General features: G+C 33.1%; 13 protein-coding genes and 1 non-coding gene across 28 annotated transcripts; 6 read left to right on the forward strand and 8 right to left on the reverse strand.

Moving 5' to 3' along the window:
- Positions 1-14,732: 14,732 nt before the first annotated feature.
- LOC128991330 (serine protease 48-like) lies at positions 14,733-15,924 on the reverse strand. Its single transcript, XM_054414134.1, has 2 exons — positions 15,776-15,924; positions 14,733-15,079 (listed from the first exon to the last, which is right to left on the reverse strand). The coding sequence occupies exons 1-2, from the start codon at positions 15,920-15,922 to the stop codon at positions 14,816-14,818; spliced, it is 411 nt and encodes a 136-aa protein (XP_054270109.1). The 5' UTR covers positions 15,923-15,924; the 3' UTR covers positions 14,733-14,815.
- A 220,911-nt stretch (positions 15,925-236,835) lies between these two features.
- Positions 236,836-266,232, reverse strand: LOC128991328 (alpha-tocopherol transfer protein-like). Its single transcript, XM_054414133.1, has 8 exons — positions 266,126-266,232; positions 250,169-250,315; positions 248,067-248,226; positions 247,184-247,289; positions 244,821-244,964; positions 241,651-241,761; positions 239,464-239,572; positions 236,836-237,374 (listed from the first exon to the last, which is right to left on the reverse strand). Exons 2-8 carry the CDS (start codon positions 250,311-250,313, stop codon positions 237,220-237,222), a joined length of 930 nt encoding a protein of 309 aa, XP_054270108.1. The 5' UTR covers positions 250,314-250,315; positions 266,126-266,232; the 3' UTR covers positions 236,836-237,219.
- Positions 266,233-318,581: 52,349 nt separating this feature from the next.
- On the reverse strand, positions 318,582-341,771 carry LOC128991327 (exosome component 10). The gene is made up of 16 exons (XM_054414131.1): positions 341,471-341,771; positions 333,745-333,878; positions 333,309-333,420; positions 332,499-332,618; positions 331,849-332,054; positions 331,045-331,237; positions 329,410-329,553; positions 327,700-327,890; positions 326,903-327,059; positions 326,018-326,166; positions 325,365-325,530; positions 323,149-323,361; positions 321,869-322,036; positions 320,311-320,382; positions 319,304-319,816; positions 318,582-318,741 (listed from the first exon to the last, which is right to left on the reverse strand). The coding sequence occupies exons 1-16, from the start codon at positions 341,561-341,563 to the stop codon at positions 318,667-318,669; spliced, it is 2,706 nt and encodes a 901-aa protein (XP_054270106.1). The 5' UTR covers positions 341,564-341,771; the 3' UTR covers positions 318,582-318,666.
- An 11,532-nt stretch (positions 341,772-353,303) lies between these two features.
- LOC128991819 (carbohydrate sulfotransferase 7-like) lies at positions 353,304-376,172 on the forward strand. The gene is made up of 9 exons (XM_054415020.1): positions 353,304-353,410; positions 354,287-354,357; positions 356,546-356,684; positions 358,544-358,680; positions 360,698-360,933; positions 363,163-363,364; positions 368,041-368,220; positions 369,714-369,912; positions 370,040-376,172. Exons 2-9 carry the CDS (start codon positions 354,308-354,310, stop codon positions 370,160-370,162), a joined length of 1,266 nt encoding a protein of 421 aa, XP_054270995.1. The 5' UTR covers positions 353,304-353,410; positions 354,287-354,307; the 3' UTR covers positions 370,163-376,172.
- A 2,042-nt stretch (positions 376,173-378,214) lies between these two features.
- Positions 378,215-384,225, forward strand: LOC128992626 (carbohydrate sulfotransferase 1-like). Its single transcript, XM_054416295.1, has 7 exons — positions 378,215-378,260; positions 378,791-378,911; positions 379,201-379,358; positions 380,132-380,367; positions 381,796-381,994; positions 382,617-382,796; positions 383,424-384,225. Exons 1-7 carry the CDS (start codon positions 378,241-378,243, stop codon positions 383,743-383,745), a joined length of 1,236 nt encoding a protein of 411 aa, XP_054272270.1. The 5' UTR covers positions 378,215-378,240; the 3' UTR covers positions 383,746-384,225.
- Positions 384,226-390,861: 6,636 nt separating this feature from the next.
- LOC128991802 (arrestin homolog) lies at positions 390,862-804,760 on the forward strand. Of its 3 annotated transcripts, none has more exons than XM_054414992.1 (9): positions 390,862-391,043; positions 659,811-659,878; positions 741,562-741,591; positions 788,536-788,565; positions 797,972-798,107; positions 800,006-800,155; positions 800,881-801,028; positions 801,768-802,021; positions 803,082-804,760. In XM_054414992.1, the coding sequence occupies exons 1-9, from the start codon at positions 390,873-390,875 to the stop codon at positions 803,556-803,558; spliced, it is 1,464 nt and encodes a 487-aa protein (XP_054270967.1). In that variant the 5' UTR covers positions 390,862-390,872; the 3' UTR covers positions 803,559-804,760. The 3 variants fall into 3 exon arrangements, with proteins under 3 accessions (XP_054270967.1, XP_054270968.1, XP_054270969.1); XM_054414993.1 differs by lacking the exon at positions 390,862-391,043 and adding an exon at positions 418,128-418,242; XM_054414994.1 differs by lacking the exons at positions 390,862-391,043; positions 659,811-659,878; positions 741,562-741,591; positions 788,536-788,565 and adding an exon at positions 797,483-797,567.
- Positions 793,747-817,211, reverse strand: LOC128991803 (14 kDa phosphohistidine phosphatase-like). Its single transcript, XM_054414995.1, has 4 exons — positions 817,093-817,211; positions 807,230-807,421; positions 796,141-796,265; positions 793,747-793,950 (listed from the first exon to the last, which is right to left on the reverse strand). Exons 1-4 carry the CDS (start codon positions 817,124-817,126, stop codon positions 793,858-793,860), a joined length of 444 nt encoding a protein of 147 aa, XP_054270970.1. The 5' UTR covers positions 817,127-817,211; the 3' UTR covers positions 793,747-793,857.
- A 10,461-nt stretch (positions 817,212-827,672) lies between these two features.
- On the forward strand, positions 827,673-835,468 carry LOC128992092 (mediator of RNA polymerase II transcription subunit 18). Its single transcript, XM_054415499.1, has 5 exons — positions 827,673-827,917; positions 830,668-830,875; positions 832,281-832,394; positions 832,638-832,807; positions 835,186-835,468. Exons 1-5 carry the CDS (start codon positions 827,906-827,908, stop codon positions 835,375-835,377), a joined length of 696 nt encoding a protein of 231 aa, XP_054271474.1. The 5' UTR covers positions 827,673-827,905; the 3' UTR covers positions 835,378-835,468.
- A 3,731-nt stretch (positions 835,469-839,199) lies between these two features.
- On the forward strand, positions 839,200-957,384 carry LOC128991744 (EEIG family member 2). Of its 10 annotated transcripts, none has more exons than XM_054414901.1 (11): positions 839,200-839,424; positions 839,832-840,069; positions 933,556-933,676; positions 938,587-938,777; positions 939,903-940,057; positions 944,521-944,743; positions 946,954-947,247; positions 950,884-951,077; positions 951,902-952,004; positions 953,589-953,656; positions 956,654-957,384. In XM_054414901.1, exons 2-10 carry the CDS (start codon positions 839,924-839,926, stop codon positions 953,653-953,655), a joined length of 1,494 nt encoding a protein of 497 aa, XP_054270876.1. In that variant the 5' UTR covers positions 839,200-839,424; positions 839,832-839,923; the 3' UTR covers position 953,656; positions 956,654-957,384. The 10 variants fall into 10 exon arrangements, with proteins under 10 accessions (XP_054270876.1, XP_054270884.1, XP_054270879.1 ...); XM_054414909.1 differs by lacking the exon at positions 946,954-947,247 and adding an exon at positions 948,549-948,674; XM_054414904.1 differs by having other exon boundaries at positions 839,200-839,359; positions 839,776-840,069.
- A 3,460-nt stretch (positions 957,385-960,844) lies between these two features.
- Trnal-uaa (transfer RNA leucine (anticodon UAA)) lies at positions 960,845-960,927 on the reverse strand. The gene has a single exon. It is a non-coding gene; the product is annotated as a tRNA-Leu (tRNA).
- A 6,424-nt stretch (positions 960,928-967,351) lies between these two features.
- LOC128993555 (dnaJ homolog subfamily B member 6-like) lies at positions 967,352-971,569 on the reverse strand. The gene is made up of 3 exons (XM_054417527.1): positions 971,508-971,569; positions 968,704-968,905; positions 967,352-968,132 (listed from the first exon to the last, which is right to left on the reverse strand). The coding sequence occupies exons 1-3, from the start codon at positions 971,525-971,527 to the stop codon at positions 968,100-968,102; spliced, it is 255 nt and encodes an 84-aa protein (XP_054273502.1). The 5' UTR covers positions 971,528-971,569; the 3' UTR covers positions 967,352-968,099.
- An 11,487-nt stretch (positions 971,570-983,056) lies between these two features.
- LOC128991492 (protein crumbs) lies at positions 983,057-1,057,975 on the reverse strand. 2 transcript variants are annotated; one of them, XM_054414415.1, is made up of 39 exons: positions 1,057,760-1,057,975; positions 1,024,124-1,024,308; positions 1,023,586-1,023,744; positions 1,022,533-1,022,725; positions 1,019,802-1,019,927; positions 1,017,489-1,017,584; positions 1,016,485-1,016,601; positions 1,015,814-1,015,931; positions 1,015,125-1,015,263; positions 1,013,938-1,014,136; positions 1,013,273-1,013,395; positions 1,009,878-1,010,108; positions 1,008,335-1,008,580; positions 1,007,655-1,007,735; positions 1,006,444-1,006,593; positions 1,005,697-1,005,845; positions 1,005,356-1,005,437; positions 1,003,965-1,004,078; positions 1,003,359-1,003,521; positions 1,002,553-1,002,738; positions 1,001,827-1,002,043; positions 1,001,322-1,001,564; positions 1,000,598-1,000,825; positions 1,000,243-1,000,423; positions 999,480-999,613; positions 997,995-998,165; positions 997,632-997,856; positions 996,572-996,771; positions 995,519-995,819; positions 994,561-994,777; positions 993,829-993,935; positions 993,318-993,484; positions 992,578-992,751; positions 990,821-991,008; positions 990,346-990,467; positions 989,826-989,967; positions 984,707-984,858; positions 983,764-983,871; positions 983,057-983,454 (listed from the first exon to the last, which is right to left on the reverse strand). In XM_054414415.1, the coding sequence occupies exons 1-39, from the start codon at positions 1,057,788-1,057,790 to the stop codon at positions 983,227-983,229; spliced, it is 6,393 nt and encodes a 2,130-aa protein (XP_054270390.1). In that variant the 5' UTR covers positions 1,057,791-1,057,975; the 3' UTR covers positions 983,057-983,226. The 2 variants fall into 2 exon arrangements, with proteins under 2 accessions (XP_054270390.1, XP_054270391.1); XM_054414416.1 differs by lacking the exon at positions 1,019,802-1,019,927.
- A 3,795-nt stretch (positions 1,057,976-1,061,770) lies between these two features.
- Positions 1,061,771-1,073,201, forward strand: LOC128992137 (copper chaperone for superoxide dismutase). The gene is made up of 6 exons (XM_054415567.1): positions 1,061,771-1,062,266; positions 1,064,431-1,064,638; positions 1,064,923-1,065,121; positions 1,066,380-1,066,446; positions 1,068,094-1,068,275; positions 1,069,817-1,073,201. Exons 1-6 carry the CDS (start codon positions 1,062,255-1,062,257, stop codon positions 1,069,971-1,069,973), a joined length of 825 nt encoding a protein of 274 aa, XP_054271542.1. The 5' UTR covers positions 1,061,771-1,062,254; the 3' UTR covers positions 1,069,974-1,073,201.
- A 450-nt stretch (positions 1,073,202-1,073,651) lies between these two features.
- Positions 1,073,652-1,096,964, reverse strand: LOC128992139 (regulator of G-protein signaling 7). 3 transcript variants are annotated; one of them, XM_054415572.1, is made up of 14 exons: positions 1,096,855-1,096,954; positions 1,090,451-1,090,632; positions 1,090,081-1,090,177; positions 1,088,994-1,089,044; positions 1,087,794-1,087,900; positions 1,087,195-1,087,246; positions 1,086,300-1,086,523; positions 1,085,156-1,085,349; positions 1,084,780-1,084,893; positions 1,083,187-1,083,312; positions 1,081,930-1,082,116; positions 1,081,120-1,081,212; positions 1,080,259-1,080,295; positions 1,073,652-1,078,238 (listed from the first exon to the last, which is right to left on the reverse strand). In XM_054415572.1, the coding sequence occupies exons 2-13, from the start codon at positions 1,090,571-1,090,573 to the stop codon at positions 1,080,275-1,080,277; spliced, it is 1,389 nt and encodes a 462-aa protein (XP_054271547.1). In that variant the 5' UTR covers positions 1,090,574-1,090,632; positions 1,096,855-1,096,954; the 3' UTR covers positions 1,073,652-1,078,238; positions 1,080,259-1,080,274. The 3 variants fall into 3 exon arrangements, with proteins under 3 accessions (XP_054271547.1, XP_054271546.1, XP_054271545.1); XM_054415571.1 differs by lacking the exon at positions 1,080,259-1,080,295 and having other exon boundaries at positions 1,096,859-1,096,964; XM_054415570.1 differs by lacking the exon at positions 1,080,259-1,080,295.
- Between the last annotated feature and the right edge of the window lie 7,006 nt (positions 1,096,965-1,103,970).

Raw genomic sequence — 1,103,970 nt, forward strand, 5'->3', positions numbered from 1 at the left:
TAGAATTATAATAACCATTACAGAAGCATTTAAATCAGAATTGTAAAAAAAAAAATATTTCTCCGTTTTTTTCTTCAATGGGTTTTATGGAAAAATAACATAAAGTACAATAACTTTTGAAGTGAAATTTTTACAGGAATGGGGGGGTTGCACTATGTTGTTAATAATTAAAAGCAATATCACATACTAATTTCAATCAATACCGGTTTTTTATATCAGATTTTCTTTTATTTAAAGGTTTTTTTTATAAACTACTTTGCAAAATAACATACTTTGCAAATTCTTTTGAACCGTAATTTTTACAGAAATGGAAGTTATACTAGTTGGATCAGAATTTAAAGGGCTACAACACGCTAAATTTTGGATTAGTACCTACATACCAAATTTCATCAAAATTGGACTACAGGTGTAGTCTGTAGCTCTGTACACATCCACACATACAGACACAAAAACATACAGACATCACTTTAAAAATAGTTTTTTTTGATCCAGGGGGACCCAAAACGGATGAATCCACTCAAAACGAAAATTGGAAAATTTTGACGAAAACAATAATTTCTCCATATACTACGGTAAGGGGGGAGAAAGTAATAATTTCCCATCATGATTTTAACACGTTTTTTTTATTAAATTATGTATTCATTTACGTTTTTCTTTATTTTATTTGAGAGCTGTAGCACACGTTCAAAACTACGAATACCATAAGGTTTAATATTTTATAAAATATATACTTGGTCTTTTAAATGTTTTAATTAAAATGTTATTTGTTAGAGGGTTGTTTCAACACTTTTTGTTCGTTAAAAATATTACATACTGTGGTATAGTCTCATAATGCTATTTTCATTGTTATTAAATTAATTAGACAACGTGAAAAAATTTGTTTACAGAAAATTATTGGAATAAACGCTTACAAACACTATTGTGTTGTTGGATATAAGCTTACAAAACTAAAAATGACTTTGGTTCTTGCAACTGAAACTCTTACAAAATATGCAACACGCAAACATTCACTTGGAGACTAGATTGCGTGTAAAACTTTGGTTTGTTTTCATACCTTGCGTTATCTTGGAGTAATAAAATATTGTTTACTAAGGTTATCAGGGTCTAAGGTTGTCTGGGTCCTTTTAAATCTTTATCTTAAAACGATAAGCACAAACGAAATTATAATCAAACCAATCTCGATAGCCGTGTTTTTATTGTTGGTAAGACTGGGACGGTGGTGTCGTCTTTTAATCCAGCTACTAGGAGGTCACGAATTGTGGATATTTATAGGCATAAACCGTGGTTGCGATACTCCCTGTTGTGGATTAATGTCCGCACTAGTGAGTACTACGAATATCCACAGTACTATAGTGATATTTAGACAAATTCGTTAACTACAAGGCAAAGATGTGGTTCGGATTCCACTGTAAACTACTGTAGTTCCCTTAGTAGCCATTAATTAGTATGGGATATTAATTAACAGCTGTGTCTCAGGAATGTCGGCCTTAGTCACTAACGAGGCTACAAGATCGTGTCACTCATCCAACACTCATCTCCATTTCAACTTTGCCTAAAATACCCACATTATTATGTTCTTTATTTCATAACAAAGTATTAGGATATTAAATAAAGTTTTTAATGAACTAAAATGACTTTAATAATTGTCCTTGTTTTTCTATGTAATTTTTTATTAAAACATGTAATATGACTTTAACAATTTTAATAAATGTATGCTATTATCACTTACAAACATTTAGTATACGCAAAATATACATTAGTATATGGTTGTCATTTTAAGTTTAAGAAAGGACATTGAAGAGCTAACATTCACTGGATAAATTTAATTTTTTTGAATATTTTCCATTTATCTTTAATTTAAATACTATTGAACTTTAACCATTATAACACTTGTTATGCATTTCATTATATGTTTCTAATCCATTCCAATAGTATCAATATTTGAAATCATTTCTATCACAAGTACAATAGTTTAAACTAATTCTAGTTTCAATGGGAAAAGTCAAAACATAATTTAGTTTATTTTTGAATATTCAACCCGTATTAATTTTTTGTGGACACGTTTTGACTTTTTATTTTAACTTTAGTTGCTAATTATTTTCATTCTTAAGAACACAGCATAGTTTGTAAGATAATACTAAACACAGTGTCACATTCTCTCAAGCTGGTCCTGAGGAACGAAACAATGTCCTTGATTAAAACGATAAACTCGACTGTAAAGAGGCTCTTGAGCCCTTGAGGTTGACGACACAGGTTATATACTATTTTGTCCTCTTTGTTTCCTTAACATTGTATGTTAAGGGGTGTTTTTATTATATTAATAAAACAAGGGATTTTGTTTTATATTCGGAAGAAATCCTGTTCTGATAAAGACTGTTTATTTTAAAGGCAGCAATACATTTTAAACGAAACAACACTAAATAGCCACGTAAAAACTGCATTTGGCAAAATAGTTAAAAAATATTATTGTTACAGGTTATTGTAAATAGTTAGATGGTTTAGGATTTAACAGTAGTATTAACTTACAATGGCATTTCATACCACATGACATTCATAAGGGATGCATTATGAACCAAATGTTCTAATTAAAATGCCAACAAAACAATTAAGATCTGGTTTAGACTGCTTATAAATAAATTGAAGACTGAAACGATTAAATTATACCTCTAGAGAGTCCGGGTTTATCAGAAAAAAGGAGTGAAATGTGAAAACCAATAATACGATTGCCATTTTCTATCCATAATTTGAAAACAAATACTCTAAAAAAGGCCCTTTAGTTTGTTAACCAAATCCTTAGTAGTTTACAAACACTTAATAAATTTCTGGTGAGAAGTATTTTTGATCACCGTTCGCAAAATGATTACTCTTTATAACACCTTTAGTCACATATGAACTCCTTAAACTTGATTTAAAAAAATAAAGAATATAAATAACACTCTCCATAATATACTCTACTTGTATATGTAGCCATAAATAAAGTCAGTTCATGGACTTACGTGAAATCTCTCTTGCCAATAAATACAAGAGAAAGATAAATAGCCTATCGCCTTTCAGGGAATAAGAATTCTTTCTTTGAGAGGTTTAAAATTTACACCACGTCTGTGAGACTTGCTCTTGACAACATAGATTATACAAAAAAGAAGCTTTTACTAACTCAGTATTTTTTTTTTTCATTTAAATGTAAAACTGTTTCATTTTAACTTCTTCATTATCTATAAATGAAAATTATCTTAATAAGATTTATTATTGACGATAAAAGTATTTGTCATAGAATTAGAAAGCCTATCTTACGGAAATATGATATTCATGAAAAAAAGCATTTAGTTCAGTTAAAAGAATAATTGTGGCTATTGGGTGTTTTTACTGCCGTAGTTATACATCCTTACAATCCAAAGACTCAAGAAACACATTTTACAAAACACTATGTCCAGAAAAAGTGCTGGAGGTGTGTAATTCCAAACATAGAGCCGTATTTTAAACAGCCAAGATGAAAATTTTTTTATTTATTTTTTTTAATGTTGCTGATATGTTAATCAAATAAGTGTCATTATACAGGGTGGAACCATAGATAAAAGGAGTGAAACGAAGTTAGAGTTACAAATTGTTATGTGTTAAACTACTAAGTATTGGTGACAAAATGGCACCAATTTAAGTTTCCATACCCTCACAGGTAGGGAAAACAGACAATTTAAGATATTTTCAAAATATTTGTATTTGCTTACATAAAATGGCCATAAGTGCACTAAGCATTGTTTTTATTCCAAATTTAATTGTCATATTCAGAATCCTCTTTAAGTTTCCAATAGTAATAGTACAAAATTCATTGAGATTAAACATCTGCATAACCCCTTATTTGGCAATGAAAGTTTGAATTTGTGATTTTTTTTAAGTAATAACTTTTTCCAAAGTTTTTCTATACTACACTGGCCTGTAGAGGGTGTCAAATATTACTGAATTTGTACTATTACTATCGGAACGATTCTGAAAATGACGATGAATTTGGAATAAAAACAATGTTTAGTGCACTTATGGCCATTTTATGAAAGCAAATACAAATATTTTGAAAAAATCTTAAATTGTCTGTTATTCCCTACCTGTGAGGGTATGGAAACTTAAATTATTAAAACTTAAATCAACATTTTGTCACCAATACTTAGTAGTTTAACACATAACAGTTTTTAACACTAACTTCGTTCCACCCGAATAAAAAAACCTCGTTTAGACTTTTTCACACAGTATGATTGGATAAGGCCCAGCCACTAAGTACTATTTCACTTGCATTGATTTACTTTATCGGTTAAAGGTCTTAAAGATATTGCAGTGGAGACAAACTGAAATCTTAATTACAAAATTGAAATTGAAATTTCCACACTGACATACTTGCATAATAATTATATCCACATTGTTACCGGTTCTGAGTCAGTTCCAATGGCAATATCCACAAGCTCATTATCCAGAGAGTTCAGAGCTTATCCTGGTGCTAATGACAGTAGTGTTAATGTTATAGTTATACTGAGCAGCTTAATGGATTAGACCTCTTAATTCAACTCCTGACACGTGTATGTAGAGATGGAATATCAAACTTGAAAGCGTGAGACTCAGTAAAATACTGATTAAATTTACATTAGCGAAATACAATAAAATTACAAGAAAATGCTTAATCTAATACTATCTTTGCTTTTGTAAAACAAGTTTTTATGGCGTGTAATAAAAATTGTTTTTTTAAAGGGTTAGATTTGTCAATATTATTTATGCATTCAAAACTTTTAAGGAGTTACTTTTACTATTTTAAATATTTGAAGATGCATGAAGTATATTACAGTTATAATACAGCCAAGTTATATTGTAATAATATGATATATATATTTGTAATACTGACCTTATGCTATATTGGCTAAAGTAGTAGATTAGTGTTGTAATGATATACAAAATGTCTAAATGTGGTCGATCAATCTTGAAGTCTGGCTAAGATTTATCACTTCAAGTCGTTATCTCTTACACTTCGTTGCCTTATATGAGACTCTATACTTTTAACTAAGTAAAGTTTTGCGAGTTGGTAGGGATGGTTCTTAGAAGTAAATCTGTAATCAATATAAGCTATATACACTATATTTGCTACATTACAAAATAATTCTGGGGAAACGTAATTTAATGTTTTGTAACAACTAAATGCCTTTTTTTAATACTGTTAGGCCTGGGCCGGGGATAGCAGCTACTTTCCCCGGCCCTGCTGTTAGGCTACAATACATTTAGACAAATTATCTCTTACTATTACTTCTAAACGTCTCTCTAAGACATAAATGGCAAATTATATAATGAGATGGACAAGGATGAGGTATTAAATTGTAATTAAGACAACAAAGTTACTATTTGTTTTTCTTATCTCGGTAAATCTTTATGCTTAATCTACTTATTATTCCTTGACATCAATAAAGTGTCCTTAATAAGTCTGACTTTTAGATTTCAAAAAAGTTCAATAATGGGTTTCTCCGATGTATTATTGGTAGCCTGTATCTGGCTTTTTGCTCTCAAATGAAAGTTGATTAGATATATTTAGATCCTTTTGGTGTTAATTTTTTTTCTTTTATTAAAATATTACCTAATGGGGATTTATACATAACAGTAAACGAATTCAACCCATTTACTTTAAAAATATATATATTGAGCAATAATAAATAACAATAACTAATAGTGTGTTTATAATAGGCTCATTGCGTCGGAACTTATGTTACGCCTGTTTCGGCATTACAGTATTTGACAAAGCAGCGTCGTCACAGTCGAAACACTTAACACGAACTACATTTGACGCTAACAAACATCCGAAAATTACGCCGAACAGGCCTGTCTTAAACACAATATGCTCACCATTTATTTTTAAATGGATATCTTTCATGTGTTGGAATTATTAAGAATTTATTTTATAATATTTTAATTATCTATCTATCTATACTATTATAAAGAAGAGGTGGTGTCTGTGTGTGTGTTTGTATGAGCTAATCTCAAAAACTACTGGTCGGATCGGGCTGAAATTTGGCATGATGATAGCTCACATTCCCGATTAACATATAGGCATATTTTTATCCCAAAAAATCCTTCGGGGCTCCGCCCCAGTGGCTCTGGAGTTTCCCATGTTAACCTTATGAGAAATGGAATTAATGAATCTTAACAGCTGTTTCAATTAAACAAGTTGGTTATGTTCTATGATGTTCAATAGCATTAAAAGTTACAAGGATTACCAACAGGGTGCAGCACTAGCACTATTATTTCTTTTACATTTATGACAACAGCAAAAGGTGAGTGAGCGTAGCGAACGAACTTCAACCTGGAGGCGAGTGAGCGTAGCGAACGAGCTAACCTGAAGGCAAGTGAGCGTAGCGAACGAGCTAACCTGAAGGAAAGTGAGCGCAGCGAACGAGCTCCAACCTAAAGGTGAGTGAGCGTAGCGAACGAACTTCAAAAAGAACCGAAATTTCTTAAACCATCTCCTCACTCATAACTGCTATAAGCATTTGATACTTATATGCCAACCCCGTACGAAGGACGGGTACTCTGCTAGTTTTAAATATTTTAATTATAAATTTTAAATAGCATAAATAGTTACTTTATAAAACAAAACTGTTGTCAAGGCTGAAACTGATTGCAATAGAAAAATAAAATTGAAAAGAAGGAAGTCTAAAAAGCGTCAATTTCAACAGGTCCGTGAAGTTAGCCCCCCCCATAAAAGCACTAACAATTAAACTAGTATTAATGGTTAGTGCTTCGTTAGTGCTGGTTAGTGCTTCAACTCCCATCGTTAGTGCTCTTACGGTTCAGGAGCTATAACCGAAAAACTGTGGGGGGGGCCAACTTCACGGAAGTTAGCCCCCCCCCAGTAGTAATATGTGAGCACTAACTTTTAAAACTGTACCAACGGTTAGTGCTTCGTTAGTGCTGGTTAGTGCTTCAACTCCCGTCGTTAGTGCTCTTACGGTTCAGGAGCTATAACCGAAAAACTGGTGGGGGGGGCCAACTTCACGGAAGTTGGCCCCCCCCATAAAAGCACTAACAATTAAACTAGTATTAATGGTTAGTGCTTCGTTAGTGCTGGTTAGTGCTTCAACTCCCATCGTTAGTGCTCTTACGGTTCAGGAGCTATAACCGAAAAACTGTGGGGGGGCCAACTTCACGGAAGTTAGCCCCCCCCCAGTAGTAATATGTGAGCACTAACTTTTAAAACTGTACCAACGGTTAGTGCTTCGTTAGTGCTGGTTAGTGCTTCAACTCCCGTCGTTAGTGCCCTTACGGTTCAGGAGCTATAACCGAAAAACTGTGGGGGGGCCAACTTCACGGAAGTTGGCCCCCCCCATAAAAGCACTAACAATTAAACTAGTATTAATGGTTAGTGCTTCGTTAGTGCTGGTTAGTGCTTCAACTCCCATCGTTAGTGCTCTTAAGGATCAGGAGCTATAACCGAAAAACTGTGGGTGGGGCCAACTTCACGGAAGTTAGCCAACCCCATTAAAAATATATACAGTTCTAACTTTCAAAATGGTATCAATGTCTAGTGCTGGTTACTGAATGTCCAGGAGATGTAATGAAAATCTATAGTTCCGAGGCCATATTCAATGACAGTTCCACCAAATTGTATCAACTAGGCTCCCCACATTTTCTAATGCTTGAAATGAAAGGTAAATTCCTTAAAGAAGTTATCCTAGCACATGTAACATATAAAAACCCTTTTTATAATTGAGCATAGTGCAATTGTAGTTTTAACATTTTTATCTTCATATTTCATTGACTTGTTATCAATCTATTTATAAAAATATAATATAGTCCATATTTATTTAAAAATAGGTTGTTCAAAGCTAACAAAAATATTTTGTAAACATTAATAAAACTGGAGATTGTATTAGTGTATTTAATTAAACATTTGTCATATGTTTTATCTATCTTATATTCAATGTACTGTAACTTAACGAACCAGTTAAGCACTTATTCAACAAATTATTTCTTTGCTTCAAGAGAGAAGTGAAAACTGGTGACCATGAATGTGCTGCGATCTGAGCGGAGTCAAGGGAAATCCCTCAAAATTTGCCAAGATTCTCCACTGCAGCACTAGTGTTGTAGGTTGATGGCAACTGTTGCTATTGCAAACAACTATAAGCTGGCTCTCCTCCCCATCAGTAAAATTTAAGCCACCTTTATGAGAGTTACCGTTGAAACTACAGTATCTTAAAATATAATACCTTTAGTTGTTATTCAAAGTATTAAGTAGGTTATATCCTTAGTGGATAAAAATAAACTTAACTTCTTGAATATTTTAAAAGGTATCAAGTAGAAGTGCTTTGTTAATTTATATCTATTTTAACATTTTAAGTAAACAAATAAAATAACAGGGTTATAATTATAAATGCACTGATTGTTTGAAAGATTTGTATTTAACTTAATATAAACATTACATAAGCTATACACACTTAGGCCTACTTAGTATTTTTTTAGATAGTAAACATGATATTTTCAAACAACTCATTTTCAAAGTGAATACTATTACAAAGCCAAAAGAAAGAAAATACAAAAGTAGGCCTATTACCAAATATTAAAATTTACACTATACAATCTCATATGTTGAAATAAGAGGTTCAGATGTTACTGTTTGTGAATGGTTAACCTTGTTATGGACAAGGGTCAAATAAACTTCATATAATAATCTGTATAAAACCAATGAATACAATATATTCATTTTATAAAACTCAATAAATATAATCTAGTACGGGTATAAACTGAACTTAAACAATTCTTGATATATTTACATATACCGTACAGAACGTAATATATGATGTTACAGTTGACTTCTGCAAACCAATAAATTATTTTTGTAAGTAATGTGAAATACCCCCTAAAGGGTTATTAAAAACACTTTTCTCAAGATTTCAATAAATTATAATAAATATTTAAATGTTGAATTTTAGTATTCTTATATACTTCAACAAGATTATTAAATGTCTTAACATGTTAAGTTTGCCGCATAAACGGATTGCGGCATTGAGTTCAGCATAAAAAAGTAGTTCAAAATAATGGGTCACAACACCACCTTCATATTTAAATTAATTTATTACATCTCAAAATGACAGATCCAAGATGGCGGCCGAAAAAATAATCCGTCATAACCAAGTGATAATAGGTCGACAATGAATGGTGGTGTATACTTATCTTTATCTAACACTATTTTGAGATTATGGTCTTAGTTTGTAAATGCACAATGTTAAAATGGGCTAAAAATAAAGTTATAAAAAGTCCTCATAACTTTAGAACGGATCAAGATTTTTTTAAACTAATTGCGGCATTGTAATCAGCGTAAAATTCTAGTTTAAAACAATGGGTCACAACCCTACCTTTACATTTGAAAAACAAAATGTATCCAATATGACGGATCCAAGATGGCGGCCAAAAATGTTTATCCATTCAAAATGAAGTACTTACTACACTACAATGATCTAACGTGGTCCGAAGTTCATATCTTAAGAAATGTAGAAAAAATTAGGGGGGAACTCATTTAAAATTCACCCCTGGCTGGAGGTTAGTTGCAGCGCATCGGTCATGTCACTAAAGGTTCAGTATATCAGTTAATAATCGTTCAATGTTACAAAAAAAGGTGTAAATCGATTTTTAGCAAAATTTCCTTTAAAAAGTTATTGTAATTTTTTCATTCAATGTTTTTTTTAGTTATTTAAGAAACACAATTTTAATTGGCCGCCATTTTGTTTTATGAAATTTAAAAATTGTAATTATCTTTTGGTTGCTTTGTCTTGTGGTCATAAATGTTTGTGCAAGGTTTCAATTTCGTATGTTTAACCATTCTTAAAAAATATGAATAAACGAACAAAAAAATGGTGGCTTTGTGAGTAGCTGAGGACATCCTGACGATTTAAATGTGATATTGATATGTTTATTACTCATTAAAAATGCCCTAAAATGTTGGTAGAGAGTTCCCGGACAACCAGTATATAATTAATTTAGAATTAGTCCTAACCTGATTCATCTCACGTGTAGGCAGTGGTGCACCAATGGGAGGGGGGTGGGAGAAAAAAATCCCCTCCGACATATTTTATATTTAATTATCTAACATAAATACTATTAGCTAGAATATATTGTAGAGCTAAAATACTATAAAGTACGTCTTTAAACTTTCAATTTTACATTTTCAGCCCTTGACCACCCTTTTTTTCTAGAGGACATTTTCATCCACACCCCCCCCCCTCCCCGGTGATAATATCCCAACAAAATGAAACCATGGGACCACCACTGTGTGTAGGCAATAAGTGAGTGTGTGTCGCCGGCGACAGTACTGATTCCAAACCAAACGGCGCCCGGCGCCACTGACTGACTGTCTGCCAAGACGCAAGAGTTTTTCCACTTCAAATGCCGTGGCGTGGAGTTAAATATATGACCGTATTGTGAATTCGGCTACATGACAAATCGAAAAGAAGATACCGACATAGTTCAGACGTAACAATTACTGTGGTTCAAATGATAACAATTGAGACAGTCAAGGTACAATTTATGCATAGGCCTAACGAAAAAAATATTAAACGCTCTAAATCTATAGACATACAACTATGTTAGGCTAGGACCTTGATTTAACTACATAGTGATTAACATACTTGACTTACCTAGATCATCAAAACTTCAATGTAAAACACACGAAAAAATACAATCGTGAAAATGACTGGTTATAGAAGCTTCAGACGTAATGTCGCCTACAGTATATAGAACACTACTGCTGCAGTGGAGATTCTAGGAACATTTTGAGTTAGTTCCCTTGACTCCACACAGATCGCAGCACTTGCTTGGTCGTAAGATCTTTCACTTCTCTCTTGGAGGAAAGACAAAGTGGTGGCTACAAGTGCGTAGGTAACTGTTTTAAGTTACCTAAAATGTAACTTAAGTAAGTACATTTTAGTAAGTAAGTAGTAAGTAAGTAAGTTACCTAAAACATATTACTACTGGGGAGGGGGGCTAACTTCCGTGAAGTTGGCCCCCCCACAGTTTTTTGGTTATAGCTCCTGAACCGTAAGAGCACTAACGATGGGAGTTGAAGCACTAACCAGCACTAACGAAGCACTAACCGTTGGTACAGTTTTAAAAGTTAGTGCTCTCATATTACTACTGGGGGGGGGCTAACTTCCGTGAAGTTGCCCCCCCCCACAGTTTTTCGGTTATAGCTCCTGAACCGTAAGAGCACCAACGATGGGAGTTGAAGCACTAACCAGCACTAACGAAGCACTAACCATTAATACTAGTTTAATTGTTAGTGCTTTTATGGGGGGGGCCAACTTCCGTGAAGTTGGCCCCCCCCACAGTTTTTCGGTTATAGCTCCTGAACCGTAAGAGCACTAACGACGGGAGTTGAAGCACTAACCAGCACTAACGAAGCACTAACCGTTGGTACAGTTTTAAAAGTTAGTGCTCACATATTACTACTGGGGGGGGGCTAACTTCCGTGAAGTTGGCCCCCCCCACAGTTTTTCGGTTATAGCTCCTGAACCGTAAGAGCACTAACGATGGGAGTTGAAGCACTAACCAGCACTAACGAAGCACTAACCATTAATACTAGTTTAATTGTTAGTGCTTTTATGGGGGGGGCTAACTTCACGGACCTAATTTCAACTTACTTCTTTGAACCCTCTTTATAAACTACCAGCTATAATACAAGTATATTATTAAACATTTTAAAGAAACCATAACTCTCTTAGCTACAATTTATGTGTTACAGGCAGATTTCTGTAATTTTACAATCCTTAGTTGCTAAATTATATTTAGCGTGATTTTCAACTCCTTACCTGTTATCACTGCAATGTGGTGTAATAGTAAAGACTGTGAGGGTCCCACTGTAGTCAAAGCTTTGGCCACATGCCAAACTGACACTTCAGATCTTGAATGGGTATAAAAGCACATTATATTTGATTGTATTATCAGAGCAATTTTTAGCAGTTTATAGATCTTTTTTAGATCTCGCAACTAGAAGTGATGATTGAACCCGATATAATACGTGTGTATAGCTATTAAAACGTATTGTAAAATATTAAGGTTTGCAATGAGAGTAGACTTTGTGATTTAAAACTCATGTTATATATTTCTTTTAAAAGTCCATGAATGTCTAAACAGTGTTATTATTTTAATTCTAAAAGGTTTCATATGAAATGATAAAGTCTGCCTTTTGGGACGACAGGCGTATCGTTTAGAGTGCAAACTTCTATCCTTAAAGTTTGATTTTGATATTTCAGCAATAATCTATGGCAATGTAGTGCGTAAACATAATTTTCACATGCAGTTAATTTATATGTGAAGAGAAAATTTGGGTATATTAGGTGGGGATACCTCTCTCTGTAATCCTATCCCCCTCTACGAAAATGGCGATAATTTAGAAAAGTAAATTTGTAAAAGCGTGAAGTATAACAAGTATTATTATCCAGAGTGTAGTGTATAGTAATTAGGCAACTTATATGCAAATCGTTATGACTAAATTTAAACAAGCTAAAGTTAGTTAATGTCAAAAAATACAGTTTTCAAATAGTACTTAGTTAGTAGATTTACGATTAGGCTATTTTATTGTTGTGGATTATGAGCCGGTTGCTATCATATTTAGTGTGAAGTGTGCTTGTCCAGTTTGATTGAAAACACAATATAACAGCAACACCGAGGAACTTCATAAAAACTCTACCAATTCCCGTTCGACAGGTGAAATGTCGGGCTTCAAACGTTTCCCGTGGTTTTACTCTACATCAGTGTTTAACGAAATAGAAATGCCAAAGAACAAAGGCAATAAATGTCGATACAGTTTACCGGTCAGCAATCAGACATAGTCCAGGGTTTATTTAAATGTTATAAGTTTTACTTTATCTAAGAGAGAAAAACAAGAACCTTTTAATACATATTACTATCAAAATTATTTATAGGTACTTCTTAACGTTGACAAAACTAACAGAATATTATGAATTAGTATTTTAAGAATAAATGTAAATGACTTCTTGATTAGCATAGTATGTGTTAATAAATTTACAGAAAGTAAAAAAAAAACAGACAAATGTGTGTTTGACTACTAGGCCTAGGTCTGATGATGTTTGAAGTGTCTAATCCAAACCGATTGTCATTTACCATATTATTATGTATTTAACGTCTTATGAGTAACAGTATATTGGTGAACATATATTTTATGTGTTATTAGACGTATTTTTTTAGCTTTCTGTTATAGTAAAGATAAAATTCGTTAATTAACGATGTAACTTAAACACTTTTCTAACCAATTACGTGAGTATGTAAATAATATAACCAAATAATGCTAACTTAAGAAAGCGTGAAAAATAAATAATTGCACTATTAAAAAAAATATATTCACAAAGGTATGACACACCTCAGCAAGATTACAGATTCCTGCGCTGTTACAAAATTGAACTTTAAAATTGCCTTTAGGTTTAATTTACAGGAAATTTGCATTAGCAAAAAATTTGTAATAGGATTTGCTTAACCATGTCAATACCATGGAAGCAGTGGTGTCTGTTTACATATGGAGAGGATATCGTGAAAGATCCAAACCAAGTAATGTATGCAAGAGCACGGCCTCCCACTGTACAACATTCAGGGATCTGTAATTTATAATAACATGAAAGTTCTTTTATCAGCTCTTTAAACAAACGGCTTTTAGGCACGAACTACCTACCAGACAATTGTTTGGAGATGAATTATATATATATAATTTAGGTATTCCTTCAATGAGATTTCATTTATCTCCCCCATCCAAAGGGGGAAAATTATTTGATTTATCTATCGCTTCCTACGATCAGTCAACTATCAAATGGAGTTTCCAACATTATCTAAAGTCAAAAAGAAAACGTTCTTATGTCATTAAAACAAATAATTGTGTTTTCATAGTTTATTGTTATTGTAGTAAGTGTACATAAAATATTAGCTTAAGTTGATGAAAAGGGAATAATTCATAGTTAATGACCGTAGAATAAAAAGGAAAAAAATATAGGTCAAACCGACAGTAACAGACGTTGAGAGGGTTATAACAGTCCACGGTGGTGGGTAGCTCTTGATATACGACACCGTTGTCTATTTGCTTAATGCCGATTTACTTTGGCCTTTTGACTAAATGTATACAACGTAGGGTTCAATTATAAGACCGCATATTTTTTTTTCTTTCACCAACAATTTTTTTTTCAATTAAGTTGATAAGTAAATATATTTCAACAGATATATTTAAAATAAAAATACGTGTCATAAGACACTATAAATTTTGTTATGTCCCACCTTCACACCCTAGGACGCTAGTTCTAGCCCGGTTCTGTTTTAAACATTACTTCAGGCTAGTCCTAGTGGGTTGAGGCATTATCACATGGATAAAATCCTTCGGTGATTGGGGGATTTGAACCCAGGACATTGGGCACCGAAGCTGCGCTCTACTACCAGGCCAACTCTACAGTAGGTTTTTTACTTGAATTCTATACATAAGTAAACGTTTTCTTTAGAAATTGTATTACTTGCTAATGACAGTCTTTGGCAAGATAAGTATCAGAAAACCACCTTACAAATAGTATGCGTATTTAAATAGTATTATACATAACAAAATTATTCATAATTGATCATCAATATAAAAATTAAAAATCATGATTGCATATAATTAGTGCACACATTGCCTAGGTAAACCAAACCACCAACATGTGTATTTTTTTCCTGAACTTAACCGATTTGTTTGCCAAAATATGCATGGATTAAAATTAAACGCAAATTATAACTGCGTATGAAAAATTTGGAAGAATGTCCTGTTTATCAACCCTCACCCCTCACAGCGGCCCTCGTGCCCTCGAGGCACACCCAGTGGGTCCGTGCATTGGTCAGAGCAACATGACGCCTCTATCATCATGTTGAAGTCGTACCATATCACCTCCTCTATCCAGTCCAAGTAGTAAGGCACGCGCGTGAAAATGGGAGGTTTACTTCCCTTGCAGAAGAAAGACTGAGACCACGCCATCACTCCGTAAACCTGCCACATACAGTAGGGAGTGTCCTCCTGTACCTGCAGTGGGCCGCCGTAGTCGTACTGGAACAGAGTTGAAGGCATTGTGTCTATGACTGCTCGATTTTATATCATCTTTGTAAAATCTGTCCTTGGTTTGTTTATTATCTTTTAGTCGTTCTAGATAATCCCTAGGCTCAAGCAATAGTGGTTTGTATTCATTGGCTCAAGTTAAAGTCGAAAAAGGTCCAGCACCATCTTTTCTCGTAATCAAGCAACTTAAAAAATTATAGTAAATGCTAAAATGGATCTAAAATTAATTAACTAACCCAACTAACACACTGATAACGGGTTTGAGTCAGAATCATACTTATTAAAGATAATATACTATAGTGTAACTATGTAAAGTCTTGTGATAGGTATATTATCTGATTTACGAGTGCATACAATGTGTGTTCATCTTGGTGTTATGCTACATTAAATCCGAAATTCTCTTTGTGATTCACTTCGTTAATTGTTAACGATTAGTTAACAAAAAAATATCTGTAAAATATATACTAAGATATTAATTCTGTCTTGATACGATTTTGCAAACTGTCTTATTAGGCTATAGTATATTATTAAACTGTGTAAAATATCAATTTGTATTCAACTTCAACAAACATTATTTCAGAGAAAGATTGAAGAACAGCTACCATCATTCCTCAAATAATTATCATCAATGATCAGACCCCGCATATTCCTACCCATAAACGTTTGAAACTCTAGTAAAAGACTTACGGTACAAGGTACTCTTCCTTTCTGAGGCAGTCCGGCACAGAACATTATCTCACGGTCAATCTGTTCCTGGCCGAAGGGCTCTACCAGACGCTGGTCAAATGTGTACCACTTGGTGCAAATCTCGGTACTAAACACCTGAATCTCCATCTCGTGTGTCGTCTGCCTCTTTTTTTTCTCTGTCAAAATAAATTGTATCTGTAATTTTTGAGTTGAAGAGGTACCTAATAAAATTTAAACCCATAATGCAATAACAATCGCAACAATCATACATTTACAAGAAATATGTTGAATACTACATAAGTGTCAATAGTTATACAAATACTATTTACCACCCTCGTCCTCGTACATGGCGAACATGCCATCATATCGGTATGAGCCTATCTCACTGAAGATACAAGCAGGTCTGACTTGACTGTTGAACTTGATGTCCTTAACGAGTTTGAACAGCATGATGTCATGGTAGTACCAAGCCAGCAGGTTGGCTGGGTGGTGTATATGCTTGTCTATTTGGATCCGTTGGGATAAACTTGACGGCTTGCAATATACTCCGACCTTACAGAGGGATGGTTCCCCTACTCTCACGTAGTTGGCAAACATACTGAAATTGTACGAAAACGGTATTATACGAACATATACTGTCGATCTTAAAGAAAATACTAGGTACGTAATTAGTTTTTATAGTTGTTAGTAAAGGTGTGTATTCTGACTTTGAGTCATCTGTGTATATTTTTCTTAATTGAAACCAAATCCTAACATCTTGTATCTACAAATATGAAGTAGTATTCGCTTCTAAAGAGACTCCCCTGGACATCTTACTTTTCAAAACACTTATTTAAATTCTTAAAGTATACTGGTGTGGTAATAATGTATTACGTTTTACTATGCATTACATATTGTTTATAGTTAAGTGCTCTCGTAATTGAAGTATTTAATTAAAGCAGAAAACACATTTTAACAACTAATTGAGCACAAAACAACTGCCTACTTAAATTAATTCTGCAGAACACAAAGCAGATGCCAGTTTGTTGCACTTTCCATTGAAATCAAATAAAATCATCCTTTATTCTTTTTGCAAAATATAAACATAGTGTCAATGGTATTCATAATATCAACATGAAAATATTATAAACCGTACAAAAGTCAGCAGAAAAGGTCATTGACCTTATAGCAACATTGTTTACATAAAAACTTAAATACCGGGACATTTCTTTTAATGAACCGATGGAAATTGCAGACTTTATGGATTCAGGCAGGTTATTATACAATTTTATACCACAGTAGTGGGGCAAAAATTCAAAAAAAGAAAATTTGTGTTTGGGAAATGTAAGGCTGTCATTGTGCTTGGTGAAATATGTGTGGTGGTCTGAACTATCATAAGATTTAGAGATATTTTGTTTCATAAATATTGGTAAATTATAGATGTAAAGCTAGGAAAATAAAGAATGTGTTATTAATTTTAAGTATATCTTCATACGAATCTCTAGCTTTAAAATTATTCTAATGATTTTTTTTTTGAAATTTAATACCTTTTCCATTTGTCAGAATTGTCCCAAAAATTATTCCATAGCTAAGAATAAGGTAAACATACCTATAGTACACCATCATAAGAATGGAGACACCTACTGATCTAGATAGAATAAGAATTGAAAAATATGGTTCGTTCAACTTTTTTATAACTTCTGCAATGTGAGTTTTCCAGGTTAATATACTGTCTAAAGCTATTCATAAAAATTTGGTACATTCAGAAAAAATGCATGGTAATGTGGTATTGTCTTAGGAAAACTTTTTATTAAGTTAATTCTTTTGTAAGTTGATTAAAAGTGACTTAGACTGAATCAATAATATCCCATTAGCTAGAAACCAACTTTCAAGCTTATAGAATTCTTGTATCATCAGTTGTGAAAACCTTGATTTGTCAGGATAGGCATATATAACAGAAGTGTCGTCAGAAAATATTACTAATTTGGAATCTAAGGCCATAGACAAGTCATTTACATACATCAATAAGAGCAAGGACCCAATAATAAGACCCTTAAGTAACACCCTCTCTGATGAATATGTAATCAGACTTAAGCCCCAGTGACTGCAGCCTTATACACTGTTTTATATTAGATATATATGAAACCAACAATTTAGTTCGGAACAACAGAATGTGTGGAATTCAATTGATGTTTGTTAAACACGAAAATAAGTGTGTATACCGTTTTTATTTATATATTTGTATGCCTCGCTTCACATTTTATGAAGCTATGCCATTATTATCGTTATGAGATGGGAAAGTCGTCTAAATGTGTTTTTTCACCTAAATATGATTGAAGGATGAGTGTAGAATGTTGTGGGAGGATCTGTGTAGATTTGATTCTGACTAAGATCTTCTATTTCATCGGCCAGGATCTGGGACCAGTTTCGAACCATCAAAAAGCTACTGATTTCTCTCAGGATCAAACCGGCGACCTTTTGATTGTTAGGTGAGCATTTAACCCACTCAGCTGCCCAGCCATTCGGTAAGTATGCATATCTGATATATACTGGTGTATAAAGTAACTGAAACGTAGAACCTGCTGCTAATTTAAATTCTAGCATAACTAGCAAAGAGATGATAACATTTCAATACAACTTGTAAATAACTGGCTTACTGATCTTTTCCCTCGCGACACGTCGCAGCTGACAATATAAACCTTTCACTGACAATTGAACCTAGACAGAACCAGTCCTGCTTCTTGGATTTTTCATTGTACCAACCAACAACGGCCTGTAAACACATTTTGTTGGTGAAATAAGTGATAATATAGTTACTTTAAAATTTAATTATTCATAGGTTTAGGTAATTTGTTTAGGTCTATTGGTAAAAATGTTTCTTTTGATATTTTGTCATATAAAAGTTTTTTTATTTCAACCTTTTTTAAATTATATATCATTGAAAGAATGTTTATCGTGAATCATAAATTTAAAAACAACTCTCCATGTATCTGAACCAACTATTTAGTGATAATAGATAATATTTAATAATACACACCAAATGAGGATATTTCCCTATAGGGGTCTCCCAGCCTCCTTTCTGCTCCCTTCTGTTAGCGTCCGAAGGACAAAACTTTGCGTTTAAACAAACTAATTGTGCGTAATAATTACACTCTGGAAAAGAATTTGACGTTAGTTTTCTAATTTTATTCTTAAAAAAACAATCTAAGTGCTTTGTTTCTGCAATAGGCACTGGTTTTATTACAATGCATTATAACAAAACAAATTTATAACAAATAAAACCAATTCATAATATTATTAAAGTGATACTGTCAAATTTGTGTCATTTTTAAGGTATTTTACCAAATACAAATATATGCATACAGCACATCAAAATGAAGCCCCGTAAATAAATCGTTCAACTAAATATACAAACACCTGTCAATTGCATCGACCAGCTGTTCCATTTTATTAATTAAATCATTTGTACTTCGTATGCGTGTAAAGAGTAGCCCTTTTGATCTCAGCCTATGGGGCCCTTAGAAAATTCCTTCAAACCGACACTTTTCAGAAAAATTACACACACTAATCATTGTGGAAACTTGTGTGGTATTAGTAAAAGATTAATTATGTTTGGTTAAAGAAAGATAGTGAAAGCTTTGTAGAATATTTCTCTCAGTTTTCATTAAAATCGTGAAGTATAGTAAGCTAAAAGGAAAGATGATCGACAAAAAAATTATCAATTAAGGTAAAACATCATTTTCATTAATCATCAATATTAATTCATTGGTGTTATGTAGCAATAAGGTACATGGTTAAATTCTTTTGTATCTATTGCCACCAAATATATAAGTTTTTATAACTTTATAAAAGTGAGTAGACCTCAACTTTTAAATAATTGTGTCTTTTCAAATTAAATCATAAAGTTGAATCACACAGAAACACCACTTATACATTGCAATGGTTGCCTAGGAAATTTTAACTCCTTATATAAATAACAAGAAAACAACCTTAATAAGTGGAAAAACTATTTTTTTTTCTAAAATGACTAAAATATGTATAACTATTTTATACAGCAGATCTAGAGAACAAAAACTCATTCGCTACCCATTGTGAAGCACAAGTATAGCTCCATATTTCAGTAAAGAGCATTCGTTTCCTCGTTTGCAGGAAAGTAGAGTAGCCTATAAAATGTGTTTAGGAATTTAAATTTATCGCAAGGTATAAAATTTCACCATGCTACTGTATGCTCTGTCACGCTCCAAATGAATCGATTCACTACTGAAATTTAATACGAATAATAAAGCAGTGGATAGTTACGCATTAGTTAAGGCAGATGTATACACACTACAAAGTTTCACATACAATGTGTTAAAAAAGTCCCGGAACGGCTTAATATTTATTTTACTAACATAGATACTATGGTTAAGTTTTGTATCTATATAGTTGTCATAACAATCTACCTTTTTAAGAATTGTCAGTTTTCCTCTCCTACTGGCCCACAAAGAGTAAGAAGCAAGTCGTCAACGTAAGCATACGATGATACGCATCAAATTAAAGGTCTTTACTAGTAAAATACAATGCCGTAAATTTGAATTCAAACGGGCAACCGAGTGAAAAATGACAGCCGTTCAAAGATACCTTGAATCTGATATTTTGAATCTATGAAAGGCTGCCATTTTACTCAGTTTTTATTTTAAACTCAAATTTATGGCATTGTATTCTACTAATCAATACCATTAATATGATTTTCTTCCGACTTCTACCAGACGCCTCTCTTAGCCTCTCTGCTATTCTACCTTATAATAGCAATGAAATTCAAAGGATCTTTGAATAGCTGTAATTTTTGACTTGGTTGTCCGTTTTAATTCAAATTTGTGGCATTGTATTTTACTAGTAAATACCTTTAATATGATGTGCATATCAATCTATGCTTACTTAAGAATTTTCTTCTTACTCCTTGTGGTCCGTCCCCCTGGAGGAGAGGAAAATTGATAATTGATTAAAAAGGTATGTTATGATAAATATATAGATACAAAACTGTACCACCGTATCTATTTTGGTTCAAAAATATTAAGCGGTTCCGGGACTTTTTAAACACACTGTATATTCTAGGTTCCATTAACAACATTCTTTAGCAAATAACTGACCTTAAACCCTGCTACCATGTTTCTTATCACGCATAGCACATTACTTGTTTTTTATTAGGAATTATAAAGGAAAGGTTTTTGATAATAATATATGATGGCTGTTGCCCAGGGCCTTGTTAAAGTGATTTTTCTACACTTACTGAAGGCACTTCTGAAGCCAGGCATGTACCTAAGGCGAAGTTGGCTGAGGGTGGCGTGGGAGTTTGTTTTTGTAGCTTCCCCATCTTCTGGATGACAACATTTGTATTTCCCGCCCTCCGTGGGGGGATGGAATGTGAAGGGACAGTTGTCAAAGTGCAGTTCTGGACGCCTCATGGACCTCCTGTCTGGCTCCTTACACTTGGACTCGTGTACACACGTATACAACACGAACTGGATGTGGTTCAGATAGTAGGCTTCGTAGTTACAAATGTATCCTGTAAGAACGGATTGCCAATAACGTTATCTATATTAGTATGTATATAACAACCTTAACCTTCATAGGGGTGTTTATTTTTTGTTATTTATATTTGTTTATAAATTGATTGAATTTTAAGAAAATTTCACAATGTTTCAAATATTTCTGAAAAAGAAACAAGTTTTAAGACAGCAAATATCAGTGGTTCAAAATTTATTCATTACGTTCACCAAATGTGGCCATATTTTAAAGCAGAAAAAACGCTTCTTTGTATTTATAATGAGCTCATGCAGTTATATACGTACATAATCAACTCACTATTAGAACAATATTAGTATATATTTTGCAGTAAAATACTTACCTGGAAAATAATCTTTTCGGTTATCAATTTTGTACTCGTGTCTCTTCTTTTTTCCCAAAACAATTGGAAACAATATCAACAAAATCACTGTATACATTTCGTTGTGATAATCTACTATACAAACAAAATGTTACATGTATTTGTAAAATGTTACAACAGATTGAAACTTGCAATACGTGTTTAAACTACAACTAAAAGGATATTGTAATATTTAGCTCATTAAGCAGCAATAATGAACATATTCACGTTTGTAATGGCTATGATGATCCATAAAGAGGCAATGTGGCGTAACCCTTTTGTGACAAACAATAAATACATTTAATGTTGTATAACGAACAGTAATAATATTGAGTAGCGGGTTATAGAAATATAACAAGCAATTACACAGAACCTGAAATTATAAATTAATACAAATCTCTTTATAATTTAATAATTTAGTTCAAAGCTTATTTTTAACTAGGCTGCTTCTTTTAAATCAATTATCGCCAGCGAACAGTCTTTGGTTTATTAATTTCCAATGCATTGTTTTATGTGTAGGCCTATCCGATTTTTTTTATTGGAAATTCATGAGATCAATATTAAGTGTTTTTAAAAATAAATTTAAAAAAGCATAGTGAAATTATGTGAATGTAAGATATTTATTTTGTTTAGTTCAAGGTTATTGAAAAACTAATAGAAAACTTAAATATTTTCATAAAAGCTCGAGAAATCTTTGCTGGATTGGAAGAACTAAAAAAACCTTTTAGCTCGCAATGAAAGATAAACGTCAGCCTGGACAGTAATCAACAACATGTAAGCGCCCTTATCATCATAAAGGATTTAACACCCTCATACCGTTCTTGACGTCACACAAAGACAGAATGTAACTGACATACGCACGGTATCTCTTTGCTAACATTTGCCTTTGTTAACTGTATATCATCAAGAGGTATTTTCATTGTCCATGTCAAACATTTTGATCGTATTATCGCATTCATTATAAGAAAACTCAAATGCAATCACATGGTTGAGTATAATGTACTACTTATAAAAAAGTTGAAGATAAGTAAGTCGGTGTCTTATTTATCTCATTTAGGTCATTATTTTTTCTTAAACTTCAGATTTCAAGTTCAGATTTTTTGAATATCACTTTTTCAAAAATCAAGCTTTTGTCCATATAATATGGCCATTAAATCAAAATGTTGTCCCCAACAAGTTAAAGGTATGTTAGATAGGAGTGTTATATAACAGTATATACGGGCCTCGTAAATTAAAGCCAGGGAAAGATGCGAAAGCATGGTCCTAGTTTTTATAGAGCGGTCATAAAAAGAAGCACTTGAGGCTGGCTAGTGTGGGGCTGTTTGTTTATAATTTATAATGCATAGCGAGCCTTACTTCTTTATGGACCAACCAGCATGGAATAAACAGCTAAACAGTATCCATAGCTTTATTGGTTGGTTAAGTTTAAAGAATTCTATAATTCATTAGGTGCGAATTTACACTTTGATAAGGGTAGTAAATTATGAAGAATAAAACTTTTGAGTCCCTATTAGTGATTATTTAAATTAAAATGAAATAAAAATCATTACCATAAAACAAAATCCACTTATTTTATATTATCATTTAAAATATACAATAGATTGGTTACATGTTAGATTATTCATTAACACATTATATAAAACTGCAAATAATTCGTAGTAAAGCTTTAAGTATGCAACATGCTTAGTATTGTTTTATGCGCTAATTAAATTGATTCCAACATTGGAATACACAAAGTGTACATTATATGGTCTATCTACTTCAAAAGCACACCAACAGTCATTGATAATGGTTGTAATTTGATAACTACTGCTGTTTTTTTTCTTTATGAGAGATTCATGAACAAAAGCCGTGTTTCACCATGGAATCCATACTATGACAGATTTACCAATACAGATTAGATTATAAAGAAAATAAATATCAAATAACCAAAGTGATATGATTTGCACTGACACAGTAATGGACGTAATTGTTTGCTCCATGCCACAGAGTTTAGGTTACGTCGGGTAATAAACTTTGCACGCAATATACATATTACTCTTATTTGCGTGATCATGAAACCAATGTTTTTCAACTGTAACAAAAGGTGGTATATTTTTAATGAGCGTACGATTATTCTTTCAGGAAACGTTGTTTCATAAAACTAACAAAAGATGTGTGTAGTTCTAAGAGCTACAAAGCTAAAACTTCCGGAGGCCGGTTTCAAATCTACTAATTCTTAATAGCTTTTGTTGTGAGGTGTTGAGATGAACCAAGGCACCCACCTTCAGCTGTTGGCAAACCTATTTAGACACACCAATAAAATATAGGAATCTCCATCATGGATTATTTCATCCGTAATGAAAAACGTTCTCCTCCCAAAGCCATAAAATAGCCACTTATTTATACAAAATTTAACTTTAATTGTACAGTATAATAAAAATTACCGAGTTAATCTTTTGATGTTCATTATACTGTACTTGTTTAAAATACGATAACACTATTAGTTTTGATTCTGTCAGATAGGCAATAAGTAAGTTTTAAGTGTTCCTGTATAGTATGTATGGTAACAGTGCGTTGCTTTTTTTGCATTTGATAATGAAACTTGCATTATTTTCTAAGTATTATTGCACTGTTAAAAATCAAGTGCAGATCAGTAAGTATACTTAAATACACCAAATGTAGCATTGTTTTCCTTGTTGCCACATATTTTTCCGTAATTGCATAAATTAATCAACCAACGAAATAATTAGTTGTTATAACCTACACTAAGCAAATGCAGACTGATAGGGTGGACCTGAATGTTTAGTAAAGGATTAGCAAGGCGTATAATGGACGTCAGCTTACCATGCTGATATTATTAGATAACAACATCAGGAACGCGTCACCGGTTTTGTTGGTGAGGATATCTGTGGAAGATTGGATTTATTATTATTATATGAAAGCTAAACTGCTGTAAATATAATAAACCACACATGTAAATAATTCAACGTTTTCCATACAAGCAATACGTTGATAAACACATAGATTGCTAAAGACATACAATGAAAAATATACTTTTCTTTGTTTTACCCATTGAAATTAACAAAGATTTGTATTGGATAATTTACAGTTTTAGAGGGTAAGATTAAAATATGCGAATAGTGGGCTAATATTACACTATTTTTACTAGTAGTTTGTTGCATTATAACTTTATTTCTGTACCACTGGACAATTGATAATTAAAATTGCTCAGAAAGCATAATTAACACGGAAACTATTAATTTAAATATAAAACGCTTTTGCAATAGAGTGTTTAAGAAATGTTGCATGATAATAGAAGTTTATGCAACGATTGCATAAAGATAGTGTTAACGACATGAGTAGAAAATTTAAGATGCGAACCTTGGCGAGTGCCTTAAAAACTTCTAGGAGTGTTGTTAAGACTATTTACGCGAGTTGCGTACACTACTTTTATGTGGAACTTCAAAAAAAAAGTTATGTGAGGAATCCGTTAAAATATTGTAAAAAATTAAATATTAAGTAAAACAAATGATTAATAATTTTTATAATTACTGATTTGTTTTTGGGTTTTATTTTTCCATTAATTTCTGTACACACATAATCGATAAAATGTATGCATTTCAAAACAGAATGTATTTTATGTAAGGGATGTCAATTGGAGACTTTAAAAGAGACTAAACGATCTTAAGTAAAGAATATAAGATTTCGTGTTTGTGTAACCATAGAAACTAAAATGTTACTTATGAAATCTAATTTGTTCGCCATGTTCAAAACCAAAATGAAATTGATCGCACTGTTATATTTCGTCTTTCAGTATTCCATTGGAATCGGACAAGTAGCGTGCAGACCAATCAACTATTTTGGCAATATGGTAAGTTGATATTGATATTGATAAAGACCCAGTAACAATGAACCTTTAACAATCTCATTTCTGCTTAAAATGAGAATCTTTACCTACATCTTTACAGTAGGAACGAAATTTTTGAATGTCATAATAGCCCAACAAAAACTAATCTTGCATTAGAAAATGAGTTAACCAAACGTCCGTGAGTCAATCGCTAGAATTGTCAGGCACTTGGAATGCCAGATTTTACGTTAAGATTGTTGAAAACTTAATATCAGTAAATTGTTTGATACTATGGACGCAGCTAAGAAACAGTTTCCACCAAATGCTTGTATGGTATTACCTAGTTATACTTGTTTTAATATATTCAAAATGAATTTACTCACTTGTGTCAAACCTTTTTTTAGGAAAACGGAAGTGGAGACAGTGGCGAAAGACACTGGGGAACAAAGATGATTGACAAAAACACCAAAATAAACGTGATCCAGGGTGAATCCAGAAAATGGGCCGATCTGCAACACTCTCAACCGATGAAACGGTCAGACGATGCTGTAGGAATGCCTAATCTTCCATTACCCAATAATTTGGGAGGTCTGAATATAAGCAACCCTAATTCAAATTATTTCAATGAAGGCAATGGTCCCGTAAATTTACTGTACAACAATAACGTTACATTGAATAACTACTTCATGTTGGTTCCTGGAAACGAATCATGCAACGACACTATCAGAAAGTTTGAAGCTGTTAGTAATGAGCCTTTGGAGATGAAAGCTGTGCTATCCCAGAGGGTAGGTATTGAAGGCTAACCAGGCGACTCGGACAATTGAACTGGGAACTATTGGAGTAGACACTTCGAGTGAAACCAGTTCAGAATCACTGAAAACTTCGCCAAACGTCACAGAAGTGACAACGGTTAGTAGTCCAGAGATGAACACAACTGTTTCGGAAGTAACTACAGGTACTGCTGAACCCAACGTTACTACTCCGAATGAAGAAACCAACACAACCAAGGACATGATGGTGAAATACTGTGAAACATTTGACCTCAGTGTTGCAAACAGTTCCACCATCAACCCAGTTACAATAGGTGTAAGCTCTCTTTTGACAGAAAAAGGCAAATCGAACTTGGTAGCGATGAAAAAGCCGAAACGTTCGCCACAGGGAGGAAACCGTGTTTTCAATATGAATAGTAAACTCAATTATACTATTCAACCTGTTGTCATTCCTCAAGGAAACGTTCTACTTACTACCACAGCCAAAAGGAATGTTAAGAAGAAAAGACGTCATGAGAAACGCTTTTAATCGCCTAGTTTGGTTGTGTTTTGGGAAAAAATTGATAAGTTTATCTAATATTAAATCTACAGAAAACTTTATAATATATCTTTTATATTTTCTGTGAATTAATTATAATAAAAAAGCTTTAAAAACTTATAAATATACTTCGATTAATTATGCTAACCGTAATTTTTACAAATAGTAAAGCAATTCAAGTAAGATTTTAAATATTGAATTGTTTCTACCAACCTGACTTTAAATGTGACGTGACCCGATCTAAACTCAAATCTTTCAATTATTTTTATATTGTTTTCACTTGCTAATTTAATCGTATTATATTCAGTGTGCTCTTTTTAAATTCACAAAACTAACATTGGCTACAGTACTTGTAAAAAATTAAAATAAACTCTCATCGGCTGCGATTTTTTTCAGAGGAGAGATTAGATGTTCATGCCTGTAGTTTTGACTTAATTTTTGGTCTATATTCATACGAGATATTAGAGAGCCAAAGTAGCATATTACAATTTATGTTTTGTTAACTATTTTACAAACTGCAAATTAGCACTGTTATAACGAAGAAGCAAAATCATAAATATTGGATTATAGAATTTCAGTAACTTTTATTGTTCAAACACACATTACATAAAAATAAATTATTTTCATATGCTGACCAACAGTCTAAAAACGTTATTTTGTGAAAGATATCTGAATTATATTTTGATATTTCATCTGCTAGAATCTACCTGAAGCCTTGTTTAAGTATATTTCACATGAACAAAATAAAGAAAAATCGAAATAATAGTATGATTAAATATTTGTATTTCCATTTATAATAAGCCCATTTTATATTGCAAAACACATATGAAATTCAAAGGCCTACGTAATATTTTTTATGGAACATTTATTCGTTTGTAAATATACTTTAAGTGTGTCGCTAAGCAATAATTAATCAATAATAGATATTAAGAAATTGTGTAAAGGACACCAGTAAACCAAAAATGTATTAAGTAAAACCTTTGACTATCAATACAACCTTTAGTATCCAATAGTAAATGGTAAAACATAGACCAGCATAGGAACTTAAATGTGTAAAATAGAATAATAAGCTACATACAATGTTTGTAAAACAAAACCACTAAATTTATAGACGTGTTTGTCTTTTCCCACAGCCCGTTGTTGTAGCGGCATAAGGATACAATGTTTACTCCTCTTAAGCTATTGGACGTCGTAGGAAGCTTTTGTGTAACATTAGAAATAGCAAACAATTTAGAGCTTGGTGCCGACTCTTCACACAACTCTTTTACAGGTGTTAAATTATACCAATAAACCATTTATTGAACACCTCTTTTGGTTCTTTTCGACGATTCCATTACCGATCGGACGATTCACACAACTAAAAGGACGAATTCCTTCCCATTCCTCACAAACTGGTCCAATTTGTTCACATCTGAACGTTGCACTATTGTCCGTGTCACTATTCTTAAAATGGACCTCGCTCTGAAAACAATTCAAGTAAGGTTTTTACTACATGTTCCTTAATCTCTCTTTGGGATCTGTCACCAAATGCAAACTCGACTCGGACCACAATCTACGATTGTAAGAAATGTATACGACCCATAGCCACATCAACCAAATAAGAAATGTCACATCAACCGCAAGCCTCTGCCGATTCTTGTCACAATCCAAGTGTCCCTGTTTCCATTTAATGGCGGAATGATCTACAGATGAATTCTTTAAAAGATATTACAACGCAGTCAACATCTTGTTTGCTAAACTCTGCATCTGGATAACAACGCATGACTGTGAAAATAGCCCGATTAACACCAAAGTGATGCAGACCATGGATTCCTTAGGCCATCTTCGGTTTGTCCCCATCATCTTCTTCACCCAACATTGCAATACTGGTATTTTCCTCGTGTCTCCACGTCAACCACTTTTTAGGAACAGGTGATCTAATTTACTGAAGTACTATTTTACGAGATCTACTCTCACCCTAAGGCCGCGTTCTGATATGAGCGTTTTTAATAACCAATACTCATGTGTATACGTCGGTCACCTGTTAATATGGATATTATTCAAGCATAAACGGTGGCCGAATTTGTGACTAATTTCGATTCTTTAAAACTCCATTTTAAAGACAAGTTCATTCCTTTCAACAAAGCCTCTAACTCAGCTGAGTTTATTTGTGCCGTGTCGCCTTCTTTTTTTAGCCAAGACTCTTCATCATCAATATCATCTCAATTTCAATGCAAATACCAATCCTCAAGCTACTATCATCACACCACACAATTCATTCATCCATCACTAGATGAGATTGCCAAATTTCAAAACCCAGGATCATTTTCTTTTACACTTACAATGATATCTTCTAATATTGTATTGATTACATTGCCCACTACATCGTTATACTTCATATCAGTAAAAAGCCTCTTACGAAAGCTGCATGCTGGTCAAAGCCAACCATCAATTAATACACATACCTCTTGGTTTCAGTTTCATCAAAAGGTTTAATCTTGTTGTTTCTGGTCCACGTCAACTTGCTAATTCTTTTTGAAATTTTAAGTCCCAACACTATACTTCCATCAAGTGTCTCCACTGGTTTTGGTGACAACCCATATCCTTACAACAACTTATTTTCTACATCACCAATTATTGACAATTTTGCTCATTATTTTTGGTGTAACATTTATGCCAAACCCGAGTCGGGTCAGACAATAATTCCTATACTTAAATCGTACTTCTGGGTTATTTAGTCTTAGTATGATTTAGTCTTACACTAAAATCTTAACCAAATATTAAGAGTGCGATTATATAATTGTACTTGTTTTGAAATAACCAATTAAAAATTTCGTTTATTATAACCATGTTAAGCTGAAATAATCCAACTGTTTAACTTATCGGCGTTTAACTGTTCATCCGAACGTTTGTCAGCATTAATTTCCATTACAACTACGTGTTTACGTTACCAGTCCTGAAAATAGGTTAACACATTTTGGACGAGTGGCATATGATATTTTACGCCATACTGCTAAATCCGTACACATCCTTATATATTACCACCGACTAAAGGACTAACAATCACTACTTTTTGTTTATAAACTAACCACTCTCACTCATTGCCAAATACAATTACCAAATATAATCTTAGGGTTGGTGTCCGGTAAAACAACAGTACAGTAGTACGTAACGAAACCCCATTTGATTGAGCTGACGGCAAACAGCTGTTTTCTGGACTAAATCAGGTTTCGTGGTTTCGTGGGAAGCTCCTCAAAACAGTTTAGTGGGACGTAACAGTATATTTCGTACCTAGGGCCGAAAATGAGGTTTTGCCGGCTCGAGAGAGTTTTTAAGTTCGAGACGAAGTTGAGCTGATTTTGCGGCCCTAGGGACGTAAAAACCTGCTCGGTCCCCAAATGACGATGACAGCTCGCATGGCCAGCAAAACGTAACTTTCAGCCACCAATTAACGTATGTAAAATAGCTAATAACATCATAGTGTGGTGAAAAAATATTAACTCGCGAACTGATATTACAGATCGATAACATTTTGCAAAGGCTAAATAAACCATGAATCATGACTGTGTGCTGACCGGTAAATTTTATCGGCTTCTATTTTCTTTGTTGTTTGGCATTTCCATTTCGTTAAACACTGATGTAGAGTAAAACCACAGGGAACGTTTGAAGTCCGACGTTTCACCTGTCGGACGGGAATAGTTTGTTTGATTGTGTGATTCTACCGCGTCCCTGGTATATAACTTGGTCAATCAAAATGGACATTCACTATTCATTACACAATTGAAAACTACAACCGGCATTTGATTTTCAATATTAAAGAACTTTTTGGAAAATATATCAGTTATATTTATTTTAATTTTGTTACAATTTCATTACGTCACTGTAGTACTGTAAGGTCTTAAAATTTTTATGAAACATTATCTGACACAGAAACAAAGACATAAAATCACTTTTAACTTTTAAACACAAGCACTTCAGGAATTGTTCTTCTTTATATGTTATTATTGACTATGCACACACAATGTTAAAAAGTATGGTAAGAAGAGAACTAAAGTAATAATGAAGATTATTTACAAAATATTGGACCATGCTAAAGTTTGCATAGAATGGATTTTGAAGAGTGTGGTCTAAGTAAAAATTTAATATATCTGGACATTTCAGAAATCTGTTGAGCCAGCAAGCTCTGGTATTAAAACTAAACCACTCCTAAAGGGCCTAATTTCAACCCGCTATCTACACTTAATCTCAATGGATCATTCCAAGCTGCTATAACTGTTCTGCTACAACTGATTGTCAGTAGAGTACACAATATCAAATTCTGAAATTCGTGAATCTTTTGCACATTTTCTTGCCTATTTCATTATTTTTTTGTTTATGAAAGTTCAAACCACACATTTTGGTTTATTAATCAGGATCACAAATAAATAAAATAATATATTGGGTAGAAAGAATTGTCTCCAAATAATCAACTACTAACTTTGAATCTGTACGAAGAGTTTCACTTTTATATAATTACTTACTTACTTACTTTCCGTGTCCGGATAAAAACACCAGCTCAATTAGATATTATTTTTCCAATAATCTGCCACATATATGGCTTCGTCATTTGCCTCCTTAAGATCGAGCCAGGTGCATGTTCTGTCCATATCTGGACAAACTAGTAGATGTTCATGGTCCTGAGGGGCCCCACATGTGCAGTTTGGTTCTCCTTCATAGTACCCCCACCTCATGAGGTTTACTTTGCACCTCGAAACCCCACTTCGCAATCTATTTAGGGTCCTCCATGTGGGGTAAGGCAGGTGACAGCCTGCAGGGAGTTCCTCTCTGAGTTCTACTGGTGGCTGTTGAGCCTCCTGCCTCCATAGCTGAAGCCTTAATACTTCCGGTGTTACTGAATGTATCTCAGTGGTTTTGAGGAAACTCTTTCTTGACCGGAGTCTAGAGGGCTGCTGTTGATGCCCATATAGTGGATGACGGTGGTCGGTCACTTGCTTCTGTAGTTCTACTGCGGCTGCCACGTTTCTCCTTATATATGGTGGAGCTACCCCAATGATTTAATTTAATACTTACTAATACAAAATGTTATTTTCGTCGTTTTATGTGTAAATATTTTTCCTTTTTACTTACATATGGCTTACGGTATGTACCAGTAATAATTCTTCTTGATACATTTAATTGCTCTATAATGATATTTTATGTAAACCTACATCACCGTTGTTACAATTGGTTTTTACTCAGGGTCAGTGGTCCTTTTAGATTAGGGAGATAGAGAATACTGCAACACATCTGCTCTTTTATGACATTTCTTATTGATTTATTGGAGCAAATGCTTAAAGGCTTCGCACCAACAGTTTCAGGAACTGTTATTCGATTAGGTTATTCGATTAGGTTATATGTGCGTTTGGAGATAAGCACGATGATATATTGATTACACTTCTAAATCAAACAAAACAGTTTTTTTTTTGTTTTAAACATATATTTTACTGAGCTCTTTATAAAATTCATATTATTTCGTCCAGGCCAATATTATTGTTTATAATAGTTCGGACAACCACTATGTGCTTAGAAATTTAAAATTACAATAAATAACTACACACAAAGTAATTTATTATAAAACTCTAAACAACGTAAACTTATATTGATGTTTTTACCTACTATTATTGAGTATATCAGCGTAGGCAATTCAAATATTTGTTTACAAACCAGTTGAAGTTTTCCTGAATGGGAGGGTCTTATAACAACATACTGGTTTCGTAATTTAGAACCAGGAAGAGATGCGGAAGTATGGCCCCAGTTTTATAGAGCTTTCATAAAAAGAACATCATCACTTGAGGCTGCTGGAGTGGCGCTGTTTGTTCGTACATAATTCATACCGAGTAGTACTCTTTGATGGACCTACTTGCAATGAATATAAATCATACGTATTCATTACGTCTATCAGTTGGTAAAATAAGATAAAACAATAAATATATATTCGCGTAATTGAATTGGTGCGAATGGATACTCCGGTAGATGGTTACTAATTATATGTTTCTTTTAAGCTTTAATTAACCTTGTTGTGTAGACTAATAATATTTAATGTTATAAAGAGCTATATTTAAGGTTTATATTTCGATTTTGCATTATTCTTTTACTAGTAGTTTAGTAACATTTTATTATTAGCCACTAATCACATGATATAAACCGTGCTATATTTTCGAGTCACATGATATCTCACTTAACATCTTAAGGTTACAAGAATTTTTTTTTTCTATTCATAATATCTTTCCCAATATATGCGCAGTAGAACTACTGAGCTACGTAGGTTCTAGCAATGTTTAATAGCAAGACTCGTTCAATAATAAAGCCACTTAAAGTTTTGTTTGGAGAACGTTTGTATCAGATGCATATTTATAAACGTTGAGCGCTGTGTGTAATTGGTACTAGATATTCATTGGATATTGCAGTGCTTCACAGTTGCATGCAAGCTTCAATTTTAGTCTTAAACTGGTGGCTTTTTATCTTTACAATAATTTAACAAATTTTAACGTAACACTATTTTAATAGTCTAGGTAGTGATAACTTTATTGATTTTAAATTTTATAGACATTCCAGTATGATAAAATGGCATTCTTTAAAATAAACTGCTTCGAAGCTTATCCTTATGTAAAAAGAAACCTGAATTAAACAGATAAAAACTACACTATCCACCGTGTTATGTATTAATAATAAATAAATATAACAGTACTATGAGCTTGTGTTTGCCTGAAGGTTGTGTTGCATGACCGATTAATAGTAAGATTGAAAGGTGCAATTGGCTACTTTTATTATTTAATTATTTGCCTGTGATTACATAAATTCTCAGGTTCTTAAGGTATTCAAAAAAGGGCAAATCAGTTCCTGACCAACATTGTACGTGTTATTACATTTTCTAAAAGTAAATAAAGAAACGTCTCATAACACTTAAAAAATATATTTACGCTTATACTGTTACTCACAGGACGGTAAATATAATATACATAGACACGTCATTTGCCTATTGGGTCTGTTAATGATTGGATTGTCCAATCGAAATAGGTCGCCACTTACCATCTTTTATTATGCCGACTTGTGAGTAACAGTATAAGCGTAAATATATGTTTTAATGTTATAAGAAATTTCTTTTATTTACTTTCCGTATAAATATTTGTCAATAATTTCATATTTTTTTGTAATTATAAATTTTTGCTGTATAGGTAAAATTACAATAAAATAATGTGTTGGTTTTTAAGATGGTGTATTAAGCTGGAATCAAATTAAATATTCCTTTAAAAACACATTTATACAGATACTGGGTATTATCATGTTGCTGTATATTGGAACTTGCCAGTGCCAGAAAGGTTCTATGCTGATGTTCTAAAGCGGATATCAGTTCATCCCTGGCGTAATCCTTGCTCCATTATACACCTGGAGCTGAATAATTCACGTTCATCACCGAACGCCATCAACCTTCACACAACAACATTTATTTTAACAAAACTACATTTTTGAAGTGAATAAAGGAGGTTACTTTAAAAGGACAATTGTGTTTATAAACAAAAACTAATGTCAAATCCTTTATCCTCTAATAATGATATGTCAAAAGGATTATCATGTTTTATATAGAGTAGGCTATTTTTTATGTTCTGAATATTTTAACTTAATTATTCTACGATACAATATTAACATTAAGTAAGATTAAGGTGTTCCTTTGGTTTTCACAATAAATACCATACTCATTTTACATTTCAGACAGTTCCGTAAGTAAATAGCCAAACACAGGGAATTGGCTCTAAAAGTCAAAATAAAGAGACGATCAGGAGTAATTTTGTTTTCCAAAATCACTTTTTTTTGCAGATATTCACCATAATGAATTTTTATATTGAATATTGTTACGTTCGGATCTTTCAAACCTATCCGTGTGAAACTTGTATGTATGTTAAGATAAAAGAGTCCCATGATATAATAAAACGGTCTATTCATCCAATTCAAAATTGAAAATGGCGGCCAATTAAATTAAGATTAGGCTACATAAAAATACCAGATTTTATGAAAAAATGACAAAAAACACTTATATTTAGTATTTAAAATTTCGTGTCAAATACCTACATGTTTTTAAAGATCAGGCAAAAATTGCCGAATAAAACAGATTTATAGCTGTAAAATGAGGCAACCCTGACTGACTTAGCCTTGTTCTATGACATTTTACAGTTAAAATCGTAATACCTATTTCAGTTATCTTTTGAGGTTTTGGTTTTGTTAAAGGCTAAATAGAATTGCTAAATAAAAACTATCCTGTCATTTTCAATTAAATTAGCCAATTTTTTAAATATATATTTAAGAAATTAAATTGGCAGTCATTTTTCAATCTTTTGTCAGACAAAAAATATATAACATAGGTCTCTCCTATCTTAACATACATACAAAGCTTCATAAAGATTAGTATTATCAATCCAAAGACAAAAATGTTTGTGTGTAAAATACAAAATAATTATATGCACAATTTTGAATCAATGATTTGTGTTTGGTTAGTTTTACACTTGCTGAAGATTTATTATTATTTTTTAAATATAAATTTAAATACAGTAACTGGTTATTGTTAGATAAAAAAAAACAAATAAAATATTATTATAATATTAAATATTAACACAAACTCTAAAAAAAATGTATAGGCCTACCCTCAAAATAATAAACATCTGTGATATATTTTCGGCAAAGTATTATTATTTTGTTTATTCAATTTACGTTAGTTAATAGTTATCGTTGTAATTAATTATAAGACATTTAATTAGCATTACATTTTAATGCCTTATTTAGAATCTTATGTTTTCTCCAAACAAAATTTGAACAAGGTTTGTGTCTTGTGTCATATTTTAGGGAGACGGAAGACTTAAATCCTAAAAGTCGAGCTACTCATCTTATCTTTACTTCCACCTTAGTCGCTTGAGGTGACCTTATTACAAAGATTGCACATTAGAAGAGCTAGTTTGGGTGCGAACCAATGGTTTTAAACACTTTATTTTGTCAAAAAAGTTTGTGTTGCTAACAATTTAGGATATAAGGCTGATTTAACATGTTTATTGTAAAATTAAAATTGTAATTTTATAAAATAAGTGTAATAGGGTGGTTTTCATCGTGCATAGACTTAAAATAATTAGAACTTGATAAAACAGTCGAGTTTTAATTATTGTATTGCTACGCTAACCTAACACTGAAATCAAAATTACCGTTATATTAACAATAATTTACCATCGAAGTGAATAATACTAATTAACCTGTAAATATGTCAATACAAATCTGTAAAACTTCCAATATTCTGAATGTAAGAGTTTCTATAAAATGGTTTAAAGCTTAAATATTGTTAAATGATTTTAATCTGCAAAACGCCCTTACCGAATAAGAAACCGTTTTGACTTTTGAGTTATCCCTCCAAAAATATATGTTTAAATATGGATTTATTTTAAACTAGCTGTTGTACCCGTGCTTTGCAACGGGAAGAGAACACGAAATAGAAACATTTTAAACTTTACATCTGTTGATAAAATAGTTACACCTTAACAACCTTAGTTGCCTTTTAAAACAAAATTTAGCCTTTATGGCCTTTATAGGATGTAATAGATGTTGTCATAAATGTAAAAAATAATAGTACTGCACCCTGTTGGTAAGCCTTATAAATTTTTAATGCTATTCAATATTATTAGAACCAACTTGGATAGTTGAAACAGCTGACAAAATCATTTTATTCCTTTTAAATATGATTACTCATAAGGTTAACATGGGAAACTCCAGAGCCACTGGGGCGGAGCCCTAAAGGACTTTTGAGATAAGAATGCGTCTATATGTTAATCGGGAATGTTATCTATCATCATAGCAAATTTCAGCACAATCCGACCAGTATTTTTCGTGTTTACTTGTCACAAACATACATCCATACATCCATACATTCAAACTTTCTCATTTATAATATTAGTAGGATTTCCCTTAGGTCTAAATATAGATTTACGTTTATAGTAAGAAGTTAGTTAAGGACAACAAAGCTCTTTAAGATAAAGAAACTTTTAGATGAACAAAGAGAAGGGTTTAAAATAAAATTAGCTTCCCAAAGTGGTCGGAATGGCCCTAAAGCTTACTCTGCTGTTTCTGAACCATCTTGGTTTATTTTAGCTCAGTAATAATGTACGCAAATTGTTTTAAAGGCTAAGGAGATAATATTTCATCATTAAATTCCTTGGTTAATTTGCGTGGTAAGAACTTGATAGGTTTCCCTTTTCATAATTTTTGTATTTCAGGAAAATTATTTAAAAAGTTAGTTATAAGTTAGGATTCTTAGTTTTTAAGAGTCTGTTTTATTGTTGTTATAAATAATATTATATAATAATCCAATCAATATCCCAATATTAAACAATTCAGTTTGTTATCAAAGCTATTAATCTTAATAGATCCTACCATTAATTCACTGGAGCAGAACGTGAAGACGAATATATTTTCCGTGGAGATGAATATTATACAATTAATAACTGTATAAATTCTCTGCTAAATTCTCACTTCCATATAAATGAATGAATTAATTATAAAATATATTAATGAGGTGACATGGACTGTCGTAATTTATTTCACCGTTACATTCGTCTTCACGTTCTAATTTTTTAATTAGAACGTCCATCCTCAACAAATCACAAATAGTTGTGTTGGCTATTTTCAAGCTGTGGTCCTCTTACAAGCAGACGGTGTTATGTCTTTTTTATAGATAGGAATTTTTTTTTCAATAGACAGTCAAAGTCAAAGGTGAATTTATTCTAGTGTTTAGGATTGTTGAATTTGATCAAGTCAATCGCAAGAATTGCCAGGCACTTGGAATGCCAGATTTTACGTTAAGATAAAGTTGTTAAAAACTTAATATCAGTAAATTGTTTAATACTATGGTCTCAACTAAGAATTAGTTTCTATTAAATGCATTTACGGTATGACATAGTTATACTTGTTTTAATACATTCAAAATCAATTTACTCACTTATGTCAAACCCTTTTAAGGAAAACAAACGAGTTGCATTTCAAGACGGAAGTGGAATATACATAGACATGGACAGTGACGAAAGACCAGATAATAAAGAGACAAAGACGATAGATGAAAAACCCAAAATAAACGACGAAAGTGGAATATACATAGACATGGTCAGTGACGAAAGACCAGATGGGAGGTGGGTATGTTATATTTGCATTCTTATTATGAACCCCTACCCCTATAAACTACTACTCATGTACTCCATGCTAAACGAAAACCAAGAAGCTTGGTTGAGGAACGACAGTGAGCTCACAGCCCTAGAAAAAGTCGGAATACACCAAGAGAAAGAGGACAAAGAGAATAAAGAGTTTCTTATAGACATAGCAGCGTACTTTGACATGCACAGTGTCATAAGATATCAACATTTCATAATCAAATTCCTTGTTTTCGCATGGTGAGAATATCAAGGGTTCCAAGTTCCCCTCTTCTTAATTGTTGTATTTTAGTAAAATTAGTTCGAAGAAGTTAGTTGTAATTTAGAGTGCTTAGTTCGAGTCTTTTTATAGTTATAAATAATATTCCTTTAACATTTCAATCAATATTCGAATTTTAAACTATTCAGTAAGTTATCACAGCTATTAATCTTAATATATATAACTATTAATTCCCTGAAGCAGAACGTGAAAACTAACATATTTCCCGTTGAAGTGAAGATTATACGATTAATAACTGTAACTGTAGCTAACTAAAGTAATCCGCAACAATGCTTAAAATAAAATAACCCACATTGTCGTTGATTTTGCAGTTTAAAATCGTCAATAACGTAATAAAATATTTGTTTATGCTTAAAAACTATGCTTTCTATTACTATCAGTATAATTAGTCTTCAATTTAATACCTCGTTATTCTCCTAAATTTTACAGTTTTTTACTCTATGTGAAATGCATAAAAAAAATGTAATACTATTTATTTTTGATATAGTTTAAACTGAAGATGGATGCTTTGCTTACTTAATGTTATGTTTTTCTTTAGGTTTGTAGCCAAAAGTAAAGAAGATTTTTTTAATATGTCCATTTAAATGTATTTGTAGTCAATGTTAGTAATTAACATGTATCACTGTTAGTGTACTGTTCGTTTGATATGTTTAATAGCTACATTGTTAGGTAATAAAAGTGAGTATATAAACTATTAGTAGATTTTTTCCATATTTATCAAAATACTGTTATTAGTAAGAGTTGTTGAAAGTTTACAATCATCAGAAACACCTAGTAAGCATACACATTCATAAATATACATGGAAAATATATGTGGGACTAAGCTCCCTTATATCTACGAGTATCAATCATCTATAAACCTCCATTAAGAGCTAGTTTATTTAAACACATTTGGGTACAAATGGATGCAGTTTGAAACGCGTATAAGCAATTAAATATACGATACTATTGTCCGAGGATTTCTGAATGGAATTGTGACCAAAAGTGGGTTAGTTCTCCCGGGACACAGACGGAAGATTTCAATTTCGTTCTTACTCCTTCACTTAATGTACATTCTTAATGTTACATTTGTTTTTGTGATTGTTATTACTTTTTCATTTAGTGGAGTGTTTTGATATGTCAAACCAAAACAATTAATTGTTGTTTTTTAGAGATTATTGTTTTTTCTTGTAAACATTAATTTAAATTTGATTGTTTAAAACTATAATTTCTTTAGAATATGGTTTCAGTGTGCTAAGCTTGATGAATTTTATGATGCCAAAACCTTTGATATCCAAACTGATAAGTTAGTTTGTTCTTTTTAAATTGTACTTGTATGTACTTATTAGTTCAACTGTTAACAATATACTAGTACATCACTGGACATTGCTTTATCAACATTCGTGTTTTACATTGGTATGCTCTGTTTATACTGAAACTCGTGCCCTAATTGAAATTTTAAATATTTACACATCGAGGGAAAATACAACCAATTAGAAAGTGTAAATATTTCAAAAGGCTATTCAAACACTTGAATGCTCTGGTGAATTGTTAAACAAATTATAGCACATATCACGTGAAAACTACAACTTAAAATATTCATGTCCATTGTTCATTGCATTATTTTTGAAATTTGATTGCTATATTTTCTATTCGTTGCTGATTGTATTTACTAAACCTTTCTGTTGAATTAAAATAGCATATATATTAACGAAAATCTCAATTTCCTCTATCACTATGTTAACATACAATTTTTTTTTTCTCTAAAATTTCCTCAATCATACATTCTCTTAAAGCATAAGAGTTGAAGATGTTAAGAAATTAATTTCTCATCATACTTTTTTTTCAATACCTTAAAGTTTGTAATTCAAACGTGAAAAGTACAACGTAATATAAAAGCATAATATATTTTACACTACCAATAAGGACAAACCATGTATCGTCATAGATAAAACATTCTCCCTTGTGTTGGTTAGTCTATGGTATTGTTTTGTACCTTAACATCAGAGCTGTTTCGACCCAAAGTGATATTGCAGCGAGAATTCAACTTTAGAGAGATTGGTTGTTTGGGCCCGCAGGTTTACTTTTAATTCAAGAACTCCATAAGAGTAGACGTTATAAAACTATTAGGAACTCAAGTGTACAAACGTTTTATTGTAATAAATGTTGTGAACAGTTACAAAATAAGCAGTCACAATATATCTTAAGAATAAATCATAAGAAGAAACAAAATATTGTAACTATTTTAACAATCATCAACTATATGAGTGTGTTTGCTAATGATTTATAACTTCCTAATTACAGAAATCAATACTGATTGTGTTAATTTTATTTCGCAAATATAAAAAACTTTGAAAAAACTTATTACACTCATTGTTAATATCGTACTACATGATAACAAGCATAATTTGTACAGTTAGACATTAAAATACATACGAAATGCATACCCATTGTTTTATAAATTAATTAATGTTTTTCAACTTTCACTTTTTATTGTACCATCAGTGTAAAAATTTGACAACAAAAATATTATAAATAAAGCATTAGTTTAAACTTTTAAAATTAGTATTGAAATACGTTTGTAAAATATTATGTCACTTTGAGACTTAAAATGCTTATAATGAAAGAAAACCTTCATAGAAATTTAAAAATCAAAACTCCCAAATGTACGATGGCGTCTTTTGTCTCGTCTCTTTCCACAGTCCTTTGTTCCGGGGCCGTTAGGAGACGATGCAGGGTTTTTCAAAAGCTATTGTATGGACAAAAGCAACGTTTCCAAAGCTTTTGCATACCATTAGAAATGTAATTCAGGCATATTAATTTCTTGAGAGAGTTTTTCACATGTTAGATTATAATGCGATTTTTATGAAGATTAAGTTATTTAATACTATGACAAATCTATGAGGTTTTCTCGGTTGAAAATATATTTTTTGTAACAAAAAGTAGTTTTTGATTCATATTTAATCGTGCTTATTCATTGATCTATTAATTTAAAAACGTAGTATCCTGTGATTTGAGTTGTTTGCTATAGGTTTTCCCAAATATTTAAGTGTTGTTTTTGCTAGCATTAGAAAGTTATTTTTTTTTAGTGCAGGCTGTACTGCTAAATAAAATTTGCTGGCACAAAAATACTCGTATCATTTGTGCTTTTATTTATATTCATGGGAAGTGCTATGGTGAAATGCTTACTCGTGCGTGAATTTATTTAGTAAAGAAAATTATTGATTTCACACATTGACCTTATCATTACAGTATAAAGTAAAAGTAATGGTAGATACCTTAAATGCATTTGCTATATAAAACATAGGTACTGTATGTTTAATTTTAGTTTTTACATCCTTCGTAAGGACTGACTTACTGGTAAAAACCTAGTCCACCATTTAATAAAATCTTGGATAAGAAAATCATACTATGGTATAATATAATTAGTTTATTCATAAATTAATTATTGTATTTCTCAAAACCTAGAACTGCTACATAACTAGGTTTAAGTGAATTGATATTAGGCCTAATTGAATTTTCCTATACTTTCTTGTTTTTTTTTAACCAATAAACGTTCAACTGTACAAAATATTATTCCTATTGATTTTATTATTACTTAAGTATAATTTAAAAAAAAATAAATGAATACAAATTTATGAAGTATGAAGGGGTTTGATTCTTAAAAACTTCTCGCTTTATTGTGTATTTTACAATTACATTTTCACTTCGTTATGTAACAAATTCAAGATTCAACTTCAGGTAATATTTTTTTCAAACTTGATATCAATATTTTAAAATCTCTAAGAAGAGGATATTAACAAACCACTGCTAGGAGTTTCTCTTCTGGATGATTTTTCATAATTATCAAGAATCACACAGCATCAGGGGTATAATGCACAGTGGGTTACTATGATGAGGATGATCTAATATCAGCATTATACCATTAGTATGACGCCATTAGCTGTGATTAGAGAAATGTGCATTATCAAACAAAACAGATTTATCCCTAGCATTTAATAGGTCTTCAAAAATATTATTTTTAAGTCGCATGACATAGTTGTAAGGTCATTTATTTATGCACATACTGAACAATATATTAACCACCAATGTACGAATTAAATTAAAAATGGTAGATTGGGAGAAGAAATATTTAGCATCTCTATTTTTTATCTAATAACACATACATGTTTCTATTACTGTACATACATGTCCCTTAAAACGTATCTAAAACTATAAATGCAACTAAGACGTTACTATGCTTGTACAAATACAAATATACAGACCTACAAATATTGTATCGACGTTAATCGATAATATTCAACGTTATTCAGCTATATTCTACAATATTTAGGAATACTACAGGACCCACGATCCTCCGCAGCGTTGAAATAAATTTCTTATCCGAGAAATAATCAAATTGATGGTTGTAAGTAATATAGTATCTTGAGCTTAGCTGATTTAAATGAGCAATAGCTCGAAATTTAAACCTAATATTTACTGATTATTTTGAGTCTTAAACATATAAAACATATAAGCAATACTGGAGCTATGGATGTTTTATCATAGAATATCCTTATGGAAAATATTTTTTATGTTGGTTGTTCATCTTGCGTTTGCTTGAAACTCATCGGACTTGAATAACTACTAGCTTAAATAAAAGTCAGTATTTCACCGAATGTTCTTAGACAAAAATATATAGGGTAATATAACTATAACGGGCTAAATATATCTTAAATTGAAGTAAAATTTCGAAAATGAATTAAATTTTATGTAATTTGTCAAGTAATATATTAGATAAATATATTACGATGTATTACTATATATTATGTACGATAAATTCATGTGAAATCTGTGCATGTATACCTTCAGTTTGTGACCTCGGTCATGAAAACCGGTCGTGTAGAAGAGCCTAACTAACTCGGAAAAGAAAAACAAAATTTAACTTCCATAAGAAATACATGAGGAGCAAATTTCGTTCACGCATAAGCCAAGTGGGACCGTAGATAAATATATGTCGATGATTTATGTGAAATTTGTTCGTGCATACCAATCATGAAAAACGGTCGGGTAGAAGAGCGAAACGAAATCAGTAAAGAAACCCCTAATTTTATAATTTATAAAATGATTTTGTTATAAAGTATTTGGAAGATAAATACTGAGATTATATTAATGATACTTCTTTTACCAGGGTACTTGGTTATTTAAAATTGGGTTATTCATTTTGTGTACTTATACTCTATAAATTAACGCAAGTTTGAGATTCAGGCGGGAAATATTTGCCCTGATAACGTATGTTCTAGATATATTCAGTTAACTACTGTGAATGTAATCCAAGAGAGGTCTTGTGTATGTCAGTAACATTCTGTCTCTGTTAAGACGTCAAGAGTAATAAGAGGTTTACAATACTGTGTAAGCTGTTGTTACACATTCTAATTCTGGTTTATCTTCAAAACTAAGAAATGTTAATTAAAGATCGTAATTTATTTCTCATTACATACACAACCATTATCCGTCTCAATAGTCAATACGATTGGAAAGTGCCTTCCAGTTATATAATATATTATATGAATACGAGTTTGATTCTACACACAATGGTGAAAGCAAATAATGTTATTATTTTAAATTTTTATTTGAATCATTACTTTTTTGAAGTATAATTGAACGTTTAAATGTGTATTTGGATGCTTAAAAATACATTTAAAATAATAATATGAATTGACAAGAGCGAATCCGGATTGGGTCATTTGTAAAACCTTAACCCATACACCTTTACAACAGTTTTAGAGCAATGTTACTCATAAAAATTACTTTGTTTTTACTACTAAAACCTATTCTATAAAATAGAAAATAGCTATACATAAAAGTGTATAAATATAAAGTTACCATATAAAAACGATGCAATAATTATATGTTGTGGAAGTCTAATGATAAGATTCAATTAATTGAGTCTATACATTCAGCTTACCTAACCATGCTAAACTCGAACGTTTATCTACAAGTGTGAATAGTTTATAATACTATTAGGCCTAGTTGATCCCTCATAAATTTATTATAGAGTGTTTTCCCGTATTCATACCTGAGTTTCTAGTGCAGCAGGTTTATTGTCCAAAACGAAAATGTTTGTATATTTGATACCGAAGTTTGAATATCAACAATTTCTTAGTGACCTTAACTATTTAATAATACCCAGTGGTTTGGGGGGCCACCATAAGCAGCAATATCACTAATCCATTAAAATATTAGTATGTAAACCTACTTAGATTGTAGCTAAACTATGAGAAACCCCAGAAGTATAAGCTATCTTTTTTACCCTAAAAATACACAGATTTTACTGAACATTTTGCAATATTATCTGAGGTAAATTAATAATAGTTATGGAAATATGTATGGCATCTAAAATGCACGGAACTGTAAAAACACAGATCGATAAAATAACGCTTGCATATTATTGAGACTGTAAAAAATAAGTTTGTATATTTTCTATTAAGGAATTTCTGACGATGTATGGTATTTATTGTTAAAAAATGTATCAATTTAATGGTACTGTAGAGTATTTTAATATAATATATTTTGACCTCAAAATAAACCAGTCTAGCCAATTTAAATAATATTGACAAACGTAAACAATCTTGCTAATTTATTGGGTGGAAGAAAGTGTTGTCCTGAAAGATTATTATAATGTGTTTTCTTTGTTTTTTCATGATACATATCCTGAAAAAAAAACACTATCGAGCATGCCAATTGTATAGGTAAAATGTTTAAAAGATAATCCATGAGTAAGCAGCTTGACAATAACATAATACAATCATATCCTGTAACTGTCCTCCCACTATGCATATTCTCTCAGTTTGACCTTTTCTATCTTTCCATTGCTATGCGCACTAACCTGAAATTTTTACTTTTAACCAATTCATGGTTCCAGCAAAGTTATTTCCCGTTGCTCACTAAATACATTCCAGTTGTAAAAAAATCTTTGAAAAATTAATAATATGAAAAAAACTTATCTTGTACTAAAACTTTTGAATAAGCGAATTTATATTTGTAAATATTCAAAAAAAGGTTAATATTGCAGAAAGTTTTACCGTGCTAAAATTTTATTTTAGTCCAATAAAAATAAATGTATAGATAGTACAGAAATAGCTGTAATCTAAACACAAAGAATTTGTTCATACATGTTATTAAAATTTCAGGAATCATCAAGTATTAAGAAAATTTTCTGATAAATTTATAAATTGCTGATTGTATAAATATTTCACCATCTGCAGCAGCAATTAATTATTACATCGCAAATGGAAGGAAATGGGAGTAAATGTTCTGCTTTGAGCATGCTAATATCTTGGTGACCAATATCATTGTGTATACTCCAAAAAGTATGAAATTTCTGTAACAGTTTTTAAATTGATAATTTATATTTTGAGACAATTTTACACGGAATTGTTTCAACGACTACCACCTTTACAGAAAAAAATAAAAAAAGATTTTTATTGCACAAAAAAATGCAATGCAGGTTTGTCAACATAAATATATATCAGAAACATGTCGTAGCCTACAAACAATTATTATCTAGTTTATGAACAAATAAACCTGTAGCCTACATTTGTAAAATTTAAACAAATATTGATTTGGCTACAGAGGACTCTCATAACCTTTTATTTTAATACAACGGTCCCAGGCCAATAATACAGCTATAGAATACAGCTGGGTCTATGTAAGAATACGATGAAAACAAAATGTTTAAATTAAAGGAGACTTTAGTAGATATAATAGGACAATATGACCCCACTTTCGGCGTTTTAGAGGCACTTTTAGGGCACTTTTTATAGGGGAAAAATGAGAAAAAAATGGAAGAGCTTTTTTTGGCCACTTTTTTTAAAGATCCAGCTCTCGACCTATACACCCCTATATAAATTTTCTACTTTTGTTAATACTAAAAATCACGTCTGGAATATGGCTCATTTTTTGGCCACTTTTTTTAAAGACCTAGATCTCGTCCAATACAAGCCTATATAAATGTTCAAACTCTATTAAAATTTCAAATCCACATCCATTCCCATGTATATTTTCAAAATCATGTGAGGTTTGTGCGTGAACTCGGGCATGCTCCCGGCTTATGACGTGCTCCCTTGGACATCCTTAGTGGAAATCCATGAGTTCTGGCTACTTGGGAACCCAAGCCATTTGACATACAACGAATCACCTTTTTTCCTAATTATCTTCTCTACCAAATACATGTCCTTATACTTGGTCTTTAACAACTCCTCTGTATAGAAGCCTCCCCTGATTATATTGCCATTTTCATCTTTCAAGATATAAGTCACAGGCTTTGTATTCTTAACTTCTGCTATTGTAAATAGTTCCTCTGTCCAATTTGGAGTATAACCTTTACTAAAAACATGTTTATACTTGGAAATCCTTACGCTATCACCTACCTTATATCTTGGCTTTTTAACTTGCTCTACTTTAGAAGTCAACCTCTCATGTACATATTTACTATTCTTAACATTTACTTGGTTAGGCTTCATTCCTATAGATCTATGCACTTTATTATTATATTTTCGAATTAACTTTGGAAGTAAATCCAACCATTTATAACTCCCCTGAGCACTAAATTCCCTATATAACCAATTCTTTAAAGTTCTCTGAAACCTCTCCACAATTGCAGCCTTAGTTGTAGAAAATTTGTGATAGTGATTAATATTTAATTTTTTCATTAGTTTGCTAAAATATTGATTAAAAAATTCTTTTCCATTGTCAGATTGAATGTTTTTAACCCCCTTTGGTAGAATGGTTTTAATGGCTTCTGTAACCACTAACCCTGTCTTATTCTTTAGTGGAGCAGCATAAGCTTTTTTAGAAAATGTATCTATTAAAGTTAAAATATATTTATTGCCAGAATTTTCTCTAGCATAGTTTTGCATATCAATTAAATCTATTTGTACGGTTTCATTTATACCTAATACTTTGAAAGACCTTCTAATGAAATTCTTTCTTGCAGGTTTATGAAGTTCGTATGCAATTTTATTCATTTTTTATAACATCATCCTTTCCTGTAACTCTAAATACATCACCATTAGCCCCAATCAATAGATTATCTTCCATTCTTTTAAATACATAGTTTTCTGGTATATATGGTCTATTATCTATATACTTAAATCCACTCAAAGATGTGGGGTCAGCAACTAATAAATCAGGATTATATTCCATCAAATTAAATTTTTTTCTCCATATACAAATTTTGATCCATCATAATGCATAGATTGTGACATTAGACAAATATCATCCAAATGTTCCCCCTCTGGTAGATTTCTTATGAATTGTTTTTTGGCATCCCAACATTTTTCTTTTTTATCAAAAGTTATAGTCTGTTCTTTTATAACACAGTCAGTGTCATCAATGGCAGGTTTAACACGTACTAACCTTTTACTATTAAAACTCCAATAGCCTGCTTCCATTTTTGGAACTTGTGAAACATTCACAGCATCTTTACTATCTGTACCTTCCATCAAATTACTAATTTTCTGTTTCTTCGCATTCCAAACACCATTCTCTGATTCTAAAAATTCATAATTATTATTGTCTTGTACAAATTTACCATCTTCTTTTCGTATTAAAGTCTGTTGTAAAGTGGGCACATCATCTAAACTTTCACCCTTTTCCACATTAGTAATTTTCCGTTTCTTAGCATTCCAAATACCATTCTCTGATTCTAAAAATTCATAATTATTATTGTCTTGTACAAATGTACCACCAGCTGTTCGTATTAAAGTCTGTTGTAAAGTGGGCACATCATCTAAACTTTCACCCTTTTCCACATTAGTAATTTTCCGTTTTTTAGCATTCCAATTTTTATTCTTGGATTCTAAAAACTCATATTTAGTTTTACCTTGTAAGAAGACATCACCTTTTCTAGTTAATGTCTGTCCCAAAGTTGATACATCATCTACAAACTCCCCATCTTTAACATTACCAAGTTTACGGTTTAAACCATTCCAACTATCGTCTTGTAAATTTAAAGTAGGTTCACTACTAGCCCTGGGTTCTGCAGGCTTATTATATGGATTATATAAACGATAAAATTTATCTATAAACATATTTTTATTTAATAAATAATTCCACTTTCTCTCAATTCCTCAATAATGGAATCTATTTCATTATCCACTCCTGAGTTACCGGCTTGGCGACTTAGCCAAAGAAGTCTTAACCTATCTACAAGCTCATTAGGATCATCCCAATAAATATAGTCTATTTTCTTACCAGTCACTTGTCTCAAACCTTCACCAACAGATTTAAAAAGAGGTTTAATTATATTAAGATATTTAGTATGTCTATTACTTGAAATTGGTGCACCATCTTTGTAACTCTTTAAATGTCCATTTGTAGCTTCCAAAATTTCTTTATAATTTTGCAAATCAGCCGGAGTATAATCCTCAGGTTCTTTTAAAGTTAACAATTGCCACAAACCTTTTGTCCCCTTGTAGGTTTTATTTGCAATTGTAACATCATCATTGGCAATATCAACTTCCTTATTTCCAATAAAAAATTTATTTGCTTCTCGTCTAATACCATATGTAGTGTCTGTCATACTACTTTTACTGAGGTAATTTCCTAAATAGTCTGATGCTAAAAGACCAAAATCTAATTTCTGTGGAGTAGATTGTTGTAATGGTTGTAATCTTGGTATTATTGGTATTCTAGATGGAGTCATTGGGAGAATCTCCATTCGAGGCCTCTCTGTTTTGGCGATTTTTTTTAATTCTTGTAATGGCTCTATTAAAGGTTGGAATGTTTGGAACCTCTCTTCAGCCTCTAGAAACTTGCCACGTTTTAAAGCTCTATATTTCTCTCGTATTTGATTTGCAGAGTCAACCAATTCTTGTTGAATGTTTTTCATCTTTTATTTACATTTTATTTATCTCATTTGACAAAGGATTGTACTCAAACACTTTATCATGTATTATCAAACAATATGCAGATGTATTTGCTGGCACATTTTCTGCAGTTTCAATCTCTAATTTAATATCAACAATTCCTTCCTTCACTGTTTCGTTCTGTCTAGAACAGTCTATTACAATTAGTGGATATTTCTTCATAAACTCAGCCCTACTAATCATAGGATCTGGGATAGTATTATAGTAAGTCTCTCTAAACCTCATAAACATCTCATAAGCTTTAGAGACATCTCCATTTTCAAAGTCGAGATTTAAATCACTATAAGGATAATATTCAGAGTTTAGAAATACTTTGAGATTTTTTAACTTACAGTGATCAAATTCATCAGTTCTTTTTCGTGCACTATTATCCCTAGCTGTTTGGAAACCAAATATAATATACCTAGGCTTCTCCAAACTTGAAGATGTCTTTACTGACCATGTATGTCTTGTAGTATTGGGATATGATGGAAGTTCATGCAACTCTAAGCTTCTAAATGCAATTTGCAAATTTTTATTTTGCAGTAACATCTTTTGTAATTGTAACTTCTCCCCATCTGATGGTATTACATGTGGCATCACCCATTGAATTGAGTTAAGTGTAATTTTAGGAATCATATCAGCAGTACCACTGGCTGGAGCACTAGTGGTTGTTAATATACAATTCAAATCATTTTTGGATCTTTTTAACACCAATTCTTGTTTGACATTTACTAATACCTTATTAAAATCCTCAAATACACCCATTAACAGTTCTAATGGCAAACAAGTACTAAACTTGCCACTTTTATGGAACTCTTTTAAATTCGTGTCAGAATCAAATGCCACATTTGACAATTTAGTAGTTTTATTGTAAGAGCTCAATATTTTCATAAGACTAGAAATTCCTGGGTTTCTTACAATGTCTATTTCTTTACCTGCGACTTCATATCTAATTTCATCAAATAAGAATGCAAATGCATTATTTATAAAATGACCTTTATCATGATTTTCAATTTCTCCCTTAATATACAGATAACTCCTACACGGGAGAGTTAGCAAATCTTGATTATTAATACATATTCGAATTTCATCGGAATTATTTATTGCTAAAGTGTTGTGGGGAACATAGGAGTGATTTGTAATTTTAACCACACTATCGTCGAATTGGGATTTCCCTGTAACGTCTAGAAAATCTTCCATTTTTATTAATAGAAAATTTTAACTTTAGTCCTATTGATCGTAGGAACCTAGCATTTTGTACACTTATAGATAAATTCTTATAAATTCTCATATCTTTTTTATATGACAAGTAATTGTAGTTTCTTCTCCATTAAAGTCAATTGCCTTGTCATGCTGATCGGCAAATGTAATACTGACAACATCTAAACTTCTCTTATTTACAGGAAAATATATAATATTTCTTGGAACTTCAATAATTTTGTAGCCAGGAGGAGCTTCTGGATAAAAGCTATGTATGGTGTGTGATTTGTTTCCGTTTAAATAGGACCCGTTTGCAATATTACATTTTACTCTAATCACATTTACATTATTAATGTTTATTTTATTTGTAGATTCAAACTGAACACCAGGAGTAGAAACACCTTTAAATCCCAATAAAACAGACCCTAAACATGGTTTTGTAAAATCAAACACGTGGCTAGAAAGTAATGTCGCTTTCATAGTTTTATTATTAGCTGTAAGGAAAAAGTCTGGGATTTGCTTTTGAATTTCCTTTGCAAGCTCAACCACCTCATATGTTCCTTCAGAAATTTCTATTGTAACTGGAGCTTTGTGGTCATAATAGAAAACATCATCACCTTCTTCAATGGTTAATTTGTTGCCTTTAAGTTGATTTAATTTTGGAATAAGCCCTTTGAATAAAAGTTTGACTTTAGTATTAATTAATGCTTCTCCATTCTTATGTATTATAACTTTAAGTTTACCATCTAATAACTGGTTTAAATCATCAACTAAGATCTCTCCCTTTGGTAATGTTTTTTTCTCTACTTTGTAATATGTTAAAGTATTAAGTGGTTTTTTTACATTAAATATAGAATTATAACTTTGAAAATCTACTAATCCAATTACATAATCATCATTTAATTCTATGGGAGGAAAGAACACTGACTTTAGCTCTGGCTCTGTACCCGAAAATGTTATAGTAAATGAATCCTATACAGCTGGTAGTTGTCCATCTTTTTTATTAAATTTTAATCCCATTCCCATTTTTGCTTTTGCCTTCATCAAATTTGTCACCGCATAAGCTGCAGCTCTTTCAGCAAGATTTGCGTCATTTGCCGTTACTCTAGTCCAAGCTAAGTCTGCTAATCTCATGTCTGCTTTGTTCCGAGCAGCGGTATCGGGATTATTCATGTAGAATATGTCATGCTCTTTACAATAAGAGTCTAGCTTATTTTTTGGAGGTACATTTTTGGCTAAATTTTGACGTATATTCGTTCCAGGTCCACAGTACCGATATGATGGTATGTGAAGTGGAAATGGAAGATTATTTATAAGAGTATTCAATAACCCTCGACCCCTGTAAGGCTTTAAGAATAAACCTTTGCCCTTTTTACATGTTTTCTTATTATTTTTCACCATTTTTATTATATAAAAAATGTCTTTTATTCAACAAAAACATAAATTTAAAATAGTACATACTAAGGAAAATATACCAAAGAAGTTGGGTCTATTTCCTACCAATATTCGATGTGTTATTTGTGGTCCAAGTGGAAGTGGGAAGACGGTTGTAATTTACAATTTAATTGTGAAAAAGGAAGGATTAAAATTTACAAACTTATATTTAATATCTAAATCTTTAGAACAAGAAAAATATAAAAAAATAATTGAAATATTTAGTTTGTGTGACGAAGTGAAATTACACACGTTTACTGACTGTGAAATCACACCAAATGATGTAAAATCACAGTCAGTTGTTGTATTTGATGACATAAATAGTCAAAATATTACACAATTTTTTTCAATGGGTCGACATAAAAATATTAACTGTTTTTACTTGTGTCAATCTTACAGCAAAGTACATAAACATTTACGTGATAATGTAAATTTCCTAATATTATTCAAACAAGATGATTTAAATTTAAAACATGTATATAACAATCATGTTGGTAATGACTTTTCATTTAACCAATTTAGAAATCTCTGTCATCAATGTTGGGATAAAACTAAATATGGCTTTTTTGTAATAGACAAAGAAAGGTCAAAGAATAATGGCAAATATAGATTTATGTTTGATCAATTTTATAATGACCAAGCGCAAGAGTATTGATGCCATCTTCCAGAATAAACCTCTTGTCATCGTCAAACGATAGTACTTTCTTATTCATAGTTAAGGTTTGAAGATGATGATTTGTAGATTTAATTCTTGTCACATTCTCATAATAATCTTGCCCAGTTGCAAGACAGTTTAAATAATGTTGATGTCTGAGGAGATGTTTAACTGTAGCACCATCAGCTCCTTTAGCTTTTTTGACCTCTAAAGCTTGCTTGTCTTCTTCATATAACCATTTTAGAGGAATATAAGAATATAACTTTGGTCTTAAACCACAATATTCATACATAATATGACCATCTAATTCGTCTTTAAACTTGCCAGTGACTTTTTTATTTTTATCAGAGTATAAGAAATGGTCTTTACTATATCCAGAGGTATCAAAAAAGTGCAAGTCACATTCTATTTCCTTGTAAAAGTCCTCTGTAACTATAGAATACATTAAAGAATCTGTATCTGTCATAAGAAATCTTTTGTTCTTAAATTTTGACATATAATTATAGTGGAAATCATACATTATTACTTTACTGATATCTAAAATGGTCATTCCTAAATATATCGGCTTATTAAACTTTACAACTAATTTATTTAAATGTATAGCATGTAAATTGTTATCGAACTTTTTGCTACAGTCGAACCTTGGATTAGTGACATATTTAGTTAATAGTGACTCATCCTTGAGATATATATCACGAAACTTGCGTTGGTTCATAATTGTTCGACCAAAGAGACTATTATTTAACAATTTGTAAAAGTCTTTTTCAAAATCATTTTTAGCACATTTGCGTTTTTCAATATTAAAATTAATATAGGGCGCAAGCCATTTAGACTGTCTAAATTTTAAAATTCTATGGTATTTTGTAACAATCAAACCCAATTCTTCATATTTTTGTAATGCTTTATAATGTAAAATATATTTAGTTTTGTCATTTAAATTAGGTATTAATTTGCCATTCATTTTCTCAGGTGCTAATGGATAGTCATTATGTAAATCATGTAAGCTTTTATCATATTTTAAATCAACTTCTAAAATGTATCCAAACTCATCATTTTGATTGTTTTTGTATATTTTGTAGTCTATCTCATTCGTCCAACGAAATCCATCCACGGGTAGTGTCTCACACATAGCTGTGGAGTATAGCGAGTTACAATCTAAATATACTAAATACACACTCTCTTGTTTGGGGTCATAATGTTCACCCATATATCTATTATTGGCTTTAGCGTAACGTGTGGAAATCATACTGACTCCTCCTCTGATTGCACTTTCTATGAACAAATGCATGTCAATATCTTGAAATAATTGTAATTTTATGCCAGTCATTCTAAGACAGGCTTCCCATGTTAGTCCTGGAAGTGAATACATGTGTACGGGGTCAAGTTTGTAATCCTTTAAACACAGGTCTCTAAATGTCTCAAACACATCAGCCAGTAGCAATACATCTGTTTTAAGATATAAATCATGATATTCTTGTAAATTATGTATATTAAAATGGGTCCAGATATGTTTTGCATGTTCATATTCGATGGGAGAGATATGTTCTTTAGTTAAAGTACTGTAAAATTTTTCAATTGGAGGTAGAGACTCTGCAAACTTATCTGGTCCTGTCATATATTCATAGGGAAATACGCCTTTGCGTTGTAGTAGTGGATTGTCTATAAATCTAAATGTATTTAAATTGGAAGCTAATTTGTATAATGGAAGGGACAGAAAGTTATAGGAATCTAAAAATACTAAATCATCAACAGAGAATGAAATGTACTTTTCCATATCTTTGGCTATGCAATTTAATTTACGATTATATTTTCCCAAGTGTTGCATTATTAAATGTCCATCGTAATTTTTCAAGTTATGGAAGAATACTGGTATTTTCTTTGTTACTTTATAGTTTAAATTACAATCATTGTGGGCAGCTCCACGGTATTGGCCATTTGAATGACAATGTTCTCGTACCCTATCAAAATATAGAGGCTTTTCACAAATATGACAATGTGTTGAGTTTTGGAAAGATGCCTCTTGCTCAGGAGTCATTACAAGGGGAATATATATCGCCATTTGACTTTTAATAAAATCATAAGTCTCAAATAATCTTTCAAAAAACACATCCATAACATTTGCACCACTATATAACTCTTCAGAAATAATCTTAGAATCTTTTACTACGACAAATGCAAATCCCGATGGAATATGTATATTGGAGTTTATAAAGCACTCAAAATCAGCATAAATCACAAATGGGGCTTTAAGTTGATATTTATAATTTTTAAATTGTAATGTATCTTGTTTAGACATTTCCACTCTTTGTGCATCAAAGTTCTTACAATATGTTATATGACATTCTAATTTATCTTTGGTGTAAAAATGTTGTAAACAAAACTTGCAAAAATACTTCTTGTGGTCTTGTTTCGTAGACCGTAGCATTAACCTATCAAAATCACGAATTAAACAGTAATGTGATTTACGACCTTGTAGTAATAATAATAGATCTATGTGAGCATTACTATTCAGTTTGGTTCTTCTTAATGGATATATAAATTTTTGGTCTTCAACTCCAAATACATTAACACTTATATTATTTTGTCTTTCAAATTTATCTATATCAGATATTTTAACAGGATACTTTATGTTTGTCATATTTAACTGATTTTCATAGGGTGCATATTTCGATACCCTTTCAGCATGTTTAGCATTCCTTGGATGTAAAGCTGCTAAAATTGACCAAAGGAAGCATTTATTATCAACATTCTTTATATTTAAAACTGCTTTTGTCAATTTAATACTTTTTGGTGTGGGGATATATGACTTTGGAGTTAGGGGCTTATACTTGTAAACGTGCAACTGCCAATATTTAGTATGGTCATAAATCCATCCACTGCCTTCGGCTTGATATTTGTGTATGGAAGCATCAATCTTTAAAAGAGCATTTTCAATTTGAGGCTTTAAATCTCTCTTCTCAATGGTTAAGGTAGTAAGGCTTCTAAAATCTGCAATACATTCTTTCTCATTAACTAATTTTCCATTTTGATCTATTGTATATTTTATAAATTTGATTCTCCTTACTAAAGTCCATTTTATCGGTAGAGGACAAGACTGAAGAGTACTTTTAAGTTCAGTTTTAATCGATTCACCAACAAATTTAATCATTGTATATGGACATTTGTTACAAGAATTGATGTGTCTTTTAAAATGACCAACAACATTTCTTTTACAGAAATTACAAGTCTTATGAGTTTGTAATATATGAGATTTTAGAGCCATGTTATTATCACAGATTATATCACAAACTTTGCACAGTTTCACCTTCATTTTATGTATTACCTTGTAGTGGCGAATCAGGTTGCTTTTTTTGGAGAGCGATGCAAAACAATGTTGACATGTAGTCTTCATTTTTATATATGTAATTAAAAAATAGGTTGGCATCTTCTATATAGTAGAAATTACATTTTGACAATTTCAATTAATGAGAAATAATAATTTGAATTAGAATTTTATATTTTAATATTCAAAACAATTTCATACAATAAGATTTGGCAATTGTAATTTTCTAAATCAAAACTAAATCCAAAATCTTAAATAAAAAATACTTTTTAGCAATTCAGATTGCTGAGTCTACATATATACAGAGTGAGTGTTACCTATTTTAAAGGGGACTTGACAAAATTATATAGTATAATTCAGCTAAGTTTTTAAATAATAACTTGTGCACACTTTTGACTCAAAGTCCCCCCGTGAGTGAGTTTGGCTAAGTTTTTAAATAATAACTTGTGCACACTTTTGACTCAAAGTTCCCCCCGTGAGTAAATTTGGCTAAGTTTTAAAAAATAACTTGTATATATTTTTGACTCACTTAAAAATAGTAATAACAAAATAAGTTACTTTTTTGGATAGAGAAGCAGCACACAGTTGACATGTAACTAAAAAAACTAAGTTAGCATGTTCTATATGGTGGAAATTACATTTTAGACAATTTCAATTAATGGGAAATAATAATTTAAATCAAAATTTTAAATTTTAATATTCAAAACAATTTAATACAATAAGATTTGGCAATTGTAATTTTCTAAATCAAAACTAAATCCAAAATCTTAAATAAAAATACTTTTTAGCAATTCAGAATACTGAGTCTACATATATACAGAGTGAGTGTTAGTTATAGAGAAGACTATGTTACCTATGTTAAAAGGGACTTGACAAAATTATATAGTGAGTATAATTCGGCTAAGTTTTTTAATAATAACTTGTACACATTTTGACTCAAAGTTCCCCAGTGCGTGAAGTTTGGCTAAGTTTTTAAATAATAACTTGTGCAAACTTTTGACTCAAAGTCCCCCTCATGAGTGAATTTGGCTAAGTTTTTTAAAATAGACTTATATACATTTTAAGTTCCTTAGTGACTGTTCAAAATACTCTAAGTGTTTAAAAATAGATTTATATACATTTTTATAAGTTCCTTAGTGACTCAATTCGGCTAAGTTTTTAAAAATGGACTCGGGAAATTAGCTACACTCCTAAGTTAAAAGAAATACAGAGTATGAGTAGCCTACAAGCATCAATTACATCACCAATTGATCCCATGACCCGACACGCGACAACATATTACATTAGTCTAGCTTAGATGTCAAAGACTTACCATAACAAGAAGATCCAGGTGGAAGAGTTAGTGATGATTCCGTAGAATGCCCCCCTTATATACCACAAAATTGTCTAAATTAATTTAGAACTTAACAATGGAAATTGAACAAACTGAAATTGAACAATTGAATAATTGAGGTCAATCAATCAAACATATTTGGCAATTGTCTAAACCTGCCCCAGACAGACTGGCACCAGACAGGCAGAGAATGTTGACAATTGGTTTTGATTGGGGTCATTAGGTTACACTCACAGTCATTCATTTGAGTCAGGCATAGTTTACGCATAGCCATAAGCATGCCCGAGTTCACGCACAAACCTCACATGATTTTGAAAATATACATGGGAATGGATGTGGATTTGAAATTTTAATAGAGTTTGAACATTTATATAGGCTTGTATTGGACGAGATCCAGGTCTTTAAAAAAAGTGGCCAAAAAATGAGCCATATTCCAGACGTGATTTTTAGTATTAACAAAAGTAGAAAATTTATATAGGGGTGTATAGGTCGAGAGCTGGATCTTTAAAAAAAGTGGCCAAAAAAAGCTCTTCCATTTTTTTCTCATTTTTCCCCTATAAAAAGTGCCCTAAAAGTGCCTCTAAAACGCCGAAAGTGGGGTCATATTGTCCTATTATATCTACTGACTTTCTAGTCTAATCGATCTACAAATACCTAACCAGGGAATGAAGTAGATAATAAACATCTGAAATGTCAATAACTGAAGCTAGGGATAACCGAATCTGTGCATTAGTGAATGTTGTGCAAAGGTAACAAGATTAAAACGTTCTACAGGATACAAAGCTGGGAATCTCGTTTCGATGTCACTGAAACTCCACTTTGTTAGTCAAATCGCAAAAGATAAAAGGACCAAGACAGTGACATGCATGTTAACAAGCAGCGTTCTGTTGTTAGATTAAAGTGTTTTCAAACAACTGATATTCGTTTGCCTTTTCTCATAAAATGTTTTTCAGATAAGGGAAAATTTATTTATATTTTGAGGGTAAGAAGAAAGAGTCAAATATGACTGCGGGAGTGAGATAACACATATGTTTTATTTAATATTTCATTATACTGCGTATAAAGTACTGTAAAGTACTGTGTAAAGTAGTAAGTGTACTGTGGATATGTTTCTAACAAAATGAATGAAAAACTAAGTAATAAAATAATTCAATAGCTATTAATTAAGTATTTTTGACAAGGAATACTAAATGATAAAACAAATTTAATATCGAAAAATAAATAAAATGATTTAAACATTTAAACACGTTAACACAAAGTTTGCTTGTAATTTTTGCATTAATAAGAAACCCGAATAATGTGAATACAACCAAATTGTATATAACAAGACGTATTTTGGTCTGGTAGACATCTTATGAAACAGTTTGTTTTAAATATCAACTGCATTAAAAAGTATAACAAAATAAACTACAGATCCTAGTATGATGTATACGGAGAGGCCGTGCTCATGCATACACTTCTCGGTGTGAAAATCTCGCACTATCCTCTAATCTCAGCAAACACCTCTGCTGTAGATGTGCTGGTTAATTGATATTCTCAAATCTGTTTTGGAAATATATCATAAGTAACTGTTTATCATAATTAATTTCAACCGAAATACTCAAAGTACATTCAGTGTTAGTTGCAGTAGTTAGGTTACTGTGTCTTAGATAAAATAAATCTATATTTTACAAGGTATACAACAGAAAATATTATAAATACAATGAAACTAATAGCATTATCCATGTGAATCGTATGAAAAAGGTTAGAATGCTGTAGCCTACTTTGATCTGCCATGTGATCCTATTTCATGTTAACGGTTCATCCAATCTCTCCTGAATCGTAATATTTCGATCCTAATCTTCGGATCGTACTCTACAGTCAGTTCCTATTTCAATCGGCATTTCAAGTACAACAACAATCGTTACCTAGCCAAATTTCAATTTGTTCTTGAGTGTTTTAAGTGTCCTAGCTTCAACATATAAGTATTGGGTTTCGCATTACCTGTCATCAGATCCAAATTGTAATTTTCAAATGTAATATATTTCAGCGAGCTCCCATGTTCAAGCATTTCAGTATAATGAATACATTAAATCTACTTAAAATTCACTGAACGCTACATAGAACACACACATTCAAAGCATGACGTATAAATAGGTGCTTGCATTAAAATGATAGGTTTATAAAACAACAAATCGCTTTAATGTTCTTAGCAATGATTAGGAGCAATTTTGAAGTGATGGAATGTACAGCAAACTCCTTTAGTCAAAATTGCATTTCCGGGACTATGGCAAAGAATTTTAATAAAGTTTCGTTTAGTTACCAAATGCTTTCTGTAAAATTTATGTATCATTGTATCAAATGCTCATTGTTAGTTAGGATACACTACTTTAATGTTGGCATTTGTACAACGATTATACCTGTCGATCGATTACAATAATTTTATAAACTATGGCCGGTTAATGTGAAATTTAACAAAGTGAAAAGAAACTCTCAAACATGTCTGACTGTTGACCGGTAAACTGTATCGACATCTATTTTCTCTGCTCTTTGGCATTTCCATTTCGTTAAACACTGATGTATAGTAAAACCGCGGGGAACGTTTGAAGTCCGACATTACACCTGTCGAACGGGAATTGTTTGTTCGATTGTGCGATTCTACCGCGTTCCTGGTAACCTGTTCAATCAAATTGGACATTCAGATATGTTCCGAACCTAATATGAATAAAAAACCTATCCTTGATGGTCAATAATAGGATATCCCAAACTGAATACAGTAGTTGCAAATATTGATTATTTTTTATGTTTGTTAGCTACATTAGTCAAACAATAAATCTTGTAGCAAATGGTCAATGAATTTATTTAAGTGATAATAAAGGCACCTTTGTAGAGTATGTTATGGATTTTATATAGATAAGTCAAGCAAACAAATAAAACACAAAACACGCGACTTTAAATTGAGAAACGTTTAGAAAACATTTATAGTAATCAAAATAAATTTACCTAAAATTTACATCGTTTCTAGTGTGGTTCAATAAACACCAGCTGCTAAGGTGAACTATTTTTAGGATTCATAAAATTCCATCTTTTTAGAAATCACTGTTTAAGTAGATGCTTAAAATTGATACAAAACCTACATAGGTTAATGATGAGCAAACTATAAATGATTTTTTTAAGTTTGTTTACTCAAAGAGAGCTCTCTTAAATAAAACATTAGGTATTGTTATGACAGTTCATATAAGTACATACGCTCTACACATAATTATACACTACACCACGGAAATCGTAAAATGATTTGTAATATTCTTACCAGTGCTCAATTAACCGATAGCATTTAATTGTTTTCCGAAATAAGAAACTTTCTTGTTTTACTTTGTGGATAGAAATCGTGTAGAAAATTGTTTAGTTTCGTAGTATAACACCTGTGCGATTTATCATGCAAATTCAGTTAAATTACTTTAAGCACTGAAGTAGACGTCGTAACAGTGTAGGTCAGCTATGCTTTACCTTAATTATGAGTGTGCTACTGCTATATTCATATTTCTTTTTTTTTTATTTCATGTCGTGACAGTCAGAAGTGACATAAAGAACTATAGATTTTAGTTGTCTTTCCCTTTTGAGTTAGGCATTAAATAGAACCTTTTTCTGTGAACCAATTGGTATTTCACCGCAGTACACTATGTTATTGTCTTAATTGATATATATTTATTCAAATTCTGATCTTATATGGAAATGGAACGCTTACGTTTCAGTATTGTAGTTTATGTTCAAAGTAAAGCTTGAAAGAAATACATCTCCATTGGTTTTTAAATCCTAGTAGCTAAATTTGGAGCGCTTAATGTTAACCTAATACTACTACGTAAATTAGACACAATATGTATACAGGGTAAGTTTGAATTGTCCCCCCCCCCAACTTTTTTCTACATTTTTTTAAATATCAATCCCAGACCACTTCCAAACATTGTTGGGTAGTAAGTACTTCATTTTGACAAGGTGGTCATTTCCGGCCGCCATCTTGGATCCACCATATTGGATGCAAAATATTTCTTTTCGAAACGTAAAGGTGGGGTTGTGACCCATTATTTTGAACTTGATTTTTACCCTGATTACAATGCCAAAAACCGTTAAAAAAAATCTTGATTCATTACCAAGTTATGAGGGCTTTTTAAAACTTTATTTTCAGCCCATTTTAACATTGTGCATTTACAAACTAAGACCATAATCTCAAAAAAGAGCTAGATGAAGATAAGTATACACCACCAGTCATTGTCAACATATTTTCTCTTTGTTATGACTGATGTATTTTTTCGGCCACCATCTTGGATCCGCAATTTTGAAATGTAATATATATTTTTAAATATGAAAGGTGTGTTGTGACCCATCATTTTGAACTGCATTTTTAAACTAAACTCAATGCTGCAATTAATTTTTTGTTATAAAGTTTTATTTATGAGATATTGAATTTTTTTTATGTGAATATTTCAAAATTGAAATATGAAAATGAAAAACGGATCATGGAATTAAGTTCAGCTTAAAAAAGTAATCCAAAATGATTACAACACAACACCCCCTTCATATTTAAAATAATTTATCATGTTTCAAAATGGCGGATCGAAGATGGTGGCCGAAAAAAAATACATCAGTCATAACCAAGTGAAAATAAGTCGACAATGACTGGTAGTGTATACTTATCTTTATCTAGCACTATTTTGAGATTATGGTCCTTAGTTTGTAAATGCACAATGTTAAAATGGGCTAAAAATAAAGTTTTAAAAATCCCTCATAATTTTGGAATGAATCAAGATTTTTTGAAACAGTTTGTGGGATTGTAATTAGGGTAAAAATTTAGTTCAAAATAATGGGTCACAACCCCACCTTTACATTTGAAAAAAATATTTCGCATCCAATATGGCGGATCCAAGATGGCGGCCAGAAATTACCACCTTGTGAAAATGAAGTACTTACTACCCTACAATGTTTGGAAGTGGTCTGGGATTGATATTTGAAAAAATGTAGAAAAAAGTTGGGGGGGGGCAATTAATACTCACCCTGTATGTGATTATTACTAGGCCTAATCTATATTTTCTTTCATGTTCTAATAATTTGATATATAATAACGAGATAAACAGATTTCACCAAGTCAGTCATACAAACCATTGCTGAAGTACGCTCTTAAGTTTGTATTTTAAGTTCTAAAGTATAGAGGAAAGTAATCAGCTTAAAGCTGTTTCGTAGAACATACGTTATGAAGTTTGTGAAACAAGTTGGACGAAACTTAAGATTCCTGAACAAGTGCATCCGTTTAAGTAATGGAAAAGTTTCAGTTTGCTCGAAAGAAACCGGTAAAATAATTAATTCTTCAAAACTACTAAGAAGTTGAGCCTGTAACGTGGTACGTAGTATAATATACTCATTCGGTTTCGTATTGTATTATATACTGTACTTTGTGTAATTAATTGCAATTAAAATTAATTAATTGTAATTAAAATGCATGCGTCGTGGGTCTAAAGTAGGAATAAAAATCAAAACACAAAAACTGAAAATTGTGTCTAATAAGAACGGGTAGCCTATAATTTCTTTTGGGAATTAACTCCTTAAAATGCTGTACGTTATTTCTTGTAAGATTGGCTCCAAAAGAATAGTTCCTGTACTTTTCTCCTTAATCTATTAACGGATTGACAAAAACTTCTAATTTATTTCACCTAAACGAAGGTTTAATATTTTATATCACAATAGCCCGTTTTGTAGGGGTTACAAAATATCACGTTTTTAATTTTCAGAGGTAAACCTCCATGCTTAGGTCCAATATTTCTTACTTAATACATTTAAAGTTACACGTAAAATGTGGGCTCCGAACCACTGTTCAAGAAAAATATCATTTTTTGGGTTTAGGCCATTGATTATAAAGAATCAAAAAAGGACTTATAAATATAACTCTAGTACTCTAACTACAACACACGTTTGGATGTCATTTTTATCTGGATTTGCTAAGTGTCAACTTTTGTCACCGACAGACAATTTACTTTTAACACATAAAAGTGCTTAAGCAAGTGTCAGTTTGGCTTGCTGCCAGCGTTTCGATTCTACTGAGACTCTCACAGTTTTCAACGTGTGACGACATAAAAGTGACGTCATCACAAATGTAGCCCAACTGTTGAACAAGAGGTGAAGACTAAGCTGGAATCTGGTCCATATTTGTTGGTTTGTTAGTTAGTTGTAAAACAGTACTATGAATCTATTTATAACATCAATGTAGTAACACATATTTACTGATTATGTGAAAAATACTATTCTTGGTCTAATTATTATAAATAAAACTGTTTTTACCTTTTGAGGTTTCTACCAACTTTAGCCTTAAGAACTGTTATTTCGTAAAAAATACATATTTTTACAAATACATACCACTGCATTACTAGGCCAAATCAAAAACTGATTATATTTAATCACTATAACATGTATTTTACCATCATATAATATGTATAGTAAATAATCAATTAATAATAGTATTTGCAACTTCTTTACAACTTTGAATGCACTAATATTGTTTGTGTCATACAAACAAATCCTGTCATTAAAATAAAAAATTATAATCTACATTTAACAACGGCCAAAACTAGTATAATTGTTTTAGTATTATTGAAATAGTGATTTACTTTAGATATTTTTAAAATCCTTTAAATATATAATAATAATATGTTCTACTGTCATAAAAAATGGTATTTTACTGAGTCTCTCGCTTTCAAGTTTGATATTCCATCCCTACATACACGTGTCAGAAGTTGAATTAAGAGGTCTAATCCATAAAGCTGCTCAGTATATCATTAACACTAATGTCATTAGCACCAGGATAAGCTCTGAACTCTCTGGATAATGAGCTTGAGGATATTGCCATTGAATCTGACTCAGAACCGATGGATACCATGAATCGTTTAGGCTTACTTCCAAACTTTTTATATAAAATATCGCTTACCCATAATAAATGTAGAACATGATATTTTACGTTTGAGTTCAATTCTTGCAAATATATCAGTAGGTTTAAACTCAAAACATTCTGCAATTTAATTTAAAATCCTTATACGAAAATACATGTTTTTATTTAGATAAGTGGAAATAAAGAGGACGAAATAGTATATAACCTGTGTCGTCAACCTCAAGGGCTCAAGAGCCTCTTTACAGTTGGGTTTATCGTTTTAATCAAGGACATTGTTTCGTTCCTCAGGACCAGCTTGAGAGAATGTGACGCTACGTTTAGTCTAATCTTAGGAAACAATGTTTGCCGTTGTTTTAGAATCGAAAGTATTCAAAAGTAAGATAATCATTAGGTTGCAGAATATTACCATCACAGAATTAGATCTAGTTTCAATTTTTGTTAGCCCTTTTTAATAGTTAAAAAGCATGGTGGTTAAAACCTAAACTTTGTAAACTTGGGTTACCGGTAACAAATGTTAATAAACTTGTACTGCTTACATAATACATCTAAAATTAATTATTTCATAAAATTAGAAGCTTGCAGAGAAGGTGCTGATAAAACTTAATATTATGGTTAAACAATTATCAAAATCATAACTAGTTTTACGCAGGGGAAAAATGTATATTTGCATTTCTTTCGTACCATTTCACAAACCAATTTACTTCGTGAAAACTAATAAATAAATATGTGCCTAAATAACATCGCTTTGGCCAGCATAACGGCAAGCCTTCTAAATAAAATGCTTGAAAGTTTCCTTCTGATAGGGAAAATATGGGAGACGAATTAAATCTTTGAATATAATAGTAGAGAAAGTATTATTAACTATTGCAGAAAAGGGTTTATAAAAACATATATGTATGCCAAAATAACATAGTGAAATCTTATTTAAGTATATATTGAAAAATCCCTTTCGTGACTTCTGGGCTCCAATAGTATTATGAAACAATAATGTATATGTATATGTATATTGTATATGAAACAAAAATGTCCTTAATCACTTTTAGGCTAAGAGTCTGGTTTAACTTCTTTTTTTTCTTGTCTTTCAAATGTTAGATATAAAGAAGAGTTTAGTGTCCGAAGATACAAAGAATGTCCAACCATATTCTACAAACACTACTTATTAAATACGAACTGCTGTGTCTCTTTTGTGTCCAAAATATTTAGAACGAAGAGACCAAAAGGCTTGGACGGCCACAGACCTAGATAATAGCGGTAGTGATAAACAATATTTATAACTCTCAGATAACGGAAGGTATAAACACAAACAAACGTTTACACGCAATCTGCTCCCTAAGAGGAGGTTTGCACGCTGAATATTTTGTGAGAATTTTAGTTGGAGAGATATAAGTCATTTTTTGTTTTAAGTGATAACATGATTTGACAGATTATTACGATTATAAGTAGAGGACAGCAAATTAATGTCATTAATTCGGTGATCAACTGAACTCGTGAAATTAAAACTGCAGATGGTGAGTTTTTGAGTTTGAGGTTAAAAATTAGAGCCTAATTCATTTATAATATAAATACCCCCGCGTAAGTAAAAGTGCTGACTAAACAAATAAATTTTTTTCTGATTGCATTTTACTAAAACAATACCTTGGACTTTTCACGAGTATTGTCTATTTCAATAATATCATATTGAACGAGGTTTGGTGTTACAGCGAAGGAAAATGTGTGTTTTTGATAAAGTTTTAATAGTGTAGTATGAAATAAATCAATTTTTAACATTAGATTAAAATCAACAAACAAACTACACCAATTTATTTGAATTTAATTTAAATCTGTAAGGGTAAAAGGATATTTTACTTCAACATATTAGGTTGGTACAGAAAGAATATGCTCGAGGGAACTTATTACAAAGTTTGCAGTTACCTTATAAACATTCTGTACAAAGTTCAAAGATGTGTTATTAAATATGGATTGCTGAAGTAACGTTTGTGGGAAGTTCAATATTAAATTATTTGTTTTTTCTTTGTTGGATGGAATTATGTTTAAGGTTAAAGTGGCATTGGGAAAGGTTTTCTAAAGTAAATATGCTATCCAATTTTCTTACAGGCAATAATACTAAAATGTTTATGACAAGTACTCTCTAAATTTGGGTAAGTAGATAATAAATCTACTTGTTGTATGACATCATTCGAGGGAACACGTACAAGAAACGTTTCTTTCAAAATGTCCATCTAAAACATTCTCCAGATCAAACTAGAGAATTTAACTCGAACCAATCGTGTTTTATTAATTACATTATATTATTATTTTCTTGTTATGAATTTAAAAAAATCTATTCCATGTATACTGTATATCAAACATAGTGAATTGCAATTGATTAAATTTGTATAATATTATCTATTGTTCAAGAATATAACATACAAATGGAAATTGGTTTTTAAAATGTGCATTTTTCAACCTACCTTTTACATAAAAGACCTAAATTAAACTACCTGCAATGGGTTTGAATGAGAGGATAAAAGCAGTGTTTGTTTGAAATAATGTTCTTAATTAAAACAATAAACTGACTGGTGAAGAGTTTCTTGTTCGTTTAAAGTTGACAAATCGAAGCAATTACGCAACTTCTTATATTTATTCATTCTAAAAAGTATAAATATTTAATTCTTATAATATCTTATTAAACAGTATCACGATGTCTCTAACACATATATAGATTGCGAAAATATATTATATCACGTATAGGATACCAGTTTGCAATGCCGTGATCTAGGCTATTTACTATTTTTTAATATTTGGCAAATTGTGTTTGACATAAAACATTATTTTTTAGTGGATTCGTGGAAACTTATACTGAAATAATACATCTAAACGCATGATGTTCATTATATTTTTTTGTAAAATATTCAACTAAGTTCAAATATCTGTATACTCTAACACTAAATAGCAATTGAATTATACTAAATCGGTCTATACATTTAGAATGCCGTTGGGAATGTTTCGGCATATTAAGTTACAGAACTTCTAGCATCTTGTAAACAATGAGGCTCTCGACAAAGTTTGATTGGAAGACTTCGGTTACGAGAAACACATTTACATATTAATATACATAATCAAGCTATCTTGAGGTGATGACTTATGAGTATATCTTCTCTTATGACTGTTGACATGATGGGTTCATAGAATTGGATAACAAGAGTTATGTTACCTATGTTCAGAGAGAAATCAATCAACAGAGGTAGAATTTCTCCTATGTTTTATCGGAAGTTGAAACTTCCTTCCAGTTTGATCCACAATACGTTTTTGTTAACAGATTGTGAAACAAACAAAATTGATAAAATTAAACCGTTAATTGATAAAATTAAACAAATAAATTGATAAAATTAAACCGGTACTTCTTTCAAAGGAAACAAATGGTAAGAGTTGATCAACCAGACTTAAACTAAAAAGATAGTAAAGAAACACGAAAAAGTAAAAACTGAAATGTTTAAATTTGTTTATAAGATAATGTATTATTTTAATTTTTTTAGAAGTCCTATAAAAACCGTTGAATACTTAGGTTGAAAAACCAGATTAGGAGTTTCAAGATTAATTTTAGTAAGCATGAGTTATAACAACAATAGCAAGCTTGGCGTTTTCAAGGTAATACATTAGACCTAAAACTTATCTTCTAACGATATTTAATATTCACAAATGTAAAATTTTATTCATTAAATGTTATTCACAAATAAATTTGCTTTTCATATAAAACACAATGTTAAATCTAGTATTCATCTCAATTGTATTTTCTTTTTAAAATTAACTTGTACAAGATTGTCTGACACATGCAAATACATGAGCCAACATATTATTGTACATTTATTGAAAAAATATGTACAAATTCAAAAGCTCGTCTTTCAAAATGGTTCATTCTTATTCTTCATTTTAGCCTTTATAAAACAAAACCTTTTATAAACCTTATGATCTTAGTAGGCCTTAAGCAAATTGTAGGGTACATGTAAATGATTTCAGCTGATAAAGTTACGTTATTTAGTAAATTAATATATTTCTCTACAAACACATTTAATATTAAAGACATTAAAGTCTAAACTCTAGTTACTGAATATCATAACAAATTAGAAAGTCACACGTGGTACAATAAAGATTGACAGTGCGATGAACAAACAGTACACAATTATAAATGGACGCCATTTTATCATTTTATAATAGGTAATCATTTTGTGAAACCGTAGAAGAGAAAATTAAAGCCACAGGTACCGTTAGGAACATCAGTTGATCGATTGTTTTTTTTTCGGTTTGTCCAGTTCAACGTGTTTACTATTACATCAGACAATCGGTCACACATGAATAAACAATCTATCGATTTTAATTCCAAGGAAACCTTTCAAATGTTGATTTGGAAACTAGGAATTTCAGTTCACTAAAACGTTCTTCTTCATTCATGTTATCAGAGGGGGAAATTAATTGTCAAATCTAATTTTGTTTGTTTATGTGTTCTCAATAGTATTGTTTTATTCATTACCAGCGAAAGACACGAGGACTGACAAATATGAACGTGGTAGGAGAGGAAACAATTGCCCTAATTGAAATAACGTAATCAACTGTAAGAAATCTTTAACCAATATTTCTTGTTGAATTCTTAAAGTAGTCAACAGCATAATGTAGCTAAACAACATTTAGAATTAGATAAATAATTAGCTATATGAAAAAAAAATATAAAATTTTGTTTGTCTAAATAAATAAAAAATAAACGGTATCAGCATTCTGACACATACTTTCTCCCATAAGTTTGTCAACAACCTTTATCATGTGTAAGCGGTGAGAGTAAATATATGGAAATGGGATTTGTAAGATTTTCTTCAGAATTTAAAGGACTATAACTTACTAAATTTTTATCAAAATCGTTCGAGCCAATTTTGGGAAAATGTGATTTTCCGTTATTTTATGGAGTTTTTATGGGAAAATAACATAATTTACAGTAACTTTTGAACCGTAATTTTTACAGAGATGGGATTTGTACCATTTTGTTCAGAATATAAAGGACTATAACATACTAAATTTTTATCAAAATCGTTCGGGCCATTTTTGGGAAAATCTTATTTTTCTGTTATTTTATGGGAAAATACCCATTAAAAAAAATTTCTAAAAAATGAAAAAAATATCATAATTGTGGGGACCATAACATACTATGTCAAATAAAAACCGGATTTTTGTCTAAAATCCTATTTTTCGTTATTTTATGGGGTTTTTATGGGAAAATAACATAATTTACCATAATTTTTGAACCAAAATTTTTACAGAAATAGGATTTGTACCATTTTGTTCAGAATTTAAAGGGCTACAACATACTAAATTTTTATCAAAATCGTTGGGGCCATTTTTGAGTAAATCCGATTTTTCCGGTTTTTTTATGGGTTTGTATGAGAAAATCCCCATTAAAAATCAAAATTTCAAAAAAATGAAAAAAAACCTGGAGATACCATTGATTAGAACCTACATACCAAATTTCATCGAAATCGGACCACAGGTGTAGTCTCTAGCTCTGTACACATCCACACATACACATCCAGACACACAGACACACACACACACACAGACATCATTTCGAAAACCACTTTTTTGGGTCCAGGGGGACCCAAAACGAATATATCCACTCAAAACTCAAACTCGAAAATTTTGACGAAAACAATACTTTCTCCATATACTATGGTACTAAGTAAAACACTATTAAGAAGAAGTAAAATATAATATGTCTGTACTTACAATTTGAATATTTACTGAACATTTAAAACTGTTTACATTAGTTTATAACAAGACCAATTGGATTTATTGCTAATATATTAATAATAAATGTGTAAGCTGTTTCATTCCATCCTCAAATATCAAAAACCATCTATGCTATCTAGGTGCTTGATAATCTGCAGCACCTTTGAAACTAGTCCAACAACTATGTTCTACCATTGTACTAATCTAACCCTAACTACTTCAATATTGTCAAGTTAGCTAAAGTTTCAGTGTCTCAATTGTTATAAGGTCTTGCGTCAAGTGATCATGTAGTTTGTGCTACTACTAAATTGTTTAACTCGTATTTTAATACACTAAAATATAATACTTTAATAAATGTAATGTGGATTGTCAATTTATTTATAACCTATGTTTGCCTCAAATTATTTCAGTTTATTTTTATAAAATTAAACATGCTAAGAACAGTGGAATTAGTTCAAATATGAAAACCAAAGCTCATCTCTAAAATTTACACAACATCGAATAGTAACGACTCGTGACTACCAATTGATTTCTCCCAGAGGCAAAATGCTCTTTCTTTAATAGTGAATAATGAAAACAATGTTCGTTCGAAACAACAAATCGATTAAAAAAACAATTAACTTGCTGTTGAAGATGTGCTTGTGTTTTAAAGATTGACAACGCACTGCGATAATAAGTCTTATCTTTCTTCCTACGTTTACTTTAATATTCATTAAGTGCGTGCATACTAGAAATTTAACTTAAACATTTGTTTTGCGATGGTCCCCTTATGTTACAGAATGATACTCCAGACGTTTTATAAGTTTCTCTTTGAATTATCACTTGCGAGCTAATATCCAGAATAACCAGTTCATCCTCAACTATGAAAATTGTAATATGTTTAAAATTCCAATTTAACCTACTTTGTTGACTACAGCGCTGATTACAAAAGTTTCTATAGTTTGTATACAGTTTAAAGTTCCTATAACAGATTAAATTGATGATCGATCGAAAATTTCAACCCCTGTTTTCATTCGTTTGGTAAAATATTTAATTTAATAAAAAGTCACCAAACTTTGGACTATATAAAGATTAGCTTTTGCTGTAGTGAATCCAATATTTGGATTGCCGTTACTAAAGTTTGTAACATATTAAGTTAAGAAACTTCCAGCATCTTGTAAACAAAAAGGCTCTTGGTAAAGTTTGATTGGAAGACTTCGGTTAAGGGAAACACATTTACATGTGAATATACACCGAGCTACCTTTGATGTAATACAATACGATCAACTCTGAGAATGTTAGTAAGGGAGTTAATATGATTATACTATAAAGTTATACTATGTACAAGGACAATTTTTTCACCGATGTTTTATAAAACATTTCAGAGGAAATTGAATTTTCACTGCATTTTTATCCTCAACTCGGGATCATGAACATATTGCAAAACAGACCAATCCAACGAACCTTTTATTTCAATCACATGCTTTACTAGGAAACAAAATATAATAGAGAAACAACCTCATACACTGGAAGAGGCGGTTATAACCAAAAAGTCAAATATTTTATATTTTACTTTATATATTTAAAGATATATGTATTAGTTTAGTTTGCGTTGTCTTTTTAAGAACTACTATATCAAAATTGATTAAAAGCTCAAAAAAAGCAGCTTATAATAGATTTCATTTTGTAGACATACAACAACGAAAGCAAGATTGGCATTTCTAGGTTAATATGCTAGACGTGAACCGTATCTTCTCACGATGTTTACATTGGGCTTGTTTTGATCTTTGGCTTAGAATAAACACAGGTTCAAGGATATATCGTTTATATTTCAATTTGAGGATGATTTGCTTGCACATACAGAATATGTTTAAGATTTTAAATAAATTAGCCCATACATAATAATGGTTCCCGTTCGTCTTTTTATTTAACTGTCAAACTTAGAGCACTTTAAAAATCGATGTTGGGGATCATAATAAAGCAATAAAATATGGTTTATACAGGTGTAGCTGTTTTTACAATAAAATTTTATGACAAATACATTTTTAAAATGTATATGTAAAATTTACAAAAATAAAATTTACAATACGAAAAAGGAACGTTCAATAACTATAAATAGGAACAATTTTAAAATGTATTATGATCAATTTGTTAAACTTTAAAAGATAAAACTAAGGCCACGGGTAGTGGTAAGACTATCAATGGATCAGATTATTGTTTTTATGGGTCCAACAGTTCGCTCATGCTTGAATAATCATTACATTAATATTAATTCCAAGAAATCCACTCCAGTGTAGATTTTGAAATTAAGGATATCCAGACATTTCCTTCTTCATTGTCATACTTTGTTCTGAAACACGGTATGGACATATAAAATTGTATTTATGTTTTTGTCCTAGGACGCTAGGCACGAGCCCGGAGTTGTTTTTCACATTACTTCAGGCTAGACCTAGGGGTTGTGGCATTATCACCGAAGTCCGCGCTCTAACCACGAAGCCAGCTCGCTCCCCAGGTATGGACATAAAATATATTAAAATTAAATTAGAAACAAAATTAGAAACAATGTGTCTTACAAAATCAGAGTCAACAATGCTACATTGTTGGAGCCAATCGAAGATTTTGTTAAGCTGATTTTCCATAATGATATATTTAAATGAAAAGGTAAAAGTATAATGTGGCCTTGGTTTATAAAGCATAAATTACAATTATCTTGGGAATTTCCACCTTCCACCTTATCCCTTTAAGGACTGATATGTTTTCGAATTTTACTTTTAGTGATAGAACTTGTGAGAAATTTCTTTTTCTTGTTGGTAGTAGCATATTGTAGCTTGAAACATCTCAAGATTTAAAGCAAAGCAAATTATTATCTAATTTAAAATGAAATTTACCAAAACAGCAACTTTTGTAATCTAGTATACAATTTTGTTTTACGGAAATCATCACAGCCAAGTGCTAAAACGTTAAAATTTATATAACTATTATGTTAAACGAAATAACATTAACCTAATATAACGTCGAAGACAATTTTTGGAGGTTATAAGTATTCAGGAAGAAAAGAATTAAATGCAAACATCAAAACACCAAATATTAATACACGTTATTTTTTTATAGAGAGTAATTGCGTAAAAAGTGCCTACAACATGATAAAGCATTGAGGTTGTATTGAAATAACAAAACACTAATATATTTGCAATTGTAGTTACTATAGTCGCATAATAGCAGTTGAATGTTTATATTATATATTGTCTAAATTGTCTTCTTTATATCCCACCCTTTGAGTAAAATAACTGAAACATTATGAACAACTAAGACGTTCACTGAAAGATGAAACTTGTCAACAAAGGGTGGCCTTATCCCAACCCAATACAATTGCTTTGTTCATTTATTTGATTTGATTTGTTCCTTTGGAAATAGTTTCAACTGAAGATAAACATGTTTAACTTAATTTTGTATTTTCCTCCCTGACGTACTATGTACCTAAAATTAGCATTTCAGTAGGCGATAATGTAATTTGACACAATGGGAAAACAATAATTTGACAATATTCACAGAATATTTATATTAAAAATTGTAATATTCATTTAAAATACGAATTTAAAAAGTCGTATCATATATTTTAAAACTATGGTTGAGTGTTAATAAAAGGATTATTCTTATGAAGGATATAATCACGCAACTCCTAGATAGTGATATCATTTGGTATCAATATATTATATTTATTAATATACCTATTGATAAATAAATTTAATATTTTAAATTCAAAACTTAACGTCTTTATTAAAAATATGAAATATCTCCCTCATTTAACAGTTATCAAACTCGATTACTTACATTGAAATAATACTTTGTTCTTATACCATACTGCATAAACTCGTCCTTGGCCATACAATTAAAGTAATCATTGTCTATTGGATGGGTATAAATAAAATATATAACAATTTGAGATTTCGGGGTTTACATTTAATCCAGGAAGAGGTTCTATCAAACAACACACAATTATCGAACCAATAAAGCCATTGTAACCTAATAAACTACTTAAAAATAAGGTTTGTGTTTAAAGTTCCAGGTAACCTAAACACTTTCGCTTCCAAAAGATATTTTTGGTTGATCTTCAAATAATTTATCATAATTTATTTTAGATATTCAACAAAACGAATAGTTCGAGAAAATTTAAATATTTAAAAAGCCGATGGTTAATAAATGAGCATACATAAACTAATCATAATATGACATAAATAGTGTATTTTAATTTATCAAAAATTCAAACTAACCATTTATAATGTCACAAAGAAGTACAGTAATGTATTGTCCTCTACAACAACAGTAGAGTAAGAAGCTCAGTCTAGTTTTGTCTCATCAAGTTACAAAGGCAAAAGACAGTGTGGTTGTAATGTGTCTCTAGAGACATGAGATACAAACTTGTTAGTCTTTGCTCGTCTTAATACGGACAGTTAAGAAATTTATCGTCACCAAACATACGATAAAAAAATCTATATGATGAAACTCAAAGAGAGTTAAATTTAGAGTTTTAGCGTAACAAGTTGTTGAAATGTGTCTACCATAATTCAATTTATTCTAATTAAGGGAGGGAACTAGTAATTATGTTGGGGAAAATACATACAAAAAACATCGATTGCACTCTATCAGGGGATAAAATAATTTATGCTTTTAAGAAGTTGTGTTTGCTTGACAAAGGTTTCTGTGCCATGTGACCAACACACACACATTTAGTAAATATGGTTTGTATTATTTACCCATCGGGCTCGTCAATCAGTTGTAAGGGGTACAGTTTATGTATTGGATGGCATGTCAGAAATCCTACACATATTAATAACTGGTCTATCATTAAAAACTACACTATTCGTTTAGAATGAGTAAGTTTTATTATGTGAGTAAGTTATTTAACAGTTATATATGTATTTTAAAATATCTAACTATGAGTATAAAGTTCAATACTGTTAATTTATCATTACCTCACGTTAAAGAGAACTACTGTTGAACCTTATGTCAAACAATAGTATAGTTAGTAAATAGTTGGTTTTATTTATTTCACATCCTTAACAAAGTACAACTAGCAATAAACCTCCATATTAAATTCCATTGAAGTTGAAGGGTCACAAAAAATAAATTATAGTCCCAATATCCACCCCATACGTCATAAGGAAGATAACTATTGGAAGGCCCAGCAGCTACTAATGATGTACAACTTACGGTTGCTTACCTGTTAAAACCTTTAGCCATACTGGCCTGTAATCATAATAGTTATACCCTTTTTTACGTCATATTTCCAGTAAAGTATGTGTTTAAGATTCGAAGTAAAAAACTTTTACTTCGTAAACCAACACAAAAGATATAAGCATTGTTGCTTTTAATTTTAACCCTAAATGGTAATTACCTGATGTAGTTTTATACAGTAACATTTTATATAATATGTATATTTTGAGGCAAGATATTTTTTTTATACACACAACAAAGAATAGGACGATTTAAAGGGGAAACTGCTGCGGTTAAGTATAAATGATATTGCATCAAAGACAGTCTGAGTATCTTCTTTGACAGCTTAATTTGGATTCAATTATCTTTCAAGGCAGGGTTTTAAGTCTTATCCTCTTATCTTACTACAACTTGATTTTTTTACTTATTAGATATTTAACGTAAACTTTAAAGAGATATATCCTCTCGGATTAATTGGTTCATAATAAAAGCTAATATTCAAGCTAAATGTATTTAAGTGTTATTTTAGTTTTCGGGAGGACTGATGTGTTCAAATGTTTTTTTTTGTGAGTTTTTTGTAATAGTTTATGCAAACTATAACCAATATTTTAAATAGATTCTAAACAACTATTCCAAAGAATTAACTTAAGCAGCTTACACTTTATATTTTGCTTTACATTACAAAACCAACACTTTTAATTATCAACACTTTTATCCCTATTTATGTAAATAGGACTTTCAAAAGTACCAAAAATAAGTTTTTCTAACTTTGAAATGTTTTATAAAATTTAAAATGTATTAGAACATTTTGTAGATTATTTTCTTAATACCTTGATTTTACGTAAAATCAAAAGGGATCTATCTACACGTTACGTGTATGTTTCTAAGGTAAAATTTTTGGGTTATAACAGATCTTTTGTTTATAAATTAGATAATATTTTTAAATTTTAAGATAAGTTTGGATCTAAAGTAAAACGAAACAAAAATGCAGGAAAACATACCCTCAAAAGCCTTACAATAGCAATTCTAAAGGTAGACTCACTCGAAATTATTTGCTGCATCTCTTCCTTATCTTTTCACAACGAAATGTACATTTTTGACCTAAATGCCCTATACCTTTAAATACTTGCGATATCTAGAGTTTAAAATTAATGTAATTTACCACAAGAAATTATTATTAAGGATGTCTCTGTCATTTGAAAAACAGAAACCTCATTTATTTTTTTAAAATTTGTTGTGGCATTGTTGCTCGATATTAAGTTAACTAAACTCCTTTAATACCATAAACTAGTTTTTAATCTACATCTTTCTTGAAAGCTATTAATTTTTATAAAGAAGAACAAGTTTTTTTAGACCTAATCGAATGTAAAAATAATAAATAATAGCGTGGCTCCGTTAAATTGAGGATTAAGAGCCCTTGATCCTATCATTCCTATCACCACAACACAAAACAACTCATATAAGCTCATTCCTGTGGTATTGGAATTTTGTCATATGTAGGATGATTATTTCGGTGCTAGCGGCCAATTTAGAGGATTTAAACAGCTGATGAAGGGTTTTTATCAAAAGTATGTTTTCAAATACCAAAATTATTGTAATTTAAATATCTAGTGCACTGTGAGATTAGTAATTTTCATCCTACTATTGTAATTGCTTATGAGTTATAAAGTCTAGGCACCAAGTATTCTTAAGTGAAAATAATTCAGTAATCACATTTGCTTTTGCTATTTTTAGACTTTTATTTTCTACCTACTGAGCCGTCACCTAAAAATCTTCTCTAAACTTCTTTAGTTATATATTCTTTTCATTCGCGTTCTACTGCAGATTTGTAATTAGGTCTACGTTTACAATAAATTATGAGTCGCATTAGAATATTTCTGTTTTAAATTTACTTACTATATTCTAATTGTTTGTATATGCTATACAAAATAGCAAGGGTTTTATTATGCTACATGTATAAATATTTCGGTTCGACAAAAACACTTATGTCATTTAAATGGCGAGGAGGGGTTTAAACAGTAATTATAAGTCAGTAACTCTTAGAAATAGGTTTATGAATCGGTATAAAACTTTATCCATGTATAGAATCGTGTTTTATATAAATTTCAATGTATATTACAAAAGTTTGTTTTTTTCACAGATAAGTTAGTAACAAAATGTTTCTTTTTACAGAGATGATGTTAAACCTGTTTTCTCATCCATCGGATTTGTTTGATTCCAAATGAATGGATAAAATCGGACAGAGGACAAAGAAACTCCTTTGTACTGGGTCGGGGCACGGCATTTCTTTATTTAAAAAGTTTCTTCCTTCAATTGAGTTTTTTCATCAAATTATTTATTACGAAACTTAGAAATGGTTTAATGTTTTTAATTTATGATGTCAAACTTCAAAGATATTACATACTATCGAAATAGTTTTTTTTAATCAACAAAAACACAGATATTTGATGGTTCTACATTACTTCCCACAAAAAATACCTAAAAAGTTTCTAAAACAGTAGCTCTTTAAGTTGACTATTATAATTTTGTTATCTAAATGATCAACGTTTAATTACAAAATAAGGCTTAAGCGTATCAATGAAATGACAAACTGTTTTCCGTTGATAAATTAGTTGCAGAGTATGTAATCTTCCGTAAATGCTGGTATTATTTTTTGACATTTAATTCTTACGATGATAAATCAGTACTCAATATTACTCTCAATATTCACATAATAAACATATTGATATAAACAATCTTCTTTTTCTTCAAAAAGCTGATTTTAAAAAAGTGGAAATTAAGCACAACACGAGAGATGGGAAGGAAATTCCCAAGAAACTTGTAAATTACACTCGCTATAACAAAGCCACACTTACTTTTAAATTGAAAGTTTCTTTTCAAATGTTAATGATAAAGTTACAGTGGGACTTATGGACCACTATCCAAGAATTACTTTAGCAATATTGTCGACCTCAATAATGTCTTTACACAAAGCTATAAGTTTTAATTGTACTCTGGTTGCATGCAGACGACTACCTAACAACAAGTAAGACTGAACAAAAACTGAAGAAATACCCAGTAGTGAGGTACTGCTTAGTCCCTTTATTAAAAGCTTTCATATTTTTAAATGAAAAAAAAATTATGGAAATTATTTTAGCCGCTTAAAGGTGAATGTAAATTTACTTGTATTTAATTCTTCATCTGATTAAAAAATAATTTCAAAATGTATAACCTAAAGATAAAAGATGTTTTTGAAATATATTTGATGGAGCATAAACATTTTGACAAGCTTTTAAGTTTGCATTTTAGGTTTTTCACTTGATTGTCTGTGTCCATAAATAAAGCAAAATAGAGTAACAATAAAAGAATTTATAATTTGCAAAAAGTAACTGGTACTATACAGTAGCCCATTGAATTGACCGCATGATAGAAACCTTTTTTGCTCCAAAAGTATTGTCCATTTGAAGTATTTCCCAGTGACAAGAACTAGAATATTTGATTATTGAACGTTTGTTACCTTATTGCCTTTGTTCTTGTAGTTTTAACATCTTTCTACAAGAACAAAGGCAATAAGGTAACAAACGTTCAATAATCAAATATTGTCCATTGTCAGCAATGGGTGTTGTTTTGCCATCACCTTCCAAAGAGCAATAAACTATCAAATATCGAGGCAGACATTGCTCCTACAAATCCTTTTATTGAAAAAGCAAGTTCAAAACCCACGCAACGAGTTTTATTTCAAACGTTGACGTGTTTGTCAAAACTAAAATTTTAAGGTTTAAAGAAGTAAATCCAAAGCAAGAATCAGGGCACTGAAAATCTACAAAATGAGAGCCCATTATGGAACCACTCATTACCTTAAGAGCTCTACTGAAATATGTAAATCCACTGCTGATGAAAATCTACCTGTCCAAGGAATGGCCTGGATTTGTGTAGTTTTCAAAACAGGATAGTTAATATATGACAAATTCTTCCCCTTGTAATACTTCTTATATATTTTTTTTATAATCAAATGTGCCATATTTCAGTTAACATTACGTCCGTTCTTAACACTTTTTACGAATACTTCAAGAAAACTGTGTTGAATTTTTGTTGTTGTGAAATTGTGATGCTATTAGTGATTCAACAAGTTTAAATTATAACATCTAATTTCTGCCAGTACTATTTGATATTTTAATGTGTATTTTAAAAGAGGGAAAATGCTTTAGAACCGCAAAAATATGAGGCAATCAAACCGTCAGTATCTTTCCCAGGAGATAAAGTTCCATTTTTGTAAAGTTATTTGGTCGTGCTGTTCATAGATGTCAGTCAAATTGAGTTATTGAATTTGTCTTCTTACATTGACATATACCATGTAGAAATTTTGCTAGCTATAATATCATACAATTAATGTATCATATGTTTACTAATTACTAAGCATGGGGGAAATGCCACGATAATTATAACATGGTGCTACGAAGCTAAAATAATTCTTGGAAGACCAAGAATGTTAGGTTATGAAATTCCATGTCAACAGTCAACGCAATAAATTATTTGTGTGTTTTGCAAGGAGTTGCTAAACAAATATAAGGGCGTTTGTCGGTCTCATGCACACAAACTTGCAGAAAACATGTTAGTAACTGGGATGAAGATTACGATTCTCAAACCGGTTCATCTATTATTGTGATAATGAATGATTGATTGGAATTCCATACCATTATTAAAAATTTAATATACGAAATTGTTTGTTTTTTGGTTATACACGATGACTGTAATAAAAGTTGGACATTTCCAAGTTTTAAGATTGAACATGTGAAAACCCCAGTTTGAAATTAAATTAACATGAAAGCATATTTGAAATAAAAAAGTAAGGATTGAAAAATAAGAGATTAAACACACGTAACATTAATTTTAGAATGTAAAGTAATGTATCCGGTGATTATTTTGATTTTAAAATCAAAATAATTTTTTTCTTGATTTCTTGATATTTTCTGACAGTGGTATATTTTATCTCAGAAATAAACAAGCCGAGCCTTTAAAAATACAATTGCAAAGCTTTAAAATGATAAACAGGGCCTATAAATTGTATTTAAAGAATAAGCTATTTCAAACTCATGCTATATTTTCGAAATAAGCCTTCAACCTGAGACTGCTTTAGTCATGAAGGTGTGAAAGATTTACTGACGCAATAATATTATCTTTTACACTCCGTCTAATTCTTTGAGAACCACGCTATAAATATCTTATCAAAGAGTTTTAACCATTTTAATTACATTATAGGAGAACTTCATACTACAAACTAAATAACAACATTATAGCTGATTCTATAATGGGACAACGTAGTTTTCCAGTTGCTATAGAGTTTGACCTCAATAAATCAGTTGAATGGTAGTGTTGTGAATTGAAGTAAATGGAGCTTTGAACTACACAATTGATTTAACATAGCCAATAATTGGCACTGCACAATGGCCGTTTTAGTGAATTGTTTTTGCGACCAAATTAGTTGGGTTCCGATGGAAAGCAATCATACAAATAACACAGTACATTGAATAATTATGTAAAAAGATTAAACCACTTGTGATTTAAGTTTATCTACAATAACTTTTAAGTAACGATAGGTACAGTAATCCAATAGAAATAGGTCACATCTGTAATATAGAGGATTTGTTTGTTATTTAATCAATTAATAATCAAGCTATATAAACAAATTTGATCAATGGTCTTACCTTAACTTGTTTCCTTGTTTTTCTAAGTGCTAGTATTAATGTTTTATAGCTCTTGATTAGTTTGACCTTATATACTTGTGTGTAGTAAGTGGATTATTTATATTGAACTGTAAATTATGGCTTCTGCTTAAATATCAAATATCCTTTATCCTTCATCCCTATTCTTCACATTAATCTATTACTAAATATGTCCATGCTCAATACGTTTCACACACACCTTCGGCGAAAAATAAGAAGGAATTAAGAATTAAATTAGTATCAAGGAATGACAACATCTGTAGTAACTAGAATTGGTAAGATCAAATTTTAAAGACTGTTCTTATAATTTAAATTAAACCAAACTGAACAACATTACTTACAGTGCTTTGGGATGAGCGTACGATTAAATTGGCATTTTTATACATAGTTAATTAATTTCAATGTTACTCAATTTAATTGTCTATGTATACGGAATGCATAAATGAATTATAAATCATTCCACTATCTTTGAAAGATATCTCCTCTATTTATACGTTATACTGCAAAAAAGTCCTGGTACAACTTACAGAAATTTTCAAGATGGAGACACAAAGCATAGATTGTAGCACATTATTCAGTGGTACGCTACCTCCTCAGATTTAGAAGAAAATCTGCAATGTAAACAAAGGTTGGTATGCACAAAACATTAAGGGCCTTTTCTAGTAAAATAAGATGCTAAAATTCTAAACTCAAACAAATAAGTGAGTAAAAAATGGCTGGCGTTAAAAGGATTCTTGAATTTGATATTTTCAATCATTCAACGACTCCCATTTTTGACTCAGTTGTATTTTTGAGTTTGGATTGTGGTATTCAATTCCACTAATAAATAAACCTTTATTTTGATGTGCATATCAACCTATGATTACATTAATTGTTTTCTTCTGACTCCTAGCGGGCCGTCCCGTGAGGAGATAATTGCGTATCACTGACAATGCAAAAAATTATTTTTATACCTGTGTGGCTGGTAAACTGAACATGCCTACTTTCCCAAATTCACCTATAAAATATTGAATAAAGATCATGTAAAATAAGGGATAAAAATATATACAGGACACATTGGTTTGGATTTAATATTCCAATCTCTAATAATTAAAAATACAATATTTGAGTTAGTTACTTTTATTAGTATTGTTTATCTTTTTTATAACACACCCTTAGCAATTAAGACTAAAATAAAGCTACAGACTATGGGTTTGAATTGAGGAACAAAAGCAGTGTTTGATTAAAACAATAAACTGACTGGTGAAGAGGTTCTTGTTCGTATTATGTTGACGACACTCAACGGATATACATTAGCCTCCTTCTTAGGCTTAATCTCGCTTTCTAATACTTGACTTTTAACTTTAAGAAACAAGGTCTTAGGCTCTCCACAATACATTATTATGACCTAACACAATTAAATGGTTGGTTTTGAATAGCTCAAGTCATGCGGTGTATCATTTCAATATGATACATTTTGGTTAACTGGTTGTTATTTTTGAGGTATTACTAAAATATTTGGAAATATTATGGTATACATAGCATAGTATTCAACACCAAATTACCAACCCTTAGGATTAGGTAATATTAATTTTATACTAACACACTAATATAACTAATACAGTTCGAAAACACTAATACAAATAATATTTTTATAAAATAATAGGCTCTTCTTAGAATATGAAATTCAGTGATTGTTGTCAACATAATAATATAACAGTTAGAAACATGCTATTAAGTATTTCTAGGGTTGGAGTGTGGTATAACGTAGGAAAAAATATTATTAAATGATTTGTAAACTGAAAATTTAACAACAAAATAAATAGAAATACACAAATGAAATATACGACAAAGTTGATCCTTAAACAACTTGTGAGTCATGGAATATTTATATCATTATTTAAAAAAAAAATAATATTGATTACAATTTATTATTATAAACATGTTTATGATAGATTATTTTATCACACTTTTTATTCGACCATGGAATATTTTCATAAAGTTTTAATTAAAACTGTATATGTTCATTACCCCACCATTTTACTTCGATTTTATTATGCTAATTGGCAATGGTACTTTTAAATACTGTGTACGGACAATTTTATTTTTATTTGCGAAAAGTATTTTAGTACCAATAACGAAGGTTTAACGTACAGTTTTTTTTTATTCATTACCAGCCCCGACTATATACTAAAAAGCAATAAAGTTTTGCTAAACTAAATTAAATATTTGAAATTCTCTTAGAAAAGGTTTGTGAGATATTAAGTTACAGAACTTCCGGCATCTTGTAAACAAAGAGGCTCTCCCCAAACTTTGATTGGAAGACTTAGGTTAGGAGAAACACATTTACAAGTGAATATATACAGCATCGAGCTACCTTTATAAATTTGCTAAAATCTAACTAACTTGTATAGGCCATCTAAAACCGTTGACGTTAGATTTTAATAGAATTAATATACTAGAAATAACTATAGTAATGAGATTGAATCGTCACAAGCGGGCAGATTTAATTCAAAAGTTGTATCGTATTTGTCTTGTATTTTTTACCTCAAAACAAGACTGTGAGACAAACACAATCGATAAAACTTCGCTTTCAATCACGCGGTTCATCACGAAACCTACATTTCAGTAAGCCCAGTACATCGAAGCAACGAAATGTATGTTACACAAACAGTATTTACCCAAAAAGGTGAAAGATTTTAAGATTTTAAAGGTTACATCAGTTTAACTATTTTGTTTATCCTATAAAAGATATAATAGAATATTTTAATGCAGCTATGTTATTTCGAGATTTAATTTAGTAAACATAGTACGACAACAAAAGCAAGCTTGACATTTCTAGGTTAATACTGTGGACGTGAAATTTATCTTCTCAAGATTCTTATAAATGATAGACGTGTTTAAGTCCTTTGTTTTGGTAAATCAAACAAATGTTCAAAGCTACTTCGTCTCTTTTCGAGGAAGAGTATCATGTAGATTAATCTACTTGGTTTTTTTATAAATTCGAGAATAAAAATGAGGTACCAGATCAATTCTGAGAACTGGTTAATTAAGTAATAGCATATGTTTCTAAAGAGTTGATTGTTAATTTTAATTTATATATATCAAACTATATTTTGAAACTACACACTTTTCTTCATCCTTCTAATAGATGCTCCAATCAATATATATATTTTTTACCAATAAAGCAGTGTTTTTAAGTACTTGTTTGAAAACAAACACATTTATTTTGACATTAACTTGAAAACCCCTTAGAAATATTAATTTAAAATTAAAATTGTAATTACATTTCAAGACACAGGGTGATAAAAAGTTGGCAATATGATAAGCAAACAATGAAATACTATAAAAACACCATTATTTTCTTTGTGTTCAACTAAAGAAGATAATTTTTTTTACGGAAAACATTTAGGCCATCAGTTTATCGGATGATTGTATTTTTGTTTGTTGAGTTCAGCCGTGTTACTGTTACATTCAGTTACGCTTGAACAAACAATCCATCAGTTTGGAAACCAATTGTGTGTTGTTTTAGGAGTCAAAATATAAAATACATTTCTTTTTATTATGACATTTCAATAGTTTTAACATCAAATTAGTATGACTCAGGCGATTTAAACTTTGTTTTCTTTGCCAACTCATATATACAAAGGTTAATTAAGTATATTTTACTCGTATTGCAGCTGTTTAGATGATTTAGTCCGTCGTTTTTTTGTCGATCCGTGGATTTAGTGATAAAATTGTATAGGTTTACAGGGGTGATGGAGGTATTGTGTTCGTAATTCAAATAAATTGTGTATAGAAAATATACGGTTTTAGTTTTTAATTTATATAGAAGTTTGTAGGAGATTTTCGCACCTTAAAATTAATGCTTTGTTCCAGCAAACATCTCTAAAACTAGGAAGAAAAACTTTTAGTGAGGTTCAAATAATTTTACCTGGTATTAATGAATCATATCCAGTTCAATTATAAGACTCTTGCTTGTGTACTTAAACTATGTTTATTCAGGTTTTAATTGCCCTGATAAATCAACTATAATTAACTATAATTATGTATACAAACAATAAATCTAATCTGCTAAGGTAAGTCAACACTAAATTTGAACCTAAACCTGAGGTTTTGAATTAATAGCTTATTAAACTTAATTGTATTTATTTACTGTTCAAAAATGAAATTTTCAAGAGTTTTTAATCTTAAATAGGTTTTATAAAAGTAGTTACAAATAACAGGGTTTAGCTAATTTCCCTATAGGGAGGTAGCTGTTATTGTGGGTGGCACGGTAAGACATAGACCTGGGACCAATTTACTTTCTTAGTTTGATGACATTAGAGGTCAAAAGCAATAGTTGATTAACTGATTAACTTACTTATATATATATTCGACCATAAACGCGATGATTCGAGTAAATTTTGTCCGATTTTAATAAACCTTGGCCTAAAGGTGTAGAGGAAAGCAATTTTTCATCGCATTTCGTAAAACATACAACGAAATCACTTTTATCAGAAATTAATAAAAATCTGAAGATAGTGTGGATGGCAACGGTTGGTAAGCACCTTAATTCAATCATTAATCTGTCTGTATTCATAATACTTTTGTGCCAAATGAAAAGTGTAGAAATAAAGGTACACTCGAATGTTGTAAATAGTTATGAAAGATTTTAACACATGAGTTTAAATGCACATCACATTAAATAAAACAGTATAACTACATTACTCTAAATCCACATTCAAATCTTGTTAAGCTATGAAACTACTCCAAGACCAAGATGGGACTGTAGCTCTTCTCTTAAGTGGTCAAACTCGTGGTGGAATACCTTTTATGTATTTTAAAAGTTTCTTCATTTTCATCAATTATGTTGTAAAAGAATACGCACTGAATTCGCCGATATTTTATTTTACACCACCCAAATGATGTCACAATGGCATGTGTCTTAATAATTAATTTCGTATTTAACATTTATTTGCATTTCTTAAGTGGAATGAATACAAAATTTTTCTTTTCGTAGTTATCATCTGGCTTATTATCAGCACTTGAAATAAATATTTACCTGTTACATAATAATACATAAAGTAATCTTATTAAATAAATTGGATTAAAGTAATGAAAAACCAACACTCAGATTGAAAGACAAAGAGAAGCACTTCTTAAAGCTACGATCTACAGTCATTTTTTAAAAACAACTTAATTAACTGAAGCTCTTAAGGAGCTTTTTAGCGAATTTCCCTATAGGGAAGTAGCTATTACCGTAGGAGGCACGGTAAGACCTAGACCCGGGACCGATTTACTTTTTCATTTCGATGTCCCCAGTGGCCAAAAACACCAATCGTTCAAATGTTTATATATGTATATATATATATATATATATAGATTTATATATATATATATAAGTCCGTGAACGCGTTTGTTAAAGCTTGAGTAATTTTTGTCCGATTTTGATGAAATTTGGTTTAAAGGTGTAAAGCGGGATAGACTTGAATGAGTTCGCGAACCAGCATGATCGGACCATGGGAACGGGGCTTAACGGGGGGTTTTATGGGGTAAAAATTGGTTTTTCTCACTTTTGACCCTTAAAACACAAAATTTCCCAATTTCTCTTCAACATTTTTTAAAGAGCTTAAAAAAACAAATAATTTCGTATATACAAGTATTTTTGTTCGGTTATTAGTAACGGAGAAAATTTAAAAAATTGTTAATTTAAAATTCCCATGTTATTCTTATGGAGAATATTGTCAAATGTTGTAGTTTGCTTGTTTAAGCTGCGCGCGCACTACGGCGGCACGGCACGGACGGGCGGGCGGCACGGCAATTTTTAAAAGTTAATAACTTAGAATGACATAAGAGTGCGCCCACTACGGCGGTACGGCCGGCAACGGACGTTCGGCAGCTTCCGCCGTTTGTTAAAAAGTCCGGGAGACAGAACTCCAGGACATTTCCGAGCTGCCGTGACGCCCGTACCGCCCGTACCGACCGGGAGCACTGCACACCGACCGGGCGGGCGGCACGGGACATCCGCCATTCTCAACTGATCTCTGTCAAAGTAGGAGTGTTTTCGTATGTTGTAAACATAGATGTTAGTAAGTTGATTTTTCTCGTTGAGAAATACCCGAAACTGTACAACATGCGACATCCGGAATATTTTAATAACGTCTGGCGTGACAATATATGGGCAGAAATATGATCTATTATGAAACAATCAGGTAAATTTTACACATAATCCTTCTACACTACAAGATCAGCAAACAAGGTGTGGAACTCTCCAAAACGTAGTCTTTTCCTGCTTATGTGGTGTATCTAAAATCTTTGCTTGCACCTTCTTGTATCCTCTTCCTCTGCTAAAATTAAACCTACTATCACCACTTTATCTACATCCATCTTTACTCACAATTTTTAGCTCGCAGACTGTCAACTGTCCTAAATTGCGGATGTGCGGATGTCCCGTCCCGTCCGTCCGTGCCGTGCCGCCCTAGTGCGTGCCCCCTCTTAAAAATGCCGTCCGTGCCGTACCGCCCGTCCGTGCCGTACCGCCCGTCCGTGCCGTGCCGTACCGCCGTAGCTTTATGGATATATTTTGATCAAACTTGGCAAATTTATTTATTTTGTACTAGGCTATAAATATTTTACTAAAAACACACTTTATTAGTTTCCTTGTAGCAGCAAACCTAGGTACTCGTTAAACCTAATGTTATTAAAATACATTTAATTGAAAATCAATTAAGACAAATGGAAATTCGCTTAGTCGGCAGGTTTGCTGCGGCGGGGGTATTTTTATGAAGTAATGGAAATCATCAGATAAAAAAGTAATGGATGTAAAATCAAATTATAAATTATTGTTAATATGTAGTTTACAGTGGCATTAAAAATGATCGTTATGTCTCAGTAGTGGCGAACTAGCAAAGAGACATCACTTTAGGCACGTTTTCCCCATAAGAATAACATGGGGATCATTTTTTGGCCACCAAAACCAAAAATCCTGATCTTTGCCTAAATATCCCTATATAATTGTCAAACCTTATTCCTTACTTATTCCCCATAAATATATTTGATATTAAGCTAAAAAGCTATTTCTTATATTTATTGACCCTTACAAGTCTAAATTTAGAGTAGAGGCAATAGAAGAATATGACGTCACTTGGGGCGTTTTTCCCCATAAGAATAACATGGTGGGCATTTTTTAGCCACTTTTTTTAAAAATCCAGCCCACGGTCTATACAAGCCTATATAAATGTGCAATACCATTGTATAACTTCATTACTATTTCAAATCCACATGCATTCACATGTATATTCTCAAAATCATCAACTTGACAGTGCGAGGTTTGTACGCGAACTCGGGCGCGCTCCCGGCTCATGGCGTGCTCCCGACCCATGGTCATGCTTCTCGCTCTCGACTCATGGTTGGTCTTCTCGTCTCTAGTGGCAGCTCTTGATTAAGTCCTGGGTGGGTGACCTGTTGAAGTAATTTCTAGTTAAATTGTTTAACAATTTTTAATTTCTAGCAAAAATATTTTTGAAAATTTAAAATTTTTTGAAATTTTCGAAAAGTCTATAAATAGAAGTGACATTCGGGTGATATTTCATTCTGGACCATGAGGCCCACCTGTCAACACTGCTCCGTGTCGCTCTCCACCAAAAGTAACCTGATTCGCCACTAACATTTGATACATCAAGGTAAAACTGTGTAAAGTTTGTAATTTAATCTGTGATAGTAACATAGCTCTAAAATCTCATATATTACAAAATCACAAGACTTGTAATTTCTGTAAAACGAATGTTGTTGGACATTTTAAAAGACACGCCAATTCTTGCATAAAATGTCCATACACAATGATTAAATTTGTTGGTGAATCGATTAGAACTGAACTTAAAAATACTCTTCAGTCTTGTCCTCTGCCAATAAAATGGACTTTAGTAAGGAGAATCAAATTTATAAAATATTCAATGGATCAAAATGGACAATTAGTTAATGAAAAAGAATGTATTGCAAATTTTAGAAGCCTTACTACCTTAACTATTGAGAAGAGAGATTTAAAGCCTCAAATTGAAAATGCATTTTTAAAGATTGATGCATCCATACACAAATATCAAGCCCAAGGCAGTGGATGGATTTATGACCATACTAAATATTGGCAGTTACATGTTTACAAGTATAAGCCCCTAACTCCAAAGTCATACATTCCCACACCAAAAACTATTCAATCGAAACATGCAGTGTTAAATATCAAAAATGCTGATAATAAATGCTTCCTTTGGTCGATATTAGCAGCTTTATATCCAAGGAACTCTAATGAAAATGCTAATAGAGTCTCCAGCTATGTACCCTACATAGGTCAGCTGAATATGACAAACATAAAGTATCCTGTGAAAATATCTGATATAGATAAATTTGAAACACAAAATAATATAAGTGTAAATGTATTTGGAGTTGAAGACCAGAAATGTGTATATCCATTAAGAACAACCAAACTGAATAGTAATACTCACATCGATTTATTATTATTACAAGAAGGTCGTAAATCACATTATTGTTTAATTCGTGATTTTGGTAAGTTAATGCTGCGGTCTACAAAATATGACCATAAGAAGCATTTTTGCAAGTTGTGTTTGCAACATTTTTACACTAATGATATATTAGAACGTCACACAACGTATTGTAAAAACTTTGATGCCCAACGAGTGGAAATGTCTAAACAAGATACATTACAATTTAAAAATTATAAATATCAACTTAAAGCCCCATTTGTTATTTATGCAGATTTTGAGTGCTTTATAAACTCTAATATACATACTCCATCGGGATTTGCATTTGTCGTAGTAAAAGATTCAACAATTATTTCTGAAGAGTTGTACAGTGGTACAAATGTTATGGATGTGTTTTTTGAAAGATTATTTCAGACTTATGATTATATTAAAAATCAAATGGCAATATATAATCCTCTTCAAATGACTCCAGAGCAAGAGGCGTCTTTCCAAAACTCAACACATTGTCATATTTGTGAAAAGCCCCTATATTTTGATAGGGTGAGAGATCATTGCCATTCCTCTGGGCAATACCGTGGAGCTGCCCACAATGATTGTAATTTAAACTATAAAGTAACAAAGAAAATCCTAATATTCTTCCATAACTTGAAAAATTACGATGGACATTTAATAATGCAACACTTGGGAAAGTTTAATAAACGTAAATTAAATTGTATAGCTAAAGATATGGAAAAATATATATCATTCTCTGTTGATGATTTGATATTTTTAGATTCCTATAACTTTCTGTCCCTTCCATTATACAAATTAGCTTCCAATTTAAATACATTTAGATTCATAGACAATCCACTACTACAACGTAAAGGCGTATTTCCCTATGAATATATGACGGGACCAGATAAGTTTGCAGAGTATCTCCCTCCTATAGAAGCATTTTACAGTACTCTAACTAAAGAACATATCTCTCCCATTGAATATGAACATGCTAAAAATGTCTGGACCCATTTTAATATAAATAATTTACAAGAATATCATGATTTATATCTTAAAACAGATGTATTGCTACTGGCTGATGTGTTTGAGACATTTAGAGACCTGTGTTTAAAAGATTACAAACTTGACCCCGTACATATGTATTCACTTCCTGGATTAACATGGGAGGCCTGTCTTAGAATGACTGGTATAAAATTACAATTATTTCAAGATATTGACATGCATTTGTTCATAGAAAGTGCGATTAGAGGAGGAGTCAGTATGATTTCTACACGTTACGCTAAAGCCAATAATAGATATATGGGCGAACACTATGATCCCAATCAAGAGAGTGTGTATTTAATATATTTAGATTGTAACTCGCTATACTCCACAGCAATGTGTGAGCCACTACCTGTGGATGGATTTCGTTGGACTAATGAGATAGACTACAAAATATACAAAAATAATCAAAATGATGAGTTTGGATACATTTTAGAAGTTGATTTAAAATATGATAAAAGCTTACATGATTTACATAATGACTATCCATTAGCACCAGAGAAAATGAATGGCAAATTAATACCTAATTTACATGACAAAACTAAATATATTTTACATTACAAAGCATTACAAAAATATGAGGAATTGGGTTTGATCGTTACAAAATACCACAGAATTTTAAAATTTAGACAATCAAAATGGCTTGCACCCTATATTAATTTTAATATTGAAAAAAGAAAATGGGCTAAAAATGATTTCGAAAAAGACTTTTACAAATTGTTAAATAATAGTCTCTTTGGTCGGACAATTATGAATCAACGAAAGTTTCGTGATATATATCTCAAGGATGAGTCACTATTAACAAAATATGTCACTAATCCAAGGTTTGATTGTAGCAAAAAGTTTGATAACAATTTACATGCTATACATTTAAATAAATTAGTTGTAAAGTTTAATAAACCAATATATTTGGGAATGACCATTTTGGATATTAGTAAAGTAATAATGTATGATTTCCACTATAACTATATGTCAAAATTTAAGAATAAAAGATTTCTAATGACAGATACAGATTCTTTAATGTATGCTATAGTTACAGAGGACTTTTACAAGGAAATAGAATGTGACTTGCACTATTTTGATACCTCTGGATATAGTAAAGACCATTTCTTATACTCTGATAAAAATAAAAAAGTCACTGGAAAGTTTAAAGACGAATTGGATGGTCATATTATGTATGAATATTGTGGTTTAAGACCAAAGTTATACTCTTACATTCCTCTAAAATGGTTATATGAAGAAGACAAGCAAGCTTTAGAGGTCAAAAAAGCTAAAGGAGCTGATGGTGCTACAGTTAAACATCTCCTTAGACATCAACATTATTTGAACTGTCTTGCAACTGGTCAAGACTACTATGAGAATGTGACAAGAATTAAATCTACAAATCATCACCTTCAAACCTTGACCATGAATAAGAAAGTACTATCGTTTGACGATGACAAGAGGTTTATTCTAGAAGATGGCATCAACACCCTTGCTCTTGGTCATTATAAAATTGATCAAACATAAATCTATATTTGCCAATATTCTTCGACCTTTCTTTGTCTATTACGAAAAAGCCATATTTAGTTTTATCCCAACATTGGTGGCAGAGATTTCTAAATTGGTTAAATGAAAAGTCATTACCAACATGATTGTTATATACATGTTTTAAATTTAAATCATCTTGTTTAAATAATATTAGGAAATTTACATTATCACGTAAATGTTTGTGTACTTTGCTGTAAGATTGACACAAGTAAAAACAGTTAATATTTTTATGTCGACCCATTGAGAAAAATTGTGTAATATTTTGACTATTTATGTCATCAAATACAACAACTGACTGTGATTTTACATCATTTGGTGTGATTTCACAGTCAGTAAACGTGTGTAATTTCACTTCGTCACACAAACTAAATATTTCAATTATTTTTTTATATTTTTCTTGTTCTAAAGATTTAGATATTAAATATAAGTTTGTAAATTTTAATCCTTCCTTTCTTACAATTAAATTGTAAATTACAACCGTCTTCCCACTTCCACTTGGACCACAAATAACACATCGAATATTGGTAGGAAATAGACCAAACTTCTTTGGTATATTTTCCTTGGGGACGCGCCAAGGTCCGCGGCCAACAAGGTCTACGACCACTAACCTGACCTACGATTGGTGGTGCGAAATGTCCGAGCTGAACCAGTTCAGTGACGGGTGAAGGGGATGTAGTCGTGTTTGCTGCCGGTAGACCTTGTTGCCAGTGGCCAACGCATCTGTTAGGCTGGTGCGGTCAGGACAAAGTCTCCTTTACATAACTAATATGCATTTGTTTATTGATACTATCATTATTATAGTATTTAAATGGGATAAGAGTAAGACTAATACAAAAGTAACCCGTGCTATATATTTGTATAGCATTTTTGCTACTAAGATAAATAAATCTGGGTTCTGCTTATTTTCTTAGAATAAAAAAATCCTTTTGTATTTTTTGAAGTTAATTACCCTTTTCGAAACCCTCCTATAGTAGGTGAATAATTTACTTTAAACTTTGTAATGTTAAATAAATATTTTAAAATCAGAACGATAATTAAACTTTTGGCCAGAAGATATCATAATAAGTTTTATTTTAAAAAAGGCAACTTAAATTTTTGGGGAATGCTATTATTGTATTAATTGTAATAATAGATGAGTGAACGAAGTGAACGAATCTTCTTACTACACTTATATTAACAATTGAGTTATTTGATTTTACAAGGAAATCAATGTAAAAATAAAGCTTGTTATACATAGCCGGCACTTATTGTATATGTATGGCTGAGCGAAACAACGCCTGCAAAAACTAGTATACCTTTTGCAAACTCCGCCGTATTGTGGGATGATAGGAACGCCTTTTCCATTCATTTAATCAATGGATTGTTAATCTTTGTTGCTTTTAATAATATTTTATTTATGCGCTGCTATGTTGTAGTTTTGTAAAATTTTTCAAAATGACATCATATTTTCAATTACTGTATTGTATAGTACTAGAGAACCCGTGAGGCTCAATGACCAGCATAGTATGAAACATAACGCCAAGAAAAACATTAAGCTTAAATTCGAATAGTTTTAGTTACATCTTAGAGTTGTTTGAAAACTTATTAGAAACTAATTTTAAATATCTCTATTTGCGTCGTCAAGGCTCACTTACATTACCGGTATTTCTGCTCTCAGTTTTAACTGATGACTTCTAATGAATGCTAAACGATCTGCTTCAATTCGAGGTAACATGCTGCAACAAAGTGTTTCCAGAATCGAGAACTTAAGAAAACCTTATTTGCCTTACTGATAAGCTGTGTTAAGAATTTAAGTCGAGTCATTTTATTTCTTTGATTTGAGACATACACCAACCTACTCAAACGAATTTTCTCCGTAGAGAATCCTGAAAAATGGGGTGATATCAACCATTTCATGTGCTACATGTTTTAACACAGAATACAGTACCTAATACAAACAAATCACACTTATTTTAATAAGGAAATAAATTGAAAGAATAACAAACAAATAAGTACAGCTAAGGTATTTTTAACATTAGGTATATGGAAAGTTCGCTTTAGAAATGAATTACGACCTTAAAGGGCAATTTACGAAATAATGGATAGTTTGGATAGTAATGGAAGTTTGACAGTTTAACAGTTTGCTACAAACACTTGGTTGAAATGAAACATTTACTACAAGTGTACGTGTTGCTCGAAATCGAGCAATTGCGAAGAAGTTAAGTACGGTAGTTGTTTAAAAACAAATATCTTATTTAAAACCTAATAAAAGTCATAATTTCCGATGAGTTTAAAAGACTCAACTCATAGATCACGTACCTAACAGTTCCATATAATCAACATTTCTTGTAAATATTTTATCATTTTTCAAAAGCTGATCTAGTTTTTTAGTGTATTCTACAAATATTTCCCACTTATAGCCGCTTAGGTTGTCCATGTTGATCTTCGTCAATGATAATGTAGTCTGCATGGTACTACCCATTGTTGCCAGTACGTTTACAAATTTCTGTAATTTTTTTACAACGATAACATTTTGTTTACATTACTTAAGAACTGCCTGATTTTCTGCATAACCTCTCTATCACAATTGTATTAGCTTCAATTGGCAATAATTTGGCTAGTTACTGTTATAACGTATGCTATATAATTGAGTACACGTATATTCAATTATATACGTGTATACTCAATGGATAAATTTACCTGAAAAAATGCAGAATTGAAAGGCCTAATATAGTTCAAATGTTTTTTTTTGTTTCACTTAAATGTGAATAATGCAAATCCTTCAATGAAAGTTTTATTAAAGTTTTTTGGATGTAGTCATATTATTTTAAAATCTCTTGACTTTTAATAAAACATATATTTAATGTCCTTGCCGTAACAGTTTAATTCAGCCTTAGAGTGTTTTCCTTTGCCAATAATCATAAAGTTAAGTCCGTGTTTCCTACAAAAAAGTAACACTTTCGACTAACATCCTTGTTCATTTTTTGTAAATTTCATTTTTCATTTTCATTTTTTGTTGGAATATTCATATTGTAGGTGTTCTTCATTATATAGGAGGTAAAATATATCAAATTGCCAAGGATTTCTCGATTATTTAAATTGTAAATTAAAGTAGTACATTTATTTCATTTCTATTCAACCAAAATCAGTAAATGAACCCAATGCGTTTCGTGCAATTGAAAGATAAATAACAGCAATTAAATTATACAGCTGATCAAAATGTAAACAATTATGTTCTTCATAAGGAAAACATGGGAACCTTTAAAGCCACTGGGGCAGCGCTTAAGGGACTTTTTCATAAATGTAAGGCCAGTTTGCAAATCTACTCGACACGTTCTTTCCAATGAGACGTCAATGGATAAAATCGGTTAAGAAATGGCGGAGGAGTTCAACCGACAAAGTTTCATGTAGCGTATTAATTTAGAATACGCGTGTAGATTTGAATTTGGGTTGGCGCAAATATTACAATAGAAAAAAGAGAGAGAGCCTGGATGAATTGATATACTAAAAAGAAAACAGCAACAGGGACACTATAACAGTATATCTATTATTACTTATTTAATACGCAAGCAGGTTTTTTGTGACAATTACTCCTCCGAAACTACTGAACCGATTGGCATGTTTTTGGTATCATTGGACAGAGCGTAACGTGAAGTTGTGCAGGAAACTTTCTGCTTAGGGAAATAATTAGAGAGTGAGGCCCAGAGGTCCTTTAAAGTTTCGTATTTCCCCATAAGATTAACATGGGAAACAAACACTGTTATGAAATTCCAAACACTGTTGGCAGAAACTAAAAGTGAGAAGAAGAACATATGTTAAATGTAAACAGTCAATACGTTTGCTAAGAAACTATTGATTTCCTATAGGGAAATTTGCTAAACAACCAAGTGTTGCACGTGGTAGGGACTTAAACGTGAAATATGTCCATAAAGCACATTTGTCTAATATAAGGTTTTTGCGTAAAAATTAAGCTCTTAATTAGGACATTGGACTATGATAATTATTATAATTCATTTTTATTTTAACAATATCTATCCACCACCGTCAATGCGTCGATGATATTATTTAGCTACAACTGCAGCGACCCTTGTCGCGGCTGTAGCTACCTGCCGCCGAGAGAAAGCCCGCACCCCAACACAACAGTCTTTGTTTGGGTTTCAAGGAACGCAAACTCTTTGTTCTCTTGCTCGCAAAACTGGACCCTCTGGTCATCGAACCGCCGCGCCGCTCCGCTTCTGCGGTGTTATGCAGCCCACGAGGCTTTGCATCCCCTGTGGCCACCCCGTGTTTTGTAGTAGGTGTTTGAGGGCATTTGTCTCTCAACAGTTATTCTCTATTAATGGAGATGGTACTCAAGTAAGAGTACCGGTAACGTGACCGGCATGTCATTCCATTGTGGACCGAATAATTAGGGGTTGTTATTTAAATTAAATGAATTGTTGTTTTTACATATTTTATTTTACTCAATCTGGCTGCTTCCATAATTTATGTTATTTCAATTATACATACACTCACTCACATTTACGTACGGAAAACACTTTAATCTGTCATATTATTCGTTATTATAATATGTCGTATTATTATTATATTAAGAATCTACACGCTGAAGAAACACTCTTTTCCATTTTGAAATTCATAATCTCATATGTAATAATTTATTTATCTTAGGAAGGTGGCTAAGGGATGAATGCGTCCTAAAAATAGCCTACTATTATGGAGGGCCCACCACGAAAAGCAGTTTTCTTTTAATTAAAAAAAGTTTGCTTATTGACACTGGGAACATTGGGTCACTTATTCTTGCCCCATAAGGGAGCCAATGGGCCCCATTTTTAGGTAAATCTTCTTCTAATTAAATAACAAATACTTATCATTCTATTTTCACTCACAATTTAATAATTCTTTATAGGTGTTAATCTTTTAACCGTGATTGAAGGGGTATACTGTAAGACATAATAAGTGGGCCTACAACGTATGAAATCACTTTATAGTGCAATGTAATCATTTTCGAATTAAATAATGCCAGAGAGGAGATAGAATTATCAAAAAACTAGCTGAAGCCGGCAGACGTTGTCTTGCCTTTGGCTATTTATATAATTTAAGTATCGAGTAATAAAAATCCAAACTAGTTCCAGGAATATTACAAAAATGTGTACGTTATCTTATATATTAAAACGTAACAGGCATTTTTTATTTCACGATTCTGAATCAACCACTTGGCGGATTTTCATCATTTTTGCGTTGAAAGAAAGATTTGAAAGAAGCCAATTTTGGGAACTAGGGAATGTCGAAGCCACAATTTTAGTTTAGGGTATTAGTTTTTTATTTTATTTATTTATTTTTTTTTTTTAACAAGTATTTATTTACAATCTATTCAATACTAGAATAATAAGTAAATTTTATAACCATCTTAACATGGGTTAGTTACACTCCATCAAGTGCACTAACATCAAAAAACTTTTAAAAAGTTTAACTAAAAACGATTTGGAAGGTCTATTGGATTAACTCTTTTGAGCCTATATGTAGCTTCACTATTGTCGAGGAGGTTGACTGCCAGGAAATTTGGATGGGTTTCTAATTTTCTTTGGTATTTTTCACTTCGTTTCTTTATTTCTTCTTTAACATAGGGTAATTTTGTATCTTGATGAATTACTTTATTTGTGACAAACCAAGGTGCTTGTAAAATTTTTCTCAATGTTTTCGATTGAAACCTTTGAACTATTTCTATGTTTGAGTTGGAAGTGGTTCCCCAGAGTTGGATACCGTAGGTCCAAATAGGTTTCAATATAATTTTGTATAAAAGTAATTTATTTTCAACAGATAATTTTGAATTTCGACCAATGAGCCAATTTAGTTTGTTTGTTTTTAAATTTAAATGAAGTCGTTTGTTCCAAATGTGTGAATGCCATGTAAGCCGTCTGTCGAGATGCATACCAAGGTACTTAACTTCGTTGGATTGTGGAAGCATGACATTATTCAATGTTACTGGGGGACAAGTTCTTGTAGACATAGTAAATGTAACTTGAACGGATTTTGTTTCATTTACTTTAATTTTCCAATTCTGTAGCCACTGAGACAAATCGTCTAATGCAGCCTGAAGGTTTGATGATGCCAGAATAGGATCCTGATTTGATGATAAAAAAGCAGTGTCGTCTGCAAATGTTGCAACCGTAATACCCTGAGTACTTGGAAGGTCATAAGTGAACAAAATATACAAAATAGGTCCAAGAACACTGCCTTGTGGTACACCTGATTCAATTTCATGCACATCTGTAACTATATCTTGATATTTAATTTGAAAAAAGCGTTTGGACAAATACGATTTCAACACTCCATAGTATGTATGGGGCAGCAAAGTTTTAATTTTGAACAATAATCCTGTGTGCCAGACTTTATCAAACGCCTGGGCTACGTCCAAAAAAGCAGATGAACAAAAACGTTTATTTTCAAGATCTTCCTTGATTACATTCACTATTCTATGCACTTGCTCAATGGTGGAATGCCTTCGGCGGAACCCAAACTGATAGGAAGGCAACAATTCTTTTTCATCAATTATAATTTGAAGTCTTTTTAAGAAAAGTTTTTCAAAAACTTTAGAAACCACAGGAAGAAGAGATATAGGCCGATACGAGGATGCTTGATTTAAAGGTTTACCAGGTTTCGGAATAACAACAATTTGTGAAACCTTCCACTGTATTGGGAAGTATTCAAGGCGTAAAACTGCATTGAAAAGTACTGTAAGGAAAACTATTTCTTTTCTAGGAAGCTCTTTCAACACTTTACCTGTTATCAGATCATAACCGGGGGCTTTTTTACCGTTTAAATCGTCTTTTATCACTTTAGCTACTTCAGATGGTGTGAACAATTTTATTGGTAAATCAAGTTGATTTGGAGAATCGAGGAATTCCAAAATTTCTTGCTCAACATTTGAATTAATATTATATGGCTTGAACACTTCCTTGAAGTATGAAGCAAATACATCTGCTTTCTCGATGTTGTTTTTGGCCCAAGAACCGTCTTCTTTTAGAATAGGTGGAATGCAAATTTGTGGACGTTTTAAGTTTTTTGTAACTTTCCAAAGGGAGTAGTCACTAGCTTCAGATGGAGAAAGGTTTGATGTGAAATCTTGAAATCTGTCATTGTTTAATTTAAACAGTAACCTTTTTAGTTGTTGAGTGGCCCTGTTTAGATTTCTTTTATCCGTCTGGTCTCTAGAGTTTTGCCATATTCTACGGAGTCGGCGTTTTTCGGCAATTTTCCTATTAATTTCAATTGGATAGTGTATTCCTGATTTTAAATTATGTTTATTCTGGTCTGGAGTTGCTCTCCAAGCGGAGTCTTGAACTGTTTTGTTGAAATGTTCAACAGCAAGATTCAAATCTTCTTCGCTCTTCAAACACACATAAATCTTTAAATTTTGATCCATTAATTCACGAAAATAATTCCAATCTGTATTTTTGTTGCATAAATGTGGTGGAATAGGTTTGAATATAACATTTGAAGCGATCGTTAAAATTACAGGTGAGTGGTCTGAGGAAAGGTCCAGAGATTGCTCGATTGTCACAAAATCTCGGGATACACCTTTTGTAACAAAAAAATCAAGAAGATCTGGTATTTTTTGACGATCAGAGGGCCAATATGTCGGTTCGCCTGTCGATAGAGTATCAAGGTTCCGTTCTTGGATTGACTGCAATAGTTGTCGACCCCTAGGAGTTGCCAGACGGGAGCCCCATGTAGGATGTTTGGCATTGTAGTCTCCTCCTGACAAAAATTTACAGCCTAAAGTGCAGAAGAAATCATTAAACTGTTGGCGTGTAATGTTGTGTCTAGGTGGGCAGTAAATAGAACTTATAGTAAGTGGGCCTGTCTCAAATTCCACTACAACAGATGAACTTTGGATGAAATCGAACTGATATTTTGGCAATTCATGGTGCTTGATATGACTTTTAATCAAGATAGCACAACCTCCATGAGCTCTATTGCTAGGATGGTTAGTGTTGTATAGACTGAAATTTGGAATTTTACAAAAGTTTAAATCAGTAAAGTGAGTTTCAGAAATAAGAATAATGTCCAACTTATGTTTAGCAATGAACAGTTTTAATTCTTGGCATCGCTGTGCCAAGCCGTTAGCATTCCACAAGGCTATCTTCAAGGTTTTCACCATTAATTGAGCTTTTTAAGAACAGTTGTAAGTAGGTCAAGTAAGGAACCTATTTGTTGAGATTGTTGCATAAACAGTTTTTCAAACCGATCAAAGAATGAAGTTATTGTATTTGTTAACTTTTCTGTGGATGCATCACTAGAAGCAGTTTTTTTAATTAAGTTAAAAATTTTAAAAAGTCCAGCAGCCGACGCTAACATTCTACTCTAGGTTTTGGTATATACAATTTGCTTAACGTAACAGCTGTAAACAATCAGCGTTTTCGACACAAATTCAACATTTGGATGAAAATTAAATGACATACGTAGGGTTGACTTTCTATACTATGTGTAATGCTTTAATAATTGATACGTTTATTTATTCGGTTTTCGGTTAGAGGACGAGAGATAATTTAAATATACAAAGTAAAATTAAAATAATAGATGTTCTAATTTATTTTTTCAACAGTCTATAAAATCTTTAGTTTGTTTTAGTGCAATATAATTTGTTATAACTAACAGCTGGTTGAATATACAAATATTCTAAGAACTATGAGGTTAGTTTATTTACTCTGTGATTTTGTCATTGATTATAGAAATTAAGTAAGATTCTATAACCATTGCTTTATACGAATCGAAGCTCACGAGACTTCAAAAGAAAGCTTATGAAAATTGTTTTACCACCCGAATTTTTGAGGACAGGTTGGGAAAGTAACAACGACCAGAAGTTTTAATTAATCTTGGTAGCTTTTTCTTGACAATAAACTTTGAACTGCTTCAACTAAGCTTGAATTAAGAATAGACATATTGATATAACTATATACAATTTTAATGGACTGCTCGATTCCCGTACGTAGGACGGGCCAACAGCTCGTTTTAAAATAAAACTATTTATTCCCGATACATACCATTAATTTACATAGCATGTTTTAAATTATACTTCATCCATATATTTTGTTAGAAAAACAAATCTATTTAAAAATCATAAAATTTAAAATTCCTGCCGGACCGATTTTGTTACTTAATCGTTGGAAAGCCTAATTCTTGTAGATTTGCAAATAGTTATGAAAGTGTGATTTTATTACTTTTTGAGGAGAAAAAATGAAAATAAACAATAATACATTTAAAACGCCTTTTTTCCAAGTTTATATTTGTAGCCAACTTTAGACTGTCTTTATTGAGTATTTTCAGGAAATACATGATAGTAATTTGTAGGAAATTTTATTCTCTATCAAGAATATCACCGTCCACTTTGGTCGATTTCCTCACCATTTAAAAGTTACTCTATTTTCAAAAACGTTAAGCTACCTCCCAATTTATAGTGGTGAGAAAATACTGAATGAAATATGTTGTTGTTAAACTTTGTACAATTAAATCTACAGTTCTACTGAACCGATTTTATTAATTAATAGGTCATTGGTAAGCCTAATTTGTGTAGATTTACAAATAATTATGAAAGTTTGATTTTTTTTAAGATTGACTAGATGAAACCCGTCAAAGTCGACAGTTACTGTTGAGGTTGCAAGCAAGATCGTTTGACTATAAATCGATGATAAATAACTCTATTTTTTGAACAATTTGTGTTGTTCGTGATTTAGCTGTGTCCTTTAGGTACGTCCGATCTTAATAATCAATAAATCAAATGGAAGCTGGTATTTCACTGAAGGTTCTTAGGTCAAAACAAATAGAATGACGTAATTTGAATTGAGTAAAAATATCACAAACTAAATTCCACATCCAAGATATAATCAAATTTATGTTTTCTGATTGAGCGATACAGTATCTTGAAGTTAACTGATTAAAACAGTGCTTTAGGTACGATTATTAAGATCGGAATCTTAATAATTAATAGCTCAAATGAAAGCTGGTATTTCACTAAAGGTTTTTAGACCAAAACATATAGGGTAATTTAGTTAGAGCTGCTAAAGTACATCTTTAATTGAAGTAAAAAAAAAAAATTCGTTGGGTAATACATTAGAAAAATTAATGATTATGTTTGATCACAAATATTTGCTTGCATAACTTTATTTTAAGACCAAAATTAAGAAAATGGGATAGGCAGAAGAGCCAAACGAACTTAATGAATGCCGATTCTTGATTGCAAATCTGTAGTGCGTCCATACCTTTAGTTTGAGGCCAAAATTATGAAAATCGGTCGAGTAGAAGACCTAACCCGACTCGGAAAAGAAACCCCAAATATTATTATAGATAGCCATAGGTGGTTAATCAGTATGCATAATCTAATCATACGAAACCTTTTGTGTTAATAATTAAACGGCTTATTGTTATTTGATTGATTTGTCTTTAATTAAATGTTGTCGTTAACAATTTGCATTTGTGTTTAAAGTAAATTATCATTCTAATGTTATGTGCTTAATCTGTACCATTAGTGAGTAAAGTGGTGTATGGATTTCAAAACCATTAATAATCGTGGAATAGATATGATAATTGAATAATTATTTTTCGTAGCCAAGCAAGTGTACGGTAATTTGTACAATTACTACTTTACAGAAAACGGCCTCATTAGTCAGCCCGCAATACAGCAGTGTTTTGGTAATGTATCCTACATTTTGCAGGCGTAGTTACGAGTGAAGTAGTCTCCAGTTGTCCGCCGCACCGTTTGGTTAGGTCGGTCAAACCAAACTGTGCGACTCAGAGGCAAGTGGGAGGGATTGTTGGTCTCATGCTCCGCCGGCCGCAGACCTTGCGGAAACTAGCGCGGAGGAGATTGACCGCGGTGGACCTAGGTATGACTCCATTTTCCTTACTATGTACTATTTTAAATTTATGTTTTTGTTGAATAAAAGACATTTTTTATATAATAAAAATGGTAAAAAATGATAATAAGAAAACATGTAAAAAGGGCAAAGGTTTATTCCTAAAGCCTTACAGGGGTCAAGGGTTATTGAATACTCTTATAAATAACCTTCCATTTCCACTTCACATACCATCTTATCAGTACTGTGGACCTGGGACGAATGTACGTGAGAATTTAGCTAAAAATGTACCTCCAAAAAATAAACTAGACTCTTATTGTAAAGAGCATGACATATTCTACATGAATAATCCCGATACCGCTGCTCGGAACAAAGCAGACATGAGATTAGCAGACTTAGCTTGGACTAGAGTAACGGCCAAGGACGCAAGTCTTGCTGAAAAAGCTGCTGCTTATGCAGTGACAAATTTGATGAAGGCTAAAGCAAAAATGGGAATGGGATTAAAATTTAATAAAAAAGATGGACAACTACCAGCTGTTAGAGGCCGCAAAAGACGTGCCTCACTTCAGAGGGGTGTACCTAAAAAGCGAGCTAAAAAATCTAAAACCAAGAGTAAAAGAGTGCGGAATAGTTAATTTAGATAGCTCATCTGGCACACATTGGACAGCATATCGTAAAAATAAAGATATTGTAATTTATTTTGACCCGTTTGGAATCCAACCTCCAAAAGAAGTAATTAAATATTTTGAGGGACATAAAATATTCTATACAACCGATCAAATACAAGATTTAAATAGTTCTATTTGTGGAATTTTATGTTTATCATTCATAAAAAATATTTCTTTATAAAAATGGATTCATTTACTATAACATTTTCGGGTACAGAGCCAGAGCTAAAGTCAGTGTTCTTTCCTCCCATAGAATTAAATGATGATTATGTAATTGGATTAGTAGATTTTCAAAGTTATAATTCTATATTTAATATTAAAAAACCTCTAAATACTTTAACATATTACAAAGTAGAGAAAAAAACATTACCAAAGGGAGAGATCTCAGTTGATGATTTAAACCAGTTATTAAATGGTAAACTTAAAGTTATAATAGATAAAAATGGAGAAGCATTAATTAATACTAAATCCAAACTTTTATTCAAAGGGCTTATTCCAAAATTAAATCAACTTAAAGGCAACAAATTAACCATTGGAGAAGGTGATGATGTTTTCTATTATGATCACAATGCTCCAGTTACAATAGAAATTTCTGAAGGAACATATGAGGTGGTTGAGCTTGCAAAGGAAATTCAAAAGCAAATCCCAGACTTTTTCCTTACAGCTAATAATAAAACTATGAAAGCTACACTACTTTCTAGCCACGTGTTTGATTTTACAAAACCATGTTTAGGGTCTGTTTTATTGGGATTTAAAGGTGTTTCTACTCCTGGTGTTCAGTTTGAATCTACAAATAAAATAAACATTAATAATGTAAATGTGATTAGAGTAAAATGTAATATTGCAAACGGGTCCTATTTAAATGGCAACAAATCACACACCATACATAGCTTTTATCCAGAAGCTCCTCCTGGCTACAAAATTATTGAAGTTCCAAGAAATATTATATATTTTCCTGTAAATAAGAGAAGTTTAGATGTTGTCAGTATTACATTTGCCGATCAGCATGACAAGGCAATTGACTTTAACGGAGAAGAAACTACAATTACTTGTCATATAAAAAAGATATGAGAATTTATAAGAATTTATCTATAAGTGTACAAAATGCTAGGTTCCTAAAGTCAATAGGACTAAAGTTAAAATTTTCTATTAATAAAAATGGAAGATTTTCTAGACGTTACAGGGAAATCCCAATTCGACGATAGTGTGGTTAAAATTACAAATCACTCCTATGTTCCCCACAACACTTTGGCAATAAATAATTCTGATGAAATTCGAATATGTATTAATAATCAAGATTTGCTAACTCTCCCATGTAGGAGTTATCTGTATATTAAGGGAGAAATTGAAAATCATGATAAAGGTCATTTTATAAATAATGCATTTGCATTCTTATTTGATGAAATTAGATACGAAGTTGCAGGTAAAGAAATAGACATTGTAAGAAACCCAGGAATTTCTAGTCTTATGAAAATATTGAGCTCTTACAATAAAACTACTAAATTGTCAAATGTGGCATTTGATTCTGACACAAATTTAAAAGAGTTCCATAAAGGTGGTAAGTTTAGTACATGTTTGCCATTAGAGCTGTTAATGGGTGTATTTGAGGATTTTAATAAGGTATTAGTAAATGTCAAACAAGAATTGGTGTTGAAAAGATCCAAAAATGATTTGAATTGTATATTAACAACCGCTAGTGCTCCAGCCAGTGGCACTGCTGATATGATTCCCAAAATTGCACTTAACTCAATTCAATGGGTGATGCCACATGTGACACCATCAGATGGGGAGAAGTTACAATTACAAAAGATGTTATTGCAAAATAAAAATTTGAAAATTGCATTTAGAAGTTTAGAGTTGCATGAACTTCCATCATATCCCAATACTACAAGACATGCATGGTCAGTAAAGACATCTTCAAGTTTGGAGAAGCCTAGGTATATTATATTTGGTTTTCAAACAGCTAGGGATAATAGTGCACGAAAAAGAACTGATGAATTTGATCACTGTAAGTTAAAAAATCTCAAAGTATTTCTAAACTCTGAATATTATCCTTATAGTGATTTAAATCTCGATTTTGAAAATGGAGATGTCTCTAAAGCTTATGAGATGTTTATGAGGTTTAGAGAGACTTACTACAATACTATCCCAGATCCTATGATTAGTAGGGCTGAGTTTATGAAGAAATATCCACTAATTGTAATAGATTGTTCTAGACAGAACGAAACAGTGAAGGAAGGAATTGTTGATATTAAATTAGAGATTTAAACTGCAGAAAATGTACCAGCAAATACATCTGCATATTGTTTGATAATACATGATAAAGTGTTTGAGTACAATCCTTTGTCAAATGAGATAAATAAATTTAAATAAAAGATGAAAAACATTCAACAAGAATTGGTTGACTCTGCAAATCAAATACGAGAGAAATATAGAGCTTTAAAACGTGGCAAGTTTCTAGAGGCTGAAGAGAGGTTCCAAACATTCCAACCTTTAATAGAGCCATTACAAGAATTAAAAAAAATCGCCAAAACAGAGAGGCCTCGAATGGAGATACTCCCAATGACTCCATCTAGAATATCAATGATACCAAGATTACAACCATTACAACCATCCACCCCACAGAAATTAGATTTTGGTCTTTTAGCATCAGACTATTTAGGAAATTACCTCAGTAAAAGTAGTATGACAGACACTACATATGGTATTAGACGAGAAGCAAATAAATTTTTTATTGGAAATAAGGAAGTTGATATTGCCAATGATGATGTTACAGTTGCAAATAAAACCTACAAGGGGACAAAAGGTTTATGGGAATTGTTAACGTTAAAAGAACCTGAGAACTATACTCAGGCTGATTTGCAAAATTATAAAGAAATTTTGGAAGCTACAAATGGACATTTAAAGAGTTACAAAGATGGTGCACCAATTTCAAGTAATAGACATACTAAATATCTTAATATAATTAAACCTCTATTTAAATCTGTTGGTGAAGGTTTGAGACAAGTGACTGGTAATAAAATAGACTATATTTATTGGGATGATCCTAATGAGCTTGTAGATAGGTTAAGACTTCTTTGGCTAAGTCGCCAAGCTGGTAACTCAGGAGTGGATAATGAAATAGATTCCATTATTGAGGAATTGAGAGAAATTGGAATTATTTATTAAATAAAAATATGTTTATAGATAAATTTTATCGTTTATATAATCCATATAATAAGCCTGCAGAATTCAGGGCGGCAACCATGAGTAGTGAACCTACTTTAAATTTACAAGACGATAGTTGGAATGGCTTAAACCGTAAAATTGGTAACGTTAAAGATGGGGTTTTTGTAGATGATGTATCAACTTTGGGACAGACATTAACTAGAAAAGGTGATGTCTTTTTACAAGGTAAAACTAAATATGAGTTTTTAGAATCTAAGAATAAAAATTGGAATGCTAAAAAACAGAAAATTACGAATGTGGAAAAGGGTGAAAGTTTAGATGATGTGCCCACTTTACAACAGACTTTAATACGTAAAGATGGTGGTACATTTGTACAAGACAATAATAATTATGAATTTTTAGAATCAGAAAATGGTGTTTGGAATGCTAAGAAACGAAAAATTACTAATGTAGAAAAGGGTGAAAGTTTAAATGATGTGCCCACTTTACAACAGACTTTAATACGAAAAGAAGATGGTAAATTTGTACAAGACGATAATAATTATGAATTTTTAGAATCAGAGAATGGTGTTTGGAATGCTAAGAAACAGAAACTTAGCAATTTGATGGAAGGTACAGATAGTAAAGATGCTGTGAATGTTTCACAAGTTCCAAAAATGGAAGCAGGCTATTGGAGTTTTTATAATAAAAGGTTAGTACGTGTTAAACCTGCCATTGATGACACTGACTGTGTTATAAAAGAACAGACTATAACTTTTGATAAAAAAGAAAAATGTTGGGATGCCAAAAAACAATTTATAAGGAATCTACCAGAGGGGGAACATTTGGATGATATTTGTCTAATGTCACAATCTATGCATTACGATGGATCAAAATTTGTATATGGAGAAAAAAAATTTAATTTGATGGAATATAATCCTGATTTATTAGTTGCTGACCCCACATCTTTGAGTGGATTTAAGTATATAGATAATAGACCATATATACCAGAAAACTATGTATTTAAAAGAATGGAAGATAATCTATTGATTGGGGCTAATGGTGATGTATTTAGAGTTACAGGAAAGGATGATGTTATAAAAAATGAATGAAATTGCATACGAACTTCATAAGCCTGCAAGAAAGAATTTCATTAGAAGGTCTTTTAAAGTATTGGATATAAACGAAACCATACAAATAGATTTAATTGATATGCAAAACTATGCTAGAGAAAATTCTGGCAATAAATATATTTTAACTTTAATAGATACATTTTCTAAAAAAGCTTATGCTGCTCCACTAAAGAATAAGACAGGGTTGGTGGTTACAGAAGCCATTAAAACCATTCTACCAAAGGGGGTTAAAAACATTCAATCCGACAATGGAAAAGAATTTTTCAATCAATATTTTAGCAAACTAATGAAAAAATTAAATATTAATCACTATCACACATTTTCTACAACTAAGGCTGCAATTGTAGAGAGGTTTCAGAGAACTTTAAAGAATTGGCTATATAGGGAATTTAGTGCTCAGGGGAGTTATAAATGGTTAGATTTACTTCCAAAGTTAATTCGAAAATATAATAATAAGGTGCATAGATCTATAGGAATGAAGCCTAACTAAGTGAGTATTAAGAACAGTAAATATGTGCATGAGAGGTTGACTTCTAAAGTAGTGCAAGTTAAAAAGCCAAGATATAAGGTAGGTGATAGTGTGAGGATTTCCAAGTATAAACATGTTTTTAGTAAAGGTTATACTCCGAATTGGACAGGGGAACTATTTACAATAGCAGAAGTAAAGAATACAAAGCCTGTGACTTATATCTTGAAAGATGAAAATGGTAATATAATCAGGGGAGGCTTCTATACAGAGGAGTTGTTAAAGACCAAGTATAAAGACATGTATTTGATAGAGAAGGTTATTAGGAGAAAGGGTGATTTATTGTATGTCAAATGGCTTGGATTCCCAAGTAGCCAGAACTCATGGATTTCCACTAAGGATGTCCAAGGGAGCGCGCCATGAGCCGGGAGCGCGCCCGAGTTCGCGTACAAACCTCGCACTGTCAAGTTGATGATTTTGAGAATATACATGTGAATGCATGTGGATTTGAAATAGTAATGAAGTTATACAATGGTATTGCACATTTATATAGGCTTGTATAGACCGTGGGCTGGATTTTCAAAAAAAAAGTGGCTAAAAAATGCCCACCATGTTATTCTTATGGGGAAAAACGCCCCAAGTGACGTCATATTCTTCTATTGCCTCTACTCTAAATTTACACTTGTAAGGGTCAATAAATATAAGAAATAGCTTTTTAGCTTAATATCAAATATATTTATGGGGAATAAGTAAGGAATAAGGTTTGACAATTATATAGGGATATTTAGGCAAAGATCAGGATTTTTGGTTTTGGTGGCCAAAAAATGATCCCCACGTTATTCTTATGGGGAAAACGTGCCTAAAGTGATGTCTCTTTGCTAGTTCGCCACTACTTGTCTCTATAATTAATGGCTCCTCAATAAAAAATGTATACAAAATAAGCGGACAGAACATCAATAGCACTTACCATAGAGTGGATGTTTTACTTTTTATAACTAATTTCATGAAAATTAAATCTAATTTATTTGGTTTTTTTTTAGAAAAGAATTATAATTTATTTTACATTTTATTTTAAAATCTAAATATATTTGTTGAGAAATATTAACCATTATTGTGTCAGATAGTTATTTAACTATTTATTATATGCGTCTATTACAATGGATTCGATACGTGATAGTGCATACTTTTGTTTATTTTTAGTCTCTGAGCCGAGTCATTACAACAACCACTAAGTCACATTGGGGTTTTTTGGAGAACGATGCTGTTCAAATAAATAACCAAAATGTCAAAAATCTTTCAACAGGTTAATGTGGAAGGTTTATTATGGCAGGATATTCTGTAAAAAATTCAATTTGACGAATAAAGTCAATAGGCCTATGCAAAATATATTTTCAATTTATTAATCATAAGACAATAGCGTAATACCGTAAGATGTATCGTAAATAACAATAATACAAGGATATCCTCCTGAATCGGGATATCAGGTAATCTAATACCACGAATTAATTAATGTTCAGGTTCAAAGGCAACTATGCTACAAGCTTCTTACGATAACAAAACTTGAATCGTTAATTATATTAAAAATTATCACTCTAGTGGTTATTTAGTTAACAGTCATATTTAATTTAGTTTAATTCCATCGAAAATATTTATTTTTTATTGAGAAATGTTTACAAAAAAGTTTTAGGTACTTTATTTAGATTGGTAACTGTATAACTATTATGGTTACAATCATATGAACATAACGATACCCCTAACAATACGGGCGGTTAAATATAGGTTCATACACGTAGGCAAATACTCCTCCTCTTCTCTCCAGTGAAACTAGGCGCAAGCGTTGCTCATTAATATGCATCGCTACAACCCCGGATAATTGTATTTTGTTTGTCCTCCTGTACTACACTATTCCATTAAGTATAATTTTATGTTTATTGTCCAATTCACAATGCTGCAACGCATTCGAGTAAGCACACCTTCGTATATTGAACGAGTAAAACAATTTCTATTGGGTTTCAACAAAGATATTTTTTAAGTTTAATATTACATAATTTAGATTTGAAAATAATAAAACTAACCAATTGGTTCAACATTGATAGAGTGTGAGAATGTGTTTCTAGGATGGATTTCAATTGCTGCAGTAAGCAGTAACAGCCATCTGGTTCCCGCAATGATGCTGCATAATGTTACAGCTGTATTTTACAGATGTATCGATATTTGTTTCTTTGGATGCAAAGGTTATTTGGTAATTTCTGTCTGTTATGAGGTATTATATGGGTTTCACCAATTCAATATGCAAATGTTCTACTGGCTGATTAATGACAGACTGATTGATAATAAATTACACTGATAGCATTTGTAAGTGTTGTTTTGCTATACAGACGAGCTAACCAAGTCCATACCATATCCTTGTTACCATTACCCATGGTTACTTTTCGGAAAAAACTATTCAGATTGTTTGTAAGGTAAAATTCTTTCACACAAGTCGATTTGTTGATCAGCTACTCGGTCAGAACCACGATCTTAAAACCCAAGAATAACGCTTATCATGAGCGAAACACCTTGATTCACCACCAATTCTTTGCTGATACGCACTACTCTGCTCATTTTACAATAGTTGGGTTTATTGCCGTAAATTATAAACATTTTTATTCTTCATAAGTAGTAATAAAAATCATAATAAACCAGTCATCTAATATTAGTCATATAAAACATTCTAAGTGGGTGGATACTGTTAAAAGATACATTTATTTTATTTTATGATTTTAAGGAATAAGATCAATTAGTTTGAGATATAGGGTATTTTGACTAATAATGGCTACTTTGTACTGTTTTAGAAAATCTTTGACAAATAGGGTGAAGTAAAATAAATCTTGCTATATGTTTGGACAGTTTTCAGAACCACGCCATTGCCATGCTGTAAAAGGGTGGTTATACTCGTAATGGAATAGCTTTTGTTTTTAAAAGTTTCTTTATCTCTTTTACTGCTAAGTTATTCAATTACATCCACATCTTAAAGTGTCATCAGAATAACCTTAACACAGTTTACCCATGGCTCAAAAAACTAAGGCAAAACAATCATTTATGCACGTATGTACTATGCGCATGTGCACAGAAACGGGGTTGAAGCATATTAAGCAATTCTGTGAAAGATTTTAGTCAACAATCACTTGAGATATATCATTTGGTTAGACATATAATAATAAATGTTAAAAAATAATAAGGAAAAAATATTAAAAAGCATAGGGTGATTTCAAACAGAAATTGTATTTCAATAGGTTTTAAATTGAAAAATAAAATTGAATATCTTAGCAGTAAAAGAGATAAAGACACTTTTAAAAACAAAAGCTATTCCATTACGAGTATAACCATTCCTGAGAGTAAGTTACAGTTCCGTCTTGGTCTTGAAGCAATTTAATAGCTAAACGAGGTTCTGATGTGGTCGTAGAGTATTGCAGTTGTAAAGGTTATACTGCATTATTTAGTGTGCCGCAACATTAAACTCTGATTTTATAGACTAGTTGTCCATGTTTATTGCATACATATTTCAACGCTGTATTCAAACAATCGCCGTTACAAATTATAATTAAGTTGAATTACTGTTATACGTACACACTCTGTTGCAAACTATTTGTTTAAAATCATCCATAATATGTTTTATGTTTTTAAAGATTATTTTAGTAATTTATTATTTTATATTATTATTTTCTCATAGCACTTATTAATAATCGTTTACGTTTAAATCGCAGCTTTCAACATCTGTTTTACACTGTAAGTTACAGTAAACTAAGTCATTTAATAATCGTTTACGTTTAAATCGCAGCTTTCAACATCTGTTTTACACTGTATGTTACAGTAAACTAAGTCATGTATTTTGAACCTAGTCTAACAATTTATCTTGATGTCTTGCATGATTCGTAATGATGCATTGTTCGTGCCACCTAAGTTTGTTCTATCTAAATCATAATATGTTTCTTAGTCGTTTGGTTCTATATGCCGTAGTTTCAAAACTCTCATGAAAAAAGGTAATTTGAAAAAAAAACCATTTTTTTACTGTAAAATTACACTAAGTAGATAGAGTAAAATATTATAAATTACAAAATTCTCTCCATACATAGTAATACGTTTAAAAAAGGTTTACATATTTACAAACAAATTGCATAGATACTAAATCGAATTATCTTTTCTTATTCAATTTTTTTTTGTATTGTATACATTTTAAATGCTGGTTTCAGAGATTACACGAATAATAACATAGCTTAATGAGCGGAATCGACAAGAAGCAGTTAGCAGAACTCCTAATATGAGAATGTATAATAACTTAATATCTATAAAAATGCCACAACAAAGTGTGCCTTAGAATCACCGTCAATCTCAGCTTACGTGCGAAGTTAGGACATGTACACATAAAAAGCCATTTAGAGTTTATTGACTCTCGATAGTTTAACGAATTAGTTCAGATAGTTTAATGTCATTAACTGTTGAAAGACTGCATTGTTTCGTTTGACAGCATAAAGCCCCTTTTTGAATTGTTGCCAATGTGAATGGAGTTAACTTGAACTACCTTAATTTATATACTTGGTCCCTATTATATTACTAACCAATACCACTAAGATGTATTATTAGACATTTATAGAGAATTAATTTATACAAAAATTGTTCATCGGTTTAAATATTTAAGATATTAAGTACCTGCAAAATATTTTTACTTTATTGCTATCACCATGTAAGAAAATTAAATTATTTTCTTTACTAAATAATTAAATAAATGGTGAAAATAATGTTGACATAGGGTGAAATAATGTTGACTTAAGAAGTGATTAGTTACTATTTAGGTCATCTGTGGCTATTGTATAAACTAACAATTAATTATTTTAATGTACTACTTTACTTTATAACAAAAGGTTAGGTAAAGAGACTTATCAATTTGTATACTCATCACTTGCATATCAATTATATTGATTTAATTTTAACATTTTCCTTATAAAATCTTCACTATAAAGCACAATGAAATTCCCAAGAAGCCTGTAAATTACACTCGCTATGACAAAGCCACACTTAACTTTGAAACAAAAAGTTTCTTTTAGAGGGTAATGAGAAACTTACAGCATAACTTACGCACGACAAAGTAGAATTACTGTTGTAATATCTTTTAACCTTAATAATGTTTTTGGCACAACTATGCTTGTTTTAATTTCATTTTTGTTTAAACAAATTTTTCCTTTTGGTTTTGCAGCTTATAAAAAAAATATATTGATGGAATAGACTTATCTTGTGTACCACTGTAGGTTTTAACCATGGCCCTTCTATTGAAAACCATGATTGCACTTATATTATTGCCATTTTTAATACAGAACACACAATTTTATCACGCGTGACATAGCTTCCTATTTCCTGTTACTGTCGTCTGTTTTAGTGGATTTTCCTTGCTTTTCTACATTTTCCTTGTTCATTTACATTTTTGAAGGGCAATTTTGAAGTCTTGGAAATAGTTGGTGGTTCTAATTAACTAAGGAAGTAAGCAGTAGCAAAACATACCAAATAGAAAGGTAGTGCAGTAGTCACGTAGTGTTTGAAAAATATAAATGTAGAACAAGCTACATGAACAATGGAACACTGCACAACATTCATCTCGAAATGATTTTATGAAATCAACCAATTACCATAACTACAAAATCATAAACATTGTTATTATTTAACTCTAGCTGTGTGGTAATTATTAACTTTCATTACTGAAAAAATATCCCATCCGTCTTAACAATATAGTCCCCTATGATAATACTTTGTTAAATTTTTTTTATTCAAATCTAAACTAATTACCCTTATATTTATTTAAATTCGATCAGATGGTGTTTTTGGCCTCTGGAGACATCAAAACGAAAAAGTAAATCAATCCCAGGCCCAGGTCTCACTATAAGACCTATGGTAATAGCTTATTCCCTGTATAAGGAAAATTAGCTAGAAGAAGGATGAAATAATGATTATAAGCTTGAAGAAGCGCTGGCCTTAACAACAGTCACAATGAATACTTAATTCTTTAAGCTTTAATCCACATAACTCAATGAGGAAGATCTTATTTAGAGCTCATAAGTTCTTAGAAACAACAAAATAGACTTTCTTTTCCAAGTTACGAAACAAACTATGTGATATTATAATCTTAATTTGTTGTATTATATAATGTGTTACTTTTTAATATGGACAGAGTTATAAATTCCACACCCACATTAAGGGTGTGGTCAGTTTAAGAGTTAATGATGGTTTCTTGAACCATCGACAGAGTGTACAATGTGTTTGATCTATATTACTGGTTTCTGTTCGATATGACAATTTATAAAACCATGGAAGCGACGCCTTATTTTAAACCATGGCATCTTGTATGTTACAACAACAAAAACTAGAAGACTAAATACAATTTTTGACTGAAGCACACTAGATTACGGCTAGAGCTGATCCATATAGGTATGATGTCTACTTCAGTATATAATAAGAGTCAATGGTTTTAACTGTGTTTCTAAATTTTGACATAAGTATGTTTTGGTTAAATAAATGGTTTGATTTGATATTTACACAATACACACTCCACACCGTCTACTATAGTACTTTAACTTACTGATGCCCTCTATTCGCTTGAGTTTCTTGGAAGCGTTGGGGCAGATGTTGCGAACTGTCCACAAAACACATGTCAGGCTTTTTATTGGTATGCTGAGCCAGGATTTGACTGATATATCCGATAAACAAGGCTCCGAAAACTTGAGCAAACTCCTTCAAACAAGGCAGCAAAATTGATACTTAGAGACACTAGATAGATTGGATTAAACTATAGATTAAATATTAGATTAAATTTATTTGATAGCAGGCCAGAGTTTGTAGTTACAGGTGGAAAAGATTGGTGCTGAATGCATGATCATTGCTATTCTTCTTACACAAAGAGCTTAAGTGTTCCACTCATTGTGCTTTTGAAAACATAAACATATTTTCATTCACCACAAAACATAGAGTCCTTATTTGAAGGATCTTCATAAATTTCAAACTTCTTACCAAAAGAAAATTTTGTAATTAGGTAATATGTCATATGTTCCCAATTCTTAAATTGTGATATTCCTGGGTAATGAAACAGATAGTCTTGGTACACACTCAGGCTCAAAATAAAATGTCAAGAGCCATTGAGGAAAGTTCGGGTTTCTCAGAACAAGTTATACCTTCCCAAGATATAAATAAATGAGTGAGATGAACAACACATATCACTTTACTGGGGAGGACGAGTACTTTCTTTTTTAGTTTTATTATTTATGTATGTCGCTCTAACATGTTTGTCTATATACCTTCCTGTTAAGAACGTGTTCTCTAATATACATTGTTTGTTTATCTCAATCTTCTTCAGTGGTTCGTTTTGACGTTTAAGTATACTTATGAAAGATAAAGTATGATGCAAATTTCATCAAATTTTCTCTAAAATTACGTTAACTTAAGCTTCAAAAACCTAGTTTGGGTATGAGTCTACTAATCCTGTATGGATAGTGTTTTGTAACTTTTTAATAGGGTATGAATGTCTCGAAGATGTGACGTTGGGAATAGATTTTATCTATCTCCTAAATCAAACATTAAAGATTTCATTTTTCTGTCCATGGACGCAAGGCAGGAGCTCGGAATTGTTTTTCACATTACTTTAAGCTAGACCTAGGGGTTGCAGAAATATCACTTGGATAAAATCCATAGAAGTTTTGGCAGGATTTGAACCCGGGAACTTAGGTCCCACGCTCTAACCAGTAGACCAGCTCACTCCCTTGATGATTTTATAAACTGAAGATTTCATTACAATTATTGTATTTAATCATAGCGGACATGCAGTAATAATTTTGGAAATAAAATGGATCTTTTTAAATATTTAGTAAAATTGATTGGCGAATTTCCCAATAACGGAAAGAGATATTACAATAAATCTTATGGTAAGACCAGGGACCATTTCTAAGCCATTTTGTTAAGCTTGAAAATATAAATTATTAAGTATAAAAAGTGTTGTTGCACGCATGATGGTTATGAAGTATATTTTAGCAAACTGTAAATTTAAATCTTCAAAGTTATTCTAATGGAGAATAAATTAACTGTTTTTATTTGCTTGTGTATGGAAATATTTTGGTAACATTTGTCCATTTAATTTCAAATTATTAAAATTTAACTAAAAAACTCCAAGTATTCGAAACCAATGTTTTTTCTAAGATTTTTCAGACAAATAGAATACAAATCTGGCAAATTTGAAAGAATGATTTAGTAAAAATTCTACCTTTTAAATTCGCTTGGTCTGGAGGTTTGCTGTGACGGGGGTAGGTTTTTTTACATAATGTTAGTTTAATTTGTATCTATCACTTCATTATACCATACCGCCCACAGCAATGCTTAACCTTAAGTCCAATTTGACCTATTGGATTCTCACTCAAATATCTCATTAAAGAAAATACTGTGTTGATTTAGTAGTTTAGCAACTTTACTTTGCGTAAGTAATGTAGTATGTTAGGTAGCATGGCACATATATTATAATGAAACAGCACTAAAACACAAGTGGTATGCTATGTTCCTTATATTATCTAAATTTAGTTTATACTAGCTTCTCTAACATTTCCATTCAAGAAGATATTGCTGTAGTAAAAACTGTTTTACACATTCTTAACGACATTTATAAAAGATCCTTGATTTTTTTAACAAATTGAACATAAACTTCCGGGGTAAAACTTACAAACATTCTAGTATTATCGATATAATTACCTAGTCAATACGTCTGCTTTTCATCACTAATAATTTAAATAAATATATGGATAAAACAGATTATAGGTATATTTTAAATGCTGTTGACCATTATTTATAATGATTTAATTTTTACTTTAATCCAGTAATTCAGTAAATAAACTACAAACAATAAATTGTTCATAACTGTGATATAATGTATTTAACTGAAATTAATTAATAATTTTGTTTCTCTTTTCTTTTTTTACTTCGTATGAACTAATTGTAACATATATCACCCTTCGCATGAGCATTACGACAACAGCAAATTCCTTTGCATTTTTTTTAGCGAATTTCCCATATAGGGAATAAGCTATTACCGTAGTACTCATGGTAAGACCTGGACCCGGGACCAATTTACTTTTTAGTTTTGAGGTCCCTAGAAGCCAAAAACACCATCCGTTCAAATTCATATATATATATATATATATATATATATATATATATATATATATATATATATTTATATATATATATGTGTCCGTTAGCACGATAACACGAGCAAAATTGATCCAATTTTGATGAAATTTGGTATAAACGTGTAAACCTATATTTATTCGAACGAGTTCGCGAACCAGCATGATCGGACTATGGGAACGGGGGTTTATGGGGGGTTTTATGGGGTAAAAAAAGGTTTTTCCCATTTTCGACCCTAAAAACACAAAGTTTCACAATTTCTTTCCAAACCATCTTGTAGAACTTAAAAAAACAAATATTTTTTTACATTGAAGCGTTATTGTGCGCCTAATGGTTACGGAGAAAATTCCAAAAAATTTTAAATTTAAAATTCCCATCTTATTCTTATGGGGAATAAATCAACTGTTGTAGTTTGCTTGTTAATGAACATATTTTGATGGAATTTGGAAAATACATAAATTTTTTTCTAAACTACAGTATTAGCGTTTTACAACAAAAACACTTTTTTACCCTCCCTGTTGCAGCAAACCTAATTACTCGTTATAAACTGTAATTCTACTTAAATAGGGAATACATGTGATATATTTTAGTGTAAATCCAATCAGGCAAATGGACATTCGCTTAGTCTGCAGGTTTGCTGCGGCGGGGGTATTTTTTCATTTAATTAAGTTTTAAAATACTATAGTGCATTATAATAACTGAAAAAATGTTGTAAATAATATGCATTAAAAATCAAATGACAGTAATTGAGTTATAATAAAAAGTATAAAATTAGAGACGTCGCACTGCATTTAGCAAATTCCTTTGCATTATTTTTGCATACTAATTGAATTCCTAGTATTCAATGTTTATTTAATATTATAGTTCCCTAATTTTACAAACTTACAGCCATACTAAACATATTAAACATTTGTGTGATTGTCTTTACTTCTAATGGGAACGCAATAATATGTTATTTGATTGCATTTTAAAATACTACAGTGAGTTATAATAACTGAACAAATGTTGTAATTAATAAGCATCAAAAAGCAAAAGACATTAATTGAATTATTCTACATAAGTATAAAATCAGGGAGGTCGGACTTAATTTGGCTTGGTGGGGGGTTGATGTAAAATTAATGTGACGGTCTTTGTATTGTTTTTTCTAAGTTCTCAAAATATGAAGCCTGTTGGTCAACTCCTGCAGGTAAATCGTCTACAATTGGATCAAAACTATTCAAAAGCCTTAACAAAATTAAACAACTTAATTTTTTTTTTATTAATAAAGTTATTTAATGATATAAAAAGCCAAAGATATAATTTCAATGGAATACGTTTTAGATAAATGAATGACTATAAATACGAGATTACATATTACGTTAAAGATGCAATTAAATGATTAAAACTCTTAGATAAGATATTTCTAGCGCGGTTCTCCAACAAATAGACGGAGTGTAAGAGATAACTTTACGTCAGTAAATCTTTCACAGCTTCAAGATTAAAATACTCTGAGGTTGAAGCCCTTTGTAAAAGATGGGGTGAGTTTTGTTTACTTGAATACTTTTAAATTTTTTTTTAATGTTTAATTTATTATTATTTGTTAAACTATTTAATTAAGTATCAAAACCTAAAAGGTTTGTAAGTGTATAAGGCATGTAAGAAGAAAGTATCAAAATACATTAGCTATCTTAATTTAAAAAAAAATAAAAAAATCCATGACTCATGAACCAAAACATTTTTACAACCATATTCATAATACTTACTTAATTATTGTTTGTTTTTTGTTGTGTTGTTGTGATACAAGAAATCATACGATTATCAATTACAAGATTTAAAATTTTCTTTTTAGTTTAAATGGACTCAAGGGATCACGTTGATTCAAAAACTACATTGATTTTAAATTAACAACTATTTGACTTATTTGATTGATAGTTTCAGATTCCATTCACTGTTTTCTAAAGAAATTTAAATTGAATGTCGTTTGACTAATTTGCTACTTTATTATATCAGCCTTAATAAGTTATTTTTTAATAAGTACTTTTTTGCTTATTTTCAGTTGATTCTACATTCAACACAGAGCAAAAGATTTCTTTTAATGAACCCAATGTAAACTGTACTCTTTATTGGTGGCAACGCTTCTAACATTAAAGCGAAAGTTTCTCTGAGCTCTTTACCTTAAAATTAGTTCGGGCTAGTGAAAGTCTTTCTAATGTAATAAGTAACCTTGAAATATGCAACTAGGATTTTAGCAGACCAATGATTTTTTTAAGGGCATGCCCAAACTAAATGGGATTGTTTATTTAAATTCAAATCGTTTGAGCCTGCACAATTTAGTTATAATAAAGATTTAGTGATTAGTTATCCAATTTTTCATACGATTTCGTGTGAGATCCATCCAATATCCACAATGACCTACAGAATTAAATTATATAAAACAGTCATTAGTACCTGCTAAATCGCCAAATCGTAGTAGAAGAATATAAAAATGAAACATAATACAGATATAACTGTCGGTCGATTACGTTAGGAAACAAAACCCTTTCCAGGTGAAATATTTTATAAGATTGATTAAAGGTAAATCGTCAAAATGCCACAGAAAAGAGATATTAAAAGCAATTCAAATGTAAAGTCTTAATGTTATTCAATTTAGTAGGTCAAAACAATAAACCTATTTTATCAACAAACAATTTATGTGACACTGGCCAACAAACCAAACAATCAATTCCTGAATGGTAATTGTTTCAGTAATTGTGTGTAGCTATTTGAGTTTCTGTCTTTATGGGGGTTTTACAGGGGATTTAGTACACTTTTGAGTCGGCAAACTGGATTTCAACATTTATTGGTCATAAATGACATAGAACAAGCATTGGTATCTAGTTCTGTTGTTAGTGAAATGCATTTACCCACCGATGCGTTTACATGTATTAAGCTATTTAATTAGATATTGTTTGACGTACATTTGTATGACAATCAGTAAGGGATTATGGCAAACATAGATTGAATCATTGTATTGACTATGTTTGAAATGCACTGCATACATGATTATTAAAAGGTATTAAATATAAGATTTAATGAGATAAGCTTTGTTTTACAAATACAAACAAGCTTAGCTATGGATTTTTAAATAACCTCTTTTTTAATTTTAAACACAAGCACTTCAGGAAATGTTCTTCTTTGTATGTTATTACTGACTATGCATACACAATGTTAAAAAGTACGGTAAGAAGAAAATTGAAGTAATAATTCAGATTATTTACTAAATATTGGAGCATGCTGATGTGTGCATACAAATGGATTTGAAAAGTGTGGTCTAAGTACAAATTCAATATATCTAGGTATTTCGGAAATCTGTTGAGCCAGCAAGCTCTGGTATTAAAACTAAACCACTCCTCCAGGGCTAATTTCAACCCACTATCTACACTTAATCTCAATGGATCATTCCAAGCTGCAATAACACTGTTCTGCTACAACTGATTCTCAGTAGAGTACACAATATCATATTCTAAAATTCGTGAATATTTTGTACTTTTTCTTGCCTATTTCATTTTTTTTTTTTTTGTTTATGAAGGTTCAAACCACACATTATGGTTTATTATTCAGGATCACAAATAAATAAAATAATATATTGGGTAGAAAGAATTGTCCTTAAATAATCAACTACTAACTTTGAATCCGTACGAAATGAAATGAAATGAAATGAAATGAAATGAAATGAAATGAAATGAAATGAAATGAAATGAAATGAAATGAAATGAAATATTATTTATTTATCCAGGCAAAAGTTAGGGCCACATGGCCCTTTCTTACACTTAACCTGTCATAAATATAACACACATATTTTACCAATTACATTAATATACAACAAAAACAAAATCTAAATCAAGGATACAGAAACTTAAACAAAAGAAAATAACTTACATTTTAAACTGTACAAAAATAATCTTCCTCTTTTCCTCTCTCTCTCTCTCTCTCTCACACACACACACACACACACACACACACACACCAAGCACATCTGTCAGTGACCAACCACGCGTACAAGCCCCTAGGACAAACCAACCATGGCCATACGTTCAAAATACATATTTTTTAGCGCTGCCACAAACCGGGAACGGTTATCAAGGGATTTGATGGCTAAGGGGAGGTCATTCCAAAGTCGGCAAGCGGTCACAACAAACGCCCCGTCGTAAACTGCAGTCCTATGATGAGGCATACGCAAAGTCAATGAAGCATAGCGTGAACATCTAACACTTTCTTCAGCTACAAACCTAAAATCATCTACAAAATATTTTGGAAAATTTGATTTTATTATTGAATAGGTTAGCAAAAGGATTTTAATTGATCTAAGGTCACATAGCTTTAATAGTTTAGAATTAATGTAGTAAGGCGTGATACGCTCACTGCGTCTCAGATTATAAATGAATCTCAAGCAGTAATTCTGAGCGCGTTGGAGAGCATCGGCGAGGTTTACAGTCATGTCATTGATCACAGAGTTGCAGTAAGTGAAGTGGGGGAAGACAAGTGATTTGACGAGATGTATTTTTATGTGCATTGGCAAAAAGTTTTGTAATTTTTTAAGTGTGTGGATTGATGCAAACACCTTTTTACGGATGTCTAAGACTGCATCGCCCCAAGTAAGTGTCGAGTTCATAGTAAGTCCTAGGTTTTTGAACTTGTCACAGTAAAGCAAAGCTGTTCCATTTATATTTATTGGATTTGTCGTGAGAAAGTCAATTGAGTTCCGTAACCGTGGATGACAAATTATGATAGGTTTAGTTTTTTCGTGATTGAGTCTGAGTCCGTGTTTATTAGTCCAAGTAATGATTTTCTCAATATCTTCATTCACTCTCTGAACACTTTCGTTGATCTGTTTGGGTGAAAAATGTGTATAAATCTGTTAGTCATCAGCATACATGTGGTATTTACAGTTTGTGAGGACTGAGCTCAAGTCGTTTATGTATAGTACGAACAGCAGAGGACCAAGGATGGACCCCTGAGGTACACCACTAGTAACTGTCTCCCAGTCAGATCGTAAGTCATCAACCTCAACACACTGCCGCCTGTCTGACAGATAGGATCCCAGCCAGTCCAATACACCATTTGAAAACCCTATGGCCCTTAGCTTTTCTAAGAGGAGCTTGTGATTTACACAGTCAAAGGCTTTAGAGAAATCAAATAAGGTAAGAATCGTTCCCTGCCGATGTTCCATTGCTAGTCTAATGTCGTCCGTCACACGTAAAAGTGCTGTTTCTGTACTATGAGCTGCTCGAAAGCCAGACTGTGAGTTGCATAAGATATTGTTTTCAGTCAGAAAATCAGTTATTTGGCAGTGAACGATTCTTTCAAGGCCTTTAGATAATGCGGGCAATATACTGATCGGCCTGAAGTCCTGGCAAGAAGCCGGGGCTGGGATCTTATTCAAGGGTCGAATTAGGGCAGACTTCCAAGAAATAGGGAATGTGCTTTGCCTTAAGGATGTGTTGAAAATATATGTGATAGTTGGGAGAATAGCAAAGAGAATGTCTTTAATAAAGCGAATTGGAATGCCGTCCGATCCGACAGCATTACTCCGAATACGTCGAATAGATTTCAGAACATCAGACTGCAGTACAGGTCTGAAAGTGAACTTAGGATATCCCAATTCTTGAGCAGGAGAGTTTCTTAACTCAGTTACGTGACTTTCAACTTGTGGTTGATTGATGCTTTGGCCAAAGGAAGAGAAGAATGCATTTAATTCATTGAGAGGAATGTTGACTCTTTGTGCATCAGGTTGTTTCCCAAGCCCAAGACTTTTTACGTTACGCCATAAAACTCTAGATGGTTGGTTCTTATTTTCAAAAAGCATATGAATGTGTCTTAATTTTGAATTTCGCAAAAGTTGTTTGACTCTATTTCGTAAATACCGGTACTCTTCCATTTCTACTTGATTCTGGGAACGCCTTGCTCTCCTAAAAAGACAGTCACGTCTTGCCATCAAGCTACGTATTTCAGGGGTTATCCATGGCACTGGTCGTTTTTTAGTCAAACGTTTTGAAACAATTGGAGCATGTTTATCAAATAAATGTAAAATTGTATTGTTCAGTTCATTTCATCAAGACATGGTAAATTTTCAATTAGATGCCATGGTGTGTTCTGGATATCTGTCATGAACTCAACTTCATTCATATTCTTAAAATCCCTATATTTTATAAATTTAGTCTTGGGTTTGGGTGCCTTAACTGAATACACACAAAATATGAGGTCATGCTTGGATACTGCTGGAACTGGAAGCTGCCCATGATGTACAATGTCTTCAGCATCTGATACTACTATAAAGTCTAAGAGAGTGTCAGACTCGGCAGTATGATGTGTAGGGTCCAGTGGGAGTATGTTTAAGTTACATGAGTCGAACAATGTAGTCAGTTGTCTGTATTCATAGTTTTGATTGGTTGAAAGTAGGTCAGTGTTGAAGTCACCCATGATCAAGACATGACTAAATCTAAATAATGAATTTAACAGAGCGTTTTCAAATTCCAGTAGATTGCCCACTCTAGGTGGGCGGTAACACACACTTAACAAAAGGTCAACACCAGATAGACTAATTTCTATCATTAAAAATTAAGGTTTTGCCGAATACTCAGAATTTGAACAGTTGACAACTTTAAAATTGATTCCCTCCCTGATATAAACTGCAACACCTCCACCCTGCTTGCCGGTTCTATCATTGCGCTGCAGAATATAGCCAGGGAGGTTTACTTCATGTGATGGAATGCTCGGCTTCAACCACGACTCTGAAACTGCAATTAGATCAAAATCCCTGTATTTGAACATTTCTCTTACCTCATCAATATGCGCACGCAACGACTGAGCGTTGATGTGCGCCGCCTTTAGTTTCTTGGGGTAAGGAGAAAGGGAGCGAGAGAGAAGGTCGGCGGTTGATAATGGGTGCTGAGGGAGGGGTGAGGGGGGAGTGATAAGCCGGCCGGTGTGACGAGCACTATGAGGATGTGGACTGGCTATCCTGGGTCCTCATTTATTTATTTTTCAATAAGGTTTCATTTCAATAAGGTTTATTTTTCGAAGGGTTTCACTTCTATATAATTTAAAACTTAATAATACAAAATGTTTTTTTTCGATGACGTAAACTTATAATGATGTATTTTTAACTACTATTATAGAATATATCAGCGTAGGCAATTCAAATATATGTTTACAAACAAGTCGGAGTTAACCTGAATGGGAGAGTCTTATAACAACATACTAGTTTCGTAATTTAGAACCAGGAAGAGATGCGGAAGTATGGCCCCAGTTTTATAGAGCTGTCATAAAAAGAACATCAGCACTTGCGGCTGCTGGAGTGGCGCTGTTTGTTCGTACATTTATAATTCATACTGAGTAGAACTCTTTGATGGACCTACTTGCAATGAATATAAATCATACGTATTCATTCCGTCTATCAGTTGGTAAAATAAGATAATACAATATATACATGTATTGTTGTATATATTGCTGTATTGTATATATAAATACTCGTAGTTGAATTGGCGTGAATGAATACTCTGGTAGATGGTAACTATCTAGTAAGTACTAGTACTGTTTACCGATTATATATGTTCCTTGCAAGTTCGATTAACTTTGTTATGAAGACTAATACTATTTTAATATTATAAAGAACAATATTTACGGTCTATATTCACTTTTGCCTTATTCTTTTACTAGTAGTTGAGTGAAATAAAATAAAACAATTAAAAATGTCATTATTAGCCATTACTCACCTAATAGCAACTGTGCTATATTTTCTAACCCCATGTTATCTAGCTTAACCCCTTAAAGTTACATTATAAAAAAGACATTTTGTTTATTCATAATATCTTTCTCAATATAAAGATATTGAGTAGTTCTATGTAGCTTCTAGCAATGTCTAATAGAAATTGTAATTCAATAACAAAGCAACTTAAAAATTTGTTGGGAGAACGTTTGTATCAGATGCATATTTATAAACGTAGAGTGTTGTTTGTAATTTGTACTAGATATTCATTGGATATTGCAGTGCTTCACAGTTGCATGCAAGCTTCAATTTTAGTCTTAAACTGGTGGCTTTTTATCTTTACAATAATTTAACAAATTTTAACGTAACACTATTTCAATAGTCTAGGTAGTGATAACTTAATTGATTTTAAATTTTATAGACATTCCAGTATGATAAAATTGAATTATTTAAAATAAACTGCTTTCAAAACGTATCCTTATGTAAAAAGAAACCTGAATTAAACAGATAAAAAATACACTATCCACCGTGTTATGTATTAATAATAAATATAACAGTACTATGAGATTGTGTTTACCTGAAGGTTGTATTGCATGACCGATTGGTAGTAAGATTGAAAGATACAATTGGCTACTTTCATTATTTAATTATTTGCCTGTGATTACATCCTACAGGCTTCTTTGTTCAACAAAATTGTCAGGTTCTTAAGGTTATTCAAAAAAGGGCAAATCAGTTCCTGACCAGCATTTTACGTGTTATTAAATTTTCGAAAAATAAATAAATAAGTCTCATAACACTTAAAAAATATATTTACGCTTATATTGTTACTCACAGGACAGTAAATATAATATACATAGACACGTCATTTGCCTATTGGGTCTGATGATAATTGGAGTGTCCAATCGAAATAGATCACCACTTACCATCTTTAATGTATATTTTCCGACTTGTGAGTAACAGTATAAGCGTAAATATATGTTTTAATGTTTTTCTTTTATTTACTTTCCGTATAAACATTTGTCAATAATTTCATATTTTTTGTAATTAAAAATTTTTACTGTATAGGCAAAATTACAATAAAATAATGTGTTGATTTTTTAGAAGTGGTGTATTAAGCTGGAATCAAATTAAATATTCCTTTAAAAATACATTCATACAGATGCTGGGTATTATTATGTTACTGTATATTGAAACTTGCCAGTGCCAGAAAGGTTCTATGCTGATGTTCTAAAGCGGATATCAGTTCATCCCTGGCGTAATCCTTGCTCCATTATACACCTGGTGCTGAATAATTCACGTTCATCACCGAACGCCATCAACCTTCACACAACAACATTTACTGGTCAAAACTCAATTTTTAGAGTGAATAAAGGAGGTCCCTTTTTAAAGGATAATTGTGTTTATACACAAAGATTTAGTGTTATATCATTTGTCCTCTAATGATGCTATGTCAAAAGGATTATCATGTTTTATATAGAGTAGGTTATTTTATATGTTCTGAATATTTTAATTTGGTTATTATACAATACAATATTAACATTAAGTAAGATTAAGTGTTCTTTTGGTTTTCACAAAAAAATACTATACTCATTTAACATTTCCAGAGAGTTCTGTAAGTAAACAGCCAAACACGAGGAATTTGGTTCTAAAAGTCAAAATAAAGAGAAAATCAGGAGTAATTTACTTTTCCATAATCACCTTTTAAACAGATATTCTATATTTTGATTTTTTATATAGAAAATTGTTAAATTTGGATCTTTCAAACCTTCCGTATGAAACTTGTATGTATGTTAACATAAAAGAGTCCATAATATATTAAAACGTTATATTCATCCAATTCAAAATTTAAAATGGTGGCAAATTTAATTAAGATTACATCAAAATACCAGATTTTATATAAAAAATACAATAAGCACTTTTATTTAGTATTTAAAATTTCGTATCAAATACCTACTTGTTTATAAAGATCAGGCAAAAACTGCAGAAAAAGCAAGATTTATAGTTGTAAAATGAGGCAACCCTGGCTGACTTAGCCTTGTTCTATGTAATTTTACAGTTAAAATCGTAATATTTCAGTTATCTTTTGAGGTTGTGGTTTTGTTATAGGCTAAATAGAATTTCCAAATAAAAATTATCCTGTAATTTTTTAATAAAATTATCCAATTTTTGTAATATATATATTTAAGAAATTAAAATGGCAGTCATTTTTCAATCTTTTGTCAGACAAAAAATATATATAACATGGGTCTCTCCTATTTTAACATACATACAAAGCTTCATAAGGATTAGTATTATCAATCCAAAGACAAAAATGTTTGTGTGTAAAATACAAAATAATCACATGCATAATTTTTAATCAATAATTTGTGTTCGGTTAGTTTTACTTTTGCTGAAGATTTATTATTATTTTTTTTATTAATTAAAATACAGTAACTGGTTATTGTTGGATAAAAAAAACAAATAAAATATTATTATAATATTAAATATTAACACAAACTTTACAAAAATGTATAGGCCTACCCTCAAAATAATAAACATCTGTGATATATTTTCGGCAAAGTATTATTATTTTGTTTATTCAATTTACGTTGGTAAATAGTGATCGTTGTGATTAATTATAAGACATTTAATTAGCATTACATTTGAATAGCTTATTTAGAATTTTATGTTTTCTCCAAACAAAATTTGAACAAGGTTTGTGTCTTGTGTCATATTTAGGGAGACGGAAGACTTAAATCCTAAAAGTCGAGCTACTCATCTTATCATTACTTCCCCCTTAGTCACTTGAGGTGACCTTATTACAAAGATTGCACATTAGAAGAGCTAGTTTGGGTGCGTTCCAGTGGTTTTAAACACTTTATTTTGTCAAACAAGTTTGTGTTGCTAACAATTTAGGATATAAGGTCGATTTAACATGTTTAACGTAAAATTAAAATTGTAATTTTATAAAATAAGTGTAATAGGGTGGTTTTCATCGTGCATAGACTTAAAAATAATTAGAACTTGATAAAATAGTCGAGTTTTAATTATTGTATTGCTACGCTAACCTAACACTGAAATCAAAATTACCGTTATATTAACAATAATTTACCATCGAAGTGAATAATACTAATTAACCTGTAAATATGTCAATACAAATATGTAAAACTTCCAATATTCTGAATGTAAGAGTTTCTATAAAATGGTTTAAAGCTTAAATATTGTTAAATGAATTTAATCTGCAAAACGCCGTTACCAAATAAGAAACCGTTTTGACTTTTTTGAGTTACCACTCCAAAAATATATGTTTAGATATGGTTTTATTTTACGGATTTATTTTAAACTAGCTGTTGTACCCGTGCTTTGCAACGGGAAGAGAACACGAAATAGAAACATTTTAAACTTTACATCTGTTGATAAAATAGTTACACATAAGCCTTTTAAAACAAAATTTAACCTTTATGACATTTATAGGATGTAATACATGTTGTCATAAATGTAAAAAATAATAGTACTGCACCCTGTTGGTAAGCCTTATATATCTTTTTAATGCTATTCAATATCATAGAACCAACTTGGATAGTTGAAACAGCTGACAAAATCATTTTATTCATTTTAAATATGATTACTCATAAGGTTAACATGGGAAACTCCAGAGCCACTGGGACGGAGCCCGAAAGGACTTTTGAGATAAGAATGCGTCTATATGTTAATCGGGAATGTGATCTATCATCATACCAAATTTCAGCACAATCCGACCAGTATTTTTCGTGTTTACTTGTCACAAACATACATCATCCATACATCCATACATCCAAACTTTCACAAGTAGGATTTCCCTTAGGTCTAAATATAGATTTACGTTTATAGTAAGAAGTTAGTTAAGGACAACAAAGCTCTTTAAGATAAAGAAACTTTTAGATGAACAAAGAGAAGGGTTTAAAATAAAATTAGCTTTCCAAAGTGGTCGGAATGGCCCTAACGCTTACTCTGCTGTTTCTGAACCATCTTGGTTTATTTTAGCCCAGTAATAATGTACGCAACTTGTTTTGAAGGCTAAGGAGATAATATTTCATCATTAAATTCCTTGGTTAATTTGCGTGGCAAGAACTTTATGGGTTTCCCTTTTCATAATTTTTGTATTTCAGGAAAATTATTTAAAAAGTTAGTTATAAGTTAAAGTTCTTAGTTTTTTAAGAGTCTGTTTTTTTGTTGATATAAATAATATTATATACAACAATCCAATCAATATCCCAATATTAAACAATTCAGTCTGTTATCAAAGCTATTAATCTTAATAGATCCTACCATTGATTCACTAAGCAGAACGTGAAGACGAATATATTTTCCGTGGAGGTGAATATCATACAATTAATAACTGTATAAATTCTCTGCTAAATTATCACTTCCATATAAATGAATTAATTAATTATAAAATATATTATTGAGGTGACATGGACTGTCGTAATTTATTTCCCCGTTACATTCGTCTTCACGTTCTAATGAAAATCCTTCCTCAACAAATAACAAATAGTTGTGTTGGCTATTTTCAAGCTGTGGTCCGCTTACAAGCAGACGATGTTATGTCTTTTTTTATAGATAGGAATGTTTATGTTGTAGAATGTAGTTGTAGTCAATGTTATTAATAATTAAACATGTATCAATGTTAGTGTACTGTTCGTTTTATATGTTTGATAGCCACATTGTTATTAGGTAATAAATGTGAGTATATTAAAACTAATAATAATAATAATAATAATAATAATAATAATAATATAATAATGTATAATAAACTATCAGTAGATTTTTTTCATAGTTACCAAAATACTGTTATTAGTGAGAGTTGTAGAAGGTTTACAATCACCAGAAACACCTACAAGCATACACATTCAAAAGTACACACGGAAAAATATATGTGAAACTAAGCTCCCTTATACCTACGAGTATCTATCCTCTACAAATAGAGTAATCAATGAAAACAACCTCAATGTTTCAGAATTATCCTTTTAAAAACCTTGCAACTCCAGACCAAGTTTAACTTATTTAAAAACCATGTCAAAGCTCCACATTAAACGAATTAAAGGAAACGCTTGGTTTGTTTCAACTGCTATTAGGTAGAACGCTAAATCTCCATCAAGATCTAGTATGTTCAAAAATTTGGGTACAAATGAATGCAATTTGAAACGCGTATAAGCAATTAAAGTTTCGATACTATTGTCCGAGGATTTCTGAATGGAATTGTGACCAAAAGTGGGTTAGTTCTCTTGGGACACAGACGGACGATTTCAATTTCGTTCTTCCTCCTTCACTTAATGTACATTCTTTATCTTACATTTGTTTTTGTTATTGTTATATTTTTTTCATTTAGTGGAGTGTTGTTATATGTCAAACCAAAACAATTAATTGTTGTTTTTAGAGATTATTGGTTTTTCTTGTAAACATTAATTTAAATTTGATTGTTTAAACTATAATTTCTGTAGAATATGGTTTCAGTGTGCTAAGCTTGATGAATTTTCAAAACCTTTGATATCCAAACTTATAAGTTAGTTTGTTCTTTTTAAATTGTACGTATATGTTTAAAAAAACGAACGTGATCAAAGTAGATATTGCTAATTAAATATGTACATAAACTTTAGTAAACACATTAGTTCAGATGTTAACAATATACAAGTAAATCACTATACAGTGTTTTATCAACAGCGGTATACCGGCACACCGGTTACATGGGTATGCTCTGTTTATACTGAAAACTGTATCTTAATTGAAATTTTAAATATTCACACATCGAGGAAAAATACAACCAATTAGGTTGTGTAAATATTTAAAAAGGCTATTTAAACACTAGAATGCTCATAGCAAGTGAAAACTACAAGTTAAAATATTCATGTCCATTGTTCATTGCATTATTTTTGAAATTCGATTGCTATATTTTATATTCTTTGCTGATTGTATTTACTAAACCTTTCTGTTGAAATAAAATAGCCAATATATGAACGAAAAGCTCAATTTCCTCTATCACTATGTTATCATACAATGAATTTGTTTTTTCTAAAATTTTCTCAATCATACATTCTCTTAAAGCATAAGAGTTGAAGATGTTAAGAAATTAATTTCTCATCATACTTTTTTTCAATACCTTAAAGTTTGTAATTCAAACGTGAAAAGTACAACGTAATATAACAGCATAATATATTTTACACTACCAACAATGACCAACCACGTATCGTCATAGATAAAACATTCTCCATTGTGTTGGTTAGTCTATGGTATTGTTTTGTACCTGAGAACAATAGCTGTTTGCAAGAATCTAACCATTGTTTTATAAATTAATTAATGTGTTCGAACTTTCAGTTTAAATTGTGTAATCGGGGTGAAAATTAAATGAGAAGTAAATTATTATAAATAAGGCTTATTATAATACGAAGACTAAAAATTCGTATTGTTAAATAAAAACTTCATGAAACATTTTAAAATCAAAACTCCCAAATGTACGATGGCGTCTTTTGTCTCGTCTCTTTCCACAGTCCTTTGTTCCGGGGCCGTTAGGAGACGATGCAGGATTTTTCAAAAGCTATTGTATGGACAAAAGCAACGTTTCCAAAGCTTTTGCATACCATTAGAAATGTAATTCAGGCATATTAATATCTTGAGAGAGTTTTTCACATGTTAGATTATAATGCTATTATTATGAAGTTTAAGTTATTTAATACTATGACAAATCTATGAGGTTTTCTCGGTGGAAAATATATTTTGTAACAAAAAGTAGTTGTTGATTCATATTTAATCGTGCTTATTCGGTGATCTATTTGTTTAAAAACGTAGTATCCTGTGATTTGAGTCTTTTGCTATAGGGTTTCCCAAATATTTAAGTGTTGTTTTTGCAAGCATTGAAAGTTATTTTTTTAAGTGCAGGCTGTAGTGCTAAATAAAATTTGCCGGCACAAAAATACTCGTATCATTTGTGCTTTTATTTATATTCATGGGATTTATAGTGCTATGGTGAAATGCTTACTCGTGGATAAATTTATATAGCAAAGAAATTATTGATTTCGCACATAGACCTTACCATTACAGTTTAATGTAGAAATAATGGTAGATACCTTAAATGCATTTGCTATATAAAACATTGGTACATAAAATTTTATTTTTTACATCCTTCATAAGGACTGACTTACTGGTGAAAACCTAGTCCACCATTTAATAAAATCTGGTATTACCAAAATCATAATATGATATAATATAATTATTTTATTCATAAATAATTGTTGCATTTCTCAAAATCTAGAACTGATACATAACTAGGTTTTAAGTGAATTGATATTAGGCCTAATTGAAATTTCCTATACTTTCTTGATTTTATTTTGAACTAATAAACGTTTTACTGTACAAAATAATATTCCCATTGATTTTATTATCATTTAAGTATAACATTTTAAGTATTAAAAGAATATAAATTAATGAATTAAAAGACAAAGAAAGAAGGGGTTTGATTTTTTGAAACTTTTCTTGCTTTATTGTGTATTTCACAATTAGATGTTTCAATTCGTTACGTAACAAATTAAAGATTCAACTTCGGGTGATAATTTTTTTAAACTTGATATTAATATTTTTAATCTATAAGAAGAGGATATTTTCAAACCACAACTAGGAGTTTCTCATCTGGACGAATTTGAATAAATTAACAAGAATTCACACTACATCAGGTGTATAAATGCACAGAGGGTTACGATGATGGGAATGATCTGATATCAGCATTATGCCATTAGTATGACGCCATTAGCTGTGATTAACGAAACGTGCATTATCAAACCAAACTGATGTATCCTATTATTTTACATTTAATAGGTTTTTACAAAGATTTTTTAAGTCGCATGTCATAGTTTTAGGTAATTTATGTATGCACTTACTAAATAATATATTAACTATTAATGCAGGAATTAAAGTAAAATTGGTTGATTAGGAGATTTATTATATCCGAGAAATAATCAAATTTATAATTTTTGATTAAGTAATAATCATTCTTGAACTTAGCTCATTTAAACGAGCATTAGCTCAAATTAAATCCTATGATTTACTAATTATCTTGAGTCTAAAACATATAAAACATAAGCAATACTGTAGCTATGGATGTTTATCATCGAATACCCTTATAAAAATAATTTTTATGTTGGTGTTAAATCTTGAGTTTGCTTAAAACTCGTCGGATTTGAATAACTACTAGCTAAAATAAAAGCCGGTATTTCACTGAAGGTCCTTAGGCCAAAATATATAGGATAATATATCTGGTGAAGTATATCTTAAATTTAAGTAAAAATTTTAAAATAAATTAAATATTATGTTTTGGTCGAGTAATTCAGTAGCTTAATATATGTCGACGCTTAAATATTAAATCTGCGCGTGCATACCTTCGGTTTGTGACCTCAATCATGAAAACCGGTCGTGTAGAAGAGCCAAACGTACTCGGAAAAGAAAAACCAAACTTAATTCCCAAAAAAATACATGGGGAGCCAATTACGTTTACGTATAAGCCGAGTGGGACTGTAGGTAAATGATATATATGTCGATGCTTCATGTGAATTCTGTGCGTACATACCTTCAATTTGAGACCTCAACCATGAAAATTGGTTGGGTAGAAGAGCGAAATGAACTCATAAAAGAAAAACGAAATTTTCTAATTTATAAGATGACTTTGTTTTAAAGTATTTGGAAGATTAAGGCTGAGAGTATATTGATGATACTTCTTCTATCTGTATACCTGGTAATGCAAAATTGGTTTATTGAATTTATTTTTTAAATAAGTAAATCTATAATTTAAAACAAGTTTGAGATTCAGGCGGGAAATATTTGCCCTGATAACGTATGTTCTAGATATATTCAGTTAACTACTGTGAATGTAATCCAAGAGAGGTCTTGTGTATGTCAGTAACATTCTGTCTTTGTAAAGATGTCAAGAGTTATAAGAGGTTTATAATCCTGTGTAAGCTTCTGTTCCACGTTCTGATTCTGGTTTAACTGCAAAACGAAGAAATGTTAATTAAATAAAGCCTATTATTCAGTAGAAGAATCCCTTGAAGAGTGAAGACTGACAACTACCAATGAAGACCACGGCTGAAAAGCTTTCAGTGGGATAAATACAAGTAAGCAAGTAAGTAAGTATGTTGATTTAAAAGATCGTAGTTTATTTCTCATTGCATACACTACAATTATCCGTCTCATAAGCCAATACGATTGGTAATGTACCTTCCAGTTATAAAATATATTATATGAACACGAGTTTGATTCTACACACAATGGTGAAATCAAATTTTAAAGTTTAATTTGAATCGTTACTTTTTTGAAGTCCAATCGAGTGTTTAAATGTTTATTTGTATGCTTAAAAATACATTAAAAGTAATAATATGAATTGACAAGAGCGAATTAAGATTGGTTCATTTGTAAAGCCTTAACCCATACACCTTTACAACAGACTATAGAGCAATCTTACTCATAAAAAATTACTTTGTTTTTACCTCTAAAACCTATTCTATAAAATAGACTATAGCTATACATAAAAATGTATAAATATAAAGTAACCATATAAAAACGATGCAATAATTTTATGTTATGGAAGTGAAATAATAAAATTCATTTGAGTCTATACATTCAGCTTACCTCAACTTGCTAAAATCGAACGTTTATCTACAAGTATGAATAGTTTATAATAATAATAGGCCTAATTGATCTCTCATAAATTTATAAACTGCTTCAGTTTAGTTCTATAGAGTGTTTTCACGTATTCAGACCTGAGTTTTTAGTGCAGCAGGTTTATTGTCCAAAACGAAAATGTTTGTATATTTGAGACCTAAGTTCGAATATAAACAATTTCTAAGTGACCTTAACTATTTAATAATACCCAGTGGTTTGGGGACCACCATAAGCTGTAATATGGATAATCCATTAAAATATTGGTATGTGAACCTAATTAGATTGTAGCTGAACTTTGAGAAAACCCAGAAGTATAAGCTATCTTTTTTACCCTAAAAATACACAGATTTTACTAAACATTTAACAATATTATCTGAAGTAAATCAATAATAGTTATGGAAATATGTGTAGCATCTAAAATGCACGGAACTGTAAAAACACAGATGCTGTAATCTAAACACAAAGAATTTGTTCATACATGTTACTAAAATTTCAGGAATGATCAAGTAAAGAAAATTTCTTGATAAATTTATAAATTGCTGATTGTATAAATGTTTCACCATCTGCAGCAGCAATTTTATTAATTAGTACATCGCATATGGAAGGAAATGGGAGTGAATGTGCTGCTTTGAGCATGCTAATATCTTGGTGACCAATATCATTGTGTATGCCAATATCATTGTGTATACTAAAAAAAGTATAGAGTTTCGGTAATAGTTTTTAAACTGATAATTTATATTTTGAGACAATTTTACATAGAATTTTTTCAACGACTACCACCTTTTCAAAAATAAAAAGGTAAACAGACTTTTATTGCACTAACAATTCAATGCCGGTTTGTCATAGTGAAATCTGCCAGTTTTGTCAACTTTATTTATGCTTATAAATTTAGATGTTTACACGGTAAAAAAATTCCAAAATCGTGTTGTAAGTGTTATCTATGTAGTTTATGAACAAATGAACCTGTAGCCTATATTTATCAAATTTAAACAAATATTGTTTTCGCTACCGTAGGCTCTTATAACCTTTCGTTTTCATACAACGGTCCCAGGCCAAACTAGGTGTTTATGTAAATGTTTAAATATATGGAGACTTTCTAATCCAATCGATACTCAGTTATTGAAGCAGACAATAAACTTCTGAAATGTCAATAACTGAAGCTAGGGATAACCGAATCTCTGCATTAGTGAATGCAAAGGTAACAAGATTAAAACGTTCTACAGGATACAAAGCTGGGAATCTCGTTTCGATGTCACTGAAACTCTACTTTGTTAGTCAAATCGCAAAAGATAAAAGGACCAAGACAGTGACATGCATGTTAACAAGCGGCGTTCTGTTGTTAGATTAAAGTGCTTTCAAACAACTGATATTCGTTTGCCTTTTTCTCATAAAATGTTTTTCAGATAAAGGAAAATTTATTTATATTTTGAGGGTTAGAGGAAAGAGTCAAACATGACTGCAGAAGTAAGATAACACATATGTTTCATTTAATTTTTCATTATACTGCGTATGAATATGTTGCTAGCAAAATTAATGAAAAACTAAGTATTAAAATGATTAAAAGGCTGTTAATTTTGTATTTTTGACAAAGAATACTAAATGATAAAACAAATTTAATATGGAAAAATAAATAAAATAATTTAAACATTTAAACACGTTAACACACAGTTTGCTTGTAATTTTTGCATTAATAAGAAACCCGATTAATGTGCATAAAGCCAAATTGTATATAACAAGTCGTATTTTGGTCTGGTAGACATCTTATGAAACAGTTTGTTTTAAATATCAACTGCATTAAAAATAATAATAAAATAAATAACATATCCTAGCATTATGTATACAGAGAGGCCGTGCTCATGCATACACTTGTCGGTGTGAAAATCTCGCACTATCCTGTAATCTGTGCAAACAAACACACTGCTGTAGATTGTGCTGCTAAATTAATATTGTCAATCTGTTTATGAACTATATCACTGGTAACTGTTAACATAATACATTTTAACCAAAATACTCAAAGTATGTTCAAATTGCAGTAGTTAAACTTTGTTTCTAAGATCAAATAAATCTATATTTTTACAAGATACAAAATATATTAGAAATGCGATGGAACAATTATAATTATCTATGTGGATCGTATGAAAAAGGTTAGAATGATGTAGCCTAATTTTATCTGCCATGTGATCCTATTTCATGCTAATAGTTCAAGTGCTCGACGCTTCTGAATCGTAATATTTCGATCCTAATCTTCGGTTTGTACTCTACAGTTAGTTCCCATTTCAATCGGCATTTCAAGTACAACAATCGTTACCTAGCCAAATTTCAATTTGTTCTTGAGTGTTTTAAGTACCCTAGCTTGAACATATGAGTAATGGGTTTTGCATTACCTGTCATCAGATCCAAATTGTAACTTTCAAATGTAATATATTTCAGCGAGCTCCCATTTTCAAGCACTTCAGTACAATGAACACATTAAATCCCCTTGATGGATTGGCTGAAAGCTTCATAGACCACAAACTTTCAAACCCTGATGTAATGGATACTTTCATTAAAATGGTAGCTTTCTGAAACAACATAGCACTTAAATGTTCTTCGTAGTGATTTGGAATAATTTGGAACTGATGACAGGTACTACAGACCCCTTTGATCGTCATTGCATTTCCGGGACGATGACATCGAATTTTAATAAAATTTTGTTTCGTTTAGTTAATGTTTTCTGTAAAATTTTTGTTTCATTGTATCAAATGATCATTGTTAGGTAGGATACAACTTTAATGTTGGCATTTGTACAACGATTATACCTGTCGATCCATAACATTAATTTTAGCTACAATAACCAGTTAATGTGAAATTTAACAAAGTGAAAAGAAACTCTCAAACATGTCTGATTGGCGACCGGTAAACTGTATCGACATTTATTGCCTTTGTTCCTTGGCATTTCTATTTCGTTAAACACTGATGTAGAGTAAAACCGCGGGAAACGTTTGAAGCCCGACATTTCACCTGTCGGACGGGAATTGTTTGTTCGATTGTGCGATTCTACCGCGTTCCTGGTATATAACGTGTTCAATCAAATTTGACATTCAGATATGTTCCGAACCTAATATAAATATAAATAAATCCTATATGGTCAATAATACGATATCCCAAACTGAATTCAGTAGTTGCAAATGTTGATTATTTTTTTTGTTTTTTTAGCTACATTAGTCAAACAATAAATCGTGTAGCAAATGGTCTATCTATTTATTAAGTTGATAATAAAGGCACCTTTGTAGAGTATGTTATGCATTTTGTATAGATAAGTCAAGCAAACAAATAAAACACTAAACACGCGACTTTAAATTGAGAAACGTTTAGAAAACATTTATAGTAATAAAAAAAATTACCAAAAAATCACATCGTTTGTAGTGTGGTTCAATAAACACCATTAAAGCTGCTAAGGTTAACTATTATTAGGATTCATAAAATTCCATCTTTTTAGAGTTCCCTGTTTAAGTAGAAGCTTAAAATTAATACAAAACCTACATAGGTTAACGATGAGCAAACTATAAATGATTGTTTTTAGTTTGTTTACTCAAAGTGAGCTCTCTTTAAAACATTAGGTATTGTTATAACAGTTCGTATAAGTAGATACTCTCTACACATAATTATACACTACACCACCGAAATCGTAAAACGATTTGTAATATTCTTACCAGCGATCAATTAACCGATAGCATTTAATTCTTTTCCGAAATAAGAAACTGTCTTGTTTTACTTTGTGGATAGAAAATCGTGTAGAACATTGTTTTGTTTCGTAGTATAATTACTGTGCGATTTATCAGATTAATTCAGTTAAATCACTTTAATCACTGAGGTAGACGTCGTAACAGTGTATGTCAGCTATGCTTTACCTTCTTTTATGGGTGCTGCAGCTAAATTCATATTACCTCTTTTGAATTTCAGTCAGTAGTGACATAAAGAACTATAGATTTTATTTACTTTTCTCTTTGAATTAGGCATTTAACAAGATTTTTTCTGTGAAAATATTGGCAATTCACCGCAGTGCACTATGTTATTATCACAATTGAGATATATTTGTTCATATTCAAAATGATCGTATATGGGAATGGAACACTTACATTTCATAATGTAGCCTCTATTCAAAGTTGAGCTTTAAAAAAATATACATCTCTTATTATTTGTTTTTAAATCCTGGTGGCTAAATATGGAGGACTTAAACCTAAACCTTCTACGTAAATTTATCACAATATGTATATGTAATCTTTACTAATCTACATTTTCAAGGCAAAGCCCTCACTGACTGACTGACTGACTGACTCACTCACTCACTCATCACTAATTCTCCCACTTCCCACTTACCTACGAGGCTGAAATTTGGTACACTGATTCTTTAGGCATTAAATAGGAAAACTAAGTGGTTTTTATTCTGATCGGACTCTCGGGCTCCGCCCCAGTGGCTCTGGAGTTTCCCATGTTAACCTAATGAGTACTCATATTTAAATGAAATTAATGAATCATAACAGCTGTTTCAATTCAACAAGTTGGTTCTGTTCTGTGATGTTCAATAGCATTAAAGTTACAAGGATTACCAACAGAGTGCAGCACTATTATTTTTTTAATTTATGACAACAGCTAATTTGCAACCAAAAGGTGAGTGAGCGTAGCGAACGAGCTAACCTTAAGGCAAGTGAGCGCAGCGAACGAGCTCCAACCGTAAAGGTGAGTGAGCGTAGCAAACGAACTTCAACCAGGACGTGTGAGAGCAGCGAACGAGCTCCAACCTAAAGGTGAGTGAGCGTAGCGAACTAACTTCAACCAGGACGTGATTGAGCCATGCGAACGAGCTCACATATGAAGCTAAACGGGGCAAAGCCCGCGGGTACAGCTAGTTTGTTCATATTCTGAATGATCGTATACGGGAATGGAACACTTACATTTAATAATGTAGCCTCTATTAAAAGTTGAGCTTTTAAAATATTTATACATCTCTTATCATTGGTTTTTATATCCTGGTAGTTAAATATGGAGGACTTAATGTTAACCTAAAACCTTCTACGTATATTATACACAATATGTATATGTGATTTTTTACTAATCTACATTTTCTTTCATGTACTAATAATTTGATAAATAATAATGAGATAAACAGATTTCACCAAGTCAGTCATACAAACCATTGCTGAAGTACGCTCTTAGGTTTGTATTTTAAGTTCTAAAGTATAGAGGAAAGTAATCAGCTTAAAGCTGTTTCGTAGAACATACGTTGTGAAGTTTGTGAAACAAGTTGGACGAAACATAAGATTCGTGAACAAGTGCATCCGTTTAAGTAATGGAAAAGTTTCAGTTTGCTCGAAAGAAACCTGTAAAATAATTAATTCTTCTGAACCTGTAACGGTGTAGATATAAAGTCAATGGTGGTACGTCGTATAATATACTCATTTTGTTTCGTATTGTATTATATACTGTACTTTGTGTAATTAATTTTAGGAGCCTAATTAATACATTACATCGTAAGAGTACAAGTAAATTTATTTTTCGTCATACTGAAGCAAACGCAGCCGTTTTTAATGCATGCGTTGTGGGTCTAAAGTAGCATTTTTCCTCTCTGGGAAGTAAAATTCAGCTATTGTAAACCGTTATGAATTTCGATTGTGGCAATCATATCGAACGAAATTATTTACGATTGATTTATTAGTTAAGGAGTTAGGCTATTATTGTTGATTACTCGACATATCGATGGTATAATGTACTGTAACACAATCGTAATAGACTAAATGATCGAATCACTTACTTAACAGCTGCTTATTTGCATTAGCAGAATTGAAAACAAGCTGGAAGCCGTTTTGAGAGCTTATTTTTACCAAACATTTTTTTTTCCTTTACTAGCTTGATTAATTATGCAATATTACGAAAAATAGAGTTCACCATATAGGCAAAGGTGACTTTTTAACCCTTACTCATTTTCCTTAAAAAAAAAAGTTAGTAAAACTTAAGTTCGGGTCAAAAAGAGTCACTTTAGGCCCTAGTGATGAAATATACTATATATACTGGTTGACTGGTAACATGAAATAATTTGGTAAATTGAAACTTTAAAAATTAAACAGGTGGAGGCCTCTTGTGACCTTGCATTTTTCCATCCACATGTGACATTAGACCTCAGACATGTGCGTGGACCGTATCTAGTAAGTGCTGAATTGGAGAAGGTTAACTATACTGATTAAAAGAAGGGGCAGATACCAGGATTCGAACCCAAGTCATAGCTGCCAAGTCCGTGTCGCGACTAACTCAAATGCCGACGGGTACAGTTCCGCAGAGAACTTACGAAATACTATGTATTTTCATTTACATTTTCGGATGTATTTTCAAAACGTTTTGCAATATCTTTGATTTAAAAGAAGTTTGACCATACCTAATTACTCTTTTTGTTTGATATAGTGAAAGAATAGTCTTAGAAAGTATTTTTTTGTTTAAATAAGCTGTAACTTTCCAGTTGCTGCGATTATAAAATTAGCAAACTTCAAAATAATTTTAAAATAAAGTTAACAAAGTGTATGTGGTACAATTAAATGGCAGCGATAAAACTGGGCTTAATGTGACTGAAGGGTTTTAACATATATTCTGAATGACACAAAAACAACACTTGGGAAATAAGGAGATGTTGTTTCTATGTTTTCTGTTTCTTGCTACCGAAAGTTTCATAAAACACAAAAGCCGAAAATTGTGTCTAATAAGAACGGGTAGCCTATAATTTCTTTTGGGAATTAACTCCTTAAAATGATGTACGTTATTTCTTGTAAGATTATTTCCAAAAGACTAGTATTTTTATCCTTAATCTATTAACGGGTTGACAAAAACTTCTTATTAAATTGACTTTACCTACACGAAGGTTTAATATTTTATATCACAATATCGTGTTTTGTAGGGGGTTACAAAATATCACTCATTTCATTTACGGATGTAAACCTCCTTGCTTGGGTCAAATATTTCTTACTTAGTAGATTTTAAGTTACATCTAATATGTGGGCTGCGAACAACCCTTCAAGAAAAATATCACTTGTTTTGGGTTTCGGCCATTGATTATTAGGGTTCAAAAGGGACCTATAAATATAACTCTAGTACTCTACTACTACACACGTCTGGATGTCATTTTTATCTGGATTTTCTAAGTGTCAACTTTTGTCACCGACAGACAATTTACTTTTAACACATAAAAGTGCTTAAGCAAGTGTCAGTTTGGCTTGCTGCCAGCGTTTCGATTCTGCTGAGACTCTCACAGTTTTCAACTCGTGGCGACATTAAAGTGACGTCATCACAAATGTAGCCCAACTGTTGAACAAGAGGTGAAGACCAAGCTTGAATCTGGTCCATGTTTGTTAGTTAGTTGTAAAATAGTACTATGAATCTACTTTTTTAGCATCAATGTCGTAACTTATCTATTTGCTTATTCGATGAAAAATTCTGTCTGGAACTAATTATTATGAATAGAATTGTTGTAACCTTTAAGATTTTTACCAACTTTAGCCTTAAGAACTGTTATTTCGTAAAATTACATATTTTTACAAATACATACCACTGTGTTACTAGGCCAAAGTCAAAAGATATGATTATATTTTCTCCCTATAACGTATATATTACCATCGTATACTACGTATCGTAAATAATCGATTAATAATAGTATTTGTAACTTCTTTACAACTTTGAATGCCCTAATATTTTTTGTGGCATACGAACAAATCCTGTCATTAAAATAAAAATAAAAAAAATCTACAACAACGGTCAAAACTAATGTTTTAGTTTAATTAAAATAGTTATTTACTTTGGATATTTTTAAAATCCTTTAAATATATAATATGTTCTACTGTCATAAAAAAATAGTATTTTAACGAGTCTTGAACTTTCAAGTTTGATATTCCATCTCTACATACACGTGTCAGGAGTTGAATTAAGAGGTATAATCCATTAAGCTGCTCAGTATAACATTAACACTAATGTCATTAGCACCAAGATAAGCTCTGAACCATAGATTAAACATGTATGTTTAATCTATGTCTGAACTCTCGGGATAATGAGCTTGAGGATATTGCCATTGGGACTGACTCAGAACCAATGGATACCATGAATCGTTTAGGCTTACTCCGAAATTTTTTATATAAAATATCGCTTACCCATAATAAATGTAGAACATCATATTTTACGTTTGAGTTCAATTCTTGCAAATATCTCAGTGGATTTAAACTCAAACCATTCTGCAATTTAATTTAAAACCCTTATACGAAAATACATTTTTTAATTAGATAAGTGGAAATCAAGAGGACGAAATAGTATATAACCTGTGTCGTCAACTTCAAGGGCTCAAGAGCCTCTTTACAGTTGGGTTTATCGTTTTAATCAAGGACATTGTTTCGTTCCTCAGGACCAGCTTGAGTGAATGTGACGCTACGTTTAATCTAATCTTAGGAAACAATGTTTGCCGTTTTTTAGAATCGAAAGTATCCAAAAGTAAGATACTTATTAGGTTGCAGAATATTACCATCACAGAATTAGATCTAGTTTCAATTTTTGTTAGCCCTTTTTAATAGTTGTGTCATGGTGGTTAAAACCTAAACTTTGTAAATCCAATATATATTTACAGCAAACTTAAAATATTCTAAATATACTAAAGATATATTTATATATTAGCCTTTATAATGAATTGCTAAATATAACACAACAAATTATAATAATAATTCAAAAATAAGTTTGAAAAAATGAAAAATTCAAAAGAATCTATGAATGTTTGAAGAAAATTTGAGGGACTTTCTATAACAATTACACCTTATCCCATTAACATTCTAAAATAATTAAAGTATAAATGTTTCATTGATTTTTTATATTTCTTAAACAATGATATCTTTATCGGTTGCTTCCTTCAATGAGGAGTAACAAATATTAATAAACGTGTACTGATTACATGAATAAATTTAAAATTAATTATTTAATAAACTTTTAAGCTTGCATGGAATGTGCTGTTGGTACTGAATATGTTATGGTGAATCAATTAATCAGTTTTGTCAAATATTATAAAATGTAAATATGTGTATGTACAAAAAAATCATTGTGTTAAAAAAATCATTGTGTTTATATTTCTTCAAAATCATAATTAGTTTTACTTAGGGGCAAAAATAGATATGGGGAAAATAGGTGAGACAAATTAAATCTTTGAATATAATAGTAGAGCAAGTATTGTCAACTATTGTGGAAAAGGATTTATAAAAAGATATTTGTATGCCAAAATAACATATAGTGAAATATTATTAATAAGTGAATATAAAGTGTTTCTGAGTATATATTGAAAAGTCTCTTCCGTAACTTCTGGACTCCAATAGTATCATAGATGAATCAAAAATGTCCTTAATCATTTAGGCTAAGAGCCTGGTTTAAGTTTTTTTGTATTCCTGTCTTTCAAATTTTCGTTATAGATAAGAGTGAGTGTAGTGTCCAGAGAGATAAAGAATGCCAATGTCCAACTATAAACACGAACTACTATTTAAATACGAACTGCTGTGTCTCTTTTGTGTCCAAAATATTTCGAACGGAGAGACCAAAAGGCTTGGACGGCCACAGACCTAGATAATACCGGGAGTGATAAACAATATTTATAACTCTGAGATAACGGAAGGTATAAACACTAACAAACGTTTACACGCAACCTGCTCCGTAAGAGGAGGTTTGCGTGCTGAATATTTGGTGAGAATTTTAGTTGGAGAGATATGAGTCATTTTTTGTTTTAAGTGATAACATGATTTGACAGATTATTACGATTATAAGTAGAGGACAGCAAATTAATGTTATTAATTCGGTGATCAACTGAACTCGTGAAATTAAAACTGCAGATAGTGAGTTTTTTAGTTTAAGGTTAAAAATTAGAGCCTACTTCGTTTATAATATAAATATCCCCGCGTAAGTAAAACTGCTGACTAAACAAATTAATTTTTTTTATTGCATTTTACTAAAACAATACCTTGGACTTTTCACGAGTATTGTCTATTTTAATAATATCATATTGAACGAGGTTTGGTGTTATAGCGAAGAAAAAAGGGTATTTTTTATAAAGTTTTATTAGTGTAGTATGAAATAAATCAATTTGGTGAAAAGCGAGTTTTGAAAAAAGTCTTTAACATTAGATAAAAATCAACAAACAAACTACAACGATTCATTTAAGTTTAATTTAAATCTGGAAGGGTAAAAAGAATATTTTACTTCAACATATTAGGTTGGTACAGAAAGAATATGCTCGAGGGAACTTATTACAAAGTTTGCAGTTACCTTAGAAACATTCTGTACAAAGTTCAAAGATGTGTTATTAAATATGGATTGCTGAAGTAACGTTTGTGGGAAGTTCAATATTAAATTATTTGTTTTTTCTTTGTTAGATGGGAGTATGTTTAAGGTTAAAGTGGCATTGGGAAAGGTTTTCTAAAATAAATATGCTATCCAATTTTCTTACAGGCAATATTACTAGAATTTTTATGACTAGTACTCTCTAAATTTGGGTAAGTAGATAATAAATCTACTTGTTGTATGACATCATTCGAGAAAACACGTATAAGAAACGTTTCTTTCAAAATGTCCATCCAAAACATTCTCCAGATCAAACTAGAAAATTCAACTCGAACCAATCGTGTTTTATTAATTACATTATATTATTATTTTCTTGTTATGAATTTAAAAAATATATTCCATGTATACTGTATATCAAACATAGTGAATTGCAATTGATTAAATTTGTATAATATTATCTATTGTTCAAGAATATAACATACAAATGGAAATTGGTTTTAAAAATGTGCATTTTTCAACCTACCTTTTACATAAAAGACCTAAATAAAACTACCTGCAATGGGTTTGAATGACAGGATAAAAGCAGTGTTTGTTTGAAATAATGTTCTTAATTAAAACAATAAACCGACTGGTGAAGTGTGTCTTGTTCGTTTAAAGTTGACAAATCGAAGCAATTACGCATACAACTTCTTATATTTATTCATTCTAAAAAGTATGAATATTTAATTCTTATAATATTTTATTAAACAGTATCACGATATATCTAACACATATATATAGATTGCGAAAATAAATTATGTCACGTAGAGGATACCAGTTTCCAATGCTGTGATCCAAATAGGAAGCTATTTACTATTTTTTTATAGTTGGCATATTGAGTTTGACATCAAACACATCATTCCGTTTTAGTGGATTCATGTAAACTTATACTGAAATAATACATCCTAACGCAAAATGTTGACTCTATTTTTAGTCAAATATTCAACTAAGTTCAAATATCTGTATACTCTAAGACTAAATAACAATTGAATTATACTAAATCGGTCTATACATTTAGAATGCCGTTGGGAATGTTTCGGGATATTAAGTTAAGGAACTTCCAGCATCTTGTAAACAAAGAGGTTCTCGACAAAGTTTGATTGGAAGACTTTGGTTGCGAGAAACACATTTACATATTAATATATCCTTCAAGCTATCTTGAGGTGATGACTTATGAGTTATCTTCTCTTATGACTGTTGACATGATGGGTTCATAGAATGGGATAACAAGAGATATGTTACCTATGCTCAGAGAGAAATCAATCAACAGAGGTAATGTAATCCTATGTTTCACCGTAAATTGAAATGTTCTTACATTTTGATCCCCAATACGCGTTTTTGAACAGATTGTGAAACTAACAAAATTGATAAAATTTTACTTTTTATCATGTGCTTTCTCAGGAAACAATTGATAGGAGATAATCAACCAGATAAAAACTAAAAAAGGTGGTAAAGAAACACAAAAAGTAAAAACTGTAATGTTAAAACAATAAGATCAATTTTTGTTTCCAGCTTTTTTTAAGAATCCTATGGGAGAGATGGTTAAATAGTTAGGTTGAAATACCTAAGCAGTTAAAAACCAGCTAAGGTGATAAGAGATTCATTTTAGCAAACAAAAGTTATAACAACAATAGCAAGCTTGACGTTTTCAGGGGAATACATTAGACCTAAACCCTATCTTCTAATAATATTTATTATACACACATGTTGAACTTTTCCGGCCTTTAGTTTCCATAGAAAACACAATGTCAATTCTAGTTTACATCTCTATTGCATTTTCTTCTTAAGATTCGCTTGTACAAGATTGTCTGACATACAAATATATCAGCCAACATATTATTGTATATTTATTGAACAAATATGTACAAATTCAAAAGCTCGTCTTTCAATATGGTTCATTCTTATTCTTCATTTTACCCTTTATAAAACAAAACCTTTTATAAACCTTATGATCTTAGTAGGCCCTAAGCAAATTGTAGGGTACATGTAAATGATTTCAGCTGATAAAGTTACGTTATTTTTTAAATTAATATATTTCTCTACAAACACATTTAATATTAAAGACATTTCTAAACAAGGTCCATTATTTTTCAATTGGGGTCTCACAGACCGGGGGTTTCGGTTAACGTCAGCCTAGGTGGGGTTTCGGTATTAGTGTTAAAGTCTTCACTCTAGTTACTGAATAGCATAAAAAATTAGAAAGTCACACGTGGTACAATAAAGATTGACAGTGCGATGAACAGACAGTAAACAATTATAAATGGACATTATTTTATCATTTTATAATAGGTAATCATTTTGTGAAACTGTAGAAAAGAATTAAAGCCACAGGTACCGTTATGGACATCAGTTGATCGATTGTTTTTTTTGTCCAGTTCAACTTTTTTACTATTACATCAGACATTCGGTCATACTTAAACAAACAATCCATCGATTTTAATTCCAAGGGAAACCTTTCGAATACTGATTTTAAAACTAGCGATCTTAATTCACTAAAATGTTCTTCTTAATGCATATTATAAGAGGGGGAAAATAAATTTTCAAATCAAATTTTGAATGTTTATGTGTTTTTAATAGTATTGTTTTATTCATTACCAGATAAAGACACTAAGAGTGACAAATATGAACGTGGTAGGAGAGGAAACAATTACCCTAATTGAAATAAGGTAATCAACTGTAAGAAATCTTTGACCAATATTCCTTGTTGAATTCATAAAGTAGTCAACAGCATAATGTAGCTAAACAACATTTCAAATTAGATAAATAATTAGGTATATGAAAAAATTATAAAATATTGTTTGTCTAAAACAAGAAAAACACTATTAAGAAGAAGTAAAATATAATATGTCTGTACTTACAATTTGAATATTTACTGAACATTTAAAACTGTTTACATTATTGTATAACAAGACCAATTGGATTTATTGCTAATATATTAATAATAAATGTGTAAGCTGTTTCATTCCATCCTCAAATATAAAAAAAACCATCTATGCTATCTAGGTGCTGATATTCTGCAGCACCTTTAAAACTACTCCAACAACTATGTTTTGTAGATTTAGTAACAATCTACTATTGTACTAATCTAACCCCAACTACATCAATATTGTCAAGTTAGCTAAAGTTTCAGCGTCTCAATTGTTATAAAGTCGTGCGTCAAGTGATCATGTAATTTGTGCTACTACTAACTTGTTTAACTCGTATTTTAATGCACTTAAATATACTACTTTAATAAATGTTACGTAGATTGTAAATTGATTTATAACCTATGTTCGTCTCAAATTATTTCAGCTTATTGTTATAAAATCAAAACATGCTCAATCTAGTGGAATTAGTTTAAATATGAAAATCGAAGGTCATCTCTAAATTTTACATAACATCGAATGGTAACGACTTGTCACTATGAATTGATTTCACCCAGAGAAAAAATTATTTTTCTTTGAGATTGAATAATGAAAACAATGTTCGTTCGAAACAACGACTCAATTGAAAAAACAACTAACCTGCTGTTGATAAGGTGCTTGTGTTTTAAATATTGACAACGCACTACGATATTAAGTCTTATCTTTCTTCGTGCATTAACTTTAATATCGATTAAGGGCATGCATACTAGAAATTTAACTAAAAAATTAGTTCTGCTATGGTATTTATGTTTCAGATTTATACTCCATATGTTTTATAATTTTCTCTTTGACTTAACATTTGCGACCAGTAACCAATCCAGTAACCAATAATCCACAGTAACCAGTTTATCCACAACTATGAGAATTTTAATAAATTGAATTTAACCTACTTTGTTGACTACAGCGCTAAATGCAAAAATCTCTATAGTTTGTATACAGTTTAAAGTTCCTATACAGTAACAGATTAAATTGATGGTCGATCGAAAATTTCCACCCCTGTTTTCATTCGTTTGGTAAAATATTTAATTTAATAAAAAGTCACCAAACTTTGGACTACATAAAGATTAGCTTTTGCTGAAGTGAATCCAATATTTGGATTGCCGTTAGTAAAGTTTGTAACATATTAAGTTAAGAAACTTCCAGCATCTTGTAAACAAAAAGGCTCTCGGTAAAGTTTGATTGGAAGACTTCGGTTAAGAGAAACACATTTACATGTGAATCTACACCGAGCTACCTTGATGTAATACATTACGATCAACTCTGAGAACTTTGGTACGGGAGTTAATAGGGTTATGCTTTAAAGTTATACTATGTACGGAGACAATTTAATTATATTTTTTAAAGAACTAATATATCTTAATTAGTTTATTTTGGTCCTGGGATGCTAGGCAAGTCTTAGGGGTTGCAGCATTATCACATGGATAAAACAATTGGTGATTTGACGGGATTTGAACCCGGGACCTCTGAAACCGAAGTCCCGCGCTCTAACCACTAGACCAGCTCGCTTCCCAGGTAGAGTCAATAATGCTACATTATTAAAGCCATTTGAAAATTTGATTAAGCTGATATTCCATCATGAAATATTTAAATGAAAAATTGAAAGTATAATGTGGCATTGTTTTAGAAAGCATAGATTACAAGTATCTTGGAAATTTCCGCCTCATCCCTCTAAGGAATGGTATGTTTTCGAATTTAGCTTTTCATGATAGAACCTGTGAAAAATTGTTTTTTTCTTGTTGGTTGTAGCATCTTGTTGCTTAAAATATCCCCCAATTTAAAGCAAAGCAAATTAGTATCTAATATAGAGTAAAACTTACAAAAACAGCAAATGTTGTAATTTAGTATACAATTTTGTTTTATGTAATGTTTCACTAATAAGTTTAAATTTATATAATTATTATGTTTAACAAGATAACATTAACCTAATAAAACGTTGAACAATATTTTGGGACTATAAGTATTCAGGTAGAAAAGAATTAAATGCAAACATCAAAACTATAATATTAATACACGGTATTTTTTTATGGAGAGTAATTGCGTAAAAAGTGTCTACAACATGTTAAAAGCATTGAGGTTGTATTGAAATAATAAAACACTGAAAGATTTGCATTTTTAGTTACTATTGCCACATAATAGCAGTTGAAAATTTATATTGAGTATATTACCTAAATTGTCTTCTTTATATCCCACCCTTTGAGTAAAATAACTGAAACATTACGAACAACTAAGACGTTCACTGAAAGATGAATCTTGTCAACAAAGGATGGCCTTATCCCAACCCAATACAATTGCTTTGTTCATTTATTTGATTTGATTTGTTCCTTTGGAAATAGTTTCAACTGAAGATAAACATGTTTAAATTAATTTTGTATTTTCCTCCCTGACGTACTATGTACCTAAAATTAGCGTTTCAGTAGGCTATAATGTACTTTGACACAATAGGAAAACAATATTTTGACAATATTCACTGAATATTTATATTAAAAATTGTAATATTCATTTAAAATACGAATTTAAAAAGTCGTATCATATATTTTAAAACTATGGTTGAGTGTACAATATAAGGATTATTCTAATGAAGGATATAATCACGCGACTCTAGATAGTGATATTATTTGACATTAATATATTATATTTATTCTATTGATAAATAAATTTAATATTTTAAATTCAACACTTAACGTCTCCATTAAAAATATAAAACATATCTCCCTCATTTAACAGTTATCAAACTCGATTACTTACATTGAAATAATACTTTTTTTCTTATACCATACTGCGTAAACTCGTCCTTGGCCATACAATTAACGTAATCATTGTCTATTGGATGGATATAAATAAAATATATAACAATTGGAGATTTCGGGTTTTACATTTAATCCAGGAAAAGGTTCTATCAAACAACAAACATATTTCGAACCAATAAAGCCATTGTTACCCAATAAATCACTTAAAAATAAGGTTTGTGTTTAAAGTTCCGGGTAACCTATTAATTTTAGTTTGCAAAACCTATTGATTATCGCTTGAAAAATTAGATTGGGTTGATCTTAAAAATAATTTAACATAATTTATTTTAGATATTCAACAAAACGAAAAGTTAGAGGAAGTTTAAATATTTAAAAAGCCGATGGTTACTAAATGAGAATACAAAACTAATCATAATATGGCATAAATATTGAATTTTAATTTATCAAAAAAACTCAAACCAACCATTAATAATGTCACAAAGAAGCACAGTAATGTATTGTCCTCTCCAACAACAGTAGAGTAAGAAGCTCAGTCTAGTTTTGTCTCATCGAGTTACAAAGGCAAAAGCCAGTGTGGTTGTAATGTGTCTCTAGAGACATGAGATACAAACTTGTTAGTCTTTGCTCGTCTTAATACTGACAATTAAGAAATTTATCGTCACCAAACATACGATAAAAAAATCTATATGATGAAACTCAAAGAGAGTTAAATTTAGAGTTTTAGCGTAACAAGTTGTTGAAATGTGTCTACCATAATTCAATTTATTCTAATTAAAGGAGGGAACTAGTAATTATGTTGGGAAAAATACTTACAAAGAACATCGATAGCAGTCTTTCAGGGGATAAAATAATTTATGCTTTTAAGAAGTTGTGTTTGCTTGACTTAGGTTTTTGTGTTATGTGACCAACACACACACACATTTTGTAAATATACTTTGTATTATTTACCCATCGGAACTAGGGCTCGTCAATCAGTTGTAAGGGGTACAGTTTATGTATTGGATTGCATGTCAGAAATCCTACACATGTTAATAACTGGTCTATCATTAAAAACTACAGTATTAGTTTAGAAGGAGTAAGTTTTATTATGTGATTAAGCTATTTAACAATTATATATGTATATTAAAATATCTAACATTGAGTATAAAGGTCACTACTGTTAATTTATCATTACCTCACGATAAAGAGAACTACTGTTGTACCTCATGTCAAACAATCGTATAGTTAGTAAATAGTTGGTTTTATTTATTTCACATCCTTAATAAAATACAACTAGCAATTAACCTCCATATTAATGTCCATTGAAGTTGAAGTCCCTAAATGGTAATTACCTCATGTAGTTGTATACAGTAACATTTTATATTATATGTATATTTTGAGGCAAGATATTTGTTATACACAGTATAAAGAATAGGACGATTTAAAGGGGAAACCTCTTCGGTTAAGTATAAATGATATTGCATCAAAGACAGTCTGAGTATCTTCTTTGACAGCTTAATTTGGATTTAATTATCTTTCAAGGCAGGGTTTTAAGTCTTATCCTCTTATCTTACTACAACTTTATTTTTTTACTTATTAGATATTTTAAAACGTAAACTTGAAAAGGATATACCCTCTCGGATTAATTGGTTCATAATAAAAGCTAATATTCAAGCTAAATGTATTTAAGTGTTATTTTAGTTTTCGGGAGGACTGATGTGTTCTAATTTTTTTTTTATTTTTTTTTTTATAGCTTATGCAAACTATAACCAATATTTTAAATAGATTCTAAACAATTGTTCCAAAGAATTAACTCAAGCCGCTTACACTTCATATTTTGCTTTACATTACAAAACTAACACTTTTAATTATCAACACTTTTATCCATATTTATGTAAATAGGACTTTCAAAAGTACCAAAAATAAGTTTTTCTAACTTTGAACTGTTTTATGATATTTTAAAATGTATTATAACATTTTGTAGATTATTTTCAATACCTTAATTTTACGTAAAAACAAAAGGGATTCATCTACACATTATACGTGTATGTTTCTAAGGTGAAATTTTAGGGTAATAGCAGATTTTTTTTTATTAGATAATATTTTTTAAACTTAAGATAAGTTTGGATCTGAAGTAAAACGAAACAACAATACAGGAAAAAAGACCCTCAAAAGCCTTATAATAGCAATTCTAAAGGTAGACTCACTCGAAATTTGCTGCATCTCTTCCTTATATTTTCACAACGAAATGTATATTTTTGACCTAAATGCCCTTAACCTTTAAATACTTGCCGTATCTAGAGTTTATAAAAAATGTAATTCACCAGAAGAAATTATTATTTAGGATGTCTCTGTCATTTGAAAAACAGAAACCTCATTTATTTTGTAAAACTTGTTGTGGCATTGTTGCTCGATATTAAGTTCACTAAACTCCTTTAATACCATAAACTAGTTTTTAATCTACATCTTTCTTGAAAGCTATTAATTTTTATAAAGAAGAACATTTTTTTAGATTTAATCAAATATAAAAATATAAATAATATCTGGGCCCCGTTAAATTGAGGATTAAGAGCCCTTGGGAGCAAGCGGCCATTTTAGAGGATTTAAACAGCTGATGAAGGTTTTATGTAATTCAAAAGTATGATTTCAAATACTAAAATTATTGTAATTTAAATATCTAGTGCACTGTGAGATTAGTAATTTTCATCCTACTATTGTAATTGCTTATGAGTTATAAAGTCTAGGCACCAAGTATTCTTAAGTGAAAATAATTCAGTAATCACATTTGCTTTTGCTATTTTTAGACTTGCCTATTTTCTACCTACTGAGCCGTCACCTAAAAAATCTTCTCTAAACTTCTTTAGTTCTATATTCTTATCATTCACGTTCTACTGCAGATTTGCAATTAGGTCTAAGTTTACAATAAATTACGAGTCGCATTAGTTTGTTTCTGTTATAAATTTACTTACTATATTCAAATTGTTTGTAGCAAGGGTTTTATTATGCTACATGTATAAATATTGCGGTTCGACAAAAACACTCGTTTCATTTAAATGGCGAGGGGGGGGGGGTTTAAACAGTAATGATAAGTCAGTAAATCTTAGAAATAGGATTATGAATCGGTATAAAACTTTATCCATGTATAGAATCTTGTTTTATATAAATTGCAATGTATATTACAATGGTTTTTGCACAGATAAGTTAGTAACAAAATGTTTCTTTTTACAGAGATGATGTTAAACCTGTTTTCTCATCCATCGGATTTGTTTGATTCCAAATGAATGGATAAAATCGAACAGAGGACAAAGAAACTCCTTTGTACTGGGTCGGGGAACGGTATTTCTTTATTTACAAAGTTTCTTCCTTCAACAGAAGTATTGAGTTTTTTTCTAATTATTTATTACTAAACTTAGGAATGGTTTAATGTTTTTAATTTATGATGTCAAACTTCAAAGATATTACATACTATCAAAATAGTTTATTTTTAATCAACAAAAACATTAAGTATTTATTTAAGTATAGGTTATATCAGCCACTAATTTTTCATTTTGCCTGATAAAATACTTAATATTCCTCTGTTAGTATTACATTGAATTTTTACAGATATTTGATAGTTCTACATTACTTCCCACAAAAAATCTAAAAAAAGTGGCTCTTTGAGTTAACTATTATAATTTTGTTATCTAAATTATCAACGTTTTATTACAAAATAAGGCTTAATCATTGCAATGGAATGACAAACTGTTTTCCGTTGATAAATTAATTAAAGAATATGGGATGTTCCGTAAATGCCGGTATTATTATTTGACATTTAATTCTTACGATGATAAATCAGTACTCAATATTACTCTCAATATTCACATTAATAAACATATTAATGTAAACAATCTTCTTTTTCTTCAAAAAGCTGATTTTAAAAAAAGTGGACATCAAGCACAACACGAGAGATGGGAAGGAAATTCCCAAGAAACTTGTAAATTACACTCGCTATAACAAAGCCACACTTAACTTTGAAATTGAAAGTTTCTTTTTAAATGTTGATGATAAAGTTACAGTGGGACTTACAGACCACTCTCCAAGAATTACTTTAGCAATATTGTTGACGTCAATAATGTCTTTACACAAAACCATAAGTTTTAATTGTACTCTGGTTGCATGCAGACGACTACCTAACAACAAGTAACACTGAACAACAACTGAAACAACAGAAGAAATACCCAGTAGTGAAATACTGCTTAATCCCTTTATTAAAAGCTTTCTTATTTTAACTTTTTAAATATTATTGGAAATTATTTTAGCAGCATAAAGGTGAATGTAAACTTTATTTGTATTTCCTTCTTTATCTGATTAAAAAATAATTGCAACATTTCTAACCTAAAGATAAAAGATGTTTTTGAAATATATTTGATGGAACATAAACATTTCTTCTACTTTTTTCTATTTGACAGCAACTTAGCAGACGCACAGGTAGCACTGCCTATGTCTGCTAGTTCCATTTGTCTATTGTTGAATATTTTGGCTCATTAAAACTTGTATGTATTTTACTATTTTTAGTGTCATAAGTCTCTGTTAAGTATATTTGATTTTATAATCACTGTTTGTAGCCAATGTTTTTTGGAATAAACTATATATTCATTCATTCATTCATTCATTTCGACAATCTTTTAAGATTTTAGGTTTTTCACTCGATTGTCTGTGCTCATAAAAAGACCTAAATAGAGTAACAATAAAAGAATTTATAATTTGCAAAAAGTAACTGGTACTATACAGTAGCCTATTGAATTGACCACATGATAGAAACCTTTTTTGCTCTTAAAGTATTATCCATTGTTAACAATGGGTATTGTTTTGCTATCACCTTTCAAAGAGAAATACACTATCAATATCAAGTCAGACATTGCTCCTAGATATCATTTTATTGTCAAAGCAAGTTAAAACCCCACGCAATGAGTTTTATTTCAAACTTTGACGTGTTGCCAAAACTAAAATTGTAAGGTTTAAAGAAGTAAATCCAAAGCAAGAATCAGGGCACAGAAAATCTACAAAATGAGCGCCCATTATGGAACCACTCATTACCTTAAGAGCTCTCCTGAAATATGTAAATCCACTGCTGTTGAAAATCTACCTGTCCAAGGACTGGCCTGGATTTGTGTAGTTTTCAAAACAGGATAGTTAATATATGAAAAAGCCGGTCTCTTATAATACTTTATCTGTCCTTTTTTATAATCAAATGTGCCATATTTCAGTTGACATTACGACCGTTCTTAACACTATTCACGAATACCGTAATAAAAATGTATTGACATATTTTTGTCGTTGTGAAATAATTGTGATGATATTAGTGATTCAACAAGTTTAAATTATACCATCTAATTTCTGCAGTACTATTTGATATTTTTATGTGTATTTTAAAAGAGGGGAAATGCTTTAGAACCGCAAAAATATGAGGTATTCAAACCGTCTGTATTTCCAAGGAGAGTTGTTAAGTTACTTGGTCACGCAGGCTGTTCATAGATGTCAAATTGAGTTATTGAATTTGTCTTCTTACGTTGACAAATGCATGACATCGTATCATGGGTGAAACGTCGAGTTTTATAGATTACGTGAATACCAATTTGTTGCTGCTCTCGCCGGAAGACCAAGAATGTTAAGGTTATGGCATTCCGAGCCAACAGTCAGCACAATACATTTGACAGCGCATACTGCACTTGGAGAGGGAATGTGTGTTTTGAAAGGAGTCACTAAACAAAAATATAAGTGCGTTTACCGTTCTCATGGCCACAAAGTTGCAGAAAACATGTTAGTAACTGGGAAGAAGATTGTGATCCTTTAAACTGGTAAATTTATTATTGTGATCATGTATAATTGATTGAAATTCCATACCATTATTAAAAATTCAATATACGATATTGTTTGTTTTTTGGCTTTATACCATGACTGTAATAAAAGTTGGACATTTCCACGTTTTAAGATTGAACATGTAAAAACCCCAGAATGAAATTAAATTAACATGAAAGCATATTTGAAATAAAAAAGTAAGGATTGAAAAATAAGAGATTAAACACTCGTAGCATTAATTTTAGAATGTAAAGTAATGTATCCGGTGATTTTTTTTTATTTTAAAACCAATATAATTTTTTTCTAAATTGTTTAGAATTTCTGACATCGATATATTTTATCTCAGAAATAATCAAGCCGAGCCTTCAAAAATACAATTGCATAGCTTTTAAATTATAAACAGGGCCTATAAAATGTATTTAAAATATAAGCTATTTCAAACTCATGCTATATTTTCGAAATAAGCCTTCAACCTGAGACTGCTTTAGTCATGAAGGTGTGAAAGATTTACTGACGCAATGTTATCTTTTACACTCCGTCTAATTCTTTGAGAACCACGATAGAAATGTCTTATCAAAGAGTTTTAACCATTTTAATTACATTATAGGAGAACATCATACTACAATTTAAATAACAACATTATAGCTGACTCTATAATGGGACAATGTAGATTTCAAGGGGGGTTCTATATAGTTTTCCAGTTGCTATAGAGTTTGACCTCAATAAATCAGTTGAATTGTGTTGTGAATTGAAGTAAATGGAGCTTTGAACTACACAATTGATTTAACATAGCCAATAATTGGCACTGCACAATGGCCGTTTTAGTGCATTGTTTTTGCGACCAAATTAGTTGGGTTCCGATGGAAAGCAATCATACAAATAACACAGTACATTGAATGATTATGTAAACAGTTGAAACAACTATATTATTATTAAGTATTAAGTTGTACTTATAAATCCAAATTATAAAATAACTATAAACTTACAACAATGTACTTATAAACTATAATGCAAAATAAATACTTCGTTGTCTTCTTTGTCATAGGCCTATAACAGATAAATAGGATATTACGTATAAGAAGGTAGCGTATTTCACTGACAATGTGTAAAAATTATTTTTACGTCTAGTGGCCGTGTTCAAAGGTTTATAGGTCCATATTTATGTTTTTATTTAGCTGTAATGAGACTTTTTGAAATTATTTTGCTTTAAATATTTACAGCATATAAAGTACTAAGGCAAATGCCGTGTTTTCAGTTTTCACTGAAAAATCATGAAAAAAATACTATATAACTTTATTAAGACGTTTAATTTGTAGTTTATACTGTCCCTACGGCGGAAAAAATATAGTAAGAAAATAACGACTAAAAACCATTGTGGTCTAAATTTTGTATCAAATAGAATATCACCTACTGAATGCACTTTTTACCAAAGCAATGAAAAGTTAAGTCTAAAAAATTCTCAATAAGAACAAAGATTTGTGTTTAATTAGTATGTTTTTAATAGAAGTTTATTGTAAAAGATCTGTACTAACTCCCGTCTTGTTGCCATCTAACGTCGGACTTTCGTTATACAAGTTCCCAACCTAGATTTTGTTTGCAGGTGACAAGTACGTTTATTTTATTTTTTTTAAATACTTACAACGAAAAATATTTATGCAATTAAAACCTGTTCAAGTAAAATTACGAAAACTAAAAGAAAACATACTTTGTCATTTTACAAACTGGTGACTGAAACATTATCTTCAAGGGGTTTACTACACACTACTACGTAGTAGCTATGGCACCTTTGGAGCTCTCTTTGCACTAATTAATATTTTAAGAAATCGGCAAAATATAAATACCTACAGGAAAAAAATTAAGACATTAAAGTTACCACATTTTAAAGACCTCAAGTTCATTTCCATAAGTTTATCAGTAAAATAAAGAATATGTTAATCTCACAACACTAACAAATTTTCAAATTTCTCATCAAAACTGAACGATGCTTTGCATATCTTAAGACTAAGCAGGCAACTTACTTATTTTACGTTTATCTTTAATTTCACGGTTTCATAGTCCTCCCTTTTTAAGAAATGTCCCTTAAAGAAAGTCCTTTACATTTCCAAAGCAATAACTCATAACAATATTAATTATTTAATTATATCTTATGCACCTTAAATAAGTGAAAACGCTACAACACTTGTTAACACACTATTTGTTTTCAGGTGTTATGTTTATCAAACCCCCTTATTAGGGATTAGGTAAATATACATAATACGATGCTTAATATTTAAATAAAATAGTGCCGTTCATGTAGTCCATAAAACAGGCTATTTCTTACTTTACAAAGTGGATGAAACGTGAGTTGTAAAATCTCAACGAATTTTGTCAAAGCTAGAAAATGTTTCTGTGTTAAAACACCATCGTCAGCTTCAGAGTACTTGTAGAGTTGATCAGTTGTAGACATAGTCAACGCGTAAACACAATACGGCACGAACAAAATTACGAAAAGTAGAAAAATAGACATTGAAACTTTAAAGAAGGTAACATTTTAATTTACTGTTATTTTAGAGACTGTCTAAACTTAGAGACTTGCTACTTGTGCGGTCGGTAAACTTTGGTTAGAACATGTCTGTTTTGCCCAATTTACCTGTAAAATATTGAATAAAGACTTTAGATCGTGTAACATAAAAGATAAAATATACTGTACAGGAACACATCGGTTCGTATTTAATATACCAATCTATAAGAGTAAAAAAAACAGTATTTAAACTAGTTACTTTTTTAAGCATTGTATCGTTTATATAACACACTCTTAACAATAAAGACTAAAATAAAGCTACAGACTATGGGTTTGAATTGAGGAATAAAAGCAGTGTTTGTTAAAACAATGTGCTTGATTAAAACAATAAACTGACTGGTGAAGAGGTTTTTGTTCGTATTATGTTGACGACACTCAACGGATATAAATTTGGCTCCTTCTTAAGCTTAATCTCGCTTTCTAATACTTGATTTTAACTTTGAGAAACAAAGTCTTAGGCTCTCCACAATACATTATTATGACCTAACACAATTAAATGGTTGGTTTTGATTAGCTCAAGTATAATTTCAATATCATACATTTTTGGTTAATTGGTTGTTATTTTTGAGGTATTACTAAAATGTTTTGAAATATTATGGTATACATAGTATTCAACTCCATATTAACAAGCCTTAGGTTCTTACATAACTAATATAGTTCGAAAACACTAGTACAAATAATATTTGATTAAATAATAGGCTCTTCTTAAAATATAAAACTTAGTGATTGTTATTAACATAATAATATAGCTTAACAGTAAGAAAAATGCTATTAAGTATTTCTAGGGTTGGAGTGTGATATAAAGATGGATAAAATATTTTAAATTGATTTTTAATCAGAAAAGTTAACAAAAAACTATATCAAATTAATATACGACAAAGTTTATCCTTAAACGAAACCTCACGAATCATGGAATACCTATATCAGTATTTTAAAAACAATTATAATATTATATCATACAGGTTTAATTAAACTGTATATGTTCATTACTCTGCCATTTCACTTAAATTTTGTGGTGCTAAGTGACAATGGTACTTTTAAATAAAGTGCACTTACAACAAAATTGTTATTTATGGAAAGTTATAGTATTAATGAGGACGTTTTGACTTACCGTTTCAAATGCGTTAAAAAAGCCCACCTATTGACTAAATAACGATAAAGTTTTGCTGAACCAAATTCAATATTTGAAATTATTCTTCTAGTAAAGTTTGTGAGATATTAAGTTACAGAACTTCCGGCATCTTGTAAACAAAGAGGCTCTCCCCAATTTTTGATTGGAAGACTTAGGTTAGGAGAAACACATTTACATGTGAATATACACAGCATCGAGCTTATCTAATAAAAATAGCTAAAATTCCAACGACTTGTATGGGCCATCCAAAAGCGTTGACTTTGGATTTTAATATAATTAATTTACTAGAAATAACTATAGTAATGAGATTGATTCGTCAACAGGGGACAGAGTTAAATCAAAAGTTGTATAGTGAATTGAAATGTCTTGTATTTTTTACCTCAAAACAAGACTGTGAAACAAACGCAATTGATGAAACTTCGCTTTCAATCACGTATTTCATCACGAAACCTACATGTCAGTAAGCCCAGTACACCGAAGCAACGAAATTGATGTTACACAAACAGTACCCAAAAAGGCGAAAGATTTGTAGATTTAAAAGGTTACATCAGTTTAACTATTTTTTTAATCCTATAGAAGGTATAATCTAATACTTTTAATGTAGCTATGGTGTTTCGAGTTCGAGATTAAATTTTGTAAATATTGTACGACAACAGAAGCAAGCTTGACATTTCTAGGTTAATACTGTGGACGTGAAATTTATCTTCTCAAGATTCTTATAAATGATGGACGTGTTTAAGTCCTTTGTTTGGTAGATCAAACAACCTACTTCGTTTTTTTTTTCAAGTATTCTGGCCGTAATCTACTTTTTTATATTCGAGAATGAAAATGAGGTGCTAAATCAATTATTAGAACCGGTCAATGATGTAATGGCATATGTTTCTAAAGAGTTTCTTGTTAATTTTAATCTTATAGTTACAAACTATATTTTGAAACTACCCACTTTTCATCGTCCAAATAATGGATGATCCAATAAATTTATATTTTTAACCGATGAAGCAGCATTTTTTAAGTACTGTTTTGAATGCAAACACATTTATTTTGACATTAACTTGAAAACACCTTAGACTATATTTTGAAACTACACACTTTTCATCGTCCAAATAATGGATGATCCAATAAATTTATATTTTTAACCGATGAAGCAGCATTTTTTAAGTACTGTTTTGAATGCAAACACATTTATTTTGACATTAACTTGAAAACACCTTAGAAATAGCAATTTAAAATTAAAATTGTATTTACATTTCAAAACACAAGGCGCTAAAATTTGGCAATATGATAAGCAAACAATGAAATACTATAAAAAAAAACACACAATTATATTTAGTTTGTTCAACTGAAGAAGAGAAAATTTGTTACGGAAAACATTTATACCATCAGTTTATCGGATGATTGTATTTTTGTTTGTTGAGTTCAGCCGTGTTACTGTTACATTCAGTTACACTTGAACAAATAATCCATCAGTTTGGAAACCAATTGTGTGTTGTTTTAGGAGTCAAAATATAAAAAAAACATTTCTTTTTATTATGCCATTTCAATACTGTAGCTTTAACATCAAATTAGTATGACTCAGGCAATTTACACTTTGTTTTGTTTGCCAACTCGTATATACAAAGGTTAATTGAGTCTATTTTACTCGTATTGCAGCTGTTTAGATGATTTAGTCGATCCATGGATTTAGTCGCTAAATTATATAGGTTCACAGGGGTGATGGAGGTATTGTGTTCGTAATTTAAATAAATTATGTATAGAAAATAAACGATTTTAGTTTTTAATTTATATACAAGTTTTAGGAGATTTTCGCACTTTAAAATGAATGCTTTGTTCCAGCAAACATCTATAAAACTAGGTAGAACAATTTTTAAACGAGGTTCAAATAATTTTACCTGGTATTAATGAATCATATCCAGTTCAATTATAAGACTCTTGCTTGTGTACTTAAACTATATTTATTCAGGTTTTAATTGCCCTGATAAATCAACTATAATTAACTATGATTATGTATACAAACAATAAATCTAATCTGCTTAGGTAAGTCAACACAAAGTTTTAACCTAAACCTGAGGTTTTGAATTAATAGCTTATTAAACTAAATTGTCTTTATAAACTGTTCAAAAATGAAATTTTCAAGAGTTTTTAAGCTTATATATGTTTTATAAAAGTAGTTACAAATAACAGGGTTTAGGTAATTTCCCTATAGGGAATTAGCTGTAATTGTGGGTGGCACGTTAATTAAGACATAGACCTGGGACCAATTTAATTTCTTAGTTTGATGAAATTAGATGTCAAAAGCAACAGTTGATTAAATATCTATACATACATATATATATATACGACCATGAACGAGATGAGTCGAGTAAATTTTTCCACTTTTAATAAACCTTTGCCTGAAGGTGTAGAGGAAAGCAATGTTTCATCGCATTTCGTAAAACATACAACAAAATCATTTTTTATCGGAAATTATTAAAAAAGATAGTATGGATGGCAACGGTTGGTAAGCAACTTAATTCAAGCATGTATTTACATTCATAATACTTTTGTGCCAACTGAAAAGTTTAGAAATAAAGGTTCACTCGAATGTTGTAAATAGTTATGAACAATTTTAACACATGAGTTTAAACTCACATCACACTAAATAAAACAGTATAACTACTCTATAGCTACTACAGTATAACTACTCTAAATCCACATTCAAATCTTGTTACGCTATGAAACTACTCGAAGACCAAGATGGGACTGTAGCTCTTCTCTTAAATGGTTATGCTCGTAGTGGAATAGCTTTTATGTCTTTAAAAGTTTCTTCATTTTCATCAATTATGGTGTAAAAGAATACGTACTGATTTCACTGATCAACTGTTGTTATTTAATGAACCATTATGATGTCACAATGACATGTGTTTTAATAGATAATTTCGTATTTAAAATTTATTTGCATTTCTTTAAGTGGAATGAATACGAATTTTTATTTTCGTAGTTATCATCTGGCTTATTATCAGCACTTTAAATAATTTACTTGTTACATAATCTATATATAATATATAAAGTAATATTATTAAATAAATTTGATTAAAGTAATGAAAAACCAACACTCAGATTGAAAGACAAAGAGAAGCACTTCTTCTTAAAACTACGATCTACAGTCATTATTTAAAAACAACTTAATTAACTTAAGCTCTTAAGAAGCTTTTTTTATGAATTAATGAAAATCATCAGATAAAAAAGTGATGGATGTAAAATAAAATTAAAAATTATTGTTAATATGTAGTTTACAATGGCATTAAAAATTATTGTTATGTCTCTATAATTAATGGCTCTTCAATAAAAAAAATGTATACAAAATAAGTGGACAGAACATCAATAGCACTTACCATTGAGTGGATATTTACTTTTTATAACTAATTTAATGCAAATGAAATCTAATTTATTTGTTTTTTTTATAATAATTATAATTTATTTTACATTTAATTTAAAATCAAAATATATTTGTTGATATATATTAAGCATTATTGTGTCAGGTAGTTATTTAGCTATTTATTATATGTGTCTATTAAAATGGATTCGAACGTGTGGTGCGTAAGCTATAATGCATACTTTTGTTTATTTTTAGTGTCCGAGCTGTGTCATTGCAACAACCACTAAGTAACGTTGAGGGTTTTGGGAGATCCATGACCTATCAAAACAAAATGCAAACTTCCTGAAATATATACATATTTAATAAAAGGAAACGCTTTTAACTACTGAATGCAGTTCAAATAAATAACCTTTCAAAATCTTTAATGTCAAAAATCTTTCAACAGGTTAATGTGGAAGGTTAATTACTACAGGATATTCAGTAAAAAAATTAATTTGATGAATTAAGTCAATAGACCTATGCAAAATAAATTTGCAATTTACTAATCATAAATCAACAGCGTTATACTGTAAGATGTATCGTAAATAACAATAATACAAGGATATCCTCCTGAATCGGGATATCAGGTAATCAAATACAATGGATTAATTAATGTTCAGGTTCAAAGGCAACTATGCTACAAGCTTCTTACGTTAACAAAACTTGAATCGTTAATTATATTCAAAATTATCACTCTAACGGTGTCCCGGTGAACTGTGACATATATTTTAACTTGATATAATTCTATCGAAACTATAAATTTTTTTATTGAAACGTGTTTTAATGACTTTTTAGAATGCTAAAAGTATAACTTTTATGTTTACAATCATATGAACATAACGATACCTCTAACAATACGGGCGGTTAAATATAGGTTCATCCACGTAGGCAAATACTCCTCTTCTCTCCAGTGAAACTAGGCGCAAGCATTGCTCATTTATATGCATTGCTACAATCCTGGATAATTGTATTTTGTTTGTCCTCCTGCACTACACCATCCCATTGTGTATAATTTCTGTTTATTGTCCAATTCACAATGACTGTTTTTCATGTTGCAACGCATTCGAGTAAGCACACCTTCGTATATTGAACGAGTAAAACAATTTCTATTGGGTATCATTCTTTTCAACAGAGATATATTTTTTAGTTTAACATTACATAATTTAGATTTGAAAAAATATTCAAACGAACCAATTGGTTCAACATTGATACAGTGTGAGAATGTGTTTCTCGGATTTATTTCAATTGCTGCAGTAAGCAGTAACAGCCATCTGGTTCCCGCAACGATGCTGCATAATGTTACAGAGCAGCTGTAGTTTACAGATGAATCGATATGTATTTCTTTGGATGCAAAGGTTATTTGGTAATTTCTGTCTGTTATGAGGTATTATATGGATTTCACCAATTCAATATGCAAATGTTCTACTGGCTGATTAATGGCAGACTGAAGGATAATAAATTACACTGATAGCATTTGTAAGTGTTGTTTTGCTATACAGACGAGCTAACCAAGTCCATACCATATCCTTGTTGAACGTGTTTGCCAAAAGGAGTACGGAATAACTATAGACATTAACAGCCTTCTACGACTATGGTGAGATGTTTTGACATGGTAGATCAACAAAGAAAACCACCATAACAAAATCAAGGATCAAGGACCCACATAAACAAAATCACGTCCCATCAGTTTATCCTACCATTAGCCATAGTTACTTTTCGGAAGAAACAATTCGGATGGTCTTTTAATGTGAAAATCCTTCACACAAGTTGATTTGTTGATCAGCTACTCGGTCAGAACCACGATCCTGAAAACCAAGAATAACGCTTATAATGAACGATCCACCTCGATCAGCCACCAATAATTTGCTGATATGCCGGATTCTGCTCTTTTTAGAATAGTTGGGTTTATTGCCTAAATTATAAACATTTTTATTCTTCATAAGTAGTAATAAAAATCATAATAAAACAAATTAATAATAATCTAATATTAGTCATATAAAACATTCTAACTGGGTGGATACTGTTAAAAGAGACATTTATTTTATTTTATGATTTTAAGGAATAAGATGAATTAGTTTGAGATATAGGGTATTTTGACTAATAATGGCTACTTTGTACTTTTTTGGAAATCTTTGACATATATGGTGAAGTGAAATAAATCTTGCTATATGTTTGGACAGTTTTCAGAACCACGCCATTGTCAGGCTGTAAAAGGATCCACAACTTAAAGTGTCATCAGAATAACCTTAACACAGTTAACCCATGACTCAAAAAACTAAGACAAAACAATCATGTATGCACGTATGTACTATGCGCATGTGCACAGAAACGGGGTTGAAGCATATTAAGCAAGGCTATGCCATATTCTTAGTCAACAATGAGTTAAGATTTATAATTTTGTTATACATATAATAATTTGTGTTAAGAAACTAATAAGGAGAAAATATTAAAAGCATAGGGTGATTTCAATCAGAAATTGTATTTCAATAGGTTTTAAATTGAAAAATGAAATTGAATAACTTAGCAGTAAAAGAGATAAAGACACTTTAAAAAACAAAAGCTATTCCATTACGAGTATAACCATTCCTGAGAATAAGTTTCAGTTCCGTCTTGGTCTTGAAGCAATTTAATAGCTAAACGAGGTTCTGATATGGTCGTAGAGTATTGCAGTTGTAAAGGTTATACAGCATTATTCAGTGTGATGTGACATTTAACTCAGATTTTATAGACTAGTTGTCGATGTTTATTGCATACATATTTCAATGCTGTATTCAAACAATCGCCGTTACAAATTATAATTAAGTTGAATTACTGTTATACGTACACACTCTGTTGCAAACTATTTGTTTAAAATCATCCATAATATTTTTTATGTTTTTAAAGATTATTTTAGTAATTTTCCAGCACTTATTAATAATCGTTTACGTTTAAACCGCAGCTTTCAACATCTGTTTTACACTGTAAGTTACAGTAAACTAAGTCATTTAATAATCATTTACGTTTAAATCGCAGCTTTCAACATCTGTTTTACACTGTATGTTACAGTAAACTAAGTCATGTATTTTGAACCTAGTCTAACAATTTATCTTGATGTTTTGCATGATTCGTAATGATGCATTGTTCGTGCCACCTAAGTTTGTTCTATCTAAATCATAATATGTTTCTTAGTCGTTTGGTTCTATATGCCTTAGTTTCAAAACTCTCATGAAAAAAGGTAATTTGAAAAAAAAAACATTTTTTTTACTGTAAAATTACACTTAATTAATTAGGTAGAGTAAAATATTATAAATTAAAAAATTCTCTCCATACATAATAATACGTTTAAAAAAGGTTTACATATTTACAAACAAATTGCATAGATACTAAATCGAATTATCTTTTCTTATTCAATTTTTTTTTTGTATACATTTTAAATGCTGGTTTCAGAGATTAAACGAATAATAACATAGCTTAATGAGCGGAATCGACAAGAAGCAGTTAGCAGAACTCCTAATATGAGAATGTATAATAACTAATTATCTATAAAAATGCCACAACAAAGTGTGCCTTAGAATCACTGTCAATCTCAGCTTACGTGCGAAGTTAGGACATGTACACATAAAAAGCCATTTAGACTTTAATGACTCTCGATAGTTTAACGAATTAGTTCAGATAGTTTAATGTCATTAACTGTTGAAAGGCTGCATTGTTTCGTTTGACAGCATAAAGCCCCTTTTTGAATGGTTGCCAATGTAAATGGAGTTAACTTGAACTACCTTAATTTATATACTTGGTCCCTATTATATTACTAACCATTACCCCTAAGATGTATTATTAGACCTTTATAGTGGATTACTTTATACAAAAATTGTTCATCGGTTTAAATATTTAAGATATAAAGTACCTGCAAAATATTTTTACTTTATTGCTATCATCATGTAAGAAAATGTAATTATTTTCTTTACTAAATCATTAAATAAATGGTGAAAATAATGTTGACATAGGGTGCAATAATGTTGACTTAAGAAGTGATAAGTTACTATTTAAGTCATCTGTGACTATTGAATAAACCAAAAATTAATTATTTTAAAGTGGCACTTTACTTTACAACAAAAGACTGGATAAAGTGATTTATCAACTTGTATACTCATCACTTGTATATATCAATTATATTGATTTAATTTTAAATTTTTCCTTATAAAAACCCCACCATAAAGCACAACATTTAAACGGTTGTGAAGGAAATTCCCAAGAAGCCTGTAAATTACACTCGCTATGACAAAGCCACACTTAACTTTGAAACAAAAAGTTTCTTTTAGAGAGTTAATGAGAAACTTACAGCATGCCCCCCACGATAAAGTAGAATTACTGTTGTAATATCTTTTGACCTCAATAATGTTTTAGAAACAAATATGCTTGTTTTAATTACAATCCTGTTTATATGTTTCTTCCTGGTTTCGCAACTTATAAAAATATGTTGGTGGAATAGACTTATCTTGTGTAACTATAGCTATAGGTTTTAACCATGGCCCTTATATTTATAACCACGATTGTACTTATGATTTTTAATACTGTACATACAATTTAATCACGCATGAGTTATATATATTTTAGCCTTATTAAATAAAACCTTTGTTACATTTGTTCACTATAAAACACTATTTTAGAAAGGTTTAAGATGTATTATATTATGTTAAGTGTAGGAGATATGCTGTAATGGTAATACAACCATGTCTTTCGGTACTTGCCATTTGGGTTGCTTAAAAACACCCTGTATATTGACACATAAATTTAACACACGCACAATCATTAGCCTCCATTGAATGCATTAATTATCTTTTACATATCTTAATCATTTACTCTTTTCCTTAAACATCCTCCAATGAATCGGATTTTCAATGAAAACATATTTAGCCTCTGAATATAATTAAATATAATAACTGAATATAAATCTTACCATCCTTGCAATAGTTTATGGCATTTCAAGTATTTAAGTTACGGTCATCTGACTAAAATCGAAATATGTAAATGTTTTAGCAGAGTGTTAACTTATTTACAGTATTTGAAAATTGGCACTAATTTAGATTTCCATATCTTCCACAGGTAGGAAATAACAGACAAATTAAGATTGTTTTTAAAATATTTGTATTTACTTACATAAAATGGCCATAAGTGCACAAAAATTATTTGTATTTATAATTTAATGTCATATAGTATATATTTAATGTTAGATGGTTTTTTGGCCTCTGGGGAAATCAAAACGAAAAAGTAAATCAATCCCAGGCCCAGGTTTTACCTTGAGACCTACACTTATTCCCTATATAAGGAAAATTCGCTAAAATAAGGGTGAAATAATGATTATAAGCTTGAAGAAGCGTTGACCTTAAAACAACAGTCACAACCAATACCTACTTCTATAAACTGTAATCCACATAACTCAATGTGAACGATCTTATTTAGGTTAGAAACATAATAAGTTAAATTACATCATAAGTTCTTAGAAACAACAAAATAATTTTTCTTTTCCCAAGTTCCGAAACAAACTATGTGATATTTTAATTGTTATTAGTTGTATTATTATTATGTGTTAACTTTTGAATATGGACACAGTTATACATTCCACACCCACATTAAGGGTGTGGTCAGTTTACGAGTTTATGACTTGAACCTTCGACAGAGTGTACGATGTGTTTGAATTAAATTTCTGGTTTCTGTTCGATATGGCAATTTATAAAACCATGGAATCGAAGCCTTATTTTAAACCATGGCATCTTGTATGTTACAACAGCAAAAACTAGAAGACTAAATAAAATTTTAGACTGGAGCACCCTATATTACGGCTAGAGCTGATCCATATACTGTAGGTGAGATGTCTACTTCAGTATGTATTAAAGAGTCAATGGTTTTAACTGTGTTTCTAAACGTTGACATAAGTTTCTGCTGTAAGCAATTTATGTAATATTTTGGTTTAATAAATGGTTTGATTTGATATTTACACAATACACACTCCACACCGTCTACTAGAGTACTTTAACTTACTGATGCCCTCTATTCGCTTGAGTTTCTTGGAAGCGTTGGGGCAGATGTTGCGAACTGTCCACATAACATGTAAGGATTGTTATGGAGATGCTGAGCTAGAATTTGACTGATATATCCGATAAACAAGGCTCCAACAACTTGAGCAAACGCCTTCAAACAAGGCAGCAAAAGTGATACTTAGATACACTAGATAGACTGTATTAAAGTATGCATTATAGAGTAGATTAAATATTAGATTACATTTACATGATAGTAGGTCAGAGTGTGTAATTACAGGTTGAAAACATTAGTGCTGAATGCCTGAGCACTGCAATTCTTACACAAATAGATTAAGTGTTCCACTCATTGTGCTTTTGAAAACATAAACATATTTTCATTCACCACAAAAAAGAGAGTCCTTATTTGAAGGATCTTGACAAAGTTTAATCTTCTTACCAAAAGTAAATTTTGTAAGTAGATATCTCATATGTTCCCAATTGTTAAATTGTGATGTTCCTGGCTAATGAAACAGGTAGTCTTGGTGCACACTCAGGCTCAAAATAAAATGTCAAGAGCCATTGAGGAAAGTTCGGGTTTCTCAGAACAAGTTATACCTTCCTAAGATATAAATAAATAAGTGAGATGAACAACACATATCACTTTACTGGAGGACGAGTACTTTCTTTTTTGAGTTTTATTATTTATGTATGTCCCTCTAACATGTTTGTCTATATACCTTCCTGTTAAGAACGTGTTCTCTAATATACATTGTTTGTTTATCTCAATCTTCTTCGGTGGTTCGTTTTGACGTTTCAGTATACTTATGAAAGATAAAGTTTGTTGCAAATTTGATCAAATTTTCTCTAAAATTACGTTAACTTAAGCTACAAAAACCTATTTTGGATCCATTAATTCTGTATGGATAGTGTTTTGTAACCTTTTAATAGGGTATAAGTGTCTCGAAGATGTGACGTTGGGAATAGATTTTATAGTCTATTCCCTAAATCATACATCGAAGATTTCATTTTTCTGTCCATGGACTCTAGGCACGAGCCCGGAATTGTTTTTCACATTACTTTAGGCTATATCTAGGGGTTGCTGCAATATCACTTAGATAAAATCCATAGAAGTTTTGGTAGGATTTGAACCCGGGAACTTAGGTCCCACGCTCTAACCAGTAGACCAGCTCACTCCCCCGATGATTTCATGAACTGAATATTTCATTACAATTAATTATTGTATTTAATCATAGCGGACATGCAGTAATAGTTTTGGAAATAAATTGAATCTTTTTAAATATTTAGTAAAATTTATTGGCCAATTTCCCATAAACGGAATGAGATATTTCCATAAATCTCATGGTAAGACCGGGGACCATATTTCTAAGCCATTTTGTAAATCTTGAAAATAGAAATAATTAAGTATAAAAAGTGTCGTCTCGCGCATAATGGTTATGAAGTATATTTCAACAAACTGTAAATTTAAAATTCCAAAGTTATTCTAATGGGGAATAAATTAACTGTTTTAATTTGCTTGTGTAGGGATATATTTTGATAACATTCGTCCATTTAATTTAAGTTATTAAAATTTAACTAAAAAACCCCAAGTATTCGAAACCAATGTTTTTTCTAAGATTTTTCAGACAAATAGAATACAAATCTGACAAATTTGAAGGAATGATTTAGTAAAAATTCTACCTGGTAAATTCGCTTAGTCTGTAGGTTCGCTGTGACGGGGGTAGGCTTTTTTACATAATGTTAAGTTTCATTTGTATTTATCACTTTATTATAACATACCACCCACAGCAATTCTTTAACTTAAGTCCCATTTGACCTATTGGATTCTGTGTTGATTTAGGAGTTTAGCAACTTTACTTTGCGTAAGTAATGTAGTATGTTAGGTAGCATGGCACATATATCATAATGAAAGAGCACTAAAACACATGCGGTATGCTATGTTCCTTATATCATCTAAATTTAGTTTATACTAGCATCTCTAACATTTCCATTCAAGAAGATATTGCTGTAGTGAAAACTTGTTAACACATTCTTAACAACATTTATAAAAGACCCTAGATTTTTTCAACAAATTGAATATAAGCCTCTGGGTAAAACTTACAAACATTCTAGTATTATCGATATAATTTCCCAGTCAATACGTCTGCTTTTCATCACTAATAATTTAAATAAATATATGGATAAAGCGGATTGTAGGTATATTTTTAATGCTGTTGATTATTATTTATAATGCTTTAATTTTTACTGTAATCCAGTAATTCAGTAAATAAACTACAAACAATAAATTGTTCATAACTGTGATATAATGTATTACTCTGAAATTAATTAATAATTTTGTTTTTCTTTTCTTTTTTTACTTCATATGAACTGATTGTAACAGATCTCGCCCTTAGCATGAGCATTACGACAACAGCAAACTCTTTGCATTCTTTTTGCATTTAATTGCGTTTTAAAATACTGTAGTGCATTATAACTGAAAAAATGTTGTAAATAATATGCATTAAAAATCAAATGGCAGTAATTGAGTTATAATTAAAAGTATAAAATTAGAGACGTCGCACTGTATTTAGTAAATTCCTTTGCATTATTTTTGCATACTAATTGAATTCCTAGTATTTAATGTTTATTTAATATTATAGATCCCTAATTTTAGAAACTTACAGCCACACTAAACATATTAAAAATTTGTGTGATTGTCTTTACTTCTAATGGGAACGCAATAATATGTTATTTGATTGCATTTTAAAATACTACAGTGAGTTATAATAACTGAACAAATGTTGTAATTAATAAGCATCAAAAAGCAAAAGACTTTAATTGAATTATTGTCCATAAGTATAAAATTAGGGAGATCGGACTGAATTTAGCATTGTAGGGGGGTTGATGTAAAATTAATGTGACGGTCTTTGTATTTTGTTTGTAAGTATTCAAAATATGAAGCTGGTTGGTCAACTCCTAAAGCTTAATTGTCTACGTTTGGATCAAAATCATTCAAAAGGCTTAACAAAATCAAAAATTTAAGCCTGTTTTTTTTTTTTTATTAATTAAGTTATATAATAATATAACAAGCCAAAGATCTCATTTAACTGAATGATTTTACAATTATTGGTTATGTATAAATACAAGTTTTGATATATGTTAAAGATACAATTGAAATGGTTAAAACTCTTAGATAAGATATATTCAGCGCGGTTCTCCAAGAAATAGACGGAGTGTAAGAGATAACTTTGCGTCAGTAAATCTTTCACAGCTCCAAGATTAAAATACTCTGAGGTTGAAGCCCTTTGTAAAAGGTGAGGTGAGTTTTGTGTACTTGAATACTTTTAAAACGATTTTTTAAATGATTAATTTATTATTGTTTGTTACACTATTTAATTAAATATCAAACCCTGAAAGGTTTGTAAGTTTGTAAGTGTATAAGGCATATAAGAAGAAAGTATCAAAATAAATTAGCTATCTTAATTTAAAAAATGCAAAAATCCATGACTCATTAACCAAAACATTTTTACAATCATATTCATAATACTTACTTAATTATTGTTTGTTGTGTTGTGATACAAGAAAGCATACGATTATCAATTACAAGATTTAAAATTTTCTTTTTAGTTTGAATGGACTCGAGGCATATAACACGTTGATTCAAAAATTGCATAAACAATTGATAATAAATTAACAACTATTTAACTTATTTCATTTATAGTTTCAGATTCCATTCACTGTTTTCTAAAGAAATTTAAATTGAATATCGTTTGACTAAATTGTACTTCATAATATCACCCGCAATCAGTTATTTTTAGACACGTAATATTTACTTATTTTCGGTTGATTGTACATTCGACACAGTGCAAAAGGTTTCTTTTGAATCCAATGTACACTCTACTCTTTACTAGTGTAAACGCAAAAGTTTCTCTGTGCTCTTGGCCTTAAAATTAGTTCGGGCTAGTGGAAGTTTTTCTTATGTAATAAGTAACCTTGAAAGGTGCAACTAGAATTTTAGCAGACCCATGATTTTTTAAGGGCGTTCCCAAACTAAATAGAGTTATTTATTTCAATTCAAATAGTTTGAGCCTGTACGATATATTTTTATTTGATATTAAAAGATTAGTTATCCAATGTTTTATACGAGTTTGCATGAGATACATCCGATATCAACAATGACCTGTAGGTCATTAGCAATTTAATTCTGTAGAATTAAATTATACAAAATAGTCATTAGTGCCTGATAAATCGCAAAATCGTAGTAGAAGAAAGTAAAGATGAAACATAATACAGGATGTTACTGTCGGTCGATTACGTTAGGAAACAAAAACCTTTCCAGGTGAAATATTTTATAAGATTGATTAAAAGTAAATCGTCAAAATGCCACAGAAAAGAGATATTAAAAGCAATCCAAATGTAAAGTCTTAATTTTATTCAATTTAGTAGGTCAAAACAATAAACCTATTTTATCAACAAACAATTTATGTGACACTGGCCAACAAACCAAACAATCAATTCCTGAATGGTAATTGTTTCAGTAATTGTGTGTAGCTATTTGAGTTTCTGTGTTTATGGGGGTTTTACAGGGGATTTAGTACACTTTTGAGTCGGCAAACTGGATTTCAACATTTATTGGTCATAAATGACATAGACAAACATTGGTATCTAGTTGTTAGTGAAATGCATTTACCCACCATTGCGTTTACATGTATTTAGCTATTTAATTAGATATTGTTTGACGTACAGTTGTGTGACCATCAGTAAGGGATTATGGCAAACATAGATTGAATCATTGTATTGACTATGTTTGAAATGCACTGCATACATGATTATTAAAAAGTATTAAATATAAGATTTAATGAGATAAGCTTTGTTTTACAAATACAAACAAGCTTAGCTATAGAATTTTATTCAACCTCTTTTTTAAGTTTACACAAAATTAAGATAGTACCAACAGAGTATAATATATGAACTTGTTCAACTCAACTTAAGAGGCGATATTAGTTTATATTCTCCGTCCTATATACCTACTACTGAATAGGATATTCTATATGACACGTAGAATGGTTTTTGGATTTTTAACTAATTGTAATAGTGTTTAATTTTACGAGTATTAAGATACATTGTACTTTAGTAAACAGATTCAGTTCAAGCACAGCAGCAAAATTATGGTAATTGCTATGCAAACATGGTTATACAAGGGTGATGTATGCACATGTTTCCATTGATGTAAACGATTAGCAAACTTAAAAAAATAACAACACTTTATATTTATTCTTATTTCTCATTCATGTCTCAATAACTACTAATGGACACTAATAGTTAGGTCACGAAGTGTTAGGTTTTTTCAATTCAAGGTTAATGACTTGTTTAATAAATCTGTATAAAATATTCTGTTATTATTTTACAGTAAATTTACAAGCTATTCATTGGGACGGTTATTAAAAATACTATCATTAGAGGGAAATAAATATTTAAAATATTGTAAATGCTTTAGTATTCCCTTAATCCAGATGCAGGTGTCTTTTAAATATGAATACGTAATCCCCAGACTGTATTGAGTCGTCTAGGTAAAAATGGACGATCAAATTTATATAAAAAGTATTAAAACAGCAAAATTGCCTAAACAATTTTTTTTTATGATTCATCGTACGCTTTAAAAGTATTCTAGTTGTTGGTAATCATTTTCGTACATTTTATATTCGAATATTTGTAATGACTGCTATTAATAAAGTCCACTTAGAAATAAGTAATTAGAAATACAATTACCTTAATCCGATCTTAGTTAACTTGAATCTGAAGAGGTTCAGTTTCTTTAGCGGCTAATTACTTTTTACACCACTCCCTGAGTTAAATAGAGAATCCTCAAATATTCCACTTCGCAAAATTAAGTCCTAAGAAGGTCTTCAATGCCAACTCACAACATCTTTTTCCTGAATATTTGTTGGCTTACTTATTTAGTTTGGTAGTTTAAATCAATTTGTTTACAGCACTTTTTTAGACCTAAGGGTACACTAGATAAGCGTAAAACGATAAGATATACTTTTGTATAAGTTAATGTCTTGTCTAAAGTGTTACTGGTACTTAAAGTTGAATATTAATTGAAGTTTTTATGTGGAATAGAAAATTATTTTATTTTAATATTCAATTTCAAGTTCATTGTATAAGAATCATTTTTAGGATGAGCAGTTATAATTACAGTCATGTATTTTCCCAAGAGAGGTGTACGAAACATTTCTTGAAACAAAAAACATACGTTGTTAGCTAAAAACAGGCTGCTAGACTGTTGTCTTTGAATGGGTTTTCATACTATTCGTACTTTGGGTTTAAGAATATGTTTCAGCACTATTTTATTTAATATTAAGTAACTGTAGATAACGTATTTATATTTTAGTAAATAAAGACTCGCAAAAGTAACAAATTTTGAATTTCTCATCAAAACAGAACGATGATTTTCATAACTTAAGACTAAGCAGGATGACCATTTTACGTTTATCTTCAACTTCACGGTTTCATAGTCTCCTCTTCCCATTTAAGTATATTGCTTTAAAGCCCCTCACAGTTTGAAACCAACACTCAAATTATAAAAATAATTATATAGCATACTTTAAAGAAATGTAAAAGCTCCAACACTGTTAAGACATTTGAATAATGATTTTTTCATGTAGTTATTTCTATTAACACCCCTATTCGGGTGTGAGTAAACAATAAACATAACATACATATTGCTAAGTTCAGTATTAACACTAAAGTGTGTTAGTTAAAAGATACTCTACCAATACCGTTTTGCGATGTTGAGAAATAAGTTTGTGTTTAGTTCGTGAAGAGAGATTTCAAAAATTTAATTTTTCAACATTTAAATTAAGTCAAGAACATAATATACATTCTGGTGGTGATGACACAACGAATGGGAGGATTTTTTTGTGTAGTAAGTAGCTATTGCTACTTAATTTTTTTACGTAAGTAAATGTAAACCTTTGGTGATATAAATACTTAAATCACTAAAATTGTCCTTCGTATTCTAGGTTTTAAATTTCATATTATGGACAGAAGTATAATAAAGCTAGGATAGCCTATACCAATGAAAATGCCTATTTTTAGCCTTGAATGACAATGATAAACAATATTTATTACTGTAAGATAACAAAAGGTGTTAAAATAAACGTATATTCGCAACCTCCTCTCGGGCTGAATAATCTGTTAAAAGTTTTGTTGTAAGGATTAAAATCTTTTTTATTTTACTAAACATTAATAATATTATATACATTAAACATAATAATTGTAAGTGTGTATCTAGTTATACAATAATTAAAGGAAAGTAGTTTTTGTATGGCATTTGGATATCTACGATTACCTTTTAAACCCTCTCTAAACTGTATTATTTAGAAAATCAATGAACTTCGTGTTTTGTTGCAACTCTGCTTTCAAAATTAAAGGACTGAACAATGTCTATTGCGATTGGGAAAATAATACTTGATTTTTCATGGAAAAACTCTAATGAATATATGACGGCTTCTAAAAAAGCATAAAAAGCATAAGCTTGATAAATATTAATTTTTAATACTTCTTTCTAAAAAAAATTAAATTCCGTTAAAATAAATCTCACTTTCAAGGTTGTTAAAATCAAGAAAAAAACTACATTTGAACTTTATGCCGTATTGGCCTACAATGTTACCAAATGCAGGTGAATTCAATATGCTAGAGGGATGGAAAAAACTAATCATAAAGTTTTCAGCTATATTCTACCCGAAATATCTTCCAAGAAAAGTTCAAAGATGTTTTATTAAAATACCTTGCAAAAGTAACGTTTAGGAAGTTTTTCAATATTAGTAGATGTAATATGTTTCTCTGTTTGAGGACGGTTATCATATGCATTGCAAACACTTTGGGGTTTTTCGATAGTATATATTTTTGTATTACGTTTTTTATCTTACAATTAGGCCTATTATTTAAAATTGTCGTATGTAGAGATAACAACTCTTGGATATAATATAATTTAACACTTTCCTCAATGTGTGTCCAATAAGTCCCAGATGCCATTAGTATTGGGAAAGAGACATCAAGTACAAAATGTGTGTATTTTTGTTTTTATTTATTTATACTTTACTATTATCAATGGTTACAGATCAGGAACTATAAAAGACTTTATTTTGACGATAAGCTTTCATTAAACATAACAATTAAACTTAAACAATTATGAATAATTTTATTGTTAAATTGGTCTAGTGTTACGATTATGTTCCTTACAACAAATGTAAACCAATAAAGACTTTAATAAAACTGAACACTTCCGGGTTCAACAAGAGAATGAAAACAATGTTCGTCTGAAACAATGTGCTTGATTCAAACAATAAACCTGCTGTTGAAGAGGGTCTTCAAAAGAGGGTCTTGTTAAAGGTTGACGACACACTGCAATCATGTGTATTTGCCTTCTTTCAATGTTTATTAACTTCGTGTCGTTCATTGAAACTTAAACTTTTACCTCAATAAACTAGTGTTGTGAAAGACTTGTTTTATACAACCTTTAAGGTTTTATCTTAAGATTGCATCTCGTGAGCTAAATCTGTCAGTTTAGTAAAAAAATTGGGAAATTGAATATTTTATATTACTTAAATACAAACTGCATATGTTGTTTACACTGCCTTGTCAAATAAGTTTGTTAATGTTTGGCAAATACTATACTCTTTGTACTTTTTAATGACATTTTAAACATGTGATGGAATAAAACTGAAACCATAATGTTAAGCATCATTGGAAAGTTTGCGGGAAATTAATTTTAAAAACTTCTACCATCTTGTAAACAATGAGGCACTCGGCAAAGTTTGATTGGAAGACTTCGGTTAAGAGAAACACATTTACATATTAATATATCCTTCATCAAGCTATCTTGATGTGTTACTGGGTGAGTATATCTATGGCTTTTGACTTGGCAGTTCAGAAAATTAGATTACAAATTACAAGTGATTTGTATCCTACGTTCAGATATAAATCCATAAACACAAGTAGAGTTGAATCCAATGTTTTAGCGGAAATTGAGATTTTCTTGTGGTTTTTGACTCCCCGCGTGCTTTTGACAGATTTTAAAACAAACTAAATCTATGAAAATTTGCTTCTCATCTATTTATTTCTTACCTATTTTTTTCAGTTTAAGATTTTTTTTTTACCCAAACACACATTCTATATCAAGCAGGCATAACGTATACCTAACCATTTAACAAGAAAAATGTTTCGAATCATTCATAAGACAGAGTATACTTCATATTTAAAATGTTATAAACAATCTGTATCATACCATTATTCAATATTTTTCAAAATTTTCATCCTGCTTTTGACAACTTAAACAAAAAGTAGCTTCAACCAATAAGTTAAAACGGTATTGACGTATTCATAAAAAGGTAAGAGTGAGAATTGTATACATAATTCATTTAGAGGGGAAAAGTTTTTAATTAGTACTATAAACTTGTATAAACCTTTTAGCTCATAAAATCGATAAGGTTGTTTTAACAAATTAACTTTTTCTATTAGTTTATTAAGTTTCTTGAGTTTTGAACAGAATGCGTATGAAAAAGGAGTTGTTAGTTCTTATTAAAACTGTAAAATACTATTTACTAATCGTATACAAATTCATACCTGTGCATCAAATAACTACATTTATGTGATTTTTCTTAAAATTAGTTCAAATATTTTTGTGATGAATAGAGGAGTATTTATTATCTATTTTTAGCTAAACAAATTTATATTTCATCTTCGAATCAAAATACAGTATCTCCAAACTGCACAGCTTGAGTTCCTGCTACAGCAATGAAACTTTCACAACTACACAAATTGCCTACTACTATAATAATAATGGAACCCCAGCAAATCTAATCCTGTATAGAGTAGATTTTGAATACTTGTTACTTCGATCTCGAAACCGGTACCAAGAAACACCCTTATACTTACAGTGTAAATAAGTTCTGCTTTTAACATAAGTTAAGTATATGGATATGACCTGTGTCCATAATATGCGTACAGACTTGGGATAGTATGGACATTTTTGACATGGGCCTTAAGGAATGCCATTCCATCATTACGGTTATTTCATGATTGTGAATAAAATATTTGTAACATATGTTTACACAGAGAAAAAGAAAATAACAATGTTTATATATAACAAAGGAAAAATCAATCAGATTATTACTAATGAGCATATTATAGTGCAAAATGAGTAAGTAACAAATTATGACCTAATTTGTTACTACTCATTTTGCACTATAATATGCTCGAGTAACATGCTATGGTATGTCGAGTAGTGGAATTACTGAGAGAATAAAACGGAATACTTTCAATGTTCAATATTTGCATTGTTGCGGTGAACGTGTCTAAGCGGGAAGAGGAGGGGGGAGGTAGCTTCGTCGACAGCATAGAATTGTTGTACTTCTATTGCAAAACTACAAAAAGTTGTGTTCACCCCTGTTTTTTAGGGTGGCAATTAGTAGATGATGTAGGCCAATATAACTTGAACTGGATACAGTTCTTTTATCCAGTGGTAGTCCTTTTTCGCAAATTTGAAATACGCTTTGTGACGAAATAAACTATTTAGTAGGTGTGATGGTAAGACCTGTACTCAGTATCGATTTACTTTTTTCATTTGAGGCCCCGAGAGGTTTATTATAATTATATAGGCACTTATCTCAAAGTGGCCAAAATGCATACGTTTAATTTTACGAAATTGTTTAATGTTATTGCTTTGGTCAATTTGAAATTAATCTTCTATAGCTTGTAGGTACAAAGGGTAACTATAGTGAACTATTTTTCTAAGCTTAATCAATGTCAATAGACATAATGTATTAAAATATATCTTTAAAGTAATAAACCTGAAACCCCCTTCAAACTGTTTAAAGCAATATTGACACTGAGTTTACTTAGCATATCATCAAATGAACTACACCGAGTACATGTTTTATGTGTATTTGTATACTTTTTAAATAAAAGTAAAAGTGTGTACATATTTAAAGTGTCACAATCTTATCTTTGAAAACTTGGTCCATGAAGTAAGATTTTATATGTTGGACATATTTGATCAAATAAGTTTGTCTATGTGTCTGTAAGCGTAGTAAATGACCTTTTAGATGTTAAATATAATATGTTTAAGCAAGTTTTCTTTCAATAGTGTAATGTGTAGTTAAATATTTTATTTAACCATTTATATAATTTCTTTCACACTATAAATGTGGTTTTCCTAGAACCCTAAAAATTAAATACATCATATCCAGAGACCACATAATAATGGTTCACCCCAGGGTAAGAACTGATCATAGTTAATTAGTCATTCCTTGGTGACCTATAACTAACAGGTGTTAATAATTATTCAATTTAATTGTAAATTTCGTTACCTAGAAACACAATTTCATTATAAATATTTCAAATGCGAGAGAAGGTTTTATTTTGCAAAAACAAAATAAAACTTGATCTCAAATTCGAAATATTTCAGACCCTCGGCCCCAGGTGTCCCTATATCATGGTGGAAGCAATTAAAGTCTTCCTCCATGAACTTCCGTGTTCTTCTTTGCATCCACATCAAGTCTATCTTCCAAGACAACCCTTATTCATATCTTCCCAAGGCCAGCAGACCTCACCTTCTTAATTACATCAGTTTTGCCTTTACAGCCCATGCTTCTAACTCATTCATTTGAACCTTAATTTCTTAATATTTAACGTATCCCGCATACACCAAGTTTAACTTTTAGCATATTTCCTTTCAGATGACCATTTTTGCGTAACCTTCTTGACCCTCTTACATATCACCCCCTCTTCTACTCCACGCACTACACTTCTTGACCCTCTTACATCTCTCCCCCCCTTCTACCTTACACACCAACTTATTGACCCTCTTATATCGCACCCCCTCTTCTACCCCACATACCACACTTCTTGACCCTCTTACATCTCACCCCTTATTCTACCCTACACTACACTTCTTGACCCTCTTACATCTCACCCCTTCTTCTACCCCACATACCACACTTCTTGACCCTCTTACATCTCACCCCTTCTTCTACCCCACACACCACACTTCTTGACCCTCTTACATCTCTCCCCCCCCCCCTTCTACCTTACACACCAACTTATTGACCCTCTTATATCTCACCCCCTCTTCTACCCCACACACCACACTTCTTGACCCTCTTACATCTCACCCCTTCTTCTACCCTACACACCACACTTCTTGACCCTCTTACATCTCACCCCTTCTTCTACCCCACACACCACACTTCTTGACCCTCTTATATCTCACCCCCTCTTCTACCCCACACACCACACTTCTTGACCCTCTTACATCTCACCCCTTCTTCTATCCTACACACCACACTTCTTGACCCTCTTACATCTCACCCCTTCTTCTACCCCACACACCACACTTCTTGACCCTCTTACATATCACCCCTTCTTCTACCCCACACACCACACATCTTGACCCTCTTACATCTCACCACCTCTTCTACCCCACACACCACACTTCTTGACCCTCTTACATATCACCCCTTCTTCTACCCCACACACCACACTTCTTGACCCTCTTATATCTCACCCCCTCTTCTACCCCACACACCACACTTCTTGACCCTCTTACATCTCACCCCTTCTTCTATCCTACACACCACACTTCTTGACCCTCTTACATCTCACCCCTTCTTCTACCCCACACACCACACTTCTTGACCCTCTTACATATCACCCCTTCTTCTACCCCACACACCACACATCTTGACCCTCTTACATCTCACCACCTCTTCTACCCCACACACCACACTTCTTGACCCTCTTACATATCACCCCTTCTTCTACCCCACACACCACACATCTTGACCCTCTTACATCTCACCACCTCACCACAACACAACACACCACACTGGCTTTTGGGCTTGGCCATATTTCGATATTCTTTAACATATTCAACCTTCCTGAACTCCCCCCTGGGGCTTTGAGGGTCAATACTTTTAATGCGGCCACTGGCAGTCTCAAGCCTGCAAAATGAGCTTAGCTCTTGAACGCAGAGAGAAAGTATAGAAAAGACCATATCATTTGATTACAGTTGGTCTTAATTAGGCCTACACTGTTATGATTAAAAAGATTTACAACTTAATTTCTTCTTTCCATTTGCTGCTGTATATTCTGTACATGACGCAGAGGTTTAACAGTTCAAGACATAACAACTCTACGCAAGGCTTGTTGGGGTCAGTAGGGTGTCCCGTAAGTCGCATGTTTTTGGGACCTCACTCTCAAAAAAGTAGTAGGCCTAGAGCGTTATTATTACATTTGTATTGAATATAATAATCCCTTTTCTAGCAGAGTACCCGTCCTTCGTACGGGTTTTTGTGACTTAAAATTACATTCTCCTTAAGTATTATAACTAGGGTTGGGTAGGTAGAAATCTGTAAATAAGATTTTTGTGTACTCCTTTGGGCGCCTTGATTAGTTGAGCATTACAGTAACGTTTATTTAACATAATGTATTTATGTATTGGATAATCTTTTGGCGATGTACATATCTATGTATCATGTTTTATAGACAAATATTAGTACAACTAGGTACAACCATTGACTATTCAGTGTAGAAGTAAAAAACTAAAAAAATGGGTTTTCCCCCCTCCCCCGCTGAAGCAGCAGGGCCAAGGGCGGGGACTTTTGGTATTTTTATCTTATAACTACCCCGAACACATTCCCGCAGAAAAACTTTTCCCCCTCTCCATATCCTCTACACCCTTCTTTTGAGCATTCTTTGACTGGACTGATAGGATACAGAAGGTACAACTAAATTTAAAATATAGACTCTTTAAATCGTAATACTTCCTCTTTGCGTTCAAGAGCTAAGCTCATTTTGCAGGCTTGAGACTGCCAATGGCCGCATTAAAAGTATTTTGTGTGATAGATTTTGGAGATGAAGAAGAGGTAATGGGGTCAAGAAGGTTATCTGAAGCGACTGGCCGTCTGAAAGAAAATGCCCAAAAGGTGAAAAGTAGTTTTTAGAATACGCGAAAGATAGTGAAGAGGTTGTAACTGAAGTTAAACTGTCACTTTGGAAAGATATAGCGGGGTTTGTTTGGTAAGAACAGAGGGACAAGTTATGAGGATGCAAAGTACACGGAAAGTAACGGTAGAAGACTTTAAGAGCTTCCACCATGTTGTAGGGAGATCTAGGGTCAAGAGTCATGAATCTTTCAAATTTGAGATTAAGTGTCATTCTGTTTTCGTAAAATAAAACCTTCTCCCACATTTGAAAAATGCATAATGAGATTGTGTTTCTAGGTGACAAAATGTATAATTAAATGAGGTTACAACAATAGTATCAAGCATAGTTTTTTTATTCTTATGAACTGAACCTAACTGCCATTTACCATTGTTCCAACCATTGTCTTGGAAGGCCCACGGGTTGCATGTGATGTGTACCGTGTGGGGATTATTTTCTCTTCCTTGCACCCAGAAACAAACCTAAAATCTTCTGTACCCCTGCTCTTTATTGTAGCCAGCCTGCCCCTGTTATAGAAGGATGCCATTATAATTGTTGTGTTTCCCTCTGGCAGCAAACCTAAGTATTAGTTAAATGTAATATGGTAATATTATTAAAATAGTGAAATCTGAAGGTAAAAAATCCGTCAAATGACATCTGTAATAATATATTTACAATTATACTTTTTACTCACAAGACGGCAAATGCATATTAAAGATCGTAAGAGGTGAAAGATTTCGATTGGAGTTGGTCAAGTTTTCGACCACTAGACGACCTCTAGTACAAATAAATACACAGGTATTGGACATTCCTGTCTAGAAGACGTTTCTTCTTAAAACCTTAGGTTAACATAAAATAACAATATGTTACTATGACTGAGTGCGGTACTTTCGGCATAGAACATGTGGAACGAGATACAGTACTATAATAAAAAGGTTCAAAGTGAGTTAGGTATATCTAAAAAATATTTCATGTAATTCGCTTGATCATTTGTTTGTACTAGCTTAATAAAACTTAATTATCGTAACAGAATGTAGACACTGAGTCCATTATGTACTTTTAGCGTTTTTTTTTTTTTTTTTTTACCTTTTGTTGCTTCTTCTCCCTTCTTTATTAAGTTTCAAAATGGTCTTATGGCCTGTTAAATATTTGTTATTTTTCATATCAAGTATCGACCACAATCGACGCAGATCAAAAATATACTGCAAAAGCAGATGTTGATCAATTACATTGACCAAAGACTTCCTTCAGAGTATACTAATCAGTTGACCCGAGTACAACTCGGTTTCTAGGCTCTATTTTCTAATTACCTCAAAGTTTAGAGTTGAAGGGTGTTCAGTGTATAGTAATGGGGAAGTATTTTGAGTGGGTTCGTAATGTGTTTCTTATATAGACCTACTTAAGATTAATCGAACCTACTTAATTTCATGCGAATCGTCATTTGATCGACAAACTACGTAGATTTTAACTTGTTCTAAATTAGTATATTTTATTTAAATTAACTATACAGAGCAAGGATAAGAAGTTGAGTGCTCAAATATAATAATCAACTTTTATCTAGAACATTTATGACTTCGAAGGGTAGGAACACGTGACTGAAATGTGGTTCAATTCTCTCGGGACTAAAAATTACGATTTCAATTTCACCAGTCATCCTACTCAGCGGTTCCTAATCCGCTCCGCTTCCATCCACCAACGTCTTTCTGTTTCTGATCCGATGTTTTTTTTTATAATAAATAAGTAGTCTTATTAAATTTTAAAATTCAAAATATTAAAGAGTTGTTAGATTACGTCTGAAGTTTGAAAGAAATTGTATCAACTCAAATTAAAAGGCCTAGATATTATCAGAATAAAATGCTTTACCTCGATAAAAATAATAGAATTGGTAAATTTAAGATTATTCACTGAGGAAAAACGTTCTAATTTTCGTGTAGGTCAACGTTGCCACAAAATTAATGGGAACTTTCAGTTTTAATGTCAAATGTCCCTTTGTTGTAGATAAGCGTTTTTTACAAGTTTCAAGGGAATTTCTCATGCAACTTTTTGAGGAAAGTGTTGTTTTATGTTTGGGTTAGAAAATTTGTTTTAAAATGTAATGGAATTCTATATTCTAGGCATGTATATTTAACGTATTGAATGTACTTATGTGAACGTTATAATCTTTTTCTCATTTCCCTCCAAATAAAAGGAAAGTATATCTTCATTCTAACGAAGGGATATCTTGCATAATTGGATAAATAAAGTAAAAATTATAGTCATACAATTCGCTAATACTGTAAAATAGCTTAATAAAAGACTCAAATAGAGCAATATTATTAAGTGTATCAAGAGTATTTGCTATAAAAAATCCATTAAACAAATGTCACTGCTTAGTTACTGTCTAGAATATGAATTAATTGTTTTGCTTATATTTTTTTTATATTTTTAACCCATCTTATCGTATACAAGTAAATAATAATAATATATAATAATCCAAAACTTGTAGTTGAATCGGTACTTACGTATTATACGGAGGCCACTTATTTTACAGCGCGCTGCGGCGGTTGGGTTAAGTTGGGTTATCATAAATATGTTTGTAGAACTTTCCTAGTTTCGTTATGAATCGAACTATACGAGATGAGTCATAAAAACTTATGATAACCCAACCTAACCTATCCGCCGCAGCGCGCTGTAAAATAAGTGGCCTCCGTATAATACGTAAGTACCGTTGAATCGCATATTTAGTTACCCAAGCCACATTTGGCATCTAACTAGAAGATTGGCTATAAATCATACATTCAACCATTATAAACATAATATATCAATCGCCATTATACTCTCGATAACAGCTGAACATAGTTATTTTTCGAATGATTTTTCATCTGCTCCATAATAATTTATCTTTTTTATCTGACTTGCTATGTATACCATTTATCTTAGCGCTTTCTCACGGCAATTTGTTACTATAAAAGTCACAAATATAATAAAAAAAAACTAAAAATAGGCCTACACATTCATGAATTACCGAATTTCCATTGTTAAATGGTATCAAATTGATTATTGATGCCTAACAGTTTCCTTATTAAATAGTTTTCCTATCAGCGTTAAGAATCTATAACTACATTTGGTGATCAGTAACGATATGGTGAGTGCACAACATTTCTCCAGTGATATAGTAGATTTTCAACTAAATTTTGTATACGAATATTTTGATGTATTGTGTTTTAAATGATTTATGATTGGTTAAATTTAAGCCTCTTAGATTACAAGAATGAATGGTCAATATGGGGTTCGGGTATCCAACACCTTAAGGAGTATTACAAAAAACATAAAATATAAAAGTTAATCTAATGTTTTTTTCAAAGATAAACGGTAAACAAAACTAATTTTGATTTGAAAATAGTTTGTAATGTCGGAAGTTTAACTTGGGGAGTTTGGGTATTCTGCAAACAAACCCGCTCTGGAAAGAGTTTCATTATAAGTATTCCGTTTTGGAAATTTGATTTAATCTTACATAAAAATAACAGAAAATAATCTATGTGTATATATAAACTGATGAACCATTTGAAAATTGTAATTTAATAAATAATTGTGGGATGATAATAAAACACCAAATCGATCTAGACAGATATTTTATGTGTACTGTAATCACACTTTATCATCGACCAATCATTATTCACTTACTAGTTGTGCGAATATTAGCACAAACGAATTATAATATTTCTTTGAATCCAACAGCAAACATGCAATGTCTTAAGTAATATATTTTTATAAGCAATATAATTCTTTTAAGAGCAATCCTAAACTGACGGACAAGTTATATTAAGGTGATCAATAAAAAAGAGGGTAGTTTCTAATTGTCATTAAAAAGTCAGAGGCATTTTTTTGTAGAAAATATATATGGTATCATAGACTAAGGAACCAATCTGTGTTGTTATTTAGGAGACTTAATACCTTACTGTGTCAGTTGACGCTAATGGCACCATTTATTTTATATGGAAAGACGGTGTCATAATGAGGTTTTTTGAATGGTCAAAATTAGCCTCTCTTTAATAAATACTTATGATGCGTATACCAAGTAGCAAGCTAATTAGAAATAACCAGAGCTATTAAGTAAAAAATAACCTTTACATTTCCTTACTGATGTTACTAAAGAGATTAATATTATACTTAGTGATATAATGAAAATGAAAAAAATAAAACCGTTTATTCTAGGCGACTAGAACAGGTAGAAAAAAAATTATTTCTCTAACTATAGTAATAAAAATAGAATGTTATTATTACTTATTTTACCCACTCCAGAGGTAGAAAAAATAATGAAGTATTCTATGGAAATAATAAATAATGTATTAATAGTATGAATTCTTTTACCCACTCCAGATTTTATTTGTATATAACTAATAACTTACATTTGCAACAACAATTCTGACCCTGAGTTCAGTTCAGTCGCTTCAAGAGAAGCCTTTTTTTAGTGTAAAAATAAAATAAATCTATCCCTGAACCCAAGTACATTATAAAATGGTATTTATTTATTATATTTATATTTTCTGCTTTATGAATCAGACTCAAGTGTACTTAAAAATACATTACATATACATTTTGATTTGCATAAACATATATGAGCAAACAACATATATAAGCAAACAATTAAGCAACAAATCTACAATATTCTTCATAAGACACATTGGAGACAGCGTTGGCCGTTTAGAGTTTTAGTTCCTCGGTAGCCAATAGGCGTGGACAAGTGTATATGTGCTAAATTGATTGTTTTGCATGCCTGGGGTAAATATCTGTTGGGGTACAAATCCCTATTATTATTTTGCCTACACTTCGTAATTCATCTAAGTGGTTACTGGATTTTACAGTAGACATTAATTTGATTACTACAGCAGCAACTCGCTTAAAGATACCCTTTATTTTACAGACTTATGTCCAATATACTTTCATTAGGCTGTGTTTCTTTCAATTATTGCTTTTCATTTAATGATTTATTTACTAACTTGTACTAGATGGTAATATTAGTTAGTCAGACCATAACAAACACAATCAACATTTATTGACAAAAAAAGAATATTTGATCAAGAAACATAATTATTAGACTACAAAGCTTGAAAGCTGTTTCAGTAAAACGCAATTATTTAACCTCTTATTGACAACTTACAAACTAATGATAAAAACAACTATTTTATAAATCTGTAGTAACCGTAATGAATACATTAAGCTCTGTGATTACATTTTACTATCAATTCACGTCCAGGTAATTTCCGTTTGCATCTGTTAATTTAAATTATATTGCTGTGTTAACTGAACACATTAAATTAATGTATTTTATGTGTTTTCCTTTTTGAAAATATTGTTATATTGGAGCTTTAACATTAAAAACCTACCCGTAAATATTTTAAAATCACTAATATTTTTTTATGTTAAATGCATTCTAATCCCGAATTTTAAAAACCCGTTTATATAAATTTGGCAACATTAAGCTAAATATCATCATATATTCGAGATATTGATAAAATTCAGTTATAATGATTCGAATTTGCAAAAAGGACTATCGTAGCCGCACCAATATATTACAATGATAAAGGGTCCTCAGACTTTTTTCTTGTTTCATCGTAAATGGTCAATGTTATTCAGCTCATTTCATTGCATGGATACTATTTGAAAAACTAAACAGTTTACCTTTACCAAATAGATCTACAGCGGCACAACCTCATTGGTTAGAATAAGAATAAGAATAAGAATATATTTATTTCCAAAATTACAAATGACAAAAATTACAATCGTGGCTGTAAAGCAAAGTACAAAGGAAAAAAATCCCCACAAAGACTGTACATCTGCGTGTGGGGAGAGTCTTCTCCGTCGCTCACCACTTCACAGACAAGATAACAAAATAAACAAATAATTACTTAAATAAAAAGAAGTATTTTTTTTTTTGCTATATTGTTGGCAAAAAAAGACTGATGAACAATATTTGAAGTACTTGAATGAGGGTGCCAGTACTGAAGTAGTTTGGTATTATTAGCCTAATTTAGTTTTAGAATTGTCATCGACTTTCATTATGCCCTGTACTGGGATCTGATGAGCTCTTCGGCAGCATCATCGCTCAGACCGAGAAGCCAGCGCCCGATCTTTCTGCTGAAAACCGTGACACTGTCTCCCTCCCATTCTCTTATCTGTATGGGGAGATTAGTGTGTATAATGTGGGCTAGATAGTGAGGGGTAAGAAGCTGTGCTTTATTGTTCAATTTGGGAACGGAGATGCCTATGTGTGTTCTAGATCTAGTGTCATAAGAATGTAGCGAATCGGAGAAAATTTTGCTTTTATTATTTTTTGAAAAGGTTATAACTGTTTTTAGGAATAGTTTCCTGATGTTAAGGACTGGAAAATTTTGAAAAAGTAGGTAGGTGGGGTATCTTTGGTCTTTTTTTAGTATGTGTTTAATTATGGATTTCTGGGTAACAGCAAGAGGAGCCAAGACAGAGGCAGACGCAGCCCCCCACGCAAGTATCCCGTACTGTAACAGTGACTGGACATACGCAAAGTATACACACCTGTAATGGTCCACAGACAGCACACAACCAAGCTGTGAAAAAGCGAAGATCATTTTTCTTAATCTATTGTTGACGTAATCAACATGTGGAGCCCAGCTAAGTTTGTAGTCAATTATGACCCCAAGGTATTTGTAATTTTCGACTTGATCAATGATTTCACAATGGCACGGCGCTGTCCATGGACCCCCGCAGCCGTGCAACCTGAGTACTCTATGGCCCGGACCACTGTCGCATCTAAAGTAAATGGGCAGACATTTGGTCTTGGACACATTTAAGGATAGTATGTTGTGGTCAAACCATAGTTTGAGCTTGCCCAAGTCGGAGGACGCCCTGTCATATACGGCGTCCCAATTTGGCCCGGAGGAGACTAGAGCCGTATCGTCTGCAAATAGGAACACCTTACCTTTAATTGACAGATTTGAGATATTGTTAATGTATATTAAAAATAAAAGAGGGCCAAGCGTGCTTCCTTGGACGACTCCATAGTTAATGTCTGTGCTGTCACCGTTGACTCCACGTATTGCTACAAACTGTTTTCGACTGTAAAAATAGTTTTCAAACCAAGTTAAGGAAGTATCTTTGACACCTAGTAAGTTTAGTTTTCTGAGTAATAAATTTCTATCGATAGAATCAAACGCTTTAGCAAGATCCAGGAATGTTATCATAACTTTATTTTTTTTACTGATTTCTTGGGTAATAAATGTTGTGAGATCAAAGAGTGCATCCGATGTGTTTAATCCTTTTCGGAAGCCGTATTGATTTTCTGTAATAATATTCTCTTTCTCCAGATAGTCTAAGAGCTGAATTTTTACCCATTTCTCTAGAATTTTACTTATCACAGGTAACAATGAAATGGGTCTGTAGTTATTAATAACAGATTTTTGCCCAGATTTGTGTATCGGGATAACCTTAGCTAATTTGAAAAAATCAGGAAAGTTCCCCGTGCGTATACTTGTGTTTATTAAGTGCCGAATTGGAATATGAAGGCTTGCATTTTCTTTAATAATTCTGACTGGAATGTCGTCCCAGCCTGGAGCTGAACCTCCCTTGATACTATTTATTAAATTGGAAAGCTGGGGCTCATTGACAGGCACCATCTCAAACACAGAATCAACCGCGTGGTCGGCGTCATCCACCTCCGGACGTCCCGAAGCCGTGATACCCATTGCCAACTCAGATCCCACAGAAGAGAAAAAATTATTAAATGTGTTACAAATGTGTTTTGTTTCTGGGGGGGTGGCAGTGTCAGAGTTAACAACAAACGCCTCAACCGGAAACGGCGCTTTGGCACTTGGTCGGCCAGCCACCTCGTTTACAACTGACCAAAATTTACGAGCGTCACCCGCGGATTCGTCAATTTTGGTTTTGTAATAATTAAACTTTATATGCTTGATTAGGGAATGTAATCTATTGCGATACTGGGTGAATTTATTTCGAAGATACAGGTTGAATGGTTCTTTTTTTAATTGTTTAAAAAGGAGATCCCGCTTTCTTATTGAAGTAATAAGACCACTAGTTATCCAAGGTTTGATTTTAGTATTTTTAGCGTTAACTTTAATATCTGATGATGCGTTTTCAATCACCCTGCCAATTTTTGTTGTAATTTGCTCGGCACAAAAATTCACGTCTTCACTTGCTAGTACTTCTTGCCAGTTTTCAGTTGTTAAAAGGTTATTGACAATTTTCCAGTCGGTCTTTTTGTAAAAAGAAGCTTCCATTTTATCATTATTGTAGTGTCGCTGCTTAGATATTTGTAGAACTATGGGGTAATGATCAGTTAAACTTGACTGAAGGATTGCTGATTTAGTAAGGATTTGATTAGCAATTTTGACGAAAAAATGGTCAATGCAGGTATTACTAGCAGGTCGTGTTATTGAGTTGATACACGGTATAAATCCATATCCATACATTTCGTCTAAGAAGCGCTCTTCTAGACTATTTTGCCCAGGTGCCAAAATGTTGCAATTTGTATCACCAACTAAAACACGAATGCCTCGGAAATCTCGGCTTAAGTAATAATGCTCAGAAACGCCATTGATGAAGTGCTCAAGACTAGAGCTCGGACTCCGATATACGGCTAATATGTCACATGGATTGCCGGCCCAGTCAAAGGTCACTGATAAGGCGGTGGCGACTCCTCCGAGCGACAACTGACTACAGGATGCTGTAATATTACTATCTAAGTAAATAACAATTCCGTCATTTTGGTTTATACTATTGTACGATCGATAACAATTGTATCCATCAACGCTGCAAAGATCACTATCATCACCCAGCCATGCTTCAGATAGAACAAGACAATTAAATTTAATATCTAACCCTTGTACGAATACTAAGAACTCATCAAAGTTTTTACGATAGCTGCGGATGTTAATGTGAATGATTTTGAATTTAGAATGTCCCACTTCAGTACTGAAGTACCCTCTCACATCTTTCAAGTCTTCAATTACCTTAAAGTTATTATTAATTGAGGCTTCATCAAATAAATCTTTGTTGAGGTTTACCATTTCCTCAAAATAAAAATAAAAAATATAATGTAATAATGAATTAAGGAGCAAGTACTTTAAAACAATAAAGAGAAAAAATATATATATAATCAGGTGGTAGGCAACAGCCAGTGCTAGTCTGCCATCTAGCTAGGCATAAAAAATATGGATTTAAGTATTAATAAACAGACAAGTTGCATATATTATTGTATCAGAGTAAACCTAAAAAATATTTTTGGAAGTAGTATAAATGAATTTAGTTAATTAACTATAATATTGATTGTAAATAATATATGAATAAATTTGGTTGGCAAGAGTAAAAATTGCAGGTGTGGAGTAAGACACCATTCTAATAATATCATAACAAAAGGCATTAACATGAGTAAGGTAATTAAGAACATAAAATAACACTTTTTGAAGTTAAAGAAAATCACTGATCACGATAATGATGCGTAGATTACACACTCTTGTCTCTTAAATAAAATTCACATATTCAGTCACATATACTAATTAAATTAAATGCTTCACAAACTAACTTTACTGGGAAACTATGTAAATAAAAATGTGTGTTAGTTTAAAGATAGAATAATTTATCAAGTATTAATGTACAACAATACAAACGTCACTGTGAAATGACGTGTAGTGATTATTTATTTAGAATAGTCTACAAATACAAACAAAAAAACTGAATTTAGTGACCATTCACAATTTGTGTATGGTTATCATTACAAAGATAATGCACTCGCAATCATCAGATAAGAAAAGCAGAGATGGGGCTTACCATCAATGCAAATGTTGATAATGAGCAATGTTGGTTAACACGTATTATTTATATTGTTATTTTTTAGGATTATTATTATATTTTATTTGAATTATTTAGTTTATTGACAATTGAGATGGATAGTGCTTTAGTGTTACGATTAGTTATTTTTAATTAAGGATTATAGGTTTTAGAGTAAAGTTATAAACAATAGCTTGAGTTTAACTGAAATATTGTGGTAAAAGTATTAATATTTACATTGAGATCTCATAATGGATCTGGAATGTTATGATTGTATAGAAAAAATATTGATTTTAAGTTAAACTATATTACCGTATGAAGAATAATTATGGTTTATTTACTGCATTTCATTGTCTTGTTTGGCTGGCTACTCTGTTGGCTGCGAGGGTGGGAGTGGAGGCTGTGGAGTCACATCAGGAGAGGTACTGGCAGCGGCGGGGGCGGAGTCGGAGTCCATGTTGTCACCTGTTGAGGAGGCTGGGGAGCGATATGGTCCACAGATTCTGTTCAGATCGCCTAATTCACGCACTCTAGCAATCCTTCCGTTGGGTGTTTTCCTCACTAGAACACGTCCATCCGCTACCCAGACCGATGCGAGTCTTTGATCCTTCACGAGGTCCCTACCTTTGTTGAACACTTCCCTCGTATGTACAGTTAAGTGTTCATTGAAGTAAATCGGAGTATTTGGGAACCTATCGTTGAGCTCGTTTGCAAGTAACACCCGTTTAGATTTCCTTGCAATCATCCAGTCGTTCTTGTAGACTCGGGAAACAAATTTTACCACGATAGGGGGATGACGTTGACCTTCTCCTGCAGGGAGGCGATGGGCTGCTGAAATTTGATATGGATAGTAAGACATGCGCAGAAGGTGAGAAAGTCTCGCGAGTACCGCGTTAATGTCCTCTCCTTTAGTAACAGGTACACCGGTGATGATGATGTTGTCTACACGTGAGTGCTGCTGGATGTCATTCATTTCTCTACGTAGTAGTTTCACTTCTTTTAGTAAATCGATATATGATTCTTCAAAAATTTCTATCCTACCTTTCATTTCTTCGTTTTCGCTTTTAATATTACTGACCTGAGTTAATGGATGTAAAAGCTTTTGCAGGTTATTTTTTTTAGTATTTATGGAAAAATGTTTTATAGTGATAAGAAGTTATGAAATATATTTCCATTAAAGTCTTAAACTTACCATACATCTATTTGGACATTAAGAGGAAAACTTTTAATGATGTTCCCTTCGTTAATCCTGGAGTTGATGGCGAATCAAATTATAAGAATTCTGGGATGTGTACTTAAGCGTTCTTCATTTAACTTTTAATTGAAAAAAAGCTGAATACGTCAGTGAAAACTGATTATATGAGTTGTCGTCAAAGGATAGATATGAACTTCATGTGCAAAAGATAATAAGCTACGTGTATTGCATTCATGTGTCTATAGGTATAAATAGATAATATTATTTTTCATTTCATGGGATTCACTTTACCAATGAGTATTGATTGAGCTTTTAGTATAAAGCCAATACAACTTTGGTCGAAAGTTAAATGACAAAACTTATCTAAATCAATCTACAAGACATCTTATAGCTTCTGAGAGGAAATTGGGTTTGAATATTGTACAATGAGGGTTGCTGGGATGAATATTGAATAAACGAGAATTAGAAATACTCTGCTGCATTGTGTACAGTATATTTAATACAAAAATGCATTATAGTAGTTTACGCAAAGATCGTTATATTACCTATAAGGAATAATATTATGTTTGTAGTATCCAAAAAATAAAATATAAATGACATAAAAAACATAGAAACTGCGAGTCTCATGTCTCACTTTAAGTTTGAGTTTCCTAAAATGTTTCACTCGCTTAGCTTAGTCAAGAGGTGTTAGGTTAATGAGACATGAGACTGCTTAAGGGTGCTACTCAACGTGTAATGAACCAAAAAAAAATAAATTTAGAAAAACAACAAAAGTTACAAAGTGTTACAACAGCAAAAGAAAACTTTGAAAAGGCAAAAATCAACAATAATAAGATAAATTAATTTACAACGTTAAATTTACAAGAAAAGAAAATCAATTGAAAATATAAAAGAATTAGTTACTGACAAATTATATGACTTTAATGTTTGACAAAGTTTTAGTTAGATATTTTATTCTTTCTACATACTGTCTATTGTCCCAGAAGCACACGCACCGATACACGCACTCCGAAACTCCTGATCTTCTTGGTCCGGTGGCCCGTGGTGATCTCCTCGATTGTCCTCTCCAGGTCCTCCAGCTCCAAGACTCGTCACCCCTCCATCTTCTTCATTAGCCCTTCTCATTGGCTGATTACCGATAGGTTGTGTGGCTTATGGGTTAACGATGTTTCTTGGAAGTCAGCCCTACCGGTCATCGCCTAGCTCACATCAGCTGGGAAAGGAATTTGTAAATCGATGCTCATGCTACTGTTCAACTCTATTCACACCAACTGGTCGACTAAGTGTAATGTGAACAGAGTGTCTGCATAGATGAGCACCGTGGGTACGGGGTTAATCCCCTTTCTTACAAAACATATATGCATGTTTTGACCCATCCTTTGGCCAAGTATATTTTCATCAGCAGTGGTTTTATATATCCAAGCAGAGCTCTTAAGATAATGAGTAAGTACATCATTGGCACTTATCTTGTGTTTCTATTGAAAACATTCTTGCCTCATATTTACTTCTTCATACTCTGTTTTTGCTATAAATTCCTTTAAATTACAGCATAAGAAATTTGACAACAAATTTTAATTTTAATGAGTGTTTTTAAGCGAAATAATAGATAATGAATAAACAAAATATAGGTTTTGTTGTTGTTTAGTGCTACTTAAAATATGAACTAAGGTAAAATAAGGTTATTTAAAATGAATTACGAACTGTATTTACCTTGTAATACAATGAATTAATCAACATACACGATATTCATAGTTAATCTGAAAAATGCAGTCCCAAAAATATCCTCTTGGACGAGAGACTGTAAAAACATAACCGTGGATGTTTCCTAGGCATTAGAACTTACAATTTAGAGATTACGATACTGATTTGGTGTATACAATATTAATCACCTAAACTGTAATTAATTAAACCATCTTAATATTATGTTGAATGTATGACACACATTAGCGAAAAGTGTTATTGTTATAACTAAATGGAACCTAACTCTTACTATTTTTCCTCGTAAAAATCGACTAATTTGTCTGCAAACTCTAAATAGGGGGTTTTGTAAAATATTTAACAGTGAGAGGTCTTAGGAGTTTTTAATTAGAAAGCTAATTGTAATTTTAATCCCCAAAACGAATAAAATATTATATCCTTTGCTGGCAGTGGTTTTTAAGTATTTTAGTTGATAGAGAAAAATAATTTTTAATCAATGTTTTACGCCATAGGTTCACAATGATGAAACCTTGAAGGCCTATCACGTCATACAACTAAAAAATTACAGTAGTTCACCAAACTCATAAAAAGGTAAGGCACCTTCTCTTTACTAAAAAAGTCATCTTAAACATTTAATGTTGTGTGAAGAGTTGGGAAGTTGCAAATGTATAGTAATTATATGCAATTATACTTAAATATCACATTGCACTAGACAAAACAGTAGAACTGCATTGCTCTAGGACCAAATGGCTATTAAAACTCTCTAAGACCAAGATGGGACGTAATTTGTCCTCTAAAGTGGCTACACTCGTAATAGGACAGCATTGTTTTAAAATATGCTTATATTATTCTAGAAGAAAGTGTATAGAGCCTTGTTATTTATAATTTTGTGATTTACATTTTCTATTACAAATTGCTAATACATGTTATATAAAGCAAGTTTGTTTCATGTTATATAAACCAAATACGTTTTACTATTGATCTTTTACCGTCGGAGGGTAACAAAGACTGGGTATTGAGCAAGTTTCTATGTTAAGTAAATGCAGAATCGACAAACTTCTTAACAAATGTGGTAAAATATAACTTAACTATTAAAATCTTACTTCTATACGCAGAGTCTTAGGCTGTAGATGTCCTATTCATTAAAAATTAATATGTATATTCTGGTCAGCAAATAATTGGGGGTTTTGATATCACAACGTATTTTGTGTGCTTGTATGTTTACCTATTATTGTGTCCACCTTCAATCAGAGTAGAATAATGGAATACTATTTTAAACTTAGTTAACGGCATTCAAGACGTAATGAATGTTTAATGAAACAATTCAACTATATAAATTAAAACCATCTTGTTGTAAATGTGGATGTTTAAACTAAACAAGTTAACATGTTTTCTGTTTCCAAAGTTTGTCTTTTGTCTTGTTTGAATGTAATATCCTGGAGGTATAAACTGAACAACGTAATCATAAAGTTCTAAGTTGTTTTCAGTTAACACAGAGTCAACGCTAGTAAATGTGTTTTTTTTAGATAAGTATTGTACTACAGACAAAAAAAGGTTTCTCGTGTTTATGTTACACATTTTTCCAATTTAGGCATAAAGTTTTCATAGTGTATTTGGCTTCATTATAAGCAACAAATATAAAACTTATAACCATATTAGAAACTAATTCTTTTCAAGTTTTTGTGTTAGAAAATTACTTGAATATTTTTTTGTTTTAGAATCGGTTAATGAAACAAAAAAAACACTTGGACTGAAAGACAAAATGAAGCCCTCTGTCGTGAAATGGCATTTTATTTTATATGATGGAAATTAAGAAATTAAAGATTTTACAAATTAAGCATAAAACACCATTTCCATGAATGAATAATTTATTACAGCACTAAATGTGTCTATAGTAGTGCTATAATAAAAACAATATTGCTCAAAGCATTTAACAAGTGATAATTCATTTAGTTCCTTGGACGTATCTGAGTTAAAATATCATAGTCTACAAGACATAAACAAGAAGAAAAATAAATTAAATATTTACCTAACGTTATGTACGTAACTTATAACCATCACTACAAGGGACATCTAAGCCACAACCTAACTTCGGATTGTTTAACCAACGTATAAGGTTTTTTTTTAGTTTTAGCTTCCAAATATAATATGGTTGTTATAGATTGTAGTGATAATCAGAAAACTATGGGGTTTCCGAAACGGAGTTAGGGCTCTGAATTTAAAATTGTATGTTTTATTAGATGTCAGCAACCGTAATCAAGATACTATCAAATTTAACGTTCAAAGCTATTTATTGAGAAATAGTGTGTTTTCATCATACTTATGAGAAATTTGTTGTGCCTACACTCAAGTCTAAGTTGTTTCGCTTACTTTACATATTCATCTTAAACAGAGTACGACTAGCACTACAGCGTCATATTATATTCAGATGGATTTACGACATCACATAAACTACATTATAGCACCAATATCTAACCAATACGTCACTGGGATCATAACTATTTGGAAAAACAGCTGCTACACGACGTTGTATGATTTGTTACCTACTCAAAAGTTCGGCTATTTAAGCTAACAATTTTAAATAATACGCCATTGAGATAAAATGGTGTGATCATTTGACTCAAAATACACAAACTAAGGTGTGGTAAAAGGGATTTAAAGAGGAAACCACTTAGATTAATTAGAAATGATATTGCATCAAAGACAGTATGATTATCTTCCTTGGCAGCTTCGTTGCTCTAGCTCTAGATCTAATTATTCTTTCATAGATATGTTTCAAGAGTTATCGTACAAATTCTTTAATGTACATTTAAAATGCAATCTTTTCTCAAATAAGGCTTGATTTGATATATATATATGAGATAATGTTTAAATTGTATTAACTAATTACCATTTCCAAATCGATTTACTATTACTGTTAATTTACTTTATTATGATTTTTGCATGTCAGTTTAACTTGTAATAGTTTCATTTGATTTGCAGTTTACTAAAAAATTTCGTTTGTGATTTGAAGTTAAAGTAGACCACATAAAAAACTACAAACCTTTGCTCTGAAAATACTATCAGTCAATCACATAAAGGTAATAAAAAACAATATTCTTGAATTTCTCCTTTAACTTCAATCTTAAAACCGTCTGTGGTAAAACTAATAAAGGCGAGATATTATTGTGAGTCGAATAAAACTACAGCCTTATACTTCTGGCTCTGAATCCTGAATGATGTTTTGGTATCGGAAGCTAACTGCATTATGCTTTCTAAATCTGTTATAAATGAACGTTTCTACGGAAGAAAAAACATGTTGCATGCCATTGGAAATGTAAGGACTTTTACACAGTTAACATTAATAATCCCTTAAATAAAAACCATGTTTAAATCCATCATGCCTAATATTGATACAAGGGATATCCTATTACTGAATTTGGATATAAGATAATCACATGCCGTGGATTAATTAGTGTTCAGGTTCAAAGGCTACGTACTACATTACAAACCCCCGGCGTTTACCATCACTGTACTATTGCATTCATATATGTGTGGCTAACTGGTAAGTAATCTTCCAAGCCTGTGTAAGAGAGTTCGGTTAAAATTATATTTTAGTAGATATCACAGCAAGATGTATTTAATTCAAATATTCCTTGGACAAATACTCTACAAACTTTTAATTTACTTTGCAATACCGTTTCACAAAAATAAAACTAATTTATAAATACAGATGAAAACTTGTGAAATAGACATCCTTCAATTCTTTAATTTAACATGCAACATAAAAAATGGCACTACCAATCACTGTTGTCCCGTGAATTAAAAGAAATATAACCTTAATTAATTTTGAGTGACAAACAAACTTCCCTATAGTACAAACAATTTGCATACTATTGAATAACCCTAAAGCAGTCAAATACTGTATAGCATTAGGTACATGATAGTGACCTATTCCCCAGTGCTGCTAGGAACAAGCAATGCTCATTTATATGCATTGATAGAACACTGAACAGTTATATTTTCTCACCGTTTTTACGTCATTAAACACTATTGTGTGCACTTTCTATTTATTGTCTCCAGATTATACAGTAGCATACAGAAATCTATTCGGTAACGTTGACAGTCACAACATGAATAAATATCTTACTGATTGCAAACCCTTTTTAAACTGATTAAAGCCTTTTTAACAAAGTTATGCCTTCATTTAATCATTTGTATCAATTCTAGTGTTACAATAAGCCAATTGATTCAATATTGAAACAGTATCAGGGTGTTTCACTTAGATTTATTTCAATTGCTGCAGTAAGCAGTAACAGGCATCTGGTTCCCGCAACGTTGCTGCATAATGTTACAGTGCAGTTGTATTTTACAGATTTATCAATATTTATTTCTCTGATCGTTATTTCTCTATGAAATATATGTTATAAAATACAATGCTTTAGTAATATCCTTTCCAGTGATAAAATTGACACTTTCCTGCTGACGGAATTCATAGATGGAATTTAAGAAAGATGAAACCTTTCATTGGTTCATACGCATATTGACCCTCCCTACAGGTAAGCTATTCAAATCAGGTGTATTTATTTTTCAAGTGCGTCCGTCAATACTTAGAAGGGCGAATGGCTCTAGCAAGGCCCCACTAGAAAAACAGGCCATGCTGCAGCGCGGGCAGCGCAACACTACGTCACAGTGATGGATAGTTGTACTAAAATCTTACCATTAAAATCAGACAAACATCCAGCTTACTTACCTAAAACATATGGGATTTGGCGGTGAATTTATCAATGAATCCATCTACTATGTGACGTCATGTAACCTGCTGCATGGCCTGTGCCTAGTGGGGCCTTGGCTCTAGCAACCAACCCGGGAACTTAAAGACATAGAGGATTAGAGTATTATAACATAGCTAAAAGCCATTGGTTATTGGCGTGAATCGAACTCGGTTTGGCGCTCTTCCCGAAAACCAACTCACTCCCCACCATACAAAATTTTGGTCTAAACAACAAATACCGGGTGTCCGAAAAATAACTCCCTAGTTTTGATAAACGATTGTTTATTGTAGAGAATACATATTCTTATATCTAATACATGAAATTAAAGAGGGTTTACTCAAGTTTATTTTGACATTAGTACACCTCGATATGTGACCCATTTGTAGCTCTACAGATGTCTAACCGGTATTCGATCTCTCTCCAAGTGTTAGTTAACATATCTGGTGTCACTGATTCTACTGCAGCTACGATTCTTTGACGAAGATGGTCAATGTCACGTATCTTTTCTGAATAAACCAAGTTCTTAATGTAACCCCACAGGAAAAAATCCAGTGGTGTTATGTCTGGGCTTCTTGGAGGCCCTTTCGGTTTCCCGGCAAGATGGATGGGGAGAGCTGGCCCGATCGCGTGGCCTCCAAGAAGCCCAGACATAACACCACTGGATTTTTTCCTGTGGGGTTACGTTAAGAACTTGGTTTATTCAGAAAAGATACGTGACATTAACCATCTTCGTCAAAGAATCGTAGCTGCAGTAGAATCAGTGACACCAGATATATTAACTAACACTTGGAGAGAGATCGAATACCGGTTAGATATCTGTAGAGCTACAAATGGGTCACATATCGAGGTGTACTAATGTCAAAATAAACTTGAGTAAACCCTCTTTAATTTCATGTATTAGATATAAGAATATGTATTCTCTACAATAAACAATCGTTTATCAAAACTAGGGAGTTATTTTTCGGACACCCGGTATTGACAGGCTTATTTGGCTGGACCGACGATACTTTTTTGTTAGGTGCGTGGCACCGACGACCACTGACATTGGATATCATCCGTCTAAAGGGAAGAAACTTAGATGCCACCCCACGCTGTATGATTAGTATGACACCATCGTCTTACCGTTCACCATTATCCCTAGGCAGCAAAACAGACGGTTTGGATTGTTTGTAAGTTAAAACCTCACCAGCAACAATTGTTTTGATTAGCTGCTAGATCAGAATCGCGAATTTGGGATTACTTAGACACCGCAATTTATAATCAGAGATTTGACGATAAGAAAGGTAAAAAATAGTAAAAGCAAAAGTAAATACTAAAAAAAGTTAATTTGCTCAATATTTAGCTTAATATATTTGCCATATTATACATATAAATAATCTGTGCACACGAATTTCTGAGTACAATAATAGTATTTTGGTAGTATTAAAGACTTGAATATGTGACTGCAAACATTATTTTAACAGTTTGTGCAAAAAGATTTTCTTTCTCTCTGACCTGTGCTTGATTATTTAAAAATTATGAAACTACTAAGTTTGTTTCTCATGACTCTAGAGAGACATTACAACCACACTTTGTCTTCTGCCTTCGTAACTTCAGGATACAGAACAAGACTAAGTTTCTAACTCAACTGTTGTTCAATAAGACAAGAAACTAATTCGCTTCCTTGTGATTTGTTTACAAGATGTTTCATAGTGTTTTCTTGTTTTACTTATAGTGCGTATTCACTATGAGTGATATTTGTTGATACTAGCAGCCTAGCTGTCTTCAAAAATACTTTAGATTTGTTATAAGACCAACAGTCCATTATTATGGCCTTCAGATGGTAAATTAGGTCCAATAAATATTTTATTCTGGTTAGTGGACGTAGCCAGAGGCAGTCTATATCAGAGTATTATAATTTTGAAAAGAAAAAGTTAATAATAATAAGCATGGTTAAATTATGATTATATATCATTGCTTCAATACAAGCTAAACAGAATAATTTGGTACTTATACTTTCACAATGAATAGCTATCCATAGTTTAATGACTTGAATGAAATGTTTGTATTGTTTGGCTTAACAGCTTAATGCCCCATTTTGAGAGGTTGCCAATTTTATTATAATTACTACTCTTTGAACTAACTTCATTTATGTAACGTCATCCAGGTTATTGTATTTTAATTTATCTCACACCATAAATGTTGTCACAAGCTATAAAAATTATCGATGTACCTTGTTTTATATTGAGTACGAAGAAAAATAGTAATTACTGTTTTTTTTCACATGTTAGTTGGTTATATAATTTTTTTAATGATATTAATGATAGTGGTAAATCTGTTTCTTCTTCTATCGGCGTTTGATGTTTCCGAACGAATAGACCAAATTGAATAAAAGAACAAAGAGATTCTTTTTGTACTGGGTTGGGGTTCAGACTTTCTTTATTAACAAAGTTTCATCTTTCAGTAGAACGTCTTGGTTTCTTTTCAAATAGTAAATTTCTTTTCTTAGGCAAAATATGAATGTTTATCCTTGAAATGAAATAATTTACAGAATATCACGTGGGTAGCTGCAACCTTTGACTATTTACACAACAGTCAATCCAATAGTCAATTCTGCAACATATTTTCCAATTCTGACCGATCAGAATGCATTACCTATTTCAGTAAAAAGTATATTTACAAATGCATGGTTGTACAATACCTTATGTTTAATCTTTAGTTTTGACCAAAGTGAAATATTTTCTATCTTTGTGTAAGTTTACATTCATAAGTTTTACTTGATTTTACACAAATGACTTTATATTTGCTCTTATTAAATTATCTATCATGCCTATTTCAATACTAAGTGTATAGTAAGCATATCACAACCATAGTTCTCCTTTGGCTCAAATGCAGAATTTACTCCTGAAAATTTTACTATCATTGTATCTTTAATCTCTAAAATTAATCAATATTTTTCTAAATATTCGTGTTTACAAAAACATTGATTTAAATGTAAACTATCTGTTATCTCTAGAAATATAATTTACAAAACTGGACATAAGGCAAAACACAAGAGAGAAGGGAAGGAAATTCCCAAGAAACTTGTAAATTACACTCGCCATAACAAAGCCACATTTAACTTTGAAAGAGAAAGTTTCTTTTTAAGAGTTAATGAGAAAGTTACAGCGTGACTTACGAACGGTTTAACAATGTAGAATTTCATTTGTTATATTGTTGACCTCAATAATGTTTTTGACAGAACGCTTGTAGTTTAAATTAAATTCTTGTTCACACAATGTTTCATTTTATGTTTCATTTTGTTTTTTTTTATTCTTGTTTTATTTTGGTTGCGATAAATATTTCAATAGACGTATTTAATACTTCGAGCTTAAACCACAATTATTTTTCCAAGGTTCACAAATTTCAAAACCTTTCAATTTATTTAGTTATACTTTATTTTATGAATAAATGCATTTCATAAACACCACCGTAGCGTTCCGTCACATTGTTATACTCTCCCTAGGTCTTTGTTTCTTATACAGTATGATCACTATGGCTCTCTCCACTATCTTTCTCTAGGTCTCTTCAGGCCTTAATATCCTCAAATGTGAGTTCAGCTCTGGTGCTTGACGACATTTACTACTAATTAGTCTTCCCAGAGAACGCCCAACAAATTTAAACATTTTATTCTTGATTTAAAAGTGTATCTTTTGGATACAAATCAAAAATTGAAATACCGTTTATACTGTAAGATAATTCTATAATTAAAGCCAAAACCTACTGAGAGCATTGCAGCTTACTAAGCCAATGTGATAGTTTATTCAACTACACATTGGATGCATCCTTTCCTAAACGTTTTTGACGTACAATTTGTTTCTGAGGCTGCTGGGTTGTGTTTGTTTTTTTAATATAAGCTTGTAGCCTATTCACAATGAAATTTACTGTAGCTTCTTCGTAACGGGGTCCTAATTATAGGTTTCGTCATAATTTAAATAAAACTTTTTCCTTTATCGAAACACAAAAAAAAATTGTACGCTTGATAGGTTTAAGTTCAATGTCCACACCGTCAGAATAAAGTCTTTAATTGTAGCTAGACTTACAAAGATATTACATATTGCTACATTTATTGACAAATGCTAAAAGCATAAGTTGTATTTTACAGTTATTGATTTACAGAATGATAGCAACGCGTCTGTTTACCACCCTTTCTACTCCCAAAGTATTGTTCAATGAACAACAATACGTGTTGTTTTGCCATAGCTTTCCCATGAACAATAGCTTATAAGACAAAAGGATACATCGCTTTTACTGTTCCTTTTACTGTCACGAGACTTAAACAAAGAAGAACAAAACACACGCGTTGCAGTGATTTTTAAACATGGAATGACAGTGTTTTCAATTATACAACTTTAAAACCTAATTTTTGGTCAAAATATATTAAATTATTGGACTAAAACTCAAATAGGCTTTGGTTTTAGAAGCGATTAGACTTATTACTAAATTGTTTACATAGGGTACATATCTTTACTCCCTAACACCCCTCAATTTTTTGTTAACATTTTTGTCAACAACTAGGTTTTAATTAGTTGTTAGAGTCAAATTATTACATTGTATATTTTGTTGTTCAACTCCAGCTTTAATCGATCTAATACTTATAGATGTCATAAGGCAATCATCTATTTTATGACGTAATGACAGTCAGTTACTACTGTGCGAAGACCATGCATACTCTTGACAAAACTTCGTAAGACATAAAGGTGGTATTAGCTTACTTTTAATGGAGCTAGAGGTTTTATGACAACTTTGGAAAACCCGGAACCATAAATCTAATGATAATATGAATAGAATGTTAAAATTCCATTTAATTCACTTGATTTAATGAGGGATTTTCCATTTTTAGTTCACATTTAAATTCTAACAAGCCCATGTAGTTTTTTTTATATATTACTAATATAGCCTTCAGTTAATGTAAATCGTAATGGTAATTATTTGCAAGATAATTTCTTATATGTTTTTAATTTGTAAACATTAATAGGCCTAAGCCTTAGTAAGATAAAATAATCTTAAACTGTGCATCTCTTGGAACAGAAAATCTCAGTTGTGTATTGCTCACCTCGCAACAAGGTAAAGATTGACACAGATGACAGATGACGTCATCACAGTTTGACTGATCACAATGTCTGACTTGACCTTCCTGTCTTGTCTCTGCAACGGTTTATACTTCTACGTAGAAATGTGAGTGCAGGTTTATTTATTGGTGATATGTCATCAAACTATACAATATTTCAAGACTTTGAAAAGCACAAACATTTATAATTTATTTTTCAATTATCTTTATATTCAGTATAAAATTGTCAATAATTTGTTTTTATCAAGCTTGTTACTAATAAATTTTTAAATGGTTAATAACAAACAGTAGTTAAAAGTAATTGGTAACTTTGACTGACCACTTTTGTAATTTAAAAATATGGCCATGGTACTAAGCAAGATCATATCTTTACGGTAACATGTGTTAGTTATTCCCCATAGCAAAAAATTAAGATTTAAAATAAGGAATCTGAAGCGGGAATCAGAGCATACTGCTTGGGCACAATAATGCAACCACTCATTATCATAAGAGCTCTGCTGATATAGGTGAATCCACTGCTGATGAAAAACTATCTGGCCAAAGACTTGGCTCCAGTTTTTGTAATGTTTTTTAAAAAGCTGGATTTAAACTGTTAAAATATTTTTATTTTATACAGGATACTATACAGGATATATTTTTTACTTAGGTACTAAAATTACTTAAGTTTAGTAAAATTGCAAGTTAAGATAACGAACCTTTTGAAAAACCTATAAAACATTAGTTATTCTACTATTATATTCCTTTCAGAAAAATTTCCCGATGTGTTTAGTAATAACGTCAATAGGTTATACTAAATAATTGGTAAATTTCGTTTTCATATTTTAATACCGGGATGCAAAAGAAGGTAGACATTAAAGCATACATTATGTATGATTCAGTCCACGAATACTATTCATATGGTTGTCACAATATTTGCTAACAATACTTTAAGAATATACAAAATCTAACTTTCTTGATTTAAATTTGCAACATTGTATTTATTCAAACATTTGACCTTTAAATGCTACAAAAACCTTAAATATGAAAAGACGTGACTTTTAAGAATATTTAACAGCTTTTTAAAAGAGTTATGTGTATGGTCATAACTTTCATCAAAACGTTTTCTATATATTTTAAAGCCATTGCAGCAGTGGTGTTACTTTTACAAGGTTAATTTCTTTAACGAATCAACAAGAGAACAATGTAATTGATTTGAGGTAATGTTTTCTACTTGACCAATTAGATTTACAGCACCGGATAGATAACAGCCTGCAGTTTCAATATCTCCCGCTCACCAACTTGTGTTCTATTTACTGATGGTGATCACTGTTATAGATATACATTGAGTATGATATTGGCATTGTAAAATAAGAGATTTTTTTATTTTATGTTGCACAACTATTTCAGGAAAGCATCCGAAAGCTACTTTAAAAATCGTTGTAGCTTCCAGCTTATCCTAATGTAGATGTAGAAGTAAGAAAGTGATAAGACGGTACTGCTTATGTTCTATGAGTTTGTACATTAAACATAAACTTTCTACAAACAAATCTAACTTACTTACTTAGAATTCAAAATTGATAGTGAATTAACAGCTAAGCTCATTGGAACGATTCCTGTAGGTTGAAAATATTTTGAGATACAGCAAGTATTTAAAGTGATAGTTTTTTTACTTATTCCCCTCCGTATAGCTGGAAATTACAAAATATATGTGTTTGAAATGTGAGTATATGTGTTTGAGCCACAGAAAAAGTACTTCAGGAGGAATGGCGGAATTGAAATCGTCAATCTCTTTCCCTGGAGAATACAGTTTACTGGGTCAGGTGGGCTGCTCATAAATGTCCATCAAATAGACTTATATATTTGCCTTCCCAAAGTAATATTTCCTTTACAAAAATTCAGCTTGCTAGAGGCGTGACATTTTATGTAATAACATTCGTGTGTGTTTTTTTATTCGTTGCTGTCAGATTATTCTATAGTAAATAGAGCCAGTTAAATTGCTTAAAAATACAAAATCCCCATTCTGAATTATAATAACCTTTTAAAGCAGAAAAATGAACCGTAGTGCCATACTTATTTCTAGGTATGCCAGTTTAATGTGTTGGTCTGTGTACTTTTTGTGTTGTCATCGTGTTCTAAAGGTTCTGAATAGCATTATGCAAATAGATTTGTTATTAATATTCTGATGTGATGAATGTTATCGTGGTAGTAACTAGAGTCAGCAAATGAGCATCCAAAACTAATATGTTCTTAATAAAATGTAGCTCTTTTGTGGTATAATTCTAAACGAAACATAGTGTAATCAAAACAGCGTAGCTAAGGATAAGGTTAATGTTATTAAAAAATAAAATTATGCTCAAGTACTCTTTACCTCTAATTTTTAGGGTTGGTCAATTGTTCGTGCATATTATGTTTTATAATTTGCATTAACTGTTATAGGTTTCAAATATACTAGGAATAAATTTCGCAGTAGACTAGCTAAATGCGACACACATTGACCTTCGTTAACTTACAGAAAATTCAAAAGTACAGTTAAACAAACATTAGTGACCGTATACTTGTGTCGTCACTTTGAAGTAATGACGACAACGACGAGGTTAGATCTAAGGAACCCTTAGTAAAAGAGAAGATATGGTGGTTGTTAATGATGCCATGACAAAGTTTGATAAATTTAATATTTATTAAAAGGACATTCAGTAATACATTTAATGATAAAGTGTGTCTTAAACACTAAATATACAGGGTGTCTCACGAGAGGTGTCTCAAATTGATTACGGAAAAACGGCTTAACGTACAAGGATGAAATAACATTATTTCCTGCTAAATCGACCCCAAGGAATATCGTAAAAATATTTTTAACTTTTTCCAAATACAGGGTGTGCCAAAAACTGAGGGTCACTAGTTTGAATCTCGGAATTTTCAAACGTAAACATAAGTCATGTTATACATCATTTTAAAGGTATTTGATAGACAAACATTTTGGCGAAAACAGAAATAATTTATCTTTTTTCGTTTCAAAATGGCGGCATTTTTTTGGAAAAAATCTATATTTTTTTAATACTCTGTGTTTCCTATACCAATGCATTTATCCCTTTTCCGGTTGAGTTTTCTTACCCGTTATGAAATTAGCTTTACTTTGATATACTACAAGTAACGGTTTGTTGAAATTATAAAAATTCCAAAAAAATTTATTTTTGAAAATTTGCAAATGCTCATTTTTCAAAAATTTCAAATAGCAACATATGTCAAGTGGCACGTCATTTTATACGTTTTTCAATTCCTAACAACTTTTTAATTTACACTTACTTCATATCTCTTTTAGCGAATTTCCCATATAGGGAATAAGCTATTACCGTGTAGTACTCATGGTAAGACCTGGACCCGGGACCGATTTTTTTTTCGTTTTGAGGTCCCTAGAGATCAAAAACACCATCCGTTCAAATTCATATATATATATATATATATATTTATATATATATATAAACTTACACTAGGCTGTTAAGGGGACAACATAATAAGAGAACAGTTGACTGTTCTCTCAACAGCGTCTGGTATAGTAAAACTTGTCAGTATTGCCAACCTTCATAGAACAACCACCAAATGAGAGGGAAAATAGATAATAAGAGGACAGCAAAAGGTCCCTTTAACATCTTCCCACATGGCATGGCTGTTGAGAGGACACTTAACCGTCCTCTTATTCTTATGTCCTCTTAACAGCCTTGTGTAAGCTTAAAGTGTCCTCTCATCAGCTCCATGTATAGTAAGCCTGATATTAACATTAAATTTAGTTTCCTTTTCTTGATTATGAGTTTAATTACGTAAAAGGGTAGAAAAAATGTTACATTAAGATATGGTCCAATATTAATATTTATCACTGCCTATACATACATATGAAAATGTTCTATACTACTGTCCAGCCCCATAAATATTTCCAATCCCCATCCATCCAATATATATTCTCAAAATCAAACTCTTTTCGCATCACTCACCCGCGTACCCATATAAAATAATGTTAATTTTTTTTAGATTTTTAGATTTTTTATGCTGTATTATTGTTTGTTATCAAAAGTTGATACCCACGTAGTGTGCCTGAATTTTAACCGTTTTGCCGCATCTCTTACCGTTGTTAAGATATAAGCATTTCTAAAACAATAAAGCAATGCCGCTCCGGCAGCGCCTGGAGTTTAACCTTTGCACCTATTCTAGAGTCAACGTTGACATTATAATACAGTGCATTGACATACAAATGAAAATGTTTAATATATTTAACAAATGGTACCCATATAAAATAATCTAAACTAGGTAGCTTTCGCAGAGGCATCCACAAAATTGAGCGGAGTCATCAGGGTTCCATATAATATATTGTTATTGACCTTCACCATCGAGCTTCATAATTATTTTTACCTACAATTTTAAGTGAAGAGAACATTTGTGTAAAGATAAATATTGGTGTAATTAGATTAGCTACACATTGATTCGTAAAAAGGGGAGTAAAAAACACGGAGATGTAATTTTAGGCATTTTCGGAGACCTGCATTTACATTTTAAGTTTAAACCCTCAGGGTTAGTCATCAACTTATTCTAAAACAGGGTGGTACAGATGTAACTTAGAAATCAACCCTTTACAGTTTCAAATCCTACCATTTTGGCTACTAATAACTGCATAAGAGGGCTTTATGTGATGGTTAGAGTATAAGTGAAACCAAGAAATATATTATCGTTTCAAAAGTTATATTAACATTCACATTTGCATTTATTCAAGCGTTTAAACCATAACCTAAGTGTTACACGTTAATAATTTGTATAATCAATCGGAAGGTGATCGAAGACGAAGATTAAGCCGTCGTGTTTTGGCTAAAATGTCTGTGCTTCCTAGTCGTCCTTGTCACAGAAAACATACTACTATAACCATTATAGTAGTACTAGGTAAAACCCGTCGAAATCGACGGTTGCTTTAAAGGCTTACGACAATTCTTCTAACTGCGAAAAAAAGAGTGAAATTACAAAAAATGTGCGCATTTAGCATTGTTTAATGAATACGGTAATAAATAGGTGTAAAAACAATAATGACTATTATGAGTTGGTTACAAAATATGGTTGATCATTCAATGAATAACATATTTCTTATATCGTCCGTCATAGGAGTTATTGTTCCTATGTTAACTGGTTTATCTTCTTTTTTATGAATATAATATAAAGAATGCTTTTGGAAGAACCTTTAAATAGCATTAAAACCGTATTGGTGGATCTTTTGTGGCACACACTTCTGCGATTTCATCAGTGTTATGCAGATTAAATCTGTGTGTGTGTTTTTTTTTTTTTAGAAAATATATGTTTGTTGAGATGGCACGTTCTTATTTCAAAGGGAGGTCCACCCTAAAGCTGTGAAAGTTTTATTTTTCCTTCGTCACGTCGGTCATCATACCGTACTTCTGTGCCAATGAATAACCCTCTAAATTTAGCAATTTTAGCATAACATTGATTCCATGACATGCGGATGTCAGTTGTCTCAGCCTTATCAATTACATAAAGTGCTCAATATAATATATCCTCGGAATTTTAGGTGTAGTGGAATAGACTTGTAGTGATGCTGTCTTTTATTCTCGAAATGAGGGACCTCGTTCTTATGGCCATGCGGCTTCAATGGCAACAAATAATGCAAATGACAAAGCAGTGCTGCATTTTCTAAAAGCAAATACTGTAAATTGTTACGTAAATAGTGACGTTTACATGCATTGTTGTTAATCAACGTATCTTAGAAAGGATGAGGATATCTAGTTCAAAAGGAACACGACCTTTCTGTCATGACAGTAACTGCTTAAATGGTAATTACTCTTTGTGAAATTTTTTTTACATTCGAAGTGTAGTGTTATTTTCACAAATCTCACTTAAGGCCAACCAAGTGGGCCCCGGTCCGTAATAGGCCACTGCAAATCATCTTTCAAGATATAGGTACTATTTTAATTTTAGGCAAGGTTTCTGTGTTTGGATATTATTAGACACGATAAGAGCACAATGAACTTCTTCTGCAGATCTTTATCATCTTTTGGTTAAGAGAAATATAAATCGAATTAATAAGTGTCACAATCCAAGCGCATTAAAATGGCTCTGGCCTGAATTTTTTTGTAGTATCGAGTTTGGACATTTTGTTTATGTTACTATCTGGGTAAGTTACCGGTGCATTTTGAGATATTTCTTTTAGGGATAAATTAAATGGGTTTTGTTGCTGAGTAGCGCTAGTAAACATGTACAACCCTATTCGTTAGTTTAATAACATTCAAAGGCTCTATTCTGTTTTCACTAAGCTGAATGAATACATCGAAGTAACACCTCTAAAAAGTCTGCAATAAATTGCAATTTTGCAGATTAATGACTTTCTAAATCATACACACATGTCTTTATAAAAATTATTAAAATATTAATCCAGTTGCTGTAAACCACTATTAATTTAAACAAAATATGAACACGGCTCATATGGGCAACGTGAACTTCTGCACTTGTATTATTTTGTATTGTATTACACAATCGAAATCTTTTTTAATAATTGAAAACATGTATGGAAATGATCTCATGAACCTATCTGTCTTGAATAATATGAATAAATATCGGCAAAAGTGGTCAAAAAGGCAGACACCAACCCGTACAATAGATATAATATAATTCGATAAGAAATCATTTTAAGAGTTTCTGTAATATTAAGATTTTCCAATGATTTTGTAATTGAACGTTATTTTGCAAAACATGAGATGATGCAGAACAAAATAAATTTTGAAATCAGAAAATTACATTGCAAATAATTCTGTTTGACAAACTCAGTAGTGTTGTTTGAAATGCAATTTAAATATTAACAGTTGCTTCATTAAAAAGTAGTGAAAAATTATCCATATGACGATAAAATGTAAACAAATCTGGGAAGGAAACTTAAAAGGATTTTAGGGCAGAGCCCTAAGGGAATTTACTTCGTTTTTCTGTTGATGGCTCTTCTACAGACCGATACCTTTTCTTGGACACCTCTACCAAGTTTCTACGCCCAGCCGGTCTCTCAAATTAGTAGGGACAAAGTTTCCAATTAAATGTTTAGATTCCCCCATGTTAATCTTATGGGAGAAAACCCAACTTTGACGGAAGATCCTGCCCAAACTAATAAAGATTTCAAAATATGAAAACCATTTTACAAATCTACAAATCAGGGTGATTTTTTTGGCACCCTAATCATCAAAATCGGTTCAAAAATTAGGGAGGAGTTTTGTTCACAAAATCGGCTTAGCGTTATATATATATATATATATAGATGTTTTCTGTATCCTTGTTGATCTCGACAAGATGGAACTATTTGCTACTTGGCGGCATTTCAAACACATCATAAAATCCACAATTATTGAAGGAAACCTGCGTATGGATGATATGTAAATTTTGTTAACGTGTATGGTTTTCATTCAATCTAATTCATAACTTTTTTTATAAAAGCTAACATTAAAAATTCAGTTTTTCTCAAGTAAACCAATCACATAAAAAATATTAACTAAGACACTATTATTTAAAGAGCTGTATGTATTACCATGTAAACACATAAACTTTGTTCGCATTAAAACATGTAGTTCTGTTCTTAAAAACCCCACAAGATTTATAAACTAACTAGAGGTCGCCGGATTTCTACCCCCGGATATTTACCCCCATGAAAAAACGCCTACGTCACTTTGACATCACATGTATGGGGGTAGATTTCCGGGCGCGAACTTTTAGGATGGATAAACTATTATATATTCAATCAACTCGCATTTCACGGTTTACTTAACAGTTTTAATTAATCAAAATGCTAATAAACCTGATACCGGAACTTTACCCCTGGAAATCTACCCCCAGACATCCACCCCCGGACATCTACCCCCGGACATCTACCCCCGGACATTTACACCCAGACATCTACCCCCAGACATTTACCCCCGGACATTTACCCCCAGATATCTACCCCCGGATATCTACCCCCGGAAATCTACCCCCAGAAATGTACCCCCAGTGGTCAAATCATAAATGTCCGACCCCGGAATTCTACACCCGGAAATCTACCCCCCCTGCTACACTACGTATCGGCCAATATTCATTGTTGTAGTTGGTTTTAGTAATTGGTTTATAAAAATAATCAATGGCTCTTCGTTTAATAATTACCCTCTAGTATCTAGTATTAATTGCATGTGATATGTCGTTGTCTTGTTTAATGTCATCTATCTTCCCAATTCATTAAGCTGTAACTGATTTAGGTGTCATTTTTAAGCTGAAGATTCAGTGCAACGCAAATGGTAATTAAAAAGGATATTTTGTTAAAGGGCTCCAAAAGTTTAACCCATAAGCTTTTGATTTATTTTCAGACAGTGATTTAAATGGTTGACCAATTTGCACATACACTCGTAGCTAACGGCACATGTGCGAGCGCAGATCGTGAAATTTAAAACATACGAGATGCTAGCCCGTCCTACGTACGGGAATTGAGTAGTCTGTTAAAACTGTGTACAATTCAGAACAGCTAGTATACACGTAACTTATAAAGACAAAATATTTTCTTGCAGTGTTAATGTGAAAAATCATCTTGTAAACAAAGTTGCGTGGCCAAATATGTTTTATTCCATCATACGATATGCATTTTAAATCCGATAATTTTACAATAAAACAGCAATTGTGAAGATGTGAAAAGCGTTGAAGTGAGATTTGCGGCCGAATCGGCCGTTGCACACTGATTATAAAAAGCCTACAGTAGAGAGTAATAGCTTTGACTATTAATATAATATATTCAGTATCCAGTAGTCAATAGTAATAGTCAATTGAGAAGTGTATATACCTAGTCAACAATACCACCTTCCATCGCATACCTGCCTCTTCCATAATTATTATCACCACAATACAATTACTCATACTATACACAATTTCCAGTAGGTCTGAATAGAAACTACCTAAAATAAAACTATATTATCCAATAAAATTCACGGTATGCCTACACAAATATACCTTTGGTATCCTAACATCATTAAAGTATGTTAATTTCACTGTATCAATTGCTAAATAAATAAGAGTAAACAAATAAAAGTAAAAACCATAACATATAGTCTGTTTTGAATTAGGTAGCTGTTTGGGTAATAGCTATTTACATTTTAAGTGTAGTAAGAGCGTTTTTACATCACGCAGGTGAATGTTTTGCAACGAGCGAAGGCGAGTTGCATAATTTACCGAAGTGATGTAAACACGCTCTTGCGTAACGTGTAACGTACAAGATTTTACCTGACCCGACAATATACAGGAGGTTACGAGCAATATGCTTCATTATCAATTTCACTCATCTTCTAACAGTAACGTTCATTTACAAACAAAAGCTAGGTTAGGAAAATTCTTCAAAGCATAACAATAAAATTCAAACACACAGCTGATTTCTAGCGTTGAACGTCGTTGGCTCGAGATCCATGCAGTGGTCCGAAAGGCAGTGCTCCGAAAGGCACTGGTTCGAAAATCATTTTCGGACTACTGCCTTTCTGAGTACTGCGTTTCGGAGCAGTGTCTGACCATGCTAAATCTGTCGGACCAGTGCCTCATCTCTGCATTATTTTCGAACCACTGCCTCTCGGACCACTGTCTTTCGGAGCAGTGCCTGAGCGTGCAGATTGTTTCGAACCAGTGCCTTAGCAATGCATTCTTTTCTGACCACTGCCTTTCGGAGTAACGCCTGGGCTCCAACATTGGTTGAGGGAGGAGCAAGAACCGAAGGCGGAGACCCTTTGTAGGGGAAGGAGGGGGTGTGTCAGTGGTGGGCGGAGTCAGAATGCCACGGTCATTGACGAGACCTTCTCTGGAGGAATAACCCAGCACTACCGCGCCATCCCGAGCGCTTCCGAACCATAACGAATATAGCCGAGGTCAGAATATAACGCCTTATGTCGTCTGTCTGGAATCGGGACAGCGGAATTGAAATCGGAACGAAACATCGGAGCGATTTATTCCAATCCCGAGCCTCCTTTAAACACTGATAGGAATAGATTAGTCGTTTAATGATGTTATGTAATTAATTATAAACTATTTGCAGACCAATTATTAAAAGCTAAAAAATCCTATGTAACTAATCCTTTAATCTTCTTCAGTATATATTTATCCTTTTAAAAAATCTCCTATGTTTTCTGGAAAAATAAATAGTGAAATTCAATCTACCTATAGTTAGGCAACAGTTTTAAAGTAGTTTTGAAAAAAAAAACTTTTTAGTTAAATGCAGAAAGCTATGTGGAAATAAATGATATTTTACATGTTTAGACACAATAGTAACAAGTAAGTCGATTTTTTCGTAAACATACCCCTTATTTTAATTAGGTACTGTTAGTTTTCCTATCCATATAGTATTATCTAAATTTAATTATGCCAGTTGTATAGCTCATTCCGTCTGATATGCGAAGTTAACATTGCTATTATTTTTTTAGCTTCTTAATTGAAATCAATTGTGGCCTATCCAAAAACACCAACTTACCTAAGATTAGCAATATCCTATAATTAGAATGCTACGGTAATAACTTATTCTCTTTTGGGAAACTTGCTAAAATTATATACAAGTGTTGGTATTGATTACTATTTATTAGATCTCGTTCGTTTGTTTTTTAAGATAACGATACATTATTGTTTAATGCACCTGTTTGAAAAGAAAACTTACAGTTACGTTACCTATAGGAAGGAACTTAGCATTTCATTTATTCCCGTAGGAATTAGATTATACAACACAGTATGAATAAATATTGATGATGAATAAGTCTTTTTATTTTGGTTGGTCGCCTACGTTTAATTCCTTTTAAAGACTAATAACTGGAAACATAAGATAGCAAATGAGAGACACCATAACATAATACCTAACCAAATGCCAAAATAAATATTACAAGTTTAATTCATTATAGGCTACTTTGAATCCTCAAATGAAACTTAATTGTATGGTAGTTTCAATGAGTAAAGCGATTGCTACTGCTACAAGAAAATGAAGTAAACACATCTAAATACATTTTAAAATGTAGGTAGGCCTATTCAATCAAAATTCAACTCCCTTAACATATGTTAAACATAAATAGTTGTAAGTCCTCAAACAATAACAAAATTCGAATGTTAAAGTAAACGCGTAAAATTAATAAAGTGAATTATAATTAGAAAACTGAGAAGATAGAACAAAATTTGACACTCTCTTCTAACAGTAAGGGGCTGTCGTCAAGATGCTACCCCGACAACACGCCACCATCTAGAAAGTCGAAGTGTTGGGTTGACTTGTCCGGCCATTTAAGTGTCATACCAAAAGAATGGTAATTAATTATAATATATAGTACATTGTCGTTCTGTCCGCCAGTAATTTTAATACGGGAATGTTTGATTTCTTCATAAACCCCTTTGTACTGCCGTTGATTATGGACGCTAACTGAAAACAAGTGCATGTAATACACCATATATAAAAAGGGAACGTGATTCACATGATATTATTTCTTTGTACTATCCGTCACTAATTACTGTACATAAACATCATTTTCCTGCCAGCAGTAAGCCATTTACACTATCGTCGATTATATGCGCTAGCTAGAGCTACAGTTAAAAATAAACAAGGTATAGTACGTCAACTTGTGACCTACAGATATACGAACTGTCAATTAAATTGTAAGTTAAATTGTAATATATAACCAGGTAAAAATGTAGACTACGTGTTTCATGTAGTACATGCAAAACCTTTTAAATTGCATTAGGTTTGTGACAGTATGGTTTAGTTTTATAACTCTTGATTTCAAAGAAGCCTTGTACGCTTGTAATTTTTTTAGTTAAGAAAAACATCCAGGATAACATTTTACTAAAATGTTTAGTTAGATATCTACTGGGGAGCGAGATGGTCTAATGGTAAGACCTGGGGCTCCGGAGTCTTATAGCACGGGTTCAAATCCCACCAATAACAAATGGATTTTATTTACGTGGTAATGCAACGACCCTCTTGGAAGTGTTGGGTGGACTTGTAGGTAGGCATTTAAGTGCCATACCAACAGTATTGTCATTAATCATAATCTATTGTACATTTTCGTACTGTCCGCCAGTATTTTTAATACGGGAATACGCGGAAATGGGAACAACATTACCGCAACGATACGGAATTCGTCCAACGGCCTCGGTGGTGTAGTGGAAAGCACGTCGGGCTCTAAATCTGCAGGTTCCGGGTTCGAATCCCGCTAGCAGCACAAACTTTTTTTTATCAAAAGTAGTTTTCATATCAGCATGTTTGGTTAAGTTATGACAGTTTAATTTCATAATAAAAAAATTATAAAATTGAATTTTAGGCGTTTATAATTTTATTTTATGAACAAAACTAATTTTTAGATTAGTAAACCTTTATTAGATTTTTTCATTATCAGCACGTTTGGTTATGTTGGTTAGGTTATGACAGTTTAATTTAATAATAGAAAAATTGTAAGATTAATTTTATAATTTTTCTTAATTTTATAATTAACTAATAGTGAAGTAAAAATTACGCGCTGTGTTCTCTACTACAACACTGTTCACGGAGGAATTTTGAACTAAACTATGACGCCATCGTTGCCTCACTTATACTTCCCGTAAGTCAGACCCCTATATTTAATACTTGACTTATGATCCTGCACAGATGTAACATTGACTTTGAAATGGATTAAAATGCTTGCCCACTCAATATTGCAAGCAGATAATTGCATTTGCATTTATGATACCCAACCGGGAACAGTTCTCTTAATAATTTATTTTAATAATTATCTACAGCCGAATCAAAAGCATTAATCTACTAAGGGACATGCAGGTGAAATGTGTGCCGGTGCGGCACCGTAGCGAACGCAATTGGCATTCAAATATTCCAATCTGATGATTAACAAAAGAGCAGCGGTGATTGTACTACGTTACCCCGAGATTGAACGTAGTTCCCTGAAACACCCAAAGGTAGCAGCACTGCCTGGATCAGTAGTAAGTGGCTTGAAGAGAGTTATTTTTTGTAACGTGTGAGTTATATTTCCACGACGATTTGACTGGACTATTACTACTTTTCCACTTAACTAATAAGTTGGTTCTATGACATGCAATAGCATTAAAAAGTTATAAGGTTTACCAACAGGGTGCAGCACTATAATCTTTTGGGAGTATCGAACGAGCATCCCCGGGCGGGGACACTACGCATTCCTGCGGAGTGCGGATATCCTGGGATATCCCAGGTTGACCATAGGACTATTATGGGATATCTTGCATATCCTGTCGCAATATCCGTGGGATGTCCTGAGGAGAAAGTGTGCTGTATGGGTGTGACATCAGTCTCTTTCTTGGGGAAACACGGTTGGGTTACCGCAACGATACGAAGCATGGCTATGAGCCTCGGTGGCGTAGTGGATAGAGTATCTGGCTGGTAATCTTGGTTGCCGGTTCAAATCACGCTGTAGTCAATAACTTTTTATCAAAGATTTAGCTTAGAATACTTCTTAACTGTACATCTTTTGTTGGAATTTAAGGCATTTATAATTTTATTTTATTAAAAGAATAATTTTTCTATTAGTAAACCTTCATTCGATTTTTCCTTTATCAGCAAGTTTGGTTGAGTTATATGACAGTTTGATTTTATAATAATTTATAATGATTTTATTTTAGAACAGAACTATTTTTTCGATTAGTAAACCTTCTACCGATTTTATGTTGTGGGATTTTTATTTGGAGATTAAAAATGTTGTTATGTGTTAATATATTATTTTTGTGATGGTTCTACGGGGCAAACCCTTAGAACTAAAGACACTGACGTCAATAAAAAGATCAAGAATACAAAATTTAGGAAACTTTCAGAAACATCCAGTTGTGTCACCTTTTTCTGTTTAGATTGTAATAATAAATCATAGGTCGTGTATTCAGCAAAATAAAATGCATTAGTAAGCTACTAATTGCAAATATATTACATACTTGCAGAGTACCCGTCCTTCGTACGGGGTCGGCATATAAATATAAAATGCTTATTGCATTTATACTCAAGGTTTTCGTTCACGGTTTTTTGTTGCTACTTGGTAAACATTAGCTGTTTTCAAAAAAATAAAAATAATAATAGTGCTGCACCCTGTTGGGTGCTTTAATTTTAATGCTTTTGCATATCATAGAACCAACTTTTTTAGTTGAAACAGCTGACTAAAATCTTTAATTCCCTTTAAATATGAATACTCATAAGGTTAACATGGGGAACTACAGAGCCACTGGGGCGGAGTCCGAAAGGATTTTTTAGATAAGAATATGCCTATATGTTAATCGGGAATGTGAGCTATTATCATGCCAAATTTCAGCCCAATCAATCCAGTAGTTAATGCGTGATTGAACTTCAAACAAACAAACAAACACACAAACTTTCACATTTATATTATTAGTAAGATAACATAAGATTTCTTTACAACAATATAAATTTAAGAGATATATAATCACTTACTATAGCAAATTTATGATTGGATTTTTATGCATGGGCATTTAATGATATTTATTTGGCAAGATATCTTAAGTTCTATAGATGTTGCATAACAAATTTGCATTACAATAACATTAAGTACAATTTTATCTAGTGATTACAAAGGTTACACACATTTTCTGTGATATGGAATAATCCACATAGCAACTTTAAAATTGGTTTTTATCTACGGGAATTTAATTATGTTTATGTTAGTATAATATCTTACTAATATTATAAATCTGAAAGTTTGTGAGTTTGTGTGTATGTTTGTGTGTATGTTTGTGTGTGTGTTTGTGTGTGTGTTTGTTGCTCAATCACGCACAAACTACTGGACGGATTGGGTTGAAATTTGGCATGATGATAGCTCACATTCCCTATTAACATTAAAGCATATTCTTATCTCAAAAACCCTTTCGGGCTCCGCCCCAGTGGCTCTGTAGTTCCCCCATGTTAATCTTATGATTTTTCATATTTAAAAGGAATTAATGAATCTTAACAGCTGTTTCAATTAAACAAGTTGGTTCTGTTCTATGATGTGCAATAGCATTAAAGTTACACGGATTACCAACAGGGTGCAGCACTATTAATTTTTTTTTATTTATGACAACAGCTAATTTCCAACCAAAAGGTGAGTGAGCGTAGCGAACGAACTTCAACCTGGAGGAGAGTTAGCGTAGCGAACGAGCTAACCTGAAGGCAAGTGAGCGCAGCGAACGAGCTCTAACCTAAAGGTGAGTGAGCGTAGCGAACGAACTTCAACCAGGACGTGAATGAGTCATGCGAATACTTATGAAGTTAAACGGGGCGAAGCCCGCGGGTACAGCTAGTTGGCTATATAACTTAAGTTCTATAAAGGTTCCTTTAATAGCCTAATAACCTAAAGGCTGCGCTCTACCTGTCTGGCGCGTGCAAATGCAAGGGGCTTAGTTCTAACTGTTTGTAGCCCCAATTGTGAACCGATTTAAAAGATCTTGGTGTCATATATTTCGTCAATGTTATTGTAGGTAATCAGCTTATTTTGGGCTCAAAGATTGGTAAAAATGTTAAAATTCCGTAGGCTACGCGTTTTTCTATGATAAGTTTTAACACATACAAATAATTTTTAGAGAAAAACAAGAATCTGCAGTTAGTTTATTAAAAATTTTAAGGACGAAGTAATGACCCAGATTCGAAAGGATTGCAAGCGCTCTTTATGGCGCTGTACAATGCAGTGGTAGCTATAGGAACATCGGCGTTAAGCAACTACGTATTGAGAAGTACGAGCTGATGTAGAGCGCACCCTTAAGTACAATTTTAACAGGGTTACACAATTTTTTTTTATGGAATAATTTCCTTCACTAAAAACATAGCAACATTGTTATATATGAGCAGGAAAATATATCCTGCTGAGTATCCCCGATGTCAACTGCCCCTGGTCCTGGTCCTGGTGGTAACGTAGAGTGATTGAGTGAAGTGAGAAGTGACTAACCGACACTGTCGTCACCGCGCCAAAAAGTAGGGGCATGTCAAGAGGTAGGGGGGACGGGAGGCTGCTCCCACTCCACACCTGTATAGCTCCGCCCATTCGCTGCGAGGGGGAACCACGTTTCGAAGCAGTGCCTGACCACGCACATTCTTTCGGACCAGTGCCTGACCCTTGCATTCTTTTCTGACTAGTGACTTTCGGTGTTATAACTTTCGGAGCAGTGCCTGGATGCACATATTGTTTCGGACCAGTGCCTGGATGCACAAAATGTTTCTGACTAGTGACTTTCGGAGTTGTGACTTTCGAACCAGTGCCTTTCGAACTTATGCCATTCGAAGCAGTGCCTGACCATGTAATTTCTTTCGGACCAGTGCCTTTCGGAGTACTGACTTTCGGACCACTGCCGCGCTCCCGTTGGCTCCATAGAGGTATATTTTTTAAGTTATCCACTCAATGTTATTTAAATGGGTTTCATTACATCACCGAGTGAGTTTTTTTCAACTTTACATCACTCGAGAAGTAAGGAAGTTGTATACATCACGCTTGGGATAGGGAAGTTTAACATGGCGGGTTAGGTAAAATAACATTCATTTGAAAAAAGAACTAGTCACATGTTGAAGGAATTTAAAAAGTAAACACGCTAGTAAAGCTAGTGACGTAATTATCTATGTTAATTTTCCATACCGTTATCAGTTCTAATATGTGTAATAATTACTCACCTATTGAATCAACCTACATCGTAATTTCCTATATTAATTTATTAAAAGTATAAGATATTTATAGTTGAAATAAAATTGATATTTTGCCTCCAAACGTAACCACAACTAAACACACCCAAACAATCTTTTTTTTATTTCATAAAAGGATGGTTTGTCCAATTGCAGTATCCTAGGTCAATGATGCCGCTGTGTTCAATCTATGTCATCCATCAGTTTATCTTTGGATAAAACCCGGCTGAGGTTGTGGTGGTAATTTAAAATCCTAATTACCGATTATTCTTGATCTCATTTTCTATGACATCAATATTTCTGAGCCTAATCCAAACAAATTGTAAGCAGACTAACATTGATTGTAAACAAAAAGCTACCAAGACGAATTAATACATGTAAATATTGTTATTTTCCAACTCTTTCCTAAAAAAGTTGAGCAGTAAAATTATTTGCATATCCTTTTCTTTTAAGACTCGTGTACACAGCTTCGATTTGTATACAGCAATCGTTTTACTTATCTCTGTGGTCTAATTATATTTACTAATCTTACTTATTTCCTATAATCAATGACAAAATCAGAGTAGGCTAAATAAAATAACCTAATAGTTCTATAGAATATTTTTATATTAAACCAGCTACAACTACAACAAATCAAAGATTGCTTTACAAAATAATTTATGAACATCCTAGTATTTTACTATGTATATTTAATTAATCTGTCATCCTCTTACCGAAGAATTGGACGTATCAATGATCAGCATTACACATAGTATAAATAAGTCAACCCTTCGTATGTCTTTTCATTTTCATCCAAAAGCTGAATTTGTGTCACAAACGCTGAATGTTTACAGCTGTTATGTTAAGCAAATTATATCATACCAAAAGCTAGTTTAGAATGTTAGCGTCGGCTGCTGGGCTTTTCAAAAATTAAAACTTAATTTCTTAATAACTGGGACCCTAAACTAAAATTATGGATTCGACATTCCCTAGTTCTCAAAATTATCTTTCTTTCAACACAAAAATCATGAAAATCCGTCAAGTGGTTGATTCAGAATCGTGAAATAAAAAAACCCCTGTTACGTTTTAATATTATAGATCACTGAAGGAGGTTATTTTCTGATTACTAGTGGTAAAAAATGCAATTAAATGTTGATAAAAAGCCTGCCACAGGTTGATTAATGAATTAATAATTTTTTCACTATCAATTACCTCCTAGTAATACGAAATAGCATGATCCCTATGTCGTAGACACTATCCGGAGTTTTACATTGGCTAAAAAGTGTAGTTGTTTACACAAATAATTAATCGTAAAAAATAAAACATAAACATATTTTATGATTGGTTCTGGTTGTCAATGCTGGTTGTGAAATAACGGAGAATAAATGTAAAAGAATAAAATTGGATATTTCGGGATAGGGAAGGTATTTTTACCTCATGGTTCTTTTGGTTTTAAGAATTTATTTTAATGAAATTAGAGTTTAGTATGAACATTGCTTAAAATTATATATTTTTTGGTCATTTTTACGTTTCATACATTAAAGAAGCCAAAACAAGTCTTTATCTCAATTTCTGTCTTGTCTGTCAAGGCCCAGAAGGCATTTTACGTGGCCTTCTCCTCAAAAACTAGAGCATCGATCGTGATTCGATTTAAATAGTCTTTTTGGATTCGGTGGATTGACACGAATAACTAAGCCATTAAAATATGGCCTCACTACTTTTGAATTAAAATAAATTTTGTTCAAACCCCCAATTTTTTTGAATTTTTGTCAAGTTTAGACTACTCCTAATGTTTGCCAGTAATTTATGAAATACTAATAATTTGTTTGGAGAATACGACATCTATGAAATAACGAACAGCTGTGAAAGATGAAAAGCTGGATAAAGATGATTTTTTCTAGCTGTCACTGGAAATTTGTTATTACATTTTGTTTACAAATACTACAACCATTTCCGATCACGTTTTGTAATAATATCCAAAACCAAGTAAGATTGAAAACGTTGTGACTCACGTAAATAAACGGATCAAATAAATCGTAAGTGCAATTATATGTAACTAGTGTACATGTTGCTCGAATTCGAGCAATTGCAAAGTATTAAAGGAGTTATTTAAAAACTAATAACAATGGATATTTACAATGAGTTTAAAAGAGTCAACTCAAAGATTACTGGTGTGTAACTAAAACCATGTTTATCTTCGTTATTGATAAACCTAAAGCATTCATCCGGCCGATTTTCTCCTTCTCAAAATGCCTCGCTGTACAGGCAACACAGGTCATTGATAGAGGGCCAATTGACAACGAAAAGTCGTTTTGGGGTAGTGTTCCATCTCTTGTTTACAGTTGCAGACGATCTATTCTGGTTTTCAACCTGACTTAAAAATTGAACTGATTAGTAATCTGCTCACATTTCACCTTTAAAACTGTTACTGTGTTGTGTGAAAGTTGGTCAACCATTGGAAGCACCTTCTAGAAATAAATCAAAGGCTTAGGGGTCAACCTTTTGAAGCTCTAATCAAAATATCCTTTTTAATGACCATTTTGCTCTGCGCAAGATCTTAAGCTTTAATATGACACCTCAATCGTAACAATCGTTGAAGTAGGTCGGGTGGAAAAGGACTGTTACAGATTATTGAATTAGGAAGATAGATAATGGTAAACAAGACAATGACATATCGCATGCTTTATACTGGATATTACAAGACAATGCTTAACCGAAGAGCCGTTGATTTCCGGGGGTAGATGTCCGGGGGTAGATGTCCGGGGGTAGATGTCTGGGGGTAGATGTCCGGGGGTAGATGTCCGGGGGTATATGTCTGGGGGTAGTTGTCCGGGGGTACATTTCCGGGGGTAGATATCCGGGGGTAAATGTCCGGGGGTAGATTTCCTTGCTGTGGCAAATCACTTTATAATCAAACAATTACATGTTGATTATTTATTAATATATTGGGGGTAAATTTCCAGTCGCGGGCTATTTCTCGACCGTGTATAGGCCCCACCCCCTCGTGACGTCAAAATGACGTAGGCGTTTTTTCATGGGGGTAAATATCCGGGGGTAGAAATCCGCTACCCCGACCCATGCTGCTCCGCAGCGTTGAAATAAATATCATATCCAAAAAATAATTAAACTTTTACGAGCAAATTTCGTTTACATATAAGCCGAGTGAGACTGCAGAAAAATATATGCCGATGTTTGATAGGAAGTTTGTTTGTGCTTACCTTCAATTTGAGGCCTCGATCATGAAAATCGGTCGGGTAGAAGAGCCAAACGAACCCGGAAAAGAAAACCAGGTTTAACTCCCTTAAGAAATACATGGGGAGCAAATTTCGCCTACGTATAAGCCGAGTGGGAGTGTAGATAGATATATGCCGATGCTTGATGGGAAATCTGTGCGTGCATACCTTCAATTTGAGACCTAAATCATGAAAATCGGTCGGGTAGAAGAGCCAAACTAACTCGGAAAAGAAAAACCAAATTGTACTCCCATAAGAAATATATGGGGAGCAAATTTCGTTTACGTATAAGCCGAGTAGGAATGTAGATATATATATATATATGCTGATACTTGATGTGAAATCTGTGCGTGCATACCTTCAATTTGAGACCTAAATAATGAAAATCGGTCGGGTAGAAGAGCCAAACAAATTTCGGAAAAGAAAACCCAAATGTTTTTAATAATACAGGGTGAGTTTTAAATGAGTTCCCCCGCCCTACCTTTTTCTACATTTTTTAAGATATCAACTTCGGACCACGTCAGATCATTGTAATGTAGTAAGTACTTCGTTTTGACTGGGTATACATTTTTGGGCGCAATCTTGGATCCGCCATTATTGGATACAAAGTTTTTTTTCAAATGTAAAGGTAGGGTTGTGACCCATTGTTTCAAACTAGAATTTTACGCTGATTACAATGCCGCAATTAGTTTCTAAAAATCTTGATCCGTTCTAAAGTTATGAGGACTTTTTATAACTTTATTTTTAGCCAATTTTAATTGGCTGCAAATAGACTGCAACATTTGATTTGGATGAACGGCAGTGACAAAACTCTGCTCTCAGAGTATACTAATGACTTTCTTCGAGCAAAGCTCGGTCCCCAGGTGATAACGGTAAGAGTGGTCTCGGAAACGGTAAGAGGTACGGCAAAGCGGTTACTATACAGGCCTACTACGTCGGTTCCAGCTTTTGATCAAAAACAATAATGCAGCGTAAAAATAATTGTAAAATTTTAATACATGCCGCAACAGACGTTTCAAGAAACACATACTTTTTTGTGGGGGGATGTTGAAATGCGAAATTGTCACTTTTGTGAATTTTCCTCATGGTTTGGGGCAGAGACCTGTCATCGTGCCAAATTTCTACTTCCTAGCCCGTCTAGAAGTGCCCAAACACTTGTATACCTGATCAGTGAGTGAGTTACACATCGTGCTGTATAGTTAATTAGATAAAATATTAAATACAACAATTTGTTTATAAAAACACAGGATATTTTGGTAAGCACAAATCCGTTATGAGGACACATATTTGGAATTTATACACACGGCTGTTCAGGGGACAGACCCATTTAAAATGTATGGGATTTAGTTGGGAAATTCATTTTCCTACAAGTGTATTGGTATGCCTTTTTTGCCATACACAAGGCTGTTATAAGGACACAAAATGTTATATACAAGGATGTTAAGAGGACTGTCTTCTTATTAATAAGAGGACAGCAATTGTCCTCCTAACAGCTTTGTATATAAATTTTGTCCACTTAACATCCATGTACATATCTATATATATTTATATATATATATGTATATATGTATATGTGTCCGTTAGCGCGATAACTCGAGCAAAAATGATCCGATTTTGATGAAATTTGGTACAAACGTCTAAACCTACGTTTATTCGAACGAGTTCGCAAACCAGCATGATCGGACCATGGGAACGAGGGTTTATGGGGGCTTTTATGGGGTAAAAATGGGTTTTCCCATTTTTGACCCAAAAAACATAAAATTTCGCAATTTCTTTCTAAACTATTTTGTAGAGCTTAAAAAAACAAATAAATTAGTATATTGAAGCGTTATAATGCGCCTAATGGTTACGGAGAAAATTCCAAAAAATTGTAAATTTAAAATTCCCATGTTATTCTTATGGAGAATTAGTAAACTGTTGTAGTTTGCTTGTTTATAAACATATTTTGCCCAAATTTGGAAAATGTTTTTATTTCTTACTAACTATTAACATTTTACATAAAAAACACTTTTACCCTCCCTGTTGCAGCAAACCCAAGTATGTTTTAAACTGATTCTATTTAAATAGGGAATAAATGTGATATTTTTAAGGAGACATTTTAGTGTAAATCCATTCAGGGAAATGGAAATTCGCTTAGTCTGCAGGTTTGCTGCGGCGGGGGTATTAGTTTTTGCGTAAATAACAAAAAACCTCATTTTCCTATATCAAATGCATGTAGTTTAGGTTTGATGTGGTTTAACACTTCATCAAATTGGGCCTCTAGTGTTAAACCCAAATAACATGCATTTGATATAGGAAAATTAGGTTTTTTGTTATTTACGCAAAAACTAAAAGAGATACGAAGTAAGTGTAAACTACAAAGTTGTTAGGATTTAAAAAACCTATAAAATGACGTGCCACTTGACATATGTTGCTATTTGAAATATTTGAAAAATGAGCATTTGCAAATAAAAAAAAAAAAAATGTTTTTGGAATTTTTATAATTTCAAAAAACCGTTACTTGTAGCATATCAAAGTATAGCTAATTTCATAACGAGTAAGAAAATTCAACCGGAGAAGGAATAAATGCATTGGTATAGGAAACTCAGAGTATTAAAAAATATAGATTTTTTCCAAAAAAACTGCTGCCATTTTGAAACGGAAAAAGATAAATTATTTCTGTCTTCGCCAAAATGTTTGTCTATCAAATACCTTTAAAATGATGTATAACATGACATATGTTTACGTTTGAAAATTCCGAGATTTAGTGACCCTCAGTTTTTGGCACACCCTGTATTTGGAAAAAGTTAAAAATATTTTTACGATATTCCTTGGGGTCGATTTAGCAGGAAATAATTTTATTTCATCCTTGTACGTTAAACCGTTTTTCCGTAATCAATTTGAGACACCTCTCGTGAGACACCCTGTATATATATATATATGTATATATATTATTACTTTCTCCCCCTATACCATAGTATATGGAGAAAGTATTGTTTTCGTCAAAATTTTCGAGTTTGAGTTTTGAGTGGATATATTCGTTTTGGGTCCCCCTGGACCCAAAAAAGTGGTTTTCGAAGTGATGTCTGTGTGTGTGTGTGTGTGTGTGTGTGTGTGTCTGTGTGTCTGTGTGTCTGTGTGTCTGGATGTGTACAGAGCTAGAGACTACACCTGTGGTCCGATTTCGATGAAATTTGGTATGTAGGTTCTAATCCATGGTATCTCCAGGCGTTTTTTTCATTTTTTTGAAATTTTGATTTTTAATGGGGATTTCCCCATAAAAATCCATAAAAAACCGGAAAAATCAGATTTTCTCAAAAATGGCCCGAACGATTTTGATAAACATTTAGTATGTTGTAGCCCTTTAAATTCTGAACAAAATGATACAAATCCCACTTCTGTAAAAATTACGGTTCAAAAGTTATGGTAAATTATGTTATTTTCCCATAAAAATCCCACAAAATAACGAAAAATAGGATTGTAGACAAAAAATCCGTTTTTATTTAACATAGTATGTTATGATCCTTACAATTTTGATAGTTGTTCTCATTTCTTAGAAATTTTTATTTTTAATCGGTATTTTCCCATAAAACCCCATAAAATGACGGAAAAAAAGATTTTCCCAAAAATGGCCTGAACGATTTCGATAAAAATTTAGTATGTTATAGTCCTTTATATTCTGAACAAAATGGTACAAATCCCATCTCTGTAAAAATTACGGTTCAAAAGTTATTGTTAATTATGTTATTCCCCCATAAAACCCCATAAAATAACGGAAAATCATATTTTCCCAATATTGGCTCGAAAGATTTTGATAAAAGTTTAGTATGTTATAGTCCTTTAAATTCTGAAGAAAATCTTACAAATCCCATTTCCGTATATTTACTCTCACCGCTTACACATGATAAAGGTTGTTGACAAACTTATGGGAGAAAGTATGTGTCAGAATGCTGATACCGTTTATTTTTTCTTGTATTTGCCTTCAATAATAAAATAACTATTAATCTTTATTATATTAAATCTCTTGACTTATTATGTGTGTATTTACAAAATTGGATTAAGTAAAAAAGTAGATCCACTAAATGCTGGAGGATTTTATAGCTATATGCAATTGACTCAGGTAGTCTTAATCCCACAGGAGCAGAAGAAAATTGTAAAACAACATTGCCACCTAAGACTTCCTTAGTGACAATATCCGTTTTACAAAACAGCCTGATTGTTGAAGCTGCTAGTACTGAACTGCGTGCGATTTGACAACTCTGACATCATGTAATATGTAGGTGCACTTTTTTAACATCATGTTAGACATTTTTATGTTATTTGAATCAATTTTACGTCACGAGACTGAGTTTTTTTATAACTTCTTTATCAGCATCGTACGTATCTAAAATATCTTCTTTTTTGTTTTTGGGTAATTAATTTCAACGATGCCTTAGGTGTGTTACTTTTATTTCTTATTTGTACTTTATATGTATGTGTCCCGTTTTCCTGAGAAAAGCCTGTGTAATTATTTGATATGTTTGTGCTTGACTCATTTAGTTTCAAAATAATGTGGATCACACAAGACAAATAAGCTCTTTTATTTGGAAAATTTCGTAAAACAGCTATTATTCGATTATTTAATCTAAAAATAACTTTCACTTACATTTTTTTCTAATTGTTGGCCCTAGTATTGTTACCAAATAATAAGTTTCCAAAGAAAAGAGGCATAAAAATATCAAAGTAAAATGTACAACTTTTATATTACCTTGATAGTATTTATATGATCTTCAAGCTTTCACAAATCACTAATAAATCTGAGCCAGTTGATTAAACGATCGTATTTGTTTGTCGGTTTAGTTGAATTGTCCGTTGATAAATTGCGTTTTCAATCACACACAAACGAGGTAACAATTCAAAAGCGTGAAAACCGTATACTTGTATTTTTACCTGGCTCCAATATTTACAAATGCATATTTTAAACCCGAATTTTGCTCGCCATCAGCAGAATTTATTTAAAATTACTAGAAAAACGAAAATTGCAATTTTGTTAAATAATCCCTTTACCGCATGTCTGCATACTGGATGTATTTCCTGTGTAAGTTATTGAACATTAATCTAAACATCTCCCTAGTCTTGAAATATTGACACTTTTGTAGACAATCTTAAAAAACAATCTTTTATTTTATGTCTTAAAAATAAAACTTTTTTTTTAAGTAGACTTAAAAAAACATAAAACGGATTACAATAATTCACAAAATATTGTGAAACATAACCATAGACAAGAAAAGAATGATTCTCCACAGTGAGAACATTCGGGGAAATGGGCTGCATTTAGTATTGTAGTAAAATCCAATATTGGAATAATTAAAATGGTTAAAACTCTTGGATAAAATAGTTCCAGCGCGGTTTTCCAAGAAGTTGTCTGAGTGTAAGAGATAACACTGCGTTAATAAATCTTTCACAGTTTCAAACTAAAGCTCTCTGAGGTTAAAGCCCTTTGATAGGATGAGTTTAATTTTATTCCACTTGCTGTGATGCTTTAATGTATTTTAACTGTATATTACTTAGTTTATATATCACCCAATTCCATATCATTCAAATAAAACCTTGAAACATTTTCGAGATCTATCAAATTTACAGAAATAAATACTACTTCAAGGCATGAATAAACGTAGAAAGGATTCTTTTTACAAAACCAATGTAGAATAAACTCTGAGATAGAAAGTTACTTACCACTGCTAATATAAAAGTTTCTCTGAGCTCTTCCTCACCTTAAAATTAGTTTAAAGATAATTTGATTTGGCCAGTAGAAGTTCAGTTCTTCGAATGTGATAAATACAAACACTTTGGAAATGTGATAGTTTGATATTCACATCAAGTTAAAGGTCCCTGTTAAGAATACAATGTCGCAAACCGGACCTCAATCGCAGCCGTTCAAAGATTTCTTGAATCTGCCAGTGTTAATCTTTAAACGGCTGTCATTTTTTACTCAGTTGATCTTTTTTTTAATTTGATGTGAATATCGACCTATGGTTACGTTTATGATTTTCTTCCGTCTTCTGACGGCCGCCCCTTAGAAGGTAGTGTAGAATAGTACTATAAGCAAATTCAATGAATTTTTGAAATGCTGTTGTTTATGACTCGATTTGTCAATTAAGGTCCAAATTGCGGTATTGTTTTTATTCCAACAAGACCTTTAATTTGATGTTCATGTCAACCTATGCTTACAAAGAATCTCGGTTTACTCCTCGTGTACTGTACCGTCTCCCGTTGGAAGTGGAGAGTCAATAAACCATGAAAAAACTAGATATTTAGGTCTAACAAAGATGCGTGGAGATAAAGAGTTCTAACTTAAACTGATTTTAAAAATTTAGGTGGAAAGGAACTATAAACTCACCCTGGACCACGATTATTTTCCAAGGGGTCCAGTTGAAATAAAATTTGGCCTTGATAAACTATTTTGAAGGAATATTGTCCATGGAAGTAAATGGTGCTTTGATTTCCGCAATTGATTTAACATTGATCATTAACAGTACACAATGACTGTCTATATTAATTGTTTGGTGACATAATTGATTAAGCTTCTGAGGAAAGCAATCATACAAAACACAGTGTATTGAACACTATTGTTGCAACGTCAATAAAGTTGCTATTTATTTTTACCTACGATCCTCTACTGTTAAGTGTGAAGGAAAAAATCTAGATCTAGATAAAAATCTAAGGATCAAATCTGTAATCTAGGTAGAGGATTGGCTTTTCATTTAACCCGCTAAGAATCAAGCTCCATCCAATAAATGTAATCCGATCAATGGTTTAGAGTCTAACCATAATTTTTATACTTGTTCTTCCTCAGTGCTCGTTTGACTTTTTTATAGCTCTTAAAACCAGTTTGACAGTTTTACGAATATTGGTTTCGGTTAAATGTAAATCTATCGTAATCGTACAAAATTATCAAGAGTATGTGTAATAAATTATAATCTACTTACATTGAAGTCAAACATTACGATTATAAACACTCTACTATGATTTTTAAACAGTTTTTTTATGTTTGTAGTATTAAGTGACTACAGTAAACACAATTTATGAGAAAATATTTACGAATAAAGTTAAGGGGCTTATGGCATTGACTATACACCTCTACGTAGAGGTGTATAGTCAATGCTTATGGTTTTAGGTTTATAGTTTTTATCCATATTGAACCTCATAGAGTTAACGTCAGAATTACAGTAATAAAATAATAATAATAGTTAGTAGTAGTAATAATAAATAGTAATAGTTTGCTACAGTAACAAATATTTTTACTTTTAGAAATTCTTAAAAAAAAAACAAAGGTTCCTTGACTATTGATTTTTTGTATGTGTACGATGAGCAAATGCAGTGTTAGCTTTATCTTAAAGTAACATGAAACATGTCTTGAAAAACAGAACATGCTTTGTTTTACAAAGCAGGTCACAAGAGATATTTTATAGATTTAAACGTACGTTTAGTCTATGGAAATATCATCAAGTACTAAGTTAATTTTTCTTTGTAAGAACAAAACTATTTTGGACACTCGTTTAACAACAACTGATATTTTAGGGACGTGTGGATAAAAACTAATAAACTATAAATTAAATTACTATATACGATATTGAACGCGTTGTCTATCAAAACAACTAAATGTAAACTAAAGATTTTTTTTGTCAAATCAAGATAAAACCACCAAGCTAACAAATTTTCAAAATGCTCATCAAAACTGAACGATGCTTTGCATATCTTAAGCTAAGCAGTCGACTCGCTTATTTTTCGTGTATCTTCAATTTCACGGTTTCTTAGTCCTTCCTCCTCATTTAAGAATATTCAGAGAATCTACTTTACATTTTTAAAGAAGTTTCAATTATAATCAACAAATAGTTTTATACTTGAAAAAGGGCAAATTTCAATACAATAATTTTTAATGCAGGTATTATGCTTATACATACAAGTATCGATCTTTTTACATCGTTTAAAGACTATCAAACACAGTTTAATGAAGCTGTTAAAACCTTCGACTGATTACAGTTTGAGAAATAATGGTCAGGGAACCCCAACATCTTTGCTATATAAACCTAAGGAAGTTTTTCAGGTTTATATTGCTGTGGGGTTTTTAATCAATTTACAACAGATTATAAACGAAACAATTATGTCTCAGACAAGTAATGAGTTTTGATTGTTAAGTCGATGTGTTATGACGGATTTTGACAATTTTCTTAATGTTAGATTAGTAATCGCATAAGACTGCACGTCAATCACCCAAAATGTGTTTACCGCACTCGTATGGTAATCCTGCATTCTACTTCGTCTCGACCACACTCGTCTGTAAACCTTTTTTCGGACTAGTAAGTTCGTAGTGTAGTTTTTCGTATTATACTATTATTGGTAATTAATTGCATTTATATCAATCTCAGTAAAACTATATTTAGTCAAGAAATAGTTCATAAAATAAAAAACATGCATGTATAATAAAAAGTATAATAATTGTATACGAATTTATATTATGTTTTATTTAACTAAATAATAATGCAAGTGAAATCTCTCTTGAACAGTTAATCAATTCTGAATTAAAAATTATCCCTCATAAACATGACTTTCCTCATTGTAGAGCAGTCAGTTTAACCAAATATTTACAACTTTAGTCGCCTTTAAGTTGTCGATTAATTTTATTTGGATCCAGATTTTAAGTTGTATTACTTGTATTTGTGAGTTTTTTACTTGGTTACCTAATCTAAATTATTAATCATGACTTTGAAGCGTTTGTTATCTCTGGTCGGTGTAGTTGCCTATCATGGAATAAGGGCAATGCTGGTGCCCCCGAAATTTGAAGTGAAGATAAGAAAATGATGGATGGGACGATTGGATCCACCCACTATATCTAGACCATCAATGGTTGATAGAAGAGTAGAACAATACAAGGCATGCATGAATATAAAAAAGTCAACGTTAGGTAGTAACAAGACCAGGGTTTTGACCGTTCTGTTTCAAAACGTAAAAATTTCATATGGCATAAAAACAATCGAAATAAAAATAAAATTTCAATGACTTAAGAATTTGGCATATCCTGCTAAAAATCAACAGCAATCCTGAATTCTGAATCGAATCATTCTCCAAAACTAACATCATTCAATTGTAATTTCCTTTCTTCAGTTTCCTTGGAAGATCCAAGTTATTTCGTATCGTGGAAGAAACACGATTCCGATTCAATTACAGAATATTTCCCTAGAACACTTATGTTGATATTTTGGAGTTTGGAAGGGACAACATTCTGCGTAATATGTTTTTTTTACTAATCAATAATGGCAATTGATTGCTACCTACTATGTATGGTCACCATTTCATTGAGAAAAATTTAATATTAAATATTAATTTTAGTAAAATTTTCCAACTTTAACTTTAATATTTTTTTCAATGAAATGGCGACCATACAAAGTAGGTAGCAATCAATTGCCATTATTGATTGGTAAAAAAACATATTACGCAGAATTTTGTGTCTTCCAAACTAACTACAGGTTCATTTTTGTATAGCAAGCGTCGATTAGGAGTTGTAAGCCGAAAACTGGTCAAATAATCAACTTTTTGGCCATGTTGATGAAAATCACCTAACTTTAAAAAGCTACAACGGCTAAACGGCTCGGCCGATTTTGACGTATTTAACACCAATCGACGCAAAATTTAATGCACTAAAACAGACCTTTGAACAACATTTTCCGTAGGATTCGTTATTTAGGAGTTATAAGTGAAAAACTGAAAAAAGTGCAAAATTTTCATAGTTTTTCGACTCCCAAAACTTAAGCAGACGTCAGAATCCGTCGCAAACTCACAGGACTCTTATTTGGGACCCCCAAAAGGTATTAAAACACTTTCCAGCTTTAGACGATTTTTTGGGGAGCATATGTCTAATTTGCCTGGGCTATCTCTATAAAGACTCCCGATTAAGATATCCCTATAATGACTCCTTATCGATACCTCCCTATAATGACTCCTAAGCAAGACCATCCAATGATGACATCCCCAATGAAATCATGATATATAATAATTTTGATAACAAAAATAATAAATTATATAGTTGAAAACCCCCGTTGACACAACGTGATTATCATTAACATGCAATCAAGTACATATATTTCTAGCGAGAACTAAGTTTAAAAAATCACAATAAAATGCATTTATTACCGCATCAAGTTACAGATTCTAATAAAGGTTGATTATTTTGATATTTTTATACCATGGTAAAACAGAATAACAGAAATATTTTTTTAATGTATTATTTTAGGCGTTAACCCACTGACAACAGGTGTGTCATCGCGTTTCACCGAGTGATTTTAGCAGTACGCTAACCCACTGGCCCTCAAGTAGTACGTCGAATCTAACCTACGAGCGCTAGTGTCGTAGTTTGCTTGATAATGGTTATAGTGATTGAAGGTGGCATGTAGTAGCGGTAGAGTAACGTAGACCCGTAGAATAGTACATACTTAATAAGATACTGTATATCATGCTGAATTACGTATTGAATCACTTCCTCGAATATGTAAAATACATAATAAAGTACTGAAACTGAATCAAATTATTTTTTTTAATATACCACTTTTTCTATACAAAGAGAGTGTTTAAAACTTTCTCAAATATATTTCAAACATGTAGCCTACTGGCTAACTGGTATTGGAAATCTGGCGGTTAGTTCGATGCCTATATGTGATTTTGCAGTTTATATTTAAATCTTGCATCACATAGGCTATCTTGAATAGATCAAATAAACAATTTAGCCCTATCTTTTTATTTTTTTATTAGTTTGCTCTTATAACCAGGCGAATGAAAAATCATGTACTTTACGTCATGCAAATCAATGTTTCATTTCAGTACTTCCCTGATTAACAGATCATTTATGCTTATTTAATTTATGAATGTATATTTATTTGTTAATCGTATTTTATAACATGCACGCCACAGAATACAAATAATTAAAAATAAAAGTTTTCCAATTACACATTCTAACTTTTAATCCGTCTAACTGCACTGAACATAAACCTACTTGCAACAACATAAAAGGTAGTTCAATAAAACACAGTTTTATTTATAATTTACTTGTAATATTTGTAATTACGTTCGTGTTTTGCTGAATTTTAAAGTGATTTTTAAAACAGTAAATGCACTTTCATATTACTACTACAAGTTTTAATTAAAAATGTTTAAACTAAGGACAGTTATAACAAACTGGCAAAGCGTTTGTTGTAAAATATTATTCCAGAACTGAATTTATTAACATAACAAAATTTTTACCACAACTGGGGTTCATTCAACTCAGAATACATCAATTTTTAAGTCAATAAATCAATGGATCAAATTTAAAATGTAATACATTATTTCAAAAATAGCTCATTCTTACAAGAATGTTGTATCATGGTAGAGTAAACATAAAGTTTGTGTTAACAATAAAAAACTACTTTAGGTATTTGTCATAACAAGGTAATTTTTCAGTCTATCGCAATTTTCCGGAAAGATCCATGCAATTGGTGGTCGATTTCATTAGATGATTTCTTCTGGTTTGGTCTTTTGTCCAGGTTTGCATGGATTTTGTTCTGCTCCAGAAACCAATCTCTTCTGTCCACTAGCGATTGGTAAGCCATCTCTGTAATGAGAAAACGTCCATGTTGTAAAAGAATTTTTTGATTCAACTTAAATTCGAATTGTATGGTGGTGAATTTTCTAGTTTCAGTGAAATGCATTATTGTTTAGTTTGTCTTACGTCTTAGATTAACTGTTTATATAGATTTTTTTATTATTTTCATATCATTTATATTTTTAAACAATACTCACATTAACAGAAAATCTAGTCAACTAAAGTACCGAAAAAAGAACAATAAAACACATATAAGTGTTGAACATAATTTAGCTCACGTATGTTTGCTGTTTTTTTTTTTTTTTTTTTTTTTTTATAATAAAGGATTATGTACAAAAGTTTTTGGCATTAGGTGTATACATCTACATAGAAACTAAAGTAGCCTACCAGCCAAGTAGTGGATTGTTAGGTATTTATTCCGTGTAGGTGCCTCCAAAATGAATTTTTAATTTTGATATCTTACTTAATGGTTTTTTACCTCCTGAATCCAAATATACCATTATTTTTCACCGCTGATGAATATTTCTCAAGATATCGCCGTAAAAACATACTTAACATTACAATAAACAAGATAGGATGGACAACATTTCAAGTGATTCTGTAGTTTAATAACTTAATGTTCTCTATAGTAGGAATTTCGTCACATTATGGAGATATAAATGGACTGGTGGACTAATTACATGTAGTTCTTATTTAGGCATGTGAGGGTGGTAGGTGTGGCATTCCAGTATTTTACAAATCAACAAATTTGTCATTTATATTTATCCTGTGTAGAATTTAGTATAAATATAAAATGTACAAGGTCCTGCTCTGAAAGTGTGGTACTATCAGTTCATTAATGATTTCTATAACATTTACCTTTTTTACCTCATTCAGTTATGCTCTATTTCAATAATAAATAGCAACCACTGGTAAGTGAAAACTAGATGATGACTCGGAAATCCAAATAGTTAATAGTTTGATATACTAGAGGGGCACAATCAAAATGTTCAGAGTATTTAGTTAAAATATATTCAGCACCATAATGTGTTATTACTTCTAAAAACTATTCAATTTATTATGTCTACGTTGTATGGTTATATTGCTAGGTGTTTTAAAGCTAGAATTTTTATCAGCATATTTTGTTTTGTCTGTATTAGGCCTACTTTAAAAGTTTAAAGGGTTCAGTCGATCCCAGCTTTGAATAGGAAAAAATAACTCATTTTAATACATCCTAATTCTGTATCGTGAATCATCCTATCATACATTGAGTACTGGTATCATATCGTGAGTCCTTAAACTCGTCATCCAACCACTTCTTAGTATGAGCTCTTCTCCGTTTTTCTTTATTGTTTTCTTTTAAACTCACTTACACTTGGCTATCATATTGCACTTCTCCAGGATGTTGTACTTATCCACGTATAAATATAATCGGTGTCATAACTGGCCACTGATTTTTTTTACACAATCTAATCCTCATGAGACGAGTTGATTTGAACAGGCCTGATAATGGCCTGACCTCTTTAAATAGTTCTATGATATACATACTAGTTGTGTTTTTGTTATGTAGGCTAATATAAATATCATACTTTATATATTTTAATACTTTTCAATGAAATGGCGACCATACAAAGTAAGTATTTTGAGCCAAGTATGAATGGAGATGAGTGTAGGATGAGTGGCATGATCCTGTAGTCTTGTTAGTGAATAAGACCGACATATTCCTTAGACACAGCTATTAATTAATATATAGCTAATGGCAACTGAGTTACCTATAGTTCATAGAGGAATCCGAACCACATTTTTGCCTGGTATTCACAAATTGGTCTTATAATCAGGATAGTACTGAGGAAAGTCGTAGTACTCACTAGTGCGGACGTTAATCCACACCAGGGAGTATCGTATCTACAGTGCATGCCTATCAATATCCACAATTCGTGACCTCCTAGTAGGTGGATTACAGGACGTCACCACCGTCCCTTTATTGATTATATAGGGTGCATGTAGCTTTTGTAACGTTTCCAGGGCCTATTTTGTAATTATACTCGTATTATGTAGGCGAGATTATTTTGAATTCATCACTTTTAGTTTCTCTATTGACCCTACAAGATCATCTCACCTCTTAGTTCGTCCAGTTTGGCGGGGTAAGTGCCACCGTATTCAGGCGGGAGAACATCCTTAGGGATGTGGTCCAGAAGACTGGCAGCGCCCTTGCCGTGAACATGCACCTGTAAACAAGAAACGATAAACTTGTTGTAGTTACTACAACAACTTAGCAAATGTTTTAAATCACCTGTGTGGTGAAGATTTTGCATGGAATTCAAATATGTCCTTTGTAGTTTCAATGCACTTATTTTTCACTCACACTCAGGTTGTCTACCTATAAAGCTAAAATACCCCCGCCGCAGCAAACCTGCCGTCTAAGCGAATTTCCATTTGGCCGACTTGATTTTCAATTGATCTATTTAAATAACATTAGGTTTAACGAGTACCTAGGTTTGCTGCTACAAGGAAACTAATAAAGTAGTGTGTTTTTAGTAAAATATTTATAGCTTACTATAAAATAAATAAATTTGCCAAGTTTGATCAAAATATATCCATAAACAAGCAAACTACAACATTTTACAATATTCTCCATAAGAATAACATGGGAATTTTAAATTTACCATTTTTTTAGTTTTCTCCGTAACCAATAACCGTACAAAAACACTTTGATATACTGAATTGTTTGTTTTTTTAAGCTCTTTAAGAAGGTTTAGAGAAAAATTGGGAAATTTTGTGTTTTGAGGGTAAGAAGTGAGAAAAACCAATTTTTACCCCATAAAACCCCCCATAAAACCCTGTTCCCATAGTCCGATCATGCTGGATCGCGAACTCATTCAAGTTTATCCCGCCTTACACCTTCAAACCAAATTTCATCAAAATCGGATAAAAATTACTCAAGTTATCGTGTTCACGGACACATATATATATAAATCTATATATATATATATCTATATATATATATATATATACATATATAAAAATTTGAACGAATGGTGTTTTTGGCCTCTGGGGACATTAAAATGAAAAAGTAAATCGGTCCCGGGCCTAAGTCTTACCATGAGACCTACGGTAATAGCTACTTCCCTATAGGGAAATTCGCTAAAAACAGGACATTGAAACTAATCGTCCTACTAATTCATTGCAGCAACATTGAAAAATTCTATGGTTGTATCATGACAGTACTCATAATAATTAAATACAAATCAATTAATTTATTGAAACATTAATGCTTATATTATTATATTATTATGTATATTAAATTTACATGTGTAAGCTTATATTTTTTTAAAGCTTACAGAGACAAATTATGTTAACGAGTTCAAATAACTCATGGGACATAAAATATGTTGTGAAATCAAAAGAAAACTCTGCAACACGATTTAACATTTAAACCTCAAAACGATACTACGTGTAAAACAATTTGATTAAAACATATCAGGAATGACTTAAATAGACTACAAACAGCGTAATAAATACTTCTATCAACCTATTTTAATAATCTACTTTGTGGGAGTTCGTCATTGAAAAGCAATTTCTCCAGCGACAGAACAAACCCTTTGGGACTCCTCGTACTGCAACCTGAGCTGCATTCAATTGCTTCTTTATAATAGTAAAGGAAGTAGTATTTCCCTATGCACTCTGCACTGTTACTCCTAAGCTACTTGTGCTATGCATCCTTTAAGATCTATGGTGGAAACTATTTGAATGAATAAAGCCAATAGCGGTATTCTAGTTCGTGGTTGTTCAATTTATTTAATTGATTATACTGAGCAATTACTAATTCAGTTTAGAGGATATTTAATGTGTACATTTTCAATTAACAGTCAAGTAAATCATTTGTATAATCTATTGGGCAGCTGAGTGATTATTAGTGCTCAAAAGGTCACCGGTTTGATCTAGTGAAAAGTTTGTAACTTTTGGGGGGTTCGAAATTGGACCCAGCCGTTCTTTATCATTGGGCTTTTAATAAATGGTCCGGGCTAATGAAACAGCTGATCTTAGTCCGTAACAAAGCTACTCAAGGCATTTCATTTCATTCTACACTCATACCTCGTTCATATTTTGATTGAAAGACACATCTAGGCGGAGCCCCTATCGGAATTGGTAATAATATAAGACTGACCATTAAGTACAAGGGTATATATTCACATAATCCGGGGACGTTTCCTCGTGTTTTCACATATTTCCTTGCTAGAAAGTTTCTATCGAGGAAAAATTACTACAATGTAGCTTAGTTTCTACAGTTGAGTATTATAGTTACCCTCTGAGCCAGTTTCGTGTGTAGAAGAGACTTGGCGATGTTTACGACGTTGACGAAGTACGAGGGAGCGTTGACAACATGGAACCCTGCGAACCTCTGGGGCAGAACCTCCTGAAATTTAACAAAAATGTGAATGTCTATGCAGAAGAAGGAAACTTACACACATTACTTGTAAGCATTTCTGACCATGGGGTAGCAAAATATAAACCTTTTATATGAGCCAACTTTACATACTGGGTACTAGGGCCTACCTCGGACTGATTTTCTACCCTACTTCATGCTAATCTTAGATGGATTGTGGCATTAGCACATAGCTATCCATTAGTGATCTGCTGGGTTTGGACCGAACACCTATTGAACCGGACCCCTGCGCTCTGCCACTTGACTCTCGCCATAAAGATGAAAGGAGTGCATTAAAATAACACAAATGGGTAGACGATAAACTAGTAGTTCGCATAATGTGTGAAGGCTATTTCGAATAGTTGTTATGATGCTTCATCTGTTATGACAACTTCACCGCAACATTGTTATTGGTAAGTTCTCTCTGAGATTCTTAATAATTGTTGTGACGTTAAGGTATAATAAAAACGTTTTCTATAGCTGGAAATTATTAATGATAGTTTGAAATATTTTATCAGTACATAAAAAACAGACGCGATCGCAGTGTGTCATATAGTGTCACGATGTTCAGTCGATATTAGGAAGATATTTACGTTACTGAAAGAGTACAGTTGAAATGTTTGTTACTCGACAACCTTGAGAAATGTATTGCTGTGCAGCTAATAGGGTGAAGGTTCAGAATAATAAGTGATAATAATAACATTACTTTTTGAATTTGGTAATTTTTTCCCATGAAATGAAAATTGTAACCAGTGTTTATAGAACAATTTCACCTTACACTGGACGTCTACTAATTTATATTGTATTCATTTTTTGTCCCAACTTTTTTTTATGTCGCTATATTCTAGCTTGGTATCATTACACAAATAAAACGCTTAGATTGTGGCATTATAATTTGGAAAATATAATTTGTTGATTGACGACTTTTGAGCCCAGGACCACAGAGGTCGTGCCCTACCACTAGACCAGCTCGCGTGCCTGCATTGAACTTAGTAGTTCTAGAACTTCTAGTTCTAATTGCTAGTTAGTATATTTTATACTTAATCTAACTTTAATTTAAGTTGATATCAAATTAAATATAAGTTGACATTTTATTCCGATTTTTTATAATAATAAATTGTTTCAATGAGCTTAATTGTAAATAAATAAGGTCATAGCATAGCTATTATTTTACTTGATTTGTCTGAAACGGGACTACGTATTGAATACGTATGGTTTAAACCTACAATAAGGGGTCCAGAAATTAATCTTCACGAATGGAGTATTATACGTCCAAAAAAATATTGGTTAGTGGCAACCATAAATTATACAAACTGAAATAATAGGTTTATTTACTATACTTATTTACTATCAACGGGTCTTATTTTTGCCTATGCATATTTACATAGTTTAGTAATTACACAATGCATTATCACTGTAGGACACAAAAATCACATGTTTCCCTACACAACACCAGGTCTATGGCATTGACCTCGATCTAGTCCTAGTCCTGTTTTCCTGTAGCTAGAATTGCTCAAGGAGAAAGTTGCCCTTCAGACCAGACCAGATCCACATGGAATATAACAGTATTTAGCCTTGTCTACATTGCTCTGTGGCGAAAGAGTTTATTTGCCTCTTTGAGGAGTTCACGGCAAAACTAAGTTTATCGCTAGGCTCGAAGAAGAGTCTTCGTGCATCAGCCCAAAAGCATCAAAGAGCTTTCTTTGAGTATAAATTTTAAGTTTAATACCAAGACTAACTTTAATGAGTACAGAATGAGTTATATAGAAGTTAGTTAAAACTATTAATTAATTTTAAAAGTTTTGCACTTATTATTTTCTGTGACAATACGTATGACTGAGGACTTTCTAAACTATAGTAGTGATAGTATAACTTACATTTTTGAATTGAATTGAATCATGGTAGAAAAGTCCCGGAACGGTTTAATATACATTTTACCAATATAGATAACGTAATGAGACTTGCTCAATAATAGCCATACATGTCTACTCTTTTAAGCTACTATCACTTTTTCATCTCGTAAGGGGACGGCCCACGAGGAATCAGACTAAATTATTAAATAACAGCATAGGTCGAGTTTGGTATCTAATTAAAGGTCTTAATTAGTAGGACACATTGCTGCAAACCGGAACTCAAACGGACAATTGAGTAAAAAATGGTAGCCGTTAAAACATTTTTTGAATCTGCCATTTTGAATCTTGGAGCGGCTGCCATTTTTTTTGTCATTTGTTCTATTGAGCTCAAATTTGCGGTATTGCATTCTACTATTTAAGACCTTAATTTGAAGTGCATATCGTCCGATGCTTACGTTAATGATTTTCTTCCTAATTCTTGTGTTCGCCCCTTTGAAGAGGTAGCGTATAATAAGCAATGCAAATCCAATGAATATTTGAACAGCTTTGATTTTTGACTGGGTTGTCTTTTTCAGTTCGGGTTTCCGGCAATGTGTTCAAGACCTTTAATGTGATACCAAACTTGACCTTTGCTGCTATTTAAGAACCTTTTCTGACTCATCATGGGCCGTTAAGGGATAAAAAAGTGAAATAGCTTAAAAGAGCTTTGAACAATTGTGTGTTTTAGACAATTGTGGCTATTATTGCAATACCAATATAGATCAAGTCTCATCTATATCGAGTGTATCTATATTGGTAAACAATATATTAAACCGTTCCGGGACTTTTTTACCACACTTTATAACGTTACAAAAGTTGTCAAACATAATTGTGTAACATTTATTAAAAAAAATTTTATAGTTAAAATGTTTAACCGTACACAATAAGACAGAACATATAGATACGAATTTTACTTATGATGAAACCCTAATTTTACTACTAATTACACAATATTTTAATTGTTTCGTGTTATAAAGAAAGATTTATCATTCAGTTTTAACCTATGTATAATATCTTACAATTTTAGCTATTAAATCATAAAAAATTCCCAATCACGAACTATTTTCACCAAGTTCATCAAGGTGAACGAAAGTTAAGTGTATATTGGAAGTGCTTTATTATGTTTAGTAACTATTTTTAAACTTCAGTTGATCTTACCAAAAAGATCGACAGAGCCTTCTTGATTACAGGGATGGTGAAGGCAGCGGCATGTCCCATACTGTTGCCCTCAAAATCGAAGATGACGACATGTTTGCAGCAGTTCTCCTCGGCCATGTGACCGTCCAGTAGCATTAGGCCGATCTGAGGATGGTAAAAGGAATTGAGTTATTTCAAATATATGATTGATATTTTTTACTAACATACTTACAATCTAGACACAACAAAATAGGAGTCTTTGGTGAAACCATATATGAATGAAAGTGAAGTAATGAATAGAGTAAATAATTTATAAATAAAAAACTTTTTTAAACAAAACGTTTTTAAACGCCCTAAAAAGTAGAAAATAATTTACAAATAATTTATAAATATGTTGAGAGAGTATAAATACTTGTACGATTTAAAACGAAAAACGTTGGGTGCATGCAATTAATTGATAATAATACATTAGTTCAGTAGGTGAAGGTAATTGTAAACTATCTATTGCATGCACCCCACGTTTTTCGTTTTAAATCGTACAAGTATTTATACTCTCTCAACATATTTATAAATTATTTGTAAATTATTTTCTACTTTTTAGGGCGTTTAAAAACGTTTTGTTTAAAAAAGTTTTTTTATTTATAAATTATTTTATACTTTTTAGTTTTAATGTGTGTGCATATTAAATCTATTTCAAGCGTCTATATCAGATTAAGACAGAGGCATGTGGGAAATCTAAGGTTTATTTGAGTTTCTTTGCATATAATTATGTATTAGATTGCATGTATGGCCTACCTACTAACTATAAGTATATCAATCTATTTGATTTATTGTTTACTTTATAGAATACTAAATAAATAACAAATGACATTATTAACAAACTCCTTTATATCTGCAATCAGATTGTTTATCTTTATTTTGAAATGTTTGTTTGTATAAAGAATCTCTTGGGAGCAGAACCTGTACCTCTTAACCTCTGCTTTTTGAACTGTCAGATTTAAGTATTTACAGCTGACTTAAATTAGTTGATATATTTACATCCTTTTAAAATGTAAACATGAAAAATTTGGAAGCCCATGGGGCGTAGCCCAAGGGAAATATGAAAATTAAATGATATAATATCGCATTGTCATGCATTTGTGAGCTATGTTTCAAATTTCAAGTCTCTAGCTTATCGGTTACATCGTTTAAAATTGATATCAAAATTTGTAGGAAAGCGAGCTAATAAAAACAAGCCCATGGGGCGTAGCCCGAAAGGAAATATGAAAATTAAATGATATAATATTGCAATGTCATCCATTTGTGAGCTATGTTTCAAATTTCAAGTCTCTAGCTCATGGGGAAGTATCAAAATTTGCAAGAAATCGATTTAATAAAAACAAGCCCATGGGGCGTAGCCCAAGGGAAATATGAAAATTAAATTGTATAATATTGCATTGTCTTCCATTTGTGAGATATGTTTCAAGTTTCAAGTCCCTAGCTCATCGGGAAGTTAGTATAAAATCGGTTGCAAAATTTGTAGCGGACAAGAAAGCGACCTAATAAAAACGTTTTAAAAAACGTTTTAAAATAGTAGGGAGTATGAGAAAATGACAAAAAAATAAAAGAAAGTTGAAAGACCATGAGTTGAATGGGATGGGTAGAAGGTAGAAACTCAGAAAATATCCCAAAAACAAGCATAGATGGGCTGAAATAGAAAATGAGGGTAAAATGGTTAGAACTAAATAAAAAAAAATTGTTAATAAAATATATAAAATACCGCAGCAAACCTGCAGCCATGGAAATTTTTATTTTCCTGATTGTATTATCACTAAAATACCTCCTTAAAAATGCCTGATTTATTCCCTATATACATTGCTTTAACAAGTACTTAGGTTTGCTGCTACAGAGAAGGTTATAACGCGTTTATTTTAAAGTGAAATGATAATATAGTTTAGTACAACATAAATACAATTTCCAAATTTGACCAATGTATATAAGAATAACATGGTAATTTTTAATTTAAAACTTTTTGGAATTTTCTCGTGAACCATTAAACACATAGCAGCGTTTGAAGATACTTAACTAGTATTTTTTAAGCTCACAAAATGGTCTGAAAAGAAATTGCGAAATGTTTATGTTTTGAGAGTCAAAAATGGGAAAACCCAATTTTTAGGTCCGATCATGCTTTTTCGTAAACTTGTTCGAATAAACACGCACGTTTTTTACACGTTTTTACTAAAATTAATTAAAATTGTATTCAATAAAAATCGCCCATAGTCTCACAGATGTCACAGATTGTCACGCTAGTGGTTTCCATCAAAGAGTTGGGACGAAGATTTATTATTTACCTAGTGTTCTCAATGTCACATATTATCTACCTTTTGAAATCAACACCAGCCTACCTTTATTGAGGCGAGAACGTCGAACTTGTTGAGGTCGTGGTCGAAGGTCTTGACAATGGTGACTCTGTCTCCCTCTGGAGTTGGCTTGGGACAGGGACAGTACATCCTGTGGGATTGCACAACTATCAGGAATAGCTACGAAACTTAAACAATAGGTGGTGAAATAGCTTTCAAAAACGTCTAGGAATAGCGCCGGAACTTAACAAATGATTGATCATATTTACAAACTAGTCTCTTGTGAATATCAATGAACTACTGTACTTTCTACATACAAAACTATTTAATAGTTAAATAATAGTTTAATTTAATTTTGTAGACTTCCTACAAAACTATTTAAAGCCTTTACAAATGTACATTTAGCAACCAATTAAACTATTTCTAAGCTCAGAATGGTAAACTTCTCCTTTTTAGAGGATTTTGTATTGCATGATTTAATTTGTTTCAAATAATTGTTGATGAAAAATCAATTTACTAGAATATAATCGTGCGGTGAGTGACCACTACCCAGACATGATGTCTCAATAGCTTGCAATAGATCAATAGCTCAATACTTGAGTTTTACCTGAGGGCAAAAACAAATTTTGTGTGTTGATTTATATGAAATTGAAAAGCAGCTATTTAACTTTTTGTGCACCCTCTGCTTGCAACAACTCATCCCTTAATATAGCCCAGATACTTTATACATCCAGACGTTTTCAGTATAATTTTTTCCGGACCTTCCTATTGAGCAATATAGACTTTACCAGCCACCTGCGCTTAATACAATCTCCAATTAAAGTTCAGGTGACTTTTACAGTTACTTCACTATTTTCGATTACCACACTGAGGTCTATGATGAAGGGTAAATTAAGTTCAATAGAAACATTTTTCAAAATAAACTCACGCGACTTTAGCTATGCTTTTGATCTTCGGGTCGAGAGGGTCTCTATCGCTGAACATGTCAGCCATGGTGACTCTGCCGCAGTAGTATTGGTCCAGCTTTGACTTTGCTCGCTCCAGACTGTTCTTGGAGTGGACCAGGAACTTCTCTAAGGTTTCGTCAGCTGTGAAAAATACAATATAATATTCTTTAATCTTATATGGGCTAGCACTGTATTTTTTCCTTAGTAAACCCATAACATTTTAAATAAAATGGTCTAAACGTTTTTACAATGAATCGGTGAGAACCCCTTCTAACTTTCGTGAAAGAATTTGACCCTTCATAATTTCGCAATGAAGTTCAGTACGTTCGTCACGGCACTAGGGTCGTTGTAAAAAAAGAACTACTACACTTTGATCCATTAACACTATGTATGGTATTGGATTATTTAAAACCCACTCAACCAATGAGTATCAATGTGTACGTACATAACCCATGTAGTACTATAAAGCACACTAACATTTACTTTCAAACATCCTATAAAACGTTTTTGGTGAAGATACCGTTGTTTTTAATAGTGGGCGTAATGAATTGATTGAGAGTACTTAGAACACATGACCAACGAAATGAATTGCCTATTATCTTATCGCACACTTTCTCATTTCAAAAATACCAGATGTAATTGTCGTTCCACTGATGTTATGTCATGTAGCCATTATCTTGGTTCTCCTCGATCAATTAAATTTAACGTTCGAGCATTTACCCATCAACTTTCAAAAATCTTTAATCCGGTTACACAATCCTATAAACGACAATTTCTATACACGTGCGCTTGTACACCTAGATGCTCCAATATTCATGTTCTGCAGTTGGCACGCTCGTTGCCAAGGGCAGTTGTCCAAACATTACGCAAGTGAAAGGAAAGTGCTCTGCTCGTCAGCTGATTAAGAGTGGGGAGAATCAGATGGAGAGAAATTCGCAAGTAGGAAGATATGGAGGGAGAAGAGTCAATCGTATTACGTTTTGCTCCTTTACAAACAGTCCGGAAGCTTAATTTGAACTCTCCTTTATTATTGTAAAAGTATACCAACATCTTCTTCATAAATCAGTTTTGTTATACCAACCAATTAGTAACCCTTCAAATTTCTCAAAGTAGCTTTAAAATTAATTGATTTCAAAGAAATTAACTTTTTGCTTTTTGGATTGCAATTAAATAGTATTTCACCATCTCCTGAGAGAGAGAGAGAGGCTACTAGAAACTAATTTAGTTATCTGATTAATAGTTTCGATATTTGTTTTATTTAATAGTCATCCTGGATGCACGCTAAATACTCAGATATGTGCAATTTGACAGTTTATGTATTTTTGGGGAAAATTGTTTTTATTTTTTCACACGTTTCGATGCAACACCATTGTTGATTACTCATTTGAATATTAGGCTACTACCGTTACGCTGTTTAACTATCCACTAACGTGAAGTGCTCACATATAATTTGTGAAATTAAGTGTTCTAACTTTAGGAGTAATGATTTATTTAGATCGGGTTTTCCAAATACCTTACTGCGATATTATACTTCTATCAGTAATGGTTTGTCTTTGGAACACCAACGTTTGAGGTGACCAAACCTTTAATTTAATTGTTTATCCTTCCTTCTCTCTGACTCGTATGCTGTTTCGCTCTGATTTCTGATTTCAAAATAACTTCTTATTTTGAACCTTTGTGCAATCTAGTGTACTGTATTTGTACCAGAGTGCATTACTATTTAAAATTGTGTGTTAGCCACATAATCAATTCGATGTGTGTTCCATTAGTGTTGGATTTATCCAAATAAAGCTCTCTGATTGGTGAAGCGATGTTCATCCTCACTGTAAAACCTATCAATCACATCGCTCACTACACACCTCACGAATTTTGCAACGCTCCCATTTAACTTTCATACTGGACAAAATATAGTTGTTATAATTTGTGTCCCCGTGACGAATTCCACACCTAGCACACACAAAACTAGCAACGATTTGAACATATTTGTGCTTCAGTTACAGTAGGTTGTGTTACGTTGTGAGAATTTTTTGAAGATCACCAAAGTGACCCTCAATATTTTAATCTTTTGGACTCCTACACTCACCCACGTTGTCCGGTAGGTGAGGTTGTTTCTCCAGCCAGGTCCTCAGAGTGGTGACGTCACGCCGGAGAGAGCTCTCCGTGATGCCCAGCTCCTGGAAGTGACGCTCCAGAACATCTTTGGGGGGTTGGTCGTACTTTATCACCATTTCTGCAACAAAGGGAAATAATTGTAAATTATGTATCTATTATTACAAAGTGTGAGTAATTCGTAACAATTGGTGAACCAAATCAAACCTAATTGCAATATGCGGAATCGTAATTTCTACAAATTTCTATCTAGCAACTGCTAATTACAGTTTGATATCCATAGATGAAGTAGTTAAACAACCAACCCTTACGTAGGGTGTGTCTTATTTCCTTAGCATATCTAGAGAGTTTTGGTATATTCGAGTGGCCACTATGAAAGTATGATGGGAAGACATATTTTTTGTAAGAGCCCAATGGAAGAAATCTCCCATCAATTTTTTCAAAAAATATATGGATAAATATAAATTCTAAAATCAAATTGTTTCAAGAATCTCTAAAACGATTTTTAACAATAAACGGCAATATTCCCTGCTTTTGTTGATATTTTTTTATGAAAAGTATCAACATTTCAAATTCAGATGATGTTAATAATTTATTAGTTAACTTTTTATATGACAAAAATGTTGTAACAACTTTCTTTTAGAAATAAGTAAACCGCATATCTAAGTGGTTGAAAATCACATTTCAGCCTCGATGTAAATTGCCAAAAGAGACAAAGACGTTTAAAGTTAAAGAACAATTTCATCCCGAGTTGTCATTGCCAAATTGAAATAAACATTTGATTCTGGTCACGTTCAGGGCTTGGTTTGCAGAAAGCTTTTACCGAAAGATACAGAGCCGCAACTTTACTTTTGTTCTTGGTTAGTCTCCCAAAGCATTTGAATTTATTTTTCAACAAATTGAAATCAGAGTTTATTCAATTCGTTGAAGTGATTTGTCAGTAATTGAATAACTGTTTGTCAGTACGTGGTGAGGATTAATATTTTAATCTCAAATACAATAGTCTGGTTATCTTTCTAGCAAAAAGGTTGTTCTGGTTCAACGTTAAATACATTTTTATAGCGCGTCAGTATTTTATGTCAATAACATATATAATAGATTATTCAACCAATATGTCAATTTTAAACAAGTTTTTAAATTGTCATTGTGTATTTTATCATGTATCTAAGTAGGCTATGTATTTTATCGACCTAAGTATAGATTGTATATTTAAGGTATGGACTGAGAAATGGTTTATTTTTTGTTCAGTTTTGTAAGAATATCTTGGAAATTTAAAAAAAAATTAATTAGCTTGCCTTGTTCAATTCAATTTAAAACCGTAATCTAAAAGTGGGTAAACCGAATCCTAATTATAAAGCACTTTTAAAAGAGCTAGGTCATTTCCTCAAAAACTATATTTTAGTGTGTAATATTGCCACATGAAAGTTCTATTTGGTTCATTGAGGAAAGGCCATCTATGTTTTTTTCAGGGTTATTATGAACAGTCCAAACTACAAGGATAACTAGGTTCAGAATCAGATGTTCAGTTTGATTCATGTTCGAACAAATATTTTACTAAAATTAATACCTATATTACTTTCTCCCCCTATACCATAGTATATGGAGAAAGTATTGTTTTCGTCAAAATTTTCGAGTTTGAGTTTTGAGTGGATATATTCGTTTTGGGTCCCCCTGGACCCAAAAAAGTGGTTTTCGAAGTGATGTCTGTGTGTGTGTGTGTGTGTGTGTGTGTCTGTGTGTCTGGATGTGTACAGAGCTAGAGACCACACCTGTGGTCCGATTTCGATGAAATTTGGTATGTAGGTTCTAATCCATGGTATCTCTAGGTGTTTTTTTCATTTTTTTGAAATTTTTATTTTTAATGGGGATTTTCCCATAAAAACCCATAAAAAACCGGAAAAATCGGATTTTTTCGAAAATGGCCCGAACGATTTTGATCAAAATTTAGTATGTTGTAGCCCTTTAAATTCTGAATAAAATGGTACAAATCCCATATCTGTAAAAATTACGGTTCAAAAGTTATGGTCAAATATGTTATTTTCCCATAAAAACCCCTTAAAATAACGAAAAATTGGATTTTTGAAAAAATCCGGTTTTGATTTAACATAGTATGTTATAGTCTTTACAGTTTTGATAGTTTTTTTTTTATTTTTTAGAAATTTTTATTTTTAATGGGGATTTTCCCATAAAACCCCATAAAATAACGGAAAAATATGATTTTCCCAAAAATGGCCCGAACGATTTTAATAAAAAATTAGTATGTTATAGTCCTTTATATTCTGAACAAAATGGTACAAATCCCATTTCTGTAAAAATTACGGTTCAAAAGTTATTGTAAATTATGTCATTTCCCCATAAAACCCCCATAAAATAACAGAAAAATCGGATTTTCCCAAAAATGGCCCGAACGATTTTGATAAAAAATTAGCATGTTATAGTCCTTTAAATTGTGAACAAAATTGTACAAATCCCATTTGCGTATATTTACTCTCACCACTTACATATGATAAAGGTTTTTGACAAAATTATGGGAGAAAGTATGTGTCAGAATGCTGATACCGTTTATTTTTTATTTGCTTTAGGCCATAGTAATTTCGTAACAGCCGGTGTAGCATGGGTGAGGTCTGTAGTTTAGTGTAGGGAGCTTGGTTTAATTTCACAACATATTTGTGAGTGTGCGTATACTTTTTTGGTCAATTGTGGTTTTCAACATGTGTGCTATTTAAAGGAGTTCGTGAATGTATCCTTCCTGTTCAAATTTACATCAACTGAAGTCTGAATCTTACGAATACTATTTCATAACATTTGTTTCTATTGTAGTTTTCTTAAACAGAGAGAAGGCAAGAGTTAACATTGAACGCGATTTTGAACTCAGCAAATCAACGCCACGCATATCACAAGTCAGTCAAAAGTTATTTTATCTGTGTTTGTGTAATTTTCGTTATCATAACCAAACTTTTCGAAGTTTTTACAAGAAACGTACAAAGTTGTTCTTAAAGTGTTTGTAGCACGCCTCTTTCGTAAATTGCGTCCACAGAACGCGCCATCGCCTCCTAAATGTGTATATTAGGTAGTATTAAAATAGAACTGGTGCACGTGGGCTATTTACCAACATACGTTGTTTAGTGTTCATTTGAATCCTGATTAAAGCTTTGTCACCACTTATATTTCCTGTTGTGTATAAAACTCCAACTATTTTTTTTTTTTTTTTTCAAATAACCTATAGATAATGAGAAAGCATTGGCGCATTCAAGCTGCTACACATACACATACTGAAAAATGGTCTTATCCTGATCCACAAGGATGGGAAGTAAATATTAATGCTGTATCTGATAAATTAGACTAGTAATTGTTATTTAAGACCACGGAATGGTAGAATATTAGCATACTCCGTGGAAAAATTCTACTTGAGTTTCGTAAATAGTAATATTATTGTAGTTAACATATTTTTGTACATTCTAGTAGCTCTAAAGGATTATACTAGGTCACATAAGTATTTTATGCAACCTCGATCCAAGACTGGTGACAGGAAATTCAGCTAGGATCAGCTAGAGCTGTGACGTATATTAATTACTCTTCATCATCAGCTGACTAAATTAACCTCCCCACTTTACATTTGAGCCTAGGGTTTTAATAAGAAAACTCGCTAACAAAATGAATGTACTAAGATACTCTTTTATAAATTTATTATCAGCTTTGGTGTTCAGTTGAAAACTATTTTTTCTTCAATGTATAATTAATTTTTTATGTCGCACCTTCACATTCATGGACGCTAGGTTCTAGCCTGGAACTGTTGTACACAGAACTTCAGGCTAGTCCTAGAGGGTTGCAGCATTATCGAATGGATGAAATCCATTGGTTGTTGGCGATATTTGAACCCGAGACCTCGGGCTTCGAAGTCCCCAGCTCTACCACTAGACCAGCTCACTTCCCAATGTTCATATAGTGTTTTGTATACTGGTATAGTGTGACATTTCACTAGTTCTAAATAATTTTAACCCCATAGAGTAATCCTTTATAAACTATAGTTGATCCTCTGGTTTTTAGAAAAATTATCACAGTTAAACAGTTACAAGAAAGAAAACACATTTACAAATAATATAAATGTACTTGAATCGTCAACACAGGCTTTGAATTTTACACTAGAATGAGATAATACGCTTATCAGTATTCAAAGTCAATTCCAAACTGTATGAATGTTAATCATAGTTTCTTTTCAAAAAACAATCTCTGGAATCGCTCGTGGGTTTATTCGGGTTGTATTCGCGTCACGTGCCAACCTTGGTCGGTTTTGCTTCTGTCCTTTGAAAACACTACGTTGTTTGATATTGTTTTCGAATTGTTTGTTCAGTATTTTTTTCTACAACCATGAGGCTGACTTTAAAATACAAGCATGAATCCTACAATATAGGTTTCCATGAAATATTCTTATGTTAAAATGTATCGATGTTGTTAGTGCTACTAATAATCAAATTAATGTAAAGTTTAAGTTAAGTTTGTATTCGTGTGATTTGTGTAGATCAATATCAGATACATTGTTTTGAAATATTTTTCAATGTAATTTGACATATAAAACTACGTATTAAACAAACAGTAATTATTATTACATATTATTCTGATCTATTATTATATTATTAAAGTGATACAATCAAATTTTATGTAAACGGTTAAGGCCATTTACCAGATAAAAATATAGGCATATGGCATATCAAAATGAAGCTTAGAGTGTGTAGATTTGCCGAAAAGTATTGATATGGACGAACTCCCTAAGGGCTCTGGCCTACAAGCTAATTTCCAAAGGGCTACGCCTTGCATATTTTGGAAGTTAACGTTATTTCATTAATTGTGTGAACAACAGCTGGCCAATGCAGTTGACAATATAGTTTGTTTGTTTAAATTTTTGTTTACTTATTTTATTATTTCCTTTAAGATCTTAAAAGAGGTGTGGTGAATGGACAGTGAAGCTATTTATAGCTGTTTGATACAAGTGAGTGATTAAAGGTGTTCGAAAAAGGATGAATATGAGATTAACAAACCATGTATGTTGTTCGTTCTAAGAGGTTGTCACCAATCTTTAACGGGTCGCCATTTAATTGAAAAGTATTAAATTAAGTATTAAAGTATTAAACACGTCGTAAAAGAGAGCAGCAAGTTCAGGTACAACCGTACCCACCTCGGCCACCTTAGGACGTAAGGTATGAAGGTTCCACGGCTTTTAACATCCTTTCAGATGACAATTTTATTGAACTTGGGCCCTTTAAACTAAATATTAAGTCAAAATTGATTAAATTAATTTAATGGTGGGCTTCTGCACACCCGTGAATTCGCGGGTAGAACCTCTTGTATTATTTTATTTGATTGCTTTTACCTATTACACGTTACTTTTACAATTTAAGATGACAGTCTCGATATGTAGAAATCAGAAAAGTATCTTACATTTTGCTAATCTATCTTGATGATTTTTAGTATATAACAAGAGTGGTTCTTGGACAAATAAAAATTAGTTACGGATATCAATAGTTCACAGACATGAATTTTTAATGTTTTCTTAAAAACCGTATGTTTTGACAGTAAAAACCCCACTGATTGTGTCCCAATAGCTCTGGTTTCTAAAGACCAGTAAAGTGCTTTTATTTTTGGTACTCAACAGGGTTTTATATTTAAATTCCGTGGGAAATGAAGAAATTATTTTCTAATCGCCCCTCTCACAAGATCTTTATACATTGGGTTTCACATGCTAACTTTCATTTCATCTAGACATCTCGCCATATTGAAAATAGCATCTTGGAGCGAAAGTCGATCTATAAATAGCTTCGTGAAACCTCTCATTGTCTGTTGATGGATCCTTCCGAAGAATAAGCTCTGCTTTGATTCATACACTCAGTTTACAATGAAAGTCGTGATCTGCTGTTCAACACGTTAAAAATCAGATAGACTGTTGGCATTGATACATTGTTGTTTAGTAGTATTCAAAGTTCAAATGGTAGTAAGGTGGTCTAGTGGTAGAGCATCCAAGATGCCAGAAACAAATCCCATCAATAATTACCAATGTCTTAAGCCACTGCCCCTAGGCTATGCCACATGTAAAACCGTGGCCATTGTTCTTTAAAGTGAGGGAAAGACCCAACTGTAAGATCTTTTCACGCCTGTCCTGGAAGGTGAACAAGTCACTGAATCTAGTTTTTGTTCACGGTGGAAGATCGCGATTTATCAGGGTGTGCCACGAGCGCGCTGTGTCTCCCATTACGTCATCGCTGGTAGGCCACTGTGGCTCCTACTAGTGGTTTGACCTTGCCATGTAACAGGTACCTAACATCCTGGTCTGTGACCTTTATTGGACGCCCGCCACTGCTTCTACAGCTTGTGCCGTATCTTTGTACGCGTCCAGCTTCTATGGTCAGTGACGTATCATTGAACCCGCGGCACAGCGGTTTCATTTCCCACCTATTACATTTATTTTATAAGTGAAAATTTGCTACTACATTACATTGCTGGAATGTATACAACCTTTAATGTTTACTTATAAGAAGTGTCAAATACAGTTTAAATTTTTATCTTAATTTAACAAGGAATGTTTCATTTTATGATATCATGCTGATGTTTAACATTTAAACTATCTTAATGAACCCATTTCTTTGGGGAAGTCTTGCGTGATCGTTTAACATAACTTTTTGACATACTACCATGTTTCTAAATACCATGGAATGCTTGTAGTCTAAACAATAACTACATATAAGTAGTGTTAACTAAATATTTTTCTTTCAAAGTAGATAACAAAAACTGTTGGTCCGATAATGTTTATCCATAAAAACATTTTTTATGAGGGTGTTTAAAAATTTTCTTAATTTTCTCGTATCAGTCAAAATTGCCATAGTTTGTGTGTAGAGGGAGTCTAAATATTTTGCTACCCCTATGTGTATTATTATTACACATGTAAGCGGGAGCAGAGCTCCTATGACACTGTGGAGACAATAGAAATTGGGTTAAGACTGGCTTACCTACGCCTAATTGAATCTTCGTGCCCAAAGTGAGACTGGGGTAGGCAAGGCATTAACGGTACCCGGGCCCGGGAAGACTGAAAGTGTTAATACAAATGACAAGTGCTTTCCTGCGTCAATGTCGAGATCGGTTTCCTACAATTATTTCGATTTCTTGCTATAAACTTTGAAAAATTTCGTCGTCAATTGTTAACGAAATGTATGAAACATTATCACTACATCCTGAATTCCTTGACATGTAAAAAAGGGCAATCATTGACTATGTCAAGGCAATAGTAATTTTTTTATAGAGATCAAATTTCCTGTATCAACAGTTTGCTAAACACAGATTTAAAAAATGCTAATCTGTACTAAATACAGATAAAACATATTTTTTCAGTTGTTAATGCACGTGCCCACTATTGTCACCTTTATGGGAATATGCACGTAAAAAAATTATCTACAGTTTAGCTTTATTACAGCTACATCAGCGTTGTTATCTACAATTTCAGTTTCTTTGTAGTCGTGAAGTATTATGTTCATTTATACACACAACTGTGTAAATTTTCATTTGTGAAATTTAAGTTCGGACGTGATATTATGTTTATCTTAACCTTAAGGAAGAACGTGCTTACATATTTGCTAGATATCCAAAGAGTTCTTTCAAAGTAGGATTTATACAAGAATGTTATTGATTACTAAGTGATTCATCGGATAGCAACCTTACAAACAATGTGAAAACAAAGTTGAGATGACTAATCTAGATCTCAAATAACACCTTTACACCATACACTCACCATTTCGGCTTCGAAACATCTCAATATATTTTGGGTAGAACCACTTCCCAGTTCTTGTTGTTCATTTGTGTTTATTTCTGATAGAATCTACTCAATTACTGATGAATTAGATTTCCTGGGTAGATGAGACACTGAATAAACAGTTGTTGTGAAGGTACTTTCAATGTATATACTTCAATGATTGTGTTGTTAAAATTATTACAAAAATATGTGTAACAATTGTACAACTCTGGCTAATATTAAATTAGTTTTGTTACTCTATGGACCTCATGTAGGTATTGGGACTTGCAATAGTTCGCATGCGCCAAACATCTTATTTCGGTATTCACACCCCGTTGAAAAAATCCAAAGGTAAAAGAACAATTCTACAACCAAGGACATCAAGTACCAAAATTATCTGTCCAGAGGAACCGCCAGAGGAGGACTGGATTTAATGCACTTGGTGCAAGTGCATGACTCTTGTTCAAATTATGAGGATCCCCATCCGTTAGGACTGCTAAAAAGAACTAATTTTCACTAAGAGCGTTCTAAACTTGAGTTGTTTTGTAGCATTTAAGTATATGAGTGATTGTACTAATAAAATCTGTTTCAGTAGGTCTTGCATGCTTTTTTAAACAAGGTGCGTCCTTTTGCCCCACCCAGGTGGCAAGAGTTCGCAAATGTAAATTTTCGTTACATTATTATTTTTTAAATGATACATTATTGATAATTGTAAAAATAAAATGTAGTTTGGTTATCAACTAACATACGATTGTTTACTATTCGTTTTGTTTCAATTGTTAATCATTTAACCTATTTGTTGGGAGGTTTAACTTTAAGTGTTCACACTTGCCCCAAGCTCCTATACTATTATAAAACCTTAAACACTAAATAAACAAATTACACACTTCATCTAGTTAATTCGTAGAGTGTTTCTGGACGTTCGATTCAGACCGGTTGACAAAATGAGTACAGGCCTCCAGATCTGATTAATTCATATAATGAAATACAAGCTCAAAGTACTGTACAATACAACATATTATTAGTAAAGATGTGCACCACGACCAGTAAAAACATAAAAGTACGCAGCAAAGTGTTATGATGTGACCCACGCTGTCCCTTGGTAGACCAAGTAATGGATTTACTATCACATTGACTCTGCTACACCTGTGACCTCCTTTGGCACTGAATGTGATACACTTTACTACACGCTTGTTGTCTTATATTGATATAGTTGGTCTAGCTTAGCATTACTATAGCTAGGAAAATGTTGTTGTATAATAGGGTTTATAATATTTTTTCAGTAACTGCTCATTAATTTATTCTTCATTGTAGACAAATCTATGTACACATACATAATTAATTTGTATGGGTTTATTTCATAAGCTCCTCCGAGTAAAATAATAATGTTATAAGGTATTCATAGTCAAAACCAATGAAGATAGTCCCAAGTTACATTTTATTCAGGGAAATAAATAACTATAGCATGCTTAAGAGGCCTAACCCCCTCAAATTTTCTAATAATTGAACCTCTTCACTCACATAATCGTTCATGACGATAACTAATAGGGTACCAACACATCTAAACTTTGTTTAAAACAGTAAGGTACCTATAAAATTTGTGTTCTGTAATGAAGGGTTATTGCATATAATGGTTGAAATGTATTAAATATTCACACAATGCAATAATTAAGGTTTTAGAATCAGGATTAAAATGTTAACCTTTCGTTCATTCCTACACTGCGTGTTTTAATAGATAACCGATTTCCCACATACTGTATATATATACTAGGGGAAACCCGTCGAAATCGACGGTTACTTTCAAGGCTTACTTTAATTCATCTAACTGCGATGAATTGGGTGAAATATACATATTTTGAGCATTTAACATTGTTCAAAGAGTAATAAGTGTAAAAAATAACAATATTGCGTTAGTTGCCAAATTTGGTTGTTCATTCAATGATTAAAATAAATATTTCCTATCCTGTACGTCATCGGAGTTATTATTAGTATGTTATATGGTATCTCTTCCTTTGGTAGAACCTTTAAATAGTATTTAAATCGTATTGATGAATCTTGTAGTTTAACACTTCCGCGACTTCATCGGTGTTTGAGAAAAAATATCTGTTTGTTGAGAAGACACGTTCTAACTTCAAAGGGAGGTATATCCGTTACAGTGTAAGTTTGATTTTCCTTCGTCACGTAGCGTCAGTTAATATCGTACTTCTGTGCCAATGAATGAACCCTCTAGCATAGTTTTGAGAAATTGACTGTGGGGTTACTGGTAAAGCTGGAATTCCTTGACATGGGGGTGTCAGTTAGTTGTCTCGGCCTTATCAATAACATGAAGTTGTCAATATAATCTCTCTACGGAATGTTAGGTGTAGTGGAATACATGAAGTAAAGTTGGCTTTTATTCTTGAACTGTTAGGGGCCTCCTAGTTCATATGATCTTGGCGGCTTCATTGGCAATAAATAATAATAATGACATAGCAATGGAACATTTCCAAAAAGCAAAAATACTGTAAAATGGCTGTTACGTATATATTGACGTTTACATATTGTTAATCAACGTATATGATAAATACTTTAATCCTTTAATACGTTTTTATGGCGACCATTCATAGTAGGTAAGCCAACGGCAAGTATGAATGGAGATGAGTGTAGGATGAGTGGCACGATCTTGAAGTCTTGTTAGTGACTAAGGCCGACATTCCTTGGATACAGCTGTTAATTAATAGCCCATACAGCGAATGGCAACCAAGGGACCTACAGTTTATAGTTGAATTGGAACCAAATTTTTTTTGCATTGGTATTTATGAATTGGTATAATTATCAGGATAGCACTGCGGGTAGTCGTAGTACTCACTCGTGCGGACGTTAATCCACACCAGGGAGTATCGCATCCACAGTGCATTCCTATAAATATCCACAATTCGTGACCTCCTAGTAGCTGGATTACAGGACGACACCACCCGTCCCAGTCAAAGGATTATGTGATCTAGTTTAAAAGGAATATGACATTTCTGTCATGACAGTAGCTGCTTAAATTGTATTTTCTCTTTGTACCATATTTTACAGCCAAAATGTCGTGTTATTTTCAATAATGTTACAAATTCAGAGCACCAAAGTCCGTAATATAGGCAGGTGCAAATAATTTGTCAAGATAAGGTACCATTTTAGGCAATGTTTCTAAGTTTGGATTTTATTAGACACAATAAGAGCAGATATTTCTACATAAATATTTGATATTTTGTAGAATAATATGATAAAATGTAGGCAAAAGTGGCGAAAAAGGCACACACCAACCCGTACAATAGATATAAGATAGTTCAATAAGAAATAATTTAAGAATTGCTGTGATAAAAGGATTTTCCACTGATTTCGTTATGGAACGTTATATTGCAAAACATGGCGTGATAAAGAAGAAAATCAATTTTAAAATCAGAAAATAACATTGCAAATACTTATTTTGTAGAATTCAACTCCCAATAAATATGTGTTATTGAAATACAATTTAAAAATGAACAGCTGTTTCATTAAAAAGTATTATTCTCATGGCCAAAATGTAAACAACTCTGTGGAGGGATCTTTTAAGGCTTCTGGGGCAGAGTCCTAAGGGATTTTGCTTAGTTTTTCTTTTGATAACTCATTTACAGACCAAGACCTTTCTTTGGACACCTCTACCAAGTTTCTACGCCCAACCGTTCCCTCAAATTAGTAGGGACAAAGTTTCCAATCAAATATTTAGATTCCCCCATGTTAATCTTATGGGAGAAACTCCAAATTTGATGGCCTGTGGGGCAAAGCCCGAGGATTTTTACTACATGAATTGGTGAAAGGGGGCGTCTACACAAAAAATACTTTATTTTGACACGTCGTTTGTAAAAATCCGTCCATTATTAACGGAGGAGTAGTGTTTTCTAGAAATCGCCTTCACGTATTATATATAAGGATATAAGGATAGGTTTCATGTTACTAAATGTTTGGCATTTATATATTCATTTATTATGATTGTTATGTTAACTATAGCCTACTAAAACCACATTCTCCTTCAACTACTAGGCAAAAAACAGGTCTTCTGTATATTTAATTTTTGGTTGTTCAATTTAAAGTTTAGTTAAAAATTTTAATTGGTGTTAATGTTATTATGCCTTATAAAGTGTCTATAGAATGGTCACCAAATAAAGTACAGAACTCACATTTAAGGGATTTAATAATCTCTGCCTTGGTAAAATAAATTAAAACATATTAAACAAACAGATAGAACGTATCAAAAATAATTACTCAGTTAGTCATAGTAAATTGCAACTATCAAATGGCGAAAAGAATGCTCTTCTAATTGTATATCTATAGTTTAAGCACTACAGTTGTGTAGCCTACCTATGTGGATAAACAATGCTATTACTCTTTTAGTTTACGTAATTTTTAGCTTAGTATGGATAAACTTTTATTTAACTAACGATTCATAAAAACTATTTTACTATATATGACATTTGCACGGCTTTCTAAATTTACTTTTCGAGCAACCCAAAAAAACCACTGTAGGTTGATTCGGTTAAGAAAGTGGGAAACAATAATTGCGCAACAATGATTGCAGCATATAGTACAGGTAAAATAATACAAAAACTCTCCATATAAACAACAAAATTCGTACATTCATGAAATTTCACCTGTGAGTTACTAATAATATGAGAAATGAAGATCCGATGAGTCCCCAAAATTTTGGGCGTCCTAAGGCCCTTTTTGGGGCCCTTTTTGATCCGAAGGGCCCTTGCTCCTGAATAGTTTTGTTTTTACGTTTAAGGTCGAGTGAGGTGTGGTTTTCAATGGTTTTAGTTATTTTAAATCGATTGGGAGTAGTTTTAAGTGTATTAAACCACACCATACAGGGTGTTTCGAAATATTATTACTTTTTACGATATTTAAACATTTATTCATAAAGTAATAAAATTAGTTACCTCCATGCTCTATATAAAAGGGGATTATTGAAAATAACTGTAATTCTTTACTATATAAGAGGGAAGGATCACAAGGAGTAAGAGAACATATTAAATACCCCCGTCACAACAAACCTGCAGACTAAGTGAATTTTCATTTGCCCGATTTTCAATTAAATCTAAAATAGCATTGAGTTTAATGAATACTTAGGTTTGCTGCTACAAGGAGGCTAATAAAGTGTGTTTATAGTAAAATAATAATAGCCTAGTATAAAACAAATAAATTTGACAAGTTTTATTAAGACATACCTATAAACAAACAAACAAAATCATTTTACACTATTCTCCATAAGAATAACATGGAATTTTAAATTTATAATTTTTGAATTTTATTTGTAACTAATACACTTAAAAAACGCGTCAATATACTAAATTATTTGTTTTCTTTAAGCTCTTTAAAATGCTCTGGAGAAAAATTGGGAAACTATGTCTTTTGAGGGTCAAAGATTACAAATTTTTACCACATAAAACCCTGTTCCATGAACCGATTATGCCGGTTTCGTTAAAATTGAACCAAAATTACTCGAGTTATCATGTTTATGGACACGTATATAACATGGATATATTATATTATATATATATATATGTATATAAACAAATATATAATATTTTGAGTGGATGGTGCTTTAGGCTTCTGGATCTATGTTTTACCATAAGACCTTCGTTAATAGCTTATCTCATATATGGGATGTTCGCTAAAAGGGGATGGATCAAGTTTTACACTATAACATAATAACATAGGTTACTAAGCAAAAATTTCAACTTTTTAGGTGGTGTGAATAGTCTTTCAACGTGTTTTTTATGCAAATCTATTAAGACCAATTTAAAATTGATATGTAATTTTCTTAGGTAGTTATTTAAGTTATTTTTTACATTTATTAAAAATTAAAACAATTGTATTTGTATAAAACCTAACATTACATATTAAAATGAACTACTTAAACTAAAGCTATTTTTCTACAATTTCCGTAGTATCTCTCTTTACAATTTCATCATCACAATAATTATTCTCAGACGACTCATTAACAATTTTATTATTCTTAGCAACTTGTCCATCCTTACTGATTTTATCCAAGTTGGTGTTCAAGCAGGATTCCCCTTTACAAACCTAAAACCTTGCATATTGCAGAACAGGCAATACCATTCTTAAAGCACGAACAATGTGGTGCAAAAACACCGTTCATACATACTGACGTTTGCAACTTGTATCTTAAGTTCCTCAAACTTATTTTCAATCAATACAAGTACGGTTATCTTTCGTGATTATGACGACCAGGAAAGCACTAAGACATCAGAGCAGCATTGTCGGTACAAGCATTTTTGTCCTGAACAATGGGAACGAGGTTTATGGGGTAAAAATTGGGTTTTCTTATTTACTTAACCCTCAAACCACAAAGTTTCCCAATTTTTCTCTAGAACATTTTAAGTAGCTTAAACACAAATAATTTAGTATGTTAAAGTATTTTTGTATGGTTATTAGTTACGGATAAAAATACTAAAATTGTAAATTTAAAATTATCATGGTTCTTATGTAGAATAGTGTAAAATGATTTGGTTTGTTTGTTAATTGATAGGCCTATATTTTGATCAAACTTGTCAAATTTATTTGTTTTATACTAGGCTATAATAATTTAATATAAACACACTTTATTAGCCTCCTTGTAGCAGCAAACCTAGGTAATCGTTAAACGCAATGCTATTTTAGATTTATTTGAAAATCAAGTAACTAAAACAGAAACTCGCTAGGTATGCAGGTTTGCTGTGATGGGGGTATTTAATATTTTATCTTACTACTTGTGATCCTTTCCCCTTACGTAGTAGAGAATTACAATTATATTCAATAATCCCCTTTTATATAGAGCATGGAGGTAACTAATTTTATTACTTTATGAATAAATGTTTAAATATCGTAAAAAGTAATAATATTTCGAAACACCCTGTATGGTGTGGTTTAATACACTTAAAACTACTCCCAATCGATTTAAAATAACTAAAACCATTGAAAACCACACCTCACTCGACCTTAAACGTAAAAACAAAATTATTCAGGAACAAGGGCCCTTCGGAACAAAAAGGGCCTTAGGACGCCCAAAATTGTGGGGACTCATCGGATCTTCATTTCTCATATCATTAGTAACTCACAGGTGAAATTTCATGAATGTACAAATTTTGTTGTTTATAAAACCCTATTTTACCTGTACTAATAATTTTAAACATCTAGTACATTGCTTAAATATATAGTAGTGTTGTAATAATTATGATTTATTTGAATTATTATCCTTATTAGGACGGAGATGTCCGTTCGCTCTATCGACGACGTTGATATAGATGCATAACTGATATGCATATTCATTTTACAAAATTAGTACAAAGTATGTTTTTTTTTTGTTTCATTCAAGGATAGGTATATATTTTAACAGAATATTTTTACAATGAGATTGTTCAAAAAAGTTCATTTTTACTAAAGATACAATTTTGTTAGAATTTAGGTGACATCCAATCAAGAATTATACTAAAATAGTTATTGGGTATAAATCTGAATTTTTGGAGGACTACTTTCCCACCTATTACTATTAAGTATAGCCTACTAATTATCTTTACCATATGATTGGTTAATATATCTACATTAGTTAAATTCGTAACCATTACTCAACGACTTCTTAAATTCAGTAACGAAATAACACTATTCAATGTTCGCAATATATGCTTTATTTTATCTTCCCTGGGTATACAGTTAGTTTACATCCCTACACGAATTAATGGTACCGTAGTCCAATAACATTTATGGGTTGGTCACAAAATTGCTCTATTGAGAGTACATGACATTTTTTGTGTCCTAGGATGTTAGGCACGAGCCCGAGATTGTTTTTCACATTACTTTCAGCTAGACCTAGGTGTTGCGGCATTATCACTTCGATAAAATCCATTTGTGATTTGGTGGGATTTGAATCCGGGACCTCGGGGACCGAAGTCCCGCGCTCTAACCACTAGACCAGCTCGCTTCCCTCTCCTATATAGTACATGACATAATATTACGATTGGTTTAATTTTAATTCATTTTTCAACAACCATGCAATTAATTACAACATACAATCTCTTAAAAATATTCTCTGTGCAAAGTCCTATAAAGAAAAAAAAACTTAGGCTACAAAACATTCAAGTTAAATGTGTAACTCACCGGTAACCAATGAAGTTCTGGAGTGAAAGTTTGCCCGACAGTTCGTACACGAGTCAACCACTGCACTGCCTACCTACCACAACCAGTCTACCCGTCTACCACTTCCACTTCCACTAACTCAGCTGCACCGGGCGACCTCTAGGACAGTACCGTTTTTGCCCATCAGACAGCACTACATTCACCTTGTATGTCGAGTGGAGTAAAAAGTAATTTGGGTAAAAAGTCGAATTTCGGATCAAGCAAGGTCAAAAGTATTCGATTGTCTTTCTTCCGCTTTAAAAACTAGGGATATTGATGTGGTTCATGTGATTTTTTCGTCTAATGTGTGATTATTGTTATTAGAGATGTTTTTTTATTGGGTGTTTATCAAATTCCAACACATGGAACCACGTTGAAACCAGTTTTTACGTGAACTTCTTACTTAAGTATTTATCTATTTATAATAATCTACAGTAAAAACACTAATGGTTATGCTCTAGTATCCTTCCCGTTTGTATTTAAATATAGTGAGGTAGTCTTTAATAAACGTTTAGTTATGTGAGTTTACTTTATCTTAGCCTATTTTGAAAGTAGACAACTAATTCGTATGAACAAACTAAAGTAAGTTTTTTACGTTTTTCGAGGAACTTAAATAGTTGAATGAACCTCACATTCAGTGTACAGTTATTAAATTTGTACTCCCTCTATTAATTTTTCATACGACGATAGTGAATAGGATATACAATATAGTATGGGTTACAATAATTTGCTTTACATATTGGTATTTTTCAAAAGTTAGTACCAAAAAAATTAAAGTAGTATTTTACAACAGCACAATTTTTTGTACAAAACACGTTCTGTCGTACTAGACGTGGCTACAATTTGGTTGTGGTTTGCTTAACGTTAAGGTATCTATAGTCAACAATTATAAAAAAAACTGGCCTGGAAAAGTAGACATAACAATATTATCAGCGATTTAGGCTACATATTACTACGTCACAGTGATGTCAGCTCTGCTCAGGGTGTAAAATGTCAGGGTGTCAAATTCCGGCGACCCACAGTGCTGCATTGTTGGGGTAGACTTTCGCATCTGTTGGCACAAACAATCGAATGAAACTATCGATTATTCGATTGTTTCATTCGATATATTGAATCCAAACGAAATATTGAAAATATTTTTATATTGAATATTTTTTATATTCAATATAAAAAATATTTTTATATTTTTTGAATATTTTTTATATTGAAAATATTGAAAATATTGAAATATTGAAAATATATTTGACCAAACGAAATATTGAAAAATCGATATGCCGATAGATATTTTCATTCGGTTGTTTGTGCCAACAGATACGGAAGTCTACCCCATTGTTGTCAGCTGGTAATAATGCTCAAATAGTTGATTGGCAATCTTCCAACACACGTGTACTGAAAGGTAAATACATAGTTCAATGTTGTCGCCCTCCTCCAACCCTTACTAATTAAGACACACACCACGCCTGAGGGTGTTTGTCTAATTTTAACCGCGAAAGTTCCACCTAAAGGCACTTACGAAGCATTGAGAATTTTGTTTGAAGATTCCTGTGCGTTTTACATACAAGACAATATTTAGGACTATTTTTTATGATAAACTGCAATAAATTATGCCTTAAGCAGTTTTGTGGATCTTAAATGAGTGTTAAACAATCAAATGTGAATTTCGTTAGAAAAATATATAGACTCATACATTATCGGTATTTAATGGTTGGTGATATGTTAATTTATTCTTATTAGTTATTTGATATTGTATTATATTTCACTATCAGTGTAGCCTACGGTATTTATTTTTTAAGTTCATCCTTCCTTCTTGAAGCTGCATTCATGGTTCTAGCCTGATGAAACCTGGCTTTTACTATGTAAATTTAGCAATCATCAAGGGGAGAACCATCAAAAGGTCGTCATAAATATTTTGGGTGATTTACATTGTGACATTTTGTCTTAAGGTTTCAATGCAAAGGTTTGATTAAATAGATTTTGAACAGATTTACCTTAGATTTATACAGAAATCTGTTCAAAAAAACTGTAAAAATATATTCAAAAATATAAAATCTACATTTTACGTAGACCCATAAAAATTACTCATTTTTCATTTACTTGAACCTATCTAGATGTTATACACCTATCCAATACCAATATCTTGTATCAACAAACCACTAGCAATCTCTGGGGTCCGTTCCTACAAAGCTGCCAATCATCAAGGTCAATATTCAATCTCAATAAATCTCCTTTCTCCTTTCCAAGACGTTTTTCAATTTTCCAAGATAACATCAAAAGCTCAAGGCTGGGCAAATACATCTAGAATCACTCCCTATATTTATTTGTGAGTCACTGAAAGTTTGGTGTTAATTTAGTGTCACCTGCTAATCACCAAATGTTTGTACACCGCTGATGGTGGTGATAATCGTCGAAGTGGCTGACGGTTTATATTTGTACCTGGGTTTTAGTCTGTTGCTGTCCTCTGACTCATTCTAAATACATTAGTGTTTTTATGCCCCGCAGTTCCATCCAAGGGAACTAGGTTCTATCCCGGAGCCGTTTTGTACGTTACTCTAGAGCTAGAGGGTCATGACAACATACAATAACCACTTAGCTACTTTGTTGTTTGTTTCTACTGACGCAGTAAACTAGTAATTTTACATTGGTTACACCGTATTTGCATCCAAATCACTGCAATCAAACTCCAAGTTCTATGCGTTAATTAATTCGCAACCATTATAAACTACTGTATTACTATTTTATTTTCCTAGCCGTGCTAGACACTAACAATTGACCAAGGCTATTAATTTGAAGAAAAACTGGTACAATGTAAAGTTAAAAGCCCACTAATTATCATGTGACCTTTAAATAAAATTGCATAACCAAAGAATACAATTTAACAGTAATTGGTCTCTTGTTAGCTGTAGGGTGACCTTCTCTTGCACCAATTACCAATCATCAGAGTTTTGCATTATTTATAAACAAACTTTCCATGAATATTGCTATGTTAAATCTCTTAATATTTGCATACACGTGGTCAACGTGAAGATTTTGAATTTTCCGTGGGTGAATAGTATAATAGTTAAGGTGTTTTTGCAAACTTCTTGGGTTTTACTAACACTTTAATAGTATATGTACTTTATAATGTACTTCCTTCGCACCCTAGGACGCTACAATTTAATTTATGCTAGACCTAAAGGATCGTGCTACAGTATTATCACACAGCTAAAGCCGTTGAAATTGAGGGGATTTAAATCCGAGACCTTGGCGACCGAAATCCTGCTTCCAACCCTAGACCAGCTTGCGCGTCTCTTATAAAAAATATAGAGGTGTACATTAAAACTCGTAAAATTAGCTGAGCAAATAATAAGGGGTTAATAAAATGTTTACACTAAATGAAACTATATTTTTTAATGTAATTATATGTAAGCCGAGCAATATCTTTCGTAACATTTACGAACCATTATTAATCATACGAAACGATGACATCGCGTTGAATGATAACTGATTGAAAAGACGCATATGGGTTGCATGTTTAACATATAATTATAAACGTGTATCTTGATGATCTATTCAACCTGTAACATTCGGCTTCATTTATAGTTTAACACCGGTGTGGCAGTGCTTATGCAATGTGATGCAATTTACTGTGCTATAATTTTGCTTCTTGTATCTGACTTGAAAATTTATCTTTGGTGGTTAACTTATGCAAAATAATTGTTACTTACATTGTTAGTTTTGTGCAACACTAACAAAGTATAAAATTATTTCATGCATCTTAGTGGCAAATGAGTTAAGTTTCTATTCTTATTGAAGATAATTTTTAAATATTTCACGCGGATGAATTTAAGTAAAACGTCAGACTTCGTTAAAACGATAATTTACCCGTGGAATTGCAAATGATGTCGTTTGTTTGATCAAAACCCTTCAATTTGTTTTAACCAAATCAGCAGCGACAAGAAGACAAGAAGTTGGAGACGAGATTATTCAATTCGGCTCCGTTTTATCACTGGTTATTCCTAACTTTCTGTTTGGGCTGACAGGGATCTGTTTTTATTGAATAAAACTACTTATCAGTCTTCAGCTAAATCTAATTAAACTTAAGTTGTCATTAATTAGCCTATCATATAAGCTACCTAAAGGCACTTTGTTCTGAGAGGTAAAAATTGTTCAGAGTTGTTAAAAATTGTATTACTTTCATTTAATTATCATTAACATATTTGCTCTTTAGCTGCTGTTACCACTACAAAACTGTATTTTTATATTCTCATTTAAAATTTATAATTTAAATGTAGTTTGATAAAATAAGTCTGTAAATTATGTTTTTCCCCAATTAACAAAACGTTAAACATATTAAATCAATATTTTTCCATTATATATAGGTAAATACTTTTTTTCAAAAGTCCATCTCTAGACACAAATGATGTGTCTAGGGGTCTGGTCTCATCTGTGACGCTTTCTCCTGTTTCTGAGGCTGATGTGTCATTGATCATTTGAAACCGAAGACTAGCTGCCACATCGGTGAAATGTGTGTGTCACTCACAAGTTGAAACCATTGGCGAAATTTTTTAACCTTTCTTTGGAAAATAGAGTCTTTCCGACCAAACTTAAGCTGGAAAATGTGCTTCATATCTTCAAAGATGATGATCCTGCCTCTGTCAGCAATTACAGGCTGATTTCAATTTGCCTATTCTTAAGTCTTTAAGAAACGTTGCCTGGAAATACTTATGATGAACTCTCTTGAACGTTTTGACGTCCTCTCATCAAATCAGCTCGGTATCAGGAAAGAAAAATCCAAATTTGATTAATAACTCACCAATCTCATTTAAAAAATAGTGTCGATGGCCTCGAAAGGTGACAACATGTGCTCTGCATATTCCTCGACCTCTTAAAAGGTATTCAATGTGTTCATCATGAGATACTGTTGCACCAATTAGAGACGTGTGGTATTTGTGGAGTTCCGCACAAGTGGATGACTTCTTATCTTCCGTACTCAGTACAAGTCTATGGGATCTATCTATATATTAATAGGCAAGCATGTTTCTTTAAAACCTTTTTTCTCAGCTTGTGTGAATCGTAGGGAAAATCTACGCATACCGTTGGAAAGCTATTTTCCTGTAGGTGTGCAGAATCCCTTTATAAATTTAAATAGGCTCAAAGATAAGCACAAAAAATGAGTTTAAAAATTTGAAAAAATTAACATGGATCTTATGCGTTGCTATGCTGGTTACGAAATAACAACGAAATATAAACAGAAAATCAAAACAAATGGAGGAAACTCCAATCACATGTTTTATTTACAGTGTGGGGTGAAAATAGATAAGTGAGTACATTACATATTTTTGGTCGAGTTTCGACCACTGGACGACCTCTCGTACTTTATAAAAAAAGAAACCAATATCCTGCGATACGATTTGGGAGAGATTCTGATTCTGCTGTACGTTAATGACATGAGTTCATCGATTCAGAATGGGGAAATTATATAATACGCAGACGACACCATCTCTGTAAAATCTGAAACACTCCAAGACTTGGAGATCATGTAATTTGTCGACATGAGCTTGTGTGTCCAGATATTATGTGAGGTTAATTTTAAAACAAACCATTCCAAGTACTAAGTGGTTTCATTTGATTTACGGCTAAGAATATGTAATACCCTAGCAATGTTTTTACTGAATCCTCACAAACACACTATCTTACAATACCTCACAGATTATTTGCATTACTATGAAAATATCTATAAGATTTGACTTGTTAGACGCTGTATCCGATTGTACACCTGATATCTAAAATACGTTGATGGTTCGTCAAGTCATACATTACACAAGGACACAAATTGTATCCTTAATACAATCAATTATCATCATTATGAATCAACTGAAGGGAATTTTAAGTTATGTTTCTAGGAGGTGAGCTTTTTCCAGCCTCATTGTGCTCTTCATCTCTAGTGGAAGTAGAGTTTTTTGTGTTTACTTTATTTCTAGATTTGAATAGACTCAAAAATAATTATCCAAATAAAATAAACTATTCAATATTAATCGTTGCATTATGGTACATTAAAAAGAATAACAGGTGTACTGTAAAAAATACTTCTAAATACGAAAAAATACTTATCCCACTCAAACGTTACCAAACATGAGACACTCATCTACATACCTGAAATAAATCTTCTTGTAGTCACTACTGACACAGATCAAGTTGTTAACACACCACGTGGTTCCTAGTTCTAAGTCCTAAGCCTAATCAACAATTACGATCTTAAACATCGTTTAAAGAACTTGATGTGATGCAGCTAACGTATTTTCCCAGCAATTATGGTGTTATTACCGCCAAATCTACAGCCAATTAGCCGGTCAGCACCATCATACTCAGACGATACAAGTCCGGTTCATTAGGTTTAACCCTGTACTTTATGTCCTGTTTTGTTGATGATTGTCCTTGACAAAGAACATGGTCCTCACAATAGGTTACACTTTCCGAATGTTTAGAAAATGTGTGGGAATGTACAGAATGCTATATAGTATATGTTAGCTTTTTAGTATAGTATGTAGTAAACATGTGCTTACAAATAGTTGTATTCATATTCATTACGGTATATTCACATAAAATACACAGGTGGTAAATTTTATTCAATCACATATAAGTAAAAAAAAAAATATATATATATATATATATAGTATGAATATAATGGCTACTTCAATTCTTTTGACTTTTCAAAACTTCAAGGACATGAGTTTTTTTTTCATGCCTCTTTTAAAATCACACATTAGTCAATACTGTTAGCAATCCATGCATCTCTTCTTTATACATCTCTTTATATTATTCAGGTATATTTTCCTTAACAAAATTAAATGTGCCTAAAATGGAAACAACTGAGGAAGAAATATTATCCTCTAGGTACATTTTTAAGTCTTCTAAAACATATATATTTTAGAGATGCTAATATACATTCAAATGGGACATATGTAACATACAAAAATTAAACTGGTAATCCCTAAGATACGTTCACAAATCCTCCGAAGGGAAAGTTACAGAGCCTAAGTTATGATTGGATAACACCAACTAAAAGTTTGACCAGGTGTAATGTAAGTCTGATGACGTGGACAGAGCGACACAAACTTGGTTACAGAAACTGACCTCCCAGGAGACGAGCTTGGTGAGGAATTGTGCAACTGTAACCAAGTTTTGACGTAGCCATTATTGTCGTTGGAATTATTTAAGCCAATATACTAATGGGAATAAAAAGTTATTTTGTGTAAAAAATATGGAGATATAAAACAGATAATGGATGGTGAACCTTGATTTGTAATGAAAAATAATGAACTTATAATGTTTACAAACATTGTAAAGGATCATGTTATTTAGTTTTATATTAACATTTGGCATACCTATTTGCTGTATATTTAAACTTAGATGCGACGTAAAGCATTTTTATTTAAATCCAACAATAGTTAATAAAACATCACTTTACAGCATAAGTGTCTTTCCGTTACCTTAGAAAATTGAGATAATTGAATTGGCTGCCTTACCAGTCATTACAAAAAGTAACTTTGTTTTAAGTAACAGCAATGTGAAAACACCACGGATATATTTTGGTTTCCAAGTGTCCACTCGCTAATAGTTCAAGGAATCAAAACCGTTTACCAAAAACGATTAATTTCAAGACATCCTTAAATTTAAAATCTTAACAGATTGCACAGTTTCAAGTCACACTATAGTGCTCATGGAAGCTCAACAACAGTCTGATTTATAAACAAACTCAATCTAAATGCATTCTTGCGTATCCAAACCTCGTCTGGTGGTTTTTTGAGAGACAAAGCGTACCTTTAACTCCAAACCGAAATGAACTTTCCAACTGAGCCATCCCACACGAGTGTAGGTGTTTAAAGTTCTCAATAAACCTCACTTCACAAGACACAACAGTGGAGTCGAGTTGTCAAAGGGATCTTTGTAGAGAGTATTTGCATCTCTTTGTCAACGGAAATCTTCTTTCTTCTCGGTTTTGAGGGTGAATCGCAGTGGAAAAATAAAATGCAAATTATGATTTATCGGATAATGATAAGACCGACTGATCAGCTGTTATCAGTGTGAAAGTTTAATTGACCTTCATTGCCGGGTTTTTGTCATTGGTTTACTTGCTGTGATCAACAGATTGATCATTGATCTAGTTGAAGTTGACGTAAAGTGGCTATAGATGTTGTTAAAGTGTCACAAGTATAAAGTGTCACATATCATTCAGTGATATGTGACTTAACTAGAGGGTGATTACAAATGAAATAGACAGTTTTTATTTAATTTAATATACAGTTTTAATTTGAAGGTATTGGTAGTATGCAAGCAAACAGCACAATTCATAAGATTCGGAAAGTTTTTTGATAAAGCCTGGCTTTTTAAAACTTATGTTTAAAAAATGTTATTCAAGCAAGCAAGATGGAAATTAGCAACACATAGTTGTCTTCTGCCGTATAATTTGTTTTCTAAGCTACAAAACAAACTTGATTTCATCCGTAGACTGCTTCTATATTATAATTGTTTCGAGCACGATGCGTTGTAACTTTTGAACGCGCTTGTTAACACTTGAACAAACCTTACAAACATTTTAACTTTTCCCACTAACAACTTGGACGAGGATAAGTTGGATTATTGGAACTCTACTGTGTTTGTGCAAAGTAACAAGTTATAAATAAACAACATCAACAGTATTTCATTTCAATATCTTTATTCAATAACTGTATATTGTACATTGAATAGTGTCAAATTCCTAACCTAGTAAATACAGTTATAAGCTAAAATTAAAATTTTTATAATACTAAGAAACTACCAATAAAATCACGTTAATTGGGGAAACTCCTCTTTAATGGAGTAAGGAGCGATTTCTATGAGATAATTTTTTAATTTGTTTTTAAATTTGATGTTGCCAATGGGTTTTAAATGATTTGGAAGAAACCGTAAAAGCCTTCTTCCGGCACAGGTGGGCTTTTTATTTGAAAATAAAAGATGGTTGCGATTATTTTCTCTTAGGGCTTTTCCTATTGTATTGTAGCATAATTGTGCGATGTCTGATATACTATCTTTCGCAATGAGAACAGTTTCAAAATGTATTGGGCAAACACAGTTAGTATTTTAACATTTTTGAAATTAATTTTAACACATTCATCATTTTTTAGTCCCATCATTGTTGCCCTTTGCTGTTAAGTTTCGACTAAGATTTTTCTTAGTTGTAGCTCCATATAAAGATATACCGTATGAAATGTGGCTATGGACAAGAGAATCATATATTGTTTTCAAAGTATTGATATTACATAGATAAGACATCTCTTTCAAAGCAAATATCCCTGAATTTATCTTTGAGCAAACATGATCGACGTGGTCCTGCCAGGATAGATGTTTATCAACTTTTAAACCTAAAAAATCTATTTTTTCAACTTGTTTGATTTCATCAGAATCCAAAATAATCAACGGTTCTATTTTGTTTTTACATTGCTTTGTTGAAAATGATATAAAATTAGTTTTACTTTTGTTTATTTTGAGATCGTTGGATAGTAAGTAATTTTTAATATTTGCAAGTTCTATAAAGGTATCTATTTCGATGTGTTCTACTGTTTTTCCTGTAATTTTTAAGTTAATGTCATCAGCATTTAAACTTATATTTCCACAAGGTACACATGACAGTACATTTGGTATCTTATCATTGTAGCAAAGGAATAAAACAGGGCCTAGTATTGAACTGCTTCTTCTGAAATGCCCCGAGTATCTAAAATACAATTTAAGCATTTAAACCAGGTCCCACTTTTAAACCTAAAAAATCTTACAATAGATCGTGAAGCCCTCATGTTTGCATCTCCATTGTAAAAATGGTGAACATTTTTACTCAAAATTTTACGTCAACATACAAAAAGACTGTCTATACAAAAATAATGCTAGGACTTTTTAACTTACTCATGATTTTACTGCAGTGTGTGATGAAATAACGATTTTGCAAGTCGGCGTTTACAGCTCTCACTCCGTTTTTTTCTATTTTCTTCAATAAACTTACATTGACTAAATAAATACCTTAGTTGCGAGCCCAATGAACAATATTTTACAAATAAAGATTTGTTTATGATAATCACTTTTTTTAGAAAACATTGTCTATCTGACAGATAAGTTGATGCTCAATTTCACACATAGACTTGTAAATGTATGTATGTAACACTAAAACCTGTGGTCATTATTCAGAGCTCAAGCAAGATTGACTAAATAGGTATTTAATGATTTGGTAAATTTAATTATGCCGAAGCTATCAATGATGAAAGTGCATTAGCGTCCAATCAAAATTGCCAATATTCGGTACATTAAACATATTCACAGAGTTTTGTTTTAGTAATTTAATGCAACTATTTAAATGCAATGAACGTTGATGAATTATCTAGTGGGATTGTAATATCGTTTTGAACCTCCACATTTAAGCCCATTCTAAATAGTATTAAAAAGAGACAATCCTGCTTTTAAATCGATGTGTTTTTCAATCTCGTTGTTGTAGCCACTGTTGTATGCTATCGCTTACAATTCCAATATAATTAATAATTCAGCAAAACAATTTTCAATCAGTATGTAGTATCTTGAATAATAATCGCTGTAGAATGTTCTATTTATAAATTTGGGTCTGAAATAATTTGGAATAAATATTCGCCTTCCTTTCCATTTAAATTTCTTCTTGGCATAGTTAAACAACTTCGATTTTACGATTCTGCTAAGTTTTAGATTCTCAAGTGATTGTATTGGTTCTATTCGGTTTCATGACTACTTTCATTACGGTTATACAGGATAAACACGCTATTTCACAAGATACATTCGGTATGTATATAACTGTTGAAGTACATCAGTCATCATTTTTCCAATCTAGCTTCTAAAATCTTGTTGCATTTTATCATGAAAAAACCACTAAACTAATATAATATAGGCTAATAGTGTCCTTAACCACAGGTTATCATTACACAGAATAGGCCTTCCTCTATCATTGCAGATAGAGAAGAATTTTAAAATATGTTTGCTTTTTTTAGGATAAGAATTAGTATGCCTATGGCATTGCAAACCATGATTATATCATAGCTTAGATTGTACATTTTTACCATTTATAAATTTGTGGAAATGTTTGTATGTAAACACTGTCGAGTTTGAAAGCAATTTATTGAGAGGTGTAAGTCTGGAATTTCTCAGATAACAGCAACGATCCAATCAAGATTATCAATATTTCATCTAAATTCCTGACTGAAGCTAAGACTTATGTTTAAAATGCCCTTTTTTCTTTTACTATCAATCTGTTTGTATATTATGTGCGCAAATATCGACATTATAAATACACACAGTGAGACAATACAGTGGGGCAACAAAAAAAGTTCAGTATACTAAATAGTGACCGGTACAAAGTAATTTAATATAAATAAATTCCAGCTTGTGTTCCAATTAATAACGATATAATCTCTTTCCTTTTCTTCCCCCTATCTTAATTTCTTTATTTTTCTCAAATACGTCAATGGTTCTCTTCCCAATATTGTTCAAACCCATTCCCGACTTTCTTTATTCATTCATATAATCAGCAATTGTGATACAAGAAGAAAAATTGTAACTTGACCTCCATGATCCAAATGGCTGCCCAAACTATGTGTTACTTACCGACAACTAAAACTGATTACAAATCTTTACACCTAGGAAAACAATCTTTGAGTAAATATTTATGTGAACTGGAAAATTATCTTGTACAGTATTCCGGCTATACAGCTAACAAAGTAAGAACAATTAAGTTGGAACAATTGATTATATGCTTTTGGTGTTATAATTGACAAGACTGCAACTATCTACACAATTGTGGAAATAACATTTCATCACACCTAGTATACACAGTCGTGAACATATTGTAAGCTGTATGGAAATGGGAAAAGCCTTAAACATTATTTTTGTTACTTCTTCTTATTTTTTACTATCAATTTTTCATGAGGTTTAGGCCTATAGAAATGCTTGTTTTTGAGCATTAAAATCGTTATATCATTTGCAATAAACTTTTTACAGATTTCTATATTTCACAAAAAGTTTATGTGTCAGTTTATATATCATAGGTGTACTTAAAACCCAGCTTATTTAATAAAAGCATGAACGTTGTTTGTAAATGTTATTAAGAAATGAAAATCAATTATTAAAAAAAATCCATGGATAGTGCATTGATAAAATGCTCACTCGATAAATTCAATTAATAAATTAAGCTTATCAGACTAAAGGGATGTTGCTTCTACTCTAAAATACTTCTTCCATTTTAATCTATACTTCTTTAATATCTATATAATTCCGCTTAGTTTTTAAATGCTATATTTACTTGGGCTCTTTCAAAAGGGAACATGATTAAATTAAAGTATATTATCTTTATCCTATTTGAAATTCGTTCAAAAATTTTAAATGTATTACTTACTTGAAAAAATAGTGACATCTACATAGATAATTCAGTATGTGTTGTTAAATCGTTATAATATGTTTTTGTAATATTGGGTTTAGTTGCGTGATCAATAAATATTCTCTAAATAAATTGACAAAATTTATGTTAAAAATTCTTAAAACAGAATTTAGAAACGGTCCAATACTTTTCAAAGTCCTGGGGTCCTGTTATATGAGCTTCACCTGTCAAAGAGATTCTCTGCGTAAAAAAATATCTGCAGCCTTTGTAACAACTAAACTACATCTCATCCTTTTGTTTCGCTTGAACACTGTACATTATAAAAAAAGGTAAGCTCTTACCTTTTTGGTTAAAATATAAAACCCTCAAACTGTTTTAAGTGTGATATTTATACTGTAAAACCCCGCCATGCAATGTTTCGGGGGATTGTATTGTACATTATACCAGATTGCAATACAACCAATATTACCATGTGCTGAGATTCTTTAGAGCACTTGTTTTTATAAAACCATCGGAAAGGGTCTATGATCGTAAATTGGAGCCTAAAACACTTTAAAAAAGAACATTTTAACATTTCCTTACCATACTACCATACTACTTTGTAATCCCATATCATTTTTTGAAAGTTTCGTGTCATTTAAGTTTTGGTCACATTCTATTTATTAGAGCCATAGACTCTAGACCTTTGTTTGAATCTTAAAATTACCAAACCACTATCATTTTAGAATATATACTTTTTTTTGTCCATTGTAAATATATACTGTAAATAGCCATTGAAATCCGTGTGTAAGGCTTGTTTACAGATAAGAGTAGGAAATTCTCTACTGAAGTGCTGGAGTCAAAACTCGCCTAAGATGAATTTAACTTAGTGACAAAGAGGCTACTCAATGATATGGAGCTCACATTCGGCTGGCCAACTAATGTGCCTTCAAAAATAATTATGATACATTTCTATGGTGAATAATGGTCTGTATTTGAGATTTCCCACAAACAAAATCCATATGAAAATTATATTTGATGAATACAACATACAAACAACTTATATTTAGATAATAATCATGCTTGAATACTGTCACGTCCACCCTTGTGACGGGGGGGGGAGGGTGCTCGCTTGGGTGAGAGGTGGTGAGGTGTTGAAAACAGCACAACAAAATCAGCAGACGAACGAACTATTTATTGAAAAAATTAATAACGAACTTCCCTAACTTAAACTCTAACAAAAACAATTAATAAAATTCCATGCGCTAAAACATCAAGGTACCGACCGACCCTCTACCCGTTCGCGTGTCGGCGCGACGCGGAAGTACCGACGCTCTCTGTACTCGGAGACCTTCTCGGCCCCGTGTCTCGCAGCTCACTGCCTCTGCCTTCGTCCAAGACACCACGGCTCGGGGATGCTGTCTCAGCAGTCTTCTCGACTTGCGTGGGATATGGGCCCCACGTCACACTCCCCCTGCTTGAAGATCTGCCAGGGGTGGCTGCAGATCTCCCTCTGAAGAAGTCCTACCGTTTCTTTTGAAAAATTCATCACTATCAATTTCTCTGGAGGATGATCCTGAATCACACATCTTGGTATTAACAGAGACCTTTCGTTGAATATACTGTGGTTAGATTCTATGATTCCCAGGTCTGGTGGGCTACTCGTGTACGTTATTTTCATAAGTCGACTACCTCTGGGTGGTACGTCTGTGGGCTCTGCACATCTCACTTCCACGGTCGGACTCTTCGCCTCTGTTATCTGAATTTGGTTCAACCAGGTGGCATCCGGCGGTGGTCTCAAGTACTTCGCCTCTTTCTCTTGACTATAAAATCTCACACTAATCCTCCTACCGCTATGACTTTTGAATGTCACTGTCCGATTGGTAAAACTTATCTCGGTGTCAAATCTTAAATGAAAATCATTCCCCAGAATGCAACAATCACTTACACCTCGTGCTACAAAGACCTCAAAAACCATTACACATCCCCCTATCTGTAAATGGATGGTGGTGCGACCGATGATAGTCACGGGTTCCTCGGTTGCTGTCTTCATATTGACTCCGTGAACAGGTTTTATTTCGTTTCGACTATTTTTCAGTAAGCTTTCATCGATACAACTAACACAAGCACCAGTATCGATTATTATGGATCGTTCGATTTGGTTCAGGACTGCTTTGATTTCCAATACGCCGATCGTTGATATGCTTTTTGTAACGCCTCCAACTTCTGACTCTCGACTTGTTTCCCCGACCTTCGGTCTCCGTGGTTGGCTGCTATGATGATACTGTCTCCAGGTATTGTGCCATTCTTCTTCTTCATGAGCCTGGCATATAGTGGCTATCCTTGATGGAGTTGGTCTCCTATTATTCTCCTCTGGTGACGGGAAGCTTTGTCGACGAGGAGCGCTCTCTTCCCTAACTAGCGCCCCTCTTGGCCGTTTCCCGGTCCGTTATCACGTCTTTCCCGACAGGCTACTGCGTAGTGTCCAGTTCGGTTGCACTTGTAGCATATCACCCGTCCATCACTGGTCCTTCCGAAAGGTCTGTACACGCCCCTATACTCGCCCCTACCTCGGCCTCGAAATGGCAACCTCTCGTGATCTGGTCCACTGCGCTGGTGGTCTATGGGTCTGTGTGCAGGTGGGTCGTACATAAGTTTTGGACTGTGATTGAGATTCCAACCTTTGTAGATTCATGCTTACTTTCGCAAATTCGGATGCCAGATGTTCTACTTTATTCTCCAGCAAAGTGGTGGTTGTCACATTGGGTACAGTCAAGGGCATTGTATTACCTAAACTCGAGCCTCGTGGCTGTTCGGTCATGAGTACTTCCACCCTCTGTCCAGCCATATAACGAGCTGTTTGCACTTTTCTAATATTGCCCAGGAGAGTTTCCAAGGAATCGTTTTCCATCATCATCACTTCTTCCAATAAGGACGGTTTCAACCCTCGCAGTACATGTTTGATCTTGGTCCTTTCACTCATGGCAGGATCGAGTTTCGTACACAGATTGATGACGTCTTGGATATAGGCTTCCACAGGTTCCTCCTCTTTCTGCATTCTCACCCGCAGTCTGTATTCTAGTTGTTCTTCCCAAGCAATGGACTGGAACGCGCTCTTCATTCTTTGTTTCACAATCGCCCAAGTGAGGTTCTCACCTTCAGCTTGTTCTAAGTTCTCGTACCATTTAAGGGCCGCTCCTTCCAGGTAACAAGGTAGTACCACTAGCTTCTTTTCTTCGCCCCATCCATTTGCCCGAGACACTCGTTCAAACGCTTGTAGATACTCCTCCGCATTCTCTTCCACACTTCCCCGAAACTTCGTTGGCTGAATGATCGGTCCCCGTGCCTCTGCCATATTCCTCGCTCTGAGCGGTGGGTTCTCGATAGAGTCGTCAAATTCTGTCTCCGATCCCTCGGTATTGTCCCCAGCTTCCAGCGAGATATCTCCCACCTGCTGTGCCAGCTCACCAAGGTCCCCTTCTTGTTCTCGGCCCTCTTCTGGTATCGGTTGACGCAGCTGTAGCTCCTCTAATATCTCTTCCCGTTCCTGCCTACTCTGACTCCTGGTCCTAATGGTGACCTTGGCACACGGTACCATAGTTCCACGACATGCCTACTCGCCGTAACTCAACGCGCGCAAAGCCCTTAACACGTTACTTAACATACGCACGACAGCGCGCTGCGACCACACGGATCTTAAATAATCCCTCTTACAACTTAATCTACTTAATCTATCTCCTTTAGCTTAAGACAGTAAGGCTTCGGACGCCCGAGGAGGTTGACCTGATATAAGCCACTCTTTAGTCCAGTAAGTCAACAATAAATAGAAACAAAAAAACGAAATATTAAACTATACTTTCCACAACCCACTAAAACCCACAACTTCTTTACAATTAATTTGAATGGCTTATAACGCCCCTCCTCTACCTGTACCTAGACGACTTCCACTTACTGTCCAAAGGAGACTTATTTCTACTTAAACAGTGTAATGCTATATTAACTCATCAATCAAACGCTTATTTCTACGCAAAACTCTACTTTACTTTTAAATCCAAACTTTACTGTGACTCAAAACTAATCCTAAATATCTTCAAAATACACTAAACTAATACCTCACATTAAATACACAAAATCAAACCCTGAAAAGAAAAGAAACGTCTATCAATTACTTCCCTACTCTGTTATGACTTTAATTAATCTTGACCCTACAGAACAAATAATCAAATTAGCACTTACCTTAAATAATCCCCGGTCTCTTTTATTCCGTCGTTGACTCCAATCGTCTCAGGAATACCCGGCCTGTCTCCACCAATTTGTCACGTCTAGGGGGGGGGGGGGGGGTGCTCGCTTGGGTGAGAGGTGGTGAGGTGTGAAAACAGCACAACAAAATCAGCAGACGAACGAACTATTTATTGAAAAAATTAATAACGAACTTCCCTAACTTAAACTCTAACAAAAACAATTAATAAAATTCCATGCGCTAAAACATCAAGGTACCGACCGACCCTCTACCCGTTCGCGTGTCGGCGCGACGCGGAAGTACCGACGCTCTCTGTACTCGGAGACCTTCTCGGCCCCGTGTCTCGCAGCTCACTGCCTCTGCCTTCGTCCAAGACACCACGGCTCGGGGATGCTGTCTCAGCAGTCTTCTCGACTTGCGTGGGATATGGGCCCCACGTCACAATACACATAAGTCATAAGTCTTTATTGCCATTAAATACAACAAGTACAATAGGCATTTAAATAAACAAAACATGCAAAATCAAATCCATCAACAAACAATTCAAATAAATAACACAAAATAAATAACACGCGTGATGTGAAGGTTTGGTACAGGTTGAGAGAAGCCAGAACCTAATACATCAACAGAATACTCTGGGGAGTTGCAAGAGGAATTTAACTTTGGTATTGGAGATATCTTACAATCCAAACACAGCAAGGGGCTCTCAGAAGACCACAGCTGTGATGCGAAACTTACTTGAGTTTCAAAACCAATGGTTTCGCAGAACACCAAATCACGATCACGATAGGCTACTACATATTAGTAGGGAGAACTATGTTACAGTTGTTTTAGAACTGTGAGCAAATGATGCTTTAATTTTATTATGTGTCCATTGTACTCGGGTTTAATTTTATAACTAATCTCAGAGTCAACTACTCTAAATAGTCTGAGCAACCCAAGTAATTCAAGTATGGCACAATCTTCAACATATGCTGCAATCAGAATTTATTTGTATTTTATTTATTCAGAATCGTATTGCACTTGAATAAATAACATATTTGACCTCAACAGCTTGATTACAAGCTGTTTATTTAGCCAGTTATTTTATGTTCCATTCATAAGGACATACGTAAATAATTGTTGGTAGTTATTATAATTTAACAAATTTTCTGTTCGTTTTTAAATATTTGATTGAGTAAAAAATATGTTTTTTTATTCTCTTGTACAGTGTCTTAATATATTTTAACATTTCGACACTTTTCTTTTAAATGGCGACCATACAAATTAGGTATTCTAAGCCAAGTATGAATGAAGATGAGTGGTGCGATCTTGTAGTATTGTTAGTGACTAAGGCCGACATATTCCTTAGACACAGCTGTTAATTAATAGCCCATACAGCTAATGGCAACTAAGGGACCTACAGTTTATAGTGAAATCCGAACCACATTTTTTCCTTGGTATATACGAATTGGTCTAACTATCAGGACAGTACTGCGGCCGGATAGCCGTAGTACTCACCCGTGCGGACGTTAATCCACACCAGGGAGAATCGCATCATGCCTATAAATATCCAATTCATGACCTCCTAGTAGCTGGATTACAGGACGACGCCACCCGTCCCAGTCCATATTATATTGTAATATATGTTAAGCCTCTACAGTAAAGTCGTGTCAGTAAAACACTTGCAGACAACGGAATAGTACAGAGCAACCGTAGTATGGATTCATTTCCCATTGCGTGTTAACTAAACGTTACTTTAAACTACAGTTAAAGACATTAAGCTGGGCTGATAACTTTTTTTATATATTAATTAGTTTGAGTCTAATACATTGAAAATGGGACTATGTACACTAAAAGTTTTCGTATCCAATACACATTTTTTAGCTTTATAATCTTCTTCAATTCAAAAAAGGCTTTGTACATAATAGACAAACACACACACACATACACACACAAAGAAAATTTTGTTTGCATCACAAACTTGAATGACAAAAACCAAAACACTGCTCTTAAATTGGCATTGGCCATTATTTTGTGTTTATTGCTTTAAATAAAAGTAATATGTAAACACGATAAATGATTAAGTAAAATTCAAATACCCCTCATTTTAAAACACAAACTTTGCACCAGGTATATTATTCATCTGCAATGCCTCTTAAGGTACAGATTTTATATCCGAACTTACAATATGAAGAGCATTTAACACAAAAGGTAAGCCTTGTATCCTGCGGGCTTTGACCATCAGAGCGTGTGGAACCAAACGCTCCTGCAATTTGGAGAATTTTGGTTTGGCATAACAAGAATCTCTGTCTTACAGTAGTTGTGTATTTCAATATTATGATTACTCAATATGCAACTACGTTCCTCTATGTCTTTTACTAGGAATAAACAACCAGTTTTATAATTTAAAAAAGATTTGTTTAACGTACAGTGACGTTAGGTGATTGGAATGTCAATAATTTAAACCCAAAGAGGGTACATTAAAATTGCATACAACTTTCATTTTTAGGGGAGAAAATTAATAAAATATTTATACAAATTTCACTGATATGAATAAGTATATTTAGTTGGTAAAGTCAAAAATTAATTGAGATGTTGACTAAGTGTGAATCGTGACGAACTCTTGTGTAAAGGTAAATAGTTTTATAACTTTTGCCCTTTATATTACTCTTTGGTTGTTCTACTAAAATTCAGTTAGAAGAGTTCGTCAATTGTCTTGCAATTGTTTGAACAATAAAATCGACGATAAATGGTGACATAAACTTTGAAAAGATACCAGCTACAGGCTCATTTTCCAAAAGTATTTTCGTACGAATTATTAATCCATATAATGCAGTATATGTTAAATTTATGATATATTTCCCCACATTACGATGCTTTTAGCCGTTTTACAAACGTTTATTGGAGGCTGAAAGCTACGTATTGCTGTCCATGCCAGCTGTCATCGTAATTTGGGGACCGAGCAGGTTTTTACATCCCTAGGGCCGAAAATCTAACGTTCGTTTATTTTCTTAAAACATTAATGCATATTAAATACACATCAGTACTCTAAGAGCGAAATGTCGCAGGTCTGCAATTGAAGAATGACTAAAATTTGACATAAATTCTAAGCAGAAAGATGTGTTTTGAACAACCATTCTATTAATTTGATAAATAGGGTAAGAGATTTTCCAGTAAAAGGGGAGCAAGATAGAAATAGAAATTATTATCAAAAAATTAAAACTGCACACATTTTTGATCAATAATGGTATTCAATGTGCAAGTAACAATCAACTATCACTGTAGGTTATTGTGATCAAAACAAAGATAATTACCGCTCAGATGAATCAAATTTAACCATTTAGTGGTGTATTGTGCAAACAAACAGCATAAAAGAGCAGGTCTGGATAAAAATTTAATTAAACTCATGATTTCATGAGCTTTAATGTCATAAAGCTCTTCAATGTTTGGAATTCTAAAGAAGGTTATAGCAGATCAAGAGAAAAGTTACACATATAAAATAATATCATATCTTGCCTTTTCTTACCATTACTATTAAAAACCAATTGTAGAGTTCAAGGCATGTTATTATACATTGTGTGCGTTTTTAAAATTGTCAATAATAATTATGATTGTGTAGACATGATGTGGTTTAATGGACACTTAATTATTTTAAACTAAACGTAATTGGAAAAATTTTATAGATTGTCAGATCTAGGTAATATTCCTTGGTTTTCTGTTCCGTTTAAATTATACGTTTCATGACTTCAAAATAAACTTCTAGGTCTCTACAAGACCCAGCAATCACTGTTACTGTTTCACTATTTACTGTTAAATAAGTAACATAGCAAATTTACAGAAGCATTTTATTAATTTGTTATTTTTAAAATTTGACTCCTTATCTTACGAATTAGTAGAGTTTAATCTACAGTAAAATTGTACACCAAACCCCTATAATCACACTATAATAGGTTTACAGTAACTAAAAATATCGATAGACCGATGCACCACAATCAGTTAAGTTATTTTATTTTTGTGAATCAATGATTTAATTTGTTTATAAAAAGTATAAACTGTATCTTTTATTTGCTACATAACTGTAAATGAGACAATTTAGGTTAATGAATGGAAAATCTTAAATTATTTAGATTTTGGTTAAAAATCACACAGCACAAAGGCATGATCAAGTACTTTAACCCCTTCTCAATTTTCATGTGTTTAGGTACAAATATCAAAATCCACAAGAGAGGTCTGAGAAACCTGTGCAGGCCACATTTTCTATCTTTAATCATATTTGTTTCCAGGGAAACAAAGGAACTGAAATTTAAGAAAAATATTTGCAAAGGCGTAAGCAGCCTTCCCTGAGCCATAAACTAAGACAACACTATGTCCAGGAAGTCGTCAGACTGTAAGTACTCTTGATCTTGTTATTTTCTCTAACCTCTTGAATGTAACTGATTTGGTAAATTGTAAATGATTTTGTAAACCCTTTGATATTTGTAAACTTGTAGATTTACTGTAAAGGTAATACTTTTTGCGGAGTGGTGTGCAAATCGAATTACTTGTCTACATTTTTTTGACCAAACTTAATATTAGGTATTCGAGGATCAATAGATGGACAAACCTGTTTATAAATGCTATTTATGTATACTCTTATAAAACAATCATATATCAAACTTCAGATCATTATTTAAGATATTAACATTACAACAATCAGTATGTTTCGCATTAACAACATGTTTGGCTGTATTTTGAGCGGCAAATAGAGAGTTAACTCTCAAATATGACGGAAAAGCTTGCAAGTTTCTACAAAAATTACTAACCAACCATGTAAATATTCAATGTCAAATATTGAAGAGTAAGAACTATGAGTTTTATTACTTGTATATTAATTGTTGGAAATCGAGTTATATTTTATATAGTACAAATTCAATAATGAACAACATCCAATATAATTATTTATTAGGCTTTGTTTTTAATTAACAGATGGTTTATTTTAATTTATTCAAACAATTGAGAAGAGTTGTGTTAAGAATTTAAGAAAGTGGTCAAGAACATAACAATTTAGTTAAAGAGAAATGTTATAAAATATTTGTTCATTATCAGAATTAAATCAGTTCTTTATTAGATAATATTTTGTAAAAGTTCTTTATTTCACACGAGTTCTAACATAGTGGCGACCGTGATAGGACTTTTATAGTTATAATTCAGATTAGGACTAAGCTTATATTTTACTTACAATGGATAAGCTGAAGTCATTAAAGACTGAAAGGACTCAACTAAGAAGAACTTTTACAAAGTGCAGAAATGAAATGGACAAATTACTGGCTGAAGATATTAAAGATGAAGTAACAATTAAAAGTAATTTAAACAAGCTGCAAGATAAAGCTGATAGGCTTTTTAAGCTAGATGAAGACATCAAGGAAGCCTTTTTAGAAGATCCTGCAACAAAAGAAGAGGACTTAGAAGATGAGTTTGATACTGCAGAATCTTACAGAGACATGTTATCTTCAATGAGAGCTAAGTATGACCATTTCATTATTCAGGTTGGCCTAAGCCAACAGTCAAGAAGTGAAGTCGGGGATACCGTTCACAGTCTTAAATTAGTATCTAAGAAAGGCTTAAGTCTACCTAAATTACAATTAAACCAGTTTGATGGAGATGTAAAAAATTGGATAGGGTTTTGGGGGCAGTTTAAGAAGGTCCATGAGGATCCAGATCTAGAACCTGAGGATAAGTTCCAATACCTCATCCAATCTTTAAAACCAGGATCATCCCCTAGGGAATTAGTAGAAAGTTTTCCCCCATCTGGAACTAATTATGTAAAGGCCCTAGAACAATTAAAAACAAGATTTGGTAGGGATGACTTTTTAATAGAAGTATATGTGAGGGAACTGCTCAGTTTAGTGCTCCAACAAGTAACGCTAGGTCCTAATACTAATCTGTGCCGACTGTATGACAAACTAGAAACACAGTTAAGGGCACTTGAAACTTTAGGAGTCACTTCAGACAAGTACGCTTCAATGCTGTATCCTCTTGTAGAATCTGCTTTGCCCGAAGAAATATTACAAGCCTGGGAGCGTTATCGTTCAAGTAGGTTACTACACACACCCTCAACTTCTACATCGTCAGATCTAGTTTTTAGTAATTTTCTAGAAATTCTTGATTTTCTAAAGGCTGAGGTGAAGAGTGAAGAGAGGCTGGCGCTTGCTCGTTCGAGTTTTAAACCTGCCACTCCGGGAGACAACAACAGCAAATGCAGCAGCCAAAAGAAAATGTCAACTGTACATGAAACTCGTCAGAGTGAACCTACGGTAGCAGCTCAATTGACAACTGGTACAGAGGGTCCTAGAAGGTTGGTGAGTAACTGCACTTATTGTTCTAAAGGAGGGCACAATGCTCAAGATTGTTTCTATTTTCAACAATTAACTTTAGATGGAAGAAAGAAGCATCTGAGAAAGAAAAATTGCTGCTTTGTGTGCTTGAAGCAAGGTCACACAGCAAAAAAGTGCAAGGTGTTTGTCAAATGTCTCTTCTGTGGTAAAAGGCATTATGGGATCATGTGTAGGGACTTATATGAAAGTAGGCCTCGATCTAAAATTGATGTTGACAAACCAGACTTACTGCAGCAAAGTATAACTGAGCCTAAGTCAGAGGTTCTCAGTAATTTTGGAAACGGTACAGGAGAAACCCTATTACAGACTCTATTAGTCAAGGTTGCAGATGGGAAAGGTAAAGAGTATTTGGGAAGAGTACTTTTAGATCCAGGTTCACAGAGGTCCTACATTACTAAGGACTGTGTCACAAAATTAGGTCTACAAGAAACCAGGAAAAGTCATAAATCATAGTTTGTTTGGTGGCGTAAATATAAAACAAAAATCTCATAAAAACTACCTAGTGACTCTTCAGAATGTAAATAACTCTTTCAAGATCTCTATTCCTGTGACAGATCAAGAAACAATTTGCAACCATGTTCCTAGGCTTAAGAGTGAAGAGTAATTTGACATCTTAAAAGAAAAGAACATTATTTTAACTGATTTGGGAGAAAATGTACCAGATGTTAAAATTTTACTTGGTGCATATGTACTAGTGGATTTGTACACAGGAACTATGCAGAAGATCGATGACAAACTAGTCGCTATCGAAACATACCTTGGGTGGACCGTGATGGGGAAGCAGCCATGCAGAGGAAGTCGTAAAATGTCTCTACTAACTCTATTTTGCCAGTCTAAATCTGAAATTAAAGATCTATGGAGCTTGGAGACAATCGGAATCACGGACCCTATTGAGGTGAAGCAGAGAGACTCCATTGATGCAGAATTATTTCAACATTTCAAAGAAAATGTAAGAGTGAATGTTGAGAATAGGTACGAAGTATGTTTGCCGTGGTTGGAGGATCATCCTGAACTTCTAGACAATCATTAAATTGCAGAGAGACGTTTGATGTCATCAACTAGAAGATTAAATACCCTTAACAAATTCAACAACTATGATAAAGTCTTCAAAGAATGGTTAGAAGAAGGGATTATAGAAAATGTTCCAGAATCAGCAGAGTCAACAAAGGTACATTACCTGCCGCATCACCCAGTCATAAAAGAGAGTAGCTTAACTACTAAAATACGTCCAGTGTTTTATGGGTCTACAAAGAACAGAAGAGGTAATCAATCCATTAAACAAATGTTTTGCTCCAGGTCCAAATTTGGTAAATTTAATTCCATATTGTGTAATGAAATACAGGAAGCAGTTGGATCAGAAAACCATGAAAGATAAATTAGAGATCAATCAAATATCCTGGAAGCTCGATCCTCCAAGCACCCCATGGTGGGAAAGTATGTGGAAACAACTTGAGAGAATGATGAAAACATCGAAGAGATCAAGATTTAAGAAAAGGTATCTTGCAATGCTCGTATATGTTGAAACGCAAGATAATTCCTCTTCCTCAACCTCTACAGAAACAAGAAGAGGGAAAAAGATCAAAATTCCCGAGGAAAATGGATTTGTGAACTAAAAAAAAAATATATGCAAATAGTTTTGTTTGAAATTTTGATAGTGTAAAACAAAATTCCAAGGTGGGGAGGATGTTGGAAATCGAGTTATATTTTATATAGTACAAATTCAATAATGAACAACATCCAATATAATTATTTATTAGGCTTTGTTTTTAATTAACAGATGGTTTATTTTAATTTATTCAAACAATTGAGAAGAGTTGTGTTAAGAATTTAAGAAAGTGGTCAAGAACATAACAATTTAGTTAAAGAGAAATGTTATAAAATATTTGTTCATTATTAGAATTAAATCAGTTCTTTATTAGATAATATTTTGTAAAAGTTCTTTATTTCACACGAGTTTAAACAATTGAGAAGAGTTGTGTTAAGAATTTAAGAAAGTGGTCAAGAACATAACAATTTAGTTAAAGAGAAATGTTATAAAATATTTGTTCATTATCAGAATTAAATCAGTTCTTTATTAGATAATATTTTGTAAAAGTTCTTTATTTCACACGAGTTCTAACATAAATATTCAATGTCAAATATTGAAGAGTAAGAACTATGAGTTTTATTACTTGTATATTAATATAGTGTATACTCTGTTACTCATCTACTAAATAATCAACTGACCATGAATCATTTATTTGAATTGAGTTAAATAGCCTATCAATTTAATTAAAATAAATACCGTAGTGAATGTAATAAATTGAATACATCTTCCAATACTTTCCAATATATTTGGTTTTATTCTGTAACCATTAGATAGTAATAAAATGAAAGCTGTTACAATGGCAATCAATTTAGACCAGTCCCATAAATCATGATCAGGTTCAAGGGGAATCTGTTAACTTCCTCTCCATTTGGAGATTGTAGATTTTCCTAAACTTAAAATAGTAAAATAGTACAAAGTAGGTTAATAATAAAAGTTGTGATATAGGGATATTTTCATGTTGATTCCTATAGTTTAAACCATTAAAACTAGTTGAAAATAATGCTCTAGTTAAGTTCAAATTCATATTCATTTTGAAACTGCCTTAAGCAAATTAAGAATATATCAGATTTATAAAGTTAATACTGAACTAGGGCGTTCACGGAGGCGTCGCTAATAGGATTGTAAGAGGGTCGTGCAGTTCCAGCTGGCAATTGCCCTGCTGGTCAGTTTGGGCTGCCTCAAGTTAAGGGGGCAAGGAGTATAACACTTTTGCTTGATCAAAATTAACTATAAGTGAATAAATCAATAAATTTTGTTAAGGTATTGGATATTGATTTTTGAATTAAGTATTTGTGTAATAGAAATAGACAACTAAAGTTTGCAATCGGCCAAATATTTTCAGGTACCGGTATATGCGATGTTATCCTTTTTAATAATTTTAGTTCCATCAAAAATTGCGTGGACATTAATGGTTTGTTATGAATTATGAAGATAAAAAGGGTTTACATTTAGGGAATTTCTAATTCAATTACTAATTGAATAACTCAAGCATGATTTTTCCTTAAACTAGATCAAAATTGATTTAGCTTCATTGCTTCTTCCAGCTTGTCCCATCCAGCTCCTGATCCCTACCAGCATCCCATTGGATCAGATTATACAAAAGGTGCAGATAATCAATAGAGATTGATAATCTAGGCGCTGAGCCTGAAGATTGATTATGCAAAATCCTGGTATAAAACACATTAAACAAATTCATTCATTTTGGAAATTGCTAAAGGTAATCCCTACTTTAGTATTTTTGGTTGAAATATGTTGCCTTGGTTATAATTTCAATGATTTTAAAACTTGAAAAAAATTGCGGTCCGGATGGAATCTTAATTACGTTTTCCTATCTTGTAACCAAAAGTAAAAATTACTATCAATAAAAATACCGTACGGTTAGCACACTAACAAGGATGGGGAAACATTTTTGGAATAACTTATTTGCGTTGCAAATCATAAGAATCCACTGATCCTGTAAAAGTCCGAGTAGACGACTGGGCGACCATCTTCCTCCGAACTTTACTACTGACAGGTATCTCTTCATGAGTTTCAGCAGACTGGGTGAATTTAGTTAAATGTTAAATCCCATTAATAGAACTGTGATGTCACATCTAATATGTTTGTATAAAGAAAACCTTTTCATACTTGTACCTATGCTCATGAAACTGACTTTTTTTTTTGTTCTAGGACGCTAGGCATGAGCCCAGGATTATTTTTAACATTACTGTACTTCAGGCTAGACCTAGTGGTTGGTTTGTCTCTTAAATAAAATCCATTGGTGATTTGGTGGGATTTGAACCCGGGACATACTTAATTCCCACGGTCTAACCACTAAATCAGCTCGCTCCCCGGCTATTTGGAATAAGTTTTAAATAAGTTAAAAGTTACATCTGTTCCACGAATAGTTAGACGTGTATAGAAAGGGTGTCAAAGATTGTAATGTCAGGAATGTGAGGCTAGAGGGAGAGCCCACAGAGAAGTAAGGTACAGAGGAAATACGCAAGGGACGACTGTGTGCTTTGGGCTCTGGTACATTGGGGCGGAAATATACTTTTGACAAGCAAGGAAAGGCCCAATCGGCTAGCACTGTGTGAAAATTCCAATCGCACACGGCATAGGGTCTTCCTCTACCGTCAGCATTGTAGTATATGAGGGCAAGCAGGCAGTCGGGACATTGCTCTACACACCAGCTCTAGAGCCAGCCAGTGTATCCTCTGTTTCTTTCTTCTCTGTGGAGAGCCTCGCTACAAATCAACCGCGTTACTCTCAATGCTAGGTTACATTTTGTATTAATAGTCAAAAGGTTTTACGCAGGGAAAAAACAGGTGAAAAATAACAGATTTTAGCGAATTTCCCTATAGGGAAGTAGCTATTACCGTAGGTCTCATGGTAAGACTTAGGCCCGTGACCGATTTACTTTTTCATTTTGATGTCCCCAGAGGCCAAAAAGACCATTCGTTCAAATTTTTATATATGTATATATATATATATATATATATAGATATATATATATATATATATGTGTCCGTGAACACGATAACTTGAGTAATTTTTATCCGATTTTGATGAAATTTGGTTTGAAGGTGTAAGGCGGGATACACTTGAATGAATTCGCGATCCAGCATGATCGGACCATGGGGACAGGGTTTTATGGGGGGTTTTATGGCGTAAAAATTGGTTTTTCTCACTTTTGACCCTCAAAACACAAAATTTCCCAATTTTTCTCTAAACCTTCTTAAAGAGCTTAAAAAAACAAACAATTCAGTATATCAAAGTGTTTTTGTACGGTTATTGGTTACGGAGAAAACTAAAAAATGGTAAATTAAAAATTACCATGTTATTCTTATGGAGAATATTGTAAAATGTTGTAGTTTGCTTGTTTATGGATATCTTTTAATCAAACTTGGCAAATATATTCATTTTATACTAAGCAATAATTATTTTACTTAAAAGACACACTCTATTAGATTCCTTGTATCAGCAAACCTAGGTACTCGTTAAACCTAATGTTATTTAAATAGATCAATTGAAAATCAATTCAGCCAAATGGAAATTCGCTTGGATGGCAGGTTTGCTGCGGCGGGGGTATTATGATAATCGTTGAAAATTCTGTCTCAATAAATCCAAAACCCAATGTATGTATTTATGTATAGGGTTTGTGATGTATCGCCTGCAAAAGCTGATGAGATAGAAATAATCTATAACATAAGGCTTCTCACTAGTAACTAATTTGGTACATATTTGTTTCTAGGGAAACACAGGTTGAAAGGATTCTGAAATTAAATGAAAGATGCCTGACAGCGATAATTTGCATCTTCTATGGATATTATCAAAGACAGCGCTGTGAAAATTGTCAGATAGTGAGTAGCCTCAGCAGTGTGCCATCTCATCTTCATCGTGCAGTTTTGATAAAATCATATTAGCCCGACTGGCGAGCACTGTGTGGAAATTCCTATCACACAGGGTACAGGGTTTTCCTCAACGGTGAGCATTTTAGTAAATAAGGGCGAGGAGGCGGTGTTGGACTTTGCCCTAGACACCCGTACTAGACCTAGCCAAGGGTGTACCATGAAGTGTATCCTATGTTTCTTCTCTTCCGTTGAGAGACTCGCTACGATATCAACCGCGTTAATCTGCGTGCTAGGGGAAATATTACCATAGCACTATCTGTAACGGTAAAACTATTTCTTTTATTACACATGAAGTATTATTAGAGTACGATACCATTTGGTACAGCGCGGCTGCACTCGCCAACGGCGAGTTAATACGACAATACTGACTGAGTTGTAATACATATTTTAAATCTTTTACTAATGTAATGTTTTAAAAACCTACAAATATAAACTGCTATTTCGGATATTTATATGCCATTTATTATTAGTAAGCGCATATGAAGAGAGTGATTGTGTTCAATAGCTGAAACCGTGCATAGCAGTTAATTCGGAGGCCCTTTCCAGCATTCATCAGGATAACAACACTTGTTTTATATATTTATTTTTATTTTTGGTTACTACTTATTATTATTGTTTCCATGGATTACACTAACAAATACATCTTTAACAAGTAATTACACCAGAAATTAGTCGTCTTGTATAAAATAACATGAAATATCGAATAACCAATTTAGGTGAGCAAATATTCTAATTATATTTTGGCTGGTTATTTAACTAAGTTAAGACAATTGCCAAAAAAAGTAATATTAATTTCAGTAGGTGGAAAACCTACAATTCATTTTGAGCCTTAACATTTTGGTTTATAATATATACCAAATATAATATAATATTATATCCTAAATATAATATAATATTGTTCACAATTTATAATATTAAGATCACTATACAAGATTATTATTTTAACTATTGATTCAGAGAAACTATATATAATCAAAGGGGTAAATAAAGACATTATTTTTTAAAGCCGCGTCTCCACCAAACATGTTTGTCGAACAGTGTTTGACGGACATTTGTGATGACCACCAAACATTGTTCCGGTGTTGGTTTGACGTAGAGATGCCTTTTCAAACATTCTGAGCCTCGTGGTGGGAGTAGTGGCATAAAGCTGATGATTTTATTCTAGAAAGAAGGTTGCCCTTAAACTGTTATGAGGGTGAAAAATAACAGATAATAAGATAATCGTTGCAAATTTTATCTCAATAATAATAATAATAATAATAATAATATATCTTTATTGTCGTTTGGTAATATAAACATTACAATAGACAAGGTCAACATGTTTTGTTACATATGTTATATAAAATATTCTACAGAAAATGTTAAAATAAAGTTAAAAGAATCTTAAAAGGATAAAGCATCAGTAATAATAAAAACTTTGAAATTAACAGGGAAAAGACCATAACACGAACAAAGAATCATCAAGACTGCTTGGCCTCACATTTAAGCGTTGAAAAATCTACATTCTGCAAAAACTCCTCAACTGAATAAAAAGCACGACTTGTAAGCCAATCTGATAATTTTGACCTATACAAATGAATACTTTCCTGATTTCTAAAATATATTGGAAGTTTATTAAATAGTTTTATTTGCAAGTATTTATAACTTTTGATAAATTTTGATAGCCTGGCTTGAGGAATATATAAATCTTTTGATTGTCTGGTGATATACCCATGGATTGAGTTGCAAGGAACAAATTTATTCAGATTCTCTTTAACGGAAACTAAATTGTAAAAAATTAAAATATTAGAGAGTGTCATGATTTTATTTTCAGCAAAAAATGCTTTGCAACTAACCCTATCCGGAATTTCAAACATAATTCTGAGAGCCTTCTTTTGCCATGTAAAGACCCGGTGAGCTCCTGAGCTATTACCCCACAGTATATTGCCATACAGCAAGTGTGAGTGAAATAAACTGTGATAAACAATTAGAAGTGTTGGTTTAGAAACACAATTTTTAAGTTTTCTTATCAAACAACATACTCTTGACAATTTTGAAATAATAGTAATAGTATAGTAGTATAGTATATAGTAATAGTATAGTATAGTAATAAAAACAAAAAGTAACTATTTATGTACTGTATAAGGTTCATGAATTGTATCACCTGCATAAGCAAATGAGTAAGAAATCACCTACTGCATAAGATTTGTTACTATTATCTGATTTTGTACATATTTGTATCCAGGGAAACACAAGTTGAAAGGATTCAGAAATTAAAAATGAAAGATGCCTGACAGCCGTAAGTAGCCTCTTCATGGATATTACCTAAGACAGCTATGTGAAAATCGTCAGACGGTGAGCAACTTCAACAGTGTGCCATCTTCATCATTCATCAGTTTTGATAAAATCATAGTAGCCCGACAGGTTAAAGTACATATAAAAATTGTCAATACATCCATCTAAACACATAGGCTATCTGAAAATATTCACATTGCATAAGTATTGGGAGTATTAAAAAATCTTAGGCATTTAAGGTTGTATGATAAAATGTTCATAGGTTGTAAAAAGTAATTCTACATTTAAGCCTTGAACCAACACAGTTTAAATTCTAAGCACAAGAATTTAGCCAAAATCCAGCCAACTTCAAGAGTTCCAATGTCTCTAAGCTCAATGGATGTCGCAAGTAAGTAGTTATTATAATTTTGAATTTGAATTTACTATTATTGATTGATATTAACTAGTGTATTCCTTTAAGATAACAAGAGTACTGTACAGGAAGCATACAAATGTTTGTATAGGAACCATTATGGATAACTATATTGAGTGATTGACTGATGGAGACTTCAGATCCCTTGCGATGATAGTGTTCTCCCCATAATAAAAGTATTCCAGTCTCAAAGAACAAATCATATCTAAGTGCATATAAGAATTTACTCTACATTGCGACAATACTCAACTACTTGCCTCAACTCATTATCTCAACCTGTTGTTAACACAAAGTGATCAAGTTGAATCCACTGTTGCTGTTGGTAAAATGACATTGCAAATTTGCAAATTAAAAATATACACGAATTAAAAACTAATTCAATTAATTAATTTTCTATCTCTGTCTTATTACAACCTTATATTAGTTGCAATTTTAGTTAACTTTTTAGACATCTTGAAATTGACTGACCATAATATTGATGTTCAGATGTTCCGGATTCCATGAAAAGAAGATGAAGATTGCTTGGATCAAAAAAGAAGATGTATGGTTGTTTGTGTGTGTGAAAGTAAGGGGGTGGGGTTGTTAGCTAGGAAATTCGTTGAGAACAAAAACGGACCAGAAAGATTTTTAGGTTATTTTTTCAAAGTAATTGAACAGGTCATTTGTACTTCCGACTACGACAGGGAGGGGAACTTGCTAGGCTAGCCAGGGAGAGGGAATAAAAAAAGTAGGTTAGAAGGGGGTTGTAAAGGGGGGAGGGTTTGAACATTTTACTTAGGGACGTGGGATATATCATGGTAGGCTAGTCAGGGCCTGGGGTTATGGGGTGAAGTAGGCTAGAGGGGGGCATCGAAAGTCAGAAGTTCTAATGACCTGTGTATATACAAAGGCAAAAGATTTTAAAGAAACATGATTTTATCATGAACAAGATTTTTATAGGTTTGAGACATAGTGAAAAGAAAATTGTTGATAAAATATTTTAAACGTAGGGCATTTACATGTTAATTACAGGGAATTAAGTAACAATTCAGGGTTGATAGTTTTGGGTTTATTGTATAAAGAAGCAAAACAGGTCCTTGGATCATCCATTTCAGACAGGGAGGGGGATAAAGTAGGATAGACAGGGACGAGGGAACTTAAAAAAAGTAGGTTATTTGGGGGGGTTTAAGGGGGGAGGGTTAACATTTTTGAGTTAGGGAGTGGGACTTATATTGGTAGGCTAGTCAGGGTCTGGGGTTATGGGGAAGTAGGCTAGAGGGGGGCATCGTGGGGATGGATGATCTAATGACTTGATTCTGTTTGAAGGAATAATCCTTTATTTCTCTGGTAATAGTAAGGGGGAGGGGGGGGCGTTAGTTAGGTCCTATGTCATCTGGATCTACATTTGAAGAGTCAAGACACTGGTTGAAGAGATGTTAGAAGAGGACAACATTAGAAGAGGACAATATTAGAAGAGGACAGCATTAGAAGAGGACAACATTAGAAGAGGACAACATTAGAAGAGGACAACATTAGAAGAGGACAACATTAGAAGAGGACAACATTAGAAGAGGACAACATTAGAAGATGATCAAGACAGTCGTGTGACAAGTCTGAAGTCAAGAAACTGAGAAAATGATACCTGGAGCAATCCTAGAGGTTTGTACTACCCTTATATTTTTTATATTTTAATTATCCATTAAGCAAAATCTGCACTATCGAGTATTTTTAAGGAAGTTGGCTGGATATTATTTGGCTAAACTGTGTTGGTTCAATGATACATGTAGCCTAAAGATGCACTAAAGAGAAAGATTGTGATTTAAATAACTCATCAGGTTTTTATGCAGGATAAGGCATTGTGTTTTGTAAGTAGAATTTAATATTAAAGGGCGAAACAAATATTTAAATACCACTTTTAGTGGTTATAAATGCAAAAATATAGTACCCTACAATTTTCTCATGTTTATATGCAAGCTACAAGTTACGTTAAGAGGAAATTAATAAGTTTTTGCATTAATACATTAACACATAGGTACCGGTGGAGAAACAATTAAATTTTCACACTTTAATATGTATTTTACTAAACATTATTTTGATGGAAATGGATGACATTATTTGACAAACATGAATTTCTATTTCGTTTATGATATCACTAGTGTGTTGTCTTCATCCATCGGAGCCATCGGGTTCATTGATCAAATATCAGGAATAAAGAAGTATTTGCCTTTTTTGTAATGGATACCAAAGCTGGAAGATAGCAACCTCATTCGAAACCTATGAAGATGGACAGAACGACTGTGATGGGCTTATCACCACCAAGAATTTTGAAGCGGTAAGTGATCAATAATCAAGTCAAAAGACCCTGACACAAATTGAGAAATATATTTGCAAGCCCACGTTTGTGACAAAGCCTTCTTTTCTATTTGATCGTATCTCCGTGACTTTGAAAAATGAATCTAACTGGCCGCCAAATTCCATTGAGCCACTAATCCAATACTCCACCAATCCCAAGGCCTAATGAATCTGCTCAAATTCTTATAGGCAGCTCTGGGTCAAATGTGACAAGCGACACATCATCAGTGGCTAGATTCTTGATATATTCGAATTACATCTGATGTTGATCAGTCCAAATCTATTCGTAATTTGTATTAAGTAGAATTATAAGTGGAACTACATGATTCAACAAATGAGGAATGATTTCATGAGGTAGTTCACCATACCAAGAAAAGACCGCAGCTCCTTCACATTCCTTGGAGGTTGCACAGCTTTAATCGCAGAAACCTTATGTGGATCAGGTTTTATTTTACCATTCTCAAACCTATGACCTAATAAATTCAATGACTTCACTTTAAACACATAATTATTTGTTGTTGTTCCAAGTAATGCCTTTGTCTTGCATATTCTTAGTAGCATATCAAGTCGTTCATAAGGTAATTGACAACACCTTTCAACCCCTCGATGGCCTCAATCATCTTTCCTTGGGAAATGCTACGGAGCTGGGGTAAGTCCAAATGGCAGTCTTCTAAAGTAAAAGTGACCGACTGGTGTGATGAAATTTGTGAGTTTCTGGGATTTTTCATCGATCACGACCTGCTAGAAACCGCTTTGAGCATTAGACATAACAGAAGCTGATCCTATATTTGCCTATATTTGCTGTTCATCTGCAGGCAAATTAAGCATTACTGCAAGTAAGTACAGACAACTCTTTTGTTCCTGTTCAAGTGGACGATCCTGATGACCCAGAACTAAGTCCAGATGGAGATCTACCTTCATGGGCAAGTCAAACAGTCAACAATGCTGACACAATGTCTATTTCTAAGTCACCACAAGCAAGTACAAGTAATATAACATTTGACACTAACATTCAACTGGAAGATGGTGCTAAACAATCTCTTCGCCCAAAAGGTAAACGAAAAATAGGTTATGTAGATGAAAGTAGGAATGACGGTTCGCCTCCACAAAAAAAAACTTGAGAGAAAAAAACATTACTAAGACTAAACCTAAAAATACAAACAAATCTATAAATTCAGATCTAACTAAAGCTAAGCCTAAAAAAATCAACTAGCTGATGAGTTGAAAAAAAACACGCATGGCCCAGTGGAAAACCTGTGAACCATCATTTTCAATGGTTATGGAATGTGATCCAATCCCACCATCGGATGAAGCTATGGAGTGTAAGACCCCAGTTGATTTTTTTCTCCTTATAACGCCCTTCTTGATCATATTTATTTGCGAACAAAGCAACTTGTACGCTTTGCGAAAAATGTCAACCTAAATTTTACAAATAAGGAATTACTAGTGTATTTTTGGAGGACTGTTGCTCTCTGGCTATGCCAAGTACCCCAATAAGAGACTCTACTGGTCTAAAGAAAATGATGCTCCAGCACTGTTAAGTGAAAGTATTCGCTGCAACAGATTCGAACAAATTCTTAGGTTCTTACACCTGAATGACAACAACAACCTTGACACTTCTGATAGGCTCCATGAGCTCAGGCCATACATCGATAGCTTGAGTAATTCTTTTTTGCATCATGGTGGTCTTGATGAAAACTTGTCAGTAGATGAAAGTGTGATACCATATTATAGCCGGCACTATGCCAAGCAATTTATCAGGGGAAAGCCTATCCGCTTTGGCTTCAAGAATTGGGCTATCTGCTCGTCCTCTGGCTACTTAGTTGCATTTGATATTTACACTGGAAAAGAAACATCGAGTGAACAAGTTTGGCTTAGGAGGAGATGTTGTAATGAAACTAGTTGAAAAGACTCAAGTCCCCACCAATAGTGGGCACAAGATGTACATAGACAACTATTTCACATCAGTACCTCTAATCAAACATTTAGGAAGTACAGGTATTTGTGCCACAGGCAGGTATACTGAGGGCAGAGAACGGAACACTGCACGGTGAAAAGTGTCAAAGACCTGCAGAACGAAGAAAGAGGATCCTGCAGAGGCTTAATTTTATCGTGGTTTTGTTCAAAGTAAGAGTTCTTTTTTACTACGTTCATGTTGTGTATTATTGTTTACATTCGTGATGGAAAATGTCCGCAATAAACCTTTGAACAACATATTTTATCTGTTAATGTAATAATAAATTGTAGTTATATTGAAATGTTTTTTACTTCATAACCAAGAGTGATCAACAGTTAACAGTGAAAAGGGGATCTATGCTACGTAGAATTTGATTAGCCTATTTCAAAATAAACAACTAGCCGAAATGCATGATTTATCGGACGTGCTATAAAACACTAATATACATAAAGATGTTTTTTTATATTATTTTTCCCATGATCTTAAGGTATTATTTTATCACATTACACGAAAAACATTAAAGTATGATTTAAAAAAAATTATGATGTAATGGGTTAAATTTACGAAATGTTTTTCTAGTTTAAGAAAATGATTTAAAAATAACACACTCTTATGACACATACTTTTTTAAGTTATAAAACAGCCAATACTTCTCTATACGTAGATGTGTTTTGAGCACGATTCGTTCGTTTCAAACGTGCTTGTTAAAGCTTGAACAAAATTTATTAGCATTTACTTATCCTACTAACAACTTAAGGCAAAAATGCAATTTATTAATGGTTCTCTAATGCATATGTGCAGAGTAACAAGTTATAAATAGGGATGTGTGAAGCACCATGTCAACACTCTAAAATTAACATGCAGCCTTATTAGTATCTGGAATAGATCGAATATATAAAATATGTTTAAACTTATATTATCACTTATGAATCGACTTTAACTTTTGACAATAATATTTTACAACTGATCCAACAAAACTTAATATGGTTTAAGGTTCCAGCTTAGCTAAATGATCTATTGAGTTCACAATGGTAACTAACTACATCAATCTCGTGTTCAAACACTTCTTCATATATAATAAAATTGTCAGTCTGGCAATTTAGTTAATGTTCAGTTTTACAGCATGACCGATACAAGTTTTAACCCTATTAAGCTTTATATTTACGACTCAATGAGATATTCGGATGAATTCAAATAATTTATTCATATTTGCAGAAGGTGTCTGTAAAGAAAGAAGGCAATTAAGAAAAGCATCCAATCATAATGTCCAATATTCGCTACAATAACATTAACACTTTGACGTTTTCATTACTTTATTGTAAAGGGAGATTTCAGTTTTATTTTACAAAAAAAAGTTATTTTATTTTAAATTTTTAAATTCTTTGAACTTAAATTAATTGTTGACGTGCGTCAATCTTTAGTATTGATTGTAATAACGATTTGAGCCAAGATATTGAATGAAACTTGTTTGTCTAGCCTTTCGAAATTACGATTCTGCTTGGAAAGTCTGTGTGTTTTAATCACGTCATTGCAACCACTGTTATTTTGTATTTTCGATAAAAATGGATGATTCAGCTCAACAGCTTAAAATAAGTACATTTTTATGTCTTAACTGACTTTAGATTTATAATCACTCTAGTGTTCTATTTCCATTGCATTTGAATGTGAAAGAATTTGGAATAAATATTCACCTTCATTTCCATTTAAATTACGTCTTGGCATAGCTAAACAGCTTCGATTGTGCGATTGTGCTAAGTCTTAGCTTCTCAATAGTGATCAAATGCATGTTTTATTCAGATTCCTTTAGTACGGTTATAAATAGTCGATATTGCCTGATTCACTTAGTGTATAGTGTATATCTGACTGGTTTAATACAACAGTCAATATTGCATTAATATAATTTCTAAAATTATTTTCTATTTTATCACAAACAAATCAGTGAACTATTACAATGTGACTAGTGCACCTGTTGCTCGAATTCAAGCAATTGCAAAGTATTGCAGGCGTTATTTCAAAACTAATGACAGTCATAATTAACGATGACTTAAACTTATAGTAACTCAGTAGGCCTAGCTCGAAAACTTAGTAACTCAAATATAACGTTATCAAACACTCCACTCCAGTTATCGAAAATGAAAGGGAACTCACTCTGAAAACTAACGATCTTGTGTGTATCAGGTGTTTACTATATGCATATCCGTCTGTTTAAAGTAAACAAAATCTTTTGTTCATAAGAAATACAATAGTATTTTGATGGCCTAAGCCTGTGAGGCAAAGGTCGAGGACTTATTATAAGAAATGGTGAAACGGGGTGTCTACACAAAAAATACTTAATTTTGACACAACATTTGTAATAATCCGTCCATTATTAATGGAGGAGTAGTGTTTCGTAGAAATCAAAAAGTTATAAAAAGTCCTCATAACTTTAAAACGAATCAAGATTTTTAGAAACTAATTGCGGCATTGTAATCAGCGTAAAATTCTAATTTAAAATAATGGGTCACAACCCTACCTTTACATTTGAAAAAAAAACTTTGTATCCAATATGGCGGATCCAAGATGGCGGCCAAAAATGTATACCCAGTCAAAATGAAGTACTTACTACTCTACAATGATCTGATGTGGTCCGGAGTTGATATCATAAGAAATGTAGAAAAAAAAGTAGGGGGGGGAACTCAATTAAAACTCATCCTGTATATAAGGATTCTAATCACAGCCTCAGTAGATTTGCGTACATGTTTACTAATTAAAAGATACAAAATTTTTGACATAAATGTTTGATTTTGTGGTTTTATAATAAACTAAAATTACTAAATTACAAAATACTTAAATTGCAAATAAATTATTTAGCAAAGAATCGATTTGTGGACAAACATTTTGGAATTGACTATTGACCTTCTGTGACAGTCCAGTTTGAGCTATCAGTAATGTAATTTTAGAAATTATTATGTAAGGTGTTTGTCATTTACCATTGCCGATTAAAATAAAAGTTAATATGTCGAGGTTCAAAACTTTGTTGGAATCAATACTAAACAAATTATTTTATTAAAATTCTGTGTATTTGTTTTAAGGTCAAACAAGTAATGAGAAAACATCAAAGTGAAAATATTAATGAAGCAAATATTGGTAATTGCAATTGGATGTTTCATAAAACCTTTCAGTACGTCAGTACGATTACATAAGTCACAAAATATATTTATAGATATAATCATTGACTATATATACCTATATGATATAATGTAAAATCTCATTGTTATGGTACAACATTCCTCACTGCATCAACTTAACTCCAAAAACTTATTCCATTTTATCACAAAGAAACCTTTAAACGAGTATGTATAGTTCTATTTTGAACTTCAGGAAATCATTGCTCAGAATAGACAGCTTTTCCAGTTAAATTAATGTTCAAAACACTTAGGCTATTTACTGATTCAAGGGTTAGAATAGATAAGTCATAATAATCCCCGCCTGGAATTTAATCAAAATTATTCTGTTTTTCAGGATTTTTAGTTATATACAATCTTTTTATGAGGAAAATGACTTTTTAAGCAATTCCTTGAGAAATGCCTGGAGTTTTCGCTGATTCCAGCAGCGTTCCAATCAAGAATATCAATATTTAATCTCAATCCCTTTCTGAAGCTTTCTTATTAAACCTCTGATACATATTTCCCCCTTTTACGGCAAAACTGGTTGAGGATAACGTGTGCGTGTATCGGCAAAGTAAGACATAGAGTAACAAAATAGTAAACCTGTTTGCTCAATAGCTTGTTTAGTGATTAAATTCAAATATCCTTGCATGATTATGTTATTAATAGCAAAAATGTCTTCGTAAACAGCATGATGAGTGTTATTTTAAAATACGTCAAACAACACTTGATTTATAAAATATTTACATTTATACTGTCTACCCACAATGCCATTCGCCTATTGTGTATTTGGGATGATTGGAGTGTCCAATCGAAGTCGGTCACCACTTAATTGATTTTTACAATCTAGTAAGTAAACAGTTCGCTTCAATTTCCTCCAGTGTTCTCAAATGTTTAAACTTTCCAGTGTTGTTCAAATAACCTAATTTTATGATATTTAGTTTCGTATATAATAATTGTGCTTCAATTTAAATTATATCACAATTTATAATAACAATAATAAAAATATGTAGCTTATGAGCAAATCAGATGATGGTAATAAAAACCTGTTAAGTCAAATTGTATTCACCAACCCAAACTACATACATATTTCAATACCCCATGGATATAATATGTTTGTCAAAAAACCTGTGAATAAAACCACTGTTATTTATTATAAGTACAGTATATTGGGTGAGTTCAGTTGGTAGCGTCGCTGACTTCGGGCGCAAGGCAGAGCGATGTCGTGAGTTCGGATCCTGTCACTAATTTTTATCAGTACAATTCACCTTCATACTGTACCGGCTCACCCCTTGCTTTGCTGGATACGTTCCACGCACAGATGTATAGTCTGGACGGGCAAATGCAAGGCTAAAGGAGGTCGCCAATCTCTTAAAAAAGTAGTTTTAATATGTTATAATATAATGCTAAAACATTTACAAAGTATTAAATATTATGTAAGAAGTATAACTATTTTGTTCCCACAAATAACAACACTGTATTTTAATCTAAATACAGTATTAGTATTTATTTCTTGTATCCAATACTGTACGTGTCAAACAAACTAATGGGAACAACATTTAACATATAACAAACTAAAAAGGCTCTGCATTTGTCACAATCAATGTTCTCACAATGTGATCTATGCTGTATTGGAAATACATCTTTGATAATTTATAACTGTATACAGACTGTCAATCAATAGTTTTGCAAAAAGGTTCCTGCTCCATTTTAGAATAATATATTTGGATAAGACCAAAACCAAGGTCTTTTTATAGTTAATTTTATCAAGACGTGTCCAGAGTATCAGTATTGTAGTAATCCCAAACAGAATATCGGTTGATATTGTGTGGACTTTTTGAAGATTCAATCAAATCAGTCTAAGGGAAACAAGCTAATATTATGTTTCCTTCGTCTTGGGACACATTATTTCTATTGAGCTATATTTTTTGTTTGGATTTAAAATGCTTGTACTATACTTTAGTTTCTTTAAAACTGTTTCAGGTTTAAAATAGGATGTAGGATATAGATTTTTATAGGAATTTATTTCACCACTTGTTATATACATTAATTTGTTTTAATATTAATGAGAACGTTGTAGATAATCACTTATTTCCATTATAACTATTTGATCCTTGATTTATTAGGGACTTGGCAACATAATGAATCTCCATGTAAGATAGTTTAAAAAGTATTTTGGTGATTTCAAAAACAATAAAATTTAAAGGCAGCTCATTACTTTTCAAGTCCTAGTCACCTGTTATAAGCTTCGCCTGTCAAAAGGGTTCCAGTAAAAAAATCAGCAACCTTTGACACAAGTAAGCTACTTCTCCTCTTTTTGTTTCACTTTGACACTGCGCCATTATGAAAAGGATAAACTCTTACTTTTTCTACGAAAATACTAAATCCTACAACTGTTTTATGCGCGAATGTATTTAAACGAGATAAAAACCCACAAAGCATTGTTTTGAGGGATTACATTGGACATTTGTCAGAATATATTATAAACATCGCCTGAGATGTTTTATTATACACTTGTTTAAGTTTCAATAAATCCATTTACATTCTCTTTGGTCGCATGCTGAACCGTCCTCAAAAGGTCGAAAGGAATTTTCAACATGGTTCCACTATAACTACTTTGCAAATCCATAATATTTTGAAAATAACAGAACAAATAATGAAGATAGAGAATAAAATGGAAGTAGAACACCTACTGATTGGTGGAAGTAACATGGAATTTGAACTAATGTCCAGGTCTGTAAGATAAATTATTAGTTATTAACTAAATTTACAGAATGTATCATGTACAATTTTTAAATCAAGAAAATAAATTTTACTTTTTTATTTGTAAAATAGAACTTATCGCGAGAGCACACCTGGTTTCAAGGTAAGAGCGTAGAACTTCTTTGATGGAGGTCAAGGTTTAAGAAATCACCAAAGGAGGTTGCAAATCACCAATGGATTCCTCCTTTATGAAACCTGGGAGTTTGGAGCCAATCCTAAACTTTTTGTCACTTATTTTCTATAAGAAAAATTTTTCCTATCTCAGGCAAATAAAAATTATTCTCTATTATAGAATTTCTTCCACTAATATTTTAGAATTTCTTCATACAATTATCTTTAGTGAGAATATTGTTGAAAAACATAAACAAATATTTTTTACTGAGAAACAAGCTTTGGACCCTACTCGGGTATTGTAAGTTAAGGTTTGGTACAGGTTGAGAAAAGCCAGAACCTATTACATCAACAGAATACTCTGGGGAGTTGCGAGAGGAATTTAACTTTGGTATTGGAGATATCTTACAATCCAAACACAGCAAGGGACTCTCAGAAGACCACAGGTGTGAGGTAAAACTTCCCTGTAAGTAAAATAAATATTTTGAATAAAAACAAGTCGCGGTCACGATAGGCTACAATATATTATCAGGAGTGTAAGAAAGTAATATTAACTTACTTTTAATGTCTTGTATTATTAGTTTACTTCCAATACTAACTCCCTATTACCTATTATACTAGACATATTTATCAATTATATTTTTGGAGCCTTAAGAGTACCTATGTAGAACTATGAAGCAGACGTCAGTTGATGAATATCTATGATTCTATAAGTTTACTCTAGGTACAAATATTTAAAAATATATAAATTCTCTAGTCGTCTAGTAACCACGAGCTACGACAGACACACCAACCATGACGCACAAAAGAAAAGTTCCTATACCAAGAAACAGAATAGATAAAGTTACAATAGTATTTATAAGTTTACGATATTGAAAATACTGTTAAAAAAATACGCCAAGCACTCACTATTTACACTAACTAGTAATTACTCTCGTCATATTTGTGATATTTCTGTCATATTTCTATTATATACATTTCTATTATACAGGGTGTTTTTTTTTAAAAAACTTGCATCTTTATTTATGTAAAAACCGCAATAGATAGAAATATGCAGTTTGCGGGAATCATCTATTGACGTAGGGGGCCCAATTTTTTTGAATTCAACGTTACATTCATATTCCCCCCCTTTCCCCCCCCCCTTCCCCCAACTTATGTTTTTTAAATAGCAAGGTACCCCTTGTGACATATCAAATAAAAGAGCATGAAAAAAGAAAATGTTTGATGAAAAAAAATTGAAAATCGGTTCATAAATTTGCGAGATATATCCCTCCCCCCTCCCCGGAACTTATTTTTTTTAATCGCAAGGTACCCCTTGTGACATATCAAATGAAAGAGCATGAAAAAAGAAAATTTTTGGTGAAATTTATTTTTCATTTGATATGTCACAAGGGGGGGTACCTTGCTATTTAAAAAAAAGTTATGGGTAGGGGAGAAGGGGGGGATTATCTCACAAATTCATGAGCTGATTTTCAATTTTTTTCACCAAACATTTTCTTTTTTCATGCTCTATCATTTGATATGTCACAAGGGGTACCTTGCTATTAAAAAAAAATAAGTTGGGGACAGGGGGGAAAGAGGGGGAATGTGAATGTAACATTGAATTCAAAAAAATTGTGCCCCTTACGTCAATAGATGATTCCCGCAAACTGAATATTTCTATCTATTGCGGTTTTTACATAAATAAAGATGCAAGTTTTAAAAAAACACCCTGTATACATGGTAGAAATGCAAACAATTTCCATACACCTTACACACCGCATTGCATATTAAAACAACTGATGTTCTTAAATACACTGACCCAAAAATGTATGCCTGTTTAACAATGTTTATGACAAATATATCTCAATATTTTTTTTCACTTTTGTGACATTATAAAGTTACTGTACTCGATTTATTTCTCTGTAAGTATTCAGTGATCATACATGTTTAATGCTACAGTGTCCGTCGTTTAATTTCGAACAAAGTTTAGGCCTCTAACCCGTAATAAAATCCCTAATACATGTTATTGTTTTCTCCCCTATATCTCGCTTTCTTGTAATGAAGTTTACATAAAATATAAATACGATTATTTTTCAAGCTATATCCAAATGCCCATCATTCTAAAATAAATTATTTACTCCTAGCATATATAACACCAAAAGGTTACTGTTCAGATTCCATATCCAAACATCAAATATGAAGAGTATTAAAGCAAAGGTAAACCTTGTAGCTGCGGGCTTTGACCATCAGAGCTTGTCCGAGAAGCGCTCCTGCAATTTGGGAAATTTCGGTTTAGCATAACATGGATGCTAACATGCAGTAGTTTCTTGTTTCAATATCGTGATTACATAGCATAAACATCTTATATTTTTACCTTTATTTCAATTTTGGAAAGTGGTGGGAAGATCTGTTCCTTTCATATTATTCCATGAATTTCAATACAGTAGAAGTATAACATAGAATTTTTCTTAATTTTTGTGGGGAAAAAGTTCAAAACGGGTTTTGAGTATGTAGTTTTATCCTCTAACATGGAATAGTTATTAAAAAACATCTTGATCAAAAGCCCAATGGAAAATTGTGAAAAGTGTACGAAACGTGATCTTTTGACAAACCAAACAACCTTCAACTTACATATTGTAAGAACCACTCTTAGGCAATAATGTCTATAATTACAGTATTTATCCTATTCGTTCTTAGCTAATAAATACGCAACCAGTAGAGGTATTGAGTGGCTTAACTCCAATGACATGTTTTAAGAGATATATATTAATATTTTTTATGGATTCAACAAAACCGAATTATTTAAGAATTATTGGAAAATTTTATACTAGAAAAAGACACTCTTTGAAGTTTTACTCAGTCCATTTCAACAGCTTATTATGGCAAATATCTTAATTTTTGCTAAATTGCGTTCTAAAAGTCAGATTATTACATTGGACGGTTCCCAGGTCAACTGGCTACGTCAAAACTTGGTTACAGTTGCACAATTCCTCACCAAGCTCGTCTCCTGGGAGGTCAGTTTCTGTAACCAAGTTTGTGTCGCTCTGTCCACGTCATCAGACTTACATTACACCTGGTCCAAACTTTTAGTTGGTTTATCCAATTATAACTTAGGCTCTGTAACTTAAGCTTTGGAGGATTTGTAAACTCAAGTTGGAGAATGCCAGTAGTATTATTACGTCAAGGTAAATGGTTTTAGGTCTAGATTAAATATTTAAGGAAATAAAATTTGAAAAGAATCATTATATCTTCATTAGCGCACAATTAAGGAGCATCTAATCGTATCTAGCAAAATTTGCTTTGGTTCAGTTGATCATGTGACAACTAGCACCTCGATTAACAATTTTAAACATGTACCGTAGTGAGCGAGTATTTTACCTGCAGTGCTAATATTCTCACTACTATAATGTTTAGTTCGCACTGCACTTATATACTTGCTGCTAATAATAGTTAGTGCTTAGTGCCATTTAGTCTGATGCTTTATCAATGCCTGTAATAATGTCAATGCGACTTACCTTACATTATTGTCATGCATATTGTGTACTTCTAGTTGCAGGTGCTACAGCCATTTACTAATTCCGTGAATTTTAATACCCAATAAGGGTTAACAAATCCAAATGTTTGAGGCACTGTAGTTTCTCAAACAGGGGATTCTCCTACACCATCGAGTTCTGTAAATTTAATTTGCTCTAAGACTTAATACAGATTTTGGCTGACTTGTAAAAACTATATTTTTTTACTCACACACATTGGAAATAATATGTTTTGCAAGAATATTTTGAAGCATCATACATAATACGGTATATTACTCTTAAAACATTATTGTTTTACACTTATTGCTTGTAAATTTATTCCGAGAACTAAATGGGCATACATGTCTATCCTCTTAGAATAATATTTGCTTGTTTTGGAGATAGTGATCATAAAATTTTGAAATTTTTAACGAATTTCCATATATTGTGGCATTAGTACTGCCATGGTATCAGTGGTAGTTGGTATTACCTGGAGCCGGGATCGATATACTTTTTCATTTTGATGTCCTTAGAGAGGCCAAAACACTACCGGTATTCGTTCCAATTTTTATACATGTATACCTATATATGTCCGTGAATGCGGTTTGAAGGTGTAAGGCAGGATAGATAAACATTAATGAGTTTGCGAACCAGCATGATCGGACCAAGGGAACGGTGTTTTACAGAGGGTTTTATGGGGTAAAAATTGGTTTTTCTCATATTTTACCCTCAAATCACAAAATTTCCCAATTTCTCTCTATACCATTTTAAAGAGTAAAAAAAAATTAAAAATTTAGTACAGCAAAGTGTTTTTGTACGGTTATTGCTTACAGAGAAAGTTAAAAAGGTTACAATTTAAAATTCCCATGTTATTCTTCTGGAGAATATTGTAAAATGTTGTAGTTTGCTTGTTTATAGAAATGTTTCGATCAAACTTGGCAAATTTATTTATTTTATACTAAGCTACTAATATTTTACTAAAACAACACTTCATTATCCTCCCTGTAGCAGCAATCCTAGGTACTCGTTAAACCTAATGTTATTTAAATAGATTTAATTTAAAATCAATTCAGGCAAATGGAAATTTGCTTAGTCTACAGGTTTACTGCGGCGGGGTATATTTATAATTCGCTTGTCAGATTTATTTTAAAGACGTTATTTGTATTCCATAACCAACAAATCTAAAAATCTTTAGGTAAACATTTTAAAATCCACTCACTTGACTTAGATAAATTGTAGTTGCTATAGGCCAAATTAAAATACAACAAAGAACTGTATCCATAGAGACAACTCATTTTACAGAGACATTTCTTACAAGTGGCATCAATACAAATTTACTCTGTTGAATATTTTTGAACAGTAATCAAGCAATGTCCATGATTCGTGTCATGGTGGGTTTTGCAGCTGTGGCTGTGGGTTTCACCATTGGTTGGATTTTGGAGCAGGTATTCGGGCGTCCACCTCCACCAGCTCCTTTCTTCGGATACCTGCTCCAATAGATGGCACGACCTTCCTCCCACCCCCAACAACATCTGGGGGTGAAGGAGCTGCAGGGGAAGGAAAAAGGAGCAGAAAACAGAAATTGCAGCAAAAAACCAAGAGAGCAACATGGATAGATCTTGACTGAACTTACTGTTTAGAGTCGAATAACAGCTTACAGGAGAACACATTCAGCAATCAGAACAAAGCTACTGAAGAACATCATGAAACAACAGCGGAATAGAGAGATCTTGCAAGAACTTCGACTCTTCTTACTTTTATCTACCTGAAAAAGCAGTCAAATGACCCTACCCTACCCAACCTTGACAACAAATACCCAACCTTGACAACAAATACCCAACCTTGACAACAAATGCCCAACCTTGACAACAAATACCCTATCTTGACCGAACACAACCTATCACGAGCCAAAGCAACAGGAACCTTAGGAAGTTTTCAAATGGAATTGAAAGACGTAGGTATCAAGAAACACCTGGCTTTGGAGATCCTGGACCTATGGAGCATCAACTATGAAAAATTTTTCAATAAACATTTGTTTTCTATTGGATATTTTGAATTATTTACATAGATAAGTAAGTAGTAAGGACCACAGTAAAGGTTTTAGAAATACGGCATAAGGTGTGATGGAAATGTAAAGCTATAAAAACATTTGAGTGTTTGCAATCAAGATAAAGTTTATGAAAGGTCTTAAATAGGCTACAAATTTAGATAACCCCTGAAAACAAACCAGTTCAGGAGAATCTGGGTTAGAATCTGTTATCTCTTCCCCCTCTTCTATTACAAGGATGTGGCATAGGAAATGGGACATGCCCTAATCTCAGCCTACCAGGCCCAAACAAATGTAGCACTAACTGAAATTATATGGAGCTTCTGTGTAATTTCAAAGCTTACTGGTTTTTTATCATTGTTGTTATCGAGTGTGTCACAAATAAAAACAAATCAAAATTAACACACATAGACATTTTAGAAGTGTGATTGTCAATGTACAAACCTTACATTTTGTATTTACATGAATGCGTGTAACATAGCCATAGAGTACCGGTAACAATAATGATACGAGCGTGTGGCTGATCATGTGTGTTAGTGTTAGGGTAAAAGCATAGTGGAGCGGGGAGCGTAGCGGAGGGTACCCGTGCCAAAACGCTAGCCTCTCCTCTCTGAAATTCTACCCCGATTTCTTTACCTCAAAACATGCAATGGTTGTAAGTAACTTTGTCTAAAAAATTGTATTTAAAATGTTCTGGAGACTAAATATATCATGACATTTTTTTTAAAGTACCCTCACTACCTTTCATGCTGAGAAGTTTAAAACTACCAAACTTCTGACACGTTCTAAATTTGATCTCACAACTGTTATGCAACTCTCTCTTTTTAACTGTGAATTAGAATCAGAATTAAAATAATTTAAATTTTTAGTTTGTTTTAATGAAACTTTGTGGTATGGCTAAAATTGATTAGTTATTTATTTGACAATTTTGCTGCCCTAACTAATTTTGATTTAAATAGGCTAACGAATTTTAGAATGTTGTCAAATTTTTGCAATGTATACATATTAGGACAGCCATTGGAGATATTAAAGTTAAAGTTTATGAAATTCTACCCAAAACAAAATTATTTAAATTTTAAAATCTGTTTAAGTATCATTTTTTTTAATCTATAAATTACATATAATACATAAAATTATCCAAGTATTAATTTGTGAAGCTGCTTAAAAAATTAATGATATTTTGTAATTGAAAAAAATAAATCAATTAAAAGAAACCTTTTTGAATAACTGAACATTCCCGGAAGCCTATTCCTTGATGGAATTCCTTCAGTCAATTTACTTACTATTCTCGAGTTCTTGGTGTATCCATGGAAAATTGAAAACCCCGCCGAGGAAGGCAGAAAGATTTATTTAGATTGAATAGAATATTGACCTTGATGATTGGTAGCTTTGATGGAGCGGACCTTCATCCTCTAAGATTGCTAGAGGTTTGTTGATATTGAATAGTTTGGAATAGAATATAAAATGCAGATCCTAAAAATTGAAAGTAAACCCAATTATTTACTTTTCAAATTTCTGTTTGACAAGTAAACCACAGATGGTTTTTTAATGAGGAAAATTAATTTAAATAGGCCTAGTAGTAATGTAGAGCCTTATAATGTTCAAATATCTTTCTTGGGTAAAATATGTATTAGCTTTGTTTGTATTAGCTTTATTTTATTTTGTCCGAGCGCCTCACCGATCAGCAAAAATATTCTTTCACGTTGAAGCATATTAATCATGAACCGTAAGCTTAATTACCGAGCAAAAAATTTTATGTGATTCTTAAATATATTTTCCGTGTGAATTGCTTTTTAGATTTTTAAAACACTTGTTTTAGAGGTTGAACAAAATCATAGTTTAGGTCAATGTTTTATGTAGGTACTTTGACAAAATAACAACAATTAAAATTAAAACTTGGAATGCAAATTACATACACGGTTTCAATCATGGTTTCAATAGCTTTAAAATGAGATATTTTACAACTTTTTATCTTAATCAACAGTGCCATAATATGTTTAAACCATTAACATTGCCGTTATGGACACAAAATCCAAGATGGCCGGTGGTCGTGCCTACTCTTAATAGATTAATAATTAGTTATTTTAACAGGAATTTTGTTTAGTGAATACCAGTATCGTGATATTAATTAAATTGTCAACAGCAAAGTAATCAGTGTAACTTTTTAAAATCCAAAACTAAAACTAGTTGCACCAACTAAACAGTCTTGTTGTTAAAAACTTTGTGTACACAGCCAAGTTTGTTTGTTGTAAGGTTAAGCTACCAAGATAATACTGGTATTTGTTTACTATATGATTCATTGTGTTTCTGTACCTTTGTGTGGGACTACTGTACCTTTGTAGTTGTAGTAGTTGCGGTAGTTGTAGTTGTAGGTAGTTGACTTGGACCCAACACCAAGACGTTCTCAAATCTACTTCGGGCTCACGGCCTTTTGCATCACCAGTATCGCCCCCACAAGAGGAGATCGTTGCCTGGACAGCATCGCAACTAGCCTAGACTCCTAGAGCTATGAGGTGGAGGTGACGGAGCCTCTGGTGGCGGCCATGGAGCTGTGGTTATGAGTGCAAACGATAATTCGGTGAGTAATGCTCCAATTTTTCCTTCATGGTATTTAGACTACACTAGGAGTGTTAGGAATATAAGAGATGATCTCCTGCCTTATTTTAGAAATAGTTTGTCACAGGTTGACTGGAGTTTTGCATTGCAGTGTGAGGACCCTGAACTAGCTTTTGAACTGTTTTTCAACAAAATAAATGACATTTTCAATTAATATTTCCTAGCTAAGATCTTGAACAATAATAAAAATAAATCAACCAATAAAGTCAAAAATTTCAACCTAGAAACTAAGGCATGGTATACTCCAGAGCTTGCTAGATATAAGGACTTGGTCTTAGTTGTAAGAGACAGATATTTAGCTGCTACAGGTCAAGAATCTAAGGAACGCTTACATACTCTTTATTCTAAGGCTAAGAACTCCTATAAACTTAAGGTCAATTTAGCTAAATAACAGGAAAATGTAAAAAAAATTGAATCTGCCAAGAACCCCTGCACGGCTGCGTGGTCTTTGGTAAATGAATCTAGAGGCATACCAACATCCAAGACTGTAAGGTTTAATGCTAGTCCGGATGATTTTAATAGCTTTCTGCTGGGAAATGTAGAGCGTGTCTTAAACACCATCCCCGTAACAAACCAAGATCTCTCACTTAATGTAAGACGGGTACCCCCAACCATTGGCCTTACACAATGGCAACCTATTGACCAAAGGGACATAATAAGGATTGTGTCCAGGCTTAAGTCATCGCAAAGCCACTAGCCAGTATACTTAACCAATGTCTGAGAGTAGGTGTCTTTCCCAACATATTAAAGATCTTAAAGATCATATTAAAGATCAGTACCATCCCTGTGTACAAAAAGGGGGAACCATCAGACCTAAATAGCTACAGGCCCATCTGGCTGATACCTGTTTGGTAAGGTTCTGGAGGCTATAATGAAAACCCAGTTGGTGGATTTCTTTAAGAGAGGCATGTTGTTCTCAAATCTGCAACACGGCTTTAGGAAAGATCGATCTACAGTGACCGCTGTGTCAGAACTTGTCTGTAAAGTGCAAACAGCTTTCGAATCATCTGAATCGCTGTCAATGACGCTATGTGACTTAAGTAAAGTGTTCGATTGCATATCACATAACATCGTAGTTGATAAACTTGAACGCTATGGAGTGGGGAGTGTTGCACACAGGTCGTTAAAATCTTACCTTACTAATAGGGTACAGGTCATCTCTCTAGGCGGTGCACAGTCCAGACCCATGCAGCTAAAGCAAGGCGTTCCGCAGGGTTCAGTTTTAGGGCCTGCACTTTTCCTGGTGGCCATTAACGATTTGGAGCTCCATGGCACCGCGCTCAGATTTGCCAACGACACCACTATCTTTTCGTTTGGTGCTACCCCTGCCCTTGCGATTGATGCAGCGGAGGTTCTGTTTGATGAAGCCAAACAATGGTTTGCAGCCAATAAACTAAAACTAAATGAGGACAAAACACAAGCGATGGTCTGCACCTTAGCTAAGCATGTCCAAGAAAATAGCATGGTCTCTCTTCTTGGCTTTAAAACAGACCAAAAACTTACATGGACCAAGCATAGAGATGCGGTCAGCACAAGGCTATCAAGAGTTGTACACCTACTTAGAAAACTCACCCATATGATAAGTCCACACTATTTGCTGGTGATATACCACGCTCTCTTCCATAGTGTATTGAGCTATGGTCTAATGCTATGGGGACACGCGCCTGCTTGTGAGGAATGAGGATATACTCATACTCCAGAAGAGGGCAATTCGTGTGATTACTTTTAGTAAGAGACTGGATCACTGTAAGCCGCTCTTCACAAAAACAAAGGTCCTAACAGTCTATAACCAATACATCCTTCTGTGTTCCATCCATGTTAAAGACAACCTATTAAATTTCCCTACAAGAATTCTTCTTGGGTTAAATTTAATTTAAGTACCATACATGCACATCAAACCAGGCGTAACAATGAAATAGACATCCCTTTCTGCAGACTCTCAAAAACAAAAAACTCATACCCGACCATGGCACTCGGGATCTACAATAGTCTACCCCAAACACTGAAGAACCTGGAAGCTCCTAAATTTAGCACTGCCCTGAAGACATGGCTAAAAGATAGGCCATATTATAGCCTGAAAGATTTTTTTGAAAGTATGGGTGTATCCACCGCCATGACATAAAAGTTCTATCTAAAGAGAAAAGTTTTGTTTTTTAGTAATATGTAAATAGTATTGACACAACCTATCCGGCATCGCTGGTCTTGGTGACGAAGGAGGTAATTAAGGGACTGAGAATGGTCTTTTTGCATTAAAATAAATAAACCGTATCAGCAATCTGACACATTATACTTTCTCCCATTCGCTTGACAACAACCGTTATCAAGGGCAGGCTGTGGGAGTAACTACTATGATATTTTATGGGGAAAACCTCAAAGGTTGCAATAACTTTTGAACCATAATTTTTACAGCAATGGGGATTGTACGGTTTTGTTTAAAATCATAAGGATCCTAAAATACAAAATTGTAATAAAAATTGTGTTTTTTTCAGATTCCCATTTTTTGTTATTTAATGGGGTTTTTATTCGAAAAAATCACAAAAGTTGCAATAACTATTGAACCAAAATGTTTACCCTACAGCAATTGGGATCATGATCATACCATCTTGTTCAGAGTAAAATGAAGTCCCAACGTACTTTATTTTAATAAAAATCGTTCATGCTAGTTTTGAGAAAATTAGTGTTTGTTATTTTATGAGTTTTTATAAAAAGGCCTTCCATTCCATAAGCTTGAAAAAAAAAAAACTTTTCACAAGGAGTATCTGATCCATCAACTCTGTTCATCTCCGGCTCAGTTACGCTATGAAATATTAGAAATTAAAATCAAATGATGATTTTAGTGTGTAAAAGATTTATCCTTTATTTACAATTTGTAGAAAATGAGAACAAAATAGCTTCTGGTAGATATATTTGGCACGTTTATTTCTTTTTCCCTCCTCCATTTCCAAACTGTCTCTGAAATGTGAACAGTTTGTTTTGCTGTTTTTTCTTTCCCTGTAAAAGGAAAAAACATCATGTTAATCCACTGCTAAAAAGTATCCAGTGGCAAGGTTGTGTGATTAAAAAAAGAAGATTTTCAGTGTAGTGTATACAGCTTTACGTTAAGTAACTACGCATAGTTAAAAAGAGAAAAGAAAATTCTGTAAAATATTCATGTCCATAAAACAAAATTTGGTTTGTTTTTAAATTTATAATACATTGTAAAGGGATTGAACTGTTACTCCCCCAAAGGCTCCAACATTTATTGGTTCAGAGAACTAAGAGCCTATATTATTGTATCTCTTATGACCTGTTTATTATGGAAACCAGTTCAAAACTGTTAAACTGGGAAACTACGGCAATTAAAAACTAGACTTGTATAATATCTATCTACCTGTCATTATTCATCAGACTCACAGTTCTAAAAGGATGATTCTATTGAACAATTCCCAAAATTAGGACATAAAACTGTTCAAGTATTATTCCCATGCATGAAACTCATTTATCTGGAAATTTGCTTTCAAAGCTGCATCCCACCTTAATTTTGTGGTGTGTTGCTAATAGAAAAGAAGCTCACCTTGTGTTTAAATTTATCAGAAGAATTTCTTTTAGCCAGTCCAGTTCCAGACTGTTGGTACTCTTTGTAGTCTACTTGACTGTAGTCAAAAGGTGTGAAGCTTTCCGACGACTTTTTCCCAAATCCTTGTTTACCGCCGAATTGTTTTTTCTTTGCGCCAGTTTTTATTTGTTGTGCTTCATCTTCTTCGATGTGTTCAATTTTTCTTTTCTTGGTTGGTGAATCTTTATCTTCCTCTTCTATATTTACTTCTGTTTCTTTATCTTCTGGTTTATTGAGTGTTTTTTGTTTCTTCTTGTTTTTCCTTGGTGAAGGGCATTCTTCACTTTTTACGCTGATTACTGAATCGTCAAGTGTGCTGCTAGCTTCTTCACTTGTGTGCTTCCTCTTCTTGAGGGAGTTATTTAAGGTTTCTTCAAGACTTGTTTCTGATTTTATAGAAACGTTCATTGAATCATTTAGAGGTTCATCTTGAGAATCTTGAGATCGATACCTCTTTCTCGGATTTGTTGACTGAAACAAAATGTCAAGATCCGGCTTAACTATTTTTGGAAAATATGTACAACAACTTATTACAAAATTATTTGGCTTACTGTTATTTTATAGCAAGAATAAAACTTATTGCCGTATCGTGAAGACGTTAATTTTATTTTTAAATTGGCTTTTCTTCAAGTTGTTCTTTTTGAAAACTAAGATTTAACTAAACATAAAACTTGCAATTATCTTCAAGCTGACCAAAATAATGAAACTAAGCCATGAATAAAACAAACTTGTCGAAGTAAACCTGTTATGAACTTCTACAACATAAGTGAAATAATTAGGCCTAGGCCTATATCTATGTTTTGTGCAGTATAACAATTAATTTATTACACACTAAAACTTACTTTTCAACCTTGGCTCTGTGGCCACCTTCAAACTTAATGATGAATCAAAAGACTTTATGTTTAGTCCATGATGTACTGTACTATTTCAATTTATATCAATATCAATGAACGTTTAAGACTTACCTCACTTTCTTGTTTAATATTGGTGAGTTCACTGACCAAGCCACCAGATGCCCTTAGTCTTTCTCTCATACACTGAAAATTACAGCACTCATTAGTTTACTTTATATTGTCATACTGTATAAAGTTCCAAATCATTACTTTGTAGACCTACTGGACAATACAAGTCAGTAGTCTGGAAATAATTACAACAAAAACCATCCACTTGCAATGATTATTTTTTTATGAAATATAATGAAATAATGTAAATGCAATACTTCAGACAACTGTTACTAATTAACTAATTTCAATAAAAGAAAATAAGAGAGTAGGCCTACTATGAATTTTAAAAGATTTTGTAAACTTTGTTTATTACTTGTCGGATTAAAAAAAAACGGACAAATATTGATGAAGAAATTAGTACAAATTTTTTGGGTTTAACACTAGATCAGTACTGGAGTTGGGATAAACATGTCCACAAAATTTTAAGTAAAATTAATTCCGGAATTCATGCTTTATCAAGTATGTCTTTTTACTGTGATTTAAAAACTTTAAGAAATATATATTTTGCACATGTGCATTCACATATCACGTTTGGCATAGCACTCTACGGCTCAACAAAAATATGTAATCTAGATAGCATTTTAAAGGAGCAAAAAAGAGCGGTCAGAATCATGCTTAAGCTGCAGCGTGATGAGTCAGCTAAAGAGCATTTTAAGGACCTAAAAATCTTTACTGTTTACGGGCAGTATATATATGAATCAATAATAATTGAAAAAAAACAAGAAGTATATTCGGAACCAAAAGAAAAATCCCATTCTTATAATTTAAGAAATAAGAACGAAAATGTACAACCACATAGGACTAAATTTTTTGAAAAGAAACCATCCTATGCAGGTAATAGATTTTTTAAATTTATTCCAAAAAATATTAAAAAAGAAACAGATCCAAACAAATTAAAAAAAATATTGAAAGAGTTTTTAATAAATTTAGCAATTTATTCTTTTGACGATTTTTTTCACCTCCCTCAGTCGCTATGATAAATTATCTTACTAGATATGTAAAATGTATTTGTTGTTTTTATAACCATTCCTGTTTTGCTGTTTTTTATCCTGTTGAACTATTTTGACACTATTTTTATTGTAATTATTTTGACACTATTTATTGTACAATGTACATAAAAACGAATAAAGATATTTGAATTGAATTGAATTGAATTGACATGTGTTGACTGGTGATGTATCACACTTATGTAATATATGTGGGATCAATAAACGTATCATTATTTCATTTCACAGAACATAAATTACACAATAAGAACACCACACTTTGTAAAAAGAAATACCCTACTTGTAAAGAAAATGAAACCCGTGCAAAGACACAGGACTTGCAAAATGCAATGTAAACAGAGGCCTACTCAGGTTGATGTTTTGACAGGACATGTAAGAAAAGCATCTCTTTTGTGAGAGCAAGTACAAACTAACTGTATCTGTTGTGATGAGATAGAATGCCATTGCAAAAGGGTTGGATTAAGAGTGTCAGACTACCAAGACTATACTGAAGTTATCTTCAGTTTACTCACTTGATCCAACAAGTTCTGCGTATCTCTTTGAATCTCTTCCTCCTTCTGTTCATCTGTCTTCTCCCCTTCCTCCTCCAAGTACGCCAACATCCTCTTGTACCTCTCAAATGGACTCATAAAGTGGATTTGATTGGGTAAGCTCATTGTTGATAATCTGCTCTCGGCTTTCTGTAAAGGTGAATAACATTAAGTAATACATGGTAGAGCTATAGGTCATAATAGGGTTGGTTTCGTTCTTTTATAAGAAGCTAAAGCTTACCTGTACAGTGGGAGAGTCTTTTCCATAGAAAAATATTGATATAACACACCAAATTAAAATATTTCATGATCACTGACCACCTTCTCAATCACAAAAAGAGCCTATTGAAAAAATCATTGTGCAGAAAAGCCTACTTTTCTAATCAAATACAAAATCAAATCAAATGTAATATGTTTATTTAGGTTTAATAGGCTACAAATAATAGTCTACCTTGACTACTTTAACATATTGGTATAATAAATTTTGTCTTTAAAAGCTTCATCATTGCTGCATTAATAAATGGCATTGACTGGAAGTAATAAAAATTAATTTAAACTAGTACATAACAGCAACACATGACTTTTGTTAATATTAGGAAACAAGATGTCAGACTATAAATTATAGAGGCTTCATCGTGGACAAAATCTAATTCTTTTAATTTTATCTTACAGAATCAGAAAAATTAAAAGAATCTATTTTTAAGTACCTATTTTAACACTTATGAGGCTTTATTATCAGTTTTGTCAGTTTGAGATAACAAAGATTTTATAATATTGAGGTATCAAGGGTCAGAATATAGATGAAAATATAAAAAAGTTCAGGATATTGAGTTTTGAGGTTTGAAACATCCAAGTTCAAGTGTCACCACCCCATTATTACTGGTTCTTTTTTATGTTGTCCTACCTTGACATGCTAGGACTTTTCCTGGAACCATTATCACCTAATAGAGAGATAGGGAAACAACTGGATGAATGTTGACTAAACATGAATATATGTTAAGCGTAGAATGTGATGATATGCTTGGGTAGCTTAACTGACCAAGATCAGCTCTTTTTTCTCATCCTTTAGCAATACCCGTTTATTAGAGACCCAATCATCAAAGATAGCTGTCCATTTTGAACTATGAAAGAGGTAATGACTTCCCTCAGAATCAAAAAAGCGACTTTCTGATTATTGAATACGATAACCACTAGGCTACCCGTCTGAAGTTCAAAATAAATATACAATGTTCCAGGAATCAAAGTTCCACAAGTGCAAGTACCTCCATTCTGTCAAACAACCGAGAGGTCGGGTTTTCTTGCACCAGTCCCGCGGGTGCCTCGCCCAGGTTGTGGTTGTGGTCCAGTAGTGTAGGCAGGTTGTCCCTGTAGTCCATGTTGTGAGTCAGGTCGTGAGGACAGTGCAGAGCTCCCTCTAGGTTGTAACTGGTCTGCTGGGCCGGCCGAGCTCTAGTCTCTGTGTTCACAGAGGTCATCTAGGGACATGACATTGTGTTGGATCAATCTAGAAGTACAACGCATTAGACGTCTTGTTTCACAATTTCAAGTAGTTAAGGACAGCTATCTATGAGGTTGACAATATAATCTACAAGAGCTGTTCAGAAAGTAAAGAACGTTTTCCATCTGACGCTGAACAGCGTTGATTTTATAGTACAGAAAAGAGAGCGCCTACTCAGTGACTGTTCAGCCAGCAGAAAGGCCACTGGGCTGCCCGTTTTAGAAAAATTTTATATTTAAAAGTAAGCTGCAAAAGAAACCCCTGTGCAGTCTGTAATACTGTTTAAAAAAGTAGAGTGTAAGGTGAGATTATTATTTTAAAAAATCAAACTACTTTTACTGCTTTAAAATAGATTATTTTTATTTTAAAGTTTGGTTTGAAAATTGCTGAAGTCAGAGTAAAAAAAAAGATTACACCTTCACTGAAGACATAAAGCAACAAGATCTTGAAACAGGTTTCTAGAAATGTAGCTTCAATTAAAATGACTAGGCCTACATAGTTTTTTGAGGTAATGTGACTTTATTAAGGTGAATTTTTTTATTGATTGAGTTAGGATAGTTTGTCTGAGGAAACTTTTAAGGCCAAAGACTTTTACATGCAAATGTTACCAAATTCTTTTCTTCTTATTTATAACAAATACAACAATAAGTATCTAGAATCTAATTTTCATAGGTATGCTGCACGATTTATATCCCTTTAATAATTTGTCTTTAATCAACATATTATCTCTTGAAATGAGTAATTAAAGTTTTGAGACCAAGCTTTTAATGAGGTAATATTTTGAATGAAATTGTATATGGTAGCTTACATTGAATATTGTACTGATTAGCTCTGATTATTTAACAAACTATTAAACTAACTACAAACAATCTAAATACACCATTCGATGGTCAATCGCCACACATACTGGCTTTTAAATCATAGCAATTAACAACCTATCACACTCAAGTTGTCTAGAATTACAATTACAAACAAAGTAGCCAAATTGCCAACTAATATTCACTACTTGTATTGACTTGCCTGAAAGTGGTATTGCTCTTTGGGTAAAAAAAATTTTGGACTCTTCCACATCTGAAATATTACAGTAATAACTTTATACTTAGCCTACTTATTATGTGGAGCCAACTATTGCACTTACGCATTTATTTGTTTTAACTTTTTAGGGTTAACATTTTAATAATTACTTTGAAAAGTTGCATAACAATTTATTAATTTAGGCTATAGTGAAAATAAGTTGAAGTTTCTGATCTCATAGTGCCCTAGTATATTTCATTTTGGTGTTTATTTGAGAAGATACTTTGGGATGATAAATAACTCTTCAGCAGCTGTTTTAAATGAATCCACCAAGGACTCTTAAACTGGAACAAAACTTGGAACAACAGTTAAATCTTAAATCAGAATTCATTGTCCTACTTCTGGAATTGATTTAAATAGAATAGTTTGTTACCATACAATATCCTTATTACTTAGGATGAGTCGCCGCCGGCCCGAACAAATGCTTGTACGCACCACGACAGTTGTTCTAACTAATTAATGTAAAGTTTTTCGTTAAATGTTCATATCAAAGTGTGTTTTGTGTTTTCAATTTTAGAAGTATGACGAATAGTAGCAGAGGATGAACCTGGTGATGTGGCAGTTGCCATGAAACATGTAGTTTTACCTGACAAATAAGGATATTGTAGGGTACAAAATAATTCTATTACATCTTAAAGGTTTATCTTACTAACAAACCAATACCCATATAAAAAGTGCAAACTGAAGGATAGATGTTACTTACTCTTATTTCCTCAGCTATTTACTATAAATCCAATAAAGTATTGACCACACCAACTAACTCCCTCCACCAACAAATCCCTTATCAAACATTCACCCAAGTTTATCCAAGCCTACCAAACTGCAGATCTACAAAACAATAGTTTAAAAAGTTTTAATTTGAATCAACCTAGGCAATTTGAAAAAAAAATATGTTTTTATTCTCACCCGCACAACCAAAGGCTGCTCTCTGGCCTTGAGAACAATCTGATGCAGCAAGACTAAGTTCTGCCGCACTAGAGGAGGGATAGGGTTGCAGCAAGCAAGGATACCTTGCATCTCCTTAGGTAGAGTCTCGGCGATTAGCAACAACATGTGGTTGGGCAGCACATACCTGCAGAGGAAACAACAAGCATTAGCATTACAGGTATTTAAATGTTAAATTGTTAAGTGAATTGAACAAAAATGAAGAAACAATTTTTGGCTGGCACTAGTTAAATATTAAAACTTGTGATGTATATTTAATAAAACTTGTAATATGAACTTTCTCCAGCCAAAAATTGATTCTTCATTCACCTATAATTCAAATAATTCACAGTATACAGGGACAATTTTACAACGATAATGCTGCACCTTTAAGTGAGTAAAAAAATTGAGATATCATACATTAAGACCAAGGGATGGGTAAATTAACTCACAAAAATAGTTCCAGGCAGGTGATGGCACAGAAACAGTTCACAATAAATTTTACTTTTAATTTGTATTAACTATTATTATATATGTAAATTTTAACTCAATTTTCTCCTCTAAGCAGGTTTTTACAAAAGAAAGTAAAATTACATTACAACAAACACACTAATGACATTCATTCTTTCACTCACCCTAAGCTTTCATCTTCTTCCCGTGCTGTGCTATCTCTCCATGCATACAGCGCTTTCAAAGCATAGAGTTGCCTGTTGTCAAAGTTCTTCTTACTCTGTCTATACATGCCTTCGTAACTATCCTCCTTGTAGATGGGCTTCCAATATCTCTGCGAATAAAAGATTGTTTAGATAGTGAATGTGATTTTTGACAATGAGTCTTTAGTCTATTTTGGCAAAGGAGGATCTTTAGTGTTTAGCTAGTAGTTTACTACGCTTAACCTAACTGGACCACAGAGAAGTAAGGTACAGAGAAAACATTCATTGGTACACTTAAGTAGTGTCTAGTACTAGCCGCTGGGGAGCGATTATGGTTATAGCACGGGACATCAGTCCAAATCTTCAATGGATTTTAGTGACTATGCCGCAACCCCTAGATCAAGCCTGAAGTAGTGTGAAGAACAATAACGGGCTCGTGCCTATCGTCTTAGTACAAATTTTAAAAAGTACTAGCCGCTGGTGGAGTAAAGTCCACCACTGCCCCCTTCCATGCTGAAGTTAACGCTCACGGTGGATGAAGACTAGGTCCCAGTGCTCGCCACTTGGGCTCTTCCGTGCTCATTACATATTTCTGGTACAAAATACTCACAGCTGAAAGCCCACTGTCATCCCATAGTTGGTCTGAAATCTCTACTAGCCTAACTGTAGGTTTTAATGGCAATGTTGCTAACTATGAAATTATGCCTGATCATTAAGATAGTAAAAAAAAATAAATAACAAATGAGAGTGATTTATGAGACAATTTGACCAAAAAACGTAACAGTTGTTATACTAAGGAATTGGCTTAAAAGAACTACATCAGATATTGTATAGGCCTAATAAACAAGCCAATTTATTATTTTATACCTTTTTACAAGTGTCAGCACTGCGGAAGATGGCACTCTGTAGCAGATGATCTCCTCCCTTAGACCTCTCCAGTAACTTGTTCCACAAAATGTCGTAGATGTACAGCAGATAGTGTGTGTCCTCCCTAGCATACTTGATGGCCTCCGTGCCTAGCGGTCTACACAATTGTGGAAATATTTTAAAATCATACGATTTGGATTGTTTTGTAACAAAGCAGTTAAACTCACAAAACTAGCCAAAAATTCAATAAAAAACTTCAGTGGATTTACAAATACCTTATTTGCAGTTCTAAACGTAAAAATTTTCTTGAAAAAATTGAGATTCTAAAAGCAAAGAGCAGGGTGTTACGTGTTTATAACAATGCCAAAACACATTCCCTAGTCTGAGATATTTGAAAACTGCATTCCATCAAAACATTCTAACATCTTGCTACTTTTAAACATTCTAAGCCTACTTTTACAATTGTAGACAGGGTACCGGTACAGTGGAACCTTGATAACGAGACTCTCATGGGAATTATTAAATAAAACTTGTTATCAAGGTTGACTTCTTATCGAGGTTTACAATACACTATGTGATTGGGGGTAAAATAAATTCAAGGGGATTTAAAAATTATACTTGTTATCAAGGGAGGCTTGTTATCAAGGGTCTTGTTATCAAGGTTCCACTGTAAAATGCATAGAGCTTATTTATTTTTATTGGAGGGTTTTGTGCAGAAACTGTTGTCACTAGACAAGACTGTAATACTGTACCCAACATCTAACATTTACTGCATCTCTTAGACTACAAATACAAACCTTGTTCTCCAGTCGTACAGTTGGTAACACTTGTTGGCATCAACGTTACAGAATGTCTTGAGCAGATGGGCCAGACTCAGTCTAGGCAGGGAGAGCAGTAGAGCTGCCTGATAGGTGTCAAACATGTTCACTACATATAGGGAGAAGTCTCTCTGTAGCCAGGGTATGTCACTGTCTGCGCCGTGGAACACCTGCCAAACAGAACAATAGGTTAAAAATTGTTAACTCGCTTAAGAGATATGTATATCAGTCATACATTGCTTAATGTTAACTAATAATACAGTGAAACCTAAATAACAAGACCCATGTTAACAAGTCTCTTTCGATAACAAGTAGCATTTTTAGATCTCCTTGAATCTTTCCCCCTAATCACATGTTGCAAGCCTCAATAAGAAGACAACCTTGATAATCAGTCGTAATTAATTATCCCCATGAGAGTCTTGTTAGTTATCAAGGTTCTTTAGTAGTTACATTTTCTTGTACATCTTCATGTGGTAATGCCCGAGAAAGCATCCCTGTTTGAAAAAGGAATTGTTATTTTCTCAAGTACAAACCTTGAATTTAGTCATGATCAGTCCAAATTACTTTGCTAGATAAATTACACTTATTATGGGGACTTCATAGGGTTTGAAAACTAGAAAAAAAGTTATTGGCCATGAAATTAAATTAATGCAAATTTATAAATAGAAACTCTTAAGTTAAATTAATCAGTTCCGTTAGTTTTATTTTCAATAACTATGTCACTAAATGGTATTTTATAAAATTTTTAAATGTTGTTGAAATCATTTTAAGTAATTGATTATAATCGTAGGTCATCCGGATCTTTTCAATTATTGGAAATATATGAGAGGGAGCACAAACTGACCTTACATTCATTGGGATTTTGTGATCACTTAGAGAATCAGTTTAGTTAGAGGTACAAATGCTAAAGAGCTTAAATTTTAAGGCTTTGTAACGTGTTTGCTCAGGCTTATTATAAAAAGAGGAAGACAATTATAGACGTACAAATGCTAAAGTTAAGAGCTTAAACTTTAAGGCTTTGTACCGTGTTTGCTTAGGGAGTGCAACTGGAGCTTGGCCCTACCTGCAAGGGACTCACCTCACACACACACACACACACACACTAAATTGTCCATCCTAATAGCTTGCTTCTGTATGTATGAGGCCTGCTTGAGTATAAGTAGGGCTGTACTCTCTGAACAAACAGGGTAGACAGCCATTAACTTATACTAGATGTCGTCCAGTGGTTGAAAAATCGACCAAAAATATGTAATGTAAACGCTGTAAATAAAACATGTGATTGGAATTTCTTCCAATTGTTTTGATTTTCCATGTAAATTTTGTTGTTATTTCGTCAACAGCATGGCAACCCATAAGGCTCATGTTATTTTTTAATTTTAGATTAAATTTCTGTGCTTATTTTTGAGCATATTTTAATTTATAAAGGGATTCTGCTCATCTACAGGCAAATATCTTTCTAACAGTATGCGTAGATTTTCCCTGAAATGCATACGAGCTGAGAAAAAAGGTTTTCAAAAAACATGCTTGCCAAATAATGTATAGGAATCCTCTTTAGTAAAGATAAGATTTGAAAATGTTTAATGTTCCAGTAAATATAAAACAATAAACAATCACAGGTTGCCTTAAAAGTTCATATTTATTGGGGATGAAGGCTACTAAATTAAATTTCAAATTCGTAATTAGGTGTACCTTGACAATCTTAGGATTGGTGAAGACTTTGTTGAGTATGTGTAGTTTATGGCGCAACTCCAGAGTGTCAACGATGTAATCCTTTTCTCTGGTCGATATCTGGATCAAGCAAGTAAACCCTTGGAAGGATCTGTATGAGTGGTGCTACAACAAAATTGGAAAAATTATAAAAATAAATAAAAGGAAGGAAGTAAAGCTTAGGTCTTCTCAAGTTGAAGCATTTTTCTTATTGCACAAATATTTGGTTTGGATATTTTAAATGTCTGAAAATGATGTCTACTAGAAATTGTCTACAGCATTAGAGTATTTCTAAACCAATTTGAGATTTAAAATTCACTTTTTAAATATATGTTATAGTTTCAGGGAAGTAGGGAAGGATCTTATTATTTTTAATGAAAACAGCTTTTTAAATCTTGTATGTTGTGGCTGGCAGCATGAATACTTCTGTGTACTTGTTTATGTCTTCCCTATGATTGTTTATTCTTGTCCTGAAGTTGGTTGTGGTATGTTAAATATATTGAGATGGACAATGGTTGCACTGATATACAACATTTTAGTGGAGCAGGTATTGTGTCTTATTTTGAAAGTTTCTCATGTTGATGTGCTGGTGAATGATGTGCTAGGCCACATCATACTGTATGTCATATGTAAATATTCATTTGTAAATTCAAATTGTGTAGGCAACACTGCTTCCTTTATTATCCAGTGAAAGGCTTCCAGAATCTAATGTGACTCTCAATGTTGGGAATATTGCCAGTGTATCGCCAGTGTCCTCGAAATATTCAGCGTTTTCCTTGTGTTTTATTTTGAGTTAATTTTGTGAATGAAGTAGGATGCCTACAATTTTTACAACTTAGGCCTGCTTATCCTGTCCTCTTTGTAGGCCTATCCTCAATTATCAGGCAATAAGCCCTTTCTAATCAAATCTAACTGGGTTGTCCAATATAGTTCTTATTCACAACTGTTGATTATGAACATGTTGATCTCTAAGTTGGAAGCTAGGGATGAATTAATGAGACATGAATGTAAGCTGTACGTTCTAGTCTCATTAATGACAAAATTCATATATGGGAAAGGTAGCAAACTTGATACCTTGGAGGAGTTCGAGATTTATAACATTTTAATTGACAAACAGTGTAAGGACCACATCCTTAATGAAAAATGACAGTTCCGGTATCACTTTATTTTCAATACAATCATAAACCCAGGAACAGCTGATCGAAGAACTGATAACATCAGTGATAATAGTAGAGGAGACGACTGTTTGCTACCAACCCCGTGCCGCGCCGGACCATATCAGTATCATGATAGTGCTAGGCCTATCTAAATGTTTATTGTCTATTCGTACCATTTTAATGTTTTTTTTGTGTTTGTGTTGTCTGTGTTTTAAATGTGTTTTTGACTAGTTGCAAGCTTTGAAAATGTTGTCTTCGCAGCGAAACATGTAAGATGATGAGCAATATTAATCGTTGGACTATTTGACATGGGTATGGAAAATCCTATTATTGTCTCATTAATGTATCGCTATCCTCCAAATTGAAGAAGAACATTAAAGTTTTTTGACATTTCCCTTGACAAACAATGAAACCTCATGGAAATATTGATTGTTCTAGAACCAACACATTTATTCCTCACCTCCAGATCCACAGCTATGGCTGTCTGCTGCTCCAGGTCTTGCAGTAACTCGTCCAGTTGCTGCTCAGTGACCACAAAGGCCAGAGGTGTGTCTTGCACTGGTAGTGGCTTCTGTGGTGTGCGGGGTGACAGATCCAGGGAGTCTATACGTTCTTGGAATCTTTCCAGCTCAAACTCATACGGGTGGCTGTAGCTGTGGGCAACTCTCATTGCATTAATATGTATTTGTTGTGTATTATAATTTCAGTTTTTGATAAAATAGACAAAAATTTGAATACTATAGAACAAACTTTGTTGGAATTCTGTTAGGGAAATTACAATGTTCCAAAATGCCTGCCCTAAGGTTCAACTCACAAAGACTCCAACTATATATTAATAGGCAAGCATGTTACTTTAAAACTGTTTTTTTCTCAGCTTGTGTCCATCACAGAGAAAATCTATGCATATGCCTTAAGATTAGATATTTTCCTGTAAGTGTGCAGAATCCCTTTATAAATTAAAATAGGCAAAAAATAAGCACAAAAAAATGTACATTAAATTTTTTTTAATGAACACAGGCTTTATGGGTTGCCATGCTGGTGAAGAAATAACAACGAAATGTAAAGAGAAAATCAAAACAAATGGAAGACATTCCAATCACATATTGTTTTATTAACAGCATGTGGTGAAAATAAAAAAGTCTGTACATTAGATATTTTTGTTCGAGTTGTCAACAACTGGACGATGGATATTATAGTGTCTGTCTACTAAATAAATCATAGGTAGGCCTAATTTAAACTACTAGCATTAAGACTACAAACCTACCATGCATCTTGGTCAGGCAGTTCTTCATACAGAATAGCAAGGGGCTTCAATGCATTGGGCTTCTCCTTGATTCGTGGCTCAAAAGGAATCGACCGGTTGTCAATTTTATCATGGAACTTGACTTGAGGTCTGATTGTCATTCGGGCACTCTTCAGCACCACTGGAGACGGGGCGTCCTTGGTCTGTCTCACTTCCTTCCAAGCGGCCTAAAAAGCCAAACGACCATTGATCATAGGGTTGACTAGCATAAGACTGTTCAATGAGACAAAAGTAAAATACATTACATTTTTCTTTGAACTTTTTTGGATTTGCGATGTTTTTTAAATGATCAGGAATCAAGTTATACAGTTTTAATTTTGGACCTGAGGTGATGCTTCAAATAGTGATAATCTATGGCTAGTAGGCTCAATTAGGTTCTTATGTCTAGTATTATACCTATCTGGTTTGTGTGATAGAAGATGTCACACATAGAAGATGCCATAGCTTACAATAAGTAACCTTGTCAGGTTTACCTGGTTTAAGTTTGCATATTCTACAGAATTTGGTAATTAACCTCAGAGTTATCTGTTGACAGCTCAAGTCAACTACAGTACATTCTTTAACTTAAAAACTAGCAATAACTTTAATATAAGAATGAATTGTATACTCACAGACTGAGAGATGTCCTTATTCCAACTTCCGCTAGGTCTGTTGACGTGACTAACAGGAATGTTGACCTCAGCCTGCACAGGATTCCTGCGTATTCCAGACAGCTCGTCCAAGTGAATGCCCTTCAACCCAGATTGTGATAGGCTAAATTGACGTGTTTACAGTACCAAAGCAAGTTAAGCCTAAAGTGTGTAATGGTGTAGTGTAGATGGTATAGGCCTATATTGTCCCATATAATTTATGAGTTGAATTTAGACTCAATGTTATTTATGTTTTAGGCACAGTCTTTTTATTTCTAGAACTGTGTTACAAGACTTCAAAAGACTGGAAAAAATTAAAATTAAGGTAAATAAAAAAAAATCAAAGTTTTCAATTAAACTATTTACAGTTAAATAACAAAAAACAAATTAAACAATACATAGACTGGTCCTATTCAGGATGTGTGGCATCGTAGTATGCTAATTAACAAATCAAAATCTTTCAAATGTTTTTATTTCTATTTATTGAAGTTATGAGTTTGAGTTTATGTTAGAGTTAGTTAATTTTTAAAAGATTAGACTTAGTTGTGACCATAAAATCTGATATCTAGGTATGAGTAAATAAAATCCTTAAATTAAAAGTATTACAGCTAATTGAAATGAAGAAAATGTAAAAACAACATAAGTAATTAATTTATCAATAAGTAATTTAGGTACATTTTATTTCAATTTCAATTTTACTTAAACTACATACACCAGTTTATAGTTTCAACTTTATTCAATAGCTTTTAGTACTCATGAGTTAGCAGATTGTAACTAAATCATTTTACTCACCACTCTCTCCAATATTTTGTCATTTGTCTCGACAACCAACTCATATTTTTCTTCTAAATCTCGCTTTCTGATTTCCCGATGAATGCCTTGATGATTGAGAATGCAGGCCATTCTGAAATTGTCAATAATAGCAATAAAAATGTTACCTATCAAATATATTATGTTAGGTTAGCCTAACAAAGTCTATTTTGAAAAGTAGGTTAATCATATTTTTTATTATATTCTTACATAAAAAATTAGGTAGGTTTTTATATTTATATTTAAGTTTAACTTGATTATCCAAACAAAACAGTTCAAAAATAAAATAAAAAGATAGGTCTATATTATACTCGTTAAAACTCTTTAAACATAAATAGGCCTAGAGTTTTCCATTTCAAAAATTGTGAACAAAATGACACAGTAAATTAGAGATCTAGGATTTTTAGACAATGCTTACAGTTCCAGAGTTTTGCCTGCAAGAGAATCCATTATAGGTTTGAATGCAGGCGATGTGCAAAATAAGTCCCATTGTGTACCTTTCGGCAGACTGTTGGATGCCCGGATGGTTGGCATAAGAGCAGCATATCCACTCTGTAATAGAAAGGAAATACTTTTCAACTGTTACACAATTAGTTTAAATTTAAGATTTTTTACAACGTAAACTAAGCAGATAACTTCTGAAAAAGCAGAGAGATCTGAGATATGTCTAGTAAAACCTTATAGGTAGGCCTGATAGTGGAATATAGCCTAGTTTCACTGAATAAAGGTGTAGGGCTAATCTTTAAGTTATGTGACCACTTCTTAAACAGATTTTATACGCTGAATCCAAAAATGCTATAAGTTTTCAACAGAAAGAGTTCTAGGTGTCTGTGTCCGAAAAAAAATAAAACATTATCAACTAGTACTAGGCGATGGGTAATTTTAGGGTTTTTATGATAAGACCATATGAAAGTAGCATTGTGTAGAGATGGGAACAGTTACTTTTCAGTAACAGTCAGGAACGTTCTTTAGTATTTTGGTAAAAGGTGAAGTACTAACACTAATTATTTTTGTCACCTATTATTTCCCCTTCTGGTGTTACTAAGTGTTTATAATGAGTTACTAGTGTTAATAATGAAACAGATTTTTGACTTTTTGACCAAGGCAGATTTAGTTTTGACTTTTTGATTTTAATTTTGACCAGACGACGCAGTTCAGTCTCCTAGATGCTCTCCAGACGACTCTGACGTAGCTTCGCTACTCCACTCCTCATTGGCTGTACTGAATGAGGACGAAATCAATGTGGCAGCGATGCCCGGGGCGACCAACCAGAAACCTACAAATCTCCTGGAAAACATTGAAAACAACAAGGGAAATGGTACAAAGGAATCAAACTGTCATGGCGAAAAATCTGTTAAGATCCGCGATCGTTCTCAGCAGATAACCAACTATGTGACTCCGGCAAAAACCTATTCTATGTCTGTGCGTTCAAAACCAGTTGTACGTAATTCACGTGTTGAAGACTCAAACAAACGTGATCTGACGAAGTTAGCAAACAAGAGTAAACCCATAATTGGTGTTTGTGAAAGAAATTATGATCTGAAACCAGCTTGTAAACAAAGTCTACTCTTTGTGTCTAGAGTATCTCCGAGCACCACAAACGACATCCTGAAGAGTTTCCTTGGAGATAAAGGAATAAACAACATTGAGTGTACGGAGCTGAACACTAGATTCAAGTCATACAAATCGTATAAAGTGGGTGTTCCTGTGAGCTGTGCTGACACATTGCTGAAACCAGATTTTTGGCCAAATGGTGTCCTGGTGAGGCCTTTTGTTCCTTTCAAGCGAGGATCAAGCGACAAGCGTACTCCTGCCTCTTTTTTAGGCCGGACTGTCTGCAACTCAATGGTGACATAAGTTTAACTAGGCCTAATGAACATCCTAAGGAAACGACTAGGCCTGAAAATGACTTGGATATATCTGTAAATAATTGTCTGTGTGTTGTTGGTGTGTTGAATGTTCAAAGTATTCGGGGCAAGGAATCTCTATTATCAATTTTTGTTGAGGAGGAAAAAATTGATATTCTTGGCATTTGTGAACATTGGCTCGTCCCGGATGAGGTAGATTTTTACAGTTCAGTAGCCAACCTCTTCTTAGCAAGCGCCTATTGTAGGAAAAATGCTAAATGTGGCGGAGCCGCTATATATGTTGACCCCAGATTGGATTTTATTGTATTGAATGTGGATGCATATTGCTCCGATTTTAACTGTGAACTCGCGGCTATCCATGTTCCAAGTCTCGATGTAATTGTAATTTGTGTGTACTTCTCTCCAAGTGGAAACTTTAAGGCTTTCTGTGAACAACTTGACAACTGCCTTGCCTTTTTGGAAGGGAAGGCCGCCAAGCAAATTTTATTGGGAGACTTCAATGTCAATTTCATTGGTGAAACTCCGGAGCGTTCCGTCCTACTGAACTTGTTAAAGGCATATGGTCTCTATCCTACAACATCCCAGCCCACAAGAGAGAGCTCCTGTCTGGACAACATCGCAGTCAACCTCAACACCTGGGAATACAACAGTACGGTTGTTGAGCCATTTGTTGCAGACCACTCAGCAGTACTTATGAGGTGGTCCACTTCTGAGACACAGGTAAGTCCCTCCATTTCTTGGCGTGCTAATTATACATTTATAGTTAGAAAGATAGATTTAGATAAGATGGATTTATTTAGAGCAGCTCTTGGTAACATATCATGGTCAGATACTCAATATGGTGACTCATGCAGCTTTGAAACATTTTTTGTCAAGTTAAGGTCAGTTTTTGACGTGTTTTTCCCTTCCACTGTCAGGTCAGCTAAGCCTATGTCGAGAACAAAAAAAACCAGTCAGGGTAGGCTGAACAATGGTTGCGATTGGTTTACGCCAGAGCTAGCTAAGGTTAAGTGTGACATGCTTGCCTTGAAGGATAGGTATTTAGTGTCTAAATCTGATAGGGACAGAGAAAGCTACCTTAACCTAAAGCGAGCCTATAAGTTACGTATTATAGAGGCTAAAAAAGAAGCGAATGTAAATAAAATAAAATCAGCCAAAAATCAATGCAAGGCCGCATGGAATGTGGTGAAGTCAGCTACCAGTAGTTATGCGCCCCACAGACTACCTTCTAGCCCTGATGACTTCAATGATTATTTTATTGAGTCAGTGAACGACATTGTCACTAACCTTGGGCCTGTCAGAGACATCCAGCAGGTGGCCGGGGGGGGATTGCACACTTCTGCCCTGCATCACTGGCAACCTACCTCTTCAGCAGAGATTTTGTGTATTGTCGCTAAATTTAAGAACTCAAATAGTCCAGATTTTTATGGAATGTCGGCATCCTGGTTGAAGAAGGTTATAGATGTTATATCTGCTCCTCTGGCCATTGTTATAAATAGTTCCCTGAAAAATGGTGTTTTCCCCCAATGCCTCAAGACCTCTAGGACTGTGCCAGTGTACAAAAAGGGAGATCGAGACGTCCTTACTAGTTACAGGCCTGTCTCCATAGTGCCGGTTCTGGGCAAAGTCATTGAAGCCGTAATATCATCACAACTGACACAGTACTTGGAGACAAACAGTTTGATATCAGATAGGCAGTACGGCTTCAGGAAAGGTAGGTCCACCACTGGAGCAATTAAGAGGTTGGCTGACTTGGTTGGTGAAGCCTTCGAGGCTGGCGATACAGTGACTCTCACAATGTGTGACTTGAGTCGTGCTTTTGACTGTGTCAATCATGATCTTCTGAATGGAAAGTTGAGGAGTTTAGGAGTAGGTAGCGTGGCACTGAGGATGATCGACTCCTATCTGGCGGGAAGACAGCAGGTGGTCTCCGTTGAGGGTGCAACATCTAAGCCCAAAAGTGTCAGGTACGGTGTTCCTCAGGGATCGATTGTAGGCCCGTTACTATTCCTTGTAATGATCAACGACCTTGATAGAGATGGAGGGGTGGTGCTCTTTGCCGACGATACAACCCTGATATCACGGGGACCCCAAGTTGAGCTGTCCACAGCAGATGCAAACCGGCATCTCACTGAAGCATCCCGCTGGTTTGAAGGAAATGGTTTCCAGCTCAACCAGGATAAAACCCAGGCACTGGTCTGCAGTCTGGCGAGAAATGCCCCACGGGACGAGCCAGTGAAGCTCCTTGGATTTCATCTGGATAGGAAGTTGGCGTGGAACGATCACATCAGCAAAGTTAGTAGCAAACTTTTTAGGGTATGTTGCCTGCTGCTCAAGCTACGAAATTTCATCACTCAGCCATACCTGCTGAACATCTACCATGCTATGTTCCACTGCCATGTGAGCTATGGCCTACTGCTATGGGGCCATGCTGCGGATGTTGAGGACATCTTAGTGCTGCAAAAACGTGCTGTAAGACTCATTACTTTTAGTGACCGCATTGCCCACTGTAAACCCATCTTCGCAAGATTGGGAATCCTCACAGTCTACAGCCATTATATCCTGGCTTGCTCACTACTGGTATATGACAATTACGACAATCTCCAACTCCGTTCAGCATTTCATAACCACCAAACAAGGCAGCACGAGCTACTGGATGTGCCTAGGGTTAGGCTTGCAAGATCGCAAAGGAGCTATAATACAGTGGCAATTCAAATTTTTAATAAGCTGCCTCACTCGATCAAGCGTCTTGGGCGTAAACTTTTCATGAAGAAGCTCGTCCCTCTCCTTAAGTCAAGAGCGTACTACTCTCTAAAGGATTTTTTTGAGGATAGTTTTCCTGAATTGTCTGGCTAAACCGCATATCCACATGCCAAAGTTATTGTAAATATATGTTTGTATCTACTCAAATTCAGTTTGTTATTATGTATTTTTGTATATATTGAAATTCTGACGCCATCAATCCCTTATTGGGTAAAAGATGAAGACATGGTAATAAGCATGGTAATAAGATGGTCTTAGTCAGTAGGTTAATAAGTTAAAGCTAAACACAAGGCATCTTCACTTCATCACTTCATTATTCACTACTCAACCTTCACTCATATTTGGGTTAAAATGCGAACCTAGTTTAATACGTTGTTGATAGGGACTTTAATAACTTACTTTACTTTGAAATGTAGACCATACGAAAGTAGGTAGGCCTATTTTAAGCCAAAGTATGATGGAGATGAGTGGCGCGATCATGTAGCCTAGTCTTGTTCCCTAGTAGGGTAACTAAGGCCGACATATTTCTTAGACACAGCTGTTGAGCTGTTAATTAATAGCCCATACAGCCAATGGTGGCAACTAAGGGACCTACAGTTTAAAGTGGACTCCAAACCACATTTTTGCTTGTAATTTAATTGACGAATTGGTCTAATTATCAAAAAAAGGGGTAGGCCTACCTTTTCTTAACTGGGCTATGCTAATACCGATTAAAACTATCGATTCGATTAGTAAACCTTCATTCGATTTTTTCACTATCAGCAAGATTGGTTGGTTAGGTTAGGTTATGACAGTTTAATTTTATTATTGATTATAGGCCCGGCCCCTAACTTAGTAAAAATATTGATTACTAAACGATACTTTCAATTCAATAGCATACCCTAGCCCTCCAAGTGTCCATAGTATTGGTCTTAATGTCCGCCCATTTATTGCGCAATCGCGGGGTTTTATTAAAATGTATCTTAGAAACTTAAAAACAATGTAAAGTATACAGTACTGTTTTATATATCATTTTGTTTGGAAAATTATGGGCTTCAATGTAACATATAAAACATTACAAAAAATGTTCAACAATTTTTGTAGGTTAAAATTTCTCAAAAATTATAAAATAAATGAAAAAAAATGTAACTTATGTCTGCGCTCAATAAGTTAAATTGTTATAATTTATAGGTCTACAAATATTTTAAAATACGGTATAGCCACTTTGGTCAAAATTTTATGAGGATTCCAAAAATATAGTAAGTAGTAATATAAGGAAGTAGGTTTGCAAATAAATAAGTTATTAGCATAAAAACAGATTTCGTACATACATTAAGCTAAGAATGCATAGCCTAACCATAGCTGCTAGGAATCTGGCTGATAATTTACATAAATATCACTAGGCTACCTACTTCTTCAGGATCATCAACCAGCCCTTCAAAATTACTTAAATCTTCTTATAATACACCACGTATATCACTACTTTGGATTTTTAACACTAAAACAATGATAAACGTAATAAAACACATCAGTCATCGGTGCGAGGTTAACCAAGTTGTTTACAAATACGCACATCAGCTGTCTGCTACAATATTTTCAGAACTAAAATGAAAAGCAGTGGCGGTTCCAAGGGGGGGGGCTACAGGGGCTAAAGCCCCCCCCCCCCTTGGCCCTGGAAAAATAAAATTTAAACGTACATTTTGTCCTTAACGCAATGTCATTAAACAGACATCAATGTAGTTTTTATTAAACTTAATAAGCGATGACAGGAGTAGTATTAAGTTCCATATAGGTAAACTTTTTGGACAATATAGCACAACGAATAAAACAATATCACGCTATAGAAAGTGTTGTACGCATCATCCAACCTTTACAGCAGTCACCTGTTGACACGCTAGGGCAAAGGCGAGCGCGCGAGCGAGGACGGGGAAACAGCTGATTTCCTGATGTTACATAGTTCGTTGTCATATTGTCTGCTAGCCACTAACTTTACATAGACATCAATCGTAGCACCAAGTAGTCTATTACAATTGAATATATAAACACTAGTGTTTAAGTTTATATAGTCAATGCTATTACTGAATTCGATACTATATAATTGTGGCAGATCTATGAAATGGAGAAAAACGTATAATGTTAAAAAGTGTCTACTTGCTTTCATGACATATAACAGGTGAAATGGAAGGTTTTAGGACAATTGGGCATAGTTCTAGACGTTAGAAATGGCTTTATAAAGTCACCAAATTGCTTTTAGGAGATATGGCTTCGTAATCTACAATAGGCCTACGTTTCAAAATTCATGAATGCAAGTTCGTCATAGTTTGATTTTTAAAATGTCTACTTGCTCATAACAAAGACAAAAATAACAGGTGAAATGGCCGGAATGGGAGGTTTTTGGACAGTTGGACACAGATATAGACATAATGGCTTTAGAAAGTTAGTAAACAGCTGTTAGGGAAATATGGCCGTAGCCTACAATATGTTTTGAGATTTATAAATGCAATCTTCATAGTTAGTTTTAAAAATTTCTACTTATTCATGACAAATAAATGGGGAAATCGGAAGTTTTGCACACAGTTCTAGACGTTAAAACTGGCTGTAGAAAGTCACCCAACTGCTTTTAAGAGGATATGGCCGTAGTCTACAGTGTGTTTTGAAATTCATGAATGCAATCGTCATAGTTTAATTTATTTTAAAATGTCTAAATTTGCTCATGACAAACAACAGGTGAAATGGGAGCTTATGGACAATTGGACACGGTTTCAGGTGTTGAAAATGGCTTTAAACAATCACCAAACGGCTTTGAAAATTCCAAATTTTCCCGGACCCCCCTGCATTATTGTGGGGTGCTCCACACCCCCCAAGCCCCCCGGTAGCCCCCCCCCCCTTGCCAAGGTCCTAGAACCGCCACTGATGAAAAGCGTCTAGAAACGGACATCAGGAGAAAGCTCAGAATCTGCCAAAAACAACAATACCAATGTCGATCCAGTTCAATCTGATTCAGTCAGTCCCAGAGCCTTCGCCGTAAACAATGTCTGTGTGTCGCTTAAGCGAGGCATAACACCACGGCGGGTGTGTTATGCGTCGATTACGCGACGCTTAACACTCGGAGGGCTAGCCTAGTTAAGAAACTGTACCGGTACCCCAGAATAGTATACTGCGGATAGTCGTAGTACTCACTAGTGCGGACGTTGGTCCACACCAGGGAATATCACATCCATAGTGCATGCCTGATATTTACACAATACGTGACCTCCTAGTGACTGGATTACATGAGGACGTCAACGTCCCAGTCTAATTAACAAATACGTTACCGGTACGGTACTTAATCTAATTAAAAATAAAATAATTAATTAATCAAAATAATAAATAAATACATCATTGATTAGACGTATGCCTATATCCTAAAATGTATGGGTTGATTTGTTAAGCTAGGCCTTAGTGGAGGGCCCTCAACCCATGCCTAGGGCCTATATGACTAGACTAGGCCTGGATATTTTTATGCTAAAAAATTAGAGATTCAAATAGGCCTACCTTGACAGTTTCTGAGAATTCTTTGTTAGATTCATCTTTCTTGTCTTTAGAAACTTCAGTTGACACTTTATCAGGGTCAGGAGCCTCAGCCATGTTACCGATAGAATTAAACTATGTAGTCAGCTATATCACAGTAACTTAAAGTCCTGCTGTTCAAACAACAAAGTGAATTAGCGCAATGTAACTGTGTTTTATCTTGTTCTAGTCTTTAACTTATCTTGATTCTTGATGTAGTATTTTTCTTCATGTTATATCTATCGTGTCCGTGAGTTAGTGAGTTTTGATTCAATAAAATTGAGGATTGAGGTTAGGTTTAGGTTTTAGGTGGTAAAAGTAAAGAAGAAGAAGCCTAAAAACTAAAGAGGACGTCATAAATACTTCGGTACTTTTTGGCAGGCTACAGCTCTGCCCTGCTAAGAAAGAAGGCAGTATGTGCAAAAGTGAATATTTTCAGAAAATTACCTCAACTTTGCCGCCATTGCCCTAACACATGTGAAGACTAAACTAATATTTTTTGTTATCTTCGGTAATGCTTAGGCCTAAATATTCAATTGACACTATAAAAAATAAATTTTTTAAACTGGATCAATATAAAAATGCACATACTGCTTTTGTCCTTAGAAATATTTGTGTTCATGCTAAACCAAAAGGCAGCATCTGCTCATACTGCCATTTTGTTTAGCTAGTAAGTGCTAATAGGAGGACCCTAAGCTAAAAAGCAGTATCTAACTACTACTAGCCATTTTCATATTTACAAACAACAGTGTAAACACAAACACAACAACATAATCTCAGCTGGTAAAAACTGCTTTTAGTTCCTCATTTGTACCCATAATGCTAAGCAAAAAGGCAGTACGTGATGTACATCACTAAGCATAAAGGCAGTATCTACATCGCAGATACTGCCTTTCTTGCTTAGCTTTTATAGATACTGCCTTTTAGCTTAGATTCTGTTGAAAAATGATGTATATACTGCAATATACACCTGTCATATCTCAGAAACGGTTGTAGATGCGGCTTTTTAAGTGTGTTTTTCAGAATCCCTGACCCCAAAAACCTTAAATTACAACAAAATCTGAAAATCGAAAATTTTGCACTTACTGCCTTCTTTATTAGCAGGGCAGAGCTACACGACCGTAAAATACCGAAGAATAAAATATTTGATTTGTATCACCATAGATAAAACCATATAAAACATTCGCCTTTCCTTTGGCTTTTGGCCCGCTAGGCGAATGTTTTTATTAGGCCCCTAGCCTAGGGGCCTAATAAAAACATTCGCCTAGCGGGCCCCTAGCTGATTTTAGTCGTCATTAGTAGATTAGTTCGTAAAATTAGTAAATAACTAGCTGTTCTACCCGTGCTTTGCAACGGGAAGAGGACACAAAATAGAAACATTTTAATCTTTACATCTGTTGCATATAACAGTTACACATCCGCCAATGCTTTTAGAAACAAAATTCAACTTTTATAGCCTTAATAGAAACGTTTAAGTTATGACTTTTAAATCTGGTAAGTAGTGGATACAACCATTTTGGTTTTGATTAATTTTAAATCTTGTGTAGGCTTATATGAGAAAAACTGACCAAATCTTTGAATACAACTTTGACATACACGATTTACCTTCATCTCCCTTAATAACATATCTTTTAATTTATTATTGACATTTTAAATTTCAATTTGGAAGTTGCAAAAATACTAATTATTAAATTTAAATGAACATTTTTTTTAATTTCACTCTTCTTAAATCACAAATTCTTCCATCTTCAGTTTCTTCACTTACAAATCATTAGCAAAACTAAGTAAGCTGTTATAAGCTTTAGGAATATTGCTGTGCCTTATCAATACAGTCTTTTGAAATATTAAAGAAACTATATCTAGAGGTACTATAAAAAAGGTTAAACAAATAATTTAGCATTAAAGACAGCAGACAAAACTAATATGATTATCAAAGCAATATATGTTTCATTGCATCTCTGATTCTACTCTACAAAAATATTAACAAACATCTTAAACCAGTTCTTTTAATCAGTTCCATCGTCCATTGCCTTTACATTTTCACACTTACCATTAAGTAAACATAGTAACAGATATTTCATTACTTTAGAAACTAAAGAACACTGTGTACTGCTTAGTTGTATGATATTTTCCTTGGTTTAATTTAATCAGTGGTGTGGCAAAACACAAATAATAAAAGTATCAAATAAAGTAAATGTGAACTGAAAGCTATGTTAAGATAAAATACGAGTATTTTGTATTACCATTTGATAATTAAATTTGGTTACACATATACAACAGATTTTAGAAAACAAAAATCAACGATGTACAATTTAGTTATTGATGATATTCTTTAGTTAAATTTAAGCATAGGTTTAGCAAAACACAATAACTTAATTTACCTAAATATACATATAAAAACAATGTGATGTGCAAGTTATGTTAAGTTAATCTAACACATGTTAAGTAGTTAGGATTTATTTAAAGTAGCCTCCAAATTCATACAAAACATCTATACATTGTAATTTTCATACTGTTTCCATGAAACCATTTTAATAACATTATTTTCATAACTTAGACGCTTTGAAAAATCCAAAGCACAGCCGGAGTTGATACAGCAACGGTTATAGAATCAGTTTTTTTCTATATAATCATTGACACAGTTTTAGAATAAATAATCCATGATAAAAGGTTACATTAAAATAAACGGGTCGCTGTCAATGCGCCACCACGTCAAACCGCCACCTCGGTGTTTTGGTCAGAGGCGTCAACCCGCCACCACAAAAAAACCGAGGTGGTTGGTTGACGTGTACGTACAGGTCAACCCGCCACCCCGACAACAGGCCACCACGACAACCCACCATTACACAATTTTCCGAGGTGGTGGGTTGTCGTACACACTCAAGTCAATGAGCCACCACGACAACATGCCACCACGACAACCCGCCAACACCAGTTTTTATCAGAGGTGGCGGGTTGTCGTGAAGCTCCATGTTCGATGTCGGCAACCCGCCATCTCGTACGTAGGCGACAACGTGCCACCCCGTCAACCCGCCACCACTCTTTTACGAGGTGGCGGGTTGACGTGTACGCTCAGTGTTCGGTGCCGTCAACGCGCCACCTTGCTCATAGGCGACAACGTGCCACCTCGACAACCCACCACCTCGCGGTTGGATTTATCAATAAATAAATCGGTTGGATTTATATTCTTTAGCACTAAATATATTGTACTTTGATTCAGTTAATTTAGAGAAAGTTAATGTACCTAACTCTTAAATAGCATTTCTGGACATTTTAGTTTATTTTCGGAAGAAAGATTGATAGGTAATTCAATTATTAACATGGTGAAAACCCGTCATTTGAAAGGGTCTCACGCCCTTAAGGGTAGGAACTTTCAAATTCTAAAACCTTAATGCAAAACTACGAATTGGTCGAATCTTTTAACACTAACACCCTAAACGTTGAAATTTGTCCACGAATAAGGGAGGAGTAGTGTTCACAAAACACAGTCCTCGCGTATTAATATGAGATGATAAAAACGTATACCAAAAACAAAAATAGAATAGTTATTTTACTTAATTGCCAGTGAATAAACAATTTTTTTTATTAGGCGTATAAATATATAAGTTTTTATGCGCACTTACCACCACGTGCGCACGCATAAAAACTTATATATTTATGATGATCTTTACTAGTTTTACAAGACAAGGAAGACACAATTTTAGACAAATCAGCAACATTAATACATTTAAACTTAAAACTATTAGAAACATCTGCCACAAAACTATGATTTTTTAATAATGACATTGAGTTAGGTACTGAAGCTTCAGCAGTAAAAAAAAGAAAATAAGTATGGGTATTATACCAGGTAGGGCCTATGCACCTACAAAAAATCCTAAGAAACTAATAACTTATTTTTCAAAATTATTAAAGTTTCATGTTTTTGTCAATAAAAATATGCGAAAACATAACATATATTGTTATTTTAATTCTAGAATGACCCTAAGTCGTTAATTTGTAGTGAGTTTATCTTACAAAAATTTTTTTTAAACAATAACCGTTGATTAAAAGGAAAAATTGTCTTGCGTGGATGCGCGTGTACTTTATGTCTATGGCAAATCTTTTTAGGAAAACGATTCGAAAATTAATGAATTCACAATAACTAATGTCTAGTTAACTTAACAGTAAACTAGATAACACAAGTCCAGGTAAACTGCAAAAAGTGATGCATTTTATAATACACAGACAACAGCGGCTTTTGCCAACAAAGATGGCGGGTTGTCGTGTACCCCATGTTAACTCTCGTCAACCCGCCACCTCGCATGTAAGCGACAACGTGCCACCACGTCAACCCGCCATCACTATTTTATGAGGTGGCGGGTTGTCGTGTACGCTCAATGTTCGGTGTCGTCAACCCGCCACCTCGCACGTAGACGTCAACCAGCCACCACTTCAACCCGCCACCACACTAAAGAGGAGGCTGGTTGACGTGTATGAACATGTCTAAGCACCACCAGGACAACGTGCCACCACGACAACCCGCCACCACACATTTTTCCGAGGTGGCGGGTTGTCGTGCACGCTAGAGTCAACGTGCCACCAAGACAACGAGCCACTACGCCAACCCGCCACCTCAAACTTCTTCTTCTTTTTGATGGCGGGTTGACTTGGTGGCGGGTTGACGTGGTGGCGCCTTGGCGCGTTCCCAAAATAAACCTACCTCATAGTTATGGAAAATATTATATTTAATTTCTTTGTATCAGCTGTCTGAAATATACAGTGATATATGCAGTTTAGCAGTTCTTTTTGTTTACATTTAAATTTCAAAGCAAATGTAAACAAACATTGTTAGTGTTTTCATCGCAGCCATGGAGACCTATCAATATTTACTTTTAAAATGTTCACCTCAGAGCTTTTAAAGCCAAAGGGGCAAAGCCTACGGTCAGTATCGAAATGTGAATAGTCCTATAATGGTCCTTGGTATGGTAGCTATATTTTTGTAAAATTTAAGCCCAGTTGGTTTAGTAGTTTTTGCACCTATTAGTAACACACATACAGAGAGACACCATTAGATTTTTATATAATAGTATAGATTACAAATTTTTACATTAAACTTACGTTTTGAGGGTCAAGGAGTAAAGCTACGAGAAAAAACATGGAATTACAAACATTGAAGATCAAACAGAGGAGAGTAGGCATTAATAATATTATTTGCAATACAAATTTACTTAGGTAGGAAATAATTAATTGCAAAAAAACATTAAAAATTTAAAAATATGATATTTTTTAAGTAGTGCGTTTTTAGGGTTGAAAGTGGCATGATTTTCGGGAAACACCTTGAAGGTTTTGTAAAATATTTAATTACTGACCTTGAAAATGATTTCAACACTTTGCTGGTCATTCTATAATTTTTGAGTTAGAGAACTTAAAAAACGTGTTATGTCGTTTTCAGATGACTAAGCTAACATATGTTGGATTTTTGGGGGGGGGGGTCAAAACTAGAAAATGGGCCTTTTGAAAGTTTTATTTCTAATTTAAGGTGAGCTTCATCAATTTGTTTTATCACTACTAATATTGCTCTCGCCACATTCGTAGCTAACATTCGTATATCTTATCTTATGGTGCGTCATTTTCGATAAGGTTTTCGGCCAACAGTTTTTATGTCAACAAAATACTTTTATAACTTTACAAAAAAGAATATGGGAAGGATGGTAGGTTATTATAATATGGGAGCATTAGATTTAGATTTTTTAGATTTAGATTTGTTGTCATGAGAGCCGAAGCCCCCTGACTGCTTACCCGGTACCTATCCTTCAGGACATACCCGGGCCCCATGATGTAGGCCGAAGCTTACGCATCAACCTTTAGCACATCATGGGCGGATGACTTAAGGTCATCAGGCTCGCCGGCTGCCGAAGCAGACCCTTCGGAAAGAGGGTTGCCCCTCAATCCTAACCAGGGATTCCGGCTGCTTGTTTAAGCGTCACTCCACCTGGGTTCCACTAGGTCGGAACCTAGAGGTCCATAGTAGAGCGCCCCGACGCATTTAGTGCAAGCAACACTCGGGACCTATCTCATCCCTGACAGGCAGAACCCGCCATCAATAGCCAGGAGGAAGGGGACCATCAGCACGCTGACGGGGGGAACCCCAATCTCCCATTTACACCGCTGCCCGATCGAGGCCTGACCCATTGCTGGGAACCAGAGATATCCAGAGCGATAGATCCCCAGATACCCCTGGCGGGCTCGGACCCAGCACCCGATCTACTTCGTTTGCCCGTCAGACCCAACATCACTGCCAGGCCATCAGGGTTTCCCAAAAGGAGGCAGGTATAGAAGTGGGACCCACCCGGATGAACCTATCCACCAGAGGTGGCGACACCCTTTACTCAATTGAGGTTCCGGGAAGAACCCCCCACACTCAAGATAACCATACCGTCCGTGCTCAGAGACAGGGATAGGTTTGCATAAGTACCTACAAACCGTTGCCCTCACACTGCGGAAAGTTACGTTGCCCTTGAGTGTCCCCGTGAGCTGCGGGTACTTGCCCGTTTTCACCTCCAGGAAAGGTTACTTCCAAAGTCGAGGATTTGCCCACTGAATGCTGGTCGCACACCACAAGCAGGCCGAAGCCCAAAGTACCACAGACACAGGTAGGTTAGAGATTATGATGTACTTCCATCTCTCCTAGAGCTAAACACCCCTCCATCCTGGATAAAGGAATGTCACTGGGACCCGATGCCCAGTCGACCATGTCTGTGGCCAACTTGAAAATGCCGATACCAACACGGAGCATTTACCTCCCCTCTGGGGGCTAGGTATTTCACCTCCCAGGACGAGGCTACTTCCAAAGTCGAGGATATGCCTCACAAAATGTCAGTCGAACACAACAGGTAGGACTCAGTCACAACCACAGTTACAGGTAGTTGAGGAGAGGCGGAATTAACGGCGTCACTGAGAGCTAAACACCCCCCCCCACCCTGAATGGAGGGAATGTCACTGGAGGCTCCCCCTAAGGGGCTGGCGCTTACCAGTCGTCCATAACTGTGGTCTACCTGAAGTGCCGGGTCTGACACCGGGCAGTTACCTCCCCTCTGGGAGCAGACCCTTTTTGAAGTAAGAATGTTAACTAACTGCTTTTCTTGACAAGACAACCCTTACTTTATTTATCAAGTAAAAATTTAATCTGCCTTATGGTCTACAGTATAATAAACGGCAATTTACTGATAAGATCCATATAATACTAAAACCTAAAGAGTTTCATTTAAGGGTATGGAACAACCCCCTACGAGACTACAGACCCAATAATTGCATATTATCTTATTTTGACGTATGGTGGTAAAAAGTATGTTTAGTGATAAAATAACTCTATCCATTTCTATCTATCTATTGAGCATAAAATAGTTCAATAGTAATGGAAAGAAATAAACAATACTATAGATAACCAACACTAAGAGAGTAAGTTTGTTAGGGTTCACCTACACTACAAATCATAGACACTATGAGCACAGACAATGTATTATATTGTCTGTGCTATGAGCCTCCAAATGTGTAATTCTTAAAACACATGGCTCACTTACTCTACAGATCATAGTCTATACGAGCCTCGTAAATAAATATTGAAGGTTCACTTACTCTACAGATGTCTAAGAGCCTCGTGTCTTATATTGGAATCCGGTTTACGAATTGGAGGGATTGAAATTTGGGGTTGCTTCAGCCTTTTTGTGACTTTCCTTAACGAGTAATCCGTAGCTTCCGTAGCCGACAAAGATTGAGTATATTATTCAAACCATCGGTTTTTTGTGTCGTACAATAATCTTTTCGAATTCCGTGCTGCTCGGTTAAAGTTGGCTTTATCATTTGGGTTCCTTGAGTTTTGCCAAATTCTTCTGAGTCGTCTCTTTTCTGCTATCTTTTTCTTGATATGAATTGGGTAGCCTAGGCCTATTTTCTCTAATTTTTCATGATTAGGTAGAGGTGTGGATTCTTTGGCAGAATTTTAAATACAGCCAACGATCAACAGCAGCTTCTACATTCAACACTCGCTGACAGTGTTGTTACCCAATGAGTGTTGTCACCATTGAGATGATGAATAGATTATAACTGGAGTCACCTTTCTGTGTTTAAAAAGCGTACCATACTATTATTGCTGGTTTTCTTTTCAGTGTTTCGTGTTGTTAGGTTGGCCGTATGATCGGTTGGGGTTGGTTGGATGCTGACGATGTTGTCGGATTTGAGAGAGGCAAGATAGTTATAATCATCCTGTTATTTGTTGATAGTACAGTATGTTTTTTCTATGATAGTACACAAAAATATGTCAACTATGATTGCATTATAAGTTTATTTATTTACTGTACGAGTAACCCATTTTGACAAGATCAAGCCAATGGTCGTTCTTCAATCAAATGCCATGGCTAAAACATTCATCTCTATGGGCTAAACAAACCCAAGCCTAAACCAATATCAAACCAGGGAACTTGACTATTTTCACCATTAATCATAGCTTGAATAGAGGAAAATAAGTTAGTATATTTATTTAGTATAATAAACAATTGATAATGTTCCAAAAAACTTTAAATACACTGGTTTTAACGCGTAAAAACTTAAGTTTTTTTATATAAGTCCGCATCAAATAATGAAATAACGAATAATCCCAAATATAGCATGGTAGGTTAGAATGAATTGAATTTGAGAGCATCCCACCATCCGATCACACCACCAACCTGACAACACGAAACACTGAAAACAGTGGCATGTTTTTCTCTAATTTTCAACCATGGTGGTTCAACCAGATAGTAGTGACTTCTAGCTTCGAACGCCGGGGCGGTGAGGCACGGCCACCTTTAATTCCAGGCCGCGGCCTTTGAAGTGGCAACATCGCAAGTAAGGTTGTAACAGCTAGCTGTTTTGTTTGGAGGCGGCTAGTGTTAATTTGTGTATTTCTTAAGAATACAAAAGCTTGTTTACCGTGCCATGAAAATATTAACTCCTTTAATGTACAAAAATAGATTTTCAATTTAAAGATTGTTTTGATTTTAATTCTTTAAATTTTATTTTCAATCTTTCAATACATTTATGTTTATACATTTAAATTTAAATGAATAATACGCGAATTAATGATCTGGTGTCACCTGTCTGCCATGATATCTTATGGAATATCTAGCGCTAGACAACACTCTACTTGCAACGTTGCCAATTACCAGGCCGTAGCCTGGGGCCCTATTTTTGAAATGGTTGACAGTTGAGTCAATCGTCAGCACTCAACTCAACCAACAACATGATTTGGTATTTTTGAAACCCAACAGTTGGGAAGCGAGTTGGGAATCACTAGTTGAGAGACTCGTGGTGGAAATGTAGAGCATACGACCGTCAAAAATTCAGATGACGTCATTTTGAACCAATCACAAAGCAGAGTTCTTGCGGACTTCGATTTAACCTCTTCTTACTCTAAAATCTGGCAGCTAATCTCAATCTGCCATATTTCGAGACACTGAGGTAAACTGTCAACTCCGTTCTTGAGAGATTGAGATTGAGGTTATGTCTTGCTTAATCTTAGTGATTGCAAAGTACCTTAACTTAAGTAATAAACTAAAGTAAACTAAATAAAGTAATAAACTTAAGTATAAAAATAAAATTTACTATGGATGTTTGTTTTAGGGTGTAGCTAGTTATAAGTTTAGGCATAGGCTGCACTTTACTTTAGGTCCTACACTCATCCTTAATACATTATTATTTGCTTTCTTCGTCTCTATTTCGGAACACATCACCTTATTTTAGTTTCCTTCATCGGTTTGTTTTATGTTAATTTTAATTGTTTTTTATTTAGGTTAAAGCGGCTATTTGCCATTGCACTGGAAGCATATCGTAACTTAAATTAATTTGATCCCTTTATTAGGTGAATAGTATTGAAACAAACTATGATATTGTTTCTCTCTACCACAATCTTTAATACCTTAAATGATAGGTCTAATAACAATAATTATCTTATAATAAGTTCAATTAGTATGCCTAGTCTATTTCAAACATTCCAACAAGAATAAAACCCTTGATTAAATGGTCTAGTATTGACACAGTAAATAAAATTAAAATGCGATTATTCTACAGAAAACAAACGCATAATTGGGTGCTAATAGATTGACAACAAATACATAACCTCTAAATCGCAATTAGTAAATTAAAGCAGTAACAAAACAATATGGCGTCGTCTCAAAAAGAGTAATTTTTTGCCGAAAGAGAGGAAGAAGAAAGTGCAGTCAACCTCCACTCAACAGCTCGATAGGTGTTGAGTAGTTTTGGTTGTATAAGTCCACCGTCAACCGTTTCAAAAATTCGAATCGATTGGAAATAGATTGACTCGACACTCAACTCAACAGTCAACCATTTCAAAAATAGGGCCCCTGGAGTTAAAGGTGTGCCTGCATGGGGCTGAATTTTTATTTCAAGATTAATTTTGCCAACAGTGTCATTTGTAGACTTCTGATTGGCTGAGGGAACACCATTACCGGAACGATACAAATGGTCGTTTTCGGCCTCGGTGCCCGGTGGCATAGTAGATAGAGTGCTTGGCTGATAAACGGGAGGGCCGGGTTCGAATCCTTCCAATCGAACTAAACTTTTTGTCTAGGATTTTTTCATTTATCAGCAAGTTCGGTTAGGTTATGACATTTTAATTTTATAATTAAAACATAAAAAATTTAATTTTAGCCATTTATAGTTTTTTTTATGAACAGAACTGGTTTTTCGATTAAACCTTCATTAGATTTTTCATTATCAGCAAGTCTGGTTAGTTTGGTTAGGTTATGACAATTTAATTTCATAATAAAAAAATATAAAATTGAATTTGAGGCATTTGTAATTTTATTTAATAAACAGAACTAATTTTTCGATTAGTAAACCTTCATTCCTGAAAAACAAATCGTGCGGCCCTGGGTGAGGAGAAAGGTGCCCATGCACTGGTCCATTTTTCGTAGATTTCATTTCATTCTTACGCCTTTGGATTCAGTTTTAGTTCTTCTGTTCACTCAGTTTCGTATCGTTTTCAGTTTCAGTTTATGTTTCTGTCAAGTCAATGCACTGAGCTATAATTCTAACTGGAGGTAGCACTGAATGTCAAAGATGCGTGTCGCCAGCCGCCATGTTTGCGTGAGGTGGGTGTCCATAAGAAGCCATATTATTGCTATAACTATTATTATACTTGGCTTAAAATACCTACTTTGTATGTTCGCCATTTCAAAGAAAATTATTAAAGTATTAAAAGTATTCAAGTATGACAAAAATACTCACTGCTATACCAACCTAGTTATAAGAAGCCATGTTATTGCTATGGTAATAAAACTTACTGCTATACCAACCTAACAAAATCAGCGACTCGCTTTTGACAGACTTCTGCCATGGCAGTGCTACCTCCAGTTATAATTTTAGCTCAGTGAGTCAATGTCAATTAATTCCGTCTGACTCCGACTGTGACACTGAGCTAAAATTATAACTGGAGGTAGCACTGCCATGGCAGAAGTCTGTCAAAAGCGAGTCGCTGATTTTGTTAGGTTGGTATAGCAGTAAGTTTTCTTACCATAGCAATAACATGGCTTCTTATAACTAGGTTGGTATAGCAGTGAGTATTTTTGTCATACTTGAATACTTTTAATACTTTAATAATTTTCTTTGAAATGGCGACCATACAAAGTAGGTATTTTAAGCCAAGTATAATAATAGCCATAGCAATAATATGGCTTCTTATAACTCACACCTCACGCAAACATGGCGGCTGGCGACACGCATCTTTGACATTCAGTGCTACCTCCAGTTAGAATTATAGCTCAGTGGACTGTGACTGTGAGACAGTCAAAATCAATGCCAATCATTTTTCCATGTCAATACAGAGGTGAAAGAAAAGTGGTTTTGTTTGTTTCTTATTTCTCCTGTTATTATTTGCTGTAAATTATGTGGGTGAGTTAATTTATGTAGTTTGATAAGTACAATACATTCTAAAAAACTTTTAATTACTAAGTAGTCTAATAGCTTAGTTCTAACCTAACCTGGATTTAACCCTATTTTATTTTTCACTTGGTAAGTTATGCCCATTTGTTTATAAAATTATATCTATTATTAAAAAACAATTAGGCCTAGGCCGGATTAATATTAATCACTATTATAATGTTGTATCACAGATGTTTACTCAGTACAGAAGTATTTATAAAACGGTGTCTAACTTACTTTCAGGAATAGAAATCAACTCAGGGTGAAAGTTGTTTTCTGACAACTTAGCCCTAAAGTTAGTGGTACAATTTGATTATCGTGAAGGACCAACCCAAAGAATATCTTATATGTTCTTTCTTTCCAATCTACTTGGGAAACTTTGTACACAGACAATACCGGTAATAGCCTAATACTTTAATGGTTTCTGTTGTCTGTGCTTTGTAGATAGTTTTCCAGTTCTACAAAGAATAGTTCAACTTATCGAATAGGAGAATAACTTTATCCTTTGAATTTTCCTAAACTGCATTTTTTTGGCTTAAAATACCTACTTTGTATGGTCGCCATTTCATTGAAAAGTAACTTATTAAAGTATATCTTAATAGGCCCATCTGTAGGCCTATGTCTAAGTTATCATCCACCTTTTTATTTGTTTCGTCAAGTTTGTATGATGTACAAAGTTCGTACTTTGTAAAAGTGATGTTCATTGTTTATAACTTTACCCAGAGACCTAAGTTAACTTAAGTTTAATTAAAGTAATGTAAAAGATGTATAAGTAGGACCAATTTGAACTTGTTTGTGAAATTCCTTCATCATATCTTAATTAAATACCAGTTTATTTAATTCTAGATGTCGTGACAAAAGTAAATTATGCCAGAGCTGGATCCTCTTCGCCTTTGTTCCGCTGCGCTCCATCACAAGTATGTAGACGTCCATTTTTGTCTTTAACAACGTAATTAAGGCTAACTTATCTTTTAAACTAAAGTAGCCAAACTTGTATAGCTTATGGGTACAGTTTCTTAACTGGGCTATGCTAATATCAATTGAAACTATCGAATTGAAAATATTGATTAATAATCAATATTTTTAAATATATCTATTATAAAGTTTAACTATCATAACCTAACCTAACCAACCAAACTTGCTGATGGTGAAAAAAATGCATGAAAGTTTACTAATCGAATTGATAGTTTCTATCGATATTAGTATAGCCCAGTTAAGAAACTGTACCCTAGTTTATTCCGTAATTAATGCCTGCATGTTCATTTTAGCTGTAGGCCTACCTACTTATTTGTCATAAGTTATAAGTTACAGTTCACACCTAGGCCTATTGTGAGTCAGGGCCGTCGAGTGGGTGGGGCGACCAGGGCGACCGCCCTGGGCGCCGCGGTCAGGGGGGCGCCGCGGCAAAAGTAATGCAACAAAATTTAAAAAAGTTAGATGAGATGCACATAACTTAACGTATTTTGGAAAGTTATTTATAACCACAAATACTAGTTCTATTGAACAAATACATAGGCCTATTATTTGATACCAATCACTTAATAATTTGCAATGTTTTCCAAATTAAATATCAATATAGTATTGAATTAAATTTAGTAATAATAGCCTAAAGAATCAACTCCACTGTGAAGTTGAAGGCTCTGTCCCAACTTTGAACTTAATTATCTTAATGTATTGCAATGTCTTAATTATCTTAATATTGCAATGTCGCGGTTCGCGGTGTTGCTCTGTACACGTAGCTGATGTATTCTATTTTTATTTCGCCCGACCGGCCGACGGTCGACCTTGGGAACCACCCCTACCCCAATCACTCCTTTCTCCTACGGCAGTCTCAGCTGGGCAGCTGAGCTGCCAGCTTAGTGTGATGAGTGATTAAGAGTTATTTACACTACACTTAATGTTTAGGATCTCATATCTAAATATGATAACGTGGTTTTCTTTTATTCTGTATAAAAATTCTATTTAGAGTAGGTTTGGTTTGAGGTTTTGCATACATTGCATTAATTTCAATTTGCTCTGTATTAATTAATAACATATACAGTATTGTTCTTTTTATACATTTTAAAATTTTCTTAAATTAAATGGGATTTGGTTATCATCAATTAAAAAAGATTTTCATACAAAATTTAAGTAATTTATCCCTAATAATCAATTCCAGATTCCTGACTCTAGTATTTTTGTAAAGTGATTCAATCCCTTTAGGTGTCTGTTTTTGGGGATTAAAACAAAGATAGCGACATCATCACTCATTCAGTGTTGGGGGGGAGGGGGGAGGGCGCCTGGCAACATCCCGCCCCGGGCGCCAAAAAACCACGCGACGGCCCTGTTGTGAGTCAGCACTCATTGAAAAAAAGTAATATTTTTGCTTGTGTCGAAACCAGCGGCATTTTTATACAGTGTAGTAAGTTACCTAAATAAATTGGCTACAAATGCTTTTAAGGGAAAGCGTCCAAACTCATTTAAGTTAAGTTTTATAGATGTGCTGGGCCGAAGCCCAAGACTACCAAAACCACTACTTAAATAATTCGACCAGCGACACACTAGAATTTAATCAGCCATAACGGTGTTTTACGTAATAATTTAAGCTACCAGTTAGTGTTTTGTGACTGGCAAGAGAATTGATAATATTGTTAGGGAATGTTTTTTTTTGTAGGTAGGTAGGCCTACTAAGTTAATCCTCTAGCCATACCTTAAGTCAACTTGTTGGAACCAATGTAAAAAATAATTTTTAATAATTTCATGGAGTTAAGCCTAATCCTTTTGAAAATAATGATCTTCTGGGTAAATCTTAGCTGGGATCTAGTTAGGCCTTAATACTGTCTTAAACCTTTGGATGCAATCTAGAAACATTGGAAAATGTTGCATAGAGTACAATAAGTAACCAGAGCATATATCCTTGATGTATTCTTAACCATTCAAACCTAGCCTTAAGCTTTTAAACTTACAAATCTATGTAAAAACTGACAATTACCATTAGGCCTTAATTACCAAATAGTAACTCTAACGCAGCCTATTTTGTAACAGTTGCATGTGTTTACTAAAGGATCTGCTAGTGATAGCCTAAGTTACATGGATGTAATTTTGTTTACATTATTGTTTGCGTAGATGGCGTGCAGACAGCCTAGGGCGGAGGTTCAGCCTCAGCATGTTTTTGGTGTTTGCCCTCTGCCTTGTTACCCTCATCTTCACTCAACGCCTCGCTTCATCTTCCAACATTAATCTCACCATCGGTCGGACAATACAGGTAAGCACAACTGAAACTCATTAATTTTTTTATTTCAATGGACATCTCCATTTTAACTCCATACATCTCCATAGTGTTAAGCAATGAAATGAAATGATTTATTGTCGTTAAAACTATGTACAAAGTTCATGACAATCGTCAAAATAAAAACAAAATAATCAAGATGGCTATGGCAACTAAAATATCTAAAACTCTAAACCAAAGTACTCTTCATGTTTATACAGGCAAGCCTGGGTTAGAGTAGTTTTTAAAACATGTTTGAATTTTAAAACACACAGGTTTTTGATGGATGCAAGCAAGAAATTGTACATTTTTACACCTTGGTACTCAAAACTATTTTGAGTGGCTGTATACTTATGCCTTAGTGTAGACAGACTATCTTTTGATCTAGTACAGTAGTTGTGCACATCAGATATCTTTTCAAAGTGAGAAATGTTTTCTTTTACATACAACAAACTTGCCAAAACATACTTACAAAACATACTTAATACATACACTGTTAAGTTATGCATTAACAACACCATACAAACCATCAAAAGTGTGCAACAAATTCTCTGATTCCCTGATGATAAACTTAGTTGTTTTCTATAAAATAATATTGCACTTTTTTACTGTGTCCGGGCGTAAGTGTTTTGACTTATATCTGTCAAAAAACTACACCATAATGGTGATTGAATGACGCCTATTTGAGGTTCCCAACCCAAATGATAAGGGAGTATATGATAAGTTAAGATTAAAAAAAAAAATGGCAACTAAGCCATAATACAACTAAGGAGCATTTACAATAATCTTCATGACTATTAATTAAATACTGTATATATAAATTTCTTTTGAATATAGACAAATTCACTTAAAACACATAGAGATAATGTCATCATCCAAATTGTAAAATGCTAATTCTATAAAAAAATCTCTCTGAAAACAACATTTGTTGGATAGTATCCATTTTGGTCGATTCCTTGGTCTTTATTAAGTTCTAGTACTATTTTATCATCATCTGGCCGCTCTACCCGGCTAAAAGAAACGTAAAGTTGACTATGGGTAAATACTGTTTTCCCCTTTTTTTGAAATAAATACCAACTTTTGTGAAGGTTTTGCCTTGCGCTTTAATAATAAGTAATAGCAAAAGCTAATCGCAGTGGGAATTGAATCCTTGTAAACCTAAACGGCATATTAGAATCTGTAGATATTAGTTTTATTTTTAGCATGAAAAATATCCCTTTTCCTACTCCAGTAATTACTTCTAACTTAAAATTGTATTCCACATAACTAACACAACCAATCGTACTTCATTAACCAGACCCTTAAAATTGGGAAAAAGTATATTTCAGCTTTATAATAGACATATTAGGCTACAGTACATATTACCATTCGGTTTAAATAAAGTTAAACCACATGTTTTAAAGTAAACAAAGCAGACATTACCTAGATTCCAATGCTATTTAAATGTGAATTATTTTATTCCTTAACAACGTTTTGGTGCATAATTAAGAAAAATTAATATTTTTCCCGAAAATTTCATGCCGAGACCTTTAAAATGAGACCTCTCCCAGCTTTCTACGGCCTCCCGTTCACTCACAATTTCATTGTAAAATTTTGGGCTTACGGAATTAGATATATAGATGCCTAGGTGACTTGTTCAATTTTAAAATTCCTGCAACTTCAGCTGGATTAAAACTCTTTAAATAGTCCAACTTCTAACGGGTTCACAGATAAGTCATTACTGCTCCAAAAGGACTACTCTAAAATAATCTTTTTTTGCCTTTAGTTTAATATTTTCCCCTTTAGAACCAGATAATCATGGTATAGCCTGTACTGTAGATAAGTTGTCAAGTGTTGAGTTTTCTGGCGATTTGCAGAGCTGGTCGACCAATGAGGTGGAGTTGTCAAACATTACGGTGGAGATTGAGGAGGCGCTGGAGGACCAACGAGCTCTAGTCGCCCAGGAGATGAAGGGATACACGTACCCGGCTGGGAAATACAACATATCAGCCAGGTGGGTGGACATAACCTCTTACTATAATCTATCTATAATTGTATCATATTTGGTCTAAGCAGTTTCCACCTTACAATAAAGGGTGTAGACAGTTATGTGTCAGCTATTGACAAGTTACGACCCATTAACTATGTCGGCAATAAAAAATAAGATAGAAAATATAATTTTAGACACTATTGCATTCTGTGACTGTCTCACTTAACACTTAACTAATGTTCTTTAAAAAAAACGCAAAGGCTAGTCCATATAGATGGGATGTCTATGTCAGTATCCAATAGTCAATGATTGTACCCTTAAACACAATTATATAACATAAGCTTCATCTTCCTCCAGGACAGGAAACAGCTGATGTTTCAATAATTACTTAACCTTGAGCCTCCTGCTAATGTCATGACTCAATTACAGCAACAGCAGTTTGTGGTTGTGGTAACCTTGTACTACAGAACACTAACGTCTTTCTAATATCTCTTGACAATACCCACTACATTAGCTTGGACTTGTATGTTCGGCAGTTTTGATTGTTAATGGATAGCAAGATGGTAGGCCTATAATTTCCACTATAAGTTTGCAGCTGTTGCAGTATTTTTTGGGATATGAAATCCAAACAACTTTTAAATGTTAAGTATACTACATCAAAAGTACTGTGGTGTAATATCAACATAAACCTTTTGGGGGGCAAAAGTGTAAGATTCAAATAGCATAGGCCCTGCAAGGTTTTTCAAATTGTTATTACTATTTTGTTTTAACACAGGGTTTTTAATCTCCTAAAATTATTTTAAAACTTAACATAAAAAGTGTTTCAAAATTTAAAATCGTTTTGGTTAAATTTATATAGTAATTACTTTTTCTCAATTTGCTTAACTATTAGAATTTTTTCCTGCAACGGACAGTATAATGAACTATGAAAAAATAAGTAAATCATATAAGTTAATCAAGAAAATAAAATATAAATGATAGCATTTTAAAATAGTTCCGGATGTTTATTGTTATATATACAGTGATAGTGTAGAGATAGCTGGCCCACAACATATGTAGGAGTGAGAGATAAAGAAAGACTTCCGTTCCCTGACCTTCATCTTAACATCTGCGACAAGTCAATTAGTGACTTGTCTGTGTAGACTAACTGTACAAAGACCTCGTTATGTTGACAATGTCTGGTGATTGCTTGAAAGATGTTCTGTGTCTGAAAACCAATCGGGGAGAAATAACATTTTTTTGTTTTACCAGGCACAATGATATGATCATGATCATATTATTGTAATAAATTCATTCATACAATAATGTATCACCTTGTTAATATTTTTCATTTTTTGATTGGAACGATCATTGATATTAAATTATTTAACTTGTTTTAAGCTAAATAAACTTTTTTCAATAGTTCCTTTGTTATTAATTTTAATTTACATTTTGTTTGAATATAGTTTATAAATATTTTTCAAAGAATTCATTCTTATTAAGGGAAAAATTGTTTTTTTTTCAAAATTGTTTATCTTGATTTCTTAAAGAGTTATGCTGGTTTAAAGAGGATTTTTTGTTTTAAATCACATTTAAAAGCATTTAAATGAAGTCATTGATTATTTCCATAACACATATTTACAACTCTTGCTATTTTTATCTTGATAATATAAAATTAAGCAGTTTCCCTAACTCAAAATGATGCATCGACAGGCTACTTACTAACACATAGGAAGGAAAAACCACACTTTATCAAGTACCGTATAGTCTAATATTCATATGTTTAAGGCATACTGTCTCATTTTCTGCAAACAAAATAGTAGGCTTAAATAAGTACTTAAAAAATATTCTAGTCAATTTTTGAAAAGTAGGTAACCTATTTTAACTTTTAAGTTGTCTGTCTGCATGAGCCTCAAAGGTTTGTTGTGTAAAAATATCAGGCAAATGGTAAATCATGATATGAACCATTACAGTACAATAATCAACTGTAGGCCTATTGATGGATTGTATTATTATTTTTCATGCTTAAGTTATTCTGTGTACAAGAGTTTTATCTTTTCAGGTCACTGAAGGACTTGGTACCGGAGCTGGGAGGTCAGCCTCTTCGTAGCCTAGTATTGACAACCTGGAGATCTGGATCTACTTTCCTTGGAGATGTGTTGAATTCTCACCCGGCTAACTTCTATCACTACGAGCCTCTCTTAGACTATGAGATTGTCCAAATCCGAGGACCCCCGACTTCTGTTGACGCAATGGGAAGACTTGAAAATCTTCTGCGCTGCAACTACTCAAACCTTGGTGAGTATATTGAATGTTCATTGCAGTAAGGTCAATTACTAATCTAAACTTTAGGGATGGTCAAGTCTCGAAATTTCAGGAAATTTTCGGGAAATTTTAAATCTCGTTACACGAGACGAGATTTCTTTTTGGCCGAGATTTTTATCGAGACGAGAATAAAAAAAAAAATAAATAAATAAAAACGCCTGCAGAAAGTCAATGCAATACCCGCAAAACAGGAGTGTGTTGTAGTTGCGTTTCCTTTGCGAAGGCGTTCTTATTTAATTAATTCTTTAAATGTAAATATTACTTTAATAATTTTAATAATACAGTATTACTTTAATAACATTTGAGAAGTTTTGTTAAGTGTAAGCAGTGTGAGGAATGTTTTATTACTATAAAAAGTCAAAACAAGTAACTATTTTATAAAAATCAATATTGCTTTTATTTTATGATTTATTTTATTTTAGGATAAGTTGAACTCTATCCTAACGGATATCACTATGTTTCCTAATCGTAGGCATTTTTAATAAGTTAGGCGTGATTAATAAAAAAATGTTATGCTGATGTTTTTTAATAAAAGATTGTAAATATTCTTGCCTATTATCATTATTTTTGTATTTAAACAGTCATCTAACAATGTTACAAAATCAGGTAAAAATTTTGAACGTGCATTTCCTGTTGTGTATGAGAAGGGAAATCCCGTCTCGATCTCGTCTCGAAATTTTATGAGGAATAAAAAATCTCGTCTCGTCTCGTCTCGAACTAAAAATCCAATCTCGTCCATCCCTACTAAACTTGTTACAGTAAGGTTGAATAGTAGGACAAAAGGAATCTATTATTTCTCAAGTTTTGAGGGTTGATTAGGCCTCTCAACTTCTCCTATTCTTCCACAGTTCCTTTACCTCCACTTGCCATCTCACCTTTCTTAGTTTCACATCCCAATTTCTTTTCTTTATCTATCCACCTCCTTATTGATTATCCTTCATTTTGGCATCCTTCCCTGTCTCACCATCAACTTTGTTTTCCTGTGAATTTTGATTTTCTTGCATCCTTCTCACTTGAGATAACATTTTCAATATATTTTTTTTCTATTCTTCCTCTTAAGCCCTCAACTGCCCATATTCTGAATTCTTCTTTCCTAACCACACACCTTGTTTTAGCAAATTTTTCATATGGGGAATAAGCAATTACCGTAGGTATCACGGTAAGACCTGTGACACCAGAATTTTTTTTTTTTTGTCCTAGGACGCTAGGCACGAGCCTGGGATTGTTTTTCACATTACTTCAGGCTAGACCTAGGGGTTGCGGCATTGTCACTTAGATAAAATCCATTGGTGACTTGGTGGGGATCGATCCCGGAACCTCAGGGACTGAAGTCCCGCGCTCTAACCACTACGCCAGCTCGCTCCCCCAGTAACACCAGGATTAATATTTAAACAATTTTTAATCTCCCTAGAGGCCAAAAACACTATCCGTTCAAATTCATAATGTATGAGTACACAGTAACTTGAGTAAAAATGATGCGATTTTGATAATATTTAGCATAAAGTTGTAAATCTATGTTTATTGAAACTAGTTTGCAAAGCAGCATGATCGAACAAACTATGGGAGCGAGACTTTCCCAGTTTAAGCACAAAACATGACTTTTTTACTATTTCTTTCTAAACCATATTTAAAGATGAAAAGCATCTGTAAGGCTATATTAACGCATTATTGTACAATCAGTGGTTGGACAAGAAAATTTCAAAAAAATCCTGAATTAAAAATGCCCATGTTGTTCTAAGAGTGAGTAAAATGTTGTAGTGTGATTGTTTATGGATATATTTTGATCAATATGAGATCATGCAAATGGAAAATCACTTAGTCTATAGGATTTCTGTGGCTGGGGTATTACTCTTTGAGTGCTTGATCCCGTTACCTCAGCTTACAATCTTCTTTATTCTCTTTCCTGTACATTCCATGCTACCACATTGGAAGTAAATATTGGTTCGTAATATGACTTGTACATGCCAATTGGATTCTTCACGGGTATTGGGGTATTTCCCTATTCCATAGTGTGTCAAGCTTCAGCAGTGTCCAGCTTTCATTCCTGGTTCAGCCATAATCTTATATGCAGCCTTTAATTATTTGTCAAGTCCGTTCCCTAGTGAGAAAAGTACCAGTATGTCTTAAGAGGAATTATGTATCAATTTCATGTCTCTTCCCATGAACAGTCTGTCCATATGCTAACTCTATTAACTGTTGCAGCAGACAACTACTTGGAGTATGGACAGGATCACACTTGGCTGTTCACTCACAATGTAAGGCTGTGGGATCAGTGTCAGCTACATCCCCATCTCTGCTGGCTGCCACAGTTTCTTTCCCCCTTCTGCTCTCTATTCCCCTTCCAGTCTCTGAAGACAGTCAGGTTGAGGCTGAAGCTAATCGAACAGTTTTTGTCCGATCCTACGTAAGTATCTGTTCAGTATGTAGCCTATGTGTTTTAACGATTTCATATTTCAATATATATTCATATACAGGGTGACCATTAAGTCTTAGGACGACTTTATAACTTTTAAACGACAAACGATATCACAACCACATTTGGTATACCGTTACTGGAAATTGTAAGCTACTTTCCTGTGTACATGGTGGTCGGATATCACCTTTGGGGGACGGCCCATCGGGGGTCAGAAGAAAATCTTTAATGACAGCCTATATTGAGTTGTACATCATTTTAAAGGTCTACTTCAACTGAAAACAATGCCGCAAACCGGACTTCAAAAGGTTGATCCAGTCGGAAGAAATCGCGTTTCAAAGTTTAACAAACGTTTAATACCATTATTACTATAGCTAATAGAAGTTAAGGGTAATACTTACACAAAGTCTTTTAAAGTAGGTGTTCAAAATGTCCACCATCGGTCGTCTGGCAATATGCTAATCGGTTATAAAAGGCGGCTACTGCATTTTGTATGTATGTATTCTCGTGGAATAGCTTGACCTTCATGTGATATCCTATGTCTCAGTTCGTTCAGATCTGTGGAATACTGCATCTAAGTATTGCCTTACCTGAACACCATAGTGTGGCAGTGCTCCGTCTTGTTGGAAAAAACATGATTGGAAGTCAGCGCCCAGAGTAGCTTGTAAAGCAGGAACAATCTCATTTTGGAGCATATCCTGATACTTGTTGGCATTTAAATTTCCATCGATGAAAAATGGTCCTATAATTGAATTACTTACAATACCTGCCCATACGTTTACTTTTTGGGAGTGTTGTGTGTGACACTCACTCATCCAGTGTGGGTTAACATTATCCCAATACCGGCAGTTATGCCTGTTAACATGGCCATTCAACATAAAAGTCGACTCATCTGAGAATACAATATCGTCCAAAAGTATTTGTCTTTGGTCAATTCTATTCATCATAATTTCACTGAATTCCATCTGGCGATCAAAATCATCTTCGGTTAGTCCCTGTAACCCGGTATGCCTTGAAACCAGACTTCTTTAATACTTTGCGAACTGATTCACGACCTATTCCATGAGATTGTGCTGCTGATCTAACTGATTGTTTTGGATTTTCAACGAAAGACTGAAGAATGTCTAATGAGCCGTCTTCGTCTGTCACAGTACTTGGTCGTCCAGATCTGGCACGATCCTTAAAAGTACCAGTGTCTACAAAGCGAGCAACTGTGTACTGTGCTGTGGATTTAGAAATAGGAGCTCTAGGAAAAGTAGCATTGAATAATGGTGTGACTTCTGCAAACGGTCTTGCATTATCGCCCCAGCCGCGCATCATTAAGAGTATAATTCTTTCACGCTCACTAAGCGGCATCTTTTAAAACTTATAATCATTAGTAACAGGATATGGCTGCAAAAACTACTGTAGCTTGAGTGGTACTGATAAGTGAACTGTTAGACAGATAAAAGCCATTAAGGGGGAAGTCCAGTGGATGGGAAACCCTGACCTAGAGGCACTGCTTTCACTTTTCATTGTACTTCTTAATACAGCAGGTTTTCCTGATTACACTTAGCACATTGTCAGACGGCCGAAAGGAAAGAGTAAGATTATTTCTTACTTAATAATGGTGCCTATTTTTCATTTTTAAACTTTGAAACGGGATTTCTTCCGACTGGATCAACCTTTTAAAGTCCGGTTTGCGGCATTGTTTTCAGTTGAAGTAGACCTTAAAAATGATGTACAACTCAACATAGGCTGTCATTAAAGATTTTATTCTGAGCCCCGATGGGCCGTCCCCCAAAGGTCATATCCGATCACCATGTACACAGAAAAGTAGCTTACAATTTCCAGTAACGGTATACCAAATGTGGTTGTGATATCGTTTGTCGTTTAAAAGTTATAAAGTCATCCTAAGACTTAATGGCCACCCTGTATAAACAAAACTGAGGTAATTAAGACAATTTAGATTTATATCTTTACATCGTCAATTTGAGCTTGAACATTTGCCTATTGTTAATCTTTTTGATTTTATATATTTTCAAGCTTTATGTTTTTTAAGACATTGCATGTACAAAAGAAACCTTTGGTTAAAGTAATCTCCCTTGCAACAGTGTGTTATCTTAGACCATACATAGAACTAGACTTTCAATTCCCTTGTTAAAGTTGTAGCCAGTTTTAGAGATCAAGCTAACAACAGCATGTGCTGCAGTTCATTACTGATTTCTGTTTAGTACACCAACATTTCACTTACCCTAGCCAAACTGAAACGTAACTTGTAAATTTTAACTAGTTATTAGAGTATACTATGTATTAGAGTAATAAAAACTAAGGGAGGAAACGTAATTTTAGACTGTTGCACGCTGTGAATGGTTCATTCAATTTATGCTTGTTTTGGAAAAAAATTAGGCTACAGCTAAATGATTATAATTGGGATGTCTACTGTCCAAAAGCCAACAAGTTCTCTTCTGTTGTGTTGATGTTACAGACTGAATGTCAGAGTGCTGCTGTTAGTGAGGGACCCACGAGGGACGATGCAGTCTCCCAGACACAGAGAGTGGTGTCCTGGCCAACCTGACTGTTATGTTGATGTTACAGACTAAATGTCAGAGTGCTGCTGTTAGTGAGGGACCCACGAGGGACGATGCAGTCTCGCAGACACAGAGAGTGGTGTCCTGGCCAACCTGACTGTTATGTTGATGTTACAGACTGAATGTCAGAGTGCTGCTGTTAGTGAGGGACCCACGAGGGACGATGCAGTCTCGCAGACACAGAGAGTGTTGTCCTGGCCAACCTGACTGTTGTGTTGATGTTACAGACTGAATGTCAGAGTGCTGCTGTTAGTGAGAGACCCATGAGGGAGGATGCAGTCTCGCAGACACAGAGAGTGGTGTCCTGGCCAACCTGACTGTTGTGTTGATGTTACAGACTGAATGTCAGAGTGCTGCTGTTAGTGAGAGACCCACGAGGGACGATGCAGTCTCACAGACACAGAGAGTGTTGTCCTGGCCAACCTGACTGTTGTGTTGATGTTACAGACTGAATGTCAGAGTGCTGCTGTTAGTGAGAGACCCACGAGGGACGATGCAGTCTCGCAGACACAGAGAGTGGTGTCCTGGCCAACCTGACTGTTGTGTTGATGTTACAGACTGAATGTCAGAGTGCTGCTGTTAGTGAGAGACCCACGAGGGACGATGCAGTCTCGCAGACACAGAGAGTGGTGTCCTGGCCAACCTGACTGTTGTGTTGATGTTACAGACTGAATGTCAGAGTGCTGCTGTTAGTGAGGGACCCACGAGGGACGATGCAGTCTCACAGACACAGAGAGTGTTGTCCTGGCCAACCTGACTGTTGTGTTGATGTTACAGACTGAATGTCAGAGTGCTGCTGTTAGTGAGAGACCCATGAGGGAGGATGCAGTCTCGCAGACACAGAGAGTGGTGTCCTGGCCAACCTGACTGTTGTGTTGATGTTACAGACTGAAAGTCAGAGTGCTGCTGTTAGTGAGGGACCCACGAGGGACAATGCAGTCTCGCAGACACAGAGAGTGGTGTCCTGGCCAACCTGACTGTTGTGTTGATGATACAGACAGAATGTCAGAGTGCTGCTGTTAGTGAGGGACCCACGAGGGACGATGCAGTCTCACAGACACAGAGAGTGGTGTCCTGGCCAACCTGACTGTTGTGTTGATGTTACAGACTGAATGTCAGAGTGCTGCTGTTAGTGAGGGACCCACGAGGGACGATGCAGTCTCGCAGACACAGAGAGTGGTGTCCTGGCCAACCTGACTGTTGTGTTGATGTTACAGACTGATTGTCAGAGTGCTGCTGTTAGTGAGGTACCCACGAGGGACGATGCAGTCTCGCAGACACAGAGAGTGGTGTCCTGGCCAACCTGACTGTTATGTTGATGTTACAGACTAAATGTCAGAGTGCTGCTGTTAGTGAGGGACCCACGAGGGACGATGCAGTCTCGCAGACACAGAGAATGGTGTCCTGGCCAACCTGACTGTTGTGTTGATGTTACAGACTGAATGTCAGAGTGCTGCTATTAGTGAGGGACCCACGAGGGACGATGCAGTCTTGCAGACACAGAGAGTGGTGTCCTGGCCAACCTGACTGTTATGTTGATGTTACAGACTGAATGTCAGAGTGCTGCTGTTAGTGAGGGACCCACGAGGGACGATGCAGTCTCGCAGACACAGAGAGTGGTGTCCTGGCCAACCTGACTGTTGTGTTGATGTTACAGACTGAATGTCAGAGTGCCGCTGTTAGTGAGGTACCCACGAGGGACAATGCAGTCTCGCAGACACAGAGAGTGGTGTCCTGGCCAACCTGACTGTTGTGTTGATGTTACAGACTGAATGTCAGAGTGCCGCTGTTAGTGAGGGACCCACGAGGGACAATGCAGTCTCGCAGACACAGAGAGTGGTGTCCTGGCCAACCTGACTGTTGTGTTGATGTTACAGACTGAATGTCAGAGTGCTGCTGTTAGTGAGAGACCCATGAGGGACGATGCAGTCTCGCAGACACAGAGAGTGGTGTCCTGGCCAACCTGACTGTTGTGTTGATGTTACAGACTGAATGTCAGAGTGCTGCTGTTAGTGAGATACCCACGAGGGACGATGCAGTCTCGCAGACACAGAGAGTGGTGTCCTGGCCAACCTGACTGTTGTGTTGATGTTACAGACTGAATGTCAGAGTGCTGCTGTTAGTGAGGGACCCACGAGGGACGATGCAGTCTCGCAGACACAGAGAATGGTGTCCTGGCCAACCTGACTGTTGGGATCCTGCCAAGCTGTGTGCAGATCTTACAGCCGACTATACTACAGCACTCCACCTCGCTGACAAGTACCCAAATACCTTTAGGTAACTCAAAGTGATATTTTTGTGAAATTGCTGTTTGCACTCATTAAAAAAAAAATTGAGTTAGAATTCTATTTTACCAGTTATCAGGAGTCAGGCGTGAAAAATAAACAGCTTATTTCCTAAATGGGAATTTTGCTAAAAGCATGAAAAATGTATCTTAACTTTAGTTAAATGAAGACCAGACTTGTTATCTACTTTGAGTTGGGTGAAAAAATGTTGGCCCTCGTGTTTTTAGCCAATATCGGGTTGCTTTTTAGAGCATTATTTAAAAAATAATTTCTTTTATGTTCTTTTGTTGCAAAATTTGTAAATGTCACCTGTGGTTGTTATCAAAACCTGAACGTCTCCTAGGATAGTGGATAAATTGTGAACATTTCCTATGGTCATGGTGAATTAATCAACATCTCCTTCCAAGATTGCAGTGAAACCGTAAACGTTTCTTGTAGCCACAGTAAAAATTGTGAATGTGTGGTTGAACCTAAATTGTGAAGATCTTTCAAGGACAGGAGGAAATTATGAACACCTCCTGAGGTCTTGTTCAAATTGTGAACATCTCCTTATGTTGTAATGAAATCAACAAATCATCAACATCTTTCAAGGTCGTGAATCAAATCGTGAATGTATCCTTAGGTAGCCCCTTAGGTAGCCCCTTAGGTAGTCTCCCCTGGTCGTGAATCAAATCGTAAACGCCATCCTGATGTGATGAAATTTTGAACATATCTGTGAAGCATGTTTTCTGAGGTCGCAAAGAAATCGTGAACATCTCCCATGGTCGCAGTGAAATGGTGAATATCTTCCTCGGTTGCCGGGACATCATTATCTACAATTGTGAAACATTCACAATCATGTTTCACTAGGGTGAATTTTTAATCTCACATACTTTACCACTTTCTGGGATTGGAAATCAAGCTACTTGCAATTCTTATATAAACTACACGATCTTATTTTGGCCAGAACATTTTTTACAGACTGAACCGATGTATTTTGGTATCAACTTTGGCCCTGTCAACAATTTTGAGGAACAGCAGATCCCTTACAGTAGACTCCCTCTTATCGGACACCTTTTAACCGGACATCGGTTTAACGGTTTTTCTACACTCGGTGGAAATGACATCTCTTTAACCAGACAATTTTTATCAGCACATTGGTTTAACCGGATTAGATTGGCAGGAAGTGGGCGGTACTGAAACGACTGTTCTCGTGAGAAAGATTTGAGACCAGTGATCAGTGACCAGTGTCTAAATACAATGATCTCCTAAATTTAAGTTGTAAACGGTCCATTTTTACAAGTATTTGGGGATGTTGGTTCAACTGGAAAACCCGTTATCCGGACTGGCCTCGGTCACAGGGAGTCCGGATTAGAGGGAGTCTATTACTTTAACCTGCATCCCTACCCTTAGTAGTTATCGTTTCATTTGTAATCTGTTACAATCACAGATTGTAGTGTAGGTTCCACAGATTGGAGTGTTTCTCTAACTCATGTTGGTTCTCAGGGCTATGAGGTATGAAGACTTGTCGCTGGATCCGTACACCGGGGTGCAACAGCTATTCCAGTTCTTTGGTCTGGACTTCCACCCTCAAGTAAAGGCTTTCCTGGACACCCACACCAAGACCAATGCTGGGGGAGTATCCAGCACATTCCGTAACTCCAAGGCCGCACCCTTCCACTGGCGCCAGGACCTCACGTTCAAGGTATAATCCCATCCAAACTGTTGTATAATATCCTGTCTCATTTTTCTCAGGAATTTAATATTTTAAACTTGTACCCAACTATTGTCTATTGTGTTGAATTTATGGTGATTGTGTCCGTGTTTGCTAGGAGGTGCGCTCAATACAGCGAGTTTGCCGCCCAGCTATGGCAGCCTGGGGTTACTTGCCTGCGCACAACGCATCTCACCAAAATGACTTGGACCCCATCACGAAACACTTCTCTCTCGAATAACACTCCACAGTCTGCCCTTGCTACACAGATACACAACGTTCAAACACCTGCACGACAGATGAAAAATGGTTCATACTGTTGCTGTTGTATAATGAAGATGGAATGAATTGGTAAAGTCACCGAATGGTGAGCTGGCAGCTTAAAATCGGTTTAGTTATTTAAATTCTTAACTCTTGTTTGCATTTACATATCTGTGTCAGAGATTTCACAGTTGAGATATTAATTTCTTTTCTCAATATCAGATGGCAGAGCTGTATTTGATATACACTCAACACTCGTTAAAAGATTGAATTCTATACAAATGAGCATTTTGAGATTGAAACACAGAATATTATTAATAAAGAATAATTAATTGCATGATATACTTTTAGTTAAGAATGTAGATTGTTTATGAGTTGTAGAAAGTTAAGAGATTTATAATTTTATTATCTGTACTCAGAACTGTGATAGTTAAGTTGTTTTTAGAATAGTTTATTTCATTCAATGTTATTGTAGATTTGAGAGTAAATGATCAACTTAATAAATTCAGATATTAATCTCAAAGCTGATAAGTAAATTTATCTTGGATATTAATTTGTAGATCTCTTGATATAACAATATTTTTTTTATCAACACTTTAAATCAGTACTTATAACTTGTATGCTTGAGGAACTGGAAGAGCTGATATTATTTTAATCCCTAAATAAGGTGGTGTCGTTGAACATGTATGGAAACTTTATTTCGTCATAATTTTTTTCATCGCAAAAATGTAGCAAGGCGCATTTGAAGTGTTCAACATTTAGGAGGGAAATCACGCTTTTGCCTAAGTGCAATATACCGGGATGTGTTACTTAGTCCAAATTTTAACAAATATTTCAACTGTTTATTACATGTTATTTTGTATATTTGTATTTAGTTTTTGTACATTATATTTTATTTTTATACATTAGCCGCAAGCGGAGTACAATTTACTATTTGAGTCATCCGATGCCATGTTACTCTAAGTAGTTTTTCGGTTTGTGATCTATTTTTAATGCTTGTCTTATTTATTGAAATTATATTTCTAGTCCTTGTTTTGACTATTGTTAAGGTTAGAGTTGTAAATGTTTGTTAGTTGTAAGTATGAGTGTTACAGTTGGAAGATAATACAAAGCCTTAGCAAGAAACTCACTTGATTGTTGACACGAGGCACTATTTGTTGATTGTTGTTGATGAAATCAAAGCTTTAAGTCACAGTGATGTTCTGCTGCCTTATACTAAACATTTGTTATGTAAATATAAAACAACTGTTGCGATCACAACTACCTTTCGACAAATACTACCCTTCTTAAATACTCTTGGTGCATTTACAAATTTTCATTTCCTTTATGTAATTCTGTCAATCTAGTAAATTTATTTTGTAATTTTTTATTTAAGCTAACATTATTATAGTTAGTTTTTTAAAAGAGAAATGTGAGTTAATTTTGCACTTGTTATTTTGAGTATTTCAATAATGTTATCGTGTCAGATGTTATTGTACAACTTCCACAGTTAATTTTTCAAGTATTCTTATTCCTTTACTGTGTTGTATTTTAAACTTTCCATCATTTTTCAATTAGACACATTTTATAATCATATTTATCTGTTCATACATACTCTCAACATAAATTTTACTTGTACATTAACATTTTATTATTTCTTACTTTAATACTCTGCCTCTTCCATGCAACATAGCCTATAAGGTTTAAATCTATCAATTGACTTTTTCCTATGATGTAATAGATTTTTTGTTAGAATTTCTATAGGCGTTTAGAGATTTTATACATTACTGTAAAGATAAAGTGACATTATGCTAAGTAAGGTCTAAAGTTTGTTGATGCTACACTATTATCTGCTGTCATTCCTTGTAACTAGGTTATGGTAACTTAGTATTAGAGGTAGTATAACAAGTAACAACTAACGAGAGCAATAATATGGAAGAGCTTGTATTTCTAAATAGTTTTAGTGGCACTCCCTGTAGTCAATTTAAGCGATCAGAAATAGAAAGCGACCAAAATCACTGTTTGCTTCGTCTCATCTTTATATGACTTAGTCGAGTTGAGAACTCTTTAAGCGTTAGCTTCAGTATTTTAGATTAATTTGTACTATTCACTATTCAGTATGCATTTGTTTTTGCATGGAGGATTAACATACTACAGAAGAGAGGTGATTTGAGGGATGTATTCATTTTATTGTCATAGTTCCTTCTTTTGCTGTTAGGGCTGCTACTGTTGTGGCGCTAGTGATGATTATATAAATAAATTTTGACACTGAAATAAATTCATGCTATTTTATACACGCTATGTTAAATAATATTCATCCTGTCACTCAAGGTTACAGCATTTATGGATCTCAAAAGTTTTTCAATCTGTTAGTCACATGATTCTGTTGTCTGCAACTTTGTTGTATGTTCATTCTCAATGGTTAACAATACTGTTTGTGGTTTATTCACCATTGTTTTAAAGATTGAAGAGGAGCTTGGAACACGGTTTGATCCTGAAAATGAGAATAAAAAACACATTTTTACATCTATCCTACCCTACGGGTTACTGGTACATAAGGTGTTTTGAAGATTATATTGCCGAAGTAAGCATTGCGTTCTTGCTCCTCTTCGTCATAATTTATCCATGCAACTAACAGTGGCTTGTATCTAAAGCAATAATTAGAATAAGTCTGTAAATGTCGACTGATACCAGGCCTTAAAACATTGTAGAAGCTGAACTTTTGTATTTTGACACAGGTATACCTTGGTTCAATTTCCAAAATCAAAATTATTTTGAAAATTCCTCAATCCCCCCACTAATTGAAAAGTCAGTAAAGACATTACTTTGAACTTCTTTGCCCTAGCCTCTATGCTAAATTTCAGCTTGGTTCCTAAACCTACAGGTTCGGAATACCTTATACTGTAATTTTCTGTGTCTAAAAGTTGTAAGAAAACAATATATTGATTGTAAATAATCAATCCTGGAGGCAATGATGAATAAATTGTAAAAAAACTGGGGCTTTAAAACAGTAACATTGAGGCTTAAAATGTGTCTTTATTGTTTCATTTTAGGCAAACTTAAATCAATGAGTACAAACCCTTTAAGAAGCACAATGCCTTTGTAAAAATTCAGTCTGGAAATATTTGAATTTTTGATGGTTACCGCGGCGACCGATAGGTAGACTATCGCAAGCGCACGGTCAAGTCAGCTGACTGAGTGAGACAAAGAATTAAAGGCTTAGAGAGAGAGATAGATAGAGAAGCGGAAGCGATTGTAGCGGCTGCCGTGCGAAGCTCATTTCGGCGGCAAGATTCTAATAGTACTGCTGAAAACTAGTCAGCAGTCTGACTATTCTCCATAAGCATTTCGCTTCTTAAAGGGTTGGTATTCATTGCTTTCAGTAAAAGTGTGTTTTAAATCTGTGTCAAAATATATGTAAATACAATTTAGGATCATATCATACTTTTTACTCCATTATTTAATTGTTATGCCGAAAATTTTGAATGTGGTGCATTGTATGACAACATTACTGGTATGCCACCATTGTATGATAATTGAGAATTATAACACAAAATAGCATAGGCCTTAGAGCATATCATAGAACATATCGTCCAGTCTTGTATACAAACTACGAACAAATGTATTAAATGTTGCATAGTATTTAATTTGTATTATATTAGAAAACATACTTTTTATCTATGTAAGTTTCATGTTTTGTCACATCAGTAACCAACAACAATAATTGATCATTCGTATGAATTGAGCAGAGGGTAACAAGAATTAAAAGTGGCTTTGATTTGGTAAACTTGAGGCGTAATTTCACATTCTAAATTGCTAATAATGAAGAATAGTGTCGGCCAATTGATATGTACGCATGAGAACAATGTTTATTTCCACGCGTTCACTCCAAAAATTATATGCTACCTATCTATTTTCATTTATTTGTCAACTTTTTACACAGTGACTTGAGATACAAAATATTACTTGGAAAAATCTGTTGAAAATAGCTTTGGAGGATCAGTATTTAAATTTTTCGGATTGTGTGACGAGAATAAAACTTTTTCAACTGCAAGAACTACCTGAACCGAAAGACTAAAAAGTTTATAGTTTCTTAAGGAAAGATTGTCTGATTGCTAAGTAACACCAATAAATAAAAAATACAGTTTTTAACAGCTGAGGAAGCCACTTTAATTTTTCCCTGTTGTATTACAAAAGTGTCTCTTAAAAATGGGAAAGGTTTTCAAATTTAATTTTAAACCTAATATATTAATTAATTTTAAGTGCGGGGGAATTGAATTTTAAAGATTTCTTTATTTAGTTAGGTATGAATATACTTATCAATACCTCTCTTACTATTTGATACTACAAATGTATTTATATAAAATTATATATTTAGGCCCATACATTTTTCATTATATGTTTTTCACCATCAAACTATTACTTATTTAAATTACCACAACACTTCAAAAGTTACTGTGGATCGTTACAACCTCTTTAACAATTACATTACTACATTTAATATAAGTGACTTGTCATTAAGAATTACAATTGTACTTGTAACCTCATATTGTTGCTAATGGCCTTTATAAAGGGTGCACAAATTTAAGGGATAATACTAGCAGCTTTGTACATACATTTGTAGCATATTATTAATAAATAATTTAGTATTTTGTAGAACATCATGAAAAAGAATTGCTTTAACAAACAGTTTAATGCTTTTGAATTGCATATTGTAAACCCTTTTTCTGATTCCTGTGATGGTATCTGTGGTGGTTCTGATTCCTGGCTTATTTGACTTAAGGGTGGGGGCTAGTTTCTTTGCTAAAGTTAAAACAGAACTATCTATTTTATTCTGTTAGTTCCTTAAAATTGATTTGAACTTTGTATTCGTAGGCCTATGTTGCTGATAAAAAAATGTCGTTGCTTTGATTTATCAGCTTTACCACAGTTTGAAAAGAGGCTATAAATTTATTTGAGTTTGATTAGGGATATAAATGATTTAGGTAAATTACTTCCAAATATAAACAATAAATTAAGTCTTATTTTTTGGTTATGGCACAGAGAAGTAAAAAAACAGAGGATATATTCAATGGTACGCTTAATTGGTGTCCAGCACCGGTCGCTGGTGTCTAGAGTAAATTCTACTTGTCATCCCCTTCCACTCTTCTTTCTCCCCTCAAATTGTGCTCACGCTGTAGAAAGAGACTGTGCGATACAACTGCTGTAGAAATATGCTATGTGGCCATCGCTGTTCGGGATCTTCCTTGCTTGATCTTGATACTAGTATATTTCCTCCCTAACATACCAGAGCTGGGGAGCGAGCCGGTCTAGTGGTTAGAGCGCGGGACTTCAGTTCCTGAAGTCCCGGGTTCAAATCCCGCCAAATCACCAGTGGATTTGATCTAAGTGATATTGCCGCAACCCCTAGGTTTAGCCTGAAGTAATGTGAAAACAATTCTGGGCTCTTGCTTAGCGTCCTAGGACAAAAAAAAATATACCAGAGCTAAAAACGCACGGTTGTCCCATAAGCTTGTATCCCCTGTATCTTTCTTCTCTGTCGTTATGGTCAGTTTAAGACTTGTTGTATTGAAGGGATCAAGTTTAATAAATATGGAAAAATCAGAGAAAGGGTGGTAAAATGCAGATACTTTTGCTTATCATTCCTGGGCAACCACTGCCATAGGTAGAAGTCAGTGCCTTTACCATAGACTAGGCCTAACTTATTGCCTCGGACAGCTTAGCCTAATAAGTATTTTATAGCTCAACCACTCACACCAATTTTTCATCTATGAATACCCATGTTGATTCCTACCGCAACAAATTGTTACTCGAGTACTCTCCGAGACCACACCATTCCGTGGCCTAACAGGATTATGTGTATTCACTATGATCGTTCTGAGGATACAGGTTTTGGTGTGAGTTTCAAGATGATCTGAAAATTGATATTTTGATACAAAAACAATCCTGTTTGCACTAATTTTTAAATAGTCTTTACGACCCTGTAAGTGATACTCAATAAAATTTTCTGAGCATGTAGAATGTGTTGTTTATTACCTGGTTACTATTTCATGAGTTATTTTAGAACTGTACTTCTTGTTTATTCCATCTATTACAAGTTTTTGGTATAAGAGGTTCTATATTCTGTAGTATAAGTGAAAAAAGCACCCATTATACTAATTAATTGATATAAACAAGATGGCATGAAAATCATATTTTAAAAAACTTAGTTGCTTTCAGATTTTAAGTTTTTGTTCCTCTTTGTTGTTTTTTTATATTATTTTTTTTAACTAATCAGTTACAGATGTGTTTATTTGGTGTCACTTTACAAAATAGAGATGGGAATTACCGTTACTTTTGAGAAACACGTTACACCGTTCCATTACAACTTGGTAACATGTTACAGTAACCTGTTACCAGTCCGTTCCTCCCCCACCACACCGTGACATCCAGGTGACATCCCAGCCCCAGCTCGGCGGGCATGTAACGAAATTCTCGCTAGGTGTTATTGCTCTACCCTGTTACTGGCCGTATGTTCGTTCTGGCTCGGCTGGGCTGTAACGTTATTATTCCAGCTTGGCGTTACTCTCTGCGGGTGGTTTATTCGTTCCAGTTTGGCCGTAATGTAACAAAATTCTCGCTGGGTGTTATTGCTCTACCATGTTACTGGCCGTGTTCGTTCGTTTCAGCCCGGATATACTGTAACTTAATTCTAGCATGGGTGTTACCTAGCTGGACGTTTCGTTCCAGTTTTTCCATAATTATTGTTGGTGTTAATGTTGCCACACTATGTACAGTTCTCGTGTACGTTAAATTCCGGCTGGAATGGAACGTTTTCTCACATTTTATTATTTTAAAGACATTTGTTGCTTTCAGGACTTTGATCCTGACGGAACCGGTACAGGAGATCAATTCATAAGCCAATGAGCGCAGCGTTACAAAAATAACAGGGTATTCTGAGTAACGTGTTATCTTGATAACAGGTTACAATTTATTAACAGTGTTATTTACCCTGTTACGTTAAATAACGCCCATCTCTATTACAAAATGTGTTGTACAACTTTTATCACTTTTGGCAACACCTTTGACTTTTGAGAAAAAATTTCAGTATCAAACTGTCAATGGTAACATAATCCTCAATGTCAATGTATTTATTTATGGAAACTTTTTAAGATAGGACCAGTCTTGTTACCAAAACATGTTTTTTAGCGAATTTCCCATATAAGAAATAAGCTATCACCGTAGGTCTCATGGTAAGACTTGGACCCGGGACCAATTTACTTTTCATTTTGATGTCCCTAGAAGCCAAAAACACCATCCGTTCAAATTCATATATATATATATATATGTGTCCGTTAGCACGATAACTCGAGCAAAAATGATCCGATTTTGATGAAATTTGGTACAAACGTGTTTATTCAAACGAGTTTGGGAACCAGCATGCTCAGACCATGGGAACAAGGTTTTTTGGGGGGATTTATGGGGTAAAAATTGGTTTTTATCGTTTTTGACCCTCAAAACATAAAATTTCCCAAATTTTCTCTAGAACATTTTAAAGAGCTAAAAAAACAAATAATTTAGTATATTAAAGTGTTTTTGTACAGTTATTGGCTACGGAGAAAATTGTAAATTAAAAATTCCCATGTCATTCTTATGGAGAATAAGTAAACTGTTGTAGTTTGCTTGTTTATGGATATATTTGGATCAAACATGGCAAATCTGTTTATTTTGTACTAAGCTCTTAATATTTTACTAAAAAACCCACTTTATTACCCTCCATGTAGGCAGCAAACCTAGGTACTCATTAAACCTAATGTTATTTTTTGAATAAATTTAATTGAAAATCAAATCAGGCAAATGGAAATTCGCTTAGTCTGCAGGTTTGCTGCGGCATGGTATTTTATTATAGCAATTATTGCAAGAGTACTAATCGCAATAAGATTGATTAGTGTCGTGGGAGAAATTTCAATTGTGTGGATTATGGGTTTGTAAATACCCATGTTTAGTGATAATTGTTTATCTTAAGTGCCTACTGATTTAGAGTTTTCACACTTGAAGTGTTAGTTAAACCAGACTAGGTCAGGTGCTCGGGGTGAAAGTATGGCATCTTTTCGGATCAGGTAATAAGGAAATATATATATTTGTTTGTTGTTTTTTAAATTTGTTAAAAGATTGAAGTTTTTATGTATTATGATTTCAAGAGCAAATAATTCTTAATGTTATCATAATAATTAACATAATAGAATAATTGAAACAACTAGGCCTATTGCATCATTGGTAAATGACCATTGTTAAATTATGGAAATGTATGAATGTTTACCTGAAAAAATATATAAGGTAAGGTAGATGATGAGCTAAAGAAGCATACTGTTTTGGGAAATGAAAAGGTAAAAAGATTTCTTATAAAACTACTAGTACCAGTGCTTTTTTCCAACAAAATAAGGATTGATATTAAAAAAACCAAAAAGTGGTTTTTAGTAGACAGACAAATTCTTTTTATCATTTAAAATATAAACAGAAAAAGTCTAACATTTAAAAAAAAAGAAAAATATATAATCAGCGTTTTTAGTTATAAGATTTATTTCATTTTACTGCTGATGCTTCTAGTTGTGTACGTTGAACACAGTTTTATTTCTTATTAATGTTTCAGCAACACCCACAAGCTGATCTTCTTGGTTTTTGTGATAATTGTGTTGAAGCTCGCCGCAATGCTCAATAAACCTGCAAATCTCATCAGTGGATCTCATACAGTTAGAAATCTTACAGAAAAGGTAACACTTATAATTATTTACAAGCTGTATTTTTTGTTGATCCCCAAAACAAATTTATTATTTTTTATCAATCGTTGAGATGGGGCCGCCACCTAGGTGCGTACTTTAACCCAAATATGAGTGAAGGATGAGTGTAGAATGGTGTGTGATGATCTGTGTAGCTTTGTAAATGAAGAAGTTACCAAACAACCACCTGGAACTACAGCCAAACACTAGCTGTACTATGGTGAAATAGTCAAGTATGTCTGTTACTTGAAAATATTGAACTAATTTCAACAAATTTTTTCAGGAGTTCCTTGATATGGGGTTTGACTCATCGCAAAACTTTGATATTGATGAAAATGCTGAAGTCAACAAAAAAGTCACTGAAGAAATGAAAATTATCATAGATAGACTAAGAGATCAGATTAGACAAGAAACTAAAGGATATAAGTTACCTTCAAACAGGTACACATTTTTGTTCATGCTTTATTCATTGTTTCAATGCCTTTTTTAAACAATTGAGACTATTTTGACTACTTATTAGACCCCGTTTATGACATTTAATAAATTGTTTATAATTCCTTTATGTCGGTGAATATAATCTTCAATCTTTCATGATCTGAAAACTAGGTGAAATCAAATGTATTACTCACCACATCCATCTGCTCATAGTGAGTTTGAATTTCTGATTATTCTACTTGAAGTGTGGATATAGAGGTATATTTGCTGATTTTAATCCTTGAGGTGTCTCAATTTAGTTTGACTCTCTGATGTTATAAAATGCTGTGAAGACAGAATGATTAAATTTTTTCACATTATTCTATCAAAACAGAGGTTAAACTCCCTTATCTTTTTAATGCAAATAATGGAGATGGAATCCCCTACTATTTAATCTTTATTGATTAATGAAATGAACTGTTCTGATAGAGGAGTATGTTCCTTGATTCTCCTTATAGATGATTTGATATAAAGGTGGAATACCTGATTTTCCATTGTTCATCGGTTCAAGGAGAGGCTAAATCCTTGATTCTTCAATGTCAATTTGTTGAAGGAGAGGTAAATTTCCTTATTTTCAACAAAAAAGTTACCTGATTCTTCAACACTGATCTGTTGATATCAAAATGAAGCCTCTTTATTCACAAACCTGTCAATAGAAAGGTGTAATCTCTGATTCACCTTGTAAATTTTGTTGAAATATACTTGGAATTCCTGATTCTCCATTGTTGATTTGTTGATAGAGAGGTGGAATCCCTGATTCCAGAACGAGGGGGCACCCCTATGAGGAGTGTAGTTATCACGACCTGGCGCTCGGGGTCTACATTCATCGGAGGAGTGTTGGACAGTCACCCTGCCACCTTCCACTTCTCCGAGCCTCTCACAGACTTCCGCACGGTGCAGGTGAGGGGAGAGCCTCTTGGCACTCTGGCAGTCAGAGCACTGCGGAGTCTGCTGACTTGTAACTACAGAGTGTTAGGTGAGTCTTACTTGGAAATCACGTTTTTAGATTACTAAGCTGCAAAAGAGTAAAAGACGTATAGAAAAATTTTATGAAATTTATAACATTCATGTTTTTAGGATAATCATAACCTCAAATGTTCAAAGCAGAGTAATCTCGATCATCCTATATTTGTTCATCCCACTACCGTGTTATCCGATTTCGATGATTTCCGATGATCGATTATTAGCAAAACATGTAATATTTCGTATGGGTATGACTGCACACCGTAACACCAATTTGATGAACCTGTCACATAGGAGATCATTAGTGTTGAAACATAAAGCCTAGTCCACACATGGAGACCGAGTCGGCCAACTATCTGCAGACTGTGCGCGGACAGTCGGCAGACAGTCTGTCAACAGAGTTTCAGATACAAGTTTCCGATGTGTTTTGCGTCCACACTAGCCAGCCAGTGTTTCCATGTTTGTTGGTATGGTGACCGAAGAGGACGTAATTATATCCTGTGCGGCCTTCTTTTTTCTGAGCCATGGGCCTATTGAATCTAGGAAGAGACTATGATGGACTCAACATTTTCTCGAGCAAGGTTCGTACGATGGTAGCAAAAATCTTCTATCAAACCTTCAGATTAGGCGGAGGATTTAGGAACTTCATGAGGTTGACTTCTAAAGATTTAGAAATTTTGCTGGGCTTTGTTGGTCTTAAGATTTTAAACTTGAAGAGATAAACAATTCAATAAAATGTCATATAATGATATATAAATCATTGAAAACTAACTCCAAAACTTTCAAGAAACTCAATCCAGCTCTTTTATTACCGCCCAAAAATCTTAATATTACCGCTTTGCGGTCTAACTAAATGGGCTGAATGTTGAACACCTTCGGCTGGTATCCAGTCTCCTGTCTCCAGACACGCCCACACATGCAGACTTGAGACAAAAGTTTTGTCTCTTGTCTCCGTGTTTCCCATTTGAACGGGAAACAGAAAACACTGTATTTTGTCTCCAGAAACACCAAAATTTGCCGACAGTCGGCCGACATACTGGAGAAAAAATTGCAACATTCTGGAGACAGTCGGCAGACAATGTTTCCGCAGACAAATCGCCATGTGTGGACGAGGCTTAAGGCACTTGCACATGACTGTACATTCTGATTGCTTTATGACCTTGAAAACCTTCACTGTTGGACTTCATGTTTTAGTATCAGGAAAAGGTAAGCTTAGTGGTTTTGATGACAAACAGACATAAAAACCTTTGAATAGGTTTGAGAACAGAGAATCTTTGTTATTTTTTTATGGGTTTTATTTTATTTCTTATGGGGCTACCCAAACTTTCCACTTATCCTATTTCGCCGCATCCGGATTATGTGAGACAATACCGTAGTCTTTACTGTGTGAAGTATTTCAGTTAATAAAAGTATTACCAGCTGTGAATGTACATTGTTGTAGGTCGCTACCTAGAGCGCAGTAAGGAGTACACCTGGTTATCCACTCACAACACCAGACTATGGGCTCATTGTGAGAATCATAAGGACATTTGCTACGAACCTGAATTCCTCACTCCTGTGTGTAGACTCTTTCCTTTCCAGTCTATGAAGGTGGTGCACATCCGGCTAAGACTGGTGGAGGAGTTGTTAGCTGACCCCAAGTAAGCTTACCAGTTGTTAACTCTTGAAGCAGGAACATTTTGTATGTAATTTGTTTTGGTTATTTTGTTTATATCTTTAATACCATAATTGCTTATTTCAACATAATATATCCATATTTAGCCAAAATAAACACACACAAAATTGGAATCCTCCTCCTCTATACTAATGTAAAAAAAAGTAAAATAGATGTGGTTTGCAATTCCTGTTGAACTCAGTAATGTCGTCAACTGCTTGCCGATAATGCATTCCCTATACAATGAAAAAAAGTCTGACTGGATAATCCCAAGAACTAGTGAAAATTAATTGTGCTCCTGCCATGATTGTGAGAGATATTGGCATACTATTGTCTAAGATGACATTAACTTTTATACATCGTTTCAGCTGAAGAAAAATCTCCTATTCATAGTCCAAGGTATCAAGTGCAACAACTAAACCTTCAACACTTAGAAACCAGGATACTTTGTGTTGAATGGAAATAACACCATTTACTAAATAATGTCCCTTGTTGTACCTTGATTTAAAGGCTTCGAGCCAAACTAGTTCTATCATTAGTAATGAGAATAGTATTACCGTACTTTGTGTAAGATATTGGCTAAACTGATTAGATATATTGTTTCACAGTCTGAATGTGAGAGTCTTGTACCTGATGAGAGACCCACGAGGTGTGATGAGCTCCAGAGCATCTCTAGGCTGGTGTCGCAAGTCTCCGGACTGTGGCAGTCCCACTCATGTCTGTGCAGACTTGGTAGATGACTACGCTGCTGCTCTGAGGTTTGACAAGCTCTTCCCTGGCAAATTCAAGTGAGTATTATATAATGATAAATTGTTGTTTACACTATTTTTAAAGTAAGTATTTATGAAAGTACTATCCTTTCAATAAACATTTCTAACATCCTAAATAATAATTTTTTAAAGAAATAAGTATAAATATTAAAAAATATGCAATCACTTGTTTATTACTTAAGAACCATTCAATCCTGAGAAAAATCATATTTTTAAGATGGCTCAAAACTGGACCCAACTACTCTTGACATCAGACTTTTAGTAAGCGGTCCTGACTGAAGAAACAGCTGATCTTAATCAGTAACAAAAGCTATATCAAATTATTCTCTCAGCACTCATCCTTCACTCATCTTAGCCTTACGCACCCATAGGTGAGAATTGTATGAACACAGGGTCCTTTATTTGCCTAATATCACCCATATTTCTTGGTTCTTTTCACATGTTAGACATATCTTGACATTGGTATTTTGTTTTAATCATTGATGCTTATATCTTAACATTGTGTATATTAGTAATTTATACATGTCTGGGCATATTTAATAGGAGTAAAGGCCAACAAAGTTTAGTAATTATTTATTCAAATGACCATCAATCATATCACTGGATACACCTATTTTTCTCTCTTATCTACTTGGAATGTTCTAGAGTGGTCCGGTATGAAGACATGTCACTAAGACCCCATGAGGTTATGCCCGAAATCTTCAGCTTCTTCGGTCTTCAGTATCATAGGGATGTGCAGGACTTTGTCAAAGTTCACACGACGCAAAACAACAAGAATAAATACAGCACGTTCCGCAACTCCTCAGCCCAGGCTCTGCTGTGGAGGACCAAGCTTGACTACAGGAAGGTCAGACAATTGCAGACGACGTGTAGATTAGCGATGGCTGCTTGGGGTTATCTACCGGCTCACAACGCCTCTCACCAGGCTGTCTTCAACCCACTGGTACAACCATTTAGTCTTACGTGAATCATCTCAAGTTAGTTGATCCTTCCGTATTTATTGGATATTAGTAGCTTTACTGGAGCTGAAAATCCCCTAAAACTACCATGAACAACCACTGATTTTTATACTCTATTTCTATAATAATGGCATTGCCTTAGAATATTTTAGATACACCATAGGCTCCTCTAAAACAATGCCGTGGCGTTGGTGTGGGGAAACGTCGCAACATCACGCCTATTGCCATGTAAATAAAAAAAAGTGAAAACTAAACATTTCCTATACTGTCCACTATAAAGTGCAGCAGCTGTTTCGGTTAGAGGGGACAGCCAGGGTTGCCACCTTTGGTTAGGGAAAAATCGGGACTTGGCCCACCATTAAATTATTTCAGTAAAATACAATGTGAATGGCTCACTCCTTCATTCAACTATGTTCTATGGTTCTATTTGAATTAAAAACTGGTCCCGTTGAATGGGATCAAAAGATAACGGTACCATTAATTTCACAAAACATCAATTTTTCAATTTTTTCTATTTCAATTTTCAATTTCTTTATTCATTGAGAAGTATACATAATACAGCATTTGAATAGTGTCAAAGATTACAATTATTAAAATATAAAATACAGATTAAAAATAAATCTTAAATTAAAAAATACATCTCCCCATACAGATGCCTTCTTAATATCTAGTATTCTTGAGGGAGGTGGAAAAATTCTTCTTGAGAATAAATTGCCATGTTTATTAAGAAATTTTTTAGTTTTGTTTTAAACTTTTTTGGATCTTTTTCATTTCTAATTCCTCCGGGGATATGTTTAAAAAAATTTTTACCAGCAAATGATGGCTTTTTTTCATAAAACTTTAATCTGTGCCTATTTTGCAAAATCTGATTTTTTTTTTCTCGTTTCATATTGGCGAACCGGTAGATTGGATACATCGGATGAGATTATGTTTAAAAAAATTAAAATTGAATCATAAATATATTGCCCATAAACAGTTAGTATGTTTAGCTGTTTAAAGAGCTCTTTTGCCGAGACATCAGAATTAAGTCTGAGCATTACTCTCACTGCTCTTTTTTGATGTTTTAATATTTTATCTAGATTGATTTGAGTTGTTGCTCCATATAGACAGATACCAAAGGAAATTATGTGAATGGATATATGCAAAGTAAATGTTTTTCAAAGTTTTGACATCACAGTACACAGACATTTTTGAAAGGGCAAAAATTCCAGAGTTGATTTTTGAAACTATTTTTTTTGTATGATCATTCCAATTCAAATTTTGATCTATTGTTAGACCCAAAAAGTTTGTGCTGGTCTTTTGCTCAATAAGTTGCGAGTCATACATTATTATTGGGTGATTGGAATTTTTATTTTGTGGTGTTTTAAATGTGATAAAATTAGTTTTTTGTTATTTAATTTTAGGTTTTGGCACACCTGATAACTGCCCAAATTTCTAAGTTCTAGAAAAGCTGAAATTTCCGTTTGTTCCAGTGTAGGAGAGGAAATAATTAAATTAGCATCGTCAGCATACAAGCACAATTCACTTCTAGGTCTACATACTAGGACACTGCTTATGTCCTTTAAATAGCACAAAAATAGCAATGGTCCTAGAATAGACCCTTGAGGCACTCCATATTTTATTGTTTTAATTTCTGAGGCAGTTTGAATAATTTTATTATTTTTTAATTGAGTAATTTCAACATATTGTGTTCTATTACTCAGATAGGAATTAAACCATTTTAATGCATTTTTAGTTATTCCAAGCAATTTCAATTTATTATTTTACATGGTTATATCAGGCATAATTGGTAGACTGCTAAAATTAACTAGTATTTAAGAAAATAATTAACCCTTCTCGGACCATAGGCTGATATATCCGCTAGCATTTTGTGTATAGCGGATGGTAGGCGGATATATCTGCCTACCTTTTTGGGCTCCGCGGATGGTAGGTGGATAAATCCACAGATTATTACGACAATAATTGTTATAGTTGCTTGTCTGTAATCATTAATCTTCATAAAAATGTCCTTTATTCAATTATATCTTTAACCAATGTACTAGGAATGTTTTTCTAGAAGAATTAAAAATTTTATAAAAATAAATAAAAACAATAAAAGTACCTAATAACAAATAATAAAAAAAAATTAAAAAAATACTTTGGGCAAAAGTGCTGCATACCTCAACTTCTATAAATTATAGATGTAAAAAAGATATTTTTAAGTTTCAATTTAAATACAATAATTTTGCAGTCTGTAAATATGCTTTGGGGTAGGCCGTCTGGGAAGGGTTAAAATCAAAACATTGTGGACAGTTTTATCATTACCTGAGGCAATGCTCTAAGTAAGAATTATAAAAAACTTCATCATGCTTATACCCTACTCCTCTATATGGTAGATCTGTTTGTAAGAAATTTAATATTATTTGATCAAGTAGTCTTTTTGTGATGGGAAGTCTTACTTTAATAATAGTTTACATAAAGGGCAGTCATAAAGGTCCTAGACATGTGTAAATGTAAATGAAACAAGTAACTGAGTAAGGTAACAGGTTGAAGATGGACCTATCAATCAGAAAATTTAAACCAGTTTTCCTCACTGGAAGAAAATAAATCATGTCACTTTATCACTTTATGTTCCATTGTTACATATGTTAAAGCTAAGTCAATATCGAAAACAAAAGGAACTGCTCAAGCAAGATGACAAAACATACCAAATATATTAATACTCCTGTACTCAGAAACACTAATTGTAAGTTTAAATATAGACTTACTCGCTTTGCATACACACTCGCTTTAAAAACTTACTCGCTTTGAAGATTTAACACTTCGTAAATGTGAAAGTGATTTTGTACCGTAAAGAAGTGTAGTTGTAAATAGCATTTTGATCAAAATTGTAATGAATAAACTGTTTCTTTTGCATTGAAATATACTCTGTTATTTTGTAATTTGTATGGTCCTGAAATGTGTCCAATAATTCCTATTGTCCTAGTATACCTCCCTCACTCCCTGTACTGTTTGCCATTCTATCCAAAGGGCTGTTCACCCTTTGACCGATTATGTTTGTGCTCCAGTCGTCCGCACAACCGGCCACACCTTCAATGGGGTATAGATGAATCCCTCCCTGTACCTTGGAAATCTGGAGAGTTGCAATAACTTGTTTGAGATACAGTAAAACATTTGTAACTTTTCAGTATCTTGGAATATACAATCCTAGATTATTTGGAATGGCCAAAAGCTAGTATGTAAATTCAGCAACCTAGTATGAAGAGTTAAAACACGCTTTAGGTTTATTAAGAATGTTTTTAGCTGTTGGGTTCGTTTTGCACTTTTGTAGATATTTTTGTACTGCTCTTGACTAAAGGTTTTTTTTTAGTTTATTAAAGTGGGTAGCCTTTGATAATATTGTTAACATTTCAACAACATTGATTTTTTTGTATTTAAATTTTCAATGCATGTGGCATATTTTACCTTTTTGTGAGGGAACGTCCGAATTCTGGCATCAAATTCAAATCCCTAGTTGTACATCTTAGTGAAATGGAACTGAACTCATGAAAGAGGAAGGGGGTGGGAGAAATTATGATCCGTACTCTCTTGGTTTTTGTTTTTAGTTTGGTTTGTTGTGATTAAATTAACAAACTGTGAAAAGATATGTTTTGATTTTACCGTTCATTTATTCAACTCATGTTATGCAACTTAAAAGTTTGCAGGCGGAATTTTAACCCCTTTGGCTGTGACATCCATTTTGCTATAGGGGTAAAATTCCACCACTCCTTGTTTGGCCTCTGGGGGATATTAAAACGAAAGTCTTACCTTGAGACCTACAGTAATAGCTCATTCCCTGTACGGTAAATCCACTAAATGATTGAAACAGTTTAGTCAATGTATATAATTATGTTAAATCATACAAAATCTTTTTCAATTTTATATATTGACAAAAAACCATTTTACTATCACCATTGTGTATTGTATTCAAGAAAATGTATAGGCCTACCATGCATAGTTGGGAAAGTTAGTCAAAAATTCTAACTAGTTAGAAGTTATAAGTTAGTCCGGTAAAAAGTAACTGATAGAAGTTATAAGTTAGTTAGTTTAAAAAGTAACTGATAGAAGTTATTAGTTAGTTGAAAAACTAACTGATAGAAAATAAAGTTAGTTTTAGTAGAAATTAGTTGTTCGTTGGGCAGTTGTTTTAAAGTATTTCTTAATGTCACATCTTGGTTACTAATATATACTATAATATGAGTAAAGATTGCGCAAGATATGATTTAAAAAATGGCTCCCACGATTTCCTCCAATTTTAATGCTATTGAAAATTGCTTGTATAATACATTTGCATTGTATGATCTCTTACTAACCAAAGGGATAATTACGACTGTTCAAAAACATTAAGTGTTTTACTGCAAAACAATATACACTGACATTGAACTAAAAATCTAAAGGAAAGGCCAAGGAGATTTGTATTTTTCGACAATGCACCGCACGAATTGATGCGTTATTACACCATCCCGTAATTATAGTTGCAACTTCCACGATCCCAGTGACTTAATGCAATAACGGTCGTCAGATAACAGATGCTATGTATCATGAGTTTTATATTGATTGAAGCTTATTTTGGACATTTTATAGATTGATCGTCCAAATTAAAAAGTTTTGTAGACTAAATTGAGGATAAGTGGATGTCTAACAAAAACGAATTGACTTTACTACTTAATTAATCGTAGTAAGACTTAATATTTGTATTAATATTTGTAGGCTTATAAGCTCTATTTTTTACCTCGTGAACAAATCAAACACCTCGAGCAAGATCGGTCCCCTGGTACTTGTGTTTAAATCAAACATTGTCACATTTGACATTACTACAACATAAACAAATGACATAAAACTTGTCAGATAATGAACATCAACTAAAGACAATGTTTTGACACTTGAGATGATGTATCAATCACCAAACAAACATTTCCCCTTCCCACCCATAAGTGCTTGGGGTGTTGATAATGGCCGTCACTACCCTTTTACAGGCCCACTGCATTCCAAAGCAACTGGACTTTGACTTTCTCTTTCCCCACCCCCCGCGTTGTTTGTCTACAAGGGCACTAACCTCTCACGGCTGCACGCAACCCTCACTGATCACGTGAAATAAATAACCAGTATTTGAGATGCTTCCGCATAATTGGGAAAGTTAGTTGAAAATTCTAACTAGTTAGAAGTTATTAGTTAGTCCCGTAAAAAGTAACCGATAGAAGTTATTAGTTAGTTAATTTAAAAACAAACGAATAAAATAGAAGTTAGCCAAAAAACTAATGAATAGTGCTATTCGATAGAATTTCTATTCGTTATTCCCAAGTATGCTACCATGATTGTTTTTAGAGTTGTGGTTTATATAAAATAACTTTTCTACCAAGGGAGGGTAGATTTTTACTGATTTTGGTTGTTGAGAGATTACAGTACATTAGCACACAAGTGTTTAGTCCTGTATGTAAGCAGACCTTGTGTACCCATTAAGCAGAACTGTGGCTCAGTTTAGGGTCATGTAGCCACAGCGTGTGGTGAGAGGAAAGTCTTGTATCAGAGACATAACTCAACACTCACACTTGTACTGTAAATGCTGCACTGACCTTTCCTCGCTAACTCTGAGTGTGTTAGGTCACTTGTTTGTTTGTTGAACAGATGAATATATAAACAAGAGTGACTTTTGGGTTGAAGTCGGATTTGAAAATGAAAATGTTGTTGATATTTTTGATATGTTGTGAATTAGTTATAAAACTAGTATACTGATATAATATCTATCTATGCCAAAATAACATGTTTTATATATGCATGTGTGAGAAAGTGGATGGAAAAAGTTTCTTGGTGTCGTTTGATAGGCAATTTTGAAAGCAAAATAAAAGTGTACGTGAATTAAAAAAAAAAAACGGCTGTTTTTATTTAAGTTACACAATTTAAAATGTCTGCAATTTTGAAACCAATAATTTTTAACGATAATTTTGTCGTAAATACACTATGACTTGATACAATGTAATACGGAACGGAAAGTAAGTAAAAGAAACGTCTTAAAAAATTAATTACTCAGTTTCATAAAGATATCATAAACAGTTTTTAGAAATACATTTAAAACATAAAAAAACCGCAGATAACTTGCAAACAAGGCATTTTTGAAAAAAAAAGTTATTCGTGATCTTTGTTTTATTTTAAACCTATTTCTGAATTCTTTGACACCCTGTAGATTAAAACACTTTCCATTTATTTTCACAAGGAAACACAATGTAAAAGTAGGAAATATTGTTGGTAAATAAAACTTTTACTTTCTACATAGCAGTATTTGTTCTTGTCGAACATCTTATTCTATCCTCCATAGTATATTATCCATATACCCAGTATAGTATCCATATTTAGCCACATATTTTGGCATGTTGTTTGACTATATTTACTGTAATTAAAAGAACGTGCCATATTTCCTGAAAATGTCTCACACCTGGCAAAAAATATCACAGAAGATAATCAGATATCTTATGCAAAAACAAAGAAAAACCATAAAAGAACAAAGCCTATTACAAAAAATTCAACTGAACATTATTTACAGCTCTTGGGAAAATAATACCACCTCCGCAGCAAACCTACATTTATTATTGCCATAAAATATTGCCTTAAAAGTGCTACAACATTAATTTAATATTTAAAAAACATTAATTTTAATGAGTACCCAACATTTTCCTAAAACTTGTAACTGCACAAGAACGCTTAGATATTGTTTTAATCTCAATACAGTGTTAGTAATGAAAGTTAGGTATAAATAAAAAAATATTTGAAACTGACTACCAAACACCCTGTATAACATTTTGATGAATACTGTTTTTGGCATCTGGAGACACCAAAAGTAAATAGGTCCCAGGTCTAGATCTTACCACACCACATGGCAAACGCCTTTTCTATAAAGGGGGAATTGGCTAAAACCATTAAAACAAAATAAGTCTCTTCATCGTAGGCTAAAATATAATTGTTGAATCAAGCACTATAAAATAGTTGAATTTACGGAGTAGCTTAGAAATGTGGAAGTGTTTAAATATGCAAGGTGTCAGATTCTATGTTGTGTTGTATCCCCCAAGCGTAACATGTTGAGTGTAAGATGACAGTCGGTGTCTAGTCTCTGTTGTGGTAGGAAATGTTCTTGATGGTAAAGTGTTTTCTTTCTTTGTCTAACGTTTATAGATTTAAGGAAGTTCTAAATTCAAGGAGAAGTGTTTTATTGTTTATTTTTAAGCGCTGTAGGGAATCATTAGTTTTTGAAGAAGTTAATTGTCTGTTGATGTTTATTCGAACTCCTGATACTAAGGTAAGATTCTAGGTTATTTATACTTTGAAACAACTGTTAATTTAATTAGGTTGAATTTCTGTAGAATTAATTAATATAAGTTGATAAAGATAATTTAGTAAACATTTTTTAGATGAATAAAACACCAGTATTTTGATTATATAGTAAATAATAAAAGATATAAATGTAATTTAATTTACTAATTTAGCCTAATAAAGTGTGTAAAATTGTATAGTGTTAGCTAGATTAATCTACTGCCAGTAATTTCCATTTAAAATTTACCACTTTCATAATACAATATAGACGTTCAAACTTTAATCACAATACATACTGAATATTTCTCGTATTATGACAGCCCTGGCCTCAGTACAGAGCTACACAAGGCATCACTCCATTATTACCCTTATCCTTGATGCAGTTATGGACTAAAATATGCCAGTTGTGTCTGTATCTAATTAATTTTTAATATTGAGTGGTATCTTTATAAACGTTATTCTAATATATTTTGATCTTACCGTCTACGCAACCAGGGGCTATACGGTGGTTACGGGTTCAGGGGCTTGGTTTTGGTGTAGCTATGGACGTTTCGGAGATAACTCCATCTTCAGGTGCGTAGTGGTACACTATATGTTGTTACACTTAACACGAAAAGTCTTCTTTTGCATTGCGTCAGGGGTTAAATAAATAGTAAACATATACAAACACTTTGTTCATTTTAATTTATGAGCTTAAGGAACTAAAACATACGTCAGATGCACACTCTCATGACATGAGAACTCAAAAACTGAGTTTTTAAATATGTAAAGTGAGTGCGTTGTTCAATATGTACAAGTGTGAGTTGATTATGTTTACTTTTGTCATAAACAAGCTCTGTTGTTAAAACGTTTACCAACTCTTTTAATAGTCTGCAAGACAAAAACCTATCCTAATTTAATCATGCTTCTAACAATATTTTGTCCATGTAACATCAACAAATCGAGATTAACTGTTGGAGGGATCTGGGCCTTTGAAGGGTAGCAGAGCTGATCACTTGAACTAATATGGTTAACCCTTGTACACACTTCATTGGGCCCGTAACCACCTTCCTCGCACAAACCTACATTGACATGTTAAGGCATAGTTAGAAATTCGTTACTCATGCGGAACTAAGTAAATTTCATGTCTTGTAGGTACATCAATAAGACAACATTTTAACAGTAAAATATTAGTAAGCCCTTCATTTATAACTTCACAACACTCTAAAAAACTTAATGTCATTAAACCTAAACCACAGTGACCTATTGCCAAATTATTACCGGCAATAGCCAAAACTGGGGCTGGTATCCATGATATTCCGAAAACTATATGGTTAATAACTGCCTGACCGTCACAATACAAAAAATAACATGTTGGCATTTACAACAAACTACACATTTTCAAACTGAGTGAATAAGTAAAGATTAAGCTCAGAAGACAAAACTAGATATAAAGAAAACCCTTCACTACATAGAATAATAAATTCAAAACCAAAGTATTCAGTCCAAATCTTGTTTTTATGTTTTCTGACTCTTAGTGACAAGTTAATTAATGGGTTTCAACTATGTGTAAACGTATATCAAAGTGATTTCAAATATATCTTGATGCAAACCAACCTTGTATTGTTTTTTCACATATTGTACACATTTTCTTGTATCCACTTTTGTTTAGCAAGCTAAACGATTGATGGACAATTTTTTTAAAATGTATAGGCTTACACAATTTGGTCTACCGGTACATATTTTCATTTTCACGATCATCATTGGACCTTGAAACACTTATATTGCTAAAATGAAACCACACATTGGACTTGGTAAAAATATTACGTGTGTGGTAAGTCTACAGGCACGGACAGAGGTTTTGAGTAATAATGACACATGCTGTTAACCTCCAAAACCAAAGCATTGACATCAGATATATGCAATTTCACAAAAGCTTATTAACAAACTTATTAAGTTAAGAAGTATGTTAATTACTCTTTAAAATAACTTTCAATCACTGTTATCAAATATTTGCTTCCTTAATAACTTTTACCATAGATTAATTTCAGCCCTCTATAATTAAAGTTCACAAAATGGTTAAACGTGTTTACATAATTTCAAAAATGTATCTCTATTTAAGAATATAATCACTGAAAATATAATCATTAAAATGTTATTTATCTCACAGTTTTCTACATAATATTTTCTGAGTAAAACTTTAAACTCAACTGAAATTTACAACCAATTTTAATAGAAAAATTATACTTTAGATTAATGTCAAAGGTCTTGTCGTTATTCGGTGTATTGTCAGATGTTAAGTCTTGAATCTTGACCTAACTTACCAACATACCAGGCAATCTACCATGAGTTATCAAATATGTTTTGGAAAATAAATCTCAAATTTTAATGCATCACTATAAAATATCACATCGACTTTACTGGAAAAGAAAAATGTGGTTAACCATTTCAATGTTGAAGGAACGATGTTCACTTCCAATTACTTCAGTTCGAATGCTACTCGCAGATTAATTGAGGAAGATAAGAAAGTCCTTTTTCAATGTCACTGAGATTGGATTAAAAGAACCAATGAGGAAAAGTCTAAGTAAACACCGATTGGTGGTGAAATAAAGGTTAACATGAGAGGATCTAGTTAAATAAAAGTCTTGTTTTGAAGTACGAAAGTAATTATAAAAAAGTAATTATAACTGGTGAAATACATTTTAAATTAAAGCAACAATTTTTAAAATAATTTTTTTTTTTTTTTTTTTTTTTTTTTTTTTTTTTTTTGGTCGAGTAATACAGTAGATAAAGATATGCCGATGCTTGATGTGAAATATGTGCGTGCATAACTTCAATTTGAGACCTCATAATCATGAAAATCGGTTGGGGTAGAAGAGCCAAATGAACTCGGAAAAGAAAAACCAAATATAACTTCCATAACAAATAGGGAGTAAATTTCGTTTACGTATAAGCCGAGTGGGACTGTAGATAAATATATGCCGATGCTTGATGTGAAATCTGTGTGTGCACCTTCAATTTGAGACGTCAATCATGAAAATCGGTCGAGTAAAAGAGCCAAAGAACTCGGAAAAGAAAAAATATATATAATATGGTGAAAGAGTCACACGTTTTCAGTCACAGAGCATAAAGCTTATACTATTACAGTATGTTTTTCATTAAACGCACCCCAAATAGTTACAAGTCACTTTTTAACGACATATTAAGCTCAAATTAAGCTAACATTGCGTTTTTGCAAGGTCCTAAACGGTGTATTCTTGAAGAATAGCACATATATACAACAATTAAACAATACATATCAGCTGATCAGTAATGAAGAAAAGGAAGCAGTGCTTACAATGATGTTCTTTTGTCCCTCTATACTTTCAATTTAGGTTGTCTATAAGCATAAGGCATTTCTTAAAAAATCATTGGGTTTATCTTACTATAGATTAGAAATGCATACCTTGCGACTGTATAACCGAAATAATTCTACAGCGTGTCAGCTTTTAAACATCTTAACACCACAATAGATACACCCCCACATAGTGATAGGATGTCAGAGTATTCTCTGACAAATATGGAATCCGAGATCGGTTTGAGCTATTGGATATGGATCATCTGTTGTGGTGACGGAATCGCCACGTTCACCCTTGTGTTGTATTAATAGTCAAAGCTTGTATTGTAGGTGCGTTACCTTAACTTGTCATATGTTACAGTGATTGACTTTTCATGTAATAATAAACCTGTGATTTGAAATATAATGAAATCATATTTTCACTGTGTTTGATTGAGGTTATATAGATCGTTAAGAAGCTGATGAGCTGGTTTTAAGCTGATGGTATTTTATTCACACAAAACGAGTTCTTCAAATTAATTTGCTGGAGCCATAAACCAATATAGGATTTAATAAATTTCAACGAATAAATTCAAGCATCTTCAGCAATTATCGCTGTAGATGAAAAACATAAAATTAATTAAATATGATCACGAATGGAATACAATGTCAATTATATGTGTCTGCAAAATATTACCTATATACTCATACATGAAACATGAGGTTTCTAATAAACAACTTAAAAATTATGTATTGAATTGAATTGAAAACAACTTTATTCATAAATCATACAAGTATGTACATTGAATGGCGTCAAAATTCTTAAACTACTTAAACTTACAACATAATATCAGCTGTACAGTTCGTCAAAATTATACAGTATTTTTGTGTTAAGTATATTTTAAGCTGGGATTTAAATTTTAACAATCATCAATTTTCCTCAACCCCTCTGGAAGCCCTTCCAAAAATTTTCTTCCAGCACATGACGGTTTTTTGTTATAAAATTCCAATCTATGGGCACCAACAGCAATTTTGTTTCTATGCGGGTGCCATATTCGTGATTATCCCCTAGTTTAGGTAACATACTTTCAGACAAAAGATTTTTAGTTAAAAGAACAGTATGGAAAACATAAATGCCGTACACAGTCATTATACCCATGGCTAAGAAATGATCACGTACGGAAACATCCCAGTTTAAATTTAACATTAGTCTTATTGCTCTTTTCTGCAAAATTAAAATTCTGTCCAAATTTTTCTTTGATGTTCCACCATAAACACTTATGCCAAATGATATTGCGGATTCAATGAAAGCAAAATAAAGCTTTTTCAAAATATCTGCTGAACAAAATTTAGACATTCTATAAATTGCATAAATTCCATATGTGATTTTGCTGACAACATGGTCAACATGGGAGTTCCATGAAAGATTTTCATCAACTACTAAGACCAAAAATTTAGTTGTAGTAACTTGATTAAGATTAGAATTTTTAAAATTAATCACTGGATCAACTGGATTTTTTTTACCTGTTGAAAATACCATAAAGTTGGTTTTACTGGAATTTAAAAGTAATTGATGATAGTTTAAGAAAGCATCTATTGATTTTAGGCAATTCAAAGAGTTAAATTCCAAACCGGAAACAGATGTACTGCTTACTTTTAAACTTGCATCGTCTGCATACAAACTTATTTTATTAAATATATTGTTTTGAAATGACCCGGGCATTCCTTTGATGTAACAAAGAAATAAAACAGGTCTTAAAATCGAACCCTGTGGGACCCCATGTTGAATAATAGATAACTTTGAGCAGGAGGTTGAAAAAAAACGTTATTTTTTAATTGCTTCATTTCAACATACTGAGATCTCTGAGTTAAATAGGATCGAAACCACTTCAATGACCTGCTGTCGGCACCCAAATCTCGGACCTTCCCCAAAAGAAGCTGGTGTGAGACACTGTCAAAGGCCTTAGTCAGGTCCAAAAATATGCCCACTGTTTTATCCCCTTTATCCACTGAGTTTATTATTGAATCGATAAAATCTACTGCTGCAGTTATAACAGATCTACCTGGTCTGAATCCATGTTGTTCATCATCATGCAAATGGTTTTCTTCTAGATAAGTTACTAATTGGTTATAAACAACTTTTTCATATAATTTAGAAAATGATGACAGTAAAGATAATGGTCGATAATTTGTTATATTTTTTGGATCTCCATTTGTACATCCACTATTAGTTTTCTTTGTGCGTTATCAAAATAATTGTAGTTTGTAAGGTTAAAAATAAATAACCTAAAAGACATGGAGGACATTCTCCGTCACAATAAATTTTAAGAATGATTTAAGAACAGAGTTATAGTAACAAATCGTATTTGTTATTTTTTACCATTTGTTGTCCCACATATATTCACCAATTAAACAATTGTTTGGATGTGTTTCACAATAAAAATTGTAGAGAGAACAAAGGGTAAAGCTGAAACGACAAAAAGTCAGTAAACGGGGTTTAACATCACTGTTGGATCTTTTACTGTACTTTACTTTAACACCACGTTACAAAGGACTTGAAATAAACATTTGACTGTAGCAATAAAGTACTGTACAGTTTATACCATAACAATAGTTGCGTTCAATTACTTTAAAATTAAAGAAGATTACCACAATAAGTACAATTAAGTAAAGCCTACTATCGTCCCACGGTGTGTTGAGACCAGTTGCTATGATTACTAATCTGTGGATTATCGTAAGCATGCAGGCTTATTTGCATTCTTTCCACTGTTTTCAAAATAATCAGAAACAGTCTATATTAAAAAAAAACTCAGCTTTGCGACATTAAAAAACTGTTCCTTAAAGAAAAATATTGGATATCAAGATAATAACTCACGTATAATAACAAACAAATTTGGACACCAACACCTTGAACTATTGGCTAAGAAGATAAAAGGTAGACAGAAAGAATGTTGTCTTATGTATATTTTCTACCTACAACATAATTTAAAATATTCCAACTCAGACACGTAGTTATCAAAGGAAGAAGAAATTTGTAAGATTCTGTAAGCTGAACAAGTAAACTTCCCTTTCAAAGTTTTAAGCACACTTTCATCTCAACGTCGAGAATTTAAATTTAAGTTATCTTTTGAGTATACATTGTTAAAAACACATCAAATATAAAAGTGACGGCATTGTTTTTGAATGTGCAAGTATTATTATACAGGGTTATTACAAATGATGTTCATGATTTCAAATATACATAAAATATAGTTTTATTCGTTATACATAGAAATAAAATGGTTACGACTTTTGAAAATCTCAAAAAGTTTCGACATAGATACACAGAACTGTAAATGCTCGATACGGGAACCCCTTGTGGTACGACAGATGTCAATAATGTAGTCAAGCTCTTGCTAGACTTTGAAAAGTATGTCTTGATCTATTTATTGTTTCGATAGCATTGGTAATCCGTTGCTGGATCTGAATTATGCTATCTAATAATGGTGGTGTGTACGCCTTATCTTTGATGTATCCCCACAAGAAAAAAATACAGGGGGTGATGTCCGGAGATCTTGTAGGCTAGTTCAGGGGTGTGTCATTATTCGGACCACCGAGCTCGTTCCATCTCTCAGGCAGAACATTGTTAAGTTCAGCCCTACTACAAGTAACATTCAAATGCAGCCATTTCTCTAAAAATTTCAAGTGTCACTTGCCAATATAGTGGTTACTAGGAGGATCATTATTAAACCTGGTTCTAAAGTGTCGTTGCACACTAATAACAGATTGGTTAATGTAATATTCCAACTGGTAAAAAGCTTTCCTGCCTTCAAATTCAGCTATTACACAATACTTACAACAATTGACTTGACAACCAGCTGATAATATGCACTCAAACCAATGTAAATGAAACTTTATGAGTTTTTCTTTCTCATGGTACCAACTAAAATAGTCTTGAAACAAATTAATCCAGTAATATTTGGAATCAAAATCAGGAACAAAAATATTCTTCTACATAGTAATACAAAATAGTGTGGTTTTTTAATACGAACTATAGTTTTATTTGTAACGAATTTATTAGCATTATTAACAATCACCATTGAAGACTATCTTAAATCATAAGAATATATATAAATACAAATTTATATAAATGGAAAACAAATCTGGAAGGCCTCTCATTAAAGAACGGGTCTATCAAATAACTTCTAACATTAAAAACCAAATTATGACTTTAATTTTCTTAGTGATATGATCATTAAAGGCTCACCCAATGAATTAAAATATAGTCTCACGTAACATCATCTACTAATATTATTTACGAAGTATTCTCAAACTTTTATCAGTATAAGATGAACTGGTTAAAATTCACAAACTTACTTTGACATCACTAACCATCAATCAGTGTCTTCGATATTGATGATTTTTGTTTCGAGGAATATTAGATTTTGTTATTGGATCTAAGAGAATTACTAGATTATACAAAAAATACTATTTTCCAAATCCGACATCACAGAAATAAATATTAGAACACTAGTCTATTCTGCGCTCTACACAATTCAACACAAACCTACAACCACAAAAAAGGTGTATTTTAAGAATTTAGATAATAATAATATTAATAAATAATAATAATAACTTATTTTAAGAAATCGTTCAAGCATTTAAGAGATCACAATGTATTGAGGAAATGGTTTCTTTAGTTTTCATTTCTTGAGGTTTTTATATTAATTAATTATAGTATTAACTCTCAAGTAAATTCATAGTATAACAAAGAAAATCCCCCTCTTGTAATGACACACATTATGTAGAATAGTGGAATGGATTTTTAATTCGTCGCCAGTCAGCTGATTGTAATGTCGAGCTCTTTTAACAGCTGGCATTTTCTCTCTCTGACTAGGCTCCAGCTGGTTATCCTGTGACGACAGGCACGCTCGCTATTGGATGTCTGTGTGGATTGTTGTGTCTTTGTGTATCAGTCTCAGTGAAATATGATTCTTCGTCGCTGCATAATGTTTAGTCAGATTTATTTTCTTTGAAAGTGTACATTTTGTGTTAGTGTTTCTGTTTCCTGCTGGTTCAAAGTGAAAGTTAGAAATAACGTGAAAAGGTTAGTAATCTTTGCAATAGGCTAAGGTGTTTACAATAATTTTTCTATTTGTTTTAAAATATTTATCAACACCATTTCAACTTGTGTACGATTTAAATTCGGTTATATACAGTATGTAGATGAATTACGGTGTAGTGTATTAATTTAGCAAGGCGATATTATCTTTTTAGTAAGCGTACCTAATGTACTTTTGTAGAAACCATATTTTCTTATATTTTGAAAGCATTATTGAAAGCATATATTTGCCCGCTATTATAAAGCACTACGTTTTCAATCATGGTGTGAGTTAGGGTTTGCTACCATTTATTTCCATTATTTCGTTTCATAAAATCAGCGATAAATTATTTTAGACGTTGAGCAGCAGCAACAATACACAACACAACATAAGTTAACTATGGAAATCCTACATTAAAATCTTTCAATGAAAACTACTTGGCCGATAAAAAAATATTTATTACCATTTCTGAAAAAGCGAAATTCTCATAAGTTATTGGAAATAAGCCATTATATTACCGTAGGTTTTATAGTAAGACTTAGACCTAATCGGGAAGATTTTCTTTTTATAATTTTGATCTCCAGAGAGGCCAAACCACCATCCGTTCGAATAAATGTATATACACGTCAGTTACCACGATAGCTCGAGTAAAAATCATCCGATTTTGATGACGTTTGATAAAAAAGTGTAAACCTACGTCAATTTGAAAGACCTAACCAGCATGTTTTACTATGGGAACGGGTTTTATGGGAGTTGTAAGGGGTAACAATTAGATTTTTCCATTTTTGCACTCAAAATATTATAAAGCGTTGCAATTTCTTTTTAAATAATTTTGTGGAGCTTAAAAACCTAATAATTCGGTATATTAAAGCGTTGTTGTACAAATAATCGTTTACGTAGAGAATAAAATACTGTAAAATTAAATTACCATGGCATAATTATGGGGCGGATTCACCGTTTTAGTTAGCTTGTTTATGAATATATTTGGAAAAAAACTTTGTAAATTTATTTATTTCACACGAAGCTATGGTCTTTTTACCAAGAAGTCACTTTATTGCCTTCCCTGTTGCAGCAACCCCATCGTTAAATCTTATGTCATTCGAATAGGAAATGAATCTGACATATTTTAGGACTATTCAAGTGAAAATTCAATCAGGCATATGGTAATCCAATTAGTGTGCAGTTCGCTGTGGCGGGGGTATTATTGACTATTCTGATTTCTATATAATTAATAATTTAATCCAAAACTAGCCATAAAGAAATCGTATGGGATGATTAATCTTTCACTACAGTCAATTAAGGACTAAATTGCAATTTAATATGGATATCGATAGTATATGTGAATCTAGCCATGCTTTAACACATAGCACAGTATTAAACCTCACACATACCTCAAATATGAAACTAATTTGTGGTTTTCTCGGTGAATCAGGCTATTGCAATTATGATGTACAGTAGCTGCACGGAACAATGTGCAGACTGTGGATATGTGAGAGCTTTATCATTCGGGAAAACACGCTCATTCGTATTGAACTCTTACAGACAGAATTTTTGTAAAAATGTGAACGATATACAGTATCTACATTTCAAAATTTCTGGAGAGGGTAAAATAAAATACGCTCAAGGTTATCATAAGGAAAAGTGATAATCCATCCTAGAGAGAGAGAGAGAGGGGGGGGGGGGTTAAACACCAAACAATTCCCTCTCCCCCCCATAAATAGAGATTTTGAATGAGTTGTGCAGTAACAAATGTGTTTTGGCGGGAATGTTGCTGAAAGTCAACAGTCCCGGAAGATCAAATAATTTATACCTGTGCCGCTAGGTCAAAAACTACAATGTTTGCAGTGTCTGTAGATCAAAAGTCCCAGTAAGTCAAATAGTACAGTCCGAGCTAAAAACGTGGTCTATGTTAAAGCAATTGACTTATTGGGAATTTGACCTAATGCAACAGCAGTTTTAATATAACGAAATACGGTAAAATACAAGTTCAGTTTCGCTGAGTCAACAGTGCCGGAAGATCAAAAGCAATAAAAGTGAATGTCGATTCAGTGTAAAGTAGACCTCCTGCAACGCTTACTACACCAACAAAACTTGCTTATAGTTACTTCGTGTTTTGTCATAATTAGAATAGAGCTAAAATTATCATATTTGGTACATAGCTTATCTATTAATGCTTCTTGCCAACTGTTTGGTCAACACTGTAAATAGGTATAGTTTATGTAATGAAAAGCCTTTCGTCAAAATTTGTGGCATAAAATACACGCAAGGACGATCTAAAAATTTCTGGTTATTATATACGTTTGTAAAAGGAGATCCATTTAATTTTGGAACTATTTTATAAGTTATAATGTAGTCTACACATAAACTGTGTAAATGTATTACGCCTCGGAAGGGTTGAAACCTGTCCAAACTATCATATATATTATTAAAACGTAAATGAGGTTTTTCACATTCTGAATCAACCAGTCGACGGATTTTCATTATTTTTGTGTAGAAAGAAAGATAATTTTGAGAGCTAGGGAATGTCAAAGCCATAATTATAATTAAGGGTCCCAGTTTTTTAGAAATTAAGTTTCAATTTTTAAAAAGTCTAGCAGCCGACGCTTACCTTCTAAGCTAGCTTTTAGTACAATATAATTTGCTTAACATAACAGCTGTAAACATTCAGCATTTGGAAACAAATTTAAAGACATATTTAGAGTTGACATATTTATACTATGTGTAATGCTGACCATTGATCCATTCAATTCTTAGGTATGAGGATGGCAGATTAATTAAATATGCATAGTAAAATTGTAGGATGTTCAAATTATTTTTAAAGGAATCTTTATAATCATTGATTTGTTTTAGTCCCATATAATTTGTTTTAACTAACAGCTGGTTGAATGTAATATTGTTCTATATAACTATTACGTTTTTGGCGAATATCCCATATAGGGAATAAGCTATTACCGTAGTACTTATGGTAACACCTGGACCCGCGGGACCGATTTAATTTTTCGTTTTGAGGTCCCTAGAGGCTAAAAACACCATCCGTTCAAATTCATATATACAGGGTGATCAACTCAAGGAGTCCACCATTGGGAAATCGGAAACGGTAAGAATTAGAGAAAACTTTAAATGGGGCACATACCTTTAATTTTTGTGGCAGTTAAAATATGATTTTAGTTTTTTATCATGTTTTCGGATAGAATATGCAATTTAAAAACTTTGTTAGCTTTGACATTTTTTTGATAAACCCACTCGTTTAGGATTACAGCCTATGGAAAAATGACTTCCGGTTTACATTTTACATCATGTAGCTCCTAAACGATTAAGTTTAGAGCAAAATTGCAAAAAGTAAATCAGTCTTAGAATTGCATCTACATTCCTTTAAGACTATAACATAAAAAGTTTTCCACTTTTCAAGTTTGCCGCCATTTTTTTAAATAATATAATTCATATTTTTAATGAATTTTATGGTCTTTTTGGAATGTGGATGCAATTGTAAGACTTTTTTACTCTTCCCATTTTTGCTATAAACTTACTTGTTTAGGAGCTACATGATGTAAAATGTACACCGGAAGTCATTTTTCCATAGGCTATAACTCCTAAACGAGTCGGTTTATCGAAAAAATGTCAATTATAAAAAAGTTTTTAAATTGCATATTCTATCCGAAAACATGATCAAATATAGGGTGTTCCATAAGAAGTTTCAAATTTGGCCGCCATTTTGGAAAATGGCGGCTGAATTTCAAAAAACTAAAATCATATTTATAACTGCCACAAGAAATAAAGGAATGTCCCCCATTTAAAGTTTTCTCTAATTCTTACCGTATCCGATATCCCAATTACAATTGAAATTGTAATTGGACACTAGTAAGTACCAGTGCACTTGTTGCTACCTCCCCCTTCGGTTTCATGTATTCCTCTCAATCACTTCAAACCTAGAAGGATTAAACATTAATGTTAATTAATGTTAAATCCTCCTAGGTTCAAACCTTAAACACCCAGATCGAAACTCGCCTGTCGTTATTTTAACATCGCTTAATTTTTTTTACTATATTTTTCAAAAAAGGAAGATTAAATTGATTTACTTTGGATTTTAAAAAGTGGACGTTTTATTTTATTAAAGATTTATGGTGATACGTAAATATTGTGGTATAGTAAAGTATATTATATTGTAGTTAAGTGTTAAATTTCGAAATTTTAGGGTGAATCGAGATGAATCTTTTTTTATAACATGGGTCTCTCCTACCTTAACGTACATACCAAGTTTCATAAACATCGGTTGGAAAAGTGTAAAGATAAATATTTGTATGTAAAAAATACAAAATGGCGGATATCTGGTTAACGAAACGATTTTGGAAAAAATGTTATCGTTCATTTTCTGTTTATTTTGACCCAAGGAATTACTAGGTAAAGTGTCTCTCCGCTTATTTTTAATACCTTGTTTGTGATGTATTCTTATTAATATAAGTGAAAAATGTAAGCTGGTAATACAGAAAGATGTTTTATAAATGATATGAATGTACTGGTAATCTGTATATTCATCTTTTTCTTGTCCATAGAACTGTAAATTAAAAGTCCACTCAGCAGTCTCATCGTACGATGTAGTTCTTTCCATGCGTTGCGAAATGCTAAATTTGCCGTCCTCTTCAACCCAAGTTATCTATTGAACCACTGATTGTAAAGAATTCAAAAAAATATATTTTACGCATCACACTTTTGGCTACAACTTTGCCAAAGACAAAACCTCTCTAACCCAAAAACAAACAAAAATCTCGCATGCTAACTTTTTCATGTTAGAAATCACGATTTAAAACTATTTCACCATACATATCAATTTTTATTAATTATGTCGGTAAATAGTTTAAAGTTCCAACAAAATAGTCATTGAGTAGGACTAACCAAGAAGCTCTGTGCCAATTTTCAAAATCTTAGCACAACTTTAAGTACACCAAAAAACGAAATTATTGAAGTCATGCGTCGAGAGGACTATCGTTGTTTTTAACAGATTATACTTTTGACCTTCCGGCACTGTTGACTCAGCGAAACTGAACTTATATTTTATCTTATTTCGTTTTATTAAAACTGCTGTTGCATTAGGTCAAATTCCCAATAAGTCAATTGCTTTAACATAGACTACGTTTTTAGCCCGGACTGTACTATTTGACTTACTGGGATTTTTGATCTACAGACACTGCAAACATTGTAGTTTTTGACCTAGTGGCACAGGTATAAATTATTTGACCTTCCGGGACTGTTGACTTTCTGCAACGCGTCCGTTTTGGCTCATTAAGAGGCGGTAAGCATAGGACTCTCATACCTTTGAAAGCAATATCTTAAAAGTTTTAAAATTGGTACTACAATTACCTTTATTATGAACATACCATTTTATACCTCTTTCTATTGTCGTTAATTGTTGTTAATCTTTCTATCCATTCTTAAATTGTTATGTTACTCTTTAATTTTTCGTGATGATACCAACTTAAATTGATTTATACCCATGATATAGTCTATAGTCTTTTTAAGGAAACACAAGGGGAAAACATAAGGTTTTATTCGATTTCTGTTGAGAAAGAAGAACTAAATAATATTGTAAATATTTTGTACCGAGTTAAAAGTTAAAATGGATGTAATGGTATTTTTTGCGAAGGGAATGATATTTTGATTCATTAATATGAGTTGAATTTTTTAGTATAGTAAACTTAGCCCAACCACTCTTCAATTTCGTCTATTCTGTATTATTATCCTTTTAAGATCACACATTTTAAACCACTCATGCAATTTATATCTTGTAATCAATTATCACCACATATTGTTCTCTACATTCATTCATGGAAAGATACCGTATTGATGTTACAATATTATTTCTAATTGGTCTCAGTGCTTTGTACTTTTACGGTAAGTTAGTCTCTACTATTAAAGGGGTTATAGTAAAAATAAGCAATGATGCCTACTTCTTCGTAGGAACTCACAACTGGGGAACATTTCATACCTTAGTCACACGGCCAAGCTCAGTGATAACTCGTATCAATGGGGTTGTCCATTTTCTTATCGTGTGACTCAACGGGATTTATTTCAGTAGAAAAAAATTAACATAAAATGTTGTCCCACACAGATATGGCAGAACTCAGCACCGTTAACATCTATTCATCGCCAATTCCATGTTTTGTTCGATTAATTTCATGCAATGGCACGTGTGTAATAATTTTGGCTGTTTTTTACTATTTTCTTACATGTTCGAGATTTCAGTTTCTTGTTTATGTTGTTTGTATTATGATTACTAATATTGTAAACATCGCAACTGACTAAATACTGTTTTATTTTTTATTTTTAGGGGATTATACCTAATCTGTTGACTTATAATTAATTAATAATATAATTAATTGTATTTCAGTGCTTGAACCTCATAAGATAGCTGTGAATTAATGGTTAATGGTCAACGTTAAAACCCTATTATACAAAGCGCAGTGTTGTAGATTAAGCGCAGGCGTCGACAGTCAATATAGCTACAGTCAAGTGCTGCGGACACTGCGTAAGCATTTGATGAAGGCGCTACTGCAAAACCCTTCAAAAAACATCGTTACATTACTGTATTTTGTATTTACAATCACTTGCAGTAATCGGGACTGTTGGCTCCATAAAATGATAGTCTTTACGTTTGAAGGGCCTGAATAACAAGTCTTCAAAAAATATTTATTGTAGACAATAACATTTAATTTAAGTAAAGTGAAAAAGCAAGCATTTCTTGCTGTGGAGTCGTAAATGTTTCTAAAACGAACATGTTTCGTCTGTAAATTTTATTAACTCACCACTGTCTTTCGTACAATCGAAACTACTGAACATTTTATTTAAGTAACCAAAAGTTTATAGAATATCAAACGAAAAAAGTTGATTGCATCCAGTACCGAAAAAGACGTGTATGTTTTATATTCTTAGCATTGAGATATGCTTTAAGATTCCTGTAATATTTACTTTTGAATATAATAAATCCAAGCCAAGTGACGATTAAAATTTTAAGACTTGCTTTATTCGCGTTAGAAAACTATAGGCTATTAGTAAATAGAAATATAAAGGTAACCTTAGGGGCATAAATTCAACACGTAAACTATATGGATTTTGATACCATAAACTAAACACATTAATTAACTTAACACACCTCTGTTGTGTTTAGTTAATGACGCCCGTAGTGAAGTTGATTGTGAAGTCAAAGTGTGAAGTTGAATGGGTTTCGCAGGCTAACACTGTAGTTGATGGCAGTCATTTGACATTAACGGGGAAACTTTCAGTTAACGCATGGTTATCGTCTTTGTTCAAACGGTTAATCCAAGATACTTCAGATAGTGGATAATAGTTTCTTTGTTCCTTAAATGTTATCATCTACCGTTTAGGTTTTCAACGTAGATGTAAAATCTTTTGTTCTCGTTTGTACAAAACTCAGTAATTTAATTTAGCATTCAAATAAAGAGAGGAGAGAGTACGGTCAAAGAGTCTGATTGTACTATTAAATAATAGAAAGTTTAGTAAACCAAAAATTTTCACCGATTTATAAATCGAAATTAAGAAATGATCGTGTACAAAATCATCAAAACGAGTAATTAGTATACAATTTGTGCTGACTTCATGGCCAATTAATTGCAAAAAAATTTCATTTGTTTTAAAGATAATCCAATATTTATGTGATATTGCAAAATAATCTCAAATCTATCTGTCATTTGATTTATGAATAGGCCTACTGGAATTTATGTGAAATTAGTTGGCCTATGGGACGGTAGGGTTTAATTTAACTAAAAGTATCATTGGGCAGACCGGTATTAATTCGAGTGAGGTTTCGTTATAAAATCGACAAAATCAATTAATTTAGTATAATACTGTATAATAATCAACACGAATCAATATGTTTTTCATATTGAACTGCAAAACGATGTAAAAAAAAAATAAAAATTTACTTAAAGCTTGAAATTACGAGATACTGGGTATAATTTGTCACTGAACTTATAGGCTACATGACATAGACCATACAATACGCATAAAAACGAAAGTTATATTTTGGCGTCAACGATAATTAATTAATGATTATTATTGTACTAGAATGGACATATTCTATATCCCTGTGTATCAAGAGAAATAGCTTACAATATATTTTTGTAACACAATTCATACAGCTAACTTAACTACGATAATGTATCTAAATTCAAATATTTGGTCTTTTATTGATTGATCTTGGATTATAAGGAGTTTAACGCAGTGTAATAATCCTAGAGAGGAGGGGGTCGGAGGTAGAGTGGTTGTGATGGTATAATATGTCATGAGACATGATCCAGGTGTTGAACAGTAGATTTACTGAGCGTCATGTCTTGAATTACAGACTATAGATCATAGCTGGCCAGTGTTCAGGGTCTAGAAATGCTGCGAGATATTGTGGAAGCATATAGACTAATAGAGAACATGAGTTTTATTTTGGAAAAAATATTGATTTGTGGCTGCTCTGTAATTTAACTTTATAGTGTAGTTAAAAATAGTTAAGCCTTCTGAATGTAGGTTTGCATTTTTCATTGAGACCATTGGAATTCTTCATCGAATTTTTAGTAAATATTTGGCTTTGTTTTCTAAGAGATACTCTGATTATGATATAATTTAAAAGATGTTTGCGGATTTACCTTATTAAAACATAGTACATATACCGACATACTTAGGACAATTGGTAGATTTACCTTTTTAAAAACTTTCAAAATAAGGATATATTACGAGTAAATCAAGAAAGAATGTGTTTATCTTTACACATTGCATAATTTATATTTTCCAAATGGGACAAGAGAAGTGTTTGGTAATTTATTTTACCTACGACCGTTTTTTAAAGTAGCAATTTCAGTCCAGTTCTTAGAATTGAAAAGTTTCACTTTACAGCTGTTTACTTTCATATCCGCATAGTTTCATTTCATATCCGCATAGTTTTCTCATATCCACACAGGCAACGGACCAATGGGGTTCTAGTATTGAGAGAAAAGAATTAAAATTGTAATGCTTCGAACGTCAACTAATCAGCTGATCAGCTGATCAGTTGACCAATTTAATTGTTGATCCGACTTGTTCATGTTGATACTCGCGTATTCTTAATTAAGTTGGTGGAAGTCCAAAAATAAATGAAATATTTGCCGAATTGTACCTGATACAATATTATTTATGGTAAGAATGCTGCTAGCAATGTAATATTTAACGAAGTTTAACAAACACGTAATTACAGGAAAACAGCTGATTATACAACAAGTCGTTGCATCACTTTCAGTGGCAATGACAATACACGAAAACATAATCTCTCTAAAAAGTTATCATTAGTGATTGTTAGTAATTAAATCCAGATTGATAGTAATTAAAAAACGGTCGTAGGTAAAGTAGTGTACGCAACTCGCGTTAATAGTCTTTACGACACTCGTAGAAGTTTTTAAGGCACTCGCCAAGGCTCGTGCCTTAAATTTTCTACTCGTGTCGTAAAGACTCACTTAACGCAATCGTTGCGTAAACTACTATTAATACACACTAGTCAATGGTTATGCCATTAGTTTTCAATCTTACTACACTGTAGGAATACCACTTTTATTGACTGTCTAATTTTCTTATTTATCAAGATTTTAGGCTTTTACGGTTTTAAGGTTGATTTTAAATATTCTAATCAGAATTTGTGATAGATTTAGTCAAAGGTGTCGAAGTTAAACTAAACGCCTAATCAAAAGTTATAAAAACTAATCGTGATGGAATATGTCCGCAATATTTTTCAATGTCAATCTTCCCTCATCAAAGAAATACAAGGACTAAGATCCAAGTACGAGTATGTAGCCCAAGGGTAAAGATATATATATATATATATATATATATATATATATATATATATATATATATATATATATATATTGACAGTATTCACAGAGTATTAGTTACGATCTTTTAGGATCCTGGTTCTATATTCTTTTTCTTACCAGCAGTGTTTGAAACGGTCCTTCCAAATTTAGCCCTATTTCAAAAACCAAACATTGTCCTTTGGATAACCATCACATAGCAAACTCAGACAACGAAAATGTGGTTTAACCTACTTTTTTACAAGTAATGATTAATTTGATTTGAGCTAAGTTAATTGGAGAATAAAAACTATAAGTTTACTGTAAAATTGATTTACATGTATCATAACCAAACATTACGTAAGTATTGTGTTGCATAGCGTATACGATTACATCATAGTGGGTAAACTGCCACTTATTTAATAATGACTCTCTAGCGAAGTAATAATAGTTTGATAATTGTAATAGTCGGTTCTTCTAAAACGTACTTGTATCTATATAGTCCAACATCTGATTATTGTTTCTTGTTTGTTGTTCATTATGTTTCTATTTGGCACTTAGTGGAGTAAGCTATGATCAAGGCCCCACTAGAAAAACAGTGGTCTTTTTTAGTGTTGTTCTTCTATTTTGGCCTTGCTATGATTATAGACAATACGGCCAGTTACAAATTTAGGATACATGTTTTTGTTTAGGTTAAAGCTGAATCGAACTAATAATTAAGTATCATTGTTTTTGCACGTATTCCAAAGACTTATTCCACAATTTCGTATTTCATGTTGAGGAAAAAATCCCTGGTAAAAATTTATTTCAAATAAATTGTATGTGTATAATTAATTTAAATACATACGGTCGCATACTAATAACTATGCGAAATCTATTGTCACATTAATGCCATAAAAATATGAATGGCTTGAGTAGTTTAAGTATAAAATCGGTTCTGAAATGGGCATCTAGCTTTCATGTAGTAGTTGTTCCTTAAACAAGAACCATAGTACAAAATAAAAAGGTATCAGCAATCTGACACATATTTTCTTCCATAGCTTGTGAACAACTTTTATTTTTGGTTAGCAGTGGGAGTAACCATGATATTTTATAGGGCAAATAATGTTTGAACCGTATTTGTTTTAGCAATAGGGAATTGCGCTATTTTGTTTAGAATTATAATGGCAATGACACAATGATTTAAATCAAAACCGGTTTTTTTTCTAAAATCCGATTTGTTGTTATTTTATGCGTGTTTATAGGAAAATCACCATTAAAATCAAAATTACAAAAAAAGGAAAACAATCCTGGAGATACCATCGATTAGTACATACACACCAAATTTCATCAAAATCAGACTACAGGTGTGGTCTGTAGCTATGTAAACATCCACACATACAGACACAGAAATCACTTCGAAAACCACTTTTTTGGGTCAAAAACTCAAACTAAAAATTTTAACGAAAACAATATGTTTTCCATATGCTATGGTATTGCCAAGAAAGTAAAAAACAACCAATAACACGAGAACTTTTTAAAATTCGTTTTACTGTGGATCATTCCTACTGTTAGCGGGAAAACTTTTAATAATTTATTCATTCCCAGTATTTATATTTAAGGACGAGAAATTTGATCAAAATTAAACGGGGTCTTTTAAAAACTTGTTAAACGTTAACCAATTTGAATGCTTATGCAGGTTTTAAAGCCTCAAATGGAAATCCTACTGATACTATCTGAGTTTTATATCAACATGAATGTTAAGTGATGAAAACGGATAGTTAACAAGCTATAGTGCAATCTCTCCGATGTGTTCTTAATCCGAAAAATCACTTAGTTAGACCTCAATCACTCTAGGATTGTAGTAACAGATTTCAGCATTATATAATTTTCCTGCTAAGGGGTGATTGTGAGTGGTTGGAGGAGGAAGACAGGGGAAACGCAAAGTCGAGGGTTGATCGATACGTCACGTGACTTTCACTCACGCACCCGAGATTTGAAGATAACCTTAAGGGGTGGTGGTGGGGGTGGAGGAAATGTACTTGTCGAGGTTTAGGACTACAGGAGAACTCGTGAATACCATCATATGCTTCGTGTTGAACAACAGATACAATGGGCTACTTGACCTGAACACATTGTTGAACGGCAACAATGAAATCAGCTGATCTTTGGTGATTCAGAACTGCTTTTACGTAGCAAACTTCTAATGAAACTACAGTGCTAGTATCTCTATACTCTCTTTGTATATTTATTCTTAAGTACCATATTGCCATTATTATGTGTCTGTTTATCAGGCTCTTCAATTAGGCTGACATTCAAGAGATAACTTTTGATAATTTAATCACTACGCGTGCTGCTGAAATAGACTTAAAATGTACTTGGTTGTACTGCACTACAAGGTGACGAAAATTTAAATCTCATTTTATCAAATTGTACCTTTCATCCGTTAGTTTTATCTTTGTGTTCAGTGGTTAAAATTGAGACCAAGCAAATGACACATTTATGTTGGGACACATTATATTGACTTTTGAAAAATTTAGTTATTATTCCTCGTGTAAAGCAACAGTCAAATTGTATAACATTGTGGAAAAAGCGTAGGTTATTGAGAATCAAGCCATTGAAATTCGAGGTTAATTATTCATTCCAATTAAAAATCCAATATTCGAACATCACGCTTCCATTGTGCAGAGTAAAACTGATAATTTTCAAACACAACATGGTAAGAAAATTTTTATAATTAAGTGTCTATTAGTCTATAACTTAACCATTAATATATCTATCAGTTTGGCAAATAAGTTTACTGACCTGAACTGAATTCAGCCTCGCGTTTGTAAATACATAAAACGTTGTAAACATGCTTATCAGGAAAACGTCGTTTTGACACATTACATTGCAATACACTCAAAGCAGAGATTGTAACTTAATATTCGATAAAGCGGCTCTGACAGATCGTTACTATGGATTGGAATAAAACCTTTACAAAATGTAGAACGTAGACGAATGAAGATAATAATTTGGAGGCCGTAAAATGTTCTAGAAATAGTCGTTAATCGATTTATTTTATTATTTATATTTTATTTAAGTTATATACAATTTTAAAAATCTATTTACAATTAATGTTGGGATGCTAAATAACAGAAGGGTGTGAAAAACACAATAATAATAGGTTATCTATAAAGGAGAGTGAAAACAGAAACTATGTTTCGATCTTTATTTATAGTTAACTTGTTACCAAATCTTGATAGTCAACTACTAGGCTTTACTAGGTTCAACAACCTGGACATTGATGTCAGCGTAGCCAAGATTTTGACATTTATTTGAAGACGAAAGTACAGGATAGTGTGTAGACTGTGAATAAAGAAAGGCAATAGCAAAAGTAATAATTATATGTGATGATAGATTGGTTATAATTAAATAACATACTTAAACAATATGTGACAATAAAATAAAGTTAAATATTTAATATTAGACTTATGACGGTAAAAATTACTAGAAAAATACAATATCAAGTTACATCCATCAGTGAGATTATCTACAAATAAATAACAGTATGTCAAATGTGTACATTAATAAGTGATAAAAACACAAATTAACTAAGGTTTAGAAAGTGACAGTATGGTGAAGTGTTCAAAGAACGTAATCAATCAAACCGACTTGTCAGGGAAAATGTGTTCAAGGCTTTCATGTCGGATTCACAGGTTTCTTAAAAATGTTTGTCTTTTAAAAATACACAAATCGTATAAAATATACTTAATAAAATTGAATATGTTCGCGGCCCAGAGAAATCGGGTCACGGGAGCTTGGTGTTATGGGGTTTCACATGATTCTAATTGGGGTTTAAAATGTTTTATGAAAACACCCAATTTATACCACACCCATCATGTAGAGCTAATAAAATAAACAAATAATTTTGTATTTTGAAGAGTTACTGTGTTAAAATTAACGGTTGCAGAGATAATTCCAAAATACTTTACGTTTATGAAAAGTTTGCATGAAATGCTGGTTTATGAAAACATTACAATGACAACATTTACACGGATTTTTTTATTTCATACCCACTATTAACATTTAATAACAAAACACACTTCCCTTTCCTGTAAATGTGTGTGTACTGTAGTAGAAAACCTAAGTACTCATTTAACGTAGTCATGTTTAGAGGGAGAATTGTAAAATCTAGTTAGATAAATTAAAATTAGCATAGTCTGCAGGTTTGCTGTTACGAATTGATTTATGTATTGATTTAAAATAACTGACCAACAATGAAAGCCGATGGTACATATTTTGATAAAAAATTTAAAACAAGCCTTTAAACATGTCTTTTCAGATAGTGTAATATTACTACATTTCTATAAAATGATGAAATATGAGCATAATGAAGGGCAACTAGCACAGTTCATATCCACTAAAAGTATTTATAGACAAAACTTGGCAATGTAACATTGATATTGCTTGGTTTTACAAACTGAAGCGACCCGAGAGAGTTTTCAAACTCCGAAGAACTCCTTAAACTCCTCATTAATCTTGGGTCTTATAATCTCTGTGCAAGTTGAACTTTCCAGTTTCTAATCACTCCCTTGGGCGGTCTAGCTGTTTATTCATATTGTTTTAATGGGAAGTAAAGGGAAAACTTTGTAATTTCCTCTGGAATACTAATCACTAAATATTAGTGTAAAAAATTAAATTAGTTTTTTCTTTATATAATTTATACTTTTGATTTTTATTTGTGACGATGAACACCAGTGGAATTTCAAATTTATTTTGATATAGCTAACTTATAAATTACAGTAGTATATTACACTGAGTATATTTACGGGAAGTAAATAAAAATAAATCTAATAATATCTCAAAAATATATAAACACTTATACTGTTTACATACAAGGTGAAAAATACATATACATATATAATTATTGGCGATTTGATTCATTGAAATTGGTTGATGGAGTATATTGATGTTTGGAGAGTCCAATTAGAATCCTTCACACCCTAACCTTCGTTTTATAATATGTCCTTTCCATCTGGTATATTTATGTTTTAAGTGTGTTTGGATATAATTTTATTTACCTTCCGTTTTTCTTTTGTATTTAGTACAAACTTATGAAGCAACGAAACTTATGTTTTCGAGCGTTTTCCACGTGGTTATGTAGGCCTAATTTGCTACCTATTTGTCAGAAATTAAGCAAAAATATATAGCCTAAATAGATAAGAATTTTGGTAATTTTTGACAGTTTTAACATTTATATGCTAAGATTTATATCAATAGAACTAATTTTTAATGCAATAACAATGGCATATATCATGATCAAAGGTAAGAAATAATACCTTCAATTTTACCCAGAGACAAAACAGTTGAATTGGTTATTGTCCATAATTTTCGAATCTGCAAATGCCGTGTGTTCCTCCCACGTATCTTGTAAACATGATCATATTCTAGAACATACAATTTGAAATAAATTTGTTCAATTTTATCATCAAAACTAACAAACAAACTTACGATCAAGGCGCAAAGTTGGTTTGTGTCTCTGAATCGTCGATTAAATCGCGTGAAAGGTCGACCACTCTTTCAAAATGGATCAATCATTCACAACGGTGACATATGGAGAAGCACTGAAATACATGTCAGTTTTGTGAGGTCGATGTTGGCAGCACTAAAATCACTGTCAGTCGTACAGCCCATGTTGGCAGCACTGACATCGTGTTTGTATTCATGTATACATTGTGTCTTGTATCTGATAGCCGTAGATTGATTAAGGGGTGTTAGATTGAATCAGACATCCCTCAGATTGCTATCAGCGGCATTATTGCTTCTATACGATTTGTTTTTGGTTTTAAATAGTCTTTGGGCTTTATTTTTCAATGGCATTTATTATTAAAGTTAGAATACAAATTTTTACTCATGTGAAAATTCAAATTTGCCTACTGTACTTCCGACGTAAAAAAACCTTCACGACATATAATAACCTTGAAAAATGTACTAATTACTTTCTTTACTGACTGGTTCCTAATGAAAAAATAATATATTTAAAAACAAGAGTAGAAAGTGGATCATTATATATTTGAGACCATGTTTGAAGTGTGAGCACTATATCGCATATATAGCATATCGAGCACTTTAAATGGTCAAGAATACGTATAAACCCACTTTCACTTTCACTCGTGTTTTAAACGTTACTTTTTACTACACTACAAAGACTAATTATTTTCCTTATTAAAACATACATTGGAAATTCCTGTTTTACAGTTAGGAACATTAAAAAACTCATAGAATTTTTTTACGTTACACCTTCAATTTAAAGTTAAATATTTACTTTTGTTGTATCGTTATGGTTGTTGAAAACTTTGGAAAAAAAATAGTAAACATTACTTTCGCTTAGTAAACTTTTTTTCCCTTAGAAAACAATGTAATGGTGAATTTCTGCAGGTGGTAAACATGTAACGAAAGCAGGTTATTTTACAGCAGTGGAGCAAAAATTATTTTACAAATCGTAATACAAATGACATTTTGCTAGGCTATTTTACTGATCCAAATTTCCCCTTTTTCTGCGCCAATAAAAAATCTTTATTAAATTAAATTAAGACGACCTACGTCAAATCATGAAATTAACCAATATGCGTAAAAAGTTACTAGTAAAATGTAGTTTTACCATTTGTTTAGAATCTTTTAATTTACGACAAAGAAAACAAAATACCCTGTTCAATACTTTCATTTTATATCAGGACTAAAAGGAGTTGAGAATGTAATATTTTGTGTTGTTTTATTTCATAAGCTGATTTCGTAATATAAATCTAAATGCATTACATACAGTTTATAAATATAAAATATGAAGGAAAATTATCCCTAACAACTATGTCACCGGGTTCTATTGCATTTATTGTTATATTGGTGTTCACAACAGTTTTGTTAATACCTGTCGGCTGTCAAGCCTTATTGACAAATCTGGACTTTCCAATTGACTAACTTGTTCATTCCAACTGAGTTAGCCATCAATGTAGACTTTGAACTCCGAACAACTAAACTACTACGTCACGTTGACTACTTGTACCCTTCACGAAATAATTGATAATTTACAACTCATTGTTTTATTAATAATCACTGTAGTTTTTCAGGAATTAAATATATATATCAAAGTTAATAAACCCATTGATCAAAGTTTAACAGTACCCAAGAACATAATTATGAACTATGACAGTATTTTTAAGTATCTAAGAAGTCCTAAAATTTATTAGTTTTGAAATAACTCCTCCAATACTTTTCAACAGCTCAACATATTGTCTTGAAAAAGTTGCGATAAATTAATGTATGTATCAATTTGGTTCAGAAAACGTGATCTAATACATTTAAACTACATGAATTGCCATCCTACATTTGATCTAGAATAATTTCTATGTTAAACTATGATCAAATACACGTCCAAAATATATTCCCATCAAATAGCAAATACATTTGATCTGTAAATGTTTTTAGACTTGCAAATTTTCAAGTGGTTCAACTCGTACTGATCTAACTATTAACGAATCCGCCTACAGTACAATGAATACATGCAACACTAGTTATGCTGGCCTGTTGTTTATGATGTCACTGCCACTTTCCCTGGATGACATGTGCACAGACGGCGTATCATCTTAAACGGTTGGTTGGTTATTCATATAATTTAATATAGAATAGATTTGTTACTTAAAATGTATCGTAATATCTTTATTGGAGAATGATTTAAAAAAGACAACAACAATGTCTTCCATCCCCAAAAGGTCTATCTTTCTTCTAAATGAACTGCAATTCCTATACCGACTCTGTCCCAAATTTTCTGTTCCATAATTTTAGATTTTTATTATTACTGTAAAATTTTTTCACTAAATAATTGGGGAAAAAGTTAGCTTATTATGAGTGTTCAAAATGTAGACGTATAACCAAACAGTAGAAATACATAGGCCTTACGTCATTCGTAGATGTTCCGTTGGACCCAATGGTGCCATCGTAAAAACGTATTACATTTTGCTATAAATCTAACATAGATGGTGCCTTCGTGTACGAATTTTTCTCGATATTTTTGTTTGTAGTATTTAGCCACCAAACCTTATCACAGTAATAAGGGTGGCAAATAATAGGGGGAGCCAGCTAGTGTAATGGTAGAGCTTGGGGCTTCGGAGCCCGATGTCCCGGGTTCAAATGCCACCAATAACCAATAGATTTTATCTATATGATGATGTTGTGACCCTCTAGGAATACCCTGAAGTAATATGTAACAAATGACAGGGCTAGAACCTAGCGTCCTAGGATGTGAAGGTGGGACAGGCAAAAAGTAGGTTAAAATATATCCACCTTAACAAAACAATACATAATTTATACGAAAATTGAAACATTTTGACGCTTGCATCAAGTCAAATTCCCAGATTAGATTATCTTAGAGTTATATTCGAAGCCAACACATGGATGCGTATCTTAATGTGAGTGAACGATCATCGTTGAGTTGATGTGAAAATAGTTTTGTTACTGACTAGCTTTATCTGGTTCACAGTCAGAATCATGATTATCAAGCTCAATAATCGAGGAGAACTGGGTCAATTTTCAAAGTACCAAAGAGTTTTTGACTTCTTTCGAGATCGTATTGGGGACCTTTACTGCAAATAAAATGTAATTAAATTGTATTATTGTGGAACATTAACTAATATTTGAACTGTCGTTTTTCACCGCAAAAGCATCAACGATGCGGACCATGTACGGATTATAAATACAGGTAACGGATACGTGACGCGGTCTGAGCGCGTGATTATGATCGATGTGCGAGGTGGAGGGCGCCCGGTGGCGCTGGTGGCGCTGGTGGCTCCCATGGTGGCGCCACGGGGTGGTTGTAAGTGTGGGGCGCAACGCTCAGTGTGGCCGCGACTCTTTACGAGTAGTGTAACGGCGTTGTCTGTGTTAGAGTGTCGTATCTTCTGTGTGAGTGTATATGTGTATCAGTGTGTGGCCACGCCACCTGTAGCTTGTACTATAGCAGGACTTCTGGTTGAAATGGTGAGTTATATTTAAAAATATATGGTATTGCAAAACGTTTATTTTTAAGTGAAATTGCGATTAATTTAGTTTTATTAGGCACGAAAAAAACAGACGTAACAAATCGCGAAATTTCACAATGTCTTCTGCTGAATTCAAGCATAACAAACATTATTTATAATTAAATATTATTAGTTATATAACTCATTTAAACTTTGGTTTTGTTTAAAACGTGGTTTATGGACAAAATAAATTAACTTGTAATAGATTGATCGATCGTATCAGTTAGATGTTCTTGCAAAATATTTCACAAAATAAGACATTTGAATATTTTTACTTCTGTAGAGGGTAAAGAGTGAAAGTATGTAAAATACCTACAAACATTTATTCGGATAAAAACTTTCCATTCATAAACAAATTAGCCTAATCATGTATAACATATAAATATAGGTCAATTAATTATTGAAATGTTTATCATTGATATGAGACATGATACTTCTTGTTTTAACAATTTACTATTCCAGACAAATACAAAGATGAAAACATGCTAATTAAATAACAAATATTTACCGAAATAGAGTTACACCAATGCGTTGGGAAACACAATTACAGCAACAATATGAAATAGGCACATGGAACAATCTACTACGATTACCGATGGTTAATTAGTTGTGGTTAAAAGCTAATCGCTGATGGCGAAAGTGAAAGTTTGATGTGTAGCATGCGTAGCAATTGGTTTGGAATACATTGTGGTCCCTAAACAAGGAATTGATTGATCATAGCTTACCACTACAATATTTTTTATGTTCCTTTATCCGTAAAAAAAAAAAACACTACAACACAATAATTAGGATGAAACTGTTTGATAACATACTAAAATATGCTCACGTTCTGTAGTGTAGAAAAAGTATTACAGAATGGTTCTTTTTTGGGATTGTATAAAAAATTAGTTTTCTATACTATTAGAGAATGCGATGAGGAGTGATAGTTGAGTGTAAAATGAGGTTGTCGCTGAACCAATAGTCAGAACAAATTAGATGTATAGATGACGTAATGCCTGCTTCAGCGTGTCATATTCATCGTCTGTGTATCAGCAACAGGCAAAAGTGACGTTACTGTGTGTAGCGAGGTTGTTGGAGAATCGATACATCAGAAGTGGTCTTGGTACAATAGATGACCTTAATGCCTGCTGCAGCATACATTGTGACAACGTATAATACGAGATAGGAGATTATATTACAATTTTATACAGTTTTTTATTTTGTGTAAGTCACTAGAAATGTTGACATTGTTAAAAAATGCTTCGTTTGGTTTGTATTTAACAAAATTAACTTTATTACCAATTCTCTCGGTGCCAACTGCGTTGTTAGCTCGAATCACAAAACTCTTGCAAACTAAATGCATACACTAGACCTTTTATTTTGCCTAGCTCCTGTAGTTAACTCTTGATAATAAGGGTAAGTGATCTAACAGTGAATTTGATCTGACGTTGTTAACAAACTTAAAAGTTAATGGCGTCATTTACAGCGACCACTAAAACCTGATTATAAGTCTGTTTTTATTAATTTAAAATTTGCATCTTGAGGGTGATTGTAAGATCAAGTGGCTGTTAATGCTAAACTTAAATTATCAATACTTCTCTAGGAGTATTTGTTATGTTAACTTTGAATAATAATACTATTCAGGGTAGGGTTTCTATAAATTCATTTAAATTCGTTTCCGCATGTAGTATAGCATCAACGCCAACATCAATTCCACTCATCTCATTTAATATATATTGTATATTTCAATAATATAATTCAATTGAAAAAATCTGAACCTTTTAATATTGAAGACCGTAGTTTCAGAATATCATTTCCTAAATAAATAAAATTGTGAAATGATTGAAAAGTCCCAAAACTCTCAGACTTTTACACAATTACAAATTTAGTATTCCTGATATACTACTATATTATAAAGAAGTATTATAAAATTCCATAGGTAAATAGTTTTTCGTCTTAATACAGCTTCGCCAAAGTTGTTGTAAAACAATTATAAATTACTGTACAACCAATTACAATTACTGTACTGGGAACATTAATGTGACCTAATTTGGGGGAATTGATCTATCCATTCTTTTACTCCAGTCATTAACGAGATCTCTTTCCTTTTGAGCTAAGTGTATTATCATATTCAAATCAGGATTTAGCTGCCTTGTAGCAAGATTGGTTCGGATGGTTCGGATAGCTTCTCTCATCCATGGGATGAAAATATATTGAACACTGCCCTTGATTAGATACCCTGACTGTCTTTCTTTCTATTTATATAAATTATTAGGAAGTGTCTCTATTATATTTCTTTAAAAAAATTAGCCATATAAAATCAATCCCTTGTTTTAAAATCTATAATCATATTTGAAGATTGTTGTATCGTTCTTATCCATGTCTATCTCGTCGGAAAGGTTCCTGTTAGCTCAAATTATAAGTTTTTTTAGTGAAGGAATGTAGCCTACAGTAAGGTAAAAGTACTGCTTCACCCTCGTACCTCTTCAGTGGGTTATACGGGAAAACTATAATCTGCACTTCATACGCATATCTCAGTACGACTTAAATTAATTAAAAATACATTTGTGTGGGTTCTCTCAGGTTCATAAAAGCTGCAGCAGCTACGAGCTAAGTTTATAACGAGCGATGTTAATTACACAAATGGGACGACAACACTTGAGTCTCGAGACTAGAGCCAAGAGTCGTGATACACTGTTGGCCTCCACTGCCAATCTACATTTCATAAACTGAAACTCTATACTTGTCTATTTCCTTAATTAGTTTGAAAAAAAAAAAACAGTTGCCATAAACAACATTTACACTAAATTTATTTGGTACAAGGTGTGCTTAATCATTTTAACAATGTGTTATTTGATTTTAGACGTAATGAATGTGGATTTTAAAAACTGCTAGAATCCAAATGAAACGAAAAGGTTTTAAAAAGTGTCGATAGAGTAGGGTGCTGCAACACAACAACACTGCATTTTTATCATCAGGTTTAACCAAACTAGGGCTCTTCAATCGATATCCTACTTATTGTGCTTTGAAGATGTCAAATCTTCAGTTTTGCAAAAAAGTCAAGATATTTGAAAACCAACATTTAAAATGCCAATGAGCAAACCCTGAAGTTTTTACCTATAAATAGTTATACCCTTCTTAATTAGCTATCTAATTAATCAGCCACAATTCAATCTTTTAAATTATATGGTTGGTAACATTTTTAAATTGGAAGAGTATTTTATGTTATTGAAATAACCTAACTAAAACTAAAAGTACGATCACAAAACGACAAGTGAAAATACACGTGTATACGATGATTAGGATTGGTAGTGACTGCAAAACAAAAAAAAGGATTTAAAAACATCATCTTCTGCCTCAAAAGACTTAACCATCATTAAGGCTAGATTGGTTCACTAATTACTGGCGAACTTTGTCAAAACATGTAAAAGAACATCGAATACTCGCCGAGTTTAGTGACATGACGAGTTTCCTGTCAGTCATTTATCCGACGAAACTATGTAGAGAATTTTGAAAATGTGGGATTTAATATAAATGCGTAGATATATTGTTGCATAGGAAGGTTATAGCTTTAAAAAGCAGGAGTGTAGTATAAGAGCTTTGCTCGCTTCGCTTCGCTCCGCTCAAAAATTATTGAATCAGTTTATTAGAATTTTTTATTTTATTCGTTTTAATTCAGTTGTTTAAATTGAAACTAAAATAAAATAAAACTTTTGAGAGGGTTGGATCCCTTTTTTTCAAACAATAATTGGATCTTTTTCATATAAAACACCTACAGTATGACTTAGACAAAGAAGGTCCTATATGGGCCGACCATAATACCAGTCAAACGTCAATCTAAGAAGCAACATCTAATGTGAGGAATTATTGTGGACATTTTCCACCACAATTAATTAGTAAAAAAAAAAAAAAAACACTGCCAACAACTAATCGTGATGGCAAATGTTTGAAATAATACATAAAACACCATAAGCCCACCATAACCAAAACATTATTCTCTATATGGGAAATTCACAAAAATGAACCTCAAATGAAGAAGGTAGCAGGAAATGTGTACATGTTCTTGAACTGCATCATAAAAGAAACTTTATGTACTGATTCAAAGTTTAGATATGTTACAAAAATTAGAAATTATTGCTAATTAAAAGGGGAAACCTTTTAGTACATCATTATCATACAACCTTCTCATTGGGAATTAAACTACAGTAATTTAACCATAACGACATCTGCCTAATATAATTTTATCGGTTTGAAAGTTAAACCTAAGAAAGTTAACGAATGCCAAATGAAGTTAAATACAGAGGTTAAACTTTTAGTTCAGTCACTTCATTCCTATAAAAGATTATTTCGTAGAAACCACAAAAAAGTATCTTCGCTTTTGGGGAAATGTCATCCGGCGACTTAGCTTTGCTCGGAATGGAAGAGTGTTCATTTAATCACGGCGATGCTCCCATTTTATATTTTTGTGGCTTTGTAGGGATATACTTTCACAAAATATTATAAGGATGTTCATTTCGAGTTTTTAACATTTTGTACCTTTGAATATACTAAAATTGAAAACAATAGCTGTAGCTCATTTTCAGAATCAAATTGTATGTGATTTCAATACTGTTTTGATTATATTAATTCAATATTTTTTTCCATTGGTTTCTACCTTTGTAATTCCAATGTTAAGAGGTTCCAATTTCTGTTGAAAACTGTTCTCAGAGTACGTCTTTTTAGGTAGCACCAGTCTATTGCAAAAGGTATCGAACACATGTAAGCTACAGCTAATGTATCGGAAATATTGAAAATGAAACGTTGGAAAATTTAAATAGAAATAATAGTAATACTGAAGAAATATGAAAACGTAATTTGTAATGCAATACAAAAAAAAAATTGCTAATAAGTCAAATACTATCAAATACCCCTCTTCCACCCCAAGAAGGTCTCTGAAGCTTTTACGCTATAGCCATCCATATATTTCCCAATATATGGTGCATTAACACTATGGTTAAAAACATAAATTTTACGGTTGTTCGTATATAACACTATAAAAATTAAATGTCGATAGCCAATGGAATTGTGCCTCTTACCTCTTTACCTCTTAATCATGGTACGGGAGTATTATTATAAAAAGATTATTCCTATTATGTGAACCGAGTAATTGAAAAGCTCCGACTTGAAACTGTTGTGACTTCTATTTTTGTCGAGCTCAATTGGACCTTTTTAAGACTTCATCGTTGGATTGCAGCCCCCGATACTCTTTTAAACTCTTCCTAATATACTGAATAAATTTTAGACGCTTGAAAGTGAAATTAAATAACTATACTATAGTATTAACTTATAATAAACAATTATACTCATTGTTAGTATTCATTTTGTTTAAAATAATTTTTTATAAAAAATTCATCTTTATGTATTTATTTTGATTCAAAAATAAGTTTCAGTCTTCCGAAAAGATTATTCGGAATCTATTTACCGAAAATACTACAAAACATTTTTAGAAAGAATTAACAACAACACCCTTTATTTACAGGGTACTTAGTTAAATAGTAAATTTTGGCAACTTGGTAAAATAAGGTAGCCTGAAGTTATTACAACTATTACTTTAGTGTTAATTAAAAACTATATTAAATCCTTCTTTATAATTCACCAGTTACTCTGAGTGTACATTATCCACGTATGGACACAAGGTTTTGAGGCCAAAGAGAAGCCTTTAAGTGGTCAACTTGAAAGCTCTCATGAAAATATACGCCTTTTTAACTCTATAAATTGATTGGTTGTGGAAATGAATAATGAGCAAATCAAAATATAGCGTATAATTAGTTATTTTAAATTTCAACTTAAGATTAATTTGTATGTTGGTTAAAAAGAAAACAACAAAATGGAAAACAGTGCATAAGAATTATAGCTTATGCATACATAAACAAGGTAAACTACGATATAACTATTTTACTGATTGTAAATAAACTGCAAAACAACATTTGGATAAATGAAATTGACCAAATATTGCTCTCAGAGCATTCTAATGACTTTCTCCGAGCAAAGCTTGGTCCCCAGGTACTTATTTATTATGAAAGTAAATACATTTAGTCGACATCCTCGTATTTAATACGACAGCTCGCTCCTTAATATTTATAAATGTCCCGTAATATCTTCTGTATATTATTTTATCAATGGCTTTCACTATGTTGTTGAATGTTTTTAATTTTGTATTGTATTAAGCCTTGTTTATTGGCTTCTTTAAAAACAAGTGCCGTTTTTCTTATTTTACACTATGATTTATTAACCATCGTGGCAAACATATTTTTTAAATCTGTTGTTATTTTTAATTTGTATACGCATGATCAAATTGACATTTTTCGTCAAAAAATTCCCCAATGTTTGTTTAAATAACTTTGGTAAGTTTGGCAAAAATGTCTAGACATTATTGCGTGATGCAGTAAGAAAGTTTGCATTGCAGTCGATTCCAAAGAGCTTCGCTCCACTCAGTGACTGAAAATGTTTTTAGTGACAGTCATATACGTTTTTCTTAATTTATGCAGTTATTAAACTAACTGATCACAATTACATAGTGATATTGTAAACTTAAAATATGATTAATGTAAGAATATATGTCACAAATGTTTTATTTCCTTCAAGACCAAAACATTATGTTTTCAAACTAGTAGTAGCCGTGGTAGGCGTAGTTCTCCTGCGCCCCGTGTACGGCTGCGAAGTGTTGGTACTTGGCGGCAGCGACCTCGTGTGTGTCTGCTAGGTATCCTGAGGGGAGTACCACGGGGTAGGCGAGAGGGCCGTGGTAAGGCTCAGAATGATGGGGGTATCCGGGGTATCCGTGGACGATACCCGATGAATAAACATGGTAAGGATCAACTTGAGCCCTAGCGTGGTCCACGGCGGCGTAGTGCTGAGCCTTAGCAGCTGCCACCTCGTGAGTGTCTGCGATGTGTCCGTCGGGCAAGACGTGGGGGAAGGCGGCGGGACCGTGGTACCCGGGGTAGTAGTCGCAGAGCACGCTGTTAGTGTACAGAGCGAGGAGAACGAAAGTTATCTGAAATGTGAAATAACAATTAACACAGGAGTTAAGATGCTCATTATAGATATTAGCAGTATGATTATATCGTTACACTCAGGCAAAACTCAATGCTGAGTTAAACTGGATAAAAGTGAAAATTAATGGACCATTAATTTCACTTCCATTGCTTGAATAAAACTGGGACGAATTTCGAACCAACAAAGAGCAACTTACTTTTACTGACTTTTAGTCCCATGAACTATTAAATATCAAATAATGGAATGTGAGGCAATATTAAATATGATAATGTACATTCCTAACATATTGTTAAACTTTCAAAAGGAAACGCTGTTGCGCACCACTTGTTGACTTTCGTAGTAAATTTCATAAACCAAACAAGGGTCGTAGATATTTACGCAAGATTAAGAACGTAATTCCTGTAAAAGGATCGATAAATTACATAACTCTGTTGCTGAAATTTGAATACTTTTGGAGAAAATGAGAATTGCAACTGAAGACGTTTATACAAAAGAATAACGATGTTTCCAAAGACTGGGTTTGAAATTTGTATCGTTTTTTTTATATGCAAAGAAGATTATCAAATGATATTTTTTGCTACTAATGTTAGATTGAAAATCAATAAACGTGGCTGTATGTCAAAAGTTAAGTAACATTTTTAGCTATGTCAGTTTTGATTGTTGGTTCTTTTGAATTGTGCCTTTAAATTATTGACTTACATTTTTACCGAAACATAATTGTAATACCAGGTTCTCTACTAGGCCTACCTTACAAAAATATTTTTATTAGTAGAACTTGATTATTTAAAAGCTAAAAAGAAAAATGGCAAAGCAGTTCATACAAAAAAAGAATTACAATTCAAGACAAGGAGATCGTAGCTATTACAATTATCAAACATAGTTTATTTATATGATACAGCCCCATCAAAATATATGATAAATTCAGTTTTAATTCTTATTGGCAAAATAGAATGGAAGTTTGAGCATAAATACGTAACTATTATAATTATCAAACATAGTTCATTTATATGATACAGCCCCATTAAAATATAGGTATGATAAATTTAGTTTTAATTCTTATTGGCAAAATAGAATGGAAATTTTGAGAATAATAGTTACGTATTTAGTAACTATTATAATTATCAAACATAGTTCATTTATATGATACAGCACCATTAGTACCACATCAAACAAAATGGAATGTCCGTTGAAATAAAATAAAATAAAATATATGATAAATTTAGTTTGAATTCTTATTGGTAAAATAAAGTGGAAATTTAGGAATAAATAAGTTAAGTCACTTTCAATAAGTTATTTTCGGCATTTAATAAATCTACTCGTAAATTAGTCGCTGTAATTGTGTTCTTGTTTAATATTTGGTATAGTTATAACATTGATAGAAATTATTAAACAAAAACAGTAAAATAAATTAGGAAAAAGCTATAATGGGTCCCATTCTCAGTAGAATATCACCTGTATTATAAAATACTCGTGCTGAAATTCTGTAAAGATTAACTCAAAATCAAATTAAGAGAATAACACATTAACAATTATTCTGTTAGTTTTTATATTAGTTATACCATAGACAAAAGAATTACATATTAAATTAAATTAATATTAATTAATTAATTTAATATTAAATTAAATTATTTTGTCAAAGGTTATATCATTATGGTAACGCTGTAACAATTTACTTTAGCAAAATTATGAAAGTGTTCATTCTTATTTTAAGAATTGACGTAGATAATTAGACCTGTGGGGACATCAAAATGCAAAAGTAAATTGGTCCCGTGTCTAGGTCAACCGTACCTCCTACAGCAATAACTACTTCCCTATGGATTAATTCGCTTAAAGCACATCAATACAGCTATAAGTAAACAAATAATTAAAATTTAAAAATAAAATGTCCTGAATAATTTACACAAAAGCAAAAAGATCAAAGGTATAATATAACCTTGATACCTTTTGGATATACTCTTTCAATACAAAAGTAATCTAACATGAGGTGTTTGTTGCCTTACCGCAGTATACATGGTGAGATGGCTGTGGTGGTACTAGTGGAGGTCTACTAGTGATACAGGACAGCTACCCCAGTGTCAATATATCCACACTGTCGCGGACTGGCCTAATTGCCTCCGCTGACTAACGGACATCCCGACTTTGCGTCGTAACCTTCAACCCAAACTATTTCCGTAATAGGAAACCCGCTTATCCTATGACACTTAAGGCTGAAATTAAAATGTCATTTGTTGGAATTTGATCTGAATGAGAATTGGCATACGACAACATTTTGGAATAGCTAGTTGTTAATGTTGTTATAGTTTGGAGTAACGCGACCCGACAGACGTAGTCCGGAGTAATTTGAAAATACCCCGATAGTAGCAAACCTACTAATTAAGCTTGATTAAGCTTGTATTCAAAATAGTAAAAATGTACTCTCAAATTTAAATTGAGATCTACACGTACTGTAAATAGCATTGATTCAATGAGTACTTAGGTGTACTACTATGACGAACGTAGAACAAGTGATTAATTTGATTAAACGCTCAGAGCATACGGAATTCGTTGAATTGTAGAGCATTTTCTAATTTATCTCACAGCGGGAGATGATGTGCTTTGTTTAAAACTGTATATGCTTTGGCAACCAGCAGGCGTTGAATAATAATGTACGAGAAGTACAGTGATTTTTTGTCTTTAACATTTTATTTGTATGGTATAGGGTGTATTATTTTAAAAAAGATGTTGGTATGAACTAGTTTTTTGTACAAGCCGTTTAAGGGGCTACGTCTTAGCAAATTTTAGTAGTTTGAGTAAAACGAAAACAACTATACTGTTCCTTAAATAGTAATATCTATTAACATGTCATGGTTAAATTAGTTAAATATTGTAGTATATTTCAGATTTTACAAGCATTCCGAGTCTAATCTTGTGGAAGTTTCACAAATTTAATACAAGTGTTCTTTACTTATTTATATGCTAAATGGCTTCAATATGCTCAATATGTTTAATATGTTGAATATGTGTCAATAATTTTTTTTAAATTACGATTATCTGTAATCGATCCAACACAAGCAACGTCAGAAAATCAAACAAATCATCACATTGTAATTTTAGCAAATTTCCCATGTAGGCAATACCTATGAAATAAATTTAATTATAATAGCCTGCCTAGCACCATAAAGGGTTTGACAGATTTTAAAAGATTTAAAACCAGTTTATTCAAATTGTTGTCAGATAAATGCTGCTACAAGATCGGGAACTTTTTCAATTAGCTATTAGTATGTCAAATCAATAGTTATGTATATCAATGTATAGTTATGTTTATTCTTGACTTGACACAATTCATGTATACAAATGTACTGTTTGAATAAAGGATTTTTTTTAATTGATTTGATTTAACAACCATACTTATATTTGAAGATTTGTTATATCTTTATCAATGCCGTTCTCGTCGTTAATTTTCTTCTAAGCTCAAATTATAAGTTTCTTTTGGGATGGTAAAAGTATTGATACCCTCTTACCTTTTCAGTGAGTTGCACCAGATGAACTAAAATCCTCATTCCCTTATATAGCATTACATAACACTCTACGACATGACGGTCATTAAAAATTCTTTGAAAATACAATTATGTAGGATCCCCCAGGCTGTAAAAAGTTTAAATAATCACAATTTTTACTTGATTTGGATAGAGACCTCTGGTTTTCGCTGACATTCATTTTAAATCAAGACATAAAAAAATGATGTGCCACTCAATGAGGCTTTACGTTTAAAATTTCTGAATTGCACCAAAAAGCTCATTTTGGGATCCCAGACCAAAATTGCACGTTAAACCATGTTAAAGGTGTGATGAGTTTTCTTGTCCTGGTTTGGCATATAAAAAACTAAGATGGAGTATCCCTCAGCGTTTAAAATTTTCTATAGCTTGAAATAATCCACGCTAAAGTTCCATGCATTTTGAAATGATCGTCCCTTCGTCCTGGGTTGAGATTGAGACATTTATTTATCACTGTTATCCATTATTTGTAACGTTCTTTAAGGTGAGGTGTCAATCGAAGAGGCTTTGCATTTGAACATTTTAAGCCGTCCCCAAAATATCCCATTTTATGACCCTGATAAAAATGCATAAAGCTATGCAGAATTTAGTTTTTTAATGTAACCCAGTTAAATTAGAGGGGGTATCCATACTTTTGCCTTATTCTGTTTGTACAGTGCACGAATACTTTTAAAATGTTTGTGTTGTGAAATGAGCTAAGTTTATAACGAGCAGTGTTAATTACACAAAGGGACAACAACACTTGAGTCTCGAGACTAGAGTCAAGAGTTGGGATACACTGTTGGCCTCTACAGACAATCTATATGGCGTCATAAATTGAAACTCTCTTCCATAACATAACTTAAATATGTTAGGAACGTTTGCCTATTCCTAGTTTGAAATAATGTTAAGTACAGTAATGGTTTTATTTATTTTCCCTGTTGAACTTCACAATTGAATTACCTCGTTTGGTAGCATTTGTTCTTACAGAGTTGGTTGTTTACCCAATATATGTTGCCACGGTGTGTGGTTTCTGCAGGGAGATGTGGAGATGTTCTATGTACATTATATAAACAGCGGCACAACGTTCCAATATGTTTTGTTTTAAGCGAAGATGAACATTTGAGTATCTCAGATTGGTTTTTAACTGTTTCATTCAACAATGAAGATTCTTCTTCTTTTTTTCTCTCAAATATTTTTTTTGCAAATTGGTATGTACCGTTGGAAGGATAAATCAATAAATGAATGACTGTCCTACGTCATACCTGAATAATACATACAATTTCTAATAAATGCAGCAATTTGGACTGAGATAACTGTTTTACCCGTGGCCTATTTACCCGTGGCAAATTGACCCTCTCTTTGCCTCAGACAGAATATATTATTTACAAACACGAGTGCTTATATTTTTTTCCTTTTATAAACTTTTATTACAGTAGTGAATTTAAATAATCTTTCAATAAATTGAAATTTAATTACAGTATAGAATAACAGCAATATCTTAACAGTGAAAGGAAGCCTTTTAACAACTTAACAGGGTTAAAAGGCGCTGTTAATGTAAAGTTTATATCGTCAAATAGTTAAAGACTTCTCAAAAAGCTATCTTATTAACTAGCCCAGGTTCAAGCCTAACACTTATTTGATTGAAAACTTTTTATATTTTACGATTGTTTTATGTAATGTTAAAATACATAACTAAAACGGAGTATGTCTTATCTGTGCTAAAACTAAAAGTACGTTAACAAAATGGAAAGTATAAATACTCGGGTATAAGGTAATAATACGATGAAAGGTTTTGGTGGTAACTGCCATTCAAAACAGAATTTCAAAATATCCTCTTCTACCTCAAAAGACTTTACCATCATTATGTGCTGCATTGGTTGAGTAATTACTAGCAAACTTTGTCAAAACATGTGAACTAACATCAAAGACCCACCGAGGATGCTGACATGGTGCGTTTCCTGACGCAACTATGTAGAGAATTTTGAAAATATGGGATTTAAAATAATTACTAAGGAGATTTTTCTTTCAAATTTATCGAACCAGTATATACTATTGTTCATAATTCAGTTCCAGGTACATCAACCTGTTCGGGGTTTATAATACGAGGTAAATTTATAAATCTGACCTAAATAAAATAAAATATTTTTTTCAGTTTGGATCCTTTTGTTTTAGGATGATTAGCTTTGTTATATAAAACTCCTAAATCATTTAGAAAAAGACAAAAGGTCATATTTCATGGGCCGTAATACGTGATGAAATGTTAATTTTAGAAATAACAGATAATTGTCCAACACCATAATCCTACCAAATAGCTTATTCCCTAGTAAGGGAAATTCGTATAAATGAACCTCAAACGAAGAAGTTAGCAGGAAATATTCACATGTTTTTGAACTGTATCATACAAGGAACTTTCTTTACTGACTCAAAGTTAAGATATGTTACGAAAATTAAAAATTATTACTAATTGAAAAGGGAAACTTTTTAGAACTCCATTATAATGTAAAATATACCTTTCTCCTTGTGAGATAAACTAATTGAACCCTAACGACAGCTGCCTAATATAATTTCATCGGTTTGAAAGTTAAACCCAGGAAAGTTAACGAACGTCAAAGGAAGTTAAATATAAAGTGGTAAACTTTTAGTTAAGCCACTTTATTCCCATAAGAGATTCTTTCGTAAAAACCACTCCAAATGTGAAACGTTTCATAGATTTTAAAGTAATGTCATCGGCTGGCTAAGGTTCGCTCGTCGGGGGAGATTATTTCTTTTAACCATGACGATACTCCCATTTTAATATTTTTGTAGATATTTGCTTTCTCGAAATATTACATGGGTATTTAGTTTGTCCCAGGTTAGGTTCTACTCAAATGTTTTCTTAAACTCTAAGGCAGATGCGTTCATGTTGGTAATGGTACAAATTGGATTGGCTTCCTCCGTGATGGAATCGTCTAAAAGTTTCCCCCCTCACTCATGTTACATTACCTACCCCCGTCCTTTACTGAAACATATGATTACCCCTCTTCCACCTCGAGAAGGTCTCGTGGGGCTTTGGGGTTATAGGTTACAGAAGAAATAATACCATTGTCAATGATAATACGAGGCATGTTTTTTTAAGTAAGTACCGTTTTAAAATGTCTCCGTTCCAGCGCTGTGATTGGTATTTTTGACATTTGTGCTAAGTATCTGTAATTGGCAAGCCTGCGCCGGAAATTCGGCGACAATCGGACGTGTTTATTTCCGGTTTCGAGCATTCGGCTTTCACACCTTCAGCACTTAAAAATTGAATTACAGCTTCACAGTCGGCGGCAGTATCAATTAATGACAGCATTTTGAATGCTCTAAACCAGATATAAACACGTCCGATTGTCGCCGAATTTCCGGCACAGGCTTGCCAATAGATACACATACTTAGCAAAAATGTCAAAAATACCAATCACATCGCTGGAACGGAGACATTTAAAAACGGTACTTACTTAAAAAACATGCCTCGTATATTAAACACTTTTTAAATACATAAATTGTAAGGTTGTACATACTTATTATTATTAAACTTAACAAATGTCGATAGTCGATCGAATTATACAATTTAGTAATCCACCATTTGCTGAATTTTACCTTTTAACTACTGTAGTATTTTCGAAAGAAGATTAACTCTATTATGTGAGCCAAGTAATTGAAAAGCACCAATGTAGAATCGTGGAGACTTCTATTTTTGTTGTGCTTAATTGAACCTTTTTACGTCTTCATCGTTGGATTGCAGCCCCAGATAGCTTTAAAACTCTTCCTAATGTACTGAATTGATTTTAGACGATTGAGAGTGAAAATAAATAACCATACCATTGACTCATAATACAGGGTGTTTTTAAAAGAATGCCGGGATTTTAAATGGTAATTGCTTGGATACTATTCAAGGTAACTAAACGTTTTATTCGTCAAATTGAAGCTAATATAACTAAGTTTTGTTTCCCGTGCAGCAAGGGAGGAAACTTTGACCTTGGTATGAGTAAAACAGTTTCGGCGTAATAGGCCGCTATTGTGACTCATATGCCTGACGCGAGTCGAAAGTGCGACGTTTACGGCGCAACAGAAGGCACAGATTGTAATCTGTAGTTCGCAGAGGTTATATCTATTGCAAAATTAAAGTAAATTTAAATCTACTTGATGATAAAGAAACTTGAAGTTGGTTTAATGAGTTTTGTGGCACCGAAGTGTTTTGAAAAGACATTCACCAGGCCGGCTAAAAACAATCGATGACATAATCGAAGAAATCCAACATTTCTGCATCATAAGCCCGAAAAATCGATTGCCTGACGAAGTCTTCAGTTTAAAATACCTAAATTAGTCACTTAATGTTGTTATCTATAAATGATAGAGTCTTTGTGCCGAAAAAAATTCAGTTAAGACATCAGATAAAGTTGCCGATCGCCCTAAGCGTACACACTTTGCCAGTTTTACGCTCATATAAGATTGATGAAAATCTGAATGTTATTAAATCATTCCGAATTGTATGAAAGAATGAGAAAAAAACTTTATTCTTTCCCCTTCAATTTGTCGTTTAAATAGTTTAAGTGTCTTGAATAGTCCCTGAGCAACGACCGTTTGAAATCCCGGCATTCTTTTAAAAACACCCTGTAAATTATCATACTCATTGTTGCTATTCCTTTTTGTATGAATTGTTTTAATTTGAATTGGTTTTCGACGGTGGTTTGATGGAGAAATACTCTCATATTTACGTCTTCATTTTAATATAAAAATAAGTTTTAATACAAAACGTTTATTTGGTCTTAAATAGTCGTGGGTCTGGGTAAAGTTTAAGCTCTTCCTAATGTACTGAATTAATCTTAGACTCCTGAAAGTGTAAATAATTTATATTTATTGGTGGAATTAATTCTTTTGAACAAAAGTGATTTGAAAAAGGGGTTTAGTGTTGGATATTGCGTTGTTCTAAAATATTGGCGATGAAATTGGTTTGGATAAATCTTATTTTAGTAAGAAACTTGTGTTGTGCCTTAAACGAGGTAGAAAGGATCTAATGTAGCACATATTATCGCATCTTTTATGTTGAAACTGTTTACTACATTTGTTTATTTCACTGGCTGATGATTTTCGTTTGTTTCATACAACTTGGGTTAGTGCTGAATGTTAGTAACTAAAGAGTTAATTTTGATGGTTAAGTAAAAAACGCCCAGTTCAATCGGTAAAACAAATACATTAATTCGTACTAAAGCTACCATTTTAATATAATACTATGTTAAATAATTTTGAAATCCGTAAAGTTTAACAGTACGTAACATCATTTGAACGCGGTTGGTCAAGTTGTTTGGGCTTGGCTGTTCTAAGTGTTGGGCTCGTGATTTGGTCTTCTCAATGATCGAATGACTAAACCCGTGTGGAAAATTCGCGATTCGTGACTCGGTGGTTAAAATAATACAAGTTGTTGCTCCGACCCTCTAGAAAAATTATATACCTAAATCAGAATTATTACCGTTCTCTGTATTGGGTAACACCATCTCAACTAAAATCCATATGACATTTTCTTTACTTGATTAATTTATAATAATTTAATTAATTATTTATTAATAATATAATAACTCGTAGAAGCACTACACGTTTGTTTCTTGTTAGTTGAAAGTCACGCAGCGAAGACAAGAAGTAATCATTAGAGAAGAGATTCTCCGCTGTGATACGATAACTTCATTAGTTACTTGTTAATGTGAGTGTACCTTATAATGTCATATACGACTTAACTAAAATTCACACATGTATTCTTCATCATGATATATAGGTGTTGACAGGTATTGTTATTTATACGGTTTTTTTTAAACATGTACTAATAATGGAATTACCTTTTATTGATTAGTTTGTATTGATGTTTAATAATATTCTACGGTACAGTAAGAAGATAGTTTGTTTTTAAATTGTCATTATGATATTTTTTGCACAATCTCCGCAGTGGTCAGTGTCTATTGTAGTTAAAACGCTGGACTTTGTGCTTATTTTTGAGCCTAATTTAATTTATAAAGGGCATCTGCACATCTACAGGAAAATATATTTCCAACAGTATGCGTAGATTTTCCCTGTTATGCACACGAGCTGAGAAAAAAGGTTTTAAAGAAACATGCTTGCCTATTAATATATAGATATTTTAGCGGAATGATCTTAATATAGTTTTAATAACATGTTTAAAAATAAAACTGTAATTAATATTAGAAAATAATATTGAATTTGAACAATGTTTGAGACAGTAATGTAATTTCTCGTTAAAAATGTTTGTCTGAAAACCCACGAGGGATAACCAATTGAATAAGCCTGATTATCACGACCTGAAATGTGAAAGGGTAGATTTTCAAGAGTCGTTAAATACTCACTCCCGACTCTCAACGTTTCTAATGATGTTTCCATACATGCGTTGGACTGTAGAATTATTTGCTTTAGTCAAAAAATAATATGTTGAACTATTTAAAAATCACTTGTCATGTATTTGTTATGATTAGTTTTCTACTTCAAAAGTATATTTCCGATTATTAAAATATACATTTCCCTTGTAACCCTAGAACTGTCAGTTAGATTCGATAACATGCCAGCAAATATTGCTGCAGTTTGCTTTTGTTGAGAGATTGAATTGCTGAGATGGAGGCTGCTCGGAACTAGACTCTCTCAGGAGATTGATCCCCAGCTGGCTTATAGAGAAGGTTTGTTGTATAATACAGTGTAATACGAAGGGAACAAGTTAATATTGTATTTTAGGATGATCCTGACTCGTATCGCTGTTGTTGATCACGGTTAGTTTAGTTAGTTTAGTTTTGAATATTGTATTGTATATTGGGAATATTTGCAAGTTAATATTGTATCGTAGGACAGACCTGGCTCGTTTCGATGTTGTTGATCACGGTATAGATTGGATTGCTGAGATGGAGGCTGCTCGGAACTAGACCCTCTCAGTAGATTGATCCCCAGCTGGCTTATAGTGAGGATTTGTTGTATAATATGGAAGGATTTATAGTTTAATGAGCGTTGTTTGATAAAGGATATTTATTGGTTAAAAGAGGTTAGTAAATAAAGGATTTTTTATTAATTACTATTAAATAAAGGAAGGATTTATATTTTAAAATTGGATTTTCATTGCTTTAAAAGAGACGTTCTTTTAGGAGGGGTTTTTGTTAGCTACTTTGCAAAGTTCATACTATACGTTAAATAATTTTACGTCATTCATTTTACAAGGATTAATAAACGGCTATTCAAACTGGTAAAAACCATGAACATTCGTTTTACAAAATAGCAATACAAATACGTAATATTCGTACTAATAAATAATATAAAATCGTTATATTTCCTAATGTTTCAATGCTGCCATCCAGGGTTTTCAATCAATAACTAATAGACTCTATTAAATAGAAAGGAGAACACAAGTCCCACAACGACCTTAGGAGCTTGTCATCATTAAGCTACTTTCAGGACTGCCAGCCTTGCATCGATAGATTTCCCTAGGGTCCTTAGGTTTGTCCCTGCCGTTGATCACACAGGTTATAGCGGTGGTTAAACGTGTTTTATGGTATTGAATGTCATGTAGGTAGTATAACTTTCATAAAGTTGTACACTTTAAATATTTGTGGACATATGATAGATTTTATCGGCTAGGCCTATATGTTGTAAACCTATATTGGAGATTTGATGAAAATACGCAAACTTACTACGGGGATGGTTATGAAGTTATTTGAAATTATTTTTTCAGTAGCTAAACGTAAGGTGTAGCATGTAGGAAAGTTTTTTTACAGTTAGAATAGTAGTAAATCCCTCTGAAATAATCGTAACCACACTAATAATATTGTTTATGTTAATGATCACTGTGTAATACAATTTAAAATATTATAAACAAGTAAACCCAGCAAAACAAATATAATAAGAGGAAAAATCGTTTCTCTGGGCTAAGATAAATTGATTTTGAGGTCATGGTTGATATGCAACGATAGCAATGCACATAATAACGTCACCACTGATCTTTGGTTTGTTTCCTATTTCAAATATAATACAATTTGATAGAAAAATCATTATTTGATAGGGCGTTCTGGAACTAAAATCATCAAAGCCAAAACATAATTTTACATTAACATGATTTTTACATTTGAAAATATTCTTCCAAACTTCATGACACCAGTAAAGCATTAAAGTGATTTCTAAGAAGCTTGTTGTTGTTGTGTTTTTTTAAATTCACAAATAAGGTATAAATAGATATTCCTAAGTTTAATATTTATACAAAGTAATAATATAATTTATCAATTGCTAATTAATTAATTTAAATCATTAGGTTTGTTGCATATGGTTGAGCCAATTATTTTGCAAAACTACAATAATATTTTTTACTAAATTTATGAATAAAGCTATATATTCCATAAATCAACTAGTGTAACACGTAGAAATATTTCAGTATTCATTAATCTAATCGTCTATTGTGTATCCATTTATTAAAACATATGCTAGATAATAATTATACTAATCACGTGGATGGGTATTACAATATTACATGCTACGTATAAGCACAGTAGAAAAAGTTAGGATACACACGTTTAACCAAATGCTAAAATTTCTCTTGTGAGTAACACAATGATTATCCTGCTGTATTGTAGATTAAGCATTGTTTGTCAAATTCAACTAAAAGAAATGCTAAAAAGAGTCCGTAACCAATTTCATTCTTTCTTTTTCTTTACTAACATGTTGCTCGGGAAATACAGTTTAAATGGAAAAACCATGGTATTTATGTCATGGCTTACAAATGTGTTTTTAAATTTGTTCTGCTAACTAAACAATTCAACGAGTTATTACGTTCTTGTAAGTGTCCTAGCAAAACAATGTCGCGTCACAAATACTGTGTGTCACAAATGTACTGTGTGGTTTACTGTGCATATATTTATAATTAAATGACTCAACACTGTTCTGGAATAAAATACTGACACATCTGATATCTGAATTGAACTAAAATATGATTTCCCATAAAGCATAACATTCTTTATGAAACATTTGTTATTTAAATCGTTGTAAAGCATCTTGGAAACACAACAGATTGGCAAAGGTTTGAATAGTTTCATAACATTGAAAAAGCTCAAATATAAATCATAAGTTTTATCAGATTTATTAGGGCACTTGTTAGCAGGATAAATTTTAATATTTAATACATTTTTATGATAAAAATATAAAATGTCGTGTAAATAAAATGATAAGTGATTTCATATTATTTTAGTTTAATAGTCGTAAACTAAAAGTATGAGTTTACAAATACCAAAGTTATGTAATATAAATGTTTCCAAAAGATATCTCAAGAGCACTGAGACCGCTCAATAGAGATTCTGTAATTCATCTCTTACGAAAAGTTTGTGTTTGCATTCCTCTTATTCCCACAAACTTGCATATTAGTGTTATTTGGTAACCTTCATATAATTGTATAAGCACATCCACTAAGTTACATACTGTTTCCATACACTAAAACAATATCAACTCCTGACACAAATAATTCCACATAAATGATTCTCTTATTCAATTGTTTAGCTCTGATTATAATTCATGGAATTGTAACTGCATTTCAATATTGTTTATGAAAACATTATTTACATAACATGTTGTAAGTACAATAGAGTATCGTTCTTAAGTCCTGGTTTAGAAATATTTCACTTACGAACCATCATTTAAGTACTATTTTAGTCGTTAACGCACTGAAGTACACGATGTATTGATCGCATAAGAAACTAATAATCCATATTGTCCTAATCACCCAATTTAATTTGATAAAATGAGGGCATATGAGACGCACAGTGAATTCGTCATATACGATGCATGTTGTTTTGAACAGTCACGTGCGGAAAATCAATTGTTATGTTTAATAAGGTTATTTAACAGCTTGTCGTAAATGATACATGCCATTCTCGATCAGACAGTCACAAACGAGAAACTGATAGTAAGTGATACATTTTATAAACCGACTTTCCTAATCAGAAATTTGCGTTCAAAAAACAGATCATACATGATATGAGGTCACAAACAAGTCAATTATTGATCGGTCTGTCGTGAACGACGCTATTTCAATATGCTCCAATATTGACTCTGGTTTCGCCAATAAAACGCTCTAAGAATGCTTGAGTGAGTGATTCCAATTCCAAATACCACTCTGGACAGCCCTTGTATCGCACGACGAAACCCGAATCAGGAACGATCACTTATGCCCTTAGATATCGAGATTGACTATCGTGTCGAATGGCTTTTTATTTTATTTTGTTAAAATTAAATTATAAGCACATTATTTATTCTAATCTACTGAAAGGTTTAACTAAACAATTACCCATTTGCTTTACATTATCTTATGGAATATAATGCTGACTACTGCTACACTTTTGATAATAATTACTTTAAAGCCATACAATAATATAGTGTTGTAAATTTGTTACATAGCCAAATGAACTTAAATGAAGCTAAATCCTACGATCAGTTTGTTTGAAGTCGTAGGATAATAATGCTAACCAACTAATGAAATTGATCAGTAACACATTTTAAGATACTTAGCTAAACCTTTTGTGTGTTATAAAGATTTCTTAAATTCCTGGATATTCAAAAATCCTAAGTATATAGCTTGTAATATATCTATTTTGTTTCTTCTTTTAATACAAATATTAATACGAAAGTTGATATCTTGTTTTGTTTTTAACTCCCCCCACCCACTCGTTTCTGAAATTTCTCCCTGTATTTCTGCCTTTCCTCTACGCTTGTTAAGAGAGTGTATTGCGCCCGTGTCACCAACTACTGTCTTTTATCACCTTACAAAGTAACATTAAAGCTCCCGGGATTTCACCTGTTTTTACACTGCTTAACCTTCTACAACATTATTCTTTGGCTTGTTACAAAATGACCGTGGTTGTTATGTTTCTTACACGATGAAGTAAAGGATTGGATCAGACAAAAATCTAATACTGCCATGGTCAGTAGGGTTCTTTAACATGTTGTATAATAACACAACACTACGGTACTTATATTGGTATGACGTTGTTTCTTTAAAAATGCGTGACACTTTTTTATTTATTGCTGTGTAATATTTAGACAAAAAGTTAACTGATTGGATGGTTACTCTTGAACAATCTAGAATAACACCTATGTTTTCTTTAACCACATTGACGCTACTCGTACGGTACTTAAAATTATGATTAAATAGCAAATGGCGACAGTAGTGGAGAACTGCCGGTTTTACCTCACTTTAGACACGTTTTTCCAATGTTATTCTTATGGGGATTATTTTTGGCCACCAAATCTAAAATCCTGATCTTTGCCTACAAATCCCTATAAAAATTGTCAAACCTTATTTCTTAGTTATTCCCCATAAATATATTCGATATTAAGCAAAAATAAAAAAAAAACATTTATTGACCCATGTATGTGTATATGTATAGTAGTATAGGTTGTCGCTGCCGTTTTTTGAGGTGCGAGGTTTTTGTGCCAACTCCCCCCCCTCACCCCCTCACCACTCCCCTCTGCCCCATGCACAATTGCTAGTACATCTACCATTCCCCTTTCCAGTTGATATATTATATTTCTATTTCAAAATCATGTATGTGCGTGGTTTGCACGCGAACTCGGCTCATGGCGTGGGCGCGCTCCTGACTCATGGTTGTTTCTTGCCTCTAGTGGTGACGTGGTGAAAACGTCACTCACTTGGGCTTGCTCCTTGCTAGTCTTGGATCTGTTGAAGTAATTTTTACAAATTTTTAATTTCTAGCTGAAAATTTTTAAAATTTTCAAAATTTTGAAATTTTCGAAAAGTCTATAAATAGAAGTGACACAAATTTTTTTTTGTTATATATAAAAATGAGGCCCACCTGTCAACACTGCTCCGTGTCGCTCTCCACCAAAAGTAATATGATTCGTCACTACAAGGTAATTCATCAAATGAAGGTGTGTAAAGTTTGTAATTTAATCTGTGATAGTAACATTGCTCTAAAATCACATATATTACAAAGTCACAAGAGTTGTAATTTCTGTAAAACGAATATTGTTGGACATTTTAAAAGACATGTTAATTCTTGCATGAAATGTCCATACACAATGATTAAATTTGTTGGTGAATCGATTAGAACTGACCTTGAAAATACTCTGAAGTCTTGTCCTCTACCGATAAAATGGACTTTAGTTAGGAGAATCAAATTTATAAAATATTCAATGGATCAAAATGGTAAATTAGTTAATGAAAAAGAATGTATAGCAGATTTTCGAAGTCTTACTACCTTAACTATTGAGAAGAGAGATTTAAAGCCTCAAATTGAAAATGCACTTTCAAAGATTGATGCTTCCATACACAAATATCAAGCCCAAGGCAGTGGATGGATATATGACCATACTAAATATTGGCAGTTGCATGTTTACAAGTATAAACCCCTAACTCCAAAGTCATATATCCCCACACCAAAAAGTATTCAATCAAAACATGCTGTTTTAAATATAAAGAATTCTGACAATAGATGCTTTCTTTGGTCGATTTTAGCAGCTTTACATCCAAGGTATGCAAACAATGCTGAAAGGGTTTCTAATTATGTACCCTATGAAAGTCAGTTGAATATGACAAACATAAAGTATCCTGTGAAAATATCTGATATAGATAAATTTGAAACACAGAATGATATAAGTATTAATGTATTTGGGGTTGAATATGATAAATTTATATATCCATTAAGAACGACTAAACTAAATAGTAATACTCACATAGATTTATTATTATTACAAGAAGGTCGTAAATCACATTATTGTTTAATTCGTGATTTTGATAGGTTAATGTTCCACTCTACAAAACATGGCCATAAGCAGCATTTTTGCAAGTTGTGTTTACAACATTTTTACACTAATGATATATTAGAACGTCATGTAACATATTGTAAAAGCTTTGATGCTCAACGAGTGGAAATGTCTAAACAAGATACATTACAATTTAAAAATTATAAATATCAACTTAAAGCCCCATATGTAATTTATGCAGATTTTGAATGCTTTATAAACTCTAATATACATATTCCATCGGGATTTGCATTTGTCGTAGTAAAAGATTCAAAAATTATTTCTGAAGAGTTGTACAGTGGCACAAATGTTATGGATGTGTTTTTTGAAAGATTATTTCAGGCTTATGATTATATTAAAAATCAAATGGCAATATATATTCCTCTTCAAATGACCCCTGAGCAAGAGGTATCTTTCCAAAACTCAACACATTGTCACATTTGTGAAAAGCCCCTATATTTTGATAGGGTGAGAGATCATTGCCATTCCTCTGGACAATACCGTGGAGCTGCCCACAATGATTGTAATTTAAACTATAAAGTAACAAAGAAAATACCAGTATTCTTCCATAACTTGAAAAATTATGATGGTCACATAATAATGCAACATTTGGGAAAGTTTAATAAACGTAAATTAAATTGTATAGCTAAAGATATGGAAAAATATATATCATTCTCTGTTGATGATTTAGTATTTTTAGATTCATACAACTTTCTGTCCCTTCCATTATATAAATTGGCTTCCAATTTGAACACATTTAGATTCATACAAAATCCACTACTACAACGTAAAGGTGTATATCCCTATGAATATATGACGGGACCAGATAAGTTCGCAGAGTCTCTACCCCCAATTGAAACATTTTACAGTTCTATAACTAAAGAACATATCTCTCCCAATGAATATGAACATGCTAAAAATGTATGGACCCATTTTAATATACATAATTTACAAGAATATCATGATTTATATCTTAAAACAGATGTATTGCTACTGGCTGATGTGTTTGAGACATTTAGAGACCTGTGTTTAAAAGATTACAAACTTGACCCTGTACATATGTATTCACTTCCTGGACTTACATGGGAGGCCTGTCTTAGAATGACAGGAATAAAATTACAATTATTCAAAGATGTTGACATGCATTTGTTCATAGAAAGTGCGATCAGAGGAGGAGTCAGTATGATTTCTACACGTTACGCTAAAGCAAATAATAGATATATGGGTGAACACTATGATCCCAATCAAGAGAGTGTCTATTTAATATATTTAGATTGTAACTCACTATACTCTACAGCAATGTGCGAGCCACTGCCTGTGGATGGATTCAGTTGGACTAATGAGATAGACTACAAATATAATCAAAATGATGAGTTTGGATACATTTTAGAAGTTGATTTAAAATATGATAAAAGCTTACATGATTTACATAATGACTATCCATTAGCACCAGAGAAAATGAATGGCAAATTAATACCTAATTTAAATGACAAAACTAAATATATTTTACATTATAAAGCATTACAAAAATATGAGGAATTGGGTTTGATTGTAACAAAATACCATAGAATTTTAAAATTTAGACAGTCTAAATGGCTTGCGCCCTATATTAATTTTAATATTGAAAAACGCAAATGTGCTAAAACTGATTTCGAAAAAGACTTTTATAAATTGTTAAATAATAGTCTCTTTGGTCGAACAATCATGAATCAACGCAAGTTTCGTGATATATATCTCAAGGATGAGTCACTATTAACAAAATATGTCACTAATCCAAGGTTTGACTGTAGCAAAAAGTTTGATAACAATTTACATGCTATACATTTAAATAAATTAGTTGTAAAGTTTAATAAACCAATATATTTAGGAATGACCATTTTGGATATCAGTAAAGTAATAATGTATGATTTCCACTATAATTATATGTCAAAATTTAAGAACAAAAGATTTCTAATGACAGATACAGATTCATTAATGTATGCTATAGTTACAGAGGACTTTTACAAGGAAATAGAATGTGACTTACACTATTTTGATACCTCTGGATATAGTAAAGACCATTTCTTATACTCTGATAAAAATAAAAAAGTCACTGGAAAGTTTAAAGATGAATTAGGTGGTCATATTATGTATGAATATTGTGGTTTAAGACCAAAGTTATATTCTTACATTCCTCTAAAATGGTTATATGAAGAAGACAAGCAAGCTTTAGAGGTGAAGAAAGCTAAAGGAGCTGATGGTGCCACTGTTAAACATCTCCTCAGACATCAACATTATTTGAACTGCCTTGCAACTGGGCAAGATTACTATGAGAATGTGACAAGAATTAAATCTATAAATCATCATCTTCAAACCTTAACCATGAATAAAAAAGTACTATCCTTTGACGATGACAAGAGGTTTATTCTAGAAGATGGCATCAATACTCTTGCGTTCGGTCATTATAATATCGATGTTCAAAATGTGAAGATGTATAATAAATGCAAATGTTAAAAAAAAATCTTTCATTTATTTACCCTTACCATCCTCTTGATAGAATTGGTCAAACATAAATCTATATTTGCCATTATTCTTTGACCTTTCTTTGTCTATTACGAAAAAGCCATATTTAGTTTTATCCCAACATTGATGACAGAGATTTTTAAATTGGTCAAATGAAAAGTCATTACCAACATGATTGTGATATACATGTTTTAAATTTAAATCATCTTGTTTGAATAATATTAGGAAATTTACATTATCACGTAAATGTTTGTGTACTTTGCTGTAAGATTGACACAAGTAAAAACAGTTAATATTTTTATGTCGACCCATTGAGAAAAATTGTGTAATATTTGGACTATTTATGTCATCAAATACAATAACTGACTGTGATTTTACATCATTTGGTGTGATTTCACAGTCAGTAAACGTGTGTAATTTCACTTCATCACACAAACTAAATATTTCAATTATTTTTTTATATTTTTCTTGTTCTAACGATTTGGATATTAAATATAAGTTTGTAAATTTTAATCCTTCCTTTCTTACAATTAAATTGTAAATTACAACCGTCTTCCCACTTCCACTTGGACCGCAAATAACACATCGAATATTGGTAGGAAATAGACCCAACTTCTTTGGTATATTTTCCTTAGTATGTACTATTTTAAATATCTGTTTTTGTTGAATAAAAGACATTTTTTATATAATAAAAATGGTAAAAAATGTTAATAAGAAAACATGTAAAAAGGGCAAAGGTTTATTCCTAAAGCCTTACAGGGGTCGAGGGTTATTGAATACTCTTATAAATAACCTTCCATTTCCACTTCACATACCAACATATCGGTACTGTGGACCTGGGACGAATGTACGTGAGAATTTAGCTAAAAATGTACCTCCAAAAAATAAACTAGACTCTTATTGTAAAGAGCATGACATATTCTACATGAATAATCCCGATACTGCTGCTCGGAACAAAGCAGACATGAGATTAGCAGACTTAGCTTGGACTAGAGTAACGGCCAAGGACGCAAATCTTGCTGAAAGAGCAGCTGCTTATGCCGTGACAAATTTGATGAAGGCAAAAGCAAAGATGGGAATGGGATTAAAATTTAATAAAAAAGATGGACAACTACCAGCTGTTAGAGGCCGCAAAAGACGTGCCTCACTTCAGGGGAGTGTACCTAAAAAGCGAGCTAAAAAATCTAACACCAAGAGTAAAAGAGTGCGGAATAGTTAATTTAGATAGCTCATCTGGCACACATTGGACAGCATATCGTAAAAATAAAGATATTGTAATTTATTTTGACCCATTTGGAATCCAACCTCCAAAAGAAGTAATTAAATATTTTGAGGGATATAAAATATTCTATACAACTGATCAAATACAAGATTTAAATAGTTCTATTTGTGGAATTTTATGTTTATCATTCATAAAAAATATTTCTTTATAAAAATGGATTCATTTACTATAACATTTTCGGGTACAGAGCCAGAGCTAAAGTCAGTGTTCTTTCCTCCCATAGAATTAAATGATGATTATGTAATTGGATTGGTAGATTTTCAAAGTTATAATTCAATATTTAATGTTAAAAAACCACTAAATACTTTAACATATTACAAAGTAGAGAAAATGACATTACCAAAAGGAGATATCTCAGTTGATGATTTAAACCGGTTATTAAATGGAAAAATTAAAGTTATAGTAGATAAAAATGGAGAAGCATTAATTAATACTAAATCCAAACTTTTATTCAAAGGGCTTATTCCAAAATTAAATCAACTTAAAGGAAAAAAATTAACCATTAGTGAAGGTGATGATGTTTTCTATTATGACCACAATGCTCCAGTTACAATAGAAATTTCTGAAGGAACATATGAGGTGGTTGAGCTTGCAAAGGAAATTCAAAAGCAAGTCCCAAACTTTTTCCTTACAGCTAATAATAAAACTATGAAAGCGACACTACTTTCTAGCCACGTGTTTGATTTTACAAAACCATGTTTAGGGTCTATTTTATTAGGATTTAAAGGTGTTTCTACTCCTGGTGTTCAGTTTGAATCTACAAATAAAATAAACTTTAATAATGTAAATGTGATTAGAGTAAAATGTAATATTGCAAACGGGTCCTATTTAAATGGCAACAAATCACACACCATACATAGCTTTTATCCAGAAGCTCCTCCTGGCTACAAAATTATTGAAGTTCCAAGAAATATTATATATTTTCCTGTAAATAAGAGAAGTTTAGATGTTGTCAGTATTACATTTGCCGATCAACATGACAAGGCAATTGACTTTAACGGAGAAGAAACTACAATTACTTGTCATATAAAAAAGATATAAGAATTTATAAGAATTTATCTATAAGTGTACAAAATGCTAGGTTCCTAAAGTCAATAGGACTAAAGTTAAAATTTTCTATTAATAAAAATGGAAGATTTTCTAGACGTTACAGGGAAATCCCAATTCGACGATAGTGTGGTTAAAATTACAAATCACTCCTATGTTCCCCACAATACTTTAGCAATAAATAATTCTGATGAAATTAGAATATGTATTAATAATCAAGATTTGCTAACTCTACCGTGTAGGAGTTATCTGTATATTAAGGGAGAAATTGAAAATCATGATAAAGGTCATTTTATAAATAATGCATTTGCGTTCTTATTTGATGAAATTAGATACGAAGTCGCAGGTAAAGAAATAGATATTGTAAGAAACCCAGGAATTTCTAGTCTTATGAAAATATTGAGCTCTTACAATAAAACTACTAAATTGTCAAATGTAGCATTTGATTCTGACACGAATTTAAAAGAGTTCCATAAAGGTGGCAAGTTTAGTACTTGTTTGCCATTAGAGCTGTTAATGGGTGTATTTGAGGATTTTAATAAGGTATTAGTAAATGTCAAACAAGAATTGGTGTTGAAAAGATCCAAAAATGATTTGAATTGTATATTAACAACCACTAGTGCTCCAGCCAGTGGCACTGCTGATACGATTCCCAAAATTACACTTAACTCTATTCAATGGGTCATGCCACATGTGATACCATCAGATGGAGAGAAGTTACAATTACAAAAGGTGTTATTGCAAAATAAAAATTTGCAAATTGCATTTAGAAGTTTAGAGCTGCATGAACTTCCATCATATCCCAATACCACAAGACATACATGGTCAGTAAAGACATCTTCAAGTTTGGAGAAGCCTAGGTATATTATATTTGGTTTCCAAACAGCTAGGGACAATAGTGCACGAAAAAGAACTGATGAATTTGATCACTTTAAATAAAAAAATCTCAAAGTATTTCTAAACTCTGAATATTATCCTTATAGTGATTTAAATCTCGACTTTGAAAATGGAGATGTCTCTAAAGCTTATGAGATGTTTATGAGGTTTAGAGAGACTTACTATAAAACTATCCCAGATCCTATGATTAGTAGGGCTGAGTTTATGAAGAAATATCCACTAATTGTAATAGACTGTTCTAGACAGAACGAAACAGTGAAAGAAGGAATTGTTGATATTAAATTAGAGATTGAAACTGCAGAAAATGTGCCAGCAAATACATCTGCATATTGTTTGATAATACATGATAAAGTGTTTGAGTACAATCCTTTGTCAAATGAGATAAATAAAATGTAAATAAAAGATGAAAAACATTCAACAAGAATTGGTTGACTCTGCAAATCAAATACGAGAGAAATATAGAGCTTTAAAACGTGGCAAGTTTCTAGAGGCTGAAGAGAGGTTCCAAACATTCCAACCTTTAATAGAGCCATTACAAGAATTAAAGAAAATCACATCAGAGAGGCCTCGAATGGAGATACTCCCAATGACTCCATCTAGAATATCAATGATACCAAGATTACAACCATTACAACCATTACAACCATCCACCCCACAGAAATTAGATTTTGGTCTTTTAGCATCAGACTATTTAGGAAATTACCTCAGTAAAAGTAGTATGACAGACACTACATATGGTATTAGACGAGAAGCAAATAAATTTTTTATTGGAAATAAGGAAGTTGATATTGGTAATGATGATGTTACAGTTGCAAATAAAACCTACAAGGGGACAAAAGGTTTATGGGAATTGTTAACGTTAAAAGAACCTGAGAACTATACTCAGGCTGATTTGCAAAATTATAAAGAGATTTTGGAAGCTACAAATGGACATTTAAAGAGTTACAAAGATGGTGCACCAATTTCAAGTAATAGACATACTAAATATCTTAATATAATTAAACCTCTTTTTAAATCTGTTGGTGAAGGTTTGAGACAAGTGACTGGTAATAAAATAGACCATATTTATTGGGATGATCCTAATGAGCTTCTAGATAGGTTAAGACTTCTTTGGCTAAGTCGCCAAGCCGGTAACTCAGGAGTGGATAATGAAATAGATTCCATTATTGAGGAATTGAGAGAAAGTGGAATTATTTATTAAATAAAAATATGTTTATAGATAAATTTTATCGTTTATATAATCCATATAATAAGCCTGCAGAACCCAGGGCGGCAACCATGAGTAGTGAACCTACTTTAAATTTACAAGATGATAGTTGGAATTGTTTAAACCGTAAAATTGGTAATGTTAAAGATGGGGAGTTTGTAGATGATGTATCAACTTTAGGACAGACATTAACTAGAAAAGGTGATGTCTTTTTACAAGGTAAAACTAAATATGAGTTTTTAGAATCTAAGAATAAAAAGTGGAATGCTAAAAAACAGAAAATTACTAATGTGGAAAAGGGTGAAAGTTTAGATGATGTGCCCACTTTACAACAGACTTTAATACGAACAAATGGTGGTACATTTGTACAAGACAATAAAAATTATGAATTTTTAGAATCAGAGAATGGTGTTTGGAATGCTAAGAAACGGAAAATTACTAATGTAGAAAAGGGTGAAAGTTTAGATGATGTGCCCACTTTACAACAGACTTTAATACGAAAAGAAGATGGTAAATTTATACAAGATGATAATAATTATGAATTTTTAGAATCAGAGAATGGTGTTTGGAATGCTAAGAAACAGAAACTTAGCAATTTGATGGAAGGTACAGATAGTAAAGATGCTGTGAATGTTTCACAAGTTCCAAAAATGGAAGCAGGCTATTGGAGTTTTTATAATAAAAGGTTAGTACGTGTTAAACCTGCCATTGATGAAACTGACTGTGTTATAAAAGAACAGACTATAACTTTTGATAAAAAAGAAAAATGTTGGGATGCCAAAAAACAATTTATAAGGAATCTACCAGAGGGGGAACATTCGGATGATATTTGTCTAATGTCACAATCTATGCATTACGATGGATCAAAATTTGTATATGGAGAAAAAATTTTTAATTTGATGTAATATAATCCTGATTTATTAGTTGCTGACCCCACATCTTTGAGTGGATTTAAGTATATAGATAATAGACCATATATACCAGAAAACTATGTATTTAAAAGAATGGAAGATAATCTATTGATTGGGGCTAATGGTGATGTATTTAGAGTTACAGGAAAGGATGATGTTATAAAAAATGAATGAAATTGCATACGAACTTCATAAGCCTGCAAGAAAGAATTTCATTAGAAGGTCTTTTAAAGTATTGGGTATAAACGAAACCATACAAATAGATTTAATTGATATGCAAAACTATGCTAGAGAAAATTCTGGCAATAAATATATTTTAACTTTAATAGATACATTTTCTAAAAAAGCTTATGCTGCTCCACTAAAGAATAAGACAGGGTTGGTGGTTACAGAAGCCATTAAAACCATTCTACCAAAGGGGGTTAAAAACATTCAATCCGACAATGGAAAAGAATTTTTTAATCAATATTTTAGCAAACTAATGAAAAAATTAAATATTAATCACTATCACACATTTTCTACAACTAAGGCTGCAATTGTGGAGAGGTTTCAGAGAACTTAAAAGAATTGGTTATATAGAGAATTTAGTGCTCAGGGGAGTTATAAATGGTTGGATTTACTTCCAAAGTTAATTCGAAAATATAATAATAAAGTGCATAGATCTATAGGAATGAAGCCTAACCAAGTGAATATTAAGAACAGTAAATATGTGCATGAGAGGTTACATGAAAGGACTTCTAAAGTAGTGCAAGTTAAAAAGCCAAGATATAAGGTAGGTGATAGCGTGAGAATTTCCAAATATAAACATGTGTTTAGTAAAGGATATACCCCAAATTGGACAGGGGAACAATTTACAATAGTAGAAGTTAAGAATACAAAGCCTGTGACTTATATCTTGAAAGATGAAAATGGTAATATAATCAGAGGAGGCTTCTATACAGAGGAGTTGTTAAAGACCAAATATAAAGACATGTATTTAGTAGAAAAGGTAATTAGGAGAAAAGGTGATTTATTGTATGTCAAATGGCTTGGGTTCCCAAGTAGCCAGAATTCATGGATTTCCACTAAGGATGTCCAAGGGAGCGCACCCGCGCCATGAGCCGAGTTCGCGTGCAAACCACGCACATACATGATTTTGAAATAGAAATATAATATATCAACTGGAAAGGGGAATGGTAGATGTACTAGCAATTGTGCATGGGGCAGAGGGGAGTGGTGAGGGGGTGAGGGGGGGGGGAGTTGGCACAAAAACCTCGCACCTCAAAAAACGGCAGCGACAACCTATACTACTATACATATACACATACATGGGTCAATAAATGTTTTTTTTTATTTTTGCTTAATATCGAATATATTTATGGGGAATAACTAAGAAATAAGGTTTGACAATTTTTATAGGGATTTGTAGGCAAAGATCAGGATTTTAGATTTGGTGGCCAAAAATAATCCCCATAAGAATAACATGGGAAAAACGTGTCTAAAGTGAGGTAAAACCGGCAGTTCTCCACTACTGCGACAAAATGTTTTATCCGACAAATGATTTATTCGTGGACAACCGTAATGAATTAATCCTACTATTAAAAGTATTTAAAGGATTTAAACCTTTTTGAACAAAAAGTCCTGTTGCGGTAAAGCCTATACTTCCCACAATACAAGTCGGATGTAACTCACGATTACGTAAGAAATATCCATTGTACTTTCAAATGGTACCTGGTATAAAATATACATGTCTCATACTAACCCTAATATATTTACAGAAAGTAATGTTATATATTTACGGAGTAAATTGACCAATGGTTTGTTAGAAGTTTCTTAATCAGAAGTAAGCGCAGTGTGGATGGCATTTTTTTACATGAATATTAAACCAGAGCAACTCATACATAAAATAGTTTAGTTTCCTAAGTTCCTATTATTTCTTACTCAACCGTTACAGCAGTGGAGCACGGCATGCTCTTGCGTAACAAGGTTAAGCATATTACCGCTTGAGTTATAAATCCTGATCATATTCTAGCCTGAAGCTACAATTCTGCAGAATATATGATCCTCTTATGATTGTTTAAAGCCGAAATAGGATTCCTTCGTCAATGGCACTCCTTGCTAGTATCAACAAATATATTTGGAGACAAATCGGTTACGTTTTGCCACATAGTTTATACTTTATATTTTTTTAAGAGTACTTAAAAAAAGTTATTATATTTTTTTTGTTAGATTTCATTTGGCTTCATCCAGCTGCAAACTGTCAGATTAAACTGAGAGTAAACCAGCTAGTTATACTGGCACATTGTTAACTTTACAATAAAACACATTATAGACCTAACATTTATTATGCTTAACGATGCAATTAATTAATTTATGATTCAAATAAGAAAATTAATAAATGATGATTTGTATGACTTCCTATTTATATCCATGAAATTGTAAAACTTTTAAAATTATCTCTTCACATCTTTCTAACTGAACTGGCTGGGTAGCTGAGTGGTTATGGTGCTCGCCTACTAATCAAAAGGTCGCCGGTTCGATCCTGAGAAAAGTCAGTAGCTTTTTGATGGTTCGAAACTGGACCCAGCTGTTCCTGATCATTGGGCTTTAAATAAATGATCCTGGCTAATGAAACAGCTGATCTTAGTCAGTAACAAAGCTACACATATCATCTCACTCCATTCTACACTCATCCTTCACTCATATTTGGGTTAAAATACGCACCTAAGTGGCGTCCCCATCTTAATGATTGATAATTGATAATTGATAACTATACTGTATTTTGTTTCAGGTAAGAATTTTTTTATGACACCTGTTAATGTAAGTATGTTTACAGAATTATAAATTATATCTTTACGAATATTCAGAAGAAGTGTTGAAGCTTTCCAGGGATAAAAATCCTTTAAAAACTTATTAGTATTTATTTTACAATATAAGCATTTCTCGTGTCCAACTTTCACACTTTAGAACAGCAAGCAATAGTCCAAAATCATTTTACACAATATTTCGGCTTGGAATAGAGGGTAACGAAATTAACACATAACGCATAGTAGCCGAGTGGTTATAGTTCTCGCCTTTAAATCAGAAGGTCACCGGTTCGATCACAAGAGACACCAGAACCAGATGCCATTTTCGTCATTGGCTACGAATTAATGATGCTATCTAACAAAAAGATCGACGTTGGATAGTAACAAACCAGAGGTTGACCCCCTTCACCCGCCCCCTTCAAACCCCTTCAACGATCCTTTCAAAACGAAAAAAAATTCCAATGACGTGGAAAACACCCAAAATGAATAATACAAATTAGCAAAATCCACCGATGATAGGCGGGTTCGGACCCGGAACCTCCAATCGATGATCGTACTCTACTACAACTTTAAACCGTCCTCGGTAGTAGATGAATTAATAGTTTACTACACATGTTTATAAAATTAACATTTTGAAGCTTACCTCATTGAATTAACTATCTAAATCCGTAATGCATGCTATCAGGTTATTGCACTCGTCTCTAAGATTCACTGGGAGACAATATTGGGAAGTTATCGGTCGTAAGTGACGTTTACGACGTCGTATCTACGACTCAACTGTCGTGTAACTAGTGACGTCTTGATTGGCTGTCTGTCACAGCAATGTTTAATATTCACAACACAAACGCTTCGTGTATTACATAGATATTAATATATCCGGCCTGAAATTGTATGGAAGCTTTATTAAATTATTATTTTCCATTTGATAATACACTTCCTGATATGAATAGTGTTACGCTCCTCTTCACTTAACGATATTTTATTAGTTTTATTATTAATTTTTTTACAGCTTTTAGCTTATATTTGTGGTATGCAGAGCCTAAATTAAAGTGAAACATATTCTGCATTCTTTTAAGTGATTTTAGAGATATTTACACTTGCACTTGCTTGCAATCGATATTTAACGATTGTTGCTGATGCAAAGCCAGGTCAAAATTGTAAAACTAACAAATGACGAAAACCCACTTAGGCTATGTGACATTGGCTCTTAACATGTTTTGTGTCTTGTGTGGTTGACATTGCGTGTGGCTGTGTCACTTAGCAACAATGGTTCAAATCATCATGAGATCACCGGCTGCCATCAACAATCAATTATTAGGTTCAAATTTAGATCACTGTTTTTTCGCTAATGAAACCAACTCAACCTGTTAATTTTTTAGATACTTCTACCACTTGTCTGCAAATATATAATCTGAAAAAATATTTAGTTAGGACGAAAGTTTTTTATTTTATTTTTGAAACATATTTTTTAGTTTCAAAACTAGGTTATAATTTGCAACTAGGGTACTTAACGATTTTTCAAGTAATCGGTGGATTTTTCTTCATAAAAATCAATCAATGTTCATGTTAAATTTATATCAGTGTGGTTTACTAATAAAAACAATCCAAGTTTGTTGGAGATAACATCTATGTTGTAAAGGTCAAAGTGGTTGTTCGCGTGCGAATTTCCCTCCTTTGGTGTTGGCATTGATTACCATACGTCAGAGGGTTTAGCTGATTTATTAGACAAAGGGTTTTAATTATTAGGAATTTGGTATTAAATTATAAAACTAAAGATTAAGACAGTACTGTAATTTCCAAAAAATTAAATATACAATGTCGCTTAAGTAAATTTTTTGGTCAAAACAGCTTCCTTTAGGGTTTTAACGCATTACCAGATGTACAAAGATTATTTTGATGATATTTTGTAAGCGTGATAAAAACTATTTCTGTTTTTGAACTTTTGGTCCTACGAGTGGATATATTAGAATTTTTACAAAAGAATTTTGTTGCATTCGTGGAAAAACTTAGGAGTATTAATACAATATACCTCTAATAAGTTGTATGATACAAGAGAACTCCCTTTGACGAAGGTGAAATTGAGGATCATTCTGGAGGACAATTCAGTCCAACCACTAGAGCTCTCTTCAGTCTGAATTGCATAACTTGAGTCAATATTGAGTTGAGGGCGAATATTACAGATTAGTGCTCATCTAGCCCACTGAGAGTAAAACGTGTAACCTGTGTATAATTTTAGTTCAAATAAACAATAAATATCGGTTTGATAACGTGATTGAAACTCCGTTTAGTAGCTTTCACTTCGATGACGTTTAGTGTTGCTATACATATTGTAGAGCTATAGGCCTACATTGTACATTGCACGGATGGTAGAAATTAAAGATAATTTTACATTCGCGAGATTTAGATTTTAAATTTGCCGGACGATACTTATTTCGAATAAATAAACAGACAAATAACTTACACACGTATGAAAATCTATGTATATGCAATACTCAATGCTTGTAGTTGTTAGAGGATGTATAGAAATTGTTATACAGTAAAACACTGACATTAGAACAGTAGTTGTTGTACAATAGATGACCTTAATACCTGCTGCAGCAAGAGGTAATCATCTATTGTTTATCAGCAACATGCAAAAGTTGAGGTACAATGTGTAGTGAGGTTGTAGGGGAATCGATACTTCAGCACAAGTAGTTCTGGTACAATAGATGACCTTATATGCCTGCTGCAGCAAGATACAATCTTTTATTGTTTATCAGCAACAAGCAAAAGTTGAGGTACAATGTGTAGTGAGGTTGTAGGGGAATCGATACTTCAGCACAAGTAGTTCTGGTACAATAGATGACCTTAATGCCTGCTGCAGCAAGGTACAATCTTTTATTGTTTATCAGCAACAAGCAAAAGTAGAGGTACAATGTGTAGTTAGGTTGTAGGGGAATCGATACTTCAGCATAAGTAGTTCTGGTACAATAGATTACCTTAATGCCTGCTGCAGCAAGATACAATCTTTTATTGTTTATCAGCAACAAGCAAAAGTAGAGGTACAATGTGTAGCGAGGTAGTAGGGGAATCGATACAGTAGAACAAGTAGTTCTGATACAATAGATGACCTTAATGCCTGCTGCAGCATATATTCTGACATAATAGATAATGTATAATCAGAGAAAATTTTACGAAACATTTATTTAATTTTTTTACTAAAAGAAGCATTTGAATAGGTGGTATAATTTTTTACATAGATTAGCATACCTCTATATACTACCTTTTTTCGTGTAAAATCTATAAGTTAGTAAGATCAAAACTAAATTAAAATATTATGGAAAATTAAATAGCTTACATCCAGGGTTTAATTTAACCTTGAAACCCGACAACACTTTTACATAAGTAAGGGTTATTCATGTTACTGTGGATTTGATCTGAAGTTGTTAATAGAATGTCCAGCATTTATGGATTCTCAAAATGCCACTAAAGCCTCCGTATACATAATATATGTTTTTAATAGCTTAAGTTTTGTTTCTTGAGCCTTGCTATCAGTATTCGAAGCAGTTACTTTTGTATATAATTCAAAAGTACTAACCTTACAATTACTTGTTATATTAAAATACAAACATATTATTAAGAGTTTCAGGGTACAGATTTGAGTGTATAAATTCATAAAAATTCGTTCTTTGAAAGTATTTCCAATAATAAACAATAGCGGGAAGGACCTTAACCATAAACAATCCCTAACGTGAATAACGAAGTTTATCAAACATTATAAAAATGAGTCTGATTTTTATACTTCAACGTCAGTTTTTTTTCGGAACCATAACAGAGGCATGTCACAATTAATTATTGAATCAGAATCGCTTAAACCAATTATAATTCGCCTGATAACATAATTCTGACCCAAGATTTGAATTTGAATAATCTATTAATTTTTACTTCAGTCTGTTATGAAGTCTCTTTTCTTTTGAGCTAAGGATATAATCATATTCAAGCCAGGATCCAGCTGCTTTGTAGCAAGATTGGTTCGGATAGCTTCTCTTATCCATGAAATGAAGATATTGTCGCGGGCTTAGCAGGTTCTTTACAAATAAAACTTGGCGATTTTATAATAACTATTTATTTACACTAAATATTATCTATTTACAAATTTTACAATTGCCTAACACCTAACTAACCCTATCTAAACCTAGCTAAAGCCTATTCTAATTTACAATGGTTCTACTTACAGCTAGCCTCTACAGGAATTATCACTACTTCTGTCACAACACTGTCACTACACTGTCACTAGTGTCACTACACTGTCCTACACCGTTACTACACTGTCACTCTCACTAGCACTACCACAGGTCACCGACGGGCGCTTGCTGCGAGATTCTCGGAAGGCTTAACTCAACTCAACTGCCGTGTGCCGGAAGACGGTCCCTTATATAAGCTTGTCGTGGAACATTCTAGAGACTACTCGTAGGCTAGACAAAGGTGTTTACAGATCGCTGTGGAAGCTTCTGGTAGATGTCAAAACCCCTATTGACGTAGTCCGTTGACATGGGTCTATTGTCTTTCGGAGAACCCGTGTAAACAAACAATCCTTTTGAGACGACGCCTGGCTATTGTTGCGCGGGGCTCCTGGCTTGTAACACTGCCCCCTCCTTAAGACTGTTCTGTCCCAGAACAGATTTCTCTCGAAGTTTGGGATCTTCTGGACCAATAATGTCTCCGGTTCCCCATGGGTTATATACGCAGACCACAATGTCGATGCCAGTGTCCTCAAAAAGCACCATATTTCTTACAGTCTTCCATTCCAGTCCGTCGTAACCACATCCCAGCCTTGGAATAGCAAGCTTTTTTATTCCAATCCCAAGAAGCTTGTCTCGCAGGTCTTGCAGGCTTTTCTTCAACGATTCGTAGGAGGGCTTCTGGCTTGACGCTTCCTTCGTAACGAGGTAGAACAAATGCTGTCCATTGCGCTTCAGGTGAAGGGTGGTGCCAATGGCGGGTCTCTGACGCTCAAGGTCTTCAGTCCCTCCAAACTTTTTCCTGAAGACTGTGGCTAAACCTCGCGACGCTCTCAGGTCTTCTGCTACGCAGTGGGCCAAGGCATAATCCACTGGCAAGGTGAAGAGGTCCTTATATAACAGTTTCAATTCCGCCTTTCCACGTTTCTCGGGCACGACGTCTCTTGGTTCGGTTGAGATGTTGCGAACTTGTTGTTCATCTTGTTGGCCGTGATCTCCTTTGTAGGGTGCAAGCCTGTTGAAATGGACTATTTTGGGTTTGCCATTTGGTTGCTTCTTAATCCGGTAGATGACGTCATTTAGACGGGAAATAACTTCATAAGGTCCTTCCCACGAGTTCTGGAGTTTTGGTGAATATCCACGACGCCTTCGGGGATTGTGTAGCCAAACGAGGTCTCCAGGTGTGAACCCTCCTTTCTCGGCCTTCACGTCGTACCTCTCCTTCATCCTGTCACATGCTCCAGATATGTTGCAACGAACTTTCTCATGTATATCGTCCATCCTCTTCCGCAGGTTGGATACGTAGTCCTCGCCAACCACACATTCATCTGGCTTCAATCCATACTGCAGGTCGCATGGAAGACGGAGCTCTCGGCCGAAAACTACGTTGGCTGGAGTCTGGCCGGTGGTTTCGTTGACAGAACTCCTATACGCAAGTAGGAACAGGTGCAGGTATTGGTCCCAGTCCCGCTGATGTTCGGAGACAACTTTTGACAGATATCTTCCCATCGTCCTGTTCATGCGTTCTACCATGCCATCTGACTGTGGGTGCAGAGGTGTTGTTCGAGTCTTCCGGATACCAAGAACTTCACACATTCTGGAGAATACTGCTGACTCAAAATTTCTTCCTTGGTCAGAATGAAGTTCGAGCGGGACGCCAAATCTGCTCACCATTTCCTTGATTAATATATCTGCAACTGTTACCGCTTCCTGGTTAGGCAATGCATAGGCCTCTACCCATTTGCTGAAGTAATCCATTGCAACCAAAATAAATCTATTTCCAGAATCAGACATGGGGAACGGTCCTGCCACGTCAATGGCGATGCGCTCAAACGGGGCACCTACGTTGTATTTCCTCATTGGGGCTTTTCGTTTGTTGACAGGGCCATTTGATGCTGCACAGGTCACACATCTTCTGCACCAGTCTATGACGTCATCTTTCTGATTAGCCCAGTAGAAGCGCTCCCTTACTTTCACCAGTGTACGATGTACCCCTAGATGGCCTCCAGAAATTCCATCGTGCACTTCCCTTAGCACTTCAGGAACCCTCTTCCTTGGAATTATTATTTGGAGTTTTCGGTGTCCCCCTTCCTCCGATTCGATGACTCGTTTCAAAACTCCTTCTTCCATTGAAATCGAGTTCCACTGCGCCCAGTAGGTCTTGACGTTCTTAGAGAATGGAGCAACATCCTGCCACGATGGTCTTCCTTTATTATCCATCTTCCACTGCATGACGTGTCTTAGGTCTGGGTCTTCCTTCTGGTCCTCTGACAGTTTCTTGCTGTCCCATTCGTCGTCAACGGCTGTCACACGATGAACCGATGCACTTTTGTTTTCCTTGCGTGTGCAGTGTATGCAGGTGTCTCCACATGGTCTTCTTGAAAGTGCATCCGCATTCCTGTGGCTCGGTCCCGCACGATGGACTGATTCGAAGTCATACTCCTGTAACCTTTCCAACCATCTAGCAACCTGCCCTTCTGGAGACTTGAATCTCAAAAGCCATATCAGTGCGGCATGGTCCGTTCTCAAGAGAAACCTTCTTCCATACAAATACTTGTGAAATTGTTCTATGGACTTCACCACTGCCAAAAGCTCCCTCCTGGTGACACAGTAATTTCGCTCAGGTGCTGACAGTACCTTACTGAAGTATCCGATCACATGTTCTTCTCCATCCTGAAGTTGAGAAAGGACTCCTCCAATGGCGGTATTGCTGGCATCCGTGTCTAGTACGAATTTTCCGTCTGGTCGTGGATAGCTCAATATGGGTGCGCTGCATAATTTGGCCTTCAGCTCTTCAAAAGATTTCTCGCAGTCGTTGTCCCAAACAAAGGTTCTCTTGTCTTCGGTCAATTTAGTTAGTGGTTTGGCAATATTAGCAAATCCTTTTACAAATCTTCTGTAGTAAGCGCACAGCCCAAGGAAGCTCCTAACTTGGTGTTTATCCTGAGGTATTGGCCAATCAGTGATAGCTCTGATCTTCTCCGGGTCCACAGATACTCCTTTGTCTGATACAACATGGCCGAGGTAATTAACCTGTTTGCGGAACAAGTTGCACTTCTTGGGGTTCAACTTGAGATTAGCCATCCGCAGTCACATGAAGACATTCTCCAGGTTCTTCAGGTGGTCTTCGAAAGATTTGCCTAGGACGATAATGTCATCCAAGTATACCAGGCATGTTTCCCATGACAATCCCCTGAGGACGTTCTCCATAAGCCTTTCAAAGGTAGCAGGGGCATTGCAAAGTCCAAAAGGCAGCACAGTGAAATGCCAAAGTCCTGTCCCAATAGAGAACGCTGTCTTCTCCTTGTCCTCAGGAGCGAGCCCGACCTGCCAGTAGCCACTTCTGAGGTCTAAGGTTGAGAATATCTGACATCCTCCAAGAGTGTCGAGTGTGTCATCAATCCTGGGTAGAGGGTAGCTGTCTTTCTTGGTGACATTGTTGAGAAGGCGGTAGTCTACGCAAAATCTTGTTGAGCCGTCTTTCTTTTTCACTAGTACCACAGGTGACACCCAAGGGCTGCTAGAAGGCTCGATGACACCATCCGCTTCCATCTCCTTTATGATTCTCTCGGCTTCGTCACGTTTTGCCAGTGGGAGTCGTCTAGGGGCCTGACGTATGGGTTTTGCATCTCCGGTGTCTATCTTGTGTTGTACTATACTCGTCCTTCCTCTAGGGCCACTTCCGTACTCAAAGACATCTTGCCATCTAATAATAAAGTCCTTTATTTTTGCACTTTGTTGATGCGTCAGCTCCTGACAGGTGCTCTCCACGAAATCTTCTAGCTCCTTCGGTAATCCATTTGGAGATGGCGGGCATGATTTTAGTTGACGTACCACCGAATTAACAGCCACGCACGTTCCGATCGTTACTCCTCTTTTTATCGTAACAGGAAAACCATTCAAGTTCATCAGTTGCACCGGATTTTCATGTCCTAAGTTAAATAAGGATCTGGTGACAAAGACACCACGTCCAAGCTGGGATTCACTGTCACTTGCTGGCTCCAGCAGAACACTTTGCCCACTAGTCCAATCTCCTTCGACTGTAGCTTGAACGATGACCTGGCTGCGCGCTGGTAGCGTTGTGTCTTCCAGTAGAAGTACGCGTGCAGAGATATCTTTTCCACGCCGAAGTATGACATCTTCGTCTCCGAGAGTCACTAGTCCTCTTGACATGTCCAACTTCAGTCCGTACTTCACCATTATATCAGTTCCCAAAATCACGTCCTCGTCTATGTCGGCAACTAGTGCGCAATGTTTAAATACGCAGCCGCCGATATGGAAGGTAGCAACCGTCTGCCCATAGACCTGAGCCAGCTGACCTGTAGCTGTACGTAGAGACCATGATGTTGGTGAAATTTCTTCAGTCGACACAGTGTTTGGATTCAGGATGGTCATAGTCGCTCCGGTGTCCAGAAGACAGCTTTGGAGACGCCCGTTCACCTTTCCGTCGATGTAGAAACTGCTTGACTGACTTCCCAGTGAAGCAACTTTAAAACTTTTCCTCGGGGCTTTCGAATCACGGGCTGACGGTTGCCCCTTTCCATCAACCCTCCTTAGTTTTCCTGCTTCAGTTCTGATGTAGTCGAAGGACATTTACTCCGGGGATGTCCCATCTGTCCGCAGCTCCAACAGCGTATCTGTCGGCGACGAGTTTTTTAGTGCCTCCAGCACTCTCTTCACCAGCTCCTCGATGTCGAGTGGAGATGTAGGTTCTGCGTCTGCTACACGGACTCGGGCCTAACCTCTCACCGACTGCCGTACAGCCTCGAACTCCAGTGCCTGTGTCAGTGCGTCACTCAGGGTCTTAGGTCTGGCGAGCTTCACTGCCTGTTGAGTCTCAGGTTCACGTAGACCGTCTAGGAATTTATCCACTGCCAAACTCTCGTAGACATCATCCGTGACCGATGGATAGGCGTTTCTCACCAGACGAGCAATGTCGGCTTCAAATTCCTGGAGTGACTCGCTGGGTTTCTGGATCCGGTTCCGCAGTTGAGATCGGTAAAGCTGGTCCATGTGTCGATTCCCAAAGCGCATGTCCAATCTCCTCACTAGTTCTGGGAAATTCTTCCGCTCCGCCATTGGCATAGCATGCAGAACTGCTAACGCATCACCCCGTAGTGCAAGGTACAGTGCTGAAGCCTTTGTCTCCTCAGTCCACCCATGGACCATAGCCGCTGTCTCGAAGAGAAGCATGTAGTCCTCCCAGGGGGTTTTGCCATCGAAGTGAGGAACGATGTTCTGTGGGGCAACGGCAGCAGTGGTGGGCGCTGGCTTGGAGATCGTTTCTGGGGTGTTATCCTGCCGAAGTTCGTCCGTGCTAGCCGATGACGCAGGTGTGAAGCTTCCCGACGCAGCCATCTCCTGCCTGAGCTTATCAACTAACCTATCTTCTAGATTTTTTTCTAAACAATTAAATTTCTCGTCCATTTCATTCATTCTACTTTCTAAACTATCAACTTTGCTCGAATATTCATCTAATTTGTTCAGCATTTTTGATTCTACATTTGACATTTTTGTCTCAATATTAGCTTCAAGGTTTCCTAACGCTTTACTAGTATCTGACATTTTTTACTCAATGCTAGATTCTAAGTTTTTGTTATTTTCTAACATTTTTGACTCAATATTTGCTTCTAGGTTTGAAATTTTTGACTCTAATGCTTTGCTATTTTCTGACATTGACTCTAATGTTTTGCTATTATCTGACATTTTTGACTCTAAGTTTTTAAGCATTTTATTGAAATCAGATGTTTCAAATAAAACATTATCTGGGTCTTCACCTGCATCAATAAAAGCTTGTTTAAGGCGTGCCTGAAGGGCTGATTTAGTTCCACTAGTATCTAGATCTCGTTCTTCTAATTCTCTCCTAAGATCAGCTACTTTTAATTCATCAAGTTTTACACCTTTGAAAGCCATTTTTATGCAAACAATTAAAATAATTTTACAATAAATTATTTTGTCCTTTGTAAACAAATGTAAGACACAAATTGCTAATATATAACCAAGACCCTGATTTTTACTAATATCTAATCCAACTAAAATTAAACTCAATATTTTACTTTTAAAATCGCCAAAATAATGCCGCTTTCTGACACCAATTGTTGCGGGCTTAGCAGGTTCTTTACAAATAAAACTTGGCGATTTTATAATAACTATTTATTTACACTAAATATTATCTATTTACAAATTTTACAATTGCCTAACACCTAACTAACCCTATCTAAACCTAGCTAAAGCCTATTCTAATTTACAATGGTTCTACTTACAGCTAGCCTCTACAGGAATTATCACTACTTCTGTCACAACACTGTCACTACACTGTCACTAGTGTCACTACACTGTCCTACACCGTTACTACACTGTCACTCTCACTAGCACTACCACAGGTCACAGACACGCGCTTGCTGCGAGATTCTCGGAAGGCTTAACTCAACTCAACTGCCGTGTGCCGGAAGACGGTCCCTTATATAAGCTTGCCGTGGAACATTCTAGAGACTACTCGTAGGCTAGACAAAGGTGTTTACAGATCGCTGTGGAAGCTTCTAGTAGATGTCAAAACCCCTATTGACGTAGTCCGTTGACATGGGTCTATTGTCTTTCGGAGAACCCGTGTAAACAAACAATCCTTTTGAGACGACGCCTGGCTATTGTTGCGCGGGGCTCCTGGCTTGTAACAATATACTGTACACTTTCCTCGATTAAAAATCCTGAAAGTTCATTTTTATTTTTTCTGAATCATAAAAAAATGGACGTATCTTTACTTTAAACAAATTTGTAATTTGACATCATGTTTTTAAAGCTATAACCATTGTTTAAATGTAAACAGAAACGAGACGGAAAAACGCAAGATACTGTTTTTGTACCTTCCAGAAGTGTTTTCTGGTTTAAAGGTTCTTCTAATCCTAAAATATTAGTTTTCGATGTGACAGAATATGTATCAACAAATGATTTTAAACTGTTTATGTTATGAGTTTGTTAACTACCTACTTTTAAAAGATGCAGCAGCTATGAGTTCCGTAAGTTTATAACGAGCGATGTTAATTACACAAATGGGACGACAACACTTGAGTCTCGAGACTAGAGTCAAGAGTCGGGATACACTGTTGGCCTCCAATGCCAATCTACATTTCATAATTGAAACTCTTTTCACTTCTATTAATTTCCTAAAATATTTTACAAACCGATTTCGTGGATGGTTTGAATGATTTTGAGTAGCCTACAATTCGTTCTTTTAGTTAAGAAATAAAATATTGTGCCAAGGTACCAGAATTAAAAGGTAACCGAAACTGTATAAAGGTTTTACTTCGTAGCATATAAACCGTAAGAGTAGGATGCTACAACACAAGAAATTATTATTCTAATTTTTAGGTTTAACCCAAAAGTCTGATTTGCTAATTCATATATTACTACTCTATTTAAGGAAGTTAAATATGGCAATTTGAACTCTGTAACTACACAGATTGAATAATTGATGTAATCACACAATTAGTTGATTGACAACTATTTTAAGAACAAAATGAAACACACATAATGTCCTAGATTTTACAATGCTTAACACATTTTTTTAGAAAGTAAATAGTAAAAAGTAAGAAAAAAACAACGATACGTTCATCAAAGGGCATCAAAATTATAGCTATTTAACACCAAGATATTACTATAATTTTATTTTTGGATGCTTAAACTGATCTAAGTAACCCAAACTTGTAAATCTTGGAAATTAAATGATTGATAATCCTGAATATTTTACGAGTGTTTTATTCTACTTCAAATAAAACAACTAAACTAAGATCTGTCCATGAAAATGCTAGTAAAGATATCTGATTAAGGTTATCATAATTATTTGTTATAACTGTGAAACGAAAATATTATTCTAAACATTCTTTCCTTCATCAAAAGCCTTTTTACGTCATAATGTGCTACATTGGTTCACTAATTAGCAAACTTTGGCAAAATAGGTGAACGAACATCAAAGACCTGCTGAGGCTGGTGACATGGAGCGTTTCACGTAAGTCATTTACACAAATACGGAGAGTATTTGAATGTTGGAATTGATAATTACTATACAAATATAGTGGAAATAGATGCTCTTCCTAAAACTATAGAGCCACAGTTTCTTCAGTTATCAACACATTGTTCGATACGTCAAATTGATGTTTATAGTTTTAAACTGTAAGGTTCGCGTTGCTTTAACTTAAAATCGTCTATATCTTTTTCATACAAAATGCCACTTGTATACACAATATTTCCAAAAGAAATTAACTATCCTTGTTATCCCTTCTATATAAAGGTTCGTGATACGTTGATGAATGCTAATATTGAAAGTATCTCATGTATTTTTCAGCTGTTTGGAACTGAATTATAATATAATAAACTTATACAATATATTATGTTATAGCAGAATAAAAAACTTTCTGTTTCAAAGATTGTCTTTGTCACAAAAAAAGTAATTGTCAAAAAATGAAACCTTCTTTTAGAGCCCTTTATCTAGATTATAAACGTATTTTCATGAAACCGATTTAACTCTACTGACATATACATTTATAATTTTATCGATTGGTAAAGTCGAAACTTAGAAAGTTAACTAATGTGAAAGGAAGTTAAATATAAAGTTGAAAACTTCGGGTTTAAGTCACTTTATTCCCATAACAGACTGTTTCGTGAAAACTTCTACAGATATAAAATGTTTCATCACTTTTAGGAAATACCATCCGGTGCCTAGTTTGGCTCGGCTTGTAGTTATATTTCATACAAACATAAAAGGGCTTCAATTATAATATTTTGTATACACCTGTGTTTAACCACAATCTTCAAGGGATATAATTGTTCAATTACGTGATCTTTATCCCTTGTAAAAATTTCAACAGGAAACGAGGAAAAGACTAAATTAAATATTCAGAAAAGAACGCAAATATAGATACAGAAATATTCTCACAATAATATTCTACGAGGGCATGCAATATTAGCTGAGAGCTTAGTGTTAGAAATGTGTTAGTTAAACATTTTAGACTATTTATTTTGTAATTTGCTGGAAGTCACAATGTTTGAATTTAGTTTTAACTATTTCCAACACATCTCTGATCACTCATTGCCCTAAATTGGGTTACAATAACTTTCGCTCATGGTTCTTACATTTTGCGACACAAGCGTTCATGTTGGTAATGGTACAAATTGAATTGGCTTCCTCCGTGATGGAATCATCTAAAAGTTCCCCCCCCCTCACTTATGTTACATTACCTACCCCCGTCCTTTGCTGAACCCTCCTTTTCCACTGTGGGAATGTCTCCGGGGCTTTTAGGTTATAGGTAATCATATATTACAAAAAAAACAATTTAATTTTGATTCATATGTGATGAGAAAGATAGTATTTTTTCTTGATCAGTTAAGTGATCTTGTTGAAATCTAATCGAATAATCATTTATCATCCATGCGTTATATCTTCCTTTTCAATAGAGGTAGTAGGTCTTTAATCGACGAAGAATACGATTTGTGTGATTTAATCCTAGTAATATAAAATAATTTGAAGTTTGTGGAGCAAGTTGATCTAGTGGTAGAGCTCGGGGCTTCGAAGTTCAAGGTTCAAGGTTCAAATTCAACCAATTACCAATAAATGTTATCCATGTCATAATGTAGTGGCCCTCTAGGACTATCCTGAATTAATGTGTACAACGTCTTAGGATGAGATGGTGGAACATATAAAAAGTAATTGACTAGAAATAAATAATAAGAAACCACGTAGACTTCTATTTTAACCGTGCTTAACTACCAAAACCTATTTTGGTCGCTCTTATTAGACTTCAACATTGGATTGCAACCCGTGGGCCTAATATGTTTTTTTTTTGTTTTTAATGAAGAGTATTGAAAGTAAAAAATATTGACAACGGTTATTATACTTTTTTATTAAATTATTTTGATCAAATTTTGATAGTTTATTTCATACTAAACTGTTAACGTTCCACTCAAAAGATTATTTTATTTGATTTATGACTTATGTTTTATTTAAATGGAGGATAAATATTGCAGTTTTAAAGAGATATTTTAGTGAAAATCTAATCGAGGGAATGGAAATTCGCTTAGTCTGCACTGCCCTGCTAAGGAGAAAGGCAGTATCTGCAAAAACCTGAAATGTGGGAAAACTGGCCCAAAGTTTTTTTGACAGCTGTAATATGTTTATGACCGTATTCACATTTTTTATCGGTTTTTAGATGAAAAATATAATTTTCCTTCTTTTTTCACTTAAAAACAAAAGAAAATGCATATAATCCATTTAAAAAAGCAGATACTGCTGTTTTACTTAGTAACAATTTACTAATTATAAAGTTGCTGTAAAGCAGTATGTACATACTGCTCTTTTGGTTAGCAAACATCACCAGTTATGACAGCTTAAGAAAGCAGTATGTACATACTGCCTTTTCTAGAGCATAACCCCTTTCTTCAAATTACATATACTGCTTTGTTAATTTGAGATTACATTATTAAATTTGTCGTTGAAAGTTGTTATTGCAAAGTTGTAACGACTGTTCGAGATAAATTCCATTTGTTGTGTTTACTATGGAAATATTAAAAATCTGGAATATATAAATAAAGACAGGGTGATGTTTAATATAATGTATTTCTTCATTAAAAAAATTAGAGTATTATTTAGTACATAAAAACAAATAAAATTCTTATGAAAACTGATTTAAAACAGCTTAATAGTAATAATAGTCTTTAGATTTTAAAGCTACAGTCAAAATTTTGTCACACACAACTTTGTCAACATTTTTTTCAGCCATCCGGAACCATTATTTCCTCTTACGGCCTCCGTCTTGGTTCACAACTTGAGGTACTGGTAGGGTTTTCCAGAAAACCTTTCGGTTTTCAGGTAAAATTTTATCTAGCTCTTTCAAAATTTTGTCTCTTTTTAGAGGATAGAATCCTCTTGGCACACCCATTGTTTGAGGAGCACTGCTACCCGCCTTCATGTTTTTCATTTGCAAAAAGTCCAATGTTTTGTAATCTTCATCAGGATCAAAAGACTTTTTATACTTTAAAACAAAACTTCCTTTCTCAGCTTTGACATGTGCAATTTCTGCAAGTTTTGGTCGAGTAGGATCTTTCAATTTCTTTTGAGAAGAGTTGTCCCTCCACAAATAAAAATCGTCTGATGTCATTTCAGCCACACAAACATTTCCCTTATGGGTTGATTTACAGGCGCTGACAAAGTCGTTGAAATCGTAAGTTTTGCCTTGTTTCTTTAAGGCCAACTCAATTTGGTGATGTGTAGAGTCTGCAGACATAAATGTGTGGCCACTCTCAAAATACCACAAGTTAATTTCTTCAGCAGATATTTCTTTGCTGTTCACAACATCAACCAAAAACGAGTACAAACACCAGTTCTTGTTCTGGCTTGAACAATTGTCGAGCCACAGATTAATATTCTTAAAGTCTCTGTACTCCTTAAAAAACTTATAAAAGGAACTGGTCAGCTCTTCTTTGTTGCATTTGTTACACTTAAACACCATTTCATTCAAAAAAGAAAATACACTCACAGAAAACAAAACTGGTTTAGCTTACAATCACTCATGTGTCAGTTCCAACTAGTGAGGTTAGCTCATGAACAAATCAGACTTACTAATTCAAAGAAGAACCACACTCATTTCCCTCGTTTTTCACTGCTCTGTTTACAATATTTAGAGTTAGTTTTCAGCTGTTTATTAATGTCACACTGGCCAACCATTTCTATAGAACAAGGCAGTAACTAAACAATTAGATGAGTACTGCTAAGTAAAATAGCAGTATCTGTAGGACACTACATAAGAAAGCAGTAACTGCAGAGCATATACTGCTTTTATTCTTAGTACCTGTACTTACTGCTTTCTTTCTTAGGAAGCCTAGGGAAAGGTAACAGATACTGCCACTGAATATGTGCATAACTAAGAAACCACTGTAGATACGGCTTTTTAACTTAGCTCAACGGATTCAGCGTAGTCTAAAACATGGGAATACATGTATAACTCAATATCGAAAATTTTGCAGATACTGCCTTTTTTCTTAGCAGGGCAGTGCAGGATTGCTGTGGTGGGGGTGTTTTAAGGTATGCCGAGTGACAGATATAAATCAACGATTGTTCTTTAAAAAAATAACAGTGATGAAACTAATATGGAAACATCTGCTTTCAATAGGAGGCGTTTACTGAGCCTTTAAGGATTTGCAAGGGATATAAGGTATCAAATGATATCATCGTATTTTGTATGTCGTCGTTTACTTCTTTGTTTGGTTTTTATACGTTAGATGAATTGATGATACTTTCGAATCTCGTATAACTTGGGTTGATGGCGAATATTTAACTAATTTAATGACTTGTTTGGATGGTTAGGCCAATATTCTCGTATAACATAATATTCATGTGGAATAAGATCCAGTTGACATATCCATGTTAATTTTGTTAACGCAATATAACCATTTGTCTTGTGTATTGCATAATTAGCTCATCTGCTTTCCTAATCTTTCCTTTATGTGTTGATATTTTAGATCATGTCCTGAAAGTGATATATAATGAAACGTTGGAGTAATCACAAATATAATTGATTAGAGAGAACTAACAATCTTGTATTTTTTATTAACTATTGACTATGTTACTGAAGGAAAATTTAATGAGTTAAAAGCGAAACACTAAAATGCAATCATCTAATATTACCCACAACTTATTCCACTATACAACAAGTACCTCTTCTCAAAACCTTGGTAAGTCTTAACAAAACGAAACAATGAATATATTAAATTTAAATTATGAAAAAAGTATATTTCTGACTATAATGTTACACGAAGGGAATAGGTTATATGACGGGCCTGGATTGTACCGCTTTTGTTGATCACGGTATAGATTGGATTGATGAGATGGAGGCTGCTCGGAACTAGACCCTCTCAGGAGATTGATCCCCAGCTGGCTTATAGTGAGGGTTTGTTGTATAATACTGTGTAATATGAAGGGAATAATTTAATGTTGTATTTTAGGACGGGCCTTGCTTGACACTATTTGGCATAATTTCAACGTTAAATAATGAATTACAGAAACAAGGAATTGTCTGGCCTTAAAAACATAAAATTGCTATCAACACAAACAAAACACTAAATCATTATTTGAGAAAGAGTGATAATTTGATAGAGTATAGTAATTTTGGTATGATCCAAAAATATCAGCCGTGGAATGTTATTAGTTTTACCATCGCTTGCGGCTGGATATTAAGATGATCCTAAGTTGTTTGAACACACGAAAATAAATAATCTCGTAAGGTATTTTATAGCACACAGATATTTAACGCCAACCATTTGGTTTTGTAAGGCTAATTAAAACTAGAAAGCAACATTTTTGTAACAACAGGTATTGTACCACTGAACCTTTTGCAAAACGCAATCATTAGTGACGAGGTTCCTCCATAACGCTGTAAGATTTGCAGCAAGTGTTGTATCCTCCAATATTAAGCCTTATGCTCAAGGGTAAATATACTGCATTTTTATTACTGTCAGAACTGAACAATCCATAAGTATTTCCATCATTAACGTAACACGTGTCTAATCCTAATAGATCTACTCTGCCAGTCCAAAATTAATGTAAACTTTGTATTCTGAAATTCAACTATCTAAGGAGCAATCTAATTTGTGGTTTAGACGTCTTTTAAATAACTTTTACGCCATATAAGATTGCTTGAACACCTAAAAGACTTAAGAGAACACTTAAGAGGGCAACTATAAATATGATAAAATATTATTTGGAAATAAAATGAATATGTTTACTTTCACAAAATCGGCTTAGTTATTATACCTGGAACACTACAGATAGATTTTAAAAATACCATCATGCGTTTCTCAGTTAACAAGTTATTTAGTATAGCTTTAAGAATTAAATTACCTTGAGCTAAAAACCAGCCAACAAAAGCAATTTGATAGTATTACGATTAAGTATCGTTTCAAAAGACGATTAGGTAAAAAGTTCTGTTGTAATGATTTTATTTTTTAATTAATTAATTGTGACAAGATAATCTATTAAAATCTCTCCCACGTCTTAAGGTGAAAATAGTTTCTAAGAACTATTCCGATTGAATGAAATCTTTAAAACATGAAACCTTCTCGACCTACTAAGCAGCAGAACACGTGGATATCCGCTGAAATGTTTTGTTGCAAAGTTCATACTGGGTCATATTTGCACTTGGAATCGAATCCCTTTAGTATTTTTATTATATTACACATCTTAAATAATCATGAAATATAAATAGCATCAAAAAGCTTTTTTTTAAGAGAGAAAACCAAAAATTATTAATGGGATACAATTTAATTTATTTGGTTTTTATATTTCATACAGTACTCTGCTTAATATGACCATTATAATATGTAAATATAAAAATTGGAAGGTTGACCTGATAAATGTGGACGTGATCCGATTTTCACGCCACCCACAACCAAATAATGAGAACACAGCTTGTAAGCGAAGTTTTTCTAGCGAATCCTTTAGCTTTCCATGAGTTCGCGCGATGCAACCTAACATCCTTACAACTCCCATTTGTCTCGACCGCTGCATGTAAACGGTAACTAATAGTGTTATCATTTAATCCCTGGTAATCTAATATTAAGTACTATAAACTTAACAATAAGTATTTATTCTGCAACATACCGTGGCAAAATGAATTTATTTTACACAACACATAATAGTTTAAATAAATTTAAAATTCAATAGTATGTTTTATTTCTCTTAAAAGGTTTCCCCTTATAACTAACACTGTTGACTATGTTGAATTAAAGGAGAATACAAGTCCCAGAACGACTTAAGGAGCTTGTCATTTAGCAGCCTTCAGGGCCGCCAACCTTGCATCGATAGATTTCCCTAGGGCCCTTAGGTTTGTCCCTGCCGGTGATCACACAGGTTATAGCGGTGGTTATACGTGTTTTATGGTATTGAACGTCGGTCGTATAGGTTGTATAACCTTTCTATAAAACTGTTCCCTTTAAAGTTTATTAGTAGGTCTAAATATTAGAAGAGTATTTTGTGAACAGTTTTATTAGTATGGATTCCATATATTGTACACCTATATGAGAGATTTACTTACAATCATATCAAATCATTGTATTGGGCCAAGTTAAACACTTGCATTAACCAGCTCAATACAAAATCACTATACTATCTGTCATAAACAATCTGCTCAAATTGTAAATGGATATAGTAATGAAATTATTTAACATTTTCTGGGTTAATCAGATTAAACAGATCTTTTACAGTTATATTCGTAATCGATCACTTAAAATGATTGTTATTTTAACCAGGCTGTAATATGGCCAGTGTAAATTGAATTATAAATGAGAAAACAAGTTGTCCCAACAAATAAAACAAATACAAAACAAATTGGTTAAAATAAATTGATTTCAAGTTTGTGGTTATTAAGCAACGATACAAATTCAATAACAATACAGTTACTACCGTTCTTTGGTGGAGAACAATGAATATAGTTATGATTTGATTAAAAACTTCGTATTATTAATATGAAGTTTCGGAACTAAAATTATGTAAATATTTTATTTTATTTCTAAAGTCAGAACATTTTTTTAACAAAAGTAGGTTAAAGAAAATTAACTGTTTTGTCAAAGCTTTTTGTAATTTGTATGGCTTGGATTTACAACTGACATAATCAGTTTTAAGTCCGTCCTATTAAATCGGTTCCCTTTTTAATTTTATTAGAGACGTGTTTTATTTAACTTTTCAATAAAAATTCTCCAAATTTCCCCGTTGTAGGATAATTATAACGAGTCATAGTGTCTAATTGGTCATCACTGTGATATTGAGACTCAATCAGTGAATGTCACAGGTTGATTGCTCATTAGTTAACAGTTATGTCACGTAACTGGACCACAAAGGGTATTTAAAAACTAATAAACTATAAGTAAATACGTTCGTCCCTATAGAATGTTTAATCTACAATATATGTTTTTATTTGCGATATTTTTAACACCGATATTTTTTACGTTTTTTTTGTCAGAGAACGCTACGAACCCTGCTTGTTTTACCACCAAACGTCGACCAATTATCAAATAAAATTCATTGATAGTTCATTGATAGTCAGATACAAATGTTTCTGAGTCCAGTAACGACTCTGCTTGGATTCGAACCAGCAACCTTCAGATTTGAAGTCAGCACTGTTGTCTCTCGGCTATACAGGTGATTGTTATGGCAGACGGCTAGTTGAAATTAACCCACAGTGTAAGCAGGTCATAACAGTTGGTAAAGTTGAATGGCTGACAGTTTCAAAAGTATCTTAATGTTTGCAAGCTAGGTACGTTAATATACAGGGTGTCCAGTTTCGAACAGGAGAAACTCCATTAAATGGTTCTATGGGTCAAAATTGAAGAGGAACTCAAGAATGACACTCTTTCAAAAATCGTTTCGTTAACTAGATATCCACAATTTTGTGCTTTTTACATAAACATTTTTAGCTTTGTATTGTTCCAACTGTTCGTAATTAAAATAATTGGTGTTTATGTTTAAATAGAAGAGACACATGTTATACAAAAATAGTTTCATAGTTTGAAATAATATTTTTGTAAAAAAAATTATATCAGGATTGAACGAAAAAATACGGTGTACTATGGAGATAAAATTCATTATGAAATATTTGCGATTCAAATCGTTGTAAAGCGCCTGGTAAACAAAACAGATTGGTAATGCTTTGAATTGTTTTGTTATAAAGTATTATGAAGCAGGAACAAAAAAATCTTAATTTTCATCAGATTCTTTATATTACTTTATCCGAGATTATGTTATATTTGGTTTGTTTTGATATAACCCTACAAACCGTGGGTATAATACAAATATTAATGACATGTAAATAAGATAATAGTTAATTTAATTTAAAGTTAAACCTTTGTTATATAAAACTCTAAGTTTTGAAATGCCAAGTTTTCTTAATGTAAATGTTTCCAAATCATCTCTTTTGGGGCCTGAGGCAGCTCAATTGAGTAATTATCTCTTACTAAAAGTTTGTGTTTGCCTTTATCAAACTTGCATATTAGCGGTATTGGTAACCTTAATCTACAAACATATCTACTAAATTTCATATTACTGCTCCTATAAAATTAAGACTAATCAACACAACCCATATATTATTTTAGTAAATTTGTTCAACTAAGATTATTAATTATTGAACTAGAAACTGAATCTAATCATTGTTTATAATAATATCATTTACGAAGTAGTTAAAATAGAGTACCGCAACAATTCCTCATCTAGATATATTTTATAAATGACCCATCATGCATCAGCAAAGTTAACAATCAGACGCTTATGATGAATTTACCGTATAAGAAACAAAGCGTACGTACTATCGTAATATAATTTTATCACATTCGATCAAATAAGCGCGTAAGAGGAGTAGAGTGTTTTTGGTGAAATAAGATGCATGTTGTATCAAATGGGCAAATAAAATAAATTGAATATTTTTATAATAAATTAAAAAAACTGACTTTCGTAAACGATACTTAGATATAGTAAGTAACTATCATTTGCCTATTTGAGAACTGATCTCAATGAAACTTTTCATAAACAGACTGTCTCAAATGAGTTTCTTATTAATTGGTCTGTCGTGTACGACGCTGAAGGACCGTAAGCTATTTCAATAAGCTCCAATATTGACTCTGGTTCCCCCAATAACACTAAGAACGCTTGAGTGAGTGATTCCAAATACCACTCTCAGCAGCCCTTTTACCACACGACGACACCTGGATCTGGAACGATCACTAATGCCATGTTCAAAAGTATCGTGAAAAGTAAAACTATATTTAGTTTAGGGCTTTGAGGGTGGGGATTGGGGGTGAAAGTAAAAAGATTGGTATTTTTTGTGAAAGAATAAGTGGATTATCATGTCGTTGGTTCGAAAAAATGTTACGGTAAATTCCAATTAAGAATAGACTTCTTTATAATCTTGTTCAACAAAGCAGTTACAGAGTGACAAAAGATTAAATTAAGCACTTAAAAAAAATGTAAAACGCATTGAAACATTTTACTTTTTCTATGAAATCTATTTTTTGTAGATAGGGGTGTTTAGTAAATTAATTAATGTATTGAAGTGATGGACTAAGTTTGTTTTGTTTTGCAAAGGCGAATTTTGATTTTAGTCGCTTACGAATGTTAGAAGAGTCCTTTAAGGAACACAAGTTTGCCGGACATCACTCTTCCTCAACGGGCGCTAATTTTTAATAAACATGAAGCTTTAAAAAGAGTAATCTTAGCCTTTTTTTCAAAAGAGTCCTGAGGAATCAGGCAACCCTCACACACTTACAATCACGACTTGCACCTCCACTTTCATCAACCGGCCTACATAAGGACAATGGGGAAGGGACTCACTTAGTAGGACTTACTTAAATTTTTTTTTTTTAGAAAGTAGGTAATCAAAATAATAATATATATATGTTTTTCCATTATTCTAATTTAATAGGGTAAATACATTATTTAAGTAATATTAGACATATTTTTTTAATTTTCCGTAAATGTGTTAACACGTGCAATATTGTTAAAAACGTTGTTTACTAATTAACATAATTTCAAGTCTAAACCATAAGTAAAATAAACCAATCAAACTTTGTGAAACAACAGCGTATCGTAAACATTAAGTGTTTATTTGTGCTATCTATTTAAGCATTTAGCTAACATATAGTTCACTTGAAAGCCTTACGCTATCTTACTAAAATACCCGACTACGAAAAGCTAAAACTGTTACTAATTTACCCATGTTATCAACTTAATAAATAAAGGATATCGAGTAAATATTGACCAATCAGTATTTAGTACATAGCTATAATGTCCGTAGTTTAGTCTAAGTAGGCTAATATTTTCATAATTTTAATTTTGTTTTGTAAACCAGTCTATAACTGATGAACGTTCTTGAAAAAAATTAGTTTTTTCGTATATCTAATTCGCAGAGCCAAAATAAGCTTAAAACACAAATAATAGAATGTAGAAATTAAAGGCACAACATAATTTTAGTGAAGTTTCAAAAAAATATTATTCCTAAATGTTTTTTCAAGTTTTCATATAAGCTTAAGACACTACAACTATGTTGTAACAAGCCAAAGAACAATCTTGTAGAAGGCTGACCAGAGTAAAGACAGGCGAAATCCCGAGAGCTTTAATGTTACTTTGTAAGGTGATAAAAGACGGTAGTTGGTGACACGGGCGCAATACAGTCTCTTAACACACAGAAAGAAACAGTGGGAGGGGGGGGGGGGTAAGTGAGTAAAGAAGTAGAGAAAAAGAACAGTCAAGTTTTACATTCGAATTTTTCCTTAAACTGAAAGAAAATATTTACATTTTAACAAATGTCTAATTCAAGAACTACTTAAAATATGCAACTATACTAAATACTGATAAGAGGTAAAATACAGAAAAATTGCATTTGGAATACCTGAAAAGAATAAAAATACGAAATTCGTTGTTTAGTAGATAGCATTACCCAACATTTCAAACAATTGGACTCTTAGTTTAAATTTTTGTATTGTGTATATAGTAGGATGGAAGAAAAAAATGTTTTTGATTTAACATGGAGAGTTATTTAGAACAATAACCTTTAAACAATAAAATGTTAACAATTGTTTTAAAAGGTTGAATCAATGGTATGTTAATTACAATACAAATGCACCATTTCTATAAGTTTTCTTGCAATTTTAGTAAAGTACACTTAGGTCCAAACATCAACGTACAAAGAGAAAGCTCACTTTTGACTCAAATTGTTTAGTAATGTCCTTGTAATAAGATACACAAACAAAAAAGTAACTGGATACACAATTGTTTTACCATTAATTGTGTTGGGGCTGGGGGGGGGTTGGTGATTAGGCCTATATTTTGTTATTAAATATTTAGAAAACTAAATAGTTAAGCATATGATATGCTATACACAAAAGTAATTTATAATAAATAGAGAAAAAAGTAACTTTGTAATCTCGCTTAATTGAACAATTTAAGAGTTACTAAAGGTTGAAAATGAATATTTTTAAAAACATTTTGAGCTCTTTGGAACGCCCTATATGACATTTTACCATGGAAGCAACTTTTTGTACTGATGGTAAATGATGATTGATTTCGATTGGACACTCCAGTTGTTATCACCCAAAAGGCGAATAGCGAACCACTTTCAAATCAATAAAACTATTATGTTTTGCTCAAAAATGTTCCTATTGTTCTGTCACGATGTGTTTTCATTTATGATATGCATGGCAATGAATAGAAAATATCTCATTCATTCAAATACTGGGATAGTAATTCCCTCTGGCAGCAATTCTATCTCATTTTCCCGTCTTAAGACATCTAAATCTATTTAGAATGCAAAAATTAAAATACCACTTATCTCTTAGCATTCCTTTTGTTGACAATAGAAGCTCACCTACCGATCAACTTCTGGTTGTGAAAAGGTCGATGTATAAAGATCCTTAAAAATGAAACGGTTTTATCCTTGACAGTTCATTAAATAAGTATGCATTTGCATAAATACACAAAAAGTAAGGCAAAATCTACTTCAATTTGTTTTTTATTATATTAAACGATTCTTAATCATTACTGACCATTTGACAATGAAACTTGTATGCAATCGTGAACGAAGAAAAAACGCACCATTCTCAATCAATTAAAAATAAAACTGTAAACCTCACATGACAGTGCACTAAATAATTATTTGCATGATATTTCAATCTGGAGGTTAATTTTTTGGCAGTCATTATCGTCATGCAGTGTTACCAACGAATTGTTTATTCATTACATTCCCCTTTATGATTACGAAAAAAACAAAGATTAGAATTAGTTTAAACGCCAGAGAAAAGAGATGTTTACATTAAACTAAATCCTAACGCAACTTCAATAATAACAGTGGTAAAATATATTAAAGTTGTATTGTAAAACATACAGCTTTAACGTTCTAATTTAACATTTCCCTCTCACAGCAACGGAAGCTTGATTGCTTAACACAACCAGCTAAAACAATTAAAACAATTTATTCAAGCCTGCAAGTTGATCAATTCGGACGAATCATTTTATCTGTTTATCTTACTAGTACATGAAAAAGGTAAAACAACTAAATTATAGTTCTCCGGCGATGGTAAAAATACGGAAAGTTGAGCACTGTTGAAAATATCTCTTACTTAATTCACATCTCTCTAAGCTTATGAATCTTCAACGTTTAGTTACAAATATCCTGATAACAAGACTATTCGAAAGAGGAAACTGTTTATAGTTACTTCTAATTACATTCAGTTTTTATTTCATCGTATAAAATCTTATATTTCCTTGCCGACTATTCGGAAGTAAACCTCTTAAACTAGGACACCGATAAATGGTTTGACTAATCGGATGATTACATTTCGTAAATATTAATTTATGTCAAATACAATTTACATCCGTGTGGGTTTCTAATGAAAACAATTCAACCTTGGCTAGTGATAGTATCAATGTTGTAAAGGTAAAAGTGGTTGTTCGCGTGAGAAATTTCCTCCTTTCGGTGGTGACATTGATTACTCTATCTATAAAGGGTATGTATCAACTGATTTAATGAACCAAAGGTATAACATTTTTGTCTTCAAAATAAAAAAAAACGTGGATAACCAATTATAATAAACAATACAAACAAAAGAAAAAAACCTGTGTGACAATATATCGTGATTTTGTGTTCATTGTAGATATATAATCATTTTCTACAACAAGTACGTAAGTCAATTCAGATATGTTTTTCATTGTAACACATATCGCTACTAAATTTCACTTGTGATCTGTTGAAACCCATTCTTATAGTTTTAGGAGATCACAAATAATAAAAATAATATGATAAATCAGGTTAGGAATATCTTTTTAAAATTAATCGTTCTTCCTTATCAAAAAATGGCACATCAAAATATTCCTAGAGTGAATAGCCATTGCCAAAGACAATTTTTCATCAGTAATTTTTCGTTGATTACTAGGCATTTTATGTTTGTTTACAGCATTAAAGACAATACAAGTACATAAAAGTAAATAAAAAGGATAATATTTTACTGTTTAAGTTTTTATCAAAAATATGTTGTAGAATTCTTCATTTTACACTCATCCATCATGAATGTGTACAAATAATATGATAAATCAGGTTAGGAATATCTTTTTAAAATTAATCGTTCTTTCTTATCAAAAAATGGCACATCAAAATATTCCCAGAGTGAATAGCCATTGCCAAAGACAATTTTTCATCAGTAATTTTTCGTTGATCAGCCTACTAGGCATTTTATGTTTGTTTACAGCATTAAAGACAATACAAGTACATAAAAGTAAATAAAAAGGATAATATTTTACTATTTAAGTGTTTATCAAATATGTTGTAGAATTCTTCACTTTTCACTCATCCATCACTCATATTTGGATTAAAATACGCACCTAGGTGGTGTCCCCTTCTCAATTGGTAATATAATATAAATAATAGTCCTGATAATATTTCCTATTACGAACTTTAATTATTAACTCACCACAAGAAGATTTAGGAAACATGTGGAGCCATGTGTTACATGTGTTTTTTTATGTTGATTATGTAAATATGATTATAAAGGTGCAACTGATGATAGTTATCTCGAACTATTACAACCGAAATTTATATAAAACCATTAATAACCAAAGTTTAAATAAATAATACCATTATCGTTGACAGCCAAACTAAATCAGTTGCATTCCTGCAAACAGCCTGCTGTAATTTCTTGGAGTTCTATTGATTGATGATAGATGAAAGTTAATTGTAACAGAAACAGTTACCATACGCTAAATACAAAACAATATGTTAAAATAAACGTTAGTTTTTAATTAACTATTACAGTTATTGTAGCAGTGCCAGTTTAAACACCTAAATATTCTTATAAGTTATCAGTTTTCTGCCGTGTAAAACACTATAAAAGCAACAGCGCCGTCAGCGATATAGACCAACGTGTGTACTGTGAATATGAACGGTTCATGTAACGACCTAACATAGAAAATATTGTAATTCACGTTGAAATGAAAAGTTTGCGATGGATTTGTATTTTAAAATATATTTCGCTAAAGGCATATCAACATTCTAAACCTTTTAATAATAATACCTACTCTACTAAGACCAACTAACTACACTAACTGCAACAAATTATTGGAGTTTCTTGGATATAACCGGAACCTGCCTGTTAGAACTTTTTGGTAAAAAAAATATCTGTATCAAGATCCCTAGTAAAGTAAAAAGACAGGTCACCTCCTTCATGACATAAAGCGCTATTCCTGCAAAATCTTTACTCCTAACTAAACTTTGTAAACTTTGTGAGGTTTAATAAACAGTTCTCTTTGAAAAGCAATCAAAACTTAAAGCGATCAAGTGCCTTCCATATACGATAAAGAAACAAATGATAAACCTATCCAGTTCTAAAATTCCATTATAATCCAATCACTTTGCTTCTCTCAGTGAGATTAAACGTCACTTAGCAGGACTTGTTCGTTCGTCTTCAATTTAAGTCCACTTTACTGCCTAATTGCAATCTTTCTTTAATCTTTAGGACGGACATTGAAAGCTTTTAAATGCACATTCGTTTTCTCAATATATTCACACATAAGTATACGAGTATTGTGTCAAAATAACCAATAGTATTGGTCATATTTCCAAGACAATCCCATATAGATTATATTTTAAATTTTTTAATTTTTTTTTTTCAGAAATAACTGTGATCAACGATGTAAGCCAATCAAAGAATAAATTTGCATAATTAAAAATAGGTAATGTTTCGATGGAGTAGGCTAACAAATTAAATGGCTGTACAAGAGATTACACACATTCATACTAAGTTCAATAACAAGATCTCAAACCTAGATAGTGTATAGTATTTTAAGATAACTAATAATATATACCTTAAAACCTAACCCACCTAATTCATTTGTTAATACATATAAGTCTAAATAAATCCATAACGATCTTTTGGCGTAATATCTTTGACCAAATCTTTATTGTTTAAAACGTAGTCACTATTGCAATGGTTATTGGGTTTGAGAGTTGTAAATACTTACAATGAACGCGTTCTTACAATGAACAATAACAATAGGGAAGAAAATCCTTGTATGTACGTCGTATATCTGATAATTTTTTTTACAAACAAAAATAACATATTTAGGTTCTAAATGACATTACGGCATCTCATAGGATATCATAAAAAATATCAATAACGGAGTTTACAAATGAGTTTGTTGAACTAGATTTTCTTAGTAATGTTATTCAATCGATTATACATAGTGAAAAGTAAAAAGAAAATTAGATTAGTTCAGATCTTTTACGTGTTCTACAGAATTTTTTTTAAAAATAATTCTTGCACTTAATTTATTAACAAAACTACACAAGAGAATAATATGTATTGAAAAAGATAAATAGTCTAGTATAATATATGTTATCATAAAATGTAACCTAACGAAAGGAGGTACTTGGAATAAATGATTAGAAACCTAATGATTTGTAAAAGAAGGTTATTGCTACTTTTAATAAACCCAGCAGACGAAATGCCAAACTGTATATGTAAACAGTTTAATTATATTCCATAACATATTACACAAATACATTAAAATTTATAGGAGAATTTTTACTCTCCTTCATAATAAGCTTCTTTTAAAATGCTAAACATGGAGAATTGCTTCTTGTCAAGTGTTTTGCAAATTAGCGACATAGCACTGTATCTGACACATGTCTTCAACAGTCTTAGCTCATTATATACTACCTTCTAACTGACTCCCCTGAGTTATAATGTAAACAAATTATCATTACTCGGAGAGGAGCTCGGATCATATGATTTTTACATTAAAAACCATGTACAGGTAGACGTAGGGGATTTTAAAATAACAAATATAAACAATATAAGTTACAACTATTCACTAAAAAATGAAAATTCTTAGAAGTTTTACATGTTTTAACCTTTAATGTGATAACATATATGCTTTGAGGCCAGAGGGGTGGTACAGCTTTTGACCCAAGTTTGAGACGCTCCTCCTTCCAAACTTTCTTTCCAACTGTTCCAGGTGTTTGATATGCTAGCTAAGCTATTTCACAAAATACGCACACTTTTTATGATTAAATTATGTAATACTCAGTTAAACCAGTCACAATTCATTTTCAACATGTTTTCTTGACATGAATAAGAAATTTCACCACGAAAGCATCATCAGAGCGTTTGTACTGCGGATTTCCTATCCTTATATATAATACGTGAAGGCGATTTCTACAAAACACTACTCCTCCGTTAATAATGGACGGATTTTTACAAACAACGTGTCAAAATAAAATATTTTTTGTGTAGACGCCCACTTTCACCAATTAATGTAATAAAAATCCTCGGGCTTTGCCCCACAGGCCATCAAAGTTGGATTTTCTCCCATAAGATTAACATGGGGGAATTGAAATATTTAATTGGAAACTGTGTCCCCACTAATTTGAGAGATCAGCTGGGCGTAGGAACTTGGTAGGGGTGTCCAACGAAAGGTCTTGGTCTGTAGATGAGTTATCAAAAGAAAAACTAAGCAAAATCACTTAGGGCTCTGCCCCAGAAGCCTTTAAAGATCCCTCCACAGAGTTGTTTACATTTTGGCCATGTGAATAATACTTTTTAATAAAACAGCTGTTCCTTTTTAAATTGTATCTCAAGCAACACATATTTATTGGGAGTTACTGAATTCTACCAAATAAGTATTTGCAATGTTATTTTCTGATTTTAAAATTGATTTTCCTCTTTATCATGTCATGCCATGTTTTGCATTATAACGTTCCATTACGAAATCAGTGGAAAATCCATATTTCACAGCAATTCTTAAATTGTTTCTTATTGAACTATCTTATATATATTGTATATATGCCTACATTTTATCATATTATTATTCTACACATATCAAATAATATTTATGTAGAAATATCTGCTCTTATCGTGTCTAATAACATCCAAACATAGACACCTTGCCTAAAATGGTACCCATCTTGACAAATTATTTGCACCTGCCAGCTGCCTATATTAAGGACTTTGGCGCACTGGGTTGGTAACATTATTGAAAATAACACTACATTTGGGCTGTAAAATATGGTACAAGAAGAAAATACGATTTAAGCAGCTACTGTCATGACAGAAAGGTCATATTCCTTTTAAACTAGATCACATAATCCTTTATAAGATACGTTGATTAACATTATGTAAACGTCAATATATACGTAACAGCCAATTTACAGTATTTTTGCTTTTGGAAATGTCCCATTGCTATGTCATTTGCATTATTGGTTGCCAATGAAGCCGCAAGACAATATGAACTAGGAGGCCCCTAACAGTTCAAGAATAAAAGCCAACTTCACTTCAAGTATTCCACTACACCTAACATTCCGTAGAGAGATTATTTTGACAACTTTGTGTTATTGATAAGGCTGAGACCCCATGTCAAGGAATTCCAGCTTTAACAGTAACCCCACAGTCAATTTCTCAAAACTATGCTAGAGGGTTAATTTATTGGCACAGAAGTACGATATGAACTGACGCCACGTGACGAAGGAAAAATCAATCTTATCATAAAATCAATAAAATCATATTACACTGATGAAATCACAGAAGTGTTTAACTACAAAAGACCCACCAATACGATTTTAATACTATTTAAATGTTCTTCCAAAGGATAAGGAAGAGATGTCATATAACATACTAATAATAACTCCAATGACGTACGGTATGGGAAATACAGTATTTTAATCATTGAATGATCAACCAGAGTCGGAAACTAACGCAATTAATATCATTATTGTTTTTACACTTATTACTCTTTAAATAATGCTAAATGCTTAAAATATGTATATTTCACCAAATTTAACGCAGTTAGACGAATTAACCTAAGCCTTGAAAGTAACCGTCGATTTCGACGGGTATCCCCTAGTAAGCTATATTAGCGTAGTATAAGCGTACTTAGTAGGTACTCAATTATTAATTATATCGAGAAGTTTTTATTACAATAGACAACTACGTTATCGTACTTCAAAAAGGCTTATCATGACTGTATTGTTTATTAAATTGTCATCTATACGAAAACTACTTAGTTTCAGAACAGCTAAAATAGTCATCAACTTTACTGTAGATTTAACATTTTATTCCATAAATGAACTTTATTTCTATCATTACTTACATTATCCCCCCCCCTACAATCAATGACAACAAGAAACAGTTGACAAGAGATAAGAATTGATAAAAGTATTAGTAACAGTAACATCGTTGAGGACAGACAGGCGAAGAAGGGATTTGAGACGAAAGAGCGGAATTGGAACCGGAAACAATGATTTCCAAGGCATAACCTCTTCCATCCTCCTAAAGATGTTACACAACAAGTAATTTTGTTATCTCTGTATCCACGTAAACATAATAGATGAAATGTGTAGACATATCCTTAGGAATTTAATGGTCAAAGATTTATTAGCTTTTATTTCAATTTTCACACTTTATACAATATTCACTGTTCATCTGCGTGATCTAATGGGTTTGTTTATGTCAGTTGTGTTTACAAAAATATCTTTCATACATGTTTGGTCACCTAAGTAGACTCGATGATATAATACAACACGAATACATTTCAAAATATTAGTACTTGATATTTGGTGTAAGATAAAGATATTACTACACGAAGCTGTATACTGATAAAAAACAGGTACTCCTTTTATAGAGGTTGCTTGATGTTTGTAAACCTAAAAAAGATTATTTCTGGTTTTCAAACTCGTGACAACACTCGAAAGTAACAAAGCTTAGTAACTAACTATCTTAATTGTCGCAGTTGGTTAAAAAACTGAAATTAGTATGGTGTTTGTTCCAATAAATAACTTGTTATTTTATAAGTTGACAAAAAAATGGACATTCAGCTAAGAGGAAGTTAAACTAGACAACTGAAGAGGACGTCGATTGATGTTGGTAATCTTTCAAACTGTACAAGGATGGTTTTTCTGCAAACAGTTGGTTCGTTAAACGTTTACGAAGGCCGAAAAGAGTGTATGTTTGTTTAAGTTTTATAGATTTTTTTACTTATTACTCCCACAAAATATTTCAGTTCTTTTTCACAAAATAGTTTATCCTCTCAACATATATGTTGGCCGCTTGTATTGACGAACTTAAATTACGTATTAAATGCAATGGATTTCATTCATTTTTTAGAAATGAAAGGGCGAATATTAAAATGTTTCAATGTGTTATCTTTATTTTTCTAATAGGATTTAAAGTGTTCCAGTAGGATTCTGAGGAAAGATCAGAGGGAACACGATCGAAAAAATAACCAAGAAAAAAAAAAAAACTAATCTGTTTTAAACTAAATTACGTAACACAATACAGCAAGTATCTTGCCACATAAATACTAAGAATATTGTCTCTACAAGAACAACTTAAAAAATCTTAGTCAACTTTATAAATTAACCAGTTATATCTACATCAGTTCTTACTTAGTTATTTCAATCATTTATTAATGTTAAAATGGGTAGGGTGATTTTCCTATATTTCCAACATATCATCTATCACTCACTGTTCCTAATTTCTTTACTTTCCACTGTGTCTCATGGTTCCTACATTTGGCGATAGAAGTGTTTATCTTGGTAATGCTACAAATTGAACTTTCCTCCTCCGTGATGGAATCACCTAAATGTCCCCCCACTCAAACATGTTACATTACCTCCCCTGACTTTACCGAAACACATGATTACCCCTCTTCCACCCCCAACAAGGTCTCCGACTCGTACATTACGCAGGATATAATATAACATTGATATTTTAGAGAAAGGTTGTAGAGTTGTTCTTACATATTTTATTTAATAAATTTTGGAAGCCATATGTAAAGATAAGTTATTTAACTAATAATTAGTTATTAATAAAACATTTCTAGAGATAAATTTGAATAAGAATACTATATACGTTATCTGGACAGAGTAATAATTGAAAAGCTCTAACATGAAACCAAAGAGACTTTTATTTTTGTTAAGTTTAATTGAATATTTTATAATACTTCTACATTGGATCACAGCCCCCAGAGTTATTAAATTGTTAACAATGTATTTATTTTAGGGTCTTAAAAATAAAAATAAGCTATTTAAGCTATTAGTATATGTTTATAAATTTAATATTATGTTGTAATGCTCCTGAGTGACAGATATTATGAATTTTAAAACATGTGAAAACATATATGGAATCATCCGCTTTTAATAGGGCACATTTATTGAGCCTCTCAGGATATACAGAGGATATAAGGTACCCCTATCACAAAAATACTAGGTGTACAATGCAGTTTTCTGCTTGCAATATTGAGCGGAGCCAGCATATTAATTTAATGTCAATGATATATTTGGTTCGCATTTTAAATAGAATGCCTATTTGCAGTAGGTATCCAAAGTCAATCATATGTCAGGATTAAGTGAATGAATTGTCTACTTGCAGGAACCATATTCTATGTTTCATCTGGTTCTTATAAGTTAAATGTCTACTTTCAGTAACCAATGCTAATGATACATTTGGTTCGCATAAATGGAATGCCAATTTAAAGATTCTAAAGTCAATTGTACGTCCGGTTCACGTAGACGGATTGTTTACTTGTAGTATCCAAACTCAATGGTACATGTAAATGAATAGTCTACTTGCAGTATCCTAAATCATGGTCCATTTATTTCGTTCACTTAAATAAAATGCCGAATTGCAGTATCCGAAGTCAATGGTAGGCTTAGGCCTACTTCTGCTTCACTTATATGGGATGTCTATGTGCAGTATTTAAAGTCAATTATGCGTCGGGTTCATGTCAACGAATTGTGTAATTGCAGTATCGAAACTATGAGTGTTATATTTGGTTCACCTTAATGGAATTCCTATTTGTACACTGCAAATAGGAATTGCAGTACATATTCAAAGTCTACATTAATGGCACGTCTTGCTCATATAAAATACTGTAAAAGTTATTTACAGTATCCAAACGCAATATGGTGCATTAGCCTAATTCTGGCAACCCTTATGGTTATTAATTTTGTAGTAAATTATGCTCAATGCTATTAATCAAAAGTAGGAGTGTAGTATAAGAGAAGTTATAAAGTCAATGATAAGAGCTTCGCTACGCTCTGCTCAATAATTTCTATATCCTGCAAATGAATCATGGTAAACCTATGCGATACCTAAATTATTAAAAGGCAATAACGTGCATTATTTGACTTCCCAGGTTCGAATCTCCTCGGCGGCCTTAAAGTTTTGCTTCTAATTTTGTTAAAATATGATTTTCTCTTAACTTCACTAATCAGTTTTTTTATCTGAGACATTTATAATTTAATTTTGTGATAAGAATGCATTTTTTATATAAATACATTAACTTTTTGTTTGTAATAATTTCGTAACAGCGAATAATTGAGATAGGCTAATCGATAATATAATTAGGTCTAGTTTTATTTCAGCAGTTAAAAGTAAGAAATATATTGTCAACCACTTTCAAAATTTCCCTTTGGTGCAATACAATTGATCAATACGACTATAATGTAGACTACAAAGAATAAGTGAAAACTTTAGGAATTGGTTTACCGGTACGTTACATAACTAATGACATCAAAATAAGCAGTTTGCTTAACTTGAAACCTTATTATTCCTAGTAGCTGGAACCAATATATTTTTTCCAACCTAACTTTAGACTACTACATGGCAATGTTTAAAACTATTTTGTAAGTTAGTATCGCAGAGTAAAGCGAGGTGGTAGACAATAGGCCTACCAGTAGGCATATTTGGTTTAAAACGACGTTGTTACATCTTCTCATGAATTTGACAGAGGAGCATATAGTCCTAATTTAATTAATGATTAATTCTTTTCGAAGTGCACACAGCAATATTAGTGTTAATCCTTTGGGATTTTATTGTCTAAGTTACACCATTTAGTTGTAAACCTTATCTGTAAACCAAGTGGTTGTGATTTAATTTCGTAAAATTATTTTGTATTTTAAGCTACAGGTACATTTTTTTACAAATTTACTTGCAAATCAAGGGCAGTGTGATTTTTGTCGGTATAATTATGTTATAGTGTTTTTTAATGTCCTCGTTTTAACTTCTCCTTCTCCACGCTACATAGGCCTAGGCCTAATTAGTTGACTATTCATTGTTAAAAAGAACAGAACGATTATACAATTAAATATAAACGTCATGATTTTAATCACTCAATATATGACTGATTGTTAATCACTTCGTATTACATGCAATTAACTAATATGCTCTTTAGTATTCATCAGATTTTTTCTTTTGTACTGTATTTATAATGTGGTAGATTTGTTGACTAACATATGTCGAGGCTCTTGTTTACTTTTTATTGTTTACTCGCAAATAATGTCATGGCAACCAATTAACCCATAAGGCCCATGTTAAATTTCTAAAAGTTTGCATTCATGTAGGGAATATTCCTATGGTCCGATTTGTACCATTTCAGATTTATACCTTCCCATGGTTGGGTACTATGACTGTGTTAAATTTCGTGAAGATCGCTTCTGCCGTTCAGGAGGAGTATTTGTAATAAAAAAGCAGGAGTGTAGTATAAGAGCTTCGCTCGCTTCGCTCGCTCCGCTCAATAATATCCAGTTTGTTGTTGTCAATTACGTAGTATGTATTTTTCCTAGGCCAGATGCTTTATCCGAAATTGCACAAAGTTTGAGTTAATATGGGATGTATGACAATTTTAAGCATTAATTTATATGGTTAGGTGGAAGTTGAAACTTAAATCGTTTGTTGAGAGACCTTGAACAAACAAAGTTACCATTCATTATAAATTGATGTTAAATAATGTTTAGCCAAAATGCGATATCTCCATGCATTTTGAACGTCAATGGTTTAAGCTAAACTGCCTCTTTGTTTGAGCTGCTTCTCTTTTATTACCACAAAATTTAACCTAACTCAGAAAGTCATGGCCTTGCGTGTTGAAGCCAACAGTAATTTGTTGGTCTACTATTCTACAAAACAAAAATAATCATAAGTCTATCAGGTAAATAGAACTTGCATCTATATTTGTGTACGCTCACCACTAAAAGCGTACAATATTTTCATTACAGTTGTAATTATTTATACTAAAATAATATTACCTTTATTTAAATGACTTATATTTTGTTATATTAAATAATAATAATAATGATAATAATTAGTACCTAGTAGGAGCACTACACGTTTTTTTTCTCGCAGCGAAGACAAGAAGTAATCTTTTTACGCCGAGATTCTCCGCTGTTAGACGATAATTTCATTAGTTACCTTGTTAATGCGATTGTTAGTTAGGCATAATGCCTGAGACCACTTTGCTTTGATTCGTTTAGGTATTGTTTACTATTTGTAAACATGCGCTGTCAATGAAAAAACCTCAATAAATTTGTTTTAATCACGGTAAATATGGACTAATAGCGACTTACTACCTCTATATATGTAGTATCTACCTAAGTATATAGTAACCTACCTAGTATATAGTACCTAGTATATAGTAAGTAGTGTATAGTAGTAGTATACCTATATATATTTAATTAGTATTGACATCTGGATTTTAAAAATTATTGACGTAAGATTGCAATAAGAATTGTAAAAGAGTAAATACAAATGTAAGGTGATAGTTACATAAAATATTCTATTATGTAGTTGAGAACATATCCTTAAGGACTGTCATGTAATACTTAGTTAATAATGGTTGTGAGAAACCCACGAGTTATAAATAATTGAATAAGCCTGATTATCACGACCTGAAATGTGAAAGGGTAGATTTTCAAGAGTCGTTAAAATACCAACTCCCGACTCTCAACGTTTCTAATGATGTTTCCATACGGGCGTTGGATCGTAAAATTATGACAAATGTCACAATTACATGACATTTTGAGCTACTATCAGGTACTTAGTAGCATATAAACATTTCTTAAGGTTTGTTTTCTACTTTTAAACTGTATTAACATGTATTACTATATATTTATTATCATCTTAATTTATCATTTAAGACAGCACTGATAGTGCATTTTGAAATGTAAGGCCTTTCAATATTTTTCGAGTGTGGCCTTAAACATTATAATAAACACTATTTTTAATTCATCGTCCATTTAGAAGATTTATATACTTTAGATACTATTTTTTTACGATAAACGTAAAAAGACAGCGTTTGGTTTGCAACTATTTTAATGTAAGTTAAACCTGAATGTAAATGTAATCATCTAAATTGTTCTCCATAAAACATTCAACGATATGTGCCTGGATTAAATCGTGTTTACTATACAAAATGAACTATTTATTTGTACCAACATTGAAAATATCCGATAGAGGAAACTTTAAACGGAGAACTTATATTTTTTACTATGAAATTATGAAATAATAATATTACAATATGGTAGCTAATTTTAATTTTTTTATAGGGTGACTTGTGCTTTACGGTTGACGTTTCACAAACGCCCGCAATGGAATTAGCTATTTTCTGTTGATGATATCGAGGAAGTGAAATATACATTTTAGCGTCGGTAGATTAATATTTGGCATAGAATAGTTGCATTACATCAATTAGATAGGTAGGTTCGTTGTTGAAGTTCATGAGAAAAAGTACAGTTAAGGGGTAAATTATTACCTGACATTTTACTAATGTTTCAAATGTTAGAATTTCATCTTAAAACTTATGCACGATTGATAAACGTGTCACTCCATTACCGTGAACTAAGTACGTATGAAGCAACGTGAAGCACATTTAGAACTTCTCTGCAACACCAACACTCTAGGGAACCAAAGTCAAAGCTTTGGCTTTGTAAGACTTGTCAAACCTAAAAAGGTAAACTTTTGTAAGCAACTGACTTTACAAAGCAAGAGGAATAGTCTAGAGAACTGTGGATAAAGCTTCTAGATTTCCAGAATTCTCTCTGGCTCGGAAATAATTTAAAACTTCACATCAGGCAAAACAGTTAAATATTGGCCATTTTATCACAATTCAAAAAATTATAGCCTATACATATAAGAAATTAAAAGAACGGCCTTATTCAAAAGTGCTCACATTAGAGTAAGTTCCCGTATAAGTAGTTTTTTAGTGTGTTAAGTTCCAAACCAACCTCGATTTTCCTGTAAATTGTCCCATATTAAAATCTTTTGTCACGACAGTGCCTTCATATTGATTTTACTGTTTTTTAAATACTTTAAAAGTATTAGCGTCTAATGTTTTTGAGTATAGGATTGAGCTGTTTGGTTTAGGAGTATTCTCTAAACAAATGATAAACTTTTTTATCAAACAAGAAACGGAAGTCCAGTCCTAATTGGTCAATTACTGCCAGTCTCGATTTAATGCAAAATCTATGTTATTAAATTCAACCTACTTAAGAAGCAATACCATTTGCGGTTCAGCCTTTCAATTTGGTCTTCCATCAAGTAGGATTACTTCAAACTTGAGGTAGCTTATATTTTATACTTGATAGGTTTTCAAACCATACAGATTTAAAAGTATCAAACAAATTGCCTTGTTTTAGGACTTCTTACAGGAGGAAAATGTTTTGAGGTACAATAGTTTTGTATGCGTTTTTTTATTGTTAACCAAAAATAAACTTGCATTTTTACTTTCACATCGTAATTTTATGTATCCTAACAATGAATACTAAGATAGACACTTAATCAGCAGATTTAGTTTCAAATGTTATTAAACCTTTAAATTTAATTACATTTTTTTCGTAGCTTTTAGTAGAAATTAAATTACTTGAGGTTGAAAAATGGCAAAAAAAGGCACTTCATATTAAGCACACGTATCTTTAAAAAACAATATTAAAAATTTCATGTGGCTGAACGTTTCCAAACTCGTGTCACAGGATAAGTCTTCTAAAAATAATCCACTAGTTATGGCAAATTTAGATTTTTACGATTACCCAAATTGTTAAAACATGCAACCTACTTTAAATCAATGCTAAAGTACATCTATTTAAATCCACCTACTCAATTGTACACGTGGATTAGTATCTGATGGCTTCGTCTTGAAATATTTACGAGAGAAAATTTTATCCAGACTTGAAAATTACATTACATAGTACACAGTACTCAAATTATTTAAACGAGTAGTCAAAATGTTACGACAGTTTGAGAATAGACCGCTCCTTAGAGGCATTAGCAGAGATTATAATGGATTTATGAAAAACAAAATGTTTTTAGATTTACGTAAATTTTTGAATGTGTTCTAATATTCACGAGTTGGATTTAATTGTGATTTTAAGTTAAATCAATAAATTATGTGAAAGTTTATTTATTTCTAATAGACAATAGATGTGACAAACTATGTAGAATCAATATTTTACAATAGTGGTTTTCAATAAATAACTAAAAGACTTTTTTCTAAATGAAAAGGATAAAACCAATCCCAGAACGACCTAAGGAGCTTGTTATCATTAAGCAGCCTTCAGCGCTGCCAACCTTGTATTGATAGATTTCCCTAGGGCCCTTAGGTTTGTCCCTTCCGTTGATCACACAGGTTAAGGTGGTGGTTATACGTGTTTTATGGTATTGAACGTCGTAAAGGTTGTATAACCGTCATACAATTGTGCCCTTTATTTATGTTTTTGTGGATGGTGTTGTATCTACTACGTACAATATATTTGATTTGAACATTTAGACAAAATTCAACGACTGGTGTTTTCAGCTTCTAAAACATTAACACGAACAAGTAAATCGTGTAGGTCTTTCCACTCCACCTGCGGCAATAGCTTATTTCCTATTTAAACACGAGGCCAGTAGAGCAGGCAGGTTACTTGCCTATAATGTATTCCAAGTTACCTCAGGCAAGTAACCTGCTCGCCAACTGGCATCGTGAAAACGCGGCTTTATGGAAAATGCACTAAGAAGGAAAAACCGGTAAATCGGTAAAATTGGTAGATTATTCAATAGAAACCAGAAAAAATGTCTTCCCTGTGCTAAAACATTGTGAGTTTTGAGGATATGGTTTTTAGGCAATAACAACAAATAAAATAATTTAATTTTTTTATGTCTGCTTTAACAAACTTGTATTTCAGCGGTATTGATAATCTCTATCTCTAAACATTTCCACTACAAAAAAACTATCTACTCTAAAACACAGGCTACATACAATATCACTAAGACAATAGCAACTTTAAGTGCAGATATCTTCACATGTATGATTGGTTTGCTCAATTTTCAATCGTCTACTATTAGAACCCTTATACTGTATAGAAATGTTTCACAATAGGTTGATCAAACTACTAGAATTGTCATAGACAATCTGACGCATGCAAGATATTGTATATTATACATATCATAATCGTAATTGTCGTAATCACATTATGATTGGATGGACAAAGGTTACATGAGAAATAACTTTCAAATTTGGCTTTGTGTGATAAACGATGGCATCAGAGAATTGTATACGATAAACCATGCATTTACGATGTTTTTCATGGACGTTTTCTCGTAAACGATGCCATTATACTGTTATTTACGAGAAATTGATAGTATGGGACATATTTAAGAGACAGATTTTCGTACACGATGTGTGTCGTAATAATACATTTGAATTTGAGAATCCGATTGTTCATGATACACTTGATAAACGACGCAAAGAAACCTAAGCTGTTTCGATTAACTGCCCTACTAACTTTAGTTCAACCAATAAATCTCTAAGAATGCTTGAGTGGGTGATTCGAAATACCACTCTCAGCTGTCCTTTTATCACACGACGAAATCTGAATCCAGAATGATCTCTTATGCCCTCCGATATCGAGTTTGACTATCTTGTCGGCTTGGGATCTTTTAATTCCTTTTATTTCATTGAAGAAATAACATTCCAACAACCTGTTGTTATTTTCGGTGAGTTTTTCTTCAGAAAGAATCTTTGCTATTTATTTTCAAGTTATTGGTTTAAGGTACTCTACACGTTTAACTAAACCATCGAATCTATTTTAATTGTATGCTTTGGTATGTTGCTGATCACTGCTACATTTAATATATTTTATCCTGATAAGTAATGGTATGTCGTTTCTATATACAATAGCTTTCAGTTTGTTATTTAGTTGGGATTTTTCTCTACCTGTAGTGTTCCTTTATTTCAGGAGACTTTTAAAGGTTTTCCAACAGATGCAAATATACAATTTGCACCATCTAATAACTTTGTTTTAATTTTAAGGAAGGGAAGTAATAAAAGTTTGAACTCCAGCTCAGTTCTACCACCCTCTTATCAAACACACTCTCTTATGTTTCTCTTTCTCTAACTACGTGTGTTAAGAGACTGTCTTGCACCCGTGTCACCAACTATACTGTCTTTTATCACCTTACACAGTAACATTAAAGCTCTTGGGATTTCACCTGTCTTTACTTTGGCAAGCCTTTTATAAAACTGTTCTTTGGCTTGTAATGTAACAACATAGTCTTTACATACTTTTTACACAGTTTTCACTATATATATATATATTTTTTATAAAACTGTTCTTTGGCCTGTAATGTAATAACATAGTCTTAACATACTTTTTACACAGTTTTCACTATATATATATATAGGTATATAGGTGTGCGGCTTACAGTTGTATTAAAAGTGCGTGATCATTATAAGCTTTATACATAAATTATGTAATATTGATCCACACGAATAAGTGATCATTAAAAATCACATTCCTTTATTCACAAGCATTAATCAGTTTATAAGCTGGTTTCCAGAACTACTCGGGTTAAAACTAAATCAAGGAAATAATGCGTGGACAAAATCTCAACACAACAAAAATTTTGTAGATTTTGTTTAGTGTTCAAATTAGAAATTCCCTTCTCGCAACGCCAGGAAGATGATTGATTAACACAACGGGCTAAAACAATTTAAACAATTTATTCAAGCCTGCAAAGTTGATCGATTCGGACGAATCGCTTTATCTGTTTTGTTGTATTTGTACATGACGTAGGTAGACCAACGAAATTACAGCACGCTAGTGATAGTAATAAAAAATTGAATGTTTAGGAGTGGCAAGATATATGTTGTTTAAAATAATAAACCCACTTAGCAATAGTCTAAACCTAACCTATGAATAAAGTTATTACAATAATTAGGTTCTAAATATTGTGATAAGTGTTAAACCAGGTTATTTTACAGAAAAATATAAATAAACGTATTCATTTACAATATATTTCAATAATTTTTACAACAAACAAGCAACAGTCGTTGGTGGGTTGTTAACGTTATTTAATATTTTATAGATCAGTAATGAAGATTCAACTTGTCCTTTTTTATCATAAAAATAATAATCATTCCTAGTAATGACAGTAATTTTATTCCGTTTAACAGCCCCGATTCAGAGTTTTATTTCGATTTAGAGTCTTCTAATTCTTACGGTTTTCTTAAGCTAGCAAAGCTACAAGAGCTATGGATAAGATTTCCTATAATTGATTTCTGATTAGTCTACTTTACCTTAATACCCTTTTTGCTGAGTTAGAAGTTAAGATACAGTCTCTTACACTACAAAACATTGTATTCAGCTAGTTTATCGTAATCCCTTACTTTCATGATAACGCGGTGTGGACAAGTAAAAGAAACATCCAAAACATTTTCTTATCGTGAATTGATTATATATCAACATTTACTTTGTGTTTTCTGTAGTGGTATTATACATCATATTCTACATAATCTTTCTATAAAACTGAAACAAACCACTTGACTTCACTGTAACATTATAGAAATATAACAAATATCCGCATATATGAACGAGTTTGATTCTGTCATTCATTTATATATAGAAAAATAATGTGATTTGTGAAGGTAAACATGAGATACCCTAACTATTTACACGAAAGTTTGAATTATATGCAATAAGTGTAACCACCTGAAATTAAACACTCGGAGGCAAATTCGTAATAAACTGCAATCTTTGAATTAATGGCATGATTTGGCTGCTTTGTCACGCAGTGTAATTGCAAACATTCAAAATTTCGTGTCATCTTCCATCGATGATTATTTACTGTTAATATTTACAAAAAATATCGCGGCCTCTATAGAGTAGCTCTTTGTTAACTCAAATGATATATTTCATTATTTTAAAACCATAACAATAATTTTTAACTGCTAATAGTAAAAACTCAATTTGCCTTTACGTAAACTACTGATAGGCTATAATTTTTATCGAGAGATGAAACACGTCCAATGGACTTTAGTATTATAAACCTATTTTCTTCGTTTGTCTACCACTATAACTTTATGGATGGATATACTCACATATTTCTACTAATCTCCATTGCCTGCTTTTTAGTTGTAGGCACTAATTATTAGGGTAAGCACCACCTCGAGGTTGCCTAATTTTCTTCTGTGAAGTTTCACCCAACTAGAGGAGACATTTTTAGCTATATGAAAATGCCGTGAGCCCCTAATTCTAGACTGAAGCAATGTGCAAACAGGTTACAAGTTAAGGTACTGACTGCATCCTAAAATCTTAACAGAGGAGATATATGTGAGCTATTTCGAAAAGTGTCACGTTTTGTAACAAACCAAGTGAAGGAATGTTGCGGAAGCAATGGCTTCTCTACCGGAAGTAAAGACTCTACTTTCCTCAAAACACGTCGATTACGACTTACATTCAGTTAGATAAAACCAACTTACTTCCAAGAGGCATTCACTTACAGTTGTCAGAAACCAACCAAAATATCTACAATATTGAACGATCTTTTATCATACTTAGTTCAGTCATGAATCAGCACACAATATAGCGAAACATGCTACGTTAAGGGTAGAGCGACGCAAGTATCTAATTACTATTTTCATTGTGTCCATCTTCATGTGTGCATTTCTTATGCAATCGTTGCAATCATTGTAGCAGTGAAGCACGGCATGCTCTTACGTAGCAAGGTTAAACTTATTACTGGTTGAGTCATGAATCCTGACCATTACTGTAGCCTGTAGCTATAACTCTGCAGAATATAGAATCTTCTTATGATTATCTACAACTATAATAGGATTGCTTGGTCAATGACACTCCTTACAGTCACAACTACTATACTGTATTTTAAAACAACACTGTTATTTTGTTACATAATTAATTTGTAGCTATGTAATACATTTGATTTATATCATACCGTTTACGTATAATCTTTCAAGAAAGAATATAGCTATCATAAAATATGTTTAAATGTAAATCAAAGCCTGGACCACAACAAACATTAATTTTATTCTAATTCAGTATGTTTTATATGGAATTAACATTAATACGTAAATTCAAGGTTTTTAAGGGTTGAGATGTAGCTTATAATTACTTTAATTTGAATTGTTTTAGAGTTTTTTTATATTGTATTTTTTTACTATAGCGCATTTTATAAGCAATGTTTGGAACATTTATCATGCCTGTGGTTAAAGTTATTTTTTAAAGGTAAACCAAGTAATTGAAGAGTTTGTTTTACAAAAACTATTACAATAACACAAACAATAAGATTTATTTTGGTTAAATTTTCCAAATAAATAAAAACCAAACAATTTTTCCCTAGTAATAGTTAAAGAAATAAATGATTCTGTTATATCTAAAACAAATGGTTTCGTCATTCAATTCATTAAACCAATCCTTCATCTACCTTTGCTTCTTTACTATCTTGTCTAATGTTTCAGGTAAGACATACTTGTTTTCGCGTCAACGTAAGTATACTTACTTATTTATTAATTATTAATGATCCTAATGAATTCTCTAAATAAGCTATCAAGCTTTCCAGGAACGAAGGAAAAGGATTTTAAACTTATTTAGAATTGAAATAATGATGTTTTGTATTATCTACTTTCACATCCTGATTATAGGAGGTGAGGTAGTCAATGGCCCGGTATAGTTTTGATAGCGGAATAAAAATATGGCAAAAGCCGCTGGCGATTGGTGGGATTTGAACCCAAGACCTCTAAAAAAATCAGCTCCATGTTATACAGTACCACCATTCCAAGCCGTTCCCTGATATTGTATAAAATAATTATTCCCCATCTCAAATATTCATAATATTAAATTATTAAACATTACCTCACCGAATAAACTCTTAAATTCTGAAATGCATGGTATCAGGTTATTGCACTCGTCTCTTAAGATGCACTGGCAATGCTGGAGACATTATTGAAAAGTTATCGGTCGTAAGTGACGTATACGACGTCGTGTCTACGACACAACTGTCGTGTAACTAGTGACGAGTTGATTGGCTGTCTGTCACAGCAATGATCAATATTCACAATATTCAAGTCAATTAGTGAGCTAGGGATATTTGAATGTTTAGTGGAAAGTTTGATGATAGAAGACGGGACTATAACATAAAACCGTATGTACGAATACGTGAAAAAGTAAATGAAACAAAATTGTCATGTTAGGTTGGTTTTTGCTTCCATAATTTAGTAAAAAGATCAGTTTTATAAGTAAGAAAATGTATAAATGTCTAACTACGTAACACATTTCAAGTAATTACTACATTTTATTTTTTATCTCTATCGGCAGAACGGCCATGTGCAAATAATATAACAAATAAGATTGTTGTATGGCAGCAATATGAATGGTTAAATGAAAACAAGATAATTTAAAATCACTTTTGAAAAGCTAATTTTGTGTAGTACATTTATACTCTTTGAATAAAATACATTAATATTGAGGTATCGAAAAATTGCTGGATAACAAATCCATGGATAATTGCCATGGATAATTTAAATTCCAACTCTACGGATATTTTAAACAATATTCTCATAGTCTTGAAGGCCTAAAACAAGAGATGTTTTTAACTAGTAAGTTTCCGAAAATATTTTGTTGCATTTTTTGCTAGAATAAAAATAATTGAATATAACTCAATCGACTGATATTGTGCCAAGTTGAATCCCCTTTTTATGAAGTCAAAATTAAGGATCATTCAACTGGGCCGTAATTGATACCAATCAATGACTTAAGACCTCAATATTGTACAACCTAAGTCAATATTGGTGTTGAGGTGGAATATTGCATATTATTACTCATCTGCTGAAATTACAACGTTCATTCAACCTGTGGTACTGATTATCAGTTACAACTAATGTACAAACAAGAAATAAATACCAATTATGACGTGATTGAACTTCCATTAGTAGCTTTCACTTCGATGACGTTTACTGATTTTATCACTATATGCATGCTACAGTGCATGTATAGTGGAAGTATGTGAATCTGTTTACTCACGTCATCAAGATATGGGCTCAACAGGACGGGGGTTCGTTCTGAATAAATGAACACACAATGAAAAATTCACTCACTTAAATTGCTTGTGGGGTAATACAATAATTTAATTTGTAAAATATTTTGATCATAGCGTTATATTTATGGTTCAATAGGGTATATTTTCTTTGTTAAAGTCATTGCTTGTATCAAATTATATTATAATAAAGGTCAGAGCAAATTATGCTATATGCTGACATAAACAATAGCTGGAATGATATACACAAATTTAAACCCGATCTGAATAATATTTTTAGTAAATAACTGTAGACATCAACTTTCTGCGCAACATTTTTCTGGCAAATATATAAGTGCCAAGATAATACTTATTACATGAGTGCAACAAGCTACTGTTAAATCAAAGTAAACCAAAGTACCCACAAGCTATTACACGAAATATGTCTAGAAACAACGTAGTCATTAATAACTATTCAATTACAAATTTAACTTTAATATTTATTAATTTAGTCAAATTAAATAAAAATTTTACTTCATAAATTACGAACAATCTTAAATTGATTGTTATTAAATTATTGTTATGTTACGGCTCCTATATTTTAATAGATGCAACACAAAGAATCTTCCGTTTTAATCCATAGGTTTCTAACCCATATTTCTAATGTAATATAGTAAAGCAACCTTATTTCGTGGGGAGGAGGTAAAATGTATTTATGCACACTGAGATGCTGAATGCCCTCTTAGTAGTGCCATACTCCCGCGGGCTCAACGTCACTGGACTACCGGCTGAAAAAAAAAAAAAAAAATAGTAAAGCAACAGTAAATACAACGGCGCTAACTGCAATATTGAGCCACGCATGTACAGTATTACGAGCATTGCGTTGGACAAGTTCACAGTATTACTTAAAATGGTCAATGCTGCAATTTTCATTGCAACGAAAAGCACACATTTCTTTAAAACAAAAACTTGCTAATTCAACATATATACCTCTAAAACTAATAGTTTTTTGCACAATGATCAACAAAATATTGACATTTTCCTGGGTATTTTAGATACCTACTAGTATCTATTACTGATTTACTTAGTGAAACATAATTATATCAAGGCGTACTTTAATTTTGATTTGCCTAAATTATAAACTTACTCTAAATTAGGTTTCATGAATCAGGTTTGCATTATTTGTTAAAATTCTTTTGTCCTAAGCTACTAGGCAAAAGCGAAGAATTGTTTTTCACATTACTTCAGGCTATACTTAGGGGTTGTGGCATTATCACCTAGATAAAACCAATTGGTGATTTGGCGGGATTTGAACCCGGGAGCTTAGGGACTGAAGTCCCGCGCTCTCCCCACTAGACCAGCTCGCTTACCAATTATTTGTCACTATAGAATACCATTCGCCTATTGGGTCTGATGATAATTGGAGTGTCCAATCGAAATCGATCACCACATTTTTTTATATTTACCGTCTTGTGAGTACATTATAAGCGTAAATATACGTTTTAAGTGTTATAAGACGTTTCTTTTATTTACTTTCCGTAAATTTAATAACACGTACAATGCTGATCAAGAAGTTATTTACTATAGAATAATAATTTTTATTAATCACCAATTACATTAATTGAATTCTATGTAATGAATGCCAGGAGTAAGCTACAATAACAATCAGCTATATCAGATATCTAAGTACTTTTAATGATTTAGGCTTTGGAGCCCTACAATTTGGGACAGACAATATTGATGGGTAAAAAATAAGGTGTAGAATATAAATACTAACCAACAAACGTTTATTACGTAATATATTTCACCTTAAAATGGAAACCTTCATGAACATTCAAAAATGGATTGCTCTTATTACAGTAACCAATAAAAACTTTTATTCATCAATAACCATTAATGTATGATGAAAACCAAGCTCCTATAAAAAAAAACCTATCCTTTCTATCTAATTCCATTATAATCCAATCACTTTGCCGCTCTCTCTGTGAGATTAAATGTCACTTAGCTAGAATTGTTCTTTTCGTCTTCATTTTAGTCCACTTTACCAGGAATCGCCATCTACCTTAATCTCCAACCAGGACATCAAAAGCTATGAAACTGCACATTTTAAATCTAGGTACCCTAAAGCACCCTATTGACAGTACTATTCATTCTAATTAAGTCGAAAGATACGTGTTTTTAAATACTTGTTCGTAGTAATGGCAGGTAACAAATTAACAAAACCTCAAAACCTTATCAGAGGCTAATCTATTATGAAATGTATTGTAAATATCTATGCATAAAACTATTGAAAATTATAAGACAAGTAAATTTTTGTAGTTGTGATCTAATTGATTTGTTTATTTCGCTGGTTACAAATAGCCTATCATAAAGAATAATAAATCCTAGTCAATACTTAGAAATTAAATAATTAATTTACATATTATTTTGTAAAGTAGACTCGCTATAATCTAATTGATAAAACTTTCATGAAGCGGATTAGAAAGTGACTACTTTATTTATAAGTATTATTCGAATGTTCTGCTATCTGAATCATTTTAAAACGTGACAATAAGTAACCAATGTAAAAATCTAATTTAAAAGTAGCTCTTTAAACTTTTTACCAACAACGATCAAATTAGGTTCGATTAGATAAAGTTATACATGATTCTCGGTTAAATGAACTGTCAAAAAGTATTTTTTTTTTTTTTTTAGGGTGAGGAGGGAAAATGCTTTTACGCACACAGGTAGCCAGCCTGTAGTGTGAGACTCCTGAGTTTATCACAGACTACTCACTAAAAACCCCCTCTACTCTGTTGGACATAGACCTGGAATTGTTTGTCACATTACTTCAAGTCAGGCCAACATGTGACCTAAGCCCACAGGGCTCGCACCGTTTCTGGCATTATTTATTTTTTTGACCTACACTGCATCCCGGTCGAGGTCAAGCTTCTTGGCGCGGAGAACACCCTGGATGTAAAGTGATATACAGGTCCAATTGTCCTCATCCTCCATCATCATCGGTATGACCGTTTCCACCGACAGCTGTCCTACGAACTGTTGAGCCTCTAGGCGGGGCCTTTCCCAATGGAAAAAAGTGTGTTCCACGTCATCGGGAATGCCTGGGCAGTATATGCCCAATCGGGTGACACGGCTTTGCCCATCCTAAACAAGTACGACCGGAAAAAGCCGTGACCCGTCAGAAATTGGGTGAGGTAGAAGTTCACCTCTCCGCACCGCCGATTAACCCAAGGTTGGACCTGTTGTATCAGTCGCCTGGTCAAGAGCCCCCTTTTCTCCTGTTCCCAGCTCTCCTGCCACAACTGGAAGGTCCGGGTGCGTTCCTCAATTCTTGCCTGGTCCTCCCCACGGCGCTGATAAATTGCCTTCCTCTCCGCCGCCAAAAGTTTGACGGGGATGACTCCAGCAACCACCAGGACGGTGGGTTCGGACACTGTTCGATAGGCAGATGCTACCCTTAAGTGCTGCCTGACGCTGCACTCGGGCGAGCCGCATCCTATATATCTCCTTATTGAGAGCGTCTGTCCAGACTTCCGCACCGTACAGGAGCACGGACTGGACCGCAGACATCAACAGCCTTCTGCGGCTGGACCGCGGACCTCCGACATTGGCCATTAACCGACTAAGGGAAGAAACCATTTTAGCGGCCTTGTCCGCCGTACGGGTGATCTGGTCTCGCCAGCTGAGCTTGCTGTCCACCATGACCCCATGGTACTTTGCGGCACGAGTGGTTGTCAAAAAGTATTAGGTAAAGATTTTACCAACAAAAGTAAACGAGTTTTTTATGTAATATTAAACCACATAATATTACTATCACTATGCGTGTATGAGTGTAGGAATGTAGTCCTTTGACGAACCAGGTCAAAGTTAGAAATTCTGATTACCACTATTTGTGGCTGTCGTCATATTTTATTCAAGATTTTAACTTATACTTCACAAACCCTTCTGTTTGCAGTGGCACGTGTTTCATATTTTTCAAAGCCGGCTTATGTCAATTTAGAATTTGATTTTAAATAAAAGTGTTTGACACTTTTTAATCATTCAAGCAGCGTATAAATATTTGTATTTAACTTGATTTTCCTACGGATTTTATTCCTTCCGTAACATTAAACCATATAGTATAAGGAGAAAGGAAATTACGGTTGGATTCTTGTATTGAGATTTTTCTCCATAAAGTTGTGGAGTGGATAACTTGTCTACAAGTATAGAGATTATTGTTTATTTTCTCAAAATAATTTCAATTACAAAGGCTGTTAATAATTAGTATTATGGAAAATTGACTATTCAATATATATTTATATTAAAAACTAATCATTAAATGATTTAATTAATTGTATCTAAGTACAATACTATCCTGAATTGTAAGGATCACTGTTTTGGAATGATAAGATATGATTGACAGAGTATAAGTAGTAAAATAACAGATAAAATTAATTGTAGTGAATCATAATAATGATTAGCGGTTATAATAGTTTGCGTATTTGGTGGTACGTCTATATTATATCGTCTTTTATAAACCTAATATGCATGTATGTTTATTTTAAACTAAAATAAATAACAAATAACGTACATTAAAAAATTCTGTGATGAAATATACTTCATCATTAAATAGAAACTAACAAAAATGAGACAAAGTAATGAAAATGAGATACGAGAAATATCTGTTTCAAAAGCTTTACGATTCGTGAAACAACATTTTTTTTGTTTTTTTGGAAAATTGTGTTAGTTTAGTTGACATTACCTACTCCATGTAAAACTTAAAATGTTAAACTAAACAGTAAAGTTATTACTACACGATATGTTATTCCTAGACTTTCAATGGGTAGTTACCAAGTTCACTTACTGCTTATCTTCTTGAAATTATAAACATGGAGAACTGTGTCTTGTCAAGTGTTTTGCAAATAAATTAGCGACATAGCACTGTATGTGACACATGTCTTCAACATTCCGGGCTCATTATACAGCACCTTATAACCAACCTTACTAGAATATAATGGGAACAAATTATTAAACCCCCCAACAAGGAAGGGACCATGTAGTTTTTGTTCTTGTTTTATTTGTTTGAACAGCTTTGAACCGAAATCCGGGAAACTCTTCTTCCAACGATTTGTAGTACAGTACCAACTATGTTATTTCAAAGAAGAATAACTTCTAGGTAATTGAAATAGAGTCGTTGTAGTGGATTGGAAAAGTGTTTGGAATTATCAAGTAAAGTATTTTAGTTGACTCACTTGACCGTGTATTTTCAACCGATGAAGACATTATTAGTACTCGTTTGTTGAGTCCAGAAGGTCCTAAGAAATAATTAAATACAACCAATTACGATAAGTGTATTTAGACGGAACGTAGGTACAATTATTTAATGTACAATAAAAATTTATGTTACCCCACTCTAAAAAGAGTGGTTATTATTGTATCGAAATTATTTTATTTATGTCTATTCAATTTTTAAAGAGGATATTAATATCTAAACATCAAACAGGAATAGACCCTTTTAATTTAAGTCACAAACAACAAGCAAAATGAGCACACAAAAGTATTGATAGTGTGCACTTCTTTAAATATAATTTATTTAATTTGAATGACATAAAATCAGAATTTTGTCGCTGGTTTTTAAACTCGATACAAAAACCTCTGATTTCAATGTGTTCAAAATGCATATGTGTTTAGCCTTACAATAATTCTAGAGCATCTGGGCTCTATTTACCCAGGATTGTTCCATTAATACAAGGTCATTTAATTAATTAGCATACAATTGGTACTGTTGGATTATTTTTTGGGTTTATTTGGAAAAGTTAAAATTAGACAACTGAAGAAGCCCTCGATTTATGTTGGCAATACTTCAAACTGTACAAGGAGGTGTGGGTTTCTGCAAACAGTGGGTTCGTTTAAGGTTTTACGAGGTGAAAGAGGTATGTTTAAAAAATAAGATTCTATATCGTAAAGTATACATTTTTAAGTCTCCTTATTTGTTCGGGATATAACCATTTAATAATATTTTCTGGATACAAACATGTACTTACATTACGCATCGTCAGATAACCAGGATTTACTCTTGCAATGTGTTGTCCAGGTCCGAGCTGTAGATTCAGTACAATTTATTGTCACACATTCCTATATGATTTATCCTCTACCTTGTTGACCCAAATCAATAATAATAGCTCAGAATGTAAATATTTAACTCAACAGTATATTCGATGCTGTAAGGATACGGAATATAAATTTACCAGTCAGCAAACATATTACCATAACATAAATTACATTATTAAGTTCAGAGTGTGCTTTGCTACGATGCATATTGAGATATAATATATATAATATTCTATTTTGAAGTTATCTGTGCATAAAACCACAAAACAAAACAAAACTAATTTTAAGGTAATACTTAGAATATACAGCATTGAATGCTAAATTTCAACGCATAATTCAGCTACAGGCTTTTTATTCCGATTCATGTTGTTTTTAAATATTTTTTTCGGTCATAAAGCTGCGTATCATTTATACAGTATGCTAAAGATGTTAAACTTTTACACCAATGCTTTTTTCAAACCAAATTACTCTTAACTCAGATAACTTTTGAAGTATCCGTCGAAAGCAGAAGAATTCTAGATCGAGTACTAAAACTCCCCAGTAGTGATATGTAAACTGATGTATTGCATATCACCAATGTATCATGATGGATTTTGTCTTGGTCCATGAAATACAAAATCTGATGTAAAACTATTACCCTACTCTGATAGTAGGTTGCATCAGAGTTATCTATCTTAGGTAGCCTATAATACGACGGCAAAAGCTGATAAACCAACTCACGAGTTATGCTCTCCCATTTGAACCAATATCCAATGCTCATTGTTATGATTGTTTATCTATTGTAAGTATTATAATCCTCGTGATTTATACGAGACATCAAACCACTCACATGTGATGTACTCCTATCTGACGTTACCTGATAGAACTGAATATTCAATTACCCGAACTCAACTGAATAGTAAACGTACGTTCTCTAGCGTATGTGCTCTGGTGATCAACGGTTAATAAACTGCGTGGCTTTATCCATAAGATAATTGTTTAAACGCGTAGTAGTGCGTGGAAAGTTTTTTTACAGAATGAATTCCCTTTTAACCCTCCATCCAAAAAAGTAATTTTGACTTAAACACTTTACTACATGATGTAGTAGGTACAGTGATGTAGATTTTTCAAATAAAAAAAAAAAATACATGTTGTAAAATTAATTTTGTTCCATTATTCGATTACATGATTTAGTATAAAAAATATGAAAGCTCAAAATTTACATAATAAATAAAATCCGCAAAATTAACAGAAACAAGCACTTACATAGAATAAACAACAAAAATTATCACTAATAAGTTGATTTAACGAATTTTGTAGATTTCATTTACTTGTTCTGTTCAGTGGTTTCCTGGTAAATGTTTATTCAAACGTCGGACGGTCGAATAATTGTTTCTCTGCTCAAGCTTGATTGCATTGCATTTAACCTAAATATATTTTTTAAAGTTTAAGTCCGTCAATGAAATATATTGAAATAGTATTTGTATGTTGATAATATTTTTTTAAAAACTTCAATACTTGTTAATGCCTACACTGCAATAATTACTTGCAATAATGTGCTTTAACAAGTATTGAAGTTTTTAAAATATTATCAACATACAAATACTATTTCAATATATTTCATTGACGGGCTTGAACTTAAAAATATATTCCAAGTTCTTACGTATCAGATAACCACAGTTACAACACAGTTGTAAACACAGTTACAACGGTTTTACAAATCTATCTGTAGTAAGCTTACTTTTTAGTTAAAAAACACATTGAATAATACTTAAATGAATTATAAGCCGTATTTTTTCAATCAATTATATTTCAGTAATTTGTGGTTCAGGTGATTGTAACAGATTTGTCATTAAGCGTAAATGTTACCAACAGCCTAGTTAAGATATCCACTGCTACGAAAGTTGGAAACAACTCTCCTGGCAATAAAACTAAGCCTGTTTTACTGCCCAGGATTACTACCCCTCTTGCTTTCTGCTTCCGTCACTATCAAATAACTACGGTGGCGGTTTTGTGTTTTTGGTCTTTCAAGATTAAACGACTCTTTCGTTGGCTATTTTGCTAAGAAATATTTTTACTAGCGGAAAACGTTTTAATTATACTAAAAAACTTCTTCGATTTGTATAAAAAATGCAATACTGTCTTGACCCTCCCGATACAGTGTATATGATTTCTTTACACAAAAGCCTGCGTAAATTAAAAACAATCATATTCAAGAAATCATCATTATACGACAAAAATTACATGGTCACGTTTTTTGCCAATGACATGTTTTATTCACAACTCTCTCTTTGTACATTTTACCACCTAAGTTGACCTGTCCCTTCAAAGAAATTGACAATTTCGGTCAAAAGTACAAGCTATTTTTACATATTAACTCGGAGAGTATTATAGTTACTATTTCATCTGACTAAGAAAAGTATTTATTCATATTTAAAAAGGATAAAAATACTAATTGTATGTAAAACGAAATAGTAAAATCGTCTTAAAATTACGACAGGCACAACAAATACTCATAAAATCAGAACACAGAAGTAGTATTTTGTTAAAAGTGTAGTAACTTACGATTTAAACGTGTCCTCAAATTATATTATATTTAAAATGCATTAAAAACTCAAATTGGGATTTTGTTACATATTTTGAAACTAGCTTAAAGCCCACAAAAGTAACTAACACTCCTAAACTATCATATTTATTACATAATGATTTGTCAACTGTTCAATTAAATTGTTGAATGTTAGTTTGAGTCAAAAAAAGTAAAATTGGATTATTTTTTTTTTGTTTAGGAAAATATAAAGCTAAAATTAGACGCCTGAAGGTGACGTTGATTGATGTTGATAATCCTTCAGACTGTTCAAAGACTGAACAAGGACGGTGTAACTGTTTCTGCAAACAGTTGCTTCATTAAATGTTTTACGAAGCTAAGGAAGTGTGTATTTTTGAAACGGAAATCTCGGTTGTATTAAATGTATTGTGTTTGTTCAGATACAAACTTTATCTTACATTATATATCGTCGGATAAGCGAGATTTACTCTGGGAACGTGGTGTCCAGGCAATAACTCTGGAAGATTAAGTTCAATGTATCCTTACTCATTCCTATTTATATCCTCTCTTCTTTAAATTACATTCTTAATTCTGTGTTAACAACGCAGGATGACAGTTTTCATTTCTAACAGTTCACCAAAGTGTTAATGTTGTAGAACTTTTACAAGGTATAAGTATTAAATGACATAATGTCCACTGTTAAGTTTAGCTCAGCTGGGTCTAGTTTGAAACTTACAAAAGAATAAATGTTAAACGGAATTTCAAAATTGCCTTAATTCCGAAGCTTGTTAAAGTATTGGTATTGACTTAGGGTACTGCAAGTGGACATCTTGGCGTAATGTAGATTGTGAAGTTAGTTTTTGGACATGATTCATATCCCGCAATGGTTAAGCCAACCAATAGACAGATTTATATATTTTTTTCTATTTTACGGACCCTTATATTTTTTAAATACACACAAAGAATAGTCAAAGATTTTCTGTTCGATTGGCATATAATAAGAATTAGAATAAAATACAGTAAATGGGAGAGGTAAACACATTTTTTATATTTCTCAATGATAATAATAGGTATGATAAAACGTATATGGCAAATCAATTTTGTTTTCTTTAGACAAAGTAGGGTATTTATACAAATTTATATAAAAAAACACATTTAAATAATTATGTGATTAAAGTGTAAAAATAAACTGAATTGAGATGATTTTTAAATATTTTATAGTTTTGAATGGGTATATTTTACAGAATACGCATCAGCTACTGGTAACTAGTTGCAATTGACAATTTGATAATTTTGGTCATAATGATCTAATAAATAATGATGTTTAGTTTTGAAAGTAAAGTGAATCATGGTAAGCAAAATATCTTAACAAAACAAAAGAACCACTAATGTCCTAAAGCGTCACCAGAAGTTTTTGAATATTACGTTCACCTGCACCTGATCTTTGATAATGTGATATCACTAAATTTGGATTTTATTATGTCATTATTAGTTACATAACACAATCTATTTGAAGTTATCAACAAAGAGTTGAACCTATTTCACATGATACGAGTAAATAAATCTACCAATCACATAATGAAACTATCATTAACATTGTAAGAACACTTTTATTGTTTAGCTCATCAAACTGTCTGACTCAAAACCACGAGGTGAGTGAGTAATCCACCAACACTAACAAGACACTTGACAGGAAGAGTAATTAATCCCAACTGTGGACTCTGGACGACTTTAATTACTCTTTTTGTTTCTATTTTACACAAGAAAATTAGCACCTAAGTAAGGGTTTGTAGCTGCAGTATTAATTAATGTTAGTGAGTAAGATTAGTTGAACACCATAGAAGGCATTATAATAATAAAAGGCGTTATACAAGTCGTTGATAATCTTACAGTAGGTTGTATCTACAAGGTAACATTTACAACCCCTTAGAATATTTTGGCTTATTTCTTTTTTATTCTCCAAATATTTTTCAAATTTTAACATGTCATTCCCTTGCAATGCTTTGAAAATTGAAGTAAAAATTTCTGAAATAATTGATTATGTAGGACTCCTATAACCTATTATAATAGAGTAATAGAGCAGATCATCTATGACAACTATATGTAATGTTTTAATGTTGTAACCCACCTAAAACCTGAAAAACCTTTAATTTTACATTTTTTCTTTTTATAAATTTGATTCAATCTTATCTGATGAACGAAAAGTGAATAAAAAGTGGTCTAACCTTAATAGCGATTAAACGTGAATGAGGATTAATTAGTGAGTTATTGAAACATTTCGTTTGACCTATTGTTTTCATCTATATACTTTACATCACCAAAAGCTGTGTGATCTTATATGAATCTTACAATTTACGATTCAGAGACTAATAATAGATTGGGATTTGTAAGTTTTAAAATGTCATCAAAGGTTTCCAAAGGATTTCAAAGGTGTGTATAGAATAATTTCATAACTGTGGAAGATAAATCTAAGACAAAGTTATGAATTTCTCTTAGTCACAACTAATAGAGTCGACTATTAGTGAAGCCACAGTCTATTTTAGTACCGAAAAGATGTTCATAGTTGTTGATTTTATACGATGCTTCTTCTAGGTCATAGCGTCATTTAACTTGAGCTTATTGTGTCAAAGACCACCAAGTTATGAGTTTCTCTTAGTAACAAATGACTCAGTATTTTAGTGGTCACAGTCAATATTAACATTGAAGAGTTATCGACCTCCTCCATTTCATGAGACATTCTGTTTACACAACCAGTATTTATGGTCTCTCGAGTAATGCTTGTACATTTTGACTTATGTGATTTTTATGCGAAGGAAACCTCGTTACATAACTATACAGGAAGTTTTTTCCCTCCACATAGAGAATATGAACTAATTTGAGACTTTTGGATATAGATTTATTCATTTAAATCATTAAATTAACTGTTTGTACTTTCAAATAATTAAGTCAAAGAGTCTTAGTTACGTAACATTCTTTTTTCTTCCTCATTATTTTACACACATTAGTTTATTGTTTGATTCTGTTTTCTTGGTTTTTTTGTGTTACTCTTTGCTTTCAAAATAAAATATACCTATGCAGGATTAGTGTAATTGTATTACTAAAACTTTGAAGCTTAAAATGTTTTTAACGCTTGAATGTTTTCTTATAAGTAATGTTCTGAAACGCTTATATCCAGTTTTCAGTTAATTCAACTGTGACTTTAACTGTTAAATGCGTGCCCCCTACTCACAGCACGGACCGTCTAAAATTAGGCTGTAAATTTTGTCAAATATACTTTCGGATTAATTTTCCGAACTTGTCACTAGAAATTTATGAAGTTCTTAATATCTTAAGTTTTTACTTTTTTATACAGTCAGCAAGTTTTGAGAAAGTTTGAAAACAAAATACACACTGACTTTGTCTTCTACGAACACAAAAGATGACCTTTATTGTTCCGAAGCTGAAAAAAAAAACAACGCGACTCATATAATCTAGTAATGCCTCCGATACACTTACTTATTGTGATACTTATAATGTATAAATAACTATAAAAAACTATTACATTCAAGAGATCGCTTTTAACTGGTATAAACGATTTTAGAATAGTTTTAATACTCAAACCTTTTTTGTATCCTTTCCATATTTGATACCATAGATGTTTTTGTATGTTGAAAATTTGTGTAAGAATATTCATTAAAACTAAAATAAATTAGTTTTATTTGTTAATGTGTTTACATGTTTACATTTTATAAAGTAAATTACTTAACGTATTAATCCCTATATTGTACCTGATTTACACAAAAAAGTTAAGCCTCTTGGTTTACTTATGAAAGGCAATTTTGGAAACCATTAACGTCAAAGGGCAATCTTTTCAAACAATCACCAATTTAGTTATTCAAAGGGACAAAGCCATAGACTTACGCAACAAGGCTGGTGGTCTGATTCAATTACCTGCAAAACACACCAATTACAAAGTTTCGTTAGTCGTAACGGAAGCACAAGATCACGTGTTTCCTAAAATACATTCTATTTACATAACCAGGTTAAGAATTAACTATTTTCTTTTACTTCAATTCTCTTTTTGTCACTTTATTGTGATAGTTTTTATTTTTAACTTGTAAAGTGAACATATAAAATACATTCATAATAGTTTGATTAAGTTACTTTCCCCTTTTATGATGGGTTTTGAATTTACATGTCCTCTCATAACGTCTTTATTTCAAATCCAATCTCATACCACTTTAGTTACGTTAAAACAAATCTGTTAATATTAAACCATTTAAATGTCTGCAATTTAGGAACGGTAACTACTCGTGTAAGGAAGAGTAATCTGGGATGATAACGGCTGGTCAATAGTAGGTAGAGTAAAACTCCCCTAAAAGAAAACGGCTTTCGAAAACGGTACGAAAACGGCTTTGTTTTTTAGCCGTTTTCGCACCCATGTGTAGGCATTTATACAACACTAGCTGTACCCGCGGGCTTTGCCCCGTTTTACTTCATAAGTGAGCTCGTTCGCATGGCTCAATCACGTCCTGGTTGAAGTTTGTTCGCTACGCTCACTCACCTTTAGGTTGGAGCTCGTTCGCTGCGCTCACTTGCCTTCAGGTTAGCTCGTTCGCTACGCTAACTCGCCTCCGGGTTGAAGTTCGTTCGCTACGCTCACTCACCTTTTGGTTGTAAATTAGCTGTTGTCATAAATTTAAAAAATAATAATAGTGCTGAACCCTGTTGGTAATCCTTGTAACTTTAATGCTATTGCACATCATAGAACAGAAACAACTTGTTTAATTGAAACAGCTGTTAAGATACATTAATTCCATTTAAATATGAGTACTCATAAGGTTAACATGAGGAACATAAGGAAACTCCAGAGCCACTGGGGCGGGGCCCGAGAGTCCGATCAGAATAAAAACCACTTAGTTTTCCTATTTAATGCCTAAAGAATCAGTGTACCAAATTTCAGCCTCCTAGGTAAATGGGAAGTGGGAGAATTAGTGATGAGTGAGTGAGTGAGTGAGTCAGTGAGGGCTTTGCCTTTTATATATATAGATTCAAATAAAGCATCGATAACTTCAATGAGACAGCTAGTTCCTGTTTCTGTAGCAACAAAGATAGATATATGTTAAATATATATATTTAAATTGGTTTGGTTTAGTGATTATTTGCTTAACAATAATTACTTTAATTAAGGTTCGTTTACGTTCTCATGGAATGTATTAATTATTTACTTATTTTCTGTTACAGGTAAGGAAATGCAGCCATTACCCACAGTTGTGAGTAAATAATGTATCATCTACTTGTTGTCTCATCTCTATGTCTATTACTGTTTAGCTGATTGCAAAAGTTATGTTTTTTTTTCACGTTAGAGATTTTGTCCCAGCTATTGAAATACTAAAATTACAACTGGCAATGAATTTGCAATGCGAATTAAAAAGAACATGAAAACATAAATAAATTTATAAATAACGTATTATGAATTATATATCACCGTGATTAAACACAAGTCGTTTAAACTAATAAATATGCTGATTAGCGATGCGTTTTCCATTATTATTGGTCAATAAATCAGATTTATTTTGCCCTATCTATTCAAACTGTATTAAATTCGTTTAGCCGTGCATAGCCAATAACTTTTTAAGATTCTAGGAAAATAAATTAAAGTAATTGAATGAACTTCCATGCTTAAACTTAATTTGCTTGGATATTTAAGCCAAAGATAATTTATATTCTAATATATACCAAGACATAAAGATGCAATGTAGAAGATTATAACTACAAAGCCACAAACGTTATAGTGTGGTTTGTACAAGACAGTGATGAATAACATCTCCCGCTAGAATACAAGATTCTAACTTTGTTGATACTCTTAACGCTACACTGTGGTTTAATCTAATCTATGAACTAAATAATATGGAAGTAGGTCAAAACTGTATTGGTGAAATATTAGGCATTCAAAATCTAAGCGTTTCTGTTACGGTTAATTAAATTAATGCAAGTGTTGAAATTTGTTTTATTAATTTTATATTGACTTAAGTAATTTATTTGTTAATAAAACAATAATTTTGTTGCCCATAGTGGTTTACATATGGTTATAATCCATTTAATTATCCAACTAGATAAAGATTATTTGTTAATTTAATACTTAACTTTAGATCTTTTAGAGCTTTGGTTTTGAATAACCATACTTCTTAGACAAAAATTATTTTTTTTTTTGCCAAAGAGTTTTTGAAATACTTTTCATTATACCTTCAAAAGTTCACCAATCTAACGTTATACTTAGAGCAAATACAAAATATGGATTTCGTATCTGAAAGTTATGATAAAATAATCAGCTTTGCAATTAGCTGAGGAAACATTTTTTGTGTAGATAATAGACACGGCTCTTTGTTATATTTATCCTCCTTTCATAGGAATTAACTTATGAAATCGAACTTACCTTACAATATGATGTTCTATGAATACCGTAATTAAAGTTTGAGTTGGTTGAGTTTGAGAGGTTACCAAAACAAACAGAGTCTGTAGATGGATCAGCTGTTTACATTGTTGCATTGTTTTCGCTTGACAAGTTGTTGGGCCCAGGTAGATTGGCTGTCTCCCATAGCTCGTGAAGTCAAATGCGATCCTGAAGAAGAGGTGATATACACTTATTCTTCACTCATATTTGGGGTAAAATACGCACATAGGTGGCGTCCCCATCCCAATGAATGGTAATTGATAACAATAAAAATGTAGGAAAAACCTTAAATATTATAATCTTAGCACTTCTACGAACGTAACAAATAAATTGTGTTAAATTACTTTAAAACGAGGTTTTAAATTTAACCGTGTTAATTTTAGAATTCAGTGTTTACTAATTTTATTGTGCGTTTCAGATTATTTGTTTCATTTTTATAACTTTTTATCTACAGCGTGCAATAGTTAGTCAAGCTAACTTATTCCCTTGAAATAATCCGGTTGGTAATGAGCTGTCACCGCAAGTTAGCCAACATAATCAGGAGTTTATTCTCATGTTTGACGATGTTGAAGATTTGTGGTTTGAAAGAAAATTGAACTGTTTTTCTAGCGTAAAATGTGAATACATTACAGCAAACAATTATATTTCATTTTTAGTTGCGACATTCTATGATAGCGATTATCTAAAAACTATCATTTTAAGAATTTTAAAATTGAACGTTAGGCGATATTATAAGTCACAATAGCGTAGCATTTATAATGATTAAGCTAATCATAATACAACCGATAGTGGCCAAACTTGGGGGTATATTTACTGTTACACTTAATTTATAATCTGGAAAATAATATGTAGCCCGTTTAAAACAATAAAAGGTGTATTGAAAAACATAAAGTTGGAATGAGCAAGTGAAGTGAACAATCTTTTCTAGAATAGTCATTCTGTTTTAAATCATTTATGACAGGATTTTTGTCTTAGGAATTGTTAACATGGGCATTTTACAAATTTAGATAAAACAAAAAATTTTAGTTTTATCAAAATAGTTATGGCAGTGAACAAGTAATTAATTAGGTAGGAAGGACTTGATTCGGCATGCAAGCCTATTATATGTATTTGTTTTATGCGTGACTTAGCTAATGCAATGTATTGTCAACTTAGCTGACTAAAATGATTTGATTTGATTCTTGGCATTCGCCTTATGGATTATTGAATTGAAATTAATCATTAATAACGATGCCATGATTTTCTTAACGTTTGCCTGTTGCCGCGGATGATTGTTAAAGTGTCCGATCGAAAGTCTTATAATTTAAAAAAAATTTAAGTTTATTTATCGTTTTGTATGTGAATACACCACATAACTAAAATATCTTAACAATGAAAAGAATTTTAATTTTTTAATTTTATGATCACTAGAAGTCATTTTCAGTTTCAAATCAAGCTTTGATAGTAACAATATAATGCACAATTAGCTGAGAATTTACCTAGCATAGCGGGTTTGTGGTTAGTTAGTGTTATTGCGTCCAGTTATATTATTATCTACCACAAACGATACACAAATAAGGGATTGAATAAAAGATCCTGCATTTAAAAAGTGTTTATTATTTTCCTTAAATGCTCATGAAATACGTAAAGTTTTTGATCTTGTTTCACAATGAGTAAATTCATAAATCATTGATTTGATCAATTTATGATTACTGTAGTATTTTTGTGCCTACTTCAACGTAGCCAAGATTACTACTCTTTTATAGATTTTTTTTAAATTTTATAAATAAGTAACGAAATCATTACACCAACACATAGATTACCCTAAGTAAATCAATATACTAATTTTAAACATGTATAAATTTGTAGCCAAATTTAAAATTTTATTTTTTATAAGAAAATATATGACTTACTAGTTTTCTCGATCGCTTTTTTCCCATTAGTGTATAAATTACTTAGGGGTAATAAAATAGCTAAATTCACTTATAGCCTTTCGAAACCTAAGATATTACAAGAAGAAAATATTCCATAAGAAATTAATCATAATTTAGGAGTTTACTGAACAAATTAATTTGGTAAAGTCTGGATTTGACATGAAGGCGTGAGTTACAATACAAGAGCTGGTGATAATGAATATTGCAAGCTTTCTTTAGGTCAGAACCTCATTTAGTGCTTTGAGTGTCAAACCCAGAATATCCCACAATATCTATGACGTCATTCTTATTCTAAGGTTAAAGGTTAATGTTTATCGATCTTTGAATAAAAACATCATTTTTTACATTTAGATTTTGCCTATTTTTTCAGCAATATACCAACTCTATGGTATTAGTTTGCCAAATCAATACAAGCAGGTTCAAATTGCCATCATAAACATAGTTCTTAGGTTCGTTGTCTAATCGATTATTATGATACTCATCACGATTCCGTGTGGAAGCCAAAGGAATTTGAACGTTCATTTATGGTATACAATTGTCTGAAAAACAGTTTTAGGTTCATAATTTTCGTTAAATTTATTTTTCAGAGGAAAATTTTGGGTTTCGTTCTTTTTTAATAGAGGGGTGAATTGTTCCACTCAAATCGATGGTATAAAAATGATTAATAGTAATTTAGTATTTAATTTACTATAACTGATGATCGTTATATTTAATGTATTTTTATTCCACAGTTTTAAACTTGGTGTTGTTTGAAATTTAAAATGTTAAATAAAATTAGCCTGCCATTTTCCGGTAATTTAATCTTAGAAAGTTCTAATAAATTCAAATAGCTGCCATTTTAAATCGATGAATTTGATTAGTATAATATTTTTTTCTAACATTAAATTTCAAAAATCTTTAAATGAGAGACGTAAGCACTAAGCAGGTCATACGAGTGTATCCGTTAAGTACAGTAATATCATCTACTTTCCTTCTTTGATGCTAGGTCTCTTATATTTCTATATTTTGCATTACACTAACAAACAATGTGGTTTTAAACTATTTAGATAATATTATTACAGAAAATATTACAGCCTTAGAAGGATGATGGTAAATTTAAATGCAGTCCAAGTGTAGTCGGCAAGGCACGTAACATCAACAATTATCCTTGATACTTGTAACTCAAGATCTCTCAACGTGATAAACTTACTCTGGGTTATGTAGACAAAACCGGAGATAGTTTATGGTTTTTTTGTAGTAAAATAAATAACCTTGCTTTTAACATAATCTATCAAAATATTTTTATCTAAAAAGGTCTATACAAAAAGATTAGGCTATAGATATATTTTATGTATTCAATCCCTATGTATTCGTATGGCTTCGAAATACGTATTTTTACTGATAGTAATTGGCTTTGGTTAAAATCCGTTTAATGCCAAATAACACATACAATGATTACCGACAAATGATGTTTGAAATGAAAATTTAAGCAAAATCATGTTTCTTAATGAAAATTCTACTGATAAAAATGTTTCCTGAGGTAAAATTTCTCCCCCGTTTCTCTGTAATTGTCAGTTAATCAGAGCTACTGCTCTTGGAAATGTTGACTTTTAATTTAAAATTCTTATTTATTTTCTTTAATCTTTTATGTAATCAGACGTTGTAATTTTAACTAGAGTTTTTCTATCAATTAATTCCTGTGTCATTAAACTGAATCGTCACAGCAGCCTAACCAGCTTTTAATTGATTTATTGCATTTTTTTTACAATAAATCTTTTATTTACAATAACGCTTTTATTTACGATTGCAGCTAAGAGTGGTAAATATATTTATATAAATTTAGAGTTTTCTATCCAATAAACCTAAAAAATCAAATACAAGATAGATGTTTTAACACGGAATCCACCGCCAGTGGATCCAGTTTGTTTATCCTCCATCTTAAAGCGTTTAGCACTTTCGATGTACGTGTGTGTAATAGTTGTAACATAGCAATTATGTTTTCAATTCTTCGCTATGATTGCGCCAGGAATTATATTTACTAAATTCAGGAAAAACAGTAGGTTTTTAGAACAAATAATTCTGTTCCTATCATGGTCAGAATAGGTTTGTTTGCAAATGAATTCAAATCACGATTAATTAATTTATTTATGTAACCTTAACTTTTTAACTGTTAGGCCGTGATTGTTTAAAAAATATACGCATTTTACAAAGAGTTTTATCAATGATAAGTTTGTTTCAAAGAAATAATTGTCACTCCTCAGACAGTTTCGAAAGAATCGGTCAGCATTCCTATGACAAGTAATTCTAATGTTTCATCATTCAATATAAAAAGCTGCCATTATAGGCTTTGTAAAAATGATTGGATGGGAGCAATCGATCCCCAACCCACCTTATATTCATCCCACTGCGTTATTAACGGCGGAGAATATTCACGACACATTTTAATGGTAAGTGAAAATATTATTTATATAATGAATACAAAAAATACGTATTTAATTTGTGATTATCACATGACATTCTTATGCGATGACTATTATAAAATGTAAAATGTGGCCAAAACAAAATTTATAATTATATTCTTTTACTATGCTTATGTGATGTTTAAGAGTGAACGAAAATAAGTTGAATGATCTAAAAAATTGTTTTCTTTCCCTGTAGCAGAACACTTAAGGGCTCAAGAGTACATATATTGTATAGAAATAGGAGGAATAAATCTAACTTGTGTAAGATTATATTTTGGTAAAATTAAATCCGACGAATTGAAAACGACTTTGCAGGATTGCTGCGAAGGGAGGATTTCGTTTTCATGATAGGTTTATATTTAATATGATCTAATTCTGTTTGGAGTTTTGATCACCATAAATACATGAAGTACATAAGTTTCAGGTGATGTTATTTTTCATTAAATTGCCTTATGCCTATTTTAAGCAAAACTATTACGTTATTGCACCGTTTTTCACTAAGACCCAGCTCTGGTATGCTCTGGACCACTGGGTCTCGAGATTATGTTGCAGCTAAAGCCATTGGGGCTCAGCTGCAATAATTCCGGGAATTCCAACAATATCGTAACATCAGCTATATCATCTGTTTTATAATACTCAGGATGTTTTAAGAGGTTGTCTTAAATACTAAGATTAAAATTATGGTTAATTCACGATGAGTAAAAGGCAAAGTTTTACAAGCCTTTATAGGTTTCTTACCAGTTCCTTCCTTTACTTATTTGAGTTTTGAGTTTTACAATTAATTAGTGTATTCATTTAGCAACACTATTGCACATAAAAACCACATTTGTTTAAAATCAATACACTTAAATGTGTAATATTTCAAATATGGTAAATTTAGCTGGGTGTGATTATTAAGTAGGATTATTATCGTATTCGACCAGAACAAATGTTAATATAACCTAAAACACGATAATAACGTAAACCTAAATAACACAAGATGTCAATTAAGATTTGTTTTGACTTTGGGTTGAAGCGATGAAAATTACTTTACTTTGCAGAAAAAGAGACCGAAATCGACTTTTGAAGTTGTTTTTTAGACCCTCTCACAAATGACATAATCACCAGCCTGAGATGGATTTCTTTGGTGAAACATTTTGATAGTGGGAAATGGGCTTTAATCTTTTTACCATTCAACAGTTATATTTTTATAAAATAAATCAGAGGTGTCACTGACATTTATGTATAGGTTTTTATATACTACAAATTCTATCATATATTGAATGACATCACTGCCAGTTAGATAAATAATCATCTGATTGAATGTTAGCTTCAATAATCAGCTGATTACAGTTCCACATTGTTGAACTATGACTGTTCCTACACTCGTGTTAGTAAACAGTAATAGACTAAACAGTTTACACGTAATTATGTAATGGCTAGTTACAATAACGCATAGCATTGTGATATGCATTTCTTTTACGGAACAGAACTTGGAAATGCACATGAAGCGAGAAGGTTATATAAAGAAAACCTTTGAACTATGGAAAAGTTTTGGAAATTTTAAACATAATATTTAAATTTGTATTAGGTCCAGGAATGGAAACTTAAAATATCAAACGTGGAAATAAAAAAGTTTTACCATTTAAATTAACCATTATTATTTTAAAAGACCCTTCGGTTCTTGAGTGTTATTTATACCTTCGTCAAACTGCACTGACAGTTATGATGGGTAGGGAGGTGAGGGGGAAAAGAGAGTTGTCGGAAATGATGTTCCTGTCAACGCCAAAACAAACTTTCTATTCATCCCTTCATAGTGGTCCCATCTCCTATCAGCATTTTATGATAAATGTCATCATTTGAAGATACAACTGTTAGTGTATCACCGGGCATAATGTTTACTTTTACAGGAAGACTATTAGGCCTACTTCAAAACTTGAAACTAAAAAATAATTCACATTGATGTTTTTCGGTCTATTAAGACCAAAAAAACACGAAATCAATCGGTTTTGTGGTCCTCGGCATGTTTGAAAGGAAATAAAAGGAAATATACTCAATCCAATAACGAAGTATTACAGCAACTGCAGTATTATGTTAATTTTTATAAAGCTGATAACAGGTAGAGAGTAGAGTAGACCTTTGAAATTTACATCGGTTTTTGACTATCATACTCATCATGTTATAGTAACTTACACTAATTATCTTTTTTACAAAACTTAAAAAAAAAACACGAGAATGAATCTTTGCAGACATAGTTTAAAGTATTATTTATAACTCCTGATTATTACTGTTGGTACAGTCAACACCTACACTCGCCCCTTCTACAAGGACTTTGGCTCCTTTGAGAAGTTGAGTATAATTTCCTCTTTACATTACACTTTCCGTCTTCCTCGTTTGTAAATTAGCCACTTCTCTTTGCATAAGACATTTTTAATAATTCAAGTCTGTTGTGCTAATTAACAATTTACTTTGACAGTATTCATCGAAGGAGCTGGTTTTAATCAAGATGTCAATTGTAAATCATGTACACGTCTAGTTTATTGTGGACCCCAACATATTGAGATCAGGTCATGTATGTATCGTTAGGCGGTTATAGGGAAATTGTAAGTATCAATACAAGCGTTGAACAAAAAAGTCTAAGGTAAATTTATTTCTCAATATAACCACTAGTTTCTTTAATTGTATGCTAAATAATGATGTAGTATTACTTATTCATCATCAACCCTTAGTATACTTTATTGATGAACTAAGATATATTATAATTAATTATGTGCTGATGTATACATTTTTAATAATACCATAAGACAGTATAAAGCTACCAACTTAACTAAAACTAGCATAGCAAGAAAATAAAGCTCCAATATCTATTGATAATATTAACCCAGTGATTATAGATATTGTTTATTATATAATGATAATTATATACATTACATTAAATTTTATTGTATAGCTATAATTATATATGGTTACAGTAAAATATTTGTTCACGATGATGGTGATTGAATTACCGAAATTAATTTTATATAAAGAATACAACAATTAATTGGCAGACACATATTCATTCAACGATTATCTTCCATTTCCGAATACAAATATTTTCTTATGAATATTTTTGGTTTGAAATCTGTTCATAGTTTTTCATCCAACACAACAGTGACTGATAATAAATGTCAGATAGCGGGTTTTACAGTAAACTTTCCTCAATTAAATTCATTCACTCATGCTGACACCAAACTTTTAAATAACATACGTTGGTGTCAAATAATAAAAACCTGTAGCAAGTGACTGTATTTTAAAACCCAATCCCATTAAAATTGTTTCCCTCTTAGAATGTATACCCTTACGATAAGATTAATGCTGTTACATAGTTTTTTTTATATGCATAACAATGGTTTTCATTCATGTCTTAAGATCATATAAAATGTTTGTAAACATTTTTTTTGTTGCTCAAACGGTGGCTATGGTGAGTAATTGTCTTTACATCGAGGCTACAAAAGAAAAATCTGTTGTGATAAATAGGCCTAGTTGAACCACTGGCGGTTGAAATAAAATAAACTCTTTTAGTTTTAGTTTATTGTACAGCTTGAAACATGTAGCACACTTTTATAAGCGTACTCCTGCTTCAAAGGAAAATAATTTCTGAACGTTTATGGTTGTATACGTAATACCAACTCTGCAATATTAAGGAACGTTTGGGGCAACAAAGCACGTTCAGAAAACAGAGGAGCAGACTTTGTGTGTTTATATATCAGCTCGAGTAATAGAGTTGGAGGTTAGACTCGTAGATGTTTGGACAGCAAGGGTGTTCCTTGTGGTGGTAAATTCCCTCCTAAAACACAGCTTTTCAAACATGTGTGTCATTGTTGTGTAAATTGCATAGAATATTTCAGCACAGGCTAACCAACGTATGCTTAATCTATTATTGCATGCATTTACCCGTTAATTTGACTAAATAGCTAAACATTTCGTCAGTAAATTGAACCAAGATGTTCAACTTTGATTGGAAGCATCAATGTAAGAAATGGTTCATGTAATAAACTTGTAAAATCATTTAACCATTTAAGCATTTGTTAAGGGATAGGTATATATTGCTAAGGTTGAAAATTCAAATACCCCTGTGTAAAAAGAAAAGTTTAAAAAGAGGTTAACAGTTGATTTTCTGAAAAAGCCTTATTAACCGGCTTGTTAGTTAATTTGTTTTAATTTGATGATGAAAGATTCATAGTAAACTTTTTTATGTGCAAATAGAATTAAGATAATTTCAATTCCGAAATCAGATTTCCAGGTTTTTTATAGTAGAAGGAAGTGTTGGCTCTATGTTTCTTGTATATTCGATGATGCAGCATCTTAAACTTATTTTCTTAAATATATATAGGTTTAGGTTGATACTAAACGATTTTCAATAGCAACTAGTAAAATTTTATAAATTTATTTTTATTTATATCGATTTATTGAACATTATTATGGACAAACAAAACATGATGTCAAAATATATTTAGTTATAAATAGAACTTACTTTAAATATGGAACGAACGCTGTCATTTTTAGCACTAAACATGACGTAATCGTTGCTACTGGTGTGGAAATGAAGCGTATTGTTATTTCTTTTATTGTTCCATTTCTCTGCACTTGATTGACATTTAGGTGTTTTGTGTGGAAATGAATATTGCTGTCAGTTGATAGATAAGAGAGAGCTTGATTTTTAACAAAAGGTTTTAATTATTAAAAAGATATTTTCGCCGAATCACGTTTCAGTTTCCTACTGTCCCCTATGTTGGAGTTGGATATCAGTACTTGTATCTCAGAGGAGATGTATTTTTGTAATACAATTGTCCTAAATATATCGAATCATTGCATCACCTGGTTATCTTTACTTCGTTTACATTCAATTATGCGTCTGGTTTTGTATTTTAAATCTTTCCGTGGTTGTTGAACCTAAATATAAATACACGTAATTTAAACCATGCATAATCTACACATGTTCTACCAAGCAGTAGTGTGAAAATCATCCCAGGGTAAATAATATCCCTCAAAAAATAACTGGTTCCAATGGAAAGCTTTGAGTACTATGACACTCAATTAAAATACTGCACCCGTTGTTTTCACGAGTTTTCAACGTTGTTGATCTAAAAGGAAAATTGAAATACATGCAATAATACAACTCTCAGATGAAAGGGGTCCTGGCGTTTAAATTACCGTAGTTTACTGTATGTTAGAGTGTGTATTGTGTTTATGTTTTAGTTTAGTGTAATATTACAAGGAAATTGTCACCATGAAGAAATTTTACTATTTATTAAATCTAAACTAACATAGATCTAAAGTAGACCCAAACTTAAATAGATGCGCGTTTTAAAAAGAGTTTTTGGTCTAGTACAAACGTATCAAAATATATGGTGCATTTCATTGGTAATTAACATTTAACCTTTTTATATTGAAAACACATATGTAAACAATATCAATGGGATTGTTTAGTAATTTGAAATTTGAAACGCTTTCATATTTAGTTTAAAAATATAACTAATTAGGTTAGAGTGACACACAATACCTAATTGTTTATCGATACATTCAAATTTGAGGGAAATGCGTATCAGTTTAGTTTGAAACAATGTATACTTAATTAAGTACGCTTTTAATCACAGTGAATGCGATCGTTGAAAAAGTTGGGATATGTTTTTCAGCGAATAATACAAGTTGAATGTGAAGTGGTATATTATAATCCATTATAAGCTTTCCTAACAGAGTGTCCTTTGTTATACGAGTATTTTGTGTGATTATGAGAAGTTTAGCGGAATCGAGAATTTGTTTGCTCTGTGATAACCTTTTGTTTGAAGCTTAACGTTTCATCGGTTTATTAAGATTAGGTTAGTAAGTAACAAAATCTTTTAGACCGAACCATATAAACGTACATAAGTACAACAAAAATTACGAAGCCTTTTTTGTGGATATTATCAGCTAAATATAATCCTCTCCAAGGTCTTTGTGTAAAGGCAATGCAAGGGCCTACCATTAAAAAATTTAGTTTTTTTACTTAATTATCTAGAATTTTATTTGGTACATTGATTGATCGCTGAAAGACGGGTAGTAAAACTCCTGTGTTAAACTGCGCGAGTGACAACGATGTACCTCAGAGGTAAACGTTAAAATAGAGCTTAAAATGGAGATAACAGTATTAATTTTCCAATTGACAAATGTTATGTTTATGATAAGTACAAGAATATTGTGTTATTTTATACAATTTAAAATACTCCCGCCACAGCAAACCTGCAGACTTAGCGATTTTCCATTTGCCTGATTGGATTTAAACTAAAATGTCTCCTTAAAAATATCACATTTATTCCCTATTTAAACAGAATTAGTTTAATGAGTACATAGGTTTGCTGCAACAGGGAGGGTAAAAACGATTTTTTTTATGTAAAATGTTTAAAGGTACTGTGGTTTAGTAAGAAATTAATGAATTTTCCAAATTTGATCAAAATATGTTCGTAAACAAGCAAACTACAACAGTTGACTTATTCCCCATAAGAATAACATGGGAATTTTAAAATTACAATTTTTTTGAATTTTCTCCGTAACAGTTAGGCGCATAATAACGCTTCAATATACTAAATTATTTGTTTTTTTAAGCTCTACAAAATGGTTTACAAAGAAATTGTGAAATTTTGTGTTTTTAGGGTAAAAAATGGGAAAAACCTATTTTTACCCCATAAAACCCCCCATAAACCCCCGTTCCCATAGTCCGATCATGCTGGTTCGCGAACTCATTCAAGTTTATCCTGCCTTACACCTTCAAACCAAATTTTATCAAAATCGGATAAAAATTACTCAAGTTATCGTGCGGATGGACACATATACAGGGTGAGGCAGTGAAACGGCACGATTCTGATACCAGCTGACAAGGTATTGTGGGCTATTAGAGAACGGGGGAAATGACCATAGACGTCTAGACAAGTGGAAATTTCCCTAGCCATGGAGTGTTGTACGAGTGCTCAACATGCGTTTGCTGTAAAAGGCATATTAAAAAAACATGGATATTATGGTTTGCGCTCAGCACACTTTCCGTTGTGAGTTCAGTCTATCGCCATGGGCTCTGTGCCATCAATGAAAGCTATCCTCCTTTGGGTGAATAACTTTGAAGCCACTAATAGCACGACAAAGCGCTATAAAACGATTGCAGACGATGCAAAAGCTGAAAAGCGTCATGGGCTGATTTCAATTCATAATTCAACAATAATGTGTGCAAAACCAAGAATGCCATTTTACTGAAACTCTATTAAAAAATATAATTATTTTTCAGGTAAATCAATAATTTCCACTCATGTACTTAGGATTTAGGTTAAAACAACTATCCTTTTTTCTAAATTAATTATTTGTGATTTTTCAAAATCATGCCATTTCACTGCCTCACCCTGTTTAAATATATATATATATATATATATATATATATATAGATATATAAAAATTTGAACGAATGGTGTTTTTGGCCTCTGGGGACATCAAAATGAAAAAGTAAATCGGTCCCGGGCTTAGGTCTTACCATGAGACCTACGTTAATAGCTACTTCCCTATAGGGAAATTCGCTAAAAGTAGACAATATATCTTTATCTTATACATACGTTTCAGTTTTTTTTTTTATTGTTGTATGGATCAAAAATACAACATTGGAGCCATACAACATTGTTTACCATTTTAGGATTTTCTGTAGTTGTATAATATTTCAGTGGAAATACTTTATTTTTTATAGTCTTTTTTTTATCCGACTAACAAACATTTGTATTCCTATTATTTATTCCTAAAAGGATTAAGAACTATTTGTATGTCAAACGAAGTAGTAAAATCGTCTTTAAAATTACGTCAGGCACAAGAAGTATTCATTAAATCGGAACACAGAAGTAGTATTTTGTTTATAGTGTAGTGACTTTCATTGTTAAATGTATACTCAGATTATATCTTTTAAAATACATTAAAACCCCAATTTTGGATTTTTACTGATTTTTAAATTCTCATAAACCCACAACAATTACTAACACTCTCAAACTATCATATTATTTATCACATAATGATTTGTAAACTGTTCAATTAAATTGTTGAATGTGAGTCCAAAATAGTAAGCTTTGATTACTTTTGTGGTTTAAGAAAATATAAAGCTAATATTAGACGCCTGAAGGTGACGTTGATTGATGTTGATAATCCTTCAGACTGTTCAAAGACTGAACAAGGACGGTGTAACTGTTTCTGCAAACAGTTGCTTCATTACGTTTTACGAAAGCTAAGGAAGTGTGTATTTTTAAAAAACGGAAATCTCGGTTGTTTTAAATGTATTGTGTTTGTTGAGATACAAACTTTATCTTGCATTATGTATCGTCGGATAAGCGAGATTTACTCTTGGAACGTGTTGTCCAGGCAATAACTCTGGAAGAATAAGTTCAATTTATCTGTACCCATTCCTATACTCTCTTCTTTAGCTTATATTCTTAATTCTGTGTTAACAACTCAGGATGACAGTTCTCAGCTCTAATAGTTTACCAAAGTGTTAATGTTGTAGATCTTTTAATGTATAGCATAATATTTTCATAAACAAGGTTTGGTTTGCATGGGATAAGATTTTGGAAACTTGTTTTTCCCGTATAAAATCTGTTTTAATATTTAAAGCAGTGACAATAATGTAACCAACGATTCATGTAATCAAGCATTTATTTACTGTGATATTAATACGTTTTGGACTTAAATTCAGGTGAAGCTTCTTGGAGGATGTACAAAAGGTAATTAAATAATAACTTTGTTTCGGAATGAGAGCAATAGATACTTAAGCCTGGCTTATGTATTAAATGTCCAATGTTAAGTTTAGCTCAGTTGGGTCTAGTTTTAAACTAAAAATGTATAAGTGTTTGAACGGCTTTTTCAAAATTGCCTTCATTAAAAACTCTTCTAAGTATCGGTATTGACTGTGGGTACTGCAAGTGGACATCTTGGCGTAAAGTACATTGCGAAGTTAGTTTTTGAGCATGCTTCATATCCGATATGGTTAAGCCAACCAATAGCACGATTTAATTTGTAATTTACGGGCCCTTATATTTCTTAAATGCATACAAAGAGTAGAAAAAAATTATAATTTTCTTTTCGATTGGCATATAAAAATCAATTATTGTAATTAAGAGGTAAACACATTTTTTATATTTCTCAATGATAATAATAAGCATAAGAAAATGGATATGGCATATATATTTTGTTTTCTTTTAACAAAGCAGGGTATTTATACAACTTCAAATACAAAAAAACTTAACATTTAACTTTTTTAATGATTAAAATGTAAAAATAAACTGAATTGCGATAATTTTGGCTAAATATTTAATACTTCTGTAGAATATTTTACAGAATACGCATTAACTACTGAGAACTAGTTGCAATATACAATTTGATCATTTTTGGTCGTAATGATCTAATAAATAATGATGTTTAGTTTTGAAAGTAAAGTGACTCATGGTAAGCAAATTATCTTAACAAAACAAAAGAATCACTAATGTCCTAAAGCGTCACCAGACGTGGTTAAATATTACGATCACCTGCACCTTGATAATATGATATCGCAAAATTTTTATTTTATTATGTAATTATTAGTTACCTAACACAACCTATTCTAAGTTATTTAGATTAAGTATATTTCACATTATACAAGTAAATACATCAACCTATCACATAACGAAACTAACTTGAACATTGTAAGAACACTTTTATGCACTTGAATTGTTTAGCTCATCAAACCGTCTGACACAAAACCACGAGGTGAGTGAGTAATCCACCAACACTAACAAGACACTTGTCAGGAAGAGTAATTAATCCCAACTGTGAACTCTGGGTGACTTTAATTACTCTTTTTGTTTCTTTTTTACACAAGAAAATTAACACCTAAGTAAGGGTTTGTAGCTGCAGTATACATTAATTTTAGTGAGTAAGATTAGTTGAGAACCATAGAAGGCGTTATAATAATAAAAGGTGTTATACAAGTCGTTGATAATCTTACAGTAGGTTGTATCTACAAGGTAACATTTACAACCCCTTAGAATATTTTGGCTTATTTTTTTTTTATTCTCCAAATATTTTTCAAATTTTAACATGTCATTCCCTTGCAATGCTTTGAAAATTAAAGTAAAAATTTCTGAAATAATTGATTATGTAGGACTCCTATAACCTATTATAATAGAGTAATATAGCAGATCATCCATGATAACTATATAATGTAATGTTGTAAACCACCCAAAACCTAAAAATAACCTTTAATATTACACGGTTTCTTTTATAAATTTGATTCAATCTTATCTGATGAATGAAAAGTGAATAAAAAGTGGTCTAACCTTAATAGCGATTAAACGTAAATGAGGATTAATTATTGGGTATATGAAACATTTCGTTAACCTATTGTTTTCATATATATACTTTACATCACCAAATGCTATGTGATAATCTTACAATTTGCGATTCAGAGACTAATAATAGATTGGGATTTGTGAGTTTTAAAATGTCATCAAAGATTTCCAAAGGATTTCAAAGGTGTGTATAGAATAGTTTCATAACTATGGAAGATAACTAAGACAATGTTATGAATTTCTCTTAGTCACAACTAATAGAGTCAACTATTAGTGAAGCCACAGACTATTTTAGTACCGAGAAGATGTTCATAGTTGTTGATTTTATACGATACTTCTTCTAGGCCATAGCGTCATTTAACTTGAGCTGATTGTGTCAAAGACCACCAAGTTATGAGTTTCTCTTAGTAACAAATGACTCAGTATTTTAGTGGTCACAGTCAATATCAACACTGAAGAGTTATAGACCTGCTCCATTTCATGAGACATTCTGTTTACACATCCAGTATTTACGGTCTCTTGAGTAATGCTTGTACATTTTGACTCAAGTGATTTTTATTCCAAAGAAACCTCGTTACATAACTATACAAGAAGTTTTTTCACTCCACATAGAGAATATGAACTATTTTGAAGGTTTTCGATATAAATGTATTTTTCCTACAGTCACCCGACAAAGTTGGCTTCCTTGTACTGTTTATAGTACAGAAAGCTGCTAATTGCTGCATATTTATACTTTTCCGTACGGTTTATACTTTGCCGTACGGTTTATACTTTGCCGCACATCAGGATTCCAACGAAACAACACAAAACAGCATGGTTCTATTATGCACGTAATCCGTGTACGCTTGGAAATAGGTTGGCAACACTTAAAGATAATAATACTATGAGCAGCTGATTGACTATTATAACTACGATTTAACCTGTCATTTCGTGTTTATAGTTTCGGTATTTCTGAACTTTCTGGACTTTTCTTTTAAACGTTTTTAAAACATTCCTACGATCTTAATAAACAAGAAAATACCTTTAAAGCATTTTTTAGGCGCGAAAACCACTTCAAATTACAAAAACATACGGAACTATATTCTCAAAACGCAGAGCACATTTCTTGCCGAGGAAAAATAGCGGAGTGATACGGACCGCGGGTACTACTTTCTCTAGGGTACCATTTGTGTTGCCAGCTGAAGCTGAACCTAAACGTATTGTATAGTGTTTGAAAGACTAATTATTTATATGCTTTATAGTGACTGTAGGAAAAATATAATGTGTAACACGAGTGAAAAAGGCCTTTGCTGCACTCGAGATCATTCAGCACTCGCCTGCGGCTCGTGTGCAGCAAAGTGCCACTTTCACCACTAGTTACACAAATAACTATATTTTAATCATTAAGTTAACTGTTTGTACTTTCAAATGATTAAGTCAAAGAGTCTTAGTTACGTAGCTTTAAAGACAATCTAAATTCATGGAGGGAGTTTACTTTTAGGATTTTAATGTACATGATTAATCTTTTTTCTTCCTCAGTATTTTACACACATTAGTTAATTGTTTGATTCTGTTTTCTTGGTTTTTGTGTTACTCTTTTCTTTCAAAATAAAATATACCTATGCAGGATTATTTTTATTGTATTACTATTAATTTTGAAGCTTAAAATGTTTTTAACGCTTGAATATCTTCTTATAAGTAATGTTCTGAAACGCATATAGTTTCCAGTTAATTCGGCTGTGAATTTAACTGTTAAATGCGTGCCCCCTACTCACAGCACGGACTGTCAAAAATAAGGCTGTAAATTTTGTCAATATAGTTTTAGACTAATTGTCTGAACTTGTCACTAGAAATGGTATGAAGTGTTAAGTATCTTAAGTTTTTAATTGTTTATATTGTCAGGAAGTTTTGAGACAGTTTGAAAACAAAATACACACCGACTATGTCCTCTACGAAGGCTGTGGCCACACGGGCGTTTTTTTTTTCACGCACAAACGCAGCGTGAAAACACGCGAAAAATTAGAGTAGCATTGAAACAAATGGGCGCCCGCTAATGCGGGAAAACACACTGCGTGTGGCATACCTCATTACATTTAATGCTGCTCATATTTCTTGCGTTTTTTCACGCTGCGTTCTTGCGTGAAAAAACGCCCGTGTGGCCCTAGCTGAACACAAAAGGTGACCTTTATTGTTCCGAAGCTGAAAATAAAACATCGCGACTCATATCATCTCTTTAGTAATGCCTCGGATACACTTACTTATTGTGATACTTATAATGTATAAACAACTATACTATTAAATTCAAGAGAACACTTTTAACTGGTATAAAAGGTTTTAGAATGTTTTAATACTCAAACCACTTTTGTATCCCTTACATATTTGATAACATAAATGTGTTTGTATGTTGGAAATGTTTTATAAGAATATTTATATAAAGTAAAAAACATTTGTTTTATTTTCCAATGTGTTTGGATGTTTACATATATGAAAGTAAATTGCTCAACGTATTAATCCCTATATTGTACCTGATTTGCCAAACAAAAAAGTTAAGCCTCTTGGTTTACTTATGAAAGGCAATTTTGGAAACCATTAACGTCAAAGGGCAATCTTTTCAAACAATCACCAATTTAGTTATTCAAAGGGACAAAGCCATAGACTTACGCAACAAGGCCGGTGGTCTGATTCAATTACCCACAAAACACACCAATTACAAAGTTTCGTTAGTCGTAACGGAAGCACAAGGTCTCGTGTTTCCTAAAATACATTATATTTACATAACCAGGTTAAGAATTAACTATCTTCTTTTACTTCAATTCTCTTTTTGTCACTTTATTGTGATAGTTTTTATTTTGAATCTGTAAAGTGAATCTATCCATATAATTAATGCGCTACATGAAGACTTGTTGGTTGAACTCCTCCGCCATTTCTTTACCGATTTTATCCATTGACGTCTCATTGGAAAGAGCGTGTCACGTAGATTTTCTAACTGGCCTTACATTTTTGAAAAAAGTCCCTTGGGTTCTGCCCCAGTGGCTTTGAAAATTTCCATGTTATCCTTATGCAGAACATAATTGTTTACATTTTGATCAGCTGTATAATTTAATTGATGTTATTTATTTTTCCTACAGTCACCCGACAAAGTTGGCTTCCTTGTACTGTTTATAGTACAGAAAGCTGCTAATTGCTGCATATTTATACTTTGCCGTACGATTTATTCTTTGTCGTACGGTTTATACTTTTCCGCACATCAGGATTCCAACGAAACAACACAAAACAGCGTGGTTCTATTATGCACGTAATCCGTGTACGCTTGGAAATAGGTTGGCAACACTTAAAGATGATAATACTATGAGCAGCTGATTGACTATTTTATAACTACGATTTAACCTGTCATTTCATGTTAATAGTTTCGGTATTTCTGAACTTTCTGGACTTTTCCTTTAAACGTTTTTAAAACATTCATACGATCTTAATAAAGAAGAAAATACCTTTAAAGCATTTTTTTTTGGCGCGGAAACCACTTCAAATTACAAAAACATACGGAACTATATTCTCAAAACGCGGAACACATTTCTTGCCGAGGAAAAATAGTGGAGTGATACGGACCGCGGGTACTACTTTCTATAGGGCACCTATTTGTGTTGCCAGTTGAACCTGAAAACGTGTTGTATAGTGTTTGAAAGACTAATTATTTAATGCTTTATAGTGACTGTAGGAAAAATATAATGTGTAACACGAGTGAAAAAAGCCTTTGCTGCACTCGAGATCATTCAGCACTCGCCTGCGGCTCGTGTGCAGCAAAGTGCCACTTTCACCACTAGTTACACAAATAACTATTTCAATTCAATGAAACGCATTGAGTACATTTGTTTACTATTTGAGTTTGTGTAAACATAACCCCCAAGACGGATCGTGTTAGTATGGTTTTATGTTAAATTGATGTATTTATCGTTGTTTTGTGTCGCTATGACGGATCGTGTTAGCACGATTCTAACTTAAATTTGTGCATTTATCGTTGTTTTGTGTACCTACAATTTGTTTATTTGTTGTTTTTTTTCTCTTAAATGCCTCCGACGCGACGAAAACGAAACATAGACAGGAGGCGTTATCGTGATAACGACCGCAGCTACAGAACAGTGGCGCGTAATAGGCTTAACCCATCACAGTCAGCACATGAGCCTGGAGAACCTCAATTAATAGGTTACAAATGCGCCCTAACACTACCCCAAAACGACTTTTCGTTCTCAAATGGCCCTCTATCAATAACCTGTGTTGCCTGTACAGCGAGGCATTTAGAGAAGGAGAAAACCGGTTTGGAATGCTTTAGGTTTATCAATAACGAAGATAAACATGGTCTGAGTTACACACAGGTAATCTTTGAGTTGACTCTTTTAAACTCATTGTAAATATGACTGATATTCGTTTTGAAATAACTCCTGTAATACATTGCGAATTCGAGCAACATGTACGCTAGTTCATCGTTAAACCCCTGAGCTGTAAGTATCAATTACTTACGCCAAATAGCTCAATACTGGATGGTGGGTTACAATGAAGCTAACTCTTACAATGTAAAGTGAACATATAACATTTTTATGTTCAGATTAGTTTGATTAAGTGACCATTCCCTTTTATGATGAGTTTTGAATTTACACGTTCTTTTATGACGTCTTTTTTTCAAAATCCAATGTCATCCCACTTTAGTTACGTTTAAATAGATCTGTGGATATTAAACCATATAAATGTTATCTGCAATTTAGGAATTTAGGAATAGGTTCTGTTTTTGTACCAACAAAGATAAATATATATTAAATATATAAAGGCCTATTTAAATTTGTTTGGTTTAGTAACTATACTTTTCTGTTACAGGTAAGAAAATTCAGCCATTGCCCTTCTACTTACTGTTGTAAGTAATTAATGTACAGGGTGGGGCAATGAAAGCGCCCCAATTTATAAGCAGTATAAAGTCAATAGTATTCACCCTATGGATATAATTAGCACATCAAAACACAGCTTATCTTTTGTCATTTTAACTTAACAAAGTCATTTTTCCATTTCTTGAGAACGAAATCCTGTAAGTGACGTCCTTGTCCTACTTGACTTTAGGCACTTGAAAACTCCATCAAATACTCCTCTAGCATTTCTTCAGGAATCACTTTAGTTTTTGGACAATGCTTAGCTTCGGTTCAAGCAAATCTGTTGGGTGACTTTGAAAAACCTTGAACTTCAAGTAGCTTATTAGAAACCTCCCCCCCTTCCAAAAAAAGGAGCCAGCGTAAAGCTTTCAACAACAACAGCTTCCTGGCAAATCTCTTTGGACTTTGAGTTACTGCGACTTGCACTCTTTCAACATTTGCTGGTGTACAAAGAGTTTTGCGGCACCCACCGATTATTTTTAAGGTTTAAGCGTTTATCCTAAATAATTTTACCCAGTTCACCATTGTTTTCCAATCTGGAACAGTGCCATGTTGACCAAGGATGGAATGTGGTCCAAACAATCTCTGGGTTTTTGCACAAGAACCACTATTTTAAAAAAAAAGGTGTGCACATCAAAATCTCAGTGTTAATAGCCTCGGGCATAATATTTACTAAAATGGCATAGTTTAATTGATGTTTTAAGCACAGCTGATCATTCGTTGTTGCAACAATTAACATGTGACAGCTAAAACAAATTGTGGCGTTCTCATTGCCCCACCCTGTATTATATGATTTACATTAAGACATGAGACTTGTCGTCTCATCTCTTAAATGTATATTACCTGTTTAGCTGATTGCAAAACTAATGTGTTTGTTTCACAATAGAGATTTTGTCCTAGCTATCATACTAAAACTACAACCGGCAGTGAATTTGCAATGCAAATAAAAAATAAGATGAAAACATAAATAAATTTATAAATAACGTATTATGAGTTTTATATCACCATGATGACATGTCGTTTAAACTAATAAATATGCTGATTAGCGATGCGTTTTCCATTATAATTGGTCAATAAATTAGATTTATTTTGCCCTATCTATTCAAACCGTATTAAATTCGTTTAGCCGTCCATGGCCAATAACTTGTTAAGATTCTAGGAAAATAAATTACAGTAATTGAATGAACTTGCAAATTCCATGCGGAAACATAATTTGCTTGAAAATTAAAGCCAAAGATAATTTATAATCTAATATATACCAAGACATAAAGATGCAATGTAGAAGATTATAACTACAAAGCCACAAACGTTAATCTAATCTCTGAACTAAATAATATGGAAGTAGGTCAAAACTGTACTGGTGAAATATTAGGCGTTCAAAACCTAAGCGTTTCTGTTACGGTTAATTAAATTAATGCAAGTGTTATAATTTGTTGCTCGCTGTGTTTTTACATATGGTTATAATCCATTTAATTACCCAACGAGATACCAGGCACTCTGTAACTATAGATCTTTTAGAGCTTTGGTTTTGAATAACCATACTTATTATACAACAACTAATTTTCGTTTTGCCAAAAGAGTTTTTGAAATACTCATCATTATACCTTCAAATAAAAGTTCTCCAATACTTAGAGCAAATACAAAATATGGATTTTGTATCTGAAAGTTATGAAAAACTACTCAACTTTACAAACAGCTGGGGTAACTTTTTTTAGGTAAGAGATATGGCTCTTTCTTTAATATATTTATCCCCCTTTTTATAGTAATTAACCAATGAAACATTTAAGTATACTTTATAGTAAAATTTTGAGAACTTCACTTGTCATACAACAACGTCCAAGTTTACCTTAGAATACGATTGTCTATGAATACCGTAATTAAAGTTCGAGTTTGTTGAGTTTGAGAGGTTACCAAAACAAACAGAGTCTGTAGATGGATCAGCTGTTTACATTGTTGCATTGTTTTCGCTTGACAAGTTGTTTGGCCCTGGTAGATTGGCTGTCTCCCATAGCTCGTGAAGTTAAATGTGATCTTAAAGAAGATGTGATGTACATTTATTCTTCACTCATATTTGGGGTAATATACGCACATAGGTGACGTCCCCATCTCAATGAATACAGTAAACAATATAGGAAAAACAAGACAAATCTCTAAGATTATAATTATTATAATCTTTAGCACTTCTACGAACTGTACGAATAAATTGTGTTAACTTACTTTAAAATAAGGTTTTACATTTAACCCTGGTAATTTTAGAATCCATAAATGTTTACTAATTTTATTGAGCGTTTCAGACTTTTTCTTTCATTTTTATAGGCTTCAAAACCTGCAGGGCGCTTTAAGCGTGCTATAGTTAGTTAAGCTAACTTATTCCCTTGAAAACAATCCGGTTGGTAATGAGCTTTCACCGCAAGTTAGCCAACATAATCAGGAGTTTATTCTCATGTTTGACAATGTTGAAGATTTGTGGTTTGAAAGAAAATTGAACTTTTTTTACTAGTGTAAAATGTGAATACATTACAGCAAACAATTATATTTCTTTTTTAGTTGCGACATTCTATGATAGCTATTATCTAAAAACTATTATTTTAAGAATTTTAAAATTGAATGTTGGGCGATATTATTAGTCACGATAGCGTTATATTTATAATGCTTAAGCTAATCATAATACAACCGATTGTAGCCAAACTTAGGAGTTTATTTTCTTGAACACTTAATTTATAATCTGGAAAAGAATATGTAGCCCGTTTAAAACAATGAAAGGTTTATTGAAAAAACATAAAGTTGGCAAATGAAGTAAACAATCTTTTCTAGAATGGTCACTCTGTTTTAAATATTCTATGACGGAATTTTTTCTTAGGAATTTTAACATGAAAATTTAAAAAAAAATTGTGATAAAACATAACATTTAGTTTTATCAAAAGAGTTGTGGCCGTGAACAAGTAATTAATTAAGTAGGACGACTTGTTATGTGGTATGCAAGCCTATTATCTGTATTTATTTTATGCGTGACTTAGCTAATTGTTTAGCTAATCAATGTATTGTCAACTTAGCTCAGTGAAATGATTTGATTGAATCTTGGCATTTGCCTTATGGATTATTCCATTTAAATCAATCATTAATAAGGATTCCATGATTTTCTTAACATTTATTTGCCTGTTGCCTCGGATTAAAGAGCCCAATCGAAAATCATACAATTTAAACATTTTATAAGTTTATTTATCGTTTTGTATGTGAATACACTACATAACTAAAATATCTTAACCATGAAAATAATTTTCATTTTTTAATGAATGATCACTAGACGTCATTTTCAGTTTCAAATCAAGCTTTGATAGTAACGATATAATGCACAATTAGCTGAGAATTCCACGTCCATAGCGGGTATGTGGTTTATCGATGGTTAGTTAGTGTTATTGCGTTCAGTTATATTACACAAACAATACACATATATGATATTGACTAAAAGATCCAGTATTTACACTTTTACATTGCATTTACATTGCATTTACATTTATTTTTATTTTACTTAAATGCTTATGAAATACGTAAAGTATTTGATCGTGTTTCACAATAAGTAAATACATAAATTATTGTTTGATCAATAATGATTAGTATTTTTGTGCCTAGTTCAACTTAGCCAACTGCCTGATTACTTAGGATACTGTCTTTTTTTTATTTATTTTTATTTCATAAATTAGCAGTGTCTAATGAAAATCGTTTTACTAATTTTAAACATGTATAAATTTGTAAGCAAATGTATATTTTATTTAAATAAGGAACTATGCGACTTTATTTTTATCGATCGCTGTATTTCCATAAATGTATAAACTTAGGGGTGATAAAATAGCTAAATTCACTTATAGCCTTTCGAAACCTAAGATATTACAAGAAGAAAATATTCCATAAGAAATTAATCATAATTTAGGAGTTTACTGAACAAATTAATTTGGTAAACTCTGGATTTGACATGAAGGCGTGAGTTACAATGCAAGAGCTGGTGATAATGAATATTGCAAGCTTTCTTTAGGTCAGAACCTCATATAGTGCTTTGAGTGTCAAACCCAGAGAATCCCACAATATCTATGACGTCATTCTTATTCTAAGGTTAAAGGTTAATGTTTATCGATCTTTGAATAAGAACATATTTTTTACATTTAGAGTTTGCCTATTTTTGCAGCAATATAATAACTCCATGGCATTAGTTTGCCAAATCAATATAAGCAGGTTAGAAATTGTCGTCATCAATATGGTTCATAGATTCGTTGTCTAATTGATAATTATGATACTCATCATGATTCCATATGGAAGCCAAAAGAATGTGAACGTTCATTTATAGTATAAAATTGTCCAAAAAACAGTTTTAGGTCCATATTTTATGTTTTATGAAGATATTTTATGAAGATTTTATTTTATGAAGATTGGGAGCTTCGTTCTTTTTTTGATAGAGGGGTGAATTCTTCCCACTCAAATCGATGGTATAAAAATTATTAACAGTAATTTAGTATTTAAATTACTATAACCGATAATCATTATATTTAATATATTTTTATTTGACAGTTTTGCCTATGGTGTTGTTTGATAGGAAATTTGAAACGTTAAATAAAAGTAGCCAGCCATTTTCGGTAATTTAATCTTAGAAAATTCTAATAAATTCAAATAGCTGCCATTTTAAATCGTCGAATTTGATTAGTATAATACTCTTTTCTAACATAAAATTTAAAAAATCTTTAAATTAAAGACGTAAGCACTAAGCGGGTCATACGAGTGCCCCTTAAGTACTGTACAGTAATATAATCTACTTTCCTTCTAACAAAAGTTGATGCCAGGTCTCTTATATTTCTATATTTTGCATTCCACTAACAAACAATGTGGTTTTAAACTATTTAGATAATATTATTACGGAAAATATGACAGCCTTATCAGGATAATGGTCAATTTAAATGCAGCCCAAGTGTAGGCGGCAAGGCACGTAACATCAACAATTATCCTCGATACTTGTAACCCAAGACCTTTCAACGTGATAAACTTGCTCTGGGTTATGTAGACAAAACCGGAAATGGTTTATTGTATTGTTTTTTGTAGTAAAATAAATAACCTACCTTTTAACATAATCTATCAAAATATTTTGATCTAAAAAGGTCTACACAAAAAGATAAGGCGATATAGATATTTGACGTATTCAAACCTCATGCATTCGGAAACGACAGCTTAGAAATACGTATTTTCACTGATAGTATTTGGCTTTGGTGAAAATCTGTATAATGATAAATCACACATACAATGATTACCAACAAATGATGTTTTGAAATGAAAATTTAAGCAAAATCATGTTTCTTAATGAAATTTCTACTGATAAAAAATGTTTCCTAAGATAAAATTGCTCCCGTAAGATATTCGTTTCTCTGTAATTGTCAGTTGATCAGAGTCACTGCTCTTGGAAATGTTGACTTTTAATTTAAAATTCTTATTTATTTTCTTTAATCTTTTATGTAATCAGAGGTTGTAATTTTAACTCGAGTTTTTCTGTCAATTAATTCCTGTGTCATTAAACTGAATCGTCACAGCAGCCTAACCAGCTTTTAATTGATTTATTGCATTTTTATTACATTAATTCTTTAATTTACAATAACGCTTTTATTTACGATTGCAGCTAAGAGTGGTAAATATATTTATATAAATTTAGATTTTTCTATCCAATAAACCTAACAAATCAAATAAAAGATATATGTTTTAACACGGAATCCACCGCCAGTGGATCCAGTTTGTTTATCCTCCATCTTAATGCGTTAAGCACTTTCGATGTACGTGTAAACAATAGTTGTAACATAGCAATTATGTTTTCAATTCTTTTCCATGATTGCGCCAGTGAAATATATTTACTAAATTCAGGGAAAACAGTAGGTTTTTAGAGCAAATAATTCTGTTCCTATCATGGTCAGAATAGGTTTGTTCAAATTACGATTAATTAATTTATTTATTTAAATCCAAATAGATGCTAGACCATAACTGAACCTTAACGTTTTAACTGTTAGGCGATGACTGTTTAAAAAATACACGCATTTTCACTTGCATTTTTACAAGGAGTTTAATTAATGAAAATTTTCTTCCATAAAGATAATTGACTACTCGGACAGTTTTAAAATAATGAGATAATTCTTATGATAAGTAATTCTTATTTTTTATCATTTGATATAAAAAGATGCCATCTTAGGCTAACGAAAATGATTGGATGGGAGCAATCGATCCCCAACCCACGTTATATTTATCCCACTGCGTTATTAGCCTAACGGCGGAGAATATTCAAGACACATTTTAATGGTAAGTGAAAATAATATTTGTAACGGGTCAAATGTGTAGGGGGTAAAATAACGGCTAAACCACGAACTTTAAACAGCTAAACATAAGCTGTTGAGTAAGCCTAGTCGCGACACTAAACTGACATCGTACCTAACCTCAAATTCCAAGACCGCAGACGACGCTGGTGTCAGTTTGGTTGGTTGTTTGGCTGTTCGACTGCGTCTGAGGCCGGGCTACGGGAGAGAAGATGAGCAGCGGGGTCACCTTTTGAGCGGTACGCGGCTGTAAGCCTGTTAAAGCTGCCATGCGCCTGCCTTCGCTGCCAGTTTTTTTCGGTTTCTGTAACTCGTTGACCAATCAGGAAACGTTTTAACTTTCGTCTCGATTCGGAGATGAAGGTGAAGGAAGAAGAAGATTTGTGAAGATTGTCATTCGTATTCCCGGCTTTTGTTGAGGGATTCGCTAATTATTCGTCCTTTCGTCTTCGATTTGAAGAGTTTTCGTGCTACTACTTCGTCGTAAAAGTCACAATAAGTTCTGTGGTGCATCGAGTGCGCGAAAAATCGTTTTTACAGTATTATTACTTCGTTTGGTAAGTTGTATAATAAAACTTAGACAATTTAGGTTTTTCTTTCGGCAGAACTTTGTCGAAGTTCATAGGCTAGGCCTGATTCGCAGACCTCGTCATACGCTTTAACCAACTCATTTAATTAAAGTATCGGAGTTGGTGAGAGATCATTTCGATTAACGTTTCGTAATCCATATTTGGGACTTTCTTTTTAAATTCTTAAACCCCTTTGTAAAGTTCCCAAACGCCCCGAAGTTGGCCCCAGCAGACAGGTTTCTGCTTGATAATTATTGCAGAAGTTTGCTTAAGTTGAACACGTGGGGAAGTTGAAGTTTTAGTTTTTTTTTTCGTATCAGCTCCTGAAGCAGTTTTATTTTTAGTTTCAGTTTTTCTCTCCTTTCGTGTCTCACTTGGACAACTTAAGCCAACTCGTTTTCTTGTTTAGTAAATTCAGACTCTGTGGGAGTTAGGCTAGGTTAGGCCTATCTTGTACTAACCTTGTTTGTTTCAGGTTGACGACGTAACTCCGTAGGTAAGCGGAGTGACTACTTAGCTTACTTGTTGATTTGTTAAGTTAGCTAGTAGTGTGTCATTCAGATATTTGCCCACAGAGTCAAGTCAAAATTATTATTTTGCCCACAAGCCCTAGGCTAGAGTGGTGATTTCTAGTTGGGTGGTTAGTAACCCGCCACGTTCGTCTCGAGCTCTGACAACCGGGGCTATCAAAGTTAGGCTATCCGAATCACTATCGACTCCTGGGAAACTCCCCGCGACCAGACTAGGGCGAATCCTGGGATCCCGTTTTCTTACCGGTGGCGTAATTTCCCTCTTGTCGTCCGCCAGGAAAATTACGTCACATATTTATATAATGAATACAAAAAATACGTAATTAATTTGCGATTATCACATGACATTCTTATGCGATGACTATTATAAAATGTAAAATGTGGCCAAAACAAAATATATAATTAAATTTATTATTATGCTTATGTGATGTTTAAGAGTGAACGAAAATAAGTTGAAGTTTTTCTTTAGTATGATCTAATCATGTTTTGAGTTTTGATCACCATTGTCAACAAAAATTAAATACATGAAGTACATAAGTTTCAGGTGATCTTATTTTACATTAAATTGTCTTATGTCTATTTTTAAGTAAACTATCATGTTACTGCACCGTTTATCACTAAGACCCAGCTCTGGTATGCTCTGGACCACTGGGTCTCGAGATTATAACGCAGCTAAAGCAATTGGGGCTCAGCTGCAATAATTCCGGGAATTCCAACAATATCGTAACATCAGCTATATCATCTGTTTTATAATACTCAGGATTTTTTAAGGGGTTGTCTAAAAGATATTAAGATTAAAATTATGGTTAGTTCACGATGAGTAAAAGGCAAAGTTTTACCAGCCTTTATAGGTTTTTTTACCAGTTCCTTCCTTTACTTATTTGAGTTTTGAGTTTTACAATTAATTAGTGTATTCATTTAGCAACACTATTGCACATAAAAAACCTTATTTGTTTAAAATCAATACACTTAAATGTGTAATATTTTAAATATGGTAAATTTAGCTTGTTGTGATTTTTAAGTAGGATTATTATCGCATTCGTCCAGAACAATTATTAATATAACTTAAAACACGATAATAACGTAAACCTAAATAACACAAGATGTCAATTAAGATTTGTTTTGACTTTGGGTTGACGTGATGAAAATTACTTTACTTTCCAGAAAAAGAGACCGAAATCGACTTTTGAAGTTGTTCTTAAGACCCTCTCACAAATGAAATAATTTTCTGGCTAAAATGGATTTCTTTGGTGAAACATTTTGATATTGCGAAATGGGCTTTACACTTTTTACCATTTAACAGTTATATTTATATAAAATAAATCAGAGGTGCCATTGACATTTAAGTGTAGGTTTTTGTATACTAAAAATTCTTTCATTTATTGAATAACATCACTGCCAGTTAGATAAATAATCATCTGTTCGAATGTTAGCGTCAATAATCAGCTGATTACAGTTCTACATTGTTGAACTATGACTGTTCCTACACTCGAGGTAGTAAACAGTAATAACCTAAACAGTTTACACGTAATTATGTAATGGCTAATTACAATAACGTAGAGCATTGTGATATGCATTTCTTTTACGGAACAGAACTTGGAAATGCACATGAAGCGAGAAGGTTGTATAGAGAAAACCTTTCAACCATGGGTTTTGGAAATTTTAAACATAATATTTGAATTCGTATTGGGTCCAGGAATGGCAAATTAAAATATCAAACGTGGAAATGAAAAATTTTTACCATTAAAATTAACCATTATTATTTTGAAAGTTCCTTTGGTTATTAAGTGTTATTTATACCTTCGTCAAACTGCACTGACAGTTATGATGGGTAGGGAGGTGAGGGGGAAAAGAGAGTTGTCGGAAATTATGTTCCTGTCAACGCCAAAACAAACTTTCTATTCATCCCTTCATAGTGGTCCCATCTCCTATCAGCATTTTATGATAAATGTCATCATTTGAAGATACAACTGTTAGTGTATCACCGGGCATAATGTTTACTTTTACAGGAAGACTATTAGGCCTACTTCAAAACTTGAAACTAAAAAATAATTCACATTGATGTTTTTCGGTCTATTAAGACCAAAAACACGAAATCAATCGGTTTTGTGGTCCTCGGCATGTTTAAAAGGAAATAAAAGGAAATATACTCAATCCAATAACGAAGTATTACAGCAACTGCAGTATTATGTTAATTTTTATAAAGCTGATAACAGGTAGAGAGTAGAGACGTTTGGAATTTACATCGGGGTTTTTACTATCATACTCGTCATGTTATAGTAATATATACTAATTATCTTCAGTTTTACAAAACTGGAAAAAAACACGAGAAAGCTTTGCATACAAAGTTTACAGTATTATTTATAACTCCTAAATATTACTGTTGGTACAGTCAACACCTACACTCGCCCCTTCTACAAGGACTTTGGCTGCTTTGAGAAGTTGAGTATGATTTCCTCTTTATATTACACTTTCCGTCTTCCTCGTTTGTAAATTAGCCACTTCTCTTTGCATAAGACACTTTATAATTCAAGTCTGTTGTGCTAATTAACAATTTACTTTGACAGTATTCATCGAAGAAGCTGGTTTTAATCAAGATGTCAATTGTAAATCATGTAAACGTCTAGTTTATTGTGGACCCCAACATATTGAGATCAGGTCGTGTATGTATAGTTAGGCGGTTATAGGGAAATTGTAAGTATCAATACAAGCGTTGAACAAAAAAGTCTAAGGTAAATTTATTTCTCAATATAACCACTAGTTTCTTTAATTGTATGCTAAATAATGATGTAGTATTACTTATTCATCATCAACCCTTAGTATACTTTATTGATGAACTATGATATATTATAATCAATTATGTGCTGATGTATACATTTTTAATAATACCATACGATAGTATAAAGCTACCAACTTAACTAAAACTAGCATAAGAAGAAAATAAAGCTCCAATATGTATTGATAATACTAACCCAATGATTATAAATATTGTTTATTATATAATGATTATTATATATATTACATTAAATTTTATTGTATAGCTATAATTATACAGACTGTTCCAAAAAACCCGAACCGGTTTGATATTTTCTAAACGACAACAGATAAATCAATAAGATTTGGTACATCAACACCACACCTAAAAATCTACTTTTTTAAGGAAATGTCAATTTTCTGTCATATCATGGGGACGTCCCGCAAGGAGTCAGAAGGAAATCTTAAATAGAAGCATAGATTAACATGTACACCAAATTGAAGGTCTTTACTAGCAGAATATAATGCCGCAAATTTGAACTCAAACAGACAACCGAGCCAAGAATGGCAGTTCAAAGATTCATTTTATTTGCATTGCTATTATATACACTTACTCCAAGGGGGCACAGCCCTAGGAATCGGAAGGAAATTGTTAACGTAAGCATAGGTCGATATGCACATCAAATTAAAGGTCTTCACTAGTAGATTACAATGCCGTAAATTCAAGCTCAAAAGAACGCCTGAGTAGAAAATGGCAGTCGTTCAAAGATTCAAAATGGCGGATTAAAGAAATCTTTGAACGGCTGCCATCTTTTACTCAGTTATCCGTTTGAGTTCAAATTTGCGGCATTATATTCTGCAAGTAAAGGTCTTTAATTTGATGTACATGTCAACCTATGCTTCTATTTAAGATTTCCTTTTGACTCCTTGCGGGACGTCCCCATGGTACGACAGAAAATTGACAGTTCCTTAAAAAAGTAGATTTTTAGGTGTGGTGGTGATGTACCAAATCTTATTGTTTTATCTGTTGTCGTTTCGAAAATATTAAACCGGTCCGGGACTTTTGGGACGGTCTGTATATGGTTACAGTAAAATATTTTTTCACAATGATGGTGATTGAATCACCGAAATGAATTTTCTATAAAGAATGCAACAATTAATTGGCAGACACATATTCTTTCAAACGATTCTTCCATTTCTGAATACAAATATTTTCTTATGAATATTTTTGGTTTGAAATCTGTTCATAGTTTTTCATCCAACACAACAGTGACTAATAATAAATGTCAGATAGCGGGTTTTACAGTAAACTTTCCTCAATTAAATTCATTCACTCATGCTGACACCAAACTTTTAATTAACATACGTTGGTGTCAAATAATAGAAACCTATAGCAAGTGACTGTATTTTAAAACCCAATCCCATGAAAATTGTTTCCCCTCTTAGAATGTATACCCTTACGATAAGATTATAATGCCTTAACATAGTTTTCTTTAAAGGCATAACAATGGTTTTCTTTTATGTCTTAAGATCATATTATAAAATGTTGGTAAACATATATTTTGAACTTAAATTGCTCAAATGGTGGCTATGGTGAGTAATTTTCTTTTCATCGAGGCTACAAAAGGAAACATTTTTATGATAAATAGGCCTAGTTAAACCATTGTTGGATGAAATAAAATAAACTCTAATAGTTTTAGTTTATTGTACAGCTTGAAACAGGCATCACACTTTTTAGGCGTACTCCTACTTCATAGGGAAATAATTTCTGAATGTTTATGGTTTTATACGTAATACCAACTCTGTAATATTAAGGAACGTTGGGGGCAACAAAGCACGTTCAGAAAACAGAGGAGCAGACTTTGTGTGTTTATATATCAGCTCGAGTAATAGAGTTAGAGGTTAGACTCGTAGATGTTTGGACAGTAAGGATGTTCATTGCGGTGGTAAATTCCCTCCTAAAACACAGCTGTTCAAACATGTGTGTCATTGCTGTGTAAATTTCATCAAATATTTCAGCATAGACTAACCAAATGCTTCATCTAAGATCGCACTTACCCATGAATTTGACTAAAATAGTCAAATATTTTGTCATTAAATTACACTGAGAAGTTCAACTACTGTAGTTTGAAGTATCAATGTAAGAAATGTTTCATGTAATAAGCTTGTAAAATCCACACAAAAATAAAATAAAATCTAACCATTAAAGCATTTGTTAAGGGAAAGGTATGTATCGGTAAGGTTGGAAATTTAAATGTCCCCGTATAAAAAAAGTTTAAAAAGGGGTTAAAAGTTTATTTCCTGAAGTCTTATTAACCGACTTGTTAGTTAAATCTCTTCTTTAACTTGATGTTGAAAGATTTATAGTAATCTTTTTTGTATGCAAATATCATTAAGATAATTTCACATTCAAAATCATATTTCAAAGAAGCTTTTTAATCATTGAAGGGAGTTTTAGCCCTATGTTTTTTTATATTCGTCAGAATGTAGCATTTTAAACTTATTTTCTTGAATATATATCTTTAGGTTGACACTAAAAGACTTTCAGTAGCAACTAGTAAAATTTTATAAATTTATTTTTATTTATATCGATTTATTGAACATTATTATGGACAAACAAAACATGATGTCAAAATATATTTAGTTATAAATAGAACTTACTTTAAATATGGAACGAACGCTGTCATTTTTAGCACTAAACATGACGTAATCGTTGCTACTGGTGTGGAAATGAAGCGTATTGTTATTTCTTTTATTGTTCCATTTCTCTGCAACTGATTGACATTTATGTGTTTTGAGTGGAAATGAATATTGCTGACAGTAGATAGATAAGAGAGAGCTTGATTTTTAATAAAAGGTTTTAATTATTAAAAAGATATTTTCACCGAATCACGTTTCAGTTTCCTACTGTCCCATATGTTGGAGTTGGATATCAGTACTTGTATCTCAGAGGAGATGTATTTTTGTAATACAATTGTCCTAAATATATCGAATGATTGCATCACCTGGTTATCTTTACTTCGTTTACATTCAATTATGCGTCTGGTTTTGTATTTTGAATCTTCCCGTGGTTGTTGAACCTAAATATAAATACACGTAGTTTAAACCATGCATAATCTACACATGTTCTACCAAGCAGTAGTGTGAAAACCATCCCAGGGTAAATAATATCCCTAAAAAAATAACTGGTTCCAATGGAAAGCTTTGAGAACTATGAAACTCAATTAAAATACTGCACCCGTTGTTTTCACGAGTTTTCTACGTTATTGATCTAAAGGGAAAATTGAAATACATGCAATAATACAACTATCTTATAAAAGGGGTCCTAATGTTTCAATTACCAAACCTTACTGTATATTAGAGTGAGTATTCTGTGTATGCTTTAGTTTAGTGTAATATTACAAGGAAATGGTCACCATGAAGCAATTTTACTATTCATTAAATCTAAACTAATGTAGATCTAAACATAAATAGATGCGCGTTTTAAAAACATTTTTGGTCTAGTACAAACCTATCAAAATATAAGGTGCATTACATTGGTAATTAACCTCTAACCTTTTTATATTGAAAACACATATGTAAATAATATCAAAGGGATTTTTTTAGTAATTTGAAATTAGAAACGATTCCATATTTAGTTGAAAAATATGACTAATTAGGTTAGAGTGACACACGATACCTAATTATTTATCAATACATGCAAACTTGAGGGAAATGCTTATTAGTTTCATTTGAAACAATGTATACTTAATTAATTATGCTTTTAATCACAGTGAATACAACCGCTGAAAAAGTAGGGATATGTGTTTCAGCGAATAATACAAGTTGAATGTGAAGAGGTATATTATTATAATCCAGCATAAGCTTTCCTAACAGAGTGTCCTTTGTTATGCGAGTATTTTGTGTGATTATGAGAAGTTTAGCGGAATCGAGGATTTGTTTGCTCTGTGGTAATCTTTTGTTTGAAGCTTAACGTTTCGACGGTTTATAAAGATTAGGTTATTAAGTGACAAAATATTTTAGACCGAAACACATAAACGTACATAAGTACAACAAAAATTACGAAGCCTTTTCTGCGGATACTATCAGCTTAAATATAATCTTGTTTATTGAATGAAGATCTTCAAAAACACAAAACCATGGGCTAAGTACGTAATCTTCCAACACTAACAAAGCACTTGAAAAAGTCACAACAATTCACCCAAACTGTAGAAGGAATGCTGGTAAGTTATGTAAAACAATTTGTGTAGCTTTTAGTTTGAAGCAAATTTTATGTTATAAATTTATAGTTACGAAAAGTTATGTTATAACTTCAAAACTTCCAAATTACAGCGCCGAGACTAATGGATTGGGATTTGTAAGTTTTCAAATGGTATTAATCAAATAGTAGCCTAACTCCTTTCTTAAGCCTCTAAGTACTTAAAAACTACCAAGTTATGAGTTTCCCTTAGTCCCTATTTTACTAATAGACTAAAGATTTAGTAAAGCCAGTCTTTAGTGAAGACGCTTTCAGTTTACAGTGCCGTGACTAAAAAACGGGTTTGTAATTTGTCAACAGTTTTTGAGTAAATAGTTTCCTAACTCTTTGCTGAAAACAGTGGTGTATTAAATGCAACAGAAACCAATGGGTGAAAAGCAAAACAAACAAATGAGTTATTGGTTTCTCTTAGTCACAGCTATCAGTCTATAAGCACAAAGCAGTAAAACCAGAGTCACTCAGAATTTGTTGGCCATATTCTTTTCTCTACGTACGTCTGCGTACACAACTTTCGTATTTAATAATCTCCTGTTCAACTCAATCTGATTTAATCAAAGACCAACAAGATTTTGTATCTTGTTGTAATATATAAGTGAGTCTCTTCAATATTAGCTTGGGAGAGTTAGTTTTTTTTTTTCTAAAAACATTTTGCTAAAACAATGTTTTGTTTTACGATATCGTGTAGGGTGCTTTTACTTTCTTAATTTTTCATGAAACCGCCCAAAAACATTATTTAGGATATTTTAGAGTATAATACCTACCGATTTACGTTACCATACAGAACGTTGCTAAGTGGAAGGTGTTTACTTTGTTGTTGATTTGGGAGTAGTACATGATACATTATACATTATTAATTTGTTATTGTTCTAATGCTTACTACAATTCGTTAAACTTTGTTTGGTTGTTGTTAGAGGAGGGAAACAGAGCCCACTAATCCTGTAAAGTAGAAGTATGTTGTGAAATGCATATATTTAGTTTCCAGTAAATTTAGCAGAGTGCAAATGTGTAGTGCGTGCTTTTCTTTTGCTTACACAAAATATAGTTTCTCTGAAAAGAGGCTGTAAAATGTATTCCATTTGTTTGAAACTTGTCACTAGTAAACTTACGATGTAAACAAAGTAATTTAGTCAAAGTTATTACTTGCTTAATATTTGTCAACAAGCTGAAGACTATTTAAAAACTAAAGGCAATTACTTTGTGCCTTGCAAACAAAAGAGCTGGCATGTTGTAAAGCTTAAATTAAAAAAACTCAATTTTTTTACGCTTTAATAGTGTCAAGGACTATTTTATTTTAGAAATATTTAATTATTAAGCCCTTAGGACACATATAATTACATTTTGTATACGTTTTCCCACAGATTATATACCATACTTGGTTTATGTATGACCATGATCGTTTTTGGTGATACAGTCATTGGCATATATAAAAATTATTTGATTTAAAACTTTATATGAAGGTGTGTATTCATTTTAAAGTTTATACGACGTAAACCCCAGATTTATTAATCCTTTCTTACTGAACAAAAATGTTAGGTATGTTGGTTTTCCTTGAAAAAGACGTATAATTCAAAGAGCAAGCTCTAAAACAATTACCAATTTAGTTGTTCAAAAGGAAAAGGCCAACAAAGACATTCTCGGCAAGGCCGGTGGTCTGATTCTATTACCTACCAAACGAACGCATCATAAAGGTTTGTTAGTTGAAACAAAATCAGAAGTGATTTTTCCCTAATTTAAATTTACCTACGTCACAAGGTAAAGATATTATTGTCCTTTCTTTCATAAATTTTGGCTACCTTCTTTTTAGTCTTACCTAAATATCAGGGTATGTGATGGAACCAATTCTGCATTTACTGGGACTAACCTGCATATATTACACAACAATAGAGCTTACAAATTAATAAAATTATTTATGAAATATCAATTTATCAAAGGAAAATATAAAAAAATATAAAATACTGTGCCATTGAGTTCATTAAAAGAGATCAAAGTGGATATTTATAGATTAATATTCTCTAGAAAGAGTGAGTTCCATTGAGCTGCCAAGCAAAACTTATGTTTAAATACGTCTTTTTCTTTATTTTATAGGTCTATTAATATAAAAACATTATTATATTATATATTTCTATTCATTAATAGACTTTCAAGTTCTTAACACAACCAGCGAATCGTTGATAATTTGAACTACGGGTGTCAAATAGAGCACGTGTCATGTTGGATTTTGATTCCAATCCCACCTATGACCAATTAGAAAAAAGAAAAAACAACCATCGTGATGAATCAGAAACCAACTTAAAACGCAAGTTAAACTTTTTTACTCAAATAGATCCATTGAATCCATAAATGTATTATTAAAATCACGTTTGACTGTTGCCATTGACTATATATTGGTATATATAGGCAATGCTGTTACATAAGTCAGATTAATAAAATCTGTTTTGGATGTCTTTGGCAACACGACTTTGACACTTCTAACAAAATCACTGTAAAATTAGACCTACACTTTGAAAGAAAAATTTCAAAATTTGTAAAAGTAACATACCAAACTAAGTAAAACATTCTTTGAGTTCACAACTTATAAAGCATACGGCGTGGGTAAAATTGCGGAGTTTGGTATTATTTACTTGTTCAGCCTCATCCCACAAAGCTCGTAATTTTGCCTATTGGTCGCAGATGTTGGTTCTCACACTCTGTCACACATCCAACTTAACTCGTGAAAAGTGGGGTGCAAAATTAAATTTTAATAAAATCTAGTTAAATTTCCTAGTTAAAATTCTAGAAAAAGTTCTAGAAAAATTCTAGTTAATTATTCTCAATTATTTACCTATTCTAATTTGTGTCTCCTTGTCTTCGTCTAGATAAGCCTATTACGTAGTTCTCATCCTCCTAACCTCTTAACCGTTCCCAACGGGGTTTTTTAGCTGTGATGCTGTTTTACTTTCAAAATTGTGCTTTTACACTTTTTGAATCTTCATTGAAACCTTGGCATCTTGAAGAAACCAACTAATAATATCTTTCCAAACTAAATATCTTTCTACAAACTGAGAAATTTAAATCGATAAGAATCAGAGTTAAAACACAAACGTGTATACGTACCATATACGGCTTTTGAATATGTTCTAAATGACACAAGACATTTGACAGACGCTTACATTTTTATGAAGATGAAAATCACCAGCTGCCGGAAGTGAGTAAGAAGTTTTCACCGGAAATGAAGATTCTGCCATCTGCCGAATGACAGAGTCTTCAGTTGTCCTATTTTGGAATTTCATGACCGTGGGATAACGAAACAGTAATGTTGGAAACGGTCAGGATCATTTTATAAAAAATTTATAGTATTGTAATGGAAAGTTTCAATACATACGGAAAATAAAAATTTGCTTTAAAACTACTACAATCTCTTTCCAAAATTTTAGTCATCTATAAAACAAAAGAAGCTTTTATTTTAAAGTTTCTTTTTTAGACTTGTATATTTAAATCATCATCACAAGTGTGTTTATTAATGATATAATTATCTTAAGTGTTTTAATACGACCATATTTTCAATTTTTATATATAATTTGGCTTACGATGAGTTAAATCATTATATTTATTTATAAATTCTGGTAAATATAAATTGGTTATCCTTCAAAGAGTACAAAAAGAAATGTTACAATAACACATTTCAGGCAAAAGCAAAAAATAATTAACATATTATAATCAAAGTGATTTACTGTATTTCAGTTTGTTCCTTAATTGTATTAAGTGTGTTGGTGTTTTATATATTTGCTGAAGAATATTCCAAACGTTTTAAATAAAATCTTATTGTAAAATTGTTGGCTTTTTCAACTTCTACTGATCACTCCCATTACTTTATTAGTTTATAGTCCAGCTTTAAAGGTTTTCAGATTCCCATTACCATTGATAAACCTAAGTTCTTAAAAGGAAATTTCAGTTGACCAGTTGTTAAAAGTACTAACAACTGTGCCTTATTACATAACCAATAGTATGACTCACCATCGAGTTGGTATTTAATTAGAACATCTAGCAACACTGTTGATGTTCGGCAACAGCACAAGAGCTTGGACTGTCCGTTGCTCGAAATTATGAAAAGACCACAAGTGTTAATATTCACAATTTATTTGTGTCCTAGAAATCAACTTTTTGGAACATTTATTCATCATAATTGTAATTTTAACAATTCAACATCGGCTATGCCAATTTACAGAAACACGTTCAACGAAAAGAACACATGTCCAAATTTAAATATATCACACACAGTTCTCAGCATTGACTTTATGTCTTAGAAATTGAAACCACTTTTAATATAGGTGAGTATTAAAACCCATATGTTGGAGGCTTACCTCTAGTTTTAGTAATCTCTTGTAAATACTCGATACATGTAATGGGACAAGTTAAATTGCTGCCAACAGTTTATATCCTCCACACACAGTTCGATAATATCTTTACTATCGTTATGGCTCCTGTGTACACCTAAAAGCTTAAGTTAAATGAATTATGTTGATAAGAGTTTTTCGAACTCTTATTCCATATTTAAAACTAATTTGATTAGTAAAAATCTGGTAATATTTTAATATTTAATTCAACAGGTGAATTTACCATTTTTATCCCCGTGGAACCTGTTTCCATAGTCTCATCATTCTGGTTCCCAAAACCTTTTAGAAAAACCGTAGTTTAAAACGTTTCCACAAATTCCACCTAAGTCGGATGAGTTTTACTTGACTTATCGTGTTAACAGAGACATACATACGTATATGGGTACGATGTGTATAATATGAATTAGAATGTACAGTGCTTTTGGCCTCTAGGGACATTAAACAAACAAAAAACCTGTCCCGGATTAAGGTCATACCGTGTAAGAATTACAGTCGTAACTTATTCCCTATATGGGAAATTTGCTAAAATGGTCAAATTCCCATACATGTGTGCCCCAGTGACCTTAATAGAACCATCTCTCCAAGGATGTGTACAGAAAGGCTCTTGTCATCAGTTAAGTCATATTTACAGAAGCTAACCTCATCAACCCTAACACTGCCTGTTGGCCTTCATTCAACCCTACCCTTGTCTGTTAGAGGCCATTTTTTATAAAGTTAGAATAAATTATAAAGATTGTTTGGATTTGCTAACATACGGTACTTAGTTTGCAAAGCCACTGTCTAAGCTATCACAGTAAGCGAAACGTGAACAAACCACTTAAGAGTTACAATTAATTAATGCTTTAAGTTAGCTTATAAATTATATTGGATTTAAAGCGCTAGCAACTTAGATTATAATTGGGTAATCAGAACAAACTTTCTCAGTCCTCACCTTTTGATTTGGTTTGTATCCAAACCAGTAATTGCTTTTGGAAAATGTGAGTAAATAATTAGTTATGTAATCTTTACTCATGCATTACTGTGCCTATAAACAAAATATCCACAAATTGTTACAAATATCAGATTTTGCTATGTGCTCAGATGCCTCAATTTCTAATATTTTGTTTCAACAGTCATTACAAGTTTTTTTAATAAATAACCTAACAAAATGTATGTTAAATGTTTCGTTAACTCAGAATGGCAGATTTTGCAAACATTACATAACAGTAAAAGTTGAGTGTGAATTACATATTTGCCATTTTAGAAAACCCAAACACATGCTTCTAACAAGCTTAACAGTAAATAATATAGCATTACGACGTTGATTAACTAATTATTTACATACTAATGTACAGGAATAAATTCCAGTGGTAAAAGAGAGCGTTCCCTTGGTAGCTAATGGATAATAAAATGACTTTCAATCTTTAACGACCAGCTTAGACCTAAACGTAATAAGATTTTGGTAACTTCTCATAAAATTTCTTGGTGGTTTTGAAAATCTAAAATAACCTTATTCATAACGCTCAATATGCATTGTTTAATGGCCGAGCGAAAAGTAATAAATATAACAAATTTGTTTACTGATAATGCATTGATCGAAACCTATTTTATGACAAGGTTGTGTTTTGATTATGCTTCACAACACGATCTCACTCTTTTCAAGAGCTTATTTCCCCCTGCTTATTGGCACAATTAATGACTCTAAGGCCTTATAACAGAAAATTGCCAAATTAACTTGTACATCTCTATTTCCAATGGTGTAAAGATAAATTTCGCTAAAAAAACATTTAAAGCATACAGCGTATTATATAAACCAATATTATACAAAAGCCATTTCCTTATTTCGTCATTGCAACGTACATGTTAATCAGTTGTGTTACTTTTAAAACTTTAGGCATGTTTTTTATACAAATTTGTGTCCTGATGATTTTGGGAAATTTTAAGGGAAAATGAGATTTAAATCGAACTTTGTTGTCGACTGGTTAAGATGAGTTTAATAAGAACGACAAAAAGTATAAAGTTATCTCTCAATTATAAAAGACAGTTATATGAATATAGTCTAAGACTACTGCCTAGTCCTAGCCAGTATGAAAACATGACGTTCTTAAAACCTCTTTTTCATAGATTTAAAATTGATCAACAACGTATATAATTTAAGGATATATTCGAACCAACCATAACAATGTGAATTGTTGGAATAAATTAATTTAACAAGGGTTTACTTAGTCAGCATGTTCAAAATTTTTTTCCGTTCTAGGTAAGACAAGACCAACCCTCTTAGATTGACTCAAAGCTGTAAGTGAATAATATAGCAGGCATCTTTTCTTTCGTTTCTGAATCTTATGGTCGATTTAACTGATCGCAGGTCCTTTACGATTTCATTTTTTGGACAAGTATTATACACACAAGTATTGTACTTCATTACACCCAAAGTTACACTACTGTTACCATTACACCCAAGGCGTTTAAGTATTAGCCAGATTATTAGCGAAAATATTAAAGAGATTCGTTTGATGACAAATTGAAGCAAAATGTTTGAAATGAATACAAATGTTTGAATGTTTCCATGTATTTGAATTAATGTACCGTAGTGAAAAAGGAATATCCTTTTTTGAGCTGCACATCTCTTGAATTTGTGTACAAGAGATTCTCCATTTGTTGGTACTTGTACTGTTTGTAAACTGTTTTAAATAATTAAATATTCATAAGGAACTGATATTCATAAGGAATTTACTTGCTTCAAGGGAAAGTAGTGACAACAGCTGAGAAGGGGAGCGCCAGTTGCCTCCGGAAATTAAGTCTCTCACATTGTCGCCTTTAAGTGAAATCTCATTTCTTGTATTAACATAAATACCACTTGATTAGGATATTCAATGTATTCATAGATGTATTCGAAGAATGCTAATTACCATTTGAATATATTTTTTACCTTATAAACATGAGGTACCGTAAGATTTGTAAAATAATTTACAACCACATACGTCTTAATTTGCAATAGGAATGTGTACAAAAAAAACGGAAACACCATTTTAGATGGAACCTCCAATAAATGTTCGACAAGAAGGGAAAACTGTTTGAAAATTGCCACTTTAAAATAACTAATAACGAACATAATTTGAGATGAGTGTAAGGAGTAACGTGTTGAAATGTATTTAGTTTTTTCTTTTGCATACTAAAGAGCGAATTTGTCATTTATACGAGATATGAACGAAATACTCCGATAAATTACAAGATCCGAACTTTGTTGGGACTCTGTGGTTTAATCTAATCTCTGAAGTAAATAATATGAAAATTGATTTCCATACAACAAGTATACATATATAACATACATAATATACATATATAATGGAGATACTTAATACCATGCGCGAATTGCACAGATTGATACGGGGCGCAACCATTGTTTTATTTCGACCATAATTAATACATTTCATAGATTCATTACAACTATTAGTTGTAAGGGTAATACAACAGATAGTTGTATTGTATTTACTTCGATGGTTGAAACTTGTTTCCGGGCCAAAACGAATAATTCAATGTCATTGTACTTTTCAAATGTTTATTTGAGGCAAATCAGATGAATATAACTAATCAATTGCTATAAATTAAATTTGTTGCTTTTAGATGTACACCGTAAAGAGTGATTTAGCAATCTCAATCTGGTTACTATAATCACTTAAAAGTATTCTAGACTATTTAAAATCCATTTACAACTACTGTTTCGCCTCTTGTTTAGAATTTAATAGTGGTTCAAGTTTTAACTGAAGGCCCTGGCGTTATTAAATAACAATTCACATTTAAAACCATTATAAAGATAGTTAGTATTAGTGATCTTAGAATGTGAACTTCAGAAAAAAAATCCAATGCTGGTGGAGGGACGAAGCCTTAAATGAAATTTACTTTCAGTCACCAATACCCCTTCTGAAGGATCATGAGCTTTAAAATTTATGTAAGATATCTTTTTGTAAATACATGCTAATGCATTTTATGTTAATTTTGCTGAATTAACGACTTATGACTTAAATGACACCTAAATCGTAATACTCAGTTCAGTGTGATGGGCGAAAAAGGTATGTTACAGGGAATAGCCTCATTGTATAAAGTATATCGATATATTGCTCATGGATAAATTAAAATACGTGTTTAATTATTTATCGACTAATAGATGCTTAAGTTCACTACATTCTTTCACACGTATCTAAAAAAACTCTTTTAGGAAAAAAATGTATTCTTTGGCTGACAATGTTTCTTTAACCTTAATTTATTATAGATGTCTGCTAAAAATTATTTATGATTTCAAACTAATTTTTTTCTTAAATACCTGAAAGGATGACACCCATTGAACTAAAAATATGAATTGCAGAACAGAGTTTTACAAATAAACATAACTAGTTTTTCTACAAGATGTTAAAATCTTTGTCCTGTAAAAGTTGTATCAGAACCAGTGTTTTTATTGTAGTAATCACTTTCCCCTTAATGCTATTTTGTTACAAAAAAAGTGTACAAGAAAAATTTAATAGTTACTCTTCTTGCAATATAGTAAGTTAACCTTATAATGAGACAGGTGTTGTCTATAAACACCGTGTTTAAAGTTAGAGTTTGCTTTGTTCGAGAGGTTCTCAACACAAACATATGTTGTTGGATCAGATGTTTACATTGTTGCATTGTTGTCGTTCGACAAGATGGTTGGCTCAGGTAGATTGGCTGTTTCTCGTAGATACTGCATTCAAAGTGAATCAGCTGAAATAGGGAATTAATATGCTTAAGGGGACGAAACATTTGGGATGAACACAATTTACAATTTAAGGTTATATTGCAATCTTTGAGACACAATAACAACTAAAGAATGAAATAAGTAAAATAGTTTACTTCAAAACAACTGAACATCATTTTAAGTACATGCTGTTTCGTCAAGTGGAATATTTATTTTATTATTAAATAATTGACTATTAAAAGTATGTATGTCATTTGTAGTATTAGAAAATACATACTGCATTCAGATGAAATAAATAAACTCATATGCTTTGTTTTCTATTATAATCATAGAGCACATGTGATTTGGGTTTAAATCGAGCAATAATAGTTGACATGTAATATGTAACACGTCTCAGTTCACGAGACACCAGATGAGTAAATAACTTTGATAAAAACTTTCTTCAGAACACTATTCAAGTAGAATAGGATTATTTATATTTGTATGATTGGTTTACACTACTACAATCAAATATTATAATTAATTGCCACTTAAACAGTTAGGTTAGGTAGAGAACCTTATTTAGATTTTAAAAAAAAACGGTATGGATTATTACTTTGAATTTTAAATAATAAAAGAAAAACATTTGAAAATTATTTAGATTTAAGATTTTTTCTATCTCATTAAAGTGATCAAAATAATATATTATAATATATTATTATAACTAGGACTTAAAAACCCCGAAGATTATTGTTTTACATATTTTTATTCCACTGTACGGTTTGCATCTAAGTTTCAAATCTCTGTCATCATTTTACAAAAAAGTTAAAAGAAAGTGAACATTTGCTTAACTTATAGTGGTAGAAAACCGTCCAAAACAAAACGTTTTCATTTAATATTTCTAGATCCAAATATAATATTTATTTAGAATTAAATTGTATATAAAATAACCTTCACAACAGAGTTGATGTCAATTCTCTTATCTTTCTGCCAGTGATATTCATTTCAAACAAAGGACCCAAACATTCGTCAACTAAACAGTGTAACATTGTAACAATGAGCTTCATTTTCACATCAGTGGTGACTATGTTGTATTCGTACTGTTAGTATTTTTTAATTAAAATTTTTGTTGTATTTATAGCATTGAGTTAGATATTTGTGTACATATTCAATTTTCTTTAAGTTTAATTCTCCTCTATTAGACTGATATTCAACTAAATAAAACGTATTCTCAATAGAAAACTCCTGATGGCTTTATTAAGTGTAATGTTATTCCGTTGTAATGAAAATCTACTAGTTTGTATCATTAGTACATACAAAAATCAGTAAATAAACTATAAATCTTATTATTAGTTGTGTATACTGTGAGGAAGTATCTTTATCTGCTGTAAAACCAAAATATTAAAATAATAGTTTGTTGACAAAATGTTTACAAAACATAAGTTTTCAGTATTCCTATCCTAATCCCTATATTACCGTTTTTAATACACCAACAAGAGTAGTTTTCAATGGTGAAAAATCTACTTAACATTATTCTGCATCATAAAAATGCTTCATTCAGATAGTTATCACAAAAAAATGTGTATAGTTTAAAGTTTATAGATATTATCCTCATGGAAAATATTAGGGTTTTAGCAGGATAATGGTCAATTTAAATGCAGCCCAAGTGTAGGCGGCAAAGCACGTAACATCAACAATTATACTACTTGATGTTTGTAACTCAAGATCTCTCAACGTGATAAACTTGCTCCGGGTTATGTAGACAGAATTGTCTGTCTGGTTATTAAGTTGCTTTGCTATTTTATACATTGAATTTGAAACTTTATCTATCATCCTGAGAAAATTTTGATATATGATATCATGAATGTTGTAATGTACCTAATCCTTTGAAATTTTACAAGAGACACCATTAACGATTTCAACTTCGAGATATTTTTACTGATATAATTTAATAAAAACCTGTTTTGCAAAGAAAATCTTCACCTGATAAAGCCAACATAAAACATCATTTGAATATAAACACCTCAGTACTTGAACTTTAAGTAAACAGATATTTTTAACAAGCATTCCAAGTACACAAGATGTTTACTAATGTAAAACTGTTCGCTAAGAAACTCGTTTTTCTGTAATGATTAGTTAATCAGTACCACTGCTCTTGGAAATGCTGAATTTTAATTTTAAATTCTTACTTCCCTTCTTTGATCAAAGTAAACTGGTGCACAAGTTTTGTATTAACCTGTTCGAGCATTTTATTTCTGTCTAATTCAAAATTGTTTTAGTGTAGAAAAACGTGTTTAATAGTCAAATCGTATTTTTTTTATAAAGTCATTCAAATCACTTTAAGTTCACATTTTCGATCAACACCTAAAACAATATACATCCATGCGCATTTTACCAGATGTTTTGGAAAGGTAGTTTGTAAGAAAATACTAACCTCGCCTCTGTCCAATAAGAAAGAGTTGGTTAGTATTCTTGTGAAGAAAAATTCAAATTTTCTGATTGTTCGATATAAAATAAAATTATGCAATATAATTATTAGATTAGAGCCATCTAATCACATCCATGTATTATTCATTTCACCACGTGAGACATGGTGAAGAATATGAATAGAAAGTTAAACAACTATTTTATTATCAATATAAAATTATTACAAGAGAAGATACACTTTACTATACGCTCAACAAATATTGAATAGCAGTTCTTAAAAAAGTTTTTATTTTATTAAATAAACCAGAGTTGTAACTTCAGTATCCAATAGTCAATGGTTGTATGTTTATTTATATATGAATCAAATCAATACAATATAATAAGTCATTTGAGAAACAATGACATTATACGTTCAAAAGAACTTGTGTTGAAAGTTTATAAAGTTAAAATTATAAGAAACTATCCAATTTGCGTTGCAAAATAAGAGTATTTTCAGTGTGTTCCAGTTAAATATGCATGGGTAAATGTATTTATATGGTGTCAAAATTAACTGTAATTTTACATGTAGTAGTCTTTGGTTATTGAGCGTTATTTATACCTCAGTAAAACTGGAATGACGGTTATGGTGGATAAAATGTTTGGCGGTGGAGGGGGGGGGGAGTTGTCGGATTCGATGTACCTGTCAACGCCAAAACAAACTTTCTATTCATCCCTTCATAGTGTCCTATCTCTTTTAAACGTTTTATGACATGATAAATGTCATAACTCAACTATACAAATTATACATTTGAACTAAAATAACCTAGTAGAATAATGTTTTTTTTTAGTTGAATGTAATTAGTTGTAGCCTAATTTATTACAGCTTTACTTTAATATATTCTTGATATATTAAAAATAAGATATTATGGTGATCAGTATGTCTTAAAGTAAATATGTTTCTAAATATTTATCAAAGTCAAAGTGTAAAAACGCAAACTATTGAATTATGAAACGTTCGTAGTGAAAAATATTGTATTATAAATAAATTTCAAGTACAAATAATGGTATAGTCTCAGGCGACTAGTTTCGAAACTAGTCGAATTAGTCTATACTAGGATTGACGACGTGACGTACGTATACCTATTTTATATTGTCTTTAATCAATCGTGGAGGCAATGTTGAATAAATTAACCAAAAAATTGTAATTACCTACTTATAGTTGAGAATAAAAAAATTAGTTTCTTTTTGATCCAGATCAAAACATGCTATAGCATTATTTGACTCATTGGCTACTGAAATATTTCGGAAATATTTTGTAGATGGCTATTTTATCTGGTACTACTGTCTTTTGGTGATACAGCTTCTTAATAAGTATACAATCTCATCTGGTAGACGTTTTTCTTATCTATAATTTAATGAAGAACATTAAAATCTTAGCTTATTTTATAACACCAACTGAATTCCATGAGGATGAATATATATTTTCACAGTCTACATTGCAAGGACTATTTATAACTCCACTTATTCCTGGTGAAACAGTTGACACCTACACTTGCTCTTCTGCAAGGGCTTTGGCTCCTTTGGGAACTTTATTATAATTTCCTGTTTGTGATAAACTTTCCGGCTTCCTCATTTGAACATTTTGCGCCCCCTTTCTCCCTTTGCATGTGACACCTAATAACTCAGACTTCATTGCTTTGATTAACAATTTACTTTGACAGGATGTAAGACCGGAATTGGAATCAATCAAGTCGTGAATCATACTATTATACCAATGAAATATGAATAGTCCTTTACTTTATTGATTCTTAAGTGAGATTTTTTTAAATGAATATAATAGTTTAGTAATGTTTAAAATAGTTTACTGTCATTTGCTTATTTATGTAAACTTTCGTCTTTTCCTTGGACAGTTTGTCCATGTCCATGCTTAGAATTCCAATGTTTCATTTCATTATAGTCTTTTGATAAAAATTATATATATATATATATATATATATATATATATACAGATATATATTTTTATAAAAGGTAAAGTATAGTAACGCGTAAAAACTCAACGAGAACAGAGAACGGTAAAAAAAATTATCGTATTTAAATTATTACTGTTTCTGTGAATTTTAAAACAGATGTAACATGGAAACTTACTTACTCATTTTTTTCCTTGTTTAATAATTCATATTATAACTCCTTTTAGATATCTTTTTAATTCTTTGTTGATACTTGAACTAGTAATGCATAAGCTATAAAGCTCGATTTTGAACCAGCATGGCTAGGCTCCAATGATTATTTTTCTAAATTAACGAATACTTATAAAGTTATACTCATCGCAGCCGGATGGACATAAATAAATGGTATGTTGCATAATTATTTGTAAGTCTGTAAATATGTTACGACTTTTTTGTTTTCTAACCATTTTTAACTTTACAAAATATTTGGTACTTAACTTAAACAAAGAAGGAGTTTTCCTCTTGAGTGTTTGTTCAAACCCCAGAACCATTTGTAATTTTTGCCGTCCTGCTTTCAAACAGTTTCAGTGTGGTTATTTAATTATGAACTACCATTTCTCAATACAAAAATACTGTCGTACTATGATGTATCATGTAAAATATACAACCCGGTACATATGGGAAGTTTTTATGATTTTTTACTTACGGACACCCGGTATTTATGGGATTTCATCCAACGCAAAAATAACCGTAACTAGAAATGAAAGTACCGTTCGTAGCCGGTCCTAATAACAAAACGTGTTTTACTGTCAACTTCCTCAATTAAGGAGGCAGTTTTTAACACCGACATTTCCAGAGCATTCGTTCTATCGAATCATAACAATAAAAAGCTTAATTAAGGGACTAAACTGTAAACCTTTGCACACATCTGTATGGATATTATTTTTTTTTTATGTTACGCTACCTATAAAATATTGTTTTTGTACACGTGAAAATGATTTACATAGTTTCAGATTTTGTGGGATCGAATACAGTAATGTTTTATATCAATTCATATCACACGTTGACTATAGTAGTAAGGTAAAAAAAATGTTTGAATTTTAGTTATCATCGTCATAGTTGATTTTTCAGTTGTTAAAACCAAATTTTCTCATATTACTAAGTGAATATCCATTTGCCTGATTGGAATTTTACTAAAATATTTTCTTAAATGCGTCATATTAATTCCTTATTTAAATAATACAAGATTAAACGATTACTTAGGTTTTATACTATGCGGTTGTTAGTGAAATGTTAATAGTTTAGTATAAAATAATAGATTCACAAACTAAAACAGTTCACTGATTCCCCTAAGAATAATATAATAGGCATATAATAAAAATCATGGTTATAATTTTAAAATGAGATACACCTTCAGTATATTGGTAAACTCAAATAAATTTATAGGGGGTTTGTTGTTGAAAAAGCGTCATGTTTAGTTTTTTATTGTTTAGGAAACAACAGTCTTATCCAATATTCACTTCTAGGATTTTAAAAGTAATCCATAAAATATTAAAAATAATTGTTAATTAGTAGGCCTAAGCTAACAAAATGTTATCTTGATTACTAATAAATAGTTTAAACATAATGACGAAAACGTGTAGATGTTGATAAAAATTACTTTTGAATGTGGAACGAACGTTGTTACGTAGTAGTAAACATGACGTAAGCGTTACAACTGGTGTGGAAATGAAGCTCATTGTTTTATTGTTCCGCTTCTCTGGAACTGATTAACGTTTTAGGTGTTTTGTGGAAATGAATATTGCTGACAGTCGAGAGATAAGAGAGAGCTCGCATTTGAAATGAAAAGCTTATAATTGTGTACAGACTAAAACGTGTTTGTTTCTGAAAATATTTTACATTACCATTCTCTATTTAATATACGAATAGGCTATTGTTAACTATTGATATGATTTTATGCCAGCTAGTCCTAAGATCTTAAGATTTTTGCATAGGCTACATAAAATAAACACTAAAAAAATTTTATAAAGTTAAAAAGTAGAAATGAGGAGATTTATGATTGGGCTCATGATCATATACAAAAATAGCCCATTATAAACTTTTCTCAAAAGCAAGTTTTGAGCACACAAAACTCATTTGGAATGATCCCACCTTTTCCACAATGTTTCAATCGTATACACCTTGGACACTCATTATAAAGTGAGCTATACAATAGTTGTGGGTGTCTAGTTGCTTTACCTAGCGGGGTTTTGTAAGGGGGTATTTTGATTAATATTACAACTACGCTTTAAGGAAAAGTGGTTAAAACTCATAAAATCTTTGTGGATATTTTAAAAATCAAACCCGCTCTCGCATGGACTTGCGAGACACTAACTACTAGGCTTACATAAGTTCATTATGAATTATAAAACTTTTATTATTAAATACAGGTGACTAAAAGGATAAGCCCAATATTAGTAAAAGTCCAACATCCATTTTACATCTTAAGCTGTATTTTATTAATTGCTGAAATATTATTTTCTTTTCAACATTTGATTAAATTTACAGCCCTGTGTTTGTATTGTTTTAGAAAAACAAGGTTTAGTTTGATGTTTTGGTTTGTCATGAACACGAGCTCATTTCTTCTGCTAAAATAAGTATTGCATTGTATTGTATTTTAAGTATTGTATTGTCATTTCTGCATTTCATTATTACTGACATCGTCTGTGATATCACTAATAAGTGAATCGCGTTTACTGACGACAATATGGATTCTAATCACTATTTATGCATTTACCGTGCAATCACGTCATTTTATACCTTAAAACATAGCTTGAAATACCAAATTGAATCTACTTTTAGTGAATTATAACATAGAACCACTTAGATGATTGATTTAGGTATGCTTAACTATATTTACTCATGTTACTTGTGTATCTATCCATCCATGCAAATACGAGAGAAATACTCATCAGTTTGGCCGGCAACAATGTATATTTAATTAATCGTGAATTAATCACAGAGTAAACAACAGTTTAATACGTCGGGCTATATGGTTCAGCTAATAATACAACCTGAATGAGAAAGCGATGTACAGTAATCCGGCAAAGTCCTTCCACGCTGGCAACGCTTTGTAATATTTTGTGCAATTATCAACAGTTTATCGCTATTGTGGGATAATTAGCTCTGGGAAATTTTTTTTGTTTTTAGGCTTTAAATAATTATTTTTAACTAAATCTTATAATCTTTGAATTAGTACAACACAACACAACAATTTTACACTGTGGTTATTATTTTAGAAACTAAACCTGAATGAAGAACGACGTTCCAAAAATGAGGTAAACAAATGAGGGAAAAATGGTGTATGAGGTCAAAATCTAAGAACTCCCCGTCTTCTTTACTTCATTACCGATCAAATATTATGCATTATTGCATAGAAATTGATGAGGTTTAGTGATATATTTTAGTTATTGTAAAAGTAAGACTAAACGTGTTAGTTTTGTAAGTTCAAATAGAGTATTTGTTTTGTTTATTTCCATACAAATCCGATTTTCTTGAGTTTTTAACAGTTCTATTAATACGTAGGTTTTCTGGGTAACAACACACGGAAATCCAAACCTCTCTTAACGTAAAACTTATGATTTACTTTTAATACATCATACATACTCTTTGAGCCTGCAAAAACTCAATAACCTATTGACTCATGGCGACCTTAAGCAACACCTGTTGACATGAATACATACACTTGTATTTTTTAAGTAATTGGATTTTTTTCATATTCCCTGTGTAGGGAGATATGAAATTTTATTTCAGTCATTAAAATTTCCATTAGGAGCGTCATAAAAGTCCCTCTCAACCCTTTCCTCTTTATTACCTGCCTTTATTGGCTGAAGCCGATATTCGGGTAGTTAAAACCCAACGTTAAACACAGCGTGATAACGGACCAGCTAAGCCTTAAATGGGGCTTAGAATTGAGATACAGTATGGTGAAAGATACAAATTTCAAATTAACAATGTTACGTTTTACGAATATTCCCCTCTCGTTATACGAAGTACGTCAGCATATAACATTGTCTTGAGATATTCGAATAATAAAACATCAACTTATACTCTCCACTCTAGTTTATTTGGTACAACCCAAACGGATTAAGAATTTAACTATAAAGCCCCTTCTGGATTTTATAATATACGAAGAAGTGTTTTTTTAATACAGCATAATGATATGATATTGGAAAGGGGAATATTGTCTTTTTATAAGTACACGTCAGAATATTAAAAGTGTTTTTTGAATTGTGTGACAACTACTTTTGATGTGAAGTCATAAATTTTGTTGAAATATATTTTACTGACCTAAGCTACTTGGTTTGGAGAACTCTGTTTTAAGAATTTTTTTTTACTTGTTCTAACTTATTACGATTATCCCTCCCAAGAACCTAGACAATCTTTATTTTTGTGTGTGTTTTCAATTCAACTTGAAACGAAAAGACACTTAACAATTTGGCTATATTGCCCTCACATTTAGAGGAAATGTCTACTGTATACGGATTAACTACACAGGACAAGAAGTAGCTTACAAGTTCATGATTTGATTGTTTTGAGGCAATAAAACTTAGTAATTGTAGCAGTAGTAAAATAGCTTGATAATAAAGAGAATACGATGACGCATCCAAGCATTACAATACTGAGATGACTTTCGAGTGGAATATTAGAATATAAAATAAGACAGAGTGTTGAAATAGAAGTAACTGTGTTATATTTAAGATCAGAATAGAATAGTAAACAGCATTTGATAATAAACATTTTTGGTTTCTATGGTAACAACTGATTCATATGTTCATAACATTCTCCCCCACTTAATCACTGGAGAGCAAAGTCCTTAAGATAGGACGGAACCTTGCGTTGTCTGGAAGGACGAGTTAATTTATTTTCTTTTTGTTCTGTGGCTTGAGGTCTGTCTAGATTTTCTTCCCATAGAGTACTGTCTAGTTCTGTTGGATTGTTTGTATTTGATTCAGACTCTGGATGGATCTCTTGTGGTGGTGTTTGACGGTCTATAATAGGTATCCGTCTTGGAACAACAGAACTATCTTGTTCGTTGTGTGTTTTAAATGTAACTTTCTTCTTGGATACAAGAGTCGAAATCAATTGATTTATGTGTCGTTTTAAACTTCGTCCAGAATCCAATTCAACAATGTAATGGTATTGGCCTAATTTTCTCTTGACCGTACCGAACTGCCATATGTCTTTATTTCCCAGGTGAACTCTTGCCTGAACCCTCTCCCCCACTTTAAGAGAGCGGACACGAAGAGGAGCAATTGATTTTGATGGAAGTTTTGCCTTTGGGTTAGGGAGAAGTGTGTCAAGTCTAATCCGAATCTTCCTGTTCAAATACAACTCTGCTGGAGTCTTGCCTGATGCCAAAGGTGTTGCTCGATATCTGAACATAATGTTTTGTAGCTTTGTGGTAATTGGGGTTGGATCATCGGCAGCAGCAATAAGTCTTCTCTTTAAGGTTTGTATGTTTCGTTCCGCCAGGCCATTTGTTGCAGGATGGTTAGGAGCAGTAAATTTTTAGAAAATCCCACGTTCTTTACAGTAGTTGATAAATTCCTCACTTTTGAATATAGTGGCATTGTCCGAGACTAAGAACGAGGGGTACCCATGGACCGAGAAAATGTTTTCAAGTAGTGCCATCGTCGTTGCTGAGGAAGGAGCATTTCGAAGAATGCGAACTTCTGTCCACTTTGGTTTTGCATCTACACACATGAGGAAATAATTTCCATCCAATGGACCGGCATAATCAATATGCACTCTTTCCCAGTTATCATCGGGCTGATCCCACGGATGTACCGGAGCCTTTGGTGGATTGTGACGAACTTTAGCACAAGCTTCACAGTTTTTCACTAGTCTTTCTATTTGTTTGTCCATACCTTCCCAATATACATATCTTCTAGCAAGCTGTTTCATTTTAGTAATTCCGAGGTGTGATTCATGGAGCTCATTTAGAATGCGATTTTGAAGACGTTTGGGAATTACGACTCGATCTGATCGGAAAAGTATGTTGTCTGAGATCATGTAAGGGCTATCTTTGCGACTATTTTTCAGTTCATGCAAAAGAACTTGAAGCTCCGGGTCTTTTGCTGTTTCTTCTTTGATCGTTTCTGCGGTTATCACTGTGCTGGAGATTTGAAGTAAGGTTTCTGCATTGATTCTGTTTATTTCTTTGTCGAATGTTAGTTCAGATGAAATTGATGATTCAACTGGGCTTCGAGACAAACAATCCACGTTTTCATTTTCTTTCCCTTTCTTGCATCGAACTGTATAGTCAAGACCACTGAGGAATGAAGAATAACGCAATAAGCGAGATGATGTCATTCGTGGCAGGGCACGTCCTGGATGAAAGATATGTGACAATGGTTCATTATCGGTGACAAGAGTGAATTTTTTACCAAAAACGTAATTGTAAAAATGGGTGACTGCGTAGATGATTGCTAGAGCTTCTCTATCAAGTTGGCTGTAATTGGTTTCAGCCTGGGTCAATGCTCTGGATGCATATGCAATTGGTCTTTCTTGACCATCGATATCATGACTGAGTATTGCAGCAATTCCAGTTGGGCTAGCATCTGTTGTGAGAATAACTGGTTTTGATGGGTCGAAAGGAATAAGAACTGTATCACTACAAAGTTCAGATTTCAGATTCAGAAATGAGGCTTCAGCAGCAGCTGACCAAAAGAATTTTTCTCCTTTTCGAATCAAACATCGTAGCGGATGTGTTTTTGAAGAGAAGTCAGGAATGAATTTTGCATAGTATGTAAGTAAGCCAAGAAAGCGTCTTAACTCATCAACATTTCGAGGGCGAGGCATCTGAGTAACTGCTTCAACCTTTTTAGGGCATTTTTGAATCTTATTGAATGACACCACATGTCCAAGGTAATTAATACTTTCCTTGAAGAAAACACATTTTGTTCTGTTAAGATGTAGATCATTCTTCTTGAGACATTCCAAACATGCAATAAGGTTCTTCATACACTCTTCGAGAGTTTCACCGTGACAAATGATATCATCAAAGTATGCTTCTACCTTTGATAATCCGTTTAACAGTTGTGACAAAATTCGATTAAACTCAGAAGGGGCTGTTTTTATTCCAAAACTGAGGCGATTCATGTTGAACATTCCTTTATGGGTTGATATTGTTTGAATCTTACTTCCCTCTTCATCGACTTTTAGATGCAAATAAGCCTTATGAAGATCCAACTTACAGAAGTATCTTGATCCGCGGAGACTATGTAGGACATCATCAATGCGTCGAATGGGGTGGTTAGATGAGACAAGTTTTGAATTAACCCCACACTTGTAATCTACGCATAGTCTGACTCCTCCATCCGGCTTTGGGATAACAAACAATGGTGACCCCCAATCACTTGATGCGACTGGAGTTATGATTCCTTGAGACTCGAGGGTTGTAAGTTCCTTTTCTACTCTCTCTCGTAATGCGAAAGGGATATCACGTTCCCTAGTAAAAACTGGTTTTTCATTATCTCTGAGTTGGAGTTTGACTTCAACATTGGGAACACATCCGATTCTTTCTTCGAAAATTTCTGAGTATCTTTTGAAAATATCCTCTAGAGACGGAACTAAATTAACATCAACTGTATTCATCGGTGATTGCTTTCTGTTGTCTATCTCACTGAGTTCAATTCCAAGTCCACGAATCCAAATTCGTCCTAACAAAGCAGAATGACCTGCAGGTACTATAAATAAATCAGCATTTAGTGATTTTGCATTGTAAGAGACTGAGACAGTTACTTTACCTTTAGGTTTTATTATATGATCAGAGTAGGAGGGAAATGAGATAGGAGTTGGTTGAAGTGGCACTTTAAGTCCAAGTTTATCAAAGTCCGTTTCTGAGATTAGGGAAAATCGTGCACCAGAGTCTACTTCAAATGTTTGAGGCTTGTTGTTGATAGTGACTGTAACCATGTATTTGTCTGAGTCTGGTCCTACTATGTAAAGATCTTCTACATCGTTGATTTGTGTGATTCCATACTCATCTGGGTGACTGGATTCATATTCTGTGTAGTGAGACAACAGGGTGTTTGTTTTAGAGTTCTTTAGTAGAGACGTTATACACACTTTTGATACGTGGCCTTGTTTTCCACAGGAAGTGCATTTTAGATAATTCCGATTAGTTTTGCATGCATTAGACTGATGGTTTGATCGACCACAATTGAAACAAAGTCCATCAATACCCAAAGCTTTGTAGTCAACGTATCTTTTTAAGCCTTTGTTACGGAAATGTTGTGATTGAGATCTATTGGAACCACGGTCATCATATTTGGGAGTCTTAAATTGCTTGAAACTTTGATTTTCCTTTGTCTTAGACCTTGAATGTCTATCAATTTTGTGTGTATCTGCATTTTCACTTGATGATTGTGTGACAGGATTACAAATTTTATTTGATTCATAGCGGGAAGCTTCTAGGGCAATTGCTTTCTTGAGGAGTGAGTCAAAACTGTTGAGATTAGTGTCTTGTAGAAGTTGTTCACGTATCCAATTGTCTTTTAGTCCTCTAATAAATTGAGGGCGGAGAAATTTGTCAGCAATTGAAATTTTACTTTCACATTCATTGCAAGAAGTGTAAAAATTACAATCATTCAGGTTACCTTTCAGGACTGTGACAAAATCAGAGATAGATTGATGCAACTGTTGTGAAACACTGAGGAAATAGTGTTGTGCAACAATATGAGATACTGTAGGTGACAACATCACTGTGAAAAATGTTCGATTAATTTTGAAAAATTAAGGTCTTTTACAGGATTGTCTGGGCCTAAAAGAGTTGTAAAATTATTGTAATGTTCCTTACCAATGGATGAGCACAGAAGTTAAGCTTTCATCTTGTCTTCTTTAATGTTCTTCAAATTGCAATAATTTTCAAAACGTTCCAAATATGATTTGAATTTATCATTATTTGGATCAAAATGTTCAAAAGGATTGATCTGAGGAGTTGAAGTTTTATTACCTAGAGCTTCAGCCAAAACATTCATGAGTCTTTCAAATTGTTCTTCATTCATTTTAAGTTGAAATGTTTAACAAAATAAAATATCTTGAAAATAATAGAATAAAACAAGAATTGATAATAGTTTTTTACCAAATCGTCACCAACTGAGATGACTTTCGAGTGGAATATTAGAATATAAAATAAGACAGAGTGTTGAAATAGAAGTAACTGTGTTATATTTAAGATCAGAATAGAATAGTAAACAGCATTTGATAATAAACATTTTTGGTTGCTATGGTAACAACTGATTCATATGTTCATAACAAATACGTAAATAATACTTTTTAAATAGTCTTCAACTAATTCATGGAGATGTGATTCCACTAACCGTCAGATTTGGGTAGCAAGCCGGAGCAGTGGTGGAGCGCGGTACTTCGGTAAAACTCTTCCAAACACCCATTTATCTATGTAAAAATACCCAAATCCTCCTGAGCTAGCAATATATAATGTGTAAAACGATTCTGGAATAGATTTTATCGTCCTAGGATGTAGTTAAGACTGAGAAAAAAAACTTCAGATGTATGAAGTCATTGAGAATCTACTAACCCAACACAATGACAGTTACTTGAATTTACAATATTTAACATGATAAGGTCGTTAACTAATCACGTTTAAAATTAACATAAAATATTAGATAATTTAAGAACACTTTTATTTACAATATTGCAAAATAATCACCTCATCAAACTGTCTGACACTAAACCACGATGTGAGTGAGTAATCCACCAACACTAACAAGACACTTGACGGAAAGAGTAATTAATCCCAACTGTGAACTCTGGGTGACTTTAATTACTCTTTCTGGTTCTATTTTACAAGGTAATTGGCTAACAAGTGTACATTAGTGTGTGCTGCAGTACGAATCAATGTTTATATGTTTGTATATCTGCTGAAGAAAACTAAATTTTGTTTAATTACAATCAAGAAAACGGACGAAATTTCTAGGAATTGTTCATGATTATAGAAAGGAGACAAACATTGAGAATATCTGAGAATAAATTCGGGTGATAATTACGTGTGGTATATTGTGTAAAATTAAGTCTCTTTTTTTTAGTCACCCATGATCTGTTACATCGTTGTGTAAGACTCTAAATGTGTTGATTGTTCCTAATAGCTAATCTAAATAGCTTCCTAACTATTTGCTAAAACAACTGTGTATGAAACACATTACAAGCCACAGTTAGCTACAGCTAATAGAATCGGCAATTATTGAAGCCACAGTCAATATTAGCACTATAACAGGTTGTTGGTCATCACTGTTGATTGTATTTACAATTTCCTCGTTAACTCCAGTTGATTGCATCAAAGACCGCCAAGTTATGAGTTTCTGTTCGTTAGAAATGATTAAGTCTCTTATCGCAGAAAATATTAGCATCTTTACATTCTGATTACAATTTTTGATTGTGTCAATGAAACCTAGTTATTTAATTTCTGGAAAGTGTTTATTCAACTACATGACGGGGTTTTAAATTATTATTGTAACTAGGAAACCCGTGCGGCTCAATGAGCCGCCTAGTATGAAACATAACGCCGAGGAAAACCTTATGCTTAAATTCTAGTAACTTTAGTTACATCTTAGAGTTATTTGAAAACTTGTTAGAAACTAATTTTAAATATCTCTAATGGTGTCACCAAGGTTCACCTACATCATTTCTGCTCTCGATTTTAACTGATAACTTCTAATGAATGCTAAACGATCTGCCTCAATTCGAGTTAATATGTTGCAACAAAGTTTTTCCAGCATTGAGAATTGAAGAACACCGTTACCGTACTGATACCCTTTCTTAAGTAATTAAAGTTGGACCATTTTATCCCTTTGATTTGAGACATCCCCCGATCAAACGAATTTTCTCCGTAGAGTAACCTGAAATGTGGGGTGATGTCAACCATTTCATGTGCTCCATTTTTTACCCACAAACTCGGGGTTACCAACTGGACAGCCATAACCTGCTTTGAATAGGCTAAAGCAGCTACACCATTGAATGTTGGTTAACGTAATTTTAACAAAATGTTTTGAAATATCTCGATCTGTCAGTGTCTGAAGTAAACATTTCTTGCATGCATTTATTTGATCTGACAATTAGGCAAGTTTACTTTCCCACCATGACAACACTATGAGCTTCGTATATTTTTTCACTTCCAAAGTAAGTTGCATAGCAGAAGTGGCAAATATTATTCATCTTAGACCAGGTCTCTCTTTTTCTACTCTCCCCATACGCACAAAATATCTCATTATTAATTGTGTCCTAATACCGTGTTCAATATTTCTTATTTGAACTTGAGGCATTTTCTGTTCTTCCATCAAAACTGATTTGAACTGTTTAACTTGGTCTTAACCTACTTAATATTACAATTTCAATATTTACTCCCAAAAAGCTTCTTATAAACAGCTGTTTTTTTGTCGGTTTTAAATTTGTTCTATGTATTTCTTATGGGGGAAACCCGACCTTTGAGTGGGCCTCACGCTCTTAAGGGCAGGAATTTTAGAATTATAAAACCTTATTGCAAAACTTCATATTGAGACGAATGTTTTGACACCCCAAACGTTGAAATTGGTCCACAAATAAGGGAGGAGTTGCGTTAACAAAAAACTGCTTCACGTATTATATATATAGATAGATATAATTGAGTGTTAACTTATGTAAAGTATATACATATGTATATATTTTTGAAGAGGTTGGCGACCTCTTTTAAGCTTGCATTTACATAGACTACAGGTCTGTGCGTAGAACGTATGCAGCAAAGCAAAGGTTGAGCCGCTACATTACGAAGGTGAACTGTACTGATACATTTTAGTGGCAGTGACCAGGATCCGAACCCACGACATCGCTGCCTTGGGCCCGAAGTCCGTGACGCTACCAACTGAGCCGCCGACTCACCAAAAACTTTCTTCTTTAACTTCTTATTTTTTCAAAAGGTTTTTATTATTGTTTTTATTTATTGTTTATATCTATGTTTTTATTTAAATTACTCTTTGCTTAAAACAGTTATCAGTCAAATACCATAATATAATCCATAGTAATACTTGATATGATTTATAAATGTGTAAAATAAGCTGTTTTATTAGTTTGTGTCATGCAAAGCAATTAAACATTCGTATAATGGCTAAACAAGTAAATGGTAAGCATTCAATGCTCTCTAGAGAACAAATGGAGCTCAGTTTCTGACAAGAAGAAGTATGTTCAGAAACTCCTTTATTTGGTTTCCCGTAAGTTTTACTGTGAAAAATGTGTAACGCGTGCATTTCCTTACTCATAACTTGTTCATTCTGAAATGAAGTTAAAGATTTGTCAAATGTATTTGAAACATGTTATGAATAACCGAACAAAGTGAACGAACTTATTTCTAAAGGTTAAACAATTGTTAACTAGTTTAGGATTATTAGAAATTTTAAATACAATACATCGACTTCGTTTTTTGCAAAAACAACGTATACTTTCTTGTTGTTACGCTAACTAAATCAACGAAAATATCTCATCTCCTTTGATACGTCATATTTTGTCTTTAAATGGTTTTAAAACACTTACTTTTTGAGCACATATTTACAAAAATACACAAAACTAAACAAACTAGTCTTGTATAGTTTTTTTTTTATTTGATAAATTAAATACTTGTAATCTTTAACATATTTGTTATCTTATGGATATATTCTTGATTTGGTAACCTTTCAGTGTTTTTTGTTCTTATGTCTTACTTTTTTCTTATTTATTCACAACTAACCATTAATTCACAAATATTTAAATTATAACTTTTACCTATTTTTCTGAACAAAAGTGTTAGTCCTGACCAGTTTACTAGGGGAAGCACCAATTGAAACCATCAACTTCAAAGAGCAAGCTCTAAAACAATCACCAATTTAGTTGTTCAAAGGGACAAAGCCATGGACTTACGCAACCAGTGGTCTGTTTCTATTGCCTAAAAACAACCCAATTACAACGTTTTGTTATTTGTAACAAAAATACAAGCTACAACTCAACTATATAAATTTTACTTACAACACTAAGTGAAGAATTATTTGTTCTTCATTATTCAGTTTCATTCTACCACCTTCGGTGTATTATTGTTGCTTTTAGTGACTATTGCATTTATGCAATAGTGTTGGATTTATGCTTTAGTGACTGTTTATGAAAGTAGCTTAGTTCAACCTGGTTCAACTAAGATAAATTACCTTTTTAATATAGATTGTTGTTTTTTCTGTTAAGAATTTGAATCTAAGCTGAATAACGTGTACAAATAATTCCTACATGTAAGAGAATTTAGTTAAACTTTGAGACATTGTCGTTTTAAGATAAGTTGCATATTTCTCGTTTCTCCTATTATAGTCCAAGAAAACTAAACAAACTTACATAGGGATCGTTAAAAAAATTGCAAGAAAACGTTTTATGGTTTTATTTTGTAGAGTTGGGTTTGCAGAATGACATACTAAAAGTTGCCAAAAATCGGTGCACGAGAAAACCACTAAAATCAGAATTTAAAATGGCGGCTTTTTCCAACATTGGACAAACTAAATAAACATTTCACATGCATTTGTTATGCACATTTTTCGAGATATTGACTTGGTACTACCGCCTGTATTTATTGGGTGGTTAGTATTTCGTTTTGATAGGGAACATGTTTTTGGCCGCCATCTTTGATCCGCCATATTGGACATAGATATCTTTTTTCAATGTAATGATAGTGTTGTGACACATCATTACCAACTACACTTTTACACTGATTTCAATGCCGAAATCCGTTTTTAAATATCTTTATTCATTTAGAAGATATATTCAAACGAATACTCTCCACCATACATTTATTATGGACCTTTCGTAGTTTGATAATTTTTTTAAAACTATTTTTCTTATATCTCCAGTTCTTATTGACGCTTGTAGTTCGTTCTAGGCTTAAAATATTCAATAATGTAAGGGCTTTCATTTAAGTTCTTGATCATTAAAATCAGACGAGTTAAAGACCAGCTACGAACCTCAGAACAATATTAAATTTAACTTTTTAGAAATATATTTTTATTAAAAGATTTATAACTCGGGTTTTTAATCCGTCTTAAAGTTATTTCTGGTCTTAAATTACTCAGTGAATGTTTAGCTTTGATTTTATTAATCACTAAACAAAATCTGACAATTTTAAAATGAGTCATGGTTCTTAATTTAACTTTAAAATGTATTTGTTTTAAAATTTGTCTTTGGTTAAGGACATATATCCCAAACCCTAATAACTCCCGGAAAGTAATCCATAGCTAAAATAAAAGTCAATAATTTGGTGAATTATTTAAGACTATAAAGAGTTTTTGGAGTTATTTAGAATTGGGGATATACGTCTTTAACTAAAGACAAATTTCAATATAAATACATTTTAATGTTAAATTATGGTCCATGACTCATTTTAAAAATGTCAGATTTTGTTTAATGATCAATAAAATTAAAGGCAAACATTTACCGAGTAATTTGAGACCATAAATAACTTTGTGACGTATTAACAACCCGGGTTATACATCTTTTAATAAAAATATATTTAAATATATATATAAAAGTTAAATTTAATACTGTTCTGAGGTTCGTAGCTGGTCTTTAACTCGTCTGATTTTAATGATCAAGAGCTTAAATGAAAGCCCTTACATTATTGAATATTTTAAGCCTAGAATGAACTACAAGCGTCAATAAGAACTGGAGATATAAGAAAAATAGCTTTAAAAAAATTATCAAACTACGAAAGGTCCATAATAAATGTATGGTGGAGAGTATTCGTTTGAATATATCTTCTAAATGAATAAAGATATTTAAAAACGGATTTTGGCATTGAAATCAGTGTAAAAATTTAGTTGGTACTAATGTGTCACAACACTATCATTACATTGAAAAAAATGTATTTATGTCCAATATGGCGGATCCAAGATGGCAGCCAAAAACATGTTCCCTATCAAAATGAAGTACTAACCACCCCATAAATACAGGCAGTAGTCCCAAGTCAATGTCTCGAAAAATGTGCATAACAGATGCATGTGAAATATGTTTTTTTAGTTTGTCCAATGTTGGAAAAAGCCGCCATTTTAAATTCTGGTTTTAGTTGTTTTCTCGTGCACCGATTTTTGGCAACTTTTAGTATGTCATTCTGCAAACCCAACTCTACAAAATAAAACCATAAAACGTTTTCTTGCAATTTTTTTAAGGTCATATCCTATATTTCTCCGACTATTAGGTTTAAATCTAAGCTAAAACTACTGCACGCTAAATGATTAAATACAACTATAACAAAATGGTCATGATCTGTTAAGTTTTGGAGTAGTGACACAATTGACCAGATTCCCGTACATTGCGAGACTGGCTTTGTACCAATGTAGTAGGTGTGGCTTGTGGTAGGTAGATATCCTAATATGTATGACTGTATGACTTAAATACAGACAAATAACTCAAATATCAAACAATTTACTTCCTTGACAGGCTTTATTGGTGGGTTACTATACAGATGAAGCAGCGATAACTCAGACTAGGCGGATTACGACTCAGCAATAAAAAATATCTCGAAAACTCTTGGTTTTGAGTCTTAAAACATTTGACTTAGACAAAAACAACACGCTTACTATTGTATATGTGGATATTATAGGCTTGAATTGTAGATATTTATAGAGATACACTGTAGATGCGATACTCCCTGGTGTGGATTAACGTCCACACAAGTGAGTACTACGACTATCCGCAGTACTATCCTGGTAATTAGACCAATTCGTATATACCAAGGAAAATGTGGTTCGGATTCCACTATAAACTGTTGTAGGTCCCTTAGTTTCCATTGTATGGGCTATTAATTAACAGCTGAGTCTAAGGAATGTCGGCCTTAGTCACTAACAAGACTACAAGATCGCGCCACTCATCCTACACTCATCTCCATTCATACTTGGCTTAAAATACCTACTATGTATGGTCACCATTTCATTTAACAGTATTCATTGAACAGTATTTGGCTAGAATTTGTACACTTTATATTGTGCAGTTAATACAACCAGTAATTATATCATATGATCGTTTACTTTAAAGACACGATATTTCGAATACTCTCGAGAGAAGGTAAAGTTATGAGCATATTTTTCCAGTGACCAGAAGTCCCTTGGGTGAGCGTGTAATATACCTAAAGCGATCGTGATATAAAGTGACCTGGTATCAAACATCATAACTTAAGGCTACTTTGTGAAAAAGTACCGCCGGTCTCCCTATTATAAGGTATGTTCAAACATATAATGCCAACAACCAATGTGATCTAATTTTTAAAATATGTACTTAATACTTTCTTATGAATGTAATGGAATTTACACAGTTGGATTCGATCTTTGAAATAAAACTTAGTATCTAAGTATGTTAAATCACAACTAAAATATAAGTTTAGCTCTATATTAAAAGTCTTGTTGATCTGAGAAGGGGGTTTATGTTCCAATAACTCTTGAAGGTGGGTTAATGCTAGACTTCTTTAAATGAAATGTAATTAAAGTTATGTAAAAATATATTTAAAATAAAGATTTTTTAATTGTTACAAAATATTCTCACCAGCATAAAATGCGTTAAACTATTTCCTAAAACATATTAAATATTATAAAAGAGAGTGAACCCCGGACTAAATACATATCCAATAAAGCTTGAACCTGAGTACTAGTACAATAAAATATAAGTGTATCAAAGGACGAATAAAATAGCTGTTTTAAGGTTGATAATTAATAAAAATATTCAAAATGATTTTTATAGTTTGATCGGGTTCGTATCGGTTCGTTTCCTGCCAATCCTATGGCAATTCGGCATGCAATAAAGTCGCATACTAAACACAGCTCATCTTAATACGTCAGTTCACATTAAAAAAGCCGCATATTTAAGTAATTCAACAAAATTTAAAAAAACAATTGAGCTTGTATGTAAAGGTTGAAAAGGTAAAACTTCATAAAAACTTCGTTCATGATAGAATTTATAACTTAGTTTTGAATATTACAATATTGAAATCATTTTACTAGACAACTCCGAAATATGTTTCCAGTTATCAATACTAAATCTCAAAGGTAAGTAAAACATTTTGAAAAGATTTATTCAAGTTTACAGCAACAAAGCCTGACACAGAAGGAGAAAGGTATTGTTTATTTGTTCAACTTAAATCCACAAAGCATGTAAGGTTGCCGATTGGGCGCAGATGTAGGTTCTCACACTCCAAATTGTATAATGTAACCAATTTACAAACTGTTTTGTTTAACAACAGGCCTTCAATGGGAATTGTAGGATATTTAAGTCCTTTACAAATTCAATGTGGAATTTACGGAGATTAATATCAATAATCCTGTGTATTTTACGTTATTGAAAATACGTTAAATAATACTTTTTGATTATTCAGTGTATGTACTAGGTTTGTTCACGATGTTCTTTTTTAATTTGGATTTTATTAGCTAAGGACAATGAAATGTGTAATTTTATGTAATAAATATTGACGTAGTGAACTATAAAGCCAAATTATTTTCAAAATTGCCAGGGTGTAAACAATTAAGTCTATTCTGAGAAACGAAACATTAAGAGAATTATCTTGGTAAATTTGGTAAATATTATCTGCATATATTAAGGGGTATAAAAGTTTATTAATATATTAGGTTCCTTATATTCCTTGGGACGTGGGTCACAAAACGTAATTTTCATTAAAGTTTAATGACCACCAGTTTTATATATCATCAATTTTTTTTACTTTTCAATTAATTTTTCTCACTTTTATAAACACTCTGTTTCTCACCCTTTTAACCTCACAACCTTATTCAATGGGTTGTGTGACCTTTGATGTTACTATTTATTTGTATGTTGCACTACACACATATATCATTTTACTTATCATTTTCATGATGTTTGTACAAATTCATATATGAAATTCAAACTATTTTTGGTACCAGAGTATAGATTTACAAATGCGTATTTGTTTGACCTTGTAAACGATATGTGGCTTCTTTTCTTTATATGTGGCTTTTTTATAAGCTGCATTAACTCCTTGAAGAACTAAAACAACATTTACACCTCTAAAATTGCTTTACTTGACTGTTATTTGAGAAAAATTCAAGAAATTCCACTGACGATGAAATAAAAACAAGAAGTAGGCCTACATTTGGTTACAAATTTATCATAATAGATCATATCATTTATTTGACTTAAACAACATGAATGATACAGTTCTGCATTCAACTAGAGCTTTGAATAAAACAATAAAAAAAGTCTAGTGATGTTTCTAGTTGTTAAATAAAATAACAAGCAATCACCGCTGATCCGTGAATCTGTTCCGTATATCAATTGTTTACGTTACACTGTATATTGTTTGTTCTTCTGCTATATTGGTCCATGACGCAGTTTCAGCTTCTCGGTGTTTTGTTTCGGGATTTTTGTATACGATAGTTTTTAAATTCCAATATAAGTTGATGAACTAAGCTATATTAATGACTTGATAAAGAAATTGATAATATTTTTGTAAAATCGACGAGCCGCCAAAATCAGTGAATCTTGACGATACTTTAATTTTCAGTAAAATATTAAATATATAGATTTATTAAATAGTTTCTGGATTGAGGAAATGGCATTTATTCATGAACAGGTGTTATCATAAGTAAATTAAAATAAAAGCTTTGCAAGCCGTATATACTATTACTTTATTTCATTAATAGTAAATTTCAGCTATTAGACAATATTTCTTTCGTAAAAGTTTAAAAATATAAACGGGTTTGATTACATAGTAACAAAGAGGGAAATTCACTTACGTCTGCTTCAGTGGCCCTAATAGAACCATCTGCCCAAGGATGTGTACAGAAAGGTTCTGTCATCAGTTAAGTAAAATTTACTGAAGCTAACCTCATCAACCCTAACACTGCCTGTTGGCCTACATTTAATCTTACCCTCATCCGTTAATGATATATACTCACATTATATACTCACAGGTAATTTGATATAATATTACACTTTGAGATGGCAATAGTTTGTTTAACTACATTTTATAAGAGGTATTTACAGGAAAACGAAACCTTGAACACCCATGCACTGCAGAAAATTTCACTTTTTGGTTGGTGAGAATATATTGATGGCATAAAGAATCGCGATCACATCCAGTGTGTTACCTAATGAATTATGTCTGTTGTAGGTAAGGCAAGGCAGCTTCTAAACTAGCTTACCGAGGCTGTAAGTAAATGGTTTAGTGGTTATGTGTATTCAACTAATTTAGCTAATTTCAGGTAGTTTGGGATTTCATTTTTTACGCTGCACAATTCAATCCCTACCAACCAAGAGAATGTATTATTGCAATTAATATCTGCTGATTTCCCCTTTAAACTGGGCGAATGAGGAATAAGGGACTTTAAATATCATTATATTCTTGACAGTTTTATACGGCCAAAACCTATTGCAACAGGTGTATTCGGTACTGTCACAATATGTTCATGTAAGCTACGTCTGTGTGGCCTGGGAAATTTCAAACAAGGAATGAAGTGCACAACCACAACACCAGGTGCAAAACTAAGATTGATATTCCCTTCCGCAGGCTTAGTAAGATTAGAGATACTAAAAAATTGTATTTACCCTTTGTCCACAGCTCAATAAGTTGTAACTTCCGTTACGGCCGTTTCGGCATTAACATGCCATCATCAGACGTCTTCGGCTGCGTAACGGAAGTTACAACTTCCGTTTTACTGAGCTGTGGACAAAAGGTAAATACAATTTTTTAGTTACATCACAGCTCAGTGGCTAAAAATATGGATTTTAATAATGATTTCGGTGACTAATGAATTTTTCATATTTGGGGCTAGACACTCTAACATGCATAGACAAGAGCTTAAAATTATAATCATTTTTAATCTATAAAAGCATGTCCTGAGTGAGTAAATATTTATAAGGAATGTACTTCATTTTCTTGCTGGAAGGGAAAGTTATGACAACAGCTGAGAAGGGTAGCGACAGTTGGTACAGGAAATGAAGAGTCTCGTCCTTTCGAATAAAATCTTATTTCTTGTATATTACAATAACATGCATATCGTAAAAAGAAATTTAAGATGTTTATTATAATCAAGGGATATTATATAATTTGAAACAGGTACATATTAACTTTGTTTGCATGATCCAACGTATTTTTTAATGAGTCACTTAATTATCAATATGAGTTGTACAGGTAGAAGTGTGATTGTAGTGTTCACCTTCAAATCGAAATGTTGCCGGTTCGATCATGTGTGGAGGCGATTCTAAGCCCGGATGCAATTTGTCACTGGGGTATCAACTAATAATAATTTCTAAGAAAACGGTGGCGTTGGATAGTAAATAAGGTTTGGACAGTTCCATTGAAAAAATGCGTGGAAATTGCCACTGGTATAGCAACCGTATTGCACCACACAAACAATAGTTTAAAATCTTCAATTGGTAGCACATGGACAATGTATTAAGAACGGTATATCACGGTCTGACAAATCTAAAATATATATTCATTTAGAAAAACAACAACACATTAAACATTAAATGATTGTAAATAAATACAATTCGAAGACAGCTTACTTAAAAATTGACTAAAATACATAGCTTGAATGGAGAAGTAGCAGAGAGACAGTGATAACGACATTTGCATAAATATTGAAGCTAAAAGTAATATAAATTGTAATATATACCGCAACATAAAGATGCAACGTAGAAGATCATGACTACAAAGCCACAAACGTTATAGCGTGGTTTGTACAAGATAGTGATGAATAACATCTCCCGCTAGAATACAAGATGCTGACTTTGTTGAGACTCTGTGGTTTAATCTAATCTCTGAACTAAAATAATATGGAAGTAGGTCAACATTGCATTGAGTGTTATTAAAGTATTCTAAACTCAACCAAATTAATTTATTAAATATTTTATTTTGGTATTGTGATGGGTTCTATAAATATTTTTGGTTTTTGAAACATTTATATAATAGTAAAACACTTTTGCTGCCCACTGTGTTTTTTCTATTTTATTATTATATTATATTTAAGTATCTATATCCAAACAAGATATCACACCATCTCTATAAATATGTGATTACAAAGCTTTAGAAGATAATATTTATTTGACCTTCATTTATTTTATAATAGCTACAAAGGTTTTGCAAATTTTTCAACTCAATGTTTCCTAAAACTATAGAAGTTATTATTTAGTAACATTATTTAACATTAACATTATTTAGAAAGATTTAATTTTCAATTTTGGTACAGAAAGTTACAGATAAGGTTAAGAATAACACGATTCACTGTATAGACGAATCCCTTTAGTGCGAAGGGTGAGTATAGTAAAAGACACAGGTAACGACGAATATATTTGCAGTAAGTCCCCCGCCCCCTGATTCATAGACACTCTTTATTAAAATGTAAAATTAAATAATAAATGTATAAGAACTAAACTTGTCTTAATTAACCTATGCTTTAACCTATTTCTGCCTGTATAATCATCCTACACGATGGCAGACTCAGTTCATCAACGTCATGTTTAAAGTTAGACCTTTCTGTGTTCGAGAGGTTCTCAAAACAAACATATTCTGTTGATGGAACAGATGTTTACATTGTTGCATTGTTGTCGATCGAGAAGTTGTTTGGCGCAGGTAGATCAGACGTTCCCTGTGGGATCTGAAGTCACAGGTAACACTGACCAATACTGATGTATAAATCTGGAAATTATAATATCGTATAATCCAATACAGTTAATTTTGTAAGGAAATATATATATATATATATATATATATATATAAGATAATGAACAGCCAATAGGTGTCGTAATCTTTAAAATGCGTTCTGCTCTCCAACCCGTTATAAAATCTAATTGCACCTACAAAAAGGAATAACGAGTATAATAGGATCACAAAATCTCACTTTACGTGGGACTAATCCTCCTCTTTAGTGCGTGTTGGGTTTAGGAATAATTCTCGGATTAGGCTTGTAATTACCAGTTTAACATGGTTTAACTGTTTAAAACGGATTGCTTGTTTATAATTATAAAAAAATTAAAGTTTTTTGTTCGTCATATGGGTTTAAAATATAAGCGATGAGTACTCAATGTACATAGTGCAATGATAATAACCTCATCACAGTACATCTTATAGGTCTCAGGCTCAGAACTTTCACGAGCTCTTTCACTGTTCATTTATACGGCAATAAAATGTTGTACGAGTGCAGTATTCCGAGGAAATTTCCACCTGTTTAGTCCCACTTCCATCCAATCACGTTTATAATAACACTTATCTTTTTTACTCAATGCCAAATGTAAAAAGGTGGTTAGATTTGTGAACCAAATCCATTTTAAATATTATGGATATGTAAGATCAAATATATTGTAAAGCTATTTAATGCATTTAACGTCAGTAATAAAAACTTGCAACGTTGTAGGGCTTTTATATATACCAAGGTTTTTTTATAGCGATGGATCGGTTCTAACGTATATAGGTTGTAAATGAAAGAGATATAGCATGTGCTGGACAACAACCTTCAACGAACCATTTGTGATAAGTATTCTCCAAGTGCACACGTAAATTAAGCTATTTACATCTAAAAATAAATTTTTGCTATATGATTTCTCTTTACTATAAATATCCGAAATAATGAAATAATAAGTATTAAAAACCTTTGTTACGTATTAATGTACGTTTGGTACGTTTTTTTTTTCAACAATTCGCTGCCCATGTTATCATATGAGCTCGTTCACACCGCGCGTACAGAACGTATTGTACGTCCAGTACGTACGCGATGATTTTGTGTGAATCGCTCGGAGAGCGATTTTTCTAAAACGTACGTGGCGTACATGGGCTCGCGCATGCGCAGTGAACACTTCCAAACCACGTGCTCAGCCAGTGTTACTTGTCATACTGCAAACGAACAAGTGTACGTTTTGGAAGTTTCTGTGCGGTGTGAAAGGACCGCGTACAGTAGGTACTGTACGTACTGTACGTACAGTACGTCCGGTACGCCGGTGTGAAAAGGCCTTTAGGTAAGTGTTCTTTAGAGATGAAGCGTAAAAGGCCTTTTCACACCGGCGTACTGTACGTACTGTACGTTTGATACGTTTTTTTTTCAACAAATCGCTGTCCATGTTATCATATGGGCTCGTTCACACCGCGCGTACAAAACGTACTGTACGCACAGTACGTACGCGATGGTTTTGTGAGAATCGCTCGGAGAGCGATTTTTCTAAATCGTACGAGGCGTACGCGAGCTCGCGCATGCGCAGTGGTCACACCAAAACCACGTGCTCAGCCGCCGCGTGGTCTGCACATCGTTGTGTCTGCTCTGCGTCTGCTGTGTTTTTTGCTGGTGTTTGGTGTCCCTAGTGTTTGGCGCTGCTGGTGTACAATGGAAGCGTTGATTGAAGAAGTTCGCAATCATCCTGTTATCTGGGACACCAGTATTGAAATATACCGGGACCAGGTAATGAAGAACGTCGCATGGGAGGAGATTGCTGCAAATCTTCAGAATGATAGTAAGTTGTAATTTAATTAGTAACGATTATAATTAATTGTATTGCTATTTTTATGTAATTAATTAAAGTAAAGTATTAATTAATGACCTTATGGTATATCATTTGTTTAACTAAAAGCTCAATTATTGTAAACAAGAAAATAACAAACTTATTTTTTACATTGGTAAGACAATATTCTTTTAATATACCTTGGGTCAAAATATGGAGAAAATCAAAAGGTAACATTTTTCGCTTCGTTAACCATATATACGCCATTTTGTGTTTTTTACATAAACATTTTTATCTTTGAAGTTTTTTAATCGATCTTTATGAAACTTTGTATGCATGTGAAGGTAGAAGGGACCAGGGAAAAATCTGATAAAAAAAGTCAAGAATACTTTTACTGAGCATTTAAAATACATTATTGATTTTCTCTTTATTTCGACCCAAGGATTCACTAAGTAAAATATGTCCCAACCTTTTTTGAACACCCTGTATATTTTGTTATGTTCTTTTTGGCAATTAAAATTCATATAAACTAGGGTGCTTGGCAGCATATGAAAAACCTTAAGTATATTTTATTCATTGATTTGCATAGGCATTTTGAATTACATAAAAACATCGCATACTAGGAATTAAAGGGAAAATAGACAATAAGAGAACATGTTAATTTATTAAACTGAGTATATTTTACTGGGAACGAAAAAAGACATGTTTTTTAGTAATAATGTAGTCTTTATATTGTCCATGTTGCAAAATATGGCAACCTCTTGGACCTTGGTACAGATATAGAAAACACAGGATATTTCAATTGTCCATTGCATTAGTTAAGATCTATTCCATTGCCATGGCACACTTCCTTCAAGAGAATTAAAATAGGCCACGAAGTAGTTACGGACATCACTTGATTCTTCACTGGCTCGAGTCCCGTAGTAAGGTAATGGTTTCCAGCATGTTTTATATGCTTTTGCAATCTCTTCTTGTGTGCCAGCTGATGCCAAATCTCCCTTAGAACACAGATAATTGTGGAGAACCGTTGTTGCCTGAATTACCTTTTGCACCGTGTCAATATTGCACGTCAAAGGTCGAAAGAAAACTCGCCATCTTTGAGCCAGAATACCAAAGGCATTTTCTGTAACTCTCCTGCTACGGCATAACCTGTAGTTAAATACACGTTTTTCCTCGTCAAGATTTTTGTCCCGTGGATAGGGGCGTAGTAGAAAGCGTTTCATAGGAAACCCACTGTCGCCAACAATGACATAAGGCAGGTTGATACCACCTTCCACAAGAGGTTCATCGGGAGGCACATCCATGCTGTAGTTACACAGCCTTTTGCCTAGAGGACTTGACATTAAAATACTGCCATCACATTCTTTGCCATACGATCCCGTATCAATACAAATAAATTTGTATTCGGCATCAACCAGGCCCAAGAGAACTGTCGAATATCTACCTTTGTAGTTGTAAAAACTTGTACCTGAGTTTGGTGGTGCTTGGACAGAGACATGCTTACCATCAATGGCGCCAATACAATGAAGGAAGTTCCAACGTCGCCTAAATACGCATTCTATATTTTGCCACATTTGTTTGTCAGGTGGGGGCATGTACAATGGTTGTAATCGATGCCATATAGCATCACATACTTCTTCCACAATTTTTGACACTGTGCTTATTCCAACTCTGTAGCTGAAGCTGATGGTAGTGTAAGTGTCTCCGGTCGATAAGAATCTAAAACAAAATTTTCATTTCAGAATTTCATTTAATGAGCGAATGGAAGAAATTAAAAGAGAGACATCGCCAAGCTGTGTATCGCAGAAAAACAACTACTGGGCAGGCAGCCAAAAAAATAAAGAAGTGGAAATATGAGGACGAAATGCAGTTTTTACTCAAAACAATGGGTCACAGGCCGTAAGCGAATAATATAATTAATTTAGACATGGTTTGTCAGGAATGCTTATAATTGCAGTTAATCAACAGAACATATACCAACAGGCATACAGAATTATAATAATATTATCTATATGTCACACAATACATGATAAATTACAGTTCATTTCGATGTTATTAAGCACTTCAAGATACAAGCATGTTTTTTTGGTAGCGCTACACCTACGCGACGGCGCGACATGGCGGAAGCCACCACTGCTGCCCATCGATGTATAATAACTCCCCCTGCTGCCTCGGTTTTTTGGTAGCGCTACACCTACGCGACGGCGCGACATGACGGAAGCCACCACTGCTGCCTCAGTCAGTCCATGGTGCGCCACCCTGTCAGGGTGGTCAGGGTGGACAGGGTGGCGCACCATGGACTGACTGAGGCAGCAGTGGTGGCTTCCGCCATGTCGCGCCGCCTCGCTCAGTACTTGAACACACAATTGCCGACGACCATCGGTTGCGACGCTCTTGCCGAAACTTCCTGCGGATTGGTCCAAGAATCACATATATTAGTTACAGTGTTAAATATATGTGTATAAATATAAACAAATATATATACAAGGCGTCCCTTAAGTAAACAGCCAAACTTCGGGGTCAAATATAATGGGTCAAAATAAAGAGAGTCAAGAATTATTTACTGGGTTATCACGTAAAAAATAGATAATAATTGTCAACTTAGCTATCAACAATTGAAAATAGTAAATAATTTCAATTATGTCATGGATTTTGAAGTAAGTGATTCTGGCTGCTAGTATATACGGAAAAATAGATCTAAAATTGCTTTTTTACGACATTTTCATTTTTTCAAACACACATTCCTAAAATGTACTAATTAAACATTTACAGTATTGTAATACAACAAATATTGAAAGGAGACAATAATAATGTCTTCCTTTTTAGGAGTTACTCGAATGTTCCGATAGAAGATAACGATGAAGAGTATCTATCCCCAGACGGTCCTCAAGACACCACTCAAGAAGTAGTCGAGGATAGGCCTACTGCCGAGGAGAGTGATGGAGACTTTGAAGAGCAATTACGCCGGTCGACTGAGGCTGAATATTCACAAGAAACCCCTGCAAGACCTAGAGAACGTCGAAAACGGCCAACACAGGGGATTGACAAGGTATTGAGCTTCATGCAAGCCAAAGAGCAACGAAAACCCACTAAACCCCAATCTGATGAACTGGACTATTTTTTGCAAGTGTTGCCGAGTCTGTGAGAAAACTTCCTCGCTTGGACCAAATAAAAATAAAAAGGGACGTTACTGATATGCTGTTTCAGGCGGAAGAGCGCTGTGAGCGGGAAAGGAGCCAAAGAACTCCAACTCCGTATCTCAGCCGCACGCCAACGCCCGAAATTTCTTCTTGTAGTTCATCAAACTCAAGACAAACATGTGATCGGGGTTTTCCTCACAACCACCACTACAGCCACAACAACTGGGATTGTTTGAGATGCAGCAAACAAATAACTTTACAGCATCGGAGTGGGGCTACAACAGTACTTTGGACTCTACCAGAAAAATCCAAGAACTCCCACCATCACGTAACGAGTCATCCTTGTCACAAACCGGATACTTGTACCGAAACGCCAACGAACAGTTAAAATAGTTATTTTTCAAATTATAAACTAAGTAAACCAGTAAAATATTTCAAACCATCCCAGTTTTCTTTTTTTGAATCTTTTTTACCATTAAATTTGACATAACTGTTTAAAATTATGACTGTTTCATTTTATATTTTTTACAATAACAATTGATGTATTACAATATACTGCGTTGTGTTATCATATACGCCCATTCTTATTTACATCCTCTGCCTTACTACTTCTCTGGGTCTATAGTCAATAATTAATCCCTATATATATTCAAAAGTAGCCATGAACTTTAGGGAAAACAAAAATTCACACCCTCATCAACCATATAATTAAATGTCCGTCATGACGTGAAACCTTGTGCAAAACTATCCATTACCATTACAATTATCTCAACTGCACTTATTTGTTTGTTATTCTTTCTATAAATTACATGATTAAAATACTGGTGTGATTATTTGTTTGTTTTACTGTATTTTGTTTTCTTTATTTCAGCTTAACTTAACCAATCATAATTTTAATAATACTTATAAAGTAAAACTGGGCGAAGCCCGTGGTTAACACCTAGTTATACTTAAATAAACTAGTCATCATATAATCTTTCTTACTTTAAACACATAGCCAGTCTCTCTTTGCTAGAGATGGCCTCTCGGTAGTTGGTGTAGTTTTTTCTGATGTCATCATCGATCACTGATAGTACTTCGTCGAACTGATCTGGACTTAATCTCAAGTAAGTTTTGAATCTATCTTCATCTAGTTCCAGATCGTGCATTAAATGATGATACTCCCCATAACTCTTTCGTGTTTTGTTGATTGGATGAACCCACTTGCTCCTTTTTGTAACTGAGTACAACAACACTAGGTCATCATCACTATCACTATCACTCTGTTCAATCCATGGCACGGAAAACCCAGGCTCACACCAAGGAACTTGCGGATGAGACATACTGTATATGCACAGGTAACAAATAACATCAATACACTAGAAACGAGTAGGTGTTAACATCAATACACTGCAAACGAACAAGTGGACGTTTTGGAAGTTTCTGTGCGGTGTGAAAGGACCGCGTATGGTACGTACTGTACGAATCAAACGTACAGTACGTACAGTACGCCGGTGTGAAAAGGCCTTAAGGAAAATGTGTTGTAGACATGTTCAGTGTATATGTAAATCTCATTACCAAATAATACCTTGGGCAGAACTGTTTCTATGGATTTTCTTAACTTGCTTTGTTCTTTTAAAGTTGAAAAGTTTTATAAGCTAACAAAAGAAATATAATATGACTCTCTGTTTATTTAAAATTTAAATGCCTTTTATATGTGCCCATTTTGTTTAAAAGTTATATCGATGCAGAAATGAATTGGACTTGGGTGTTCTATAAGATCTGATGAATCTTTTTATAAATTAATCCGGTTGGTTGACATGTAAAAAAAATTGAATTGAATCTTTCAAACTAATCACCAATATTTGTTAATCTAGTTAATATTAATATTATTATCTAATCAATATTCATTAATATATGTTCATAAATAGTCAAAATGAAGGAAAGGTTTCCTGGTTGTAATTGCCTTAACTAAATGTCTTAAAACTGTTTTAGGCATCATGTAAACTTATGCGATGCGGAATTTAAAATTTAAAAGCAAAATTTTTATTTATTGAAAAGCTTGAACTAAAACCTACATCAAAAGAATGTATGAACTTAAATTGTAGGTCTAAGCATATTGTATGTATGTATGTGTGTTCAATTATATAAAAATAAATGCATAAAAGGTGTAAAAATATATACCGTATATTTCTCTACCAAAAGAGTTTATGTCAAATCTCTTATCTTTCTGTCAGCGATATTCGGAACAAAACACTTCATCATTCATCAGCTAGACAGAGATGAAACATTGTAACAATGAGCTTCATTTTCATCAGTGATGACTACGCCGAATTCACACTGGCACATTCAAAACTTTGAATTGTTTGGCATGTATTTGTAACGAGCTATTTTCCCTAGGGGGGTATATATTTGCTATTTGGCCGCGCACCGATTGTTGAGGTAGGCAAGCGGCGGCGGCGAACCTGGCTAGCGCCCTTTGACCCGGCTTATCGGTGCCGATAAGCCTGGGATATCCTAGTTTCTCAGGATAGCCTAGGACAGACATTCTAGTGGTGGATCCCGTGCAGTGAAGAGTGTTGGTGTCTGGCTGATACGTCGGTGGTGTACGTAGAGGTGAGTGAACGTGACAGTGGTGTCGGAGAACGTTGGTGGTGTGATCGCGCCGAGTGTGTTGGTGTAAGTTGGGTACAGACCCACTATCGGTGAGTGGACGACGTTCCTTACTTTTTGGTTTAAGAGTTGAAAGTTGTTACTAAAACACTCATCTCTGATTTGATTGCGAGAGTTAGAGTTGTAACCGTGCTGGTCAAAGCCTGACGGTAGTTAGGATTTATATTAGTCAGGAATAATATTAAAGTATATTCCTGACGGTTCTGGGCAGGTGCTAGAGCGCAAATAATATAATTTATTGACTGTAGTAGTTATTATTTTGCGTTGTACCAAGAGTTAGTTATATTACTAATAACTCTGAGGCCCGACAAACCTAGGCTGCACGATTTAGCGTGCGTAGTTGGAAGCACGAGGCCAGTAGGCTAGTAGCTAGTTTTATTAGCCTATTAACAGAAGCCCGGCTAAGCAATATAACGTTGATATAGTAGCAGTAGTGGTAGTAGCAGTAGGGTTGGTATTGATTAATCATTTAATTATTTTAATTTAACCTGAACAGCTTGCTTAGTAATCCAACACGTTAGCTTGGTAGCTTGGATAGCGGAGTACCGGCTATCAGATAATATATTTATCTAGTGTTTGGAACGTAGTTAATATTTATTTATCTGCTACTAAGTAGCTCAATATTTTAATAGTGCAATTGCCATTTAGTTTTGCTTGTTTGGCTTGGTATTTATTGAGACCAGCTACTAGTGGTGTAGTCACTCTACCTATAGTGTACTTGTATATTATTATGTGGTACGATTATTGAGTGAACTGTTTGATTCTTAGCTTGGGCATTAGAGTTGTGTATTGGATTATAGTGGCCTAGTAGACCCCGCCTGGTGATAACACGCGTTGTGGTTTTTATTGGCAAGTCGTCGTGTAACTCACCGTGTTTTAGGCACTCTGGGCTTAACTATTGGATAGTTAGGACGAAGCCCGAGTTGCGTAGTCAGCAACGACCCCCTAGGAGAGTGGAGAATCGGCGTAGGCCTGGTAGTGATTATTGCACGTTTGTTTTGGTGACTTGTTTTTGACTTGTTCACAGTGCCCGTGTATGAGCCAGTCCTATACCGGTTAGACCCGGCTTTTGGCCTAGTGGTTTCCCTGACCTTGTCGCAGACCCTGGAACTTTACCCAGCCATTGTAGGCTGAGCTATCCCCGGCAAACGGTTGCGACTGCACTTACTTTTAATATTATTTTTCCAGTGCAGAACATCTCGTCGCATATTTATTTGTAGAGTCTACAGAGGTAAAAAAAACTATAGAATATTTTATGAAACATCTCTAAATGGAAGAAGTTTTTACTGCTGCCTTCTTAGTAAATACGGCCAAATTGATTTTTTTTTGTGGTAAGGGGGTCTTCTAGATGGAAAATAATTGTTCCACAATTATTTTTGTGTAATTTGTTGGGGATATAAAGAAGTAAATCAAGTTACTTTTTAGTATTTATGGACTTGTATAAATTTTCATTCAGCCAATTGAATTAATATTCAATCGATCGTTCGAATATTATGATGAGATGGTATTCTTTTTATATACAGATTGGCCTTGGCTTTACAGAAGATTATTGTGCGTAAACATTTTTAATAAACATTAAACCAAATGTTTTTCTAGCTTACCAATAATAAAACGCTCATTATATTCAAAACATTGTTTTCTTAGTGAATCATTCAGTAAAACCGTTTTACATCATAAGAATGCCAATATATATAGTTAAAAATAAATAAAATTACTATAGGAAATATTTTGGTGTTAATAGGATAATAGCATATTTGTGTTTAGCCCTAGTTTAGGTGGCATGGCACGTAACAAATGTTTAACGTCAACAATTACGTAACACCAACAGTTATCCTCAATACTAGTAACTCAAGACCTCTCAACGTAATAAACGTTCTCTAGTATATATATACAGAGCTGGGAAAGGCTTATAGTTATGTAAAGTACTATAAAAGAACTTTTTTAAAATTTTTCCACATTTTTTTACCTAAATAAAAGTTGAACCATTGACGTTTAGAATGTAATTCAAGACCTGGGAATTTTTGTAAATGACAAGATTAAAAACCCCATGTCGAAGATATTTTCACTGACATTAATATTCCATTTCTTAATATTTTTGTGGATAAAGTGGCGGAAGTGGATAATATCGATTTTGTTTCTCTATAATAGTTGGTTAATTAGTGAACAGGAGTTAATGATCTTGGTAAACTTGACTTATAATTTTAAAGTCTCTTTTCTTTCTTTAATCTTTAATGTAAACTGAGGTCTTAATTTTGTATGAAGTTAATAAACATTTAATATAGCTCTAATATAAAATTTAAAGGAAATTTCTTAATATTCTAAACAGGTTACACGAGTTTATTCACATCACTGTTTGTTTAAACGTACTGTAACATCAAAACTAAATATTCAAAAGTATACAAACATAAACACGCATTTTCCAGAAATGTTTGGTTCAAAAGTTTTTGTTTTCAAAGAAATATTAAATGCTTTATCAACGAATCATGGAGAATTGGTCAGTATTATTTTGACCAGTAACTCTTCTGATAAAATAAAATATTTGTTATGATTGATATTAGTACGATTTTCTATAACACTAAATACGGTAATAAAATACACACAAAAAATACAGATGTCAGATAAAATTTGTTTTGACTTGTTGACTTAAACCAAGCTGTTCTGATGAAAATTACTTAACTTTCCAGATAAGAGACCTAAACAAGATTTTAAAATTAAACTTCAAAGTTTTCAAGAGCTTTTCACAAATAAATGACACAACCGTCAGGCAGAGATGAGCTTCTTTGATGAAACATTTTTATAATTGAAAATCATCTTGCTTTATTGTATCTTTATCGAAAGTGCTTATTTGCTTGAAAGTTTTGTATATTTAACAAACCAGTGGGTTATAGGACCTAAGCAGTACATAGAATACAATGAGCATTTATAAACGATCTTCGTATAAAGGCTTATAACGTACTTAGGTACAATGATAGAAAGCAACACCTTTAAAGCCCAAACCTGTTGAATATTTAAAGTCATACATAAGCGGATGTACGATGGAATTTTATTTTTAACACTGTAACTAATCAGAAATTTGCCAATTTACTTTGAAAAATAATTTATTTCCAGTAAAAAAAATACAATGAATATCTTTGTTCAAATATGAACCATTGTCAAAGTGAAGGAGTGATAGTACTCTTCGGTTCTTGAGTATTATTTATACCTTCGTCAAACTGTAATGACAGTTATGGTGGGTAGGGTGACGAGGGGGAGAGGGGAGTGGTCGGAAATGATGTTCCTGTCAACGCCAAAACAAAATTTCTATTCATCCCTTCATAGTGGTTCCATCTCTTTTCAATGTTATATGGCATGATAAATGTCATAACTTAATTTACCGTTGCAACTAACTGTCATATTTGGCACCAATTAAAACCTTTTGGAAAACAGATAGTTATAAATATAACAATTTTAACTAAACATTATTTATTATTGTAATAGTATAAACAAGGTGTTATTGTACCTTTGATTTTTTACGGATTTCCTAGCCTCCTGAAATTGTGAATGATTAACAGTTATTGTGTTGATTTCTTTAAATACTTTTCAAGAAAAACAAGCGTCTCTTTTATTGAGGTCATCTTTTCAGACACCTTTGTGAGTATTACAAACAGCTCCTGACTATTCCTGCTGTTACAGTCGGCACCTAATTTTGCTCTTTCGGAAACACGGGCATAATTTATTGTTTTTATCAAACTTTCCGTCCATCTCATTTACACATTCACCGCCTTCCTTTATAACAGTAAATACTCCCATTTCCATTTCGTTTTGTCATGAGAGCAAGAAACTCCCTGACTGCTAACCCGGTACCTATAATTAAACATACCCGGGCCCCATGATGCAGGCCGAAGCTTTCGCACCGACCTTTGGTACACCATGGGAGGATGACTTAAGGTCATCAAGCTCACCGGCTGCCGAAGCAACCCTTCGGAAAGAGGGTTGCCCCTCAATCCTAACCAGGGATACCGGCTACTTGTTTAAGCGTCACTTCACCTGGGTTCCCCCAGGTACGGAACCCAGAAGGACCATAGTGAAATGCCCTGACGCATTTAGTGCAAGCAACACTCGGGACCTATCCAATCCCTGACAGGCAAAACCCGCCATCAAAGCCAGGAAGAAGGGGACCACCAGCAAGCTGATGGGGGGAACCCCAACCACCCATTTACACCACTACCCGATCGAGGCCTTACCCAGTTGCTGGGAAACCAGAGGTGACTAAGGCGATAGATCCCTGAACACCCCCAGCGGGCTTGAACCCAGCACCCGATCTACTTCATTTGCCCATCAAGCCCAATATCACTGCCAGGCCGTCAGGGTTTCCCAAAAGGAGGCAGGAATAGAAGTGGGTCCCACCCGGATGAACCTATCCACCAAAGGTGGCGACACCCTTTGCTCAATTGAGGTTCCAGGGAGAACCCCCCACACTCTAGATAACCATACCTTCCGGTCTCAGAGACAGGGATTGGCTGATGGAGTGCGCCCAGCCGTTGCCCTCACACTGCGGAAAGTTACGTTCCCCTAGAGTGTCCCCGTGAACTGACGGGTACTTGCCCGATTTCACCTCCAGGAAGGCTACTTCCAAAGTCGAGGATTTGCCACACTACAACAACAGTAAATACTGGGTTGATTTAACCACAGCTGGTTATAATGAAATTGTCAATAATAGATTACGAAAACTCATCGGGTACTAACAGTTACTAACATGCCAAGGTAAGAATCTGGTTTGTTGTGCTGGGCTTTATAACATTTATTGTTGTAAAATGTAAATTTGAATTTACTTTTTGTGAAATTATTTAGAGCATTTTTATATCCAATTCATCTGTAACTTTAAATTTTATTATATGACCTTTAGCTGACCTGAACATGTTTTCATTCTGTGACGTACAATATATTTAAGTTAAAACTGAAAGAGAGTATCTCTCTGTATTAATAATTTATATAAAATGGGACCTACGATAATAGCTTATTCCCTATAGGAAATTCGCTAAAAGAGTTTAAACCGTGCATAATTAAAAAGTGATTTAGGCTACCTAAAAAGTAATGAGAACGTAAAATTTATCCCAGTGTTCACGATCCGATACAATAGTATCCTTTATTAAAAGGGCTTTTCTCAAAGTCAAGCACAATGAAACTCATTCGGAACTCTCTAACCATTGTTGTCACTAGGTTTCTATGAATTCAAAATAATAATGTAAATATCTGCAAAAATCTTAAACCATATTAAAAGTAGACATTTTTTTGTTACTCACATGTATCTATATATCTTTTATCTAAATAGGTTACTTCATACAATAAGGGATTTCTCTGTTAAATCTCGTTTTAAGCCATGCTACCTAATAGATTTTTACGATTCCTATGTCATTGGAAAGCTTATAATCTCGTTATGATACGAATGGTAATTGAAAAGGTGACTTCCTTAGGAGCTTTATCCTAGTGTTTGATTTACAGTATTTCTAGAGTTCATTTTTAAAGATTCTGAGATGATTAACTTTCTTTAAAACGGGTTGATTATGTATTTAAATGTGAACTGCTGATCCTTATTCAATGTTAAAACCAAGTCAAATGTTAAATGATTTTATGAGAAAAGAGCTTTAATTTAAGATATTTTTTTTATTTTAATCCAAAGGAGGTAGGGATAAACACTTATCTTGAAGGTTTAATTCTCTTTAAGAAATACAATGTTTCTTAAAATAGTACTTTAATTAAACTAATAATTATCTTAAACAAACACAGTCTCAGTAAAACGGCATAGCATTACTTGTTTCCCAATCTAAAAAAGTTTTTACCTAATTAAATGAGCAATTTGATCATGGGTTCCCTCGTCTACATTATACTGTAATGGAATGTTTGATTTGTATTTTACATTGAATTATACTCCTCCATATTTTAAAGTATTATTAGCAGCTGGTAACAAAATAAGCAATTCGCAAGTATTTCAATCACTTTATGCCAAAATATTATACTATACTAAAACAAAATTACATGGAGGATTATTTTACAGTAAATATTTTTTTATATCATAAATAAATTATCCTGAAATACCAATCGATTTCATTAAGTGAAATCCAAGTAGAAGAATTTAGATATTTTATTTATATATAGATACAATTAAACGAAAATCACTCAAACTGTTTAGGTTTTTAATCAATCCGAGCTAATGTGAGTGAAATAGATAAAATTTCGTTACAATGTATATTTAATTAATCGTGGTTTAATGACAGTATAAACAACCATTCTATATGTGCGATACGAGTACGAGCAAATAATGCAAGTTGAATGACCGTTGACCAACTGATGCATTATAATCCAGCAAAAGCCTTCCATACTGACAGTTCTTTGTAATGTGTATGTGTGATTATCTGGTTTTATCGATATAGAGAATTAATTTTTTCTGTGGTAATTTTCGTTTGAAACATAGTTTTGCTGGCTTATAGAGCTCCAGTTTTTGAGAGACCAATTATTTTTGGTGAAAATGCCTTAGCCTGAATTTATATTTAAATATGTATAAGCACAGAGTTATTAATCCACAAAACAATAAGTTTGTTCAGTTATTGTTACTAGTTAGAATCGAAAATGGAACTCTTTATGGGGCTCATCCTTCTAATTATAAGATTGTCAATGTCAACTCCAATATTTTTACTAAAGTTACAGTGTTTTTTGGCAATTCGTTTATTGATTGATTTTACGATTTATTTCTTAGTAAGAATAATAATAAATTACAACTAAGAAACTATAATTTATGCACTAGAAATTTTACGTAGCCTTAAATTAGTGATATAACATTGATGCCAATTAATAACTTAAAAACAAACTACGAAATAATGGTGTAATTATATTTTAAAGGTGCCCAATACTTAATATTTTTGTTCTATTGATGTTTGGAATGTGTTCTATTTATTCTTAAGATATGTTCTTTAACTTATTTACCACGCTAAGAAACGTTTTATTTATTATAATGTTGTTTTAAAAATAGTATAACTCCAAATTATTTTGTTCTCATCAACCACAGTTGATATAACAAAACTTGAGGAAATAAGTACCGAAATCTAACAAAATCAAACTGAATATATTTGATTTGAATGACGTCATGGATATTGTGGGATATTCTGGGTTTGACACTCAAAGCACTAAATGAGGTTTCGACCTAAAGTAAAGCTTGCAATATTCATTATCACTAACCTTTGTATCGTAACCCACGCCCTACTGTCGAATCCAGACGATCCCTTCTAGGTATATTCTTTCCCTTGAAAGATTATGACAGCTATTTCAAAAAGTCCGGTAAATATTTAAACATTGAATTTTATCATATAAATACATGCTTTTAATGCAATCATATGTATATTAATAGAGAAAAAATAAAGAGTAAAAGATTTAATGTATTAAGAAAATATTTTGGGCACAGTTAATTACCTTATTACGTGTAGTTATTGTATTGGGATGATTTTACCATATTTTAGGCTTACTGTAACGACTTTAGGTTAGGCAATAGGTGAAGTAGAGCTATACGATCATATTTTTATCTTCAAGCTTTTAAAACAGTTCGAATTTTTTTTGTTTAAATAAGATTCTGAATCTGAAGGAATTTATGGTTTATTAATTCAAATACGAAATATATATATATATTTATGTATTTATAGCGGCTGTCTATAAATATTCATCGGGTTTTAAAACAATTTATTAGACATGCATAAACATCAATGCTACTTCAAATTGCAGGGATTGGAAGATAGAGCTCTAATTTTTTATCACTAAAGCTGCTCAATATGCTACCCGTTTGCAGCAAAACATGTTTCCAGTCTATGTTGCAACTCTGCTCAAACTTTGGTCCTTTACTGCCTCACGAATCCCTTATTGGAGCTCTGTCAGGGTTTGAGCTAATGGCAGGATGTATAACCTGATCTTCATATGGCCTTATAGAAGGAAATTACATACAGTAAGGTCCAAAGACCGTACTGGCATGACATAATAGGTTGTTTATTCAATTTTAGACATTTTAAACACAACTAATGAAAGTGAACAAAACTGTAAACAATGAAATATGAACGTATAAACATAAAACATAGAAAAATCTTTTCAACCACGTATTAGCCACAGTGTAGTGCTACAAAAATTTAGTTATACATTAAAATTAAAACCTGATGAATAATTTATGGGCACTTGGTATATTTTTATATCAAAAAATGTAGAAGCACATATAGAGATAAAGTTTGAAGGGATTCAACTAATTGTCTGTTATAATAATTGTGTTGTGGGTTGTTGCTGATCTGTTTCAAATAATAGAACGATTCTCAGAATCTAATAGTTATACGATGATTATACCCCTGATAATGTTTTTATGTTACTTAATGGGTTAGTAAGCTAAAGCTACATTACTTGATGAATAGTTTGTTTGAGTCTGCCGATTATTCGTTCTAAAGCATATTTCAAATTAAAAAAGTATAATTTTTTTGTTTCAGTCTGAAATGACAGTTTTTGTAAATTATTAAATTTGATAATTCTAACGCTCACCTACGATATGTATTTCTTGTAAGCCTGTAAGATATTTATTTGTTAACATCTATTGCAATGCAGTAAAACTAAAGTACCAAATAAGAGACGATTCTTATATATTTTATTATTCACTTAAAAATAACGTTTTGGAACTAGAAACCGCTTAAACATACGAGTTAAAATTTTATTGTGAATTTTTAGTAGAAGATAAATTGTTTTTAATTGCCATTGACAGTTACATATTTAATTGGATTTTCTTCATGCTATTTATTTCTACAAGGTTATAAATACTTGAGCTGAGATATTGTAGGTGTGAAACAATTTCGTTTAGATAAAAACGTAAAGTATCCGTTTTACATATATCACTAGTCTAATTTTAAATACTACCTTTTCAAATTTAATTTTTTGTGTTGGCACTAGAAAGGGTTTATCGATACGTTTTATTACTGGGAAATCCATACTTTTACGTGGAAAATATGTTCCTCGTTTTAAAATTTAGTATAAGCGCAATCAAAAAGTGTTTGTAAGTCTAACACTCATTGGATCTAATTATACTAAATATAGCAATAAGGTTATACTAATACATAGTTTGCGCAAATAAATCTTACCTCTAAGGTGCCATTAATTAGTGTGGAAACATTTTTGAAATGGGTAGAGGCCTGTTTAAAGTGTATTTATTTAAAAAAATTTTGACCTACTAGATGAACTATTTTACCAATTAGTTAATCCTTATTTTTAATTTAATAACAGATTGCCTAACCAATTTATTCATGGTTACTATTGAGATTTATACACACCAACTACACTCGACCAAGTAATGTGCAAGCGTGATTTTGTTATTAGAGATTATATTTAGCATGAAAAGTGCCATAACGTTTATTTGGGAACCTATATTAAAGTATCACAAGGGGTGTAATATTTTTTATAATTGTTAGTTAACAACCTATTTTAGCACAAGATCGTTAAGTAAAACAATTGCTGAGGTAAAAGAATTTAGTTAAAATTAAAATGCATCGAGTAAAAAGAGTTTTTACTTACACATATACAAGATCAGCAATAATATTATTATATTTTTTAAGGCTAGCCTTAACGAATCAACAATGTTTACGTTAATGCTGATTATTAGGCGAGGTGCTAGGTGCAGTTGAGTATGCATGAAAAGAGTCAGAGATTTTGACTTTTGATTTTGGTAATGGGGACCTAGGTGAGTGTAAAAACCCATGTCGTCGCCTCTAGGGGTGGTCGACAACATAGGGGTGGGGGCGCAAAGTTGCGAAAAACGTTAATCAGAAAACCACTTTTAACTCCCTTGTTATTGAACATAAGTAAAAGACTCATTTAAATTGACTTTTGATTTTAGTAAAAGGGGCCTAGGTAAGTGTAAAAACCCATGTCGTCGCAACCAGGGGTGGTCGACAACATAGGGGGGGGGGGGCGCCAAGTCGCGAAAAACGTTAATCAGGAAACAATTTTTAACTCCCTTGTTATTGAACGTAAGTAAAAGACTCAATTAAATTGACTTTTGATTTTAGTAAAAGGGGCCTAGGTAAGTGTAAAAACCCATGTCGTCGCAACCAGGGGTGGTCGACAACATAGGGGGGGGGGGCGCCAAGTCGCGAAAAACGTTAATCAGGAAACAATTTTTAACTCCCTTGTTATTGAACGTAAGTAAAAGACTCAATTAAATTGACTTTTGATTTTAGTAATAGGGGCCTAGGTAAGTGTAGAAACCCGTGGCGTCGCCTCCAGGGGTAGTCGACAACTTAGGGGTGGGGGCGCAAAGTTGCGAAAAACGTTAATCGGCAAACCGCTTTAACTCCCTTGTTATTGATGGTAAGTAAAAGAATAATTTAACTTCTGATTTTTTTCTTTAATTGACTTTTGATTTTAGTAATAGGGCCTAGGGTAAAGACCCATGTTGTAGCCTCCAGGGGTTAACGTTTTAAGTCTCTATCACGTTTCGAAATACTCTATTACTTCTTCAAGCCCAAAACTTTGGTTTAATGCCAAAATTTTAAAGTTTTTTTTACCACTTTTACGAGCCCCATGTTATTCTTACGGAGAAAAACTATGAAATTTAAAGACTTTGGTATGCTCATCTGATTCGTTTAGAAACGTGCTAGAGACTTTAAATTTGATAGTATTGTAGTATGGGATCCTAAATTAACGGTAAAATTCCCAAAAGTCCCATTTTAAAATTTTAACTTGACCAAAAATCCAAAATGGTGGACATCTAAAAACGAAAAACACCTATTTTAAAAAACTGCTATAACTCAAAAAGGGTAAGAGCTAGAAAATATTTGTAAAAAAAGAACATGATCTGGAATTACATTTTCCACAAAACCCTGTTAGACGTTTTCCGAAAATCACAACCCTTCACCCCCAAAAATTTACATACTTTCAAAAATTGGTAAATTTTGTTTAATTTTTTAATGGTTTTCACTACTTTTCCAAACAATTTAATTTAATTTTTTATATTATTAATGCTTTGTACTCTCCTTAAATAACTTTAAATTTCAATCACTATTTATTTTTCGTAGCTCCTTCGCCCCTAAAATGCAAAATTTATGTACAAATTTGAAAGATTCTAACACTGTTACGAGGCTATAACAGTTTCCCATGTTATTCTTATGGGGAATAAGCTTGAAAGTGACATACTTCAGTGTTAGTTTCTTAACTATTTCGAAACGTGATAGAGACTTAAAACGTTAACCCCTGGAGGCTACAACATGGGTCTTTACCCTAGGCCCTATTACTAAAATCAAAAGTCAATTAAAGAAAAAAATCAGAAGTTAAATTAACCTTTTACTTACCATCAACTTACCATCACAAGGGAGTTAAAGCGGTTTGCCGATTAACGTTTTTCGTAACTTTGCGCCCCCACCCCTAAGTTGTCGACCACCCGTGGAGGAGACGAAATGGGTTTTTACACCGAGGCCACTATTACTAAAATCAAAAGTCAATTTAAATGAGTCTTTTACTTACGTCCAATAACAAGGTAGTTAAAAGTGGTTTTCTGATTAACGTTTTTCGCAACTTTGCGCCCCCCCCCCCTATGTTGTCGACTACCCCTGGAGGCGACGCCACGGGTTTCTACACTTACCTAGGCCCCTATTACAAAAATCTAAAGTCAATTTAAATAAGTATTTTACTTACGTTCAATAACAAGGGAGTTAAAAATTGTTTTCTGATTAACGTTTTTCGCAACTTTGCGCCCCCACCCCTATGTTGTCGACCACCCCTGGAGGCGACGACATGGGTTTTTACACTTACCTGGGCCCCTATTACTAAAATCAAAAGTCAATTTAAATGAGTCTTTTACTTACGTTCAATAACAAGGGAGCTGAAAGTGGTTTTCTGATTAACGTTTTTCTTAACTTTCCGCCCCCACCCCTATGTTGTCGACCACCCCTGGAGGCGACGACATGGGTATTTACACTCACCTAGGTCCCCATTACCAAAACCAAAAGTCAAAATCTCTGACTCTTTTCATGCATACTCAACTGCACCTAGCGCCTGTACTATATGATTACTTTTACAAATCTAATTTTAAAATTTTTACTGTGTTTATTTTTAATTTTCTGAGTTTTATTCTATTAGCCTACTAAATGTAGTTTCCAGGGAATAACCAAAAAATGTTAATAGCTTCATTATCCAGGGGTTGTTTACATAGACACTCACCTGTTCCGAAAATAAATTTGAGTAAACCAACTATTGCCGATGTACTACTTGAGGTGTGCTGTGCTGTAGGTACCAGACCATGGTATAATCACAAAGAATAATCACCATTGGTGATTATAAGGATTTCACCATCATCTCCAGGACAGGGATCCCTTATTTACCCCTAAACCAGTTACACTCCAAATTTGATGATAAATATATTGTTACATTATTCGAGTTACTTGATGAAAGACCTGATTTAATCGTAGCACACGCAGTGATTCCAATGTTTCTGGAAACGTCAATGTGAGTTAATTACTAAACAGTTATTCTGGCTCCTTAAATGGTTACATGCTCCATCGCACACTTAGAGTGTCGGAACCTGTTGTTCCGGAACAACACATCCTATTAATAATTTGTGGGTTAACGTTCACACTGCAATCCCTTTTATAATCTTTTCTTTAAATCCAGGCTATCAGGTAACAATGGTATCACTACCGGATCATCTAAACTGTTGTGGATTATTCTTTAGAGAAGTAGCTATTGCAGTAATTCTTAAGAATTTTTTGTAATGTAGCGTAAATAGTTCTACATTTTTACGTGAGAGGAAATATAATAAATAACATATTAAAATTAAAAATGTGTGTTTCAGCCTTTTCCCCTGTGTTTTCAAACGTGTGTTGTGGCATTATGTTATTTAATTTAATACAATCATAATACAGTCTTGGAACACACAATACAATCTAATCAGAATAGGCTACAGTGGTTTTTACTAGTATTCATCCTCAAAATATAAAAAATTTTAAAGGTGCTAAATAATTATTTCTCACGTCGTTCTGATGGAGTACATTAGTAGCAGTGCAACCTTTAATGTAACCGTCAACCAATTTGGCAAATTTGTTTATTATTTTTGCTGTTTGAAATGGAATCAAAACCTCATGTTTTTATAGCCTCAGTGTCAAACAAATCGGGCCAATTTCATCAATATTGGACGTTGATTTGTTTGTATACTTCTTTTTTTACTTGTTTACATAAAACCCCAACAAAAATTGTTACTACTCATCAGTTATAATATGACTTTTGTTTAAACTTCTTTCGTACCATTCTTTTTATGAGAAATCCTAGGCAAGCTCATGTAGTTCTACTGTAAATAAAAGGAACTATCATCAGTAACTGAAAGTTATACCGGAATTAACTCGTTATGACAAATTATAGGATGACTAGTCTAGCCTTTTTTAATTTTTGCATACAGTGTTTCCCGTTAAATTTAGAAATATACGAACATTTATTTTTCTTGCATTAAATATGCGTATAACACTTTGATACGATATTGGTCACCGAAAATAGTCCACTCTTTTACAAACCACTATAATTACAATTATTTATACATTCATTTAAACTATAACCAATGCTAATGTGAACATCTTGACGGCATAATCTCATTGAAATTGTTGAATAACAGGCGAAAATAAAAATATTCGTATTAATAATACAATTCATGCTCAAATATTACTAAACGATATCAAATATAACCGATTTGTCATAGAGTATCGTTAAGTGAAACAATTTAATAAATACATAAATAATCCATGCATGTAATTATAGAGTTTATTATTTTGCAACGTGATTGTAGAAACTGGAAACTGTGATAAATACAATTTTTTTCGGAGCTGCTTAGTTTAATAAATTGTGCAAGTCAATAGAACAAATTGAGGGACGAGGTTGACATTAATGTTTATATACGGTAACCAGACGAACAATGAAATGTCTACAAAAACGTGTATTGGTTTTTCAGTAAATTGAATGTCAGGCATTTCAATGAAAGCTTAAATTTCTTTAGTTGCCTCAGGTATACTGAGGAATGAATAAACAATACTAATTTATTTCTATTTTAATTTTATTTACCTTCATGAATGGATCAACTATATTTTAGACTTGATTTCATGTTTGCTACTTCATTCTAATTGCGAGTTTACATGAGGTCCAGTAAATTTTAAGAACCAAATAAGCTAAACCAGGATAATTTGCCAAAATATAGTTCCTCAAATGTATCCTCGTGTCAAAGTACTTATAAAACTATATTTATTTTGATGTAAAAAGTAAAATCTACCCTTAATTACAAACCTCCCTAAAGACGATTATTCTAAACAGAATTTCCATATTCTACAGAATTCTATTTGCGTTAAATGTATGCTGAATTACTTCTCTCGAAAGCAACCCCCTGTAAAATATGTAATGTGTTAAATAATTTCAAGAATTACTTTAAGGGAGACACAAAGTCGGTTCTTATTAAAATAAAAAGTAAGTCACTAAAACATTTTGAGTTACAAGCAACGTTTTATTGTGAAAATGTAATATCTGGTATTGAAGGTTATAGCAATTGATCTTAATGCATTTCCGCTGTAAAATGACAATCCGGGAAATCTCATTTCCATCGAAATATAAGTCGGCTAGCTATGCAATACACCCCTACCAATATAGCCTCTTTAGTAGATTCCTTTGTTATACCAAGTGTGGACTAAGACAAATTTTTCCCGTTTTAGCTTTTACTGTTAAGTTTTGGACCGCAAGGTTGCATTTTTTTAATAACGTGGTGTAAATACTATCTCAGACAAGAGAAACAACACTTTTATTTCCTTAGTCAATGATACTATTTATAAAATACAATGCTGATCAATAAGTTATTTATAAAATAACTGTAGTTCAAGTTGCATTTAAAAATAACTAAAACATCACAAATACTAATTTTGCATAATAAGAGGATCTGAACTACACTTAGTTGATTTAAAAAAATGTCTGTACTATAATTATTATGATTAGTGTTTGCAGGCTACTAACGAAATTTTTTTTAATTATTTTTATTTAAAAAGATAACAATTTTCATATCCTTTCAAAAAGTAGATATAAAATTTGAAAGTGAATGGCATACTGGTGCTACCTTTAATAATAAATACCACGTTTATAAATTAAAGCATTTGCCTTTCAGCAAAACATGAGACTGGCGATAAAGTAGTTACTATTTAGAATAAAAACATCGCTGTATTGTGATAATGCTTCCAGCCATTATTGTATCGTTGGTATTTGACTTCCCTTTAGTATCATTTAAATTAATTCTTTCTCAAATTACGTTATTGTGAAATGTGAACAGCATAATAATAATCGTTGAGTAATGATGCAAGATTAGGTTACGTTTTGAGTATGTAACACTAGGATATTAAATAGTTACTTTTATGATAGTAATAAGAGAGCTAATAATTATCAGTTAGTCCTGTCATAGCTCGAACGAGTAAAATTAGACATAAGGGCATCAAAACTACATGTGATGCTATTTTGCAAGTTGAATACCTAAATTAGTGCTTCTCAAATTTACCTAATGTTTGTCTATCAAAAATTTTACATTCAATAATCTGTGTAATAAATTACAGATGAATGTTCAGTTTAGGGATTTTATTTCATAAACGACGGTTTTATCAAATAATGTTATTAAATAGCCTTTCTGTAATTTTTTCATTCAACAGAAAATATACCAAGGTAACAATTAACTTTTTTGACACCAAGCACAGATAATATACCTCCTACTAGGAGGGGTTATATTAACTGTGCTCCAAGTTAACCCCAGTTAACTTGCTATTTTTGTACAACCAATTTTGGATATTTATAACTAAATAATAATACTTAATCGTATTTTTATGGATAGTTAATTGTTCATAGTTTGTTAAAATTTTAACTACTCGTCGAAAAAAAGTATTTTTATTTTTACACATTAATTTTTTCGTTGTTTAGTTGACTACAATGATATTTAATTGGAAGAATTAAAAAATACATAAATACATGGTATCGTTAGTCATAAGTAATACAATTAATTGCAAAAAAAAGCATATTTATGATTGACCTATTTAATTGAGTCATAATTAATTGCCAGTAAGACAATAAAGAATGTCGATTTGTTAAGAAGCACGTTTTTAGCTAACTTATATCAAATGATTTTAAACCAGATAACACCCTCATTGAGATTATCGTTAAAAGAACTATTTATAATCTGTTATAATATGTAGTTACCAGAGGCTGAGGTAATATACCTCTTTGTGATTGTGTATGATTTTAATTTAATGATGAGTAACCGACAAGAATAACAATGATAATTCCATCACGAAAAGATATACCGGAATAAATTAACTATTTATAACTCCTGATTATTCCTGGTAGTACAGTCAACACCCCTTCTATAAGGATTCTGGCTCCTTTGAGAAGTCGAGTATAATTTCCGGTTTGTATCAAACTTTCCTTCTTCCTCATTTGAACATGTTCCGCCCTTTGTATGTGACTCCTAAGAATTCAATCTTGGTTGCTTTAATTACCGATACCTTGACAAGACTCCTAACATTAGACCTAACGTTAGAGAAATGTTTAATTAAGATGTCAATTATACTTTATGGGAACTCATTGTGTGTTCCTAATTTTGCTTTACTAGAAGAATGTTTTTTTTTTAGGGGGGATTTCCTTAATGAATAGTTTATTTTTATAAGATCTGTACATCGGTTGTTGTTTCTTGTTTTTTTTTTTTGTTGAATTTATTGATGTAGGTTCGATCTTATTTTTGATTTTGCAAAATATTTACTAATATGTACCTACATTCTTTATTAACAATTGTTTTGCAAAATCTAATTGAGAATACCTTAAGTGATATAGTCAGTGTTTGAGCTAAATTATTATATAACTTACCATTATGTTGCTCAAACGATGAGTGTATGATAACACTCATTACGTATGATGTGTATGATACATAATCACGAATCGATTATCTTTAGAATAGTAATTTATTTATTTGAGATATGTTATTCTTTTACGCTAATAGTTAAAATTAGAATAGTACTTAAAAACGTTGGCACGAGGCTACAGAACTCAATTCAATCTAGTTAAAACTATTCTCATCTTAAACTAGGAAGTTAATCGTCATAATTTTAAATTCTTATATTGTTTTAAATATCTCCAGATGTACTCATCATACTATCAGACCTATGTGATCGGTCATCTACTTATGTTTTCTGTAAATTTGTTATTTACATTAGTAGTAAATGTTACTAAAATTAAAGAGTTGTTCTTTTGTAAGGTGATGGAGTAGCCAAACATGTTCAGAACATAGTAGAAAAGTCTCGTTTTGTTTATATAACAGCTCGATTAGTGGTATATGTTGGACTCGTATATGTTTTGATAATGAGATTGTATCATTGCGGTCGTTGTTCCTCCTAAGATACACGATTTGTTTGGTTCCACTAACACTGATTTAATATATCTAGGAATGTCATGACGAATTCATAGAATATTTTAGTTACTTGTTAATTTCTATAAGTAATAAATATAGTTTCTTAAATAAATCCGTGTGAATGAAGTTTCTCTGTAAAACATCGTTCATAGCAACAGGTTTCTAATTTTTTATCCCGGTGGTTGTGACTATTAGTAACTATTAGTAAATCTAGTAAAGGAATTAACTACACATATATACAAAGTAAAGTTAAACAGTTAACACAATATTGAAGGTTTATGTCCTAAACGAGACCCGCGTTGACCAACATGTTAGTTCTACGTTGTTTACATACTAATAATTCAGCTTCAATGTGCAGAAACACGTTTATCATTAGTTTTAAGTGGATTCAACTTCTTTACTTTACAAATTTGGGTCAATATTATAGGTATTTAAGAAATCATCAAAAATAAATTTTAAAAATAGTTATATACAATTAATTAATTTGTTTATACCTCAGTTACTAATAACTAAACAAAACAAGATGGCAATGTGTGGATATATAAGAGAAATATATTTTGTATGCAGGACGAATGATGTTAATCGATGTTCCACTTCTCTGGGTCCCATTGTTTTGTGTGGTAATTAACTTTTCTGACAGTTGATGTATAAAGCTAAAAAATGACAAAAACAAACAGTTAACTCGATTAATTAGGGAAATGTTTTTATTATTTTGTTAAAAATAAAAACATTTCTATGTAAAATGTTTTAATTCTTCAGATATCTGTTATATTCTTATTTTAGTACTAGTGACCGAAAAGTGAGGCATTTTTTCGCTAAACTTGTTTGGTAATGATAATAAACTGTTGAATAAACTGGATTCACGCATTTGTCAATTAGTTATGCAGTTTGTCCATTTGTGGCCCTTTCATGTATTTGATGAGCTAAAAGGACAGTAAAACTGAATTTATGCCTTGCATAAGATACATTTTTATCTAAACACGCTCCACCGAGAATATTGATGAAAATTTTTAATTTTTCTCTAGGCTCATGATCCGATACAAAGGTGTCCTATAGAATAGACCTTTGTCAAAGGCAAGCTTTGAGCTCAATAGAAGGCATTTGCTATGATCCAACCATTGTTGTCACTTAAATCCTCCCTATGAATCAAAATCAAAATGAAAATACATACAATAATCTTAAACTATATAATTAAATGTAACCTGGTATGTCGCTAACGAATGGTTGCTGTGTGTTAAGAGATGTAGCCTAACTTGTTATATATTTTGCATTGAGTTCTTTAAATCCATCTATCTATAGTTCCATCCATCTATTATAAAATTGAGGTGGTGTCTGTCTGGCTGTCTGAATGTCTGGGCTGCTCTCATGACTAAAATACTAAACCGATACAGCCAAAAGTGAGCACAAAGATGGTCCACATACCTAGGATCTTCTTAGGCCCATTCATTTCACCGAGTTTCAAAAATGGAAACATAAGAAAACTCCTGATGTTTACCTTAGCGTTGACATTTCAATGTATACAATCAGACCTGCCAAATGCTATTTCACATTTTCAGACAGCTGATCCAAACAAATTAAAAATAATATTTTAAAAACTTTTTCATGGATTATGGATATAAAAAAGATTTTATAACCATTGCTGTATCAATCAAGATCTGCTTTCGATTTAATAAGGTGTCTTAAGTTATGAAAATAATATTATTCATATATTTTCATGTAAACAGTGGGACAATTACAATTTAGGTTATACTTTTTTGTATATATTGATGGTTTTTTGTTTATAAATTCGAACTACTTAATAAGTGTTTGGATTAGGCGGTATAGTACATCTTCCCGTTGCGAAGCACGCGTACGGCAGCTAGTTTATTGTACCATTTCAAACAGTTGATAAAAAACTAAACAATATTTTTTTTTATCAAAATCACAGGTTTAAATTTTTTACATCCTTTGACCTTATAGTCCTAAGTCCAAAACCGGTTTACGCACGAATTTACGCTTTCGTGAAATAGGCCTAGGCCTTGAGATTCGTAGCATCACCATATTGATTAAATCCATTGTTGATTGGCGGAATTCGAACCCAGGAACTCAGGGAATCGTGCTCTACCAATAAACCAGCTTACCCCTTAGACAGCTATTTTAAAGTTATTGTTATCGTGTTTTTAATTTGTTGTTAACCGTTGCAAGTGTAACAAGTTACATGGTGTGTTTATTTGCCAATTAATTTTAAAATTTTATATTATAAATAAATACATTTATAAATTAACGATGTAATTCACCTTAGTCAGTTAAAATCAGAAACAATTGGATAATTAAGTTAGATATAAAGCAAATTAAATTAGACGCGCACACGCTACTTAGATATTTATCCATATGTGCAAATTTGAGAGGAATAATGGAAACTGCTGTTAGGTCTGAAACGATGTATATTTAATTAACTGCGGTTCAATGAGAGTATAAATAACCAATTAGTATGTCGGGATATGTGTTTCAGCGATTAGTACAAGGTAAATGTGAAAGTGATATATTACAATTCCACAAAAGCCTTTTCCACTGACAGTACTTTACAATAATATTTGTGTGATTATGTAGAGTTTTGAATTATTAGAATTGTTAATTAATTTACTTTGTGAACATTGTTTTGTTCGAAGCTTATCTTTTGTGGGTTTATAGGGGCAAAGTTTGGAAATATTAAATTATTTTAACACCAACAACTAAAGCCCATATTTTTTTTTATTCCGTTGTCATACGAATTCATAAATTGACTATCTGAAGGTTTCCTATATTTTTGTAGAAGTTAAAAGTTATTAAACTCTAATTTTATTAATTCACTACAGTAAAAGTTGATGATGCCATGTAAAAGAAAACTAAATTCAAAACAGGCTATTTATTACTAGTTATTAGTTGATGTTTTACATTACGTATAACAATAATTTAATTTCGTTTAGAATCAACCTCTCTAAACACACTATTGACTATCTAACTATCGTTAGAAAATATTTGAGAACTTTCTACTAATTAAGGATTTGCAACTGCGTCAAAAGTGTCTTCTTTGGTATTTTCAGCTCCACTTTCTATCTCACTTACAATATTTATTTGAGCAATCACTCCTGCAATGGTGACGTATACAAACTTAGGATGCCAACCTTATGCATAATTATCTACATATTTTCTTGAGTCGGTGGCTCATTTGAAAGGGAGTTGGACTAATAAGCCATTTCAGTGATGTGCTTGTATCACATCCGAACGTCACGACTAAAAATATTTTTAAAGTTAATTCTTTTACTCACTAGATAGAGATACATTATATTTCTGCCTTTAAAACTTCCATTAAGAGAGTCATAAAAGCCCCTCCCAATTCTCTCTTCTCATAACCGGTAATTATTGGCTGGAACCGATAGTCGGGTGGTCAAAATCCAACGTTTCACTGCACAGCGTAATAATGAACCACCTAAGCCCTTCTGGGCTTAAAAATGAGATATGGTAAACAATTTCTGAATTTAAATGTGAAAATTCTTTTTTACCAGTATTTTTATGGTTTTTAGCGTAATAATATAAAAATGTATAATATTTACTTATACTACTTAAATAATAAACCACCTACCATCACTTTCCAATCCCGATTGTATTTTGTAAGCCTTAAAAATGTTATAGACTTTGAAAATGTCTGTAGCCATTTGAGTTTTTCCTGCACCTACTTCCAATTTCTCATCTGTTTATAAACAAAATATGCTAAATTTAAAATCATTGAAAGGAATCTAACACGTGTAATAGTGTTTTGCAATTGGTTAAAATCTGTGTTTTGAGTACGATTCAATTTTTTTCCATTATCCATTATCCATTACTAGTGTCAATCACTTAAGTGTTTAAGTTATTTAAAGGTTATGGTAGCATTTGTAAGATCCAACAAAGAGCGATAGACGGATAACATGAAATTTTAGACCCATAAATATTAATTTAGTTGTATGATGATTAGGTTCAATATAATTTAGAGTAACAATATTTAAAAAAATCTTATTAAAACAGGTATTTTTATTGTTGGCATTAACCCAGTGTAGTTACTTAAGCTGAAATATAAACGTTAGTCTCCTTTGAGAAAAGTATAAAAAGTTATTTCTTTAGTGAATATAATCAAAAGGTCTTTGTGATTAGTAGATTCAAAAATAGCCCATTTCATCAAGGATTAATCCTATTCATTCACATCTAGATTTTCAAAGTTCAGTCAACGTTTATCATTGTTCCATTTATGCGTTGTAAAAAATAATTGGAATGCTAACGTTTTTTTTATGCTTAGTGTTTTTAAACATCTGTTTTGTCATACTACAACCTTTTCTTATACAATCTAAAACTCGCCTTTGGCTCGCTGGGGGCTCCGCCCCCAGGCCCCCTAGCTGTTAGTCGTCATTTGTATACAGCTAATCCAGCTAGCTGTTATTCGTAATTAGAGTTAAGTTGTAACAAAGCAAGAAGTGAACCCGTCAATATTAAGTTATATAAGTTAACTTCGAGCTCGACCTTAAGGAACACCTCATAAAAAAATCATTTGTAAAGTTTAAGTATTTTAACAACTGAGTTGTTGGTCAAGCGAAGTACAAATATAAGGAGAGTAGGGTTCGTTATAGTGAAAATCGACATTAAAGTAATAACGATTTCATGAATATATAAGAGGAGATTGATAAGTTCATAAGTTCATAATAGTAAGGTATTATATGAAGTAAATAGATTGTAGTAGATCGGAGGCCAGGAAATGTCGGAACCCTATTTGCAATTATTTACAAATTTACAAGTTAGTAAACTTTTGTATAAGATAAGTACATTGATGTAGATTGATAAGTTAATAAGTTGATAATAGTAAAGTATTATATGAAGTAAATAGACTGTAGTATATATTCATGTATATATTTATGAAAATAGCTTAAGTAATGTTTGTTTCCCTGTCGGTTAGCCATAAACTTGATGGCATATCCAGTTCCGCCACGAGGAGGCCAGGAAACGTCGGAACCATATTTGCAATTATTTAAAAAATATACAAGTTAGTAAACTTTTGAATAAGATAAGTAGATTGATGTAGATTAATAAGTTAACAAGTTGATAATAGTAAAGTATTATATGAAGTAAATAGATTATAGTAGATATTTATGTATATATTTATTAAAATAGATGAAGTAGTGTTTGTTTCCCTGTCGGTTAGCCATAAACTTTATGGCATATCCAGTTCCGCCACGAGGAGGCCAGGAAACGTCGGAACCATATTTACAATCATTCACAAATGCACAAGTTAGTAAACTTTACTAACTACTTAAAGGAAATATATACAAAAACTAAACTAACTACTAAAAAAAGAAAAAAAATATATACAACAACGGGGACTTTTGATAAGGTAGGCCCCCTATCGTACTTTCAAACTAGAATACAAAACACACAAAAAACGACTTATTAAAAAAAATAACTAAAAGGAAATATGTACAACAACAGGGACTTTTGGTAAGGCAGGCCCTTTATGTACAACTGCCGGTTTTGTCAAGTCACGACGGGGAGTTTTGATGAAGCAGATCCCCTAGCCTACTGCTGGTGTAAAGTCCGGTTTAGAGAAGGAGATCGTCATACACAATGTTCTTTGCGTATGCGATTCCATCTCGGACACGTTCGGAATGGACGAGAACGACAATATGGTCGGGATGTCTGACCCTACTGAGCAAGACATACAGTTGCCCGTGCGTGAAGCAATCGGTCCGTAAATCAACACCGACTGAATCTATTGTCTGACCTTGGCTCTTGTGTCCGGTCATGCAATAGGCCAACATCAGTGGGAACTGACGTCGACGAACACGTAACGGCGAACCCTCGACTAACGCGAATTCCGATAGGTTGCGTCTGTCCGGGAAGTCTCACTGTAATCAGACGGTTGGAGATGCCGATTACAATGACTTTAGTGCCGTTGACGAGTCCTTCAGCGATGTTGAGATTCCTCATAATGAGGCAAACAGATCCGATCTTCAGCCGCAGAACATGGATTGGTACGCCCTTGCCAGTAGCCGTGTTCAGGAGTTGAACGTCGACATCCAGGCCATCGTCGTTCTCTCTGTCCACTGTGTCGGCGCTCCTCAGCTCATACAGATGACCGTCAAGGGAGTTCAAGATGTGGTCGTTGATCTCCTTGACGTTCACTATCAGAGTCGAGAGGATTGCGCGTCGCGAACACAGATCAGAGTCAAGTAGGACGTTTGCGGGGAAGACGGAATCGACCAAATCAGTCAAAGACATCACTTGTCTAATTCCGAGCAACGGAATTAGACTTTGTTCGTTCCGTCCCTCCAAGAAAGTTGTCGAACTAACAGTACCGTTGCCTGAGAAGGAAATCTGAATAGGCCGTGGAGCTACTAGTTCGGTGAGCTGTGGTCAGGGCAAAGATTTTGAAGTGCTGCCAGCGATGGGAGGCCAAAAGTAAAACGCAAACAATATCAGATGGCGTTCGAGCGTTGACGACGACGGGTGCGATCTGGCGGAAGTCACCACAGCAGAGGAAGATTTTACCACCGAATAGCTCACTGGAACGCATGAGGTCTCGCAGGGATCTGTCGAGAACCTCGAAAACGAACCGATGTGCCATCGGTGCCTCATCGAAGACAATAAGCCTTGCGGCTCTGATGAGCTCTGCTCGCTGGGAGCCGTTGGTAATGTTCCAAAAGCCGGTGCCGTCACCGAAGTCGAGCGGCAACCGGAACATGCTGTGTGCTGTAGTACCACCAGGCATGTTACCCGCGGCGATCCCAGAACTGGCGACTGCCAGTGCAACCTGACGACAACCTCTCACGTATGCGAGGATGACACGAATCAGAGTGGTCTTTCCGTAGCCACCCGGACCGTCGAGGAAAATGATTTTCGACGACGTTCCGCTGGCTGGGGCATTGAGAACGGAGGTAACGTACTCAAATACACGGTGTTGGTCTTCAGAGAGCTTTGGCACCCTCTCCTCCACAAACGCTGTCTGTTGATTTTCGCCGTGTAAGAGCAGTTCTCTGCCCAACTCCGTCGTGTCATCGTGTACATCGGGGAGGCCGTGATCTGCGACGCAAGAGCCCTGCCGACGGAGACTACGATCAATCTCGATGAGACCTAGCTTGTAGGCCAGTTCAACATCGAGAGGATTACGCTCAATATGGTCCTCGCAGATGGAATCACGGAAGGCATCCCACAGTAGAGCGGCGGGAGCTCCCATGTTGCAGAGGATCACAAAGAAAGAACGAAGTCTAGGGCCAGTCATGAAGGTGGCGGCTTCGCGCAGCGCGTAGTGGTACTCCTGTTCGTCTTGCATCAAGCCAAGATGCCGCGCGACCCCTTGAAAAGTGCGGCAGTTGGGTCCACCGCGGGACAGGAGGTCGGCATAACCACGGCAAGATACAGTCATAAGCAGGATACGCAGGTAGTACTGTTCTGTCCTGCTCGGAGAGACCCAAAACAGTCTGCACACCTTCTCCCCACGCTGTCGGGCAGTGATATAATGGACGCCGTCTGGGTGCTCGTATATCTCCGCAGTTTTTGGGCGCTTGACATGAACCACAAACGTTTCATAGAAACCCTGATAGGTCACGTCGTCAAACAGTGAAATACGAGGCCGGTCAAAGTAGATGGTGAGTTTGGAGCTGTTCCGAGCGGCTGCCTCTGCCAGTTGGCCAGGTCTAAACAGGACGGACTGCTTGCCCTCCAGATGAACGGGAAGACATTCAACGGCCGGCTCAGATTCTGATACTGGAAAGGTTAATAAGCGCCAGCACGCGTCACTGGCAACCACCATTCTCTTCGTCACGTAATGCTGTACCTCATCATCTTGTTTACTGAAGGGAGTAACTGTGACGTTCTGGAGAGATTCTCCCTTCATAAGATATTTGAAGAGGTACTTAATCACGCGGCGAGTAGACGCCAGCTCCAAATTGATGTGGGCCTCGTATTTCAACATCAGTGCGGGATTATAAGGCACAACCCAACCGTCATGTACGATAATGTTCTTATTGCGTGATACAATTGTCCCCTGATTGGTATAATCTCGCTTGTACTGGACGAATCCCCTCTCGTCGACGTGGGTGGTTTCACAGCAGGGCTTGGGGAAGTATTTGGTGCAGTAACCCTTTGCAGATTCCCAACAGAGGAAGTCAGTCCTATGATCATTACCACATGGACCGTGGATCATGTGTTTTAGGACCAACTTCCTCAATCGGCCTCCGACCTCTTCTTCCGAGGGAATATCCGCGCGGATGATGGAGTCAATTTCGGACGCCTGAACTGGTCCATCTCCGTCAATCTTGAAAACAATGTGGGCGTGAGGAAGGCCCCTCATTTGCATCTCGATGACGTAGACGATACAGACAGAGCGTCCAAACATTGCTCCGCTGCGCAGGTCTCGGAGAAGTTCCAGAAGTTTGATCCTAAAAACTCTGCAAGCAGTGCTAGGGTCACTGCGAGAACCTCCACGAGGGCAAGCTTTCTTGTTCTCCTCCCAAGTCGCGTTGTACGTAAACGTCAAAAAGAAAGTGGGGGAACCCAGGCGCGATACGATTGCCATAGCGTCTTCGTATTTTACTTTCATGTACCTGGGCCCCCCGGTGAACGAACTTGGGAGGTAGACTTTCCCTGCCTGCACCCCACCCTCGCCTTGGACGGTTTCATCACGAGCGCTGTCGTTCAAGACCTGCTGTGCATTCCGAATCTCATCAACCGGCCCCACCCGCAAGGCACTATCGGTGTTCTTCAGCTGCGTAAACTTAATATAACGCAGTTTCTCCTCCTCGTACCTCGCGAACATCTCAACCTGCCAAGCTTGTGAGAGACGGCCTAGGTGAGAGAAGCGAGGTTCCGAAAGTAGGAGGCACCGCAAGTACTTAAATTGAGTCAGCTTAGCACCCTTGTTGTCAAGACGACCAACGTGCCATCCCACAGTGCCTTGTGGGTAGAGTAGGGGATATTGGAAAGGTTCCATCAGGGGATGTAAAAGATCTATAAATGTAGGTCTGTCAGAACCGGATTTCCATATTGCCAGTCTCCGGGGCTCAGTGTCGTTTTCATCATTGCTGAGCACGGCGTGCACTTCAACTCCTGTTTGCCGATCGCCGAGAACAGGGCCATGGGTAGACCTGCTTGTTATCTCAAATGCCAAGTGAGCATTCACAGAAGGCTCGTTGCTCAATCGACGGTAATGTTCAATGTAAGGATTTTCCCTCGACAGGAAATCAGCAATACAGTCGATGTAAAGAGAGTACGGTGACGTGTCCAAGCATTACAATACGTCAATGTGATTTCACCAACCCTCAGATTTGGGTAGCAAGCCCATTTGTGGAGCACGGTACTTCGGTAAAACTCGTCCAACCACCAATGACATTTATTCATGTAAAAATAACAAAATCCTCCTAAAATAGCAATATATAATGTGTAAAAAATTCTGGAGTAGAGTTTATCTTCCTAGGATGTTGGTAAGACTGAAAAAAACTTCATGAAGTAATTTAGAATCAACCTATCCAGCCTAATCAAAGTTACTCGAATTTACAATATTTAACATGATAAGGTCGTTAACTAATAACGTTTAAAATTAACAAGAAATATTAAATGATTTAAGAACACTTTTATTTACAATAGTGCAAAATAATCACCTCATCAACCTCTGACACAAAACCACGAGGTGAGTGAGTAATCCACCAACACTAACAAGACACTTGACAGGAAGAGTAATTAATCCCCACTGTGGACTCTGGACGACTTTAATTACTCTTTCTGTTTCTATTTACAAGATAATTGGCTAACAAGTGTACATTAGTGTGTGCTGCAGTACGAATCAATGTTTATATGTTTGTATATCTGCTGAAGAAAACTAAATTTTGTTTAATTACAATTAAGAAAACGGACGAAATTTCTAGGAATTGTTCATGAATATAGAAAGGAGCTAGACATTGAAAATATCTTAGTTCAAATTACGTTACGTGATAATTACGTTTGGTATATTATGTAAAATTGAGTCATTTTTAGTTATCTGTCACATTCGTCGTGTAAGATTCTATATGTGTTGATTGTTCCTGATAGCTAATATAAATAACTTCCAACTATTTACTAAAACAATTGTGTGTGAAACACATTACAAGCCACAGTTAGCTACAGCCAATAGAATCGGCAATTATTGAAGCCACAGTCAATATTAGCCTTATAACAGGTCGTCGGTCATCACTGTTGATTGTATTTACAATTTCCTCGTTAACTCCAGTTTATTGCATCAAAGACCACCAAGTTATGAGTTTCTGTTTGTTACAAATGACTTAGTCTCTTAGGGGTCGCAGTCAATATCAGCATCTTCACTTTCTGATTATAATATTTGATTGTGTCAATGTAACCTAGTATGTAATTTCTGGAAAGTGTTTATTAAATTACATAAAGGGGGTCTAATTAATTATTATTGAATTTTTTTTTAGTGCTAACTATGTAAAGTATATTTAACTTCTTATTTTTCCAAAAGGTTTTTATAAATTTCTTTATTACTTATAGCTGTGTTTTTATTTAAATTACTCTTTGCTCAAAACAATTTCCAGTTAAATTACATTATACAGGGTGGCTGAAAAGTAACTTGCACCCCCTTTTACTTTTCAACCATTTGAGATATTTGAAATCGGTTTGCGGCAACCTTCTTAGATATGAAGGGCCACAATATTTATGGTCAATTTTGAAAATTTTGCCCTTAGGGGTGGCAGGGGTAAGGGGTAGCTCAAAGTTTTCAAATGACAAGCATATTCAAGTTTGGTATCATTTTACAGGTCTTGACGAAACATGAACATTGACATAAAGAAAACAAAAATCGGCTCACTAATAACAAAATGGCGCCCTAAAACGTTTCAAATCCAAATAACCACGAGGGTGGCAAAAAAATTAACTTGCACCCTCTTTAACTTTTAAACTATTTAAGATATTTGAAATCGGTTTGCGGCAACTTGTTTGAAAATGAAGGGCTATAATAATCATGGTCAGGTTTGAAAATTTTGCCCTTAGGGGTAGCGGGGTTAGGGGGTAGCTCAAAATTTTCAAATAGCAAGTATAGTCGAGTTTGGTATCATTTTGTAGGTCTTGATAAAACACAACAATCAACATAAAGAAAATAGAAATCGGACCATTAGTAACAAAATAGCAACGCTAAATGACTTTGAATAACCATTGTTTTAATTATTTTTATCTACCATTTTGTTATTAATGGTCCGATTTCTATTTTCTTTATGTTAATTGTTATGTTTCGTCAAGACCTACAAAATTATACCAAATTCGACTATAGTTGCTATTTGAAAATTTTGAGCTACCCCCTACCCCCGCTATCCCAAAGGGCAAAATTTTCAAATCTGACAATAATTATTGTAGTCCTTCATTTCCAAAGAAGTTGCCGCAAACCGATTTCAAATATCTCAAATATTTAAAAAGTTAAAGAGGGTGCAAGTTAATTTGTTTGCCACCCTCGTGGTTATTTGGATTTGAAACGTTTTAGGGCGCCATTTTGTTATAATTGAGCCGATTTTGGTTTTCTTTATGTCAATGTTCATGTTTCGTCAAGACCTGTAAAATGATACCGAACTCGACTATTTTTGTGATTTGAAAATTTTGAGCTACCCCCTACCCCCGCTACCCCTAAGGGCAAAATTTTCAAAATTGACCATAATTATTGTAGCCCCTCATATCTAAGAGGGTTGCCGCAAACCGATTTAAAATATCTCAAATGGTTGAAAAGTTAAGTGGGGGTGCAAGTTACTTTTCAGCCACCCTGTATAATCAATAGTAATACTCGATATGATTTATTAATGTAAAAAATAAGCTGTTTTATTAGTTAGTGTCATGCAAAGCAATTAAACATGCGTATAATGGCTAAACAAGTAAATGGTAAACATTCAATGCTCTCTAGAGAACAAAAGGAGCTCAGTTTCTGACAAGAAGAAGTATGTTCAGAAACTCCTTTATTTGGTTTCCCGTAAGTTTTACTGTAAAAAATGTGTAACGCGTGCATTTCCTTACTCATAACTTGTTTATTCTGAAATGAAGTTAAAGATTTGTCAAATGTATTTGAAACATGCCATGAATAACCGAACAAAGGGAACGAACATATTTCTAAAGGTTAAACAATTGTTTACTAGTTTAGGATTACTGTATTAGAAATTTCAAACACAATACATCGACTTCGTTTTTCGCAAAAATAACGTATACTTTCTTCTTCTTAAGCTAACTAAATCAACGAAAATATCTCATCTCCTTTGATACGTCATATATTATTTTGTCTTTTAATTGTTTAAAACACTTACTTTTTGAGCACAAAACTATACTATTTATCTATTTTTTATTTGATGAATTAAATACTTGTTATCTTTAACATATTTTTTATTTAGTGACCTTTCAGTGTTTTTGTTGTTATGCATTTCCGTGATTATTATTATTATTAACCGTGACATTTATTTGATAATATGTAAGCATTTATTATTCAAATTACAAATATTTAAATTATATAATGTTTACCTAATTTACTGAACAACTGACCAGTTTACTTGGGGAAACACCAATTGAAACCATCAACTTCAAAGAGCAAGCTCTAAAACAATCACCAATTTAGTTGTTCAAAGGGACAAAGCCATGGACTTACGCAACCAGGCCAGTGGTCTGTTTCTATTGCCTAAAAAACAACCCAATTACAACGTTTTGTTATTTGTAACAAAAATACAAGCTACAACTCCACAATATGAATTTTACTTACAACACTGAGTGAAGAATTATTTGTTCTTCATTATTCAGTTTCATTCTACCACCTTCGGTGTATTATTGTTGCTTTTAGTGACTATTGCATTTATGCAATAGTGTTGTATTTATGCATTTTTAGTGACTGTTTATGAAAGTAGCTTAGTTCAACCTGGTTCAACTAAGATAAATTACCTTTTTAATATAGATTGTTGTTTTTTTCTGTTAAGAATTTGAATCTAAGCTGAATAACGTGTACAAATAATTCCTAAATGTGAGAGAGTTTAGTTAAACTTTGAGACAATGTCGTTTTAAGACAAGTTACATATTTCTCGTTTCTCCTATTAGGTTTAAATCTAAGCTAAAACTACTGCACGCTAAATTATTAAATACAACGATAACAAAATGGTCATGATCTGTTAAGTTTTGGAGTAGTGACACAATTGACCAGATTCCCGTAAGACCATTACGAGACTGGCTTTGTACCAATGTAGTAGGTGTAGCTTGTGGTAGGAAGATATCCTAATGTGTATGACTGTATGACTTAAATGACTCAAATATCAAACAATTTATTTCCTTCACAGGTTTTATTGGTAGGTTATTATGCAAATAAAGCAGCGATAACTCAGACTAGGCGGATTAGGACTCAGCAATAAAAAATATCTCAAAAACTCTTGGTTTTGTTAGTGAGCCTTAAAACATGACGAAAACAACACGCTTACTATTGTATATGTAGATATTATAGGCTTGAATTGTGGATATTTATAGAGATACACTGTGGATGCGATACTCCCTGGTGTGCATTAACGTCCACACAAGTGAGTACTACGACTATCCGCAGTACTATCCTGATAATTAGACCAATTTGTATATACCAAGGAAAATGTGGTACTATAAACTATAAACTGTAGGTCCCTTAGTTTCCATTGGCTGTATGGGCTATTAATTAACGCCTGTGTCTAAGGAATGTCGGCCTTAGTCACTAACAAGACTACAAGATCGCGCCACTCATCCTACACTCATCTCCATTCAAACTTGGCTTAAAATACCAACTATGTATGGTCGCCATTTCATTTAACAGTATTCGTTGAACAGTATTTGGCTAGAATTTTTACACTTTATATTGTGCAGTTAATACAACCAGTAAATTTATCATATGATCGTTTACTTTAAAGACACGATATTTCGAATACTCTCAAGAGGAGGTAAAGAAAGCTACGAGCATATTTTTCCTGTGACCAGAAGCCCCTTGGGAAAGAGTGTAATATACCACAAGCGATCGTAATATAAAGTGACCTGGTATTAAACATCATAACCTAAGGCTACTTTGTAGTGTATTAAGTATAAGTACCTTCGGTCTCCCTATTATAAGGTATGTTCATACATATAATGCCAACAACGAATGTGATCTAATTTTCTAAAAGATGTACTTAATACTTAAATACTTTCTTATGAATGGAATGGTAGTACACAGTTGGATTCGATCTTTGAAATAAAACATAGTATCTAAGTATGTTAAATCACAACTAAAATATAAGTTTAGCTCTATATTAAAAGTCTTGTTGATCTGAGAAGGGGGTTTATGTTCCAATAGCTCTTGAAGGTGGGTTATTGCTAGACTTCTTAAATGAAATGCAACTAAAATTAATGCAAAAATATATTTAAAATAAATACTTTTTAATTGTTGCAAAATTTTCTCATAAACATAAAATGCGTTAAACTAGAGTTCCTAAAACATATTACATTTTATGAAAGAGAGTGAAACCCTGACTAAAAACATATCCAATAAAGCTTCAACCTAAATACTAGTACAATAAAGTATAAGTGTATCAAAGGACGAATAAAATAGCTGTTTTAAGGAAGTTACTTAATAAAGAAATTTCAAAATTATTTTTATAGTTTGATCTTTGCCAGGAAGAAAGGATTTAAAAGTGGTCTTCCTAAAAATTCGTTTTAACGCCCTCTTTATGAATTTTCTTGCTCTTTAATAATTAAAACTAAAATGATAAAATTTGTTTTGTATCTTATGTTTAACAATTAATTTTTAACAGCTGGAAAAAGATCCAAAGATACAACCAAAGCCCTTATTATTAGCTAGACAGGGACTTTTCCCGTGGAGACGCGGTTTCGTACAGGTTCGTATCCTGCCTATATCCTATGGCAATTCGGCATGCAATAAAGTCGCAAACTTATCACAGCTCACATTGAGACGTTAGCTCACATAAAAAGAAACCATATGTTTCAATAATTCAACAAAATTTGAAAAAAATGAGCTTGTATCTAAAGGTTGAAAAGGTGAAACATCATAGAAATTTCGTGTATGATAGAATTTATAACTTTAATTTTAAATATCATAATATTGAAATCATTTTATTAGACGACTCCGAAATACGTTTCCAGTTATCAATACTAAATTTCAAAGGTAAGTAAAACGTTTTGAAAAGATTTATTCAAGTTTACAGCAACAAAGCCTGACACAGAAGGAGAAAGGTATTGTTTATTTGTTCAACTTAAATCCACAGAGCATGTAAGGTTGCCGATTGGGCGCAGATGTAGGTTCTCACACTCCAAATTGTATAATATAACCAATTTACAAACTGTTTTGTTTAACAACAGGCCTTCAATGGGAATCGTAGGATATTTAAGTCCTTTACAAATTCAATGTGGAATTTACAAAGATTAATTATCAATAATCCTGTGTGTTTCACGTAATTGAAAATACGTTAAATAATACTTTTTGTTTATTCAAATCATGCACTAGATTTGTTCATGCTGTTTTTGTTCATTTGGATTTTAATAGCTGAGGACATTGAAAAGTGTAATTTTATGTAATAATTATTGACGTAGTGAACTTTAATGCCACATTATTTTCAAAATTGCCAGGATGTAATTAATTAAGTCTATTCTGAGAAACGAAACATCAAGAGAATTATCTTGGTAAATTTGGTAAATATTATCTGCATATATTAAGGGGTATAAAAGTTTATTAATATATTAGGTTCCTTATATACATGGGACGTGGGTCACAAAACGTAATTTTCATTAAAGTTTAATGACCACCAATTTTATATATCATCATTTTTTTGTTACTTTTCATATTAATTTTTCTCACTTTTATAAACACTCTGTTTCTCACCCTTTTAACCTCACAACCTTATTTAATGGGTTGTGTGACCTTTGATTTTACTATTTATTTTTATGTTGCACTACACACATCTTTTCTTATTCTACTTATCAATGTTTGTACACATTCTTGAATCAAATTCAAACTATTTTTGGAAACAGAGTATAGATTTACAAGTACGTATTTGTTTGAACATGTAAAAGATATTTGGATTTTTTTACTAATATAAGCTGCATTCGCTCCTGGAATAACTAAAAGAATATTTAAACCTCTAAAGTTGCTTTACCTGACTGTTAAAGATTGTTATTTGACAAAAAAATTCAACTGACGATAAAATAAAAACAAGAAGTACATTTGGTTACAAATGTATCATAATAAATCATATTATTTATTTTACTTAAGGAACATAAATAATACGGTTCTGCATTTAACTACAGCTTTGCATAGAACAACTTAAAAAAAGTCTAGTGATGTTTCTAGTTGTTAAATAAAATAACAAGCAATCACCGCTGATCCGTGAATCTGTTCCGTATATCAATTGTTTACGTTACACTGTATATTGTTTGTTCTTCTGCTATATTGGTCCATGACGCAGTTTCAGCTTCTCGGTGTTTCATTTCGGGATTTTTGTTTACGATAGTTTTTAAATTCCAATATAAGTTGACGATCTAGCTAAATTAACGACTTGATAAAGAAATTGATAATATTTTTTTGTAAAATCGACGAGCCGAAAGAACCAATGAATCTTGACGATACTTTCAGTAAAATATTAAATATATGGATTGATTAAATCGTTTCTGGACTGAGGACACTACATCAATTAATGAACAGGTGTAATCATAAGTAAATGAGAATGAAATTTTTTTTATAAAAGCTTTGCAAGCCGAAAATACTATTACTTAATTTCATTCATAGTAAATTTCAGCTATCAGACGATATTTCTTTCGTAAAAGTTTTTAAAATACAAACGGATTTAATTATATAGTAACAAAAAGGGAAAATTCACTTACGTCTGCTTCAGTGACCCTAATAGAACCATCTGCCCAAGGATGTGTACAGAAAGGTTCTGTCATCAGTTAAGTAAAATTTACTGAAACTAACCTAATCAACCCTAACACTGCCTGTTGGCCTACATTCAATCTTACCCTCATCCGTTATTGATATATACTCACAGGTAATTTTATATAATATTACACTTTGAGATGACAATAATTTGCTTAGCTAAATTTTATAAGAGGTTTTTACAGGGTCACGCCAGGAAAACGAAACCTTAAACACCCTTGCACTGCAGAAAATTTGCACTTTATGTTTGGTGAGAATTTATTGATGGCATAAAGAATCACGATCACATCCAGTGTGTTACCTAATGAACTATTTCTGTTGTAGGTAAGGGCAAGGCAGCTTCTAAACTAGCTTACCGAGGCTGTAAGTAAATGGTTTAGTGGTTATGTGTATTCGAATAATTTAGCTAATTTCAGGTAATTTGGGATTTCATTTTTTACGCTGCACAATTCAATCCCTACCAACCAAGAGAATGTATTATTGCAATTAATATCTGCTGATTTCCCCTTTAAACTGGGTGAATGAGGAATAAGGGACTTTTAATATCATTATATTCTTGACAGTTTTATACGGTCAAAATCTCTTTCAACAGGTGTATTCGGTACTGTCACAATATGCTCATGTAAGCTACGTCTATGTGGCCTGCGAAAATTCAGACAAGGAATGAAGTGCACAACCACAACACCAGGTGCAAAACTAAGATTGATATTCCCTTCCGTAGGCTTAGTAAGATTAGAGATGCCTTTCCAGTTATGGCTCAGAAGCTCGAAAGCTCCCTTATACGTCTCGAAGGCAACAAGTTTGCTTCGAACCTTAAGAGCCCCGTGAAAGAAAATTCCTACTAATAAGTTAAGTGAGTTTTTGATGAAGATTTTGGTGACTAATGAATTGTTCATATTGGAGCTACACACTCTAACATGCATAGGCAAGAGTTTAAACTTACAATCAATTTTAATCTATAAAAGCGTGTCCTGAGTGAGTAAATATTTATAAGGAATTTACTTCATTTTCTTGCTGGAAGGGAAAGTTATGACAATAGCTGAGAAGGGTAGTGACAGTTGGTACAGGAAATGAAGAGTCTCGTTGCCCTTTCGAATAAAATCTTATTTCTTGTATATTACACTAACATGCATATCGTAAACAAAAATTAAAGATGTTTGTTATAATCAAGGGATTTTATATAATTTAAAATAGGTACATATTAACCTTGTTTGCATGAGCCAACATATCACTTAAAAATAATCAATATGAGTTATACAGGTAGAAGTGTGATTGTAGTGTTCACCTTCAAATCGAGATGTTGCCGGTTCGATCCTGGGTGGAGGCGATTCTAAGCCGGGATGCAATTTGTCACTGGGGTATCAATTAATAATAATTTCTAAGAAAACGGTGGCGTTGGATAGTAAAAAAGGTTTGGACAGCTAGTTTCATTGAAAAAATACGTGGAAATTACAACAGGTATAGCAACAGTATTTTTTGTGTGTATATCCACACCACACAAACAAATTTTTAAATCTTTCAATTGGTATTAATCATGGATAATGTATTAAGAACAGTAGATCACAGGGCTGATAAATCTAAAATATATATTCATTTTGATAAACAAGAACACATTAACCATTAAATGATTGTAAATAAATGTAATTCGAAGACAGCTTACTTAAAAATTGACTAAAATACATAGCATAAAATGGAGAACTAGCAGACAGACAGTGATAACGACATTTGAATTAATATTAAAGCTAAAAGTAATATATATTGTAATATATACCACGACATAAAGATGCAATGTTGTTGGAGATCATGACTACAAAGCCACAAACGTTATAGCGCGGTTTGTACAAGATAGTGATGAATAACATCTCCCGCTAGAATACAAGATGCTAACTTTGTTGAGAATCTGTGGTTTAATCTTAACTCTGAACTAAAATAATATGGAAGTAGGTTAAAACTATTTTAAGTAATATTAAAGTATTATAAACTTAACCAAATAAATTTATTAAATATTTAGTTTAGGTTTTGTGATGGGTTCTATAAATATTACAGGTTTATAAAACATTTATATAATGGTAGAACAATTTCGCTGCCTACTGTTTTTTTTTTATTATATTTTAAAGGAACTATCCAAACAATATATCTCACGATCTCTATAACTATGTGATTACAAAGCATTAGCTTTAGATGATAATATTTATTTGACCTTAATTTATTTTAGAATAGCTACAAGGGTTTTGCTAATTTTCAACTCAATGTTACCTAAAACTATAGAAGCTATGCAACATTATTTAGAAAATTTGATTTGTGAATTTTGGCACAGAAAGTCACGGATAAGGTAAAGAAGTACACGATTCACTGTATAGACGAATCCCTTTTAATTAGTTTGAATGATCCCTTTAATTCGAAGGATAACCCATACTTTAGTTTATAATCGTCGTACACTAAGACAGACTCTGTCCATCAACGTCATGTTTATAGTTAGACCTTTCTGTGTTCGAGAGGTTTTCAACACAAACATATTCTGTTGATGGATCAGATGTTTACATTGTTTCATTGTTGTCGTTCGAGAAGTTGTTTGGCGCAGGTAGATTAACCGTTCCCTGTGGGATCTGAAGTCACAGGTAACTCTGAACAATTCTGATGTATAAATCTGGAAATTATAATATCGTATAATCCAATACAGGTAATTGTGTAAGGAAATATATATTTATAAAAGATAATGAACAGCCAATATGTGTCATAATCTTTAAAATGCGTTCTGCTCTCCAACCCGTTATAAAATCTAATTGCACCTACAAAAAGGAATAACGAGTATAATAGGATCACAAAATCTCACTTTACGTGGGACTAATCCTCTTCTTTAGTGCGTGTTGGGTTTAGGAATAATTCTCGGATTAGGCTTGTAATTACCAGATTAACATGTTTTAACTGTTTAAAACGGATTGCTTGTTTATAATTATAAAAAATATAAAGTTTTTTGTTCGTCATATGGGTTTAAAATATAAGCGATGAGTACTCAATGTACATAGTGCAATGATAATAACCTCATCACAGTACATCTTATAGGTCTCAGGCTCAGAACTTTCACGAGCTCTTTAACTGTTCATTTATACGGCAATACAATTTTGTACAAGAGAAGTATACCGAGGAAATTTACACCTGTTTAGTCACATTTCCATCCAAACACGTGCATAGTAACACTTTTCTTTTTTAATCAATGTTATATGTAAAAAGCTGGTTTGATTTGTGAACCAAATTCATTTTATATCTTTATGGACACATAAGGTCAAATACATTGTAATGCTATACAATGCGTTTAACGGTAGTAATAAAAACTTTCAACGTCATAGGGCTTTTATATATCCCAAGGTTTTTTTAAATTAGTGATAGATCGGTTCTAACGTATATAGTTTGTAAATGAAAGAGATATAGCATGTGCTGGACAACAACCTTCAACGAACCATTTGTGATAAGTATTCTCGTCCAATTCCAAGTACACACAAAAATTTAACTATTTACATCCAAAAAATAAATTTAGGCTACATGTTTTCTCTTTACTAGAAATATCCGAAATAATGAAATAATAAGTATTAAAAACTTTTATGTTAGGTAAGTGTTCTTTAGAGATGAAGCGTAAGGAAAATGTGTTGTAGACATGTTCAGTGTATATCTAAATCTCATTACCAAATAATACCTTGGGCAGAACTGTTTCTATAGATTTTCTTAACTTGCTTTGTACTTTTAATGTTGAAATATTTTATTAGCTAACAAAAGAAATATTATATGATTCTCTGTTTATTTAAAATTTAAATGCCTTTTATATGTGCCCATTTTGTTTAAAAGTTATATCGATGCAGAAATGAATTGGACTTGGCTGTTCTATATGATCTGATGAATCTTTTTATAAATTAATCCGGTTGGTTGACAAGTTCAAGAAAAAAAATTGAATTTGAATCTTTCAAAATCATCACTAATATTTGTTAATCTAGTTAATATTAATATTAATATCTAATCAATATTCATTAATAAATGTTCATAAATAGTCAAAATGAAGGAAAGGTTTCCTGTTTGTAATTGCCTTAACTAAATGTCTTAAAACAGTTTTTGGAATCATGAAAACTAATGCGATCCGGAATTTAAAAACAAAATTTAATTTATTGAAAAGCTTTTTCCGAAACCTACATTTAAAGAGTGTATGAGCTTAAATTGTAGATAGAAGAAGATTGTGAATATGTGTGTGTGTTCAACTATATAAAAATAAATGCATAACAAGGTGTAAAAATATATACCATATATTTCTCTATCAAAAGAGTTTATGTCAAATCTCTTATCTTTCTGTCAGCGATATTCGGAACAAAACAACTCAACGTTCATCAGAGAGACAGAAATGAAACATTGTAACAATGAGCTTCATTTTCATCAGTGATGACTACGCCAAATTCACACTGGTGAATTTCACAATTTGGATTGTTTGGCATGTATTTATTTGTAAAGTCTATAGAGGTAAAAAAAAACTATAGAATATTTTATTAAACATCTCTAAATGGAAGAAGTTGTTACTGTTGCCTTCTTAGTAAATACGGCCAAATTTATTTTTTTTGTGGTAAGGGGGGGGGGTCTTCTTGATGAAAAATAATTGTTCCACAATTATTTTTGTGTAATTTGTTGAGGATATAAAGAAGTAAATCAAGTTACTTTTTAGTATTTATGGACCTGTATAAATTTTAATTCAGCCAATTGAATTAATATTCATTCAATCATTTGATTATTATGATGAGATGGCATTCTTGTTATATACAGATTGGCCTTGGCAATGTAAACTAAGGTCGTGATTGTGCATAAAGATTATAAACATTTAATATCTCTCTATTATAAAATTTTAAGGAATTTTCATTAATAGTCTGATTAGGTTTATTTGAGATTCACTCACAGCATTGTTAGTTTAAACGTAACATCAAAACTTATTCAAAAGTATACAAGCATAAATATGCATTTTTCAGAAATCTTTGGTTCAGAATTTTTTCTTTTCAAATAAATATTAAATGCTCTATCGACGAACTACGGAGAACTGGCCAGTATTATTTTGACCAGTAACTGTTCTGATAAAATAAAATGTTCGTTTTGTTTGATATTAGTACGAGTTTCTATAACACTAAATACGCTAATAAAATACACAATAAAAAATACAGATGTCAGATAAAATTTGTTTTGACTTGTTGACTTAAACCTAGCTGTTCTGATGAAAATTACTTAACTTTCCAGATAAGAGACCTAAACAAGACTTTTAAATTAAAGTTTTCAAGATCCTTTCACAAATAAATGACACAACCGCCAGACAGAGATGAGTTTCTTTGATGAAACATTTTTATAATTGAAAATCAGATTGCTTTATTCTATCTTTATCGAAAGTGCTCGAAGTGCTTCCTTGCTTGAAAGTATGGTATATTTAACAAACCAGTGGTTTGTAGGACTTAAGCAGTACATAGAATGTAATGAACAATTTTAAACTATCTGCGTATAAAAGCTATATACTTAGGTGCAATGATGGAAAGCAACATCTTTAAGGCCCAACCCTGTTGAATAATTAACATATTACATAATCAGATATACGATGGAATTTTAATTTTTTAACACTGTAACTAATAATAAATTGGCCAATTTGCGTTGAAAAATAATTTATTTCCAGTAAAAAAATTGAAAAGTAATATCTTTGTTAAAATATAAACCATTGTCAAAGTGAAGGAGAGATAGTACTCTTCGGTTCTTGAGTGTTATTTATACCTTCGTCAACTGTAATGACAGTTATGGTGGGTAGGGGGATGATGGTGGGAGGGGGAGAAGAGAGTTGTCGGAAATGATGTTCCTGTCAACGCCAAAACAAACTTTCTATTCATCCCTTCATAGTGGTTCCATCTCTTTTCAATGTTTTATGACGTAATAAATGCCAAAATTTTCCGTTACAACTTACTGTTGTGTTTGGCACCAATTAAAACCTTTTGGTAAAAACAGATAGTAAAGAATATAACAATCCTATTCTATATATAATACGAGTAAAATTTGAATACTTGTTACTTCGATCTGGGAATCGGCTCTAACAAAAACGTTTATATTTACGGAATAACTAAGTTCTGGGTCAAAAATAGGTTCTAGACCAGTGGGATAGCCAGGAAAAATCTATTTTCGCCATAATATGAGTACAAACTTTTGAAAATTTAACATGGGCCTTATGAGAAAACATTCCGCCATTATTGTCATTTGTTTACATTTTAAGACATAACTCGACGTTCTGTACCCACGGGCACCTCAGCTTGCGCATGCGCAGAAAGCTCTTGAAGCACTTTCCGAGGTAACTGTTGTACTTCTGATGTGTATTAGCTTCTGACATATAATTTTGTCAACTTGAGACAGAGAGAAAGAGAACGACTCGACTTTGCTCCAGTTCATTAAATCGTTTGATGTATAAGAATTTGTATTACATTATAAAACTTTCCATAGTAGAGTAATGAGTTTCTAATCCATTTAAAAACTATACTTACATTATCCTCAGCTTTATAACTGTTTATTTAATACTTTTGCCAATATAAACGAGCGATATATTTTATTTTTTTATTTTTAATGCTTTTAATAATAAATATTATCACTAAATTACTCTTTTCGTTGGTTGTCGAGTCGTGTCGTTGTCAATAATGTCGCCTGATTCTGACTGATGTCAGATGTTACACTGAATCGGTCACATGGATAATAATTAGTTGTAACCTACCACTAGCTTACCTAACTAAGTTAAGTTTGAGTGTTGCTATTAGCAGTGTGCGATGATTGCACTGGACAGTTTAGCTATCTATTTCAGAAAAATAAAGTTTAAAATAAATCAAACCCTAGGATCTGTTCTTAAGTTTTGGCCGTTTTGAGATGGATGCTTTCAGGACTCAGTTTAGCCTACTCTGAACAACTGGGTTAGTAGCTTAACTTAGTGGATCATCCATTTTTAGTTTATTAACACTAATCAATGCCTAATCTAGATTATATGTGCCTTATTACACTCCGTTTTAAAACTAATATACATAGGCATAAGATATATTTTTGTATTAAATACTGGGTGCATCATTAAGATAACTTGGTTAGGTTGCTTATTATAAATGAATAATTTCATTAATCACTACTACTAATATAATAATAATCATAATAATCATCTAAGTGTGTTCAGTACATAATGACACTCTCTCAAAAAAGTACTAATCCTAACAAAAAAAAATATAGGTAGGTAGCTTTGGGCCTACAGAGGATGAGTGTTTATATTTATATAACTTATATTTATATCTCTGTGGTTAGGTTTTAGTTATGTTTGTCTTAAGATGGCTATAAGTTTAGCCCTAGATATCAAATAAACTCCTAATAAACTTATAGGTCAGTCTAGCCTATAATTTGTCAGTGTCAATGAAATAGTGCAATTATATCGAGGACAACAAAACTTGGATATACAACCATGTTTATACCTAAGTTTCCTTTTTGGTACTCACTATCACCAACAAGGATCAACCGTAATTGTTTTCAGTCAGGAAGTGTCCTGAGTTTCCAGAAAATTGTAACTTATTATATTTAAAAAATTAAGGGTAAATTAAAGGTTTCGTTTCTGGTTTCGGAGCAAGTCCAAGTTCTTGCAGTGACTAAGTTAATACTTCAAAGGAAGGAACGTGAGAAGATTTTCTTACTGCTTATAGCCTTTTTCGAATTCAGCATGAAAATACTAGGTAATTTCTATAGTTTGGGCCGTTTAAGGGAACCAAACAAATTTTTAAAAACTCTTCCATCTCATAATTTCGTAAACTATGATATTATTATTTTAATAGGAGTTAAATATATGTCAATAAAAAATATACCACAAATTATTATTTTTGGGATAGAATTACATTGACCAAAGAATACTCTCAGAGTATAGTGTAGTGATAAAGTTTCCCGAGCAAATCTCGGTCCCCAGGTACTTTTAATTAAACATTATTTATTATTGTAATAGTATAAACAAGATGTTATTGTACCTTTGATTTTTTACGGATTTCTTAGCCTCCTGAAATTGTAGATGATTAACAGTGATTGTGTTGCTTTCTTTAAATACTGGCCAAGAAAAGCAAGCGTCTCTTTTATTGAGGTCATCTTTTTAGACACTTTTGTCAGTACAGTATTATTAACAGCTCCTGACTATTCCTGCTGTTACAGTCGGCACCTAATTTTGCTCTTTCGGAAACATGGGAATAATTTATTGTTTTTTATAAAACTTCCCGTCCATCTCATTTACACATTCACCACCTTCCTTTGCATATAACACATAATAGTAAAGACTGGGTTGATTTAACCACAGCTGGTTATAATGAAGTTGTCAGTAATAGATTACGAATACTCATCGTGCATTAACAGTTACTAATATGCCAAGATAAGAATCTGGTTTGTTGTGCTGGGCTTTATAACATTTATTGCTGTAAAATTTAAATTTGAATTTACATTTTGTGAAATTATTTAGAGCATTTTTATATCCAACTAGCTGTACCCGCGGGCTTTGCCCCGTTTAACTTCATAAGTATTCGCATGGCTCATTCACGTCCTGGTTGAAGATCGTTCGCTATGCTCACTCACCTTCAGGTTAGCTCGTTCGCTGCGCTAACTCGCCTCCGGGTTGAAGTTCGTTCGCTACGCTCACTCACCTTTTGGTTGGAAATTAGCTGTTGTCATAAATAAAAAAAAAAAATAATAGTGCTGCACCCTGTTGGTAATCCTTGTAACTTTTATGCTATTGAACATCATAGAACAGAACCAACTTGTTTAATTGAAACAGCTGTTAAGATTCATTAATTCATTTTAAATATGAAAAATCATAAGATTAACATGGGGAACTACAGAGCCACTGGGGCGGAGCCCGAAAGGGTTTTTGAGATAAGAATATGCTTTAATGTTAATCGGGAATGTGAGCTATCATCATGCCAAATTTCAGGCCAATGCGTCCAGTAGTTTCTGCGTGATTGAGCAACACACACACACACACACACACACACAAACACACACACAAACTCACAAACTTTCAGATTTATAATATTAGTAAGATTCGTCTGTAACTTTAAATTTTATCATATGACCTTTAGCTAGCCTGAACTTGTTTTCATTCTGTGACGTTCAATGCATTTAAGTTAAAACTTAAAGAGAGTATTTCTCTGTATTAATAATTTATATAAAATGGGACCTACGATAATAGCTTATTCCCTATAGGAAATTCGCTAAAAGAGTTTAAACCGTGCATAATTAAAAATTGATTTAGGCTACCTAAAAAAGTAATGAGAACGTAAAATTTATCTCAGGGTTCACGATCCGATACAATAGTTTCCTTTATTAAAAGGGCTTTTCTCAAAGTCAAGCACAATGAAACTCATTCGGGACTCTCTAACCATTGTTGTCACTAGGTTTCTATGGATTCAAAATAATAATGTAAATATCTGCAAAAATCTCAAACCATATTAAAATTAGGCATTTTCTGTTACTCACATGTATTTATATATCTTTTATTTAAATAAATAGGCTACTTCATATAATAAAGGATTTCTCTGTTAAATCCCCTTTTAAGCCATTCTACCTAATAGTTTTTTACGATTCCTATGTCATTGTAAAGCTTATAATCTTGTTATGATACGAACGGTAATTAAAAAGGTGACCTCCTTAGGAGCTTTTGATTTACGGTATTTCTAGAGTTCGTTTTTAATGATTCTGAGATGATAAACTCTCTTTAAAACTGTTTGATTATGTATTTAAATGTAAACACCTGAACCTGATTCAATGTTAAAACCAAGTCGAATGTTAAACGAGTTTATAAGAAAAAGTTTTAATTTAAGATATTTTTATTTTTATTTTAATCCAAATGAGGTAGGGATGTACACTTATCTTGAAGGCTTAATTATCTTTAACAAATACAATGTTTCTTAAAATAATACTTTAATTAACTTAATAATTATCTTAAACAAACACAATATCAGTAAAACGGCAGGTAGCAATATTTGTTGCCCAATCTAAACAGGTTTTGACCTAATTGAATGAGCAATTTACTATGGGTTGCCTCGTCTACATTATACTGTAATGGAATGTTTGATTTGTATTTTACATTGAACGATACTCCTCCATATTTTAAAGTATTATTAGCAGCTGGTAACAAAATAAGCTATTTGCAAGTATTTCAATCACTTTATGCCAAAATATTATACAACAATTAGTTTGTTCTGTTATTGTTACTAGTTAGAATCGAAAATGGAACTCTTTATGGAGCTCATCCTTCTAACTATAAGATTGCCAATGTCGACTCCAATATTTTTACTGAAGTTACAGTGTTTTTTGACAATTTGTTTATTGATTGATTTTACGATTTATTTCTTAGTAAGAATAATAATAAATTATAACTAAGAAACTATAATTTATGAACTAGAAATTTTACGTAGCCTTAAATTAGTGTTATAACATTGATGCCAATTAATAACTTAAAAACAAACTACGACATAATGGTGTAATTATATTTTAAAGGTACCCAATTCTTAATTTTTTGTTCTATTTATGCTTGGAATGTGTTCTATTTATGCTTGAAATGTGTTCTTTAATTTATTTACTACGTAAAGAAACGTTATCTTTATTATAATGTTGTTTTAAAAATAGTATAACTCCAAATTATTTTGTTCTTTATTATCAAACACAGTTGATATTACAAAACTTGAGGAAATAAGTACCGAAATAAACCTAACAAAATCAAACTGAATATATTTGATTTGAACGACGCCATAGATATTGGGGGGATATTCTGGGTTTGACACTCAAAGCACTAAATGAGGTTTCGACCTAAAGTAAAGCTTGCAATATTCATTATCACTAACCTTTGTATTGTAACCCACGCCCTACTGTCGAATACAGACGATCCCTTCTTTATTCTTTCTCTTGAAAGATTATGACAAATAATTAAACATTGAGTTTTATCATATAAATAAATGCTTTCAATTCAATCATAAAGGGTAAAAAATTTAATGTATTAAGAAAATTTTTTGGGCACGGTTAATTTCTTTATTCCGTGTAGTTTTGTAGTATTGGGAAGATTTTACCATATTTAGGCTTACTGTAACGACTTTAGGTTAGGCAATAGGTAGAGTAGAGTTATAAGATTATATTTTAATCTTCAAGCTTTTAAAACAGTCCGAATTTGTTTGTTTAAATAAGATTCTAAATATGAAGGAATTGATGGTTTATTAATTCAAATACGGTATATATATTTATGTATTTATAGCGGGTGTCCATGAGATGTTCCTCGGGTTTAAAAACACTTTATTAGACATACATATACATGAATGATACTTCAAATTGCAGGGATTGGAAGATAAGGCTCTAATTTTGTATCACTAAAGCTGCTCAATATGCTACTTGTTTGCAGCAAAACATGTTTCCAGTCTATGTTGCAACTCTGCCCAAGCTTTAGCTTACTGTCTATACTGCCTCGCGAATCTCATCTTGGAGCTCTGGCAGGGTTTGAGCTAATGGTGGGATGTGTACCCTGATTTTCACATAGCCTTTTAAAAATAAATTACATACGGCCCAAAGAACGTACTAGCATGACATAATAAGTTGTTTATTCAATTTTAGACATTTTAAACCCGACTAATGAAAGTAAACAAAAATGGAAACAATGGATTATAAACATATAATTATATTATAAAACTAGAAAAAAATTATTTAAACACGTATGAGTCACAGTGTAGTGTGACAAAAATTTAGTTATACATTAAAACTAAAACCTGATGAATAATTTATGGGCACTTGGTATATTTTTATATCAAAAAATGTAGAAGCACATATAGAGATAACGTTTGAAGGGATTCAACAAATTGTCTGTTTTAATAATTGTATTGTGGGTTGGCGCTGATCTGTTTCAAATGATGGATCGATTCTCAGAATCTAATCGTTCTACGATGATTATGCCCCTGATGATGTTATTATGTTACTTAATGGGTTAGTAAGTTAAGGCTACATTACTTGATGAATAGCTGTTTGAATCTGCCAATTATTCGTTCTTCAGCATATTTCAAATTCAAAAAGTATATGTTTTTTTGTTAGTTTGAAATACTATAACAGTTTTAGAAAATTAGCAAATTTTATAATTTTAACGCTATACTTTATTCCTACGATATATATTTCTTGTAAGCCTGTAAGATATTTATTTGTTAACATCTATTGCAATGCAGTATAACTAAAGTACCAAATAAGATAAGATTCTTTTATATTTTATTATTCACTTAAAAATAACGTTTTGGAACTAGAAACCGCTTAGACGTACGAGTTAATTTTTTGTGTGAATTGTTAAAGAAGATAAATTGTTTTTAATTGCCAGAGATAGTTATGTACTTAATTGGATTTGCTTCATCCTATTGACTTCTACTTGGTCATAAATATTTGTGCTGAGATATTCTAGGTGAAACAATTTCGTTTAGATAAAAACGTAAAATATCCGTTTTACATATCTCAGTATGATTACTAGTTAATTTTAAATACTACCTTTTCAAATTTAATTTTTTGTGTTGGCACTAGAAAGGGTTTATCGATACGTTTTATTACTGGGAAATCCATACTTTTACGTGGAAAATATGTTCCTCGTTTTAAAATTTTGAGTATAAACGCAATCAAAAAGTGTTTGTAAGTCTACTCATTTGATCTTATTATACTAAAAATAGTAATAAGGTTATACCAATACATAGTTTGCGCAAATAAATCTTTCCTCCAAGGTGCCATTAATTAGTGTGGAAACATTCTTGAAATGGGTAGAGGCCTGTTTAAAGTGTATTTATATAAAAAAAAATTGATTAATTATTTTACCAATTACTTAATCCTTAAGTTTAATTTAATAACAGATTGCCTAACCAATTTATTCATGGTTACTATAGAGATTTATACACACCAACTACACTCGACCAAGTCATGTGCAAGCGTGATTTTGATATTATAGATTGATATTGAGAATTAAAAGTTCCATAACGTTTATTTGGGAACCTATATTAAAGTATCCAGTTATCACAAGGGGTGTAATATTTTTTATATTTTTTAGTTAACAACCTATTTTAGCACAAGATCGTTAGGTAAAACCTTTGCTGAGGTAAAAGAATTTAGTTAAAATTAAAATGCATCGAGTAAAAAGAGTTTTTACTTACACATATAAGTGCTCAGCAATAATATTATTATATTTTTAAGGCCACCCATAACGAATCAACACAACAATGGTTACTTACTGCTGATTATGATTACTGTTACAAATCTAATTTTCATTTTTACTGTGTTTATTCTTAATTTTCTAAGTGTTATTCTCTTACTGAATTTTGTTTACAGTGAATAACCAAAAATTGTTAATAGCTGCATTATCCAGGGGTTGTTTACATAGACACTCACCTGTTCCGAAAATAAATTTGAGTAAACCAACTACTGCCGATGTACTACTTGAGGTATGCTGTAGGTACCAGTTCATGGTACAATCACATAGCATAATCACCATTGGTGATTATAAGGATTTGGCCATCATCTCCAGGACAGGGATCCCATATTTACCCCTAAACCAGTTACACTCCGAGTTTGATGATAAATGTATTGTTACATAATTAAATTTAATTGATGGAAGGCAGGATTTAATCGTCGTACACCCAGTGATTCCAATGTTTCTGTAAACGTCAATGTGAGTTAATTACTAAACAGTTATTCTGGGCTTCTTAAATGGTTACATGCTCCATCGCACACTTAGCGTGTCGGAACCTGTTCTTCCGGAACAACACGTCCTAATAATTTGTGGGTTAACGTTCACATTGCAATCCCTTTTATAATATTTCCTTTAAATGCAGGCTATCAGGTAACAATGGTATCACTACCGGATCATCTAAACTGATGTGGATTATTCTTTAGAGAAGTAGCTATTGCAGTAATTCTTAAGAATTTTTTGTAATGTAGCGTAAATAGTGCTACTTTTTTACGTGACAGGAAATATAATAAATAACATATTAAAATTCAAAATATGTGTTTCATCCCTTTTCCCTGTGTTTTCAAACGTGTGTTATGGCATTATGTTATTTAATTTAATACAATCAAAATACAGTCTTGGAACACACAATATAATCTAATCAGAATAGGCTACAGTTTGTTTTTGCTAGTATTCATCATCAAAATATAAAAAATGTTAAAGGTGCTAAATAATTATTTCTCACGTCATTCTGATGGAGGATACATTAATAGCAGTGCAACCTTTAATGTAACTGTCAACCAATTTGGCAAATTTGTTTATTATTTTTGCTGTTTGAAATGGAATCAAAACCACATGTTTGTATAGCCTCAGTGTCAAACATAATTGACATCGGGCCAACTTCATCAATATTGGACGTTGATTTGTTTGTATACTTCTTTTTTTACTTTTTTACATAAAACTCCAAAAAAAATTGTTACTACTCATCAGTTATAATATGACTTTTGTTCAAACTTCTTTCGTACACTGACCATTCTTTTTATGAAAAATTCTAGGCATGATCATGTAGTTCTACTGTAAATCAAAGGTACTATCAACAGTAACTGAAAGTTATTCCGGAAATGACTCGTTATTACAAATCATAGGATGACTAGTCTAGCCTTTTTTTAATTTTTGCATACAGTGTTTCCCGTTCCATTTAGAAATATACGAACATTTATTTTTCTTTCATTAAATATGCATATAACACTTTAAAACGATATTGGTCTCCGAAAATAGTCCACTCTTTTACAAACCACTATAATTACAATTATTTGTACATTCATTTCAACTATAACCAATGCTAATGTGAATATCTTGATGGAATAAGCTCATTGAAACGGTTGAATAACAGGCAAAAAAATATTCGTATTAATAATACAATTCATGCTCAAATATTACAAAACGATATCGAATATAACCGATTTGTCACAAAGTTTCGTTAAGTGAAACAATTTAATGAATACATAAATAATTCATGCATGTAATTATAGAGTTTATTATTTTGCAACGTGATTGTAGAAACTGGAAACTGTGATAAATATTTTTTTTTTCAGAGCTGCTTAGTTTAATAAATTGTGCAAGTCAATAGAACAAATTGAGGGACGAGGTTGACATTAATGTTTATATACGGTAACCAGACGAACAAATGTCTACAAAAACGTGTGGTGGTTTTTCAGTAAATTGAATGTCAGGCATTTCAATGAAAGCTTAAATTTCTTTAGTTGCCTCAGGTATACTGAGGAATGAATAAACAATACTAATTTATTTCTATTTTAATTCTATTTACCTTCATGAATGCATCAACTATATTTTAGACTTGATTTCATGTTTGCTACTTCATTCTAATTGCGAGTTTACATGAGGTCCAGTAAATTTTAAGAACCAAATAAGCTAAACCAGGATAATTTGCCAAAATATAGTTCCTCAAATGTATCCTCGTGTCAAAGTACTTATAAAACTATATTTATTTTGATGTAAAAAGTAAAATCTACCCTTAATTACAAACCTCCCTAAAGACGATTATTCTAAACAGAATCCCCATATTCTACAGAATTCTATTTGCGTTAAATGTATGCTGAATTACTTCTCTCGAAAGCAACCCCCTGTAAAATATGTAAAATGTTAAATAATTTCAAGAATTACTTTAAGGGAGACACAAAGTCGGTTCTTATTAAAATAAAAAGTAAGTCACTAAAACATTTTGAGTTACAAGCAACGTTTTATTGTGAAAATGTAATATCTGGTATTGAAGGTTATAGCAATTGAGCTTAATGCATTTCCGCTGTAAAATGACAATCCGGGAAATCTCATTTGCATCGAAATATAAGTCGGCTAGCTATGCAATACACCCCTACCAATATAGCCACTTTAGTAGATTCCTTTGTTATACCAAGTGTGGACTATAGTTATTTGTGCAACTAGTGAGAAAAGTGAGCAATTGACTCACTCGAGAGAAATCCTTACTCACGAGCCGTAGGCGAGTGAGGAATGCTTTCTCGAGTGAGGCAATTGTACTTTGAACTCGAGTTGCAAATCATACTTTTCCTACAGTTACCATAAAACAAATAAATTTGTGAAGAAACATAACCTATTTTTACACAGAAGTGAACTTTTAATATAACATTTAATGTGAAGTGACAAATACAACAGTACAACAGCTGACCAGCTGATTTACAGCCAGTGCTGCCAACGTATTTCGCACGCATACGGCGTTGCCTGCATGTTACGCGCTCACTATTTCGTGCCTTCACGTTGAAAATCTGGAGTGAGACATAGTAATTAGAGTGAGACAATGTTAACATTGTCTCACTGATGAGCGAATTGGCCACTTTGCTTTCTCAAATCAGTGAGAGAACATGTACATTGTTAGGTAACTGTAGGAAAAGACAAATTTTTCCTGTTTTAGCTTTTACTGTTAAGTTTTGGACCGCAAGGTTGCATTTTTTTTATAACGTGGTGTAAATACTATCTCAGACAAGAGAAACAACACTTTTATTTCCTTAGTCAATGATACTATTAATAAAATACAATGCTGATCAATAAGTTATTTATAAAATAACTGTAGTTCAAGTTGCATTTAAAAATAACTAAAACATCACAAATACTAATTTTGCATAATAAGAGGATCTGAACTACACTTGGTTGATTTAAGAAAATGTCGGTACTATAATTATTATGATTACTGTGAACAAATTTAACGTAAAAAAAGTGTTTGCAGGCCACTAACGAAATTTTTTTTAATTATTTTTATTTAAAAAGATAACAATTTTCATATCCTTTCAAAAAGTAGATATAAAATTTGAAAGTGAATGGCATACTGGTGCTACCTTTTGATAATAAATAACACCTTTATAAATGAGAGCATTTGCCGTTCAGCAAAACATGAAACTGGTGATAGTACGATTTAGAATAAAAACAACGTTGTATTGTGATAATGCTTCCAGCCTTTATTGTATCGTTGGAGATTGGCATCCCTTTAGTGATATTTAAATTATCCAATAAAGTTTATTGGGATATGTGAACAACATAATAATAATCGTTGAGTAATGATGCAAGATTAGGTTACGTTTTGAGTATGTAACACTAGGATATTAAATAGTGACTTTTATGTTAGTAATAAGAGAGCTAATGATTATCAGTTAGTCCTGTCGTAGTTCGAACGAGTAAAATTAAACATATGGGCATCAAAACTACATGTGATCCTATTTTGCAAGTTGAATACCTAAATTAGTGCTTCTCAAATTTACTTAATGTTTGTCTATTAACCATTTTTCATTCACTAATCTGTGTAATAAATTACAGATGAATGTTCAGTTTAGGGATTTTATTTCATAAACGACGGTTTTATCAAATAATGTTATTAAATAGCATTTCTGTAACTTTTTCATTCAACAGAAAATGTATCAAGGTAACAGTTAACTTTTTTGACTCCAAGCACAGATAATATAACTCCTACTAGGAGGGGTTATATTATCTGTGCTCCAAGTTAACTCCAGTTATCTTGCTATTTGTGTACAACCAATTTTAGATATTTATAACTAAATAATAATACTTAATCGTATTTTTATGGATAGATAATTGTTCATAGTTTGTTAAAATTTTAACTACTCGTCGAAAAAAAGTATTTTTATTTTTACATATTATGTTTTTCGTTGTTTAGTTGACTAAAATTATATTTATTGGAAGAATTATAAAAAATACATAAGTACATGGTATCGTTAGTCATCAGTAATACAATTAATTGCAAATAAGAGCAGATCTATGATTGTCCTATCTAATTGAGACCTAATTGCTGGTAAGACAATAAAGAATGACGTTTTGTTAAGAAGCAAGTTTTTAGCTAACTTATATCAATGATTTTAAACCAGATAATATTAACAGATAACACCCACGTCCCCCATAGAGACTAGGATGGATCTTTTTTCATCAATGATTAAAATATCTGCTCATTTTACAAAACTAAATGTAAAGTATGGGAACTAATAAACATTATCAGTGAATTAATCGTTGAAAGAACTATTTATAATCTGTTATAATATGTTGTTACCAGAGGCTGAGGATGGGTAACCCCCAGATGAGGATATAAAAACCCAACATTTACCACTTTTTTGTATGTGTCACTGTGTATAATTTTAATTTAATGATGAGTAACCGTCAAGAATAACAATAATAATTCCATCACGAAAAAGTATACCGGAATGAACTAACTATTTATAACTCCTGATTATTCCTGGTAGTACAGTCAACACCCCTTCTATAAGGATTCTGGCTCCTTTGAGAAGTCGAGTATAATTTCCGGTTTGTACCAAACTTTCTTCCTTCCTCATTTGAACATGTTCCGCATCCCTTTGTATGTGACTCCTAATAATTCACTCTTGGTTGTTTTAATTACCGAAACCTTGACAAGACTTAACATTAGAGAAAGTTTTAATTAAGATGTCAATTATACTTTATGGGAACTCATTGTGCGTTCCTAATTTTGCTTTACTAGAAGAATGTTTTTTTGGGGGGGATGTCCTTAATGAATAGTTTATTTTTACAGTATAAGATTTATACATCAGTTGTTGTCTCTTGTTTTTTTATTTAATTTATTGATGTAGCTTCGATCTTATTTTTGATTTTGCAAAATATTTACTAATATGTACCTACATGCTTTATTAACAATTGTTTTGTAAAATCTAATTGAGAATACCTTAAGTGATATAGTCAGTGTTTGAGCTAAATTATTATTTAACTTACCATTATGTTGGTCAAACGATGAGTGTATGATAACACTCATTGCATATGATAACACTCATTGCATATGATGTGTATTATACGTAATCACGAATCGATTATCTTTAGAATTGAAATTTACTTATTTGAGATATGTTATTCTTTTATGCTAATAGTTAAAATAAGAATAGTACTTAAAAACGTTGGCACGGGGCTACAGAGCTCAATTCAATCTAGTTAAAACTATTCTCATCTTAAACTAGGAAGTTAATCGTCATCATTTTAAATTCTTATATTGTTTTAAATATTTCCAGCTGTACTCATCATACCTGCGTGATCGGTCATCTACTTATGTTTTTATTTGTAATTTACAACAGTGGTAAAAGTTACTCAAATTAAAGTAAGAGAGTTGTGTTTTTGTAAGGTGATAGAGTAGCAAATCATGTTCAGAAAACAGAAGAAAAGTCTGGTTCTTTTGGTATAACAGCTCGATTAGTGGTAGATGTTGGACTCGTAGATGTTTTGATAGTGAGATTGTATCGTTGCGGTCGTTGTTCCTCCTAAGATACACGATTTGTTTGGTTCCGCTAACACTGATTTAATATATCTGGGATTGTCATGACGTTCATACAATGATTTCTGTAAGTAATAAATATAATTCGTAAATAAATTTGTGTTAATGAAGTTCGACTGTAAAAAATCGTGCATAGATAAAGGTTTATGATTTTTTTCCCGGTGGTTGTGAGAGTAATAAAACTATTAGTAAATCTAGTAAAGGAATTAACTACACATATATACAAAGTAAAGTTAAACAATTAACACAATATTAAAGGTTTATGTCCTAAACGAGGATTTCTACGTTGTTTACACATTAAGCAGCTGTTGAAAAGATCGTAGGAATCGTTTCAATATGCAGAAACAAGTTTGTCACCAGTTTTAAATTATTTAATCATTACTTCGACAAATTTGGGTCAATATTATAGGTATTTAAGAAATCAGTAAAATAAAAAAAATAATTGTATACAATTATTTTTTTTTTATACCTCAGTTACTAATAACTAAACAAAACAAGATGGCAATGTATAGAGATATAAAATAAATATATTTTTTATGCAGGGCGAATGATGTTAATCGATGTTCCACTTCTCTGAGTCCCATTGTTTTGTGTGGAAATGAACTTTTCTGACAGTTGATGGATAAAGCTAAAAAAACAAACATTTAAATCGAGATATTAAGGGAATCTTTTTATTATTTTGTTAAAAATAAAAACATTTCCATGTAAAAATGTTTTAATTCTTTAGATATCTATTATATTCTTATTTAGTACTAGTGACCTAAAAGTGAGGAATTTTTTCGGTAAACTTGTTTGTAAATGATTATAAATTGTTGAATAAGCTGCATTCACACATTTGTCAATTATATGCAGTTCGTCCATTTGTGGCCCTTTTTTCGTATTTTATGAACTAAAAGGACAGTAAAACAGAGTTTATGTCCTAAACGAGGATTTCTACGTTGTTTACACATTAAGCAGCTGTTGAAAAGCTAATATCTTAAAACCATATAATACCTTATAATATCTTATGCCTTGCATAAGATATATATCTAACACGCTCCACCGAGAATATTAATGACAATTTCAAATTATTCTCGAGGTTCATGATCCGATACAAAGGTATCCTATAGAATAGACCTTTGTCAAAGGCAAGCTTTGAGCTCAATAGAAGGCATTTGCTATGATCCAACCATTGTTATCACTAAAATCCTCTCTATGAATCAAATAACCCCACCGCAGCAAACCTGCAGTCTAAGGGAATTTCCATTTACCGGGCTGAATTTCTACTAAAATATTCCATTAAAATTGTCAGATTTATTTCCTATTTAAATGTCATTAATTTAAATGAGTACTTAGGTTTGCTGCTACAGGGAAAATATTGTGGTTTTTTTTATTGAAATATTGAAAGCTTAGAATGAAATAAACAAAATTGCCAAATGTGATTAAAATATATGCATAAATAAGCAACCTACAACAGTTTTTTTTATTCTCCAAAAAATAACATGGGAATTTTTTATTTAAATTTTTTTACTATCTCCATAACTATTAGGCATACAACAACGCTTCAATATACAAAATTATATTTTTTTTTTCTCTAAAAAATGGTTTGGAAAGAAATAAATCGGTCCCGTATCTAGGTCTTACCATGACACCTACGGTAATAGCTTATTCCCTATATGGGAAATTCGCCACAACCAAAGTGTATACATGCAATAATCTTAAACTATATGATGAAAGGTAACCTGATATGTCGCTAACGAATGGTTGTTGTATGTCAGGAGATGTAACTTGTTATCCATTTTGCATTGAGTTCTTTCAATTCATCTATCTATACTATTGTAAAATTGAGGGGGTGTCTCTCTGGGCTGCTGTCATGACTAAAATACTAAACCGATACAGCCAAAATTAAGCACAAAGATCCAAATCACAGGTTTACATTTTTTAACATCCTTAGATGGTATCTTAGATGGTCCTTAGCCCGAAATAGGTTTACACACGATTTTACGCTTTCGTGAAATAGGCCTAGGCCTTGAGATTTGTGGCATCACCATATTGATTAAATCCAATGTTGATTGGCGGGAATTGAACCCCAGGAACTCAGGGAATCGTGCTCTACCAATAAACCAGCTTGCTCCTTAGACAGCTATTTTAAAGTTATTGTTATCGTGTTTTTAATTTGTTGATAACCGTTGCAAGTGTTACATGGTGTGTTTATGTTGCAATTAATTTCACATTTTTATTTTATACATTCATATATATACATTATACATAACTAAAATGTTATACTTTTTATTTTTTATTTTATTTTATACATTTTTAAGTTAACGATGTAATTCACCTTAGTCAGTTAAAATCAGAAACAATTGGATAATTAAGTTAGATATAAAGCTAATTAAATTATACGCACACACGCTACTTAGATATTTATCCATATGTGCAAATTTGAGAGGAATAATGCAAACAACCGTAGGTCTAAAACAATGTACATTTAATTACCTGTGGTTCAATGAGAGTATAAATAACCAATTAGTATGTCGGGATATGTGTTTCAGCGATTAATACAAGGTAAATGTGAAAGTGATATATTACAATTCCACAAAAGCCTTTTCCACTGACAGTACTTTATAATAATATTTGTGTGATTATGTAGAGTTTTGAATTATTAGAATTGTTAATTAATTTAATTTGTGAACATTGTTTTGTTCGAAGCTTATCTTTTGTGGGTTTATAGAGTCAAAGTTTGGAAACATTAAATTATTTTAACACCAACAACTAAAGCCCATATTTCTTTTATTCCGTTGTCATACGAATTCATAAATTGATTATCTGAAGGTTTCCTATATTTTTGTAGAAGTTAAAAGTTATTAAACTCTAATTTTATAATTCACTACAGTAAAATTTGTTGATACCATGTAAAAGAAAACTAAATTCAAAACAGGCTATTTATTACTAGTTATTAGTTGATGTTTTACATTACGTATAACAATAATTTAATTTCGTTTAGAAACTATTAACTATCTAACTATCGTTAGAAAATATATGGGAACTTTCTACTAATTAAGGATTTGCAACTGCGTCAAAAGTGTCTTCGTTAGCATTTTCAGCTCCACTTTCTATCCCACTTACAATATTTATTCGAACGATCACTCCTGCAATGGTGATTTATACAAACTTAGGATTCCAGCCTTGTAGATAATGATGTACATCTTTTGCTTCAGTCGGTGGCTCATTTGAAGGGGAGTTGGATTGACAAATAAGCCATTTCAACGATGTGCTTGTATCGCATCCCAACGTCACGACTAAAAGTTATTTTAATGTTCATTCTTGTACTCACTAGATAGTGATGTAACATTTTATTTCTCTCTTTAAAACTTCCATTCGAAAAGTCATAAAAGCCCCTCTCAATTCTCTCATCTAATAACCTGCCTTTATTGGCTGGAACCGATAGTCGGGTGGTTAAAATCCAACGTTAAACTGCACAGCGTAATAACGGACCAGCTAAGCCCTTTTGGGCTTAAAATGGAGGTATGGTAAAAGATGTTTGAATTTAAATGTAAAAATTCTTTTTTACGAGTATTTTTATGGTTTTTTAGCGTAATGATATAAAAATGTATAATATTTACTTATACTACTGAAATAATAAACCACCTACCATCACTTTCCAGTCCGGTTTGTATTTTGTAAGCCTAAAAAATGTTATAGACTTTAAAAATGTGTGTCTGTAGCCATTTGAGTTTTTCCTGAACCTACTTCCAATTTCTCATCTGTTTATAAACAAAATATGCTAAATTTAAAATCATTGAAAGGAATCTAACACGTGTAATAGCGTTTTGTAATTGGTTAAAATCTGTGTTTTGAGTACGATTCAATTTTTTCCATTATCCATTATTCATTACTAGTGTCAATCGTTTAAGTGTTTAAGTTATTTAAAGGTTATGGTAGCATTTGTAAGATCCAACAAAGAGAGCGATAGACAGATAACATGAAATTTTAGACCCATATATATTAATATAGTTGTATGATGAATAGGTTCAATGTAATTTAATTAACAATATTTAAAAAAATATTATTAAAACAGGTATTTTTATTGTTGGCATTAACCCAGTGTAGTTACTTAAGCTGAAATATAAATGTTAGTCTTCTTTGAGAAAAGTATAAAAAGTTATTTCTTTAGTGAATAGAATCAAAAGGTCTTTGTGATTAGTAGATTCAAAAATAGCCCATTTCATCAAGGATTAACCCTATTCATTCACATCCAGATTTTTCAAACTTCAGTCAACGTTTCTTATTGTTCCATTTATGCGTTGTAAAAAATAATTGGAATGCTAACGTTGTTTTTTTTTTATGCTTAGTGTTTTTAAACATCTGTTTTGTCATACTACAACCTTTTCTTATACAATCTAAAATTTTCTAAATTTTTTTTTACTAAATGCATTTGTGTGTGTTTTTTTTATTTTTTACATTATTTTCACTTTTATCCGTCCCATGTTGTGGGAATCAAGAACTAGACAAATTTTATTTTGTAACATTTTATTTGTATTTTTGTAACAATAGTTGTTAGTAGGTTAACATAAAAGTAAAAGACAACAAGTCAGTAAGTGTATTATTTTCATTACATAAGCATTTCATCATAGGTGTGATGTAAAACCCCGTTCTAAAAACAGAAAAGAATAGTGATTTTTATTAAATTTATTTACGTTATCACCAAAAGGACTTCAATTGATCTTACGATGTCAACAATTATTGCAAACTATTAAAAATAACAAACCCCTTCTGTATGGCTGTATTTAAAATATAGCTCATACTTTAACGTCTTTAAGATCTCATGAACTAGGCATTAGAAATGTCGGTTATTTTATTAATCTACGGCGTAAATAAACATAATATTAGTTATAATTTTACATAGTATATTATAACAACTATGCTTGCCAAAAGCTTTGGGAAATAAGTTCCAAAATAATTAATAAATATCAAACCGAAATACAGTTAATTACAACGACGCCATAGATATTGTGGGATATTCTGGGTTTGACACTCAAAGCACTAAATGAGGTCCGACCTTAAGTAAAGCTTGCAATATTCATTATCGTCAGCGTGTGTATTGTAACCCACGCCATAATGTCAAATCCAACCGAAACCATCCTATTTACGTTTCTTTTAAAGGTATTGGCAATTTTTTTAAATCATTTCTTGAAAATATTTATAAAATGACGTTTAGTGAATTAATTGGTGTTGATATCATAATAAAATATTACTTTGTGGAGAAATATTATTACTTGGTCGATTTTTGTGGAGGATAATTACTGTATTGCTCAAAATGAGAGTATCAGGAAGGATTTAAGGCTTAAGCCGAGACAATGGGCTACGTAGAGTGGTGGGAGATAGGATTAGGCCTATATGTTAGTGTTGAACCATTTAAAGTCTATCATTGGAACGAGAAACTGTTTATAAATAATAGTGAAAACGTTTGGATTTTGAATAGACGATACATTTTTATTATTTGACAGAGCCGGTTACATTAGTAGATATGTTTGCTTCATATTATCAATTTCTAATTAAGAAAGGCATTTTCTGAGATATTCTAAAACACGTTCAATATTTATATTTAAACTAGCTGCTGTACCCGTGCTTCGCAGAGGGAATTTGTAATTATACCACCTAATTCAAACACTTGATCGAATTTATTAACAAAGTACCAAATGTTTACAAAAAAGTATGACCTACACTGTAATTATTATTGTGCTACGGTTTATATTAAAATATATCAATAACATAACTTTCATCACTTATGGTTATAGAATCTTTCTTTTTTTCCAAAATCAATGACATAAATAAACCTGCCACATAGTTGTGTATGATATTTTATTTTATTTGTTTGGATCAGCTGTCTGAAATTGTGAAATAAGCATTCAGCAGTTCTGCCTGTTTACATTGAAATTTCAACGCAAAGGTAAACAAATATTGTGATTTTTTATACTTCAATGGAGACCAATTATTTGAAAAAATGACCTCAAAAGTTTGGACATCCATGGGGCGTAGCCCGAGAGGAACTCAGGGAAGTGAATAGTCCTATGAAATTCCTAGGTATGTGGACATCTTTGTGCTTAATTTGGGCTTTATCAGTTTAGTGTTTTAGTCGTGGCAGCCGAACAAACAGACTCCATCTCAATTTTATAATATTATTGATAGATAGATAGATTATTGCGTAAAATATTACTCTACTTTGTTCCTGTACACCATCTTCTCTCACAAGTAAAACATGTTCCTAATTTTAAATTCTTGTCCAAACGCCAGTAAACATTAGTTTGTAATTATAACATTCCACGAAGCAAATAACACTTAACAATGAGTGAAATTAGCGTTTTATGATTAAAACTGGTGAAGTAGTCAAATAATCCGCTAATAATATTGAGGGTTAATACAAATGTATCTTGCCTAATTTGTGTAACCTAGAGTGGCAATATGATTTAAATGAGTAGGGTTATGTTTAAAGTGTATTTATATATGAGATCAATATAATGCTAGATGCATCAATTTGACGGATTAGGGATGATTTAAGATTTAATATAAAATGTGTTATCGTCCGACTAATGTTTCCTTAATACTGTATTAGGGAAACATTTACACACTAGTGCATAGCTCAATAAATGAACTTATATCACATTGTACAAAACACAGCATACAATAATAATAATCATTGTGAAATTTAAATTTTGAAATCTTTAATTATTGTACACTACATAGAATCAAGTCATGTGCTGGCAAGGAAATTGAGAGTTTGATACTAAATATGAAAAGCATCATAGCGACTATTTGAAAGGTTATACTGATGTTGTGTACGATAGTAATAGGGCTAAAATAAAGTATTTATTATTTTAGTTCGAATAAAGAACTAAATTTTGCTCTTAAGAATTAATATAAGGACATAGACTAAAATCATTGTTGCATTAAAAGAAGATCAGAGTAAAAAAGGCTTTAAAAAATGCAGTTTTCTTTTACTATTCTTCATTCAACATGTTATATAAAGTAATTCTGTGTTTATTTAATTAAAATTAAGTATTATACAAACATACAAAGACCACAACTCAACGACGCAATGTTCAAATTTAAAAATCTAAGTATTTTTTTATTGTGTTATTTCCTTGTTTTTTTTTATTTTTTTTATTTCTCACTCTCTGGTTGAGTTCTGTTTACAGTTAAGTAACCAAACAACATAAATTATTGCTATATTTCGTAGTTTTAGCTCAACTGTTGATCATCCGGTTTCAGAAATTAACTAGAAGGGTCCTATTTTTATCTCCTTGTATATTCAGGCGTGCTTCCCCACAGAACCCATGGAATTTACATTGGCGATTGTCAGGATTTGATCACAAAGCACCGGACTGAGGTCCTCTATCCAAGCTCCATACCAGTCTCACTCTGAAATTTATATTAAATTAAATATTACATTAATAATCATGAATATTTAGGAATCTTAAAGTCATTGAATATACATTGATGTCAATGTTCATGTAAATTTCTATGAACGTTTATTATTAAACATCTATTCTGGGCTCCGAGGATGGTTACATGGTCTGTCGCACACTTGGCGTGCTCACCCTTCTTCTTCCGGAACAAAACATCATCTATCTATCTATACTATTATAAAATTCAGGTGGTGTCTGTCCGACTGCCACGACTAATATACTAAACTGACCAAGCCCAAATTAAGAATAAAGATTGTCCACATACCTAGGAATATCATAGGAGTATTCACTTCCCTGAGTTCCTCACGTGCTACGCCCCTTGGATGTCCAAAGTTTTGAGGTGAGGTTTTCAAAAGAAAATGTTTATTGGTCTTGAGATTTTTACGAACATTAAAGTTATATTCCAACAACGTTTACTGTAAGCTGTAAGTTTTGGACCTCTTCTAGAACACAAGTGTTGTAATATAAATACGCCATGCATTGATTCATTTTAAGAATTAAATTACTTAACAGAACAAACCAAGTCAGTTGTGTATCAAAATGAAAAGGAAACACTAGAACACTAAAAGTCACAAGTTATGTTTTATTGCAAAACTGTAATATCTGGTGTCAACGGTTTGTAGTAATTGAGCTGAATGTCATTTCGGGAATTTCTCATTTGCATCGAAATATAATTTGGATGATAGTTATGCAATTCATGCATGTTAGTAGATTACTTTTTATCAAGATTCTAGGATCTTCATAATATAATCCTGATAGAATTAGATACAAATAGATAGATTTTTTCCAGACATTCGAGTTTTTTTCTGGAACCGTTCAATTGTTATATTTTCCTGGAAGAGTAATGTAATTTTCCTTCTCTGAATCATCTGATAAAAAACCTCCGTCTAATAATGATCTGAATGTCATTTCTGGAATCTCTCATTTGCATCGAAATATAATTCCGTTCAATATACGTTCAATTGTTATATTTTCCTGGAAGAGTAATGTAATTTTCCTTCTCTGAATCATCTGATAAAAAACCTCCGTCTAATAATGATCTGAATGTCATTTCTGGAATTTCTCATTTGCATCGAAATATAATTCCGTTCAATATACGTTCAATTGTTATATTTTCCTGGAAGAGTAATGTAATTTTCCTTCTCTGAATCATCTGATAAAAAACCTCCGTCTAATGATGATCTGAATGTCATTTCTGGAATTTCTCATTTGCATCGAAATATAATTCGGATAATAGCTATGCAATTCATGCATGTTAGTAGATTACTTTTTATCAAGATATCTAGGATCTTCATAATATCATCCTGATAGAATTAGATACAAATAGATAGATATTTTCCAGACATTCGAGTTTTTTTCTGGAACCGTTAAATTGTTATATTTTCCTGGAAAAGTAATGTAATTTTCCTTCTCTGAAATATCTTATAAAACTTCCGTCCAATGATGATTATATATATAATATATTAAGCACCTATTTGTTTTATATATTTGAATTAATAAAGTTAAAAAATATAGAAAATAAGATCGACTTTAATACGATTATTTCTTATAAGTGTACTTATTCTTCGGATTCATGGCATTTCCAATCAAAGAAGAAGCTTTTAAAACCCATATTGAGACAAAAGTATAAAACGTTATGTACTAAGCTTAGTTGGGTACAATCAAATTCAGCCAGCAATGACGTCACACGCCGTTTCAATAATGCGACAATCATGGAAGTTCTCATTACCATGGAAATAGAAGCTGGCTATTTGTTCTGCAATTTTCATTTGCCACATTTGTGCGTTCGTTTGAAGTTAATATGTTGATAAGATTGGTGGTCATGTTTTATTTAAGTGAAAATAAAAATTACCAGGATCATAAATAATTGTTTGACAATTTTATTTGTACATTATGGTGGCGATTTTTATTTTTTTATTTTCTAACTTTTAGCACAATTTGAATTGATAACATTTGTGAACTATTACATAATTTTCCGTACTTTTTAATGTATTTTCATTAATTAATTAATAAAACCCTTATTAATTTTCTGATTCTACAACTAATAACGCCAGCTACATTTAATCTGCCTTATTTTACCATCTTCCTTGTCATTTATTTATCTACACATACTTACTGTGTTTATACTTTATGGATGGGGCTGGTCTAGTGTCAGACAGCAGGACTTCGGTCTCCAACATTCTAATCCCACCAATCACCTATAAGTTATACTGCCTCAATATCTCGGCGTAGCATTGTAGATATGTGAAAACACATCAAACTTGAGCCTGGCATAGGATGTGACGGCGGGACATAAAAACACTGTGATGTACAGGGCAAAAGACATACTGACAATAACTAACATTCTTGCCAAGCTTTGATTTATGTTAGAAATGGAATCTTTTACCAACCAAAGTTGTATAATATGACTGATCAATTACTATTTAGATAAAAGTTGCCAAAATATTGCTGTAAAGGTGGAGTAGATATGCAAGTCAACGGAAACCGCAGCAATATGTGACGATTAAAAGTTATAATTATAGGGAAAATCATGTGTAGCCTATTATTAGAATTTTAATACTTTAATACTTTTCAATGAAATAGCGACCACAATGGCATTAATTATCCATAATATATCAATAATCAACAAATAAATAAATATTTCCGTATTTATCTGGTTATAGTAGTCTAATTATAGCATTGTTAATTTATTTTAATTGTGTGGTTTTATTGATGGGTAAATATGTTGTGATTGAAACTTTCACATACAGCGATCATTTATCTACACTTTCGGTAATTAATTTTCAGACAGCCATCATCAGTTATCACACTATGGAAAATATTGCGTAACAAATTATTCGTGGTTCAAATTAATTTAAGAGCGGTTTCATATTCAAACATTCAATAGAGTTTAACAGTCCAATAAGGAATTGTATATTTATCTGGCTGAGGTTTAATATTCAGCGCTCGCAACACAAACATAACAGCACTCAAAATGGGCTGGGCTTGAGATTGTATTTTGCGGACGAGCTTCGCAAGTGGACGGAATTGTGAATGCTCGATTATACTTGTAGATTTTCTTTGGAATGAATATTTGATATTTTAATCAGTGAAATTTTCAATTGAAAGTAATCAGCAGATCTTTGGTTTTTATTTTGTAATGAACCTAAAAAATATAAAATGATAAGCTTTTAATAATAAATAGGGTGTAAAATGACATTTTAATTTAACATGTGTCTATATTTTTAACACTACATTTTAATATAAGCTATTTGTTTTCTGTTGTCTAAACTTGCTCATTAAAAAGTTCCAAACCATCGGGTTGATCCCTCATTGTAGCGTATATTAACATCAAACTTGTAAATTATATCTCCTCTCCCTCATATGTTCTTCTAATAGAACCACTATAATTGATACGTTTCACCAATTTGTTTTAAATATCTGAGTCTGCGTAATCCAAATGTTGCACGTCGTAACTACTTTGCGTGAAGTCATATGCTGCATTAAAAGATGTGAAAATCAACCAGTTAGAAGATACATATAACACCAAGTAAATGCAAGCAATTCTATACTCATTAATAGCTTCAGTATGGATTTGATTAAAGCTGCTGGATATTCATAATTAATTATCTTTTATTTTAACTTCTAACATTTAAATTATCCGTAGTATGCCTAGTAATCTTTCAAAAGAATATCACATTTCCCTAAAAGTCACAGTTTGCATTTATAAAGCATAATTTCACACTCGTGGGTTGAGTGACATTGAATATTAGGCTGATAACACTGCATTGTATAAATTAATTGACAAACAAACTGATTGATATACTGGAGGGACTTATTTGCATATAGATTGAGGTCAGATTATTGCTACGGTAATATTCATACTCGAACTTACTTGGTTAGTTTGTCATTTGTGTATGTAATGTATCTTATAATGTATCTAACTACCTTCTAAATGTATCTAATGTATCTTAATTTTAATCTAGCTTGGTTAGAAGGTGTACAGTTTTTGTTGTGGGTGTAGATGCAAGCCAATCTAATGCACCCTCCTCTGGTTCCTATACTTTTACATGCGGCATAAAAAAAAGATAATAGTGCACAGCCAGATAGAAACTTTAAATAAATGTATTTTTTATTTGTTGAAGTTTATATTTCAATTAATCTAAGTAGTTGAGTGCGTTTAGCACTCTCCTAATAATCAGAAGGGTTCCGTTTCGATCCCTGAAAAAGTCAAAATCTCGAAATAGGCCAAACTGCTCTGAATCATTGGAAAACCAACTGATCTTGTTCAGTAACAAAGCTTTAATTTCATTCATTCAACCACCATCTTTGCATTAAACTAAAAATCCTAATGTTACGGCATCGTAGAAATGCAATCAAATTCAATTACTAAAATTAATTGTACTTATATTATTTGTACATTAATGTGTAATGTTTTTGTCCAAGGATGCTAGGAATGAGCCGAAATTCTTTTCACATTACTCCAGGATAGACCTAGGGGTTGCGGAACTATCACTTAGATAAAATCCATTGGTGAGTTGGCAGAATTTGAACCAGGGGCCTCAGGGACCTAAGTCCCACGCTATAACCACGAGACCAGCTTGCTCCCCCCGTTAATTTCTAATGAAGCATTTTAGAATTTAATTACATATGGATGGCAGAAGACTAATTATTAAATAAGAATACTTATAGTTTAAATGTTCTAGTTAGCTTTATTAACTTATGAAAAGATAAGCAATGGCAGGATGCGTTGTTCCATCTGTGCTGAACCTCAGCAAGATTTATGGTTCGGTAGATGTCAGCAGTTTGTCATGATAGACTTTAACACGATCTGTGACTAATAGCTTTGTGTGAGGAGAACAGTGATTAGATCATGTTTTCATCGAGGATTAACGTTATATAAACTGATTTTGTGTTCTAGTTAACAAATCAGAACAATATCTCAACTACATAAATGTTGTAAGCCCATGAATAATATCTTCTAAATTATTTACCCTACATCAACAATAGGTGTTTTATTAGTTTACCACTTCTATACTAAGGTTATAAGATATTTTGGAGGTTTCAAGCTGGATAGTAACTATAGTAGGTAGGCCTATAGTAACTGATCGTTCCCTCATTACGTTTTCCTGGCTAATAAGATGTTTTTAGTAATTCTCAAAGTTTGAAAAATCATATTATTCCACAGTACCTGGGGACCGAGCTTTGCTCGGAGAAAATCATTAGTTCACTCTGAAAGCAGTCTTAGTTTCGGAGATACATAAATCTGTTCCCAAACTCCACACGGCTCGCCTTTACAACGTCCTACACCATTTCCTACGTCATGGACCTGTTTCCCTCCATTCCCATAGCACTTTAAGATTGTAGATACCTTAATCTAATCGTTATTAACAGTTCCCATACTCCGGACAGCTCGCCTTGACTACTTCCTTCACCACTTCCAACGTAGTGGACCTGTTTTTCTCCCTTCCCATAGCATTTCAGAATTGCAGATACGTTAATCTAATCGTCATAAACAGTTCCCACGCTCCATACTAATTGCCTTTACTACTTCCTTCACCACTTCCTACGTCGCAAACATGTTTCCCTCCCTTCCCATTGCATTTAAAGATTGCAGATACATTAATCTAATCGTCATAAACAGTTCCCACACTCCGGACAACTCCCCTTGCCTACTTCCGTCACCACTTCCTACGTCGCGGACCTGTTTCCCTCCCTTCCCATAGCATTTTAGGATAGCCCATACCCTTATCTAATCGTCATAAACAGTTCCCACACTCCGGACAGCTCGCCTTGACTACTTCCTTCACCACTTCCTACGTCACGGACCTGTTTCCCTCCCTTCCCATAGCATTTTAGGATTGCAGATACCCTAATCTTATCGTCATAAACAGTCCCCACACTCCGGACTGCTCGCATTTACTACTTCCTTCATCAGTTCCTACGTCACGGACCTGTTTCCCTCTATTCCCATAGCATTTTATGATTGCCTTTACTACTTCCTTCACTACTTCCTACGTCACGGACCTGTTTCCTTCCCTTCCCATAGCATTTTAGGATTGCAGATACCTTAATGTATTCGTCATAAACAGATCCTAGACTTCGCACTGCTACCCTTGACTACAATGTCTCGAGTAATCTTAAGTATAATCTTTGCTCAATATTAACAAGTAATGTTTTTCCTTTTGTACTGTATTTGTAATTTGCTAGTATACTGTGGGTAGTTGGTTTATTATGAACACGTGCTACAACTTCAAGTCTTTTGTTTACTTTTTCCTTGTTATTTAATTCAACCAACATGGTTACTTAGCAACCCATAAGACTAATGTTAAAAAAATGTGACTTTCAGTTTCGTTTTTCTACGTAATTAGATTTTTGTTGGCAGTTCTAACTGCATGAAACTTGTTTTTAGGCCAAAAATAAACTATTTACAAGATTTGAAGAAAATCGTCGGAGCCGTTTTCGAGATCTTTCTGCAAGCAAGCAAGCAAGCAAGCATACATACAAGCAAACATTGCTCGTATTAGAGTATAGGATTCATTTTCATTTGTATTCCCATCTATCACCATCAACTCATGTTTATCAGTGGTGAGTCGGTGGCTCAGTCGGTAGCGTCATTGACTTCGGGTCCGTCGTGGGTTCGGATCCTCGTCCCTGTTGCAAAGAATTGGCCACCTTCATACTGTACCGGCTCACCGGCTGACTTTGCTAGCTACGTTCCACGCACTGGCAAATAGTCAATGTGGACGAGCAAATGCAAGCTAGAAGAGGCCGCCAATCTCTTAAAAACCCATACCTTGACTATTCCAATAAATCCCTTGATTTTAACTATAAGATAACTTATTTATGTACCTTAAACTATTCAGAAACACAAAAGAAATCACACAGTCCTCGGAAATAAAATATATTACAAAAGTTCTGTCTTTATCTAATAAACATTTCAGGGTTGTACATAATCCTGAAAGGAAACAAAACAAACGCAATGCCTTTAGAACCACATTTAAGATTTTCAAATTTAAATTTTAACTCCTACCATATTTTATTCATAAAGTGACAATAAAAGAAAAAAAATAATAAAAAGTGTTTAGATATTCGAAGGCTAATTATAAAAGGGAGTAAATGTTGCAAATACATTGTTCTACATAATAATGATAATGTCATTACATTTTATGTTATAAAGAAACATTACGGTTAAATAATCTCATGAACATCTCCCTCAACGTTATTTTCTTGTCACTGAATTTCCCGCTCAGAGGTATATTTTCCCGCTCAAAGAACTTAATCTTGTTGAGGCTCCAGTGAGGTAATTCGTCTTTGTGTTCCCACACAGCAATTGTAATCTTTGTACCTCTAATCAAATCAGTCTTCTATTATGCTAGTTCTGGAAACCTGGATTTTTATATGAAAAATATTTTTACAAAAGTATATTCTCATCAATAAGAATGATAAATCTTAATGTGAGTGTGTAAAATCCATTACCTATTCTAAAGATATATTGCATTTGTCCGGACTACAAGTCCAAGTTCATTAATGGGAATGGGTTACCAATATCGATCAAATAATCGATTTAACTCATTAAATTAATCGAAATTGCTTAATACCGGTGTATAAATTGCTATCATAGGCCTTGCAATCCCCTTGGTGCGTTGTCATAACGCAATGTAGTTAAACTTTAGTTTTATTCTAGGAATATCCACCAAATATGCGAATTGGTTTTGGTATTGATGTTATAGTAGATACAAATTTTTAATTGTTTACTCTACCAATATTAAAACTATCTTAGCCACATATAACACTGTAATGTTTCTAAGCTATGTCTTGTTCGTTCTATTATAAACCCAAAAAATTAAACACAGAATGAGATCACTAAGACTAAAATAAGAGGAAAATATCTAGTTGTGCTCAGCGCACTTAAACGTTACCAACATGAAACAGACATCAAAAATGCTAAAGAATTTACAGCAAGATGATCCGCTTCTACTATTTAAAGTCATTGCTTGATGACAGAAATTTTGTAATTCAATAAATTGATCTAAAGATGCTGTTATTAAGAAAACCGATATGTCCCGTACTTCTTAAATTTCCATCAAAGGTCATAGACTAATGTAAATTCATCCTTAAGAATAGTAACAAAATATACTAAATATTTCAATGAATATTTCTGTTAGCAGCTTTAAGTGTAGCTTTACCCGATGAAAACCTTAAGAACATTCAAAATAATGTAACACTAATTATTATATGTTTTATTATGTCCTACTGAAACGTTACAGTAACCTGTTAATTTGTTAATCTGGCTTAATAAAGGACTTTGACTTTAACCGCAATATTTTATATTCCAGGCCGGGGGAGCTGAAGACGAGATTGTGGCAGATCCTGAACCAGACATTCCTTCTAACTCCAAAGACAGGTAAGGAGTCAAACAATTTTGTGAAGTATTAGTCATTAAAGCAGTGAAAAGTTGCGCAGTTGGCAAGAAGCAAAGAATATTACTACCATGCAAGTGGTATTGGTTCAATATTGTGATTGACACCTATATCGTTTGATTAGCCACAAGTTTTTAATTTTTGACTTGGTCACGATTTCGTGTAAGCCCACTACAGTTATGGGCAAACAATGTTTATAGTTTCGGGAATTTCTTGTTTTTAAATAAATATTTTATTAGTTGGGTTAAGTTAACCTTTAGAAGAACATATTTTTGCCCATATTTCTTATACAAAAAACTAATATGATCCCTTATTTTTTCGTAATCCCGCTATAGTTAACCACTGTTATTGAGATGTATTGAGTCTTCCATCAATAAATCAATAAATCATACGTATTTATTAAGTTAAGCAACTGAAAAAACCTCGTAAATAGGATATAAAAGAGGGCATTCCTACATGGATACCAGCAAATAAAAAATAAATAGACTTACATACTGTATTTGCCTAATTCACATTAACCTTTGCCATTCTACATAAACAAAACTTGGTTCTATATTCGACATTGAGTTCTTCGAGAACACGATGTGAGTAAGCAATGATATTTTATAGTAGTTCCATTGCTATAAAACGTGACAATATAGCTTAAATGAAAATATTTGTATTCTTGCAAATTTTAGGATCTTTAAAAACGTACCTAAAATGACAGAAAGGTTTAGGAATAAAATTGATTACAACTGAAAGTAATAAATTGAGAACCCCACTTTAATCAACCACAAGAACTTTAATATTAATGGTTAGTTGAAGCCCATCATAGTTACTGAACACAATAACCACAGTAACCCACAGCAGTGCAAGTCTAATTGAGCACCAGGCCAAGGTAACCCCTGGCTGATTGCTTGTCAAACCTATCAGCTGGGTTTATACCGCAGAAATTGATTACTTTACGTTTGAAATATCCTTAGATCTTTACGCGTTTTATCGGAATTACAAGCTTTGTAATATTTAGTAATATAATCATATATGTTAAGGCGAGGACTTCAAGTTATGAGAGGGAGAGGGTTGAAAACTCTCTATTATTGACATCTTAAAAAACGTTGAACGTGAAACAGCGTTTAGCCAATTCAGCTAGACAATAATACCTCTTATACAAGAAACATCTACAAATTGCAGGTTTTCTACAGCTGTTCCAATTTTGTATTTTATTAAAATTATTCAGTGCATCACACAATACACTGAATTAAAGCTGGTGAGTCGGTGGCTCAGTCGGTAGCGTCGCGGTCACTGCCACTAAAATTGATCAGTACAGATCACCTTTGTACTGTACCGGCTCACTCCTTGCTTTGCTGTAAACGATCCACGCACGGGCGCTTAGTCTATGTGGACGGGCCCGCAAGGTTAAAATGCAAGGTTAAAAGAGGCCACCAACCTCTTAAAAAAAAAAAAAAAAAAAAAAAAAAATACAGTAAACGGTGAAACGTCACGTTCAATCAACACAAGAAAAACTTATTGGATTAAGCTCCTCCAAATCCGTCCATCGATAAAGTAAGGCGACCACCTCCCCAAAGTTATCCAAGCCATTAATCTCTTTTGGGCCTGTTTACGGAATGATTACTTGGTATTGCTCAATATTGTTCGGTATTGCTCAATATAGCCTGGCAAGATTGGATTTACTAACTTGGTGTAACAAGACCGTCAGATGTTGCAAAAATCCTTGAGCACTGTTTAATATTGTTTCTTGCTTGTACATTTACAATTTTTCTAGAATAGGAACAGTTGCATTCGAAAATTGTTGGTATGATTGAGATTTCATTCAAACACTATGTGTTTTACAGTAATTGTAGTAGTGGTTCAGAAAATAAGCTATTGCGTCTCTGTGAGAATTATTCCCAATTAAAAATCTTTTAGTGTAGTGATTAGTGAAAATATAGAGATAATATTCAGGTTTGACTACCTTTTTAAACCTGCATATTCCGTACTGTATCTGTTGGAGTTTATGTTTGCCTATTATTTAAATAGTTCAACGTGTACTATTGTAGATACTGGAAACCATTGTTATCACAATACCTCATTTAACTTACCTTTTGAGCTATTTTCATATCTTAAAAGTAGCATAATAATTTATATTCATAGTTAAAATGCATACTACAAAAGTATTATTTCGTACATCTAACTCCACTTAATTTCCCTTGACTACAACATGACTAAATATTGTGTACTATTGTTACAAGAACATATTGAAATACCGTACATTGTGCTGCACTGTCGTATTGGTTTAATTAGTAGCGGCTGTAGGAAGATATTATTTATTTGAATTATCTTGCTTCTCGTACCAGTAATTGCACCATAATCTAATTAATTCTTTTTCCATCGTGATAAACTTATAAAAAGTATTTTATCACACATATTGGCGAGGTCCAGAGTGTATTATGAACGGGGTTTAAAACTTTCCTCATTTCGCCATGTTTGCATGTTCTCATGCAGACCTAATCTGTTTACTAAAGTTCAATAAAAATATTCCTTTGTAATGGTTTTGTAGACCCACTCTTGCACTGTGCATTATTTTTACAAAAAAAATTTAGAGCCTTATATTACTTGGCATATATTCCAATTATTTTTCTTCTACTACATTGTATTTCATTACATTTTACGTTGCATGAAAAACAGTTAGGCCTAAAGTCTTCTTCTGTCTTATTGAAAGAATTCACTATTTGATTTAGACATAAAAAAAACACATGATAAAAACATAAAACTGAGAAATATTTCAGTTAAAAATCTCTCATCGTTGTTACACAAAATGTATGCTAATGTTAAATATATGTTTTTTTTATCTAGACAAGCACAAATTGAAGAAAATCTGTATTAGTTTTATAACACAAACACGAAATAATGTATTCCCAAGGGTTTCAGAGAAGGATCAACTTAGCAGTCAGTCTGTCATCATGTCAGTTAGTTAGTCAGACATTAAAACAATGCCAGGTGTCATAAAAGTGTCTCTGGATTTAAATTTACTCAGAACGTGAGGGCGTATTAGTTTGAATGTTTTAGCACTGGATTAAAGGCAGATATTTTAATACTTTGTTGGTTAACAAGTACTTCCTATATGTGTACCTAATCAAAAACTACTTATGACTTTTCTAGCTCTAATTGAACTACAACCATTGCAACATTATAACGTAGCAAATTAATCAGAGAGTAGCAACGCGTGTGTTGCTCTCATTGCGGAAATATAACAACAGTATATTACCTTATTGTATATTGTTTTTCCGCTATTTTGTGTTGTTAACAATAGCAAAGCCAAAGCAACTGCTTAAGAAGAAATAACTAGGAAATATACGGAGCTTGTGTCAGTAACGTGAAAATAAAATAATCAAAATTGATCCATGGTCTTAAGGTCTAAAAGCTGTACTGCCATGGGTAGCTTTAAAAATATGTTAACACTTAAAATACTACGTTTATCCATTTTAAACGTACTGGTTATATCAAGTCCTAAAATTATATATTAAACATGATACAAGAGAATGTACAACCTATTTTATTCAACCATTTTGACTGAATGAAAAATATATAAACACAAACATAAACATTAAAAAACAATAACATAAACCATGTGTGTTAAGAAATCATATGTTGTTGACAAATCCTTATTAGGTTACATTTACATATTATGACTAGTATCATATATTATATGAATGTAACTAGTACGTTTAAAATGGATAAAAGTAGTATTTAAGTGGTTAAATATTATTTAATATTTGTTTATTTATAATTTATAATATGTAAATATTTAATAATATTTTTTTATCTATTTTACTACAAATTATGTTGTCGCAAACAGGACGACTTATCTAGCGTTAAAGATAAATATGTTTTACGAATGATGTAATATAAAAAATCGTATTACCTCAAATAAAAAAAACATCATGCATATCTTAAACATACCGTGCAGAACCCAAAAGGATAAGATTATCCTATTTTTATGGAAATAAATAATAAATGTAAATGACTGACTTAGGATTACAGCTTGTTCTCCATCTTGTAGTTGAGATAGCTGGTCACGTGATGGGTTGATTAGACAAGACAGAACCTGCTGAATGTGATTGTCCAGACCCAACTACGCTGCTAGACTTAATTAAACTATGTTCCCACAGCTGCAATGTGCAACCTGGGAATACCAAACCACGAAATGTTCATTTGTTGTTTCAGTGTGAGGCGTGGATGTTCAGATAATTAAGCTGACCAACTACGAATCTGGGCCAATCAGACCACCAGTAGTTTTACATTTTATTTTAAACATATTCTAACAAATCTTTGGTCTTGTTTCAAATATAAAACACGATAGTAAATTATAACTACAACACTTTTGGTACATTGTTTGTTGTTTTATGCATCAAAGTCTTTGATAGACTTTAAAATCTATTTGAAAATATCAATATCCGTCTTATAACACTTAAAACATATATTTACACTTGTACTGTTACTCACAAGACGTTAATTATACATAAAAGTTGGTAAATGGTGATCGATTTCGATTGGACACTCCAATCATCATCAGACCCAATAGGCAATGTATATCAATATTCTGCAATAGTTTATGTGATAGTGGGAGTTGCAGTCACTAGTTTAAATATGCGTGTTTTCATTCGTTTCGAATCACTAAGTATTAAAAACGCACAGTTATTTGGAGGGAAATTTATACGAAGAGAATGTCAAATGATGTTGAATGAACTCAATAGTTTGTCAATAACAAAAGACATTCGATGTTCTGTGAACTCTTAAGATGTGCTTGCTTTTTAATGATTTTATTTAATATCACGTATTCCTGAAATTCTATGGCGCAATAATTGTTATCGATGGCTTTAAAATGCGTAATGTTTTAAAGTAGTGTTAGTTGTTTTTGTATTTCCATACTGAGCCATATGACTCAATAGTTTGATTCATAATATTCACCCAAAATCTTTTATAATTGACTAAATGGTTAGTAATCTGCAATCCAGAGGTTATCTAAGATACTTCGTTGAAATTAAGACACAACGGTCAGTAATACATTAAAATCGTGATATACAAAAAAGGATAATGTAAGATTTTGTATACACATGAGATCAAACAATATTAACAGCTATTGAACACTAATAAAAACCTGTAATTTAAAAACATCCAGACGAAAGTCAACGATCATTTCCAATTCATCGAAAAAGCCAGAGATCCTAAAAACCCATAACTAGTAAAATAAATCTTGTGTTGAAGATCGGTCACTCAGTAAATGGAGATGAAATGATTCTACCACTCACCAACTTTATTGAATCGATGTGATCCATTCCACTTGGATGGATCCTACTTAAGCTTTTATTATCTCAACAGCCAGAATTCCCGTTTAAACTTGGCTACCCTAAATGTTTTTTTAATAGGCGAATTTTAAACTAAACTTAATCAAAACTGTACTTGGTTTTGTATTAGTGGGTAGAATCATTGACTATACACGTACAAGTATAATTTTTTACTAATTTTAAAACTCTTTTATTTATGCCCATAAAAAACGATTTTTCATTTCAAATACTTAACTATTTACATTTTAAAGCTATAGAAATAGTTGTGAGTTTCATTTTATCTTTTGAAGAGAGTGATTCATCATGGTAAACAAATGTACGGAAGTAGATTCCATGCCATGAAAATGTAATACCATAAAAGACAGTGAGGTTATAAAATATTCATTACTGTGAACAGGCAGTGATGTTTTTATTGTTGCCTCATACTGTACTCGTACCTTCTGGTTTATATACGTGTTTATGTTTATAGCGTTTCCTGAAAGCAATGATTTTTTTTTATCTCTGTTGCAAGTAACTACGGCTACAATGTGACCCAGATTTTTACACTAGAAAGATTAATGTAACTTGGGGTAGAGTTAAGTTAAAATAATCTGGAGTGGGTTACAATGGTATTTATAAATATTTATTTTACATGTTGGTAGGAAGATTTTTGTGACTAATTACCATTCATGTAAAGAATAATTTTCACCATGATTAAGTGAATAATTCGTTTACAATACGCGTCAAAAAGATTTATCATTATCTCTTTTCTTTGACATGGGAACTTTAAGTTAGCAAAATGTTCACCGATGTGATAACGAAATAAATTTAAAATAACACTATTTAAAGAGACACTACATCCATATGCACTGTCATTTACAAATACATGACCACACACATCCAGGTGATAATTGGTTAATAATTTAGATTGATTAGTCATATTTGTGTCAAAGCGAAATATTTTATTAGAAATACTGTAAGATTTAAACAAAGCTTGTTTGTATATTTCAAAGGTTATAAATTACGTTTTGTAAGTAAAATGACCAGTCAATTTATATAGCAAACAAAATTATTATAATGCTATTTTAATATACTCATTTAATGAAAATTATGTAACTGGCAATTTCAACCCACCTACATTCGTGTAACATCCAATCGGGATCCATTGATGAAAATAATATTCTACATTCATTATTATATCTAATTTATTCAAACATGCTAACCATAAAAAACACAAATGGTAATGTGACATTGTCATCCACTAGAGATGTGAGTTTTAAATTATAATTTTATATGTTATCCAGACAAATCAAACCATTCATTCATGATTGTGGTAAATATAGTAATTCGATGTTGTTTTATTTTGGAGTTCTCAATATGTCAATATATTACCGGTATGTTGCAAAGAGAGAGTCAATTTAATAATGATAATTAACCTCCATTGACAATTTTATTTCAGTTGCGCTTTTATGGCGTTTGTTCAGAACAAAGTGAGATTTTGATGAGACAGTGTTGGCTAATAGAAAGCTTTTAGGATTTTATCTTGTTCTTATTTAGGATTTTTAGATTAACAATGTCTTTTATTCACTTTAAAACTACTTCAATTAAATTATCCATTTATCTATAAACTACAGCTTTATCTATTGTTCCATAACCTAACAGTAATATAAATGTTAAAAATAAGAGAAAGACGATTAGTCGGCAGCGTTATTAATCTTTATAAAATGTAATTATACATCATAAATGATTATAAAGACATGAGTAAAAATGTTATGTATATGTTTAACGCCAGTGGTGAATTATATGTTTCTAGGGAGCATAGGCCAGGTCAGTTATAAATTTGATATTTCGTGCCTTTTCTGTACAATCGAGCCATCAACCTTCATAGATTGAGGTGACTAATGTATCCACTTGTCTACGTAGACGATTAAAAACGGGTTCTTACATTTTTTTATTATACTGTATGGTTTGTATATTGTTTAAGTTATAATTTATTGAGAAACTGTTAACCTTTTACATTCTCAGTTAACAAAAATAATCAAATTAACTCAATACACTCATCTTACTGATTAAATGAAATACTAAACAAAAATCTATTTCCGTTATTGGCTAAACAAATTTCATTCTTTGTGAATCAAAACCATGACAATAGTTATAGGCCTAAGTATGACGATTGAATTTATCGGTCCGCTCAACGCTCAGTGTTCAACTGTTCAACCTGTTCATCAACGTTGAAACATGCTGAAATTGTCAACTATCACACGATATTCTGTCCGAATTGTAATTTATATAATAATATTACTTTAAATTTGTTTACATATCAAATTGCCTTTTAAATTTGAAATATATATATTATTTCTGGAAAATTATGAGGTCGTTAATAACAAACTTGATTAATTAAAACTGTAATTAGTTGGTGAGATGCCCACAATATTACACTATCGTGTTGTAGGACGTTAATATTAATGGTTAGTTGAAGCCCATAATAGTTACTGAACACAATAACCAGAGTAACCCACAGCAGTGCAAGTCTAATTGAGCACCAGGCCAAGGTACTTACCAGGTAATCCTTCTTATACAAGAAACGAATATGATCACTCTTTTTTTGTAATCACGCTATAGTTAACCACTGTGATTGAGATATATTGCGTCTTCAATCAATAAATCAGTAAATTTTACGTATATATTAAGTTAAGCAACTAAACAAAACCCCGTGAATAGGATATAAAAGAGGGGCATTCCTACAATGGATGGATACAAGTAAATAAAAAATAAATAGACTTACATACGGTATTTGCCTAATTCACATTAAGTATAACCGTTCTACATAAACAAAAGTTGGTTCTCTATTCGACATTGAGTTCTTTGAGAACACGATGTGTGTCATATACTATTGTTATGCAAACGATACATATAGCTTTAAATAAATAAAAATAATTCATATTCTTGCAAATTCTATGATCATTAAAAACGTACCTAAAATGACTAAACATTTTAGGAATAAAATTGATTACAACTGAAAGTAATAAATTGAGAACCCCACTTTAATCAACCACAATAACTTTAATATTAATGGTTAGTTGATGCCCATCATAGTTAGGCCTACTGAACACAATAACCAGAGTAACCCACAGCAGTGCAAGTCTAATTGAGCACCAGGCCAAGGTACTTACCAGGTAACCCTTGGCTGATTGCTTGTCAAGCCTATCAGCTGGGTTTATACCACGGAAATTGATTACTTTAGCTTTTCCTAACATAGTCGATTAGTAAAATTAATTATCGTCGATAAAGATACCTGGATGTTTTGGTTATTCTTATAAATACTTCAAATAAGAAAGTAAAGTCCTTAACATTGTAGCCTAACCACAACTAATTATATTACAATGTTTATCAAACCTATGTTCACCTTTCCGTAGGCTATGTGAGGCTTGAATGGTGTTAAAAAAAACATCTATCCCAAAGGCCCCTTGTTCAAAACCAGCCAACCGCCAATTACTGGCTCATATCTATGTTTTTATGACTCGACCCAGCGAGTTCGAAACCTAAAGTAAGCTTTAGGCCCATCTAAAAAATAGCCAGGAATATTTATCGATAAAACTGTTTATTTTCTTTAACCGCTCTCCACAAAAATCCATATAATCAATAATACCAGTATATTTTGGTACACTTAGATAACATGTACTCAGTCTATGAATGGGTGTAATAATATTAGATAATCCCTCTATATTGTAAAAATATGAATATGAAATTTATGAAAGATTACTGTAGAACAGAGTTAAGCATTTGTCGTAAATCATTGCTACACAAGGAATACAACATTTAATTAATTTTTTCTTAATAAAATTTGTTATATTTTTGTATTCTTGTAAATAAGTGCATCAAACAATACAGTGAAAGGTAAAATGTAATCTGGAATAATTTCTGTATTAACTTGTCCAAACCCATCCATCAGAGCCTCAAAACCTTATCCAAGCCATCAATCTCTTCTGGGCCTGTTTATGCAGTGATTGCACGGTATTGCTCAATAATACTCTATAGTGCTCCACAATATTGGGTTTACTTATTTGGCGTAACGAGATCAACGACCATTGCAAGTATCATATAGGTTTAATCAACCTTCCTTCATTCATTCTTAACTTGACTAGATTTAAAGTGTTATTAAATCTTTTTTCATATATTTTCCGTTACAATGAAAAATGCATATACTACGACCTGGAATTTTTAAAGATTAAAAAACTAACCATCGAGTCTGTATGGTTATTAATGGCAGTGTCAATTGAATCCATTGAACACATAGTTTTCACGCCTAATAGGTGTTTAAGAAATTAACTTAACGATCTCCAACCACAAAATTACAACATTATAAGTACCAAGTGTAGCTTTTACCCCTCACACAATGTATTTAAATAGGTATAATTTATTAGACTACTATGTATAATAATGGGAGTACATCGATAGGGGTAGACAGGCCTTATTACCTATAACCTTATAAGCCTAAAAAAATTTTAGAGCCTTATATTACTTGGCATATATTCCAATTATTTTTCTTCTACTACATTGTATTTAATTAAATTTTACGTTTCATGAAAAACAGTTAGGCCTAAAGTCTTCTTCTGTCTTATTCAAAGAATTTACTATTTGATTTATACATAATAAAAAAACAAAAAAAAAACACTTGTCAAAAACATAAAACTGAGAAATATTTCAGTTAAAAATCTCTCAATGTTGTTACACAAAATGTATGCTAATGTTAAATAAATGTTTTTTTTTATCTAGACAAGCACAAGTTGAAGAAAATCTGTATTAGTTTTATAACACAAACACGAAATAATGTATTCCCAAGGGTTTCAGAGAAGGATCAACTTAGCAGTCAGTCTGTCAACATGTCAGTTAGTTAGTCAGACATTAAAACAATGCCTGACTACAGGTGTCATAAAAGTGTCTCTGGATTTATATTTACTCAGAACGTGAGAGCGTATTAGTTTAAATGTTTTAGCATTAGATAAAATACTATATATTTTAAAACTTTTGCTGTTACAAGTAGTTCCTCTATTTTTATCTAATCCAAAACTAGTTATGACTTTTCTAGCTTTAATTGCAGAACAATTGCCAATTTAGATAACGTAGCAGTTATAATCAGAGGGTAGTAATGTTTGTGTTGCTCTCATTGCGGAAGTATAACAACAGTATATTAACTTAATGTATGTTGTTTTCTCCACTATTTTGTGTTGTTAACAATCGCAAAGCCAAAAAATTGCTTAAGAAGAAATAACTAGGAAATATAAGGAGCTTGTGGTGTCAGTAACGTGAAAATAAAATAATCACAATGTATTCATGGTCTTAAGTTCTAAAAGCTGTACTGCCATGGGTAGCTTTAAATGATATTTTAACACTTTAAATACTACGTTTATCCATTTTAAACGTACTAGTTAACATTCATATATTAAGACTAATATCATATATTATATGAATGTAACTATAGTACGTTTATAATGGATAAACGTAGTATTTAATAATAATAATAATAATTGGTAGTGTTAAAATATTATTTAATATTTAATTATTTATTATTTATAATAAATAAATATTTAATAATATTTATTCATCTATTTAACCACATATTATCTCAAACAGGACATAGCTTTAAAGACAAATGTTTTTTCCGAATGATGTAAAATATAAAATCGCATTGCCTTAAATAAAAAATAACTCCATTAATATCTTAAACATACTGTGCAGAACACAATAGGATAAGATAATCCTATTTTTATGGAAATATATAATACATGTAAATAACTGACTTAGGAGTTCTCCAACTTGTAGAAGTGTTAGCTGGTCACGTGATGAGTTGATTAGACAAGACAGAACCTACTACTTGTGATTGTCCAGACCCAACTATGCTGCTAGACTTAATTAAACTATGTTCCCTGAGCTGCTATGTGCAGCCTGGGAATACCAAACCTCGAAATGTTCATTTGTTGTTTCAGTCTGAGGCGTGATAGTTCGGATAATTAAGCTGACCTACTAATGAATCAGGGTCGACCAGAATACTGATAGTTTTACATTTGATTAGGGTATAAATATGTTTTAACAAATTTTTGGTCTTATTTAAAATATAAAATGCGATAGTAAATTATAACTACAACACTAGTGGTACATCGCTTGATGTGTTATGCATCAAACTTTTGATAAGCATTAAAATATATTTGAAAACATCAATATCCGTCTTATAACACTTAAAACATATATTTACACTTATACTGTTACTCACAAGACGGTAATTATACATAAAAGATGGTAAGTGGTGATCGATTTCTATTGGACACTCCAATCATCATCAGACCCAATAGGCAATGTATATCAATATTCTGCAATAGTTTATATGATAGTGGGAGTTGCATTCACTAGTTTGAATATGCATGTTTTCATTCGTTTCGAATCACTACGTTTTGAAACGTACAGTTATTTGGAGGGAAATTTATACTAAGAGAATGTCAAATTATGTTGAATGAACCCAATAGTTTGTCAATAACAAAAGACATTAGATTTTCTGTGAACTCTTAAGATGTGCTTGCTTTTTAATGGTTTTATTTAATTTCACGTATTCCTGAAATTCTATTTCGCAATAATTGTTATCGATAGCTTTAAAATGCTTAAAGTTTTAAAGTAGTGTTAGTTGTTTTTGTATTTCCATACTGAGCCATATGACTCAATAGTTTGATTCATAATATTCACCCAAAATCTTTCATAAATGACTAGATGGTTAGTAATCTGCTATCCAGAGATTATCTTGGATAAATAATAATAATGTTACCTTCTTCCGTTCCAAATGATTGTAGTTATTTACGACGCGTTTCGTCAGCACAGTTACATCATCAGGTATCCGCTATCGCTTCGTCTTGAATATATTAACGTAAAGACACTAATAAAAACCTGTCATTTAAAAACTTACTTTACAATTCATTCCAGATGAAAGTTAAAGATCGTTTTCAATCCATAGAAACAGCCAGAGATCCTAGAAACCATTTCAACCAGTAAAGTAAATCTCGTGTTGAAGATCGGTCACTCAGTAAATGGAGATGAAATGATTCTAACTCTCGCCAACTTTATTGAATCGATGTGTTCCATTCCACTTGGATTGAGCCTACTTAAGCTTTTATTATCTCAATAGCCAGAATTCCCGTTTAAACTTGGCTACCCTAAATGTTGATTTATTAAACGAATTTTAAACTAAACTTAATCAAAACTGTACTTGGTTTTGTATTAGTGGGTAGAATCATTAACTATACACGTAAAAGTATAATTTTTTACTCATTTTAAAACTCTTTTATTTGTGCCCATAAAAACTGTTTTTTATTTCAAATACTTAACTATTAACATTTTAAAGCTATAGAAATAGTTTTGCGTTTTATTTTATCTTAAAGAGAGTGATTTATCATGGTAAACAAATGTACGGAAGTAGATTCCAGGGCATGAAAATGTAATATCATAAGAGACAGTGAGGTTATAAAATATTCATTACTGTGAACAGGCTGTGATGTTTTTATTGTTGCCTCATACTGTACTCGTACCTTCGGGTTTTATATACGTGTTTATGTTTACAGCGTTTCCTGAAAGCAATGATATTTTTTATCTCTGTTGCAAGTAACTACGGCTACAATGTGACCCAGATTTTTAAGCCAGAGAGATTAAAGTAACTTGGGTTAGAGTTAAGTTAAAATGTTCTGGAATGGTTAAAATGACATTAATAAATATTTATTTTACATGTTGGTAGGAAGATTGTAGTCACTAATTACCATTCATGTAACGAATCGTCTTCACTATTATTAAGTGAATAATTTGTTTACAATACGTGTTAAAAGGATTTATCACTATCGCTTTTCTTTGACATAGGAACTTTAAGTTAGCAAAATGTCCACGCATGTGATAACGAAATTAAAATTTTATTTTTATTAATACAAAAAACACTATTTAAAGATGCACTACATCCATATGCAGTGTCATTTACAAATACATGACCACACACATCTAGCAAGTGATAATTGGTAATTGATTTTGATTAAATTATCCATTGTCTGGTGTCACAGCTAAATATTGCATTAAAAATATGATTGACACAAGGCTTGTTTGTATATTTCAAAGGTTACCAATTACGTTGTGTAAGTAAAATGACCAGTCAATTTATATAGCAAACCAAATTATAATAATGTTATTTTAATATACTCATTTAATGAAAATGATATAACTGACAATTTCAACCCACCTACATTCGTGTAACATCCAATCGGGATCCATTGATGAAAATATCATTCTATATTCATCATTATAATATAATTTATTCAAACATGCTAACCAATAAAAAAAAAAAACACAATAATAATATGACATTGTCGTCCAAATTATAATTTTATATGTTATCCAGACAAATCAAGTCATTCATTCATGATTGTGGTAAAACTAATATTTCGATGTTGTTTTATTTCGCAGTTCTCAATATGTCAATGTATTATGTTGCAAAGAGATAGTCAATTTACTAATGATAATAAACATCTATCGACAAGTTTATTTCAGTTGCGCTTTTATGGTGTTTGTTCAGTACAAGTGAGATTTTGACGAGACAGTGTTGGCTAACAGCCAGCTTTTAGGTATTTTTTCATGAAGTTATCTATGATTTGTGGATTTACTTTTTTTATTCACTTTAAAACTACTTCGATTAAATTATCAATTTAGTTATAAACTACAGCTTTATTCGTTGTTTCATAACATAACAATAATGTAAACGTTAGAATTAAGAGAAAGCTGTTTAGTCGGTAGCGTTATTAATCTTGATAAAAGGTAATTAAACATCCTAAACTATTATAAGGGCATGAGTAAAAATATTACGTGTGTGTTTAAAGCCGATGGTGTATTTCATATTTCTAGGGATCATATGCCAGGTCAGGTATAACTTTGATCTTTCGTTAATTTACTGTCGAATATAGCTATCAGCCTTCATAGATTAAGGTGAGTACTTTATCCATTCGGCTACGTAGACGATTAAAAACGATTTCATACAATGGTTTAATATACTGTATAGTTTGTATATTGTTTTAGTTATAATTTAGAATGCATAGAGAAACTGTAAACCTTTTACATTCTCAGTTTGCAAAAATGATCAAATTAACTAAATACACTCATCTTACTGATTAAATGAAATACTAAACAAAAATCCATTTCCGTCATTAGCTAAACAAATTTCATTCTTTGTTAATCAAAACCATGCAAGGCCTACGTATGACGTTTGAATCTATAGGTCCGCACGATGCTCAGTGTTCAACTGTTCAACGAACCGTTCATCTCCGTTGAAACAAGCTGAAATTGTCAACTATCACACGCTATTCTGTCCGAATTGTAAATTATATACTTTTTGGTTTACATATCAGATTGCCTTTTAAATTTCAAATTTATTATTTCTGGCAAATTATGAGGTCGTTATTAACAAACCAGACTAAGTACTTTGTATTTAGTTGGTGAAATGCCCACAATATTACACTGTCGTGTTATAGGATCCCTTAGTTAATATTAATGGTTAGTTGAAGCTCGTTATAGTTACTGAACACAATAACCAGAGTAGCCCACAGCAGTGCAAGTCTAATTGAGCACCAGGCCAAGGTAACCCCTGGCTGATTGCTTGTCAAGCCTATCAGCCGGGTTTATACCACGGAATTTGATTACTTTAGCTTTACCTAACATAGTTGATTAGTATCATAATCATGGACTTTAAAAGAAGGACTTTTCATGTGTTTGTAATTTTTTGGTTGGGGAAGGGGTTCTATATATTTTAGTATAAGTGGATGGAAACTCTAAACATCGTTGTAGGAAAAATAGTTATTGATGAAAAAGATACCTGGAAATTTTAGTTGTTCTAAATACTTCCAGTAAGAAAGTAAATTCCTTAACATTGTAGCCTAACTACAACTAATTATATTACAATGTTTATCAAACCTATGTTCACCTTCCCGTAGGCTATGTGAGGCTTGAATGGTGTTAAAAAAGAAACATCTATCCCAAAGGCCCCTTGTTCAAAACCAGCCAACCGCCAATTACTGGCTCATATCTATGTTGTTATGACTCGGACCAGCGAGTTTGAAACCTAAAGTAAGCTTTAGGTCCATCTAAAAAATAGGTAGGCCTATTTATCGAAAGAACTGTTTATTTTTTCAAAACCGCTCTCCACAAAAATCTATATAATCAACAATACCAGTATATTTTGGTAACACTTAGATAACATGCACTCAGTCTATGAATGGGTGTAATAATATCATTAGAAAACACCTCTATATTGTAAAAATTTGAAATTTATTAAAACTAATGTGGAACAGAGTTAAGCATTGTCAGTCAGTCGTAAGTCATTACTACACAAGGACTACAACGTTTAATTAACGTTTCCTTAGTACAATTTGTTGTAGTTTTTTTTTCATTCAATTATTGTAAACCAGTGCATCAAACAATACAGTGAAAGGTAAAATGTAATCTGTAATATTTTCTGTATTAACTTGTCCAAACCCATCCATCAGAGCCTCGAAACCTTATCCAAGCCATCAATCTCTTCTGGGCCTGTTTATGCAGTGATTGCTCGGTATTGCTCAATATTACTCAATATTGCTCCACAATATTGGGTTTACTTACTTGGCGTAAATCAACGGCCATTGCAAGGATTCTATAGTTTTAATCTTGTTTCTTCCTTCATTCATTCTTAACTTGACTATATTTGAAATTGTGTTATTAAATTTTTTTTCGTATATTTTCCATTACAATGAAAAATGGATATTCTACAATCCGTATTTTTTAAGATTAAAAAACAAACTATCAAGTCTGTATCAATTGATTTTGTACCGTCAATTGAATTGAATCCAATACTTAGGTACACATAGTTTTCATGCCTAATAGGTGTTTAAGAAATTAACTTAACGGTCTCCAACTACAAAATTACAACATTACAAGTACCAAGTGTAGCTTTTACCCCTCACACAATGTATTTAAATAGGTATAATTTATTAGACTACTATGTATAATAATGGGAGTACATCGATATGGGTAGACAGGCCTTATTTATTTTAAAGTATCTTTCTTTCACCTCGCATCTGTTATTTTAACACTGTATCTATTATAATCAATCATTCTTCCATCGTGATAAACTCTTACTAGACCATATAGACCATAGATCGTGATACCACACAACTAGATAATGTTTAGATTGGTTGTATGAGGGATTCAACAACTTTCTTCATTTTACTATGTTTGCCTGTCTTCATGCACACTTAATCTTTTCACTAAAGCTTCATGCAATCGGCCTTTGTTTTAAAGGACCTTCTAGTTATTTAGCAGAGAGCAGTGTAATTTACGATTACGATCTCCATGTGTCTAGCTTCCAGACACAAAAAACTGTATAAAAACATCAAACAACAAAGGGCCATTGGATATTTATAGTTGTTTTGCCCATATTCTTACAACAATCAATTAGAAATAGAACTGATCTAAAAATACAACAAAATAAGATAGGTGTGCCAGACTAAGGTCCTATAAAACTAAACAGTAATAAACTTAAACACCAACTGGTTGTAGGCCCCAAACGCCAATATTTTCTGAAGAAAATAAGAGCTTTTTTAAATCTTTATTGCATGTCTTATACATAAAATGAATATAAATAAATAAATAGAAAATACATTAAGCTGACTTAAAAGATTCTCAGCAATCTTGTAGTGCTAGCTGGTCACGTGATGGGTTGATTAGACAAGACAGAACCTGCTGAATGTGATTGTCCAGACCCAACTATGCTGCTAGACTTAATTAAACTATGTTCCCACAGCTGCTATGTGCAACCTGGGAATACCAAACCTCGAAATGTTCATTTGTTGTTTCAGTCTGAGGCGTGATAGTTCAGATAATCAAGTTGACCCACTAACGAATCAAAATTCTTAGATTTTTATTAATTTTAATTATATTAAAAAATATGTTTAATCATCTTCAAATCCACCCTGACAACTATAATACTGAGAAGCCACTTGAGCGAGTGAAATAAAGCACTAGAATTGAGGATCGGTCACTCAGTAAATGGAGATAAAATGGTTCTTCCCCTTGCCATATTTATTGCATCGATGTGATATATTTCACTTTAAAGGAACTGAAGTGTTTGTTATCTCTAACAGCCATAATTTATATTTTCACTGTCACCAACCAACTTACCGTTTTACTATGGATATGTTTAAGTTACATATTGCTTTCAATCTAAAACTTTGTATTTCAAAGCTTGCAATATTTTTATTACTTTCGTCAAATAAATTCTTAGAAAATAAACACAGACCAAAGAAAGTTAATCGTTACTGTCAACAGGTGATGTTTTTATTGTGGCATCGTAAACCTTTGGGGTTTATTTATGTGTTTATGCCAATACCAATTCCTATAAAATTTTTTTATTAATTAACTAAGAGTTGACAATTCCTGTATCTCATATGAGGATTTTTAAATAATTAAGTGTGTTTATTTAAAATTTTGGGTAAAAACTTTATAAATATAATACAATTTATGGTTAATCTTTTTTTTGTATTTTTTGGAATCGTTTGTTAAGTTTAATTCACTCTTGTACATTTTGACGACCGATTTGATTAAAGGTTTAAAAATTACAATCATTTAATTCTATTACAAGTATAAAATATTTTAAAACACGAATCAAAACATGAACCAGAACATCACAATAGTTAAAAACCAATATTTGAAGTTTGGAACCATCGCTCCGCAATATCTCAATGTCCAAATTGCTCATTGAACCTTCCTGTTGAAACAAGCTGGGAGTGTCCAATATCACACGCTATTCTGACAGAATAATATTTGTAACAAGTTTTCCGTCTGCTTTTATTGTAGTTAACGCAACGATTGCGTAAAGACTATTTACGCAAGTTGCGTACACTACCTTACATACAATATTTTTAATTACTAAAAATCACTACTTATAACTTCTAAGAGAGGTTGTGTTTTCGTTTATATCCTCTCATTGCCACTGATAGTAATGCGTTGACTCTTTGTTCTATCCAATCACTAACAATTAAATTGGTCGTAACAGCTGATAAGTTTGCGATCGATTACATTTTTAGTTATTTTCTTCTTAACCCTAGAACCTCATTGGTCAGTTGCTAGTGTTGAAAAGTAAACAAACAATCCTGTAAAGTAAGTAAACAATTCTGTAAAGTGAATCTTTTTTTTAATTCTAAGAGCTGAACTGTACAGGCTAGTTTAAAAAACTGTCGTAGGCAATAGTAGTTTTCCGTATAAAATTAGCATTTGTATCTGTCGAGTTTTCAAATTTTTGCATAAGATAATATATTTTTACGTCATTCATGTGTTTCTTTTCCTTTTTTCTGCTAAGGTTTTTTTTTTAGATTTTTGTAAAAGTTTAAGGTTTGATTGGCTTAGTTTTGAATATAAATTTCAATCCCCGCTCCTAATAATAAAATCATCACCCTCTTTTAGGCTACAATTCTTATAACTCAACCATGATGAAATTGTGTTTTGTGATTGTATAAATAAATACGGTAATATAGCACTCATTATTTAAAATTAAAACTTAGCCTACTTTACTGCAATAGTAATTTACCGATTGAATTATTAACTAGATATATTATTTACTATTTAAAGTTATGAAATATAGTAAACATGTACTACTGTAATAATAAAAGTGTTAGAACAATAATTGCAACTTTCATGACAGAAGACAGAATGTCACCCTTACTTACTTACTTGATTACTTCATGACAGATTTTCTACTGGAAATACAAAGCTGTCAATTGGTATTATTCAACGGAATTCAGCTAGAAACGTTTCCTAAGGTACGTTATCTTTCTGCGCAGAACCAGGATGTTTGTTTAGAATTTTTGATGAACTAACTTTACTTGCCTCTTAGAGTTATTCTTGACTTTGAGTAGTAGGTTTTTTACTATCACCTGCTGTTCCACAATAAGCTCCACGATAGCCATAAAATGTTATCATAGTTGTCTCATGTAAATCTAAACCTTATGAAAAACAATTGTCTCCATCCATTAATAAACATGGACTGGTTAGAGTTTTAAATTTTAATTAATTAATTGTTTTCAAAAAGTCTATCATGTGAATAGTTACTTGTAGGAATATGTTTTTTTATAAATTTTAATAAATCTTATCAACCAATATATAGTCTCTTCTAATTGATATTTACAAAATTATTCGATGCAAGGACTGTAAATTGCATGATCTGTTGTAGACAATTCCAATTCCAAACAAACAAAGTCCAAACAAAGTCTTTGTGTCGTTTGATTGCTTTGTCAAGACCCCATTCGCATGTTTGTTTCAACTGCCCCTAGCTACCAAAGGTGCCAAACACAGCATTGTTAATCTTTTATCTGGCTGCCTTGACAGCGGTAGTCAATATTCGGTATTTAAATAAATAAATCTTAGTATTAAATTTAAAATTTACCCACACAAAACATATTTAACAACGTAAATTCTATATCTAGTAACACGACAGTTTAAAAGCATTTTAGTGTTTTTCGTTTGCATTACATTTGATCTACGAGTGATTTACGTGCCAACCTGCTGGTTTCAGACAACGTTAATCTCAATCAAGATAATCTAAAGGCCGAGCTTTCTTGAAATTTGTTCACCACTTCTCCAATATAAGCAGGTTTTAGCGAATTTCCCTATAGGGAAGTAGCTATTACCGTAGGTCTCATGGTAAGACTTAAGCCCGGGACCGATTTAGTTTTTCATTTTGATGTCTCCAGAGGCCAAAAACACCATTCGTTCAAATTTTTATATATGTATATATATATATATATATATATATATATATATATATATATATTTATATATATATGTGTCCGTGAACACGATAACTTGAGTAATTTTTATCCGATTTTGATGAAATTTGGTTTGAAGGTGTAAGGCGGGATAAACTTGAATGAGTTCGCGATCCAGCATGATCGGACCATGGGAACAGGGTTTTATGGGGTAAAAATTGGTTTTTCTCACTTTTGACCCTCAAAACACAAAATTTCCCAATTTTTCTCTAAACCTTCTTAAAGAGCTTAAAAAAACAAACAATTCAGTATATTAAAGTGTTTTTGTACGGTTATTGGTTACGGAGAAAACTAAAAAAATTGTAAATTTAAAATTTCCATGTTATTCTTATGGAGAATATTGTAAAATGTTGTAGTTTGCTTGTTTATGGATATCTTTTGATCAAACTTGGCAAATATATTCATTTTATACTAAGCAATAATTATTTTACTTAAAACACACACTTTATTTGTTTCCTTGTAGCAGCAAACCTAGGTACTCGTTAAACTTAATGTTATTTAAATAGATCGATTGAAAATCAATTCAGCCAAATGGAAATTCGCTTAGACGGCAGGTTTGCTGCGGCGGGGGTATTGTTTATTTGTATTTGCTTTACATGTATTTCACTAAAAATACTAAATTAAATATAGGCCTATAATAATAATTATTAATTATTATTATACAATTAAATATCCAATTAAGTATATTATACAATTTTAATGTGAATTCAGTTCTTGAAATTCGAAGCTAGTACATACAACCAACTCGCAAACCATTATGTGTAGCTATTAAATACCAGCTATGACTCGACTGATCGGTGTCAAGAGTTTGTATTTAGAATACGTTAAAGCTCTTTGTACATGTTTCAGTGTACTACAGTTCTGAGTCAACAGACTGGGTTACATCAACAGAGTGCTACATGTACAATGTACATAGTCAGTACAATGTTAACACACTAAAAGCAACCACTCATCAGCAAGGGAAACACTGCTTCCCACAAGGCTACATATTCTACATCCAGAATGTTTAATTTTTTTCAAATTAGAGAATTTAGTTGACTTTGACTTGTACTATACAACTTAAAAAAGGAATTCTAAGGATTGCTTATACTCCTAGTGGTGGAAAAATTAGACTTTTATCAAGTTTTTACAGCCGATTATAGTTTTGATCTAATATATTTAAAGGTATTTATTTAAAGATGAATCCACTAATGACTTAACAGTTGTCATTATAGTTTCTTCACAGTGGTAATATTGAACAAGTTTCTAAGTTAATGTTTTCAAAACTTAAACTAGCCTACTGTTTGATTCGAGAAGATCTCCAAAACAGTCAGTTATCCTCGCCCAAAGTACTAAGGCTATATTTTGTACTACCTGATATGAGAACATGCTATTATATGCTTCGAACCGCCTGATTCAGACATTATGATAGCGCATTTCTATACGTGACTGACTGGATTCCAACCCAGGCTAACCTCGAGGGTAATCTTACTTTCTAACCGGAAGACCAAAAGTACCTCTACTTAATGAAATATTAAAATTAAATTCTTGAAAACCAAATTTAAAATAGTTTTTGCTATAAAATAGTTTAGCTAGTACGAAATGGTAAAACTATTTAAAACAATATTCTTCTTGGGAAAAAATATTTTTGACAGAAATGGAGCAATTTTACTATCAATGTTCTATAGTAAAATTCAATTTTTAGTACTGATTTAATGAGACAATTAGTTATGAATTTATAATTTGTAGCAACAGCGTTTGGAAGTTTTATTGTAAAAATGGCAAGATTATCTAATAAATAATTAATTAACTGTTAAATTTTCATCAAAGTGTCACAGAAGCCAACTACTCTCATGTGCGTATGTGACGTTAGTTGCCTTTGACATGTATTCAACATATCTTTTATGTATTGAGTCTGAAGCTCAAGACGTCTGAATACGGTATACATTATCACTTAAGAGGCTTTACTGGCATCAAACTCATGTAGGTCATTCAAATACATGATATTTAGTATTTCTTGTATTTTTCTTCACATGTATTTTTTAGGAGAAATTATACCTTTATTTTTAGTGAATAGTAATATATGTTTTGTGACTTTTTATGTAATAATAATAATTCAGTTTTAAACCTTCAGTGTAAACCTTGAATTAATTAAGATAAGGTATTTCTTTCTCTTTTTTTAATTTTTTCAAATTTTATCTACGTTCATTAACAAAAAATTTTGTAATTTTGTAAAAAAAAATTAATTTTTAAAACTTTTTAGTTTTGTAAATATTCATTTAATTATTTTAAAGTCATTAATAGAGCAGTGGTTGATTGTTTGGGTTTTCTTCAGTAGCCGAATTCCATCTCATTGAATATTAATGCACTTAGCTAGTATCTTCTGGCGTATCTTCTGGCGTCCATCCGTCTTTTTACAGCCCAATATTTCTTCATTGGTTTGGATATTATTGATTTTCTTCTCTCCCCCTCCCGTTTCTCTGTCTTTTATCATCCATTGTTATAAATCGTAACAATTTTTTTATTATAATCTGTTCATTCTTAAGTTGTTTTTTATTAAGTCTGTTATGGATTGACTTTCTCCACACAAGATTTAATATATTAAAGAAAATGTTGTAAATTAGCAGAATAAGCTCATTTTGTTAAATTACATAAATTAAACTACTAATGAAAGCTTTAACAACTACTAGTGCGAATGTTTATATGACTACAGCTATTAAATGACAATACTCATATTTAGTAACATTTTGAAGAAAACTCCCATAAAACTCAGGACCTGTATATTTAATAACACATCATCTTATTTCAGCCGTAAAACAAATTGGGATTACTTTTGCTTTCGACTACCCAATATTTATTTTCATTATTACGTACGTGCATATTCTAAATGATGAATTATAAATATTCCTTCTGATAAAGCATATAGAGAAGCTACGCTGTCAGTGAACACATCCATCAATCAAGAGGACGCGAAAATGACACGTGATGAATAACCACAGACTGACCTGAACATTAGTCAATGATTTATTTTATTTTGTATATAAAATATGAAATAATAATCAAATTTAAATGACCAACAAGTAGTATGTAATATCATAAATTCATTAACAACACGGTGGCTTAAAAGCATTTTAGTGTTTCATGTTAGCATTTCATTTCATCTACGATGCATTTACATGTTACTCTACTGGTGTCAAACATTTTTCAACTAAGTTATAATATTCTGGTGGCAAAACTGGGCTCAGACACAAGTTAGTTACATTATCCGTGAAATTTAAGGTTTTACCTTTTCCCATATACATTAGAGAAAGAAATGTTATCGTAATTTTTGAAGTTTGAGTTTTGTGTGGAAACATTCGTTTTGGGTCCCATTGACCAATACAAAAATGGTTTTCTAAGTGGTGCTTGAGTGTATGTGTGTGTCCCGAGTATTGAGTTACAGCCTTTACCTGTGGAAATTTTAACTAAATTTGTTATGTTGGTACAAATCCATGGTCAATATGATCCCCAGGTAATTTTTTATTTTTTTGTTTTTAATCACGACCTTCTTATAAAAACTCATTAAATCACGGGAAATTCACTTTATCCAAAAACATTACTATATGCTATGTGAACATTCACTTTGTACAAAAACATTACTTCAATTTTCTGATTTCCCATGAAAGCCATATTTATCCCCTCTAGTTACCAATTATAATTATTTTTGTGTATAGAATGTGTGTGTGTGTGTGTGTGTGTGTGTGTGTGTGTGTGTGTGTTAGTTTGCTGATACAGTTTTTTGGAAGATACTAAAAATTACCTGGTCACATCCTTTATTTATTCTTACCTAATTTTATAGATAATAATATTATTAGTCCTTTGACAACAATACCTTTTTAATGAAGAACTGACATCTACATCAAGGTTTTTATTATTTTCTACTGGGGCAAGTCTAGGGATCTTTCCTCTGCTGAGTTAGTTAGGGACCATGTCGGTATAAGACAACATTTAACTAGAAAGATCGAGTGTCGCATAAAATATGGTGGAAGGTTTCTATCGAATGCGGTTCGTCCATGAGAAGATAGCTTATTTTTGTTGTTTGGCTTGAATAATCCTTACAACGTATGTATTCATTAAGTTTTTTACTGTATTCGTTCAAATTAGTAAAAACCAATTACACAAACGAATTTAACTTTAAGTAATTAACAAAAATATTTAATCCTTTAAACGAACAATAGTTTTTAGAAATGATATAAAATTAAATAAAAAAGAATTTTTGTTAAAGATCTAATTTGAACATGATCTCATGAGCACTGGAATTATGAGTTATTCAAGGTCTATTGTGTGACCAGACTGTACTGTTTATTGTTTGATGGCAGGAGTGTACACTACAGCTTGCTTACCTCAAGGCATAACCTTGACTTGGCGCTATTGTATCCGCATGAATACTTTATAGAAGGGTCCTGCGTTTGTCATTGTGGAGTTACGTAATGGATTGAGTAGACTTTGAAGTACAAAAATATGCATAGCTTAAACCCTATTCTTAGTTTATATAAAACAAATTTTAAATACTGTAAATGAATTGGATAATAAAATGTTTAAAATTAATAAACAGTGTGAAAATTTAACAGATAAGCTCAGTTATCAACTATTACTTCAAACCACAACCTTTACCAATATGTATTTGAGGATTTGTAACTTAAAAACAACATTAATAAATTACTGATGAAACTAACCTTGTGTTACGACATCTTTATTCGATTTTGAATGAACAAAAAATCAGTTTCAGTGTAACAAATATACAAATGAATAATTTATTTCAAACATTTTACAAGGAATCCTATCAATTTGTATAGCAAACAATCAATTCGAAACTACAAGAAATATGACAATCGGTGTACCAAACTGCCTCTTAGCTATATAATATGATATATGATAATATAACCAGAAAGGTATTTAGTAAAAGATAATTTCTCAGGGATTATTTATTGGTAGGAGTAATTTTATATCAAACCAAATAATTTTATTGAAGTAAATAATCCAAACAAAAAAATAAACTATTTGGGTAAAATGTTTAAATAAAGGATATTTAACCAATTTACAGCCTATTGATAAATTTAGAAATTTTTTAAGAGCTTTGGTGAATGGTGGTCTAACACATAGTGGAACGTTGCACGTATTACAATTACAGTGTAAGCGAGGTACTGGCTATCGCTGTAATTACTGGGTACAACATTGTGAAGATACCTGTACAACATAGCACAATACCTCCTAACTGTGTATTATGTTGTAACATACAGTGCCCTCTGCTTTTTAAAACGTCTAGTACATAGGCAACAATATATCAATAAAGTTAAGTATAACAAAATACGATCTATTAGACAATTACTTCAAATAAAGTAAATGTAAAATCTTATAAAAACCTTTTGAGCCACCATACTTGTTGTAAAAGGATAACAAATTACCTTATTCAAGTATTTGTTGATTAGGTTCAATAACCAATCACTTTCATGAATAAAGAAAGGTCAGTACTATCCTTTTTATTCACTATTGTGACGAAAACGTTTTTTTATTTAAGTACAGTATAGATAAAACTCAAGGTTGGTTTTGAACAACCATGCTGCATCATTACCACGTATCTAAACCACATGAGTGGTTAGAGGGCTTAAATTCGTACTGCCTTCTTTAAAATAGGCTAAGCGAGTACCATGGATTTATAAATTACGTTTAAGTGGATGATAATTTGCACAACACACAACTTAAATGATTAAACAAATTGGTTCAAATCGATTATTTGTATCTTAAAATGTTGTAATAACGGCAAAACCACAAAACACGGTGGTGGTGTTGCCTGACGAGAGGATTTGTGTTTGCATTACAGCTAACGCGATTCTGATAGTGTTTCACCGAGTGGTTTCAAATATTCACGACTCTGAACGCCCGTTGACGCTTTTACTGTAATGCACTATGCCTTGTGGAAGAAAAGAGGAAGAGAGTGAAGCATTTGGATAACAATGAGTAACAATGATAACTACACCTAGACTATATAATAATTATAAATTTAAGTTCTACATTTGCGTGTTTATTTTTTTATTCGAATAAAAGTTTTCATTTTCTGTTACTTTTATTACTCACTTTTTTCCCCTTTGACTGCTTTTGAAAAATATATACTTAAGAGATTCCTGTTTTCTATAACGGTTTTTTTCAATCTATAACTTTTACTCTTTACTCTATTAGTACGAATGTTACGGTCAGTTTTGTTTTTATAAAAGTAACTTTTACTGGTTTGTCAACAATTCATCATATTTTACTGTGTAATGTTTTTTAATTGAATAGGAATCGTCAAATAGGTATATAGTTACATTTCATTAATTCAATTTTTAACCGACTTTTACATCTGTTGTTGTTTGCTGAATTGTATATTGTTGTTTTGAGAAATGAAGGCTTAAGTCGTTTGTTTATAACCGAAAAGTTTGCAATCTAAACGTGTTTTTTTCAATTATGTAGATTCTTATTCTTACCTGTCAAAGATACTAAAGAACTAATTCTAACCAGTTCATTTATTCATTTCCCTCTTATATATGGATAAGATTAATAGTAAAACTAATAATATGTGAAAAGTTTTGATCAAAATAACATAAACCAAAAGCTGGATTGCATATTTTTGTAGGAAAAATGCATGCAAAAGAAACTAAAGTTTGAAACCCATTCAACGTCCAACAGTCAGTGAACTAACCACCCATTTAAAAAACAGTTATTGCTAATTTATATTTTGTCCAAGAAATGTTCTACACATTCACTCAGTAAATGGTTATGAAAACTGATAATCTTAAACATATGTATAATTATTTTTTTTAGTAGGGATTGTTTTATTTAGTTGTAATTTTGACTTGGCATATACATTGTAACTATGTCTACATGTTGAATAAAGAATTTGAATTTGATAACTTTAATTGCACTAAAATGATCAAATGACGTCTTTATTTTACGTCATTCCACAAACCAATCAATGTATCCAGATGTTGTCACTAATTAGCGCAGCTGATGGAAAGTGTTATTGGTTGAATGTTGAGATAATTGGTTTTACCATTACAGAAGTATTTGCTTTACGATTTCAGTCTATTATCTGTAAGTGTAAAATATTATAGCATCATTATGTGTTTTGTGATGACGCAGCCCTTCACATTTAAAATCAAGCTTATTTTACAGATACCAATCTGATTAAATTAATTTAAGATAAAAATTTTTTGTATTGTTTGTAATAATGTTATAAATACTTACAAACTTACGAGTTATATAACGTTTAAACCAACCCGAATTATTATAACCAAAACACTATAATAGCTTTACATTTCTAACTCAAGATTTAATTTAGAATTTAACACAACCTTGCTGCATCATAAAACTTCATTGGTCTTAATTCAAATTAATCTTAACACTAAAATCCATTTACAAGATAATCTTTTTTTCATCAAATTTAAAAAAACCTTTGTGGTTTTATAAATTTATTTTGTATCAAAGTTATGTTTTTTGCTGATACAATTAAAAGATTTTCTTATGGGAATAATGACTTGCAATCTAGTACAGTCACAAAAGCATGCTTACATTTCCATCAAGGAGTAATAATGTAATATAGATGCTACCTAAAAAAATACATTTTTAGGTACGCAATCATGAACGGAGTGAACAAAACTAATGTTCATATCCTGTACAGAAAAAAACGTAGGTATCAGTCATTGATCTTTTTTATAGTGAAGCTGACTGCTAACGTTTTTATTTTAATAGTGACCCAGACATTTCCTGCTTTGGCGACAGGTGCATGAAGTTATGCAAGTCAAAACACTATCGGTTCAAAAGTCTACATACAAGAAACTATTCTCAGAAGACATTGCTGCGATCCCTACCGTGAAATGGTGGTATGAATATCTGAGTGGCAGGTTCAACCCCAATTTGTATGTAACAACATCAAAGTGTTGAGTTCTTTGTAATGAAGCGCAGTAACTTCAACCCCTGTGAGGTCCTGACCTTTAGGGCATGAAATCTGAAACAGAAGTAAATTTATACTGCTATTTTGTAATATATATTATTTTATAATCGTCATATGCTGTTAGCTTTCACCGTCTAATGTAAAACAATAAAATTAACAACGAAGAATGAAAAAAAAACTTACTGAAAAGGTATTAGTAAATTATTTTCAAACGAAGTTTAACACGTAGCATATCCTAGCGTAACTTACCGCTGTGTAGCTATTTAAAAAAATATAAAGGTGAAATACATCCCTTATCGTATATATTTTCTAATTATTACCAACCTTTCTAGGTTGCATTTAAAAACTAGATCTTGTCACTTTTGTGGACAAATAATTATTTCCCTCATTCCTTTTTTGACGAGTAAACCCTGATTTATCAAGTTAATGTTACTCGTTACACGTATTTAGTGAAATTATTAATTGAATTTTTAAACAGTTAGTTATTTATATTATACTTAAATACGTTGATTTGAACTTTTCGTGTTTTGGCATTGATTATCATTGAGTAGGTATACAAATTTTAATATGAAAGAAGACATAAACGAGCTGTACTCACTTTTTTAATCAGGGTCTTGATTAATACTTAAATACTTTTCATTGAAATGGCGACCATACAAAGTAGGTATTTTAAGCCAGCCAAGTATGAATGGAGATGAATGTAGGATGAGTGGCGCGATATTGTAGTCTTATTAGTGACTAAGGCTTATTTAACTAAGTTCACATCAAATCTGGCTGATAATCAAACAGGCTACAAACTTATCATGAAAATGATTTCTATACTAATCTCGACGGTTAAAGGTGTAAGCTTCTTAATTAATCGATTCAAGAATATGCCTCACTCTAAGTTCTCAAAGAGGGATTAAATAAAAATACAATCCACGAAATTACAATATTTCTCTTCTCCCTCGATGTGTAAGAGAAGCTATCATTTCTGATATTTAAACTTAACTATCTACAGCTGGAGAGGCTAAATATAGACCAATAAAACTTCCAAGCAACTATCTGACAAGATATCGCTGAGCCCGCTTACCTCATGAATAAAATATCATCAAATTGCGTGGTGGGAATCGCTTTACACTCTGCACGTTTATAACACCTCGGCCTCCAACTTCTGAGTTTTCTTTTGCAATAAGCACTTTCTTTTGCTAAGTCAGTTGAATATGTTTTTAATCTGAAACAATATAGCATTTTTTATTAACAACACATTTCAACCGTTTATGTTACGATTCCTCCTATACAAGCCTCATTAGTAAGTCCATTCGTACCAGAGATTCAGTGTTATTTCCTTGAAAAAGTGCGTTATTTCCCTTTCGTACGTGTCCCAAACAACCTTCGGAACTTTCTGGACCTTATGGTGTTCGTTTATGAAAAGTATCTTTTATTTAAGAGTTTAAAGTGGTGTTAGGATGGCGTATCCAACCATACAAATCTTTTTTAGCAATGATTTGTCTTGAAAAGTATCTTTTATTGAAGAGTTTAAAGTGGTGTTAGGATGGTGTATCTAACCATACAAATCTTTTTTAGCAATGATTTGTCTTGAAAAGTATCTTTTATTGAAGAGTTTAAAGTGGTGTTAGGATGGTGTTAAGCTATGTAACCATACAAATCATTTTTAGCAATGATTTGTCTTGAACGTAACCCTATTTATGTAACATTATTATACATACTCGTTTACAAATAAAAAAAAAATAGATTTTACATAAAATCTTAATAGAAAACAAATATACATAATTGGTTGTGGTTGTTGATTTAGTTAACAAATCACACTAAAAACTTCAACAAGTAAATCGAATGTTACGAGTGTCACTTTTTCATCGTCACAAAACCACTTTACTGAGAATGTTTTTTATGAAGCTATTTACTAGCTAATGATATAACGAAGATTCAGTGGGCAAAGTAAAGTCCATTTCACAAATATTCCGCGTAAGTGCTGCTCGTCAAACAAATGCAGCGTGTTATTCTAACAGTGCAAGCTGGTTCAACAGATCTTATTATTGTTGTATCATTGTAGATACGAGCATTACTTAGGCCATTTAACCCACTTTCATAACGTGTAGTGTAAATAGGATTTAAATTCCTTGTAAAATACAATATCGTACTTAACGTTCACACTTCTATGAACTACAAGCTGGTGGAAGCAATTTACTTAGGTAACATTTACAAAGTCAATATTTATATTTCATTTAGAAATACATGGTTCAAAACATTAAGGCTAGACAAACATTTTAGCTGATAAATTCATGACGTTTATCTTTTGATAGTGTGTTTGCTGTGACCCCATTTTAGCGTAAAACATTTGTTTAATTTTATTTATGATTTTACATGGCTTGTGTTTAGTCCTTCGAAATGTACCGTGAATATTTGCTAAACAATCACTCCATGTTTAACTACTTACTTAACTTTGTACATTCGAATACCGGTACCTAATGGTGTATCGGTCACATCAAAGTTGTTTAGCTATACTGAGGTCCTTAGCCATCTGCTCCAAAGATTACTTTTACGTAAATCATGAAACCTACGGTGATTTCTTTAAAACTCAGGAGACGACTAGAACACAATTGCAAAAAGGAGAAGTCATACACGGATCATTGTCTTTTGGTGGCAAGCACACATGTAAAATGTAATATATTGTTCCACATTTTACTAAATAAGATAAATTAACACCAACAAACAATTTGGATAGTTTATTTATTTCACTGCTATTCAGTAGTCGAATAAGTAGTCGAATAGTATTCTAAACTTTCAGAATGTGTTATCAACAGAGAGCACTAAGCTTCAATGTTGTTTGTCCTACCTTTCAACCTGTCCATGTTGGAATTTCCCCTTGACTTGAAGACTTGCAATGTTTTATTCATGTAAAACACTTTCAAGATATCCCGGCTGCCTTTCTGTAGGAAATGCAAAATTTACGTTCATACAAAATTATACAAAAACCTTATATGAATAGTTTTAGTTGTTTGCCGTATAACTACAAAAGACACAAAGGTGTTGAAAACACACCAAATAAAAATTAAATGAAATCACATTTACTAAACAAAGTGGAAGAAGTTAGTTTGTAATAAATATACCTTCTTAGGTATAAAATACGACCATTGGAGTTTTTTTTGTCCTAGGACGCTAGGCACGAGCCCGGAATTGTTTTTCACATTACTTCAGGCTAGACCTTGGGGTTACGGCCACCATAAAACCCCAGCTTGAAGCATTTTTTGAGGGACTTGACCTCTTCTCGAATATGCAGTTTGGCTTCCGTAAGGGCAGGTCAACCGTTGATGCTGTTGCAAAAGTTGCTGCAAGCGTGGAAAATGCATTTGAAAACCACCAAGCTCTCTCTCTGACTCTCTGTGATATCAGTAGAGCATTTGATTGTGTCTCCCACTCCATCTTGAAAAGGAAACTCCACTTCTATGGGATCAGGGATGCCGCTCTTGCCATCCTGAGTACTTACCTCGAACGGCGCTCGCAGGTCGTTGCAGTTGGTAGAGCTGTCTCCAGCACTTTGCCAGTTGATTTTGGTGTCCCCCAGGGTTCAGTGCTTGGGCCTACCCTTTTTCTCATCATGATCAACGATCTCGACAACCTTGGCACTACCCTCATGTTTGCAGACGACACTTCTCTCATGTCAGCTGGTACGAACATCGATCAAGCTTTGGCCATCTCCAGACAGCGTCTTGAAGATACAACTGTCTGGTTTCTGGCAAACCGCTTCCAACTAAACGAGGATAAGACGCAGCACATCATCTGCAGCCTCTCCAGAGATCAGCCTGGTGTTCAAGATCCAGTTAAATTGCTTGGATTTGTTCTTGATGGGAAGTTCAGCTGGATACATCACATTGACCAGACCACCAACAGACTCTCACGGATCTGTTTCCTCCTCTTCAAGCTGAAATTTTGTGTAACGGAGGCATATTTGGTGATGGTGTACCATGCTCTCTTTCACTGCCATGTCAGCTATGGTCTTCTTCTCTGGGGACACTCGCCAAAGGTTGTTGAAGTGCTTAGGCTCCAGAAGCGTGCATTAAGGATCATTACTGGGAGTGAGTATCGTGCTCATTGCAAACCCCTCTTTGCACGACTTGGTGTGCTTACTGTAGTTGGCCACTACATACTTCTCTGTCTGGTGCACGTTAGGGCTAATATAACAACCTTCACCACTCGTGTTGACGTCCACCAGTATAACACCAGGCAGCGCCATCAGCTTGATGTACCAAGGGTGCGACTATCTAGGACCCAGGCTAGTTATAGTGTGTCAGCCATAAGTCTGTTCAATAAGCTGCCACGACATATCCAGTTGTTGGACTTGAGAACATTTGAGGCAGTGTTAACCACTTTCATCAAGAGCCGGGCCTATTACGATATCTCAGAGTATTTAGGGGATGATTTAAGAAGCCTGTAGCCTGCCGGAAGTATGGAAATAGTTGTAAATATTGTTTTTTTTATTAGTGATCGTGTTAAAGTGACGCTGTCAATCCCACATTGTGGGTAAAAGACGAAGAAGGAGGTATTAAGGTATTAAGGTACGGCATTATCACTTAGATAAAATCATTATAAAATCGATCGGTGATTTGGCGGGATTTGAACCCGGGACCCCAGGAATCGGAGTCCCGCGCTCTAACCACTAGACCAGCTTGCTCCCCCGCGGCTATTGGTGTAGAGTTTGTACTGTTTAAACATAATATGCATGTGCAGTTATTTCTGATAAACATATTTTGCTACCATACATTTTCACTGGTCACAAATGAAATTGTGGCCAATTTGTTAGTAACAGGTATGGATTCTTTATTACTAATTTACAATGAAGAATGGAAATAATGACTCGATCCTATCCACAACAAAACCTTAATTTGTTACGGGGTTTTATCATAAGCATAACAGTTCTAAAAAGGTCTACATAGCAGCGCACTTCATGATATATGTTTAGTAACCATGTTAAAGAAATAGTTTATGATCTAATACTTTAAAGATACTGTTATAAAACTCAATTATTGATTAGAATTATTTTTTCGACATAAATACATATCATTTCTTTTTTATTCCGTATACATTTGTGTTATGTCTTCTAATATAAGCTGGTGGTGAATGCCGCAGTTGTCACCAAAGAACTTGTGGTGTCAACTTCGCCACAGCTGTATACTCTTTACATTATTTTAATATTTATTTTAAAAAATATGTGGTGAGAAACATTGGTAAATGATTATCGAGAAAGGGTCTTCATTCTTGTCCATATATTTCTTTGTGCCCCCAATAAACTATTCATTATATTAACTTAAGTTTTTTTTTTTTTTATAGTTTCTTTTTGTCGCATCAATCTTCTTTGGATAATATTATTTAAAAGAAATCATCACTTAAAATATTTTTTTTTACGGAACGTAAATAAAGATACGTCTTATAACACTTAAAACATATATTTACGCTTATGCTGTTACTCACAAGACGGTAAATATACAAAAGATGGTAAGTGGTGATCGATTTCGATTGGACACTCCAATCATCATCAGACCCAATAGGCGAATGACAAGAATCTTGAATGGCGTCCCTACTTATACCCTATTGGCTACCGGAAACACCAGCCAATACATTTTTATAAGTACAACTGGATTCGAAATTTACTCGTTCATTAATCAACTTATTTCTATTTTTACATTTTTCCTTATAAATATACAATTCTTCCCAAGCATTCATCACATATCCCTTCTTACAATTCTTAAACATTCACAGATTATCCTCCATTTTTCCTATTGAGTGTCCATTTTGTAACAGGTGTTGTGCGACATTTGATCTTTCCGGTTTGTTGTTTCTCCATTCAGATATTTTTTTTTTAATTCTCGAGCGGGTTTTCTAGGTTTTTTTTCATATTAAAAATTGTACCAACAAGTTTTACAAACGACTTTTCTACTCGGAACTGTCACAATGGGGGTCAAATACATAATAACCTAACGTGTCAAATATTCACTAGACTTGACTGTACCGGCTCATTGTTTATTAATGCTGAGTGTACAATGAAATCATCCCCCAGATTTCTCCTGACGTTGTGATTTTCTCTACACAGTTTTTGCTGTTCTTAATACAAATCTTACAATTTATCTGACTATTCTAGATTTGGTATCATCAAATTAATAACCTTTCCACATAAAATTTATCACGTTCAACTTATACAACAACCGGCTCTTATTACAAATACATATACCAATCATGGCTATATTATAGTGTAAGTAAAAAGTTTGAAATCCCTATTTAAAGAATGGTGTTAGTTACAAGGTTTAAAGGTATATTTACTTTGCTGCCAATTTGTGTTGTGATATACGAATTTCCAAACTTGACCTTTTATTCAGTAAAAATAGTTCAAACAAGCCCATTACATTATTTTATTTATTTATTTATTCCAACGGCAATATATCACCAATTTACAGTGTGGGTACAAAAAGCCTATGTGGTAACAACATGCATTTTAACAGAAAACTTAACAACTAACTTAAATCTATGACAGGATCAGAGCAACATTGGTAACAGAAAATATAATCATGACTACTGTAGTAAAGCAATAATTAACAATGAAGGACAAAATAATTGTGAAAAAGCAATAACAAAGGTAAGAATTTGGACTGGCAATACAATTGAGCAATCGATCAGCAAAAGCAAGATAAATCTTTGGCTAGGAAAGCTAACAATGAATATAACAATAATATAACAATGAAGTCGAAATAGAATATGAAAAAGCAATAACAATAGTAAATATTTGATCCAACAAAACAGTATTAAACAAACGATAACATAACTCTAACATGACATTATGTTACATTTTGTTTTATGTGTTTTTTATAAGAAATATATTGTTCTAAAACATATCAAAATATTTATTTCACGGTGAAAACACACTTAACTCACCATCAACGCCTGTCTGTGGTGACAAATTTTCTTGAATCCACGCTCTTGTTTGACTTTGACCTTCTTATTTAGAGGAATTTTCATTCAACGTAAAGTGTTTCAAAATGTACTGTTTTTGATTAAGTAAATTATAATGATTATGGCGTTTGGTTTAAAATTGTATATTTATATTTCAAATTATACCAGCAATTGAATAGTTTTATTTATTACTGAACCGATAAGTAAATAACGTCTGGGTACTGCCACACATTGTTAAAAAACGGATAACGTAAAAACAAAAGCTTTTAAGGGTTGGTTAGAAGCGTATAAATATAACACATAGTTAGTTATAAGAGATTTTTAAATCACGAAAACTTGTTTACACCAACAGTCATGTTTTGTTGGTTTTAACACAGCTTACGTTTAGCCATAACAACTCTTAAATGATTTTAATTGTAAAAAATGTTTACGTTACAGTAGCCTATTTGTCATAATCGCTTTCTTTTTTTTATTCATTACCTACCTTCATTCTCTAGCCTAAATATAGAGTCTGTAGTTGCTTAAAATTGATTAAATAATATTGTTGTATAAGTGTTATGGTTTTCTCCAATTTGGTCCAATTATAGATCACACAGTGTAGGAAAGACGGAAGAAATATTACTACGGTACGATTTGTCTCCATTTGTCACTAGGGATCTCGCCGGTGACAATGGATGCGGTTGTATTTTGTCATTATTTACCAGCTGAAATACATCTTGTAATTTATACTTAAAAACTGCTTATCTCTATCTATGTTAAACGATTATTATTGTTTATGTTATCTATATCATTAAAAGAATTTGTTGGATTTTTATATTCAGCAATTCAATCCCTAAATATTAATTTGTATAGTTATATTGAGTATCAATTTAAAGTTTGTATCCTCTAGATGTGCCTTTTGCGGGTTTGGATGAAATCCTGTTAAAGCCCTTTGTCCTATAGGTTTTTAAAATTTCACAGACTGTGATGAATTATGTAGTCAATCATCTGAACTTTTTCAAGCATATTTGTTTACATCAAAACAGATGAACATGATACAATTTTGTTAACATCCATACGAAAATGATGTTATCGTTACAGTTGGTGATGTTTAGTGAAACAATTCAAGTAAAATATTTTAATGATATTTGTATAAAATATAAAGAAGAAAATTACATATGTTAGATTTTGTATTTTGATATGATTTGAAATTAAATTCTGTAATAATTCAAATAATATATCACGGATTTTGAAGTCACGAAGTGACGCTGACTGCTAGTAGTAGTATTTAATTTTATTAATTCAGGTCATCGTATGGAAGCCGATTGTATTTGTGTATACGCAATTTTAATGTACAGCAACAATAGGTTTTTGCATTTTAAGCTACATGCTTGAGTGTTATCAAAGTTTAAACAAACACTAAACTCAAAAAAGATTTGAAAAGATATTTAATAATATAATGCGATTTTCAACAATTATTAGCTTTTAGTTCTGCTAGAAACACCAACAGAGCACCGAATCATTTATAGAAATCAATTTATGGCATCCCTTTATCATCATAATTCTTTTATTTTATTTGGTAACTATTTCTTTTTGATTATTATAAAGTTAGTACTTTAATATAATAACAAAATATATGACGATGATATACGAGTGAAAAAAACTCCTGGCCGTAAATTAGACTCATTTGTGCAGATTCCGGTGATTATAGTTATACGTAAACTTGATAGTAAAGATAGCACGTTTAATAAGGTTTTGCAAAGTATAATTTTAACCGTTTGAACTCTTGAGATGAGAGCAAAGTTTTATATTACTTAAAAGATTGTTGATTTTCTGAAGTAGAATACTTTTCATTCAACTTCTGAATTTAGATTCTCTCAACTATTCCAGCATTAAAACACAAAAACTTACTATTATCTGATCTGTAACTTACTGTTGTCTGATAGTCGTCTTCGGACCTGATGTATCATACAACAGTAAGGGTGTTTTGCGTGAAATGTGTTCATTACGAGATTCCAGCATTATCTAGGCGAACGTCCGACTCGCTTTTACAAACTCTGCGTGACAGTGTAAGAATTTAGCAATCCACAATGTCAAGAGTGCCCTACTTTTCAAAGTTCGCAGAGACTATGAATATTAATTATACCTCAATAAATATTAAAATGTTTTTGATTAGTCATATTGAAATTCAGAAATGTCTTCTAGAGACAGCTGAAGTTGGGTTCCAGATTTCAGGAACCAATCAGCAAGTGATGCCAGATTTCAGTCATCCAAAGGCACTGGACGTGAAAACAAACAAACATCAAAACTGATACCTCCGTCCACAATAATTTAAGAACAATGAGTAACACACTTACATTTTAAGCAAATTATTTATAAACCAAATGTACTGAAACTAAACGAGATAGCATCTACAAGCTCTGAACGAGCCACGATCAAGAGTGTCAGAATACATTAACTTGCAACACGACAACCTGGCCAGATTGACCAGTTCACTAATTGCATGTACGGTAACTAGTCACAGAGTGTAATGGTCGATTAATTATCCCTTTACTAAGCTTACAATTTAGAGTTGTTCCTAATGGCGTAGTAGCTAATTGTGTATACTTACTTAGCCATACATCGATGTGTGTAAATAACTCTGATTATCGTTGGTAATTTATTTGTATTTACGTTTTTCGTTAGGTTATAAATTGTTAGCATGTTAAAATCTCGTCACCTAATGGTCACAGTACTAGGCTTAAATACCACAGTTTATGAAAACGTAAGGGAATACTAAATTCACAACAATCCTGGTTTAAATGTATAGTGAATACAAACATCAGATTTTCATTTCAACGCCAAATGTTTACTTTGAGGATGTCCAAACATTCCTAAACACTTGATTTTCAACCGTTCCTCATTTTATAAGGAATATCATGTCTTCGTGTTTCTTAGTGACTATTTTATTTAGGATAAAACCATATTTTTGAGCTTTCACGTTCCCTATATAAAACACATATTTTAGAATAAAGTACATGGTTGGATCATTGATTACATGACGACATAGGGAGTGTATGGCACTTTAGAAGGAAGGCAGTCAGGTAGTTTGGGTAATTAAACATCAAAGAGCTACCGAACTTATCAAACGAGACTGTGTTTGATGTTGATGAAACTTAACTTGTCAATCTTTCTCTACTACGCACTAGTTCACATATTGAATCTTCGTTACTATTAAACAAAAGTCAACATTAAAGTTCGGGTCTAAAAAGGATGAAGGGATATTTTCTGTTGGGTTTTCAGCTTAAGCTGGGTTTTCCTAAGCGCGGAAGCGGAGAGCGGAGAGAGGAACGCGGAGAGAGGAATTGAAATTAACATGGCATTCCGCTCCGCTTCTAGGAAAACAGTAACATTAAATTGCCTAAGACAAGTGGAGTCCGCTCTCCGCGTTCCTCTCTCCGATCGCCGACTCCGCGCCTAGGAAAACCCGGCTAGATGGTTCTATTTAGTTATTAGAGTTTCCAAGAGAATAATGTTATGCGCTTTAACAAGACCCTCGATAACAAGTCGCCCTTGATAACAAGTGTCATTTTCAAATCCCCTTAAAATAATTTAACCCCCAATCACATGTTATTGCAAACCTCGATAAGAAGTCAACCTTGATAACAAGTCTTATTTTGTAATCCCCATGAGAGTCTTGTTATCTCAAAGTTCAACTATTTTCAATGGTAAAACTTTAAAAGGAATGTAATGTTCGTAATACTTGTCTTACAGAGTTCACAAGACGTTCAGAAAGTAATCTTCAACAAGTTCAACAAGTAGGCCATTCAAAACAATTTCAAGAGTTTGAATGAATAAAACATCGCCTCCTCGCTGTGTAGGGGGGGGGGGGGCTGTGTTGGAAGTCCGTCCCTCCTCCCTTGTTATTGAGAATATTGTGAAAGTTATTGTTGCCTGATGAATTGAGCAGAAGCTACACAGATGACCTCCAAATTGTTAATAATGAGTGGTTTGAGAAAGGTTTCAACTGATTTTCAACTAAGATTCAAAGTAGGAATAGTAAAAGTTTAAAATATTATTTCCAGAAAATCTACAACCTATATGTACATAGAAGTGTTTTTCCTACTCATTAAAATAACTCATTAATGAAATTAAAACGCTACGTAGTGTTTGTAGCACTAATTTGTTAAGAATACAAGACATTTTCGTAAATTAACGGTCTGCTAACATGCAGTTTAATAATGAAACAAAGTTCAATATGTAAATGTTGTTTGTAAGTTTATGCTGTCTACGTCAAATATCTTGTTATTTGAAATACACCTCCATTTAAACATAGTGATAACTTATTTATATGACAACTTCCAAATAGAAATTTCTAGTTGGTGATTCATTTCTAACGATAACAGTTTTTTTTAGTGTATTTAAAATAGAAACCTACAGTGAAACTTATTTAGCTAATACGTGCAACCTAGTGTTTGGTGAAAGTCCTGCAAATGTCAAACGAGGCGTAAAGCTGATAGTCAAAGTTTGAACTGTGTTAAAAAAAAGTCACGTACTTGCTTGCAATTTTTTTAAGGTCTTTAATTTTCATAATTAAGTTTCAAACTGTATTACATTTTTTAATATATTGAGCCTATTTTGACCTTTTGTTAATGGAATTCTTCAAATGTATCTAGGAACCAATAATTGTAACGATGAAATATCATCTAGATATTACGCTGCATAAAGTAATCGCTCATGATGCTTGTTATAGTCATAGTTGAGTATAGTCCACAGCCTGGAAACCTCATATCGGCAACATAAAGGTTTTACAGCTTAGAGATCATGGCATCATTAATATTATGACAAATTTTATGACCTGTTCATTCGGGTTCATTCATAGCATCGTTAATATTATGAGGTCATTATAGTATCATCATTATATCTTAGCAACTCCCACAGGGTAGAGTAGTTCCATAGCTAGGAAAGCTAACTTTACTTACTCAATCGTCATTTATTTTTCATCCTATTTTATAATAGTCACTAGTAAAACTACAATAACCTCAATAACCTAGTTTATTGTGGTGTTATTGATAGTGATTTGAGGGCGCCTAAATGTAAACCTCTTATTTTGGTTTACGATTATTGTTTAGTTCTTTTTTTAATAGCTGAGAGTAATTAATTATTTACATAAGCTAAGATAAGTTTGTTAAATATAATGAAATTCGTAGTAAACAACAAAACATACAGTTCATAAACCTGACAGGACCTTAATTGTCTTTAACTTGTTCCAAAAAGATTATAGTGTTCAATGGGATCACTTTTGGCTAACATTTCAAATATGAAGATTTGCTTTTTTGCTTCATTCGCCTTAGGAATATCAAGGTGGTTTGAGTTAAACTAATACGTTAACCGTTGTTTAAACATGTTTTGATTACATTACAACACATTCTTTCTTTTATAGCATTCCCTGTGTTAAAAACCAAGAGCTTCTTTGAAAACAGAATACTTTAGACAAGTTGTAAAACTGTAATTTCAAGTCCAGTCACGGAAGGATATTGGTCGTAAAATGCTATCTTTAGGAAGATTTATTAAACTGTTGCCCTCTGTGGTTAATGCTCCCGTCTACCCCTGCCACTTCGTGTAAATGCAAAAGTTTGGGGTACATGTATTTATGAAGGCTACATTCTTCGTAGAATCAAAACGTGTCATTTATAAAAAGATCAAATTCGATTAACTATTTTGGTTGCAATGTGTTTAATTTTATAACGATTATTGTGAAAGCGGACGAAAACTTAAATTTTTAACCGTTTTTAATTTTATGTAATTTTTATTATACTATTAAAACACTTAGGTAGGTACCACAGATTGGTTTTGTTCAGTTAAAATTTGTTTTCTGTGTTTTTCCAGAAGGCAAGGAGTGCGTTAAGCAAATTGTTGGTTGAACTGTTACGTCGGATTTTAATTTTTTTTTACTCAATAAAAAATAGTTTGTTTCTGTTTCACACATTAGACATTACATTACACACATAACATCCGTTATCCTTATTAGATTTTCATGTTTTGTTGCATTTTACGTGGTTTTCTGGTAAAATTGTTTGTAAAATTGTAAACAGTAAAGCAAAAACGATTAAATAAAAATGTATTTGGTATCAAGGCCGTCACAATTATCTGTTTTTAGTAAAACATACAATTAATTTAAAATACATATTTCAGTTGAATGTTTAAAAAGTATTTTACAAATATTATGAAATGTTTCATTAAACTTTATTCTCTTTTTCAGGTAATTTGCTGGAATATGCAATAGAATCTATGGTATGTTATTCATCTTAACTTCATTTTCATTTTCAATTTAAAAATCTGCAGCTACTTGTTAATCCATACAAAATATGAAGGAGTACCAGGAGACCGAGTTTTGCTTGGGTTTGGATGGACATTAATTTATTAGATAAGTTATTTAGCTAAATTCAGGATATTTATCATGTATATAATGTAAAAATAGTTTAGATGATACAAAGCATTTTTTTATACAACTTTATACATTCATAGAATGCAATAAAAATTACCTGTATGAGCTGTTTTCATTAACTGCAGCTTCAAAAATGTATTGACGATAATATGTGAACTTTCAAGGGCTGTATGGCGGAAACTGGATTTTCCCAAACATGCGACCAATTCCAATCAATTTCTCGTGGCCAAATACCCCATAATAAACAAACATATTAAAAATCCTTGGACGAAAATAAAAGTTTGTCCGTACACGTGCTTGTTTTAGACAATAAATTATAAAGGAAGCTATGCGAATCTGCGGAGGGCAAAATAAAAACTTTTAAGCATTTTACACAAAAAACTGAGGTGCATAAATCATGTTCACAGCATTGTTTTCTTTTTTTTACTTATTTGCACTTTTCTTTTATATGTTTTGCTCTCCTAAGCTATTCTAGTGTCCATACAGAGTATAGTTTAAATAATACAAGGTGATCACCAAAAAAGGGTTTTAAGCAAATTGAGAGTATAAGAGTTACTTAGTTTATATTTTGTCGGTTCTAGGGCTACCTGGCTAAATATATATTTTTTCTCCAACTTACTTTTACCACCAAAGCCAGATGGAAGGCCCGGCAGAGCTTGGGCATTGATTAATGGTTGTTTGATGTTGTCGGGTGAACCCTGCTAATCCGTTCAGGGAGTTGTGAGTTTCTTTCAATACGAATAATTTTCAAGTTTTTTTTTAAATTTCGTAATACTAGTCTATAAAAAATTTACGTTAACTCTAAACTCTGTAAAGAAGTTTTTAAGCAGACCAATTCATATTCATGTGATATCGTCTGTCGGTGTTTCACACAGGTTCTAAAATTGACTAATAAAATTCGTTTACTTTTTTAGAACTGATTAAGCATGTTATAGCATACAAGGTGTGTTTCTTTTTTTTAGTTTCAGAGGATAATTTATGTTACTCATATTTTTCGGCTAAGACATATGAAATTTTCACAATCTATTAAATTAAATTTTGTCATTTTAGTGTTGTGTTAATTTTATAGCGTGGGTAAACAATTTTCAACCCTAATGAGATTGATGATCACTTCGTACCCTATTTTATAAGTTTCAAAAGGATAATGACCCAATATTTTGTACTGTAAGGGTGTTAAGGAATTGTTGAAATATAAATTATTAGTCCGGCTAGTTTGTAACGGCTAAGGAAATAAATTACCTGTCAGATCCATACCCTAAGAAACCTTAACTCTAACCTTGCACCGAGCAAAGAAAACGCCTTGAAAAGAAAACAAGTATTTAACTTTTATTTTATTTTCAAAATTGTAATTTTCTTTCAAATCTTTTCAAATTTTCCTCATATAAAACCAAGCTTCAATCGTTAAAAAGTCCAGGAAAGTGTTTTAATTCTTATTGCAGCCATATTTTCTATTTTTTTATTATTTTTTTATTTTTTTTTGTTTATAATAGAAATCTATAAAATTATTTATTTATTTAAAAAAGTATTTTTTATATAAACAACTTATATAAAAAACAATTTTACGTTTGTTTGGGCTAACGTTCAATTTAGTGTACGATCAGTCATGTAAAATCTATTTTTAGTTATTTTATACTTTCTTATTAAATATCCCCTAAGACTGTCAACAATTTCAATATTTCGCGATTTAAAAAAAAACCAGGAGATGCTTGAAACCTTAAAAAGTATTATTTTCTTAAAGTATTAAGAAATTTGATACCTTAGTTGTCTTTGCTTCAACAAAGGCATAATATCTTCAATTCTTCAAGTTGCATTGGTGATTTAATTGATTTAAACACAATTTTCGCTAAATCATGTTTGTAACTTAAATTAATTATCTTAAAATTTTTAAAAAACCCTTTACAAACTAGGTTATTAGTAATAGGTTAGTACAATCACTAATTGAGACCAGCAGAAGATAAATTGTATCGCAAGTGCTCTCTCGGAAAATCATTTATTCAAAGATTTAAGCCCCTTTATGCTTTATTTCATCATACAAATATTGATTACAAAATTAAAAAATTAACATATTTTATTGCTTTGCAAGTAATAAATACATTTGCGGATATTTATTCTTTAAAAGTAGAAAATGGATTTATATAATTCAATAAATTTAATACACTTTTGTTTTCAGGTATGAAATAATAATTCTAATTTTAATTTGGGTAAATAATATGAAATCATATCAATGATAAAGGGTGCGGATTTTTAATAAGTATGATCAGAGACCTCCATTAAAGAACAATATCGTAAGGATCTCTGACAATTAAGATAAAGAGTTTATACTTAAAAAGGCTATTTACACCTTTGAAGTGACTGCTCTTTTCTGAAGGTAGTTATAAACAATTTTCTTTGTCGTAGAACAATTTTGTTTTTTAAGTTTTCGCTTAGCTTATGATTTTTTTTAGTTAATAAATATTGTAATTCTTGACAGTGACCATTGATAAAATGGCCATTATTATAATTTTGCACATCTCTGAGACAAAAATGTGACTTGTTAACCACGTATTGTTCTCTGTGTCTCAAGCTTAAGCCACTTAGTAAGTGTATCCTCCTTTGTTGTTTTACAAAGTTTGACGTTTGAGACTACTTTGTTGACTCTATTAGGATGTGTCAAACTTTGAAACAGGGAATGGTTTGTATAAGTATAAACGTTATATAAGTGGGAAAAGTGTTTCTTATTTTTTAAACAGTATATTTTTATTGATTGTCCTAAATTTATCTTAACAGAAACAAATGGCTTACGAAATCCTATTACATGTAATAAATGGCACGAAACATTTTGATACAATGTAAAATATGTGTATTATTAATACTCTTAAACTAACTGTTATACGACTTCTTCAAATTTCCTAATATAAACTGCAACACGTTATTCAAGGACATAAAATACACAAATCTAAATAAAATTATGTACCTCTTCTCTTCTGAGACGGATTCTGGGTTTATGGTAAGGTTGTTCTTGTATGTAATGTTCGTTGTTTAAAAACAATAATAGTCTACTGTGTAAGTTTTAATATTTGTTCACTACATAGCTATTTTTAAGTATATTTGACAAGTAGTAAGTAAACTTCAGTAAAGTAGTAAGTATAGTTGAGTTTTTGTTGTATCTAAAAGCATTACTGTAATTCCTAAAATATTTCGTAACTCGTGTCATATGTGAACACCGCAACAACTTCTAAGCCAGGTCCCTAGGGCAGTCCTGACAGTCTGTCTCTGTATTTATGTTTGGACAAAAATGTTCTTCTAAAGTAGTTCTTCGTTATTAAAAGAAAATCCAAATTTTATATATAAAAAGATATTTTTGTAAAAAATCTGTATTGTATATGTAAAGAATCCGGCGCATAATTTTCTATTTATATATTGCGGATACTTAGAAACCCCAGAACCAATCACCAATCCATAAACGGCTTCTAAATTCATTGATAACACGCAAACCTCCTAAATAGCCTAAAATTAATTTAGGCGATTTAACATGTCGCAAAAAAATAGATGAAGCTTTTTCTCTCTTCTGCCTCGTCGAAGCTAAATTTCTGTTTAATGAATCGTAGGTTCTATTTCCTTGCTATAAAAAGTATAATTAATCATTTCCAAGAATATATGTACATTAAAGTACATCTTTAATGTAATTATATTTAAATAGCAAAATTAAATGTGTTTTAAGAAATTATTTCGTATGTTCGACACGTTTCAGAAACTGGAATCCGATCCTGTTCTCGAGGAGGAAATAGCTAAAATAGCAAGATTAGTACCCAAACACACCTTGAGCTGAGAAATTACAATTACGTAAAACCCATAGAGAGATGTATATGGTAGTCAAACAAATAACATGAAACACAAAAATCATCAAAAATTTTCTTTTAACAAAGAATCAAATTCAAAGACGTATATGAAATATTTGTAAATTTTTATTTTTGGTATATATATTGGAATAGTTTCAAGTATTTTATTTCATAAAAGGCTCGTCACACAGTTGAATATAATTTCATGTAGAAAACAATATCATTTTTTGTCAACTAAGGACAACTTCCCATCTTCCCTCAGGGAACGGTTTCTCATATCAGGATAAAAAACATTGTTGAAACTCCATTTGGTCAGAGTCTCCCAGAAGATATATTGCTGTTTCAATGGCCAACTTGTGATCTTCCGTTAAATGTTCCTACATATTTACATTCGTACATTGTTTTAAGAATAACGACCGTTTCCTTTCAAAACGTTAAAAATTGGCATAGATAACACACAAAAAACACCAAACAATAATGTACATAATTGTGTATGCTGACGTTTCAATTTGAATGCTTACGAACGAAAGCCCAAAAAAACCATAAAATTTTTAGGAGGGAAATTTCAATTTAAGAGGATGAAACAGGCACTTCGTGATGTAATAAAACCAGATACACGAAACATGTCTAGAGATAAATTAAGAGAAGCTGTGTTTGTTTTCATTATTTGACTGTAATGACGAATTTAGTTTGGACAAAACATTCTCGTAAAGATCCCCTGACGATGCCTGAATAGGTGAAACATTTCGTGAGTTTCACCACCACTTGTTGAGCTGTTTACGTAACGCATGAGACTAAAATAGTATAAATAAACTGTTACACAATGAATTTAGATACAAAATTTAAACGGACATTATGTATATTGTGGAGTTAAGTGTGTATACGTAAAAAAATATCCATCCATTAATACGTGTTGTTTAGTCATGAACTCTATGAAACTACTTGCACGGATGTTTTGGTTTCGTAATACATACGCAGTAGTCTTATAATTCTAACAGGTCTGTACAATGTAACACTACTTTTGGGTATAAAATAAGTATCAAATATTTAACTAAACAAACAATGCTGATTTTCAAAGAAATGTGATCAGAATCGTCTTTTAAAGGCCAGTAATGAAATTCATTTTAACTGAAATTTGACACCATTTAAAGAGCTATTGACACCTTTCAAACGATGATACCCATTAGGTTCAGAAAAGAGTAAATTACTTGTTCGTAATTGGCTGTTATAATATTGATTTTAAGCTGTAAATAGACTTTTCATACAAATTTAAACTAAAAGCTGTTCATGTGTGTGTTTATACTTTAAGAAGTGCTTAAATAAATAAATAAATATTATATATCTCTTATATTGTGCATCTTTTATTGATTAGTGACAAATACCTACGTTTTGCACAGCTCTTGTTTTTAACCTACCAACGATATAAGAGTTACCAAAAACACCAACTGATTAGTAAATAATGATTTAAAAACATCACTTTCTTACTTATCATGTTGTCAATTATATTTTAAACTTGTATGTCAGTATGTCATGTAAATTATGTCAGTTTTGAGAGAAGTACTGGGTACACAGGTGGTAGACATGGAGAATAATACTAAGATGGATCGTAAACCTAGGTAGGTCAGAGTTACAGAACTGTAACTTGGAATGTAAAACTCTTCAGCTTTATAGACTAATTCATGTTTTTTTTTTGTTTTTTTTTATTAGAAATGTTGTAATGTGTGATTGTAATATTTTACTTATAGGTATCAGATATGTCATTACTATAATGATTTTCATCACAAAAACACGACACATTTAGAAGCCTAAGTATATATTTTTTTTACACTATTATATAATATATAATTTATTAACCTATAAGCTATAACCTATGTAATTAATGCTTCGTTGTATGATGTACCTAAACTTAATAATTTTAATGTTTAATTTGAATATTACTGAAATGACCCTGAGAATAATAATTTTAAAATTTTTAATACCTACCCTATAAATAAAATACTTTTTATCACTCTATTTAACTATAATGGTTACTAAGGGTGCTTGTGATCAGCATAGTTGAAATTTTAAAAAAAATATTAAAATATTAAAGACAATATAAAAAAATCACCAGTTATAATCAACTTTTGAATGGTAAAAAACACGATAGACTGAAGTGATTTTAAGGCAAATGTCAATTAACTTGCTATCAGAAACTATATATTTTGGTATTGTACTCTGTCGTTAAAAAAGATGCAGTTTTCAATCGCAAAATTGATATTCATAATATGATACAATTCCTTTAATATGTTCAACACACCTCAATAAGTTTCAATGATAAAGCATGTTGTACAGTTTTGTCGTCTAACAAATACACCTTAGGACGGGAAAATTTGTTCGTTATTAAAATACCCCCACCGCAGCAAAGCTGCAGACTAAGCGAATTTCCATTTGTCTGATTGGATTTACACTAAAATGTTTTCTTAAAAATATCACATTTATTCCCTATTTAAAAAAAAAAAACATTAGTTTAACGCGTTTGCTGCAACAGGGAGGGTGAAAAGGTGTTTTTTTGTAAAATGCTAATACAGTAGTTTAGTATGAAATAAATGCATTTCCTAAATTTGATCAAAATATGATCATAACCAAGCAAACTACAACAGTTTACTTATTCTCCATAAGAATAGCATGGGATTTTTAAATTTACAGTTTTTTGGGATTTTCTTCGTAACTATTTAGGCGCATAATAACGCTTCAATATACTAAATTATTTTTTAAGCTCTACAAAATGGTTTGGAAAGAAAATGCTAAATTTTAAGTTTTTAGGGTCAAAAATGGGAAAACGCAGATTTTGCCCCATAAAACCCCCCATAAGCCCCTGTTCCCATAGTCCGATAATCTGGTTCGCGAACTCGTTCGAATAAACGTAGGTTTACACGTTTGTACCAAATTTTATTACAATCGGATGATTTTTGTTCGAGTTATCGCGCTAACGGACACATATATAAATGAATATATATATATATATATGAATCTGAACGGATGGTAGCTGAATTTGGGTATGATGAATAATGAAAATAACTTTCTTCGTGACTTTATTGGCGTAATTTGTTTTTTTTTATGATTCCAAGTCAGGTCATACGTACCATAAGCTATGTTGTGGTTTCTATTACCTAATTACGTGTCAGCGCGAAGTTTATATTAATTACAGCTGAAATAGGATTACTATTTTCGTACACAATGTTAAAATTGTTTAACAGCAAATGCTAAATTTAAATTAACATATTTTGCGTAAATATTGGTTTATACTTAGTAACAATGCAGTTTTTACCATCAATGTGTTTGTTTAAAAATTCTTGATCAAAATATAATTGCTATACTACAAAGTTCATTGAATATTTTACTCGCCAAATACACACAACAATACCTTTGTATTAAATTATTTAAATCTAATTATTGTAATTGAATATTTTACCAATGATTTGACAGCTGTATTATGTGATTATACAATAGATACAGTCCTCACATCTGTGTGTGACACTCATCACATAAAAACTATAATCTGCCAACTACATAACACTAATAAACCTGCATATGTGCGGTTCTAAGTTGAATAATATCAGTTTGGAACAATAATTGATCCATAGCATGGTATAAGACATAGTTGCCAATGTTTTTTTTTTATATATAAATTTCAAATACATGAACAGCTTATGTTACCTTTCAGTCCTACCCTTTTTTATATAATTAGTGAGTACAGCACAAGGTAAACACCAAACTCCTGGATTATCATTTTACCAAGGAGTTAATTGATTTCTTGAATCAAAACAATAGAATTCTGGAAGAGTTCAACCGTAGAATAACAGCTGCGACACTGTACCATCATACCATGTGCCAATATTAAGACCGTGCGTTTATGAAGATTATTAACTCTTTTTGTTAATTTGTCAGTATCTCTTCCCTCTCAAAAACTCTGATCCAGTCACATTTTTGTAAGGATTAAAAGCTTGCAAAGGTGCTCATGTACTACTCGCACTTAAATAAACCTCTTTTCCCAACTTGCTTACTATTATATACATGTTTTATACTTACCCAGGGAGAGTTTTACTCCCTCTCTAGAGATAATTTCCTTAGGCAATTGCTTAAAATTAAATTAACTTTCTAGCCGTAAAATAAGTATATTTAGAATAATGACGAAAGATATAAAAGTTATCAATAACTAATAAAATACGTAAAATAATGATTCATTTAAACGAATATTCGATTATCCATGTCCTAAATGTATCCATAATCGAATCGTTCTAATGGTTCAAACTCATTACTTCATCAAATTAATGACTTAAAGAATAAAACCTATTTTTATTTAATGAAAAGTATGTAAGATTGAGCACGGTTTTGTTGTCAAACTTGTTTCTAATTGTATTTATACATACACGCTTGTGCAGTTATTTTAAACACTCAAACGAGATAAAATCACTAAGTGGTATAAATATTTGTCCATAGATTAACATATAAATTTCGTTAAGTTGGGACGAGCTATGTAAATGTTCTAATACCCTCTGCCACTCTCTTGATTAAACTTTGCTCTCCATAAACGAGTTCGTGGTCCCAGCATACATGTTTTCTAATAGTATCATATATGAACATGTAACTGAAGTTAAGTACGTTAGTAACACATTATTTCTAATATAATGTTACTCATGTAGCTTATGTTACTTTATTCTTTTCCTGTTAATTTTGCTAAGTTCAGATGCAAAATGTGTTTTTTTGTGTAAGGTTTTTTTTTACTTTTTGTTAATTATATGATAACACTTTTGCACTAAAGAAACATTTTTCGCTGGATTATGAGATGAATTAGCCTAGAGTGTAATATTTTACTTTATACCTTGATCATAACCGGATGAGTCTAACTTACAATAGGAGGTCTTTGAAAAACACATCAGTGGTTAGTGTAATAAATCAAATCTCTGGGGAAATCAGTAACAAAACGAGTTCCCAAAACACCCAAGATTCCACTGGGGCAGGGTTCGCAGGATATGGCAGGTACTGACGGTAGGTATTCATCAATTAACTTCATACAATTTTAAAGTATTATTATTATTTGGGTAATGCAACCATCTATTATATTTACAAATGTTTTAGTAAGTTAATGCATGCATCATATTGTTTAATTTTAAAACAATGTCTGAACAACGTTGAATCTCATCTTTATTTCACAAACAATAATGTGGAGTATTTGTGTGTAATAAATGAAAATTATGAGAGAAAAATGAATAAGCCATGTTAACAAGAAGAACCAGAATAGAATAATGTTTATTTGTACAATATAATGAATTATCTAAAAATCATCAGCTGTTATAATTAATTTTAAACAGGCTAAAGAAAATAATAACCAAAATAACTCAACAAGTACTATCAATGTGGATATAGGAACCCTAAAAACATTTTTCACTTTTAGTACGTTTCCCGTCACGTGAAAACGATAAGAATTTTAGATAACAACCAATCCTTGGTCAGTGAAATATAATGATTTAAATGTAAATAAATAGTCTAAACTTGATTTTGTGTTTAATTTTGCTATTTATTTTTCATTCGACCGCTATTATAATAATAAATCATGCATATAAACAAACTAATATATCGTCGTATCCATCAATCATTCTACATTAAAATATTAAACTACCGGTTACAAAAAAAGACTCCATCTAAAATTCAAATAAAACATAAAAGAACTAACCAGTAACTTGTAGCGGAGGATATATCCGTCGAGGGAAATCAACATGAGACAAGTAACCAAAATAGCGGGAATCCTCCGAGGAATGGCGCGACACTTACCGGACCATTGGGGACATTGAACCTGACAACTTGTCAATTTTATTTACTCGTTTGTTTATACGTTTATTTATTTTTTAGTTAAAAAGAGTATATAACAATCAAAGTCAGTCCAAAATATCGGGGTTTATTCACTTTACTGATCAAGTAATTGTATGTAAAATAAAATACATAGCTTAATATTAACATATTTATTCTAACGAAACACTGGGCTTGACACAAACTAAAATAGGCCTATCAATTTTTATTTTGGCCATTTCAATTAAAACATTCTTTCTTAATTATTAGATCAACTAGCAACAGTGCCCGTTGTGGTTAAATACAACGGTCTCTAGTAAAATAATGGTTATGAAATCCATACATCACTTTACTCGCTAATATTCATGGCACAAAATTAAGCACATTAGAATTACACACTTAACATAAGGAACACACTTTAAACACAAATGCAAATTGTTAACAACAACAGTTAATCAAAGAAAAATCACTTAGATAACAATATAACAATAAGCTGTTGAATTATTAACATTTGTATGATTAGATTATGCATACTGGTAAACCAATTATTAGATACTATCAAATTATTCAATACTTATAAGTTCTTAATTTTTGTGGTTAAGTAATTATTGTTTTTTCTTTTTCCTAACTAAATGTTAAATTTTGTCTTTTAATGTTATAAGTATTACCAAGATAACATAAAAATTCTTCAACAAATATTAATATTTTCTTAAAAAACCGAAGTCATTATATAAAATATTTGTTAACTTCATTGACAGACGTGATCTTAGGTCTCGCTGTTATAGCTATCTGTTATTGCATATTATAAAAGTCGCTTATAATATAAATGATAATGTAGATTAAAACCAATAGAACATCACACACTTAAATGCAGCTATGTTATTACTTATATGCACTATATTATTATAATTTGGAAAATTCCCGTTTTAAGTTAATTTTCTTTGAAAATCCAGCCTAAAGTGGAAAGTAATGACTTAGAGATGACCTCTACTCAGCACGTAGCCAACACGTGGACAGAGGAGCAATTTGTGTTCTAAACATCTTATAACGAGGCGCAGACATCGTCTACATTATGCATGAGCTCGGACCTGCTGAATCTACGTGACTTTCAACTGGAACATCACTTAATCAACGAGGGCATTGTGTTTATTTATCAATACGTGTGTCTTTACCTCAACCTCACGTCTGTATCGCTTTACAATATTTTGATATTAAAGGGTTTCCAGAACACAGTTTATGACCTGGTTATAGTTAATACGGGTTTTCTGGTAGTTGAAAATGTTGCAGGAGGATTTCGTAAAAACTAATGTCAAATGATAACCATAATACTCTAATCTAAAAACTTTTAAGGGGTTTTTATGGTGTGGTTGGCTCTATGTTTAGTTTTAGACTTTTTTTTAGACTTAGTTTTAGTTTTTTTTACTTTCTCCATACATGTATCATGTTCACGGAAATAAAGCATTTCATTTCATTTCATTTCATATGAATAATATATGCATGAATAGTTTACCTATTTGAATTTTGAACAATCAACCTTTTATAATTTGAAGACTTTCACCAGGACTGTTCAGCCTACTATCAATGATATAACATAACTCTAACCATAACGTGAAGTCGTGCATTAGATAAGTCACCATATTCTCTCAAACAATTATCATAGCGATTATAAAGCAATGCCATTATTTCTGGATTATCGTTATTTCTTTTACCACAAATCTTCTTAAAGAACTGACTGGACCACAGAGTGTTGAGTTTGTAATGTAAAAAGTTTAGTGTTTAAAGTTTTCAGACCTACGCCAAAAGTATTTCTCTTGGCTACGCTTATGTGTTGCAAACCTTTGAAAAAATTGTATTTAAAGGCACTGTTTTGTTTCTTCTTGGAATGATAGCTGCGTTTTTATTCGTAAGGCTTGTGTTTTCACAATATTACATACTGTAGTGTTCATCATGTATATTCATTACTCCGAACGTTCAAGGGTCTTTTCATTTTAATAACGATCCTTATACGGTCGTAGAGTTAAGAGTTGAACACTTATCACATTTTATGTACATTTTTTAGAGGTGAATAAATACCGATCCTCGATTCATATGTTTAATACTTTTTAATTTTGAATTATAACGAGACGGACCTTAACACGCTTAACGCAATCTAATCCAAACCAAAGTTAGTTATGAAGTAGAAGTTTAAAGTAACAAAGTTACGGTGCTAAAATATTTTTGTTACGAGTATTACATTTATACAAAATCTCCTTCTCTACAGAAGAAAATGTGTTACGAAAATAACTTGGTAAACCAAAGCCAATGTTAAGCATTTTGAGGTTTATTAAATAGTTTAAACCATACTGATAATCTGTGAAACGATTTCATTCGATAAAAACTAACCAGCTACTTGTAGAGGAGAAAATCTTCGACTAGGGAAATATACCTAGAAACAAGCTAAATACGAGAATTCTCTGTGGAACGGCTAGACACTGCTTACCGTGCGTTGTCCTGGTTTCTTCGCTGATTAGGATATTATTGTCTACGGTCCAAAGTATGTTTGAATATAAAAAAAGGATTGATGGACGGTTTAGATACTGGAGATTTTCCTATTTCAAACTAAATTAGGCCTGCTATTGTTAAGATTTTCACGCAACCTGTAAATTTCACTTCATTCAACTTGGAAGTAAACATAACATCAGTGTTACGCAACACAAAGTAAAAATATATATATCTTAGCCCAAGTAAAACCTAAAGAAAATCTTCATTTTAGAATAATAATGTCTGATTTTCCTAAATACAAATTAATGCGCTTAAATGTTACTGTAGATTTATTGTTTAAATAGAATGTTTGCTAAAATAAATTAAACATCTTCATAATTAGCAAAAATATTAGTTTAAAATTTCAAAAAATGTAATTACCAACCCTAAAGTGACTCCGTTCTGGAGAAAGTTTTTTAAAATTCTAACCATATTAAAATGCCTTATAATTTAGTGGACACAATGACCATAATGATGATTTTTAAGTAGTGATTAATCAATCTCCCACAATAGCAACTACATGCTATGAAAACAATCATTATCAGAGTCACAATACTGGCTGTATGTTACAAAACCACTGCGGATAAGAAACTATTCGTTAGGTTTCGCTTTTTGAATGTCTCTAAGGAATGGCAGTATGAATATCCGAGTGGCAGGTTCAACCCCAATTTGTATGTAACAACATCAAAGTGTTGACTTCTTTGTAACGAAGTGCAGTAACTTCAACCCCTTTAAAGTCCTGGTCTTTGTGGCAAGGGACATCCAATGTATAAATATTTTTGGAAAACCAATATTTTTTAAATCTTGTGTGTCATATTATACGTTTAAAAGTAATATTATTCAGCGTATTTCTTTTGTTTACCAGTTCTACGTTCAATTTAAATATATCGTGCTATTTAAATATATTTTTTTTATACCAAACCGTTCAGTTGTAGCACGGACATAAGCAGACAAAAGTAGATAAATCATCTGTACGGACAACATCTTACCTTTTTTTATTCTAATCGACCATAGTTGAGTGAACACCTCTCAAAGTGAGCTGTTGTCAAAATTAATTTTTCTTTAACATTTGTAACTATGATAATTGGTGTGTCATAAAATATGTTAACAGTATAACATATCGACTTACTTGGTCATAAAATCTTGACCGAAATAATTAATTGACATCAGCGATGTCTAAAGTTGACTCAATTAAACTTCCTTCTCCAAAATTACTACTCTAAAATTGAACTCTAAAACCGATCACAACTTAAAATGAGAATGCGATGTTTACTAATCTGCCTATTCCATGTCCATACTAATCCATCGATCTAATTCATCGATCTTAAAAACTATATTTTTTATTGACACCTAACTATTTACAGATGGAGTTTTTACATAGACCAATAAAACTTCCAAGCAACTATCTGACAAGATATCGCTGAGCCCGCTTACCTCATGAATAAAATATCATCAACTTGCGAGGGAGAAATTGCTTTACACCAACATAGGCGCGTTTATAACACCCCAGCCTTTTGAAAGTTGCACTTTCTATTGCCAGTTAAGAATAAAACGGAAGAAATACTATTCTGTGTGGTAAAATATAATATTAACTTTTATATTTATCTTTTCTGCATCATGTTTATTATTACCTTGGAATAGCCACTCTAAACTGAATTCCCCTTCTTGGGAGTTTTAACAAAACTACGTCCATTTCGCAAACATTCCGTAGAATCGCCACTCGTCAAACTAATGTGTGTAATTATAACAATGCAGGCTGTTTAACAGTTCTTGTTTGCTGTAATATTTCTAATAATACGAGTACTTCCAAACATAACTTTAATGCATTCACTATTCCTATCAAACGTGAACTACTGACCTAACTCTGTAAATTCAAACACATATATATATTTTTTTTTCATACTGCCTCCTCAACCATCTTTTTCATTGGACCTATGGTTTTTTTTTTAAGCTGAGAGAATAAAAACCTTTTGCTATTAATACAACTATCAATATTCCCATAAAAGTTGTTGCAAATTTTTATCGTAATGAACGTGGCTAAATTGAGCTATAAATAGATTGTACTGATGTAAATTAGTGATTTCTGTCAAATGAACTAACTTTTATTAATCAATTAAACTATTATAACGACATATTATAGTCTATAAAATCTCTAATGTTACAACAACTATCTCAGTGACAAAATAATATAGTAAATAGTTTATACGCCGGAGCAATATGTAATTGGCTCATTCAATAAAAAACATTGTGACAGCTGGGTCATATAGATGGGATGTCTACTTCAGTAATCAGAAGTCAATAATTTTTATATTGTCCTAGAACGCAAGGCCCAAGATCGGGATTGTTTTTTTACATTACTTCAGGCTAGACCTACGGGTTACGGCGTTATCACTGAGATATTAATGATTTGGCGGAATAATGACATGACTAAGAATAAACTGTTCTTACAATCATTATTGTCATACTTGGTTAACAAGTTTTGTTTACAACGGAACTATGAACACTTGCACAAAATGGATTATTTTGTTAATTTCACTACGATTAATTAATATGTATGTACGGTCGCATGCAATATGTATACGAGAATGTATACGAAACAATTTTTTAGAGCATAATTATTTATCCTTTTAGCTCTTCAGAGAAGAATTAGAATTTGTACTATAGGTGCGCAAGAAAGATTTATAAACAATAGTAAAGTTTTGGTTTGACAAATGATCTATTATTGCTTATCCATAAACACCCTTGGAAATTAACCAAATATGATCCACTGATCTCAGCCTAAGGAGGTTCGAATTGTGTTAGAAAATTATAATAAATCGTGTATTTTACAATATCATTTATCAATCCTCAATTTTATTTTTTAGATACTTATCACACAACTTTTTCCTATTCAGTCCAATTATAGATCACACAGTGTAGGAAAGATGGAAGAAATATTACTACGGTACGATTTGTCTCCATTTGTCACTAGGGATCTTGCCGGTGACAATGGATGCGGTTGTATTTTGTCATTATTTACCAGCTGTAATAAATCTTGTAATTTATACTTGGAAAATTTTTGTTTCAAAACTTTTATTGACATTTAGGCCTATCATATTTTGTGTTATAGCGTTTAATATTATCAATTATTTATATGGAGGAGTTCATTATGCAGTTGTTTGGGGCCCACTCAATTTTAACAAGTTTATCTTGAACAACAATATGTTGTCAATGTATTTTAAGCAGGTTTGATAACTGTGACACTGTAACAGTTATCAATGTATTGCAGCCTTTTTCAAATTTATTAGCTCATAAGGCCTAAAACACGAGTTGTTTTAAATTAACTCAGACCCCCAAACTTAAATTCGGAATACAATACTTACGGAATAAATTTACTGAAACTACACTTAGACAGCTTGATTACATCTACATAGCTCTGCACGAACTCCTAGCAAGAGTGATTGAATACATTAACTTGCAACACGACAACCTGGCCAGATTGACCAGTTCACTGAATACATGTAACTAGTCACAGAGTGTAATGGTCGATTAATTATCCCTTTACTAAGCTAACCTAGAGTTGTACAATACCTATAATGGCGTAATAGCTAATTACGTATGTGTACTTAGACATACATTGGTGCTTGTAAATAACTGACAAAAACTGGTAAATTATTTTAATTACAATTATTACGATTATAAAATAGGAAATATAGCATACATGAAAAACTCATGGTATATGTGTATAGGCCTAGCTGATAAAGCACTTACCTCCTCATTTGAAGGTCATCAGTTTATTTCTGTGAATACGCATGATGGTATCCCATTCAAATTCACGTGATCATGCTTTTTATTGGCAATTCGACGATAGAAAAACTTAGTCCGTACCTACCCTTCATACAAAGCTTTAACCAGTTTTATAATAAAGTAGTTACATTCTATCAACTTTCTGAAGATAGAGAGAATAGATTACATTGTAAAGAGAAGGCAGTCAGGTAGTTTTGGTAATCAAACATCAAAGAGCCGCAGAACTTGCCAAACGAGACTTGTATTTGATGTTGATAAGACTTTACTTGTCAATCTTCCCCTGTTACGCACTAGTCCACGTATTGAATCTATGTTGCTAATAAAAAGGTAAAAGATAACTACAAATGTTTAAATATCAAATTTATCATTTATATTGAGGTTTACAGTCTCCAAGATATTTTATTTATGACTCATTAAATTGATGTATGAATTAAGTTTCTTTTGAAGCATGAAAAGCTGCAACTACTAAGCAGACACTAAGATTTAATAGGTGCCATCAATTTTTTTATGCAGATTTCCAAGATAGGCTACGTATTACTAATTTTAATATTTATTTTAAAAATGTCTCTAAGGATAGGAAGATTCTCTATCATACTGAAGAAACCCTAGTATATATCAGGTTGTTATATTTGTAAGTCTATTGACCAATCTATTAGTACACCTAAAAAAAAGATTTGAGCCATTTAACTGTGTGGATTTGGTGAAGTAACCTTAATATTTTATTGTTAAGAGTATTTCTTTATTGTTCTTCTCTGCTATCAACCACGTAGTTTGTTAAAGTTTTTTGATGGTTAAAGAACATTTGCTGATTACATATTAAAAATACACACATACATAACTTTGATCGATAAACAATTAATCGGAATTTTTAATAACAAATATTGTTAAACATTCTAATATTTACACAGATGTATGTTATTTATGTTAATACTTACTAGATTCAATAAGCTGTCCTCACTGCCAAACAATCCTAGAAAGGAACGTTAAACTATGACATGTCATTTTTGTAAAGAACAAAGCAAATGAAAAATGTATTTGTTGTCTACTATAAGAAAATTATTTTTATTGAGACTGACAGACTGTATATTAATATGACTTTATAAATTGTATTCTAATTTGTTTATCTTTTTCAGGTAATTGGCAGAAATATTCAATAGTAACTGAGGTACGTGTGGTTTAGCTTTACTACATCAGAAAATCAGAAAATCTTTATTGTTTCATAATATTGATTTACAGATCTTACACAAAGAGAAAAACTAAGAGTATCCTACACACAATTTGTGAATTATTTAACCGTGAAACAATTCATTACTAGGTCAAAGACCTGTTTGGGATGTCCTATATTTCGTAAATATACATATAATACAGCTCACAGATGGGATCACCAACAACAATAAATAATACGCTATAAAGCAGCTCTAAAAAATTATATTACTAAGCTTCGTTGTTAAAATATGCTTAAAAAATAAACCTGAAATATAGGGTAAAAATTACAAATAACAACAAGGGAGTGTTAAACTAGATGCCATTAGGATATAAAACTATGTGATTTAGAAGTTGGCCATTACCATTTTACATATTCAACATTATGCATATTCAATCAACAATAGCCACAGCAGCCTTTGGTAATGAATACAAACCATGAGGGATTACAAACAAAGCTGTTGCAAATCTGGTAAGGACGAAGATGAAATATTCAAGCATTTCCGAGGGATGGAGATACATAAATCACGACGCACCATTGTTTTCCGTTTATACTTTTTATGCACTTCTCTCTTCTGTGTTTTGCTCCTCTACCCTACTCTTGTGTTTCTTCCGTGTATTATTTGTCTACTTCTATAAATCTACAATGTGGGATAAGTCAATTATTGTTGAGTTATTATATTGAAGTTTTTAAATAAGTTGGATTACAGGTATAAAACCAGTATCTTTTCTTTTAAAATATTTTAAATCGCTTAGTATTTCTTTTTTTTTACAACTACTAATGTAGAGAAATATTTTTGAATATACGGGATTCATGAGGAATTGTATGTCCACAGGGAAGTCGTATTATTTTGACGATTTATTTAGTTAAGCATTCAGATTTAAATTAAATACATTTAATTGAAACATATCAATTGTTGAAATATCCATGCGTCAAATACACTAGATATAGTCTCATATAAATTCACCATTAAACTGTGAATTTATCAACAAGTTGACGGTAATTTGCATTGTTTTCTTTTTTTATACAGAGTGCAGCAAAAAAACCTATTTATTTTTCTGCAGCACACTGTTCAACGACATTTCGTCTGAGGGTGGTAAGATTAAACTCGTTGGAAAGCCTACACGATACCACTATCTGTAGTCATAGAGTAGTGGTTTAAATTAGGTCGACATGGAGAGGTTCCGTCGCGATTATATGTATGGATAATCAATCAAACAAAATAATAAAAATGAATCTGTATGGATAAGAGTTAAGATAATAAAAATGCGATTAATGTTATTTACGATTTTTAAAAGTATTTTGACGTTTCCCAATACTTGTTATTGACAGCCTTTCTGGCCGATAGGGATTTACATAGCTGTCTTGAAGACGATGAATACATCAATGACATTTTGATAAAACATCTGCGGGGGTTATCTGTAACTTGGCAAGGTGTTTAGGTGAGAACACCAACAATATAATTTTCAAAATTCTAATCAATTTTTAAATAAATAATTTGTCCCGTTTAAAATATTCATTTTACTAAGGATTATTTGCTTAAATGGTAGTTTGGTGAACAAACTCATTCTCAAAGCTGCTAAAATAATTCCATACACTTTGTTGGAAACTGAAACTAATATGTCCAATCTATTAACCGATATAGAAATGGTTCTACTGAATATAATAATAATCCATATATAAATCCCAAAATACCCATGAACTTTTGAGAAAACTAAAAGTCACACCCTCATAAACCATATGCTTAAAATGTTCGTCATGACGAGAAACCTTGCACAAAACTATTCATTATTTCATAAATTGTCCTTTAAGGTTGTAATTCCTTTCTAAATAGAACTTTCCATATAGGCTACCTAATGTTTAAAATACCTACCTCAGCTGTAGTTATTTGTTTGTTATTCTTTTAATTTATTACCTTATTAAAATCAGTGTGATTTTTTGTTTGCATTACTGTATTTTGATTTGTTTATTTCAGCTTAACTTAGCCAATCAATAGTTTTACTAATACTTATGAAGTCAACTGGGTGAAGCCCGTGGGTAACAACTAGTTCTTATAAAGTTCAAAGTAAGCAGAAGTAGTTATAGTTATCAAACATATTCTAGTAAAAGATCCAATTAAAACACATATTTTACGACAACAATTTAGGAAAATAAATAATAAATTTGACTAGGTTTTAGAATGATGTCCTAAGCAAAAAGATTAAACCTGAAATAATCTAGGGACAGTTCCTCAAACGGCTTTAGATACAACACTGATAGAGAAAGCGCAGGCGTCAACAGTCAATACAGCTACAGTCAAGTGCTGCGGGTACTGCATAAGCATTCTGCTGAAGACGCCCTTATAGTGTAGTATTTAACTTATGCATCAGCACGATCAATAATATTCATTCTCCAATGTGATTCCATTCCTTTTGACTTCTTAGGGTTCATTATTCATTATTATCTATTCGTCATATTATTTGTGATGACCAGGACAGGATATAAAGCCGAATTAGTTTAATACCATAATTTTCATTCCAGATTTGTTAATCAAAACATCTGAGAAATATTTATACTTTACCAGTTATTTATCAAGTAGCTTTAAGAGAATAATTGAGTTTTCCAATATCAGAGTTTTAAAACTTGATTTCTTGACTACTTCGTTTAATGTAGAAAGTTTTCCGTAAAAATATTACTAAGTTTTAAGTTAACATTCTATTTTCCTGTAACTTTAATTTACCACAAAAGCCAAATAAAATGCCTAGCGCAACTTAGGGATTGATTAATGGTTGTTTGATATTGTTGGGTCTTCCTACTCCTATTAGCCATTTTAAAGTTTCTTTTGATTTAAAGACTTACCTCGTTTTAGTAATTTTTAGATTATGTTGATATCATCTTAGAGCTATTTTTTTGTTTGTTTTAACGCATTCCTATAAACTCTAATGGCCACCTTAAACAAAGTAAGTAATCTACTTTTAAAAATTCCTTTGGACCAATTAGGTGACTTTCTATTTAAGTGGTGTTTAGGTCATACATAAAAGTGTACATTTAAAAGAACTTTTTTGAAAATAGCATCGTGAGTCTTGGAAACTTTAATTAAATACATTGTATTATCTATTACTTATTTAATACGCAAGCAGTAACACCTTACTTCACATAAAGTAAGTTATACTTCAGGGATTGCCGTATGTTGCCTTATTTTAATGCTAATATAAACCATCTTTTATATTTCATTTTAACCCTAGTACAGTTATATATATATATATATTTGAAAGCCACCATTGTTTCATTCATTGTTTATGGGATGAGTATTCTCGACTGATTAAAAATGCAATTACAATTTTGAAAACCCACCATAACCTACCACGACGTGGTGGAAATGTTTTGAGTAATTTCTTATTACATATATGATTAGTTCTGTAAACGTGTAACGATTCAGAAAATAAATTACCTGTCAGATCCAAACCCTTGGAATTCATAAATTTAATCTTGAAATACAGGGTAAAAGAAAATGTTTTAAAAGATAAACACGTATTTAATTTTTTTAGATTGAGTATTTTAATTTTCTATCCAGTGGCTGAATGGCTCATTGTTGTAGTTCATGGGAACTCCATTAAAATGTAATCCCCTTTAAAAAGTAATTGTTTTATTGACAAATTGAGTTTTCCAGAATATGGTTACATAATTTTGTCCTTGGTTTTATAAATCCATATATTTTTTTATTTTCTAATACTGTATTATGTGTAATTTATGTTACAAAAAACCGTTGTACGATGTACATATAAATATTGTTCTTATAATTATTAGGTAATGATTTCTTTGTTGATAAATGTTTCCTAAGATTGTTTCTGAAAACATTATTGATATAGGTATAATTTAATCTAATGGTTTAAGATATAATGCTAGCCCAAAAATATATTACGTCCTTCTTTTTTAAATTACCAACATTACTTAAAAAAAGTATTTTCAGTTTCTTATTTGTTAGTCTTTATTAATTATATTTTCTATTTCATTTACAGAAGAAAATACAAGTTGAAACCTCTTCATTATTTTTACATATGTTAACTAATGGTAATAGGCCTACCGATTTATATGGTTTACCATTATGTTACAAAAACTGTATATGATTTTAGCAACTTGGTAAACAAGAGTGATGATGATAATGAGTAAAAAGGTTTTCCAAGTAACTGTCCAAGTTTGAATTTATTCCGTGTACTGTAAATTATTATTACTTGTAGACGTGGGATTCATAACGGCTATACTTTTTCATTTACTACACATTTCCAGCATATGACCACTGTGCATATTTAATAGTATCACGACCATCCTAGGGCAGATAGAATACACATGTTGTTTTTCATCTCAGTAAACGAACTTTTGTTATTATTAAACTTTCAAAAGTGTTATTCATTAATAATTGATCAACATAATAATAACTGTTCTTATAAATACTTAAATACTATTCTTATATTGACTGTACTTTAAGTCAATATTGTCATGTGAAGCCTTAATGTGTATATAACGGAAAATCCGTAAAACTCCAACTGTACTAAAAGTTAGTTAGCACCGAGCCTTTGCGCTGACTATGTCAAAGCATTTAATTACGCATTCTCTACATGTCAGCAAACACCGTTAACCATTGGGTGATTTCAATTTTGCTAGATTACTGCCTATAATTACTGAAAATCATTAACAGTTAATCTTCCAAAATAAAAATATAATATTGATGAATAATTTCAATGCATACAGTAGATATTCTTAATCTATAATTTTAAAATAATCATTTCAGAAGGTAATGAAGGTACAAGTCGTTTTGTGTAATTTTTTAGTTACTTCAAACTATCTTTAATGTATCTAACTCTGTCCAATACCTACTTTTGTATTACGAAAATTGTAAAGTTATATATTTTTGATTTTTGATAACCCGAATAACCTAATATGTATGTATAATCCAGTTGATAAACGATCAAGCAAAGCTGGCTTAGGCCACAAATAATATTCATATATTACCTGTGAAGTATGAATAGAGTGTTAACATTATTTACTTGAAGATTAATCCCCTACAAACGAGAAAAATAATTGTTTGTTGTGTTAAATATTATTAGATTTTTATATAACTTCGAAATATCAAGGTGTATTGCCGATAAATGGTGTACATTATAAAGAAGAATGATTGAAAATCTTTAGCAAAGAGCAATAACTAAAGGACCTTTTGAATAAAGGTAATGAGCGCCTACTTAAGAAGACTATTCACACCTTTAAAGGGTTTTCTAACAATACTTTGCATCTTGATTCATTTTTATTAAGATGAACAACGTACTTTTTAGGGTGCCTATGAAAAACGTTTCAGGACTTTGGGATATGCATCCTCATACAAAAATAAGAAAAGTCTTTGTGGAAATATATCCGATAATGTATATTTACCCAGATAGCTGACATTTTGTTTCTTATACATAAAACATTAGTATCTTTGAAGTTTCTTAAACCAATGTATATATATATATGCAACTTGGTATGTATATTATAGTTACAGATACCTATGTTGGGGGCACATGAAAATTTCGAAATGACAGTTGTTTTTATTTTTTAACCTGAATTACTACAAAATGGCTAATTTAAGGAAAACATTACTTGCACACTTTTAGTTAGCATTTAAAATTTCCCATTAAGTGACAACAAAATCAAAAAGATTGAATGACAAATAACCGAAATGTAATAGTTTTGTGTAAAATAAGGCTGAATTAGTCACGGTGAATCAAATTTTGCCTTGTTTTACAACAAAAAACCGTGATATTTCACTTATTTGTCATTCGATATTTTTAGATTCAAACATTATATCTATTTTCAAATCAAACAATGTTTGTGGAAAATATGTTAAAAAAATTAATCTACAACAATCTGATAATTACTTTTATACGCGATCATCTGAGCAAAATATTTTGACGAGTTAATAATTCCCCAATTCCCCCTGTTATCAGAAAATTAAATATTTTGTTTGGTTTTTAAATAATCCAGAGTACTGCAATTTACTTAATTGAAGAACATGAAAGTCAATGTTTGACTCAATATTCAAGACTTTGATTATTTAATATTCAAGTCATATCCGTCTGAAGTAAAAATATCAACGATATGTCAATGTTTAGTTCAAGAGCCAAAGACTTTGCTCATTATAGGAACATAGTGATACGTTAATCACGTAGTGGTGCTTGTACTTCTAGTCTTAACTACTTCGTAAGTTCGTAACTTTGATGTTGATTTACAAAGCTTTTGACATTTGGGACTACTTTGTTGACTCTATTAGTTTGTGGCAAACTTAGAAACCCGGTATTGTTTGTGTGAGTTTTAAGTATGCAAACAGTTAAGTAATGTGTAGTAAAAGTAGTTAAGGGTGGATTTGATTTTAAATAAACCAATGTTTCAAATTCAGTATTTTGTTTCTTATGTCATATGTGCACACCACAACAACTTCCAAGCCAGGTCCCTGAGGCAGCCGTGTCAGCTTTTCTCAGTATTTCTGAGTAAATAAAACATTCTTTTGTACAAAATCAACACAATATTGTTTTTTCTCATTGTTTCTTTGGACGAAATGTTATTTATTAACATTAAAAATTATTCTAAAACAACAGCTACTTAAGAATCTATATTTGGCCCTTTAATTTGTCGACGATGAGCCTAAAATTGATTAAAGTATTCGAATGTTGTTGATTTATTTCCTTTTTACTGCCTCATTGAAACTGTAATTCCTGATCATTGAAAAGAACGTTTATCACTCTTTAGGCCTACAGGAAAATCCTAAAAAAAATTATATCCTAGCGTATTTGTAGGATAAAATCAAATGTGCCAAGTTTATGACATATTCGGAAACAATTTTTTTTCGAAACGTTGGGCTTTTTTTACTTTGATAATAACCGTAAAGAACAATTATAAGTTCTTTTGACTGATATTAAAAGCACACTTACATACTCGCCATTAAATGTTATCAAATTCCCTATAAGGTTTTACTATATAAAATATTTTATAAACTATTAGAATTGTTATCGAGAGACATAATCCTCCTTGTTATCGAGTGTAATCCTTCTGGATTACACTGTTTTATTTATACTCAAAAATTCAGCTTGTTTTCTGTTTATCTTTTTATGATACTGTATTGAATTTAAAGAAAGCTTAATTAAATCAACATATACCTCGGAGCGGAGTCAATATTTTCACTTGGAAAACAATTTCGGTTTTGTGAACCAAGGAAAACTTTCCATCACTCTCAAGGAATTTATTCTCATATCGTGATGAAACACAACGTTATAACTCTGTTTGGCTACAGTCTTCCGGAAGATATATTGCTGTTTTACTTGTCGAATCGTGATCTGATATTAGTTTACGTGATTTGTCATTTCTTATTTATATTTCTACAGATTTCCATTTTTTTTTAACCAAACACGATAATACATGATCTTGGGGATATAAATAACATTTTAAATCGTGTCAACTATGGCGTTGACAGGTCTTAAATCTTCATCACAGAAAGGTTAGGATAGCATATAAGGCTTTAAAAAGGGCATTATGGTGCCATAGTGTCGGTGCTAGAGCATAAGGTAATGGAATTTTAGGAGCGGGTATCAATTATATCAATTAGGGTAAGTGGAAAGAACCATTTGGCACCAAGATCCTCTTATTGAAAGTTACCAATGCCGAGTGGCATAATGTTGTACGAAGAAATTATTTGGCAGTGTCTTCGAAAGAATGCTGTTGGCACTAGAAACAGCAGGAACAAATTGTCTTTCTAAAAATACGATATATTATCTTTATGATTTAATAGCAGATGTACACCTAGAGCGGAATTAAGGAAGGTAGTTGGGTTATCCACTGGCCACTGGGAATTAATTGCTAGTACATATAAATGAGATGAGATTCCACTGCACGGTATATTGTGGGAATTTATGACTAAGAGGAAAAACTTAACATTTAAATATATAATATTGTTCGGTGCTAAATGTGGGGTCGTAGATAATTTGTAGGCCATTGGGACAAGGAAAGCTATAAGCTGTACAACTTGTTTGCAATGATTTAATGGTTCTGATAAGAGCAAGGCCTAAAACACAACGGGGATTAGAAGCCTAGCATTTACTTGTAAGAAAACAAATAATGTAGAATAATGCAGGCACAAAATTGTATAAATATTCTTATTCCAAGAGAGTTTTCTAAGATTTCGTCATGATACTAATAATGACCCAAATAAAAAGGACACAGTACGTTGGAGTTAAGTGTGTGTTCGCAAAACAAACATTCATCCATCAATGTCTGTTGTTTTGGTCGTTCGGTAGTCCAGAACTCCAAAGAATCTACTTACACTGTGTTTTGGTTTCATATTACAAAAAGAAATTGCTTTTTACTTTGTTGCAGTAAATTTTAAACATGTATGGCAAGTTATGTCTGTTTTGGAAAAAGTTCCGGGTGCACAGGTGGTAGACACAGGAAATAATTCTAAGATGGATCGTAAACCTAGGTAAGTCACCGTTACAGAACTGTAACTTTGAATGTAAAACTCTTCAGCTTCTTAGACTGATGTCTTTTATATTGCAAATGTTGTAATGTGTGGTTGTAATCAGACAAGTCTTTAGTTTTTTTTGTAAAACTCTTCACTTTTATGATCAATCAAACCTTTTTTTACAGACAATGCTTGCTTGTAATTTTGGTTCTTATATTTAGCAAAAGATTTATTATACAATGATTTATTTTACCTGCTCTATTACCTTTTCATTTTATCACAATTAATTATCTTATTTCTGTTGGTTGTTTTTTTGTAAAAAAATGACTTAGTTTTACAATACAAATATCAAGACTCTGAATATTTAACTCTGACTAAGAAGACACCGTAATCGTTCGTGAGCCAAATTATAGACTTGAGTAAAAATGAGTTTTACTGTTTTTGTAATTCGAGGCATATACAGCTATTACCTTGCACTCAATTAATTTTTGTTTATTCTTTCAGTTAACAAGTATCTTTAATATCGACAAAAGTTCATGTTTTTATTTTAGACAAATCACTTTGGTCAAGGAAATAAGTTTGTTCGTTATGTTTGAAACCTGTAATATGGTCCTGGAGAGTTATAGAACTGCATTGAATTTGTGTGTTAAATACTATATGATAATGTGTTTCACGTGGTATCATAGCTGTATTATGTGATTCAATCACACAGTTCTGTGAGTGACACTCATCACGTGAATTAAAATTTGTATGTCAACTGCGTAACACAACTAAACCTTCATGTGTGTGGTTCAAAACAGATTAATATACGATTGACACCAAAACTGCTTTATAGCAAGGGAAAATCAAGACTCTCGTACTCTGAATGCTGATTATACTGCATTTAACTCAAAAATTCTAAAGTGCATGAATTTAAAAACGAATTATGGGAAATATATGTAACGTTAAACATCTTTATCAACATATACTCGATTTTTCATTTCTGTAATTCAATTATAATCTACTCGTAGTCGTCCTAATGTGTGTAACCAATTTATTTGTCGATATTACAAGGAAATCCGTATCACAACTGATTTTGTATATGAAAAAAAGAAAATGAGCATAAGAACCGTTGCATTGGCATGTTTTTATTCAGGACTTGTTTTTATACACTAAAATCAACATTGGTAGAAGTTTTGTAAATATTCAAACTAGATGAAATCAACGAACTCTATAAGCACTTGTGCATAAATTAAAATATTAGTTTCCTCAAGGGAGCCTTGCTAAAGTTACTTACTATCTACCCTGCCACTCTCTTAATTAAACTGTGCTATCCTTTCATGTGTTCGCGGTCCCGGCGTCCATATGTTTTAATGTTAACATGTCCAAGTTGCTATGTTACCGAAGTTGTAAAACCCCTCTTTTTCACATGATGCTTATATTAATTCATCCTTTTCCTGAAAATTCTTTACTTTACAATAATCTCATATAGTTCAAATGTAATGTTTTATTATCTTATTTGTTACATTAATTGATAAAACCTTTGGGCTGCTGCCTTGGATTTTTTTTGTAGTTCAACCATTTTGCCAAGTGTTATTTTTCGCTGGAATATAAAATGAATTAGAGTGTATTATGTTTCCCAATACCTTGATCATAAGGAGTATAGCTGTTCCAGTATAGTTTGTGAGGAAAACATTAGTGGTTAGTGTAGTAAATAAAATGTACGTCTGGGGAAATCAAGAAAAGGGGACTTATGAAAATATCCAACACTCCCTCGGGCTGAGGTCGCATGATATGCAAATTTTATATCAACAAATTGTTGTTCAATCAATAGGTCATAAGATTGAACATTTTTAATATAAGATATTTATATAGTCTTGCATGTAATTGTAATGTAAACGAAATGTGAAGTTTTAGTAGAAATTGTTCGTTTTCTATAGATTTTGAATTGTAATTGGCTTTTGTTTATGTTGTGACATCCAGGAAATTGATACATTTTTTATTTTCTATTTCAAATGTGAATTGTAGGTTCTTATGTATTCTAATTAGGTGTGTGTGGAGTGTGGAGTAAATGGAGTTGTCCCTCATTGCCATAAATTATACAAAAATATCATCCACGTTTACTGTAGTGGATTATTCCGTTGTTGTGCCGGTTTGAATCAGTCCAGATGAAATTGTTTTCCACGTGAATTTAAGGATAATAATAATTAACGAATTATTCAGATAGAATGCTCGAAAGAGGCGATCCCATGGTTAGCCCTTCGTTTGGATGTAAAACTTGTTTTCAAACTCGAAATAAATTTGTTTAAGCACAGTTTGTGTTTGGGGAAAACTAAATTATTTTTGTATTTTTTATTTCCCTATTATTTAGAAAGTGAATCAATAATCCACGCAAACATAAATTACCTCATATCTAAATATATCTACCAAAAATAATTTAATAAATAACACTTACCATAAGTGTATTTACATTTATATTTTACTTGATAGTTTTATTCCATTGAGTTTAAGCTAAATGCTTGTAGTTCAAAGGTGGAAAAGTTAGTGTTGAGTGAAAGGTGGAAGCTTCTATCTCGGATCAGATTGATGTATGCATTGTCGTGTCTGTCAGCTTTGTGATTTGTCTTCAGCCAGAGAGGCATTGTCATTGACACGATACTAGTAGGTTACGTTCTCATAAACGTACTTCGAACAAAGATGAAAATAATTTTAATTATTCATAAGCTTGATTAGTAAAATAACAAATTTACATTCATATACCATTATCCTAAAGAAATTATTTAAAAGTACTTATGAGTCTTAATTTTTAATTTGTATATGCTGAATTGTGCCCCTAAGAATATAAAAAAGTAAGAAATATAAAAATTACAAGAGATAAAAACAATCAACGTTTCTCACGTTTTAATGCTTTTATAGGTTCTTTCTTTGTTACTGGGTTGCTACGAATATACGTATATCCCCGGGCAAAGCTCGGTCCCCAGGTACTAGTTACGAATCGGGTGTTTTCATTAATTTATTTTTAATTCATCATCTTTACTGTTTCTAATATTGGCTAAGCAAGCATCACAGTAAGCTGGGTTAGGTCACAAATAACTGCTTAGTTGAGTTATGATCCTCACAGGCCTTTGTAAAACATCAATCATCCACAGCCAATCAGATTTAGCTACTAATTTAGTTTACGTGTTCTGAGATCTCAGTTTGCATTTAATATTAATACTACTGCTGTCCTCTTAGAAGTTGCAAAATGAGGACTATTATTATTGTCAGGTATGTATTTAAAGCTATTTATATTGTTGGTATTAATTATGAGGCAATTTAGAAGTGGTGTTAACAAATTCCGGTGGTAAAATTAATGATATTTTTGTAATAAAAGATATACATCAAGTTAAAATGAACAAGTGAAGTACAAATAAACACCTTAATATAAGTAAGCCTGTAAATATTTGAACAACTATCATAACTCTGAAGGTTGTGATCTATTTTTAATCACAATATACAGTACCTATACATTACATTATCTTAGTTTTGCATAGATTTAGTCCATAGACTTTTTGGGTGGATGTAACACTAAGAAGATCGTACTTATGAGTAAAAAATTACAATTAGTAAATGAAGCTATTGCCAAATGCCTAAAACTAGAACACTTTACATATTTAGTTTTATTGTTAATTACATTTGTGTTAGAATGGCATAATAGTACAACTGTTACTAAAATTTTCCTAGCACACTGAAAAACACTACAATATATACTATTGTATACTTTCTTTTTTTCCGCCAAGAAAAAAGAAAGTTGAATAATCCTTGGCTCCAGAAGGAAGTTTTACGACCAATACCCACCTTGTGGCCCGCAATTAGAGTTTTACAACTTGAGGGGAAATTGGTGGAAACATTAAATGAGGTCTTTAGAGAATACAAAAGGGGACAATAAAGTGAGAAAATTAAAGGTTCTGATATAGTTTGTAATTTGAAAGTTATTATGACCCTGTTTCTTACTTACCTACCAGCATATTAGTAAATGAGTTCTGTGCTATTCTAAAACACTTAAGCTGCTTTGATTTTTACATTGTTGTAATTCACTGATATGACATGGTTATCCTATGTCTGTTTTTTTTACTGTTTTTAAATTTTATCCTGATTTGATACTCTCTTGTAGACTCATTATCCATACTTATAATTTAAAGAATGTTTTAATTTGCCTAATCGTGGTAATGTTTGAGTGCGTTGAGTTGTTCTATTTATGTATTGTTATTTTACACTCTTTAATGCTATTGTAACAAAACACCCCACTTTATTTGTACAATGCAGATTATGCTCTGGTACTATAAAATAATTGTAAAACACACTTTATAATTTACAGTTATTTCAGATAAACACGTAGTATATTTTAATTAATTTTTTATTGCGGGTTTTCTTGGACCAGTTATTTATATACTTTATCAACACAATCAAAATTTAGCTGGATGTGTATTGCATACCGTAACAGTCGTCAGCCATTACTTTTAAATTATATGTATAACTGCTGTATACAAAGTCAATGATAGGTATATTATATGGTTCTGATGAAACACTAGGCTTGTTTAAACAACCGCTTACACCGTTGCATTGTAGATATTTATAACCTCAAATGTATGAGTTCAGTTCTTTCGTCATCTTTCTTCTCCATAGGAAATAAAAGTGTTTATTCAATAAATGGATTCTCGTCAAATATTTTCATCCAAACATATGAGATATTATAATCAATTCTTTCTTATCTCAAATCAAAATCTATGAATCTCTCATCTAGTAGATTATTTTAGAGTTATAATCTCTATTTTAGCTCAGTTAGGTTACAAGCCCCAATCAAACCATTGACAACCAGCATTGATGGATCGTTGTTTATTTTGGGGCGACGTCTATTTCCTGCACTCCTCCGCGCCAATTTTCATTTAATTTATTATTTACTTTTACAATTTATATCCGTTAGCTCCTATACTGATAAACTCATTTTCGTTATAGAAATTTGTATTGAATTCAATGAATATTTCATTTATTTAAATTGTATTCATACAAAACAATAAAACATTCACGAAACTGCGGTAATGTATGTTCGCACTATAGGAAACATTTCCGGAATTAAAAATAACATAGTATGATATGCAATACAAAATATTAACATATTTTAAGACTGTTTCAGTGATTTTATGTATGTTTATAATTTTTACAAGACCAAGTTCGATGTTTCTGGCACAGCTAACCATACTAATAAGTTTAATATTATAGGCTAATAATCTACTACCCATTAAATCAACCTATTTGCAACAACACTATCTTGCAACAACTCACTTTCAAACCATTTGTATTGTTTGTTTTTTTTAATTACTACAGCTGTTGATAAACCTACCGAATATTTTTAGAGCATCCCGCAGTGTTCAAACTAATCCCAGATTCCTAGCCTCCAGATATCTCGATGCTGAGCAGTTCGGTAAAACTTTCTCCATTGTTTGCGTCCTCTCTTTCTCCCTATCAAATACGATATATTTAGAACGATTGACTTTTAAATTTTGATTTAGCAAAGGTTGCACATTAAGGTAGATTCAATTCAGCTGTTTTGAGTAAGGTATCTACAAACGCTTTTCGCGTAATGTCTTATTACACTTTTGAAACTATAAACGATTGGGGAATTTTTATAAGAATTATAAGTTAGTTCATGGTCAAATATCCAAAGAATCGTCGTTTTATAAATGCGGATAAACATTCAGCCAATGGAGCTGTTTATTTGCATGTATATTGTATTCTTTCAATTATCAGGCGAAAGGCGTTTGCTGGAAGATTGGTAGAGTTTTAATAGAACTTGGGAGCAATTAATATTTCAAATCTGATCAACCGTTTTGTGAAAACAGCAATGAGATCCAGATGAAAAAAATAACAAACGTCCACACACTCATAATTTCTTTTATTACTGGTTTAGCCTTAAGTTATTTTGTATAAACATTGATCTGATGCCAAAACTAAAACCATCCCAAATTTCATCCCTAAATATTTACAAATGACAAATTGAAAGTGGCGAAACTTGTTACTGGAGTTAGGAAGTGTTTTGTACACCTGTTTGTGACATTTTGCTACAATGATTTTTCAAATCAAATCCACAAACCATATAAAAACAACTATACTATATTTAGTATTGCACTACTCTCGTATGGGTACTATACTGTTAATATCAACTAATGCATTATGTTTGTATGTTTGTTTCTCGATTATGCAAAATTCTTAAAGGGTTTAACTTAAGATATTTGTAAGTAAATACATAGATATTTTTGTAATAATAGTATAGTAATAAATATAATGGCAGATACCTTTAGTACATATTTGCATGAATAATGTTAGTCTATGAAGTTTTACTTATAGCCCTATAATATGATTTGTCTGGGGAAATCTAACCAGTAAAGTCACCAAATGGTCGACAAGTCCCAGCTCTATTGACCATATCTAGTTACTAGCTCGTAACTAGTGGTGATACTGTGCGAATAACAAAATGCATACTTAGCTATAATTTTTAATTTATAATAATTTTTTAGTCCTAATTAATTGAGGAATAAGTGGATTCAAGAATACAAAATTGTGGTGCATTATTAAAATTATACGTCCACTGAAAGATATAGTATATTTTACCACTATAATAAAACAAATAAACAAATACTTTTACTTTAACGTTATGAATAGGAACAAAAATAGGAATCTGTAAATTATTAATAAACGGATGTAAATATCTAACTGGCAACCAGTCAATAAATACAACTATGGAAATATTGATTATAATGTTGGTCATTTATATACCAACAATCTTTCTCAACTATTAATTCTTATTACAATACATTTACACACTTTTTTCAGATTTTTATGTATATACTTTTTAGCACTTATTGAGAATTAGGAAATTCCAAAACATAATATAAACTCAAAAACACAATTACTGGGTTCCGTCCGTAGTTGAATCGCTACGTCTCAAGGTTTGAGAAAAGTCTTTATTACAGAGAGAATTTATTTAATAAAACCTCTAATACATATTCCAGCTCGATAATAAAAACAAAGTAAGATTGTAAAATGTGAAAACACCCGCATTTAGGAATTTAATAAAGTAACGGCATGAACTGGATATGAGCGCATATCCATAAATATTCTTATCAAATTAGGCAACATATGAAAGTGTACCATGATACAATCTTGGTATAATATGTGGCTTTTCATTTTCATCTGCAAAACAAACAAAAATGCATTCTAAAAATTGTATTGCTAACTTTAATATTGAATTATAATGCTTTTTCACATTAGTATTATTTTTATTTTTACTAAGTTGTGCATGGAAGTGAAACTTTGCCATGGCTGAAAAATTCTCGACAGTATAATGTGATTTGTTAATAAATTGGTAATCACAGTAGTAGCTCTCAATATTTTGGACGTACTTTAGGCTCCTTTTATAAGTCTAATGTTTACAATATTTTTAAATATGTATTTTTTAAACACGTGTATGGGTTGCTACCAAGAAATTACATGTAACTCGTGTTAAAGCTAAAAACACAAATATTTTTTATTTTATATTGTCGTTTTTCATTCTTTTTAATGACCTTAGAAAGACCAAAAATAATGCAATGAAGAGTGTATTTTCTCGATATTTAATGTTCTGAAGGCAATTTGAGTGGTCTATCTCGGAAAATTGAATTTGTGAGACTTACAGTCAGAATATTAAGAAGACGCTGGTTGAGACTTGATCCTAGTTTATTGATCAATTAAGTTACATCGTGCAGTTGATGATTAAATTCACCATCCAGTTTTACACGACAAACATAACAATAAGGCTTTCAATTTGTGTTTTCTATATGCCTCTATATATGTGCTTGCTTTGCAATAGTTTCTGTTCATGTTTATAACGTATTGAATAATGTATATCAAAATTAAATATATAAAACATCTTGTCCGACAATTCTATTATGCTCTACCTAAAATTAGGTAACTACTAGGAGAACACCATTGAAAGAACAAGATGACAATTTAATAGGAAATGGAATAAAGAGGGGGGAAACGAGTTGCGTGTAATAAAATTCTCTCTATAATGAAATATGTTTGATTATGTATTTACCATTCTTAATGTATGCTAAATTAAAATGAGCTTTCCTAAAAATACTTAATTCTTTTATAAATATATGAAACCTTTTCTGTGGTATTATAACTGATAATCAAGTCTTAGGAATATGCCTTACTGTGATACCTGTATTGAAGTCAATAGACAAATTTGATAGAAATTCCGTGTATAAACCAAATTCTACTAACAAAAGATTAAAATCATCAGGACCCTGAGAAGTAAATATTAAACATTTTCACGTAGTATTTACAAATGTGAATTTTGTATGAGAATCTCACCTAAAGTATAAAGTAATGACTTAGAGATGACCTCTACTCAGCACGTGGACAGAGGAGCAATTTGTGTCCTAAACATCTTATAACGAGGCACAGACATCGTCTACATTATGCATGAGCTCGGACCTGCTGAATCTACGTGACTTTCAACTGGAACATCACTTAATCAACGAGGGGATTGTGTTCAATCAAATGGTTGATTTTATTTGTTTTGCCAATATTATTTCTTAACTTTTATAAAATTGATTGGTCTTCAGTATATTCAGTGGTTCACACTGGTCTTTGGTGTTTGGAAACGTAGTTTGAAGGAATTGTGAATATTTATGAGCTGTAATAGATTCAAACATTCCTGTTTTCAATATTTTGAAATATCTTTTACGCTATCTTTCCATTATTAATACTAATTAAAATTTAACCCGAGAAATCTGAACGAAAACAAAATAAAATAATATATTTATTTATGGCTTGATTATTAATTTGAAGTTAGGCTTTCATAACTTGAAGACTTCTATAAGGATTGTCTGACTGTCCTGTAATCATATAAGACATTAGAATCCACGTACTATTAGACTGAAGGAGTTATTAATTAATGGTACATTATAAATTATTAATTAACACACCACAATTTTGATAGTTTATATTTGACAGTTTTGAAGCAATACAGTAAACTTGGTAGCATGCAAAGTGGGTATAAATTATTTCTTTGTAAGAAACCTAGTTGCAGAGTTGACTACAGAACAAAGTTTATAGTTAATCATGTAAAACAGTTAGTGTCGTAAGGTTGCTGGTAATGCTAAAAGGATTTTAGTATTTATTAGTCACGTATTGTTTATATTGAATTTTTACTTAAGTATATAACGTCAATGATACAAGCAAGTTACGTTAACCTTTAAGAATCTACATAAGGTTGCCTTTTGTTATCCCGAGTTGACTAAAGCTATGTCGAACGAGGTACAGAACTAAACAACACAATTAACTGTGATATGTATGTTATGTATCTTAGTTTAATATTTCTCTCACTGAAAGATGTGACTATAGAAAAGGCTATAAAATTTCACTTATACTCTCTAAGTTTTAAATGCCTGAAAACTCTCTATTATAAAACCATTTCAAACATCTCCAAATAATGTAGTTTTCTAAAAAATGTAGTGTGATACAGCAGCTATTAACTGAGTGATAAACTCTTTCATGGTAAAATTGTGTAATTAACAATGAAAAGCCATGTCAGAACTTGGAAGATAACGGAGTTTAACTAACAAGTTGCTTCAGACAAAATTACCCGCCGTCGCGCCGTTACAACCGCGTAGTTTAACTTGTAATAAGGAATTAAGGGCTTACAAAACTTCATTTCACTGGATAATGATGCTGTTCTTAACTACAATTTGTTTATTTCTCTCCTTCACATGATATGCTACCAACCTTTTAGTGGGAACCCATTAAACGTTTTTAGACATAACATCAGGCCAGGCCTCAAGGATCGGTGTTATATATCTAAAGTCATTGGAGGGATTTGAACCCAGGATCAAGGAACCGAAGCCATGCGCTTCATTCAATATCGATCCAACCGAAACTCAAAACAAAGTTAATTACTAGTATAATACTATCTTGTAGCCACCCCGACAAACACGTTTGATATCTTTGTACCTAGAATCAATATGCTCTTTTCCTGTTTCAGGCATTAAACTACTCAACAAACTGTCTCAATGCACAAGAGATTCGCCGAAAGAAAAATTCTCAACCTTTGTTAAGCTTATTCACAATCTATTTTACGATATCACTAAATTTTATAGAATTGTGACAGACGACCCTATTGTACTTATTGCATTTAATGGTAAATAAAGACTTATGACTTATGACCAAATCCTATTTAATGCGATGCAATTCAAACTTAATTTAACGTAACAGATTTAAACTAACCAACAAATTGTAATCAACATTTTTTAAGTATTTTGCAATCCGTACAAAACTCCTATCCTGGTTCTATAGAGAAGTGTATGTCAACTAAACACCGAATAAAGATGGTATAAACATTTTGGGGCGTAACAAACAATTAAAACCCTAGTGGTAAAGTATGAAAATTAACTACGTGGTGTCTTTGGGTAAAAAAAAGCCAGCAACCTGTAGAGCAGGAAATCTCCGTCGAGGGAAATTAACCAAGAGACAAGCAACCAAAATACGGGAATTCTCTGTGGACGGCTAGACACGGTTTACCTTGTGTTGTCTTGTTTACCTTAATGATTAAAATATTGTTGTGTTAATATGAGAACTCCCTTTAGAACGGCTAGACACTGCTTACCGTCCGTTGTCTTGTTTACCTTGCTGATTAGGACATTGTTGTGTTAATAAGAGGACTCTCTTGAGAACGGCTAGACACTGCTTACCTTGTGTTGTACTGTTTACCTTGCTGATTAGGACATTGTTGTGTTAGTAAGAGGACTCTCTTTAGAACGGCTAGACACTTCTTACCATCCGTTGTCTTGTTTACCTTGCTGATTAGGACATTGTTGTGTTAGTAAGAGGACTCTCTTTAGAACGGCTAGACACTTCTTACCGTCCGTTGTCTTGTTTACCTTGCTGATTAGGACATTGTTGTGTTAATAAGAGGACTCTCTTTAGAACGGCTAGACACTGCTTACCTTGTGTTGTCCTGTTTACCTTGTTGTTTAGGACATTGTTGTGTTAGTAAGAGGACTCTCTTGAGAACGGCTAGACACTTCTTACCGTCCGTTGTCTTGTTTACCTTGCTGATTAGGACATTGTTGTGTTAATAAGAGGACTCTCTTTAGAACGGCTAGACACTGCTTACCTTGTGTTGTCCTGTTTACCTTGTTGATTAGGACATTGTTGTGTTAATAAGAGGACTCTCTTGAGAACGGCTAGACACTGCTTACCTTGTGTTGTACTGTTTACCTTGCTGATTAGGACATTGTTGTGTTAGTAAGAGGACTCTCTTTAGAACGGCTAGACACTTCTTACCATCCGTTGTCTTGTTTACCTTGCTGATTAGGACATTGTTGTGTTAGTAAGAGGACTCTCTTTAGAACGGCTAGACACTTCTTACCGTCCGTTGTCTTGTTTACCTTGCTGATTAGGACATTGTTGTGTTAATAAGAGGACTCTCTTTAGAACGGCTAGACACTGCTTACCTTGTGTTGTCCTGTTTACCTTGTTGATTAGGACATTGTTGTGTTAGTAAGAGGACTCTCTTGAGAACGGCTAGACACTTCTTACCGTCCGTTGTCTTGTTTACCTTGCTGATTAGGACATTGTTGTGTTAATAAGAGGACTCTCTTTAGAACGGCTAGACACTGCTTACCGTCCGTTGTCTTGTTTACCTTGCTGATTAGGACATTGTTGTGTTAGTAAGAGGACTCTCTTGAGAACGGCTAGACACTGCTTACCGTCCGTTGTCTTGTTTACCTTGCTGATTAGGATATTGTTGTGAAATTACGAGGACTCTCTTTAGAACGGCTAGACACTGCTTACCGTCCGTTGTCTTGTTTACCTTGCTGATTAGGATATTGTTGTGTTAATAAGAGGACTCTCTTAAGAACGGCTAGACACTGCTTACATTGTCCTATTTATTTTCTAGAGGATTAAGATATTGTTGTGTAGGGTCCAAATTTAATAAAAGCTATTGGGGGATGCTGAGAAAGAAATTTGTGTGTTTTATACTCACTGAGCATTAATTTATTTAGTCATTGAAAATTTAAATCGTCAATTTGATTAACACACTCTGAAACAATAATATTAAATTCATATTGGATAGTCGTGACGAAACATCATTAAATTACAATATAAGTTTTGCTCTAAATTTGTTTAGAAATAAGTATTCTACTTATTCTTCTTATAGAAGTAAGTATTAAAAAAACTGAACACAATCCTTAGATATGACATTAATATTGTATTCGATTAGTTTATTCCATGAATCCACTGTTAGTGTATCAAGTATATTCGAGAAAGTTGAAGACTGAAGTTAATATGTTTTTAATAACATCCTGGGTGGCAAAAATATCTTTGTTTTGCATTGTTAAATTACTATTGACCTCTAAAGGTAACAACGATGTGACCATAAAACCTAACTTGTGTTTAAAATTATTTTAAAACATATACAACAACAAATAATAATTAGGTTGACAAAGATTAAACATGACAAACAAGCAATGCTGGGCACGCCGTTGGAATGTACATTTGTGTAAAACAGAGACAAAGAGTGATAAACAATAGTTCTCTCTCCCCTATAGCTAGCTCTAACTCATCCGTATGTTCTATTATTTCCATCCATTTCTATCAGTATCCTCCATTTAGTTCAGTCCAACAACAACAAATAATACAAAACCGTTATTTCATAATCTTAATACCGCCAACATTTTATTAGAATAGCAAATTGTCGAAGTTATTAGATTAGTAATGTCTAGTTAGAGTAATTCAGAGGTTAGTAGTATTTTAGATGTAGCCTACCCTTTTATGTGCCTATTGAAGGAACACTACATTGCAAACATCTGTTGGACAAACGTTATGAAGCGATTGAGGACGAATTTCAATAGATGGTGAATCCTGAGTATCCACTATCAAACCTATATTGTTAACGGACAGATGAAGGTCAGATAATGGAGCTCTGGGAGTTGTAATCAATGGCGAACGTGTGTATTGATAGCTGAGATGTACCTTCGGGATAATGTATCGACAGGACATTTTACAAATCAACGGTCATGCATTGTATGAATTTAATATTTACGTACACATGATGAATGATGTATGACAAATAAAGTATAGTAATCTCTCACATCAAATATACTACCTCATTTAACCACTTATTAAAAAAAAGAGCCTGGTGAGTGACAAATGTGAAATCAGTATACATACATAAAATAATATACTTAAAACCTTAGCGACGCAATTCAAATTTTAAGCTAACAAAATAATCATAAAAGGCTTTACAAGCAAAGATACAGATGTGATTTTTTATTTGTAAAAATTGTAGAAATTAGATTTGGCTAAATTATATAACGTATTAAACAAGTATTTAGTTTTGATAGTTTGACTGGCTTTCTAAACTAATTCTAGTTTTCATCTCTGTAAAATGTTACAAAAAGTTTTTTTTTTAGTATTATTATTATTATTAGTAGAAGCATAGCTAGCATAGTAGAAGATGGATATAGTTCACTTTGACTGTCAAAACTCCCATTTCAGAGGTAAAGCTACAACGTAAGCTTAGAGGCAAGTTTGTAGACAAACCACCTTAGTGAACACGGAGGTTAACAAGCTGATATCTTGTGTATATGTTACTCCGGTAATGAATTAGTCTTACCAATATGTTAACTGTTGAAAGCTTTGCAATTAATTACGGTTTACAAATAATTTATTATAGTGGTAAGCACCTAGATGAATACGCTTTTGGGTTATAATCCATCAAGTTATAATTAAAACTAGAGGTCTTCCAGCTGTTGAAAAGACGACCAAAAAAATAAAAAAATATCTAATTTACACACATTGACTATAGGATACTGAAGTAGACGTCGTACCTATATGGACCAGGTGTCACAATTTTTTATTGAAAACGTGTAGTTATGTGAGTCAGTCACAGAATTCGTGTCCAAAATTCTATTTCAACCTTATCTTTTGTTGCTTAAAAATTTGATGGGTCATAACAGTTTCTATAGCTCATAATAAATCATTCCATAAGTTTGACTTGGTAAAAAAAACTTGTGTACTTGATATAAATTAGTCATATAGATCAGCGCAATCTGTTGGTGGCTCACATCAACTACGATGAATTTAATTTTTAAAACTAGCGATAACTTTAACATGGGGATGGAATGCTTGGTTATAAGTCAAAGGTACAGGCTTATCTACTTTCACTCCATGCTGTAAATAAAATATAGGATTGAAATTTCGTCCATTTAGTTTTGTTTTCTGTTTATATTTCGTTGTTATTTCGTCACCAGGATGGCAACCCATAAGACCCATGTTAGATTTTTTTATTTTAGATTAATTTTGTGTGCATATTTTTCACCTATTTTAATTTATAAAGAAATTCTGAACACCTACTGGAAAATATCTTCTTTCTAACAGTATGCTTAGATTTTCCCTACGATGTACACGAATTGAGAAAAAGGTTTTAAAGAAACATGCTTGTCTATTAATGTATAGTAGACATTTGGTACCCTGATATTGATATGACTAAAATGGTAATAATTGTATTATTCTTTGTTTCAGAGATTGCTCGGATGTTCTCAGTTCGCAAAGGTGAGATTTTCATTTTCAACTTTAGAATTCGTTTGAACTTATTAAACTTAAGTCTTCAAGTTAGTGAGCTTGAAAAAAATGCATGTAAACTTGGTGCCGGGGAACATGGGACACAGCACAAGTTGTTTAATTAAGGAATGAAACACTAGGTGATGGTATGGATGGACTTAACTTGCATAATCTTGGCGGGTTACACACCGGCATCGCAGACAAAATGTCACCAATATTTCTGTGATTTTAATAGCACAACATCTTATTTTAACACCTAAACGATAAAGTTAAACGATAGCGTTATTGATATCCAACCAATATTTATTCCATTTCTCGTTTTATATTTACCTGTCATAATATTCAAATTTTTTATGACAAATAGAACCGGTGGATAAGCTACACTGTCAGTGAACACATCCATCAATGAAAGAGACGCGGAAACGACAAGTGATGAATAACAGCAGTCTGACCTCGACATTTCCTTTCTATCAAAAATACTGAATCACGCGTTACAGTATATAGCTTTACGTTATACATGCATAGTACAGTGCATTTCTTAGCCACTAAACCATGGCTAGTTAATTGGTTTAATATAATGCAAATAATCAGGGATTTATTAATCTTGAAGACTTCTATAGTTTCAGATTTATATAGTTACTATTAGTTTAGTTAATAGTGACATAAGTAAAATTGTTGTAAAGGATATAACAAGTTTTCTAAAAGATTTTAGATAGTTGATTGAGATATGTTTTTATAAATTTCACTCTCTAACACTTTTTTATATCTGAGAGAAAATAAATATCCTAATTTTGAATGGAATCTAAATCTCTTATGTTAAACCAGAGATTCTACTGATCATTTTTTTATGTTCCTTCATATCATAGATATCAGGCTCTACCTCGGATCCACACTATACCACTAGACCAGCTCGCTCCCTTACAGCAATGAATGATGTTAATTACGTCAACGTATAAGCAACAACATGAATTAATTAGTGGCAGATGGCTTAAAAGCGTTTTAGTGTTTCACGTCACCAATTCATTTTAGGTAAGATTAATTTACGTGTTTTCTGCCGTCATCAAACAATGTTGGACTGAATTATAATTACACATTGTCTGAGCTCAAAGATTATTACATTATTTTTAATATGTAGGTTGTTTTTAGTTGTATATATATTTGAAATAATATCATGTTTATTTTAAGAAACCCCTAATTGTAATTTATATCTGTAGCCAAACATTTAGTTTTACAACTATCGGTTTTTCGCTTGAGAAGTATTAATTCTGTCAGGGGAATCTTTTCTTGGGATTTTACAGTAGGTGACAAGTCCACTGAGGTATGTTCTAGGAGTTTGTCTTCTTCAGAGTGATTTAGGGACTCTGTGTCAGTATAAAGTAGCAATAAGTTGGAAAGATCGAGTGTCACTTAGCATCTAATACAAAATGGCCTCTCAAATGTGGGAATTGGGAGTAGTGTTTACTTTGTGTTTATCCTTGTAGGACGTTAGGTGAAATTTATTCATGCAGAGTATTATGCAAAGAAAAAACATGATTCTGCTCATATACTTGCGAGTATAAACAGGTAGTGTTTTTTGCTTCTGGTCAAAATGAAACGTGAATCGGTCCCGGGTTCATATCATAACAACCTACGTTAATAGTTTTTTTCTATCGAAAATTCGCTAATACCAAAGTCAGTAGAAGTTCGTTTGCACGTTATAACGTAATACACAGTTAGGAGGTATTGTGCCGTGTTGTACTGGTATCTACACAATGTTGTACTCACTAATGACAGAGATAGCCAACCCCTCGTTTACATTGTAATCTGTTCAACATTCTCTACTGTGTGTTAAAACATACTGAGATGTATTTGAGGTCATCTGCGGGGCGGATGTCAGTCTTTATGTCCTTCTTTCCTTCGAAATTCTCCATTTATAGAGGAGAGTTTTCAAATAACATGATTTTAACTAACAACGCCCCTTGAGTCATAACTTATGATTTCTTATTTTTATATCATTAAGTATTTTAATGAAATTTCATTGAATGTTACATTGAATGTTTAAAATAATTTTACATATTTATTACGCTCAGAATATATGTTCATGCGTTTCAATGGAAAATGGTATGATGATTTATAATCATACATCATGATCATGGTTCATACATAAGTAAACTAAAAGTGTATGGGTATGCTTGTATTCATCAACAACGTAATATTTATTTCATATTTTGATCATCAAATAATTGTATGGGTAATGCTATATATTTTTATATTATCAATAAACACTAGATTTGATCCATCCGTTGAAGTGTTATGCAGTGAAATTTTTAAAGAGGTTAAATACAAATCCATATGGATACCTGTTGTTTTTTAAGTCTACTTAATTCATTACTCTACGAGTCTACTTCGACAATCGCCGACCCTTTCTATAAAGTATTCATGCGGCAACAATAGCGCCAAAGGCAAGGTTATATGCCTTGAGGTAAGCAAGCTGTAGTGTACACTCCTGCCATCAAACAATAAGCAGTACAGTCTCGTCGCACAATGGACCTTGCATAACTCAGATTAGTAATGCACAGGTCATGTTGAATTCATTCATTGTAGCGATCAATGTTGATATTTGGCGTTGGTATTGGTTGATATTTGGTGTCGCAACACAACACCTCTATAAGTTTACATACAAATGTTCAAATATAAAGATAGTGTATTTCGACAAATGTTTCGTATCAAGTGTATCGCAAAACCACAAAACACGGTGGGGATGTTGCCTGACGAGAGGATTTGTGTTTGCATTACAGCTAACGCGATTCTGATAGTGTTTCACCGAGTGGTTTCAAATATTCACGACTCTGAGCGTCCGTTGACACTTTTACTGTAATGTATTCCACCTGGTGAAAGAAAAGAGGGAGAGAGTAAAGGATCTGTGGATCGTAGATCGTTTATATAACTTTTTTATCGATTGTGATTGCATTAATCTCATCTTTAAGGGGTATGTTTGTTTTTTTAGAATTTATAAATCGATCAATTCAATTATTTTATTCATACTTAATATCCGTCTGAAATGTTTTACTTTTAAGTTCTTAGTTTCCCTTACTTTTCCATTACCGATATTATTGTTTGAATTATCTTACAGTAAATTATTATCATTGTTTGTTACATTTCTTTTGTATGTTTTTGAGATATACTTTTAAGTTTAATCTAGTGCATGTTTTTGTTGAAACGAATTCGTACGTTTTCGTTTTCTGTTCTAATTGTTATTTTTCTTTTTTTTCCTAAAGATTTACCATTTTTGTTTCAAACTGAATACTGTAATAACTTTAATATTTTAAATAATTACATTATTTGTTTCAATCTACACACAGACGTTTACGTTCATTGTAGTCTACTGAAGTTCGTATTATTACTTGAAGAATCAACCTTTATGTATTTTGTGTGTAAATTAAACACAGTCACTCTTATGTTTTATTTGTTAATTCTGACAATCCAAAGGCTAATCTTTCATATGTATCATCAAAATTTGTACTAATGTGTTCTCTTATACATTGTATAGAAAGCGTAACAATCGATAATAACTAACATGGGTGAAACTTTGTAAAAAATCAAACCAACCACCAACAATTATTTGCATAATTTTGTAAGGATAATGCGTTTCATTACTGTAATTTAAAAACATCTAAGCGAGTGAACCAGCGAGTCATTTAATGAACTATTGTTACTGATAGGTTTTTTTTTATTTCCCAGTATTTGTCCAGATATAGCCCTGCACAAAGATGTTTTTATTTTACGTCCTTCGCCAAACCAATCAGTGGAACTATTTTCGACACTAGATGTTACCAATTTAGTGCAACTGATGTCAAGCATGTCTCGTTGAGTATTGTGGTAATTGGTTTTACGGAGTACAATGTCATTTGCTTTTATACGTCATTCTGTTTTTACGAAAATCTTTGAAATAATACCATTATCTTTGTTAATGTAACTGGAGTTTTATTTTGTATTTTACCTGGTTAAAGTTTCACTCTACTTTTCATGTATGAAACTTGACATAAGAGATGAGGACCTAATTGAATGCAGTAAAGGCTGTATTTGTTTGATACACGACGGTTATGAAAACTATGTTCTTTAACTTGATAGTTAAGATTTTTGGTAATAAAACTCCAAATTACTTATTTATTTGCAATACAATTACAGTACTTAAAATTTCATACAATTTTGACTTTACGGTCCCCAATGCCCTTCAATTCTGTGAAAAGGTTTTCCAAATTAACCCTTTAATAAAAGGCATTTTATTAAAGTCGACAGGTTTGCTACGGTGGAGGTATTTTTTTACGTTATATTAGGTCACAATGAACAGAGTAAAACTTTTTTAAACTACATGAATACTTAATACAACACTTCGATGAACTTAGCTTCACTTTTTGTTATTTTAATAGGGGTAAAACCAGCCTCATAAAAATCGACAGCAACAGAAACACTTGGCTATGTTGGACACAACACTTGTTACAATATGTCTGCATGTTACAACAAATCTACGAATAAGAAACATTCTTCAAGCATCTTTGTTGGGCTTGACAATATACTAGGAAAATCGTGGTATGAATATCCGAGTGGCAGGTTCAACCCCAATTTGTATGTAACAACATCAAAGTGTTGAGTTCTTTGTAACGAAGCGCAGTAACTTCAACCCCTTTTAAGTCCTGGCCTTTGTGTCAAGAGACTTGGAACAAGAGTCAATTTATATAAAGCTATTATTTTTTATACAAATATAATAATACTGCGGATATTTTAGTATTTGTGGTCATTTTATAATTATGATGAACAGTTGGATAGAAAGTGTATTATGAGTGTAAACATTAAAAAGTTGAACTGTAAAAATTAGCTAAATTATTAATCGTTGCTTGAATATTATAATTTAGTAACGCATATTAAAGTACGTCTTACATGTGCTGATAAAAAGTAAAAACGTGTAATTAATAAGTTTGTACAAACGAGTTCTATCATAAGCTATTTGCTTTTGTCGTTTATTTTATATGTTTACTATAGGAACAAACTATAAACAGTATATTCAAAATGTATTGCCAAAAAAATAAAGAAGCAGCTTACCCGAATCGTATGTATTAATGTTTCAGTAACTATTAGCATATTCTAGTGCGAAATATTGATGCAGACCTATAACAGAACTATATCAAATGGCTAAAGTTGTATTATTATACTGTCGAAACGTGTATACACTACACTTTTCACCTTGAATTTTAACATAATTTAAACTCTTGATATTTTAACTTATGTTAACCCATTTTCTTCTCTCATTTTCATTTTAGACGACTAAAACACGATTCTGTAACAACATTAACGAACGTGCTTCAATACAAATATTACGAAGTTACGGAAGTTTCGTGAGAGTTTCATTGCAATCAGGAAATAACGATGTTGGATAAAACTCCATTACATTTGTCAAGTTAATGGCCTATTGTTCCTCTCTACATTTATTTACCAGAATTATTTTCATGCCTTATTAAGCCAAAATTTACACATTTAGATTTTTTTTACATGTTTAAATGATTTATTTTAGTTAATGCAGTTTTTTATATTGCACTTTGGTATATGCAAGGGGTACTTTTATTTTTAATTTACTGTATTCTATTTTCTTTAATTCATCGATCCAAAAATATGACTCTCGGTTCTCAGAGGGTGTTGAAATTGATATATTCTGGATGGTTTCAGTAACCTTGTTTATTCTCTCAATCTGTGTCAAAACCAGTTATTTTTACCATTAAAACTACTACAGGTGGAGAGTCTAAACACAGTATAATAAAACTTCCAACCTTCTATCTGACATGATTTTTCTGAGCCCACTTACCTCATGAAATATCATAAAATATCTTCAACTTGCGAAATGGTATCGCCTTATAGTGCAGTAAAAATAAGAGAAAAATTCCATAAACCTAAAAAAAATTAGCACAACCGGGGAATTTGGTACAGATGTTGGGTGTACCTTCCTTTTGAACATACTAAAAGTCCCCTAAAATTGAAGCTGTGCTACGGCCGCCATATTGGAAAATGGCGGCATATTTCTGTATTTTTCGCTATAGTGACTTTATTATTAGAGATACAGGTCAAAGTTAAATATACAAAATGTAGGTAATCTAAAAATACACATTTTTTGTATTTACCATATTTCTCTAAACCCAACGGATTTTGAGTTATTTGTTATTAAGTATATTTGGTTTTTTCTATTTACCAAAAATAGGCGAAACACTTGGAAATTGACCGTTACTTTCAAGGATTATGATAATCTATCCCATTTAGTTAAATAGTGTGATACTATAAAATCTTAAAATTTAAGCTTTATTTTATGAGTAAAACAACTCAGCTACAGCAAACCTGCAGACTCAGCAAATTTCCATTTGATTGGATGTTTTATTAATTGTATTTAAATAAAATTAGATTCAACAGGTACCTAGGTTTCCTGCTACAGGTAGGTTATTATAGTGTGCTTTTTTTAGTAAAATATCAATAACTTAGTATAAAATAATTAATTTTCCAAGTTTGATCATAATAAATCTATAAACAAACAAACTGCAACAGTTAACTAGTTCATAATAATAGCATGGTAGCTTAAGATTTACAATTTACAAATTTAAATATAAAAATTTTGGTTGTCTTTACTAAAAATATGGCGATTATTCGTCACGATTCGAATACTAACCGAAGGGGTTTTCAAAAGGAGATGAAGCAAGTAATTTAAGTACTGTAATATTAACTCGTACCAAGTATCGGAAATATTGTATGCAGTGAGGAAATCAACCATATTTTGTAAACTACGCAATAGTCATATTAATATTTTATACTCATTTTTGTCCATTTAATAAATTAACATTTTAATATTTTGATGGCACTACCACTATCACTCTGATATCAACTAAGTGGGATGAATAATTGTCGTAAACCTTGAAAGTAACCGTCGATTGCGATGGGTTTCACCGATTTTTGATAAATAAAACTAACTATACTATACCATACTTAATTAGTCACCAACATGAACTAGACACAAAAAACACCCTTCCAAATTTACAATGGGATGTCAAGTATAGTTAGTTAGTGTGGTGGTGCCATCAAAATACAAAAATTTTAACTATTAAATGGGTAAAAAATGAAGATAAAATATTAATATGACTATTGCGTACTTTACAAAATATGGTAGATTACCTTACTGCATACAATATTTTCTGTGCTTGATACGAATTATTATTACTTAAATAATAGGCTCCATCTCCTTTTGAAAACCCATTTGGTTAATATTCTAATCGTGACGAATAATCGCCATCTTTTTAGTAAACACAACCAAAATTTGTACAGGGTGAGTCAGTGAAACGGGGATATTTTACGGTAAGTATTAAAAAAAGGTCAAACATCATACGATCGATTTATTCATTAAAAAACGTAGTAAATGAGTGGAAGTTTGTGTTGAACCAACAAAACAAGCATCAAGTCTTGAAAATAATATCAGAGTCAACTCCTTAAACTTTTAGTCAAGCCTAAAAAAAAACAGGAGCTGAGGTCAGAGGATCAAGGGGGCCAGGCAATATCCCCATTTCATGTCAAGGGAAGAAACGACACACCAAACCGTAGCTTTATTAGAGTGAACTGGCCATTCATGAAGTGCTTGTGGACCGACCAATATCAAAAATTTGCTTATTGACATCCCGTTAAGTGAAAATGAGCCTCATCGCTCATCCATAGGCTGTGAATTAGCTCTGGGCCATCTTGCATATTTTGCTGATGGTATGGCAACTAAGTATGGCAACTAAACTTCCAGAGGTTGGGAACGCAGGGTAACTTACTCGGCCCCTTTCCTTCTTTCCCTCTATTCACTAACGTTATAAGAAAATAGCCCGTTTCACTGACTCACCCTGTATATTCAAATTTGTTTATTGTAAATTTAAAACTCCCATGCTATTCTTATGAATTAGTTAACTGTTGCAGTTTGCTTGTTTATAGATATATTTTGATCAAACTTGGAAAATTAGTTATTTTATAGTAAGGTATTGATATTTTACTTAAAAAAAAACACACTATAATAACCTACCTGTTGCAAACCTAGGTACCTGTTGAACCTAATTTTATTTATATACATTTTTTAATAAAACATCCAATCAAATGGAAATTTGCTGAGTCTGCAGGTTTGCTGTGGCAGAGTTGTTTTACTTATAAAATAAGCTTAAATTTTAAGATTTTATAGTATCACACTATTTAACTAAATAGGATAAATTATCATAATCCTTGAAAGTAACGGTCAATTTCCATGTGTTACACCTATTTTTGATAAATAGAAAAAACTAAATATACTTAATAACAAATAACTCAAAAACCGTTGGGTTTAGAGAAATATGGTAAATACAAAAAATGTGTATTTTTAGATGACCTACATTTTGTACATTTAGCTTTATCCTGTATCTCTAATAATAAAGTCACTATAGCGAAAAATACAGAAATATGCCGCCATTTTCCAATATGGCGGCCGTAGCACAGCTTCAATTTTAGGGGTCTTTTAGTATGTTCAAAAGGAAGGTACACCCAACATCTGTACCAAATTCCCCGGTTGTGCTAATTTTTTTTGGGTCAAAACATATTTTTACTGTACTATTAACACTAACATAGGCGCGTTTATGTAACTCGCTCTGAAACTCCTACTTCAAGACTATTATTTTGATTTTTTGTTCATTTTTTGCTACGTCTGCCAGGATAAACAAGATAGTGTTGCTTGTAATGAAATTCTAATTTTTTTTTTTAGTTTCGATTCCTATTTTACTGGACCAATTTATGTTTTGTAAGCATATGGCGGTAAATATTTCCTTGAAAGAAAAGCCTTTCCTCCCATCCAACCATAGACTGAATTAATTAGTCCAATAGCAACTGTAACTACTGATAGTAACTCCAATCACATACGACAACACATATAAATATATTGACAAAACATTAAATAATTGACATCGTATCATTTTAATTTGGTTTACTCTATTTTCGAATTGCCAATTTAAACATTGTTTTGTTATGTTTCTTTATAAACTAAGTAAGTTATTGAGCTTTGACTTATCAGTTTTCATTAGAGAGTAGGTTTCAAAACTGTCTTTTCTACTAAGGTATGCTCGATCAATAATGCCTCGTAAATTTATAGCAAATTTATCACTATTTCACCCATATCTACAACAAATATCCAAATTTACGACCCAAATACTTTATTTGTATAAAAACAATACGTTGTTATTTACGGGTTGGTTTCAGTTGATTAAAAAAATAAACTACAAACTTAAACGTTTGTTTTAATTAATTTTAAAACTAATTTAAAGGCACAACACCACTTACATGGCGTTTTTATTTTCAACGACATTTTCTAGCTAATGGTAACGGAGGTGATGTGCGCCAAGTTAAGTCCATTTCACAAACATTCCAGAGAATCGTCGCTCGTCAAACAAATGCACCATGTTATTGTTACCCTGCAGGGTTATTCATTTGTTGTGGTATTGTATTACTGTGAAACATCACTTTTCTGCGTTTACTCTACCCATAAAAATGGAATATAAAAATCTTTGATAACACATATAATGTCTAATCAACGTTTACAGTTTTAAGAACTACAAGCATTCTTAGCTTCAATTCCAATAGAAATCATTTACTAAGCTACAGTTTACAAAGCCATCAGCATTATTTCGAATTTTTTGTAAATTATTTTCTTGTTTGTTGTGACTGTGATATAATAAACAGAAAAAAGACTTAGTACAAACTCTACATTTAAATGGTTTCACAACAAACAAGAAAAAAACTTTACCAATAAATTCTAAATAATGCAAATCCAGGCTTTATAAACTGTAGCTAACTGTAGCTTAACCTTTTTACCTGACCTTGTAGGAAACTCTTCTTGACTTGGTGATCTGCAATGTTTTATTCATATGAAACATTTTCAAAGAATCTGCCTTCCTGTAGGAAATGCAAAATACCCTAACATAAAACAAAACAAAAACCTGATGTCAATTGGCCCGTTTTCTTACGAAATAAGTAATAAAGGTCAACGGCGTTAAAAACACTCAAAATACACATTTAATAAAACTATGTTGTTATGAGGAAGTGGATACAGGTAGTACTAAATCAAGATGCTCCTTCTTGGATATAAATGGCCAAAGGAATTAATATTATAATTAAATGTCAAAATATGTGGGAATTTCTGTAAAACGTATTGGGTACTTCAATATCTAACTCAACACAAGGTGAATTGTGATCATCATCTACAGATTCATGTGTTATAGTATTTATCTTTACAGTTTATACAACCTCAAGTTGATTTATTACGTACTGGAACATGACCTAAAACCTTATAATTGTAAACATTTGTAGCATAATGATAATTTACTTTCAATGTACTTTTTATAATGCATACTCTTTGAACTTGTGAAAACACCATGTACATTCTTATTCACAAAAATCTCTGAATAACACTAAACCGTGTAGACAGCAATGCTAAAGTACAGAGGGCCCACGGACGATGAGTGTCACTTCCCGTGCTGCCCAAGGTTCCATACTCGGCCCAGACCTCTGGAATGTCATGTATGACAGCCTCCTGAGATCTGAAATGCCTGAGGAAACTGCTTTGGTTGGGTACGCAGACGACGTTGCAGTTTTGCTAGGTACACGTAGCGTTGAGCTGGCTCAGCTAAAGCTGAACCGAGTTATGCGTACCATAAACGCATGGATGACAGACCACGGTCTCTCGCTTGCTTTGAGCAAAACTGAGATCGTAAAATTAACAAAAAAACGGATTGACACCATCGTGCCGTTGAGGGTAGGGGCCATCGAAGTTCAGACCGTTCGTTCTGCCAAGTACCTTGGGGTATGGTGGACAGCAAGCTTAGCTGGCGGGATCAGATTTTCCGTACGGTGGACAAGGCCGCTAAGGTGGTCTCCTCTCTTAGCCGGCTGATGGCCAATATCGGAGGTCCTCGGTCCAGCCGTAGAAGGCTGTTAATGTCTTCTGTCCAGTCCGTACTCTTGTACGGTGCTGAGGTGTGGGCAGACGCTCTCAATAAGGAGGTATATAGGATGCGGCTTGCCCGAATGCAGCGTCAGGCAGCACTAAGAGTTGCATCCGCCTACCGAACAGTGTCCGAACCCGCTGTCCTGGTGGTTGCTGGAGTCATCCCCGTCAAACTTTTGGTGGCGGAGAGAAAGGCAATTTATCAGCGCCGTGGGGAGGACCAGGCACGAACAGAGGAACGCACCCGCACCTACCAGCTGTGGCAGGAGAGCTGGGAACAGGTCACTCGGGGACGCTGGACCAGGCGACTGATACAGCAAGTCCAACCTTGGGTTAATCGGCGGTGCGGAGAGGTGGACTTCTACCTCACCCATTTCTGGCGGGTCACGGCTATTTCCGGTCGTACCTGTTCAGTATGGGCAAAGCCGTGTCACCCGATTGCATATATTGCCCAGGCATTCCCGACGACGTGGAACATACCTTTTTCCACTGCCAGCGTTGGGAAAGGCCCCGCCTGGAGGCTCAACAGTTAGTAGGACTGCTGTCAGTGGACACGGTCATACCGATGATGACGGAGGGTGAGGACAATTGGACCTGTGTGTCACATTACATCCAGGGTATTCTCCGCGCCAAAAAGCTCGACCTTGACCGGGATGCGGTGTAGGTCATAAAGTATCTAAATGCCAAAAACGGTGAGAGCCCTGAGGGCTTAGGTCACATGTTGGCCTGACTTGAAGTAATGTGACAAACAATTCCAGGTCTGTGTCCAACAGAGTAGAGGGGGTCTTTTAGTGAGTAGTCTGTGATAGTTTCAGGAGTCTCACACTACAGGCTGGCTACCTGTGTGCGTAAAAGCATTTTCCCTCCTCTCCCTAAAAAAAAATAATAATAATAATGCTAAAGTGCATATCAGGAGATCGGCAATGAATCAAAGGAGACAGGGCTGCCAAAATTAATTTAATTGTTGTTGCATGAAAAAATCTCCTGTGTGCTGATTGTTTAGTGGAAATCTTTAAGGTTTATAAATGTTTTATTTGTAGAAAAAATTCCAAGTACAATTTGAAAATGGCTGTTATATTATTGAGAAGTTTATTATTGTCTCTGTAAATACTAAATACTAAACTGTGGTGTTTTATTAAGTCTTATTTAGTTAAATTGCGTATCAAAAAACTCGTAGTGACTATAACAGTTACCAATGCACGTTAGATAGGTTTAGTTTAGGTTTTTTGTTTATTTAAATATTAATGTTAAAACAAATTCTTCCTGGCAAATAACACCCTAAAAAACCTTTATCTGGTAATTTTAAAATACTGTATATTTTAGTAATATTCTTTGTCAACACTGATGCCTGGATAAGAACAAAATTACAAGGTATTGACACTTTTAGATTGATGCATTGCGTTGAAAGCTCCAATCTTTGTAAGTGCTAAAAGCTCTTCCTTGGATCTGATCGTGAGTTAGAGTTTAAATTTTAACTAGGTGAGCAATCAATCACTATAGGTATGTTGAATCTGTAAATTTAATTCAAGTATTCATGTGTCAATATTTTTTTTATTATTTTAGAATGTATATCACATATAAATAATTTAAAAGTAGCCTAATAGGAAATATTCATGAATGTACCTTCTTAAATAAAACCTAGATTTATTATTTTTTTTAGATTGATGTAATAAACAATTGGAAGGGTTTTTGAATTTTATAAATATTGTTTTAAATATGTTTTATTCATTTTCTCATGTCGAATTTCTTTGATATTAAGTTCTAAAGAAACTAACTTGAAATAAGTGTGTACATTATTATTAATTTAAGGATTTTGGAAAGTCTACACCTGATTTTAAAGCAAATAAACTTAAAATCGGATCAACGAACTTTTCCTCTCGGAAAAGTTACAATAGAGGTAAAATATATAATCTAACTAGTCAAATATTCACCAGACCCGACTGTACCGGGTCATTGTTTATTAAAGTTGAGTGTACAATGAAATCATCCCCCAGGTTTCCCCTGAGACGCTGGGTTTCTTGTACGATTTGTTTTGTTCTTAATACAGATAGTTCAATTAACCATACCTTTAATAAAAACATAATCTAAATACAACACGTGTTATTGAAAAGGGGTTCCCTAAAGATAAATACTGTAACTATATTCTAATTCAAAGAGTTTATGGAGACATTTTATACTTTAGAACCATTAAAGTATCCTTTCATGTCAAATGCATATCATACAAAACATGTTAATGAAAAAGGCCGTTTTTAAGGTGCATATTAACTAAGTTGATGTTTTAACACACAAGTTTTTATTCATGTTCATAAAAAGACGATAGTTCTTAAATTTAACGTTATAACCACTTTGCAGTCAATTTTATCAAGTGTCATATTCCTGCTAAATTCTTAACTGTTATCTGAAATAATGTTTCAAACATTTAAGTTTTGTCACTTTTTTTACATGTTTTTCAAAAATAGTACCCAAAGATTTATTTCACGGATGATAAAATGGTGAAACCACATTTCACTCTCCATCAGCAGTAGCAGCTGTCTGTGATGACGAATCGGTGTCAAAATCACACCGTTGGATTTGTTTATACTTATGATGAAGAGGAATCCACATTCAACTGTTGGTGTTTGCAAGAATGGAATATTTATTTGCAATAATCTGATTTTCAATTATAAATTTCACTTTTGATTGATATTGAAAAGAAGGATGTATCGTGAGTGTTATTTTGAGTTAATAACATTATAGTGAAGCCTGTTAATTAGTTAAATGGGGATGTATTGGCCATTTGTGCTAATTATAGCACCTTATAAGGTTTTTTTTACTTTTAAAAACGATTTTTCTTTACTGAAATTGTCACATTTTGACGGTCTTAACTCAGTTTCCAGCATAACAGTTTGTAATAATTACTTTAAATATAATTAAATCCTGAATTGCACTTCGGTGCCAAAATAAAATAATAATTTTTTTTAACGGGCTTTTGATACGTAAATTTTGTATAGACAATTCAAATAGTTAAATAGATAAAGGGATGACAAGCAGAATGTATTGCTAGTTGTGACAATGTCTACTGCATCAATGTGTCAAAGTGAATCTATTTGTGATTCTGCTTCAGGTGGTAATTAACTAATGATTTCCTTACATAAACATTCATGTTCTCAGTAAACTCTTGGAATTATTTAATTAGTACCACCATTAGCATGACCTCCCCCAACACCAGGTCTCGGTGAAAGAAAAGTGGCAACGTCGCAGCGCCGGCCTACCGAAACAGGTGTTCTACTTCATATTGGAGCTTCTGCGCATTGTTTATGATTTTACTTTTGTTATCATTATTATTACCATGGCAATAGTCTGGCGTTGCCACATAACGCTGGGGTCTTGTATTAAAGGAGACTATGTCATTAGCCATGGTCCAAAAATAAATAAATCGTTACCAAAAAAGCCCTTGAATTACACATAATTTTTACCATTACTCCTCCGACTACTGGAGCTGTGATATTTTTTGTTTTTAACATTGCCGTATTTGCACATATATTTAACTGGTTTATAATCCTAAAAAACAATTTATTTTTTTACATTTGAATAACTACATAGTGCACGAACTTCTTCATATTCGGTCCAATTATACATCACACAGTGTAGGAAAGTTGGAAGAAATATTGCTACGGTACAATTTGTCTCCATTTGTCACTGGGGTTCTTGCCGGTGACAATGGATGCGGTTGTATTTTGTCATTATTTACCAGCTGTAAATCTTTGTAAATCTTGTAATTTATACAAGAAAACTTCTCATTTCAAACCTCCATTTAAGAGTCATCATTTTTGTTTTATTAGAGGTTATTTAAAATCAATTTTCACAGACTGTTTCGTATCTTGTTTACTGTCTGACAGTGGTTTAACATATATTCACCTGAAGAATCAACCGTTACTAAATTACAATTCACATTTAAAGCGTAGATAAATTTCAGCATCACTGGATGTTTGCAAGTAAACTTGACCTGTAAAAAATTCAAACTCTAGGAGGGCAAAACTATAAAGGAAATTACATTGTTTAACATTCGTCCCTGCGCTAGATTATAAGCTTTAAAATGACGTTTCAATAATGAACATCTATAGTGTATTAAGTATATAGTTAGATAGAAGATAGATGGATAGAAGCATAGACAATAGAAGATTGTACTAAGCAATCTGAAATCGACGTTTATTGTTTTTGAATATCCTTTTGTCCGATTATTTTACTATTCCCGCGAACAAAAGAATTTCGTGTCATTAAGTCTTGGCAACTAAACTATGTGTACGGATTCCAATGATCAAACTATTACTCATCAAGAATTAAGACGTCACAATATACCAACTACACTATATTTCAGTATTTTTTTAGTGTTGTGTGTCTTTTTGGTTTTATAGTAAACAAATCCCACAATGATAAACAAACAACAAACACTATGATAGAAGATTAAGTTGAATTTTTATGCATAGATGAACTTACTAACTGAGTAAGCAATATTCACTTTTAAAATTTAAGGTGTTACTTTATTCACTAAGATTAAGAATTGTCTTATATTATTTATACTATCTAAAATCACTTTTATTTTATATTCTATTGGCAGCCTAGACATTTTTAAAGCTAATCCTATTCTTTCAAGTTTAGCTTTAGAGCAGATTTGATGTAGATTAGCACATCCGTCGCCTTGGATGTGTTGTAGCCTAGTGGTGCTAATTCTCATCAAAGGTTAGTGGAACATTTTAAAACGTTTGATTGTAAACCAATCATCATTTTACAAATGCGCATAATTTTTTAATGCATTCTAGGGACAACTAAATGTTAGAAATAACTAGAATAGGATGTGTGTACTATTTCTTTTAAGGAAAGTGTTAAAATCAAGTGAGTAGTCAGTTCGTTCTATCATCAATTACCTGTAGACAGAGAGAATATAGTACACTGTAAAGAGAAGGCAATCAGGTAGTTTGGGTAATTAAACATCAAAGAGCTACCGAACTTGTCAAACGAGACTGTGTTTGATGTTGATAAAACTTTACTTGTCAATCTTCCTCTACTACGCACGACTAGTCCACATGTTGAATTTGTGTTAGTTTAAACAGAAATTTACATTATGATTCATGAGTGGTAAGGCAAAATACAATTAGAGTCCCTGAGCTGATAGACTCTTAAGTCTACAGAATAATATACAAATTTGGTTTCTTTCAAATCTTAATTAGGTATAACCACAAGGTCAACTTAAATTTGTAATTACTTTCTATATGTTTTTTTGTTATTGTCTTAGGGTAGAATAATACTCTTTTAAGGCAAGACTGCTTGGACCTTAATTTTGAGAGTCTATTCCCAAATATAATTAGTTGTTACTGCATGAGTGTAGCTATGACGTTAAGGATCCAATATCTCTGTATTTCAGTGGTTATAGTGATAGCCTACATATCTGATGGACGCTGGTTCCGATTCCAAGAAATTGATTCTGAACCTAGATTGTATTTATCTTTGGGTTATCAATGATTCTATCTAATATAAATCCGATGGAACCTAGATTGTATTTATCTTTGGGTTATGAATGATTCTATCTAATATAAATCCGATGTTAGATATAAACAAAACCGGGGTCCAAACCAATCTCTTAAGAAATCCCTAAGACGTTCCATTGGTGTTCAAATAGAAATAAAATAAAAAATAAAAATAAAAACATTCGGAGCAATTCCTCTTTGATGGGTAATCAATGAGGATGGTCAAATCTGACAATATATAGACCAATATTATATCTCTATAACAGTTATCACCCTTGATTTAAATTCAAACAACATTTAGTCTTGTTACAAATCTTATGATTTTACTATCCTTACTTAGTTCACTTATAATTAAATTGGGAATGTAAACGATTATAATGTTTTACACTTGTAAAAACTTAACAAGTATTATTTGTTTTATATTTTGTTCAAAATACGAGACATTCAGAAAGCAGTCTCCAACAAGTTCAACAAGTGGACCGTTCAAAACCCTTTCAAGAGTTTAAATGAATAAAACATCGCCTTCTCACTGTGTTTGAACAAAGTCTGTTACTCCCCCGTTGTTGTGTTCAATATTGTAAACGTTATTGGTAAGTGATAAATTAGGCATAAGTGTCACAAACATAGTGAGTAGTTTCAAATTTGTTTAACCAATATAAAACATTTCTTGTTTCATTTTATCATGCACTCATACTGTCTAGGAAACCACGTTGCTGACCAAGAAGTTAACAAAAGGGATTTGAATAGTTCATTTCTCATCACTCTGTACAGAATTTTTTTACTAAGGCATACTCTATACGTGAGTATTTTTGCGTCGTGATGAAAAGTAGGCATTAAAGTTATATTCATAACCATAAGAGTTATGAAAAGTAGCCTATCGTTCATAACTCGTGCCAAAAGTGATTTTCCGGGACTTGCTCCAATTATTCCTCGGTTCCGCCTCGTACTTGAAAACAATCTTAAATTGATTTTTCCTGTGTTCACCTTGTCTCGCACAGTCACACTTGAATGCAAATTACACTTTTGTTACTAATGAAATGTACTATTACTTAGTCTTATAATTGAGATACTAAAAGGGTTCATAAACACAAAAACATTATTATAATAGCATTTCAGGTCCTTAGAAGTAATACAATTATATAGGTTCTTCAATAGTGAAACTAGCTTCGTAATAAATAAAAGCATGGAGCTATGGACAATGATAATAATCATTCTAATTTTAAGTTTTTATACAATTGCATTCTTTGAATTTTATTTTATTTGTAATTTATACTATCTTTGTTTCTTCATTACGTTTTCACATATTCACTAATCGATATTAAAACCTCCATACAGAGGTTTTCAGTTGACGATTTGTTTCCAGCGATAGCAAAATATTTTCCGTTGAAGCTTTAGATTAAATAAAAATTTACATTGAAATTCATTTTGACTGTGTAAATTAACTGGAAGCAATGTTTTATTTGAAAAAGTCATATAAAAAGGCCAACGCTGCGTAAAGCTGATAGTCAAAGTTTGAACTGAGTTCTGAAAAAGTCCAGTATTGTCCTGCAAATCTTTCACGTTAGCTTGATTTTAATTAAATGATATTCATAATCCTTAACATACAAGGATTTCAGGCTATTTATTCTCATATAACTGTTTTATGTATCCCGTGGACAGACAATTTTATAAAGAGCAACTCATCTAAATATTGCAATGTTTACGATTAAGGAAGTGCCATTAAAGCTGGTTTATTCTACAGACTGGAAACCCCATCTCGGTCACATTAGAAGTTTTATAGCTTGGAGTTCATGACATCGTTAATATTATGACAATGTTATGACCTGTTGATTCCGGCTTGTTCATCGCGTTTGTATTATTGTGAGGTTATCATTGCTTGATAACTTCAACAAGTAAAGTACCGCTAGGAAAGGTACCTACATCTACTTTTTTATGTTTCAAGATATTCATTAATTTTAATTCCCTCCACATCAATTACTTATTTATTAATAGTTAGACTATTACAACGGAAAACTACTTATCTATAAGATGTTGTAATGTTCATTCAGGGATTGGACTATAATTGCTGTTACTGGTTGTGCGTTACAGTTACATTTAGCTCAAGTAAAAGATTAGGTAGTAATACTTGACTGTGGGAATGCTTTACAAACGTCACCAAACGATCCAGGGTCATATTTATACAGGTTTTTGGTTAAAATAATGTTATATTCCCTAACTACCAAAAAGATTACTCTTACTCTCAAATTGACTATCAAAGTGAATTATACCATCAAGATTCTAAATGATAAATAATTAGCTCAAAACGTTAAACGACACAAGCCTCATATTTCATCGTGAGTCTAAATTAATTTATTTTGAACATTTATTGACGCTTAAAATCAACACTTTGCAGTAAATTGTAATTTGTACTTTTAGTTGTTACTGATTTTTACGTAAAAACTTTCTTAAACAAACTCGTAAGCAAAAAGTTTAAGTAGTACAAGAAGTTGACTTTTCACAATATTTTTAGCATATTAAGCTGATTTATTGTGTGTTACTTGCTGTTGAAGTTTGAGAACGCTGGTGTCAAAAACATGTATATTCTATTTTAAGGTAGATAATAAAAATAGGGGGTTTTTGTGATGGTTCAATTAGAAGCAAACAACGATAACACCTTTATAGACCGGTTTTCTAGAGAAAACCATTTCATATAATGCTAATCTCATAATTATTGTACGTTTATAAATGGAATATGTGTAGTTTGCGCTTTTAGTTAAAAAGAAAATGGATAATCGAAATCATCGCTAATAACTCATCGTTTCTAATATGTATAACTTAATCGTTTCTTTCACACATAACTTGACACGTGGAGTCAGATCGACTAATGCGTTAACAGCTGTGTAAACATGTTTTGATAACATTACAACACATCCTTTCATTTTATAGCATTTCCTGTATTAAAACCAAGAGTTTCTTTGAAAACAAAATACTTTTCACATCTGCTCTGCTATCTTAGAGTTGTAAAAGTGTAATTTCAAGTCCAGTCACGGTGGGATATTGGTCGTAAAATGTTTTCTTTAGGAAGCAAGATTTATTAAGCCTTTGCCCTCTGTGGTTGTTTAAGGAATTGATGATAAACCGGGGGATTTTTTGTCAAAATGGGAGCGCTGTCACTTTTTTCCAGCAAAGTTTCCAGCCTTATTGGAAAAATATATTTATATATATCATATATCATATATATCATATTTTATTAATTTTAAACCATTAAAAAACATCTTGAATAATAAAAGGGAGTACCTGATGAGAAGTTATCTACCCTTCTCACAATAAAAAAGTTAGCTATTGGTTCAGTTTAAGTAAGGCATCCTGTATATTAAGTAAATTTGAACAAATACAAACTAAAACAAAGATTCCCTTAATCAACATAATATTGGGAATGAAAATTACAGACATTGTACAATAGTTGAATATTCAACTATTGTACAATGTCTGTAATTTTCATTCCCAAAGTATTTTTACTCAAGGTGAATAAGTATTACCCAAGGTCTATTATTACTTTTTTTGAATGGATAGAACGTGTTCCCGATTGAATTTTTATACAAAGAAGTAACTCAACCCTTATACTTTCTTTGTCAAATATATTGCAAATCTAAAATGTATTAACTTATAAAGTATGTTCTGAAATTGTTTACTCTTTACAGGTAACTACAGGCATATTCGTTGGTATCTGAAGTATGCTGTTTAACTATAATTCATTAATATTTTCAATTAACAATAGCCACAGCTGCTTTGTTAATGCATACAAACTACGACGGATTACAAACAAAGCTGTTGCGAATCTGATAAGGACGATGATGAAATATTCAAGCATTTTCCGCGGGAGTGGAGGTACACAAATCACGCCACAGCATTGTTTTCCTTTTCTACTTTTATTCGCTTCTCTCTTAAATGTTTAATTTCACAAAGTAATGCTCGTATTACCACCGTATACGACTATCAATGTGTATACATTTGTAAAGATACAATATTCATTGTTTTGGAATACTTCATATCCATTAAATATAATATTTAACCGAATTAAAATCGTGTTCATATTGTTTAGAAAGTACCGCAAATAAATTATAATTTGGATACGTTTAATCCTCGAGGAACTATATTCGTATGGATGCTATAGATTTATCGAAATACCTGTGAATCATATGTGCTTACAAACTAATATAAAGGTAGGGAATCCTACAATTAAATACATGCACTGAACATTAAGAAATTATAATCGTAAAAAATCCTTGGATTAAATACACTAACCAAAAGGTAGTATAATTAACTACATAGCTAAAATGGTGTCAGAGGATCTTGTTTAATGGTTTTATTTACATGTTGAGTATACCAATAAGTTATGCATTACCTTGATACGCAATTCACTGTACAAACATAAATAAACTGTATCAGCAATCTGACACATTCTGTCTCCCATTAGCTTGTCAAAAACTCTAATATTTTTTGTGGTGGGAGTAGCAATTGTATCTTTTAGATAAATTACAAAAGTATAAATAGCTTTTGAACCGAAACTTTTGGAGCAATTTGTATTATTTTGTTTAAAATTGAAAAAAAAAACAGTTTTCACAAAGCTGCTGAGATCATCACTTACGTTACATCTTGTTGCAAATTAATCAGCTATTTGTGAAATCAATGTATGTAAATTTGTACCAATTTAACAAAAAGCAGTAATACCATGCGCTAATAATAATAATTAGCAAAATTAATATCATTTATAATTATCTTATGTAATGAAAACAATTATTTTTTCCTAGATAAATAAAGACTAAACGTAGGATACGACAAATTTACGGACCTGTTTAAAACTTGTATGACCTTTACAAAGACCAAAGAATTTTACAATAAATTAAATGTTTATCTCACAACCTATTTTTATTGAGTTGTTAAAGGATATAAATTAAGATAAATTTATTCTTAATCCATATACAAAAATGCAATAAAAATAAACACATATTAATATATATCAAAAATCTATGAATTGGCAGGTTAGCGATAGGTTGTAGTCCTCGCCTTCAAGTCTAAAGGTAGCTGGTTCAATTCCAAGCGAGTTTGTTACTGGACGAAAACACCATTTTTGTCATACAACCATCGATTGTAGACCCTGTCTAAAAGGTCGACGTTAGGAGGCATAACCAGAAAATGGTACAAGAACTTTTTTCTCTAAATAAACGTTAAGAATGTTTGAATTAAACCAAATGACTTAAAATAAATCTATAAATTAGGATAGATAAAACATTCCGTTTCCTTTAAGCTTTAAATCTGAAACTATTTAGACCCGGCACCCCAGAACATTGCATTATGCATATTGCAGTGTTGTATATAAAGTGCAGGCGTCAACAGTCAATATGGCTACAGGCAAATACTGCAGGTATTGCATAAGCATTGTGTTGAAGGAGCCAATAGTGGAATATTTACACTTCACCTTGTATGTAATTATATGTTGTCATTCTCCTATGAAACTTGCTATTGAAACTTCTAAAATTAATTCTAGTATATATTACACGTGTTTAATCATTCGGGATCCATGGGGGATTTTTCTCTTAGGAACATTTTTAACTGTTAATTCTAGCTTTTACTTTCTACTAAGTAAAGATTTAAAAAATTATTTCTGACACATAAACAAATAACAGATGTAGAATAGTCAGTTTTACATTATTAAATGTTTAAAAGTATCCTATTGAAAATGTTTATTTTTTATACAAAATTAATTATACGAGTATTTTCGAGCAAATACTGACTAAAAGAGTCAATGAGTTTTTTTCTACCTAATGATTCTGCATAAATACGTTAAAAATAGTTTTGTTAATCTGTCCCTTTCAGAAAATAAATTACCTGTCATATCCATAGATAAATACTTTTTAATTTTACTCTTTAAATGCAGGTATCAAACAATATGTGTTGAAAATATAACATGTAATTTATGTTTCTTTTAGTTTTAAAATTTCAATTTTCTACATAGTCATGCTGAATAGTTCAAAGTGTAAAATATTTGTAGACAGATTTCTTTGGCATGGGAAACTTTATCAAAACCTATAAAACATTTGGAAAAGTGATTATTTCGCTGCTTAGTTCAGTATTATTTTTAAAGTTTAGCTACATATTTTTTTTACATTAAAGAGTTGTTAATAATTCAGCGATCGAAATTCCATGGTATGTAATAAAAAAATTTGTAAATGTTTAAATGTCTGTTTACGATATTGTTTTAATGGTTGAACCCAATTAACCACAACTGAGCAAGGCTCCACCTCTATGTACCCATCAGTTAATTTTCTAGCACGCGGTCAGACATAAAAGAACATAGTTTATTAGTTTTAGTTATCTACAACTAACCCATTACCAACATGTATTACATTTCCTATAAATGTTTTCATCACATACACTTATCCAATTCCTTAATTCTTCACTACCTACCACTATTTATCACCTACTTTGAAATTATAAATGATGGTACATTTCATTATTTTTATGCTAATGTCACAATGCAATTTATAATTCTAAATGGCTAAACAATATCGGACTTAAAACGAAAGCTCGCCTAAAGCTGGTTTAGGCCAAAGATAAAATATTCAAGGATTTTCTGCGGAAATGGTGACACATAAATCATGTCTTCGTATTGTTTTCCTTTTCTGTGTTTTACATTTTACTCATTTTTATGCAAACTTTGGTAAACCTCACCTTTTTAAAGCTAAAGAACGATGCATTTCAACTTTTTTAGTTCTTTATAAGAGTGAAAACATTGTTCTCTAGTATTTTTAGATAAGAACATTAAAATTTTGAAACTTTATGTTTTGTATAATCTAATTCATGTACAAATAAAATTAAAATTAATTCCATATTTTAGGTATATCTTTAACAACTAGTATTTTTATAACAATATATTAATTTATTGAAAATCTTTTATAATAATATAAATAATCCTAAATTGCATTTTTACTTTCTCTCCCGATTCATACATAAAAAAGAAAAAGTTTTGTTTTCTTCAAGACTCTCTGAGTGGATGTGTACAGCGTTAAACACTACACCTGTGATCCAATTTCGATTTCATTTGGTCTGATGTTGGTATCTATGGTATATCAAGGCCTTTTTTTGTTGTTTTTTTTCTTTTCAAATTGTAGTCATCCTTAAACAGTGACAAAACAACTTAAAGATTTAATTTACACTAAAAAAATCTGATATTTTTGTTTAAAATTTAGTATGTTATAGTGCATTTAGCTCTGAACAACATGCACAATCTCTAATGAAGTTAAGTTTACAATTGTAAAGTTATTGAGATTTTTATTGATTTTCACCTTAAACCCCCGTAATTATGCTGGATTTCCCTTCGTTTATCTACAAGTTAGGAAGGAAGTTTCAGGATACGGTTTATGAAGTAATATATTCACTGAACCACATTATTTAGTACAATAATTGGATGTGAGTGGTAGACACTATAAAATATCGCAATTTCTCTCTCGGAAATCTTATTGAACATACGAGCTAATATATTAAGAAAGAGTTGTGTAGTTTTTTTTTCTAATGCAATAGAAATTGGGTTTTAATGAACTTATAATATCCCGATAGTCAATCACCGGTGTCTTATAAAGGGTGCAGATTATTAAGGAGAGTGATTGGGAATCTCTCGTAAAAAGCAATATTCTAAGAAATTGTCTTTAATGGTAATGAGCACTACTTAAAAGGCTATTTACACCTTTAAACAGAGGAGTCTTATCAAGAAGAAGTAAATAACACACTGCATCTATATAATTTTAAATTACAAATTTAAATTATATCTCGAGGCCGAAAACATGTATCAACGCGTCGTGCCTTTGTCTCAATTTCAAATCAGGAATATTCAATTCATCGCCTTTTTGAATTTGTAATTCAACACTTGATTCGAGATTCATGTTTTATTCATAAGCAAACGTGAAAAACTGACATCGCAGTTATTCCTGGGAAATGTATCAAAACAGAGGATTTTTGTAAATGACTTGTATTTTAAACATTTTGACTTACCTCTAATTATTCGCATTCTCCGAGCAGAAGGCTCAGTATTCAATTCTTCGTTACTATCAGATAACTAAATAGTTCGTTGAATACATTGCTGATTATATTAACCTACTTATATAAAATTAATATTTAATATTTTTCGTAAAATATACTATATTTTGTAAGTCCTTTGGATGTTTTATATCAATGACATGTCAATGGTATTTGCTCATTGTAGAGACAGGAATGTGACATTTTAACCACGTAGTGTTGCTTGTATGGGGCACGGGACTTCGGTACCTGAGGTCCCGGGTTCAAATCCCGCCAAATTACCAATGGATTTTATCTAAGTGATAATGCCGCGACCCCTAAGTCTAAAGTAGTGAAAAACAATTCCGGGCACGTACCTAGCTGTTGGACAAAAAGTGTTGCTGGTGTCTAGTACAAGAAACTTTTTAAGTTTGTACCTTTGTTGTTGATTTAGAAAGTTTGATGTTTGAGAGCACTTTGTTGACTCTATTACGTTGTGGCAAACTTAAGTTCATAATAATAAAAAATTAACGTGTTTCTGATGTAGAAATTGGTGTTTTATATTGAGGAGGATAGTTCCTACTGTGATTAAAAAAAAAATTTTAAAACACTGTAAAAATATTTTCACAGTATCGGTATGATTGGTTTTAAACTTATTGATCCTTGAGCTTTGGTTGTTGTTAATGTACCGTATACCTTATCAATTTCAATTTTCATTTTATATTGAGACAATGCTCATGTTATTCGTTAGACTATTTATTCGTTAGAGTTTAATGCTAACTTGAATATATATAACAATTTTAAAATAAAATATGTTTATTCTTAAGTTACTTTACAGAAATCTTTTCTCTGATAAAATCAAGCCATCTCATTATTTTAATTGATATATTTACTAACTAAAATAACTAAAGGAAAACAACAACTATTTGTGAGTCTATATTTGGCTTTTCAATTAATTTGTGAAATGCAAAGCCTTTGAAAAGGCTTTAGTTAATTAAAGTATTCTAATATTGTTGACCCCTTTCTCTTTACAGGCTCATCAAAGCCGGATTACTGTTTATTTAATTAGAGGTTCTATTTCCATTTCCTTATACAGGGAGAGGCAAAATGATCTGACGGTTTTCTTTGCCGCCCTGTCGAGCGAATGAGTGGCGTAGGGTGGTGGGAATAGGGGCGTTACAAAGCAACGTGTGGACATTTTTAGTAGCCATGGAGCCGTAGGATAGCTGAGCACCATGTATTTGTAGTAAAAGTGTTTTTAAGACTGGAAATTCCTGTGTAGCTGTTCAGTACAAGTCAATGTGGGTCAAAGACGAAAAGTCCCAACTCGAAACACCATTTTGATGTGGATGGGTAACTTTAGAACTACTAGTTCAGCATTGAAACTAAAATCTGACTACGTGATGTGAAACTAAAGAGAGTGAGGAAGACTGTATGTTGTGGTTGAAAGTGTGATTCGTCACTCATAATGACAATTTTGTTACGTGTAAGAAAATCAATCACTACTTGTTCTGAAAAAGAGATGCGCTTTGCATAACCACAGGGTTTCAACTGTTGCATAATTGCCATTTTGTATGAATGGAAATACAGGTTGTATTGTAATACTCTTCTACCGAGTGGCCAGACAAGTACAGAGCTGCAGCTTATTTACGTTTAGGCCGATGAGGACATGAACTTCCACAGCTTCTCTTACTCTCTCAGCGTTCTCTGGCGTCCGGGCTTACCTTAGACTTGGACAGCCTGTTGACTTTTTTCAATGCCGAACTAGTAGCTCTGAAGTTACATACTCACGGCAAAATGGTTTTTTGAGTTGGGACTTTTCCCCTTGGACCTACATTGAAACGTTGAAACGTCTACGGAACTGCTGCTGAATAGCTACACGAATTGCAACTTTAAAAAACACTTCCCTACAAATGCAAGGTCTTTAAATGAAGCTGTCCACAGCTACATGGCTACTAAATATGTCCGCACGTAAGCTTTGTAACGCCGATATTCCCACCAGCCTCCGCCACTCACTCGCTCGACAGGGCGGCAAAGAAACCCATCAGATCATTTTGCCGCTCCCTGTACTAAGGTGATCAAATTAATTACTGTAAATCATTGCATATGTGTCAGTTAGATCCCACTTTTAGTCAAAAATAAAGTTAAATACTTGAGTAAAAATTAATCAAACATGCTAACGATTATGGTATATTTGTTAATTAACGTTATTGGGGGTCATCGTAATACTTGTTTCAAGTACTTCTGAACCCTTTTTACCTATATACATTTTCAATTACTCACTATTTAGGTAGTAAATTCTTTCAATCAGCCCAACACTAAAAAACTGTTCAAAAATATAATAATGGTACAAATGCTAGTTATAACTTTTATGATATTTTGCTTCTTAAAAATGCACTACTACCAAAATATACCATTGAAAAGTCTACAGTTCCACTCAGAAAACAATTCCCCATTTCCCTCGAGAAACAGTTTCTCATATCTCGATAAAACACAATGCCTCAATTCTATTTGGCTGCAATGTTTGCAGAAGATATATTGCTGTTTAACTTACCAACTCGTGATCGGAATGTTAGTTTACACTTCATCTTCCAAACTATTTACATTTCTGCATTGTTAGGAAAATGCATTACAAAAAATGGCGTATATATTTTATGACGTTTTTTGCAGCTGGTTTTGAATGAACACTGAAGAGGCAAAATGAAATATTCAATATAATGGACTGATATTTTTATTTGCTACTTTTATCAGCACGCAATAGCAGCATGTTCACTAAAAGAGCGGAATTAAGGAAAGTTGACAGTTTACCTACTGGCCACTGGGAATTGCGAGCGCATATAAACAAACCTAACATGTTGCGGGAGCATATATATGTCCCTTAACAAAGTCCCTTATGTGCAAATGGAAATATGACGAGGAGGCAAAGCGTCGTAATATTTACTTATTTATATTATTTTATGATACTTTTAAAGTCAACAGATTAAATTCTTGACATTGTAGACAGTTTTGAAGTCAATGGGAACAAAAATACAAGCTGAACAAGGGTTTTGGAATAATTTAATCGTTCAATTGAGAGTAAGGACCAGATTATAGGATGCAATAAAGGTTTGAAAAGGATTCTATAAAAAAACACAGTATTGCAGAAACTCTGTAAGAAAATGTTTGTTAGATAGGTTGTTCCTCTATAATTTCACAATTATTCATTCATATTCATAATATCTTTATTAATTTTCCCTCAACGGGTATATAAAATAAATTACATCTTCCAAATTAAATTCATGAAAACGAATTCACAACAGCAACAACAACAACATCAAAACAAATTCATGGTTGGTAAATTAGTTTCACTTACAACTAAGTAAATAAATAAATATAAATAGTAACATCCATCCAATAGTCAATGGTAACATGCAATAAATAATCCAATAAATAACCAATAAATATGACATTAATAAACATCGACATACGGTTGGTGAACAATAAATATCTGCACTGATGGTTGAGCCAACTTTCAGAAACATTTTTTTCAAACATGCATTGACGGAAAAAGAGCTAAATTTAAGTTCTCACGGTACCTAAAATAAAAAATAATACTCTTTAAATTGGGGCTAAGTGAATATAAGTAAAAAAACATCAATCCCCTTTAAGTTGTTATTAGTTGTTCGGTTAGTTCTGCACTAAAGACGCTACTTACAGTGATATAGGTTTCATATTACATGAAAAATAGTGATTACTTGCCTTTCGTTTTAAGATACTTGTACAATTGAATACACTTTCGAAAAACTCCCTACATATCTACAAAAATAGGATACAAAACTAGAAAGACTTTAAGGTCTTGGCAGTGTAACATTACGATTGCAAAAATAAGCCAAAGAAGAAGTTGATCAAAAAAGAACGAATTTTCTTGGAAAGGTGACCTGAATGGTCCTACAAAGGCCATTTACTCCAAGAATTTCATTATAACTGCAACATGACACTCTTTAAGGAGCCATTAACATGAAAAAAGCTCATTAAACATCAGTAATGAAAACAATTCTTCTTCTTATTAACTATTACACTATTGATTTTAAGTTAAAAAGGATTTTAGTTAGGATTTAAGTATAACCTGAACGTTATGTTTCTTATGTTAAATATTATTCTTCCTCAAACATTGTACTGCGCTAAGTTAAAAATATAACAAAAAACACAAGTTTAATTTCTCTTAACAAGGCGAGGTTTTTTAGTTAACACGATAAGCTAATTACTGTAAATAATACGGTTACATTGTAAAATCATGATACTATATTGTATTGTTCATTAGATGTGAATGCTATTTCTGCTAAACTCAGCTTATGTTGGTTGTTGACTTCTCATTAGTAAGTCTTTCTGTTCCTCGTCTTTTCAACAACCGACCCATGTTCCCTCTTGTGTTATAATTTTAAATCCTATGAAACTAGGCTATATTGCGGAATTGTTTTATACATTTTTTTCAGGCGAGACCTTGGGGTTGTGGTATTAGCTCATAGGTAAAATCCATTGGCGATTCGCCATAATTGAATCCAGGATCTTGAATCCGAAGCTCCGCATTCTACCCCTCGTCTAGCTCGCTCCCTAACAGCTGATTTTACGTAACAAATTTTAGGACTGCTACGCAGATCAATAGCTCTATTATAAAGCATCACTTTCATACCAACTAACTTAAATTTAAAACGTGTATAACGGTGTGTTAAAAAAAATGAAATGAAATGAAAAATTCTTTATTTAACCAGGCAAAGTCAGGGCCACATGGCCCTCTCTTACACTTAACCTGAACAAACTTAAAAATAAATGAATAAAAATACAATGAAATTTCTTAATCTAATATAAATCTATATATTTAACACATCAAGAACGGATTAAGTCTGTTGTTATATTATGTAAGTTTTGTCAGTTTTGAGAGAAGTACTGGGTTCACAGGTGGTATACACGGAGGGTAATCCTAAGATGGATCGTAAACCTAGGTAGGTCTGCGTTCTAGAACTGTAACTTGGAATGTAAAACTCTTCAGAAATATAAATGAATCCACGTTTTTCTATAACAAACATTGTGTTATGATTATTTTAACATCCATTGCTACAATGGTTTCTGTTCACACATAAAATTTCTTTTATTTTAACGCATTACTGTATATTCTTTTTGCAGGATTTTTAAAAATTTTAAATGACTTAGCTCTACAATATAGGTTCTAAATTATACGTATTTGATTAGTACTAAGAAGACACAAAATAAATGCAATTCTTATCCAAATTTTAAATTTGACAAAAAACATTATCTTTCAGTTAAAGTATTTATATTTTAAAATATATTTAAATATGAATTGTATCGTAAATTTGTAATATATCTTTTTCAAACTATGCAACAGCTGTATTATGTGACAAGACACAGTTATCTATTCTGTTAGTGACCCTCATCACGTGAGTAAAGTTTATCTGATAACTACGTAACACTACAAAACCTGCATGTGTGCTGATCAAAGTTTATATACGACTGAAACTAAAACTGTTCTTCAACATGGTAAAAATTTGAGGAAGGTAACTCTCAAATACACAGACAGTTCATCTCACGTAAAAGAATATGATTACGTGCGTTTATTAAACCAAAGCCATAATGCTTGGCAAACTAGAACAGATACAAATTTTATATTAGAAATTACAATATTGTTTATTGCCATCATAATACTATGTGTATAAGTTCAATACTGTATATTTCATAACAAGAGAAGAAAGTGTGCCATTACGTTATGTGCGAGATCTATCGAGCTCTTTATATTTTGTCAAGAATGTGTAATGACCCAAATTTTCTCGTGTTTTGATTGTTTCTTTTCGCCACACTACGAAGAATAATCATTTTTAATTATAAGTATTGGGACATTGTTGTATTGTAGGTACGGACAATTCAAAACTAATAGCTCTTTTTAGGTTAGGCCTCCTATTCAAAGCTTTGCTTGTTACAAATAAACAGTTAATGAAACAATAACAACAATTTGTTGTTTATGTTAGTAAAATTAAAAAACGATAGTAAACATTACTTTCGCATAGTAAACATTCTTTTTGCGTAGTAAACAATGTGACGATGAATCTTTGAAGGTGATATAAACATATAAGGAAAACAGGCGATCTCGCAGTGATGTGGCGAAGAGTTTATCAACTTCTTTATTTAATTTGCCTAAGAATGTCTTGTTTATACTGTCTCCTAAACTAATATGATCTTAGTAAGGAAGACTTACTAAGAATACTTAAATGTGTACTTATAAAATTTGAATACTTTATTTTCAATTTTGTTTAATTTAACCATGATATAATCTAAATATCCTAATGTTTTAAGAATATCCGACAAAGTAGACTTACTTCCGAATTAATTAATTGCACCAACCACTGATTTATTAGCGTGTATTTATTTATTACTTCTATTTATGCACCCAATATACACATTTTGGTTATTTTAAATAATCAAACCAAAGAAAGTAAACAAACTAAAAAACAATTTTAACGCAAATTTCCTCAAGATGAAACGAGATATGCAAATTTTATAGTAGGCTACACCCTTCTACTCTCCTAATTAGTTAAACTTTTCCTTCCTTTCATATGCTTGCGGTCTCGGTTAGTTCTATGCTACGATGTCCATTTTAATATGTCACTAGAGTTTAAATAGCCCTTTATTTCCTATAAAATTTTGCCAACGCTGTTTTTGTAACTTTTCTTGTAACTTGTGTAAGTTAGTTCCAAGCAGCGACCACAGAATTAAAATGTTAATTTAATTCTGTGGTCGCTGGTTCCAAGCAACGTTGTTAAGGTAGGAGGATTGACGGTAATAACAAGATCGTATAAAATACCTTGAATATTTATTGGTTAATTTTTTCCTTCAGTGTTTAAAAATTCCGTTTGGTTTCGACTCTTTTACATTTTTTAGCAGGCATAAAATATTAGGCGGATTTTAATTTCCTCATCACATAGACCATAAGAATGTTTAGTTATAACTTATAAGGAGCTCCTTCAAGGAAACCATAAGTGGTTAGTGTAATAAATCGTACATAGTCTGGGGAAATCAACAACAAAGTGAGCTACCAAAATACCCAGCATTCCCTGGGGCAGGGTCGCACGATATGGCAGCTTCTATACTTTGTCTCGTGACGGTTGTTGGTCATCAATTGGCCTCAGGTTGTTATTTTTTTTTTCAAAAGTAAGGGGGTTGTAATAATAGTAATTTTAAATCTTAGCATAACTATAACCTTAGCATGTGTGGTGAATCCGCATTTACAACACCCCTACTTTATTATGAAAGTCCTCATTTTTGGAGATTTTAATTGTACATCTGACATTGGAAATTTCTAGTGCTATAGACGCAAATAGTCTTAGGTTTTTGTTATATGTTAAAGAATTAGTAAAGACATTTTGTTACATACATCACAGATGGTTATAGTTCCATTCGCTTGTAGGGTTATATCTTCACCAAATGTTGGTCACCAATATACTTAGTCATGGCAATATCATATACTTGTTTAACAGAGTATGCAGCTTACTAAAACCTAATGTAAAGTTTATTTGGCGATCTTAGAAGGTCATGAGCGATTTTGCGTGAGGTAAGAGGCATGGCGGGAGTTGGGACACTTACCTACTTAATTACTTAGTTAGTAAGTACTTAGTAGATACTTAGTTAGGGACATCGAACCTGACAACTTATTCATTGCATTAACTCTTCTGTTTATAAATGTGTTTATTTTTTGGTTGTTTGTTAAGTGATGAAGTATATAAAAACCATACACTTTCCAGCTTTTCTAATTTTTATGATTCAATTTGGCAATTTTTAAAAAGATTTATTTAAGGTAATATCTCTGGTTCTAATTGCATAAGAAACTTTAAAATCATTATTGAGAGTAGTGAAATAGCCTAGCCGTATAGCACATACCTTCGGTCTCTGAAGTCTCGGGTTCAACTCCCACCAATGAACACTGGTCTTGGCTATTTAATAATTCCCATAACCCTCTAGGTACGGGAGTAATGTAAAACGTTTCGGGTTTAGGGTCTATCAGCTCCTAATTCTAAAATACATTTAAAAAATTAAACCGTTTATATCTGTCCATTTCCCCATTTTATTAAATAAAAAAACTCAAAACTATACCATCCAAAAAACCAAACACCTACTGCATAAACATTACAATTATCACAAGTTGCTAACATGGTTGACCTTACCAGATAGTTTTATTCAATACAGATTGGCTTAAGATCAATTCTTGTAATTCAAAGGTGGAAAAGGTAATTTCAAGGTGAAAGGTAAAAGCTTTTATCATAGATCAGATTGATGTATTCATCGCCGTTTCTGTCAGCTTTGTGATTTGTCTTCAGCCAGAGAAGCATTGTCAATAACACACCATGTGATCAGTAACGTGTTAAATTGTAAATCAGATATTACTTCACAAATAAAGAATTCGCAGTAATATGTTATAACTGTGCAATCCCAGTTAAAATATTTGTATTCAATTTATCCAATTTTGTTTTCTAATATTATTTGTACATGCATAAGCCGCTCTTGACACTACGTAAAAAACATCAGCTAAAATTTAATAGTTCTCCAAATTTCTTAAGCTCTAGAATGAAAGCAAAAATGTTATATTCAATTTTAATTTTCCTAAATAATTTTCCCTAAATCTTGATCGTAATAAAATGTGGTTGTGTTCACAACGGAACGAAATGTAATTTTAATAATTTTCTGTATAAGAATAAGTATTATATTCTTATATTTTGATCACAGTTCAGTCTTTTTCTGTGTTTTTTTTTTTTCAACACAAATCATCTTCTATACTTTCTTATTCTTCCACCAAAACAGAAGGAAGGTTGAATAATCCTTGGCTCCGGAAGGAAGTTTTACGACCAATACCCACCTTGTGCCCGCAATTACAATTTTACAACTTGAGGGGAAATTGTTGGAAACATTAAATGAGGTCTTTAGCGAATACAAAAAAGGAAAATAAAGTGTGCAAGTTAAAGCTTCCGTTAAAACTTGTAAATTTAAGGTGATTATTTATCTGTTTTCATTTTTACATTTCAGTATTTCTTAGTTCACAAGCTGAAAATTGCTAATTGGAGTTTCTGTGGCTGTTCTGCTGTACAAAAGACTTTGTTTCATCAGCTGTTTAGTTCTCATTGTTGTTTGATTTACCGACACATAATTTGCTACGTAGATGATTTACTCCTTAAACTTTTCGTGGAGTAAATCTAAAACAACAAAAATTAGTTCAAAACAAAAAATATATAAACCTTGTGAAAAAAATGCATAGCAAACAAATAAATGCCTTGTGGATTTACTATCACTTATAATTTATCGCTATAATTTACTAATTATAGCACTATTTTGTCGATCGTCTTGAATCGCTAGTTGTATTAAACCTTGTCACTTATTTATTACAATCATAACATGAATTGATTCTTTCGTATCTTTTTTCACAGGAACCAGTTTCTATTCATGGGTTTTAAAATAAACGTTCAAAAACTCATGAGACCAGGCAATCAATTTATAGATCGATGAATAACTCTTAGTCTTAAGTAGATTATTTTAGATTTGTAATCTATATTTATAGTTCAGTTAGGTTACAAGGCCCAATCGAACGACCGACATCGAGCTTTGATGGATCGTTATTTATTTTAGGTTGACGACCATTTCCTGCACTTCCTCGCTCCAATTTTCATTTAGTATATTATTTCCAGACGTATTTTATTCCAATTGTCGTTTCTAAAAAATTAACCCGACATAAATTGTTCGTTAATTTTACGTATGGTGTTCATGATAATTGTATACCGTAGTGTATTTTGAATGCAAAATGAATTTATAATAATCTTTAAATAAATATTTTTTATACACGACTCAGTATTTTTGCGTGATTTTAAGATCGAGTTTGCTGTTTCCAGCACGGAACACCAAGACTTGTGTCTTATTATCATCAAACGAGTGATTTCTATATAATTCAACTATTTTGAAAAAACTATTGTTAGAATAAAAAAATGTATAAAAACGTTATTTGTCGTTTTCAGACGCGAATAAACGATTGAACTTTTGTAAAGTATCTTTCAGAGTTCAAACTAATCCCGGATTCCTAGCCTCCCGATATCTTGCTGTTGAGAAGTTCGGTGATATTTTCCCTATTGTATTCGCCTACCCCTCCCCCTCCACCACTATTATTAAATGCGATAAGTTCTGAACCTATTCACTTCCGGTATGATCCTATTACACTTTTGGAACCAAGAAAAATCGGTGGATCTTTACATGATATTAAAATCAAATGTTCGCAAAATTGGTTTAAATGTCGGTGTTAAAACGTCTATGAACAATAAGACTTAATAGTATATTTCGTACCTATGGCCGAAAATTAGGTTTTGCTGGCTCGAGATAGTTTTTAAAGCTCGAGACGAATTCGAGAACTTAAAACGATCAAGAGCTGCAAAACCGTTTCGGTCTGTGGTACAAACGGTATTTTTCACCACACTATACCCTATTACCACTATTCGCCATAATAATAATGCAGTCAACACAACTACAACTTAAGAAAGTAATCGAACAGCAGATTTTCAGCCTTAGGGTTGTGAAAAACCGGCTCGGTCCCCAAATGGCCCAAATGACGATGACAGCTGGCATAGATAGCAATAGGCTACGTAGCTTTCGGCCTTTAATAAACGTTTGTAAAACGGCTAAAAACATCGTAGTGTGGTGAAAAACCTTTTATCGTTTCAATTTGCAACATGTATTGTAGACAACATTGGTATAGTGCAAACAAAGGCTGAAGTAATGAGAAGTGTTTTTTCATTTAAGCGGGAGTAAATTAAATGTATGATTAGTGAAAACAAAGATTGTTTTGGATTAGATAGATACAAACGCAATTATCAATTGTTATTAAGGTTTTTCCTCCTTAGCAAATGTCAATCTCATTTATTAAATATTTACCAAGCAACTCTTATGTAATGCTAAATTTTAAGGTTCAAACACAGCCTAAAGATGAAAACATAGTTTTTGGAAACCGCTTGTGGAATTAAAAAAATATTATATATTGGCCTTTTTTAACCTTAAAATTTAGTATTACATTACATTTCTTTTCCAATATCTGCAATATGAGGTATGAGCAACTATTATTTTATTCTTAATGTATTTATAGTTTGTTTTTTTTCTATTTTTTGTGTTAAAATATTTATACTTAACTTATTATCTTCCTTCATATCATTGTAAATCATCAACAATTATTGCAATTGTCATTTTTAATCAATGAAAAAATCTGCTGTTACTGCTGTGCTATATTGTTAAACTATATCTGTGTATATAATGTAAAATGGCGTATTCCGTGTAACAAATAAATAAATAAATGTATGCAAACACTCAATTCAATACATATACTACCTCCAAAATATTAAAAATTACAAAAAATAAAATAGAAATAACTTATCTACTTATATGTCTGTATATTTCGTAAACGTTTTTGAGACATGTTGTAAAGATTTCATAGACTAATTTAAATTCACAATTCAGTGTTAAACAATAATATTTGCTTTAATGGTGATAATAAATGACGTTGAACACATGTACTACATTATAACTGTGTGGATTGTAAAATGTCAAGGACAATTCATTAATCTGCATTATAATTACCTGTAATCTGTAAATGGACATACACACAATTTTAGTACGTACATCTTCGACCTAATGGTTAATACTTTTCGATCATGGTACGATTAATTTCAATAGTTCCTCAGCAACATTGTATCCTTAAACAATGTTCATTTACGAAGTTCTGCTTGTACAGTAGTATGATTTGTCTGGGGAAATCTGACCAGTTAAGTCGCCAAATGGTCGACAAGTCCAGGGGGAAGCCTATGTCAACCTACGATGTCTAGTTCTAGTGCTGGAAATAGTTAAATCTATCATTACATGTTTGGACCACAGAAATTCTTCAACCTCGTGTCCAAACAGTACTACGGTTATGTTTGGTTAACGTAAATGATACTATGTGAGTTATATTACTATAAGGATGGGCTTAGACCTGTTTCATTTGTTTTTTAAGGATTGGAGATATTTAAAATCATTTTCCTTGCCAAATGTCTTAATCATGTATTTAGGGTATGTCTTTATATTTATTTACTAACTTTTTACAAACACTAACACACAGACTAACAACAGGTTTCGATTGAGGCTTACGAAATTTAGTGTGCAAATAATTCAAATTGAAGCGAGTGTGAAAAACATGCATGTTTAAACCAAGCACAAAAGCACATACTTTACTTTTTTATTACTTAAAAAAAACTTCATTTTATCATTTGGAATAGGAACCAAAATAGGAATGGCTTATTTTTCAGAAAAGTTGTTGTAAATTAACGTTTCCTTTTTAAAATTAAATTTAAATATTCTTTATCAATTATTAAATCAATATTTTCATATACACATTTTTTTCAATTCGACAACTAGTTTGTGATTCTTTGGAACTATAAAGAAAATTAGTGAACATGCATAACAAATTAGACCATAAACATAATTACTGATTTTAGTTTGGCGCTAAATCACCAATGGCTACCATACAGTGTACTGTCTTATTCACGGATAAAACTTATATTTTTTACTACCATAACTTTTAAGTTAAATTATATAACATACCGTTTGCTTTGTATAAATAAGAGAATAAAAACTTTATTATACAGAATTTCTTTAACGAAAATCTCCAACACTCGTTCTAGCAAAGTAATAAAAACTAAATAAGAAAGTAAAAAAGTAAAACCCCACAGTTAAGGATTTAATAAAGTAAGACCATAAACTAAATAGAGGCACAAACCCAGAAATATGCTTATCAAGGTATTCAACATATGAAAGTTCAGCACGAAACCTTCTTGGTGTGGTATGTGATTTTAAATTTCAAACCTCAACAAAAGAAAGTAAGCTCGCTTTCAAAATATTATTAAAATTTTCTTATCGCATGTTTATGCTCAGCTACATTTGCGTAATTCATTGTTTTAATAAATTGAGCCAGGGTATGAATCGAGCTCTGGATAAAATAATTCTCGATCGTAGAACATGTATGCATATGGTGATTTGTAATCTTAATAGTTTCGGACGTACTTTATGCTATGTTTAGTAATTTATTATTCTGCCTTGTAAAATATTTATATTTTAAAACGTGTGTAGGGTCTGCTAACAATAAATTACACATGACGTATGTTATAGCATAAGATACAAATACTTTAAGAACATATTTTGCAAAAATATTTACATCATCACCTTTTAATGATATTATAAAAGACCCAAGTGACTTTATTCCACATTTACTACGAGTTCATTCTGATGGTGACTTGAGCGGTCTTTCTTGGTAAATTAAGTTTTGGATACTCACAGTCAGAATATTAAGAAGACGCTTGTTTGAGACTTGTTCGCTGTTTATTGATTTATTACACAATTCTACATCTGTTACACGAGTAATGTTAGAATACAACTTTTGATTTTTTAGCTTTTTGTTTACTTTTCCACGTGTCTTCCTTTTAACGTATAAGCTTTTTATAACCTACTTCCTTAGTCACACATATTATAAAGACTAGAGGTAATAAATGAATTTAGTGTAGGCCTATATGGACTTCGCCAGTTAATTAATGTAAGAATTTACCAAATTCATATAGAAAAAAATATTTTATCTTCATTACCATAGCAGCGCTTTTCTGGTGTCCCAATCGCGTTATTGATTGCATGCAGCAGATAAAAAGTATAGGTAATATTTCTAAAATGTGTATACACAAAGCTAATCCTTGGAACGACTCATCATTAACTCTAAGGGTGACCATGTTTCAAAGAAGACAAAATTAAAGGTTCGGACAGAAATGTGACTGCTATTGAGATAACGTATAGATCAATAGTTTCATTTTCGGAATTTGTTAAACTACATTTCAAAGCACAAATTGGCATTTATGTTAATTGTATTGGAATTATGGCTGTCAATAGTATATTTTTCCACACACCCCATTAGCTATTTAAAATTACAGAGCATTGACAAGTGGACGTTTTCTCGTGGTGATTAGGGAAATGTAATTTATATATGAGCATTTTACATTAAGTGGAAACTAATGACTTAGAGATGACCTCTACTCAGCACGTAGGCAGCACGTGGACAGAGGAGCAATTTGTGTCCTAAACATCTTATAACGAGGCGCAGACATCGTCTACATTATGCATGAGCTCGGACCTGCTGAATATACGTGACTTTCAACTGGAACGTCACTTAATCAACGAGGGGATTGTATTTATCAATACTTGTGTCTTCTAATTGATTCTTGATCAGTATATTCAATAGATACTGGTTCCCAGGTAGTTGGAATCGTTGGATCAAGGATAATGAGATCAAATTTATTTGAATTTGAAGGATTCGTGAACATTAAAATGAAAACTGACTCAGCAAGATTCACTCAGTTTAAATATTTCGTCAAATTCAGTTTGACTTCCTTCTCTTTGTTTTTACCGACGTGACTAGGTGACAAACTAGGTAACTAAACCAAAACAGTCCAGTATAAACTGTTTTATTATCGTTTTACTTTAATTGAACACCAAACTGTATACTATTCACAATATGAAGGCTTTCACAAAGACTTTGTGGCCTCCTTTAATCAACAACTTGAAATCGCCAAATAGATAACGCACCACAATTATAACATTTTCTATTTCATGATTAAGAAGCAATACGGCAAACTTTGGTTGGTAACAGCAGAGCGGGTATATAATTATTTGGCACTGACATTCTTTGTCAAGGAATCGGCCAATGAGCGAAAAGTAGATTGTATAAAAAGGTTTGGTGTTGTCAAGGTAGCTGACCACACCCAAAGAATTTCCCTTTGCTGCGCTCAAATATGTAGGCGAACGTTTTTATTGAAAGTATCACTTTATAGCTTACAGGGATAGTAGACTTTTGTCACAACATGTCATGTTTGTTAGTGGTGTTTTAGTATGTAGAAACATTATATTATTCAAAACGTTTAAAATCCCATCTAGGTCCTTACAGCCATTTTACACGAACTTTGATGATAAAATGTAACTAACACTTATCAATTTTAGAAAGTTGTGAAGCCTTGTTTTGGCTGTAGCAACAATTTCTTGAGGTAATCATTTCACTGCCATGTTAAAGGTGTAGTCGGATTTAGAATATAAATAAAGCAGAATAATTTAAACGTATTGTCGCATATTTTATGAACTCACCTACTATCATGGTAAGAAACATTTCATGTGGAAATATATTTTTCACATAAGCACTATTTATGGAAGGTGAACTCAATAATGTTCTCTTTCACTAAAACACCTGTCCCAGATGATCCATAGACGAAATATTTTCTTCAGTGTGTAAAGTCAATGACACTAGTGTGTTAAAATTACCACCCCTAAAATATAAATGGATGAATTTAAAAATACCAGGTTGTCTAGGTTTGAAGCGTGGAAAACCAACATAGACAAAGATTTTATGTGTGTGCTTCTACCTTAATTTAAAACAAATATCATAAACGTATAAAAACATAATAGGACGGTGTTTTGTTGTTTTATGAAATACGTTTCACATGTCAACATGTTTAGTCTTAATTATGACACTTATACTCTGTGGGATTTAATTAAATATTTACAAACGTTTGCTGTATATTTTCCAAGTTTAGTATGCTGGAAATTAAATTTAATAGAACCACCCATAAATATTTATTAATTATTAATATTACTAGGAAACATAGAATCATAATAGTGATTAAACAGCTATTGACTGAGTGTTGAACTCTGAAGGTAAAACTTATAATTAACGATGAAAAGCTGTAATACCTTAGAAGATAACTGAGTTTAACTAACAAGTTGCTTAAGACGAAATACTCCCAATTACAACCGTGTAGTTTGATTTGTAATGAGGAGGGCTTATGAAACTGATTTTACAGGTGAAAAGCAACTAAAAATACAAACCTAATTCATTTTCCTTTCTTTTAATCGGCAAAGCAAACTAAACACCCAAACCGTAATCCAATTAAGGCTACCCAATCTAAACCTAATTTTCTGTAACCCTATCAAATTAAAACCAATGCAAACTGCTAGAGTATTTTTGTTGCTTGTTTTTTTCTTTTCCTACCGACTGAGAGAAGGTCGTTAGTACTGTAGGGAATATTGCATAACAAATAATGTTATATATTTACAAAAATTGGGTTTTCTTTTCCGAGTTCGATTGGCTCTTCTACCCGACATATTTTCATGATCGAGGTCTCAAACTGAAGGTATGCACGCACATATTTCACATCAGGCATTGGCATATATTTATCTACTGCATTACTCGAACAAATAGCATAAATGTGATTTATTTTCGAATTCTTACTTCAATTTAGGATGCATTTCACCTGTTAAATTATATAATCCTCTATATTTTGGTCTAGGAACCTTCAGTGAAATACCGGCTTTCATTTAAGCCTTTCATTTAAGTTATTCAAATCGGAAGACGTTCAAGCAAACGCAAGGTGAACAACCAACATACAAATTATAAGGTTTTTCTAAGATAAAAAATCAATAGCTCCAGTATTGTTCATGTTTTTTTGTATGCTTTAGACTCAAAATAATCAGTAAATTATATGGTTTAATTTAAGCAATTACTCAATCAAAAATCATAAATAGTGTGATTATTTCTAGGATATGATATTTATTTTAACGCTGCGGGGCAGAATTGATCCTCTAGTTGGTATTGAAACTACGAAAGGCGTTATAAACATTTGCTATTGCAATAAGCAGCTTAAAATTGAAATGACAAAATCTTAACATCGACAATATATAGAGTTTTTAAATACAATCAAGGTAGTAACTAGTAGGAGGAAATCTCCGTCGAGGGAAATCAACACAGAGACAAACAACCAATATACGGAAATTCTCTGGGGAACGGCTAGACACTGCTTACCTTGCTGATTAGGATATTGTTGTGTACAGTTGGAATTTTTTAACTAGAAGTGGTTAAGGACTATCTTTGACAATGTAATTCTTTGTCTGTTGTGAGATCATGTGAACAAACGTGACAGATTTCAAGGTTTGATTTGAAACAAACAGTCTGTTCATGGAACATAACCTCAACAATTTGAAAAGTCTGATATGTGATCAGATAATAAATATAATAAGTGTATTAAATAAATAAAAATATTTTAATGAAATAAAATATTATTTTAAGTTCATTATTCTTTAAATTACCTGTTTTAGCATGGTCTGGCTTTTTTCATAATGACGCTTAGGAATTATTCATTAGAAATTTTGCATATAGAAGCTTACACATTAAAACGCTAACAATTCAGCTTCAATACGGCTTCGTTTCATACACTATTACGATTGTTCTCTGAAAAGAATATCAATGTAAGTTTGAAACAAGTAAGTTACACACTGTGTTTTAAAACAACACAACATTTTGACAAATGATAAATGACAAGCAAGCAATGCTGGGCACGCCGTTGGAACGTACATTTGGATAGAAGAGACAGAGAGTGATAAACGACACCTCTCTCTCTCTCTCTCTCTCCATCTCCCTCTCTCTCTCTCTCTCCCCTTCAGCTCCAGTTTCTGTACCTATGCCACCCACCTTCATTTAGTTCAGTCCAACTCCAAAAATAGACTGTATCACACCTAGGAGCTACTAGTTCATCTTAATCGTATTATGAAAAAAATAAATTTAGATTTCTTAATTTATTAAAAGTTAGGTTATTGAATTCAAACTGATAAGTTATAGTAATTAGAAGGCTTATAGTGGATGGTATGGATTGTAATTGACTTTTATATATTTCACTGATCTTAATGTATCTTTTTATAGGATTGGCAAGATTGACCAAAGCCAATATGGTTTGAAAGGTTAGCACATTTTAATGTAAATTTGTGGAAGCAGTTTCCACCCAGCTAGTGTAATAACTTATTTTTTAGTAAAAAAATAAATAAAACGCTAAAAATAATTAAAACGATAAGGCCATAACACCCTAAAGGAAATGGCCATTTCAGTCACCATTCATCACTGCGCTATACTATAAGCTTTAAAATTACGCCTAAATAATATAAAAAACTGTTAAGTATGAAAAAGGTATGTAGCAGGGAAAACCTTCATTGTATTTAGTATATAGATTGCGAAAATGGAAACTGTAACTCGGTTGATGTAGAGAGGAGTTAGGCAACTTTTAATTATAACTGCAATATAGTTATAGTAGACGAATTACTTCAGTAACATCCTAGGTTAAATGGATGAACGGATTTGAGGATAGATTAATCAACAAATTAACAAAATAATCACAACAATGAATGTATAGAGAGGTGAAACGTAAATTGTAGAGCCTGAGTCTACCACTATCAAACATATTGTTAACGGACAGATGAAGGTCAGATAATGGAGCTCTGGGAGTTGTAATCAATGGCGAGCGTGTGTATTGATAGCTGAGATTTACCTTGGGTTAGTGTATCGACAAGATATGTTACAAATCAACGATCACGTTGATACGTTTCGATCGCGCGATGCTTTTGTGCGTTTACGGTAACAGTGGTAGAGCCTTCATCAGAATGTTTATGCAATGTCCCCAACACTCTGCTGTAGCTATATTGACTGGTTGACGCCTGAACTTGCTCTACAACCACAGACTATATTCTTCCAGTGCAGTTTGTGCTACAACACTGAAATTAGTAGGGTCTTGGAACACCTGCATTTTATCTTTTATCTCGTAGATTTTAACCACTTATTTTAAAAACTTAAATCCCAAGTGCTACTTGTACATGATCATTTGTTATTTGGCCAACAATAGACGAAGTGTATTAGCCCAGGCAAATTAGACATATGCTCCCCAAAAAATCGTCTAAAGCTGGAAAGTGTTTTAATACCTTTTGGGGGTCCCAAATAAGACTCCTGTGAGTTTGCGACGGATTCTGACGTCTGCTTAAGTCTTGGGAGTCGAAAAACTATGAAAATTTTGCACTTTTTTCAGTTTTTCGCTTAGAACTCCTAAATAACGAATCCTAAGGAAAATGTTGTTCAAAGGTGTCTTTTAGTGCATTAAATTCCGCGTCGATTGATGTTAAATACGTCAAAATCGGCCGAGCCGTTTAGCCGCTGTAGCTTTTCAAAGTTGGGATATTTTCAATAACATGGCCAAAAGGTTGATTATTGACCAGTTTTCGGCTTACAACTCCTAAACGACGCATGCTATACAAAAATGCACCTGTAGTTTGTTTGGAAAACACAAAATTCTGCGTATTAATTTTTTTTTTTTTAATCAATAACGGCAATTGATTGTTACCTACTTTGTATGGTCGCCATTTCATTAAAAAAGTATTAAAGTTAAAGTTGGGAAATTTTACTAAAATTTGTAACAACATAGATCCTGTCCTTAAATGGATTTAAATTATTAGATAGTGGTTTATTCCATGATTGTCATCCAGAGGTTTATCTAATAAGGTGTGATGAGAGTAAGACACCCTATGTAATTTTAAGTCTAATATTTTTGTCTGAGGTCTCGAAAATTCTAGTATTCATATCCCAACCACCCATTATACAGGGTGAGTTTTAATTGTCCCCCTCCAACATTTTTCTCCATTTTTTCGAATATCAATCCCAGACCACTTCCAAACATTGTTGGGTAGTAAGTACTTCATTTTGACAATGTGGTTATTTCCGGCCGCCATCTTGGATCCGCCATATTGGATCCAAAATATTTTTTTCAAATTTAAAGGTGGGGTTGTGACCCAATATTTCGAACTAGATTTTTACCCTAATTACAATGCCACAAACCGTTTTTAACAATCTTGATTCATTCTAAAGTTATGGGGGCTTTTTAAAACTTTATTTTTACCCCATGTTAACATTGTGCATGTACAAACTAAGACCATAATCTCAAAATAGTGCTAGATAAAGATAAGTATACACTACCAGTCATTGTATTACTTACTTTTTTAAGTTAAACTCAATTCCATGATCCGTTTTTCATTTTCATATTTTGATTTTGAAATATAGACATTTTTAACAAATAAAATTGCAATATTTGATAAATAAAACTTGGTAAAAAAAATGGATTGCGGCATTGACTTAAGCTTAAAAATATAGATCGAAATTATGGGTCACAACACCCCCTTCACATATAAAATAATTTATCACATTTCAAAATGGCGGATCTCAGATGGCGGCCGATAAAAATACATCGGTCATAACCAAGTGAAAATAGGTTGACAATGACTGGTAGTGTATACTTATCTTTATCTAGCACTATTTTGAGATTATGGTCTTAGTTTGTACATGCACAATGTTAACATGGGGTAAAAATAAAGTTTTAAAAAGCCCCCATAACTTTAGAATGAATCAAGATTGTTAAAAACGGTTTGTGGCATTGTAATTAGGGTAAAAATCTAGTTCGAAATATTGGGTCACAACCCCACCTTTAAATTTGAAAAAAATATTTTGGATCCAATATGGCGGATCCAAGATGGCGGCCGGAAATAACCACCTTGTCAAAATGAAGTACTTACTACCCAACAATGTTTGGAAGTAGTCTGGGATCGATCTTCGAAAAAATGGAGAAAAAATTTGGAGGGGGACAATTAAAACTCACCCTGAATACTGGGTGGTTGGGATATGAATACTAGAATTTTCGAGACCTCAGACAAAAATATTAGACTTAAAATTACATAGGGTGTCTTACTCTCATCACACCTTATTAGATAAACCTCTGGATGACAATCATGGAATAAACCACTATCTAATAATTCATAATCCATTTAAGGACAGGATCTATGTTGTTACAAATTTTAGTAAAATTTCCCAACTTTAACTTTAATACTTTTTCAATGAAATGGCGACCATACAAAGTAGGTAACAATCAATTGCCGTTATTGATTAATAAAAAAAACATCATACGCAGAATTTTGTGTTTTCCAAACAAACTACAGGTGCATTTTTGTATAGCATGCGTCGTTTAGGAGTTGTAAGCCGAAAACTGGTCAATAATCAACCTTTTGGCCATGTTATTGAAAATATCCCAACTTTGAAAAGCTACAGCGGCTAAACGGCTCGGCCGATTTTGACGTATTTAACATCAATCGACGCGGAATTTAATGCACTAAAAGACACCTTTGAACAACATTTTCCTTAGGATTCGTTATTTAGGAGTTCTAAGCGAAAAACTGAAAAAAGTGCAAAATTTTCATAGTTTTTCGACTCCCAAGACTTAAGCAGACGTCAGAATCCGTCGCAAACTCACAGGAGTCTTATTTGGGACCCCCAAAAGGTATTAAAACACTTTCCAGCTTTAGACGATTTTTTGGGGAGCACACCCTATATTTGATCTAATTTGCCTGGACTATATGTGTTTATGTGAAATTCATCTTGTACTCAAAATCCTGTGTTTAAGAGTATCTAATTACCATACGGATTGTATGGTTAAAATTTCCGTATCCTTAAATGGAAACTTAAAACTGATCCCTTGACAAGAAGAACAAGCCCAGTATAGTAAATATATGGAATACAACAATATAACAAAAACGTTAAGCAGCTATCCGATCGAGTTTTATTTAGTTAGTTTTAGAAATTCTAAACTGGTGAAGAAACTGTTCAAAAATTGATTTTGTCATAAAACTGGGGTATGAGAAGTTGTGAATCCGGGTTGGTTAGAGACTTTACACATACAAACTCATTTTTCACTGGCAAACAGCCACAAATAGCACGTACACAAATGTAATAATAATAACTATAGAGGTCGTTTAGTGGTCGAAAACTCAACCAAAAATATGAAATGTATATACTTCTTTATTTTCACCCCACCCTGTAAATAAAACTTGTGATTGGAATTTATTCTATTTGTTTCGATTTTCTGTTTATATTTTGTTGTTATTTCGTCACCCAAAAGGCCCATCTTATTTTTTGTAATTTAAATTAATTTTTGTGCTTATTTTTTAGCCTAATAAAGGGATTCTGCACATCTATAGGAAAATATATTTAACAGTATTTGTATATTTTCCCTGCGATGCACACAACACAAGCTGTGAGAAATGAAATTCTCGGTAAACTCACTATAGTTTGAATATCTTCGTAATGTCACTTAGTTAGATATTTGTTGTTCAAGTATCAGGTGGTTTCGGCTTGGCTAATATAAAACTAGAAGATGAATATAGTTCACTATTTACTATTAATACTTCCGTTTTAGAGGTAAAGCTACATCGTAAGGTTACATTGCCCGTAATTGAGGTACAAAAAGCCATCACAAAACTCATTAGAGCTGTAAACAAACACACAACATATTACTATCCAACCCCTAATTTAAGGTCACATTTTAGATTATGACTGTAACTAATACGGAGTATGTGTGACTTCCATACCCTAGCCTGACTAAATGTTAACTTTATCATTCACTGTTTCAGAGGCTGCTCGGATGTTCTCAGCTCACAAAGGTGAGATTTTGTTTTTAAACTTCAAAATTAGTACAGTACAAACCTTATAATTAGTTTTTGACCAATGCTTTGCATTTTTTGCAATTTTAATCCTGTTTCAACCTTGTATTCACCTTCAATTCAGACATATCTCATAAATTTGTAAGGGTGTAATGAGCAAAGCATGTGCCAAGCTGAATCAATGCAAGATAGAAAGAAGCCAGATTTGTCTATAGAAATTCTGTTTCTAAGTTATTTGTTTGCCAGTTTTAGAGTAAACTTAGTTTAACCATAGATAAAAGGAGTAATCTATGGTTTAACTGAGCCAGAGCCACCAACTGAACTACTGTTCCCTTTCTTATAAACCCATATTTTAAACATGCTAATCTAAAAGGAAAACTAGTAACTGCAGCATCTTTTGATCCCCATCAATTGTCATTGTATGAAAAACCAAAGATAATATCAAACTTCAATACAGCATATTTCATACACATTCTATATTCACCTCATAAAGATTTTACAATTTTTAACTAGCCCCCAAAATTGCTGGTTTTTAACTTTGACTACTTTTACTTCTTGTTCCTCTTTCAGCTTCTAGCCAAGCAACTGACTCACGCTGTCTTAAATTTGACATATTATATTTTCATGCATCATTACACACAAATTATTGCTGAGTTGATAACATTTAACTACAGTAAATGTTGTAAAAGTGTAGTGAGCTAGTAAAAGTAGGCAAACAAATTACTTTCAAGATTTAAGTAATCTCTAAGAAAACAATTATAAAGAAAATATCATCATAAGTTATTACCTTTTACTGGTATATGCTGATATATAACAATGAATACAAGTATGAATTGCTAATACAGTACTTAAAGAAAGAACATTTTCAAGAACATTTCCTATAAAACAAACAAAAAACTGGAAACTGATTACTGTATATTAGAAAGATTGTTTACTTAAATAAGTATTTAATAAAATAAGTTATGTTATTCCTAAATATTTTGGAGAATTTAAAAGATATATTGTCGATTTTTCCGTTCTACAATTCTGAGTGTGGTGGAGTCAGTGAAGGTGTGGCTGTCACTAGACCAGTCAACTGTGAATGGTTTTCAATGCAGCTTTTTCTCCATTCATCGACGTTCCTCAAAATTGTCTCCAATTCTCTAGAAAATTTAAAATGTTACACCTTGATACACGTTCATAACCCAGTGAATTATTATTTCCATTTTTTCTACGAAAAGTGTTGTTTTGTAGGAACAAAAGATAGTATTTCAAGTTTGACTACTGATAAAGAAAACATCCCATTAAATCAAAATAAATGTAAGTTAGTTGAATTGAGATATCAGAATGCAATGAAATAATGTCAATTACTGATCTCGAATAGTGTCAAGTGCCAACTGTTAAATCAACCAAAACAAGGAAAACTTATTGTGTTGAATATAGTATCCTTTGTGCCACTGTCCCTGACAAAAATATTATTGGGTATCCGAGTGGCTCATTCAACAATGTTTTATATTTGAATAACAAATTGGATAGAGCAGGTCCTCATAGATTCTAGTGTCCAAAAGTGAATGATTTTACATGGAATATTAACTGGAATATTAATAACAGAGTATAGTACATGACCACAAAGAATATGTGGCTAGCTTCAAAGCAATAAAATTACTCACGTTTTTAGATGTGCAATTATTAATTCATTTCCGGAGATGAATGTGCAATCCTATAACTCTAAAGAAAGCGTGTCTAGGGAAAATTTTTTTTTTCATCTGAGGACTTCTAATTTTTGGTTTATTATGGGGTATTTGGCAACAAGAAATCGATTGGAGTTGGTCACAAGGCTGGGGAAAATCCATTTTTTTCAATAGCTTAAAGTAGCAGTAATTAATACCCCCACCGCAGCAAATCTGCAGACTAAGCAAATTTCCATTTGTCTGAATTAATTTTCAATTAAATCTATTTAAATAACATTAGGTTTGACTACCGTTTACACAAAAATCAATATATGTAATCCACAATTACTAGGTAAAATAAAATAAAATTTATGTTTGCATATTTGTACGAGTATTAAATAACTTATAGAAAAATATAAGTAAAACCCAAATTACCGGATAGGAAAATTATAAAAAGGCCCAATATAAATAGACATACATTAAAATAATGTTTTTCCGCTATAAAAGCAACCTTAAAACAGCAGCTATAACACAGTTTTTGTTACATTTGTATCTTACTTGTTGGCATAAGATGTGCTGACATGGTATATAGAATTGCATTGTAAGTACAATTTAATACATTTTCACGATTTAACTAAACAGTTCATTTTACAACCCATCCAATAAAACTTGCTTGAATCCGGTTGACGTCATTGCTTCTTTTTGCGTACGTTAAGTTGCTTATCAGGTTGTCTACATCCTCGGTGCAAATAAATTTATTTTGTGTCACCTGGAACCGGTTGAACTGCTTGTCCAGAACTCCATGCTTTGTGCCAAGAGTCTAGGAGTCATTGTTCCTACAAACATCAACTGCTACAGTATTACAGTTCTAGGAGCTAGTCGTCCCTGGTCAACATCAGGAGTGCTGACCACCACCTTGCCTCCGACTCAAACAGGGGTTAATTTGCTTTCCGTGTTCCTTTATATTTCTTCTGTCTGGATTTAAGGATGTTATACAGTTTTCTCGTGTTGTATCAATATCAGTTTGTCTTGAGCAAAAAGTGCTCAAAGGTAGGTCCAACCGCTCTCTATTTAGGTCTTCATTTTGTATGTCCTGTGAGAATTAGAATTCGGTATTTGCGCAAAGTAGAAATGCCCACAACCCGACGTGGGCAATTCCTTTTGCTCACATCGCATTGTGGGTATTTAGAATTTGCTTAATCGCCGAATAACGATTTAACTTCAGCATTTGAGTAAATAAGTTTACCCACAACGCGGTCTGGGCATTTCGCTTCGGCCAATGTCCAACTAAAATGCTCACTCTGCTACGTGGGTATTTCACACTGTCCACATCGCGGATTGGGTAAAAATTTCGGACATTGTTCGGATTCGGAGGTTGAGTGTAACATATACAATAAATACATGCAACTTTAAGGTTATGTAAAGAAATATTTAGAGGAATCAGCAAAAATAATAAGTAGTTGCTAGGGATGAGAATAAAACAAGTCTATTGCAAAGCATAATATGGATACTGCTTGTGTATGCTTGTGTACACACACTAATGTTTTAAGTAAATAAGCAGACAGATTTTCGGCCATAGGGATGTAAAAACCTGCTCGGTCCCCAAATGACCATGTGTACAGCAATACATAACTTTCAGCCTCCAATTAACATTTGTAAAACATCTAAAAACAACATAGTGTGGTGAAAAAAAACTTTCTAGACATACACTTTGGGAACATGAATAAATAATAAACACAATATGATGTCTTTATAAATTCTATATTCTTGGAAATAATGAAAAATCACATTTTAGTGATATCAGTTCTCTAAATTGATGGTGCTGAGAGTCTAGTCTGTATCTGCTCCTTTTTGTTCCTTCTGGGATTAGAGTATGTATCTGCTCCTTCCTTCCTTCTGGGATTAGAGTATGTATCTGCTCCTTCCTTCTGAGAGTAGGGTCTGTATCTGCCTTCCTTCCTTCTGGGAGTAGAATCTGTATCTGCTCCTTCCTTCTGAGAGTAGAGTCTGTATCTGCCTTCCTTCCTGCTGAGAGTAAAGTCTGTATCTGCCTTCCTTCCTTCTGAGGGTAAAGTCTGTATCTGCTCCTTCCTTCCTTCTGGGAGTAGAGTTTGCTCCTTCCTTCCTTATATTATTGATTCCTCTTAAAGAGGGCCACTAATGGTGCTATTAGGTTCTGTAGTAGGCTTACTGAAGATTGAATATTTTGGGCTGGTGGCCAAATTCTTCTCAAGTGCTATGTAAGACTATAATTTTGTTTCCAGCTTCTTAATTAGTCTTCTTGGTGGTAACAGTGTTAATACACTTCAACCAAAGAAGTAGAGGTAAAAGGCATATGCGCAATAGAATGGAAGACAAATTGTACCATATCCTCTGAAAAATATGAAGGCATCTCTTGCCGCGGTACAAATAATAGTTTGAACAATGTCCATGATTATTTCTTTTTTCAATAAATGTAAGACAATCACCATGGTTATTTCTCTTAAATTGTACACAGGTAAACTTGGTCTCCTTGGTGCCAAAATATTTTAAAATCTAATATAAAATCTAAAATATGGCATCAAATAGTCATGGGAAGTCAGTACTTTTGAGCATTAGTTACAAAATAAGTATTGTAAATTTTACTTTTAACTAGATTACAATTAATTTAAGATAGATATTTCTAAAATGGCAGGACATTAAGATAATTATTTTTCACATTACATCTTGTTTTAGCAATGACTCCAAATTCTAGTTGTAAGGCTGCTATTTGTTGTATAATTTTTCATTTTGATATAATTCCAGAATTAGTTTGTTTAACCCATATTTTGTAAAAAATAAGAATTTTTATTGTACCTATTTATAATGATTAAGAGAATAACATTTTGTTACAATTTTAAGTATATTTAGTTATTCTTAACTAGCACAAGTGGCACAAGACTTGTCTCTTGTTCCAGTTTGGACCAGTTTGGTTGGGAATGTTTGATTGTTCACTGTGATTAGTATTTATCTTTCCATGGACACTTCCCTCAGCTCATGCATTCACAGTGTTCACTCCGAAATATAAATATAACGATCACAGGCTAGTTAGTTAGGAAAACTATTTTTTTTTTATTAACTGTGCTTTTATGAAAAATCTAAATATTTAACTTTTGCCTAAACTTTTTTATTAAAAATTACCAGTTCTCTGCATTAATTTAATTAATTATTATCATTATTCTCTTCCATTTCACTAAATCCAAGCCAAAACCATAAACTACACTAAATTTGGACCAGTCCCTTCCACCGATAAAATAGTGGTATCTAAATTATACTGGATTGAAGTATAAAACTGGCACAATAAGGGGCAATTGGAAAACGTTTTCCGTGAGAGGCTGAGCTCACACTGAAGCATGGTTGTTGTCATGCAAGGAAAACAACATTTCCCGCCCAGTGGTGCCGATACGGCGGGACAAGAATTCCGGCCCCTGGCACTCAACGTGTTAAACAGCACCAGTCCAGAAATCGAACTAGCAACATTGCACATACACTACAGGTGGTCCATCAAAACACCTTTTCAATCAATAGAAAAACATTTAATGTCTATAATAACAGTCCAGGCAGAGATAAATAGTAAAAGCTATTAATTGAAAGTCCAAGTTATAAACATGAGATTGTGCGAAGCTTAGTATCCTTCGTTGGAGAACGTTATATTATAATCTGGATAGGCTGGCTTGAGCAGGTCTACAGTGATTTGGTGATCAGCTTTGCCAAAACCCTGCAACAACAACATTGATCAATAATAGTGATCACGATGTATATTTTGTAATAATACACAAATAGAGGTTATGAGGAACTTTAATACTTTAATACTTTTCAATGAAATGGCGACCATACAAAGTAGGTATTTTAAGCCAAGTATGAATGGAGATGAGTGTAGGATGAGTGGCGCGATCTTGTAGTCTTGTTATTGACTAAGGCCGACATATTCCTTAGTTACAGCTGTTAATTAATAGCCCATACAGCTAATGGCATCTAAGGGACCTACAGTTTATAGTGGAATCTGAACCACATTTTTGCCTTGGTATAAACGAATTGGTCTAATTATCAGGATAGTACAGCGGATAGTTGTAGTACTCACTCGTACGGACGTTAATCCACACCAGGGAGTATAGCAACCACAGTGCATGCTATATATCAAAAATTCGTGACCTCCTAGTAGCTGGATTACAGTTTGACGCCACCCGTCCCAGAAAGAAAGATAGATACTTAATTTCTGTGTGCTGAGTAGGATTTATCCTGTGCCTAGGCAAATCTGTTCCCCCATTTACATTACTTAATTTCAATAGATTGTTTTATTAATGTGAATATTTTAAAGATTAACATAGTATTGCAATATTTATTTTCAATTTAGAACTTTGTTTGAGTCTGTAACACACAAAGGAAACCTTTGTACTTTGTTCACAATATTTATGCGGTTTTAGGGGAAGAAATCTATTCCCTCCACTTGACCCTTACCTTTAAAATAATAGCTCAACAGCTGATTAAGCAATACATTAATTACAAAAAAGAATTGTGGGGGAACTTCTCCTCAAACCGCCTAAATATTGTGATCAAAGTACAGGTTATTTTGTACAGCAAAATAATAAATAGAGTTGAAAATACTTAAGTGACACTGGGAAACAACCCTATTGTATTTTGTCAATGTTCCAAGTCTTTTGCACAACTCCCTCAACTCAATAACTTGCTTGTGATTACTAATCATACAACTACTGTAGTCCGTGGTTGTAGTTATGAAGGGACTGTGTATAAGTAATATTCACCCCCCGATGAGATGATCATGTGTGCTACCAAGCATCAATCAACCCCTTTGTGTACATGCCATGAACCTGCTCTCCCTTAACTGCTCATCAGAGAGATTCTATATTGCGCCTTGGCTATTACATGTATAAAATTTATCTTTCGCCTTTTGAAAAATCTTTCTATGTGATATTTTCATTGATAATTATGGTTTCAAACACAATTAATATTGGGTATGAACGTTTTACAGTTACACCTGTAATATTTTGTTTGATTCTTCATTCTTTCATGTTTATATCCCTTAATTACAATAATATACAGGTTACATATTTCTGTCATAAAAGGCTTACTATTTCCTATTATGTTTTTTTTTTTTATAAGAACATTAGCACATTAAATACTACATATACATTATACATTTTGTGTGTTTATTTTTTTTTAGTTGTATATGTTATTCTTACAAATTAATGCCCACCAGTCCCCAGCAGGGACACCCCAGTCCCCAGTGGGGGACTGGGACATTAAACATGTTCTTGGCCTCAGGATTTATGTTTCACTGAATAAACCTCATTCTGACGCAAGCGAGATCGGCAAGGTTTTGCAGGCCAAGTGCTGTAATTGGACGTATTGATAAGTCAAAATTGTACATGGAAAAATTATCTGATACCAAGTATTAGCTACTTTAGTGGTACTTCCCCCTTCATAATGACACCTGTTTTAGGTGGCACACAGTAATAATGTGGTATTTCCTGTAATTCTAAGTTCTAAACTTCCCAAATTACCAAGTTTATACTGTGCTACTTCCAGTTTTGTGAGGAATGTTTACACATATAGCATTTATGAACAGTTTAATTGAGATAGGTCAAGGCCAGATATTAAAATCTACTGCTCAAGAACACTATGAAATAGTGATAAACAGTTTACAATTTTGATAAGTGGCGAGTCAGTGGCTAAGTCAGCAGCATGGACGATGAATTCACGGCAACAATGTTCTGGGTTCACGTCTTTGTATTCTCCTCTAACTTTTAAGAGTGCTTTGCTTTGCTGGATTCATTCCACGTACAATGAGGCCTATGTGAACAGGCGAATGCAAGGTCAAAAGAAGCTAAACCTCCTACCTCTTATGACCTCTTTACTTTACAACAAATTTTACTCATGTATTAAATACCTGTGAGTATCCGTAAACAAAGATATTCTTTTTGTCCGAGTTGTGTTCAATACGGCCGCCTCCCACACACTCAGTATCAAACCCCAGTGGCTCTATCTTACTCCGCGCCTCGTCATAGATGTCAGCTGAAACACAGAAATACCATTAACTATTGAAAACTAAAGTAAACAGCCAATCAATAGGGGCAAGCTGCAGCCAACTTCTTATTAAAATACCCCTGCTGCAGCAAACCTGCAGACTAAGCGAATTTCCATTTGCCTGATTGGATTTACTAAAATAAATCCTTTAAAATATTACATTTATTCCCTATTAAATTTGATCAAAATTGGATCATTTTTGCTAAAGTTATCCAAGCCAATGGACACATGAATTATGAATATATGAATTTTTAACGGATGGTGTTTTTGGCCTTTGGGGACCTCAAAACGAAAAAATAAATCGGTCCCGGGTCCAGGTCATACCATGAGTACTATTGTCTCTAAGTTTAACTTTGTTAAAATATGGCTTATTCATCATAAATCAAAAATTTATATAAGAACTCCGTCGGTGGCTCAACTCTTCTAGAACAGTAAATTAACTTATTATTCTAAAACTAACTACGACCTTACTATGGGAAGTTAATGTCTAGTTCTAATTATAGTAAAAAGTAATATAGTCAATAATCAGAAGCACTAATATGTTTGTTTTTAGTACTAACAGGACACATGCTTTTGAGTTGATTCGTTATGAAATATTAAGAAAATGGGCCTGCGTAAAGAGGATACTCAACAAATTTCTATCAATTAATTAAACATTTTGATTCAATAGTTTTCTGTAACCAAGTGCAAATATTTACATGAGCCTAATCATTTTCTATCAATCTAATATGCATTACAATATTTTTTTATTGAGAAACTATAGCTTCATTTTTAAAACAACATTGTTTAAGGAATCAAAAATTAAGTTAACATTTTGTTACTGCATAATATTTTATGAAACTGCAAAAATGTAAATTTAAACTTTCAGCTTCTTAAATTATACCATGAATTACGGCAAAATAAACAATATTTTACCTATGAATTTACAAATTACTAATTGTATACATTAAAAAATTAAGAGCTGAGGTTTTGTGGAATCAACATAAATGGAAGAGGTTTTAAATAACAGAGTGATTCTTTATTCACTTCATGTTAAATATTTTACATTAAAACCTGAAATTATGAGTTATTTTCACAACTGATAGATGACATTAGGCCATGCTCATGTGTCAAAATTATTTGATAGAAAATCAATAGATTATCATTATCTCAAAGTGACAACATTATCATTATGCACAAAGTAACATTACATGGTTAAGCTTTTACCTCCAAAATGATGTCACAACATAATTTGTCATACAATGTGAGATGTAGTGTAAAAAGGGAATTTGTTATGGACCATGTGTACAAGTAAGTCATCATCCTTTGATAAAGAAAAAAGTTAGCTACCGTTTGTTAGATAGGTACTACTGAATATATTTTGCAATGCCAAAAAATTGCAAATTTATAGTTTGTGATAACATACTGAGATTTGTTTTTAGAAGAGCTCCACCTACAGGAATTAAAGTTTATTTTTCAATCTTATAGATGTAAGCTTCTAATTTTTGCTAATAACCAACCACATATTTTGTGGAAACATGCCAACGAAAACGCCTTGTTTCGCAAGCTCCCATAAAAGTTATTTTTTTTAGTTATTAAGTTTCTACAGTAGGCCAAAGTTATTTTAGGCTGATCATAAGTAGGCAAATTATTCTTTCGGCTATCATAAATAATTAACGTTACCTACACTTAATAATGGATTGATTTTTTTACAGGGTATTCAAGAAGTGTTCTCCTAACAACAAGCTGACGTTGTACCTCGGAAGTCGGGATATTGTTATTTCACAGAAAAACGTCGGAAAAATCCATGGGGTCGTTATTGTTGAACCTGATTTTCTACAAAACCGAAAGGTAAGTTTTCACTTACTAAATTTTTCCCCGTCTGGTTATTTTGTGTGGGATGTATTACCCCACAACAAAACACATTGTTGGTAAATTAGAAAATATCTATCATGTATTCGGAGTTGAGTGTCAGAAATAGCTTATACATGTGTCACTTACACACTCATCTTCAACGTAAATTGGAAATTAAACATTAAACAGAATAAAATAATGACATAACCTTGAAAATACACCTAATAATAATTTATGTCAACAAACCTTTTATCAACATAGTTGATGCCCTTGATGGATATTATCAATTTTCAATAACTAGAATACACTAACATAACATTATGTTTATCTCTTATTCGTATTGTTTAACACAACAATAGACCCAATTTGTTTACAAATGATACAGTGCAGAAGTTTAATAATAGCTGAGATCCGACTAAAGGGTTCTGTGATGAAAGTGACTTACAATCTGAGTCTCAACTGAGAGCAAGTGATAAGAGAGATGCTTTGTGTTCGTTCGTGTATGGACGAAAACAAAGGATGAATGCCTACACAGATGGCTGAGCGCCGCTCTACCATTCACGGAATGTTCTAACACCATCAATAAATTATGTACAAACTCCTGCACTAACACATTAAGGTTCCTATGAAGATAGATCTTCAATAATCATAATACATTGATGTTAAACCATTATTTTGAGAGTCATAGACATTTTTTTTCTTTGCTGAGATTCAATAATATAACTCATTAACCATCCACAGCCACTTATTTGAGTCCAAACCATGGATTAAGTAAATTATATGTACATTCATCTAGTAATTTTAACAAATCATATGTACCAAAGTAATAATTTTAAAATAGACATGTTATTATTCAAGCCCTTGCTTATTACTCTTTTATGTACACAAATTAAAAGGACCGAGAGCAACGTTTTAATTATGCAACCGTCAATTAGCTTTGAAACTCTTTTGCCTCTTTTGGAAAACCCCTTTGCATTTTTTAAATTCATTATATGCAAATGAATCAACAACTAATTATCGATTCAAACATGTTTAGTCTCAGGATTACCTTTTTTTACAAATAAAAGGGTTAAATACCTGTTTTAATGCCAATGATCCGTATTTTATTCTAGCGACCAAGGTTTCAAGCCTATAGGTTCGTTTAAAAACTGCCTAGCTAGTAGTTGAAAAATCCTCTTCTTCTCTTGGGTTGTTATGAGTCATGAATGATGAGACTTGACTCATATTCTGCCGGCTACAACAAGCAACCGCTTTTCAGTATCAAAATTTTTGGCCAAAGATTTAGTTCAATGATTTCGTGTTTGTGTAAATGTTAGATGTATTTGGCATCCCTTCACAACCAAAGGGATGAGGATGTTTTAAACTACTTGGTAGACAGGTTGAAAATTAACCTTTAGGTTTGAAACCCAAATACAGATACTGATGTTTACAATAATTAATTTACCAAGTGACATTGACATTCCGCTATGGGAGGGAGGATGAGGAAGTGATGAGTCTCAAGTACTGCAATGAAGCCATCATGTGTCTAGCCTATATCTGTTGTGTTTCAGATATTTGGCCAAGTGACATTGACATTCCGCTACGGGAGGGAGGATGAGGAAGTGATGAGTCTCAAGTACTGCAATGAAGCCATCATGTGTCTAGCCTATATCTGTTGTGTTTCAGATATTTGGCCAAGTGACATTGACATTCCGCTACGGGAGGGAGGATGAGGAAGTGATGAGTCTCAAGTACTGCAATGAAGCCATTATGTGTCTAGCCTATATCTGTTGTGTTTCAGATATTTGGCCAAGTGACATTGACATTCCGCTATGGGAGGGAGGATGAGGAAGTGATGGGTCTCAAGTTCTGCAATGAAGCCATTATGTGTCTAGCCTATATCTGTTGTGTTTCAGATCTTTGGCCAAGTGACATTGACATTCCGCTATGGGAGGGAGGATGAGGAGGTGATGGGTCTGAAGTTCTGCAATGAAGCCATCATGTGTCTAGCTCAGCTCCATCCTCCCCACGAGCGTGCACAGCAGGAGCCCAAAACCCCCCTCCAGGTGTGTCTTCTTTACAATATTGCAGTAGTCTGCCTTCTAATGACATTGTGTCGGATATGTTTTTTATTTGTTTATCAAAGTTATTTCACTTTAGTAATTGATACATCAACTTTATAGTCAAGATCAGATCAGATATTGCATGATAATTTTACCCTTTAGTATGTTATTAATATGCATAATAATTCTATCCTAGTGATCTTAATATCAGATTAAATACTTTAAACTATTTACACAAGTTTTGCAATCACGTGTAATTTTCTATTTCTTAGATACAGTCAATCATGTATGTCCTATTCTGAAAGACTAAAGGTCAAAAGTAGGATGGATTTAAGATATCTTCAAACACTAATTAGAAACATAAAACTCCTCAATTTGAATATCTTTCCTTCTATTCGTTTTTTAAAGAGGTTGGCAGCCTCTTTTAACTTTGGTCATTACTATAACATATCAAGCAATCGAAGGGTTAAGCCGAAAAGTAAAAGAGAACGGATCAATTTTAAGTGGTGGCACTTGGAAGCAAATCCACATATATTGTCCAATTTCATAGATCCTCGCCATACCCACTGAGCCATCGATTCACCAACCGGGGGCATATACCTGTGGTTGAAATTTAACATTCAAAATGTCTTATATTCCAGGATATTTTTTTTTCAATTTCCACCGATAAGAGTAATTTTTGTGTTGATCCGTTGCTTGTTTGATTCTCTGAATGTTGATGTTTTCAGGAAGCTCTGCTAAGGAGACTGGGTCCAAACGCACATGCCTTTACCATGGAGGTCAACAGACTCGCTCCTCCCAGTGTTCAACTTGTGCCTGCCAAGGAGTACAGCGGAGCTCCTATTGGAACCAGTTACGACGTCAGAGCATACGTGGGTAAGTGGAATTTGTGATACTGTTTAAGTTCTAAACTATAATCAAGGGTTGCTTGACTGATAGGAACTGTTTCTCAACAGTTATTATTATACAAATCTAGGTTGCATATTTGGTGTTATACACTTTGAATCGTTTAAAAAAAAGAAAGAAACTATACCAGTCTATAGTTATGGGGTAAATAAAACATAATTAAACTGTAAAATGGCTAAATAAATTAAAACAACAGCCTAAACACATGTATATATCAACCAAGCACTGCTGAGTGACTATTGATAGTTTACCACTCTGTTATACCTCCTACAGTTTATTTTAAAGTGTTTTATTTGCAAATACTTTACTACACAACTGATCTGTTTAAGATGATATTATCGTTATCGCAGAATGCTACCAAAACGTTTTTTGTGATGAAAGATTCACGCTTTGGTGACAATTGTGGAGAATAATAATAACTTTGTTGTCCCCACCAGAAGATTGTCATGATTATGCCATGTTTGTGGCAACAATGGTTGTTTCTGGGAGATGATGATGATGATGATGCCTCCATGACTGCGAGAGATGTTCATGGTTTTGCCACAATCTAGGTTTTTGGTGTCTTCAATAACAATTTGTGTAAATATAGTTTTATCATTTTTCGGTAAGTGATTTGGATAATTCGGCAGTTCTGTTAGTGAGTTTTTACTGTCAAAAGTAATGAATCCACAAATTCAAGACACTTGTTCCCCGTAACCAAATGTTGCAGCTGACCGCGCAGACGAGAAGCTCCACAGACGTAGCACGGTGCGCATGAGTATCCGGGTGGTGCAGCAGGTGTGTCCAGACAGACCATACGACGTGCCGGCGCCACGAGCTGCTGCTGACAAGCCCTTCCTGCTGAGTGACGGACGACTGGTGTTGGAGGCATCACTAGACAGAGCCATCTACTGCCACGGCGACACTGTCCTGGTCAACATCCACCTCACCAATACCACCAACAAGACTGTCCGTCGGATAAAGGTAACATGTAATGATGTGTGTCTGAATACGTTAATTTATTCATCCCACTGGAGTGTGGGAAAGCCACTTTACTTTTTAAACTCCAGAAGAGGCTGTCAGGGTAGTTTTTGGCACAAAAAGAAGATCTTGCAGGCAATACTTTGCCTCATGCAAAATTTTAAAAGTTCTGTGTACAGTGAAAACCCAATTAACTGAAATAATGGGGGGCAAGGCAGTTTCAATAACCTTTTTATCATCAATGGTTGAAAAGTATAGGCTGTTTCAGTTCAGATCTCTAACAGAAGTTTTTTACATAAGTCACAGAGAAGTAAGATACAGAGGAAACATTCAATATACTTCACTTTTAAGTGGTGTCTAGCACCAATGCTGGCATCTAGGGCAAAGACCTCCTTTTGCCCCCTTGCCCTTATGGAGTACAACGCTCATGGTGAAAGACCCTGTGCGATAGGAATTTCCACACAGTGGTCGCAGTTTGGGCTCTTCCTTGCTCGGCAAAAGTATATTTTTCTGCCCTAACATATCAGAGCTGAAAGCCCACAGTCGTCCAATAAGCTTGTGTTGGCTTAATGTTTCTTACTTCTCTGTGAGTTAGTTTGGTTATTGTCATTTTAAAATCTATAGCTGTAAACGCAAAATCTATTTCTTATAATGATCGACCATTGTTTTCTGAACTAAATCTATCACAGTATGAGATCAATGCATTTTCTGATCTATTACAATCTGTTGGCTAAGCCAGATCAAAAATGAAACACATGCAGACAATCTCTGACAAAGTGTTTTATATTCAAATTTACCTTAACATAAATGTTTAATTTAAAATTATAATAGGCCTACATATAATCAAAATTTTGAGACAGTAATTATGTTACTCAGATGTCCATGTATTGAAAGTCAATTAAGTGTATTTATGGATGGTTCAAATATCTTCAATAATCAATAGGCCTAATAGATGATTTTCTACCATATCACACCATATGTATTGGAGTTTATGAAGTCTCCTGTCCACATCAAATTTTTAATCAACCCATACGTTTGTCTAAATCAACATGTACTGTTGCAGGTTTTCATCGTGCAGCATGTGGACGTCTGTATGTTCTCCAATGGAAAGTTCAAGAACGTAGTCGCCTTGATCAACAGCAAGGAGGAGTGTCCACTAGGTCCTGGGACGACTCTCAACAAAACCTACTCACTCAACCCCGCCAAGGGGGCGACCAAAAACTGGATAGCATTGGAGGACTCCTACAGCAAGTCCAACGCTTCCCTTGCCTCCACCGTCACCTGCAACTCCCCCGAGGAGAGGAACGTGTTCGCCATATATGTCTCGTACTACGTCAAAGTCAAGTTGCTAGTTGGAGCGATTGGGGGCGAGTTGTCTTTGAAGCTCCCGTTCACTTTGATGCATTCGCAACTGGATCTGGACTCTACAGGAGGAGTTCCGCTGCCAGAACCTGTGTCACTGACTCCAACAAAAACCTCTGCAAACACAACAACGGACATAGACGTAATCCGGGAATTGTCAGAGGAAATGGACATCTGAGGGTTGGACAACTCAAAGCAAACACCAGAAAAAACTCAACCACATCAATCAGCGCAGCCACAGCAAACGGAAAAACCACAGCAAGTGGTGCAACCGGCGCAACTACAGCAAACAACGCAGCCGCAGCAAACGATACAAGCACAACAAACAACACAACCGCAGGTGAACAACAACTCACAACATGTCAAAAGCGACGACAGAGACTGGAAAATACAAAGAGTATTCTGTTGTTTTAATCTCAAACAGCCATCAATGCAGTGACAAAAAAACTCAAACCTGTGTCAGAGAACTCCCGGGTAGTGAACCCTTTGTGGGAACAACTGCAAGAGTATATTTTCACAGACGATTACTAAGTCAATTAACATGTAAAATTTTAGGACCTGTTTCTTTTTTATACATGCATTCATTTTTCATTAGCACTGTATGGGTTAATTTAGTGAGCCCTTTCAGTGATAAAAGCACAATGAAAGTTAAGTGGAAAATTAAAATCATGGAATACATATACAGGAATACATGGGAATACATAACATGGAAGTCAGTGACTTGCTTCCAACATATAAAACATTATATGAATATCTATACCACAAATGTTTCTTATTTCTTTAAATCTAAAAGATCTAAAAGGGTGTCTGTAAATTAAATGTCTTTATCGAGCTTCTGCCCCATCCACGTGAGCTGGTTCAAATTTGACATCAGTCCCGTAACATTTACTTCGTCCACTACTGTTTTACCTGGTTCCCACCCTATATGAAAACTATTAACTGACATCCAAGAACACAGCGCTAGTCTTATATTTTGAACTAGCTTGCTCAAACACAACTGCAGCCCGATGGAGACCATAATTTACGGACAGCCCTAATATTATAGCATTTATGGTACAACGTATTATTATAGGTGTGATTTAAAAAGCCTTCACATAAAATGTTTTATAAATTCTAAAATTCTAAAAGTGCAATGATCCTTTTCAATTTTTTTATCCGATTCCATCCAGTTTTGGCCAAGTCCCTATCACACTAGAGGAATAAAAATATTGGATTCTACGAACTGTAGAGCCCTGATAACTGCTCAAAACAAATTTGATTGTACTTTTAGCTACATATCACTGCACTCACACACCTTGGCTTGTCTGTTGATATACCAATTTGGACATAATTTATTTTTTGACGATATATCAGTCATAAATTGTATAGATCAGATTTCCTCTGTTTATACTAGTTCATAAGTGAAAGATAAATAATTTATTAAATGTTTTTACATGTACGTTGTTTTATTTGTAGGATAGAAACCTTATCAAGTCTGCCAAAAAAAACAGTGTTGAGAACAAATCCGGATTTAACCCATTATAGCTAGCTGTTGAGAATTTGGAAAAAAGTTTTAAGTTAACTAGACCAGCTAGAACATTATATAAAATTGGAAGTTGCCTAATTACCTGCTTCGTAGTAATTCTAACTGTTGCTAGTGTCGCAACTAGTTTAGACTTTCTACAAAGTCATCTTCAGGCGTCAAGGATGTCAAAAGGGTGGTCAGTTCATATAAAGGTCGTCATTACACCAAAGTACATGAAGAAGTGACCACCCTTTTGACATCCTTGACGCCTGAAGATGACTTTGTAAAAAATTGATTGCAACACTAGCAACAATTAGGATTACTAGGAACCAGATATTTACACCAATTTCATATATTCAACGTAATCCGGAGGCTAAATTTTAAAATGAAAGAACGTTATAGGACTTGATTCTGAAACCTTACTTAATTCAATCACCAAAACACACAATAGAAGCTTGAAATCTCAATTCAGAGTATTTCTGTATAACGAATGCTAATAATAACATGAAATATAATCCAAAGTTCTTGCAGTAAAACCGTGTGATTTATAACTTAAAAATCAATTAATCTCACACCAAAAAGATATGTCACGATTGTTGAAGCAGTTGATTACAACAATAATACTGATTTGACAATTTTGGAACAAAATAAGCTAATTGCATTCTACGTTATATCTTAAATGTGTTTCAGTGGATCTCAACAGAGTTTATTCATGTTTTGAAACACAAAAACATTTGGATGATTTTGACTTCCACCAGAAGCGTACGCAGTAGGCACACAGCTGATCTAATGCATAAATAAGTAAAACATTCCACCAATTTTTCTTAACAACCCTCAAACTATTGAAATTATTTTGTTGTTTTTTTTTCAACCAAACAGTTTTATAAGTAGGTATAAGTGTATGAAATTGTGTCAACTCCAAAATTATCATCCATCGATCTGGAAGACAATTTAGATCGTTACTTTACTAGCTTACTACTGAAAAACTAGGACCAAATTATAAAATGTCCTATGGTCCCCAAAGTATTTCTATAGGCCTAACCTGAAATGTGTTGTTTTATCAAACTCCACAAATCAGTGATGTAAAGGTGGCAAAAATTGAAAATTTTAAAACTCTCTCGTTAAGTCTTGAGCTTACTCTACTTCTTCACAACTCCTGTGAACAACCATCTGTGAACTACCATCAGTGTAGAAGAACCAGCTGGTGTTCAAACAACACTGTTTACTCACCAGCTGACAGCAATCAAGGCCCCACTAGAAAAAGCAGGCCATGCTGCAGGATCCATGACGTCACACTAGTGGATAGATTTCATTGATAAATTCATTGCCATCACCATTCCCATAGGTAAATAAACAAGCTGGCTGTTTGTAAGATTTTAATGGTAAGAGTTTAGTACAGCTATCCACCACTGTGACGTAGTGTTGCGCTACCCTCGCTGCAGCATGGCCTGTTTTTTTCTAGTGGGGCCTTGCAGCAATGGAGCAAACGGATCACCATTAACACTAATGAAACAAGTAAACTATACCCTGAAGTGCAAAATCTTAAAGGTGTGATTACAAAACCTGCTATCAGCTTGTCCTCAACGACTTAACCTACCAAAGTGTTCCCATCACAAATACTAGACTGGAAAAACATACAAGTGTCATATCGATATTTACTAAACGCAAATAAAAACTAACCACTAATTGTTTTAATTCATTTAATATTCATATTTATGTTAGAGTCAGGAGTTTAATTTAATTTGGTCTTTGTTTTTAATCAAAAATAATGTTTTAAGTCCACCAAGTCACATATTAATGCTAATCTCTTTCAGTTTTAAGCATTTATTATTAGGCTACCTGTATTTTTTTACTTTGTTAGGTAACTTAACTAGGAAAGTTTTAGTTTAGAGATTTGGGATTCAATTGTTTTTTAAGTTTGGGTTTCGGTTTAAAGATTCAAAATGTCTAGTTTTGATCATCACCAGTTACCAGTTACCAACACCTTCACTTTTATCACAGAGGAGTAAGGTACAGAGGAAACATTCAATGGTACACTTAAGTCTGTCTAGCTAGTTGCGGGTGTCTAGGGCAAAATCCAACATCACCCTCTCGCCTTCATGTACTACAATGGTAATGGTGGAGGAAGACCCTGTGCCCGGTGTGATAGAAATTTCCACAGTGTGCTTGGCGCTCGGGCTCTTCCTTCCCTGTCACAAATATATTTTCAGCACAACTTACCAGAGCTGAAAGCGCAGGTTTGTCCCATAAGCATGTTTTCTTTGTAACTTACTTTACTTCTCTGTGCTATTACGAAATTCTTAAAAATCCTGAACAGTTTGAAGCTGAAAGAATTCTAGACTTACCATGATAAGGTCCACGTATGTTGCCTCGAACTATCATTTTGGATGGTTCATTCCCATCTGGGGTTTGCTTTGCGTAAACCCTTATTAGAATGTATTTAAATACTCCACTAGGGTCTATCTCAACATTGGGGACCTTATCTAGGGATTCTAGTGTCATTCTGGAAACTGTTCTTGAGGTTACACGTACAAAATCTGAAATCAAAACAAGTCAAGATTGAAAGTCTTATCTGATGTGGTAGTTTGAGATTAATTAGCTGAATACTGTGGGAAGAAAGGACTGAATTGAATGGCGTTGACTATTGGATACAGAAGTCGATATCCCATTTATATGGATCGGCTGTCGCCAAATTTTTTACTATAAAAGAATGTAGTTGAGTGAGCCAGTAACAGAATGTGCTAGTGTCTAAAATTATATTTTCTACCTTATTTATTGTTGCTGGCATAGTTAATGGGTCATAACAGTTGCTATAGCTCATAATAAGTCGTTCCATTAGTTTGACTTGGTAAAAAATTGTGTATTTACAGAAATTAGTAATTTAGATCAGCACAATCTGTCAATGGCTCACATCAACTATGACAAATTTGATTAAAATACTAGCAACATTGCTGGGTTCAAAAATGTTAAGTTGTGTGGTCCCTTGATGTTGAGATCAATGCTTTAGACGAACACATACAAAATAACAATCATATAGAAGATGACAAAAATGACAGACATGAAGACCCTTAGACCTATATGGTTGTGATTAATGGTGAATTATCTTGAATGAGCCAATCTTAAAAAAATATGCCTGTTATTATCAGGAGAGAATATTAACTATAACTTATCGTATTAATAGTCAACTAGGTGAAACCCTTCAAAAGGAAGGTTCACGCAATTAACCTAAGTTATTAAGTTTAGGAGTAATTTTTATTTTTTCCATTGTCACATCGGTCATCATAACGTAGGCCTACTTCTTGCCAATTAATAGGCTAACCCTCTAGCATAATTTTGAGAAATTGGTCGTGGGGTTATTCTTATAGCTGGAAGTCCATGACATGGGGATGTCAGTTGTCTCAGTCTTATCAATTACCTACATAAAGTTCTCAATATAATCTCTCTTTGGAATGTTCCAATAAAGGTAGTGGAACATACTTGCAGTAACCCTGGCTTTTATTCTTGAACCGTTAAATTGGTTTTTCTTGCTGAGTAGAGCTAGTAAAGATTCACAAAACTTTTTGTTAGGTAGTTTAATATCATTAAGGCTCTATATTATGTTTTCACTAAGCTGAATGAATACATCCAAGTTGTCATTAAATTAATTATTAAATAATTATACTGAGATCATGAAAGGTTGTGTATTTCTATTTTAACAAAAACTCAATCAAAATATCAAAACAATAACACAAAACATATGTTGAACAATTACCATATGTTATTAACATATTAACTACTACTGTCATCCCTCCTTCACAAGTCAAAATGATTTGGTTTTCTTCTAATCCTTTCCCCTCGTCTTACAACAGGAGCTGAGTCATTGTTTTGTAATTCTGACCTGGACGATTGACCTTTATTAACATCATGGGAGATTCTGAATGACTTGTCTCTTCTTAGGAACCATGAGTTTCTTCGGTATTCTCGTCCATCACCAGTCTGGATTTTGTACGATCGAGGTTCAGGACCAACTTGAACAATCTTTGCTCTCAGCCAACACTTTGGTTTGAATCTGAAAAGCACTGGTTCATCGAGTTGAAACTGATCAGGCTCTGTCTTCCTCATATCACCGTATAGCTTCTCTCGTCTTTTAATTTTTTCTAGCTGTTTTGAAACATTTTTTATGACCATCGGAATAAGGTGGTTGGTCGTAGATGGAAGTAGAGTCTTTGTCCTCCTACTCATCAGCCGCTGAACTGGGGAACCTAGGTTACCTCTTGGTGTGTTACGGTGATGAAGAAGTGCAAGATAAATATCGGACTGTTCTTCTTGACACTTGACAATTAAGTTTTTTCCTTCTTGGACATACCTCTCTGCTAGCCCGTTGGATCTTGGAAAATGAGGAGATGAAATTCTATGATTAAATTTCCATTCGGATACGAATTTAGTAAATTCCATAGAAGCAAAACATGGTCCTCCATCAGTTCTTAGTTCATCTGGAATACCATGAGTTGCAAAGTACTTTTTTAGGTGTGTAATAACAGTGATGCTACTTTTGTTCCTAAGATTTTCACACTCAAAATATCCTGAGTAACTATCAGCAACTACTAAGAAGTCTTTACCTCCACGTTCAAAAACATCAGCTCCGATGAACTGCCATGGCCTCACTGGTACTGTTTCTTGAAGGATCACATCTTGAGGTTTATCTCGTTGATATTTGCTGCATACATTGCACCTTGCTACATATTGTTCAATATCTTTTTCCATATTAATCCAATATACATAGTCACGTGCTGTATTAATTGAACTTTGAACACATTTGTGAGGACGGTGAATATTCTGTAAAACTTCAAGTTTCATTTCATCAGGTATAATCAAACGGCTTCCTTTAAACAAAAGACCATCATAGCAACTTAGTTCTTCTCGGAAAGTGAAATATTTTACTAATTCCTTGTCAACAGTGCTTCTTTCTTCGGGCCATCCATTCAAGATCATTTCCTTCAATTTAGAAAGCTCTGTGCATTTTCCAACACTAGTTCTGATTCGAGAAATTGTATCAGAAGACATAGGAATTATCAACTGAATATCAAAGCTGTGAGGTTCATCATCTTGGTTGTCATTGTAGCAATCTCTACTCAAGGTGTCAGCCAGATGAAGCTCACAACCCCTCTTGTAGACAACTCTTGGTCGATACGGTAATATTTCCAAACACATTCTTTGGATTCTGGGAGGAGCGTCAGACAACGGTTTCTTAAAGATAGCCTCTAAAGGCTTATGATCTGATTCAATAATCAACTCCTTGCATCCCCATACATACTCATGAAACCTTTTGCAAGCAGTCAGTATTGCGAATGTCTCTTTTTCAAGTTGACTGTAGTTCTGTTGCGATTGAGTCAATGCTTTGGAATTATAAGCTACGGGCTGCCCAGATTGTAACATAACAGCACCTACTGCATAACTGCTTGAATCCACAGATAGAGTCACAGGAGAGTTAGGGTCATAGTAACGAAGCACGGGAGTTCTTTGCAGTTTTTGCTTTAACTTGTTGAATGCTTCTCGTTGTGGTGTATCCCAGAACCAGGCCACATTTTTCTCAGTGAGAACTCTTAGAGGTTGAGTATCAACCGAAACATCTGGTATAAACTTTGACAAGTATGTTATACAACCTAAAAATCTCTGAAGCTCAGACAAACATGTGGGTTCCTTCATTCTTGAAATGGCTGCTACTTTGTCAGGATCAGCTTGTAACCCTTGGTCTGAAACTATGTGACCAAGAAATTTCACCAACGGTTTGGCAAATATACACTTTTCTTTGTTAAGTGTAAGTCCTGATTCACTCAGCTTTGTCATTACTTCATTCGTGATCTTTTGCAAATCTCTTTCATTGTTACTGTGAATTCGAGTATATCATCCATTGAACACTCTACATTCTTAATTCCTTTGAGCAAGTCTGACATAATATACTGGAACACTTCAGGGGCCGATACCAAACCAAAGGGCATGCGTAAACAAGAGTAGCGCCCCCAAGGTGTTGAAAAGGTTAGTAGTTTGGATGTTCTCGTCGTAACTTTTATCTGCCAGAACCCTTTTTTACAGTCTAGGATGGTGAATAAAGTAGAACCATTCAATCTAGCTGCGATGTCCTCTAATGTAGCCAATGGGTAATGTCTACGCTTTACATTTTTGTTTAGATCAGTTGGGTCAATGCAAAGACGTATTTTGTCTCTTTGTTGCACTATGACCATAGGAGACACACAAGGAGTAGGCTCACTTACTGGAATAATAATCTTGTCTTTTACCATTTGGTCAAGTTCTGCTTTCACTGCGTCACGTATTGGATGAGGTATTCGCCTGGGTGGGTGTATTTTGAAACTAGGATTTTCCACAAGATCAATGTCATACTCAAATGACTTTAAACATCCTATTCCATCATATAAGCCACTTATAGACTGATCAACTATACCAGCAATCCACTTGACGAACCCTAGTGTTTCACATGATACTCTTCCTAATATTGATTGATGCCCATTTGGAACTATTACAAACAAGACAGTGTCTTTATGAGACTTTTTGGTTACAACTGGACAAATGGCTTCACCCAAAACTGGCGTTTTTTGGTTGTTAAAAGAAACAAGGCATTTAGTAGCAGAAGGTACAATGTTAAGATTACAAGCTAGAGCCAAATCTTGGGAAATAACATTGCACTGAGCCCCAGTATCTAATTTAAACTGCACAGTTTTGTTATTTGGCAATTTTAAGGGTTCTGTCCAATCTTGATTCTTGACTGGGTTAGAGATGCAATCAACATGCAACGGATAATCAGAATCTTCATTCTCTACAACCTCTAAAACATCAGTATTTTTACTCTTACTAGGGAGATTCTTTCGAGTTTTACACATCTTAGCAAAATGACCTTTAGTCAAGCATTGATTGCAAGTTCGATTAAAAGCTGGACATTGGCCTCTAGAGTGTTGTAAACCACAACGTTTACAGTCAAAGACTGAATTTTGTAACGTAGGCCTAGAAAAGGAATCATCCCTCTTTACGACATTAACATTTTTAGGGCTGTCAGAGGATATTTCTGCTAGTTGTTTCTTAGCTTGTTCATGTGCCCTACACTTACTAATCGCATCATCTAGGGTAAGGTTATCAGTAGAAAGTAACTTTTCCTTTAAGCTAGAATCTGATATGCCTAATTCTATCTCTTATCAAACTATTTTTTAGCTGCTCAAAATTACAAGAATTAGCTTGGTTAACCAATTTTGTAAAAAAATCTTCAAAACTTTGATAGGTTTCTTGGGTGATTTTGTTGAACAAAAATCGCTCAAATACTTCATTAGATTTACCAACAAAAAACTTATCAAATCGTTGAACAACTTCATCCAATTCAATATCTTCATCATCAATGAAACCAAAACTGTTATATATATCTATAACATCTGGGCCTAAACTAGACATAAATGATGCTACCTGTACTGCATTTGTTCTCCTATCAAGGCCAGAAGCTGTGTAGTACCAGTTCCACTGTTGCTTCCATTTCTTCCAAGAAGGAGCCATCTGAGTACTTGAAACCACAAGACATTTTGGTGGTTTTACATTATTATCCTTGTCTTCTGTATGGTTTGAATGGACATCATCATCTTCCTTAAAGGCATGGTACCTTTTATTTCTATTCCGTGTGGGTTTCGGCACCATGTCATTAAATTAATTATTAAATAATTATACTGAGATCATGAAAGGTTGTGTATTTCTATTTTAACAAAAACTCAATCAAAATATCAAAACAATAACACAAAACATATGTTGAACAATTACCATATGTTATTAACATATTAACTACTACTGTCACAAGTAACCTCTCTGAAAAGACTGCAGTAAATTGCAATTTTCCAGCTTAATGACTTTCTAAATCATGCACATATTTCTACATAAAAAATATTAAAAATTTAATCCAGTTGCTTTAAACCACTATTGATTTAACAAAATATGGACACGGCTCAATATGGGTAAATATGGGCAAGGTGCCCTTTTGCACTTGTATTATTTTGTAATTACACCGTAGATTTTTCCAATGTTTGAAAACATTATGACAATAACCTCATGAACCTATGATGATCTGTCTTGAATAATATGATACAATATAGGCAAAAGTGGTCAAAAAGACAGACACTAACCGTACAATGGTTATAAGATAATTCAATAAGCAATAATTTTAAGAGCTACCGTACTGTGTAATTGATTTTCCACTGATTTCGTAATGGAACGTTATATTGCAAAACATGACATGATGCAGAAGAAAATTTATTTTAAGACCAAAAAATAACATTGCAAATAGGTCTACTTATTTTTGAAAAATTCAGTAACTCCCTATAATAATTGTCTGTTTAAAATCTATATATTTAATACACAGTTAGTTGTAAGTCTGTTTTCTCAGCTATTACTGGACCAATCTACAAGATTTATATCTCAAATTAAAGGGGATAATGTGTAGATTTGCCGAACTTCCTTAGAATTTAGGTTTTATCCAAGGGCTAAGACCTACAGCCCTTCAAAGGTCGAGTCAATACAATTCTTATTGAAGAATATAATACAGTTTATAAATTTTTCGTCAGCTGTTTAATGTTTGTCAGACATTTGTTATTATTTTTATAACCTCACTTTCAGTATGACATTATTAATCTAGGAGTTTCTGTTTTTAAAAAAACACAGTTTCGGACAAAAAAAAGTGTATTGTTAACTTATTATACCACAATGTGTCATTTTAAATGTATTTTATTATTTTTGTCACTATGTTTTGGTGTAAATTTTTTATTAGTTTTCCTGCGAACAGATTTGAAGGAAAGTGCTAATTGAGTTTAGGTTTGAGTATGGAACGTGAAATAATACCGATAGTAGGGGACGGAAACTGCTTTTTCCGATCAAAATAATTTATTCCACCAGAACAATCATGGGGAAATCCACTTGCAAGTTGTACAGATAATTACTAATGAGTGGAAAACAAACAAATATTGGTAGGTGATGAATCTTACTCAAGGATGTTTAACTTTCAGCAGTAAGAAACTTTACCTTCTCGAGATGGCGAGTACTCTGAATATGTGGAACTACAATTTATCAGTGAACTATACCCTATATATATTCGAGTACACAGGGAATTTGCTACACAGGGAATTTGCTTAACTTAAGAAACTGTAACTTACGACTTCGGTTCTGGTAAAAAAGTGTGTGACTTGATGTTTAAAGGCAAAGTTGACTCAGGGTGATTACAGTGTTGTACAACTTTATCATAATCCCCAGGGTGGGAAAAGAACAAAAAGAAAAATAAAAGGTAAAAAGTCATTAACTGTGCGTAAAGAGACAACCAGGACGAAAAAAACATGGAGAACAATGGAACTAAAAAGTAAATAGCAGTGATAGTGTAAAATGTGCTCTGGAAGTTCTTCTTAAAAAAAACGCCGACTCTTTTAAATAAGGGTCGTTAAATTTGAATTGTCACTACTGCAAATCTATGAATTTAGAGTCAGAACATACAAACAGGGACACACGTATATTCTCTTTATGTTATCACAAGGGAAAGGTAAAATTCGCTCCTTTTAAAATACACATTCAGAGTCGATGGAAAATCTTGTTAACGGGGTTACATAGACTATAAATAAAGTATTTAGTATCAAAAGAAACAAAAAAACTTTCAAAAAACTATTTGAAAAATAGGGAAGATAATACAACTCTGAATTTGCAATGGCGAGTACCAGCATATAAGTCTCACTTAGATGAATCATCATTCTGGTAGTATATAAAATTTTAAGATCCGGGACTCCTTTTACCATCGGATTGGACTGTTAACACCCTCTAACATTGAACCAAAGTATGCCCAACTTTGTATTATAGCCTAAACGACGTAATCACAGCTGTTACTCACAGAGTAGGTTAAAGAACCGTGAAATTCGACCATCTGCTGATGCGTGATTTAAGTGTATATCTTTATTCCACCCAACGAATGTAATGAACAAGAAAACAACGAATGTAGGAATATACATGAACAAATTATCTCCATAGCATAAGTAGCTTATAAGGTTACCAGAATTGCGCAGTTCATACACTTCTTTTTTAATGTAAGTTAATACGAATTAATTTAAAACATTCATTTGGTTAAACTAATATATCGGTTTGATTAACATATAAATAGTTTATACAGACCAACTAACCGTTCTCCTTCATGTAAAAAAATCAAGCAGCCCCTAAATAAAATACATCGATAAACAGTATTTGTTAATTATTATATCTTTTATTGTTGGCAATATTCCCGTGGCAGAGCACGGGCGGTTAACTAGTACAATTTAAATTAACAATTAGCCTAAACAATTTAAATTACAATTTAAACAGCTGTTTCATTAAAAAGTGGTGAAAAATTACTATCCATATGGCTATAATGTAAACAAATTCTTGGGAGGGAACTTAAAAGGTTACTGGGGCTGGGGCAGAGCCCCAAGGAAATTTACTTTGTTTTTCTTTTGGTGGCTCATCTACAGACCAAGACCTTTCTTTGGGCATCTCTAACATGTTTCTAAGCCCAGCCGTTCTCTAAAATTATAGTGGTGACTAAGTATCCAATTAAATATTTAGATTCCTTCATGTTAACCTTATGGGGGAGAAAACCCTTAACTTTGATGGAAGATCCTGGCCAAACTAATAAAGATTTCAAAAAAAGAAAACCACCTTGCAAACTACAGATCAGGGCCATTTTTTTACACTTTAATCATCAAAATCGGTCTAAAAATGAGGGAGGAGTTCTGTTCACAAAAATCGGTTTAGCACATTATATAGATGGTACCGGTAACACAAAGCTGACAACGTATTTGGATTTCAAAATTCTGAATTTTGGATAGGGCCTAAATATAACATTTAATGCTAGCAACACACTATCGCTGAATGTTCGTTTGAATGTTTCACCAAATTTTTGGCTTAAGTTGCAACGGCGAATACTACCGTTCATGAACCACAAGTACCCATGAGCTCACCCAGTACGGGCTTGCCCATGTTCACCAAAAACGCTAGCGGGTTGTTCAACATATTATAACTTAAGAAAACACTTAGTACTTTTGGCATTTAACCTAGGCCTATTTAAAAACAATTTATAAAATCTATGTTTGCTGATATTGAAAGCCAAGGTTGAATAAGTGATGGAGGGATTCTCCAAAAGATTGTGTTGTGGAACAATTAAAAAAACCAAAATAAAATCAATCATCCCAACTAAAAACCGCTGCCTGGATCAAACATTGATGTACCGTAGGCTACCCTAGATGTTTTTCAAGTGATGATGCTTTTTCACCAAGTCCTGACATAATGAAGCCATTCCTTAATGAGCATTAGTAAAGTTACATAAAAATTCAACTATAGAATATCAAAATCAAGAGTTAAGCCCTAACTTAAGTTAGTAGAAAATAAAACACAGGTTTCTCTTCGTTTGTTCATTTGATCACAATTAATTGCAATACTCTGCGTCATATAGCATACTGATTTAGAGACAAGAGGAATGAAGACGAGTATGAACTGCCACTAGTTCGTGTGTGCCCCTACTCAGAACTCTTATTTGCTCGTCTCCTTTGACTTGTCCCACAAACCATTAGGAGCACAGGCGGCGATTCATGGCACGAATCATGAAAAGGCGAACCATCCTAATCTCTTTGTGGCATTGTATAAAATAAATTTAGATCTAACTATGATTCAATTTTGATGAGGTTTTCATTTTAAACCAATGGTAACTTATGTTGGTTTTCTAAGTTATAGATTATTAAAATTAAAGTTCTTAGACCATTTATAATAAAGTTAATCATGGATTTGTGTGAGTTTAAAGAAAATTATGTTCAATAGGCATGTTATGCCTTAACCTGTGACTTGCAAGTTTGTTTAGGAAATTAAACATAGGCAACCTACATATTGTACATGTACGCAGTAGGCTTAGCCTATACAAATTTAAATTATCTTCAGAAAATTTCTCCGTAAACAATAACCCATACTTTTATTTAAAAATTAGTAGTTTGGATAAATTGTAAGAGCAATTTGGTAGATAACCCCCTCATTAAGACTAGGCCCTACTTAGGTTTGGCGCATTGCAGTAGTACTACTGCAGTACAGTAGCACATGTTAGGTTATCCGATTCAGGGTTCGGGTATCTAAAAACATACAAGGTTAGTTGCTTTATACGTACTTAAGATGTAAATCTAGTACAACTTACTTGGAACTAGAAACACACTATTCAATAATAGCATCTAACAAAAACTAAATGTGTTTTTAAATAATTTCCACTACTTATATATACATTGCAGACGACAATACGAATACAACCTGCTGATCGCTGAACCACAATAATATTTTGAATTGAACTGAAACTTTTCCTCCGCCTAGACTAGACAGCTTAGTACTTTCCCCATGAAACTACCTTATGAACTAGGTGTACAAAGCAGTTATGTCTGCTTGTAATTATATGTATGTAGATCACCTTTATGTAGATTGAATAGGGTTATGTTTGGTTTTAAAGTGAGGTTGAATACGTTTTGTAAAGTATTGCTCAAAGTTTCATTTTTTTATTTATATAGTAATCTACATGTGAAGAGGCTTAATTAAAATTGAAGAAAATGGTAAAACATGTTATTCATAAAGCATCAATATGAAGCAATAATTTATGCTATTGCTACATTAAAGTATGTTATAATATTCTTAATATGTCTTATGTTATAATATCTATTAACATCAAAAGTAGGGGTTTGGAAGTAAGCAGGTTTACGCTTTTAAATCAGTTTATATTTTCAAACTAAATCATAGAGTTGCTGTATTTTAAAACACCCATCAGCACCACTTTAATAGCTCTCTAGGTCACGTTTTCTTCCCGTTGCAAAGCACGGGTATAGCAGCTTGTAAAGAAATATTTGATTTGATTTGATTTTTGATTCGGTTGACAGAAGAGGGTGCTAACATGCCTTAAATATACCTTAAAATATATAAAAACAATAACAATCAAATCAAAACAAATACATACAAATTTGACAGTTACAATCAGGGGCCCATTTCATAATAAACTACTAACTAATATTATTAACCATCGCCCAATGCAAATCTAATGGAAATTACAAGTAGTTTATTATAAAATGGGCTCCACAGGTGATCTTTTGTTTGCAATCCGAGTGACGTCAGAATATGACGGGAATAGCACACCTAAGTATTTTCCTTCCACCATGGTCCATAAGGGCATAGAAGCAGAAGCTCATTTCTGATTGGATTTACACTAAAATGTCTCCTTAAAAATATCACATTTATTCCCTATTTAAATAACATTAGTTTGAGTACCTAAGTTTGCTGCAACAGGGAGGGTAAAAATGTGTTTTTTTGTAAAATGTTAAAATGAATGCATTTTCCAAATTTGATCAAAATATGTTCATAAACAAGCAAACTATAACAGTTAACTTATTCTCCATAAGAATAACATGGGAATTTTAAAATTACAGATTTTTGGAATTTTCTCCGTAACCATTAGGTGCTAGTAACGCGTTAATACACTAAATTATTTGTTTTTAAGCTCTACAAAATAGTTTGAAAAGAAATTTCTTAATTTTAAGTTTTTAGGGTCAAAAATGGGATAAAACCAATTTTTACCCCATAAAACCCATACTTCCCATAGTCCGATCATGATGGTTCGCGAACTCGTTCGAATAAACATAGGTTTACATGTTTGTACCAAATTTCATCAAAATCGGATCATTTTTGCTCAAGTTATCGCGCTAACGGACATATATATATATTTGAACGGATGGTATTTTTTGCCTCTAGGGACTTGAAAACGAAAAAATCTGTCCCGGGTCCAGGTCTCACCATGAGTACTACGGTAATAGCATTATTCCCTATAGGGGAAATTCGCTAAAAGACAGCAGACCTTGTAGACCACGACCACGTTGACTGCCCAAGAGCACAGAAAACATACTACTAAAGCAGTATGTTTTCTGTGCCAAGAGCAAGATGAGGAGCCTTTCATGTCTTGCCAGTTAGCGTGGCAGATTGAAGTCCCAGCCAATAATAAGACTTATTTAAACGTCTTTCAGTGGATTTTCAAGTATAATCTCCTCAAAATTCCAAGTACTGGGCAGTATTTGAAGTCGAGTCAAAGATAGAAAATTCTGTTAAAATATATACAGTACTAGACATTTTAATAAACCATCGGTTAAAAATATTATGATCAATGATTAGATACAAAAACTGACTACATTACTTAATAGTGGTTGCGATATGTATAAGTGTGGCTTTTGAGTTTTGCGCTTTTTTCCTGTTTTGTACAGTTTTACATTTTTTCCTCTGCATGTTTTACAGTTTTATATATCTATTTATTTTGCATGGTATTCTTTTTAGATTTCGGCCCATTTCATAATAAACTACAAGCATAGATTTCCTTTTATCTATGCTACAAGTTACAACTTGTAACTTGTAATTTCCATTAGATTTGCATTGGGCGACTGGCCGCGGCCTTTATAAGGCGGCCGTGTTCAGTCCCATTTCATAAAACAGAGAAAAGAAAAAAAAGTGTTGCGCTTTTCTTCTTATCTTTTTTTGTTGTTATTATCCATTGTCATTGGCATTCCTGCCTGTCATGTCATTGTCAAATCGTCATTTCTTTCTTGTACACAGATAATGGGGTCTGACTTAGGGGAGGTACAAATGAGGCATTTAGTTCAAAATTCCTCCGTGAACAGCGCTGTAGTAGAGAGCACTTTGGCAATGAAGGTTTACTAATCGCAAAAATAGTTCTGTTCATAAAATAAAATTATAAATGCCTCAAATTCAATTTTACTATTTTTTAATTATAAAATTAAACTATCATAACCTAACCGAACTAACCAAACTTGCTGATAAAGAAATAATATAACAAAAGTTTAGTAATCGGAAAAATAATTCTGTTTATTAAATAAAACTAGAAATTGCTCAATTAAAATTTTATAATGACTTAATAATAAAATTAAACTGTAATAACCAAACCAAACCAACCAAACTTGCTGATAATAAAAAAATCTTGGATAAAAAGTTAACGCTACCAGCGGGATTTGAACCCGGGACCTACAGTATATCAGCCCGACACGCTAACCAATAGACCACCCAGGCCGACGGCTGTTGAACGTTTTGTTACGGTAATGGCGTTCCCTCAGCTAATAAGAAGATCTCAGCTGTCATCGTAGCCTCTTCTATACCTCCCCTGAGTAAATACCCAGATAATGTAGTGCCGTGGGGTAGCCGGAATGGGCACACGGAAGGGACGAAGGCTAATGGTGTAGTGACGTCATATCTCTAGTGGTTAATGTCTTCTCTTGAGGCGACACGATTACCGTAACGAAACGGTGTGTTTTCAGCGGCGTTCGTGGCATAGTTGGTAACGTTGCGGATTGGTATTCAGTAGGTCCGGGGTTCGAAACCCGCTGGCAGCACTAACTTTTTGTCAACAAATTTTTCATATCAACAAGTTTGGTTGGTTAGGTTAGGTTATGACAGTTTAATTTTATAATACTAAATTTTAAAATTAATTTTATAATTTAGATTTTTATCTTATATAGTTTTTATATTATCAGCAAGTCTGGTTGGTTAGGTTATGTTATGACAGTTTAATTTTAAAAATAAAAAATTTATTTTATAATTTTAAAACAATATTTTATAATTAAAAAATTAATTTTATAACAAAAAATTAAAAATTAATATAAATTTTTTCAACTTAGCAGTCCTAGCGGCGAACGCTGACACTACAAGATATGTTAGCCTTAGTCCCTACCGTCGTGAAGTTAGCGGCTCTTTTCATCGGCGCTTTTTCGGTTTGTAATAGATGTGGGTTGGTACGCCTGCGGACGCCACAAACGTGTTTTGCAGGGATGTCGGAAAAACAAATCAATGACAATACGATGCGAAATGATGTTTTTATATTTATATAATGTCAATAATACATTGATAAAACGTGTATACAAGTTAAAACTAATTAATTGACGTATTTTAAAAGGCATATTTGAGACCGTACTGTACATTATACGTAGCTAAGGCTTAACATAACGCGAACAATTAAAACTCCGAACATAAAAAGTGCATAATCTTTTTTCCCAAGCCCATCACATCAACTTTGAGCTATTCTAATGGTAATACACAATGTGTAGAATACTCAGTATAAATATGATTGAGGCAGTCCAGTGAATTACGAAGCTATAAGGCAAAATCTATATGGTTGATAGGAACTCGCGTCAGGAAAAAGTGCACAATCTTTTTCCTTAGTCCATCACATCAACTTTGAGGTATTCTAATGGTAATATACAATGTATAGAATAATCAGTATGAGTATATGATTGCGGCAGTCCAGTGAATTACGAAGTTATATGGCAAAATGTATATGGTTTAAAGGAATTTGCGTCAGGAAAAGTGCACAATCTTTTTCCTAAGCCCATCACATCAACTTTGAGGTATTCTAATGGTAATATACAATGTTTAGAATAATCAGTATGAGTATGATTGCGGCAGTCCAGTAAATTACGAAGTTATATGGCAAAATGTATAAGGTTGATAGGAACTCGCATCAGGAAAAGTGCACAATCTTTTTCCTAAGCCCATCACATCAACTTTGAGGTATTCTAATGCTAATATACAATGTATAGAATAATCAGTATGAGTATGATTGCGGCAGTCCAGTGAATTACGAAGCTATAAGGCAAAATCTATATGGTTGATAGGAATTTGCGTCAGGAAAAGTGCACAATCTTTTTCCTAAGCCCATCACATCAACTTTGAGGTATTCTAATGCTAATATACAATGTATAGAATAATCAGTATGAGTATGATTGCGGCAGTCCAGTAAATTACGAAGTTATATGGCAAAATGTATATGGTTAGTATAGGAACTCGCATCAGGAAAAGTTTCGGTTTGTAATAGATGTGGGTTGGTACGCCTGCGGACGCCACAAACGTGTTTTGCAGGGATGTCGGAAACACAAATCAATGACAATACGGTGCGAAATGATGTTTTTATATTTATATAATGTCAATTATACATTGATAAAACGTGGGTACAAGTTAAAACTAATTAATTGACGTATTTTAAAAGGCATATTTGAGACCGTACTGTACATTATACGTAGCTTAGGCTTAACATAACGCGATCAATTAAAACTCCGAACATAAAAAGTGCATAATCTTTTTTCCCAAGCCCATCACATCAACTTTGAGCTATTCTAATGGTAATATACAATGTTTAGAATAATCAGTATGAGTATGATTGCGGCAGTCCAGTAAATTACGAAGTTATATGGCAAAATGTATATGGTTGATAGGAATTTGCGTCAGGAAAAGTGCACAATCTTTTTCCTAAGTCCATCACATCAACTTTGAGGTATTCTAATGGTAATATACAATGTGTAGAATAGTCAGTATAAATATGATTGAGGCAGTCCAGTAAATTACGAAGTTATCTGGCAAAATATATATGTTTGACCTAACTATTCAATAATCATGCTCTAACCACACGATCACAGGCGATAGGATAGATGAATACCCATACATCTATCCTCTCGCCTGTGATCGTTTGGTTCATTGAGGTAAGTAAGTGAGTTTACTTTACTCAAGGAAGCCTTAAATGTCTAATGGTAGTCCATCATAATATTATTATGGTATAACGTCTTATTCGTCTGTTGTTTATAACATATTACCATAAACTAACAAACTTAGCGTAGGGAAAAAAAATTTAATTCAACCAAGGTCAGGGTCTTCATAAGGAAGTGTTGAAATTGAAAACGGTGCCACGCCCGGCTTGGAATTTCTCCCCGAGACTACAAAAAAAGTATGAAATTCATGGGCTGACGGGGCCGTCTCACAGCTTTGATCTAGCGCTGACCGACATGGTTTCGCTCCCGTCCCTACTTTCTCTCCCTATAGTGTCACCGTGCGAACACCTGTTAACAACCAACCCTTAAGGAAAACCCGAGACAGCGGCATCTCTTTGCCGTTCGTTGACCTTCGTAGCTGCTAGCCAAGAATTAACAACCCCAGACATATTTCGGCGTTTTCCAAAGACGACCTCCTTAGCTCTCAGTCCATCAGAAGAGGTCGGTAACAAGGTTATAAATATAAATTCACATTGATTTATTCGTCACTACAGTTTTTGCAATCATGACAAAATAATAGAATATTTGTCGGTTTTCCCAATTTGAATACATTTGTCCAGTCTCTGTACGATCAAACTCGTATTTAACTGTAATCAAATAAAAACAAAACTAATTCATTTATTTAAATTCAATCAAGTCGTTTTATTTAGGTTAGTGAACACCAACATCACTTCGTATATAAACCACGTTTAGGGCTCAGGATTCAGAATAGTAACTAATATATAAACTAACTTAAAAGGTTTTGACGAAAACAATGCCAACGTAACTTTTGCCGGTAGCAATAGGCTGCGTTTGGAAATATTGATATATATGGAATAAGTTACTGAAATATAATTCAATGTACTATGTGTAAACTTCAATATTGATACTACTGTATATGAAAAATCAAAATCAAGTAGTTTATCAAGAATTGAACTTATCTCAAAGTAGTTCAATACATCATAAACAACACTGTGACTGACCAATTTTATGTTTAATTTTTATTTTAATATCTTTTATTGGTAAGGACATATTTTGTATCCCATATCACTGGAAACGGGATACAAAATATATCCTTACCAATCATTACAAGCAATACATGCTTTTAAGGCGACAACATACGGTTCAATAATGAAATTGTTGTCTACCATTTTTGGGTGAAGGTTGAATGCTGCGATAGCACCCTGGCCAACGTTAGTGATCAATTCAGCGATTCAGTCACACACAATGGAACATTAGAACAAGAACACAACAGATCGCTCTGAAACGACCGTTGGATAATATTTTTAAATATTGCCATTGCCACTGACTGACTGATCTGGGCCGCGCTCTACTGGTTCATGTTTGAACTACTGTACGTCCACGTGGCTCGTGGCGGTTGGCATGGCAACATACCTACACAGCCATACAGTCACAGTCACACACACAACGAGAAACTCGCAATCAGCCTGGACCCGGCTTCCTGTTCCTACCAAAATTCCGATATAACTCAGTTTTCTAGATACTTACTACGCCTTGTTAATGTTAACTACCGTAGTGTATCTGTTTCTTGAATTCGAGCAATTGCTAAGTATTACAGCACAGGCGTTATTTTAAAACAAATAATAGTTATAATTTATGACTTTAAAAAAAGATTCGACTTAAAGATTATGTAAATACTCAAGATGTACAAAACAGATCAATATAATCAACATTTCTTTTATATATCTTATAATTTTTTAAAAGCTGATCTTGTTTTTTAGTGTTTTCTACAAATAGCCTTACTTATAGCCGCATTAGGTCGTCCAAAACATAGATAAAACATACTCCCTTAGTTAGTTGGTTAGTCTATGTCCAAAATAACGATTATAAATTCAAAACAAAAAAATATTTCTATTTCTTCTCCTTGGTGGTGATCTATGACTTTCCTATGTTTCCATAGTTTGCAAATCGGCTCTTTCAATGATAACTTAGAAATGCAGCATAGTGTTGATTCAGTTTTCTTTTTAGTATATCAAATTATCCAGGCCCTATCGCTTTTGACCATTTTAATATTTACGCCAACCCAAACTCAAATACTTATAAATATTTAATTTTAACCGCAGCACAGCTGGCGGTCTATATTAATTCTTTTTGTCTATGTTTTAACCAAGTAAGTAAACGTTTGTAGCAAACTGTCAAATTAGCAAACCTATTGACTGTTTACAATTAACATTATTATGTTCTTCTTCTCACTTTTCATATCTGACAACAGCTGGAGTTTCATAACAATGTTTGTTTCCCATGTTAATCTTGTGGAGGAATACGAAACTTTAAAGGACCTCAGGGCCTCACTATCTAATTATTTTCCTAAAAAGAAAGTTTCCTGCACAACTTCACGTTGCGCTCTTTCCAATAACACCAAAAACATTTACCTCAAAATTGATGTGATGGGCTTAGGAAAAAGATTGTGCACTTTTCCTGACGCAAATTCCTATCAACCATATAGATTTTGCCTTATAGCTTCGTAATTCACTGGACTGCCGCAATCATACTCATACTGATTATTCTATATATTGTATATTAGCATTAGAATACCTCAAAGTTGATGTGATGGGCTTAGGAAAAAGATTGTGCAATTTTCCTGAAGCGAGTTCCGATCAACCATATAGATTTTGCCTTATAGCTTCGTAATTCACTGGACTGCCGCAATCATACTCATACTGATTATTCTATACATTGTATATTAGCATTATAATACATCAAAGTTGGTGTGATGGGCTTAGGAAAAAGATTGTGCACTTTTTCCTGATACGAGTTACTATCAACCATACACATTTTGCCTTATAGCTTCGTAATTCACTGGACTGCCTCAATCATATTTATACTGAGTATTCTACACATTGTGTATTACCATTAGAATAGCTCAAAGTTGATGTGATGGGCTTGGGAAAAAAGATTATGCACTTTTAAAGTTCTAAGTTTTAATTGTTCCCGTTATGTTAAGCCTTAGCTACGTATAATGTACAGTACGGTCTCAAATATGCCTTTTAAAATACGTCAATTAATTAGTTTTAACTTGTATACACGTTTTATCAATGTATTATTGACATTATATAAATATAAAAACATCATTTCGCACCGTATTGTCATTGATTTGTGTTTCCGACATCCCTGCGAAACACGTTTGTGGCGTCCGCAGGCGTACCAACCCACATCTATTACAAACCGAAACTTTTCCTGACGCAAATTCCTATAAACCATATAGATTTTGCCTTATAGCTTCGTAATTCACTGGACTGCCGCAATCATATTTACCCTGAGTATTCTACACATCGTATATTACCATTAGAATACCTCAAAGTTGATGTGATGGGCTTAGGAAAAAGAGTGTGCACTTTTCCAGATGCGAGTTCCTATCAACCATATACACTTTGCCTTATAGCTTCGTAAATCACTGGACTGCCTCAATCATATTTATACTGAGTATTCTACACATTGTATATTACCATTAAAATACCTCAAAGTTGATGTGATGGTCTGAGGAAAAAGATTGTGCACTTTTCCTGATGCGAGTTCCTATCAACCATATACATTTTGCCATATAACTTCGTAATATACTGGACTGCCGCAATCATACTCATACTGATTATTCTACACATTGTATATTACCTTTATAATACCTCAAAGTTGATGTGATGGGCTCAGGAAAAAGATTGTGCACTTTTCCAGATGCGAGTTCCTATCAACCATATACATTTTGCCATATAACTTCGTAATTTACTGGACTGCCGCAATCATACTCATACTGATTATTCTACACATTGTATATTAACATTAGAATACCTCAAAGTTTATGTGATGGGCTTAGGTAAAAGATTGTGCACTTTTCCTGATGCGAGTTCCTATCAACTATATACATTTTGCCATATAACTTCGTAATTTACTGGACTGCCGCAATCATACTCATACTGATTATTCTACACATTGTATATTACCATTATAATACCTCAAAGTTGATGTGATGGGCTTAGGAAAAAGATTGTGCACTTTTCCTGATGCGAGTTCCTATCAACCATATACATTTTGCCATATAACTTCGTAATTTAATGGACTGCCGCAATCATATTTACCCTGAGTATTCTACACATTGTATATTACCATTAGAATACCTCAAAGTTGATGTGATGGGCTCAGGAAAAAGATTGTGCACTTTTCCTGATGCGAGTTCCTATCAACCATATACATTTTGCCATATAACTTCGTAATTTACTGGACTGCCGCAATCATACTCATACTGATTATTCTACACATTGTATATTAACATTAGAATACCTCAAAGTTGATGTGATGGGCTTAGGAAAAAGATTGTGCACTTTTCCTGATGCGAGTTCCTATCAACCATATACATTTTGCCATATAACTTCGTAATTCACTGGACTGCCGCAATCATACTCATACTGATTATTCTACACATTGTATATTACCATTATAATACCTCAAAGTTGATGTGATGGGCTTAGGAAAAAGATTGTGCACTTTTCCTGACGCAAATTCCTATCAACCATATAGATTTTGCCTTATAGCTTCGTAATTCACTGGACTGCCTCAATCATATTTATACTGAGTATTCTACACATTGTACATTACCATTAGAATACCTCAAAGTTGATGTGATGGGCTTAGGAAAAAGATTGTGCACTTTTTCCTGATACGAGTTACTATCAACCATATACATTTTGCCTTATAGCTTCGTAATTCACTGGACTGCCTCAATCATATTTATACTGAGTATTCTACACATTATATATTACCATTAGAATAGCTCAAAGTTGATGTGATGGGCTTGGGAAAAAAGATTATGCACTTTTTATGTTCGGAGTTTTAATTGATCGCATTATGTTAAGCCATAGCTACGTATAATGTACACTACGGTCTCAAATATGCCTTTTAAAATACGTCAATTAATTAGTTTTAACTTGTATACACGTTTTATCAATGTATAATTGACATTATATAAATATAAAAACATCATTTCGCACCGTATTGTCATTGAATTGTGTTTCCGACATCCCTGCAAAACACGTTTGTGGCGTCCGCAGGAGTACCAACCCACATCTATTACAAACCGAAAAAGCGCCGATGAAAAGAGCCGCTAACTTCACGACGGTTAGTCCCTCCCGTGTGCCCCACCGTGGGTTAGCCTAGTCTTTTGCGATTCTCAGTTTAAAAAGAATTATTGATTACTGTATATTAATTCATCTAGGGTTGAAAATAATCCTCAGTTATCAACTAAACGCGATTTTCATTAAAGCTTAAATGTACCATATAGTTAGTAAATTGGCTCACGTTATGCTATAACTTGTTAGGTTAGACCTGTGTTGACATTAATAACATCTCCAAGCATTCCAAGATTTGTCCCAAACACATAGGCCCTAAGATATGGACTCAAAGGTCAGTAGCTTGCACATTATTTTAATTAAGATAATCCATGTTAATTACATTTTAATCTTTATCTCTAGGCTATTTGTTATTTTTAATTTTCCTAGGCATGAGAGATAAGTTCTAGGCCTAATTTAGATTTATTCAAACAAGCCATGACATCCATTGTGTAGGCCTAAGGACAATAGGCCTAAACTAAAAAGCCTGTGACTTTTATCTTTTCCCTATTCCCATCGCTGAAGCAAAGGAATAAGTTGAGTAACTTAAATAACTTAGTTATATTTTTTAGAAACGTAAATTTTTGAGGAAAATACATTCTGGGTTTAGGTAACTTATAACTTTTTGGCATTTGAAAGGTCTATTCACACTCATCAGTTCCGGCATGTCTCATCAGTTATGTCACAGTCATCAATTTTTACTAACTCAGGTTCGTCAGTTAATCTCCTGGCGACCGTCAGCTAATATCAGATTTATTCCCAACGATATTTTGAGATTATTCAGTAGGCCCTAACTTATAATTTAACTTTTACAGAAGCCTAAGGTGCCAACAGCTGAATTCTGTAGCAGTACGCTCCTGCCGTATCAATTACGATACATCTTCAGCTGTGTTTCACAGGTTAAAACAGATCACATTGAGAGTGTTTGTCACATATTTGAATAAAACTACGAATACAAATACAGACACACATTATTTGCATTGTATAAGTTACTGACATAGACAAATTCAGCTAAATAACACAAAAGTTTTTAGCAACAATGACCTATAGGCCTATAGTCAATGGTACGGTGCGGCGCAAAGGTTGTAAGTTGTGCAAATAATGTGTGTACGTTGTCGTGTCCATATTCGTGGGTTTGTATTTGTTGTTTTTTTAAGTATTTTAATATGTAACAAACACTCTCGATGTGAGCTGCGTTAACCTGTGCTACGCAGCTGAAGATGTATCATAATTGATACAAAACACATACACTGCAACAGAATTCAACTGTTGACCTTAACCTTAAAACTTAAGGCTACTGTTAAACGTAAATTATACTGAATAATTTATAGGTGTCTAGGCTTTAATAGCCTAACGAATTTTGTGATTGCTCTGACACCTGACGGTCGTGTGATGTCACTTATGTGTTTGTGATAAAAAAACAGTGTTTTTATTTTAATAAGTTAGGGTAAGTAGGCTAATTGTGTTTATATTTTAAGTAGACCTTTTGTTTGTAATAGGACCTGTAACAATCATCAAGATTGACGATGAATCATTGACAGGATATAGGCTACCGTAGTGATTTAATTTTTTACCATTCTTGACTGTGACATCATTGTAAATAAAATGAAGAAAGACTGACTGAAACCACCTGACAGACAGTTGACTGATAGGCCTATGTGTGATTCAACCTTTACTGTGTTAACTTAGTTGAATACCGTAATAGGCCTAGATATGTATTCCAGTAAGTTAGACATTTTTAGGCCCCTAAGTTGTCTTACTGAAAGACTGGATCAATATTGTTTGATCTCTTAAGTCTAAATTATAGCCTCTAATATCAATGGTTATGTTATTATTATCTAATATAATGCGATATTAGCACATACAAAACAAGACTTAGAAGATCTAGTCAGAATATTGATTGAGGAAACGAAAAAGGCTGGCCTTGAAATAAATGATAGAAAAACTAAATATATGCAATGTGGTAGACGAGATGACCAAGAAGAGGACAATGAAGTCCTGCAGATAGAAAACCATGTTTTCCAAAAAGTGAACAATTTCACCTACCTGGGAGTCTTATTAACAAATGATAATAATGAAGAACTGGAAATAACTAACAGACTCAATGCTGCAAACAGAAGCCTCCATGCATGTAACAAAATTTTGAGCTCAAAGCTGTTATCCCGCAATACTAAAGTAAGAGTTTATAAAACTATAATTAGACCGACACTAATGTATGGATCTGAGTGTTGGGTAATGAGCAAAAAATCAGAAAAACGGTTAGTAACTTTTGAAAACAAAATTCTTAGGAAAATATATGGCCCAACTAAAGAAGATGGATTCTGGAGAATTAGACATAATTTCGAAATAAGAGAGCTATATAAAGACCCAGATATAACAGCTGAGGTAAAAAGCAGACGCATTAGGTGGGCGGGTCATGTCCTCAGAAGAGAACATGGCACAACCTTAAGCAGTGTATTAAGGAACGACCCAGAAGGCAGAAGGCCACCAGGCAGGCCTAAACTGAGATGGAAGGACCAGGTGCGACGGGACTTGAGGAAGCTGGGTAGAAATGAAGACCAGGCGCAGGACAGAGAAGGCTGGAGGCAATGTGTAGGCGAGGCCAAGTACCACTTGGGGTACCTATGGCCACTGCAGTAAGTAAGTAAGTAAGTAATATCAATGGTTAAAACGTTAAAAGTAAAAAACTTTTCAAAAGTTAATGTCTGGTGATTCAGCGCTTGAATGTAGTGCCTATTATCAGGTTTTTCGGGATAACTGCCGAGTGTGCTGTTTGGTTTTTCACTCTTTGCGTGGCGAGTTTCAGGACTTTTTCATTTGTCACCTGACACATTACGTATTTCCTTTTTTTTTGTATTATGTGATGTTGAAGGAATTGTTTTATTTATAAAATCTTTAATGTATATTTCATGATGTACCGTACTAGAATTACTGACGTTTTCCAATGACTTTGTACTTAAAGTTCTAAAGGAAATAAATTGATCTTATGTCTTATGTCTTTACTTGAGAAAGTTGCCACAATTTTACCAAAAACATATTTTTTAGGATTGGAACATGACCCAACCCCCCACTGCCTTGGACAATCTGACAGCAGCTCTGAAGGGGAACATTATACCAAACCAGGAATATCTGCTGCAAGGCAGTGTCATCGATTCTGCTGTTGAAGTTCTGCTACACAGGCTTCGAGGACTGTGTGATAATGTTGACTCTGGACCAGAAACATTTCATGACCACGAAATGTGTTTTACTCTCCGTGAGTAAATTTTTATTTGACTCATTTTTCTTTTGTAGTTTCTTAAATCTGCATAGAAAGATGAGAGGCTACATGCATCTGCATCCTGATCATGTAATTTTAATTAAGTCTATTATACTTGAGGTTGTAAGTCAGTGGTTTAGTAACCTTGAGTCCATGGTAAACGTAGTGGGTTCGCATCCTGGTGCTTGTCACCATATTTTACCTGTTTCCGTTTTCATTTTGTACTGATTGACTCATCCATTGCTTTGCTGAATTCGTTCTATGCACAGGCCCGAGATCTACCATGTGGCCAGGGTAATACAAGAGTAAAAGGGGCGGCAAACTTCTTTTTATAAAAAAAAGATTAATATTTTTCAAAGGGAAGAGCTACATCTGAGTTGTTTAGCTAGATGGTTTTTTTTTTTAATTTCAAACAAAACACTACCTAACTTAGAGTTTTCAACTACTCACAGAACTATTCCCTTTGGTCAGCAAATTTTTTGACATTTGCAATTGAATGTTGGTGCTTTACAACTGAAATTTCCTTTCTTGCCCAGTGCCTAGAGATGTAAAGAATATTGCAAACTTTTATTTGCATCTACCTGCAGTTGCAGTGACTGGCATCAGCAAATGTTCTCGAAACCCTTTCCTGCCTATCCCTATACAAGATGTTCCTAAACAATCAATTTACAGTACTTATGCTAGCCTTAGCAACCAGTCTCTCAATTATTGTTGCCCATTACACTGTTGTTGAAAGTAACACAGGTGTTTCCCATGTGTGCCTACTGGGAACTCTTCAGTTTACAAACTGGTTGAAATTCTGGTACTTTCATATTACAGTATACGGAGGCCACTTATTTTAGGAGGATTTTTTTACCGTAGACTGAAAATAACTACATGATTGAAAAGAACATACTTTAATTGACTTACTGTCCAAATTTGACATGATTACAATTAGCGACCTTCAATGTCGGCGAGGATTGAGTTGAAAGCGTCGCCGCCGCTAGCTGCCCCATGTACTCTGCCAAGTAGGTATACAGCGGGCTGTGGAGGTTATGTAAGGTTGGGTTATCAGAATATGTTTGTAGGACTTTCCTCATTTCGTTGTGAATCGAACGATACCAGATGGGTCATCACTCAGGACACTGACCCAGATACAGGCGGTGGTGACAGGTGATGCGCACGCTCCGGTCAACAACCTCACCTGGGCCTGCTTGGAGGGGATTTGGCGGGTGAAATTATGACTCATCTGGTATTGTTCGATTTATAACAAAACGAGGAAAGTCCAACAAACATAGGCCTATTTATGATAACCCAACCTAACATAACTGCCGCAGCGCGCTATATAAGAGTGGCCTCCATATAATACGAAAGTACCGATTCTTTTATTACTGTTCTTTATCTAATAAATTATATATTTCAGGAGGGACCACAGCCCAGCTCCAGGCCAGCTTAATGTTGCGTGTTAGAAGAGCAATGGACTACCCGGAGATGCCATGGCAGCTGAGGTACATTGGTCAGCCAGAGCTCGGCACAGGTCTGTACTTAATTAATTGTGTAACCCTCAGTGCTACAAGTCTTTTTGCTGATTATCAGCAACAGTTTTATTTCTTAGCTTTGTAGCTCTATTTATTATTTGGTTATGTTATTTTAACTGTTTATATCTTGCTAATTAAAATCATCTTAGGCCTATATGAGTTTGAGATCCGTCCAAGGCAGCCACATTTAACAGGTCATGTTGTGAACATTATTGAAGCTTATGTTTTGTAACTTATTGCAGGTGACAAGTCTCGGCCGACCATTGTCCGCAACAGTATTGACATTGGCACCAGCAACACAGTTGTTGAATTCCTCACTGAGCTCGGCTGCAGGCTGGACTTTGAGTATACTGCGAGAGGTTACATGTTTCGCAAGGGCCGGATGAAGATCACTGTGTCCAAGATATTTAAGGTGAGATATCTATGTTTAGTCAACTTCTAGTTCCAGTAAAGAAAGTATCGGTTAAGCCTTGTTGAGGTTGAGCATGATGTAGAGAAACTTGTGTAGTAAATAGCCTAGGCTCAATTAATCGTCACAATTTAGATTTAAGATTAGAATTTTATTCAGATAAGTTTGTTTTTTCAAATTCAAATTTTTTTATTTATGATAATACAACAGCTTTGCCTCGCCAAGTTAACAAAATTTGTCTTCAAGGTCCAATTAATGCACGAAAAAAAAAAAACTTTAAATTTTTTCTTTTCCTCTTTTACAAAAATGTATCTAGCACTCTGCACTACTAATTCCTTGGCGGTTTGTAGCAGGAACCTATGTATACAGAATAATTGGCAGCAAAAATACAAAACTCTAAACTGTAGTATGAAAAATTGCTTTATCATCTATGTGACTTATAATCTATGAATTATATTCCATTGTCTTTGTTTTCCTGGTTTAATGGACCAGGAGTTACTAATTGAAGAGGCATTGTCAATCTAACTGGAGAATGAATAGTATCGTTTGTTTCTTGCTCGTTTGTTTTTTAAATCATAACCTCTCACTGAGAAAAGTTATGCCCATGCATTTACATAAAGCAGAGAAAAATCAAAAAACTAAAATGCTTGAAAAGCTTTTTTTATCTTTTTTCCCTAAAAGATGTATTTTGTACTGTGTTTAGCAATAACTAGGTACAGACCAGGTAAGTATGTGATAGATTCTTCACTGTTTATTCATAACATATGAACGTCTCTTATGTTCTCACACAGTATTCTCATTATGTCAAACCAGTATATTCAATTAAGACAATTATGGCACAGTAGTTGGTTTGGATTAGGTTACAATTAATTTCCATTCTAGCTCCTGACCGGTTGTACATTAGGAAAACAGTTAAATATAGCCTAATTATTTAACCGAAATACAGCTCATGTACAGAACATGCAGACATATGTGTTCCTAATGTTAGTGAATCTTGGTTAAATTATGTAGCCTATATTATATATTATTATAACTATAACCTTTGATAAATATTGATACAACTAGACATTCCATCCCCATGTTAAAGTTGTCACCAGCTTTTTAATCAAAATCGTTGTAGTTGATGAGAGCCACCGACAAAATGCGCTGATCTAAATTACCGATTTATATTGAATACAAGAAGTAACTGTTTTCCAAGTCAAACTGATGGAAAGACTTATTGTGAGCTATAGCAACTGGTACGACCCATCAACTATGTCAGCAACATAACGTTAGGGGAAAATTGTTTAACACTAACACATTCTGTGACTCACACAACTGTGTTATTTTTGTTATTTTCAATAAAAGATTGGCGACTTATAGATCCATATAGATGGGATGACTACTTCAGTACCCAAGAGTCAATGATATAACCCAGTAAGTGTTCTTACTGAATTAGGAAACTTGCTCAGAATTAGGTAACTCATGTACTCTTTTATCAACTATACCTTATTGGCGGAACCCAAGAAAACAAAAAAATACCCCCGCCGCAGCAAACCTGCATACTAAGCGAATTTCCATTTGTCTGAGTTGATTTTTAAATAAATCTACTTAAATAACATAAGACTGAGTACCTAGGTTTGCTGCTACAAGGAAACTAATAAAATGTATTTTTTAGTAAAATATTCATAGCTTAGTATAAAATAAATAAATTTGCCAAGTTTGATCAAAATATATCCATAAACTAAACAAGCAAACAACAACATTTTAAAATATTCTCCATAAGAATAACATGGAAATTTTAAATTTACAATTTTTTGAATTTTCTCCGTTACCAATAATCGTACAAAAACACTTTAATATACTAAATTATTTGTTCTTTTAAGCTCTTTAAAAAGGTCTAGAGAGAAATTGGGAAATTTTGTATTTTGAGGGTCAAAAATGAGAAAAACCATTTTTTACCCCATAAAACCCCCCGTAAAACCCCGTTCGTTTATCGCGCGTTACACCTTTAAACCAAATTTCATCAAAATCGGACAAAAATTACTCAAGTTATCGCGGTCACGGACGTATATATATGTCTAAATATATATATATATATATATATATATATACATATGTAAAAATTTGAACGAATGGTGTTTTTAGCCTCTGGGGACATCAAAATGAAAAAGTAAATCGGTCCCGGGCCTGGGACTTACCGTGCCACCTACGGTAATAGCTACTTCCCTATAGGGAAATTCGCTAAAACTGAACCTATTCCTCGACCTAGGTGTAAACCAAACTTCTTTTCAATCAGTTTGTTGATACATCCCCTCACCTTTTTAGAAAGGTTCATGTCAGAGTAGAAAAAAAACCTGTTAAAGTAACTTAATGCTTTAACTTAGTTGATGCTGTTTTAGATGGTGCAACCCAAACCACCAGACAGCATGGAGCCTATCTCTCAGTCGTACCTTGTTGAGCTCAGCGTGTTGGCACCACTGGGACAGGACGCCATTGCTGAGGACATGCGACTGTTTGCGGAACAGCTGCGACCACTCGTTCAGTTGGAGAAGGTGGACTACAAGAGACTGCCTTTGCCCATGGGGCCATAGATCATAAAGTGTGAATCATGTGGATTTCAATATTTTTTGTATATATTTAATTTAGTAAGTTAATTAAATGTACAGTATTTATTTTTATTCTTTTTTCAACCTCTATCTGGTGGTTCATTATAAGCTTACTTAAAATTAGTTTGTATGCTAATAGTACAAGGACATATTTTAATAACATACATTAAAATTTTTTTTCAATAGGTTAATCTAACCGTCTAACCATTCCATTGTAAAACATATAAACATCCCTCACAAGACCAAGGACGTAAAACACCCTTCTTTTGAAACGTATGGAATCATACCCACATGGTGCTCAACGTAGACTGCTCTCCCCCACCCCTGCTGCTGTGGCTCCACTCACTTTGTCGGGGACCTGCACTTATTGGTTATTGACACACAGCAGTCACTTCCCATCCACTTTTATACGACTTTACACGAGATGGCCAACCATCACTCAACAGCAAGTGGACGAGCAATATCAACGTCACTGATTTACATCTGTCTTGCATTGAGGTAGAAGAGCAGGAGCGGAAACGTCAGGCTAATCTACTTCTGCTGCTAGAGAAGTAGAAAGAGCTTCATAACAAAATTGATCGTGTTTGTTTGGTGTTCTCAGCCTCAGGACAACATCGAATGGACCGAGTATGATGCAGATATAGCAAGATGGACAGAACTCCAAAATGCAATCAAGGAGTTAAGAAATAAACAAATTGTATTAGTATATAAGTTATTATAATTTCTTGTTTCTGTAACTTTCAAAATTGTTTTCTGTAGGCCTAAATAAAGAATAATCAAAAAAGAAATGTATGACCTTGAAAACCATGTTATTACCGTCATACCTCTTGACAAACCATAACCACCTTAGGGTTAGAAATTAGTTTCTTCCCCCTTTTACGTCACTTCTGTCTCTTTAAACACATAATTACCACCTGTTTTGTGTAACGACTCCCCTCCCCACAACTCTCAAGAGACACTAAATTTTACACCATAAATCAAAATTAGAATATTTCACTGTATCTGACAGTATTTAGAACCAATGAGGTTTGAGTTGGGAGGTAAGAGAGATGTCTTGGTGTAAATGGAGAAAGGAGTGCACATATGTTTCTTGAGTCAGAGTGTGGACTTTTTTTACCCACTTAGGTAAGTCAAGTCTATGATCCTCAAAAAATCCTTAAAGCCGTGTTTTCCTAGGCGCGGAAGCGGAGAGCAGAGAGAGGAACGCGGAGAGCAGACTCCACTTGTCCTAGGTAATTTAATGTTACTGTTTTCCTAGAAGCGGAGTGGAACACCATGTTAATCTCTTTTCCGCTCTCCCTCCGCGTTCCTCTCTCCGCTCTCCGCTTCCGCGCCTAGGAAAACCCAGCTTTACAGTTGCTATTTACATTACAATAAAAACACTGTCTTATTACCTCCATAGAGCAGCAATTCTAAGTGATCATTTAATGACACTATTCAAATAGAAAACGAGCTGATGTACCTGTGCTTTGCACCCGGAAGAGGATTGAAATAGAAACATTTTGATCTTTATAAAATCTTAACATCTTTTATATAAAATAGTTTCTCATCCGCCAACGCTTTTAGAAACAAAATTCAACATTTATGGCCTTTATATAGAAATGTTTGTGGTTTTTAAATCTGGTAAGTAAGTAGTATGGAAACCGCCATTTTGGTTTTGATTAATTTTAAATCTTGTGTAAGCTAATAAGAGAGACACTTACAAATTTTCAAAAAGCATTTTCACATACACGATTTACCTCATCTCCCTTATTTACAAATCCTTTTTCTTTATTTCTGATATTAAAAATGTCAATCTTAAAGTTTCAAAACTACTATTTTTTATGAAAAAATTGTATAGGTCAATCCTCTTCAAATTAAATCACAAATCCTTCCGCAGTCACAATAAATCACATAGACCTACTATTAATACCATATTAATAACTAACTTCAAGTTTAATAATTAGACACCAAACCATGGTTGTGTTGATAATAAACGTTATTAGCGAATTTTCCATGCTATTACCATAGGTCTCATTATAAGACCTGGACCTGTGATCGATTTTATTTACTTTTTTCCTTTTGAGGTCCCTAGAGGCCAAAAACACCATCCTTTCAAATTCATATATATATATGTGTGTATCCGTTAGCATGATCCGATTTTGATGAAATTTGGTATAAACGTGTAAACCTACATTTATTTAAATGTGTTCCCAAACCAGCATGATCGGACCATGGGGACGGGGGTTTATAGCGGGTTTTATGGGGTAAAAATGGGTTTTCCCATTTTTGGCCCTAAAAACATAAAATTTTGGAATATCTTTCCCAACCATTTTGTAGAGCTTAAATACCCCCGCCGCAGCAAACCTGCAGACTAAGCGAATTTCCATTTCCCTGAATGGATTTACACTAAAATGTCTCCTTAAAAATATCACATTTATTCCCTATTTAAATAGAATCAGTTTAAAACATACTTAGGTTTGCTGCAACAGGGAGGGTAAAAGTGTTTTTTATGTAAAATGTTAATAGTTGGTAAGAAGTAAAAACATTTTCCAAATTTGGGCAAAATATGTTAATAAACAAGCAAACTACAACAGTTTAATTATTCTCCATAAGAATAACATGGGAATTTTAAATTTAAAATTTTTTAAATTTTCTCCGTAGTCAATGAACATTCAAAAACACTTCAATATACTAAATTATTTGTTTTTTTTAAGCTCTTCAAAATGGTCTAGAGAGAAATTTAGAAATTTTAAGTTTTTAGGGTCAAAAATGAGAAAAAGCCATTTTTACTCCATAAAAGCCCCCATAAACCCCCGTTCCCATGGTCCGATCATGCTGGTTCGCGAACTCGTTTGAATAAACGTAGGTTTACACGTTTGTACCAAATTTCATCAAAATCGGATCATTTTTGCTCGAGTTATCGCGCTAACGGACACATATATATATATATAAATATATATATATATGAATTTGAACGGATGGTGTTTTTGGCTTCTAGGGACCTCAAAACGAAAAAAAAAATCGGTCCCGGGTCCAGGTCTTACCATGAGTACTACGGTAATATAGCTTATTCCCTATATGGGAAATTCGCTAAAAAAGAAATAATTTAGTATATTGAAGCATTGTTGTATGCCTAATGGTTACAGAGAAAATTCAAAAAAGTGTAAATTTGAAATGTCCATGTTATTCTTATGGAGAAAATTAAAACTGTTGTGGTTTACTTGTTTATGGATATTAAGTTGATAAAATTTGACAAATTTATTTATTTCATACCTACTATACTAATTTACGTTTGGTCAAAAAACACTTTTTACCTTCCCCGTAGGCCTAGCAGCAAACCTAAGGACTCGTTTAATGCTACTGTGTTTAAATTGGGAATAAATATGTCTTATTTATGAAAATATTTTAGTAAAAATGTAATCAGACAAGTGCAAATTCGCTTAGTCTGCAGGTTTGCTGCGGCGGGGGTATCTATTTTATAATCAACCACAGAATAAACCGAGCAATTTATTAAGAAAACTAGAAATAAATACAGGTTGAAGCTTCATCGAGATTGGACCATTGTTGTAACTGTAAGAAAATCCACATAGTTCTGTAATTTGCCACCAGGTAGCACCTTATTACTAAAACGATGTAAAAATAGTTTCTGGGTTCGCTCACAGATAGCAGCTAAGTACACTTTTGGATGATTCTGCAATCAGCAGCTTTGTGGGTTTATCGTCGCTGAGTTCTTCCGTCTCACTACTCAACTCCACTGTCCACTCGTTTCAGTCAGTTCAGTTTTCAGTTCACTCCGATTTGCCGAGGTTGGATTGTCTGTGTCTCGGTTAATGGCTGTCACAGAATTTGTCTGTCAGTGTCAAGTCCGTTGTGAATAGTTAGTTATTCATTTGGTGTACAATTTACAAAATTTTCGTTGTGCAAGTGGAGTGTTGAAGATGGATTTAAGACATCACGTGAAATGTATGCGATAAAATATATTTATGTGGGTTCTCTCTTTCAGTGAAGTGAACTTTTCTAAGAACCTTCAAATTTGCAAAAGAAAATTCAGTCTGTTGCTTATCAGTGTTCACTAACATAGGCTTTGAATTAGCAACTTGAATATTTATTAATGATTTTTAGACATCGGGTGTAAACTTGGAAATGGTTGTTTTTTATATCCTTGGTCGTAATTGTAATCTAAAGTTAAAACTGCAGGATTTCAAACTTCACGATTTAGAGGTTATGGGGCAGTTTGAGTTATCCTAGTAGGCCTAAGTTAACCGCAGTTTCAGCTCTGGCAATAACTTATTTTACTGCTTGATTTAACTGCCAGATTAGGTGTTTGTTATAACTAACCAAGTCTTGATATCAAAAATAAATTGATTTTAATCCTAACTATGATGTAACGATTGTTGCTAGTTTAAGCCTATGTCATAGCGCTAATGTCAATCATAATCATGAAAAGTTATTGTTAGGAGGACCAATAACAATAAATGATAATACAGAGATAGGCCTAGCTTGTCTTTGTATTTATTAGATTAACGAAACAAACATTACTTTGTGTGTCATGGCGTTTATGATGAAGAAGAAAAAGTATAAATTTGCAGTGGATGTGTGCATCGATGAGTTAACAGCTGTTCCTTTTGTGAGTGCAGTTTTATTCGCCAAAGTTCGCCTTTTGGATGGAGGGAGCTTTAGTGAAGCTTCTAGCAGGTAAGCCAACCTGGATGTTTAAAACTCTATACTGTAATAGATACAACTTCCGAATCGGAGAGGTGTGGAGGGGTAGAGAGCAGTGGGGAGACTGCTGTTGCGGTGTTGCCGCGTTGTTAGTCGCAGTGAGCAGGAACTGCCACTTTCTCACCGAATATGCGCGCCAGCGTCAGCTTACAACAATGTACGCAACGTTAACACAGTGTGCTGTGCTGTAATTTTGTGTTATCTGTTGATAGTTAGAGAACATCTGCTGATAGGGAAGTGTTGTTAACAGAACAGCGTAGAGTAGCCTACAGAAACATTTGTTCCAAAATAAATGATTCCCTATGTTTGGAACACTCTTTGATATTTACTGACTTCTGGTGGGAAACGACATTTCTGTTGTAAACCCAAAATATAGTATAAAATACACATGTGATGACTATTCCAACATCAAAAAGTTTTTTTTCTAGCTTAGGGGACTTCTAAACTCTCGCGGACAGTATACGTACTCGAAGTAGTCACTGTCATAACACTGGAGGAACTGCACATTTGCGTGCAGGCGTGAAGATGCAATGCGATATGGCAACAGCGCCTGTTGCTATGGAAACCGCGTCAGGCTATCCTTGCTCTTATTGGTCAGGTGGGTAGTCAACCTGGCAGGTCTCCCTCTTGCTCGAACGTCAGATCGCCCCACCACGCCGATACGGAAGTTGTAGCCTATCTATTCAAGTAGGCCTATAGTTTGTCATATCCTAACTTAGGAAGTACACTGATAATTTTATATATAGCCCGAAGCTAGGCTAACAATTTTTAAGTTAAGTTATAGGCTAATTTAAGTTTTCTATGATTCAGTGGACTTTAATGAAAACAATTTACCCCAACCCTTGCAAGATGGGCTCTGTTTGCCGTTTTCACATCACCTTGCATGGAACTTAAACAACATTAACTTATATTATTTTGGCAGAATGCAGTGGAAGCATTCTGAAACCTCTCTATCAAAATACAATTTTGTGGATGCAAGGTAGCCTAGATGCTATCTTAATTTGATCTTGAATTCAACTAATAGGCTACATTACTTAGGCCTATACTAGGCCTATTAATTTTAGACAATTTTTATTATTTTTACTGTCCCCGTTTTGTAGAATGAAAATAGTGGAGATAATATAAAGGACGGGATAGCTTAATAGCTCCAGTTAAGTTAGGTTTAACTTCTTATCTTCGATCTCCTTCATGGTTGTCTCCTCATCGGATAACAATTTTACACTTGATTAAATAGGCCGATTGTGTTTGTTTAGCTAAAAATTGAGTTTCACCTTAGTCTACAGGTCAATCCAGACATTGTTATTGGTTATGTTGTTGTTGGTTATGGCTGTTTCACCATTAGGCTACAATGCCAACATCAGACATATAGAAGTTTCAACTTAAGCAGTATCGTCACAGTAAAACACATAACACTGAACAATAAATTTATATTTAACAAAACTAGCTGTTACCCACAGGCTTCACCCCGTTTGACATCATAAGTATTAATAAAACTATTGATTGGTTAAGTTAACCTGAAATAAACAAAATACAGTAAAAGAAACAAATAATCACACCTGGAGAGAATAACAAACAAATAAGTACAGCTGAGGTATTTTTAACATTAGGTATATGAAAAGTTCCCTTTAGAAAGGAATTACGACCTTAAAGGGCAATTTATGAAAAAATGGATAATTTTGCACAAGGTTTCTCGTCATGACGAACATTTTAAGTATATGGTTTATGGGGATGTGACTTGTAGTTTTCTCAAAAGTTCATGGGTACTTTTGGCTTTATATATAGATTACAAATTAAATTAAACAGGCCTTTGCACACACGTTACAGGTTGAAATATCTGCGATCTGAACTAGATACCGTACCCACTGTAGCATAATCGTGCATCGGTCTTGGCGTATCGGCTTTATCATCTGACCTTTGTGCTCATAGGCTATTTTTTGTTCTCTTTCCCTGGTCTAAAATGCTATTGAAAATAAAGTGTTGTTATATAAGTTCTTCATTTAAAATTGTGTACCATCAAAATTATTTTCTGTACCAGTAGGCTACTCTGTAAATTTCATATTCATGATCAAGATGCTCATGAACCCTTAGACAGACACAGCATGGCCCCAGAGAAGTATGCCGTAAGTAACGTGACTGTGGAACAGTCTGTGGTAGATGTTTATAAGAAACGCTTCACTTAAGCTACTCTTTAGTATTCGCAGCAGAAAGACAACTCTAGATAACTTATTGCATGTTTCATCAATTTGAGGTTGCCAACTTAATTTCCTGTCTATGGTGAAGTTCAAAAGTTTAACTTGTTGGAGTTGGTAGTGTTGTGATACGGCCAAATCTTGACTTGCACACAATCTGTTGTGTTTTATCAGCATTGACTTGAAATTTAAAGTCAGCAGCTGCCGCCTCCCTGATTCCGTCCAAGCTCGCTCCTCCCCTAATCTGTGTGGTGTCGTCTGTGTAAAGGAGAGCTTCAACCAACAGTTCGCCAGAGGAAGCACCCCTGACCTCAACAACCTGCTTCCTACCTCTCAAGTACGACTTGAAAGCCTCCAGCACGACACCAGTTGCTCCATAACATTCAAGCTTTCTTAAAAGGATATCATGTCATAAAATGTTGAAGGTTTTACTCAGATCTAGGAGTGTCGGACTAATCGACTCTTGGTTCTCAAAAGCTGGCTACATAGGCCAATACTTCTACCGGCCAATATGTTCCTTTTTTGTATGTGTTCCTCACTTTGTGAGCTGACAGTAACTGCCAAATATTTAAAGGAATCAACCTTTTCTTATTATTGTTAGCCCTATATTTCTGTAAATGTTCTCCCTTGGATCTCTGCTTCTCTTCCAAATCTAGCATGTTTGGTTTTGTTGCCAATTATTTTTAGGCCCACTAAGCTAAGGGTTTGATTTGGCTCCAAGTATTTTTAGGAATCACATTTAGGCCTACTGATAAGGTACCTATGGTGATGTAATTGTGTCATCTTGCAACCAAAGCCACAGTTATTATGAAAGTTGTTATGAATGATGCTAGTATTTTTATTTCTACCGTTTATTAGAAACTTGTAGACCTACTTACTTCGGCTACTGCAACTTTTTTTATCTGTTGCATTAACTTATACGTACCTCTTGTACAATGAAGTGGGACTAACTTAGTGTGTTAATTGTCATTCTATGGACAAAATTCAAGTTGGTATTAAAAGGGATTTACCGGTAATTATTTTGAGGATAATTGTGAAATGTACGCCTAGGGTTTTTAAATGTGATAAATGTTGAGCCTGCTGTCGTAGTGATGTAAATAGTTAGTATAAAACTCGTGAATTGTTAGTATAGTTAGGTATGCCTGCTAGTAAGGCTAAAATCATAATATTCTGTAATTAAGGAATTTTATTTTCATGTGATTGGATATCAGAGATAGATAGCATCTTCAATCGTTGACAAAAGAATTAAATAATCTCTTGCTACCTACATAGCCTACAAGCAAGAAAGTAAGAAACAAATAAATATCTCTAAAGAGACTATAAGTTACTGCAAGATTTAACAAATCATTAGTTAGCAAAATTATTGTTTTTTCCTTCTAAACCAAATGGGGGTTCTAATAGAATAACGGGTAAAACTGTAACAAACAAATTAACATCCAAAGGTATTTAGCGCACTAAGAAATTATTGCTTGGAGCTTTAGGCTACTCCTTAATTTGTTTATTGTCAGCAATTCCTTGGTGGTATTTCTGTAGTTTTCTCATTCAAGGCCCTATTGTAATTTGATGGAAAAAACACAAGTGTTTGTCATGTGTTTTTCTTTTTCTTCAGAAAAAGTTTTTGAAATATAAACAAATTATTAGAAGATAAATAACAAAGTGGTAACTAATAACTTTTATGGCTCCTAACTTACCATTTGACTGGTTAGCTAACTTACTTTATATTTGAGGAATGTAAATTTTTAGTTATCACCAGGAAAGGCTCTTGTTAAAATAGCTTAGATTACGACACTAGGATTATATTTAATACAGGATTATTTCTTACAAGATCATCGGTCTACTGTAGTACCGTAAGGCAAACTTGCTAAGTATAGCTAATCTATTCTAATTAATCGTCTCTCAATGAATTTCCTTGAATTTTTAATTGCCAATATTTTACTCCAATAGCGAATGATAAGTTAGCTAACTGTTTGGTTTATTTAAAATGGAGATTTTGTTAAGAAAGAAATTGTTCACTATGAGTAGGTTTTTTTTTTGTTTTTTGTAATCAGACTAAAAGCTTTAAATAGTTCTTAGGAGGGAAGATCCTGCTGATAAAGCAAATAAACAGTGCCAGGATCAATAAGTTTTAGGGGTTGATATAGCTGCAAGGGCTTTGTATTATTGACTGGTATGAGAGAAGTGCAAACTTGTATTTTGGAATCACTCACGACAACTTTTGTTGATTGAAATAAAAACGAATGAGTTTGTTGAAAACGTTTAATGAGTGAAAATTGAAAAACGTACGTTTTCAGGAAAAGCACTTTGCAAAATTTTTTCCCCTTTTTTTTAAACTTTTATTATTATTTTTATTTCATTAACATTTGAAGTTTCATAAAATGCCCATGGTAACGCAATATCTTTGGTAGCCTATTTTTTTAAAAAAAAGAGCATCTTTAGTGGAAAAACACAAAATCCTGTCACGACCATAACAGACGTTTAAATGAATATTAAAAATAGTTAATATTATTTTTATAACTATGTTTTGCTACAAACTAATTTACTTTTATGACCATTATACAATAAAAAGGTCACTGAGCTTTTGGTATATTTGGTCTTTCTAGAAAAAAATAAAAAAACTAAAAAAATTGAAAAAAGCCAATAAAATCTTTTTAATTTTGTATAACTCCGAAAAAACTTACCTGAGACCCGAAAAATCGTTACGTTTGTATAGAGGTGTGCTTCTTTTGTGTATAAAACATTGAAATATGACGATATTTTAATTTTTGAAATTTTTATGATAGAAATCATAAACGTGATGGTCAGGGACAAGCGGTACGGTCGTGAATTTTCTGAAATAATCTAAAACTTTCCAAACAATCCTTTAATTATACTGTTAGTTATAATAAAAATAAGTGTTTAAATTTAACTAAACTGTTCAAATTACAATTATATTAAAGTTATTGTCACGACCAAACACACTATAATCCATAAGGCTGGATTGGTCGTGAAAAAACCCGTGATGGTCGTGAAACTTTGGTCGTGAAATTACGTGTTATTTGGCTCTGTTCTGGCGGTAGCCCTGCACCTCATGTTCGAGGATACAAAGTGGACTTCTAGGTTAATCTAGCAATTGAAATATCTTATAAACAAAAATTAACACCATGTCTTCTTCATCGAATGACTACGTACGGTCATGGACACACCAAAATTACAATAAACACAATCTTTCCTTTATTAATCTTGTAATTCCTCCTTTCAACTCGAAACGACCGGCACTACAATCCTGACGTACACCCCGAACTAGTCTCTAAAATCAACTGACTCCATCGACGCCAGGCTTGCCACTGTCGTGCTCCAAAGTTGAAAATTTTTCCCAAATGGTCGTGACGCCAAATCGAGGGACAGACTTATTTTGTCATGGTAGTCAGTTTGCAATGACAATAAAATTATAATATGCTCCTTTTTTGTAAGTTTAATAACCATTGATGGCATAAAAATATGGCTTTATATATTTCGGCATGAGTAATTAGTCTAAAAACAGCGTGAAAGTTGGAAAATGTACCCTAGGGACACGTCATGGTCGTGAATTTCGAGACTTTAAAAATACGAAAAAAAATACCTAGAACCTATTTAAAACCAAATAAATGTGTGTAACATGTTGCCCCCGTCCCAAAAAATATTAAAACACATAATAATAAACTACAAATCCAGTATCTACGAAGTAAAAGGCCAGGGACATGAAAACGTACGTTTTTAAATTTTCACTCTTAATATGTGTAGGCCTTATTTATCTATTTGTTCAGATTAATCTATACATTTTCCTTAAATATGCAAAAGCCTTTATCAGAGTTTTTTTTTATCAACACAATGATTTGAGTGACTCACAACAAGAATATAGATAAGCCTAAGTTATGACTAACTCACTAATTCCATTTCCGTAAAAATTGCTGTTCCAATGTTATTGCAACTTAAATCTTATTTTCCCATAAAAACGAAAAATTGGATTTTAGAAAAAAATTCCGGTTATGATTAAAATTAGTATTTTTTATGGTCCTAAAAATGTTGAACAAAATGGTAAAGATCCCATTTCCGTAATAAGACTGGTTCAAAATTTATTGTAACTTATTATTTGTTGTTATTTTCCATAAAAATCCCATAAAATAACAAAATATCAGAATTTTGGAAATAACTTAAACCTTCGGTTTTAATTCAAATTAATGTGTTATGGTCCATAATTCTAAACAAAACAAAAATAGTGCAACCCCCCATTACTGTAACAATTAGGCTACAGTCCAAAAGTTTTTTTCAACTTTTGTGATTTATCCCTATAGAATATCATAGTTACTCCCACCGCTTACCCATGATGAAGGTTGTTTACAAGCGTATGGGGGAAATTATGTGTCAGTTTGCTGATACCGTTTATTTAATTGAATTATCTCCGTAACCGTTTGGCATACAACAACGCTTCAATATATAAAATTATACATTTTTTAAGCTGTACAAAATGGTTTGGAAAGAAAATGTGAAATGTTGCGTTTTTAGTTTCAAAAATGGAAAATGTTTTACCCCATAAACCTCTGTTTCCATAGTCCGATCATGCTGGTTCGAGAACTCGTTCGGATAAACTTAGGTTTAGGCTACACGTTTGTACCAAATGTTATCAAAATCGGATATTTTTGTTTAAGTTCGCGTGAACGTTTACAAAATAAACATATATAAAGTATATGTTTATATATGCGGTGGAAGAGAGATTTTACCTACCTTTAATCAGGTTACAGTTTTTAATAAATGGCCTGAATAAAATCCATTTGAATAAACTGTTTTCTCTTCTTTACAATCTAAATGTAAACAGTACAAACATTCAACTGAAAGATCAGCATATATAAATTCACACCCAGCGGTTGAAGAAAGAAAGTGGGCTAGCATCACTATATAGATCTTGAAAAGCAATCTCAAAAAAATTCAAACGCTATAGGAGCAAAATCCTCTTTGGTTACCATTTGTCACTCCGCTAGATCAAAAGCTTTACAATGAGCTAAAAAAAGAGCTAAACTCCCAAAAAAATCGCTTGGGTATGACAGCTGAAAGGGACGTTACAGGGTAAACTCTGATTGTATTAAGTACCGGTATCGGTTTTTGTAGTCACCAACTCGTTAGTTTTTAACATGAATCAGTGTAGAAAACGGTGGTTGGATTGATGGCAATGTAATACAATAATTTAAAGATATTATAAGTGATAATACGTGATGGCATAACGTTTTCAGAGTAAAGTACTAGTTAAAGTAATGATATAACGGCGAGCCTACTCTTTTGCAACTTCTCATATTATCTTGGCTTTTCCTGGGGTAATGTAGGTTTTCAGTATTGCAATTACCATTCGTTGAAATTAGGTCAATCAATGGGCCAGTAATCCTCACCGAACAGTATGCATATAGGTTAATTAGTTAGTAGGCCTTAAAAATTAAATGGAGGCTTTATTTTAACTGCTTTGAAAACTATCCTACATCCTACTTTGTTTCTGCTTGTTGAAAAAAATCTAAATGCGAGAAAACTAAGTAGTGAATTAGGTATAATGAAATGTATAGACGACATAAAAAGTCGCCAGGCAGATCTTTACTTTGTCGTTTAATTAAATAAAGTCAACTCTCGACTTGTCCGACTCGGTTATTGAATTTCGAACCTAATTAAACGCGATCTTAAATGACAAAGTTTTCCGACGGTACCTTTTTAATCGAGAACACGTAGATTGTATTTTATACAATTGATTTTCAAATGTCTACTTCAATGTCATGAAAACATTTTTTTGTTTACTGGAATGAGTTTTTATTTCTGAAATTTACTCTACAGTTAATAGTTCCCCAACGTAAAACGGTAATGAAATGGAAAGTTTATCGGACAACACAGTTACGCTGATTGTTATCCCCAGGACGGCACTGTCAGCTCGTACAAATTAATTCTGTCCACCCACGGAGGGGATGAATATTAACAATATCACCCTTCTGGCGTAATTGGGTTTAGGGTAGTGCGGGGTGTAGATGTGTGCATTAATCGGGCGAATCTTAAACTCTCAGTTGAAAATACTATAGATATGGATTTTGTTGGAGGAAATGATCCATAATACAGTTTTTGTCACATGAAAACATCGGGATTTTCGATTTTTTTAAACGCAAATTGGCATTTTTAACGTTCTTTAAAGGTAAGGGAAAAATATAAACCATGATCTTACGTCGACCATTTTATGAGCAGTTCTAATAGATAGCCCTATGGCAGATAAATGGGTCCTCCAAAAAAGGTAACTTTAGATTTTAAGGTGAGCTCTATAATCAACACCCACTCCAGATAATTGACACTGTAGACGTAGGTGAAGTTACTGCTCAAGCCAAAGATAAAACATACTCCCATGGTTATGCTCAAGCTTAATGCTTGTAGGGTTTTATTTAGAATTGTAAAATAAGCTTTTATGGCATAATGTGGCGATTTTGAATATAATTCTTTGATGGAAAACCTTTCAAACCCGCAGAATCAGCACAGTGGTAAATTCCGCAGGAATAAATAACATCATTTCTTAAACAGAATACATAATTTGATTTAATTTTCAAAGTCACTATTGACAATGGCAAACCTATTAGTATATCTAAGTAAACTCAGTAGTCTCTCGCTTTCGTGAATTCCATCAAATACATGAATCAAAATGTGCAAGTATCGATGTATTTGCAAAGTTGTAGTATTTTATGTAGCCATTAATTTTTAACACTCATAAAACATTCTTATGGTTAAAACATTCATGTGTGGTCAGTACTTATTTCAGTATGGTTAACCAAGCACTCCTTGGCCGTGGTTGCACAGTCAAGGTTGACGGTTGGTAGACCTGCCTGTGACAGACGGATCACGTTGCGTTGCCCAACTGTAACTGGTCCTAGTTTTTGTCAAGGGAAGTCGCAACGGTTACCCAATATGTGCGCTTCAAGGGCGAGAGGGCCGAGTATTCGAGGTGTGCTCCCCTTGCATTGACTGGTTCGAAGATTTTAATCCGTTAAATTGCTACTGTATACATGTTTTATATGTCTTCACATAGATGCTAAGATTTGGATATAAATTGGTACAATCTCGGGTCATCTGTTGACCCATGAATAAAATCTGAGAGTCAATATGAATGTAGCCCATTGCAGAGGTAAATACCGTTTGGGGAAATAGATTTGTCTTTATGTTGCCTCAAATACTTCATTTTGATTTTTGAACATTTTCAAATTTTATGAGAACACAACGAGGATTAATAAACTATTTAAAACTTTTCATTTTCGGATTCTTGCAATTATAGAGTATCAGTGTTCTTAGGTAGCTCTTCATCGGGTTTCGGGAGACGGTTGAATGCGCAGTTTCCAAATGCAGTTTATTCATCAATCAACAAACAATAATTACAATACTGTACAAGACCAGGGGTTCATTTAATCAGTTATACAGACGCCAATAGTTGAACTTACGTGATTTATTAATAGGTCGTTCTCATTCATTATATTTCCAATTATATAAAATTCTTCAAAATTATTTGGCGATTTGAAAGTGTGATTTTACACAAAATAGACGTACTTATTCTTTGATTTTGAAATGTTGACGTTAATATTTATATTTAGCTTGTATATAAACATAAGTACAATTGAAACAGGTATATTTTTATACAGCTATTCATCTCCGTTCCCGTTTCTCCCTCGGTGGCCTTTGTCGGAGATAGTTGAAACTCAGAACACTTCCGGTACGGAAATAGATGTCCATAATCATTTCAGGGGCTAATTATAACTAGGTGCCTCTTATCACAGTGGTACTCGTAATGTTCTGTTCAGTTATATAACTAATCGCCGATGTCATAATGAATGTAAGCGTTATGTATCAAATGCGATATTACAAATAGTATAATTTAACAATCCAAATTTTAAAAATATATTTTCCACCGGGGATTAAGCTACTGTGATAGTAGATGTGACATGAAGGATGATATTAAATTTTATAAAATAATTCAAGTACGATTTTTATATTCTATAACTAAAATTTTCCTGTAACGTAGGAATTGTGTTGAAGGTTGAAGTTGACCTAAACTAAACCTGAACGAAGACAAGTTGAGCGGAAGTAAATCGAACGACGAAGTTGTAAGCTGATTAAACTCCAAGTCCAAAGTTTCTTGCAGGAAGTGACAATTTGTGAGGACGGCCACATTTTCAAACTCTGTTCCGATTAAGAATACAAGTCTTGATGCGATAAGCGAGTACCTATTGTATTGCACTTTCTTCGCGCCCTTCCCTTCCGCCGAACTGCTTAATGTGTGTGGTCGGTTTAAAGTGTTTTTTAGAAAGTTGTTGTTGGATCGGAGGACGATGATCCCATTTGTGGAAGTGTTGTTGTTTACGTGAAAGTCCCAACAAGCCTCTGTGAACACAAACACACAAACAAACGTGAGCAAACAATATTGAACTCGAACGTCTGGTCTGGTACTTTACATCTGCAGCCTGCAAACAAGTTTAGAATTTAATCTTGGAATAAGGTCAAATAAAGGAATAAGCTATTGACGTACTGTAGGTCTCATGGTCGTTCATTGTTACAATGCAAACTATGCCCGTGACCGATCTCCTTTTCCATTTTCTTGTTCTCAGAGGCCAAAAACATTATTTATTTTTCATATATATACAAGATTCATATATACCTTATGAATGCCCAGTTCTCATTACAGCCATTGCTTAAAGAGAACATTTTTATGTTTGTTTAAACAAACATTTTTGTTCATTGAAGCGTTGTTCGATTAGATGTTTCGAAGAAAATTCCCCAAAAACTGTAAATTGAAAATGACATGTTAATTGTTACGGAGAAAATTTAAACTGATGTAAATATCATGTTTACACTAGGGATATTATTTTGAATTTATTTATTTGATATTATTGATAGTATTTATTAATATTTGATCAAACACACTTTTCCCTTCTTTGTAGCAGTTATCTTGTTCAGACGGGGATTAAATACGGGGAATAAATATTACTTGTTTTCAGAAATATTTTAGTCAAAAACCAACCAGGCAAACGGAAATTCCCTTGGTCTGCAGGGTTGCTACGACAGGGGTATTTATTTCTTGTTTTTCAACAACTTTGGACGATATATTTGTAAACTACTACTTTTCCTCTGGTATTATTGCCAAAGAATGCACCTCACACTCTTATCAAGTACATTTCCGCTAGATATTTGGCATTACCAACGTACTAACGTTTTAGAGCTTTAGTTTTAAACCTTTTACACAAATTTGTTTTTTGTAGAATTTTCTAAAAAAAATAATTGCTCTTGAATTTTTAATGGGAGTTAAAAGAATATTTTGTTCGTCTTGACAAAGTCTGTGGGTTTAGCAGCTTCTGTCAGCTTAGGATTTACTCCAAGGCTAAGGCTGAGCGGGTGGTCAATGTTATTTACCCAAGGGTGGCACAAACATCTCAAACATAGCCTCTGGTCAGCATCATTCCGTGTTGGACCTTGACCCAACACTTTCCCTTATAAGTAGTAGGCCTATATTTGACAAATATAAGTATTTGAAATAATTTTGTCCCTATAATATCTTGTAAAGTTGATTTGACAAGATAATTTACAACTCCTACCTCAAGATACGTCAATGTGCGATTTGTTGAAAGTAGCACAAAAAGGGAAACTCCTAATATTTTCCGTAATACTTTGAATTATAATGAATAATTACTGTACAAATTGTTTAAAAAATTTAAAATTGTATCAATTGCCGTTTTGCAAAGTATTCACTAATCGTATTTGACCATCAGTTAAAAGGCTTTACCATTGACTATAGGTATATATAGTCAATGGCTTTACACAGTCTAGTTATACAGTTTTAAGTTGTAGGCCTACAATACCTTCAGTTGAGCAATAGTTATACATTAAACGTACAATAAATTCGCCATTGGTTTAGATAGGAGGGTTGCTGCGATGGGGGTCAGTATATATAAATCTGAAGATAAACAACTATCAGTAAACACCCACTATCTTGTTTACTGGTAGCTGTTTGTTCGATTATATCCGGAGGCAAGCAACACCCGCAGTTTTCAATCTTCGTCTTGATAGGCAATTAAGAATTTTCCGCAGCTAAATGGATATTTGCCATTTAGCTCCCTTGCCATTATTCTTGGAGGTTATCGTTAAAAAAAACAATATTTTTTAATCCTTTATTAAAAAAAGGTAGAAAGTAAAGTTTAAAAATTCGCAATTTTCGGCGGTGGTTAGAAATGCAAATTGTAATACAGAACGGAGTGTTTTATAATGAGATAACGTTATCAAAAGTTGTTGAGTTTGTCTGTTAAACCATTACTCATTCTTTCATTAGAAATTCCAAGCTAGAAAATTAATTCAGTGGGAGACTTCAAGATCTGTTCTTGTTCAGTTTATAGTTTAGGGGAATGTTTTGAATATTAATTTTAGTGGATTGTTCAATCCTAGGTGTTTGAAATGAGAATTTATTAACTATATGTATTGTTGTGTTCAATCGAATAAAAATAGTTAGCTTTTTTCTTGTAACTGATTAGGTTTGAGTGTAGGACTTTCGGCCTGGGGTGATTATGAGGAACTTACCCTCCAAACAAACAATAGGGAACATAGGTAGCTCTGAGTCTGTTGCTCCCGAAAGATTCCCTATAGGTTAATTTCAAAGGTTTTGTGGGTAAAAGGAAGTAGGGAAGGGGAGATAGGGGTGTGTGACACAGCAAGCTGGGCAAAAACTATGAATAGGATTCTGGATTAGTACTTCCAGGAAGGACTTGAGCTCCAGGGCACTCTATAGATGGAGGCGTCTATTTAAATCGTACATTGGCTAATATCTAACATGGACTTAGATCCAAAATAAAATTATTTTTGTCACATTTAAAATAATTCCAACGAAATCCAAAAGACAACTCCATAGTATCAACCAAATACGGGGTGAGTCTTCTAAGCTATCCTAAACAGATTGCAGACAAACAGCTTGACTTACAGAGATGAAACAAAACTTTTCCCCACGAATTCATACGCAAGGAACAACGTAAAATGTTTTTTAAACATATGTCATGTTATGCATAGTTTTATAGCTCTAGACTAGACAAGCAATTTAGTGAAAACAGAACTCCTTTATCTTTATCCGTTTCAAAATGGCGACCATTTGTATTGAAAATATTAATTGATATTTACAGAATACCCTGTTAAAACCACTAAACCTGTTTTCGTTCTGTTTAAAAATTCTTAATTCTCGTGAGTTCTGCTTTAATATTATATGTAATATGTCAAAGTTTTAAAAACTAAATATTTTTTCAATGATTTTTTTTATATTGGTAGCCATGTAAATAAAAAAAATTTAAATAGAAACATATGTCAAATGGCGTATCATTTTGAAGGTATTGCAAAAAAAACTTATAAATTTAAACCCATCTTTAGTAGTTTTCTAGTAATTAACCAAAAACTCCAATTGCCCATATACAACCTATGTTAAACGTGCAGTACTGGAGATTAGTGGATGCAGATACACTTTTCAATACAGTCCTGCACGTTTACATTTGAAAACTCTGAGATTCTAACCCTGGTATCAACCACGTTGTTCCTTGTATATGAATTAGTGGGGAAAAGTTTTTTTTTCATCTCTGTATGTCAAGCCGTTTGTCTGCAATCTGTTTAGGACACCTTAGAAGACTCATCCTGTATATTTCAATATATCTCGCTTAATTGGTATAACATTTTCATCTTATGATATATTTAGATATAATAATATATCTAATCCAATATGAATCTGTGAATTTCATTCAACAATCAATGCAATTTGCAATAAAATAATTAGAACACATAATTCAACATTGTATTTAAAAAAAAATCAGTTGGATAGAATTAAATTTAATGTTTTATTAGGTAAAATATCAGAGGAAATGTGTCAAAATTAACTTTTACTGAACACTTTTATATTTAGCGTACGTGGCCAACGAAATAAAGAATTCAATTTCCAATTACTACAAGTATTTTACATTTAAATATTTCGTAATACAGTTAAATAGGCACCCTTTAGTGATGAAATGCACAATTTTATATTCTTTTACTAGGTACTTTACACAATTACTTTTATATTTAGCGCACACGGCCAACGAAATAAAGAGTTCAAGTTCAAATTGCTACAGGTATTTTACATTTAAATTGTTCGCAATACAGTTCAACAGGCACCCTCTAGTGATAAAATGCACTATTTTGTATTGTTTTACTACTGTACACGAAAATCTGTTATTTTTTTTATTTAGCGTGTGCGGCAAACGAAATAAAGAACTCAAGTTCTAACAATTACATTGAAATCTTTCATAATGTGACATATGACTATAAAGTCATATGGTTCTTAATTATTATTATGTTGTTTTTTGTAAACAATGTTTTAGTAAACAAACTTACTTGTAGCTCATTAAATGGAACTAGAGGTCGTCCAGTGGTCGAAACTCGACCAAAAATATTTAATGTACAGACTTCTTTATTTTCATTCCACACTTTGAATAGAACATGTGATTGGAGTTTCTTCCATTTGTTTTGATTTTCTGTTTATATTTCGTTGTTATTTCGTCACCAGCATGGCAACTCATAATATCCATGTTAAATTTTTCAAAATTTTAAATTCATTTTTTGTGCTTATTTTTGAGCCTATTTTAATTTATAAAGGGATTCTGCACACCTACAGGAAAATAGCTTTCTAACAGTATGCGTAGATTTTCCCTACGATGTACACGAGCTGAGAAAAAAGGTTTTAAAGAAAAATGCTTGCCTATTAATATATAGATAGATTCTTTATCTAAATATTTAGTTTTATTTTAAAACAAGAAACATAATGTACAATTCAAAGCAAAGACAGTTGATGTCTTTGACTTTAAACAATTTTTTTCCTCAACTATCTTTTACCTAGGGTGGTTCACTTGTTTGCGAAGCATGTTTAAAAAGTTGTATTTCCCCAAGTACAATTATCGATAAAAATTAGTTTTTTAGAAAATCACTATCAAAATATCCCATAGAAAGAAGCATAACTGATGAATTATATGTAGTAGACATTTACATATTTTTGTATTTTAAATTTTGAAACAAAACGACGTTTATTTGTGGCGGATATTCACTACCACCATCACACCATCACTTCCTGAATCTTTAATGCCAAAGATTACAGTAATATTCCAGAACAATAGTAATGTATTTCTTAGAAGGCTTGGCCCATGCCTCCTGTGTCGACGACCCTGACTACTACCCCACAAGTATCTCTGGGAGATTCCTGGGATTTAATGGGTAAAGTGCAAGCTGAGGTCAGGTACCTGCTCCCGAGAAACCTACCCTTTACAACACACAATAGGGGCAGCCCAGACCGAGTCAGGGGCAGCGCAGGCCGAAAGTCCGTTTCCCGATTAGGTTTCTTTTGATATCATTATCATTGATAATTTCTTAGCTTCAGTGTACTAACCTACAAAAACATGTACCTATTCAAACAGATTCGATTCGAAAATTGGAACGGATTTGTTCCCCCAAAATAAGGGGAATTTTTTTACACTTTGTCAAAATCGTTGTAGATAAAACAAGTTTGCGGGGCAATTTTCAAAAATACAAACAAAATAGTAGGCTACATTACATGTTATATTGGTTATATTCTACACCAATCGGTCGCAGAGACATTAAAATCTAAAAACACAGAGTTGCATCCCTCACAGTACAACAAATACAAAAAATATAATTTTACGAACCTTTTTTACTATATTGTATGCAGACGGTAAGAATTCAAAGAAAATTCAATTTCTATGGTCTTACCTATCCGTGAAATCCTAATATTTAACCAATAAACCTGACATTGGCTTAAATTGGATGTTTGTTGCGACGGGGGTATTTATAAATAAAAAGATGAGTAACTATCGCTCAGCACTATCTTGTTTACTGATAGCTGTATGTTCGATTACATCCCGGAGGCAAGCGACACCCGCAGTTTCCAATCTTCGTCTTGATAGGCAATTAAGAATTTTCCGCAGCTAAATGGATATTCCCCACATAGCTCCATTCCCCCTTTCATCCTAGTTCGGAAAACTCCCTATACGTTTTCAAGTCGACATATATTGAGGTTCCCACAAATTGTACAAAGAAACAAGTTTCAATTATGTTAGTATAATACGTTACAAAAACACGTTGCATTAATACGAATAGCTTTTTAACAGAGTAGGCATATAGGCATCTGGCACGACACCCTTCATATTAGGAGAAAACATTCCTTTGAAGCTACATAAATTAATCGTTAAAATTATACCATAGACCATCGTAGTTTAATGAAAAATGTATTTAGATAAATTACTTTTGATTAACTATTTTTCAGTAGGCCTACTGTATGAATATGTTAAACATTTTTCACATCCATCGTGTAGCTATTCAATTTAAGCTAAGTATGTTTAATTTTTAGCTCATTGGGTTTTGTGTGTGTTTTTTTTATCAATTTCAAATATAGAGAATAAGCTGTTTTAATTTTGTCAATCAACTTGATTTGTATTCCGAATAAAAAAAATTAACAACACACTTTTGGCCTAATTTATATTCCGAAATTAAATTGTACAACCTTTTAATAAACCAGAGAAACAAAACATGAACATCATGCGTTTGCTGGGAAAAGTACAATTATTTTGACTTAAAAATATTTTAGTTTAGCATTCCTGACAATTTGTTAGAGTGTTGTTACCAAGAATACGACACAGTAAGAGTTGACAGAGGCAGCTGTTAGACAAAGTGATAACTGACAGCATTGGCTGCACAAATCGTAATTATCTAAAATAAATAGTTGTTTATAAATGTTTCGAAACAATTAAGTTTATTTATTTAAAGTGTACAAACACAAGCCTACCTGTTATATGTGTTTGTAGAATTGGAAGTTATTTACGTTACCTCCACATAGAAAACTAATGCAAAATAACTACATATGCCTATACACGTATGATTAAAAATCTATTATAATTCCTCCGTTATAGTAAAATAACCATTCTTCATGACATAACGATTTCCACCATCGTTAACTTTTACAAACATTAAGCATAGGCCTATAATTTAATTGACATTCCAAATTTAGTTACAACCTCGTTCAGTTCTGCACCGATAGACGATCTTGAATATAGATACAGTGTCAAAAGTTGTATAGGATATTAGTTTAGTTGGATGTTAGTTAGTTAGTGTTACGAGTACAATACAGCTAGTGTCATGTAGTGACAGGAACGTGTACTGTTGTATTGGGTTGTCTCCATCACCACAGAAAACGTACTACTATACCTATATAGTATACGTATAGTAGTACGTTTTCTGTGCCATGACATGTTTCATCGTGTGTAACACGTCATATTAGATCAAAACTTAACTTGTACAGAGTTGTATGTAACTTAAGTTGCAAAGCTGAAGAGTGGGAAGTGAATTTAAAAGTAAAGCAGCATTGTTTTGACACCCGCAGCGCCTGTTGGATTATAAACGCAACACACCACTAAATGCACCTATATTGCATCTTCTCCATTCAGGCGTTACCTGGGAACTATAGGACTACTTCGTCACTTATTTACCTTCATTGAGTTTGGGCACAGCAAGTAGACTTGTTCTATTGCGAAGCCTGTTTGGTGTTGGATTTCCGGCTACGATTATGTTTGTTGATTCATAATACTTACAATATATCATAGATATTATACCTAATCAGATTATAATGACTGTAAACGGATAAATGAATTTATTGGTATTAAATCATACATTATTATTAAACAATAATTTTGTTGGGAATGGAAAACTCCCTCTAATAAGCTGTGTTGTTAGTAAAATAATACTTCTTATAGTTTAAACATAAACATAAAAAGCCTGGCTCAACCAACAAAAACTACTGATTGATCTCTGTTATTATTGAAACAGATAATTCAAACGAACAGTAATTGACGAATATAATGTTACATTTTATCATAATATTTTTACTTTTAGACATATTAAATGTACTCAGGCGTTATCCGACAAAACATTTCTTAAAAATTATTTTCAGATGGACCACAAGGATGATGAATATTCAAAGGAGTTTATTTTAGTGTATTTTATACGGGCTTATTGTTAAGCCTGCCAGTATTATTCTATTTATGTCGAATCAACTGTTTAAATTGTCCTTTTGCTATCTTTTGACTGTATGTTGAGAGCAAATAGACGAATAAATTTTACTATCAGTATTTAGTTTAAATCAACTGTTTACATAGTCGAATGGATATCATTAAGTTTTTGTGTGGATGGACTAATACCTTGTTGTTATCTCTAAAGTTTTTACCAAAATTACTCGATTTTACTTGTCATTGTGATATCAATTATAATGCTATCTAACAAACAGTCGATGATGGATAACTAACAAGACTAGGGGAATGTTCCCTTACAAAACACTTAAATTGTGTTATAGGCGTTGAAACACACAAAATAAAATAAAATATTAGCCTACCATTAGTTAAATATACACTCTTCAGGTGTAATCAATGTTATAATGATGTTGAGTAATATGTTTGAGTGCAATACATAAGCTAATTAAGTATTGCAAGTGCCACTCTGTTATCAGCTACAACATATTATCACTGTTGAGTGCATTGATAACTGCTTTATCACAGTTAAGTAACCCCGTTGATTCTCAGACGATCCAAGGCTTAAATTTAGATTGGAATAATGCGACAGCGTTTTGATTACAACTTTTAAGCATAACTTCTTCAAACATTCAATATCTGATTAAAGTTAGAGTTTGTTCTCCGCCCGTTTTCTAATTTATCAGGGAAAATAATTACATGTTTAGTACGGTAAACATATGAATTCATTTTGTATTAGTATTTAAAAACTAACGGGTGTAATACCGTAACAGGCCCTCCTCTCATCCACATTATGATATTTATACAAGTGTTGAGGTAGCAATGAAAGATTGTAGGAGACAAACCGATATATAAAAGCATTCTGTGTAAACAGCCCAGCGTCGAAATATATTCTGACAGCTTTGCAAATTCAATTTGAGCACATAGAAGTTGGGAGAAGCGACTAAGAGATAGGAATGCAGATTACCTTAACTCAGTTTTTGCATTAGAGTTTTGTTTAGACTTTCTCGAATCTTTTGTTCGCATCTTTTAAAAAAATCTCCAGGTTTTTTTACGACAAAAGTGTTTTGAAAGTTTGTTAAAAATAAGAATATAGTTTTGTTTTTAAGGTAAATTGTGCTTAAAACGTTTAACTTGTTGTCAAAAGGTCATTGTTGACATTTATTAACCAACTATAACGCTGATTACTCATTATAGTTATTATTATGAATTTTTGTAACGTAAATGATAAAAAATGCGAAAAACATTTGTATGCAATGCTATATCCTAAGAAGATTAGCCTATTTTAATAACTAGACTATTTTAAGGTATGTGGAAATACGGTACCACGGCGGTTATGAGCTCTTAACTGTAGGAAAAAAGAAGAAATGTCTCTAAGGTATGAATATTGGTCTCTCACTCTCATAATGGAAAATCATAATATAACCTATTTATTTAATATAAAACCATATTTTCACATTAGCTCCCTGTCCGTGAAAGACTAGACAGCAAAACCGAGTGGAAAATGTTCTTTAATTGTTAACCTTGTATAGCACTAAAACACTTTGATTGTGTATTAACAATAGAATACCATAGACTTTTATGTTGGACCGGATGATTATATTGGTTTCGTTCTATGTGTGACTCATTTAGTTGATTCATTTCTAATGCAAGATTTTAACTAAAAATGAGTTTACACTTATAAATAAATATGTGTTAAAAAAACCAGTTTAAAAAAAGTTTCAATGAATCCAAAAATATCTATAATTTTAAAATTACCGTAAAAACCAATTTAAAAATGTACTTTCGTTCAATACACCCATAGTAAAAAAAACGCTATAGGTACCGGTACACGCGTTGATATCCAAAAGCATCACCACTATGTGATGGTTTTCTAGCATGTGTTCTACGAAAATATTAAAATACATATAACCAAAGCAATAAGAATGTATATTCGCAAACATCGCACGTCCGCCGTATGATACTAGTGTAGTGCTATCCTATACTGATTACTGATACTGTAATGTCTGTTATACATGCTGTTTTGTACTGGTTAGAAACATTACTGGCGTTTTCTCAACACGTCTTATAATCCCATAAACCAGTCTAAGGGTTGGTTTCCTTGTTCTTCAATATCACCATCTGTTGGTTCAGAATTTTAAACAATGTAATGTGTTTTTTATATGCAATCATAGAAATTCAAGAGTTATATTTGACGTTTCTGGAAATCGTTTTTAGCGAATTTCCCATATAGGGAATAAGCTATTACCGTAGTACTCATGGTAAGACCTGGACGCGGGACCGATTTTTTTTTCGTTTTGAGGTCCCTAGAGGCCAAAAACACCATCCGTTCAAATTCATATATATATATATATATATTTATATATTTATATATATATGTGTGTGTGTGTCCGTCAGCACGATAACTCGAGCAAAAATGATCCGATTTTGATGAAATTTGGTACAAACGTGTAAACCTACGTCTATTCGAACGAGTTCGCGATCCAGCATGATCGGACCATGGGAACGGGTGTTTACGGGGGGTTTTATGGGGTAAAAATAGGTTTTTCCCAGTTTTGACCCAAAAAACATAAAATTTAGCAATTAATTTCCCAACCATTTTGTAGAGCTTAAAAAAACAAATAATTTAGTATATTGAAGCGTTATTATGCGCCTAATGGTTACGGAGAAAATTCCAAAAAATTGTAAATTTAAAATTCCCATGTTATTCTTATGGAGAATGAGTAAACTGTTGTAGTTTGCTTGTTTATGAACATATTTTGATCAAATTTGGAAAATGTTTTTATTTCTTACTAACTATTAACATTTTACAAAAAAAAAACAGTTTTACCCTCCCTGATGCAGCAAACCTAAGTACTTGTTAAACTAATTCTATTTAAATCGGGATTAAATGTTATATTTTTAAGTAGACATTTCAGTGTAAATCCAATCAGTCAAATGGAAATTCGCTTAGTCTGCAGGTTTGCTGCGGCGGGGGTTATTGTCCATTCATGTGTTATTTCAAAAGATAACACCAGACCACTTTGCTGCAAATATGTAAAATTACACATTGGTAGCTGAATCAATTCACGACTTTAATGTTAATTAACTTTATAAACTGAACATGAAATTTATATAATGCAGTGAGTTTTAACAAGGAAGTTTACTTTTATCAAAAGTAATTATTAAAAATTATTTGAACACAGATTTTTTTGCTAAGATTACAATATTGTATGACGTTTCCAGATTTCAACTTAACGTTTTTATATGAGATTTAAACGAATTTTCAGATAAATAAACAAATATCAAACCAAGATGGTTATGGGCATTGTGTTATAGTATACATAGATTAAATGGAAGAAAGGGCCATGTGACTCTTACTGGAAATAAATGTTTTTTTTTCATTTCTTCTCATAAATTCAAATTTACGTTTAGATCCATGTTTAAAATACACGTAGACATTTATCCACAAAAATTAATGTTGGATTCTTCAAAATAAGGAATCGGTTGGGACAAGGCTGTAAGAAAATCTTTACAGTACTTAATTGCATTTGCATATTGCATTCCCTATTTATTAAAATACAACTTAAGCTTCATCAGACTGTGAAACATAACTATAGTTGCTAATCCAGTATTAAAAAATGTTGTTACAGTTATAAGCAACGGGTGATGACAATTCCAGTATAGGTATAAGTTACACAACTGACCTTGGCAGATAACGAGCTTCAGGTTTATGAGGCTTGCGAGATTTACAGGCAATAAGTGATCTTATCAACCGGTGGCTTTTAAAGATTACTTTTCTGTTATACTTTTTGGTAATGCTTTTCACTTAGTGATAAAACGTACAGTATTTCTGTCCGAAAAAAAAAACAGGAGGGTTAAAATAATTTTCTGTATAAATTAATTTGTAGTCTAATTATTCTATTTTAATATTTAGTGCATTCGAAAATTTTGCTGTTACGATATTGTGATTTACTTTATAACATGTGAATTGACTCTCTTAAAATATTGACTTATAACTATAGACTACAGTTTAAAAATGGAAATTTGCATTTTTTTGTGTCAAGGCAAACAGTTTAATAACGGCCTTTAACCTGCGAAGCCGATGTTTGAACTATAGGTACAAGTTAGCCTCCGTCAACTTTCCCAGGTGAGGGTTTCAAAATCTCATATTCTTCCAAAACATAGGTTATTGTTGTTATCGAACAACAGTTAGTTCATTTGCTAATCCATACTGCAGGGTATGTATTCCTATTTTTAATATATAAATAGTCAATCCTTGTAATATTGCTCGTTGAGGGGTTTCACCCCGTTTACTAAGCACCTCTGATATATTTTTTTAGACAAAATAGATAATAGGGTAGCTGGGTAGTGCTCACTTAATCAGAAGGCAGCCGGTTCGATTCCTAAAATATGTAGCAATCTTTATGGTACCAACTGTCCTTGATCTTTGTGTTGTATAGTGATTCTGGTAAACCGATGGTTCTTAGTACCAATTTTGCCCTTTGAGATATTAGAACAAATACATTTGTGTTCCCAAGTTGCAAAGTAGTCTGGCCAACAAGAGTAAGGGTCTTGATACTCTTGCATCGACATTGAATGTGCTTTCCTCATCCTCTTGCAGTAGTTTCCTCATCCTATCGTAAAATTTGAAGAATACTTTCATGTTGGTGAAGTGTAAAGTGCGCTGCCGTCGACATCTTCCTTTAATGTTAGGTGGCTTTTACGTTTTATCCTTTTCTTTTTAGTGCCACCAAAATTATATTGTTTAATTTGCATAGGATAGCTTTAAATTAAGTTAACTGAGAAAATACAAACTGTAAACGAAAAACAGCCCCTGCATTAACCGGGCGAAACTATCTTTCTAACTTAAATTGTCTTTGATCCATAAATATGATAAATCTAAAATAAGGAAGTTTATTTGATCTTTGATCCGAATTTAACCCTCAGTGTTATGGTGATCAATAGACATGTCAATGGATATCGAATGTCTTGAGCCAAGCTAAGGTCAGCTGGGCAGAGTGACCTCGGCCGGTCGCAGGTATTTGGTTTAAGGTCATTTGTCTAATTGACGTATAGCCTCTCATAGGACATAAGACAAATTCTGTGACTGACGTGTTTTTGATGTTGGTAAACTATGTACGATGATTAATACCTAATATTATAATATTAAAATCCCCCAGTGTGTATACCAAAGAAACGTTGTATATATATATAGTAAAAATTTAAATTCTGCCCTTCTTGTTAAGGCTTCGTCGTTAAATAGTCTTTTGGAATGAGTCGAAATCTTAATATAAATATTAGGTACAGTAAATATATATTCCATTATTGAACTTTGTTTCAATAATAGATTTATCATCCTACTGTGAAAATGGAAACTGTTCTGTAAGTTTTATGTCAAACAATGCGTCAGTGCGTTGATGCAAATGTAATTTAGGTTAAAACTTATAGTATCCTATTTTCTTTTTGGATTTAGCATGTTTTCTTTTATTTTTATAGTACACGAGTACAAGCATTTTTGTAGTTTCAAAAATATATTTGCAATTAGTCCATATTACTAACAATAAATAGATCAAAGTTTAAAAATTAAGTCTAACGAACTAAAATCTAACACTAAGTTGTCAAAAGCTCTTCAAATAATGTTAAAAATCCGTGAGATAATTTGTTAAATCTGTTATATAGCTCTATCTAAATCATAATGAGATAAAAGTAAATCAAGCTAGAAGTGTAATCATTGCAATTTATGACAGCTTTAATATTATTTACACAGTTTCGCCAGTTTCGCAGAGTTGTTCGGACACTAACTGTCATCAATTTCCATTACTGTATATTTGTTTCGTAAACAATGCTAACAAAATGTAGCCTAGTGTATTGCATACAATATTTTTAAATTGTTGAAAACAGCGAAAAACACACGTTTTTTTAGAGGAAAATAATGTATTTTATTTGACGTGAATTTATAAAAATCTACTGTATTTCAGCGAATTAACTCAACTTTATAACTATAGCGAACGATAAATGATAATGATAAGTAAAGTACCTGGGACAGACTAATGTACCTCGGAATAACGACGGTTCTGTCCCGTACATTTACAGTGTGAATAGAAATGGCGTAAAAAGTTCCAGTGAATCCGTAATGAACAACAAGGGACATAAAGTTCCAAGAGAACTAAAAATAAAAGTGAGTGGCTGCCTGTAGCTTTTGTTACTTGGGAATGTGAATCGGTCCCAAACTTGGCCGGCATTTCAGTTCAACTTGTCTCATGATTTCATAGAACCATAGATTATACCATGTAGATGTATAAATAATCCTCATGAATAAGCTGAAAAAACTTAAATGTTCAGAAACGCTGGGGTGTGACAGCATCTTCTTTTCATGTCCAGGTTTTTTAGTATTTTCATAAGCGATATATATTTGTAAGCTATTACTATTACTTACTACTTTGGTATTTACAAAGTGTAAAAAGCTCATAACGTAAAATATTTCTCAAAATTAGGTAAATAGTCTACTTTAACACTTGCGTTCTTGGAGTCGAACCTTCCCGTACCGAAATAATCTTTAGATAGTCAATAGGATAAGAAGGCTACTTGAAGTACCCCCAGGTTAATCATCAAAATGTATATAATTTAAACTGATTCTTTGATGTAAGTATAAGTCACCCCTTTCACGTTTGTTTTTGATTAGTTTCCAGGAGTATCTTTAAGTAACTAAACAAGAATGCTAGGGCATAATTAAATAGTTGCATAATTAAATTAAATTTGGAATAAAATGAGTTTCTAAACGATAAGATGGGATGGATTGGACTAGCGGTTTTATCAGCTTTAGTTTGGTGGATATGATATGACATTGTTTACCACATGGGGGCCCTGGTTGTATAATGTAATTTAATCGCCATGCTAATCAATTAATAACCACATTGCCACCAGGTGGTGCATTGACGTCAGAATTGCCAAAGTGTGCACACACTAGAGTAATTGTGGGGTTTATATAACAGTGATTGTGTCGTACCTAGGAATATTTTTCTTTAAAACAATTTATTGTGTTTTGAATCGTGTGGCTGATCTAGGTGGAAGGGTACACAAATCCAGTTCTGAAAGTCCAGGTGAAAATTCTGCCAATAAAAGGTTTCTTGTTAAAAACAATTATATTTAAAGTTGATATTTTGAAAAGTAAATATTTTGGTGAACTATAGTTATTTGTGCAACTAGTGAGAAAAGTGAGCAATTGACTCACTCGAGAGAAATCCTTACTCACGAGCCGTAGGCGAGTGAGGAATGGTTTCTCGAGTGAGGCAATTGTACTTTGAACTCGAGTTGCACATTATACTTTTCCTACAGTTACCATAAAACAAATAAATTGGTGAAGAAACATAACCTATTTTTACACAGAAGTGAACTTTTAATATAACATTTAATGTGAAGTGACAAATACAACAGTACAACAGCTGACCAGCTGATTTACAGCCAGTGCTGCCAACGTATTTCGCGCGCATACGACGTTGCCTGCATGTTACGCGCTCACTATTTCGTGCCTTCACGTTGCAAATCTGGAGTGAGTCAAAGTAATTAGAGTGAGACAATGTTAACATTGTCTCACTGATGAGCGAATTGGCCACTTTGCTTTCTCAAATCAGTGAGAGAACATGTGCATTGTTAGGTAACTGTAGGAAAAATCATTAATACTATTCTGCCAAATGTGTACCGCCTTCAAGATACACCGCTTTAAAAATTATCGCAGCACCGTAATTGAGTTCAAAAATGGAATGGGCACAGTTTGCCATTTTTGTGTTGAATTGTTTACAGAAAATAAATAAAACAACAACCCCTATAAAAATACATTATTGAACAATTAAACTCAAAACAAAATTAAGTAAATTAACCTAGCGCGCTTTGTCGAAGTATACACCCAACCGAAGAATGTTGTTTGCTAGAAGCTAGATTATGGTTTGCTTCGGTGGAATTTTCATTCAAGTGTTCCTCCCACCTGAATTAACACTAAAACAGGCAAGCCTTGTGCGTCACTGTGTGTGGCAGCGGTAACCACGTCGCCCAGGTGTTCTGTTGACGAGGTGCAATTGAATTGGTCACAGTTGGTAATTGAAATTGAACTAAATGCGTATTAGGTTTTTAAAATCGCAAAAGGCTCGTGGTTATCGAGAAAATAATCTCGACATAAATTTCGAAATTTTTATTTATTGTTGTGCATGATTATATGATTTAAAATGTGTAGTGATGTCAGACAATGTGACATTGTGTGGGAGGTCGTAGGTGTGTTAGTCAGTTGTTGGGATAAACAACTCTATAGATTTTCACTATGTTTTCTGCGAAATGACAATATTTCTAATTCCGGATTACGACGGAAGCATTTCCGACTGAAGAGCTCTCCTCGGCTACTGAAAAGATTACGCAAGTTGGTTATTAAATACAGCATTAATAAGATTACTGTGTTTTAACATTATACCATTGACTTTTAATAGTGGCAGTAGACTTCTCAACTCTTATCATAACATTTAAAGCACGTGTGTTTCAAGTTGTAAAAATTAAGTGGATGCCGACTGAATGTTTCATATTACGGTATATTTTACAATCTCTACGTTACTGTTTAGAAAGAGATTAGCAGGAGATCCACCTATCTTCAAAACAAAATGAATAGATCTGTGAAACGATAACCATTCTTAGTGTTGAAGAACCACCAAAATTCAAATCAATACGATCATTTGAAGAAAAGTTGCTAATTTTATTGAAAGGTTACTCAAACCATCCATAAAAGTTTTAAACGGGTCGTTTTTTATTTGTACTTGTGCCTGGTGACCATTTGTGTATCACATCAATGGTTGTTTTCCTCATCAAATGACCCGCTCGTGTTGTAATTGCTGTTATCGTCCAGTGATAGCTGTCAGTGTAGGCGAGCCCAGCTTCTGATTGGTCAAAGGTCAATGTCAATATTGTTGTTGTACACAGCTGGCGGGAGCGGGCGTCTAGATTGACAACGTTCAACAATTGGTACAGTGTAGTCTGGGTTTTGTTTAGTCTAATTTCATATGTATGTTTTACAAAGTGGGGTTTAACCATCGATCTCTATTATTGAGATCGATGGGTTAAAAGAGGGGGAATTCTGATGTATACTGTACCCTGGGACAACTCCATGGATTTCCCGATGTTTTTCAGCGAAAAAACAATATCTGTACTTTCGATGTACAAGACAAGTTCATTGGAAGTCAATTTCCTTGAACTTTCTGTAAAAACTCTCATCAATGTGGACTAAAGTCGTTCTCTTTTTCAATCCGAGTAGGTATAATAAAGACACATTTTTCATTCATATGTTTCACTGTTTATAACTTTTGCAATTTTTAATTCACTTTTGTTGTGATTATGTTATTTATCTCTTTAACCATTGTAAATTCAACGACAGATAGTGTCGTTCTTTGAGAAAAAAGCAATTCTTAATTTTGCGGGATCAGCTTACAGTTTCACTCTATTAACTCCCAAATCAATTGAATGGAATAGTTCTCTTTGCATAAGTGCTTAAAAGTTACCAAATAAGTAGTTACAAACTGTTGTTTATATCATAATTTTGTTGTATACTTGGAGAAGAAAGACTACAACGGTAATTTTTCGAAAAGAGAATATGTTCACTCGATGTTATATCAGCCTTTAATTAACGTGTAATGAATGGAATTTGGTTATAAACAAAATCAATAATCCATTGTCATATTTTCCTTTTAATACTGGAAGTCTAATTTATGTTAGTGCCACTGAAGCCCTAGAGGCGTTAGCTTTACGAAGGAAAGCCCGCTTGCCAATTTAGCTAGATGAGATATTAATGATTTTCGAGAGTCATAATTGCGTCCCCGAGCCCGACTTATAAATTGTTGGTGGAGTCAGGCTTTAATGGTGACAACAAAGAGACACAAAGATGACCCATTCTTATATTTAGTATTGTCAAGTGCTTGATTTTTCATCAGTATCTTTGATCAGTAAGTTGACATCACCGATGGTATTATGAAGTCTGACGCAGCTTTGATAAAAGATAATTGACATCGGACAGTATGTCATTGGAAATAATCTTTGCATTGACTCCAATGTTGAAGGTCGATTTCAATTGTATGTCTCAGATGATGTCATGATGACATAAGTAGTTGCGATTTTACCGCACCGTACAATTTCGATTGTGGGTTATCATTTGGCAAATGCGTGATACATGTTTCTCACACCAAAAATATATTGGTAGTTGTTAAAACTTATTTAGTCCATATGGACGTTAATTTTTCATTCTGCCCAATAAAAATTACTAGCTTGTTTCCTTTTGTAATAAAAATTTTACTTTTCGCTGTTTAATGATTAGAGTTTCATTAGGAGTAGGCTGTTTCATTCTACTTATATACTGACAGTCTTAGAGTGATACACAATTTATAAGAAAACAATCATTTATGTGCTTTGTTTGCATACAAAAAAATTTAAACTTATAATTAGGTAAACAATGTACTTGACTATTTATCGTTCAACGTTTTAAGGAGCTCAATTTTGAGCATTACGATTGAAAACAAAGAAAAAATACTCAGTACCGGTACCTACTAAACTATGCCGAAGGGTAAAGCACAGAAATATTCTGTTTTACATGCGAAAAAATGTTTGGTGTATTCCAAAGCAGTAATATTTTTGCGATATGGATATCAGTTTGCTATATGGATTTAATTAAATATTCATATCGCAAACTTATATTTTGAATAGTAATTGTTTAGTAGTAGACAAGCCTGGCCTGATTGTCAAAAAACTTGTTTACATCATATTATGAATGACTTATTCTTTTTACTATATAAACAATTCAGGATAAAATTTTATGTACCACCCACAACCTAAAATAAATACTTTTTTATTATTAAAACTCATTTCACCCATTCGATTGAACTTTGAATTGAAGTTGAACCAAATCGCAGTATGCCTATTACGTTAAGTGTAATGGAAGAGCCTCCGCCCTGCTCGAGTTAATTGAAAGCCGAAATTCTCTCTCAAGCGACGATTATCTCATAAAACCAATTACCTTCTGGTTAGTGACTAATTATCTTCACGAAATGTCTGCTGGGTAACGCTCTTCAGCGAATGTGGATTAATATTTAACTTTGATCCACGCTAACCTTTCCATATAAATAATCGTAATCAAGGTATTCTGTTCAAGTTTGGTGTGGTTTGTTTGACTATGATCTGGTGTATGGTGCTGTTTTTATTTATTTACTTATTTAACATTCTATTTTTTTTGTTTCCATGAACTTCCATATTGTAACAGGTAATGCAATTTTGGTGAATAAATCGTTCATGGAAATATTTTAGTGAACCAATCACCCAAATTAAAATTCGCCTGCAAGTTTGCTGTGGTGGGGGTATTGACAGTTAAGAGAGGCCCAATTAACTCTGGCTCTTTGATAAAAATTGGTCACATATCGGCCCACGAGCCCATCAATTGGTCCATAGCGATTGGATTCCTAATTCAGTATGGTTACAGAAGTCAATGGTTGCAGTATATCTCAAAGACTGTTAATATTATAGAGCAGCTGTTCAATGTTGCACTGCTTCTACAACAATCAGTTCAAGTTGCGTCGGTTCCCTCGCCACACAGTTGAACGTACGATATAAAGTGCCATAGAACACCAATTACACTATTAAACCGTCGTTAAGGCCTTTTCATTGCAAAATGGGGATCTTTACAATTATAAACAGAATATTTTTATTAGTAAAATATAAGTTTTACTTTTGTCCTATTTAGCTGCGTCAAATGGCTGATCATCTGTCCATGTGTTTAATAATGGGATTTAGAGGTTCTATTCAAATTTATCCATACGATTAACCCCTTTTCTCCACTTGCTTTGTAGGACGTCACCTGCTGTGAAATTACATAATTGACGACACTCTGTAAACCTCATATAACTGTCAGCTAAAGATAGTTAGTTTACTATTTTATCAGGTACATTGATTCCGTTTCACCTAATGGTTTTGTTAGGTGTATTAATGGAGTGAAATTTTCTTTCTATTTCAAACTACCTTTAGGTTTGTTATTTCAAAAGCTAACCTTACAAATATGAAATGTGTTAAAATTAAAGTACTGTGACAAAGACAAATTAAATATTGTTGAAGTTGTGCGATTATCTTATTTTCCTATTGTAGGTTCCAGCAACTTTAGCATATTTCCCGAAAACTTGTAAACGTGTAAAAATAGTTAAGTTTTTTCACTCGTTTTTTGACGGGATGGATATGTTACGACAGATAAAAGTTTGTGTATAAGCCTAACTTCACACCAACCTTTCACTAATTTTTAACGCCATTCTGATGCGTCTAATAAGAAGTAGTTTTATTATTTTGTGTAGTTTCCTAGTAAAATATTCCATATCAAGCAGTATTTATTTTTCAAGTAATGTTATTTAAAACAATCCTTATAGGCCCCTAACGTGTATCCATAAATATCTGTTTCAAAGTACATCTATGGTTTATTATTGAAGATGTTTTGTAGGAATATAGTGTATTTTATTCATATTTTACTATAAATCTACAGTAGAATGTTTTACCCAGAATGAACAATCCTTCAAAGTAAGTTTATGCAGATGTCTCTCTTGTCTGGTGTGAAGCAAGACGGGAACTGTCTGTTCTGTTGTAGACCCGTGTTGTGTGTTGTAAGCTTGTGCTGGTTCTGACACAATGTAAACATTCAAACTTTGCTGTTGCTCCACGTTTCACCATCGAATTTACCATTTTTATCTGTTATATTTCAATAACATTACATTAAATTATAAAAAAGTTTCCATTTTTAATATTTTTGAAATTATTTGGGGTTGTATCATTGACTTTATATCTACACAATGGTAGTATTTATTTTACAACTTAAGCAATAAAAGTACTTAACGCACTAAAAATATATTATTTTTTAAATCGGTTGAATAGAGTGAAGTTTACACAATCACACGTCTAAAAGAATCGACACTAATACATCGGATTAATTTATATTCATTTATTTATAGCTTCTTTACATGCAGTAGAATTGTTTATTATGTTGTAGACCTGATGTGATTTATTCTGTTGCAGGTATGAAATACGTACTACATTTCTTGTATCGTAAGTACACAGACATACTTTTTTTAAGAAGAGCTAAACTAATTTACCATTTTTTTTACATTTTATATTTTGACGTCTTTTGCATTTTATGTAAGTTTTTCACAATTATTATTAGTAGACTAAATTATACTTGTACTCGTAATTAGGAAATCTTTTTTAAATTGTAGTCTGTAGAAATTAAGTGTCGGTTGTTACATTCTTGTTATTTACAAAGTTCACGATGAATTGCACATATCCCTGAATGCATAACGGAAAGGTGAACGTAAAATGAATATAGATATGGATTAGTTAAACAGTGACGTGTTTCGTCAACAAAGGTTAATGGCAAAACATCTCCTCTAGCCAGTCTATTAGTAGTGATCACTATTTCTATGTACCTATTTAGTTTGATAAAGTATTCTCAGAGTAGAAGTAAGTGATTGAAAAGGTCCTATTACTTTTCTTAGAAAAGATTAACTATTTTCAGATCCTGTTTTAGCAAACCTCCGCTAAATTCGTAGAAAAGGTACTCAAAGGCTCTGTTTTCAAGACGTAGTTATTTCCAACAATTTTACCTTCATGTTTTCTCAGAAATCTTGCGGCACACCCTTAACAGATGAAACCTTGCAATGGCAAAGCAAAGAGAATCTTAATAACTGGGGAAACTTGCACATTGATTTTTGTATTTTATAATGAAGAAGAGCAAGTTTATAAAAAAAAAACTATTAAACATAATTTTTTACAATGCAATTTTGTTGTCTTGTAGAAATCAAAAATAGTTAACAATCCACCTGCAAGTCGTCTACTGAAAAAAATAATTCGTTAAAAATTAGAATACCATTCGTCGTTTATATGAAGATTTCGAGATCATTAATTTGTTGTAACTTATGACTAATAATTATGTGTGCTCATAATAAAAAATCTGATAAATAAGATAACGTCTAGGGCAGTGAAACAATATATTGACATGCGTTGCCACCTTTATGGATAATCCGTAAACAATGTTTCTGTCCTGGTAATTTTTTGAATTGTTTTTTGTCAGCTTAAAAATTAGATCAACGAACAAAACAATTCATATGAATGCTTGCCCTCGGATGATTTAACCATAGAAGTGTAAAATACACTGTACAAACACTACTCGCAAACAAGAGAAAAACATTTTAGCCGACATCAGTGTATTGAATCGTAACTGGATAGGAAATAAACAAAAACAGTCTGAAGAAGGTCACAATACGATGAGAAGTCTACTTGTAGTTTCCCAATTCATTCATAAAACTGATAATAGTGAATTTAGTACCGGTATGCTATTGGTAAAATCGTCTTTAATCGTCGTTGGTTTTTAATCGTCTTACATTAGGTATTAATACTTCCATTCCGCACTACTAGAGTTACCTTAGATTTCGAACACCGTACGTATACCGTAGTAATTGTAGTTAATTAATTATCCAATTACAGATCCAGTGTTTGAAAGTGGACGGTTTAACGCTAGCCGCCTTGTTGCTCGTCTTGGTCCATTTTCCTCTCATTTAACAGAGCAACAATAATTGGTCAAATTCTTAGTTTCGCTTTGTTACCAGGCTCGGTAATATCTTCTTGAATCACTCGGCATGAAATGATCGCCGTGTTTCACTTTTGACGTATTATTGAGCGAGCTCGATGTAAATTTGAGGATGGTTAAAGGATGTTTATAAAGGAAGTTGCCTGAGGCTTTTGTTATCTTAGGCCGTGTAATTTGCTCCGTGCGTGGAGCTGAAATGAATTTAAAAAGTGTTCATGGTATATTCACATACTTATTTGAGGCTAGGAGTCAAAACGGGCATTTATTAATTAACTGCTAATAATTCATCGATTCCAAATAAAATAGTCGTTGTCCTTGTAGCAACTAACCTCACTTATTAGGTCTATTATAATTTGTATTGGTAAAATTTTATTTTTTGGGAATCGGTAAAAATGTATTCCTTCAGTGTTTTGATAGAGAGGTAATAATATATTAATTGGAGGCGTTTATTCAACTATTAACATTTTTTACGGGTTTATTTAACCTTGTACATGGTCTTTTGTTACACGTAACTGTTTTTATTGTGTGCACTTCGGTGGCTAACTCAAAAATAACATATTTAACAAGCCCAGCGCCGGCTTTCTCTTGGGAAATATGACGCAGAACCTCATTTTGTCGCCTTACTCAGGTATCAAAGGCGAGTTTGGGTTTCTTTTAAAATGGCTTCGTTATTTTGCCCTTGTTATCGTCCGTTGAAGTAATTCCTATAAAGAGTTTAAAGTAGCTTTCCTATTGCCTTTGATCGCCAAGTCAAAGAATTATACTTGGAATTGGTTGGATCGTTTAATTCGTATAGGTGGAAATGTTGTTTGAAATCATCTAATGTTTAGTGTAATCTGTAGTTATTAGATCAAATAATTCCTATAACTCATTTGTCGTCGGGCTACCTACTGATTGTTGATTAAGGATTGTGTGTAGATTTCTCTGTAAAAAAAGACTAAAGAAAAAAATATGGCAAATTCTTAAAATGCAAGCAGTTAAATACTCTTATAGTGAAATGTGGTGAACTAGGTTATTCCAAACCACTACAAACAACTAACCTAACTAGGCCTATATGATGAAACCTGAATTCAAAATCAAGATGCATTGCGTTGAACTCTTTTGAAATTCAACTACAGTATTTATTCGTATGAAGCCCATTTTATTTGTTACTCATAAAATTGTTTAAGTTATTATTTCGACCAGATTGGATAGTAGATTGACAAGTTGGTTATATCAACATTTTTTTATTTAAGTTCCGTTGAAAGGTGTAATCAGTTTTGGAAGGAACCGACGTCCTATGTAATGGTCGTGTTTTTAAAAACGTATTGAGTTTCATTGTAACATTGGAGTGTTTACGCTTGTCTGCACTGTATGGTGTAGCATGTAGTGACTGTGGGGAGGGTATGTGTGTCTCCCTCCTACACCACACGCGCTCACATGCGATCTGATCGGTTTATTCTCATCGATCTTGCTCGTAGCGCCTCTGTCCAAGTATTATTTATGTTTTACGATAACGTACAATTGAGTGCATTACGTGTGTAAATCAACCAAACATCGTGCCTTTGGAAAATAAACACAGGGAAAGGAAATGTGAACCCGAGTTAACATTTATTTGAACTTGTAATATTAACGTGTAACACCAAGATTGATTTGGTATTAAAAGGTTTACGAAAAATACTCACAGAAAAAGAGGTCTAAATCTTAAAACCACCCCCACTCTAAAATATAGCCTTTAGGAATGATTTTCATCGTCGTTGATCTTTAGGTAATATCTAATAATTGGAGATTTTACTGCACGAAACATTGTATATTATTATAAGTGATGTTTTACGCAGATTCTCTGCAAATATTGGTTACAGTGCGAGTAGCAAATGCTCGTAGTTTTGATCGTTTAGATTCGTTCGGATCACTATAGTTGGACTGTCTCGACGGTCTCGACACCACATCACAGAAGGCGTTTTTCAGAACGACGATTTTCAGTAACGCCAATTCTTTCATAACAAAGCCAAGTAGACACCTTGGCTGAAAGAATTGGCGTTTCTGAAAATCGTTTACCTTCCCATTGGGTTAGGAAAACAACAACGGCCTTTATGTCACTTTTATTTTTGAATATGTCAAGATCGGTCATTATTAACAATAACAATAACGTGTAATGCAGAATCATGGATTCGCTAACACTTTGGCCTCCTATTGCAAGAGCTTATAAATGCATTAGAAATAGCACTGGTTCCATCTTTCCCAACCCTCGTTTTATTATCGTCATAAGTGTAGTAAAAAATAATTTAAATTGGTAAAGTTTACTACATAGTTCACAGATTGTGCTAAATTGATCGTGTAAAATTTTGACAACTGCACCAACTGATCACGCCATCCATGGTCCGTAGTAATATTAGGGCCAAATTATAATTCAAGGCAACCTAAATTGTATTATTGTTTGACTTTTAAACTCGAGAAAGTTATCGAAAAACAGAGAAAATTCTCTTCTACTCAGAGACAACTTAATGGTGGGTTCCCAACAACAGGGTGACAGTTGCACCCATTAATTACAAATCACATTTTGTTCAACAAAAACATTGTTCAACAACTGTATATGATCGTTAACAATAAAGTAAATTATTTGTGGTTTTTAGTTAAGCTAATTTTTCGTGCAAGAGGACTGCTGTTATATCAAGTTAGGTTAGTTTTTAAATTTCCATGATATTATTACCTAGATTTGTTGGCATACTCCGACGTACAATTGTCACCTGTTGTTCGCTAACATAAAAATGTGATCCTTTTGCAGGGTATAGGTTTGTAATGAACTATTTCAGGAGAAAATCGTATTATAGATATCCCAAGAACAAAACAACCTGCGCAGAAACGAAAAGATCACGTGGTTCGCGCAGGTAGGTGTGGCGTACCATACAAACCTGCGCGGCTCGAAACGGCCCAGGGTTCTTTTGTTTCTGGTATTACTATAGGTGTAGATTATCTGTAGCGAACAACAATGATAACACATGGGATGATTTGATACTAGAGTTTCAATGTGTAAATAATCTATATGAAATAAATGGCATCGTGATGATTCAATATTAAAGATATTCTTCTTTTCTCATGTTAATGAATGAACTTAACCTAGGTTTTTATTAAAACAAGAAACGACTTAAACTTTTAACATCAATTGGTGTAGTGTAGTGGCGCTTTTGCTAAGAAGACATGTATCTGTATAAATTTAAGTTCTTTGTTCCTGTGTTCCATTTTCTGGCGCCAAGGATCTAATTTTGGCGGTCCTCCAGTAACTTGGATCAGTACTCGTGCAATACTGCAGTACTGTAACTTTCCTAGGACTCTCCTTAAACTTTAATCAGGCCTTTTACTCATTAATCACAGCGTAACCGGTTTTTGGTAGAGCCAGAGTTCATCGTCTAAAAATCTACGATTCATACGTTTTCTGTGGAGGGCGGCTTAGAAGAACCTGTCGCACTCTAACCACGAGACGAGACCAGCGGTGTTCCTATTCGATTATAAAGTATCATGGCTCAGGAGTTAGTAAATTGATATTATCCTATCAAGCCAGCTTATTGCATGAGTGAATTCCCCTTATAGGGAATAAGCTATTACCGTAGATCTAATGTTAAGACCTGGAATCGGGACCGATTTTATCTATATGCAATCTTTTTCATTCCCTCGCCTTAAAACATATTTAATAATTCGCTTTTAATTTTAACTTTTAATAAATAGGTTTTTTTTATTCATTGGACAAATAAATAACCTTAAATCTCTGCGAACAATGTTACAAAAATAAGTAAACGATCTAGTTAACCCTGGAGCATATTTCTCACCAAATTACCAATAGTTTTATTTATACTTTGATAGTCGCTGTTGGTCTTAAACTTTAATCGATTGAAAAATGTTCACCTTACAAAGTAAGAAACCCGATTACAAATAATTTTTGTTAACAAGTTTTTTTTACTTCAGGTTATCTTACTTCAAAGTCACAACGTTAGTAATGTTAAAAAAACCAGATATTTAGTTGGTTTTAACACATTTTTAGTTTAATTTTGTGGCTAAAAGTCGTGTGGTCGTATGTTATTCCTTTACTTTATCTAAATTTTTTTATCGCTTTTTACCGTAAATATATCTAACTAACAATTAATTATTATTAACTACAGTATTATTTCACTGTAGGCAAATATCGGACATGAATAATTTCATCTGATATATTTTACACACCTTTTATACTCAAGTTTTCAGTATTGACACTTTGCTTTCAAGATGATAGACAGCCGAGGAATGAGATTTCGCCGCAAATAAGGAATTAAGATGGATAAACCAGGACGAAGTGCTTCGTTACGTTTAATGAGTAGGATAAAACAAGGGGATTTATTACTTTCAATTAACCGAATGCTTCTAAAATCCCCCTTCTGGGCGGTTGGGGATTTCATCAAAATTTATTTGTTGACGGAAAGCAATCAAAGGGTCAATTATCTCTTCATTTATTCGCTACGCACTAGTGTTGGATGTTTTTACGTTTTAGTATGATTGCAATCTCTGCGTCACTAATAAATTATATCATACTGGTTAGTTTCTTTCCACAATATTCACTTTTTTAGTTGATATATACAGATATACTCATCAGACATTCATTCGTAGACCCTAAATGAAGCCTGATTGGGTGAATAAACAGAAATGTTAAATCCGTCGCCAAACTCTAGAAACAGTTTTAAACTTGAATCGTTGTTTTGCTGTACAATAATTTTGACCAGACTTTGTGAATGTTACATTTTTGTAAGGCCTTCTGTTTGCTTTCTGGTTATCGATAAAAGCATGTATATAGTATTTGAGATATCATTCCGTTATGGGTCAACAAGTAATTTCCGCCTATTTATTCAATAAAAAAAGATTTTTATATTCAGCACGTGACATCAATCGCAACTTGGCGCATTCCACAAGCGCCTCAGTTAGCTTAAGTGGAACCATTACAGCTTGTATAACCAGCGATGATGCTAACAACGCGGTGCTGTCTAAACTATTGAGTTAACCTATATACATCACATGGCTTTTCAACATATCCGTTTAAGACAATTGAAATTCTGACACAACCTTCCGTTGAATTTAATTTCGTTAATTTGTGTTAAATAAAATCGAAAAATTATAGCAAAATTTCAACTTAACAAAAATTAATTCAAAGTGCTAAAGGATTACATTTAGGCTTCGTTTGTAGTACGAAACATTCACTATCCATCAGGAAGACTCGTCTAAGGATTAAATTATCAGTATGAACTGTCTAAACATAATATAGTTGTAGTTTAGTTGTTGAAAATACGTACACAGAAGTATTGTATAAAAATATAAAACAGTCTTATCTGAAAGAGTCCCGATTGTAGTGATACGTTTTTTCTTCTTAGTCTCCCTACATCTCTACAAGGCCAGCATTGCATCAGCTGGTAGTCGCTCTGTGTTAATATCTGTGTCACCTTCAAGGTCAAGCTATGTGACACATGGGACATGTTGAACATCAAATCTCCATAATGGCCAACCTTGTATGGTTTGCTTGGAAAAGTGTCTCGTGCGCACTTGAGTTCATATTCAGTTACTCATAAGCCTAGACATTTAGGCGAAATATTAAATAGATGTGGTATGGATTTTTGAACTTTCCTATGAAAATGCCTATTTTTATAGATTTATTAGGGGGGACATTTGGGGATTGTCAATTTTTATAAATTTTAGATCACTCGTTCCTGCAGGGTATATTTAGTAAGTCAATGTTGAAACAGTGCACAAACAAATAACCACTCAATCATAAAATCCAATAATCTGTTAAGGCAAATACAATACACTATGTAGAATGGAAACCCTCATAAATTTGTACATTCTTTAAAATTCCTTAACAAGTTTAAAGAATCGTGAAGAGGAGCTGTCTCAGAACTAAATGAGAAATAAATAAATTTTCAAATGATTTTAGATTAAAATAAATTACGTTAATAAAAACTGATGAATTAAGAACAAGTGACAGTATTTACAGCAATCGCCTTTTTATCATGTTCAAAGTGTAATAAAGGAGGCCAAGTTAATATGCATTGCATTCTGTTATCGCTGGTACTTTGTGTTGGTTCAGAGTTCTTCCACAACTTCTTTCTTTATCAATGCTAATTGTTAGCAATAAATCAACAATTAATTTAACAAATAGTAATTAAAAGTTTTATCGCAAGTCATAAATTAGGATTTTTTTATTTTTTTCAACTCTTTAACATATCAATATTCATTGTATACATAGTTAGATTTGAATTTAGTTAGCTATACAGAAACAATTGTATATATATATATATATGCCTACATACACATGTGTTTTCCTTTCCCTACAATGTTTCTAGTATCTGTAATTAAATGCTGTGTTGATGTTTCAGGTATGCACGTTTCCTGTTGTCAGATCGTAAGTAATTATCAAAATATTGGTTGTTCAGTATAAATAATCAGGTTATGGACATCCATATTGGAAAAAGATTGTAACGTTTTCCCCAAAAACTGAAACATTCTAGGAGATTGTTGTATTTGTTTCAATCAATATTGTGCCAATTATGTTAGGGTTCCCCGTTTGGACGAGGCCATATTTTTGCAGCGGCTATCCAGTATCCATGCCCGATTTATGTCCTTGTTTTCATTCGGACCCCTCACTGTTGTAGACACAATTGGTATGTCCAATCAATGTTGGTTGGTTAATTAAAATACGTCTGAGCGTGACAATTTGTACTTCAGCTGCGCCGAACGTGCGTCGTATGATTAGTAATTAGCAAATCATTCGATGGATTTGTTTTTTAGTAAAAGGATACAAGCTGAATGTTAACCTGAAATATAAGATTGGTCTCATTGAAGAGTTTTTTAAGTGTAGCAATCTGTATAAATACACAGAGGCATAATGCAGTAGGTAGAAATGAGTTTATACAAAATGATTTAATTGCAAATAATATTTTATGTTTAAATAAATACAGTACAACTTCATTTGGATGTTAAATAAATAAAACAACAGGACGGACAACATGTATTTTGTACCCTATATGTATTTGAGCATGCCGTCATATATTGGTGGTGTATAAAATTAGGTTATGAAATATAAATAAACAAATATAGCTAAACTCGCAAGAGACGAACAATGTATGAAATCCATATGATGTATTCAAATGCAGTACTGCATGTAGTAATGTATCACATGTTAAATATGATGGAGACTATTCCAGTTGTACTCAAGGGAAATTTATTATAGAACTTCATTTGCCGACCGCGTTCGCTCTTTCATTTAACTTCCAGTTTCAAAGGACGTGGACTGTGGTTTTTAGGTCGCGTTTCAAAGTAATAATTGTTAAAATTTATCTTTAACATTTTATCTCAAATAGCCTTTGACATAAGGTAATTTATAACTTTAATACGGCCTGTAAAATTTGGTAAACCGAAAATTCCTGATTGACTAATGGAATAATGGGACCGGGAAAATCCCAGGTAGACAATTATTGGAATTCAAATATTTATTTTAGGTAAAGAATCGTATCGTACATTCTGCCCCCTTTTATTTCAAGTATGATGATGAATGTTAGCCAGGTTGTCAAAACAATCCCTAAGTGAAACCAACCGTCCGTGTTCCGCCACGAGCCAGTATTTTTTCTATCACAAATGTAGGTACAGTAGAACCTTGATAACAAGACTCTCATGAGAATAATAAATAAGACTTGTTACCAAGATTAACTTATTTTCGAGTCTTGAATTTATTTTAAATACAAAAGTGATGTATTAAATAAAAATCAAAGTGATTTTAAAATAACAGTTTTTATTAAGGATAACGTGTTATCTAGGTTCCACCATCGCTGTTTATAGTCTAACTAGTCCAATAGTTGACTATATAAATTGATGAGTTCCACTGTTTAAGTTTCTCCCCCCGGCGTTTCAGTTAATGCGAGTTTCAGTTGAGTGGGATCCGATTAAGAGGCGTTCTACTGTATTAGTTATAAAATGATTAAATTCCAAATCATTTATCGTAGTTTTTCTTTGAAATTTTTCTTCCATAACTTTCTTTGGGTTTTGAAATCGAGTTTGCACTGACGTAATTGGCAAAAATTTGTTCTGGTTCTAAGCGGTTTCCCTTTGAGTAGCGTTTTCTTTAAACACATCTATGGCAAATATATTTTGTGTCATTTAATTTTTTATTATGTAATTTTGTAGTACAATAAATAAAAAAGATTTTCCATTTCAGTTTGTATGCATAAAAGAGAACATTAATGCTCGTTTGTTTGCCAAACTGACCTAGCCCATGGTACATGGCTTTTTGGCGGGACTCCAGTGGGATGCACCACTGCTACACGCTACTATAGCCCTTTTGGCTGTGTTCCTTCAAACTATGACTCCATCTATGTATACATACTACTTAACTACACAGACGTGTATAGCTTATAATAATCTGTATTGCTGTAATAATACATTGTATTGTACATTGTATTGTAGCGTCCTACATTAATAATAAAAATGTTTAAACGCACACTTTACAATGTTAAATTAAATGAGCAAAATTACACTAAAAATTGTTGGTGATAGTAATTCATCTCGCGTTACAGAAGGAAATTCTCCACTCAAGACTATTGAATCTCTCAGCAGTCGCCCGGAGGTCTGTCGATTCTCAAACGCAGCTGTATGGCGTTTGACAGTCCCTCGCTCTAGTCCTTGCTAGCGTAGCCTGTAACTTGGTCCCCTGGATAGGAAAATGTATGGATCGGCAGTAATATAATATCAATAATTGTTTGATAACATTTTAAATATGAATTAATAATTAAATCTTCGTGTGGTTTTTTTATTGGTTTTTAATGCTGTTGTAATTTGTCTTAGTTAGGTAAAACTCCAAATTAGGTAGGAAAATACAGTAATCACAATGTTAAAAAATCGGTTACGAGGAGTTTTGAACGAGATAACTTCATTGACTAAAAAAATACCATTGTTTTTGTTGTAATAACTTTGTCTAAATCACCACATTCCATAACTTTTATTTCCAATATCATGATTCATATTTTATTCTTATTTCGCTTAGATTAAACAATATAAAAATACTTGAACGTACTTTAAATAAATTGTTACGTTTTCGAAAATTACAATCTCAGGATTAAATGACGATCTGAACAGACCAGTCACTCATTAAATCTCTCGTTTGTCACGGTGGAAACAACTTTTACTTCTTTAATTGTGTCCACTGTGACCGACGGGCATTTAATCAAGTTATAATAACTTGTCAGACTTTCAAAAAATCGTTGGATCTTTTTTTATTTTATTATTTTGATTTAACATTTCCGCCAATTACAATCAGTTTAAATCATGTTGATTTTTATTTCAAAGAATGTTTTGGGTTGGAACAAATTACTAATTCTAAAATCAGTCTTGTAATTCTTAATTTTTAATTATTTATAACAATAAAAATCAAGGTGAATAATTTGAAGCTTTAGTAATGAAATTGAAGGCTTTGTAGAGGTATACTGTAATAGTTGTTTATTACCATTTTATGCTTTAAATCTCTTAAACATACGTTACAGTTTGGTATGCCACCAACATACCCTAGTATGTTCACAGTATGTTTGGTCATGGTCACCAAAATTAACGGATCTGTGAATATTTATCAAAGTACATTCTACGACAATTTGTATTATTGATTTCTACTCGAGAGTGTATTCCAGCACATGAAACAGGGTGAGCACAGCTCGTACCCCCATCTCCAGCATATTCCGAGTAGCAAAGCTCGGTCCCTAAGTAAGACATGAACACTTCACTACCTCATGATGTAACACAAGTGCAAACTAAGACACGTGACTACGATAATGAGTTAAACATGCAACTGCAAGCTTGTCACTTATCTGTAGACTGTGAATATAAGCAATGGTGTGGAGTGTGCATTGTGCAACAAGAATGCACTCTGCACGTGCTAACTGCTTATGAAAATACCTACACGGTGTTAATGGGTTTAAACGTTTCAGCAATATCCTTTTGGACGGTTACACAGTTGATGAACAATGTAGACATCTGCTTCGTTGTAACGGCGAGGTATTTAATGGTGCTCTTTAAACGTGATTGTTCAAAAACAAGATTACATTTAACAGTTTTATAAGTGTGAATTGTTGGTTCTAGCAAAAACGTTTTAAGTACTAAAGTTAACGGAGATTTACAATGTTTCACAATATTTCAATATGGTCTAAATCCTTTGGGTGTGTTTAAGGTCAAAGTTGTACCTAACTAAACTACAATTTAACTTTTACATTAGATTCTATAATCCGACACGGAAAATTACTACGAGAAAATTCAAGCATCTAATTTATTACGTGCCGATAGTTTTCATAGCTACTGCTATTGTACCTATATCCGTTGAATTTTGGATACTTACGTAGCCATCGATCTGGACAAGCTGTATCCTAAATTGTATTAAATAAATATTAAATTGTAAAAAATAAGTCATGGTTGAATGCACTTCTAACAGAGAGTGCGACCGTAAAACACATGATTCTCGTCTTTTTTTCATTTACCTTTTATACTTGATGCGACATCAACGATAAGATACTATTAAGATAACTGATCTAAAATTTTAACGTGGTTAAAACCATCGATGGTTAGAAAGGAGCTTTCTGCGGAGATCAGTATTAGAAACTAGCGCACTGTGCCGATGAACAAACTCAATTGTGTCCATTTTTACTCTAAAACTAGCCACATCATTTACATGAGAGTGGGATGTCTAGTCTACGTCTATAAATAGTCAAAGCTATAACATATTACAGTCCTATTATAACTTATTTTTAAGCTTGTTGCTTAGAAGAAAACTCATTCGTGATATCTTTTATTTACAAACATAAAAAAATACCTACATTAGATTAATCAAGGGGATTCAATGTGGCTTAAATCTTTACAGTATCAAAAGGGGGATAAGTTTTTTTTTATTCCAGCCTCGAATCTCCCTCTATCCCTGTATCAGCTGTTTCTAATTAATGCAGGTCCGTAGTTTGGCGCTCGTGACACTCCATCGAAATTCGGGCTTTATTCGGACATTGACATTTTTAAAGGTAACTCGTGATTTGGAATTATTCGTCTACTAATTCTGAAGTGTTTTTTATATGACATTTTTCGTCGAGTGAATCATTGTGTAAATATTATAAGAACAGTGTATGTGTCCGAGATGTGTAAATGTTTGGTCTGTGTATATTGGCAAAACCTCGATGGCTAAACTCTGAGAAGGTTAATGAATTGCTTCACTTTCAAGGTTAATATTTTATCGAGATGTTTCTGTAGTGTGAGATTAATCGGATTCTTTATGCCTCTTCAAGTGATCATAATATAACACATTGTTGACAAGATGCTCTTATTTTCATGCCACATTATTTTCAGGTTCTTGTTATCACGTGTAAATTTCTGTATGTCTACTTATGCATTATTTTGAGATAGTGAAGCTACGTAAGGGTTTGAGGTAGTAAAGCTGATGTCGTGAAGTCACCAGGCAAGTGGGTTGTTGTTGTGAATGCACCAGGCAAGTGGGTTGTTGTTGTGAAGTCACCAGGCAAGTGGGTTGTTGTTGTGAAGGCACTAGGCAAGTGGGTTGTTGTTGTAAAGGCACCAGGCAAGTGGGTTGTTGTTGTGAAGGTACCAGGCAAGTGGGTTGTTGTTGTGAAGGCACCAGGCAAGTGGGTTGTTGTTGTGAAGGCACTAGGCAAGTGAGTTGTTGTTGTGAAGGTACCAGGCAAGTGGGTTGTTGTTGTGAAGGTACCAGGCAAGTGGGTTGTTGTTGTGAAGGTACCAGGCAAGTGAGTTGTTGTTGTGAAGGCACCAGGCAAGTGAGTTGTTGTTGTGAAGGCACCAGGCAAGTGAGTTGTTTTTGTGAAGGCACCAGGCAAGTGGGTTGTTGTTGTGAATGCACCAGGCAAGTGGGTTGTTGTTGTGAAGGTACCAGGCAAGTGGGTTGTTGTTGTGAAGGCACCAGGCAAGTGAGTTGTTGTTGTGAAGGCACTAGGCAAGTGAGTTGTTGTTGTGAATGCACCAGGCAAGTGGGTTGTTGTTGTGAAGGTACCAGGCAAGTGGGTTGTTGTTGTGAAGGCACCAGGCAAGTGAGTTGTTTTTGTGAAGGCACCAGGCAAGTGGGTTGTTGTTGTGAAGGCACTAGGCAAGTGGGTTGTTGTTGTAAAGGCACCAGGCAAGTGGGTTGTTGTTGTGAAGGTACCAGGCACGTGGGTTGTTGTTGTGAAGGCACCAGGCAAGTGGGTTGTTGTTGTGAAGGTACCAGGCAAGTGGGTTGTTGTTGTGAAGGCACCAGGCAAGTGAGTTGTTTTTGTGAAGGCACCAGGCAAGTGGGTTGTTGTTGTGAAGGCACTAGGCAAGTGGGTTGTTGTTGTGAAGGCACTAGGCAAGTGGGTTGTTGTTGTGAAGGTACCAGGCAAGTGAGTTGTTGTTGTGAAGGCACTAGGCAAGTGGGTTGTTGTTGTGAAGGTACCAGGCAAGTGGGTTGTTGTTGTGAAGGCACCAGGCAAGTGAGTTGTTTTTGTGAAGGCACCAGGCAAGTGGGTTGTTGTTGTGAAGGCACTAGGCAAGTGGGTTGTTGTTGTAAAGGCACCAGGCAAGTGGGTTGTTGTTGTGAAGGTACCAGGCACGTGGGTTGTTGTTGTGAAGGCACCAGGCAAGTTAGTTGTTGTTGTGAAGGCACCAGGCAAGTTAGTTGTGTGAAGGCACCAGGCAAGTTAGTTGTTGTTGTGAAGGCACCAGGCAAGTTAGTTGTTGTGAAGGCACCAGGCAAGTGGGTTGTTGTTGTGCTGTTGTCAGTGTAAACAGTTTCTCACTTGAGTCAATTAATGATAATCGTTGCCTCAATGAAAACATAGTGCGGGCTTGTAGTGGCGGCGGAACTGAGAAATTGGCGTATCCTCCTTCTCCCCACGTCATCCACTCCCATCCCCCCTCTCTCTCACTCCTACATGCTCTCTAAGAAACTGCAAAACTTGTGCTGGTGTCGAAAGGCTGTGTGGCTGAATGTGCTAAAAGGCTTTGATAATTGACGTGAACATTTCCAGACTGTGGAAAAGAGAAAGCAAAGAGGATACTAATTGCTGTATACACTGAGGAAAAATGGCACTTATTACTATATTTTCGTAAATAATAATTCATGTGGAGGACAAAAGTCAGAGGTAATTTATGCAAAACTAGCATGCTTCCATGAAGACCAATTAATTAATATTTACTTTTGAAAACTTCACCTCAAAACTTTGAAATCCAAGGGACATAGCCAGAGAGGAACTTGGGGAAGTGAATATGGCTATGATATACGTGACATACGAGACATACTAGATACGTGGACCATCTTTGTGCTTAATTTTTGCACCACCTCGATTTGATAATAGTATAAATAGAGATTAAATTGCTTTACAATGATAAGTTTTTATGTGTAATTATAGTTTTTTTTTTGTTTTTTACAGGATCATTTTCTTATTTACTAATTATTAGAAAATAAAATATTTATGAACATTTAAGAAGTGTATAAATAGAATACATCTTGTTAACTTTGTGATTAGTGCTTTTATAAACCGTAATTTAACTTTATGAGAAACTGTATTTTTTACCTGTTATTTTTTCGCTGCTCTTTTTTATAACTGTTAGGGAAATAATCTATAGCCTAAACTATGGGAAATATTGATATTGTTATTGCAACCTTAAAAGTGATGTTCCATACTATCGTACACTACGCAACTTATCCGTGTAAGCCTTTTTTATTTAGTGAATTATTATGTTAAATTTGCCAGTTGAAAAAGACCTTCTACACGTAGAAACCTTGAATACATTTTGGTTCAGTGAACCCCTTGTAGATTGGCTGAATTGAAAGAAATTGGCCTAGAAGGTAGGCGCTACAGTCGCCCCGGTGCATTACCGTCATTAATTATAATACATCGCGACAACTACATTGAATTAAAACTATATTATCGATCTATTTAAAAGTCTTAAACGGTTTATCTTATAGTAACCATGGTGATTTGTGAGTAAACCTTGAATGAATGGATTATTGGCTTTTACATTCACATACTCACTTTCCTCATTTTATACAACATTGACCAAAATTGTCAGCGTATACAAAAATTGTTTAGCAGCAAGAATATTTTTACATAAAAAGCACTTAACAGGGTTTAAGTAAGTTCAAGAATTGTTATTTCATGTGTTTCAATACCAATTTGTAATATTTCACACATTGGTCGGTTAGGATTCTAACAAGTGCTTAGTTTTCCCAACTTTGTTGTTTAACGTGTAGCAATGTTGCAAATTCCCAAATTTTATTCAACTACAAAACAATGATTTGTAGTTTTGTTTTCAGCGAGAGGGATTGTTGCGATTAGTAATAAAAACTACATCTAGAGGACTAAAATCTCCAAATGTGACAAATTAATTTTGACTAAAAACTTGGTTGAAAATGTTCGCAATAATGCCTCTAACAATTTAAAGAGATTTATCATTACTTTTTTGTCAGGTAGATATTACTTATTCCCTGCCTGGTATCGCCTGCCCCAATCTCCAACGCCAGTATTACTGGTAAGCTACAGGTAGAACATCGGTTATATTGTTTGACGTCAACACTGCGCTGACATGTTAGAGATAACGGAGTGTGTGTTGTCATGTCACACTATGTATCGGTCGTTGTCAATGTGCAGCACCAAACTTTTATCGTCATTAAACTCAGATTTTTTATTTCATCTGAGTTTAGTTTCGATACTGGGCCGGTTTAGATCATCGGGCTTTTAATGGTCCTGGTCATAGTGAGGTTATGACCAAAAAACTAGTTAGTTTTAGTCAGGAACAAAGCTATTATTCCATCCATTCAATACTCAATTTAATTCTTCGCTCAACTTCGTCTTCAAATACCCACCCCGGTTTGTCGACGTCAGTTTAAAAACACTAGAAGCCATGAGGTGTTTTTTTTTTATATATTTATTTATAGATATTTAAAATCGTTTGTTGTTTATGTTTTCACTATTGAATGTAATTGTGTTTACCTTCTTTATAACATATGTATATTGGTAAATGGGTTGATAAATGTGTTTTGTCATGTACTCGCTTACCAATCAATTGGTTGGAAGTTCGATCACGATAAATAATTGTCCGGGTAGCCAAGTGGTTTTAGAACACTATATTTATATATGGTTGGTGTGTGGTGTATATGGTGTGTTATATATGGTTTTAGTGGTTTATATTTAGTGTTCGCCTTATGAAGATTGCTAGTTCGATTCGCAGCGAGATTGATTCTGGACCTAGCAGCCATTCGTCTTTGTGTAATCAATTGATGATACTACTGTATATAGCAAAATATTGAAGCAGGGTATAAAACTGTATTAACCATTCCCAGACAAAAATCCAACCATGTCAAAACACAATTTTATTTTATTTTCTATTTAGCCATCACACTATTGTTGTGTCAGTGTATCTCGGCGTAGGAAGTGTGTCATGTAGCTCTTTACCCGTGTTTCCGCACATGTACGGACTCCCACGTTAATCCTGTCCATCCCTCCTCCCACCCAAATGTCATTAGCCTTCATCCCTCCCCGAAAATCTCATCAAACATATGTTTACGTTTGGACAAATGTTGAGATTTTTCCTCTCCTTTAGTATTTTGTATGTGAACATAAGCATTGACATTGTTTAAATAATTGTCTTCATGGAAAAATTTTATTTAAAAAAATTGGACTTTAATTTACACTATCATAAGATTTTAAACACTGAATGTACCTATGCTTCTTTTTCTTAGATAATTTAGAAATTGAGGTGGAAACATTTTATATTTAACCCTCCATTAACGATATTTTATATTTTATTCCTTTAACGATATTGAAATAATTTGTTTAGGCTTAGGAATTCCATAGTGGTAATAATCGTGGCTGATAGAGCGTTAAATAAGTATTTTTGCCAATTTTGCTAGGAATATATAGGATAATCTATGAATAAATTGGAGACTCACAGCGACCATAGTGTTAAACTTCCCTGTGTTCATTGAAATAATGTGATAATTTTTTAATGTGTCTTTCATTGTTTCTAATAAAACATTACCACGCACATTGCTAAGCAAGGAGTTATGTATATAGGCAAAGTTAGAATTTATTAGGGGCGTCTACTTCATCTTACAACCCAAGTCTGGTAGGAATCAAGAAGAGCAGAGTTGAATGAAAGTACAGAACAGAGAAGGCTGCAGCGGCTGTTTCCCCTTGTTATGCTGTGGCGAGGCAGCTAATGATATCAATTTATCCGTCTGTGTGTGACTGGAGAATCTAAAACGTGAAATGTCCAGTTATGGTGTTTGTGGCACTAGTGGAGCGGATGATATGTATGTAAAACTAGTGGGTTAAGAACTTGTGAAATCGTTATGTTAGGACATCATAATTATTTTAATAGTTACTATAAAAGGTTAGATTTTTTAAATTTGGTATAAATTAAGTTCAATTCTAAGAGAAGCGTTTTTATGGGTCGAGACAGGACCCATCTGCTGAGCTGCACACCCATTTTTTGTCTCATTGTAAATTTTGAATATTGTTCTTGTTTTGAAATCGATCTATGGTTTTGAAAGTTATTGATATTAAACTTATGACACTTATATCATCGATTGGTTTCAATTAAACAATAAAGGTCGATTTACACATATCAGTTACAGCACGTCACAGTTCAGACATATCAGTCACGTCACACTCAACCAAAATATTCTTTAATGGATTTTCTATAGTGTTATCTACACTCATCCGGCGCAGGTCCGTCAGTCGTTCTGTCGGCGTCAGTGAGTCAATTTCAGATTTTTTCCACCTATATTTTTTATTGTTCTGACGCCTGACGGACGTGTTTGAGGTTAAAAAATAGTATTTTTGTTATTTATATGGTTGCGTTTATATTTTGAGTGCTGTTTGTAACAATCAACAAGATGGACGGTGAAAAATTGACATAATATAGGGTTTTCATTTAATATTTTTGACTGTAACATCACTGTAAATAAATACTAGGGACGGTACAGTGACTGAAACCAACTGACAAAGAATTATCAATACAATTTTTAATGGAATATTTTCTCAAGTTGAGTAGGCCTAATGTGTTAATTCATTCTATGACGGTTTCATAAATTATAGAAAATACTCCAAATGCTATGAATAATGTAAATTTCAACCGTTAAAATCTTTTCATTCTAGGCTCACATCATATTGCCAAGCACGGGTGTAGCTACTAACTAGTAATTTAACGTGAGTTTAGTACCATTTGTGATATTTAGTACATTCCTGCTATGTTGCAGGATATGCTACAGTGTAGACAGGACGACACATCAATACCACCTTTGAGGCTGTATACATTTGCATACGTTTACCCTGTCCCTACTCCCTACCCCGTGCAACACTACAGTACACGTTATAACATCACATACTGGTTGTAGTCCTAGTCTGCCCACACTCTACAGATACAAGGGGCTATTCAATAGAAATGGTGCAAAAGTGACGTTGATTCATTAGCATACTCTGCGTTGCAAAATCATGCGTTAGGAATAATACCCTCGCCGCAGCAAACCTGCATTCTAAGCGAATTTCCATTTACCTGGCTGGATTTCTACTAAAATATTCCCTAAAAATTTTCAGATTCATTACCTACTTAATTAACATTAATTTTAGTGAGTACTTAGGATTGCTGCTACAGGGAAGATATTGAGATGTGTTTTGTTATTGCAATGTCCATAGCTTGGTATTAAATAAACAAAATTTCTAAATTTGGTTTAAATATATCTATAAACAAGCAAACTACAACAGTTTATTTATTCTCCATAAGAATAACATGGGAATTTTAAATTTACAATTGTTTAATTATCTCCGTAACCGTTAGGCATACAACAACGCTTCAACATACAAAATTATTTCTTTTTTATGCACTACAAAATGGTTTGGAGAGAAATTATGACATTTTGTGTTTTTAGGGTCAAAAATGGAAAATCAAATTTTGCCCCATTAACCCCCGTTCCCATTGTCCAATTATGATGGTTCGCGAACTCGTTCGAATAAATTTAGGTTTACACGTTTGTACCAAATTTCATCAAAATCGGATCATTTTTGCTTGAGTTATCGTGCCAACGGCCACACACACATATATACAAGGTGAATGGTACTCAGTGTGACAAAAAGTTTTTGGTGTAACCTTAAATTTATCTTTAAAGGCCCAGAAAGAAACTATGAATCCAAGCCTAAATTAAAATTACAAACTCAGATTTGAATATTTGTGCTGGAATTTAACTTGTTTTATAAGTATGAAATAATTGTGTAACCTTTAGACGAATTCATTATTAATTCATTACTGCTGTAGTTGCCTCCAATTACGTTTCGTTCATGATCGCCATACTAATTAAGTCCTCCAGTTTTTTCCAGGAATTAATTAAAGAACTGGTCCTCTCTGTAATGTCTCACTGGAGATGCACATTTAACAAGTACTATAATGATGATCATGTGCAAAAGTAGAGAAATATCGACCGGAGAATAGTAGTATTGCGTGATTCATTTTATGTTTTTTTTTTTCAATTGGTGTGGTTATTGAACTCCATACTACTTTTATGAAAATATTCTATTCTAATCCAACATACAACAGAAAAAATAGTTGTTAATGAAAAATATGCTGTTTAGACATGCAATAAAATCAGTAGGGGTTGCAAAATTTAGAGCAAGAACCCTGAAATGGGGTTGCCATGAAAAAACAATCAATACTTCTTGTTTCGCCCTAAAGAGATTTAAATTTCCCATTATAAATTATATTGCATCTAACACCTCTGTGTCACTTATTGATGATTTAATTGCCTACTTCTGTTTGACACGAGTTGTAAGATTCTTCATATATTAAACCTACTCCCTTATGTTGGTTAGTTTCATTAAAAAAATAACATTTGAATGTGACATAACCGACTATCTACTGACCATACTTGATTTTTAGGATTTCTTTGACCATTGTATCATTCATAGACTAAACTATAAAAAGCGAATGTTTACACGCCTCATTATAAGCACGTTGTGCTGTATTGAGGAGTAATCACAAAAAAGGAAAACACAATTGCTTCTCAATCACAAACTTAAAACACTGTATGCGTATACAAACAAACCTTGTATATTGTATACCCATACAATATACAAGAGTTTGTACATTTTTTGTGCTAGTAAAAATACAACGATTACGCTTACTATTACGGTGTTTATAAGATATTTTAGTAGTTATGATATTGCCTGTTACGATCTTGAGATCAAAACAGACATTATCTATGGAGAGTAGAGGCAATGTTATCAAATATATGCTGTCTGATGATGTCACAAAGATTGGAAATGTCTTTCCCGTGTTTACTGTGCTACAGAGTACTGAAGTAAACATGACAACGTGATAATGTGTGTGTCATTGGAGGGATAACGTTTACATTTCACATTTGTGTGTAGTTTTATGTTGTATTACACACAGTTCTATTTTTTTATAACAACAATACTTAAGCCTTGTGATTCTTCGGATTAATTGTGATAGCATACCACAGACTGGAAATTCCGTGGTATGCCTAAGTCACTTATAATAATCATGTGCGAGATTATTTGTATAATTTTTATGGTTTCCCATTGACTGTCAATATATTCAATATATTAATAGTCATATGTTATACCTAATCACTATTGATGGCAGTGATTTACAACCAAAATCTGACGTACCACAAATTAAAGAGGTTTATCAGTAATTCAACGTGTGTTTAAAAACCTGTAAGAATTGCTAAGTTTGAACCATACTATAATTTAATTGTGATGTAAAATATGCTTTAGTTCGTCTATGTACTGCGTCTCATTGCATGGCAAGCTTGTCACAGCAGTCGAACTGTTACCGAAATTTGTTAGCAATTATACTAATTGGGCACCATATGCACTTTCCAACACCATCACTGTGTGTTTATACCATGCAGTGACGTGGGGTGTTTACGTAATCCAATGATTGATCTCTGACGAAACTATGCTCAATGTTATCTCAACACATGCACTAAACACATTCTATGTCGGACTGAACTGCTACGACACATTCGTCTTATCAGTACACAATCTGAAGTCTGAAGCGTAGAGAACAGTTTTCAGAACGATTCCCAACACGGTACGGCAGAGAAGTTTGTAGTATTGGGAGTGTTGTAGGTATTTTAGTTTGTGTTACACAAAGTTTAAATGTGTCGATTACTAAGGAGCAACTTGATCACTAATGAATGGTGAATGAATGAGTCAGGTTAAGAGACAGTTTGTTTTGGCAGATCTAGCGTGTCACATTCACCGCCGCGCCACAACACAAACTGTTGGCAGATCAATTTTTGCAAGGTATATTGAGACATACATAAAGTATTTCTACATTTACCATGTTTTTTAAACCGACATAGTAAGAATATCTCTACTTAAAGTCTTTTTTTTTTCAAAATCCCCCGTAGTTATACAGTATCAACATCTAAGGTGAAGTATGTTGGCATGTTCCTCGCTCCCCCCATCTCTGTCTAATGTGGTCAACTTTTATTTCCGCTATGACCAAAACATCGTCTGATACCGTTCCAACTTTCTGGAATAGTTCCTCGGCTGTCTTTATTTATATTCCGAGTGCGTCCACCTTTCCGGAAGGGGACGAGGTCGCTTCATTCATACCGACGCTTCCCATATTTTTAGCCCGGCGAAAATATTTAAACTTAAATTATGTAAGGGTCGGAAACTTTCTACTGCTTGTAGATTAAACGTTCTTTGTACGATATATTTGTGCTCGTTAATTTTCTAGACAGCACGAACATCTCTAAAATCTATTATTAAATGTTGATTTAACATACCTTGTCACTTGTATTAGCTATATACAAGTCATACAAGTTTGTACTGTTTATTAATAGTTTAAAATATTACAGTGGTCTAGGGTAGTACAAAAGCAATTTTGTACTATTTTTGTACTTGCGTAGAAAAATCCAATAACTGATTTTTGAGACCTTAAAGTCTGCGGCCAATCAGCGCACTTCCCATTCCTGACAAAAAATACTTTTCTGTCCTGGGACAGTCTCTAAAATGTCTCAATTAAGTTTCTATTTTTTGTTGGCTTTTGATTGCTTTATTAAATGTATTATGCAAGTTCTTTCAGCAGTACGTAAACCATTGGAATTTTATTCACGCTGGGTGCAATTCCAAGTAAAAATGTCCTTAAAGTGTGAAAATATTACAAATATGTTTGTATCATTAACAATTATTCATCAATTGCTGAATACCTATTTTTCATTTAGTAAAAGTCTGTAATGTATACAGTTCGATGTAAGTGAGCCATTGATTTTACTTCTATTACCCTACTTGAATGTATACAGTATTTTGTTAAATAATTATGGTCCTGGGACCCTGCTCGATAGAAAGATACAGTTATTTCTGCAATCTTTGTTGTATGACGCGAAATAAAATGAATGATTTAAATAACGCCGAATGTGTGTTATAGTATAGCGTGCAGCGACGGTGGAATGGTCCCTCGCTGCAGTAATTTCCCTTATCACCAACATACAGCACACAGTTTGTTCCCCTCATGTTTGGTTATAGTTATGTGTGGACGTTTGGACTTTATACTCAACTGACTGTAATGTTCTGTTTCAGGTATTGATTTTAACTCAACGTATGGTAAGCTTTCCGTCCAATGATGGTTTAAGGTAGCTTTTTGTTTAGTTATTTAAAGGTTCAGGTTTGGCCTATTGATAACCTTCTTCTTCTCCCCTTTGACACTGCCATAATTATTTTACCTAAAACTGGAATTTTTATTTTAAAACGTGTAAACTTTTGATTGTATTTCCCCAAGTGTAATATTTAATTAAGGAGTGCAAATTTAGCAATTTCGTAGTCAAAACATACCTCTGAGGCAATACGAATAATATAATAAACTTGGCAATACGGCCAATTTCTCAGATTGTATAAATCAATTTTTTCCAATTATTTGACCATGATTTTTGTATTCACAAGTTAACTATGTTTAACTGGTGTTGACAGTAGGCGATGAATAATTAATTAATTTTTGTGTAGTAAAACTCCAAAAAAATGTAGTCTTATGTGGAATCAGTTGCTGTTAATCATTAGTTTGGTTTAAAATAGGTTTTTTCAGATACAGTTTAATTTTACAATAGCTGTAATTTGACTTTCCTTTTTGCGTAAAATTTATTATGCGTGTAAAGTACCAAACCCACACATAGTGAAAATGGCAAATTGTTTAGTTTTACGTCAAACCCAATTCATTACACATTGCTTTGCCTAGTATAATATTTAAACAAAAAATATTCATTCAATCAAATCAAGAAGTGTTGTTCTCACCTACAGAAAATATATCTCAAGCACGTGTATATGACACACGGGTATCTCCTAAACCCCGCTCGTTGTGTAATAACTGTAGCAGATGAATATTTCATTTCATGCAAATAACCAAAGCTGTTTCACAAATGTCAATACACACTGTGGAATATAAGTGTTCTCGCGTCCTAGTTTAGTATTATGCATTGCGATTATAATGTATTAGCGGTAGTTGTATTAACCTCGTTAATCCTGATATACTGTAGGTGTTTCGCACAGCAAAGGTTTCGTTTTACTCGACTATAGTGGAAATACTTTCGGTAACTAGGTTATAAGTTACATTTTGTGTGTACAGATTGCAATGCATATTGTATTTGGATTATTTTTACGAATGTATACTAAATGTGAACATTTACTTCCATCAATACGTGAGTAATAGTACGAATCTATTTTAGATTTTCCCTCTTTTGTTTTGTTTACTCGCGTAGCCCAGAGTAGAGAGTAAAGGCACAATATATTATATTTTTAATCTTATCTTCACAATCTATGAACAAAATTAGTTTGTATGGGTATTTGGCAAAAAAATGTCTCGCAGAACATGACGTGCTTAATAATAAATATTTGTTACTTAAATCAGTATTGATACAGTTAAATATGCCTGAATAGAAAAGCTATCATGAGATCCAAGTACGAAGATATATTTTTACGGAGTTTAAATTCAAAGCGATGGACTATAATCGGATTTTCCAAACAATAACGCTTGGACCTAATAACTAAGATAAGATTCTTATGTCGCTCACACAGCGTGTGCATTTCAAGTCAAAGACGAGTAAAAGATTGATTTGCTTGTTTTTGACAAAAAAATAAATAACGCTGAAATATATAAATGGATCGTGCCAAAGTAGACAATTGGAGTGTGGCAACAAATTTATTTAATTGAGAGTTGAAAGTTCTGACTGGTTTTAGCCGCCTTTTGGACACGACAGTTGGAACTGTCACCAAATTAACATTCATTTCGTTCTTAAAAGCAGCAATTTCAACATGTTTTAACCGATGAACTGATTTAAAATAAATCGGATTCAGTTTACCGTTAACGTTGTTTTGCCGAAGGTTCGGATTCGAAATTAACGTTAGTACCTAACCTGCACTAAATGTGCACCTATTTAACATAATAGTTTTGGATGTTACTTCATCTATTTTTGGTTTAGTCGCACTTGGTCAGATACGCTTTACAAACAAGTGTAATTTAGTGTTTTCGTAAAGTTAAAATTTTGCATGAATAAAGAGCATTTTGAAATTTGTTCGAGTCGGCATTTTTACTTGTATCAGCAACATTGCTTTACATAGTATGAAACATTTACCTTATTTCCTTTCGCGATGGAATACATATTGCGATACGCCCCGCGAGATAATAGAGCCATGCAAGTATAATGATACGCTCCTAGCTCTGAAACTGTTGTTCCTGTGGTACAGTACCCTTGTTGTGTTCAACTTTTTTCCATAACGAAAGTCATTGAAAGCAAATTATAAACAGTTTTAACAGTTAAAACTCGTTAAAATTCTTTATAACGTGTTATAAATAGCAGTCGTGCACCTTGTTCGTACCATGAAGACTGCAGGAAAGCTATTCCACTATGAAACAATTGGCTAAAATACTTGTTCGTGTTTCGTCAACAGTGAAGCTCGGTTGACAGAAGCCATAATAGCGCGGTGAAGAGTGAATAACCGAAATAAACAGAAACCGGAGTGAGCCGGTATCATTAGTTGTGTTAACTGATGTGTCTGTTTACAAATTAACTTCAAAGTCGGGTGTTTCAATACAGCAAGTTAATTAACTGATATTTTGACTGTCAGCAGTAATATCGCGTTGTTTAAAAATTTTTATCATGATAAAACATTTGTTGACACATTTTGCAAGGATATATTTCTATGTTTGGTGGATAAGACAATGTTCAATGATAACATTACACAAACACACAACAGTTATCAGTGCGCCGTTGTGGGCGGAGGCGGTCGTGTGAATCACACGTGATAACACAGTTGGCAACACTGGCAAGGCCGTGACAATTATCAGCTGATCAGCGAGTCTCGCGCCAGCTGGGCTTGTCGGCGAATGTGACACTGTGTTGAGAATACGTATTGTCGTCATCGCCTATATTTTCCTGCATTACTAGTGGAAGCGTGTTTAGTCACTGTTTGTGTTCTTTCTTTTTTTGTTTTTAGTAGACTTGAAGTGCAATCGTTTATCTAATCATAGTAAATTATTTGAAATGCGTCATACATGAGCTAAAACACCGTAGGGTACAAAACACACATATTCCCAACACAACCTTTTTCTCGATATAAAAAGCCTCTGGGTATAGTATTGATGTAATACACGTTTTCGATATGAGATTAACTAAATGAACGTTGTAATGAATAAAGTCAAGCTAAATACAGTAGTATAATGCAATGTTACAGTTTAACATTTCTTTTGACACTTGAATTCCAGATTTAATTTTCTTTCCATTCGCTAAAGAAACTTTGTAACTTTTAATATTGTATCTTCTTTAACAGAGCTGTGACCAATTAAGGTTTCGATCTGGCGCAATTTCACCGTCCTACCCGCTATCTGCTCCATAAATTGGCTAGCTTTCATGTTCAATTGATACCTGTAAACGTTGTTTTTCGATCGAAATATTTCTAACTACTGTAATCTTTAGCAAAAATAAACGCTATTATGTGGCTTACTTATTTATTTTCATGCCTGTTTCCGTTTTTGGAATTTTATTTTAGTTAATATTTAATTCTCATATATTTTATTGTTTTGTAGTTTGTGGAATAACGTATTTAAAAATATCTATGAAGACTTTGTGAATGACTTAAATGTTAAAACCATTTCTCTTTAAACTTAATAAATTATACTCTCATCTCTTTTAAATTGTGAGTAGTTATTTTCACGGTTTTGTAACAGTTTTTCAGTGTCGATTGTCGAAGTACAAAAATAACATTGATGTGTTGAATAATATTTTAGTACTGTTGGTATCCATGAAATTGAAGTAAAAACAAGTAAAAGCCGACCCATCTATGTTGTTCGTCTTTATTTATTGAAGAAAGTACGTTGAAGCACAAAGATGTGTTAATATTAAGTGAATAACCTATTGTTGTATATTGACCATTTTCTAGGGAATGATAATTTATTTTTGTGAAAAATACAACCGACTTCAAACGCTCTAAAAAGAATGAAATAATTTTAATAAAGTAAACTTTTGTATTAGGCAAGCTCACGTATTTTAAGTCGGCGCTATGATGATTTTTGATACAAAATTGAAAGAGGGTGTCCATATTGCAGGTGACTATCTATAACTAAAGGTGTTAATCTGCATGTCTTTTTCATAGTTATGCGTTAAGTGTTATTTTATTACCGTAATCAGAGATCGGCATTATAGTGGTGTTAACGAGTATCTTTAAAAAGATTATAACGCATTTAAATGTTTCTAACTTGGAAAAGTAACGTTTTAATACTTAACTAGCTTCTTTTCCCCATCATAATATCAAACTAAATTATTTTCCTATTCATATAGAACATTTGTGTGTGTTATTTTCATAATGCATTTATTCTGAAGTAAACATAAAATGTAAGAAAATATTTCCTTTCATATATAAACAAAACAGTTCAGGATGTTTTTTTTATATATTTATGTTATCCAGCTACAATTTATTGATTTTCAAAATACACACACAATATTTAATTTCAATCATATTTGCAGTTTGAGCCGCGCCGACTTGAAATACGTGAGCTTGCCTAATACAAAAGTTTACTTTATTGAAATTATTTCATTCTTTTTAGAGCGTTTGAAGTCGGTTGTATTTTTCACAAAAATAAATTATTTCATTATTTTTAGTGACTGTATAATTTTTTATTTATTAATTACTTGAGGTTTTTTGATAAGCACAACTGTTTGAAACAATCAAAAGTTCCACAGAACAATCATTATTTTAAAACTGCTTGAGTCACCTGTTCAGGTTACATAATCAATGGGTATGAAAATAAACATTTTTAGATATTCCTTAAGAAAGAAAGAGTTGTCCATTACATTAGGCCTAATGAAAAACTAATTGTCTTTTCTAGATACATTGGAATGTCAGACATCATCGTTTCCTGCAATCGGTGTACTTCTACATTATAAAAAGAAATATAGTAACGTCTCAAGCCTTTTGGAACAATATGAAAGTTATTCCTCAGCTACCAGCACTAAAAAATCTCTCAAAAGTGGAAAATTGGTCATTAACACGTATAGTACCTTTGGAAAATATTATATAAAAGATTGGTTCAGCTAAAAGTGGTGTAAGTCATGTAGGGGGTTTTGTTTGCTCAAGATATAGCCTAGTCGAAATTGCAAATCATCTTCCTCTAGGACTTTCCGAAGCAGGCATAATAGTATTGATATGTTATAGTAACTGGGTAGAGAATATTAATAAACATTCCACATCTGCAAATGAAATATGTATATGAAAGATTGGTTCAGCTAAAAGTGGTGCAAGCCAAGCCATGTAGGTGGTTTTGTTTGATCAAGATATAGCCTAGTCGAAATTGCAAATCATCTTCCTCTAGGACTTTCCGAAGCAGGCATAATAGTATTGATATGTTATAGTAACTGGGTAGAGAATATCAATAAACATTCCACATCTGCAAATGCATGTTTAGTAATTAAAATATTTAACACTTTTAAGACAATTGACGATTATGCACCGCCTCACTTCTTAGGTCGTGTAAGGAATAATTACATTTAATTTATATTTAGACCTGTTTTACGAATGCTTTGGTTTTCACAATACACCTTTATTTGTCAATATCATACAGCTATTCACTGAAACATATATGTTTTTGTAAGTCAGAATATTCAATACTAAAAACAGAATTACTGTATACACAAATCAGGCCAAACGTTAAAATATATTTTTTATAGTAACCAAAACAAAATGCATTTTTCTCAATGTAACATTTAGGCTCCATGGCAATAAATAGTTTATTGATCAATATGAAGCAACTGTTTCATGAAGAATTGTCTGTAGCTTCATTTAAATGGTTTCAACTAACAGCTGTAGGAATGTTATTATTATTTTTTGCCTTCTCTGCACAAATGTAAACAATCTGCACAAATGTAAACAAAATAAATGTTGAACATTTAAGGTTTTCAGAATTTTTCACCGAAACAAATATTATACCTAAACATAATATATAAGGTACCAAATAGAAACTCTCCTGGTTATTTTGGTGGTGGAACCACACTGATCGGTAAAAAAAATCACAGAGAAATTGGTGAACATACATAGAAAAAAAACATCGCCACAAACAAATTGAGAACCTCCTCCTTTTGTTGGTTGTGGGGAAGTCGGTTAAAAATGAGCCATGATATAAAATAAATCCAGTTAGTAAAAGCTCAAGAGTCGGTGTGGAATGTTTACAAACTTTTCTACCTATATCAATATTGTATTTGAAACAAATATTAATGCTGCGGGTTTTCCACTGCCCTTCTATTATCTAAATGTGTGTTTATTAAGAGTAAGTATTTCTCTGGAAGTCCTAATTGAAACAGTTTCTCAGCAGCAGCGTTGTAGAGAGATGCATTACGGTGGAAAGTGGTTGTAGATTGTTAATAAACAAGACAGAGAGAAATATCTGACGTGAGGCGAACACATTGTGTTGAGATAAATTGCTAAATATTAACACATTTATACTACTAATTCATAAATTTTTTTGTTTGTAAAATCAAATAGTAACTTAAAATATGCAAATGACACTTTGAATGTGAGCCTTGGAGTAAGAGAGAGAGATAAATCATAATTTTTGCAATAACCTTATAAATGCATTTATTTTACCATTGTACTGTACATTACATGTTCTTGAGTTTCAATTTTTAAACTTATTTTTTATTTGCTTTATGATGCAGTAGAAGTTACACTTGTAAAAGAAACAAGCCTAATAACGATTTACGCGATTCTACGCGATTTACGCGTAATGTATGTATTATTTCCATTACAGGTTTTAGATATTAAAGAATTAATAATGTATTTCATTTTAAAAGTTTTATAATCAACTCACTCGTATTTAATTATTGTCCCCTTCTCTACTCTTCGGAATTGTGCGATTTATGGTTGAGAAATATTTTAACACTACGTTCTCAAAAGCAAAATTATGTTCTTTTCTGAAATCATAATTTTTTTTATTTAATAAATATTTGAATATTTCGACTCAACCATTTTCTCCTGCCATGAAATACAATACATTATTTCCCATCAAAACGTATTGAAAATATTTGCTTTAAACGTTAAAACAGTGTTTTAACGGGCCTAGTAAGATTGAATCTACTGTTTGTTTTCTGTAATGGCGTTTAATCTCTCTATTGTTTTTAGATATTCGTTGATCTTAATTCATACAAAGTAAAGATCTTTAGATTAACTTAACTTTTTTGTGAAAGCTATGAAAGCAATTAGTAAATTAAAATACATCAATTTAAAACTTTTCTATTTCCTGTTAGGTTTACACTTTCTAATATGTTTATTTAGTCATGAAATTGAATTTGATACTTTCCTTAAAAAATTTAAAGTGAAGTTTCTCTCTTTCCGCACTTATATCGTAAAGACCACTTAATTTGCCATATTCCTTTTTTAAGTGTTTAGTATCAATAATAATTAAATTTACGCCTTGAACTTTTTGACAGTATGTTTAGTAAACACTTAAAAGATTCCTCTACAAATTACGATGTTTAAGAATATTTAAAAATAATATGTTAATGTTAACTATTTAATTATAGTAGTAACACATTAGATGAAAATTTCAATCGTGACTAACCGAATAATTATTACTATGGTTGGAATTGGGCCAGAACAAACAAAACAATGCCAGACCAACAACTTAGTCAAACAATAAATAATTTCACAAATTAGCAGCTTCGTATTTTGTCTCGCAAGACGGGATTTCACGAAACTTTAAACTCCGGTTGAAGATTTATATGCGTTAAATCTTCGCCACCGTATTGCTTAATCGGTTTAGCAGCCTGTCACCAGGATCAGCTGCGAGTTGAAATGATTGTTGTGCTTGTTTTTGTTTGTCTATAGCGTGTTATGTAAACGTGCAGTGCTGTGATTGGTTGTCAACATGTGTATCACGTTCGTTATGGTAACATGGCGTGTTAATGCAAAACAATGGGCTTGCAGTTTGCCTTTTACGGACGATTAATTTATATCTATGTGTTAAAGGTTTTAGTGTAAAATTGGTGTTTGGCTTAGAATATCTAACGCACATTGTCGATAAATATTTAGTTAGACCTCCACGTATAATTCGGCGAAATTGCCCTAAAAATCTGTTTAACATTTTACGTCTTGGTCCCTGTCATACAAATGTAATAGCAGACTTCTTTCAATTTTCTGTATATATACACTCATGCTGTTAACATTATGAGATAGTAAATAAAATATATAACAATTAATTATGATAGATTTCAAGCAGTCACACTTGTTCAATCGAGTATTAAGCGAATGGAAAAATTGTGCCTCTTATAGTCAACTGGTCACTAAAGTTTCGGTAACTAACTGCTTAATTAGAACTGTAAATATTGCGAAAATTCGTAAACTGGTAGACTAATTAAGTACTGTAGGAATACGTATTTTATCACATTCGTGAATACGTTCCTATAATAAGTGTATTGTTATCTAGTTGTAACAAGTTTGGTCACAAGACGCGATCGTCTCTGTGCCAGACTCGTCATGTGATTAAGCGCTCGTAGGCGATGCAATATCAATCTATCAGATGAGCTTTGTTCTGGCGCTTACTCGGACATAAATCTACGACAGAACAATAACCCCCGTAAAAATATACACAGCTTATCTCCAAGCCGGTCGAAAACAGATCCTAGAAAGCTTAGTTGCTATTATTGTGAAAGGTATTGGCCAGTTTTGAGATTACTTAGTGTTTTGATTCGATTAAAATCACTGGGTTGGTTAGGAAGTAAATGTGTAATATTTTTTACACGTCACCCCAACTTGTGAGATCCAAATTGAATATTATTTTCCACATATAGTTGTATATGTTATTTATTAAATAGCGTTTCTTTTGCTAATTATAATCTATCCACTTACCTATAGTCGAAACCGACTGTTGTGATTAAAATCTCCAATTGTTCATAGGATGTATTTATTTATTGTCAATGTAACGTGCCATCATGCCTTAAGTTAAAACAGAATTACGGAAATTATTGTACTGTTTTTACTACAGTGATTATACTTGCACTTGATTCATAGTTCTTTGAAAAACAAATACATTCTTAGAAACGCCGACGTCATTACTCTGATTTGTAATTAAATTAGTTTTCTGATAGAATGTCATCGCCTTGGCATTAATTTTAATTTATTTTGGCTCGAGCGTCTAAGTTATACACAGCAATAGTTAATAATTCACGAAATAAATCTTAACTTTTTAATGAGGTAAATGTGTGTACAGGGTGATTGAAAAGTCTGGGTACGGCTTAATATTTTGAAAAATAATAAACGTAGACCTACAAAACTTGGAATCAAGTTATAAGGCATATACATCTATCTTAACACATATCCAGTGATCCGCTACCTCCTCAGGGGGACGGCCCGCCAGGAGTCAGAGGAAAATCTTAATGGAAGCATAGGTCAATATGCACATAAAATTAAAGGTCTTTTTTAGTAGAATACAATGCCGCAAACCGCACTTCAAAAGGTTGATCCTGCGCAAAATGACAGTTGTTCAAAGATTCATTTAATTTACATTGCTATTATACGCTTTCTCCTCAGGGGGCACAGCCCTAGGAATCGGAAGAAAATTGTTAACGTAAGAATAGGTCGATATGCACATCAAATTAAAGGTCTTCACTTTTAGATTACGATGCCGTAAATTCAAGCTCAAAAGAATGCCTGAGTAAAAAATGGCAGCCGTTTAAAGATTCAAAATGGCGGATTCAAGAAATCTTTGAACATCTGCCATTTTGCGCAGGATCAACCTTTTGAAGTGCAGTTTGCGGCATTGTATTCTACTAAAAAAGACCTTTAAATTGATGTGCATATTGACCTATGCTTCCATTTAAGATTTTCTTCTGACTCCTTGTGGGACGTCCCCCTGAAGAGTTATTGAATCACTGAATATGTGTTAAAATAGAGTTTTATGCCCTGTAACTTTGTACCAAGTATTTCAGCTCTATCCGCATTATTTTTTAAAATATTAAGCCGTACCCAGACTTTTCAATCACCCTGTATAATAAACGTTCAATCACATATATACGTTAGCTACGTAAATGGATTATTTATTTTTTACACACTTGGCCTATCGTAAAACAAAGTTTCGTATTTTTTTACAAAATGACTAATTGGCGCAAGAAATATGCAAGTAAACGCTCTCGCGTAAATTTATTTATGCAATCGGGGTAAATTAAATATAAATGGATTTAATGATATAAATAGCACTTAATATATCTTAACAACAATATTGCAAGCGAAATAGTAACGAGATTTGAGTAAATCACCTTTTTGGAAGCACAGTATGAGATTTTGAAACTTGGACTATGGATTTTGTGTATTTCTCAGAGTGTTGAGTAATTTTGCCAAGTTTAGAAGCCAATATTGGTGAGTTGGCCTTTATACCGAGCCTGATCGCTGTTCGATGGATATATCGCCAATACTGGCCGGCTTATTGCCTTCAACCTTCATCAAACTTTATTAGGCTCTTGTAAGCGTTTTTCAGACTTTATCAAGAACGTTAAAAGTTATTAGAGTTACTTATTAAAATGGGAATATCACATTTGTGTCGATTCCGGTTCGGTTTGTATTTTATCAAATAGTTTAATGCCACTTGAATGGTTTTAAATTTTTGTATTTGTGTTTTGACACCTTAACGATTTTTCATTTCTTTTATGAACGTTTGGCACAATTGGCAGACCCTGGTATTCCTACTAAGTATCATTGACTTTTTAAACACCATTATTAATTTACAGGCTTGAGCCTAGCTTCCGAGCGGACCTAAAATATATAACAATGACATAAAACTGTAGGAAATACTGTATATGTTATAAAAGGAAAGTGTTGGGCGTAGTGTATTATGATGGTAAAAGAAACATCGATGATTGAGCCACGCGATACATGCAATATCATGATACTAACTATCGCTTTGTTGATCGGGAAGTTATAAGAGGTCAGTGGATATTTCAATATTTTAAATAAAGTGTGAATAGTTAAAACTTGTTATAATGGTGGATGTAAAATAGAAACCGAACTGTGTGAAATAACATTGGGTATTCTAGAAGACTCTTTGTATATTTCCGAAGAAACCCCTCCATTTGGACTTTTTAATCCTTGTTTACCCACTATATTGGCATTTTTAAGGTTTTCTAGTATTTTCTCTATCCAACGTTTACATGTTTTAGATAATACTATTAATTGATATCCCAATCACAAATAAATGACAACAGGGCCTACTATTTCCCTTTGAGTCGAACTAGTTACTTTCATATTTAAAGGTGAGCACTATAAACACAATTGGGCTAACTAGACTTTTTCTATTAATTCCATGGATATGAAAGGTTAGATGTTTAATTTAGTTAAAGAGCTAAAGAGCTAGTTAAAAGAGCTAGTTAAAGAGCTTTAATCTTGTTCCATTTGGAGGGGTTCCTGTCATTTTGTGATTTACGTCCTATAAGGCTCTTCTTTGTACGAATTGATTTTTGTTTCGCCGATTGCGGAAGAGAAATGTATTTTGAGCGATTCTTCAAATTGGCGAGAACTCAATTCTAATATGGGAAACAGTCGGACGCCAACTCATCAGTAACCTCTCGTCTCAATTATGGGACTGTGATGACGGACGAATGCCAAGGTTTAGTACTTGTTTATATGTTTTTATAATAATATCGTTTTAACTGTATTGTTAATTATTTTTTATGCCAAATTTAGTATTTCTTCTACTTTGTTCTGTTGTGTTACATTAAAATACCATACAGTACTATCTCATTATGATACAATGTGATTCAACATAATAATGTCTGTTTGGTGTTCTTTGGTATTTATTTATTTTGTATTCCTATGTTTCCGGCTATAATCTTTCACTTCTGTATGGTTAGCCCAAAATTAATAAATTCATTTAAATTCTAAATACTTTATGAAATGTGTCACTATTATACATTGAATTACCTCATGTACCCGCCTGGTCTAGTGATCAGAGCACAGGGCCTACGTTCTAGGGACCCGCGTCCCTCAGATCACCAATGGTGGCTTTGTCGAAATGCCGTCACCACCAGTTTTGGATCCTCCAACCTATCTTAAAAACAAGATATGTAGGTCTCTTACGTGAGAACAATTGTCTGTATTGTTTATTTCTCACCACTAAAAATTATACGATAGTTAGTAACTGTTGTATTATTGTTTCCACTTTTCTTCAAAACACATTACATAATTTGTTAGTGTATTATGAAAAACCTTATTTAATAAATTTACTTTTAAAGCTAAACATAAAGATTTGTCAACAGCACAGTGTTGGTTTATAATAGAGACAAAAGGAACTTCTACAGGTTTTTGACTGTATTTTTCTTTTCAGTCCCTTATATCTTTATGACACTGAATCTCTTTTAACTCGCTAAAAATAAAATTTAAAGAGTTATGAAAATTTTCAAAAACCAAAAGCTAATAGTATGCAGTGATATAGAATGTTTCTTGTCGTTTTGCAGTTTGAAAGTGCAGTTTTAAATGACGAATATTCCAAATATTTAGACTAATTTAGATACACCTCGCATAAAAACATTTATGAGTTGATGAACAATACCCAAACAGTGATTCTTAACACTTGCCTATCACTTTGCTTGGATATTAAATGTTTATCTAACAGTTTGAAATGTGTTTAACATCACAATAAAACATCTCTGAGTTGTTAAAAAAATACCCAAACAATGAATTAACATCATATTAAGCTGTTCAACCAGTATGACTAATTATTTAGGCTGAAAGTAACGTATAAATGTTAAACATTTCACCTTTTTTTATTAATCTAAACATTCGTCAGAGGAAATGGTTGATCGCCTGGAAGCAAGTGATTACCGGGCAAGGAGGAAAGGTCACGTGACGTCACTGATTGGTTGATTACTGATTGCCACTTAACACCAAACGTCAAGTAACATTCAACTGATTGCGGTAGTGCTTGGAACTTTGACCGGTTCTGGAGTGTTAATGGTTATACTTGTGATTAAGTATGGTTTTTAGTAGGAGTTTCACAATTTAGTGATAAAATAGTTTTCCCAGTTCGAAAATAGTTTATTTCATCACTAGGGCCTAAAGTGCCTCTTTTTGACCCGGGGTCAAGTTTTATGATCAAGGCGAAACCGAGGTCGGAAAATTATCGAGGATTAAAAAGTCATTTTTTGCCCGTGTGGTGAACTATATTTTTCGTCATATTGCACAATTAATCTTCTATAAAAATAAAATTTTAGTTTTGTCTGTACATTGCTCAAAATCATAAATTGTTAGGTTATTTTTACCTTTTATACATTAAAGAAGCCGAAACAAGTCTCATCTCAATTTCTGTCTGTCTGTCACGGATCAAGAGCCATTTTATGCGGCCTTCTCCTGAAAAACGGAAGTACCTTTTAAGGTCCAAATCATTTTGATGTATTCACTGCATTGGCGAGAGTGTCTAGCTATTAAAATATGGCCTCACTACTTTGTTCATAAAACTACGGACGTTTAAAACCCCAATTTTGTGCGATATTTGTCAAGTTTTCTCCCAATGTTTATTACATAATCATCTAGGAAATAACGAACAGCTGTTCGGATCAAGATATTTTTTTATAGCTGTCACTGATATTTATACATTGAATGTTGTTTACAAATAACGCAACCATTTCCGATCACATTTTAAAATCAAATCCAATCCAAGTAAGATTAAAAATGTTTTTCCTTGCATAAGCTTAACGGATTTAATTAATCGCAAGTGCAATAATGTGTAGGGTAACCGTAAATGAAAATAGAGATTCTTTGTGTATACAATTGGTCTTGAGTTTTGATAACCAGGAAAAAGGCCTTGAATCCGTGTTGTATAGGCAGGCCTATGGCTGAGAAACTTACATTTTTTAAGTCACTCAGGGTTAAATCTGCAACGTAGTAACAAAAACTCAAGAAAGGTATTTTTATAGGAAGCACATCGGTAAAATTTTCAATATACCACCATTATGTTTCTACAAGGGTTAGGGAGCTTAAATTTCCCCATAAAATTATTAAAAACCTATATTATAAATTGCGTAAAGTTTTAAAAATGTTCAGTATATAAAGGGGCAAGAAATATAAAATCTAACTTTTGTGGGACACCCTGTATATTGGGACGAGAAAAAACATTGTCATTCGAATGTAACTTAGGTCCAAGATACATGTTCAAATCCCACACAACTTGTACTGAGTTTTTACTGAATTTTAATGAACTAAGATAGAGTGTAAACAATGTTAAAACTAGTCTGATGTGAGCATAAGCACAGAAAACATATTACTATAACCTATATACTATGGTTATAGTAGTATGTTTTCTGTGGCCTAAGTGACGTGTCCGTAAGCCCAGTGGAATACCCAGTGATTGGGCGGACTGAACGTAAATAACCGAAAACCGGCGCGAGCCAGAACTCTGTGTACTTGAGGTAGGATTAGCTTTGGATCGTTTTCTAATGTGTTACTTTCTCTGTATCTACCTCTATCTAACTATCATCACATTGAAAAGGATAGATTTGTAGGTTTAGTCAAGTATGTATTAGTATTACATTTTGTAATTGTGCGTGCATTTATTGTTCGATATAGGGTATATAACCATTTTGGAATTTGTGAGAGTGATAAGTTTAGGACCCATTGAAATAGATGTGTTAAAATTGTATGTTTATGTTTATTGTTATGTAAACATAATTTAAAAACGTATTTTGCGTGATCATTATTTTTTGTTTTTTAATTAAAAAGCAAGTATAAAAAACGTTCAGCTTAAGATTTCGTTTCGTAATTTAATCAAACTAAACACCTATAATCGTAGATTTTCTGCCACGTCACTAAAGTACCGCTAACTGAAATTGCTTAGTTACGACTTTGAGAATCAATCAAAAGACGGAACGTGGACAATATTATGACTGGGTATTGCAATGTATTATGTGTACATGCAGAATTATATGTTAAAATGTGGCTCTTATATTTTAACAAACACAATATATACTGTATTTACAATCTATATTGGGTCAAAAATAGAAATTAAACCTTTCTTATGAAGATTTAACATGGAGCTAATTCTATCTATCTATATAATTAATACGCTACATGAAACTTTGTCGGTTGAACTCCTCCGCCATTTCTTAGCCGATTTTATCCATTGACGTCTCATTGGAAAGAGCGTGTCGTGTAGATTTGCAAACTGGCCTTACATTTTTGAAAAAGTCCCTTGGGCTCTGCCCCAGTGGCTTTGAAAGTTCCCATGTTATCCTTATGGAGAACATAATTGTTTACATTTTGATCAGCTGTATAATTTAATTGTTGTTATTTATTTATTTACTATTCGAGTTTGTGTAAACATAACCCCAAGACGGATCGTGTTAGTATGGTTATCTAAAATTGGTGTATTTATCGTTGTTTTGTGTGGCTATGACCGATCGTGTTAGCATGATTCTAACTTAAATTTGTGCATTTATTGTTGTTTTGTGTACCTATAATTTGTTTATTTGTTGTTTTTTTTCTTTTTAATGCCTCCAACGCGACGAAAACGACACATAGACAGGAGGCGTAATCGTGATAACAACCGCAGCTACAGAACAGTGGCGCGTAATAGGCTCATCACAGTCAGCACCTGACCCTGGACAATCTCAACTATTAGGTTACAAATGCGCCCTAACACTACCCCAAAACGACTTTTCGTTCTCAATTGGCCCTCTATCAATGACCTGTGTTGCCTGTGTACAGCGAGGCATTTAGAGAAGGAGAAAACCGGCCGGAATGCTTTAGGTTTATCAATAACGAAGATAAACATGGTCCGAGTTACACATCGGTAATCTTTGAGTTGACTCTTTTAAACTTATTTTAAATATGACTGTTATTCGTTTTGAAATAACTCCTAGAATACTTTGCAATTGCTCGAATTCGAGCAACATGTACACTAGTCTATATATTAATAGTCAAGCATGTTTCTTTAAAACCTTTTTTCTCAGCTCGTGTGCATCGCAGGGAATTTCTACGCATATTGTTGGAAAGATATTTTCCTGTAGATGTGCAGAATCCCTTTATAAAATAAATAGGCTCAAAAATAAGCACAAAAAATGAGTTTAAAAATTTGACAAGATTAACAGGGGCTTTATGGGTTGCTATGATGGTCTCGAAATCTAAACTGAAAATCAAAACAAATAGGTGAAATTCCAATCACATGTTTTATTTACAGTTTGGTGTGAAAATTGACAAGTCTGTACATTACATATTTTTGGTCGGTTTTTCGACCACTGTACGACAAGTTTAAATTAAAAGTATAATACAAACGGTCAACAAGATTTCGTTTTGTCACGGAATCAAACTAAACCAGGATAATCGTAGATTTTTCTGTAACGTCACTAAAAATCGCTAGCCATCAGTCATTGGCCGTAAATTACGTCTTTACTTGGTAATCAAATAAATAACGGACCATGGGTAAGGTTATCACCTAATGTGTGTGTATTGCAATGTATAATTACATACAGAATGATATGTTAAATAAATATGGATGTTGCAACATCTACAATACATCTACAATACGTAACATAACATATTGTACCAATCACAATAGAATATATATTTACAATCGTAGTTAAACAATAGTTTTACGTAGATAAGGAAACACTAACGTTGGAAGTTGGCAGTTGAACAGTTTGTAATTGTGTCCTGTAGGTTTGCATATTTAATGCAAATTACTAACTTCACTTGTTACAATCACAAACGGAATTCATTTCAGCGTCGTGTTTTCAATTATGGAAATGTGTTTTACGTAAACGTTACCGTACTGAATGTGTTTTTGTTTTGCTTCGGATCCAAGATAATTGTGTGACGGTTTTTGTTAGGCTACAACGGCATTTGTTACGATTGAGTTTATATTTAAACTAAGAGATTTTGAAGTATGCACTTATAAAAAATTGAAAATAAAATGACAACAATAACTTTGAATTACTATAGTAGAACTAGATATTTAATTGCACTTTCGACATAGTGTGATAATTTCAATTTATTATTTCTGTCGAATAAGCCAACTTATATATAAAGCAAGCCAACTGAAAGTACAACTTAACCGTCACAACACATGAACTGTTGTAGTAGAGACAAATCTGGGCAAAAATAGAAAACTTGACTGGCCCAATTAAACTATTGTTTTATATCAAATTCGCTACAGCTGGTTCAATATGTCTGCTTTAGTATCCTAAGGCCCCTATTACACGAGGTAGCCTGGCGACGTCGCCAGCGACCAAACTGGCTACTCAGCTTGTCATGGAGCATTGATTCTTATGGATGTTATTACACGAGGGTAGCCAGCGACGCAGCCACACTTTGGCGACCGACTGGCTACCGAGCCCCGTCGCCACTGTGGTAGCCACTGGCTACCCATATTGGCGACGCTGCGTTGTAGCATATGGAGCTTATTACACTAGGTCGCCAGTATCACGTCGCCACTCGGTTAATTCATATCACGGGGGTACTTGCACACTGTTGTGTTGCGTTCTGTTGTGTTGTGAGTGTGTGAATTGTTCACTTCAGTTGATAGAATGTCTATATCATCCTTTATGACTCGAAGAAACTGGATTGTGACATACGAAAATAATTGTAACATTTTTTATTGTCCGCACAGAGCTCATCAAAAAGGGTGTAATATAACCCTTTTGATTCTCTTGCACTAAGCATTGGATGAACGTACATTTTTCTCTTCCTTTGCCTCCTTTTCTTCAGAAGTAACAGAAGGAGAAGATACTTATAATCACTCATTATTCACTGTAAACACCGCTCATAACAAGTACAAGTGCAAGACAAGCACTCACAACAACGGCGGTAAAATTCTGGCTACTCAACTGGCTACTCAACTGGCTACTCAACTGGTTATAGGTTTGGTGGCCAGTGCGTCGCCAGCTACTGCCGCTGGCGACGTCGCCAGGCTACCTCGTGTAATAGGGGCCTAAAATGCTTTAACATACAACTGTTTAACGGTTTACGACAACAAGTAATGATTTTAAATGCTTACAAAAGTAAAAAATGTATTTCCTTACAGCCACAGGGTGCATACATTCTTATCAGAGATCATATTATACATTAATGTAAATTTGAATTAAAAAACCCGTTATCAAGGTTAGTGTTATCTCCTCTCTGTGGTGTTACACAATGTTGCATTTAATTTGAACCTAAAATAGCTCAGGATACTTTTACTGTGTTTCCACCCTCTATAGTATGTTATCTGTTTTACGTAATTTTAGTCCTATATAGTTGAGGATGGCAATATACAATTTGCAATATGACGAAGGCAACAATTGTTATTATGGCGTAACATATATGTGTATTTAAGTTTAACCTTTTCCCTAACGATGTGTTTGTATTTAAGGTTAGTGTGGGCTAGTTGTAACAATTAGATACGTCACTGGTAAGTCTATAAAAACAAACCCAATTAGTTGAAATATTATGTAAATATTGTGTGTTTTTTGTATTAGTCTATACTATTACATGGATAGTTTGGCAATCGAAACCAGTCGTGATAACATAAAATAACCAAGCATTGACTTCATGTTAATTTCTAATAAATATATTATTCATGCACTGCTGCATATTTTTATGAAATGTATTTATTATATTTTGAATTCGATTGTCCCAAAGCAATACAAATTCTATTTACTGGAAAACAAAAATATAATTAATGTTAACGTAAAGGCGTGAATTGTATTTGATGATATCTCTTGGGATAAAACAGTAACTTACAGTATACAAATTGTTTTGTAGATAAATCCAGTTTTTTGTAATTTGTTTAAACATTTGTTTTACGTGAATTTATTTTATTCCTTTTGAGTTTGTAATTTGTTTCAATAATAAAAGTTTGAAACTATTCTTTTACATTTATAAAATTGAATATTTTCTTTGACTCATTGAACAAATTTTCTTCTCTGCGCATCTAAAAAGCTTAATGGCATTTATTTTCTAAAATTGTCACAATTTCGGTCTTATAGCATAACCAACGTTATTTCGTACAGTTTGGTTTCTATTTAACATTTACTCTTTGTATTTAAACCATTTAACCACTAATCTCTGATCGTAGTTGAATCCACCATAAACAAACCGATTGTTAGTGTCACGATAGCTTGTATTGCGTGGTTCAATGATCGATATATCTATAACCATAATCGATTACGCCCCCTACTTTCCCAGCATATAACATAGCATAGTTTGTGCTTAATTGTTTTATGTTTTCGTTTATACAATCAATAATTAGCTATTTTTAAATTGTTCTTACACTCATATACTAGGGTTAGGTTAGGTTCTGGCCTGGTACTCTACCGATTTACACATTGCTTTAGAGTAAAGTGTAGCGACATTATCATACAGTTAAATTCATTGGTGATTCGTGAGATTTGAACCCAGGACCTCGGGAAATGAAACCACATGCTTGATCACTTGACCAGTTCGGTCCCCAATAGAGGTGTCTCATATTATAATTTCCAATGTGTCTTATTTAATGTAATCGTCGACATGGGTTTCTAATGAACCCTCTTGTAAAATATAAACTAAATAGTGTAAAGGTATAACAATTCACCTCAACGACTCTCCTGAATCATCGGTTCCTTTTTGAGCCCCTAGAGTAAGTTGTAGTCAATTAGGCATTATATACAATATGCCTATGAATTAATATGGGTATGATCTATTAATTATATTCATTAAATTGAATCGAAAAGTTTTCATGAATTCATTTTTGCCGAATGAAAAAACAGTAAATCAATCAATCTAAAAAGATGGCCAGCCTAAAGAAAAATTATAAAAATGCAGGGTATTTTATTTCAGTATTACTTTTTGTTTACTTATAAAGTACCCACAAATCATACGCAACTGTAATTAAACACTAACAAATTTCATTGTGATTTATTAATGAACTAGTGAAATTACTTTTATGTTGCAAGTTATCTGGAAAGACCATTGTAGGGTATAGTCGATTAAAAGTTGTAAAATTAAAATATTTGCAAATTTATTATGCTTCTAAGAATTTTTTGCATTTGCTGCTATTTCATGTAAACTTAATTGAGCAAAAATCTACAATTTGATTTGAATTGTGGCTTACTATTTTCTGTGTACAGAGGAACAAACTATTTCTTATATAGGTGTAATTTTTGTCTATCGAAGTTTGTGAATAGGTAAGAACTGAAAGCAGTGGCGGATATACAATAGATTAGTGATACAATTTACCCATAAAGCCCTACCTTGAGTGGTCCAAATCACGCTAGCCCCTCCCCCCTAAACCCCTTCAGAGTCGTGCCGCCCTCCGAATGGCACTAATGTCCCCTAAATTGGGGTACATTAAACATGTTTATAAATTTGTTTCACTTTCTCGGTCGAATTTGTGAAGAATTGTACCAGCCGTTAACTGCCCATTTGTATGAAAGGTTGTTATACGTGCTTACCTTTGAGGTTTAGTATTTCAACTTTACCTTCTAATATAAGTTTTTAATAACTCTAATGCTAATCTACCAAGTTTGTACCAAAATGACACGCAAAAGAATATATTTAACATCCAAAAAGTTTGGCCTTGACTAATTAGCTATTTAGGTTGTTTGTGTTGTTTGTAATATTATTTTCATAGTTTGTTATACTAACTCTCCCTTCAAATTTGTAATACCTGTAATGTAAACCATTCAGATTTGTGCAGCAGTTACGCGCGAAAGTGTATACCAAAATACTTATTGCGTTTATGTTACTTAACATATCTAAACTACTGTACCTTCCATAAACTTTTTATCTTATTTTGGTAAATTACATTTGTTGTTATTTTTCATATTACAACTTCAAAGAATACATTTAAGTGTCAACTGTTACGAATATTTTCCAGGTTTTTAGTACAGTTCCATACAGAAAGTTATTGTTTTTTAATCAATGGTTTAGTGGTTAAAGTGTTTGGTTGCGTAATGTTAGGGCGTATGTGTGATTGGTTGTTTTCAGCATTAATCTTAACTAGTGGTCGTCCAGTGGTCGAAACTCGACCAAAAATACGTAATGTACCTACTCACTTAATTATTTTCACCCCACACTGTAAGGTATCGCAAACTCTTTTGAAGGAAAGCTGGTTACACGTTCAAATGTTAATGGATAGACCGGTGGACGAACTCGTCCCTCTAGGCAGCAAAATCCGATACGCTCATCACTATACTAGCGACACACCTCAAATGATGTCGATGTTTTGTAATTCCATCAAGGTGCATATCACATACATATCAGTTGGTGTAAAGTTAGTCATTTCCCCCTCCCTCCCTCCTGTAAAGGTCACGTGGTACAGACCGTGCTAATAATCCCTAATCCCTTATCTCTGCTGATATTTGGCTGATTGATTCCATATTGCGTGATAGAATCATCTCCCGCCTCCACTCAATGTTTCCATTCCACAAGGATAAACATTGTATTTCCACTCGCATAAGCAATTGTGACATACAGTATTGGTATTTGGGGTAGAAATTGTGGAAGCCAAATCGTACTGTTTTAGACTAATCTCTACTTCAATCAATTGATGGCTGGAGCTTATGTTCCAAATTGTTAACGGATGTAAATAAGTTCTCGTTGGAAAGTCAAGCAGTCATTTACAATAGAACAAGCAGTCTCTAGCTTGACTCCTTATCAAAATAGTTACTGTGTTTTCTATTTTGTTTGTATTAAGTCTACGGCTAGTTTAATTAAATGGATGCAAGAACAACACGATATTACTTTGTACCAACGTTGAATAAATACCAATTACATGCAATTGAGAGTTAAACAGTACAGTTTAATCTTAGTAATGTGTATCATGCTTATAGATTAGCTAAAGACCATTTAAAAGGTGTTTTACTATTTAATGTTTTTTTTCGGCGTTGTGTAGAGTGCATTTAACGTTCCTTATTCATTTTACTTTATTTCACAACCTTTAAACGATCTAACTAACTACACAACTTAGCCTTTTTACCTTAGAATAAGAAAACGTTCCACACAGCGCAATCAAATGTGATCGACATAAAGCTGGCTTCATATTTTACAATTGGTAAGTATACTTGTAATATCAAAAAATATAATGGTAACAGTCACATTGGTGCATAGATGGAGATTATTCTCGACTCATAGCAATGTGCTTAACATTATGACTAAACTGATCCTTGTCCAACGTATATTATTTAAACACTGGATACAATAAAGAGACAATTCGCACACACAGCATTCCCCGGCTGTGAGGGAAATTGACGTTTGCTCGGGCAAAGCTTAGAATTGCAATGAGGAGAAACAAACTCTGAAGCGACTTTCTATCTAGTCTTCCTCATTCTTAGAGCTCTGTAGATCTTACGTGGGGTTCCAATTGATATAACACGTGGACGTGGTTTTATGTTGATCCACAGAAGCCAAGTAGATTATGTGTTGTACTATACTCAACATCTGATCTGTGAAATACAACTGTTCTGTGTTCTTTGAAATTGTAATTATTATAAAAGCGAAAATTTTATTTGGGACTTCAGTGAACAAACACTATCCTCATTACTGAAAACCTGTGTAGGAAGCAATATTTTAATGATTGTCATTTTAATATCACAAAGTAACTTGAACGAATTGGTAGTCAGTCAATACTTAATAATGATATATTGGGCATTGTTGCCGTTGCCCTAATTATAACTGAATAGTTACAAAATTATACTTACAAAAAGCTGACTTAGCAATAAGTGAAGCTTAAGTTAAGTTTGTAAAAAAATTGAACAGCAAATGAAGGACAATTATGTTACCTGCAAAAGGAGTTATTTTAACATACATAAGTTTTTGTACTAAAATTCTTTTGAAAACTATCTGGTGTTGTGTGAAATTGACACATTTTTAATGGAATATCTAGTAAAAGGTCATTCAATTATCTCACAAAGTCATGTTCTCTAGACAATGTCTGTAAAGCAAGACCAATTAAATTAGTTGTCTGTTGAATGTATAACTACTCTTGCGTTTTAAACAAGCACATTATTACTTTGTTAACGTAGACTGAATCTAATTGGATTTGGCAGAAGTAGGTCTGTTAGTGTTAATAGTGTTGCGTGTAGAATGGAGTAATAGTATCTAAAACATATTGCAGTCTCGTTAGCGAGAATGTTACATCAATTACTTTACCTACAATTACCTATAATAAGTTTGTATAACTTATGCATAATTTGGGTCATGTTTGTTTCTTTAAAACTCCTACCCCACGATGAAGAACTCTTCCATCGGTCCGGACAATCACTTATCTCTCCATACCTACTGAAAGCAAGTGTGATAATACGACGGAGTCAAGCCTACTGATGGCTTTATACGTAGGTGGCGACAGGCAGGTCAAATGTCAACCGCCATACGTCGTGACACTTGACACACGTTTCACCCAATCTCTGTGATTGTGTCAAGTGTCATAGTCGTTGTCGTTCTGTGACACATGTTGACGCATTGACTTTGCATAGTAATATTGGACACAACATTGTTGTGGTTTGTTATACACTCTCTTCTGGGATCATTGAGTACTGTTGAATGTCTTGATCAAGTTCCCATATTCGCAATTTGCTGGACATGGATATAGCACTCGCCTAGTATCAAACCTGGGAGGTTTAATAGTTTTTTTATGGGAATCAGCTGATTTAACTCAGTGGCCAAGCTGTCGTCTCATTCATTCTATATTCGTCAAATACTACGCCGGGATCCCTTCCTCAAATTAATATTATGATACTTAATTATACCAAGGAACGTGTTTCCGTTACACGGTTATAGGCTATAGGTGTTAGTTGTGGTAGATTTGCACGTTTTGTTCAGTGTTTAAGCTATTCTGTAGACATTGGGTAAAATATATTTAATCATAGTTGTTTATGTGGCTGCCTAGTACAGGTGGTTCTCATCAACTAAGACAAATTTGATCAAAAGTCTGGCGACAACTTCAACATGGGGATAGAATGTCTAGTTGTATTAATAGTCAAAGGTAGTACGCAGAAATGTAACCTTTAAAATAGTTTGAAAATGATTGGTCATAACTATGAATATTGATACAGCTATTGACACTTTAGTATCCAATAGTCAATTTCATAGTCTTTAGACTGCCTATGTATCGTAATACTTATTTGAAAGCATTCGTTTTGTTTTGTAAATTATTGTATCAATTTTGATTGATTCAATTTATATGTCTCTTTGTTATGCTATAGAACATGTTACGCGAATTGCACTGACGCAGACACTTGTTCTAAATATTGGTTAATATTCCACAGGGATTCCAGGTAAAATAAAACTTGCGAATTCTTGCTTTGATGTAAAAAAAACTTCGTGGAATTGCAAAAGGTCTGGTTAAAAGAGAGGAGATTTGTTAAATTCTAGTCCCAAAACAATCCGTTTAACTCAGTTGTTACTTTTGAAAAAAAATATCTCTAGTATTGTGTCGTTTTTCCATAAGCAGGGGTTTTTTTCAGTTTTTGCTACAATTCTTTTTGCAAAATTAATTGTTTTTTGCTAGTCAGCCTTCTTAAACATGTCGCGAACGAACGATATGGTGTGAATTAGCCACCTCACAGAATAATAATATTTAAAACGTTCAAACATTGGTGATAGAGAGTTTGACCTGTATATAATTATATTGGTGATAGAGTGTTTGGCTTGTGTATAATTATATTTGTGATAGAGTGTTTGGCTTGTATATAATTATATTGGTGATAGAGTGTTTGGCTTGTATATAATTATATTGGTGATAGGGTGTTTGGCTTGTATATAATTATATTGGTGATAGAGTGTTTGGCTTGTGTATAATTATATTTGTGATAGAGTGTTTGGCTTGTATATAATTATATTGGTGATAGAGTGTTTGGCTTGTATATAATTATATTGGTGATAGGGTGTTTGGCTTGTATATAATTATATTGGTGATACGAGTGTTTGGCTTGTATATAAGTACCTGGGGACCGAGCTTTGCTCGGGGAAAATCATTAGTTTACTCTGAAAGCAGTTTAGTATTGCAGATACATTAATCCACTCCCAAACTCCACACTGCTCACCTTTACTACTTCCTTCACCACGTTGTGGACCTGTTTGTCCTCCTTCCCTATACCATTTTAGAATTGCAGATACATAAATGCCACAGATAGTTCTCACACTCTGCACTGCTAGCCTTACTACTTCCCTCACTACTTCCTACGTCGCCGACCTGTTTCCTTCCCTTCCCACGGCATTTTAGGTTTGCAGATACCTTAATCTAATCGTCATAAACAGTTCCCACACTCCGGAATGCTTGCCTTTACTACTTCCTTCACCACTTTCTACGTCGTGGACTAGTTTCCCTCCCTTCCCATAGCATTTTAGGATTGTAGATACCTTAATCTAATCCTTATTAACAGTTCCCACAGTCCGGACAGCTCGCCTTTACTACTTCCTTTACCACTTCCTTCGTCGTGGACCTCTTTTCTTCCCTTCCCATTGCATTTTAAGAGTGCAGATACCTTAATCTCATCATCATAAACAGTTCCCACAATCCACACTGCTAGCCTTTACTATTTCCTTCACGACTTCCTTCGTCGCGCACCTATTTCCCTCCCTTTCCATAGCATTTTAGGTTTGCAGATACCTTAATCTAATCGTCATAAAAAGTTCCCACACTCCGGACTGCTTGCCTTTACTACTTCCTTCAACACTTCCTACGTCACGGACCTGTTTCGCTCCCTTCCTATAGCATTTTAGGATTGTACATAACTCCAATTAAGTGGAATTGGCACCTTACGTTCCAACCTTAATGTAATCTTTATTAATAGATCCCAAACTCCGGCCAGCTTGCCTTGACCACTTCCTTCACCACTTCCTACGTCGTGGACCTGTTTTCCTCCCTTCCCATAGCATTTTAGGATTGCAGATACATTAATCTAATCATCATAAACAGTTCCCACACTCCGGACAGCACGCCTTGACTACTTCCCTCACTACTTCCTACGTTGCCGACCTGTTTCCCTCCCTTCCCACGGCATTTTAGGTTTGCAGATACCTTAATCTAATCGTCATAAACAGTTCCCACACTCCGGAATGCTTGCCTTTACTACTTCCGTCACCACTTCCTACGTCGTGGACCAGTTTCCCTCCCTTACCATAGCATTTTAGGATTGTAGATACCTTAATCTAATCCTTATTAACAGTTCCCACACTCCGGACAGCTCACCTTTACTACTTCCCTTACCACTTCCTACGTCGTGGACCTGTTTTCCTCCCTTCCCATTGCATTTAAGATTTCAAATACCTTAATCTAATCGTCATACAGTTCCCACACTCCGGACTGTTTGCTTTTACTACTTCCTTCACCACTTTCTACGTCGCGGACCTGTTTCCCTACCTTCCCATCGCATTTTAGGATTGCAGATACCTTAATCTAATCGTCATAAACAGTTCCCACACTCCACACTGCTAGCCTTTATTACAATCATAGATAAAAAAAAGTCCTGCTACAATGTATCGAGTAATCTTCAGTATAATCTTTGCTTAATAGTAACAGCTGATGTTTTTCCTTTTGTACTGTATTTTGTAATTTCTAAAATACTGTGGATAGACTACTTAGAAGTCTTTTGTTTACTTTTTCCTTGTTATTCAATTCAACCAACATGGTTACTAAGCAACCCATAAGACTAATGTTAAAAAAATGTGACTTTCAGTTTCATTTTTCTACGTAACTAGTGTACCTGTTGCTCGAATTCGAGCAATTGCAAAGCATTGCAGGTGACTCAAAGATTATGGAAATACTCACGATCTACACAACAGTTAGATATAATCAAAATCCTTTGTAAATATCTTATCTTTTTTCAAAAAGCTGATCTAGTTGTTTAGTGTTTTTAGTGTAAAAAAAACATTATTTCTAGTTCTTCTACTTGGTTGTGTTCTATGACTTTTTCTATGTTTCCATTGTTTGTAAATCGGTTATTTCAATGATTGCTCAACAAATGTAGCAGAGTGTTAATTCAGTTTTATTTTTAGCCTATATCAAATTGTCCAGGATTTCTCGCTCTTTTCCATAGTAATTATTACACCAACCCAAGTTTCGTCTACAGATGCAATATGCCAAATAATATCACCTGCGTACAATCTCCAAGAAGTGGTAAAAAAGGCAGAAACCAACCCATACAATAGATATAAGTTAACTCCATAAGAAATAATTTGAAAATTTTCTGTGATATTAGGATTTTCCACTGATTTGGTAATAGAACATTATATTGCAAAACATGACACGATGCAGAATAAAATCGATTTTAAAAACCCATTGCAAACACTGTACTTCATTTTGAAAAATTCAATAAATCACAATTTAAATATTAACAGCTGTTTCATAAAAAAGTAGTGCAGAATTATGCATATGGTCGTAATGTAAACAAATCTGAAGAGGCGACTTTAAATGCTTCTGGGGCAGAGCTCCAAGGGAATTTACCTCGTTCCTCTTTTGATGGCTCATCTATAGACCAAGACCTTTCTTTAGAGACCCTTACAAAGTTTCTACGCCCAGCCGTTCTCTCAAATTAGCTGGGACAGAACGCCAGTTTTTCCTCCATAAGAATAACATGGGATGGGAATTCAAAGGCCACTGGGGCAGAGCCCCAAGGGAATTTACCACGTTTTTCTTTTGATGGCTCATCTATAGACCAAGACCTTTCTTTAGACACCCCTACTGAGTTTCTACGCCCAGCCGTTCTCTCAAAATAGCTATGACAAAGAAAAACAGTTTCAAATTAATATATAGATTAGATTTTTGTTGGCAGTTCTAAGTGCAGTAAACTCGTTTTTAGGCCAAAAATAAGCTATTTACAAGATTTGAAGAAAATCGTCGGAGCCGTTTTCGAGATCTTTCTGCTTTAAGCAAGCAAGCAAGCAAGCAAGCAAGCAAGCATACATACAAGCAAACATTGCTCGTATTAGAGTATAGGATTATATTGGTGTTAGAGTGTTTGGCTTGTATATAATTATATTGGTGATACGAGTGTTTGGCTTGTATATAATTATATTGGTGATAGAGTGTTTGGCTTGTATATAATTATATTGGTGATACGAGTGTTTGGCCTGTATATAATCATATTGGTGATATAATTATATGCAATTAATTATATACAGACTTGACAACGTCGTATTATAACGCTGGATTTCAGGAGGTATGTGGGATAAGTGATTGTGATGTATATTGGTGAGTGTTTGGCCTGTATTTTTGGGCATTATCGTCAGTCACAATATTTATTTTAATATGCTAAAAACCAGAATAAACACACTAACTGTATACATAGCTTAATAGTGTAGGCCTACTCCTTTTGTCTAGGATAAGCGCAACAAAAAATGTAAACAACATTACTTTATTCACTACAAATATTTTGAATGAGACAATACATTGAGTATTTCACTTAAACTTGAGTTAAACAGCAAAGCATTAATTAGTGAAACTATTTAGATAGAGATGAGACATTGAATATTTCAATATAATTTGAGTGTATTGTTTATAAAGAAGCCAGTGTCACCTTATCCATTGAAACTTTTTGCAACAAGAGAATCAATTGAATATATAACTATAATTTTATTTTTCTATTACGTTAAACAGCTTTATTACATTCGTAAAAAATATTTTGAGTAAAGGAAAAAGTTGAATATTTCATTAGAATTTCATTAATTTTTTTCTTTAGAAAGTTAAACAACTTGCTGGGTGCCGGATAAAAAGGAATTATTTGAGTTTTGCACCGTACCCACTCGACGCGGCGCCGGCGTCTGCTTCTTATATTGTCACATAGCCCATAACTTACAACAGTACTGGAAAATGAGATTAGGGCCGCCTCTTTGTACATGTGTAATTTTAGCCGCTATTCCTGTAGTTGTGAACAAGTCGGTTATCGTAAAATACAAATGTGTGCAACAATTGTAGTTGTTGCAGTAAATATAACCTGAAATAAAAAAAAAAAAAAACTGCACACAAGAGTGGCTGTTTTTGATGGAGTAGTAATCAAAGTGTTAAACAATCCATTTAATAAATTTGCATATTTTGTATTGACAAACTAAAACTTTGATTTTCTTTATCTTCTTTCATTTTCTTTTCTTTTCTTTCCTTTTATTTTCTTTCATTCTTTATGAAAGCATTATTTCATTTTAAATTGACACGTTAGGCCTGTACGTATTAAAACGCAAAACAAATATACAAATATAATATTTAATATTATTGAATGTAAATTAAATTAAACTTGAAGGGAATTCAAGATTTGTTCCCCATAATCTGAAATTGATAGAATCGCTAAATAGTACTGTGTAGAAGTCTAAAGATTCTAAAGACATTCTAAAGATGTTGAATCACATTTGAATAGCTTCATCAGTTTGAATAGCTAACATGATTTTATCAAGCTTAGATTTGCATTCAACATTCAAGTAATGTAAAGCATTGTGAATTTACTCTGATAATTATAAGCTCAATCTTTTTATTACTCACACAGCACGTGTGGTTTTTAGATTATCATGATAAAAATTACCTTATTGTGAAATAACATTATTTTCTTACATTGATAGATAGTTTTTGAACCGAGTAGATGTCAATTCTTCTCAAAGAACACATTGCTTTTAACCCCCTTAAAATGTGATTTTGCTTTTGATCTATTTTTACTTTATCTATAGATATTTCATGGAATTTACCATTTACCATTGATGTCTTCTCCGCTGTCTTTGTAGACAAGGTTTGTGAGAGTGTACTTTAGCATTGCTTTCCTATTTATTGAATATGTTTTGTCTACTAGAGAAAACCGCATGCATTTCCTGACGAACGTTGCAATATTGCTGACTTTATATTGAATTCAACCAAGTAACCTAATTAATTATAGGTTTTATTCAGCTGTTACAATTTCTATTGGACCATTTAATTACTGTGTACAAGAAGCCTACAATATTACTACAGTATATTGTAAACGTAAACAGCCGCTCTTATATTTTAACTTTCAAGATTTTAACCTAATACCCTTGACTGTTGCTAGAACTAGACATTACATACGCATGTTAAAATGGTTGCAATTTTTAGTATTAAAATGGGCTTAAGACACCGACAGTGTGTTGATGTGAATCGCTAATTTCTGTCGAATATGTGGAATTATGAACCAAGTCAAACTGGTAAACAACTTATTGTAATTTATGTTACATTGCATCTCAGTAACAAGAGCTAAAGCATAAAATTGAATTTTCTAAAGTAGTGCACTTTGGGAGTGGCTTCTTGAGCTATGTCTTTAAAAAATAAAAACTAGGCTATAGCCGGTCCATATAGATGAGGTGTACATATATGCTTCAGTGTATGATGTGTATTGGTTTCAGTATCCAAAAGCCAGGAATGCTAAGAATTCCTCTTGAAATGGCGAGTCTAAAAGTATTCTATCTATTTGGACGTTACAAATAATGTGCGTGTTGAAAAAGTGCAAGGGATTTCTATTCATTTTTACACAATATGTGATAAATAAAGGAACCGTAACCTAGCTAAATTTGAATAAAATATTTGAATTTCCAGCCCATGGGTTTCCTTTTTCTCCGGCACCCTAACTGTACTGTAAGTAGAAGTAACAACCCTATCGTTACATAACACATTTTGTGTTTGTACTATATTTCAGTAACGAAGGCAAGACTAGCATGTCTCCAATTCTCAAAGTAAAAATAACATTGTCTGGTGGCTGTGTAAAATTGCTGCACATTGTCCAGCCTGGCGGGCATAGCCATGTAGCCGTCTGGTCTATATGTAGCCGGGAGTGTTCCAGAGAGTTAGCTCAGGAACGCGCGGATTTTCAGATATTCAGGGAACGCTTTACAATGCTCTGAACACTCGACGCTCCTGTTGAATAAACATTTGTAACAGAGATCTGCTAACGATTATGTAACTCTTCAGGATAAGACTTATTTTACGGAGTACGTAAACCTATTTTGGTACTTGTTTTTCAACCTTATGAGGCCTATTCTCTGACATCTTTTATTAGAATCATAGACTTTAGTAAAGTATACTAGATCATTATTGGCATGTTCACCTTCTTACTAGGCTGAAAAAAGATGCGAAGTCAGAAATTGCATTCTGAACATTTCGCACTATAACCTTTGATTGCCTAGACTATTATGAACCATATCGTTGTTATGAACCAGCTGTATTTTTTTAAAATTTAAATAGATAACAGTTGAATGAGCAACACACTGAATCTGCTACAATCAGAATTATATTTTCTCTAAGTTATTTACATGATAGTTGATGGGACATGATAGATTCCATGGTTAACTATGCTATGTCCTTTCAATTTGCTTCGGTTAAAAATGTGTGTTATTTGAAGATGGAACCATTACCACTGTTCTTATCACCAACTAAGTAAAACTTTACTGTGGACAAGTTAGTAGGGATGGAACCTAAAATATAAAATGCTCTTCCTCTACCTCTTTCACATAAATTTGTAAGTTTGAAACTCATTCTATTGGTGGATGTTTTGAAATTTCATCTGGAGTTAGCAATACACGCACACAATAAGTTACGACAGTAGTATGTCTGATTTCATCTTGATTCAAAGTTCTGTCGATAATTGTAACATTGCAAAGGATTAGCAGTACTTTGATCATTAGTCTTGTCACAAGACACTTGATATTGTTAACGTCGCTTTGATAACCAATAGCGGCATGTGACGTATGTGACGTACTCGCCGCGCCGCGCCCTCAAAGTTAACTGAAGCTATATATAGGCCCACTCATACCACACTAAACCGTTGACCGGTTGATGAAAACATTATTATGATGTGGTATTTTTAAGAGTAAAGCTGAAAACCTCTTATGTATGGAGTAAATCCTCGGAACAAAGACAGTTTATTCGACACTATAAAACATTCTCTTATCTTATCGCTTCATATTTAAAATTCCATTTCATCCCGATTCTCATTTCCCACTAACTTTAAACTATACTCTTATAGACAGTAAGTTATAAAATCGAATCATTTTATACTGGTTTAGGAAATTATTTTGGATCTAAGAAATTGTCCCTGTCCGTTCCACAATCTGACGTTTTTAATGGAACTCATAAAGTATTATGGGATATTCATATCATTGACTTTTTATTCTGAAGTGAGCCACCCCATATGAACCATCTGTAGCAAATTTGTATTTAGATTTAATTTAATAGAATGGAACACTTACAGGAATACGCTGGTGTCAAAATTAGTTATCTACCTCGGTGTTTTTATAAATTAAACATTTGATGCGCCATAAAGCTCTATCGCTTACATGGTGATCGTTGTCTTTCCAGTTTTGTTTGTTTGAAAAGTGTGTATTTGTAAGTTTGTATTAAGCATAAATAAGTAGGTTTAATTGTGGATCGTTTGTGACACCTACTGTACTGCATAATTTGTACACTATAGAATTGAAGTTTGTAAGGTTATGTCTTGGTTCTGACCTAACCTAACTAAACCAAACCCAATCCTAAATTACAGAACTTAAACATTTTTGTAACCTGTCAACCTGAAAAAAACATAGTGGTAGTCGTGTAACAGAAACGAAAAAGGTTCTTAGTTTACACCAACGCACTCTATTAGAGGCTCAATTAAATTAAGTACGTCCATATGAAACATTTATTCCACGCGGGGTTTAAATAACCCCAAAGGAAAAGCCCAGTGTGTACATGGTCAGTAGCCAGCGAAGGTTCACAGTCAGCTGTCGCCAAGGTCAAGGTCGTTCACCGGGTGACCTTGGCAAGGTCACGTCCTTATCTGTCCTGCTGTACTCTCCATTCAGTGATAACAACGTCACACTTCCCACGCCGCTCGTCCTCCTCTTGCTTCACTTCCTGTTTAGCCTTCCTATCTATCTGATGTTTATGTTTACTTCGACAATGAGAGATCGTGTACTATCACATGCACGATTATGTGATTTTCCACATTCTATCACAGCTAAACGAGTAGACAGTTTACTTTTAAATCTGTGGTTCCATGTAGATTAAAGAAAGTTGTGGCACAACAATAATTATTGGTACGGTATTGACTGAACTTAAAAATATACTATTTAAACAATCTTTACTGAAAACAGGTTTTTATTTATACTCATACATTTATTCACAAATGTTGAGTAATTATAATTAATATTGTTTTTACAGTGGACATTACTTCCTGGAAACTCTTGGAGATTGTAACAAATAATTTGATTGACAATATATTTACAATTATTGTTTGAATGAATGAATGAATTATTTATTTATTTCGGTACAGAGAATTAGTACAATGGGACAAAAACAATTTATGAAATATAATCCCCAAATGGGCATTAGCCTGTGGTTGGGGATTGAGTCCATCTTCCGCACAGTAAAAACGATAAATGTAGGCTACACTTAAGAAAGAAAATAATATATATTGTACACACAGAAATGTGTATACAAGAAGAGATAAGAAAGAAAAAAATATATCTTACGAAATAAATATATGCAAAAAGATATAAGAAAACTAAATGCTTAATATAATATAACAGTATCCTTTTATCGCGAAACGTAAGTAGTGTTTTTTTTTCAATAACAAATAAAAAATGTGTAACTTCCCAATTTAGTATTTCAGTTATTGTTTTAAAATATTCTGAATTTTTCCATATTGGCGTTATTTTTAGTGAGAGGATTTGACTATTTCCGAAACATCTTACTACACCCATCTTAGCATTCTTAAAAGAATAATGGAGTATAGTCTGAATATTTGTGTCAATGGCAACCGAAATTAAACTAGAACATAGGCGGTCCAATCACTAATACACTCAATTTTTAGACCTCCCACTAAAAAAACGCATTTAACTCGCATTTGAACCCTAAAAATTTCAATTGTAAAATTGTATTTTGTCTTTATACAAATTTCAAAACAAAATTGTGTAATAATCATTGCAGTGTAATACAAAATGTTTCATTGAACATTATAAAATAAATAGTAGTGTGATAAATAAGTTTTGTAGGTTTACCGCAGATCCCAAAGGATTTGTGGTAGTTTTGTGAAGTATAAATCTGCATAGTGAATTCAAACTATTTTTTTGCACTAGTATTTTTTTATCACAATAAAAGCTTGGATGGTTTATATATTTTAATAAATTATCTGGTACAGTTAATTTTCATGGATGGTTGGAATGTGGATTCTTAAAATATACATATTATATTTATTATAGAAATAATAACTGTTAACAGCTGTAGCTATGTTTTTCTCTTGCCTCAACCCCCTCTCAATTATAATCCCCCCCCCACCCCCCAAACCACGACCTACCCCAACAAACAGTTGATTTATTCATTCACTCAGACAGGATATGCTTGTCCCTGGTAGTTCCGCTCTTGTCTGTCTGAATGTCTTTCATCATACCAATTGAACAAACACATTATGTACATGTCTATCATACACTAGAATGGACTTAGTCTACTGTAATTGTTGTTCAGTTGATTGTATGATTGTGTGGTTAACAGAATCGAATTTCAGATTTGGTAAAGATTTTACCAGATGTACGACCAAGCGTGATTTATGAAATAGATAAACACGCAAATACCTCAGTTCTACTTAAAGAGTTAATTTTAGACCAGGTTACACAACTCCGGATCACTCGTTAAAATAAACTAAGGGTTGATTTTGTCTGTTCTATGGTCATAAGAAGCTGCGAATTTGTATTGATAGCTAACATTTGTTAAGTAATTTAGAATTTAGTACATCAAATATAACAACGTCACTGTAACTAAACAACATTTATTTTTTTATGCTTGATAGATCTCTAGGCTGGACAAACATTGTCCGTTTTATTTCCAAACTTGTTTTATTAATCGTCATACATAAGTGGCATAGTTCCCATTAATGTCAGTCAAAACCCTAATTTGAAAGTCTTAATTTTTCCATGGTTCAAAAGTGATACTGTTTATTAGACAAAAACTACGAGGTTACAAACATATTTTAATATTTAAAGAACGTAATGTGTAACAGTTTGTTTTTATATCTATGTTTTTATGTTGTTTTATATGTTTTAGCGAATTTTCCTATAGGGAAGTAGCTATTACCGTAGGTCTCATGGTAAGACTTAAGCCCGGGACCGATTTACTTTTTCATTTTGATGTCCCCAGAGGCCAAAAACACCATTCGTTCAAATTTTTATATATGTATATATATATATATAGACTTTATATATATATATATATATATATATATACGTCCGTGAACGTGATAACTTGAGTAATTTTTGTCCGATTTTGATGAAATTTGGTTTAAAGGTGTAAAGCGGGATAAACTTGAATGAGTTCGCGAACCAGCATGATCGGACCATGGGAACGGGGCTTTACGGGGGGTTTTATGGGGTAAAAATTGGTTTTTCTCACTTTTGACCCTCAAAACACAAAATTTCCCAATTTCTCTTTAGCCCTTTTTAAAGAGCTTAAAACAACAATTAATTTAGTATATAAAAGTATTTTTGTTCGGTTAATAGTAACGGAGAAAATTAAAAAAATTGTAAATTTAAAATCCATGTTATTCTTATGGAGAATATTGTCAAATGTTGTAGTTTGCTTGTTTATGGATATATTTTGTATTTTGATCAAATTTTTTTATTTTGTACTAAGCTATCAATATTTTACAAAAAAACACACTTTATTAGTTTCCTTGTAGCAGCAAACCTAGGTACTCGTTAAACCTAATGTTATTAAAATATATTTAATTGAAAATCAATTAAGACAAATGGAAATTCGCTTAGTCGGCAGGTTTGCTGCGGCAGGGGTATTTATATGTAAAACCATTTACCATTGGATACTAAAAGGTAAAACACATGTTTTAATTTTGAGCGATGTCTACAAATTGAATTTTCCTGAAGTTTGATGTGAGCTGATTTGTGAAATTGTCGCACCCTGCAACGTGGGTAAATGGACTGGAAAATTGAAGGCGCAATTACCACGTGTTCGCTTTTTATTTAATAAACCCTAACTTGATTTTTTGCACCCTCCATAGTCAAGTTGAGTTTTGGAGTTTGTTTATAAAACGTTTAATCTTACTCTAAAGTAGACCTCCTCAGAAATGACTGTTTCTTTTTTAGTTTAGATTATCCTCTTGAACCAATTAATGTTAACAATTCCAAGTTTATATACAGGGTGTCAATTAAGTCTTAGGACGACTTTATAACTTTAAAACGAAAAGATATATCACAACCAAATTTGGCATATCATTACTGGTAATAGTAGGCTACATTTTTGTGTACATGGCAATCGGATGTCACCTTTGGGAGACGGCCCATAGGGAGTAAGTTGAAAATCTTAAAGGTAAGCATAAGTTGATATGGACATCAAAAAACAATATAACCAAAAAATGCCGCAAACCTGGACCTCAAACGGACAACCTAGTCAAGAACTACAACTGTAATTGGAAAAATGTACAGGTTTATCCAAACAAGTCCTATTGTGCTGAATTTTAAAACCCTCGATTGGATTTTTGTATAGGTAATAAAAACTCTGGTTCAAAATATCAAACATCCCTTAGGCTCAGGCTTAGGTCGAGTGTTGTAATACAAAACTTGGATTATATCAGAATTATAAAACCCCATTGCCAAGTGTATGTCCATTTGATTTTCAAAACCTTGTAAAAGGAATATATAAGGATTGTATTGTTGTAGGAAGGATATTCTAAAGAGGTGAGAAAGTGTTAATTTAACAACAAAGTTTGGTAAGTTTAAACTAGATGCAATATCCACAGAAACAAACTTGGCTTTCGTATACCTGTTTCATTAAACATTCTACTACAAGGGCTTGGTCTAGTTTCTTGAAACTAATTTTATTGACGATTATCAATCAATATTTTTTTCAGTCTAATTATTTTAAAATTGATCTTTTCCTTTACAGAAATTTCAATGTATTCTAACCTGCCTAAGTCAGTGAACAAAAAAAAACTATTTAGGTAGCTGTTCTTATACAAGCCATGTGAATTGTGTTTTTTAGGTCTGTCAATGTAGTCATGTAGTGTAAAAACCCAGTTTCTTGGAAAATTATAATTTGATTTTAGTCTTCTATTCTTTTATTTATAAAAATAAATCAACCCAAACACAAATCGGTAAGAGATAAATAATGAATTTCAGAATACTTTCATCCAAACCACTTGAAATACAGCCAGTGTTTGTGAGACATCGCAACTAAATGTTTCTTGAACTGAAAGACAAAGTTGTTTGAAGGAGTTGAAGCCCATTGTATCGGGAAAACTTTCTGTAACTGTAACAACTCAGTGACATTCTTTGCAACAAACCTTTACACTCGAACAAATGTTCTGTGTCAGTTTAAAATATTGGTGGGCGGAAATGTCTTATCTGTACTTTTAATATGTCAAAGTATGATTTATCCTACTAATCCTACTAATATTATAAATGAGAAAGTTTGGATGGATGGATGTATGGATGTATGGATGTATGTTTGTGACAAGTGAACGCGAAAAATACTGGTCGGATTGGGTTGAAATTTGGCATGATGATAGCTCACATTCCCGATTAACATTATAGGCATATTCTTATTTCAAAAATCCTTTCGGGCTCCGCCCCAGTGGCTCTGGAGTTTCCCATGTTAACCTTATGAGAAATGAAATTATTGAATCTTAACAGCTGTTTCAATTAAACAAGTTGGTTCTGTTCTGTGATGTTCAATAGCATTAAAGTTACAAAAATTACCAACAGGGTGCAGCACTATTATTTCTTTTACATTTATGACAACAGCTAATTTGCAACCAAAAGGTGAGTGAGCGTAGCGAACGAACTTACACCTGGAGGCGAGTTAGCGTAGCGAACGAGCTAACCTGAAGGCAAGTGAGCGCAGCGAACGAGCTCCAACCTAAAGGTGAGTGAGCGTAGCGAACGAGCTCCAACCTAAAGGTGAGTGAGCGTAGCGAACGAGCTCCAACCTAAAGGTGAGTGAGCGTATCGAACAAACTTCAACCAGGACGTGATTGAGCCATGCGAACGAGATAATCTTGAAAATTAAGAAGTTAAAAGGGGCAAAGCCCGCGGGTTACAGCTAGTTTTTTATAAAACAAAATATTATTCGCTTAAAATAACTCAAAGTTTTAGTTTGGACAATTTTTTATTGAAAAAAATATACATTGTAAATTATTTTTTAATGAAAGGAATTACATTTTTATGAATTCAATAAAGATGATAGTTAAAAAATTATCTTATATACTAACAAACTTTTGCAAAACTTATGACAGCTAGCTTTGGTACTGGACCGAATTACACACGGTTGGTACCAAATGAAAGATATTTTCCTGTAGATATACAGAATCCCTTTATAAATTAAAATAAGTTCAAAAATAAGCCCAACAAATGAATTTGAAATTTTAAAAAATTAACATGGGTCTTATGGGTTGCCATGCTGGTGACAAAATAACAACAAAATATAAACAGAAAATCAAAACAAATGTGGAAAAAATTCCAATCACATGTTTTATTTACAGCGTGGGGTGATAATAGACAAGTTTGCACAATACCTACTTTTGGTCGAGTTTTCGACCCCGGTGTCGAGCTCTCCGTGTTATCTAAAATTCAATTTCAATACTAAGTTTACTTTTGTAATACCCCAAATGGAAACACTTTCATTTACTTTTCCTATACCTAATTAAATTTAAATAAAAATAATAACTATTTGTTTACAAATTATTATAGTATTTATATTTAAGAGGTCAATTTAGCTCAAAGTAGAATAATTTACACCACTAACATTTTATTTTTTCTAAAATCTCCATCCAACAATGCTACTCTAGATGAAAGTGTTTCCTCAACAAATTTGGATCAAAAAAGTTGTAAATTAATTGTACTATACATTCTACTGAAACTTGTTTTAACTCAACTTTCTTGAACTCAAATCAGTACACTTAGGCTACCCTTTTACTGTACCAACTCACCCCAGCTGGATACCCTCCAGGGCCACCGACCTCTAAAAATGTGTTTTTATTACTACTTCATTAAATTTATTTCATCCTATGGTTCTTCTAGTTTAACCTGAATCCCAATCCTTTGTTTCTCACATGAATATGTCTAATTATACTTGTTTTTTGTTTCAGAGAAGAGGTCCAAGACCACAAAGTCAAGTGGGGAGCCAACTTCTCCTTCCAGTGTAAGATGTCTGCCAACGCCTCCACCGGTGTCCTAGACCAATGTATACTGAGGGTATCTGTGAGGAAGGTGGGTTCTGTGCTTGAAAAATGTGGTAGAAGTAGAGTAAGAGAGTAAACTACAGAGAAGGGTAAACTTATTTAGTGCGCTTGATTTAATGTAGTACACAAGGGTATGAGTTAATGATTACGGTTTTTGATAGAATGCTTGTCTGATTCTGACATGAAACTCAATCTTTAGGTAGATGATTTTGTGACTAGGCCTAACTTTTTTTAGACCATACGCGATTATTTTAGCCTCACTGACAGCTTTTTTGGCCGAATAAAGTCGGGGATCCAGGAACAAGATCAAAATGCTGTCAGTGACAGTGAAATATTATAATTTTTTGTTTTAGCATAAAGTTTTTCCCATAGCCTAGCAAGGAAAAACTTAAAACTCACCACCCGTCTTTATAAGTGAAGGATTGTCTGAAATAGGTGTGTAATCGTCACTTACGTATTTTAGGCTTGCCATATTGAATGTATGCAAAACACTGAAAGAAAATTTTTGAACTTTAGATAATTATCTAAGCTAAATTATTTACAATTAAGCTGTAAAAGAATTTTCATGTTGAACCTCTTTGAAAGTAATTTGTAAAATAACTTTCCTTACAGGCTATTAATTAATTTATGATTTTGCTAAAATGGTCAACACTAGCTTGTGGAAAGAAAAAGTTATCGTAGGTTAATATGTTGTTTTACAAAAAAATACTTGAAAATGTCTCCAGCGATCACGAAATAAATCACCCAATACTAGTTGATTTAAGTAAACAATTTACATTACCTTTAGGATTTAGGATCATAAAAAGCCACAAACTCTCAAACACACTTTGCAGTTGTGAAACCATTATTCCCGGTGTTATATTTGACTTATGTTTTCCTCCAAACCTGTGTTGGTTCATTAAAACCTCATCTCAGTTCAGTTCTAATGATACTGTATGTATGACCTATTCCCAGATGAGAGAACAGCTATTGCTGTAGTTGTACCTCACAGCTGATCCAATGATGAGCTCACAGTCCAGCCCGGAGTCATTATTGCTCTTTTTGTAGCTCCACTCCCCAGCCTCAACCACTCCCTGACTTCTTCAACATCTGTTTGGTCTTTGGTCTGTCATTCATTCGTTTCTTCACACCCTATATAGCAGTTAGGATCTGCTTTTGTAATTTGGTGCATACGTTTTTTATAGTAAGAGTGGGTTGATTATGAAATTACTATCCGTTTGGTGGCAGTTTAATTTTATAAAGTTTGTAAATTAGTTCTCAAGTATTGTCATAATTAATGTGTTTTAGAGTAAAATTAGACTCATTGGTAGATGAATGTGAAATATTTTTGAGACATGGACTATAAATCTTAAATACAAATTGAACACATTTTTTTTACAGTTTAGTTTCAAGTTGCTGACTACATATCCATCTCTATTTCAGTATTTGTTTAAAAATAGTATTTTAAGTATGTGAAGATCCATTTACATTGCAGTTATTGGTTTCTTAGATGGATTTAATTGATTGTCATAGTTTTCAATAGTCAGAGTGTGGTATCATAATCAAATTATAAAAAAATATTATGTTCGCTCTAATTTCTTTTTTACAAATACATTTTACTTGCATTCATTTTTAGCTCAAATTGACAATATTTCTGGTGTATAGCTATCAGGATGAATTCCACATTATCTAACCAAAGTCACACAAGAACCCTGTCAGTCAACTTTATTGATGGCCTTTGTCACCCTCACTTGGTGATCAATTATAGACACATCATCAATCTGAGCTTCCAGTCAATTGGTTTTCTATATTCACCAGTTAAATGTTATATTTTAATTGATATCTTATCTTAAATAATTTACATAGTAAGGCTTGGCTTTTTGGCCAGTCACTACAGGTAATTTAATTTGAAAATAACCTTCCTTGTTAAAATATAAATTGGAAAATGGAGTTCATATTTTTACCCTGGGGAAATTAAATATAAAGAACCATTCAAGGGAAATCATTAACCATCATATTGGGTCACATTTTGTCTGTGAACTGCCACACTGAGTCTAAATATATTGGACCTGAATTTTAATTGTTTTTTGTTAAAAAATATTGTCTCGGAAAGTTTTTTATGAATGATTATGCTCCACTATCAGTTTATGTTTTTCTACACCTTCCTCTGCATTGTATACACCAAAAATATACTTTGTTGATGCATACAACTCTAGGTTAGCTACATGTTCTAAAAAATGTAATGCCCTTGAAGATGAAAATATTCTTTATTTAAGTGAATCTATCACACCTTAGCAGATTTACTAAACTTAATTATACATTTTTATCATCTGTAAGCTTTCTCTTATTTACTTCTAGATTTATTTTTTATATTAGATTGAAAAAGAAAAGCTCATATGTTATATTCCGTACAAAGAGGTTAAATTTAACTGAATGTAAAACAGAGGATCAATAAAAATAACAATGGACAAGGATTGTGTTCCTTTTAGAGAATAAATGTGTCTTTGTTGTTCAACAATAAGGACCACCTGAAGTCGGTTGATTCCTGCACAAAGGACTGTAAATAACATTTACTGCTTCTTCAGAAAATCCAATATTTTATGTCTGGCTGTAACATTGAGGATAGATGTACCTGTAGGTTGAAAACTATTACGTACTTGTATCGAAAAGCTTTTTATTTATGGGTTGAAATTTAATTAAACTGCAATTGCTTCTTAAATTCAGTGTATTATTCTACTGATTTAGTAAAGTGATTTTTTTTACAAAAATGCAGTGTTTAAGTTCATATTCTGAATAATCTTTAATGTGTTGTCCATTTGCAGCTAAAAAAAATACCTTTCCTCGTGCTTTGGTTGTATTATTAGGCTATTATTATTATTATTATTATACAGAAGCCTCATTAAATGCTTCGGCCTTCATAAGGAATAAAAGATTAATTATACAAAGTTATTTTGAAGGCAACTGAGGCAGAGCCCTGATGGATTTTCTTGAAAACACTTCTTATCATTACACACCTAGAGCTTAATTCAATAATTAAGGAATTCCAATCCCAGAGTTCTTAATGGCTTGTAGTTTTGAGATATAGTGATCAGTGAGTGAGTGGTATTTGTCTTTTATAAATATTGGATGAATGTAAAAAAAGTATCAGGAAAATAATTTATGAGTATGATAAAAATAACAATAATAAATGTCAGTCTGAAACTGGACTCAGCTCTTAATAATCGGGCGTTTAGTAAATTATTTATGACCTTAAGTAAATGTTGTTTTAATAAAAACTAAGAATAATGCTGTTGGCCAAAGAATTATTGGACTGTTACATTTTATTGTGGCCTTTCAGGACTTTTGTGGTTCATAAAAGATATTTAGTGAAACTAGTGATCCTGGTGCACGTAATCGTGCGCAATCTAGACGTAGAAGAAGCATTTTTATTGATCTTTTTTATTTGGCTTTTTCTGGTTTCTTGTTTTTGTTGTTAAAGGTGGAGATGGTTAAAGGCCTAATTAAGTTCACAGTTTACGTGCTGTGTTTGCAGTTTTTTTTTTGTTTTTTTTTTATTTTGTGAAAGTCAATAAAAGATTCTCTTTTGACTAAATAGATGATAGCCTAAATGATCAATCAAAACCCCTCGTTCCCATCACCACCTCTGAAGCCTGGGACTTATTTGCCTGGCCGATTTCCCGGGAATAATCTTCTATCTTCTCAGGCTTTGGCCACACCACTCAATCCTCGTCCAAACACAATATGTGTCCAAAACCCTAAGGGCATGGCTCCCTTCCTCTTTCTGCCCTGAGCGATGGGGATCATTGGGATTCACTCTAACAATTCATCTCACCTTCATGGGGAATTTTTCATTCTTTTCTTTCTTTGTTGTTCTTTGTTTTTTTTTTCAATTTAAACGCCTGTGCGTATCCTTGGCTGCCTATTTCTCTATCTACTTCCCTAAACGTCTAAATTGTTTTTTTTTGTCTCTAATCAAGTCTTATTTTCTCATCTCCAGATCTTTCCTATCCAAGACTTCTTCCTGTTCTCTCTTATTTAAACCCAACACGGAAGGGTGCTTGCTGTAGTATTATTTGTATTTCGTTCGCGTCTACCAGTAAAAGTCCATCAGCCTCTTCCTATTGGCCGTCCTGCTCGACGTCTTATAGTCTTCATTATGTTAAACGTTTTTTTGGTTAGGCTATGTTATGATTAGGCTATGTGCAAATAAAAACTGGCTTAAAGCAGTGAAACATCAATCTTTTCAACTAATCTAATAAATCCTTATAGCACACGTCTCCAATTTTAGTATAACCAGATGTTTAAAATATTAGTAGCAATTTCAAAGTATTCATCTGTTCAAATGTAAAAAAATGTTCTCCCTAAGAATAACATGAGAACTTGGAAGGCCACTGGGGCAGAGCCCTGATGGAGTTCCAAAGTTTTTTTGTTAGATGGCAAAACTACATGCTAAGACCTTTCTAACAACACCTTGGACATGGTGATCGGTAGCACCACCACTCCAAAACAATTATGACAAAAATATGCCTAGCGTATTAAATATATAGATTTATTTTTTCATTTGAATGAGTGATTGAATTAAAGAAAGCAAAAACCGCTACACACAAATCATCTCACCTTATAAGACACTCTTCCTAATCCTGCATTAACATTTTGTGGAAGTTGAATGGTTCAAATGTAATTAAACTAAATATTTAAGTATAGTTACTGATTAATGTTTGCAATTGCATTACCTATTAAACTCAAAATGTCTAATGAGACTGAGAATACTGGCCCTTCCTCTTTGACTCTGGTGAGTTGTAATACCATAGAGGCATCTACTCTGTTAAATAGTATTCAAAATTAGGTCCACTCAAAGAATTCTCTTCATGATTGACTACAACAATTTAGCACAATATTTGTTGAGAAATTCACTCCGTCTGGTGATTCTTTAGCCTATTCCTGTGTTTATGTTCGCAGGAGTTGAAAGGAGGAAGATCATTCCAGAAGTTGGGGTTCTGTGACCTGAACCTGGCAGAGTTTGCAGGGTCGGGTCAGACCACACGGAGGTGTTTACTGGAAGGCTACGACACCAGGCATCGTCAGGACAACTCCATGTTGATGGTTAGCATCACCATGAACATGCTTTCCGGAGACGTTCTGTTCAAAGTGTGAGTACTACCATGATAAATTGAGTATTGTACAATATAGTGAACTAGGGGAATGGGCACACGGAAGGGACTAAGGCTAAAGGTGTAGTTACGTCATATCTCTAGTGGTTAATGTCTTCTCTTGAGGCGACACGATTACCGTAACGAAACGATGCGATTTCAGCGGCGTTCGTGGCATAGTTGGTAGCGTTTCGGATTGGTGTTCAGGAGGTCCGGGGTTCGTATCCCACTGGCAGCACTAACTTTTTGTCAACAAATTTTTCATATCAGCAAGTTTGGTTGGTTAGGTTAGGTTATGACAGTTTAATTTTATAATACTAAATTTTATAATTAATTAAAAATTATAAGTAATCATTAATTAGATTTTTATCTTATATAGTTTTTATATTATCAGCAAGTCTGGTTGGTTAGGTTATGTTATGACAGTTTAATTTTAAAAATTAAAAATTTATTTTATAATTTTAAAACAATGTTTTATAATTAAAAAGTTAATTTTATAACAAAAAATTAAAAATTAATTTAAATTTTTTCAACTTAGCAGTCCTAGCGGCGAACGCAGACACTACAAGATATGTTAGCCTTAGTCCCTCCCGTGTGCCCCACCGGTGAACTAGGGGTCTGCAGGCTAAGACTTTCTTTTCCTTCAGGTTGGGCCTTGAGTCTCAGACAAAAGTTGAACTGTTTTGAAAAGTATTGATTTTTTTAATTATTAATTTTTATACTACAATCCGTTCATACATGTATCGTACATGATCTCCCCCATTTCACGGTGAAATTGTTAACATCTTTTGCAGTCAGGACAGAATTAAAATCTGTGGTCACAGGAAAATTTAGAAGTCACAGTGAAATCAAGAAGATCTTCCCTGGTAATGGCTAAACTGTGAACGCCCTATGTCACTACAAATTCTTTATTTTTCTACTAATATTCAGTTTTCTGTCTAGTAATGTGTGTTTTCCCCATGGTTAATAATAGCCATGTTAGAAAATATTTGCAACAATTTCTAAAATATCAACACCTCTGTATTACAAAAAATTAACACCAATCAAATAAATAGCTTTCTATTTGTTCTAAAATGGTAATGGAACCTGTTAGGTGAAATGTTAAATGTGTGTATCTGTTGACAGTCCCTCTCCCTCACTGAAGCACAAGCAGATGATCGTGAGTGTTGCGCCAGATGAGACCAATGAGAGGCACAGGGAGGACTACTCCAGCGGGTCCATAGCCAGCGGGAGCTCGGGCTGTGGCAGCCTCAAGAAACGGCCAGTCCTCTTCAACTCTGGTGAGTCAACTGAAGCTATCATAGTTCGCTGTTATAAAATGTTGCTATTTAAGATCAGTTACCACTTTACAAAAAATCTTAGAATTATATATAAAAATAAATATAATGAAATAAAACCTGACACAGGAAAACCCTAAGCAATACTGAGTTATGTTAATTCTTGTAAGATTGGTTTGAAGATCACGTTTACAGAGTTACATCAAATTGATGATTGTTTTGGATAAATAAATAGAGAAATGAAAAGAAAATAACTTTATTTTGCTAGAATTTCTCTGCTGCACCAGATTGTTTAGAACTTTTATATTTAAACAGACTATTCTCATCATTATTTGATTTACAGTTTTATTTTCAAATATTCGACCTTTTGCTGGATATAACCGATTTTAGGCTATCACCTAGACTATTGTAAATTATACATTATAGTAGAAAAAACCCCGACATACATAGGCAAAAAAACTTGCTGTAGCCTATTTATAAATGTTATGTGACAATAAAGATTTATTTATTTATTATTATTATAGTTACAGAATAAGTGTGTTTATTCATAATAATAATAAATTAACTTAGAATTTCATGTTAAGTCATATTTAATAATACAAGATGTCACACGTTACTCTAAAAATCCTATTTTTTATGATTTAATCATTTTGATTTTTCAGATATTGCTTCCCGGAGTACAAAATTATAGTTTTAATAACCATATATGCTTATTGCTTATCAACATAGATTATTTATTGTTTTTTAATCTGTCAGCACAGTCATTTGTGGTCATCAGCACAGTGTATAACTGTGGGTGAAGGAAAGCTACTTGGTGGAGGGCCAGCTTTTAGGGGTTGCCAATATTATGATCGTTTGCTCTTAATTGGGACTATGATTCTTTATTTTAAAATTATGTTCCATCTTAGCTGTTGTAAAGAGTGAATAGATTCAAATTACAACTTATTCATAACCTATTTTCAAAAATTGTTTGTATGTAAACTTTTTTAAGAAAAACTAGTTTGTTATTAATTGCTGGACTTAAACTAAACTATATGACTTAACAAGACTATTTGGTTAGTAATATGATTCCTAATTACCTCAGTAACTATTTATACTTACTTAGTTTGCTTTGCTGGTTTTACTTGCGGCATAAACCTTTCCAGTTCAGTGTTCATACTATTGTGTTGGTGAGGAGAATATAGAAGAGTTAGACACAGACCATTGAATGTTTCGACCGTAGCACTAGCAGTTTATGGTGGTCCAATGAACAAGAGATATCGATTGATAATCCTCAGCTCCGTCGCTTGTGTTGTCACTAACAATGCGGCTTTCTGTGTCTCACTGTGACTAAGTTGCATGGTCCTACGTCCTCTGCACCTGTTCATCCCTCTGATATCTCCTATCACTAAACTATAATAGCAATTAAAATAAAGTTGTGTCGAAAGAATGAACCTGTAGTTATAAAATTGCATATGGTGGGTAATATGTGAAAAAATTCAAAATATAAAAAAGTTGAGTTTAAAAATTGAATACAAATTTGACAGTATTAAATGGAGAAAAGGTTTTTAAAACTCAAAATAAAATAGCAAAAATAAAACTGTTACTATAATTCATTTTTGATTAAAATCTAGCTCTGTTGAAGAAGTTATTAGTTAGCAAACTACACAAAGCTCACTCCCATTCTTTGCCCACTTTTCATTCATATTCAGCTTAAAACACCAAAGTGTGCATCACTGTCTTTAAATGAATTTAAAATTGAATTTTCTTCATCAAAAATATTCAATAGTAATTTTCTAAAAAATATACATACCCCACCTGGTGAAAAAGATCAAAACTACTGCCTAAACATTTGTTGATAACTAAGCAATTCAGTAACAAAACAAAAATTAATACACACCCTAAAATACTAACAAATGAGTAGGGTAATACTATCCGAGACTTAAAATTTAAATAATATTTTTGGTTTAGAAGATGAGAATGTCAGAGTTGGAAGGATGTGGGGAATGAGAGGTGTGTTTAATGTGTCACACGTTCATCAGTCGCACAGCCTGGGTTGTGTTGCGTTGCTTCGGAACAGACTCTTCCCTGTCACTGCACAACACAAATACTACACAATACATAACATTGTGAAACACCAAAACATTGATTGATAAAGTTTTATTTTAATCAAAAATTTACTTTTTTGCACATTTTATTAGGAAAAAGTTGTTTTGCATACTTTAATCCCAACGAAATAAACTTCAATCTGAATAAAAAATATTTGCTGCTATTTTTATTTTTTTCTGTATTTACAAAAAAACAACTTTGTGTGGGATCTAATTACTGAATCAATAAACGTCCACCCACAGAATATACAACTCATTGTAGGCAAAGACAACCTTTTGTAGTCCCAAGCCTCCTAATCATATTACGATTTGTGCTGACCGTTGTGTTTGTATAGTGATACAGTAACAGAACTGTATACAGATTCATGCACACACCATGGATGTTTGAAAAACCTAACGCTAAAGAAATTTAGTGGGAGGGATCACAGGAGAATGCCTGTTATCGGAATTTCAATCTTGTGATTCAAAAATCCACAAAAATAGACGTCTGTTCTTAACCCTTTCCACTCGGATTAGTTGACCCCTTGTTGTCCCATACGCTTGCATTTATTGCCATGCAAAAAAACATGTTTTAAGTTTTGTGTACATATACTGACTAAAATAAATTATTTGTTGTACTTGAGGGCTTGATTCTTATTCAGCATAAAATTGTACACAAGTAAAACAAAATATCAAAATAAATATACCCATAAAATATTTTTTGTGTGATCATAATATAAAAAAAAGCAAAATAAAATGTACAAAATATTTTTTGGGAGGCTTTTTAAAAAACGTTAACACATTTTCAGGATTTGTAAAACACTTTATCAACATTAGTTAGGTATCTAGTTGCCAATTCAAATCGGCCATTACAAGAAGGATTAGGTATATTTTTAATGAAAAAATGCATTTTCAAACTTAGATTTTTTGGTGATTTTGGTCGTCATGGTTACTATTTACACTTCTCTATTCTTTAATCCACAGCTGACTAAATAAACTTACAATTATTTTTCAAGCAACCAAAGACATGTAAAATGAATAAGGAAATCATTAAGTATGTATTCAACACAAATTCAAAACATGCAAACACTATATAAAAGGGATTTATTAATAAAAAGCGGATGCTGAAAATGTCGCGGCGGCCGCAACATACGAGTAGAAAGGGTTAAGTCAAATCTGACTCAAAAAGAGACTTGAAATATCCAATCAGAAATAACTCATTAATTTCTCTTCACACATTACTATTTCTCATCCAAATATTTGTCAATGATTATGAGATTTTCATACCCCTTTTTTCTCTCCTAATGTATTTACACATTTTTATGCGTAAACACTCTTTCACATTTATACAATACTTCCACAAACTCAACACATGTATACCACCGGTGACAGGGAGGGGGTAGAGTAAAGCCGAGTCTCATTCACGGATGTTGTCAGCGAGAGGAGTGGCCGTGGCCGATGTGAGCACTGAACTGGACAGGGTTGGGGGTTGGTGCGGCCTCAAAATGGCGGCGGCTACTTTGTTAGTTTACGTCTTTGGCTGGATCTCCGGAAGGCAACATGTTGTGTTAAAGACCGCGAAGAGCATTCAAGGTAGGACGTGCTCCTGGAAGGGTTAGTAGTTAGTACAGTAAAATCCAAATTAACTGACATAAGGGGACATGGCTATTTTGGGTAATCTTTTTTTTTTGTTGAATTTAAATTATATCTTGGTTCAAAGAGTTCAAAAACATTGTTTTATGTTATTTTAATTACCGCCATCTTTAAATTTGCAACTGTGTAGGCCTACACAAAATCTATATTTCTTTTCTACCTATATTGGCCAAGCCAGGCCAACAACCTGGATCTAATACCTGGATTTACTAACAAAGGATATAATTGATTTGACCTTTTGATTATGGTTTTGGTTAATCCAGGTTTAGGCTTATCAGGGTGCGGTTGAAAGGGATTTTACTGTATTAAGAATTAGGTTCATAATATTTTACAATTTACTGAGAGGAATTCTATAGTGTGTTTTTCTGGCATAATTCAAAGAGTAAGATTGTAGGTTTCATGAATACTACGTAGATATAAAATGAAAACTACAATATTACTTTTTGGTAAAAACCTAATGAAATACCTATGTAGTGAACAACTAGAATTAGGATGTATTGTTTTAACATTCTTGCAAACTTTTGGTTAAATTCTATTTGGAGTATTGTACATAATTAATTTTGTACTCTCAGGTATCGTTTGATCTCTAGAAAATAAAATTAATAAGGAGTACAACATTTATTTCTTCAATATCAAAAGATTGCTAAAAATCTTCTTTTATTTTATTTTCACTTGATACTTAAGATCTTCAACCCACAAAGATCAAGGTACTGTAATGTCAACAACAACTGAGCTGTGTGGTTGCAGAGCTGGTGCCAGACGGCCCCCATTTGGAGCCTGGAGACCTGGGCATTGTCCCCACTGCGGGGCCGGGGCCTGGCGTGGCGGAGGCTGAGGAGAACCACGAAGCAGCTCCGGGACACTCACGTAACTCTTCCAACACCAGTCAGCTGAGCAAGGGCAGCGGCTACGGTAGTCTCAACAGTCAACATAGCAGACAGTCCAGCTCCGGCGACTCTACACACATCAGGTAAATATTGTGTCAATCAGGAGAGACAGAAATCTCTTCCCCCACTCTCAACATTTGTATTAGTTATATCTGGAAATGTTCTAAATGTCTGTACAAAATAACAAAAGATAATGGTGGAGGAAGAATGTTTGTGCGCATGCACATCCTACTCATCACTCTAGTTGACACTATCCATGATCCATGACACGATGGTTCTATTGTATCTCTGATTCAGTTCTACTTTGTTACTATTATTTCCTAAACTTTGATTGTCCTGGGACATTCCAAGAAATCCTTTTAGCAGAAAAATCTCCCTTAGAGAGAACAAAAGTAGACAACAGCGCTTTAATTTTGCATGCATCGAACTCAAGAAATCGGCACATTTGAGGAATATTAATTATAAATCTTAAGCAAAGTATGACTATTCTATGAATTGATTACTACTTCAATTTTTGGTCTTTGACCACAACTTTAGATGGATTATATTATATTTGATTCCTTATAAGAATGTCAGGTCAGTTAGCTTAAGATTGGAGGGTGCTGCAAAGCAGTGGTGTAGTCGTAAATATTCCAGTGCAGGATCGCTTGCCAATGTCGTGGAAAAATAATAAATATCAATTATTTAAGATGGGGACGCCAATATGCGGGTATTTTTTTAACCCAAATATGAGTGAAGAGGCGCGATCCTTTAGTCTTGTTAGTGACTAAGGCCGAAATATTCCTTTTAGACACAGCTGTTAATTAATAGCCCATACAGCTAATGACAACTAAGGGACCTACAGTTTATAGCAGAATCCAAACGACATTTTTGCCTTGGTATTAACGAATTGGTCTAATTATCAGGATAGTACTGCGGATAGTTGTAGGCGTGCGGACGTTAATCCACACCAGGGATTATCGTATCCACAGTGCATGCCTATAAATATCCACAATTCATGACCTCCTAGTTGCTGGATTACAGGACGACACCACTGTCCCAGTCAGGTTGCTTACCAATACAGTAGAACGTCGATTATCCGAAGCCCGGTCATCCGAAACGTCGGTTAACCGAAAGGAAGAAAGAAGCAAAAATCAATAAAATCGCGCGCCAATCACGACTGGCCGTAGCGCTACGCCACCGCACGGCTGCTAAGGCGGGAGGCGGGGCGGGCATACGTGACGAAATTGTCGTGCGCTATGGCCGTGCGCACCACTCCTACTCCCACTGACTTAGTCTCCGTCTCTCTCAAGTCTCAGTCGCCTGTGAGCATTCGACAGTGACAGTTCGTATGGGTTTCTATTGTACTGTTTCATTCTACACTGACTATGTCGTCCAAACGTAAACGTGAATGTGTTCTTTCTGTACACATTCTGATAGTGCAGTTCTAAGTACTGTTGTACATGTTTGTTGCTGTATTGTAAAAATAAATCTGGATGTTAATTAATAAAATTTATATTATTGTACAGTAGGCTATCCACAGACGTGAAAACGGCAAATCACCGCCGGCCGCTATCCCTTCCCGTCATTTCCCGTTCCCCGTATTTTTCCAGTCAATGACCGATTATCCGAAAAATCAGTTATCCGAACACCCCCAATCCCCAATTAATTCGGATAATCGACGTTCTACTATGGGTTCCTTGGAAAAAAGGAACGCTGTTCCCACCCCACTACACCACTGCTGCAAAGCAGTATTCAATGCTATCCAGACAGATTGATTGATTGATGGGAGCTAACAAAAACTTTGTTCTGGAAAGGTTTGGAGGTGGATAAGCATAGAGCTTTGCATGCAAATGCATCTTGTTGGGTCTCGACAACATTCAAAACTGTATTTTAGGTTTCCCTGAAACATCCCTTTGCAGTTAGGATGTTTAACGGTTTAACTAACTCGTAATTTTCTTAATTGTATGTAAAATTCAATGTTTTATTAAAATGTTTTAATTATTGTTTACATACATACGCCTAGTGCCTCAGATTAAACACCTCTTAGAGAACCTTGAGCTCTGGTTTTTATTAGCTCCCATTGTTTACATGAAATCCTATGTTTTATGTAATAACATTACTAACCAAACAATTCTTTTCTGTTTTGAATATTTCTGATAGGCCTAACAAGTTTTAATTTTTAAGAATGAAAATATTATTTTACTCATATTACGTATTGTGTTTAATTTTCATTTAGCAAAAAGTTAATTTTTTAAGTTTTTATTTCTTTATTTTGTTTTTCAAACATTTGTTGAGGTGTTTGTGTGTTCAGGTCCCCCTCATGGCCTGGGTGGAACCCCCGCCTCGCCCCTATCCCCTCCACACCCACCACTACCCCTCCCTCCCCTCGCCAAAGGCTCAGCCCCACCAAGACCAATGGGAGGCTGCGGAGCAACAACCCCCCCTCTCCCTTGCTACTATGCACCCCCCAGAGGCCTCCCCCGGGGTCCAACTTCAGGTTCCCCCCTTGGTCAGGTCCCTCACCCCGAGCCTCCTCCTCCCCCACCATCCCCTGCCCTCTGTCCCCCCTAGCGGCCTCGCTGCCCAATGAAGGTGCTAACCAGAGGTAACTGACATGATTGTTATGGGCATGGTGAAGGCTTGCCGAGGTTTGGTGGTGGATTGGGAGCTGCGGTTTACTTGCATTCTGTCTTGTTTCTTCTGAATTTGTCCTGTAAAACTTGAAACCAAAGCAACACTAAATAAACAGGCCATTGCTTCTCTGGCATGAAGTCATCATAGGCGACGGCAATTACGTAATGTTATTTTTTTAGTTATATTTTTGTTTTCCAAGAAAAGATTAAAACAAGCAACTGATCACAAACGGCAAACATTACATCATTGCCGTCGCCTTTGATGACGTCATGCCAAAGGAGCATTATGGCTTGTTTATTTAGTGTTACCTTGTTGTAACCCGTTGTTTGTTGTTAGATTTACTAACCAAGACCTTCAACTCAATTATTTTGTAAATCATAGACAAACTGCACATATTCAAATTTAACAAATGTAATTTCAAATGTAACATTAAGTTTACTTCTGTATTTTTCTGTTTGGCTGAAGACCAACATTGTAAACAACTTATTTTAAAACTCAAGTTAATTTTCAGTCTCTTATTTTAAAACTCAAGTTAATTTTCAGTCTCTAAGTAAAAAATAAAAAAAATACACTACCCGTAAGTTCCCATCTGAACCATCAGAAGGAACAGGGAATCTGATGTTTTCTCCTCATTTCATCAGCAAACATAACCCTTATCCTCATGTTTCCCCTTTTATAGGTTTGACTAAATTGCTTTTGCACTTTGACGGTTTTTAATAAACAAAGACACATCTTTGGAACCCGTTTAATAAATATAATTTATTCAAAACGAATACATTGTAAAATTACTATGGTATATTAACACTGGCTGGCTTGTAATAGGTCAACGTTCAAAAGACACTAAAATGTGAATTACGAGTCTTCAGACATTAAACTACCCGTGATGTAAAAAATTTGTTTAATGGTTTAGGATGTAAATTTAAAATTTTTTAAATCTCATAATAATTTTTAGTTTGATAAGTCTGTAATATTTGTTCAAAAATAATTTCAATATTTCACCTAACTGATGAAATACCTATTATCCTCTCAGTGCTCATTTTCAAGTCTGTAAACTAGTTCCCATATCGTCTCCCATACATAAGGAATAAATGTTCAGTTCTAACCAATTACTCACATTCACATTTTCATAACCTTCAGGAGTCTTGTGAAAGCTGTGCCGAACGCTATATGTACTTAGCTGGTGGTGTTATGGTGGGCTGGTGGTTTATACGGTATATTGTACTTCTGGTGTGTGTTACGGGTATACTATGGTGTTTGCTACGGTGGTTCTAGGGGAGGCCATCGTAAGGTGTTTGAGAGTAACTCCAAACTCCCGACGGTCGCCAGTCCCGAGGATGCGCCGGAGGAGAGTGACGCCGTCCCGCCAGTGGCGCCACTCATACGGCGCACCAGTCAAGTGTACGTGTCAATGTTACCAACATGAACTGTCACTAGATGATGTTGAATTGAAAGTTCAACTTTTGATGATACTTTTATATTAAATTCAGTTTCTACCAGTTTTGTAGGGATGTAATAAAATCGTATAAAGCTGCTAAGTCATCATAACTTTGAGCTAACCTTTTTGAATATATTTTCCAATTTTAAATTCACCAAAGTTCTGCTAGTCCAAACCACCTGTTGAGAATAAAAGAACACTGTGTTTAAATTGAAAACCCATGTGTTCTATTTGTTCTGAAATTTTACCCAAACTCTCTATCAAACCAGGTAATTGAAAAAAAAAACAAGAATTTGTGTGTGAATCTTTTGATGATCAGGAAAAAGTCAGTGAATTATATGAGAATGTTGTATGCAAGCAGGAAATTTAGAAAAATTTCTAATATCCTTTGATTTGTTTCATTTGGTTAACTGGTAAGTATTTGTCGCAATTCTACTGAATTTTTGCCTATTCTGTTTGGTAATGCCTACAAGGTCTGATCCCTGTTAGTTTAGATTAGCAGATTTTTTTATGTAATTTGTAAGGTTTTTTTCATTGGGCGCGCCATCATTACAACTTTGCAATTTTGAATCACACCATAATTATCTTGGAAGTCTCTAAACTCTACTTTTAGTGGGGCATAGAAATAATTTCAATTTCAATCAAAATACCCGTCTGATTCTAATATTTTCACTATTTTAAACTTGTGATTTTGTTTAATAACTTTATGTTCTTGAGACAAAGTGTACTTAGTTGGTGACACCGTTTTTGTTTTTTGTTGATGAATGTGAGCTTATGTCAAGTTTTAAAGATGCTCATTCTTTTCTAAAATACAACTTTTTTGTTTGTATACAACCAAATGTAAAAAAACAAAAAGTATCGTTGAACTTGAAATTTTTTTATTACTATGTTCTGTGATGTATACAATTGCATAGAATACATTATGTTTAATCTGACGTTTTTTTAAGAACAGTAAGTTTCTATCTTAATGGTGTTTGCAACTTATTTTTTGGTGATGGAAAAATTTCCTGTGTATATATTCTTTTTGAAGTGTTACAGTCATTTCTCTTTTAAACTGCACATGCCAAATTATTGACTAATCCAGAACTGCATGACCAAATTGATCTACATTAATGTAACTTCTGTGTAGTTTGCTTCATTATATTGTTTTCCTATTTATAATGCATCATGATGCTTTTGTTGGTTTAATTGTTGTTGAGTAGTATAAATTTCAATAATATTACTACTATTATTTTTTAGATGTACATTTTAAAAATAGTAGTACTTAAAAGATTAACATTCAGACACAGGCTTAATAGTTTTGACATTTTTATTCTTACACAGGAACATGAATGCAAACACACTTTTTAATTTAAATATTATAATCACTATTGAGAAAGTTTTTACTTTGCCTTTCAAGATTGTTGAAACATGAAGATTAATTTATGAACATAAAAAATATTTCTTAGATAACATCAATTTTTTAAATACTCTTTTTCGGATTTTGAGATTTATTAGATACAGTAGACGCTCACTGCCCAGGCACTATATGGGACCAGATAATAAGATCAGGGAAAATAATTACTTCAATGTTTTGTGTTTGCAACAAAATTTTAGAACACATAAAATTAAAATTTGTTTGGAGGAAGATGTTTCTTAATGTGCAATCTATCTAAAAAGCTACTTCAAATAAAACCTACACCCAGCAGTATACACATTTTGTCGGTTCAAGAATTTTTTTCTAAATTTTACATTCTAGTTTTTGGGTTAGACCCAATGTTCATGCTAAGTATTTACAATCAAAGTAGTTTATTGTAATTTAATTAAGAATACATGTTGGTGAAGTTTTCCTTAATAGATTTTGCATTAATAGATTTAAGTATTGATTTGTCTACAATACCCTGGTAAATTTAATGCTAACTCTATTTATAATATTCTTGTTGTATCACCTCAAACCATAATTTTTAAACATGTGTTTAAATTAACCTACCGTATCGGTTAGTATTTTGGTAAAAAAATTTTATTCTCAGAAAATCAACCTTTTATGCGTTTCAACCATTCTTATTGGTCCTGTCAGTGACGGATTAGTGAGTTTCTACTGTACTTACACTTTGATATATACATAGACTAAATGAACAAATCATATTTCCATCACTATCACCCATTTACTAAGTAGCCAGTATGGTCATGCAGGAACGCGTCGTCAGGATCGGGTCTGAGTGAGACGGGGTCGCTGGACAGAGGCAAGGCGGCGCTGGAGAGGCGAAAGAAGGCGGCGGAGGAAGGCTCTGGTGGGGGCGGTCGTGTGGAGGCGTCTAGAGTCAACCCGGACCCTCTCATAGACCAGCTGATCCAGGAGACAAACCTGGAACCTTCCGAGACTGAGAGTAAGTCAACAAATTGAACATCAATATACTCTTTAGTGAAAAATTCTTGTTTTACATTTTGTTCCTTAGTTTATATTCTTGGATGATAAACATTAGTAATCTTATTTTTGAAAAGGTTTATTTTGATTACTATTACATTATTACCTCTTGACTATTGAGAAAAAAGTACACATCCCATCCCAACGTTAAAGTTGTAGCCACTGTAGAATGGAATTAGCACTAAGGAGTTGAGTCACCGACACAGTGTGTCGGCAATCCTACATTTCTGTCAATTACGCAAACTTTTCCCCAAGCCAAACTGAAAGAGCATCATATTTCATAATATGCTCTTCTATTGACTATCATAATATCTAAGGAAGAAGATATAGTATATTTCATCACTTAGGTCTAAAAAGAATTTTTAACACCACAAGCCAAAGTTAAACGAAATTGAAAAACTTTTATCATAGACTTTAGCTACTCTGACCTCCCCCTTTAGCTCTGACTCTGCCTTTTGCCCCACTAATACCTGTTTTATGCCTACATAGGATTTCGCTCTTTCAACCCTAATTCTGTGTCCATCCCTCATCTCATTCTTGTCCTTAGTTCTTCTTGCCCTTTTCTTTTGTTTATCTCATTTAACTCTCACAATAATACCTTATCTTTTGCTCTTCTCATTTGTGTCTTAAGTTTCTCACTTTTTTGTTTCTGGATTATTGCCATTTTTTTTTCTTTCCCCCTTTTTCTGTTTCCTGTCCATGACTTTTAATATCATTTAATATCATGACGGTACCATGTACCGTATTTAATTTAGTTTTTCTATTATTCAACATATTATGTTCCAGTGTCAGGTCTCCAACTATACATTGCCAAAGATGGGACGACGGCGTTAGGCAGCCACGAAGTCAAATCACTGGGCGTGTTCAAACAAGTCGTGATGGACGATAGGTAACATTAGCCTCGCCACGTCACCCGAGTTACCATCTCGTCTATCAACTATTTTTGTATAAATATATATATATATATTGGTACATATTGTAAAAAGCTTAGTGAACATTGAAATTGACAGGCTTAGAATTGTATGTTTGTTACAGGAATAAAATACTCTGTTTATTTTGCGTACATTTTATAATTTGTTAAACTATCTTTGAATAAGTAAAGAAAAGGTTTTAGTTTTTGATTGTTTAGAAAGTTAATAAGGAAAATTACTGTGATTTTTCATTAGTTGGAGGATAGTTGAGTGTGATATTAATTTTTTGTTTATTTATGTAAGTTGTCTCAATTTGTATACTTTCAGATAATCAAGGCGTGTTGCATTTTAATTTAATTTTGGAAGCTTAATTAAGTTAACAAGAATTTGTAACAGTTCATTAGATTTTGTGTAATAAACTCACATATATATGAGGAACTATGTACTACTTACTATACTTTAACTATTGTCTCTTTGTGCAAACAAAATTCTTTTGTAATTAAAGCAAAATAATAATCCCGTAGTAAAAAAATTAATAACACAAATATGTATAAATATGTATCAAATTTCAGATTAAATAAACATTTTTTACTTTTGTTTCAAAAGAGATGAATTTTTATAAACAGTTTTTTACAAATACTTTTTAATATCACACTCAAATTACTCGTAAATAGTGGTAGGTTTATGACTGATTAAAAAGCTCATTTAAACACACTAGAGAGGTGATAGACGATTTTAGTTTAGTACAAAAGAGCAGAAGTGCCTCATTTTAGTACACAAACATTGAGCGAAGATGGGGTTTGTACAACTTTGAACTCAAATTCCAAAAAAGATTTCCAACTTAGAAACTATTTACTCTTGTATTAAAACTATCTAGGTTTTTTGAAAAATCCTTAGATCAACAATCTTAGTGTCCATAAAAGGTCAACCTCCACTAGTCTAAACATTTAAAGTATGACAATATTTATTAGGCATAGTTAAGTTGTTTGTGGTTTATTCTATTGATAAATTAGTCACTCAACTGAAGAATGATTATACAAAATGTCTTGTTTTCTAACTTTTCACAATAAACAAATATGGGATGAGAATACAATTGTGGATATTCTCCATTAATTCACCACCCCAATGAACTTATACAACAAAGCATTCACTTATCTAAAATGAACCTAACCTATTAATTGTTTCAGTACTTGTAACTTGTTTCTAAACAAGCCATGAAAGAGTTATACTCACTTTTTTATACTCAACAAATTATATTAAAAAATGCCTTTAAACATAACTATTCAAACTTGTTTTGTTGCTGATAAATAGATACTCCTTGTGGTTATGTTAGGTTAGTCTATTTATATTAGTCAATCAACCTTACCTGAATTCCACTAAATATTTGATGAAAATCACTCGCTCCTCACCATTTGTAATGTTTTCCATGTGATATTGCTCACAATTAATTTAGACATCCTCGAAATGGTGGTGAAGTAATGGAAAATATCGCCGGTTATTTGTAACTAGTCACCTATCCAAGTAGACATATATGATAGCTTTACCTCTGTGCTTGTGTTTAGGCAGTACTGCTATATAGTGATGGAAGAGCGTTTGAACAGTGCTAAGTTCGTCCACACGTCAAGTTGAGGTAAAGCATGGTGTGAACCTTCTCATTGGTTTGTATTCAACTAATTCATGCCGATCTTTGTGATATGTAATTAATTTGTCGGTTTTACGATTCATTTTCATGTAACCTCACCTTGGACGAAAGAGCTTTCATGGTTTTATAAAATTATTGTGTTCAACTTTCTTCCTACAATCGAAATCTATGCTGCGAAATTGTCTTCCTTTTAATCTTCCTTTATTTACCTTTTTTTATTAATCTACCCTTTTATCTCTCTACCCCTCATGTATTTTGATGATGATAATAAATTACATTGTTTTTGTAATGGTTTTGCTTCCTAATGAGCAATGTGTGATATTAATTTGGTTTTGACTGTTTTGAGGAACTATTTTTAATAACAAATATTTCCACTTACCACTTTTGTATTTGGTCGGTCTATAGCTAATAATTTTAATGTTGTTACAATATTTGTATTTGGGTACTTAACTAAATCATGTTTCAAGTTTATCTTTTTAAGCAGAGTTCTACAAAAAAGCCAATCTGTTATATTATTTGTACACATTATCCGATGGCAACTTTGTAAAGATGTAAATATCTGATAGAATGTAATTCCAATGCTCTTTAGAGCTGATTGAACTCTTCAAGCTTCTATTTAACATGTATGCTGCACTCTAACCCTACTCTATAAACTTTATGGATTATCATTGTTTCCCAGAATTGGGAAGTTATACTGTTTAATACTAAGAAAGTGGCTATTAATAATTTTCTACATTTTTTAACTGTCTGTGTAGTAATGATTTTTTCATCACTCTGTATTCAAATAGCCCATTTCCATACATCTGAGATCCTCGAAAATTGTCAATTTCCATACACCAAAAACAAATAGTGATCAGCTGACTTTTCTTGACATAAACATTACTTTCGCTAGACAAACAATACTTTGCCTGACATCAACAAAGTTACAACTGAAGATCACATATTTTTTTTAAGTTTGATGAATTAGTTTTTTTTATTGTGATAAAAAGTATCGTTCAATACTCGTCACGAAAGTCCCATTTCGGGGTGAGATAGTGTTTTACATGCAAGTCAAAAACTGGTAGTAAAATATACTATTTCGAGCAAGGGAAGAACGATCAGCTGATTTTCTCTTGCTCTGAGTTTAAGAACTGAACTAAGAGTTTTTACATAAGCTTTCCCCCTCTTTAGGGTTCTTTTGAACATAGATGAACATTGAAAATAACTGTTAGAAATATAAACACTGTCTACCATTGTATAATACTGTTAATACTGTTCTATGAAATGGCTACCATAACAGCATAGCAGAGGTAGAATAGAGCCTCAAATTAAATTAGTTACTGGCTTACTGTACCTAAAAGATAAACTTAAAACCTCTTTATTTTGTTGATATTATTATGAGTTAATGTTTTGTGTCTCTGAACTTCACTTGTGTTTTTGTGCTTTTAAAATTTTATGGGAAGTTAACAAATTTATATCACCATTTTATCTTAAATAGTGTATGGCACTTTAAGATAATTGAAATGGCTTAAATTTTACCATTGTGAAAAAGAAAATATATAACACGTAAGGTACTTGATCAGGTAGTAATATAGCTTTTGTTATTGAATTTATAAGAAATATTTAACATAAGAATGCTTATTTCATTGTATCAGATAAACAGTTTAACTAGAATGTCTAGCAGTTTACCATGTCTTCCTACATTTTATATATTTTTAGCGAATTTCCCATATAGGGAATAAGCTATTACCGTAGTACTTATGGTAAGACCTGGACGCGGGACCGATTTTTTTTTTCGATTTGAGGTCCCTAGAGGCCAAAAACACCATCCGTTCAAATTCATATATATATATATATATTTATATATATATATATTTATATATTTATATATATATATATATATGTGTCCGTCAGCACGATAACTCGAGCAAAAATAATCCGATTTTGATGAAATTTGGTACAAACGTGTAAAAGTACGTTTATTCGAACGAGTTCGCGATCCAGCATGATCGGACCATGGGAACGGGGGTTTACGGGGGGTTTTATGGGGTAAAAATAGGTTTTTCCCATTTTTGACCCAAAAAACATAAAATTTAGCAATTTCTTTCCAAACCATTTTGTAGAGCTTAAAAAAACAAATAATTTAGTATATTGAAGCGTTACTATGCGCCTAATGGTTACGGAGAAAATTCAAAAAAATTGTAAATTTAAAATTCCCATGTTATTCTTATGGAGAATAAGTAAACTGTTGTAGTTTGCTTGTTTGTGAACATATTTTGATCAAATTTGGAAAATGTTTTTATTTCTTACTAACTATTCACATTTTACAAAAAAAAACAGTTTTACCCTCCCTGATGCAGCAAACCTAAGTACTTGTTAAACTAATTCTATTTAAATCAAGAATAAATGTTATATTTTTAAGTAGACATTTCAGTGTAAATCCAATCAGTCAAATGGAAATTCGCTTAGTCTGCAGGTTTGCTGCAGCGGGGGTATTTTAAACTTTTTTCTACATTTAAATGCTCAGTTTTTTACTTTAAATTTTTAAACCTTGACAAACAAATTAAAGAAAAAACTTAATTGAGATAATATATTATCGAGATTCTAAATTCAATGGTCATAATAAAAATATAAAAAAATTGTAAATTAACAATCCCTTAATCTACCCAATTCCTTTAGAACTTCCATATTAACTTAGATGTATTACAATATAACTAATCATTTATACTTGATTTGCTTCAAGCTCAAAATTACAGAAAATTAGATCTAAGTTACCAGATCATTAGGATTCTTTAGATTTAAATATTCATTGTACAAAGATGTAAAAGAACAAAGGTACAGAGAGGTTATTTCCAGAGTTGAAAGCAGTTTGGTTACACAACTAGTGTCTGTTAGTCCCCACTTTAGTGGTGCTCTCTGATTTCTTACTTTTTTGTGATAAGTGGACATTAATAACTATTGTATTTTATTGTTTTGCTTTATTATTAATTTAATTTTGTTTTACAGAGAAAGCTATTTGTTTTGGGAGCAGAAATACAATTTCCGAGCTAGTCTAAGCCCACCAGTGATTATATGTTTGGGACCACTTCTTCCTTACCAAATTAGAAGTAGTTTTCTGATAAAATGCACAGTAATTATATTATTATTTAGTATTTTATAATGAGATATTGTTAAGTTTTGGACAAAGCATCAATTTTGTTTCTGTACTGTTTTTATGTTAATTTTGTAAAATGTGTAAAAATATTTCATAAATATGAATGGAACATCCTAAATAAATGTTGGTTGGATTTCCATTAGGATTTCCTTATGAATAACCCTGTTCTGTAATTTATTCGTATAAAATTCTAATTAAGGTGTTGTTACGTAAGTAATTTGAATTCCAGAATGGTAATATTTTATTATTTGTATGTATTCGTGAATAATTTAGATTAAATTCAACACTGTATTAAGGTATGGATTAAAAATCATGTACCAAATTTTATTGCTTTAATTTACGATTTTCCAGTCAAATTTTTGTGAACGTTTTCCTAATGTCAATATACTATCGTTGACCCAATTTTATACTCGTAATGTAAAATATGTACAGAAATAACTGGAGTGTCTGTGTTGTTGTAAATGTGGTTTAAACCATAACACGTGTTGTCGTTTGTATGCATTTTTTAAGCCTGTTTCAAGCAATGTTTGTATTATAATAAGGTTACTGCGATAACTAGAGTATTAAATAAGTTTTGAATTTATTTTGTACTATCATTTACCCTGTTCTCTACAATAGTATAGTATATCATAACATAGAGGAGGCATAACAGAGTTAGAGTCCCAGAGAAGTATTAGATTAGATTTCTATAACACCAACACACCAGGCTGAAGGACGAGTTTTGAATGAAAGAGATGGCTTCGATACTCACTGAGATCAGCTGCTACCTTATCTAAGCCCTCTGAGCTAGAAATACAACTGAAAGTAGCACTGACATGGCAACTCTGTTAATGATCGAGACCTTGGCGCTCCAAATAAATAGGGTAATTTCTGTCGAATATGCAGACTTTCAACCAAGTTAAATTTCAGAGACAATAAAATAAAAAAATAATTTTAGGCTAGCTCAATCTGTGTCCAACCCACAAGACTAGTTCTTTTTAATAAAAAAAAATAGCGACAGTTGGTCGGTCCATATGATAATAATATTTGTAGATGGGATGTCTACTTCTGTGTCCAGAGTCAATGATCGAGACACTGTAATTTTGATGGGTACCAACTAGGGGAATCAGCAAATTGGCTCATGGCTTCATGTTTGTACAATCTCCAAAGACATTAATAGGTTTTACAAACCCCCATCATAGACCAACGATTAAGATTGCTCAATAGTTTACATCTGACAACATTCACAAAGCTTGCAACTCGTCAAAAACACCACTAAAACAAGCACAACACGAAAATAAATATGGTATGAATATACAAACATTTAGATAGTGCAATCATGATAATAATACTGATTTCAGTGCAATCATGATAATAATACTGATTTCGTCTGGCGAGTTGCAGGGTTAGTAGCAGACTCAACCGGTTTACAAAGTATATATGGTTTATGAAGAAATTAAGTATCAGAGTCCTTGTTAGTCCTAACTTGGTCTCTTTCATAAGGGCATTTTATTTCCATTTTAAAAACAGATTAATGAAATATAATTTATTTTTATTTTTAAGAAATATCAATTATAAACACTTAATGCTACAAAGAAAAAAACTACCTTGAGCTTAAAAGTGATACATTATGAGATCTCAACAGCTTCTAGTATGTTGATGTCTCTTGGCAAAACAGCTCTTCATCACAGACAAATCTAGGCAACAACAATTCCAAAATAATAAACTGGTTCATTACTGTATTAGGTTTGGGCTGTTCACATGAAGGCAGTATTTCAAGTTTACTAAAGTTACGTTTTATTTTAGTTGTTAGTTGCCGCGGCAAACCTACTGACTAAGCGAATTCCCATTTGTCTGAATTGATTTTCAATTAAATCTATTTAAATAACATTAGGATTAACGAGTATACCTAGGTTTGCTGCTACAAGGAAACTAATAAAGTATATTTTTTTAGTAAAATATTGATAGCTTGGTATAAAATAAATAAATTTGACAAGTTTGATCAAAATATATATCCATAAACAAGCAAACTACAACATTTGACAGTATTCTCCATAAGAATAACGTGGGAATTTTAAATTTAAAATTTTTTTTAATTTTCTCCATTACCAATAACTGTACAAAAACACTTTGGTATACTAAATAATTTTTTTTTTAATCTCTATTTTGTGTTTTGTGGATCAAAAATGAGAAAACCATTTTTTACTCCTTAAAACCCCCTGTAAAATCCCGTTTCCATGGTCTGATCATGCTGGTTTGCAAACTCATTCAAGTTTAACCCGCCTTTAACCAATTACCTTTAAACCAAATTAAATCATAATCGGACAAAAATTACTCAAGTTCACTGACGTGTATATAATAATATATATATAAATTTGAACGAATGGTGTTTTTGGCCTCTGGGGACATCAAAATGAAAAAGTAAATTGTTCCCGGGCCTAGGTTTTATCGTGCCACCTACGGTGTGTAGATATAAAGTCAATGGTAATAGCTACTTCCCTATAGGGAAATTCGCTAAAAAGATTATTCTCAAAATATTCAACAGTGTTATTCATTTAAAGGAATAAGAAAAGACGCATCAGACTTAAAATTAAGACAGCTTGAGCAAGCTCATAATTTATATACTGTACTTAAATCCAAAACACCATCTGGTCTAAATTTGAGACTTAATATAAATATATTAAAATAAAAATATACACAATTTTTTTTCTATCAAAATTTTCTTTATTACTTTCTTATAAATTATATGTATTTTTGATTTTTGCTTAATTAATTTTTATTTTTGTTCCTGGAGAAGGCTTATGCTGAAATGTAGAATGTTTTTGTGTGAATAAGTTATTTTTTATATTAATTACAGTATAAAACTTTAATTTTAGGCTCAGTACCTACAGAAAATCATAACCAATGAACGTAATATAGCTTACAAAAGTTAAAAGGCAAATTATACAATATTACAGGTAACAACCATAATAAAAGGTATTGAATATTATTTAAGTAATTAACACCCCAGGATTTTTATTACTAAGGGGGCACACTCCACCCATAAAGAAACAGGAATTCCAAAAAATGTATCAAATTTCAGTTATTTACCAAAAAGGGTTCTACAGTATTTCCTGAACATTTTGATGTATGACACATAGAAAAAATATTTTTTATGCAGTGTTATTTTACAAAATAATTAAGTGCTACACTGGCCCCGTTTGCCGAAAGTTTACTATCCCCCTCCTCCCCCTGCCGGGAGTTGGTTGGCTAAATTGGTAAAATTTAGTATTAAAAGTTTTGTTATTTGGCCTACTTTTAAATAATAATTAAAACATCTTAAATAGGCCTATGTAACAGACATTTTTATTTTGGTGGGGTTCCCCCCAACAGAATTAATTGTGTTTCCTTTCATTCGATTACCGAAAGTTTGATATTCACATATTTAAAAGTACGGGATTGATATTCACATATTTAAAAGTACGGGAACGGATGTAACTAAGGTTCTATATGAGATAATCTATAATAACCCTTTTTTTATTTTGAAGGTTAATGTATTTATGTATTCTAGACACTGCATCATGGATTTACACAAATTCAGTTTTTAAATATTTTTCTTTTAATTATAATTGTTTTTTTTTTCTTAAATTGTGTGATAACATTATTACCCTATAACTAGTGGATTAAAATGCCCATGCTACAGTTGGTGCACATGCATGTGCTCTACAAAATAAAATTTACAAAATCAAGATATCTGAGATATCTCATACCTACCTTAAGATACATCCGTTTCCATACACATATTTTTTCAGTAAAATCATTCCCTCCCTAAGGGAAGGGGAAGGTAAAAAGGGGGTTACCCCATATTTTGTTTGTTTGTTGATAGCTTAAACCATGGCATAAACTAATGTGTAAGAACTAAAATCTATTATACATAAGAAGAGAATTTTTATATTAGGTGGAGTTCCCCCAAATTACTTGTATTTGTGAAACTAAAATATTCTAAAAACATGTCTATCAACTTTAAAATTATATACTGACATATCGCGCTAAATGTAACAATTTATCTAGAAATAAAAAGTCTGTGTCAGGTGTGGGGTTCGAACCCACGCTCCCACTGGGAACCAGAGCTTAAATCTGGCGCCTTAGACCACTCGGCCAACCTGACTTGTGAGCTTCGGGCTGAAATAAGTGATGTTGGTTTAGTACCGTTTCACAAGTGCCGATCCTAGCAAAAAAATAGATTTTGTACTTTCGTGGAATTAATAACGTTAATATGAAAACTGTGTATCATCTTATTTTATAAAAAACTAAGTACCAGGGTTGTTTGATTTGTTCAAAAGGTTAAAGAAATAAAACCTAAAAGCCTACAAATATTTTCGGTTTTGCTACGATTAATTAAAAGTCATTCGTTTTCGGTAGACATTCTCCATTCACTCATTCTTAATTTACCTAACAAACTTTTTCATGTGGACAAGTAATCTATATTGATTGAAAATATGACAGGGTTTTTTTTTATTTCACGATTCTGAATCAACCATACTTGACGGATTTTCATGATTTTTGTGTTAAAAGAAAGATAATGTTGAGAACTAGGGAATGTCGAAGCCATAATTTTAGTTTAGGGTCCAAGTTTTTTAGAAATTGAGTTTCAATTTTTTTTAAGTCTAGCAGCCGACGCTAAAATTCTAAACTAGCTTTTTAACCGACTTCCCCACTACCAACAAAAGGAGGAGGTTCTCGAATTTGTTTGTGGCGATGTTTTTTTTTTCTATGTATGTTCACCAATTTCTCTGTGATTCTTGTACCGATCAGAGTGGTTCCACCACCAAAATAACCAGGAGAGCTTCTATTTGGTACCTTATATATTATGTTTAAGTATAATATTTGTTTCGGTGAAAAATTCTGAAAACCTTAAATATTCAACATTCATTTTGTTTACATTTGTGCAGATTGTTTACATTTGTGCAGAGAAGGCAATAAATAATAATAACATTCCTACAGCTGTTAGTTGAAACCATTTAAATGAAGCTACAGACAGTTTCTTCATGAAACAGTTGCTTCATATGGATTAATAAACTATTTCTTGCCATGGAGACTAAATAAGTTACATTGAAAAAATGCATTTTGTTTTGGTGACTATAAAAAAGGTATTTCAACGTTTGACCTGATTTGTGTATGATTCTGTTTTGAGTATTGAATGTTCTGACTTATAAAAACATAGTGAATAGCTGTATGATATTGACAATTTAAGGTGTATTGTGAAAACCAAAGCATTCGTAAAAGAGGTCTAAACATAAATTAGATGCAATTATTCCTTAAACGACATGAGAGGTGTGAGATTGCATAATCGTCAATCGTCTTAAAAGTGTTAAATATTTTTATTACTAAACATGCATTTGAAGACGTGGAGTGTTTATTAATATTCTTCACTGTCTATAATATTATGCCTGCTTCGGAAATGGGAAGCTGATTTGCAATTTCGACTACATCTTGAGCAAACAAAACCACCTACCCCTTACACCACTTTTAGCTGAACCAATCTTTCATACACGTATTTTTCAAAGGTACGTGATATACCAATAACGTGATAACAACCAATTTTCTACTTTTAAGAGATTTTTTAGTGCTGGTGGCTAACTGCTGGTGGAATAACTTTCTTATTGTTCCAAAAGGCTTGAGACATTACTGTATTTCGTTTTATAATGTAGAAGTACACCAATTGCAGGAAACGATGTCTGGCATTTCAATGTCTCTAGGAAAGACCTTCTGTTTTCATTAGGCCTAATGTAATGGACAACTCTTTGTTTTTTTTTTTAAAGGAAAATCCAAAAATGTTAATTTTTATACCCATTGATTATGTAAACTGAACAGGTGACTCAAGCAGTTTAAAAATAATGATTGTTCTGTGGCACTTTTGATTGTTTCAAGCAGTTTTGCTTATCAAAAAACTTCAAGTAATTAATATATAACAAATTATACAGTCACTAAAAATCATGAAATAATTTATTTTTGTAAAAAAAATACGACCGACTTCAAAATGCTCTAAAAAGAATGAAATAATTTCAATAAAGTAAACTTTTGTATTAGGCAAGCTCACGTATTTTAAGTCGGCGCGGCTCTATGATGATTTTTGATACAAAATTGAAAGAGTGTGTCCATATTGCAGGCAGGTGACTATCTATAACTAAAGGTGTTAATCTGCATGTCTTTTTCATAGTTATGCGTTAAGTGTTATTTTATTACCGTCATCAGAGATCGGCATTATAGTGGTATTAACGAGTATCTTTAAAAAGATTATAACGCATTTAAATGTTTCTAACTTGGAAAAGTTACGTTTTAATACTAAACTAGCTTCTTTTCCCTATCATAATATCAAACTAAATTATTTTTCTATTCATATAGAACATTTCATTTGTGTGTGTTATTTTCATAATGCATTTATTCTGAAGTAAACATAAAATACAAGAAAATATTTCCTTTAATATATAAACAAAACAGTTCAGTATGTTTTTTATATATTTATGTTATCCAGCTACAATTTATTGATTTTCAAAATACACACACAATATTTAATTTCAATCATATTTGCAGTTTGAGCCGCGCCGACTTGAAATACGTGAGCTTGCCTAATACAAAAGTTTACTTTATTGAAATTATTTCATTCTTTTTAGAACATTTTGAAGCCGGTCGTATTTTTTTACAAAAATAAATTATGGTATGATATAATTTGCTTAACATAACAGCTGTAAACATTCAGCGTTTGTAACACAAATTCAGCATTTGGATAAAAATGAAAAGACACATTAAGGTTTGACATTTATACTATGTATGTGTAATGCGGTAATGCTGATCATTGATACGTTCAATTCTTCGGTAAGAGGATGACAGATTAATCTATATATAAAGCCAAGCGTACCCATGAACTTTTGAGAAAACTACAAGTCACACCCCCATAAACCATATACTTAAAATGTTCGTCATGACGAGAAACCTTGCGCAAAACTATCCATTATTTCATAAAAGGTCGAAATTCCTTTCTAAAGGGAACTTTCCATATACCTAATGTTAAAATGCCTCAGCTGTACTTATTTATTTGTATATGTATTACTGTATTCTGTTTTGTTTATTTCAGCTTAACCTAACCAATCAATAGTTTTATAGACTTATGAAGTCAAACGGGGTGAAACCCGTGGGTAATAACTAGTTAAATGTAAATAGTAAAATACTTGGATGTTCAAATTATTTTTCCTACAGTCACCCGACAAAGTTGGCTTCCCTGTACTGTTTATAGTACAGAAAGCTGCTAATTGCTGCATATTTATACTTTGCCGTACGGTTTATACTTTGCCGCACATCAGGATTCCAACGAAACAACACAAAACAGCGTGGTTCCATTATGCACGTAATCCGTGTACGCTTGGAAATAGGTTGGCAACACTTAAATATAATTATACTATGAGCAGCTGATTGACTATTATAACTACGATTTAACCTGTCATTTCGTGTTTATAGTTTCGGTATTTCTGAACTTTCTGGACTTTTCTTTTAGTTTTTAAAACCTTCCTACGATCTTAATAAACAAGAAAATACCTTTTAATCATTTTTTTTAGGCGCGGAAACCACTTCAAATTACAAAAACATACGGAACTATATTCTCAAAACGCGGAGCACATTTCTTGCCGAGGAAAAATAGCGGAGTGATATGGACCGCGGGTACTACTTTCTCTAGGGCACCATTTGTGTTGCCAGCTGAACCTAAAAACGTGTTGCATAGTGTTTGAAAGACTAATTATTGATATGCTTTATAGTGACTGTAGGAAAAATGTAATGTGTAACACGAGTGAAAAAGGCCTTTGCTGCACTCGAGATCATTCCACACTCGCCTGCGGCTCGTGCGTAAACATTGCTCTCGTGTGCAGCAAAGTGCCACTTTCACCACTAGTTACACAAATAACTATTTCCTACAGTCACCCGACAAAGTTGGCTTCCTTGTACTGTTTATAGTACAGAAAGCTTCTAATTGCTGCATATTTATATTTTGCCGTACGGTTTATACTTTGCCGTACGGTTTATACTTTGCCGCACATCAGGATTCCAACGAAACAACACAAAACAGCGTGGTTCTATTATGCACGTAATCCGTGTACGCTTGGAAATAGGTTGGCAGCACTTAAAGATAATAATACTATGAACAGCTGATTGACTATTATAACTACGATTTAAAACCTGTCATTTTGTGTTTATAGTTTCGATATTTTCTGAACTTTCTGGACTTTTCTTTTAAACGTTTTTAAAACATTCCTACGATCTTAATAAACAAGAAAATACCTTTAAAGAATTTTTTTAGGCGCGGAAAGCACTTCAAATTACAAAAACATACGGAACTATATTCTCAAAACGCGGACCACATTTCTTGCCGAGGAAAAATAGCGGAGTGATACGGACCGCGGGTACTACTTTCTCTAGGGCACCATTTGTGTTGCCAGCTGAACCTAAAAACGTGTTGTATAGTGTTTGAAAGACTAATTATTTATATGCTTTATAGTGACTGTAGGAAAAATATAATGTGTAACACGAGTGAAAAAGGCCTTTGCTGCACTCGAGATCATTCCGCACTCGCCTGCGGCTCATGCGTAAACATTGCTCTCGTGTGCAGCAAAGTGCCACTTTCACCACTAGTTACACAAATAACTATTGTAAAGCAATCTTTGATTTGTTTTAGTGCAATATAATTTGTTTTAACTAACAGCTGGTTGAATATAAAAATATTCTATATAACTATAAGTTATTTTTATTCACTATTTGGTCATTGATTATAGGAAATAAGTAAGATTAGTAGATATAATTAGACCACAGAGATAAGTAAAACCATTGCTGTATACAAATCGAGGCTCTGTAGTAGTCTACACGAGTCTTAAAAGAAAAGGATATGTGAATCATTTTACTGCTCAACTTTTTTAGGAAAGAGTTAGAAAATAACAATATTTACATGTATTAATTCGTCTTGGTAGCTTTTTGTTTACAATTAATGTTAATCTGCTTACAATTTGTTTGGATTAGGCTCAGAAATATTGATGTAATAGAAAAGGAGATCAAGAATAATCGGGAATCACGATTTTAAATTGTGCCACATCCTCAGCCGGGTTTTATACAAAGATAAACTGATGGGTGACATAGACTGAACACAGCGGCATCATTGACCTAGGATACTGCAATTAATTAGACAAACCATCCTTTTATGAATAAAAAAAAGATTGTTTGGAGTGTGTTTAGTTGTGGTTGCGTGTGGGGGCGCTGATGTAGGCAAAATATCTCTTTTATTTCAACTATAAGTATCTTATACTTTTAATAAATTAATATGGGAATTAACGATGTAGGTTAATTCAATAGGTGGGTAATTATTAGAACTGATAACGGTATAGATTATTAACATATAGCTAAATAGCTTTACTAGCGTGTTTACTTTTTAAATTCCTTCAACATGTGACCAGTTCTTTTTTTCAAATGAATGTTATTTTAACCAAACAGCTTATTCAAAACAAACTATTTGTTAATGTGTTTACTTTTCTTTATTTACTCTTATTTATTTAGCAATCGATTCAGTGAAATTGATACGTTTAATGATGTTAGGACACCAAAATTATATTACGTGTAGGCCTACTGTGAATTTTATTGGATAATATCGTGTTATTTTAGGTAGTTTTAATTCATACCTACTGGAAATTGTGTATAGTATGAGTAATTGTATTGTGGTGATAATAATTACGGAAGAGGCAGGTATGCGAAAGAATGTGGTATTGTTGACTAGGTCTATTCACTTCTCAATTGACTATTACCATTGACTATTGTATACTGAATCATTATATTAATAGTCAAAGCTATTACGAGTATGTTTTATCTATGCTATTACTCTCTACTGTATGCTACTTATAATCAGTGTGCGAATCGGCCGCAAATCTCACTTCAACGCTTTTCACATCGTCACAATTGCTGTTTTAGTGTAAAATTATCGTATTTAAAATGCATATTATCGTATATGCCTGATGGAATAAAACATATTTTTCCACTCAACATTTATTTACAAGAGGATTTTTCCCATTAAAACTGCAAGAAAATATTTTGTGTTAATACGGTGTTCTGAATTGTACACAGTTTTAACTGACTAGGTACTCAATTCCCGTACGTAGGTAGGATGGGCTAGCATCTCGTTCTTTTAAAAACTCAACTTAGTGTTAGTGTAATGTGATTTCAATAAGAATAAGTATTGTGAATTCAAATTCATAAGCAAAATATTACGAAATAAATTTTTTTAAAGTCATCACTAAGAATGTTGATGGGCCCAAGTTGGTGGGACCCAAATATTTTTTTTAGAAAAAGTATTTGCATTAACTTTTTCATGTATGTCTTTTTTTAGTTTAGTGTGCCAACGGTTTTAATTTCAATTTTTCACTTTTAAAGGAAGAATTCAAAACTCTTAAATATAAATTTTTACCTACTAATTTCATAGCAAGACAAAAGAGATTCATTTCATTGCAATAGAGTTTATTTTTTCAAATGTAACTCTTCAACATAAAAAATTTAGAGGTTTGTCAATTATTGATCTTGTTTGCTTTATAGGTTAGTTACTTGTTGCTGCCCTGTTCTTTGCTTTTAACTTCTTTGCTCATCCTTCTGACTTTAGCACGATACTTTCGCCTGAGATTTAGTCTTATTTCTTTGTGTGTTACGCCCGAAGATTTTGTTGCTGCCCCTTTCTTGTCTTTTGACTCCTTCGCTCATCCTTCTTGGGATTTTGAGCATGATTCTTTGCCAGAGATTTTGTCTTATTTATACTTTCTTCCTGTGTTTGGACCTGAGTTTTTTTAAGTTTCTTGTTGTTGCCCCTTTCTTTTCTTTTTTCTTCTTTGTGCATGTTGTGCGCCTTTTGTACATGATCCCCTAGCCTAGGATGCGATTTATTTGTTCTTAGTGTGTTTCGGCCCGGGGTTTTCTGTCCCTTTCCTTTGTTCTTTGCTCGTGTTCTGCGCCTTTTGGGCATGGCCCCTTTATATTTTCTTCTTTGCGCATGTTTTGCGCCTTTTGGGCATGGCCCCTTTCTTTTCTTCTTTACGCCTTTTGGGCATGGCCCCCTTTCTTTTCTTCTTTGCGCGTTTTGCGCCTTTTGGGCATGGCCCCTTCCTTTTCTTCTTTGCTTGTGTTCTGCGCCTTTTGGGCATGGCCCTTCCTTTTCTTCTTTGCCACTTTTTCCTTAGCCTGTTTGTTCACTCCTCCTTACTGTCCGGCTGCACTGTTACCCTAGATGGTCGTGGGTGTTTGGGTCTCTGTAGCTTGTGTGTCTTAATGGTCCCCGCTGGGGCCCTGCACCTGCACCTGTGGCCAAACGTTTTGTAAACATATTTGCACATACATTAGTAAAATGTATTTCTGGCTTGAACTCATAGTGAATACTTCTCAGTTCCAACTAAATAATAACCAGCTAGACTCGTTCATGGAAGGGATCTTTGTTTGAGATTATCCTCTAATATGAGACGTACAATCTAAGGATTAAATGTCAAGTAAATATATCAATTTACATGAAATTTAATCTTTAGATTGTAAGAAAATAATCATTGGAAAACTAAAAAATATAAGTCTAGAAGTTTGTATTTTGATTATGAGTAACCACTTTTATTTTCACTCATAATGCTATGATACATATAATATGCCAAATTCCCGTATTTAAATCTGAAATATTTCTGTTGGCAGACCCCATGCCATTGCTTTTAAATACATAGCATTAATAATATACAATCTATTACTGTTTCATCGAACAGTGTTTTTGGTTTTTATGATACTCTTTACATGATACTTCCATTCTTAAACTCAATCTTTTGCGAAAGCTTTCCTAAGAAATTAAACTACACTTTTAACGCTTGTAATCTCAATCAATATGAATACTCACGTCCAGCTCCTCCTCCGCAGGGTAGAAGATTTGGCTGTCGCTAGACGAGGAGCTGACTGAGGGGCTCGGTGTTGAGGCGGGTGATGGTGGTGGGGTTGGTGGTGGGGTTGGTGCAGGTGCAGGCGGGCGCTCTCTGGTCATCCAGACGTACCCCAGCGAGGCAGTGCAGCCGGCAGCGAGCAAACAGAGGATCGGGTGGTCCCTGAACATGTATTTATTTTAATAAAGACAACCTTTTTTCGATTCAATTACTAGATTTAACTGAGGGTGCATGTAAGTAGTGCATAGTACAGCACAGCCAGTAACATATCGTTGGTAACAAATAAAAAGATCGCCACATAAGATTCTCCAAATACCATGTGTTCTATTTCCAGTAATGAGGCTTTAATTATGAGTATAAAACAGACTATGAGTGCAAAACTGACCCTATAACACATTAAAAAAATATCAAGTGCAAGAAACAACAAGACTTTTAGTTTCTTAATTATATTACATACACTATTATTACACTATTAAAATACACTATCACGCTATTATTAATTATTATACATGGAAACATAATCACTCATCCAATCATTCGTAAATGCCATTAGAATGGGTTTAGTTGAGGAGATTGAAACTGCATTATGTTTAGTTAACAGTTTGTTACGAGTCATTTTTACTCAATACAACTAAAACACACAAACAAAATTATCCTAACATCTTACCAAACACGTTTTTTTTTATTATAAGACAATATGGTACACCAAAATATAAAACTATCTTTTTTCTCTTTGAGGACTCGAGGAGAGGAAATTTCCAAATGAAGAAATCCTGTAATTATCTTTAATGAAACAACATAATTAAAATGTACATTATAATATTGATAAAATCATTACTCACCAAACAAAGTTAAGGACCATCATGAACGTTGAAAATTATAAAATAGTAGGTATATAAGCAGCAGATAAAACTTGTAAAAATAGAGGCTATAAAAATGTGCTAGTAGTTCCAAAAGTTGTAGAAAATACTCTGACATGATGGTTACCATGGATTTGATAAAGTTGTAAGTAATAAACTTTGTTACCTAGCCTATATTGAACTCAATTTGGGAATAGAGAGATATTTTAGCTATCACATACTGTAGGCTGCTACACATTAATTCGTTTTGGATACACAATCTAAGTCCATCTTAACAGATAAATTCAAAGTTGAATCTTAAACATTTGCAGGTGCATATAAAAAGAGATGCACCAATCTTTCATACCCTGGGATATTTGTTTAGAGCTTGTTGTAAGCTGGCCAGTGGCCACCATTGAGTTTCTTCATATGAGAAACAAAAAACAAGTTGGAAAGTTGGTGCTAACAAGACTATTGTCTGACAACACTAAAAATAAACAAACGTTCAGGATAAGCCAGTATTTGTGTGTTCCTGAATTGTGACTAATTTGCCTGTAAGTGGACGTAGACGAATTGTGTCGGCACATTTCCAAAAACAGGCGTGGATTCTTTTTGAAAATTACTGGTGCTTTCTTCTATAAAATGTTGTACACCTTTTGTATTTTATTTATCTTTCAGTAATAAATTGATTTTGATCATACTTTTCGTCTGCAGCGACAGCTGTGATTTTTATTTGTATTTTTGTTTATTTTGAAAGTAATGAAATAGGCTAAATGTAAATCGTAAACTTAAAAGAAAGGTGATACAAAATCTTGAAAAAGAAAGAATTACTAACCAACAGACAATATTAAACTCTAATTATTGTGGACGGACCTAGATAACAGGGAGGTGGGTCTCATACCAGAAACGTTCTGCGGATGGTGTGACTTTCAAAGGTAGTCGGGGGATAGGAAATAGACAAAGTGCCATAAATCATCACATCAAACAGTTACAGCTACTACAACTGCTCCCAGGGCCAGAGAGTGCAAGCCATTATTTACTTCCACCATGCAAGCCACTGATATAAGAACTCTGACAATGGTCAACTACTTGTGTTCTGCTCACTCACAAAATATTTTTACCACGGAACCAACACAACCCTGCACCTTAATCTCAACAATATACAGTATGAACATCCAAAGTGAATCTGTCAACACTAGGTCCACTTCTTCTCAGTGACGACCTAGAGATGACAGACGAAGCCACTCACAACGAGGTGGAGCACCGGAGAAGAGAAAAAATCAATCATTGGATCATTAAACTAATCAATTCATCCCAGAGTGTTCACAAGACTTGGGTAAAGGCAGCTTTGAAACACATAGTAAAGGTAGGTAGATTAAATCTAGTTTCTGAATATTGTTTATATTCCTTTTATCTATGATATTACACAGTAATTCAAAACCAAACGCAAGCAAGGGTCATTGAACAGGAAAGTTAGGCTAGTGTTTATTTAGATTTAGAGCAACACAAAAACTGATCTGGGATTTTTATTTTTTATATACATTTTGAATTGTTAACTAGAAAATGAAAAAAGGTAATGCACAAACTTAAGTCAAATCTCATTTAACTTATTAATTTACTAACTACTAAAGTGAAGCATAGGCCTACCAATCATATATGTCTACAACTTAACAAAGACCTATTCACTACAAGTGTATGCAACCATGCCGTACCTATATTCAACCCAGTTAGCAAACCTTAGCCATACTAAATCTTTTTGACCCTAAAACACTTAGCAAAACATTAAAAACACTCCCATATTCAAGGAAAATACGAATAAATGCAAGTCATGAGCAGTTAACAAACAATTCAGTATTCCTCCATATCAAGCAGTCAAACTTATACCGTCAAAATAAATGTTAAAACTTGTACCTATCTATACTTACCGGACGAAGTCCAAAATCATCGTGAAGGATGAAATCAAGAAAGTGTAGACGTTAGAAAAATGTAAAAGTTTGGAGAAAATGCAATACGAAGTGACTTTAAGGACCACAGAAATAGCACTGAAAATATCGTTGCTATGGATTTGATAAAATGTACTTTTATTGTTAAAATCTTATAGAATGGCATGACAACTGCCTTTTTTCATTATAGTTAATACACTATCTGTGTACCCGTTCTACGCAAGGGGATCTTATAGTATTCAGATGAAACCTTCTTTATAATATACAGTATAAAGAACAGCAGTTGGTTTGCATATTTTCAGATATGCTGGCCAAACTATTACACATAACTTCATTTTATGTTGTTTGTTGTTGTTCCGGATCGGTATGACAATTAATAAAAAAAGTTACCTGTGTCCGCCGATCGATCCTAATGTATCCTATTATAGGAGATGCATTTCGGCGAAATTAAATCACCATCATCAGTCCTAATATAAGGTCTTGAGTCTATTAGGTGCGTCTTGGAGTTTTTGAAACGCATACACGAAGTAGAGTTATTATACATCGATGGTCTCGACTGAAAACGCTCATTTAAAAAAATGCAAGTTTCCCAGCCATATACAACACTGATTCAAGGTCTTTTCCTCGGTTATCAAAACTCAAGAACAATTACACAAAGAATCTCTATTTTCATTTACGGTTACCCTACAAATTATTGCACTTGTGATTAATTAAATCCGTTATGTAAGGAAAAAAGTTTTTAATCTTACTTGGTTTGGATTTGCTTTCAAAACGTGATCGGAATTGGTTACGGCATTTGTAAACAACATTCAATGTAAACATATCAGTGACAGCTAGAAGAAATAATCTTGATTCGAACAGCTGTTCGTTATTTCATAGATGAATATGTGATAAACATTGGGAGAAAACTTTACAAAAATCTCACAAAATTGGGCTTTTAAGAAGTTTGATGAATTTATGCTTAAAAGCGACCATAGTCTGATTATTTGGAAAACCTAATCAGCTACAAGGTATCTATATAGTTGACTAATGCAGTTTAAATTGCAGTGTTTTATATTTCTTGGTAGTAAGTTTTCTGTTTGGTATGGCTGTCCCTCGATAATTCAGCCATTGGCTATATATACCTATATAGTGCCGCGACAGGCCGGGCTTTCATTCCATTACCTTGCTCACTTTACACTTGTCGATCAGCTGTTGCTAAACAGCTGTTCTTGTCGTCTGCACACATCATGCCACCTTCACCTTGTACTTGTTGTGTTTCGTGTAAGTAATTGGTGACAGTTATCGTTGTATTGTAACGGCAGTGAGGACGTCTTTCATGGTTTACAGGTTTGGTTTATGTAAGGCGTGAAACGTAACTCAATAATTTGTGATGTGATCATGAGTTAGTAGGTAATGAAGGAATACTGTACCTGCAATGGCCTGTTGACTACCTGATAATAAGTGGGAGAAGCTTCAACAAAGGGATTTTTATTTTTTAACTAGCTGGCCCGACAGACGTCGTCTTGTCCTAATATGGTTTTATGTCAAATGCTCGTTCATTTTCAAGATGAGCTCGTTCGCATGGCTCAATCACGTCCTGGTTGGAGCTCGTTCGCTATGCTCACTTGCCTTCAGGTTAGCTCGTTCGCTACGCTAACTCGTCTCCAGATTGAAGTTCATTCGCTACGCTCACTCACCTTTTGTTTGGAAATTAGCTGTTGTCATAAATTTAAAATAAACGGTATCAGCATTCTGACATACTTTCTCCCATAAGTCTTCAACAACCTTTATCATGTGTAAGCGGTGAGAGTAAATATACGGAAATGGGATTAGTACAATTTTGATCAGAATTTTTTAGGACTATAACCATCTATAACATACTAAACTTTTATCAAAATCATTCGTGCCATTTTTGTGAAAATCCGATTTTTCTGTTATTTTATGGGGTTTTTATGGGAAAATAACATAATTTACAATAACTTTTGAACCGTAATTTTTACAGAAATGGGATTTGTACCATTATGTTCAGAACATAAAGGACTATAACATAATAAATTTTTATCAAAATCGTCCGGGCCGTTTTTGGGAAAATCCGATTTATCCGTTATTTTATGGGGTTTTATGGAAAAATCCCCATTAAAAATTAAAATTTCTATAAAATTGAAAAACTATCAAAGTTGTAAGGACCATAACATACTATGTTAAATAAAAATCGGTTTTTCTTTCTAAAATCCTATTTTTCGTTATTTTATGGGGTTTTTATGGGAAAATAACATAATTTACCATAACTTTTGAACCGTAATTTTTAGAGAAATGGGATTTGTACCATTTTGTTCAGAATTTAAAGGGCTACAACATACTTATTTTTACCAAAATCGTTCGGGCCATTTTTGAGAAAATTATATTTTTCTGTTTTTTTATGGGGTTTTATGGGAAAATCCCCATTAAAAATCAAAATTTAAAAAAAATGAAAAAAGCTTCTGGAGATACCATGGATTAGAACCTACATATCAAATTTCATCGAAATCGGACCACAGGTGTAGTCTCTAGCTCTGTACACATCCAGACACACACACACACACACATAGACATCACTTCGAAAACCACTTTTTTGGGTCCAGGGGGGCCCAAAACGAATATATCCACTCAAAACTCAAACTCGAAAATTTTGACGGAGACAATACTTTCTCCATATACTATGGTATAGGGGGAGAAAGTAAAAAATAATAGTTCTGCACCCTGTTGGTAAACCTATTAACTTTTTAATGCTATTGAACATCACAGGATCAAATTGTTTAGTTGAACCAACTGTTAAGATTCTTTAATTCCATTTAAATATGAGTAGGCTACCCATAAGGTTAACATGGGACATTCCAGAGCCACTGGGGCGGAGCCCTATTGACGGATCTGCACCAAACTTCACACAAACCATCTATTCTATATATAATTCGGTTTTAAAAATCTTTGTACAACTAAATCTAGAGTTCTACTGAACCGATTTTATTAATTAATGGGTCATTAGAAAGCCTAACCCATGTAGATTTGTAAATTGTGAATGTTTTTTCTTTGTAGTTATTTTGTATATTATATTTCTGTATATATTAGGTTAGTTAAGTTTTAGTTTGACTTGAGTAAGTTTGAAAATCATGTATATGAAACTCGCTTGTAAATAAAGGCCTTTTTATTTATTTATTTATTATTTGCAAATAATTATAAAATTTTGATTTTATTAAATATTTGTGGTGAAAAATTAAAAATAACAAAAATACATTAAAAACTGGGTTTTTCAAGTTTCTGTTTTCAAGATTCCATTTGTAGCCAGCTTTTGGCTGCCTTTATTAAGTATTTTCAAGAATCGCATAGTAGTTATTTGTAGTAAATTTTATTCTCTTTCAGAATATCACATTCACTTTGGTCGATTTCCCCTCCATTTAAAAGATATTGGCAATAATCTAAGTGATCTCCAAATTTATAGTGGTGAGAAAATACTTAATTAGATATATTTTTGTTAAACTTTGTACAACTAAATCTAGAGTTCTATCGGACCGATTTTGTTACTTAATGGGTCGTTGGAAAGCCTAATTTGTGTAGATTTGCAAATAATTATGAAAGTTTGATTTTATTTGCTATTTAAGGTAAAAAAATAAAAAAATATAAAATAATACATTCAAAACTCCTTTTTTCCAGGTTTATATTTTCAATTTTATATTTGTAGGGCCCTTTATTGAGTATATTCGGGAAATTCATAAAAGTAATTTGTAGGAAATTTTATTCCCTTTCAGAATATCACCTTCCACTTTGGTCGATTTCCTCGCCGTTTCAAAGTTATTTGCAAAAACGTTAAGCAACCTCCAGGTTTATAGTAGTAAGAAAATACTGAATTAAAGATGTTGTTGTTAAACTTTGTACTATTAAATCTACAGTTCTACTGAACCGATTTTATTAACTAATAGGTCATTGGGTAGTTCTCTACTTATGCTGGACTATTCAAAGGCATTTGATTCAATGAACCATGAGATGCTATTGGCCAAAATGAAATATTATGGCTTTGACAAAAATATTTTGAAATGGATAAGGTCATACTTAGACTCCAGGCTGCAAGTGACGCAGTTAGAGAGTGAAACGTCAACCCCGCTTGTCAAAACCCAAGGAATTCCCCAAGGCAGCTGTCTTGGGCCTGTTATGTTCAATTTGTACACGGCAGACCTTCCTAGCTGTGTGCAACATTGTACAGTTCATTTGTATGCCGATGACTCACAGCTTCACTTGTCTTATGAGCCATCCCAGATTAGAGCTTCACTCGATCTCATTAACTCTGATCTAAGAAAAATCCTTTTGTGGTCAGAAGCAAATGGGTTGAAACTCAATACTGGCAAGTGTACTGTGATGCATACGGCGCCACAAGACTTGGTGCAGTCCCTCAGCGAGAGAGGAGTGAGTGTTGTGCTCAATGGGGAATCTTTGACTTTGTGTGACAAGTCAAAGACTCTTGGCGTTGTGCTTGATAGCAGCCTCACCTTCTCTGGCCATGTCACACATGCTTCGCAGCGCGCGTTAGGAAGGCTGAGAGGGCTGTACAGGTTTAGAAGTCTGCTGCCAGAATCTGCGAAGCTGCGCCTCATGCAGTCACTAGTCCTGTCGGTGTTTAGATATTGTCTCCCTGCTTATGGAAACAGCATCTCTGGAGTAGACATGACCCGAATGCAGAAACTGCAAAATTCAGCTATTCGCTTCATATTTTGCCTCAAAAAATTTGAACATATCTCTCCCGATAGAGCTGTAGCGGGGATGACAACAGTAGACACTGTTTGCAGGATCATGACGTGCTGCATGGTGCACAAGGCTCTTGTCTTACAGGAGCCACAGTACCTTCTTGAGAAGCTCTCTTTCCGGGAGGAGGTCTCTCAGCGCAGTACCCGCCATGGTGGTCTCCAGCTTCACTTTCCAAGAGTGAGGCTTGAGTTTGGGAGACGAAGTTTCTCGTACTTCGGTCCAAAACTGTACAACGACCTCCCCTCTGGCCTCAAAAAATATTCTTTATCATCATTTAGAGTTAAGATCAAAGAATTGTGCACTGATGATTAATTATTGTTACTCATATTGTCTTGTTTCTGTCTTGTTATTGCTCTATTTATTTGTTGTTAGTTTTATATTGTTATTGACGAAAGTTGTTCTGAGAAGCAGTATTTGTACTGAGAAACGCTTGATAAATAAAGGCATTTTTATTTATTTATTTATTTTATTTATTTATTGGGTAGCCTAATTTGTCAAGATTTGCAAATAATTATGAAAATACTTTTGAGGTTGCAAGCAAGACCGTTTGGCTATAAATCGATGATAAATAACACCATTTTTTGAACAATTTGTGTTGGTCGTGATTTAGCTGCGTGCTTTAATGAAATGGAAGCTGGTATTTCAATGAAGGTTCATAGGTCAAATAAAATAGAACAAAAAAAATAATTTAAGAAATATCAGCTTCAGAGACGTATATGTATGCTTGCATTAACGCACGAAACACCGCTAGCATATGAAAAATATGACTTTTAAAACATGATTTATAGCGTAAGAAATGCAGATACTGTATTGGACTAATTCAATGTACCCCACCCCCCACGAGCTTATTGTCGACACTAATTCTGTTATTGTACCCGGTCGTTTTAGTCATTGCAAAATCAAGGTGCTTTATACTACATGGCAAAATGAAGGCAGGTGGAATAAAAACAACGAAATAAGACTTGGTTTTTGGTTATATCACTAGCAAGCAAATCATAACTTATATTCTTGCGTTAGGTACTATTTTGGGCCTGTGTGTGTTTGAGAGAAATTTAATTGTTTGTAGGGGTGTCTGCTATACAGTGTGTCTCAGAACTCTCTACCGACCTTTTAAGGTATCATTATTCGAGACCAAAAACAAACTATATAGTATCATATTAAACATTTTGAAAACTCAAGAGTTACCCTTGTAGCCGCCATTTTGTCTTTTTCACAAAACTATTCATTGTTGTTACTGGTTAACGGGTTTTTGTAGTAAATTTATGTTTGATACCTAGATTAATAATGCCAAAGACCTATTTTGAGAAAAATAACCATTTTTTGGTCCTGTTTAGATCCATAATGACATCCAATTAAAATTGTAAAATTAAATAAACGTAAAAACTACACAGGTAATCTTAACTTAATGTGTTAGGCCTATTGCTATATTTAGACAATTTCATTACAATTCTAATGATTCCAAATTCTAGAAAATCAGTTGATAATTCAGAGAGAAAATTAATTTTAAGAATTAAATGTGTGCCATAAAATGTGTGTGGTCAATGGTCATTGGCTAAATCACTGCTAGCTATCCAAAACAATCAGCTGTTTTAATTTGTTTATTACTGGTACCTGGTACCCAATGAGTGAAAACTAAAACGTTCTTAATAGCTATTAGTGTATTAAGCGCCGCAAAATAAGGCATTGCCACTCGAGAACTGTGTGATACATTTTGAGAGCGGCTAAGACTGCTCGTAATATGACAGGATTTTTCCTACCACCATAATCAACTTATCCCAACATAGAGATGAACTCATTAGTCATATATGAAATGTAAATGTAATTTAGGTAGTATAGTCAGGTTGGGTAGCAGGAAAATATTTCAGTTCTGGCGGAGAGGCTGTAATTTTAGGTGGTTATGGTATACAAGTTTCTGAACCTAAAACCGCCCAGACCCCAATTTTTAAGGACCTCCGTCGTCCGTAATGACGTCATCAAAATGGCGGCCACAAGAGGATGCTGGGTCCCCATGAATTGGCTATAGCGACCGAATGCCTGAACCGATTTTCATGAAATTTGGCCCACAAGTGCTTGAATACATTATCTCGGCCTGGGTTGAAAATGGTAAAGTTTCATCAAGTCATTTCAAAATGGTGGCTATTCAAAACTTAAAAAAATATGTGGAAAATAATTGTGAATTGTTTTATACAGGTTGAGTTTTAAATGAGTTCCCACCCTACTTATTTATACATTTCTTAAGATATCAACTCCGAACCACATCAGATCATTTGTAGAGTAGCAAGTACTTCATTTTGACTGGGTTTACATTTTTGGCCGCCATCTTGGATCCGCCAATTGGATACAAAGTTATTTTTTCAAATATAAAGATAGGGTTGTGACCCACCGTTTCAACCAAAACTTTTACGCTGAATACGATGCTGCAATCCGTTTTATAAAATGTTGATCCATTCTAAAGTTATGAGAACTTTTTATAACTTTATTTTTAGTCCATTATAACATTGTGTATTTACAAACTAAGGCCATAATCTCAAAATAGTGCTAGATAAAGATAAGTGGACATCACCATTCATTGTTGACTTATTCTCACTCGGTTATGACGGATGTATTTTTTTCAGCCGCCATCTTGGATCCGCCATTTTGAAATGTGATAAATTATTTTAAATATGAAGGTGGTGTTGTGACCCAGCATTTTGAACTACTTTTTTATGCTGAATTCAATGCCGCAATCCGTTTTTAATTGTCATATTTGGTTTTTGAAATATTGACATTTTAAATAATAATAAAATTGTAATATTTTATCAAGAAAGCTTGATAACGAAAAACGGATAGAATAATCTATCACATTTCAAAATAGTGGATCCAAGATGGCGGCTGAAAAAAATACATCCGTCATAACTGAGTGAAAATAGGTCAACAATGAATGGTGATGTCCACTTATCTTTATCTAGCACTATTTTGAGATTATGGCCTTAGTTTGTAAATGCACAATGTTATAATGGACTAAAAGCAAAGTTATAAAAAGTCTCATAACTTTAGAATGGATCAACATTTTTTTAAATGGATTGCAGCATCGTATAAAGCGTAATAGTCTTGTTTGAAACGGTGGGTCACAACCCTACCTTTACATTTGAAAAAATAACTTTGTATCCAATATGGTGGATCCAAGATGGCGGCCAAAAATTTAAACCCAGTCAAAATGAAGTACTTGCTACTCTACAATGATCTGACGTGGTTTGGAGTTGATATCTTAAGAAATGTATAAAAAAGTAGGGTGGGAACTCATTTAAAACTCAACCTGTATAAAACAATTCACAATTATTTTCCTCATATTTTTTAGTTTTAAATAGCCGCCATTTTGAAATGACTTCATGAAACTTGACCATTTTCAACCCAGGCCGAGATAATGTATTCAAGCACTTGTGTGCCAAAGTTCATGAAAATCGGTTCAGGCATTCGGTCGCTATAGCCAATTCATGGGGACCCAGCATCCTCTTACGGCCGCCATTTTGATGACGTCATTACGGACGACCGAGGTCCTTAAAAATTGGGGTCTGGGCGGCTTTAGGTTCAAAAACTTGTTATAACCACCTAAAATTGCAGCCTCTCCGCCAGAACTGAAATATTCTGCCACTATATGCAGCTATACGACCCCACTAGTAGTTTTATTACGATTTTAGGGTTTTATATATAGAAAAGCCAACTCTGTACCAGACCAACGGTGCACGCGAGCGGCAACGCGGGAATGAATCATTTTGCGTAGGCCTACTAGTACTATTTGGGTGTGGCAACGTGATCATTTCCATGCAGTGAATAGTGATAGAAAAAATTATTTTACTCCCTTATTTATAAACTGGTTTTCTTGAATTTGGTACAGTATCATTAGAATTTTTATAAATAGTTTTACATTACTAATATAAGGACTTCATTTTCCATCCCAGTTTCAAGAACTTGAATAATTATATTTTATTAGATTACCTTGGTTGTTGTAACCTATAGTTCTAGAGTAGGTGAGATGTTTGTGTTACCTTATGTTTTTCGCAAGCTTTGTTTCTGGCATCATCAGGGGTCTTCGCTATCTTCTTAAAACCTAACACTATAAATAGTCTATGCATTTACAAAAATATTTACACACGTATACAGTCGGGTAGATTTTGAAGATTGAAGATTTTTAGTTTTATATAGGGGTTTTATCAGCTCTTCAACTTCCTTATTGTTTGTTTAGTTGAAACTGATCTATTCCTACATTAAACCTTCTAATAACGCTTTGCTCCGATTCAGCCTTATCTAAAATATTGAGTCCATCTTGCATTTTTCCTTAGTTGTGATTACATTTTTCACTTGTTTATAAAAGCATAATTGATTAATTAATTGATTTATCAGAGTTACAGTCACTAGAACTAGTAACTACAATTTCACTTGACAATACACCCATAAGGAAAACATTAAAAATAAGAATTCATTGTCCTACTTCTGGATATTGCTTTATATTAATTAAATTATTATTGTTACCTTACAATATCCGTTTGGTGTTGGTAGATAGACAACTACATGTTTCGTGGCGACTGCCACATCCTCAGGTTATCCTCTTCTCAGATTCGTCATCAATTTAAAAACATAAAACACTGAACACATGTAGAAAAACACATTACATTAAACATTTTATATTGTACATTACATTTATTTTTGCGACCAAACGCCGCCGGCCCGACCAAACGCGTGCACGCACCGTGACGGTATCAAAATAAATGTTTAATGTAATGTGTTTTTCTACATGTGTTCAGTGTTTTATGTTTTTAAATTGATGACGAATCTGAGAAGAGGATAACCTGAGGATGTGGCAGTCGCCACGAAACATGTAGTTGTCTATCTACCAACACCAAACGGATATTGTAAGGTAACAATAATAATTTAATTAATTAAAAATAACTATAACACGCAAGGCAAGAGCATATCTTAGGCTACTCTGTAGCTTAATCTATTTCAAAACTCAAACCATTCCTGGTGTTTCTATTGTGCATTGGGGAGGTAAAAAAATCACCAAATGACAAATAATCGTATTTATTTATATAAATTTCTGTAAATTTTACAATTCAATATGAAATTCATAAATATTAAAATATTTTTTATCTTAATGATTAAAAGTTTTTCAAACATTAAAATGCGCTTTAAGTACTAGTTGTAGGCTTTTAATACAAGATTTTGTAAAATAGCAGTTAAAAGTTGCAGTGCATAAGGATGGTAACGGAATGTCTTATTTTCTATAATTTCACAGAACTTTACAAGGATTAAACTGGAATATATTTCACACTGTACATATTTAATTATATTTAAAAATTGTAGCATTAAAAATATAGAACTAGTCAATAACTTAAAAAAAATGTGATCTAAGTGCATATAAACAATTAAGTTTATAAAAGATTTCTAATGTCATATAAATGTATCCTTTATATCTCATGAAAATAGCTTTGGACTACTTTTTAAATAATCATTAATTGAAATGAAATTGAAGGTGTAAATTTGTCAGGAAATTGAAAATAAATACAGGCTATTAGTACTTGAAATTGTTAACAATTGGGGACTTGGTTCAGGTGATTGTTTAAACCACTGACAAAATATCTATAAATACGTCACATCTGAGGAACGATTTCAAAGTTTTTTCTAGTCAAGTTTAGGCCTAATAGTGAAAACCCCTTTAAATAAAAGATTATAAAAAAATATTCCAATTATTTTGTTATAAATTTTTACAATAATCGTTGACAATTGCACATAATTTGTTACTAACTATGCTCAAGTGCATGGAAGTGGGAAAAAAATAAAAATTATATAATTGAGCACTTGTTTTATACCTATAATGCATTTTAGAATAGGAATGTATTGATGTGTATCCTCAATTATCTACTACAAATATTTTAGAAAAGTTACAGTGGAATGTAGGATACATCTCCACAATTAGGTGAATTAAGTGATGTTTCCACTAACACTAATTACTTGTATTTACTTAATTACTAATATTGTCTTTATTACTAAGTCTTACAATTAAAGTCAACATAAGGCAACAGTACAATTGGACGGAATAGTGAATACCACAATGACATAAAGGAACCTAACTCAACGTTTAGTGAATGCTTCGTTTCCCAGCAACAATTCGACAAGTCGTTACACACAAAATATCAAATTCTGTCTTTAATACTGCCTTCATAAAAAATAATTGATAAGTATCATTCATCCAACAGTGTACAAAACTAAACAAAATAAAAAAATAACTCAGTCACACAGGAGTATAATATCAAAAGTATTTGACACTTGGGTGTTTGATTGCGTGGGATTCTAGTCTACCCGTATATTTACAACTAACTACTGTACACTGTACAACGCCGGGCCCCGACACTGAACCAGAGTATCACAGCCTGTCTTAGAGTTAAGTACTTGTCACTATCAAAAATCTCCAGTGAATCTCCAGTACGCCCTAAATTACATTTAAGTACCACATTAAGTCAAATAAGCCGAGTGAGCTTTAGAATCACGACTGACGATTTAATAGATTCCTCGACATAACAACTAAAATAAATATTAACAGAAAACAAAATTTGTTTGGAACCCCTATAAGTGAACATCTCTATTATTACGAAATATAATTTAAAATTAATAGTTAAAACTTTTTTTAAACCCATTTTTCATGCAGTTTACGAAGCATATAGCATGCGCAGCAATAAAACAATTAAAAAATAAATGTTATCTCACAAGACAAAATACCTTAATCTGTAACACATTGGAACAGTAATTAAATACAAATTGTCAGCTATGAAGATAAAAATATGTACAAAAATAGTAAAAAATGCTAAAATTACAAGACTTAGAACTAGATAAAAACCTATCGAATGAGATATAACGTGAGCTGGGCAAAGTGTGGTACATGTCGAGGGGGCCTGAGATGGCGCAACTGAGGTTATATAAGTCGCTCCTCAGGTGGAGGTTTCATGACATTGTCTAGTTCGACACGAGGGTTGCAGTACTCCTGACTGGAAGGGCTGTAGGTGCCGCGCGTCGCTCGCTTCTTGCGGGCCATCATGAGGAACACAGAGAGACTGATGCCAGCAGCGATCAGCAGAATGGCCACGACGGGGCCGACGATCAATGCAATGTCCGCTACATTGCTGGCTCCAAACCTGGACGGCTGAAACAGATAAAAATATTTAGTTAATAATCTTAACTAAATGCTATGGTGCTTTAAACATCTGGGATGAATTAAACTACAGTAAAATAGCTTAAATAACATTTTTCTGTCAAGTGGTCCTGTGTTAGTAGTACAGTAAAATAAATTTGGATAGGACTAATAAAAAACATCAACAATATAGGTAATAGTAAGTACTGTACATTTTGGTAATCAGGAGACTACATATGAAAAATGATTACAATTTGTTTGTTAAAATTTATAATCCTTAAGTTATTTAAAGTGTAGTTGGTAGCTCTGAACATATGTTACCTCAGTACAGTTAACACCCCCAAAGCCTGGTGGACACATGCACTCGTAGCTGGCAGCGAGAACACATGTTTGCTTGCAGCTGCCCTCATTCTGGCACGGAGCGTATAACTGTAAAAAAAAACAAACAATATCAGACCGATTTTAACCAATTGTGTTAATAGCTTTTTAATAAAGGAGGAAACATTGTCCATCTTTGTCTCCTGCACAATTGGGGCAAAATATTGACCGTCTCCTGCGGTTACAGGGACACAATCATTGTCTTCATGTCTACCACATTCATCATTACATTTACTTTATAGTTCTATACATATTTTTTTCAATAATTATCCGCCAAGCAATTAATTTGCTCATTCAATATGCTACTCGGATAATCCAACCTTATCTCTGTTCCAAACATGGTCCTGGTCCCGTAGGTGACGGATTAGCGGAATTGTACTGTATTTTTATTTATATTTTTTTGTCCTAGGACGCTAGGCACGAGCCTGGGATTGTTTTTCACATTACTTCAGGCTAGACCTAGGGGTTGCGGCATTATCACTTAGATAAAATCCATTGGTGACTTGGCGGCGGACCCGGGACCACAGGGACTGGAGTCCCGCGCTCTAACCACTACGCCAGCTCGCTCCCCGGGATTGTACTGTATTGGAATTAAACATTTTAATAACACACATACATTTATGGTAAAAAAAAAATCAAATGTGAATAAAATCACTGAAGCAATGTTTTGAAAAAATAGAGTACAATCATGTTTACTAGTTCACCTATTCATCAAGGATAGCAGTATAAACCACATTTAAGGCAAGAGACGGTAACTGACTCGAGAAACAGTGTAGCGATGCGCTAAAGTGGGACCAAAGCTCTAGAAATACCTCAACTATACATACTTGTGAAATTGTATCAAAGTGTAGAATGCATTAATGCTGTTTGTGTTAAATGAACTCACACAAGGGTTGGTGGCATTGCAGTAGACGCCACAAGCGTTGTTGTTGCAGTGACACAGGAAGCTGCCGGGTGTGTTCTCACAAGTCCCGTCAGGTCCGCACGGCAGCAGCGCACACTCGTTGACATCTTCCTCACACAGCGCTCCTTGGTAACCTACCAGTACAATACCAAACATTTAGAAAGGTTCTATAAAGTAGTTATATTATAAGAGTTCTTTAAACTATGTCTTATCAGTGTGTTTTAGCATATTCAGTGACTGTTTTGTTCATAATTAACAAACTTATTATTGCTGATTTACAAATATCCATGAATACTTGTTAATAACACTGGTTCAACCATTACATCTATAAGTATCATTGTTAAATAATGTTTGTAAAGACTTGAAATATTAAACAACAATTTAGATTTTTTAAATAGTAGACTTATCGGAATCATATAGAGACCTCCAGCACAATAAACATAAATAAGATACAAAAGCTGAAAATCTTTATTAGGAAGAGAGACTTAGGAGAGGAGTTTGAGCGCTCTTCCTGCTCAAACCTTTGTTGAAAATGTTGTCAGTGAGAGTGAAATATCATATTTTTTGTATACATTATTAAGTTCTTTGATGTTTATTGTGTCACAGTAAACTCCTTCTAATTCAGGTAAGCCAGCTATATTAAAAAAATCCTTAAAACCTAGACCCTTGTGCTCTTCACATCCTGAAACTTTACAATGTTCACATTGAATCCTCTAACGTTCAAACCATTCAACATAAAATCCACATCTAACTATACAAAAATACAATAAGCTACATACAATAATCAATAAATAAGTAATCTTAAAAACAAATTAGAACCATTATGCAAATCTTTTTACATTTCACTATACAGAAAAACTCAACAATATCCCTAACTGCTACAATTTCAAAATTTTTTTTACCATGGCTTAAAACTTACATGACACTAGGCACAAGATGAATAAACCCGAAATCATGACTTGACTGTAAACCAAACATAATCAAAGGGAGGACATAACGAGACAGGTGACCTTGCTGTGGCCTGATAAGAAGCACTCAAACCTCCGTCGGACTGTCACTGTCAGTAGTCAGTAGCGGACTGATAAGTGACACCTCGCTGTCCCAATCTAATCACTTAACTCATATTGATAACAGTAGTAAATGAATATAATGCTATTTCGAGTATTAGTTTGTTCATATGGAGTAATCCATTGTGTTGTAATCTCAATGTGATGAGTGTAACTTGACAGTTTATTGTGGAACTGAACCGCGGGGAAAAAAACCGAAAAAGTTATTTTGTCAGAAACTGATGATTAAGGGATATTAGTGAAGTTAACACTGTTTTGAATCCATATCTATATAAATAAAATTAGAGTTTTGTCTGTACATTGCTCATAATTATATACTTTTAGGTTATTTTTACGTTTTATACATTAAAGAAGCAGAAACGAGTCTTATCTCAATTTCTGTCTGTCTGTCTGTCTGTCTGTCTGTCCCTTTGTCTGTAACACTCAAGATGGCATTTTACGCAATCTTCTCCGTGAAAACCAGAGTACATATCAAGATCCAAGCCATTTTAATGTATTCACTGGATTGGCGAGAGTGTCTTTAGTGATTTAAATATAGCCTCACTACTTTGTAAATAAAATTACGGACGTTCAAAAATGCAGTTTTGTGCGATTTTTGTCAAATTTTCGTTCAATTTTTATCACAGAATCGTCTATGAAATAACGAACAGCTGTTCGGATCAAGATTATTTTTTCTAGCTGTCAATGACATGTTTACAAATGCTGTTTACAAATACCGCAACTATTTCGAATCACGTTTTGAAAGCAAATCCCAACCAAGTGAGATGAAAAACGTTTTTCTTACATAACGGATTTAATTAATCGCAAGTGCAATAATATAGTCTAATAGTAAATAACTAGACATCGTCCAAATCGGAACCAGAAATTCTTTGAGTATAAAATGTTTCTTGAGTTTTGACAACCAGAAAGAAGACCTTGAATCAGTGTTGTATAGGGCTGTGACACTGAAATGATCGTCGCCAATAGCTTACAAAAAAGGTTTCCACTCATTGACGGCGCTTCAATGGCGATTGTGTAAAGTGTAAAGTAAAAAATCACAACTGCAGTGGGTGATTGTAACAGAGGTTTTACAGAGGAAGTGCTAAACTCGCTTTTCCAATGTGTCACTTTCTGTTTCTACTCACCGTGTGATGCAATAGCTGGACCGTACAGCCAATAGGCCCATAGCTCATATCTTGGGTACGTAAGCCTACATATTTATTCATAACAACCTTTTTGACGACGATCCTTGATACCGGTACTTTTCCCTAGAATACATGGCCTACCTACTTAAGAAATATAATTACAAATGACCAAAACCCCAACATTGTGTGATTTTCGTCACATTTCCTTCTAATGTTAATAGATATACTAATCATTGTTTAGAGAATGCGTAATCTATTAAATAACAAAAAGTTGTTTGGGTAAGGTTGCTTTTTTTCAAACTGACACCGATAAGTTTACGCTATAACTTTTTACGAGAAAATCCAAAAGCAAGAGATCAATAACCTCGAAGCTAGTTATTAATGTATTTAATTGGTTCGATTTAGGCCTACTGTAATTCTTAGGTAGGTTCTTACGTAGGTACTGGTTCTTTTCCTTAGAACCGTTAGTTTACAAATTAGATATCGTTGGTGTTGCACCTTATTTATTAGAGCCGTCCGTATTCAATTTAAGTGATGTCTTAACTCTGTATAAGTTTTGCTTTTTCTGCCTGGATTCCAAATCTTAGCTTACCCGGTATGCTAAGAAAATGATAACCTATTTGAGTAAAACATTTGTTGGGCAAACCATCATGAATTGTTTACGCCTTTATATTGTTTATGTATCAATAGTTCGTGGCCTTTGTTGGATTGTTGTATTGTGTTGTTTTGTTGTATGTTGGTAACGCATTAATGTCCTTATTTCTCAGTGTTTCACGGAATGGACAAGAGCACCTTTGATACTGAAAATGTCAACCGGAATAAAGTGTTAAATGGTGAGGTTGAGGTAGTACTTTAAATACGTTTAAGTTAACCGATGTGGAAAGTAACTTTCAATTATAGGCCTACTTTAGGGCTACGCTTCATGGATCTATAAAACATTTTTAAGTTTAATCATTGGACATATGGACCAACACGATCCGGGCGACATTTAATTGCGAAGCATTTATTTTGGCTTGAACTGTCAGATACTGTATTTGCGAAGGTTTATATATAATAGTTTTGCCAGCATATCTGCAAATATGCAAACTAATTGCTGCTCTTAATCTTAATATAAGAAGGTTTCAACTGACTACTATAAGATCCCCGTGCGTAGAACGGGCACACAGCTAGTATAAATCCTAAATTACCCATAAACCATATACTTAAAATGTTCATCACGACGAGAAACCTTGCGCAAAACTATCCATTATTTCATAAATTGCCCTTTAAGGTAAATTCCATTCTAAAGGGAACTTTCCATAACTAATGTTAAAAATACCTCAGCTTCAGCTGTACTTATTTCACTTATTTATTTCTTATTCTTTCAATTTATTGCCTTATTAAAATCAGGTGTGATTATTTGTTTGTATTACTATATACTGTTTTGTTTATTTCTGCTTTACTTAACCAATCAATAGTTTTATTAGTACTTATGAAGTAAAACGGGGGGTGATGCCCATGAGTAAAAGCTAGTTATGTTAAAAATTGAATTTTCTTTGTGGATATAATAAAGGGAAATCTGAATTTTGTAAGAGTATTTTAAGCAAATTGGCAGAATGATTAACCCTCCGAGTGTTATTTGTCGCTGCAGCGACACATAACACACTTTGTGTAGTGTTTTGTGTCGCTGCAGCGACTCACAAACACTGTTTACGGCAAAGGCTCTATGACTGACAAAATCGGATTGAATTGGATCGAGTTAGGTATCGTTTTATTTGACAGATTCAGAGCTTTCTCCGGAGGTCTGTCTCTAAGCGCTATTCATTTTAGTTCCGAAAATATTGTAGCAGACAGCTGACGTGCGTATTTGTAAACAGCTTGGTTTACCGTTGGTTAGCTTGACCGATGACTGATGTGTTTTATTACGTTTATCATTGTTTTAATTCAATTCAATTCAAATTATCTTTATTCATCAAGTACAATAGAAATTAGTGTTAAAAATCAAAAGTAGTGATATACGTGGTGCATTATAAGAAGATTTAAGTGATTTTGAAGGGCTGGTTGATGATCCTGAAGAAGTAGGTAGTAAATACTACCTATAAATGATATTGATGTAAATTATCAGCCAGATTCCTAGCTATGGTTAGGCTATGCATTCTTAGCTAAACGCTATGTACTGAAATCTGTTTTTTGCCCATAACTTATTTATTTGCAAATCTACTTCCTTATATTATTATATATTTGTAATCCTCATAAAATTTAGAACAAAGTGACTATTCAAATATTTATAGGCCTATAATTTATACAATTTCATTGAGCGCAAACTTATTTTTTTTTGAAAATTTTCAAAAATATTTGTTTTTTACCTAAGAATTTTTTTGAAACAACCATTCCTTATGTTCTATGTATAATATTGAAGCCCATGATTTTCCAAACAAAATGGTATATAGAACAGTATAATTAACATTGTTTTCAAGCTTCTCAGATCTGTTTTAATAAAACCTTGCAAATGAGCAAAAAATAGGCAGACATTAAGGCCAAAACAAGGGACACTCGGAGGGTTAAAAAAATAAACATTTTTATTGAGATTTTAAAATGATCCGTCTTTAAATTGTACTTGTTAGCAAAAGCCTAAGGTTATGTTTCACGTTTTACATAAAATGTAGGCCTATAAGAAAATTTCCTTTTTGTTACACTAGGACAAATCACAGTGTAAAGGATCTACCACATTTAAGGTACTTTTCATGTACATTATTCAAAAGTATTTAATTTCTTAAAATAAAAAGACCGAACAAACAATATGTTTGTATTAACAGCAGATGAAACTGCCAGGTGTGTTCGCACAAGGCAGCATCGCACACACAACATGACTAACATCACATCTCATCACTTGGTCTTCTGTCTACACATTCTATCAGCAACTAGACTCACCAGTGCCGGTGCAGTTACAAGCGAAGGCTGCGATGCCGTCGATACAAGTTCCGTTGTTGAGACAAGGGTTGGAACGGCACTCGTCAATATTCTTGTCACAAAACTTCCCCTCAAAGCCCGGCTCACACTCACACAATGGCGGCTGTGGAATAATTCTGTGTGTTAGTTAAATCAAACAAAAAATTTGTTAAAATCTTAATATTGGATGATGGTCAAGGCGTCATAAGTCCTCGAGTTTAAGCTATGAATTATTACTTAAGCTTATTTCATTTATGGGTAAAATTTGCAAAAAATGAAAGAAAAGTAAGATAAAATATATATATAATCAAAAGTTTGGTAGCTTTAAAATCTTAGAAGACAAACAGGATCAGAAGTGGAGAGGTTTTTTCAGTTACAAAAAATACCTCGTTGGGTATGGATAGCCATTTGTGCAAAAGTAAAATGGCTTTGTCAGGAAACATAATTTTACTTTTGGATTTAACTTGAAGATTATAAACTGAGAGGAGAGGTAGTGACTTACCACAGCATTGGCATTGCATACTCCCTTGACACAATGTTCCAACTCACAGTAGGCCTTGTCACACTTGCTGCCTGCGTAGTTCTGTGCACAGTGACACGTGTAGTTCTCACCAGTCTTGTCATCTTAAAAAAACATCACAACACATAACAACTTGTCATCTCTCAACCCTAAAGAGGAGTTATTCAATATCCAGACACTCTCAATTCATCTGTAGGAGAGGTCAAACAGCAAAAACACTATATAAATAGCCACGTAAAAAAACAAAAATCTGTTTGTCTAGCGATAGTGCTTCATGAAAATGTTTTTGCAGTATTTCTCTACTGTGTAGAACTCTTTCGTTAATTTTGCACACCTGATGAGTGGCTTTGAATCGTTTAATTTCTGGTGGTCCAGATACAGGTAAGGTTTCAAGGAGTCCATTATACATAGGAGAACCTAACCTAATAATTGCAGTGTATGAACTAGTTCTACTCACTGTAACCGTTGAGACAGGTGGCGCCGTGTTCGCAAGGCTGGTTCTCACATGTGATGAGTCTGACTTGTTCACAGCGGTCACCCACATAGTCCTCACTACAGATACATGTGAAGCTGGCCAGGCCGTCCACACACGAACCCCCGTGCATGCAGGGACTGTTGGCACACTCGTCTGTGTTGACGTCACACCTGCACAGCACACACATATTACTAATCTTCTCACAAAACTTACAACTGGTGAGTAAAGGTTTCCATTGGTTAGTAAACTTAACATGAAGGAAGGCAGTTATTATTTGAGGTCACCATTTACACAATTTAAAATTACGGGTCTGACTTAGGGGAGGTACAAATGAGGCATTTAGTTCAAAATTCCTCCGTGAACAGCGCTGTAGTAAAGAGCACTTTGGCAATGAAGGTTTACTAATCGCAAAAATAGTTCTGTTCATAAAATAAAATTATAAATGCCTAAAATTCTATTTTATTAATTTTTAATTATAAAATTAAACTATCATAACCTAACCGAACTAACCAAACTTGCTGATAAAGAAATAATATAACAAAAGTTTATAGTAATCGGAAAAATAATTCTGTTTATAAAATGAAACTAGAAATTGCTCAATTAAAATTTTATAATGACTTAATAATAAAATTAAACTGTAATAACCAAACCAAACCAACCAAACTTGCTGAAAATGAAAAAATCTTGGACAAAAAGTTAATGCCACCGGCGGGATTCGAACCCGGGACCTACAGTATATCAGCCCAGCACGCTAACCATTAGACCACCGAAGCTGATGGCTATCAACAGTTTTGTTACGGTAATGGCGTTCCCTCAGCTAATAAGAAGCCCACAGCTGTCATCGTAGCCTCTTCTATACCTCCCCTGAGTAAATACCTAAAATTACAGTTTTACTGAAAAAAAAAATCACATTTACAACCACTTCATTTGTAGCTGTTTTCTTCCAATAACGTTTGTGTGTTCCTTTATATTACTTCCTATCTTTTAATTAATTTGTTTTCCTGTCTGTCAAAACAGACTGGCAATAAAACCAAATGAAATCCATCGATTACTTTTCAGTAAAGATGTGCCAGCCTGAGATTTTTTATCAAGCCGAGCTACAAAAACATCATCATCTTGTTCTGTGATCTCAGTGAAATCCTGGACAAATTTTGCGGTCATGGACAAATCATCATAGTTTTCCACAATCCCGGGAAAATCCTTAATACCGCCGGCATTCATGTTCATTCACGTTGTCATTATCTCTGCGACCACAGCAAAACATCTTTTATGCTCCCGGAGAATCCATCCCATGATCTCCCATGATTCAGCAAAAACATGGACATCTCTCTAATTGTGTAGAGATGTTTCGGTGATAGTTTTCGCGATCACAGAAACGTTACTGTCATCTCTCGTGGAAAAATCTTGTCCATCTTCCACAGTTGTGTAGACATTGTCATTTTCCAAATCCTGGATATCTCCTGCGGTAATGGAAAACTAAATTATTGTATTCCGCGATTGTGGCTAAATCTTCAGTACCTCTCAAGGTCTTGTGAACATTATCATCATATTTCACGATCCCGGCAAAATATTGAACATCTCTTGTAGTTGCAAAAACATTGTCATCATCTCCCACTTACCACAGAAACTGTATCATCATAATCCACAGTAGCAGCAAAAGCGTGAATTTTTCAATCATACAATCTTTGCAGACGCGTACTGTAAGCTAACATAAGTAGGCCTAGAGTCTGTATACTCACAGCCAGCCCTCGTAGCCAGGTAGACACTGACAAGTGTAGTTGGCCAGTTGGTCTATACACGTAGAGTTGTTGGCACACTGGTTGTCTACACACTCGTCTATGTTTGTCTCACAGAACTGTCCAGTGAAGCCAGCCGAGCAGTTACATGCGTACGATGACATCGGCTCCTCACATCTACGCACAACATATGTAAAATCATTAAAAATGATAAAAAAATAAAAATAAAAAAAGGTATATACTTACTTGGTAGTGTTTACAAGGCAATTAATTATTATAATGAGTAAACACGTAATCATGTATTTAAAAAGGTATATTAGAGCAGATATTTTTTTGCAATCCCGGAAATGTCTCATATATAAGGTTCACACAGTCTGACTAATTATTCTAAATAAGCTTATACATCAAGACATTCAACACTAAACTAGTATTTATTATTTGTGCAGCAATCAGTGATCAGGTTTAATGGCATATCATTACTTATTCAAACAAATTAATCATAGATTGAAATCAAATACTCAGTCAAGGATGATTCTTAAGGAATTTACTATATTGTCCAAAGAGCCTGAAAGGAATATCAAGCAAGCACGGGGTAGGCCGGTATGAGGTGTACTTTTAAATTTTTAGTGGCAACACCAGGACACGAACCCTTGACATCACTGCCATGGTTTCACTGTCCCTTTTGCTGCCAACTGAGCCACCAATGTACATTTACATCCCTAAGTGAGAGATAGTATTCTGACCTTCCTCCGTTGATGCAGTTGGAGTCAAAGCACAAATAGCAGCCGATGGTGAGGGGAGACGAGACTTGCAGGGCAAAATAGTCCCACGTCTCATTGATCTTGTTGAGCTCGTCTGGTGAGAAGTACGGCAACAGAAGGCCTCCGATTCGTACCTCTCCAATACACCCCTGTAGTGTAATAAAACGTACCACTTTAAATTACTGTTATAATTGTCAAAACAATTTGATTGTTTGAAATGTATCATCGATTTATTAAGACATTGACACACATGGTGTAAAAAATGTTGTTACTCGGTTACTTGGTCTGATAATAGAAGGAGCTGGAAGTACTGCAGGTATTTAAATTTTTTTATATGTCATTGCAATTTAGTAAATCTGAGAGTACACCAACACCTGGATGAGTGAGTAATTTAATCATTCCCAAGAAATAACTTCCATCAGAGCAAACAATACCATCAAAACCCCTTCAAGCACACACACATTATTATTTATAACAATCAAAATGTACATACCTTGTAAGGCCTCTTGGTACTTTCGTAAGTCGAGCTAACCTCGTTGTTCTGTTCGTCTGTGATATAAGTGTTCTTGTTAGACAGCAACTCATTCCCACCTTCTGAACCTGCAATATAACAGACGTCCAGTTACTTTAGGTGAACATTTAATATTAATACTCGTAGAGTATCTACCTAAAAGTTCATAGCTCATCTTCTGCAGAAACACTGTTTAATTTCGATCAGTACTATTGTTACCAGGCCAAGTGTTAAATATTTTTGTGTCCGTGTATTTTTATAGGCCCTAACCCAATTTTATGAACACTTTTCACAACTACAGTGATTCAATGGCCTAGTAGTCAACTTGAATATGAAACTTTAGGTTCAAAACCTTTGGTTGTCCAGCCAAAAGCAAAATCGACACACAATACCCCCTAAAGGTATCTTAACCCTTTGAGGTAGAATTTTTTCCCCATTTTTCAGCGAGTATAGTTTGCCATTCCAGTTGCCGGGAAAATGGTGTTTGGCGACTTATACTCGCCATTTGACCGCAAAGATAAACTTTTTTGACTTTTGATATATAAATTTTTTTTTGAGTATAGGTAGCCATTTTTAGCAGTCGGGAAAATGGAGGGCGGCGACCTATACTCACCATTCGACCTCAAAGGGTTAACCTTTTATTCAATAAAAACAAAAAAAACACCCAGAAGTAAAAAAACAATGAAAGTAAAGCTATCAACTCATGTCACTGACCTATAAATATGTCAGCATTAGCTATAAGCTCGTGCCACTCCACGATGGAGAAGTTTGTCGGAGTGAGGTGTTGTGGCGTGTCCTCTAACGCCCCCTCCAGTCCACCTGTCAGCTGGGCGTCCATCTTGAGCAGCACTGTCGCCCAGTCCCCGTCCTGAGACTCCTTCTTCAGGTGCAACACCTTGTTGTCCTTCTCAAAGTTCCACGCAATCTCCACCTGTGTAGACACGTCAATACTGACTAAGCAACATTTTACAACACAGCACTAGCATCTATGGATGTAAAATTAATCCACCAGAAAATTATTTTCTACACAGCATGGAAGAATTTGTTAGGTAATAACAATAGTTAAAGGTAATAATTTTTGTTTTCACTTATAAAACAACCGTGCTAGTTTCTGAAATGATTTGAAAACAATTAAAAATTAAATATATAGCAAGTGCTTTAGTCAGAAGTGGGATAGCTGGTAGGAAATGTAAAGGTAAATGTAAGTTTAGATCTTAAACTTAACACCAACAATTCACTTACCAAAACAAAAAATAATCAGCTGGCAGTAAAAAGTAAACAAGGCAAACAATAAATGTTTTGTAGGGGGAAATGGACAACGATTTCATGCAGCTTGCTCACTTTCCAAATTCAATAATCAATTTAGATTCAGAAAAAACAAACAATTAGTGAAACTTTCCCTCAGACCCCGCTAGACAAACAGTTGTGTCTTTAACGGGTTCTTTCCCAGCTTTAAAAATGTGTAAACAAAAATTTTTATTCAAACAACTTATTAAATGTTAGAATCTCTTGGATAAAATGGTTGCTAGTAAAATGCCTAGTAAATTGGTTTTTTTGGTTAGATCCAAGCCATTTAAAAGAACTATGCTCAAATGACCAGAGACCAGTCATTTTCCTGTGGAGGACAGTGTACAGTAAATCTATCACAGGTATTACAATGTAGTAGTCGTACCGTGTCAGCGTTGGTAGAGATGGTGAAGTACTTGTGAGGCGTGTGATGGCCGACTATGTGCAGCAATGTGCCGCCCTCGTGTGTGCGGTACGTAACACTAACAGTGTCCAGAGCACTGCTGTGATCTCCCCGCGCCAGCTTGTACTGCAGACCCGTGGTGTTGCCTGTCAGTGTGACGTTGGCCACACACTCGTAGCCGGACACCAGGTTCTGACACCGACTGCCGGCCGGACAGTCCGTGATCTTACAGAACTCCATCTCGTCACACCGCTTGCCTTTGAACCCGACTGTGCAGTCACATCTGGCAAATTGAGATATTCATGAGTATGGTGACAATGTAAACACAAGCATGTGGTCACTGTGGGCAATACAAATTTTGATGACTTAGAACTTGAGTGTGTTACTGGCCGGGTGGTTAGAATATCACACATTGGTGTTAGATTTGCTTGTTTGGTCCATAGCAGTTGGACAAGAAATTTTAATAGCTTTGAACTGCATCTGCAGATTTCTTGTCCTTTCATATATTTCTACAGGTACTGACAAAAATCTAAACATACACATTATATATACAAAAAATAACTAACTGATGAACTTAACAGTTTTCCTTTGAACTCCACCTAATTTCTTTACCATTACAACAAAATGTATGATACATTTTGATGTATAGTAAAACTACAACTAACTAATTTATTTTAGTTATAGTTATTGGTTATTAGTTACGTATCCAACATACTAGTTTGATGAAGTATTGATCCTACCTTTTTTTAAAACACAAACAAATATATACATCAAGCGGTTGGCTTTAACCATAAGTTTACCAGCACATAGACCTCTAAGGCATGAGAATGAAACACATCACACAAGGAAAGAGAAGATCCAATTCAGTACAACAATTAACTGGGTTAATAAGTTATACGAGGCAGAACCAAGCCGCAAATACACAAAATTGCTGCTCTAATTTCACAGTCCCTAGTGCTACCGACTTGAGTCGCTGAATCTAAAATATAAATAAAGTAAAACCATGATGCTCCAGATAATAAATATGTTACTTACTCAAAGTCGTTCCAAGTGACGTGGCAGGTGCCGTTGTTCTGACAGGGTGTGTTGTTGCAAGCGTCGTCTGACACAACCCCTCTCAACACTGATGTAGTGTTAATCTCCATTGTACCCAGTGACATTGGCAGGTCCAGCGCTCCCTCCGTCTCTTCCAGGGGGAAGAACTCTGCGATCATCACATGTGACCCGTTGCTCACCTGCGACATGCAATAGGTATTACAAACTGAACCATTCCATTCCAATGAATCAATTTTAACTACTAATTATGATAGAATTTTAGTTTTAAATTACATTTCAATTCAGTATATTTCCTAAATAAGTCTTGTAATATAGAAACCAGCAATAAATATCAGTGTTATGTTGTGTGTCTCTTTTATGTACTTATTAGCCACTATACAATTTCTCAAGTAATATAGATAAACCTTAGCAATAACCACTCCTTAATTAATGTACTGACTATTCTTTGTTCTTCACACGGTTCTTATATAGTTTGCAAAGTTGAACCTTTTTAAATTTAACTCTAGAGATTAATTTAGATGCCAATTAATTTTAGTTTGTATTGACGGAGAAGAAATTGGGTACAAAGAAAAAGAGGAAAGTAAAATAAAAATAGTGAAGTAAGTACATACAGATACTTTACCTGAGGAAGGTCTAAATGGTTTACAAAAGAAAGAGCAATAACAATGTTAAGCAATCTTGGACTCTTTTCAGCCTAATAGCCACAGCTATTTTTCCCCATCTTGAAATCTTCCTTAATATGCCATCAGTGATGGTAAGATGTTCTTATTAATGTGAACTGTAAATGGTGTGTCCGTTTTTCTTCTACCAGGATCGACTATTTCTATTAAGCAAGCATCCTCAAATCAATTACTAAATTATCATACAAATTAAATCAGTTAAACAAACTTCATATCCTTTACAATGGGAAGATCTAGGTTGCGAAATTTGATTGAGGATTTCATGATTTGATGGAACTTTAGAAACCAATATTTCATGATACAAATTTAGTCTTTAGCAAATAGTCAATTGCATTCCGCAGACTGTTCACTACACTGACCTGCACATCCTGTATGACCCCCTTGAAGTACGCAGGAGGTACAGGGTCCTTGGAGCGCAGAGAGGCTTGTCGTGTGATGCGAGAGTGTTGTTGGGGCAACATTATCTCCGGCAGCCCACCCAGGTACAAGGTCTGCAGGTCTAACTGGCCACTGGCTCCAATAGCCTTCCGTACGTACTCTGTGCCGTTGATCTTGATCTGGACCAGCGTGTAGTTGCGCACCACCTGCAATATGTGTGATAGTAATTCATTGTTTTACTGTCATAAATAGCACTTTCTTACAAACATTGTTATAGCTGTTGGGTAATTTACTCACAATCCCTGGGTAAATGACACATAAAATAGATGTTGGTAGAGACTTGCCTGTATGAGATGGTAGTAGCCGTCATCCAGTTTGCTGCCAGGGATGCCATAGCCCTCTGAGGTGCCATTGAACTGTATCTGTACCTGGAGCTCTCCCCCTGCCAAGTGTGCTATCACCATAGCCTCACCTGGCGACATTGACGGCTTCGACCCCAGGTAGAAGATACCTCCCTGTGGAAAAAAAATTGTTGAATGTTTAATATAGTTGTAAGATCTGATGTAGAAGTCTACAATAAATCAGATTCAAAACAAAACTAGACATGCATGAACATGAATACATTTATTATTGCAAGAAGGAAAGGAATGGATGCCTCTGGACCCAGCTGTTCCTGATCATTGGGCTTTAAATAAATTATCCTGACTAATGAAACCGCTGATCTTAGTCAGTAACAAAGCTACACAGGTCATCACACACCCATTCTACACTCATCCTTCACTCATATTTGGGTTAAAATACGCACCTAGGTGGCGTCCCTATCTTAATGAATGATAGTTGATAATTGAATTCCCGGAAAAGGTAAATTAAAAGTTCTAAAATTTAGGAGGGATACACCTAAACTCTATTTGTACCGGGGCAGAGGTGATTAATCCGCGTGGCATTTGATATAGGGTTGGTTAAAAGAGGTTTATTGTGATAAGTTTCAAGACCTAGTTTTTGCTACAAATTATAAGTTCATTATATATATTTTTGGGAACAGCCTTAATTGCTGTAGTTTAGATTTCTGAAAAGTATTTTGTAACTGAAGAACACTTATAGATTTTTTTATTTTTTCCGTGCTCAGAATTTGACTGCGACAGCAGGATGATGAAAATGTCAACATGACCGTAGGAGATGTTCGTGATTTGCTGCAATGGCGGGAGACGTTGATAACGTTTTCATGACCGTGGGAGACAATGATGGTGTTTCTGTTACCACTGAGCGATATTCAGGATTTTTCCACAACCCAATAAGACAGTGATGATGTTTCTGTGACTGAGGAAGATATTTAGGATTTCAGAGTGATCCAAGAAAACGAGGATGATGTCCCCACAACCGCGGGAGATGATCACTATATTACCTCAAGTTTGGCTTGACTAACAATATCAGGACCTTAAGTTAAATAATAACATTTTCTTTTTGATTTTTATATTTTTACATCATCATTTACCTTTGATAATGGTAGTTATTTCATGTTAAACTTAAATGGGTTTAAACTTAAATTGGCTGGTTCAAAATTGTCATTGCTTCATTAATTTTTTCTTTACGTGAAAAATACCCCATTACCTCAAAAAATACCTTATGGAAGGACATAAAGACAGAGGTTGGTGTAGTATAACCTATCCATAATCCATTCAGAAAATTTGGTAACACTATAAAAAATGGTATCGGTATCAAGAATCGATAAATTTTGGTATCGACACATCAATAATGGTAATGTATAATTCCTGGTTTCCTTGAATTCCTGGAGAGTAGACAGCATGTTAAATGACACAATGTTCACAAACCTGCGCCTGTCGAGTACGGATGAACATAGATATGTCCACAATGTTGCGTACAGCCTTGCGTGCTGCCTGACTTAGTGTTACCACCACGGGGGACGGCTCAACGTTTTCGTTCCAGAAGGTGGCAGCAGTGTAATCTGAAAAAAATGTATCTATTATATTAACGTTTAAAAGAACATATCTTTCTAACTTGTAGGCGGTAAAAAACTAGATTTTGTCAAATTATCTCTGGTATAATATCAATATATGAATATGAATACTCAAAAAGATAACAAGGCTTTGCCTTTTTTGTGCTCATGGTTAGTTGATGCAATAAAGGCCACAAGGACCTAGGTTTTAAGAACTTTATTGGGATGTAAAGTTTGCCTGAGTAGAAAAGCTCATCCTGAAAGAGTATGGATTTAGTAATTAGAACATGTCATAGTAACTGACGGAATTAAAAAAAAATCTGAATTGGCCTAGTTGTATTGAAAGATGTATCCAGGTTCAATTAGACCAATTTTAATAAACCAGAAGACAAAATGTTTCGCAACTTAAATCTTGCATGGTTGAACAATTTGTTAAATTAATTTTTTTTTTTTGTAAAATTAGTTTGTTTTTGTGTGTGTTTTATCTCTTTTTTTTCTACAGATTCTTGTTTGACAAAACTCCAACAGCAGGGTCTAACAAGCATTTTGAGATGGATAAGTATTTTCAAGCCCTTGATTTCAGTATTAAACATTTGATTTTGACTAATATCAGCTATATGTACGACTGTGACACTCACTGTATTCACACTTGTCGCCCAGGTTGGGTCTTGTACAGGCACAGCTGAATGTCCTCCACATGTCTGTACAGTGACCTCCGCTCTGACAAGGGTTGGGCTCACACTGAGGTGTACGAGCACACCCTACCTCTATGTCCTTCAACATCACATGGGGCTGCATCTGGCTCTCATTGGACAATACCTACAGGGAGAGGGAAATAACAACATGTAGATTAGTCTAGAAGTTGAAGAAAAATGAATTTGATTTCAATAACATACATTGCTTAAGAAAAATTATACTTAAAGTTGAATTAAAAATATACAAATATGACAGTAGAATAACTAATAGATACACCATGATTTAGCCTGTACTCACCCACTGTCCGTTGACCACAACGTCCTGCACACAACCCACAAATGACGGAGCCCGCGGCCCCTGCTGTAGATAGGTGAGTCTGAACAGGTTAACCACAGTGCCACCGAGGTATGTGGTGGGGAAACTGGTGTGGCTCGTGTTGGCAGCCTCATTGATGCTGATGGGGTAGATGGTCTGTTCCTCATTAGCAGCCAGGACCAAGTGAGACGCGTTGATGGCAACAAACACCTACGGACAGTAGAAAAAGTATTGTATGATTATCAAAAGCCTATAGTAATTACCTAAGCAGACAAATCAACTGGGCAAGTTAGTACACCACTGCCGAATGTTCCGCCAAGAGTTTTGCCAAATTTTAGGCGGAAGTCATGATGACGAATGCTGCCGAATGTAAACCTTAAGTACCCACAAGCTCACCCAGTACACGCTCGCCCATGTTTGACACGTCCCAAAAACCAGAACACAGGAGAGCACAAATAATGGCAAGGTAATATATCAAGAGAAGACTGAGTACACTTTTGTGGTCGCCTTAGCTTACCTATGTTTGGCGATAGTGTAGGCCAACTGCTAGCATAAGAGGTGAGGTGAACAAAATAGGAGAGCTTAATCTACAGTTAGAGGGAAATAAGAGGAAAAGAGGAAATAACAAAACTGTTGGATGGGTGTAAACCGTTTAAAAAAACATCATATCCTTTCCCTACACTCTCCATTATCACAACGTACTCACCTTCTGCCAGGAGCTGTTGTTGAGTCCTGAGCCAATGAACACTCCCTCCAGTTTGTTGAGAATGGAGCTTTGCAGATTGAGACGACCATGCTGCAATTGTAGAATGTAAAAGGTCGGACCTTTGCCGATCGCCAGGAGTCCATTAGGCAGCGTGGTCTTGAAGCGGAACTGAATGTCATATCCTTCCTCTCTGCTGGTGTTGATCATCACGTATGACGTTCCGTTCAGTGACATTGTCGTCGGCTGTCAACAATAGACAGGTAATTATGGCAAAAAAAGAAGATTGATATTAGATCTGTAAAGACACTGTAAACGAAAGCATCTTTTAAATCACATCAGCTATCAGCGTATTGAAAAAGAGAGAAAATTGGACAGTTGCACTTACTGTTAGTGGCTCATTCAACTAGAATCTATTTGAATGAGCGAATTTCTACAGCTGGTCCATGTAGATGGAAAGTCTCCTTTAATATAGTCAATGCTACAACATTCCAACAAAATAACACACCTTGTCACAAATGTGGCCATGATAGCCGTTGGTGCAGGAACAGTTGAAGAGCTGTTTACTCTCGTTCTCCAAGTACGGCTTGCAGCTGCCGTTGTTGAGACACTGGTTCTCCTTGCAGCCCGTCAGCTCCACAGAACAGTTCTTGCCTCCGTAGCCAGGTTGGCACTGACAGTTGTAGTTGGCTGTGAGATCCACACATGTCCCATGTACACAAGGCCTGCAGCGAGAAATGCTTTAGTTTTCCTTCGTTTGTAAAAACTATCTAACTATCAAAATGTATGATTTATGTGGAAGAAAATCTTTATTACACCTGGAGCTGGTCAGTTTTCTTTACACAAAATTTATTATAACTTTAAATCTTTATATTTTAAGAAAAACAGTATAATCGCAGTGTATATTTCTTGTTTTACTAAAGCACTCTTTATGGAGGGGAACAAATTAAAAGGAATTATAAAAGATGGGGGGGGGGGTTGTAAGTTCCACAAGGTTTCAGTTCCAGTACCACAAAAGCAATAAGTAAAAATAATGTCTATAATTTAATTTAGTATACTAGGTAGCGCCAGTGCCATTTGGTCTCCATAAAGATCGGTTTTGTGGATGGAAGAGACATCTACCATTCAAAAATCCACTATTCTGGCTATTTTATTATCACTCATGTCCTTTCCCCTTACCAAAAGAATAACACACCTACTAGAAAGGAAAAGTAAACCTGACTGATGAACTTACTTGTATCTCTCACACTCGTCTATCTCTATTTCACAGTTGACTCCTTCAAAGCCATCATCACACTCGCAGTGGTACTTGTTGATGTCGTTGATACAGTTGCCTTTGACACAAGGGTTGCTTTCACACTCATTAATGTCTATCTCACAGTTTTCTCCTGTCGTACCGGGAACACACACACAAGTATATCTGGAACACAACAATCATAGTTGAATGCTTTCACTACCTAATGTGGGAAATTTGCCCAATGATCAATTACAATTCTTCTATATCAGCAACAGCACGAGGTATATTTCATGTTTATGTTAGAGATTTATCCACCTCTATCACTTGGAAAGGTTGACTTATACATTTCTGAATACATCCCAGTCGAAAATAAACAGTTAAACCAATAATATCTCTAAAGGTGTGCGGTTATCCGAAAATTAGGTTCGGATTTGGTCGAACCGAGCCCAAATTTGTTTACCACGTCGGTTGCGTTAAATATCCGACTTTTTTTGGATGGACTGTATATTATGAGATTATGGTCTGAAAACCAATTCTTCACAAGATAATAGTCAACAATAGTTTTGAAGGACGTAATTTCAACAATACCCATCCATCCACGTGACGAGTATTTGTCTATGACAAATATAAAAACATTTAAATGAGCGTCGTCCCCGTGAAAGTAATCGAACAAACCAACAAATACTTTCACGATATAACTATTATGTACAGAGGAAGTAAAGTGAAGTGTTTGTATACTGTGATGTCAGGTCTAGTAGATTTCACACTCCCAAAGCATGTTATGAGCTCTCCACTGTCCTTACCCAGAGGCTGTGCTGTGTGAGAACTGCTGATGAAACACAGCAGGTAAAGACGAGTCCACACCACTCAGCTGGTAGTACGTCTGGTTGGACAGCTCGTAACACGTACCATTCAGCTGACAGGGGTTGCTCTCACACTCGTTGATGTCTTCTTCACAGTTCTTGCCTGCCAAGTAAAAACAGAAATTGTCACTACCTATTAACTAGTGAGGTGTTCAGTAGTAATCCAGTTACTGGATTATTAATACCAAACACAGTATTTATGAATAATAATAAACTAGGGCTCGAGCTCTATAAAGTCCATTAAAATATCTTATTGTTTAAATTGTCCTTGAAAAGTTTTTAGAATTCTACAGCTAATTAATTATTTGTTCTCATTTAAGATGACTACTAAAAACGGTTAAACATTTACTTACTCATTTTTTATATTTCTTACAATTTTGCTCTTCAATACGTTTTTCAGAGTGTCCAACAAGTGAATAGGCTACAAAGGATAGTAATGTAAAATTTGTTGTCTAGGGGTGGGAAAAAACTTGAGGTAATAAAAAAACACTACTCACCCACCCTTGAAGCTTAGGTACTAATATTAAAGTGTTTAAGCGCCTGTACCTGTATAGCCTGGGTGACAGCGGCACTGGTAGTCCTTCACACCGTCCACACACTGGCCTCCGTTCATACAAGGCTGGGATAGGCAGTCGTCTATGTTGATCTCACACTGCTTACCTGCCAATACACAAAATGTCATCACTACAAAAAGGTCAATGTTTAAATCATTCTTATATAGACACAACTGAGTAATACATCTACTCCTAAAACAAGGATGGTTTGTTCTGAGCTAGTAATACATTCAATACCGCTATCCTTATAGTTATCACATGTAAATTTCTGATCAATTAGACTTTAAAATTGTTTCTAAGTCTTAACTACAACATTTCCAAAACAACTTGTTATTACTCTTATACTTACTTACTTACTTACTTGATGTCTTCATCTTTGACCAACATTATCAGATAGATTGGGTCAATTTAATTACTATATACCATTTTTACAAAACTAATATTTACAGAAACATTGTGGCATAGCGGTTTGGATTATATAGGGCTAATTTGAATATCGCCAGGATGGAAAGAGTGGCTCTTCATGCTCGGCCAACGACAGTACAAAATAATAGGCCTAGCCTATAAGTTTTTTTTATTTTTTTTTAGATTCAACGATTTGCTGAATTAAAATAAAACATTTGTTTTATTGTAGAGATGGACGAGATTGGATTTTTAGTTCGAGACGAGACGAGACGAGATTTTTTATTTCTCATAAAATTTCGAGACGAGATCGAGACGGGATTTCCCTTCTCATACGCAACGGGAAATGCACGTTCAAAATTTTTACCTGATTTTGTAACATTGTTAGATGACTGTTTAAATACAAAAATAATGATAATAGGCAAGAATATTTACAATCTTTTATTAAAAAACATCAGCATAACATTTTTTTATTAATCACGCCTAACTTATTAAAAATGCCTACGATTAGGAAACATAGTGATATCAGTTAGGATAGAGTTCAACTTATCCTAAAATAAAAGCAATATTAATTTTTATAAAATAGTTACTTGTTTTGACTTTTTATAGTAATAAAACATTCCTCACACTGCTTACACTAAACAAAACTTCTCAAATGTTATTAAAGTAATATTTACATTTAAAGAATTAATTAAATAAGAACGCCTTCGCATAGAAAACGCAACTACAACACGCTCCTGTATTGCGGGTATTGCATTGACTTTCTGCAGGCGTTTTGAATTTTTTTTTTTTTTTTATTGTCTCAATAAAAATCTCGGCCAGAAAGAAATCTTGTTTCGTGTAACGAGATTTAAAATTTCCCGAAAATTTCCCGAAATTTTGAGACTTGACCATCCCTATTTTATTGGTTAACTAACAGCTCAAAGGCCATCTGTAATTGCAGTGGTGATTTCTTCTTATCATACCCTACATCGTATTCACCCTCAAATCCAGTGTCCGTGCAGTTGCAAGAGTAGCTGTTGATGCCGTCAATACAAGCTCCACCGTTCTGACAGGGCATGGACTGTGGACAAATGTGTCAAATATATAACAAATTCAATTAAAAAATACATTAGGACTTTGTGCAACACTCCCAAATGCACAAATAAACACATAGAATTTTCAGAGCTACTGGTTCCTTCTTCAGGAGTTGAGTCTTTCTTTGCTCTTGTAAGTTTTAGTTGTTAATTTATCTTATTTAATTAGTTTCTCATAATTCTATGTGTTTAATTTTAATTCATTTTTGTCAGTAAGGTGTTACTAATCCTAGGTAGGTGTAGTACCTCGCAGTCGTCTATGTTGGTCTCACACAGCTGACCGGTTATACCCACAGGACAGACACAGAGGAAGTGACCCAGCTGATCCATACAAGTGGCTCCGTTCTGACATGGGTTACTGTCACACTCGTTGATGTCTACACTGCACACCAGACCTATGAAAGACAAGAGTCAGAGAGTAAATAGAGATGCTTTGAGATGAGTAGAGAGGTATTAGGTTAAGTAGAGAGGTTGTAGGATAAGCATAGTGGTTGTAGGATAAGTAAAGAAGTTGTAGGATAAGTCAGTGACACAAAAATGTAGAGGTAGCTGGATATGTGGAGAAGAATGAGGATGATGAAGTTGAAAGACAAATAAATATAGAAAGGTTTTAGGACAATAAGAGAGGTTTGAAGTGTAGGTTGAGAGGAATTATAAATTGCAGGAAGGTCTAAAGATGAATGTGAAAGATTTATCTGTTTAGATAAGTTGAAAAAAAACTAGCAAAATAAGTTGGGAAAAAAGTAAATAGGATAAGAAGAGATATTGTAATAGTACGGTTCAGATAATAACTAGATTATTAGTATACTTTATTACTTTGTGAATTAAACTTTTGAAAAGCCCCAAGTCCCAATTGCTTATATTTTGTTGTACAGAATTGGCTCTAAGACAACAACAAAAAAACAGTTGACATCATCATTGGATTAAATTTGGTTCTCAATATAAATATATTACATTAAGGAAAAAAATACCTCATTATAGGTTTGGTTCTACCTGTGAAACCAGGTGGGCAGTTGCAGCTAAAGCCGTTCACTTTGTTTACACATGTCGCGTTGTTCTCACAGGGGTGAGACAGACACTCGTCAAAGTCCAAGTCACAACGCTCTCCGGAGTAACCGGGACGGCAGAAACATTCAAAGCCACCTGCAAAACATTCCGCATGTAATAGGGACTCTGTTTGGGTCTACAGCAGGGATTCATAGAGTGCAACTAAAATAATACATTCCAGAATCACCTTTGTAATATTCACACTAAGCCATGTAACTGAAATGGCAATTAATAAAACAACAAGAAAGTATACATGCTGTCAATACAATCCCCTAATATATTACATTCCCATATTTTATCTATTTTAGTTAATATATTACAGCCCCAAAATTCTACATCAGTCTGTTACCTTGAATTTAATCTAGTTGCAATGATCGACTTGAAGACTTTGGCAAAGTAGTTTTAAATTACTATCTACATTAGTGAGCTTTTTTTATTTAACCATCATAAAAAATTTCAAAACGGATAATTATGTTTGGTTGAATCAAAGAAGTTAAAAAAACATTTAACATGTAAAACACAAATTGTTAATATTTATTATGTTGGGAGTAAGAGAATGTTATAAAAGTAAAACTAGCCTTAAGTAAAGCATATGTTTGAGTAATTTCTTATCTACCATACTGTTGGTAGCCATTAATCATATTATGACTAATAGGTATTGTAGAGCTTCATTTTTGTGGAGAAAATTGAATTAAGTATTTCAGCTATTGAGTGGGACTCGTATCCACTACAAGTCCATAATCCCAAGAACACTAGTCTAGAAAAATTACTTTGGGTTGGACATAGAGATAGATTTACCACTAGACCAACTAGGCTGCAGCCTAGGAGTGCAATGTTTTGTAGAAAAACATTTTTTTCAAACAAAAATTAAATTTAAATTTTGTAATATAATAATTTGTTATGACTGCGATTGGTGATGACGATATCCCCGAGATTGGAGATGTCGACAATTTTGCTGTGATCACAGGGAAGTTCCATCTTTGGGGAGGGGGTCGCTTGTGTTAATTTGGCCTAAGGCTGCAATTACCCTATATTCAAAACTGATTAGACCTTCTTTTGACTTTTCACATCTGGTGGTTAATTCCTATTCAGAACACTCTTCTTCACACTCAGTAAGCTTTAATTAAAACTATAACAGATCATAACCTTTATTTTACCTTGGTTGTTGAGACAGATGCCATTGTTGCAGATGTTTTTGTTTTCAGTACATTCATCAACATCCTCAGTACAAAAAGGACCTGTTAAAAAAGAAACACAATTTAAAACATCCAGAAATATCATACCTTTATATCATGTGAAATATGGCTTTTAATAATTCTAGGTTTCATGGACTCTAACCATAGAGAAATAGTGAATACAAACAGTTAAACCTTTGCAATTTGAGTTTTAAGGAATTTTTCATAAAAAATAATTGATTACAATTCACAATATTAGCCACTTTTGTTTTTGTGTTTTGAGCTTTAAAACTGCATGTTTTGGCTTCAGAAATTTGTTAATCTTATGGTTTGTTAGTCACTTAGATTCTTATTATAATAGCTCACACATTATTCAACTAAAAAAAAATCTCACCGTTAAGAATTTTATTGTCTTTAGCTTTTAGCCTCATAAAACCTTCTAAGAAATCTTATTTTTCCAGTAACAATTTGAATGTTGAAAATGGTTGTCTCGACTCAACTTCTGCCAAATTCGTATCTTGCAAAATTAGAAGATTTTTCATGTCTTAATAACGAGATTCCGTGTCGCTTATGTGGGTTTTTGGTAGTGATGGGTCGGTACCGGTTCCTAGCCAAAATCGATTCTCGGTTCTCGTACTAACTGTACCTTATTTAAAACTTACCTCTCCAGCCAGGAGGACAGTCGCAGGTGTAGTGTGAGGGTCCGTCACGGCACGTGCCGTTGTTCTGGCACGGGTTGACAGGGGGACACTTGGCCATGGGTAGTTCCTGAGAGCAGTTGTCTCCCGTCAACCCTGGCGGACACTGACACTCATAGGAGTTGACACCATCAACACATACTCGGCCCTCGGGACACACTGCCTTGTAGCACTCGTTGATGTTGTTCTCACAGTGAAGACCCTCGAAACCTTTAGAAAAAACATAGGCTTAAATGTGAGATAACACGTCTTATAAACTCATATCATATTAGGTTCTTTGTGTTTTAGTGAATTTCTCTATAGGGACATAGTAAATAATATGTTGGTATGTTTGGCTTTAATTGAGCAAATTCAGTTATCAATTAGTTGAGATGGGGACACTACCTAAGTGCGTATTTTAACCCAAATACGAGTAAGGATTAGTGTAAAATGTTGTGGGATGATAAGTGTAGCTTTTTTACTGACTAAGATCGGCTATTTCATTAGTCAGAATCATTTATTTAGAGCCCAATGATTAGGGACAGCTGGGTCCAGTGTTAAACCATCAAAAAGCTACTGACTTTTCTCAGGATCGAACCAGCTACCTTTTGATTGCTAGGCGAGCACTTAAATCGCACATCTACACAGCGAGTGATTAATTAAAAGTGACTAACTATAGCTAAAATATATACTTGCTCAGATTGGATGATCTATAATGAGTTTTGAAGAGTTAAGTGTCGACTCAAACTTACAATATTTACTGTGTCGTGTTTAATGTTTTGTATAGATTAACAAACACACCCAACAGAAAAAAATGGGGTTAACAATTAATCAGACTACTTGATGGAATAAATAATTTTCTGGGTGACAAAATGATTTGTCACCACTCTGTATACAAAAAAAGTTCATTTTCATACTGCTGGGCTACCCAAAATTGCTGATTTCCATTCTAGTCAAACATAATTATGATTATGCCTTTCCCAAACAAACTTTTTCCTTACTGAAACAATGGTCCGTGATAATGTATGCATAATTTTAATACAAAAGTATATTTTTCAGCTGAGTTTGAAATTATCTGCAAACCTATGCTACATCAATTTTAAAGAGAATTACTAGAATATGGGTGTGAAATGTTTTATTATTTTAAAATCAAGAAATTTTGTGCCATTTTTGCATTGTGATAAAAAGTATTGTTACTCGAGTAGTAACAAAGTAGTTACTCGAGGGCCTAGTAGTTTGCTCACTTCTAAACCACTGTCTTGCCTCAAAATGGGTCACTTTCAAAGCTGGTAACTATGAAATATACTATTTTGGGTATAGCAAACAGATTACTATGTGCACATGGATTACACTTACATGGTGAACTAAAAAACCTACTAGATGGACTGAAAACTTTTCGGGATAAGACTAAACAACTTAAAGGACAGAGGCGGCAAAAACCCACAGAGTGGAGGAAATCACATTCTTTCTTCACTAAACAACATACTAAGTGGACAAAGGAATTTACTGGATTTACTACACAACATACCAGGCAGACACTCGCAGTAGTAGCCGTCGCGTGAGCCACGTGGCTGGCATGTGCCGTTGTTGAGACAAGGTGAAGGTGTGGAGCTGCACGGGTCTCGTCTGATCTCACAGCTGGCTCCTGTATACTCAGGAGTACAGTCACAATGGTAGCCGTTGACCAGGTCTGTACACAAGCCTCCGTGCTGGCAAGGCATTGACGCACACTCCTCTATGTTGGTCTGGCAAGTCGCACCTGTCACAGAGAAAAGATGTTAAGAACAGTCATTTACAGTGTCAGTACTTATCTTCTTTTATACAGTTTTACTCAGAAAAAATTCTTATTTTCTAATATAATGAATATCCAGACAAAGGAAACCCAGATTTTTAGGGGGATGGAGCACATGTCAGAAAGTAGCTGTAGTTTATATTTCAAGACCTTAAGCTTTCTGCTTCTGCATCTTCAAAACTCTGCGTAAGAATTTCAACAGGACAAATAACTAGAGAATTGAAAAGTGAGAATTTTCACATAAAATAAGACTCCTAATTGAATCCATTGGACACTTGTTTTAAGGAATCCACAATGAAGTGAAAATGATCATATTATTATATTTCAAAAACTACATTACAATATACATTACATTTGATAATAAAGCTGTTCAAAATACAGAAGAAATTTAGTATTTAAGTAAACATATATTTTAAATCTTCCATGCAGAATTAAATTTGGAAAAAGTTGAAACATTTGAACAACATTTAAAACATTGAAAACATTTGAACCCTTCCCAACCCACACAAACCTATATCTTATTTATTACCATTCACATTCATTATGTTTCCAAAGTATCAGGGTGTCCAGCATTCCATCAAAGTAAACTTCAAGGACAATCTTAGGTTTTCCAGGTTCAAAATTCAAAATTTCCAGGACAAAACTTGCCACTCAAAATAAGCAAAACTTTATACTTTACTTGATAGTACTTTAAAACAAAACCCCTTTGGCAAATTTTGTGATAAATTCTCACGACAGCAGCCACATCGGCAGCATGCTGTTGTCCCATTTTGCAGTTGTGGCAAAATTCAGAATGGTCTCCCACAATTGCGGCAACATCCGAGATCCCCTTAGTTGATCATGTCAACCTCTTGTTATTTCCCACAATCACAGCAATAACTGTGATAATTTGCCGTGATCAATGTCAGACATCCGTGATTATACCTTAGATACTGCCTTAAAATTCACGTACAATTCTCGGTTTTCCCAGTTTCTAGGTCGGCTAGACACCCTGAGTATGCATGCCAGTTAGAGAAATACCTTACCTGGTCCAAGGTTGTAGCATTATTGTGCAAGCCAAGCATTAGGTGAGACCTCCACCACTGCTAGGTTAGTGCCCGGCTACATAAGCAACCTAACTGTTAGTGAACTGCGTGCTACCAACCAACTACCAACAATCACAACTTGAGTACATTATAAACTACTTCTACAGAGTACAGTTGAAACAATTTGTTTATTTGCTTGGTCAGACTGGTGTGTGGGGAAGATAAGAAAAGTTTGTTGAAATTTCTAAAAGCATTTGCCAGTGTAGCGTTCGCTCTCCCAACTATTTCCCTGTCTTGTTAGTAGGTCATTCTACAAGGAAATTAGTAGTGAAAGGGTTGAAAAACAATTTGTTTCAACTGTAAGTAGGCAGAGATGGGTCGATTCCAAAATAAAACTCTCAATTTCGTCACTTCTGTCTTCTGTGACTAAAATAGGAATAAAAATGCAGCTAATCAATTATGTGCATTTTATATCTATTCTGACTGTAATAACTACTGTAATCATCAGTATGTATCACGCTGGTGCTGATTATTAATACAGTAGTATTGAAAATGGTGTGAACATCTACTTATGGTAAGTTAGCACTTCGCAACAAAGCACATAAGTTATCCTACATTATGGTGCTAAGCTGTTGCTGTGTTTATAAATTTTAATAAATTAATAGGAGAAAATGACAAATTTAAAGATACTTTCTTGAACAACCTTTGGATAACATCACTTTAGAGTCTAAATCAGTTGTCAATTGGCAATAGCAAATATTTACACGATTTTCGTCAAAATATTTTAAAACACAGACAAAATTGCAAACAAGGCCGATGCCAAAATCACAGAAAAATGTTAAGAGCTGGAACTGCTAAAAGGAATTCGCCCATCTCAGCCTTAGGAATTCGCCTTATAAGGTACGATAAGGTAAACTACTCAGAGGAGGATAATATAATATACATCATATAAGTATTAAAACTAATTATAAAGAAGAAAGGTTATGAGACTTACAAATGTTGAAAGGTGGTTATTTAAAATACAACTTTACTTATAACTACTTTAACATAAGCAAGTTTAAGAAAATGAATATTGAATCAATCTACAAAGTTGTATTTATTACTTTAATATGAGAGAAAGCTAGGAAAGATACAAGTACTATGTTACAGAATACCAAAAGATGATGCAAGAAAATAGTCTGAAGAAAATTATACAACCAATGCTAATAGAGAAATTCCAAAGTTACAATTTAAATTATGAATTATAAAACTAATGTAAGCCTACTATAAGAATGCAAGCATGTAGATGGTAAAACATTTAAAAAACAAAGACTTGAATCAAGTTTACAAAAGAATAATGAACTGTAAACTATTTTGTGTTGCAGTTTACAAGTAAAATTGAACTTTCATTTTGTTTGCAGATATTATTATTAACCACAAAAATGTGTGTGATAATGGTATTATTAGTGGTAAAATTGTTTGTGTAGGGTTCAAGACAAACTGAGACTATTTTGAAAATAACACCATATTGTTAAAAGAATGCCATTAATCATTTGCAAATTAGAAAAATCCCTTATGAAGCACACCTTTTTCTTTTACAGTGATTTAAAATTTTTCCAAATTAAACAAAAGACACAAAATTGATAAACTAACTTAATATTTTCCAAATGATTTTTTTATAGATCAACTTATCAATTGTACTTTTATATGACACCGAGTAAGGAATCTCCAGCTTTCACAACTCATCTAGCTACTGCCAATATGACATTCTAACCAGTGGGCTGTGTAGTTTAGTTATACCAGTTGTAACTGTATAGTTTTGAGTTTGAGTATTTTTAATGAACTTAGCACCACCTAAAATATTTCAAGCACATTATTTCTTAACATATTTCCACCCAAAAAGAAAATGGTTATACCAATACTCAACACAATGATATAAAAAGTTTAAGATTGTTGATTTAAGTAAAAACTTATAATACAAATGAAACAACAGATGTTTTCTGATTCATTACTACTAGTCAAGCCGATTCCTTTTTCTGTGTCGTCATGAGTGAAAGCAAAAGCTACAAGATAGAAGATAGAAGCGGTGAGAGAGAACTGTAGTAAGCAGGTTTGATGGTCAGTTACCTGTGTAACCTGGTACGCAGGTGCAGCTGAACCCTTCACCAGTCGCTGCGGCTGTGCAGGTGCCTCCGTTGTGACAAGGCACGCTGAGACAGGCATCAATAGGCTTGCAGGCAGAGGGTGGCCCTACAAGTCAAATGGCAATATTGAGTTTTATAAAAAAATATTGTCTGAAGTGTTTATGATTACTTTAAAGTTTAAAATAAAAAGATAAAGATATAATATCCAGTTGGCTAAATTGAGAGTCAAGAGACTAGCTAGACTATTGCAATGCATAGACAAATAAATCACTCAAGACAAGGGTTTAAGAAGGTTTATAGGACACCAAATTTTTCTCCTACATTTATTCAATACTACCAAAATTTTGGCTGTAAAAGTAAATAGTGAAATCAAATGTGTTCAAATTACTAATCAAACTTAAAACATAAATCTTTGAAGTATCTCTTATGCTTCTTTGGTTACTTGGAAGGGCAGTTAAGATAATAACTGACGTTTTAGTCTTGTGAATCACTTTAAAAATCTTGTTCCAGGTCATAATAAATGCACTAACTTTAATGATGCATGTGAGATAATATAGTTTACAGTTCGTCTTTATCTGATATTTTCTAAATAGCCCCTGTATATCTAACAACGAAGACTTCCACTTTACTTCATGTTGTAACAACTACCTGTGAAGCCAGGTTTGCAGAAGCACTGTACTCCACCAGGCTTGTCGTAGCAGTCAGTGTTGGCAGGGCCCCCGACACTGGTGATGATGTCACAGTACACCCCCGTATAGCCGGCGGGGCACACACATCTGAACCCATGAGCCATGTCTTCACACGTACCTCCGTTGTGACACGGCCACTTGCTGCAGCTCTGCACCTTCTGTATCATCATGACAGCGGTGAGAAAAATGTTAAATAACAACAGTAGTATAGTGAATAAATTGTTAATACACTACATTAGGGATGTTATTGGACGGTTTATAGCAGAGATTGTCCATCACACAAGTAATAGAAAACGAGTTTCACAATCTTTGAGGTTATGGAATCTGATCTCGTCCACAGATTCCACATACTAAAATGTTGTGAAAACTTGTTTATTATTAATTATGATGGAAAATGTCAGCAATAATTATCATTAAATAATCTTCTAGATACAACATTGGTATAAAAATAAACATGAATAAAAACATAAAACATTTTGCCTAAAGTATTATTAATTTCATACACATTGTTTGAATCAAATACGCATGAACTTGTTTAAATTTTTTTTTAAATCAAAGATGGATCCAGGTCAGTTTTTAAATATTTTGTTTAACAACAAGATTATGAGCAGGCTTGCTAGGTGTATAACATTTGCTGTAAGATATGTTAAAACCTTTGAAACTCTCTGAAGGATTGTACAGTATTTTGAGTTATGAGTGTACTTTCTTATTTTCTTCCATCTCCTCATCCACTTAGTAGGCTTAGGCTTAGTTAATCCTGTTTACCAGAGCCGTATCATTTTAAAGATTTTATTAGAAATCACAGTACCATTTTTATACTAAGGCTATCTGGAACCACCCCTGAGAAATCTACTTACAACTTAAATCAATTTTAACGATATTACAATGTACTATAAACCAGCGAAATTCCAACAAAAGCACTATTATAAAATGTTGCCATAAATGCAAAGCTATTACAAGTAAAAATTACACATTATCATAAACATCAAAACCCCCCGTAATAGGTCAAATAACAGAAATATATTAACAGAATAACAGAATTAGAAACATTAATACTAGAATATATAGTAACTGTGGTTGTTATGTCCTATAAGACAAAATAGGTCATTTTAATCTTATATTAAAGATTTATAATCGACAACTTACAATCTCACAGTTCTGTCCCGTAAATCCACTGACACACTCGCACGAGTAGCTGCCGTAAGTGTCGAAACACTGGCCTTGGTTGAGACAAGGTGTCTCCTCGCATTCGTTAATGTTTTCTTCGCAATGTCGTCCTTTGTATCTAGAACAACAGGCCAATATATATGTATACGTATCATGTATACCTACATTAATATGTATATCTACATTTATATGTATACGTTATACGCATATGTTTTATGTTTGATTTTTGACAAGTTTACTAAGGTTCATAATGATATGAACTATTTAGAATCTAAAATATATATATATTTATCACTATGTTCATAGGCTATAAAGTTATGTCAATGGGATTCTTTTATAGATGCATTTCTGACTGCAGCTCACAAGAATACGTGTTAAGCAATATTTGTTTGTATTGCCACTCTGTCTCTACTAACTATATTATTGAGAAGGTTAAATACAGGTATATAATACAAATAACAACTTGTACTTTATTTACTCCTTAGTTTTGTGCATCAGAAAATGCATGCAAAATTAATGAGGTATGCAACATTGACGCAAAATCAAAATTACTACCAAAACGGGGTCTTATTTGCACAAACCTACCCGGTTCTATTGGATATATAGATTTGTTTGTCTCATTTTGATTGTTAAGTAAAATACAATAGTAATCAATCCAACACACTAACCCTGTGCTGCCACAGTTACAAGTGTAGTTGTCAATTTCGTCCACACAGATGCCTCCGTTCTGGCAAGGCTGTGACAGGCACTCGTCAATGTTGATCTCACAATCTTTGCCTGTGAAACCTGCAAAACGGACAAATGAATAATTATACGACTGAGCCTATTGCTAAAACATTAATTTTTGTTTTGTAGTGATTGTGGTTGCTGATCTGGGTTTCTGGGCCTTTAATTGTGCTACAAAAGTCTCAGTGACTGAAACAGTGCTAAGGACAGTAGAGGATTACACAAATTAATGAAATTATGTAAAACATTCTCCAACATAATTTTGCTTTTTAAATATGAGAATAATGAAATATTTACTGTTTTAGTAAGAAGAAATTACAATTTCTATTTCAATACCAAGATGTGAGGTAAAATGAAACCACATTTTATGATCCTTTGTATTGTATGAGGGGACGGATTCAGCAATCCCACATTACCTCCATTAATTGTCCTAATCAAATATACTAATCAAAAAGTTTTTTTTTTATATGCCAACTATAGTAAAATATTAACTTCATGCAGAAGAAACCTTAACATAAATAGATTTTGTTAACTCCTATAGTTCCACAATACCAGAGGTGATATGAAACAGTGTTGCTAACTTGGTAAATATGTTACGCTAACGATGGTTTACCTTTAAGACAGAGACAGTCGTAGGTGTTGGCAGTCTGGCTGACGATGCAAGTGCTGTTGTTCTGACAGGGGTTGTTCTCACACACTCTTCCACTTACTTGGGTCTCACAATGCTTGCCTAATACAACAAACTCATCTCATCACTTTTTTTATTGTTATATACATTTAATTTATTGCACTCCCATGACTCAAGAGTGGTTCATACCTGCTTGTAACACAATAAAATACAAAACATCTATTTGGTAGTAAAAAAAGAACACAATTGTTTCCACAATTGCAACAAATGGATCACCATCAAGACTATCCTTTAACATTTTCAAAGGATGCAACATTCCATGTATTTTGTTTTGTGTTATATTGATAAAACTTTTTTTAGTTTAAGTCACTATTGCATGTTATTATTTAAAAATCAAATTATAGTTTTTTTAGTAATAATCAATTCCCTCATCATCCATTTTAAATCATTTTAAATTGGTACAAACATATTTTTTTGAGAAAAAGGTACTTTTAAGAACACATTAAGGAAGGCAGAAGGAACGGATCTCAACCAACCTACCCAAGAAAATATTGTCAAGCATGAACTGCACAAAGAAGTTCACAACACATTCAGTTCACATGGGGGTTTCTTCAGAAGAAAGTTCCTTCTGAAGTTAGTTTTGTATCCATTCCCTCTTTCTTAAAGTATAATCATATTAAATAATAGTTTTAAGTTTTTCTGGTTAACATACACACTTTTGTTACTGTTAATAAGTATAGAGAGTGAAATATTTATACAGTAGGCCTACAGAAGTCAGTTATGTGTTCGAAATGTGAATGTCCAATTGGGATGGGACGCAACTCGGCTTATACCATAATATGACTGAAAGAGCATCAAATGGCGTGTGATGCTTAGTTTAGCTTTGTTACTGACTAAGACCAACTGCTTCTTTAGCGGAGCTCTTAACTATGAGCCCGATTATCAAAGACGGGTGGTCCGTGAATGGGGTGTGTGTATCCTGTACCCACCTATGAACCCCGGAGGACAGATACACTTGTAGTTGCCCACGCTGTCCTCTTCACACTGAGCTCCGTTCTGACAAGGCTTCTTGAGACAGGGAGGACCTGGTCACAGAACATACATTACACATCTACCTAGACAATTGATGTTTACCTTCCATCAGCCTTGAGCGTCAGGTCATGTCAAGTTATATTCTATCCATGTAGAAATTAATATACTGGATTAAGACCAGTATTAGAATGCATGACATGTTTGATCGAAAATGTGAATGTCCGACTGAAATTTTTACATTTATATTTTAAATGTTGGTATAATAACTATGATGATTGGATCAGAGTAACTACATGGCTCAGCTTTAAATTTAGACTGAACAGCAAAAACGTAAAAGTACAGATCTTATAAAAGATGTAGTAAAAGCAATAAATTTTCAACGCAAATTTTGGAACAAAAAATCAACCATCTTGTACACCCGGAAACCGCCGTGTGGGAAAAACAGCCTTGATTTTTTTGCTCTCTTTACTGGGGGCTATTCTGTACCTCCCAGACTACCCAGCTCCCCTTATGAAAAGTAAGATGGACGTCCATGGTCAGTTGCTAGTGTTAACAAGGTATAAACCAATATTAAGTTATCATTTAGGTCATTTGTTATACATAATAAAACACTGGCATTAATAAAATGACAATTAATTGATTAAATTAAAATTAATAGAATTGTGAGCTAATAGTGCTAAAAACATTCCACTATCAAGAAGCCATGCAATAAATAAGCAGTCTATTCTATAAACATGCTGTAGTAGCAAAGAGGCAAAAATGAAGACAACTACTGCAAATTTTATTGAATACAGCAAAATTATATATAACAGTAGTAACATAGAGACAACAAGGGAGCTTCCAAACCTAAAACAGATGAGTAGCAGTACAATTTTATAGTAAGAAGATTACTATTATATCGGCTTACACTTCCATTTTTATAACTTATTAGGCTACATTATTATAGAAATCAATATATCTTATCTGAAAATGTTACTAATGTGTCAGTTTTGTGTAGTCATATAAACAATGCATAGTATGCTTGGTAGATTTTCATTTTCAACAAATAAATTTTGCTTACTTTTACATGTACACTTTTACAGTATTTGCAGTCTTTATGTTATGCTTTAAAGTCCTAGTACTGTTACATTATATAGCCTAAAGAGCTTTTTTTATTCGTCTACTCTTGAATTCAATCAGTTCCCTACAAACTATGAAAGAACTATGAATGAGATGTGGACATTTTCCACAACAATTAGTAAATAACAACGTTTACATCATGTTTCCCAATCTGGGATTTGATCCCATCCTCATGTGAGAAAGTATTAAAAACATTACATGAAAAATACAAAATCCCAGTCCAAGCTCAGAAACACAATTGTAAACCACTCACAGTACAATATACAAACCCAATTAAAACAAAAAGAAAATCCTTAGATTTTTGTCTTTTACTATAGAAAATTATGTTTTTTAATATTATAGCGTTTAACACTAATAAATACACAATACACAGTTAATTTAATAATTATATGAACTTCAACCATCCTCAATATACAATGCAACTGACATATCTATTGTCATTGGTAAGCCATTGGCAAAAACAAATTCATTTTTTTAAGAGCATATCCCCTGAATGGTTTGATACTTGACTACCAACTTAACGTTTAAATTAAGATAAATCCATAAAAAGTTGTCAATTACATAAGTCATAAACTTATTGAATTTGGATACATAAAATGTCAGTTCAAGTAGCAAATTAAATGCGACCCAAACTCAACTTATTTCAAACTTCCCTTACTTACTGTCAACATTTTAATTAGATTTGTAGGCCAAGTTAAAAAGTTTACAGCCACAATCATACTTTTGGCTTTTATTTCCAGAGTACAGTTTTTAACCAAGTGTCGAAATTGCTACAATATTGACATTAAGAAATACAAGTCAAATTAGAAAAACATTTAACATATTCCATAGATTTCTGGGATACATTCTAGTCAAACAGCATTATGTATCTGTTTATCAAAGACAGTAAAATGGGGATCGTGGTAAAACACATATTTTTCATATATGATGTCCTATACATTTTATAGGGATGATGTCTAACTGACGGTGTATCATCTTAAACCTCTTTTTTTTACTCATGTTTTAAACAAACTCCTAATAAGTTGTCACAACGCTGACATCCAATGCTCCGTTAGTCCGCAAGCCACACCCAAACGTACATGCACCTTCACACCCTGTCCTGGAAACGTATATACAAAAGTGGCAAAGAGTCCGAGGTGTTTTTGTCTCACCATGGTCCACCTCGCAGTTGCGGCCGCTAAACCTCGCATTACACTGGCAGTAATAGTTGTCTGGACGAGTAATGCACACACCATGCGTCATGCAGGGCTGATTGTGGCACCTGTCCTCGGGGCTACCTGCGAACATGCCCTCTCACATAGCACTACAGTCACTCATCGCCACACCGTTGCCGCTACTAGTCACACCGACACTTGTGATTTACAGAATTTAGGGGACTCTAGTAACATTTGAAAAGGAAAATAGTTCTTAAGCCCTGTGGGCTATATCTGTGAATTGAGGAAAGCTCAATTTGAACAAAGGTTAACCTAAGTATGCTATTGCTTTCAAAACAAACAAAAAATTAAACCATATTTAGCTACCTATTTGATATTTATTAAACAGTTAAGTGGGCATCGATATTTTATGCTCTACAAACATTTAAAAAGTATTTTAGGTCACAGTTAAAGGCAAAGACAGTTTACAGCCAGAGGAGCTCGGCTTGCAATTACAGTAATTACATTTCTTTCTACTTAATGATTTAAAACGATGAAAATTTAACTGATCTCACAAAACTAATAAAAAACTCAAATTCAGCAACAGTTGACACAATTTTAAATGTCTTAAAGTTATGTTAGGCCACGCCATCCACATATGTAATTACATATGTAATGTAAGGGATTATATATTGTTCACCTCTCAATGTTCATTGTTATAGCTTTACTTGTAAAGTTTTCTTATTTTAAGTTTTATTTTGTTTGATCAGACGGCCATTACATCTGTGATTTAACCAATATCAATTTTAATATGACCCAATCTCATTCATAAGTTTGTTTTTAAACCTGAGTACTGTTGAATGAAAGGCAGCCTCTAAGTATTTTAATTTTTCACATTCATTTTTTGTAGGCTATATAAGTATTGTAGCTTATAGCCTTTTACTATGATGACGATGTCAATTACAAAATGTTCTGTATGGTTCAAAGACTGATTAAATGACTATTCAATGGCTTTGTTCAACTATGTTTTCTTTGGATCTCAATTACCGGTAACACAAACAATTGCTACGTTTAGGACAGTATCATTAGACAGTTTTTTAACCGGATTAGACCGTCATTAAACTTAAACCGTTTTCACCAAATTTTTAAAAGCAAACATCATAATGATTTAAGGAAACCAAAGAGTAACCACGTTACATGGAAACTGAAACTAAAAGAACTAGTGAAAAATCACACACAGATACACAAAGTCCCATACAATACAAACAACACAAAGAGGATGCCAAAATAATATACCCGTACACAAACACTAGTTACTTTTTAACTTATAAGTGAAAAAGAAATTAAAATGCAACTGTGGGGAAGTAAAATGCATAACCAATGAAAAAAATACAACACGAATAGTCACATGCATTAACAGTTTTAAATTTAAGAATAATCATCCGTGTTTTTATCCTATGATTTTTCAAGTAGGTGCAGAATGAAATGATCTGTATTCATGACATGATACTGAATTAAAATACATTTTCATTTGAAAAAATAACTAATAACACATTTTAATAACATGCGAGACCATTTCACCACTTCACTAGTATTGTATTTGGTGCTGTGCGATTTAATCCTAAACAATAATGCTATGCGTAACAGTATGTAACTGCATTGAGAAATTGTTAATGTGCTCTTTAGCAATGGTGCTTGTTGCTGGTGAAGTTTTATTGTTTGTAGAAGCCACTTGGTGCTCCCCAAATAAAAACCACTGCAGCATTGATTGTTAGTAATATATTTTTATAACTATTTACTTAAAAATTACTATTGAATAATTCCAAAATTTTCAGAAATAAATGCATTTTATAGGTCGTTTTTTTACTATTATCTAATACTCTAAGAACATTGTACAATTGCTGCAAACGTGCTGCAAATCAAACAAAGATCCTACTAAATTAGAGAGTTACCTAAAAAGTATGGTTAAAATGTCAGTTGTGGTAAAAAATTTGGACTTAGCACCTTCTGGAGATAAAAAAAAATAATGCTTATATTGATAGAAAAATGGAACTGATAAATTTTAATAAAAATTGCATAGCTTGTGAAATAGTGGTTCAAAATAAAATCAATGCTACTAGACTTGCTATTTCTAAACTTAAAGGATTTGAGAATACTAAAATTCCAAAAAGAACTGACACATTTTAAAATAAATTTTTATTTACAAAATTCTAACTAAATGGTAACATTTACATATGTACAGATAGAAAGACTCAAATGTGATATTTAATAAATCTCAATATGGCCACCAATTAAGGCTATGCCGGCGTTAAATCAAACGTGTACACATCGCATCATCTTCACACACCTTTGCTGCATTTCTTGGGGATAGAATTAACATTGCATGGTTAATGCCGACAGAGCCTTATAACAGTGGCCATATTGAGATTTACTGAATATCACCAAACAATTTTTGAGTTTTTTTATCTGTACATATGTAAATGTTACCACGTAGTTAAAATTTTGTAAATAAAAATGTACGTTAAAATGTGTCAGTTCTTTTTTAACCACCCTGTAGATAGCACATACAAAATATAACCTGTTTACAACCAACTGGTTGTCCTTTACATATTCAACATTTTTACGTTTTAATCAGTCATTGATTAGAGAAAGAATTGACTACCATCGGCAAATCAACAGTGTTGTGTGAATCATTCCTTTCTATAGGCCCTACTGCAATTGTGTATACATCAGTGATTGTTTGACTTACACAGCGTGAGAGGGCACTTCCCAAACTCTACGTTCTGGAAGGTGACACGAGAGCTACGCTCATGCAGCACGACGTTGGGACCCTCCTTGATGCAGCCGACAAACCCACTGCCTACGAGAAGGTAGCCTTCGTCATCAGCCATCACAGGATCAGACATGAGCAGCTCTCTGTTTAGTGTGGAGTTGGCAATGACCTGCATAAAGAAACATATAGCATGAAAAAATTTGAATGTAAACCTTAAAAAATCTAAATTTACTCAACTATAATACAACTTAGTCTCTTATATTGTCCTATAAACAATTTATTTATTTATTCATTCATTCATTCATTCATTGATCTAATTGGAAAATAAGCCTAAAGCATACATGGCTAAGTAGATGGAAGAAAGGGGGTCTCAGAAGAGGGACGGAAAAATGTGGAAATATGAAGTAACAAAGCATATTAGTAGGTTTAGAGCTGGTGAACAAGATTCAGAGGATCGAAAGAAATGGAGGTGGTTAGTTGGTGAGGCCAAATACCAACTTGGAGTAAATGGCCATATAAGTAAGCACGTAAGAATGTTTACATTTGCGTCAGCTCAAAATGGAAACACTATTTTGAAAGAAGAGAAATTAGTTGGTCAAATGGTGTGCACAAAAAGCCAATAATTAGACTCCAGCATCTAGGGACATGGACAACGTTATAAATCAATATTAATATGGGGTATTTTGTAACACATAAGAAGTAGTCTTTGACTTTGAGGGTTATACACATTAGACAATCGGGGATTGACGACATAAAACAGTCAGATATTGACTAAGGGTGACATGTGATTGCCAGTTTTACAATATTTGGTGGCAACAACAGTTTCAGGCTTGATATACCAAATAAAAACGTCTTTCTTTGACTTTTGGCAACAAACAAAAACTTTCTTTGGCTTTGAGCAACAAACAAAGGACTTTCCTTCACTTTAAAACTAAAAATTTATAGTCTTCGATTTCCGATGACGTATCACACATCCTGTGATGTCGAACTAACCCATTATTATTCATGCTACTATATCTCTGGTTTTACCACTTGGTGATGTCCCGCCGACAGTGTGATGTTCTCAATCTGATGCATGATGGCTGCGTAGTGCCACTGGTTGTTGTTGAACACATCCTTCAGTCTTGCATCGTACATGTGACCGGTGGAATGGCTCACTTGGAACCTCAGACCTTCCTTGTTCATCACCTGCAAACATCATTAGCATTGACTTTGTGAGCAATAATTGATATCAGCATACTCTGTCAGTTGTTCAATTCTACTACATTTGCTTTTACTACACAACTGGAAAAACCTTTCACATGGGAAAGGGGTGCACTACTACTCTCCATAGCCGATGGTTATTTTGTAATACTGTACAGTGTTTTTACACTCTTGGGATTTTTCAAAAACAGGAGGTATTGAGGACCTTAATTGCTAGTTTTTTTATTTGTTTTGGAATGTTCAATTTCCAATAAACTAATAAAAGAAAGAGTCTGATTATAAATTAACACGATGTTATATACACAGTAGACCCTAAACGCTACTAGACCAACACAAGCAGATATAAACAAGAGACATATGTTACCTCAAGACTGAAGGTGTACTGTCGGTTGCTCTGTACAAACAGTTGTCCTCCCTGACAGGTGCGAAAGCTGAGACCCATGTGTAGGCCTGGGTACAATGTAAGTGGCCGCTGTATCCTCACATAGCCTGTGCCATTGAAGAACGCCTCTCCCAGCTCCTCCGCACCCAGTAGTGGTATCAGCCAACCTACAAACACATGTAAACTGTCAGTAAAGTATCTTCCACAATTTTATATTTATACTAAACTATCTCAAATGTATACCAACTACTTGAGTGTTCTACACAAAGAAATTGTTTCATCGTTCGTACCTAATTTCTTTCTGAAATTGATAGGATGTTACAATTCTAAATAAATTAGGAGGTGTCATAATAGAGTTAAGAGTTACGAGTCAAAATATGAGGTACTCTGTATGTTTTGTGTCACAAAAGGGGCTGCTTTAATTCATGGGCCTGGTGGGCCCGGGCCCAGGGGTGCTAGAGGTTTTTGATTTGTTTGCGGCAAAAGGAAGATACAAATTCACCCAAAAGATGGAGAAGGGCGCAATTATTTCTCGGGTCCATAGCGCATCACATGAAAACCACGGGCCTGAGTCACAAGGCCATGAAGTAGGCTACTCTATGAGTGTTTGAGTTATGTGGTCACGGATTCGGTACTCTATGACTGTTTGAGTTACAAGGACTTGTACAAGGTAGCCTATTCTATTTTTTTTTGTTTTTTTTGTTTTTTTTGCTTACGAGGCCATATATGAGATATTCTGAGTGTTTGAGTTACAAGGACGGATATGAAGTAGTCTATCAGCTGTTTAAAAATAACATAAAACAGTTAGAGATAGGAAGTACACTATGAATAATAGAGCAACGACAGCAGATAAAGTACTGTATGACTATTTGAGTTACAAGGCGAGATTTGAAGTACTCTGAGTTACGAGGCCACGTATGAGGTACATGACTAAGTGAGGAAGAGAGGCGTGTGACAGCCCAAGTAGGCCGCAGTTCCAGTACAATAGTGGCAGTTAGCAATTACCACCATATCACAGTGTGCTGTTCCACATATTGCTACCTGCATTCACTAACCTCAAATACCCCACTGTCAACATGACATTCAACTTCACTTTTTTAAAGATTTTATATTTTATATAGCCTCAATAAAAAGATACTATGGATCATTCTATTTTTTTCTATACATTTATATCGTTTATGTAACCTATATCAGTTGTTTTATCATCTAAATCACCGAGACTAGTGAAGTATTTTAATTAAAAATTCATACACAAATCCATAGCTATTACTGTAATATACACTTTTGAATTCATCGGAGCAACACTTCAGAAGATTTATCTTCCCATGTTATCCTCTGCAGCAAAAATTTGCTTGTTTTTTCGCCCAATCGAAATGTTTATACCAGATCCCATGGATAGCTTACGATATTGAAAGGAAGTCATGCATGGAGAACTAACAATTACAGTATTTAATCAACTGTAGACACCAAGATATACAGTAGGAAGCTTCTCATGACCTTGACCTGAGTGTCAGGAAGTAGACAAGTAGAGTGTGGGAGCTTCAGCACAGTCTACCAGTGGTAGCACTACCAGGAGCTCTGGTGACAAGCTACGCTCCACAGCACACACACAACACACTATCCATCCTGTGCCCTGCATACCACACCACACCAAACTCTTTCATATTCTATACTGTAGTACATGTTATACGTTTTTAGAGCCAAGCTTTGAATGTGCAAGTCAACACAGCGGTTTTCACCAGCCTATTGTGAACCATCATCCACAGGATCTCTCACCTCACCAAAGCATTGATTTTCTCTACCAGTTCATGATTTCTGGAAACAGATATTGTAACTGCACCTTAATATAGAAGCTATGACTCATTCTCTTCTACAGCCCATGGAGCAATAAATGTGTTAAAGTGTTTATATAATAAGTGCCCAACCTTCATGACAATTGGATTTTAGATACTTCGGTGTATTATCCTTGGTTTTATTGTTCTTTACTGAATTGCTGAAATTAATTTTACAACACAATACTCACAGTGGGCTACTGTACTTTGACACTTTAGAAGACAATTTATCAATTTATTAGAACGTCTTGGAAGAAATTGTTTAAGTAGCGGAATCGTTATAGTGCTCGTCTTTACATCTAAAGGTAAAGGTAAGGACACTTGATTCGTTATGTTATATGATTTGGTAATGATACTATTTAACAAAAGGTCGACGTTCGATTGTAATAATACCAGTGTTTGTACTGTTGCCTTAAAAAAAAAAAAAAAAACGGAAACAAATAACAATGACGTAGAGACGCAAAAAAGTAAGAGGATCAAGTATTTAAGAGATGTAGTCTAAAAAATGTATGGCATAAATGACGGTTAAACAACTATAAATAACACTTTATGATTCAAAAGGTCACTAGGACAGAGGTTATGTTAACTACATTCAAGGATTTGAATATTGTCTTTAATCACCATTTGCGACATCACGTCATGTGAACACAAAAGAACACTTTGATGTATAACGAGCTATCTGGCCCGACCCATCGTTGGAGTCTCCCACTAAACGCGCGACCTCCGCATAACATTTAAACCCAACACGTACATCGCCTAATGCGCGTATTTATGACATCTTTTGTTCCTCAACTTCTTACCTTCCACTCCACAGTAAAAACTAATCTTGGCATATTTAATAGGTATGTTGAATTATTTCGAAAGTGTTATCAGTTTATAAATATCTAAGAGAGTTAACACAAACATTTTGTGAAATTAATAAAAATCTTTTGATATTATGCATAACTATAACAAGTTGTTCGCCAATTATTTATCAAAGAAAGCACGCAGAATCACATGTACATCACGTAAATTACGTGATAGAAATTAAACTCCATTGAGAAAAATTCCGTGCCTATCCAAACCAAATGTTTAGCATCGCCTTACACAGAACAAACCAACAGTACATCAAAAAGCAAACAAAAACGAAAGACGCAAAGAAAGAAGCAAAAGATAAATGGATTTTTGTGTTGTACAATCCTAATAATTAGACAAAAACAAAAATACGTTTTACTCTAAAACCCCATCATACCCGATGGAATTTCGAGAATAGTAAGCGCTACCGGAACTCTTCCATTCAGTTAAACACAAAACCAAGATAATATCACTCGCTTCGCATTCGCGGTATGCTAAGTACGGCGTGTGCCGATGTTATCTACGTCACCCCATATACTTCCGGTGACCAACAACCATCGTCATCGCAGCGTCGGTACTCCGCCTGTCTGTCTATCTGCACGGTCCGCGAGCACGGTTCCGCTGGAACTATTGTACTCCAATTACAAGCCTGAGGCATTTGTTGAGGAGACAACAAGACCGGCTTGCATGATCATTGTTGAATACAATCGTCAATTTAATTTCGCCTCGTCCAAGGTCTACAGAAAAGTCTTGTCAAAAGAGATCCGAAATCACAATGAGGTCAGTGTACTGACGGACGTGAAAATCGAATAAAACACAACGCGATTACGCAATCATAAGTGAAATAAAAAATAATATAACATGTCTTTTGGGAGATGTGTATGTTTAAGTTGTGATATTTCACGTATTCCTAAAAGGTCGATTGCTACGATGTTAAGATAAATGAAAGAGTTTTATGTTGTTAGACTTAATTATGGTCTAGTCTAGTTTTACTTAATGCTATACCGTGTAATCAAGTATTTAATCGCAAATATTTGATAATGTTTTATATAAGATAATTCAGGAAATTGATGAATGATGGTTAGTTTAATTTTAAATTTTAAGCATTAAAAACCACGTTGAGTATTTAAATTCAATTAACTCAAGAGAGAAAGTCTTGCTTTCCATTTAAAAAAGGGTGACTCGGAACCCCCAAAAGCGGATGATTGAAAATAAAACAAATTAAAAGATATTTGCTGAAAGCCCCTTACAAAACCTACGCAGTCTGTGATTCATACTCCAGACTCGTAGCAGAACGTGTAGACTCGCAAGGACGGTGCAACTGCAATAACGCATCTACACGACCTTCGATGTTTACAAAGGCGTGATGTGACTAGAAGCAATTACTCTGCAGCAAGATAGACACGGTAGTAATTGCTACATTTTACTACACACGGTTAATTATTGTTATGCATTATGTAACCAGGGGGCGTGATTGATCTACATTACTATAAAGCGCCATATTTAGGACTAAACTTCTGCCCTGACGGCCCGGGTTGGAATCTAGACATTCACCATTACTTTAGGTCACATGATAATGCTGCAGACCAAAGTACGTGTTTGAGCCGTATTAATAAAAAGAAGGATATGCTCAAAAGGAAAAGGTATGAAGCAAAAGCATTTGCTTCTAATAAAAGGTAAAAGTAAAAGCATATCCTTCAAACCGTATTAATAATGATTACCTTTTACTTCCGAGCAAATCCTTCTGCTCGGAAGTAAATGGTTCTTTAGGAACATCACATGTTACACGTCTGATCCTGTCTATTTTTGTCTACAGATACCCCTCGAAGGCTTAACTGTGCCAACTCCGTGTAATGGTTTTGCATCCGGCTTTGAATTGAATCATAGCAAACTAAGTTATAAAATCTAGAGTGTGTGGGCCGGAATTTTACCCCGGATTTTGGGACCCCATAATCTTAACCCATTTCTAGACATAGAATTTGGTAGATGATAATAGTTAGTCGGGTACATAATAAATTTGTTTATAGAAATCATCATATATGCTTTGTAGATAGCATGCAGTACTGTATAACCACAGGAACCCTCGCCGCAGCTGCAGACTAAATAAATTTCCTTTTACCTGGCTGGATTTCTTCTAAAATATTCCCTGAAAATTGTCAGATTTATTTCCTATTTAAATAATATTAATTTTAATGAGTACCTAGGTTTGCTGATTCAAGGAAGGTATTGAGGTGTGTTTTTATTGAAATGTTGATAGCTTAGTAGGAGGTAAACAAAATACTCCCGCCACAGCAAACCTGTAGACTAAGTAAATTTCCATTTGCCTGATTGGATGTACACTAAAATGTCTCCAATATCACATTCATTCCCTATTTAAAAAGCTTTAGTTTAACTGAGTACTTAGGTTAACTGCTACAGGGAGGGTAAAAAGGTGTTTTTTTTTCTTATGTAATAGTTTAGTATGAAATGAATGCAAATTTGATAAAAAAAAATTCTCATAATCAAGAAAACTACAACAGTTTAAAATTTCTCCATTAAAATAACATGGAAATTTTAAATTTACGATTTTTTTTTTAATTTTCTTCGTAGCTATTAGACGCATAATATCGCTTCGATATACTAAATTAATAGTTTTTTTAAACTCTACAAAATGGCTTGGAAAGAAGTTTTTAAATTCTATGTTTTTAGGTTAAAAAATGTTAAAATCCAATTAGGCCTACCCCATAAAACCACCCATAAACCCCCGTTTCCATATCCTATTATGCTGATTCGTGAATCCCTTAGAATAATCGTAGGTTTACACGTTTGCACCAAATTTAATCAAAATCGGATCACCTTTGCTCGAGCTATCGTGCTAACGGGCACACATATATATGAATTTGAACGGATGAGGTTTTTGGCCTCTGGGGACCTGAAAACGGAAAAGTAAATGGGTCATAAGTCTAGGTCTTACCATGAGACCTACGGAATAGCTTTTTCCCTATTTAGGAAATTCGCTAAAATTTAGCACCACTCTGTAAAACCACCACACACCTTTTACTTAAGCGTATAATCTGCTACTGATCAGATGCATAATTTTTGAAGGATTTACTTCAAAGAAAAAGTAAATGGTCAGTTTTATTAATAACCATTTACTTAAGTCATGAGCAAAACCTCAACTTTCTATAGATTACCTTTTCCTTTTTAAGTAAAAGGTTTTGCTTGAGTTTTTATTAATACAGATAGAAGGATTTGCTCGAATTTTCGCAAGTAAAAGGTTTACCTCTTCTTTATTAATACGGCTCGTAGGTTTAAATGTTGTAGAAAAATATAGGACTTTCAAAGGCGAATACAAGAGTATTCCTTCCACTAAAATCTATAAAAAATTGTTATGCAGTACTTCAAGAGCGATAGAGTATTACATGTACACTAATACGTCGAATCATAGTGCCTAGACATGACTTTTACCACAGAATGAAAACAAGAGACACTCAATTAAAAATTCAATTACTGGCACGCACTTTTTATTACGATTTCATCCTTGAATACGAAACAAAACCTTTCAAATGAAAGCGTAACACTTTGACCAAACGGCAGGAATCACTTGTACCCAAATTACAATCTCAAAATAGCCTCGAATGGTGTCGAAATGAGCGACTCATTTGACGATTGCCCAATCATCGTTCATGATGGGAGAAATCCACTTTCCACAACGTTGTACGAACCTAAGCAATTTGAGCAAAATTGGTCCAATCCTCAAGGTGCATGGTTCTTTGTAGATTGTTGTTGGAACATTTTTAATTAGGCCTACATGATTTACATTCATGCAAACCTTCCACAAACGAAGGCTTGGGAGTATGTTGTTTTATACTGGAAAATTCTCGGAAACTATAAAGTTTATGAGGAAATCTCAAAGGCGCTATGTTAAGTGTTGAGTTACCGATTGTCAACTGGTTGATCATATTTCCCTGTTTACCTCCACAGTAGTTCTGACAAATCCATATATCACTCCAAGACATGATTTATTGTTGATGACGTACAGTCCTTGGCACACTCGTGTATTTACAATCAACTGCTTAACAAGGATAAACTGGTCATCGTTTGTAATCCACGTGATGAGGCGTTATGTTAATGTATAATTGATTGCGTTGTAATTTGGGTAACTTTTTGTTATAGCACTATACATTCTTGAAACGAGTTCCATATTACGTTTAGTATTGTAAAGAAAAGGGAAAGGTCTAAAATTTAGACACAAGTCTTGCAAATGTTTTAAATTAAACGACACCATAGTGGAAGACAATTTAAGATAGGTTTATTTCCTGTATATAAAGCTAGTGTTTCGCTGTTTTAAACTATCTCTTGTCAATTTACCAACTTTAAAAACATTTACCTGAACAATAGTTTAGTAATGTGTTGAAAGAGTAAACCACTAAAATACAATTCAAATTTCTATTAAGAACGGTTTTGAAAAACATTTTCAACAACACTTTTTTTTATTACCACACACATCAAACCTTATTCCAGATTATACAGTATGATTACTATACTTGCAGTCTCCAAGGTATTAATAATTTTTCTTTAGTACAAACATCAAAAGCTTATTATGTGATTACAGGTAAGCTCCGATTCCGAACATACGTGAATGTGATAGACATGACTGAAGAGGACCTATATAGAACAACCCGTAATCTCATAGACGAAGACTAACTCGTCACGATCATAGAGCGTGAACGTAACCACAATACGGTAAACTATCTGTGATTGGTGATGAACGGATGAAGCCAAGCTTACCACAACATGCATTTCATTCTACACAGGGAATTCCATAACTCTCTAGCAAATGAAGGTATTATATCTCCGTCAAACTCAGATTCAGACAAATTTAACATTGTCCTCGGTTACCGGTACTCACCGAGCTATAATCGTAAGAAAATAATGTTAACATTATATGTATCATCTTTGAGATACTATTCTCAAATTTTCTGTCTACCTAGTAAGACGTCAACTCTCGGAATAATCCTACACACAGAACAACCCAACTCAGGGTTACATACAGAGTTATATTTGTTCCAGAAAATATGTTCATATTGTACATTTGCTTACATGTATATCTTCATGGTTACTGTAGCAGCTACACCAATCCCTACCATTCATAATGCAGGGAATTCCATAACTCTCAGCCAACCTTAAGACTCCCAGCCAAAGCCATATTTAGACAAATACAGTACAAACATTGTCTCCGGCTACTCACGGAGATTTGATCCACAAATGTTTCCATTGCACTTGTGCTCAAGGCGGTGTAGCCGCTACAACACATCTCTTCCCTGCATATTCAGGGAATTCCAGAATCTACGTACCTAATACTAAACCAAATTCAGACAAGCGTTGCTCCCAGTTACGAACTAAGCTATAAGTTACTTGTTCCACAACATTGCTCCAAAGACTTCAGAATGGCAACTGTATCTCGAGTATATAGTCTACAACCCGCGACTCATCAGTAACGACCTCCAGGTTGAGTTGAGACGTTGAGGTCTCGGTCAGCCACCTTACTTCCGTCGGAACCGCGGTCCGCGAACCTCCTTAATTAAACCTCCATAAACTCCCTCCCCCCCTCCCCTCCTCACCCAGTTCTCGTCAGTGCGTTTGTTCTACCGTGTGAGACTTCCGGGGATCATGCAAATACTCTGCTGTACTGTGTTTTAATCTTAATCGCAAATATGGGATTTCATTGCTTTCAGCAGACTGTGAAAACTTGAATTGTGGAATGGTCTTTAGTAAGATTATAGCATTATATCACTTGTAAGAGTTCCTCATAAAATGTGGAATTTTTGCACACGTAGGATAAAATTGGACTTTGGATCATTCATACACCATGTTACCCAGTATCTATGTTATAGAATTTGTTTCCAATGTGGTTTTTTGTGGAATTTGTTTACAAGTATAGATATTGGCACAACATTAACAGTAGGCCTACCACCATGTCGTCACTGTGTTTCATTTTGCAGGGTCTTTTTATCCCCAAAACTGAAACTTCTGATCCGATTGTGGTAGCTACACCTTAGACTTATCAAGATCGTCCAGAAAAATTACATTTTAACGATGCATGCTCGAATACTCAATAATAAACTAAACACCCCTGTGATTTACGGAGTTTTACCAAGATCTTACCTATACTATTGACTATTAGTCAAAGCCTATACCTAAGTACCTCGTCGATCCAAAAGACACATAGCGATATTTCTTGCCTGTAAAATTAAAAAAATCCTATTTTCAAACAACCCACTTATGATCGATCTATCAAACGTCCCAGCTCCTACCAACCATGACTAGGACTAGGTTTATATCACCTCAATTAAGTCAAGGCTGAGTTATATCTTGCCTATCTACCTCAAGGTCGTCTAATCATCGATCATCAGAACACGTCAGAGACGACAGTAAATCAATCACCAATTTGTCATCTGCTTTGACGTGTATCGAGGTAGGTTATTGGCACAGAGATACACAAAACTCTATTCTAAATGTATTCCAGTGTTCCCGGTAGGCCTGTGACCTGTTTCTACACAAAGGCGAAGGTGGTTGACCAGAAGACACGTCATGAAGGATGTAAGGTAACCAACTCATCAGCGAACGTTGACCTGCGAGTTCTGACACTACAATACTACTTGGACGAAATACAAGCAAGGTAAGCGGCTCACAATCGCACTGTGTTTCGTTTGTTTATTGCCTACGTTATATGGGAGAATCAACACAGTTACGGTAAATTGAGTAGTATAGGTCGTGTCATACCATACAGTGGTAACCTCAAGCTCTAGGCGATTGCCATTATATTATTTCGGGCTCCTAAATCCACATTTTAGCTGAACGGCTGGAAACAAGATTTTAATGACAAAGTTCTTTCCTCGGAGAGCACAATATAGTTTTGTTTTCCTCGTTACTCCGTAATATAATGTTACAAATAAATCCCGTTACTGCTATTACCCCATAACTGTTGTAAAACCATAACAAACAATAACTCGTTACAAACTGTAGCTGTAACAAAGGCGATTCAAGCGACTTAACGCCTTAAAGGTCATTAACTCGACTAGCCTTGTAACATTACCAGACGACAAAGCACTGTAAACTGTACTAAGAGATAATTCAGTTTTCTCTATAAGCTTGGTGTACACATTACTACTGTGGGTTCTGGTTTGGTTGGTGTTTATTTAAGGCCCGGGTGACTAACCTAGCCTGGCCTTGACTGCAACATGTCTGCTATTAGAGCGGGTAACTAATAATATAGTTTAATTGCAGGTATGAAGTCTGGCGGGTGGCAGGAGGTGGGGGAGAGGCTAGGAACTGGGAACCCAGGTAGCAGCTCTGAGATACTGGGTATCGTTATTGAGGAAACACGAAATCTAAAACAATCTCTGACCAGAATCACTACTGTACTGTTAAAAAAATAAACGGGTTTATGATAAAGTCAACTTGATAAACCACACAAATTCACAATCAGCTACAGGTAACGTGCCTGCACCTATCTGTGGCGTCATTTTCTACAGAACACGGTTTGGAGGGAAGAGACAGCTGACAGTTCATAAAAGCTGACAAAAATACTTGACTAATACATGTGACGTCACCATCAGAAGACCGCTACCACCGCAACTTGAAGGGAAATTACAGCTGACAACAGTGTACATGCTGACAAACTTCCTAAATGACTAACAGCTGTGAGCTGTGACGGCTCGGTTTGGTGTGAAGTTACAGCTGTCAGTGTAATGGGACCAAGAAAGTATTGAAACACGTTATCGTGGTGATAAATAACCATACTAAGTTAAAAATCAACTTAACAAATCAAGTAACAATGTTTGATCGATGACAACACGTTGTAGTCGTTCTGGCCTTCGCAGCAAATAATGATGAAACATCGATTAAATCATGTGGAGCGTAAATAATTGATCTACATGTATGTGTAATCTTGTTTTACTTCGCTGTGATGTTTGGGAATGAATCGCACTATGTAGTGGAACAAATAACAATCTTTATAGGAGAAAAGAAAAAAAACAACATGTTAGACATTATATTTGTAATATTCCTCTCCCAATTATCTGTTAATACCTTTGTATTTAATTAATACGTCGAAAAAACTGCAGTACATACTTTTACTACATATCGTTGAGTTTTTTTGTTTTCTACGAGACATGGGAAAGGCCTAAAGTAGACACACTTTATTCTGAAGAACAAGACTAAGTGAAAGATAAAAACGTTGTACATTAAAATTAATCCCTTAATGATTACCACTATGTTTAACGTTATAACTTTATCTTTCGGAATATAAGATGGACATGTACAAAGAGTTCATTTCAATAGACCTATAAGGAACAAAATTAACATAGGCATACTCGAAAGAGGTCACTTTTAATCAAGGTATAAAAAAAATTAAAACTCAAAATAAATCTTCATATTACTGTTGTACGAAGTATTCGACAACTCACCTATCTATAAAACATAACTTTTTCAACGTTCCGCTATAAAGATGAATAATTGCACACTCAGTGACTAAAGGTATTACCCAACACAAAGGTATGTTCTATATAGAGATGGTGACTAATGTGATATTGTAAATTATCGTGACTCCAGTAAGTACCGCGAACAGCTTGTATTGTTTCTGTGCCATTGTCATTCATGTGCTACACAGGTTTTATTTAGCTTAAATCGCGGCCTGCATAACGCAATAAAATAAAATTATCTATATTGTTAAACACAATTACTGCACATAAATGACAAGGTGAGTGTATTGTTACTGCAACATTCAAATTGAGATGTATACTTATAAAAGTTCAGCATCATAGAGAAGCAGGAAAGAACGTAGTTTGGCATCCTGCCACTCGAAAGTGTTATACTCTGCAGTTTCGTTATATTTCAACCGTGGTATTATGCTCAACAGAACGGCCAATAAATGCTGACGACGTTGTAAACTGTACTATGTGAATTTGACAGTGAATACAGTAAACTGTATTTATCGGTTCAGTCGTAGTTAATAAGATTATAGGTTCGCACGGACTGCTACTTAGATCTTATTTATGAAATGCTAGACGTGTTTGTAACGCGTAAATTTCAATCATAAACTGCGTGTCTGTCAATTTACAAAAGATTTACTTGTGTTATCATCATTAATCGACCATTTGAGCTTATAATCTCCGAGTATGTTATTTTTCTACCTCAGCTCAAACTTCTCAGTTGGAGTTGGGGAGATCGTGTCGAAATCCATCAGTTTTGGCCATGACGAAAGTAATATTTTTTTTACTTGCATTACACTAAAATGTCCCGACCGTCGCTTTTAACTATTCTTAAAAACTGCTTTAGCAAATTCGTATGCTCTTGACAATAATTCTCTTTAAACCAATAGAGGAATTTATGTAACTTTCTGAACTGCTCGACTATTTTAATCTTCCAACCCCTACAGCACGTGGCTACTACACGAGGGTTGTGTCTGCTAAATCAATACAACTCGGCAACCTGAGTAGTGTATACATGTACAACTGTCAACTACCACAATCCATCTACTACACTGTACTGTAAACAAATCGACACGATCTCCTAGCAACGCGGCCGTACACAAACGTAGTGTCCGCATAACAAATTCCAGTTACACTTCAATAATTTTAAACTCAATTAAATCTTTGTTTATCTATACTACATATTTGAGATGTTGCTGTTGTGATTGTGTTTATACTTTGCCTGTTTGTTAAACTGACTATTATTACGTAAGCAAAATAACACGCTGCAGTTTAAATCTGCTATTTTGCCAACATCGAACTGAACAAAACATGACCAGAGTTCAGAATTGAAAATGCCTATGGGGGACCATATTCTAGGGATGGTAATGGAAAAATAACATTTGGAGTGACCAAAAGATGGACAAATTATACAAAAATGTATAATTTACTCCTTCTGTGAATTGTTTGTTCATTATCTCTGGCCAAATTCACGCAAAATCCATTTATACAAGCCAATTGCCCAGGACCAAAACACGGGATTGAAAAAAACATTTGTTGCGACCACGCAAACAAGTGTGTTTCAAGTCCGCACCAAAAGCCAAAGGAATAATCACGTTTGACCAATTAGTACGTACAATAACTCTTTAAGTGCAACGGTCTAATCTTTTCCTCATACTAATTGTGAATTGTATATTTAGTAAACAAATCGCAACAGTAGCGACCGCGATCGATTAAAATTCCACAGCAACGTCCGCTAACGAGGTTCGTCACGCTCTGGCAGTCACGCCAGTTGCAGCATTCATCAAACTGCGACGTGACTGTGTATCCACCGCCATTCAGTATACCTCTACCTCGCACACTATACACTATACACTACCGGGGCTCGCGGTGTATACTACATCATTATACAATACCGAGTATCGCAATCCATACACTACTGATCCTTACCGTCGGAGACTTCCAAGGGTTCCAAGTTGAAGGCGCATTTCTTCTACATGTTACATGATGTGGGATAAAGCTTCACTGTTACAGGATGGCCAAGAAAAATCTATCGCAAATGATGAGGTCTAAGAAGGTGTGGAACTGTCGTAAAAACTTAACGAGGTTAACAGTATTTCCCTGAGGATTCTTTGACATCAGGGAATTAAAGGCAATTGTGGTAGGAATTTTCAGTTGTAGCAGACGTGTTTGCTAGTAAGGATGCGACTACACTCTCAAACCAAGTTTTGGAGTAAAGGAATCGTAACATAAGAGTAAGCTTAAGAAGGACGAAGAGCAAAAAATAAAAGACGTGATCAACTCTGAATCAAATTAGACTCTGAGGAAGCGATGATTCTAACTCAGCCTCGTCTACTCTGTTGAACAGGAACGCGTATCGAAACCTGTTACTTTGGTCGTACGAAAGGAATATTCTTGACATTAAACTCTGCAAAGATAATGATAGAATTGCGACAGTTCTTACTTCACAGACTTTATTAACATACCTAATAAAAAAGGCAGTAGCAGGAGTGGGAGGAAACATATGCACCGATTGCTATAATGTGGGAAAACACTAAATGTTTTGGAAATCCACATTTCTACACTGGAAACATTGTTAACTTGGGTTCCAGGACAATTACCCCACCATATACTGAAGCCAGTTCAAAATTAGAGTCGGAGGTAGAACTTATTTCGTAGGTGGAATTATCACAGTGCATTTCGCGAGGAATGCTAGATCCAGGGCACAGTGCATCTTGTACTCAGTATCAGTAGGTCAAATCACCACTCCAATCCGACAGATAAACATTCGTGTAATCTTTATCAGTGACTATGTGGCTTTCCTCACCACGTGTAGTGAGATGGCAGAGTAGTCCTCTCCCAACGACGCGAAGGCTACTTTCCTGACCTCACTAATTGGTCGTTGGCATCGGAATAATTCAATGGAGGAAAGCGACATCGACACCGTCAGGTGGACTGGTAGTGGTAGCCTCACTTTCTCCTCGGTGCCTCTGTAGTACAGACCTGCACAGACCTCGTGTGTTGCAATGCCAATTATACCTAGGCTTTGTCTGTAAGTCAGTTTCATAACCCGGGTCAATAGTACGGGATTTCTGACCAACCTAGTCTGTATAAAAAGGATGTCGCACTATTCAGCCTTGAAATATTGAATATTGATAGGAGTAGACCTCGCATTCCCATTATAAAGTTGTAGCCAGTTTTTAAATGAAATCGAAGTTGATTGAGCCACCAACAAAGTGCACTGATATAAATTACTGATTTATGTTGGATTATTAAGCATTTACAGTGTTACATAAAACTAACTAACCATAACTACCATAACCATGGTGGTAAAAAACTAAAGGTTAAAATTAAATAGACTGTATTGAGTTGTATTCATTATTTTACGATAAAGTATTATAACGGCGAAAAAGAAGGAAACTAACTTAAGTATAGAATTTGGCAGTATAGAATTGTGCAAATTTTACGGGCCCGTCTCCTGTTTTTTTCTGTTTATTACCTTGTTCCTTCGACAGGACCCCAGGATGGACGGAAGCATCTGAAGGTCTCAGAGAGAGACCTTGGCTACACCTCAGTAACGTCTTCCTAGCCACGGTCCGTTTCAACCGATTTTACAAAAATATTCGCACACTTCAACTGTAGCACACTAATAATTGTTACATATTGCACCACGTTCTTTTACGCTGGTTTACAAACTCTTTAGAGGCTTTCTGGCTGGATGTTCAGCAACTTTAACCACATCACGGTTTAGAGAATATAGACAGGAGTTTTAGTCTAATTTGCATAAAATTTGGCAGGATTAATGAAAAAAATATGTTTATAGACACGAGTTACCCTTTAATGCCTTTCAAACCAAATTTACCCTCCCTCAATTCTAGTCAACTATTTATTTCCCCCCATGTTGAATATACACTTACACGTCAGTAATCTGGGCAAGACGTGTTAACTAATGTACCTAGTTCAAATTTGTATGTGAGTACATATGGTCAACGTTTTAAATTACAACTCAATTTGTATGCAATCCTATGCTTTTTATCCCATCTCCTTCAATCAGTTATCAAGACTCTGGTTGCTCCCTTCTCCTTCATCATAACAATTAAACAACACTTTACCTAAGACATAGACTTCTAAAGAACCCAGTTTGATGGAGACGGCTTCCCCAATAACCATCTTGGAAACTCTGAGAAAACGATTTCCAGACATAAATTGGGTGCAATTGATAATAGCTTTGACTATATTGTTTTACAGCTAAAAGATAATCGACACTGCGATGAAGACGGTAAAACAATTTAAATCAATAGACAGATAGAAACAAATAAAGAGGGATTTTTCCCAAGAGAAGTGTGCCAGTGGGTTATCACTTCCCGGTATGTACCAGACACGCGATGCGTCTCCGGATCGAATCACGGCCGTTGTGTCGGATGTCGGATGCATCTCGAAACCTTCCGGCGGCGACTGAATTCCACTTTCACGATGTCGATTACACGTCTGAACAACATTCAAAGACGTATCACTAGCGTTCGTCATTTCAAACGAACAATGAAAACTTGGAAGATGATTTGACGATTTTAAACTTGACGTTATTTTGAAGCATCATGAAAATATGACGTTGCAAAACGGTAAAAATCAAGCCATAAGAAACCATGGGAGGAATATTTTTTACATGTTTGATAACACGAGTTTCATCAAAAAGACGAAGAACACAAGAACTTGAAGTAGTCTAAGACTGCTGGGCATATGTTGAATGAAGTTTAAGGAGCTTAAGTCATAGGCTCTTTAACACCCAAAAGACATAACGAAAACGCGAAACCTGAACAACCATCATCCAGGCATGACTGAAAATAAACGGCCGTACGAAGTATTTATCTGTATCCTCCATGTACAAACACCGTTAAATAACTAAAGAACTGGCTTATATACGTACTGTTGACGCAATTCAAGAATTCAAAGATACGCGCTAGTATACATCCGTAAATCCCGTGTTTTTGATAATTTCTTGAATATTTCAATTAGTATCTTCATTATTTTAAGGACAGAGATGCCATTTGATCTATCAAACCTGGGGATAGTAAGGCCAAGGCCATCAAACTGTCAAAGATTAGTCCTTGACCAACCAAACAAGACTAGACATTGTGACATTAATATCTTTGACTGTCACACTGACTGACTCTATCTACAGTATCTACGATTACATAGACTTGACACGCAACCCAGATGTTACCTTATGTCTTAATCTCATGTACGAGATGTTAGTTGATAGTTAACAAATTAGAAACGTCTCCAGCACAGGTCTCTTTTGGAAAATGTAACTGTTTTGCTAGTAGCTCAATTTATTGACTGTGCGATTCGCAGTTTTAAGCTCTGCCACCAAAGACATGCGAAAGATCGTCTGTCATTCCTTATATCTGTCTCCCAATTTACATCTATCCAGTCACATTACGTGAGAGCGATTGAGGATTGTCCACTAATTGTGTGGATTGCTCATTCTACTAACTCCATATGATGGGTCAAGTTACAGGAAGATGTTTTAACAATGGAAAGCCTCTAGGAGGAAAACTGTTAACTCTGAAAGGAATTGCCAGTCTCCTTAAGCTAGGAGACCGTTCGCGATGGTTTATGGTACCAAAACGATTTTCTTCCTGCTAAAGTGGATTTGAATATGTAATTCAGAAGCGGATACCACATTGTACCAATTTATTAGCTCCTCTGTGTATCTTGTCATTTGGGGAGCGAACTGGTCAAGTAGTAGGGCACGGGACTTCGTCCCCAGTGGTCTCGTGTTCAAATCCGGCGATTCACCAATGTATTTTTATCTTAGTGATAATCCCGCAACGTACGTGATCCTCTAGGCCTATCCTGAAGTAATGTGTAAACAGTCCCAGACCAGAGCCTAGAATTCTAGGGTGTGAAGATCCGAAGATGGGGAAAAAACATTCAACTGCAGAAACCCCAAAGCTGGAAAAGGTTTTGCATTCATTTCCCCGGTCAAACCTTATTTAGTTGAACATCTTTCTGTTGGAGTCTTAGTCTATTTTATTCAGGTAGGGTCTACCAAACAAGTAAAGTTGATGTTGATAGTACAAGGACCAGCTCTACCCTCTGAAAGTCTGTCCCAGTTGAGGGTGAAGCAAGGGACCGTGCCGTGACGAATTACGTGACGTTTCTTGTGACTCAGCGTCTGTCGAGTTCGTGCGCGTCCAGTGATAACGAGGTCCGTTACTGACCTTCTGCTGACCGCGGTGAAAAATGTACCAAACGTCTTCAGCGATGGACAGTCCAGCTTGTTAGTTGGTGAAGCCTACTGGGACTTAAACATGTTTTATTTATTGGACATTTAAATTTAATTTCCGCATCGAACACTAAACAGTATGTCAATGATCACAATATTGAGAAAATGTTATTGAGTATATTACTAATCTTATTTAAAGACTAAAATATTTCAATTAAAGGGTTATTCGGCTCAAATAGGAGTTTTGGATCGGATGTAACGTAGAAAGTGGTGAAGTAGGATATTTAAATAAGATTACAGATGGACATGTATAAAAATTATGACCAAATCTGATGAAACGAATTACCTAAGGCAAATAAAAACTACCAAGATGAGTAGAATTTAAAGTTATCAAAAGGAGAACTGCACCAAAAAATTAAGGGAAAGTGAAGGATTCATCTGGAAGAAATCATATAATTTTAATTACTCTAAAATATCAATTTAGTTTCAGATGGTTTTAAAGAAATCTCGAGGTCAAGGCAAAACTCTGCGAGACGAGCTTTTTAATCAAGACACGAACATGTAGTAAGACACGTGTGTTGCAGGATAACACTAATCTTAATAAGAAAATCCTTTGGTAATTATAATCGATCATAGTTCCCCTAAATAAGTTGTCTATAAATGCGATTTTTTTTTAAATTCGCATACACAATGATGTTAACAGAACAACAAACTGCCCACAACAACGGGATAGTACAATGGGACAACAGGATGTAGGTTACCAGGTAAATGGAAGAACTAAAAAGTGGTCGGGAACGCTGACCACGTCATCGCATTATCTTAGTAAGTCTGCTTTGTGGGATATGATTATGTTGACTTCCCAAACTCAATTTCTAGCCTGGTGTATGGTGGGATTGCATGATTAATATTCTTTCACTTACAACACAGGTAGAGTTAGCTCATCTACATCTGAGATGTAGATGATAATCTAAACCCTTGTGGGGATGTTCAGTTATGTTCAATTAGATTGGGTTGTGTATGAGATAATCTCCAACATTCATAAACGTTGTGGATGATAAAAATCCATGGGGTTGTGGATAATTAAGGGCCATGAGGTTCCACTAGGTTACGTGAGGTTAACTTAAGCTTCACATCATCTGCATCCCAATCATGATCAACAACTAAACTAGTTCACTTAAGTATTAACAACCCACCCCCCCCCCCCCTAATAAGTTATTTAGTATTTCACTTTAAGCTACTTTCATACATAGTCATATATCCATTTGACAAACCGGACAAAGTAAATATTCTCTGAAGAGATTTAATCGTTCATCTTATCTTTTGGCAAGACCGTAGGTCCCTTTACACCACCTTAAGTCCAATTGAAACCAAATTATAGACAATCAACAACTCAATGTCTCTCAGATAATCTTGAACGGATCCTCGCCTCGCGCCGAACCGCGTGAGAAAGTCTCGGTCGCTTCCACGATTGCCCAACCCTGTAGTAATGGAGATGACCGACCAGGCCTTTGTCTCCCGCCAACACAGAGCAGGCTGAGATAATGGAGGGAAATGGTCTGTGAATCTGCGAGAACAATGATAAACAACCACTATTTGGTCGTACTGTGTTTCCACTCGAGTCATGCTAATAGAGACAACGGGTTCATTTTCAGACAAAATGGTCGTGTAAATGGTCGTCGCAGTTAAGTGAGAGAACGGGTTTTAAATTACGAAAATTTGGTCGGAAGGATTGATTTCAATCGCAAAGTGTCGGAGCAAAATACAGTAATGTTCCTACCGTACAATCCGATTTAAAAGAACATATTTTTAATGTCCTGTATTATAGTGCATGTATTAATGTTGACATACAATCGCATGGATATCAATTAGTACGTTGAAAAACACTAAACTGACGGATTTGGAGAGTTAGAAAAAACTAACTTGTGTTGAAAATTATGATTAAATCCTAATCAATACTTCTTAACAATACAACCAACGATCTTGTAAAATTAAGAGAAGTATCCAAAAGTCAATGGTATAATCTTCAAGGATTTCGAAAAGGATAACGTAAACACAATTCTTAATTTGATAAAATCGTACAAAAACATTTTTACAAGCGGTTATGAAAAACGGGTTTGCACGGAATAAGGCCATACATTTTTCTACGGAGGACCTTTGGAAACGTTTAGAGTTACTGTACGAGCAGATAATGTATTTGCAATGGAACCCATTGTATAATATTTGCAACGCAGTAGTTAACTTTAGTCTGCCTACATACGATAGCTTATCCACAATCAGTACCAGGGGCGGGTCGTGATAGGCAGTTTTGTAACGCTACACCACAGGAATGTTCGCCATCCCTGCAGCTGGCACACACCACACCATAGAGGGTTGAGCAACTGATCTAATACGTACTATCGACGCCTTGGGCGGATTACGTACTGAAATCGGTACAGCCAAAAATCGCATTGATTTATTTTCGCAACTAAACTTCGATTATGTGGTCAGAAATTGATCGAAAGTCCTACAGTTAACGGTCCCACTCACGTCGGGACTCACACGTCGATAATAATTCTAGAGGACAATCAGCAGTTTAGTTTGTAAATGTATCGTTCAATTTGATCGTGATAATGTGAAAGTTGCCTACAAATAAAGGGAAGACATCAAAGCACTTTCTTCTGATCTATGGAGTATGGTAAATATAAATATTATGATTAGTCTATGTTCAATATTTGTTTTTGATAATGTTAAAGCATAAAATAGTGCTGCGGTTACAAAATAACTAGATGTACAAAAAAGGGTCACATACAAAATTATTTATTACAATCATAAGAAAAACTTTGGGCGAAACCAACGGTGAACACATTGAATTTAAGCGGGGTTTTATTGATGTAAAATCGCTGAAAATAAATACATAAAACTCATTTCAGTGTGCTCAGGCATTTAAACTAACAAAAGTTTGCATATAACTGCAACACTTTGCAACGTTAAATCTTTCTCCACAGCTTTTAGCGAAATGCTACGACTTAAAAGAAGGTTGGGTTGAAACCAAAGTTAGAAATAAATATACTACTTCAAACATCAATTTTAAGAAAATGTCAATGTCTAGATCAGTGATTGGATATTTAGTGACGTATTGCAAACATTAGGGTATTTCTACTAGTATGTCTATCGTACTGTGTGTCTCAGAAGTGTTTACACAGCGAGTGCTGGAGAAGCAATAGTTGAATTGGTCAGTTAGCTGAGTTGCGACAATGTTTGTACAACACATTATGTAACATCTGACTCAGCCACAGTCACATATACCTACACTATCTACCTGGCTGTAGCTATAGTACAACCACAACCTATGGCCCTACTGCAGTGTTAAGCACACGTTTAAAACACACGTCATCCGTCACTATAAGATGAATTTACACTCAAGATGTAAACATTTTCATTAAAAATGTGACAAACGATCGCCGTGGTAAAACTTTATTTTATTGCTTGGCGATCGATTGTATTGTAACGTATTTTATATACATTCGTCTTCTTTAAAGTTACCAGTAACAAATAAATGCATTGAATAGAGTTGTAAGGTGTATCACACAGTAATTGCATCCGTATGCGTAAATTGTAAATGAAGAAATTATTTTCAAATAAATAGTACTTTTACGCAATACGTTTACCGCAGAGAATGGAGTGGTACCGTAGGCCTACTTACTTTTTGATGTTAAATAATATTGACCCCCTATACAGTAATTGGTTGTATAGTTTGGTTGGAATAAAAAAGGTTTAATCATAATTTCATAGACAGGTCAGTGCGATTTATAAGCAGTAGTTAGTGTAGTGTTGGTCAAAGCCTATAATATTAAATATTTAATAAAATATTAAAATATAAAATTTTATACCCCCAATTTCGTAGTTATGGTTTTAATTTTTTGTTTAAGAAAGCTAAATTCTGACACTGTTAACTACTCAACATTAATAGCCTTAAGGTCCCTTATTTTAGCGTTTTACATTTGCGCTTTCTTGTTCAGGTTTTTCCTCTCAAAGAGAGAGAAAGACATTTTATAATTTAACAAAATGTATTTCAATTTTATGAGTTTGTTGCATTACAGTAAGGTTTTAAACAGTAAAATTGCAATTCAAAATATCTCGACCCGATTAAAATATCAAAGCCCACAAAGTAAGGGATAGTTAAAGAAAGGTATTTGTAAGTAATTCTTTAAATTTGTATACTAGACTTGGAAAATAGACTAAATGTTATATTACGTGCATGAATTTTCCGAAAGCGAAAAGCAAAGGAAACAAATACATCTGGTTAGACGTGGTCGCATGCACCATCTCATTTATCATGGTCGGGTCTGCAAGACTACACAGCATTTCTGTAAACGATACTGTATGCGAATAGAATATATACAATATCACTTCAATAAAATACTGCTATGACATGGGTTGGGTTACGTTTTCAGGTTTTCTGTAGCACGAATATGTATGATATTTAAGCGATGTACGAGTAATATGTGTACTACTATGTATGTGTACTACTGTGTTGTGTTAAAATTATGTTCCTTTTACAAATGTCCCTGTTTGCACACTATAAGTTTATGCTATATTTCCGTAATGGGCCGCTCGATTAAACACAATTTATTTCTATGTCGCGTGTTAAGTGCACTAGTTGTATATTTACACATTCACTGGAGCGAATCAAGCGGATTTAATGCATTTCCTGAACTGATGACCTTTATTGTTGTCATTCGAACTGTTGACAGGTATCGTAAACACACATCAGTGAACAAGTTATGTATATATTTTTATTGAAATATTAGTTAGCTTAGTATAAAATAAAATACATTTTCCAAGGTTGATCAAAATATATATAAAGTATATATATGAATATATATAAAGTATATATATGAATATATATAAAGTATATATATGAATATATATACATACATAAACATGCAAGCTACAACAGTTTACTTATTTGCCATAAACATAACATGGACATTTTAGGTTTTGAGCATTTTGAATATTCTCCATAACCAATAACCGTACAAAAACACTTCAATATACTAAATTAATTGCCTTCAAAATAGTTTAGAGAGAAATTAGAAAATTGAGGGTTGAAAATGGGGAAATCCAATTTTCACCACATAAAACCGTTCACATGCTCCAATCATGCTGGTTCGCGAGCTCATTCAAGTTTATTCCGTTCAACACCTGCAAGCCAAATTTCATCAAAATGTGACAAAAATAAATATACATAGACTGTAAGTTACTACATTGGACTGCACGTAGTACATAGACACAGGACACGGTGCGATGTGATCCGATTGTCACAATTGTCACGATCGAAGCGTCAGTTAGGACGAAGGACACGTCGCTGTAGTGCAGGACCATAGGACTCGCGATCCTGCGCTCTTGACATTTACCCGGCGAAAGGAGACGCTCCTGGTCCTGCCAATGTAAACAAGGTATTGGCGAACATCCAGGATCGTCGGGCGACGTTCCGGTTCATTCAAAAGTTAAATATTGGGAGTTTAGATAGTGGATCAAGCTGTTAATAAGTTTATCCGGTGTTAATTTTATCCGGTTTGTAATATCTGAAATACTTAAAATTACTTTTACGAGACAGCCTCGAAATTGGCAAGAATTTAAAATGAGTTTGAATGTTAGGTTTGTGTGAGATTGATGATATAATCTGAGTAGGTAGCTTTGTTAGTGATTGGAATCAGCTGCTCTTCAGCCAGGACTAAATGAACAATCTAATTTTAAAACAGCTTGGTCTAGTAGCCATTGATAAAAAAGCGACTGAATTTTGAATGCTAGCCGTTTGCAGTATGTAATCGTACAACTATTACAGTTATTATTGTTTTAATTTGTACTGTGAACAATAAATGAGTTCCAGATATGATACACCGCTGTTCCAAAAGAAAGCACGTGGTTTCTAGCATTACAACCCAACCTTTTGAAACCTAAACCAACGCGGTAACCATTAAGACACAGAACAATCCACATCCTTTTAGATCATAGTGAGCTAAGGGACCAATGAATAGCATCAAACAGTAGCACTGAGTATTGTGGCGGCCAATTGAGAGGAAGCACGATTTTCAGTGAACGGGTTCAGTTTGACAATGACAATGACAACGAGAGCGTTGCGGCTGCGACGTTGTGTAGTCACTGACTCTGACAGTCATTAGAGTTCATTAGTGATCCGTTGGCCGCGACTATTGGATTGGTCGCGCTCGCGCTTCGGTCTTCCTCTACCTTGCACTTCAAAACGTGTGGGCTTATAGAGCCGCCATAAACGTCTTTAGTTCACCTTTTGTACTTTTAATCACAAGTTTTGCACGTGAACATTAAGTTCTTCAGACAAAGTCTACAGATTAATCCCGTTTGCGCACTTACGACTTTTTAAGTACCGGTATGGTATGATCCAGCACATATCAAAACATATTTTAAGATCCGCACTTTCAAATCACAACTACTAAGGACACAGCTGACCCTTGGACGTTACAAAACCTAGAGCTACCCTTGCAAGTCACAGTCTAGAGGTAAGGTTTCACCCTAGACAAATTTTAAAGATCTAGTTCCGTCCTATCGCTTCATAAATCGCAACGTCTAGAATTCATAGTATTCATTCAAGGTATAAAGTAAACTATCCCACAGTATGATGTTTCTAAAATTAGTTGTACTTCAACACACTTTCCCTGCTTTCCAAGTAACTTGTAGTGTCCTTGCACCACCATCCATGGAATGTATGAGGCAACAGACCTCCACATTCATCAAATGTCTTTCCTCACTCCTAATCTGCAATTGATCAACTCGAGTTTTTATAATTCTGCAAACTGCAGTTTCTAACATTGGAGTTGTGTTACACCTTGACATGGCACATTCCCATATACGGTAGAACACAATGAAACTACAACAGGTTAAAATTTTGGAAAACCTACTTTCAACGCACTAGGAAATCGACGACTGAGCAGGAAGTAAATCAACAAAGCTTAGAGAAGAGTGAAGTGTGCCACGCGGCTGTGTTATGCAGATATGACACATTAGGAAAGTAGGGTAAGCCGCGATGGAAGCGCATTCTCAGCAAACAAAACTATTGCAAAGCAGCTGAAATGCATACAGATCATGAGTTTTTAACGTTAGATATTCAATAAAATATCAACTCAATGACTTGACTATACGTAACAACAATATATTTTGACCAGATCAGGCAATGTTTGTGTAGGTAATTAGATTTGCTGAAAAGAAAAAAATATTTTCTCCACTAGTGGGTAGGGACTTTTCGCCCACCCTGTAGTTTTAATATTTTGATTGGATGCCCAAGATCTAAAAACCACACAATTTCCTCATTTTTAATCGTGAGCTAAAATTCCAAAAATAATTACACCTACCTTGCTACTCCTTATCAATCACGCCAATGGTTAAAGGCACTGCATAAATTGAATGAAGAGATTTTCCAAATCAAACCTAAGCAAACGTTGGATTGTAGATTTTTAAATCAATTATTGCAGTTTATAAATAAAAAATATTTTTAACAGAAGCGTAAAAACTACATGAATCCACGAGTAAAGCTACTTCAAGAACAGGTCGAAGAGTCTGAGTTTAGGAAACCCAATCGTAATTCAAAAGTGAAACTGTAAATACATGATAACCATGTGACACACACACAAAAACTGATGTTATGTAGTCTACAATTATTGTACCCTAAAGGATTGAAATAGGAAAACTGGAGGGTGTAAACAGTGCTCAAATAATCTAAACCATCTCATAGCAAACTGTCAATCTGCGTGGATATATTGTACTGTACAACTACAATAGCAGTGTTTAGGTACATAAAATGCTATTTTTTTTATTTATTTCACTTAGAGAAAACATTTGACCTAAATGAATTGGTACCCGAAAGAATATTTGAAGCGTTTCTTGCCGTCGTCTCCTGCGATCGCGGTGACATCGTCTATCATTTACTGAGATCGCGATTATTTTACTACAATACAAGCGACGACGTAGTTATAGAAGAAGGCCAAAGGGTAGATGAATGGACATTGGACATCCGTCCGCATTTTACTAGAGTTATCCTAAATTTCCCGACCCTATACAAAATTCTCGGACCTCTTTTTAGTCACCGAAATGTTCGTACAATTCACGGGTTTCCCGTTTGGCTGGGCAAACCGAGTTCTGCAGGTCCGATACAGAGTTGCACATGGCTGGCTGAGTGTTGTGAGTGGGAGATACAAAGGACAATGTGACATTCCTGTGCGTGCGCGTGCGAGCGAGGAGGCGTGTCACGCACTACGGACTACGGTGCTACGGTGCCGCCCGCCACCACACTATCAGCTGCTATCTCTATCTGCACAAACACAATACATTTGGAAATTTCTACTCTGTACATCTCTCTTCGTGGCTGACGAAGCACTGGAATGTCGACAAAAACAGAAAAGAACTCGTGTAACTACCGCATTCTGACAAGTTTTGCTGTAAGCTATTTGACAGATTAATTAACGCGAAGGTAGTTTGACTTGAAACAAATTAAAATCTAATCATTTTCAGAATTGTTCTGGTTGTTTGGGTAGCCGAGTGGTAAAGAGCGCTCGTTTCAACTCTGAAGATCGCTGGTTCGATTCCGAGCGAGATCGTTTACCCAGGCCACACTAACTAATAACTAAACTAGTAACTAGGCTATAGATAATAGTAACAGTATATTGACAGTATCTAACAAAATTATCGGCGTAAGTCAGAAAAAATGAAGGGTTTGATACCGTTCCCTAAAGAAAATCTAAAAAAAATGTCACAGGTGCATGGAAATAAAAGTTCACGTAACTGTGTTAAAAAAATTAAAGTAGATATATCTTTGTATCTTGAAAGTCGTATCAAACATGAACTAGATAATTTAAATGCAGTACGTTCTTCCATTTTCATAACACACAATAAACAAGCAACCATTAAACAAGCAACTGCCATTAAAGCTTAGGCAAACCGTCTAAATATATTGCAATAGCACTTTTATGGATACTGTATTAGGCATTTCATAAGAAAATAGTGACAAATAACATTTGGTCCATCTCAGCTATGGCAATGACAATGTCTCTCGGGGAAAATCGTGTTATTCGATTGAAGATCATTTCTGCATGATTTATTTTACGCCCGCTGCGCGGATCTTGTCGATATCATCACCACGATCATAACTTCCTAGTCGTCCCTGCAACGCCGAAGCCAGAGTACGCGGTAGCTCACCGTCACCTCACGACGGCCACTTTCCTCAGTACAGTAATTAGTCTAATCGACGCTTATTAAACAATTATCGGCAGAACCTTTCCACTCTCAATCTACACCGCACACGGGAGAAAGCCTTCGTCTTCCCACACCTTTCATAGAATTGCTCCGACATCGACCCTTACAATGGTGATTCTTCAACCTCTTTCACGTGGAAAGATAATTTACGGGAGAACAAGATGCATCAAGGAAATTAGAGGCTTTCCCGTTCGTACAATCAGACCCATTTATGACGTATAAGTGATTTCTCTTCAAGTTGGTTTATAATTTCAAAATTTGACTCAAAATTGGATAGTGGGATTTGACTATTTTTGGATGCTATTGATACAGAAAGACATTATTAGCTCTATCTTAGTGTCATAAGCATACAGTAGGCCTACCGTTCATTCTGGATTATTTGTCTTGTGACAGTGTTTTAGTTGACAAATAAAATAAATGGGTGTAAACAAAATTATCTTATATGGTTTATTTTTTTAAGATCAACAAGTTAGCAAGTAAAAGAAGATATACTTACATTTTTAAACCGGAAAATTATCAGAACCTATTAATTTGCATAAGGTCTGTATCTAAATTAACTAATTAACTTTTTGGATGGCTACAAGGGAGGCTGATTAGACCTAATGAGAGGGTCTTGTCAAAAAAAAGGAGCAGATGTAAAATAATTGGTAGTTGGAACACACCTGTCAGCATGTGGGGGGGGGGTCAATTTTGACAGCATCTCCACGGAGCTTTAACGTAAAAGTAACCCAATTTCTCTAATATTTTTCAATCAATTAATTATAATGCACAAGAGGCTAAGTAGTATTTTAAGTCTCAGTTTAAAACCAAGCTTAGATTCATCATAAATTTGATGTCTCAGGATTTTGCCCTGGCTCACATTTTCAAAAGGTTGTTTGAAATTTTGTAGGTATACTCAGTAAATTAAGGCATTAACCTTGGTGAAATTGACAGTTTTTAAACTAACACAAATGTTCACTTTTATACACATAGTGAAGATAAATTTTAAAAATGTAGACCCTAAAAAATTTCATTTCTCAACATGCATTAATTAATCATAATAGATATCTGATACTTACCAATGAGGTATGCTATAGCAACCTAAAATATTAAATTTTGAAAGAACTATGTTTTAAAATATCTTAACAAAATGAGAAAGTATGGCCAGTGTGTGTGTGTGTGTTTTTTTTTTTTTTTTTTTTTAAGTAACTTTACTCATAACACCACAGAAGAGAAAACACTCTAAGAGAAAAAGAAGCTTTTAGGGAGCGCTGTAATTTGTCAGTAAATTTAGATTTTGGGTAAAATCTTCACATAAGTTAAGTGATGGATGGAAATATCCTAGCTAGAGGAAACACAATTTTCAAACACTATTTTTAAACAAGTGAGAGTATTTTAAAACAAAATTTAACGTGTTGTCAGTTGAAAGTATTTTAAATAATGCTTCGGAAAAAAATATGGTTAAGGTTGAATATAGCCTTCCTAATAATAATTATATTTTTGTATGTGTTTAACCTATTGTCTATTGTCTGTGGTTTAACTTAGCCTACAGTTCATTTCACACAATGGATCCGAAAATGCAATTAATTTTTGTTGGAAAAGCCCCGTACCAGCAACCATTTTCTATATGTAAGATCACACCGGTTTTACTGTTCTGGATTAAATTACTGATAGGCTAATGAAAATGCTCATAAGGATAGCAATTGTGAACTCAATAAGCTAATTTAATGTTATGTTTAAACACACCGGTATATGGAACTTTAAAATTATGAACTACATATTTCCTACATGCCAACTGGAGGTCCCAGATAATAAACCACTCCTCCCAATTTACACAGGAGGTAACCTAAGTTTTGGTTTTGCTCGGTTAATCATTCCAACCCCAAAAATGCTACATTAATACAGTATAGGACTTTTAAGACACCTGTAGTTCCTTTCTAATGTATCCAAAAATGAATAAAAATAGGCTAAATAGCTAAGTATTCTGACTGCTTCTCAACATAGTGCAGCAGAACTAGGGTAACTGAAGGGCTTCATTGCAAAATGATACCCATCATCCAATTACAATTTGGATTATCTAGTGTTAGATAACAGATTACCCTACCTGATATCTCCTCTTAATAAGTTATCACCAAATTAAATCAACAATGTTTTTCACTACCATAACTTAAATATAATTTTTTCCATTGGCCTGCTTACATAGACTTTTGATTTGGAAGCTTTCAAAACAAAATGCATTTTACGCTACAGGTTTAAAGGATACAGGATACATAAATGTACAAAACTGCAAAAATCTAAATATATAATACGCTAAGCCGTTTTTTGTGAACAGAACACCTCTCTTATTTTTGGACCGATTTTGATGATTAAAGTGTGAAAAAAATTGCCCTGATCTGTAGTTTTGCAAGGAGTTTTTTTGTTTTTTGATATCTTTATTAGTTTGGTCAGGATCTTCCACCAAAGTTGGGGTTTCTCCCATAAGATTAACATGGGGGAATCTAAATATTTAATTAAAGACTTTGTCTCCACTAATTTTAGAGAACAGTTGGGCGTATAAACTTGGTAGAGGTGTCCAAAGAAAGGTCTTCGTCTGTAGATGAGTTATCAAAAGAAAAATGAAGTAAATTTGCTTAGGGCTCTGCCCCAGAAGCCTTTAAAGATCCATCTACAGATTTGTTTACATTTTGGTCATGTGGATAATACTTTTTAATAAAACAGCTGTTAATTTTAAAACTGTGTTTTAAACAACATACATTTATTGGGAGTTACTGAATTGTCCAAAAGATTTCCAAAAGTATTTGCAATGTTATTTTCTGTTTTTTTAATTGATTTTCCTCTGTATCATTTGTGTTGAAATATAAAGTTCCATTACGAAATCAGTGGAAAATCCTGTTAGGCCCTATCACAATATCTCCTTCAATTGTTTCTCATTGAACTATCTTATATCTATTTTACGGGTTGGTGTCTGCCTTTTTCACACCTTTTCCCTATATTTCATCATATTATTCTAGACGGCTCATCATAGGTCCAAGAGATTATTGGCATGTACACATGCTTTCAATTATTGGAAAAATCTTCGATTGTGTAATACAATACAAAATAATATAAGTGCAGAAGGGCACGGTGCCCATTTGAGCCGTGTCCATATTTTTTAAATTAATAGTGGTTTACAGCAACTGGATAAAACATTTTACAATATTTATGTAGAAATATGTGCATGATTTAGAAAGTCATTAAGCTGGAAAACTGCTATATACTGCAGACTTTTCAGAGAGGTTACTTCGATGTATTCATTAACCCTCCGAGTGTCCCTTGTTTTGGCCTTAATGTCTGCCTATTTTTTGCTCATTTGCAAGGTTTTATTAAAACGGATCTGAGAAGCTTGAAAACAATGTTAATTATACTGTTCTATAGGCTATACCATTTTGTTTGGAAAATCATGGGCTTCAATATTATACATAAAACATAAGGAACATTTGTTTCAAAAAAATTTGTTAGGTAAAAAAATATATTTTGGAAAAAAAAAAAAAAATAAGTTCGCGCTCAATGAAATTGTATAAATTATAGGCCTATAAATATTTGGAAATAGCCACTTTGTTCTAAATTTTATGAGGATTACAAATATATAATAATATAAGGAAGTAGATTTGCAAATAAATAAGTTATGGGAAAAAAACAGATTTCAGTACCGGTACATAGCGTTTAGCTAAGAATGCATAGCCTAACCATAGCTAGGAATCTGACTGATAATTTACATCAATATCACTAACTACTTCTTCAGGATCATCAACCAGCCCTTCAAAATCACTTAAATCTTCTTATAATGCACCACGTATATCACTACTTTTGATTTTTAACACTAAAACAATGATAAACGTAATAAAACACATCAGTCATCGGTCCGAGGATAACCAAGCTGTTTACAAATACGCACGTCAGCTGTCTGCTACAATATTTTTGGAACTAAAATGAATAGCGCTTAGAGACAGACCTCCGGAGAAAGCTCTGAATCTGTAAAATAAAACGATACCTAACTCGATCCAGTTCAATCCGATTTTGTCAGTCATAGAGCCTTCGCCGTAAACAGTGTTTGTGAGTCGCTGCAGCGACACAAAACACTACACAAAGTGTGTTATGTGTCGCTGCATCGACAAATAACACTCGGAGGGTTAAGCTTAGGCTAGTGAAAACATAATATAGATATGTATACAAATAAGAACTTGAACTCTTAGAGAGCTTTGAATGTTATTAGACTAACGAAAAGGGTTGTGCATATTTACTAGCACTACTCAGCATCAAAAACCATTTAATGTATCTCTATATATATTCTTAAAGTGCACTCAGCAGCAACCTAAAAAATCTATGCAACTTACCCATATAATATTGTTACAAAATGCTCAAACTCTCATTGTGACATTTATAATTCGGGTTATATTTCTCCAACAGAAAATTCATCTGCAGAAGAATGTTATTGTGCTCTTACTATGTCATTTACATTATTTTGTTGCCAATGAAGCTGCGCGACCATATAAATGAGGAGGCCCCTAACAGTTCAAGAATAAAAGCCAACTTCACTTCAAGTATATTCCACTAAAAACCTGACATTCCGTAGAGGGATTATATTGACAACTTTATGTAACTGATAAGGCTGAGACAACTGACATCCCCCATGCCAAGGAATTACAGCTTTAACAGTAACACCACAACCAATTTCTCAAAACTGTGCTAGAGGGTTATTAATTGATACAGAAGTACTATATGAACTGACGCGACATGACAAAGGAAAAATCAAACTTACACTGTAACGGATGTACCTCCCTTTGAAGTTAGAACGTGTCTTCCCAACAGACAGATTTTTATCAAATAAAATCATAGATTAATCTGCATTACACTGATGAAATCACGGAAGTGTTTAACTACAAAAGATCCACCAATACGATTTTAATACTATTTAAAGGTTCTTCCAAAGGAAGAGATACCAGATAGCACACTAACAATTCCGATGACGTACGTATGGGAAATATTTTATTCATTGAATGATCAACCATATTTGGTAAATAACGCAATTAATATCATTATTGTTTTTACACTTATTAATCAATGCTAAATGCTTAAAATATGTATAATTTCACTAAATTTCTCAATCACTCAATTTATCGCAGTTAGATGAATTAGCGTAAGCCTTGAAAGTAACTGTCGATTTCGACAGGTTTCACTTACTAGTATAGAATAATTGCTTGTCCTGGAACATATATATTTATTGGTTGCGTAGACGCTTCTATTAAGAGGGTTTTCTGTACACCATAGTTTCTCCTGCCCATTTTTATTCTACCATGTTTCTTTTGGAGTCGCTTTACTGTTTTAAAGTTTAGGTTTAAGCTTACTTTTTAAGCTTCTTTTAAACTGCATGTGTTAGTCATACACAATACGCAACTCAAGTTGCCGTTGCGTGGTTATAACCGGTTGCTTTTGGTATGTAGCCTCTGATTCTACATGCAAATACTCCTCTATTAAATATGGATTTAGAGGGCGGAGAGGAGTGCTAAGTTAGTCACAATATATCCATCCAAAGGAATGCAACTAAGTTTACAAACCCCCATGTTTATTAGATTAAGTACCTAGGTCGTATCTATCTTACTACCAAATTGTAAAGGCTATCCTACTAGGTATCAAAATTAATCTTTTGTATTCTCTTTCGTCATGACTAAGTTAGTTATAAGTTTAGTATGTTGACAAGTAGGCCTACCAGTAAGTTAATTCAAAAGACATCCTTAAAAAATAGGCTAAAGTAGGCCTAAATAGTAAAGGGGTAAACAGTTTCTAAACTGGGCTACCCTAATATTGATTGAAAGTATCGATTAATAATAGATATTTTTAACTACTGTATATAAATTATAGAACGGAACTGTCATAACCTAACCTAACTAACGAAACTTGCTGATGATGAAAAAATCAAATGAAGGTTTACTAATCAAATTGATAGTTTCAATCAGTATTAAGTTAGGGTTTAAAGTTAGCCCAGTTAAGAAACTGTACCATAGGCCCTAGTACCTAACCTAAAGTACCTACCTACCCTAGTAAAAAAAGGCGTGTAAAGAGGCCTAAGTTTAAGTTATGCCTATATAAAACTATGTCTAATTCAGATAATTTAGGCTACCGTATAGAAGATACGATAGGCATAGAACAATAAAATGTTTCATCTTCCAAAGCCTAACCTAGCCTAATCTCAGATAATGGCCAAACAATACATATTTACTTACTTGAATAGGCCTACCTAACTTGGTTTAAGTTATTCATCTTCGACCAACAAGGTTGGATAGATCTAACTTAGCGTCTATTTGCATTAGCCTACATATTAAAAACACTATTAGGCCTACATATATATACAACTAAGCAACAAAGGCAGGAGTGGCAGTAAATTATTATTTACAAATACGGGAGGCTCGTCAAAAGTTTCTTGCCAGGAGTACAACAGTCGACTTAGAGAAAATTGGCGTAGCGTTGACTTGAATCACTTTTTCTCAAGAGCACGAACTCCTGTCGACAGCGTAACAAAAAGCCGAATAGCCCTAGCAAGCGACGGGTAGGAGTTTAGTCAACAGCGGGGCAGGTCAAAATCACATGCTCTACGCATCCCGTAATCATGCTGCATGCTTCTAATCATAAAGGATGACTCATTTTCAGGAGGGCTAGGATGTTAAGTACCTAAATTGGCTACCAAGCTACATGAAGATTGGCCGACAATGGTCAGTTGTATTTAGGTACTCGACAATGTTATATTATTCACACGGCCTTCCTTTGAAGCAGCAAGAAACTTCGGGTGGCGAGGCTATTCCCCCACCAATGATTAAAATTACTTCAGGATAAGGACATAGGCCTTAGGCTGCCTAACTTACTTACTTGTGCTAGGCCTACTTCCTTATTGGTAAGCATAGGCTACTCAATGATTAGATCAAATTTAACAAGAACTTTAATTGGGTCCACAGTAGTCCTAACCTATATTTTAAACTAGTTTCAAAATACTTACATAAAACCCATATTAATGTTAATCCACACATCTCCTGCAATTGATGATACGACTGAACACACTATCACTTCATGCTGGATAGCAGCCGATTATCAACTATTACAAATAAACAAGCACCATTAAGGATATTTTATTGACACCACAGCAACTGAGTTAGGATCGACGACAACAACGCAACGCACAGAACAAAACCGAACAACAACAAACAAAACTACAACCTACAACTAAACTGACTTGCTCCTTGCTTTAGGCTTTTACGACAGCGACAGCACGTCACATTCGGTTCGGATTCAAAACCAAAAGAGATTTCGTTTTTACCAACCGTTCAGACAAAATACCACGACGACGGCTGACGAATGGAATGAGCTGACTGGACAGACACACTCAGTGCTACCACTACATTTTTGTGCTGGAAGGTGAAAGTTCAAATATTTTCAAATAGGTAGCAGCACTTTGGTCAGCTTTGATTATTGCTTGTGTTAATTTTTATTTATGCATACACTTTTAGCTGAAAATTATAATTTTGGACCAAAATAAATAAGTACAAGAGATTTAGGATTTACACTGGTGGAGTAAAATTTACTCGACATGAGGGGTGAGATCGAGACATTAAAAGGTGGTTTTTTAATAAAATAACCACCTTTTAGTGGCTCGATCTCACCCCTCATGTATGGAAACCACTTATTTGTTGTCAGTTGTTATATTTATTATTGTTAAAGTCATCGCTAGTTGTAGAAATAACCATAACGCATTTTCTTGTTGTAAAGTTAGGCAACGAAAAAGGTAGAGGGGAAATCTTCATTCGTTCGCGGCTGTGTCATCCAGCGACTTGACTTATTTCCGTGAGTTCCTAGGTGGAACATAAGGCCTCGACAAAATCCCGCCACCCGTCTCGATCCTCAGCAAGTGCCTTGGCCTGTATCCACGTCATCTGTCTTCTTGTTGTTAGAGGAACCTCTCATGCCGGGTTGAAATTTCCGCCACAGCCTTAGTATTTAGTATTTGTGTTGTAAATATATGTTTCTATTATATAGTATTAAAAATTTACCGCTATCAATCCGTAACCACGGTCAAAGATAAAGAAGACAACTATCAAGTATCAAGTATCTTGCTAGGTCTCTTTCTATGGTTCTCCTCCATGTTGTTTTTGGTCTACCCCGCTTTCTGTTTTCCTGCGGATTCCAGTCTAGGACCTTTCTTGCTATACAGCTCTGCGGCCTTCTCAGTGTATGTCCAATCCATCTCCACCTTCTTCTGGTAATAATCTTTTAGATTGTTTTTTGCTTATTTATCATCAAAAGATCTTCGTTTCTTATCACATATTAGGCCACCAGATTCTCAAAATGTACCACAGGCACCAATTGACATATGCTTGTAGGCTTTGCACTGCTTTGTTGTTAATCTTCCAGGTCTCACAGCCAGACAGCAAGACAGACATAGCATTAGAGTTGAACAGTCTTGATTTTGTCTGTCGCAGAATCTGCCTTGATGTCCACACAGGACGTAGTTGGGCAAACGCTCCCTCTTGGACTTCCTAATTCTGCTCTTGATGTTGATATCTATATGTCATCCAGCGAGCACATGTGTCATCTCATCACTGTGAATTCTTGGTCTTCCGGGAGTGCCGCGTCAAAGTCGCTATTTACGCTATGTACAAAACCACACATTTCACACATTCTCATTCTCTATTTCAGAATAAAGTGTTAATAATGTTACTGCCGTTCCCAGATTGAATAAAAATATAAACTGCCGTAATTGTGCTTTTTATATTGCAAACTACATATTGGCTCCTATAAAAAAATTTAAATGGCTGGTTAGTTAGTATTGATCAGACGGGCTAGAATCTTTAATCGCCTCTAACTACGCCCAATAACGTAAGCCGGTCAGTCTGAATGAGAGGGAAATGTGAAGTAGAGTGATAAGTTATGAGTACGTATGTGTGTGTACGAGTATTAAAAATGTGCACGCGAACGCCAGTTTCCTGATGCTGATTATTTCAATAGCATAAATCTACATACCCTCCCAAGGCTTGATTTACTAATAATAGTTTGTACTTTATTATGAAAAATGCCCCACACCATTCCCACGCTTTCCCGATCCACTATACGACTATTTAAAGTAAGTACATTGTAATGTTAATAGCGATATATTTAGAATAAATCTTTTTTAACTTTTTAAGCGAGATGGTCTTTTTAACACCCTTTTGCCAACTAATGTTATTTACAATCACTCCACTAACTTGATCTTTGTCTGCAGCTGAATTCTGAAGTGAATGCGTTCCACCGCAAGTTCGTGTCAGAGGTGAGAAGATGTGATGAGATGGAGCGTAAGCTTCGATACATTGAGGCTGAAGTTCTAAAGGATAAAGTCGCCATTCCTGAATCAACGACCAATGAAAACCACTCACAACTAAAATACTACCTTTGATCATTAATTTTAGCAATTGATAAGTTTAATGGTTACAGTTTAATGTTAAACAGTTTGAAAGTTTGGATAATTGGTTTGAAAAGGTATTCTTACAGTTGGAAATGTATGTAGAAAGAGAATGTTGATAGAAATCTCTACAAAATATAATACAGTTTTATAACTTGACAATTGAAATTTATTTCCTAGAAGAGCTTCCAATTAGAGTAATGAAAATGAGCGTAGATTAAGATTTATAATTCAGGTAAACAACTACAATACTAGGTAATTCAGGTCATTAATTTTCACTTTATTGATTTAAATTTAAACTTGACCATAAATTTACTAAAATATTGAAAACTAAAACAATATGTGAATCGAGAACCTCTATATCTGTAAGTTCAAAGCGGAGTCAATATTTTCATAGTCCAGTAACCAAGCTTTTGTAAATACACAAATACCATTAGCTGCTTCCAAACACATCAGCTGTTACAACCCTACTTGCAACGTTGCCACTTCGGAGGCCGCGGCCTGGAGTTAAAGGCGGCCGTGGTCCCTGCACTCCAGCTTTGCTTCGCAGGGACCTAATTTCAGAGTAGCCTATTTGATGTAAACATTATATGTAACGTTTCTTTTACTGAATAAATTGAATTGAAAGTATTCTATGATGAGTTATCCTCAGTGGCAAAGCTGAGACTTGTCCAACAGTAATTAAAAAATGTTTCAGAACAAAATTTGCTGTGAATATTATGAACCTTAATTTTAAATGAACAATGATCATAAATGTAAATTATTCATGGCACATCAATTTCGTTGGACGCACGGTTTGGGTTTCCGATATTTAAGAAAACACCCGGAAATTTTATACCCTCAAACCCCCCTTCTCTCAACTAATTGACTACATACTCGGGCTTTTGATATGTTCATCCCCCTAACTACGCCAAACAAAGTGAAATGTCAGAAATTGTGTTCAAACCGTGTTCCTATACCTTTTTTTAATTTGTTGCCTGGGGCCCATTTTATAGTAAACTACAACTTACAAGTTACAACTTGTAACTTGTAATTTCCATAAGATTTGCATTGGGCGATCAGCTGATTTACTAATAATATTAGTTTGTACTTTATTATGAAAAAGGCCCCCGGACTAAAGTGGCTGTGCCGTAGGGAAATAACTGTTCCAGGTCACTTGATGTGGCCGTCTTTTCATTTAATTTAATATATTAACCACTAACTGTTATCCTTGTCACGGCAACCGACTCGCCAAGTGTGGCCGAAGCCTTAATATATCACATATTGTTTTTTAATTTGACGTAACCTATTGCATGTATACGCCTAACGGATAATAGAGATTTTAATATTGAATTAAACGATGGCATGATTTGCTATAAATCCTATACCTAATTGGTATGAATAGGCACGAATACTAGAAAAATATTTTTCTAAAGAAAAGTATTTTTCGTTACACAGACACTTAACTCTAATGCAAACTGTTATAACAACAGTACTTTATTACTTTGTTATGTTGTCTGTAGCCTGCCTCTGTGTAGCCAATAGCAATTGTTTGCAAATGTTGTCTACAAACATTTAAGCAAATGTCGTCTGCAAACATCTAAGCAAATAAATTAGTAGAGAATAGAGATTCGATATTCATTGATTGTCTTGTCATTCATTCATTCATCATAGACATAGTAGTATAGTAAAAGTGAGGTTGATAAGACAACGGTCGTTTATAATAACTTAAGTTTGGGATTTGTGTTCTTAACTCTAGTAAAACTGATTTTCACTGATTACATTATCAACAACCTTATCTCGGAATGATATGAGAATTAGTAGAATGAGTTGCATTTTTTATGTTAATGAGAGCCTAGTGATAGACTGATAGTGTTTATTCCTTCCTGTTAATAACAACAATTTACTAAAGTTCGGGGTGATTGTGAAATCTCGTTAATTTTTATGAAACAGTCCAGGTTACTTGAGATTGATTGTTTTTTGTAAGAGGTTGTGGTTGGTTTGTGTAGAGATTCCATTTGGCCTCAAGAACTCGATAATAACAAGAGTTTTATTACGCCACCAACTTTGATTTCACATCGAAATGGCAACCAAGGTAATCTTCATTAAAGTTAAACGTTTAATATACTTAAGATAATATGCCTACATTTAAACCTTTTTTAGATTTATGCTAGCTTAGGAGATTTACGCAGGATAATACAGTGCCGTAGACCCCCTCTTAACCGACCTCACATTAAGATAACCAATAATCCGATTATCCGCCCTTGATCGTAAAATATTACAATTTGTTTTAACCGACTTTGCTTTGAGAGTTGTTCAGTTTGACCACCGTTTTCTAGGAATTTCGGTATTTCCGCTCCCACACTCGGTTATGGAAACCATACGCTTATCTCTACAGGATGTGACTAAGAATACGTTAGGCCTATTTTGTATTCATCCCAAAACATTTTGTTTCTGAAAAGCTGCGATTTATTTAATATATATGGCAATCTAGAATTTTCTTATCGCTAGAGTAAACAAACAACGCAACTTGTAGGGTGGTTAGGGGAGGGGGTTTACAACTCCAAGATCAATATAGTTTTTGTGACTCGAGCCTCCAGTGAGAGGCTATAAATAACCATCCTGTCTCGTAGCAAAATGGTTCCTTACGGTATATCTTTAATTTCGATTAAAAGTTCTGTACAGCAGACTCACTCTTATCCGGACTCCATGGGACCGAGGCCAGTTCGGATAACGGGGTTTCTGGTTAAACAGACGTCCCAAAAACTAATTAAAACTGGCCGTTTAAATGCATATTGTATACAGTATTTGACTTAAATTTAGGAGAGCATTGTATTTAGACACGTGATCACTGGTCTCAAATCTTTTCCACGATCACAGTCGTTTCAGTACCGCCCACTTCCCACTGATCAAGTCCGGTTTTAAACTGACGTGCTGATAAAACTTGTCCGGTTAAAGAGATGTCATTCCCACCGAGTGTTGTCCGGTTAAACCTATGTCCTGTTAAAAGGTGTCCAGATAAGAGGGAGTCTACTGTAGGCTTACTGTATTACGATAGATTTGAAAAGCAAAAATTAATATTACAGTACCTAACTTAGGTAAGTTATTGAAATAAGCATTTTTATTGACTCTTGCCTACAACTATTGGCCCTAATTATAATTTATTCCACTGAAAGAATTTGACATTAATGTTAGGCTAATTAGCCTACCGTGTTTTGTATTAAGCTTGTGACTTTTCTATACCGGTACATACGAAAAAAGTAAATAGGCTAATGCAAGTACTTTATACTTGAAAATAATGATTATATAATTCCAAATGAATAGCACTTATTTAGTTATGTTTTTAGGGCTTCCCCGTTTTAACCGACCATTTGAGATATCCGACCTAGGTCCGGTCCCATTAGGGTCGGTTAAGAGGGGGTCTACTGTTACTTGAGAAGAAGCAAGTTTGCCCGGGATTATTGATTTGGTGAATGGAATTGCGGGTGATGAGTTTAACTGCAGAACACTATGAAAGTTAACATAAGGAAAGCCTCTATGCTCCTTTCACACTAAGCTAGGTGTAGGCCTTAGTTATAGATTATTCCTTCCAATATTTTGCCGTAGTGTGTAGAACAGTGTGAGAGCTTTCACAGTATAGCCAGCACAATTCCAGCGGCGATAGAGAACTGTGCTGTCGTGCAGCTGTCCTCTGTTATTGAATTGGACGGTTGTCCCGCCTTGACCTTGCGCCAGTGGCCGATGTAGTGACATGCTAGCTGCAAACTGCACGGTATTCAGTCCTGTAGATAAAATTTAACGCAAATAAAGAAGTGCACTGTCACAGCACTAGAAGCAAAACCAAAATTAATAACGTATTCAGTTATTATTATTAGGCTACCAATTGAGATAAGAGACGCCACCTAGGTGCGTATTTTAACCTAAATATGAGTGTAGAATGAAATGACACATTGTGATGATCCGTGTAGCTTTGTTACTGATTAAGATCAGCTGTTTCATTAGTCAGGATTAATTATGAGGTTTTCACTGATGTCACGAACATAAAAAAGCGATATTCCAACTTATATATAGGCTTATATATAGCTTATATAGGCCTATACCTAAGTCGCTTCAAGATTTTCTAGAATAAGTTGTTCAAAAACTATTGACTTGCAAGCAATCTAATGGACCTAATATAATAATCAAACAGTTCAACTGCCATTATAAATTAAACCTTTAAGTTACCTTAACTTATTAAAACAATGTGTTTTTTTTTTCAGATTGAATTCGCAGTAAACATGACCTGTGAGTCATGTGTTAACAAATTGAAAAACTCCTTAGGCTCTGTCAGTGGCATAAGCCATTTTGACATAAATCTAGAGCAGAAAACTGTTGTTGTTGAAACGACCCTGCCTTCAAGTGTTGTTCAGTCTCATCTAGAAACGACAGGCCTGAGAGCTGTACTCAAAGGTTATGGTTCTCAACTAGGTAAATATTAGTACATATGCCGTTTCCTCTTACCTACCGAATTACTTTCTTTGGTTTGTAACCCTCATTCTAGTCTCTGTTCCTTAGTTCAGCTTGCCTTAGGTATCGAAAGAGTTACTGGTAAGCTTACAAAAGTATTCCTCCCTAAGGTGTCATGAATACAGAGGATTTCACATTCTTTAGATACTTGCATTTATTAGCCTATTGTGAAGAGCAATTGAGAGCTAGAAAACAAATAGGCTAGGTCTAGATCTTCAATCTTGTAATATAACTTTTATCCCCAGATCCCAGCAGACAACATGCAGCTGTTGCGATGCTGGGTGGCGACACTGGCTACAGCTATGGCAGTGCCAAAGGCGTTGTCCGACTAGTGCAGCTTGACAATGACCACTGTCTGATTGACGGCACCATCGACGGATTGCCACCAGGGCGACACGGTCTGCACATACACGAGTGTGGCGACATCTCACAAGGCTGTCAGAGGTAAAGCTTAAGAAGTATAGAAGTATTGGTGTATTGGTGCCTTAAGGCATTTCATAATGGAGTTTAGTTTACCCAATAGCTTCCTGTGAATTGGTGTTCCAAGTTTCAAGACATGTTGTCATCTACCAAGACTAACTGGTTGAGCACTGTTTGGTTGGGCCTTCACTTGTTTCAAAATTATCTGCTGCTTGATTGACGATACACCTAATATCTTATTTCATGACGTCAACTTTCCTTTTTTTAGTGAATTCCCATATAAGGAAGAAGCTATTATCGTAGGTCTCATGGTAAGACTAGGACCTGAGACTGATATACTTTTTTGTTTTGATATATGTATAGATATATGTATCACAATAACTAGCAAAAATCATCCGGTTTTGATTAAATTTAGCACAAACTTGTAAACCTACTTTTATTGGACTGTGGTAACAAGGACTTATGAGGCGTTTTATGGGGTAAAAATTGGATTTCCCCATTTTTGACCCTAAAAACATAACATTTTGCAACTTCTTTCTAACTATTTTGTAGAGCTTAAAAAACAAACAACTTAATTTATTGAACTCTTTTTGCATAGGCCTAGTTATTGGGTACTATACACACATACATACGGATAAAATAATGATAAAATTGAAAAATTTGAAATTTAACATTTTTGTTATTTTTATGGATATTAAGTAAATAAACTAAAACTCTTATAGTTTGCTTGTTTATGGATTTTATCCTACTTGGCAAATTTTTTATCTGATACTAAGGAAAGCTATTAATACTTTACAGAAAAAACATATTTTATTACCTCCCTATAGCAGCAAACCTTGGTACTTGTTTATCCTAATGTTATTTAAACAGATTTAAAAAGTGAAAATCAAATCAGCTAAATATAAATTCCGTAGTCTGCAGGTTTGCTGTGGTGGAGGTGTTTTACCTTACTCTAGCCTAGGATTGTTTTTTACATTAGTTCAGGCTATGCCTAGTAGAGGTTGCGGCATAATGACTAAAATAAAATCCATTGTTGATTGCAGAAATTTGAATCTGGGACTTGGGGGACCGACCATCTTTATAGCCTAAATCTATATGAGTTTATTATTTTGAAGTGATATTTTAGTAGTAAGTATTCTTTTAGTTGATTGGGTAACTGTAAGAAAGACAAAGGGGTCCTGATGTTTGCATCACATGCTAATGTGGAACCTTATACCATTGACTATTGGATACAGTTGTTGTATTAATAGTCAAAGCTAATACTTTCAATTTTGTGTTATAGCACTGGAGAACATTTCAGTTTGTTCAACACAAGACATGGTGGGCCCGACGACGATCCACAAAACAGGGTAGGGAATTATTGTTAAGCCTTTATAAATAAGTCACCAAACAATCGTACACTAATAACCACCAGACCTATCCTGGTTCTCTACTCTCCTATGAAGTTGTCGCTGACTTTTCAAATCAGGCCTCGTCCTCACTTACCAATAATTAAGTCCAGAGTCCCTAAAACAATGTGAGTGATACAGTAACATTAAACAATTATAATCTCAACACACGTTATCACCAGGCAGGATCTACTCAGTCACCAAAATCCAATGCACTAATCTAATATGTCCAGCTAGCAATCTAACAGTAGTTTACTGGAAACACAATTATTCAAGGAAAAATCAAAAAAACTCAATCTGTAACTAAACACTTAGCAGCCGGTCTCTACAACTCACACTAAGCTAACACCATCTGCCACTTTTGCTATTAATAAATTATTAGGTGAAACCCGTCACAATTGACGGTTACTGTGGAGGTTTCAAGCAAAATCATTTAACTATCGATGAAAAATAACTCAATTTTTGGAACAATTTGGGTTGTTTGTGATTCAGCAGCTTGCTTTAAGCAAGTCCAATCTTAGTAATCAATTACTATAAACAAGTCTGGCATTTCACTGAAGGTTCTTTGATAAAAACATATAGGACAGCGTAATTAGAATTGTGTAAATATATCTAAAATTAATTTCTATATCTGAGAAATAATCAAATTGTCTTTTGTTTTGATTGAGTAATACAGTATCGTGAACTAAACTGATTCACACGATCAATATCTCAAATGAAAGCCTTTATTTATAGGAGGATTTTAAGACCAAGACATATAAAACTAAAAATAAATAAAAATTGAGTTACGTGTCATTGATTGCAGATAAGTCCTAAAATAATAAAAGTACTACACATGTAAACTACTAAGTGATAGTTTGTACTATTCTAACCAAGCTTCTGAGATAAAGTATCAGAACCACAAACAGGTCGATCGATCATAAAATTATTAACTAATTTTATTAGTTAAGTTGTTTATTAAGTTAAGTTATTTACAATTAACCTGCTATTAGCTTCTATTTTGTAGGCTATTCAGGGCTAAATACTAGCCCACTGGACACTTGCAGTCAACTACACACACTGGATCATGTAGCCTAGGTTTGTAGGGCCTCAGAGGTATCAGTAAAATAATCGGCTCGTAATCACAGATTACACCTAAAATTATCCTATTAAGTGGTGTATTTGCGAACTTCATCAATATTCCAATAATTAAGTAATTTTTGGAATGATTATCAACTTAAGGGAATTGGTACTTACCTAAGTGTACTGGAATTAGAGTAAACTGGAGTGGAACCATTACTAACCATGTAAACAAATAAATACCTATGTATAATGTATAGAGAAAAAAGAAGGGTCTTGTACTTTTTATCTTATTTTGTGAGGTTAACAGTTTTAGCTGAATGGGAAAGAGTCCAGTCTAGTACAAAAACACATACTTAACACAATTCACAAAACATCACAATACTTCACTGTCACTGACAGCATTTCCAATTATAAGCAAGGTATGAGTTGAAGAGAAAGTTCAGCTACCCACTACAATAAATAGTTTTTCTTTTTCAACTATTTTTTAGTATTTAATTAGTTCCTAATACTTTCATTTGCTGAACCCCATATCGTGGATTTTTGCAGCACACAGGAGATTTGGGCAACATAGAGGCTGACCAGAGTGGGCGAGCTGTGTTCAGACTGGTGGACAAAGTGTTGAAAGTGTGGGATGTAGTGGGCCGAGCTGTGGTAGTGACTCAGGGCGAGGACGACCTGGGACGTGGCGGACACCCGCAGTCACTGAGAGATGGAAACTCTGGCAACAAGTGAGTAGGCGGTGAAAACTACACAATCTTCTGATCACTTGCTTCTGATTATAAACAAAGAATACAATTTGCAAATCACAACTGTCACAAAGCTTTGTGATAACACTATGACCCGTTGGTTCATTGCCTGAATTTTGAGGTCTTCCTATCAATTGATAAGAGTTAAGTCTCTTAGGTGAGGAAAACAATATCATTGGCTATCTTAGTAATCCTGATAGTTAGACCAATTCGTTAAAACCAAGGAAAAAATGTGGTTCGGATTCCACTATAAACTGTAGGTCCATTAGTTGCCATTAGCTGTATGGGCTATTGCTATTAATTAACAGCTGTGTCTAAGGCATATGTCGGCCTTAGTCACTAACAAGGCTACAAGATCGCGCCACTCATCTCCATTCATATTTGGCTTAAAATACCTACTTTGTATGGTCGCCATTTCAATGAAAAGTATTAAAGTATTAAGTATAAAGTATAATCAGAAGATTGCCAATTCGATCCTGAAAAAAGTGATTGGCTGATTGTTCAAAAATGGGGCCAGCTGCCCTTGATCATTGGGATTTTAATTAATAGCCCTTTTTAAAGTATTAGCTAATCTCGTACAAAGCTACACAAGGAATCTCACTCATTTCTATACGTCTTCCTTCGCTTATAATTGGGTTCAATTAGACCAAGTACCTCTAATTTAGAGTTCTTCCTCCATGAAATCTGTGTCTTCCGTGTATTCTATGGCATACCTGTACTTCTTCTAAGGTAAGCTAGCTGCCATCCCTTTATTCTACAAATAAAAATCCTCACCTAAAGCCATTTCTTACAAAAAACAGACACTAGTTTAGTTCAGTAGACAGGTATATGGTTCAGTAAACTGAAGGTATAGGATGTATTGCAAAGGATTCATCCTGGAAACAAATGGGGTACCCTTGTCTAAACCTTGCAAAGGTAAAAGTGTCAAGTCTTCACCATAGACTAATCAACATTAACACCCTAGGTTTCAAGGATTTTGGCTTACAGTACCAGAATAGGAAAAACTCCACTCTAGTACAAGAATCACAATTACAACACTTGATTTTTAAAACACAGATTGATTTTTTGTACACAGACTACACTGTCACTGAAAGCAAACTCAACCTGTCCATGGTTGAAATATCCTTAACACTAATACCGAAACCCCGGTCTGACAGGCCCACGGGAATTTTCAAAAAACGCATGTTGGCAACACTGTTTACTTGAGAGATTCCATTCCCCCAATACCTTCCCCCCTTTTCCTCCCCTACCTATTGATATATTATTTGTTCATTTTGCTTGGGTGCCGTGACCTTGACAGGTTGTCTAGTTCATAACATGCCTGTCTCAGAAGCCCATCGTTAGTGTATTTTAAAGCGGGGTCTCACAGGCCGAGGGTTTCGGTTTGTGTGTGTCTAAGCGGGGTCCATTATTTTTCAAATGGGGTCTCACAGACTGGGGATTTTGGTTAACGTCAGCCTAGGTAGGGTTTCGGTATTACTGTTAGAACCTAGACGTTTTTTACATTGTTGACATTGTTTCAGGATATCCTGTGGCATCATCTCTCGGTCAGCTGGTGTGTTTGAGAACCAGAAGCAGATCTGCGCCTGTGATGGCGTGACTATCTGGGACGAGAGGGATCGCCCCGTGGTCGGCCCCGGTCGCAGACTCACGCAGAGTTCTCTCTGCACGTACATTTGACACGTGGTAGACTTCATGTTTTTCCTCATCTTCATCCTCATACTATTTCTTCTCTACATCTTCACCATCATGTTCATCTTGGTACTGATCTACTTTTACTCGGAGTTCACAAAGCCGAGGATCGAAGAGCCGCTGTTGCTTCCAAAGCTGAAAACCGTAGAAGTAGGATGATGGTAGTGGGACATGGGTGCATGCAGCTGTTTTACTGTAGTGAAGCAATTCTATTAGTTGTTAATTGCCTTCAGTGATTATTTTGTGATGTAGAAATATTTTATACCGTTATTTTGTATAGTTAGTATAATATGCTATTTTTAAATTGTATTAATTTTCTCTCTGAAATGAATAGTTGAGGCTGTAGCTGCTAAAGGGGCCTAAGTCGAGATGGGCCCTTATAGATGAGATTCGCTATTTCGCTTCTTTATGTCTTCTAGTATAATCTTTGATCACTTGGAATGGTGTATTTCAGTTTGGTTGGTATAACTCTGAAAGCCAGCTGGTGTCACTAGGCCCTTTTAGCATGGACCAGTGCCAATGCTGACAGCAGCCAAACATAACCTAACATAGGCCTTTTGTGTCAAACTTTAGGACGGGCCCTTTGAGAGGAGAATCGCTATTTTGCTTCCTTGTTTCTTCAAGTATAATCTTTGATAATTAGGAATGGTGTATTAGTATTTTAGTTCTTTGTGTTCGTATGACTCTTCAAGTCAGCTGGTGTCACCAGGCCCTTTAAGCATGGACCACTGCCATGCCAATGCAGACAGCCAGACATAACCTCTAAACTTTAACAGCGATTATCTCAAAACATCAGTTTTCGGCCCGTTTAGAAGCTACATCCTCAATTACATAGAAATCAAATATTGGTCTTTGATCATTAGTTGAATTGGCAAAACATACTGGTGACCATTATAAATCCATATTGTAGCAAGTAACTTATCCAAAACATCAGCCAGTAATTTAGCCCAATTCAACAATATGACTGATAATAATAGACCATGATTTGACATTATTTTCCCATGGTAGCCTACCCACATTCTAGCTAAAGATCAAAGTCCTTCTAACTTCCTATATTTTCAAAGCATACCTAGTTATAGTTGGACTAATAAAATAGTAGATTACTTACTGTATCTTTTTTATTGTATTAGCTTGCCTGTAGCCTGTATGTTTAGCCTTCCAAATATAGCAACAAGCCCACATTTTGTTTGTGAACACAGATTATAATTGATATTAATTGATCTCTCGTAAATAGGTTTTGCTTATGAGGCATTTAAAATTGTCAAAATTATGCTGATGCCTGGGTTTAAATTTTACAATGTAGATAGTAAGTTTACTGTTTGTTAGGCCTAAATCCCAGCAAAATAATTTCATAAACAAATTCAGTATTAAGATAAACTTAGTATGGAAAAGGCAAGATGAATATGTCGTTGACAATAATGTATCTTATTTAGTATCCAATGTAATACTAACACTCTAAACCTCGTGGTAAACATATATTACACTTATACAGGGGCATTTATATGGTCTCTAAATAACCTTCTAATACAACTTTTTATTTCCAAGATTGTTATGTTGGATGTTTTTTTTTTTAGATATTCTTACAACAGCCTTAAGGTTTAACCAAATTTATTCCTTAAATTAGGAGCCAATGATTGTAGTTTATTATGTTACTATTCCGGTAAACTAAACACAATTATTTTGGATGAGTGACGTACTGTATTTTTTGCCATACTACTTCAAACTAACCTAGTGATAAAAAAAACTGTACAAATCTGTTTTATATTCCCACTAACTAAACGACTAACAATCACTATTCATAACCTCTAAGAGAGGTTATGTTCTTGTTTATAACCACTCATTGCCAAATATTATCAATTGGTGTCCCGTTAAAACTCATTACCCTACTATAGAACGTAATGAAACATATTTGATTAAGCAGGCTGTTTTCTGGACCAAATCCTTGTGTGGGAAGTTGTCAAAACAGTATAGTGTGGCGAAAATATATATTTTTAGGACCAGCTATTCCTTTTTTTTGCTTTTCAAACTATACTATTTCCTTGCATGTACAATTACTTCAACTAATGTTGCAAGGAAATTTTTTTTAAATATTATTAACAAACATAAAAAATATCTTGAGATTAACATTAAAAGTGGCATTGGTTTGATTAATTATTGGAATGTTTGTTTACACAGACGATATACTTGAACATATAAATTAGTAGAAACTAATTTTTTGTCATACTGCAGCAAAGACAGCCGTTTTTATTACATATTGTGTTGCGAGTCATAAGTAGCTCTTTTATTCCCTAGAGAGAAAAAGGCGTTTTTAGTCCCTAGGGAGTAAAAATCAGCTGTTTCAAACTTCGATTGTAAGCAATTGCACGTACCAAAATTATTTATCGATTGATATAATCGTATGTAGCTTATTGTTGCATTATTGTCAACAGTTCGACATATTGAGAATAATCTCGTACAGTAAGAATCAAAAACAAGTTGGAAGTCGTTACAAGAACAGGATTTTTGTTTTCTAACTTAGTTTTTGAAATAATGCTGCAATATGACAAAAAATATAGTTCATCACAGGCAAAAAGTGTCTTTTCAACCCTCGCTCATTTTCTACTTTGTATACTTGAGCTCAGGTCGAAAACAGTCACTTATAATGGAATATACTATTACCAACACTTCTAGGTAACTTAATAATTTTTTTTTGTTAAAGTTGTTTTGCTATAGTTTTATTTTAAAAAGTAACTGAAATAAACTTTCATGATAGTGAAACAGCTCTTATTCGTATTTGGCAAGTATACTTATTTGTAGCTATAGTTGTGAATAGTGTTTAACTAGCCATATAGCTAATGAACTTTAAGACAACATTTTATTTCTCAATGTGGGTTAATACGCTCATAGTGGCGTCCCCATCTTAAATAATTGATAATTGAAGAATCAAATTGTAGCAGATGATCTTATTTTAAAACAAAACTTTACTTATTAATGTATGTACAGTCTTCTAAAGCATGTCCAGTACAAATATCTTTCCAGTTATCTTATTTCTTATGATTATATGTACTGATAGGCTGTTAAATGTTATGTAGGAATAATGGTATGTTCGATGGTGTTTGTTAAACAATGTATTTTTATTTGCTTTAAGGTTGATTTTTTTGTCTACTTTGATGTGAAAGTTCTATTAATTTTTGTACATTTATAAATACATGAAATCAATAAATATTTTCCAAGCTATTTCTGTGTTTGTTATAGAAGGTATGTATAGGGCTATTTAGTATATTGAATTTTAACCCAATTTTAACTGGTTAAGAATATCTGGGAAAAAGAAAATCTATGATGAGCATAATCTAGACTTAAATTTGAAGGAAAAGTTTCTGGAGATTGTGAGAGTTTGTTGCATTAAATATGAGGAAAAAATATAGAGTTTAATTGAAAATGACAATTTCTCCATGGAATTCTAAAGGTTATCCAATCCTTTCATTTGATATATTCCCTGTTAGGTGTGTAGCCAGGCAGATACGAGGTTACAATGGCTGGTTCTATTAAGTTTAAGAAAAGTGGAGAGAAAAATCATGATTCCAAAGAAAATGTTTGAAATGCAGGTTAATCATTATATTGTAGGTTTAATTGTAAGATAACACGGGTTGGGTTTATTCTGAGGAAAATAACTGACACAAACCTCAATAATCTTGACAAGACTAGATTTATTTTTACAGACAATGATAATAATGGACAACAAGTAATTTATTACTGCACAAACGTGCAAACTTTACAGATGAATCTTTCAAAGATCGATTAACATATTTACAGATCAAATATTCATTTAAGACTATTTTAAAATTGTTCCGGTAAAATAATATTTTACACGACACACGTTTAAAGTAAAATTACGATACTTGTAGGTTGTAGCTACTTACGGTCGACTTCGCGTCTCGTCTACTAAATATTGTGCCTTGTATTAGGTGTGCATATGGAACCGACTCTAGGTTGGAATGGCAATTTATTTAACAACCTCGATACTTCAACATACACGATACAGGTAGCGATACAACATTCAAACTAAAACTAAATCATGCCCCCTAAACACCAATACAAGACTAAACGACAAATCAGGGAAAATAAATGTACCTTAAGCTTCATATTTGAATTACAGTTTTCTCTAGGCTATAACTAATATATGAGTAGGCTTAAGATTTTAAATTATTTAAGTTTAATACTGATAAAGAGTATTGTGTTTAAAAATACGTAAATGAGATTCCATTAATCGTATTCGTAACTTAAAAACATGTAGGATAATAAATGCTACCAGGAGACATTCCATTTGGAAAAAAACACAAAATATTACATAATAAACTATATCAACCAAGGTAATGTGAATTGTTTTACAGATCTAAAAACATTTAAACCCATTTTATCCACTAGCTTTGAACATTTCTGTAAATTACATGTTTTCACCTTTTGGTTTTGGAGAAAAAGAAAATATGTATTGACAATGGACATGGTAACTTAGTCGCAATTTTGACATAAAAAGAGACCAAACTTTTTAAAAATCAACTGCAAAATGATAAAGCTATAACTAACAAACCAACTTAAAAATTTAAACCAATGAAAAAAATAATTCAATATCTGCAAGAGTAAAACTTATAAAAATTATACTTTAAAACTGAAGTTTGGCAAAATAGTTTCTAAAAAGTAATGGAATACTTTAAAAAGTCAAAATTATTTAAAACATAACATTTACACTAATCACATAGCTACCTTTTTTCAATACTAGTACTTTGCTACAAAATTACAAATTACCTAAGGTCATCAATAAAAAAAACTACAATTCCAAACAAAACTTGAAAGCTAAATGTTCAGGTTATCTGATCAGTTTTACTCAAATAAATAAAATGTTTCCCCCTATAAAAGTTTTCAAATTATATAACTTTTATGATTTGCTGCAGTCCCAGAAACCGTTTAAAGGCCCGTCCAAACCGAAGCGGGAAAGCGGCGGGAGCGGGAAGGTGGCGGGACGAATTCCCGCGAGGGATTTTAAAACACATGGTGTTAGATGTGAGCACCCACACTAGAGCGGTACCGCTCCCGCCGTCCCGCAGCGTTGTTCGATTGTCCCGCCGGCTTGAAACATGATGGATTTTCCCGCTCGTACCGCCGCGGGAACACATTGGTACATGGCTCATGATGTTAAGAGTTGTTATTTTTAGCCACCTCACCATAAAATTATTGAAATTTAAAGTAGTTTTTGGATAGTAGATAACCCCCTTTGAAACTGCCTTTCGTCTTTCCTTAGATTCTGCATAAGGGTATGGTGGTATTTCGCCAAATAAATGTCTATTTAAATTAATTTCATGAACCCAAACAGATCGCCGTCTTGCAGCTTCATCTTCATCCTCAGCTGTTGCTAGCAAGAGAAAAGCTTCTTCCTTTACATTACGATTCATGAAATGAACGCATAAAACACAAACATTCACTTAACACAGCCACTCTGTAACTAAGATGAAAATGAACGGAGGAGTCGTCCCGCTTCCCGCTGTCTGCAGCTTCGGTGTGGGCTACCCCCTTCCCGCTCCTGCCACTTTCCCGCTTCGGTTTGGACGAGCCTTAAAATAAATAGGAACTTTGGCATTACACAGAGATAACCAATGTATGTTCAATCAATTAAAATAAACAGTTTATTGAAAATGTTGTGTAGATTTAAAACAAAACAATTTTTGCCGATTAAAAACTACTTAGACCAACTAGTTGATCTTATTTTTAATATGTTTGTGATTTCCAAGTGTATTCAACCGATCGGATAACCAGACTTCTTAGAAACAACAAAAAGTTGTAGAAACAGTAGACAGGTTGGCGCGTTGAGATAAAGAAATATATTCCCATTGCCAACATAGAGGGTTTGGGCGACAGCAAGGCAGGTTACCCGCATAGAGTAGGACTTGATCACGATAGGAGACAGCAATGGACATAGAGTCAACGATGAGATAAACGTACTGATGATCAGAAGTGTAGAGCTCAATAGACAATTCAGTAAGAGAAAGGATGACTTTTGAGTCTCCACATTTGGTTTTGTAGTGCTACTGAGGTAACTAATTCTGTTGAAATAAGAATTCTTTCTGGTTCACTTTGCATTCTTAATAATAGTTGAATACTAGTTAAGAAAATGTGGCAGTAAATTTCTGATACAGGACATAGTTAATAAAGTTTTTAACACGTTCGCTGCTGAGCGGTCGAAATCGGCCGGTGCCGGCTGTGCGGTCATAATCGGCCCATTGACGCGGACCGTTATAATCGTTGCCAGCCTGTAGCTTAGAATGTGAGCTTTACTTTGGTGTAGGTTGGTACTAAAATTTCCTGTAAAATCCCATCTGGCAATGCTTTTGTCCCGGTTTCGGGGATTTTCTCTCTTTGAGCGACATTACAAAGACACTGGCTACGGATCCAATCAGTGCTGCTACCCTTAGGTGTTTCAGTGAACTACTGCTTCACCCCTGCTCTTTTGTAATTCGTCAGACTGAAATATTTGAATGCCAATTGCGTTCGCTGATGGGCCTCGCCGCCATGGGCGAGCGCCTGTTTGATGTATACCGCAGTGAACGTGTTAAACAGTGAATGAAAGTACAAGATGAAAACGAACAGTCATGTTAATGAAACATAAATTATCTGAAGCTACAGTATATTTAAGTTAAAGTAGATAATAGTGTTGAACTAATTAGAAATTACAATAGGAAAAAAATTTGCAACATAAACAATTTACGTAAAAACAAAAATAAAAATCACAGCAAAATGTATTTATTCCACTATGTATTAATTTGTGCTGGACAATTTCATCTTGCATGACCGTTTGTGCATTGTCAAAATATATGTTTGAGCTCTAAAATTCCTCAAAGCTAAACTAACTATTTACACATAGATCTAAAGGGTTACTCGTACCACTAGAACAGATGGTGGGAAATCTTTGGCGAAACTTTTGGCATTCCTGGTTGTACTCAAAATAAAAATCTCAAAACCTCTGTACAACGTTAAAAAAAATATGTAGGTATTCCATTGAGAAATACATTATAATGAATATTCATCCTAAAAATAAATTAAAAAATATAAAATAAAGATTATATTACTACTTTATAGGTTAGTTTATATTCACAAGGTGATTTTACTCAGGCAGTTGATCACTTCTGGCAATTACTTAACAATTAAGATCTTACTTCCAAGAGTACAACCAGTCAAAGAAAATTATACCTTTATAAAACAACCATTATCTACAGTCTATTATTTACAATTTTAATTACCTCTCTTGGGTTAAGATTATTCGTTAAAAATATCACATTTATTAATATCTAATGGTAGATGAAATCTTCAACAGGGCTCTCACTATAAAAAGTACAGTTTGAATGTAATGTAATACGAATAAATACAAAAATAAAGACTTAAATATACTAAAGAAACCCCAAATTATTAAGTACTTAAAATAAAATACACCAAAATAATTTACACTATAAACTAAAGCAATAAGTAATACTTCTAAATACAATTTTGTCTTGTTTGTAAAATGCATATTTACACAATTTACCAAATTTTTATTTCTAGAACAAATTAATAGAATGATTTGGTAAAATTATGTCTTGGTTCTTCTAAAAGATACAAGTAATTACTTTTATAACAAAGTAACAACCATAAAATCTATATTAAAAATAGACAATATGGCATTTACTGTCATTTTACAGTAAATACCGTTTGTAGTCACTTTTACAAGCCTGACCATATATGTAACAGAGCAAATCCACAAACTGGATGCGAACATAAAAGCAAGGTTCATTTAGTATGAGAACCTTTACAAACAAACCATTATAATAAATCAGGGAGCTGATAAAATTATGACACAACCTTGTCTAACCGCAGCCCAATCTGAAGGCTTCCAACTAACAATCCCATTTAACAAATGACATCAGTGCCCTCCCCTCCCTACATTCTAAATTCACACACAGATTAAATGATTTCTTAACATTCACCCACAATTTAGTATCCAAATGAAAGAATAACAAATTAAAGATATAGTCTTAAGTAAAAACAGAACCGATGATGGATCCAACTGTTACATACTAGGTCTGGCAGTGACGGTGAAAAACTCCATACAAAATATAAGTGCCAGATTGTCATTGGATATAAAAATGTTGGTTTAGGTAAATGCGGATGTTGGTGCAGACGTGTCTACGAGGTGGCAGTATCCTTCCGAGTGGAGAACGAAACTATGGATCGGATACCCTTCATCGACGTCTACAACAGATTGAAAACATGTGTTAAACAGTTGAACAAACTATATGATTGTAGTAGCTTTCACAGCGTTTTGCAAAGATGTATGAACCTGATATTATTCAAATAACCCAAAGAGAAACACTTGGTATCACTATTGATCATAGAGTTTTACATATTTTCTACGATGAATGACATAACTTCATAGAACAAATTCACTTAGAAGTTTTACAAAATGTTTCTTTTGAATTTGTGCCTTGTCTGACAATGGAAAACAAAAAGCATTTAAAAAGTCATTACAAAGCAAATGTAATGTTCCTAATGTTACAGAAAACGACATACTATTCACTAGCTTAACACCGTAACTTTGGAAGCCTGGGGTAGAGCCCTAAGTATGTTGCAATTCGATAGAAACCTTCTGAGGTATGAAAAAAAAACATTCAAAGATTTCACAGCGATTTGATGGCAGTTTTGAAATGCAAAAAGGACATACAAACGTACATTTGATTTTGTAAAATATGTAGGTAGGCTAGATAATTTATTTAATGATGATAAATCACGTTACTTATAAAATCTATAGCAAAATTGTGTAGTTTCAAAGAATTTACATGAATACATTTTTTGTTATTTTTCTCCTTCATAAAAAAAAAAATAATTTATTTTCTTCCCCAAACTGAAAATAGGTAAAACATCTCTTTCGAAAAACGTCTTAGTAAAAATTAAAATGTATGTATAACCTCCTGTTAAAAACAAAGGAAGTATCCAGTAGTCTAGTTACTGTATGATTTTGATTTATAATAGCAGATAAATCTCTAATCAATACTTAAAAAAAAAATAAAACTACCTACAGTTTAGTTTTGAAGATATGGATTGAGAGTAATTATCTACAATACAATAAAAAAAAGAGTGTGGTAAGCAACATATGTAAAAAGTAAAGACGGTGGAAGTGAAATCCAACAACAAAATCTTGTGTAAAAAACACAGCTGATAAAAAACAAATAGATTGAAAATGCAGTGTGAAAATGTGTTGAAAAGTGTGGAAAAAATATTAAAAACTGGTGCCTGGCAAATTACATTGTTTTAATGAGGAAAAACCAAAACCGATATAACCCTTTTTTATTCTTAAAACATTGATTTCTCGTTAAATTTTATGTTGATTTGACAACCATCCTAAACAAAAACATCGTGAAAGAATGATTTTTAATTGTTTAGATATGCACCACTCCATAGAGAATACTAGAAAAATATTCTTGCAGAAAAAGATGTTGTTATAAATACACAGGGTAACAAAAAAAACCGGACATTTTAAAAATATGCATTACTTGATCATTTTTGTGTCAATTATAACCATTGTTACATTAAAATGTTTGTAAACTCTTCTCATTTAAGAAATAAACTATAAAATATAATATCTAATCTAGTCTTAGGGAGTTATTAAATCCCTAGGGAGTAAAAAATCAGCTATTGTAAGTAATAGTTGTCAATAGTTCGACATATCAATGGTAGGCTATAATGTTCAGTGACACAATAATAGACAAAAACTTACTAAACGGTTGCTTATTCACTTTAGCAGAATTGAAAACAAGCTGGAAGTAGTTTTGGGAGGTTATCTTTAAATGAAAAGTATTTTTTTTCTAGCTTAGTTTGTTAAATAATTATGCAAAATGACAAAAAAAATATACTTCATCACACGGGCAAAAAGTGTTTTTTCAACCCTCACTCATTTTCTAAAAATTGAGCTTGGGTCGAAAAGAGTCACTTTATGCCCTAGTGATAAAATATACTATTTGTTGATGGTAAACAAAACTATGGCTGTTATCTGTCACCATTGTTGCATCAGTGCTGAGCTATATTAATGTTTGTTTGTTTGGTTATTAAAGGCCCAAATATCATTTCATTGGTATTTGTTATATAGTAGGTACACCGTTAGTATTCAGGACGGTAATTATTTAAATGGTAGGCACCAGCTGTACACCTAGAAGTAAGTGTGGTGTGGTGTGGTGTGCATCATGCCAACACAAACATCACCTCTCCCCCTCCTTACCTCTCTCCTGCCTGGCTTAGTACTTGGTTCTCCTCTTCTACAAGGAACCAATACAATCACATCAACCAACGTAACAGTTAAGGTGAACGTATAATAAGTATTTGTATATCGCATGTTGTGAACAAGTTGACAATATTTCTTTGGTTATACCACCAAAATATGGATGGGAAAAGCTAGAGTTGGCCTTTTGGAAACATGTACTACAATATTTACCAACTGTTTCTAACTCGTACTTGGATCATGCCAAAGAATAATATTTTTTTATAGTTAAAGCAGTAAAATTAGAATAAATGTTTTTTTATTTTAAAAATTTCTTATGATTTTTAACTATTAGTGGAGAATCAGTCAAAGCCATTTGAAATTAAAATGTTGGAAGATTCACTTCACTAACCGTTTCAACATTTATCACCAAAAAATGTTTGACAAGAAGCTAAAACATTAGACCTCAGGGCCTACTCTCCAAGAGAGTACAACAAAAACAATACTTTATCCAAATAAAGTATTGTTTTTGTTTCTGAAAGAAAAAACTTCCATCAATTAACTATGCCAAGAAATCAATGAAACAAAAAGTGTTCATATTGAATACAGACATCGTAATATGATTACTTAGAAGATTAAAACAAATTAAACACTGGATGATTTAAAATAGAGTTTTCCATTAGGGGAAATAAGTTGACAGAAAAGATATACAATTTTTTTTTGCCACAATTAAAACAAACTGATTTAGGTATTATTATATTATCAAAATTATATTTTTGCACAATATTGTAGGAGGCTATCTGTGTTTAAAAATTCACTTAGGCCTAACATGTTTTAATCATTTTAGTAAAATTTTATTTCATGAAGATTGAATTTACTTACCTTCTTTTTCGATCCATTAAGGAAATCTTTATACATTTCTGATCGCAAATATCTGGAATAACTATCACTCTTCATCAGGTGGTACACATGAGCCTGAAACAGAAAGTTGTTTTTAAGGATTGTGGGTTCCATTTGCTATACTAATCTAGGAGAGCCACAAAACTTGCTTTAATTAAATTTTTTTTATTTTTTTATTTATGGAAAACCGAAAGTAAAAGCGCTTAAAAACGGTATAATATGTTTAATAAACTGACAATCTCACTGTGTGTAATAACTGTTGGAAGTCTTGATTTTGCATGTAAATACTAACGAGAAGTTTGTTCAAAAATATCCTCAAAATCTTCACACTACAACAAAGAACTTGTATAAGAATGTTTGTGGTGACAAAATGAATAACTTAAACACGATCCTAACCTGTTTTCATATGCAACTGTAAACTAAGTGTTATCAGTACACTAGAAGAACCAGCATTCATAAAATTTCTACAACCAAGACATCTATAATTTCCTACGGTGCAAAGTAAAAGCTATGACTGGACTTAACAGTCAACAGTCTATGTAACACCAGTTAGAATATAGAGAGGAATTGACAATGACATGTTCAAAAATCCTTTTGTATGGATTTAAAAAATATTCCTGTCATTTTCTAGGAACGGCTCATATTCTTCAACTGGACTGTTTTACCTAAGGTAATCATACTGAACTCTATTTAATTCCAAACAAATTTCAGTACATACACTTGACAAAGACCGAACCCCTCTTAAAAAAAAAAAAAAAAAAAACCTAAACCATAAGAGTTAATGGAGCTCACCGCAGCAGTATCAAACGTCCAGCGGTCGGGCTGCGCCATGTTACGCTTGGTGATCTCGTGTGAGTGAGAGTCTACATTGATGGGACAGCTGGCGTCTGATGCTAGGTACTCGGTCCATATCTCTGTCACTCTCTGCGCTACGTCCTTCTGTGGCAGAGCCTTCAACTCCTGCACTGCCTCCCAAAATCTGTGGCAAGAAACAAACATGTGATCTAGTAATGGAATAGCTTAAATATGGGACTGGGACAGTGGTGTCGTCCTGTAATCCAACTACTAGGAGGTCACGAATAGTGGATATTTATAGGCATGTACTGTGGATGCGATACTCCCTGGTGTGGATTAACGTCCGCACTAGAGAGTACTACAACTATCCGCAGTACTATCCTGATAATTAGATTAATTCGTTAATACCAAGGCAAGAATGTGTTTTGGATTCCACGATAAGCTGTAGGTCCCTTAGTTGCCATTAGCTGTATGGGCTATTAATTAACAGCTGTGTCTAAGGAATATGTCGGCCTTAGTCACTAACAAGAATACAAGATCGTGCCACTCTACCTACACTCTTCTCCATTCATTTTTGGCTTAAAATACCCTACTCTGTGTGGTCACCATTTCAATGAAAAGTATTAGAAAGTAAAGTATGCACAAGATTGTGTAGTCCCTGGTAGCATTGGTAATAAAGTAAATTGAAAAGTGATTTGTTTGACTTCCTCAATACAATAGGATTAGCAAAACCACAACAACCACTTGTTACTGTTATTGTTGGTGGTGGGTGACGAATATATCAAATTGTCAGAATACTTTCAGTGAACAAGATTTCTAATGGGTGTATTATGTTGTAGGAAATTCAATTATTCATCACTTATGTTGTTCATGATGTCTTAAGTCACCAACTGTTCCCTATTTAGTTTATCAAATAAATTTTACTAGGTAAGAATGTTTCAATAACATTTTTTCATGTCAGTGCCAGATCAAAATTTACTTTGTTTTTGTATTTCTATAAATAATATACAATAAATAAATTAACTATTTAGGTAATAATTTTTGGCCAACCACCATTCAAAAAGTAAAGGTGTACATAGTACAATGTACACAACATGCAGTTTATTTTAAGAGATCAATGAGAATTATTTTAACGGTATCAACTAAACTGCCTAAACTAAGGCATAAGGCTAGGCTATACGACAAGGCAATAACCTGACAAAGATATTGAGCCTTGGAAGTAAGTAATTACAGCCGTGAAAACATGGTACTCACTTAAGATTTTCCCCGCTGAACTCCTTTTCCAAAAATTTAATGAAGTGTTCTCTTCCTACAGGGTCTGCCAATAACTCCTTCAAACTGAAGGCCCATCTCTTGACCCTTCTGGCAGAAATGTCTTTCCTGTGGTAAAACAAGAAACATGTTAATCTTAATTGTAGTATTTGATCAATTTTATCTCGAACGAATAATAATTTGTATGCCTAAAACAGCTACAAGTAAAAGAAAAAAATACTACCGACAATAAAGGATATCAAAACAAAAATTAGTTTTTAAGTTAAATAAAACTATTTCTGTAGCTTTTAAACTCTGTCATACACACAGGCTGGAGCTGCCTGGGTGGCCTTAGAGTTGCTATAAATCAAGTATTGTTGGCCTTATTAGGAATTTAAAGCATTAGTGTAGTTTGTTTGATTTAGAAAAAAAAAATAAAAGATTGCTTAGTGCATGAAGTAGATTACAAAACAAAATTAAGTAAATAATTGTTCTCACAAGAATAACTGTTTGATTTTGATTTTAAAGGTACCATGATTTGTATGATGTCAAAAACAATTAATATTCCAAGGGTACAAACTACAAAGGTAAGGCAAATATACCAGTAATCGGCTGTGATTAAGGTCAATGTCATCAATTCCATAATTCAAGAGAAATTCCTAATTTTTTGTTCAAAAACTAGTCAAAGTTTAAAATATTAAGAAATCTGGATTAAAAGTGTGTTAAAAAGCTTGTAAAAGAGTCAAGTTTCAAAAAGAAGCTAGAAAAATGAGGAGTAATTATTATAACTAATTAAATAAAACACTCCTTTCAGATTTGATCAGTGGTGAATTTTAATGATAACTAGGTTTAATTTAACCCTCGCTCACATAACTCAGAATTCTATCAATAGTTGATGGTATTATACTCCGTTCTCAAAATGTAGGCAGTTTGAGGGGAAGCGATTCCATCCCCTCCATATCACTCTAACTTTGAAAAACAGCCGACAGCTAATAAGCTGATAAAAAAGTAGTGGGGGAACCCAGGAAACCTTCCCTTTAAACTGCCTAAATTTTGTGAACAGACAATAGCCAAATATTATTTCTGCAATCAACTCATACAAAATTAAACAGCACTCCAAACATGAATTGATTCCAGTAAACTGAACCTTAAAAATGTTTACTCTTTAGGTTGGCAACCGTGAGTGACAGAGTGAGTAAACATAACAGATGTTTTGTTTACTAACAGTAAATTTGGCACTCGTGGCTAACCATTTCTACTCCTACAGCAGCCAACACAATGTACTGAAAATGTCAACAACAATAATATAAAATCAGCCAGCAGGATTGAATTAATAATGTTGAAAAAATAATTTTATATCGTCAGGAAAACATACCTAAAAAATAACCAAGACAAAAATTAGAAAAGAGTTTTTTAGATAAAAACATGTACGTGGAAATAGATAATATTTGCTTGAATGTCAATGATTATTTTGCAGCTAGTACAAAAATCTGTAAGATAAAACTGTCTTCCTACAATGGTAACCTATTAATATTCATAATACAAATATTTTTTAGGTTATAAATATAAATGAATGAGTCCAAAATGATTACTCACGTTTCTTTATACTGATCCCAGAAGTCTGGACTGTCCGATATCCATGGATTCGCCATTTCCGGAGGTGTGAAGAATGAATCATATTCTGAATACTGCTCAAAGTAACTGATGTATCTACAAACATATTTTGACCAGTGAGAAATCACAAATTATATAATTTATTTATTTATAACTACTATTCTATTAAAATGTGTTTGATGTCTGAACAAAAGACTACATTATTTTGAAAACATCTTCCAAATTAATCTTTGGTAGACTATATTGTATTTCAAAGTGTTTTAACATTACTAATTTTGACTATACCAAAGTCAATATCCAAATATCTAGGTCAAAATACTAAAAGGAGTAACAGATGGAAGTAAAATGTACAACTTACGACTCTGCAACTTTGGAGATTTTGAAATTGCGACGGTCGAGGCGTGATTTGAGCATCGTGATTTCCTTGTTAAGAGCTTCGACCGTAGCCGTAGTCTGAGCGTTGGCTGTGGTCTCGCCGGGCCGCGCAGGGACGATCTTATTCATACGACACGCCTTCTTGATGTCCAGCTCTGTCGTGTTGACACATCCGGGCTGCCGGGACGAGATTGATGATGGATTAGATTTTTACGATGCGGACATACCACGTTGTGTAAGGGAAAGTGAGTGTTTTATAGATTAGATGATAGCTTTGTTACTGAGTGAGAGCTGGTTCTTTAGTCAGAATCATTTACTAGCCCAATGATAAGTGAAGCACATGGGGGGTTTCACAACTTTTGAACCAGAGATGAAGAACATTAAAGATTATAATCTAGGATGAAGGGAGAGTGAACACATTTCGTGGAATATTCCAGTTTGCTGAGGGGCCACTAGTATCACTAGTGATTCATGTACTAACAATATTTCACTTCTCCGGAAGCTTCTTTAAAAGAGGAAGAGATTTTGGGATTTAATTTTTATTTTCAAGTTTTTGTGTAAACATTTTTGTAGCATCTGTATAGCTATCATTGCCGTATAGCCGCCATTGCCAAATAAGTATTTTTATTTTGCAAAAATTAGCCATACATAAAATTTTAGCTGATACTTTTTGCACGTTCTTCTTGCCGCCTCATTTTATTTAAACTTAAATTAGGCTAATTTAGCATCAAGGTTTTTATATTGAAATGTTAAATAATAAACATTTGGCCTTAAAATTCTTCTTTTTTTTTGGAGATAAAGGAAAACGATTATTTTATGAGGCATAAAAAGGATGTGTAAATTTTCTTTTCATAAAAACGAGGTGTTATTCAGTAGGCCTACTTAGATACCCTTTACAAAAACTAAGCAATGGTTTTCAGGAAATGGACTAGGCCTATACATTCTTGAGAGGTTAAATATAACTTATAAAATCCATTCAATAGAAAATATAGTGTACAGTTGTAACTTAAACTATGAAAATCCTAAAAGAAAATTATTTTCAAGGCCCTGTTTTAGCTGAGGCCTTGTTTAATTCCCAATGACCAGCTATTGGAAGTCTAGATAAGTTGGAAGAATGTATTATTTACCATTGGTCGGTGAACGTCCCAAAAAGCCCTCTCTTGACTGTCGAGAACCTTGCGTTCCAACTTGTCCCTCTTCTTGTCTACTTTGCTCTGGGCTTCCGCTTGCATGAATATAAACTCCCACTTGCGCGAGAACATCTTCTGCAGTCTCGCAAGGCTCTCTGCCTCGTAGTCTGCCAGCTCCAGTCTTGTTTTGTTCTGCATCGTCCGCTTGCAGAGATACACAGCTGAAACCACAATGTTGCATGGGAGTCAGCTGAAGAATGCACTTGACTACTAGTCCTACCGGGTCAATCAATGTAATTTGTTGTAACACAACTTATATTGTATTAAATGCTGCCTATGACAGTTGAAACTGTAAAGAATATTACCATATATAAGTCAAAACTCACTACCTATGCTTGTGTTATTTTACTTGACTTAAATGTTGCTTGGCGTAGCGGACTATGAATCGCAAGCAAAAAGCAAGCTGTACTGCAATACCCAGGTTAAAGATACTTTGGAGCACTTTTTACACTTCCATTGCATAATAGAAAATTAAAATCTGATTGAGGTAAACCTTCTGCTCTTTGCTGTGAATCATGGTCACTGTCTCTTCTTATTGACTGCCCAAAATAAAAATAGTTTTACATACTAACAGACTTTAAAATTGATTTTCAAACTCATACTAGTGCAGATATATTTGAAACTGGCCAAAAAAGTTCATATTATTTATTTATTCTAACTGAATTATGTTAGATTTAAGCTGTAGTCCTATTGTTTAACTTTATACTAAATCTACCAGAGTGGCCATATTAAAACAAATTACTACGGATGGAATAAAAATATTAATATACACATCAATAGATTTCTGATTCAACCAATAAACTCAATCAAAATGGGGTGTAATTTTTCTCACCATAATCTGTATTTTCTGGTTCCCAACAATTTGATGGCCAAAAGTATGGAGTCTGTAACAGATAAACAAATGTATATAAATAAATTGTCATTTTTAGGAAACTAAAAAAAGACATAAGGAAGATACATTACAGTTTTCCTTTTATCCTACTTTTACTATTTATCATCCTACAATGATTTGCTTTTCAACTGCAAACTATTGGGTTATCAAACGAGAGAAAGGCTTTTACAGTCAAAGTTGACAGTCGAATCTTGAGTTTTCAAGAGGTATCCACAGCATGGAATTTGCGAAAATTCCAGCTTACATTTTTTGTAAGCTTCAGGGCAATCAACAAATCAACTATGCAAATTCAATGACACATTTATAGAGATTGGAAAACAAAGGTCTGAAAGTCTATGGTGTTTCAATATAGTTTTTAATGTTTTATATTACATAACATAAAGCTCAAGATAAATAATTTGAGATTGTCTGAACCCAAACTAGTTCTTAGAAAAGTTTAAAACTCAACACAATAATAATAATAATAATAATTTCGGAAACATTAAACAAGAACTCACAGAGACAGCAGTTTGAAAATAACAATATTCTAGTAATCGTACCTGGAATCGGTAGAAGGTATTGTCATTTTTAACAGTAAGCATGTGGTCGTCGATGGGGAAGAAATATCCATGGGCAGCCATGAGGTGGCCTAGGTGCAGGGCTTCAGCTGGTAAAATAAGCAAAGTAATGTATAAACAGATGGACAAAGACCACTAATATGATGTGTATTTAAAACCATTTTTGACAGGATATAATACAGTACTTTTAATTACCCCAACCCCAGTAATTATTTTGTTCTATATTTGATAAAAAAAACACTTTACTGAAAATAGTTATTTGTGTAACTAGTGGGCAAAATGGCACTTTGCTGCACGCGACATCAATGTTATGGAATGATCTCGAGTGGGTGCAGGAAAGGCCTTTTGCACTCGTGTTACACATTACATTTTTCCTACAGTCACTATAAAGCATATAAATAATTAGTCTTTCAAACACTATACAACACGTTTTTAGGTTCAGCTGGCAACACAAATAGGTGCCCTAGAGAAAGTAGTACCCGGTCCGTATCACTACGCTATATTTCCTCGGCAAGAAATGTGCTCCGCGACTTGAGAATATAGTTCTGTATGTTTTTGTAATTTGAAGTGGTTTCCGCGCCTAAAAAAAATGCTTTAAAGATATTTTCTTGTTTATTAAGATCGTAGGAATGTTTTAAAAACGTTTAAAAGAAAAGTCCAGAAAGTTCAGAAATACCGAAACGATAAACAAGGAATGACAGGTTAAATCGTAGTTATAATAGTCAATCAGCTGCTCATAGTATTATTATCTTTAAGTGTTGCCAACCTATTTCCAAGCGTACGCAGATTACGTGCATAATAGAACCACGCTGTTTTGTGTTATTTCGTTGGAATCCTGATGTGCACCAAAGTATAAACCGTACGGCAAAGTATAAACCGTACGACAAAGTATAAATATGCAGCAATTAGCAGCTTTCTGTACTATAAACAGTACAAGGAAGCCAAGGAAGTTTGTCGGGTGACTGTAGGAAAACATCCATTAATGGCAAACAGAAAAGCATAGTTACACATATAACACAGTAAAAACAGTAAAACACAATATATAAATTAACTTTAGGCTACTCTCTATTTTTAATTGTTTACTCTGTGTTTAGTTACATTTATTTAGCCAGGAAAACCCTTAAAGGTCTACAGTCTATGTTAATATTAGAAAAGGGTTAAAAAGTGGTGAAAGCTACTTACTTGTGTCTTCAACATCCAGATTTTTCACCATCCAAAGAATAAGATCAGATCCTAACACAAAATAAAATGTTAAAAGATTTTTGTACTAGGACGCTAGGCACGAGCCTGGGACTGTTTTTCACATTATTTCAGGCTAGACCTAGGAGTTGCTACATTATCACTTAAAAGATAAAGTCCATTGGTGATTTGGCAGGATTTGAACCGGGGACCTCAGGCATCGTCGTCCAGCGCTCTAACCACTACAACAGCTCGCTCCCCCAAACGTTAGAGATTAAGAGATTTTAGAATTACAACTGCGTGGAGCCAAGGCTTGACTTATACATTCTTAATTTGATATAGTGTCACAATACATGAACTTAAATAAACTTAATACAAAATTGATTACAAAACCACATAATTTACATGGCTCCCAAGAAAGATGTTTATATTGATAACTAGCCCAAGAATTTTGATTTACTTGGTCTATTCTTTCTGATAAAAAAAAAAAAAATGGTTGATTTAAAACGCTGTCTATGTTATTTTATGGGAAATAATATGATAACATAATAATAATAACATTTGACTTTTCAGTGTTAATAATAAGATTTTTCTGGTAAAAAATTTGATAGTAGTTAAAAAACTCTTTAGAAAACCTCTCAATCTGTTGTTTTTATTTTCCCGGAATTAGTTCATTACAATCATCAGCAAACAGACACATAGATCCGCCGTTTCCAGGAATCGTCCCTGGCATACCTCTAATATAGCAGGAAAAGAGTAGGCCTAGAGCCCTAAGAACTGTAGAGGTATATTAAGAAAAAATACGGTAGAGCTCACATCACTTGAATCAACCGTAACATATTTGGATGGTTGGATTTTTACTGAAACTCAGGGTCTTTACAGTTAAAACAGGCCGAGTCAAGCCAAGCTTTTATTATTTTGATCCTGAACGTGTCTGCAATAATTTTGGGTTTGAATTCAAGTATAGAACGGTATTGGTTAATTTTATTTAGTCAATTAAATCAACTAAATGACCACTCAACATAAACTAAACTCAAGTCCCATTAAGAATTACAAATCAGGCTTATTTTTGTAAAATATCGAAACAGACCTGTAAAGACTGAAGGAATTTTAGACATGAAGCTTTTCACTGTACGAACAGGAACTCCGGTGTTCTCGTCTTGCATTCTTTCAACAATCCCTTCCATCTGAAATAAAAAAAAAAGTTACTTTCAGGATGAAGAAAACTCTAAACATATCGGTTCTTAAAAATAAATCAAATGGATTTCGGATTTAGCTGTCATCACATGTAATCACACCTCACGACAATCACAGCTTCACTACAACTGCAGGGCAAAATCATGATTTTAGCACAACCAAGGGAGACCCCCCATGGTCTCAATTAATAATGTAATTAAGTTAATCATTAAAATAAAACTTTTTTTAATGTTTGCTGAAAAAAATTCTAAATGCAAACTAACCTTTTTGTAGACCAGGTGGTTAGGCGTGTCGTCAGAGTTAGGCGTGTGAACCTGTGCCACCTGCTGTCCGCCATTTGGCTCTTGCTTGCGCCTAACGGCTTTTTCGGAGCTCATTGTGACCATACTCAATGCTTCTTCATTTGCTTTTTACTTGATATTCAATTCATCTTAATCAATTGTGCCTAAGTGAAAGATGGGATAACAATAAATATAATTATTGTACAATATTTTTAATTTCAAAAAAATATTTCATATAGACAAATGAATATCCTATAATGGGGAATGGGTGTAATGTTAAACAAAACAAGAGATTACATTTACATATCTTCCTAATACTTTGCAAACAAATATGGTCAGTTCACAAAATCAAGGCCGTTTAAGGGGAAGTTCCCCCACTACTTTTTTTGCTTAATGTATACTATACTTCGCAAGGGGAAGAAAACGCTAAAGAGAATAATTATTATGTTCCATAGATCTGCTGTGTGTAGATAAACTTTTAGCAGTCCACTAAAAGTATTTAAACTGGCTACTGTGTTTCCCAAACATTATTTTTTGTGGAAATAAACCAAACAAACGCAATAGGTTTTTATAAAGAAATAGGAGGAAAGAAAGACAATAAGTTAATGAATTATGCACTAAAAAATAAAACAAATTTTTCACACGGTATCAATAATTATTTAGGGCCTATTAAATTAAAAACATAAACATAGACTAACTGTAAAAAAATTATACTTTGACAGTTCTCATTTTGTATCACATCTTTTTTGTTGCTACTTGGTTCAATCAATGAATACACCAAACCCGGTACTTACGTATTAAACGGAGGCCACATTTTGTCAGCGCGCTGCGGCGGTTATGTTAGGTTGGGTTATCGTAAATATTATGTGTGTAGGACTTTCCTCGCTTCGTTATGAATCGAACGATACCAGACGAGTTATACTTTCTATTATGATAACCCAACCTAACATAACCGCCGCAGCGCGCTGACAAAATGTGGCCTCCGTTTAATACGTAAGTACCCCAAACCCTTTAAGAAGCGAAATGCTTATGGAGAATAGTCAGACTGGAGGTTTTCCGTCAAAATGAGCTTCACGCGGCCGCCTCTACGATTGTTCATGCGGCGGCCGCGCTACTCTATCTCTCTCTCTTTCTAAGCAGTTTCTTTGTCTCACTCAGACAGCTGACCTGGCCATGCTCGCGTTAGTCTACCTAGCGACCGACGTGGAAACCTAAATCGGAAATTTAAATATTTCCAGGCTGAATTATTTACAGAGGCATTGCGCTTCTTAAAGGGTTTGTATTCACTGGTTCAAATTAGCTGTTGTCATAAATTTAAAAAATGCATAGTGCTGCACACTGTTGGTAATCCTTGTATCTTTTTATTGCTATTGAACATATCATAACAGAATCAAACTGCTTTGAAACAGATGTTAAGATTCTTTAATTCCATTTAAATATGAGTAGGCCTACTCATAAGGTTAATATGGGAAACTCGAAGCCACTGGGACGGATCTGCACCAGACTTCACACAAACCATCCTTAAATAATCTGTATATTTAATAAGCGACATGAAACTTTGTGAACAATAAGGCTTTTTTGTTTTAAGATTTATCCCCACATTTTATATACCAAAATGTTTGTCTAGGTGTGTAGAAGTGCAAACTGGCTTTAGATTTTCTAAGAATATCTTTTTAAGGGCGTGGGCTGCCCTCAAAGCTCCTTCCATAAGGATAACATTGTGATTGATTTGAATGTTATTATATTCTGAAACAGATGTCAACACATTAGTTTAAAAAAAGTTAAATCCCAGCTGTTTTGTTTGGTTTTGAAATGTAAACAGTTTGCATGTTTTTAAAATTAATTAGAAACCCGGCAAAGAAATGTTACCTATAGGAAACGACGGGAGAAAGTTGTACATTATATTTTCGTTTAAACATGCCAAGGACCCGAGTCCGACGACAAAGAAATATTTCCGGTCGGACACGGCGAGTCAACATAAGGCAAGCAATGCAAAACGTAAGGAGCCCCAGACAAGGCGGAGCTGGAACAGTTATTGGCAACTTGTACTTACAAAATTACTTTGACAAATACAAGAATTCAGCAGCATTCACTTGGCAAGATGGCATTAAAATTACAGAATTTTGGTAAGCTACATTTTAAAGAAAAACAACGAGGACCAGGGGAAGGATTTTAATCCTGCTGCCATAAAGGAAAAGTGAATCTACCACCATACCGAGAAATCTATTATATCCAGAGCCTACTTAATGGAACAAATTATTTGAGCAGAAACTAGAAAGAGAACGTTAGATCGTACAACTCTGCGCTCGCAATGGTCAGCACTCGAGCCAAAATTGAAGAACATAACGGTGGAGGGCCTTTCATGTATAAGGTACATGATACAACTTATCACTCAATTGACACCTTAAACCGTCAGAAGGGGAGCATCCCACATATGCCCAAATTTATATCTACAGACGTCGAAACCGCTGTTCAAGAAAGAATGCTAAACAAAGCTAATGGCTCTTGCAGCATTGAACTCATGCACATTTTGACTTTTGGTTGATATTAATCCATACACGCAAGTTTTCAGCATGATGAGCACCGTCCTGCAAAATACTACTACTGAACAGCAAAAAGAACTTAGAATGCATATAGCCAACGATCGAGCTCAAGACCAACGTCGATACAACGACGCAACTTCTAACAGACGTTGCTATAATATCCTAATTTATTATTCGTGCGGAATCATCTAATGCTTACTTAATACATGAAAGTTTCATTACAATATGTCGAGCAGTTTCGGAGTCCATAAGGAATATACATTCTTCCCCTTCTATAGATAAAGACTAGCTGCTGTACCCGTGCTTCGCAACGGGAAGATGTACTATCCAGCCTAATCCAAACACTTGTTAAATAGTTTCAATTTATAAACAAAAAGCCACTAAGTTTATACAAAAAAGTATAAACTACATTGTTATTGCCCTACTGTTAACATGAAAATATATCAATAACATTATTTTCATAACTTCAACACTTTAATAAATTGAAATCAGAGCTTGGGTTGACACAGCAACAGTTATAGCCTAGAATATTTTTTTCCATAATCAATAACATAATTTTAGAATAAATAAACCTGCCACATAGTTGTGTAAAATATTATATTTAATGTCTTTGGATCAGCTGTCTGAAATAATGTGTGAAATAAGCAATTTGGCAGTTCTGCATGTTTACATTGAAATGTTAACTCAAAAAAACGTAGTGAATTTTCTTATGCTTCCATGGAGATCAATATTAATATTTACTTTTGAAACCTCGCCTCAAAAATTTGGACATCCAAGGGGCATAGCCTGAGAGGAACTCAGCTATTTTGGATTTATCAGTTTAGTATTTTAGTTGTACAGCTGCCCAGAAACATAGACAGACAGACACCCCCTCAATTTTATTTAGTAGGCTATAGATTACAGCTGATTGATATTTTGACAAACCTCAGCTGTTGAGAGCTATTATTTCAAATGTAGGATCAAGTAAAGGGAATAGATTTAACACGTTCGCTGCTGACCGCTAGATGCCGGGACGGCGCCAGGAGCTGAACTAACGCTTGCCGCTGCGCAACATTACCGCTGATTCACTGATTTACAGTAAAAACAACAGTAGTTATACCAGATGGCAATGTTCTGCAATAAAACTGGCTTTAGACATAGTACTAAGAGATTCTGATAGATAGCAGCACTACCCAGGTTGCAGTCAGCTAAGTAGTGTCGCTATTTAGCAGGAAAGAGGTGGGACAAAGCCCTGTTCTAAACAACCCTGGTGGTGATTTTGGGAAAATATATTTTTATTGTTAGAAAAGTACGTCCCCATGAGCTGCAAAGAAATATAGGACGCTCGTGACGAGCTGGCTGATCCATAGAAACGTTAAACAACAATGAACGGTGACGTTCCAAAACGTTCCTAGCTCCTGGCGCCGTAGCCCGGCTAACATTTCGGAACGTCCGTAACAGCAAACGTGATATTGGAGTACCTATCTATAGTTTACAAAGTTATTTATGATACAAAGAATGAATACGGAGCGGCTAAAATACTTGAAAATGTTTGTGATGTTTAGAAATCGGGGCAATAATACTGCACATCTAGGGCCTACTTTCTTTACAAGTCAAAAATATCTTTAAGTTATTATACAATCCTTCAAAAATTGCAATAGTGTCACAACAGTTTTTTAAAATTAATTTCTGGTTTACAGTAGCCTAGATTTTCTCTCCTCTAAAGAAATTCATCAAGAAAGAAGTTCTTCTCATATTTTTTTAGGCATATGCTTTTTTAAAGGCCTTTTCTGAAAACAAGTTGATTGGGATAATGAACCTTTCAAGATCGGACCGCTTTCCTTAAAAGTGTTTTTGTACGCTCTTTAATACCTCAAACAAAGATAAATGCCACAAGAAAAAAAACTCAAATAGCCTATTTCTTTGAGTTTGCCATGCTAAGTTTTAAAACTGAAATTTTCTAACACATGAAACCAATTATTGATAGTCTAAGTGGCAGCTTGATTTAAAGTAAATTCATTAATATGGTATCCTGTTTAAATTAAAACGACTGTAGCTCAACTAATCACTTATTTCAGATTCTGGCTAAATTTACCAACAAAGAATATTTAAATGTGTAGGCCTACTCAATGAAAATGTTCAGAATTCATAGATTTTTGGACAGAAAAATATTCTAGGAATTAAGGAAATGAAAGAATGATTCATTGTTCTGGAAGATGACCATTTAGCTTAAATCTAGAATTGTTTTGTGTGCTATTTGGACTTCAACTGTTTTCTATTGCAATTGCACTTGTCAACTTGTAGGCCTACATATAACTTAGTGTTCGTATGTCAAGAGGAATGGCATAATGTTAAGGGTCAGTAAGTTATTATTGACTTGGTCAATTTAAACATTCTGGCAGACTCAATCGCTCCAGACAGGGCCGCCCCGAGGGCAGGGCGAGCGGGGCGACCGCCCTGGGCGCCGCAGATAGGGGGGCGCCGCGGCTTTGGAAGGTAAAAATTTAACAACGTTATCGGCGAACCGCAAACAAATATTTTACCGGAAACTCGCAAACATGTAATCAATGACAATGACTATAAAAAAGGCAATCTATTGCTTTCGCTTTATTCATATTATTTATTATACAACGCGTACTATTACTACTTATACGTCTGGCATGTGACTTAAAAATTGGCAATACTGCAAGTCCAAGACACTCACTGCGTATTCACGACGCCCCACATACACTTGCTTGTTTCTAACCTCAAAGCTTAACAAACTCTCGTCAACTCATAGTCGTTTTGTGATGTCCGTTGTCAGTCGTAGCATAGATAAAACATAGTATGTTTTATCTTTGGTCGTAGATTCAATGTTTTTAGTAATTTAGTTCAGTTTAGTTGTTACATTTATAAAGAATTACTATGCAAAACGTTCGATATCGATATATCGGATGTTGGGTCTAATGACGGTTGACGCAAACCCCCCAAATACCTTTTTTGGGGAGGGGCGAAAATTTAAATCTCGCCCCGGGCGTCTATTACCCTCGGGGCGGCCCTGGCTCCAGAACCTTAAAAATTAACTTGGTTATTTACCAAGCTTTTTGGGGACGGATTAACTCATGCCTAATTGACACATCACAGGTCAAAATGCATGTAGGCCTAGTGATTTTTACAGCACACATGTACATTTTTGGTAATATTAAAAACTTATGAATTAATCCTTCAATTAGTTACGGTATCACAAAAAAAAACCTTTAACATTTAATGTAAGTTGAAGATTTACAACAAAACTAAAAATAATAAGTTAATATGTAATAAGTAATATGGGTTCCTATTTTTCTGGCTTTATAGCCTTTAAGTTAGTTTTATTTTGCACACCATTTCCTAGACGTTTTCTAGTTGGAAGAGGTTTGAATTGGTAGCCTAATTTGTGAATTGTTATTAGTAGGCTATATAAAGTACACCAAGACTGTAAAACTATGAATGTTCTCATCTGGTAGAGGTAGGCTAGGCCTAAGTGGATGAACTTGGGTTAATTTTTGTGTCACCTTTTAACCATACAGTATTTCAAGATTGTTAAGCTAACTTACATCAGTTTCAAGTATTTGGGACAGCCAAACTAAACTTAATGAGGGATACGTGCATTAGCATTGCATTGACACTTATTGTTAAGTAGTTTTTATGATGTGATGTAGTTGAGAGAAAAAATGGTAAAATATGCAAAACTAATATAAAATAAATGTATTCCTGAAATGGGATCAAACTGATTTTGACACTTAAAGATCGGCATAATTTATTCCAATTGACTTTTTCAATCCCTTAAAAAATACCTGATTCAATGGATGTATGTGGAAGATAAAGTAAAACTTGAGATATACTTACTCACTTTGAGCAATTCTGCCACATAAAAAACAAATACTGACAGTAATTTAACTGAATTTTAGCCCTACATCATATCGGATTGACAAATAATGGCGTTCTTGACAAAACGCTAGCAGAAGACAATACTTTTTCTACCTCTCTCTTCACTCTTTGACAAATGAACACGCTCTCCAACATCTAGGCAGAGCAAAATTATTACAAGATTTTGATTGTACTGTAACAGATGTAAAAATATACTCTCATGAATATACACAATTAACTCAAAGATGAATCTTTATAATTTTTTCTTGAATATTGAATCACAATGTTAGTTGAAAGCACAGACAAATAAGAAATTCCCCTTTTATGTTTGTGTAAAGTATGATCGTATGAGGCCGATCTACCACCCTTGCAGCTTAGCCTCTGCGACTTAACCAAGGCTTTTGATGTAGTAACTCACGATATCCTCCTGCTAAAACTAGGCAAGTATGGCGTTTGTGATGTTGATCTCAAGAGCCTCTCAAACTATTTGAGGGACCGTAAGCAAGTTGTGTCTCTGCGAGGAGCCCTTTCCAGCATAGGCCATCTCTCACACGTTGTGCCACAAGGATCTGTCCTAGGCCCTCTCCTCTTTACTATAATGATTAACGACCTTCATCTGAATGGGAGAACATTATTATTTGCAGACGATACAACGCTGCTGACCAGAGGTGTCAATATTCACCAACTGCCAACAGAGGCTGAAGGAAGACCTGCTCGAGAGAGCCAAGGATTGGTTTGTTGTAAACCGCTTGATGAAAATCAATGATGACAAAACCCAGTCCTTAGTCTGTACGGTGAAGCGGAGAGTAGAGGAAGATGGCACGGTAAAGCTTCTGGGATTCACATTAGATAACAGGTTAAGTTGGAGCGAACACATCGCGCGGATATGGGTCAAGTTATCTCGCGCACTCTATCTTCTAAGATAAATTAAGCCCGAACTTCCTAAATCATCTCTTCTATCTGTGTACTACGCCTTATTTCACAGTCATGTGACTTATGGGCTGGTACTGTGGGGGCACTCCTTTAGCAGCTGAGGATATACTGCTTTTACAAAAAATGGCCTTGAGGATTATTACATCTGCTGGGTATTTGGACCATTGCCGGCCAATCTTCAAGGAACTATTGGTGCTCACAGTATAAAGTCAGTATGTTATTCTTGATATCCTGATCCTTACAGTATGGTAAGACATTAAATTTAATATAAATGTAAGAAATAAGATGAAACAACAACGATAACTAAGTTGTAAATAGTGATGTGTTGGTGTTTTCTAAAATGGTTCTCGCTACCAAGGAAAGTTACCAGTACCAAAAACCAACGTCATAACATGGTTACGGACACCTCTTACCTTTTACCTAGGTCCTCTTCTCCATAGTCGTTGAGACCAGGGAATCGTCAAAAATTCTTGTTTTTTCTTGTTCTTTCTTCTTTGGATGTTGTTATGTATTGTTGCAGGGTGTGTGGTCTTCGAAATATTCATTTAGACTATAGTAAGGTTTGTTGATTAAGTATTGTTTCAGTTTTTTTAAGAAAAGAGTGTTTGAATCTATTGATTTCAGGTTGTTTGGCAGTGTGTTAAATATTTTAGTTCCTATTATTTTTGGATTTCTGCTGGTTTTAGTGAGTCTGTGTGGTTGTAGATTGTAGTTTGTCTGTAAATTTCTGAGGTTGTAGTTATGGCAATTGTTTCTGGTTTGGGGGGGGGTCATTTTTTAGGAATTTCATTATTTCTAGGATGTACAAGGAGGGTAAAGTTAGGATATGGTTGGTTGTGAAAAAAGGTTTGCAGTGTTCCCTATATTGCAGTTGTTCAATTGATCTCACAGCTCTTTTTTGAAGTATTAGTAGCTTTTGTAGATGGTAGTCTGCTGCTGAGCCCCAGGCTATGATGCCATACCTCAAGTGACTTTCGAATAGGGCAAAGTATGCTATTTTGGCTGTACTCTTATCAGTCACTGACCAAATCCTTCTTATTGCAAAGAGTGTTGTTGACAATTTCTTTTCCAGGTTTTCTATATGTAGGTGCCAGGACAAGTTTTTGTCCAGGGTGATACCGAGGAATTTGGTTTCTGTTGCCATTGTGATCAAGGTGCAGTTTGCAGGTGGGTTATGATCAGGTTGATTCGATGCTGTAAAGTTTATGTTGACAGTTTTTGATGTGTTGATTTTGAGGTTTAGTGAAGAACATATTTCTGATGCCAGTTTTAGGGTGTTTTCTGTTTCAGCATGGTTTGTAGATGATGTTGGATAAATGATGGTGGTGTCGTCAGCAAACATTATGCAAGTTTTTTCTGGTGTTAGATGATTTGGGAAGCTATTGATGTATATCAAGAAGTAGAGGGGTCCGAGTACAGATCCTTGAGGAATTCCTCGTTTAGTTAGTTGAGTGGGTGATTTAGTTTTTGTTTGTATTTTATTTATCTGGTGAATTATTTCAACCTGTTGTTGCCTATCTTTGAAATAGTCTTTAATCCAATTTAGTGCGTTTCCTTTTATATTAATTTGGTATAGTTTGTCAAACAGTATATCTCTATCTAGGCTGTCAAAGGCTTTCTGTATGTCTAAGAAGAGTCCTGATGCTGGTTGTTTATTTTCCCAGAGGATGGTAATTGCTTCATGGAGTTCATTTAGTGCTGAGTTGATAGATTTGTTTTTTCTAAACCCGTGTTGATGAGGGGATAGTATCTGTAGGTTGGTTAGGTGTTCCATGATCTGTGTATAGATTATTCTTTCGAGGTATTTAGATAGTGTCGGTAAGATTGATATCGGACGGTAGTTTTCCATCAAAGTACTGTCTCCTTTTTTATATTTAGGATATACTGTTGCAGTTTTCATTCCAGATGGGACTTTTGCTTGATTAATCGAAGAGTTTATGATATGAAGAAGGGGTGGTGCGATTTCGCTCTGGCAGTGTTTGATAATTCTATTTGAAATTTCATCATACCCACATGAGTTTTTTGGTGGTAGTGCTTTGAAGATCTGTTTGAGTTGGTCCATGGTTATTGGCTTAAAATTTGATAATTCAAAGGCTTGTGTTAAGTTGGTAGTTTCATGCTGGTCTGTAGGAGGGTGAGGATCATTTATTCGAGTATTGTTACCCTGGGATACAAAGTATCTGTTGAAGGTGTCACTGATCAAGCCTGGGTCGTTAGTGAGGTTTTGATTAACGTTCAGGGTGAGAGGCCTATCAATATAATCTGCTTTGGAGTTTGTTTCCTTGTTTATGGTGTTCCATATTTCCTTTATTGGGTTGCTGGAGCTCTTGATCTTGTTTGAAATGTGTTTACGTTTTTTGTCTTTTATTTCCAGGTCATATATTTTCTTCAGCTTTTTGTAGGTGGCGTTGTCTTTGTCTGTTCCGGTTAGATTGTATTTATTTTGTGCGGTCTGTAGGTTACTTCTGAGTTTGTGCAGATTTTCATCCCAAAAACGGTTTGGATTTTTGTTTTTAATAGTTTTAAGGAACCTGGGCATGGTTTCATCCATATTATTTAGTCTTATGGTTTGGATTAGTGCCCTATACTGGTCGTCTACAGAGGGGTTTTGATAGACATTTTCCCAATTTTCATTTTTTAGTTTGGTTTTCAGCAAATCTAGATTTTGGGGAATAATAGGCCTGATCATTTTTTTAAAAGGCGTTGTAAGTGGAGCGGAGAAATCAGATATCTTGCATACAATTGCTTCGTGGTCTGATATATTACTTTGTTGGGCTGTAGCTTTAATTAATGATGGACAATTTGGTAGGCATGCGTACAGTTCAGCCTACGGTTAGGGTGACTGAGGGCATTGTTTGCTCTTTTCCACCAACCCATAAGGTGGTATATCACAACTTATTTTACCCGCCCTTCATTCATATTCACCTTTAATATGAACTTTAGAAGTGCTTTGGTACCTCATAAAGGTATTTAGATTTTACTATTTGTGTGCTGTCTTGTTATTCTATGTTAGTATAGCTAAAGGCCAAATCAATAAGAATAAAATACGTTTTTTTATACATTATTTAATGAACTAAGTATATACGGTACGTTGAAAAAATATAGCAAAAAAATAAATACTGTAAATACAACGTGTTAGTATATAAAAAAGAAAATATGAAAAAATCAATCCATTTACTATTATTCAACGCGCATTCTGTTATTATAAAAGAGAATGACAAAATGTTTAATAAGCTAAATTATAATATACATTATACAAAATAAGATAATATGACAAAAAATAAATACTATACTACTCCACTTGAAACCCATTTAATTCAAGACAATTCGTAAAGTAGTTTTTCCACCCGTGAAGTCAATGTAAAACCTAACTCTCTTATAATGGTGTAGATGTAAAATCTACAATTTCAATTTATGGTACAGTAAATTAGTAGTTCCATTGACCTTATTACTGCCTTAAGCAAACAATCTTTAAACATGAAAAGGCTATTACATTATTTGTTTTGCCTCAGAAATAGATCATGAACTCATATTAAAATGCGCGATTTGCACATAGGTCTCCAAATTTAGTTAAAAAATACCCTACATAAATTTATATATCAATAAGGTTTAATATTTTAACAATTATAAAATGATATTTGTTTTTATGATATACGATGAATTAAATTGCTAGGCCTCAGATGACTAGCTTTTGAAATTAATGCTAAACCACCAAAATTTGCCAACAGCTCCAAGGACCTTGGAACCATATTTTTATAATTCTGAACACTTGGTCATAAATTATGACATAGCAAATGGCTGTAATAATTTAATATGTGAAAAAATGTATGCAAGTTATAAATACACGCGCAAGTGTATAATTATGCTATCCATCACTATTACAGTTATTACTTTAATTGTGCAGAATTACTATATAAATTGATAACATTTTGCCAACGGTTAGTAAAGCACAATCCATTCCACCTAACAGACTCTTTCTGACTAAAGGTAAATGCATCAATAAATAAGATCCTTTTATTACACTTAAACTAATCCAGCTTATGTTGCTCGTTGTTTTAAAATGTTAAACCAAAAATGTATAATGTAAATATATGTTTGATAGATATGTCTTTTTTGCCAGAAGTGTTGGTGCATAGCTTGCTTTTGTTTTTTTTTACTGTGTGTTTTCTGATTTCAGTGTACCTGTATTATATTGTTTATTGTATTGACGATGGCCGTTGCATGTATATATGCCAAACGGAACATAAAGATTTTTATTTAATTAATAATTTGGGGGTTTGTCAACTAATATAACATAGAACTGTAGCTTAACAAATGGACAATGTTTAAAATTTAATTTGAAATAAATCGCTTTCAAATGTGTTAAGGTTTTAAAGAGATGTTTATTACTGTATTACTATTATTACTGTTTATTTATTATGTTTAGATATTCAGCTTAAACCAATATTTTTACTAAAACTGCTCTTTGTATGAAAAAGGTAGTTTATGTTAGTTTATTTTGTCAATGCACTAATGCAGTTTAATTTATATTTTATTCTATTAGTGGAAGTGGTAGAACATTATGGCTATGGTAGATGTGTAATACTATAGAATACTGTAAATTTAATGAAGCAAATTTTATCAAACTGTGTCCTCCCTCATTGCAAACTCAATGCTGGAGTATAACTGCAATAATGCCTTATATGCCAACCCCGTACGAAGGACGGGTACTCTGCTAGTTATTTTATAATTAATTTAAGTTGAGTCCTGACCAATACACCGCAAGACATCACCATATTTTTATCTAGTGCTTAGTTAAAACCTCGCGATTTGTTCTTCTAAAATTAGGCATATCTGGCCAACTTAGCCTTCTTCTACCTCATTTTACTATAACTCACTTTACTACTTAAACTCGTGATATCTTACTCTTTATTCGATCTTTTTGAACTTTGTGTCGTTTGATAGGCAATTTTAAAAAGATAAAAGTGGTCTTATAATTTGTTCATAACATTAGATATTTTTTGTTATTCGATAAAAAAAATTTCCACCATTTTGAAATTTTGAATTTGATCAAGACATTTTTTAAAGATGGGCTTTTTCTACTTTAACATACCGTACATACCAAGTTTGATAAAGATCGGTTGGAACAATCCAAAGATAAAAAGGTTTATGCGAATAATACAAAATGATGGATATCTGGTTAACGAGGCGATTTTGGAAAAAACGTAATCCTTGATTTTCTCTTTATCTTGACCCATTGAACAATTTCCCGGAGTTTGCTTTACTTAGAGTTATGTAGAGTCTTTAGTTACGGTAAACCCTACAGTAAGTCATGTATACAGTACTAGCTGTAACCCGCGGGCTTTGCCCCGTTTATCCGTGTACCATCTTTTGTGAAAAAGATAGTCTCTTTTGTTTCCTTTGGTTGTTGTTATTTTAAAAGATGACTTCTTCCAAATTTCATCTTTGCTAAAGGCAAAAAAGTTTTAATTGTGTGTACCACTGGTTTACTAAAGTAGCTTTGGTCTTGAGGTAATGATGAGAACAAATGCTTCCCTAATTAGAATGGAAATAGTCTTTGAACAAATTAGAAAATGATAAGAGTCTGTTGAGATCTAAGCTTTTTTTGTTATTGGTAATACTGTAACCACCACATTAGCAGCATGGCCCATTTATCACTTCTAATTTTATATTATTTTTGTAAGGTCCAACAAATTAGTGTACAAAGGCACACCTTTGACCAAACCTAACCTTAATTTATGTTTCTGATCTACATCAAAATAAAAACTACTTACTTTTAGTATATCTTTATGTGGTGGTATTGCACATGATGTGATTAAATTTCCATTTTCTATCAGAATAGGCATATTTAAATGTTCAGCGGGTTCATCTATGATAGTTTCAACTACACGGGAGTATTCATTTACTTCTCCATCCACTTTCTCAAGTATTTAATTGTTAATAGTATACTTTTCTCATTCAATTGATACATATCATGTTTTTTAACACATTTTACGTGTTTTATATCTATTTACGGTAAAAAAAAAAAAAAAATAAAAAATAAAAAAAAACTATCATCGATTGACTTCTAAATCATGTATTGCAACTAAGTAAACTTTTAAAGTAAGCGTATAATTTGAAAATTAAATCCAATGTAATAGTATTTTCATACATGTATCAGCG

This window comes from Macrosteles quadrilineatus, unplaced genomic scaffold (assembly GCF_028750875.1).
Source record: "Macrosteles quadrilineatus isolate MER2022 unplaced genomic scaffold, UCM_ALF_1.0 Scaffold_4__1_contigs__length_99947679, whole genome shotgun sequence".
NCBI classification, from domain to species: Eukaryota; Metazoa; Arthropoda; class Insecta; order Hemiptera; family Cicadellidae; genus Macrosteles; species Macrosteles quadrilineatus.

Bases quoted from the DNA above. Each gene is read 5' to 3' on its own strand.
- LOC128991492 (XM_054414415.1), bottom strand. From the start codon at position 1,057,790: ATGTGTGGATTAACATTAATATGGGTTTTAT. The intron at 1,002,739-1,003,358 runs GTAAGGACAGTG...GTTGTGTTCCAG, and splicing joins TCACACAGCACAGCCTCTGG to ATATACTTGTGTGTGTGTTC. The intron at 993,485-993,828 runs GTATGTACATTT...ATTACACTACAG, and splicing joins GTACCAAGAGGCCTTACAAG to GGGTGTATTGGAGAGGTACG.
- LOC128992092 (XM_054415499.1), top strand. The intron at 832,395-832,637 runs GTCTGTACTTAA...AACTTATTGCAG, and splicing joins TCAGCCAGAGCTCGGCACAG to GTGACAAGTCTCGGCCGACC. The intron at 832,808-835,185 runs GTGAGATATCTA...ATGCTGTTTTAG, and splicing joins CTGTGTCCAAGATATTTAAG to ATGGTGCAACCCAAACCACC.
- LOC128992139 (XM_054415571.1), bottom strand. From the start codon at position 1,090,573: ATGGTCACAATGAGCTCCGAAAAAGCCGTTAGGCGCAAGCAAGAGCCA. The intron at 1,086,524-1,087,194 runs GTGAGAAAAATT...TTGTGGTTTCAG, and splicing joins ACCAGAAAATACAGATTATG to CTGTGTATCTCTGCAAGCGG. The intron at 1,084,894-1,085,155 runs GTAAGTTGTACA...ATATGTTTGTAG, and splicing joins ATCTCCAAAGTTGCAGAGTC to ATACATCAGTTACTTTGAGC.
- LOC128992626 (XM_054416295.1), top strand. From the start codon at position 378,241: ATGGCATCTTTTCGGATCAG. The intron at 378,261-378,790 runs GTAATAAGGAAA...TTAATGTTTCAG, and splicing joins ATGGCATCTTTTCGGATCAG to CAACACCCACAAGCTGATCT. The intron at 380,368-381,795 runs GTGAGTCTTACT...ACATTGTTGTAG, and splicing joins TTGTAACTACAGAGTGTTAG to GTCGCTACCTAGAGCGCAGT.
- LOC128992137 (XM_054415567.1), top strand. The intron at 1,064,639-1,064,922 runs GTAAATATTAGT...TTTTATCCCCAG, and splicing joins AGGTTATGGTTCTCAACTAG to ATCCCAGCAGACAACATGCA. The intron at 1,066,447-1,068,093 runs GTAGGGAATTAT...GGATTTTTGCAG, and splicing joins ACGACGATCCACAAAACAGG to CACACAGGAGATTTGGGCAA.
- LOC128991802 (XM_054414992.1), top strand. From the start codon at position 390,873: ATGTTCTTGATGGTAAAGTGTTTTCTTTCTTTGTCTAACGTTTATAGA. The intron at 659,879-741,561 runs GTAAGGAGTCAA...TCTTTGTTTCAG, and splicing joins CCTTCTAACTCCAAAGACAG to AGATTGCTCGGATGTTCTCA. The intron at 741,592-788,535 runs GTGAGATTTTCA...TCACTGTTTCAG, and splicing joins GATGTTCTCAGTTCGCAAAG to AGGCTGCTCGGATGTTCTCA.
- LOC128991744 (XM_054414901.1), top strand. From the start codon at position 839,924: ATGGCGTTTATGATGAAGAAGAAAAAGTATAAATTTGCAGTGGATGTG. The intron at 933,677-938,586 runs GTGGGTTCTGTG...TTATGTTCGCAG, and splicing joins TGAGGGTATCTGTGAGGAAG to GAGTTGAAAGGAGGAAGATC. The intron at 938,778-939,902 runs GTGAGTACTACC...ATCTGTTGACAG, and splicing joins GGAGACGTTCTGTTCAAAGT to TCCCTCTCCCTCACTGAAGC.
- LOC128991328 (XM_054414133.1), bottom strand. From the start codon at position 250,313: ATGGTGATAAAGTACGACCAACCCCCCAAAGATGTTCTGGAGCGTCAC. The intron at 241,762-244,820 runs GTAAGATCAACT...GTTAAATTTCAG, and splicing joins AGGCTCTGTCGATCTTTTTG to GAGGTTCTGCCCCAGAGGTT. The intron at 239,573-241,650 runs GTAACTATAATA...TCTTGTTTACAG, and splicing joins ACACGAAACTGGCTCAGAGG to GTGCATGTTCACGGCAAGGG.
- LOC128991819 (XM_054415020.1), top strand. From the start codon at position 354,308: ATGCCAGAGCTGGATCCTCTTCGCCTTTGTTCCGCTGCGCTCCATCAC. The intron at 360,934-363,162 runs GTGAGTATATTG...TAACTGTTGCAG, and splicing joins CTGCAACTACTCAAACCTTG to CAGACAACTACTTGGAGTAT. The intron at 363,365-368,040 runs GTAAGTATCTGT...TTGATGTTACAG, and splicing joins CAGTTTTTGTCCGATCCTAC to ACTGAATGTCAGAGTGCTGC.
- LOC128991327 (XM_054414131.1), bottom strand. From the start codon at position 341,563: ATGGCTGAGGCTCCTGACCCTGATAAAGTGTCAACTGAAGTTTCTAAA. The intron at 323,362-325,364 runs GTGAGAATAAAA...TCATGTCCCTAG, and splicing joins AGCAGCCTTTGGTTGTGCGG to ATGACCTCTGTGAACACAGA. The intron at 319,817-320,310 runs GTAAGTCTTAAA...ATTTTGTTTCAG, and splicing joins ATATTAAACAAGAAAGTGAG to TCAACAAATCCGAGAAAGAG.
- LOC128993555 (XM_054417527.1), bottom strand. From the start codon at position 971,527: ATGATTTTGGACTTCGTCCG. The intron at 968,906-971,507 runs GTAAGTATAGAT...ATACATGTTCAG, and splicing joins ATGATTTTGGACTTCGTCCG to GGACCACCCGATCCTCTGTT. The intron at 968,133-968,703 runs GTGAGTATTCAT...GTTTGGCCACAG, and splicing joins CTGCGGAGGAGGAGCTGGAC to GTGCAGGTGCAGGGCCCCAG.
- LOC128991803 (XM_054414995.1), bottom strand. From the start codon at position 817,126: ATGCTATTATTGAATAGTGTGTTTCTAGTTCCAA. The intron at 807,422-817,092 runs GTAAGTTGTACT...TTTTGATTTCAG, and splicing joins TAGTGTGTTTCTAGTTCCAA to ATTTTGTACGTGTAACCTCA. The intron at 796,266-807,229 runs GTAAGTCTAGAA...TCTGTGTTTCAG, and splicing joins CATACGTGGACCTTATCATG to CTGACATCTATGACGAGGCG.
- LOC128991330 (XM_054414134.1), bottom strand. From the start codon at position 15,922: ATGGAGATTCAGGTGTTTAGTACCGAGATTTGCACCAAGTGGTACACA. The intron at 15,080-15,775 runs GTAAGTCTTTTA...ACTCTGTTCCAG, and splicing joins AAGGAAGAGTACCTTGTACC to TACGACTACGGCGGCCCACT.